Source organism: Tursiops truncatus, chromosome 14, assembly GCF_011762595.2.
Source record: "Tursiops truncatus isolate mTurTru1 chromosome 14, mTurTru1.mat.Y, whole genome shotgun sequence".
In the NCBI taxonomy this organism is placed as follows: Eukaryota; Metazoa; Chordata; class Mammalia; order Artiodactyla; family Delphinidae; genus Tursiops; species Tursiops truncatus.
Genome location: NC_047047.1, coordinates 5,985,918 through 7,139,350, shown reverse-complemented (window position 1 = coordinate 7,139,350; position 1,153,433 = coordinate 5,985,918). Strand labels below are relative to the sequence as shown.

Below are 1,153,433 nucleotides of genomic sequence, written 5' to 3'. Positions count from 1 at the left end.
CCCCTAAATGGCACATAAGAGGTATTCGGTAGATGTTGATAGAATGAATAAATGAACCAAAGGATATTTATGACTTGGGGAAGTCACTGACTCCGTATTTGCAGCTCAGACTTTGGGGACTGGGATTTCCTAGTTCACTCCCCAAGGCGTAGATGGTGAGGCTACGAGAAGACAGGGCACTCTGAGCAAGGATCCAGACCCAGAGACCAGGAGTTCCTGAACTTTACATTTGGGGAGAGGGTGTGAGAATGCTGGTCTCCTCTCTGTTGTTGGCAGAGTTGGGATAAAAAGCAGATAAATAATGTACCCCACTAGAAACCATGTCCCTACCAAACAGTGGAATCCTTTCTCTTTATTTTGTCTACCAAGGTGTAGCACACACCAACAACTCAAATTTATTAGAGTGTGTGAAAACTCGGGAAGGCCCTGGCCCCATCTGCAAAAACACCACGTCACCAGGGCCAATCAAACCCAGCGCCGAGGATGCACATGAGCATCCTGCAAGTTTCTCCCCTGGTTGGCAGCCAGCATGTTGCCTGGCAACAGCTCCACGGAAATGACGCACACCAGTGCCCTCAGGCTCATTCAGTCCTCAGCTGCTCTGTGTGGACAACCTCCCTTTCAAAGACCTGGCGGACACTCAGTGGAGAAGCTGGGGCGGAGTGGGGGTGAGGGCGGGTATTGAAAAGAAAGCTTGTTGCGCCTGTTCTTAAGTGAGACTAAATATTAGAAACAGCTGAAGATATTCCCTGCCATGCCCCATGCAATTCTGACACCAATTCTGAGGTGTGTGTTCTTTTCCATCCCAAGCAGTTCTGTGACACCAGCTGAGTCCTATAATTTAACTCAATTCTGACACTATCTACCTGGAAATCGTATCAGATCCCAAAGATTAAGGTCTCAGTCCTATAAGACTTCCCTCCACCCCCATCTCCAACTTCAGAAGCCAATTGTAAGTCCAGGTTGCACCTGGGCTTCTGACCTACCAGCTGTAGATCAGAAGTTCCAACGACCTCTCCTTGGGTTCCATTAATTTGCTAGAATGGGTCACAGAACTCAAGAGAACCTTATACTTACAGATTACCTATTTATTTCAAAGGATATAACTCAGGAACAGCCAGATGGAAGAGAGGCTGTAGGGCAAGGGATGGGGAAGGGGTGCAGAGCTCCCATGACCTCTCTGGGACCGCTCTCCCCACATCCCCACATGTTCACCAACTCAGAAGCTCTCTGAACCCTCTCCTTTTGGGTTTTATGCAGGCTTCATTGCAGAGGCAGGATTGATTAAATCATTGGTTATTGGTGACTGAACTCAAGCTTCAGCCCCTCTCCCCTCCCAAGTAGAGGGGTGGGATTGAAAGTTCCAACCCTAAAATCACCAGATTGGCTCCACTGGCAACCAGCCCCCATGCTTAGGGGCTTTCATTAAAATAGCAAAAGACAACTTTATGGTTCTCATCGCTTAGGAAATTCTAAGGGTCTTAGAAGCTCCGTGCCAGGAGGGGGACAAATGGAGGGACCAAGCTAGGAACCCAGGCTTAGGCTAAGAGCCAAACCTGTTTCCCCCTAGATGCTGCTCCAAGTGGCATTTGGTCCTGAAGTTATGGACAGTCTCTTTTAGGCAGGGGCTTCCTGGACTCTTCTGTTCAGTCTCTGCCCTACTCAGTGTTTGACCTTTCCACCACTGTCAGTCCTGAGTGGAGCTCCTGTCTTTGGTTGCTATTCATGTCTCTGGGAAGTGGCTTCTCACGGACCCTGCTGATTCTTCGATGACTTCTAATTCCTCCCACCCTAAGAATCCTCATGACCTAAGAGGGCATTTTCCAAAAAGCCTCCTGGACACTGCGGGAAAAATGACAGATATGTACTTTTGTACACGTCAGGGTCCAGGAATGCTCCTTGTGGCATTTTATAAGAGGTGGCTGGCTGGATAGGGCAGATGCTGTGTTGTGCTCTGCTAATATTTCCCGGGGGAAAACCTGGCAGCTCTTCTTGCCCTCCCCTGAGGAAGGACACACAGGCTGGTCCCAGACACAGGCTTGAGGTGCAGTCTAACAGAATGTACCCCACAGATACCAGGTGCAGCCTACACTCACTTAGTGGGCAAGCTGAAGAGGGCTTTCCTGTTGCTACATCCTGGAAAGCTCTCATTAGTGTTTTTCTAAAAACGAAGGAACTGATCTGATCTGATGTTCACCTATAGAACCTTTATACTCATTTCAAGAGACCCTACAGTCATATAAGCCTTATCACTGCTCTTTATCATAGATTATTCAAAACACCAGGAAAAATAAAATCTATGTGATTTTTTTCATACATTGAACACAGAATTTGTGGATGATTTTTTCTATTTCTTTTCACAGTCTATGATGCCATCCTCAGAAACAGAAGTCTACATGTAGTCAAGCATTCTCACTGCAAAAGACCGTATCTTCTAGTTTTCATTAAGGTCAGTGTGACAGTGGAAAGATACGATTGAATTTTCAGCATGGCAAAAGTTTGACTACCTAAAACTATCAGATGGAAAAAGGTGCCATGTCTAAATATACTGCTGGTTGCTGAAAGGAAAGCTCAAAGCCTTGCTGCTTTTCTTGTCAGTGATTGCCAGAAGAAGAGGAGTATTTTGATCAATCTTGCTCACAAGACGCCTCCTGCCAGCTCTGGGGTTCAGAAAGAATTGACTTATTCTTAATAGTCAAACCCCAGTTCATTGAGAGGTTCTACCATGTTTGCTTTTTTTTGGGGGGGGGAATCTTCTATTTTGCATTCCTCCTTTTTAATCTTTGGCTTGGCACATCCCTAAGTTGTGAAATCTCCTTGTGTGTTAAGAGCAGTGTTTTAATACCAATTTATAAACATGCGAGTACTTATATAAATTTAGACATGTAAATGCATGTCTCTTATTGGTTTTCCTCTTACACCTAATAAAATCTCCAAGAGAAATACTTTTCAATTGTCAAAAACTTCTATTACATGGACCTGAAACTACTTTTGCCTGAAAGTACTAGGGAGATGATCTATGAATGAAGGCTGGATCTTTAATTTGTTTCAGATTACTTCTAGTTTACATGAAGAAAAAGAATAATTGGGGATTTGAATTATGAACCAGACATAGGTACTTCTGTACATTTTCTATTTATATTCACATGATGCCTTTTCTCCAATAAGTGTGAAATAAAATATTGACCCTGTGTAACAAATACAATACAAAAACAAGGCAAATAATAAATGCCTAGGCTGACTATGGAGAAAAGCAATTCCAGGAAGCAAGTAACAACCGTATTCCTTTTAACATATTTCTGTCTGTCCATTAAATAAGTATTTACTTAGTACCCACATTGTGCCAGCCACTGGGTTTATGCCAGGAATAAAAAGTTGAATAAGACACAACCTCTGCCCTCAGGAAGCTCACTACCAGGTATTTACTGATATTTTTCTGACTTCTCTTGGGCCAAGGGGCTAAATTGCTGGTTCCCCCCTGCAGCAAACATCCAACCTCTCATGTACAGACCATAAAACTCCATAGGATCCATTAGCTACCCTGAAACAAACTGATGAAGTAACTCTAAGTAAAGTTCTTTATTGTCCACAGGCATGGAAGTGTGAGACCAATAAAACTGTCTTATTCAGGAACCAATAAAATTCGTAGATGCTGTGACTCATGCAGTGTCTCAAATATCCCAAATGTGGAAACCTGCCCAAGGGATCACCCGGTCAGACGTCACAGTGGTGGATCACTTCCCAGGGTATCAGATACTTTCACACATGCTATAGAAGTGTCCTTATGATGTATGAAGCAGGCGTAATCATTACCCATATTTTACAGTTGAGGAAACTGTGATCCTCAGTAATGAAATGACTTAGATGACCTAATCAGGTCAGGTTAGGTAGACTTGTTTGCCTACAATTTTATGTCCTGTAACTCCCTAGAGAGGATAGAGTTCCTCTCTTTAATGGGATCTCTGGGAGTACCGTGATTTGGGATTCAGCATCAGTCAAGGCCACAGAAGTTTGCCTATGTGGGGAACAATGGCCCACCATGGCTGTAGAGAGGTGATTGGCCTCCGGTGGTGGCTGGGATCCCAGGGGTATGATGCTTCCCTGGCAAGGCTGAGGAGATTGCCATTGGTCAGGGAATGCCATTGGTCAGGTGAGGGAATGGACCACTGTGTCCTGTGCCTTGGGGGTTTGCATTCAGGAATGGAGGATGTTGGATGCTCTGTCCAGTCTCTATAGAAGAGCATGGAACTCCCAGGGGTTGTTACCCAACATCAGATCATGGGGGAAGCCTAGGTCATGGAGTCACCAATATCAGGTCCGGGGTGACCCTGGAAAATCTGAGCTGGAGGCTTCTCTAAGTAGTAGGATTTGTGGCTTTGAGAAATGAAGACCTGAGTCTTGGGCCCTCCTCATTAGCAGCCAATAATTCCAAGCCATCTAGGGCTTCTGTAACAGTAGCTACATGAGCAACCAAAGGGAATAAGAAGGTCCTATGGTCTGCAGATAATCCCTTGAGAATAACTGCCTTGTGTCTGCATCAAAAGGAGTGTGCTCAAAGCTGGCTAGGGCTTCCCATCCACTGGTTCTGAATTAAGTTTAACTTAGGCTGAGACGCAAGGATTGGCTGTTCTATCTTGTGATTCCCCCAAATAATATTATTATGGCATCCACTCGACTTGTGGAAATGAGTGTGTAATTGTGTTCAATTCTAAAATTTCTATTTGATTCTTGGTATCTTTTAAATTTTTTTTCTTTTGCTGAGACTTCCTATTTATCTGCTGAGACTCTAATTTTTTGTTTGTTTCAAGGGTGTTTGTAATTGTTTGTTGAAGGATTTAGAAATCGTTGTCAGATAAATCTAACATCTGTCTTCTGGGTATGGGCATCTACTGATTGTCTTCTTTCATTCAGTTGGAGATCTTACTGGTTTTGGGTATGAGTGATTTTTAGTTGAAACCTGGACATTTGAGGTATTATGTTATGAGACTCTGGATCTTATTTAAACCTTCTCTTTTAGCTAGCTCCCTCTGACACTGGTCCAACAGGGGAAGAGAGAGGTGCTATGTCCTTTTTTTTTTCTTTTTGGCCATGCCGTGGCATTCGGGATCTTAGTTCCCCTGACCAGGGATTGAACCCATGCCAACTGCAGTGGAAGCTCGGAGTCTTAACCGCTGGACCGCCAGGGAAGCCCCAGAGAGGTGCCATGTCTTTCCTGCTAGGTGGGAGTGAAAGTTCCGGCTCTCTACTCAGTTCCACTGACACCCAGTGGGTGTCATTACTGCTGTGCGGGGGTGGGGGGTTGGTTCCCAGCCAGGCCTCCGTTGACATCTCCCCAGCTGGGCAGATTAAGGGTGCCCTGCTGCTCCCCTGGCATTGGGTGCGGGTGGCCTCATTACCTCTGGGTGGTAAAGTCCTGATTCTCCATTAGACCTGCTCAGAATCACCTCTATTGGAGAGAGGTGCTTATTACTGCCAGGTGGTAGTGGAAGTCCAGGTTCCTCACTTGGTCCCCAGTGACACTGCGGTGAGAGCAGGACATTCATTAGCTGCTTTGGGATGAAAGTACCAGCTCCCTTCCTGACACCACAGCATAGGGAGGAATTGGGGCCCCTTGTTACAGCCTGGCGAGGGGGGAAGTCTAAGCTCCCCGTTCAGCCTCTGTTGCTGGGGGTGGGGCCACAGTTTTGCCTCTGGTGTTTGGATAGACTTGAGCGGTGATCGTCTGAAGTTTGTCTGTCCTGCTAGGCTTCTCCTTTCCTGGTCCTTTGGTTAGACACAGCAGGCTTCTGTTGAGGTCTCTTGGGGGAGGGGAGGGACTTTTTCTGGGCCCTTAGGTGTTTCCAGGTTAGTGGCTTCTTCAACTTCAAGTCTAGCATATATGAAGCAAAAAACAAACAAAAGAAAAAAAAAAAAACAAAGCAAGAGAAAACAAAACCCAGGGAACTCACTGCCATGTCATTCTTCAGGTCCTGAGCCAGTCTGCCTTCTTCTCTCAACCTTACAGTTTTCTTATGTTTTTTTTTTGTTTGTTTTTTGGTTTTTTTAACTGAAGTATAGTTGATTTACAATATTGTGTTAATTTCAGGTGTACAGCAAAGTGATTCACACACACACATGCATATATATATTTATATAGCTGAATATATATAAAAGAATATATATAAAGATCCTTTTCCCTTAAAGGTTGTTAAGATATTGACTATAGTTCCCTGTGCTATACAGTAGGTCAGTGTTGGTTATCTATTTTATGTATAGTGGTGTGTATATGTTAATCCTAACCTCCTAATTTATCCCTCCCCCCCAGCTTTCTCCTTTGATAACCATAAGATTGTTTTCTGTGTCTGTGAGTCTATCTCTGTTGTGTAGATAAGTTCATTTGTATCACTTTTTTAGGTTCCACATGTAAGTGATATCATATGATGGTTGTCTTTGTCTGGCTCACTTCACTTGGTATGATAATCTCTAGTTCCATCCATGTTGCTGCAAAATGTTTTTTAAAATATATAAGGTCCAGGGTTTTTAGTTGTACTTAGAGGGAAAAGTAGGGAGCAGAGTGTCTATTCTACCTTCCCTGAAGCAAAGTCCTTCATTCACTTGCTTTTGAAAGAAAGGAAATTTTTTTCACATTAATATATTTTCCAAAAGGTACTTTATTATTTATTTATTATTTGGCCATGCCACGGGGCTTGCAGGATCTTAGTTCCTGACCAGGGATCAAACTCAGGCCCCAGCAGTGAAAGTACTGAGTTCTAACCACTGGACTGCCAGGAAATTCCCAAAAGGTACTTTTTTTAAGCACCTTTTTTTTTTTTTTTTTACGTGGGCCTCTCACTGTTGTGGCCTCTCCAGCTGTGAAGCACAGGCTCCAGACGCACAGGCTCAGGGGCCATGGCTCACGGGCCCAGCCGCTCCGCGGCATGTGGGATCTTCCCGGACCGGGGCACGAACCCGTGTCCCCTGCATCGGCAGGCGGACTCTCAACCACTGCGCCACCAGGGAAGCCCTAAAAGGTACTTTTTTAAAGCTTATTTTCACACTTAATATTATATTGCTAGGACCCATCCACATTGTGTATAGCTGCATTCCAGGCTTGGATGATTTCCAGTGCAGACTCGTGGTCAGTGCCCTGTACTGCCAGTGTAAGGCTGCCAGGTTCAGTTAACTGGCCACCTTGCCCAGTCCTCGCAGCCATGGGCCCTCCAGAGATGATCCATGACCACACAGCACAAACCCCATTGGTGGTGTTTTCATGGTCGCTCATTCCCCTTTTCCTTCAAAGATGGAGATGTGGGGAAACTTGGGTGCCCACAGTGTTAAAGATGCAGGGGACATGGGTTCGTGCCCCGGTCCGGGAAGATCCCACGTGCCACGGAGCAGCTAGGCCTGTGAGCCGTGGCCACTGAGCCTGCGCGTCCGGAGCCTGTGCTCCGCAACAGGAGAGGCCACAACAGTGAGAGGCCTACGTGCCAAAACAAACAAACAAAAAAAGAGCAATAAGCCATGAATGTGGCCACTGGGGCGTTTGGAAATGACTTAGAAGGGTCGGGCCTACTCAGTAAGGCCTGGAGAATCTTCTAAATTCTCCAGAAGAAAACTACCAAAAGCTGATAAGTGTTGCTTTACTGGGAAATTAAGCTACAGTTTGGCTGATTTTATGATGTGGATCCCTAACAAAAATCAGGGAGGCTCTATTTTTAAAGGAGTAAAGATATGTGTGTATATATATATGTTTTCTGTTTCATCTTAAATGCACGAAAAAGTAGTTAAGCTCAGTATTGGCTTATAAATCATGAAATGTAACCTGGCCCATCCACACTAAAGACCATTTAAAAGTACCTGGTTATGAACCTATTTCTACTTCTCTAAACACAGACCCCCTGTATCAAGACTCCTCAGGTCATATCTATAGCTTCTAGAGTTCATCACAGTTTATAGCCCTCCTGGAATTTCAATGTTAAATATCTGATTTACACCTTTTGCTTGTGAGTCGAAACTCTAAATGCTCTTTTACCTCTATTATCCAGTAGCAAAATGATGCAGATGTTACAACAAGTCAGACAGAACTGGGAGTCACTCCTTGTTCTACTGCTTTCTGCCACATGATCTTGAGCAAATTTCTGAGTCTGTTTCCTTGTCTGTAAAATGGGGCTAAAAACAGTACCTGTTTCCTAGGGTTGTTGTGGGGATTGCTTGAGAGAAAATATCTGTAAAATGTCACCACAGTATTAGCACAATTAATTTATCACAATGCCTGACCTATAGATGTTAGTTGTCATAAAGGAAAAATCCAACCATCATAAATTTTGAGAGATCTAATTGGCTTTATTCAACAATTCATGAAGCAATTCACGAATCGGACAGTCTCCAGTCTAGCAGATAGAAAGGAGCTCCGAAGAACCGTACAAGGTGAGAGATTTTTATAGACCAAAGTAAACAGGAACAAGGAAGTTATCCTGGGCATTTGCTGATTGGTAAAAGCAGGGCTATTCCCTTATATGGTCAAAGGACAGTCTTGGAGCAGGTTAGCTCACTTGTGCTGAGCAGGCAAGCACTGATTGGGTGACCTGACCTTTCCTTTTACGGGAGAGCTGAACACAGAAAAGTAGCATGAACCACTCCATCTTGGGCCTAATCAGGTTACTTTAACAGTTGTTAAGTAAAAACAGGTTGTTGGGAAGGTTAAATGGTATATAAATAATAAAAACATCTAGGACCATGCTAGATGCCTATGTATATTCTATTACTTTAGAGCAGTGGCTTTCAATGGCAGGTCGTTAGAGCCTCTTGGAGAGCTTTAAAAACATCAAGATGCCCGTGCCATATTCCAGGCCAATTACCTCAGAATCTCTGGGGGTTGGGCCCAGGCATCATTACTTTTTGAAGCGCCCCAGGTGTGGTGGGCAGAACAATGGCCTCCCAAAGAAGGCCGCATCTTAATCCCCGGAACCTGTGACCTGTTTTCTGGATGTATGTTACCCAGCTGAAGGGAATCGGGGCAGCAGATGGAATTGAGGTTGCTCATCAACTGACCTTAAAATAGGCAGAATATTCTGGATTATCCAGGTGAATCCAGTATTCACAGGGGTCTTTCAATGTGACAGTGGGATGCAGACGGGTCAGTGTCAGAGACTCTATCAGGCCTTGACGCTCATGAAGACAGAGAGAAAAGGGCCCCGAGCCAAGGAATGAGGCAGCATCAAGAGGCTGGGAAAGACAAGAAAATGGATTCCCTGTAGAGCGTCCAGAAAGACCACAGCCTTGCTGACTTCAATCTGAGCGCAGTGAGAGCCCCGGACTTCTGACCTCCAGAACGGTAAGGTAATACATTTCTGTTGTTTTAGGCCACCAAGTGTGTGGTAATTTTTACAACAGCAACAAGAAACTGATATATGCAACCAAAGTTAAGAACCACTGCAAAAAGCAAAAGAAAGCCCCACTGCTGTAGAGTGTCTGTGGGCTCTCAGCCGTCATTTGCCGAAATCTTTCTAAGAGTGTGGCTTTGCCTGAGAGGAAGGGGCTTGTCTCGACTGTTTCCGGTTCTTTTTTATTTCTAAATTTTAAAACTTGAGATATGATTTATGTATACTATGGGAATTCCACTCCACGGTGGTCCAGTGGTTAGGACTTTGTGCTTTCCCTGCTGAGGATGTGGGTTAGGGAACTAAGATCCCGCATGCTACATGACCAAAACAAAACAAACAAACAAACAATTATGTGTAATATCATGTAAGTTTAAGGTGTCTGTGTCGATTTGATACAATTATATGAGGCAATTTGATTACCACCATAGTTTTAGCTAACATCTGTATCATGTCACATACTTAGTATTTCTTTTTTTGTGCTAAGAACAATTCAGATCTAGTCTCTTAGGAACTTTCATGTAATACGGAATTGTTGACTATAATCCCTGTACTGTGTATTAGATCACCAGAGCTTATTCATCTTCTACTTCCAGGATTATACCCTTTACCATCTCCCAGATTCCCCCACCCACTAGCCCTTGGTAACCACCATTCTACTCTTTTTTTTTTAATAAGTTTGGCTTTTTTAGAGTGCACCTGTAAGTGATATCATATATTATAATATTTGTCTGGCTTATCTCACTCAGCATAATGCCCTCAAGATCCATCCATGTTGTTGAAATGGCAGGATTTCCTTATCTCTCTTGGCTGAATAATATTCCATTGTGTGTTTGTATACATAGTATATAAGATATATGTGTATATCTCATCTCCTTTATCCATTGACGGACACTTAGGTTGCTTTCATATCCTGGCTATTGTGAATAATGCTGCAATAAGCATGAGAGCACAGATATGTTTTTGATACCCTGTTTTCAGTTCCTTTGGATCTATACCTAGAAGTGGGATTGCTGGATCATATGGTAGTTCTATGTTTATTTTTTTGAGAAAACTCCATACTGGCTGCACCAATTTACATTCCTACCAAGAGTGTAAGAGCGTCCCCTTATCTCTCTACATCTTTGCCAACATTTGTTACCTCTTGTCTCCTTGCTGATAGCCAATTTAACAGGTATAAGGTGATACCTCATTGTGATTTTGATTTGCATTTCCCTGATGATTAGTGATGAGCACCTTTTCACGTGCCTCTTGGCCACTCAGATGTCTTCTTTGGACATTTGGAAAAATGTCTATTCAGTTCCTCTGCCCATTTTTTAAATTGGACTGTTTGTTTTCTTGTTATTGAGTTGTATGATTTTTTAAATATATTTTGGATATTAACCCCTTATCTGATATATGGTTTGTAAATATTTTCTCCTACTCCATAGGTTATTTTTTTCATTTTGTTGATGGTTTCTTTTGCTGTGCAGAAGCTTTTTATTTTTTAATTTTTTAAATTTTTATTTATTTCTTTTTGGCTGCGTTGGGTCTTCATTGCTGCATGCAGGCTTTCCTCTGGTTGCGGCAAGCGGGGGCTACTCTTCTTTGTGGTGAGCGGGCTTCTCACTGCGGCAGCTTCTCTTGTTGTGGAGCACAGGCTCTGGGCATGCAGGCTTCAGTAGTTGTGGCACACAGGCTCAGTAGTTGTGACTCGTGGGCTCCAGAGCGCAGGCTCAGTAGTTGTGGTGCACGGGCTTAGCTGCTCCACGGTGTGTGGGATCTTCCTGGACCAGGGCTTGAACCCGTGTACCCTGAATTGGCAGGTGGACTCTTAACCACTGTGCCACCAGGGAAGCCCCTATGCAGAAGCTTTTTAATTTAATGTAGTCCCACTTCTTGACTTTTGCCTTTGTTTTTTGTGCTTTTGGTGTCCTCTCCAAAAAAATTGTTGCCAAGACTAATGTCAAGGACCTTCTGCCCTATGTTTTCTTCTAGGAGTTTTACAGTATCAGATCGTATGTTTAAGTCTTTAATCCTACATACAAACAAGTTCCATTCCAGGAGCACGTTCATAAAGTCCAATTTGTTTGTAAGTCCAACAAATTAGCCAAAGGTACCCAACTAACACAATCAGCTATATAGTAATGTACTGTAATAGGTTTCTAATACTTTTCACACAAATAATGCATAAACAACAAACACAAAAAATAAAACATTTAAAATCTTACAATGCAGTACCTTGAAAAGTACAGCAGTACAGTACAACAGCTGGCATCCAGGGGCTGGCATCGAGGGAACAAACAAGAGTTACTGACTGGAGGAGGGAGTGGAGGTGGGAGATGGTAGAGCTGAAGGATTGTCAGCAATAGGCGATGGAGGGCAAGCTGCAATTTCACATGGCACATGTTCTAGTTCCTTGCTGGATTCAAGTCCATCTACCCTCTTGAAAAAACAATCCAGTGATGTCTGAGTGGTAGCTTTTTTTTTCTCGTCATAGATGACATGGTAGCACTGGATTGCATTCTGAACGGCTGCTGCAACTTTCATATACCGTTCTACATTGGAGTCCTGTGCCTCAAAAACAAACAGGGCCTCCTCAAATAAAGAAAATCCCCTTGCCATTTTCTGTGTCATGAATCTCTTCGGTTCTTCAGTTACTTCTTCCTCTTGTCTCTCTTCGTCCTTTCTCTGGGCACATTCCCATCTTTGCCGTACGCGGGCCTCTCACTGCTGTGGCCTCTCCCATTGCGGAGCACGGGCTCCGGACGCGCAGGCTCAGCGGCCATGGCTCACGGGCCCAGCCGCTCCGCAGCATGTGGGATCCTCCCGGACCGGGGCACGAACCCGTGTCCTCTGCATCGGCAGGCGGACTCTCAACCACTGCGCCACCAGGGAAGCCCCCACATTCCCATCTTTGAAAGTTCACAACTTGAAGGTTCGTCTGTAGGGGACTTAACAGTATTTCAAGTTTATTTTGGTGAGTTGCGTAAGGTGAGGATCCAATTTCATTTTTTTTTGCATGTTTTTGAAACACCATTTGTTGAAGGGATTATCCTTTCCCCACTCAGTGTTCAGACCCCCTGTCAAGTAGTTGACCGTACACGCAGGGGGTTATTTCTGAGCTCTCTATTCAATTCCATTGGTCTGTGTGTCTGTTTTTTATGCTAGCACCATACTGATATAATTCTTTTTTTTCTTTTTTTCTTTTTTTGCGGTACGTGGGCCTCTCACTGTTGTGGCCTCTCCCGTTGCGGAGCACGGGCTCCGGACGCCCAGGCTCAGCGGCCATGGCTCACGGGCCCAGCCGCTCCGCGGCATGTGGGATCTTCCTGGACTGGGGCACGAACCCGTGTCCCCTGCATCGGCAGGCGGACTCTCAACCACTGTGCCACCAGGGAAGCCCGTGATATCATTCTTATAGCTTTGTAGTATAGTTTGAAATAAGGAAGCGTGATACCTCCAGTTTTCTTCTTTCTCAGGGTTGCTTTGGCTGTTCAGAGTCTTATGTGGTTCCATAAAAATTTTAAGATTGTTGTTTGTATTTTTGTGAAATATGTCATTGGAATTTTGATAGAATTGCATTAAATCTATAGATGGTTTTGGGTGGTATGGACACTTTAACAATATTATTTCTTCTGATCCATGAACATAGTATCTCTTTCCATTTTTCACACTGTCTTCCATTTCTTTTATCAGAGTCTTGGGTTTTGCTGTCCAGCTCTTTCATTTCCTTAAATTTATTCCTAGGTATTGTTTTTGATACTGTTGTAACTGGGATAATTTTCTTTATTTCTTATTCACATATTTCATTGTTAGTATATAGAAACATAACTGATTTTTAAATATTATTTATTGAAGTATAGTTGATTTACAATATTGTGTTAGTTTCAGGTGTACAGCAAAGTGATTTTGTTTTATTTATATAGAGAGAGATAGATACATATATGTGTGTGTATATTTTTTTCGATTCATTTCCATTCTAGGTTATTACAAGATGTTGAATACAGTTCCCTGTTCTATACAGTAAATACTTGTTTATCTATTTATTTATGGTAGTGTGTATTTGTTAATCCCATCTTCCTAATTTTTCCCTCCCCCCTTCCCCTTTGGTAACCATAAGTTTGTTTACCATGTCTGTGAGTCTGTTTCTGCTTCATAAATAAGTTCATTTGTACTGTTTTTTTTTTAGATTCCACATATAAGCGATCTCATATAATATTTGTCTTTCTCTGTCTGAATTCACTTAGTATAATAATCTCTAGGTCCATCCATGTTGCTGCAAATGGCATTATTTCATTTTTTTATGTCTGAGTAATATTCTATTGTATATATATACACCACATCTTCTTTATTCATTCATCTGTTGTTGGACATTTAGGTTGCTTCCTTGTCTTGGCTATTATAAATAGTGCTGCAGTGAACACTGGGGTGCATGTATCTTTTCAAAGTATAGTTTTCTCCGGATTTATGCACAGGAGTGAGATTCCTGGATCATATGTTAACTCTATTTTTAGTGTTTTACGGAACCTCCATACTGTTTTCCACAGTGGCTGCACCAATTTACATTCCCACCAACAGTGCAGGAGGGTTTCCTTTTCTCTAGCATTTATTATTTGTAGACTTTTTGATGATGGCCATTCTGACTGGTGTGAGGTGATACCTCACTGTAGTATTGATGTGCATTTCTCTAATAATTAGAGATATTAAGCATCTTTTTATGTGCTTGTTGGCTATCTGTATGTCTTCTTTGGAGAAATGTCTATTGAGGTCTTCTGCCCATTTTTTGATTGGGTTCTTTGGGTTTTTTTGTTTGTTTGTTTGTTTGTTTTGCGGTATGCGGACCTCTCACTGTTGCGGCCTCTCCTGTTGCGGAGCACAGGCTCCGGACGCACAGGCTCAGCGGCCATGGCTCACGGGCCCAGCCGCTCGGCGGCATGTGGGATCTTCCCGGACCGGGGCACAAACCCACGTCTCCTGCATCAGCAAGCGGACTCTCAACCACTGCGCCACCAGGGAAGCCCTGGTTTTTTGATATTGAGTTGTGTGAGCTATTTGTGTATTTTGGAAATTAAGTCCTTGTCAGTTGCATTGTTTGCAAATATTTTCTCCCAGTTCATAGATTATCCTTTTGTTTGTTTCCTTTGTTGTGCAAAAGCTTCTAAGTTTGATTAGGTCCCATTTGTTTATTTTTTCTTTTATTTCTTCTGCCTTGGTAGATGTTTTGCATATGTTCTCGTCTAGGAGTTTTATGGTGTCACGTCTTATATTTAAGCCATTTTGAGTTTATTTTTGTGTATGGTGTGAGGGAGTATTCTAACTTCATTGATTTACATGTGACTGTCCAGCTTTCCCAACACCACTTGCTGAAGAGACTGTCTTTTCTCCATTGTATATTCTTGCCTCCTTTGTCGAAGATTAATTGACCATAGGTGTTTGGGTTTATTTCTGGGCTCTCTATTCTGTTCCATTGATCTGTATGTCTGCTCTTGTGCCAATGCCGTGCTGCCTTGATTACTCTGAAGTCTGGAAGGGTTATGCCTCCAGACTTTATCCTTTTTTCCTCAGGATTGCTTTGGCAATTCTGGGTCTTTTGTGGTTTTATATAAATGCTAGGATTATTTGATCTAGTTCTGTGAAAAATGTCATGGGTAACTTGATAAGGATCACATTAAATCTGTAGATTGCTATGTGTAGCTGATTCACTTTGTTATAAAGCAGAAACTGACACACCATTGTAAAGCAATTATACCCAATAAAGATGTTAAAAAAAATCTGTAGATTGCTTTGGGTAGTATGCCATTTTAACTATATTAATTCTTCCAATCCAAGAGCATGGAATATCTTTCCATTCTTTGAATAATCTTTGATTTCCTTTATCAAAGGAAACATAACTGATCTCTGTATGTTGGGGTTTTTTTTTTCTTTGTTTTGTATCCTGCAATGTTACTGATTTCATATAGTTCCAACAGTTTTTTGGTTGACTCTTCGGGATTTTTTTTTTTCGGCGACACTGCAGGATACGGGATCTTCATTCCCCAACCAGGGATCGAACCAGTGCCCCCTGCAGTGGAAGCATGAATTGTTAACCACTGAACTGCCAGGGAAGTCCCAGAATTTTCTTTATAAGAGGTAATACATATCATCTATAAATATTGACAATTTTTCTTCTTCCTTTTTCTTTTTTTTAGGAATATTTGAATTTTATTTTATTTTTTTATATAACAGGTTCTTATTAGTTATCCATTTTATACATGTTAGAGTATATATGTCAATCCCAATATCACAATTCATCCCACTATCACCACCAGCCCCCTGCCCCCGCTTTCCTTCCTTGGTGTCCATATGGTTGTTCTCTACATCTGTGTCTCAATTTCTGCCCTGCAAACCGGTTCATCTGTACAATTTTTCTAGGTTCCGCCTATATGCATTAATATACGATATTTCTTTTCCTCCTTCTGACTTACTTCACTCTGTATGACAGTCTCTAGATTCATCCACATCTCTATAAATGACCCAATTTCGTTCCTTTTTATGGCTGAGTAATATTCCGTTGTATATATGTACCACATCTTCTATATCCATTCGTCTCTTGATAGGCATTTAGGTTGCTTCCATGACCTGGCTATTGTAAATAGTGCTGCAATGAACACTGGGGTGCATGTGTCTTTTTGAATTATGGTTTTCTCTGGGTATATGCCCAGTAGGGGGATTGCTGGATCATATGGTAATTCTATTTTTAGTTTTTTAAGAAACCTCCATACTGTTCTCCATAGTGGCTGTATCAATTTACATTCCCACCAACAGTGCAAGGGTGTTCCCTTTTCTCCACACCCTCTACAGCATTTGTTCTTTGTAGATTTTCTGATGATGCCCATTCTAACTGGTGTGAGGTGATACCTCGTTGTAGTTTTGATTTGCATTTCTCTAATAATTAGTGATATTGAGCAGCTTTCCATGTGCTTCTTGGCCATCTGTATGTCCTCTTTGGAGAAATGTCTGTTTAAGTCTTCTGCCCATTTTTGGATTAGGTTGTTTGTTTTTTTAATATTGAGCTGCATGAGCTGTTTATATATTTTGGAGATTAATCCTTTGTCCCTTGATTCATTTGCAAATATTTTCTCCCATTCTGAGGGTTGTCTTTTTGTCTTGTTTGTAGTTTTCTTTGCTTTGCAAAAGCTTTTAAGTTTCATTAGGTCCCTTTTGTTTTTATTTCCATTCCTCTGGGAGGTGGATCAAAGAAGATCTTGCTGTGATTTATGTCAGAGTGTTCTTCCTATGTTTTCCTCTAAGAGTTTTATAGTGTCTGGCCTTACATTTAAGTCTCTAATCCATTTTGAGTTTATTTTTATGTATGGTGTTATGGAGTGTTCTAATTTCATTCTTTTACATGTAGCTGTCCAGTTTTCCCAGCACCACTTATTGAAGAGACTGTCTTCTCTCCATTGTATATCCTTGCCTCCTTTGTCATGGATTAGTTGACCATAGGTGCGTGAGGTTACCTCTGGGCTTTCTATCCTGTTCCATTGATCTTTATTTCTGTTTTTGTGCCAGTACCATATCATCTTGATTACTGTAGCTTTGTAGTATAGTCTGAAGTCAGGGAGTCTGATTTCTCCAGCTCCATTTTTCTTTCTCAAAACTGCTTTGGCTCTTCAGGGTCTTTTGTGTCTCCATACAAATTTAAAAATTTTTTGGTCTAGTTCTGTGAAAAATGCCATTGGTAATTTGATAGGGATTGCATTGAATCTGTAGATTACTTTGGGTAGTATAGTCATTTTCACAGTATTGATTCTTCCAAACCAAGAACATGGTATATCTCTCCATCTGTTTGTAACATCTTTGATTTCTTTCATCAATGTCTTTTCATTTTCTGCAAACAGGTCTTTTGTCTCACAAGGTAGGTTTACTTCTAGGTATTTTATTCTTTTTGTTGCAGTGGTAAATGGGAGTGTTTCCTTAATTTATCTTCCAGATTTTTCATCATTGGTGTATAGGAATGCAAGAGATTTCTGTGCATTAATTTTGTATCCTGCAACTTTACCAAATTCATTGATTAGCTCTAGTAGCATCTTTAGGATTCTTTATGTATAATATCATGTCATCTGCAAACAGTGACAGTTTTACTTCTTCTTTTCCAATATGTATTCCTTTTATTTCTTTTTCTTCTCTGATTGCCATGGCTAGGACTTCCAAAACTATGTTGAATAACAGTGGTGAGAGTGGACATCCTCGTCTTGTTCCTGATCTTAGAGCAAATGCTTTCAGTTTTTCACCATTGAGAATGATGTTTGCTGTGGGTTGTCATATATGGCCTTTATTATGTTGAGGTAGGTTCCCTGTATGCCCACTTTCTGGGGAGTTTTTATCATAAGTCGGTGTTGAATTTTGTCAGAAGCTTTTTCTGCATCTATTGAGATGATCATATGGTTTTTATTCTTCAATTTGTTAATATGGTGTATCACATCGATTGATTTGTGTATATTGAAGAATCCTTGCATCCTTGGAATAAATCCCACTTGATCATGGTGTATGATCCTTTTAATGTGTTTTTGGATTCTGTTTGCTAGTATTTTGTTCAGGATATTTGCATCTATATTCATCAGTGGTATTGGTCTGTAATTTTTTTTTTGTAATATCTTTGTCTGGTTTTAGTATCGGTGATGGTGGCCTCATGGAATGAGTTTGGGAGTGTTCCTTCCTCTGCAATTTTTTGGAAGAGTTTGAGAAGGATGTGTGTTAGCTCTTCTCTAAATGTTTGATAGAATTCACCTGTGAAGCCATCTGGTCCTGGACTTTTGTTTGTTGGAAGATTTTTTTAAATTTATGTATTTTATTTATTTATTTATTTTTGGCTGTGTTGGGTCTTTGTTGTTGTGTGTGGGCTTTCTCTAGTTGCGGTGAGCTGGGGCTACTCTTCGTTGCAGTGTGCGTGCTTCTCACTGCAGTGGCTTCTCTTGTTGTGGAGCATGGGCTCTAGGCACGTAGGCTTCAGTAGTTGTGGCTTGTAGGCTTCAGTAGTTGTGGCTTGCAGGCTTCAGCATTTGTGGCTCACAGGCTCTAGAGCGCAGGCTCAGTAGTTGCGGTGCACGGGCTTAGCTGTTCCGCAGCATGTGGGATCTTCCCGGACCAGGGCTAGAATCCGTGTCCCCTGCATTGGCAGGAGGATTCTTAACCACGGTGCCACCAGGGAAGACCTGTTGGGAGATTTTTAATCACAGTTTCAATTTCATTACTTGTGATTGGTCTGTATATATTTTCTATTGCTTCCTGGTTCAGTCTTAAAAGGCTATACCTTTCTAAGAATTTGTCCATTTCTTCCAGATTGTTCATTTTATTGGCATACAGTTGCTTGTAGTAGTCTCTTAGGATGCTTTGTATTTCTGCAGTGTCTGTTGTAACTTCTCCTTTTTCATTTCTAATTTTATTGATTTGAGTCCTCTCCCTCTTTTTCTTGATGAGTCTGGCTAATGTTTTATCAATTTTGTTTATTTTCTCAGAGAACCAACTTTTAGTTTTATTGATCTTTGCTATTGTTTTCTTAGTTTCTATTTCATTTATTTCTGCTCTGATCTTGATCATTTCTTTCCTTCTGCTAACTTTGGGTTTTGTTTGTTCTTCTTTCTCTAGTTGCTTTAGGTGTAAGGTTAGCTTGTTTATTTGAGATTTTTCCTGTTTCTTGATGTAGGCTTGTATTGCTATAAACTTCCCTCTTAGAATTGCTTTTGCTGCATCCCATAGGTTTTCGATCGTTGTATTTTCATTGTCATTTGTTTCTAGGTATTTTTTTTAACATCTTTATTGGAGTATAATTGCTTTACAATGGTGTGTTAGTTTCTGCTTTATAACAAAGTCTAGGTATTTTTTGATTTCCTCTTTGATTTCTTCAGTGATCTCTTGGTTATTTAGTAATGTATTGTTTAGCCTCCATGTGTTTTTGTTTTTCACGTTTTTTTCCCTGTAATTGTTTTCTAATCTCATAATGTTGTGGTCAGAAAAGATGCTTGATATGATTTCAATCTTCTTAAATTTACTGAGTCTTGATTTGTGACCCAAGGTGTGATCTGTCCTGGAGAATGTTCCATGTGCACTTGAGAAGAAAGTGTAATATGCTGTTTTTGGATGGAATGTCCTATAAATGTCAGTTAAATCTCTCTTGTCTATTGTGACATTTAAAGCTTGTGTTTCCTTTTTAATTTTATGTTTGGATGATCTGTCGATTGGTGTGAGGTGTTAAAAGTCCCCCACTATTATTGTGTTACTGTTGATTTCCTCTTTTATAGCTTTTAACCATTGCCTTATGTATTGAGGTGCTCCTTTGTTGGATGCATATATATTTATAATTGTTATATCTTCTTCTTGGATTGATCCCTTGATCATTATGTAATGTCCTTCCTTGTCTCTTGTAGCATCCTTTATTTTAAAGTCCCTTTTATCTGATATGCATATTGCTACTCCAGCTTTCTTTTGATTTCCATTTGCATGGAATATCTTTTTCCTTCCCCTCACTTTCAGTCTGTATGTGTCCCTAGGTCTGAGGTTGATCTCTTGTAGGCAGCATATATATGGGTCTTGTTTTTGTATCCATTCAGCAAGCCTGTGTCTTTTGGTTGGAGCATTTAATCCATTCACATTTAAGGTAATTATCAATATGTATATTCCTATTACCATTTTCTTAATTGTTTTGGGGGGTTTTTGTTTTATTTTTTTGCGGTATGCGGGCCTCTCACTGTTGTGGCCTCTCCCGTTGCGGAGCACAGGCTCCAGATGCGCAGGCTCAGCAGCCATGGCTCACGGGCCCAGCCGCTCCACTGCATGTGGGATCTTCCTGGACCAGGGCATGAACCCATGTCCCCTGGATCAGCAGGTGGACTCTCAACCACTGCACCACCAGGGAAGCCCTGGGGTTTGTTTTTGTAGGTCCTTTTCTTCTCTTGTGTTTCCCACTTAGAGAAGTTCCTTTAGCATTTGTTGTAGAGCTGGTTTGGTGGTGCTGAATTCTCTCAGCTTTTGCTTGTCTGTAAAGCTTTTGATTTCTCCATCAAGTCTGAGTGAGACCCTTGCCGAGTAGAGTAATCTTGGTTGTAACAGGTTCTTCCCTTTCATCCCTTTAAATATGTCATGCCTCTCCCTTCTGGCTTGTAGAGTTTCTGCTGAGAAATCAGCTGTTAACCTTATGGAAGTTCCCTTGTATGTTATTTGTTGTTTTTCCCTGCTGCTTTCAATAATTTTTCTTTGTCTTTAATTTTTGCCAATTTGATTACTGTGTGTCTCCGCGTGTTTCTCCTTGGGTTTATCCTGTATGGGACTCTCTGTGCTTCCTGGACTTGGGTGGCTATTTCCTTTCCCATGTTAGGCAAGTTTTTGACTATAATCTCTTCAAATATTTTCTCGGATCTTTTCTCTCTCTCTTCTCCTTCTGGGACCCCTATAATGCAAGTGTTGTTGCGTTTAATGTTGTCTCAGAGGTCTCTTAGGCTGTCTCCGTTTCTTTTCATTGTCTTTTCTTTATTCTGTTCCACAGCAGTGAATTCCACCATTCTGTCTTCCAGGTCACTTATCCGTTCTTCTGCCTCAGTTATTCTGCTATTGATTCCCTCTAGTGTAGTTTTCATTTTATTTATTGTATTGTTCATCTATGTTTGTCTGTTCTTTAATTCTTCTAGGTTTTTGTTAAACATTTCTTGCTTCTTCTCGCTCTTTGCCTCCATTCTTTTTCCAAGGTCCTGAATCATCTTCACTGTCATTATGCTGAATTCTTTTTCTGGAAGGTTGCCTATCTCCACTTCATTTAGTTGTTTTTTGGGGGTTTTATCTTGTTCCTTCATCTGGTACATAGCCCTCTGCCTTTTCATTTTGTCTGTCTTTCTGTGAATGTGGTTTTTGTTTCACAGCCTGCAGGATTGTAGTTCTTCTTGCTTCTCCTGTCTGCCCTCTGGTGGATGAGGCTATCTAAGAGGTTTGTGCAAGTTTCCTGATGGCAGGGACTGGTGGTGGGTAGAGCTGGCTGTTGTTCTTGTGGGCAGAGCTCAGTAAAACTTTAATCCGCTTGTCTGCTGATGGGCAGGGCTGAGTTCCCTCCCTGTTTGTTGTTTGGCCTGAAGTGACCCAACACTGGAGCCTACCCAGCCTGTTTGGTGGGGCTAATGGCAGACACTGGGAGGGCTCACGCCAAGGAGTACTTCCCAGAACTTTTGCTGCCAGTGTCCTTGTCCTCACTGTGGAACACAGCCACTTTCCGCCTCTGCAGGAGACCCTCCAACACTAGCAGGCAGGTCTGGCTCAGTCTCCCCTGGGGTCACTGCTCCTTCCCCTGGGTCCCGATGCACACACTACTTTGTGTGTGCCCTCCAAGAGTGGAGTCTCTGTTTCTCCTAGTCCTGTTGAAGTCCTGCAATCAAATCTCACTAATCTTCAAAGTCTGATTCTCTAGGAATTCCTCTTCCCGTTGCCGGATCCCCAGGTTGGGAAGTCTGATGTGGGGCTCGGAACCTTCACTCCAGTGGGTGGACTTCTGTGGCATAAGTGTTCTCCAGTTTGTGAGTCACCCACCCAGCAGTTATGGGATTTGATTTGATTGTGATTGTGCCCCTCTTACCGTCTCATTGTGACTTCTCCTTTGTCTTTGGATGTGGGGTATCTTTTTTAGTGAGTTCCAGTGTCTTCCTGTTGATGATTGTTCAGCAGTTAGTTGTGATTCCGGTGCTCTCACAGGAGGGAATGAGAGCACGTCCTACTCCGCCATCTTGAACCAATCTCGGCACTTCCTTTTTCAATGAATGCCTTTTTATTTCTTGCATAATTGCTTTAGCTGGGACTTCTAGTTCTATGTTGAATAAAAGTGGTGAGTGTGGGCATCTTTGTCTTGTTCCTGATCTCACAGGAAAAACTTTCAATCTTCCACCACTGATCATGATGTTGGCTGTTGGCTTGTCATATATGGCCTTTATTATGTTGAGGTACATACCCTCTATAAATAACTTGTGGAGATTTTATCTTGAAAAAAATGTATTTTGTTGAATGCTTTTTCTGCATCAATTGAGATGATCATGATTTTTATCTTTCATTTTATTAATGTGGTGTATCACATTTATTGATTTACATATGTTGAACCATCCTTGCATCCCAGGGATAAATCCCACTTGGTCATGGTGTATCACCCTTTTAATGTGTTGTTGAATTAGATTTCTTAATATTTTGTTGAGAATTTTTGCATGTATATTTATAAGGGATATTGGTTTGTAGTTTTTTCTTGTAGTGTCCTTATCTGGCTTTGGTACCAGGGTAATGGTAGCTTCATAAAATGAGTTTGGAAGTGATTCTTCTTTGATTTTATTTTTTGAAAGTTTGAGTAGGACTGGCATTAATTCTCCTTTATATGTTTGGTAGAATTCACCGGTAGAGCTATTTGGTCCTATATTTGTCTGTGTTGGACGGCTCTTGATTACTGATTCAATTGCCTTACTTGCATTATTGGTCTGTTCAGATTTTCTATTTCCTGATTGTCTTGGCTCTATGTATCTAGAAATTTATCTGTTTCTTCTAGGTACCCAATTTGTTGGCATGTAAGTATTCATAATAGTCTCTTAGTCTAGTTAAAAGTTTGTCAGTTTCATTTTTCTTATCAAAAACTGAGTTCTTAGTTTTGTTAATCTTTTCTGTTCTCTATTTCATTATTTTTCACTCTGATCTTTATTTCCTTCCTTCTGCTAACTTTGGGCTTCCTTGTTCTTTTTCTAGTTCCTTGAAGTGTGAAGTTAGGTTGTTTATTTGAGAGCTTCCTATCTTCTTAATATATGCATTTATTACTATAAAATTCTCTCTCAGAACTGCTTTTGTAACATCCCATAGATTTTGATGTGTTGTGTTGTCATTTTCATTTGTTTTGAGATTTTTTTTTCTTTATGACCCATTTCTTGTTCAGGAATGTGTTGTTTCCACATGCTTATAAACATTCCAGTTGTCCTCTTGTTTTTTATTTCTAGTTTCATCCATTGTGGTTTGAAAAGATGGTATAATTTTAATCTTCTTAAGGTTGCTAGTATTTGTTTTGTAACCTATCATATGATCTATCCTGGAGAATATTTCTTGTGCTCTTTAGTAGAATATGTATTCTGCTACTGTTGGATGGAATGTTCTATAAATGTTTTGTAGGTCCATTTCATCTAATATATGAGTCCAGTCCAATGTTTTCTTTCTGTCTGGATTATCTTTCCATTGCTGAGAGTGGGGTATTGAAGACTGCTGCTATTATTGTATTGTCTGTTTTTCCTGTCTGATCTGTCAGTATTTGATTAATATATTTAGATGCTCCAATGTTGGGTGCATATATATTTATGATCTTCTTGATGAATTGACCCTTTTATCATATATGATCATCTTCTTTATCTCTTATTACCTCTTTTGGCTTAAAGTCTATTTTGTGTGATAGAGGGGTAGATAGCTACCCCTGCTTTCTTTTGGTTTCTACTTGCATGGAATACTTTTTACTGCCTCTTCATTTTGATCCTATGTGTGTCCTTAACCCTGAAGTGAGTCTCTTATAGGCAGCTTATAGTTGGGTCATATATTTTTTTAAATCCATCCAGCCACTCTGTACCTTTCTGATGGGTGAATTCAATCCACTTACACTTAGAGTAATTATTGATAGGTAAGGACTTACTAATGCCATCTTAATAACTTCTCACAGTTTTGTAGTTCCAATGTATTTTTTTTTCTTGTTTCTGCCTACTTTTGTCAACTGGTCATTCCATGGTGATATGCTCTGTTTCCCCTTTCTTTATCTTTTGTGAATCTCCTATAGGTTTTTGCTTTGTGGTTACCATGAGGTTTACGTAAAACATAAATAAAGCAGTTCATTTTAAGCTGATAGCAACTTAACTTCAATCACACACAGGAGTTCCAAAATTTTACTCCCTCCCTTTACATTTTTGACATCACAATTTACCTCTTTCTATATTTTATGTTCATTAACAAATTATAGTAGATACAGTTACAAAAATATATAACTATATATTTTAAAATAATCTTTTCATATAATCTTTGTACTATAGGTAACTGGTTAACATACCACCTTATTACAGAATTAGAGCTTTCTAAATATGACTGTATATCCACCAGTGTTCTGTATACTTTCATATGTTTTCATGTCACTAATTAGCATCTTTTCATTTCAGCTTGAATAATTCCTTTCGGCATTTCTTGCAAGGCAGGTCTAGTGGTGATAACTCCCTCAGTTTTTGTTTATCTAGAAAAGCCTTTATGTTTTCCTTCATGTATGAAGTGTAACTTTGGATAAATTATCTTGGTTGGAAATTTTTTCTTCCAACATTTTGAATATGCCATTTTCACTCTCTCCTGGTCTGTAGGGTTTCTTTTGAGAAATACACTGATAGCCTAATGGGGGGTTCCTTGTAGGTTATAATCTTTTTTTCCTTCTGGCTGCTTTTAAGATTCTCTTTGATATTTGACATTTTCATTATAGTGTATCTTACAGAAGTACTTTTTTTTTCATTGAAAAAATAGGGTGATCTATTAGCTTCATGAATTGGATGCCCAAGTCTTTCCAAAGTTTGAGAATTTTTCAGCTATTACTTTAAACTTTTTACCACTTTCTCCCTCTCTTCTCCTTCTGAAATACTAATTATTTTAATATTTGTACATTTGATGGATTCCCATGGATCATGTAGGCTTTCTTCATTCTTCTTCATTCTTTTTTCTTTGTTCTCCCCTAACTGCATTATTTCAAAATTCCTATCCTCTAGCTCACTTATTCTACCTTCCATTTGGTCTACTTTGCTGTAGATATTTTATATTGCATTTCTCATTTTATTCATTGAATTCTTCAGCTCCAGAATTTGTTTGGTCCTTTTTTATGATTTCTATCTCTTTGTTAAATTTCTCATTTTTTCATGTGTTTTCCTCATTTCATTGAGTTGTCTTTCTGCGTTTTTTTGTAGTTCACTTGAGTTTCCTCAAAACTGCTATTTCAAACTCTTTATCAGCTAGATCTCAAAATTCCATGTCATTGAGTTCAGTTTTTGGAGGATTGTTTTCTTTTGGTGATGATATTTCTCATGTTCCTTGGAGGTTTGCATTGTGGCTCTTGCACTGAAGTAGTGGAACCCCTCAAATCTGTACCAGTTGCCTTTGGGTGGGTTCATTGGTCCTGTTATATCTAGATTTTCTCTGACCTTTTATGGGTACATCTGCTCCACACTCCTTATTCCCTCTTGTGGTGGAATTTTTAAGCTTTCATGCCTTCTCTGGTTCTTACAACTCATCACGTTGACCTTTGGAAACCTCTTTGTTTGCCAGAAAGTGGCACTACCACTCAAGTTTGTGGTTTCTCTCTTGCCAACAGACCCTGGTATGATTTTTCTCAGAACACTCTGGCCATTGCCCTCAGAAACACACACAAAGAGTCACCTGCAGACTTGGGGGTGGGGGGAAGTGTGGGTTTAGCACTCAGGGCATTGGGGGGTGCCTGCAGGCCCAGTGGAAAGATCTTCAGGTGAGCCTCCCAGAGGCTCATGGGCAGACTTCCTGCTGAAGTCCTGAGTGCAGTCAGTGGGAATTTTCATTCCCAGCCTCTGACTTCTCAGTGGGAATGGTATATTCAGTCATGTTTTTTATCAGACAATTAAAAAGTTAAGATAGCTCTCAAGGCTATTTCATAATGTGTAATCTGTGCTTTACATTTTATGAGCTCAGAAAACCTGGTACTTTGCTCAATATTGTTTGTTTTTACTTGGAGATCTCATTTAGAGATTTGGTTTCCTCTTCTTTTATGAAAGAGAAAAAAAAGAACATTGCTGAGGTTGCTGGCCCAGAGCAGTCCACATTTTATTTCTTGTGGACTGATGACACAGGGCAAGTCCTTCATAAAATAAAGATTTGGGGGTGTGTTAAAAAGAAAGGGGAGTCCACAGGACTTCCCTGGTGGCGCAGTGGTTAAGACTCTGTGTTCCCAATGCAGGGGGCCCGGGTTCAATCCCTGGTCAGGGAACTAGATCCCACATGCATGCTGCAACTAAGAGTTCACATGCCACAACTAAGGAGCCCACAAGCCGCAACTAAGGAGTGCGCCTGCTGCAACTAAGACCTGGTGCAACCAAATATATAAATAAATATTTTTTAAAAAAAGAGAGAGGGGAGTCCAGAGGGTTTTCTCTTTCACATGTGCCTGATTAGGAAACATTTTCATATGAAACATCTGTACAATAGAATACTTTGCATTCATTAAAGAGAGAGGTAGCTCTGTATGTACTGATATGGGAAAATGTTCAAGCTATGTAGCTAAGTGGTGGGGAAGACAGAGTCCATGTTAGAGGCTGTCCTGACTTCTGCAGGGTACCTCAGATTCTCATCAGCGAAAACAGTCCAGCCTGCTACTGACAACCTGAAGAGTGGCTTTCCTGTCCCTTCTAAGTTTTTCTAAAATTATTCATATCCCTTACTTTTCCCCTTCTGTCTCATTTCATTCCTAAAATCCCCTAATATTCAGCTTCTGTCCCAATCACAGTGGGTTTTCCAGTATAGTTCCTTTTCATTATATATATTTTTTGTTCAGTAACGATTCAATTTTTAAAAAGTAAAAAAAAAAAAATTGTCAAAAAGGATGCAACACAGAGGTTCAAAAGATACAAGAAAAAAAAAGGAAAAACAAATGGTAGATAAGGGTCTCTTTTTCGACCATCTCACAACTACCAATCTGCTCTATGGATTTACCTATCCTGGATACTTCATATAAATGGAATCATAAAATATGTAGCTTTGTGTTTGTCTTCTTTCACTTAGAATAATGCTTTTGAGGTTCATCCATGTTGTTTCATGTGTTAGTACTTCATTCTTTTTTTGTGTCTGAGTAATATTGCATTGTATGCATGTATCACAACTTGTTTATCCATTCATCCAGTGACGGACATTTGGGTTGTTTCCACCTTTTGGCTGTTATGAATAATACTGCTATGAACATGCATTTACATTTGTTTGCATAGCTGTTTTTAATTATTTGGGGAATATACTTAAGAGTTCAATTGCTGGGTCATATGGCATTTCTATGTTTAATGCTTTGAGGAACCAACAAACGGTTTTCCATGGCAGCTACACCATTTTACATTTCACCAGTGATTTACAAGGGTTTCAATCCACACACATCCTAGCACTTGTTCTCTTTTAATTTTAATTATAATCATTCTAGTGGGTATGGAGTGGTATCTCATTGTGATTTTGATTTACATTTCCCTAATGGCTAATGATGGTGAACATATTTAGTGTGCTTGTTGGCTATTTGTGTATCTTCTTTGAGGAAATATCTATTCAAGTCCTTTGCCCATTTATAAATTGGTTGTTTGCCTTTTGTTGTTGAGTTGTAATTTCATGTGAATTTGAATTGGTTTTTTCCATTTTTGCAAAAAAGTTCATTGGAATTTTTATAGGGATTATATTGAATCTCTAGATTGCTTTTGATAGTATTGCCATCTTAACAATATTGTATATTATAATTCATGAACTTGAGAAGTATTTCAATTTTTAAAATAAATATCAATTTACTTCAGTGACGTTGCATAGTTTTCAGTGTACAAGTATTTCATTTCCTTGGATAAATTTATTCCTGGTATTTTATTCTTTGGATGCTATTGTAAATGGCGTTATTTTCTTAATTGCTTTACTGATTGTTCCTTGCTCGTATATTGTCAACACACAACTGAGTTTGTGTGTTTGTTTTGTAAACTGCAACTTGGTTGAATTCATTTATTCTAGTAGTAGGTTTTTTCTGTCTATTTGTGTATTCTTTGGGATATTGCATTTATAGGAGCATATCATCTGTAAAGAGAGGTAGATTGATTCTTCCTTTCCAGTTTGGATGCCTTTCCTTTTTCTTGCCAAATTGCTCTGGCAAGAACATCCAGTACAATGTTGAATAGCAGTGATGAGAAAGTGGACTTCCTTGTCTTGTTCCTGCTATTAGGGGAGAAAATTTTACCGTTGAATACGAAGTTAGCTTTGAGGTTTTACATGAATCATAATGAGGAAGTTCCCTTCTATTCCTAGTTTTCTGAGTGTTATTATCCTGCAAGGATGTTAGATATTTTCAAAAGCTTTTTCAGCATCAAGATGATCATGTGAGTTTTTTCCTTTGTTCTATTACTGTGGTGTATTATATTGATTTTCTTATGTTGAACCATCCTTGCATCCTGGAATAAATCCCACTTGGTCATGGTGTATAATCCTTTTGATATGTGGTTCAATTCCATGTGCTAGTATTTTATTGAGGATTTTGCAACTATAAGTGATATTGGTCTGCAGTTTTTTTTTGTACTTTAGGTACCTTTGTCTGGCTTTGGTATTAGGGTAATGTGACCTCTAATAGAATACATTAGAAATTGTTTCCTCCTCTTCTTTTTTTGGAAGAGTTTGTGAAGGACTAGTGTTACTTCTTTAAACGTTTGATAGAATTCACCAGCAAAGCCATATGGTCTTGGATTTTCTTTCCTGGAAGGCTTTTTATTACTAATTCAACCTCTTTACTCAATAAAGGTATGTTCAGATTTTCTATATCTTATTGAGGTGGTTTGGTAAGTTGTGCATTTTCTAGGAATTTGTCTATTTCTTCCAGGTTATCTAATTTGTTGGCGTATAATTGTTCATAATATCTTACAATCCTTTCTAATTCTGTAAGGTCAGTAGTAATATCCCCACTTTCATTTCTGATATTAGTTATTTTCATCTTTTCTCTCTTTCTCAATCTAGCTAACAGTTTGCCAAATTGGTTAATAGTCTCAAAGAACCATTTTTGGTATCATCAATTCTATTTTAAAAAAATTTCTATTTTATTTGTCTCTGCTTTAATCTTCATTAGTTCCTTCAGCTAGATTTGGGTTTAGCTTGTCTTTCTTTCTGACTTCCTTAAGATGTAAAGTTAGCTTATTAATGTGAGATTTTCCCTTTTTAAAAAAATATACGTTTTTAAGAGCAGTTTTAGGTTCACAGGAAAATTGAGTGTAAAGTGCAGAGATTTCTCATATATTCCATGCTCCTACTCATGCATAGCCTCTCCCATTATCAACATTCCCAACCAGAGTGGCATATTTGTTACAATTGATCACCTACCTGCCTTGACACATCATTATCACCCAAAGTCCATCGTTTACATTAGGGTTCATTGTTACTGTTGCTCTTTCTATGGATGTGGACAAATGTATAATGTATACAGGTATAATGACATGTACCACTATTACAGTATCATACAGAACACTGACGTCCCTGGCTTATGATGGTTCAACTTAATGATTTTTTGACTTTATAATGGTGCGAAAGCAAACAAGCATTCAGTAGGAACCGAGCTTTGAATTTTGATCTTTTCCTGGGCTAGTGGTACGTTGGCCAGTACTCTCTGGTGTTGCTGGGCAGCAGGAGTGAGCCACAGCTCCAGTCAGCACATGATTACTAGGGTAAACAACTGATACACTTATAACCATCTGTACCCATACAATCATTCACTTTTTTTCACTTCCAGTACAGTATTCAATAAATTATATGAAAGAGTCAGCACTTTATTTATTTATTTATTTTTTGCGGTACGCGGGCCTCTCACTGTTGTGGCTTCTCCCGTTGCGGAGCACAGGCTCCGGACGCGCAGGCTCAGCGGCCATGGCTCACAGGCCTAGCCGCTCCGCGACATGTGGGATCTTCCCAGACCAGGGCACGAACCCATGTCCCCTGCATCGGCAGGCGGACTCTCAACCACTGCGCCACCAGGGAAGCCCTCAACACTTTATTATACAATAGGCTTTGTGTTGGATGATTTTGCCCAACTGCAGACTAATGTGTGTCCTGAGCATATTTAAGTTCGGCTAGGCTAAGCTATGGTGTTAGATAGGTTAGGTTCATTAAATGCATTTGCGACTTAAACCCACCATGAACTGAAAATATCAGGATGTAACCCTGTTGTTAAGTCTAGGAAGATCTCTAGTTTCACTGCCCTAAAAATCCTCTGTGGTTCACCTTTTCATACCTCCCTCCCCTTTAATCCCTGGCAACCACTCATCTTTTTATTGCCTCCATATTGCCTTTTCCAGAATGTCATATAAAGTTGAAACCATACAGTATATAACCTTTTCAGATTGGTTTCTTTCACTTTGTCTAACATGCATTTAAGTTTCCTCCATGTCTTTTCATGGCTTAATAGCTCATTTAATTTTAGCACTAAATACTATTCCATTGTCTGAATATACCACAGTTTATTTATCCATTCACCTACTGAAGACATCTTGGTTGCTTCCAAGTTTAGCAATTATGAATAAAGGTGTTATAGCCATTCATGTGCAGGTTTTTGTGTGGAAATAAGTTTTCAACTCATTTGGGTAGATACCAGGAGTGCAATTTCTGGATCATATGGTAAGAGTATGTTTAGTTTAGTAAGAAACTGCCCAACTGTCTTCCAAACTGGCTGCACCCTTTTGTATTATTACCAGCAATGAAAGAGTGTTCCGCTTGCTCTACATCTTTGCCAGCATTTGGTGCTGTGTTTTGGATTTTGGCCATTCTAATAGGTGTGTAATGGTATCTCATCGCTTTAATTTGTGTTTCCTTCATGCCACGTGATGTGGAACATATTTTTGTGTGCTTATTTACCATCTGTATGTCTTCTTGGGTAAGGTGTCTGTTCAGGTGTTTGACCCATCTTTTAATTGGGTTGTTTGTTTTCTTTTTTTCTTTTCTTTTTTTTAAAACATGGAATGCTTCACGAATTTGCGTGTCATCCTTGCGCAGGGGCCATGCTAATCTTCTCTGTATCGTTCCAATTTTCGTATATGTGCTGCCGAAGCGAGCACTTTTTTTTTTTAATAAATTTATTTATTTTTATTTATTTATTTTTGGCTGCATTGGGTCTTCATTGCTGCATGCAGGCTTTCTCTAGTTGCTGCAAGTGGGGGCTACTCTTCATTGTGGTGTGTGGGCTTCTTATTGTGGTGGCTCCTCTTGTTGTGGAGCACAGGCTCTAGGCACACGGGCTTCTGTAGTTGTGGCACGGGGGTTCAGTAGTTGCAGCTCGTGGGCTCTAGAGCGCAGGCTCAGCAGTTGTGGCACACGGGCTTAGTTGCTCTGCAGTATGTGGGATCTTCCTGGACCAGGGATTGAACCCATGTCCCCTGAATTGGCAGGCGGATTCTTAACCACTGCGCCCCAGGAAGTCTCAGGTTTTTGGTTTTCTTATTATTGAGTTTTAAGAGTCATTTGTTTTCACAGAGCAAACATTTTTAATTTTAATGAAGGCCAGCTTATCAATTCTTTCACTTATGGATTGTGCTTTTGGTGTTGCATCATCACCATACCCAAGGTCATCTAGGTTTCCTCCTATATTATCTTCTAGGAGTTTGAGTTTTGTGTTTTACATTTAGTTCTCAAATCCATTTGGAGGTAATCTTTGTGAAAGGTATAATGTCTGTGTCTGGATTTGGGTTTTTTTGGGGGGTGGCATGTGAATGTCTAGTTGTTCTAGCACCATTTGTTGAAAAGACTATCTTTGCTCCATTATATTGTCTCTGCTTTTTTTGTCAAAGATCAGTTAACTATACACACACACACACACACACACACACACACACACATACATACATATACATATATGGGTTTATATCTGGGCTCTCTATTCCATTGATTTGTCTATTCTTCCACCAACACCACACTGTTTTGATTACTGTAGCTTTATCATAAGTCTTGAAGTTGCGTAGTATCAGTCTTCCAACTTTGTTCTCCTTCATTATTGTGTTGGCTATTCTGAGCCTTTTTCCTCTTTATATAAACTTGAGAATTAGTTTGTCAATATCCACAAAATAAGTTTTTGGGATTTTGATTTGGATTGTGTTGAATTTATGAATTAAATTCATGAATCCGTGAATCAAGTTGAACCTATAAATCTATATATCAACTAATATCTTAACAGTATTGAGTCTCCCTATCCTGAACATGGAATATCTCTCCATTTATTTAGTTCTTCTTTGATATCTTTCATCCGTTTTATAGTTCTCCTCAAGTCTTGTACATACCTTATTAGATTTGCCTATTTCATTGAGCACTAATGTAAATGGTTATATGTCTTTAATTGCAAATTTTACTTGTTCATTGCTGGTATATAGGAAGGCAATAGACTTTTGTGTATTAACCTTGTATCCTGCACTTTGCTATAAACTTTTATTAGTTCCAGGAGGGTTTTTTATTTTGTTCATTTGCTTGTTTTTGTCAATTCTTCCAGATTTTTTACACAATTATGTCATCTACAGATAAACACAAGTTTACTTCTTCCTTCTCAATCTGTGTATATTTTCTTTTCTTTCTGCATTTGCTAGGACTTCCAATATGATGTTGAAAAGCAAAGGTGGGAGGGGCAGACATCTTCGCCTTGTTCTTGATCTTAATGGGAAAACTTCAAACTTCTTCCCATTAGGTATGATATTAGCTGTAGGTTTTTGTAGATATTTTTTATCAAATTGAGGAAATTCCCCTCTAATCTCAGTTCCCTGAGAGTTTTTATCATGAATGGTGTTGGATTTTGTCAAATGCATTTTCTGCTGTATCCATTGATATCATTATGTGATTTTAATTCTTTAGCCTGTGATTACATTGATTTTTGCATATTGAAACAGTCTTGCATACCTGGGATAAATCTCACTTGGTTGTGCTGTATGATTATTTTAATACACTGCTGGATTGATTTGCTAATATTTTGTTGGGGATTTCTGCATCTATGTTCATGACAGATATTGGTCTGTCATTTTTTTGTACTGTCTTTTTTTTTGGCGTTAAGGTAATGCTGGTCTCATTGTATGAGTTAGGAAATATTCTCTCTGATTCCATCCTCTGAAAAAGATTGTATAGAATTAGTGTAACTTCTTCCTTAAATGTTTGCTGAAATTCACCTGTGAACCCATCTGTGTCTGGTGCTTTCTGTTTTGGAAGATTAGTAGTTGTTGATTTTATAATACAATAGAAAGAGGCCTATTGAGATTTATCTATTTCTTGTGTGAGTTTTAGCAGATTGTGTCTTTCAGGGAATTGGTCCATTTCACCTAGGTTATCAAATTTGCAGGGACAGATTTGTTCATATTATTTCTTTATTATCCTTTCAATGTCCACAATCTGTAGTGATGTTTCCTCTTCCATTTCTGTAAAATAGTTTGTGTCCTCTCTTTTTTTCTTAGCCTGGCTAGAGGTTTATCAAATTTGTTTTTTTCTAAGAGCCAGCTTTTGGTTTGGTTGATTTCTCTCTATTGATTTCCTACCTCCAGTTTCATTGATTTCTGCTCTAATAATTATTATTTCTTTTTTTCCTGCTTGTTTGGATTTAATTTTCTCTTGTCCAACTTTCCTAAGGTGCATGATTTATTTAGACCTTCTTTTCTAATATATGCATTCAGTACTATAAGTTTCCTTTTAAGCAGTGCCTTTGCTGCATCCCATACATTTTTTAAAATTAATTTTTATTGGCGTATAGTTGATTTACAAAGTTGTGTTAGTTTCTGTTGTACAGCAAAGTGAATCATTTATACTTATACATATATTCACTTTTTTAGATTCTTTTCCCATAGAGGTCATTACAGAGTATTGAGTAGAGTTCCCTGTGCTATACAGTAGGCTCTTGTTGGTTATCTATTTTATATATAGTAGTGCATCCCATAAATTTTGATAAATTGTATTTTCATTTTCATTTAGTGAAAATATTTAAACATTTCTCTTGAGACTTCTTTGACTCATGTGTTATTAAGAATGTGTTGTTTAATCTCTGGGGATTTTCCAGCTATCTTTTTGTTATTGATTTCTATTTTGATTCCACTGTAGTCTGAGAGCAGACATTTATATGATCTCTACTTTTTAAATTTGTTAAGGTGTATTTTATGGCCCAGAATGTGTTCTATCTTGGTGAATGTTCCATGTGAGAAGAGTGTGTAATCTGCTGTTGTTCAATCAGGTAGTTTATAGATATCAATGATACTTAATTGATTGATGGTGCTGTTGAGTTCAACTATGTCCTTACTGATTTTTCTGCCTGCTGGATCTCTCCATTTCTGATAGAGGAGTGTTAAAGTCATCAATGATAATAGTGGATTCACTTATTTCTCCTTGCAGTTCTGATTTTTTGCCTCACATACTCTGATGTTTCAATGCACATGCAAATTAAATTGTCATGTCTTAGATTAGGTAAGTCTCCTTTCTATCTTTGACAACTTTCCTTGCTCTGAAGTCAGCTCTGCCTGAAATTAATATAGCTAGTCTCAGTTTCTTTATGATTAGTGTTAGAATGGTATATCTTTTTAAAGATTAACATTTAATCTATATGTGTCTTTATATTTAAAGTGGGCTTCTTGTAGACAACACAGTTGGGTCTTTTGTAAAAATCCAGTCTTACAATCTCTGTTAATCAGCATATGTATACCACTAATCTTTAAAGTGACTATTGATATAGTTGGGTTAATAGTTATAATATTTGTTTTTCTATTTTTTTTGTTCTTTGTCCCTATTTTTGTCTTCCACATTTTTTCTGTCATTTGTGGCTTTAATTGAACATTTTATGATTCCATTTTCTCTTTCCTAGCATATTAGTTATACTATTTTTTTTTAAGAGTTTGCTGTAGAGTTTGCAATATACGTTTACAACTAATCCCAAATCCAATTTCAAATAACACTGTACTGCTTCACAGGTACTGTAAATACCTTATAATAACAAAATAATCCTAATTCCTCTCTTCTATCCCTTGCATCATTGCTGTCATTCATTTCACTTACACATAAGCATACACAAGCATATGTGTGTACACACACAAGCATACATGGACGAATAAGGTATTGCTCTTATTAACAAATTGTCATCTTTAGAACAATTAAGAAAAAAAAGTTTTTATTTTACATATTCCTTCTCTGATCTTCTTTCCTTATTGGATCCAATTTTCCGTCCTACATTATTTTCTTTCACTCTAAAGAACTTTTAACATTTACTGCAAGGCAGGTCTACTGGCAACATAGTTCAATTCTGTTTGTCCAAAAAGGCCTTTATCTCTCCTTCACTTTTGAAGGGTAATGCCACAGGGTACAGCATTTTAGTTTTGTGGGCTTTTTTCTCCCAACATTTTCATTTCACTATATTCTCTTCTTGTTCACCTGGTTACTGAGGAGAAGTGTGTAATTCTTAACTTACCTACAGAAGAGTGAAAGGTATTTTTTCCTTCTGGCTTCCTTCAGGATTTTTTTCTCTATCTTTGATTTTTCTGTAGTTTGAAAATGATAGGCCTCAGTGAAGGTTTTTGTGTTTTGTTTTGTCTAGCATTTTTCCTTCTTGGTGTTCTCTGAGATTTCCTGGATACATGGTTTGGTATCTGATATCAATTTTTGGGAAAATTTCAGTCATTATTGTTTCAAATATTTCTTCCGTTCCTTTCTCTTTTCTCCTTCTGGTATTCCCACCATGCTTATGTTACACCTTTTATAGGTGTCCCACAGTTCTTGGATTTTCTGCTTACTTTTTTTAGCCCTCCTCCCCTTTTTTCCCTCTTTTTCAGTTTCGTGGGTTTCTATTGCAATATCATTAAGCTCAGATATTCTTTCCTCATCCATGTCTACTAGTCTACTAATAAGTCCATCAGAAGTATTCTTTATCTGTGTTACAGTGTTTTTGATCTCTAGTATCTATTTTGTTCTTTCCTAAACTTTAGGTATCTCTGCTTACATTGCCCACCTGTTCTTGTATGCTGTCTACTTTATCCATTAGAGCCCTTAACATAATAATCATGGTTTTAAAAATCCTAGTTAATAATTCTGACACCCTGTGATATCTAAGTCTGGGTTTTATGCTTGCTCTGTCTCTTAAAATTGTGGGGTTTTTTTTTGTTTTTTTACTGTTCTCATTTAATTTTTTCTTGATAGCTGAGCATGATGTTCTGGGTAAGAGGAACTGTTGGAAACAGGCCTTTAGTAGTGTTGTGATAAGGTTTGGGAGGAGCAAAAACATTTTATTCCTATGATTATGTCTCTGACTTTTGGTGAGCCTGTGCTTCTGGACGGTGAACTTCACTCATGCTTTTTTTCTCCTCACCTCTTAGGTGGGACAGGATGGTAAATCGGGACTAGGGTTGGGTATTTCCCTTCCCCAGGGCAGTTAGGTTTTGGTCTGAAGGCCAGACCTTATTAAGGAGAACAGAATGCTCTGGCATATTTCTAAATGCTTCCTTTTCCCTTCCCCCCGACAGAACCATGACGGGATTTTTCTTTGACATTCATTTTGAGAATCCGATAGAGATCCCGGAGATAACACTCACAAGTGCAGCGTCTCCCCTCCCCTGTTGAATGAGTTCCCCTGGAAGTTTTAAGTCTGACTTGTCCACACTGAGCCTCCAGAAATTCATCAAACTATAGTTGAGGTGTCCCTACCCTGGCACTGGTTCCCAAGGAGATTGCTGCTCCAGTGAATTGTAATTCTCTATATTATCTGTTGGTCTGTCTAATTTTAGGAACAGTGGTTTTCCCTGTGACCTAACTTCTCTTATGGACATAAGAAGAGTTGTTGATTTTTCAGTTTGTTCAGCTTTTTACTTGTTAGGATGGAATGGTGACTTCCAAGCTTCTTACATGCTGGACCAGAAACTGGAAGTCTCCCTCTTTTTAAAATGTGTTTGCTACTATAAATTTCCCATTTACCAGTATTTTAAGGTGGGAGATCATTGACTTGAGATCTTTTTATCGTAATATAGGTGTTTACTGCTATTAATTTCCCTGAAAATGGTGCTTTAGTGGCAGCCCATACGTTTTGGTATGTTGCATTTTTATTTTCATATATCTCAAAGGATTTCCTAATTTATCTTGTGAACTTTCCCTTTGACTCATTGGTTATTTAAGAGTTCACTAAATTCTACATATTTTTGAATTTCTCAGTTTTGTCTTTATTTCATTCCATTGTGGTCAGAGAACATACCTTTTACGACTTTTAATATTTTTTCAACTTATTGAGGCTTTTTTATGGTCTGACATATGGTCTATCATGGAGAATGTTCCATGTGATCTTGAGAATTGTCTATTGTGTAAATGTTCTATAGATGTGTTAAGTAGTTGGTTTATAGTGCTGTTCAAGTCTTATTTCCCTGTGGATCTTCTAACTAGTTTTTCTATTCATTATTTAAAGGGGAGGCAGGGTCATGTCTCTGACTAGTATTGCTGAATAGTCTATTTTCCCCTCAATTCTATCAAGTTCTGCTTCAGAATTCTTGCAGCAAAATACAGAACTGTCAAGAACATGAGTTCTGTTGTGAGGTGCAGAGATGTTTACGCTGTTATAGCTTCCTGACAGGTTCTTTTCTATCATAAAATTACCCTCTTTATCTGTAATAAGCTTTTATTTTCAAGTCTATTAGTTTAGCCACTCCAGTTCTCTGACTGGTGCTTGCATGGTATAGCTTTTTCATTGTAGTTTTACCTTTCATTTTAAAGTGTGTCTCCTGTGGACAGAATATAGTTGAGTCTTGTTTTTGTTATCCAGTCTGACAACTTTTGCCTAATCATTGTTAGGCATGAGTAATAATTCACTCACATGTACTATGTATATGGTTGGGTTTACATGTCCTTTTACCTTTTTGTCTTCTATACGCTACATCTTCTTTGTTCCTGTGTTCTCCTTTTTCTGGTTTAAGTGAATATTTTCTAGTGTAATATTTTATGTTCTTTAATAATATTTTTCTGTATATTTTGGGAATTATTTTCTTAATGGATACCCTAGGACTTACAGTATACATCTTGTCAGAATCTACTTTAGCTGTATAGCATTTGTTACCCACATTGCATCACTATATGTTAAACATATAATACTTTCTAGAAGTTTGTTTTAAAGTAGCTGAATATATTTTTAGATTTTTTAAATTAACCTTTTAATTCACAATTTCTTGTTAGCTTTCTGTTGTTTCATTATTGAAGTATGAAATATTTGCTCCCACCTGCTTTATGGTGTTATATGCAAATATACGTTTCCATATGTTATAGGTGCAACACCACAATTATATATATATGTATATTGTTTTATACAATTGCTTTTATATCAGCCGAAAGAAGGGGAAATAAGTTGTTACAATGTCTTTTATAATTTCTTACATTTTAATTGGCATTGACTTTTGGTAAGGGTGTGAATAATTGTGGGGTCTCACTTCCTTTCAGATAGAAAAACATCATTTAGCATTTCTTGTAAGGTGGGTTTCCTGGGAATGAGTTCTTAAAATCTGTGTCATTTTGCCTCCATTTCTGAAAGCCTGTTTCGTTAGACGTAAACTCTTTGGTTGAGTTTTTTCCTTTTAGCACCTGGCATGTCCTTCCACTGCCTTAGGTCCTCATTGTTTCTAATAAGTCAACTGTTAATGTGGTTTCCTTGTACATGATTAGTGGTTTTTCTTTCTGTTTTCAAGATTCTTCTGTCTTTAAACATTTTTATTCTGGTATGTCCGGGTGTGGATCCTTTTATTTTCAGAACCTGACCTTCTTGGATTAATGCTTTTCATCAAACTTGAGATTTTTAGGCAGTTTCTTCTAGTAACTTTTCTACTCACTAGTTTCTCCTCTTTGTGGCACTTCCATGACATATATGTTGATGTTCCCTATTTCTCTGAAGCTGTTTTTTTTTTTCTTTTTCCTGTTCTTCTGACTGCATTATCTATATTGATTAATCCCCACATTGGCTTTCTACTGCAAAGCTACTGTTGAGTCCCTCTAATGAATCTTTCATTGCAGTTATTATACTTTTTAAGTCCAGAGATCTCCATTTGGTTCTTTAAAAATAATTTCTATCTCCATTAATATTCTTTGAAGGAATATTATACCTTCCTTTACCTTCAGCATGGTTTTAGTATGTGTATGTGTGTATGTATGTATATATATATTGAGATGCTTTGAGGTTTTTGTCTGCTTCCAATACCTGGACCCACTCAAAGGCAATTTTTTAAAAAAATTTTTTTTTATTGCTTTTCTCCCCACCATGTATGAGTCACACTTTCCTGTTTATTTGTAGATCTTATTTTTTTGGTTCAAAACTGGACATTTTACATAATACAGCAGTTCTGGAGACTCATACTCCCTTCTCCAGGGCTTGTTTGCTTATATGGTTAGTGACTTAGCTGGACCATTTTGGCTAAGTCCACTTACCCTGAATTGTATGGCCTCTGATGTTGCAGTACGTCGCCTGGGCATAGGCAGTGTTGCTGACACCTCCCCTCAACCCCAAGGACAGTAGTTTTAGCAAGGCTCTCTTGCTGTTTCTTTCCCTGCCGTCCCTGCAAGCGTTCTAGTTGGTCTGTCTCCATTGTTATCACGCTGTGCTGTTAACATCCACTAATTGCTGGTGGACCTCTCTATTATTTGACAATGTCCTGGGACATAAATTGCCACACAGTTCAATCTAATTGAATTTAGGTTTTTGTAGTTGTTGAGGTTTGTTCCAACTGTAGGGCTACTCTGAACTTCCACTTTCATTCTCTGTTGAAATTCTCACTGGCCTTCCTTTCTGCTTGTTTTGCTAACCTGGAGATCCCAGGCTCCTCTTACTTCACCCCCAACCCCACCTGAAATCTCCTTTGTCTGCAGCAGCATCCTTATGCTTCAACTTTTCTCTGTTCTAAATAAAGTCAGTCCCTTTAGGGAATGCTATGGAAGCTGTTTTTACAGCCTGCTTCTCCCACTGGGCAGAACCTCTGTGCTACTCCCCCAGCACTGGGGATGGGGAGAGTAGCTGGCTTTGCTAGTAGTCTGTAAGTAAAGCAGTGGGTGGTAGCCCCTGATCTTCTCTGCTTGCCTCTCCTTCCATGGAACCTCCACCCTAATCACTATTGCTCTAGTTTATGAGTACGCCAGGGCAACAGTGATTAGAAAACAGTATTGCTGGGGTAGATATTCTGTGCTACAAGTGGGGACTGGGTGGAGGAAGGCAGGCTCAGACCTCTTTGCTACTGCTGCTTGCAACAGAGCTTCTGCAACACAGACCTTGGGGGAATGAGAGATGCTAGCAGTCTGCTCCTCCTAGGGATAAACTGTAGGCCAAGACTGGGAGATGAGGGGAGGAAGGGTGCAGGCTCATGGTTCAAATACCACAGAGACTCACTATTCTTACCAGGATTGAGTATTTTCTTGGATAAATGTTTCTGTTTGCTGTGTGCTCTTATGACAATTTCCAGAGACTTTAATTTCTAAAAAAATATTTACCAGTTATGATTGTTTCACTGAGGGGTCTGTACGTCTCCTCATGTTGCTATTTCGAAAGTGCTTCTTGATTTGTTTAATACATGTCTTAAAATATAAGCAATCAAGACCCTTTAAATAAGGCAGTATGTTCACAACCTGAAAAAGCTTTCTGTTGCCATCAGTTGACTCAACAACACCATGCGGCATACAGAATAAATACAGTTCTTTAAGTTACTTATATTCCAGAAGTAAAGAGTGTTTCTAATCATTTACAAGTGCAGTCTGTTACACCAGTAAATGTTACTTGACCTCTTTATAAAGTAAATAATGCTAGGTAAGAATTAGTCCTGGAATAGTGTGCTGAATTTCTATTTCCAATCCAGTAGATTAAAAACACAATTGTGAATGGTATAAAAATGTAAGAATCATATTGTGATAAAACCAATCTCAAAAATAGAGAATCCAGACCCGACTCAGATAATTTTAGAACTCAGAAGTTTTCCTCAACTTAAACACGAGCTCCACACAGAAAATATCACAGATGTTTTTCAATGTGATGCAACTGCATAAAACTCTAGAATGTGACCATTAGGAGACGAATGTACTGAAATCAACAGAATTTAGAAAACACATCTAATTCTGAAGTCAGGAGACGATTTACAAAGAATTAATCATCATCAGAGTCAGAATCATATTTCTTGCCTCGAATAATTTTCTTTTCCAGTTTTGTGAAGTTTGTTCCAAATTTCTTTTGGCTCTGAAATGGTGGCTCCGTTAAATTTCCACTAAAAAGAAAGCAAATTTGAAAAACACTTATTCTGTATGATTTAGTACAGCTGGTATACTAAACTGCACAAAAATCTATCCTCACTGTAACACAAGGAATAGAGTAAAATTTTCTTTAAAATGTTGGTGTCAAGGAAGAGGTGTATTATTTACACTGATAGTTAAGTTTTAAACCTTACTATGTACTACTAAATGCTTTAGATCAGCGTTTTATTTTCTTATCATTAATTACTGATTAACATTTCACGGGATGCACCAACAAAATTTCTGACTGAAAAAGCATAGAAGGAAATCAGTTATTTTTATCTGTTTTGGGTATGCTGAATCTGTATTAGATTCTTTCCTGAGAATGACACAGGAAAACCATGCTCCATTTTTGATAGCCTGTTATGACTGGTTTGATTCTATTTAACATCTTTTAATGCTTAGATCTCTATAGACATCAACAAAACTCATGGAATTCATTATCATTAACCCAGAATTAGTATGGAACTCTTTTCATGACGCCTGAAAAATATTTCGAAAATATCTGGAAATATTCCTAGCAGCTAGATCTTGGTTCTGAAGTATCATCCACCACTGAAAGGAACCATGGCGTCTCGGAGAAAAAGCCAGTTCCTATGGAGAGTATAACACGAGGCCCCCTAAAAGACCTTACGTGCACCAGAAAGAAAGTGCTCAAAGAATTATGGGGATGTGTCAAAAGGACACAGAAGCCAGTATGAAAGGCTCTCACTGGCCAAATTTGAGGCAATCTGAGCTTCAAAGTAAATAATAACAGCAACAGACTATAACCCACTGAATAAAAGAATCCACAGCCCATTCTAATACAGATAAATGAAGAAGTAAGTTAATGTGGGGTCTGGAGAAGTTCTTCCTTAAATCACCAGTTGGCTTGGTGGACAACTGGTTAACCAGTGCACAGTCATCACCACCAGCAATGAGACAAACCATCATATATCTCCTGATATGGTACACTGAGAAGAAAGAATACAACATCACTTCCATAATACACCTGTGGAAAACACGCAGAATCTGAATCTAACTTTGAAACAAACTGGGAAATGCTCTATAAAATAACTAGCTTGTACTCTTCAAAAATGTTAAAGTATTGAAAAACAAAGGAGGGGAACAAGTTGCTACAGGTTAATGGAAACTAAAAATACATAGTAAGTACACAGAACCCATTTTTCCAGTATGGAGGACATTATTGGGACAATGGTGGAATTTGAATAAGCTCTGTAAACTGTATTTTGTGTTTTAATAAATTGTACTGTGGTTATATAAGAATGTTCCTGTTCTTAGGAAATGCACACAGAAACATTTAGGAGTAAACAGACAATATATCTACAACGTCCAATCAAATGGTTCTGAAAAAAAGTTTACATATATCTAGAAAGAGAACGATAAAGCAAAGATAAAATGTTGAAAATTGAGGGACACAGGTCAATGATATACAAGAATTCAAGATTTCTTTGTACTAGTTTCCAACTTATTTAAAGTTTGAAATCACTTCAAAATAATTTTATTTAACATTAACATTTTACTTAATATTAAGAAAATAAAACCTATAACTCCAAAATCAATCACTACAATGTAGGAATGATTTATGCATGTGGAGGAGAGATTCAGAGATAAAGGAGGAAGGGAAGTAAAAAGATGAGAGAGGTTTCTACTTATCAAAAGGCACTCTGACTGGAATAACTGGAAAATTTCACCTGTTATTTTTGCAAATCAAAAACAGGCCCAAAAGATAAGATGATATGCTCTGATTTGTGGAATTAGATAAATTACTTGTCTAGAGAAGTGGACAAAGAGATAAGCGGAAAATGGAAGTTGGATTTTATCAACAGATGGTTTTCTGAGACTGTTTCCCACAGTAAGTAATTTAAGCTAAGCATAGAGATGAGATTTTATACGTTTTATCAGATTCTACAAGTGATACAGGAATATCTACTTTCAAACATTAGATTTTTCATGTAAGTCATTATCAATTTGATTAAACTCGTTTAAATCAGGAAGGAGTCAATTCTTCTGGAGTGTCATTTGGGTTTCCAGATTAACAGAGAATTAGATTCCATAGGCTCTGTTAGTTTGAAAACTTTTATAGTTAGATGGACTCCAAGATCCAAGATCAATTTTATTTATAACTCTGATTTTGCTGTAAGATCGTGCTAATGTACACTTTAAGAAATATGCTTTTCCTTTGTGAAAATTTTTCTACATCTCAGCTTAAAGATCTTAGTTCCATAAAATAAATGTTAACATAAAAAAATTCTCTAAAAAATCAACTGGGTATGTGAATTAATACAAATTGATAGTTTACTAAAAGTTACCTGTAATTGAGAATATCAGAACAACCCAGCCTCCATTCTAAAGTTTCTGTGGTGAAGTCATCTGTATTTCCTAGGTCAGAAAATCCAACAACAAAATCTTGTGTTTTCCCATCTTTCACCAGTGCTAGCGTGGGAATGACTTTGATATGCAGTCTCTCGCAAAGGAAAGGTGCTTTTTCCACATTCAGCTTCAAAAATTTGGTCTCAAGATGTTTCTTGGACAGTATCACCAAATGTCTGTCTAGTATTTTACACCTATAAGTGACAACACATAGAAAATCAAAAGCTAAAAACAACATTTCTTTTTCAAAATAAATATTAAGGCACATCTAAGCTTTTAGTTTTTCTGAATCTCATAATCTGGCAGCCAACCTATGCTTCGATCAGATAACCTCATTTCCATTTCACAGGTTAGGTACCTCTTTTTCTACCTCTCATGATATCATATTCTAGAAAGTCAGATCTCCCTTAATGATACTTATAAAAAACAAAGTATTCAACTTATGCCTTAAGTGGTTCACAAAGCTGTCATGTTCATGGTTAAGAATAAAAAAACTGTCATTTCCCTTATGCATGTTTCCTGGCATCTCACAGGTGACACATCTGAACTTGACAGAACTGGGAAGACAGTTCTCAGAATTAGAAGGGAACATGTGGGGCCACATTCGGAAGTCACTAAGAAAGACTGAATGGTGTCACTGAGAAGGAACCCTTCCAACTGTGCAACTCTGTTAGTGAGCAGCGTATCAAGGTTAAGGGCTACCAATATGGTCATTATGGTATGAAAAATACCAGCAGTAACCTTTATTAAGCCACCTGAAGAGTGGAAAGCGATCTTTTCTTTAAATTATATTTTAAACCGGCCAACCCTCTAGTGTTTCTGAAAGACTACTGTAATAATCTTTTGAGCAGTAGTTCTTACCCAGAGGTGATTATTACAGTCAACTTTTAAAATATGCAAATGAATCAAAATTCTCTAGGAGTTGAGCTGAGAAACATGCAAGTGATTCTCATGCCCAGCAAAGTTTGAGAACTACTGCTTTCGATGAGTAAGACACCGAACGCTTCATAGCTGGTTTTACTGGTAGGCTTTTTGGGTACTTCTTGGTATAGTTTTTCCTGAGTTAGGTTTGGGTCCACGGAGTTTCTTATACCCTTGATGCATCATCACCTGAGTGATTCTTTTTATATGTCACCCACGTACTGCAGCAATGGGATGTTAGTGAAAAATGGTAGGGGAATAAGCTGTTTTTGAATGAAGTTCCAAACAAGTGACAAATCATTTTGAGAAATACGTTCTTGAAGATTTGTACAAAAATCAGCTCCATTGTTTTATTGGAGTAATACGGAATCTATTTTAAATAGGTCTGTGTCCCACTTGTCAATTAATCCATTTTTTAAAAATCCAGAAGTAGTAGTTATGGTGTAGTTAAAACAGCATTAGGCTTAAAACCTGGGTTCAAATCCTCTTTTATTATTTAGGAGCTGAGTGACGTTAGGTAGGTCACTTAATCTCTCCAAGTCTTAGTGTCCACGCATGAAGCACAGGAATTATACGTGCTTACCTCCAAAGGTGATTGTGAATGCTCCAGGATTTTATACAACACGAAGTATCTAGCGTACTATGTGCTAGAAACTTTGATATCTACCTATCTATATCTCTATCACCTCATTTCAATCTTGACTTTTCAGTTCTGTTTTAAGGTTAAGTACTGCTGGTGCTGCACTGTTTATAAATCCATCAAGTATACTTACTGAGTACCTACTATGTGTAGTCAGTGCTGCTCTATGGCTAGGAACCCAGAGCACAGTGGGCCACACGACACAAAGGCAAACCCTCTGCCTTCACAAAACTAACAATCTAGTGGGCAGAGACATCTAATAAATAAGTGGACAAATAATATCAATCTTCTATTTACCTTCCTAATCCCTTTCCCACTTTCCCTTATAGGAGATTTCATCATCTCAGTTATTTTCTTTCATCTTTATTTTCTTAGTCAATAAATCCCAGGCAATCAGTCCCTGAAAGGTGTTAACTAATAGCCACGTTGTTGGGTGATGAGGTAAAGGTAAGGGCCAGGCAGGCTTTGGAAATGCGAGAAGAGGGCAGGGCTGGGATCCCAGGGAATAACAGAGACTCTGCATTGGAGTGTGTGTCTAAGGGGGGCAGGAGCTACTTGGCATCAGTGAATTGCTTTCATACAGTTCTAGGTCTGTTATCAAGTTATCTGATACTTAAAAAAAATTCTAAAATCTGATTGGTTGCCAACATTTAAAAGTTTTTTTGCCAACACTTAAATGTTGGCAAGTATTCAAATTTGGGGGCTAAAAAAAAAAAGGCTTGAGTCCTCTGGTTTAAGATGTAACCTCTTCTGGGGCTATTTTCACTTTGAGGGATCTGCCTCCAAAGAGAGGTTGGCAGACCTGGGTGCGTCTAATAGAAATCACTTTATTGTCCTTCCAGCCATGCCTGGTGCCGCAACTCTGCTTCAGGTGAAAGGCTTGGTCAAGCCACAGCCTCCCGGTGAATTGCAAGTTGAGAAGAAGTGACTGAATTCAAAGCTGGTGTTCAGGTGTTGGCCCCATTTCCAACACTGTGGCTGTATCATAATAGTAGGGACAAAAGTAGAATTCTTTTGGCATTGATAAAAAAATTAAAGTGTTCATTTCTAAGATGTTTTAAAAATTAGCTAGTGAAAATATAGTTCAGGAAATAGCCATTTCTATGGAAATACTGATCTTCTATAGTTTGTACTTTTGTATGACACTGGTTTTTAAGTTAATCTTTAATGATTGCTTAACTTTAATATAATTCTAGTACAAAGAGACAACTTAGGAATTACTTCCTTTTATATTTTTCTTAATTTCTCTATTAAGTCAGTGTATCTCTATTTAACAATCTCATCATGTTCAAGAACAGTCACTGAGGGAAACAAATTACCTCAATGTGGAGTCTCTGTAGAAATGGCAAACCACTTTTTTACTCTCCTTGACTTCTTGAAAAAAGTCTCTCTCACTAGGGATTTCTCTGTATTCCCCATGTCCTTTTGAAAGCCATTCCTGATTTGGAGAAAAGGGAAAATATCACACATTTGAAATATCTCTTTCAATAGCACTTTATATTTTATGTCCAAATCACTATAGTATTTTGTAATCAAGCTGACTTTATCTTAGAGAGAAACGAATTCCTTTCGGTGATGTACTTTCCTATGTTGCTAGTGTCAATGCAAATACAGTCTGTGGGCCGTGACTATCTCCACAGCATGGCTCATATTTAAGATGATTATCTGTCTTGGTAACTTAAAACATACGTTTTCTTAGAACTTCGAAAGTAAAAATTTAGACTACAAAGAGACTTAGAATGTAACCATCTACTTAATTTCTTTGCACTGAAACTATTAAAGTCAGAAGCATTTGATCTAAGTTACTACATAGCTTTAAAAAATAATGCTTGTGAGATAAAGCCAATCCGTCTTTGGGGAGGGGGCGGGTACCGCAGCTCTGAAGCTCGGGAGCCCTGTTTGCTTTTGATGACTAACTCAGAGACAGCAAACCTCTTCTGTACTGGCCACCAATGGGTAGTGTCCTGGGAAGAAAAAGGTGTTTGTCTTCACGTGGTGTCCAGAAACAAAGATCCCGCAAGTCACCTAATCCAACTCCCCAAATCAACAAATCAACCCTTATCATCCATGTTGGATAGACATTTCAGCTTCTTGAACCTTTCCTGTGGCAGGAAGCTGGTCCCCTCAACTGGAAGCTTGTTTCCTTTCTCAGGAGCTGGTTTTAATAAAAGGGAGGACTGGACTTGCAGGCAGAAGGCATGGGCTTGAATCACTGCCCTTTCTGAGTCTCACTTTCCTCATTTGTAATGTGGAGATCATAAAGCAACTATCTCATTGAGTTACTGTGAATGGACAACGTGACAATAACTACAACAGTGTCTGGCAGGTGTGCTTAAAAAGCATTTGTATATGTACTCTCTGTTCTTAGAAAAGTCTTCTCACACTGAATCACAGTATATCCAGAACAGTGGGCTATGGAGCCCAGCTTGGACCTCAGATGAGAAAGAGAAATTCTAATCTCCTTCACGTCAGCCCTTCAAATATCCTACATCGCCTATGTCCTCCCTGCTTCGCATTGAGCATTTCCATTTGCTTTTGACTTTCTCCTATGAAATGACTTCTAGACTTTTTCATCTTCTGGCTGTCCTCCTCTGAACAGTCTTCCAGAAGTGGTCCAACTAGAAAGGGGCAGGAGTGCCATCCCTGGACTTACACTAACAAGGCCGAGACTGCGTCACCAGCTTTGGTATCTATACATTTCATGTTGGCTTACACTGAGCTGAGACCTACCGGAGGCCCTGATATTTTTCTCCTTATTTCTTTGGTAAAGCTTCCATAAAGAGTTTATAAACTGTCAAATACACTCCTTAATGACGCATTTGCTTTGAGCACAGCTAAGTTATGACAGGCTTTCTCATAACTCCACCTGAAAGGGAACCCACTGACCCCTATTCCTCCCAGGGTTCTTCCTCATCCACTCTCTCCTCAACCACACAAATCTGAACTCAGAAGATTATCCTGGGCGCGTGTTTCCTGTACTTGACTGTGGATTAATACACTGGTCAGGCTAATTCTGAATGTGTCTTTAAAACAAATCTTTTTTCTGGGCAAATTTTTAATGGCATTAGGTACTTTGAGGTCAAACCACCCTAAGAACTACAAGTGACTACTGCAGCACGGGTATATGTAAGTTGTTAGAAGCATACTGTTAGAGCAATTTCAGAAAGCAGGGCAGAGAGGTTACTTGTTTCTGCTGCTGAGCTCTCCTCAGTGCCTTGAGTCTCTTTTCTTTGAGGTGTTCCAACTCATCCTCATCCATCTGATCCAGTTTCTGAATTTCCGAATCCAAATGTTCTTCCACTTGCTTGGTTGTCTGAAGCAACTGATTCTCTAGGACTTTTGAAAACATTTCAACAGATGCATTCGCTTCCATTCTTCTAAATGGTACAGTTCAGCCTTGATGCTGGGGAGAAGGTTTACAAAGTTAGAGAAAAAAAATAAGACAGGGGCTTCCCTGGTGGCGCAGTGGTTGAGAGTCCGCCTGCCGATGCAGGGGACGCGGGTTCGAGCCCTGGTCTGGGAGGATCCCATGTGCCGCGGAGCAACTAGGCCCGTGAGCCACAACTACTGAGCCTGCGCGTCCGGAGCCTATGCTCCGCAACGGGAGAGGCCACAACAGTGAGAGGCCCGCGTACCACACACAAAAAAAATAAATAAGACAGTTTTCTCTTAGTTTCAAAAATGCTAGCAAGTATATAATTTGTAGTCCACAAAGTGTTCTGCTGACAACCAAGCATATCATGTTAAGAATTTTTATTTAAATGTTTTAAAATTTAATTTTCAATGGATTATAGTTACACTCCTCAAAAACGATTTAGACCAAAGTTTAGGTGCTTTTGATTTAGTTTGTGTTTTACTACCCTAAAGCAAAGACAAATCTTTAAGACCATCGCCAGACCAGAAAGGAATGACGAAATTAAACCTCGTGCTGTATACTGACAGTGTTCTTTACCAAAGGAAAAGGGAAGAAAAGCAGAAATGACTGTGAACAAGATAAAGTTTAACTGCAGTGAGGTTTTACACACACATATACACGCCAAACTTTGCTTCAACATAGAGCAGAGTTGAGCAAAAGACATATTTTTCATCTCTGCCTAAATGATTTTCGTTTAGCTCCGAAGAGAGCTCATTACAACTTATGTAAAGAACTCTGCCTGATGTTCCCTAAGATTTAGTTTCCATTCCTGTTCTCCCATTACCTAATAAAGTCTATGAGGCCACAAAGATTGATACTGGTATTGATTCACTGACACTCAGTGTTCTTAACTTTGAGGTCAAACAATATAACACTACAAATAGTAAAAAGAATATTGATTTTTCCATCAAACCTCTATGTAAGATAAGAGTTTAAAAATAGAATCTAGGGACTTCCCTTGTGGTCCAGTGGTAAAGAAACCAACTCCCAATGCAGGGGACGTGGGTTCGATCCCTGGTCGAGGAACTAAGATCCCACATGCCGTGGGGCAACTAAGCCCTCGAGTCGCAACTACTGAGCCTACATGCCTCAACTAGACAGCCTGTGTGCCACACACTACAAAGCCCACATGCTCTGGAGCCTGAGCACCACAACTAGAGAGAAGCCTGTGCTGCAGTGAAGAGCCTGCATGCCACAACGAAAGATCCCGCATGTCGCAACTACTAAGACCTAACACAGCCATAAATAAATAAATGAATATTAAAAAAATCTAATTCAGATTAGAAAGGAAGATCTCTCTCAATTACATATTTATTTTATATTGGCATATAGTGATTTATAATGTTAATTTCAGGTGTACAGCAAAGTTATTCATCTATACATATACACGTATCCTTTTTCAAATTCTTTTCCCATTTAAGTTACTACGAATATTGAATAGAGTTCCCTGTGCTATACAGTAGGTCCCTGTTATCTATTTCAATTACATATTTTAGAAGAAATGTATTATTGTTGCTGGTAGAAAATCAAATGTTTTATGGGTAGCCCTGAATTTCAATTTATAATTTGCCTATCAAAGCAGGAGGCTGTTGCATCTCAATTAGTTATGTGATACATTTGCAACCACTACTGAAGCACTTTCAAAAATCTGAATAAACTTGTGAGCTTATTCACCCAGCTTCAGACACGCAGCCTGGCCCACCAGACCCTCTATAAATGTCGAAGTGAAGAGAAATAGTCTTCTTGCAAACTTCGCTTCTGATTCCATTTTTCTACACATGAAAAGAACCTTTTGAAAAGCACACTGGGGACTTCCCTGGTAGCGCAGTGGTTAAGAATCCACCTGCCAATGCAGGGGACATGGATTGGATCCCTGGTCCGGGAGGATCCCACATGCCTCGAAGCAACTAAGCCCGTGCGCCACAACTACTGAGCCTGCGCTCTGGAGCCCACGTGCTACAACTACTGAAGCCTGCGTGCCTAGAGCCCGTGCTCCGCAACAAGAAGCCACCGCAGTGAGAAGCCCATGCCCCGCAACGAAGAGTAGCCCCCGCTCGCCGAGACTAGAGAAACTCTGCATGCAGCAACGAAGATCAAACGCAGCCAAAAATAAATAAATTAAAAAACATACTCGATTTCACCTTGTATTCCTGGAGCTAGCAGTGCTGAGAACACTGCAGATGCACAAAAAATGTTTGTCAACTGTTGAAGGAACGTGCGTAACTTTTGTTCAAATTATCGTTAAGTTTCAAAAGTATTTCCGGTTAGGAAAAAAAACAATGTAACTTCCTCATAAACGCTATAAAATTTTAAAGGAGCCGTATTTCAAATGTAGCAAATGAATTTCACACTCTCTACCTCCCGAAAAAAACGTAAGGCTGTGACTCAGGACTGGGGCCAGACGAGGCAAAAACTCGACATTAAACATTGACTTGCATGTCACATCCTGTTCTTTACCGGGGGCGTAGCTGTCGCTTATCCCTAGAGGTTTATAGGCTGAGCTCAGGATTCAAGTATTGGATAACTGGGAGGAGAAACGATTAACAAGGGCTGCTCTGCGGGCAGGTGGTGCTGGTCACCGCATTCAGAAAGGGGGAAAGGAGATGGTGCAGGTATCCTGGGAACTTCATTCCCCAAACAAGCTTCTTTTTTTCATTTCAACTGAATGGTGAGCAGGGACTTGTCCTCAAATTACCTAACCATTTCCTTGATCCCCCGGCATGCACCCGCCAAAAAAACCAGGGGCCTCACCCTTAACTGCACGCCAGCCGCTTCCCAAAAGTACCCTCGCCACTCCCTGCGCCCCCGGAGACAGATGAGGGCAGAGTTGAGGTGGTCCCGGCTTCAACGCCTCCCGGGGCGCATGCGCCAAAGCTTCCTCCGCGGCGCGGACACCCTCGCCCGAGCCGCGCCCCTCCCCCGCCCAGGCAGGAGGCTGAGCAGTCCATTAGCACCGAGATGCATGGCCGGCGTTTTCACACCACTCTCTGCCTCACCTGAGCTCTCGGTGATACCTGAGAAGTGAGGAACCAGCTTCTCCAGAAGAGCAATCCACTCCGGCTTCAGCCTCGTAGCAGCTTCGGGGGACTGGGGAGCGGCCGTCACTTCTGCCTCCTCATTGGCCGCGGCTCTCACGCGATACAATCTGCGACGCCCCAGGAAGTGGAGGGGGGGAAGGGAGGGGACGTGCGTGCGGTGAGCGCTTCTGCGCGTGCGCTCCCCCCACCCTTCCCCGCCCCACCACCCGGAACCGAGGTGGCCCAACCTCTCCCTCCCTCCGTGTAAACAGCCCAGAGAGCAAGGAAGCGATGTATGCTGGAGTTTGTAGTTTCTTAGTGCCCAGCCTGGAGTTGACGTTCTTAGGCTCTGACATAATGTTACATCAGAAATGAAATAGCTACTGTCTTCCTCAGGAGTGACACTCCAATTTCGTTTCCATTGTTTATTGAACATTTCCCCTTTTAAAAAAAAAGTTGAAATATAACTTATACGCCATAGTTTTTACATAGTTAACACTCGTAGTGTCATCGTCCAGATCCGGATATAGAACACTTTCACAACCCTAATAGGTTCCCTCGCGACTTCCCTGACACACAATTTTAGAACTTGCTCTCGCTTTGAATGTAAAGGTTATGATCTATTTTTCAGAATTAATGGGTGTGTCCTTGTTTTATGATTTCTGGTTTGTTTGGTTTATTTATTTATTTTTTTGGTAAGTCATGGACTCATGTTGTGCTGGATTTCTCTATCTCCCTTGGGAACACCTGGACAGCTCACCAGGGGTTCATTGTGGTTCTTTACTGAACTTCACGCATCTGAGAGTACAAAGGGACCGAGGTTAAAGGTGGAAGGGAAACCGACAGTCCACTCCTGAACTGAGATCCGATTCCCCAAGTCTGCGTTCCCCACAGGGAGAAGGCTGACGGTGGAATTTTCAGCCTCATTGTCCACCTCCGGGTTCTAGAATCTGGAAACCGCACGGGCGTCGGTGCACGGCTGACGCTTGCGGAAAGGGGGCGCTCGGGCTCCTGCCTGGCGGGCGGGTCAACTGGAGACGCTCTACCCGAGGCGCAGCTCTCAATGAGCCGCGCCCTGCGTCCACACGCCGAGGCGGTGGGGCGATGCGCTTGCGCACTCGGAGCTCACACCATATGTGCCCTGTCCCAGTGCGCGGGTCTGTGGAGAGCCGGGTGCGAGAGGCGGCACCGCGGTGGGGGACGGAGCCGAGCGGAGACCGAAGTCGGCCGGGGGACACTGGCTCTGTGAGAGACCGAACAGAGGGGCTGGGGCTACGAGCGCCGCTGACACACGATGGGAAAGAAGCAGAAAAACAAGAGCGAAGACAGGTAGCCGGTGTCGGGGTTTCAACGGCGGCGGCCGGCGCGGCTGAGGGGGGCGCGCGGGTCCCGTGGGCGCGCGGCGGACCGGGGTCGAGGCTCGAGAGCGGCCCCGCGGGGCACCGTCCGGGGCCCACAGTGGGTGGCGCGGGCCCGAGACCCCAGTACCGGGCGGGCGCGGAGGGCCTCAGCGGCGGGCGGGTTCCCAGCCGAGACTCCGTCCCTTTGCTGCCCCTCGCCCGGCCCGGGAGAAGGGGTGTCCGGCCTGAGGAGCGGGGCAGTCGTTTGGGGTTCGAGGCCCCGCGGGGCAGGGCTCGCGGCCCCGCGGGGCCGGCTCAGCCAGCGTGGCTCGGAGGTTGGGAGTTGTTTTCGTGGCGCTACTCTTGCTGGGGGTCAGGAAGAGTTCTTTTTATGTCTTTGTATCTATGAATTCTTGGCGAGAGAGGGAGTTGGGATCCGCTCTGTCTCCAGCCAGGTGTTCCCACTCTCTGAGCCGCTCAGGTGCCTTGGAGTTACCGGGAGGAGCGTAGCAGCAAGCTCCCTTTAACTTCATTTAATTTGGGTACAGCTTTCAATTACTTAAGGGCTGATTGTCCAGACTCCATGCTTTTCGCGTTCCTTCTTCCGGCCTTTTGGTCATTTCTTTGCTCTCTAGCACCTCCCCTAAGAAAGGAGGAGGAGATGAAACAAACCAACCAGGGTCGGTCTTTTCTAAACCATTTAAAAGACTTCTGAGGCGAGGGAGCGTAAGGGTGTATGTAGAGTTGCGTACCCTGAGATTATTGGAACATTTCTGGGTGTCATATTCGGTTGAGTTCTTTACCCCTTTTCATTGAAAGGGTTTTACTTCCTGGGAGTGAACATTTGTTACTTTTCACCCTTCTGTACTACTCACCAAACTTAGTTCAAATACTGGGGATAGTAAGAGAAATTCAAAAGACAAAAACAACCTGTGATAGTTCATTTTGACTCAAAACGGATATGTGGTCTTGAAGTTAAAATCAGATTACCAGTTGTGAGTTGGAATCCTGGGTTGTGTCCTCACTGGCCTTCACCTATCTGATGAATGGCGTTAAAAAGACACCAAGGTGAGTCTTGTATTTCAGTTACAGGTCTATTGGAGGAAGTTAATTGGTTTCAAGAATAGAACTTATTGTTAATCAAAGCAGATAAATAAGAAGAAAGAAGCAGAATTCTGGGGTGATTTAGTGGGAGAGAAATTTCTATGCTTTTGACAGGATGTTTTGGTGCCTAGGATACTTTTTTTCTTCGACCTTATACAAGAAATAGAGATGAGTGTAATAAAGCTTCCTGTACCAGTTACCCAGCTTCGACCATTGTTGTCACATGACTGGCCCTGTTTCATCTCTGCTGGATATGGTAAAGAACTCTCAAAATCCTTTCAGGTGTAAATCTTTCAGGTGTATCTGAAAGATAAATACTTGAGGGAAAAAAACAACCACAGGAACACAACATAAGACACAATCACAATGTCATCATTAAGCCTAAGGAATACTAGCAGTGACTTCTTAAATATTATCAATTGTCTAGTCAGTTTTCTGTTTTCACTGATTCTAATTAAAATTATGTTTTGTGGGTTTTTTTTTTCATTTTGTGTTTTACAATTGGTTTGTTTGGATCAGAATTACAGAAGTTTGTTCTTTAGATTAAAAAATATTTATGTATATGTTATTTTAGCTACAGTTTTTCAAGCTCTTTCACATTGGACAAAAGCTATTCAGAGGAGAGATTTATTTTTGTGTGTGTATTTTTATAGAAAAGTGAAAGTCTTTTCCTAATTCATAAAGGTTTTCCTGGATGACATAAAGTTTAAATTGCAAACACTAGAGCCTGTTAAATGATTGGTTTGTTAGTATAGAAGGAATGCTACTGGGTTTTTTTCCTTTCCGACTAAATCTGCAGTGTTTACTTTTTGTCTCGTATTGAAGGAAAAATGGTGGCAGTGTAATGGAAAAACACACTTTCTCATAAGCCAATATCAAATTTTTTTGTTTGTTTTTTAATGCTTCGTGGACTCCTCCCACCTCTCCTTCCCTTCTGAGCTGTCCTAAGCCAGACATGTTTCTGCTCAGGAAGAACTGGGTGAGAAATGAGCACCTGCTTATTAGCTATCAAGTTAAGGCCTTGAGCCACTTTTCAGTTCTTGGAAAAAACATAAAATACTTGAGTGTTTTAATCCTTATATTGTTATTTAAAATTTTTAGCCACTCAGCGTTTATTTAAATTTAGATTTTACTATCTAATCTGAGTAATTTTATTTGGATTACATATGTTTTATCAGTGACTGATCTTTGTTTAAACATTGAGTTCTAGAATCTTGTTTCAGCTTGTGAAATTCTGAGAATGAGATTTTGATAGGTGTTCAGTTTTCCTGCCTTTTTCAGTTGACTGGGGTAGGGTTCAATATTCACAGATCATATAGACAAAATATAAGGCCAATATTTTCATTTCTTCCTATAACCTTCCCAGTAATCAGCTTACATAATGGGACCATATCTTATGGGATCTTGTGTGTTGTAGCAATGTCTTACCATTTCCATTTATATAACACGATGAATGTTCTCTTATTGATGTGTGCAGAGAAAAAATGATCCTGATTATCTAGTTTTTCACAATTAGCCTCCAATTCTTCATTCTGATTCTTTTTTTTAATCCCCCAAGTGTGGTAGTTATATTTTTCAGGTTGTAAGGAATGTGGTATATTACCTTAATAAATGGGATTAATACATCTATACCCCCTCACAAAGGATATAGAGGGAAGGAAGATCATTATTTCACCTATCTCACAGTCAGACATGAAGGTGGGGATGTCATTCAGGAATTAGGAGATCTTTCAGGATTGAGTACAGGTATCTTCAGCTATGATTCTCTATGCTGGTGGTGAGTTAGTATAGTAGCTCTTTGTTTTTAACTACACATAATGCTCCTATTATTCTTGGCAAAATTCCTCCTTTTGGGGGAGTTCTGGCTATCTCTGAGACAGCTGCCTACGTTTTAGATTTTTGTCCTGGTGTCAGATATTCATTGTAGCCAGGTATGATCAGGGTATCGGGTCCCTCTTCTGGGATAGAAAGCATGGTGATCTGCTTAAGGAACCTGTCCAGAGGAGCTGTGAGCATAGCAGGTACATCTAAAGCATCCCAGAACATCTAAAGCATCCCAGAGAGGAAGTAGTCCAAGTGGCAAACAGTTCAAATAGTCTAGTTCAACAAAGGAATTTATTTCTCATTTGAATATATTTGAATTAATAATAAACTATCTGCATACATTAGATCAAAAAAGAAAAAAAGATGTATAATCTGAGAGTTCTCTTGGTTTACCTTGTTCCTAGATTGATACTTTAGGTAATCAATATGTGGAAGGACGGGAAGAAGTCGTAGTTTGTCATAAATGAATAAGAAAGCAGATGATAAACTTGTTAGCTTGTTAGCTTATAGAAACCTCTTCTGCCTTCTCTACTGGTGATCTCTGGGGAGCTGATGTAGCTACTTTTTTTTTTTTTTTGCGGTATGCGGGCCTCTCACTGTTGTGGCCTCTCCTGCTGCGGACGCGCAGGCTCAACGGCCATGGCTCACGGGCCCAGCCGCTCTGCGGCATGTGGGATCTTCCCGGACTGGGGCACGAACACGTGTCCCCTGCATCAGCAGGCGGACTCTCAACCACTGCGCCACCAGGGGGTCCCAATGTAGCTACTTTTGATGTTACTTGCCCACTAGTTGTGCTTTACTTAGCCTTCTAAGTTTATTCCAATCTGGCAGTTGATCTATACGTTGGGCAAAGCATTGTTTAACTGAGGAACTGAGTGTCTGCTTAGGTTAGAAAAGCAGTTCTCAAACTTTTTGGTCCTAGGACCCCCTTACTCTCCTAAATTACTAAGGAACCCAAAAGCCTTTTGTTTATGTGGGTTAGGTCAATCAGTACTTACCATATTACAAATTAAAACTGAAAAGTTCTTTAAATATATTGATTTAAAAGTAAAAATAACATCACATTAACATAAATAACACTGTTAAATAATCATTTTCAAAAATTTATGAAGAGAGTGGTGGTAAACATTTTGTAAATGTTTACTATCTGGCTTAGTAGAAGATAGCTTGATTCTTGTCTGCTTGTGATTCATCCTGTAGCAATATCACACATCGTGTGGCCTCTGGAAAACACCACTGTACAGTTATGAGGAAATGAGAATGAAAAAAAGGCTAATAGCCTCGTAGTACTATGTTGAAAATAGTTTTGACCCCTTGAATTAGTTTAGACCCTCTGAATTGTGTTGGGGGGAACTACTCTGAGAACTGTTTATTTAGGAATTCCTAAACCAGATTTAGGCATTTGTGAGACATTTCCCAAGCCTTTTGACTTCCATTCATGTTTGTCCAACAGGTGCTTAGAATGTTTGAGAAGCACTCAGAGGACAACTTAAGACATTTGTGGGTATGTTCATGCTCTTGATATTTTACCCACTTATGATTTTTAAATTTTTTTATGTAATAGGTGAGTTTATCAAGGTCTATTAAAAGTCTGTTGGGACTGATTTTAATTGGGAGTCCCATTAAGTTTTTAGATTATTTGGTACACTTACATCTTTATGGTATTGAATCATTCCCTTCAAGAAATATATTGTCTGTTTAAGCAGTTAAGTGCCAGCTGTTGTTCTAGGTGCTGAAATGTAGTGATGAACAAATTAGTAACATGACATGCTTCTTTATTTGGTTAATTATCAGTAAAACTTTATTTTCTTCAGTTGAACCTTTAAGGATATTTCTTGTTTGGTTTATTCCTAGGTGTCTTATAGTTTTGGTTGCTGTTAATGTAGGAAAACTTTTTTTCAAGATGGTCTGACCAACTTAACTCTCTCTTACTATTAAAAGTAGCTGTTATTAAAGGATGAGGCCTTAACTGCGATTTGGTTATTAGTTTGTGATAATATATAACAGAGGGGGAGACCAGGGAGAAAAATTAGAGACATTACAGCAGCATTCAAATGTTTTAGTTAGTGACACACAAATGACTCCTTTTTCCCTCCCTTTCTAACTTATGCCTTGTGTCAAATATGTACTGTTAAGAAATTTCAAATCAGGTATTTTGAACTATTGAAATAATCACAGTATACTACTTGCTCTAGCAGTAATCACAGTATTTACATAATTTTAATAATGAAGACACTTAATGTAGAAGAAATAACTATGCTGTAACCAGTTTGAGAATCTGGAGGAAGGGAAAGGTATAAAGATAAAAGAACTACTTTATAACATATAGAAGAGGAAACAGATTTAGCATAATAATGTGCTTGAGGCTTAGAGCCTCTCAGCTGTTAAGCCAAACCAGACCTCAGAACCTGTGGTTTTGTTTTTTTTTTAAACTGTGCTGCACTAGCTGATTTAAGAAATCCTGCTACTCCAAAATGTAGACTTCCCAAAGGATCTTTACTGGTGAAGCAACTGTTAAAGAGGAACAGTTTAACAAAGGAGGGAGAATAGAAGAATGACAGCCGTTGTCCATAGGTCAATCAGTGCCAGAATTCCTTTAAAAAAATTTTCTCACTTAACCTTAGTTGAATAACTGCTTGTCTCATAGCCTGTCTGTTTAAAGTGAAAACAGTGATGATTTAATGTTTCATTCCTTCCCATTTCAGACATGGTATATAAAATTTCAGGTATATTTTTTCAGAGGAATCCCTACTTTTCACCCAGGTAGCAGTCATTGTTTAGAATCATTGGTTTTCAAATCTCCCTTTGGTGATAGAAAGATACTTTCTATTGAGATTTAAAGTAATGTTTGTTTTTTCTGTTTTTGAAACTACCTTCGTACTGTAAACTTTATATAAACAGTCTCTGAAAATACAATAAGTACTGTGTTAATTAAATTTGTGTCATTAGGTTTCGGGTACTGAGCTCTGATGAAACTAATAGATGTGATTGATGATACTGCAGTAGTTGGAATTTTTTCTAAGTCTAGAATCACATGTTCTAAGGATTCATTGTATGGGTGTGCCACATTTTATTTACCAGTCCATACATCAGTTAATGGATTCAAGGTTGTTCCACTTTTTGGCTGTTACGAATAATACTGCTAAAAAAATCCGTGTATAAGTTTTTGTGTGGACTTGTGTTTTCAATTCTTTGGGGTATATACCTAGGAGTGAAATTGCTGGGTCGTAGAGTAACTCTATGTTTAACTTTTTTAGGAACTGCCAAGTAGTTTTACTTTTTTTCCAGGAACTGCCAAAGCTGCTGCTCCATTTTATAGTCCAACCAACAGTGTGTTAGAGTTTCAGTTTCTCTATATCCTCATCAACACTCGTTATCATCTGACTTTTTGATTATAGCCATTCTAGTAGGTGTGAAGTGGTATCTTATTGTGACTTTTGGTTGGTCTGCACTTCATGATGGCTTAAGATGTTGAGTATCTTTTCATGTGTTTATTGGACATCTGTATGTCTTGTTTGGAGAACTGTCTATTCAGATCCGTTGCCCATTTTAAAATTGAGTTCTTTATTATTGAGGAATAAGTTCTTTATATACTCTAGATACAAATCCTTTATCAGATATGATTTTCAAATATTTTCTCCCATTCTCTGGGCTGTCATTATTTTCTCCCATAGGAGGTTGTTGTTTCACTTTCTTGGTGTCGTTTGTAGAACAAAAGTTTCTAAAAAGCCCGATTTATCTATTTTTTCTTTGGCTGCTTGTGCTTTTGGTGTCAGATCTAAGAAATCATCACCAAATCTAAGGTCATGAAGATTTACTATTTTTCTTCTAGTTTTACAGTTTTAATTCTTACATTTAGACCTTTGAGCCATTTGGGGTTAATTTTTTTTATATTGTGTGAGGTAGGGGTCCAACTTCATTCTTCGCGTGTGGATATTCAATCGTCCCAGCACCATTTAAAAAAAAAAGACTATTACTCCTCTAATTCCTTGATCAAATCAATTGACCGTATATGTAGGATTTTATTTCTGGAGTCTCAGTTCTGTTCCATTGATCTGTATGTCTATCCTGATGGCAGTATCACACTATCTTGATTACTACAGCTTTGGTATTAAGTTTTGAAATTGGGAAGTGTGATTTCTCTTTGTTCTTTTTTGAGATTGTTTTGGCTATTCTGGGTTCCTTGCATTTCCATACAGATTTTACAATTAGAATCTCTCAATTACTGCAAAAAAAAAGGGGGGGGCAGCTGGGATTTTGATTGAGATTGGATTTCTTCTGTAGATTAATTTTGGGAGTATTGCCAATGTTATGCCTTGAGATCCATGAACATGGAATGTCTTTCCACTTATTTAGGTTTTCAGGTTTTCTTTCAATGATTTTTTGTAGTTCTCAGAGTACAACATTTGCAACTCTTCTAAAAAATTATTCTGAGGCATTTAATTTTTTTTATGCTATCATAAGTGGAATTATTTTTTAATTTCATTTTCAGATTGTTTATTGCTAGTACACAGTTTAAATACAGTTGATTTTTATATATTGATCTGTTCTGCAATCTTACTGAACTCATATATTAGCTTGAATTTTTTTTGTTGTGTATGTGGATTCCTTAGAATTTTCTATGTACATGGTCCTGCCACTGCAAGTTCAGATAGTTTTCTCCTTCTTTTCCAATCTAAATGGTTTTTATTTCTTTATCTTACCTTAAGCTCTGGCTAGATCCTGCTGTACAGTGTTGTACTGAATGGGGAGAATGGACATTCTTTTCTTGTTTCTGATCATGGGATGGGGGGGAAGCTTTCGGTTTTTCGCATTGTGTTAGGTGTGTCCCCCCCATCCCGCCCCCCGCCCCGTGAATGGATGTTGGATTTTGTTACATTGCTGTCTCTTCATCTGTGAGATGATTATGTGGTTTTTGTGTCTTATACCATTTATATATGGTGGATTACATTAATCAATTTTCATATGTTGAACCAACTTTGCAATCCTGGGATATATCCCAGTTGGTCATGGTGTGCAATCCTTGTTATATGTTCTTGAATTTGGTTTGCTAGTGTTTTGTTGAGGATTTAATTTTTTTTTTTAAACTTTTAACCTTTCTATGTACTTGTTTGAGGTCTTTGGATAAACTGCATAAAATTGAATTCTTACTAAACCAATTTGATAACACCTTTAAGAGTTTAAAGTTACTTACACATTGCTTGTGATTAATGATATATTTGATCTTATTTCAGCCATCCTGGTTTGTTTTTTATTTGTGCCAATTCTGCAATGCTTTGTTTCTATTTTTCCCCCTTCTTATCTTGGGTTAGAGTTTATACATGCTGTTTCTATTTTTTTTTTAAGTGGTTTGACTTATACCTTGCATATACAAAGTCAATATTTAAAGTCCTGTAAAACAGTACAAGGACAGTAGTACTATTGTCTGGTATTTTGTTTTATAATCCCCCACTTCAGGTCAGTGACCTTTTACTTAAGGTTGGATGTTACTTGAAGGCATTACTTGTCAGGAATGAACCTGGGGGGAAAAAAGACACATACTTACTGGATTATCCATTGTTCTCTTAGGAATTTAAGAGAAGTGATTTTCTCTTTCAGACATATTAGTAGCTAATAAGTCTTAAAAAATGAAATGTTGTGATTAAAGTTTAAAATTTTAACTTTTTATTATAAAAATTTCAAGCACACAGAAAAGTTGAAGGAATAATATAAGGAACTCTTATATACGCATCACCTAGATTTAATCATTACCAGTATTTTGTCCTCATTTTTGCTTTATGTATTTTATTTTATAGACATCTTGACATTTTCTCTCTAAATGTTTCCTTATGTAACCATAATACCCTTATCCCACCTAGTGCAATTAACACAAATTCTCTTATATTTAATATCCAGTTCATATTTCAGATTTCCAACTCCACAATGGCTTTTCAAACCAGGTTGCAGAGGAGGTTCACCCTGCATTTCATTGTGGTGTAGCTCACAATGTTTAAAAGTCACACTTTCATTATAGGTATCTGCTAAAGTTATTCTTTTTTTTTTTTTTCTGTGTAAGTCTTCTTTTCACGTTCTCACTCTGAACTTAGAATTTTCACAACTTGGTCATCTCAGCCTATTGGTAATTAGAATGGAGGGGAGTTATTAGAGAGACTTGTAAGTAGCAGTTGGCATTGTGTTGTTTGGTTTAAGAACAAAATTCTTTTGCAGGCCTACAAACTTGTCACTCCTGAATGATGACTGAAGTGCTAAATTATATTAGTTTACTCCCATTCAGGTTGGTATGAAACACGTAATCAGTTTTGTGAATTTTTTTTTTTTTTTTTGGCGGTACGCGGACCTCTCACCGCGGCGGCCTCTCCCGCTGCGGAGCACAGGCTCCGGACGCGCAGGCTCAGGGGCCATGGCCCACGGGCCCAGCTGCTCCAAGGCATGTGGGATCCTCCTGGACCGGGACACGAACCCGCGTCCCCTGCATCGGCAGGCGGACTCCCAACCACTGCGCCACCAGGGAAGCCCTTGTGAAATTTTTTTGAGGCTAAATTCATATAACATAAAAGTAACCATTTTAAATGTACAATTCTGTGAGATTTAGTACATTCACGGTGTTGTTCAGTCTTCTCTGTCTAGTTTCAAAACATTTTCATCACCCCCAAAGGAGTTCCTATATCCATTAAGCAGTTACTTTCCCTTTCTGTCCTCCTCTGAGCCCTTAGCAAACACTAATATACTGTCTTTTGATTTACCTATTCTGGATATTTCATATAAATGGAATCATACCATGTATAACCTTTTGTGTGTGGGTTCTTTCATTTTGCATGTTTTCGAGGTTCATCTATGTGCAGAATATATCAGTACTTCATTTTGTTTTTATGGCTGAATAATATTCCACTGTGTATATATACCACATAATGTTTATCCATTCATCTGATGATGGATGTTTCAGTTGTTTCCACCTTTTGGCTATTGTGAAAAGTGCTGCTATGAACATTTGTGTCTAGATGTTTGAGTACCAGTTTTCAGTTCTTTTGAGTATAGTATATATCTAGGAGTGGAAGTGGTAGATCATCCTATGTTTAACTTTTTGAGGAACCACCAAACTTTTCTACAGCAGCTGCACCATTTTACAGCACCACCAGAATGTACAAGGGTTCTGATTTCTTCATATCTTTGCCAACAATTCTGTTCCTTTTTTTTCCATTAATAGCCATCCTAGCGATTGTGAAGTGGTGTCTCATTGTCATTGTGATTGGCATTTCCCTGGTTACTAATGATGTTGAACATCTTTCTATGTATTCATTGGTCATTTGTATATCTTTGGACAAATGTCTGTGCAAGTCCTTTACTCATTTTTAAATTAGCTTGTTTCGCTTGAGTTTTAAGAGTTCTTTATATATTCAGGATACTTGATCCTTATAAGGTACATGATTTGTAAATATTTTCTCCCATTATGTGGGTTGTCTTTTCACTGTCTTGACATAGTATCATTTTTACAAAAGTTTTTAAATTTTGATGCAATCCAGCTGACCTAATTTTTGTTATTGTTGCTTGTGCTTTGGGTATTGTATCTAAAAATCTACTGTTAAGTCATGCCAGGGTGTGAAGATTCACCTATGTTTTCTTCTTAAGAGTTTTATTGTTTTCGCTCTAACATTTAGGTTATAACCCATTTTGAGTTAATTTTTGTAGATAGTGTGGGGTAGGGGTCCAAAACTTTATTCTTTTACGTGTGGAGATATAGTCCCAGCACCATTTGTTGAAGAGACTATTTCTTCCCCTATTGATTGGTTTTGGCACCACTGTCAAATCAATTGGCCATGGATGAATGGATTTATTTCTGGACAGTTTTATTCTTTTGATGTTTATGTTTATCCTTATACCAGTACCACATTGTTTTGGTTACTATAGTGTAAATTTTCTTAAATAAAAAATTTCAGACGTATATAGAAGTAGAATAGTTTAATGAACACACCTGTCCATCACCCAGTTTCAGATATTACTGATTCACAGATAACCTTGTTTCATCTGCATCCTACCCACTCTCGTCTTCCCTCTCCCCATTGTACTGAAACAACCCCAGACATTTGTAAATATTTCAGGGGGTTATATAATCAGTTATAAGAAAGATTTACATTTTAAATATGAATTTTAAAGAATGGTACGTTTCCATTCATTTGGAAAATTCACATACAAAGGATCCTTGTCTGTGTTAGGTAAATAAAATGTAGCTGTAGTTTTCTCTCAGTGGGATTTTTAAACTGGTGTTTGAATTTATTGTTTCAGAAAATTCAATTTGGAAGTTTTACTACGATCAAAATATAGTAATTGTTATGGTGGTAGATGAGGTTTTTATTAAGCCTCAGTGATGAAACTGGTGAGCCTTTCTAATTGTATGAAAATTGTGGTTGCCATTCTAAAATAGGGCTTTTTCTTTAATAGTGCCTGTTAAGAATGTGTTACATTCCCTGCTGGTTGCTAGTTGTAAAAGGTAGGGAGGTGGGGACTTCCCTGATGGCGCAGTCGTTGGGAATCTGCCTGCCAGTGTAGGGGACACGGGTTCAAGCCCTGGTCTGGGAAGATCCCATATGCTGTGGAGCGACTGGGCCCGTGTGCCACAACTACTGAGCCTGTGTGCCATGACTACTGAGGCCTAGAGCTCGTGCTCCACAGCGGGAGAGGCCACTGCAATAAGAAGCCTGCGCACTGCAGTGAGGAGTAGCCCCCCCACCCCCACCCCGCTCACCATAACTAGAGAAATCCCATATGCAGCAACGAGGGCCCAGTGCACCCAAAAATAAATAAATTTATTTTTTAAAATGGGAGGTGAATTGAGCACACAAAAAGGAGTTTTCTGTTCTCAGAGGAGCTTACGTTTTAATATAGCAAATAGGCATATGCACAGATAATACAGTGAGGAGATGAAGGGAGAATGTGAAGTTTAGGTTAAGTATGGGAGTGCTACCCTTGAGATTTCAAATTTCCCTCCTAAAGTTATTACATATGTCTTCCAGATCCCTTTGTAATTAAATCTGCTGTCAGGAGAGCAAGCCAGATTGGAAGGAATGGGAGTGTGCTGTATGTTTCTGTCTCTTGAGAAGCAAGGGTTGATGATGAAGAGTATCCAAGATCTTCAGTTGCTTAGCTAGTGCCTGCACACAGGTGCAGCCAGACCATTCTAATGATGATGTTGTTCAGCAAGTGAGAAGTACCCTCTCCTGAGAGTGGTTACCTGCATCAAAATTTTATTAATATTTGTTTGGTTATGCCAGGTGTTACAAAAGGAAATTAGGTGGGAAGAATCCTTTAACAGTGATTAAGGACCAGAGTTACTTTTACGGAATACAAAGACTATGAGTTCACTATCTGTGAGTGCCGGAAGTGCTCAGTCTAATCAATTAATTTAGAACATAACTTGTGTCCTTAAGGTGTTAATTGAGAATGTTGACTTAAATTGTTAATATTGCTTATATATATATCTTCAGGCCCAAAACTAAGTATAAACTTACCTCTTAGGCAGTTATGAAACCCTAAATACACTTATATCAAACAGTAACAAATATAAAAATTTTTGAAGTTCAAATTTGCAGTATTGATGTGAATGATAGTGTTTTGTTGATTCTAAACCAGTGCTTCTCATATTTTAATGTGCATGTGATTCACCTGTGGGTCTTGTTGAAATGAGGATTTTGATGTAGTAAGTCTTGGGTGGGACCTAAGATTTTGCATTTCTAACGATGTGATACTAATGCTGCTTATCTTGGAATTATTCTTTTGAGTAGCAGGATCTAAATCACTATTTTATTGTGAAAGTATTGCCTCCTATAATGGACTTCTTTTGAGTTCAGCATGCATATACTAGTAAGAACTCAATTTTTCTAATCTTTTTCAGTATGAACTAATGATTTTCACCTTTGTTTTATAGCACCTTCTCTTGGCTAAAATGTTTAATTTACATATTAAGTCTGCTTCTGCTCTTTTTCGTCAATGTGAAACAACTTAGTGGAGGTTTGTAAACAAAAGCTTTGGTTGATATTCTATGACAGTGAACTGTGATAAAGTGTCTATCCATATGATTCATGGAATGTTCATCTTAAATCTTTATTATCATATTAAAATTAAAACAAATTAAACAGATAAAAGTTACTGGGGAGAATTTTCAGTCTTCTGAAATTACCCACAACCCTGCGTTTCCCCCTCCTAACCCATCTCACCTGCCCCCTTTGAGGGTACTCGTTCTGGTTTGACAAAGCTGCCCTGAACTGATTTTATAGTTAAACACATTGGAATCCATAAAAATGTGTGAACTTAGATTATATATATTTGGAGGTCTACAAGATGACGCTTATACTTGCTTTTGTATTCTTACCGATTCAACTATGAGGTATTTAGAAAGTGGAGAATTAGGCTGAATTTTGTGGAAGGTAATAAGATACATTCTGTTTGCTTGCATTGTACAATGAAGTATGGTTTCACATGCCTTTTAAAGACGTCAAGACCCAGTTCATAAGGAAGTTTTAAGCTCAGAGGGCTTTTTTTTTTTTTTAAAGACATGATTGGGTACCTCTGAATTTATTAATGGGTTGTGGTGCTTAAGATAGAACTCCATTGAGGGAGTGGGGAGTGAGAACTGTTGGGTTCTGTGGTGCAAATGGTGAGAGCTAGTGAGGAGCAATGACTGCTGGGCTTTTCCCTCTTTCGTCTTGTTTTTCCTGTTTGTATATGTAACTGTTGTCAAGGAGTGCTGGGTAAGAAGAGATGGAGGTTGGAGGAAAAGAGATGCCAAAAGGCATCTTATGGAGAAGGCAGGACTAGATTTCCCTGTTTCCTTTATTGCTACTGGCACTGCTGGGATAGAGTTAGGAGTAAAGAATGGGATTCCTCCTTATGTTTTTCCTCTTGTTTGTTCTTATTGAGCCTGTTTCAGGGGAGGAGCGGAAACCAAAGTAAAGTGCAAAGAGTTAGATATCACCATGTCTTCCCTCAGTACTTATAGATTACGAACAATTTTTTTGGTCAAGTTGGTGGGGAGAGAAGAAGGACTGGTGTGGTTTCTACTTCTGTAGGCCCTGGTATCCATTAGGAACAGAAGGAAATATGTGAGTGCTTCAGTTATTATTGTATCATAACAGGTCATCCCAAACTTAGTTCTTTAAAACAACAAAAATCTTCGTCTCTCTTGGTTCTGAGGGTTGACTGAGCTCAGATTGGTCTTGCTTGGAGGTCTCCATGTGGTTGCAGGTAAATGATGACTGTGATGGAGTCATCTTAAAGGCTATCTCACTTGCACATCACTCACTTCTGGTGGTTGATAGTCGCTGTTGGTTGGCACGTCAGCTGGAACACCTATCCTTGGCCTCTCTATGTGGCCTGGACATCCTCATTAGCTTGGCAGTGAATGTCTCAAGAGCCCGGAAGTACAAGGCCTGGGCTTAGAAACTGTAACATCATTTCTGCCATATTCTGTTGAGTAAACAGTCACACAGTCTCATATTAAAGGGGAGGGGCATAGACCCCCACCTCTCAGTGTCAGAGAAATTTTGAGCCAGGATGTAAGACCTCCTCAGAGGGTAAAAATAAAGAGACATTGGAGAAGAGGGGTTGGTAGGAGAGAATCCTAGGAAGCTTGGAGATTTTGAATTGTGGAATAATTTGGGAAAGGGTTGGATTTCCTATGTTCTTGTAGAACTTAAATCAGACAACTTTTTAGTGGAAAATGTCTGTCATTAATAAATAAAATTTGCCAGTTTGGAGTTGAGAGGAGATTTGCAAACAGGTTAATTTTTCTTTTACTTCTTTACAATGAACTTTTTTTTTGGTTATATTATGTGTATTTAAAAGGCTTTAGTGTATTGATCTCAAAGTGAAGTGTCTCATTTTTTATTTTTATGCATGATTTTTGATTATTCCAAAAAGCCAAGCACCAAAGTTGATCACATGCCTTTTACATACAATTAATAAAGAAATACCATGTTTTTAAAAGATTCCTTCACAGTAATGTCATTTTAGTTACATATTACATTGTGTTAATAGAAATTAAGGTGTTATAAAAATATATGTTGATTCTTATTTTCATAACTTATAAAAATGGGTAAAATGACTTAGGTATATGTAATTTTAACCTTAACTGTTTTCAGTAAACTGATAAATCCATTCTGTAACTTCTCATCCGTTTTTATAGTATCCCTAGAAATTTAAATTCTCTTCTTTGAGGTGTAATTGACATAAAATACACAAAGTTAAAGTGTGGCGTTAATAAACTTTGATAAATTATACAGTTGTGCTTCTTTCACCACAATCATGATACTGAATATTTCCATTAACCCAAAAAGTTCCCTCATGACCCTTTGTAGGCAGTCCTTTCTGGCCAAAAATCACTGTAGCTTTTGTGTTTTGTGTGTGTGGGGGGGTCACTGTAGTTTTCACTTTTCTAAAAATTCCTATAACTAGAATCATAGAGAATGTAGCCTTTATTGGCTGGCTGGGTGTCACGTGAAATAATCTCTTGAGATTCATCCATGTTGGTGTGTGTAACATTCTTTACTTTTATCATTGAGTAGTATCCTTTTGTGTGGGTAGATGACAATTTGTTTATGAATTATCTGGTAGTTGGATATTTAGGGTTTTTTTCCCAGCTTCTTGTGATTATGAATAAAGCTGCTGTGAACATTTGAGTACAAGTCTTTGTGTGGACATATGTTTTCGTTTCTCTTAGGTAAATACCTGGGAGTGGGATTGCTGGGTCATATGGTAAGTGTGTATGTTTAACTTGAAGAAACTGCCAAACTGTCTTTTCCAAAGTGGCTGTGCCAGTTTTGCATTCTCTCTTGAGGTGTGTTCCAGTTGCTCCACATCCTCTCTCAACACTTAATATTATCAGCCCTTCATTTTAGTCATTCTGGTGGCTGTGTAGTGGCATCTCATTGTGATTTTGTTTACATTTCCTTATTAGCTAGTGTTACTGACCATCTTGTCATGTGTTTATTTCCCATCATTATATCTCATTTGGTTAAGTGTTGAAATCATTTGCCCATTTAAAAATTGTGTTCTTTAATGTTGGGTCATAGGAATTTTTTTATATATTATAGACAAATCTTTCATCAGATATATGTATTGCAAACATTTTTTTTTCTCAGTTTGAGGTTTGCCTTCTCCTTTAAACAGTGTTCAGTTTTGTTAATTAAACTTTTAAGATTATTATAGATTCACACGCAGTTGTAAGAATTAATACAGAGGGATTCCTGTGTCTTTTATTTGGTTTCCTCTAATGATAACATCTTGTAAAACTGTACAGTATCACAACTTGGATATTGACACTGATATAGTTCACTGATCATATTCAGATTTTCCCAGTTTCACTTGCACTAGCACACGTGTATGTTTGTGTTTAGTGTTATACAGTATTATCACATGTGCAGATTTGTATATTCACTACCACAGTCAAAATACAGACCATCACTGCAAGGATCTCTCATGTTGTTCATTTGTAACCATAATCATCTCCTTTCTGTGCACCTCCTCTCACTAAACCCTAGTAACCATGAATCTTTTCTGTACTTATATGAATTTTTGAAAATAAAAAATTTTATAAGTGGAATCATATATGTATATAACCTCTGGGAATTGGCTTCTTTCCAGTCAGTCTGATTTTCTTGCGATCCGTCCAAGTTGTTGCATGTATCAATAGTTCATTCCATTTTATTGCTGAATAGTATTCCATGGAATGGGGATGAACCACAGTTTATTTAACCATTCACCCATTGTGAAGGACATGTGGGTTGTTTCCAGTTTTTGGCTGTTGCAAATGAAGCTGCTACAAGCATTTGTCTACAAGTTTCTGCATGAGATAAATTTTTTGTTACCCTGGGATAAATGTGTATGAGTGCAATTGCTGGGTTATATGGTAAGTACATTTTTAGTTTTCCAGGAAAATGATAGACTGTTTTCCAGAGTGGCTGTACCAGCTTACATTTTCACTAGCAATGTGTGCGTGATCCAGGTCCTCTTCATCTTCAGCAAACACTGGTTATTACCACTGTTGTTTGGGGAGAGGACATTCTGATGGTGTAGTGATATCCCATTGTGATTTTAATTTGCATTTTCCAAATGGCTATTGATGTGGAACATCCTTTATTTGCCATCTGTAAATACTCTTTAGTGAAATGTCTTTTCATGCCTTTTGTCCATTTTCTAATTGGATTGTTTGGGTTTTTACTGATGTGTTTTGAGAGTTCTTTACATAGTCTAGATACTAGGTTTTTTTTCAGATATGTAGTTTGCAGATATTTTCTTCCACTTTGTGGCTTGTTTTTTTAAATTCCCTTCATATGGTCTTTTGCACAGCAAATATTCTAAATTTTGATGAAGTCTAGTTTTTTTTGGGGGGTGGGTTGTACTTTTAATTTCAAATCATAACTCCTTGCTTAGTGCAAAGAACTAATAAGTGGGTTCAACAAGGTTGCAGTATACCAGATAAACATAAAAAAATTCAGTCACATTTTGTATATTAGAAATGAGTATGTAGAAACAGAAATTAAAAATACCACTTCAGATTACTTTAAAAATTAAATACGAATTTTGTGAAAATCGCAAAACACTGATGAAAGAAATCAAAGAAGATCTAAATAAATGGAGAAATATGGTGTTCATGGATTGGAAAACTCAACATAATAAAGATGTTGGTTTTCTTTAAATTCACATACAGTTAATGCAGTTACTATTAAAATTACAGCAAGACGGACTTCCCTGGTTGCGCAGTGGTTAAGAATCCACCTGCCAATGCAGGGGACATGGGTTCGAGCCCTGGTCCGGGAAGTTCCCACATGCCGTGGAGCAGCTAAGCCTGTGTGCCACAGCTGCTGAGCCCGTGTGCTGCAACTACTGAAGCCCACGCACCTAGAGCCCGTGCTCTGAAGCAAGAGAAGCCACGGCAATGAGAAGCCCATGGACCACAATGAAGAGTGGCCCCCACTCACCACAACTAGAGAAAGCCCGTGCACAGCAACAAAGACCCAACACAGCCAAAAATTAAAAAAAAATAATATTAAAAAAATTACAGCAAGATTCTTTTTGTAAATTCACACAAGAATATTCCAAATTTTATTTGAAAAGTTTGAAGGAATTAATAATAGATAAAACAATTCTGAAAAAGAAGAATAAAAGCAATCACTCTGATTTCAAGACTTTTTGTGTAGCTACCTTAATCATGACAGTTTATTAGTGTCAGAGGGAAAGACATAAATCAATAGAGCAGAATAGAGGACTTAGAAATAGCCCCATACAAGTATAGCCAAGTGGATTTTGACAAAGGTGCAAAAGCAATTTTATGTATATAGGATGGATAGTTGAAATGTTGCTGGAGCAGTTGGATAACCATAGGCAAAAGATCAAAATACAAAACATTAAAATACCCAACTTTTGGAATATAACATAGTTAAAAATCTTCAGGACCTATGAGTTGGTGCAGAGTTCTTTTTCATGACACCAAAAGCATAAAGAAAAAGCTTGATAAATGGTACCTCATGAAAATTCAAAATTTTTGCTCTGGTTAAAAAACCCTGTTAAGTGGATGAAAAGACAAGCTACAACTTGGAAGAAAGTATATGTAAACCACATAGCTGACTGATGACTCATAAAGGGCATATAAAGAGTTCTCAAAACTCAACATTAAAAGAAAATCAATCCAATTAGAAAAGGGTAAAAGATATGAAGACACATTTCACGGAATGTATATGTATGGCAAAGTAGACCAAAAAATGTTTAACTTCACTAGCCTTTAAGGAAATGCAAAGGAAGACCTTGATAGCACCACACATCTATTAGAACAGCTTAAAGGAAAAGTAGCCATAATGCTAAATACCGGCTGGTTGTGGAAAAATACTAAATACTGGATGTGGAAAAAATACACATCTCCATTCATTGTTGTTGTGAATATTAAATGGTGAAGCCACTTTAGAAAGTAGTTTGGCTGTTTCTTAAAAAAACTACATATGCAATATTTTTAATAGCTTCATTTAAAAAAAATTAATTTTTATTTCTGGCTGCATTGGGTCTTTGTTGCTGTGCATGGGCTTTCTCTAGCTGCGGCAAGCAGGGGCTACTGTTTGTTGCGGTGCATCGGCTTCTCACTGCGGTGGCTTCTCTTGCTGCGGAGCCACGGGCTCTAGGCGTGTGGGCTTCAGTAGTTGTGATGTGAGGGCTCTAGAGCACAGGCTCAGTAGTTGTGGCGCACGGGCTTAGTTGCTCCGTGGCATGTGGGATCTTTTCGGAGCAGGGATCAAACCCATGTCCCCTGCACTGGCAGGCAGATTTTTAACAACTGCGCCACCAAGGAAGTCCCAATAGCTTCACTGTTTAAAGGCCATTAAGTTATAACATTTTTTCTGTCCTGATGATGGAGGAATGTGGCCTGTGAAAACACTGAGTTGAATACCATAGAAAATTGCCTTTTATTTCTGGAAGTCTGCAGTAAGTTTAGAATAAAGGATTGGGGCTGGAAGGGCAAATATTAGTAAGAATACTGTAGCTTTGATAAAGGAAAAATGATCTGCAGAAAGATGTACCTACATAAAAATACTCTTACACATTCCTTAAAGGTTTTAAAGCTTTCATTATCAGCATGACTGGATTGTAGATTTGGCTCTTGGTTTACTGAAATCTTTAAGCTGTAGTATGTAATGGGTAGGTAGAAAAGTAGGGCTGAAATGTAGGTAGAGTATAAAAGTCTCAAGTTAAATAACTGATGTTATGTGTCACTTTCATGAACTTTTGTAATATGGTTGACATTTTAGGACATTCTCTTGAATCAGGGGTAGGAAGTTCAGTACACATTGAAAGAACACTTTAGAAACCATGGTAGGTAAGACTGTTAAGCATGTTGTTATATCATTGATATATTTTGTAGCTGTGTCAAATAATTTTCAGAAACTTGATTACTGTATTTCCCATTTTCTAGGAAGTCAGTACAATCTTGGTGTCAGATTTGGGCTTGAGTTCCTGGTATGTAACTTTCTAGCTGGATGCCTTTTATAAAGTATCATCATCTTTAAGCTTAATTTAATAGAGTTGTTTTGAGGATTAAATGACATACAGTATGTCTAATAATTGGTCAGCACAATTCCTGATAAACAGTAAGCACTCAGAAGCTGTTAATTTCTATTACTAGCCGGAAGAGCTTTTCAAACTCAGCAGCATACAGATGTAGTCCAATGTTTTGTTATTCTGGAGATGTTTGTTAATGAATACTGTGGCAGTATAGCAAATCACAGACTATTTTTATGAGGTGAATAGAGTCAGATGAGGACTGGCAAGTTTTTGGAGGTGAGGTGCCAAGCATCGATCATTAACTACCTTCCCTTGTCACCCTGTCTCGGAATCTGCTGTAGTGTGGAATATTGGCAGAGCTGCCTTTGGAGATGGTACTGGTTGATCTCATGCTGCTGGGCCGGATGGTTGATGCTGGGCCAGACTAAGGTTTCTGTTACCTGATGAGACCTGAGAATTATCCTTGATTCTTCCCTCCCCCTTTCTATATACAACCAGTTGGTCATTTGTGTTGCTGATTGATCTCCTTAGTATTTATCTGATTCATATATCTTCATCTTGCCTGCCACTGCTGCAAGTCAGATGTGTGTTTGTCATCCCAACTAGCTAGAAAAGCTTCCTACCTTTTCCTGCTGCTTGACTAGTTGGGATTCTGCCCTATCATTTATACCAGAGGTAGCTTTCTGAAATGCAAATTTGATTATGCCAGCAGGGTTACTGTCTTTGACTTCGGAATCAGAACTTCCTGGGTTCAAATCCCATCTCTGCCTTGTGTGATCCTGGACAAGTTCTCTGTGCCTCAGTTTCTTCATTTATAAAGAAAGAAAAACCATTCAAATCTGACCTGGAAAGATTGCTAAAAATACGCTGCCTAGCTCCGACCCCCAGTTTCTGGTTCCCTAGCTTGAGTGGGCTCAAGAAATCAGTAACCTACAAAAAGCTTCTCAGTTGATTCAGATACCTTTTAATGAGTCCTCCTGAGGCACCATACATGTATTACCTTTAGGTTTTTGTGCTCATTGTGTCTGATATATGCACTCTCTTTGCCTGGTTAACTCCTTTTTCTCCTTCAGTAACTTGGGTCTAGGTTTCTCCTCTGCTAGGAAGTGTCTGACTTTCTCATTCTGGATTTGGTGCTTTGGGAAGTCACCACCAGTACAGTGGTTCAGTGTTCTATGATCCCCCTTAAATACACTGTCTAAAATGTAGGACAAAAGGGAACACATTTCAATTCTGGTCACCTGTAAAAGCATTAAATTCCTTTAATTCATGGCATTTAGCATTTTGCAATTTCTGGTTTTTTACTCGTTTGCTCTCTCTCTCTCTCTGTCTCTTCTGTGAAGCTCCTTGAGGATAAATTCTGTGTCCTCCGTGTCTTGTTACATAATCTTTATGTTTATCATATTAGGAATTATCTTTATTGAAGTGAAGCATCTTCACAACAAGGCATCCACCAGTGGAGGCTCTGTTGCATGAGGTCTTTGTTTTCTGATTGTATCATTTATTTGAATTCATACACCTTTTCTACTTGTACATCTCAGACTGACCTTCTTTGTTTTCTGTAGGTTTTAACTGGAACTTAGTTTGGTTTATTACTCCAAGTAATATTGGTAGATGGAGGACATTGTGGGATGGAACCAGAAATGAAACCAGGAATGTAAAAGATTGTGACCAGGTTTGGTTCTGGATTTTGGGGTATTTTATTTACTGAATCATTCCTAATTTATTTAGATTTGGATGTGTGGTGATGTTTTGCTGAAAGCATTCAAACTTTGTGCATCTTGTTTTCCCTTTGGTAAAATGAGAGACTAGATGAAAGTCCCTTTCAGCTCTAAAATTTTTGCTATTGCAAGTAAAAATGCAAAGGTTTCCAAAGATTTAGGTGTTATTGATAATCAAATAATAAGAATCTTTTTCTCTTTTAACTTTTCTTCATTTTATAAATAATTCCATTCAGACACTCAACAAAAAAAACTTTGGTATCAACAAAAGTGAATTTCCTTTTCTTTTCCTTTCTTTCTTCTTTTTTCTTTTTTAGGGTTACTTGAATACAAGCATGAATTTCCTTTTCTTGATTACCTAGATTTTCTTCCTGGAGCTGTTCATTATAACTCTTTCTGGGTTTGAGTGTAACTCAAACTTTATTGAAGCAGATACAGAGAGGCTTATGAGTAGTTATAACTCAAGTGTTGTCATGAAAGAACTTGCCAAGTGATTTTTCTCAGTGGGCTGCTAATGCATGAAAAAGGCTAAAGTGAAAAAAAAAATTCTCTGTAAGTGAATGTGACAGATTATTTTGCTCTGGAGTAACATTTAGGTCTTCTGTGTTTTCATTTAAGTGCCAAGGATGACATTGATCTCGATGCCTTGGCTGCAGAAATAGAAGGAGCTGGTGCTGCTAAGGAACAGGAACCTCAAAAGGCAAAGGGGAAAAAGAAAAAGGAGAAAAAAAAGCAAGATTTTGAGTAAGTATATTTTAAATATATTTGATTTTTATTAGCTTTCGTACTAGATTTACTTATTAAACTAATACAGTACCTCAAAATATATTTTAATCCATTTCTAGTGAAGACGATATCCTGAAAGAACTGGAAGAATTGTCTTGGGAAGCTCAAGGCATCAAAGCTGACAGAGAAACTGCTACAGCAAAGGTGAAATACAGATTGTTGTTACCTGTTTATGCTTCTTCGTAGCTCCAGTTTTAGGGACTGCTTTTGGAAACCTTTGAGCAACATATATGTGTTAGTTAAAAGTTTCCATAAAATTTGATGCCAAAGGGGGAAAACAGTTTTTAGGGAATCAATAATGCATTTTAAAACCTTTCACAAATATAAAGATGCTTTATTTGGGAATCTAAAGGTATTTTGTGATATGTTGTCTATTTATAAAATTGGTGCATTTGGAAATATAACATTTCCCAACTCTACCCGCAGTTTTCTGTATTATTGATACTTCTTTCCATCCTTTGAAATTGGATAAGCCTCAGAGTAATGAGAGAGGGATGGATATTTTTTCTTTCAATTTTCCCCTTAGGCTTTTTATGCCATTTGAAGAAGGTAATAAATGTGGACTGGTGATTAGTGTTTGCTTCAGAGTGCCTGGATTCTGAAATTTACAGTGATTATGAGATGTACCTGAGGCCTAGGCTAGCTTCTGGTACTTGCTTGAGTTTTATATTCTTGTAAAAACAACTTTATTTTTAAATTATTTCGATAATTTTTCCATGTGTACTTAACGAAGTACATGACTTTGAGGAGTTTCAATTAATAAAAAAAATAAAGTATAACTCTGTTAATATTTCTAACAATGGAAATTTTTTAGCCAACAGAAAATAATGAAGATGAATTCACCTCAAAACAAGATAAAAAAAAGAAAGGACAGAAAGGCAAAAAACAAAGTTTTGAAGATAATGATAGTGAAGAATTGGAAGATAAAGATTCAAAATCAAAAAAGACTGCAAAACCCAAAATGGAAATGTACTCTGGGAGTGATGATGATGATGATTTTAGTAAACTCTCCAAAAAAGCTAAAGGGAAAGCTCAAAAATCGAATAAGAAGCAGGATGGGTCAGAAGAGGATGAGGATAACAGTAAAAGAATTAAAGATTGTATGAGAGTACATTCTTCTGGTGAAAGTGGTGATGAATCAGATGAAGTTTTGCAGTCCAGGAAAGGACAGAAAAAGAATCAGAAAAATAAGCCAGGTCCTAATGTAGAGAGTGGGAATGAAGATGACGACTCCTCCTTCAAAATTAAGACAATGGCTCAAAAGAAGGCAGAAAAGAAAGAGCGTGAGAGAAAAAAGCGGGATGAAGAAAAGGCAAAACTGCGGAAGCTGAAAGAAAAAGAAGAGCTAGAATCTGGTAAAAAGGATCAGAGTAAACCAAAAGAATCTCAAAGGAAATCTGAAGAGGAAGCTGTAAAATCCAAAGTGACTCTTGATTCTGGAGCACCTCCTGCCTCTGAAGAGAAAGGAGAGGCTCCCACAGCTGCAGAAGGTTGGTAATAATATCGAGGAAAGGGCAAAAGGCTTGGATTCATAATCAGCCTAAGTTTTGATTATTATGCCCCAAAGTCATTTTGTTGTTTGTCCTTGCTTATAAAGGTACTAAATTGTAAGAAACTTAAAATTAGGTCTAAGTACTCCTTTAATTGATTTTCACTGTTAAACATTTATGTATGTAGTATAAAATATCTTTCAAATGATTTGTGCACACACTAGGATTTTTACGGAATTTCACCGTGGAAAACAGTTTTTTGCTGCTCATGAAGGCTGGAAGTTGCCTAATGAAAAATTTACTCTTCCTTTTGATGCCTCAGTGTGAGATAATATCTGAATTCTTTCCTGTTTTTAAAAACCTAATTTGGTCTATGAAATGGAAAAGTAACATGCCGAAATTAGTTAACATCTTTTAAGCAATACTGAGGCACTTTTTTGTACCAGAACCAATTAGCAAAAAAGAAGCTTTCTAGTTAAATTTCCCCCTTATTCAGAATGGAAACAAAGATCAAATGACTTATATAATTTTTCTTTAGACTAGAAAACTTTTAATGGGAAAATTGACATAGCTTTTTAACCACTCAAATTTTTACTGTCTGGACATGTTTGAGGAGAACCATCAAGAAAGTAGCTTCATAATCTTTAATTCTTTAGCATAATGCTATAGAGTTCTTGGAATATATTTATAGTTTTGTATTTTATTCTTCTAATGTCTGTCCCCTTAAGGTAGGCATCATTCTTATCATCCCCATCTTACAGAAGCAAAACTAGCTACAGAATTTATGAATTCAGACACCATGGATTTAGAAGATACGTTAGGTACTGTATATCTTCTCCCTGATGACAGGATCCTCACATCTTCTTGAATCCCTCAGGACAACTCAGAGTAGCACCAGCATTGTAGGCTTCTAAGGAGGCCAACTGGGTTGTTTGGAGCTCTTCTGGTTACTCAAGTGCTCAGGGGGCCTAGATATCCAAAGCCCTTAGCCTGCTGCTGGCATCAGCCCTGGCCCATTATGGTTCCTGCACTCTGGGGTTTGCTTACCATTGCCGTAGGAAACAACTTTTAAAAATATTCTTTGCCTCTCTTCTTTTTTGGTAGATGACAATGAAGGAGACAAAAAGAAAAAAGATAAGAAGAAAAAGAAAGGAGAAAAGGAAGAAAAAGAGAAAGAGAAGAAAAAAGGACCTAGCAAAGCCACAGTTAAGGCTATGCAGGAAGCTCTGGCTAAGCTTAAAGAAGAGGAGGAAAGACAGAAGAGAGAAGAGGAAGAACGGATAAAACGCCTTGAAGAATTGGAAGCCAAGCGTAAAGAAGAGGTATGTCATTGTGAAGCTGCTGACTTTGACTTGGTATTTTACTTAAATCCGCTTCTCGTAAAATATCTCTAGCTTTCTAATTCTAAAAATTTCTTAGTTGTATGGTATTTCAGTTACATTATTGTTCAGATATAAATAATAAGATGAAGGGGTAGAGAAAATCCTACCTTATTTCCTCAGGTACAGACAGGAGTTGCTTGTGCATCATTGCCAACACATAGTCGACTCTCATGTGATACTAATTAATACTCATTATGTACAACATTTAAAGTACTTTCATTTGGAAGCTCCTAACATAATACTTTGCATGTATCTCAAGAGCTTTGTTAGAAATTTGGGTTGTTTATGTTTAAATTTTGTAATTCATTAAGCTAATACAGTTTTTGTCTGATGCATATTCTTTTATAGGAAAGATTGGAACAAGAAAAAAGAGAGAGGAAAAAGCAAAAAGAAAAGGAAAGAAAAGAACGCTTGAAAAAAGAAGGGAAACTTTTAACTAAATCCCAGAGAGAAGCCAGAGCCAGAGCCGAAGCTACCCTTAAACTTCTACAAGCTCAGGGTAGGTGGTGTTCTTAATTAACTGAATGCTCTAGAAACTTCTCTCATGCAGTTATATCTCTATAATGGTCAAAAGGAGAATTGAATCAGAAGGAGAATTCTATGAAAATGCTGTGAAAAAGTCCAATAATAATATAAGGAATAGGTGAGATAATTTCATTATTTAGGGAGATGACATCTATACTGTGGTAAAAATTTGTGTGTAAATGATAGTATGTCTGTAAATGAAAATACAAAATAGTAAAATGAGTCCCCGTGTAGACATCACTCAGTTTCAACAATTATCACCATTTACCATTCTTGTTTTGTCCCCCCTCCACCCACTTTTTTCCCCTGGAGTATTTGAAAGTGAATTCCAGATGCCATTATGGGTTTACTCACATTTTACTTTAGTGTGTATACCTAACAGATAAGGACATTTTACTTTTTAATATAAGTGTAGTATGTATTATTATATTAAACAAAGTTCCTTGATATCTTGATGTTGTCCCTGTCTAGTTTTTTCCACTTATCTCCAAAATGTCTTTTATAATTGATTTGTTCAAATCAGGATCCAGATTAAATTCATGTGTTGTATTTGGTTGATAATGTCTGTCTCTCATTGATACCAGTACCACCCCTATTTTTGGCATGGATTTATTTGTTGAAGATACTGGATGTTTTCCTAGAATTTCTCCTATCCTGGATTTGTCTATTTGCATTCTCCTGGTGTTGGCTAACTTATTTCTCTATACCTTGTAATTTTTTAGATCTAGCAGTTTGGCTACTTCTTAATGGTGCTTTACCACCTAAAGTGCCTCATGTGAGGAGGCACGTGATCTGCTTGCCTTCTGGTGATGTCAAGATTGATCAGTGAGTTTAGCTATTGGCAGCCTTGTCCATTAGAAAAGTTCTTCATTGACTTTTCATCTAATAATTTTAATTCCAATTGGTGATCATTGCCTATATCCAGTACTTTGTTAGGAATTAAAGAATTGTGATAGTCTGTCATTCTTTCTGCATTTATTAGCTAGAATCTTTCTCTAAAGAAAAGCTTTCCCTGAAATACAGTTCATGCAGGAAAACCAGAGTATATGCTTAATTCTTTCCCTTTCTTTACTAATTTGTAAAATAATAAGTTGATGTCCCCTTAACCTCCAAAGGTGACCAGTGGAGGTTTAGTATTAAATTTAGAATTTAATTTTGCTTTGGATGTATATCATTTTATCTTAATGGAGTTTTATATAATTGATATGTTTTCATCTCCTAAAGTCATTTATGGTTTTGTTTTGTTTTGGTTTGGTTTTTTTTTGCGGTACACGGGCCTCTCACTGCCGCGGTCTCTCCCGCCGCAGAGCACAGGCTCTGGACGCGCAGGCCCAGCGGCCATAGCTCACGGGCCCAGCCGCTCCGCGGCACGCGGGATCCTCCCAGACCGGGGCATGAACCCACGAACCCTGCATCAGCAGGCGGACTCCCAACCACTGCGCCACCAGGGAAGCCCCATTTATGTTTTTGATACTCAAATTATACCATCTTTGGCTAGCAGGAAGTCATTCAGGTTGGTCCCTGTGACTTTTTCACTTGACTACTGTATTCTTGGACCTCTTCCTTGCTTTCTAACACCACGAGATATCCCAGGCTCATCTTGCACATTTTCTCCTCTAGACCTTGAAATCAACTGTTTACCCAGGGAACCTTGGTTCCTTTTAGTTTAGAGACCATAATCTGAGCATTTAATCATTTATGTTTTTGACAGGTAAGATGATTTAAAATAGTGTCTTTGCTCCTTTGAGAAGAATATTTTGGGACCTCTCTTAATGTCCTGTCCTTACGTTCCACAGATTTTTATATTATAGTAATTTTCGTGCTTATGCTATAATTAAAGTAAGAGCTACCATGTATTATGTATTTAGTATATACCTGATGTTACCTTTGACATTATTTCCTCATAAATATCTTCATTCCCATCATATAGATGAAAAAATGGAGACTCAGAAAACTTTAACAGCTTGTCCAAGGACCTAGAACTGAGATTTAATTGATCTGTGTGACCAGCTCTTTGTTATGCATTATATGGTCAGCTGGGAGCAGTAAATGTAGAGAAACACAGTACTTAGATTTCAGAAAGTCTTATTCTCAGTTGGGGATATAGCTTTTTAAAAAACAAAAGTAAAGAACAAATTCGAGTACAACTAGCACCCAAATATCAGATTTGACTTGTGGCTATCTGACAGGCTAGAAGCACTCATGGAGAAATTGGGATAGGACCACGTAGGGAGTAATTTGCCAATCTCAGAAATGCTGTTTTATGGAGTAGCTTGACTTGTATTTACAAGTTTAGATGAAAATCATTTAAAATTGTGAACTTGGCATCAATCTTTAGGACAGGCTTGGAAGAGATGGTCTCTCAGGTAGCATCTCTGGCCCTAGTCTCTCTTCTTATTCTTCATAGTGTTGCTCAGTTTTTGCCCTCTTATGGGTTCCCTATTGTCTGTTAATAAAAGTGTCCAAACTTCTTAACCTGACATTAACGGCCCTCCACAAGTGCATTCATTGAAAAGATACTACATGCTACGTCTCACCATATCTTTAAAAGCTGCCTTGTTAGGTAAATATTATTTACCACATTCATTACCTAGAATAATATAAAACTTATTAATTGAGCTCAAAATGTGTTCTTAGTGTATCTGCAGATATTTTCGGATAATTACGCTGAATTGTGTAGCAGGTTACCTTTTTAGTCTGTTCCATAGCCTTTAGCCTGTAACTACTAAGCATATAGCAAGTACACATTCCCCTAAAAGACACAAACAACCAACATGCAAAGAAATACATAACCTGGGTAGTCCTGTACCTGTTTAAAAAATATACTCCTATATCTACTGACATTTTATCTAAGTTAAAAAAAAATTTCCAACAAAGAAAACTCCAGGCCTCTATGATTTCACTTGGGAATTCTAACAAATATTTAGGGAAGAAATATTGCTAGTTATGAACATTATCTTCCAGAACTACCCAACTCATTTTATGAGGACAGCATGCCCTTATATCATAGTGAGACAAAGACATTACGAGAAAGGAAAACTGCAGACCAATATCCCTCATGAACAAAGATGCAGAATTTTTCCACAAAATATTAGCAGTTTGATTCCAGCAGTACAGTTGACCCTTGTACAATCTAGGGGTTAGGGGCAACTCTCCATGCAGGCACAAACCTGTGTATAATTTTCTAGTCGGCCCTCTGTATCCACGGTTCCACGTCCACATATTGAACCAGCAGTGGATCTTCTAGTACTATAATATAATACATATTTAGTGAAAAAAATCTGAGTATAAATATCTGTGTAGTTCAGACCTGTTATTCAAGGGTCAACTTTATAAATATTTATGTTTATGTGCGTATATTTATATTTAGGGTTAATCTATCATGACCAAGTGGGTTTTATCCTGGGAATGCAGGGTTGGTTCAGTATTTAAAAATAAATAAATAGTTCACCATATTAATAGACTAAAGAAGAAAATCTACATGATCATCTCAATAGATGGAGAAGAATCATTTGACAAAATTCACCATTCACGTATAATAAAAATTCACAAACTGAGAATAGAAGGGAACTTCCTTCCCTGATGTAAGACATTTACAAAAAACATACAACAATTTTCAGTTACTGGTGAATGACTGAATACTAATAAACACTAATATTGTGATTTAGGCAAGGATATCCACTCTCATCACAATCATTGCACATTGCACTGGAATGTCCTAACTCAGGCAATTGGGCAGAAAGAGAAATAAAGGCATGTAGACTGGAAGGAAGAAGTAAACCTGTCTATTCACAGATGACAGTTGTCTACATAGAAAATCCCATGGAATCTACCCCCCACAAAATCCTACAGCTAATAAGTGAGGTTAACAAGATTATAGATAAGACCAGTATGCAAATATCAACTGTATTTCTATATGCTTGCAATTAACAGTAAAAATTAAAAATGGTACCATTTACAGTACCCCCCCCATAAAAGTAATTGAAACACTTAGTATTTGTGGAATCTATATGCTGAAAACTATAAAACACTGACGAAAATAATCGAAGACCTGTGTAAATGGAGAGATGTTGCATTCATGGATTGGAAGATTTGATGTTGTTAAGATATCAGTTCTCCTAAACTGATTTGTAGATTCAGTGCAATCTCAGTCAAAATTGCAGCAGAATATTTTGTGGATATCTATAAGCTATTTCTAAAATGTGTATGAAAAGATAAAGGAGTTAGAATGGCCAAAGTATTTTTGAAAAAGAACAAACCTTGGAGGACTCACTATCTGATTTCAAGACTAACTGTAAAAACAGTAATCAGTACAGTGTGATACTGGCAAAAGGATAGACAAATAGATCAATAGAACAGATAGAGTCTACGTATGGTCAGGGTTTTTTTTTTCTGTCATAGGAAAAGACAATTCAGTAGGTAAAATATGATGTTTGCAACAAGTGATAGTGGAACAGTTAGACATTGTGTAAAAAAAAAAAAACCTCAAAACAAAAAAACTTAGTCCTAAATCTCAATCGTTATATAAAATTTAACTCAAAATGGATTGTAGATCTACATATAAAATATACAACTTAAAAACTTTTAGGGCTTCCCTGGTGGCGCAGTGGTTGAGAGTCCGCCTGCCGATGCAGGGGACACGGGTTCGTGCCCCGGTCCGGGAAGATCCCACGTGCCACGGAGCAGCTGGGCCCGTGAGCCGTGGCCGCTGAGCCTGTGCGTCCGGAGCCTGTGCTCCACAACGGGAGAGGCCACAACAGTGAGAGGCCCGTGTACCACAAAAAAAAAAAAAATTTTTAGAGGAAAACATAGGGGAAAATCTTTGTGAGTTTGTGTTAGGCAGGGAGTGCTTAGTTACAACTTCAAAAGCATAATCCATAAAAGGAAAAAATTATAAAATTGAAGTCCAGTTAAAAACTTTTGCTGTGCAAAAGACACCATTGAGAGAATTCAAAGAAAATACCTGAAAGTCATACGTGATAACTGTGTGTGTGTGTGTGCATAAAAATATATATAAAGATAACTCGAAACTCAACAATGAGAAAAACAATCCTATTTAAAAATGGGCAAAAGTTTGAAGAGACACTTCACCAAGAAACTATTCAGTATAAGCACACGGAAAGACTGCTCGACATCATTAGGAAATTCAAATTAAGACCACTGAGATATCACTACACATTTATTAGAATATGTAAATTTAAAAGAACCCAACATCTGTCTTTACCAAATGCTGGTAAGAGCAGTTGGAACTCTCATATATTACTGGTGGGAATGCAGAATTGTAAAGCCACTTTAGAAAACAGTTGACAGTTTCTTACAAATTTAAATACAGTTGACCCTTGAACAACACGGGTTTGAACTGTGTGGGTTTACTTAATAGGTGGATTTTTTTCCAATAATACTACAGTAACTACACAATTTGTGATTGGTTGAATCTGAGGATGCAGAACCATGAATATGGAGGAAACATGGATACGGAGGGCTGACTATAAGGTATATGCAGATTTTCAGCTGCGCGGAGAGTTGGCAGCCCTGACGCCCATGTTGTTCAAGAGTCAACTGTACATATTTATCTTAATGTCCCATCATTCCCACTCCACAGTATTTACCCCAGAGAAATGTTCACAGAAAAATCTGCATGCAAATGTTCCTAACAGCTTTATTCATAATTGTCAAAAACTAGAACTCAAGTGTCCTTCAGCTGTCTGTCGAATAAGGGAACTGTGGTACATCCATACAATGGAATGCTGTTCGGCAATAAAAAGAAATGAAGTACTGGTACATATAGTAACGAGGATGACTCAAATCCATTATGATGATAGCCAGACTGTAAAGTGTTATTTCTGTGACTTTCTGGAAAGAGCACATGTTTTGGGTTGGAGAACAGATCAGTAGCTGCCAGGGGCATAAGGATGTGAATAGGGTTTAACTTCCCAGAGCAGCACAGGGTGATGGAACTGTTCTGCATCTTCATTATGATGGTGGTTGCATAACTACATGCATTTGTCAAAAGTCATAGAACTGGACACCAAAAAAATGGAATTTAAACGTATATAAATTTTAAAATACCTTACATTACAAAAGAGGGTTTTCCATGAATGTTCCTTTATATTTTAGGGTATGCATCTCTGAGGTGAATAAAATGTTATCTTCTTAAGTAGTATTTCTTAGGTGACAAGCAAGTAGTATAAACCCTGAAATTTTCCATTTTTATCCCTCAGGTGTTGAAGTGCCATCAAAAGACTCTTTGCCAAAGAAGAGGCCAATTTATGAAGATAAAAAGAAGAAAAAAACACCACAGCAGCTGGAAAATAAAGGTTTGCATACAAAATAGCCTGTGATTTAGAAACAGTTTTGTTTGCCTTTTCGTAAGCACACATTGATAAGTCCAGTGGTTATTGGAGGTGTGTATATTAAAGAAATAGTCTCCCGATGATGAAAGCTGTATGAACATTCCTGGGGATAGAGACCAGTCTTGCTCTCTCCATTGCCATGGTTCCTAAGTCCTCATATGGATCCTGATTTTATTAATAAATGGTTTTTCAGAAAGTCATTTGTAAGATAGTTGCCTAGGCTTTAGAATACATTTTTTCTCAGAAGTCTTAAAAAGAAATCAGCAAATCAGAATTGCATACTGAAACTTACTTCCTGTACCTTGTTTCTTGTTATTATCATTCTCAACGTATTCAAATGACAGGTTAATGGAAAAGTACTTTTGTTTGAAGAATGTGGATCCTATGCTATGAATAACTGTTCTTAACTCTGAAAAGCACAACTATCATTCTTATGTTTTCTGTTCCCTTCTCAACCTTCTGTAATTTTACATTCTATTCTTGAGCAGAAAGAAAAACTAGTTTCCTCTTTAAAAAAACAACAACGCATAGCTGATGTTTAAATGTTTTCTAAACTTGCTAAAGAATTTAGGTTGTACTACTGGTTTTTATTCAGTACTTAATAGAGTATCCTAACAAATTATGCACTGAAAAGTATTGTTAACTTGGTTTCTGTTCCTTTTTTCAGTATGTGAACCAATGGAATTAAGTGCTGCTGTAGAAGTTGTGGAACAAGGAGTACCTGAAAAAGAAGAGACACCACCTCCTGTTGAACCAGGTCAGTAGTGTTGACTAATTAATTCCTGTTAAATATCACTGATGTGTCATAAGTTGTCTTGGTTATCGTTAGTTTGGGGAAACCAAATGTCTGGCAGGATGGCCTTCTTCATAGTTCTTTCTTTTCTCTAAATCATTTCATTTCCACTGTAAAAAGTGTAGAGGTGAGACTTGAATCACTTTTGTTCTTTACAATAGTGTTGGTAAAATGTTTTTTAGAGAGGATAGAGAGAGGTATTTGGATTTTTTCTGATGTTTTTATTTATGGGTCAGAATTCTTAAGCGGTACCAAGAAGAACTAAAGTTCTTTATTTAATCCTTCAGAAGCAAATTGGAAGCATTTTTAATTAGAACTTTTATTAAGAGTCCTAAAAATTGGCATTTTAAAATCTTTATAGAGGTCAGCTTCTGTTTACTAAATTAGTAAGAGGATTCAACTTACTCATTTTGTGTGTGTGTTTTGAGATTGGAGAAAATCTCTGGATTTTTTTTTTTTCTTTAAGATAAACATTGTTCTAATTCATGAGATAGCTGTTGCTAGGAGAGCCAGAGGCCGGCTAAATGTATGTTTTGTAAAATCAGGAGAATCTCCAGTGTTTAAAGACAGGAATGGGAGCAGCTTTAGAGAATGTTAAGACTGACCCACACTGGTGAAAGGTATTACTGATCCTATTTTTCTTCCCCTCCTATTCTCAATATAAAAAGGATCATTTTCCTGGGCACACCTCAGCTTAACAGGATGAGATTAGAGAAACTCACATTGATAGACTTAACAGCAGTTCCCTATTTTAGGTGATATTTGTAGCACTAGAAAGAATTGCTAATTTAGGAGGAGTTAGGGGTATGTGTTTCTGACTCATTTCCTCCTCAAGAAGGCGTGTCCAAACTTGTTGACAAATAGTAATTATGACAGGGAAACAAATACTACAGTGTCCCAATCTCATCTTCCTTTCATTTGAGAATAATTTTGCTTGATTAGATTTCAGTAAAAAGAATCATTTTTGTTAATGAGAGTTTAAAGTCTATAAATTCAAAATTATACCTTTCTGGCTATTTTTTGGGTTGTAAGCACAACGTACTGTTCTTATTTTCAACTGGAATAGAAGTGTAGATTTGTACCTCCAACTATGTAATTTAAGTTGTATTTATATGTATTTGTAGAGGTTAAAGCAAAATAAACAGTACATTCTTCTGTATAAAGTATAGGTTGAAGATCAAAAAGAAGATATATGTGAAATTTCTTTTATCCTCAAGAACTGAATGCCATCATTTACCCTTTTCAAGATCTAAAGGAACATTTCAATGAGTTGCTAATATTTTAATTACCTCAAATGTGAAATCTGCGTTAAGTTTAATATAGTGTATTCAAAACACGAGGAAATTGTGAAGCATTTAGTAATAGTAGAGGATTTAACATGGTAGGTATATTGAAAACTAGTTCCAAAGGTAATGAAATTGTGTACATACTTTTTGCATAACTAAAACATTTGTTTCTTTATGTCAGGATAGTTTTCTACGTAATTTTTTTTTTCTAAAAGCAATCTTATCTGTCTAGATATATTCTATGTCTTTAATGAAAATTTTATTTACAGAAGAGGAAGAAGAAACTGAGGATGCTGGATTGGATGATTGGGAAGCTATGGCTAGTGATGAGGAGAGAGAAACAGGTGAGTAGCTCGTAAGCACTCATTGATAAGTCCAGTGGTTATTGGAGGTGTGTATGTTAAAGAAATAGTCTCCCGATGATGAAAGCTGTATGAACATTCCTGGGGATAGAGACCAGTCTTGCTCTCTCCATTGCCATGGTTCCTAAGTCCTCATATGGATCCTGATTTTATTAATAAATGGTTTTTCAGAAAGTCATTTGTAAGATAGTTGCCTAGGCTTTAGAATACATTTTTTCTCAGAGTGATAATGTTACAAATGGGGATAAGTTATTAAAGCTAGCCTACCAAAAAAACCTCTTGAACTTAAAATATAATACAAAGATAATACAAACGAATTGTTTAGTTCCTAATCACTATGAATAAAAAGTGTTTTTGTCATTTCTTCCTGTCTCTTTTAGGGTTTAATTTGCTGGCTTTTTGCTAACTTTTTGAAATGAATATTTGGCTCTGTTTTTTCCGTCGTTTTTTAAAACTACAGATTTTTCTTTAAGCCTGGCTTTAGCCAAATTCTGTAAGGTCTGATACGTTGGTATATTAAATTTTCTATTTTGATATATTAACTTTTACCTGTGATTTGTTTAGAAGTATATATATATATATATATATATTTTTTTTTTTTTCTGTACGCGGGCCTCTCACTGTTGTGGCCTCTCGCGTTGCGGAGCACAGGCTCCGGACGCACAGGCTCAGCGGCCATGGCTCATGGGCCTAGCCGCTCCGTGGCATGTGGGATCTTCCCGGACCAGGGCACGAACCCGTGTCCCCTGCATCGGCAGGTGGACTCTCAACCACTGTGCCACCAGGGAAGCCCAGAAGTATATTTCTTAATTTATGAAAATGAGGACTTTACGTATCTTTGTTACTTCATTGTGATCAGAAAAATACATGGTTCTGTCCTTTGAAATACGTCGACTTAACCAACCATTTGTTGGGCTGTAAATTATTATGAATGTTTGGAAAGAGTTTATATTCTGCATTAGTTGGGTGACTTGTTACCTATATTTAGTTAAGTTTGCTGATCATTTTCACCTCTTATGTTCTGTTCTGAGTTTTTTTTCTGGTGTGCTTTTTCTCTCTCACTGAGAGTTGTGTGTTCAAATCTCCCATCGTGCTTGTAGATTGTCTGTTTCTCCATGAGTTATATTAATTTTTGCTTTATATATTTTGGTGCTATATTATTAGATGAATGTAATCTTATATCTTTCTGATGAAATAACTGTTTTATTGTTTTATTTCTAGTGATGTCTTTTGCCTTAAAGTCTACCTTATCTGATATTAATAGCTATGCCAGCTTTAATTTACATGATCTTCTTCTGTCTTTATTACACTTTCTATATCCTTAAACAGCATATAGTTGAGGTTTTAAATCCAGTTTGTCAATTTTTATATTTTACCTAGAGTACTTAGCCCATTACATCTAACATTTGATAGAGTTAATAAAGTATATTGATTATATATTTATCATCTTATTAAGTTCTTCTTAAGTTCTTCTTGTTCTGTTTCTTTTTCTCTCCTTTCTAACCATCTTTTGGATTATTTGAATTTTTTCTCCTTTCATGAGCTTGGAAGTTTCGTACTTTTCTGCTTACTTTTAGTGGTTACTCTAGAGAGTTTTCACGTGGATCTTTTTTTTTTCCCCTTTCTCTCCATCCTCTCACCCAGTATTCCTCCTCCCAGTCCTTATCTCCTCCTCTCACATCAGCCCCACTAGAAGATGAGGACTTGATTTCTCTGTTCCCTGCAATGCTTGTGGCAGTGCTTTGCACATTAGACACCTCAAACAAGGATCTGTGCAAGAATAAATGGATGGGTGGGCAACTGCTCTGTGTAATCCCCCCCCCCCCCCCCCCCCCCCCCCCCCCCCCCGCTTCCTGATAGATGCCTTTTAAATCCTCACAAAAGCTGAGAGGGGCTGAGGGGGTTAGGAAAGTTGTGAGAGGGTGGGCAGCTGTCCTTAAGTGGTGCAGCTGCATCTGGAGCCGCCTGGGCCTGATTCCAAAGCCTGCCTCATCCCCTCTCCCTCTACGGATTCCATAACAAGATGGCTCCTGCCCTCAAATCTGATGAGAGACAGAAACTAATGCAGAAATTTAAAAACTCTGCCTGGCAAATAACAGGCGCCAATAAACACGTTTCGTTGTTGAAGGAGCGAAGCCCTAACAGTGGTGTGCAGACATTTCTGTGGGGCCCAAAGGAGACACCTAAGTGTGTTGGATGAGGGGTGAGGAAGGGGCTGTAAAAGACTTCTAGAGGGGCACACTTGAGGGGGACCTTGAAAGGTAGGTCCTTGCCAGGGGTGCGGGAACAGCACGGAGGGATGAAAAGAAAGCAATCTGAGAAAATGGAAGACCTTTAAAAGCCACGATAGGGAATGGCTCCAGCCCGAGATCAGCAGACAGTGCTGGGGCCTGACAGGCTACAGAGCTGGCAGCAGGTTGGGGGACTACGCCGCACAACGGCTGCACCCTGCCTTCCCCCGCTCTGCCCAACCCGGACCAGTGCTCCTTGGCCCTCCGACTGGGCCTAACATGGATCTTTGAACTATCACTGTCTACTATTATCTTCTTTCCAGGCAATGTAATGACCAAAGAATACATAAACAACATTTAACCAATTCTCAATTTATATACCATTGTTCTCATTAATTTTAATTCTCTGTTTTAAACCCCATAATAGCTTTTTTTAAAAAGCAGTCAGTATATATTTAAGTTTACCCACATTCTTAGCTTTTGTTGTGCTTCATTTTTTTCCTGCACCTCTGACCTTTATTTGGGATCATTTCTTCCAGCCTGAAGAATACCTTTTAGAATTTCCTTCAGTATGCATCTGTTACTGAGACATTCCATTTTTGCTTTTCTGAAAATATCTTTATCTCATGTTCATTCTTGAAGGTGACAAACTGAATGAGGAATTCTTAGTCGTAATTTTATTAATACTTTGAAGATATTAGTCCCTTGTCTTAGCTTTTATTGTTTCTGTTTAAAAGTCAGGTTACCAGCCTAAATTTTTCATGTGTCTTTCGTTTTCATCAGTTTTATTATGATGTGGCTAGGTTTGTTTTGTTTTTATTTATTCTGCCTATATGTTTTTATTAGTTTTGCAGTGTTATGAGCCACTGTTTCTTCTCAGGGTTATTAGTTAAGCCTATGATAGACCTTCTTACTCTATCACTGTATCTTTTCCTCTTTTCTGTATTTTTTACCTATTGAGTCTCCGTGGTTCATTGTAGATTGTTTCTTTTGATCTGTGTTCTGGTTCATTAATTTTCTCCTCAATTGTTTGCAACTGTAGAAATAATTTGATGTCAAGGTTGGTGTTTTCTTCCCCCAGAGAGAATTTATATGTACATCTACCAGGAGTCTGAGTGAACTAGCAATATAGAGTCATCTTATTCCACATGTGGAATTTAGAGGATCTGGAGGTGATATGCCAATAATGGGGAGGCCCTGTTTACTTCTCGTTTATCCTTACTGCTACAGTACAGTTTTTCAGGATTTCACCCCACAATAAGGGTATTACCCAGTGTCCATCTCCCTCGCCCCATGGAAATCCTTGGTAGGCCTGAACTCCCAATGCCTGGACCCCTAAGCTTTGAGGGGCCACTAAGAGCTGCATAGCTTTTCAGCTGCCTCCTCCAGGATCCGCAAATGACCCCAGGGGAACAAAGTACTAGGCATCGTGTCCACCTCCCTGGGTTTCTGTCCTCTCTTGTATCCTAGCTTAGTAATGTTTTTCTTGTTTATTAGCTGAAGTATGGTTAATGCATTAAGTTTTTACTGTTAAGTGGCAGTCTTCATTGTAGCAATGTAGACAAACACTTTGCATTTATGATGTATGAAAACATTAATTTGGAATTAATGCTGTATTAAAATGTTACTCCCTGGGCTTCCCTGGTGGCGCAGTGGTTGAGAGTCCGCCTGCCGATGCAGGGGACACGGGTTCGTACCCCGGTCCAGGAAGATTCCACGTGCCACGGAGTGGCTGGGCCTGTAAGCCATGGCCGCTGAGCCTGCGCGTCCGGAGCCTGTGCTTCACAATGGGAGCGGCCACAGCAGTGAGAGGCCAGCATACCCCCCCACAAAAAAAAAAAATTTTTACTCCCTTATTTAGTACATGTTCAGTATTATTTTCCCTTTAAGGTCTCTATCTTGATAGAAATCTCATTGTTAACTTTCATTTATTTCAAAATCTCTTTTCCTGAAAGTAGGAAACACGGTGCATATAGAAGTAAAAGAAAACCCTGAAGAGGAAGAGGAGGAAGAGGAGGAGGAGGAGGATGACGAAGAGAGTGAAGAAGAAGAGGAAGAAGAAGGAGACAGTGAAGGCAGTGAAGGCGATGAAGAAGATGAAAAGGTGTCAGATGAGAAGGATGTGGGGAAAACATTAGTTAAAAAGCCAAGTAAAGAAGTGAGCTCGGAATCTGAGTATGACTCTGATGATGATCGAACTAAAGAAGAACGGGCTTACGACAAAGCAAAACGGAGGATTGAGGTATTTATTTTTCCTCTTCTCTTTCCTCCTTTCCTCCCCACTCCTCTGTGAACATTAGAACTATACAACTAAAGGCTTTTATTGAGGAGCACTTTTAAAAATACAGTCTCGGAGTGGTATCTTTGTCCGGTTTTTGTGGAGACATAATAGGTCTTTAACAGTGGTCTAACCCAAGGACCTCACTCTTACCTAAGACAGAATGGTGACTGCTTCATCATTTTTTTCTTTTTTCCTCCAAATTTTAATGTGCTCTTTGACAATTTATCGGTATACAGAGGTATTCTGAGCTTATGCCCTCTAGTTGAGTTTTTGCCTTACGTATTTAGGTTAGTCATTCTGAGGCATCTGATCCCTTTAGTTGTTTAAATCTGGTGGGTTAATGAGGCTTCTATCAATATTTAGTCAAGTTCACATACCTAGCCGGCTTACTGTTTGGCCTACTTAATGAGGTAGACTTCTACTACTACTTCTACTAGGCTTCAAGAGAAAGTTTCCTTTAGTTATGTCAGCTTAGCATAAATAATACACTAAAAACTACTTTAGTTTGCTTTGAGGATGCTAAACTATTTTAAAGCTAAAAACTGTTCTTAGCTTTCCTTTCCTTAATCTTTTCATATGTAATTCTAGTTTTTAATTTTTGTTTTAATACCTATATATCAGTATTTGCCTTTCCTTCTGTAAAGTCTAGATAGGAATAGATTTTCTGAATCTCTAAAGGACTAACAAAGTCTATTATTGTAAACTGGGGTTTCTCAACCCCAGCACCGTTGACATTTTTGGGCTGAATAATTCTCTGCTGCGGGGGACTGTCGTCTTCATTTTAGGATGTTGAGCAGTATCTCTGGTCTCCACCCACTAGATCCCCTCCCTTCTCCTGCACGTGTCTCTGCTTCTTCCCCACAGCACCTACTCAGGCCAACTCCCTTGTATACCTATGTGTAAGAGAGACAGTTTGTGTACTGTGTTTGATGATTTAAAAACAAACAGAATGGGTGTAATCAGAAAGTAAAAGTTCCCCCATTATCTCACTCCCCAGTGAGATAACAAGAACTACCCTTGTTAATGAATCTGTTTATCAGCCTCATGTTAAAAAAAATTCATTAATAATTAGATAATAAATTTTGTGGATGCATATTTTTTTCCACATAACAATATGCTATGGGCTTCTTTAGCTCAACAGTTTTTAAACAGCTTGGTTGAGATATGATTTACGTACCATAAAATTGACCCATTTTAAGTGTACAATTCAGTGACATTTTGTAAATTTACAGAGTTGTGCAACCATCACCACAACTTAACTTTAGAATATTTTCATCACCCCAGACACATTCCTTGTGCCAGTTTGCAGTCATTCCCCATTCCTAGCCCCATGCAACTACTAATCTGGTTTTCTGTCTCTAGAGAGCTGTCTTCTCTGGAAACTTCATTATAAATGCAATCCTATAATATGTAGTCTTTTCTGTCTGGCTTATTTCACTTAAGCCTATTCATCTGTGTTGTTGCTCTATTAGTACTTTGTTCCTTTTTACTGACAAATAGTGTTTTGTTGCACAAATATACCACATTTTATTACTGTCCATTCACCAGTTGAAGGATATTTGACTTTCCACTTTTTTGGCTATTATGAATAGTACTGTCATAAACATTCTCATATGAATCTTTGCATGGAAACATGTTTTTATTTCTTTTGCATATGTTCCTAGGAGTGAAATTGCTGAATCATATGGTAAATTTGTGTTTAACTTTTTCAGAAACTACTAAACTATTTTTCAGAGTGGCTCTGCAACTGAAAATTTTTATCAGTTGAGGGTTCTAGTTTCTCTACATCCTCACTAATACTTGTTACTGTCTGCTTTTCCATTATAACCGTTCTAAAGGATGTGAAGTAGTATATCTTATTGCAGTTTTTAATTTGCATTTCCATGATGTTGAGCATTTCTTTGTATGTTTATTGGCCATTCCTATAATCTTCATTGTTGAAACATCTATTCAAATTTTTGTCCATTTTTAAATTTTGGAATTTGTCTTTTTATTATTAAGTTGTAAGAGTTCCTTTCATTTTTTAAGTTTCTTTTGAAGTGCATAAATTTTTAATTTTGTTAACATCCAGTTTATTAAATTTTTCTTTTACTAGAGCATGCCTCTGGTGTTGTGTTGAAGAAATCTTTGCCTAACCCAAGATCATGAATATTTTGCCCTGTGTTTTCTTCTTAAAAATTTATACTTTTTGTTCTTGTATCTTTAACTCTATGTTAAGATAATTTTTTTGTATGGTGTGATGTAAGGGACTAACATCATTTTTTAATGAATTTAACCAGCATCATTTGTTTAAAAGACTACTCTTCCCCCATTGTGTTGCCTTGTCATTTTCGACAAATCAAGTGATCAGAAATGTGAGAGTTTATTTTTCGACTTTTGAGTTCTGTTTCATTCATTTGTATATCTGTTCTTACATCAGTACCATACTGTTTTTGATTACTATAGTTTTATGGTAAGTTTTGAAATTGGGAAATGTAAGTCTTCCAACATTATTCTTGCTTTTCCAGATAGTTTTGACTATCCTAGGTCACGTGCTTTTCCATACAGATTTTAGGGTCAGCAGTTTCTGCAAAAAGTCTACTCAGACTTTGATAGAGATTGCATTGGATCTGTAGATCAATTTTGTGGAGAATTACCATCTTATTAATATTAAATCTTCCAATCCATGGAAATAGGCTGTCTCTCCATTTAGTTATATCTCTTAAAATTTCATCCAGCAGTGTTTTGTAGTTTTCAGAGTATAGGATTTATGATTCTTTTGTTAAATTTACTGCCAAGTATATTTATTGTTTTTGATGCTCTTGTGAATGGAGTCACTTCATTTAATCTTCCATTGTCAATATAAAGGTGCAGTTGATTTTATAGATTGATTTTGTATCCTGCAACTATACTGAAATTTTTTTATTCCAGTAATTTTTCATGGATTGCTTAGGACTTCCTGTAATCAGTGTCATGTCATCTATCAAAGACAATTTAATTCTTCCTTTCCAAACTTACTGCTGCTTATTTCTCTCTTTTTGCCCTATTTCCCTGGCTAGACCAATACATTGTTGAATAGAAGTGGTAAGAACAGACATACTTGCCTTGTTCCCAGTATTTGGGGGGAAAATGTTCAGATTTTCACCATTAACTATGATATTAGCAGTGGGTTTTTCACAGATGTCCTTTGTCAGTTTGATGAAATTCCCTTTTTTTCCTAGTTTGTGGTGAGTTTCTGTTGGTGAGTGGATGATAGATGCTTTTTGTATATTTATTGAGATGGGTTTTTCCCTTTTTGTATTGATATATGATGTATTATGTTAATTGGTATTCAACCAACCTTGCATTCCTGGAATAAATCCCACTTGATCATGGTATATAATCCTCTTTATATGGTACTGGATGTCGTTTGTAATATTTTGTTGAGGAATTTGTGATCTATACCTATGAGGATATGGATCAGTAACGTTCTTATCTTAAGATGTGTTTCTCTGGCTTTGATTTCAGATTAATATTAACCTTGTAGGATTAGTTGGGAAGTGTTCCATCCTTCTCTACTTTCTGCAAGAGTTTGTGAAGGATTATATTATTTCCTGTTTTGAATGTTTGTTGGGATTCATCAATAAAGCATTTTGGGGGGGAGGATTTTAAAATTACTAATTCAGTTTATTGTATTGTCATTTTCTTTTGCATCTTGAGTCATTATCAGTAATTTTTGAGTTTCTAATTATTGTTTTTCATCTAAGTTGTGAGCATAAAGTTGTTCATAGCATCCTTTTACAGTCCTTTAAGTTTCTGTAAGGTCAGTAGTGGTGTCTCCTCTTGATTCTAATTTTGGTGATCTTTGTCTCCTCTTTTTTTTTTTTTTTATTGGTCTGTCTGGCTAAAGGTTTTCCATGTTTTTGAGCATCTCAAACCAACTTTTGGTTTCATTGATTTTTCTTTATTTTTGTTTGTTCTCTTTTTAGTTGATTTTTTGTTCTGTTCTTTATTATTTTCTTTCTACTTTGGGTTTAGTTTCCTCTTTTGCTAATTTCTTAAGGTGACAACTTAGATAATTGATTTGAGACCATTCTTTTCTTCTCCACATCATATAGGCATTTACAATTACAGATTTCCCCTCTAAGGTACTGCTTTAGCTGCATCCCACAAATTTTGACTTTTTTTGGTTTTCATTCAACTCAGATTTTCTAATCTCACTTTTACTATTTCTTCTTTGATCATGCATTATTTAGAAGTGTATTGTTATAATTTACAAATATTTGTGGATTTTCCTTATTTTCCTTCTGTTAATTCTAAATTCTGACCATTGTGGTCAGAGAACATACTTTGTATAGTTTCTGTCATTTTAAAGTAATTGACCTGTTTTATCTTCTAGCATATGGTCTCTTCTGGAGAATGTTTCTTGTGTACTTAGGAAGAATGTGGATTATGCTGTTGGTGGGTCTGGTGTTAGTTAGGTCAGTTTTGTTGATACTTCTGTTCAAATTTTGTATACATTTGCTCATTTTATGTATAGTTTTTCTATCCATTATTGAGAGTGGGCTATTGAAGTTCCCAAATTTATTGTTGAATTTTATTTCTCCCCTCAATGTTTTCAGTTTTTTCTTTATATATTTTGGGTCTCTGTTAGGTTTGTATGTGGTTATAATTGTTATATCTTCTTGAGGATACAGATATGTCTCTCGTCTCTAATAACATTTTTTGTGTATTATTAACATAGCCATGAATCTCTTTTATAGTTATCATTTGCATGGTATGTCTTTTTCAGTCTTAATGCTTTCAGTTTATGTCTGTGTCTTTGACTCTAAAGTGTCTCTTGCTGACAGCATGTGCTTTAATCTTGCTGTTTTATCCAGTCACACAATGTGCCTTTAAGAGCATTTAATTGATTCACATTTAAAGTTATTATGGGGAATTCCCCACTGGTCCAGTGGTTAGGACTCTGCACTTTCACTACTGAGGGCCTGGGTTAAATCCCTGGTTGGGGGACTAACATCCCATAAGCCACTTGGTGGGGCAAAAGAAAAAGGAAATGGAAAAAAGTTGTCATAGATGTGATGGAATTTTCTTCTCTCATTTTGCTATTTGTTTTCTACATATTGCATGTCTCTTGGGTCTTTCTCTTTTTTTAAGTTATTTTCTTCATGGTTACTCTAGGCATTACAATATGTATCTTAACTTATTATTTTCTATTATTAGTAGCTTAATTCTAGTTAAAAAAAGATTTTGTTCCAATATAGATCTATTTCTTTCTTCTTCCTTTATGCTATTATTGTTACATATATTATGTATTATTGTTACATATATTATGTTTATAAATGTTACAAACCCAATAAAACAGTGGTGCTATTAATGTCTTATTTGATCTTACATCTTTTAAAGGAATTCAGAGAAGAAAGGAGAAAAATATATTGATAGTCTTTAATATTAGCCTAAATATTAACGTTTCTAGTATTCCTTATTTCTTCCTATGAATTTGAGTTTCTGCTGGTGTCATTTTGTTGCTACAGTATAGCTCCAGTACCTCCCTCGCCTTGCCTTTGATCTTTGTTATATTTGTTACATCTTTATCTGTTATAAGATCAAGCATACAACTTTAGAATTATTTTTGAAGTTATCTTTTAAATCAGCCTTTAAGAGAAGAAAATAGAAAAAGGTAATTTTTACTGTGTTTTATATTTACCTATATAATCATCTTTTACCATCACCCTTTTTTTCTTCATGTGGCTTTTCGTTACCATCTGGTGTCACTTCATTTCACCCTGATAAACTTTCTGTGATATTTCTCATCATGCTAATCTTCTAGCAGTGAATTCCTTAGTCTTTTTAAGTCTGGGAATTCTTTATTTTACCTTCATTTTTAAAGATAATATTGCTGCATGCGGAATTCTTGCATGACAATTTTTTTCTCTTGTTTAGTCCTTTGAATATGTTACTGCATTGCCTCTGGCCTCCATTGCTTATGATTAAAATTAAGCTGTTAACTCTTATTTGGGTTCCCTTCTACACAGGGAGTGATTTTTCTCTTGCTGTCAAGATTTTCTTTTTGATCTTGGCTCTTAACAATTTAACTAGGTTGTGTCTTGGTGTGGCTATCTTTTGTATTTATCCTACTTGGAGTTTATTGAGTTTTTTAGATGTGTAGATTGATGTTTTTTGTCGAATTTTGAACATTTTCTGCCATTATTTCTTCAGATATTCTTTCTGCCTATTTCTCTGTCTCCTCTCCTTCTGGAACTCCACTGGTGCACTTGAGAGTATCCTGCAGATCTCTCAGGGTTCTGTCCAGTTTTCTTCATTCCGGTTTAATTTCTATTAATCTATCTTTAAGTTCTTTGATTCTTTCTTCTGCCAGGTTATAGCTACTGTTGAGCCCCTTCAGTGACGTGACTTTTTAAATTTGTTACGGAACTTTTAAACTCCAAAATGTTCAAGTTATTTTTTTTAATTATAATTTTTTTTCTATTTATTGATGTCCTCTTTTGATGAGTCATCATCACACTTTTCTTTCAACATGGTTCCCTGTTTTTGAGTCTTTGTCTGATAAGTCCAAAATCTGGATCTCTCAGAGGTAGTTTCTGTTGACCACTCTGAATTCTGTTAGCTCCTACAAATGTGGTAGTTTGGGTTTTTTGGTTTTTTTGCCTAGTGAATCAGGTGGACTAATTCTGTTATGTCTTTGGCTTTTATTGTATGCAACTGCTGGTGCCTCTTCTCAGTTTTGTTTTCTTTGTTTTTGTTTGTTTTCATTTTTTAAGTTCTTGTTAGAGGACCAAGGACCTCTTTGTCTCTTCTGACAACCTTGTAAGGGGCACAGCCTTCTGGACCACCGGAGATTAGTAGTATCTTATCAAAGCCTGGTTTGTCAGTCTTGTTCCACAAGCCTCCCTGTTAAATGTCTGACTGATCTTCCTGGTTATCTCTTGTCTCACCAGTATCAAGGCCTTAGTCTAGTTGTGATTTTAGTTTTATCTTTTTGTTTGCCATTGGGGTCACTCCTGGTTTTGGCAGTGCCCTACAGTGTGAAATCCCCTGTCCCTCTCTCATATCACTTCTGCCCCATGGAGCTGTGGGAGTGAGAGGAGTGTGATGGAGCAACTCCAGTCTGAAACTCCACAGTTGCTCTTACTGATGGTCAGTAGATTTTCTTGAATTAAATGTTTCTCAATTTGTTATATGCTGTTGGCCAACTTCTAGAGTCTTTAAGTGGCTGTTTCAACAATTTTGTCTAGTTTTATCTTTTCTTTTTAGGGAGAGGACTTGCTGAGCCTCCTCATTCCATCCTTTAAGAAGTCCTGCCTCACAACACCTTTTAACAGCTCCATGTTGTCTTCCATTTTATAGAAGGATCCTAATTTAACTTTGTATCCGTCTGCTTGGGCGGCCACAACAAAATACTGCAAAAATACTGCAAACTGGGAGGCTTAAATGACAGAAATTTATTTTCTGACAGTTTTTGAGGATAGAAGTTCAAGATTCAAGAGCTAGCAGGGCTGTTTTCTGGTGAGGACTCTTTTCCTTACTTGCAGGTGACTACCTTATTACTGAGTCCTGACATGGCCTTTCCCCTGTAAGTGCTGAGAAAGATTTTTGATTTTCTTTTATAAGGACACCAGCTCTATTGGATTAGGGCCCCACCCTTAGGACCTCATTTAACCTTTCCATTACCTCCTAAAGGCCTTATCTCCAAATAAGTCACATTGGGGGTTTGGACTTCAGTGTATAAATTTGGGAAAGATACAGTTCAGTCCATAACACACTTCATGGTTCTGAAACCTTGCTATATACTATAATTTTCTGACATTCACCACAGACTTCCTAAGTAAGACTCTCCATTGTGGATAGGATACCTATATGATTCTATGCAACCAGAAAGGTATCAGCCCTGGGGTTTTGGAAACACTCATTAAGAAATCCTCCACTAAAGATTAAGTGGTTACTGATTCTTGCTATTATAAATACTCCAGTGAGCAAACTGTTGTACACCTGTACATCTCTGTATACTTGTCATTGCTTCAGAGCAAATACTTAGAGGTAGAATTTCTGAGTCGTGGTCTATATATACTACATTGCCCTCCAGAAAATTTCAGCATTTCATCAAGTATGGGAGAGAAAGGCAGTTTTCAACCATATCAAGTTCTAACTAAGGTCCCGTTTGCTTTTGAGTCGTACATGTTGTGACACTGTTGTGTACTACTCTTCGCTAGTAAATACTTGCGTCTTACTTTTGACATTCCAAAATGTCTTTTCATTACAGTTTCTATAGAAAGAATCAGTGTCGTGGTAGAAATGAAAGAGTTCTTAGAAAAACGGTTTTTTAGATGGAAAATAGTGATAGTTTTGTAAATGACATTGCTTCAGACTTTTTGTGAAAAGTGTTATTTCATTCGAATGCCAGCTTTACTGTACTTCAAAGGCCGTCATTTTAAAGAGGAACTGCTAGCTTGTGTTTTGTTTGGTTCTCAGAAAGCTGAAGTATTTAGAAGTAAATGATACAGTAAATACATTGTAGTTCAAGGACAGGCTTTCTCATGCTTAGTGGTTACTTAGGAAGGTAGGAAGTGTCATTTGGATGTGTCAGGCTGAAGCTTGCAGTAACCATGTCCTAATTGAAAAGACATAGCATTTGTACACTGGATACAGCTTTGAAATATATTGCTTTAAAATTTTTAACAATTCTTAAGTTCTAATGAAAGTGTTGGAATGCTAGTGTATACCTCTTTCTATGTAAACCTCCACGTAAGTTAGAGGTTGTACTATATAGTAAGTGTGACAAAATGATCAATTCCTTTTTCTATTCATTATATTCCATTAAATTAACCATGTGCAAAAGTGTTCAGAAAGTTTGAGCCAACACTTTACACCATTCTTATTCATAATTAGTAGTGCTGCTCAGAAATCTCTTATAAACAGGTGTCTCCTTGTCCAAAGGTTGTAAAGTTCACATTGTAAAATGCAGTTACATGTAGTTAAAGCAGCAAAACAAGCAGCAAAACCTGTATGCAGGTTGTGGCATTCCCTTGCAAAGGCAAAATAATTTAAAGGAAGATGGTACTAAGTGTTTGAAATAGTATTTAATTTTGTGTTTTTTTTTTTTATTCCTAGAAACGGAGACTTGAACATAGTAAAAACGTAAATACAGAGAAGCTAAGAGCTCCTGTTATTTGTGTACTTGGACATGTGGACACAGGGAAGACAAAAATTCTAGATAAAGTAAGAAAATGTGTGCATTGATACATAACTTTTTGAATAAGTGAATGATACCTTATAAAAAGCTAATAGAAACCATAGCACACATGGGCAGTTCTGTTTACAAGCTGCTGTTTTCTTATTGCTTTTGCTTCTTTTTGCATTTTGAAATTTGAATCTGAATCTGCCATCTTATCCCAGCTCCGTCACACGCATGTACAAGATGGTGAGGCAGGTGGTATTACGCAGCAGATTGGTGCCACCAATGTTCCTCTTGAAGCTATTAATGAACAAACGAAGATGATTAAAAATGTAAGTACACTGTACTTCATGTGTTTTAATCTCTGACAAAAATTAACGTATAAATTATTTCAAACACAGAAAAAAGAACAGAATAGTATAACAGACCCATATGCTCACCGTTCATAATTAACACACGCCATCTTTAAAGACATAAACCATTAAATGTTGTAGGAGTCCTCCTTCCCTCCTGCTCCAAGAGGCAGTCACTATTATGAAGTGAAGTAATCTCTAAATGTTGATATTCCAGTCCCATCATCTGATTACTTCTATAGAGTCCTCATCTACTATTTGGTCATTGAGTGATGGGATGTGGAGGAAAGGCAGAATAAATGCCTGATCCTTCACCTTTATTAACCAGCTCTTAAAATAAAGAGTGATTGGTTTGGTTTGCTATTATATTATTATAAACTCATGGATTTCAACATATTTACTGTGTTTTTTCTTACCTTTTTATTTTTTTTTATTTTTGGCTGTTGGGTCTTCATTGCTACTCACGGGCTTTCTCTAGTTGCGGCGAGCCGGGGGCTACTCTTCGTTGTGGTGCATGGGCTTCTCATTGTGGTGGCTTCTCTTGTTGCGGAGCACGGGCTCAGTAGTTGTGGCTCGCGGGCTCTAGAGCACAGGCTCAGTAGTTGTGGTGCACAGGCTTAGTTGCTCCACGGCTTGTGGGATCTTCCTGGACCAGGGCTTGAACCTGTGCTCCCTGCATTGGCAGGCGGATTCTTAACCACTGCCCAACCAGGGAAGTCCCTATTTACCGTGTTTTAATCCATTTCAGTTATTGTTGTGCTGAGATAGTTCCATCTTTGCCCAGTGATTGGCTTCTGAGTCTTTTTGATACAGGTTCTAGTAGTCTTATTTGTGTTTGGTTACATCGTGCTGTCTGATGTAACACATAGCACATTATTACATGCTGGTATCTCTCTTCATTCCTTATTTAGTCTCAGTTCTGTGTATAGAAAGGGTCTGTGAGCTTATCACTCAGTTTTTGTTTTGTGTGTTTGAAATTGTTTTATGCAGCTTGTTTTCTGGTAGATTGCTGAAGAAGGAGTAATGGGAATAATATTACTTGAGTTTTTTAATATTTAAGAGTTACTTTGTGGCCTTCATCCTGGAAAGTTAGTTGGCTACATGTAAAATCTTTGGTTCACATTTTCTTTCCTTAAGTATCTTGACTGTTACTCCAATTTCTTCTGACATAAATCATTGCAAGTTTGATTACAAGCTGGTTTTCATCCTCGTATAAGTTATGTAGTCTTTTTGCATCTTGCTTTTGGTTGTTCTGGGTCAGTTTTCCCGTTACATGGTGTTCCATTTCAGTATGTAGTTTAAAATCTTTATTTTAGGACAGTTTTCTTGAATTACAGTTTTCTGAATTTGTAATTTAAATTTTATTTTGGTTGTTTCTATCTGTTACTTTTCTGTGCTAGTCACTGGGGAGTTTATAACAGCTTATTCCACCAGTTTCCAGACTCTAAATCTGGTGTTATTTTAGCACATAGTTAAAAAGCATGATTTTTATTAGGCCTGTATGAAAGTTCTCAGGATAACCTTTATATGGCAATTGTCATTATATTGTTTGTATTCCAGACAGCGAAGTGGAAATAATTATGGTGAATTTTGATCTAAGACCACCAGAATGCAAAATTGAAATGTTTTGCATTTGAATCATTTTGACCTAGATCCCTGGATAAGATTTTGGAAAATCATTTGAAGATTGACAAAAGTATAGATAAGCAAAGAAAAAAGTTTTGTGTGTGTATGTGTGAGAGAGATTTGTTGGTCAGTGCTACTCTTTAGATTAAAGGAGGACGTCCATATCTGGCTTGTTGTAATGTTGTTTCCATTCATTTGTGTGCTTTTGTCCAGAAAATCAAGTGTTGAGGATAGTATTTGAATAAAGCAGGGTATGAACTTATTCTTTAATATTTTAAGTTGATGTGGTAAATTTTCTTTAAAACATGCTTTGAGATATTTTTCAGAGTTTAGAATTGCTTTAAAATTGGACCAGATACATTTTCCAGATACGGAGAACCTCTTCTTCTGTGTCAGCTTTTTATAAATAATCACTCTCGGATGACTACTCTGTCATTTGTCACTTACTATGTCACTTACTAATAATCTGTTCAGATTTAGACTACATCAGTTATGTAACTTTAACAAGGGGAATATTTTCTCATTTCAGTTTTTTTTCTGAAAAATTCCTTTTGATATTAATGAAAATATTAACTGTTGTGCTTTGCTGGTTGAAACAGTTTTAAAACAGTTCATTTGGAAAAGGAAGTGATGTTGAAGTTTTCATGGCAGAATAATTGTTTTGTAAAGAAGCTTTCATTGTTTTGGCTTTGTTAAGCTCTCCACTTTCCCCCACCTTTTCTAGTTTAATAGAGAGAATTTACGGATTCCAGGAATGCTGATTATTGACACTCCGGGGCATGAGTCTTTCAGGTAAGAATGATTTGTGTCTTTTGTCATCAGGCAAACTGCTTGAAACCATTAAGTCTCAAAGTTCAATGAGTGAGGAGTTCTAACTAGTCGCTAGTCTTGGGGTACTGTTTTGAGGTCTGTGCTCCCTGTAACTGCCAATCCTCATCTGTGCCTCACTGATTTAGTAGTACTTTATTTGGATACTTGTTTTTTGTAGAGAGAAGTCTTTTCCACTTTGAAAGAGCAAATCCTAATACATACCTGGTCTATCTCCTATGAAACCCATTACAGGTGGAATTTTGTCCTGTTACCTCTTGGCTATGTTCCTTAGCGCAAAAAACTTGGTCAGTAAAATTGGCAGAAATAATGGAGTAACTTCTGGAACTAAGTCATTCCAACTGATGTCAATTCACTGTCAGATAAGCATTTGGCAAGTTAAGGGCTAATGGCACTTGAATTTAATGCATGTACTTCATTTTGTTCTTTTTTGTTTAGGTTTTACAAAGCAATTAAAATTTTAAGTTTTTAAAATAAAAGTATTAATTGCAAGATTTCTATTTATACATCTTTTTCTTTTCCAACAGTAATCTGAGAAACAGAGGAAGCTCTCTTTGTGATATTGCCATTTTAGTTGTTGATATTATGCACGGTTTGGAGCCCCAGACAATTGAATCTATCAACCTTTTGAAATCTAAAAAATGTCCCTTCATTGTTGCACTCAATAAGGTAAGCTCTCCTTCTGAAAAATTAAGTTGTGAAAATATGCTTCTTATTTTTTTGTGGTTAAAAAAATGTAGTATAACTTTCATGTAAGAAAATGCACTTAACGCTAAGTGTACAGTTCAATGTATGTTGACAAAATTATACGCACATTTAACCACCGTCATTCAGAATATAGACTTACCTCCATATTCCCAGAATGTTCCCTCATGTTCTTTTACAGTCAGTGTGCCCCTTCTGCACCCCGAAACACACCAGCCTTCTTTCTGCTGCCATAGACTAGTTTTGCCTGTTTTATAATTTCATATTAATGGAATTATACAGTGTATAATCTTTTGAGTCTGGCATTTTTCACTACTCATGTTAATATAAATTTATCCGTGTTGTTGCATAGGTCATAGGTTGTTCCTTTTTATTATTCAGTAATATTTCATCATCTGGCTAATACATCTTAACACTTGATCCATTTACCTGTTGAAGGATTCTTGGATTGATTACAATTTTAGGTTATTAGTGAAGCAGCTATAAACGTTTTTACACAAGTCTTTGTGTAGACGTTTATTTTCCTTTCCTTTTAGTAAATATTTAGGAATAGAATTGCTGGGTCATATGGTAGGTATATGTTCAACTTTATGAGAAAATGACACATTTTCCCAAAGAGATTGTACCATTTTACATTTTTTAACTCACAATTTGGAAGAGTTCCAGTTTCTGCACATTATTGCCAACACTTAACCCTACCTGTAGCCATTCTAATGAGTGCGTAGTGCCAAAGTATACTGGTTTCATTTGCATTCCCATGATGACTAATGGCATCAAACATCTTTTCATGTACTTGTTCCATCTCTGTCTCTCTGAAGTATCTATTCAAAATCCTTTGCTCATTTTTATTCGATTGTTAGTTGTCTTAATTCAGTTTTAAGAGTTCTTTATATTGTCAATAGAAGTCCTTTGTCAGTTATGTGTATTGCAGATATATTCTTATAGTCAAGGACTTAGTTTTTCATTTTCTTAATGAGGTTTTTGGAAGAGCAGCAGAAACTTCTAATTTTAGCAAAATCAATTTATGAGAAATTATTTTTTTTTATAATTTGTCGCTTGTGTTCTATATAAGTAATCTTTTCCCACCCCAAGTTCATGAAAAATTTCTCCAGTGTTTCTAGATATTCAGCATTTAGATCTATGATGTTTTTAAGTTAGTTTTGTGCATGGTGTAAGGTAGGGTCAAGGTTAACTTTTTTCCAAATGTATATCTACTTCAAAAACCCCTTGTGAAAAGATTATTCTTTTCCCCATTGAATTACTTTGCAGTCTTTGTTGAAAATTAATTGACCATGTAGGTACATGTTTGTTCTTAGTATTTCTCTTCTCTTCCATTGACCTATATGTCTGTCCTTGTGCCACTGCTACCCTGTCTTGATTATTGCAGGTTCATAATAACGTCATGAAAGCAGGTGGTGGTTAAGTTCTTCAACTTTTTATTTTTCAAAATTGTTTTGGTTATTTCAGGGTCCTTGAATTTCCATATAAAGTTTAGAATCAGCTTGTTAGTTTCTTCCCTCCGGGATTTTTATTGGGGTTGTATTTGTAGATAAATTCTGGGAGAATGGACATTTTAACAAAATTGAGCCTTCCAATCAGTGAACATGATGTCTGTCTCTACATTTACTTTACTTTACTTTGTCTTGACAATATGCTCCAGTTTTATTATCTTGTGACCTTTTAAATTCACTGATTAGGCCTAGTAGCTTTTGTAGCTCGGGTGGGAGTTTCTATATACGTGATTATGTTATCTGCAAATAAAAACTGTTACACTTTTTCCCTTATCTGTATCCTTTAGCAATTTATAAATGTTTTTCTTCCTTATTGCACTAACTAGACCTTCTAGAACAATGTCGAATAAAAGTGGTGACAGACATCCTTGTTTCTTCTCGATACTTACCATTAAGTATGATGTCAGATGTAAATGCACTTCATTAAACTGAGGAATTTCCCTTCTATTCCTAGGTTGCTTAGTATTGTTTTTTCTTTTAAGTCTGGAATGGTTGTTGATTTTTGTCAGATGCTCATTCTGCATCTCTTGATATGCTTATGTGGTTTTTCTCCTTTATTCGGTAACAGCCTGAATTGCTGTTGCTGTGGGGGTGAGGGGCTTTACTTTTTGTTATCAGGACTTTATTGTTTTTAGAGCACTTTAAGGTTCACAGCAAAACTGAGGGGAAGGTACAGATTTCCGGTATACCCCTGTCTTCACACACGCACAACCCCCTCCGTTCCCAGTGTCCTCCACCAAAGAGGTGCATTTGTTACAACTGATGAACCTCCTTTGGACACATCATTATCACCCAGAGTTCATCGTTTTCATTGGGGTTCACTCTTGGTGTTGTATACTCTGTGGGTTTGGACAAATCTAGAGGAGACTGACCACTAAGCCTTCTTCCCAGCCACAGCTTCACTAGAAGACCTTTGTAAACTGAACCCTTTCTAAGTTTGTCACTTTTTTTTAAAGGAGAGATGACAATTCTCATTAAGCTCTGATCTGTACCAGTTGCAGAGATAGGGTTGTTTTCTCTCTTTTCTAAGTCATGAATCCTGTTAAATAGCAATAACAAGAATTTACTGAGTGCCTAGTAGGTAATGGGCACTTGGCATGTATTACTTCCAACTATTGTATTAACTTTGGAGAGAGAAGATTTCATGGGTTGCTTTAATTCAGTTTGAGCTTATAAGTTTCCGAGTCTTTTATTATACAGTGTACACACCTAGTAGACCATTTCCTTCCACTTCATTTTGTTAATTTTGTTTTCTTCTAGGAGTTTAACTGTTTGTGTTTAATCCAGTTTCTCTAATTTATGAAGGTCATTTTCGAATCTTCATTTATTTTCTAAAGTTATAGTTACTCTGTTCAAACGCAGACACATCCTCCCTTAGGAGTTCTCTACAGGCCTATGCTTTTGACCTCTGACTTGAGTGTGGATTTGCCAGTGGTGGGCAAATCTGGATTAAGCAGGCACGGTGACCCTAAGATTGCAGTCTTCGTTGTATCTTGGAAATCTCCATTTGCTCTTCATTCCTAGAACGTTTCTAGTGAAGATGACAGTCTAACAGGATCTCAGTCTGCTCTTCCTCTGCAGGCACTACCTTAGTCACTTGCTCTTTCTAGTTTCGTTATTGTCTCCAGAGAAACTACATCCTACGAGCTCTGAGTTAGCAGAGTGGGACAGTGGTTAAGAGCTTGGCTTCCAGGGTTTGAATCTTGGGTTCATATCCTGGCTTTGGCACTTCAAACTGTATAAAGAGGGTCCTTAATTAGCCCCTTTTTGCCTGCAAAACAGAGCATTACTGGATTTTTGTAAGAATTAGAGGCGATAAAACATGTCAAGTGTTAAGACTAGTATCTGATCAAAGTAAGGGTTCAAAACAGGTTAATTATTATTACCAGGTGGAAAAGCTGTGACATAAATATTTTTATGCTTTCTGTAAATTTGCTATATCCTTATTTTTAAAATTGAGGTAAAATTTATATACAGTGAAATGCACAGAACTTAAGTGTGAAATTGAGTTTTGATAAATGTATATACATCCTTGTTACACAGCCCAAATTAAGACATCAGACTTTGCATCACCCGAGAAGTACCAATATGCCCCATTCCAGTCAATCCCCAGCCCCTCATAGCAACCACTGTTCCAAATTTTGTGCCCATGGGTTAGTTTTGCCTGTTTCTTGAACTTCATGTAAATCAAATTTGACAGAATATGTTCTTTTGTGTCTGGCTTTTTACATTTAACATTATGCTTCTGTGACTTCATCCATGTTGTTGAGGGTGTGAGAAGTTTGTTGCTATTTAAAAAACATGTCATTTTTTAGAGCAGGTTTAAATTCACAGAGAAATTAAGGGGAAAGTACAGAGATTTCTGATGTATCCCCCGCCCCCCCCACACTCATAGCTTTTCCCATTATCAATATACCCACCCAAGTGGTACATTGGCTACAATTGATGAACCCGTAGTTTACCTTAGAATTTACTGTTGGTGTGGTGCATCCTGTGGGTTTGGACAAATGTATCATAATATGTATCCACCATTATAGAATTATAGAGCCTTTTCACTGCCCTAAAAATCCTCTGTGCTCTGCCTATTCATCCCCCCACCTCCCACCCACTGGCAACCACTGATTTTTCTACTGTCTCCATAGTTTTGCCCTTTCCAGAGTAGTCATATAGTTGGAATCCTACAGTATGTATGTAGCCTTTTCACATTATCTTCTTTCACTTAGTAATATGGATTAAAGTTTCTTCCGTGTCTTTTTGTGGCTTGATAGTTCATTTCTTTTAGCACTGAATGATAATCCCATTGTCTAGATGAACCTGTTTATTTATCCATTCACCCACTGAAGGACGTCTTAGTTGTTTCCAAGTCTTGACAATTATGAATAAAGCTGCTGTAGACTTTTGTGTGCACATAAGTTTTCAACTCCTGGGTAAATAACGAGCACGATGGCTGGGCCGTATGGTAAGAATGTTTAGTTTTGTAAGAAACTGCCAAACTGTCTTCCAAAGTGGCTGCACCATGTTGTATTTCCTCCGGTCGTGCATGAGGGTTCCCGTCACTCCACATCCTCACCAGCATTTGCTATTGTAAGTGCTTTAGGATTTTGGCCATTCTGATAGGTGTGTAGTGGTATCTTGTTTTAATTCGTATCTTCCTGGTGACAAAAGGTGCGAAACATCTTTTCATGTATGTATTTGCCATCTTTATATCTTTTTTGGTGAGGTGTTTTTTGTTAAGTATTTTGGCCCATTTTCAAATTGGATTCTTAGTTTACTTACTGTTGAATTTTGAGAGTTATTTGTATACTTTACATACCATTCCTTTATCCAGATGTGGTTTTTTGCCAATATTTTCTTCTAGTCTGTGCTTTGTAATGTCACTCTTTTGACTCTCTTTCACAGAAGTTTTTAATTTTAATTAAGTCCAGCTCATCAGTTCTTTCATGGATCATGCCTTTGGTGTTGTATCTCCGGAGTCATCACTGTGGCCAAGGTCATCTGGGTTTTCTCCTGTTATCTTCTAAGAGTTTTAGAGTTTGGTGTTTTACACTTAGGTGATCGATTCTGAGTTAATTTTTTTGTGAAGGGTGTAAGGTCTGTGTCTGTATTCAGTGTTTTGCCTGTGGACGTCCAGTTGTTCCAGCACCATTTGTTCTTTACTATTGATTTTTTAAATGTTAAACCAACCTTGCGTTACTGGAACAAATTCCACTTGGTCATGATATATTTTTCATATATTGCTGGGTTTGATTTGCTAATTTTGGGGGGGAGATTTTCATGAGTGATTTTGGTATGTAGATTTCTTTTAATATCTTTTGTCTGGTTTTGCTATTAGAGTAATGGCCTCCTAAGATGAGTTGAGAAGTATTTCCTCCTCTGTTTTCTGAAAGGGTTTGTGTAGAAATGATAATTATTCTTTAAGTGTTTGATAGGATTCACTAGTAAAGCACCATCAGCATGGAATTTAAGCTAAGTTTAGGTTATTTAGGCTTTTTACTTTTGTCAGTATAGAAATTTGTGTAGAAATTTGTGTCTTTCAAAGAACCAGCTTTTGGTTTTATTGATATTCTCTAGTTTGTTTTGTATTTCATTGATTTCAGGGTTAATTTCTATCATTTCTTTCTACTTACATTTGTCTTCATTGTTCTTTTACCAGTTTCTTAAGATGGAAGCTTAGATGATTTGATTTCAGATATTTTTTTCTTTTCTAATGTAAGCATTTAAAGGTATGCTTAAAAGCACTGCTTAGACATACTGTGTTTTTATTTATCATTTAGGTCAAAATATTTTCTGAATAGTTTTACTTGATATAGAATTCTAGGTTTAAAAAATATTTTTTTCCTTCATCATCTTCATTTTCTGGCTTTTATCTCTACTCATTCTTTGTTCCCCAGTATGTAATGTGGGATTTTTTGATTGCTTTTAAAAAGACTTTTTCTTTAAGAGTTTTGTCAGTGAGATTATATAATAGTTTTCTTTATATTTATCCCACTTGAGTTTGACTTTCTTAGAAAGTTCTTGGTCATTACTTGTGCAGTTATTTTTCTGCTCTCTTTTCTTACTCTTTCCTTGTTTAAGTGTTTGATAGAATTCTAGGACTTTACTTCTCTTAATATTGTCTCATAGTGACTGAAGGTTTTTCTTTTCTCCACCCTTTTTTCTCTACCTGCTTTGGTTGGGATAGTTTTTATTTGCTTTATCTTCAAGGTTGCTGATCTTTGGCAATATGTAATTTGCTTCAGCTCATCCAGTGATTTATTTTTTTTCATTTCATATTATATATATATATATTTTTTTTTTTAGCTCTACAAGTTACATGTTTTTCCTTTAAAGTCATTGAATATATTTATAATAACTATTTTAAGGCCCTTGTATGCTAATTATATACCATCATTGTCATTTCTGGGTCTATTTCTACTTACTGATTTTCCTTTTTGATAGCAATCAGATTGGTCTGCTTTTTTATATTATCACCCTAGAATGAGCCAATATATTATGCCTTTTTGTTTGTTTTTACTCTTAAATAATCTTCTTTATACCCATTTATCATCTTTTGAAAAGTGAAGGAAAATAGATTATTTTCTATTATTTTTCATGTCATTTTCCTGGTGATGGTACTTGGCTGTAATTAATCCTTTTTCCTGCATACTACTTAACATAACCATTTTGGAATTCCAACATATGTTAATGTTCCCAGGATAATTCTAGTTTTTCATCTTTTGCAGGAAATGGCAGCCTCCCATGAACTGGCTGGAGGCTGGTAGGCAGTGTGGCACTTCACATTTAAGAGGGGGTGCGGTTGAGCAGACTGAGGGGCTTTTGGTGCAATGAAAGTAATACTCTTCCAGATATGTGTGATATGCATTTGGAATCTTCTGGAGCTTTTAAATTAACCTTAATTAACTTCCTGAGTGTTGTGAATGCTTTAGAGATGTTTCTTACGAAAAATACTTTTCCAGATTGATAGGTTGTATGATTGGAAAAAGAGCCCCGACTGTGATGTGGCTGCTACTTTAAAGAAGCAGAAAAAGAATACAAGAGATGAATTTGAGGAGCGAGCAAAGGCTATTATTGTGGAATTTGCACAGCAGGTAAGAAAGCTTTCCCTTCTTTACGAAGAGACTATATCATAGAATATTTTTTCTTCTTTTACATTGTCTTTATAATTAAGTCACTATTTTCATTAATACTGGTTCTGTTCCCCTATTAATGGCAATTAGCATTTTCATTCTTTTCCCTTCTCCCTTTTCCTTTTAAAATCTTTATTTCAAGACCTCTCTTTGTAGTCTGAATGTTTAACTTTGAAAAACCAAATTGACTTGGAAAGAAACTACTTTTCTGCGATATGGTTAATACCTCCAGGATATACATGATCTAAGTGTTTTTGAGGATTTTTCAGAATGAAGAGCCATTATTCATCCAGCTTCTAGTTAGTCATTTCTGTTCTGGAGACCTCCTTCCACCACTCGGCCTGTGGGAATGACTTTGCTTTTTATGTCTCTAGGGGTTGAACGCAGCTTTGTTTTATGAGAATAAAGATCCCCGCACTTTTGTGTCCTTGGTACCTACCTCTGCACATACTGGTGATGGCATGGGAAGTCTGATCTACCTTCTTGTCGAGTTAACTCAGACCATGTTGAATAAGAGACTTGCACACTGTGAAGAGCTGAGAGCACAGGTGATGGAGGTACTGTCAGCTTTTCAGTTTATTCCTCCCCCCACCAACCCCCAAATAGGGTTCTTGGGTGGGGATGTCTACTAATTTAGATTTAATCTCAACATGGTGCATTGTAGCCTATATTTCACTCCCTTTGCAATAAATGTCTCTTAGGTTAAGGCTCTCCCAGGGATGGGCACCACTATAGATGTAATATTGATCAACGGGCGTTTGAAGGAAGGAGATACAATTATTGTTCCCGGAGTAGAAGGGCCCATTGTCACTCAGATTCGAGGCCTCCTATTACCTCCTCCTATGAAGGAGTTAAGAGTAAAGGTAAGTCAGGGTGGTAAGCGTTGGCACGTGTGGACTTGCACAGTGTTTAAAAATTCTACTGAGGTTGTTTCCTCACTTCAAGAGCCACCTGGCTTAATACACAACACACACCCTTCACTGGTTTTATTTTAGGTGTCTTCATACAGGAGGGACCATCCATCAGAGTAGAGATGTGTGAAAGTCCTTGTTTACCAACTAAGTTTCTCATAAAAATCAAAAGTACATGGTTTTCGTTCTACACTGGTAGCTAGTTACTAGTATGTTACTGGTTTGTATGCACCTTCTGTTCTGTGACTTGTCTTTTTTACTCATTCTGTAGTAGCTTGAGAAACAGAATTATTTAACTTTAATGTTGAATTTATCAGTCTTCCATTTGCACTTACTGCTTTTTGTATCTAGTTTAAAGAAATCTTGCCCTGTCCCAAGGTCATGACAGTATCGTCTTACATCGTCTTCTACCACTAACCACTTTTCAAATAAACGTGATAACAAATGTTTTGATCTCTGTAGAACCAATATGAAAAGCATAAAGAAGTAGAAGCAGCTCAGGGGGTAAAGATTCTTGGAAAAGACCTGGAAAAAACATTGGCTGGTTTACCCCTCCTCGTGGCTTATAAAGAAGATGAAATCCCAGTTCTTAAAGTAAGTTATTTTATTTTTTCCTCCACAGCTGTTTTGAGTTGTACCTTGTGTCAGTAGAGCACACGCTAAGAATGATGAATAAAATGGGCATCTTTGTCTTTGTGAAGACTTACCTGGTGGTCTCTTAACAAACAGTTGATGCTTTTAAATTATTTCACTTTGTATAATCATGAATTAGCATCTTAAGAAACTGGAAAAAGAACAATGAAGACAAATGTAAGTAGAAAGAAATGATAGAAATTAACCCTGAAATCAATGAATAAATGATAATTTATATATATTCAAGTTAGAACATTTTAAATAAAAAATGAACCAGAAGCTAGAAGAAGTTTATTCCTTTTTTTTTTTTTTTTAAAGATACTCAGCTATATAGATGGAACTAAAATAATCTCTTACTAGGTTTTAGGAGTCATTTTAAAGCCTGTTTGCCTATTTTCAGGAACAGATGGCACACATGAGCCCAGCGGAGTTTCACAAAAGCAAACATTGAGACATATTTATTCTCTTGCCAAAGAGAAGATACCACTGTTCCCAGCACATGGCTCTTGTCCTATGCTGGGACCATTATTCTTTAGGCAGCACCCAGTCACTGTCGCCAGGGAATCGGCCCCCTTAGGGCCTATGAGAACAGGGCAGGCATCCCTGTGGCCAGTCTTGAGTATGGGTGGACTTGTACATCTTTAATGGCATCGACATGGTTGTTTTACTTATTTCTGGTCAAAATCTCTTCACCTTCAAAGGAGTGATGATGGAGTAAAGGGCTGCTGAGATTAGGGTATTTCATCATTAAATACCTTTGGCCTACTGTAACATATTACATTCATGTAGTACTATTTAAATTTAGAAGATTCTTATTTATCACGTCATTTCATTCACCCATCTACTCTGCCAAGTGGTGCAGAGGTTAAACATATTTCGACATTAGTAAACCTAACATAGACAGAGGTGAAGTGGGATACAGCTCAGTTATGGCCGCCAAATCTCTCCTTCCTTTCCCGTACAGGTTCTGCCATGCCTTGCCCGTCCTAAGCCTTGGTTTCTTATTTTCAGATGAACACCTAATCAAAAACAGGAACAGTTTAATTCTAGGCTGCTGAGATAGAGGTGTATTTATAACCTTGTCAAATGTAATCTTTTTTCAAGGATGAACTGATCCATGAGTTAAAGCAGACACTAAATGCTATCAAATTAGAAGAGAAAGGAGTCTATGTCCAGGCATCTACACTGGGATCTTTGGAAGCTCTACTTGAATTTCTGAAAACATCAGAAGTGCCCGTAAGTAATGGTACCCGACTCCACGAGAGTCAGTGGTCGGCATAGTTTATGGCGCTGTTCCTGTTACCCAACACAGGCAGTTAAACTAGGAAACTCCCTTTTTACAGTATGCAGGAATTAACATTGGTCCAGTCCATAAAAAAGATGTTATGAAGGCTTCGGTGATGTTGGAACATGATCCTCAGTAAGTAATTTCTCTTCTGCTGTAAAGGCTTTTATGTCGCCTATCTATTTTATTTTAGTAGAACTGTTATGACATGGTCTGTGTTTCATTGAATGATCTTTGATGTGTTTTAACCTTTTAGGTATGCAGTAATTTTGGCCTTTGATGTGAGAATTGAACGGGATGCGCAAGAAATGGCTGACGGTTTAGGAGTTAGAATTTTTAGTGCAGAAATTATTTATCATTTATTTGATGCCTTTACGAAATATAGACAAGACTACAAGAAACAGAAACAAGAAGAATTTAAGTAAGTTGGTGATTTTTACCTACTTTGGATCTTTGGTAATAAAGTTGATTATTTGAGGATTTCCAAATACCAGCCAGGTGTGTAGACAACAGAAGCATGGCACTCGCTCGTCTCCCGGAAGCTGCATCCTCAGGTGGTGTGTTATACGCCACAGATTTGGCCCACCTGAGACACTCCAGCAGTGTGTGAACGAATCCTCTCTGTAACATTTCTGCTTAGTTTTTAATTTTCTTTAACTTGGCAGACCTAGGTTGCGTTAATGGGTGAGTAGTTGCTACATCTGGGGACTTTATCTTGCTGGAGTTCCTCATCTGGGGTTGCATGGAATGGAGGTAACACCGTGAGAGTGTGGAAAATTAGAAAGAGAAAGGAGGCGAGGCATTCCTTGGCAGGTGTCATTCCTCGAGCAAACCTGACAGAGCCTGTGGTGCTGGGGAGCCCTTGTCAATGGACCTGACCAGGTCCCTGCCTCTCGGAGCTTAGGGGAAGACAAGTGAAGAACACATGAGAAGTTGGGATAAGCGCAGGATGAAGCAGGGCAGGGCCTAGATAAGGCGAGGAGAGCTGTGGTTAATAGTGTGGTGGGGAGGCAGCTCAGCTGGGGAGAGTGAAGCGAGCCGCCCAGACACCCAGGAGGTGTCAGGTGGAAGGACAACGCCGGCCAGCAGGGCCGTGTTCAGAGGTGGAGGCAGCCACAGTGACCCTCGGGGAGGGTGGCAGGAGCTGCGGTAGAGAAGCTGGCAGCACCCATCCCCTGTAGGACCCCGTAGGCCACAGGCGGGGTTTAGGGGGCTGCTGGTTAGAGCCTGTCAGGAGGCCCCCGTAGTCCAGGCAGGACGTGGTGGAGGCTCAGACCAGCGTGACCAGAGGGAGGGACGGCTCAGTCTGAGGTGCATTTTAAAAGCAGACTGGTAAATACTGGGATTTAGATTGAGGTGTGCTCACTTTAGATCATGAAACCTGAAGGGGAAAGACTGAAGTTTAAGAAAACGCTACAAACCATTAAAGCATTCTAAGCATATGCTTCATAAGCACAGAAATAAGTGTCCTTTTGGATCAACTGATTTGGGAACGTGGTAGAGAAAAGGAGGATGTGGTTTGATACCAGTGTGGTCCTCAGAATAGGCCTCACACGGGCCCCAGGACACACCTGATGGTGGATTCCACCGAGGCACTCAAGCTCCATCTTCAGGGGCGGGGCTCAGCCTTTGGTCTGGGCCCAACGTGCTCCTGTGATGCAGCTGCTTTGAGGGGAGGGAGGAGGATGAAGAGAGGATGCAGCACCCTAGGGACCCCTGAGCGCCGATGTGTGGCCTTCCTGCTGCCCTCAGCTGAGGGGAGAAGAAGCCTCATATTGACCTGCATTTGCTTTTTTATGCTTCGAAGTGATTTTGTAAGCTTAAAAATTCTTGGGTTTTCTTTTTTCCTTTTAGACACATAGCAGTATTTCCCTGCAAGATAAAAATTCTGCCTCAGTTTATTTTCAATTCTCGAGATCCGATAGTGATGGGCGTGACTGTGGAAGCAGGCCAGGTGAAGCAGGGGACACCCATGTGCGTGCCTAGCAAAAATGTAAGTTCTGGTTGTACTTTTTAGAAAGTGTGTCATCTCTTAAAGCAGTTCTGGGAGTCAAGAGTGATAAAAAACTGAAATCAAGGAGAGCTTGTCACCTCCTGTAATTTATACAAATTCAGTATCAGTGTTCCTTAATCAGTGTTGATTCTCAAGCACCTGGTGTCAGTGCTTCAGGTAATGAAAGTTGCAGAATTATTGCCCTTCAAAAGTTTTTGGTGTTTTGAGTCTGGGGAAAGCTTAAAAAACAGTATAATGGACACGCATGTCTTTCCTCTAGCATCATAGCTAAGAGAAAATAACATTAATTCCATGAAATCCTGTAGTTCACAGTTCACATTCACTTTTTACCAATTGTCCCAAATGTCTTTAGTAACGCTGCTTGCTGACCTGGCCCAGGGCTCCTTCGAGGTGCACTGCATTTGGTTATTAGTGTTTTAGTCTCAGTGATGAACGGTCTGCCATTCTTTTTAAAGAAGAGTCCAGAACAGCAGTTCCACAGATGATTTCTCAGCTTGGATTTGTCTGGTTGTTCCCTTGTGACTAGATGCAAGTTAGAATGATTGGGAAGGATACTGTGCACACAGGTGCTCCTGCGTGCCTCTGAATTGTCACACGGGTTGTCACTGTCGCAGTGCAAACTTGGGTGATCAGAGAAGGTGCTGTCAGCTCAGCATCGCCATCAGAGACAGATCCTCGCCCGCTGTACTGACTCAGTCACCTGGAGCACTGAGAGTCCCTGTGAGCTTCCCAGCGGCTTTAACCACCATTGACAGTCCTCGCCTGAGTAGTTATGACATGGATGGTGGCAGTATTGTGATCCCCCTTCCCACACGCTTCTGTAAAGAACCATCCCCCACCCCGGCCTTTTCATTAGGTATCTGAAACACGCCGGGTTTTTTTTGAGACCCCCGTTATCCAGCGTTTGGTCACTGGGAGCCCGTTCAAGCTGCCTTGTGTCCTTGCACATAGCACTTGGGGCCCTTTCTTCCTTTGTGGTGCAGTAAGGTGCTCCAGGCTCATCTAGGACTTTCCCTGCCCCAGACTTGGTTCCTTTAGTGGGAGACGGCACCTGACGTCCTCCGAGTGCTGTGACTCACTGCTTCTAGGAGTCATGCTTCTCTGCCAGTGGCTAAGCTAGGACACTTACTGACAGCAGTGATCGCCTGTGTGGCTTCGGCCAAACCAGGTTACCTGTTTTTACTCTCGCTGCCCAGGCAGCAGAGTGGGATGTTGTTGTTGTTGCCTTCCCCAGACTGTGACTGAGGTCAGGTCGCATCCTCAGAATGAGCAGCAGAGTTCTCAGCATGGCCGCCGGGGCCCACACAACGGGTCCCTGCCTCTCTGCCTGCATCCCCATCACCCCAAGCTCATTTCTGACTCAGAACTTGTGTGCCTGCTGGCCTCTCTTACTCTGGGAGCTGTCATGTGGAAGGGCAGGGTGGAAACACGTCGGATGGACAGAGCACTTTCCACGTGTCCTAAAGCACACGAGCGACCTCCTTTTGTCCTCACAGCCATCTTGTGAAGGCAGACGGGGTGGGGTGGTATCACCCCCAGTTCTCCAGTGAGAAAAATCACACTGCGGAGAGACCCAGAGACCAAGGTGATAAGAGGGGCACAGGGCCCAGGCTCTGCAGCTGGCTCATTCGCTCCAGTTACATCAGTTGTCCAGTTTGGGCGCCTGTGACTGCCACGATTCCTCTGCCCACATCGTAGTTTCTGTTATTACTTTACAGTTTGTTGACATTGGAATAGTAACAAGTATTGAAGTAAACCATAAACAAGTGGATGTTGCAAAAAAAGGACAGGAAGTCTGTGTCAAAATAGAACCCATCCCTGGTGAATCTCCCAAAATGTACGGAAGACATTTTGAAGCTACAGATATTATCGTCAGTAAGGTAAGTATCTCACTCAGCAAAAGTGGCCCCTTTTAAGAAAGGGGGCCATCGGCTCTTCTGATGGCCTTTACTCAGGAGCTGAGGGCTTGGCCTGTAGCCTGGCCTCCTGACAGAGTGCCCGCTAGGACTCTAGGTCGGATCCCCAGCAAACAGATGTGCTGGCATTCTGCTCCCAGAAAATAGAGGCAGGCAGGCTCTGGCAGTTTCTGCCTGAGCTTGCCATCTGTGATGAGCAGGATCTGGTAACAAACTCCGGGGCCACATGCTCCTCTTTGGCACTTGTTACATTGTTTTGTTCACTGTGTGCCTTGGGCCTTACAGATCAGCAGGCAGTCCATCGACGCCCTCAAAGACTGGTTCAGAGACGAGATGCAGAAGAGTGACTGGCAGCTTATTGTGGAGCTGAAGAAAGTATTTGAAATCATCTAATTTTTCCACACGGGTCAGGAATTGGAATAAATGCAAAATGATGTTGTAATACTACCAAGATAAACAAGGCAAAAAATGGAATGGACCTATCTGAAAACTGATGAACTAATTAAGCATAGAAGGAAAAAAAATAGGCGTATAAGATGTTTTCCATGAGAAACCAAGAAACTTACACTGGTTTGACAGTGGTCGATTACACGTCCCCACAGCTCCGGCGTGCCTGCGCACTCGTCCACGCCTTTCCCAGTCCTCCTCTACTGGCTGCTGTTTTAAAGGTTGCCCTTCCCCAAATTTGGATTTTTATTACAGATCTAAAGCTCTTTCAATTTTATACTGATTAAATCAGTACTGCAGTATTTGATTAACCAAGCTTCTGCAGATTTTCTGATACCTGGGACTTTTTTGAGGTAAGAAATACTTATTTATGCATACCCTTCCCACAGTGGTGGTTTTTTTTTCTTTCCCCCCATGCGTTCTTCTGCCATATGCCCTTAGGAATTTTTTAAGATAGAAGATTAGGCGTTCTGGTATTTATCTGCTTTGTGTGAAACCACGGTGTAAAGCAAAACTGGCTGCTACTTACTGCTTGTGTGGTCGTGAGAGTCCACTGTAATCAGCACAGTTCTGAACTCCAATAAAGAACCCAGACGTTGACCCGCGAGCTCTGCTAGGCTTCATGTCAGCGTAGCTGCTCTTCTGCGAGTCTCCATCCCCGTGCAGCTCGTTCTCTCAAACTATTTTTATTAACTATCATACCTTGTGTACCAGCACATGTTAACATTAGGAATTCTTATACCTCCATCTTGGTCTATTTTGTCCTAGCAAATTCCATCATGCATACATTTTCTGATGAGACAATCAATAGGGTGTTGATTACCTGTTTGGACTTAGTGTAAACACTGAGTTGTTACAGAGGCATCATAGTGGTTTCTTCATATTAGTCTGATTGATTGAAGCTAGTTTCTTATGGTTTTCCTGAAGAATGTGGGAAGTGGGTCCCTGAGGTAAGAGATCTATTAGCATCAGAGTAATTCTTCTGGCAGATCCCTAATATCTGACTACCTATTTATAGCACAGTGTTGAATGAAGTCAGTGTGGGGTGTTGGAAGAAAATGTTTCTGATATTCACTGGCATAGAATTATAAACTATTTTTAAAGTGTTATGGCATAACATATAGCATAGAAAAATACTTTTATATACATTTGAAAATCTGGACCATTCTTCATTATGATTGAAGTTTCTCAAGGGCCAGTAGAGGCAAAGACAAAACCTCTAAACCATCTGGGGGACATAATTTTTCCCAGGAAAAACTTAATCTTCAATTGTGTGTGTGTTCTAATTCAAAAATATGTAAATTCCTCCACTTGGAAGAAGTAAAGAAGATTTTCTTAACATGTTCCTGTGTTCATGCTTTGGGTCAGGCGTGATCAGAGTATTTGGAAGCTTTCTTTACCCTTGCTTGGAACAAGTAGAACACCAGTCTGGGCCCCCTCAGGCATTTCAAAGCTTAGCATGAAGCGTGTAACGGTCCAGCCGTAATAGTTCAGGATTTGCTTCCTAAAGGATTCACAAAAAGGAGCCTGTACAAAATATACATACAGTTCTTTATTAAACAACTGTAAACACTTCACTGTAAAAATCCATAAAACTTTATAAACAAACATTTTGTAAACAGAATCTATGCTACAGTAAAAGAATTAACAGTTATTTACATGCAATACTGACAAATTTGGCACTTATTGAAAAGAAATGTACAAAAACACGTGGCTTAAAAAGAAATTTAAAATTATAAAACTCAGAGCGTTACTATCATGCACTTTGCAAATACCTCACAAGCACTTATGGCACAGCTAGTGGAGAGCAGCAGGCTCCCTGGTAACGTTCATGTAACTTTCAATGTGCTTCCGTAGGTTTGCTGTAAAACCACCTGAACATTGTCTAGAATAAAGTCAAATGCCATATTCCAAACCGACTCCACCGACTGCTGCATCAGCCTGCAGGTGAGGAGAGACAAGCGATCAGGAAAGACCCATTCCTTCAAGAATCTGTTTAACATATATGTTTAAGGGTTTTAACGTCTCTATATAAATACACTCAAAAACGTACTTCTATGGTTTAAACTCTATAAACCTTGCGAGGAGGAGCAATCTCGTCGTTTCGACCATTTTATGCTCCCCAGTCAATGTTACGGCACCTCTTTCTCTGGCATTCAAAATACAGGGCTTCCCTTTTCAGTAATGCTGAAGAGCAGTTACCATACCGCAACTGATGGCCAGAAAGGGCACGGCTCGCTCATCACCTCCCTCCAGTAGCTGTGGTGACAGACATGCTGTCTTTTTTTCCCCTTTGGGTAAAGCACCGAGTAGTTACCTTTTCATGTATTTTATAACTAGGTCCAGTTTTTCCAAATCTTTTTCCTCTATTAGATCAGTGCAGTATTTCACAACTTGCAGAATGTCTTCTTCCATTGGATCTAGAGAGGGGAGAAATCTCAAATGAGGACCAACTTAATGCTTTTGAAGGAGAAAGGGCAGCGATCTGCAGGGACCAAGGAAACTATGTGCTACGATAGTGACTCAGAGCTGCCACACGAGTGGGCTGTGGTAAGGAACCTTTCCGAGCCGCCCACAGAGGTCAGAAGGTTGGGGGGGGGGGGGGTGGTTTACGCTCATTCGATTTAGGAAAATAGTTCCTCTACAGAGCTGAGTTCATGTTCTGTAGTCATAGGACATCACATCTCAGTACCAGCCAGGCCAACCTGAAATGGTAGTTATCCATTCTCTGAGCAAGGTCTTCACATCACTGAATTCCACAGCTCCAGCTAGGTTGGGTGCTGGGGGTCTAACACACGCAGACGGCTCAGGCTGCAAACCAGAAAGGCCAGCAACACCTGAAGTGGAAGCAGAGAGTTCTCCCTGTTAAGAAAACAAATAATAGAAAGTGCTATATTTACATAACATCGAGTACATAAACATCCGATGGAAGGAGAAGGTCAAAGTTTAAAAAGCATGAAAGAAATTACCAGAGGTTTCTCAGAGGCAGGACCTTCATGTTTTAGAAATCCATCAACTAACTTCTGGGGACTGCCACAGGCCCCTGGCAGAGTTTTTGCAGGACTGTTAAGCAGCATATTTTTCAAAGGGCTCTGAATCTTTCTGGGGGGACTGATGGAGCTTTTTTTCTTGTTTCTTTTCTTTTCTTTCACCGCTGCTGGTTTTAACTGCAGTAGCGGGTTCTTTGGCACTAAAAGAAGATGGACATAAGATCCTCAACACAACATGCCTGGGGAGCAGCACGGGCCCCTTCCTCCTCCCAAGAGCAGCCCTGAACACACGCATGCACACAGCACAGGCCTCCCTGAGGTGGCCCCGCATTTCCTAGGGTTGCTCAGCCACTTACTGGTGACATTTGGGACCTGCTAGTCTATACGGGGCTCGCAGCAGTCAATGAAAACTCACAGGCGAATTCCTTCCAGCAGTTCAGCAGGGCAGTATTCTGTTTTCATTTTAAATGTGGTATTTGTGACGCATGTTCAGAAACCATCTTCACATTCTGGGCTTTAAACCTACATCCTCTGAAGGATCGGTCTCAAAGGACAACTGGCTTGACAGATAATCAATTCAAAAGATTTCTGGGTAATAGCTTGTTCAGACTTTTAAGTCAAGAAGCTACAGATACAAATCCACCTAGGACTCTTGACAGCACTTAACCTGTACTGCGTACTAGTTCCGTTCCCCTGATGTGAAGAGCACTGAACATGACTAACAGCTTAAAGACTTGGGCCATCATATATATATACTACAACAATCAAACAACAGTTTCATGTCTCACATCTTCACTTCTGTTACGTGTCACTTGCAAAGCTTACCGGATGTGCTGGCCTGCTGCGGGTGAAGGGTGTTTTCTCCCTGCCTTTGTCTTTGATCGTAGGCTGCTTTCAGCTCCTTCTGAAGCTCTGCTGGAAGGGCCGCAAACACCTCAGGGTCCACCTGGTGGAAAAGAGAAAGTTCAAAGTCAAACCTGAGCTGACTCTATATAGTCGGCTGGTTTATATTTTTCACAAAATAGACTTTATTTCAAATCATACTTTTCTGATCTGTATGAATTAGGTCCTCAGTGTCAAAGCTCATAAATAATCCTCACAAGGTTATAGGGTGAGAATAAGGAATACAGCTTTGAATGTGAATTGACTTAATTAAAAAAACAAAACAAAAACACTGTGCAGAACCACCAGGGCAAGAAGCACTAGTAGGAAATGAGAAGCAAAACGCAAGAAAACAGGTGCACATGTCATGTTTTTCTTAAACATCAAACTCTGATTGTGTTACTGTCCCTAGTGTACGGTTACACATCTTCACCCTGGCACTTGAGTGTGGCCCGGGGTCTTCTCAGGCCAATGAAACAGAGTGTTTCTGTCTTTGGGGTGGAAGCTGTGAGCGCCCACACCCCATAGCCTCCCTCTTCTCTGCCCTCTGTTGTCCATACTTGGCTGCTCTGTCAGTTTGTGTCCCGCAGGTGATGCGGAGACAGGCCATCCCTCCTCCCCCAAGGGACGGAGTCAGCCACTGGGAGGTTAAGGGGCAAAGGAGAAAAGGAAAAGAGAAGTGCCCTGAGCTGGGAGCCAGATGACCGAGGATATTCACACTATGGTAGAAGGGCCTCAATTCAATTCACCTGTGAAAATGCTGGAAGGGCTATTACATTAATTCCCCCATCGCTGTTAGATTCTTGAGGTTCCGGTATTTGTAACAACACTGTCCCAGCTGGCTGTGGCAACACCCCTGTGCTGTAGCCGTTTACGGGCTCTCTCCTCCTGTCGCCAGGCGGCTGCCCCTGCTGCGCAGCACACACTTGCTCCACCTGCTCCCGGAGATCAGGTGGAAGCGCTTCCAAGACAGACTGATCTAGCTGTAAGACACCAGACAGATGCTGAGATGATGCATTTCCAGAGTTCATGCCCCACCTTCCTTTCCATTGCAACATCATGGATAGTGAACACAAGGTGCAGATCATCAAGCTAGGAGAGCCACCCCCAAACCAGCACGTTTTTGAAACATCTTGGTCTTTTGCCACTGATGCCTGGCTGGTCATGTGTGGACTCGAGATGACAAGGGCAGGCCCCTGGCCGGTACCCCAGGGTCAGCTCAGCCATGTCTCCTCACTGAACCTCCTGCACAGGAACAGACAGACAGACAGGCGGGCCCTTGTCAAGCTCAAATCTTAAACTTTGCCCAGGGGAGCGGCCAGTGCCTAAGGTGCATGTCCATTTCTGGGATGAGGTCAAGAGTCCTGGGTCAGAGGCTTGTTTACCTTTCAGACAGGAGACTGTCTGCCCCCAAATATAAATTACATTCGTCTGAGCAGCAAGCTAGGAAAAAGGGATTCTAGAAGCTCAACTCTCCAGCCTACATACTAGAATCCTCTGCCCATCCATCCCTTTGAAAACAAGCAATTACCATACGCCAGTAGGCCAGTCTTACCTCGCTAGGAGCCACCATTTTGGGGTAGCTCGCCAGCACCAGGGACCTAGTGCAAGCATTTCGCAATCGCCCCTTTCCCTGGCCTCACAGCCAGCACATCCCACCACTTAGGGGAACAGAGAAAACTGATTTTCCCAACAGAGCTTAAAGTGCTATGTAAAGTTTGCAAGAAGCAAAAATGCCAACAGCATACCACGTTTACAGACCACACCAATGGAATTAATAGCTGGTGTTAGGAAAATCATTTACCCTATAGAGAGAACTGTTTGCAAATCATGCAAGAGAAACCTTTGACAAAAGGCCTCTACTAGTAATGAGCAGCAAAGCCGTGCTGTTGACCAGAGCTGTGTCCATGTGATCACAACTGTGAGAGGGAGGTCCAGAGGCTGCCGACAGTGGCAGTTCACAGAACGGGCTTTCTCATCCATGTTTTACAACCCGTGAGAGTCGCAAATCTTTGCAAAAGCACAATCTTGCCCTGAACTTGTTTCCCATTTGGAACTAACACCATGATCCACCCTGTCAAGCTGCCCTTTCTCCCTTTCTTGGCTGTACTGATAACTTAAAAACATCATTCCTACTGTAAAACTACTTTTGCACTGACATCATATTTACAACTATAAATACATACCTGGGAAGGTGATGGGACCTCTATACTCAGGTTAAGTCTTGATTTTAAACTGATGGGAGAATGTAGACCATTCCATTTCCCTGAGGACTCGGCTTTGCTAGTAGTAACAGGACTGACACTTGATGTCAGATGTGAAGACAAAGATGGCAAGAAAGTGCAAGTTCTAGAGGCAGATGAAACTTCCAGATCCATAGCAGCGAGAAATACTGAAAACACAGGAAATGACGTAAAATAGCCTCTTCGCTGAGGGGGAGGGAGGGGAGGAAGGGTGCACTTTAATCCATTACAGATAAGGCTTTATTACTGATTCATCATAATTCAGAATGTCAGGGTGTTTCTGAGAGTCACAGGCAGCAAGGCTGGACGACCTGTACACTAACTTCCCACTCCGGACGGTATAAGCTCCAAACGAGAACCACGCTGATGAGCACTGACCTTCCTTGTGCTCCTCTTCCGTAGGCTTCTTAGCTTTCTGAACTTGGAGGAGGTCAAGGACAGAGTGTGACCCACCAGGACAGTGGCTTGACTGAACTGCTGGGCGACTGGGACATGCAGAGGGGTTTGGATTAGTCGGAACCAACTGATTCACATGAATCCCAACCTAGAACCAGAATAAAATAGGTTTCTAGGAAAAAAAGTTAAATTCAAACAGCCTTTTATACAGTTTATTACAAAAACAACTTCTATACTACCTATACGAGCTACTCTCAATTTTAGAGTATCTAATCTACCCAAACATTATCTCTTCAAAATCAGGAACTCCAAAAAAGTGGAAATACTGTACCCACTGAAGTTCTCATCAATTGAGTTTTTGTGTTTGTTTATTTTTGGCCACGCCGTGCGGCCTGTGGGCTCTTAGTTCCCTGACCAGGGATTGGACCCGGGCCCACGGCAGTGAAAGCGCCAAGTCCTAACCACTGGACCGCCAGGGAAGTCCCAATTAAGTTTTTAAAATAAAACTTGAACAAAATTTAACCAGGGGACAGTCTACTTGCAACCTTACTTTACCTATCATTTTTGTCAATAAAAACCGGGAGTGGGGGTAGGGTGGGCAGTGGGTACGCGGCAGGTATCCGCACAGATAAGCACCGCCCCCTGCCCATGACAGTACTCCAGGGAGGAGGATCATCACTGTTGGCTTAGTGACTTTTTTTTTTTTTTGCGGTACACGGGCCTCTCCCGTTGCAGAGCACAGGCTCCGGACGCACAGGCTCAGCGGCCATGGCCCACGGGCCCAGCCGCCCCGCAGCATGTGGGATCTTCCCGGACCGTGTCCCCTGCAACAGCAGGCGGACTCTCAACCACTGCGCCACCAGGGAAGCCCGGCTTAGTGACTTTTTAATCCTTCCACAACACCCATACCAAGCGAGTAACCATCCTTTACTCACACACAACCTACAAAGGTTAATCTTTAAGAAAATGAAGGCTTTCACATTTTTGATGCCCTCTCACTGATCATGCATCCTCACGTGCCCATGGTAAACTCTCCCTTCTAGATCATCGTTTATCAGACATCAGAACAAACTTCTGATGAAAAAGAACCTTAAAGGTCAAGAAACATTTGCAGCTTCACACTCCCTCCAGCCCCGTCTCCTTCTGCGGGAACCAGAGCAGGAAGCAAATAACGCATGTTAAGATAGGTCTTTGGTTGTTTAAAAGAAAGGCACTATAAAAATTCAAGATATGATACTTACTATTCTAAGCAGAAAACAGATTTCAGAACAAATGTGAATTCTTAAATAAGGAGACCAGCTCAGATGAGAAAGTCGTTTTTCAGTTTCTCTTACATTTCATCAGTGGAGCTGCAAAAGCTGCATATAAACCCCCTGAACGGCACCACGACCACCCTCCGATCAACCCTCAAATAAGAAAAACATTACAGAAAAGCCTGTTTTAATATGTTACTACTCACCCCTCTCATGTCCGATATGTTGAGTTTCATTGTATGAAACATGTTTAGTGCAGCCCTTCCAATTATTTTTGCACTATCCGTTGCCTGGTCAAGAGTCACAGTCCTGTAAGTGATAGAACTAACTTTTTTAAAGGAACAAAAGCTACATTCCATATGTATTCCCTGGTACCTCAGTAGTATGGAACGGTTTAAAGAGTTAAAGTTGTAAAGCAAGTTATCAAAAAGTTTAAATTTTAAAGTATTAAATATGATCCTTAAAAAAGCAGGAGATAGTCTTCCTTCAAGGAAGCCAATAATGCTAAATTAATTACATTGGCAACAAGTGGGAAAAGAAAAATCATCAAGAACATTGGGACTTTCAGAGAGCTGGTCAACCAAAAATAAGTTGAGAAAAATGTTTTAAAGAAATGTACTTCAGTTAATGTATATTCAAATATAAGCATATTATGTTGCAACTAAAGCCTGAGCAGTAAATACAACGTTTTAGATTCCCAGAGATGTTTTAGGTTGCAAGATTATCTTTGTTGAGGTATGGTTAATATTCAGAAGAGAAAGATGAATCTCCCGGATTCTCCTGACTCTGTTTTCAACATGTGAATATGCCCAGTACATGGGCATGCGGATACAGAAATGTGTGGACACCTCTGAGGAAGGAAGTATGGTGGCGCCCTGTCTAAAACCCAGAGAGACTACAATATGCAATTTCTACATCTGTAAGAACGCCTCAAGGGGGCCAGAGAACGTGCCAGCAATACCAGGTGCCCAAGACTACATTTACTCTCTTTTCTCAGTACTACGAATACATTATCTATTTATCTATGAAAAGTACCTGTTTCTTTAAGGAAATCATTTGCAAAAAATTTCCATTGGTTTGTTACCTAATGATTACCTTAAATTTATTTCACACAGATAAATAGAGAGTAACTTAAAAGCAAGATTTGTAGTGGGCCATAGTTTAAACACGTGTTTAAACACGTGTTTATCTTCATTTCTTTCCAAAACAACACTAAATGGACTTGAAATTATTTTTGAAAGGTGTAAACTCTTAAAAGATAGAAAAAGGACAGAAGACAAGAGTAGAGGAAAAATGTCAGCCATAATTTAGAAAACTCAAATGCCTGCTAAATGCCTAAAGCAAGGCACCAACTTTGAGATAAGCCAATTTATGCTACAGAACCTCAGAAGAGCTCAGCAATTAGAGGTGTCAGATACGTCTGAAAGGAGGGGGAGAGAATACATGGGAAGCAGGCTCTCACAGCTGGCCATCCTCCTTCCTGGACAGCTTCCCAGAGATGGGAATGTTGACACAGAGAAGCTACAGGGGGGGTCAGGCACAGCAGAGGACGAGCGAGGCCCCTCGCTCGGAAGCAGCACAGTACACCCGTTTCTCCACCCAGACCCCTCTCCTCCTGAGTAACCAGAACACTAGCTGTCACCGGTCCATCTTCTCACCCACCCCCTGGGTGGAACATGTCACAGGAAGAACCACAGACACTGCCAGCTGGTTGTGGTAACCAAAGACCAAGCCCCTCCAGCCGCCCTCCCAGAGTGAAGCCCCCTGGTCTGCGTGTCCCGCTATGAGTCCAGAGGCTCCCACAACATTTCAGCAGTTCACATACAACAGCCAAGAACTGTGAGACAGATAAATGCTTGAAGAAAATCTCTGATATAAAAGGCAGCAACCAAAACAGGAAAAAAGGAACTCAGAGAAACAGACTGACACTGGGAGTAGAAGAACATTTTAAGAGGTAAGAGATAATTCTGCATCTTCCAAAGAATAAATTCAAAAACTCCAATGTAAAATGTTAGTATTGATAGAAATGGTAAATTTAATACCGGCAAAGTACCTGGCACGAAGACAAACTGATACCATCCCAGAACACCTGTGATAAAGAGAAGATCCTGAAAGTTCCAGAAAGAGCAGATCTCCTATAAAGACCAGGCAATCAGAAGAGCAGTGAACTTCTCAACAGTAACCCTGAAAAGATGATGACAATGGAGCCTTTAAATGAGGAAAAATGATTTCTAAGATATGTTTATAACCTTTAAGTCAGCAAACCACTGGGCATGAGGATAGACAGGTTTACACCCATGAATTCCTTCTCAAGATATGAGACCAGGGATCTAGGAAAACAGGGATCCAACACAGAGAAGGGACACCCCACGACTCCAACTTTTCAGCAAGTCTTAAACAAATTCAGACCGGAGTAGCAGGCTGGGGGCCCCAAGAGAAAGGCCTCCAAGAAAAGAGATCACAGTAACAGACTTGCTGATGTGTTAAAACACAGTCACAGTGGAAGGCAGTCTGGGGATAAACTCAGTGGCAAATTCACAAAAAAGCAAGCAAAACGAGATACTCAGTAACTCCAGGAGAAACATATTCAAGAGGAAAGAAAATGTGATCCTAGTGGACAATATGGACCAGCTATGTACACTATGTACATGTCATAATAATGGGACAGTGGAGCGTGACTGAACCAAAACCCACCGACCTGACTGGGGGCAAAGGAAAGAAACACGTCTGGGGAGAAGAGCAACAGGCAGTGGAGGAGAGAAGGGAGAAGATCCTCTTCTACAGTAGAAAGTCAGGCAAACGTTCTGCAAGACTCAAGACAGAAAGAGCAGTTTAAGTATATATCTAGAAATATGGATGTAAATATCAGAAGAAACCACAAAAAGGTTGAAAAGTATGGTGCTCGGAGCTGGGGAGAGGTGCAAAGGACTGGAAGCTGTATTTGACCTTTTCAATTTCGTTTATCACTTTTAAATATATATAATATACATATATATACACACACACAATTCAGATTAAAAGCACATATACAGAAAAGAACTCCAAGAAGGAAGAAGTCTTTTCCCAAAAGGAAAACTTGTAAGAAAAATTTTCCTAAGTGATAATCAAGCCACAGATCTCAATCTACACGTGGCTCTTTGGCTTATGCAACTTAAACTTTGTCGTTTCGATGACAGTGTCAAAATGTGCCTGTGAGTCACGTGATTGCCATGCAGCTTTTGATTAAGGCCAATTACAAGAGATTACAGAATAATTATACACTTCTGAGTTTCCTAAACCACACAGGACTTCAGTTTGACTAGAGCACGGGTCCAGACTACTTCTGGGAAGGGCCAGATGGAAAACAGCTTGTACTCTGTTGTCTCTTTCACCTACTCTTCATTTTTTACAATCTCTTATATAAAAATCATTCTTAGCTCCCATGAATCATGTAAAAACAGGCCACAGGCTGGATGTGGCCCACAGGAAGTAGTTTGCCAACCCCTGAATTAGAGGAAATACAGGATCAGTATTATAATATTTCATAAGCTCTCACCTAAAGCATTTCTTATGCAGTTACAATACCACCAAAACGTTAGGCTTAAATTAATGGCTTACAATTGATCTACATCTTATTACATTTACAAAATTACACTTGTTTCAATTAATCACGTGCTATTTATGCCTTATGATGTCTCATCCAAAGATACTTATTTTAAGTGCATGGCAAAATGTATACTTTACTGCCAGCAATGCAGGCAGATTTCTGAACTGTCCTGTGTTAATATCTGTGGAAGAAATGATACTGTATCTGAGATTTGCTTCAAAATAACTAGGGGGAAGGAGAGGAAGGATGGTACAGGTGCCCACCAGCAATTGTGGAGATCAGGTGAAGGGTACATGGGGTTCATTACACTGTTTTCTCTACTTACATGTTTAAATTTTTCAAAATAAAACTTTTTTAAAAGTTTAGGACAAAAATGAACAAATACCAATAACAGCAAGCAGATACGTGCTTACCGAAAAAGCTGAATATTATCCTTGAATTGGGGGAAATAAAGTACAGTTAAAATCCCAGTTTTTCTTAATGCTATATTTAGATTTTTGGAATACCTAGATTTTCCAAAAAGGATTAAACGAAGGCTGATTTTCTTATTGTGCTCAGACAGAGGGAGCCCCTAGGTACTGCTGAATGCATCACAACATACAGTTCTAAGAAACTGTGAGATATTTTAAAATGCACAGACAGCAAGAAGAAACTACTACACTGTATTTTATCTGTCAATCAACCAAAACTTTGAAATCCAGTGTACTGTGTAGTATAAAATGGCATACAAAATTAGGTATTTTCATATTGGCCACAAATCTTACATGCAGTTTTATATTAGTAGCCCTCACATTAAAAAAACAGGGTTTTAAAATGCCTTCTACCAGTTTCCAGAGACTACCATAATCTGATTAATCTTTTCACAAAAAGAAATTATACCTCCCTAAATGAAGTACATGTTTCATTGAAATCATTTTCTGAATTATTACACTGACGTTTCCCTGCAAGACCCTTCCACCAAGTCCACAACCGCCTCCCTTTCTGTCCCTGCACTGAACTCAAGACCCCAAGAACAGTCTGCCCCGGTCAGGGACACACAGACAGGCTGGCCTGGAACCTGGCAAGTCAACGTAGTTCTGACAGCCTTGAGCTGAGACCTGGCTCCGCAGAACGTCCAGGAACATCAGCGTTTTGCAGATTTTTATTCATACTCTTCCTTGTTTTTTTTCATTTTCCATTAATTGTAATAACCTGCACTGAAACATCAGTATCCAATATCCTTTTTAAGATAAGCTTACCTGGTGATGTTATCACAAATTCCATGGCCTCCAAATTTTGCAGTTTCTACAGGGGCCCCCGGCTTTCGTACCATGATTTTGAGAGTCAGGCGTTTACCCTTCATGCCAGCAGCTTCAAGTCGCCGTTGGATTTCTTCTGAAAGACTCAGAAGAAAAGCTTCTGCTTCTTTTGGCTACAGAAAGACAAACATAAAAAAATACCCTCCATGTTACTTTCCTACATGCCTAACAATTCTTCTCAAGTAGATTAACTTTCAACATTAAACATGTATATGATTTAGTGCCCTGCTCTTGTCTACTTAAAAACAAACATTCTGCCAGTTCTGGGAACGGCAAGGGTTTTAAGACTTAATTTCAAGCATCAAGAGTCTATGGTCTAGTTGGAGAGACAGGACTATGTGAAAATATAAAGAATATAAGGTAAAACCTGTGAAGAGAGCAGTACCTGGGTAAACCTTATTCCATAGTTGATCTCAGCTGAAACAGATTTTCTTTCCTTTTCAGTTCGAACTGGTCTATCGTCCAAACCACGGCAGAACCTATAAAGCATCTGACCTGTTTTGGGACCAAATTCTTTCTGGAGTCTTGCCATGGTCATATATTGCAAGTCTCCACAAGTTCTAATTCCCAAAGATGTCAACTTGGATTCCATTGAGCGTCCAACTCCTAGGAAAGGGACAGTTCTTTAATTCTGCATATAAGCTATTAAAAACAATTGAGCATTATGAAATAACTATTCATGCACAAGCAACTAATTTAAAATAATCTCCCTTAAAATTCTGAAGTGACATAACTGAAGCATCTCATAGATTAAGAATTTTTTTTTTGGTTGGTGCAAATCATACTAGTGCAAACTTATTTTTAGAAGCTACTTCTCAATTTGGACTCTACCTATAGGTGAACCAGAACTTTTCAAGTGTGTATGACTAAGTAAGTTCTCCAAAAAAATGTTATTTTTATTTATTACTGAGTAAAAAAGTTTTCTATCTTATTTACAAAATCAACTAAGTTACAGACTCGTTTAAGCTAGTCTATAGTATGACTTACAGACATACTAGGAGACTCAGGAATGTTAGGGATTCTACTATGACTTTGGTGAGGACCAAACTTCTCAATGGTTCGGCCACATTTTCTCTGAATGGGAACTAGAACAAGAAGTCATGACAGAGGTCCAAGCCCACATGTCGCTTGCTCTCATACTGGACAAAGTGGCACAAGTGACGTGGAGATGAAGCTTCCTGAGCAAAGTAGCAGCGAGGGGAGGACAGACAGATGTCTTTTACCAACAAAGATCATCTCCCTGAAAGGCAGTCAGTGTCCTGCAGCTGGGCCAGCGTGCAGCAGCCCCTCATCACCGTCTGCAAGATGCAAGGTTAGAGCCTCGCCCAAACGATGCTCATGAGCTCTGTTGCTCTCCATGTGCCCAAAAGCTTAACGAAGGTACACATGTCTGGGAAAGTGATTTAAGAGTAACCTGGGGGAACTAAAACTCTTATTAAAATGGTCTCCACACCATGAGATCAGTATTGTCCATCAGTGAGGAAGACTGCGGTCTGGCCCTCTGTAGGATGTTACCAGAGGGCTCAGAGTGGAGTCTGGGGTTGCCTATCTGTCACCCTTATTGTTACTTCTGGCTCCAGTTCTCTGAGTGGCCCTAGTGGGGGAAGGAGCATTCTCGTCCAGGTTCTGCCAGGAGAACCTCTTGGAGTAGTTATGCAGACACACGGTTAGGAGGGAGGTGGTCAACTTTACAAAAGGTCTATGACCACAGAGGTGGGCGAGACAAGTTTAACCCAAGAAAATCTGTCCCCTAATGGAAGTCAGATGAAAGGTGTTAAGGGTGCTGTATAGCATTTGTGCCATTTTCAAGTTCAATTCAGAACAGAGAACAAGCAAGAATACCAGAGTCTGAGTTAACAACAAGAGAACCCTCCAGACGAAGACCATTCACAAAAAGACGAAATTCTAAGTGAAACCTATTGGAGTATTTTTCAAGATGGGGAGGAGGAACCCAATGAAAGGGACAAATCAGATACGAGGGTGGCCAAAGCCAGAGACACTCTACGCAGCTGTTCGTGTTCAGGGAATGCTTTCTGTCTCTATTTTTTTCCGTTCCATCATTGCCGCAACTCCCCACCCTCAAGATGTGATCATGTTCTTTCCCTGACAAATCTGGGCAGCCGATCTGTTCTCCCTGATTTGCAAAATCAGCAAGAGGCAATAATCCTGCATTAATTGTGTGTACTGGGATGGGCAGGGGGAAAACCTATGGTTTTTGAGAGTCTCTTGAGTATACCAGAACACAATTATTATTCACTAAGAGGTACAAAAGAAAGACTGTTACATTAAATCTCACCAACTTAACCACGATCAACCTAATCTAACTGAACTGCCGTCTAGGGAAGAAGAGAGGTTCCTCTCCATCACAAGCTCACCTAATGGAATGGAATGGCCTGAAGGTGAGTGGGGGACGGAGGCATATGGATGGTCTACCTCTAACCCCTATGACGTCTGCACAGGGGGGAAAAGTTAGCTTGGAATCAGCACCAAGACCCCGAATGGGTGCTAGTTTGATTGCTTCATGTGAGCGTTTTTAAGGAAAGGAGGCCCCTCTAAGGAGGAAGTAACAGGGTCTTGAGAGTCACATTGAGTGCAGCCACCTAGAAAGGGAAACATGAAGGAAAATGTGCAGCGTAGAACCAAGCTTCTGAGAAGGAGAGAAGAAAACTCTCTTCTCCTTGAAGAAGCCGTGGAAGCTGCCAGTAGAAGCCACTGGACGAAGATGTGGCATCTGTCCTTGAAGGGGAACCATGACCCCAGGCTAAGAACAGCCAGGAATGCCTCCTCCCGGCACCCGGACCTTGACAGTCCAGAGACGCAGAAAAGTCAAGTTCCAAAGAATCAACCTTTGCCATCTAAGTTAGCACCGTTCAACAGAACTTTCTGTGGTGATGGAACTGTTCTCTTCTGTGCTGCCCAATTCAGGAGGCACCCGCCACATGTGGTTAACTGAGCACTGACTGCAATGTGGGCAGTACAACTGGGAAGATGAATTTTAATTTTATTTAACTTTAATTAATTTAACCTAAAGTGTTCTAGCTTCACTTGGCCAGTGGCTCCCATATCAGGACAGTGTAGATGGTCATGTACACCTACACGGCCGCGGTGCTTATCTGACACGAGAAGAAAGAGCTGGAAACCTCAGAGTGGGTGCACACACCCAGCAAAGGATGGACAAGGGGCAGAAGGTCCTACAAGCCAGGGTGGAAAGCCTTGCGAAGAGCCACAGAAGCAGTGGAAAGCGCGACCGCGTTTAAGCGGTTGCTGGGGACAGCCCTCTCTTTCATCAGCTGAACAGACCTCGCTGGTAGTCTGTATGCTAGCACACATGCAGTCGCTACCCTGGGGCGCCTTCATACACTCACTAGCACGTGCTCCCCTTTTACGCGGCTGTAATGATTGTGTGCCAGGCACGCCGTGTGCTCAGTCACCGGGCAGGGCACACAGGGACAGAGGCAGCTGGCGGGGGACAAGCAGGGAGGCGCGTTTAACATGGACCCGCTTCTGGTTATTGGTTACAGAGCAGAACTTACTCAAAGCACGTGCCACAAAATGTTAATAGTCACCATGTATTCACTTTCAACTATCTTTGGGAAATGACCAATTTTTAACAAAGATGAACAAGTTTCCTTCTTGTAAGAATTCCCGCATGCGTGTGGAGCCTGCTTTCAGAGGGCAGCTCGTACTTGAGATGCGTTACCATCTCAGGGCAGGAGTAACAACAGAAAAGGCTGACGTTTTACATACCGAAATGTTCTAAATCTTCCTGACAATAAATTTGGGGATTTTTATAAAAGTCAGTAGTCTTACACATGAAAATCTCTCCAACAATTCTGGGCGGCCACAGGCTACAAGCTGGTTCTCATGGAGAGAGGAGCAGGGGGATCGCCAGAGGAAGCCCATCCTGGCCGCCCCCATCTCCCCCAGATTTCAAGGTTCTCTTAGGAACTTCAAGGCTGTGCCTAAGAACTCAACCGGGACACATAAACCCACATGTGCCCTTCAAAAAGTAAAGTCCTTCCAGCCAGGAAGCAAATGAAGGTGAAAGGTAAGATGACTAGGTCAAGGAACTAAAACTAAAACCTCTCTGTTTCTATGTAAAACAAAACAAAACAAAACAAAACTTACAAGAATGATGCAGTATAAAGATGGCGCTGTGGACGGAACTGTGTCTCTTCAAGATACCTATGCTGAAATCTTAATTCCCAGTACCTCAGAATGTGACTGTAACTGGAGAAAGGTCCTTCGTAAAGGTAATTAAGGTAACAAGAGGTCATATAGGTGGGCCCTAATCCAATATCACTGGTGTCCCTATAAGAAGAGATCAGGACACAGACGCACAAAGAGAAAACACCATGTGAAGACACAGGGAGAAGACGGTCACCTACACGCCACGGAGAGAGACCTCAGAGGAAACCCAACGCGCTGGCAGCACATTCATGGACCTCCAGTCCCCAGGATCCTTGAGGGAATAAACTGCTGTTGTTTACGCCACGCAGTCTGCGGTGTTTTGTTATGGCAGAGCCTCAGCAAACTAATGAAGATGCCAAGTAATGGTAACTGTGAACTCAAATTTCACATGCACTTTAAATACCCTGGTTCCTTCTTATATAAAACTGCAATAAGACATGTTATTAAAACTCCTAAATTGTGTTGTCTAATAAGGTAATTTGCTAGCATGATTTTATAAGGTTACTCTTCAAATTTAACCTCAAACTGACCATCAAAATGTCATATTTCACATTTCTGATACTACCACATTCTTGGATGTTATTTACTAGGGAGTCAGGAGGCTTCAGAACTAACCCATCATAAAATGGCATTTGGGTCATTTAATAATTTTGGCCTATAACAGAAATTTCTAAGTTTGTTCAGATATACTTTTCTTAGGCTTAAGAACATGCATCTAAAAATACCACTAAATCCACTGTTAAAAGTGTTAAAACTTTTAACAACAAATGAATAAAAAGAAAACCTTTCACCAAAAGTATACTCTCTTGAACTTTCCCACCACAAACACCTGGGAGCTTTGTGAAGCTAACGCAGGCTGCTTTATAAAAACAGGAGAGGATGATCTGAAATGGTATCCTGGATTACTACATGGCTTAGAGAAATTTCTTAGAAAGAGGTACCTACCATAGAAAGCAAGTCTCGATATTTACTAATTGTGAAATGAACTGCCCTACACACAAAAATTACATCTGTTCAAGGCCCCAAAAGGCAACCATTTTCCAGTTACAATGAATTATACTTGATTTCTCCAAAGAGAAAGGTTTTTACACGCTAGGTTAGCTAGCCACACTACACAAGAAAGTAAGACAGCTAAGCATCCTGCCCATTAGGTGAGAAAGGTATGCCTTCTTGGGCATTTTACTTCAGCCTAAGTTAACAAAATACAATACTTCATTTTAGGTTTTCTTCTTCCTAATATGGTTTATATATTTTCTACTTTAAAAACTATTTGTTTAGTAAACTCAGAAAAGTATCACTAGTTTGGAAGGACAATTTTGTAAATAGGGGAATCGATTTTCAAAACTTTACCTTGGGTCTAGAAGTACACTATTTCAATTTTGATTTATTTAAAGGACCAAAAGTCAATTTCATCATATTCTTTTAAGTATGACTTCTTAGAATTCCTTGATCTTGGTACTTGAGAAATACTTAAATACTTAAAGTAAAACACATGAGAGGCAAAACTAAAATGTTATATTAGGGTTCTGATAAATCAACTGAAAGGATATTCATTGTGGAGTTCTAAATTTTGCTTCCCATGGCACTCAATAAAAGATGAAAAATTTTTAATTCATTTTTTAAAAAAGAAAGAAACGTTATACATCTATGAAAAGCACTAATGAATACTTACAATAAATAAAAGTTAAAAAGAAACGATTTGTATTTACCTGGTAGATTAGTAACTAGCTGACCTCTGATAAAATCATCTACTTCTTCTGGTTTTAAGTGGTACTGGCCATCCGGTTTTGCTTTCCTAGTTGCCATTCTAGCCAGGAGAATATTAGAACCTATAAATTTTTTTTTAAAAAAAGGAAAGAAAGAAGTCATTCAAGAAATATTCACAATTACTTTCAAAATTTCTTAACAAAGACATCTAGAAACAGGTTACCTATCAAATTTCTAAAGAGAACGAAAATAATGTGCAACTTTGATCATTTCAAACACAGTACAAAACTGGCAGAATTCTGTTAAGTATTACAGATTATAACCAGCATGGTTCCTGGACAGATGTTACCTTCTGTTCCAAAACACGTGACATTTCAACATCTCCTACCCAGGTAAAGGAATAGAGAAAACAGTCCTAATCTAAGATTGGAGGTTTACAGGAACTGTGGGCAATGACCAGCCATCAGTTCATTTTACCAACCAATGTTTATCTGTTTGTTTGTTCTTGGCTGGCAGGGTCTTAGTCCCCTGACCAGGGATCCAACCCGGGCCCCCTGCAGTGGAAGCGCAAAGGCCTAACCACTGGAAAACCAGGGAAGTCCCTCATTTTACCAACCAATGGATCCACGCTGGGTAGAAATAAGGCCAAAGAAATGCCATTGGACTTGGGGAGGAGAAGCCCAAAGAACCAGATGTCTCACTATATGATCAGAACACGTGGAGTAGAAATTGAGGGTATGAGCGTCTTAAAAAAGGAGACAGACAGTGACAGCGAGGTCCAAGGTGTGTGAACGGACACAGACAACTAACGCAGAGCAGAGAGAAGGCTACTGGAGCCCGAGAAGGTATCAGGCATCTGAGAAATACCTAAATGGGGTCAGATGAACTTCTGTGTAAATAATAAAATCTCCACGAATTACAGAAGACTTCTATAAAGCACATATCTTAGTTTTACAGGAGACTTACATTAAAAACAGTGTGTTTTCCTAGGGTAAATGTATAGATATTCATGAAGAGAAAAAGTACTGGAAAGGCACACTAAAATGATAAAAGTGGTGAGTTCTGAAGAAAAGAGGGCTGAGAAGTGGAAACATCATTTGGGATTTTTGTCTTAATTATGTGCTTGAACTTAAAAGGACATATTCATGTCATCCCACTTGTAAATTTAAAATAAATACAATTTACAACAAAGAACTAAACCTGTGCCTGACAGTGGACTCCAGAAGGCAAGTCCTAAACGAATGCTGAGAAGGGAGTGCAGGCCACACACCGGGGAGCCGAAGGGCAGCCTGCTCGTAACCGGAGGGACGCTGTTAATGTGTTCCTCACGCTCTGTATGTTCTGCAGCTTACGACGTTCTGACATCTTAAAAATCCCTCCGACGGGGAGGGCCTGCCCTCCCAGGGCTGGTTAATCCCTAAAGACAGCAAGCAAGTTCCTGGGGGTGCGCCTCTCACACCCACGCCAGACACCCCCAGACACCCCAAGAGAGGCTCATCAAACTCACACACAGACCCCAAGAGAGGCTCTGGCCAAGGATCTCCCCTCACTCCTGCTTCTGCCTCCAGACCTGTACGTGGCGCTCCTGCACGAGGCCCTGCGTGGGGCTGCACGCCCTGCCCTCCTCTCGGGACAGGTACCCAGTAAAGATCTCCTATGGGTAGAGGCACTGGGCTCGCTCAGACAGGAGGGACACGGGGAAGCTCAGGGTGACAGCGGGGGCTCCAGAGCACACAGCTGCGAGAGTCGACAAGAGGAGGACCAATGATGTGAAGGGCTGAGGAAGCAAACACGGCTTAGAGACAAAACAACAGGTGGGGGGAGGGGATAATGGGGTGTGTGTGTGGACGAGTCAATAACAGCAACTTCTGGCCCCGAGAGAGTGAAGACAGGGCTGGCTGAGCGGTCCAGGAAGCTTCAGAAAGTAACTGAGTTACCACAAGACGCAACAGCATGGAACTCCAAACCCCACTCACACTGCACTGCCTTGAATACCGCCTCTGTTCACTTGAAAAAAATACTGCTGGCATACATTGCATCCAATATTCCCCATTTTTGAAGAACAAGAAATATTCCAACTTGTTTATTCCAAAGATGTTATCATTTACTTACGTTTCCAACACTTTCATCTCATGCTTTGCCCAACTGTGAGCCATGCCGAGAACTGTTTCAGAAGTGGGAGACCTATGCGGTACGGTGATAAAAACGAAACCTAAAAATCACTCCTAAAGATCAAGCGGTATTCAACGATCCCAGAGCACTGCTTTGAGGAAAATGAGTCGTACACGATACGCTGGCTACTAACCGATTCCCACAGAGGCAGCACATTTAGTCTGGTCTTTGATTTCCGTGCGGACAGCATTTGCAAATTCGTCAGGAGTGAGCCTGGTCTCTGCGAGGATTTCAGTGATGTCTACCAGAGCTTCATCACAGCTGACAGCTTCGATGCTATGTGTGTAGCTGCCAACACAGAGCAAAGGCAACGAATCACAGCCCCAGCTTAACATCAAGCAGCCACATGTGGCAAAACAGGCTCTCCTATGGTATCTCTCTTCGACATTTCCTTACAAGACTTAAAAGGCTAAAAATATTAGCAGTTTACCTGAGCTGGCCCAAGTGCCCCTATTTAGTCACTTAACTTTTAACTGCAAAGTTAATCAATGTTTTCTTTTTTTCCATATTAACTACCAAAAATACAACAGAAATGACCATTTCAGTTTCCCTATACTGAGAATACTGTTGTAAACCTCTCAATAGTTGAAAAGTAGTAAGTGAATTGGAATTGTCACAACACTTAATTTCAAAAATGTTCAAACACGGTTTACCAGAATCCTTGAGGAACAGAAATATCACACAAATCAAACAAGCAATTGACAGTCTCCTAAACAAAAACGCCCAGGACACAGCAGGATATGATGGTGGCCAGTCACCCAGATGCCTGTCCAGGACGCCAGCAACACCCCCTGCACGTGGAAATGCTCTGGGTTCTGACTGCTGCTGCTGTTTGGTCATGATCTACTCACACAAAGGACTGTTTCAATTCTCCACAGAAGAGGAAAAGGAAGAGAAGAATCACCACGTGGCTCTGATGCTAATTAAATATGTGAACCACAAGGCCAGCAGAGGCCTCAGGACCAGAAATGGATGGTCAATAATCCACCTGGTAAAGTACCAGGAGGGCCAGGCCTCACCTCTCACTACACCTTACTGTAGGTTACGAATCAGATTAATTACTATCAATAATCATTTAAGAAATGAGTGTTTTGTTAGGCTTAACTCCAGAGAGAAATCTGCAAGAGCAGAAGGCTATTCCTGATATGAAAGCTGCTCTGAGGCGTGGAGAATATGAAGCAGAGGCAGGATTTCCAAAGGTGGAAGGAGAACAAGGAATTTTTTCCCCCAAAGAACAGCCACGTGCCACTAACAATGTCTTCACCCACTAAAATTATATGATAGCGTCCACCAAACCCCCCAATCCGAGGTGCAGGCTGGCTGCCCGCTCCAGGGCCTCCGTAACCAGAACACACAGCACCCAGCTCAGCTACCTGCTCCCAGCCCACACGCGGCGCTGCTACTGACCGCAGCTTTCGGACAGGACTTGAAAAGCACTCTCTCCACCTGGTAACACTGACATTCCCACATTGGGGTCTTAAGGACAGCTGTGATTGTAACTGGCTTGTCACTCAGCCCTAAGTCCACAGACTGATGCCAGATAACTTCACCTGCCCCTCTATGTTTCTCTCTCCTGCTAAAGTAAGCTCCTCAAAGGCAGAGCCTGGATCTGACTCCACTCTCATAGGATTGGCAGCATCAACAGTGGTTTGCACTTGGTAGATACTCCATAAACAGGTGTTCAAAATAACGCGTTAAGAAAGGAGAGGAAGAAGTGAAGATAGAGGCAAGAACCTCCCTTAGAACATCAACACAGCCCAAGGGTTGGCGGACCCTGGTCTGCTGTCTAGAGATCTGTTTTGGTGAATAAAGACTGAAGGGAGCAGAGCCGAACCCGCACCTCATCTGTGACTGCTGCCACTGTCCACGGCAGGGCTGAGCAGCTGGGACAACGACCTCATCCGGCCTTTTATGGAGAAAATATGCCAACTCCAGCTGTAGAGTATACAGGGCCTGACATATACTTATCTAAAATTTTAAGTTTTGAGTTAACATTCAATATACCTACACTGTAAATATTCTAAAAATTAATATCTTTTTCTCAAGCCAACTAATCACCCACCTTGAAACTACAGCTGACCCTTGAACAACACTGGTTTGGACTGCACGGGACCACGTATACCTGGATTTTGTCAGCAGTAAACACTGGAGCGCTACGCGATCCCCGACACGGAGGAGCCACGGGCGCAGCGGGCAGCTGCCACGGCACGTGGCCCTCCACCGCACGGAGGACGGCACCGCACCACCCCAAGCTGTGCAAGCGCCAGCTGTACTGCTAGAACCTTCTATGAAAGCTAACTTCTGGCGTCCTGAATGATCTTAGAGGACACAGGGTTTGACAAGGTCTCTACTTGTTAACGTATAGTTCTCATTTTAAACAAAACCATAATTCAAATGTAATAAAAGAGAATAACCAGGTTAAAAACTCCAATCCTTCAGCTGTCTGGTTCCACGGAGGGAAACCTGGAACCGCTGACGAGAAGTCATGCAGGCACAGAATCAGACTGACATCACCACCAGGGAGCAGCTGAACAATCCCAGCCGTGCAAACACGTCCCTGAGGCCTGAGCCCTGCTCCGGGAGGTGCTCGTGGGGAGGAGAGGGGGCCGTGACACCCGAAGGCAGAGGAGCAGGTTCCCGGAAGAGAGGAGCGTCCAGCAAAAGTGACCCCGACAGGCCTGGGGAAACTGTTCTCTCTTCAACATTAGGTAAAAGCAGTAAAGGAACAGACAGGAGCGTGAGCGCAGCACACAGTGTACCTGGCCAGTGTCTCATACATCGTTCGTGCAACTTCCTTATACGCGTGAAAATCATAAGGGACAGCCTGAAGACTGGGACAAAGTTGTTTCGCTTGCCCGAAAAACATTCCATTCCTAATGCCAACTTGTCTAGAGAAAGAACAAAATACAGTGGAGGTTAGACTAGGAATTTTTAAATGCCAAATCAAGTATCAAATACTGATAGTATCTCCCCAAGCCACTGATACACAATTTTCATTTAACTCCATTTTCATGAGGGGTAAAAAACAGGCATTAAGACAACTTACAGGTTTGTTTTCCCCCAAAAGGAAACTGACAAGATTGTCTGATGCGTGTAAGTGACATGTGCAGATGTGCCCAAGTACGTTATTCAAAGGCCAGGTTTGGCTCCTGCCTCTGTGAAGACGTCTCCTGAGACTCAGACCTCTGGCACCTGTGCAGAGATGCCAGCATACCACACGTCGGTGATACCACAACCACCGCAGAGCAGGAGCGTGCTGTCAAAACGGTCTGCTTCCACTCACACGGGGCCCGGTTTGGCCAGGGCTCAATCCCCCAAAGACAAAGAATATAAACAGCAGAACCACACAGAACAGCGCTATGCGACAGACAGACACAGTGTACTCATCCTATTACCACCCAATTCCCAATTGACCAATTCCAAGCTCCTGCGGTGGCTCCACAGTGGCTGAGATGCCAACAGCATTGGACATGGTGGGACATCACTCTGGGCAGGGGCCAGGGTTCCAGAACTTTGAGGGACCTAATTGAAAATGGTAAATTTCAAATCTTTTGCGTGTCTCCACGCCCCACTTACCTGTGGTAATTTGGAGCATTCAGCACAAAACTGTAATCATGGAATTATGCATAATGAGTACAATTCCATGTTACTACTATGCAATGAATCGAAAAAAAATCTTACAGTAAAAACACAAGCAGATAATAATAAGCAATGTTTCCCCAGATTACATACCCATAGGTGTAAATACATCAAATGGTTACTTTATACATCCACCCAATAAATATTTACTCAGTGCTCACTTAGTACGGAGGTGTGCCCTGTGGCACAGAGGCCTGTGGCGCCTGCCCATCCCAGACCACCAGAGAGCCAAGAAGGAAAAGACTCCGCCAAGCCATTCAGATGAAAGAAATGCAAAATGACATGCATTTTTAATGTATATAAAAACAATAATAGATCATCAGACTGCAAAGCCCAGAGTAGATGAGAAATATCTAATAAGAGGGAAAAATGACAGTAAAGGAAGAGATGATTAACAAATCATGGTGAAGAAAACAATGCTTTCATTCATTTAACAAAAATTTATGTCTCGGGCACTATGTGAATAAAGCGTATCCCATGACATCCACGAGGATGACCTGCACTGGCCTAGGAGAGGACGGATTCAAGGTGACGGACCTGGTTCATAAGGCAGGGAAGTGTGTGCAAAGGAGTTCACAAGTCTGCAGAGAAGTGCATAAACAAGCTGAAAGGTTCCAGTAATGCTAGATACATAGCTTCAGCATGTAAAAAAGCTAAACTTACAAATTAAAGGTAATTATTCATTTTTAAAGGAATGTCTTACATAATTCCTGTAAGCACAATACTCTTATATTTACAATAAATTCATTTTCAAAGTTTTCACTTACACAAAAAATTTCAGGGACATATTACTTAGAAAAATGTAATACATCAACTTATGTACTCATGCATACCTACATCTCATGGAGAAATGTTTAGGGATCACTAGACACTGTAAGGGAGTTATGAACAAAAAAAGGGTAAACCTCAGAGGGTTCCCGTAACTAAGGGAAGCAAAAGACCTTGAGTTGGTGGTTGGAAAATTAGACTTGTTTCATATAAAATAAATGAGTAGGAATTCCCTGGCGGTCCAGTGGTTAGGACTCATCACTCTCACTGCCAAGGGCCCGGGTTCAATCCCTGGTTGGGGAACTAAGATCCCACAAGCCATGCGGCACAGCCAAAAAAATAAAATAAGATAAATAAATAAAATAAAATAAGATAAATGAGTAAAGACAATTACAAAACAGCTTGAAATAACTTCACTACAGTGACATTTATTCCTCTCAAATGAAGTCCCAGGCAGCAAAGACTACCAGTACTTCATAAGCTGCAGAAACAGTTTACTCCCAGGTTTAAAGTGAAGGCAGCACACTCCTTCTTCCACGTGCTGTATGCTCAGACAACGGTATTTGGTGTTGCATTAGACAATATTAAAAAAAAGTAACCAGTAAATCACTGTCACTGTCAATTCAATATACCGAAGGACATCCATACCAATTAAGGACTGTAAAGTGTCCTTACAAAAGCACGTGAAAACAGAGGTTTAGAAATGATTTGCTCTTAAAAATTTATGATTCTAGGATATTTGTCTATCATTACCTATCCGTCTACATTATTCACCTTCTAACTATGTATAAAGCTAGTTCTCTATGGTAAGTATGAGTACATATTCCGACCTACATGTACACATTCTACCTTCCTATGACTTCTACCGTCTCATGTTCACGTTCCATCCTTTGCTGACCCCGTTATTATAAAGTCTATGTCTACTGAAAACTCACCAGTGCCTAAAGCTGGGATGACCACGCCCACAACACAGTCCCCACGCCAAGCCCAGAAACATTTCTCTGATCCAACTGTGAATATACTTATTTAAAAAAAAAACTTCTCACTTAAGGAAAATATAACTATTAGATAGCCACACACACACAAAAGGGTATTCAAGAGACCTTCATTAGGAATAGTCTTCTAGAAAATGAAAAATTACAATTAAAGGACAAAAACCCCATTGCTGTGGGTTTCATGTTTTTCTTCGCCAACTAAAACAAATTCATTTTCATCACTTTCTGCATCTCCTTAAAATAAACATGTGCCCTCTAAGCGACACTCAAATGGCTTGCTACACAGCATTTGGCCCTCATATATCGTCACCCCAATTATTCTGTGACACATTCAGCCTGACAATCGCCATCTGTGGTACAATACAAAGGCACCATCCAAACACCAACAGAGGCCCGAGCCCAGACATATCTGTGGCTACTGGACTTGAAAGCCACCAGGAGTTGGCAGTGCTTCTAACTTTGAGGTGGCCTTGGTGCTCACTCTCCAGCCAGTGTCCAACCTGGGCCGCTGGGAGAGAAGGGAGATCCTGCAGAGGCAGTATGGAAAGGCGGCGCTTCTGTTTCACCAACAGCAAAATCCAAAGACTGAGCATGTGTTTCTGGGTTTCATCACACCCTCCAGATACAGGACACGATGCCCAGTCATCATAAGCGCATTGCCTGTAACTCAGCAGGGGGAAAAGACCAGCCTACGGAGCACAGCGTACAATCAGCTCTAAACCGCCTGTGCTAATAAAAACATAATAATGCAAAATGTATTTAGACCTGACGTATCTCTTTCATTAAAGTAAGGTTCAATTCCTTGGCTACATTAACAACTAACAATGAAAAAGATTAAAACATAATTCTATCAATGAGAAAGGCGAAGTTAGTTCAGGAGTAAAAGTCTGACAAGTCATAAACAGAAAATAATTTAAAATATTTTATGGACTTCCCTGGTGGCGCAGTGGTTAAGAATCCGCCTGCTAATGCAGGGGACAAGGGTTCAAGGCCTGGTCCGGGAAGATCCCACATGCCACGGAGCAACTAAGCCCGTGCGCCACAACTACTGAGCCTGTACTCCAGAGCCCACAAGCCACACTACTGAGCCCGTGTGCCACAACTACTGAATTCAGCCCACGCGCCTAGAGCCTGCGCTCTGCAACAAGAGAAGCCACTGCAATGAGAAGCACGTGCACCACAACGAAGAGTAGCCCCCACTTGCCGCAACTAGAGAAAGCCTGCACACAGCAACAAAGACCCAACACAGCCAAAAATAAATTTATATAAAAACATTTTTTATAATTATGCATGTTTGAATATAATCCTTTTTTCTTAAATATCCTTTTTATAAAATAATTGGCAAGATTTAAGCAAACTACTCTGGATAGATGATGTTGTGTTGAGATACTTTTTGTTCAGACTGGACTTGCTTGAATAACCCCAACTTTAAATCAAGACTGAAAAATGTTATATATATCAAGTCGTTGTATGCAGTTAAGGTTACATGTCAATTGTAACTCAATTTTTTAAAAGTATGAATGACTAAGCCATAAAGACACTATCTAAAAAAAAAAGGCTGAAAAATGTAGCTGATGTGACTTGACTCTGTTTCTATAATTAGTAAATACTTTAACACTTGCCAACAATGTGTAAATAAATGCTTGCTGTGCTATAAAGGTAAAAATGTTTGTGTTCAGTTATAAAGAAAGAAAAAATAAAGAATACTCTTTTAAATTAATCACTTCAGGGGGCTTCCCTGGTGGCGCAGTGGTTGAAAGTCCGCCTGCCGATGCAGGGGACACAGGTTCGTGCCCTGGTCCGGGAAGAGCCCACATGCCGCGGAGCGGCTGGGCCCGTGAGCCATGGCCACTGAGCCTGCACGTCCGGAGCCTGTGCTCCGCAACGGGAGAGGCCGCAACAGTGAGAGGCCCGTGTACCGCAAAAAAAAAAAAAATTAATCACTTCATTATTACTCCATTTTTACAACTATAATAATCGATTTTTAAAAAACAATTTTTTTAAAGTATGAGGAACATATGATATATATGTCTGTTTTTTTAGTACTGAAACAGCTGGTTGTAATTAGGATTAGTGCTAACAGGTTGACAACTGCAACTTTGAGGAGATGATTAGTTATGCCATTATGGAACTGTTTAGTTATAACTTAACAGGCAATCAAGTTTTAACATAAGTTAAAAAAAATACTATTAGGATGTTTAAATAACAAGGGATCCTGGTGCTAAAAGGGAACGATCAGAGTAGATGACATTAAGGCCCTCTCCTATTCAAGAATATCTAATTCTTTAATTCTATACTTCAAGAGACAATGGTTTAAAAAAACAACAATGTCCAGCTTCTTTTGGTTTCCACCATAGGACCCACTGGTTCATCAGGACACTAAGGTATTTATTTGAAGTTATCTAGCATTTGTGAAGGGAAAGAAAAGGAAACTGAAGGGATTAAGGCTAGAAAGATTTCTTTCCATAACATGTTTCTAACATTTAAGTCATAGGCTTGACCAGCATATCTAAATCCACTTCAAAAGATTATATAAAAATGATTAAGTAAATTAATTATTCATTAAGTATTACAACACCCTTAATTTCTACATACCTGGCTTCATAACTACAAGATGCGATTTCAGCCTTTGACAAAACAGAATCAATTCCATTTGTTTGTGCAGAATCTTGATTCTCCCACATTGATGAATCTGGTATTTCTGCTTTAAAAATAAAATTTAATGATTGTGTGTTAAAAACTGATTTTCCTTAACTTTCATTCAAGAAATTTGTTTACCAGTCCTTTCATATATAAATGTTCAATAAATTCCAAATATAGTTATCTCCATTGACATTTATCCCCTTATTTAATAAAAGAAAATCTATAACTCTAAAATGGTTTGCTTCCAGTACATTCTTCACCAGCAGTCAGACATAAACTTATAATAAATCGAAAGAGTTCTGTTTTAACAATAGTTTTAAAAACCATATACCAAAAGATAAGTATAAAATATCCCTTTAAGTCTGTTGAGACAGACAAGGATGAAAAAAGTGATCAGGAAGATAAACCCCCTCCTACAGCCTCAAAAGGATGACACAGCTCTCTGGAATGGGAAGCAGTTAGTGGGAAATACAGTAAATTTCTCTGAATGTTCTTGCTGTTTCTTAAAAACTATCTGCAAAATTTAAATCTAATTAACAACATTTTCAACAAACATCAAATTCCTTCCTACAAGTCATTTGATCAAAAAATAATTTAAAAGGTCATATACCATAAGAAGTTCCATCCTAAATCTAAGCTTTTTCTTTTGAACACACATCACGTAAAAGAGCTTCACAGTATTATCCCTTATCCCCCCTTTCAGGAAATTCTACTTTTGGCTTAGCAATGCATGTGCGATTAAAAACATTCAAGTGAGGGCTTCCCTGGTGGCGCAGTGGTTGAGAGTCCGCCTGCCAATGCAGGGGACGCGGGTTCGTGCCCCGGTCCGGGAAGATCCCACATGCCGCGGAGCGGCTGCGCCTGTGAGCCATGGCCGCTGAGCCTGCGCGTCCGGAGCCTGTGCTCCGCGACGGGAGAGGCCACAGCGGTGAGAGGCCCGCGTACCGCAAAACAAAAAAAACAAACAAAAAAAAAAAACATTCAAGTGAGATGAGACTATCACTTGCTCTACAGACTACAACTCTAGCCTAAAGAGTAGAGCTCACAAATAAGTCTTAATATCCAAACCAAACTGACAGATTCACGCAAGAATATTAAGGCACTCAGTCTAGAAAGCCTACTGACCGCACGTCACGTGACATCACTAGCCAGTGAGAAACAGATGAAAACACAACTTCAGCTATGTCTCTTGGGATACTACTGAGTTCCAAGAAGAATATGCTTTAAAAACATCAATTCTCAGTCATAATTCTACTATTCTGAACAAACAATCAGTAAAATAAGACTACGACAGGACTTCAGCTAATTCTATTTAGAGTACAGTGTAACAACACGTAACTAATAAACCCAGTATTTATCTATTTATTTCAGAGACATAATGTTCCACAAAAAAATCAACCAAGTAAAGCACCAGCAGGTAAACACGGCAGGGTGTCCGGCTCTACGAGCTGTAACAACTCTTCCTGGTCTGACCTCGGTAATCACCAGCTTTCACCCAACTAGGAAACCCACACGAGCAATTCTGGATTCTGGCACCCATGCATACGAAGTGTAAGTGCGAATCAAACTCTGAGGATTGGCATGTTAATGGGGTCAAATTCCACTTGCGTCCAAAATAAAATCAGCAGAGTGTACAATCTGAGCCATGATTTCTGATACACTGTGACTAACAGAAGCTGTCCCAGGACAAATTAAAGACAGAACACAGAGCAGACAGCCCAGTGCTCTGAAGGGTTTTGGAAGGCTAAATATCCCATTACTCTAAGCTGAAAATCTGTGAGAATTTTGGGGCTGTCAGTATCACAGTTCAACAGGGGCTGCTACTAAACCGAAAAAGAAGAGCTGAAGCCTGAACGGCCACAACCAGCTGCCTTTCAAAGGTGCACCCGGGAGTTATGCCTTGTGAGTTATGGGGAGTCAGGTGACTTACATTCGAAGGGCTAAACAACCTAAGAACTTGTTTTGAAAATCACAGAAAAGTCATGCTTGTGGTGAGAACAGTGTCTGTGGTCCCTGCTCCCAACGCCCTGCCTGGGGTGGCACCTCGCGTTCTCTCCTCTGGGCGGGCTGACCTGGTCCACAGCGCGGCAGGGTGCGTGGTCCCTCCACGAGCGGAGTGAGTTCCTTCATGGGAGATTCAGGGAAATGCAGGGACACACTGTCCTCACTGGAGGGCAAAGTAGAGAACTGCTCATCAAAACTCGACAAACTAGACGGGCACATGGAGAATGTGGAGGAACGGTTGGAGAAATCAGAGGCCAGGACCCAAGTCTGTGAAAAAGAAATCGCTGAGAATAAATCTATGACTAACACGATTTTAAAAACTGTTGTTCTTTAGACTGAACACTGAAGTTGTTGAAGGGATAGGAGACGTCTGCATTCTGGAATTCAGGAAGGGAGAAAAGGCCCCAACCATGAAATTCTGAGTATAAATGGATTCCAAATTCAAGATCGTCAATGAGAAGGCTCGCTGCTAAGCACTGCTCAGGAAGCGGCTGCCAAAGAAGCCAGGGATGGAGAGCCCTGGTTACGTCGGTCCGATTAGACAAAGAATCTCTGAATATGACAGGTAAGAAACTAAGTTGCGATAAAGGGCTAAAGATGCTATTTGTTCTAATACTTTGCCTAGACATACAATCCAAAACATCCGAACTGAATTTTTTTTAAAAGCTACTGTACAGAAGGCAAAGATTCTAATTCCTAAACTGCTCCTCAATATTTTAAAATTTGGTGTCATATCTAATAATAGGAGCCAGAGAAAGAAAGATCAGAGAATAACAAGGAAAGAGGAACAAAAGCATGGAAAAAACAAGTTCCAAGTATAAGCCTAGCTGCAACCAAACTCTGTAACAGAGGACAATCTATTCATGTTATATGTAGCAAATATTTTGGTAAGATCCTAATGGGTCAAAAGGCTTAGGACGTACATAAAAGCAAATGATATCAAGTTAAAGAGAGAGTATAAAATACAAAGTATCATATTCATTTTTTCTAGTGATAGGAAAATCTGTTTTTGACAGTTTTCAATGGCAAGTGAAATTTCAATACTTCTCCTAATATATACCTTCTGGTTTACCACTCACACTTAGAGGCAGAGGGAATGTGAGTTATAAAAGGTCATTACAATGTTATGAAAACCCAGTGGCTACACTGATGAACACAATTAAGTAACCAATGCCAGAATTCTGTTTATAAACTGTTTATGGTCAGATCATTTGTGATGCGAGGAAAGACAGAAGAGGACCAGCTCTCTGCTGCTCTAAGGAATGTGTAGATATAGACTGTAAAGTAAGGGCACATGTGCAAACACAAGATTCTTCCCATGGGAGGAGCTCTGAGCACCGAGTAACGAGAGATGCTATGAACGGTATACACAGGGTATTATTCTTCCCTCTTTAATGTTCATCCAATATTTTACTGAGTGCCCAATGCGTGACAAGTACTGTGCATTCCCTTAAGCTACTATTTGTTTTCCAGAATTTTAGATTTCATCTTTAAAATGATACCACACAGAAAAGACAAAAAGAAAAACCAACCTGCCCCCAAACCAAACTACTAATACTTAAGAAACTACCCATATTGTCAAATACCATAAAGTAACTAAATCTCAACAAGCTCAGTATTTCCTAACCTCAACATCTACTCACTTCACACAAAACGCTAGAATCCTAAAAATTCTCTTAAAAGATTTAATGACCAGGAAAAGCTTTAGGAAATCTGCAGAATACAGGTACACGTGAAGCATAAAGATGTATCTATAATTATTTTCCTTTGTACCTATAGCATGTAAACAGATGAACACAACCAGCAAGAGGAATGTAATCCCGAAAAGGTTCTCAGAGATGTCTACTGGCTTTCCTTTTGTCTTAATTTCATTAAGAGCATTTCTAAAATAAGCCCAAAGTTTTATAACTGAAAACTAGAGACCTGAAATAATTGGGACGAAATTTAACTGCATGCCTTCCATTCTACTGCATATCTAATTTCTGTTTCCTGATTAACATTTTTTTGAAAAACTAATTAAAAAAAATTTTGGCTTTCCAGACATTCATGAGGAAACTGATCAACGCCAAATAATTTCACTTCTAAGCAAATATTTCTCAGGGAATTTAATGAAGGCGGGGGGTGGGGGGGAGAAACATGAAAATCTTAACAGCACTGTGATTAGTATAATTTATGATTTTTGTTTACTAATAGCCAAAATTTAAGAGCCAGAGAGGCAAGAAAAAAGTTTCTCATATGAAACAGGTTCAACAAAGATATGGGGAATGACCGCCGGCACTTATCTTCTCATTCCAGTAAATTAAAGCCTTACTGTTTCTCACTCCACTGGCTCATACACATCTTCGGCAACACAAACTTTAGTGCCCTTACTGGGATCCGTGACCAAACAACAAGTAATTAACTTTCAAGTGGAGAGGTTCCACAGAACGATGTCCATGATTTTCATCCCCAATCTAAATTTATACAAAGCAAACTAATCACACCCTTTAAAACATTCTTCTCTCTCTTTCCCAGGAAAGTATCGTTATCCAATTCAACAAAGCGTAACTATTAAACCACTCATTTGTACTGCATTCGGATTTTGCTTTAAGATGTCACTGACACCCTTGAAACCCTTGAATGAAAAAGCTAATTATTTCATCTCTGCTTTTATTTCTGTAACAACAATACCAAAGCAAAATCCAGAAGTCTTCAACAGGAGCACTCTGACTTCAAAGAGGGCTCGTTATCTGTACCTGCTTTGCCTGTCAGGATTTTATTCTGGTACCACTGCCACTCCAACTGGGGGTTAGCGCCAGGGCGCAGAGGTGCCCTTCCCGTGCCTCTGTTACTTGTGACAGCCACCGGCCTTCCTGTAAGGAGAGAATAAAAGCTAAGTACAGGAACACTAACACTTAAGAAATAAGACATCTCTCTTTAGCTTTAACTTAGCCATTAATCCCTAAAAGAGCCAAAACCTTTGAAGATTATCAGTCGCTATGCAAAAGTCATCTATTGATGTTTCTCTGTACCCCCCCCAAAAGTAAACTATTTATGACAATTTTGATGCATTTATTCAACTTAAAAGCAACACTATCATAGCTTTGTATGGTTTTTGTCTGGGTTCTTACAGTAGAAAACAGGCAACTCAGATCCTAGATTCAGACTGGCAGGGTGGGGAGAGAAAGAAAAACTAACTGTATCTAGATTTTTAATATTTCTGGTATCAGAAAAGTAAGGTAACATCTAAACTAATCTTTATTTTTACAGCAAGAAAAAAAACTAATTAAATGTATATGTAGAGGAATCACAATCTGACCTATTATATAATCAAAGGTGAGTATATACAGTCCCCAAATTTTTGGTTTAGTTATAATATCTTTCATGCATCATTTCCTTATATGTGTTTGTGTTAAAAGATAACTCTAACTTTGTAAAGCAATAGCATGGATAATCCATGTGTGTGTGTGTGTGTGTGTGTGTGTGTGTATATATATATATATATATAGTATATATATATACATGCATATATTTCATTGAATGCATTTGTTGTGAGGACAAAAAAAAGCATTAAAAAGTCACTCATGGGCTAAAATCAACTCTTTACAGTCTAAACACTCCTATCATAGCCGAAGCAGCAACTGCCCGTGATAAAAATAAAGCCCTAGTATTAACCCCGGCAGTTTCTATGCTTTCCTTAAGGGGAAGATTCACTCTCAGAAGACAGTACTAATAGCTATCTCTTTTGGACACAGAACTCTCAAAAATCGAGAATAAATATTTTCAAAAGTATTGACTAGGTCACAAATACCTAAAATTTCCATTAAAACAAAGACTGCACAGATGACAACATATTCTAGCAATATTCAATAATACAAAATTACCCTACAACCAAAAAGTGGGAATGTTCCCTAGCATCAGGACAGTTAAGCTATTCATTCAAGAAAAAGCATAGTGACTCAAGGTGCAAAGACATATGCTACCATAAAATCTCCATTTATTGACAAAGTTATCATAAATATAGATTAAAAATATAGAAAATGCCCAAAGCAGGTCCCTATCTACATTAGTCTTAGATGTTCAGCTGAAGAGGAATATTCTTCCCTAAAGGCCTGGTCTCTACAGGGAGGAAAAAACTTTTCTATTTTCCCTCTCTTTCTTGATAATGGAGTCCAGAACATTTGGAAGTAGGAATTGATTTTGCCAAGGAAAATGAGAATAAATATTTCTTAAAGAATACTTTGTGACCCCTTAGAATAAACGTCTATAACAGTATATCAGTTTTCTTAATACATAAACGAGAATACAGACCTTTGAGATCTGGTCTATTTCGTATACCCACTGACACAAAGAAGCAATCCATATCAACATGCATTATACAGCTCTGAGGTCTGGGTGAACTCAATACTGACATAGCTCCTGGAAGGAAAAACAGAATGTTCAAACCCCAAACTAGTTTTTAGTATTTAAAAAAAAATCAGGTCTGGTTAATTTTAGAAATTACATTTTTAAATGCTTACAAGCAGAATAAAGTTTTAAAAAAATACAGATTCTATAATAGATTACTTCTATCACCTCAAGAGAAATCAAATTTCAGTTTCTTTGGCTCTAGAAATAATTCAGAGATACAAATTTAGTTTCCAAACAGAATTTAAAATCAATTGTGAAGACATCATGTTTTCCTAGTCTATATTCTAACAAGTCTCCAATTAAAAGTCTGTCTAAATGCTTATCTCCAAGTTATTTCTGTGGGCTGAATGGTTTATAAAAATGTATAAAGATGTTTTCATATATTTAGTTCCACAGACCTAAGTTACTTTAGATGATTACTATTCTATGCAGTAACAACATTCCTTGGTAAGACAGCAGTAAAAACTGCCACTGTTATTGAGTGCTCTGTAAGTAGGTGTCAGGCACTGTTTTAAGAGGTTCACATGTATTAATTTATTTAAATTCTCACAACAACACTATGAGAGAAGTAAGATTATCCCCATTTTGCAGATTAATAACTTGAGTCATACAGCCCGTAAGAGGCTGAGCTGGAATTCAATCCCAGGCAGTCTAATTTCAGAGCCCCATAAGCCACCACACTTGTAGAAAGTGATGATCTCATAAAGGAATTTTCCTCTGCTAGATTTAAGAATAACAGTACTGAGGTTAATCTTCATAACAGGCTTCCAAAAACTTACATTTACTCCCCAAAATGTTGAGACAACTCTATTTACCAAATTGTGACTGTGAAAGAGTTTACCCTGTTCTCACTAGGTGCAGGGCACCGGACCTTTGTTCCTATTTTCTGCCTGTACTATCACTTGTGTGCCGACAGGAAACTGAGACTCAGAGAGGTGAACTCACATGCTCTGCATCGTAAGAGTGGCAGAGCCAGGATGTGGACTCAGGCTATTACCTAACTCCAAAGCCAGGGACTTCCTTGCTACCCTCTATATTCCCTCGAGAAATCATTTATAAAATAAACCTTAACAATTGTAAGTCTGCTGTATAAAAGTATTATACACACATAATGCAAACAACTCAAAATAATGGTTTTAAAGATTCAAGTCACACAGAATGTATATACTAAATGCCTACTGAATGCTTTCATACAACATAAAAATCTCTCATCTTATTCCCATTCATAGAACTGATCCGTAATAGCTCTTTGAAGCTTTCAAAATTAAACGACCTTTAGGTAACAAGGCCAAGGCATGATAAAAGGAAAATCTAATACCTATAACATTATTTTGAAATATCTCATAAATAACAAAAAGCATTTGGAATACATCAAACACAGCAAAACATAACAGAAAAAACCCACATGGAGAGGTTCTATCACATTGTGAGAGAACCACGAGCTTCTCTCTGCACCTCAGTTTCCACAGCTATAAATTAAAGGGTAATACTAGATAATCTCTGAGATCCCACCCCAGGGGGAACCCATTTAATCCATAAAAAGCAACTAAAACCTCAAACCAGATACCAATTTATAATGACAGGCACAGAAATACAGCCTGTTATTGTTGGTTTTGTTTGTTTTTGATGACAAGAAAACTATTTAAAAAACAAAATACAATTAACCAACCTACTTATATGTGAAAATACTTAACCTCACTAAAAGCTTACCACTATACTTATAATAGCTATTATGACAAAGTTATTTAATTATTGATAAATCATTATGACGCAAGCTTTTAAAAATTAACAGTTACTCTTACCAAACCAATTCATTCTTACAGGAGTTTAAGCACTGAATATAAAATATGCTATATTTTACAGTTCAAAACTTCAACAACTGATAAGGTCTACAGGAGGAAAGAATGCTCAGAATCCCAACCTCATTACTATTTAAATTACCTAAAAATGTTCACTTAGCCACACTCAAATCTAATTTTGTAGAAAATTTTTAGTAAGAAAGCTTTCTGTCAGCTGTTATACTCACTGTTACTTACATAACCTGCTATGCCTAGAGACTTCCATGTTACAAGACCTTAGTATTGACGAGAATACCAGTGACAGATTAAGAACGAAATGATCAAGCATGATTGTTTCTTAAGAAAACAATTTTAGTAAGTATCTACCTGGGTCAGTTACAACAAATGCAGACCTGCCTGCTTTCATTTTTTTTAACTTTTCCCTTCCTGGAAAGATACCACTACTTTGTCTCTGCAGGGTATTGACAAACTCAGTCAATTCGCACTTCCACGTGGAAATGTGGTGCAGTCTCGAGCGAGAGTAGAAGTCCGAGATGAAGCGGCAGGGCCTGGGTGGCACAGAGGGTGCCGCCTTGCTCGGTGAAGGGACTGAAGACGTGCTCTTTGTGCTTGAAGGCCCCTGAACAGTGGCGTGGTGAGCACCATTGACTCGAGTGTTGCTGTGCAAAGGTGACAGGGAGAAGGAATTAGTTCTGTGCGGATTCCGCAGAGCATCTGTGCTTCTGGTGCTTTGCTGGGACTGTTGCTCAGCGCAGTCTCTGAAGCCGCCGCCGCTCCTCTCGGCTGCTTCCTCCTCATGGGCAGGGTCGGGGGACAGGCTGCTGGCAACACCGCTGCCCCTGGGCACCAAGCAGTCCTGTGTCTTTAAGGCACCGTTAGAGCTATGAGTGTGTCCGTTGCAAACGGCACTGCCATCTCTGGGATGCGGAATTCCGTTCTGTTTCCTTCCTGGGAAGAAGGGCTCCGGCTCCACAAAACCCAAGTCATTATCTGCATCTTCTTCATTCCAACTGTTCACTCCATTGACTCTGACTTCATTTTCCGTCTCAATCTTCTTAATTATGTGATTTCTAGGGCAGGAAAAAAATTTGTTTAAATGAATAATGTCTGACTTTCAGGCTAAAACAATTTTCCATTTAAACGCTATCTTAGTGGTACACACTTTAATATTCCCTCCACCAAATCTGAATGATTAAGCCACAAACTTTTTTTTCATTATTGCTCTTCTAATAAAAGATAATTCTTTGCTAAACTGAAGGAGCAAGGTAACTAGGAAAATTCTAGCACATTAACAGCCTTTCAGGTTTTTGTTTTTGTTTTTTTAATTTCAGAGACTCACAGAGAAGAAAATAGAATTGGATCTTTTTCAGACTGAAGAAAAATCCAAGAAACTCTTTTCAATTATTTTTCCCACTATAAATTAACTGTAATCTGTAAGCTTTAAATACCCAGTTTGTAGCACAGTGTCTGGCATTTACTAGGTAGTCAGTAAGTATTTGCTAAATTAATACAATATGAATTAATTCCCGTAAAAATGGGTAAGAAACCTTATCTGAATTCTTACTCCTCTTTTTACTTTCAGTTTTATGTAAGGCACTGTTCAACACATTAAATCCAGTACTGCTACAATCCTGAGGCTCCTTACTTTCCCCCAGGAAATGACTGACAGACTATATTCACTAATCCATTAACAGGGTCAAACTGTTGCACAAGTAGATAAAAAGTAAAAAAAAGGTCAATGTGTATGGTTAATTCAATAAAATTCATACCTAGAAAAATGAGGATGTTCGCCCTATTGACAAGGGAATTAGCATTTCATTTCTAAGAAAAGCATTATTTAGATGCCAGGGCGGTAGGTCCAAGGCAATCTGGACCAAGTGTCCTGATGACAGGTTTATAAATGCAGTAACTATGACAAATGTTATGTTAAAGTCACATCCTGGCTCTTCTAGAGGTCTGCTTGGTAATGCTCTGTAATAAAGACAAGATTCATCTGCATTCAAAAGAATCACCTAAGTAACAAAAACAAAAATCTGAATTACAAAGCAGTAATTCATTCTACTTAGAAAAGTCCACAGCATTAGTCCAAGTACAGTTCAGGCTCCACATGAGGGTGCCACATGCAGCACCAAGGCACAGGTGAGATTACCACGGCACTACCAGGTTTAACCTAAAGTTCCTGCTCCTAATACCAACTGGGTACATTAGTCATGACAGCCTGACTGCACAGCAAACCACGCATGAGCTGGATGCGAAACAGCACCAGCCATTCCTGGGTTGGCTCTGGCTCTGGCTGACCAACTCATGGAATCTGACAGCCAAGTCTGAGTAGGTCCTGTCCTCAAAGATGATCCCACCAGTGAAAGAGGAAAAGATGACCAACGGGAAACGATTAAGAGAGGAAGGAAGGAAAACCTCATTTGATATGTGTCAGAGAAAGTCTGGCCCTTGAGACTGAGAGCAAGGGAGCAAAAAGTCACATAAAGGAATTGCAAAGAAATTTATTAAATGCACTGAACATGCCAAAAATAAAGAACACAGAAAGCAACAAAAGTAAAGTCAGAAAAGTCTTAAATCTAGTTTTCTATGTCATAAATATTAAGGTTTTTTTACTAGCAACACATGCAACAGAAATGCACACATTGGCAGAAAACATACTGCTCATACCCATTCTTTCTGCACTACGGTGTTTCAGCCCAAATGGACATTTATAAAGTAGCTGTACTAGAAATATATCACGAGTGGATATACATTCACTAGGCAACAGCATAAATGGATCAATAATTTAAATCTAATAGGTAAATTCTTCCTAAAATCAACACAAAGAAGAATTTCAAAAAAACACACACATATGTATTTTCTTTTATTAGTGAAGAAAAAGCTTCTGAATATATTATATTATATTCAGAAGCTTTTCTGATATTATTTGTACACCTTGATGGTACTAAAAAAACAAAATTAAATGTTTTCGGTAACATGAAAAACAACTGAATACACTTATAAGTGAACCTATAAGTTAAAGAACAAATGACAACAAAACTACAGAAGGTAGTGACACTGGATCATCCCAAGTTAATTAGACTCCTGGTCTTTTAGAAAAAATATTATCAAACTCCCAAAGCAAACAATTTAATAAATAAGGGGAAGGCTAATGATAATGAACCATGATAATGAACTACTACCTGATACACAAGTTAAGGCAACACACCAATTAACTGTGAAGCCAGTTTACCCAGGATTACTGCAATTAAAACTTAAGTCAAAATATTTTTTAAAATCAGACACATGGACTAAAGTCTAGATTCACCTCTAACTCTATAACCTTGAGGGTCATCAACTAAATTTTAATTGATATAAAATATTTACCTATTTAGAATTGTTACTGATTTAGAATTTTTCAAAAATAACCTAAAAGTGTTAACGTTTTCATTACCTGTCTTTCTATGCAGTAGCACACAGCAAAACTTTAGCTGGAGTAGTTAGTTCAGTTTTTGAGAAAGCAATAGTCTATGGCAAATTACTTGTGTCAAAAATAGTTACTGCCATGAAAACCCATGGAACATTTTACTTCTAATAATTTAAGATCCATTGGTTTAACATGTGAATCTAATGAGAGTGGAAAAGCTTTCTTGTTTACATTTTATTTATGAAACTGTCATGATAAAAATAATTTTTAGGTAAGACATGCACGCCTGTACTTCAACAGGATTAATATAGACGAATAGCCAGTTTTTATGTTTGTCTCTATCTTCAGCAAAGCAGGGGCCGTTCTCACTGCTAAAAACCAGCTGTGTAGTCTCCCCCAACCTAGACAAACTTACACCCTGTCGTTGAGCTGTTTGGTGATGCTGCTGGGACCTGGTACAGGGTCCTCAGGTTTGCACACAGGATTAAAGTTGAGACCTTTCTGCGTGGAGGACTGCTTGCTGTACAGCTGATATGGAATGTAGGACAGGAGTCGTCCAGCTTTGATGCTAAAATAAAAAAGTAACACCAATTTAAGAGTTTAATACTTGGGGAAAAGGAGCTTCACAAAAAATGAATGTTCTCAATGACAGGAATATTTCACCAACAACATGCCATCTCTTTTCCTAGTTTATTCCTTTTTCCTTTGTTTTAGTGGTCCTAATACCTTACTTATTACACACTTAAGAATGAGACCTTCTGCCCATGAAAAGACAGGTCTGAAATTTTAAAAACTAGTAGCCAACCATCTCATGTTGAGGAAAAGAAAATAGACTATAGAGTAGGATGAGAAAAACTTCAAGCACAGAGTTGGACTAGTCGATATTGTAATCGTCATGACTTTAATATTTAACCACAATCTTTCCCCCCCCCCCCAAAATTCACACAGAATCATCAAGATTTTCTCAAATCCTATCTCACATATTAAATTTTTCCAGAATAAGGGAACTGGATGAGGATTCCCAATTTCCAAGATTCATGTTAGGTCTATTAAATGTGAAAAACTGTAAAATAAAAGGACAAAATAAAGACTCTCAACTGTAAGATTAACAAATAATTTATACTATCTTATGTGTGTAAGAGTGACAGAGACAAGGCCACTTGAAGACAGAACTCTGAGAGGGCAGAAGCTATCATATATATCTATATATCGTCTTCCAAATGCTCACTATATATGCATCAAACACCACCTGTAAAAACGAGGGGAACAGCAGTATTATAATACTAGATTAACTGACACTCCCTAATGCCTATTATACTTCAGAACTAAAACTGATTCGATGAAACTGAGTTTTGCTTTCTAATAAACTGAGTTACACATATGGTTACTGTATCTTTAAAAATACCATTTTAAACTCAAATTTTAAAACAGCCAACTAATATGCTTAGGCTAACATCCAAATTTTAAAACAGGCTCCTTAAGTATCAGGAAATATTTCAAAGCACATGTGTGGCTTTAAACCTAAAATATATATTAAGAAAGCCATCCTTTAATTATTTAGAAGAAAAATAATACAGTAAAATACTTTTCTTATTATCTGACAAATCCAAGAGTTTTGACATTTTTATTTTCTCAAAGCACACTCCACAGAACTTAAAAAAAAAAAAAAGACTGAACTGGCTTAAAACAAACAAAACCAATCTAAAATATTAAGTCAACAATTGTGAATACAGAAAAACATACTGATGACATACCCTAAAAATGAAACTATACCATATTATAGACTATGTCCTTTATGTAATTATATCAATATACAATCCCACCTAAACTGCCTTCAACTTTAGGCGGAATTACTAAATATGCTAAACTACTAATTTATGACAGTTGAGAACATACTAGTGACAACACGCTTCAATTTTCATTTACCTAAATAAATTTACCATCAGGCTAAAAGTTAGTTTTATCAAGATTACAGATTACATTCAAATACTAGAATTAAAATCCTAAAATTAGACCGTCTATTAATTTACTTTATTCTTTTTAAAAAATTTTTATTGGAGTGCAGTTGATTTACACACAATGTTGTGTTAGTTTCAGGTGTAGAGCACAGTGAATTTTACTTTATTCTTTTATCAAACTAACTTCACTTCCTTTAGCAACTGGTCTTAACTGCCTGGCTATGGACCTTTGTCTTCTTAGTTATTACCTATCTTGCCTGCTCTCCCACACTCAGAAGCAGAGGGACTTACCCCTAACGTTAGCCTTCTGCCTCCTTCATGACACACAGCACAGCTGTAACTAAGGGGTAAGTGGAGACTGAAACTGTGCTCAATATGTCAGCTGCACATCTGAAGTAAGACCAACGTGCAATGAAGCCAGGACACGCCCCATTATCATGCTGGCTTCCCCCATCCTACGGACAGCTTGCTGGGTGACCCAGACGCTACAGGTGCTCTCTAAACTGATCATACACGACTCCTAACAACAGTCACCCAGAACTTAAGGCTTACATAACTAAGTCCGTGGAGACTGATATAAAATAAGAGCCAATTTAAATACTGCAGTCTCTAATCAGACATCCTCAGAGATGCTCAGTAAAAGAAACTAAAGCCCAGTGCACTATAGTAACGTTAGACAAGAAATTCTTTTAATTTCAAGCCCAAACCACTATACATCTGTGTACATTCTTAATTATCCCTGCTTATCCATTTATCCATCTACAGATATATGGAGAGAAACATTATCTGATGGTATATTTTTAAAAGATCTTCTTTTACAAAGTCTCTCAGGGATTCATTTCTAACGTTTTCTAATTTCACTGTTTATCCTAAGCACAAAGGAGCTGTATTCTATATTTTCTACCATTCTTCTTACAAAAAAAAAACACAAACAAACAGAGCCAAACATCAAAACCCATATTTCAAAACCAAATGGAGCTTCACTTTACCAAAATATATTACTACATGGTTTCTTTATATACTGAGCTTTCTTCCCACGTACACTGAAAGTAGATTCTGATATATATGAAAGAGCTTACATTCTATACAATGTATCAGGCACATACTCATTGCATGTGAGATATTCACTTCCTTTGAGGAGTTGTAACTCTTGGTTTGTCCTATAGCCCCAGTAAAGTTATCTACAGCAGAACTTTGTTCTTTAAATCATTTCCTATTTCCTATGCTGAAAATGAATTTACACGGCCAGTTATAACCAGAGTCTGGGAGATTTTACAAAAATTAAGATACAAGAAAAGTCACTAAATTTCTATTCCAAACTTTTTATTGTAACTGTAGCAATAGCATCTTCTTTAGATGAAGTAATTCTGCACATCAAATGTTTGTATGGTTCCAGTCAACATCCCAGTCGTTCTCTATTAGAAAAACCATATCTGACACTGTATACCCATCTGCCCATCCATTCACGCATCTATCCTTCTTCCTCATTCAAAAGTGGATTTAAGGCAAGAAAGGATCTAATTATGTGCTAAGGACAAACTGAGCTGTTTTTGCCTATTATTCTACCATTAAGCAAACATTATTCTTTATGCATTCAAAATTAAAATTCGCTTTGCCACCACCTCTCCCATTACCCAAACTTTCCAACCACTCACCAAGATCCCACAAGCTCAGAAAAGGAAATAACAGCTATGAACATATGTATATAACTTTTTGCCCTTTATCCTTCAGGGTCCAGATTGCTTTTTAATTTTTACTACAGATACTGAGAGAGTTAAGCTATTCATATTCATTCTTTAGCTCCTGAAGACCAAGACTCTATTTTCTAATAAATATTACCTACAACAAGTCATGGGGTGGTGGGGAGACTGAAATGTGTACTGGTTAATTGGCCAAGTAAAAATAATTTGAGAATTCTTTAGTACTGTGAGAGAAAAAAGTAAACGACTCAAGATTAATTTTTTTTAAGTCAAATCTATACCAGAAACTAGAATCACACACATTTTCTACGAAGAATAAACTGAGGCAAGACACACAAAAAAATAAGGGGAATGAAAAAAATCATGAGATAAAATTGCAACCAACTTTTGAGTTGAGTAAGCACTAATATTGACACTGAGTGTAATTAGAAACAAAGTTTCAGTCCATAGGAAGTATGAGATCTTCAGAGCATCACGAGTGTGTGACAAACGTGCTAACGTTACAGGTGGGAGCTTAGAAAGAAAGGACACACTCACTGGGAGCCAGTCACCCCCCACGAGAAGAACCGAGTTGGCAACAACTGGACCCTCTCATCTCACAGCAGAGCCCGTGAGAATCCAACCAGAGGAGGCAGGTTCCCACGCCACCGAAGACTCAACACAAAATGAACAACGAGAACAAAATGGACTCGGAATAACTTAGGACCATGTTTTCAACTGTGCTCGGGCCCGATGAGGCAGTGAGGTGAACCACAGCAGCTTCCGTAACTACGTCACACTTCAAATTTCAGTGTAAAATTGTCTGAAGAAAAGGATTAAGAGAAAAATTTGAAAATCACTAACTTATACTATACTGTACTATATACAAACATAAGATTTACAAAGCAAGGCCTTCAGTAACAATCTCAGACCTTAAACTAACGCACACAGGCTTCTCATTAAAGGACTCCCCTGCCTCTCAGAAGTCATGACCCCATAATCATGCCTATATTAACTCAGGTTTAATGGCACCTACACAGACACCAGGGAATTCTAATCAAAGCAAAGTAATCATCCTGCACACTTATAAGTGGTAGTCACTTTTCAAACTGCTCAAACTAAAAACAGGAAAACTAATTATAGAAGAGAATATCATGTATGATCCATTAAACGGCTAATATAATGTTCAAATTTTTAAGTATAATAAAATCTCATTAAAACACTGCTGAGAAGGAGAAAAGATGAAGACGACTGGGATTAGAGTGTGAAAGAAAACAGCACTGTGATTTAACGTGGAGGAGCCCATGCTTATGACATCATAGACACTGGGCATTTATTTCATGTATTAGGGTACAGCCCAGACTGAACCATTTCCACATGGGCCAACTCACCTATAACAATTTAATTAAATGGCAAAGAGCAGACCCAAATACGAGTCAGAAAATCTGGGTTCTGAATTCTTGGGCAAATCAGTTAACCGTATTAGCCCTGCCTTCTCATATACAACATAAAGCAAATAAGCCACATAACCATGATTCCAAAGTCACTTCAGGGGCTTCCCTGGTGGCACAGTGGTTGAGAGTCCGCCTGCTGATGCAGGGGACGTGGGTTCGTGCCCCGGTCCGGGAAGATCCCACATGCTGCAGAGCGGCTGGGCCCGTAAGCCATGGCCGCTGAGCTTGCGCGTCCGGAGCCTGTGCTCCGCAATGGGAGAGGCCACAAGGGTGAGAGGCCCGCGTACCGCCAAAAAAAAAAAAAAAAAAAAAAAAGTAAAGAAAAAAACAAAGTCACTTCAGTTATTTAAAAACAGATAATTAAGCCTCACTTCAAACTAAAATAAAATCCATTAAGGTGTATTTTATAACTTGTAACTGTCTCAGGTGCATTTTTTATTGTATTATCTCTCTAGCAGCATTCAGCACAAGAAAGAAGAGGAGGTATAAAGCAAGAGCTGTAATGAAGACCACCATTTTCTAAGCAAGTCAAGTCCCACCCAGCAAGAGCTCTTTTCACCACCGCTTTCCTTACCCATGGATCTCCCCCACCCCCTCCAAAGCCAAAGTAATATCCCCAGATCAAAATCCTTGCCCCGGCACAATGAAAGGATTGTCTTTAAGTGACAACACACAGTTACACTCTGGAATGATACTAACTTCTTATACTGAAAACTTCACAATTTACTTTTAAGAAGACACACAGCTAAAAGCTAGGTTCATTAATCCTATATAATGAATGGACAGTGGCTGGGTCCTGGGAACATAGCACAAAGATGTTCTAGGGATGGACCTTCAACTTAATCTGCCAAGGCTTAAAAAAACCCTCATCTATAAGAATATTTGGCTTTCCGGAAGACAAATGCACTTTGACCTTTTGGAATTTATTTTCTGATACTCGGTGATGTTTATAGAATAAAAATAAAATAACAACAGTAGCTTCTTACATCTTATGCCTCTACAACGCACAAGGCATTGTGCTAGGTAGTTTGCACAAATTATTCCTAGTTGTCACATAACCATAGCGGGTAGACAGCAGCCTTCTTTTACAAATGAGGAAACACGGTTCAGAATGGCTGCGTAACTGTTCCCATTACACAAGATCACAGGGACCCTGAATTGCTGAGTTGGGATGTGAACCCAGGTATGTCTCCAGAGCTCAAGCACAGCCTTTCCACTATAATACACTGCCTCTCACAAATCTATGCTGCTATATCTGCTATACAGAGGAACAGAACCGTTCTATTTAATTATCCTTTTAAAAAATTTTTGGTCGTGCCACGTGGCATGTGGGTTCTTAGTTTCCCAACCAGGGATCGGAACCACACTCCCTGCACTGGGAGCATGGAATCTTAACCACTGGACCGCCAGGGAAGTCCCGAAACCTAACAATTCGAAATCTACTGAATAAATTAATGGAAGGTGTCAGAATTAATGAAATATAGGATAAGAAAAAAGCTCGGCAGTTGACTTAAAAAAACATAATTTCTAAGTTTGTTTCATCAACACTCCATTATACAGTCTGACCATTCTCTCATATACTGATTACAATCTATTCATAAAATTATGATTTAAACACTTTCACTTTTAACTTTCATAAATCTAGCAATCACTCATATGTATTATATATGAATCACTCAAGTTCTGGCTCATCACCAAGGTTCCAGATGACATGTTTAACCTTAGGAAGTTAGTATGAATGGCCAGCACTGATTTACAACACGCCAATTCCAAACCAACAGCCAAGGAGCCACACTAACTGAAAAACAGGTACTAATAATACTGCAAACTGCCGCCCACTCCTAGTGTTCCGGGTGCACGTTATCCTGATCTTCCTTCTTCCCCCACAGCATGTACTGACTTTTAACATATGACATAAATTTACTTATATACTGTTTATTATCTGTTTCCCCTTATAAAATGTAAGCTCCAAGAGGTAGGGGAGGGACTCTGTTTTGCTCACTGATGTATTTCCCAAGTACACAGAACACTGCCTCCTCGTAACAGGTGCACAAATATTTGCTGAGTGAACAGCATGCTTTGTCAACCCCTCCCATTGCTGCTTCCTGCCGCTCACTTGAGTCATCTCCCTTAATTCCTGGGAGCTGACGTTGCAAGAACACTAACATCAAACCCCAGGCCACCTGAATCATCACGCGAGGCTAAGGAGCACAGTGGTGTTTCTTAAGGCATGGATTACTCTCCACCCTTAAGAGGCAATACAAGAGGCAATACAAGTTAGATAAGGGTTTATAACAGAAAAAGTATTACAATTTTTAAAACTCATTAATTTAATTAAAAATTAAACTTACCTTTCCACAATCCATTCTGGTCTAATTACTTTTTCTCCCTTTAACTCTTTAATTTTGGCATTAGGAAGATTTGTGGCAATGATGTGTGTTGTTTTGGATCTGGAATAATACACATGATATTGGCCTCCATGCAACATCATTAGCTTTCTCAATTCCTCAGCAGATGGATCTGTAAAATTAATAATAAAACATGTTAAAAGTTTTACATGAAGAAAGTAGAGCCCTAGCTGAACAATCCCTTAAACAGGATGATTTAAAGAACGTATCACTGGTACACCTTCTCCTTGGCTGTGTTGCCAGTAAGCAAAGTTGGGAGGAAAATCACAAAGTGATAGAGCTATTTTGCCTTAGCACATCCGACTCTCCTGGCTGCTAAAGGCACAGTCAACCAACACAAAAACATCTACTGCCAAGCAATGCCCAGAAAAGCAGATAGGCACCTCGAGTAATGAATTAAATACTGATAATAGAGCAAATATTTAAAAAATTTCAACCACATTTAGCTATATTGACCTTGACATTTTTATCTTATGTTTAAAAATACTTACTGTGAGCACACTTACTGTAGAGCTTATTAGACTTTACTCCTGTGAAGCTTAATAACTTAAACTTTTATTTAAAAAATATAAGGGCTTCCCTGGTGGCACAGTTATTAAGAATCTGCCTGCCAATGCAGGGGACACGGGTCCGAGCCCTGGTCTGGGAAGATCCCACATGCCGCGGAGCAACTACGCCCATACGCCACAACTACTGAGCCTGCGCTCTAGAGCCCGCGAGCCACAACTACTGAGCCCGTGTGCCACAACTACTGAAGCCCACACACCTAGAGCCCGTGCTCCACACAAGAGAAGCCACTGCAATGAGAAGCCCACACATCGCAATGAAGAGTAGCCCCCTCTCGCTGCAACCAGAGAAAGCCCGCATGCAGCAACAAAGACCCAACACAGCCATAAATAAACAAACAAACAAATAAATAAATAAATGTTTCTTTCAAAATGTGTAAAAAGATGATTGGCTTAAAAAAATTTTTTTAATAAATAAAATAAAAAATATAAGAAAAGTTAAAAAAATTTTACTCCGTTTCCTAATACGAACTTGTATCAAAGCCAAAAAATAAAGTTAACCAAAACAAAATAAGAATTGCAGACCAAGAAGCACTGTTTTTCCCCCAATTTTGTTTCAGATTATTTTATTCTTAATAAAATTATAGAAAAATATCTTAAACAAGAATCAATGTGGTTTATGCTTTCCCATAAAAAAATGTCTGACTCACTAAAGTTATGTTATGACAGGCATTACTAGTATCACATGAAACTAATTATTTTCAATAGCTTCTCTATTTCTTTCACCTATTAATCTAAGGGAAACTCTGTACCACACTTCTCCTAGCAACAGCTGTACCTGGGGGTGAGGCTGGGGGTGGCCTCCACAGGAGGCTTGTGTATCTACTTTGTTATTCAAGCAACAGATTTTCTTTAAACACAAATGATACAGGTCCAAGTATTTAAATAAGTACTTTTATTATGATAACTATCTAATTCAGTGAGTTTTGGTCTTTAGAAGAAGAAATATGTTTATGTTCCCTCTATACCGATTTTGGTAAGAGTTTTTATCATGAACAGATGTTGAATTTTATCGGACGCTTTTTCTGCATCTATTGAGATGCTCACGTGGTTTTTGACTTTTCTTTTGTTAATGGGGTGTATCACACTGACTGATTTGTGTATGGTGAGCCATCCTTGTGACGCTGTGATGAATCCAACTTGGTCATGGTATATGATCTGTTGTGTTGTTGGATTCGGTCTGCTAATATTTTGTTGAGAATTTTTGCATCTATATTCATTAAAGACATTGGCCTGTAGTTTTCATTTCTCCAACGAAGACATAGAGATGGCCAACAGGCACATGAAAAGATGCTCATCATCACTAATTATTAGAGAAATTAAAATCAAAACTACCATGAGGTACCACCTCACACCAGTCAGAATGGACATCGTCAGAAAATCTACAAACAATAAATGTTGGAGAGGATGTGGAGAAAAGAGAACCCTCTTACACTGCTGGTGGGAATGTAAACTGGTGTAGCCGCTACGGAGAACAGTATGGAGGTTCCTCAAAAAACTAAACATAGAGTTGCCATATGATCCAGCAATCCCACTCCTGGGCATATACCCAGACAAAACTAGAATTCAAAAAGATACATGCACTCCTATGTTCACAGCAGCACTATTTACAAAGCCAAGACATGGAAACAACCTAAATCTCCATCAACAGAGGAATGGATAAAGAGATGTGGTATACACACACACACACACACACACACACACACACACACACACACACACACACAGAGGAATATTACTCAGCCATAAAAAAGAACAAAATAATGCCATCTGCAGCAGCATGGATGGACCCAGAGATTGTCATACTAAGCAAAGTAAATCAGAAAGAGAAAGATAAATATAATATCACTTTATGTGGAATTTAAAACACAACACAAATGAACACATCTTAAAAACAGGAACAAACTCACAGACATAGAGAACAGACTTGTTGTTGCCAAGGGGGAGGGGGGTTGGGGAAGGAAAGATTGGGAGCTTGCAATTGCAAACCAGTATATATAGGATGAATAAACAACAAGGTCCTACTATATAGCACAAGAAACTGTATTCAATATGCTGTGATAAACCAAAATGGAAAAGAATATATATAACTGAGTCACTTTGCTGTATAGGAAAAATTAAAACAACATTGTAAATCAACTATACTTCAATAAAATATATTTACAAAATGAAGAAGCAAGCAAGCTAACAAAGCGCATACAGACATGCCAGGTTTGATTACTTCTTGTTAAATGCTTACAGCGTAGAATCCATCTGTTGTTACTGACTGCACCTACTGGAGATGCTCAGTAAAAATACGTTAACCACATATGCAAGCCACATATATAAGTTTTTCTAATTGCCTCATTAAAAATAGTAAAAAATTAATTTTAATGTTTTTATTTAACTCAATAAGTCCAAAATATTACCATTTCAGCATGTAATCAATATATAAAATTGGGATATCTCACACTCTTTTTCTCATACTAAGTCTCCAGAATACAGTATATATTTTGCATTTACAACACACCTCTATTTAGACTAGTCATATTTCAAATGCTTATTAACACACATGGCTAGTGGCTACCAAATTGGATAGCGCACTGGAAAGAGAAATGAAAACAACTTTCAAACAAAATTAATTCAAAATTCATAATTGAAGGTTTTCAGGGGCTAGGGATCACAGAAACTAAACTAGAGCATCATAATGACTTCACATACAATAGTGGAAACTGAACATCTGGCCAGTCAGGAATCTACAGTTTACTTACTTTCTCTCCCTAAGATTAAAGCATTTGCTGATAAACAAAACTGATAAACCTCTAGCCAGACTCATCAAGAATGAAAGAGAGAGGGCTTCCCTGGTGGCGCAGTGGTTGAGAGTCTGCCTGCCGATGCAGGGGACACGGGTTCGTGCCCCACTCCGGGCAGATCCCACATGCCGTGAAGCGGCTAGGCCCGTGAGCCATGGCCGCTGAGCCTGCACGTCCGGAGCCTGTGCTCCGCAACGGAAGAGGCCACAACAGTGAGAGGCCCGCGTACCGCAAAAAAAAGAATAAAAGGGAGAGGGCCCAAATCAATAAAATCAGAAATGAAAAAAGGAGAAGTTACAACCAACACCAGAGAAATACAAAGGATCCTAAGAAACTACTGCGAGCAACTCTATGCCAATAAATGAACAACCTAGAAAAAATGGACAAATTCTTAGAAAGGAACAATCTCCCAAGACTGAACCAGGAAGAAATAGAAAATATGAACAGACCAATTACTAGTATTGAAATTGAATCAGTAATTTAAAAACTCCCAACAAGCAGAAGTCCAGGACCAGATGGCTTCTCAGGTGAATTCTACCAAACAATTAAAGAAGAGTTAACACCTATCCTTCTGAAACCACACCAAAAAGTTGCAGAAGAAAAAACACTTCTGAACTCATTTTATGAGGCCACCATCATCCTGATACCAAAACCAGACAAAGGGGACTTCCCCGGTGGCTCAGTGGTTAAGAATCGCCTGCCAATGCAGGGGACACGGGTTCAGGAAGATCCCACATACCGAGGAGCAACTAAGCCTGTGCGCCACAACTACTGAGCCCACGTGCCACAACTACTGAGCCCGTGTGCCACAACTACTGAAGCCCGTGCACCTAGAGCCTGTGCTCTGCAACAAGAGAAGCCAGCTCAATGAGAAGCCCGCACACAGTGACGACGAGTAGTCCCCGCTCGCTGCAACTAGAGAAAGACCGTGCGCAACAACGAAGGCCCAACGCAGCCAAAAAATAGTCAGTAGACACTCTCATTCTAGTAGCACCAATATATATATCAATTTTATTAAAAAACATCCACCTCTTTGTAGAACAAAATAAAACTGTCATTTACTGCTTCATAATCATAAGCAGGTAAAAGGAACTGAGGAAAGAAAATTAACATTAATTTAGCACCTATTCCAGTCATGTACTTTCCATACTTCATCTCACTTAATGCTCACCACTGGTGATTCCAAGATTGGAATTCAACAACAGAGTCTTGGCACCACAAGTTCTCTGTGAGATGATTATAGTCATTTCAATGTTATCCTTACCAAAAACAAAAAACAAGCATGTTCTCGATAATTTGGATAACCATGATTTCATTGCACAGGTTTTGTTCATGAAGGTACTGGTGCTGTCAGGGACTGCTTTAAATGTCATGTGCTAATGAAAAGAACAGAAACCAACTTAAGGTGCAAATGATGCATCTTCATCAAATGAAGACCAAAAGTGTCATGGTACAATGTTCAAATGTTGATTATGTAGTGACAGAACAGAAAACATCAGTGGGGGGAAAAGGTCATTAAAAAACACATTTGCTGGATATCCACATGCAAAAGAATGAAGTTGGGCCTTTATCTTATACCATACACAAAAATTAACTCAATGGACTAAAGACCTAAATGTAAGACCTAAAACTATAAAACTCTTAAAACACAGGGGAAAAGCTTCATGACATTGGATTTGGAAATGATTTCTTAGATATGACACCAAAAGCACAGGCAACAAAAAGAAAAACAGATTAAGTTAGACTACATTAAAATTCACAACTTCTGTGCATCAAAGGACACAATAAACAGAAGTAAAAAAGCAACCTGTGGAACTGAAGACAATATTTGCAAATCATCTACCTAATAAGGGGTTAATAGAATATATAAAGAAGTATTTCAACTCAACAACAACAAAATAACCCAATTTAAAAATGGGCAAAGGACCTGAATACACATTTCTTTAAAGATGATATACATATGGCCAACCAACATATGAAAAGATGCTGGGCTTCCCTGGTGGTGCAGTGGTTGAGGGTCCGCCTGCCGATGCAGGGGACACGGGTTCGTGCCCCGGTCTGGGAGGATCCCATATGCCGCAGAGCGGCTGGGCCCGTGAGTCATGGCTGCTGAGCCTGCGCGTCCGGAGCCTGTGCTCCGCAGCGGGAGAGGCCACAACAGTTAGAGACCTGCGTACTGCAAAAAAAAAAAAAAAAAAAAAAAAAAAAAAAGATGCTCAACATCACTAATCATGAGAGACATGCAAATCAAAATCCCAATGGAACATCCTTTTAAACCAAAATTCTTAGCTCCTCAGCATCCTGAATGAGGATTTTATAAAGGAGACCAACTTCAGATAAAAGAGGACTGTAACACGGCAACATTTTCAAGTTTTAATAGATCTAAAAACAGGTTCTAAAATGCATCTTATAGGCTGAACAACATATACACCTTTCTTTTCTATGTTACATGTATCCTTTCTTGACAAAACACAAGATACATCAAAGAACATTGGATCAACAAGAAAATAATTTTTACTTAAACTGTATTTCTCACTGAATAGGACTGTGCAATTTTAAAAACTTACAGATATCTTGGAAAGAAAGCTTTGCAAATCTGTAACACTCATGGTCCATAATACTCCTACTGTTAATTTTACAGAACATTCTTCGAGAATATTCTGTATGCAATCAAATTTTAGCATTAACTAAAACCAACCACAGAAAGTAAGAGACAGGCAAGCACAGAAAAGGTAAAAGGCACATAATAAACACTGGACCACGATTTAGGCCTAAAGCTCCACATGGGAAATTCCACCACAGCAAACGCCATCACATAACATCGGAACAGCCACTGAAGACCACTGTGACGTCTCTGGACACAGCTTATAAAAGAGTTTTGCTCATGTGGTTAAAACACATTCTATAAACAAAGTTTTAAAATCTTGTGCAAAAGCTTTCCTTGATAGATCTCTATTGAGAAAACAGTCATCATGTGTACGGTTTCATCCTGCATGTCCAAAGAACTTGATTAAATCTTGGCTGTGTCACATACATGCTAGAAAGAAGTAAGCCAATGGCTGCTTATACCTCCTTTGGTCTTACAGTAGTTAATATCTTTCATTATTTCATTTGAGTCTCACAATCCTATAAATTAGAAAGATAATTTAGCATAGTTTACTGATGAGGAAATAGAGGAAAATTAGAGGACTTGTGCACAATCACCTAGCTATTGTGCAGACCCCTTTGTCTTCTGACCCCTGGCCAATACTCTTTCTCCAGCAGCCATGCCTACTCTCTCTTCCCCTCTCCTCCCTAAGTACAGCAGACTTACAAAATTCGACTAAAAGCCACATACACTCAACCAAGTAAAAAGCAAAGAAACGTCTCAAAAGCCTAAATAACACATTTTTGAGTACCTAACAGGTGCAAGTACCTATCAGACACAGGCAAAATTACAGGGGGTGGTAGAAATTAATACAGTAAGTCTCTCCCATGTAGGAGGTTAAATTCCTACATCCCTGGATTCACACCATCAGTCTCACAGGAAACAGGAGGAGATGCTATGTATATATTCGTAGAAAATAATTCCTGGAAGGTATCCATTTCAAAAAATTAGATTAGAGCATTAAATGGACTCTTTTCCTAAATCACCATATTCACATGCTCAGAAAATTATCAATGTTAAGGTTACGTTTTCAAACAAATCCCTACCACTTCAGATATAAGTCTGTTATACTTGTATATCCCCTTGTTTCATTTTGCAAATCATACGCAAGCCTGCCCTGCTTTTCCACAAACTTCAGCAGTGCCAACGTCACCAGACCTGGTCTCTTATCCACCTACTGAAAAAGCAGAAATTACCAGAACGCCTCTTTCCATATTCACTGTCCTGATCCAACTCCACAGAAGAGCAATTACCGCTCCCTAGATTTGAAGCACTAGCTCACTCGGAGAGCAAGGGACACGGGTTCGTGCCCCGGTCCGGGAGGATCCCACATGCCGCAGCGGCTGGGCCCGTGAGCCATGGCCGCTGAGCCTGCGCGTCCGGAGCCTGTGCTCCGCAACGGGAGAGGCCACAACAGTGAGAGGCCCGCGTACCGAAAAAAAAAAACAACAAAAAACTACCCATTTAAGAAAACTGAGTTGAATTAGTGTATGAGTGAACACATTTTAACATTCAAACATCAAACACATTTTGTGTTTAATGTACAAACACAGAACTCTGCTATTCATTTGTAGGCTCAACTAACATTTATTGAGAATCTTACAATGTGCCGGGCAGGCTTCTAGGCCCTGGCACTCTCGGCTGTGCTCCACAGCACTTTTATTTCACTGCGCAGACAGAAAGTAAGTCAGATAAATACCAGTTCAGGAGAAAATAAATTCTATGAAGAGAAATGAAGCTGGATAAGGGATTAGAAAACAACTGGGGGGCAAGATACATGTATTTTACATAAGGCTGGTCAGGGAAAGTCTCCTGGAGAAGGCAACATCTGACAGAGCTCCGAGGGATGAAGCCCTGGAGAAGGAGCTAATGGAGGCCCCACAGTGTTCTCTCTGATCCACATCCGGCCAGTGTCACCACACACAACGGGCTTTCGGACTCCCCCAAACTCAGCACATAAGTAAGACCTGGCAATACAAGACAAAACTCAGGTGTCAAAAGTAAATGTTTCTAGCAATAATGCTATGAAATGTATATTCTGTGGACCAGTTTAAGGAAGGAGGCAAATCTAATTTAACTGGGTCTTAATGGATGAATATGACTCCAGTTCACAGAAGTGAGGGAAGCAAGAGCACAAACAGCAGCACAGGAAAGAGGAAGTACAAAGACAAATCTCAAATATCAGAATAATCCTGTTGACCAAAATTAGAGAATATAAAGGTGAAAATGGAGGTCAGGGTTAGGACAAGAATGCCCTTACCCATTTTCGTCTAAAAAACACCTTATTTATCCAAGACCAGTTCAAAAAGTCAGTTCTTCTATGAAGTAATCACTCTAACCCTCAAAGGTAATTACTTCTATGTTGCCACCCACTTGGCTCTGTTCACGTCTAATGCCCAGAGATTACTTTTTTGTCACAAAATCCACATTCTCCATCACTGTCATCTCTGTTCAAACATAGTACCTAACACGCAAGCAGCATACAAAATATATTCCTTGAATTAATTAACACAGAGTAAAATGGGATGAAAGGTCCAAAGATTGGAAAACTTAACAGAGTAAAGATGTCAATTCTCCCTAAATTGAGATATAGGATTAATTTACTTCCTATCAAAATTTCAGCAAGGTATCTATTTTGTAGACACAGAAAAGCTTCTTCTAAAATTTATGTGGAAAAGCACAGGTCCTAGAAAATAGCTAAAACAACCTTTCCAAAGAAGAATAAAATGGCAATGATCACTGTACCCAGTATTATGGCTTACTATATAGTACAGAGGTACAGTAATCAAGACCATGTGGTACTGGTGAAAAGACAGATACATATGTCAATGGAATAGAACACGGAACCCAGAAACATACCCACCCAAATATGCCCAACTGATTTTTGGGCAAAGTACACAAGTAATCCAATGCAGGAAGAATGGCCTTCTCAACAAATGGTGCTAGCAAGTGGATATCCACAGGCCACAAACAACAAACAAAAATATTCTAATGGACCATGAACTTAAAAATTAAACATAAACTGATAAAATTTTTAGAAAAAATAGGAGAAAATCTTTGGGATCTAGTACTAAGCAAAGACTTTTGACTTGAAAGCACAATCCATAAAAGGAAAGGCTGATAAACTGGACCCCAACAAAATTAAAAACTTCTGTTCTGCAAAAGACCATGTGAAGAGGGTGAAAGGCAAACCACAGACCGGGAGATAATATCTGCAAACCACGTATCTGACAAGGAGTAGTATCTAGAATTATATAAAGAACTCTCGAAATTCAACAGTAAAAAACCAAACAATCCAATTGGAAAACAGGCAAAGGACATGTACAGACATTTCACTGAAGAGGATCTACAGGTGGCAAATAAATACAGGAAAGGATATTCAACATCTTTAGCCATCAGGCAAATGCAAATTAAAACCGCCAGGAGATACCACTACACATGTATTAGAATACCTAAATTAAAACAAACAAAAAACCCAACCTGTCTGTACAAAATGCTGGTGGGGATGTGGAGCGACTGGAATACAAATTAAAACCACAAAGAGATATTACTACATACCTATTAAATTTTTAAAATAAAAATCACTAAATGCTAGCAAGGACACAGAAACTGGATCACTCATAAATTGCTAGCGGGAATGTAAATAGTACAGCCACTGGGAAACAGTTTTGCAGTTTCTTAGAAAAAAACGAAACATGGAACTACTATATAACCCAGCAATTGCACTCTTTATGTTCACACAAAAACCTGTACACACGTGTTCACAGCCAAAAAGAGGAAATAACCCAGAAGTTCTTAAATGGGTGAACAGTTCAACTGTGGAACATCCATACCATGGAATAAAAATGAAAAAACTACTGATACACACAACAACTTGGATGACTCTCCAGCGTATTGTGCTGAGTAAAAAAGCCAATCCCAGAAGGTTATATACTGTATCTTCTATTTACGTAACATTCTTGAAATGAAAAAAGTAGAGGAATGGAGGCCAGACTAGTAGCTGCCAGGCTGAGAGCAGAAGGGGAGTCGGTATGGCTCCACAAGGGAGGCAGGAAGGATCCTTGTGTGAAAAGGTTCTGTGTCTTGACCGTATCAATGTCGGTTTCCTGGTTGATACAGCACCATCTTCTAGAGCAGCGGTCCCCAACCTTTCTGGCATCAGGGACTGGTTTTGTGGAAGACGGTTTTTCCACGGAGGGGTGGGCTGGGGGGTGGTCCGGGCAGTAACGCGAGCAATGGGGAGCGGCAGATGAAGCTTCGCTCGCGCACCAGCCACTCACCTCCTGCTGTGCGGCCCAGTTCCTAACAGGCTGCGGACGGGTTATCGGTCTGGGGCCCCGGAAGTTGGGGACCCCCGCTCTACAAGATGTTACATTGGGGGAAACTGGGCAAAGGTTCATGGTCTCTATTTTTTCTGCATGTGGTTCTACAGTCAAAATTTTTTTTTAATTAAAAAAATGAGATAGAAGGCAAAGAAGTTATTAACCTTCGAAAGGCAAAGATGCTGTTTCGGAGAAAAAGAGAGATGAGAGAATGGGTTAACAGAGGCAGAGTAGCCAGAAGATGGGGGAATCTTATCTCTAAACTCAAGTTCAAAGCTAATTGTGTTGGAAGAGATGTGGGTTACCAAAGAGAAGTTCAGATGGCAGAACTAGGAGCTTTAAAGGAATCAAGAAAACTTGGAACATCAGTTAAAGTCTATGGGGAGCACGAGTAAGAACCAACAACAACACAGGATTCCCCACCTGTCTCACTGCATCTAAAGCACTATTCTTTTCATGCTGATTTATCACAGAGACTGTTAGATTCTGTTTTATCTATAAAGCTTCAAAAGTAGTCACTAAAAGTGAAAATTTTTCTAAAAAATTGTATCACCACAACTTGCATGTCCCTATGAAATTCAACATAAAGGAACTTTACTTAAAGAATTACAATGTAATCCTAACAATAACAAGAATAAAAATTAATATTATCTCTATCTTAAAGAAAAGGATAGGGATAATAATAGGTCCAAAAGAGAAAATGTCTTACAGTCACATAAAAATTAGTGATGAAAGTAAATTAGAATTCCAGATTCTCAACCATGGTAATGATTACTACAATATTCATTTTTTTCTCCCTCACACAAAGAATCTTTTTTTCTTCCTCTTATGTAAATAAGGGTGCCCTCGAAAACTGGGGACTTCCAAAACTTGCTGATGTAACAAGCAATGTTTATTTCTTAACACCTTTAATCTTTTATAATGCATCTCAGGAAGGTCTGTGGAGCTTGAACGTTCTAAGATGCCTAAGTAGAAAAGGTGCATGTGAATTTTCCCAAAGTTGCACCACCATTCGTTTTAAGATAACATTCTTAGACTAAATTGTCAATCACACCTGCTAAAACTCAACCAGGCAACTGTATCAGTCAAATAAAACTTAACTTTAATCAACAAGTACCCCCTGAGTGGTTATACCCATCACTGTAGAGGCACCAAGGACACAACAGTAATGAAAATGTGGAAATGAAGCTCTTGCTCTTGTCTAGTAAACAGGCAACTACAATAAGATCTAATAAATGCCAAGATGTGAATAAATACAAGGAGCCAGAGCCCCACAGAACCTTGAGAAGCCACCCCCACCAGTAGCAAGACAATCAGACAACCGAGGGGGAGTGCTAAACGGAGACCCTAAAAACGAGCGGGTATCAGCCGACTGAGAGGTGGGGAGGAAATACCGTTAACCGACCAACACAAATATTTATAGCCATTCACCTCAAAAAACACAAGAAAATGATCTTAAGAGGAGAGGAATCCTCAAGAAAATAAAAAGAAAACTTTGGCAGTAAAATCTGACAGCCAACAGACAAGTGGTAACTGACGGGGCAGATCAGAGAAAGATAAGATCTGACAGATGAGCTGGCTGTGTGGAGACCCAGAAAACACTGCTTGGTGCCAGTGAAACCAAGAGAAACTCGTGAAAACAGAGGCACTGGGCACCTCCAAGAGTGGGCTTGTGGACAGGTTGTAAAACAGGAAGCTCACGGCTGAAACTGTGAATTAGAATTCCAGAACTCCTCTCCAACTCACAATGAAACACAATCCTGTCCCTTCCAGATACTGGACTCAATGACAACAGGCACAGCAAGAGGGGCGAAGGGATGGAGAGGAGGAAAGAACACAGCAGGGAGATTAAATGGCACTCTACTCCCTAAACAGTGAGATTCCTGGCCCTCTCCTTCCCTCCTGGCAACCAGGATGCCAGCAGCTGGGTTTACACCCTTCTCTAGGCAAGAGTCTGGGAAATCTGACACACACACTCCACCCCCTCCTCCACCAGCCCAAAAGGACCTCTGGATAATTACAGCTGAAGATTCACCAATGAAGTGGCCCTACCAGATCCCCCTCTTTGAAGCTCACAGTTGACAAGCCCCATACGTGTAATGAGTTGTTTAAGCAGGAGGATCCTAATTTTTCATTTTAAACCTCACTGGACTTTAAAAAACTATGTGCTTTGATAAAATTTAAAATAAGACAATGGCAGGCACAGGAGGAGGGAAAGGAAACGTGAAGGAGGGGTATCTAAGCAGAGGGTTTTACTTTTACCTTTTTTATATACAAAATAAATAATTAAAAACAGAATTTAAAACAAATCGCTCCCAATCCTAATAAAAGTACATGCCAAAATGGGGTACCTAAAAGGTAAAGAGTACTCAACCTGTATATCCATTAACATAGATGGCGACGCCACTAAAAATTGTAGATGAAGCTCCGTCCTTCTGTACAGCAGCATCTGATCGAAACTGTTGCTCCAGTTTCTGGACCTTGGCAGCCATATACCCACCCTAGAATTAAAGGAAAGGTAAACTAATCACAAAAGTTTTATTTTTCTTCCCACCCTCCCCTTTTTAGAAAGAAATTTATATTTAAAAAAATAATAATAAAAAGGCCTTACTCTGTGCTAGTAGCCAAGGTATAAGGATGACATAAGGTATAATGACAAACATGAACCATAATGCAAGGCAATAAAACAGGCAGGTCAAGGGAGAGTTTTTCCCTCTGTCAACTCAATGTTTAATAATTCTATCACATTGTTACAATGGTAAAAGTTCCGTTAAAAGAGGGAAAAGGTAAGTCAAGGTTAGTAAGTGTAATGCCACAAAATATTGTTCTTATCTACAAAATCAAGCAAAAGTTATACCAAAGCTTAAATCAATTAAAAATTTGACAAGTGGTCAGTAAGAATATATTTTGACTGGCTTCCACTATCTTCTGTGTATGTGAAGCTTAAGATTAATAAATTCAAGTAAAATGAAGCAGTTTGACAAACCAGTAAAGGCTTCCATACATGTAGATAAGAATACAATAAGTGATTCAGTGGCTAAATTCTGGATCTAATCAATCTATCTGGTAGTACTACTAATATTCATAACACCAACCTCAAAAAGAATATAAAAACATTATTATTTTTGCTAAAGACCTTGACAAATCTATGAATTCAGCCACACCTTTCCTGAACGTCGAAATAATTAAGGTTAATCGATTAAGACTATCAATTTTACTTTATCAATAAGGTTTTTAGAATAAAGCTGTAGGTGTCTAGAAGTGGTATATATTTTTTTCCAAAATGGAAATGACTTCATTGTTTTTGATTACTCAAATATTACATGCTGTCAAAATTTTAAGAAAATTTAAATTAGCTATGATCCCATTCATTGCTAACATTTTGGGATCTTACTTTCAAAGTTATTTCTGTGCCTCAGAACACAGAGGTTTTACACAAATAGGATCATATGTAATAACAGTCCTTTATAATACACCCTTTTAGTTAAGGCCATCTTGCCAGCTTAAGAAATATACAGCTAAATGATGGGTGTACACTGTTCCACGGTATAGAGATAATCCCCTATTACTGGATATCTACGTTTTAATGTTTTTCAGTATTATTAACAATGCTGCAATAAAATTATCATACAATAAATTCTGTGCACCAGAACATTTATTTCCTCAGGACAAAATTTCTCAAAGTTTAAGCTTTCAATACACTGTGAAAACACAGAGTTGGTGTCTAAAGTGATTTACAATTTAGAAAACGCCTTCAACCACATTATAAACTAAAAGAAGAATGAAAAATACCTAGACAGTTCAATATAATTATTTTTATTCTTTTAAAACACACCCATTTTTCCCAGTCATCCTCAGCTCGCTTCCTCCATCCACCTCGTCTCATGGTGGAGCTTCTGTATTAGGGGAAGAAAGAAATATATCAATTTCGTGACAAAAGGTACTACTAATTGATATCTTATTTCAATATCAAGAAAAATGAGAAATTAAAATAAATTCAAATGTTCAATTCATAAAAGTTCAAAATATCATACTGAGGAAACTTTTTCCAAAGCATATCATTCTCTGGCTTCACAAGTTAAATTTGTTCCCCCCAAAACTCCTGACAGCTAAGTATCAGGTTTTAATTATAACTATTTTACATTTTAATTTTAACAGGAAAAACTTTTATGCATTTCTGGGCATCAATCCTAACACCTTCTTACGTAAAACATCACCAAATCCAACTAACATACTGTGCTTACTTAACATTAATGTTAAGGGAACCTCAGAAAACATTTTCCTTCATGCACTGCCCTATAATATAGCTCTTAAATTCTGTCTTTGCTATTACATACTGCACACTTAAGAGTACAGTCATAGTGTAATTCATCTATTATGCAAAAACCCTAAAAGAAGCCAATCAAAGCAACTAGGGGACATGATGCAGAAAGACTATCACCAATAATAAATTGGTAACTCTGGCATTCTCCTTAAGGCAACACATGACCAACTATACCATGAAGCCACCAAAATGGCTCATCTCAAGTGTCAGCTGGCTTAGTGGTGAGCAAGGTATAAATCAAAGCAGGCATTATATGAAATTCCTTGTGAAGTCAAATTCTTCTAACCCAAATGGCTACATCTTGGGACATGACTGCATTATTCTTCACAAAATTAATATGATCTCCAATTAAGTATTTTTCTTCTAATAATTATATAGGTTAATATCAAAGGGTTACCATACACCATTGGAGAAGGCTTATACGTTATCCAAGATAAACTGGCTTTGATATGCTTTAAAAAAATCTTTTATTGAATAACATCTTAAGATAGCCACACTTTATCCACACACATCAGCAGATATTTTCTTTCAAATATTTCTATTCTTAGTATATACAGGATTTATAATTTCTCCTTGCTGACTTTATATTAATTATGAATTTTTACTGTCTACTCTTAATAGGTGACTGAAAGACATGCAGAGAGAGTCAGAGTTGAGTCCAACAGAGAGACAAGGGGCAGGTGGAAAGGGCTGAGAACAGGAGGCAAAGTGATTAACCCTGATCAGGTGCTGTGGATGCTGGCGGAGAGAAGGGCTGCTTTGCTTTGTTTTGCCTTTTTAAGTTTGACGAAGGTAAGGGCATGGCTACCCAATGTGTTCACCCTGAGTCCCAGGACTGCCATCAGTGCTGTTCAATACTTCTTCTGATTTCAAGAGGCTCACTTTGTCCAGTCCCTCAAGACCTCTCCCTTATCTTAAAGGAGTCTGGGAAATGTGTTAACACACAGTTCTTGACTTCAGTATAAACTATGACTCTGCACATCTGCTCTTACAAGTAAAGAGTGTGGGTGTTCTGGCCACTGTACATTAAGAATGCACACTCACAAAAATTATCTGCAACTATTAATCTGCTAAATGAACATAAATTAAAGAACAAAATACATTTAAAAAGTTTAATTCATCTGGCCATCTACTTAAAAGCCTCATTTATTTAAGATCTACCAGGTACCTATTGCAAAAGGCCAATATGAAAATCTTTATCCATAGTTTAATGAGGGTAGACCAGTATGCAACAAAATCATTTTTTAAAAAAAGTTTTAAAGGTTCTTCCCCCATTCCAAAGTAAAAGAGCTATCCCAGTCAAACGTTTAAAGTTTTGAAAAGTGAAAGGAATGAAGGACTGAAGATGTAATTTCATCCAATTTCAAAGAATATAATTTGACCTATGTACAGCAAACTCCTATTGGTGCAGGATTCAATTAAGATCAAGAAAAGGAAAAAAGAAATAAACATATTTCATTTTACACATTCAAATTCTACTTTTGAGAAAATCCCATAACAAACAGTGAACTAGGTAATTTGGACCTACCCTCCCGCTGAGGAGGAGGAAAGCTAGACAAAACATAGTTTTAAAAAACTGCCTCAAGACACAGAAGGCCTAGCAAATAATGAAAAATCACTGAGCCAAGATTCAGTAGATGACAGAGGAGACCTGCCACCTCACATCATCTCCCCAAACTGGGAGACCCTTTCCCTCTGAGAAATCTGGCAATTCTCAAGGAGTGGCTGAGAACAAACAGAGCTAAGGCAACGACAGCTAGGGCTCTCTTCCTAGGACACAGCTCTCACACCTGGGCGTAGGACCCCAGGATCAGAGTAAACTGGAGGCAGGCCGACCAGAGTATCCTGCCCCAGGTCATCTCAGTCTCCGAACGCAGATGCAGGTGACCCCAGGCTGCCCCATGAGTGCCCCATGGCACCTGGCAGAAGGAAATGTGGATCCTCTGAGGATGAGACAACTTCCTAAACTTCATATATTTCTACAAATGAGTTTGCAAATATAGTATCTAGTACACAAATAAAAATCACCAGGCACACAAAGAAAGATCACATGAACCAGCAGAAAAAAGAAACAACAGACAGACCTACAGAGACTCCAGATACGGAATTTAAGGTAGACTTTAAATTAATCAAGCTTACCCTGGCTCAAAGAGGGAAAAGACAAATTTCAGTATATCAGTAAAGAACTGGAAAATATTAGAAATAACTAAACAGTGACTCTAGAATTGAAGGATACAATATTAGAAATTAAGAACTTAATAAATAGATAAAACCAAAAAAAACCAAAAAACAAATAAAAGCATAACTGGGGGCTTCCCTGGTTGAGTGGTTGAGAGGCCGCCTGCCGATTCAGGGGACACGGGTTCGTGCCCTGGTCCAGGAAGATCCCACATGCCGCAGAGCGGCTGGGCCCATGAGCCATGGCCACTGAGCCTGCGCGTCTGGAGCCTGTGCTCTGCAACAGGAGAGGCCACAACAGTGAGAGGTCCACGTACCGCAAAAAAAAAAAAAAAAAAAAAAGCATAACTGGAATAAGTCAGAAGAAAATGTCCAGATAAAGCACAAAAGGACGGAGAATATGGGAGATGAGACACCGGGGATACACGAGAAAGTCTAATTTAAATAAACTGGAGGGAAAAAGGAGAAAAACAGAAGTTATATTTAAAGAAATAATGACTAAAACAGTCTAAAACTGATTAAAGATATCAAGCCACAAATTCAAGAAGCCCAATGAGCCCCAAACAGGAAAAAATAGAATCTATATCTAGACATATAATAGTAAAACTATGAAAAACTGAAGACAGAAAAAAAACATCTTAAAAGCTGCCATGGGTAGGAAAATCAGAGATTCCATCAAAATACTCAAAGGAGCAGCAATTAAACAGACAGCTGTCTTTTCAACAGAAACAACAGAGCCAGAAGACAACAGTGCTGAAAGAATACGATTACTAACTTAGAATTCTAAACCCAGAGAAATATTCAATCAAGAAAGATGAAATAAAGGCACTTTCAGGCAAATAAAAAGAGGTTAATGCCACCAGCAAACTTGTCTAAAGGAAATTCTAAAGGATATCCCTTAGATAGAAGGAAAATTCTCTTGGATGAACCATCAAAAATACAGAAAAAAAACCCCAACAAGGTAAACAATAAACATCTGGATAAATCAATGTTAAAAACGGACTGAATAAAACTACAATGACAATCAATCTGTTATTGTTTGTAGCATAATACACAGCATACGTGAATCAAAAGATTACGAATAAAAGATAGGGGTGAGGGATTTCTTTCTAATCCAGGCTCTGCCTCTAACTAGCTTCATTAATCTCTGGTAAATCTCCATCTCTCTGAGTCTCAATTACTATCTTATCCGGCTCTCTCACTATCAGACGTTTGGGTAGTTGACTACCAGAGTTCCCCTTGGTGCTCTACACAAGACATACTGAAGAACTATTTTCAGAAACTAAACATAAAAAATTAAAACTACTATATTCACATACTTTAGTAATGTACTTCAATTTCAGAAATTTGATTATGTAACAACTTTGATGTTCTACATGTTTATTTATATTTTTAAAAATGTATCCCAGAGAAGATTTAAGGCAGCTTGTCCTATCAAATCCATTTAAATAATATATATGTAGATTAAGATGGCCTATGACAATGGATTAGGGGTAAAAACCTAACTGTAAAACTGGTCTTTGCTGAATATTAGGAGTAGCAATTAATCAGCCCTGTCACTGCTGGATGACATCAGTTGTGTAACTTTCTTCTGTCCAACAGCAGATGCTAGATAGTTCAGTTAGGGTTAGGGTTACAACCGTAACCCTACACAATGTTCCGAATTACAATGTGTCCTCTTGACTAACCCTGCTCACTAAAAAGAGAATGCCCTGTAACAACAGCCATCCAATTATCAAGCCAGACTTGCAAATAAAAATTGCCTTCTAGTTTTCAGATGAAACTCTTGCAGACTCTTGCAGAAAAATTCCCACTACATACCCAGAAAATGCCCAAATACATATTCGTCAGTGTTAATCTGTTGCTTTCATATTCATAACTCTCAAGTATATTGACTATTAATTAAGGAAAGTGAGTGGCTTTTATTCAGTCTCATTAATCTAGCCATATGTACATGTATGGGTTTATCTTATCTTCATTTAACAGTTACTTAAGAAATAGTTGCTGACTGTTGGTGGGAATGTAAATTGATACAGCCACTATGCAGAAGAGTATGGAGGTTCCTTAAAAAACTGAAAATAGAACTACCATATGACCCAGCAATCCCACTACTGGGCATATACCCTGAGAAAACCGTAACTGAAAAAGATACATGCACCCCAATGTTCACTGCAGCTCTATTTACAATAGCCAGGACATGGAAGCAACCTAAGTGTCCATCGACAGATGAATGGATAAAGAACATGCAGCACATATATACAATGGAATATTACTCAGCCATAAAAAGAAACGAAATTGAGTTATTTGTAGTGAGGTGGGTGGACCTAGAGTCTGTCATACGGAGTGAAGTAAGTCAGAAAGAGAAAAACAAATACCATATGCTAACAACTATATATGGAATCTAAAAAAAAAAGGTTCTGAAGAACCTAGGGGCAGGACAGGAATAAAGACGCAGACGTAGAGAATGGACTTGAGGACACGGGGAGGGGGAAGGGCAAGCTGGGACGAAGTGAGAGAGTGGCACGGACATATATACACTACCAAATGTAAAACTGATAGCTAGTGGGAAGCAGCTGCATAGCACAGGGAGATCAGCTCAGTGCTTTGTGACCACCTAGAGGGGTGGGATAGGAAGGGTGGGAGGGAGATGCAAGAGGGAGGAGATATGGGGATATATGTATATGTGTAGCTGATTCACTATGTTATACAGCAGAAACTAACACACCACTGTAAAGCAATTATACTCCAATAAAGATGTTAAAAAATAAATAAATGGGCCACACTCTTCAAAATGTTAAAAAAAATAAAAGTAAACAAGAAAAAAAATTTATCAGGAAAAAAAGAAATAGTTGCTGAATGAACTGGAATACAGAAATGAATACACAACGGAAGAATGAATGTGCATATTATGGTAGCATACTCATCCATGAATGCTCCACAAATGCAGAGAAGAGCGCGCAGCCACACAGACCATCACCAGGCAAGGCCAAAATAAAGCAAGTTTACTTGCAGCTCCCACCACATCGCTGCTCAACACCTCTTTTTTCCTTCTTCAGGGCCTCCTTCTCTACCTTAGTTAGCTGTCAATTCTCTGCTAACAATTAAGAAACTGCTTAATAACTGGCTTAAGGTATGACCCATCCCAGGGACCTGTGTATTTAAAAGGACTTCTCTAGGACCATTCAATGGGGGAAAGCACCGTCTTTTTGACAAATGAAGTTGGGAAAACTGAATATCCACAGGCAAAAGAATAAAGTTGGACCCTTAACGTACACCATATACAAAAATTAACTGAAAATGGATCAAAGACCTAAATGTAAGACCTAAAACTATGAAGCTCTTAGAAGAAAACATAGGAGAAAGCTTCATGACATTGGATTTGGCAATGATTTCTTGGATGACACCAAAGCATAGGCAACAAAAGAAAAAAATAAATTGGACCATACCAAAATTTTAAAATGTGCATCAAAAAGGCACAATCAACTGAGCAAAAGGCAACTCACAGAATGAGAGGAGATATTTTAAAACATCTACCTGAAAAGGGACTAATATCCAGAATATATAAAGAAGTGCTACAACTTAATGAAAAACAAATACACTGATTAAAAAATGGACACAAAATTTAAATAGACATCTCTTTAAAGAAAATATACAAATGGCCATTAAGCCTATGAAAAGATGCTTAGCATCACTAACCATTAGAGAAATGCAAATTGAAACCACGAGATAACATCTCATACCCATTAGGATGGCTACAATCAAAAAAAACCAAAAAAAACAAAATAAGTGTTAACGTGCATGTGAAAAAACTGGAACTCTTGTGCACTGTTGGTGGGAATGTAAAATGGTGTAGCCATTATGGAAAATGCTATGGTGGTTCCTCAAAAAATTAGAAATAGCACTGCCATATGATCCAGCAATTCCACTTCTGGGTACACACCCAAAAGGCTTGAAAGCAAGGTCTCAAGATATTTGCACACCCATGTTCACAGCAGCATTATTCCCAAATGCCAAAAGACAGAAGCAACCCAAGTGTCCACAGATGGATGAATGGATAGACAAAGTGTGGTATATACATAAAGTGGAACACTATTCAGCCTTAAAAAGGAAGGTAGTATTAAAAAAATAAATAAAATAAAATTCAAAAAAAAAAAGGAAGGTAATTCCAACAAATGCTGCAACATGGATGGACCTCGAGGGCATTATGCTAAGTGAAATACGCCAGTCACAAAAAGACAAGGGCCATATTATTCCGCCTATATAAGGTATCTACAGTGGTAAGATTCACAGAGACAGAAAGCAGAAGGGTGGCTGCCAGGGGCTGGGAGGGCAGGGAGCTACTGTTTAACAGGTACAGTTTCAGTTATGCAAGGTGAAAAGCATTCTGGGAAGACAGATGGTGGTGATGGTTACACAACAGTGTGAACATACTTAATGCCACACTTAAAAATGGTGAAGATGGTAAATTGTATGTTATATGCATTTTACCACAACTAAAACTTTTTAAAATATATTTTTAAAAATAAAGAAAGTTTAAAAAAAGGACTGTGACACTGGCAACTGGGTTCACAGGGACTGGTTAGCTGCAGGGAAGGGGGTAACCGGGATGTCCACTTAGGATACAAAGCTCAGAAGCAGGCTGTCCTTCTCCAGGACACTTGTATAGCACATCTGGGATTTTTTCCTGGGGAGGGCAGTGGGAGGCCATGTGCAAAACTAATTTACTAGGGCCAAGTATCCTCCTCATGAGTGACAAAGTAAACGAAGTGCTAGGACACAGTCACTGACAAAGTTTAACAAAGCTGCTCCACTGGGCTCTCATCTGTCCTTAAATGCTGAAGGCTTCAATACCAGATAAACAGCTGTTTTGAGGTTTTGTTTTGGTTCAACCTTAGAGACCATCATTGTCTAAGGCTATAGTTCTCAGACCACTGAAGTTATTAGAGCACAATGGAGATTCTTGAATCTCAAAACCCAGGGAAGCAGAACCTTCTTCTAGACCCACCTACATACTAGTCAGGTTTTGACTTTGAAGAGACTTTCACCAAGGTATTAAAAACAACAATCAGACACCTGTGTGAAGGGCATTATTGTGCCTTTGTAACAATCTTTTGTCTTCACCATATACTGGTTTTTAGGGATTCTAAACCGAGCTGACAAGTTTATATCATAATACAGCATGTATTTCATGTATTTAAAATACCTTTGAAAAACATATAAAAATAAAATGTCAAAATATTTAGACCAAACATTATTCCTAGTGTAATAGAACCCTTAAAAATTTTTTTTAACCTGGTCTCTTCACCTTCAGTATACTGAAGCATTTTCCTATTATCAATTTTTTATGCACAGTTAAACAATTCCTGTACTATATGATACCATTTTGATCAACACCAAACAAACACAGACTTCAAAGAACTTTAACCCACCAAATAAAAGGGGCTACAACATACACAGCACTCTCTAAGCAACAAATTATACATGTGGGTACTGAAGCCTTTTCTTGAGGCATTCTCTATTACCCTCCAAATTCATGATTTGTGTTTATACACTGCTCTGAGTGTTTTCGGTATTCAGTCTTGTTAAGTGTTCCTTTTCAAAAATAGTTTTTCCTTCTCGATTTATAAAAGCACTATATGTTTACTGCAGAAAACTGAGAAAATACAGGAAACAGAAAAAGGGAAGGGAAAATTACCATATTCCCACCTTCTTTTAAAAAATTCACCTGTTGACTGACACTTTACATTTCCTTTTTTTCAGTACTCCTTAAATTTGTAACATTTAAATTTTAAAAATTTCAGCACACCACTATATCTTACATTTCCATAGTGCTTTTATTTTTCCAAGGGGTCCTTACATATCGTATTTATCTTGACAACACATCCATGGAGTAGGCAGGCCAAATACTAGCTATTTTGCACATAGGCGCCTTCTAGGATGGAAGGGCTAAGATAAAATATCTGATAAGGCTGCACGGCTGGTTTGTGGTACAAAACCACACTTACCTTGTACAAACCTATGTCTCCAAATCTTCAGTGGAGAAACGAACAATGCTATCAGTATAATAAACTCCTGAAAAGAACACTCCTACTGGATTGAACCAGCCTAATACAATTCAACAAAACAGATGCTTTGACCCTAGCACCTGTCTGGGTCAGAACAGTAGCTGCCATACATGTGACAGAAGGACTAAGGAGGAAACAGGTCCAACAGACAGCTTGCATCTAGACCCCAACTGTACACGTCCATATTCATGAGAAGTAGAGACCCAGAGACACTACCAACTTTAACTGACCTTTTAAGCAGTCAGATCTTAGTTCTTTCATTTGTGGATAGAGGTGGACCTGACAAACCCTAGTCTCTTGCAGTTTTTTAAATGTATGATTCTATATATCTATCCATTTTTTAAAAAGGCTTTTAAGATGAAAGTACACATATTATGCTACTCTGTTAAAAAAACTCAAAGGCTATGCACAGATGTGGCTATACAGTAAAGAATTAACCCTGCTCAAAGAGGGGTCTGGCCTTTGCTCTTGGAACGCCCTGCCTGACAAATGTCTGTTTATCTAGGGGCTAAGAGTCACTCCAGATAGTCTAACAATGTGATTTGTGATATACGGTGGAGGCTTCAGACCATGCACTACCAACCTTCTGAGAGGCTGGAGACAGAAGGTCAACCTCATCTATTTGACCAAACTCCAATACAAACCCTGGACACTAAGGCTTAGGTGAGCTCCCCTGGTTGGCAATACTTCATGGGCATTGTCAGTTGTCATTAACAGAAGTCACCTCCATCCCAGATTCCTGTGGTGAGGACAACTCAAAGTTCCACACGTGGACCTCTCCTGTGTGCCCCATGCCTCTCTTTGGCTGGTTTTAACCTGTAACCTTTCACTGTAATAAATCATAACCACAAGCACAACAGCTTTCAAGAGCTCTGAGTCCTTCTAGTGAATTACTGAACGTGAGGGTGGTCTTGGGGATCCCCAAACTCTGGAGTGGCAGAATGACAACTGTCCCCTAGTGTTCAGTCTCCCTTTCTTTTAGTAAAAGAACACCTCTCCCACCCCCTCTTAGTGGGGAGCAGGGTTGCCAAGAGGCTACATTTCCTCAGCTCCTTTAAATCAGGAGTGGCCACGTGATTAAGTTCTGGCCAACAAGATGCGAACAGAGTAACGTATACAAAATTCTGTGCCATCTATCCTTAAAGGAAGTTGTTTACTTTTTTTGGAATGCAGCTGTGAGGTAACTCGGCTTCAACCAAGAGAATAAGGACAATACCCTAGCGGCTGGCTAAGCAAACAGAAGGAACCTGGGCCCCGGAATGACCTAAAACAAGCAGTAGTTCATCAGCTGTGAACCGCCACCCCCATCACAGCGGAGAGAGCTACTTCACTCTCTGCATCACTGCGCTCTCAAGTCTCTGTCACAGCCTTGCACCCTGGTACCTGGTTAGCCTGCACCCTAATGAACCTAAGTGCATTTCACTGTCTTCATATTATGACTTAGAGTCAGTTATTTCAATAAACGACGCAGAAATAAAAGGAGAGACAAGCAATAAGATACATAAGAAAAATGTCTAGATACACAGGCATCCTCCACTTTTCAAAAGCTTACTTTGCACCACTTCGCCCTTACGAAAGACCTACATTAGTACCCGTTTCCGCTAACCAAAAGAAACCCGAAGATTTTCACTTTTACAAAACAAAAAGGGCAAAGCAAAAGCAGCATTCAGCCTGTCTTACAGCAGGCTGCTGTAGAGGGAGCGTCCTCCCCAAGCACCTTGGTACCGCCCAGTCCTTGCCCAGGAACCTTGCTCAGCATCTCAGCATCAAGCCCCCATGGTTTTGGACTGTGTCACTGTCTGTGAGCATCTGTGCTTTATCTTGGTTTATTCTGTGCATCCGTTAGCAAGATGAGTCCTACGGTAATGGTTTCTTTGCTTTTGGCCATTTCGGCTTAAGAAAGGTTTCACAGGAACACTCTACTTCCAGGTAGCAGGGGAAACCTGTATTAAAACTGAAAATGCATAACATCTATAATGTCCCAGTTTGAGGCTGATCTTATTAAAAGCAAATGTTCTAACCCAAACAATTTAATATAACAAATTTCTCTCTTATCCTCTTGGTTATTCGTAACAATGAAAATACACACCCCTCCCCCACTGCAAATGACTGATCTAACAAAATCAGTCATTTGAAAACAAGCGGAAGGAGGCGTTCTAAAAGAATCACTAATAGTTTTCTTCCCTGTAATTATAGATTTCCATAGATGGGAACGGAAATGAAGACACCATTTTAATAAAGTACAAAGAACCTCCTTCTCTGGCTTTCCAGGGTGCGGCAAGATGAACTGGTTTCCCTCACCTTCATGAACTCCTATCGCTCATTAAGTATCTCCACCAGGATGTCCCACATGCATCTCAAAGTCAGCATGTCCAAAAGTAGGGATCAGGCTACAGAGGAAAAGAAAAGAATATTCTGGAGATGATATGATAAAGAAAAGAATCTATAAGGAGTAAAAAGCCAGTGATCTTCACTAAGGAGAGGCAGCACAGTCTTATAGGAAAGCCAAAGGGTTAACTGAAGAAAAGTTCAAGGTTGCAATAAATCAAAGACTCGAAAGGCCACAGCACAAGTAAACAGGGACAGAACTCAGCTGGAGAATAAAGGAGGTAACATCAAAGAAGAGGGGGCTGTATCCTGAGCAGCGGTTCTCATTCTTGAGTCTTCACCAGTATCACTTAGAGGGCTTGTTAAACTCATTACTGACCAGGGGATTTTTGCAGAATCTAATGCCCGTGCCCGGCAGTTTTTATTTTGGCTGGCCAAAAATTAATTCTGTTATCTCACTAACATTTTGTGCGTTATTACATTCAATAGTTACACCCGACACACCTGTAAAGTCTTCTAATTTTTGTGAAATGTTGTCTTCAATCCACTCTTCTGTGGAAGAAAAGGAGCATTCTCCAGCATCGTGAGCTTCATTTTCACTTTCTGTATCAGAATCAATCACTAAGGTTTTTTTGTCTTTTTGTTGCTCTAATATTCACATCGTCTGAATCAGAACTATATTCTGAAGAACTATCATCTTCTGAGACATTAGTATATATGTTGCTCGGACAATCAGAGAATGTATCTGCATAAAATTCACTGAAAAATTCTTCACTCAAAATTTTGCAATATGTCATTTTTGAAAATTTTACGTTTATAATATACACAAGGTTGGAACAAAAATCTAAAGGAGCAAAATGTGAATCATAATGACAGTCTTAAGTTGTATAATGAACCTTTGATCAATTTTAAGCTCCAACAACTTCGCATGGTGATGTTAATTGCATCACTCTCTAAAAATGTACTGATACGTCTCCAGTCAATAATGTGTTAAAACCGACTGCTGGGCCCCAACTCCAAGTTTCTCATTTTGTAGGTCAGGAGTGGGGCTGGGAATTTGTATTTCTAAAAAGTTCCCAGGTAATGCCGATGCTGCTGGCGTGAGGCACATACTTTGAGAACCACCAATTCTGCCTGTGGTGTACCTAGAGTGGTCACCGAGAACAGAGACAAGGACCGGAGAAGTTCAGAGGTAATGAGACAGTATACTATGTAGAAAGAATGCTGTTACAATGTGCCCTAGTAGAAAGAATTTCACAACAGGCATAAAGGCAACTCCCCAGTTGGTCTGGGAGGGAGATCTCTCCTGTCCTTTGCCTCCCACTCCCTCTCCCCGCAAATCCCAGGTCTGATCTAACACGTTACTCCATATTCACGGAGTATTTACTGTAATTTTCAGTTTTCAAGATGAGTAAAGTGTAAACCACAATCCAAAGCTACCTGTTAGAGAAGAAAGATGTGCATAGCACTATAGTCAGGAGCCAACATTAGAGGCACCGACAAAACACAACAGACCCCACAGAAGACAGCAGTAAAGCTCCCCTTGGAGAAGAGATCCAAGAAGGCTTCACTGAAAAGGTGGATCTGGGCTGAGGGAAATAAGTAGGATTTGAACGGGCAGAGGGGAGTGAGGGGGTGAATTCAAGAAGAAGGAAATTCACGAGCAAAAACATAAAAGAGAAAAAGATGTTTAAGGCAACATTCTGGGGCTGACACAGAGACAGTGATAGATGAACTAACAAGGTAGCTGAGGGAATGTCCCGAATATCATACTAAGAAGTTTGAACCCTCCTTTGTGAAAGTCAGGAAAGGAAGTGTGAACTTGTGCATATAAATGATGGGGGATGGGATGGCTGCACACAGATGGGAAAGGTTCTGGCTCCCCAGCCTCATCTACACCAAGATTTATTAACTTGTCTCGGCAGCAGTCCTCATCACATGTATTGCATCCGCACAATGCATTAGATCTCCAAACTCACAAGGTAAACCGGCATACATGGTGGCATATAACTAAAAACAAATCCTTCTGAGTAACTGCAATTCAAAAAATATGGTCAAACTCACTCTTTTCTAGATCTGCTATCAGTTCCATCTGTCACGCATCTCTTTTCTCACAAATCCTTATGGTAAGTGTAACTGCAAGTGAAAACAGAGTAGAATGTTGAAGAAACTGCCACTGCATTACCTTCTGGCCTCGCTTCCCTCGCTTCATGCCAAGAACCCCCCATCATAGATTAAAAGCAACAACAACAAAAAACCCACTACTTTTTAGGATGATATGACATTCTAAGGAGATGCTACATTCTTCAACAGACACTTATTAATGCACTCTATGCCTGAATTAATAGACGCTAATTCTGAGAAACACTCAGTGAGCTCCAAGAGGATGTAATAACCTTTAAGTGACAATCGGAAGTAAGATTTTCTACTGGGCATAAACGATATGCAAAAAAACATTATTAACCTTCAACACTGTAAACTTGAACAGCTAGTAACTTCAACTCAAGATCTAAAATTCAAAGTGGCAACTAAGTTACTACAACATTTTTACAGCTCTAACAACAAATACATTATCAACACCTCCACCTTAAGTTTAGATTTCCTTTCATTTAACAGTAGTAATAACCTAAGCCTAAAATTACAAACTCAAAAAGAAATACCAAAATCAAACTTTTTGAGCCAAAATTATTGTGTTTTTAAAAAAATACCAAAAAGTATGTAGTTTATAATCCTACCTACAACACAATTTACATAAATAAAATATTTCACTCAAATGAACATCAACCCAGGTTTCAAATACTATTATACCGATAAAAAAAAAAGCTATAATTTTCAACAGAAGGCAACCTTTCTACATACATAAATATACTGAAATGCAACCTGCTCCAATCTTTAGTATACTGGAGATCTCCGAGCTACCACTACAGAGGTGTGTTCTAGTTTGAACTGTAACAATTGTGCATCTGTTCTCACCTCCTCAGCTACTGTTCTCTAATGAACAGGGTGGCTGGCTGGCCTTTGTCCCTGGTTCTTGGGAGACTCTAAACCCTTGGAATTTCACAACTGATAGGAGTCTCCTTGTTATCCATGGTGGACCCCTAGGACACATCTTTTTATTAACAGGTGACTCCCAGTAAGCCCCTCATTTCAAGATGGGGCTAGCCATGCTGGAAAGGCCAACCAAGTGATTAGAGGGTTGGCTTTGAGCCATATGCTATCAGCCTGACCTCCTGGAAAAGGAAGGGGTTTGGAGATGAAATTCGACCTTGTGGCCCATGACTCAATCAATCGTGCAATGTAATAAAAATCCAATAAAAACTCTGGACCCTGAGGCTTGGGTGAACGTCCCTGGTTGGTAATCATAAACCAATACAGGAGGATGATGTGTCCTGAGCACATGGAAGCATCATGTTTGGGACCCTCCCAGACCTCTCTTTGCATATCTCTTCCTTTGGCAGGTTCTGGTTTGTATCCCTTATAATAAAACGATAATTCTAAGTACAGCCCATTCCTGAGTTCTGTGAGTCACTCTAACAAATTATCAAGTCTGAGGGGGCTGTGGGAACTCCCAATTATGTGGCCAGTTGGTGAGAAGTGCAGTGGCCTGGAAGCCCTGGAGCCTGCAGCTGGCACCTGAAGTAAGGGGAGTCTGGTGGACTGTGCCCTTAACCCGTGATGTCTGTTCTAACACTGGGTGGTTAATGCCAGAATCACATTGTGCCTATAAAATAGGAGATACTGCCCTACCTCTCTTCTCAGGACTCTATGGGAGCTGAATGAGAAAAAGTCAAGCAAAAGCACTTTTTAAGGCATAAAGCATTAGAAAAAGTAAGGGACTTTTTTGGTTATGCTCTCAAAAATGTTAAAGAAGAAATTGTTAAAATATTTTTTAAATTCAGGATCGTCCAGCTTAAATTTTTAAAAAGGCTTAAAATAGGGATTTTCCTGGTGGCGCAGTGGTTAAGAATCTGCCAATTCAGGGGACACGGGTTTGATCCCTGGTCTCAGAAGATACCACATGCTTTGGAGTAGTTAAGCCCATGCGCCACAACTACTGAGCCTGCACTCTAGAACCCGCGAGCCACAACTACTGAGCCCGTGTGCCACAACTACTGAAGCCCGCACGCCTAGAGCCTGTGCTCTCCAACAAGAGAAGCCACTGCAATGAGAAACCCACGCACCACAACAAAGAGTAGCCCCGCTCGCCACAACTAGAGAAGCCTGCATGCAGTAAAGAAGACCCAACGCAGCCAAAAATAAACAAATAAATAAATTTATATTAGAAAGGCTTAAATAGGCAGTAAGTCATCTAGAAATACAGCTTATTGTAAGATAAAATTGAGAAATTTGATGAAAAGCATTTAAGAGTAAGGAATCTAAATCATAATTTCAATTATGTAACTAAGACTAGTGCCTAAATGATAAAAACATATTAGCAATCTCAAGTGTAGAAATGATGGAATTTAGAAAATGTAAAATTCAGCTACTATTTTCTGACTAAACTTCCCAAGAGCTCGTTTTAGTCTTGGTTCTGATCAGGCATGATTGAAAGCAATAGACAACATTTTGGTTACTCAGATACTGGGCTCAAGTAAAAACTGTTCACATCACAACCAACTTTTTTGCCCATCCCTAACTAATTTAAGGATAAAGCCACAAGATCTGATCTTTAAAGATCAGGTCTTTAAAAAGCTTGTCAAACCATCCTATGTGCATAAGACAGTTACCTGCCTACGTGAATGAGAAAGCATAATTTCTAACTACATTACAGAATCGTTTCTATTACTTTAAAGCCAATGATTAACAAAAAAAACCTCATGACTTTAAATCACAAGTTTACATGAATATATCGCTCAATTCTCTACCCTCTTGAACATAAGATACTAAGCATACGCTGGTCTTACCCTGCATGATGAAGGGGGCAGTTTAGTGTAGCAGAGGAAAAAATGGCTTTAAAGTATTAAAACAAACAAACCCACCCCACAAAACCCTAGATTCTGGTCCTGTTTCTCCTCGATCATCAGATGATTCTCTGGGTCTCATTTTTCCTCAGGGAAAATACAGGGGCATGGCCTACAGAATCTACAGGGTTCATCCTAGCACTGGCATTCTGAATCTACTTAAGTGTTGAGAAGTCAACAACTCATAATTTAGATATTCTTCATATTTTTGAAGTGTCACAAGTAGATGTCAAAAATCATCGAAACTTAGCATTGTGTAAAAACGCTCCACACCAATGAGTCCTTCCTTACTAAAAACAAAAATAATAAAGATTCGCTCCATGATCGGCAGAAACACATGTATTTACTTGCTACCTGAAATTTCTTTTGGCCTTAAGCAAATTTAAATACATTCATGTTTTCCTAAATCTGAGGCATCACCTCTATTACATGCAAAACCTTTTCAAACTAATTACAAAGCTGACCTACCACGACACACATGATGCTGACTTATTTTTAATGATTTAATAAGGAAAAATGATTTTGCATATCATCAACCTATTAAAATGTTTCACACTCATAAAAAATAGACATTATGTATAGTAGAGATGGTTCCTAACTTATGATGCTTTGATTTACAATTTTTCGGCTTTATGGTGGTGCCAAAGTGATACACGTCCAACAGAAACCGTGCTTTGACTTTTGATCTCTTCTGGAGCCAGAGATATCGGTACAGTACTCTCTTGTGATGCTGGGCAGGAGCAGCACTACAGCTCCCAGTCAGCCACGCGACCCTGAGGAGGAACCATTGATACACTTACAACCATTCCGTTTTTCACTTTCAGTAGAGTATTAAATAAGTTACACGAGATGTTCAACACTTTATTATAAAATAGGCTTTGTCTTACTTGATTTTGCCCAACTATAGGCTAATGTAAGTGTTCTGAGCACGTTTAAGGTAGGCTAGTCTAACCTATGATGTCCAATAGGTTAAGTGTATTAAATGCATTTTTACTTACAACATTTTTAACTTACGATGGGTTTAATGGAAAGTAATTCCATTCTAAGTTGTGGAAGATCTGTCGTAGTCAGAGCCAAAAAACAAGAAAGAGAAAGAAAAGAAAAAAACAGCCATAAAACTATAAAACTGCCAGTAGTAAAGAAGAACGACACATACAAATAACGTGATGAAACACAACGCAAGTTTCCAAACAGAAACCTTGTTTCGACCTGCCTCATAGCAAAGTGGATGTGACCTTGGGTTATGGAATCAGGTGGAAGCAGACTGAAATCCTGGCTTCCTTCTCACCTGTGTGACCTGCCCAAGTAGCATCATCTCTCTAAATCTGTTTCTTTAAAACTGTGTCCACCTGACCCGGTGGTTGTGAAGATTAAATGAGACCCTGCACTAAGCAAAGAGCCTGACACACAGTAAATATTTAATGATTTAGCAATTATTATTAAACTTTATAACAAATGTTACACAGAGCAGTATTGTGATTTTTTTTTTTTAAGTTTAAGGCCCAAAGTCTAGGATCCTATTGACTAAAGTTCAGACTGAGAAATGAAATAAAACAATGCTCCTACAAAGAGGCATTTTACTAAGGACCAGTGGACTAAGTAAAGATAACTGGTATTATGCAAGGGCAATCACCACAGGCAGCTTAGTTTCTACGAATACAGTTTGGGGGTGGGCAACCCATAATGAAAGAAGGCAGAAATTGAACACACTAAAGATGGTAAAACATCTTTCCTTTCCCAAGTACTACAGGACTCATACTTCAACTGCATCTCAAGGATTTTCCTGTCTTCAGCCTCCAGCAAGTCCTTTCATCACCACAATTACATCTCTAGCTGAACTTCAAAGGGAAATATATAAAAGCCACTCCCGTGGGCAGCTGTTGAGATAATCACTCTTAGCATCTTCCACAGATCTAAGAATAAAGAAGCTGACTTAGGGCTTTCTTGGTGGCACAGTGGTTGAGAATCCGCCTGCTGATGCAGGGGACGCTGGTTCGTGCCCTGGTCCGGGAAGATCCCACATGCCGCGGAGCGGCTAGGCCCGTGAGCCATGGCCGCTGAGCCTGCGCGTTCGGAGCCTGTGCTCCGCAACGGGAGAGGCCACGACAGTGAGAGGCCCGCGGACCGCAAAAAAAAAAAAAGCTGACTTACACATTAAGAACGAATACCGGTCACCATTCTTAGCAGTTTATTTTTTAATCCGTTCTAGACATCCACAAAATGTATTTATTTTAAAAAGGAGTTCCATAAATATAACTTTGGTGGCCAGAAAAATTCAGTAAAAGTAGTAAAGATAAAATTCAATGCTTGCATTTTTAATCTCACACAAAAACACAAAGTCCTAAGTGAATACTCCAAGCTAATTTCAAGTACTGGTTTTCAAAACTGTGAAATAACCCTGTTCTAAGAACTTTATATACATTAACTCAATTATTTCTTACCATAATCGTAAAAAGTAGGTATTACTGTCCCATCTTACAGATGAGCAAACTAAGGCACCAAAAGATATTAACTAGCCCAAGGCCACACAATCAGTAAATGGTAGGAGCCAGGATTCTGACCCTGGCTGTCTGACTCCAGAACTAATGTTTAAATTAACTATACCACTCATTCACTTAATTCACTTAAGTTTTACTGAGAGCCTACTATGTGCCAAGCACCCTTCTAAGCACCAGAGACAGGGTCATGAACAAGTCAGACAAGGCCTCTGCCCTCCAGGGGGGGAGAGGCTTTGGAACAAACAAGTCTTATGGGAGAAATGGGTAAGTGAGTGAAGAGTGTATCTCTGCCTCGTAATAAATGCTGTGAAGAGAAATAAAGCAAAATGAATCAAAAGTGACAGAGAAAGGGGCTGGCTTCTATTGTAGGGATCAGAAAAGAGATCACTCTGATGTGATGACATCTGAGCAAGATAGCCACCAGGAGGAAGGGGTGGCCCAACTAAAAGAACAGCAAGCGTAACACCCCCAAGAGAGGAACAGTTCGGTTTGTTCGAGAAACGGCAAAAAGTTCTGATTCAATTCTAAGGGTAACAGGAAGCTTTTGGAGGGTTTTCACCAAGAGAGTGACAATATGATTTATTTAAAAAGATTAAAAAAAGTGTTTAAAAAGATCATTCTGTTATGTGGGGATCAGTTGGGAAGGGAGTGACAGAAATAGGGACACCGGGGAAGGCACTGTTGCAACAGTCTAAGGGTGACATACTTGAACTCAGACTAGGATTCCCGTACTGTTCATAAGTAGATGAGATACTAAAAAGGAGAGCATGCAACCTAATTGCCCCTGAAAAAGACTTTTTTAATATTCCTCCTTCCTCATGTCCCATAGATTCTTTTTAATATCCATGTTAATGCTTTAGTGGGAACTGTTATAGAAGGAAAGTAAGATTAAAAGGTATTTCCTTCATTTATAAATGTTCTATTTAATACACTCCAGGATTTATTACAATATGTCACATACACTCATACATTCTTGAGAAGCAGAAAGAGCTTTACTGCTCCTTAGTTTAGGGCTTGTTCATTTATTTGGAGACAAGAAGAGGTACCTATCACCTCTTGTGATTAGCTTTCTTATTATGCTTTGTCTCAGCACATCCCAGCTCATTCTAGACTGTGAACTGCAATAAAAAGGTATACCAAAGGGAATCTGTATTTACGGAGCACCACTGTGTACCAGGGACTCACTAGATGCCTTACATTTAAGAGCTCATTTAATCCTCAGTTACCCAAGGTAGGAAATATCTTCGTTATACAAATGAGAAAAAAATCAGAGATATTAGTAACTTAAATTGTCCAAGAACACAGCTAGTAATGGGTAGAGCTAGAATTTAAATCTACATCTAACTCTGAAGTTCTTATCTTCCTACTACAGCAGCTATGAAAGAAAGGACTATAAAATATACATTACATGTAGTCTCTCTTATTAGTGACTAGCTTGTTGCTGGTGGGGACGGGTTTCTTTCTCTTACACAGAATCTGAGTTTTGAAGTTGGGGTTGGAGAAAATGGAGTGATCTTACATATTCAAACACATTGTTTTGAAAACATATTTACTACTTGAGGTTTCAAAGAAATTAGTCCTAAAAGAGTGATTCCTGCCTTAAAAAAAAAAACTTAAATACGTATTGTTTACCATGAAATAGGAGTAATGTTCTATGACAAGTTTGGTACAGATTCTGCCCACAAAAGACCTGGAGATAGAGAAAAAGAGGATACGGATAAAAAGATAATCATCATAACACATGAGAAGTGGCAAAAAAACAGCCTAAGAAGTGAATGGAGATCCTTCTAGACCAGGGAAGGATCGCTGGAAAAAGAGGGACGCTAGGTGCGCTTCCAAGAGTCTAGGAAGTACGGGGAGGGAACTACACGCCCGCAGTACCTGCTCCGGCTAAGACAAGGCTACGTGGGAAAGCTGAGATGGAAGTCTGGAAAGCAGGTAAACGGTATACCCCACAGGACGGGTTACCGCGAAGTCCACAGGAAGAACCAAGGTTATTCTATGTCCTACCCTAAAGCGGAAATGGCTAATTCTGGAAGACGATAGTGGAGAGGCCGGGGAGACAAACAGAATTAAGAATCGCTACATCAAGTCCTTACCAGTTAGTTACAAGCCCTTTGATGATATGTGCTAGTCTTGTTATTTTCACTTAAATGATACCATTTCTATGCTGGACGTGACCTGAAAAGATGTAGAAGATAGAAACAGCAGGCTTACACCACCTGCAATTTTTTTTTTTAAAATCAGGTGGGTGGGGGGTCAACTAATGAGTGACACACTAAGGTATTTCTTTACAAACTGGGTTTCGGTAGAAAGAGCAGGGAAACATAAGGAAAGGGCCCTTTCCGTCTGCACAGGTGCTGAATCATTTTCACAAGGAGTGAAGTGGGAAACGGGCACTTGCCAGGACAGTTGGGGAAAGGAGCTCTGCATATCAGTGAACAGATAAGTAACAAGGAAAAAATAAGTGAGTAAAAATTGCCTTCGGATAGTCCGACACCGATGCCGGGATCCGACGCGGGGCAAGGGGTGGGGGGATGCGGGGTCACGGGGAAGACGCCGCGGCGAGAGGCCGGGCGGAGCATCCAGCGCGTGGCCCCGGCCGGCAGCCCGCGCGCATGAATGAATGGCGCGGTCCGAGCGGGGCCGGCGAGCAGGGCCGCGGGCGCGAGTCGTCGGCGCGGCGCCTCAGCGGGCGGCCGAGCGCGGGCGGCGGGCCGGCTGCGCCATGGCGGAGGGGGAAGGGGAGGTCACGCGTTACATAACCCGGCAGCGGCCGCGCTCCGGGCGCCGCGGGCCGCCCAGGCCGCGAACCAAGGGCCGCGGGAGCCGGGCCGGCGCGCCGCCCCCGCCCCGCCTGAGGCCGCCCGCGCTCGGGCCGCCGCCCGGCGACGCGAGGCCGGTCCCACCCCGCCCCCATCCCCGCCGCCGGCCCGGGGGTCGCTCACCTTTCGCGTTGCCCCAGACCACCATGCCCGGGCACGGCCGCCTCCTCCGGCCTCGCTGGCCCCGGCGCCGCCGCCGCCACCGCCGCTGCCGCCGCACGGTGCCCTCGCCGGGGGCGGGGAGAAGGGCCGGGTAAGGAGTCACACCGCCGCGCCGCGGTCCACGTTCGCCCCAAGCTCGCGGCGGCCGCCCTGAGCGCGCCCGGTGGCTGCTCTGTCCCTCCCCCTCCAGCGGGCGCGCGCGCCGCGGCTCCGCCCCGCCCCTCCCCCTCCGGCGGCCGGCGCGCTCCCAGGCTCCTCCCCGCCCTTCCCCGCCCTTCCCCGCCCACGGCGGTCCCGGCCCCGGCTCGCGCTGCGCAAGCGCCCACCTGGCTCCTAGCCCCGGGCGACCCCGAACCGCGGGCGCGGCGCCTCTCCCAGGCCCGCCCTCGGGAGTCAGCGCCTCCGCTGCACGTGACCGTCTCGCTCGCGGGGGCGGAGAGGAGCGCGGCGCCCGCTTTGCACCCCGAGACCTGCGAGCCTCCCACTAGGGTTGATGCGCTGTCCTCATCTCTGCGAGTCCCGGCCCCGCGCTGCACTCCCCAGTCCGGGAGGACACTAGTTCAGGGACCCACCATGCTTAATAACCCTGAAAGATCCGTAAAACACCCAGGTCCCCCGCCACGAGCGGTTGACTTACAGTGACATCTAGTGGAGGAAGGGACACACGTGAACTGACACTTTGCTGTGTCAGGGAGCGACCGGGAATCAAGGCCCACAGAGGTTAGTGGGAATGAACGCTGCGCCGCGGGGTTTAAGCGTTGCCAGCTCTGGGGCGTGAACATCATTCCCTGCGCGATGAGTCCCGCCCTCCATTGCACCTGGATATTCGTAAACCTGCGGCAGGTGTCCCATCTCACATGCAGCACTGGGATAACACGCGAAAGCAATTTGCTACTACTGTAAAAACAAACAAAAAAACATACATTATGTGTGCTTAAATGCAATTTTAATTGAGGGCCTTCTGGCAAAAGACAATTGTTCCCTAAGGACCATTTTCCCCCTCTTGGCAATGTCGGTTTGCCTGGAGATCCCACATCGCTATTATAATAGTCTTTATTGTTGTAATGCACAAACATGAAGCGAACCTCCCTGCAAAGGCTTGACACTTTTCCCCCTTTTTCCCTTACCTGAGAGACTTGCAAGTGCGTAGTAAACAATTAGTACTCGTTTCAAAATTGATTTTGCAGAGCTGAGGCTCGTTTACTGGTAATTTAGAGAATATTCAAATGACTTTGTTTCTTTTTTCGAGCCCCTTCGTTTTTGCCACTTTATAGACTTCTATAAATGCACTTCAACCTCAGTATTCTTGTCTCTAACCCTACAAAATCACGTTGCATGCTTTTCTGAAACGTCATAATTTAATACAAACAGCGTCATTTCAATAGACTCACAAACAGTTGCCAGCTGCAACATCAGGGTATCATCTGCTGAGATGCCACAGAAAAACAGTGGCAGCCCCTTATTAATTATGGGGGTTTTTTTTGGTTTGTTTTTGTTTTTTGCGGTACGCGGGCCTCTCACTGTTGTGACCTCTCCCGTTGCGGAGCACAGGCTCCGGAAGCGCAGGCTCAGCGGCCATGGCTCACAGGCCCAGCCGCTCCGCGGCATGTGGGATGTTCGCGGACCGGGGCATGAACCCCTGTCTCCTGCATCGGCAGGCGGACTCTCAACCACTGCGCCACCAGGGAAGCCCTTAATTATGTTTTTTTAATGCATCTCTCTAAATGTCAGTATTTCACTAACATGAAATGGCAAAACTCGATTTTCAAATTGAAGAACGATCTGTGGACTCTACTGGAAAAAATACCGTCGTATTTCAATTTTTTCACACTCCTATTTGAGTCAAAGGTTCTTGTTGTTGTTATTTTCTTTATTTTCTCAAGAAAGAAACACAGACGCTGAGCTAACTGACCTTGGCAACACCTTTACAGAATATAGTAAGACAGTATTAACTGCATTTTAGTGCAAATTAGTAGGCAGGCTCTGATAAGGGAAAAAAAAAATCAGGTTGCTCTCTAGATACAATAGGATAAAAAGAGAGATAAAGAATAAACCCCAGAATCTTTGCTAAAGTTTTCTTTTCGCCCATTCTAGAATATTCTGTTATCACCTACATTCATTCACTCATTTATTTACTTCCATTTATTCTCATGAGGACTATCTTTCCCAGGCTAAGGGGAGTTGGCCTGACCTTTGGGTAAAGCAGCTGAGATGTCTACTCTGGACTCCCACACATGGCGGAGAACTTTGGGGGGCACTGCACCTTATTCCTCTTTTCTGAACTTTATTAAAAATCATTTTTGAAACGCCTAATATTACTGACATCTCAAGATCCTATGAAAGTGCAGACCCGTGACCCTTGCAGGGACAGCCCTGGGTAAGGGCATGGATCTGTTATCTTTTAACCTCCGTATCCAGCAGTAAACATTTGTCGGAAAGATCCACATCTAGTCTCTCAAATACCAAAAACAGAAAAAAAAAGAACATGAAACCACTAAAAAACAAAGATTTGTACTCAAGTCCCTTGGGTGAAATACACACTGTAACTCGTGCTTTGCTCTTAGGAAAGAGTGATCTTGATGATTGTTACAAGGCAATATATGCTTTTATGTTACAAGGCAATTTGTGCTGAAAGATGAAATAATAAGAATGAGCACCAGCCCACAGAAACTTAGAAAGGAAATTGGAACCAGCATTGGCTTACCAAAACTTAATTCTTCTAAAAACAGTATCTGTCTTTACAGAGTAAAGAAAGTCCACGGACAGGTATATATACTGTCGGCCCTCCATAAGGGCAGGATTCCATCTGGAATTGGCTGAACCCACTGATGCAGAACCCTGGATACATTAGCCTGACTGTACCACACTATTTTATATAGGGGACTTGAGCATCTGGGGATTTGGGTATCCATGGGGGTCCTGGAACAAATCCAACATATTTAAACAACATAGTTCCCATAATTCAGGATGATTAAATACTTGGTTATAATGAGCATTCTGAATGCCAATCACTGTCACGTCAACAGTGAACAAAATGCACGTCCCACCCTCAAGAAGTTTCCATCGTAGTGAGGGAAGCAAATAAGTACCACGTGCCTGCCAGATAGGCTCAGGGCTGCTTCCAGAGACTGTTCTATGGAGCACATAGGAAGGGTGTCCGGGAGGCTTCCTAGAGAGAATGACATCTCAGTAAGGACTAGGAGACTAGTGGGGTACCACTGCCCATGGAAGGAGCAACATCTGTAAAGGCAGAAAAGGGATGGAGAACAGGGAACATTCCAGAAACTTCGAAGTGTGAAGTACAGAGGGGGATGGGGGGGTGTGCTGAAAAAGGAGGTTGGAGAGGTAAGAAAGGGTCAGAGCATGAAGGGCCCCACAAAGTATATGAATGGGTTTTGACTCTATCCTAAAGGCAGTGAACAAATTAAAGGGTTTTAAGGGATAAGGTGACTTTAGAAAGTTACTCTGCTGCATGGAAAATAGTTTTGGGAGGCATTCAGGAGGACTTGTAATCGTCCAGGTGCCCAGGGGCAGGCCAAGAGGAGGCAGGGGGTTGGATTTGACCAGGGTAGGGGTTTTGCAAAGCAAGTATAATGAAAGAAGAAAAAGGGAAAGAAGTCGAGGACATATGCAAGGGAGGAATCATACTGATGGATCATGGAACTTAGTGATTTTTTTTTTCACAGCATGAAACACTTAATAGTTTTGTTTATTAAGTAGGTAGAGCCAAACAACTTAGTATTTGTGACATAACAACTTAGTAGCCATTTGAAAAAAAATAATACACATAAAGTGAAAGCAAGAATAGTGTTTTGATTCCATTCTTAAATAACCATTGTTACTTACCAATGGGAACTTTGTGCCCACTGGGCAGTGTAAAACTTCTCAAACTGTGGGATCGGATTTGGTACTGCCACCCTCATTTCCCATTCCACACGGCAAGAACCATTCATACACATTGCTATGTACCTCATACTCCATTATACCAAGAGGTGGAGGTTGTCCCACTACTAGTGATACGAAGTTAAATCACTTGGCTGGGTGGTGACAGCCAGATCTCTACATTGTAAAACTACATTTTCCCCTATGCATGCCACGGAGTAGTACTTTTTACCAAGTGAGTATTCGCTTCAACCATCTTTTCACCTAGTGGTTTCAGCATCCATTGATGATCCTGAACTGAGTCAACTTTTTCACTGGGTTGCAAAGGAGTGACTTTCTACTTCCGTCATTCCTTCCACATTTATTAGCATTTTTCTTCAAAGAAGAACTGTCCCTTATCAACTGGGGATAAACTATCATTTCTCCCTAAAAAGGAGGGCAAATGCTTCCTTCTTTCCCTATAATTACTAATTTTCATAGAAAAGTATTGTCTAAATAGTTACCTCTAATGGTGGTAAATGAGTTTTTTCTTCCTGTTTCTCCTCCTCTTCTTGAAAAATTCTAATGAACTAAGTTTTAATTTACTTATTGTAATCTTGAGATTGATTATGTATATATATATATTTTTTGATGCACAAATGGTCCCAGATTTGGCCCCTTCAAGTTCACACCTACCACACCTCCGTTAGTTATTTAAAGTTTTTTTTTTTTTTAATCTAGTAAGGCTACCACTATTACCCTTCTCCCCCACCCGACCCCCCAGGTTTTCTTAGCTATTCTTGCTTGCTAATTTTTCTATTCTAAGATCAACTTGTGTAGTTCTGGGTGGAGGGACTTGATATTTTTATTAGGATCTCATTAGGCATATATAAACTTGGGGAGAATTTTTGATGGTGAGTCATCCTATCCAAGGACATGGGACATTTTTCAATTTATTCATTGTCATATTTGAATCTTTCAGAAGTTTCCCAAAATTTTATGCACCTTTCTAATGGGCTATTATTACTTTTTTTTTTTTTTTTGGCTGCATTGCACAGCATGCAGGGATCTTAGTTCCCAGACCAGGGATCAGCATAGAGTCTTTTTTTTTTTTTTTTTTTTTTTTGCGGTACACGGGCCTCTCACTGTTGTGGCCTCTCCCATTGCGGGGCACAGGCTCCGGACGCGCAGGCTCAGCGGCCATGGCTCACGGGCCCAGCCGCTCCGCGGCATGTGGGATCCTCCCGGACCGGGGCACGAACCCGTATCCCCTGCATCGGCAGGCGGACTCTCAACCGCTGCGCCACCAGGGAAGCCCCAGCATAGAGTCTTAATCACTGGACTGCCAGGGAAGTCTGGGAATTCCCTATTCTTACGTATTTTGTTTTTGTATTTTTATTGCTATAGTAAATAGAGTCTTATTTATTATGTCTTTTTATACTGGTTATTGTTTATATGAAGGCTGTTGATTTTTGTATATTAATTTTATATTCTACCATATTAAAATGGCTATTATCTATATTGGTGTTTTTCATTGATTTTCTTGTGTTTTTCATAAGAAGAACACATAATATGAAAACAATAAAAAATACATAATATGAAAATAATTTCATAGATATTATTTTAATTCTTCTTTTACAATTTTTATTTCTCTAATAATTTTTCCTTGTTTGATTGCATATATACAATGGAATACTACTCAGCCATAAAAAAGAATGAAATGATGCCATTTGCAGCAACATGAATGGACCTGAGATTATCATACTGAGCGAAGTAAGTCAGACAGAGAAAGGCTAATATCTTATGATATCACTTATATGTGGAATCTAAAAAAAAAAGATACAAATGAACTTATTTACAAAACAGAAACAGACTCACATAGAAAACAACCAATGGTTACCAAAGGAGAAAGGGCAGGGAGGGATAAGTTAGGAGTTTGAGATTAACAGATACACACTATTATATATAAAATAGATAAACAAGAAGGTCCTACTGTGTAGTACAAGGAACTATATTCAATACCATATAATAACCTATGATGGAAAAGAACCTGAAAAACAGTATTTGGATATATAACTGAATCACTTTGCTGTACATCTGAAACTAACACAACATTGTAAATCAACTCTACTTCAATAAAAAAAAAAATTAAAAAAATCTCTTTATGGTCATTTTTCTGAGATTTGGAAAGGGATAATGTGTGCTCAATCCAGAGCTTAACAGGAAGTCTCCTTGTTTGATTATTTTTAAAATTAACAAACGATTATTTTTCTGGTTTGCTCAGGTCAGTTGTTCTTTCCTGATGCTTGTATCAGATGTTTCAGAGCGTGTGTATTCTGACTGAGATCGATCAATAATCTGAGTGATAGGTTTTTCTTCCTGCTTTCCTCCTCTCCCTTTCTCTAAATCTTCTTCTTGTGCATGAGGCAATGTATTTTATTTATGAATTGCCTGGGAACACTCCTAGCAGTCACGAACCAGGAAAAAGCATGCCATAACCATTTAAAACTACAAGGAGTGTTTCCTTAGACAATGTGCGCATGTGTGAGTGTGTGGGGTCTGTGTGTATGTTTGAATTTGAGGGTTTGCACTTAGGAACATTTATTCTCGGGTTAGAGTAGGAAGTCACAAAGACCCTTACAAATGTAATTGCATTCCACCTCCATTTAGCTTAGGCCTCAGCTGGGTGGGAATTCCGAGGGAATTTGGAATCAGAACAGAGAGGGGGTATCCTCATGTCACACACCATCTCAGGAGCTCTGGGGAATTTATAGGGTGCAGGCCAGGAAGCCTCTTCTTGTGGATTCTTATAGCTGATTCCTGGAGCCAAGTAGCCACAGGTAGAGAGAACTCTTGCCGGGCTCCCTCTCAGGGCTTTTCCAGGCCTTGTTAGATCAGTCCCATCCCTGCCCTGAGCTCTGTGACATAGGCCTGTGTCCTCGCAGTGGATTTCTCTATCCAGTGTGAGTTGACTCAAATTGGTTTCAGTAACTTACAGCCAAGGATACTTAATAAGATTAATGATCTGTGTTTCACTGATCTGCAAGGTTGATCCAACTTTCCCTGGAGAGATAAAGCATCGTCATAAAGAACCAAGGCCAGGGCTTAGGATCAACTTAGCTCTCAACTCAACTTTCCTGGGAGGCCAGCAAATTCCCATGACCTCAGACTATTCCTGGGACTTTAGCAGAACTTGATCTCAGGGACTCACCATGTGCCACCATACAGAGAAAGCAGCATAAGAACATAGGCTCAATCAGCACTCCCCTTTTCCCTTCACTAAAATAGTCAGCAAACCCAAGGAACCTTCTAAATTGCTGTGGGTCTTGGGCTTAGTGGGAGAGGATGAGAAATGTACTCTTAAGTAGCATGAGAGACAGGAGGGTCACATTTCTGGATTAAAAGTAAGCGTACTTCCCCAAGTTAATGTCCTAAATGATGCTATATATCTCATTTTTGGACTGTCTTAGACGAGGTCTTTCTTAGGGTCTGTCTATAACTAGAATCCAACATATTAGAAAAGCCCAAGGGGAAAATACAACCAAAGTTACATACCAAATCAGCAGGAAAACTGAAAATAAAGCACAGGGACTTTTCCTGCCCACTCTGACAACAGTGAGTCCAGGGACCTGCAGGGACCTTGAAGGATGGAGTCTGTTTCTTGATTTTATTGGAAGATTTCCCTTTTGTAGATGTTCCAGATACAAATACTGAAGGAAAAACGATTAATCCACATGTGAAAATGATGACCTAGGCGGTTGGTATTCAAACACAAATGCCACTTTACATGGAGACGCAGTTCTGTTGTAGAAACATCACTGGACAAGCAGTCAGGGACCAGGTTTCACCTGTGCTAGTGAGCTGCTTAATTTTGGACAAATAGTTTAAGTTCTCTAAACCTCAAATTCCTGGTCTGTACAACGAGAGGACTGTAAAAAACAATGTTTTCCCTAGTTCTAACATCCTATAAAAACCTTAATTTTTTGAAAAGTTTTATTTTATAGTGGAGTGTAGTTGATTTACAATGTTGTGTTAAGTTTCAGGTGTACAGCAAAGTGATTTGGTTATACATATACACGTATCCATTCTTTTTCAGATTCTTTTCCTATACAGGTTATTACAGAATACTGAGTAGAGTTCCTTGTGCTCTACAGTAGGTTGTTGTTGATTATTTTAAATATAGTAGTGTATGTATGTTCATCCCTAATTCCCAATTTATCCTTCCCCTCCACCTTTTCCCTTTGGTAACCATAAGTTTGGAAAACCTTAGTTTTAGAGGTTTAAAAATTGAATAAAATGAATGGGAATGATGGTTGCATTATGCGGTCCAAAATATTCACAATAATTCATTTAATTTTAAAAAGCTAAAATGGTTAAGAAAGATATTCAATTAAGGATAGAAAGAACAATAGAGAGGGCTTTTGTTTCTGTCTTTTTTTTTAAGACATGAGGAAGTCAGAATAAAGATAAGGGGATTATAAAAGACAAGCAGAATTAATCATTATATGAATTTAATCAGGGAAAGATTAAAAAAATCAAGAGGCTCAACATTGCAAGCAGCATTCATAATCATCAGCTTTTAAACCACATACACAAGACATCAAATATTTTCACATGGGGGAAAAGGGGGCTCAGAGTACAAAAGGAATAAAGAAAGACTAGATTTTGAAAAGACAATTTCATTACTCACAGAGGGAGAGAGTGAAGAATTGCCAAAATCTAGGAACCACAGCTGATACTCAGGAGACTGAGTGAAAGGGTGGTGATAGTAGAAATGATTAACAGGCAGAATGCGTTTCAGCTAAGCAAAGCACCAAGCTCAGATATTATTGTCTCAAAGGTGTTCAGCAAAGAAGCAGAGATACAGATAAAACTTGAAAAAAAATTATGGGAAAAAAAAACCCCAATCAATGTGAAGAAAGATTCCAAAGTAGGAAGAAGCACAGTTACCTTGAAGGGAAAACAACCAACAACTGAAAGATGAAATCAGAATATACAGTAGTCTAGGCAAATACAAAATCTATTGTGGGGAAATGGCCAAGAAGGAAACTATGGAAAAGTAATTGGAATTTTGAAAAGCGCAATTTGGTCTCATTTTTAGACACAAGCTTAGTCATCCGTCACCAAACTTTGGGCATTTCTGGAGGTTTATTGCTGTAATGATGACGTAAAGCTGATGCCTGGGCTGTTCTATACACAGTGATTTTTAGTAAGGAGTATTCGAAAATTCCTGCAGGGGAAATAATTTCAAATGCTGAGTCAGAGGCTAGGAAGTTGCCCCACTTACGAGCCAGGAAGAGGTAGGAAGGTGGCTCATCAGTGCCCTGGGACTAGAACACCACTGCTCAGAAAGCCCGGATTCCCAGAAGGAAACTTGGGAAGGGCAGCAGGAAGAAGAAAATTGCGAGGCAAGGGGCTTCTGGGGTGAATAGCATCTGTGCAACTTGGTTCCCTCTCTTCAGCAAAATTCTTATTTTAGTCTCCAAGACCCTGTGCTCACTGGCCCTGCTTCCTCGCCAATGTCACTTCGTCACACTCTGTCCTTTGCCCACCACTCTGCAACCAAACTTTGTGCCTTTTCCTCGACTTCACCTCTGGCTCTTTCCCTTATCTGTTCCTCTGCCTGAAATGCTCCTTGTACACTCTCTGTTTGGCCAGCTTCTGCTTGCCGTTCAGGTCCCAGCTCATCACTCACCACCGCAGGGTGACCTTGCATGAACAGCCTGCCCGAGTTGCCGCCACCACTCCTTCTGTCCACTTTCCATCACAACCCCTACTCTGTTGTGTGTCTCCTTTCTTATCACAAGCCCAAATGGTCTCCATCACGCTGCCCTCACTGGAGTATGACCTCTCTGAGAAGAGGGATTAGGTTGTCTGTGTCCTGCAGGCATCGGCTGCCTGCGTAAATGAATGATAATTACTCAGTTCCCACCAACTCTTCTCCCAAGTACCCCTTGTCTCTCCATCTTTATTCCCATGACTGTAGTCTTAGGACAATCCCTCATCCCTTCCCTCTTAGACAAGCATGACTGCTTCCTAAATAATTACCCCATCCCGTTCTCTGGCCCTTCCCACATGTTAGTTTCAGATGATTCTTCATAAGACATCATCTTTATGACTTACCCTATGATGAATTTGTCAACACTCTCCAGCCAAAGACCACTGGGGACATACCTGTAGTTAGGAAGCTGGGTTTTATTACTCACTGTGGAGAACACACACTATGGGGGTTGGGGGACTCAGTCAGAGTGTGAGGAAGAATCTACTATAAAACTTGGCTTTCTGGGCTTCCCTGGTGGCGCAGTGGTTGAGAGTCCACCTGCCGATGCACGGGACACGGGTTCGTGCCCCGGTCTGGGAAGATCCCACATGCCGCGGAGCAGCTGGGCCCGTGAGCCATGGCCTGCACATCCGGAGCCTGTGCTCCGCAACGGGAGAGGCCACAACAATGAGAGGCTCGCGTACCGCAAAATAAACAAACAAAAAAACACTTGGCTTTCAGTGGGTGATTTGGAAGAGGGTTTAGGAATTAGGGGTATACTCTAGATTGTTTGTCAGAAGCAGGGGTAATTCTATGATTGCTTGTCTCAATAAATCTTACCTGTGGGGAGAGGAGACCAGAAGGAAGATAAAGTTGTAATTGGTAAAGAAGCAGCTGTCACTTGTTTGGCTGAGAAAGATGGTGTTTGGTACTTGTTGAGTGGCAGAGTAGCCTTATTTTTTCCATACTTAAGCAAAATTATGAAGTGGCCTTGCTTTGTCTCATTTCATCATGGTCTCAGAGTGACCTTGTCTGAGAATGGGATTCTGTGAGATTGTTTATCTCTACTAGAAGACTAATACTCCTCGCTGTCAGAGCCAGGCCAGCTTCTGAATGTCACGGGCTGCTCTTTTTTCTTTATTTCTCATTCCCTTTTGGCCAAGGGCAGATGAACTCAGGCCACCAGACATCAATCATGACATCCACATTTCTACCATTGCCCAGATTTTGTTGATTATGATCAGAAAAGTGTGCTTCGAATGTAGTCTGCGGTTGATCAAAGTTTACTCTTTCCTTCTCCTTCTGTTGTAGGATGGGTTGTTGAAATTCTGATGTGACAGTGGCTTCCCAGATGCATTTAGGATTCTGGACAGAATACATCAGCCAATTGCAACACAGGCGATTATCAGAAGCAGAATGACTATTAGTCTTTGTTATTGGGCTTGAAGCCAAGGGCCTAGATTATGAAACCCAGTCAGTGTGAAAGTGTGCCCTGTAATCCACCAGAGTCTGTTCAAGAGAGCCGGGTGCCTTTTTCCTTTAGTTTACTCAAATTGTTCTATTTACCCTGCAGTGTTTATATAGGTGCAACCAAAGTATACGCTAGGGCACAAACTCCCCCTTGGTTGGTTAGGAGGAAATCAAGGGCTGTATGATTTTCCAAGATAACTCTAGATACTGAGTTTAGACTAGCTCTTTGGGTTTCCGGATCAGAAGTAGTGTCATTTATGACTTCTGCTAAAGGTAGAGACAAGTTTCAAACCACTTTTCTAACTGTATTATCCCCATTATGGTAATCCCTCTGGAAGTTCTCCCCAATCATTTGTGCTTGCTTCATTTTGGAGGTTTCTGGGTATACTTCTCAAGGAAACAGGATCCAGTAGAAGGATGGTGTTCTAAATACCTGGACATCTCCATCAACTACTCTGAATAGACAGGATTGGTGAGTGTGTGGTACAGAGGGATAAGCTTGATGTCCATTTAAGAAGTTGTATCCTAGTGGAGCACAGATAGAATTGGGAGTCTGAGTATCACTCATTATACTAGGATTGAGCCGCTACTGTGTACCTTAACACGGACACATTCCTTGAGTGAAATTAAATAGTTCCTATAAGGCAGGCTGAAGTATCTCTGAAGAGAACAAACTCTCATGATCAGGATAGCCCTAATATTAGTGCCTATTCCTGGTTGACTAGGCTTTGCTAATAGGACTGTAATGATCTCAGCAGAAACATTTCATTGATGAAAGGTCAAAGTTCAATTTTTGCAAGATTGGAGGTTGAGATTAATGATGCAAGGGAAACTCAAGTGCCAGAAGGGATCTGTTAAAGGGAATTTTCCTTCTGAAAAATGCAAAGGAATAGCTATTACATGTTTGTCAACAGGTCAGTTAAGGGCTTACAGATCCACCAACCCACTGGATTCAGAGTAGCAGCTATGGTCTGAGAAAAACATATAAGAGAGTTTTGCTTTTCTGTAAGGGGGAGGAGACCACAGGAAGTTAGAAATAAAAGAGTGAAGATAAAAGGGATTAAATCAGTGTTTTGGAAGGTGTTAAAGTGGATAACGGGCCACATTGTATAGTAGAGTGAAAGGAAATCAGAAAACTGTTGAAGAATATGAAAATTCACCTTGTTCCATCACCTTGAGTGGAAGCTGTCCATTTCTGAGGTCTATCATTTGTCCCGTCCTCTTGAGTGGACACCATCCATCTCTGAAGTTGGCAACTTCTGGACAATTCCCAAGAATCCTCAGTATAAGGTCTCAGATGGAATGGATATCCAGTATTCAGGAGGAAGTGATGTTTATCTCTGGATCCAGGAAACATGAATCCAAGAGCCAACACCCTGGCGTTTTACTCTGGGTTGTAAATGGTAACTGACATGGTCCTTTCCATTGAGGCTCAAGGGCGGTTTTCCTCTGTGCCTTTTCCAGACTAAATCTCCAGGTCACAGACCTTGCAGAGGCTTTTTGGGTGGGAGTGGGGGGTGTGTTGGAGATGCAGCTCTTACTTGTTGATGTTAAATCTGGAAGTACGTATGAGTCCTTTGCAATAATTAATCATATCTGCTTGTAAGAATACGAGTATATTAGTTTCCTAGGGCCGCCATAACAAGTACCACAACATGAGTGGCCCAAAACAACAGAAATTTATTCTCTACAGTTCTTGAAAGTAGAAGCCTGAAATCAAGTTGTAGGTAGAGCCATGCTCTTTCTGAAGGCTCTAGGGAAGAATCTTTCCTCGCCTCTTCTTAGCTTCTGGTGGTTGCTGACAATCCTTGGTGTCCCTTAGCTTGCAGAAGCATCACTCCAATCTCCGTCTCTATATCATACGACCTTCTCCCTGTGTGTCTCTATGTCCAATTTTTCCTCTTTATAGAAGGACACCTGTGCTTGGATTCAGGCTCACTATAATCTAGCATGACCTCATCTTTATTTGATCGCATTTATGAAGATTCTTTTTCCAGATAAGGTCACATTTATAGGTATTGGGGGTTAGGACTTGAAGATATATTTTTAGGGAACATAGTTCAATGCACAACAGATAGAATCTAAGATTGGGGGTGAAATTCCCAGGCATATGAGGCAATCTGTTATTCATAAAGAGAGAATCTGTAGGTTTCATTTTCTAGACATTAGAGTTAATGGTAATACTTTAGGCGATGGGAGTTTAAGGTTTCCGAGAGCTTTGCTAACTTTGTTTTGAATTCCACTAGTTCTATCTTTTGTGAGGATTGTGGCTGATTAGTTGCACAGTAGAAGACAAAACTTTATGGAGTTCTTTAGTAAAAATACCAGTAAAATCAATGTCCCTCTCACTAGAGAAGTGGAAACTCCTCAAGTTGGAAAAACAAAAGCAGGCAATTTTCTTTTCTCTTTACTTTTCTTCTTTTCTCTCTCTTTTTTCCTTCCTCCCTCCTTCCTTCCTCCCTTCCTTCCTCCTTCCTTCCTTCCTTCCTTCCTCCTTCCTCCCTTCCTTCCTCCTTCCTTCCTCCCTCCTTCCTTCTTTCCTCCCTCCCTCCCTCCCTCCCTCTCTTTGTCTCTCTCCTTCCCTTCTTTCTTTCTTTTTCTTTTTTTAGCATAGTTAGAGCAGTAGCTCTCTGAGAAGAAGCTTCAATCTGCTCTGAGAACAAATAGTCAATAACCAGGATGTATTCATAACCCAGGTAGGAGGCATTTATACAAAGCCTATACGGAGTGTTTAAAGGGTCCCTGAGGTTTGGTTCCTGTCCACACCTGTTCCCCAGAGTTTTGCCAGGATTGTGTCCCTGGCTGGTGTGATGTATTTTGGAAACATCTCAGCATACCTATAAAATTATCCCACTAATGGTAGTCTAACACTCCTAGCAAGTGATTTTTGCTATTATGTATAATATCATAAGCATTTTTGCTAAACTTCATTTAAATTCTTTTTGGCACAACCAGAGAGAGTACCAATTGTTTTGGCCATCCTGAGAGTGCCAAATATTATCCACATGCAGTGAGCATCCTAATTCCTTCCACTTACTTTTTCTGAATCGGGGCTTGTCTCTGATAGTTAATAATTGCCTTTTTTTTAAAAAAAAACATCTTTATTGGAGTATAATTGCTTTACATTGTTGTGTTAGTTGCTGCTGTGTAACAAAGTGAATCAGCTACATAATAATTGCCTCTTTGAATTCCTCCAAGGCGCTCTTTTCCATGTGATTACATGAGCAATTATCTTGGTTAACGTTGCCCCCTTTTTTTTTTAGCATAGTGGTCAGCTAGAGCATTACAGGGAGATTCAAAGTCTTTGCGTTTTGAATGACCTTCCATTTTTATTATAGCTATTTCCTTAAGTAAAAGCAAAGCATTAAAATTTCTTTAATTTGTCGTCTAGTTTTTATAGGGGATCCTAGCAATGTATTTCTGAAGCATTCTGAAGTCAGTGACTACTCTTAAAAATATATCCACTATCAGTATAACTATTTGCTCTTTTATTCTTTTCCAGTCGGTAGAACCAGGTGAGGGCAATTACATCTGAGCTGACTTGATCTTGGGGAGTGGTTTATCTTCCAAAGGTGAATTCGGTTTTGTGGTAGCATAACCTGCTTGATAATTTCAAGTTTCTGTTTTTAAGTAGGAACCATCCACCAATAAAATCAGGTCAGGGTTATCCAGAGAATCTGTAATAAATTGGTAGGAGACATAGGTAATACCCCAAGACACACTTAAATTATCATGCAGTTATCCTTTAGGTAAAGGAAGGGGAGAGGTTGGGTTTCATGGGTTGCAGCAACAAATAGTGATATTGAAATAGAAAGAATAAATATTCCATTGGATGTCAGGCAACGAGTTGAGAAACGCTGACTACTTTCCATCCATAAAAGAATCTGTTCACGGAGAGCCATTAAATTTAGTGGTGACCCAAGAACTAAGCCAGTTGAAACTTCCAAAGCTTTGATGCTGCTGCTATAGTTCTTAGATGAGCTAACTTTTTCTGAGCTGCCAGATCTAAGCAAAGACTGAAATAAGCAATGGGCCTCTGATGCCTCCCAGGTAGTTGAGTCAACATTCCTGGTGTTCAGACCTTCCATGAATGAAAAGGGTTTATGAGAATCAGGCAACCCAGGTTCGGGGGTTCTTGCAGACCGGTTCTTAAGTTTCAGACAGTTTATCTTCCTAGTAGAGGTTCAAGGTCTGAGGATTTAGTTCATGAAAAGGAGATTCAATATTAGACAAGTTTGACATCCAGTGCCTGCAAGATACAGTCATCCTAGGAATCCTCAAAGTTGTACTTTAAATCGTTGGCCTTGGAAAATTCTGAATAGTTTTTCATTTTTAATGTATTGAGAGAGTTGCCTTCTTCTGATATTGTCTGCCATAAATCATGAACTTGTTGTGTTGCAAAACTGTAATTTCTTTGAAGGGTTTACGTCTCCTCTGAACTAAGGTCTTTAAGAAATACACAAAAATCAATCTCAAAGCTTTGCTCATTTTTTGAACATAGTAAAAGATCATCTACATATTAGATAAGAACAAAATCACAAGGAAATCTCAAATCTTTAAGGTCCCAATTAAGACTCTGAGAGAGATAAGAGGAGAGCTTCAGTATATTCCCGAGGCAAAACAGTCCAGGTATATTGTTTATTTTCCCATGAGAAGGGAAATAAATATTGACTGCCTGGATCTAGTAGGATGCTAAAGAACATAAGTCCATCACCGCAAAGTGGGTGGTTTTGAGTAGCACTGAAGACAGAATAGAATTCGGGTTAAGGTCCATTGGGAAAAGAGGAATCACGATCTTATTTACGGTACCACAGTCTTGCATAAATCAGAATCTATGCCCATGAGGCTTTTTACCAGGCAGTCCTGGAGTTTTACAAGAGCTGATGCAAGGAATAATAAATCCCTGTTTTACAAAATCTTTTATACTGGGTCTCAATCCTTCCTTAGCTTCAGGCTTTATAGGGTATTGAGCAAAAGAACAGGGAAGGGTTTAGAAAAGTCAATTTCTACGTTGATGGGTTTGGCCTCCAGAATTCTTCAGAACTGTTGTCCCAGAGAAAATCACGGACCTTACATTAAGTGCTCAAATTGAGATTGGGTTAGATTTTTAGGTACAGGAAAAGTGCCATCTAAATTGCACTATTAAAGGATTATGCGGGGCTTCCCTGGTGGCGCAGTGGTTGGGAGTCTGCCTGCCCATGCAGGGGACACGGGTTCGAGCCCTGGTCTGGGAAGATCCCACATGCCGCGGAGCAACTGGGCCCATGAGCCACAACCACTGAGCCTGCGCGTCTGGAGCCTGTGCTCCGCAACAAGAGAGGCCGTGACAGTGAGACGCCCGCGCATCGCGATGAAGTGTGGCCCCGGCTCGCCGCAACTGGGGAAAGCCCTCATACAGAAACGAAGACCCAACACAGCCATAAATTAATTAATTAATTAATTAATTATTTTAAAAAAGGATTATGCATGGGAGAGTCTTTGGGTGTTTCTAGCAATAGTCCAAGGAACATTTGAGGGTGTAGTTCCATTTACATAAAACATCCTTGCCAATAAAATTTCCTGGTATGGTATCAAAGAGAAGAAATGCATGTTGACTACCGAGGGGCCGAGAGCTACAGTCACAGGCTGGGTAATGGGAAGTCTGAGCACTGTTTGAAATTCCTAGTTTAATGAATCTGAGGAAGATGGGCAGACGTTGTGGTAGAATTTACAATGACAGAGTAGCACTCATATCTAAAGGAAAGATTTGCTTTTCTTATTCTACTATTAAAGATAATTCTCCTTGTTGATTTAGAGGAATCATTGGAAACTGGGCGCTACAATATCCTTCAGAGTCCCTTCATTGTTCCTGTTTGGAATAACAAAGGGGCAGCGTAGCTCTCTTTCATTTTAGTTCCGATGGGGCAGATATTTTTCCAGTGCCCCCCACCTTTTTTTTTTTTTTCTTACAGTACTGGCAAGTGTCTTTATCAAAGGGTAAGTTTTTATTGTCTCTTGAGGGAGAGGAGGGTGGATTTAATTGCTTTAATTGTAACATGATGTGCTTAGTTTGTTTTTCTTTTGGGTTTCTAGAGCCTCTTCAAAATGTTTAGCCAAATGTTAAAGTACATGTAAGGGGGTAATTTGCAAACCAATTTTTAAATGTACCATATCTGCAGTTTCTACCTTTAAATCACCAACAAAGAAGGGTGGACAGGGCATTAGAAATGCTATCAGGAGCTAAAGCAGGATATTGTCTAAATGTGCTGATCAGTCTGCTGATGAAGATTCTTTGGAGTTTTTCTTTTGCTATTTGCAAGATTGAATCAAAGTCCAGTTTTTTTGTTTTGTTTTGTTTTGTTTTAGCATGAAAGTCTTGTGTTATCGTTTCCAAAATGTTCTCATCCATTTGCTGTACTTTAAGATGTCCTGACTGAGTAAAATGTATCCCATTATTTTTATTAAAGTTTTTTTTTAATTGAGAAAAGTAGATTCCCATGTTCTTGTAAGAAGTCACATGGAGAGATCCCATGTATCCTTTATCCAGTTTCCCCCAATGGTAGCCCCTTGGAAACTGGGGTACAATTTCACAAGGATATTGACGATCCACCAATTTGTTCAGATATCTCCCCGGTATTACCTGTACTCATTTGAGTGGATGTGTGTACAATTTTATACTTTGTGTAGGTTCATGTATTCACCACCAACAGTCAAGATACAGAACAGTTCCATCATTGCAACAACCCCTCCTGTTGTCCCTTAAATACCACATCCACCTCCCTCCACTCCCTTTCCCCCAAGCTCCTACCCCCTGCAACCAATAATCTGTTCTCTGCTTCTAAAACTGTGTTCTAGGTGTTAGAGAAATGTTATATAAACGGAATCATGCAACCTTTTGAGACTGGTTTTTTTCACTTAGCACAATCCTCTGGAGATTCATTCAGTTGTAGCAGGTATAGATAATTTGTTCATTTTTTATTGCTGAATAGTATTCCTTTTTCACTCATTCACCCATTGAAGGACATCTAGGTTGGGCTTCCAGTTTTTTGGCTATTACAAACAAAGCTGGTATGAGCATTCATGTACAGGTTTTTAAAAATTAATTAATCTTTATTTGTTTATTTATTGGGCTGTGTTGGGTCTCTGTTGCTGTGCTCCGGCTTTCTCTAGTTGCAGCGAGTGGGGGCTACTCTTCATTGAGATGCGTGGGCTTCTCACTGCAGTGGCTTCTCTTGTTGTGGAGCACAGGCTCTAGGCACGTGGGCTTCAGTAGTTGCTCCGTGGCATCTGGGATCCTCCTGGACCAGGGATCGAACCTGTATCTCCTGAATTGGCAGGCAGATACTTAACCACTGCGCCACCAGGGAAGTCCCGTTGTACAGGTTTTTGTATAAACGTAAGTTTTCATTTACCTGGAATGAACACCCAAGTGCAATTGCTGAGACATATGGTAGTTGCACGTTTAGTTTTATACGAAACTGCCAGACATTTTGCAGAGTGACTGCACCATTTTACATCACCACAAACAACGCGTGCGTGATGCACTTTCTCCACATCCTTGCCCACATTTGCGGCTGTCATTATTTAGGTGCTTCTGTTTTGGGTACGATGTTAGGCATTCTGATAGGTGTGTAGTGGTATATTGTTGTGATTTTAATCTGCATTTCTTTGATGGCTAATGATAAACTTCTTTTCATGTTCTTATTTGCTACGCATTTCCCTTCAGTGAAATGTATTTGTGTCTTTTGTCCATTGTTTGACTGGATTTTTTTAACTGTTAAGTTTCAAGATCTTTATATATTCTAGATACTAATCCATTGTCAGATGTGTCATTTGTAAATATCTTCTCCCATTTGTAGCTTGTCCTTTTATTCCTCTTAACAGAGCCTTTTGCAGAGCAAAAGTTTTAAATTTGATGAGGTCCAATTTATCAGTTTTTCCTCTTATGGACTGTATTTTTGGTGTCAAATATAAGAACTCTTTACAAAGCTCTAGATCCCAAAGATTTTCTCCAATGTTTGCTCCAGAAAGATTTCTAGTTTTTCATTTTACATTTAAGTCCATAATTCATTTCAAATTAATTTTTGTATAAAGAGTAAGGTTTAGGTTGAAGTTTATTTTCTTTATTTTGCCTGTGGATAGCCAATTGCTCCAGTACTGTTGGTTGAAAAGGCTATCCATCCTCTACGGAATTGCTTTTTCATCTTTGTTAAAAATCGGTTGAGTACGGCTTCCCTGGTGGCACAGTGGTTGAGAATCCACCTGCCAATGCAGCGGACACGGGTTCGAGCCCTGGTCTGAGAAGATCCCACATGCCGCGGAGCAACGAAGCCCAGGCACCACAACTACTGAGTCCACGCTCTAGAGCCCACAAGCCACAACTACTGAAGCCCGCGTGCCTAGAGCCCATGCTCCTCAACAAGAGAAGCCACTGCAATAAGAAGCTCGCGCACCACAATGAAGAGTAGCCCCCGCTCACTGCAACTAAAGAAAGCCCGTGCGCAGCAATAAAGACCCAACGCAGCCAAAAATAAATAAATAAATAAATAAATAAAATTGAAAACATCAGTTGAGCGTATTTGTATGGGTATATTTCCAGGCTCTCAATTTTGATCCATTGTTCCATATGTCTCTCCCTTGCTAGTACCACACTGTGTTGATTGCTCTAGCTATAAAGTAAGCCTTCATATTAGATATAATGATTCCTCCCACTGCATTCTTCTTTGTCAAGATTATTTTAGCTATTCTATAGTCTGTGCCTTTTCATGTAGATTTTAGAAAACCTGTTTATGTCTACAAAGATCCTTGCTGGGATTTTTGTTGTTGTTGTTGTTTTGGAATTACATGAAACCTATATAGATCAATATGGGGGAAACTAACATGTTTACTATGTTGAGTCTTCTAGTCCATGAATATAGTATGTTCTTCCATGTATTTAGATTGTCCAAGAAGCTTGCTGCAGTGGAATTCTCCCCTATGGGGCCACTGGGATCTCTGGGTAAGTCTTAGGCTAAACAAAGAAGTTTAGCAGGCTGGGTGCTTCCTGGGTAGGATTTTTTTAGTGGGTAGCTCCATATATGGTGGTTTCCTGTCTTTTGGTGGGGAGGGGAATCTCAGGACCACAGGGAAGGAGAGCACCACCAGGTTAGGCACTTGTGGCAGGACCCCTTGCCATTACTGTGGGCTTATTTGGTGTTGGTGGAGGGATTGCTGTTTCATCATGGAGGAATGAGCCTACTTGAGTCACCATCTGTTGCTAGGTTCAGAGTCGGGAGATACCAAGCCTGAGTGGCCTTCTGTTGGGTGGTTAGTTGGGAGACACCCTACTGCTATGTTGGTCATCCATTCCTGGGTCCCTAAAAAGCTCTCCTTCCTCCTTCTACCTTCCAGACCTCTCCTTTGGTTGCATCTTGCATTGTCTCCAGGGTTTATAGTCGTACTTAGGTTGGGGATCAAGGAGAGATGAGTCTATGGCATCTTGTCCAAACTGGAAGACTCCGTTTTAACTTAATTTTAAGGCAATTAGAGAGTTAAAATAGAGGAGCCACAATATACCTATCACATCATAAGAAAACGCAACTTTCAGTCGAAAGACTGGAAAAATGGAATTATTTCCAGTAAGAATTAATGTAAAATAACTGGATGTGTTTCAGACTTCCATCATCCAACATTTTATCCATTTACGCTGTTCCCAAATGCATGAAATAAAACCTTAAATGTATTACATAAATAATAAAGAAGGAATAAAAGACTTCGTGTGATCACTCATACATAAGAAATGTTGGTTTTGAGCTTAAGAATATTGGACACGTGCAGATGAAGGAGAACGCTGCCGTTGGCTGAACATCTGAAGGTCCTTGCCTTTATCCTTTTCTTGAGGACAGCACTGTCCAGAGGAAATATAACGCAAGCTACATGTATAATTTTTTATGGTGATGGATTTTTTTAAATTAATTAATTAATTTTTGGCTGCGCTGGGTCCCCGTTGCTGCGCGTGGGCCCTCTCTAGTTGTAGCGAGCGGGGGCTACTCTTCATTGCAGTGAGCGGGCCTCTCACCGCGGCGGCCTCCCCCGTTGTGGAGCATGGGCTCTAGGCACGAGGGATCAGTAGTTGTGGCTCGCGGGCTCCAGAGTGCAGACCCAGTAGCTGTGGCACACAGGCCTAGTTGCTCCGTGGCATGTGGGATCCTCCCAGACCAGGGCTTGAACCCGTGTCCCCTGGACTGGCAGGCGGATTCCCAACTGCTGTGCCACCAGGGAAGCCCATGGTGATGGATTTTTAAAAATTATTTAAATTGAAGTATGGTTGATTTACAACGTTGTGATAATTTCTGCTGTATAGCAAAGTGACTCAGCTATACATATATATACATTCTTTTTTAAAATTCTTTTCTATTGTGATTTATCCCAGGAGATTGGATATAGTTCCCCTTGCTATACAGTAGGAGCTTGTTATTTATCCATTCTAAATGTAATAGTTTGCATCTACTAACTCTAAACTCCCAGTCCATCCCTCTCCCTCCCCTCTTCCCCTTGGCAACCACAAGTCTGTTCTCTATGTCTGTGAGTCTGTTTCTGTTTTTTAGATAGGTTCATTTGTGACATTTTAGTTTCCACATATAAGTGATATCATATGGTATTTGTCTTTCTCTTTCTGACTTACTTCACTTAGTATAATCATCTCTAGTTGCATCCATGTTGCTGCAAGTGGCATTATTTTGTTCCTTTTTATGGCTGAGTAGTATCCCATTGTATATATGTACCACATCTTCTCTATCCATTCATCTGTCGATGGACATTTAGGTTCTTTCCATGTCTTGGCTATTGTGAATAGTGCTGCTATGAACATAGGGATGCATGTCTCTTTTTGAATTATAGTTTTGTCCAGGTATATGCCCAGGAGTGGGATTGCTGGATTATATGGTAGTCCTATTTTTAGTTTTTTAACAAACCTCTATACTGTTTTCCATAATGGCTGTATCAACTTACATTCCAACCAACAGTGCAGGATGGTTCCCTTTTCTCCACACCCTCTCCAGCATTTGTTATTTGTAGACTTTTCAGGACATTACGTTAAAAAAACCCAGAATACACATTTCAAGTGCACACAGAACATTCTCTAGGATTGACCACATACTAGGGCACAAGACTAACTTCAACAAATTTAAGAGCACAGAAATTATTTCAAGCATCTTCTCTGACCACAATGGCATGAAACTAGAAATCAACCACAGGAAAAGAAATGAGAAAAAAACGATTACCTTGAGACTAAACAACATTCTGCTAAAAAGCCAATGGGTCAACGAGGAAATTAAAAAGGAAATTTAAAAATACCTTGAGACAAACGTCAATGAAACCACAACGATACAAAATCTATGGGATTCATCTAAAGCAGTTCTTCTTAGAGGGAAGTTCATAGCGATACAGGCAATCCTCAAAAAACAAGACAAATCTCAAGTAAACCACCTAACATACCACCTAAAAGAATTTTAAAAAGAACAAACAACACCTAAAGTCAGCAGAAGGAAGGAAATAATAAGGATCAAGGAGGAAATAAATAAAAGAGGTTTAAAAAAACAGTAGAAAAAATCAATAAAACCAAGAGCTGGTTCTTTGAAAGGGTAAACAAAATTGACAAACCTCTGGCCAGGCTCACCAAGAAGAAAACAGAGAGAACCCAAATAAACAAAATAAGAAATGAAAAAGGAGAAATCTCAACAGATACCGCAGAAATACAAAAAAACCATAAGAGAACACAATGAACAATTATATGCCAACAAATTTGACAACCTAGAAGAAACAGACAACTTCCTAGAAATATACAGCCCATCAAAACTGAATCAAGAAGAAATAGATAACTTGAACAGACCAATCACTAGAAGTGAAACAGAACCTTTAATAAAAAAAACTCCCTACAAACAAAAGTGCAGGACCAGATGGCTTCACAGGTGATTTCTAACTAATATACAAAAAATAACTTATACTGATCCTTCTCAAACTCTTGGAAGCAGCCGCATGGCACAGGGATATTGGCTCGGTGCTTTGTGACAGCCTGGAGGGGTGGGATAGGGAGGGTGGGAGGGAGGGAGACGCAAGAGGGAAGACATATGGGAACATATGTTTATGTATAACTGATTCACTTTGTTATAAAGCAGAAACTAACACACCATTGTAAAGCAATTATACCCCAATAAAGATGTTAAAAAATAAAAATAAAAATAACTTATACTGATCCTTCTCAAACTCTTCCAAAAGATTGATGAGGAGGGAACACTCCCAAAGACATTCCATGAAGCCACCATCACCCTGATACCAAAACCAAAGACACCACCAAAAAAGAAAATTACAGGCCAATACCTCTGATGAATATAGATGCAAAAATTCTCAATGAAATATTAGCAAACTGAATCCAACAACACATTAAAAGATCATACACCACGACCACGTGGGATTCATCCCAAGTTCACAAGGATGGTTCAACACATGCAAATCAATCAGTGTAATACACCCCATTAACAAAAGAAAAGTCAAAAACCGCATGATCATCTCAATAGATGCAGAAAAATCATTTGACAAAATTCAACATCCATTCATGATAAAAACTCTCACATATATAATTTAAATTTTTCTAGAAGCCACATTTAAAAAGTAAAAAGAAGCAGGTCAAATGAGTTTTAATAATATTTTAACCCAATGTATCAAAAATATTATCATTTCAACATATAATCAATAAAATATTGTTAATGGGATAGGTTTTTTTTTTTAATGTTAAATCTTCAAAATCTTGAGGGTATGTTTTACTTACACACATCTCAATCCAGACCAGCCTCATTTCAAGTATTCAGTTCCACCCCTTTCCCCCTCACCTCTTTTTGCCTGACAAATTCTTCCCATAAGACAATGAGCACAGAATAGCCTTGAATGCTTGAATTCTTTTTAAAAATTCTTTTTACGACAGGTTCTTATTAGTTATCTATTTTATACACATCAGTGTATACATGTGAACCCCAATCTCCCACTTCATCTCACCACCACCACCCACCCCCCTTCCCCGACCCCACTTTCCCCAGTTGGTGTCCATATGTTTCTTCTCTACATCTGTGTCTCTATTTCTGCCTTGCAAACCCGTTCATCTGTATCATTTTTCTAGATTCCACATATATGTGTTAATATACGATAATTTTTTCTCTCTCTGACTTACTTCACTCTGTATGACAGTCTCTAGATTCATCCACGTCTCTACAAATGACCCAATTTCATCCCTTTTTATGGCTAATATTCCATTGTATACATGTACCACATCTTCATCCATTCATCTGTTGATGGGCATTTAGGTTGCTTCCATGACGTGGCTATTGTAAATAGTGCTGCAATGAACACTGGGGTGCATGTGTCTCTTACAATTATGGCTTTCTCTGGATTTATGCCCAGTAGTGGGAATGCTGGGTCACATGGTAATTCTATTTTTAGTTTTTTAAGGAACCTCCATACTGTTCTCCATAGTGGCTGTATCAATTTGCATTCCCACCAACAGTGCAAGAGAGTTCCCTTTTCTCCACACCCTCTCCAGCATTTGTTGTTTGTAGATTTTCTGATAATGCCCATTCTAGCCAGTGTGAGGTGATACCTCACTGTAGTTTTGATTTGCATTTCTCTAATAATTAGTGATGTTGAGCAGCTTTTCATGTGCCTCTTGGCCATCTGTGTATCTTCTTTGGAGAAATGTCGTCTATTCAGGTCTCCTGCCCATTTTTGGATTGGGGTGTTTGTTTTTTTAATATTGAGCTGCATGAGCTGTTTATACATTTTGGAGATTAATCCTTTGTCTACTGATTTGTTTGCAAATATTTTCTCCCATTCTGAGGGTTGTCTTTTCATCATTTATAGTTTCCTTTGCTGTGCAAAAGCTTTTAAGTTTCATTAGGTCCCATTTTTTTACTTTTGTTTTTATTTCCATTACTCTAGGAGGTGGGTCAAAAAAGATCTGGCTGTGATTTATGTCAACGAGTGTTCTTCCTATATTTTCCTCTAAGACTTTTATAGTGTCTGGTCTTACATTTAGGTCTTTAATCCATTTTGAGTTTATTTTTGTGTATGGTGTTAGGGAGTGTTCTGATTTCATTCTTTTACATGTAGCTTTTACATGTCCGCTTTTCCCAGCACCACTTATTGAAGAGACTGTCTTTTCTTCATTGTATATCCTTGCCTCCTTTGTCATAGATTACTTGACCATAGGTGCGTGGGTTTATCTCTGGGCTTTCTGTCCTGTTCCATTGATCTATGTTTCTGTTTTTGTGCCAGCACCATATTGTCTTGCTTACTGTAGCTTTGTAGTGTAGTCTGAAGTCAAGGAGTCTGATTCCTCCATCTCTGTTTTTTTTTCCCTCAAGACTTTGGCTCCTCTGCTTTGGCTATTTGGGGTCTTTTGTGTCTCCATACAAATTTTAAGATTTTTTGTTCTAGTTCTGTAAAACATGCCACTGGTAATTTGATAGGGATTGCATTGAATCTGCAGATTGCTTTGGGTAGTATAGTCATTTTCACAATATTGATTCTTCCAATCCAAGAACACGGTATACCTTTCCATCTGTTTGTGTCATCTTTGATTTCTTTCATCAGTGTCTTATAGTTTTCTGAGTACAGGTCTTTTACCTCCTTAGGTAGGTTTATTCCTAGGTATTTTATTTTATATTTTTGTTGCAATGGTGAATGGGGTTGTTTCCTTAATTTCTCTTTCTGATCTTTCATTGTTAGTGTATAGGAATGCAAGAGATTTCCGTGCATTAATTTTGTATCCTGCTACTTTACCAGATTCGTTGATTAGCTCTAGTAGTTTTCTGTGGCATCTTTAGGATTCTTTATGTATAGTATCATGTCATCTGCAAAACAGTGATAGTTTTACTTCTTCTTTTCCAATTTGGATTCCTTTTTTTTTTCTTCTCTGATTGCTGTGGCTAGGACTTCCAAAACTATGTTGAATAACAGTGGCGAGAGTAGACATTCTTGTCTGTTCCTGATCTTGCAGGAAATGCTTTCAATTTTTCACCACTGAGAATGATGCTTGCTGTGGGTTTGTTGTATGTGGCCTTCATTATGTTGAGGCAGGTTCCCTCTATGCCCACTTTCTGGAGAGTTTTTATCATAAATGAGTATTGAATTTTGTCAAAAGCTTTTTCTGCATCTATTGAGATGATCATATGGTTTTTATTCTTCAATCTGTTAATATGGTGTATCACATTGATTTGCATATATTGAAGAATCCTTACATCCCTGGGATAAATCCCACTCGATCATGGTGTGTGATCCTTTTAATGTGTTGTTGGATTCTGTTTGCTAGTATTTTGTTGAGGATTTTTGCATCTATATTCATCAGTGATATTGGTCTGTAATTTTCTTTTTTTGTAGTAGCTTTGTTTGGTTTTGGTATCAGGGTGATGGTGGCCTCATAGAATTAGTTTGGGAGTATTCCTTCCTCTGCAGGTTTTTGGAAGAGTTTGAGAAGGATGGGTGTTAGCTCTTCTCTAAATGTTTGATAGAATTCACCTGTGAAGCCATCTGGTCCTGGACTTTTGTTTGTTGGAAGATTTTTAATCACAGTTTCAATTTCATTACTTGTGATTGGTCTGTTCATATTTTCTATTTCTTCCTGGATCAGTCTTGGAATGTAATACCTTTCTAAAAATTTGTCCACTTTTTCCAGGTTGTCCATTTTATTGGCATAGAGTTGCTTGTAGTAGTCTCTTATGATGCTTTGTATTTCTGCGGTGTCTGATGTAACTTCTCCTTTTTCATTTCTAATTTTATTGATTTGAGTGTTATCCCTCTGTTTTTGGATGAGTCTGGCTAAAGGTTTATCAATTTTATCTTCTCAAAGAACCAGCTTTTAGTTTTATTGATCTTTGCTATTGTTTTCTTTGTTTCTATTTCATTTATTTCTGCTCTGATCTTTATGATTTCTGTCCTTCTACTAGCTCTGGGTTTTGTTTGTTTGTCTTTCTCTACTTCTGTAAGGTTAGATTGCTTATTTGATATTTTTCTTGTTTCTTGAGGTAGGATTATATTGCTATAAACTTCCCTCTTAGAACTGCTTTTGCTGCATCCCATAGGTTTTGGATCATCGTGTTTTCGTTGTCATTTGTCTCTAGGTATTTTTTGATTTCCTCTTTGATTTCTTCAGTGATCTCGTGGTTATTTAGTAATGTATTGTTTAGCCTCCATGTGTTTGTGTTTTTTACGTTTTTTCCCCTGTAATTTATTTCTAATCATAGCTTTGTGGTCAGAAAAGATGCTTGATATGATTTCAATTTTCTTAAATTTACTGAGGCTTGATTTGTGACTCAAGATATGATCTATCCTGGAGAATGTTCCATGTGCACCTGAGAAGAAAGTGTAATCTGCTGTTTTCTGATGGAGTGTCCTATAAACATCAATTAAATCTATCTGGTCTATTGTGACATTTAAAGCCTGTGTTTCCTTATTAATTGTATATTTGGATGATCTGTCCATTGGTGTAACTGAGGGGTTAAAGTTCCCTAGTATTATTGTGTTACTGTCGATTTCCTCTTTGATACCTGTTAGCATTTGCCTTATGTATTGAGGTGCTCCTATGTTTGGTGCATATATATTTATCATTGTTATATCTTCTTCTTGGATTGATCCCTTGATCATTATGTAGTGTCCTCCCTTGTCTCTTGGAACATTCTTTATTTTAAAGTCTATTTTATCTGATGTGAGTATTGCTACTAGAGCTTTCTTTTGATTTCCATTTGCATGGAATATCTTTTTCCATCCCCTCACTTCCAGTCTGTATATGTCCCTAGGTCTGAAGTGGGTCTCTTGTAGACAGCATGTATATGGGTCTTGTTTTTGTATCCATTCAGCGAGCCTGTGTCTTTTGCTTGGAGCCGTTAATTTGTTCACATTTAAGGTGATTATCGATATGTATGTTCCTATTACCATTTTCTTAATTGTTTTTTGTTTTTGTACATCCTTTTCTTCTCTTCTCTTGTGTTTTCCACTTAGAGAAGTTCCTTTAGCATTTGTTGTAGAGCTGGTTTGGTGGTGCTGAATTCTCTTAGCTTTTGCTTGTCTGTAAAGCTTTTGATTTCTCTGTCGAATCTGAATGAGATCCTTAGCGGGTAGAGTCATCTTGGTTGTAGGTTCTTCCCTTTCATCACTTTAAATATATAATGGCACTCCCATCTGGCTTGTAGAGTTTCTGCTGAGAAATGAGCTGTAACTTTATGGGACTTCTTCTGTATGTTATTTGTCGTTTTTCCCTTGCTGGTTTTAATACTTTTTCTTCATCTTTAATTTTTGTCAGTTTGATTACTATGTGTCTCGGTGCATTTCTCCTTGGGTTTATCCTGCCAGGGACTCTCTGTGCTTCCTGGACTTGGGTGGCTATTTCCTTTCCCATGTTAGGGAAGGGAAGTTTTCGACTATGATCTCTTCAAATATTTTCTCGGGTCCTTTCTGTCTCTCTTCCCATTCTGGGACCCCTATAATGCTAATGTTGGTGCATTTAATGTTGTCCCAGAGGTCTCTTAGGCTGTCTTCATTTCTTTTCATTCTTTTTTCTTTATTCTGTTCTGTGGCAGTGAATTCCACCATTGTGTCTTCCAGGTCACTTATTCGTTCTTCTGCCTCAGTTATTCTGCTACTGATTCCTTCTAGTGTAGTTTTCCTTTCAGTTATTGTATTGCTCATCTCTGTTTGTTTGTTCTTTAATTCTTCTAGGTGTTTGTTCTTTAATTCTTCTAGGTCTTTGTTAAACATTTCTTGCATCTTCTTGATCTTTGCCTCCATTCTTTTTCTGAGGTCCTGGATCATCTTCACTATCATTATTCTGAATTCTTTTTCTGGAAGGTTGCCTATCTCCACTTCATGTAGTTGTTTTTCTGAGGTTTTATCTTGTTCCTTCATCTGGTATGTAGTCCTCTGCCTATTCATTTTGTCTAGCTTTCTGTGAATGTGGTTTTCATTCCACAGGCTACAGGATTGTAGTTCTTTTTGCTTCTGCTGTCTGCCCTCTGGTGGATGAGGCTATTTCAAATGCTTGAATTCTAAGGCACAGGAGGTGATAATTTAGAAAGTGGGAAAACAACTGGCAAATATCTCAAGAAGTATTATTCCAGCAGAAGAGGAAATATTTCATTCATCTGAGACCCTCAGCTGATTTTCTATATACCCTTTGCTTAATTTTTTAAAAATTGGCATATTCATGGTGTCTTTTCCATCTAAAATATAGGGTCTGAATATATTTTCATATTATTTTGTACTACACTTCCAATAGGAAAACGACCCCCAACTTCAAGGAAGCTAGGGGATTAAGTGCCTGTTTTCTGCTCAGAAATGCATCAACTCAGACACTTCTAGGAGCTTCCTGGGTACTTGCTCCTTCAGGATCTGGTTGGCAAGATAGAGGAAGGGGAACTCTGTTTGCAGCCTTCACAGGGATGTCAATCCCTTCATTGATGGAGCCAGCAGAGTGCTAGAGCAGCTTAGAATGGAATGAGTAAACGTGAATGGTCTGAGAGCAAAGGGTGAATCTACGGACAGAGCGAACTCAACACAGCCAGCAAGGAGGGACCCCCAAGAAAGGCCAGTGTTTGAACAAGGATGATCTGGAATAAGCAGTAATGATCAGAGAAAGGGTAAAGTACTTTGCCTGAGATTAAAAAGAAATAATAGCCCAGCAACTGATGTATGTGCTAAGGGCCTCGCTTTATTGATATATATATATATATATATATATATATATATATATATGGTTTTAATGAGGGACAAGCATTTACTTTTATGGCTGAGTTAGCGGGCTTCTAGAAATAAAAACTGAACACAGAGATCAACATTTACTACTCCTATAACATTAGAAAGATCTCTAACAGCTTTTCTCCTTTCTCTCCTTCCTTCTCCCCCCTTCCCTGCTTCCCTTCATCTCCCCCTCCAGCCCTCCCTCCTCTCATGCTCATTTACTCAGCTAGCATCTACCCTGTGCTAGGAATTGTGCCAGGTACTGCAGACAAAGAGAGAAAAGACAGAGTCCCATCCTGATCTCGCAGACTAGCTCACACTCTGATGCCATAAAAGTCTGCACAGAGGTTTCTCCTAGGAAGTGCAGGAAGGTGGGGGTGGAGCTCTGAACAAGGTGCTTCCAGGGTCCAAGGCAGGAGGAAGAAAAGTAAAGGAAGGTTGTATTTGGGGGTGGTGGTGGGTGGTCTGGATGATGCCTGTCTGAGTTTTGAAAGGTAATAAGGGACTGGCTGAGTGAATTTGGAGAAAAGTGGTCTAGGAAGTGGGAAGAAGGTGTACAAAGGCATGGAAGCACTATTGTGGGGCTTAGTCCAAAGACCTCAAGTAGGCTCAGCATGACTGGAGCCCTCTATGGGGACAAGGGAGTAGGCTAAGAGAGGAAAAGACCAGATCACTAAGGGCCTTTATATATCAAAGACGTTGGATTTTCTTCCAAAGCAGTAGTTCTCAGTGTGGGGAGACTGTGCCCCTCAGGAGACACCTGGTAACGTCTGGAGACAGTTTTCATTGTCACCACTTGGAGAGGGGTGCTACTGGCATCATCTAGTGGGTAGAGGTCAAACATCCTATAATTCACAAGACAGCTCCCCAGGGCTGACTCTTTACTTTGCAAGGTCCAAACGAGAAGACAGCTTTTGACCTAATGTACACTGATCAGGGTTCCCTTTGATCATAGTATACCAATGCTCAATCATTTGTGTCCTGTTTTGCTTCCCCTCTTTTAATGTTTGGAGCGAATATAAGCTGTTGGAAAGCCTTATTTTTTTGTGCTGGGTGCATGAATTAACAAACCAAGAACAGCTCATCACAGTAAGAAAGAAATACTATTTTTCTAGATATTAAGAATGTGGAGGGTAGGAATTATCTCCAAATTCATTCATTCATTCACTCAACAATGAAAGCCAGACTCTCTGCACACTTTGCAGGCCACCTGCACAGCTCACCACAGCCCTTCACTTTGGTTTGGAGGTCAGGACGGTCCACGGGACTTCCCAAAGTCTGGGAGGGTCCTGGATCACCATTCCTCGTGCAAAAGCCCACATCTGTGAGCTTGTGTTCCTGTGACTCCTCTTCCTGTTCAGAGTCCTCCCTGCATCGTAACTTATACACATTCTGGGTTACAGATATCACCTCTTCCACTTCCCAGTTGTTGACCTCAGATGCAGAATTTTCAATCCACAGCAAATATCTGGAGATTTTCAGACCAAATATGTACATTTTCAGAATGGGTCTCTCATAGAAAGATAGATATAAAGTGTCAATTCAGTGAGAAAGGATGAATGGGCAAAGATTCAGACCCTGCTCCCTGTCAGACTGTCAGACTGTAAGGCTAGTATAAGCTATGGGAGGGGCTTCCTTGAAAGTGGGAAAGGTTTTTTGACCTCTGACAGACACTCATCTGAGTACAGCCTGTGGCCCACTCCCCCTAACCTTAATGAATTCATATGAATTAAAAGAAATTAGACAGATATATAGATTATTCAACTCTGGTTCTCTCTTCTTCCCTTTCTCCCACCCTCCCCTCCCTCCATTTCCTTTCCCTCCTTCCTTGCCTTCCCCTCCCCCTCTCCCTCCCTCCCTCCCTCCCTTCCCCTCCCGCTAGGAATCAGGTGTGTATGACAGTCAGCAGGTCTCTCCTATTACCCTAAGTAGGAGGGAAGGAGGCTGGGACCACAAAGAGAAGGAAATGGGAATAGAACTGATGAAATCCTCTAGCACCTCCTATTGGGGAGGGGAGTGGCCGACAGCACTGCCCCTTAGCTCTGTAACCACGGAGAAGTTGACAGTTCTGGTTTCAGACAAGGTATGGAGCCCTTAGCACTGTGTCCCACATGTTGGGAGGGCTCAGTCAATGGCAGACATGTGTGCATAGATGTATTACACAAAATACCAACAAAAGAACAGAGAAAAGTGATCATCTCGTCCAACTGGTCGACCTCTCAGATGTGGAGACCATGGCTCAGAGAAGTTAGTGTACTTTTTCAAGGTCACAGGCAGTAGGATCCCTGGAACCATCCCCTGGACATCAGATTATCTGGCTGGAATTCTTAAAGCCTCCCACACCCTTGCAGTGAATAAATCAAAACCATTGAAAAACCTGTATTCCGTCCTGCATGTGTTCTTTGGCATGTGTTTTGGCCATCGCTGAACTTAGGGTTTGAAGCTATCATTTTCATACAAAAGCAAAACAGAATAAAACAAAACAACCCATTCAAGATGATTTACAAATCGAAGGCACCTAAAAATACCTCGCACTCCCAGACAGCTTTTTAATCTACAGAGCACTTCCTAGACAATAAGTAATGAATTCTCTAACTCCCCTCGGGAATAGAGACACACATATTCCCACATGCACCAGCAACTTAATTTACATGAAATGAAGGAAAAGACATTCTGAAGCCGTGTTCCACTAAATCATAATTACAACCTCAAGCCCAAGATGAACATGTTGAACTCTCCTAGGAAGGCAGTGACGCTCACCCACTGGGGAGTTTCCTCTTAGAGCCCAGCACTTCCTGCATGGGGAGGACAGATCACGAGTGTTCACATAGTATCAGTTTTCCCTGGGATCATGGTCCCCCTGTAAAGGCAAACAACCTCAGGTAAATGACCTGTTAGGCGGCAAGTGCTGGTGCAGTGATCGGATTGGACTGCGGGCCTTCCTCCTCTGCTGGGCATCTCCCCTTCTCTCCACTGGGCCTCTCTGGACCTCCCTGGCACCCCTACCTCTCCACAGTCTCCTCCTGCTAATTAGGGGGAAACAGTGAGATGAGGTGTCATGGATGTGTCAGGGACTTCCTGTGAGATGCCTCACGGGGATTATGGGCATTTTACAAAGAAGAGCCTGGAGATGGACACCCAGGAGTTGGCAGTCACCTAGGGAGGTGGGGCAGTCTTCCGAATGCTCCGTGAATCACACTACCTGGCGTTGCCTGCCTCCACCTCCCCAAGGGGAAGGTCCCCTGTCCAGGCTCACGTGTCCACCTGTGCGTTCAGCACCCGGGACCCTTTCCGTGGTCTTGCCTTACTTACCTTGCTTACTTACCTGCTTTGAGATGACATCCGCTACCACTGAGATGTCTCCAAGTCCCACATTAGAAATGTCCTGGGCTAAGTGATGGCTCCATAGGGGTACAGTGGCTGAATGTGGAACTGCCCTCCAGGTCAGCAGGCTCTGTAAGAATCATTCTGGTGGAAAGGATGGAACCACTTTACTTGCCTCTACCCCTCACCCTCTTCCTTCCCATGGCTGTGGCCATGTGACCTCCACCTGCAGGCCACCCATCCCAGGCTCTAGACTCTGAGCTACCCTGAGTCAGGAGCCACATCTCAGTGTGTGGGCAACTCATGATCAAGTCCCCTTGGTGCTGGTCCAACTCTTCTATCTCAGCACTGATACCTGTTATTTTTCCTGGGCTATGTCCCTGATTTTCACCCAGGCTGGGGAGTGCTGTGTTGACCAGCAGTGGATTAAAACTGCCTGGCTTCTGAGTGTGGCTCTCTGAAGGCCAGAGTAGAAATGGTTTCAACATGGTCTGTGATGGAGAAGACATTTCTACCTCCAGGGAGCATTTTTAAGGTGAAATTAGGGGTGGGTTCCAAGAAGCCACCTTATACTAGCTTATGAGTGTGGCAGAAGCAACAAAAGCCAAAAAGAGCCAGTAGGGAGGAGAGACCTGCCAGGGGTCCCACTGGATATACTGACCAGAGGCATGGAGAAGCAGTAGCAGGACTGAACAGCAAAGGGGTTCTTCAAAGGGCAGAGCAGCAATGGAACCAGAAAGGCCAGGATAACTAGAGCTGGCTCGCCAGGGACGTGGCCGCCAGTGGGGCTGCAGCCTCAGTGAGATCCCAGCAACGTGGAGTCCAGAAGTCCAAGGCAATCTCAGAAGAACAAGTTAGACAGAAGAGGAAGGAATGCAGACCACCAACATACAGAACCACCAGTAGGGAAGCCTGAGCTGCATCAAGCCCAATCCCAGTATGGAAATGCTCCTGCCCCTGGGAAGCATTAGAACTTGATTTTACTAAAGAAGAGAGGATCAAGGTGGCCAAAGAGATATAATCTTCATCACCATCACCGTCACCACCATCACCATCATCATCATCAACATCAACATCATCACAGCCATCATCGTCATCATCACCATCGTCATCCACAAACTGCACTAAGAAACTAGAAGCGGTGCCTTCAAAGGTCCAGGAACTTTGAGGCATCTGTGAAGGATGGAAGGATCACCATGAAGAGAAAACCACAGTTCTGAGGTTGTGCAAAACTGAAAAGATAGAGGCCTGCTCTAGGATGCGATGAGCTCGGAGGTCGAGAACACTGGGAGGATCCTGGGAGGGTAATCACTTGGGTCACACAGAGGCGCTGCCACCTCTCTACCCTAAAGGTCGAGAAGCAGGCAGTAGGTTCCCCCTGGGAGGGCAGAGGTGTGAAAGGCAGCGACCTGGGCTCAGGAGCTGGAAAGTAATGCCACACCTGGGAAGTTAAAAAGAAACATGGCCGATCTCCACCCCAGGCCCTCAGCCTGCAGAGACCAAGGGAAAGGCACTCCTCCATGCCGGCAGTGGCTGAGGCCTCCCCAAGGAAGGTGACCAGGGGAGCTGAAGGGCTGCCAGCCCGCGTGAGTGCCCCCGGCTGGGCCCTGACTCTGCTCTCTGCCTCGGGGTTGCCTGAAGCAACCCCCAAGGTCTCATTAGACCCTGATCCAAACCACCCAGGTCTTCATTGGAGTCTAACAGGATGTTAAGATAGGACTCATTTTCTCCCTTTTTTGAGGAGTCCCCAAGACAATAGATGCCAACTACTCCCACATCCCAAAGTGAGGTGAGACCCACTATGCAGGGCTTCCAATGCAGACGTCAGAGACCCACGGTCAGACGCACTGCAGGCCCATAATAGAAGGCGGAGAGGCCATGGGAAGGCCTGGGAATTCAGGAAGGAGTCACCAGTGTGCTGTGAGTCCCACCCTGATTCCAGGCACCTCTCCATCACCTCAGGTTCAATGAGAGGGCCTCGTAGAAGGCTGAATCCACGTGCCTGCAGTCTGGGGAGTACCTGACTTCTCACACTCACAGGTGTGCGGGTCAAAGCTGCCCTCAGCAGCAGGGAAGGTGCCACGTGTGGAGGTGGCCTCTGTCTGTCACACTGGGGTCAAAGGGGATGACACGGATCCATCTGCACAAGAGGTCTGGTCTGGGCTTGTCTGAGCGCCTGACCACAGTCCTGCCCAAGACCTGTCCTAGAGGGACGAGGAGGCCTCAGCAGGAGAGGCTGGAGGTCTTGCCAGGTGCCCACACATGAGCAAAGGCCATTTATTAGTCTCCCAGGGCGGCCTTAACAACATACCACAGTCTGAGTGGCTTGAACAACGGAAATCCATTTTCTCACAGTTCTGGAGGCTGGAAGTCCAAGATCGAGGAGCCAGCAGGGTTGTGGCTGGTGGTAGATCTCCATAATGGGAGTGAGGGAGTGGAAAGAACAGAGGGGTTTCCTTCCAAAGACGCCTCAAGGATGTCCAAGACAGAGTCAGCACCAGGCAAGGAGACCAGCATAAGGTACATCACGGCCAGTGAAAGAAGAGCCTCCCTCCCCCTGCTTCAGGCTGGAGGAGCTGCAATTGCGAAGGACAGTGAAGAGGCCAAGCATAGCCCTTTGCTAACTGCCCACTTTCCACCAGAAGCTGGGCAGGGAAAAGCTTCAGCTTCAGATGGAGTCTGAATAACGCACAGGCCAGGCCCTTTAAGGTCGAAAATGAGATAAATTTTGGATGAGATGACCCCAGGACTTTTTCTTATTTGAGGGTGCCTGGCAAAGTTATGGGCTCAACCCTAGATTTCATGCAAGGGTCTCGGAAGAACTGACCCTCTAGAGGGGGCTGGAGCAGGCAACGGTGGGTGGGTGTTGCAGGTAGGAAGTATAAAGTCACTTTCTGAGTGTTCCCTCTGGGTTAATTCATTCTGTCTGTTCTATGTTCCCATATACTAGCAATGAAGTAAAATCTATATCCTTGACGGTCACAGGAGAATCTGTTCGACTCCAGGAAGATCAGCAAAAGTGGCCAGAAAGACTTGAAACATGGTGAGACGAAAGTCCCAAAGAGGTGCGGGGGTCAAGCATGCCTGTCAAGCGCTGGGAAATCTGGTGACCTCAGGCAGACTGACACAGGTGTTGTCTTTTGAGTGGGACAGAGTGGCCAAAGTGCCAGGTCCACACTGGGCACCAGAGCACCTGAACATACAGCACTGGGGCAGAAAGAGGCTGCTGGACTCTGGAAGCACAGAATATCTGGACCAACTTTATATTTCGATCGTACCCTCAGAAACACATATTACATATATCAAATGCTCCAGCTTGGTGGGGGACACCCAGATACTAGCCCAAGAACCCTGGGATGGGCGGTGTCTCTTGGAGGACAGGGACTGAGAATGTGCAGGGACTTGGCTGGTTCATGAACCCATTCTGCACTTTCCATACAGTTCTTTCAGCCATGCTACTAGGGCACACATTATTTGTTTTTAAGCTGGGCTAGATGTCACCTGCTTGAAACAAGTTCATTTATAGGAAATTTAATACATAATTGATGGTTAATTAAAAAACCACTTTTCGCCCAAAACAACTTGCAAAAGAAGAACAAAGTTGGAGGACTCACACTTTCTCATTTTAAAAATCACTACAAAGTTACAGTAATTAAGGCAGTGTGGTGCTTCCATAGGGCACAGTCAATTGTTTTTGGACAAGGGTGACAAGACAATTCAATGGGGGGGGGGTGTGAGAATAGTCTTTTTAACGAAGGGTGCTGAGACAACTGTATATCCACATGCAAAAGAATGAAGCTGGACCCCTTTCTCATGCTATACACAAAAATCATCTTAAAGTGGATCCTGCATCTAAATTTTAGAGCTCAAACTTTAAAACTATTTGAGGAAAATATAGGAGGAAATAAATCTTCATGACCTTGGGTTAGGCAAACACTTCTTATATAAGACACGATGAAGGTGCAAGAGACAAATTTCAAATAGATAAATTGGACCTCATCAAAATTAAAAACTTTTGTACCCAAAAGGACACTATCAAGAAAATGAAAAAATGAAAAAATGACCACAGAATGGATTTGCAAATCCTGTATCTGTTAAGGGACTCGTATCCAGTACACACACACACACAAAAAAAAACCCTTACAACTCAACAGGCAAAAGCCAAATAACCTTTTAAAAATGGGTAAATGATTCAATAGACGTTTCTCCAAGGAAGATTTTTAAATGGCCAATAAGCACCTGAATATCATTAGTCATTAGGGGAATGCAAATCAAAACCACAATCTAATACCACTCCCACTCAGTAGAATAGTTATCAATAAAAAAAGACAATAACAAGTGTCGATGAGGATGCAGAAATTGGAACTCACATATGTTGCTGGTGGGAATGTACAACAGTGCCGCTCCTGTAGAGAACAGTTTGAAAGTTCCTCAAAAAGTTAAACACAAAAAAAGAAAAGGGGAAAAGAAGTGCAGGCTTACATCAGTCTTAGCATGGACCGTTTTCAATGTTCGTCGGCCGTCTGTGTTCGAACCATGTCATATAACAGCTACCATTTATGCACTGCTTTATAATAAACAAAGCTCTGACATGCAAACAAACAATAAACAACAATCAAAAACTCTCTTAGCAAGATAATTCCAGGTTCTATCACAGGCTGCATTATTTCTCTTTCACTCCAAAGTGACACTTAACCTCTCCTGCCAAAAGCATTCTGAGACCGGTGCCCCTTCCCTTAAAATGCTGTCATCCATTCTCCTAGCTCAGAGGGAGTCTGACTTTTGTAGAGGAAAAGATAGTTTGTGACTAGTGGATTATATTTACAACCAAATCGTGTAACCCAAGAGAAAGAACATTTTACTCATAAGAAGTTCTAGCAAGAGACAGTAGGATGTTTTTGAGACAGAGTGATGTTGATTTCAAGGTTTATTAGGACATTAAAAAAGTAATTTCACTGATGCCTTAGCATTTACCTTCAAATATAAAAGTGCTTATTCTTATAAATCCTTAAGGCTCGTTCTGTTACAGTGCAGTAAGACACTTCCCCAGTCCAGAACTGTGCTGCACGTGTTTCATGTGACTTACAGACACAGCAAAATCTCCAAACAGTCAAATAAATGGTCGATGATTCCACCATCTTTGTACATGTCAATTTAAACTCAGACAAAATATAAGATCCCCCTAGACAAATCCTTGATATTAGTTGTACTTCTCCACTCCTTCCTAATATCTTGCCCAAATAATTCACTCTTGAATTAGTCACGATTTGAACGTGGACTTCTGTTTATTTGCAATATGATAAATACAGCTGTGTGGGAGTAATTTTTTTTTTTTCCTTAATACAAGAGGGAGACAGAGAAAGGGGAGTTAACATTTGCACTTCCTTAAGCAGATCCGAGCAACCAGCAAAGTAGAGAAACTTTAGGCTCCAGGCAGGCAGACGTCGTAGAAGTAGCCTGGGAGTTGAGGCCCCTCTTCGGGAAGAGCTCTGGGGGACTTAGAGTCCACTGGAATTTCCTTGGAAAAAGCGTTCACGAATTTTGAGAAGAAAAGCTGGAGGAAGTGTTCCTTACTAAAGCCACTGTTCTTTATTAATTCCTTGGGTTAAGATTTTTATCACATTCTTAAAGACACAGGTAAGAGCACACGATTTCATCAGGAGTAGGGTTTGTCATGGTGACGCGTAACAGACCATTACGACTACCTGGATTAAAACAGTGCCGATCCACACAGATCCCGGACTTTCTAACCATATCAAACGTTCTCACAAGAAGCCCCAAATGAATATCGCATAACAAAAATGAACTTAAACTCTTTTAATAGTGAACAACTAGACAAAAATGGAAATGGTATTGGACCTTAATAAATACAGCACTTTATAATCAATGCTACAATATGTACATTTTTTACAGCGTAAATGACTGTACAGAATTGTCCGACTTAAAATCCTCTTCAATTGTTGAAACAATGGTAAGACCAATTCCTGTAAGAGGAGAAGATGAAGGCCCTTTAGTTTGGTTCAGTGGCTGCTTCATCCGGATTGCTGGCAACGTCTCCAGGGGAATAAGCAGGATTCTAAGTTGCTGGCAGCTTTCCCAAGACCGAGATGCAGAATTTGAAATGGTGTTTGATGTGACACACTAGGCCATTGATATCAGAATATTGAATTAGAGTTGCCAGCTCCATGAATAAACATCCAAGATGACACAGCAAAAGGAAAATGGTGGAATTAAAATTCCTGCTCCAACCGAGGCAAACTACGTGGGAGTGAGTGACTTTGAACTTGATTCCACAGAGCCTCAGCAGTAAGCAGCTATTGTGCTGTAGTAGGCGTGTCTGTTCCTTCATATCCTGCCTGAGATCAGGGGAAATCTGAGTATCTAGCTGGAGTATCTCCACCTCCTCACGCTAATACACCTTCTGTTGCCACCCTAGAATTTTTAACGCAAATACCCGGAGTTTACCCCATAAGGTGTTGTGCTCCCCTGGAAAGGGTATTGGTATTGATTCGGGCTTAAATCAGGCTGGATCTTTCAGAACCTTCAGCTGTTGCTCTTTTGTCCTAAAGGAAAGGGGGTTTCCAGTGACTATGAAAAGAGGCCCTTTTGAATGAGTGTTTCATGATTATTTTGGTTAAGCTCAAAGCACTGATTTAGGGACACAAGGAACCCCCCGTGTCTAAATAATATAAATATTAAGTAAAAGCTAAAAAACTTCGATCCAACATTTAGGTCGTGACCTCCGTGGTGTGAAACACTCAGGTCAATGGTCAGAGTTCCAGTCTCTGTCCTGATGTTTGGGGCTAGAACAGTCACCCTCTAGCTCGGCATCACAAGATCACTCAGTTCTCAGGTTGATTTTCTTTCTCCCGGGACCCTAAGGTTTAGCCTGCAATGAAGCAGTCATGTTGAGGCAATTCTCTAACGCACTACAGAAAAAAAATCCATCCCTTCCTCAGGAGGAGTTTCCTCTTTCCCGAAGCTCATGACATACACAAGTCCCTTATGACAGATCTCCTTTCTCAGGGACAGACCTCCCAGAGCAGCTGTCCTCTGTCTCCCGGCCCCAAACAAACAAAAAATTACCATCAGAGGCACAGGATTCACATGAAGAGAAGTCAGCTTCCCGGCATTCAAAGGAAATCCAGGAGAGCACAGGTAATGGGACTGTGCTGTGGGCATCTGGCTTGACAAGGATGTCTGAAGCCCGGTGTTCTCGAGGCGGGCTATGTTCTCATGGAAGAGGCACCCATTGGAAGCTTGGACCCAAGGTTCCCTCTTCCGCTTTCCATCTGGATACCCACTGCTTCCATAAGACCAGGACGGGACGAAGAAGAGGACGGTGCGACTGTATCACTGATTGCAGGGTACCTGGCAGCCCTGGTGCTCCTGCCCAGGACAGGACACCCTGCCCCAGCTCCCTCACTGCTGGCGGGATGGACTCAAAGTGGTAATAACGAAGGCTGAGGGGTCCCATGGAGGGGCCTGTGGCGACCCCATTGTCATCCTCTTGGTCCCCTAGAAACGGGTCAGAGCTGGGACAAAGTGTCATCTCCCCCATCACCCACCTTTGCATCATGGTGCCTGCAGAGACAGTGGGTTTCCGGTGCCTCTGTTCTGACAGTGATGCTTAACTCCAGCTGTGGGTGACAACTGGGGATCTCAAAATGCTGCCCCAACAGGGTGGTCCTCACACTCTCTCGGGGGGGCGGGGGGGTGGTCAGTTGATGCTCTACGTTACATTTCAGATGGACGAAAAGCAAGCGTGGAGAGGGGCTTTATTTAAGAACCAGGGGCAGCAGGCAAAGGAGGAGAGCGTCCAGGCAGCCCGCTTATTTCCCAGACTTCTCATCCCCAACGTCGGCAAGTTCTAATATTGAATCTTTGTCTCCCGAAAGCCCCCACTGTCTCTAGTAACTGTTCTTCGAAATAGTCAAGATACAGAATCTGACTTACAGAACTTAGAAGGAAAAACCCCAAAGGAACAAAAAAATCAAGCCAGCTCTCAGAGAAGGACATTTCGGGTTGAGTTGGCAGCCCTGGGAACTTCAGGGGATCAAGAGTCAGTTTGCAAATTATTCAAAGGAAAAGTGTTAACATTGCCATTTCACCCCACAAATAGGCCCCAGAGAGAGCTGGTAATGCTAGGAAAGTGTCTGTCACTAAAGATGAGTGTGTTATGTGCTTAGGATTTTTGACACCTCAACTACGTGGCTATATTTCAGGCTTCGTGATCACTCACACTGTAGATGAAGGTAACAGAGGAGACTCAGAGAATGTTCTTTAAAACAGGGGTCCCCAACCCCCAGGTCTCAGACTGGTACTGGTCTGTGGCCCGTTAGGAACCGGGCCGCACAGCAGGAGGTGAGCGGCGGGCGAGCGAGGGAAGCTTCATCTGTATTTACAGCCGCTCCCCATGGCTCGCGTTACTCCCTGAATCGTCTCCCCCGCATCCCGCCACCATCCGTGGAAGCACTGTCTTCCATGAAACCGGTCCCTGGTGCCAAAAAGGTTGGGGACCGCTGCTTTAAAAATAATACATACGTTTGGCTACTGTGGGTGGATGCTGTACGGTTAAGTAACGCACATTCCTCAGGGGTAAGTATTTTCTTTGCTCATTTGGGCATCTAGAAATAAAGAGATGGTAAATACGGGGGAAAAAATCAGTTCTGTTTTACGAAAAAGCATTGGAAAACAATACGGAAACTAGAAAATGGTGATCATTTTTATAACCAAAGAGCACTGTTTGAAAATCCTGAACATGGGTACTATCTTATAGTTGGATATAAATATTTTCTGATGAGCTTTTCCTGTGTTAGAAATGCGTGGAAAAACAAGTCCTCGATTCAGTTTTTCAGGTCTCGTCACTACTTCCTGGTGCTTAAAGACAAGTGCTGATCCTTGTGTTGATGGGCAATTAGCAATTCATCCCTTAGATCAATGTGTTTAAAATTGGCTACACGAGGTGGATTTTCAAAGTAACACAGAGGGATTTAGTCCCTTGATTCCCATTACTTGAGTCAGAGCTGTGAGTCTAAATCCCCTTGTAGCCGACCCCAAATTCACCCCCTACTGCCTCAAGAGTGCCAATTAAATAAAATAAAAACCAAAACCATGGTCAGAGGTAATGCGTTTGAGAACAGAGTTTTATCATTTTCCTCATGCCAAGCAAACAAATGGACCCGTCTGATGACATATACAGAAGAATTCGGTTTGGACAAAGAGAACACAAATCTCAAGTCTGAACATTTCTTGTGCTGTCAGGAAGTTGTAATATTGAAAAACTGTGCTCTTCTGGGAATGGGAAGACAAGGAAATAAAACTCTGGCTCCAATTTGTTGGAAATGCAGTTTATGTTGTTGTTTTCTTTTTTTTTTTTTCACTTTCATAAAAAAAAAAAAAGCCTTTCAAGACTCCACTTGATCCAGGTTTCATCGAAAATGGGTTACTTCTTGAAAATAGGATTCTGATGGGAACAGACTTCAGCTGAGTAGTAGGCAAAACTGCATAAGGGAAAGACAGTTCTTGAAAGACTCTTGGCCCAAACCACCTCTGAAAGAGTATTAAGCTCAGTGGTCTCTCGAGCAAGCAAAGCCAAGGACCCCGGCCAGGTCATCTTTGGGATGAGGCGGTCTCCATGGTGACCAGAGCTAGGGTTCTGCTGTCGTATTTGAATCTAAGGATATAGGCTGGGTAAAGTGAAGTAACTGTTTTGTTTCTGTGGCTGATTCTGCTTCTTTGTTTAGTTTAGTTTGGGGAGAAGGGGAATGAAAAAGGAGGGAGAGAAGAGTAAAAAAATGAGGTTAACAAAAAACCCTCCCACATCGGGGGGGATACATTACGGAAAGCCACTGGTCTAATATGTCTATCTTTGTTAGTTCAAAATTCTCTCATTTCACTCAACCAAATATTGCCAGCATTATTCCACCATGTTGGTTAGAGTTGGAAAAACCAGGTAGACACAAGTCAGGGAGTTAACTTCTGTCATTATGGAATGATGAGTCAAACAGTGTCCCAGGGCTACTGGTTGGACAGGCATCAGTAAAGTCATCAAAATAAACACCTCAAGCTTCCTATGCAGTGTTTTCTGGGACAATGGGGGTGTGTTCTCACCCATGCGTGTGCGTTTGTATTCTCACACATGCATCTGTGTGTGTAAATATGCTGGGAAATGGGAAAGACAAATAGTAAACTATACTTACAATAAAGAAAAACATACTTTTTACCCCCATGAAAAATATCAGACTTATTAATGATAATCTGTGGAAGCGCCATTTAAAAATTTTATGAAACAACAAGGTCCATTCTAAAGAGATTATGAAATGGGGACCAGAACGCTTATTTGAATATATTTTTGATTCTGAAGTTTCCTTGTAAAAATATTCACAGAAATTGGTGGACATTTTTTTTTTTTTACGTACAACTCGATGCCTCTCATTTATAACATAAATCATTTAATGTAACATTTGCAACCTTAGAAAGGCAGACATAGTTAATCCAAGTCAGTTTATAAATTCCAATTTCACATGGATTAAAAACTGCAGATAAATTAAGTCACAATAATATCCTGTACATGCATTAAGGCTGGTGACTGCTAGAGTGTCTTGGGTATCTACAGACAGGAAATCACACACAGATTACTGGGTCTGAAGAGTGTCTATGTCATTTAAAAAAATCTTGCTTTTTTTTTTTTTTTTTGGTGATACAGATTTCAACAGTAACTCTGGAAAACTGTGAAAAATGTTATTTAAAAATATATATGTATATACTACTGCACAGTTTCAAAGATGTGGTTCATAAATAAGGTTGGCTGCACTGATCAATTTGGTAACAATTACTGCACTTCTGAGGTGATTGGAACACGTAGTGACTTATACTCAATATTAGGCACTAGTCATATCCTTCAGGCGTACTACAGTTTTATGTTAGCTGTATTGTACATATATATTTTTAAACGTATGCATTTATACAAACTGTGTATTATGTATGGGATGTCAGAAATGTACACATCACTGTTATATAATACACACATCATCGTTGCACATACGAGGGTACGTTTTAGTGCAGAAGGCTCATTGCATTGATTCCATGTGTTCAATCTAGTACACAATTTGTCAACTCTTCAGATTTTTTTTTCCAGTACATTCCTCTTTAGACAGTGGGTCCGAGTTTCCCTTTGTGATGTGAAAGTTTCCAGCAGTGTGTTTTAACTGAACCTCTCTTTCCAAGCACAATTCTGCACATGAGTCTGATCTGTGTCGAATGGTAACAAATCCCACATTTTGATCAGGAATATATTTGGGTTCCTCTCTTTCAAAGGTAACTCTAACAATTGTGATCCAGGTCCGTTCAGGTCATGGAGGGATAAGGCCAGTTGAACTTGTACTGAACTTCTGATGAAATAATGTCTTCAAATAGAAAAAAAATGATGATAGACATTCTACGTTCAAAGGGGAGACTCTCTAGAAGGATATACAGGAAAAGGATGATACAGGATATACAGGAAAAGGATATACAGGAAAAGGATGAGCAGTGTTGTCTCTGGGGAGTGGGACTGAATACTTCCTACTTTATACTTCTCTGTATTGTTCAAGTTTCTACCATGAGCATGTATTACTTTCATAACCAGAAAACACAAGAAAGGTATTTCTACTTTGAACAAAGCTAACTAAAAGAAACCAGCAACAATCAGAAGATGCTTCCTTATCAAAAGCATCAATGCCAAAGCAAGGAAAAACCACTGCCATCACTGCCCCCAACATGCTCTACCAATGAAACAAAAGACACTGAGAATGGCGTGCTGTGACGGCCCCCAAATGACCAGCTTCACGTTTTGCTGGAAACGTGGCCCACCGAGTGCTGACGTGCTGCTGCTCGCACAACTAGCCAGAGGTCACCTGTGTGTTTAAATGGGTTTCACAGGTGAGCACATCACGTGAACACCACCACGAGGCCTGAGACTGAAAGGTGGGGAAGACCAGAAAAGCACCCCAGGCATGCACCATGGACCTTGGGGGCCATCCCTTTTTGTGAGAGTCTGAACATTTCATCAGAATTCAGCAGGAGTGAGTACAACTACGCCTCAGTCTTCCTTCCAGAAAAAAAAAAAAAATTCAAAATGTCTTAAGTGAGACTCCAGTGGGATTGGGAACTCTAGCAACAATTAGTGAAAGGAATGTCAGAAGCACCTCAGTTGAATAAATGTAAAAAAGAAGTACTGTTAATATTTCCAGATGCTTGAAGGCCAACGCCAAATGCAAATTGCACAAAGCCTTCACTTGTTCATTTAAATGAATTTCAAATCACCAAAGCTACTCAATCCTTTGTAAGGTTTTAAATCAGTGCTTAGAGCTAGGGGATGACAGCAATCTTATTTCCCACCTACAGATCAGGCTGACAAAGACATTAACATTGCAACCAAACCACTAAGACCATCAGTATCTGTTATAAACGTTTTGTGTTCCCATCACCTTGAAACATGATTGTTCCACGTATCACATCACCTTTCTCAGGCCGTCTTGGGGCAATTTTGTCAAGTGAGAGGCCTCAAGGTCATTGTTTTTGTTTTTAAAGTATAGGAAGTATATCCTCTTTTCCAGGAGTTTTTCTTTTTTTTTTTTAACCAATATTTTTATACCCAAATATATTTAATAAGAAGAAGACCAAATCTAGGGTATGACGAGAGACAATAAAAGAAATAAGTTTCAGACAAAAACTGTAAACAAAGATGTCAAAAAAACTAAAATGTAAACTTAATTAAAAAAAAAAAAAAGAAAAGAATCAAGGGCGAGACGGAAACATACCAGACTGGTCGTTGCTACCCCAGACAGGACTGCGATCCTTGCAGGAATAACTTATTCTGTAGAGTAAGCAGCTTGCTAATCAAAGCCTGAAACACATCGCCCAGATCAAAATGCATTCAAGGCCCGCAGTGGCACTTCCTCCAAGAGTGAGAGGATTAGATAGAATCATGATAGCAAATAGTTTTTGGCCTGAGAAGCAACAGATACAGACCCGAGTGAACGGACGTCCTAGGTAATGTCCTCATCTGGCCAAGAAAACTGGTAAGAAAGCTATCATGGAAAGAAAACACTTGAAAAATATCGGCCGACAGACACCACGTGGCTCCACAGCCCCTGGGTCACAGTGGCAGGAAGAAGAAACACATGTGCCGGGCGGGCTCCTGGCGTGTGCAGGAGATTTCAGTTACTCACTGAGCCCCCCCAAAAGCAGTGGTTGCTGCTTTCATGTTGGTGAATTTTCAAAGACACTGAAGTTTTACCAAATCTCAGTGTCATGGTCATACTATTTTGCGGGGCAGGGCAGGGAAGGCCCGTGGGAGTCAATTCACTTGCTTTCTAACACGTTTAGTTGACAGTAAAGTTGGCTGGAGGGGGCAGGTACTAGACAAAAGGCAGGGTATTTGGTAACATGCAATCTAGTAAACGTCCACAAAAATAACTGACTTATTTTCATTATTCAATTACCCATGAATACACACAGTCAAAAAAATAATAACTGGGGGAGAGTATATTAATACTGAAAGTAATCAAAAGTATAAGAACTAAGATGATCTTAAGTGGCAGTCAAAAAGCTTTTGGTGTGCTGTATTGCACCTGGTTCACTAACCCATGAGACTTTCGTTGAATGTTCTAAGAAGTCATGGTTTAGCTTTGAACTAGAAAGTGTGTGTGTGTGTGTGTGTGTGTGTGTGTGTGTGTGTGTGTGTGTGTAAGCGTGTTTTCTCTAATCAGAAACGTCTGATCACTTTGTCTAGCCTGGGATTATGGAAACTAGACAAAGGATACGTGTTCTAAAGAGCTGTGTATCTCACACACTTACACAGGCAGCTTTTCTACACCCACACATACAAACACACATGCCCTGGGAGAAAAGACCATTGTTCGATGCTGAGAAAATATTCACCGCCGTTTGAGAAATGCTGTGGCTGGGAACTTCAGGAGCACAGTGTCCAGAAATGTTGAGCCGTCCGTGAAGACAAGAGTGCCCTCCAGCCCGAAGGCGGGGCCCCTATGTCAGGTGGGTGCTGTTCCGCAGCCAGTGCAGGCCCTGCTGGGAGTACTGGACCAGGTGCTCCATGCTGCTGTGCAGGGTGACTGGCCCCATGAGCAGGTCCAGGTCATTGAAGAATTCTAGGGGACAGAGAGGGTCGTTAGGGGGACACGCACTTGGTCCTCTTTGTAAATCAAGCCTTCTCTGTCCCATCACTTGACATGAGCTCAACCTAACAAAATAAAGCCCCCGAGAGCTCACCTCTATCCCAATAATCCCTCAACTGGCGACTTCTAATTCAAACGAGTGACATTTACAATATTGAATTTAATGGATGCTGTGTGTTTTACATGTCATTTTTTCACTGTTCTGTAAGTACACTGATTTTAATAGATTTAACTCTTCATGTTTAAAATATATACATGTATATAGACAGAGAGGAAAAATATGTATTTTACTGAAATAATTCTGAATAAACAAAGGAAACATGGCATGGCAAAACCAAACAAGCAAACCAAAGCCAAATGAAGGGCATTTGTTTAGCCAAAGAGCAAAGAAAATGTACTTCCTCAGGCTGCATTCTCCTTGTGCAGTAATGCGTCCCACCCTGAACTTGGCCTGCAGCTCTGTCATCCCTTACACTGTCCTCAGCTGTGCTATGTGCTGAGCCCCTGTCGGGGGAGGGTGGGAGTCCGATGGAGGAGGCTCCAGGCTCCTGGAGACAAATCAGAGACGGGTTTTTCTTTCTTTTTTTTTTTTTAAATTTTATATTTATTTATCTGGCGGCACCGTGCGGCATGCGGGATCTTAGTTCCCTGACCAGGGATTAAACCCGTGCCCCCTACAGTGGAAGCACGGAGTCTTAACTGCTGGACCGCCAGGGAAGTCCCTCTTTTTTTTTTGAAGCATCCAGCTTGTTTAAATTGTCTTTTATTTTTATTTTACTGAAGTATAGTTGATTTACAATGTTGTGTTAGTTTCAGGATTCAGTTATACATATTCAGTTATATATCTATTCTTTTTCAGATTCTTTCCCCTTATAGGTTATTACAAAATATTGAGTACAGTTAGTTCCCTGTGCTATACTGTAGGTCCTTGTTCACAGATGGGTTCTGAAACACCTCTACTGAGGTCACCTTCTAGTCCTTGGACATTCTCTGGGTTTGTCCTTTCCTTAAACATTTATTACTGCCAAGACACTACACTAGGTGTAGGAGGGCAGAGGCAGGGGGTACACTGAGATGAAGAATGTAGGCTCTGCCATCGCAGAGATCACGGTTTGGTGGCTCAGAGACATGAATCAATTCATGTGGCTGCCAGGCTGCCCTAACGGGACCACTGAACAGCACTCCTTGAAAGTAAGAAGCTGGGAGTATTCTTTCAAAGGTGCTCTTGTACGTGCTGAATGAGGTCCTGCTGGGGAGGCTCCGAGAAGGGCCGGGAGGACAGCGTGGCAGGAGGTCAGGAGGAGAACAGGGGAGGAGAGGCAGGTCTGGGGAAGCTGTGCGGACTTTGCACTCGATGTGCAGCTCTGCTGAGGGACGGCTGGCAGCAGCTGGCAGTGCCATCTGGAGCCTGGCCTGCTCAGGCTTCTCCCAAACTGACCGCGGACATTTGTACATTTGTCCCTTCTGTTTCATCCACTTGTGACACATCCACCCCACTCCATCTCAGCCACTCAACTACTGTTTGCTTTTCAAAATCCTGTTCCGTGCCAGCTCCTTTGGCGAGCCTGCTGGGCTCAGCCCCTGGCACTGACCTCCTTGGCACCCCACTGGATTTTCAGGGTGCATCACCGCCGCACTACTGTTATATCCTGTCTGGTTTCATTATCAATTTCACGTACTCAGGCCTATCTGTGCCACTGGTTCCTCATCTCATCATGGACATCCTGATCTTAGCCGCAGAGGCACATGTTACCATGGGAACAAAATTTGCATTTAATGGCTTGATAGTGAGCTCAGATTCACACTCTCACCCAGCACTGGAGAAAGAGTAGTAAATTGGTATAATCTTACGGGAGAAAGTTAATAATATACCAATACATATCTTAAAAGAATCTATACCTGTTGACCTCCACATTCTACTTCTACAATGCCCTCCTATGACAGCAATTAGAAATATGAACAACGATTGACATGAGGATACTTATCGTAACATTATTTGTAACAGTGGGAAAAAATTGGAAGTAACACAAATGTCCAACAACAGGGGAATGGTTTGAGAAATCATGATACTTATGATTGCATACCTCTGTTTTGAAAGTATTATAGAGTCATCATAAAAGGTGTTCCTGAATGAGTTAGTGACATGAGAAAATGCCTGACATAATGTAAAATGAAGAAAAGACAGGATGTAAAACTGTATATATACTATGATCTTATTTTGGTAAAAATCGTGCATATTTGGAGAAAACGAGAAGCAATTTCAAAAGGTTTTTTTTTTTCAATAGAATGTTAATAGTAGTTATTCCTTAGTGACAAGATTACGGATGATCAAAAAATTTTTTTCTCTATAGTTTTTCTGTACTTTACAATTTAGCCACGGTAAACATGCATTCTTTTTGTAATCAGTAAAAACAAACATTATTTAAAAAGAAATACAGCTTACCCATCCAACACGTTTTTTTTCAGTTGTAAGCAGCTATCACTTCAATAGCTAGCAACATTCATACTCATCAGTTAATTAATTCATCCAGTATTTCAGATCCCCAACTGTGTTCTAGGCACTATGCAGGTCTTAGGAATACAGAGTTGAATAAAATGTAATCCCTACCTTTAAGGAGCTCACTGTCCGAAGGAAAAAAACATGTGTGTGTGTTTATCTATATAATTTGTGTCTGTATCATTGGTACCTATATCATCTCTATCTCCATCTCTATCTCTGATCTTTCCCACAGTATAGACAGCTTCTACTATTTCTTCTTTGCCCGCTGATGCCCAAGGATCGGGGTGTCCCCCTGAGCTGTGGCTGAACTATGCACACACTCCCCAGAGGCACACACACCTCTGTTCTCCTTGGCCAGGTTGTCCGCCATCTCCCAGTAGTCATAGCTGTGGAGAATGCTGTTGGTGATGCTGACGTGGTTGGCTGCCATCTGGTGGATACGCTGTGGGATGCTGACGATGGTTGATGGGGACAGGGCGTTCCCATTGGAGAGGCTCCCCTGAGATCCCACGGAGCTGGTGGGAGAGGGGTTGGGAGACATGGGGGATGGGGTGCCAGTGCTCCTGGAAGGGGAGAGCATAGGAAAACAGGTGGAGAGGTTGGTAGGGCAGCCCCTCAGGGCACTGTAAACAGAGGAGCACCTTACCCAGTGTCATGCAACACCTCATTTATCACCTTCACTTTGGAAAAATGAACTTACTTTCCACTGGCCCCCCATGGAGATGGGGCTTGGGCAGCTTTAGATGAATTCTGCAGGAAAATAAAGACATTGACAGTGAGTACCATCTGCTTGAGTTTAAACAGCCCACAACAACGTGTTCTCAGGTGACCGCTGAGACAAGTAATGGCTGACGCTGTAGATAAAATGCAGATTCACAGAAATTGGATCTGGGGAGTTTTTAATTACCAGGCTATTGGCTTCCTCTCTGCAAGATAGTGGGAGGCAGCTGCCCCCTCCCACTGACACAATGAGAATGTCTTATTTTTAAACGTAGGGCATATTTGCAGAAATTGTTGACATATATTTAATGCCTGAAAATATATGAGACATCAACTGTTACCATTTTTTTTTTTTTTTTTTGCGGTACGCAGGCCTCTCACTGTTGTGGCCTCTCCCGTTGCGGAGCACAGGCTCCGGACACGCAGGCTCAGCGGCCATGGCTCACGGGCCCAGCCGCTCTGCGGCAAGTGGGATCTTCCCGGACCGGGGCACGAACCCGTGTCCCCTGCATCGGCAGGCGGACTCTCAACCACTGCGCCACCAGGGAAGCCCAACTGTTACCATTTTAACTTATGAAGATTAAAAGTATTTCTCTTAAAGGAAGTTGCTCTTGAATGTTTCTAAAAGAACAGATTAAAATGTATTTCCTTAACAACAGTGAATTCAAAAATTCTGATATATTTAAAATTCTGATATAGGATATGTTGCATGAGCCAGTTGTTTGCATCAGGCATTTAAAAGACATTTTCGCCTTTGGCAAGGAAAGCTTCTCAGTGTACAGATAGATTCCCTCCCTGAGAGCCCAATAATGCTTTCTTGGACGTAAGTCTATGAGACTGTTAAGGAGAAAATGGACTTTATAATATTGAATTTTCCCTTCCAGAGACAAGAAAATAGCCTCAGCCTGGTTCCCCAGAGACAGAGTGTTTCTTTTGGTTAAAAAGAACTTTAGGAAGTGGTGACTGATTTTTAGTTTTTAGTGGAGGTGTCATCAAAATGGTAAGAAATGGCCTTACATGTGGGAATTTGGCAAAATCACCTTCAGGCCTCTTCCCCTACCACTAAAGTCCTGTGACTATAAGAAAAACATGGGTGGGGACAAAGGCCTTTTGTTCGGAGCCAGCTGTCCTGATAAAACTCATTTTTTATGGACCAGTTATCACTGTTTCCTAAAGGTTTCCTAATCTCTGAACTTTAAGTAGTATTTAAATAGCCTTTGATTTAGGGTCTCTACCAATACCTTCTGGGGGAAGCTCTGATATTTAATTTGTATCCTCTATTCGTTCTGTACAGTTTCATGGACTGCCTACAGACATTAAGAACATCTTGGATCCCTTAATAGTTCTGCTGTAACCTCTGTGGCTTACAGAGTTCAGATTCCTTCTCTATTCAAGCGTTTTGCTTGACTGTAATAACTCTCTTTAGTATTAGCGCTTAGATTCTAAATTTTTCAAAACTACTTATCTTGACCTTAGGCACCCAAAGTAAAGGGAAAGGCTTAGTGTCAGTACTTGTCATTATGACTGATGACCGTCAACGGACCAAGACAGTGGCTTAGCTCCTGGTCACTGCATGCATGACCAGGAAGGAGACAGTATGCTGGGTGGACATCGCCCACGGAATGCCCAGCACAGCCGGCTCATCAGAGATCATCTCCAAGAAGTGGAGGTTGGGGATTAAAGATCGAAAATGATGGTTGTGTATCTGACAAACAGCCGGTGGAGGTAGAAATGGCGTAATTTCTTGTTTCTACGGTCAAATGGGCAGTGAAGAGGCCCAGAAATCTCAGATGAATTATTCACAACAGTACATCAGAGGTTTTCTGGTCTTTTTTTCCCCCTTTTTTCATTCTCCCAGTGAAAATGACTTCATTCCCTGAGATAGGTAAAAGTTAGCACCGTTTGCAATTCTACCCTTATATGTGCACATTGCTACTGTTCTAGTGCCTCTGGGTTCTAACAAGTCATTTCTTACCATTTAAAATAACACCTTTATGAAAAATTATATTAGCTACTGGAGATAGCTAAGAGGAAGTTCTAAGGAATTACTTCTCAGAGGAAGAAGCTCTAAGTGAACATGAGCAATTTATGTTAGCTATAAAGACGGATTTGCTAGGACACTGGGATAGGTAACGGGATCTTCTTTCTTTAGAGGCTATAAAAATACTTGGACACAGGCAAAGGGATAAATTAGATGGGCTCTCAAGGCCATCCTCTGAGCCCTGAACACCACGAGTATGTCATAAATGGGGTTCGTGTGGATATCAGCTCCTGTATTATCCCCAAAGCAATGGATTCTACCTTGAAAATGTCCTTGACAGGGAGACAACTGGGTACAACATGTTGCCTGTTAGCCAGACAGTACCTTGAAATAGTCGATAAGTGCTTTTGAATACTTTACAGCGTGGTCCCTTTTGAGTCGAAACATCCGCCAGTACAGGAGAGCCAGGCATCGGTAACTGCAGCAGAAAAAGAGGAATAGCCCCCGAAAGCGTGAGTGGGCCCTGTGCTAACAAGACTTAAAAACAATCTTGCTGTTCCAGGTGCACTCCAGGTCCATAGCACAGTAGGCATATGACCTTCCTATCTGTTCAATGTAACTCAAAATGTCAAGGAGTTACTCCACAAGTATATCACTTCATATAAAGAAATATGAATAAAAGAAGAATATACATAATTAAAGAATATAAATATGAAGACAGAAAGCAGCTTTACTGCTTCTTTGTGGGGACTGAGGGGCTTGTCATTTCCTTCTTCCACCACTAGGAGACAGTCTCTCTCCATGAGAGGAGGGAGGAGGCTCTAGCGCACAGCTCTCACTGCTTGCTGGGTGAATTTCAGGGCACAACTACCTTATTCTGATTTGCCTTGACACCCTGGACTTCGGGCAGCGGCTTTGCTAAAAGAATAGCCAGCCCTTCCACCTGTTTTTATTCCCTTCACTACCACTGTACTGGACTATAATTAGTTCAAATAAAGTAACGGACATGAATGTATTTTATGAAAACCATACTGGGAGTAGTCACTATTTTATGTTACAGTTTATATATTTGTTATTTACATACTAGTATTCTATTTTATATAATATTAACGAATCATTGTTAATTTATTAATCCTAATAAGGAACTTAAAGTTTGAAAAGAGCACAGAGAGCATTTCCTGCACCATACCCACTTTTTTTTTTAACATCTTTATTGGAGTATAATTGCTTTACAATGTTCTGTTAGTTTCTGCTGTATAACACAGTGAATCAGCTATACTTATACATATATCCCCATATCTCCTCCCTCTCATGTCTCCCTCCCACCCTCCCTATCCCACCCCTCTAGGTGGTCACAAAGCGCCGAGCTGATCTCCCTGTGCTATGCGGCTGCTTCCCACTAGCTAGCTATTTTACATTTGGTAGCGTATATATGTCCATGCCTCTCTCTCACTTCGTCCCAGCTTCCCCTTCCCCCTCCCCGTGTCCTCACCATATCCACTTTTCCTTGGTGCTTTCCACTCCTAATTATTTGCTAACTCAGATCTGGTGTTGACATACTAGAATACCAACATACCAAATACAACTTAATAGTCTCTTAAAATTTTTTTTTCAATTTTAATTTTTCAATTTATTTTAATACAAGTTTTAAAGGTTACTTTCCATTTACAGCTATTACAAAATATTGGCTGTATTCCCTGTGTTGTACAATACACCCTTGACCAAGAGTCTCTTCTTAGCACACCAAACTCTAGAGGACGTGATATTGCAAAACTAATGTTTTCTCTTTTGCGTATGTTGCTGTTGTTGCTGTTATATTATTTTGAGATTCAATTCTCCAACTTGCAGATCCGGTTCTAAAGTGGAGTATGAACCATCAGAGAAAAAGACACTTTGGCCCCCCGTCACAGGAGGAACCAACAGAGAGGTGTCCTGTGATTTGAGGCAGTACTAAGGAGATGTCGAGGGGAAAATTATTATTATTATCATTATAATCGTCATCATTATAGAAAAAAACCTATTACGTGTTGATTAACATTTAAATATTGCTTTTATTATCAAAGTGGGATGAACTGCTCCTCAGTTTAATGTGTTGAGAACTTGAATACATCATCTTGATTCAGTTCTACTAATCCCACATGTAAAGAGACAGATGAATTATCTTGATTGCCTCTAAAATGTTAAACACAAGAGATTCCATTTGGCGCAATTCACATTCAAGTGATTTAAACACAGACTTACCTGATTTTAAGACACACACACACACACACACACACAGAAAAATGGGTCCTTGTGTCATGGACCTGTTGGTTTTCAATCACTGTGAATTCACCTCATGCCTAGGACAGCAGGGTGCAGGCTCTCCCTGGCCACCATGAGCACTGCCTTTGGTTTGGTGTGTCAGAAGCGCTAGGAAGCCATCGTGCATTTCAGCACCTGGTTTGCCACTGAAGAGGTACGAGGCTGGGGAGGCTATTTTCATCTGATGTGATGCACTTACCATAATGCAGCCAGCTGTTTATCCTCTGGTGTGGCATTGGGGCCTGAGTGGGTTTTTAGTCTCATAGCATATCTTAAAAGAAAAAAGGAAAGAAAAACAAAACATTAAAGCTTTCTTATTAACAACAGAACATCTTCTAGGATGGAAGTTCTCTCTGCCCAATACTTAGTTTTTCATAGTGCTTGCTGACAGTTCTTTCTTAGAAGCCAGCTGAGGCTGCCTCATTTTCTCTAAGCATGACATGATTGTGATGTGACTAGAACAAAATGGCTTTTATGACCATCTAGCAACTTTCTGCCCTTTAACAATACAAGTGCAAACGCGACAGATGGTCAAGAGTGGTATCGGTTCAAGCATTATCCACGTATGTGGTGACACACCCATTTTTACCAATTCTGATTTATGGCTGAGTGGCTGACAGGAGGGAGCGAAGGTCAATCCTTCCAGGCCAATCTCCAGAAAAATTTTTATTCCTTGTCCTCAGATGAATGTTTGGATTTATTTCTTTTTTATTGTTATGGAACTCTTACTTTGACAGTAGTGTAACTGTCCTGGATGCATAACTAGTAGATTTTATGAACTTTATTCAATCTCACTTATTTCTCTGAACCAGAGGTCTATGGCTGTTCCTTTCTCCAATAATATACCAAGTTACTTGCAGACTCTTGGAGAGAGCTGAGGCGGTATATGGAATGGTCAGGGAGACCTGGGTTCAAGTCCTTACAGTCGTGAGAACTTAGACAAATTAACAGCTTTAAGCCTCCATTTCCTTATTCATAAAGTAAGATGAGTACTGCGGATCCCATAGCATTGCTGTGAGGATTAAGTGAGAGAGTGTTTGTAAAGTTCTTGGCATAGTGGGCTGGCTTATTGCAAATTGCTCAAGAAGTGATACTGTTATTACACTATCTCCACAGCATGCAGACTTGTAGTGGTTTTTTCTTTTTTTAATTTATTTATTTTGGGCTGTGTTGGGTCTTCGTTGCAGTGCGTGGGCTTCTCATCGCGGTGGCTTCTCTTGCTGCGGAGCACGGGCTCTAGGCGTGCGGGCTTCAGTAGTTGTGGCACGTGGGCTCAGTAGTTATGGCTCGCAGGTCTAGAGCGCAGGCTCAGTAGTTGTGGCACACGGGCTTAGCTGCTCTGCTGCATGTGGGATCTTCCCAGACCAGGGCTTGAAGCTGTGTCTCCTGCATTGGCAGGTGGATTCTTAATTACCACGCCACCAGGGAAGTCCCTTGCAGTGTTTCTGAGTGTATCTCTTTGCTTAGTTTTCATAGTGGTTTCTCCGGGTATTACAAGATACATATGTGACTCATCACAATTTATTGGTATCAATATTTTCCACTTTGCTTGAAGAGTTGAAACCTTACTTCCATCTCACTGCTTTTAAATAACACTGTCTTGAGCATCACATGGTGGTATAATTTTTGTTTCAATCATCAACTATGATTTATAAAACTCATGAGGAGGATAGTTTATTGCATGTACCCATAGTTCTGCTCTTATGTTGTTTTTCCTTCCCTCCTGTTGGTCCAAGATTCCTTCTTTTGTCACTTCCTTTCTGTTTGAGAAACTTCCTTTAGCCAACCTTTAAAGGTAGGTCTGTTAGAAACAAAGTCTTTTTCCTTAGTCTGAGAATGTTTTTATTTCCTCTTTATTCCTGAAGAATGAATTCTCACTGAATCTAGAGTTCACAGTTTGACAGTTTTTTTCTTTCAGCATTTAAAAAATATTGTGCCACTCCCTTCCGGCTTTCATGGTTTCAGATAAGAAGTCAGCTGTTATCTGAATTGGTGTCCCCCTATGGGTAATGTGTCATTCCTCTCTCATTGCTTTCAGGATTTTTTTTTTCCTTTGTTTTTAGTTTTCAGAAATGTAGTTTTGATGTGTCTTGGCATGCATTGCTTTGGCTGTTTATGCTGTTTGGGTTTTTCTCCACTTCTTGAATCTGTAGGTTTATGTCTTTTGCCAAATTTAGCAAGTTTCAGCCATTACTTCTTCAAAATATCTTTCAGTTCCATTCTCTCCCTCTCCTTCTGGGACTCCAATATTGACTTGGAGGTTCTACTGTCATTGTGCTTGAAGCTCTATCCACTTTTTTTTTTTCAGTCTGTTTTCTCTCTGTTGCTCCGATTGGGGGGTAAATTCTATTTTCTGTTCTCAAGTTCATTGATTCTATCCTCTGTCATCTCTACTACTGAGCCCCTCCAGTGAGATTTTTATTTGTTATATTTCTCAGTTCTTTAATTTCCATTTGGTTCTTTTTCAAAACAACTTCTATTTCTTTGATGAGACTTTCATTTTTTGTTTGTTTCAAGAGAATTTGTAATTTTTTGTTGAAGCATTTTTATGATGGCTGCTTTAAAGTCCTTGTCAGATAATTCCAACATCTGATTCATCCTGGTTATTGGTGTCAACTGATCGTCTTTTCTCATCTCAGTTGTGGTTTTCTTGTTTCTTGGTATGATGAATGAGTTTCTATTGTATCTTGGACATCTTGGCTATTATGTTAGGAGATACCTGGGTCCTGGTTAAATCTTTTCTTTTAAAAGGAAGTCACCTGTTTAGGTTTAGCAGGCAAGTCATAACCTACTTCTGTGGGCTGTGGTTCCATGTACAATTTAATTTTCAGAGGTTTTGTGGTGCAATTTTGATCTGTGGTGGCAGGGTTCCACCCGTCAGTGTCCCCCAGTCACTTGGTGTCCTTTGGTGGAGAAAGGAATTCTCTTGCCTACTGGGACAAAGAGCACATCCTAAGCTGGGTACCTGTGGCACGATCCTCCTTGGGGGTGCTCCCAGCTCCCGAGTGTCTCTCAGTGGGGGAGGGGAATCTCAAACCTGGTGGGCAACATGCAGATTCAAGTGGTATATTAATGCTGTTTTCTAACTCAGAGAAGAAAAACTCTTTTTTATCTTAGTTTTTGGAGTAGCTTAAGGGATTCTATTCAATCATCTAGAAAATGCATTGTATTTTCCACCCACGCAAGGTCCCATCTCTGGTGTCGAGCGGGTGTGCACATCAGCACCTCCAGTTTATTTGACATCAGGCTTTTATCATTGTTTGGATTTATTTGTTTGTTTTTTAAAGTCTGAATGCCTTTAGGCAGGCTATGCAGTTCACCAGAGGCCCTGTGACTTGCTTATTTGTTCATTCCTCAAATATTCACTGAGTACATACTGTGTTCTAAGATCTTTTCCAGGGGGTATGACCACATACACGAACAGATCAAACAACAACCAAAAACATCCCTCTGTTTGAGGCACTCACATTCTAGAACACATTATGGCTTTGTGCCTGTCCACTTCCACCCATATTCTTCCATGCCCTCCTGTGGGCATCTGAGTCTGTGCCTTATTCTGAGGAAGAAATGTGAGGATCTAGGGTCTCTTAAAGTAATTTTAAGTTTTTTTTTTTTTTTTTTTTTTTACTATGGCAACTTCTTCTCTTCACTGCCCAAAATGCTGTACCACGTAAGAAAACGGCATGAAGGAGTCACCAATACATTGGTGTAATAGAAATATTTATTTATTTATTTATTTATTGTGTGTGTGTGTGGTTTTTTTTGTTTTTGTTTTTGCGGTACGTGGGCCTCTCACCGTTGTGGCCTCTCCCGTTGCGGAGCACAGGCTCCGGACGCGCAGGCCCAGCGGCCATGGCTCACGGGCCCAGCCGCTCCGCGGCATGTGGGATCTTCCCGGACCGGGGCATGAACCCGTGTCCCCTGCATCGTCTAGGCGGACTCTCAACCACTGCGCCACCAGGGAAGCCCAATAGAAATCTTTTAATAAGAAAAATGCTTGGAGAGTGTTAACTTTCAAAACATTCTTGAGAAGTACTTTTTGAAGATGATGTGTTCTTGATACTGGGATGACAAAGTCAAAGGCTGTCATCCTTTCCTATTTCCTGAAGGAGAATAGTGTAAAATACCAAGGAGCAAACCTGGGCCAATGCATACCAAGAAGGTTAAATTTAGGATGACTAGAAATCTTCCATCTGGAATGGTGAGACATGGTAAACCACATTTACTCTTAGGTTGCCTAGAATTCCAGAATTAGAAAAGTCTCTTAAAGTTAGTTTTGGGAAGGATTATTTCACATAATGGGTATTAGACATTATCCCAAGCAGTTGAACCAGCTAAAGACATAAACCATATGACGAAGGTTCCCAGTAGTGTTAATGGATGAAATTCCTTTAATGGTTCATTAAAGAGACATTAAGGATGTGCCTTTCCATGTTGCCATCATGGAAGACAAAGAGTCTCCCACCCAAGTCCTTGCTGTGCCCCAGTCAGAAACCCTGCTTCTGCGCATACTACAGGTCTTAACCCAGGCCGGGGGATGGCGCTCACGTCCAAGTCTTAGACCAGAACAACGCCAGCACCTATTCAGATAGTGCGTCGTAGGATGGATTTCCTTTCCTAAAATCCCCTTGAATCTTCTTTCCTTTCATTAAATACTCCTGGATCATTTACTGATGAAGTTAGGATTTAGATTATATGAATCTGGATCAGGTTAAAAAAAAAAAGCAGCATGGAGATGTAGTGAATTCAAATTCCGCCACTTCCCAGCTGGGTGAAGTAGACATCTCACATCTCCCTCAGATTCAGCTTCCTTTCTGCAGCCAGTGGGGTTAGAGGAGCTGCCGCCACCCCCAGCACTCACACAGAGAGCGAAGGAGGCAGCCTGTGCAAAAATGTCTTGCAAGATTGTCCACTCTTATTTGGGGGATGAACATTGGTTCTTGGTAGCTCACAGTGCAGGCTGACGTTCTTTTGTGTGTTCACAGCACTTATATACATTCTTCCCTCCACCCCCAACCCCTGCCCCCAAGCAAGAAAACGCAGCGCTTACCTGATGAGCTCAACTGTTTCTGAATACATTGTATAGGGAGATTTGGATTCCATTGGGCCCTGCTCCATTGCATTTCCACACTCAATGAATGACAGGGCTGCTTCAGCATAGTTCAGAGCCTTTCCAAACTTTTCCACCTGATCAAGAGAGTTAATACAGTGTCTTCCTTAGGAATAGTTTTTCAAACAGCATTGTCACATAATCTATACACTTTGAGAAACCCGACTTTGAAGTTCCAAACTCCTGTGAATGGAGCTGAGAGAAGAGAGAAATAGGGTAATGCCTTCTCTAGGTATTTTCGCAAATTGCTACTGGTTTAGGGTAAATGAGTAAATGGTTATACAGAATTATACCAAATCTACAACTGCCAATCAGAATTGTGCAGAACTTCACGGTTGCTTTAATTTCTGTTGCCCTCTTTCCAACTCCTAATGGTTTCTCAACTTCGCTCCTTGGTCCTCACTGCTGAGCTAAATATATATCTATGTTCATAGGCCTGACTCCATGCAACAGTTTTCACACTTTTGGGCTATACTCTCACTTTGATGGTTTAAGGCCTTCCTTATTATCTTTTACACTATTTGTGACATTTACATCTCCACGCCTTCCTTTCAGTATGTATTTTTTAGTTGTTTCGTTAGCAGTTAGAACGTCACCCTAAGCGGGAGGGTGAGGAGAGAAAGGGAGAGGAGGTAGAGCTCAAGGCATGATTTCAGCTTGAAGGACACAACGTTGAAAATTAATTAAAAAAAAGACCTTTTGGGATTATAGGAGGTCCCTAAATTTACGTTAATCTTTACCCGTATCAGTGAGGATAACCAAGAATCAGCTTTACGTTCTTAGGTTCTCATAAATCTAAACACACACGTCAGGTTCGTGCACGGTTCCGTGCATTCTTCCTCTCGGTGGATCGTGACACATTCTAAATTTGAATTGCATCATCTCCGCAGTTTTCAAACATTCCTTCATCAATCAAAACAGAATTACGCAGATACTCTTAACTACTGATCTAAGTCTTGCCTCTTAAAAAACCTCTCATTATTCATGACACCTCAGGAAAGGGAAATGCAGAGCAGAATTCTCCCGCATTAGCAAGTCAAAATTTTAAACAGCTTATAACCCTAAGAGGCTATAGAGCAATATTTCTTGGCAGTGCTTTCAGATTAAGGAAGTCATTTCTTTCAATAAGTATTTGCTAAAGCACCTGATTCTGTGTGGTCTGTACTTGACACACAAAAGCTCCTTCCAGGAACATATATTTGCAGGGAAAAAATGTGCACTCACAAGATAGCTCAAAGTGCAAGGAAGTCTGTGATTAACTAACCGAATGCAAAGCAAGGAGTCCCATGCCAGAGAGAGGGCAGGAAGGGAGCAAGTGATGGGGCTACAGGGAGGCTAGGGAGGAAACTGGGAAGGAACAGTATGATCTGGCTGAATTTGGGGAGGACACTGAAGGTGTGGGTGTGCGTGCGAGTGAGAGTGTGAGTGTGAGGCTCTGCAGGTGCAAAGACCTGCCAGCTGGCACGAGTCAGGTGTGCTTAGAGGCGGCAGGGGGCCAACATGGCTGGAGCAGAGTATCGCTGGGAAAGGCCAGGTTGGGCAAGATGACACTGACTGAGGAAGCCTGGTAAACACTGGATGATTCAGGCAGGAAATTTCATTCTGCTTTAGAACTCAACGTGACCATGCATCGGTTCCTTCGGGTGACCAGAACTCTCCATCAGACTGTGGGACTGTGATGACAGAAGCTCTACCTCCTATTTCCCTTCTGTATTTTCTGACACCCCCTGGTTATTTCTCTGTACACCAGTGGACCTAGGCAGTTAGCTTCATATAAATGCATGCTTGGTGGGCAAAATCAGTAGCATTGGGGGGGGTGGGGTACAGTTATGGCTTAGGCATCTTCAGCCCTGGAATAATACTCTGAAGGTCATTTGAAATGCCTTATTCGCCTCCAGCACCCTGATTTCACTTATGAGCACTGGAGGGGAGCAGAACTAGAATCGCTAGATAGGAAAGACTCCCTTTGGATGAGATCTTCTGACAGAACAACCATATGATCTCTTTTAGGAAAAACCAGAAGTGTTCTAACTCTTGCCTGAAGGCTTTAAGCTTTCTCAAATAAATTATCCAAGTCAGAAAAGTTACTCTCTGAAAACATCAAATCATACAACTTCAGGGTCTTATGTGCAGTGAAATAGTTTCTGGATTGTCCAGATTCATAGGAAAAATTCATTCTGGCAGGTACATATGAAGAACGCAAGTCTTTTTGAAAAGGGATTTGATCCTGGGACCAAGCCAAGCGTTGGCCAGGCTAACAAGGGAGAAATATGCAAACTGGGGTGTTTTCTTTTTAAGGAAAAAAACTATTACCACCCACTGACTCCATTGCCTCTGGTTCCTATTCAAACTTTAGGTCTAAACTGAAATATTAGTTTATCCAGGGCTTCCTCCCAGTCAGACATTATTGGCTGAGGTCATAATTTATTGGGCGATGAGCACTGGATTATCTAAACATTTTTGCCTTTAACAGACCCAGCCATCCTTGTAATAGATTTTATAATGACCCTAGCTATGTTGCCCCAGTGATGAAGCTGTGGTACAAACATCATTTGGAGGAAAGGATCTGGAGAGAAAAGGTCTTACCATTGCATCTGCTTTATGCTTCATTCGCTTAGCTTCTTGCATAAAATAATCTGCACTGCGTGGCCTACGAGGAGAGGGTGATATGAAACGTCATTACCGTGCACGTGCAAGATCTTTGGAAAATATTCTTTCCTTTGCTCACACTTGAAGCACAATTTCAAGACTCTTCTTAAGACGGAATCAAGTATTTTTCTTTTCTTTTGCATTTCCAAACTACTATAGCCTATATGTAAAAGACTACGATTATATTTCTCTTAAGTTAGCAATCCAAAACACACTCAATATATGCAAATAAATATATACATTTACAGTGATTTTTAACATGGATCCCCAGTACCTAATTTGCGAATCAGATTTTTTATTGCACGGTTAAGAAATCAAGTGCAAAATCTTATTTCACAGGTTATTTACATAAAACAATCCCTTTTTAATGTAAAGATGGCAAAGGTATCTCATAATAATTGTATGGATATGTACAGGTGAGTATATTTCTGTACCCTTATGAAAATCAGTGTTGTTTGTATGCATAAATGGTACCCAAAGTTGCTTGTATCTCTACATCTAATTATTTTAAAGCTTTGCAATGAAAAATGAAAAGAGGTGCTGCTGTATGATTACATTCCAGTTGTAATAAAGTTAACTGTAAAATGATGTCTTCCTTGTCACAATGCAAACATGGCATGTATTCTCTCTAGCTCTGATTAACTGGCTGGTAAACATTAACACCAGACATGGGCATTATTAAAACAATAACCCTGGCCAGCGCTGACTCTGCTGGGAGATGAAGGGAATTCATCCAGAGATGGATCTGAGTGTGTGACATGACCCCAAGTTACACTAAACTACTCATCAGACAGTAACTTTAAATGCTTCATTGGATAGATTTTTTTAAATCTACGTACTTTAGGTACCATCAGCATAAACTTGTTTTGCATTATGGGTCTTTATATAATCAGTAAACTTGACCTATTCATGTACACACCATAAGCCAGGACCCCCTGAATGGGAGATAAGATGTAAGTAGCAATATTAATCATGAACTGTTTAACCTATTTAATACACTTATTTTGAACTGCCTTCTTTCAGCTAAGGCATCTTTTCCCCAATGCAGTATTAGGTAGTCAGAGCGTCCTTTTATCCTAAGGGGTCAAAAGGCTTAGAAAAATCACACATACCATGTCAATGACATTACCATCCAAAACTATAATCCTCAGCTGAATGGTTTTAATCAATCAATCAAACAAATAAACAAACCAGGATCAAAGCAAATACTTAATTTTGAGTCACAAATCACAGAAGCAAGAAAAAGACCTTGGTTTTCTGTCTCTTCTTCCGCATAAAATATTGTCAGTACTGTGGAACATGCTGGGAATTTTTAACTTTTCCAACAAAGAAATGAGGAACATGGCTGCAGGATTTCCCTAATGTGCACAACGAAACTCTGTTTCTCGATCATGAGCCCTTCACCATTTTTCCTGCCATGCAGGCCTGGACTCTTTCATTCATCATGATGGGTCTTCATTCGTGGGTGAGGCCTGAGGTTTCCTTCAAAGGAAGGCCCTGCTCTGACCGGCTCTTCTTGTTCTAGTTTATTTCCTCAACGTTCACGCTTCCTCCATTTGAAGGGCGTTTTAGTTGACTTTCACGATGGTTTATTCTTCTCTGTCCACATATTGACCTTTGAACACATACTGGCTATCTGTGGGGTCTTTGATGCCGACTGTGGCAATTTACATTATTTTTGTTCTTGTTTTTGTTGTTTAATGGACTGACTTAATTTTTCTGAGCAGTTGTAGGCTCCGAGCAAAATGAAGTGGAAAGTACGAAAAGTTCCTGTGTACCTCGTGCTTCTGCACGTGCACAGCCTCCCTCACTACCAACATCCCCACCAGAGCAGCACATCTGTTACAATCGATAAACCGAACCTGACATATCATCATCACCCAAAGTCCACAGTTTACATCTGGGTTCACTCTTGGCGTTGCACGTTCTGTGAGTTTTGAGGAATGTATAATGACACGTATCCACCATTATAGTATCATACAGAAGAGTTTCATGCCTTAAAAATCCTCTGCAATATCTTTCGTTTGTCCTTTTGCTGAATGCCCCGAAGCAGAAGACCAGACCTACCTCTGCCCAAACCCAGATCTGACTCCTGAGCTTCAGATGGGGTCCTGGAGCCTATTTGTTCAGGACAAGAGTTCAGGCATCTCCATCCATCTCTCCCCCAGTTATCAAATGCTATGAATGCTCCCTCGTAAACATCCCTTTCTTTCCCCAATGACCGTATCCACCAAGTCTAGGCTTTCATCACCTCTCCTGGCCTCTAGTTTCACACCCATCCAATCTATTCTGAGCTTTAAGCCTTGACCTATGTTTGTAAAACGTAGCTTTCATTATATCACCATCCTACTCATAGATCTAAAATCCATCTCCAGGGCCTATGAATTCCAATCGCAGTTCAGGTCTCCAATCATCTTGCCTCACCCTCTTAACCGTACCACTTACTCACCAAGTCCCTCAACCACAGCCAGAGAGGTGTCCTCACTGTCTGGTTGACATGCCATGGGTGTCTTAGAAGCTCTGCTCATCCTTTCCGTTCTTCCTGGAACACTCACCTCTCTGCTCATTCATTAAGTGCTTATGATGAGCCAGATGTTACCTGTCCCTCAAATTCTTAGGCCATAAGGCCTTCTTGGTAATTTTGGTCCATGATCAGCTATGTCTTTCCTGATCTCAGACACCACCTCTTGTTTACACTTCACTTCCAGGCATTTAATTACCTTCTGCTGTCCTGGGCTACAGTCACTGCATGTATGCAAACTTTGCAGCTGGACCATTTTCAGCGGGGGCCCTGTTGTAGACCTCTTTGATCTTCCCCACCTTGTAGTTTTAGGTACATGGTAGAAGAGAAATGAACCCCCCCCCCTTGCATTCATATTTTGAGTTTCAAAGAGAGAGAGACAGGGTTGACTTCTGATGGGGTGCAGCCTCGAAGGCAATGAGCCAGAGAACATCTCCATGGCAACCTGAAATTCTCCACATCATTATCTGTCCCACACTCCAGTATAGGAATTTGGTCGTTTTTCTCTTGACCTGTTTTTTGTAGACCTCGTCACTAACGGATCATCATTTTTTCAAATGCATTTCGTTCTCACGAACGAATTACTTTGGTAATAAGCAAAGGCATCTGTTAGCCTTCTTAGTTACCCCTGGGGTGGCAGTGCCACCTAATTCCTAATACGGGTACCTTAATCAATGCTGTTTTTATCTGCAGCATCTAAGTGTATCCTTTAAACCTGAGATGGAGTCTGAGTCACAAACTCTCACAATGGTGTAGGTGGATAAGTAACACATCTATTTTCTGACTACATCACAGCAGCTACAACATTAACCTGAGATGCTGAAGAAATGTACTATCAGGGCCTGTTTAGGATCGCATAAGAATTCTCATCTTTGCATCTAATGGAGGGCTTATTACACTGAGTCACTGAAGATTGCTTGATGATTGGCCCATTTGTTTTCCTTTCAGGTGATTTCTAGAGCCACACTCCTAGATCAGATCATTATAAAGGCAATGGGATGATGGGATGTCACCCAGATTGTCCGGCAAGGCAGTGGACACGTGCTGTCATGAAGGCATCACTCCGACGGTGACTTTCAAGTCAGCAGGAAAGTAAAACTGCCGTCACCATTGTGGCAGTTACAGAATATAACGTGGCACAGGCACTAAAATGAATCTAATGATCGCAGCGTTCAAACTCATTTTTCATTGAATCTTCTTTCTTTTCTTTCACATGGAAAACCTAGAGTTTTGCTTTTCATTGTGATCATAAGGTTCTTCACACCGTTTCTCACAGCGATGGTATTTGATGATGATACGTGAGCAACCCTAAGAAAAGTACAGTTCAACATCATGCATGTAACTAACCGTGTCTCTGGGGCTCTTCAGAAGCTGGGCTCGAGTGATCCAAACGCCAAAGCCGAGCCCCGTGTATCTTTGTTATAAGAGCTCTCGGCAGCGAAAAAAATGGGAGCACTTGATCCAGAGGGGGTGCGCCCTCCTCACCTCTCATTGCCCCCACCTACACGCGAGCCACCTTAGTTCTAAGCAGCGGCGGGGGCTGAGCTACCCTAAAATTTCTTCTGGCACCAGCGTATTAGAGCAACCTCGCTCTTTGTTCTCCTTTGTGGCTGCGATGGAGTTGAACGCCCTCCCACGGAGAGGCTGGCGGGCTGCTTTCTGTGATTCCTACCTCTGTGAAATGCACCTCCTCAGCAAAACCAGCCTGTTTTGTGAAAACTGGCAGAGATGGCGAACTCAACGTGTCTGAACAAACGGGTTCCTTGGCAGAGCTGAAGTGGGGATCATTTTCTCAGGGAAGTTGAAATCCAAATCAGACCACTAAGCAACTGCACACCAAATGAATTCGTCATCTGATAGCCTGTCAGCTTGTCATTTAATAAGTCCCCGAGGTGTGACTGTGGCCCAGGCTGTGAGGTACTTTCTTGACCAAGAAGAACGCGTAAGAAGTGAGGTAATTGTTTTTCACGCACTGAGTAAGTGGGTGCTGCCGATGAGGGCATTGCGCAGCCAGGGACCCCGGTGCTGCCGCTGGCTTTATGAGTGCTTTCCGAAGGAAGCAGGAAGACTGCTTTCGGCAGCAAGGATTCAAATGCAGCTTTTGTTTCTACGCCCTTGATGTTGGCTGGGACCCCCGAGTCCCTGGCTTCTCAGAAGCATAAGCAATCACTCATTGTGTCTCCTACAGGCCACAGGCTCTTGCAGGTGACTTCTCTCTCGGCCACACATAGAAAACGGCGTGTGCTTTCCAGGACACACAGGCTAAATGGCAGGTTTTGGTCACGTGAGCATAAGCAACTTTCTATCGAAAGGGAAACACATCAGTTTGATTGTTGTTCTTCTCTGGGTGTGATATTTAACAAATGAATTTATTTACAAAACAGAAACAGACTCACAGACTTAGAAAACAAACTTATGGTTACCAAAGGGGAAAGGCGGGGGCAGGGATAAATTAGGAGCTTGGGATTAACATATACACACTCCTATATATACAATATATAATCGATAAGGACCTACTATATAGCACAGGGCACTCTACTCATTACTCTGTAATAATCTATATGGGAAAAGAATCTGAAAAAGGATATATGAATATGTATAACTAAATCACTTTGCTGTACACCTGAAACTAACACAACATTGTAAACCAACTATATTCCAACATAAAATCAAAAATTAAAAAAGGGCTTCCCTGGTGGTGCAGTGGTTAAGAATCCGCCTGCCGATGCAGGGGACACGGGTTCGAGCCCTGGTCCGGGAAGATGCCACATGCCACAGAGCTAAGCTCATGCGCCACAACTACTGAGCCTGTGCTCTAGAGCCCGCGAGCCACAGCTACTGAAGCCCGCGTGCCTAGAGCCCATGCTCCGCGACAAGAGAAGCCACCGCAATGAGAAGCCCACATACCGCAAGGAAGAGTAGCCCCTGTTCGCCGCAACTAGAGGAAGCCCGCACGCAGCAACAAAGACCCAACGCAGCCAAAGATAAATACATAAAATAAAATAAACCATGATAACTGTAGAAAAACGACTGATAAAAAAAAATTAATCAAAAGAGATAAAATCATTTGACAAGCCCTTAAAATGATCAGAGAGCTCAGATTTCAATCAGGGAGATCTAAAAGGCCTTGTCCCCAGCTCCTGCCCTCCCAACACCCCCAGCCAAGTCCTCTTTTTCCCCTTTCTTTCTGTTTTGGTTAGAAAAAAACAAAAACCTGGCTGAGAGGGGTTCATAAAGTGAAAAAATTCCATATGAAGAACAGAAAGGCACATGAATGGTGTATCAGGAAAGGTGGGGTCCAGCTTTGAAGCAACTGGGAAGGGGAGCCCCTCGGGAGAGGAAGAACGGCCACAGCAGGTCCACCGTGGGCGCCTTGCCTCGACGTAACATCACCTACTCAAGGATTGCAGTTGGTGTCCTCTTACTCCATCATCTGGCCTTTCACATACAGGAATCTTCCACCCTCTATAAAATTAAAACGCTTTTAGCTATGAGGCGGCTGAGCATATCACAAATGCCGACTCCCTCTTCCTGCCCTGCCAGCCACATCTCCCAGGCCAGGGCTTCAGCACCGCGTGGCTAGGGAGTCTCTTCTCACGTAGGGAGGCTTAAGTAGTTGGGTTCCTGGTATTGGTGCCACGGGGACAGATGGGACGTTTGGTGGTGTGGCTGAATGTGACGATCATGACTGACTCTTCCTTGTGAAATGTGGGCAAGAGACAGCACATCCTTCTGGAAACAGCAGGCAGGGCTGGCACCTGGGGTTCTCTGGCTCCCCGGCACAGCAATATGGCACGTGGGAAGAGAGGCCAAGCATTTCACCACTCAGCTCTGCTCTGACGTCTGTACTGAGGACTTCGTGACACAATTGTTCCCTGGATTTTCCAGCGCCAAGAACTCCCCTGTCACTAATTATGACACCAAGTAATTTACAGCTCACGGCTCTGCACTAATAAGATCCGTTTCTAGGCTTTGAGTTGAATCAAGTGCTGTCACTCATGGACATAAATCCTTACAGATTTTTTTTAAACAGAAGTTTGGTAATTACACCAGCGTCACCTTAAAATCAGGGCTCTCGAGGAGAGAAAGTGGCGCACGGCTCAACGTCAGGGGTGATCCTGCAGGACAGGCTGACCTGGATCACAGTTTTAAAACAAATGATTCGGTTCAGTTCCATCTACATCCGGAACTGCCCACTGGATTCGGGTGGCTGTTGTCAGAATCTCATGTTTATTCAACTGTTAGCGAGTATTTGTAATACAAAAGGATGAGTTTACTTTTTTAAAAAAAGCTACGTGATGTGGCTTTAAAAGTCACGTGACAGGATGGCATCTGTTACTCACTGGAGCGCTATAACTGGATTTCCATCAACTCTAAATCATTCCGCTGCTAATTCTCTAGTTCTTTCTTTCCTTCTGGTGGCCTCTCTTTGGTCAATGTCACTGCCTGTTGACACCTCTAGTGAGGAGAAGTCAAGGAAAATGACAGGAGCCAGGTCATGGTCCTTGAAGCTGGTGCAGAGCAGAGAGGTAGCAGGAGGCGGCCAAGGTTGTGGTCCCGGGGAAGCTTCCTGGAGAGGCCACCCATATGCCTCCATCTTCCCTCAATTAATAACTGACAATGAATCAATCACATACCCTTGTTCCTACCACTGGACCTCAGGACACACCAACTGAACCTGGGAGACACTTTACATACTTTTAGGTGACTTCCTAGCCCAGTGATCTCTTTATTATTATTATTATTTTTAATTAATTAATTTATTTGGTTGCACCAGTCTTAGTTGTGGCAGGTGGGCTCCTCAGTTGCGGCATGCATGTGGGATCTAGTTCCCTGACCAGGGATCAAACCTGGGCCCTCTGCATTGGGAGCGTGGAGTCTTAACCACTGTGCCCCCAGGGAAGTCCCCCCAGTGATCTCTTAACGGACATATTTTTATTGTTCCAATGAAGAGACAATGCCTGTTTTTGCTTTTCAAGCTTGAAGAATCTTCCCACGACTTTCTCAGTTCAGCAGTTAAGCGGCTGTTTGATTTGCATGTTTCTCTTACTGTCATGGATTTCAAATCAATTGGGACACGTGGCAACTGGAAGACGTCTCTCTCTCTATATGATGGATATGAAAGAGTGCTTTTTTATTCTATTGTATCTTTATCCATAAAGGGAGAAACACTGTATTGTAGCTGCCAGCCAGAAAAATTACACACATTGCTAATGGGAAGAATGAATGATAACAGCCTCTTGGTTAATACAGATAGGGACAAAATTATATTAGCTGCAGTCCCAGCAGACTGAGAAACATTGCCTCTTGTAAACAGTCCAAGACACTGCAGGTAGAAGTAGGACCATTTAGTTGTTGCTGTTCCAGACTTAGCTTTCTGGTCCATACACTGGGAAATTCCTTACATTTTAATTTCCCATACATGTGTGTGTTTAAACACCATGCCCTTGATACATCTGATGCTTTGGGTACCTTACTGTCAAATGCACGTGTGTTTGTTCATGTTGTAGATTATGACTGCTTCTCCTTTTTTTTTTTTTTTTTTTGCTCCCTGAGTCCAGATCTTTTATAATACCTGCAACTTTCTTTTTCCTTTTAAATTTATTTTTTATTGGGCTTCCCTGGCGGCACAGTGGTTGAGAGTCCGCCTGCTGATGCAGGGGACACGGGTTCGTGTCCCGGTTCGGGAAGATCCCACATGCCATGGAGTGGCTGGGCCCGTGAGCCATGGCCGCTGAGCCTGCGTGTCTGGAGCCTGTGCTCCGCAACGGGAAAGGCCACAACAGTGAGAGGCCCACGTACCGCAAAAAAAAAAAAAATTTATTGAAGTATAGTGGATTTACAATGTTGTATTAATTTCTGCTGTACAGCAAAGTGACTCAGTTATACACACATATATATACATATATATATATATATATATATATATACATTCTTATTTATATTCTTTTCCATTATGGTTTATCTCAGGACACTGAATATAGTCCCCTGTGCTATACAGTAGGACCTTCTTGTTTATCCATTCTATACATAATAGTTTGCATGTACTAACCCCAAACCCCCAGTCCATCCCTCCCCATCTGCAAGCTTCTTGAGATGAATAAGGGCAGTTTTGGGACTGGTAAAAATGACAGGTGGGCTTTGAATGATGTCTAAAGCCCCATTTCCATTCTTATAAAGACTTGATTTGTAAGATAAGTATAATTGTTTTTAATTCCTCAAAGAACTGGGTTGCAACCTAAACGATATGGAGGCTGACCCACCCATATAACTACTTTGTCTTCAATTTGCTTCTTAATATTAGGAAGAGCATCTTTAATTAAGATGAAAATCAAAAGATTCCTATATCTCCTGAATGCAAATTTCCACACTGTCATTAAACACGATTCTAATCTCCTGTTTTTGCAAACGGTTAAAGCTCCCTTGAACAAGTTACACCACCAAACCCTAATTATATATGGAGTTGACTGCCTGATTGTACTCCCATTACACGCCCCCCATCCCAGGGATTAATTACCACCTCCCTTGATGCCCAGGGCAGCGGGCAAGGAGGGGAAGGGGAGGTGCTGAGGGTCAGGAGAGAGCGTGCTTGGGGTTGAGTGCAGCTGCGGCAGCCACGGGAAGAGGAGAAAAACACACGTCCTCCTGGGCCACCCTTACACTTTGGTAAAACCAATTATCTGGGAACGTGTTCAATAAAGAAACAAAATAATGTGGATTTGGCTTTGAACCCTCAAAGTCTGTGCCCTAAGTAGCTTAATGAAGTCCAAGCGGGGCTTGAGGGCTACAACTCGGTATCCTTTTTTTTTTTTTTTGCGGTACACGGGCCTCTCACTGCTGTGGCCTCTCTGGTTGCGAAGCACAGGCTCCGGACGCGCAGGTTCAGCGGCCATGGCTCACGGGCCCAGCCGCTCCGCGGCATGTGGGATCCTCCCGGACCGGGGCATGAACCCGTGTCCCCTGCATCAGCAGACGGACTGTCAACCACTGTGCCACCAGGGAAGCCCTAACTCGGTATTCTTGCTTCTTGGAGGTGAACCAACTGATCGTGCCTATACTCTGAGTGAAGGTAGGATTGGAAAGTAGGATGGGAGGGAGATGAGGGTGGAAGAGTCATCACCACCACGCCGAGCTTTCACTTCTCAGGTGGTCACGCTCAGGAGAGACCATCTCACTGGATCTCAGATGAGCCTGTCATGACAGTCACTTTTTCCGATTAGGAAGCTGGGACTCAGAGACATTTAGCACCATTTTATTTTCTGACTCTGGGTGAGGGTCGTGGCTTACAGTCTGTCCCCTCAGCCAGACTGTCAACAGTCAGAGAGCAGGGTGTCCTCTCACTGTTGCCCGCTGCTCCACGCCGGGATTTAAGGGCGTGCCTCAAACACACACACGCTGCACGCTTGGTGAACGGCTCAAACTGAAAGGAGGATTCAAGGTGAACTCTTGAAACCATACCTGCTGCCTTCCAGGCTTGTCCTTGACACATATTTTTTCCCCAAGAGCCTAAATAATTTTCAGTATCATTTTATCATTTCTCATTTTCAGCATCTCCAGAGCATGCCAGGATGTTAATTTATTCCTTTTCTTTTGTTTCTCCTCCTCTTAAATCGATGCCGGGAACGGAACTAATACTTGGGTTTCAGTGTTAGGACTGGGAGATGGATGACAGGATATTTTCTCCTGGATAAGAACTGTTTACACTTTTATAAAGACTACAGCATTTTAGAGGAAAAAAAAAAGCTTTCAGGAGTGAATCACTATTATTCTTTGCCTGTTATAATTTACAGAAACAAAAACTGCTTCTCCTTCTGGCAGCATACAACCCCAAATGCAGGGGCTTAGAAATATGACTCATTGATGCCATTTAGCTTAGTTTTCTGACATCCTGGAGGCAGCCCTGTTAGCCCTGGTTGTTCTATTCACTCAGAAGTCTCCCAGGACTCAGGGGTACACTTGGAGTGAAGCTGCAATTCCCTTCGAGAGGGTGACATTTAACAGATGAGATCACATGACAGAAATGGCCACCCTGTGAATCAGACGCATATTAAACCATCTCCCTGCTCCCACCGATCTGGCCCTCACCGTACCAACCAAGGGTCCACACTTACATGTCATCGAAGATGAGTTTCTGCCTCTTGCAGTCCCTGTGGCCGTTGGAGCCTGGAGACCATGGCTCTGTCTGTGGCCGTGGCTTGTGGAGAACGTTTTCGGAATTGCTGTGAGCCGCTTTCTAAACAACAAACAAACACACCTGTATTTGAGAAACTGGCCACCTGGCTGAAGGAGCAACCTGTTAGAATCGCTTGTGTTCTGTGTTCTAGGTTAGAGCTGATGGTGCTTTCCTCGTTGAAATAAAGAAGAAGAAATACTTGCACTGCAGGTCTCAAGCTGGAGGCTTTTACATACGTGGTCAAATGCCATTCCCGGGACATCAAAAGGGCACTCTCTTGGGCTTCCCTGGTGGCGCAGTGGTTGAGAGTCCGCCTGCTGATGCAGGGGACGCGGGTTCGTGCCCCGGTCCGGGAAGATCCCACATGCCGCGGAGCGGCTGGGCCCGTGAGCCACGGCCGCTGAGCCTTCGCGTCTGGAGCCTGTGCTCCACGACGGGAGAGGCCACAACAGTGAGAGGCCCGCGTACCGCAAAAAAAAAAAGAGTGTCAGTGTGCCCACTCCCGCAGATCCAGATCTTGAACTCGCCCAAGCTCAGATGGCTATTGTGGGTGGAGGCTGGGGGCTTAGGATTCAGGCTCCTACGCTTCCCAGTTGGCTAGACCCATGGTTGTCCAAATGGACTGCATCAGAATCACCATTAACACACAGCCAGCTGGGCCTCACCGCCAGCATCTCTCACTCAGTACGTCTGGGGAAGAGCCTGACAACATGCATTGCTAACAAGTTCCAGGTGATGCTGGTCCAGGAGCCAAGCTCTCAGAACCACTGAGCTATAATCATCCCTCACAAAAGAGGTCATTCAGGTCACAATTGACGGGTTCTCATCAGCTGTCTGTGAAGAACAGGGAGAGCCAAAGGGAATCACTAGAAATTATTTAAGATGTGTTTTAAGAAGGAACACTCTGCATCTGGGGAAAAATGGAAACACCCTTTGTCCTGGAGATGCGGACATTATAGAGAGCACCTACTGTGTGCTGACGTCTGGATAATAAAACACCCCGGTTTTAGTTAGGAGATTCAAATGGATTCCTCTGAAGTAATTAAGGTGGAGTGTATATCAATGCTTCTTTAAATATGGACCGATTTTATGCGTAGATTAAGCCTCTTTGTTACGAGAGCCTCCAGGACTCTGGGCGTTTCCTTTCTGGCATGCAGGGTAGTAAATTACGGATGTGTGTGAGCCCTGCTCTAAGTGGCTCTCCCCAGCTAGAGTGTAAGCTATCCTGCAGGTAGAGACTGAACCCTTTAGATCATCAGTGCGTCTCTGTTATGTAGCAAAGTGCCTGGGACACAATAAATACTTCCTCGATAAACACCCGTTCAGTGAAAAGAATGCCTCAATAAAGTCTATCATTGTTTTACGATTCTCTGCGTATCATAGTTGCTTGTGATTGAAGGATCTAGAGGCAAAGAAAAGTTGTGTTTGGTTTAAAATTGGAATCGTTAGCTTTTTATTTGTTTTTTCTAATATGGTCTTCTCAGATTCGTGTATCCTAGAACCAAAGATAATTGCTCCCAAATGAGGGTGCATGAAGGAGTTAATTTCCTGATGGTTCCGTAAGATTTAGGCTCTTGCTGGACCATCTACCGACTCTTTTTGCCTCTTTAATTCATGGGATAAAGCATGACATGCTGCCTCCCGCCACTTTCTTTGCAGAGTCCTATCGCCAAGTCTCATTTCTCCCTGCCTCACAAAGCCCCACTGGTTTTGAGAGGCACAGGGGGAAGAGTTTGGAATTAAATAATGTACCTGGAGGATGCACGGTCCAGGGCCACCCGCTGTTAGATGGAGGGTGGCAGGAAAGAGGAACTTACATGCAGTGTTAGCTGCACAGGTGTCCACAGGGGTTGGGTTCTTTAGGCGGTACTGCCTCATTGAAATCTTACACCACCGTTTTGCAAATGAAAACAGGCTCAAGAGATTAAGCAACCGGCCCAAGGTCACACGGTGACTAAGCTATGAGGCTAGAGGGGAACCCAGGTTCCCAGGGGAATACAGCGTGTTGGAATCACCCTTGACAAAGTCACCGGAAGAGGGGTGGTGGCAGCTGTCCCACCCTGGTCACCACATTGGTCACTGAGGGCAGCGGGGAGCCCTGCAACTTGGCCTTGGGCTCCAATCCCGGATTTAGCTCTGCCCCAGGGCAAGAAATCTTTTCCAATAGAAAGACTGGCTGGTCCAAAACTCCCAATTTACTTTGTCCTGGGAGAGTTACGTTAGGGCTAATTCTTTTCAGGATGGGAAATGAAGTCCTCCAAAGAGTGTTCCTAAGCAGAAGAGGCTGAAAATGCCTCCTCCGTTTCTTCCGCAGCTGCCTGTGCGAGAGGCGAAGAGCAGCTGCTTTGCCAGGTCTTCCCAGACCAGCCTTTAGGGCTGCTTTGCGGGACCTCACTGGTCACCACGTATCAATGTAATCTTCCTCGACCAGGACAGGCTCCCATCGGTAATCTACCCGCTGGACCAAATGGAGGTATGATGCCACCGCAGCCAGGCATCCCACAGCAACGAGGAATGAGACCCCCAATGCCGCCTCATGGTCAGTACGGCGGCCATCCTCAAGGCGTGCCAGGTTACCTTCCTGGCGCTACGCTGCCATGTGGGCAGGGACCGCCAGCGGGGCCCCCTTACCAAGGTGGGCCTCCTCGACCTCCTGCAATGTCGCAAGGTGGGTGTTACTGATCTTAGGTCATCCAGTCTAATACGTTTGGAGATTAAACCTTTTCTCAGCTTGTGCTGTTTCTACAGCCAAGCTTTCTGTCAATAAGGCCTCCTTGTGACTTGAACGAACATCATCCTCCCACATACCAGAAACTATCGGACATTTATTTTACCTGGGAACATTTATTTGGAATAATAAAGCAGGAACTTTTCCTGAAGTTGCAATTTAAAAAGCCTGTGTTCGGACTGTGCTGGGCTAGAGGCAGAGCAGAGGGGTGTGCTCATTTTCACTCCTGTTTTATCTGGGGCAGAAGAGCATCAACGTACCGTGAGGTCTCCACCATGGGTCTGCAGCTGGTTCTCAGCCTTATGCTTTTTGCTGGACGAGGCGGAGGTGAACAAACCGTTGCTGTTGGATCTGCTGGGGGAAGTCAGGTCCTCGCCGGGGTATTTGTGTTTAGATGCGTCGGAGAGGGGTGAGGTGGGTGAGCGGAGCATTTTTTCATTTTTATTTATTGGGATTGCCAAGCTGTAAACGGAAATCACAGTAATGGAATGTCACACACTCAGCGCGTGGCAAGGTAACTGTTTTATCTGTGACCCTCCCACTTAAAACCTGCTGGTAGGAAGACGTTTATTGGGAATTATCATGCCAGGAAACGATTTTATGGCATTAGGACCGTAAAGAACAATAAAGAAATTTCGTTCATGGTTTTTTTACTCGTCCTCCCAGAAAAAAATAGTAATCTGGAGTTAAATAACTAAGCATAATAATACCTTCATTTCCCAAGTTCTTCATCCAAGGATCTCAAAATACACGACAACTTACTGTTTTCCTAACAAGTGTAAACAGCAGGTAACAGGAAACTCAAATTATACACGAGATCTCCACTTCCAAAAGGACTTTTGCTAACACCTGAGCTTGTACTAATTATTATATGGAGAATAACAGAATCACAGAATAACCAAGCATGAACCCACCTTCTAATTGTTAGGTAGCCAGGCATGGATCAGAATAAACAAAGAATAGAAGACTGTCATTAGAAATGACATTTTCTGATTCCTAGCTCCTTATTTTACCTTCCGAACTACTGTCTATGCCTGAATATAAATCCCCCCACACCCCGCCAAAGACCACCAGAGAAGGGAGTCATATTTGAGTCTTTGTAACGTACAGTATGTAGATAGGGCTCCCTCCGTTGAAACAAAAATTGGGGGAAGACACATTAGCCTCAAATAAACTCAATCATTGCGAATTTGGGATGCTTCTAGAAGTCACCTGGTAGAGTCAGTTAAAATAAATTCATTTAACAAAGATTTAGTCATTATTCCCGCAGTTGTGACTTCTTAATTGCATGTGTTGACTATCACTGCAAACAAGCCAGTAAAGTCACTTTTTATTTTTAAGCAATTTCCTTAGTTGGTGGTCACAGTGTAGAAATTACAAACACAGGCCCCTAGAACAAACGAGAAGCCAAGGTTCTTAATGTTATGCAAACAGATCTGTGTCGGGAGAGAATTTCTGATGACAGCTTTCTGGTTCAAAAAGTACTGTGCATCCAACAACTTAGAAGTGAGAGGTGTGTTCTCGAAAACTGCCTTGGACGAGTCAAAAGTGGCTCAGCCAGTGAAGATGAAAACACTGATGTTGAAGACGGATATGAACCGTCTGAACATAACTTTCTTGACATGTGAGTGAAAAAGTCTTATTTCTACGTCTCAATTATTTTACATACTACATGATCTTAAATGTTTGCAGAAAACTAAATTATTACATTAAATATTGTCATGAACATATGACTATTTCTTCTTCATCATTGTAAGTTTATCTATTCAGGTTGACCAAAGTAACTTGGAAACGTTCTTGGGATCGCATCTTTGGGATGGGCAATCACCATATATGAAGGATTGTCTGATTACACAGGTAAAGCTTAACAGTGGTAATCACAATTCCAGAGGTACACAGGCTACCTTTCCAAGAAAAACTCAAAGCACTTTCATATGCGTTGAGTCCTTACTTAACATAAGTGAAACTATCAGAGCCAGGAGGCTCTGCCAGCAAAAACTCTAGAGCAAGAGCTCTTATCCTGGGGTCCCCGCACTTGCATGGGAAAGAAGTTGCATCTTCACTTTCCTTAACCTCTCACTGAAACTGAACATTTCCTTTAATTACGAACAAAGGCAAGAAACCACAGTGGTGGTTTAGCAGGAGTACTACTAGCAAGACCTGGGATTGTGTCACCAGTGGAAATCACAGATATTTTCATGCCTTACCAGTTGTGGCAGACATCCTGAAATATGGTTTACACTCATCACTACTAGAAATTATGGTCATTACTAGATCTGCTAGAAAGGTTATTTAAGGCATGAACAAAGAAGCACATATATAACTCTATCACACATTTAAAAAGACATTTTTGAGGGTTTCCCTGGCGGCGCAGTGGTTGAGAGGCCGCCTGCTGATGCAGGGGACGCGGGTTCGTGCCCCGGTCTGGGAGGATCCCACATGCCGCGGAGCAGCTGGGCCCGTGAGCCATGGCCACTGCGCCTGCACATCCGGAGCCCATGCTTCGCAACGGGAGAGGCCACAGCAGTGAGAGGCCGCGTACGGCAAAAAAAAAAAAAAAAGAAAAAAAGAAATTTTTGAGCCGTATTTTCCCCATTCACATTTCCTCAATATTTTGGGATGCCATCTGCTTGGCCCAGAGGACTGTGGGCTCGGGCAGCTTGTGTGTGTTGCTCTTTCTTGCTCAGACCTTCAAGGGCTCTTGCCCTTCTTCCCAAGGTGATTCTAACACTGCAGTGGGCCTGTGCTCAGGTGCCCTCGCTCTCCAATTTCCTCTCCGGGTTTTAGTACTACTCTACATCTTCTCCTAACCTTTCAGTTTACATTTTTATGTGTTGCGCTGAAACATTAATCTCCCCTTAAAAATTCTATGTACACAGTCAGGGAGAGTGAGGAGTGTCTCAGCAGAGGATAAAGTGGTTTCTGAGCTGTGCTATTTCTAAATGGAAAGGACTTCTATGACTGATGATAAGCTGCTCACTTATAATAAATATCTGGGACCTTGCTTTGCTAGGAAGCCTTTGTCACAGAGGGGATTCAGTGCCATGTGGGTCTCTCTGGAACCCCCTGAGAGGAGGGACTGGGTGGCTGTTTCGCCTTGGAGACCCGGATCCTGTCTGTCACCGCAAATTCAGTCTACACCCAACGCCTTTAGGTGTGTCATATGGAGATTCTGCTCAAGTTTATATTTTTCATTGGTGTAATAAGCTTATTCAGTTTGTAAGTTTTCAGAGTGGAGGGTGTGTTTTTGAAAGGATAGAACTGCGTGCAACTAGTAACTGGTCTTTTGTTATAAAGAAGTACTTCCAGCGCACCTGGAGCTGTGACAAGAAGCACACGTCCAGGCATACTGGTTAGTCTTGGGTTAAACCAAGGGAAAGGAGTCTGCATGAGACAGGCTGGGACCTGGGACCCTCTGCTGCAGTGCTTGCACCTGGACAAACATCTCCTTGAGCCACAAAATACAAAGAGACTACAAGGGACTAAAAATAACTGCAGGCACAGGGCAGTTGGAACAAATTACGAACAAGATACAAAAAGACCAAAAACCCAACGTCCACTTCTGAGGAGTCCGGAGCAAAAATGCAGGGTGTCAGGAGCAAAAGTAGGTTACTGCGCACGCCCCCCGCACTCAGCGCCAACAAGGGGGTGAGCAGACCTCCTAAGCCACCCCTCCAGCCTGGCCCCACCCTACCCTCACCCCATTTAAGGAATCAGCTGGCCCCGCCCCAGGAAGGAATCAGACCCCTGGCCCCACCCTACCCTCACCCCATTTAAGGAATCAGCTGGCCCCCCATCAGACAGCGTGCAAGGGAATCTGTTACTTGTCTTTGTTCCCTCGTACTACAGCATGAGCCCCAGTAAAGCCTTGCCTGAATTTCTTGTCTGGCCTCTTATCAATTTCTATCGATGAAGGAGCCCAAGAGGCTTGGTAGGCAACATGGAGACCCAGAGCAGAGCAGTCACTCAAAAATCCGACTCTCCCCCAGTAGGCATGTGCCTCTCAGACCCAGACACGCCTCCAGCTCCCTCTGCCTTCCTGGGAGCGTGAGTACCTGTTGACGTTCACGTTGCAATGGTTTGCGGACAAAGTACTGCCGGCGGAGGCAGTGAGTCGTGAAGAGCTCTCCTTCTCTCCCTGAGCCTTCCTGATCTCCCGGCAGTCATCTTCGCTGTCACACTGCATGGGAAGAAGCAAAAGCCAGTCAGCTTTAGATTTCAAGGGATCACAGCGAGCTCCCATCACCAACCAGCTCATCCGGGCTTCTCTGGACAACATCCCGAGCACCAATGTGGCTGCAGCACTCTCGGCCCTGGCCTGGGTTCCCCATCAGCGACTCCGCGAACAAGGAAGAAATCTGTCAGCTTACTGAGAGGAAAAAGCGTGACACAAAGATCACCACTGAACACTTCTTTACCCACAGGCAGATTCCACCCTCCAAAGAAGACCTGTTCTGGAGTTTCAGCATCCCTCCCTTTGGCGTTTCTTGGTACCCAAACAAGGCACAGCGACCTATCCTGGGCTTGATGTTGTAAGGGCAGTGACAAGCTCGGACCTTTCTTTTGAAATTCATGGCCTCAAAGGACATTTTTATAAAACAGTAGTTTGACTGGATTCTTGGTTTCCACGATGGCATTTAACCTAGGCGTGTACTAGGGTACGAGGCACATGCACTCAGCCAAATTCCATTTTTGGTGAGATCGCAGCAACACGGTACAGGCACATGTAGGGCTCTCAGCAGAGCTTTCCAGGAGACAAGCACTGGCACCAAAGATAGAGAAATTTTGACCTTCTCTCTCCAGCTGGGATTGTTACACAGCCTCTATTGCAAGGACCCCAGCAGCTCACGCCGAAACTGTGCCCCCGTAAGGGTCCAAGCCAAAGCTCTGAACCCCCAGTTCTGGCTTCCAGGCTCTGGCAGGGCTCGACTCTGCACCCTGGCAGCCAGGTCTGCGGTGTCCCACCTCCAGCACCCAAAACTGAGGGCTTCACACCCCAGATACTGAGTAAAGAGTGCTGTGAAAATGTTCTTTCACTTCTCTGTGTGAGTTTAATGATGATTCAGTAGATTTCATGAGGAGAGCTGAGTGTGAGACTTAGTGTAAATGAAGTTTTGTAAGTTAAAATAAAAAAGCCCATGAATAGTAAAATTATTTAAATACAGAATACTATGGAATATACATGTATATGTTTTTGCACATCTCTATCTAAATATACCTGTACAGCTATATATATTTCCAATCTATCTGTATGTTTATCAATTTCTATCTCTGAAATACCTCTCTCTCTCTCTTTCCATCAGCCTGTCCATTTATCCATCCATCTCCAGATGACTGGCTGATTCACTCATTAATCAATTAATCACCTGGGGACTGACGGACAAGCCAATCCAACGAGTAAGGGGGAGGGCAGGGTATGAGAGGAAAACAGAAGGAAAGAGGGTAGGTATGTAGTGAGCTAACCCGCATTACTGCATTATATCATGTGACTCTGACAACACCCCTGCAAAGATGTCACCATTTTACAAACAAAGAAACTGAAGTCCACAGAAGGGAAGGTCACCCAGGAGGCCAGGGCTGACTGCGTGATTTGCGGGATTCAGTGCAAAATGAAAATGCTGGGAGCCTTGTTCCAAAAGCAGGAAAAGATGCTTGATGTCAGTCTTGGTGATGATTTTTTTGGATTTAACACCAAAAACAAAGGCAACAAAAGCAAAAAATAAACAAGTGGGACTATATTAAACTAAAAGGCTTCTGCACAGCAGAGGGAACCATCAACAAAATGAAAAAGCAACCTAGTGAATCGGAGAAAATATTTCTAAATCGTATATCTGAGAAGGGATTAATACCCCAAATATATAAAGAACTCATACAATTCAACAGCAAAGAAACAAACAAAAAAATCCAGTTGAAAAATGGGCAGAGGATTTGATTAGACATTTTCTAAAGAAGACATATGGACGGCCAACAGGTACATGAAAAGATGCTCAACATCACTAATCATCAGAGAAATGCACATCAAAACCATAACGAGATAGGACCTCATACCTTTCAGGATGGCTATTATCCAAAAAACTAAAACTAGTAAGTCTGTGAGGATGTGGACCAAAGGGAACCCTAGTGCACTGTTGGTGGGAATGTAAATTGCTGCAGCCACTGTGGAAACAGGATGGAGGTTGCTCAAAAAATTCAAATAGAACTACCACATGATCCAGCAATCCCACTTCTGGGTATTTATCCAAAGAAAACGAAAACACTCATTTGAAAACATATCTGCACCCCCATGTTCACCGCAGCGTTATTTACAACGGCTAAGACGAGGAAGCCAATGTCCACGGCTAGACAGATGGATAAGGGTACTGCGGCATATATGTGCGTACAACAGAAGAAGGAAGCCTGCCATTTGCAACAACACGGATGGACCTAGAGGGGATTATGATAAGTGAAACAAGTCGGACAGAGAAAGACAAATACCTTACGACCTCACTGACATGCGGAATCTAAAAACAGAAACCAAACCTCCTCCCAGCTTATGCTGTCAGACTGCTGACTGCCTGGGGTTGGGGGGAGTACAGAATGGATGAATGAGGTCAAAAGGTACAAATTTCTGGTTATAAAATGAGGAAGTCATGGGGACGTAATGGAATATACAGCATGGTGACTATAGTTAATAATATCGTAGTGCATATTTGACAGTAGCTAGGAGAGGAGATCCTGAAAGTTCTCACCAGGAGGAAGAGAAATTTGTAACTGTGGACAGTGACGGATGTTAACTGGACTTACTGTGGTCATCATTTTGCGATACTTATAAACCAATATCAAATCATTATATTATACCTCAAAAAAAAAAAAAAGCAAGCAGCTAAAGACTAACATTATAAAGTACTAAAGTCGGAAACATTTTCTTGTCTTTCGTGTCTTTCAAAGTCTCTCTCCTGACCTGTCACGCTGTGTTTATTTGCTATTTTGTACTGTGCTCCTTGAGGCACGGGGATACCTGGGGGGCATGTGTAGACACTCCCAAGTACCGGGGGCCTGGGCCTGCGACAGGGCGCTTGTGCGCAGCCCACCAGTGAAGCGTTTCCCCCGCCAGCCATTTGTGGAACCCATGGGTCAAGGGGTGAGGAAGTCCAGTTAGGCATTTCCCCTTCCCCAAGGCCAACTGGCAACCCCTTGCGGATTGGACTGCAATCTCCCCTGGAGGACCCCTCAGTACTGGGATTGGGGTGGGGAGATGCCCATCCTGACCCCGACCCTCATTAGGCCTGTGCCTTGGCCCCTGGATGGGGATGCGGAGGGGATGCTGCACAGGGCTAGGAGTGCACAGGGGCCACGGGGCAGGCAGAACCTGTCCTGGGAAATGGGCAGGAGGTGGGACCGCGCAGGCTCTATCGTCCCATCACATTTCACTTACTAAACACAAATTCAAAAATAAAATGAAGAATTCCAAGATGGCAACTGCAAGCATTAAACTCCAAGTACAGAGCCCTCTGAGCAGGGGCCCTGTGGGGAAAATACTGCACAAATCTCATGCTGACTTCTTACTGGGAGACCCTGGAGCCACAGACCCAGGCTTCATTCCTGGCTCTGCCCTTTCTCACCTATGTGAACCTGGGGCAAGTCCCTTTAGGCACTCTGAGCCTCAGTTTCCTCATCTGACATGACGATAATATTTGCTTCATAAAGTTGTAAGGACTTTATAGACGACTTAATATGTACAAGAACAGCATCCCTCATGGGGACATATATACGTGTTAACTGTTGTGAATGATTTTCTCCTAAATTTGGGACCATCCACGATGACTACAATCTTTGGCTTGTCACGCATTGTGTTTTCCACTGTGGTCCAAGTTACTTTTGAAGATGCAGTAACAGGAGGGAATAAAAATCCTCAAAATTGGTTTAAAATTATGATTAAATTATTCCTGTGCTCAAAAATCTTCAAAAACGGCCAAACGGCCGAGCATTTGGGTCTGCTTCCTGACAAACGTCCTGCTCTCCGAGTACCTGAGCTGCCTGTCTCACTTCGTTCAACCCGCCTTTGTTCAGCTTGCTTCCCTCCTTTGGCGGCACCTCATCCCTGACCCTCTGATGACTCAGAAGTCCCTCCTCCTGAGGGCCCTGTTCCCAGCCCGTCTCCACCACAAAGTTCTCCTGATCAATGCCACGGGAGCGCCAGCCGCTGGCTCTCATGCACCAGGCTGGCGTCCCCTCCCGGGGCCCCGTCGTCCACGGTCCCCACTAGGCACTTCCGGATTCACGCCTCACCCCAGTCACAGCCTTACTAAACTCTCTGAGGCTGCCGGCTTCTAAAGTCAATGAACGATCCCACCCCTTCCAGCAAAGAATGGGGTTCACCCGTATTTAGCTTTTCTCACAGGCCCGGCCTCCAGCTTGCCTCTCCACACACACTCAGGGAAAATTTCCCGTTCACCTACTTCCACATGCAGTGAGACGGACCTTAATTATCTATAACGTGGCAATAATAAGGATACTTCCCTCATTGGGCAGTGCTAAGGATTTAACTGAGTTAATACGTGTCAAGTACTTACAAAGGTATCTGGCATACATAAAGTGCTCTATGAACGTTTGTTGAGGAAAGTCACATAGAACTCCTGCTCCGGGAACATTCTAGACCAGCAGACCTGCTGCCCACAAGTTCAGGGAGAGCCCTCCCTCCCGCCGTGCCCTCAGCCCCTCGGGTTTCCAGGCCTACCTTGCGTTTCCTCTTGGATTTTGGCAAAGCCTTTTCTGCGGGCGCATCGGATGCGTGGCTCGGCGGGGCGCTTTCAGTGTCCTTGGCCGCGGGAGCGCTCAGGACCCCCGGCTCCTGGGGCAGGTGTTCTGGGATCCTGGACAGGAGGGTCAGGTCAATTTTGACCCAGAGTGACCTGACCTCGTCACTGTCCTTCAACGGGGAGAGAAGTTCATTGCGGCCGAAGGGGACCAGTGTGTAGAACTGCTCTTCCAGCTCCTTGGCGATGTCGCTGGTGGTCCTGGCGTTGATAGAGCCCACAGGGGCCCGCGGGCCGCCACCGCTGATGCTGCTGGCAGCCTCCTTCAGCCTCGGGTCGTTCCCGGAGGCGGCAGTGGCCTTGGACAGAGGGTAGTCCTCTTGCTCCGACTCCAGGTCCGAGTCCGCGGAGGAGGACGACGAGGACGACTCGGTCTCGATGAACTCCTTGGATTTGGGGACGATCCGGCTCAGCCCCCGCGTGCGGCGCTTCTCGCCGGTTACGGCCGAGCGCAGCTCCTTGCGGTGGCTGGTCCTACTGTTGCTGCAGGGCCGGGGCTTGGGGGGCTCCGGGGGGATCCCCGCGCTCGCCCCCAGAGCGTCCGCGGCTGCGGGCTCCTCGGGCCGGTGGCCATTGTCGCCGGCGGAGGTCCTCTCGGTGCGCCGCGTGGGTTTCTTGCCCGCGGACCTCCGGGCAGGCGCGGGCGCGCTCTCGGCGGGCGCACCGGCCACCGTGGGCGGCGGGGCGGCGGCGGTCACGGCCACGGCCACGGCCGCGGGCGGGGACTTCTGCTTCACCCCTTTGCTCCCCGGGGCCTTGTTCGCGGTCCTCGGCCTCTGCTCCTCCTTGCAGGCGCTCTTGATGTCCTTGTCTCTCAGGCTGGTCGGGCAGACGTTGTCGGGAAGCTTCCCGCAGTCTGGCGCTTCGTCCTTCACCGGGGTGTAGTATTGATTGCTCTCGGGCCCGTGGCTTTCATTGTGGATCAGGATAGGAGGCTTGTGGGGATTAACTTTGTTTAGCCATTTATCCAGCTGCCACTTGTTAGAGGACGCTGGTTCGGCCTAAAAGCAGAAAACCAGCGACAAACAAATATCTTTTATGATGGGCTCACGTAAAAGGGGCCTGGCTGTTTTCCTCTCGACTTAGGGCAGACAATGGATGGGCTGGAAACAAGGAACATGGAAGCTGTAGGTGTGTGCAGCATCAGTGGGCACACAAGATGCAGAGATGCTGCCCGCTTCCTGGTCCCCGGCACTGAAATGCCGTTGCAGCAGTTGGAGGCCTATGCACTATGCTTCATTAGGACCCCTTTCCAACATTTCTGAGGGTTATACAATGTATATATTTTTATATTTATACAGACATACATAAACGTGAGAGTCCACAAAAGTTAACTGGGGTGTAGTTTGGAGACCCTGAGTGTTAAAGCACTCATTTTTTGGGAGACTTAAAATACGGGGAGGGGGGTGGAATTAAAAAAGGGGACTGAGTGGAAACTAAACTCCCAAAGAACTACCTGTGTGTGCCCAGTGCACTTTGATGGCTGGACTTGGTTTGTCCATCCTCAACCTGCATCCGTCACACTTTGCCCGAAATATTTCAGATGAGGAGGTGACAATGGAAACCTTTCCTGCAAGCAGTTTTGCTACCTTAAAGCAAATCCTGGACATTTCAGGTTTTAAACTCTGGCCCATAGATTGGCTCCGGGGGGTGGGTGGGTGGGCGGGGGCAGTGGTGGGGACTTGGGGAGGGCAGGTCAGTGAATGCCCTGTAACAGAATGTGAAATGTCATGTAGACGCATTTTTCGAGGAGAGGGACATAGCTTTCATTCATATCTCTAGGCAGCTACGTCTTATTCAAAGGTTAAGAACTGATGCTTTTACAGGGAGTAAATGTTGTTGATTTCTAATAAAAGTCCATTTATCCAGCATCTGTGATTATTAATAGAAAAGAGGTATATTGATAAGTATAGAACTTTAGCTAGAGTATTATCAATTTGTGAATATAGGTGAAATGGGGAAAATTTTTGAAGTGATTAAGGTGATGTATTTTTCCTTCCCTATGGTCTCTGCCCTACGAATTCATGGCTTCTGATGATCCAGGGGAAGACTAAATACCAGCCTAAAATAAAGAATCAGCTTAGCTTTGCACTTCAAACTTGATTGGTTAAAGCCCAGAGGAAGTCAGGCAACCTTGTAGGCGAAAACCACTGTTTTCTAACATAATAATTTCCTAAAGCTTCCTTTCATGTATCAAGATTTGGTTCTCAACAGTGAGGTTGGTATTAAGATCAGAACTTGGGGCATAGCCACGTGCAGCAAGGATCTTGGGGGAGGGGAGGGGAGGGGGGGGGAGGGGAGGGGAGGGGAGGGAGGGGAGGGCAGTAATATTAGACCCAAGGGTCCTGGCTGAGTCTGGAGGCATCTGGGGCACAGCTTAGGGAGATGGGAAGCCTTTAATGGGCCAGCAGGGCCTGGGGCCAAGATGAAGTGGCCACAGGGTGTGGGCACCAGGCACTGGAGCTGTGGCAGGGACCGTGGACATCCTGCTGGTTCCCCCAAAACAGATGAGACTGTCTACACTTCAGGGAACCACAGCGCAGGGTGTCCAGGGACTGGGAATGACAAGAGACCTTTCAGTGGAGGCCAGCATGGGGATTCCAGGCCCTTTCCTTGGCACCCTGAGGAAGGGGAGCCTCCCCCTGGGATACAGGTGTAGAAGGGGAATCTCTCATGACCCTGATAGGGAGTCTGCTGTGTGACTTAACTTTCTGCTTCATTTGCTTTCATGCCGTCCAAAGGACCAGGGCTCCCAAAGCAAGAGGCAAAAGAACAAAACGATACGTCTTTTTTTGCACCTCTGAGTTGTCCTGTGTAAATTCTGACCTCGCTTTAATTTGGCTTCTCCAGAGATAGGGGACAATGGAACCTGCAGAGCACACCTGACCTGGTCCATCCTGCGCCAGTGACGCAAGAGAGGAAGCAGGGCAGCAGGACCTCTTCTTCGCCAAGGGGAAGCTCTCGCCTGCCCTGAGATTAGCCGGGTGTGGTTGAAGGCTACTTTGGTGGCAAACACAGCTATGGCTCTGAGGCTGTCTCCTCCCCACCCCATTTCTCTCGGACCACCGGCGAGTCAGTGACTTCTGTGCCTCAGTTTCCCCAGATAAATGGGGCCCAGTCATATGAATGGATGCTGAAGCGGCCTTGCAGAAGGGGACACACACGGGGAGAGGGTGGACCATTTACGGCAGAGCCTGCCACTCACACTGGCCCCAGCACCACGTCTCACGCTAGCTCGCCCTCATCCCCAGCATCCTGGGCCTCCCACACCTCCCATCTCTTATGTGGGAGAACACAGACGTGCGCCTGGAGCTAAAACACAGCGGCTCACGGGGAGACTCCCACTAAAACTTCCTGGAGGGAGCGTTAACAGTGAAGGGAGAACTGAAGCACTTGAGTGCGGGCCCACTGCCTGATGTGCTCTAGGGACACTTTTTCTCCTCTTCACAGCTGAAGAAATGAGGCTGAGGGACCATTTTCAAAACATCACTAAATCACATTCTCTTTCTCAAAGGATCTACAAGGACCTCCTCTTGCCCCTCAAACAAAAATCCAAATTCCTCGGGCATCCATCCCCTAACAGCCGTCTCTCCTTGCCAGAACACCTACAATGTGCTCCCACTTTATAGGCATCATCTAACTGAATCCATACAGGTAAGAAATACTGTCGCCCCTAGTTTGTAGATGGGGCTCAGAGAGGTTAAGTGAAATGCCCAAAGCTGCAGAGCTACCAGGCACCACCAAGGCTAAACCCACATTTGTCTGGGCTTAAAGACCAGATTCTCTCCCCTGCTGCCTTGCCAGTCTCCCATTACTCTCTGGTGTAGCCTCACGAAAGAGGGACCTCGTTTCTTTTGAGAAATGTCAGTCTTCAACCTAAAATGATGGAATTAGATTGATTTTTGGAGACACCACTAACTCTCCAAATAACACCTGTGGCCTTCTGTTATCCTTAATGCATCACCTTTTGATGTCCACAGCCATTTCATGTATATAAATCTTGTGTCTTCAACAAAGCCCAACACTGCTTTCCAGCAGGGGCCAGGTCTCTGCTTCTTTGTATCCCTCGCAGGACCCGTAATAGGTTAGGGGGACAGCACGCTATGACTCTGCTCCTCCTAATAATGACTCACAATGAGCTGTCACTCCATTTGTATCACTTATTCCTCAGAACAGCGTCACAGATTAGACGGCATGGGATTATCCGCCATTTCGGGGATGAAACCATTGTGGCCAAGGAAGCTCAAACAGCCAAGAATTAGGTGGCAGGGGAGAAGGGGGAACTCAGGGCTTGGGGTTCCTTTCCTGCCATGCTGCTGGCTCTGGTCCATTTCCTGAGCTGTCCATCAGGGTTTCTGCCCAGTGCATTTGATTGTTTCCTGGCTTGCTGCTTTGTATTTCCATCCAGGACTCTCCTCTCTGATCAATCTTCCCTCTGATCAGTGTATAAGCTCTCCACCGTGTACTTTAGTCTCTACTTCATCTATACCCTTCAGAGCACCCACTGCCACATACCCCACAGATGCCTAATTAAGGAGAAGCCTATTGAATCAATGAATAACTTGTATCGTGTACCTGCTGATTTTCAAGAACATCTAGGGCAGCATTTTCCAAAATGTGCTTTGAGTTCATATATCCCAATAAAGAAAAGTTTCCGTGGCTTTGAGTTCATATATCCCAATAAAGAAAAGTTTCCGTGGTCAGATACATTTGGGAAATGCCACAGTGGAGAACACCGTTTACATGAGCAAAATTAAGGGCTGAATGATGCTCTTCGGTAAAGAAACAGGTGACACCTACTTTATGCTGGATCTCCTCAAAATCCTGTGACCAGGCTCTTTCTTGTCCCTGCAGCATCCTTTACTTGGGGAAGACCCGTCTAAGGAGCTCTGTGTGCTGGTGTAAACGTGCTAACTGAAGGGCGAGGCGCTTCCCCCTGTGAAGCTCTGGCGTGAAAGGATGTCCCAGGCCAGGAAAGAAGATACAACTCAAATGAAAACAATTAGGCTGAGGAGAAGCAAGCAAACGTCAGGCTGCAGTGACGGAAATACTGTTTTCGGGGTCTCTTCCGTGCTAGCTTGCAGACAAGGGGTTAGACTACGGTGATTCATGTGAAATGCAGTGGCTTTCTACAGCCACGGCCATAAACAACAGCTCGTATGAAACTCAGGAGAGCCAAGTGGGTGTCCAGTGCTGGATGTTGAGGGGGAGAATGCAGGTGTCTTGGGATATCAAGAGGGTCTCCTGCTTGATAATAGGAGGGCCTCAGGATATTTCCAGGAAGGAAAGGAGGGCCACAAATGTTCTGCTGCAAAGCAGCGTAAACAGGTCTTGACAACGGAATGTGAGGTGTGTGGCTATAAAGAGCTGGACTGTCCTGTGGGGGGGAAGGAAAAGGGGTCTCACTGCTCTCTTTAAGGGGTCCTGGGCTAGCTAGGCCAGAAGAAGGCAGAGATGCCGTGGAGACTCAGCAGGTAATGCTTCCCCTCTTCGCAACTTTCATTCTGCAAACTCACTGTATTTCTTTTCTAATTTTTTTTTTAAAATTTTTGGCCATGCCACACGGGTTCTGGGATCTTAGCTCCCTGACCAGGGATCACACCCGTGCCCTTGGCAGTGAAAATGCGGGAGTCCCAACCACTGGACCACCAGGGAATTCCCTCATTGTATTTCTGAAGGGCGTGTCTCTCTAGTCACCTTGGGAAAAATGTTAAAAGAAACCTTGCTTTTATTCCAAGGAATACATTCCTTTCCAGCAGAAAGAAGTCACCCGCAGTGTGGCTACATCCCTTGTCACTCCTGCACTCCCTCTGCATAGAGAAGCCAGGAGTTGAAAGCTACCCGCGGCCTCAGGCAACTTAAACTTTGAGGCCTGTGTTACCAGGCTCCCCTCCTTCTCCTCAGCTAGGGGCCTCTGGTAGCTGCTGGAAGAAACAAGGAACGGCAAGTGCTTCCTTTCATCACCCAAGAGTTCAGGTCTTTGTGATTATCTCAGTGACATTTAGAGAGAATCTGCTTAAAGCCGTTTATAGCTGTACTTCTCCAAGGCTGCTTTCAGCCTCGCCTAGAAACTCCAGGAGTCACATTTCAGCGCGCCAATGAGACTCAACTTTCCTGAATTTAACCTTCAAAGTCACAAACAGCCTGGGGTGGAGGTAACGTTCACAGACCCTAACGCTTTTAATCTACCGCCACTGTCCCCCCTGGCTCTTGCGATGTCCCTGGAACCCAGTTCTTTCTACTAAATATTCTGGAGTTTTTCAACAAATTAGAGCATAAAGCTGGCTCTGAAGAAGCCTGGTTAACGCCTCTGTTTTATTTAACTCCTGTATTTTTGTTTGTTTCAAATTACTCCTATTAGAATATCAGCTCTGTGAAGACAGGAACCTTCTCTGTCAGCTCATTGCTGTCTCTCAGGGCCAAGCATCATATCTGTGGCAGAGACTCAATAGATCTTCGTTGAAGGAACACTAAATGAGTGAATGAATGGATGAATGAATGAAATGATGAAGAAGGAAAAATAATTTAGTTTCTGGGAAAAGTCAGGATTATATCAACATATGGCTTTTATAGGTTAATGTTGTCAAGGGCCTTCCCCTTAAATAGGGAGATAGGGATAGAAAGATAGATAGGGAAAGGGAGAGAGAGACAGAGAGAGACAGAGACACAGGTACACAAGCTGGAAACATGGGTCTTGCTGGCCCTTAAAGGTGCTCCTGGGGACTTCCCTGGGGGTCCAGTGGTTAAGACTCCACACTTCCACTTCAGGGGTCACAGGTTCGATCCCTGGTCAGGGAACTAAGATCTGCACGCATTGTCGTGTGGCCAAAAAAAACAAAACAAAACAAAAAAACCTCTCACCGCCAAGGTCTGCATATGTGGGTTTGGTTTCTTTTTTTTTTTTTTGCGGTACGCGGGCCTCTCACTGCTGTGGCCTCTCCCGTTGTGGAGCACAGGCTCCGGACACACAGGCTCAGCGGCCATGGCTCACGGGCCCAGCCGCTCCGCGGCATGTGGGATCTTCCCGGACCGGGGCACGAACCCATGTCCCCTGCATCGGCAGGCGGACTCTCAACCACTGCACCACCAGGGAAGCCCTTGGTTTCATTTTAGAGCATATTTAGAAATTTGGGCCCAGAGTGGTACAGAAGGTTGTAGGTAAAAAGCTAAATCCTATGAGCCACAGTAATATCAAATGTTTATTCACTCAAGAAGAAGCATATTTTATTCCCTCTTTAGAAATCAAAGTCTACCCTTACAGATCCAGGGACTAGAGAAGGGTGCTCTCAGCCCTCTCTCAAGAATCCATGCTCTGAATTGCTATTAAATTTTCCCCTTTTTCCCCTTTAAAGTAGAAGTAGCAATGGCTTTTATTGGGACCTTATAATATTTTTATAGGAGGCACCTAAATCTTCCACACAGATACTCATCATAGCTATAAAAGTTTTCATTAGTATTTGTAAGTTGATGCTAATTTTCCTTTTTATATTTTTACAAAGAAAACAAAGGAGGTTTTATTCATATTTATAGCCCTTGTTCTCCTAATCTGTGATGAACTGAAAAAAGGTAAGATCCTAACCATGTCCAATCCACAAAACTCCTTTCCCCGTGATTTACGGGGGCTCACACTTCCAGGCAGGGAGCTGCCCTGTCTGCTTATTGCCTCGGCTGACCCTTAGGGAGACCCGATCCTCAGGTTACTTCCAGTCAGTGATGTTTACAGCATACTTGGAAAGTTCTGGACGTCAAGATAGAGAATTTGGGGACCATAAGAGATGAAGTTTCTAGACTTCAAAGGAAGCTCTGTGATTAGGAGCACTGTGAGGAGGGGCTGGGGGAAATGAGCCTAAACCAACCCCGGCAGGCTGCCAGGAGGTGGTGGCCTAGAGAGGTCACGGCGCCTCGCAGGCCAGTGTCATAGCACCGAGGCTGGAGGAGCAGGAGGTGTGTGAACCACACTCGGAGGAAGACTGACCTCGCTCACCGGGTCGGGGAGACGCAGGCAGGGGAGGCGCTCAGGGGCCGGCGTGTCCTTACCTCAGGGCTGGAGTAGTGGGGGGGTTTGCTGCCCTCACTCTCGCTGGAGCTGCTCTCGGTCTCTGAGTCAGATCCCGAGCTGCTCTCCGAGTCGCTGGAGGAACTGCTGCCGCTGCTGCTGCTGCCGCTGCTGCTGCCCTTGCTGGAGGGCACGGAGGCCCTGCAGTCGGCCTGCGGGAGGCCGGCACTGTCAGCCCACGAGGCCCCGGGAAGGGAAGGGGAGGAAAGCCAAGTGAGCAAACACGCATACACCACCGAGCGAGCTGTTGTTCCACCAGCCTGCGCATCTGTCAGCGTCACCTGAAGCTCCAGAGCCACCGTCAAGGTCAAAGCAGCCTCACAGTTAAAACAACGGATGCACAGAAATTAAATTGGGAGTGAAAGTTGGTGCCACTTGGTAATCAGGCCCTCGTCAGTGTGACTAGTTTGTGTGATCGTTTTAGAGGGGAAGGTGGTGTAACTGCAGAAGGACTGTTTCTAGTTTGCTCCTGTTTCTGGGAATGGCTTTTCAAATGCATTCCCGATTCCAATCACCGACAAAAAGGCAAGGAAATCTAAAATGCTTGAAATGTTTTGTAAAGAACGAAAATGTCTGTTTGCTTTATTTTAGGAAGTGGGCTGTGAGGAAGGGCACAGTGTCCTGCTCTGTGCTCTCATGGCCTGCTGGAAGGTTCCGGAGACAGCGGGACTGACAAAGTTGTCTTGCTTCCCACCTCTTCCTGCCCACAGAGGCGAGTCCTGTAGTCTTTACAGGAGCCGGCTTGCTGTATAAACAAGTAATTTTCCTTTGAGCCCTTTATTATAGAACTGAAGATCCCTCACTCACACATTTTAAAATATTTTAGACTTTAAAATTCAACCCCAGTACAGTGGCTTATAGCAATACTATTTGGAATTATACTCGATGTTCGTATCCCTGCTGAAATTTGCCAGAAAGTTACATACTCAAATTATAGACTCAAAGAGAACAGGAAACACGGACACTTCTCATGGTAATTAATTAACCACAAAAATTCACATCACACACATCCACCCAAACAGTGAGCCAAAAAGAAAGTTTCAATACTCACATAATAGTCAACATCTTCAAAGTCCTTTATTAATTGCATTGAAACACACCTGACTGTTTTTTTGAGGTCAAACTCTAAACCCAGAAAATGCAGTGACCACTTTTTAAATGTCAAGTCAGCAAATATCTGCTTGCCCCTTCCAGCCGGGACCACTGCTTCAACAGGATGAATGCGAGTGAAGGCCCAGGGCTGAGGGAGCTTGTCAGAGAGTTTATGGTCTCAAGTGCAAATCAGCCAGGACAAGGTAAAGGACCCTTTTCACCCGCCCCTTAAATCTTTGACAAATGCTTTGCTCAAGGACAGAGCCTCATAAATCCTCAGTGTTGGGGCAGGGATGGGGGGGGGGGGGAATGTTTAAAACTCACTGGAACCTTGCTTCTCCCAGAGGAATGATAAGACAAGAAACTATCTTACAGGATGTACCTGAAAGTCAAAGCACTGTTTTGAACTGCAGGCTTAGGGAAAAATGGAGTTTGAACATAACCTTCCCTAGTGGTTTTTATTTCTTCTGCCAATGTCATGGTCCATACCTACTGTCTGACAAAATTCTTCAACGTCAGACAACATCTGCACCTTTACGCCTTGCCTGAGCTGCAACAATTCCTTTTCCAGCCTGCTGTTTGTTCTGGTGTTGAGTGAGGGATCCTGGATCTTTTTACAGAGGCTGGGAAGGGACGGTTAGTGATCAAAGGGTTGCAATATTTCTTTCTTCCCTTATGAACTAAAATCCATCTTTCCTGGCAGCTGAGTCGACATGGCTACTATCAATGGAGTCATTAAAAAAAAAAAAGAAGGTTATTAGATTGTGACTGAACACGAACGGCTGGGATCCATGTTAACAGTGTGTCAGGAAGTCCCCCAAACACTGGGGGAAAACTCCAAAAACAAACAGACAGAAACCCACCCCAACCCAAACAAACCAACCAAAACGTAAAAACTCCCCAGAGCCAAGCAACACATGGTGGAGGAAAGAGGTCTGTCTCCCCGCCACACCCTGGAATGACATTTGCTGAAGACTAGGAAATTAAGGGAAATAAAGAGCATTTTGATTGGTTTTATATGATGGTCAAAGGCTTTGATCACCAAGCGGTACATTCTCCCACTTTCATTCCGACAACAAAGGACACTGAAGCCACTGCTGTGTGCACCTGGTTGCTGTGTTTGCGGCAGAGGCAGCAACGTGTGTGCAGTTCCCTGGGGCTTGCACCGCAAAGTGACTGTCTTTTGAAAAGCTGCACTTTAATTTCTGGGAAAACGGCCATTAAACAGTTCCTGTGCTGCCTTCCTTTTCTGACTGCTGTCCTATCGTAATGAGACCCACTAGCCCAGCAAGACAGAGTCTCTGATCTGAATTAGATTGGCAGAAAAGTCTCAGAGTTTTATGTTTTCCTTCCTTAAATTAGGAAATTGACTTAAAACGACAGTTTTACTGGCGTAATTATTATTTGTTTTTGAAACCGTCGGGAGAGCCAAGAATTTCAGGTTTTCTTCCTGCTTTGCTTTGAAGTGCTGTGAGGCCCCAGTCCTCTGGAGTCAGGGCTGAATACATTCATGTTTCAATGGTCCCGGTGGAGACAGTGTCGCTGGAAGCAATCCACGTCAAGGATGGGGGCAGGCTTGTGTGCAAGGGCTCTGGTGGTTCCAGTTGTGGGATCAAGATAACTACCCCTACCTGCAGAAAGCCTGCTCCATTAACTAGCCTTTTTGTGGGTCTCTGGGGGACAGCTGGTCATTCAGGACTCGGCACAATGACTGCTCTTGCCAGGAGCGCGTGCAGTTGCTTTGCCTCTGCTGGGGGAGCTGCAGCAGCCAGGGTGGCAGAATAAAGAAGCCGGGGATGGTCATCACTGCAGATGAGAACTAACAGAAGGATGGGCTCAGTGAAGCCAGGAAGGCTCTTTGGAGTCATGGAATCAAGAAGATGGAAAAAGACGTATCAGACAGACCCTCCTGAAAGAAGACTTTAAACTTTATATATTTAAAATTGCCAAGTTTGGCGTGCTTACTAGTTGTCACGTTTCCATACCAAAGACGCTAGCAGTTCTGTCAACTTAATTTAAAAAGCAACTTTTTTCTGAAACGATAACATGGATTGACTTGACATGATGACACAGCATTGGACAAGTTTTAGGAGAGTTCTTGGACCCTCTGCTATTTGAGGAACATGGTGCCACTGTAAACGTGTGGGCATGAAAACATCACTGAGGTCGTGGAATAAAAGGCTTTGTGTCACCAAACTTAGCACAGTGCCTGGGAATAATAGGTATTCACCTGTGATTACGAAATGAAAGAATCAATAGAAAAAAGTCTATCACTAGGTTAATGAGTTAAAGGAAGAAGGATTTAACCTTTCAAAAAGGCTACAATCTTTCTTTTCCAATAAAAAAACACTTAAGGGGATTTCAGCCCCTCTTGTGCTTTTCCAATGTTAACAGCACTTCCTTGCACAGAATGTCTTTAAATGTACTCTAGATTTCATCTGCTATATAATATGAGCCCAGTTCTCCCCTGGATGGTTTATTTACTTCTGGTATTTTGATTTCATGACATGTTTTGCTGGTTTTGTGAGTGGCCAAGACCAAATCCACGTTTGGGAGAGTCCCAGCTTTATTCTAAATGATCTGCTTCCTGTGTTCCCTCCTTTGGCTGCAGTGACACATTCTTTTCCGAATCTGGCCTGGGCTGAATCTGAATACAGACAGTAAAAGAAGAGATCTGGAACCTAAATGCCTGCATCTTACAGGCATGGGTGCTCCTGCCAAGTATATTGTGGGGTCTGGGTAAATATCCAAAGTTGTTCATGAGCTTTGAACTAACAAGGAACTTGGAGGCAGGCTCTGTGCCTAGTGGGCACCGCGTGGATGGCCGTGATGCCCAACAGCCTGTGGGCAACGCCACTGGGATGGAAGAAAGGTTAATAATTTAGAAGAGGTCCCAGCTCCCTCTCATTCAATACTCCGGATGAACTCAACACATGCTTGATTTCTAAACTGTAATCGGTGCCCTGGCAATGGTGTTCCTTTATTGTTGGCATCTCTATTGATATGAACTGATCTAAAATTATAATCATGTAATGAGACACGAAAATGGAAAGCTGGCACAAGGAGGTTCGCTGATAGGACTGCTGGTCTTGTACTAAAAGTTTTTGTTAGCTCTGTAATACCTCCAGGAACAAGTCTTCTATTAAACACAGCTTTTGAAGCTCTTCATGGTCTGGCCTCAATCAAGTCTTCAGCCACACCTCATAGGGTGCACCCCCAAAGCTTGTCTATAATAAATTTCTCACCGTTTTGACAACCTGTGTGCCTCTGCATGCGCTATTTTCTATGCTACGAAGCCCTCTCTCCCTTCCTTCTTCTGGGTACCTCCAACTCACTCTTCAGGACTTGGTTGCAAATATTACCCTATTCTGTAAAGTTTTTCTCAATTCCCCCAGGAAGAGTTAACATTTCCTCCCCTAAGCCCCTTAGCACATCACCTATTTTTCTTTTGTAGCCCTTACCATACTAAGGATAGGAATTATCTACTTTATCCTTGTATCCCCAGTGCTAGCAGGCGGTGCGGCATGAATAGGCTGTCAACAACGTTCAGCTGAATGAATGAAAGAAAAATGATTCTTGACACAGTAAGCCAATGCATTTTATTACACTATGAAATAGCCTACGAGATGTTCATATATTCACATATGTAGTTTTTCTGTTGCCTTGGGGCTGCCAAAGATTTCATAGAACAGATGACTTAGAGAGCTACTATCTATATCACTGGTTGAAAATCCAAAACCTACAGGGGTCAGGCAAGTAGCATAAATGAGTGAAGTGTCCAGTTATAAGAGAAACAAATGCCTAACACACGATGATAAAGGCAGTGGACCGTTGGCTCCCCAGTGGGAAAGTGTCAAGCTGGACAGTCCTGACTGGTCTACTTCTTCCCCAGGCCAGCGGATCTCTGCCACACGGAAATAAGAGCCAGTGTTACCAAATCCTTCAATTTTTTTTTTTCAGAGGAAGCCCCAAATCCTGATGTTTATATCAAATCTCCTGATTTTAAAATGCTAGTAACTAATTTGAGAATTTTTAACAATGAAAAGTTTCATTTTATTTTTTGCAATGAGACACATCTGTAGGTCAGATGAGGCCTGTGGGGTACCAGTTTGAGACTCGCTAATCTATGTCTTACTCTTACACCTTCTGAAAGCCTAAGGTGGTTCCATTTAGAAGAGACACAAAGAGACCACAACCAGGAGTTTCGCCTCTCTCAGGGATTCAGGTTCGCAGGGACAAACAAGAGGTTAGCCAAATACGCTTATTCTCTCAGCCCGCTTATTTAAACATCTAAAATTTTAAAAAAATTACTGATTCAACAAGAAAAATCTCAAATAAACGACCTAACCGTACACTTAAAGCAACTAGAGAAAGAAGAACAAAACCCAAAGTTAGTAGAAGGAAAGGAATCATAACGATCAGAGCAGAAATAACTGAAATAGAGACAAAGAAAACAATAGCAAAGATCAATGAAACTAAAAGCTGGTTCTTTGAGAAGATAAACAAAATTGATAAGCCTTTAGTCAGACTCATTAAGAAAAAAAGGAAGAGGACTCAAATCAATAAAATTAGAAATTAAAAAGAAGTTACAACGGACACCTCAGAAATACAAAGGATCATCAGAGACTACTACAAGCAACTATATATGCCAATAAAATGGACAACCTAGAAGGAATGGACAAATTCTTAGAAAGGTATGACCTTTCAAGACTGAACCAGGAAGAAAGAGAAAATATGAACAAACCAATCACAAGTACTGAAATAGAACTGTGATTAAAACTCTTCCAACAAACAAAAGCCTAGGACCAAATGGCTTCACAGGCAAATTCGATTAAACATTTAGAGAAGAGTTAACACCTACCCTTCGGAAACTCTTCCAAAAAAACTGCAGAGGAAGGAACACTCCCAAGCTCATTCTATGAGGCCACTATCGCCTGGATACCCAAACCAGACAAAGATATAACACAAAAAGAAAATTACAGGCCAATATCACTGATGAACATAGATGCAAAAATCCTCAACAAAATACTAGCAAACTGAACCCAACAACACATTAAAAAGAATCATATAACATGATCAAGGGGTATTTATCCCAGGGATGCAAGGATTCTTCAATATACGCAAGTCAACTGATGTGATACACCACATCAACAAAAAGAAGAATAAAAACCATATGATCATCTCAATAGATGCAGAAAACGCTTTTGACAAAATTCAACACCCATTTATGATAAAAACTCTCCAGAAAGTGGGCATAGAGGGAACCTACCTAAACACAATAAAGCCCATATACTATAAACCCACAGCAAACATCATTCTCAATGGTGAAAAACTGAAAGCTTTTCCTCTAAGATCAGGAACAAGACAAGAATGTCCACTCTCACCACTATTATTCAAAATAGTTTTGGAATTCCCGACCTTGGCAATCAGAGAAGAAAAAGAAATAAAAGGAACCCAAATTGGAAAAGAAGTAAAGCTGTCACTGTTTGCAGATGACATGACACTATACATAGAAAATCCTAAAGATGCTACCAGAAAACTGCTAGAGCTCATCAATGAACTTGGTAAAGGTGCAGGATACAAAATTAATACACAGAAATTTCTTGCATTCCTATACACTAACAGTGAAATATCAGAAAGAGAAATTAAGGAAACAATCCATTTACCATTGCATCAAAAAGAATAAAATACCCAGAAATAAACCTACCTAAGGAGGCAAAAGACCTGTACTCATAAAACTGTAAGATAATGATGAAAGAAATCAAAGATGTCACTAACAGATGGAGAGATATACCATGTTCTTGGATTGGAAAAATCAATATTGTAAAAATGACTATACTACCCAAAGCAATCTACAGAGTCAATGCAATCCCTATCAAATTACCAATGGCATTTTACACAGAATTAGAACAAAAAATTTTACAATTTGTGTGGAAACACAAAAGACCACAAATAGCCATAGTAATCTTGAGAAAGAAAAATGGAGCTGATTTTAGACTATACTACAAAGCTACAGTAATCAAAACAGTATGGTACGGGCACAAAAACAGAAATATAGAACAATGGAACAGGATAGAAAGCCCAGAGATAAACCCACACTCCTATGGTCACCTAATCTACGACAAAGGAGGCAAGGATATACAATGGAGAAAAGACAGTCTCTTCAATAAGCAGTTCTGGGAAAACTGGACAGCTACATGTAAACAAATGAAATTAGAACACTCCCAAACATCAAACACAAACATAAACTCAAAATGGATTAAAGACCTAAATGTAAGGCCAGATACTATAAAACTATTAGAGGGAAACATAGGCAGAACACTCTTTGACATAAATCACAGCAACATCTTTTTGATCCACCTCCTAGAGTAATGAGAATAAAAACAAAAATAAACAAATGGGACCTAATGAAACTTAAAAGCTTTTGCACAGCAAAGGAAACTATAAACAAAACGAAAAGACAACCCTCAGAATGGGAGAAAATATTTGCAAATGAAGCAACTGACAAGGGTTTAATCTCCAAAATATATAAACAGCTCATGCAACTCAATATCAACCAACAAAACAACCCATTCAAAAAATGGGCGGAAGATCTAAATAGACATTTCTCCAAAGAAGACATACAGATGGCCAAAAAGCACATGAAAAGATGCTCAACATCACTAATTATTAGAGAAATACAAATGAAAGCTACAATGAGGTTTCACCTCACACCAGTCAGAATGGCCATCATCAAAAAATCTACAAACAATAAATGCTGGAGAGGGTATGGAGAAAAAGGAACCCTCCTACACTGTGGGTGGGAATGTAAACAGGTACAGCCACTGTGGAGAACAGTATGAAGGTTCCTTAAAAAGCTAAAAATAGAGCTACCATATGATCCAGCAATCCCACTCCTGGGCATATATCTGGAGAAAACCATAATTCGAAAAGATACATGCACCCCAATGTTCATTGCAGCACTATTTACAATAGTCAGGACATGGAAGAAAGCTAAATGTCCATCAACAGAGGAATGGATAAAGAAGATGAGGTACATATATATAATGGAATATTACTCAGCCATAAAAAAGAACGAAATAATGCCATTTGCAGCAACATGGATGGACCTAGAGATTTTCATACTGAGTGAAGTTAGACAGAGAAAGACAAATATCATGATATTGCTTATATATGGAATCTAAAAAAAATGATACAATGAACTTATTTACAAAACAGAAACAGAGTCACAGATGTAACAAACCTATGGTTACCAGGGGATAAGGGGGAGGAGAGATAAACTGGGAGACTGGGATGGACATATACACACTACTGTATATAAAATAGATAACTAATAAGGACCTACTGTATAGCACAGGAAACTCTACCCAATACTCTGTAATGACCTATATGGGAAAAGAATCTAAAAAAGAGGGGATATATGTATATGTATAACTGAATCGATTTACTGTACACTGGGAACTAACACAACATTGTAAAGGAACTATACTCCACTAAAATTTTTTTTAAAATTTATCAAGTGGAAAGGAACCCTCTCTCAGTACTTCCAACCTCCAGCTCTGATTAATTGTATCAAAAGATGATGAATGAAACAACCAAGCAGGTCTCTTCTATAGTCACTGCCCATTTTATCACCCAGTCAAATTAGGCATTACTTAATTTAGTTAAAAACCATTATTGTGGAAATTAAGCTCTGATTTTAAAAGTCTGTGTACCAAAGCTAGAAAGAACAGGTATATAGATAGCCTTGTGAGAAAAATGACTCAAATAAGTGCGGTTCTAAAAATGTTAAGGATAAAAAGGTGGGTGGTTCTTTAAATTTATGTTCAGAGTAAATGGCATGGAGATGAGGGATGATACTGGTGTGACCTTTGCTGAGAATTCACTTGGTGTCAGGTACCACAGAGCCATAGCATGTGTGTTTGTGTGTGTGTGTGTGTGTGTGTGTGTGTGTGTGTGTGTGTGTGAGAGAGAGAGAGAGAGAGAGAGAGAGAGAGAGAGATTGAGAGAGAGAGAGAGAGAGAGGAGGGACTTGATAGACACTCAGCCAGGCAGAGAGCTTGGAACAGAGGAGTCAGCTTCTCCCAGGAGAAAAGTGTAACTGTCAGAAACCATACAGAATCATAAAAAGTAGATGAAATCAGCTATGAGAAACTGTAATGCAAGTTACAATACCACTTGTTGACAATGCAAAAACTGCACATGTTTCATTAATCTACAAAATCAAACAAAGAAAAGTTCTACAAATAAATCAGAATGGAGCACCCAGACCCCAGGGGAGGACAACAGCCATATCCCAACACAAAATAGCAACTGAGGACAACGGACAAGACCTCCCTCGAGACCAGAGACCCTCAAGATTTCTGTAGTTGTTGCTTTATGCCTTGGTCTCCTTCTTACAGGGTAGGTATTATTCTGTCTCCTTCTAGGTAGGGACAATAAGGATCCTAATAAGGGACAGAGCTGAGATTCTACTTCTAGAAATTTACCCTATGAAAATAATCAGGTATGTTTAAAAACATTTATCTACAAGGTTATAGGCTCTTATGCTATTTGCAATAGGAAAGGATTTGTAAACAACCAAAATGCCCAACACTAGGGGATTATACACCCTTATGAGAACACTTTTCAGTACTATGTAGTCATTATAAACATATTAGAGTGGGCTTCCCTGGTGACGCAGTGGTTGAGAGTCCGCCTGCCGATGCAGGGGACACGGGTTCGTGCCCCGGTCCGGGAAGATCCCACATGCCACGGAGCGGCTGGGCCCGTGAGGCATGGCCACTGAGCCTGCGCGTCCGGAGCCTGTGCTCCGCAGCGGGAGAGGCCACAACAGTGAGAAGCCCACATACCGCAAAATAAACAAACAAACAAACAAAAATCCAAAAAAAACCGTATTAGAACAGAATATTTACTGTTGTGAAAAATTCTCACTCTGTATTTGTGAAGCAATGGGCTTTCCAGTCATCTGAGGGCAGAGAAATAGATCAGGACTACTTAAGTGTTAAACCCTGCTTTTTCCCTGGGACAGAGGATGGGGTTTCGCTGACTCCGGGTTTTGCTTAAGAATCAGAGGGTCCCACTGTCTGTAAACAGGCTCTGACATGGGATTATTAAGAACGCAGACTGTGTAAGTCTTCTTGACTGGACATGTGAGGTCCAAGCGTAAAAGGATTGAGGTGTTAGTACTGTTACAACCTCCAAGGGCACCTGGGGTACACCCGTTCCAGCTTGGTCTCAGCTGTGTTTCTGAATTCTTTGCCAGATTAGGGGAGGACCTCACAGGATATCTGTACATGGTCTTTCCCTGACAGTCTGCTGGCTACAAAGTAGCATGATCGTAATTACATAAGAAATTTATACAGAGAAAAAAACACTGTAAGGATATATACTCAAATGTTAACTGTGGAAACTTCCTGATGGTGGAATTACAAGGATAAATATTTTGTGAACTTTCTTATTTTTTCCAGTTTTTCATTTTTTCACCGACAGAACATATGCTACCTTTTAAATGTCTATTTCATTGTGGAAGGTGATTCTACCACTATATGATTGAATTTAACTTGCGACTATTTTAGCTAGCATTTGGGGAAGATCTATGTTTATAGGTGAACTTGACATATGTTTACATTGATCTGTTTTATATTTGCGGGCAATTTTTGGCAGGTTTTGCATCACGGTGGTTTTAGCTGAAAGGAATACATTGGAGAGTGTTTTACCTTTCATAGTGTTCTGTCTATAAGAAAAGCTTATCTAGTATGAGAATTATCTGTTCCTTGAAAGTTTAGAACTTATCGCCAGTAATAACGCCTAGTCATAAAGTCTTTTAGAATGGCAGGTCTTCGGTTTATTTTACAATTTATTTCTTGGTTTGTCCATTTCTTGTCAATTCTGTTCATTTGTTTTCAAAAAATTCTATTTAATTTATATTTTCAAGTTTATCCTACAAAATTTATATAATAGTCTCTTAAAATAAAAAATTGTATTTATTCTAAATTTTGTTTTTTCTCCCCTTTTTCTTTATTATATTTTGCCAAGGGTTTGTCTATTTTATATTATTTTCAAAGAAACAGCTCTTGATCTATATAATAATTGGACTATTTTCTGGTCTTGCTTCCTTCTACATTTTTCAGGATTACTTTATAATACTTTTATAAACTTCTTGAGTTGTTCATCTTGGCTATTTAGAAAGCTATTTATTTATTTATTTGGCTGCACTGGGTATTCGTTGTGGCACATGGGATCTTTTAGTTGCGGCATACGAACTCCTAGTGTGGCGTGTGGGATCTAGTTCCCTGACCAGGGATCAAACGTGGGCCCCCTGCCCTGGGAGCGTGGAGTCTTAGCCACTGGACCACCAGGGGAGTCGCCATCTTGGCTATTTTTATTCTTTCTTAATAACGGAAGCTTTGGGAACTATCATCTTGCCTTTGAACGTTCCTATGGTCGCAGGTGATCGTCCTCATTATGCCGTGTTTCTCATTTCTTTACTTTCTAAATAGATTGTCGTAGTAGTTTCACATCTTCCTTTAATTAAATAGTTATTTAGAAGATTGCTCTTCAGTACCAGGTGACAATGAAGAAGGATAAACATTATGTTTAGGTCCAAAAATAAGCATGGGGGATATAGTTTAGCCTATGTAAAAACTTCAGGCAGGATGGTGGCTTCAGCCTGAAGGGGGACTCCAAGGGCTCAGGTAAGACAATCTGTTAAAGGTAAGAAAAAAGGGGCAGGGAACTAGGATGGGAGTAGGGAATGGCTTGGGGAAGGGATTAAGGTCATAGAGAAGACTTATTCAGCATGGCACATATCCTAAGGTCTCTGAAAATTTCTGCTGGTCTTAGGGGAGGATAAAAGTCAACAGAACTTGCCACATTCAGCAGGAGAGAAATCCAGTAACATAGGAGGTCTGTAAACGTGGACATAAATCATGCCTCATATTTCAAAGCTGATCCCGTGGTAGCATACGGAATACTTTGTGTTACAAGCCAAAGAAACCAGAAACCCTCCTGACCAGTCAATGGGGCCATTTACATAGTTCGATCAAGGACTGAAGAACTAATGCCCAAATTCCAATTTTATGAAAGGCTTTGGAACATAAGGCTTGATCATCAATTTCAAACACCAGAGAGCACAGATGTCACCTCATGGGGCCCTTGTCATGTTCCAGATTTCTGACCTTTATGACATCAAATGTTACAAATGACAGTAAGCCATTAATTCTTTTTTTTTAAATTTTATTTATTTTTGGCTGCATTGGGTCTTCGTTGCTGCATGCAGGCCTTCTGTAGTTGCGGCGAGTGGGGGCTACTCTTCGTTGCAGTGCACGGGCTCCTCATTGCGGTGGCTTCTCTTGTTATGGAGCACAAGCTCTAGGTGTGTGGGCTTCAGTAGTTGCGGTGCGCTCAGTAGTTGTGGCTCGCAGGCTCTAGAGCTCAGGCTCAGTAGTTGTGGCGCATGGGCTTAATTACTCCACTGCATGTGGGATCTTCCCGGACCAGGGATTGAATCTGTGTCCCCTGTACTGGCAGATAGATTCTTAGTCACTGCACCACCAGGGAAGTCCCGCCATTAATTCTTAACCAGCTGTCTGGTGCTCTGCTTCCTTAGCTTAGAGGGGTGCCATGGTTTGGGAAATCTGTTTGAACAGCACCAAAACACTCCTTTAGGATCCCTGAGGTTACAGCATTACTGCCCAACTAATAATACTTGCTAAGGGATGTCAGTTCTTCTGTTCTGGGGTCAGCCCTGCTTTTGGATTTACCTGATTTTCTTTTTAGGGATGGGTGAAGAATTTTCTCTTCCAGATGAACCAAGAGAAAAAAAAGTTATTGCTTGGAGTTCTGGGTCATATTTGGAACAAAGTTTTACTTTCAGTTGACTAAAGACCCACATGTGACCCAACCAAAGAGGATGACATTTCACAAATAAAGGAAAAATACAATAATGTACAAATACTCATTGGTTCCCAAATAGTCCTGGACCTGTTGATATTTTTTCTGTTTCTAAAATATTTAATTAGTTTACTTTAAAATAAAGGCCTGTCGGAGAACATTCTCCACCCAGCTATCTTCTCTGGACTGAAGGCTTTGAATGATCAAAACCAGGCCCCCTGCATTGGGAGCACGGAGCCTTACCCACTGGACCACCAGGGAAGTCCCATCTATGTTTAATCTTCTGAGGAACTGTCAGACGGCTTTCCAAAGCAGTTGTCCCATTCTGCGTTCCCAGCAGGAGGGTGTGAGGGTTCTAATTTCTCTACATGCCTGCCAACACCTGTGACTGTCCATCTTTATGGTTCTAGCCATAGTGGTAGGTGTGGAGTAGGAACTCATTGTGACTTTGTTGTGCGTCTGTCTCATGATATTGAGCATCTTTTCATGTACTTATTGGCCACGTGTGTGTCTTCTTTGGACAATGTCTATTTAAGTCCTTTGCCCTTCAAAAATTCTTCATTAATGAATTATAATAGTTCTTTATATAATCTAAATAAAAGTCCCTTGTCAGATATACAATTTGAAAATATTTTCTCCTGCATGTGGGTTGTCTTTTCCCTTTCTTGATGATATTGTTTGCAGCAAAAACACTTTAATTTGGATGTAGTCCAATTAATCTAATTTCTTGTCCTTACTTGACTACTTTTAATAGTAATAAGTGCTTGAATTTATATGGTTCGTTAACATTTTTCAAAGCATTTTCTTTTCAAGTCCCTCCTCTGAACCTCACGATAAACCTATAAAGTAGCAAAGTCATTATGTCTACTTTACAGAAGGCAAAACAGAGAGATTAAGTGACCTACTCAAGGCTGCACACCTAGTTAGTGGAGGAGAGCGGCTGCAACCCAGATCTTAGGCTCCTAACGCTAACCTGTATTCTGTGTAGAGCCAGACTTTCCCAGCAAGTGAAATAAATTATCAGCGTTTCTGGCCTCAGCCACATTTAGAGAATTTTTACCACGTGAGGCAGAATGTTGGGTAGGTTTTAGAATCAGATGGACAGACCCAGATGGACATTTGACCTCCCCTGCTTGCTGGCTGTGTGACCTTGGGGAAGTTACTTAACCTCTCTGAGACTCAGCTGCCTCACTGGATTAACGAGGTAATTAACAGTGCTGACCTCACAGGGCTGCTAGGTGGACCAAATGAGAACATGCTTGTAATGTTCTTAGCACAGTGCCGAGCATGTCGCAAGTGCTCAATACATAAGGTTAACACTGGTCTTTAATTTTTAAGAACTCTAATACTTCTTCCAACACGGCAGCCCAAACAAACAGGAATTCCTCCAGTTTACTGGCGTTCTTAACTCACTTCACCCATCTGGTCACTCCATGGGGTTATAAAATGTCTGATCAGGAAAAAACCTGGGAGATGAGCTACTCTTGTCTCCCCAGAAAAGGAATGTCCAAAATGACTCAGCAAATGAGCTTTCCAACACTACTTCTTAGAAGTCTCCTATTTCCGTAAACCTGGCTGTTTTAGTGTAGAGCTCCAGACGGCTATGGCCTTGAACGAGGTCAAAGGCAGCTCCCAAGGGAGGCTGGCGGGGCTCAGAGAGCCTGGTGGCTCCGGAATTGTGTCTGGCTCTTGAAAACACTCCTCCTAACCTCATCTCCATCGGAATAAACCAATTCCATTTTGCTCCTGTGTTTAAAGCAAATAAGGTGAGCTTCTGAATGTCGGCACGATGTGGCGTTTAATTTGCATCTCACCAAGGAATACAAGACTTCAGGACGATGAGCACAAGTTTATGGAAACCAAATGACAGCATCTGAGACACAGACCTGTGGCCGTACCCGCTCAAGCTGTGAGCTTGCGAGCTGTCGTACACCAGGCTGGGTTCGCTCCTCAGATAAGGACTCTCAGGGCAAATGTGTAAAGTATTATTCAGGTGTTTCTGCGGGAAGTGCCGTGCAGAAGGGCCTTCTGAAAGGCTATGTAATAGAGCATAGCTGACAGGCTGTGTGTAGTGACAGGGAACAGGGATGACAACTAAAATAAGCAAAAACATAGTCAGGAAGGACGTGCAGGCCTCATGTGAGAAGCCCCAGGGAGGGGCGTTTCCAGGATTGGCTAATTCTCAGGCTCCGAGGCCTCCTCAAGGACCCAGGTTCTTTCCATCTTCTCTCACTGCCGTCCTTGGCTTGTCTGCAGGCTGACGCCCCTCACGGCCCTCAGAGAGCCGCTACAGTCATCACTCATGGCTGACCATGTCCAGAGAAAGTAACGGTCCTGTCTTATTTCCCTCGTTACACAGACTACCCCTCATATCTCGCTGGGCTTGCACTGTGTCACGTGACCACGACTAAACCAGCTCCATAGCAAGGGTAATAAGACCACGAAGACTGGCTTGGACCAATCAGTAGTCCTTTCTTAGGACTGGAGCCTAACCAACCTCCCCTGAACAACGTGCAGCTCAGGGTAGGGTGAACCCAATAGGGGATTCTCTCTGTAAGGAAGTGAAGGGCGTCTCTTGGACAGGCCATCATACAGCCTGCTCCATCCAGGAGGTCTTGGACACATGCCACAAACCCAACTTCCCAGCTACCTGCTATATGATCATCAAGGTGAGCTTGACGGCTCATCCCAGCTGAGGTTCAAGGAGAGTGAGGCAGCCTGGAAACCTTCACACCTGGGTTGTAGTCATTCCCTGAAGGTCTCCACCTCTCCATCTATTAAGACATGGGCTTGGACCAGATGACTGCTAAGGTCCCCCTCACTACTAATATTCTTTGTAATTAAAAGCCCGGTGACTCTCATTTTAGTTACTTATCCCTAGAAACGCCTAATACCAAAATTTCTAACTAGAAGGTATGTTCATTTCTATGCAATTCTTTTCCTTTCCCCCATTCAGGGTGATGAGCCGTGGGGAAGCCAAAAGAAAACCAGAGAACATTGGAGCCAAAAGTCACGATGACTTGTTACTGCCAGTTAGTCCGGATTGGACGATAACATGCTGTCCTGTGTTTTCTTCCTGGTTGTGCCGGGAGGTTACTGTGTAACAGCTGAGCATATGCCAAATGCTTAGCTCTGCTCCCTCTACAAGCGCAGGTAATTGCAGACATTCTTCTGACAACCAGGCACTGAGCCTCTGATTAGTCAGGCGCTGTGCTGGGAGCTGGAGATCTCTTATCTTGCCACGTGTTGACTTCACGGAGGAGCTGAAGGCAGTATCTGCCTGAAGCCGGTCACATCCAGAGCATCTTCATGTAGTTTTAGGTCAATGGGGGTTTCTCTGCCATTTAGAATGTGCCCGGCTCCTTCCCTTGCACGGTAGCTTTGCACTTCCCCTGCCCGGCACTGTTCTGAGCGTCCTGGGGGAAAGAAGCACCGTGCTAATCCACGCCCTCAAATTTGGAGGGCCTAGAACAAAGTTCCAAAGAGGACAGTGTAGGTTAAGTGCTAAATTCTGCGATAAAGTTCTTAGTCCTAAGAATACAGAGACCGGGAGAATAAGGAGGGCTATAGCGTTTTCAGGTAGGAGTCCATGGAGGAAGTGAGAGCTAAGCTGGGCCCTGACCACAGGCAGGATTTCTCTGGGAGATGAGAAGCAAAGCAAGCCTCAGGGCAAGGGGGTGGGATAATGGCGCGAAGCCAAGGCCGACCAAGAGATGGGGACCCACCAGGGCGGGTGTGTAGGGGGAAGCAAAACAGGCTCAGACCAGCGGGTGGAATCATTTATCCTTCTTTCTAGTTTACAGAGTCCAGTACCAAGTAGCCCTTTAAGTTATTTATTTATTTAGGTCCCAGCAGCCCGCGCCTGTGATCCAGCCTCTCCCTCGATAGTCTGAACAGCGAACCGGGTCCCGGGAATCATGGAGCCTGAGGCCTGCAGGCTCGCGCATGCGCAGTTCACGCCCAGCACCCGCCCTCAGGTATCCGAGTTCTCCAGAACCACGTGGACACGATGGCCCCTCCCACGAAGCTGGATTCCGCGGATCTCCGCAGTCCAGCCCTTCTATTTAGGCACACGGGTGATGATGAAAAGAGCTGGAAAAATAGACTGGGATTGACTGATTTCCTGGACCAAGTGAAGTAAAGTTCTATAAGCCAACATCCTATGTAATTTAAAAGAGTAGAGACTATTCTGAGTGGGACACTCTTGAGAAAAACACTGGACCAGGAGTCTCGGTGCGGGCGTGGCTAGAGAGGGGGGGCAGATGAGTCAGGGAGGGTTGGTCCCCTCCAAACTGTGTGGCCCCTGCGAACACAGGGGCTGCGCCCCCAAGAGAACACTTGGTGAGACCTCATGGTTGAAAGCAACCCCCATGCACAGAGGCCGGGAATAGCTGACGCTGTGAGAGGGAAATGACCACGAGGACATTCTAGTCAAGGAAAGGCACGTTCGGGCCAAGCCTTTGTTTCTTTACGGTTTGCTGAACGTGGAAAGGTGCTTTCTGGGCAGGCTGAGCAAAGAGGGAGAACAGAAGAGAGGGGGAGGTAAGAAAAGGAAGGGGGAGCAGAATAAACTAGAATGTGGGCAATATAATTTTATTCGCTTTATTATGCCTGAGTATGGTGCCAAGTTAGACTGGGTCCTGTGACTCCCCAGCTCCACCATCGTGGAGAATGTGAGCAATCCTGCTTCACAAATGAGCCGCCTGCTAAAAGGAAAAGAATACCAAGCACCGTGCCACAGGCCAATCAAACTTTAAGCCCAGGCCCAGCCCGATGTGATGATTTCTCCCGGGAGGGTCTGAACGGTCCTGTGCATCAGCTGGGGACCGGGCCTGCAGAGCTGCGGCCTGTTCTTTCACGGGACACCAGGATGGAGTCAGGAAATGCAGTCAAGGCCCCAGCAGGCTCTGGGGAAAGGCAGGGGGACTGCACCTTGTCCCGGGGACACTCCCTGCCTGCAGGGAGCTCCCGCTTCAAACCGGTTTGTCTCCTTGATCAGAATCACTCTGCTTCAAAGGTGGTCTCACTTTTCTTTTCCCCCATGAGGAAAAAAGGAGCGAGGGGATTCACAGGAGAGTTTTGATAACAGGAGGAAGAGAGGGCAGGGGGAAGGTCTGTAGCCAGATGTCAGAGCACGGCTGGCAGTGTGTGCCTCGCATGATTCCTAGGGGCAAAATGCATGTGGGACCTCAGAGTGTCACCTGAGAGAAGGCACTCCATGCGGATCTTAAGACCTTAAAAGACAGGCCTTTCCTGATGCCGAATAAGGGCAGTGACCCGGCTCCCCTAAGCCCTGGAGCCAGGACCTGACACATAATCTGCAGGGCTCACTGCAAAACGAGTATGTGAACCTCTTATTCAGAAGGCAGGGAAACAAGTGTCGTTACAAGCACTAAGACGTGGAGCCCTTCTTTCTTCCGTGGCCTCTCGTATGCTGCCGCATTTTTTATTTGCTATTTCATGCCATGCTCTCTGAGCCCTAGGATACGTGTGGGGTGAGTATAATCCCTCACGGGCATTGGGGGGTCTTATCAGGGGGTGCCCCGGCCGGGGGGTTGTGAAACTGAGCCAGGCATCTCCCCTTCCCGTAGGCCCACTGCCCCAAATCAACATGGGCATGGGGTAACCTCCGAGGGTATTGTGACCTTTGCACCAGGACGCATGAGGCACCTGGATCGGGTCGCGGGAGGAGGCTCGCCCCCAGAGAGCTGCCCACTGAAGACCCCGGTGCTGCCAGCTTGGAGCGGAAAGGGCTTTGTGGTGCCCTGGGCGTGCTACCCTACCCCGACCCCAGGTGTGTCCATGCCCTGCTGGGGGCGCAGGAAGGCAGCAGTTACCGTGCAGGTTGGAGAGGGGAGCATTAGATGGGACCAAGGCACCAGGCAGGGATGCAGACGTCTTTGAACCTGTCGCAGGAAGGAGGATCTACCCACGAGCCAAGGTTCCAAGCCCCTGCCGCACTCTCTGTCGTCCCACTGGACTTTGCTTACAAAACACGGATTCAAGGATCAAACTCTTGAGAATTTCAAGAGGACAAATGCAGAGCATTACACCGAGTGTGGACCCTCTGAGCATGGGGCTGTATGACCACATGGGTCAGCGGCCCACGAAGCTGGTCCTGCCCAGAGTGCAAGTTTCTTCTACCTTTGTCCTCCTCTGAAACAAAATGCCCAACACACAGGCTGTCTTCCTGGCTCCTGGGGTGGGTGGAGGTCCAGTGCCTGCTGATAACCTACCCAGTTACCCATCTGCTTGAATGCCCCTACTTGCTCGCTACTGTAAAGGTGGAAGAAAATTTTGCAGACTGTCTTCAGGTAACCAAGGTGGTGACAGCTTTGGAAGCTCCAAGGAGGCTCTGTGGAGACAGGCTTTTCAATAAGTTGGAGTCCCATGTAATTAAAATCATCTCGAATTAAAATTGCCACTTCAGTCATTGCTTTTATGTTATAATATTTACTACCATTGCCATTGTGTAACGTATCTCATTAATTACATTTGGAAAAAAGTTAGGCAATGAATAATTAATGGGATGTGATAACTGAGGGAATAACAGTGCTTATGACACAGAGCTTGAAAGGAAGTGTCACCCACACGCAGTCCCGTTAATGAGAACCTCGCAGCCTGACGGCCACGTGCTGGGAGGTGATGCTCTGCGACCATCACCAGCTATTTTTAGAGGTCAACACAGAAATCTCCTTGGTCTCCTCACAGACGTGGAAACAGGTCAGGAATTCTCCTCTGTGGCAGCAAAAAAAAAAAGCTTCCACATTATCGAACCAGACATTCCTTGGTACAAATAACTCAGCAAAATATAAATTATAAATGGCATCAAAAGGTCAGCATGGTACTGAGGAAGCGGCCTGTGCCTCGTAGAAAGTGGAGCCTGATGTCTTCCATCACGACATGGATGGTGGGTGGGGACGGGGGTGGAGGGGGCAGGAGTTCAGCCAGATGGCTTTGACCTGTAAATGGTACCAACCCTCACCTGAATTTCCAAACAGGCCAACGCTTGCTACAAGGAAGACACACACTCCACATGCACAAAGATACATAATAGGATGAAAAATCAAAGAGAATCCTTGAGCACTGTCCTGTTGGGAGTGAGATGCTTATGCTACTGTCGGAAAAGAGAGAAAATTCGTTTTCAAGGAAGCTCTCTAGGAGAGTAAGACAGAATTTTGATTTAAGCTGCATTCACAGTTTATATACAGATGGCCCTCTAAGATCTTGACATTTTCTGATGTAATTTCCAACAAAGATCAAATACTTTCACAGAATACTTTTTTTAATGGTCTTTCAATCAAAATATGGTATCTGTAGGTTTGCCAGATAAAATACAAGGCACCCTGTGAAATTTGAATTTCAGATAAACAATGAATAATTTGCAATATTAGGGACATACTTATACCAAAGTCATTTCTGTATTTTTATTTGCTAAATCTGGCAATCTTAGGTTTGTGATCTTTCCTATCCACCCAGTGTAGAAATGTCTGGTGCCAAGCACTGAAGACATGCTCCTGGAATGTCTGTGGATGAATTACTGAAGGAAGATGCATGACATGTGGCAAACAGCATCACCATTAAATAACGTGCAGGGATTTCCTGCCTGAAGTTTTGCAAAGTGCCTTCTGGGTCACTTGACAGGATCCAAGATGGAATGACATGTGATAGGATTAATTATAACTAATCACAGATTGGGAAGCTTGGGGACCTGGGAGTTCATATTTCAGGTTGCCAAAGCTGTATTTTAAGAGCAATGTAATACAGCAGACATTCTCATGGAGGAACAGTCAGAAGATAAAAGGATGATAAGATATGGTCTGTTTCAAAGTCACAAAATTCAGGGATAGAATGGTGCCTTTTAAAGCTTTTGAACGAGCTGAAAGGGATGAAAAGTGAGCCTTATGTAATCACTTTCCCAGCGAAACAAAACTTGTTTACAACTGCAACACTGCCAGCTAATTTAGAATCTTAAGGTGGCCATACGAATAGATTAGAACTTCTATAAAAAGAAATGTACCAGAGCCGGTGGAGAGACGGCCCACACCAAAGGGCCTTCAGTGCATCCCTGCCCTGAGATGTGTGCTGCTGCATTTGGACAACAGACATTGGAAAATGTTATTTTATTAACAGAATAGGCTTGGTGATAATGCTGGAGTTAATAAAGACATGCCCTCCTTGGGCTGTTTCACTGAAAGAAAGTGGGATCTGTAAACCTAGAGCTGACTTCCCAAGCTCCGGCTTGGGCAATTTTCATTCTCATACTACAGACAAGGTAGAAACTTCCCTTGGGAAGCGATTCTATTCCTTTAGACCCTATTAGACCTTCCTACTGCCCTGGATGCAGTTTACCCTGTTTAGAATAGGTAGGGAGGATGGAGAGGTAGGTGAGGTTGATGGTACACACCAAGTTTTACTTGGGGTCTGCTCATGGGGGCAGAAACATGACTCCTCAGAAACATGACCATTGCAAGGGGCGAGCTCATCAAGATACAAGTTTCCTGGAGAAGCTCTGCCTCCATTCTAGACTTCCAACAGATGACCTTCCTCAGAAAGCTCAGAGAGAAAACTAACACCATAGCTACCATGGGGATGCATCGCACGAAGCTCGGAAAGGGGAAGGTTAACACGCCGACACGTTAAACAGTAACTGAAGTCATGACAATGGTGATTGCCAATGGGAAATGGCCTCCAGTAGCTAGCCACTGCTGGTGTTCAAACACCTGTCATGGAACCAAAGAGAAGACTTTAAGACACCATCTTCATACTTCCCTCCAGAAGTTTATCAGCTAATGCAGGATGTGAGGCCAGTGGAAGAAGGATGACGGTCCTGGGGAGAATGGATGGGGTGCTCTAACACGGTGAGGACACAGCAGAAGGGCCCGTACCTTGGAGGAAAGGGAGAAGCCTGGTGGGTCCTGGGCTCACCTCGTGGAGGGGCTGACCTGTTAGGGGACCCAGGGTTTCAAAAGGGACAGTGGAGCTGAGATGGAGGAGGGCATTTCAGGAGGAAGCAGTCACGAGCTAAGTCTGGAAGACGGGGAAGGCCTGTGAGCTGTTGCAGGCCGTGGTGGAAGGCTCAGTCCAGGAGTGAAGGCTCCTGGGAAGGGCCTGGACGTGGGAGCCTCTCCCTTGGCCCTCCTACTAGCATTCTAGAAACGCAGGGAGCCTTCTTTCTCAAAGAACTGCAGCCCCGAGTCAGTGAAAGGATGGGAACATATGTATATATATAACTGATTCATTTTGTTGTAAAGCAGAAACTAACACACCACTGTAAAGCAATTATACTCCAATAAAGATGTTAAAAAAAAAAGGATTCAGTTGGGTTCCCCCTCACCGGGGGCCTGATTCTCGTGTGAACTCTTGCCTATCACGCCACCCACTCCAAACAAATGTCCCTTAATCTCTGCCCCATCTGCCTTGGTAACAGGAGCTTTTTATTCCATAGTTAGAAATAAATGGCTAAGATTGAAAATGTTTCCTAACATTGACTGACACATATTCAAAATTAGTAATAATTAGGGTGGACATATAATTTATGGTCTAAACCAGGACATTTTGCTTTTTTAAAAAAATTGTGGTAAAATACACATCAAATAAAATTCGCTATCTTAGCCATTTTTAGTCGTACAGTTCAGTAGCATTAAGTATATTCACGTTGCTTTGCGACCATCACCACCCTCTATCTCCAAAACTCCTTCCATCTTACAAACCAGAAACTCCATACCCATTACACACTACCTCCCCATTCTCCCCTCCTGCAGCCCCTGACGCCCACCATTCTACTTTCTGTCTGGATTTGCCGGCTCTACATACTTCATACAAGTGGAATTACACAGTTTTAATCTTTTTGGAACCGGCTTATTTCACTTAGCGTAACGTCCCCAAAGTATATTATGCAGCACATGCCAGAATTTCCTTCTCGTTTTAAGGCTGAATAATATCCCACTGTATGCAGAGACCACTTTTTGTTTTATCCATTCATCCATCTATGGGTGCCTGGGTTGCTTCTACTGCTTGGCTACTGTCAGTAATGCTGCTATGAAAGTGGGTCTGCAAATAATCTCTTGGAGATCCTCCTTTCAATTCTTTGGGATAATACCCAAAAGTGGAACTGCTGGATCACGCGGTAATTCTATTTTTCATTTTTTGAGGAACTGTCATTTTTTTCCTATAATGGCTGCATCAGTTTACATTCCCACCAACAGTGCACACGTTGTTCCAGTTTCTCCACATCCTTGCCAAAACTTGATGTTTTCTGGGATTTTTTTTTTTTTTTTTTTTTGCGGTACGCGGGCCTCTCACTGCTGTGGCCTCTCCCGTTGAGGAGCACAGGCTCCGGACGCGCAGGCTCAGCGGCCATGGCTCACGGGCCCAGCCGCTCCGCGGCACGTGGGATCCTCCCGGACCGGGGCACGAACCCGCATCTCCCGCATCGGCAGGCAGACTCTCAACCACTGTGCCACCAGGGAAGCCCTGGGGTTTTTTTTTTTGATAGTAGCCATCCTAATGGGTGTGAGGTGGTAACTCCTGGTGGTTTAAATTGGGACACTTTTAAGAGTGAGGGAGGCACGGCCTGTCATTACGCCGGGGCAGAGGCACCTGCTGGGGCCCGTGGCGGCTGCCGCTGTACTCAGCCCGGGGAGTCGCGCCGGAAGTGCTGCTCACATGCCCTCAGATCTACGGGGGCCGGGGGCGCAGAAGCCCGGTGTGCAGGGCTTTGCAGCAGAGCAGCCTGACAGTCTTTGGAGGGGGCACAGTTCTTCCCTGTCATCTACCTGCTACCTAGCTGCTGGCATTCCTGAGTTGCAAAGGTGGAAGAAAATTTTGCAGATTATCTCCAGGTAATCAAGGTGGTGACAATTTTGGAAGCTCAAGGAGGCTCTGTAGAGACAGGATTTTAAATAAGTTGGCGTCCCCAAGCACTGCTGTTTACTGCATAGTAAACACAAAGAAAATTTAGGCTTGTCGAAATTCACATCCTGATTAGGAGAAGAGCGGGCATTTGAACCTGACTGGGCTGATAACCAAGGCAGTGCAGTTAACTACTACGCTATGCTCGTACAGCTAGTTAGCTGTGTGCTTCAAATAATCCACATCTCTAACTGGATCTGTTTTTATACCTGTCATTTTATTTTAGATTGGGGTATTTTATAGGATAAGTTTTGGCTGTGACAAACATTCTCCATTTACGTGTAAAGATTTATTACGTAGGCCAATTTGGATTATGAGTAAAGCTTTAGAGACCCAAACAAAAGGCAGATGCATAGAATAGTGAACAAGTTAGTGGTTACCAGTGGGGACAGGGAAGGGGGGAAGGGTAATGTAGGGGCAGGGGGAAGAAAAAAAGGGTTATTATGGGATTATATGAAATCACGTGTGTGAAACTTTTGAAAACTGTAAAGCATTATAGAACTGAAAAAAATCTTACATTCAATAAAAAAATTAAAAATAATAAAGGACAGATACTAATGCAGTTACTGAGAAATTAAACAGATGAATCAGTTCTTAATCCTGATAAACTCTTTAACAACAACAACAAAAATACAGATGCACAGACTGCAGTATGATGATACAGGAAACGGCCTCATGGGCAAGTTGGATTTAATGAACATAAGAATGGCTCAAGATTAGGATGGCAACATAGAAACTCAGTTGTTTTTATGCTTGGTGATCCAGGATATTTACAGGAAGAGAGATTATATCAAAGATTGTAAAAAGACTGTTCTTTATCCTGAGTATCTAATATTCCAAGCATCCCATGTCCAGTCTACTAGGTGCCCCAAATAAAGAAACAAAATTACCAATTATACTGTTTTAATATTTCCTAATTTACAGATTTTTTTTTTTTTTTTTGGCTGTGTTGGGTCTTTGTTGCTGTGTGTGGGCTTTCTCTAGTTGTGGCAAACGGGGGCTACTCTTCGTTGTGGTGCGTGGGCTTCTCATTGCGGTGGCTTCTTTTGTTGCAGAGCACGGGCTCTAGGCGCATGGACTTCAGTAGTTGCAGCACGTGGGTTCAGTAGTTGCGGCACGTGGGCCCTAGAGCGTGCGGGCTTCAGCAGTTGTGGCGTGCAGGCTGTAGAGTGCAGGCTCAGTAGTTGTGGTGCACGGGCTTAGGTGCTCTGAGGCATGTGGGATTTTCCCAGACCAGGTATTGAACCCGTATCCCCTGCATTGGCAGGCAGATTCTTAACCACTGCTCCACCAGGGAAGTCCCTACAGATTTATTATTTTAGAACTTTGACCAAATCTACACGAACTAAAACATTCTCAAGGCTTTACAGTGGGTATTATTCAGGTTCTATTCCAAGTATGGGAAAAGAGGAAACTACTGTTAAGGTTTTCTTCAGCCAATACCATCCTGCTGTTAAGAGGCAGTGCTATGAGGAAGGATCCTAGTTGTGAAATATCTAATGGTATTTTAATAACAGATTATAATATAACTATTACTATAATGACTCCAGGATTTTAGTAATCGGGACATCTCAATTACTTTTCCAGAAAAGCAACTGGATGTCAACAGCATCTCTATATTGATTTTGGATATATTCAATTTATGATACAACTTTAAAATCATTATATTTAATGTCATGGTTGCTATAAACCACTTGAAGTAATTCTGTCTTTAGTTCACGTTATAGATTCAACAAACAAGAAAAAAATAAGTTGGAGTCCTGTGTAAAGTAATTTTGAATTAAGATTGCCACTTCAGTGATTGCTTTTTTATTATAATATTTACCACCATTGCCATTATGTAACTTATTAACTACTATTGGAGAAAAGCCCCTGCCTTCCCTAGGTTGGGGTATAAAGGGTTAAGAGTAAAGGAGGGAATGGGGTGTTTTGAAGTTACCCTTTATTCCTCATCAAAGGTAAGAGCTATTCAAGTTGCTTTTTCTTTTTTTTGCAGCAACTCTACTACTAAAAAGTGGGCCATTTGTAATCAGCCTTTTTAAACATAGCTCTCTTGCAAAAATAATCTCCCAGAGCCTGACAACAGTGGCTTGAGATGGACAGAGTGAGCATTACTCTCTCCACTTTACAGAGGAGAAATTAAGCCCTTGTCGGTGTGACATCCCTTCTGAAGGAGCCTGTGTGGTCTCCATTACCAAGGGTCTTCCTCTCACATGACTAAGGCAAGGAACTCGAGAATGATGGATGACTCGTGCCCAAAGGAACAATATATGGGCAGGGTGAGGCAGGCAATTCAGCAGCTCGTTACCATAGTGATGAGGGCCACACAAGAGGCAAGTGGAGGGTGCCCTGGGGGCGGACGGCAAAGGCAGGAAGGCCTAATGGGGGACCGGCTGTTTCAGCTGTGACCTGAAGCATGGATAGGGGTAGCCAGGCACGTTGGAGGGGAGGACAGGGGAGAAAAGACCCTGTTCCAGGTGGGAGGAACAGCATGTGTGCAGGGGTAGGGGAACTAAAACTCCTGCGCCTCGACTCACAAAATTCGTCTGTAACAGCGCCTGGGCTTGAAGGGGACCCGAGGAGTGCTGTTAGTTGAGCTCCTGCTGTGACATCTCTTCTTCTCTTTTATTCTTTTCCATTATAGTTTATTACAAGATATTGAATATAGTTCCCTGTGCTATACAAGTAGGACCTTGTGGTTAATCTATTTTATATACAGTACCTTGCATTTGCCCATCCCAAAACTCCTAATTTATCCCTCCCCCACCCACTTTCCTCTTTGGTAACCGCAAATCTGTTCTGTCTGTGAGTCTGTTTCTGTTCTGTGTGTAAGTTCATTTGTGCCATATTTTAGATTCCACATGTAAATGATACCATATGGTACTTGTCTTTCTCTGACTTACTTCACTTAGTATGATCATCTCTAGGTCCATCCACGTTGCTGCAAATAGCATTATTTCGTTCTTTTTTATGGCTGAGTAATATTCCAGTGTGTATATATGTACCACATCTTCTTTATCCACTCATCTGTCGATGGACATTTAGGTTGCTTCCACATCTTGGCTATTGTAAATAGTGCTGCTGTGAACACAGGGGTGCACGTGTCTTTTCGAATTAGGAGTTTTCTCCGGATATATGCTGAGAAGTAGGATTGTAAGATCATATGGTATGCAAGAACATACTATTTTTATAGTTTTTAAAGGAACTTCCATACTGTTCTCTATAGTGGCTGCACCAGTTTACATTCCCACCAAGAGTGTAGGACGGTTTCCTTTTCTCCTCACCCTCTACAGCATTTATTATTTGTAAACTTTTATTTTATTTATTTATTTTTCTGTTGGCCGAGCCACGTGGTTTGTGGGATCTTAGTTCCCCCACCAGGGATTGAACCTGAGTCCTCGGCAGTGAAAGCGCCAAGTCCTAACCACTGGATGGCCAGGGAATTCCTGTGTAGACTTTTATTTTTTATTTATTTATTTTTAAAATTTATTTATTTGTTTTTATTTTTGGCTGTGTTGGGTCTTCGTTGCTGCACGTGGGCTTTCTCTAGCTGCAGTGAGCGGGGGCTACTCTTCGTTGCAGTGCACGGGCTTCTCATTGTGGTGGCTTCTCTTGTTGTGGAGCACAGGCTCCAGGTGCGTGGGCTTCAGCAGTTGCGGCATGCAGGCTCAGTAGTTGTGGCTCGCGGGCTCTAGATCGCAGGCTCAGTAGTTGTGGTGCACGGGCTTAGCTGCTCCACAGCATGTGGGATCTTCCAGGACCAGGGCTCAAACCCGTGTCCCCTGCATTGGCAGGCCGATTCTTAACCACTGCGCCACCAGGGAAGCCCCCTGTGTAGACTTTTAAATGATGGCCATTCTGACCAGTGTGAGGTGATACCTCATGGTAGTTTTGATTTGCATTTCTCTAATAATTAGTGACGTTGAGCATCTTTTCATGTGGCTATTAGCCATCTGTATGTCTTCCTTGGAAAATTGTCTATTTAGATCTTCTGCCCAATTTTTGATTGGGTTGTTTGGTTTTTTTTGTTATTTATTTGTATGCACTGTTTGTATATTTTGGAAATTAAGCCCTTGTGGGTGTGACATCCCTTCTGACACCCAGAGAGAGCCCCTGTGGTCTCCACTGCCCAGAGGCTTTGCCTCACTTGAATGAGGCAAGGAAGTCAGGATGACCGGTGAGTAAAGGAACAACATATGGGCAGGTTTACATTTTAAAGACTCACAGGGGCACAGAGCTGCTGTAGGGATGTGAGCAAAATTTGGCCTTCATTTTGAAATGTTAGTGAATAGCTAATATTTCTCCAGCCAGTTGGAAGGAAAAAAAATCTTCAAGAAATATGTCTTAGGCAATCATGCTGGCTTGGCTCTCTTTTCCTCATCGTATAAGTCCATCTAAGCACGACCATAGCGCTTCTCAAGTTTTCTGCCATCTTCTATTTTAAGCACAGAGCACAGAAGGATGGCTGAGATGCCTAGAAGTACTTTCTTGGAGAGAACAGAACTGGATGAGGTCTGTCCTAACACGCAAGGCCCCAGCAGGATCCTTCGTGGCTGTGCGGTCATTCCTGTTTTACATTCAAACGTGAAGTGGACAAAGATGAAAGGTGATTAAAAGTGCCTCCGCTCTGACACACGGGCAAGGGCAAGGGCAGCTCGTGGCCCCACATGCGGTGCTCAGGCCTGAGTCATGAGTGCAAGGCTGCGGCAGGCTGGGTTTTGTCCTGTTTCAAGGAGATTCTGTAGGCAGAGCAAGGATGAGGCCCTTCGCCACCCGCTCGGTCTGCAGGGCCACACTGCTGCCCAGAAACCTGGGCTCTAGCCACCTTGGGCACATGACTCCATCCTCCAGGCCTCAGTTTCCCAGTGTGGAAAGCAGGGACAATGACACCTACCCCAGAGGGCAGTCGGGGGGATGAAGTGGGATTATGACATCAAGTCCCAGCACAGGACAGGGTGTGGTAGCCATGAGACTCTTGGAGGCCTGGGGGTGACCCTGAAGACCATGGGCCCCTGTCAGAGGGCTGGGGTATCATTCAGCTTTGTGCTCATCTTGCAACCACACCAAAGGCCCACTTGGCTGTCCTTTCAGAATTCTATCAAATAGTTCAGTGGCTGGGCAATGACTCAAAGAAAACAGGACCTCCTTCACACAGCCCTGCAAAAACTAATAAATACCCCAATTCTCTGTGCCTGTGTAGCGTCCATGGCCGACAGGGCCTTCACACATTCTATCCGCCTTCCCTCCCACTGGCACCAGGGTTGGGCTGGCTGAACAGGGGTTATATCTTCATTTTAAGATGAGGAACCATGGCCTAAAGAGGCTCCCTGGCCATGAACAGGGCAAATGGGGCCACAGGGAGGTCAAGTGGGGTCTCTGGACTCCAGGCCTGGGCTGGGCTTCTGGGGGCCCCATCCAGTTAGCGGAGCAGGGCCAGCAAGCAGGCGGACCTGGTCTGTGAGATGGGAAAAGGGGCCATGGCCTTTCCCTTCCCAAGGAGTTGGTGTGGTTTCAACATTTAACCCAACTGACCTGTAATTCATTAATGGGCGTTGACATACCGAACGCCGTCTCTCAGGATTGCAGGAGCAGTGGGTACCGGGCAGCGTGTGAAACTCAAGGCCACAGAGAATTACAGGGAGGGGAGGCAAGCTTCAGGAATCTGCTCAGGTTAGATGGCAGACCCCGAATAACAGGGGTGCAGATGGCCGGGCTCCCATGCCGGCTGATGAGGGCAGAGGTGGGCGCCGTGTCCTGCCGGCCAACGGGAGGATCCGGTATGGCAGCTGGCCCGGTAGCCAGCGCGGGAAAGGTCAGCCTGCTGCCCTCTGGGGGGGCACGTTAACCTTTCAACACCAGCAGGGGAGCTCATCAGGCTCCAAAATGCAGTGGAGCCAGCGGGCCAGCCTGCCAATGCTGGCCCACGGCTGCCTCCGGAGGACGCCAGAGGCCTGAGTCACGGGAGGCAAGTGGTGAAGGGTCGGAGGCGGAGGGGCCGGCCCCGTGCCCAGAGTTAGCAGCAGGATGGGCAGCTCGCTCCAGCTGGCTCAGCATCCCCAGAGCGAACTGGCCTGGGTGGGACTGTCTGGGAGGGAATAAGGGGGATGGAGAGGTGCTGGCCTGAAAGGCTCTTAACGCAGAGAAAGAAGGCTCCAGGGCTTTGGCCAGTTTTCTCCACTAAAAGGAGATTCAAAACAAAACAAAACAAAAAACAGTTGTGGTGTCGAGATTTAAATAAACTTTCATCAAAAGCAGCTAAGTAGTTTGGTTTTAAACAAAACAAAACAAAAAACACCACTAATCTATTCGTTTTAAAACTACCCACCCCACTAGAAATGTTCCTCCAGCTGCCCTCCGTTCACTAAAGGCACAGACACCAGTGAAAGAGCTACAGACAGTGGCCTCAGTGTGTTAAGAAATATACATGGGTATTAAATATGCACCTTTTGTGAATTTTTTCCTGTAAAATATATGATTGGTTGCTCTTGGGTTTATTTTACGTTCAGTTCAATTTCCCAGATCTGAGTCAGTGTGAATGCAAAGTTTAAAAAGGGGGAACGCGGGGGAGATTGCATTATATCTTCATGTGTAATCAGTTTAAATATTTGAATAGAACTGACCACTAATAACCAATCATCAACACATTCAGTGCAGGACAGCAAGTGCTTAATTCAATCTAAGTAGTTATTCAAGAATGTACAGGCATAATTCCACTTCAGATATATAAACAAATATGTTTATATATAAATATGCGTGTGTGTGTATATATATATATATATATATATATATATATATATATATATAAATACTGTGTGTGTGTGTATATATTTCTTTCTAAGAAAAGGAAAGATTTACTACTTGCAGCAAGTAAGGAGAACACCAGGGATCTTTTCCGAGTAGTGTCTCCAGCAATATATATTTTTAAAAAGGAAGAGGCAGCATCGAGAAATATTGAAAACTATGCTCATTACACAGTCTTTTATTTCTCTTAATTTTAACTTGGAGATGTCTCATGTATTGGATACATTAAAAATTTTGGGGGGGGGCTTCCCTGGTGGCGCAGTGGTTGAGAGTCCGCCTGCCGATGCAGGGGACACGGGTTCGTGCCCCGGTCCGGGAAGATCCCACATGCCGCGGAGCAGCTGGGCCCGTGAGCCATGGCCGCTGAGCCTGCGCGTCCGGAGCCTGTGCTCCACAACGGGAGAGGCCACGACAGTGAGAGGCCCGCGTACAGCAAAAAAAAAAAAAAAAAAAAGAAAAATTGGGGGGATGCATTAAAACTTAAGTGAACAAGAAACATCAGACGTACACGGTACCATCGTCCTTGGTCTAGAAGTGATGCAACACAGTGTTCAAAAGGGGTAACACACAGGGACAAAGCCTTCCAGCAAAAACAACTCCAGTTCTGTTATTTAAATATTTTACCACTGGCAGCTCTATCAACTTAGTCTGAAGGAACGAGTCCAGAAGAGAGGAACACCGTGTGCACGGTAACAGGTCCAAGCTAGTAACCTAAGGGGTGGTCCTAACTGTTAGGTCACTCCATCCATGGGGTGTCTTGTTCCTCTGGTCCCTTTCCTGAGGCTGGTTAAACCAGGTGGTGTGGACAGTGAGCCTGGCTCTTCTGCAGCCACAGGTGCCTGGCGACAGGAGGGAGGTGGGCTGGGACCTGGGACCCTGGGCTGCAGTGCTTGCACCTGGACAAACATCTCCTCCAGAGCAGAATACAAAGGAACTATGAGGGACTAAAAATAACTGCGCGCATGCACAGGCAGGGCAGTTAGGAACAGTAAGATACCAAGAGGCCACAAACCAAGTGCCACTTCTGAGCTGTCGGAGCAAAAGCACAGTCCTTGCACACGATCCCTGCACATGACACCACCAAGCGGGTGGGCAGACCACCTAAGCCCCGCCTCCGGCCCCCACCCACAGATCCACCCCTACTTTCACCCCACTTAACAGACCAGCTCGCCCCCTCTCCTCGGGGAGTGAGCAAGGGCACCTGTTACTTGTTTTTGCTCCCTTGTGCTGCAGCACGAGTCCCAGTGAAGCCCTGCCTGAATTTCTTGTCTGTCATCTTATCAACTTCTATTGATTAAAGAGTCCAAGGATCTGAGTCAGTAACAAGAGCAGGGGAGGGACGGTGGGTCTCCCCAGCGCAGGATACCAGAGGCACCTCTGCTAGCAGAGAAGGAAGGAAGGAAGAAATCTCCAGGCTGGAACCTAGCACCTCAAACCTGGGAGAGAGACGCCTGCTTCCCACTCCAGACATTTGAGAGAAGGGACCATCCTGAAGACCTGGGGATATTAGTACGTGCAGAGATGTACTCATTTTTTCTTTTTTATTGTGGCAAATACACATACAAAATTTATGATTTTACCTGTTTTTAAGTGACAAATTCGGTGGCATTAAATATATTCACATCGTTGTGCAGCTGTCACCACTACCATTCCTTAAATTTCTTTTTTAGTGAATGAAAGATTTTTTTTTTTTTCGGTACGCGGGCTTCTCACTGTTGTGGCCTCTCCCGTTGCGGAGCACAGGCTCCGGACGCGCAGGCCCAGCGGCCATGGCTCACGGGCCCAGCCACTCCGCGGCATGTGGGATCTTCCCGGACCGGGGCACAAACCCGCGTCCCCTGCATCGGCAGGCGGACTCCCAACCACTGCGCCACCAGGGAAGCCCCGGAAGATTCTTTACATTCAATAGTGCTTTACAATTTTCAAAAGTCTCACACAGATGATTTCACATAATCCCATAACAAACCGTTTATTTTCATTCTTTTTGAAAGAGGTTAAACCCTGCTAAAGTATGCCCAGCTCGCATCACCCCATCTGCTCCTTTAGGTTCCTGGCAACTGTGGGCATTGACTAAAAGGGTTATTAACACTTCCTTTCACCCAGAGGTCCCTCCGGGCTGCATCCTCCTTGCCCAGACCTCAGGCAGCGGGTCCACGAGAACCTGCAGGCATCACCACCCCACTAAACCATCTTCACAGGTAATTAGTGGCTTCATACAAATTGTTATTCATTTACTCGAAAGACTGTTAACAGTTTCTTCCAGGCTGCTCTGTTCTATTGTGTAAAATACATGTTTGGGACCTTTTAAAATGTGTGTTATTTACCTGATAGAATTCAATGTCTTCTCTGGAGCCATTAAGTTTCGTGGTGGAAATTAGTACTCACGGGGACTTTTTTTTAAATAAATTTATTTATTTTATTTATTTTTGGCTGCGTTGGGTCTTCACTGTGGTGAGTGGGCTTCTCATTGTGGTGGCTTCTCTTGTTGCAGAGTACGGGCTCTAGGAGCGTGGGCTTCAATAGTTGTGGCTCGCTGGCTCTAGAGCACGGGCTCAGTAGTTGTGGCGCACGGGCTTAGTTGCTCCATGGCATGTGGGTTCTTCCGGGACCAGGGATCAAAGCCATGTCCCCTGCATTGGCAGGCAGATTCTCAACCACTGCGCCACCAGGGAAGCCCAGTACTTAAGGGAACTTTTTAAAAGCTGAGTTTTAGATTCGATAGCCTACGTTTGCTTACAATGCTAATGCAGTCAGCTGGGCTAAGAGTCACCGAAGGGCGGTCGGGGACACTTAGGTGGCAGTTAAGAAGAAGCAGTAAGGAGAGTGTGTCCACTTCTGTAAATGTCCATGGGTACCGCTGGCCCCGTTAGAGAAGAGAGCTCACACAGAGGCCCAGTTAGCGTTCTTCTCTTTTTACAGGGCCCCCAAACAGATCTCTACCAGGGATCTCCCATGTTATCTGAGAGTCATTGCTTGCTTTTGAAATAATGATGATTTACTTTGGAAATAATAAGATGAATCCAATTCTTCAGGGATCAGCTGGAAAAGGTGTCTGGAAATGACCCAGGATGACTTTTCCAGGCGAGTGAAGTAAGATGCTGACATAGGAGGCACGGGTTGCTGCTTCCTCAGGGGTCGAGGTGAACTTACCCAGGACCCAGAGACCCATAGTTAGGCTTTGATGGGAGAACAGGCTAGATTAGAACCTATTACAAAGTAGGGATGGAACGAGCAATAGTAAGGGATAGTTCTTGGGCTTTGTTGATATTCATTTTTCTACAATGTCAAGGTAAAAACACGCTCCATACTATTAGTTATTCATGGTTTCATAAATTAAGTCCACTCTGTCACATTTTCCTCTCTTTGTTTTTAAGCTTCCTGGCAGGACTTAAAGAGTCCCTCATGGAACCTTGATGAGTGGATTTTCTTAGTGATGTAATAGAGTAATTACTATCGTATGGATAGATTAACAAAGCACTTTTTCTACTTATCGCCTCATTTAATCTGTCCATAAACCTAACAAGGAGGACATTATCACCATCCTGTTTATGCAATTGTGAGAGTTCAGACTCAGATGTATAAATACTTTGCCCAAAGTAAGTTCCAGTCCAAGCTCAAGGATTCAAAATCCCGTGCTTGCTTCATGACGTCTTGTAAAAAAGAGAAGAGATTAGGGAAAGCTAGGCCAGAGGTTTGGCATTTTTCCCCCTCCTTATCATGGCAGCAGAGATGAGTGGCATAATTTGAATTCTTAGTCTTTCATGTTTGAAAGGCATTGAGTAAGTCATTATTGAGCATTCTTTCTTCTTCTTTTTTTTTTTTTTAGTTGAAGTATAGGTGATTTATAATGTTGTGTTAATTTCTCCTGTACAGCAAAGTGATTCAGTTATACATATACATATACACATGCTTTTTTTTTTAAACATCTTTATTGGAGTATAATTGCTTTACAACGGTGTGTTAGTTTCTGCTTTATAACGAAGTGAATCAGCTATATGTATACATATATCCCCGTATCTCCTCCCTCTTGCGTCTCCCTCCCACCCTCCCTATCCCACCCCTCTAGGTGGTCACAAAGCACTGAGCTGATCTCCCTGTGCTATGCGGCTGCTTCCCACTAGCTATCTATTTTACATTTGGTAGTGTATATGTCCATGCCACTCTCTCACTTCGTCCCAGCTTCCCCTTCCCCCTTCCCATGTCCTCAAGTCCATTCTCTATGTCTGCATCTTTATTCCTGTCCTGCCCCTAGGTTCTTCAGAACCTTTTTTCATGCTTTTTTTATACTCTTTTCCACTATGGTTTATAATAGGATATTGAATATATTTCCCTGTGCGATACGGTAGGACCTTGTTTATCCATCCTATATACAATAGCTTACATCTGAGCAGTCATTCCGTATACAGTATTACCTAATATTCACAATGGGGCTCCTGTTCTCCACCCACTGATGAGAACACACATAAACACATAAAGCGAGCAGAGGGCGGAAGCAGGTCTATGTCAGCAATTCCACGAGGCACTGATGGAACAGGACAGTAGGAGTCAGGGTAGTTGGTTAGTTAAGGTTTCCGTGGAAGATGAGGCTTGATCCCACGTTTGAGGGAAGCCGGGCTCCCCTGCCTCCTGCACTGGGGGGGGGGTGTGGAGAGCTGGCTCCCAGACCCTTATTCCTCTGGATGCCTACACCCCAGGGGAACGAAGGGCCTGCTGCCCCTGTTGACCCCCAGCCTTCCCTTGCTCAGGGTGCTCGTTCTGTCTGCGGAGAAAGCCGTTCCGCTTTCCACTCTTGGGTCCCCTGATGCTCCCCTCCTTTACACGTTACTTCAAATGCCCCCTCCCCGCGCCCCTTGCTCTGCTCAGAGAGGGCTTCGGGTCTACCTGCATCCCCCCAGGGACAGTGATCTCTTTATAACTTGATGGGGTGGAAGGATGTTACTGAAGCTGCTAAGAGCATCTGCTAGAGGCAGACGGGCCATGCAGCAGCTTTACAGCCGTAAGACTGTGGGTCGGTTACGTGTCTCTGTAAACCCAGATTCACTAGGATTCTAGGGAGGGTGTTTGGAAAATGAAACGAAATAAATGTTCATCTCTTTAAGGCCCTAATATTGAATTCCTCCTTCCTGGCTGAGTGGGTTATCGTGAGGATTAATGATAAGTGATGCATGTGAAATGCTTGGTGGTGCACCTACATGCCACTGCTGTACTAACAAGGCCCAGGACCACACAAGCACACGTCGACATTTAATGCACGCGGTAGATCTGCGCACGTTTCCGCTACCACCCGTAAACTCCTGGAGAGTGGGATGCATGGGTAAAGCATTTTCATGTCTACCACAGAGACTGATGTGATGCCTTACCCATTGCAGGGGGTCTGTACGATAAATGTGCATCAAATGAAGGAAGGAAAAAAAGAAACATGAATAACTGGTGGAGATAATATGGGAGAGCATCTTAAATCGTGTCCACAGTGGGAAGCACAGCAATGAGGAGGGGGGAGGGGGACACAGGGAGAAGCCAGTGATCATCTCTGGCCAGGAAACTTCTCTAAGGCATCCTACGGCCATCCTACAGTTCTCTCTGGTTACTGATTTCTAAGAATTTAATTTCACTTGAATTGAATCGCATGGGATGCTTTCAATCTTTTGAAGGGTTTTTTGTTGTTTTTTTTTTTTAAGTCCCTGACCATCAAACTCTGCCTCCTGAGATGGTCTGCTGCAATGGCGGACAGCCACAGTTTCAGAAATCTATTTTCTATTTTAAGCCCAAATTTGCCATTGCTTAACCACAAAACATGGGTTCTGATTCACGCATTCATTTGTTCATTGTTTTCTTTCATTCATCAAATAACTTATTGTGTCTCCTAACTGCCAGGAACTGTGCTAGGTGCTAGGGATAAAAAGATAGCTAGGCAAGAAATGTACGGATTATTATAACTACTAGTAGAAACAAAGTATTAGTACAAACTAAGCTATTTGTTACAATATAAAATGTGGCCTGAACCACCTGCCTCTGACCCCATCCAAGCCTGTTTCCTTGCTGCGTGATGGGGATGAGACAATTCTACTCCACACGAGTCAGAGGACCTGGAATCTAGTCCCAGCTCTGCCACTTGCTACCCTGTGACCTGGGGTGAGTCCATCACCTGTCTCAGGCTCAGTTTTCTTATCTGTAAAATGGGTCCTTTCTATCTCATAGGGTTATTGTGGGATCATAAAATGAGATAGCCAATGAGATAGGGCTTCTAAACTCTAAAGCTCTTTTAAAAAGTTTTACCAAAAAGACTTCATCATCAGAAGCCCCTGCACTGGAGAGACTGGAGACCATCGTGGGTCTCGAAGGTGGGGCTGATACATGTCCTTCTGCTACCTTGTCATCTTCCAAGCTTGAAATTTGAAACTTTCTTAAAAGTCCCCCAAGTCCCCTTTTTGGACCCTTAGAGAAGAGGCCAACCATTACCAGTGCCTGGCAACTGTGACTTTCTTCTTCAGACTTCAGGGACAGTATGTAAAATGTGACCTGGAAAGACACCATTCGGCGCTGGTGGCCACTCCCAGCATGTTCCCTCGGCTTGGCTCAGGTCCACGTGGCGACAGGTCAGGAAGACCAGGCTGAATGCAAAGCCCCCTCCCTGCCATCAGATGCCTACCCTGCCCTCCCCACTGGTCGTGGGGCCATTCATTTCCAGCCCCGCTTCCAGACACAGGTCACACTCACTTTATTTTACATGATTCCTCACTTACTTAATTTCATTATATTCTCCCTAATGGGAAGAGGAGATGTGACGGGCGAGGTTTATTTGAGGAAGGGCGAAATTGAGGTGAGCAGATGCGCGAGGCTAACAAGGGCTTTCTCTCCGCAAAGCCGTGGTCGGGGAGGCCATGAGCAGAGGGATGGCTGCTTCCTACCACTGCCCACCTGCACCAGCCCAGTGCCCGCTGTGCACGCAGGACACGTTCAGTAAAGCCTCGCGGCACAAATGAATAAATCAATGGCAGTTGTTTGGATTCCAGCATAAATGGATCCTGGACCTGAGATACTGCCAGATGGGCAGACAGGTTACAGTCTGGTGATGCATCTCCAAGGCTGTAAAAATGTAGCCGTTTCTGGAGTCATAGGCTGACATTTCAGAAGATGATTATACGTACAAGTTAACCACACGGCCATTTGCACCCTCCCAGGGCCATGGCTTCAACAACTGTTTTCATGTTGGCTTTCTTGCTCGTTCCTTTTTTTGTTTTTCTGTTAAAGTCAAGCACAATTTTTTCCCCCCAGCTTCTCATCTTTCTAGCCGAATGTGATTTATTCATATGAAATTATGCTGCATTTTTATAAAACCCACGTTACTGAAAATGATGCTGGAGGGTTCACAGAAAATATTAATTCCTGATCTGTGGCTATAAAGCATCCCTGCTCGCTCTGCAGCAGTTCTGTCGCTCTGAGACGGATGCAAGCGGTCCAAGGGGATGATTAACTTCTCAGACCTGGCGATTGCCTAGTGTTCCCCTTGCTCTGGATTTCAAGACTGACCTCCGGCTCTTCTGCAGATGCACAGTTGCCCAGCTTGATAAATCACACGAACCCTTTTTTGATCACAGTTATCTACTATTTACTACTCGGGAAGGGAAGTTAATGGTTTTCAGAGGCACTTCACATGCTGCACACATATCCTGCCTTCTCCTCACCGCACTCTGCATATTCTCCGCATCACTTGTGATGCGGCAGTGTCGATACCAAAGACTCACCTTTAGAAATGACCCACAAAGCCCATTTATCCCCATTCTTCTCTGCCTCTCTCTACCCCATCTAGTACAATAATATGTACAGAGAACAGACACGTGAGAGGCACATCATAAGGTGTGAATAAGAAGGAGAATGGGAGAGACTGGTTCAAGATGGCGGAGTAGAAGGACGTGCGCTACTTCCCTCTTGCGAGAGCACCGGAATCACAACTAACTGCTGAACAATCATCGACAGGAAGACACTGGAACTCACCAAAAAAGATACCCCACATTCAAAGACAAAGGAGACGCCGCAATGAGACGGTAGGAGGGGCACAATCACAATCACATCAAATCCCATAACTGCTGGGTGGGTGACTCACAAACTGGAGAACACTTATACCACAGAAGTCCACCCACTGGAGTGAAGGTTCTGAGCCCCACGTCAGGCCTCCCAACCTGGGGGTCAGCAACGGGAGGAGGAATTCCCAGAGAATCAGACTGAAGGCTAGTGGGATTCGACTGCAGGACTTCGACAGGACTGAGGGAAACAGAGACTCCACTCCTGGAGGGCACACACAAAGTACTGTGTGCATCGGGACCCAGGGGAAGGAGCAGTGACCCCATAGGAGACTGAACCCGACCTACCTACTAGTGTTGGAGGGTCTCCTGCAGAGGTGGGGGTGGCTGTGTCTCACCGTGAGGACAAGGACACTGGCAGCAGAAGTTCTGGGCAGTACTTCTTGGCATGAGTCCTCCCAGAGTCTGCCATTAGCCCCACCAAAGAGCCAGGGTGGGCTCCAGGTTTGGGTCCTCTCAGGCCAAACAACCAACAGGGAGGAAACTCAGCCCCACCCATCAGCAGACAAGCAGATTAAAGTTTTACAGAGCTCTGCCCACCAGAGCAACACCCAGCTCTACCCACCACCAGTCCCTCCATCAGGAAACTTGCACAAGCCTCTTAGATAGCCTCATCCACCAGAGGGCAGACAGCAGAAGCAAGAAGAACTACAATCCTGCAGCCTATGGAATGAAAAACACGTTCACAGAAAGACAGACATGATGAAAAGGCAGAGGACTATGTACCAGATGAAGGAACAAGATAAAACCCCAGAAAAACAACTAAATGAAGTGGAGATAGGCAACCTTCCAGAAAAAGAATTCAGAATAATGATAGTGAAGATGATTCAGGACCTTGGAAAAAGAATGGAGGCAAAGATCGAGAAGATGCAAGAAATGTTTAACAAAGACCTAGAAGAATTAAAGGACAAGTAAACAGAGATGAACAATACAATAACTGAAATGAAAAATACACTGGAAGGAATCAACAGCAGAATAATTGAGGCAGAAGAACGGATAAGTGACCTGGAAGACAGAATGGTGGAATTCACTGCTGCAGAACAGAATAAAGAGAAAGCATGATAAGAAATGAAGACAGCCTAAGAGACCTCTGGGACAACACTAAATGCAACAACATTCGCATTATAGGGGTCCCAGAATGAGAAGAGAGAAAGGACCCGAGAAAATATCTGAAGAAATCATAGTTGAAAACATCCTGAACATGGGAAAGGAAATAGCCACCCAAGTCCAGGAAGCACAGAGAGTCCCATACAGGATAAACCCAAGGAGAAACACACCGAGACACATAGTAATCAAATTGGCAAAAATTAAAGACAAAGGAAATTTATTGAAAGCAGCAAGGGAAAATGACAAATAACATACAAGGGAACTCCCATAAGGCTAACAGCTGATTTCTCAGCAGAAACTCTACAAGCCAGAAGGGAGTGGCAGGACATATTTAAAGTGATGAAAGGGAAGAACCTACAACCAAGATTACTCTACCCAGTAAGGATCTCATTCAGATTTGACAGAGAAATCAAAAGTTCTCTTGTCTTTACAGACAAGCAAAAGCTAAGAGAATTCAGCACCACCAAACCAGCTCTACAACAAATGCTAAAGGAACTTCTCTAAGGGGGAAACACAAGAGAAGAAAAGAACCTACAAAAACAAACCCAAAACAATTAAGAAAATGGTAATAGGAACATACATATCGATAATCACCTTAAATGTGAATGCATTAAATGCTCCAACCAAAAGACACAGGCTTGCTGAATGGATACAAAAACAGGACTCATATATATGCTGTCTACAAGAGACCCACTTCAGACCTAGGGACACATACAGACTGGAAGTGAGGGGATGGAAAAAGATATTCCATGCAAATGGAAATCAAAAGAAAGCTGGAGTAGCAATACTCATATCAGATAAAATAGACTTTAAAATAAAGAATATTACAAGAGACAAAGAAGGACACTACATAATGATCATGGGATCAATCCAAGAAGGAGATATAACAATTATAAATATATATGCACCCAACATAGGAGCACCTCAATACATAAGGCAACTGCTAACAGCTATAAAAGAGGAAATCGACAGTAACACAATAATAGTAGGAAACTTTAACCCCTCCGTTACACCAATGGACAGATCATCCAAACATAAAATTAATAAGGAAACACAAGCTTTAAATGTCACAATACACCAGATAGATTTAATTGATATTTATAGGACATTCCATCCAAAAACAGCAGATTACACTTTCTTCTCAAGTGCGCATGAAACATTCTCCAGGATAGACCACATCTTGGGTAACAAATCAAGCCTCAGTAAATTTAAGAAAACTGAAATCATATCAAGCATCTTTTCTGACCACAACATTATGAGATTAGAAATAAATTACAGGGAAAAAAGTGTAAAAAACACAAACACACGGAGGCTAAACAATACGTTATTAAATAACCAAGAGACCACTGAAGAAATCAAAGAGGAAATCAAAAAATACCTAGAGACAAATGACAACGAAAACACGACAATCCAATACCTATGGGATGCACCAAAAGCAGTTATTAGAGGGAAGTTTATAGCAATACAGGCCTACCTCAAGAGACAACAAACATCTCAAATAAAAAATCTAACCTTACACGTATAGGAACTAGAGAAAGAAGAACAGATAAAACCCAAAGTTAGCAGAAGGACAGAAGTCATAAAGATCAGAGCAGAAATAAATGAAATAGAAACAAAGAAAACAATAGCAAAGATCAATAAAACGAAAAGCTGGTTCATTGAGAAGATAAACAAAATTGATAAACTTCTAGCTAGACTCATCAAGAAAAAGAGAGGACTCAAAGCAATAAAATTAGAAATGAAAAAGGAGAAGTTAACAACAGACACTGCAGAAATACAAAGCATCATAAGAGACTACTACAAGCAACTCTATGCCAATAAAATGGACAACCTGGAAGAAATTGATAAATTCTTAGAAAGGTATAACCTTCCAAGACTGAACCAGGAAAAAATAGAAAATATGAACAGACCAATCGCAAGTAATGAAATTGAAACTGTGATTAAAAATCTTCCAACAAATGAAAATCCAGGACCAGATGGCTTCACAGGTGAATTCTATCAAACATTTAGAGAAGAGCTAACACCCATCCTTCTCAAACTCTTCCAAAAAACTGCAAAGGAAGGAACACTCCCAAACTCATTCTATGTGCAGAGGAAGGAACACTCCCAAACTCATTCTATGAGGCCACCATCACCCTGATACCAAAACCAGAGAAAGATACTACAAAAAAAGAAAATTACAGACCAATATCACTGATGAATATAGATGCAAAAATCCTCAACAAAATACTAGCAAACAGAAGCCAACAACATATTAAAATGATCATACACCATGATCAAGTGGGATTTATCCCAGGGATGCAAGGAGTCTTCAATATACGCAAATCAATCAATGTGATACACCATGTTAACAAATTGAAGAATAAGAACCATATGATCATCTAGATAGATGCAGAAAAAGTTTTTGACAAAATTCAATACCCATTTATGATAAAAACTCTCCAGAAAGAGGGCATAGAGGGAAACTACCTCAACACAATAAAGCCCATATATGACAAACCCACAGCAAACATCATTCTCAATGGTGAAAAACTGAAAGCACTTCCTCTCAGATCAGGAACAGACAAGGATGTCCACTCTCACCACTACTATTCAACATAGTTTTGGAAGTCCTAGACATGGCAATCAGAGAAGAAAAAAGAAATAAAAGGAATACAAATTGGAAAAGAAGAAGTAAAACTGTCACTGTTTGCAGATGACATGGTAGTATACATAGAGAATCCTAAAGATGCTACCAGAAAACTACTAGAGCTAATCAATGAATTTGGTAAAGTAGCAGGATACAAACTTAATGCACAGAAATCTCTTGCATTCCTATACACTAATGATGAAAAATCTGAAAGAGAAATTAAGGAAACACTCCCATTTACCACTGCAACAAAAAGAATAAAACAAAAAGAATAAAACACCTAGGAATAAAATACCTAGGAATAAACCTACCTAGGGAGACAAAATACCTGTATGCAGAAAACTATAAGACACTGATGAAAGAAATTAAAGATGATACAAACAGATGGAGAGATAAACCATGTTCTTGGATTGGAAGAATCAATATTGTAAAAATGACCATACTACCCAAAGCAATCTACAGATTCAATGCAATCCCTATCAAATTACCAATGGCATTTTTTACAGAACTAGAACAAAAAAGTCTTAAAATTTGTATGGAGACACAAAAGACCCCGAATAGCCAAATCAGTCTTGAGGAAAAAAAACGGAGCTGGAGGAATCAGACTCCCTGACTTCAGACTATACTACAAAGCTACAGTAATCAAGACAGTATGGTACTGTCACAAAAACAGAAATATAGATCAATGGAACAGGATAGAAAGCCCAGAGATAAACCCACGCACCTACGGTCTACTAATCTATGACAAAGGAGGCAACGATGTACAATGGAGAAAAGACAGCCTCTGCAATAAGTGGTGCTGGGAAAACTGGACAGCTACATGTAAAAGAATGAAGTTAGAACACTCCCTAACACCATACACAAAAATAAACTCAAAATGGATTAGAGACCTAAATGTAAGACTGGACACTATAAAACTCTTAGAGGAAAGCATAGGAAGAACACTCTTTAACATAAATCACAGCAAGATCATTTTTGATCCACCTCCTAGAGTAATGGAAATAAAAACAAAAGTAAAAAAAAAAGGGACCTAATGAAACTTAAAAGCTTTTGCAAAGCAAAGGAAACTACAAACAAGATAAAAAGACAATCCTCAGAATGGGAGAAAATATTTGCAAACAAATCAACAGACAAAGGATTAATCTCCAAAATATATAAACAGCTCATGCAGTTCAATATTAAAAAAATAAAGAACCCAATCAAAAAATGGGCAGAAGACCTAAATAGACATTTCTCCAAAGAAGACATACAGATGGCCAAGAAGCTCATGAAAAGCTGCTCAACATCACTAATTATTAGAGAAATGCAAATCAAAACTACAATGAGGTATCACCTCACACCGGTTAGAATGGGCATCTTCAGAAAATCTACAAACAACAAATGCTGGAGAGGGTGTGGAGAAAAGGAACCCTCTTGCACTGTTGGTGGGAATGAAACTGATATAGTCACTATGGAGAACAGCATGGAGGTTCCTTAAAAAACTAAAAATAGAATTACCATATGACCCAGCAATCCCACTACTGGGCATACACCCAGAGAAAACCATAATTCAAAAAGACATATGCACCCCAATGTCCACCGAAACACTGTTTACAATAACCACGTCAGGGAAGCAACCTAAATGCCCATTGACAGACGAATGGATAAAGAAGATGTGGTACATATATACAATGGAATATTACTCAGCCATAAAAAGGGATGAAATTGGGTCATTTGTAGAGACATGCATGAATCTAGAGACTGTCATACAGAGTGAAGTTAAGTCAGAAAGAGAAAAACAAATATCGTATATTAACACATATATGTGGAACCTAGAAAAATGGTACAGATGAACGGGTTTGCAGGGTGGCAATTGAGACACAGATGTGGAGAACAAATGTATGGACACCAAGGGGAGGAAGTGGTGGTGGTGGAAGGTGATGTTGGGATGAATTGGGAGATTGGGATTGACATATATACACTAATATGTATAAAATGGATAACTAATAAGAACCTGCTGTATAAAAAAATTAAATTCAAAAAAAATTACACTGGCAATTTAGAATAAATTAATTTGACAATTGATAAGTCATCTCAAAAGAAAAAAAAGGAATGAAGTACTAGTACATGCCACAACACAGATAAACCTTGAAAACACGCTCAATGAAAGAAGCCAAACACAAACGAGTGCATTTCGCAGGATTCCATTTATATGAAATACCCCAAAGAGGCAAATTCACAGAGAGAAAGTGGTTTGGCATTTGCCAGCGGAGAGGGCAATGGGGAGTGCAATGAAACAGGACCCTATGGTCCTTCCCCCACCCCCATATCCTCCTGTCTTTTGTCTGCATAAAAACTTTAGCCAAAGAATAAGTTTAATCAGAGAAGTGAGAAAATGTAGAAGAAAGAAAAGCAGTCAAACAGGACAAAACGATAACAGTTTAGTCAGTAAGCAAAGTCAAGGACATTTAGTTCCCTCTCAAGGGCTCTGGAGAATATTCTGAGCCACATCCTGTGAGCTGTCTTACAGGTACTGAAACCCTCACCAGGTGGAAGAAGTTAACTACACGATGACCAGGCTGTAGCCATGACACAGGCTGCCACAATTCCGAGAACTGGCCTCAAGGAAATGGGAACAAACCGACCCGGGAACTGAAGGCTAACTGTACCTAAAACAATCAAGATGGTGCTGGTCAGACCACCGATGACCAATTTCTCGATGACGGCCAGAGCTGACTGTGCCGTTTCTGCGTGTAGCCCGCTCCCTCTGCCTATGAAAGCTCTGGCCCGCTGGTTGTCAGGGGGAGCGAGTCGGCCTTTGGACACGAGTTTGCACCTCCCCCCAGTTGCCAGCATCCATAATAAAGTAAACTTTACTTTCCACCAAAAAAAAAAAAAAAAAAAAGAAGGCGTATGCTCCTCTGCAAAGGGAGGTTCTCTTGTAATTGACTGGTTTACCTTGCTGAGAATTTTGTCACCTCTTCCTGCCCTGGTGTCTTGTTTTTTCGTTATTTGGGGCACTGGCAGGCCTCTGGTAGGCCAGCTGCCTCTCGATGGCATAAAACAGATGGATAAAAAGTTCTACAGGCAGCAGTAGAAAAGAACAAAACCCAAGCCCCCATCCCACCTTCACACACCCTTCCCATTGCTGCAGGTGGCACGGGTTAGTTGGGCCAAAGCCCACATCTGCCTCGCTGTCGTGATCCTGTTTGGATCTGTGGAGTGTTTGGGCTATTTCGGCTGAACCATCACCTAAGCCCATCGCTCAAACTCAAAGAAGGCAAAAGGTTCTCTATGGGAGTGACCACAGATGCTTTTTAAATTTTAGTAATGGCAATATCAGAGTTTTAATTGATCAAGGTTGTGTATTGACTACTGAGGACTCACTGAACTTTAAACCATTACAATCGCCAACTGTCAGATGCTAGACTTCTGCTAGAATGCCCCTGGAAACCAGGAAGCTGGAGCAATGAAAAGATAGACAAGACTGACCTTCAGAAGATGTCTGGATATCCTCTACCCTCTGACACCCCACGGGGATGAGATTTCTATCTGCCCTCATAGAGGGAAACGACACCCCTTTTCCCTATATCTAGTCCCATTAGGCCAGGTCCCCAAGCCTCGAAGGCCGGCTTTCTTGCGGGGAAGCAGAGGACAACTGGCTTCCTACAGTGTAAACTCACATCGCCCCTACAATCCCAGTCAAGCGAATCCCATTTCATCATCAAGTTGTACATCTTGAGACAAAACAGCTCTTCTCCTGGATCACACGTCCTGTGTTCACCAGGTACTTAGGCAGTTATAAGGTTAAATGGAAGTGACATGGGCCCAGAGAGGAGCAAACCAGTGGGATACCTCAGTGTCACATGGTAGCCTGACTCAAGCCAGCATGGGCTTTCTGTCCAACTCCAGAATCGCAGAACTCAGGAAGCAGCTTTGAAGGCCTGAAAAGTGCTCTTTCTTTTTCTCGGAGAGAAACAAAACTGCTGCCTAATCATTATGGAATTTTAAATCAAGAGGTGAAAACGGGCTGAAAAAAGAGTTTAGGAAACCAGTAGAGTCTGCGTTAATGAATGTATGATAGATCACCACCAGACTGTAAGTAGACAGAGATACTGGGGTTAGATCTCTACCTTGGGAAGGGCACAACCTGGAGGGGAATTTCTACTCAATTCCCTTCCCAACTTGAGGTCGTTCTTGGGACAGACAGAATTTTAGGCAAGTCATACGGTGGCTGGACCCAAAGCCGCATCCCTCATTTTCTAGAAAAGACTAGTTTATTCAACAGAATAGGTAATGTGATAGAAAATGACATCTGTCATGTGTTAAGTGAGCGTTCTCTAATTGAAGAAACTAGAAAACATGAATCCAATTAATTTAGTAGGTGTTACAAGTCCTTATTTTGAAGAAGGGTTTTTAATTGTATCGCCCAACAATTACAGAGACTTCTCACTCATGGAAATACACAAGTGGTCCTGAATTAATGGAAAATATAAAACAGGAAAAGCACAGAGAAGTAGCTTTACACAACTGCATTGCTGTCAGCCCATTACTTTGAAAGGCGCTGAGTTCCTCCCATTGTGAACAGAAAAACTGTTAAGATTTAGAGGGAAATGCTCAGTTACGTTTGAAGACAGGGAAATTCGTTAGAAGAGCAGGGATAATGGGAACCTCTGTTTTTCTGTTTCTAGGGAATGAACTTTTTTTTCCTCACAGTATCTGCACTAAGTGGTTATATAAGAACAAGGGCTAAGATACTAACTTAGTAGTCAATTAATAATTATTGGGCTTCAGGAGGGGTTTTTGAGAGAAGATCAGAAAATGTCAAAGGTAATAGCATTGCTCATCATGAAAATCTATGCACATTTTCTACCCAGGACAAAGTCCTGTATCTTTTGGGGAGAAGCCTTAGAATATACCGGTCCTAGCTTCTGATGACTTGTCTTTGTACCTACAATCATGTCTTCAGTGGGAGTCCATGTTTTTAAAAATGGTTCTTGATTCATTCTACCAAAGTCTATAAAGATATTTTGTGTCTAGATATGTAGCATTATTGAAATGTAATTTATATACCATAAAGCTCACCCATTTAAAGCATGCAATTCAGTTGTTTTTAGTATATTTACTGGGTTGTGAAGTCTTCACCATAATCTAATTTTACACCATTTTTATCACCCCGAAAAGAAACCTCGTCACCATTGGCAGTGGCATAATATTGTCAACTGAGGGCTTTCTCTTGCTTCTCAATGCATTTTGTTGAAGGAATCACTGAAGAAGAAAAGTCAAAGGGAAAAAAGAAATATGTAGAGGAAAAGAATTAATGTGTCAGATTTTAAGTGTGTTGTGATCCAGAGTCTCTCTTCTTTCTACCAACAGACTCAGAAGCAGTACAGTTATCAGCTTGTGCGAGAATCCCAGAAGCAACCCCAGAAGATCACGTGGCAGCCACTCTTAGAGCCCACAGGCTTGTGTGGTTGTCATGGGGAAGGCTTTTCAATTGAAATCAAAACACTTGGGCTCAGGCTGCCACCATCGAGAAAACGCTTTTCATCCATGAGCACAGATAATTCGCCTAAGTGACAGGTTTCACCTTGGAGAAGCACTGAACTGAGCTGGTCTACATAGTCAATTATTGCTCATTCCACAGAAGAGAGCTGGGAAGGAAGGGAGGGGGGCGGTGGTAGCTAGACAATGCCGAGATGCCTGCCAGCCCGCTGAGGGGAACAGCTCCTCCGGCTGTTTCCAGCCCTGTGAGAACCTCACTTGTGGAGAGAAAACAAAGCTTCATCTTTACCTCCTGATGGTTCTTTAAAACACACACACACACACACACACACACACACTTTGGCAAATGAGAAATCAAAGACCAACCCAAACCAAGAGATGGTCTGCTCTATTCTAGAAAGTAACTTTATATATGCCCATTCAAATACTTTCAAACAGTCTTATAGGCAAAGGAAGATGTGAAATACAGCTGGAGTATGTTTACTGATTAGCTTTACATATCTCATTCAATAACACAAGTTAGGAAAAACAAGCCAGAGCAAGGAGTCAAAAGTCAGGCACGCACAGCACCATGAATGGGGTTCCGCGCATAAAGTACAGTTCGAGAGAGAATCGCATCAGAAGGCAGACAGCTCTCGGGGAAATGATGTGGAAGAGAAGTCTGAAGACAACACCCCAGAATAAATGAAGTACTTATTGTTGAAAAATGAGCTCAGATCTCAACCAATTCCAAAGTTCAGAATTTACTGCACCATTCAGGACTTTCCCTCCAAGTTTCCTGTCTCCTGTTTCATTGCACAACAAGGGATTCTTCATACTTTCTATGAAATACAACAAGGCGATTTTTGCAGTAATAAACTCCACACATGCATGACAAATTGAAGCATGCAAAATGTTTAACATCCCAGTTCACAGACACTTTAGGGACAAAATCCGATTACGAATTATATGCCACAGTAAATAGGGCTCCATGTTTCATAAAGCAATTTATAGTTCATAAAAATGACAAAACGTACCTGTCAGACAGAGCGTGGAGAGCCGTTCTCTGGGCTGCCTGCTGGAAGAAAGGGCAGAGATGTTTATTTAATATGCTGACTTTAAAATTATGTGCTCAATCAATACTTAAAAAGAAACCCTGTGTCACCCACACTTCTGACAGGTGACCAAATATGAAACTACTAATAACACAGTAGAGAATCCTCTCGTGTTAGGAAACGAATATTTCTGAAGAGTTAAGGGAAGCCCCCATGGGTCACACTTGCCACCAGGGGGTGAGCTTGAGGAGACTGGACATACTGCACAGGTGAGGTTGGACAGGTCTCAGGAGACGTGGTACTGATCAGAGCTGTTTCACTTTTACTTCCGGAATTCCCTTTTACCATTTGCTTTATTCTACTTTCCTGTAAGGAGAAGATCTGTCTTGGTTCCTTTGCAGCTTCTTTTCCTACGCAGCTATAATTCTGGACCTGGTTTTCAGATTTATTGATAAAAGCATCACAATTGGATATTGGAACATTGACTCGCTATGTGATGATATTAGGAGATTGCTGCTATGTTTTAGACACAGGAACATAACTGTGGCAATGTTTTTATAAAGAGTCTTTTAGAGATTCATACTGAAATACTTATGAATACAATTACACGATGCTGGGGTTTAAAATAATACAATTGGAGGGAAGAGAGAGTAGGTAGGCATAGAAATGAAATGAGATGGCCTTGGGTTGATAACTGTTGAAGCTAGGTGACAAGAACACAGGAGGGATGGTATAGTATTCTGGGAATTATTGTGTGTTTGAAATTTTCCATACTATAAAAATTAAAAGAAGAAAGGAAATAAGAAGGCCTCCACTGCTCCCTCAGATTCTCCAAGTTTTGCACTAACTTTCCTTTCGTCGTCTGTCCTATTTTTTTGTCTGTTTGCCTTATGCCGCCAAGCACTCTGAATCTACGGAAGGCAGAAAAAGACTTCTCTGACTGAGAAGTCACAATTGGGAGGGGATCAAGGCATGGCCTCGAAGACCAAGGCCTCCTCAGGATGCACGTAGGAAATAAGGAGCGTTCAGAGTCAGTCTTCACCTCGTACATGACATATGTCAAATTTACTGTTTACCAGGGATACCAATGTTTCCCACGCTATTCCTCATTGCAGGTGGGTGGCAGACAAAATAGAATCTTCAGATTAGAAAAAACGACACATCAGAACCATTATCTCTATTACAGAAAAGAAATATACCCTTGGCGATGGTTGCATATCCTTGGATCACGCAGTCAGACCAACACTTACTGAATTCCTACTACATGAAGATGATTGCTCTGGGGTTTCAGAGGGGAAAAAAGCCAAAGCAGAAGTGGTCACTGTCCTGGACAAGCTGAGTCCCCAGGGAGGGAGTCAGAAGAGAGGTCCAGGGATGACTGGCAGACAGTTATGAAGTAACATGCAAATAAACAGATGAAGATAGGACAGAGCTACGAAGGGGCAGACGTGAGTGGTGACTAATGGCTGGTGGACCTACAGCTCCTCAAACAGGGTGTGGAGCTGTTAGCAGGTGCTCTGGAAATATCTGCAGAGTAAACATCAACGAACGAATCACTTAGGGGACCCTTCCCACTGAAATGTGGTCAGGCGAGAAGAGGCAGTGGTGGTCCTGGACTAGACGGCGGAGGAAGGGCCTGTCCAAGCCCCTGGCAGTGGTTCTCACCTGGGCTACCCTCCCCCCAACCCCCGGAGCATCTGGAATTGAGTGTGTTTCTGCGTGTCACACTCACGAGGGGATCACTACTGGCATTTAGTGCCTGGCCCCAGGGATGCTAACACTTTTCAAACGTCGGCAGGGTCCCCTTGTACAATCAGGAACTGTCCCCTTCAAATAACAAGGGTGTCTCTGTGGAGATGCTGCAGCAAAGTAGCGATGAAAGGCAGATCTGAAAGACAGAACCCAGGGAACATGAGCTCCTGGGCCTGGCACCAGGATTGGAAAATAAATTAGTAAGAGAAACTTAGATAATTCCACAAGGGACGCAACCACAGTGAGTTAGGAAAAAGCATAAAATCTGTTCAACAGGGAATTGAGAGTCTTACATTCTGGGACAGGTTCTGCCTTACATTTATATCATGGACCTGGAGTCTGGTCCTCGACCCAGGTCTCAGTTTCCAAACTACCCTTTCCTTCTCCAAATGGAGGCTGAGGGAGCCAGTCAAGGTCTAGGCTACTGTGGACAATCCAAGGGGCAGGGGTCCCCTCCTTCTTGCCTGGATTCCAGGGAACGACAGCCCAAGTGACCTGGCATTGAACGAACATGATTCGTTCAAGATAGAGAAGAAGAACTACAGCGCTTTCTCTTTGCGGGGACACCTGAGGGGGTCGAATGTGGCAGGGGGAAGAGGTGAGAAGCCAAGGAAGGCCTGGACAGCACTCCCTGCCCTCTCCTCTCTCTCCTTTGTCTGTGCTCTCCCGAGGGCCACCCCAGGAGCAGGTTCACGAAAAGCACCCGGCAGGTGACAGGCAGCTGTCATTGTTCCCAGGTTCATCTCCTAAAGCATTCTCCCTCACACAGCAAGATCGCTTTCCACTTTCGGCAGTTATCCTTGAAAAGAACTTCACTCTCTAGTAAATACACAATGTGTTTGGCTAAATATACAAAAAGTGTTTGGAACTCCCCGAAGGAAAGATGGCAGGTATTATCAGCATAGCCTCTCATCATCTCAGCAGGAGGCACTGGAGACAGACTCCTCCCGGAATAACAAAAATCACGAGATGTGACTAAAAGGTCAATAGGAATCTCTCACATGGCACCTGAATTTTCGTCCAGCCCTGGATGTCAATTTTTTTTTAAGTCTATTGATTCTCTTCTCTCCTGCCTGCAAATACTTCCTGCTGACTTTTGTGATAAGGAAACACAGTGCTTGTTGATGTGCAGTCTATAAGAAGATGATTTAAGAAGCAAAAGCAAAGCAAAACAAACTCCAAACAAGAAACTCAGATGCCCGACCATCACTAGAATGCCTGCGAATTGACGCATCCCAGGTGGTGGTACCTGCTGAGAATAACTCCCTGAGAAGGACTCAGGGAGTCCTGAGAAGGACTCACATCGGTGAGTCCTCTAATGTAAGCTGAGTTGGAAGCTGGGAACAGTCCTCTAATGTAAGCTGAGTTGGAAGCTTTCCTTTAGCCGATGGACACGATGCTGGGACCAAAAGGGCCTTCTGGGCTGAGACATCATGCATGTCTTTCTGTGACCCTCACCCTTCAATCTGCCACACGACTGCCTGCACTACTATTTTTAATACCTGCTTTTGATTGTTCTATTTAATTTGTTGTTATTCTACATCATTCAGAACTTTACAGAGGAGGACTCATCACCCATCAAAAAGGAGATGAGACTATATTAAATGCTTTAAATAACTCCTTGAGGGAAAAAAAAACAAACTTAACGGCATTAAAATTGTATGTTATATACCAAAGCAAAGACCACCACCACCACCTTTTTCTTACTGCCTCCTCTCTTAAAATAAACTTTGGCTGTTGCACACTATTTTATTTTACTGTTGGAAAATAATAAAATAAACACTGGAATGAAATAGCAGAGAAAAAAATTACTTAGGTGACTCATGGTTGAAACCTGAAAAACTACTCGTAGAAAACTAGATGAATTTCCCAATTTCCTTCTTTCAAGACTTGTATGTTAGAGCAACCATATTTCTCTTTCTAAATCATCGTCTCCTCTTGTGACTTTTTTATTCAGTTCTCAGCAAAACAGATTGAAGCCTTAAGACAATGCGTCACTGATCCTTCCTGAGTTCATTACTCATTCATGAATGACTCTGAAGGGTAAGTCTGTGAGACAAAACAAGTTCTCTGCCAGAAATAATTATTTTCCAGGTTCTCTTTGAGAGATGACATCTCTTCTCTGTCTTTATCACAGCAAGCTGGGCGCTTGGGAACCTAATCAGTAGACTTGCAGGTTTCAACATACGCTAAATGAATTACCAGTCACAATCTGTTATTGAGGGGAAATCAAAGAGGAAGTTAAGTGCCCTTACTGTAACTGGGTCGAGCGTAGAACAAGTTCATGGATATTGGAGGGGGAGAAAGCAAAGGGAAGAGGCTAGAATTCAGAGGGGTCTTAGCATAATCCAGTTTCTTTCTTACTTGATAGAAACAGAAATACCACGTGGACAGCTCCATAAAGCCAACTGCTGTACCTATCAAGTGCAGGGCCTGGGCTCTGCTTGGGTGACAGTCAAAGCGGACAAAGCTTTTGCCACATTGTACTTGGAGTCTACACGTGAGCCAGACATGAAAAGTTAAACACACACACGAGCATTCTAGATCCTGGATCTAGACAAGGGCTATGACCAAAGAGGACAGAATGTGAAGGGACCTCATTTGGAATGAGTGCTCAAGGAAGGTTCACTAAGGAAGGGATAACAAAGCTGCCACAAGGAGGGCAAAGAAGAGTTACTGAATGAGAGAAGTAGGAATGGGGAAGGAAGGAAGGGAAAAGTGTTCAGGAGCAGAGGCCCAAGGCAGGCCTAGATCTCTGGTCAGTGGAGGAACTACAGGAAGGTTGCTGTCAGGGAGGTCAGTGAGTGGTGGGGACAGTGGCAGGTCCCAAGGGCTTCGGAGGTCAAGTTAAGGATTTTGGACATTATCCACAGCAATAAGAAGTCACTGAAACGTTTACATGAGGGGAAGCTGGGTGAAGGATATATGGCAGCAGTCCCCAACCTTTTTGACACCAGGGACTGGTTTCATGGAAGACAACTTTTCCAAGGACCGGGGGCAGGGGGGATGGTTCAGGAGGTAATATGAGCAATGGGCAGCGATGGGCAGCGATGGGCAGTGGCAGATGAAGCTTTGCTCGCTTGCCCACCACTCACCTCCTGCTGTGCGGCCTGGTTCATAACAGGCCGTGGACCCCTGATATATGGGACCTGCCTGTACATTCTTTGCAACTTCCGGTGAATCTATGTAATTAAAAAAAAAGGGCTTCCCTGGTGGCGCAGTGGTTGAGAGTCCGCCTGCTGATGCAGGGGACATGGGTTCATGCCCCGGTCCGGGAAGATCCCACATGCCGTGGATTGGCTGGGCCCGTGAGCCATGGCTGCTGAGCCTGCGCGTCCAGAGCCTGTGCTTCGCAACGGGAGAGGCCACAACAGTGAGAGGCCCGCGTACCACAAAAAAAAAAAAAAAAAAAAAAAGAGTAGGCAGTGAGGCAATGACCCACACTTTTATTTTATTTATTTATTTATTCATTCATTCATTTATTTATGGCTACACTGGGTCCTCCTTGCTGCGCGTGGGCTTTAGTTGCGGCGAGCAGGGGCTACTCTTTATTGCGGTGCACGGGCTTCTCTTGTTGTAGAGCACGGGCTCTAGGTATGCGGGTTTCAGTAGTTGTAGCACAGGGGCTCAGCAGTTGTGGCTCTTGGGTTCTAGAGCGCAGGCTCTGCAGCTGTGGTGCACGGGCCCACCTGCTCCACGGCATGTGGGATCCTCCCAGACCAGGGCTTGAACCCGTGTCCCCTGCACTGGCAGGTGGATTCTTAACCACTGTGCCACCAGGGAAGCCTCAACTTACACTTTTCAAATTCCCTTCTGGCCTTTGTGTGTTGAATGGATTGGGGCAGGAAGGGGCAAAGTTGAAGGTCATCTGCAGTGATCCAGGAGAGAGAAGGGCACGGTAGCGGTGGAGGTGGAGAAAGTTCATGCTACATTTTGGAGGTAGGGTTGAGGGAACTGGTGATTGATTGAACGTGGGAAGTAGGGGAGGCGTCAGGAATGAGTCCCAGGTTCCTGGCTTGAGCACCTTGTACAGACCGAGGGTCACTGATGGGCAAGACGGGTGCAGGAGCAGGACAAAGGCAGAGCTTAGGTTTGGGTGTAAAAAACTCTACTTTGAAAAGACACATACACCTCAGTGTTCACAGGTGCACTATTTACAACAGCCAAGACATGGAAACAACCTAAGTGGCCATCAACAGATGAATGGATAGAGAAGATGTGGTGTGTATTTACAATGGAATACTACTCAGCCATAAAAAGAAAAGAATTTTGCCATTGGCAGCAACATGGATGGACTTGGAGGGCACTATGCTTAGCGAAGTAAGTCAGACAGGGAAAGACAAATACTGTATGATCTCACTTATATGTGGGATCTAAAAAATACAAGAAACTAGTGAATATAACAAAAAAGAAACAGACTCAGATATAGAACAACTAGTGGTTACCAGTGGCGGGGGGGGGGCGCATTACAGGGGTGGGGAAGTGCGAGGTACAAAGTACTGGGTATAAGATAGGCTCAAGGATGTATTGTATAACATGGGAGGAATATAGCCAATATTGTGTAATAACTGTAAATGGAAAGTAACCTTGAAAAATTGTATTTCCAAAATGCTATGCTCTCTCCCCCGTCTCCCAAAAAAGTTTGGGTGTGTGAAGTTCAAGTTGTTTATGGGAAGTCAAGTGCGGATGTTAAACAGACGGTTGGATTTGAGATTAAAGCTGCTAAATGATAATTAAGTACACAACGTCCATATGTTTTTGACAAATGACAGTCATAAGAAGACAGATGGCTTGATTTTCTGGATCTACATTTTGCTATTGTTCTAAGAGAAGAAGATCCAGGAGACAGCTGGTTAGAACACATCTTTGTTCCCGCACTCCATGTGGGATTGACCTCCATCTCTGCTACACACAGTATCAGGTTTATGACACTGACAGTCAAGGAGGTATCACTGCAGCAGTGATTGTAATCACATTGCTTCACCTGTGTTAGGACACTGTCTCCACATTTAATTACCTGAATAAATACTATCACAGCTTATCTTACTTCATTTGTGTTTTGCTGTTATTGGAAGAAGGCTGTGAAATTTATATGGACACACCTGTCTTTCTAGGAATTCTGGCTGGTGAGGCCTTACTTTTTTCTTGTCATTCTTCTTCAAGTTAAGACTTGTTATTTATTGACTTATTTCCCTGTTTAATTTCCTTCTACCTCTATTAGCATATTTTATGTTTCGTTAACTTTTATGTTGTTGTTTTTCATTTTGGTCCCCGTTGATGAGCATTTTTATGTTGTGAACATCCATTTGGTGCTTTACAACCCATTTAGGAACATTTGTAAGACAAAGGAAAGAGTCTATTTCTGGTCTTTTTTTTTTTTTTTTCCTCAGTCATGAGTACTTTGCATTTTCGGATTCCTAGAAATGCTGTCTAGGAAGCATTTTGTTCAGTGGACTTTGACCTTATCCAGTACTCTACAGGGGTCAGGCAGAGTCAGGGAGGACAATATAATTTATCATCCAAATAAGAATAGTTCTATCCAAATAAGAACAGTTCTGAGAGTGAAAGGGGATGCTAACCCAGTGGGAGTCAGGGACAAGGGGAGAAAACCCTGCTTTTGGGGGGCACAATGTATGGTCAGTTCTAATAAAGATGACTCTATAAATATAAACAAGATCAGGATTAGAGGACAGAAATTCAGGGGCTGAGGAACCTGCCAATAATGAAAGCAAACAGCTGAACGGGGGTCAGCGGTGGACAAATCACTGCGACTCTTGGTGTCTCTTTAAATCAAGCCAGCGCTTCTCCTGTTCTCTCTCCAGTTCGTCCTCTTCCTCTTTTGAGTCTGCCTACAACCCAAGGTCCTTTTCATGAAGCTTGCCGCGACCGCTCAAGCTCTTGTTGACCCTCTGCTCTCAGAGCTCCTGGTCTAGAACACGGCTTAGCGCTGGGTTCTCTTCTTTCTTGGGGAGCTTGCCATCTGCTTCATGGAAATTTTAGTCTTGGCTAAAAATTCAAGTTCCTTGAAGATCACTGAAGGCGGAGATCCCAGCTCATCCTCCCTCCGCCGGAAAGAGCTTCCTGCTGACGGACAGCACCTGCCGTGTGATTCGCCAGTAGGACATGAGTAGGTAACTTCCGGTGATAACGAATGTTACTCTCTGCCATGGCTCCAATTTCAGAGCTTTGATAAATACATTTTTTCCCCCTTAGCTGTATATTCTTTCTCTATTTTACTATCTTGAAAAACTAGGGTACACATTTCTCTTTAGAGAAATTTTGACTGGTTGTTTTATTTTAACTGTGTGGCTTAGATTTGCACGTGTCTACCAGAAATTTGATAAAGACGATAACAGACATTTATTAGTACCTAGTGTATCCTATGGGAAGTGCTGATTAAGGTCGATGACACCAGATGGTTTGCTGGATAACATTATCTCATAATTCGGATTCCGGTTCCAATTGACTGATTTGGGGGCATTATTTGAGGTTGGGGGCTGCCCAAATTTGGCAACTCAAATCTCCTGAGAGGGATTATTAAAGGAGGCGCTCTTGTCTTCACTGGGCATTTCCAGGACATTTTATTCTAGAGATAACACTATGAATAATTGGTGACATCTACCACGTGGTCCCTTCTGCTTCCAGGCCCTGGAGGCTTTTGCCATCAAAACAGAAAACTCGGGGGGCAGCCGCTACGAGCTAGGAGAAAGAAGGGAAGGTGTGGGGATGGTGTGAGTACATGCCCCGGGGGCTGTCCCTCACCCACAGTGATTGATGTCAGAGTCCTCCCAGCAGGCCAGGGTCCCACTGAGGGTATGGACGGTATCAGGCACCCTGAGTGATGGGCCATACTGACTGCCATGTGGGCAACATTATGGGTCAGAGGATCCCAGTGGATTCCTGGAGGATGTCTGTGCACCAGGGGTAGCTGGTGTGGAGGTGGTAAGAGGTCAGTCTGAAGTGGGCGGGTGGTGGTAGGAAGATCCATGGCTGTGCATGAGGTTATAAGTGTGGGTGCTGGGAGCGAGAAGTGAGCTGGGTGACATTCAGCCCCAGTATAGGTCCTGGGGAGCAACTTGTGCTTCAAGAGCTGTGGCATCACTGTCCCATGGCAAGTAGCTTCTTCTACCTGGTCATCTGGACATTTACCCCATAAAGGACTGGACTGAGGGAGGCTAGACACCAGCTCCTTGAGAATAGGAAGTGGGTACCAGTTACATGACTGAACAATGTTTGGTACAAGGTCCAACCAATAGCACAAGGCACGTAAATGCTTGACGAATATAATGTCACTAGGTGACCAAGCCATAATGGTGCCCCTCCTGAATCCCTGAGGGATAACGGATTAGCTTTTATCTCATTCATTCATTCAATTTGGTCTCATTCCAAAAACGATTTGTGTCAGAGGATGGGACAACCGGGCTTTAGTCTTTAACAGATTCTAAAGTTTATTCGAGCTTCTGTTAGTACAATTACAATTTTTTTTTAATTATTATTTTTAAAGAAATGAACAAGGCAGTCTTTTGCTTTTAAACAGGCATCACCCTTCAGTTGCCAATTACCCTTTTAGATGAGAGGATCTGACAAATCTTTGCTGAACTATTATTTTGTTCAAAATCAAAATGGCACTCTCTATGTACCTGCTTCCTTGTAAGAAATTCACTTCTTTCCTTGTGGCATTTTTCAGTAAAAGCTTCTATCCAGGTACTATACAAGGGACCGTTTTTTACTCTATGTGACCCCTGCTGGGCAGGTGGTAAATTACTAATCTTTCTTCTCTCTCTGCCTCCTTCCCCCCTCCTTACTCTCTCCCCTAGATTACCAGCTCACCATTCTCACTTCCTCCTCTGACTTCTAGATCTATTCTTCTATCATTAGCTCCTTGCCTTTGCTTAGATAAATCAGTTTTCTGGCTTCTTCCTGTACTCCTCTCCTTTTATTACCTAAATAAGCCTAAAAAAAGTTCCAGCAATGTAAATAAAGAATATTTCTGGGGAGAAGGGGAAGAGGAGTGGGGGGAGATGTTAAGATGTACAGTTTAATGGTTTTACACTAATATCTATTTATAGTAATATAAATTCTTTTTTAAATTGAAATATAGGTGATTTACAACATTGTGTTAGTTTCAGGTGTACAGCGAAGTGATTCAGCCATATATGTATATATAAATATATACACACATATGTATATGTATTTTTTTCAGATTCCTTTTCATTATAGGTTATTACAAGATATTGAATATAGTTCCCTGTGCTATACAGTATATCCTTGTTGTTCATCTATTTAATTTTATTTTTTTAAAATTTATTTATTTTATTTTTGGCTGTGTTGGGTCTTCGTTGCTGCGCGCGGGCTTTCTCTAGTTGCGGCGAGTGGGGGCTACTCTTCGTTGCAGTGTGCGGGCTTCTCACTGTGGTGGCTTCACTTGTTGCGGAGCATGGGCTCTAGGCATGCGGACTTCACTAGTTGTGGCTCGCGGGTTCTAGAGCACAGGCTCAGTAGTTGTGGCACGTGGGCTTAGTTGCTCCGCGGCATGTGGGATCTTCCTGGACCAGGGCTCGAACCCGTGTCCCCTGCATTGGCAGGTGGATTCTTAACCACTGTGCTACCAGGGGAGTCAATCTATTTTACATATAGTGGTGACTATCTGTTAATCCCATACTAGTAATTTCTCTTTCCCCCCTTACTCTTTGGTAACCACAGGATTGTTTTCTATGTTTGTGAGTCTGTTTCTGTCTTGTAAATAACTCATTTGTATTATTTTTTAGATTCCACATATAAAAGATATCATATAATATTTGTCTTTGTCTGACTTACTTCACTCAGTATGATAATCTCTAGGTCCATTCATGTTGCTGCAAATGGCGTTATTTCAGTCATTTTTATGTCTGAGTAGTATTCCATTGTATATATGTACCACATCGTCTTTATCCATTCATCTACTGATGGACACTTAGGTGGCTTCCATATCTTGGCTGTTGTAAATAGTGCTGCTATGAACATTGGGGAGAATATATCTTTTCGAATTAGAGTTTTCATCTTTTCCAGATATATGTTCAGGAGTGGGATTGCTGGATATATGGTAACGCTATTTTTAGTTTTTTAAAGAACCTCCATATTGTTCTCCATAGTGGCTACACCAATTTACATTCCCACCAACAGTGTAGGATGGTTCCCTTTTCTCCACACCCTCTTCAGCATCTATTATTTGTAGACTTTTTAAGGATGGTCATTCTGACCAGGGTAAGGTGAGCTGATACCTCATTGTAGTTTTGATTTTCATTTCTCTAATAATGAGCGACGATGAGCATCTTTTCATTGGCTTCTTGGCCATCTGTATGTGTTCTTTGGAGAAATGTCTATGGAGATCTTCTGCCCATTTTTTGATGGGGTGGTTTGTTTTTAAAATATTTTCTATTAATCCACTTTAGCATTTTTGTCTACTGACATTAAGATATTGGAACAGAGGTTTAGGGAAGTTGGCTTCCTCATGGTCAGAGTCGGTAGGTAAGGGAACCAGGCCAGTGAAGTACCACAGATCACCCCGGTCCTGCCTCTGCCGGGCTGTGGACTCTTCAGGGCAGAGATTGAAGGGAAGGGGACCAGATACATTTTGGATTCTGCCAATCCCAGCCAAAGAGGACTGGTGGGATGATGAGCAGATGTAAACAGACACGGGGGGCAAGCTTCCTCTGGGGATGCTAATGCAGAAGCAGCAAGGAGTCGTCTCTTAGATGTTTGCAAAGAAGACAGGACGGCTTTAGGTTTTTGAGACTAATCTTGACTCTTCAAGCAGTTTACAGGCAGAAACATACGGGTCATTTAGAGCTTGCCCGAAACTCCCAGGGAAGAATTCTTTTTACCTCCAGGGCTCACTATGACAGGACTACACATGTAAAGGAAGTGCCTGCCTGAGTCAGGTCTGGTGCTGTTGGATGAAGGCGAAAGATCCCAGCTCGGCTGTCAACTCTCAGATCTGTGAGAACGGCAGAAGCTTTTGGATTCTGGGACAGAGCGCTGGCCAGGCAATAACACCTTCCATGTGAATGAGTCCGTGTGTGTGCGTGGGCCCGTGCGTGTGTGTGCGTGCACGTGCTTGTCAACGTCACATTGAAAGCAAACAAGAAGGACCAACGAATGGCAGCTGAGCTGCCTGGAGACAGGCTACAGGTAGTGCATGGATTGCAATTCCTGGTTCTTGGGAATGGGAGGCTAAATTGGGAGCGTGCAGGGTGATGCAATCCAGGCCCCGCAGGCTCTACGTGGCTGCCTGGCTTTCTGGCCTGCTCCTCAGGGCTTTGGTCAGCCACACACTCCTGCAACTCTTCTCACAGTGCTATTTCAGTACAGGCCAGACTTTGAGCACAGCCAAGATGACGTGGCCCAGTAATAACTCTCATCTTTGGCAGAGCAGGTGGACACTGGGATTGCTCACTCCCCACTTTGGTGGGTTTGCCCAATGCCTTTTGGAGCTTTTAATAGAATCCTTACTTTACCTTCATACAATGCTTTGGTGGAGTCCCATTTACTTTTTCTTTCTTTCTTTCTTTTTTTAAATTCCAGCAGTTTATTAGGTTAGCGGTTGGTTTAATTCAGCAGCTAAATAGATGTTATCCAGAGACCCGCTTTGTTCTGTGCTTACATTGTCAACGTCACTGCCTCAGTAGGTGGTTGGTTCTTATGAATGCAACCAGAGCCCAGGTTGTGGAATACAAATGCTACTTTGTTTTTGCATAAAGACAAGATGCAAGTCACATAACTATTTTGATAGTTTTGTTAAAATAATGCAACCTGTGCATGAAGAACAAAAATCTACCAAAATCTAAGTCTGGCTTTCTGTTTTCGCAAAACATCTCTTTTAGTCAGACAAAGTAGCAATATTTGAAGGTAAAAATAGGTTTGTCATGGTTAGGTAAGAGTCTCATAATTGCACTTTGCAAACCAATTATATAACGTAAGAGAAAAGCTGAAGCAGTTCTGATTGTTCTATTATTGGTATTAGGATTTTCACCCTTCAAGTGACCACTGCTTGATGGTTTATACCTGAAAATGTTTTCACATATAACATGCAATCACACCCTCTTCCTTCAACTGCCTTGGACTTCTAAGAATGAAGTCCAGGTGGAAAGGAGACGTACCCAGAAACACGTTGCTGAATCAGACCTCCACAGACAGAGACTCTGGCTAACCCACACTCTAGCACTTTTCTATGTGAAGAGGACCATGTCTGGTGACATTTCAGAAACCATCTGGTCTACTTCTTTGTTTTTTGATCTTCTTGGCTACACCGTGTGGCATGCAAGGTCTTAGTTCTGTGACCAGGGATCGAACCCATGCCCCTTGCAGTGGAAGTGCGGAGTCTTAACCACTGGACCACCAGGAAAGTCCCTGGTCTGCTTCTTGTTTCACTTGGCACAACTTGTTGGCTACAGATCTGGTCAGGATGGAACTGCAAGTGCCCAGGGGCACTGAATTCCTGCAAATGATTTTGCTCCAGTAGAAACAAAAGGTTAAGATAGTCTCCTGAGAAAATCTGTGCTTCTGAGATAACCAGCCCCACTTGGAGAAGATTTGGAAAAACACAAACACAAACACAATTTTCCGAGTGCATATCTGGACCAGGTACCTGAATGACTGCAGGTAAATCCTTTCCTATATGAAAGCCCCCAAGCCTGGATACGAGTGATAGCACAGACTCCAAGGAGCATCCAGTCTTGAATGGTTACAATTCTGCAAAAGCTACTGAAGAAAAAAACCCCATAAAAGTCACAGGACAAAGGGCTATTCCTCCGAGTTAAATAGCAGTGTCCTCCGGAGGGAGATTTCCACTTCCTCTGCCAACCAGCAGCCCGGCTGGCAGCTGTATTTGAGCATGCCTATCCAATAATGGTACATGGCCCTTCTTCTGTTTTCTGAATGGAGTCTATTTTGGTGGTACTGATATGCACAGTTAAAAAAGCTTGGCTTAGTTTCCAGAATGTAGCTTCCTCTGAATTCTTCAACTTAACAAAGCCATGATTCTCCGTTTTTGTGTTAATTGCATGTTTGCCCAAATTCAGTGGATCATCTCCTAATTTTTATATAATATTCTCATTTTCCAGATATCCGCTGAGGGTCCTCAGGTTGAAATTAGTCACATCCTATGATCCAAGCTGAGTGGACACAACTAAACCTCCATCAATCTCAGGTCCCCAGAGGAGGTCTGAGAAAAAAAGTGAGGAGATGGGGTTGTGAGCCGTTGTATATCTGTGCTCTGTGACATTTAGGTTTGCTGACCATTTCAGTTTTGGAAATGACAGTTGATTAATATAAAAAAAGACAACTACTTTTTTGTGTATCTCCACCAATGCCTGCGCTTCTCACAAATGTTTATAAAGAGTGGCATGATGTAATAAAACTGGCCTTCTTAAAAGAGTTTTGCATTTGCCTCTGGTGACAGTAAAATTTTATTTATAAAATATTACTTAAGTAAGCTTTAGGGCTGTTAAACAAACAAATAAACAAAGATGCAAAAACCTCCTGTTGAACATTCGTGTTTCACTGACTGTGCCTGAAGGTTTGAATTATGATTACTTCACATACAGATGACAAAGATCTGATAGTTTTCAATGAGCGTTATTGTGCCGTTTCCATATTAGAAAGAAACCAACTTGTCAGTATAATTAAACTGGATAGGTAGCTTAGGTTCAACATCAATGCAGGACAAAAAATTATAAAAAACATAAACTACTCTTTTTTTTTTTCTATTTTTGCTGTTAGGTTTAATATATGTAATACATACTTTTTTGTATAGTCATTGAGAACAGGGCATTTCCCAGCATTTAAAAAGTCCTTTAGATTTTTGAGGTTAAATTATCCTAATGAATATTACGAATGTGTAATTCATCAAGACCAACAAAGCCAGCGTCTTGCACAATATTTTACATTTAGTAGGCATACAAGATTCTTCTCAGAATGACTCCTTTGGAAAAATGTTTCAGCTCTTGTTGGCTACAAATCCCATCTATGATATAGTTCATTTCTAATGTAGGAGAAACTTGATCTTGGAGCTCACCCCTCAAACCTGGTCCTGATTACTGCTTCAACTCCTGTTTATATAATTCTACACAATTTTGGCAGGATTCAAGAGCACATACCAGGGTGTTGGCTTTTATGAATCTCCTGGGATGTGAATGTCAAGCTGACTGGATGAACTCTGGCCACAAATCCCAGACAAGCACAATGACTCTATTTATTCAGACTTGGCCGCCTGAATGCAGATTGACTCTGTGGGTAATAAATTTTCACAGGCCAAGAACTTCAGCATCAACCAAGCTGATTCTGAGAAGAAAAATACACCCAGGGAAGTGGAGCTGGGCTGCAAAAACCTCCTATATTTTTATTTCACATCTGCATATCATTCGGCTAATACATCTGGTGACGGATGGACACGCACTGCTGATGGCTTCAGAGGTTCTTCTGAAAAGCTCTGCTTTCTGTTATGCAATTGTCATATTAAAAAGGAACAAGGAAAAAAATGACCAGCGGCCATTACAATTGGCAATCTGCTTTTAATATTACACCCAGAGCTGATGTTACTTATCCAGTGACCTCTACGGTAAACAGCAGAAAATTGAGATGGGAATGTTCCTTGTGCTTCTTCTTAAGAAACCAACGTTAACAAAAGGCAGTTAAGAACTGCAATTCAGTGCTCAGAGCAATCTCACCACCTATAATCCTGACACCTTGAGACGCGAAGCTTTAGAGTCACTCTAAGAGGACCGAGATTCTTTTTGAGGGACATGATTAGTACTCCATGCGTTAAGAATAAGAAAAGAAGTGGCTCTTTAACTTGCAGATTTATGCTAATTACCTGGATATCTATTAAATGAATTGTGTGTTCTCCAAATATTGACTGGGGATTAAAAGGTAACTTTTCTTCATTGTGAGAAGTAAATGATGCCAGTAGGAGAACTTCCCTCTACAGATTATATCCCAGGATCACTGCCTGTAAAATTAAAACTGTCAGTTTAAGTGGATAAACCATGCTCATTTAAAGAGAAAAATGTAGTTATATAATTAAAATGAAAAGACTGCCTAATACGTACGGATAATGTAATTACTGGAAGCTGCAGGCACATACACAGCCATTTAGTTTGCATCCCCTCTCCTTACTTCCCTGCGCTTATGTATCTGTCATCTCTGAAACGCTGTGTGCAGTTGACACGATCTTAGCTGCTCCTTGTTGAGTGTCTTATTCACGTGGCCCTGTCCTCATGCCTTAGCGGTAATAATTTCATCTAGATATTTGCTGTGTCCAACCTCCCAAGCTTACCCTCCTCACCTGAGAGGCAGAACTCATTTTTTTTTAATAACCTTAAATCTGCCTTTTATTTATTTAATTTTTTTGGCTGCGCCCGGTGGCATGCGGGATCTTAGTACCCCGACCAGGGATCCAACCCGTGCCCCCTGCAGTGGAAGCATGGTGTCTTACCACCGGGCTGCCAGGGAAGTCCCAGAACTCATTTTCTTTTTTTTACTAAATGGGAAGATAGGCAATATAATTCATTTCTCCCTTCCAAATCCATTTAAAAAATGGCTTGAGTACTTAGTACCTTCAGGAATCATTTTGTCTTAAATCTTCTAACTCCTTTACTTTCTTCCAAAGAAACGCTGGCGTCTAGAATTGTTAAAACCAAGAGCCACAGGTTTTAACTGGAGATCAAACCAACTGCCACACATATCTTGTGTCCTTCCTTCATTTACTCAGACACAAGATCTGATTCTCAAATCATTTGTCCTGTTTCTAGTTTGAACCTCATCAAGTATGAAAATTACAGGAGCAAACATGAGATTACGACTCCATTTCCATTAAACCTCCACATTTTGTAAACCTGGTCACAATCCTAGCTCTAGAGGTTAGTCAAAATGCTACAGTTTTTGAAAGGGAAGGCTGTGAAGAAATGCACTCTCTTGGTTTTGGAGGCTTCTGTTTGAGATACCTTCTAGAAAGTTATAACCTCAATAGGGCTTGGTATGAAGCACATTTAACAAGTGACTATTGACATTTCTACAGAGATTGGATAAATGCTTTTCTCCTAAATAGGTAGGTGATTTGGGTATTTATCTACAGACAATTTTTGTCCTTGGGTCTATGTTTTTTTCTTCTTTGTCAATACTTTTGATCTTTGGATAGGACTAATTTGAAAAAAAATCAGTGTTTAATTAAAAAAAAAAAAAGGGAGACCCAAAGTCATCTTTGATACTGGACAACAGACAGCAGGAAATACTCTCAATTCAATAACATTATGCATCATTCATGCATCCATTCAGCAAGTATCCGGCACCTCTGCTGTGCCAGATACAGTTCCTGCCCTCAGGAAACTTCCAGTCTGGTTGGTTGAGATACTTAAAAAAGTAAACGTAATGCACAACTAAAATTATGATGAGACCTAAGAAGAAAGCTTAGGTTATTGTGACACGGACTAACCGGGGGTCCAAGTTAGATAACTGGAGACTCCCTGATGAAGTGAAATTTATGCTGCACTTCCAAGATGAGTAGGTATTAATGGGGCAAAAATCAGGGGGGAGAGGCCTATGGAGGGCCTGAGGCAGCTGAGTTTGGCTTGTTGGAGGAGCTGAAAGAAGACCCATGGGGTGGAAGTACCATGAACCATCTCAGTGTGAAGTGAAAGGGAAGCGTTGAGTGAAGCCAGCTGGGTAGGGTACTGTCGGCCAACTACGGGCTCTGGATTTTACCCCAAGTGAAATGCGAACCCATTTAAGATTTTAGACCAAGGAATGACTTGATCTGATTTTGATGCTTTGACTTGATCTTTTTCAAAAGATCCCTGTGAGGAAGTTGTATTATAGAGGGGGGAGAATGGACTGGTTTAGACTAGCCAGGATGGAAAGAGGTGGATGGACTAATATTTGTGAATTTATAGGGATTAGAGATAAAATTAACATTTGAGTGAGGAATAGGGAGTCGTCAAGGATGAGCCTGATGTTTCTAGACTTAAACAACTGGGTGCCTGGTAGTTCTAGGATTAGAAATGGTAACAGTCACAAGAGGAACATATTTGTGTGTGGATAGGTAGAGGGGTGGCAAAGACCAGAACTCCAGTTTGGCACAAGTTGGATTTGAAATGCTTGTGAGACATCCAAGTGGAAAAGTCAAATAGGTCTGTGGTTAACAAGAGAGTTCTGAGCTGAGGGTATAATTTTAGAAATTGTAAGTATATAAAAATTGGGGCTTCCCTGGTGGCGCAGTGGTTAAGAATCCACCTGCCAATGCAGGGGACATGGGTTTGAGCCCTGGTCCAGGAAGATCCCACATGCCGTGGAGCAACTAAGCCCGTGTGCCACAACTACTGAGCCTGCACTCTAGAGCCCACAAGCCACAACTACTGAGCCCACGTGCCACAACTACTGAAGTCTGCGTGCCTAAAGCCTGTGCTCCGCAACAAGAGAAGCCACAACAATGAGAAGCCCGTGCACAGCAACAAAGACCCAACACAGCCATAAAATAAGCAAATAAATTTATTAAAAAAAAAAATGAAGGTCATGGGAATTGATGAGATCATCCAGAGAGAGACAGAGAGGACGTGGAGAGGAAAAATCAGAAATGCTAAAAGATTCCAACATTCAAGATTGGCTACAGGAGGAGCAGTCAGCAAAGGAGTCTGAGAAGACACAGCCAGAGGGGCAAGAAACAAACCAGGAGGGTATGGTATTAGACAACTCAATAAAAGTGGGGTAATTAACAGTTTTCAATGCTGTAACTCTTCTGGTGAGACAAAGGACTGAAAAGAGCCTGGTACATGTGCTCTGCAGACCCACTGCGGTCACTGGTGACCCAGTGAGTGGTTCTGGTGGAGAAGAGGGGCAGAAAAGAGTCAAAGGAGTAAGTCCCCAAGTAACTGAGAGGAAATGGGACAAACTTTTGATAAGAGGAAGGCAGTGTCCTCTTATAGTAGGGGGAAGGGAGACAATGAGTGAAGACAAAGGTAGTTGTGTGCATCTGGTTACAGGAAGATGAGGCTTCCCTGTTAGATGCCAGTCAGCATGGTATGCAATAGGGAAGTAAAGATGAATAAGACACAGCATCAGATTCAGGTCACTCACTCAAGAAATCAGGAAGACAGATAACTAAATCTCATATTATCAATTCTGTGATGGAGGTAGTTATAGGATACTCAGGGAGAAAACTCATAAAATGCCATCACCAGTGAACTGCTGTGAGTTACGTATATATAATGTAATACCCAGAAATGCCACTAAAAAAAGCTATACAAAGAGATACACTCAAAAATACTACAGATAAACAGGAATGAAATTCTACAAAATGTTCCAGGAAGCTACAGGAATTCAGGAAAGAGAAAACAGAAAAATGAAAAAACAAAGAGAACAAACAGAAGACGAAAAATAAAGTGGTAGACTTAAGCCCTAACATAATTAATTACCATTAATGTAACATTACATTAATTAATATTAGTTAATCAGTTTAATTATCAACTAATAATTACATTAAATGTAAATGGTCCAAGTACATCAATTAAAAGACAGAAATTGGCAAAGTGGATATGCTGTCTGTAAGAAACTCACTTCAAATATAGGTAGGTTGAAAGTAAAAGAATGGAAAAAGTTATATTATGCAAACATTAATCAAAAGAAACTAACAGTGGCTACATTGATATAGGATAAAGTAGACTTCAGGGCAAAGAAGATTACCAGAGTGGAACATACGTAATTATAAAAGGTCAATCCACCAAGAAGATGTAGCAATCCCAAATGTGTGTGCACAAAATAACAGCTGTAACATATGTGAAGCAAAAACTGAGAGAATGGAAAGGACAAATAGACAAATCCACAACTACAGTTGGAGACTTCAACACTCCTCTCCCAACAATCGATAGAGCAACTAGACAGAAAGTCAGCAAGGATATAGAATATCTCAACAACAACATCAACCAACAGGTTCTAACTGACATTTATAGAACACTCCACCCACCATCAGCAGAATACACATAAAACATATACCAACATAGATCATATCTTGGGCCATAAAAAATACTCAATGCATTTATAAAAATTGAAATCACACAGGATATGTACTTAGACCACAATGGAACCAAACTAGAAATCAATACAAGTAAGATCACAGGGAACCTGGAAACACTTGGAAATAAAACAACACGCTTCTAAAAGCATCAAAGAGGATGATGTCTCACTGAACTGACTGACAATGAAAATACAACATACAAAAATTTGTGAGATGTGGCTACAGCAGTGATGAGAGTGAAATGTACAGCACTAAATGTTTATATTATAAAAGAGGACTGGGCACATACCCTGAGAAAACCATAATTCAAAAAGAGTCATGTACCACAATGTTCACTGAAGCTCTATTTACAATAGCCAGGACATGGAAACAACCTAAGTGTCCATCGACAGATGAATGGATAAAGAAGATGTGGCACATATATACAATGGAATATTACTCAGCCATAAAAGGAAACGAAATTGAGTTATTTGTAGTGAGGTGGATGGACCTAGAGTCTGTCATACACAGTGAAGTAAGTCAGAAAGAGAAAAATAAATACTGTATGCTAACACATATATAGGGAATCTAAAAAAAAAAAGGTCATGAAGAACCTAGGGGCAGGATAGAAATAAAGACGCAGACGTAGAGAATGGACTTGAGGACACGGGGAGGGGGAAGGGTAAGCTGGGACAAAGTGAGAGAGTGGCATGGACATATATACACTACCAAATGTAAAATAGATAGCTAGTGGGAAGCAGATGCATAGCACAGGGAGATCAGCTCGGTGCTTTGTGACCACCTGAAGGGGTGGGATAGGGAAGGGAGGGAGGGAGACACAAGAGGGAAGAGATATGGGGATATATGTATATGTATAGCTGATTCACTTTGTTATAAAGCAGAAACTAACACACCATTGTAAAGCAATTATACTCCAATAGCGATGTTAAAAAAAATTAAAATAAATCAATTTTCGAAAGTAAAAAAATAAAATAAAAGAGGACAAATCTCAAATCAATAATCTAAGCTCCCTCAAGAAACTAGAAAAAAAAGAACAAAATGAACCCAAAGCAAGCAGGAGGAGGGGAACAATAAAGATAAGATAGCAATGAAATTGAAAAAAGAAAAACTGACAGAGACTACCAATGAAACAAAAAGCTAGTTCTTTGAAAAGAGCAATAAAATTGATAAAGCTCTAGTAAGACTGACAAAGAAAAAAAGAAGATCTGTATCAAGAATGAAACAGGGGCTACCACTATAGATCCAGGCATCAAAAGGACAATGAAGGAACATAACTCTACACACATAAATATGACAACATAAATGACCTGATGGATTAATTACTTGAAGAGCATGTACCACCATAACCTACCCAATGTGAAATAATCCGAATAGTCCTTTAACAATTAAGGAAATAGAATTTGTAAGTTTCTAAAAGTCTCCAGGCCCACATGGTTTCCCTGGAAAATTCTGACAAACATTTAAAGAAGAATTAACATTAATGTTATACAATCTCTTCAAGAAAGAGAAGAGCAAGGAACACTTCGCAATTCACATGATAAGCCAGCACTGCCCTAATGTCAAAACCAGACAAAGGCAATACAAAAAAAGAAACCTTCGGAACAATATTCCTCATGAATATAAAAAGACAAGCATGTGAGGAAAATGTAGAGTAATGGGAATTCTCTTATACTGCTGGTGGGAGTGTCAGAAGGTACAACCATTCTGGGAAAATGGTTTGGGATAGTCTACTCAAATGGAACATCCTATAGCACTTCTACTCTTGGGGACAGACCAATAGGAATGTTCCCACACACCCCCCCAAAGACCTGTACAAGAATGTTAGTAACAGCACTATTCCAATAGCCCTAAACGCCCTCGTGTACGTCAGCAGTAGGACAGGTAAGCAAATGACAGTATATGCACATAATGGAATGGGATCCAGCAATGGAAATGAAAAAACTTCACTTCATGCAATATCATGCATGAGTCTCACAAACAAAATGCTGAGCGACAGAAGCCAGACACAGCAGCGTGCACTCACGATCCTACCGATGCAATTGTGCTTCAGAGACCAGCGCAATTACCCTACGGTGTTAGAAGTCAGGAGAGTGGTTATTCTTTTGGAGGCTGCTGCCCCGAAGGGGGTGTGGGAGACCCAAGAGGCCGGTCATGTCTGTGTCTTGATCTGGGTGCTGGCTACACGGGTGAGTGTGGTTTATGAATATTCATCAAGTTGTATTCTTAGGTAACGTGTAACTTTCCTCTATGCCTGGTGTATTCCATTGTAAGTTGACTAAAAAAGAAGAAAAAAGCCTACTGGATCTGGTGACATGACGACTGTGGGTGAGCACAAGTTGTGAGGAAGTGGCAGGCTGCAGGGATCTAAGGTTGATTCCAATTTTACAAATGGCGGCACCAGAGCACCGAGCAGTTCAGTGACTGGGTCTAAGGCTGCAGAGCCACTGGGTAGCAGAGCAGGGACTTGAACCCAGGGAGCTGCTGAGCTGGTGCTCACTCACTAAACTAGCCTGTCTCTTATTTTGAGAGCACAGAGGCAATGATAAAGGAACATCAAGACGGGAATACGCAAATGCATGAGTGTAGGAGGCTACTTTAGGAAGAGCAAACAGCTGTAGCAACTCGATGCTCTTGTGGATGTTCCTTTATCACAGTGGCTACACAGGCTGGTGACCGACAGTCACAAAGACAACCAGGTGTCATGTTAGAAAAGGACAAGGATTTTAGTACACTATATTTATTGAGGCAGGGAAACATACAGTACATTTTTGAAAGATTCTGGGTTAAGAGACGGACTCTGATTTTATCTGAAAAAATAATTCACATTAGATGCTTAATTATCTCTCAATGCCAGAGAAATGCAGAGCGTGTATGTGTGCCGTGTATATGCACAGGCTCCGCTCTTTTGGGGTGCAATCACATTTCGGTCTTGAAGAGAAAAAAAATTGTATGTCATCAGTGTTTTTTAAAAGCATGGGATTTACGATTTTGTGATTAGGTCAGGGTATATATAGGATATATAAAGGATAACTTAATATAATCAGTGTTAGAGCAATTACTAAACTGCCACATACGAAACCACTGTCCGGAGTCTTAATTACAAGGGAGGATTAGGGTATGAAAGTCATTCATTCTGTCAGCTGCTTTCATTGTAAAAGACAGGAAGGTGTACATACGTACGGACCGAAAGCAAGAAGGATGTGACTGGTAGGTTCACAGTACAATATTTTCCACAGCTACAGACTGAAGCAAAATGAGTAAACGAAAGGTTCTCACTGCCTTAGAGAACGTTTCTAGTTCATCCTTGATAACTAATTTTTTAAAATTGTGTTTTCAGTGGAAACATTTCCTGGAGATAATTCAGGAAATTCTTTCCAAATTAAGAAAGTCTCGCTGAATGAAACAGTCTGTAAATCCCTTTTCCAGTATCAAGTATACACACTCTACATGTTTGCTGTGACTTAATCCACAGCAAACATAGGTCCAATCCTATCTGGACCTCCACTGGGAAAAACAACACAAGAGATGAAGTCATTTGCTTGTAGACACAAAGACGAGGAACCAACATGAGGGGTGAAATCGTTCCCCAGATCTGCCAAGATTGCTGGGTTGTGGCTGTCTGACGGGCCTGCTGCTTGCACCTAGAAACAGATCAATAAATCTCGAAAAAAGCCTGAGTGGCCCTCCTTGCTCAAACTTTCTTCACTTGGGCTTTTCTCAGCTGGCCAATCTAGTTTCAAACTGCACTGGGTTCTATCTCATACCCAGTCCCTTCTTTGATGCCTCACCTTCTCTTACAAGGCGAGCAAGCTTTTCTGTGATCTCACAGTCATATCTGGCTCAGATGCTCTTCCCGGAAATTTCCTTTGATCTCACCTCTGCACACTCTCTCAGTACATTACGTGCATTTGCATGTCTAGACAGCTGCAACACCTGCACAGCATTCCATGACACCTCTGTATAAAATTCACCATTCCAAGATGACCTGAACAGTACACGTGTCTTGTATCACGTGTAAAAATGACAGAAAACCTCTCTGAATTGTCTTCATACCTATCACGTTTATCCCACCTTGACACGATACAAAACAGGTGATGAGAAAAAGGAAACAGAAGTGGAGGAAAATCTGTCTTTTCATGCTTTCAAACCTGCTTTAAAATACAAACATTTCCTGAAATGCAGAAGTGAGAGTGATGAATGTTAATTGGGTATTTTATCACCTTAACTGACTGATCAGAAGAGTATTTATAAACCCCTGACTGATGTCTCGAGCTGATAAATCAACACCAGGGGAGAACATTTCAAGCACATTTATCACTTAAGACAAACAGGCTATTCTGAGCGCGATTATTTTTTATTCATCGTTTTAGCTCACCTCTACCTTTGCTTCCGCTCAATGTTAATGATATCTGTATAAGACTTCTCAATATTTAATGCTAAAGCATGCCTGTTGCATGCTGATGAGGTGAAGCTCACACATTTGATCTCCAGAAAGCCAGTAACCTTTCCGAAAGAGCAGCTCTATCTCACATGGAAGCCTGATCCCAGGCGGCTCCCTTATAAACAGCTGCTGTTGGCTTTGATGCCATGAAGATCACAGAATTACAGTTTTACGGGAAATTAAAGCCAAGATATTTGAACAGACTGGCCCAATGGCACAGAATCTCATAATCAGCAGAGGATACCCAGCGTCCTAGAGCATCACAATTGAGCATTTGTATGACTCAGTTAATACCCAGGACAGTCTACCAGATTGGCATCATCATATCACATTCAGAGAACGGCAACATCAAGGAAAATCTTACCTGTTCATTCTCCTCTTCATCGCTACTTAGCTTAAGGTCATCTTCTAGCATTCTGAAAGAGGGAACAAAGAGGTACAGATACTTAGAAAATTCAAGAGAATTTAGCACCAAAATACCTGTATTAGAGCAATGTTTCAGTAATGAGTGTATTAGATTTACTAATTAAAAAAAAAATGTTTCCTATTGAGCCCTTTTCCTCTGATGCACTTAGGAAATTACAAACTGCCACATCATGAAAATAAACCCTCACAACAGCCAAAGGACGTGATGACCTGCTTCAGGAATATGAGGTTTTTGGGCTTCCCTGGTGGCGCAGTGGTTGAGAGTCCGCCTGCCGATGCAGGGGACACGGGTTCGTGCCCTGGTCCGGGAAGATCCCACATGCCGCGGAGCGGCTGGGCCCGTGAGCCATGGCCGCTGAGCCTGCGTGTCCGGAGCCTGTGCTCCGCAACGGGAGAGGCCACAACAGTGAGAGGCCCGCGTACCGCAAAAAAAAAAAAAAAAAGAATATGAGGTTTTAAACGAACAGAGTCAAATAGGTGCTTTTCCTTGTGAAGTTGTAATTCCACAATTATTTGTCCAGTGTTTTCCATGTGGCGGGTGCTGAGCTACATCTCCATCACCATTCGTGGGAAGCAGAAGGAGAGAGCGGGCAGAACCCTGCCGAGAGCTAGAAAACCACAAACTCAAGTTCTCAGAGCAGCTGCTGGGTCTTCCCCCATCAAAGATCTGGAAAAGACAGCTGCCTGAACATCCTACCGGATGAGGAAAACCAAATAGGAGGAAACTTTCTGGAAAGACTCTGGGGAGGAACTCCCCAGAGCCCCCTGGGTCCCTCAGCTGCGTCATGACAACTGCAGTGGGGAAGCTTACTTTTGGGTCCGTAAGAGTTAAAAGTTTAAAAAAAAAAAAAAAGAATTTGAGAAAGAATATATGGGTATGTATAACTGAATCACTTTGCTGTACACCTGAAACTAACACAACACTGTAAATCAACTATACTCCAATATGAAATTAAAAGAGGATATATTAAAAAAATTAAAAAAAGAAAAAATTTCAAACATTATTTCTGACGATGATGAAACTGTATTCTTATCAGCATTGCTGATTTATTTCTTTGTAGAATAATCGTTTTCAGATGAACTCATTTCATAAGAAGTCTCACTCAGAAGTGTGTTCTACACACAGATGAATGCAGAGCTCTTCTGTCCGGAGTGAGGGGAAGAGTCCGTCTTTGGATGGACCCTGGGGCTCCAGGGATCAGTCCGGAAGCCACTGAGTCCCTGTGCTCGAAGGCCTCGCTCTCCTCTCTGAAATCACCTTCAAAGTCCAAAGACTGACCCCTAAAATGTGGTGTTTCCTATAAAAGCCAATTATAGGCCTATTGTAGATACATTCCTCTGAATATTTTTATAAGTAATTTCAGTGACTTTTGGGGTGAGCTTGGGGTAAAGACCTGCCAGGGCAGGGCGTGGGCCCACTTCTGCCTCTCACGGCTGTGTGTTTGGGGCAAATCAATAAACGGCCCCGCCCCCAGCCCCATTTCCATCTTTGTAAAATGAAGGGCTGTGCTGGACATCTCCAAGGTCCAGTCCTCCTTTAGCATCCAAGTCTGCAAAATAAATGTGCGCCCTATTTCCTAAAGTAAAACAACTCCTGTATTTGCTCTGAAGAGCACAGTTATGAAATTTTAAAGCAATTCTTGGTATTAAGAATTTAAGCCATAACCATTAGGACACCAAATCCCCCCTGGCTACAGCTATTCTACTAGTAGCAAGTGGTACCCTTCTTTTATTATTCAAACCAGAAGCAAACAAGCCAAACACTGGCAAGGACTGCACAGCTGCACCTCAACCGCCCTTTACGTCTGTGTGGCACGTCACTCATTTCCCTTGACCTCACAAACTTGAACCTGGGCTTCGAAGAGAAGAGATGCTGGTGATTTACTATATTAGAGTGCTTCGGGGGGAGAATCTAGGAGAGGACGGTGTTTCCTTTGTCCTGGGACACTACTGACCAGCATGGTGACGGCACAGAGTACAGTACCAGTTGGTTGGCTGGGGTGGGCAGCTACCCCAAGACGATTTTTTTTGTTTTTTGTTTTGGCTGCGTTGGGTCTTCGTTGCTGTGCATGGGCTTTCTCTAGTTGTGGCGAGCAGGGGCTACTCTTCGTTGCGGTGCACGGGCTTCTCATTGTGGTGGCTTCTCTTGTTGCGGAGCACGGGCTCTAAGTGCACGGGCTTCAGTAGCTGTGGCACGTGGGCTCAGTAGTTGTGGCTCGTGGGCTTAGCTGCTCCGCGGCATGTGGGATCTCCCCGGACCAGGGCTCGAACCCGTGTCCTCTGCATTGGCAGGCGGATTCTTAACCACTGTGCCACCAGGGAAGTCCCCCCAAGATGACTTTCCTACCCAAAGGCACAAATACGTTTCTGATGAAAAGGACCAGAGAAGTCAGGACAGTTTCTTACCCTCCACTCCTCACTCCCTCTTTTGGGGTCAGCTGCCAACTGCGATTCGGTTTACTCTCAAGGACTGCCCTGTAAACACTGGGTGTTCAAAGTGTGGGTGGTTCCGTCGGGGGATGGGAAGGGGGAGGGAAGGACACACAATCGTTGTTAATGACCCCCGTTAGATGGAAGTCACGTCAAGGGTGACTGAGGAGTTTCATCTGCGTATGGGCGACGGTGTGGACAGATTTGAAGGCCATGGCCAACCACAGCAAGATGCCCCTAAATGCCCCAAAGCAAGGGATCTTAGCTTGGCCGCACACCCGTCCTGTGACTCGGTTACCACGTGAAGCTGGCAGAGTAAAAGCCGTGTGTGGGGTTCCTTTTAAGGTAGGGAGTAGAACTTGTTTTGTTTATTCTAGGTGCACGCTCAATGTGTCAACACATGAACATGTGTCTGGTTGAATCTCAGGCTGCCTTTCACACCCCTGATCCTGGGAGAGTCACACCTCTGGGCCATGGTTTTGTCATTTCTAGAGTGAGACTCAGCTCCCTTGTCATCCTTTCCAGAAGAAAAGCAGTCAGAGATCCACCTCACTTTGGGAATAGAAATTATCACTGAATTTACCTCTCTTATGTTAAAAAAAAAAAAAGATTAATTGTGTTTCTGGTCTGAGATCCAAAAACAAAGGATCAAATGTAAAAACATTCTGTATTCAACAGAGGCCTGGAGAGAAGTTAGACGCCAATAAGCTTCAGAATGTCTTGGAAAAATGGGAACACCGAGTCCGACAGCTCATTCACATTGCACAGTAATCCTGTGAGCCTGCTGCTACCAGCACGAGGGACCGCATTCCTGGAACAGACGGTCACCACTGCCCGGCGCCCCAGACCCCAACAGGCGTGCGCTGAGATGACTCAGTCTCAAGGCCACCCAAGAACACGCCCGGCCCTTCTGCATCATTCCGGTCACAGTGGAGTCCCTGGGACTCAACTTCCAAAGCACAGTGCTGGTCCCTTTTAATGCTGGGAAAACCAGAGTGGCTTCTTGAGAGCCTGAGGAGGAGCTGAGGAAGATGTGAAGCTAGAGAAGAATACGGGAGAGCTGGGGCCACTTAGAAGCCTGAGAGCTGTCCTCGTTTGGTGAAGGCTGTGTCTGCCTCCATTGAAACACACAAATGGCACCATCGGAGCAGTCTGCCCCCAAATCTGATCCCACCTGCTTGACAACATGTTTATCATCTGTCTGTTTTCAAAAGGAATTACACTGGCGTGAGTAAATTAAACAAGAATAATAATAACAAAAGTTTTAAACCAAGAGTGAAAGAAAATGCAAAGTAAGTGTTGGTTAGGACACAGGGCAGAGACGGAGGATACCTGACTCTGTTTTTGATGCTCTGAAGCGCTGAGGATGGAGACTGGGAAGGGTCATCAGCACATAAGTGCAGGGCCCGTGCTCCAGCATCACATTGACTCGCAGGGCACCCTGACGCACCTCTGCATCCCTACACCCCCCTCATCTGAGCACCACCAGGCCTTCCTCCCGATGGTGACGCCCACCCACCCACAGCCACGCTCCTTCCATGTCCCTTGGCGCCCACCCCCCCTTCGTGTCCCCGCAGCACCCTCCTAGGTGTCCCAGCTCCTGTCCAACCTGATCTCATTCAACCATACCTCGAGGTGGGTGCTGCCGGGGCAGCAGGCCTCGGGGGTCTGAGCACAGACTCTGGAGTCAGACTGCCTAGGAGGAATCCTGGCTCTGCCACTCAGCTTGCTATTAGCACAGAACCTTGTGCGGAACCAACATTCAACACATGTTCATTCTTCATTAGTGTTCCTCTTTTACCTCTGAGGGCCATGCCTTGGAGCGTTTAAGAAACTTGCATGCGTAAACAGTTTGGGACAGAAGATGTTTCTGTAACAATGCCTTAAAACTAAGCCATTTGCTCTGTTTTCAGGCCATCTTGAGAAGAAAAGATGACGTTTTCTAGAGGTTGCGGAGGGGGATCTATTTTAGGATATAACTGCTGCCATGGTTGATTGATCTGATGTGAGTTCATGCCTGCAGAGGACAGAAAACATGGCCACCAGCCTGAGTGCACAGGGGACATATCCTGGGAGCCTGTGGTTGGTCACACAGCCTGGAGTACCCACAGCCTGATGACAACAGCTGAAATAAAATAGATAATAAAATCAAACTCTGCGAATGAAGGCCAGAGAGCAGAGGTGCAGCCAGAGGTACAGAGAAACCTGGACTTCGTGCCCTGAGCACCTGCGCAGCTGTCACACTGTGTCCAGAGCACTTCCGGTCAGTGCCTGGTGGTAAGTTCACAGTGGAGTCTGACCAGACAGCTGACTTCACAGTGGGGCCCTGACAGGACCGAGGCAGGATTTTTTTTTTAAACATGCAATTAGGTGATTCAGATTCTATCCATTTTTCACTGGTGAACTGTGTAGACAACAGTTTCTTAAAATTATTGTCCCAGGAAAATTACAACACGTCCCCTGAACACCTGGTACAAAGGGTCAAAAGGTCTGAGCCACGGGCTGAAGGCTCTTATGCTTTCATGCAGGGACAGAGGGTCCCATGGGAACTGTGTAGAGGAAAGGGTGTGTGGAGGTTTGCCTCTGAGCTCAGATCGGGGAACCCAGTACAAACATTTCCATCTGTGGTTTGCCAAGGACCACCTCAGGTGAACCTCTCTGCTTCTGGAAGTGAAGGATGAAGAAAACACTGCCTCACCACCAACAGTAGAATTGGCATTCAAACACCCAATCACCTACACATTCAATTTTCTACTGCGTTCTTTCAGTGGTGGGCACCTATCTTTGGAAAGCATACTGTCTCCCAGGGCTGGTTCTTCTCACACATTACATTCAAATCAGCATTGCCATTTTAGCCATTTTTAAGTGCCTTAAAATTCTGAAGGTCTGGCATAATGAACTCTCACAGAACCCAGTCACCTCATCTGAAGGTAAGGCCCTCAGAAAAGGGAGGAATTCAATACAACCCTTCCAACTTTACTATCTGATGATGGTAGCTTCCCTGTGTGTACTATTTTTTAATTGAGCAGTAGACAACTTTACGTTGTAGCTAGTGCTTTTATATACATATATATTTTAAAAATAAATTTATTTATTTATTTTTGGCTGTCTTGCATCTTCGTTGCTGCACACAGGCTTTCTCTAGTTGTGCCGAGCAGGGGTAACTCTTCACCGTGGTGCGTGGGCTTCTCACTGCAGCGGTTTCTCTTGTTGCAGAGCACGGGCTCTCAGCACGCGGGTTTCAGTAGTTGTGGCACGCGGGCTCAGTAGCTGTGGCATGTGGGCTCTAGAGCGCAGGCTCAGTAGTTGTGGCACACGGGCTTAGTTACACTGCAGCATATGGGATCTTCCTGGACCGGGGCTCGAAGCCATGTCCCCTGCACTGGCAGGCAGATTCGTAACCACTGTACCACCAGGGAAGTCCCTGGTGCTTATATTTTTGAGGTCCACAATTTCTCAGGAAGCAGAAATAGTAGCCTACCCATAACAGATGGCCAACTGCTTCTAGGGTTCATCTGTATCTTACACAGGTATTGCAAACGGGCACATTAACTACCTTCAAATGTAACGGCAGTCATTTCACAGAGCAGCAGTTTTTAATTAATAGGGTTTCCCTGGAATTACTTGTCATTTGGGGTCCTTATCAGATCTGAATCCTTTAGTCCTTTAAAGTTCATTTCATTTTGCTATGTCTTAATGGCTTCTTGAAAATCTGACTTTTATATGGGCTGTTTGGTTTGCAGATTCGTTTCTATAGCCGGTGCTTCTATGATCTCCACCTATTTGAGATTTAAAGCCAAAGGCAAATGTTTATGAATCCCCATTAAACATATTCATATATGCAAAATGGATAAAGAAGATGTGGCACATACATACAATGGAATACTACTCAGCCATAAAAAGAAATGAAATTGAGTTATTTGTATGGAAATGGATGGACCTAGAGTCTGTCATACAGAGTGAAGTAAGTCAGGAAGAGAAAAACAAATACCGTATGCTAACACATATATATGGAATCTAAAAAAAAAAAAAAAAAAAGGTTCTGAAGAACCTAGGCGCAGGACAGGAATAAAGATGCAGACATAGAGAATGGACTTAAGGACACGGGGAGGGGGAAGGGTAAGCTGGGACAAAGTGAGAGTGGTATCGACGTGTATACACTACCAAATGTAAAACAGATAGCTCGTGGGAAGCAGCTGCATAGCACAGGGAAATCAGCTCGGTGCTTTGTGACCACCTAGAGGGATGGGATAGGGAGGGTGGAAGGGAGACTCAAGAGGGAGGGGATATGGGGACATAAGTATACCTATAGCTGATTCACTTTGTTATACAGCAGAAACTAACACAACAATGTAAAGCAATTATACTCCAATAAAGATGTTAAAAAAAAAGACATTTTCTATAGTGCATCTCATTGAAACCTCAATGATTAAATGATAGTACTACTAAAAAAAAAACCCATATTCATATACGCAAATATCTATTCTAACAATTAGCCGTGCATGATAAACCTGTTATGCAGGTCCACCTCTCTGAAGGAATCCAAGCCATCCTCTCCACTGCTTGGAACACAGGAGGAGAAGTTATAAAACTCATTTCATTGTTTTTGAAGTCCACTGCTCTGTCAGGGTCAGCACTACCATCTGCCTGGGCTTATTTTCAAAAACACTTGACCACCTTCCTCTCCACATTCGTTCAGAAGAATTTAACTTGCGCCATTCCCCAGGTAACTGGGAACCAGGATGGCCTGGACAGGCTCAGCCTGGGGCTGGTGATGTAGTGCATCCAAGGCACAAAGGAAGGAACTTAGTCTGGAAGCCAATGTAGAAATCAGGAACGAGACAAAGGGTGGTCTAGATGACCTGAGAGCTTCCAGCTCTGATGCTTTCCTACCTGGGTTTCCTACCTACATCTTTTGAGGCAATGTGGAGCATAGGGAGATGGTTTCTGTTCACACACATCTTCTTCCTGGACCCCCTCTTCCTAGGATTGGTTCTAGCTGTCAATGAAATCACAAATGATCTTCTGATTCTGCCATGTTCACCCTGGGGCGAAGGTGTCCTGTACCTCTTCTGTTTAAGAACAACAGGTTCCAATGGTCCTTTTCTTCCGCTTATACGATGAGTCCACCTGCGACCTTGACACAGGCCTGTTTTCCCTGGGGGACAGCATCTCATTTCTTGCTACTTCAGACCCTCGCAAAAGCCAACCTCATTCAGGAGACCTGTCAAACCCTGGTGAGATGCGGGATGAACGTATGTCTTCAAAATCTCAGTCAAGCAACCGCCTTTCCAAATAGTCCCATATCTAGTATATTAATATAGAATAAATGGAAATCAAAGGAAAGTAAAAGTCAACACTAATAAAAGGACACAGTCTGTGGTACTAGAGTGTGGAGTGGTGGAATGAGGCTGGCCAGCATGGAGTCTGAGTTCTGTCCGTAACCAGCTCTGTAAACTTGGGCAAAGTGTGCACTCACTCTGGATATCATTTCCACATCTCTAAAACGAAGCTGGGATAAAAGGACCTCTACAGCCCCTTGTGGCTCTGAATTCTGACTCTCTGCCTTTACCAATGCGTGGAAAGTCCAGTTAGATTGTTGGAGGTTTAGAGGGTTCCCTGGATCTGAGCTGATACGACTCATAAAAGTAAAACTGACAGGTTGGAATCTGAGTCAGGATCCACACTGGAGTCAGGAGCCTGGGGTGAAGTCCGGTTACTTCTTTGAGCACTTACTTCCTCGTATGTCAGGTAAGACATTTCCCATCGTTGTTCTAAAAATTCAATAGGAAATGGACGTGGCAGTGCTTTTAGATGGTAGAGTGCTACATAGAATGTTTGACTACTTCTGGAAACATTTCGCATGTGATACGGTGTGTAGGACAGAGCCTCGCCCTCAGGCAACAGCCTGTGACTCTATGATACCAGAGCAGCTTCTCGTGGACCAGGAACAAAGGAAATAATCAGACTGGAGCCCGGAGCTCCTGCACCAGGTGGCCACAAGGACTGGACTAGGAGATGGTGCCAGTTCCCCAACTGGGCTTGAGACCAGGGAAGTGTTCTTTCCTCTGTTACAAACTAATCAATTGTCTCTAGGTATTTTCTGGACGCTTCCTTATTACAGTGAAATGTCTCCCCAAACACACATCCAACAGCTTTTGGGTAGTTAAAAAAACTAGATTCATCTTTTTCTTTTCTCCTAACAGCATCTGCAAATAAAATCAGATGACACGTATGCTAAATGATGAGCAGAGCAACAGAGCATTTGCTGAGCCCCCAAGGAGCCTTTGTCAAGTCCTCTAGGCTCTGGGCCACACGGCGCCAGAATATACATCCTCTCAAACGCTCTGTGTCTGCAGGATCCTTCATTCTTTCTAAGGAACAATGTGTCCCCGAGCTCCACCACGAAGGCACATTTGGAAAAGCAGGAAGTCACAAAATATTCTTCCAAGTAACTGAAAATGGGACGCTAGCGGCCAAGTGTACCGAGAAGTTCCTCATCACATCAGTCCTCTGGGGCAGGTGGACTGCCGTAGGACGCGGAGGTGCTGTGGGAGAATGTTTACAGAGAAAAGCGGCCTTAGCAGGCCACCTGCTCTGACCTCCAGCCCTAGGGAAGCAGGAAGCTCCCTCCACAGGCACCCTGGGAGTCAAAGCTGGGCCAGTGGTTCTCAGACTAGAGCAGAAGCAGCATCACCTGAGGGCTTGTTAAGACGCCGGTGTCTGGGCCCACCTCCAGGGGTGGGAAGGGGCCCCCAAATTTGCATTCATAGTAAGTCCCCAGATGATGCAGAGGTTGCCAGGCAGAGGCCTCAGTTTTAGAAGTGCTGGGCTAGGCCATCACCTCCTGCCCGCAGAGGTTTATCACATCTCTAGTCAGCTACTGAAAGTCGAGAGCCTGTGATATGGCCCCTTGAGCCACCTCTGAGGGCATATTGGGGCCTGTGGTCTGGGTGGATGGGTGGGGGGCCTGGGGCCCTGAGGATGTGTACTCCTCCCCAGATCTCTCCCAGTTTGCCCTGGCCCACAGGGTAGGATCCCAGAGAGGACCAGGGACCCCCTCCTCTCACCCCCAAATCTGCTAAGGAAAAGAGCTCGCTCATTCAACCAACTGAGCCTGACTCACTGAATACAAGTTCCAAAGGCTCTGTGCCTGCCCTCAGAGCATTGGGTTATCAGGGGACAGAGACAAGTAATCCAGTGATTGTTATACGGTGGGATGGGCCCTGGAGCAGAGCACTGGAGGAGGAAGGACCTGTGCTGGCTTCAGACTGCTACAGAAGTCAGATGGAGTCGGGGAAGGTGACCCCCGAGCATGGCATGCCTGGGGCTGGAGGCAGGTTATATCCTGCACTCCCACGATGTTCTTTTCTTTTGGAAAAGTGATACACACACAGGGTTCCAATGCCATCCCCCCCCCCAAGAAAAAATCCAGGGAAATGTCTACCTCCCCTCCTGTCTCTACCTGCTCGCTTCCCACTCTTTCCCCCAAAGTCACCACTGTCTGTAGTTTCTTATAGATGATTTCCGAGTTTCTTTAATGCATTAACCAGCAAATGGGAACACAGCACTTTGGACCCCTTACAGTCAGTACATGGCACTGGTGGACGGGTGTAAGGTTAACGGGACCCTCGTTATCTAGCTGCAGCAGGCAGCTCTAAGACACTCCCAACGACCCCAGCCTCCTGGTACTGTGTCCTCCCCACCCTGAGTGTGGCTGGACCTAGTGACTTCCTTCTAGGGAACAGAACAGGGCAAAGTGATGGGGTGTCACTCGTGAGATTGGGTGATGTCCGCCTGCTGGCATGCATACTCTTTGGCTCTCTGGCTGGTTTGCTCGGATGATGAAAGCTGCCACGTTGGGAGCTGCCGTATGGAGAAATCCCCACGGCCGGGAGCTTAGGGGACCTCTGGCCAACGGCCAAGGAGGGAATGAGGCTCTCAGCCCAACCACTGGAAGGAACTGAGTCTGGCCAACAATCACGCGATGTGAGCTTGGAAATGGATCTTTCCCTAGTCAGGCTTTGAAGTGACTGCAGCCCCGGCTGCAGCCTCTCCAGAGACCCTTAGCCGGGGGACCCAGCTAAGCCATGCTCAGATTCCCGACCTACGGAAACCATGAGATAACAAATGCCACTAAGTTTGCGGGTAATTTGTTGGCATCAACAAGTAACTGGTATGCCACTGGATGGTAGTAAATATTTAGTGTGTCCCTTTTCAAGGTCACTCCCAATTGCTTGCGCCAAAGCATGGACAGCCATCATTCAAACTGTCTCACAGAGGTATAACGCAAGCCTAACAGGTCATTAAAATGTTCTAATAGTCACATTAAAAAAAAGGAAAAACAGGTAAAATTACAATAGAGTCAATATGTTTAAGCCAACATAGCATTTCAAGGTGACAACATACACATTTCAAGGGCTCAGTAGCCATGTGTGGCCAGTGGCTGCTGGACTGGACAACACGGGCTCAGAGCTTCTGCAGAAGGTGAGGGGTGTTGACAACTCCAGAAGGTGTCATGTCCCCACCTCCCTGCAGCTCTCCTTTGCCTCTTGCAGGGGTCAGTCTTCTCTACAATTCCTGCCTCACAGGGTGCACTGGACAAGCCTGTGAAGGTAAAGGCCCTGGTAACTTAGAGTGTGGAGGAGCTGAGCGGGAAAAAGGGAAGGCTCTGGTCAGAACGGATTGCAACCGCACAGCCCCAGTGACGACCGCTGGTGGACACAGGGATTCCAGAGGCCTGTTTCTGAGCCAGTTGAACGTGTTAACGACCCATCTTGCTCCCAATTCTGAGGATGCTATCTGCTCATGGCATGGCGCGCCGTGATGTCTTACAAAACAGCTGTAAGGCAGAAACCAGCGCACAGCTGCAGGTGGCCCACAGAGGGCTACGCTCAGGGCCATGCGTTGAGGAGCCATGGCCTCGGAAAACGGAACAGGGGCAGCCTTGCAAACACACCTTGTAAAACGCTGACCACTTGGCAAGGGAAGTCTGTCCACTGTTTGCTCTCATTTATCACGTCCCCATTTCTGTTGGATGTAGTAAAGACACATCTCACTAAAGTTATTTGAAATATCCCAGGTTTTCTTTTTAGTTTTGTTTTTTGCTTTTTTTTTTTTCAGTTGTGTATTTTAAAAAGTGTGCTCGTTGTTCTTTTTACTTGGAATTACAGTTGCAAGGGGACTAGATAGGGGATCTGAGCAGCCTGGAGGGAACTCTTTGTCTGGGAGAAATGGAATGCTGGGCCCAGTTTCCCTGAACATCTCAGGACTCTTTCCACCCAGAAAGCTGTAAGCACCGCACACAGCTGGTGTGACTGTGAAAATATGAAGATGCTCCATCTTTTCCACTCAGGGCACTGCAGGCCACGGTTGTAAAGTAGCTTTCTCCGAACTGACTTGAAAATTGCTTCCTCCTAAAAGAATTATAGGGAAAGAGGGCTGGACGGACTCGATCATTTCTATTAAAAAACAAGCTGGACTCTAGAAAGGGTACTTTAATAGGGAAGGCTCACTCCTCAAAGATGGTTTTAAAATTCCTCTCTTTGTTCGGTACAAGGACTTTTAGAAAATTAGCTTCTGAACTAATGTTCTTGGTATTAGAGAATTCCGTTTCTAAGGCGTAATGAATTCAAGTACAGAGTGTGAAAGAACATGGTCCTTTTTCGGCAGAACTGGAAGAGAGGTTGGGGGACCTCGACTGGGAAGCTTTGCACAGACTTGACCATGGGCATTTCTTTTTTTGTTTGTTTGCGGTACGTGGGCCTCTCACTGCTGTGGCCTCTCCCGTTGTGGAGCACAGGCTCCGGACGCGCAGGCTCAGCGGCCATGGCTCACGGGCCCAGCCGCTCCGCGGCATGTGGCATCTTCCCGGACCGGGGCACGAACCCGTGTCCCCTGCATCGGCAGGCGGACTCTCAACCACTGTGCCACCAGGGGAGCCCTCATTCATAACTTTTGACAGGAAGAATGTATTGAATCTAGAAGGGTCACACATACGGCGGGCCCAATACCAGTTTTTGCATGTCTGTGGCGATCGTTATTGACAAGTTGATTCCTGAGACAGCCCCTAATTAAGAGATTTAATTGAACAGATAAACTGTTAGGGTCAGGAAAGAGAACCCAGCATAATCTCCAAATAAGCAAATGCACACATGTTGAGCTACGCCCATGTCACATGTTCCCTGAATATGGCCTAACATGGTGGTTTCTAAACTTTACTGCACACTGGAACAACTTGGGAACTCTGAAAAATATGGATGCCTGGCTCCCACCCCACCCCCATATTCTGATGGAATAGATTTGGGGTGTGATCTGGGCATCCACAGTTTTAAAGGTTCCCTAGGTGATTCTAATTTACAGCAAAGCATAGGAACCCCTAGACAACACAGAGTGAACTTGGACCGTCTGCAGAGCTGAATGTCTTGAATAGCTCTGTTCCCTGGATCAAGTCCCGAACTCTGAGTTTTAGTTTGTCCCCTAATAAAACGCTACGACAGTAGAGACACAAATGAGACAATAAAAGTGAAAGCACACTGGAAACTGTAAAGCCTCCGAGGGGTTGCTCAATGATGAGGTCAGCATTGCCCGTGGTGTTTAAACGCTGATTCGTGGGCCTCCTTCCCAGAGACGCTAATTTAATTGGTCCTAGATTGGGCACAGGCATCGGCATTTTTGACAAGCATCCCAGAGGAATCTACAATTCAGCCAGGGTTGAAAACCTGCCTGATTCCAAGTGAACTTTCGCCTTCTCATTAAAACCATCTGCAATCCACAGAATAGAATTCTCCGCATCTTATCTGCCTTTGTACAGAACTAGTGCATTGTATTAAGACTGTGTATCAACTCAACAGCCTCCACCTTTCCCCCATCTTCCATTGGAATATGAATGCTTCCAGGGGAGGGGTGTTACCTCCTGAGTACCTAGCGTAAGGCACAAGCCCATCCTTACTAATGAGTTAAGGAGTTATCATTTTGCGTTTCAGAATTCTTCAGGGGTTGTTTTCAGAAATCATAGGCAGTGCCAGGGCATCTGAGATCATTTTCGGGCCTGTTCTTTAGCCTCTGGGAGGAAGTACAAAAGATACCATAGGTTATCCTGCCTTCCAAGTTCTCTGGAGAAGTCCCCAAGGTTTCTTCAAGACAGTACGGCACAGTATGCAAGGTAATCTGTGGACATCTCAGCGTCATTTCTCCCTTTGGAGCACTACCCTGTTTCACAGGGGCTAGAGGACTGGGAACTACATTTCCTACATGCCTGCCTGCAGGGTTCTGAGTTAGATGTTGCCAATGAGAGGCACCCCCATAGGGTTTGGAAGGCCAAAGGGTAACAGAGGCCATCGTTGTACCAAGGCAGTGGAAGCAGGTGTATAAGCTTCAGCAGGTGGCAGATGTAAGGTTCTGCCAGAGGCTTCCAGGCAACCTTCTGGGAATAAAACCTGTCAATGCTGAGATGTCTGTTAGCAGTTCTCTGTGATTCTGGCATTTACTGATTTCCTGAACTAATCACTGATTTCCTGTTGGCCCCCTGACCTTAGATTCCCTAGCCCTCCTGATGGACTTGGAAGGCATTCATGCCCTATGTTAAGTGCCCTCCTATTAAAACACCTAGAGTGGTTTCTCTTTTCCAGACTGAATTCTGACTGGTGGGTATAGTAATTAAGAGCCTGAGCTCTGCAGTCAGAAAGCCTGATTGATGGATTCGTATCCCGGCTCTGCCACATACTAGCTGTGTGTCCTTGTGCAAAGAACTCAGAGTCGCTCCCTCAGTTTCCTCATCTTTAAAATAGACAAATAAGAGCGGTAACCCCCAAGGAATGTGGGAATTATATGGGGGAAAATGTATACAACATTTTATACGGTGGCTGATACACAGGAATGACTCAATATTCAACATTCGTATTGGAATTTTACTACCCATGCCATCTTGTAACAATCACCAGGCTGTAACTTAAGTCCATTTCACTTTTTCTAACAGAAACTTCTTAATTTACTGACCACCGCCAGTGAACCAGGTACATTCTAGATGCTCGAGATAGAAGGTTGAAAAGCCTTTGCCTTCACATGGCTCACTGTTTATTGAAGGGAAAGATAGATAAGTAAGCCTAGTGAAGCGATAAAAAGTGGGAGTACAGATCCCCATCTTCTTTCCTTGTCAGAAAATCCTGGCCCCTTTTTTTCTTTCCTCATGGGCTTTATTCTCCAGTCTTTGAAACACCTGTATAGTCTTCAAATATTAGTTCCCCAATGTCCTTCCCAGGGTACAGTCATGTGAAGGACAAAGTCCACTACCCAAGCTAACTCAGTATTAACTGGAGGGGGAGAAGTACCTGTTCTACCTTGGAAGTCAACAGTTCCTAAGTTTCTCTAATTAAAGCTTTCTCCACTTTAGTTCATTGAGTTGTTCCTGCCCCATTAAGTCTTTTTTTTTTTCTTTCTTTCTTAAACATCTTTATTGGAGAATAATTGCTTCACAATGATGTGTTAGTTTCTGCTGTATAACAAAGTGAATCAGCTATACACATACATATATCCCCGTATCTCTTCCCTCCTGCGTCTTCCTCCCACCCTCCCTATCCCACCCCTCTAGGTGGTCACAAAGCACGGAGCTGATCTCCCTGTGCTATGCGGCTGCTTCCCACTAGCTATCTATTTTACGTTTGGTAGCGTATATATGTCCATGCCACTCTCTCACTTCGTCCCAGCTTACCCTTCCCCCTCCCCGTGTCCTCAAGTCCATTCTCTACGTCTGCATCTTTATTCCTGTCCTGCCCCTAGGTTCTTCATAACCATTTTTTTTTCTTTTTAGATTCCATATATATGTGTTAGCATACGGTATTTGTTTTTCTCTTTCTGACTTACTTCACTCTGTATGACAGACTCTAGGTCCATCCACCTCACTACAAATAACTCAATTTCGTTTTCCTTTTTTTTTTTTTTTTTTGGTACGCAGGCCTCTCACCGCTGTGGCCTCTCCCGTTGCGGAGCACAGGCTCCAGAAGCGCAGGCTCAGTAGTTGTGGCTCACGGGCCCAGCCGCTCCGCAGCATGTGGGATCTCCCCGGACCAGGGCACGAACCCACATCCCCCACATCGGCAGGTGGACTCTCAACCACTGCGCCACCAGGGAAGCCCTTGCTTTTCTTTTTAAGGCTGAGTAATATTCCATTCCCATTAAGTCTTGAGGGAAAGAAGCCACTGCCTCTCTGTTCAGGGTATCCATAGGTCATTTGAGACTTATGGAATGTTAACCTCCTATGCTGTGTGGACCAAGATGCCCATTCTGGCCCCTGTGATTATGGGCAGAACCAGCTGGAACCGGATACGGCAGGGATCCCGCCAGCGCTGCACCTCCAAGCTGTCCCTCTCTGGAACGTGTGCCTTCGGCTGCCTATGCCTAGACGCAGCCTTCTACATGAATCCACTCACCCTCTCTGCCACAAACGTAGTAAGCGGATCACTTAAATGTAAGGAGAAGGAAAAGCCATATATGTTCCATGTTAAAGCAAAAGCATCCTGTTAGCTATTCACTGAACTGGGAGGTTGGCATTTGATCCTCAAACCAAGGCATTTCCGTGAATTCACCTTTAATGCTACCATTTTTGTAGTACTTTGCATGTTATCTCTGATGCTTCTAGAACTATTTACTGTAAAACGAATCCAGGTGGTCAGAATACGTAAGTCAGATAACCTCAATTAAAAAAGAAATCTCAGAGGGGATACATGTATATGTATAGTTGATTCACTTTGCTGTACAGCAGAAACAAAACATCGTAAAGCAACCATATTCCAATAAAAAATTTTTTAAAGATCTCATATATATATGTACACACACACACACACACACACACACACACACACACACACACCACCAAGACTAGTTCACCACTTTTTCTTTTTTACAGTGAATAGGTTTGAAAATTAGGTCAATATATGAAATGTTCTAATTTTCAGGTGGCATAGGCAAAAAAAAAAAAAAAAGAGAATGAAACAATGCCACTTACAGCAACACAGAAGGACCTAGAGATGATCACACTAAGTGAAGTCAGACAGAGAAAGACAAATACCATATGATGTCACTTATATGTAGAATCTAAAATAGGACACACATGAACTTATTTACAAAACAGAAACAGACTCACAGACATAGAGAACAGACTTGTGGTTGCCAAGGGGACGGGGGCGAGGGAGGGATAAATTAGGAGTTTGGGATTAGCAGATACAAACTATTATATATGGAATGGATAAACAACAAGGTCCTACTGTACAGCACAGGGAACTATATTCAATTTCCTGTAATAAACCATAATGGGAAAGAATATGAAAGAGAATATATATATGTGTAACCGAATCACTTTGCTTTATACCACAAACTAACACCAGCATTGGTCAGGCCACTCTGCAAGAAAGCTTCAGCATTTCCTCATGGTTTTAGATCAGGTATATTTTGGGTTTAAGTAAAGAAGAGTAAACTTGCAGAATCAAGTTGTTTGCTGCCTATCCAACTTTTTATGTATTCATCTACAGCAGACCTCGTTTTACTGCACTTCACTTTACTGTGCTTTGCAGATAATCGTGTTTTTTACAAACTGAATGTTTGTGGCAACCCTGCGTTAAGCAAGTCTATCGGTGCCATTCTTCCAACACCATTTTCTCACTTCATGTTTCTGTGTCACATTTTGGTAATTCTTGTAATATTTCAAACTTTTTCATTATTATTATATTTGTTATGGTGACCTGTGATTTGTAACCTTTGATGTTTTACTGCTCTGATTCACTGAAGGCTCAGATGATGGTTAGCATTTCTAGCAATAAAGTGTTTTTAAATTAAGGTATGTACATTGTTTTTTAGACATAACGCTATTGCACACTTAATAGACTACAGCATAGCGCCAGCATCATTTTTATATGTACTGTAAAACCAAAAAAATTGTGTGACTCACTTTACTACGATATTTGCTTTAATGCTGTGGTCTGGAACCCAACCTAGAGTATCTCCGAGGTCCACCTGCACTTGATTTTCAGTTGGCAGAAGGGAATCTCAAGTGCAAAGAAAAATGATTCAATGAAAAATTTTAAGTGCGAGTGCAAACTTTTGAGACAGAATTTGACTTCAAAAGAGTGCTTTTCTACTTGCTGCTTAAGAAGATAATCAGTACTAATCATGATAAATTTAGTTACTATACTGGAACTCATGGCTAAATCCTGCCTAATTGGGTCTATTCTTTGATGGAGGACAGGAGAGGAAGGCTGAAAAGAGATGGGATCCATGACCAACGCAGACTTCTTGATTTTCCAATTTTAGATGAGTCAAGACTCCTGGTACATAGGTTTTCATTAAAATGGCAGAAAATCAATTGATCTCTGGATCAACACTAGACAACACTGTGAGGTAGGTGACACTTATCTTTGAAAACCCCTACCTTTTCAGGGGTGCTCCCCCCACTCCAGGGCTATGCTTTCATCCAGATTCCTTTCTTACACGGGCACTGGAGCACCCCCTACCCCTGCCTGGCCCCTAACCATGGTCTAGAATGGGTCTCCTTTCCTGCCTACCTGCTAAAATAATCTTCCTCTGTAGCCCACACCCTTGGAAGCGGCTGTGACCTAGACACACTGCATGGTGCAGGTTGGCCAGAACACACCCCTTCTAACAGTTTCCCAGGCGCTTGTGATCTGTGATGACTTCTCACAGTTAAAAAGAGAAGAAACGGAAAAATAGAACACAACAGAAACCTCCCCAAATAACACCAAAAAAGATCCTGAAGGTGTGAAAGTAATAGTAGAAGTTTTCAGGTACAGTGTCAGGCCCTTGGATGGACCATTTTACTTTCAACCGGCCTTACTGCACAGTTAACACAGAAAAGACTGGGCATTCTTGACCAGGAGCCCTGGTGAAGGCCCGACAGAGATGAGACAGTGTCTAACCGGGTCCAGGCAGCACTGCACCTAAAACCAGGAGCCTATCTTGTTCTGGGATAACAGCATAGCGGCAGCCTACATCACCTGTAGTGAGATTAATTATTTAAGTAAAATTTTACTGGTACCCTACATGTGTCAGGCACTGTGCTAGCAGATGGGTAGACCAGGACAAATAAGAAATGGTCCCCAACCTCACAGAGCTCCAGTCTGATAAAGGAGCTCAGGCTTACAGGATTTTCTTACCCGGACAACAAACTGTCCCGGGATCTCTGAAACAGTGCTCCTAGATTCCCCTGATGCAGTAAGGATGTGACATGACACTCAGAACAAACAGAAGGAATGTCACTTTCTATATGGCCCAAAGATAGCTTCCTACCAGAAATTCACCCCTGGCTTCTGCTGCATTTTCATCACTGAGACTCACATAGCCGTTTTTAATAGCAAGCAGCTAAATGGGCCACAGGAGGTACTTTGCGAGTATTTGTTGATTTGAATCGGCTAGTCTCAGGCCAGGGAACACCTTGCTCCCGTGCAGCAAGGGGCTGGGTGCGGTAGGAGGCGTACCGGATCCTCGGATTAACTAGGTGGGTGACGGGAGAGACACGTAACTTCAAGTCAATAAGAACAGAGGGAGCGTTCTGTGTATTCAGCGGGGACGAACTTCAAGCCACGGGGCCAGCTCTCACCGGCCTGCAGAAGGGAGAGGTGGCAGTCTCCTCCTGGGTGAGGTCCAGCCAACAGTGCATGAAAGCACGGGGCTCAGTGGGAAAACTCAGGCCAGTAATAGTCAGCCATTGCTTTTTTTTTTTTTTTTTTTTTTTGCGGTACACGGGCCTCTCACTGTTGTGGCCTCTCCCGTTGCGGAGCACAGGCTCCGGACGCGCAGGCTCAGCGGCCATGGCTCATGGGCCCAGCCGCTCCGCGGCATGTGGGATCTTCCCGGACCGGGGCACGAACCCGTGTCTCCTGCATTGGCAGGCAGACTCTCAACCATTGCGCCACCAGGGGAGCCCAGCCATTGTTATTTTTTTTTTTTTTTTTTAACATCTTTATTGGGGTATAATTACTTTACAATGGTGTGTTAGTTTCTGCTTTATAACAAAGTGAATCAGTTATACATATACATATGTTCCCATATCTCTTCCCTCTTGCGTCTCCCTCCCTCCCACCCTCCCTATCCCACCCCTCCAGGCTGTCACAGAGCACCGAGCCAATATCCCTGTGCCATGCGGCTGCTTCCCACTAGCTATCTACCTTACTACGTTTGTTAGTGTGTATATGTCCATGACTCTCTCTCGCCCCGTCACAGCTCACCCTTCCCCCTCCCCATAACCTCAAGTCCGTTCTCTAGGAGGTCTGCGTCTTTATTCCTGCCTTACCCCTAGGTTCTTCATGACATTTTTTTTTTCTTAAATTCCATATATATGTGTTAGCATACTGTATTTGTCTTTTTCTTTCTGACTTACTTCACTGTGTATGACAGACTCTAGGTCTATCCACCTCATTACAAATAGCTCAATTTCGTTTCTTTTTATGGCTGAGTAATATTCCATTGTATATATGTGCCACATCTTCTTTATCCATTCATCCGATGATGGGCACTTAGGTTGTTTCCATCTCCGGGCTATTGTAAATAGAGCTGCGATGAACATTTTGGTACATGACTCTTTTTGAATTTCGGTTTTCTCAGGGTATATGCCCAGTAGTGGGATTGCTGGGTCATATGGTAGTTCTATTTGTAGTTTTTTAAGGAACCTCCATACTGTTCTCCATAGTGGCTGAACCAATTCACATTCCCACCAGCAGTGCAAGAGGCTTCCCTTTTCTCCACACCCTCTCCAGCATTTATTGTTTCTAGATTTATTGATGATGGCCATTCTGACTGGTGTGAGATGATATCTCATTGTAGTTTTGATTTGCATTTCTCTAATGATTAATGATGTTGAGCATTCTTTCATGTGTTTGTTGGCAGTCTGTATATCTTCTTTGGAGAAATGTCTATTTAGGTCTTCTGCCCATTTTTGGATTGGGTTGTTTGTTTTTTTGTTGTTGAGCTGCATGAGCTGCTTGTAAATTTTGGAGATTAATCCTTTGTCAGTTGCTTCATTTGCAAATATTTTCTCCCATTCTGAGGGTTGTCTTTTGGTCTTGTTTATGGTTTCCTTTGCTGTGCAAAAGCTTTTAAGTTTCATTAGGTCCCATTTGTTTATTTTTGTTTTTATTTCCATTACTCTAGGGGGTGGGTCAGAAAGAATCTTGCTGTGATTTATGTCATAGAGTGTTCTGCCTATGTTTTCCTCTAATAGTTTGATAGTTTCTGGCCTTATATTTAGGTCTTTAATCCATTTTGAGCTTATTTTTGTGTATGGTGTTAGGGAGTGTTCTAATTTCATTCTTTTACATGTATCTGTCCAGTTTTCCCAGCACCATTTATTGAAGAGGCTGTCCTTTTTCCACTGTACATTCCTGCCACCTTTATCAAAGATAAGGTGTCCATATGTGCATGGGTTTATCTCTGGGCTTTCTATCCTGTTCCATTGATCTGTCTTTCTGTTTTTGTGCCAGTACCATACTGTCTTGATAACTGTAGCTTTGTAGTATAGTCTGAAGTCAGGGAGCCTGATTCCTCCAGTTCCTTTTTTTGTTCTCAAGATTGCTTTGGCTATTCGGGGTCTTTTGTGTTTCCATACAAATTGCGAAATTTTTTGTTCTAGTTCTGTGAAAAATGCCATTGGTAGTTTGATAGGGATTGCATTGAATCTATAGATTGCTTTGGGTAGTAGAGTCATTTTCACAATGTTGATTCTTCCAATCCAAGAACACATTGTTATTTTTAAACAAACTTTTATACTAGTTTTAGATTTACAGAAATGGTACCAAGATAATACAGGGAGTTCTTGGAAGCTCAGGACCCAGTTTCCCCTGCTGTTAAGATCTTCCATCAGTGTGATCCATTTATCACAACTCGTAAACCGGTATCGAGATGTCATTATTAACCAAAGTCCACACTTCGTCCCAATTTCTTTAGTTTTCACCTGACCTTCTTCTGTCCAGGATGGGATCACTCGGTTGTCATGTCTCCCTAGGTCCCTATTTGCGGCTGTGAGTTTCTCAGACGTGCCTTGTTTTTGGTGACCTTGACCATTCTGCGGAGTGTTGGCAATGTATTTTGTGGAAGGATCCTTCATGGGGCTGTCTGATGTTTTTCTCATGATGAGACTGAGTTTATGGTTTGGGGGAGGAGGTGAAGGGCCCCAGAGCTGAAGGGCCTTCTCATCCCATCATCGCGGGTGCTTGTTACGCACGTGACTTACCACCGGGCTGAGGCTGTACTGGTCTGGTTCCTGTGCTGAGACCTTACCCTTCTTACCCCTTCCAGGCTGCACGTGGAAGCTATTAAGACAGCCCACACTTAAGGATGGGGAGTTATGTTCCACGTCCTTGAGGGGGCAATACGTACATGAATTATTTGGAAAATTCTGTACGGGACATTTGGGGGGACTATGTACGGGGACACAGTTGCCCCCATTTATTTATTTACTCATTTATTTATATCAGTAGGGACTCTTGTGTATTTACTTTCTACATTAGAATCCAATAGTAGTCAGCTGTTTCTTAGTCACCTACAAACTCTTAGGTATAAAATAAGCTACACGAATACATTGTACAACATGGGGACTATAGCAAATAGTTTACAATAACTGTAAATGGAATATAACCTTTCAAAATTGTGAATCACTATATTGTACACCTGTAACATATAATATTGTTCATCAACTATACTTCAATCAAAAAAAAGTAACAGAACCAAAGCCCATAAAGGAAGGGGAAAAGTATGTAAAGATTAAAAAAAAAGTACAAGACTGAAGTCTATAGATACGGCTAAGGGGTGGGGTTGCAGTGTGTTGCCAGTGGTAGCAACAGGCACAAATCAAAGGCTTGCATTACCTGTGCAAAGTGGTAAAGTTCTGGCCAGACACTGCAAGTCCTAACAGAGCATTCACATTCTTGACCAGCAAGAGTAGAATTTTTTTCCAAATGGCAGATAACTGCACATGCACACATACCGACTAAGGGTATCGGGGACATTGAATTGCCGAATCAAACGGACATCTTTGTTTCTTTGTCTTTCTTGGTCACTGATTTATGTGCCATTTATGTGACACTCCTTCCTTGCAATGTTCATTGCATGGCTCTCTGGCCTCTCAAGGGTCTCTTTATCTTTGACTTCAAACTACCTTGGATGAATCCACCTCTTCTGGCCACTGCTCAGAAGCTGATGCTATCCTAGGATCCTACCCTCGGTTCTCTGGTCTTCTGCACCCTCTCATCTCTTCATCTGCTCCCAAGGAGACCACCATGAGTTTGTCCTCCTACTGTCAGCTCTACAGGGCCAAGTGCATCTCTGTACTGTGGTTTCCTGGAGGCTAGAGCCCACATTTTATGTCACTGGGCATCTTGAGAATCTAGTCAAACGCCTGGCACAGAATAACCACACAGTAAATGTTTGTTGAGCAAGTAAGTTCATCTCCACTTGGACGTGCCTCCACCTAGATGTGCCACCCCAAACCAGGTCCCGCTACCTCCCCACCTAAAATCCAACACTCACTGCTGAATTCTGTATCCACCCGGTCACCTGCACGTGGTTTTTGACTTCCCTTCTCTCCTCCTTATGGACAACAAAACTCCTAGAGGCGTCTGTCCAATTTCTTCAGCTTTCTCTTGAAGGCGTCTTTCTTTATCCCTTATCATACCCTCACCCCTTCCCACACTCCAGTTCTCACTGTAATACCTTATTCACTCCCTCCTCTCTCCAGTCCTGCCTCCAGCTTCTATTTCCCACCTGGCTTCAGCCCATCTAAAGTCTAAGTTCACGGTGCCTGCTGCTTCTTAAGGCACACAAGCCTCCTCACCGCCTGGCCTCAGCTCACTGCAGGTGCTTCCCTGTCCTAGCCCTTGAACTCAGTTCTGGAACACTGCAAACTATTTCTGGTTCTGCTTCTCTGAATGTCAGCCAGGGTTTCTCCTCCTGCCTTAAGTGCCCTTCTTTCTGTTCCCTGTTCTCATTTATTACCTTTCAAAGGCCATCCCAGAGGGCACATCTTGATGCTCAGTGACCTTAACTAATTACCCTCTTCTGTACACACGTCTATCAGTGCATTTGCCACCCTATATTCTAAGTATTTGTCTTCAAGTCTGTCTCACCTACCTGAATCATGGGCTCCTTGAGGGAAATGTCTGGCCTCACTCCTTTCTGTGTCACCAGGGCCTGGGGGCACAGGTATTTGTATAACTGAAAAAACATCAGCACCCACCCCTTCAAAATAAGAGACAAGACCTGTAACTGTGCACAGAACTTGATCCTTGACCCCAAGTGGGGTGGAATAATACACTTACAATATACCTATATACCTTTAGCGAGCTGAAAACCAATGAGCTCCAATTAAGTTACATAAAAGCTTATTTAAAAGAGAAAACACTTGATAACAATTACACATTTTAAAGCTCACTGGCTTTTACTTCAAAAAGTGCACATCTCTCTGCTCTAGAGTCAGACCAACAACGGGAAGAGCTCACACAGAAACTGCTGAGAACCCCAGGCCTCCTCCGGCTGGGTAGTCGCTTATGCAATAAAAGTTGCAAGACTGGACACCCACATGCTGCTGTCGGAACTCCTGTAGGAGATGACAAGATAGCGTATGCTACTTTTTATCCAGACCTTTTCCAAGTAAGAGTTTGGCATTTGACAAATATATTTTGGTTGAGGTATCTTACTACAATATCCTTTTTTTTTTTAAAAAAAAAAAAAAGGAAAATTCATTTGTGTTTCGAATGGTTTCTCCGCAGGTGTGGTGCACTTCCTTTCGGTTTTCTTGGTGGAGAGGCAGGAGCTGGGGGGGCCAGGAGGGGTGATCGGGAAAGGATGCAGACGCTGGCTGCTGTGCGGTGTCAAGCCAACTGGGTGTGTTTCCAGCTGAATGTCCAGGTTGTGGTGCCCAGGAGGCAGGCACAAAGGCGGGTGTTAACAGGACTCACCCCTCCTTTGCCCTGACCTTGTCTGTGGCCTACAGGACCAGGCCCTCAGAAATCTGAGGCCAAGCAGGTGCTACTGAGCCCTGTGAGACCCCCTCACTGCCCTTTCTCCCTCCTCACCAGACCATCTTAACCAGATCTTCCTCCCTCCCACCTGCACTGCACTCCCTGTTTCAGAGAAATCTCAACCTGCTGGATTCCCAAGGCTGATCTCCAACCCAGACTGCGACCCATCACTGCTCCGTCCTCCCAGCTGAGTCTGGGGTCCCGGCAGATTTAGAGCTCCGTGTGAGATCTTTCAATATACCTGCACCCAAATGATCTTCAAGAAAGATACAGACACCATCACAAAGCTCCACCGGGACGTGTGTGCCCTCGGAACGCCTGCGGCCTGCGGTCCGGGGCGGGGCATTATTCTGGAGCATCTGGTGATGCAACGATCTTGTGCCCTTGCCCCCAGTCCCCCGCACCGTGTCCAAACCAGAGCGTTTCCCTGCTTCCTCTGAGCTGCCTTCCCCAAAGACCTCCACCCAAAACCACAGTCAAAGGACTCAGGCCGTGAATGAGCTCATGCACCAGAGAAACCCTCTGGAAAGGGATTTTAGAGGCTTTGGTGACGACGGAGGCCAGTGGTTGATAAACTGCTATTGTTGCTGGCATCCCAACCCTTTCTGCAGAGGAGAGCCTGTGCAGGAGGGCAGGGGCCTCAAACATCTCACCAGCCACTCAGTCCTCCACAGGGAAACAGCACTGTGACAAGGCATGCGGGACAGTCCTGCAAGGTTAGGAGAAAACGGAACTTAAGGGAAAAGCTCCCCAGGACAAGGGCTGTTAGATAAAAGGTAGAAATTCATTCTCAGAGAGGTCACGTTTCAGGAGGATATTTACTTAGCGATCAGGGCCCAAGGAAGGGCTAAGTTCATGAAATTAACTTAGTAATTAACATGGAATTAATGTTATCTAAACCTCAGACTCCTTTAAGGATGTTTCGGGAGAGCCTTCTTCTTGGGAGCAGCAACTGGTCATCATCCCCCAAGGCTCTGGCTGAGCTGGCCTGAGTGGCGAGGTCAGAGCAGCTTTGCTGAAGGCCCTGGAGGGTGCGGCTGCTGCTTCCCTGGCCCGTGTCCTCCCAGTCTGGGCTGAGGCCGCCTCCCGCCAAATCCAGAGCACTGCTAACTCTTTCCCCGGCAGGACTGAGGCCCAAGGCACAGAAAAGCCCCAGCTGCTAAATCTGGTGTCGGCCTCTGCCGAGGTCGCCCGTCAGCCCGGGTGGCCCCTGTGGTCAGGGGAACAGGACAGTGAATTCTGCTGGTCCCTTGGTCTTGGTTCCTTCTTCAGCAGCACTGTTTTCGATTCTTGCCCAACCATCTTATTAACAGCAGCAAGGGCTGGGAAAAGGTTATCAGTTTATGGTGGTTGGAGGTGAGGGCTGTGCCTGGGAGTTGCAGGTAACAGCAGGAGGATGGGCTGATGAAGGGGCCGGAGGAGTTTTCGATGAGTGGAGAGGAGACGCAGCAAGCCAGATCCTGCAGTGCTGGGCGCTGCGTCCTCACCTGCAGCCTGGCCTCCTTCCTCTGCAATTTGAACCATACACACCTTTGAGTATGTCCATCCCCAGAACTGCTCCTCTAGGAAGCCCACCAGACAGTCCACCTTCTCTGATCTCCGCTCTTCTCTGAGCCCCATCATGGACCCGATGTTTTGGCTGGGCGCCAGGGGTCTCCTTCCTCCTCTAGACTCTGAAGGACCGAGATGATGCGTGAAAATCCTCTGGCGTCCTTTGGACCAGTCAGGTGGTTGGGTACCAGGTTAAGTGCAGCGTGAGGAGACTCAATGTCAAAGCTTCCTGAGGCTGGAGCTGCTGCTGTCACGTGGGGCTCTGAGCCCCTCCGGATACACCCTTCTCCGTTCCACCCCACTCCAGCAGGGTCAATGTCGTTTGAGCAGGGGCCGTGCCATTTTCCCAGATTTATCTGGTCACGTCCAGTGCTGAGGGTGGGGCCCCCAGCAGAGGAGGAACGTAACAAATGAACAGATTCCCAACTGAACCAAATGGAAAGGAACAGACTGCTGTGTGGTTACACAAGAAAGAGCCGGGTGATGGAATAAGAGAAGGGGGATAAAATGATGTCGAGATGAGAAATCCATTCTAACCTCAGCTCAAGTCAGTGTTAATTGATAGGAATGTTAAGATTATTACCCCAAATGGGTATCTTTAAATGTGATTCTGCAAGAAAATTTTATTTTTCTCTGTGTACATTTCAGTCAGATTCTTGGAAATAAACTTTCCTTCTACTCTCAGATATTGCAAAAACCGGCTGTGTCCAAATCTAATTTTCATATGGAAAGAGTTTAGGATTTCTTACCTGGGAATTACGGTAATTCTAAATTTTTTCTATTAAAGGAAAACACTTACGCATTTTTTTTTTTTTTAGAAGCCAGGGTGACTTCAACCAAAGAAAAACTAAAGAGTGAGTGGATAGTACAGAAATGGCTTTGCCTCTTGGGTCCTGCAGGTTTATTGTCCTAGGTTTATTGCTCGTTCCTTGATAACAGGGAAATGACTTTTTTTTTTTATCCCGTGACACCAAGTACTTCCTTCTACCTTTCCCTTATTCCTCAAAAATAAAGCCACTATTTTTTTTTAAAGAATGAACATGAAAGCCAGCAATTTTTGGTGCCCAATTTATATTCAGGTTGGTAATAAGTAAAGCACTCAAAACACTTCTTTCCTTTCCCATCATTATTTCCAGTGTTAAGGTATCCTACATCAAATCTCTAGCCTTTTCACTGTGTAAATACATGCCTTTCAGAACTCTCCAGCCAAGAAATTAGAGATGGGTACTCTAGGCTTTCAAAGGATTTTGTGGCCTCAAGGTCAAGTTCTGAAGGATGACCCATCTGGCTGCTCTTACCACACTGGTCAGGCAGCAGGTGTAAAGAGAGGGGTGCTTGTGGCGTCAGTGTGGGCCCTGGGCAGTCAGTCACCCTGGCAGCCCAGAGGAAGTCAGGGGCTCTGAGTGTGAGTGGGTGAGTTTCCAGCTCTACTCGCTAGTGTTCTTTACCAGCTGGGTGATGTGGTGGCGGTACTGACTGTCCATTTCCTCCTCTGTAAAGGAGAAAATAAAATACTCTCTCAGGACGGTGTACCTGAAAAACGCTATGTTGAACTAAGGCTTCTGTACACCCAGGAATAAAACATCATCACGCCATAAAAAGGAACGAAATAGTGCCATTTGCAGAGATGTGGATGGACCTAGAGACTGTTGAGTGAAGTTAGTCAAAGAGAAAAACAAATACTGTATAATATCGCTTATTGGCAAAGCAGAAATAGAGTCACAGATGTAGAAAACAAACTTACGGTTACCAAGGAGGGGGAGGGGGACGAATTGGGAGATTGGGACTGACGTATATACACTACTGATACTATGTATGAAATAGATAAGGAGAACCCACTGTGTAGCACAGGGAACTCTATTCAATGCTCTGTGGTGACCTAAATGGGAAGGAGATCTAAAAAAGAGGGGATATATGTATATGTATAGCTGACCCACTTTGTTGTACAGCAGAAGCTAACACAACATTGTAAAGCAACTATATACTCCAATAAAAACTAATAAAAATAAGTTTGTCACTTGGTTATGAGATATACTGCAATTTCTTATCTCGGGAATTTATCTACCAAAGGCTTGCATCCCCCTTTCATATCCCTACAAGACAGCAGCCCTTTTCACTGAGCCAGCACCCTGGGTCGTTTCTGAGACCAGTTCTCATAATTTATTTGCTGCCTCCCCGGCTCCATTCTGCCATTTCGCATGGTTGGGTCAACCTTTCCTTCACAAGTCTGGGGTATCATTTAGATTTTTACCCTAACTGTCAAGATGTATTAGGGAAAGAGGCTGAATGGTGCCAACACTGCTTTGGCAAATAATAAGAAAAGTCACATTTCTGGGCTAGCAGTGGGCAGGCCATCACACCTCCTCAATGACCTTCAAACGTCCAACACGTGTACTCACAATAGGTACGGCATGAACAGGAAGTGGCTGACACCTGCATGGGAAGAAGTGCTGGGTCTGCAGTTAATTTTTGACTCCTAACTTTGTCACTAACTAGCGCTATGGCCCTGAGTAAATTATTCAGCCTTTTCGGGTCTCCACTTCTCAATGTAAATTGAGAATGAATAGTACATATCCTCTCAACTTTAAAGGACTATTGGGGAATTGAATAAGAAAATGTAGACAAAAGTATTCTGCAAATTTTACAGCACAGAATAAATATGAGGGCTTGTATCAGTGTAGGCTCAGAGCCCTGTACACAGTAGGGCTTCAAGAAATAGGAACCGAATTGCAGGGTACGGAAGAGCCACCACTAATTCTTCTGGCAACTTGACATGTAAACCAGAGGTGAGGGAGGCAGGCAATCAGGCTGGCGGATTAAACTTGGGCTCAGTACGCTCCAATCAGCTTTCTTAACTGACACAAGGATGGAAGTAATGAACTTCAACATCTGGTGATGTGGATCTAAGGAATCAGTTCACATGACAAAACGCAGGGAACTCATTTAATTCTAGAAGGCAGCATCCTTAGGGTGTCCCTTGGGCCTCCTGGAAAGGCAGGCAACAGGCCAAGCCTCATTAAGTATCTGGAGAGGACAGACATCCAGGTGAGGGACCGGAAAACTGCACCCCCTTTCCTTCCCTCTCCTGCCCCCTCACCTCCATGCTGCACCTGCCCAGCCCCGCCTGCCTCTTCCGCACGCCCCAGACCTGGGAGCCTGTGCTGGCTGCTCTGCTCTCTTCTCTTCTTCTGCCTGCACTTGGAGCCGGTTTCATTCACCTGTGCACTTAACCCTTTTGCTATTCACCGTGGTTTCTGGGGCTTCACCTTCCCTGCTTTGAGGTCAGAGACTGTATTTCAAGTGTCTTTTGAGTTCCCTCAGTCCCTGTCTGAGGACCAAGCCTGTAGCAGGTGATAAATACCTGCTGATGAGGAACCTGGACACCTGTGAAGGTGCTGGAACCTGGTCCTGGAGGCTGTGGGCATCCTTAAAAGGACTAAAAGCAGGACAATGACCTGCTTAGATCCATCTTTAAGGGAGACTTGATGGAAGACAGGGAGAGCCAAGCCAGGTTTTAAGGGAGGGAAAAATTGCTTCAGGTCCACAGTCCTTACCTGAAACCCTCAGGTCTGGATGTGTTTTGGGATTCAGAACCTTTGTATTTTAGGAAGGCAAACTGATGCCTACACCACACACCATACACCACGCCAGGCAGGGTCTGGGCCGTCTAACGAATAGACAACCACGGGAAGTGGGATCAAAGCTATACATCACTTTCAGTCAGTTCTACCAAATGAGCTCTTAAAAACTTCAGGCGTTCAGAGCTTTCACAATGTATGAATGGCGGGAGAGAGACTGTGGGTTGATATTTTAAGAAAAGCCTTCTCAGGAGGAGGGGTCTGGCTGACCAAAGACTCTTATATTTTGCTGATCGCCTGGAGAGGAGTCCGGGGACGGGTCAGACAGAGGAACCGCTCAGCTCCACGGAAGGCAGGGTGTCTGGACTGTGGGGCAATCCCAGAGACGGGCAGAGGGCGAGGAGGGGGCCCAGCGGGCTGGTGCGGGATGGACGCTGAAGCCACGCAACGAAGCCGGGGAGAAGCAGCCGGTGGGGCAGCCAAGGGCCTGCAAGAACAGGAACGCCTAGCCATCCAGTCTGAAACTGTTTGCATTGTTTTCTGCAAGTTCCCTCCTTGGCCACCCCACGTGCGGGTCCGTTCTCTATCTACAACAGCGCTGTCTAGTACAAACATCATGGGAGCCACCTAGGTAATTAAAAGATTTCTAGTAGCTGTGCTAAAAAAGTAAAAAGAAATGGTGTGATGTTAATAATATATTTTATTTGAGCCAATACACCCTAAATATTGTCATGTAATCAATAAAAAGTTACTAATGAGACCTTTTACTTTTTCTCCCCTTGGTATGAAGTGTCTGAAATCCAGTGTGTATCTTACACTAACAGCCATCTCGGTCCAGACTCTCCACACCTCGACAGCCGCCTGGGCCTGGTGGCTGCTGGACTGGGCAGTGCAGCCCTAGATTCCCCAGTGGGGCCTTGGGGGGCTCAGGTCCCACCCTCGGCTCTTTGCTGAGTGAGTCTCCCAAGTGGGACCCTTGTAGACTGAACGCTTACAGCTCTGGACAAACTGACTCAGGTAATTCATTAGCCTCCCAACAACGAGGGGATTTAGACCAGGTGCCTGTGTCTATGAGCATAAACATGTTCTCCTCCAGCTAGATCTTTTGAGAGAGGCTGGAAGTCTGTCCTGAGACTGCAAGGGAAAATCTGGGATGTGGGCTTTCCTGTAAAAACTCTGATTTTACATGCCTGCCTGTAGCTACACAGGATGGAGTAGGTAGGGTTACCTCTGCCCCCACTTTTTTTCATTATAAATGAACATGTTTAGTTCCAACAACCGTAATGAACAGATTTCTCAAACTAACAACACAGCCCTACATTTTCACTGCTTTTTTTTATTGGTAAGAGATGGGATTTCCTTTGTAATGATTAATCCTGAGACTTTGTGAGCACTTATAAGCGCTTGAATGCCGTAAAATAAGGGAGCTGATGGAAGTCGAAATAAAGTCTCTGCCAAAATAAAGACCCATCACAGAGTCGTTTTTACACGGCTAAAGGCCTCTCCAGAATCTGTGAAGAGATGACCCGTGTGTGTGGAGACACCCCAAACCGTGCCCACAGGGCACTTACTAAACAATGAGTCATCCTAATACTTGCTCAGCTTTCCCAAGGAGGCACCCACTCCTCACGGACGGATGGCCCCCAAAGCAGCTAGCCATCCAAACCCATTCAAACAAAGCTGATTGTTTTTTGGTGAGGGGTGTAGATAAAATTCCTAGATGAATTGCCTGGGAAGTCAATTTGACATACAATCACCTAAAATCTTGGCTGCTCGGAAGAGCTATAAAAAGTTTCATCGATAAACCTTCATTTTCCTCCAACGCCCTCCCACTGGCGTCCCATCATCTTACAGCATCAAGGCTCGGGTGGTTTACATGCAGGAAGCTAAAATCACTGCATCTCAGCCAAAGACTATGCAATTTCAAGCCAAGTTTATCCTGTGCTGTTGTTATTTAAACTTTTAGTTGCGTTCCATAGAAAAGGTCTAAGAACCCAGAGTGTCAGCAACCTGCACAGTTATATCTACCTCCATTTTGTTTTCTACAAGAGAAAGAGAATCAAGTCTCACTTATTACTGTTCCATGTTGTTCCTCCTTCTTCTGCACTGGACACACAGTCTCTGGAAGCCCAGAACTTGGACTAACGAAAAGTCTGCACATCTTACGACAGCATGTGATCTCTGTGTTCTGGTGGGATTACTGACAGCCGTGGAGAAGGAGCTGGCCAGCCTCTCTGCTACCTTTGTTCTGCTCTTCCACCATCTATTTCTTCCGAGATCCCTGCCATGCCATGAAGATTTGAAAGCATCAGGTCTCTCAACTCAACTTTTCTTCCCATACCAAGGAAATAAAGCCCACCTGGCTCTTCCTAAGCAGAAACTATTTAGAAGAAGGAATGGAAAGCTGGTGAGAGGGCATTTCACAAGAGTTCAGATCAGGTTCCTGCAGATTTGAGAATTCTCAGTGCCGTGTGGGGTCCTGCCACCTACTTAGCTAGGTGGCCCTGCCCGTGGCATGAGATGGCCTTCTGCCCATTCCTGACCTGGATGTGGGGAGTGGTGCGTGCACGTGTGTGTGTGTTTGGGACTGTGGATATTCTACACAGAAAAAGACTTACCAACTCAAAGACCAACTGTTAAGAGCTCAGAGGTTTTCTTTTTTTTTCAGAGAAATAAAATATGCAAGTTTCAGGTCTACAGAGAAAATGTAGTAAGAAAGCAGTGACTAAGATGACAAGTTAGGTTTCTGGACGTACTTCTACCGTAAAGACTATTTTTGTTTTAAATAAGCAAGGCATTCTCTTCTGGAAGAAAGGCCCTTGGGATGGAAAGAAGAGAAAAATAGGTCCTAGTAAGGACCCAGGTCCCAGGAACTGTTTTCAGGGTCTGACAGCTCTGCCAGGTGTTCAGAGCTGAGGACCGGAAGACCCGAGGATCTGACTTCTCCTGGCTCTGATGTTAACTATTTAGCCATAAACTTTCCGGTGGCTTCTTTATAATGGGAATAAAGAACCCAATTCTGCCTTCTTTATACCTTGTTTTTGAAGACAACGTGATATAGTAGAATGGAAAGTGCTTTGAAAAACATTTTTTTAATGTACATAAATACAGTAGTAAACAAATATCTGACTGAATTTGCATGCTGCTAATATATCTACCGCCTGTATCACAAACTCTCATCTATAATGGTCTATACCTGGGTTTTTTTTTCTCTAAAACTTCTCTGTATATTCCCAGCCTGTTCAAAATAGAATTCCAAGTGTGTATCATCTGCAGGATTGGGCAACGGCAGAGCGCTAGGCTGTTCCTGTACCTCACCCAAAGTTCCAAGAACCAGACAATCTCTAAACTTCTTTCCAGCTTGAAAACTCATCTAATCTAAGCAACAACAATCTCTAGCCAGGCATCTCTCCTCCTTGCCTTTGGACTACTATTTTAGCAGCTTATTATTTTTTTTTAGCTCATTTCTCCACCCCATGGCTACGTGTCTTCTGACACCGCTAACGATGGAGTGCTGGGGCCAAGCTGGGCATCTCTTCGTTGCTGACTGTCCAAGAATCTGCCTGTGACTCATGCCTTGGACTGCCCAGCGTTCGGATGCTGGGTGGCTGTCACCATAATGTTTGTAGGATTTGGAAATTCTACCTCAAGCTCTACTCCAAGGGTGTTGATCCTGGCTGGCTGCATTCGTGCAAAACAATCCAAGCACTCTGACTCACTTTGGGAATCTGGCATTCTTGGGCTTTTGATATTGAGACAGTGGAAAACTTTTATATCAGTATCCGTGCTGCCAATAATTTTTATCCATTTAAGCACTTAATCTTTTACATATTTACCCAGCAATTTCCAAGGCTCACTATAGATCAGAGTTAGCACTCTTCTGCTAGGACAGACTTCCCCATGGTGCTGATAGAGACACATTTGTAGATATCTCACGGGAACATTTGAGGCATTTCGGCATCAGCATTTTATAATTTTCATCATAGAGCCCCTGTACATGTTTTGTTAGATTTACACCTCAGTATTTCATTTTCTGTGAAGCAACTGTAAATGGTATTGAAGTTTTAAATTTGGTTTCTACTTGTCAGCATATAGAAATCCAAATGATTTTAGTGTGTTGACCGTGTATCCTATAATACTTCAGAACCTGTTTATTAGTTCTATTTGGTAGATTCTTTGGGATTTTCTACAGAGACAAGCATGTTGTCTTCAATTAGAGACAGTTTTATTTCTTCTTTTCCAATATGTATGCCTTATATTTCTTTTTCTTGCCGTATTGCAGTGGCCAGAACTTCCAGTATGATACTGAATCAGAGTGGTGACAGTGAATATCCTTATCTTGCTTTCAATCTTAGAGGGAAAGCATCCACTCTTTCACTATTAAGTATGATTTGTTTTGCAGACGTTCTTTACAAGGTTGAGGAAATTCCCCTCTATTCCTAGTGTACTGAGAGTTTTTATAATGCATGTGTGTTAAATTTTGTCAAATGCTTTTTCTTTATCAGTTGATATGATCATATGCCTTTTCTTCTTTAGCCTGTTGCTATAGTAGATTACAATGGTTGATTTTCAAATACTGAACCAGCCTTGCACACCTGGAATAAATCTCACTTGGTCATGGTCATGGTCTTTTTATACATTGTAAGATTCAACTCGCTAAAATTTTCTTGGACTTTTTTTTAAAATGTCTAAGTTCATGGGGGATATTGGTCTGTTATTTTGTTTTTGTTTTGTCTTTGTCTGGTTTTGGCATCAGGAAAATGGTCTCATATGATTTGGGAAGTGTTCCCTCCTTTTTTTTTCTGGAAGAGATTGTATAAAATTAATGTTAATTCTTCTTTAAATATATGGTAAAATTCTGCAGTGAAACCATCAGTGCCTAGAGATTTTTTTTTTGGTGGGGGAAGGAACTTTTAAACTACAAAGTAAATTTCTTTAATAATTACAGGGCTATTCAGGTTAAGCATTTCAACTTGGCTGAGTTTTGGTAATTTGTTGTTTTCAAGGAATTGGTCCATTTCACATACCCATCAACTTTATGTGTGTAGAGCTGTTCATAGCATTACCTTATCCTTTTGACATCTGCAGGGTCTATACTGTTATCCCTCGATTCACTCTTTTTTTTTTTTTTTTTTTGGCGGTACGTGGGCCTCTCACTGTTGTGGCCTCTCCTGTTGCGGAGAACAGGCTCTGGACGCGCAGGCTCAGTGGCCATGGCTCACGGGCCCAGCCGCTCTGCGGTATGTGGGATCTTCCTGGACTGGGGCACGAACCTGTATCCCCTGCATCGGCAGGCAGACTCTCAACCACTGCGCCACCAGGGAAGCCCTCCCTCGATTCACTCTTGACCTGTGTTTTCTCTCTTGTTATCTTCACTAGAACTTTATTAATTTCTTCAAAGAATCAGCTTTTGTTTATTAATTTTCTCTATTGTTTTCATGTTTTCAATTTCATTGATTTGTGCTCTTAGCTGTATTACTTCCTTTCTTCTGCTTGCCTTGGCTTTGTTTTGCTCTGCTTTTCCTAGTTTCTTGAAGTAGGATTTCGCTAACTGATTTCAGATCTTTACTCAAGTCTACTGTAAGCATTTAGTGCTGTAAATTTCCATCTTGGTACTGTTAGCTGTATCCCACAAAGTTTGATATGCTGTGCTGTCTCTTTTTTTTTGGTGTGTTGTCATTTTTATTTCTTTCTATGTATACTATAAATTTCCTTTTTGACCTACGGGTTATTTAGAAGTGTGCTGTTTAATTTCCAAGTGTTTGGAAATTTTCATGTTATCTTTCCATTACTGATTTTTAGTTTGATTCTGTTATGGTGAGAGAACATACTGTATATGATTTCAATTCTTTTAAATTTGTTAGGGTTTGTTTCATGTCCCACAATAAGGCTTATCTTGGTGAATGTTTCATGGGAGATTGAAAAGAATGTGTATTCTACTGTTGTTGGGTTAAGTGTTCTATTAATATCGATTAGATCCTGTTTGATGGTATTTTCAGTTCGTCTATATCCTTGCTGATTTCCTGTCTAGTAGTCTATTAATTGCTGAAAGTAGGGTTTTGAAGTCCCTAACTATAATTGTGGATTTGTCTATTTATCTTTTCAGGTCTATCAGTTTTTGATTCATTTATTTTTAAGCACTGTTGTTTCTCCACACACATTTCTGATTGGTATATCTTCTTGCTGGGTTGATCCTTTTATCTTTATGTAATTTTCCTCTTTGTCCCTAGTAATTTTATTTGCTGTAAAATCTTTTTATATTAATATAGCCACTCTTGATTTTTTTATTACTTTTTGCATGATGTATTTTCTGACATTTTTACTTTTAACCTACCCATGTCATTATGTTTGAAGTGAGTTTCCTGTAGACAGTAAATAGTTGGGTCATTAAAAAAAAAATCCACTCTACCAATTTCTAGGTTTTACTTGCTGTATTTAGACCATTTACATTGAATGTAATTATTGACAATATTAGAGTATAAGTCTGCCATGTTATCCACTGTATACTATTTTTTTCCTTTGGCTTCTTATTCCTCTTTCTTTTGGCCTTCATATGGCTTACTAGTACCTTTCTCAGAGCTCTGTTTTAATTTATTTATAGTGTTTTTGAGTATGTTGCTTTGTATAGATTCCTTACGGGTTGCTTTAGGTAATGCCATACACATAGATAACTTATCACAGCCTAATGTATCCACTTTGAAGCATAGAAAAGTTACCTCTATTAAAGTCCCTTTATCCTCTCCATTATGAAAACTACAACAGTTCACCTGGGATAAGAATAGAGTTTTAGAAGGTTGGGTCCAAAATATAAAGCCCTGTGGTCCCTGAACTTCAGGTATGACCTTGAGGTCTCAAGCCATTCTTGTACTAGTAACACCCTATTTGTACAGGCAACGAGCTTGCAGGTACCCCACATAACATACCCTCCTTTATGCCCATCAATGCAGTTTAAAGAAACATAAGAATATAACCATCCACTATAGTTCAGACCGCAGATGTCTGAACATCTGTCTAAAAGCCCTAGGCAGATGGTCAGTGTCAATATACAGGATCACATCTGTGGCTGTAATTGGGTAAAATGAAGTACTTGTCTCAGAAGGTACGGATCCCACCATGGAGAGCTACTCCACTTGCAGAATTTGGTTTCTATACTACCTCTGAATTCTGGAAATTAAAACCAACAAGCAACTAATCATGTTTCTTGCCCTTTATTGCTCTTCTAGCAGTTCTGTATCATGGAATGTATTATGTTCCTAGGTCAGTGTGCTAATACCTGGCTAACTCACATTTTGGCATGATCAGAACTGTACTCTAGATACATTAATCATATAGTTGGAATGAAGAAATGGGTAGCAGGGAGATCAGCCTTCTACAGAGGGCTGGGAATGAAGCAGGGAAGGCATGAACAAAGGTGTGGCCATGGAGATGTAAAGGAATAGAATTAGGTAGGAGAGGCTGCAAAAATAGAACGTGATAGGATACAGCAAGTGATTGGGCTCCGGAGCTAAGGAAGGAGAGAAAGTCCATGGTTTTGAGTCTGTGAGGCAGCACTAAGAAAAGTAGGTGAATAAGAGAAAGAGCTGGGGGGAGGGTGGAGAGGAATGTGAGATTCTGAACATGTAGGATCTAAGGTCTCAGTGGCTGGCTGTAAAGACTGGTTAGGAGCTCAAGGAAGACATCACAGTTAGGGATCTCAATGCAGTAGGCTCCTGGACAGAGATGAGAGTGAAAGCGGCAGGAGTGGATGAGCTCACCATGAGGAGGATGCAGAGAAAAAGAAACAGACCAAAGATTGAACCCTGGTAAAAAACCAAAACAAAACAACCAAGGGAGTGCAGTCAGATGACAGACAAAGAGTAGATGGTTCAAAGAGGGCATGATTGACAGGTCACAGGCTGCCAAGACATCAGGGAAGTTAAGGACTGGGAAAGGGCCACTGGTTTGGCCCGATGCAAGTAGATCATGGTGGCCCACATGTACAGATGCCCGAAACCAGATGCAGTGGACAGGTGGCCAGAAAGCAGGGCCCACGAGAGGTTCAAGGACTGGGAGAGAGAGAACGACTTCCAGAGCTCAGCAGCTACAATGGTTGATGTGTGGGGATTTTGTTTAGTTTGGGAAAATATGAGTATGCTGTAGGAGGAAGAGTACCTAAGGAAAGAACAAGCCAGGCCTGGAGAAGGATGGAGGGAGGAGATGAGGTCAGGGAACCAGAGGAGAAAAGGATCAGGCATTTCTTCCTCCGGGATGGGAGAGAAGCAGGGAGGCACGTAGCTAGGGAAAAACTGAAGGTGAAAACAATGAAAGTATAGGATGCTGCTCTAAAGGCTCTGTACACATGATTAATTTTCTTTTTAACCCAAAATGCTTTTCTCAATGAAATTTATGTAATTCAGTTGGGGCAAAGGGGGTTTCCAAATCTGACTAATCAGCAACACTAATTGGGAAAGTTTAAAAAATACAGATTCCTAGGCCTCAACCCAGCCCCACTGAAAAAGAATTTCTGGCGGAGGGAGCCCAGGAACCTGAATTTTAAAGCCTCCTCAGTGATTCTGATGGTTAGTTGGGTTTGAGACCTCCTAGTATGTTTCCAACCAAAGACGTGTATCAAAATCATGGCGGGGGCAGACGTTGACTCTGCAGAGCACAGCTATCAATATTTTTAAAAGCTCCCCAGGTGATCTGATGGGCACCCTGGTTAAGAAACACGGTCAAGAAATGGGATTGAAAAAGCCACCTGGTTGGAAAGGATGCTGAAGTCGCCATGCAGATTGGTTCTCTGTTGTTGATATCACCTGGCAATTTCCTTCAGACATTTTTCCTATCAAAACAGCACCTGCTCCTAGCCTGGCTGTCACAGGTGGACGATATGATTCCCTGTGGCTTCTCAGTGCATTTCCACAGGCAGCCAGGCTGGTGGGGAGGTCATCTCTGCTATTTGGAGAGACACTGGAATTTTTTGAAGTCTCTTTAAGGGAAAGCATATAGAATAACATTGTTCTTTCTCTGAACTAACGACACACTGTACCTTATGAAAGAAACAGTAAGATGCAGAATGGAGACAAGGTGGTAGAAAAAGCAACGATGGTTCATGTTTCATTAATTCGAAAGAAAATCTGATCAAGCAGATTCATAATTAATTTGGTCTGAAAATTCCTTGCCCTCTTCTGTTGATTTTTCTTTTTTTTTTTTTAAGCAGCAGCAACAATACAACAACAACTACAGAAATGAGAACCTGACACATAATTGGCTTTGAGGGAGGCTGCAAGCCCAGCTCTTTTAATGCCTCCCAGAGAAATACAACATTTTCTTTTATCCAAAATGGTGGTGTGATCTAATTCCTGCTCCAGCAGCCCCAGTACCTCATCTGTTGGAGTCTTTAAGTTTACGGCACAGACGGAAGCAGTCAGTTTCTCTCTTTTTATAGGATATTCACATTTGCATTCTCAACAGACAGTACAAGCCTCAAAGGCCATATTCCCCCCAATGTAATAATCCTACACTTGAAATACGAACGATATAATAGCAGCATGAAAATATTCTTACCCCGATGAAGGCTGGCTCCAGCTGTGGCTTAGTAAGTCAAAAACTAGTAAACTTGCTTGTAATAACATCCTAAAAATTCCAAAGGTTATTTTCCCTCATCCACAGTTAAAAAGCCATCTCCTACAGAACACTGTCACATCTGTGACGTGTCCAGGATTAAGGCAAGAGGGTTCTTGCTTATAGTAATTTGTCTGGTTAGAGATTAAAGAAAAAAACCTGTCTTGAGCTGTCAATTAATATTTTTTCACTTAAAAAAAAAATCCATCTTCATGCTTCACAGCAGAACTGTGTGATTTTTAAACAGAGGTAAATTCTCCTATCAGGCATCTGATAGTGTTTTGCATGTCAGCGCAAGGCAAGCAAACAAAACACGACCCGCGAAGTTTCAAATGCATCTTAGTAACATAAACGGAAATTAGCTAGCTTTCTTTGATATCGAATTACCGAAGCATCTCACTGAAAAAACAAAATCCTCCTTGCAATTAATAAAGAATTGGGGTATTCTAACCAAGTTGAAAGCTAAGAACCTTCAAATTCCAAATCTTTCCATTCCTGGATGAGCTTTGGTATTCAGATGTTAATAGGATGCCTTTTTTTTTTTTTTTTTGGCCAATGTTCAGGCCAAAGAGTCTGTGAAACAGACTTTTTCCATCCTATGACCTGTTTTAGAATTTCTTTCTTGCAAAATGTTAGTTATTTTACTTGGCGGGTTGCCCAAATTCATTCTTACTTTCTCTCTTTCTCCTATTACTTTACCTCCTCTCCCTTCTCTTTTCTCTCCCTTCCTCACCCTGTCTCTCTTCTATTCTTTGATAAATTATGGATTTAAATGAAAATCCACTTGGCCCTACAGTCTATGTGAGATTTGGCAGGGTTGCTGGAGTTAGCAAATAAAAATACAGAATCCTGGGGCTCCCTGGTGGCGCAGTGGTTAAGAACCCGCCTGCCAGTGCAGGGGACACAGGTTCAAGCCTTGGTCTGGGAAGATCCCACATGCCGCGGAGCAACTAAGCCCACGTGCCACAACTACTGAGCCTGCGCTCTAGAGCCCACAAGCCACAGCTACTGAAGCCCGCGTGCCTAGAGCCCGTGCTCCGCAACAAGAGGAGCCACCACAGTGAGAAGCCCGTGCACTGCGACGAAGAGTAGCCCCCGCTCGCTGCAACTAGAGAGAGCCCGCACGCAGCAACAAAGACCCAACAGTCAAAAATTAATTAATTAATAATAATTTAAAAAAAATACAGGATCACCAGTGAAATTCAAATTTCTGGTAAAAAACGTTTTTTTTAGTGTATGTCTCAAATACTGCATGAGACATACTTACACTCAAAAACTATTCCTTGTTCATCTGAAATTCAAATGGAACTGGGTGTCTGGTATTTAATCTGGCAGTCCTAGTTTGGAGGCTAAACAGAGGGACATGAAACAACAAAGACATCTATTTACAACAACTGGAAGAAGAGACATTTCCATTCCCGTCCTCCTGAATGCTTTTGGTCTAGGTGTAACATTTTCTGTGGCATTACTTCAATTTATTTTTGATCAATCAAGTTTTACTAAAAGCTCCACAGAGGATATCACATCTCGATACTGAAGAAGTCCAGCCAGGGTTTCAGGGCTAACCCAGCACCACCCGAATCCAGAACTTGCAAAATCGGTCCCTCAGGAAACATGCAATTTTAGTCCAAGCAACAAAAACCGTACAAATATTCAAGTTTTAATGGCTCACTTTTCTTCAAAATTTGAACCTCAAATTTAGTACTTGCAAAGGCACTGAACTCTCTGCTGTTCTTACTCTGAGGCTGTGTAGCATGATTGGTAACAGTATTATTAGAAAAAACAACAGAATTCAAACGTACTTCAAAATGTAATGAAATGATCACCTCTTGGACATTGTAAGGGGAAGGTAAAAATAATGATATGCTACAGACATTTATAGATAAGATTAAAATCTTAATTATGCTAATTTTTTTTTTTTTTTTTCCGGTACGCGGGCCTCTCACTGTTGTGGCCTCTCCCGTTGTGGAGCACAGGCTCCGGACACGCAGGCTCAGCGGCCATGGCTCACGGGCCCAGCCGCTCCGTGGCACGTGGGATCTTCCCGGACCGGGGCACGAACCCGTGTCCCCTGCATTGGCAGGCGGACTCTCAACCACTGCGCCACCAGGGAAGCCCTATGCTAATTATTAATTCAAGTGTATTTTTCAACATCTTGAGTATACCCAGGGGTATCACACAATTCAGAAATGCTGTTCTCTTGTTCAGAGACACATTAATATTCAGTATTTGGAAGTAATTTGAAGTCTAATAGCTGAAATGAAGGCTGTATAGAAGCGAGGTTAAAAGCATGGACTCAGGAGGCAAAATGAGTTCAAATCCCAGCTCTGTCACACACTAGCTGTGTGACTCTGGGCCAGTTACTTACCCTCTCAGTGCATCATTTCCCTTATCAGTAAATGGGGATAACCATCCCAGAGAGCTGTGAGAATAATATGAGTAAAATGCTTAGAATAGTGCCTAGCACATAATAAATGCTCAGTAAACTTAAGGAGCGAGAGTCATACGACCTAGTCAAAACTGTCAATAGGAAAACAAAACTCACAAAATTAGAGAATGTCTCCATTCTTACAATTGGCTCATGAGAAAAAAGAGTTTTTTCCTTGTGGTCAAACGGATAATATCTATTTTTTTCAAAATTAAAAACAATGATATTTTACGTATTTAACCATTAAAAAATCCTCTGTTTTCAGAGTAACCTGCTTCTGGGGTTGAGTGAAAGTAACATCATCCTGTTTCAAGAAGTGAGGCTATACGATTACCAGTTCTATCCAACTAGTGCTTGTTTTTCTTGTCTCACCCTGCTTATTATTTTCCTTACTTGCCAAAACTCCAAAAGCAAATTCTTAATACTCTCTCCCCCATCCCTACAAGCCAATTCATCTAACTCAACCCTCTAGCTTTAGCGTTAAACAGACTTTCAAATGAAATAGTCTCCAGTCGCTGGGTTTCCTGCCATCTGGTCACTCGTAACTTTGTCTGTGTTTTGAGCCCAGCACTGCTTAGATCCACACGACGGTGCAGCGCACGTGTCTGCAGTTTAAGGCGGCATCGAAGAAAGGGGGCTTTCAAGTCAGACAACTGTAGGGGAATATCCTGGCTGGGCCACACCACCTGTGTAAGCTCTTGTAGCCTCGGTTTCTTTATCTATAAAAAGGGAGGTTCTAATGCTGTCGACGGTTCCCAGTTGCTATGAGGATTCAAAGAACTGATTCATCTGCAGGGTGATCCTGTGTTCCGTTTACACCGGCTGTCCCTGCATTACTGTTATATTATACAGCTCTCCTATTTTTAGAAAGCATTTAGTACACAGTCTCGCTTATAGTTAGTATTTGCTACCTCTTCATCATGATATATTGACACTGGTACTATTTGAAAGAAATGCTTTAAATCCCACGGAGTCCTCATCTTTCAAGCAGGAATGGCCTGCTTAACACAGAAGGGTGAGTGCGCACGTGTGTGTGAATGCTTGGTCATCTGCCCATTATCCCTACAGTCCCTGTCTCTTTGTATATTTCAGTCACTTAAGAAGCTCAGAGTGGAGATGGAATTCTCTGTGGCAGAGCCCTGAGGGCAGAGGCTTAAATATTTTACATGTTTTTGTGGGGATCATGTGAGCACTGCTTTACCAAAATACACTCTGCCAACAGCAGAAGGCCCTTTGAGGTGAGCAGGTGGGCCGGGGCCGGGGAGCTGTCCTTCGACTTCTGCCAGCTACTCGGACTGTCAAATGAATTCCAGACTCCAGCCTCTACTACTTCCAAGACCTCCATCACCAGGCAGAAATACCATCGCCTGTAACCAGGCTTCCTCCTGTCTCCTTCCGCAAGCTTTCTCACAGGCTCTGTGGGCTGCAATGCTCTCGACACTATGGAAGGAGAGCGGATATTCAGGGCTTGAAGGGAGACGCCAGCCCTCTGCTCAGAAACAGAATTTCTTCCTTAGTGTCTCTTCTAGTCCATGCGCCCTCTGCACCAGACCTAAAGCAGCGGCTCCAAGTGGCTCTGACCCAGCTGGGATCTCAGCTCTGCCACTGCCAACTGTGAGGTCTCACTCACTGAGACCTCGATTATCCCTTCTGTAATTTGAGATGTAGTAATGTCACCTCACTGGGTTGTTGTGAGACTGAAATAAGACAACGTGTCCGGCAGAGTGCCTGACACAAGATAGACATTGAAAGCTTGGGGAGTAGCATTTTGGTACTAGGCTGCCTGAGAGGGGACCAGCATTAGAGGCATAGGGGTGCAGAGAGAATCTGTGATCTGGGGGTGGGAGGGACGGGGGAGAACTCAGTTTGTAAATATACAAGCTCTGCATTTTGCAGATTTATGTCTAATTAAAATCCATAGAAAAGAAAGCACAAATCAAGCTAACGGCATTTCTGAAAGAAGATACACGAAATGCACAGCGGATATATTCCAGACATCTTCTGTGTTATCCTGCATGCGTTCATTTACTCACACTAATAATCTTTTACTGAATAAGTATTATGTTCTGAATGCTGGGCCAGGCTTCAACACAAGAGTGTGAAGCAGCTTTATGAAAGAAAACACTTGGAGGAAGCATAATCAGCCTGTTAATGTCAGGCAATATTTATTGATTACGCACTGCAATCAATACATATGGTAACATTTATTGATTTACCACAGTCTCCCTTGGCCAGAGTGACTCAGAAAAACACTGCCATCTGCTACAGTCACGCTGAATACCGAGGAGCTCCAGTTTATTAGTGAATGTCTCTTTGGACTGAAAGAGCTCTTTGCAAACGTGCCAAACTCACTTTCAGATACTGTCCACCTGAATCATTAAGTGAAGGAAGCAGTGGCTTCTGTGGTCTAGTTAGGGGTTGGTGGAAACTAACCCTGCCTGCATGGCATACACCCCAAATACCTACTTCTTGAGCCTGTGAATGGGTCCTGAAATTTTCTGAGTTGTCACTCCCTTGAGCTAAAGCTTTCCTTGGCCCTAATAGAATGCCTTGGGTCCTCTGAGGGGAGTCCTACCAGGCACCCTATACACTAGCCTGTCAGGCAGTGTGGGCCAGAGAGATGGCCCGTGGCAGATGGGAGAGGCGACAGACTCACTGGAGGCAAATCTTTGGACAAGCTTCTTATACTCTTTCAGCCCTGATTTCCTCTTCTGTAAAACAGGAAATAAGAACTTCCTTTCCAGGCTATTGGGAGGACAGAAGAAATCATCTTCATCAGGTGACCAAGCTGGGGTCAGAAGCACTGCAGGGCCCCTACAGGTGGTTTCCTTTCTGTTCCTGACTCCCGTGGCACAAGCTATCTCGTTAGTTGGTCAGTAACCTCTACTGTGTTTCGTGAACATGGGTTGACCAAAAATGAACTTATGTAGTGTGACGTGCATTTTAAAAATATTAACAAAAAAAAGAAAATGTCAGCGTCATGGTGGGTCCTGTTTTGTGACACTGTTGTTTGAAACATACACTCTCATAGGATGTGACATATGGCTGACTGGGTAGGTTATATTTGAAAATTTGTGATGGGTATGATCTCCAAAGAATGAAAGCTGGAACTTGAGGGGATATCTGTATACTCATGTTCCTAGCAGCGTAATTCACAACAGCCAAAAGGTAGAAGCAACTCAAATGTCCATGGATGGATGAATGGATAAAGAAAACGTCTATACACACAATGGAATATTATTCAGTTTTAAAAAGAAAGAAAATGCCTTCTTAAAGAGGAAGGAAATTCTGACACCTGCTACGACATGGATGAACCTTGAAAACATAATGCTAAGTGAAATAAGCCAGACACGAAAGGACAAATACTGTCTGATTCCACTTATATGAGGTCCCTAGAGTAGTCAAAATTAGAGAGACAGAAAGCAGAGTACTGGTTGCCAGGGGCTGGAGAGAGGAGGAAATGGAGAGTTACTAGCTATGGCAATCTATTAATTTGGCCTGTTAATGGGGACAGTTTCAGTTTGAGAAGATGAAGAGTTCTGGGAATACTTCACGGTGATGGAAGCCACAACCATCTGAATGTACTTAATGCCCCTGAACCGCACACTTAAAGGTGGTTAAGACTATAAATTTTATGCTCTGCATATTTTATCACAATTAAAATTAAAACCCTTTAAATTACCCCAAAAAAGCTTGAGAAATGCTGACCTAGATGACACCTTGAGGAGAGGTATGGTTGGATGGAGTCCAGGTGTAGAGGAAAGAGAAAGCATCAGTTTAGGGGAACAAAACAAGAGAGGGGAACAGAACAAGAGAGGGGAACAGAACAAGAGAGGGGGAACAGAACAAGAGAGGGGAACAGACTTCCTAGTTTTGCTGAAGAATTTTCTTCTATGACCTCTGGGACCATGGGCCTTCCAGTCTGGTGTACGAACATGAAAGATAAGGTTTGCAGTCTTGTTCTGTGATGTCATAATTTCCGATCTACATTCCTGGATCTGTTTGCTGTTTTAATCTGACGGTATAACCAACACAACAGCAACATCTAATTTCCTTTTCAGGTAAAACTAACAGCCTTCTCACCTCTCTTTTCCTTCAGCAATGGTGCCCAGCCCCAACTGGACTTGTTGGTCTTTGAAGGCTGGGTCAAGGCCCTCCCTCCTTATCCACTGGACAAGCCATACCTCTCAAAGGCCTTCGGTCTAATTTATACATCTACATAACAAGGGGGTCCAAGGAGCCCTAGAGACCCTTCCTACGTTCTTTTTTATTCTTAGTGTCTAAGCGTTGGAGAAATGGGATCTGGCCAATTTTCTCTAGGCCAAGTGTCTATACTAGATTTCTCATTTTCCTAGCAGACAGGAGCCTGGCAAATTACTTAAACAGATACGGAAAGGAAGTCTCTGGGGAAGGTACCTCGTGGGCTAAAAGAACAGTCACAGTTCATCATTTTAGACACGCATTGCTATGGCCAAAATAAATACCAGGAAGGTTTTAAACTTCTCTGAAAAAAAAAAAACACCATCTTTTGGTAACAGTTCTCAAATCGACTTTGATCTCTCAAATTCCAAAACCTATTATATGATCAGTTTGTATAATCTTATTATTAAAAGCACATGCGTAAGTGATAGATTTCTTTATATGTTTAGCACATAATTGTTCCTCTGTATATTTTCCCTCCATATTTAACATTTCCTAAGATAATTCTACAATGGGCATAAGATATTTTTAATAAATAACTATGGACTGAATGTTTGTGTTCCCCTCCCCCCAAACTTATATGTTGAAATTCTAACCTCCATTGTGATGGTATTAGGAGCTGGGCCTTTGGGAGGTAATTAGTCATGAGGGTAGAACGATCACAAATGGGATTAATGCCCTTATAAGAAGAGACACGAAAGAGCTTGCTTCTCCCCTCTCCGCTCTTTGCCATGTGAGGACACAGCGAGAAGATGGCCATCTGCAAACCAGGAAGTGGGCCAGACACTGAATCTGCCGGCACCTTGATCCTAGACTTCCTGGGGTCCAAAACTGTGAGAGAGAAACTTCTGCTGTTTATCAGCCACCTAGTCTACAGTGGCTTGTTACAGCAGCCTGAACTGATGGAGGTAAATACTTTTCACTGATATAAACACGCTTCACCTTTCACCTTTATAAATGAATCACAGGTGCACATCAGACATCTGGAAAGGAGCTTTGGGCATCACCGTTAGACCCACTCTGTTCCATCAGTCAGTGATATCCAAGTCTTCTAAGACATTTAAAATTAGAAGTCCGTGGTGGAGGTGAATTCTCCAGCCACCTCCTGGCTATGCATTCTCCTTTGGGGAGAGGTAAAGCCATGCACTGCTGGCCTCTGGTCCTATTGTCTGAAGGCTGGGAGAAGAGCTCATTCCGGCTGACATGTCTGGAGAAGACTGACCACTCTGCATTCTTCTTCACAGCTCCGGCTTCGCTAGAAGACCTTTGTAAACTTAACCCTTTCTAAGCATGTCACCTTTTTTAAAGGAGAGATGACAATTCTCATTAAGCTCTGATCTGTACCAACTGCAGAGATAGGGTTGTTTTCTATCTTTTCTAAATCATGAATCCTATTAAATGCAGTAATAAGTATTTACTGAGTGCCTACTAGGTAATGGGCACTTTCCATATATTACTTCCAACTGCTATATTAACCTGGGAGAAATAAGATTTCATGGGCTGCTCTAATTCAGTTTGAGCTTATAGGAGTTTCCAAGTCTTTTACTGTACAATGTACACACCTGGTAGACCATTTCCTTCTGCTTCATTTTGTTAATTTTTTTCTTCTAGAAGTTTAACTATTTGTGTTTAATCCAATTTCCTTAATTTATGAAGGTCATTTTTGAATCCTCATTTATTCTTGAAAGTAATAGGTACTTCGTTCAAATGCAGACAGGTCCTCTGTTAGGAGTTTTCTGCAAGCCTACGCTTTTGACCTCTGACTTAAGCGTGGACTTGCCAGTGGTGGGCAAATCTGGATTAAGCAGGCACGGTGACCCTGTGAAATTGTGGTCTTTGCTGTAGCTTGGAAATTTCCATTTGCTCCTTATTCCTAGAACTTTCCTAGTGAAGATGACAAACTAACAGGATCTCAGTCTGCTCTTCCTCTGCAGGCACTACCTTAGTCACTTGCTCTAAAAAGTCATCACCATAGTCAAGGTCATGTAGGTTTTCTTCTATGTTGTCTTTTAGGAGTTTTCTAGTTTTGTGTTTTACATTTAGGTCTGTGATCCATTCTGGGTTAATTTTAGCGAGGGGTGTAAGGTCTGTGTCTAGATTCATTTTTTTGCATGTGGATATGCAGTGTTCTACCACCATTTGTTTTAAAGACCATCTTTATCCATTGTATTGTCCTTGATCCTTTGTCAAAGACCAGCTGACTATATTTACGTGGGTCTATTTCTGGGCTCTCTATTCTGTTCCACTGATTGACTTATCTATTCTTTCGCCAACACCGTAGCTTTATAGTAAGTCTTGAAGTCGGGTAGAGTCAGTTCTCCAACTTTGTTCTTCTCCTTCAATACTGTATTGGCTATTCTATGTCTTTTGCTTTTCCAATGAGACTTTAAAATCAGTTTGTTGATATCCACAAAATACCTTGCTGGAATTTTGATTCAGATTGCATTGAATCTATAGACCAAGTTGGGGAATTTGTTTTTTATTAGAAGTATTCCATTATGTTTCCAATATATTGGAAAGTATTCCAGTATACCAAGATTGTTTATCCATGTACCAGCTGATGTATATTGGGGTTGTTTCCAGTTTTTGACTATCAAGAATAAAGCTGCTATTAAAATTCTTGTACTAATCTTTTTTTTTTTTTTTTTTTTTTTTGCGGTACGCGGGCCTCTCACTCTTGTGGCCTCTCCCGTTGCGGAGCACAGGCTCCGGACGTGCAGGCTCCATGTGGGATCTTCCCGGACCGGGGCACGAACCCGTGTCCCCTGGATCGGCAGGCAGACTCTCAACCACTGTGCCACCAGGGAAGCCCAAATTCTTGTACTAAGCTTTTAAAGGACATGCGTTCCTTTTTTTTCCCATGCTAATAATTACAAATGGAATTGTTGGATCTAGTACCAAGTGTGTGCCTAATTGCTGGGGAATGCAATAAATGTGTGTAAAAGGAACAGTTTTTAAAAATGGTTATGCCATTTTATGCTCCCATCAGCAATGCACTAGGCTTCCAATGGCTTCATATCTCCTGACTATTTGGTGGTGTTGGTCTTTTCAATTTTAGTCATTCTAGTGGGTGTATACAGTGGTATCTCATTGTGGCTTTAATGTGCATTTCCCTGAAGATGAATATTATTAGTAAAATGCATGTTTTCAGTTCCTTACTGGACATTTGTATATCTTCTTTGTCTGTTCGAGGCTTTGCCCATTTAAAAAATTTGTGTCTTTATCATTTTGTTATTGAATTGTCAGAGTTCCTTATACATTCTGGATACAAACTATTTGTCAGATATATGTATTGCAAGTATATTCTCCCAGTTTGTGTCTTGCCTTGTCATTTTGATGACCAGATGTTTTGAATTTTGATGAAATCCAATTCATCGGGGTTTTCTTTTCTTTTCTGTGGTTTTGTGATTTCTGTAAGAAATCATTGCAGGTTGTGAAGATATTGTCCCATGTTTTCCTTTAGAAGCTTTATAGTTTGGGCCTTTAAATGGAGGTCTGTGATCCATCTCAATTGTGTCTTAAGTGAGATTCAGATTTTCCCCCAGTAGTTCCTCCAGCACCATTTGTTGAAGACTTGTCTTTGTCAAAAATCAGTTGACCATATATGTGTGGGTCTATTTCTAGACTCTGTTTTGTTCCATTGATTTGTCTGTCCATGTCAATGCCACACTACCTTCATTACTTTAGTTTTACAGTAAGTCTTGAAATCAGGTACTGTAAGGCCTCCAACCCTGCTCTTCTTCAAGACTGTTTTGGCTACCTAGGACCCTTGCTTTTCTATAAAAATTTTAGAATCAACTTGTCATTTTCTAGAAAAGTGCCCTGTTGGCCTTCTGATCAACACTGTGTTGTATCTGTATATCATTATGAGAAGAACGGACATATTAACATTAGGAGCCTTCCAATTTATGAACATCTCTCCATTTAAGTCTAAAATTTCTCTCATCAAGGTTTAATAGCTTTCAGTGTACAAGTCTTATATGTCTTTTGTTAAATTTATTAAGTATTTTATATCATTGCAAATGGGACTGCTTTTTAAATTTCATTTTGCAATTGCTTACTGCTATTAGAAACACAACTGATTTTTGTAAACTGACCCTGCTAAATTCTTTTATTGGTTCTAGTAGTTGTTTATTAAATTTCTTAGGATTTTCTCTATAAACAATCATTCATAAAGATTTTTCCAAAAGATTTTTCAATCTTTATGCCTATTATTTCTTTTTCTTGCCTTATTGTACTGACTAGAACTACAACGCTGAATAGAAGTGATAAATGCAGACATTACTGCTATGTTCTTGATCTTAGGAGGAAAGTGTCTGGTATTTCACCATTAAATATGACATTAGCAGTCGGTCTGGGGGTAGATGCCCTTTGTCAGATTAAACAAGTTCCCTTCTTGTACTAGTTTGCTGAGAGTTTTAAAAATCATGGATGGGTGTTGAATCATGTCAAATGCTTTGCCTTCATTTTTTTAGAAGATCATATGGTTTTTCTCCTTCATTCTATTAATACGGTGGATTACGTTAATTTTTCTTCTAACATTAAGCCAACCATTCATTCCTGTGATAAACCCTACTTAGTTATAATGAATAATGTCCTTTTCATATATCACTGGAACATATATGCTAATGTTTTATTAAGAATTTTTTAGTGTTTATAAGAGATATTGGATTCCAATTTTCTTTTCTTATAAGGTTTATGTCAGATTTTGGTATCAAGGTTATACTGGCCTTATACAATGAATTGGGTAGTTTTTCTTCCTCTTCTATTTTCTGAAGGAGTTTGTATAAGACTAGCAGTTCATTTGTCGATGTTTCATTGGTAAAAACATTTCTTACTTAAGTTTTGATGGAATTTACCAGTGAAACCACCTGCCTCTGGAGGAATTTTCTTTGTGGAAAAGTTTTGATTACAAATTCAATTTCTTTAATAGCAATAGGGTCATTCAGATATTCTATTTCTTCATGTGGCAGTTATGGTAAGTTACTTATGGTAACTGTATTTTTCAAGGAAATTGACTATTTCATCTAAGTTGTCAAATTAATTAGCAGAAAGTAGTTCATAATATCCAGTTACTGTTGTTTAAACTTCTGTAGGCTATATAGTGATACCCACTCTTTCTTTGCTAATGTTAGTGATTTATGTTTCCCTCCTCTCTTCCTGGATTAGACTTGTTAGTGTTTTGTTAATTTTACTAAATTTTTAAAAGAACTAAAGTTTGGTTTTTTAATTTTCTCTATTGTTTAAAAATTTTTATTCCTATCTTTATTATGTACTTCTTCCTAATGATTTGGGTTTAATTTATTCTTCCTTTCTGGCTTCGTAAAGTGGAAACATAAATTACTGATGTTCAACTTTGTTCTTTTCTAGTCATGTAAAGCTATACATTTTTTTGTGTGTATTGTTTTAGCAAAGCCCATAAAGTTTCATAAACTGTATATGCATTTTCATTCAGTTAAAATTTTTTCTAATTTCCTTTGTGATTTATTCTAACTCAAAAACTATTTAGAAATGTTATTTAACTTTCAAATAGTAGGCATTTTCTAGAATTTCATTGCTATTGACTTATAATATAACCATGCTGTGATCACAGAACACATTCTGCAAGATTTTAATCATATGGAATTTATCTATATGTCTTTTATTGTGCACAATAAGGTCTTGCTTCATGTGTACTTGATAAGATTACATATCTTGCACCAGTCGGGTGTAGTGTTTTATAAATGTCAATTAGGTCAAAGTGGTTGATAATGTTCAAATATTCTATATACTTCCTAATATTTTGTTTAATTTTTCTACTGATTACTGAAGAAATGGATGTTAAAAATCTCTATTATTATTGTTCTGTCAGTTTTTGTTTCATATATTTTGATAATCTCTTAGTAAATACGTACATATTTATGACTGGTCTGTTTTCCTCATTAACTGACCTTTTTAGCATGATAAAATGTCCTTTTTACCTCTTCTAATACTCTTTGTCTAGAAGTCTGTTTGGTAGTTTAATAGTGTCACACTAGCTTTCTTATGCTTACTGTTTACACAGTCTATCTTTCCCTCTTCTGGCTTCAACCTACTGTGTTTTTATATTTAAATTGTATACCTTATAGACAGTAGGCAGTCTTTCAAATCTAATTTATTTTGGTATTTTATTTTAATCCCTCCAATGACATTTATGCTTTTTTTGGTATTTTTTTTTTAGTGGTTTTTCTGGTTATTACACTATGCATCCTTAACTTATTGCCAGTCTACTTGGATTTAATATTGTATCACTTCACATAAAATGTAAGAATCTTAAGAGTCATGCAATTCCATTTGCCCTCTCTTATCCTTTGTGGTATTTTTGTCATACATTTTACATCTACATACATCATAAGTCCCATAAAAGAGTATCTTGTTTTTTACATTACATAATCTTCTATATTTACATATATATTTATCATTTCCTGTAAATACTTCCTTCTTGTAGGTCTGAACTTCCCCCTGATATTATTCCCCCTCAGCCTGACAAATTTCCTTTATCACTGATTGTAGTGCAGGCCTTCTGGAAATAAATTCTCTCAGATTTTGAAAAACCAAAAATGTCTTTATTTCACCTTGTTTTGAAGGATATTTTTGCTAGATTTAGAATTCTAGCTTGATAAAGTTCTTTATTTTTTTTAATTTATTGTTTTTATTTTGTCTTCCAGCACTTTAAAGATGTCTTTGAATAATATTCTAGCCTCCGTTGTTCATGGTGGGAATCCTTTGGTTAACTGCATCACTGTTACCTTTTACATAATATGTCATTTATCTCTGGCAATGTTCAAGATTTTTCTCTTTATCTTTAATATAGGTTTTAGCAATTTTACTGTAACGTTTCAAGGTGTGGTTTTGTTTTATTTATCCTGCTTAGGATTTGTTAAGCTTCTTGCATTTGTAAGTTAATGTGTTCAGCCAGTTTGGGATGCCTTCAGCCATTATCTCTTTGAATATTTTTTCTGATCTGCTTTTTCTGTCCTCTCCTTCTCAGACCCCAATTACATGTATATTATACTACTTGATATTGTCCTATAATTCACTGAGGTTCTGTTTATTGTTTTTAATCTTCATTCTCACTGTTCTTCATATTGGATAATGCTTATTGATCTGACTTTAAGTTTACTTACCCTTTATTTGGTCATTTCCATTCTTCACTAAGGCTATCCAGTGAAATTTTTGTTTCAAATATTTTACTTTTCAGTTCCAGAATTTTCACTTGGTTCTTCTTAATCATTTCCATTTCCCTGCTGAGGGTCTTCTTCTTTCAATTATTATGACCATGTTTTCCTTTATATTCTTGAATATATTTTAACACCTGCTTTAAAGTTATTGCCTGAAAACTCCAACATTTAGGTTACTTCAAGTTCTATTATAGCAATTACATTTTTTCTTGATTATGAGTAACAATTTCCTACTTCTATACATATCTGTTAATTTTTGATTAGATAATAAATATTATGAATGACATGTAATAGAGGCTCTAGATCTGTTTTATTCCTTTAAAGAGTGTTAATATTTTTGTTTCAGACAAATTACTAGCTGAACTCGTGAATGCTTAGGATTACACTTTGTTATGATCTACTTTGGTTTTGCCCTTAGTTTTAGGATGAATCCTTTATTCTTAAGGCGAGGCCTTTCTGAGGGTTCAGACAAAAACCTAAGTGTTTGCCAAGTCCCTATAACTTGGGTGAGATTCAAATTCCAAACTCTACGGGCAATCTTTGTAGGCAGTAGGCAGCTACTGAAATGTATGCTCAGCTTTTCAGCTCTCTAGCTATTGTTTTCCACTGGGCTCACTGGCCTTTCTCCCATACCTATGCAGTTCAGAAGTCACCCAAGCATGGAGGAGAATTTATATACAGAAGTGGAACTCTCTTCTCTATGGCTGCCTCCTTTCTGGAATTTCTTCCCTTAAATCCCAGCCACTCTGGCAGCCTTGAACTCCATCCTCATACACTTCAAGAATATATGATTGTGGCCTTGAGTTGTAGTTACTCTTGGTGGAATGGGGAGTGCCCTCAGGAGAGAAGCTGTAAAAATGTAGGTCTCATGCATTCCAATTCTTTCTCTCAAGGATCAAGTTGCCAACATTTCTGCCTTCTTTTGATCAGCCTCTAGTGTCTTCAAATAGTTTTGTTTTGTAAAAAATATTTCATCCAGTTTTTTTTTCTTTGCGGTACGCGGGCCTCTCACCGTTGTGGCCCCTCCCATTGCGGAGCACAGGCTCCGGACGCGCAGGCTCAGCGGCCATGGCTCACGGGCCCAGCCGCTCTGCGACATGCGGGATCTTCCCGGACCGGGGCACGAACCCATGTCCCCCGCATCGGCAGGCGGACTCTCAACCACTGTGCCACCAGGGAAGCCCTTTTTTTTTTTTAAGATGTTACATACAAATGAGGTCATATGGTATTTGTTTTTCTCTGTCTGACTTGTTTCACTTAGGATGATGCCCTCAAAGTCAATCCATGTTGTCGCAAGTAGCAGGATTTCCCTCTATGGCTGAATAATATTCCATTGCGTACAGATACCACATTTTCTTTAGCCATTCATCCATCAGTGAACACTTAGGTTGCTTCCATGTCTTGGACATTGCAAATAATGCTAATCTCTCATTTTTAAAAGAGGCTAGTGAGGAAAGATGCTTTTTCAGAAAATGAGCTGTCTGGATACTCTCAATTTTATACTACAGCTTAAAACCAAAAAATGGCTTGAAATGACTCACAGGTCATGGAACTATACAGACAGAGGGATGTATAGGCATTACTGAAGCCAAGTCTGTCCCACCAAACCACAAATGTAGAAGAGGTATCTTTCCTAGTGCCTGTGTGTATGTTATTTACAGTTTTCAGCTCTCCTTCACCTCTTTGGTTTCCATGGAGCTCATAATTTTTGGTCTGTTTTACCACCTTGTTCCATCTTCTGGCATCTGTATACTCCTGATTCTCCTGACCTGGCTTCTAAATCATTTTGATTGCTCTGACCCTTAATGTTGAGTGTCCTCTCAAAATCCATATGTTGAAGTCCTAACCTCCAGTACTTCAGAATGTGATTTTATTTTGAGATAGCATCTTCACGGGGTAATCAAGTTAAAATGAGAACATTAGGGTGGGCGATAATCCGACATAACTAGTATTTTTATAAAAGGGGGAAATTTGGACACAGAGACATGCAGAGAAGGAAGATGATGTGAAGAAACACAGGGAGAAGATGTTTATCTACAAAACAACGGACAAGGTCTGGAATTGATCCTTCTTTCACAGAAGAAACAAACCCTAATGACTGATCTTGGGCTTCTAGCCTCCAGAACTGAGACAATAAATTTCAGTTGTTTAAGGGACCCAATCTATGCTACTTTGTTACAGCAGCCCTAGCAAACTAATACCCTTACCACTTAACAAATAAATGGGTCCCCACTTTTCTCCTTGGTTCTGACTTATGACTTTGTTTTGTCTCCTAAGATCCCCTGACCCCTCAGTACGGTAAATGGCCCAAAAAGCTGAATATCCAAAGATGTGTGTCCGAATTTTTTCACTTAAGTTGAATGACTTTTCTGATCCTTAGATTCCTTATATATGAAATAAGGATATTGTCTTACCTATCTGTCTGCATACATAAAGCTCAGATAGGATACCACACAGAGACTGTAAAATGCTACGCAAGTCTAAGGCATCCTGAGTCCCTGCTCTTTATTCATAATGAGCTGCTCCTCTTGCCTAATTATAACAGACCACGGTTAGAAGGTTCTTTGGGAGGATCAAGTTTAGAATTCTCCACTTTTAAGAGGGATACTTGCAGCCTCAGGCTTTATTTCTGCTGTTTCTAGTTCAAGAGGCAGGATATGAGATGGATGACTAAGTCTGTTTCGCTCAAAGAGACAAGAATGTGGGGTGATGCTTTAAACTCTCACTGTTCACCAATCTCCAGAGGGTTTAAAAATAATTCCTCAGACAACATATTTATTTTGATTAGGTAATGAGTTATGGAAACCAATTCTTTTAGAGAATGGACTTTTCGGAGATGTATAAGGGGCGGAGAACTTTAGCGGCACATCAAACTGTGTTAACAAAATCGAAGCCCACTGAATGTGATTTTAAATTTGAAAAGATTAAATGCAGGATGCTAGCAGCTTTCCAAAATATTTTGTATGCTCCTTTGCCTGTTTTTAAGATGATTTGTTAACGAGAATTTGAAAAATTGTTGTTTCTACAGTAATTAACACTTTTATAAAATTATTTATAAAAAAATATAACTTACTCCCAAATAGTTGACATACTAGTTGCATAAATTCTTATGTAGTCTCAAACACCGCTCAAAAGAACTACATATTTAAATGATTCTACCCATTTCAGTTCTCTAGAATGCCTCCAGATGGCATTAAAACCCTTTTCCTACTATATTTTACAATCAAAAATTTAAAAATTAGTAATATTTTAACCATTTAAAACCAGTCACATTCATTATATCATTAGAAATCATGATAATGGAACTATTTTGAACTTTTAGGGTAACATCTTAAGAAACATGTAGTCATAACCTTTATGAAACAAACAGCCATCCTATGTAAGCCAAAGGCTCTTCCTAGATTGAGAAACAGATCTTGGACAAATACACTCAATAATGTTATATCGTAAGCTGTCATTTCTAATGAATAGCACTTTAAATGCTTAGTAATAAGAGCACTGGTCCAAATATAGATATATGCACAAAACTGTCTTATAATAAGAAAATACATTTAACTCCTCAGAAATGATAAAAAATAATGATTTTGAAGGAGTAAACCTGTTACTAATTCCTATGGAGCTAAAATAATTTGTTAGCTTGTGAATTATGTAAACTTTGGCATATAAATTTGGCATCGAATTAATCGTCAAAACATTTTTTGGACTGCTTGGCTATCGAGAGGAAAAAGACAAAACGTAGAGTGAAGAACATGTTTTAAAAGCCTCTTCTTATCTTTTCAAAACTGTGTTTGTTAACTCAAAACTATGAACAAACCCTTGAGGGTCCAGAGATATCTATAACTGTATATTTCACATAATTCAGAGGTCAGGTTGCAAAGGGCAGGCTTTAAAATGACACTGGTACTTCCCAGGTGTGCAGGACAGACTATCTCCTAGTATGTGTGAAAAGTCCTCTAATTATTTATGACAGTGATGGAAGTTGCCAAGCAAATTCCAAAAGCTTTCCTCCCCTCCCCCTGCCAAAATAATACCGTTAAATCTCGTTACATTTGTACTTTATGAAGAGGAGCCTTGTGTTTTCAAGATATTCTTACTGGGCTAAAGCATAAGAAAGACCTCAAAATGCATATGCACCCAAAAGCATTAAAAAACACATTATCATGAGAAAGAGAACCACAGGCTTCTTTCCATTATTACTGTTACTATAACAAGTTATTTGCGCAGTTTCATATTATAAGCATATTAAAGAACAGTCATCTCGGGATAGAAACAGGAAACAGACTTACGATGTATTCGATGTGCCATTGTCTGGACTCCCTGGCTCAGCATCACCTTTCTCTTAAAAAGGAAGAAAATACCAACATGTGAGCGTTACAGCCTATAAGATTTAAGAGAGGTTCAATATATTTCCACACTCCTACTAACAACCATTCAAAATGTGCAGCAGGAAGCTTTTCAAACATCTTTTTTATTGTCCAAGAACCGGATTTGCAAAATAATTTCTTCTTTGTAATACAATGGCCCGGGCAAGGATCTGTGAATAGGTACTACGGAGCTGTTTGCAAACAAGCAGAGGTTCAGAGTGGAGACCCTGCCAAAAGATGAATACCTTACAGATGGCATCTGTTTCCTTCTACTTCTTTTACAGAAAACTTAAGGAAATAAACCCCATTAGCATTCTAGATGCAAGGCGTTTTGAATTCCGATCCCTTCTGCAAACACAAGCTAAACCAGGTCAGGTGACATCAGAACTTGGAGGAGAGAATTTTACACAACACTGAGGTTGCACCCCAGCTTACAAGATTCTCAAGAATTACACCCCACAGAGAGCCCCAGCAGCAGGTTCTGGGGTCACCCTGTTAATGCAGAATAAGATATAAATCAGAAATCCTTCCTGGCCATCTGAGAGACTAGTTAAAGAAATGTTTCTGCCGTCTGTGGTCACCGAGGATTGAATGGGTTTTAATGAAGGGAGCCTGGAACCAGTTCGTTTCTTGTAGTTTTAAAGGGTAAATTCCTCTTGCAATTGACGTAATGTAAGTCTTAGATCCTCGACCACTGATGGCTTGACACCATACATCCTTGTATTGTAAGGCATTTCTTTTTGTTTTCTTGAGGCTACGGGATGGAGGAAGGTCATGACTGCCATTGTGAGTTAGCTGTGGTTAGTTAGGCTGGTTATGTAGTGCTAATAGTTTAACACACCCCAGAGAAGGTTATGAGTTGCAAGAGATGGGCCTGATGGTGGTAACTTGCTTTGCTTTGCTCTTTCAAGCCAGGCCTGGAGACCTCACAGAATCCCCCAGTCTGCTGTTTAGGGCTTCAGGCCTATGTCCTGTACCAAGTCCCTTTTGTCAGCTATAGCCATTAGCTTATTGTCACCGAGGCTTGGGAATGACCCCCTAAATTACATGATGAACACATTCTGAAGATATCGTCCAAACTGAACTCAAAAGTAAACTTTATAATTTCTTTTCCTTTTAGTTCTTTCAAACAGAACGGTTGTGAGAGAAAGAAGACAGTGACATATAGTGCACACATCTATCTCAGATGTAACTCTCTGCTAATGTGTGTCTACACGCTGCCGGGACATACGTGAGGGACAGTCACCTTGTGAAAAGTCACATCTATTTTAACTGCCTCAATAGCAAACACTGACGGAGTCCCAGTACGTGGGAAACCATGCTGAAGTAAAAATAGAGGCAGAGAATTAATGAACTTGCTCTAAAGCTTGTACGTTCATAATATATTTTCTCTTCCAGGCCAGGTTTGTTGTAAACTCACATAGGAGACATGCAAGACCTTGTCAACTGGCTTTGGCGCTAGAAAATAACCTTAGTACTGTCCAAAATCACCTTTCAAATGAGAAACCACAATTCCTGCCAGAATCCTAAAGTACAGAGTTGTAACACCTGCATCACCTAAGATAAAACTAAATGGAGGTTTAATTTTTCTCAAACATAGCGATCTTTTTTTCCCCCTTTAATTTGGAGAAATTGGTTACTTTCCCTGGTCTGGAGCTGCCAGAAGTTACCCCACATCCAATCATCATCAGGAATGTAGGCAGCAGGCTCAGAAGCCCAGGAGTAAACGTTTCTCAACAACTTATGTCATTAAAAAAAAGGAAATCAATCTGATACATGAAGACAGTGTTTGGATGTCTGAATAAATATGTTTCACCTTGGCCAACAATGCTGCCAGATACCCCGTGGGCTGAGAGGACAGAGGCCTTATTGCACATGGGAGCTGGGGGCTGCGGGAATCGGGAGCGGGAGCGGCGCAGGAACAAAGCTGCAGCTGGTTATCTCTGCTCTTAGCAGCACTTATGTTGTGGCAACAGGGAAAACAGAATAGGTTCTGGCGAACAGGAAGGATGCAATGGGGCCACACTGGGCATGTATGAGCAGTCGGGGAATGAGTGCTCTCAGTGGATCATGAATTAACCTTTTTGGAGAAAAGGAAACACAGGATGGAGTCAGGAAGTAAAACTCTGTTTGCCCTTCAGAACACAAAATTCTCCCCAATATCTGGAAATTTTACGTGATGTAATTTCTGAAGTTAACTTGAAGTGTCTCTGTGCACAAGCTATGGAGAATCATAGGCTCTTTATCAGGACCCAAGGGAAAATGATGAATGGGAGCCGGAAAAAATCCTCAGTAAGGGATTTTTCAGTTGGGTGCTCAGGAGATGTTTCCTCTCCGCCGCCAGTGAGGACTGTTGGGGCTTCGTCCTGATTATTCCGGCTGTTTTCATGATAGATTCAACACTGCTCTCCTAGGGAAGGAACCTGCATTGATCTTTAAGACACTGGGCATAAGAGAGAGGCTCAGATGCAGTGTGGTCCTTTTGCAGGCGGACATATAATTAAAGACAGAAAGAGAAAAAACGAGCCATAGAAAGAAAATGTACACATTCACACTCACATATCAATACATATGTATGTGTACATGTATATGACATGTATACTTTCAACTTGACACTCCATATTTGTCTACCTGAGTCTTCCACAGTACCAAACATATATTACATGCTCAGTATATGTCTTCTGTCTGATGACCTATCATTAATGCAGTGTCCCACGCTACAGTGGGAAAAGAGGACAAAGGTACACATACCACTAAGACGGTATACAAGTTAGGGTATGAAACGGCTTGATGCCTCCACCAGGTCACTTAAAAAATTACAGTAGCTACATGTTTAATCCAGTAAATCTACCAAGGACGTTTATGTCGAGTAGTCTCTCTGGAAACAGAGATAATATCTAATTCACGCCCCTTCAACTGAAAATGACTGCACTGCTGGAGTACCATAATTAGCGCTATGAAAAGGAAATCAAAATCGACCTAGGCTGTATTCTGCTTCGAAGGCAAGTTTTGCCGTGCTACCACTTTATAATAAAAGGAATCTGTGCTCAGCGTAAAGAAAAAAAAACTGAACAGTAGAGAAAAGGTAACGGCTCTGCTTGCTTTTGTCATTAGTCCTGTTAGCCCTGCAACTATAACGCTAAGTAATAAGCTTATTTCTAGATGAATCAACTTCAGACAGTATGTAATAATTTCTGATATGAAAAATGAGAGATAAGATATTTAATACACTTATACTACCACCTCCCTTCCGCTTAAAATTTTTGTTAGTTCTGTCAAACTTTAGTGTCTAGTGGGTATTTTAACTTTGAATAAATTTAACCTATTTTTTGATTAAACAACTTCTGACAGTACCTTTTCTTTTATACTATGCAAAGTGAGGCAACTCACATCCCACTATGCACAGCTATACCTTTCCTCCGGCATAGCCAAGATTTAAAATATTTATATTCTGTTCAGTAACTATTAATGAGTCATCCTCATTAATATTAATTTTATCAATAATTTAATTTTGGGAATTGCCCATAGGCCATGAGAAAAATTATACATGAGTAACGGAATTTACAATATTATAACAACATATATATCAGCCTCTAAGGAACAGTAGAGAGACTGGACCTGCACGGAGGGACGGCCACTACACTTGAAAGAAGGCAAGGGTTCCCAGTATTTACGTCAAATGGATTCTCATTCTTATATCTCATCACGGCACAGGTTCATTTGTCTCAAGTAAAGGCTATGCTTTTCCTAAAGAGAAATTCAATAGAGCATGCATGTAATGTGTACAAAAATGTTTATATACAGTTTTTAAAAAGTAAAATGAGTTAACTGTAAAAACACCTTCCAGGCCCAGAAAGGGGACACTGACAAGAAATAACCCAGAAGCCTCCTGAGCTTGTGTCCTATTCAAGCCCAGCTAGCTAGCAATGGATTTTTGTGTTAATCATTCTCCCTTTCTTGACAGTTTCTGCCACCATGAATTAATTTGTAACTAAAAGTCTTTAGTTTTTCCTGATTTTAAATTTCGTATGAATGCAATCATAGTGTAGGCATTCTTCTGGGATTACTTCTGTCATTCAATGATATGACTTTAGATTCAGCCAATGTGATGTGCATAGCTTTGGTTCATTCACCCTCACTGCTGTGCAGCATCTCCTTATAAAAATCTGTCATTTTGGGCTTCCCTGGTGGCGCAGTGGTTGAGAGTCCGCCTGCCTATGCAGGGGACACGGGTTCGTGCCCCTGTCCGGGAAGATCCCACGTGCCGCGGAGCGGCTGGGCCCATGAGCCATGACCGCTGAGCCTGTGCGTCCGGAGCCTGTGCTACGGGAGAGGCCACAACAGTGAGAGGCCTGCATACCGCAAAAAAAAAAAAAAAAAAAAAAAACCTGCCGTTTTCCTTTATTTGACACTTTTTCGGTGTTCTACTTAAGAAATACATCAGAAAGATGTTCTCTATTACCTTTTGAAAGTGTATAATTTTACTGTTCACATTTAGGTCTTCTACAAATACCTGGAATAGTTTCTGTATATGATGTCAGGTAGGAGATAGCTTCCTTTTTTTCCCTATAGATAACCAGTTATTCTGGTACTATCTATTAAGAAGCCCATTCTTTCCCCATTGATCTACATTTTTAGCTCTGACACGAATCTAGTTTTCATAAATCTGTGGTCTGTTTCTGGGTCCTTTACATCTGTTTCATTGCTCAATTTATTATTATCTTCATTACTTAGCTAAAACATTTATTCATTCATTCACTCATTCATTCATTCATATAATAATATTAGCAAGGCAAGGCTCCAACCTGGTTCTTCTTAAGGAGTGTCTGAGTTATTTTTGGTTTCTTGTTCTATCAAATAAATTTGAGAATCACCTTGTCAAATTCCAGATACACGGCTGCTGTTGAGAAGTCAACTGGAAGTTTAATTGTTACTTCTTTGAAGTTATTAAGGGCACTTTAAGAATTTTTCCTTTACCTGTGTGGCTTGCAGTTTCACTATAATATGTCTAGGGTGGACTTCTTTTTATCTATCCTGCTTAAGATTCATTGGGAAGATTCATTGGGTTTCTTGAATCTATGGGTTAGTGTCTTTCAATTCTGGAATATTTCCAGCCATCATCTCCTTTAATATTCCCTCTGTTCCCTTATCTTTTTCTGGAATTCTAGTTAAATATATTTAGGCCTTCTCACTTTATACTCCAGGTTTGTTAACTTCCTTTTCATATTTTCCATTTCTGTCTCTCTAGGTTGCATTCTAGATAATTTCTTAAGTTCAGTTTCCTGATTCATTACTTTTTCTTCACCTATGTGTAATCTGCTGTTAAACCTGACCAAAGAAATTTTATTTCTGTTATTATTTTCTAACTTCTAGAGGTTCTGATTAGTACATTTCCAAATGTTTTTGTTCTTTATCATATTTTCAATTCTCTCATTTCCGTAAATTAAAGTAAGCACTCTTACGTTATATTCTGGGCTTGGTAATTCCAATATCTGAAGTCCTTGGAGATCTCTCTAATTCTCTGCTGTCTGTTCTTTTTCCTTGCTCTTGTTTCATTGCACACAAGTGTTTTTGACAATGAGTGCTCATTTCCTGAGGAATTCTATTTCTATTATTATTTATTCTTATCCATTTTCTTTTTCTGGTATTCCTACTAGCTGGATTTGACCTTTCCACCCTGACTGATCTTCCATGTAACTTAACTTCCTTTCATATTTTCCATCTGACTTTTGCTTTATATTCAGAAAAAAAAAATGTTTTCGACCTTATATTCCAGACTTCAGACTTCAGCTATTATCTATTAAATTTTTAAATTTTGTCAACCCTATTTTTAATTCCGGAGTGCTCATTTGTTCTGTAACTGCTTCTTTTTCATACCAATCTGGTCTTTTTATTTGATGCAAATAATTTCAAATCCTTCTGAAGACTGTAATTACATTTGAAATTTTTTTCTTCTGTTCCTTGAATTAAGTAGATTTCCTCTGGGTCATTCCTTCTCTTTGGTGCTCCTGGGTTATGTATTCACATCTTTGAATGATAACAGGCTGGTTAACAAAGGTACTGGCGTGGATTTCCCATATTAGTATATTGATCCATTTTGCTAACATACGTCTCCCTTGTAGGGAAGGGCTGATTTAGGGCTCTTTCTAAGTGGACAGGGTATGTTAACTGGAAGGCTTCATTTAGGGTTCAGGAGAAGAGGCCTCAAGACAAGCTGGGAGCCCTGACTGCTCTCTCACTCCCCAACAAAAATACGAAGTACTTTATTCTGGGTGTATAGCATTTCAGTTTACTTCCTTCTTGAGAAAAGTTAGCTCTTCCTCCGCCCATCAGAGATATCTATGTTTAAGGTCTGGTATTATCTCAGAATCTATTCTGCTTCTCTCTTAGGTACTAGCTCCCAACTAGAAGTTCTAGTTAGCTGTTCATTTTCTTAGCAAATATTACTATGTGTTTTTTTTGTATTTTGTTTTTTTGAGGGAGGAAAGCCAGACTGAAAGCTCTGTATGAAAACCCGCTAAGATAGTGGTAGAGGAGTAATGGGTGGAAGAATGGCCATGTTCCTATCACTACGCACAGTCCACGTCTCTTCTCTGTTGGGGTTGAGAGGAAATCAAGTCTTTCCTGGAGCTCCCAAGGACATTCCCTCTACCACCACAGCTTGTTCGTGTTTGGTTCATTATTTTTCTTTTTTCTTTTTCTGGGTCATGACCTTCCCTGCCCAGGATTACCTATCTAACAGTAGGGTCCTGTCCAGTCTCCATTTTCCAGACACTCAGCTGAATTTCTGGTTCTCAGTGCTGTTACGGATTTATTTGCATCACTATTGCTTTACGGTTAGTTCAGTGGAGACTGTGAAGGCAGGGAAAGAAGCGCTTATGCTCAGGCTGCCACCTGAACAGGACAGTCTTACGCGTTAAAAAAACTGTAGACGTACATCACCTGTTTTAATATTTAAGTTTCTCAATACTTAATTAGCTTCTATTTTATATTAAATTAAATTAATCGGTAATCAGCAAACTGGCTAAAGTAGCTCTCTTTAAAAAGATTTGGATTAAAAAATAATTTTCTGTTTAATTTATACACTCTCTTCTCTTAGTACCTACACAAGTTAGTTTTTCTAATTTCAAAAAGATAAAAATGACTGACCTAAAGTGGCGAAGGTCAGTCCATCAATACACATTCTGTCTCTCTGAAGTACAGTTTTTTCCTATTTTCTACATATTTACTGGAGTCATGACTCCCAAAGCTGTAATGATTCCAAACCAAATACAAGAAACAGCACAGGAAATGCTGGTGGGACCAGCTGTCCTAAAATTTCCAACGTGCTATAATCTACAGAGGACACTGCAATTTTTATCTTTTTTTCTTTTCCATTATGGTTTATTACAAGATATTGAATATAGTTCCCTGTGCAATACAGTAGGACCTAGGTGTTTAACTATTTTATATATAGTAGTTTGTACCTGCTAATCCCAAACTCCTAATTTATCCCCCCTTCCCCTTTGGTAACCGTAAGTTTGTTTTCTATGTCTGTGAGCCTGTTTCTGTTTTGTAAGTAAGTTCATTTGTGTCATATTTTAGATTCCAGATATAAGTGATATCATATGATATTTGTCTGACTTATTTCACTTTGTATGATAATCTCTAGGTCCATCCATGTTGCTGCAAATGGCATTATTTCTTTCTTTTTTATGGCTGAGTAGTATTCCATAGCATATATATACCACATCACTATGATTTTTAAATAGTGATATTACCTTTTTATAGATGTGCTTGGTTTTGAGGGGCGGGGATTTATTTGAAAAAAAAAAAATCCCCTTACCCCTAGAAAAGAGAAAACCAATTACAAATGTCCTCAGGTGATGAAATGCCAGAGGGATTTATACCACACCATGCAAGTGCCGCTCACAGTTCCCCAGAAGATACGTCTGCTTTGACATAATCTCAATCGTAGCATCAGCGAGTGAAAGTTATGGCATGCTGTAAAAATATGCCAGATGAAAACAGAAATCTTGGACAAGAATTCAATCTCACACTGAAGGGACAGAAGCAACATTTGGGGGGTCAAGGTAATGGGTTAGTTATTAACTGCAGAATCTCATTTTCATCACGTGCAGAATGGAGATGTCATGCCTACTTCACACAGCTATGGTTAGGATTAAATAAAATAGCATACATAAAGAAGAGACTGAACACAGACGGGACTGAACAGCTGTTTCCTTTGTTCTTCTTTACGTCAAAGACTCCAAGCTGAGAGAAGGTACATTTATTCTATTATATCTATTTTCTCCTCCCTTTACGCCGAACTGTTTAAATTCAAATGGAAAGAAATGGTGAGGGAAGCAATGGCAATTCTTCCGTACGCTCTAGCCTTCGGCATATGACGCTGATGCCTACGAACCTCATGGACCTAACCATGCATCTCCTGAGTCCTTTCCTTACTATTACATTTATTAATTTCTATAGATTTCAAGTCCCTTGGCATGTCACCTCTTCCCTGGTGCTAGTACTCACAGCAAATTCCAGCAGAGGGTGGGATAACTACGGGATACTGCCTGTGGGTCATTATGCCATCCTCCTCCTACCCTGGCCTTTCTCTAGCTGTGCATTAAAAGTCTGGGGCTGCCCAACGCATTTGTCTGGATGTCTTTTCTCCATAATCCTCCGGCCCTCACAGATGCTCAGTAGGTGAGCCTCCGTTCCTAAGACACGTCTACTGGCTCAGAGTGATTTTCATGTTTAAACATAGCTTTGAAATTTGCAAGGGATGCTCTCAGCCGACTGGCCGATCAGGAGACTAACAGAGCCCAGTCTTCGTGGGTGTGCTTTCACGACATGAATGGGGCAGCTTATGCATATTTAATGCTCAAGAAAACATTAATACCAATTAACAGTGCCAAAGAAGAGAATTAAAACAATACTTCATGAAATGATATTCCCTCTTCGATGATGAAGTCCACATGTTTTATTAGACACTGGGTTCAGTAATGAAATTCCTTCCTGGACCCTTTAGTCTGTTTCTCCCTGGAAGAGGGCATGGTTTCTTCACGGATTCTAAGGACATTTATCATGAGGTCTTCTGATCTCTTTACCCACCTATTTTCTCTCAATTTAGGTAACTCATTAGCTGCCTTTAAAAATTTTTCCCCTTACACATACCAGAGGCCAACTATAAGAAAGGATGGCGTTCCTTCCTCCTCGGGTTGGTTTGAAATTCACCATTTTATGTTTTGGCCCTCCCTCCCTTGAATAAAAAGACAGAGGAGCATTCACGGTCACCATGCATCTTATCCATTTTGGGTAGCACTTGGACAAATGGTCCTCCTTTCCCCACTGGATTTTGTCTTTTAGTGAAATTCTTTTAAACCTCCTCACCTGTTCCACCCCCTCCAACGCCCACATATGAAGCTATAGAGAGAAACTTTTCTTACTTGGATTACTGTGTCCCGAGGAAGTGAGCTGAGAGTCCTAAAAAAAAAAAAAGAAAGAAAAAAGAAAAACAAGAAATATCAATTCGTTTTCTTATTTTGACTTTTAAAATGTAACTTGAATATGAGATATATTACTGGTCATTCAGAACCTAATCACGGATCATAATCTCTACCAGCTACCGTAATGAGAAACATTTACGTGTTTGTTAAGCAGCTCTGGTAACAGAGCTCACAATCACTTCCATGTTGTATTACAGACTTTTTGTTTTATTTATTGAGGTGAAATTCACATAACATAAAATTAACCACTTTGAACTGAACAATTCAGTGGCATTTCACACAGTCACAATGTACTAAACCACCACCCCTATCTAGTTGCAAAAGAAATCATTCCAAAGTAAAATTCCTTACCCTTTCGGCAGTGTTTCCCCATTTCCCCCTCTCCTCAGTACCTGGTAAGCACACACACATGCACATGTACTTGTTTGAGTCCTTCTTTTCAATCCTTTTTTTAGAAATTAATTAATCTAGTTTTGGTTGCATTGGGTCTTCGTTGCTGCACACAGGCTTTCTCTAGTTGAGGCGAGCAGGGCCTACTCTTTGTTGCGGTGCGTGGGTTTCTCATTGCAGTGGCTTCTCTTGCTGCGGAGCACGGGCTCTAGACATGTGGGCTTCAGTAGTTGTCGCACGTGGGCTCAGTAGTTGTGGCACGTGGGCTTCAGAAGTTATGGCTTGCGGGCTCTAGAGCGCAGGCTCAGTAGTTGTGGTGCACAGGCTTAGTTGCTCCGCGGCATGTGGGATCTTCCCAAACCAGGGATTGAACCGGTGTCCCCTGCACTGGCAGGCGGATTCTTAACCTCTGCACCACCAGCGAAGTGTCCTATATTATTGACTTTTAATCTAACCCACTTCCCTTTGAATGTACCTTCACTCTCACCACCTTACTGCAGACGAGGCTGGCAACCATCCCATCAGGGACACTCCACTGAACAACTGCTGTCAATCTCACATTGGTGGGTAGAAAGATTATTACAGATTTCCACTTATCTGAAATGGTAGAAAGCCAGTACTATGTGGTATTTGAGTTCAGTTATTGATCAGGTAAACAGTGTTTGAAATTTTATTTCCATTAAAGTGAAATGCTAAATTTTGTCTTGGGAATTCACATCCTCTTTCCTTGCAGAAGTCCCATTTAATATGAAATATATAGGAGAGTTATAAAAGAATGAATGAATGGAGACAGGGTCCATGAAGGACTACTGCCCTGCTCAGCTGGCTGCAAAACCCTGGGGGCCCCACAGAGTGTGCAGATCCTTCGTCCTTCACAGAGCCAGGCTGGGTTCAGAGCAGAGGGCAACAAGCCCCAGGCACTGAAGCCCTTTCTGCTTCTGTGTCTCCTGCTGCCCCATCCAGATAGGCACCCTTACACCTATAGCTTCTGTCTCAAAGGCCTTCTCTCCCTTTGTGAACATCGTCCCTGAGTAGATGCCTAGGGCATGGCTCAACACATCTGCGCACTGTCATTTCAGCCTCCTCTGGGAGCATTCAAGGAGGCCTGCTAGGTTCTCTGTTGGGTCCTCAAGGGTTACAGAAGTGAGGGTACAAAGCCCCTGCCTTCCGGGCCTGGGAGCCCAGTGAGTCAGCAGAGGAGGTGATGTGTATGCAAGTTACGAGAACCCAGGGCTGAAAGGCATTTCATCACTGCTGTGTGGGAGTGCTTCAAGCCTCGAGAGCCTGTCCTCAGCTTTGGGATGCATGTCCTGCCATTTTCTGTTTTCTGCCTGGCGAACTTCATTCTTCCTTCCAGGCTCAGAACAAAAAAGCTCAAGGGTTACCTGTTCTTTGAAATATTCCTGAATCTCAGAAGGACTTACTTGCTTTCTTTATGTTTACACTACACTGTGTCAAATTTCCATTACAGGAATTGTATTTTCAACTATGACTCCTTAAAAAAAAAGCTTTATCAAGGTATACATGATATAACATAAACTGTACATATGAAAGCATACAAAAAGAACGCTACTATTATTAATTGTCTTGACCCAAGGATGGCTCCATCCTATTAAGTATTTGCTATTTAAACAACAAAAAGTAACATTAATTTATTAAAAAATAATTCAGAAAAATAGGAAAGTATAAGAAAAAGTTGCCTGTAATTCCTAACAGGGCATTGCCAAGATTACTCTACTGCTTTTAGTGTTTTTTTTTGGTTTGTTTTGTTTTTTGCGGTACGCGGGCCTCTCACCGCTGTGGCCTCTCCCGTTGCGGAGCACAGGCTCCGGACGCGCAGGCTCAGCGGCCATGGCTCATGGGCCCAGCCGCTCCGCGGCACGTGCGATCTTCCCGGACCGGGGCACGAACCCGTGTCCCCTGCATTGGCAGGTGGACTCTCAACCACTGCGCCACCAGGGAAGCCCTACTCTACTGCTTTTAATTTCCCACATTCACTCAGCAAGTGTGTGTCCTTCTGACGGTCACGTGCACAAAGAGGAGAACCACTTCTTAGTTACTTAGAAGAATATCTGCAGTTGGAAACTTGTTCTCCTTTCTTAAATCCTTTATTCCCAACACCTAAACTATTGTTGCATACACAGGAATCCCCAAACTTCTTCAAAGGTGGTATTTAGCTGGGAAGTAAAGTTTTACAAATCACTGTACTGAAGGCAGAAATAACCAAGTGCACTGGCAGCCGAGAAAGCCATTCAAGGAAGCACGATAATAAGTACCGTATTTCATCACACGTAACCAAACTGTATAAGGCTGCATTGCTTCATGTATTACTATGGAAGAGAATGGCTGCCAATGAATTGTAAAATGCCATCAGCTGTAAAACAAACCCTGATTTTTGGGGATCTTAAAACGTGAAAAAAATATGCACCTTAAACCGATAAAGTATAGTTGTTCTTAAGCCATGTTGCTGATGGAGGGCAGTCTTTATCCTGTGAGAACACTCCTTAAAAATGGCTTTTTGGAACCATCTGAGGACTGCTGTACCCTTATCTCCTCTTGCTTGTCTGTCAATACATCATTAGAATTACAAAAGGCAAGAAATGGAAATATATCTTCTTTGGTTTTCAGACCTCCATGTAAAGCTAATTACTCTAGGAAAAAGCACCACTTGGTGTGGTTTGGTCTTACTGCTTCCCTACCAATCCCTTTCTTTTCTCTAAAGCTCAAAACAATTGAAATAATGTAAATGACAGTAAATGTAAATGTTTACTTTGAGGTAATGAAGTAAACATAAAGTTTTAGCCCAAGCATTTTGTGGTCGTTTCTGAAGCACGCTAGGAACCCAAAGAGGGAGACATATCATAAACTTCCCAACTTCAAAGCACTTTCCTTCACACTTGCTGGCTTTCATTCTCCTTGTACTGTAGAAAGAGGATGGCAATAGGATTCTCATTTCTGTAATCATGCTAGAACTTTTCTGCCTAATGCTTTAGAAACTGATCAGCAAGAATAGTTTCAAACCAGGTCTGATCCCATCAGATTTGGCATTCGTTGCCACATGAAATGCTTGTGAAATGCCATTAGATCCGCACAGATGCCTTCTGAGTATGGAAAAAGTTCTACAATTTTAGCTATTTGCATTTCAGAACTTAGGAGACTGCTACAGAAACCGAGGGAAAAGGACAAAGCAAATTCATTTCTTTTTCTTGGTTGAAATACCTCATAATAGCATGCATTCTTTTCTTTACCAAAGTCAATAACTTCTGAGATTTGAAGAATGAGGCAGGCACGTCTGATAGTGTTTGTCTAGGGAATTGTGACTCCCAATTAAGCCTCCAGAGAATAGAAAAAAACATCCAAGTTCAGTATCAACTGACTTTATTATATATTATGTCCTTCAATACCCGGACAAATTGGGAAAATTCTTGGAAGTATGTAGCTAATTAATTTAGTGGTACTGGTAGCTCAGAAAGCACATTTAAATCGACTTTACTTGTGAGGTCAAACTGCCCCTTTAATCTCAATAAGGGCTTAATTTCATCATTTATTAGTCATTTTGGAGATTCTGCCCTGCAAATTCCATAAACAATTCTAGCTCCTACATAGTAGCAACTGTGATCATCTCAAACATTAGTAGGCTAATTAATGAATTGCAAGCCTCCAGCTGTCAGAATACTAAATAGTTGAGACACAGGTTAAAAGAAGTGCACTATGGGTGAGAACTCGTGATGTCTTTGAAGTAGGCACAGTGAGGGCTCCTCCAAAGATGTCTGTATCTTAATTCCCAGGCCCTGTGAATATGTTACCTCTCATGGCAAAAGGGACTTTGCAGATGTGATTCAGTTAACTATTCTGAGATGGGGGATTATCCTGGATTATCCAGGTGGGCCCAGTATCATCACCAAGTTTCTTATAAGGAAAAGGAGGAGGCAGGAGAGTCAGAGAAGATGTGACAAGGAGGTCAGAGGTCAGCATGATGAGGGCCACAAGCTAAGTAAGCAGGGCAGCCTCTAGAAACCGAGAAAGACAAGAGAACAAACTCTTCCCTAAAACATTCAGAAGAAACGTAGCCCTGACCACACCTCAATTTTAGCTCCGTGAAACTGATTTCAGACTTCTGTCTTCCAGAGTTGTAAGATAATAAATTTATGTTGTCGTGAGTCACTAAGTTTATGGTGATTCGTCAGAGTAGAAATGACACTAATGAAGTCTTATTTCATTGATACAAGATAAAATTTTTTTTAAATATTTATTTATTTATTTGTCTGTGCCAGGTCTTAGTTGTGGGATCTTTTAGTTGCGGCCTGTGAACTCTTAGTTGCAGCATGTGGGATCTAGTTCCCCGACTAGGGATCAAACCTGGGCCCCCTGCATTGGGAGCACAAAGTCTCAGCCACTGGACTGCCAGGGAAGTCCGATACAAGATACGTTACCAGCACTTATTGTGAACTTTTTGAAAGAAAAGCATTATTAAAATCATGTAATGTCCCCACACTCTGTAAAGTCACCTATTTTTTTTTTTTTGCTGCAATGGGTCTTGATTGCTGCGTGCGGGCTTTCTCTAGTTGTGGCGAGCGGGGGCTACTCTTCATTGCGGTGTGCAGGCTTCTCATTGCGGCGGCTTCTCTTATTGTTCAGCATGGGCTCTAGGCATCCGGGCTTTGGCAGTTGTGGCTCGTGGGCTCCAGAGCACAGGCTCAGTAGTTGTGGCGCACGGGCTTAGTTGCTCCGAGGCATGTGGGATCTTCCTGGACCAGGGCTTGAACCCATGTCCCCTGCATTGGCACGTGGATTCTTAACCACGGTGCCATCAGGGAAGTGCCTGTTTGTAAATTATACCTTAATTTTTTTAAATGGAAAGAAAATTCAAACCTTTAAAATATTCAGAAAGCTAGAAAAATAGAAGGAAGTACCCTCAGCTGGACACAGAATAAGAAATTATTATATTTAACAATAACACATTGGAATCATTCTTATTAAGGGACTTTGGGACATCTTCAACACTTCAAAAAGAAAGCTTTTATCCTTTAGCTGTCACTCAACCCTCTCTCCCTACCCCTAAGCTGTAAGCGACTACTAATCTATTTTCTGTCTCTCTGCATTTGCCTCTTCTGGACATGTTGTCATTTGTGACAAGGTGTGACAAAGGTGAAACGTCTTTCACCTTTGCTCAGCATATTTTCAAGGTTCGTCCATGTTGAATCGTGTATCAATGCTTCATCCCTTTTTATGGGGCCTAATATTTCATTATAAAGATATATCACTTTTGTTTATCTATTCATCAGTTGATGCACATTTGTACTGCTTCCACTTTTTGGCTGTTATGAACAATGCTGCTGTGAACATGTGTGTAAAAGATTTTTTGCAGACGTGTGTTTTCAATTCTCTTGGGGATATACCTAGGAGTGGAATTGCTGGGTCATACAATAATGCAATGTTTAACCTTTGAGGAAATGTTGAAACTTTTTCAAAGAGGCTGCACCATTTAAGATCCCACCAGCAACTGACATCAGGGTTCCAATTTCTCCACACTCGTGTGAACACTGGGTATTGTCTGTCTTTGATTTTAGCCCTTTAAGTAGGTGTGAAGGAGTCTCATGGTAGTTCTGATCTGCATTTCCTAAATGATAGCAATAGTGTCTTTTCATATGTTTATTAGTTATCTGTAGATCACCTTTGGAGAAATGTCTATTTAAATCCTTTGCCTATTCTTTTTTATTTATTTATTTTTTTTTTTGTGGTACGCGGGCCTCTCACTGCTGTGGCCTCTCCCGTTGTGGAGCACAGGCTCCGGACGCGCAGGCTCAGCGGCCATGGCTCACGGGCCCAGCCGCTCCGCGGCATGTGGGATCTTCCTGGACCGGGGCACGAACCCGTCTCCCCTGCATCGGCAGGCGGACTCTCAACCACTGTGCCACCAGGGAAGCCCCTTTGCCTATTCTTAAAACGAGTTCTCTTTCTATTATTAAGTTGTAACACTTCTTCACTAATTGTGTTTCTGTAAATAAAGTTTTATTTGAACATAGTCACATTCATTCATTCAGATATTGTCTGCAAAGCCTAAACCATTTACTATCTGATCCTTTAAATAAAAAGTTATTTGACCTCTGACTTAAACAATGAGTTATTGGGAAAGAATGAGATGAATATATCAAAAGAACAGAATAGACAGTCCTGAAACAAAACTGTGTATTTATGAGACTTTCAGGTGTTGACGTAGGTGGTATTTCAAACCAGTGGGGGGAAGATGGGCTAATTTGTTGATAGTGTTGCCATCATCTACTCAACCAATGAAAAGAATAAGGCTAGAATCCTATGACACACCAATGCAAACAAAAGTTTTAAACCTAAAAACAAAAATTATAAAAGAATTACAATAAAATAGAGAACGTTGTTAGAATGTTGGGCCGGGAAAGATCTTTTTTCTCTGACATGAAAATTGAACACTTTGCTAGTATAAAAGGTACATAAGTAAGGCTGCAAGAAAATAGTTGCATCATATAGAACAGGCAAATGAGTAAGATATAAGGAGTTCCTACGAATCATTTTTTTAAAGTGGCAATGGACATGAATGGGCAATCTGCAAAGGAAAAACAGTCAATGCTCAAACTCAGAAATTACTGGAGAAGTGCAAATTAACGAAATAACAGTTTTTCATCCATACTACAGACACGATGATAAAAAACCAGATAATATTAAACACTGGCAAAGATTCATAAAAAAATACTCTTGAAACATAGTCAAGGGTAAATAAGGCTTCTGATGCCTCCAGCACCCCAGCTCCTGTTCTAGGTGTCTGGACAAGAGACACTGAATAAGAGGCACACACAGAGGCACTTACAAAAACTGTGTGTTGTAATAGTGTTTCTGTTAACAGCAAACCATTAACAGTCTCAATGTCCATTAAAGGAGCTTGAGCAAATAAATTACAGCAAATTCACACTATGAGATATTTTGCTGCTGTTAAGAAAAAGTAAGAAAATCTCTACGTATTCACTTGGGAAGATCTCTAAATACGCCTTGTTAAGGGAAATAGAAACCGACACTTAGAATGGAATTTACCATTGTGATAATAATGAACTATTATTTCAATAATTTACTTTAGAACGTTGTGATGTTAATATTTAGCAATGATATTTATGTACTGTGTGTATCTGGAAAAAAGTCTACTCTTAGAAAAAGTACTTTTAGTACCATTTAGGATTTTTAAAAAACTGCATATGCACATATGTGTATGTAACACACAGGGAAAATGACTGAAATGGTACACACCAGACTCTTGATAGTCATCTGTGGGTAGGGAAGGAAAATCTGGACAAGGGCATGAGAAACTTTCATATTTTGCTGCTTCTATGTGCATAATTTCACCTTTGTAATGAATATGTAATTACGTGTTGGATGGTTAATAAAAATCAAAACTTATTAGACTCACGTATAATTTAAATATATTTTGTAGCTGATATTCTGTGTATGCTGGTTCTTAGAAAATATGGAAATCATCTTCTTTAAGTCCTAGAAAATATTTTCAGCTTTATAAAAGATAACCGAGAAATTATATACTTCATGTCCTCAATTCTAAGACACTGATTTTAAAATACAACATTAATTTAATAATAGCTTTTCAGGAAAAAACAAGACATACAATCACACTGGATGTATAAAATGATCGTAAGATGCATTTCAACTTCACAAGTGTTTTTAGATAACATGATAATTGTAATAGTCATCATATTTTGCAGGAAGTATGGAAGTGGAGGTAGGTAGGACTGCAAGTTTGATTTCTTCCCTTGGAATGAACAGACCTATGCTTGCAAACTGTTGAAAATCAGATCCGTGTGCCTGGAGCAGGAATATTTACAGAGGAAAAGACAATCAAGGGAAACCCACTGTCCACTAAAAATCTCTGTGTGAGTAAAAAGCCTATTCAACCTGGGCAACGCAGGATCTCACCTTATTTGGAAATGGAAATTTGCTCGGTTCCACTTTTCCAGGCGCTGGAATAGCTGAAAGTGGTGGAAGCCAGGTCATCTCCTAAAGGGAGGGAAAAACAAACAACATTGTAATACAGAGAGTATTTAAACTCAGTAGCATACAAAGCAGTTTCACAAGTCTGCCTTAATAAGCATAGATGGGATAAGGAATGAACAAGAGATGAATAGAAATGAAAGGGATTTTTTTAAAAAAGGATTTAAAACCCACTTTTATAATTTCTTTCCCTAATCTTACCAATTCTTGGTTCAGTGGCTATTGCCATCAACCCTTTATACCTTAAAAAGATCTACAAGCCTGTCCTATTTCCATTTCATTTAAGCTCCTAAGTAAAGGGACAACCCAGTAGTAAAAGTTCTATGTAAAATGCCATACAAAGGGAGCTGCTTCCCACAAAATTTACAGGAAGTTTCTGAAGTAATGAACAAAGTACTTTTACATTAGGGATCATTATTAGCGGGGCTATTTATTTTATTAGAAACTCCTATCAGTGTAAGTTTCCAATAGGTCCCACACATCATTTTGGTCTTCATAAAAATGTCATTCATGGAGAAGTGAAAAAACCAATTACACATATGAAATAAAGAGAGAGTGCTGTGATTTTTATAACAGTATTAAGAACACAACTTAGGCTCAGCATGTAATATTTCATATACTTTTTGACATACACTCTCACTAAACTGTGAGAGAGAGCAAGGTGGGGAGAGGTTTGTTGCATTAACATCCAGTATTTTTCTCCAGTTCCTTCTCCTGGAAGATATTTGCATTCACTAAATGAGTGTGGAATTAAATCGAATCCATTTCTGATTTCCAGGAAAGTGACTTGGAATTTACAAATCAGGTCTCAACCCTATTTCTTGACTCCTTCCACTTCCAAATCGAAGCAAGTACAGAGGCAGGAGTTGATCCACTTTGAGAAAAGTAAGAAATTCTTTCTTTAGGTAAAGACAATTTCTCACTTCCCTGGGTTGTGGGGCGGGAGGTTGAAAAGGGAATCTGTCAGGTGTCTGAAGGGAGAGTTTCTTGAGGCTGCTCTTGTGCCTTCTTTTCTTGGGTAACTCTCTCCCCCCAGCACCAGAGAGAGCGTGGACCCACACGGAGAACAAGGACAGTGAGCGTGTTCAAACCCACCGGGGAAAGATTTACTGACCCTATATCACCTCTCACCTACTGTGACACATGTGCCATTGGGTGGTCAAACTCCTAGACACTCGAGGTGTCCCTTCTCCATCCTGATGTTACCAAGGTTTCTCCAGTGGAAAGCAAAGGAAGATCCAGTGTCCCTTTATGACCCTCGCTCCTCTGCTCCCCAAGTACCTGCCTGTTCTGTCCTGTATCTGACCCTTGTTGTCTCTTTTGAAGAGGATGCTAAGCAGCCCTGCTGAATTTGTGTCCAGGAAGACAGGTGGTGCTCAGTACGTTTTTGAATTAGTATCTCTGCAATGTCTCTACCTTGCTTTCTGGTTACCTGAACTACCACCCTAACCACACCTTCATTATTTTTAACCAGAGGACATTAATGGTTTCTTTTCTTTATTTTTTAAATTTTATTTTTTTTATTTATTGTTTTAAACAGCAGGTTCTTATTAGTTACCTATTTTATACATATTAGTGTATATATATGTCAATCCCAATTTCCCAATTCTTCTCACCACATCTCACCATCATTTTGCCCCCTTGGTGTTCATACGTTTGTTCTCTACATCTGTGTGTCTATTTCTGCCTTGCAAACCAGTTCACATCTGTACCATTTTTCTAGATTCCACATATATGTGTTAATATACAATATTTGTTTCTCTCTTTCTTATTTCACTCTATATGACAGTCCCTAGGTCCATCCGCGCCTCTACAAATGACCCAATTTCGTTCCTTTTTATGGTTGAGTAATACTGCATTGTATATATGTACCACTTCTTTAACCATTCATCTGTCAATGGGCATTTGGGTTGCTTCTATGACCTGGTTATTGTAAACAGTGCTGCAATGAACATTGGGGTGGATGTGTCTTTTTGAATTATGGTTTTCTCCAGGCATGTGCCCAGTAGTGGGATTGCTGGGTCATATTGTAATTTTAGTTTTTGTTTTTTAAGGAAACTCCATACTGTTCTCCATAGTGGCTGTATCAATTTACATTCCCACCAGCAGTGCAAGAGGATTCCCTCTTCTCCACACCCTCTCTAGCATTTGTTGTTTCTAGATTTTCTTATGATGCCCATTCTAGCCAGTGTGAGGTGATACTTCACTGTAGTTTTGATTTGCATTTCTCTATTAATAAGTGATGCTGAGCAGCTTTTCATGTGCCTCTTGGCCATCTGTATGTCTCCTTTGGAGAAATGTCTCTTTAGGTCGTAGGCCCATTTATTGATTGGTTGTTTTTGTAATACTGAGCTGCATAAGCTGTTTACATATTTTGGAGATTAACCCTTTGTTGATTCATTTGTAAACATTTTCTCCCATTCTGAGGGCTGTCTTTTCGTCTTGTTTATAGTTTCCTTTGCTGTGCAAAAGCTTTTAAGTTTCATTAGGTCCCATTTGTTTATTTTTGTTTTTATTTCCATTACTCTAGGAGGTGGGTCAAAAAAGATCTTGCTGTGATTTATGTCAAAGAGTGTTCTTTCTATGTTTTCCTCTAAGAGTTTTATAGTGTTCGGTCTTACATTTAGGTCTTTAATCCATTTTGAGTTTATTTTCGTGTATGGTGTTAGGGAGTGTTCTAGTTTCATTCTTTTACATGTACCTGTCCAGTTTTCCCAGCACCACTTACTGAAGAGACTGTCTTCTCTCCATTGTGTATCCTTGCCTCCTTTGTCATAGATTACTTGACCACAGGTGGGTGGGTTTATCTCTGGGCTTTCTATCCTGTTCCATCGATCTATATTTCCGTTTTTGTGCCAGTACCATACTGTCTTGATTACTGTAGCTTTGTAGTATAGTCTGAAGCCAGGGAGTCTGATTCCCCCAGCTCCATTTTTTTCCCTCAAGACTGCTTTGGCTATTCAGGGTCCTCTGTATCTCCATACAAATTTTAAGATCTTTTGTTCTAGTTCTGTAAAAAATGTCATTGGTAATTTGATAGTGATTACACTGAATCTGTAGATTGCTTTGGGCAGTACAGTCATTTTAACAATATTCATTCTTCCAATCCAAGAACATGGTATATCTCTCCAGCTCTTTGATTTCTCTAATCAGTGTTGTATAGTTTTCTGAGTACAGGTCTTTTACCTCCTTAGGTAGGGTTATTCCTAAGTATTTTATTACTTTTGTTGCAATGGGGAATGGGACTGTTTTCTTAATTTCTCTTTCTAATCTTTCGTTGTTAGTGTATAGGAATGCAAGAGATTTCTGTGTATTAATTTTGTTTCCTGCAACTTTACCAAATTCATTGATTAGCTCTAGTAGTTTTCTGGTGGCATCTTTAGGATTATCAATGTATAGTACCATGTCATCTGCAAACAGTGACAGTTTTACTTCTTCTTTTCCAATTTGTATTCCTTTTATTTCTTTTTCTTCTCTGATTGCTGTGGCTAGGACTTCCAAACTATGTTGAATAATAGTGGTGAGAGTGGACATCCTTATCTTCTTCCTGATCTGAGAGGAAGTGCTTTCAGTTTTCCACCATTGAGAATGATGTTTGCTGTGGGTTTGTCATATACGGCTTTTATTATGTGGAGGTAGGTTCCCTCTATGCTTACTTTCTGGAGAGTTTTTTATCATAAATTGGTGTTGAATTTTGTCAAAATCTTTTTCTGCGTCTATTGAGATGACCACATTGTTTTTATTCTTCAATTTGTTAATATGGTGTGTCACATTGATTGATTTGCATATACTGAAGAATCCTTGCATCCCTGGGATAAATCCCAGTTGGTCATGGTGTGTGATCCTTTTAATGTGTTGTTGGATTCTGTCTGCTAGTATTTTCTTGAGGATTTTTGCATCTATATTCATCAGTGATATTGGTCTGTAATTTGCTTTTTTTGTAGTATCATTGTCTGGTTTGGTATCAGGGTGATGGTGGTCTCATAGAATGAGTTTGGGAGTGCTCCTTCCTCTGCAGTTTTTTGGAAGAGTTTGAGAAGGATGGGTGTTAGCTCGTCTCTAAATGTTTGATAGAATTCACCTGTGAAGCCATCTGGTCCTGGACTTTTGTTTGTTGGAAGATTTTTAATCACTGTTTCAACTTCATTACTTGTGATTGGTCTGTTCATATTTTCTATTTCTTCCTGGGTCAGTCTTGGAAGGTTATAACTTTCTAAGAATTTGTCAGTTTCTTCCAGGTTGTCCATTTTATTGGCATAGAGTTGCTTGTAGCAGTCTCTTAGGATGCTTTATATTTCGGCAGTGTCCATTGTAACTTCTCCTTTTTCATTTCTAATTTTATTGATTTGAGTCCTCTCCCTCTTTTTCTTGATGAGTGTAGCTAAAGGTTTATCAATTTTATCTTCTCAAAGAACCAGCTTGTAGTTTTATTGATCTTTGCTATTGTTTTCTTTGTTTCTATTTCATTTATTTCTGCTCTGATCTTTACGATTTCTTCCCTTCTACTAACTTTGGGTTTTGTTTGTTCTTCTTTCTCTAGTTCCTTTAGGTGTAATGTTAGAATGGTTATATGAGATTTCTCTTGTTTCTTGAGATAGGATTGCACTGCTATAAACTTTGCTCTCAGAACTGCTTTTGCTGCATCCCATAGGTTTTGGATTGTCGTGTTTTCATTGTCATTTTTCTCTAGTTATTTTTTTATTTCCTCTTTGATTTCTTCAGTGGTCTCTTGGTTATTTAGTAACATATTGTTTAGCCTCCATGTATTTATGTTTTTTACGTTTTTCCCCTGTAACTGATTTTTAATCTTACAGTGCTGTGGATGGAAAAGATGCTTGATGTGATTTCAATTTTCTTAAATTTACCGAGGCTTGATTTGTGACTCAAGATATGATCTATCCTGGAGAATGTTCCATGTGAACTTGAGAAGAAAGTGTAATCTGCTGTTTTCAGGTGGAATGTCCTATAAATATCAATTAAATCCATCTGGTTTATTGTATCATTTAAAGCTTGTGTTTCCTTATTAATTTTCTGCCTGCATGATCTGTCCATTGGTGTAAGTGAGGTGTTAAAGTACCCCAATATTATTGTGTTACCATCAATTTCCTCTTTTATAGCTGATAGCATTTGCCTTATGTACTGAGGTGCTCCTATGTTGGGTGCAGATATATTTAACATTGTTATATCTTCTTCTTGGATTGATCCATTGATCATATGTAGTGTCCTTCCTTGTCTCTTGTAACATTCTTTACTTTAAAGTCTATTTTATCTGATATGAGTATTGCTTCTCCAGCTTCCTTTGATTTCCACTGGCATGGAATATCTTTTTCCATCCCCTCACTTTCAGTCTGTATGTGTCCCTAGGTCTGAAATGGGTGTCTTGCAGACAGCATATATACGGTTCTTGTTTCTGTATCCACTCAGTGAGCCTGTGTCTTTTGGTTGGAGCAGTTAATCCATTCATATTTATGGTAATTACCGATATGTATGTTCCTATGACCATTTTCTTAATTGTTTTGGGTTTGTTTTTGTAGGTCCTTTTCTTCTCTTGCGTTTCCCACTTAGAGAAGTTCCTTTAGCATTTGCTGTAGAGCTGGTTTGGTGGTGCTGAATTCTCTTAGCTTTTGCTTGTCTGTTAAGCTTTTAATTTCTCTGTCGAATCTGAATGAGATCCTTACTGGGTAGAGTAATCTTGGTTGTAGGTTTTTCCCTTTCATCACTTTAAATATATCATGCCACTCCCTTCTGGCTTGTAGTTTCTGCTGTTAACCTTATGGGACTTCCCTTGTATGTTATTTGTCATTTTCCCCTTGCTGCTTTTAATAATTTTCCTTTGTCTTTAATTTTTGTCAGTTTGATTACTATGTGTGTCCGTCTGTTTCTCTTTGGGTTTATCCTGCCTGGGACTCTCTGTGCTTCCTGGACTTGGGTGGCTATTTCCTTTCCCATTTTAGGGAAGTTTTCAACTATAATCTCTTCAAATATTTTCTCGGGTCCTTTCTCTCTCTCTTCTCCTTCTGGGACCCCTATATGAGAATGTTGGTGAGTTTAATGTTGTCCCAGAGGTCTCATAGGCTGTCCTCATTTCTTTTCATTCTTTTTTTCTTTATTCTGTCCCACGGCAGTGAATTCCACCATTCCTTCTTCCAGATTGCTTATCCGTTCTTCTGCCTCATTTATTTTGCTATTGATTACTTTTAGTTTATTTTTCATTTCAATTATTGTATTGTTCATCTCTCTTTGTTTGTTCTCTAATTCTTCTAGGTGTTTGTTCTTTAATTCTTCTACATGTTAAACACTTCTTTTTCTTAAAAATAAATTTATTTATTATTTATTTATTTTTGGCTGCATTGGGTCTTCGTTGCTGTGCGTGGGCTTTCTCTAGTTGTGTCGAACGGGGGATACTCTTTGCTGCGGTGCACGGTCTTCTCATTGTGGTGGCTTCTCTTGTTGTGGAGCACGGGCTCTAGGCATGTGGGCTTCAGTAGTTGTGGCATTCAGGCTCAGTAGTTGTGGTTTGTGGGCTCTAGAGTGCAGGCTCAGTAGTTGTGGCGCATGGGCTTAGTTGCTCCACGGCATGTGGGATCTTCCCTGACCAGAGATCGAACCCATGTCCCCTGCATTGGCAGGTGGATTATTAACCCTTGCACCACCAGGGAAGTCCCTGTTAAACATTTCTTGCATCTTCTCGATCTTTGCCTCCATTCTTTTTCCAAGGTCCTGAATCATCTTCACTATCATTATTTTAAATTCTTTTTCTGGAACGTTGCCCATCTCCACTTCATTTAGTTGTTTTTCTGGGGTTTTATCTTGTTCCTTCATCCGGTACATAGTCCTCTGCCTTTTCATTTTGTCTATTTTTCTGTGAATGTGGTTTTCGTTCCACAGGCTGCAGGACTGTAGTTCTTCTTGTTTCTGCTGTCTACCCTCTGGTGGATGAGGCTATCTAAGAGGTTTGTGCAAGCTTCCTGATGGGAGGGACTGGTGGTGCCTAGAGCTGGGTGTTGTTCCGGTGGGCAGAGCTCAGTAAAACTTAATCCACTTGTCTGCAGATTGGTGGGGCTGGGTTCCCTCCCTGTTGGTTGTTTGGCTTGAGGTGACCCAGCACTGGCAGCTCCAGGCTCTTTGGTGGGGCTAATGGCAGACTCTGGGGGGGCTCACGCCAAGAAGTACTTCCCAGAACTTCTGCTCCCAGTGTCCTTGTCCCAGTGGTGAGCCACAGCCGCCCACTGCCTTTGCAGGAGTACCTCCAACACTAGCAGGTAGGTCCAACACCTGCAGGTATGGGGTCACTGCTCCTTCCTCTGGGATCTGATGTGCACACTACTTTGTGTGTGCCCTCCAAGAGTGGAGGCTCTGTTTCCCACAGTCCTGTCAAAGTCCTGTAATCAAATCCCGCTAGCGTTCAGTCTGATTCTCTGGGAATTCCTCCTCCTGTTGCTGGACCCCCAGGTTGGGAAGCCTGATGTGGGGCTCAGAACCTTCACTCCAGTGGGTTGACTTCTGTGGTGTAACTGTTCTCCAGTTTGTGAGTCACCCACCCAACAGTCATGGGATTTGATTTGACTGTGATTGCGCCCCTCCTACCGTCTCACTGTGGCTTCTCCTTTGTCTTTGGATGTGGGGTATCTCTTTTGGTGAGTTCCAATGTCTTCCTGTCGATGATTGTTCAGCAGTTAGTTGTGATTCCAGTGCTCTCACAAGTGGGAGTGAGCACACGTCCTTCTACTCTGCCATATTGAATCCATCTCCTCTCATTAATGGTTTCTGATGGTTCTCTTTCTTCCATTATTAATAAATCCTACACATCCCTGCCAACTTAACTCTCCTTAAGTGCAGATCCAAACAAAAAGCTCCCCTGCTCTACAATCTTCATATACCATCATGTACACAGCAATAACGATGGTGATGATGCCACTGGTTGCGTTTTATCGTTTTCAGAGTACTAATTCCACACAAGTTTTCTCATTGACATCCAACCCTTAATGTAATTATTATCATCTCCATATTGCAGGTGAGGAAGTCAAAACTCAAAAAGATTAACTGCCACCACTGATACTTGCACAATCTATCGTGTTAGTACCAGTCTGGTATTTGTTTTTTACTCTACTGCATTCGAGACCTTCTACAACAAGGTCCTAGTTTTCAGCCTTGTGCCTTTTGGTTAAACTACACACACTACATGTAAGACAAACTACCGTCTCTGCTTTTACTTACAGCAACCCCTTTGTGTGTGAATGCCCTATCGCCACATGCCTTTTGGATTTCTAGCCATCCATGAAGGGTCATCTCAAATATTACATCTGTCTTGAAGCCTCTGCTGATTCCCCTTCTGTTCCAATATGATATGAGAGCTCCCTTCTCATCCTCCTCCAAGGCACTTTCTTTTCCTTTCTTTTTCACAGTAACTGTTACATTCCTTTTTGTGTTGTAGTTTTATGAGTATATACCTCAATCTGCATTCAACCATTTCCTCCTCTTCTGATACCCTTCCCCCAATGCAGAATAAAAATCATGCTTAGGAATCCTAACAATCTCTTTCAAGAAGAGTTCTCTAAAGAAGGACTGAACACTTCCTCCAAGAGGGATACTGTCTGCTCATCTTTGTGTAGACTAAATAAAACACCTTGCCCAAAATTAACTTGTTGAATTGAACTGAACGCCTATATTTCAATGCAAAATTGCTTGCTAACATTACTTTAATTATAGCTAAGTATTTCCAGGTGATTTTTCCATCTAATGAGTACTACTAAATATACGAAGGAATAGTAAAGACAGCTTGCTTAAAACAATTAAATCTGTTAGAATTTCCCAAAACATAAGAATTATTTATAGCAACCATTTAAATATATTTGTTTTTATTTACTGTGCAATGAGTTTTTTTTTTTTTTTTTTTTTTTTTTTGCAATGAGTTTTTAAGACTGATTATTCATCGTATTAAAATTCTCCATTAGGGTTACATGGGAAAATTAAGGGAAAATACACTATTTTTATTTCCTCTTCCATCACTTACTAGCTCAGTGAGCTTAGGTAAGTCACATCTTTAGCCAATTGTAGTGATTTCAAACCAAAGACTCCGGAATCAATCAGATCTCAGTTTGGGGCATCATCTCTGAACCAGAGGAAACGTAGGTGTTAACTATATCATGGTTGAATCATGGGGACTAAATGATTAAATGAGAGCTCATATATATGAGCATGGTTCCCTTGTGTTTAATCATTCAATAAAAACCAGCTGATTAATACCAAGCTGATTTTCAGAATTCTCTCTAAAATGAGAAATAGAATTTCTCTCTGTGTTTTAGATGTTGGGAATCTGAGATGACAGAGTATCTGGGAAAGTGTTTTGATAAAAGAATGAAGTATTGTACAAATGTAATCTGTAATTAAGCTAGTAATAATTAATACAAACTATATATTACTAAAATTGTAAGTTATTTAAAGAGACTATTATGATTCCTAAGTATGACTTGTACTTTATCCTGTAAAAAACGTCCTTAAGTTTTCTCATCAGAGCAGATCTCTGACATAATAATAGCAGTCAGTGAGGGAAGATCTGATTTTTAAAAACGTATTTAATTTGTACCTTATTTCTGGCAGTGATTTAAAATAAAAGCAAAGGTAAAACTTTTCGTAGCTGCTAAAACTTCACTTAGTTTGCTTGGGATTATTTTCTTCACAGGGAAAGGACGCTGTGTCATTGCTAGGCCATGGATCCCACACCACTGCATCCACGGGTCCCCACCCCCGTCACTGCTCCTGACCACCTAACCTCAACCATCCCCTCATCACTGCTTTGCTCCTCCTCCCTCCACTCGGCTGTCCTTTACCCACTTCCTGGACCACAGGTAAGACAGGAAGAGAAATACAATGTTTGAAGCTGATTACTCCCAGGTCTGGGTAGCTACCTTCTGATCTTGTAAACTTCCCTGCCACTGCCAGGATCTGTCTGCCCTTCTCTCTTTTTGATTTTCTTGTCACTTGGAAGTGAGGGCACATCCTATCTCCCAGCACTGGGAGGTCCTCACTTTTGAGTCTACATTCCTTAGCCAACTGACAGGATTAAGAATGTAAAGACATGATACAAATGAACGTATTTACAAAACAGAAACAGACTCACAGACACAGAAAACAAACTTATGGTTACCAAAGGGGAAAAGAGGGGGAGGGACAAATCAGGAACTTGGGATTGGCAGCTACACACTCCTATATATTTATCAAGAAAATAAACAACAGGGACCTACTGTATAGCACAGGGAACTATATTCAATATTTTGTAATAACCTGTAATGGAAAAGACTCTGCGAAAGAATATATATATACGTATGTACAACTGAATCACTTTGTGAATCGCACCTGAAACAGAACATTGCAAATCAACTATACTTCGGTTAAAAAAAAAAAAAAAAAGAATCCATACATCTGTCTTCACACAGCCTTATTGTGTTAAGCTCCCTAAGCAAATGTCTAGTTACTCAAGGGATATATTTCAGAGTATCTTATTTCTTAAATAGACTTAAAATGCCAAGTCTTTTTATAGCAAATACACTCACTTTTGTCCTAAATGAAAGAACAGAAGAGGTTAAATGATTGGGGCATAGAATACTGCCTTTCATTAACTGTCCAGCTTTCTCTCTCCTCCATATACCATCTTCAGAAGGCCACGGGGCACATGGGCTAGTTGCCATTTTCCTGTCTACTGAACAGCAAGACTGACCACAAGCCCCAAGAATCCACAGCTTCAAGGTGAGCAGACTCTCGTGTCCTCATTCTGCACCCCACCTCCACCCTGGGTAGCTACCCACTTGCTCTGATGTCACCTGCCTCAGCCTGTCTCAGGACGAATGGCTGGAGGATTATGGTATCCATTCACTAAGCACCGTAGCTCTTTGTTATCAAAAAAGAGAAGAAACAAAAATTGAATTTTAGCCTGAAATCTAATCTTGGAGTTCAAAACATTCAGTTATGAAGAGCTGCAAAGTATATTGAGTTTGCAAAAAGATGAAATCAGAACAAATTTAAACTGTATGCTAACTTTCCTATTAGATTCAGTGAATAGAAAAACACTTCCCCTGGTCTCTCTCCCTGGCTACCGTTTCCCCAGTGCATTCTGCCTTAGTCACAGCCACAGAGGTGTTTTAGCGGAAACAGTTACCATGCCACGTGGCTTCCAGCGACCCTGCTCCAAACACTAAGGATGCTCTGTCATAGGGCACCATCAAGGACCACTGCAGGGTTACTGGTCTGTTACGTTCCTATTACATTCCTCCTCCAAAACCAATGGGTTTGCTTCCTGTCCTGCCCGAGATTTTCCTGTCCTGACATCGTTTAGTTTTCCTTTCATGTGATTCCAACTTCACTTACTTCTTCATTTTTTTCTCACCCCCGGCCTCTCTCTGAATCAGGTCACTGACCAGTGCTGTCCTCAGCGAGGGCTGCCCACCCCCCCTGCCTTTCCCGCGATTTGTGTCACTTTAACGGTTACCGGCTACCTGGGGCTGTGAGTTTTCATTTTATGGGTTACTGGTATTAGATTATAAACTTTTTGACCCCTACTAGATGATAACCTCTTTGAGGGAAGGGATCGTGTCATAACTCTCTCGTAACTTCTCAAAGGCCTACACAATGGGTAAAATAATAGGACCATTTAATCATTCATTTAATCTCTCTGGGATTCTCTTTTCTCGTCTGTAAAATGGTGGCGACAATAAATTATACTGGTCCCACCAAACACATACGTACGACTGCTGCCAGGTTTGAGAGAGATTAAATTACTTCCTTCTCTCTCTCAGCAATGTCTTCACAACCACTGCCAACTCAGGGTCCACATCCACAGGCCTGGCCCGTGACCACAGTAAACTCCAGAATGCTCTGTGCTCAGAAACTCTTTTCAAAATAAAACACTGAATTAATCCCGTCAAATGCAAAACGCCAGAGTTGATTATTATGTGTGGCAGTGGTTACTGCAGATCAGAGCATTGTTCTATTTTCGGTTTCCATCTCAGAACCATCACTCAGCACTGTAGTTCTTTCACACGTAGTATTCATGTTATGACACTCCTATCAGATAAATGTCGCCAACCACAGAACGCGGTAATTTTTATTACACTGCATATCCTTTCAATGCTGGAAGCTAACAGGAGCACCGTGTCTGGTGAAAGGAAAACACTCCTGAAGGCCTGTACTTGGGAGGCAGAGTACCGGCCGGGTATTGGGCGAGATAAAGTGGGAGAAACACGCTCCTCCCCTGACAGAACCGGAGAGTACATTCTAATTGTCAATCCGCTCCCGGACTGTAAACACAGACACCAGGTCAGACTTGAAGCCTAGGCAGACTTGGGCTTAGAACAAGGAGGTCACAGTCAAAATCTCTAATTTGGCCCCTAAATCCACAAAAACGCAAAAACATCCTCATTCTGTTACCACAGTAGAGGGACCTATACTTTGAAAAAAGTAGTAAGTATAGTGCATTCGCAACCACTGATGGAAAGCTTCTGGAAAAACAGTAGCTGCTGAAAAATAAAAATATTTTCTTCATTAAGATTTTTAAAAACCTATTTTTCCTTTGTTAAAAAAATTATTTTATTGAAGTATAGCTGATTTACAGTGTTATGTCAATTTCTGCCATGCAGCGAAGTGATTCAGTTACACATATACATACATTCTTTTTCATATACTTTTCCACTATGGTTTATCACAGGATATTGAATGTAGTTCCCTGTGCTCTACAGTAGGACCCTGTTGTTTATCCATTCTATATATAATAGTTTGCATCTGCTAATCCCAAACTTCCAATCCATCCCTCCCCCTACTCTCCTTCCCCTTTGGCAACCACAAGTCTGTTCTCTATGTCTGTGAGTCTGTAAAAACCTATTTTTCTTAGTAACGCTTAGGCTGCTATAATTAAAAACATGCAAATAACCAATGGAAATCTGTAAAAATAGGGTTACCCAAAATCACAATGAAATCTTGTTTCTTTAACTGAAAAGCCAGGCATATGTCCAATTTGAACTAAAATTGGCCTGAGAAGGGGATTCCCAGTTGCTGTCTGTCTATTTTCTGGTCGCATGCATTCCCCTGGGTGAGAGAATCTCTGATTGGAACACTGACTACTCTAATTCACTGCAACACCCAAGCTGTTTAACTTGTCGCTGTCCTTCCTCTGCTCTCAGTGAGGGTAATCACCAATGGATAAAACGGAGGGTGGACCACATAGGTAAAGATAACCGGAATCAAATCGAGAAGCAGCTTTCAAATCAGGTTTCGCAGACTGGAGAACACATGCATGAGACAACAGTATGACTCCAGGGGCTTACGGCAGGAGGGCAAGCATTGGGTGCTGACAAATACAGAGCAAACCTTCAAACCGGAAACTCCAAGGGCTCCTTAATACCTGTACTGCCCATTCGCTCCCACAAATCGTCCGCACGATTTCCAGTTCTCACAAAGCTGAGGCCGTGCGGTGTCTGGTCTTTCCTTATTTCCTTCACGTTGTAAAGAGTGTGATTCATTGTAAGGAAATCAGTCCCATTTGCTGGAGACCCGGACCTCTCACCCACCTGACTTCAGTGGCCCCTGCAAACTCTGGACTCTTCATGGAAAGGATAAGAGCCTTGACTGAAGTCGATGTAACTGTCACTCTTTTTTTTTTTTTTTTTTTGCGGTACGCGGGCCTCTCACTGCTGTGGCCTCTCCCGTTGCGGAGCACAGGCTCCGGACGCGCAAGCTCAGCGGCCATGGCTCACGGGCCCAGCCACGCCACGGCACGTGTTATCTTCCCGGACTGGGGCACGAACCCGCGTCCCCTGCATCGGCAGGCGGACTCTCAACCACTGCACCACCAGGGGAGCCCTAACTGTCACTCTTAAAAAAATTATCTCACGCTGGATTTCTTCATTTTGGACTTTTCTGAAGATTTCTTGTTCTGGATGCAGTTGTGTTGTTTTCTTTAGCAGAAGGAAGGTGGACGTGATCTGTCCTATTCTCTTGTCCCTCTGTGTTAAGTGCTTTCCTTCTTCTATCTATGTACTTGGGACCTTTTGGAACAATAAAAACCACACATTTCTAAGATTCATTTTAAATGGAGCCTATTCATTTAAAATGAATATATTTAAAGCGTACTATCATTCCTATGCTTTAATTTGGGGATTTTTTTCTAGAACAGAACGTTGTATTAAAATGTTATAAGTAGTGGAATCGGGCTCCCCTGGTGGCGCAGTGGTTGAGAGTCCGCCTGCCGTTGCAGGGGACGCGGGTTCGTGCCCCAGTCCGGGAAGATCCCACATGCTGTGGAGCGGCTGGGCCCATGAGCCATGGCCGCTGAGCCTGTGCGTCTGGAGCCTGTGCTCCGCAACAGGAGAGGCCACAACAGTGAGAGGCCCGCGTACCGCAAAAAAAAAAAAAAAAAAAAGTAGTGGAATCTACGCTGGGTTCTCAGAATGTAAAGGAGATGGTTTTGATGTTGAGTGTACAGCTGCAGGAACTTAACGACTCTTGTTAAACCCAGGTGACAACTTCGCCCCTGAATTCCCGCTCCAACGCACAGGCACCTGCTAGTTTCCTACACTCCTACAAACCCTGTGCTCCCGCTAAGAGGCACTCATTGGTCTAATCTTAAATTTAAAAAAATGCTTTAAAGAAAATACTAAAGCATTTGAGGGGCATTAAGAGTTTTCCCCAAATTCTGAATCTTGGGCTGGTATTTTCCCATATCATTTCTGAGAATAAATCATGCTAAGTCTAGATTTACAAGAAGTGAGTCAAATTTCTGACCAGCTTGTGAGAAAGGTCATGTTATTAATGATGCCACTGTCACCTGACTTCTGATCTACACAACACCTCTCAGTGGTAGCGCAAACGCTCAGAAATTTGCCCTGGTAAAGACATAAAGGTTGTAATTAATCTTTGAACTAGCTGTGGCTTGCAATAATCAAACTGCTCTTTCATAGGCATCTAAGGGGAAAGATGCTATGGTTTGGGACAGAAAGGAAGGCCACGGAGGCTAGAAGGAGAGGAGGGTCATAATTACGTTCTTGGCCATGCTTTCCGCTTAACACGTTCCTGAACTTCTTTCCACAGACAGACAATCTGGAAATGTGCATTTGATGAAACCTGTGTCTCAATTACAGGGAAGTAGAATGGGGGAACAGAACAGGCTTGGAGTTGGAGTTTAATACTGGCTAAACTTGCCTAATGCTGGCCCTGCCATGAACCAGAAGAATGACCCTGGGCAAGTTTCCTTTTTTGACTATTGGTGGCCTCATCTGTAAACTGGTGTTAGTAACCCTATCTCACAGGATTACTGAAAGGGTTAGTGATAAATACACAAAGTACCTAGCACCGGGTCTGGCACAGAGTAGGTGCTCCGCAGAAGGTAATTATTGCTGTGTCACTACCTTTATGATTAGTGTTCCAGCTTTTGGCTTGGACCTTGTGAAAAGAGGGGATGAATACAGAAGACATTTATGAGTTTGTTTTCTAATCTATTTCACTCAGTGAATTACTTAATATTTAACTGGTTAATTATTCATAGTCAAATAGAAGGCATAATTGAAGTGTGCTGATTAAACAATAACGTGCCTCCCTAATGCCGTTTGTCACTCAAGCATCATGCATACAGAGGGAATGGGGGATGCTGTCTCAGTGTCTGGTATTTTTCCTAAATGGGGCAATTACGAGTAAGCAGGAGGCATCCTCTTCCCAAAAGCTGGTTTTGGGTTCCAAAGAGTTTAGATGCTTTGCCTTTGTGCCTATAGACTTCTCCCGGGGCAACGGCGAGGGTCGTCTAGCTGGTACGCTGGCCTGAGAGCTCATCTCAGATGAGCTGAAGGAGGCAATGGGGAAATGGGACGTAAAGGAGGAAAGCTACTGTGTTAGCATCCAGGCAGGGCACACAGCAAGGTAGGCCAGCCTGGACATAAACAGATCCTGAAAGCCACTGGGGCTGAGACAAAAGTCCCTGGTGTGGCAGGATTTCTGGTTCACCGGAAGGAATGGAAGTCTCAGCTTCTGTGCTGCTGTGGACCTCACCCCGCTGAAGGTACACATCTTTCTCTCCTTCAAGCCCTTTCCCAGCTAACGTCCTTCTGGATACAAGGTTTCTGTCTATTAGGTTTACCCAAATATTTCTTCTCAGTTTGAGAGCTAGTTTATAAATCACTGGATGGCATTGCGCAAGTCCAGCCAGATGTTTTCCAGTCTTAAGGATGAATATGAAAAGCAGGATGACGTTACAGGAGACAGAAAATGTCTACTGAAGTACTCTAGATACGGACAGCCAAATCCAGAGGCTAGAGGAAAGCTGCTTAGCCCTGGAGACATTTTTTTTTTTTTAACCAGGAGGTTAAAATATCCTTAAAGAGGAGAAGCAAAAGACTAAAGTGTTTTCCCTCAAAACTTCACAGGTCTTCAAGAAAAGAGAAGTTAGGTTCAAAATAATATATCCTTTCTAAAGGCTGCATAGACCACTGCATTGCCTGGAAGTACTATAGTTTAATCAAGGGATGGAGAATTAAGACGTGGGTATTTTTTCATTACCACGACCATATGCTTTGGCAAAAATCCTTGTCCATTGATTTTCTTTGTGGTTCTGAATTTCTTCCATAGGATTAACTCCTGGTATAGAATTTCTAAGTCAAATGGTATCAAGTATTTTAAATTTTAATATGATGTCAAATTGTTCTCCAAAAATGGTCTATTAATTTACAGCTCTCCAACAGAATATAAGAGTCCCTGTTCCTAAACACCTCTACTAATACTCTTTTTAAAAATCACATTTGAAGTGGGCTCTGGACCAACATGGCAACACAGGAGGCTCCTGAACTTCTCTCCTCTCGTGGACTCACTGAATATACACTACACATGGAGTAATTTCCTCTGAGAGAAATTCGGAAACTAGATGAGTGACTCCTACACAGCAGCCAACAGAGAACATGCCCATATCAAACTAGGTGGGAAAGGATGAGACACACTGTTGCCATACAGCCCACCCCTGGCATAGCACCACAGACTGGGGAAGCAGCTCCCCAACTCCCAGCTTCTCCCTGAGAGTGAACCATTTGGACCACAGACCACACATCTAGCACTCCAACCTTTAAGGATGCCACCTGAGGGGTAGGCCCCCAAATCACTCAGCTCCGATAACCAGTGGGGCTTGTATTCATGAGTCCCACAGGACCACGGAAAATAGGACTGCAGAAGCAGTTGTTAAGAAGTACAGGAATACTCCCATGGCTACACACCTGGCTCAGTGCAGAGAGAGCAGGTAAAAACACGCAGTTTCACGTTTCTCCCTGGAAGGGGTTCAACTGCATACTTTCCCAGTTGCTTCCAGAGAGTCCAGTTTCCGATCAGCTTGCATCTAGGTACTATAAATCTCCCCTTTGGGACACTGACAGGTGTTGGCACACTCCCAACTACTGGGAGACACTAAAAACAAAGACAGCAGCTTGGACAATCACAAAGATGTGAAAGATAACCAGGAGCTTCACCCAGGCTGATTGATAAGGTTCATCTACACAAGACCAGTCTGTCAAGACTGAGAGAAGTGGCTCTTCTATCTAGTGTGCAGAAATCAACAAAGGATGCATCAGAAAACAAAGAAACACGGGAATACATTCCAAACAAAAGAACAAGCTATTGATATATTTCTAGAAACCAATGTCAATGAAAGAGGATTTACCCAACAGACACTTCAAAATAACAGTCATAAGGATGCTCACCGAGGTTAGGAGATCAGTGCATGAACAAAGTGAATATTTCAACAGAGAGACAGAAAATATTAAAAAGTATGAAAGAGAAATCAGAGACCTGAAGAATGTAACAACTGAACTGAAAAGTTCAACAGAGGAATTCAAAAACAGACTATATCAAATGCAAGAAAGGATCAGCGAACTAGAAGAAAGGGCACTGGGGGCTTCCCTGGTGGCGCAGTGGTTGAGAGTCCGCCTGCCGATGCAGGGGACGCGGGTTCGTGCCCCAGTCCGGGAAGATCCCACTTGCTGCAGAGCGGCTGGGCCCGTGAGCCATGGCCGCTGAGCCTGCGTGTCCGGAGGCTGTGCTCCACAATGGGAGAGGCCACAATGGTGAGAGGCCCGCGTACCGGGGAAAAAAAAAAAAAAGGGCAGTGGAATTCATCCAATAAGAGGAGGAAAAAAAAAAAGATTGGAAAAAAAGTGAAGATAGCTTAAGGAAGTTATGGGACACCACCAAATAGAACAATATGTGCATTGTGGGGGTCCCAAGAGGAGAAGAAAGAGAGAAAGAGGCAGAAAGCTTATGCAGAGATACAGTGGCTGAAAACTTCCCAAACCTGGGGAAAGAAACAGACATCCAGGTCCAGGAATCCCAGAAAGTACCAAATAAGATGAATCTAAAGAGACTCATACTGAGATGCATTATAATTAAATTGTCAAATTAAAAGCAGCAAGAGAAAAGCAACTTGTTATGCACAAGGGAACCCTTATAGGACTATGAGCAGATTTTTTCAGCAGAAACCTTGCAGTCTAGAATGGAGTAGGATGATACCCAAGAATAGTCTACCCAGCCAGGCTGTCCTTCAGAACGGAAGGAAATATAAAAAGTTTTCCAGTCAAACAAAAGCTGAAGGAGTGGGCTTCCCTGGTGGCGCAGTGGTTGAGAGTCCGCCTGCTGATGCAGGGGACACGGGTTCGTGCCCCGGTCCAGGAAGTCCCCACATGCCACGGAGCGGCTGGGCCCGTGAGCCATGGCCGCTGAGCCTGCGCGTCTGGAGCCTGTGCTCCGCAACGGGAGAGGCCACAACAGTGAGAGGCCCATGTAACGCAAAAAAAAAAAAAAAAAAAAAAAAAGCGGAAGGAGTTTATTACCACTGGATCAGCCTCACAACAAATGTTAAAGGGACTTCTATGAGCTGAAGTAAAAGAATGCAAATTAAAATAGTAACAAAAAACATATGAAAGTATAAAAGTCACAGGTAAGGGTAAATATATAGTTAAATTTGCAATTCTCTAATATTATAATGATGGTGGGTATTAAAATGGTGATAAATTACTTATAACTCTAGTACAAAGGTTGAAAAACAAAATTATTTAAAATAACTATAATTAGGTAATGGATATACAGTATAAAAAGATTTATAAAAAGATTGTGACATCAAAAACATAAAATGTGGGAGAGGGAGTGTAAAAATGTAGAGCTTTTGTGTGCGTTCTAAGTTAAGTTGTTATCAGCTTAAAATAGACTGTTATACCTATAAGATGTTCTGTATAAGCCTCATGGTAACCACAAAGCAAAAACCTACAGTAGAAGCAAAAACAATAAAGGAATCAAAGCATATCATTACAGAAACTCTTCAAATCACAAAGGAAGAGAGCAAGAGAGGAAGAAAGGAAAAAAGGAACTAAAAAACAGCCAGAAAACAGTGGAGCAAATTGCAACAGTAAGCCCGTACCTATCAATAATTATTTTAAATGTATATGGATTAAATTCTCAAATCAAAAGACAGAGATGGACTGAATGGATAAAAAAACAAACCCAACTGTACGCTACCTACAAGACACTCACTTCAGCTTTAAGGACACACAGGCTAAAAGTAAAGAGATGGAAAAAGATATTCCACACAAACAAAAACTACAAGAAAGCAGGGTTAAATACACTTAGGTCAGACAAAATAGATGTTAACCAAAAATGTTAACAAGAGACAAAGAAGCTCATTACATAATGATGAAGGAATCAATTCATCAAGAGGATATGGCTTCACTGGTGAATTCTACCAGATATTTAAAGAAAAATTAGTATCAGTCCTTCTCAAACTTTTCCAAAAACCTGAAGAAGACACACTTCCAGACTCATTTTATGAGGCCAGCATTACCCTGATAACAAAACCAGACACAGACAACACAAGAAAACTACAGGCTGATATCCCTGATTAACACAGATGCAAAAGTTTTAAAAAAAATACTAGCAAACTGAATTCAACAGCACATTAAAAGGATCATACACCATAATCAAGTGGGATTTATTCCAGAGATGCTAGGATGGTTCAACAAACACAAATTAATAAATGTGCTATATGATGTTAACAAAATGAAGGATAAAAACTATATGATCATCTTAATAGATGCAGAGAAAAGCATTGAACAAAATTCAACATCCATTTATGATAAAAACTCTCAATAAATTGGGTATAGAAGATCTTACCTCAACATAATAAAGGCCAGATATGAGAAGCCCACACCTAACATCATGTTCAATGGTGAAAGACTGAAGGCTTTTCTCTAAGATCATGAACAAGAAAATGGTGACTACTCCAGCCACTTTTGTTCAACACATTACTATAAGTCCTACCCAGAGCAGTTAGGCTAGAAAAAGGGGAAAAAAGCAGCTAAATTGCAAAGGAAAAAGTAAAATTATCTCTGTTTGCAGACGACATCGTATTATATATAGAAAACACTCAAGACTCCATCAAAAATATGTTAGAACTAATCAATGAATTCAGTGAAATTGAATACAAAATCAGTATATACAAATCAGTTGCATTTCCATACACTAACGACAAACTATTAGAAACAGAAATTAAGAAAATAATTCTATTTACAATGGCATCAAAAAGAATATATTACTTAGGAATAAATTTAACCAAGGAAGTAAAAGATCTGTATACAGGGCTTCCCTGGTGGCACAGTGGTTGAGAGTCCGCCTGCCGATGCAGGGGACGCAGGTTCGTGCCCCGGTCTGGGAAGATCCCACATGCCGCGGAGCGGCTGGGCCCATGAGCCATGGCCGCTGCGCGTCCGGAGCCTGTGCTCCGCAACGGGAGAGGCCACAGCAGTGAGAGGCCTGCGTACCAAAAAATATATATGTATATCCATATTACGCTACTGATGCAATCCCTATCAAAATTCCAATGACATTTTTCACAGAGATAGAATAAAGCAATTGCAAGATTTGTATGGAATCAAAAATGACCCTGAATAGCCAAAGCAATTGTAAGAAAGATGATCAAAGGCAGAGGTACCACACTTCCTGATTTCAAACTATATTCCAAAGCTGTGGTAATTAAAACAGTATGGTATTGTCATTAAAAACAGAGAGAGATCATTGGAATAGAATTAGAGCTCAGTATTAAACCCTGAGGCTTATATTGCCAATTAATTTTTGAGAAAGGAGCCAAGAATATACCATGAGAAAAGAATAGTATCTTTAAGAAATGGTGCTGGGAAAACTGAATATTCACTTGCAAACAAATGAAACTGTCCCCTATCTTCATCATATAAAATATCAAGTCAAAATGGATTAAAGATTTGAAGGTAAGATCAGATCCTATAAAACTCCTAGAAGAAAATACAGGGCATAAGCTCCTTGACATTGGTGTTGGCAATGATTTTTTGGGTTTGACACCAAAAGCAAAGGCAAATCAAGGAAAGTAAGCAAGTGGGATATCAGACTTAAAAGCTTCTGCACAGCAAAGGGAACATCAACAAAATGAAAAGGCAACCTATGGAATAGGAGATTTGCAAACCGATATCTGATAAAGGGTTAATATCCAAAACAGACAAGGAACTTATACAACTCAATAGCGAAAAGCCAAATAACCCAAATAAAAAGTGAGCAAAGGACCTGAAAAGACATTTTTCCAAAGAAGACACACAAATGGCCAACAGGTTCATGAAAAGGTACTCAATGTCACTAGTCATAAGGGAAATGCAAACCAAAACCACGTACACCGCATTTTTATTCGGATATCTATCATCAAAAAGATAAGAAAAGACAAATGCTGGCAAGGATGTGGGGAATAAAGGAACCCTTGTTCACTTTTGGTGGGAATGTAAACTGGTACAGCTACTATGGAGAACAGTGTGGAAGTTCCTCAAGAAATTAAAAATACAACTGTTATCGAACGCAAGTCCGCGTGCCTGACGCACAGTGAGTCTCAACAATACCAAAATGTCGGAGTTTGCAGCAGAGAAAGGTTTACTGCAGGGCCACGCAAGGAGACGGGTGGCTCATGCCTTAAAAATCCTGAACTCCCTGAAAGTTTTCAGCAAAGCCCTTTTGTAGGAAAGGTGAGGGAGGGGCGTGGTTAGTTGTTGCTAACTTCTTGGTGTCTGATCCTTTGTTCTTGAGGTCGGGTCTCGGTCAGGTCATGATGTTCCCCTAAATCTCCACCAAAACAAATGTCTTTCTCTATTCTGACAAGAAAGGACAAGGGCCCAAGGCTCAACTTCCGCCCTCCGAGGTCCAGGTCCTGCCTAAGAGGAGCCTGTGCAGGTCGCTTACCCTGCCCGGGAGTGTTCATCCAGCGCCCAGTCTGGGTCCTGCGGCCAAGGCCCAGGCTCCGCCGAGGAGGCAGATCTCAGCTGGTGGCGCCCTCCGGGCCAGGTCCCCAGACCCCGCCCAGCCGTCATCATTGAGGGAGCCAGGCACGCCGCACCCAGTCGGCCCTCAGCTTTTCATTTAAACTGGAGAGAATCATTTGCAGAGCGTCAACAGGAGCACATGCTGTAGCAAATGCCAATCAGGCGAATGCCCAGCTCACCACAGCTGCCCTTCTTTGAGAACAGCCCCACGACAGAGGTGGACCTGCAGTCACGACGTGCAATGCCCTTGCAATTTAACCCTGACCTCTGGCCACCTCCTAGGGGTGGACAACTGATCTAAGCTGGACCAAGTTTAGAAACTTGAACGGAAAGACTGAAGCTGGTTGAAGCTGTTACCTTCATGGCTGTGTCCGTATACTCCCGTTGCCAAGGCCTCCAGGGACTGCGACCCAGAGACGGCCGCCGCCATGAAGTCGCGGAGGCGGGGATGGGGGAGGGGTTCGCTGCTGCCTCAAGGCCTGGGCCCGGCCAGTGGGTGGTAGTGAAGAGGACTCTGGAGCTCTGGGGGACACAGCCCTCAGCCTGTCCCTGGGCCCCCGCCCCAGCTCACCCACCAGCCCCGAGGCCTGGAGGGCCCCGCGGAGAAGGCCACCATCCGCTCTCACTGCACTCTCTGCCGCGAGGACCACCATCAGGCCGACCATGGGTGGAGCGGGACGTCCTACCACTGCGCACAGGGTCTTGCTCTAACAGCCGCGTGCCACCCTGCCCCTATTACAGAACTAACGTATGAGCCAGCAATCCCACTTCCGGGTATATATCCAAAGGAAACTAATCATTATCTCAAAGAAATATCTGCACTCCCAAGTTCACTGCAGCATTCTTCATAATAGCCAAGGTATGCAAGGAACCTAAGTGTCCACTGACAGATAAATGGAAAAACAAAATGTGATATATACGAATATTTTTTTAAATTAATTAATTAATTTATTTTTGGCTGTGTTGGGTCTTCGTTTCTGTGCAAGGGCTTTCTTTAGTTGCGGCGAGCAGGTGCCGCTCTTCATCGCAGTGCGTGGGCCTCTCACCGTCGTGGCCTCTCTTGTTGCGGAGCACAAGCTCCAGACGCGCAGGCTCAGCAGTTGTGGCTCATGGGCCCAGTTGCTCCGCGGCATGTGGGATCTTCCCAGACCAGGGCCCGAACCCGTGCCCCCTGCATTGGCAGGCAGATTCTCAACCACTGAGCCACCAGGGAAGCCCACGAATCGTTTTTAAAAAGAAGAAAATCCTGCCATCTTCAACAACATGGATGGACCCTGAGGACATTCTGCTAAGTGAAATTGGTCAGAAGGTAAAGACAGATACTGTGTGGCATCACTTTATGTGGAGAAACAAAGTAGAACAGTGGTTGCCTGGGACTGGGTGGTGGGGTAAATAGGGAGAGGTTGGTAAGAGGGTACAAACTTTCAGTCATAACATAAATAAAGTCTGAGGATCTAATGTACAGCTGGTAATAATGCACTTATAGTTGTAATAATTATACAACTATAAGTGCATTATTACCAGCTGTACATTAGAACCTCAGACTTTATTGTATGTAAGTATACTGTAATAATTATACTGTATAAAGTATTCAATAATTGAAATTTGCTGAGTAGAACTTAAGTGTTATCACAAAAAGAAAAAGGTAAGTATGTGAGGCAATGGATTTGTTAATTACCTAATTATCTCAATGGTGAGAATCCTTTTACAATGTATACGTATATCAAATATCATGTTGTATACTTTAAATGTATTATAATTTTATTTGTTCATTATAGCTCAATTAAAAAATCATTTTACCTCATTGCCAATTTTATAGGAAAAATGCTTCAACTGTTGCTTGAACTGCAACTCTAATCATTATAGAGCATACTTATTAGACATATTCTTTTCCTATTCCCAGAACACCTATTTATATCCTGGCCCCCTTTGATATCAGAATGTACATATTTTTATTGCTGTTTAAAGAGTGCTTTGGGTATTTGGGAAATCAGCTCTCTGTCCCACCTGTTAGGCTGTCCCACAAATATATTTTCCATATCACATCTCTACGGACAGAATTCCTAAAATAAATATGAACAAGAAAACTTGGAAGGAAAAGCAACTCTTGAGAAGAAAAGTTGAGCTACATAATTTTATTCTTGAAAAGTATTCAATATACTCACCAAAGTATGCAGCAGGCAAGTTTTATTGTAGAGCAGCAAACTTTTCTAAATGTTGAAACCAGATTGCTAAAAATCCGTGTTGTAATAAAAGCCTAAATAGGGCAGGATATTAATATTCCAGTTGAACCATCAGATGTGTGAGTGAGTGTGTATGGGGGGGAGTGTTATGTCAGTGAGAGTGTGTGTGTGTGTGAATGTCTTCTACACAATGGGTATGAGCGATCCTACCAGGTTGACGAAATCTTCTAAAACTATTTTATGGTGGTAGGTGCACATATCTATAAATTTACTCCATATCACTGAATTACACACTTGAAACGAGTGAGTTTTGTGATATGTAAATTATGCCTTGATACAGTTGTCAAAAAAGGAGAGCTAGAGATTGCCCAACTGTGCCTGCAGATGGTGAGTGGCAGAGCAGTACGGGGATGATAAAGACGCTTTGGACTTAAGGAAGGAGTAGCAAGTTTTTGATGAAGGGTCCAGACCCTCGTCAGCATGGCCCTGACAGCACCCAACCCCAGCTAAACGTTCTTGTCACGATTTGACAGACTGAAGGAATACTGAAGGACGCAGAAGCCCCAGTTTCACATTCTAGCCAAGTCCCAGAACGACCGTGTGGCCTTGGGCAGATAACTTCTCTGGGCCGAGTCCTCTCATCGGAAAAACAGGAACATCGCTTGCTACGGTGGCCTTCGCCCCCAGATTCCATGGTTCCCCGTGGCTCTGGGACTAGACTCAATATCTCCTCATTCTGAGTCCAGTGCTATTTCTACTTTTTTACACAGAGCTATTCTATCTATGGGGGCCCAGAAATACTGGGGGAAGCATAATTTTTAAAAATTCCAGGTGCCTCTGGCCTGTCTGAGTGGACATGTCCCGATGCCCATCCCAGGAGTCTGGGGTTCAGGCAAGCTGGGTTCCCACTGCTGCCCACAGGAAGGAGGCTTGTGCATCCCCCTTGCAGTCTGCTCAGGTGTCTGACCTCTGCTATCACATCCCTGACCACATGCTACCCTCCCATCACATCTTAGTTCATGACCCAGATGGTTCAGGAGTGTCTGCTCACGGCCTCCTTTGCTTAACCTTTCCTTTCTTTGGCTGTCTAGAGCACTAACCGTTTATAACACTCAATCAACACCAACTGAGACCACCGTTAAGCCTTCTGAAGGCAGACACCCCTCTTTTGTTCCCCGGGGTCTATCTTAGTGCAACGCTCATGGCAGGTACTCAGAGAACGGTTACTTAAGCAAACGAGGTGTGATGCGGTCCTGAGTCCGCTGCTATGACCTCTGCCGAAAGAGGCATCTTGTGTTGTCACTGTTGGGCAGATGAGTCTTTCTTTCCAACGGTGAAAGCTGAAGATCTTTCTGAAATTCCTCTTTAGGAACTAACTGCTCTACATCACAGGCCTTTGAATTCCCGGAGGATGAAGGGTGGGGAGTTTCAGTGTTAAGAGTGGATCTGGATTCACAGAGAGTCAGAAGTCATTCAGAGTCAAGCCTCAATGAAGCGAATGAGTAAGCTAAGGAGAGCCATCGTGAGTCAAAACTCAACTCAGGATGTTGGTCCCTCAGAGCTCATCCACTTCATCCTCAGAAAGAAAGTACAGCTCTAGGAATGCTTCAGAGGTGACATCACTAGAATGAGTATTTGGTTTCTCAAAATAACTTTGTGAGGAACAATGAGTGATCCCTTTGAATGCATTAAAAATACCCCAAGCGGGAATACTTCTTTTAAAAATGAACCTAGCAACTAAACACAAAACAGGAACTAAACAGACACCGACTGATTGCGCCTTACTTACAGTGGTGGTAGAACACTAGCTTGGTTCTGTGCAAATATGGACTTTGAAATAAATGTGATGCCTAACAAATTCCAAGCATCGCTAGTCGAACAATAAAATAATGTAACGGTAGGAGACACACGAAACTGAATAATGATCTCTCAGGAGGAAGGAAAGTGTGGGGAACTTGCAAATTACAATTCTCAGAGGGGTTTCAAATAACACTGGGCAAAAAAGGAATGCACTAGATGTTTCTGGAGTTCCTTATAATTGTGTCTTTTTGGCTCCTAACAAAGAATCAACAGCAGAGTCAGGATTATTTTGGACAAATTTCAAGAAATTAAAACAAAAGTTAAAAAAAGGAGAAGAACAGAGGTCAGTCTGTTTACCTAGTACGGACAGATGGTTGTATTTATGTATGAGTAAGGCAGAGAGACTTCCAGAGTTCCACGAAGTACGTTTGCCAAGAAAATGCTTCAGGTTGGCAGAAGGTAGAAACCTAGTATCGGGTAAATATTTAGCAACACTGACGAATTTTTAACACTAATATCTCATGTGCAGCAGAGTAGGCTTTATGGTCTGAAATCTCTCCATTCTGTTTTATAAGTGATGATACAAATCAAAACATAATAATCACCTGTCGAGGATGAATCCTGCACCTGTGAAGCTATGCTTCAAACAAGCCAACTTCCTAATAACAATGGAGAGGAACTGGCCCGAGGAAGTGTGCTCTCTCCCTGTTCCAGCAGTGGGCTCCAGGCTCTTAGACGGAGGGCTGTTGGTACAACCACGAAAAAAACCCGCTGAAACATCTTTTATTATTCCTGTCTGCACAGCCAGTAGCTCTCTGTCTGGGGCTCCACGGCAGACTCCAGACCAAACTGGAGAGGCTCAGCTCTGAGGCATCCACAGCAGCCCTGCCTCAGGTAGGAACCAGACTACCAGAAACATCACGAACACCGTCTCTGCAAGTCAAGGGACAGCTGGCCTCGGGGGCTGCAGGGGGAATGGGCTGAACGTGTCAAGGGACACAGAGAACAGGAATCATGGACTCTGCTGTAAGGGAGCTTACAGGGCAGCTGCGGAAACAGGAATCCACAAACACATGCCATGCGGGAGCAGAATGGTCTCTCAGGCATGGCTGTCAAACTCCAAATTCAGGGCCAGGCAGTGATGCAGTGCTCACCCTAAGCTGGCATGGTCAGGGCTGCATGGATCTATTATCCAGAATTTATAACAGAAGGTGAGATTGGGGTGACCCCAGGAACAGGCTGGAGGGACAGTTTGAGCCGGGGTGAGGGAATGAGGTGAGAGCTAAGGAGGGTAATGGGTGTGGTCTACACGGGGCTTTGAATGCCACATCGAGACGCGCAGGGTAGGGGCTGGCAGTGGGTGGGCAGTGAGGGTTTGAACATGGAGGGTCACACGTGCCAGGTGCTGCTTTAGGCAGAGCAACTTGGCAACAGTGTGCCAGACAGTCTGGATGGGGAGACAGTGGAAAAGAAGGCGTCCTTCTAAAGTGATGAGAAATACAATTACAATTGGCTAGGAAGGAGGAAGTGGCAGGCTCTAGGAAACATCAGATGTTTCGGCATCAGAGTGAGGAATTGCTTTTAGAGGACACAGTCTGCTGGGCCCACTTCTGATCTCAGAAGAGGTTTCTTCGAAGGCAGTTTGAAGAGCACGCGGTGCCCCAGGCCCGAAAGGATGACTAGATGGGGCACTCCCACCCCAACTCCTGGATCCCTGCCCTGCCCGGGCACCACCAGGACACAGAGAGCCCCCTTCTCTCTCCTGGATTCTCCTTTCGCTACTGCAGGGAGGCGTGGACCTGGTCGGTCTGCATGTGAGTGAATCAAACAAAAACTGCATATCAACCTGCCTGATTTATTCAAATGCACGCAGGGGCTTCATACAGTCTTTCCCTGGCTTCTGACCATACAGAAGAAATCCAAACCGCAGTCCTTCCCCTCAGGAGAATCGCGGTTAGAAGTGGAGACATGACGAACACACATCAGTTAGCGCACAGCACAAAATGGCATGTGGTTTAGGGCAACATTATGTATTTTAGATCACAGGGGCTAGAGGGGCTGAGAGACGTTTAGAATCAATGACCAAATAATTTCAAAAAGCGCAAGAGCCTAAAACTGAGCAGAGCAGCCTTGCTTAAAGGACACTTGCTCTTTCCTTACGGAGGATAAGACTTCAGGACAGAGGACTTGTTGGGCGTCGAGGAAGAGCGAAAGGATCTGAGTTGATGTGTGAAGATTAAACAATAAGGGGGATGATCAGTGTAATCACCAAGTCACCTTTAACTGGAAACGTCACATTTAAAATCACAATTCAAAACAAAAAAAATCACAATTCAAAGAAAAAAAAGTCACAATTCAAAAAAAAGATCACAATTCAAGTGTGAGACTAGCTGATTCAGCTCCCTGGGCTACCACTGACCAGAGCACGGACACCTAATACGTTTTCAAAGGCACAGAGTACTAGCTGCTCGCGCAGGGCTCCCTCTACACGGCTCCAGCAATCCTCAGAACAACCGCGAGGTAAACACGACTGCCCAATTTACAGATGAGGAAACTGAGGACTTGAGAGGTTAAAGAACTTGCCCAAGGTCACACAGCCAGGAAGTGAAGGAGCGACACCTCCACCCACCTCTGAGCCACGCTGTCTCTGTGCCCACCTCCGTGGGAAGGCGCAGCCCGGCTCCCACCCAGGGGGACTGGCTGCGGAAGCTGCTCCCACCGCCCTCAGCAGACGCCTTCTGCTACTGCCCAAGCCCTCGACGCAGCTGCAGAGCAGAACGAGGCTCTCCCAGGTTCCGCGATGAACGCCTCCAGACGGGACGCAGGCCCCATGTTGCTCCTCACTCTGAAACAGGGAGACTCTTCACGGGGAATCTACTTTGCACTAGTACAACCTTAGAGGCATAGCTACTTGCAGAGAACTAGGTATTTCCAGAGAGACTGTTGGTAAGGCTGGGGGTGTGATGGTAAAGGGGGAGTCCTGGACCTAAAATAATCTCTGGTCCCAAGCAAGGGGCCTCTGATAAGGGGTCTATGCGTTTCTGGAAAAAAAAAAAAATTCAGGCTTTCGAGTCAGCTGTGGCTTAGGTGCTTGGTTTTAAACTAGCATCTATTGAGAGCCTCCTGCCTCCATGCTGAGGTCCTACATAGGTCCTCTCAGGTACCTGCTTCCTTCCCAGGCATGTCTGGGGAAAGTGCCACCAGGCATCTGCAATGCCTTCTGCACCGAGGAAATCTCTATTCCTCCAAAAGCCTTGTCCTGACTCCAGGCCCAAACCCCTGCAACTCCTCTCTGTGGGCCTTAAACCAGCTGACAGCAGACAGTGGCTGCGGTGAGTCCGAGGCCGGCTGTGCAGAGCAGCGAGCCCTGGACCATGGGCGTCTGCAGACTGACCATGCTGGGTCCCTGGCTCGAACGCTGAGTCCTGGGAGTGGTCTGCCAGGGAAGACGCTGCCCTGGATGGCTGTGCCCTTGCTTTGCAGTGCTGGGTTAAGCATCCCACTGCCTGGCCTCCTACGTGTCTCTCCCAGATTTAAGTACAAGGCTCCTCGTGACAATTCTCTTAAACTGCCTCATTATAACTTCTAAGGATGCTAGCTCAACACCTCCAGCACCTGGCAGGCTTTCTACTCTGTTCCTTTCCTTTCTGCGGACACAACAATGCCCTGGAGAGCGGGTTTCTGCCAGGGAGAAGTCAGCCACCTTCAGAGGCTCCCTGGGCTGCCCAGAGGAGAGGTCCAGCACTCCCGAAGCAGGCCCCAGGGTTACTTTACAAAACCCAAACCCCAAACCTGGGAAAATTAGTTCCGGCACTGGCAGTTCAAATGGGCAGCCTGCATGTGCCTACGGCCTGGTCCCTGCAGGTCTGACTGTGTAGTAAAGACAGGTTTCAGCTGGTTTGTCCCAGGCCTGAGGGCCCGAGGCAGAGAGCGGTCTCTGCAGCACCAAAAGCAGAGTGACGCCAGTACCTGCTTCATGGGTCAGAGCCGCCAGGCGCCCCCTCTGCTCGGGGAGCGCTTCCCCTTCCCCGGCCTCTAGTCTCCTAATCTCCTTCCTCCCACAGGTCCATGGCCGTTCCCTGTGGCTCACCACAGTACTGGCGCTGAGCTCGCCCGTATTTGTTCGGGGATTGAAGGGATGAGACCGTTGATCTAAGGAAGGGGTGAAGCAGTGGGTATCTGAGACAGGCAGTTACGGGGATGGAAGGCGGAGGAGACGGGGTGAAGAGCAGATGTAGAAAGCAGGAGAGGTATCACGTACACACATATACTCCAGCACGATTCCCCCAGCTCTCAGCAATAACCAGCTGGGGCAGGACCGCAGCCTGTCTCTCTCCAGCTCCCACGTCCATCTCGCCTTTTACGTGAGCATCCGTGGGGTCCATATGGATGCCCATCTGTCTACGGATCTACGGATCCATCTATCAAGAGTGTTTCGTGAGGGCATCTCTGTGTGTATTAAACATGTGCGTGTCCTCTGCCGCCACCCCCCCTACATAGAAATATAGAAATAAGGAGCTTAGAAGAGTCATCTCTGTTTAAGTGGTTCCTCCTCAAACATTTCAATACAAGGATACCTTTCTGAAGTCAAAATTTTGTGGGCTTGTGGTTTTTAGGATATGTTGACCGTGAAATGACAAAAAAATATACTAAGGCCACAACAGTGAGAGGCCTGCGTACCGCAAAAAAAACCAAAAACAATATATATATATATATATATATATATATATATATATATATACACTAAATTCAGTGGCACCTTTAAATGAACACATTTCATAATCAGGAAATGAAATGACATTTAAAAAAGTATAGCCCCTCCTTAGGGATCATCTTAAATTTAGTGATGAGAAAAAGAGGCTCTGAGAAAAATGCTCATTGGACTCTCGTTGATGGAAGGGTACAGGTGGACCTTCAGATGTTCAGCTGTGATGACGTTAAGATCCTCAGTCACTTTCAATTCAAATGGCCACAGACAAACATGTTGATTCATGACTCCCAGACCTTGAAATTTAGATAGGCTTTGGGGAAAGAAAAAGATTATGGGGCTTTAAGACTTCATTGGCCACATATGTTAGGGTAATAGGCCTGCATCACAGAGCTTCACTATATTTCCTATGTGAAGGCTCTTTTTGTTATTTTTGATCCAAACAGTCTACCTTCACAATGAAGAGAAGAGCAGGAAAGGGTTTGTGTGTGTCAGTGTGTGTGGATGAGTGTGTATGTGCTAAGGAGATGCCTATCATGGCCACTTCCCAATAAAGCAGCGGTCCCCAACCTTTTTGGTACCAGGGACCCGTTTCGTGGAAGACGGTTCTGCCACGCACGGTGGGTGGGGTGGGGGGGATGGTGGGGGATGGTTCAGGCGGTAACGTGAGCGATGGGGAGCCATGGGGAGCGGCAGACGAAGCTTCGCTCGCTCGCCCGCAGCTCACCTCCTGCCGTGCGGCCCGGGGGTTGGGCACCCCTGCAATAAAGCATATTCTACAGTTGGATTTTTCTGGCACCTCAGAGCCTAAAACGGCCATTGTGTTATTTGTACTAGGAACTACAGAATAACTTTCTAAAAACTGAGGTAAAATTCACATACTAGAAACGTCATCATTTTACCCATTTTAAAAAGCACAGTTCAGGGGGTGTTTAGTTATTCACCATGTTGTACAATCTTCATCTACCTCTAATTCTAGAACACTTCCATCATCCTCAAAAGAAACCTTGTACCTTCCAGCTTCACTCTCCTCCTGTCCCTTGGCAACGACTCTCTACTTTCTGTCTCTATGGATTTGCCTATCCTGGACACTTCATAGAAATGGAATCATCCAGTGTGTGGCCTTTTGTGTCCGGCTTCTTTCACTTAGCATAATGTTTCCAAGGTTCATCCATGTTGTAGCCTATGTCAGTTAGTACTTCATTCCTATTTATGGCCCAAAAAGACTTCATTGTACCACAATTTATTTACCTACTCATCAGTTGATTAACATTTGGGTTGTTTCAACTTTTTGGCTATTATGGATAATGCTGCTATAAACATTCATGTACGAGTTTTTGTGTGAACGTACGTTTTTATTTTTCTTGGATATATACCTCAGAGTGGAACTGCTGGGTCGCTGGTTACTTTGTGTTTAACTTTTTGAGGAACTGCCGACAGTTCTCCACAACCCCTGCAACATTTTATAGTCCCACCAGCGATGTATAAAGGCTCCAATTTCTATACAACGTCGCCAATACTTGTTTTCATTTTAGTTACCCCAGTGGTGTGAAGTGGTGTCTCATTGAAGTTTTGATCTGCATTCTCCTAATGACTAACGATAAGCACCTTTTCATGTGCTTATTGACCAACCATTTGTAATCTTCTTTGGAGAAATGTCTACTTAAATCCTTTGTCCTTGCGGTACGCGGGCCTCTCACTGCTGTGGCCTCTCCCGTTGCGGAGCACAGGTTCTGGACACGCAGGCTCAGCGGCCATGGCTCACGGGCCCAGCCGCTCGGCGGCATGTGGGATCTTCCCGGACCGGGGCACGAACCCATGTCCCCTGAATTGGCAGGCGGACTCTCAGCCACTGCGCCACCAGGGAAGCCCCATTTTTTTTAGTTGTTTTATTATTGTTGAATTCTAAGAGTTCTTTATAAATTCTGGATAATAGATCCTTTTTAGACATACAATTTGCAAATATTTTCTTCCATTCTGTGGGTTGTTTTTTCACTTTCTTGATAGTGTCCTTTGAATTACAAAACGTTTAGATTTCGATAAGGGCTAACATAGCTATTTTTCCTTTTGGTTGCTTTTACTTTTCATGTAATATTTAAGAAATAATTGCCTAATCAGAGATCACAAATATTCAGGCCTATGTTTTTGTCTAAGATTTTTATAGTTTTAGCTCTAAAATTCAGGTCTTTAATCCATCGTGAGTTAATTTTTATATATGGGATGAGGTAACTGACTTCAGACTTTTGCATGTGGTCATCCAGTTGTCCCAGCGCCATTTATTGAAAAGACTCCTCTCTTCCCATTGAATGGGCTTGGCATCCTTGTCAAAGATCAACTGACCATAAAATGATGGGTTTAATTTTGAACTCTTAATTCTATTCCATTGATCTGTATGTCTATCCTAATCCCAGTGCCACAACACCTTGATTACTGTTGCTTTGTAGTAAGTTTTGAAGTCATGACGTGTGAGTCCTTCAACTTTGTTCTTTTCAAGGTATTTTTTAGGCTTTGGAGGTCTGTGGTATTTCCATATGAATTTTAACATCAGCTTGTCCACTTCTGCAAAAACTGCAGTTGGAATTTTGATGAGGATTGCACTGAATCTGTAGGTCAATTTGGAGGAGTACTGCCATCTTAACATTATTCTTACAATCCATGAACACAGGATATCTTTATATTTATTTAGGCCTTGAATTTCTTTCAACATTGTCTTCTAGTTTTCAGTGTACAAGTATTGCACTTCCTTGGTTAAATTTATTCCTAATTTTATTTTTTTGATGCTATTGCAAATGGACTTTTTTTCTTAATTTCACTTTCAGATTGTCCAATTATTTTTGTATATTGATCTTGTATCCTGCAATGCTGTTCCTTGTTTATTAGTTATAATAGTTTTATGTATGTGTGTGTGGGGGGGTTCTTTAGGGCTTTCTATATAAAAGATGATGTTTTCAGTGAATAGAGATAGTTTTACTTATTCCTTTCCAATCTGGATGCCTTTTATTTTCTTTTTTCTTTCCTAATTGCCCTAGATAGTACTTCTAGTACAATGTTGAATGGAGCAGTGAAAGCAGACATCCTTGTCTAGTTCCTGATCTTAGGGGAAAGTTTTCAGTCTCTCACCAGTAAATATGATGTTAGTTGTAGGTTTTCCATAGATGTATTTTTACTGGTTGAAGAAGTTCACCTCTGTTTCTAGTTTGTTGAGTGTTTTTGTTTTGTTTTGTTTTGTTTTGTTTTGTTTTGCGGTACGCGGGCCTCTCACCGTTGTGGCCTCTCCCATTGCGGAGCACAGGCTCCAGACGCACAGGCTCAGCGGCCATGGCTCACAGGCCCAGCTGCTCTGCGGTATGTGGGATCCTCCTGGACCGGGGCACGAACCCGTGTCCCCCGCATCGGCAGGCGGACCCCCAACCACTGCGCCACCAGGGAAGCCCTGTTGAGTGTTTTTATCATAAAAGGGTGTTAGCTTTTGTCAAATTTTTTATATCTACTGAGATAACCATAGGTTTTAAAAAATTATTTATTCCATTAGTTATGGTGTATTACATTACTTGATTTTCATATGTTGAATCAATATTGAATTCTTGGGATAAATCCTTAAACAATAATTCTTAATAACAGCAGGAAGATGATCATTATGCTTATAGCATGATATACCAGTGTGGTAATTCCATTTTCATGGAATTTTCACAAACAAAACACCCTGGTCAAGTGACCACCCAGGTATTATTATTCATCTTCATTTTACAAGTGGAGAAACTGAAACTTAGAAACTTCTCCAAGGATACAACAAAGGCAAATGGTGGAGCTGGGTCCAGGATTCGGATCTTCTCATTTCCAGTCTATATATTCAACCACCAATAAATAGTTTTTAAAATTCTACTGAAAAGATTGCCACGGGATCATTATAAGAAAAGGTAAGGAACACACCTCATTAAAACTAGAATCCCAACATGCGAAGCCGCGGAAGCATTTAAAGGTCATCTGCTCATAATTCCTCTCTATGTATCATCCTATCACTATAGCAACAGCAGGATTTATCTCCCATCTCCAAACACTCTCCCTTGACCTCACAGCACACTTGAACAACGATCCCGTTTTTCTGCTCCCTTTATAACAAAACTCCTTGGAGTTAACTCCTACTCTCTGGCTCCATGCCCGCTCCTTAATCTCCCAATTCCAGTCAAACTGAGCCGACACAGTATCCAGCTCTGATTCTCAGTCTCCGTCTTACTGGACCTCTCAGCAGTCTTTATTTCAGGTGAGAATTCTCTCCTCCACAAATCGCACTGCACCTGGTCACGGAATCACCTTCTCTTAGTTTTTCTTCCTTAACAGCCACTCCTTCCGGTTTCCTTTGCAAGAGGATTGTGTGACCCTGGGCTCAGCCCTCAACCACTACTCTTCCAAACAGACTTATGTTCTAGGCGATCTCATCTCAGCCGAGTTTATCCTGATAACCTACATCTTTACCTGGAATTCCAAATTCACGTATCTAACTGCTTCCCATTTGCCTCCGCTTTGGTATCTGAAGAGTACCCCAAACTTAGTACATTGAAAACTGAGCTCTTGATTTCTACCACAGGTCTAACCGTAACCCCAAGCCTAAGAACACAAAACCAATCATGTCACTCGTCTGCTGAAAACCTTCCAACGGCACCCTGTCTTACAGAGAATAAAACCCAAGGGCCTTACGAAAGTCTGAACGGCCCCATACAATCTGGCCTCTGGTTCCCTCTCTAACTCAGTTCCCATTATCCTCCTGTTACTCCCTCCAGTTTACCTGCACTGGCCTCCTTGTTATTTCTCCAAACAAGCTCCTGCCTCAGGACCTTTGTACTTGCTGTTCCCTTAGCCCATCCGCTCCACTCCATGACAGCAACACCACTCACCCCCCTCCTCGGTGAGGTCTCTGCTCAACTGTCACTTCAATAGAGAGGCCCTCCTGCCCACGTCCTGTCTTAGATAACACTTGCCCACTCACTCTCCGTACTCTCATGCTGCCTAATTTTCCCTCTTAGCATCTATGACCACTTGACATTTATATATTCACTGGTTCATTTGTTTCTTGTTTCCCTCCACTAACATGTAAACTTCAGGAAGACAGAGATCTTTCTCTGTTTAGTTCATTGTTCTATCACGGAACAGGGGTCAGTATACAACGGCCTCCAGACCAATGTGTCCTGTCACCTGATTTTGTAAATAAAGTTTTATTGGGACATGGCTATACCCCATTATTCACTATGGTTCCCTCTGGCTGCTTCTGTACTACTAGAGCAGAGCTGAGTAGTTGCAACAGAGACCATACAAGCCACAAAGCCTAAAATATTTACCAACCTGGCCCTTGATGGAGAAAGTTTGCTGACCCCTGTTTTAAGGCCTAGAAGACCATGCTGGCATATGACAGAGGCACTGAGCACACTTGTTCAATGAACGAATGACTGAAAGGGAAAAAGAAAAAAAGCAAAGAAGTCGGGTGAAGAAATATCATATCAAAAGGGGTATCTGCATTTGTTAGCAGCTTAACTAAGTATAGCAGAATATAGAGATTCGAACTTAATAAAATCCAAACATATGTAAAAGATATTTTATAATTGTCTTTTCCATAAACTGGAAATACAATGCGTTGTCTTTGATGTGAGGATAGAGCAATGCTGAGACGGATGCTGTGAGCCGACGTGTCATTTAAGCTTACGGTGAGCATTACTATCTGGGAGACTTCATTCCAGATAATCAAACACACCCCCCCCCCAAAAAAAAACTGCTTCAGAAACCGAAAAGGAAAGTTCTTTTTCTTTCTCTTCTTTAAATTATTCTGGCCAATGTTTTGATTTTCCGTTTCCCCTTGGGCACGAAGACTGTTGTCTTTGGGATTTAGGGTCCTCACATTGTAATAACTGTAAACAGAGTGCACTTGAAATGCTTAATGTAGGCGTTACCAAAAGCCCTGTAGCCCAAACATCTGTAAATGCTAGTGAACATTATAAAATAAAGAAACAGGATTCCAGGTTTATGATGTTATTCTTTTTAAAGGCACTAATTCTGCCAGCGAAAGCGTGAGAGACGGAAGGAGGGGGGAGAGAGAGAGAGAGAGGAAGAGACAGAACTCAAAAGGGGGAAGGTCAGCATTAGAATATTAAAAGGCAGTACAATGTCCCCACCGAACACTCAGGGGACACCCTGCCTGAGCCACGACCTTTGCTGTCGCCGTAGCATGAGGGGCCCACACTGACCCTGCCGAGGTTTTCCAAGTTAATCCATTTGAAGCTGCTCCTGAAACTTTTTAAACCTTGACCTGCAGTGATTGTTCTCAAGAGACCCAGCTTCAAATGCATCCGCTCAGTTCCTCTGGGCTTTACTTTCGGTGTAACATCCAAGGCCTGATCAGGCTTCTCCCGATGTTTGACCGTTCAAACCGGTAGTTGGGTGTGTGGACAAATACTCCTGCCCCAATGTGCACACACACACACACACACACATATACACACACCCCACTGGCGGCGAACTCAGAGATGAGGCTTCTGAAGGTAAAATTAGTGCTCCAAAGCCCTATAAAAGGACCCAAAATATCAACACTTTAATGACATTTAGAGATCCAGAAAGGACAAAAGGACACAAATGCTTATTGTGACCCACAAGTGTGTAGAGAGTCTATTTTCTTAAGTTTGAATATCTGCCAGACAAATCATTTTCAACATCCCAAAGTCCGTCTTGCTTTGCTGTTTTTGGCAAGTGCCTCGAGTTTCAGGGACTTAAGTGGGGGACAGAGACAGTGAATGGCTGCGTGGAGCCTTGAGCCCAGGTTGGCCTTCTCTTCTCTTGGTATCTCTTTTACAGAAGACAGTGGTGGAGGGACTTCCCTGGTGGCGCAGTGGTTAAGAATCTGCCTGCCAATGCAGGGGAGCTGGGTTCGAGCTCTGGTCCGGGAAGATGCCACATGCCGCGGAGCAACTAAGCCCGTGTGCTACAACTACTGAGCCTGAGCTCTAGAACCTGCAAGCCACAACTACTGAAGCCCGCGCGCCTAGAGCCCGTGCTCCGCAACAAGAGAAGCCACCGCAATGAGAAGCCTGCACACTACAACGAAGAGTAGCCCCCGCTCGCCGCAACTAGAGAAAGCCCGCGCGCAGCAACGAAGACTCAACGCAGCCAAAAATAAATAAATAAATACAAGAGGGGAAAAAAAGAGAGACAGTAGTGGATAAAATCCATCCCTCACAGGAGGAAAACAGACAATGAGCAGAGATTTCAATGAGAAAACTTCACTATTTACCCAACTTCAAAACGGCAGGAAAGGGTCGTTGCCATGCGTTGCCAACCCGCACCTCCTAAATACTCTTAATATCTTCCTCCAAACTTGAGGGGATGGAAACTCCCTCCACCCTTGGCCCCAGCTGTGGAGATCCTGAATACTGCTTGTTGCATTACCACTTCCTCCCCTGGAGTCCCTGCGCTCGGAGGGGGCTCATGTGTTGTCCATGCCCGGGGATACTGGGCAGGCTATAAATGTCAACCCTGCAGTTTTGTGCCAGGAGCCAAGCTGCCCTGCGTTGCGAGAGAATCCACCTAAACTCAGGCTTCACGTGTCACGCAGGCCTCTGTTTCTCGAGGGCGCTCAGTATCTACTAAGGAAAGACGCCATGTGACAGCAAGGATGAGACAACCTAAGACGGTTCACTTCAACCCCACGTGGTCCTGAGGACTAAGTTCAGCTTGGTCACTGACAGAATGTGTGCTCTTTTCTCAAACAAACAACATCTTCATTCAAATCATCTGTAACAAAGCGTTTAGCCTATCTTTCTAGAATCCAGGCCCACTTTATGGTGCAGAAGCCGTCATTTGCAGAACCTTTCCTCCAGAAAAGGAAAGAATGGTCAAGAGACCGCTCTGAAGCTCTAAAACCAACCACTTTTCTAAGGTATTCTGTTCTCTGCTCTGATAGACACGGCGCCCTCGTGGAAAGGGAACGGGAGTCGGGAGGATCTTCTGGGCCTGACTAGAGCAGCCAATCAGAGCTCTCTTTGGAGCACCCACTCTGTGCTAAGCTCAGAGACTGTACTTCGTCAGTCAGACACCATCCACTGCAAGTACCTTGGGCAGCTGCATTCACTCTGATCTACTTTTTAAGGTGCACCCAGGCGTCCCCCATAGTACCAAAGAAAATACTCAAGGAAACCTCCTCCTAGGCCTGGACTTACCTCGCCAGCTGCTCTGGCCTGAATGATTAGCGAGTGACTTATTTAAGCCCCAGGCCCCTCAGAGAACTGGATCTAGTCCAGAGAAACTGGAGGCGGAGTCTTGATCAGAACCAGGCCCACAGAGCCTAAGTTCCCAGGACCTCGTCCTCTCCAACGCCTCACTGCCTGGAAATAAGTCTTCATCACGGAGCTGCCTCAGGCCTCTAGTCAGGGGTGCTTTTTGGGCTCAGTGTGCGTGTGTGCACATCAGTGTAGTAATACCCTGTCCAGCCTCAGCAGGCCTGACAGATGCAGGACTCACACCAGGGACCATGGTGCACATCACAGAACAGGAATGACAGATGCAAGGCCTGGGACTTCCCTCCCTACAGGGGCCAGGAACAGACTCAGAGCAAAGGCTGGACGGAAGGCAAATGGGCCGGCCAACAGAGCTGCACACACTAGGAAATTCTATTCATGCACGTGACATACGAGTATGATACTAGGACAGTAGAAAGCTTTGTGCAGACCTAAGATATTCTGTTTCTCAACTTTAAAATCTTAGGCTGTCAGCATGTGGCGAGCAGGCTCTACAAGGCATTAAACACGACAGCAGTTTTCTTCTACTGAATAATGCGAACTTCAATCCTCTTAGCCACTTTTTGTTTCGGGATCTGAAGTGAGACTATGCCCATGTACTTGTACTGCCCTAAAATTTAGTCCATACCCTTTCAATTACCTTTAGAGGCTGTTTCTATCATGAGTACATGCTAAGTTATCAGAGTATAAAAATTCACAATGATCCTATAAGACAGTGTATTAGTTTTCCTCTTTGCGAATGTGCTCTCCGTACTCTCTTTTGCGTGTTTCCTCAATCTTTAACTTTAGCTCTGAAGTTGTTGAGGGAATCCTAACTACAGTATCTTAAACTGTTTGTGTCTTGTTTGGTGTGTGTGCATAGAGGTGATGCTGGGACCCTCTGAGGTTTTCTTTACCTTATCCTCATTTACATCCTTGCTTGTGTCCTGGCAGCCAAGAGGACACACAGGGGGAAAGAAGAAGAAGAATGAGTTAGAGGTGCTGCAGGTCAGCCTTGAATTGGCTCGTCTGTTCCTAATCAAACTCTGCCTAAGCCATTGCAAGCACTAATCTATGTGGACCTGTATAACAGGAAGAGAGGAAAACAGAGAATAGAGAATTACAGTAATGGAGTCTGTGAGTTATATATCACTATCTTGGCGCTCACTCATAGTAAGGGGCCATTTCGAAATCTAAAATAATAGCATGGAGGTGGATTCTACCTGCCTTTCAAAGGACAGTGCTAGTTCAAAAATTATATCCAAATCTCCAGCAATTACCTGGAAAGGTTACAACTGCCAAAGACAGAAAGACTAGCTTAAAAAGAATAGAGCTTTTCTCTCTCCTTATTCCTTTTCTCTTTTTACAACTGAATCGTATCAGAAGTTCTCTAAGGGCAATAAAAGGGGGACTTCTCTTTCACTTTGCGTTTCTGATAGATACTTAAGCTAAAAGTTGTAAAAAATATTGTAGATGAAAGGTTTCTCTGCTCTATCTTCTTCCATGATATGGAAGAGTTTAGAACGCTTCAGAAAACTTTCAACTATTTCCATACACTCAAGAAATTCTGGGAGTTGGAGTCAAGTACAAACTTTTCAGTTTTCTAAGAAGCTCTTTAAGATGTGGAGTTCACCTAGTGCAATACACCTGTCTACATATTCTCTTCTCTCCATTCCACAGATATTCACTGAGTTCCTGCTCTTTGAATTCCACTGAGTGACATGTGACATTCACCCAACACAATGCCTGGTGTGTTTTGCATACGAACTGCAGGAGGGAAAGAGTCTGAGCTCTATAACGTGACCATGGGTGGGTTTGAATCTTAGCTCTGCTGCGTTTGCTCTGTGCCCTTTGGCAAGTTATCTAACCTCCCAGGTCCAGTTTCCTCATCTGTAAATAGGGACTGATGACAGTACTTGACTCAAGGGCCAATGGGAGACTCAAAAAAGACACGAGCACTAAAGCCACTATAAGCACATGAGCTCCTTGTATGTTTTTAAATATTAGTTGTGGCCATTGACAATTTTTTTTCAGGGTGAATGCTTTCTTTAAAAAATTTTTAAAAAATGTATTGATATATAGTTGATTTACAATGCTGTGTTAGTTTCAGGTGTACAGCAAAGCGATTCAGTTATACATACATGTACATATGTGTACATATATATATTCTTTTTAAGATTCTTTTCCATTATAGGTTATTACACGATATTGAGTAGTTTCCTGTGCTCTACAGTAGGTCCTTGTTATCTATTTTATATTTAGTAGTGTGTATATGTTAACCCCAACCTCCTATTTTATCCCTCCCCCGCCTTTCCTCTTTGATAACCATAAGTTTGTTTTCTTTTTTTTTTTTGGCGGTACGTGGGCCTCTCACTGCTGTGGCCTCTCCCGTTGCGGAGCACAGGCTCCGGACACGCAAGCTCAGCGGCCATGGCTCACGGGCCCAGCCGCTCCACGGCATGTGGGATCTTCCTGGACCGGGGCACGAACCCGTGTCCCCTGCGTCGGCAGGCGGACTCTCAACCACTGCGCCCCAGGGAAGCCCAAGTTTGTTTTCTTTGTCTGTGAGTCTATTTGTTTTGTAAACAAGTTCATTTGTATCATTTTTTTAGATGCCACATGTAAGCAATATCATATGATATTCGTCTTTCTCTGTCTTACTTCACTTAGTATGATCATCTCTGGATCGATCCATGCGGCTGCAAACAGCATTATTTCAGTCTTTTTTATGGCTGAGTAATATTTCATTGTATATATGTACCACATCTTCTTTATCCATTGAAATTATTATTAAAGATTAAAGTAGTCATAAAGTGAAGGATATAATATTGCATAGTCAGATAAAAAAATAATGTTTCACCTTCAAAACCAACGTTTAAAAAAAAAAAAATCAAGATTTCCCACACTCTGTTTAATGGTCCTGTGTGATCAAAACATGAGTGTAACTCCGTAATGTGGAAAAGAATCAGGCAGGTGAGCCTCTGACGCTGCCCAGAAATCGGGGGTGCTGGAGTCAGTAAACAGAACAGACACTGGAAAGCATCTGTGGTTTTGATGCTGTAGTGCTATAGAGTAAGAGAGTAAACATATAAATGATAACTCCAAATTAATCCTTTTATGCCAACTTGCTATGAAATATTTAAAGGATTCAGGCTGACTTTAGTGATAGGTTCAATGTGCCGTGGAGCTCTGTCCTTTCCCGTACTTTTAGCTCCAATGGCTGGATTCCCACCATGACATCTGTTCCTGACGCTTGGTCTCATTAGCACGACTCTTTTTATTGATACACACCACAATGCTTCTCATACCACCTTAGCTAAGCATTATTTACTGTATCTATATATACAACAATATTAACACAGTCAAGCAGCAAGATCGGCCCTTGAGGGTATCATTAAAACCAGCCAGTGTTCAGCGAGAGATTTAATGACGGATTTAATAGTATTAAATGGGAAAAAATGCCCTTGGCCTTTACATCCTCATTTAAAAACATATAAAAGAGCAGTAATTCAGGCAGTTATACTTCCCTCAAAGATTTTGCTCTAAATCACAGATGGCCATGGGAGGCCATGGCGGTGGCTGGCGCTCACCCACCCACTCCAAGAGGAGCCAGAAGGGCCTCGTTGAGTCATAATTAGCAACCTGCCTGCAAACTCAACTCTTTACATCAGAGGCCAGTGAGGCCAGGCTAAAGCACAGAGAGTAGAAAATAAGCAAAAATGGCAGTCTAGGTATTCTCTGGAAGCCGTTTACTCTGGATACCTGCAACCCCTTCCTTTCAAACTCATGCAGTGCAAAGTGGTGTGTTTTGCTTTCTAAGAAAACCTCATGGTTTGGCTCTTTGCTTTACAGGGCTTCAAGGCAACACGCTTCCCCTGACTAGCTCCGGCCCACCCCCTCCCCAGACAGGTCACAAATTTATGTTTCAGAATCACATCACTTGGCCAACTAATTATGAATTGCCTATGACGGGGTACCCTGGAGAGTTCTGATCGGGGCTGCTGCTCTGAAAGTCTAAACATTTCTGATTGGAGACCATTCGTCTGGGTTTCTAATTTGGATGGAGATAGTTTTGGCAGAGCAGGAAAAAAAAAAATCCTGGGTTTTACTCAGAGGATTGGCTTTGAATTCGCTCGGTTCTGAACCAGCTCTGTGAGCTGGGGCTTTGTTCTAGTCTCTGTAAGATGTCTCCCAGATTTCGTATGATACTTCTCATAGAAAACAACTCTAGGTAAAAAAAAATTAGATGTAACACCTATGAAATGCTCTGTATAAAGCTTAACGTCCATAGTTTTAATAAGAAATTGTTGAGGACTCAAGCAATGGGTACTGTGCTCTTTTCTAGACCCTGGAAATCATGGAAGTGTGACCATGACTGCCCTCGCCTGGAACTTCCATCAGGCCTCACTGATAACAGCTGGGATTAACAAGCAGTGGGAGGCAGCGATGCCTTTTCTTGCCTCTGGCATCAGGGAAGACTCACTTTGGAAATGCTGCAAATCAGCCCTGAGAATGGGTCATGGGGGAGAAGCTGGAGAGGAACTGCCCAAGGACTCAGGCTGCCTCTATGGGAAAGTGACAGTGCTGAGATCTGCCCACACGTTTTAAAGTCTTGTCAGGAAAAATAAACATCAGTGGCAGAAGCACAAGCTCTGCAAATTAAGATATAGCTACAGAATGATCTTCTTTGCATTTTAAAGCCAATTACAGAATCATTCAACTAATTTCGACAATGAAAGGAACGTAGATCCTGTCAAAATTACACACACATGGACCCTAGTGATGACACCTAAAATTAGACTCTCGGTGGCAGCTCCTGCAAAAATAAATGCAAAGCGATTGCTCATCAGAAAATACATACATTCCCATGCGAAGCTCTCTCGCCTGTGATGAATTCTTCCAACAAAATGATTACTCAAGCATTTACCAACCTGCTTTGGAAAATACTGCAAGCTAACGTTTCTTGTCCAAAAATGTGTACACAGCACAGATAAGAGAAGAAATGTGACAGCAACATCAGAGTCTTGAACTGTGTGAAAAGCCAATACAGTAAATGAAGTGTAACAAGAACTGGCTGAAATTGACTAAGAGCCAGGTAAACATGGTAACCATGGTGTCCAACAGTGGTGCCCGAAACAAAACGGCTAAAAACCTATTAATAAGCACATTAACATATGCTCTTCAATATCCAGACACAATGGGCCTAAGGCTTTGGAATTTTTGAATGAAATGCACTGAACAGGATCTTCTGTGACTGAATGTGACACCCAAGATCTGCTTCTCCCTGGTAAAGGAACTCTGAGAAATACTCATGCATCTGAGGATAAAATGTTTCCTTCACTGAGCACTGTTTGCTTGCAGAAGCTTATTAGCCATCTCCACTAAGTGGCTACCAAATTCTAGGGTGGTTTTCAACCAGGGGCAAGGTCTGGAGGTATTTTTTGGTTGTCACAACTGAGGGGATGCTACTGGCATCTAGTGGGTAGGGGCCAGGGGTGCTTCTCAACATCCCACAAGGCACAGAACAGGCCCCCACAACAAAGAATTCTCTGGCCCCAAATGCCAAGAGTGCCAAGGCTGATAAACACACAACCCAGCAATTCTACTCCTAGGTATTTACCCAAGATAAATGAAAACACATGTCCACGAATCAAGAGCCACAAATGAATGGATACAAATGAACAGCCAGGTGAAGATACACAGGGGGAGGTTCAGAAGACGCTGAAGCGAGTTTGCTCTCCCAGCATAGGAATCCGTTCTTGTTCTCCAACCTGGAAGCTCCCTGAACCCCATCCTTTTGGGGTTTTCTGGAGGCTTCATTCTGTAGGCATGATTGATTAAACCATTGGCCATTGGTGATTAATTCAACTTTTAGCCCCTTGCCCCTCCCTGGTGGTCAGGAGGTAAGGCTGAAAGTTCCAACCTTCTAATCACATGGTTGGTTCTACTGGCAACTAGCCTCCATCTTTAGATTACTTCGGGGCTTCAGCAAAAATCACCTCATGAATATAAACTCGGGCATGGTTGAAAGAGGTCTGTTATGAAAAACAAAAGAAATCTTTCTCTCTCTTATCACCCAGGAAATCCTCAGGGTTTGAGGAGTGGTAGGCCGGCAACGAAGACCCAATATATATTTCTTATTATAAATCACAATATCATAGTGGTCTTTCATGGACTTGCCCAGAATGATGAACAACTGAAATGCTTAACGTGCATGTTCCCGCTGAGGTCCAACAAGGCGACGATGCTTTGCCATCTTCTTTCAGCTCTCATACTATAAACAAGTGTCCTTATCACAGTATATGCAGTGCCATGGTGTTCGCATTTCTGTACTTTTTGTCGGTGATTTCGCTGTTTATAGCCCCCACGCATAGTGCTGAAGTGCTGTCCGGTGCTCCTAAGAAAAGTACATCACAAGAAAGCTGTGATGTGTCTTATGGAGATGAGCTTCAGTCAGGTCTGAGTTAGAGTGCTGACCATGAGTTCAATGCTAATGAACCAATAACATATATTAAATAAGGTGCCTTTAAAAAGAAACACACACAAATCAAGGTTGTGTACTGATGGGTTGATGAAAATGTTGTGACCAGAGAGGCTTGCGGGAACCTTTTATTGTTATTCCCCTAGGTTTATACTTTGGAATTCAGAATTCATGGCAACATAGAACATAAATGCCATGAGTACTGAGAATTGACTGTACATGTGGGTCCTCTACTAGACTCTATGATGCTTGCATTTCCGTCTATGACAATGTCTGTTTCCCGAAACACTATGGTTTAGCTCCTCATTTAGGCTTTCTTTAATTTCCCTTAGTAATTTTCTATAACTTTCAGAGTATAATTTTGCATGTATTCTGCTAAATTTATCAATACCTACTTTACCATTGTGATGCTGTTGTGAATGGACTATTTTATTTCATTTTTGTATTGGTCATTACTTGTATAAAGACACTGGCAAGAGTGTCTATCCTTGCCTTATTCATTATCTTAGAAGGGACGTATCTGTTCCTTTATCAATAAGTGTAATGTTTCTCTAAGCTTTCCGAGAATGCCCTTTATCAAGCTGAAGTTCTCTTACATCCCTACTTTGCTGAGAGTTTATATTCAATTTTGTTCAATGCTTTTTTTGCATCTGAAATGATATGGTTTTCTCCTTTGTTAATGTGGAAAGTTACATTTATTGATTTTTGTATGTTAAACCCTTCTTACATTCCTGGGATAATTTACTTGGTCATAGAATAAACTTTCTTATGTATTTCTGGATATAATTTACTAAAATTCTGTGAAGGATTTTTGAGTCTATATAAATGAGGGGTGATCGTCTATAGTGTTCTTTGTCTTATTCTGATATCAGGTAATACTGGTCTCACATAAGTATTTGGGCAAAGGTTCCTCCTCTGTTTTTTCCTCTCAACCACTGCGCCACCAGGGAAGTCCTGTTATGCACTTTGGATAACTTATTATGTAATCTTTATCACTTTAAAACATACACTACATACCTGGCCATATTATCTCTTCTGAATTCTACTTTGGCTGATATTAATATAGACCCTCAGTCTTTCTTTAGATTAATATTTGAATATATTTTTCATCTTTTCACTTTGTCTATCTCTGTCTTTATATTTAAAGCATGCAGACAGAATATAGTTGATTTCTGCCTTTATTAGATCCATTTAAAAAATCTTGGTCTTGGGCTTCCCTGGTGGTGCAGTGGTTGGGGGTCCGCTTGCCGATGCAGGGGGCATGGGTTCGTGCCCCGGTCCGGGAGGATCCCACGTGCCGCGGAGCGGCTGGGCCCATGGGCCATGGCCGCTGGGTCTGCGCGTCCGGAGCCTGTGCTCCGCAGCGGGAGAGGCCGCAGCGGAGAGAGGCCCGCGTACCGCAAACAAAACAAAACAAAACAAAATCTTGGTCTTTTCATTAGAGTATTTAGACCATTTCATTTAATGTAATTATGAAATTACATTAATTTGTTAAGTGTACGTTACATTGGGCTTTGGTTTAAGTTTACTACATTAGTAGTTGTTTTCTATGTGCCCTGTCTGTTCTTTGTTCTTTTTCTGCTCTTTTCCTGCCTTCTTTTGTATTAATTGAATCTTTCTTGTATTTTTTTCCTCCATTATTGGCTTATTTGCTATACTTCTGTTTACTTTTAAGATGTTGCTCTTCAGTTTACACTGTGTATTTTTATTATGGTCTGTCTTAAAGTAGTATACCACTCGATTTCCAACGTAAGAGCTTTACAACGGTAACCTCTATTTCCCTCTTCAGTCCTTTGTACTGTTGTTATCATTCATTCTACTTTTACATATGCTATAAACACTTGAATAAATGTCTATCTTTGGTTTTATTTTTATTTTTTGAATTTTATTTTATTTATTTTTTTATATAGCAGGTTCTTAGTAGTTATCTATTTTATACATATTAGTGTATATATGTCAATCCTAATCTCCCAGTTCATCTCACCCTCCCACCCCCTCCACTTTCCGCCTTGGTGTCCATACATTTGTTCTCTACATCTATGTCTCTACTTCTGCCTTGCAAACTGCTTCATACGTACCATTTATCTAGATTCCACATTTATGCGTTAATATATGATATTTGTCTTTCTCTTTCAGACTTACTTCACTCTGCATGACAGTCTCTAGGTCCATCCACGTCTCTACAAATGACCCAATTTCGTTCCATTTTATGGCTGAATAATACCCCATTGTATATATGTACCACATCTTCCTTATCCATTCGTCTGTCAGTGGGCATTTAGGTTGCTTCCATTACCTGGCTATTGTAAATAGTGCTGCAATGAACACTGGGGGGTGCATGTGTCTTTTTGAATTATGATTTTCTCTGGGTGTATGCCCAGTAGTGGGATTGCTGGGTCATATGGTAATTCTGTTTTTTGTTTAAGGGACATCCATACTATTTTCCATAGTGGCTGCATCAATTTACATTCCCACCAACAGTGCAAGAGGGTTCCCTTTCCCCTACACCCACTCCTGCATTTGTTGTTTGTAGATTTTCTGATGATGCCCATTCTAGCCATTGTGAGGTGATACCTCACTGAAGTTTTGGTTGGCACTATTCTAATAATTAGTGATGTTGAGCAGCCTTGCATGTGCCTCTTGGCCATCTGGTATGTATTCTGCACATTTTTCGATTGGATTCTTTGTTATTCTTAATATCGAGCTGCATGAGCTGTTTATAGATTTTGGAGATTAACCCTTTGTTGATTCGTTTGCAAACATTTTCTCCCATTCTGAGGGCTGTCTTTTCATCTTGTTTATAGTTTCCTTTGCTGTGCAAAAGCTTTTAAGTTTCATTAGGTCACATTTGTTGATTTTTGTTTTTATTTCCATTACTCTAGGAGGTGGGTCAAAAAAGATCTTGCTGTGATTTATGTCAAAGGGTGTTCTTCCTTTGTTTTCTTTGAAAAGTTTTATAGTGTTCGGTCTTACATTTAGGTCTTTAATCCATTTTGAGTTTATTTTCATGTATGGTGTTAGGGAGTGTTCTAGTTTCATTCTTTTACATGTACCTGTCCAGTTTTCCCAGCACCACTTACTGAAGAAACTGTCTTTTCTCCATTGTGTATCCTTGCCGCCTTTGTCATAGATTACTTGACCACAGGTGGGTGGGTTTATCTCTGGGCTTTCTATCCTGTTCCATTGATCTATATTTCCGTTTTTGTGCCAGTACCATGCTGTCTTGATTACTGTAGCTTTGTAGTATAGTCTGAAGTCAGGGAGACTGATTCCTCCAGCTCCGTTGTTTTCCCTCAAGATTGCTTTGGCTATTCAGGGTCCTCTGTGTCTCCATACAAATTTTAAGATCTTTTGTTCTAGTTCTATAAAAAGTGCCATTGGTAATTTGATAGGAATTGCAGTGTATCTGTAGATTGCTTTGGGTAATATAGTCATTTTCACAATATTGATTCTTCTAATCCAAGAACATGGTATATCTTTCCATCTGTTTGTGTCATCTTTTATTTCTTTCATCAGTGTCTTATAGTTTTCTAAGTACAGGTCTTTTACCTCCTTAGGTAGGTTTACTCCTAGGTATTTTATTTTATTTTTTTTGCAATGGTGAATGGGATTGTTTTTTTAATTTCTCTTTCTGATCTTTCATTGTTAGTGTATAGGAATGCGAGAGATTTCTGTATATTAATTTTGTATCCTGGTATTTTACCAAATCCATTGATTAGCTCTAGTAGTTTTCTGCTGGCACCTTTAGCATTGTCTATGTATAGTATCATGCCATCTGCAAACAGTGACAGTTTTACTTCTTCTTTTCCAACTTGTATTACTTTTATTTTTTTTCTTCTCTGAATGCTGTGGCTAGGCCTTCCAAAACTATACTGAATAATAGTGGTGAGAGCAGACATCCTTCTCTTCTTCCTGATTTTAGGGGAAATGCTTTCAGCTTTTCACCACTGAGAATGATGTTTGCTGTGGGTTTGTCATAAATGGCCTTTATTATGTTAAGGCAGGTTCCCTCTATGCCCACTTTCTGGAGAGTTTTTATCATAAATTGGTGTTGAATATTGTTGAAAGCTTTTTCTGCATCTACTGAGAAGATCATGTGGTTTTTCTTCTTCAATTTGTTAATATGGTGTATCACATTGATTGATTTGCGTATATTGAAGAAATCTTGCATCCCTGGGATAAATCCCACTTGATCATGGTGTATGATCCTTTTAATGTGTTGCTGGATTCCGTTTCCTAGTATTTTTTTTGAGCACTTCTGCATCTATATTCATCAGTGATGTTGGTCTGTAATTTGCTTTTTTTGTATATCTTTCTCTGGTTTTGGTATCAGGGTGATGGTGTCCTCATAGAATGAGTTTGGGAGTGTTCCTTCCTCTGCAAGTTTTTGTAAGAGTTTGAGAAGGATGAATGTTAGCGCTTCTCTAAATGTTTGATAGAATTCACCTGTGAAGCCATCTGGTCCTGGACTTTTGTCTATTGGAAGATTTTTAATCACAGTTTTAATTTCATTACTTGAGATTGGTCTGTTCATATTTTCCATTTCTTGCTGCTTCAGTCTTCAGAGGCTATACCTTTCTAAGAATTTGTCTACTTCTTCCAGGTTGTCCATTTTATTGGCATAGAGTTGCTTGCAGTAGACTATGATGATGCTTTGTATTTCTGTGGTGTCCATTGTAACTTCTCCTTTTTCATTTCTAATTTTATTGATTTGAGTCCGCTCCCTCTTTTTCTTGATGAATCTATCTGGCTAAAGGTTTATCAATTTTGTTTATCTTCTCAAAGAACGAGCTTTTAGTTTTATTGATATTTGCTATTGTTTTCTTTGTTTCCATTTCACTTATATCTGCTCCAGTCTTTAGGATTTCTTTTCTTCTACTAACTTTGGGTTTGTTTGTTCTTCTTTCTCTAATTCCTTTAGGTGTAAGGTTAGATTGTTTGAGATTTTTCTTGTTTCTTGAGGTAGGATTGTATTGTTATAAACTTTGCTCTCAGAACTGTTTTTGCTGCAACCCATAGGTTTTGGATTGTTGTCTTTTCGTTGTCATCTGTCTCTAGGTAGTTTTTGATTTCCTCTTTGATTTCTTCAGTGATCTCTTGGTTATTTAGTAACGTATTGTTTAGCTTCCATGTGTTTGTGCTTTTTACATTTTTTTCTCAGGTAACTGATTTCTAATCTCATAGTGTTTTGGTCGGAAAAGATGCTTGATATGATATCACTTTTCTTAAATTTACCAAGGCTTGCTTTGTGACCCAAGATGTGATCTATCCTGGAGAATGTTAAATGTGCACTTGAGAAGAAAGTGTAACCTGCTGTTTTCAGATGGAATGTCCTATAAATATCAATTAAATCTATCTGGTCTATTGTGTCATTTAAAGCTTGTGTTTCCTTATTAATTTTCTGTCTGCATCATCTGTCCATTGGTGTAAGTGAGGTGTTAAAGTCCCCCACTATTATTGTGTTACCATCGATTTCCTGTTTTATAGCTGTTAGCATTTGCCTTATGTATTGAGGTGCTTCTACACTGGGTGCATATATATTTATCATTGTTATATCTTCTTCTTGGATTGATCCCTTGATCATTATGTAGCACGTTTCTTTGTCTCTTGTAACATTCTTTATTTTAGCGGCCGTTTTATATGGTACGAGTATTGCTATTCCAGTTTTCTTTTGATTTCCATTTGCATGAAATATGTTTTTCCATCCCGCACTTTCAGTCTGTATGTGTCCCTAGGTCTGAAGTGGGTCTCTTGTATACAGCAAATATATAGGTCTTGTTCCTGTATCCATTCAGTGAGCCCATGTCTTTTGGTTGGAGTATTTAATCCATTCACATTTAAGGTAATTATCGTTATGTATGTTCCTATTACCATTTTCTTAATTGTTTTACATTTGTTTTTGTAGGTTCTTTTCTCCTCTTGTGTTTCCCACTTAGAGAAGTTCCTTTAGCATTTGTTGTAGAGCTGGTTTGGTGGTGCTGAATTCTCTTAGATTTTGCTTGTCTGTAAAGCTTTTGATTTCTCCATCAAATCTGAATGAGATCCTTACTGGGTAGAGTAATCTTGGTTGTAGGTTCTTCCCTTTCATCACTTTAAATATGTCCTGCCACTCCCTTCTGGCCTGCAGAGTTTCTGCTGAGAAACCAGCTGTTAACCTTATGGGACTTCCTTGTATGTTATTTGTCGTTTTTCCCTTGTTGCTTTTCATAAATTTTCTTTGTCTTTAATTTTTGTCAATTTGATTACTATGTGTCTCGGCGTGTCTCTCCTTAGGTTTATCCTGCCTGAGACTCTCTGTGCTTCCTGGACTTGGGTGACTATTTCCTTTCCCATGTTTGGGAAGTTTTCGACTATAAACTCTTCAAATATTTTCTCGTGTCCTTTCTCTCTCTCTTCTCCTTCTGGGACCCCTATAATGAGAATGTTGGTGCATTTAATGTTGTCCTAGAGGTCTCTTAGGCTGTCTTTATTTGTTTTCATTCTTTTTTTCTTTATTCTGTCCCACGGCAGTAAATTCCACCATTCTATCTTCCAGGTCACTTATCCCTTCTTCTGCCTCAGTTATTCTGCTATTGATGCCTTCTAGTGTATTTTTCATTTCAGTTATTGTATTGTTCATCTCTGTTTGTTTATTCTTTAATTCTTCTAGGTCTTTGTTAAACATTTCTTGCATCTTTTCAATCTTTGCCTCCATTGTTTTTCTGAGGTCCTGGATCATCTTTACTATCACTTTTCTGAATTCTTTTTCTGGAAGGTTGCCTATCTCCACTTCATTTAGTTGTTTTTCTGGGGTTTTATCATGTTCCTTCCTCTGGTATGTAGTCCTCTGCCTTTTCATTTTGTCTGTCTTTCTGTGAATGTGATTTTCGTTCCACAGGCTGCAGGACTGTAGTTCTTCTGGCTTCTGCTGTCTGCCCTCTGGTGGACGAGGCTATTTAGGAGGTTTGTGCAAGCTTCCTGATGGGAGGGACTGGTGGTTTGTAGAGCTGGGTGTTGTTCCCGTGGGCAGAGCTCAGCAAAACTTTAATCCACTTGTCTGAAGATTGGTGGGGCTGGGTTCCCTCCCTGTTGGTTGTTTGGCTTGAGGCAACCCAGCACTGGCGCCTCCAGGCTCTTTGGTGGGGCTAATGGCAGACTCGGGGCGGGTGCTCACGCCAAGGAGTACTTCCCAGAACTTCTGCTGCCAGTGTCCTTGTCACCGCGGTGAGCCACAGCCACCCCCCGCCTCTGTAGGAGACCCTCCAACACTAGCAGGTAGGTCTGGTTCATTCTCCTATGGGGTCACTGCTCCTTCCCCTGGGACCTGATGCACACACTAGTTTGTGTTAGGCCTCAAAGAGTACAATCTCAGTTTCCTCCAGTCCTGTCGAAGTCCTGCAATCAAATCCCGCTAGCCTTCAAAGTCTGATTCTCTGGGAATTCCTCCTCCTGTTGCTGGACCCACAGGTTGGGAAGCATGACGTGGGGCTCAGAACTTTCACTCCAGTGGGTGGACTTCTGTGGTATACTTGTTCTGCAGTTTGTGAGTCACCCACCCAGCAGTTATGGGATTTGATTTTACTGTGATTGCATGTCTCCTACCATCTCCTTGCAGCTTCTCCTTTGCCTTTGGATGTGGGGTATTTTTTTGGTGAGTTCTAATGTCTTCCTGTCAATGACGGTTCAGCAGTTAGTTGTGATTCCAGTTCTCTCACAAAGGGGAGTGAGTGCACGTCCTTCTACTCCACCATCTTGAACCAATCTCCTCTATCTTTGGTTTTAAATTGCCAGCTATCTTTAACAGGAAAGTAAATTAGGAAAAATATTTTATATTTTGTATTCAATTATATGTTTACCATTCATGGAGCTCTTCATTCTTTCATGTAACTCCAAGTTTCCCTCTGGTGTTATTTTTCTTAAGCCTGAAGAAATTTCTTTAAAATTTCTTTAGTCCAATATGTCGGTAATGAATTCTCTCACCGTTTGTTTATTTGAAAAAGTCATTTTTGTCTGCATTTCTGAAAGATATTTTCATTGGATATATATTTCTAGGTTGACTTTTTTTTCTTTCAACACTTTAAAAATGCCATTATGCTGTTGTTTGTATTATTTCTGACAATAAGACTGTAGTTATGTTTCTGTTTGTTCCCCTTTGTATAGTGTTCCTTTTTATTCTCTATCTGCTTAAAAATTCTCCATTACTCATTTTTAGCATTTTGAATATGATCTACTTTGATTGTGTGTTCTTTGTATTTATCCTACATAGGGTTTCTTGAACTTCCTGGATCTGCAGGCTTATAGTTTTCATCATATATGGAAGACTTTAAGCTATTATTTCTTCAATATATTTTTTTCTGCATCTTTCTCCTCTTCTTTCCTTCTGGGATTGCCAGGTACACCTACAATAGCCATGTAGATACGGTGACACAGAGCACTGAGGCTCTGTTCTTTTGCTTTTGCAATCCTTTTTCCCCTTATGCTTCATTTTGGATAGTTTCCATGGTGATGTCTTCAGCTTAACTGATTTTTATTTTCTGAAGCCTCAATTTAATGGTTAAGTCTATTCGGTGAATTTCAAATTTCAAATAGTATACTTTTAGCTTTAGAAGTTCCATTTTCATATCAGCAATTTCTTTCCTTATTGTGTTAGTCTTTCCTTTAAATCTTCAAGATCATTTATATTAGCTGTTGGAAAGCCTTCATCTGATAATTTCAAAATTTTTTTCATTTCTGGGGATGTTTCTATTGAGCAGTTTTCCTATTATTATAGGTCACATTTTGCAGCTTCTTTTTATGCCTAAAAAATTGGAATGAGTGCTTAACACGAATGTTATAATGATAATTGTTTTAACCATTTTTCTTGCTACAAAGATTGGTGAAATTTGCTACTAGTAAATAAGGCTTATCTTTACAAGGCTTAATTTTAAAGTCCGTTAGGGTGTGTCCAAAGTAGCCTTTCCTCTAGGGATATTTTATCCTTATTACTAAGGCATGACTCTTCTTGTGTCTCTACTAATGGTCTGGTTTTTTTTTTCCCTCCATTATGGCTTGTGAGAATTCAAATATATCTCTGCCTTATGGGAGCTCTGGGAACTTGTTCAGTTTACAGCTCCATGGAAATCTTTATTTGCATGGCCTGTGGAGTTTCACATTATGTATGCAAGGATTAGTATTCAGCCAAAGACTCAAGGGGCTTTCCAGACAGATTTCTGAAACTCCTTCTCTGAATGCCTCCATTTTTGTATTCTGCCTTGCAAATTCCAGTTCCCTAGGCCTCGCCAAACATTCTTCTCTCCTCTCATCTTGGCGAGACTTATAGGTTCTGCTTGAAGCCACCTCTCCATATTGCAGACTGGAAAGCACTTCTGAGTATGAATCTGAAGTGGTTTCAGGAGGCATCTAATTTGTTTTTCCTTCTAATAGAATCACAAATCTGTACTGACTGTTTTCTGATGTCTGAAAATAGTTATTTCATGTATTTTGTGCCGTTTTCTAGCTATTTCTGATGGAAGGACAAATTTTATGCCATTATTACTTCACCAGAGGAACCATTCAAAAATACAAGCGTGATGATGCTGCTCTCGAGCTTAACACCTTTCCAAGCTGACGATATAACTTATTGTCTCCAGTGGGATATTTTGGTAGTGCTAAAATGCTAATCCAAAGTGAGTATTGTAATAACAGAAATAAAGGAGCATGATCACAGGAAAACTGTAACCCTCCGCCAATGTCATATATATGGCTTCGCTTCTGGGCTTTCATTACATTTACCCACCTCTTTCTCCAACAACTTTTATTCCTTAAGCTTTAATACCTTCACAGTGCTCTTTCCTTTGCTTCTGACACCTCTCTTCTCTTGTCCACCAAGTAAACGCCTCTTCTGCCCTCCACGTGGTTGAAACACTATCTTCCTCTATGTCTACGTAGGACTCAACCGTATTTGGCATGTACTTCATGGCACTGCATTAATTTGTTCACATGTTGCCTCCTCTTATGAGTTAGGCTTTTGAGGAGGTGAGTGCAAAATCAAGAAATATGACTTAGAAAAATTAATCTTAGAAGCACTATTTGTGAAAAACTGGATAAAGGAAAAGTGATCAAGGCAACTTAGGAGACTGTTGAATATCTACAGTTTTATTTCATATTACCCTTCGAAGCTAAAGGAACTCCAAGGCCTCAACACATATCATTCTACTTAATCTTAGACTCTCAACAATAGTCAAAATCTGTTCAGAAAATCAGGATTTTAAAATCTGCAAATCTCAGTATAGAGGTTCTTCATAGTTTATGATCTAAGCAAACCTGACAAGGTTTGATAAGTTTTAAAGCTGGGAAAATACCAGCAATTTTCCCACTGAGCTATATTTAATATCCTACCGTAGAACCCACTGCAACTGACATATATAAACACATTGTGCCTGCAATCGCATTACTTGATATAAAACTCTCCAGCTTAGGGGGCTTCCCTGGCAGTGCAGTGGTTAAGAATCTGCCTGCCAGTGCAAGGGACAAGGGTTCGACTTCTGGTCCGGGAAGATCCCACATGCCACAGAGCAACTGAGCTCGTGCACCACAACTACTGAGCCTGCGCTCTAGAGCCCGCGAGCCACAACTACTGAGCCCACATGCAACAACTACTAAAGCCCATGCAACTAGAGCCTGTGCTCCGCAACAAGAAAAGGCACAGCAATGAGAAGCCCATGCACTGCAATTAAGAGGAGCCCCCGCTTGCCGCAACTAGAGAAAGCCTGAGTGCAGCAACGAAGACCCAACACAGCTAAACAAAACAGATCAATAACAAAAAACTCTACAGTTTAACACTGTCATGATTTTTTTTTCCTTTTATGAAAATTTATTATAATTCAAAGAGTTTCCAAACTGGGACAAATACATAAAAGAAAGATTTTCAAGAACATAAAACAAAGATTTTCGGCCCTCCCTGGTGGCGCAGTGGTGGAGAGTCTGCCTGCCGATGCAGGGGACACGGGTTCGTGCCCCGGTCTGGGAAGATCCCACATGCCACGGAGCAGCTGGGCCCGTAAGCCATGGCCGCTGAGCCTGCGCGTCCGGAGCTTGTGCTCCACAACGGGAGAGGCCACAACAGTGAGAGGCCCGCGTACCACAAAAAAAAAAAAAAACATTTTCAAGATACTCGACATTAGGCAATCAACAACACTGATTCCTGGGAGATTGAAAAGAAGTGAGGTAGAGCTATTCATTACCCCAGCTTCCTGCATTAAGAGAGTTTCCAGACTATGGTATCTAGAGGATAGCCCAGTGACCATCCTGAGATGAGTCTGAGAGGACAAGGTGACTAGAGTTTGTAGGACAGGGTGCCAGAGAGACTACTGCAATAGAGAGAACCCTGAGATCTGCAGAAGGTCTCCATAGAGTACTCAGCACAATCCTGAGTAGCCCAAGTGTGTGAGGAAACAACTTGAGGCTGGGGAAAGAATCATCTGAAAGGAGCAGAAAGAAAACACCAGGTGCTCACACAAAGCCAAAAACAGTCATTGTTTTCACTAGCTAGAGTGGAAAACCTCATCATTAATGGGGCACTGGATACAGCACTCAAAAGAATCTTGTCTCAGCTGTGGGCAATAATTAGCCATAGACTCAATGCTGCTCTGTTCTCACCTAACAAATTGCAAAAGCAAGACCCAGAAGGATCACATTGTTTCCAAGTAACTTAACTGCACCCTAGAAGAAAGCTCAAGAAGATTCATAGAAATACAAAAAGGCAGAATTCTCACCATCTGATATCCAACTGAAGATTACTAGACCTACAAGGAAGCAAGAAAATGCAACCCATAAGGAGGAGAACACATGTCAAAATCAACTCAGAACTGACACAGGTGTTAAAGTTAGCAGATAAGGATATTAGTTATTATAATTGTAATCTATATGTCCCCAAAGTTAAAGAGACACAGAAGATATACAGAAGACCCAAATCAAACTTCTGGAGATAAAAACTACAGTGTGTGATGAAAATATACAGTGAATGCAAATAACGGCAGACTAGAGTTTGCAGAAGAAAAGATTCATGAACTTGAAGACACAGCAATAGAAACTACACAAAATGAAACACAGAGAAAAAAATGGTAAAAAAAAAAAAATAAGACTATCAGTGAACTACAGGATAACTTCACGTGTGTCCTAATGTACATGAAATTGGAGTCCCTATAGAAGAAAGGGATGAGGGGGATAGAAAATATGTTTGAAGAAATAATGAAAAAAATTCAAATTTGATCAAAATTATAAGTTCACACATTCAAGAAACTCAATGAACTCTAAGCACAGGAAACATGAAGAAAGCTATACCAGGACACAGTAGAGTCAAATTGCTCAAAAATCAGTGATAAGGAGAAAATATTAAAAGCAGCCAGAGTAACATGAAATTCAGATAAGGATTACAGCAGATTTTTTTGTTGCTGTTGGAAACAATGCCAGTGAGACAATGGTAGAGCCACATCTTTCCACATCATGTGGAAAGAAAATGAATACTAACTTAGTAATACATAACCAGCAAAAATACCTGTGAAAAACTAAGGTAAAATAAAGACATTTTAAGACATACAGAAGCTGAAAGAATTCATAACCAGCAGATCTTCACTTCAAGAAACGTTAAAGAACTCCTGTAGGCAGAAGGAAAATAACAGATGGCAATACGGACATACACAAAGGACTAAAGAGAACTGGAAATGGTAACTTCAGAGGTAATAACATAAAAATATATTTTATTATTAAATGTGTTTAAAATATAGTTGATTGTTTAAACAAAAATAATAATTGATGTGGAGTCTATAACATGTATCAGGAAAACATGTAACAACAATAGCATAAAGGTGAGTGGGAAATGAAAGTATCCTATTGAAAAGTTCTTACACTGTACACGAAGTGCCAGGATATCACTTGAAAGTAGACTGTGATAAGTTAAAGAAGTCTGCTACAAACCCTAAAGCAACCACTGAAATAACTAAGCAGAGTTATAGTTAGTAAGACAACAAATAAGATAAAATGCAATAATGAAACAATACAAAAGAAGGCAGAAAAAGAGGGAAGCAAAACAAACAAAAAAAAAAGAATGAGTAGAAAACAGATAGCAAGGCAACAGACTTAGTCCTATGCATATCAATAATAACAGGTAATGAAAACATCCTCAAATCCCAACTGAGAGACAGAAATGGTGAGAGTGCATAAACAATCAAGACCTATTATATGCTGCTTATAAGAAACATACTTTAAATATAAAAAAATAGATTTAAACAAAATGATAGAAGTAGGTATTACACGCTAACATTAGTCAAAAGAAAGCTAGAGAGGTTATATTAATATCTAAGTGTATCTCAGAGCAACCAGGGAAAAGAGGGTTATATCATAATGTTTAAGGAATCCATCCATCCATAGGACATTACACCTATATGACTACACACCTAATAACAGAGTTTCAAAATGCATGAAGAAAAAATGGATATGATGGCCAGAAGAAATAGACAAACCTATAATTATAGCCATATTTCGATATCCCTCACTTAGTAACAGACAGAATAAGTAGGAAGAAAATCAGAATGCAGCCTTAAACCACTCTATGACATGATGGTCTATATAGAAAATCCAGTGGAATCTACAAAAATTAATAAGTTAGTTTCACATGTTGCAGGATATAAGATCAATAAACAAAGATCAATATGTACCTACATGCTAGCAACTAATAAACAGAAACTGAAATTAAAAAACAAATGCTATTTACAATCGCAAAATACTTAGGGACAAATCTGATAAAAAATGTTCAAGTCCTATACTAAAAACTGCAAAATAGTGCAGAGAGAAGTTAAAAGAGATTTAAATAAATGGAGATGAATACTGTCCTCATGGCTTGGAAGAATCAATACTGTCAAGATATCAATTCTCTCCAGCTTGATCTGTAGATTCAATACAATCCCAATAAAAATCCCAGCAAGCATTTTATTTTTAATTTTTTTTGGTAGAAATTGACAAGCTGATTCTAAAATTGACAAGGAAATGCAAAGGTGTTAAAATAACAAAACTTTGAAAAACAAGAACAAAACAGAAGAACTAACACTATGTGATAGAAAATCTCATTATAAACCTACACGGACAAAGACAGTGTGATATTGGTGTAAAGACTGAGAGACAGGAACCAAATAGAGAATCCAGAAATACACATAGATGGACAACTGATTTTTAGCAAAAGTGCAAAGGCAATTCAATAGAGAAAGGAAAAAATTTTCAATAACTGGGGGCTAGAACAATTGTATACACATGTGCAAAAACTGAACTTCCAACCATACTTTAAAGTGGACCTTAAACCCAAATGTAGAACTGTAAAGTTGCAAAAACATAGGGAACAAAAATCTTTTGACCTTGGATGAGGGAAAGATTTTGTAACTATGACACCTAAAACATTATCCATAAAGAAAACACTGATAAAATAAACTTCATCCAAATTATTCTTAAAAAATTAACAATGTTGGGGAGACCTTCAAGATGGCAGACGAGTAAGACATGGAGATCACCTTCCTCCCCACAAATACATCAGAAATACATCTACATGTGGAACAACTCCTACAGAACACCTACTGAATGTTGGCAGAAGACCTTACACTTCCCAAAAGGCAAGAAACTCCCCATGTACCAGGGTAGGGCAAAAGAAAAAAGAAAAAACAGAGACAAAAGAAAAGGGATGGGACCTGCACCTTGGGGAGGGAGCTCTGAAGGAGGAAAAGTTTCCATAGGCTAGGAAGCCCCTTCACTGGCAGAGACGGGGGGTGGCGGGGGAAGCTTCGGGTCCACGGAGGAGAGTGCAGCCACAGGGGTGCGACGGGCAAAGTGCAGAGATTCCTGCACAGAGGATCGGTGCCGCCAGCACTCACCAGCCTGAGAGGCTTGTCTGCTCGCCCGCTGGGGTGGGCGGGGGCTGGGAGCTGAGGCTCTAGCTTCGGAGATCAGATCCCAGGGAGAGGACTGGGGTTGGCTGCGTGGACACAGCCTGAAGGGGCCTAGTGCACCACAGTTAGCCAGGAAGGAGTCCGGGGAAAAGTCTGGAACTGCCTAAGAGGCAAGAGACCATTGTTTTGCGGTGCGCGAGGAGAGGGGCTTCAGACCACTGCCTAAACAAGCTTCAGAGACAGGCGTGAGCCGTGGCTATCAGCGCGAACCCCAGAGATGGGCATGAGACGCGAAGGATGCCGCTGCAGCCACCAAGAAGCTTGTGTGCAAGCACAGGTCACTATCCACACCTCCCCTCCTGGGAGCCTCTGTAGCCCCGCACTGCCAGGGTCCCATTGTCCAGAGACAACTTCCCTGGGAGAACACACGGTGCGCCTCAGGCTGTTGCAATGTCACACTGGCCTCTACTGCCGCAGGCACGCCCCGCATTCTGTACCCCTCCCTCCCCCACCAGCCTGAATGAGTCAGAGCCCCCTAATCAGCCGCTCCTTTAACCCCGTCCTGTCTGAGCCAGAACAGATGCCCTCAGGCGACCTACACGCAGAGGCGGGGCCAAATCCAAAGCTGAGCCCTGGGAGCTGTGAGAACAAAGAAGAGAAAGGGAAATCTCTCCCAGCAGCCTCAGGAGCAGCGGATTAAATCTCCACAATCAACTTGATGTACCTGCGTCTGTGGAATACATGAATAGACAACGCATCACCCCAAAACTGAGGTGGCGGACACTGGAAGCAACTGCAGACTTGGGATTTACTTTCGGCATCTAATTTGTTCCTGGTTTTATGTTTATCTTAGTTTAGTATTTAGAGCTTATTATCACTGGTAGGTTTGTTTACTGATTTGGTTGCTCTCATCCTTTTTTTTATATAGAGATATACATATATTTTTCCTTCTTCTCTTTTTCTTAGTGTCTCTGTGCATGCTTCTTTGTGGGATTTTGTCTGTATAGCTTTGCTTTTACCATTTGTTCTAGGCTTCTGTCTGTCCGCTTTTTTCTTTTTGTTTTTTAGTAGTTTTTGGCACTTGTTATCATTGGTGGATTTGTTTTTTGGTTTGGTTGCTCTCTTCTTTCTTTTTCTTTTTTTTATTACTTTTTAATTTTTTATATTATTAATAATTAAAATTTTTTTAAATAACTTTTTATTTTCTTTCTTTCTTTCTCTTTTTTTCTCCCTTTTCTTCTGAGCCGTGCAGCTGACAGGTTCTTGGTGCTCTGGGTGGGTGTCAGGCCTGTGTCTCTGAGGTGGGAGAGATCCAAGTTCAGGACACTGGTCCACCAGAGACCTCCTAGCTCCGCATAATATCAAATGGCTAAAGCTCTCCCAGAGATCTCCACCTCAACGCCAAGACTGAGCTCCACTCAACGACCAGCAAGCTCCAGTGCTGGACACCCGATGCCAAACAACTAGCAAGACAGGAACACAACCCCACTCATTAGCAGAGAGGCTGCCTAAAATCATAATAAGGTCAGAGATACCCCAACACACACCACTGTACGCGGTCCTGCCCACTAGAAAGACAAGACCCAGCCTCATCCACCAGAACACAGGCACTAGTCCCCTCCACCAGGAAGCCTACACAACCCACTGAACCACCCTTAGCCACTGGGCGCAGACACCAAAAACAACAGGAAGTATGAACACGCAGGCTGCAAAAAGCAGACCCCAAACACGGTAAGTTAAGCAAAATGAGAAGACAGAGAAATACACAGCAGATGAAGGAGCAAGGTAAAAACCTACCAGATAAAACAAATGAAGAGGAAATAGGCAGTCTACCTGAAAAAGAATTCAGAGTAATGATAGTAAAGATGATCCAAAATCTTGCAAATAGAATGGGGAAAACATAAGAAACGTTTAACAAGGACTTAGAAGAACTAAAGAGCAAACAAACAATGATGAACTAAACAATAAATGAAATTAAAAATTCTCTAGAAGGAATCAACAGCAGAATAACTGAGGCAGAAGAATGGATAAGTGACCTGGAAGATAAAATAGTGGAAATAACTACTGCAGAGCAGAATAAAGAAAAAAGAATGAAAAGAATATAGGACAGTCTTAGAGACCTCTGGGACAACATTAAATGCACCAGCATTCAAATTACAGGGGTCCCAGAAGAGGAAGAAAAAAGGGACTGAGAAAATATTTGAAGAGATTATAGCTGAAAACTTCCCTAATAAGGGTAAGGAAAGAGTCAATAAACTCCAGGAAGTGCAGAGAGTCCCATACAGGATAAATCCAAGGAGAAAAACGCCAAGACACATATTAATCAAACTATCAAAAAATAAATACAAAGAAAAAAATTTAAAAGCAGCAAGGGAAAAACAACAAATAACATACAAGGGAATCCCCATAAGGTTAAGAGCTGATATTTCAGCAGAAACTCTGCAAGACAGAAGGGATGGCAGGACATACTTAAAGTCATGAAACGGAAAGACCTACAACCAAGATTACTCTACCCAGCAAGAATCTCATTCACATTCAATGGAGAAATTAAAACCTTTACAGACAAGCAAAAGTGAAGAGAATTCAGCACCACCAAACAAGCTTTACAGCAAATGCTAAAGGAACTTCTCTAGGCAGGAAACACAAGAGAAGGAAAAGACCTACAATAACAAACCCAAAACAATTAAGAAAATGGTAATAGAACATACATATCGATACTTACCTTAAATGTAAATGGATTAAACCTTCGCCCCAAAAGACAGAGACTGGTTGAATGGATACAAAAACAAGACCCATATATATGCTGTCTACAAGAGACCCACTTCAGACCTAGGGACACATACAGACTGAAAGAGAGGGGATGAAAAAAAATATTCCATGCAAATGGAAATCAAAATAAAGCTGGAGTAGCAATGCTCATTTCAGATAAAATAGACTTAAAATAAAGACTATTACAAGAGACAAAGAAGGAAACTACATAATGATCAAGGGACCGATCCAAGAAGAAAATATAACAATTGTAAATATTTATGCACCCAACATAGGAGCACTTCAGTACATAAGGCAAATGCTAACAGCCATAAAAGGGAAAATCGACAGTAACACAATTATAGTAGGGGACTTTAACAGCTCACTCTCACCAATGGACAGATCATCCAAAATGAAAATAAATAAGGAAACACAAGCTTTAAATGACACATTAAATAAGATGGACTTAATTGATATTTATAGGACATTCCATCCAAAAACAACAGAGTACACTTTCTTCTCAAGTGCTCATGGAACATTCTCCAGGATAGATCATATCTTGGGTCATAAATCAAGCCTAGGGAAATTTAAGAAAATTGAAGTCATATCAAGTATCTTTTCCGACCACAATGCTATGAGACTAGATATCAATTACAGGAAAAAATCTGTAAAAAATATAAACACATGGAGGCTAAACAATACACTACTTAGTAACTAAGAGATCACTGAAGAAATCAAACAGGAAATCAAAAAATACCTAGAAACAAATGACAATGAAAACACAATGACTCAAAACCTATGGGATGCAGCAAAAGCAGTTCTAAGAGGGAAGTTTATAGAAATACAATCCTATCACAAGAAACATCTCAAATAAACAACCTAAACTTATACCTAAAGCAATTACAGAAAGAATAGAAAAACCTCAAAGTTAGCAGAAGGAAAGACATCATAAAGATCAGATCAGAAATGAAGGAAATGATAACAAAGATCAATAAAACTAAAAGCTGGTTCTTTGAGAAGACAAACAAAATTGATAAACCATTAGCCAGACTCATCAAGAAAAAAAGGGAGAAGACTCAAATTAATAGAATTAGAAATGAAAAAGGAGAAGTAACAACTGACACTGGAGAAATAGAAAAGATCATGAGCGATTACTATAAACAGCTATATGCCAATAAAATGGACAACCTGGAAGAAATGGACAAATTCTTAGATATGTACAACCTTCTGAGACTAAACCAGGAAGAAATAGAAAATATGAACAGACCAATCACAAACACTGAAATTGAGACTGTGATTAAAAATCTTGCAACAAACAAAAGCCCAGGACCAGATGGCTTCACACGCAAATTCTATCAAACATTTACAGAAGAGCTAACACCTAACCTTCTCAAACTCTTCCAAAATATAGCAGAGGGAGGAACACTCCCAAACTCATTCTACGAGGCCACCATCACCCTGATACCAAAACCAGACAAAGATGTCACAAAAAAAGAAAACTAGAGGCCAATATCACTGATGAGCAAAGATGCAAAAATCCTCAACAAAATACTAGCAAACAGAATCCAACAGCACAATAAAAGGATCATATACCATGGTCAAGTGGGGTTTATCCCAGGAATGCAAGGATTCTTCAATATATGCAAATCAATCAATGTGATAAACCATAGTAACAAATTGAAGGAGTAAAACCATATGATCATCTCAATAGATGCAGAAAGAGCTGTCAACAAAATTCAACACCCATTTATGATAAAAACCCTCCAGAAAGTAGGCATAGAGGGAACTTACCTCAACATAATAAAGGCCATATATGGCAAACCCACAGCCAGCATCGTTCTCAATGGTGAAAAACTGAAACCATTTCCTCTAAGATCAGAAACAAGACAAGGTTGTCCACTCTCACCACTATTACTCAACATAGTTTTGGAAATTTTAGCCACAGCAATCAGAGAAGAAAAAGAAATAAAAGGAATCCAAATCGGAAAAGAGGAAGTAAAGCTGTCACTGCTTGCAGATGACATGATACTATACATAGAGAATCCTAAAGATGCTACCAGAAAACTACTAGAACTAACTAATGAAATTGGTAAAGTAGCAGGATACAAAATTAATGCAGATAAATCTCTTGCACTCCTATAAACTAATGATGAAAAACCTTAAAGAGAAATTTAGGAAACAGTCCTACTTACCACTGCAACAAAAAGAATAAAATACCTAGGAATAAACCTACCAAAGGAGACAAAAGACCTGTATGCAGAAAACTATAAGACACTAATGAAAGAAATTAAATACGATACAAACAGTTGGAAAGGTACCATGTTCTTGGATTGGAAGAATCAACACCGTGAAAATGACTGTACTACCCAAAGCAATCTACAGATTCAATGCAATCCCTATCAAACTACAACTGGCATTTTTCACAGAACTAGATTTAAACATTTCACAATTTGTATGGAAACACAGAGGACCCCGAATAGCCAAAGCAATCTTGAGAAAGAAAAACGGAGCTGGAGGAATTGGGCTCCCAGTCTTCAGACTATACTACAAAGCTACAGTAATCAAGACAGTATGGTACTGGCACGAAAAGAGAAATGCAGATCAATGGAACAGGAAAGAAAGCCCAGGTATAAACCCACGCACATACAGTTGCCTTATTTTTGATAAAGGATGCAAGAATATACAATGGAGAAAAGACAGCCTCTTCAATAAGTGGTGCTGGGAAAACGCGACAGCTACATGTAAAAGAATGAAATTAGAACACTCCCTAACACCATACACAAAAAGAAACTCAAAATGGATTAAAGACCTAAATGTAAGGCCAGACACTATAAAACTCTTAGTGGAAGAAATAGGCAGAACAGTCTATGACATAAATCACAGCAAGATCCTTTTGAACCCACCTCCTAGAGAAATGGAAATAAACACAAAAATCAACAAATGGGACCTAATGAAACTTCAAAGCTTTTGCACAGCAAAGGAAACCGTAAACAATATTAAAAGACAACCCTCAGAATGGGAGAAAATATTTGCAAATGAAGCAACTGATAAAGGATTAATCTCCAAAATTTACAAGCAGCTCATGCAGCTCAATATCAAAAAAGGAAACAACCCAGTCCAAAAATGGACAGAAGACCTAAATAGACATTTCTCCAAAGAAGATATACAGATTGCTAACAAACACATGAAAGGATGCTCAACATCACTAATCATTAGAGAAATGCAAATCAAAACTACAATGACATATCACCTCACACCAGTAAGAATGGCTATCATCAAAAAATCTACAAACAATAAATGCTGGAGAAGGTGTGGAGAAAAGGGAACCCTCTTGCACTGTTGATGGGAATGTAAATTGATACATGGAGAATGTAATTTGATATATGGAGGGAATGTAAATTGATATATGGAGAACAGTATGGAGGTTCCTTAAAAAACCAAAAATAGAACTACCATACGACCCAGCAATCCCACTACTGGGCACATACCCTAAGAAAACCATAATTCAAAAAGAGACATGTACCACAATGTTCACTGCAGCTCTATTTACAATAGCCAGGACATGGAAGCAACCTAAGTGTCCATCGACAGATGAATGGGTAAAGATGTGGCACATATATACAATGGAATGTTAGCCATAAAAAGAAATGAAATTGAGTTATTTGTGGTGAGGTGGATGGACCTAGAGTCTGTCATACAGAGTGAAGTAAGTCAGAAAGAGAAAAACAAATACTGTATGCTAACACATATATATGGAATCTAAAAAAAGAAAAATCGTTCTGTAGAACCTAGGGGCAGGACAGGAGTAAAGATGCAGACGTAGAGAATGCTTGAAGACACGGGGGCAGGAAGGGTAAGCTGGGACGAAGTGAGAGGTTGACATGGACTCATGTATACTACCAAATGTACAATAGATAGCTAGTGGGAAGCAGCTGCGTAGCACAGGGAGATCAGCTCGGTGCTTTGTGAACAGCTAGAGGGGTGGGATAGGGAGGGTGGGAGGGAGATGCAAGAGGGAGGAGATATGGGGATATATGTATATATACAGCTGATCCACTTTGTTATACAGCAGAAACGAACACACCATTGTAAAGCAATTATACTCCAATAAAAACGTAAAAAATAAAATGAAAAAAAAAACCTAACAATGTGAACCTTCGAAAGACACTGTTAAAGAGAATGTAAAGACAAGCCCCATACTGACAGAAAATATTTGCAAAGTATGTATCTTCAAAGTACACAAGACTTGTATGTATATAAAATATATGTAAGGAATTTTCAGGCTTCCCTGGTGGCACAGTGGTTAAGAATCCGCCTGCCAATGCAGGGGACAGGGGTTCGATCCCTGGTCCGGGAAGATCCCACTTGCCGCGGAGCAACTAAGCCCGTGCACCACAACTACTGAGCCTGCGCTCCAGAGCCCGCGAGCCATAACTCCAGAAGCCTAGGTGCCTAGAGCCCGTGCTCTGCAACAAGAGAAGCCACCGCAGTGAGAAGCCCGTGCACCACAACGAAGAATAGCCCCTGCTCACTGCAACTAGAGAAAGCACACACACAGCAACAAAGACCCAACGCAGCCAAAAGTAAATAAATGAAATAGATAAATTAAAAAAAAGAACTTTCAAAAAATTAATAATAAAACCCAGTGCAATAAAAAAGGGCAAAAGTCTTAAACACTTCAGTAAAGAAGATATATAGACGGAAATAAGTACCTGAAAAGATGCTCAATGTAATTAGTCATTAAGGCAATGTAAATTAAGACCACAATGAGATACTACACACGTCAGAATGTTTAGAATTAAAAAAGACCAAGTGTTGGAAAGGACGTGGAGGAACCAAAACACTCATATACTGGTGTTGGGAATAAAAAATGGTAGAAGTGCTTAGGAGGACAGTTGGGTAGGCTTTTTAAAAAGTTAAACCTACTTCTACAATTTGATCCAAACACCCTACTCCTGAATCTTTACTCCAGAGGGAAAACAATAAAAAGCGTAATTCTACAAAAAGACATTTTGTGTGTTGTAAACACGTGCACAAAGGTTTATAACAGATTCATTTGTAACAGCCAAGAAACAGAAACAACTCAAATGTCCTTTGAAAGTCAATGAATAAATACAGTACATCCATACACTGGAATGCTGCTCAACAATAATTAAAAAAGAATGAATTATTGATACAAGCAAAAAGATGGTTGAATCTCAAAATAATTATGTACAGTAAAAGAAGCCAAAGAAGAAAGAGTACATGCTGTTTGATTCCACCTATATAAAACTCTAAAAAGAATGCAAACTCCTCCATAATGACAGAAAGCAGGTCAGTGGTGGCCTGGGGATAGGCAGGGCATGTGGAGAAGGGTAAGAGGGATGAATGACGAAGGGCTCTGAGAAAAATATGGGGATGATGGATATGTTCATTACCTTGATTGTGGTGATGCTTTCACAGGTATACACTGACATGAAGACTTATCAAGCTGCCATTCTAAACACGTGCAGATTATCGTATAATAATTATACCTCAGTGAAGAAATGCGAAAATATTTCCTATTTCCTCCCAGTTCTAAGCAATTTACACTTCATACATGTCATCCTTTCTGTAAGCTCCAAGCAGGAACCCTTTCATCAAAACAAGCCAAGTAATTTTTGAGAAATTTTTCAGAAAATTTTAAAGTAATTTTCAATTACTTCTTGTCATTTTATAAGTTAACTTTCTTCTCCAACCTTCTTCCAAATGTGCTAAAAGGTATTTTCTCATGTTTTCATTAACCTGGTCTTCAGTGTCATAGATTCTGGTGATTGTGGCTATTTCAGGTCAAGTAAATGAAGCCAATGGCTGCTAAGTAGGGCAGCCACGGGCCCATCCCTCCCACTGGAGCACAGAACCTGTGCTTCCTTCCTTCAGGACGCCCTGGATGGAGGAGGCTGCTCTGTTGAAAAGTTTTCACCAACTATCTCCCTATCTTAACACCTCGTTGTGGGATCTCTCATCTTACTCATACCCCTGAGTTCCAGCTCTTCAGTTCATGCATTCCCTCTGACCATAAACGTAGACCTTGTGAACACACACGCTGTAGCATCAGTACTCCCTATAGTATTTCAAGTCATTAATTAGCCAAGTTCCTTTATTTTCTGTAAGTCAATCCTTTCGCGGCTCTTCCCATAACTACCTCCCTCAGAACTATTTCCTTTGTTAAATACATGCTTATATAGGTTTTTGCATGTGCATTATGTATCAATTATATAATTACATAATTACTGTAATCGGATTTAACTGCATAATTAGAATGCGTAATTACGTAATTAAAACATGTAATTACCAAGTTTAAAAAGTTATGGAAATTATTTTTTTAAATGAATAATGCATGTATGAGTAGGTGACTCTCGAAGTTCACTACTTAAGCCTTCTAAAAATCATTTGAACTGCAAACTCCATTTAGAATCCAGTAACCAGTTATTTCACTTGACGGGTTGGCTACTTTCAAAAATGTTAATAGATTTAAATTTTATTAAAATGGTAAAAACCTTCAAGCGTTCAGCCTTTGGATGCAAGAGAAAGACAGAAAGGCAGTTCTAGAGGTTTGACTCCATTTTTAACCTATTCCCCTAGACAAACTGAAAGTTTCCTTAATGCAACTAACTGCACATAATAAGTAGTGATGACTAAGTATGCAAGTCATTACCCAGCTGGTGTTTTGGTGAATCCAAGAAACGGTGTTTCCGATTCTGCCCAAAAAGCCTACGCTTGGTCTCAAAGGTACAACGTTACTTTTAAAAATAGATGTTGATTATACGTATGCTTCTTAATAAGAAAAAAATCTACCTCTATTCATTTAATTTCAACTTGAATAAAAATTTTTTTCAAGTTAGAAGTGTATTGTATCAGTGGTATTATGATGATAATTCAACTATGTTATAGATGCTGGAGATGAAAAGAGGGATCAGATGTGTTCTCCAGATTTATGTTGTTCAGACAGACACATAAGCCAATAAATAAAACACAGAGAGAATATGGGCAGTAAGAGCTTCAATAAAAACTTTTAAAAAATCTAATAAGTCGCAATTTGGCGCCTAAGGAATAATCCTCATAATCTAAACCAGCGATCAATTACTGATTTTTCTGATCCAAATCAACACAGCAGTTGATTACGTTCTGTGCAGGAAAAAATCCCTAGTCCTCTTCAGGCCCATAACACTTCGTACATACTTAATAATACAGCGCGATCCCATTATCTCATAATTATGTTTATGTCTGCCACTTCTTCAGAATGTGAGGTCTAGGAAGGCAATCATTCAGTGCAGGAAACACTTCTCACACGCATTGAATGTCTGCAGGAGTCTTCTACACACACGCACACACACACACACGCACGCACACACGATGAAGGAACATGTGCCTGCCCTTTTCATGGGAACACAGAACGTGCCTCTCTTGACAACACACGTAACCAGCACGTCTTTCAAAGCCCAACAGTTTAACTTGCAAATATTCCTAAAGATCATTGTCAAATCACAACTTGTTCTTGGGCAAAAAAAAGGAAACACAAGTACGAAATATAAGAATATGCCGCAGAGAGATGGCAGAAAAACATTAGCAGAATGGTTACAGTAAACCATAGGCTAAACCTTGATGTTTTGCATCACATCACATATACGGCCATAATAAATAAGGTCTGCATCTGTCAGATCTGATCAGCCTGGTCTCCAGCGTCCCTGTTCCAGCCGAGTGTTCCATCACTGCTCATCTTGTGAATTCACTGGCAGCAGGTTAATGTTCAACTCATTAGTTAATTACTCCCATCAACGTTTCTTGAGCTTCTGTTTACTCTATGAGAAGCGCGTGCTGGGCACAAAAGATGCAACAAACAGCAGGAAACAACAGCCCCTGCCCTCATGGAGCTCATGCTCCAGGAACAGGGCAGACACAAGCAAACAGCAGCGCATGTGCTCAGCTCTGTGATGAGAGTGTGTGTCAAGACCCAAGGAGTGTGGAGGAGGACAGGCCTCCCCATGACAAATTCAGTGCACAGCGCAAGGGATCCAACTCCCTAGGCTCTAAGCACTGCAGATTTGATGCAGGTAATCCAAGTTGAACTTCATATGATATAGCTCAGAACAATTCCACTGTCCCAGAACCTAGAATATCAGATCCACTAACCTCAGGAATCCCATTCCCTCTACACACACCCATCCCTAAGCACCCATGCTTATTCCAGGGTAAAAATTTGCAAGCACTGTTCTTAGTGTGTTTTCACTGGGAAACAAATTAGTCGGTCGGGGCCCAGCGTACTGTCTGGTAAATAGTAAAACATTCCATGTTGAATGCTTATGTGGCTGTCTTTTATAATCTGTGGTACAATACGTTTGAGTGGGTTTCATTTTTTTTAATCATCTTTCATCATTTCTGAAGAAAGGGACATGTTGACGGGATGTGAAAATCCATGGAAACCTCCAGGTTTATCACAGATCATGGAGTTGATCGTGGCCTCAGGAATTTATCCAAGTCACGTGTAAGGGCTCAAAGCTCAGCTGAGGCTTTTGGAGAAGGACTGAGAAGGTGGCATAAATCTTAGCCTAAGCCCCAACCATTCCTTGCTTTGTTTGGGTGGGGCTACTGGTACCTCTAGGGCTATTTCTTACACCATCATCAGTCATAGAAGGAATTAAGATCCTGGGTGGAAGGGGATAGAGCATAGAACAGGTGAGAGAAAATGGCTTGGTGTATGGGTTGCCACCTGGTCTGTTGGCTCTTTCCTGTAAGTTCACAGAATCCCAGGTCTTGGAAGGACTAGCCATGAACCTAAGGCAGGAATCCCTGCCAACACACCCAGGTTCTGTTCCTCCTCGGATGGGAAGCTGTGACCTCCGCAAACAGACCCTTTAGTTTTCTGGTATCTCAGCTGGTAGAAAGGTCTTCCTGATCAACCCCACACTGTAAAAGCAACTCCTTGGCCCTGTTTTTTTGTTTAGTTTTGGTTTGGGGTTTTTTGCCCTGAAGTCTGAAGAACCAATCTGATCATCTGTCTCTGTGATGGAAGGACTACAATTGAGATTCAGTACTATGTGCTTCCCTGGACATCGGGTGAAACCAGGAGGGCCTCGCCTGGCCTAACCACAAGCCCCCACCCACTCCGTCCCCGTGGCTAAGGTCTCTAGCCAACAACCCCCCTCAGCCAGGGACCAGGTGCAGCTCCAGCTCACCCCTGAGGCAGGCGTCTAGTTCCCCGCCAGCCTGCCGAATCAGCTGAACAAGCCCAGCTCACCCCCGTGGGGTCTCCCGTCCCCTTGTTACTCCAGAGCCTGCCTCCTGCAGTCCCTGCTGGTTCACTCTGTGCTCTGGGTGCCCCTCCCCAGGCTGAGGATGAATGGGACCAATAACCTGCTGTCCATCGCCTCTGCCCAGCGTCGGGAGGCCCGCGCTCTGCATCCCCGTCACCGTTGGGCAGGAATCCCTCCCTTACCAACAGGGTGAAGACGAGGCCATCACAGCAGCTGCCAGTTAGCAGGAACCTGGGACAAGTGGGTAAAGAGAGGCCAGAAGAACTCTATTTCATGGGAAATTAATAGTCACATTTCCTTACACTCTCCACCTCCTCTAAATACCACTTCCGGGTTCTGAGACAGCCCATCAGCAGGAAACAAGACCAAGTAAACAGAGGCGGAAACAAGAGTCACACTTCAGGAGGAAGAAAAGAAAGAAATATTCTGGCGCCTCAGGACCATCGGTGACAGGAAGCTTATTCTAGAAAATATCTTAATTATTTCATTCACTGGCAGATTCTGTCCCCGTCTTACTCCCGTTCTTTGAATACCGCATCCCTGGGTACCAGAACGCTACCTGTCTCCGTATGAAAACAAAGCGTGATGAACAAGAGAGCTAATGATTAGTATTAGTATGTATGTGTTCTAGTTACAAACACAAACCTGCCTCTCCCTTCCGCCTCCCACCCCGAGCTAATGGATGAGTCTCAGTCAATAAACTCAGGAAAGACCACAGAATCAATAACGGGTCTAATTTAACAGAATTAAGAAGTGGATTTTTTTTTTTAAACAACAAAGCGGACACATTTGCAATAACCACATTCTTATATGTTGCCTAGCAACAAGATATAAAAGATATACAATGTCAGTAACTTATTTTCACGTACAAAAACGGCCCCCTGCCTTGGCAAGGCTATAATGTACTTTTCCCCAACTAGAACACCATGGAGACTATTAACACTGCCATTTTCCATAATATACTCTGTTAAACAATCATGTGTTTTTGTTAGTGCATTAGAACACTGAATTTACTTAATAACTACTGGTGAAGGAACAGCTACAGAAAAGGGAGGAGTTTTTCCGTTTCCATTTTAAGCTCATGGGTTCATTGCCTGGGCCGGAGAACTCAATAGATAGCAAAGGTAATGAATCAAAACACTGGAGTTCACCTATAAAAGGTAAGAGAACAGGGCAAGAAGTGGTCTTGTGGGGTTTTTTTTTGTTTTTGTTTTTTTTAAATTTATTTTATTTATTTTTGGCTGCTTGGGTCTTCGTTGCTGCGCGCGGGCTTTCTCTAGTTGCAGCGAGCAGGGGCTGCTCTTCATTGCGGTGTGCAGGCATCTCATGGCGGTGGCTTCTCTTGTTGTGGAGCAAGGGCTTCAGTAGTTGTGCATGCGGGCTCAGTAGTTGTGGCTCGCAGGCTCAGTAGTTGTGGTGCACAGGCTTAGTTGCTCCAGGGCATGTAGGATCTTCCCAGACCTGGGCTCGAACCTGTGTCCCCTGAGCAGATTCTCAACTGCTGCGCCACCAGGGAAGCCCTCTTGTGTGGGTTTTAAAGGGAAAATAGACAATGAAGCGAAGTATTGGTGTGTCTTGATGTGTTTTAGAATTTTTCTTTGGAATATGAAGGAAGTTTCTGGAAGGTGGAAAACTTCTGAGGTTCCAAGGTCTGTCCTTGGGTATGGGAGTGAAGGTGTGACAGGAAGGGAACATGACAGCAGAGCTTCAGCTGAGGGGCTGGTGGAGAAGAGGAGGCAGTTCCTGAGGTACCGAGCTCTTAGTGGCCACCTGGGATCGCACTCCCAATGCAGCTGCTGCTCCTGCCGGTGGGATGTGGGGACAGGTCTGCCCCGAGCTGGGGCTTTGCATGTACTGCCTCCTTTCATCCTCCTATGATGTTGAGTCCATTTAATAGAAGCAGAAAATAAGCTCAATGAGATTAGGTAATTTACCCAGAATCACTCAGCTAGTCTGTCGTAAAGCTGGAATTCCAACCAGGATCTAACTTCAGAGCCCCCAAGCACCTTTGCCTCAGTTGGCAGTGACTGATGTCCAGCTGTGGGGAAAGTTCTGGGATTGCAGCTACTTAGTAGCAGGGAGCTAGGGAGGAACCTATTTCCTCAAAAGAAGTAAACAAACAAACAAAACCCAAGCCTTCCTGATAAGCCTCACATCACACTGCAGGATATTTGTGCCCACATTTGTTAACTTGCATGCTTCCACGATTTTTGCAAGTTTCCTATTCACCGTTACGTGGGATCATTAACTCCTTAGTTTAGGGCCACGTGCTACATTAAAAAGATATTTTCTGCTGAACAGGGCATTTCATTCAGGAGACCTCCAGTAGGTATCGATGGACAACTTGTGGGACAAAGGACATTCCGTTTCATGAAATCTTTGGGGGACTGAATCTGTCTGAGTCACAGTGCTAGCTTCAACACTTGTGCTGGAATATTGCAAGTGCTCAATAACTATCTATAAGATGAACTTTATGCACTCATGAATTTCAAGGCTTCCCAAACAGGCCGATTGACCAGTGATTTTTTACTCATGATCCTCTGGAGATTGACTCAGTACTGCTAACTATAAAAAAGCCCAGGGCTTCCCTGGTGGCGCAGTGGTTGAGAGTCCGCCTGCTGATACAGGGGACACGGGTTCGTGCCCCGGTCCGGGAAGATCCCACGTGCCGCGGAGCGGCTGGGCCCGCGAGCCATGGCCGCTGAGCCTGCGCGTCCGGAGCCTGTTGCTCCACAGCGGGAGAGGCCACAGCAGTGAGAGGCCCGCGTACTGAAAAAAAAAAAAAAAAAAAAAAAAAAAAAAGCCCAGGATGAGCAAAAAGGTCTGTTATCCCTGGAGCTAATCTGGAGTGGAATGAGTTGTTTAGTGGGAAGGGCAGCGATCGTAGGTGAAGACTACTCCCAGGCAGCTGGGCATCCTCTGGTTACTATGCAATCCCAGCCAATTCCCTCCTCTTACCTGTCCTTTCTCACCTCATCTCCTTCCTCCTCTAGGAAATAATTACAACACTTACACTGTCAGACAGTCAAGAAGTATTTATGGAATACCCACAGGGCACATAGCAATAAACTTACTGTTTACTTAAGCCAGGAAATAAAGCTAAAGAGAAGGACAGGATTAGTCCAAATACCTGGGCAAACCAGGTTCAAGTAAAAAGCACTAGACTCTTACTTCCTCCAGGCAATTGTGGTCACATGCAGTCTTGGCCTTGGGGTATTTTAAGATCAGTACCTGAAAAACTGCATCTACCTACTTTTGTCAAAATTGGTGCACGTGTTACGCGTTGGTTTTTATTATTTATTTTATTGCTGCTGTAACAAATCACCTCAAACTTAGTGGCTTAAAACCACACACATTTATGATCTTGCAGGTCAGAAACTCAGAAGTCCAGAATTGGCTAAAATCAAGATGTCTGCAGGGCCGTGTTCTGTTCGGGACGCTCCAGTGGAGAACCTGTTCCTTGTCCCTCCCAGCTTCTAGAGGCTCCCAGCTTTTCTTGGTTCCCGGCCCCTCCCTCCATCTTCAAAGCCAGCAAGGTCAGGCAAGCCCTCATTTCCCCAGCTCTCTGGTTCTCTCTCTTCCATTTATAAGGACCTCTGTAATTACGTTGGACCCACTCAGATAGTCTAAAGTAATCTCCACCCCGCGCCCCCCCAAGGTCAGCTGCCTAGCAACCTAATTCCATTTGTACCCTTAATCCCCTTTGCCATGTAACCTAACATAGTCACACGTCCTGGGGATTAAGACATGGACATCCTTGGGGGAGGGAATTACTCTGCCTACTACAGTGTGCATCTGCATATAGTTAATTTTTTGTCTATCATCAATCATCTTTTGTCTATCAATGGTGGGGTATGAATTCTATGGGTACAGCCCTGGGACCTGTGTAAGACTGTCTTTGGCCGTGAGAACTTTGTATTCTAAGGAAGGTAATACATAAATATTAACTACAATCAGAAACAACCCTGGCCATTTATAACATGATTTATAGCTTGTAAAGCACTTGGACATATATATTTATTAGATCCTCACCACTACTTCGCAGGACAGGTAAGGAAAGTATTGTTACTTCTGATTTATAGATGACTCAACTGAGGCACAGAGGGAGTTTTTTTTTGTTTTTTGTTTTTTTAAAGCCACAGAAACGGCAGATTCAAACCCAGGTAGGCAGAGTTCCAGTCCAGTGTTTTTTCTCCCACTCACAATGCAGAACCCTGATGTTCTGTGTCGTATCAACATCTACCACCCAAAGAAGCAGTAAGAGACCCTACTTGTATTCTATGAAAGGAAATCCAGGTGTGGGGTTGTTCAGAAACTTTATAAGGGACACAAAGTATGCCTCTTGCAGAGCTGAGATTCTCTTCCCCTCACCCCAGGGCTAATTCCTGGTCCCTGCGGTGGTCAGTCACGTAATGATGGAGCAAGAGGACAGGAAGGGCTGCTTAAACAGCCAGCGTCACCGCAGGGTTGAGGAGCAGCGGAGCAGTGCGTGCGCTTCACACCCAGAGCCGAAACGAACTGCTTGCTTTATGGTTCAGTGTTCTGTGTGTTAGTAAGAGGACGCAGCGGTAGGACGGCTTCAGCCTGCTGTGCCCACTAACAAGCACGCGCATGAACACAGATAACCAGGGAGGTGGAGGAGTTCTGTTAAAAGCTGGCTCTCCCCTTGACATTCTGGGTTATTTGATTCTCCAAAAAGGCACATCGTTTTCATGGAGAATCCAAGATCAGAAACCTGTTCGTTCTAACCACGACCTCACAGATCGGTTCTGATGTCGTACCTTCAAAAAATAAATAAAGGGACTGATTCTCGCATCCCACCAAAGTAATGTGCTGCTCATCTGTGAAATGTGGCCGCTCCCGCGTCCCACGATCTCCCACTCTCCCTATTTGGAGGCCACCTACAGTGGCCACTAGAAATGAGGCATTTTTCCAGGGATCTTTATTTTATTTTTTTAAAAAAATAAATAAACAAACAAATAAATTTATTTTTGGCTGCGTTGGGTCTTCGTTGCTGCGCACGGGCTTTCTCTAGTTGCGGCGAGCGGGGGCTACTCTTTGTTGTGGTGCGCGGGCTTCTCATCGCGGTGGCTTCTCTTGTTGCAGAGCACGGGCTCTAGGCGCGTGGGCTTCAGTAGTTGTGGCACACGGGCTCGGGAGTTGTGGCACGTGGGCTCAGTAGTTGTGGTGTACGGGCTTAGTTGCTCTGCGACATGGGGGATCTTGCCAGACCAGGTCTCAAACCCGTCTGACCTGCACTGGCAGGCGGATTTTTAACCACTGCACCACCAGGGAAGTCCCTTCCAGGGATCTTTAAAGAAACCTCTGAAGGTAAAAAACTAACAGAAGCTTAAAAGTCATGCTTGCCTGCTGGTGATGTCTGACAAAGGCTCAGGGGACATGATGACTGAGTGGTGTCCCAATGCAGCATCCCTTGGAGGTAAGACCTGCCAGGCCCCAGAACCCCCAAATGCTCACTGGCCACCACAAGACGTGACTCTGATGGTTAAGTTGTTGGAGGATGAGAAAAACGAGAGTCACTGGTATAAGAAGATACATAAATATGAATGCATGAAGGAAGCCTAGTGTGACTCCCTTTCTTAATTACCTAATACAATTCCCACTAGATGCACAAATTAGAGTTCCTATTAACAGCCCTATGAATAATAATCAGTTTACTTTCTGACTTGTATCTAAATATACTTTCTATATGATTTCATCTTTTATTCAGCTGTTTAAAAGCAGAACATCTAATTACAGTTCCTATTAGTCAACATTAATTTTTTTTTCCTTTTTGCCATGGAACATGTGTGATGACTGACTTTCTAAAAACAGAATTCCTTAGCATATGGAACAAATCGTGTTATTATTAATGCATCCCCAAATGACTCTGCATTTCAATTCCCTTAATTATTTAGTCATTGCTGATTATGTCTTTTTACAATTCATTATCCCATTTCTTGCAACGTGGGCATTTTATTTATTAAGTGTCAAAACGAAGGGTTGGACCTCATAAAAAAAGACATATTTTTTAACGTCTGTGCTTCCCTTCTTTAACATTTTCAGGCTATGTGATAACAGAGCTCTTAACAGCAAGTTTTTCAAGGACACCGTTAGGTACATGCTAATCTGTCTATAGTGACAGCCGTTGTTGGCAGGCTTTGTAAAGGAGGGGGGAAGTGGGCTGTGGAGTTGCCCCCAAGATATCGCTAAAGATCAGCCCAGGATAAATCAGGAGTTTGGGATTAAGATATACACATTACCATATATAAAACATATAACCAACAAGGACCTACTGTATAGCACAGAGAACTCTACTCAATATTTTGTACAACATATATGGGGAAAAAATCTGAAAAAGAACAGATATATGTACATGTATAACTGAATCACTTTGCTGTACACCTGAAACTAACACAACACTGTAAATCAACTCTACTGCAATATAAAATAAAATTTTAAAAGAAGATCAGCTGCACTACTTCCAATTCAATCACACTGAAATGTGCTCATTTTAAACAAAGATACTGTTTGTGTAAGTAGATTGTTGTACTACTTTTATCCACAAACTAAAATGATCTTTTAAAAATAGCTCTTCAAGTAGGACTGGGAAACACAGGATAAGAAACATTTACTAAATTAAAAGAGAACCGACTCAATAAGAATTTTGTCCTCTGGCTGATCCTCTCGAACTTATGAAACCAGATTCCGACCTGTGCTATTTAAAAAGGCCTGGGCAGTAGGACCATCGTGCAGATGTTGGCTCATGACTTCAGAGGTTCTTGTCTGAGGCCAAATTCATTGCAAAAATTTTTTAAAAGGCAAAGGGAAAACAGGAAAGGATTAAGAAGGAGGAGAATGTGAGGAAATTAAAGGAAAATAAACATACTTATTTCTACCCAGCTAAAGCCTTGTCTCTGAGATGTGAGGTTTTCTTAACTGTGTTTTTTGTTTTTGTTTTTATATTTATTTATTTATTGAGTAACATCTTTACTGGAGTATAACTGCTTTACAGTGTTGTGTTAGTTTCTGCTGTATAACAAAGTGAATCAGCTATATGCACACGTATATCCCCATATCCCCTCCCTCTTGCATCTCCCTCCCACCCTCCCTATCCCACCCCTCTAGCTGGTCAAAAAGCACTGAGCTGATCTCCCTGTGCTATGCAGCTGCTTCCCACTAGCTACCTATTTTACATTTGGTAGTGTATATATGTCAATGCTACTCTCTCACTTCGTCCCAGTTTACCCTTCCCCCCTCCCCGTGTCCTCAAGTCCATTCTCTACGTCTTCAGTCCTGTCCTGCCCCTAGGTTCGTCAGAACCATGGTTTTTTTCTTAGATTCCATATATATGTGTTAGCATACAGTATTTGTTTTTCTCTTTCTGACTTACTTCACTCTGTATGACAGACTCTAGGTCCATTCACCTCACTACAAATAACTCAATTTCGTTTCTTTTTATGACTAAGTAATATTCCATTGTATATATGTGCCACATCTTCTTTATCCATTCATATGTCAATGGACACTGACGTTGCTTCCATGTGCTGGCTATTGTAAATAGTGCTGCAATGAACGTTCTGGTGCATGTATCTTTTTGAATTATGGTTTTCTCAGGGTATGTGCCCAGTAGTGGGATTGTTAGGTCATATGGTAGTTCTACTTTTATTTTTTAAGGAACCTCCATACTGTTCTCCGTAGTGGCTGTATCAATTTACATTCCCACCAACAGTGCAAGAGGGTTCCCTTTTCTCCACACCCTCTCCAGCATTTATTGTTTGTAGATTTTTTCATGATGGCCATTTTGACTGGTGTGAGGTGATGATACCTCATTGTAGTTCTGATTTGCATTTCTCTAATGATTAGTGATGTTGAGCATCTTTTCATGTGTTTGTTGGCAATCTGTGTATCTTCTTTGGAGAAATGTCTATTTAGGTCTTCTGCCCATTTTTGGATTGGGTTGTTGTTTTGATATTGAGCTGCATGAGCTGCTTGTATATTTTGGAGATTAATCCTTTGTCAGTTACTTCGTTTGCAAATATTTTCTCCCAGGCTGAGGGCTGTCTTTCTGTCTTGTCTATGGTTTCCTTTGCTGTGCAGAAGCTTTGAAGTTTCATTAGGTCCCATTTGTTTATTTTTGTTTTCATTTCCATTTCTCTAGGAGGTGGGTCAAAAAGGATCTTGCTGTGATTGGTGTCACAGAGTGTTCTGCCTATGTTTTCCTCTAAGAGCTTTATTTGTAACCTAGATGGTATATACTACGGTAACGGAGAACGAAATGGCAAACCTTCTACTAAGCGTACCTTCTATTTAAGCATGTACCTCCTGATCGTGCTAAAACTGAGTACTACTGAACAGGATGTGACAGTGGAACTCGTTCTTTGTCTTTTGATTTAGAACAAACAACAGATGCCATATAATCCAAGGGAGGCACACCCAGGCAGGGCAGAGCTCTCATCCAGGGGCTCCACAAGCCTTTCATGACCTTTTGCTCGACACTCTGTATGACAGACTCTAGGTCCATCCACCTCACTACAAATAACTCAATTCCGTTTCTTTTTAGAGGCCCCGAAAGTGAATTTCGTTGGAGAAAGTAGCTGTAATACCGCTACATTTGCCTCCCCCATCTGAAGTGAGGGAGGGGAAGGGAGACGGTTTTTCCTCACCTCAAGCTCAAGTAAGAAGGCTTTTAAACAGCCCCCATCCCACACCCACACATACCCCAACAGCCCTCGGGGGGCTTTATATTTGCTCTGGGAGTTTGGGAATACCTAACACAAGCCTGAGAAACTCCACAGGGGCGTTGGCTGACTTGAGTGGCCAGGGTGGCAGCACAGAAGACTGTGTTGGCTATGGGCTCCACTCCCATCTACAGAGACTAACATACCATTGGATGCAGAAGCCAGGTTGGGGCAAAAACAGGCGGAGAAGTGAGGTCGTTTAGACTGGAAGAGGGGCATCACCCTCATCAAAGCAGCTACAGGTGGATGTTTACAGTTAGGAAAATCTACTTGGAACCATTAAAGAACCCTGTGGGAGAAAGAATATTCTTTCTCTCCTAAAGAGAGAGAGAGAGAGAGAGAGAGAGAGAGAGAGAGAGAGAGAGAGACACCCACCAACCCAAAAGAGCACCAGTGTCAGCTCACAAGGACCACCAAGTGTGACTTCTTTTGCCCTTCACCTCTCTCTTGTCACCCTAGCTCTAGTGGAACCAGAAACCTCAACTGAAAAAAAGAAAAGCACAAGCCAGTGAAGTAGAGAAGGCACAGCCATGACCCTCATTCCTTCCTAGGATTCCAGCTTGCAGGAAACCCAAGTTGGGGGAAAGAAATCTTTAACTTTAAATGAAGTTCAGAGCTTTGATGATGGCTTGTGACTGGGCATTTTAATTACTGAAGTGAAACATGTTGTCACTAAGAGTGACTAGAGAACTTTAAAATCATCGAGTAGTATCTGGAAAAGCCATGGGAGTTACTGAGAGTTCATTCATCAGCAGGGAGAGAAGCAGCTCGTGAAAAGGGTTTCAAGAGAAAATGAGGGACTTCCCTGGGGGCACAGTGATTAAGAATCCGCCTGCCAATGCAGGGGACAGCGGTTCGAGTCCTGGTCCGGGAAGATCCCACATGCCGCAGAGCAACTAAGCCCGTGCACCACAACTACTGAGCCTGCACTCTAGAGCCCGCGAGCCACAACTACTGAAGCCCACGTGCCTAGAGCCCGCGCTCCGCAACAAGAGAAGCCATCGCCATGAGAAGCCCGCACACCGCAACGAAGAGCAGCCCCCACTCGCCGCAACTAGAGAAAGCCCGCATGCAGCAACAAAGACCCAACACAGCCAAGAATAAATAAATTAATTAAATTAAATTTAAAAAGAGAGAAACTGAGAGGGAAAACATTGCTGTATGTTTGCATGCTGTGGAGCACCTCTTGGATATAACAGTTGCTCACTGAGGTAATACACACGATGTAAATTTACCATTTTTACGTACATGGTTCAGTGGCCTTACGTATATTTGCATTCTTGTACAACCCTAACCACCACAACTTCTTCATCTCTCCAAGCTCAAACTCCCTACCTGTTAAATAGTACGTAATGGTTGCCTTTTAATCAGTAAATAAAGGAACTCGGTGTAAGGCCAGGCTTTAGCATTTACGACATGCTGTTGGGCCTGTTTTACTTTATCTATTCGTTTCTGATACTCTTATTTTTGTGTGGGAAGATCTGAGTTTTTGACTACATCATATTCCTTCTGCCTAAAGAACTTCCTTTACCATTTCTTGTCTGGTTGATCTGATAATGAATTCCCACGGTTTTTATTTGCCTGGAAAACTATTTCTCTTTAGCTTTTGAAGAATATTTTTGTTGAGAATTCTGGGTTGACGTTCCCCCTCACCTCGTTTCACACTTTAAAGATGTATTCTGTTGTCTTATTGCTTGCCTGGTTACCAATGAAAAGTCTGTCATTTTTATCCTGGTCCCTCTGTTGGTAAAGTGTCTTTTTTTCTCTGGTTGACTTCAAGATTGTCTCTGTCTTCGGTTTTCAGCAGTTTGAATATGATATACATTAGGGTGTGTGTGTGATTGTGTGCATGTGTGTGTGTTGGTATTTATCTTGCTGAGTATTCTCTGAGCTTGAGTTTCTGGGATATGTGGTTTGGTGTCTGTCACGAATTTTGGAAAATTCTTGGCCATTATTCCTTCTGCCCTGTTCTCTTTGTTTTTCCTCCTTCTGGAATTTCAGTTACATGTGCTTGACCATTTAATATTATCCGACCAGTCTTGGATGCTCTGTTCTGTTTTTGTTGTTGTTGTTTTACACTGTTCTCTCTTTGTTTTCAGTTTGAGTAATTTCTGTTGACTTATCTTCATGATCATGGATTCTTTCTTCAACTGTGCCCAGCCTACTGATGAGCCCATTACAGACATTCTTCATCTCTTTTTCATTTATCAATTTTTTTTCATGTGGTCATCTCTTACAGTTTCCATCACCCTAGTGAAATTATCGGTGTGATCTTGCATGCTGTCTGCCTTTTCCATAAGAGCCATTAATATGTTAACTGTAGCCAGTTAAGTTCCGTGTCTGATAGTTCTAATATCTGTGTCTGGTTCTGATGATTGCTTTGTCCCTTCAGATTGTGCTTTTTCTTACCTTTTTATAGGTCTCCTAATTTTCTGTTGAACACCGAACATGTTGTATAAGACAGTAGATTCTGAGGGAAGTATGTTCTATTCTTGGAGATGAGAATGCCTTTCCTTCTGTTAGGTCTTCAGTGTGGAGGTTTGTGTTAATCTAATGAGGGGTTGGGCTGGATGTGAATTTGTTCTCTGTTGGGCTATGAGGCTCCCACTTGGCTTTGGGTCTTCTCTTTGCATAGCTCTCCCAGTTGTATCCCACTGTTCTTTTTACTCAGTGCTAGTCTGTGCAGTGGTTGGAGAGCCAGGGAAAGAAGATGGTCTCTGATGTTTTGCTTAAGCCTTGGTGTTAGCTGGGCACTGTGAACATGAGTCTTGGTGGTGTAGCTTTCCTCCAGATGTAATGTAATGTTAGGGAGCACATATTCCTGACCCTTCCCTAGGGGTAGAGCTTTTTGTTTTTTCTAAAAAAAAAAACCCCAAACTCTGCCGATACAGTGGGTTTCCCACAGGGACTTCAGGATGCATTCTGGTTGCCCTAACCCCTGAAGATTAAGGAATGACAGGGGAGAAGGGTGTGCGTTGTTTGGGTGATGGTTGCCATTCCTCTCCTCCAGCTATAGGGGGACCCACCAGGGCTCTCAGGCTGCAGTTTTGTGCCCTTCTTCCTACAGATTAAGGTTTGTGATCAGTAGGAGAGAAAGAGGAGATGGGTCTGGGTGGAGGTTCAGCAGTGGCTGCAATTCCCTTCCCCTAGCCAACACCACAGGTGAGGCCTCCCAGCCTGCTCCCAGGTCTTCCCTATGAGCACCTGGGGGCAGAAAAGCCTGCAGAAGAGTGCAAACTCCCCTGTGCTTGTGGTGCCCTCCTGTGAGCCCATGTTCACCTTTGCCAATCATACAAGTTTCTGCTAACTGGTTTACATGGCCTTGGGTGGTGTCCCTTACAAGCAGATGCTCAAGTCCTGTTTCTCCCTGAAGGTGCCTGTCTCCCTTCATATTTCGTTTGCCTTGCGACCTCAGTTCTTTCATGGGTTTAATACAAGTAGCTAATGTGCTCTTTCTCTGGCTTTTTTTTCCTCTTGTAAGAGTGGAAGTGGTGCTCTCTCCAGCTCTCTACCTTCTGTAGCTCTGAGCTGAAACACTGCTGTTTTTAATAGCACTTTACCAAGCTGTGTGCAATCCTTAATCTCCTTTGAGCCATACAACCAGCCTGGGTCAACCACATGTTATTGCTGCCACAGGAGGAGAAGAAAATCCGTTAAAGGAGACTGGGATTGACACACACACACACATATACATACACATACACTCCTATGTATAAAATAGATAACTAATGAGAACCTACTGTATGGCACAGGGAACTCCACTTAGTGCTCTGTGGTGACCTAAATGGGAAGGAAATCCAAAAAAGAGGAGATATATGTATACATATGGCTGACTCACTTCGCTGTACGGTAGAAACTAACACAAGACTGTAAAACAAATATACCCCAATTAAAAAAAAAAAAGAAAACTCACTACTGACTCTGCTGAATGTGCATGCCCAATTCTTCAGTTTCAAGTAACCACAGGTATCATTATAAACTCCTAATCCACTCAAGAGTGGATTCCTAACAGATGTAAAAACAGTTTATAATTTTAGATGCCTTTGAGTTCCCATGAAGACCTAAATTTTCTACATGTAAAATTCCAGCTCTTACTCATTTTTGGATGCTAGGGGTCACTGACTTTTTTATAGTAATAACTCAAGGTGTTGAATATAAATAATTAACAAGTAATAAGTCCCATACTTGAAAGGATATATAAGATGTCTTTAAAAATTGAATGAGTCAGTTTTTTCATGAAGTTAGATTTTCAATAAATCATTCAAGTACTTACTGAGAATACTGCTGGGTGCTACCAAATCATACAGAAATGTAGGCAATCACATTCTAATTGAAATTAAATCTGTACGTCAATGAAAAACACAATATTGAAAAGATATAATCCTTCATACATGGTACAGGAATATCCACCCATTTCCCTTCTTGTGTCTTCTTTTAAGGCTCTATGTGGAAGCTGGGGATTTTCTCAACCTACCTCTTTAAAGACTTCCACTATTTTAATTCACTGCCCTTCCAAGCCCAAGCAGATTTCTGAGTCTTACTCTGCTCTCCTCATCAGTTGGATAAGTCTTAACATGGGAAGGATTTATATTTAAGTAGGAGGGTTCTATGTCATTTGCCAATAAGCAAGACAGCTGTTCCAAGCAATCTACCAAGTTTATTTCAATGTGAAAATACTCCTATAAGTTAGAAGCTAGGCATAATTTTTAATCCTTTGTGAGCTCTGAAAAGGAGTCTTTAGAAACACAGTAGACTAGAACATATATTATAAAAACGACTTTGCCTGGGTAATCTGATTCATAATTAGGCATACTTGGTATAACCGTATACTTGTAAAAGCAACTAACAGGCATAAATTGACATAAATGAACGTAGTTTACAACAATTAAGAAGGCAAAGAAATTTAAATACGCACTTCAACTCTATTTAAAGAGAGAAAACGCCATCAACCACCTATCAAACAATGTTCCACCAGGGGGTGTAGTCTGCATTTATTCCCTTTGCAGCCGCTTTGCTTATTAGTGTGCGCACCTGAACAGTTGTACAAAAAAAAAAAAAAATGATATTTTTGTAAAGTGATTTATAATGTCCCACTGGCTTTCATTTTTATTCCAAGGAAGCACTGTCTTTATATTTTATCATTTGTCAAATCAAACTCAAAGTGATTCCAACACCCTTGTTTTCTAGTCATGCTAAGTTGTAAAAAAGCTGTAAGCAGATATCTAGATTCTAGATATCTAGGGGAATTTGCTATGAATCCTAGGTTAATCCTTTCCTGTAGGCAGGAGTCCTTTAGCAAAACAATGATTTCTTAGCAATAAAGAGCTAATCTCACAAATATTCTACAACCGGATTTCACGGACTGAGATTTCCTTAAGTGAACCTCATCTCCAACGAGTTTGAAAATACTTGATTACCCTAATGAGAATAATGGCAGCTAACAGTCATCAGTTCCAAAATAAAAGGCTGATTTCAATCACAGATCTGCAAGACTAGTTTACCTCCAGAACTGCGTTTGATGAATGAAAACGTTTGGTTAGGTATGCTGATTCACGATGATGTTTGTATCCACAAATTTATCTGGCAACAGATGTTACAGCCATATCAAATAACGAGCAAGAACTATAGCTTTCTTCTTTGCAAACTGTGCACTGTACTGAAATCTCTGTTGACTCAATGCTACCAAGCTGGTCAGCGGCAGAGCCGTTGTCAGACAGAGTGTCTGATGCAAGAACTCCCTCCAGCGACAGTGAAAATTCACACCTGTGCAGCCAGGGGTGCGGACTGCGGCCACCTGGACCTCTCGGTGCCTCTGACTCTACATTTTCACCCAACCCTCTCCTGGGGAGGAGGACAGTGTTGACTATTGGGGCTCTTACGAAGAGTAATACGAGCAGGTGGTGTCAGTAACATGGAGCTTTATGGAAGGTAGCAAAACACAGGCTGATGCAGAAGAAGCTGGCCCTTCAAGATGTACTACCAGGAACTAGGTTACAGGTGAATACACGCTCAAGACCAATCTGTAAGGAACTATCAAAGGTACTTCTGGGGCTTCCCTGGTGGCGCAGTGGTTGAGAGTCCGCCTGCCCATGCAGGGGACGCGGGTTCGTGCCCCGGTCCGGGAGGATCCCACATGCCGCGGAGCGGCTGGGCCCGTGAGCCATGGCCGCTGAGCCTGCGCGTCCGGAGCCTGTGCTCCGCAACGGGAGAGGCCGCGACAGTGGGAGGCCCGCGTATCGCAAAAAAAAAAAAGGTACTTCTGTGCTCACTGTGCACCCCTTATGCCACACCGCAGGCATCAATGCTCCATCTAACTCCTCAGAAACGCTGTGTGGCTTCTAAAGCAACGACTGCAGCCATGAGCATCCTTTCCTGTCCTCAAGGCCGTGAGAAAGAGGTGGTACGAACACAAGAGTCCTGACGCCTCCCCACAAGAAGAATCTGCCTAGTCTTACGTACTGAAAATATTCAGCCTTTTAAAAAAATCACTCTATCTGGTTTATGAACTTAGGCTCTGGACTCTGGAGTTTAAACCTTAACCATATCTCTTATTTACTATGTGTTCCCCTCCCCTTATCTCAGTTTCCTGCTCTGGAAGATGAGGATGACATCATCTAGAGTTAGAGTGAGGATTAAAGGAGATAACAGACATCGAGGGCACAGAAAGCCATCAATGCGTGTTAAGCCATGCTATCATTATTGCTTCTGTTGCTTTCATTCATGGAGTTTGCTCTAGTCCAAGGAGACGACTGAGACCCCTGCACCTCAAAGAAAGGGGGGCTATCACACAATATTGCTTTGATGGGCTCTTTATCGTTTTTAGTGATAAAAGGTCCAGCACACATCCTTCTAGGGACCGTGAGTTTTCCCAGGGCTGCTAAGACCTTGGGGGTGGGAGGTTGGGTGGGGCATAAGAATGCATTTAAAAAATGCTCCAATCAAAATTATTGCCAATCTGATCTCGGAAACATTTGCTCTAATGCACTAAGTATTCTGACCACTGCTTTTTCTTTCCATTTTCCTCCATTTGCACGTGCTTGGCTTTTGATGTGGCATACACTTTAAAAATACATTATTAAGCAGACAGGCCTGTCACCCCTGGAGGTAGCACTCTGTCCCCCGCTTATTCTTAACAAATCTCCTTTTGTGCTGAAGTGATTAATCATTTCAACTATCCAAGGGTTGCTGACGATCTTTCTAGATGACTCCAGTTACCATGAGTCCCCCCCTCCCCCCATCACCATCTACATTGTTTTGAACATGCTGGGAATCTGCTCTTGAGTCTGTATTCATGTCACAGTGATCTCCTGATTTCATACAACAATAACCAGCGAACGTCCAAAAGAACTCAGTGTTCATTTCTTGCCTCTTTCCAGAGTCTGGGGTTGGGGTGCGGGTGGAGGGCTGAGTGAGAGACTTCATTGAGAAAACCAAGGAAATAGAAAGCGGAAAGGTCAGAATGATCAATGCTCATGTTGCAGCCCAGAGGGGAGGTTTTGCTCTCACTGGAGGGAACCTCTCGCGACACCATCTTCTTCATGCATCATGGCCAGATTTTCTTTCTCCCTTTTCCTCTTTCTCTCTAGTTTATCTGCAGCTGAGTTTTCAAATGGCTTTCCTGTTTGAAGCTGGGTAAAAGACTGTCATTTGGTTTCCAGAGAAGCAGCCTGGGTAGGTTTTGGGGGATTCGGTCATTTTTCAGAAGCTGTACTAACATTTTTAGCTAACTTGAAAGGTTCTATTTTTAAAAGCCTGTCCTGTCAGCATATGCTCAAGGACTTTCATTTTTATAATATTACTTTTTAAAAATACTTTGCGTATTCAAACTCAGATATTAATATATCTTGAATATATTAACTTTTCTCTTGGGCTTATCGTACTAAACTGTTGCCAAGTTGGAAAATAAAAAGTAACCACTTATAATAATCTATATTCTACAAAGGAAAGAGTAGGATTTATTTTAATCAATATTTTATCATATCCTTGATTCTTGTTTGCCCTTATAGATATTTTATTAAAAATAGTATGTTTACCAAAAAAGTACTCTTTAATTATGTAAAATAAAATATCTTCCAAAATTGCAAAAAAATAAGAAAAATAAATGAAAGCCTATCATTCCCTCTCCCCCACCCAGATAGACACTGTTAAACTGAATTCAAAAACATGTTTAAAAACTGACCAAAAATACTGTGAGATCACAAGTTATTGCCAGAGAAGGGAAGGCTAAAATGATTCATAAAGTATGCAGATATAAATATATCGATACTGTTAAATTACTATAGAATCCCAGGGTGATTTTTAGAAAATATGTACTTCATATGCAAAAATAAATCTATATTTGAGATTATTAAAAAGATATTTACAAGTAGCTGAGGCATAGAGTTTTAAATTAATGCGTAATATGTCAATAATAAGCATGTTGATCTTAGGATTTTTAATCACGTTTCAGAAGCCTAATCAATGTTCACAGAAAAATACTTTTTTTTTTAAAAAAAAGGAGAAGAATATAAAATTTTTAGTATTTTTAATTCTACAGAACCACAGACCTCTCATGATTTAGGATTACAATTAAAAATAAGGCATTAAAATGAAAACGCTGTAATGAAAAAGTTGTAATAATAAACAGCAAACTGCCCATGGGTTACAACGCCTGTAACTTTTTAGGAAATTCAGGGGAGAGAGAAAGATATACTTTTGCATAAATAGGTACACCTTTTTAGTGGGAGGAAAGAGAGAGGGAGAAGCTGTAAGAAATAAATCAGCTAGTGTCAGGATATGACATTATTTTCCAGCCCAATACTGCAATCCCCCCTTATCCAGGGGGTATATGTTCCAAGACCCCCAGTGGGTGCCTGAAACCACAAGTAGCACCAAACCTTACACACATTGTTTCTTCCTAAATATACATACCTAGGATAAAGTTTAATTTATAAATTAGGCACAGGCAGAGAAGAGCAGAACCGCCAGCATCACTACTCTTGCACTTTGGGGCCATTATTAACTAAAATAAGAGCCTCTTGAACACAGTACCGAGAGAGATACCGAGATGCACGGGATACGCCGGACAAAGAGACGGTTCTCATCCCAGGTGGGACGGAGCAAGATGCCACGAGATTTCATCACCTGCCTCCGAACAGCACATGATTTAAAACTGATGAATTATTTCTGGAATTCTCTATTTAACATTTTCAGACCTCAATTGACCATGGGTAACTGCAACCTCGGATAAAAGAGGACTACTGTATCTGCAGAGACAGGAAGAGGTGTACGTTTCCCAGTTCATCAGCAGAACCAAAGGTGTTCAGAAGCAGGCCAAGCATAGCGATTCTCCAGAACTTCTGGGCTACACGTGGGCCCAGGAATGGAGCCATGTGCAAATGGGAAAATGCCTCAGGCGCAAAAACCAGTTAATTTAGGAGCTTAAAGAATGCCAAAACTAGGGCTTCCCTGGTGGCGCAGTGGTTGGGGGTCCGCCTGCCGATGCGGGGGACGTGGGTTCGTGCCCCGGTCCGGGAAGATCCTACATGCCGCGGAGCGGCTGGGCCCGTGAGCCATGGCCGCTGAGCCTGCGCGTCCGGAGCCTGTGCTCCGCAACGGGAGAGGCCCTGGCAGTGAGAGGCCCATGTACCGCAAAAAAAAAAAGAAAAAAGAATGCCCAAACTGGATTACCCATTCTGAAACTGTGGGCTGTGTGTGTGGACAGCTTTCAAAATCAGAACAAAACCACCTGTAGATAAATACGGGCACATGTTCTAAAAGTCATGAAAAACGTCCTGAGTTTCAACCCCTACATTTTTAAAATACTTACATCTCATTGCATCCAACAACCATTAAAAACACACAAACTGCATAACTATAAACCAAATATATCAGAAATCATAAAACAGCACATAAATGAAATGGCAAAAGAATAATCAGGTTTCTAAGTTTTTTCCATTATAATGATCTAAATAATTATGAGTGTAAGAACTACAGGTAATTATGTCTTACTTAAAAGATATCATTAATATATAGATAGAGGTTCTAATTTTTCAAGGCCTGTATCTTGTCAATCCTCAAATTATCATTTTCGATCTTAGCAATTATTTTTAACTTTCCTGCATGTGTACAATAGTAATTTGCAGCAAATCTGTGTAATTTCACAACCCTCCATTTGAAAAAAGAGAACACCGTGTGTGGTTTTCATGGTAATAAGTACAATTTTAAAATGTATGTCTTGAGTTGATAACTTTGGGTAATTGTTCCAAGAACTGCTTTACACGGAGCATATTAGCAGTGGAAATAGCTTTGACTTCCCTCCCTCGATTACACCAGCAGCAATATGGTAATTAACCAAATTATCCCTGCAAATTTATTATCTTGATTTCTTCAACTTGTATATTACATTCATTAGCTATCAAAATGGAAAACTCAGTTTCATGAAAGATAATCAGACTACAAGTGGCAGACACAAAAGGTCTGAGCTTTTCTGGCATGGATACCAGCAGTAGCTGGGGATGCCTTTTCACTTCCAACCCTCAGGAGTTATTAGTTGAACTCTCATCTCTCTTGAATTTGTGCAAAATGTAGAATGTTCTAATGCTCCCAGGTAGCCCAACAATCTCGGCCGTCCTTGGAGAGCTTATGTTTCAGGGGGACAGCACCTCAATCTTTTTTTTGTTGGAGGACTGGAAGGACAACAGGGTGGAGAGGAAAAACAGACACTGAGCAAAAGGTCAAAGGCATTCATTCATTATTCCTCATCCATTTATTCAGCATTAATTAAACACCCATTACATGCCAGGCAGTTTGATAGCCCCTGGAGATGGATGGTAAGAGCCTAATGGGGCTTAAGAAAGACAATTACGACTCAGTACAATAAGTGCTATGATAAAAGTAAAGGGTACTTGGGGAATATAGAACAAGAGCATCTAACTCAGACTCTGGCAATCAGGAAGGCTTCCTGGAGGGAGTGACATCTTAAGTGAGGCTTGGAAGATAAGCAAGAAACAGTCAGGTGTTCGGGGTCAGGCGTAGACAGAGCGTGCTCTGGGGTTAGAGAAGAGCATGCGTGAAGCCCGGAGGTGAGGGAGAGAGCTGTGGTGCCGCTCCTGCAGAAGCCATGTACAGAGTGAGAGGTGGGCAGGGGTGAGAGATGGGGCCAGAGCACGTGTGGCTCTGCAGAGGACTTCCAAGAATCTGCCTCTGTCTTGAGCCCAGTCTCACTATCTCTTTGCTCGGTGGATGTACCTTGCAAGGCTAGAGCAACAGACAACTTTAAAAATCAAGTATATTTAATGCCTCAGTCCTCTAATGTAGTGCTGAAGTTCTCCAAGTTTCTTCACGAGAAATGGGGAAGGTGTGCCTTTGACCTTGCTGGAAACCCCGCCCATGGTGCAGTCTGGCTACTGACATGCTTCCCGTGTCCCAGCCTGGGCACAGCAGGAGGTACATGGCACCGTGAGCTCCGTGACGGCCTGTGGCATCCAGCTGTTGTTAACACTGTGTGTGCACCTCCTCCTGTCTTCCAGTCGGCACCTTCACAGTAAGATAATGACAAACACCCAGGCAAAGATATTGACTGCGGTATCAGAACTCACCCTTGACTATGAGGGCAGAGAGTATATTCCCACAGAAGATATGCTGCTTGGGCTGCTAACATCCCCTCGGTCTTCCACACCCCTGGTTCTGTAAATGCCTCTGTGATGTCTAACCGTGTGCATCAGAAGGAGACAGGTAAAAACAGAAAGGCAAAGCCATTCACTCCCAATGGGAGCTTCCAGACCTCCACGGTCCCTGTGGCCATCACCCCAAAGCCTCTGGGCTCGGAATAGATTCTGAATTAGAGTATTCTCGCCCCACCTCTGTTACAAACTGGACACCTCCAGAGTCATCACAAAGCCTACAAAGTGTAGCCAAATGGCCCTGAAACAAGCGGCAGGCTGCTGCACACCCCTTACAGGCACCAGGATGCCCCTGGAAGAGAAATGGAGTCATTTAAGTAGGGCTTTTGGTTTCAGCCAAAAGGACAAATATAATAACATCTAGTAAAAATGCACCTACAGATGTAAAATAAGATATAAATTGTGTTCCTGCTGTCTCTATCCGTCCAAGTGGCCAACTGCAAAAAGAAAAATCAAAACAAAACACTACCCAGTGAAACTCATTTATCTTGGATAAAACATGTAGCTTTTGCTTGGTGAATTTCTCTAGACCTCCACCAGGTTTACTTTTGCTTTGATTCGATTTTATTATGACAAGTCATGGGATATATAAACGGGCTCCTCTACATTTATACCCGGATTGATTTTGCCATTTGTGGGCTTCATTTTGCCATGAATAAAATCTTTACTACTTGAAACAAATGAGATAATTTATAAAATAAAAAAAAAACACAACATGAGGCAGGAAACGCCTGTCTGGTCTGAAACGGGAGATTTGACCTAGGTCCAGCTCTGCAAACGACCCAAACAGGTCACTTAAAACAAGTTGTCCCTTTGTTCTCTATTTTCTCCGAGTGGCTAATATATTTTCATGTGGGTTACGGAGCCTGTAGACATTTAAGCACAAGGTTTCTCTTGTCTCACCATCCAGGGTCTGAACACGTGAGGGGGCCATGACGACGTGCGTCCCATGTGATGGTAATCTCAACTCTCTCCTCACTCACAGATCTCCCAGCATCACAACTGGAAATCTTGCCTAGGAGGCTCCTTAGTTTCTAGAAAACCAAGGAAAAGGAGTTCCCTCTGTCTGCTGGAAATCCGTTCAATTATAGTGTCAGGAAATTGGTTTGGGTCTCCAGAATTTAAACAAGTCCCAGTTACTCCTTTCATATCAACAGAAAGGCAACTCTACGTAAACATTCGCCATGACTATTTCACAGGAAATTGGAATTAAATTAGTGACTAAAGATGAAAGCCAAGAAGATAATCTGCTCAGATGTTGCACTGAGATTGTCTCTAAATTCATCCTTTAAATCCAAACCAGATCTCAAAATACTGGTCTCTTATGACAAAGGCTCCCTACGTTATGAGGAATGCTCAGCAATAAACACCATCTAGAGCTGTGCGGCATAAAATCTGTGCATTCTAGATTCCAGCCCTGCACACCCCCATTAAGTTGTAAATGGATTTTATTTGCTGAACAAATGTTAATGCCATTCTACGTTAATGGGTAATGCTAGGGAAAGCACCTAAGTATTACAGCACTGGAGCCTTTAGGGATGAAATACAGTGTAACAGAAAACTGTCTGTTACAAACATATGTCAGCAATAAGGGCTCCCAGCCCTTAGTGCCCATCTCCTAAATGAATTTTGCAGTAATACACAGATTTACTAGGTCCCAGGATTGAAATTCTCTGAGTGACGATAAAAAATAATTATACTGGAGAACATAATGTAATATTCAAATGACTTGAAAACAGTCACCTCAGCAAAAATAAGAGAGGGGGGAGGAAAAAGAAGTTCAAAGGTGAGATTGCTGACGTTGGCCATAAAACCTCCATTAAGTTCAAGTGCACACACGCGTGATCGGGCACTTTCAGATCATACACACATGGGAACGGGAAACCTCCCTTTCACAGCAAAATGCCTGAGTGGTTTCATGAATGAGCTGGGATGGGGGGGGGCTTCTTCCTTTAATAAGACAGCACAGCAGGTAAGAGAGAGGGGGTGCTGGTCCCAGATGGTGGTGCTGGTTAAAATCCCAGCTCTACCATGTGGTAGCTGTTCCCTTGGCGAGCTGTGTTTAACCTCCCCTCGCCTCAGTTTCTTCCTCTGTAAAATGGGGATGATAATAGTTCCCAGCTACACAGAAGGCAGTTGTGATGGTCCAATGAGAAAACACATGCAAGAAGCTTGGAAGAGTGTCCCTGATATAGTAAGTGCTCAATAAATGTTAGCCTATCCTCATTGGTGGTCGTGACTGTGTAGGAAATAAATGGAATGGAAATAAATGGAACGGAAACCACTGCCTTTCCTCACAAGAGGTCTCTAAACTCAGGGACTCCATCCTCTCAGTTTTCTCCAGTCTGGACCCTGCCCCCTCTCCTCCACAGAAACAGCTCTCCATGAGGTCACCAATGACCTTTTTGTTGTCCAATCCGTTGGGTGGCTTTCGATCCTCATCTTTTCGTGTCCTCTCAGAAATTCTGCACCCTGTTGGATGGAAACTCTCTTTCCTTGACTTCTGTGGCTTTCCACGGTCCCAATTTTCTCTAGTCACTCCCTCTCATGTTCGTTTGCCAGTGGCTCTTCCTCCCTTCCCTGCCCCTGAAATGGTGGAATTCAGGCCCTCATTGCTTCTCGGCCTCAAGTCTCTCTCCAGGCAAATGTACCCATTTCTGTGGTTTTACTGCCAATGTGCTAATTCATCCAAAATGCTGGCCTGCAGCTCAGACCTCCGTTCTGAGTTCCTCTACATTCTCCTCGTCTACTTGAACATCACAAAGGCACCTCAAACTCAGCACGTCTAAAAATTAACAGAGGATGTCCTCTTCTCCCCAACCCAACACAGCATCTCCCTCAATCTTCCCGTGTCTCCACCAAGCATCCCTCGCTTGGAGCCTGCATCAGCCCCACATTCCTCTTCCATTTTCCCCTCAAGCCACTCCTCACAGCAGCCAGAGCGGTGCGTCTACAATCTGATCACATCCCTCCCAGCCCCAATCCTTCGCCGGTTCCCCTGTGCTTAGAGGCTCTCGAATGTGGCTGAGAAAGCACAGCACGGCTGGCCGCTCCTGCCTGGCTTTTCCCACCTGCTCTCCAGCCACGCGGGCCTTCTCTCTCCCTCCCGGGTCTCTAACCAGCTGAGCTCTTCACTCCCTCTGCTTGGAAGCTTCACCATTTTCCTTAGGTTGCTTTCCTACTCACCCTCCAGCTCAGTTCAAGGGCCGCTTCCTCAGGGAAGTAGTTCTTGACCCCAAATTCGGTAATACACCCTAGAGTAAGCGCTCATAAAACCCTGAGTATTTACCACAATTCACACTATACATTTATTTATGAGATTAAAAAAAAAAACTTAGTATCTATCTCTTCCAGCACATTGTCGGTTCCCAAAGGGCCAGGGGTCATGTCTCTCTGACCCACCGCTGTTTCCAGTACCTCCCACATGGAAAGGGCATGCAAACACTTGTCCAATGACCACCTCCATGTTCATAATTTTAAGGTATTTTTCATGACCCTGATTTTCCTCCACAACAAGAGAGAGCCTTTTTACAACGAGATGACTGCAAGTAGTAAGCACCTCTGGTGACCTTGACGACATCAGGTTTACCTGAGCTGATTCCAAGGGGAGAGATGCTGGTAAGGAAAATTGGGCTCCACAAAGATGATTCACAGGAACCGAGCATTAAAAAGGCCAGTACATCTTGTCTGTGATTTACAGCAAAGGGAATCTCTGAGCCATCACAACGGTACTCATCACTCTCCTTTGGAGGATTCTTTTACTCATTCATTTATTTATTCATTCCACAAAATCGTGAATTCTAAATTCCAAACATTAGGGCCACCGTGTGGGAAGAATACTGATGTGTGACAGATACACAACAAATCCAACAGGCTGTAACTGAGAAGGCGCCCTGCGCTTGTGTTTGCAGGAGAGGAGATGCTTAGGATAAGAGGGGAAGACGATCCTGGGGCTGCCTGGTGTGAGAGGCAGGTGACAGCCAGAAAAACATTCCAGGCAAAACTGGGAACACAGACATGATCCTCTAGGAGCTCCTGAAGTTAGAGCACTACTAACACCTTAGACTGCCAGGTGAGGGGAAAGAAAGATGCTCACATGACAGCACCAGCACCACCATCACTTCCCAGTCTATACCATCTCCTCTTTGGAACACTCCTCACAAGCTCTGGGAAGTGTGGAGCTCAGAGCTCAGCTGTCTTCCGATGAACGAAGCATCCCCCTACCCTTGACCCTGCGCGTACACATAAATCAATTCTCTCATTGGTCCAGGCTTTTCCTCTTGTTCCACGCCTGATTCAAGGCAGGTAGGGGCAGCACCCGTGGTGTGATGGATTCGGGGTCAGTATCGTGGGAAGGTAGGAGAGTGGGGCCGGGGTGCCTGGCTCTCATCAGCTTTCTTAAAAAAATAAATAAATAATGCTTTAAACTCTTGACTACAGCATTCAGTTTTTTGGGGTTTTTTTTGCGGTACGCGGGCCTCTCACTGTTGCGGAGCACAGGCTCTGGACGCGCAGGCTCAGCGGCCACGGCTCACGGGCCCAGCCGCTCCGCGGCACGTGGAAGAGATCTTCCCAGACCGGGGCACAAACCCGTGTACCCTGCATCGGCAGGCGGACTCTCAACCACTGCGCCACCAGAGAAGCCCCAGCGTTCAGTTTTATTTGAAGTGAATTTTGCACTGTCTAAAGCAGGGGTCCCCATACCTCGGGCCACAGACCACTACCGGTCCGTGGCCTGTTAGGAACGGGGCCGCACAGCAGGAGGTGAGCGGCGGTGAGCAAACGAAGCTTGATCTGTATTTACAGCCGCTCCCCATCGCTCGCGTTACCGCCTGAGCTCCGCCTCCTGTCAGCATTACGGTGAGTTGTATAATTATTTCATTATATATTACTATGTAATAATAATAGAAATAAAGTGCACAATAAATGTAATGCGCTTGAATCATCCCCAAACCATCCCCCCCTCCCCCGTGGAAAAATGTCTTCCACAAAACCAGTCCCTGGTGCCGAAAAGGTTGTGGACTGCTTCTCTAAAGTATATCGTTATGGTTGTGGACTGCTTCTCTAAAGTATATCGTTATGGTATGAGAAACACTCAAGCTCTTTGTAAACTTCAAGCCCTGCTTAGAATATAGGACAGAAAGGTCAAACAACAGAGTTCTTCCATATCCTCAGAAAAGATAAGAAAGGATGAGAAGGGGTAGGATGTTTTAAACATAAACAGAGAAACCAAAGAGGGGATTGGTGTGTTGTGGTATTATCATTTTGCAGATATAAACACCATAACCAATCAAAGGAAGATGGCTTGAACACTGAATATTGGGACCCCATACATGAAAGTATGTTAAAAGAGAAAAATAGGAAAAGTACATCTGCATTTTACACTATCTGTGTTTAACCTGAAACAAGGCCCCAAGATAGAGATAATTTAGATGTAAAATACAACACGTATTTTATACAACGTATAATTAAATGCCAGAAATGAAGCTACCACACTTTGACAACTGCTTTCTATATAAATCTCTCCCAGAAAAACAAAAATCATTATGAATTCATCAAATCAAACTTCAATGAGTTATTTTAATCCATTCGAGAGTGAAAAAATTTATTTATGAAATAATGCTTTCCAGGAAGAAATAAAAATCCTACCGCTGAAAACAATTTGATGGTTAATGTAAAATTTTAAACCACATAACCATATTACTGTAATTCACTAGCCATTCAAGAAAAAGTGTGTAGGATGCCCAAAAGTTACAAACATATTAAAACAAAGTTTTTCTTTTTCTTTATAGAGAATTGCCACACCATCTGGTCTGATTTGCCTTGGTGTTTCGCCCAGTGTAATATCAGCTTTCTGAGAGCTATAAATTATTAGGTTATTCCGATGAAAAATATGATTGAAGACAAAATACAGGTTGAAGAGGACATCCTGATTATAAGTTCTGAGTACTCAGGAGATCACTAATACGGCAGAACAGCCCAGCCTAAGTGCATCTGCGCATGAAACTAGTTCACAGAGGCTGTGCGCGTGAGATGATGATGATGAAAAGGACAGGCCTACAGAGACTAACAGGCAAAATAATAACACGCATAACAACATAGAAATAAATTTTCAACACGGAGCATCACCTCTTTGTCAGAGTGCTTCTGATTCTAATTAAGTTTGGGAGAAAAATAACCAGGCAACCCCTGCCTGACTGGAAAGCACAGACTATTGAAAGATGCTTTTAAATAGTAGGGTGACAAATGGGGGCATCCAAATGTGAACACAATCATATTTTTCATCTCAACTCTGTTGTTCTGTCTTCCAGCTGATCCCTTTCATACAGTGTCACCCCAGCCTGTGCAAAGGCACCAGATTAAGGTGTAGCTCCTAGGTTTCTAAAAGAAGCTTTAGAAGTTGTTTTGTAAAGTACTGTTATTTAGGCAACTTAGGTGATTACCCTCAGAAAGGGTAAAGATCAGACAACACATGAACAATGGGCTCACTTTGACACTGCAGCTGCACCTCCTTCTATTTGGAATCTATGTCAACCAGTTGGTAAGATTTGTAAAAGAATATCCTTACCCGAATTATTTCTTCAACACAGCTGTTGGTTTCTCCAGATCTACTCTCCTGCAAGCAAAGGGAAAAAACATTAAGCCAGATAAAACAGACTCATGGTTACAGAGAAGAAATGACCCATAAGCCTCCAAATTTAATAGAGTTTGGACAGGGGGCCTTGCCTGAAGTAGGACTTACAGATGAGCTCCCTTCCTTAATGCGACAACTCCAATCAAGACTGTGACCATCCTCCCTTCCCCACTGCTGCACCGTGGACAGGGCGGCCGGGAGCATCGCACACGCCCCAGAGTTGCAACGCTGGGCCCTCCAACCACGTCAACTCTAAGCAGGGAAGGCTCCTAGGAGTACAGCACATGACTGGCAGGTACGAGCTCCATTCACCTTGGGTTCCATCAAAGTGTGGAAGCAAATGTGGCCTACACCACAAAGATGGATCCGGTCCACCCACCAAATACATGCAATGGTCCTGCCGAATACAAGTGAAACTCTTGGTAGTTCTACCATCCTCAGAGCCTAGATTTACTGGGTGATGGGCCAAAACCCAAAAGACCGAAAGGAGACACATTCTCCCAGCACTCTCAGGGTAGGCTGGGTGTCACACTCCAGAGCCACTGGTTCTGTAACCCACACTGCCCTGTGCTGGAGAGATGGTATAGGCTCCGAGGAACGGTGGCTTCAGGTCACAGCCGACTCTGGGGACCATTTTCAGTTTCAGAGATGCTGTGTGGTTACTGCTGGTAACGTGCTCCCAGAGCACAGGAGGTAGTTTTGTGGGGACGAGAAAGCAGCATTTGCTGGTGCAAGTGCCTACTGTGGTCTCAGCAAAATACTTCCCTGGCCTTTTAATTCAATGACATTGACCACGACTCAGCATGACCTCCAGCATGAGGCTTTCTTCGCGATGTCTTCCCCAAGCCCACTCTGCTTTCCTTCCCCCTCACAGTTCTCTCTCCCCCAGGAACGCTGCTCTGCACCTTCCTGGTTTTCCTGGTTCATTCCAAGTCATCCTTCAGAGGCAGGTCAACCATGACCCTCAGAGCATCCCTAGCCCTGGAATACTCATCCACGCAGCATTTACTGTTTCTTCAGCACACTCACCACAACTGCAGTTCACAGACGGACTCTGGAATGATCTCTCCTCCCTCTAGGACAGACACTCCACCCACTCAGGGGCTCTGTGTCTTTCAGTGTGGATATCTGCCAGTGGGCGGCATAGGAAGGAATGAATGAATCTACCTCCTGCCCTTCCCAGGAATGTAAGTGCTATCACCACCAGCTCCAGGACTTCTCAGTATTACAAAGGCGCTACCAGAAAGTGTACTTTCACACTCCCAGACCCCTGTGTGTGTCCCCCACCCGCTCTTCCTGGTAGTAGAGCATTCCATCAGGAATATTCCACCCTTCACACTGGGTAAGAGGCCAAGGTGAATGCAAGTGTGTGAGGCTTGAAAACGTCCCACAAGTGATTGACATTTTTCCCACCCAGAAATAGAAGGTTTGTCCAAGGCTCCCAGCTGAGGCCCAGAGAGTTTACATGACTCGCCCCAGGCCACAGAACAGCGAGTCTGGGCCAGGAAACAGGACTCATCCTCAGTCATGTACATTTTCTCTTCCAGAAGCTTTCCCCAGTCCCAAAGGCTGTACTTCAAATATATGCATCTCCTCAGCAAACCTGAGCTCAGCTGTTTGTCAAATTACCAGCGTTTCTATGATGTTTATAGAGTCTGGAAATGGTAAAACACACATAACATAATCTTTACTATTTTAACCATTTTAAAGTGTATAATTTCCTGGCCTTAAATACATTCACAACGTCACCACTATCTAGTTCAGGAACGTTTTCGTCACCCTGAATGGAGACCCCATGCCCCTTAAGCAGGAAGTCGCCATTCCTCCCTCTCCCCAGCTCCTGGTAACCACTAATCTACTTTCTGTTACTACGGATTTTTCTATTCTAAATATTTCATATAAATGAATCATATAACATGTGGCCTTTTGTGTCTGGCTGGTTTCACTGAGGATAATGTTTTCAAGGTTCATCCATGTCGTAACCTATGTCTACTTTATTCCTTTTTGTGGCTGAGTAACATTCTATTGTATGGACAAGACCACGTTTTGTTTATCCGGTTGATGGACATCTTGGTTTTTCCACTTTGGCCGTTGTGATAGCACTTCTATAAACACCTGTACACAAGTTTTTGTTTGAATACCCACGTCTTTTGGGTACAGAACTACAAGTTGAATTGGTGGGTCATACGGCAATTCTATGCTTAGCCTTTTGAGGAGCTGCCAAGTTGTTTTCCACACTGGCTGTACCACTTCATATTCCTACGAGCAATGTATGAAGGTTCTACTTTCTCCACATCTTAGCCAACACTTGTTATTTTCTGGTTTTGTTGTGTTTTGTATACTAGGCATCCTAATGGGTGTAAAATGGTACTGTGTTGAGACTTTAACCTGCATCTTCCTAAGGACTAATGATGTTGAGCATCTTTTCACGTGCATTTTGGCCATTTGTGTATCTTCTCTGGAGAAATGTCTTTTGCCCACTTTTAAATTGGGTTTGTTAACTTTTTATTGTTTTGTAAGAGTTCTTTATATATTTTGGATACTAGGACCTTATCAGATACATGATCTGCACATATTTTTACCCATTCTTTGGAATGTATTCTCACCCCCTTGATAGTGTTCACGGATGCACAAAATTTTTAATCTGATGAAGTCCAATTTACCTAGTTTTCTCTTTATTGCTTTGCTCTTGGTGTCACGTCTACGAAGTCATTGCCAAATCCAAGGTTATAAAGATGTACCCATGTGTTCTTTTAAGAGTTTTATAGTTTGGGTTTTTATATTTAGGACTTTAATCCAACAGTTTGAGAACTTTTAGGTGAAGTTTATTTCCTTATGGATTATTTGATGTTTTAGTTAAAACAGGTAATTGTCTTTGTATAAATTACTCCTTTCTAGTCTCATCATTAAGAAAATCAATAATGAAATGTGCAAAGCACAACTACTGTTGCTAACAGTGCATGAACATAACATATATGTCTATCCTTATAAAACAAGAAAAACAGTGTTAAATATCGTGATAAGATTAGAAGACCCAAAGCTTTTTACTAATATTTCATTCCTCTTTCCTATATTCATCCCTTCTCCTGTTTTCCCAAAAGTTCCAGTTTGGCAACATACATCTAATACACCCCCAACTTCTGTTCCCAATGCCTTTTCCTGGGACTGCTCTGGAAATTTCACCGCTCTGCTACTCCAATCAAATTAGATCAGAGAGCTCTTTTTGGAACCAGCCCAAACCCTGTTTCCTTTTCAGAGCAGCCAGAGGCAACCATCACAAAGGCTATGTGGTGAAGCCTCAGCCAGGCCAGGGCTCAAGGGTCCTTTGAACTGACCTCCTTCAGAGCTCAGGTGGGAATCAGTGGTCGAACTGGAAAACGAATCTTCAAACCCACAACCATTTCTCTTACCCTGCTTCCAAATCCCAACCCTTTCCTACCATGTAATATACTGGGAGAGCAGATGCTAAATTCTCAATGTACTTTTTATTTTCCACCTTAAAACAATCAATCAAGGAAAACTTGACTTCATGCTCTCCTGGTGGACTCACCCAGGCACACAACTTACTACAAAGACTCTTGATGTGTTTCGTTCCTTGAAACTAAGCTTCCCCTGAATACCACACTATAATTTCATTTGAAATGATTTATCTCAATGACAGGTGGCCCTTAGTATCTCTCCCCATAATCCTATAAATTTCCACTACCCTACTCTGAAGAGGGAACACACTGAGAGAGGAACAGAATATAAAAGCTCTGCTGAATATTTCCCTCATCAATGTAGATGAAATATGCAGAATTATTACACTGGGTCATCTCGATGGCAACTCCAACCGGGAACTTTGATGGTCTGGCCAGACATCAGGTCATTCCCTCCTGGGAAGGCCCCTTGCCCAGCTGAGCAGGTGCAGAACTGAGGCCAGGACAAAAGACTTCCTACAAAAGTCTCAGGGAGTCCTGGCTTTAAATTACAGAGTGGAGGAGCTTTGGCAGAGGAAAATCTTGGCCCTTGTCTGGAACATTTCTGACTCCTGGGGCCACCTGGGGAAGGGTACCACATTGGGGTTGAATTTCCCAGGCCCCATTTAGATTGGAGTGGATCCATGAGGCATAATATTACAGAAAGGTTGAAATGGAAGGATTCTTACAGCTTAGATGGAGAAACTGTGGCCCAGTGAAGTGAAGATTCTTGTCCAAAATCATTTTGGCAGCAAAGGACAGTCAAGGTAGAACCCACACACATTTCTTCAACACCACTGCAGTCAGTTTTCTACTATCTAATGCTATTTCTCCAAGCTCAACCTTTAGAACTGGATCTACTTGAGGTCACTCTCGTGCTTAAAGTATGGAAATAGAAGAATCTGGAGAGTGTTTGGATAAATTTCCTCCTTCACTCCCATGCTGCAAATTATCCAATGCTTAGTCACTGTGGACCGTACTCATGAACCTCAAACATCACACGCATAGACCAAAAGGGTTAAGGCAGGAGAGGAAATGGAGAGAAAGGGTTAACACTAACCATCTCTTCTGTGATGTCGACAAATGAAAGACAAGGATTTGTGTCCTCAGAAACTGGAGGGCAGAATTCTATCTCTTCTTTTCCGAATCCACAAAGGTGGGGTTGGGATGGGCAGGGTGTGAGGGTCGGGGAGACTGCAGGGCCTTTCACCTTCTTTCTTTCTCAAGATCCTTCTCAAATCTGGTTTCAGCTGCAGTTGTGCACTTTGATTATATTTACATTTTAAAAACTTTCAGTGTTTATGAACAGGATTAAAACATGCATGTAATTTACATCTCCAAATTTGTGTTTATATTTTTCCACAATAAAGTCACTGCTTTCCTTGGAAAGGTACCCACTGAGGAGGGCTGTGCAACGCCAATTTTAATTACTCTGCATTTTGTGAGGGTTCGTAGCTGTTGCTTCACGCTGGGTTGCTGAGCTGTTGCTCTGTATTTACTCCGACTCTGATGAACCCACCCCCTCTTCCGATCATTACATTTTGAAATCTGTCATAACAGCCTCACCTCATTGAACCTCCAACTAGACTTCAATTAAAAGCGAGCAACCCCAGCTGATTCTCCTTCTCTACAAGCCTTGTCGATCACGTTCCTTCTTCCATGGAACTGATTTCCTCAAATCTTACCGCTTAAAAATACACACCACACGCTCTGCCAGCGCAGTGTGAGGAACGGAGCTGTGGGTAAGTATAGCTCAAGAAATAGCCAGGAGCATCCTGCCACTGAGAACCTAAGCCCCTAATTACCATGCCACGCACACAGCGCTGGAAGAAGCCAGCCAAGCTTAAGGAGAAAAGGCTCGATCCAATCAGTGGGAAATGTCATTTCACTATGGAGGAGATGAAGCTGCACATATCCTGTTTTCAAAAATAGTTTAACTCTTCATCAGACACATTGAAGGCGGAACCTTCACGCTAAAATAATACTGTTTTAAAGTCACAGTACCCTTGTCTGTCTGCAAGCACTCGAAAGGTCCTCAAACATTTAGATATTGTTTATCACAGGCACACTCTTGAATACTGCTACAGAAATATTTTTAAATAAGTCTTACTATTTTTGATATAGAGAAAAATTGAGGTACAAAGAAATTAGGTGTCCCATCAGTGCTACCAAAGCACTGGGCGAGGATCTAAGCTTGAATCCAGGGATTATCGCAAGTCTATGTGAAGCTCCATCCACTGACTGTGGCACCAGCCTCACCTGAGGCCAGGGTCACCTGAGGTCAGGAGCGTGTCAGCCAGTTCTCTCCTCAGCAAGTCTTATGCCCACCTAACTCTTCCCCCTTCTTTTCTTTTCTTTTCTTTCTTTCTTCAATTTTTTTTTTTTACAAGTGCTATTTTTTTTAGGAATGATCATGCCTGCATGGCTTTTTTGTTGTTGTTGTTGTTTTTTGCACCACAGTCACCGGCATGTGGGATCTTAGTTCCCCAACCAGGGATTGAACCAGTAGTGCCCCCTGCATTGGAAGTGCAGAGTCTTAACCCCTGGACCGCCAGGGAAGTCCCCACTTCCCCTTTTGAGGCTACACCCTGCTCCTGATCGCCAGAGCTGGAGACGGGTCTCATCCCTCCTGGGTCCCCACTCCTGACCTCCCCAGTATGCTCAGCCAATTGGTTCACCTGTTGCTCTGCTGCTCACATCCAGTTTTATCCCTCAGAATTACTGTCACCACCGCTTAGACGTTTATACACTGAGAAAAAAAAAAAAGAATAAAAAAAAAGGAAAGGTGTATAAATGTATATCATAGGGCTTCCCTGGTGGCGCAGTGGTGGAGAGTCCGCCTGCCGATGCAGGGGATGCGGGTTCGTGCCCCGGTCCAGGAGGATCCCACATGCCGCGGAGCGGCTGGGCCCGTGAGCCATGGCCGCTGAGCCTGCGCGTCTGGAGCCTGTGCTCCGCAACGGGAGAGGCCTCTCAATAGTGAGAGGCCCGTGTACCGCAAAAAAAAAAAAAAAAAGTATATCATAAGAATGCAAACATAATGACAGCAAATAGTGGTGATTATTATTTTCAACTAAAGAACAGTTCATAGCAAAAAAAAAAAAAATGAATTGGAGAGTACAACACAGAATGAGGAAAAATAGGGCATTAACAGAGCATCAAAATAAGGTATGCTAAGAAAAAGGAAAAAAATAGAATTATTACGGTTGGACATCTTTAGCCCAGCTCTATTTTTCCTAAGAGACAAAGGATACCAAAACAAGATCCCAAGTATATAAAAGAGATAGAGAACTTGAAAATAAAATTAAATAAGGACAAACCGAAAGATATCATGAACTTAGACTATTATGAGGAAACCCCAAGTTTTCAAGCACACATGAAATAGCTACTGAAGTGGTTATATACTGAGCTATAAAAGAGCTTCAAAAAATTCCAAAAAGCAGTTGTTTTATAGCCCAGACTCTTTAGCTACAAGTTATCAAAACACTTAAGCTATGAATTAAAACAGGGTAGACATTAAAATCTCCTAGAACTCTTGGAATAAAAAAAAATCACTATAAAAATCAACTATAAATAACTCTTCATATTTACAGGAAAATAATATAAAAATACTGCAAAACAAAATTATGGGATGCTCCCAAAGATATTCTTAGAGGTAAATTCATACACTAAAAACTTTCATTATTTTTTTTTAAAAAAACCAATGTGCTAAGCAATTGAAAATTTAAAATCAAAGAGGCATAGCAGAAAAAGAAAATAACAAAGAGAGAAAACCAATGAAATATTTATAAAGCAAAAAGTCAGAATTTATAAAGCCAAAATATAATTTCTTAGAAACAAAAATAAAACATATTACCCAAAACAATAATGGAAAGTCACTTAAAAGTCTGTTCAATAAAAAGAAAGCTCGGGCTTCCCTGGTGGCGCAGTGGTTGAGAGTCTGCCTGCCGATGCAGGGGACACGGGTTCGTGCCCCGGTCCGGGAAGATCCCACATGCCTCCGAGCGGCTGGGCCTGTGAGCCATGGCCACTGAGCCTGTGCATCTGGAGCCTGTGCTGTGCAACGGGAGAGGCCACAGCAGTGAGAGGCCCGCGTACGGCAAAAAAAAGAAAAAAAGAAAGCACAAATAAACATAAAATAATTTGATATATGAAAGGGATAAAACATATGAAAGCACTTATAATCATAAGAAAGTATTGAGGTTAACATTAATATAGAACACAATACTAATAAATGAAAAATTTTGATGAACTTGGCAACTTTCTGGAAAAAACTGACATAAGACATAAAGAAAAATGAAATTAGGCCTATAATCTGAGAATGCAGATTAAATTAAAAATTATCTTCAAATAAGGATTTAAGCCAAATAGTTTTACAGTGAAGTATTTCAAACTTTCAAGGAAGAACTAATTCCCACATATTTTCTCTTCCAGAGTAGAAGGTAATGGGAAGCTATATGATTTATTTTATTAAATTAATATAAAAACCTCACATAAGAGACTAAATCAATCTCCTTATGAAAATAAATGTAAAATCCTCAAAAGATTATTAGTAAATATGATTCAATAAAATGTTATAAGAATTAGTGGGAACTTAGTGGGATTTGTCCCAGGAATGCAAAAATCGTTTAATATTTAATATTAGGGCCTCTTTGAAGTATTGTATCACTAGGGAAATTACGTAAAACTGTGATCATCTCAGTGTTTTTTTGATCTCAGCAGATTTTTTTGATCATATACCTAGAAAAATCCAAAAGACTCCACTGTTACTGTTATTAAAAAGGGAGATTTAAAAAGTGGTTGGCTATGAACAGTCCAAGCTCAATAGCTCTTCTGTGCAGCAGCAATAAACACTTTAAAAATACGAAAAAAATCCCACCCACAATATCAAGAAAAATAAATGAGGAATAACATTAACAAGACATGTTTAAGACCTATAAGAAAAATCTTCAGAATTCTAGTGAAAGATACCAAACAATGCCTGAAAGGGCCAGAGCCAGGCTTCTCAAATACCTTCCAACTCTAATATAGGATACAAAGTCAAATAAATGTATCAAGAGGAAAAAACTGCAAAGTTTATTTAAAAAAATTGAGGTGAATGTCATGTAACAGAAAACCAACCATTTTTAAAGTGTACAGTTTAGTGGCATTTAGTACATTCACAGTGTTGTGAGTCATAATCACGTCTATCTAGTTCCAAAACACTTCCATCATCCCAAAGTAAAACACTGTACCCATTAAGCGGTTTCTCCCCACTCCCCTTCACATTAACTTTATGATTTTACTCTAGTAATAAATACCATACTGAAATGAAAAGAAAAAAATGAGAAAAATGTTAATGAGTATCATTTACTTGTATTAGTAGATTTTACAGTGGATATGGTATTTCTCACTTATGACCACTTCCTAGCGGAGTACTGGTACAACATAGTAAGCACTTGAAGATGTTTGTTGAATGAATAGTAAATGGCCAATATACTAAAAAAAATTAGAAGACTATTTAAAAAATTAAAGTCTTACACTTGAATACGGCTGGTCGAACAAATGTCTTTGCTTTATCAAAATAAATTACCAGAGTTATCTTAAAAACAAATTCTTAAAATATCAACATTTATTTACTCCACTGAAGTTAAGCACATACCCATTAACACAGAAACCATTAGGAAATCATTTGGCTTCCCTAATCTGCACACTGGTATTTGTAAATTAGGGAACAGGTATTAGCCTTCTATCAACAGGCAATATTGTTAAAGAGCTAGTAATCGATTTTTTGCCAGATTCCTAGCCATAGGACAAGATCATTTAATCATGTTATTATTTTTAGAATGAAAATTAGTGATCTCAATCAGAGCTTCTAGTTAAAAGTACACTTGGTTTTCAGAAAGTTAAGTGGTCTGTCAATGCACTGACCTTGTCAAACATCTATTGATGGCATAAAGAGATTAAAACCAGAGACAATGTTTTTACATCCTGAGCACTAATTGGTATTGAGTGCTTTTCCAGGGGGTCATGTCTCAATAGAGTACCCCGTGCTGTATACCAGGGCCACCTTCCACACTGTCCTGTCAAAGCTGGGTACAGAATCCACATAACAGGAACAACAAACATGCCCATCCCACTTGTAGTCTGAAATTGACAAGAACACTTCAAGATTCCTGTGTTCTCTCATCTGAAACTGCGGTCATTGCTTTTAACACAGGCTCAGGCAAGAGTGACAATGCTGAAGTTACTTAACCCTCACATGTCAGGCAGACTTCAGGGAGACTTCTAAAATGTACCATTTCCTTTTTAAAAATTTCCTGAATCTCATCCTGCAGCCCACCTGCATATCGCTGACCCTTGAATAACAAGGGTTTGGACCACTTACATGTCCGCTTTCTCCAACAAATATAGTACCTGTATTTTCATTTTACAGACCTTTAAGTTAACTAAGTATGGGGGAAAGTTTGTGTTCAATTAGAGATCAGCGTATGTGAATCAAAAGAACTAGGATCTGAGTCTTGATTCTATCCAAACTGTTCCCTGCCCTTGGGTGAGTCACTTATCAATTCATTTGTTTTTGACGCAGAGATGGCAGTATGTGGACTTTTGACTGTTCAAGGGTCAACCTAATCTAGTAACACATAACATGTTATTTGTAGGTAGCAGAAGGCTTACTGATGGGGCATCCCTAGAGTATATCCTTTTTTCCCCCTTAAATGATGGAGCGAAATGTACAAGAAAAACACATTTGATTATTATTTATAGTCAGAACATGGTTTTCTTTTCTAATCATGAAATTCTGAACACAAAAACTTGCAAGATGGAGAGAGTAATCCAATGGGCCTGAAGAAATTAACCAATTAAAGGTACTTAGGGCTACTCTGATTTATGTCCCACAGAAAGACAGAAAATCAGTTCTCTTTTAGCCATATTGGAAATGGCAAAAGTGGGGCTACATATTGGACAATATTCTATTTGGTACATTCTATTATTTTTATTTTGCTAAAAGAAAGAAAGCAGCAATTCACAAGTAACCCTTAATATGTTATGTCCTTCATGAGTCTTTCTCCCCATTATCATTTCACCTTTTCAAAAAGGTCTCAGGTCGTCTGGCCCCCAGAATATAGTTCATTCTGTGTATGCCTGACATCAACTGTTTCTATGTATGCTCTAGTAGGAGATATGCTATAAATACATGCTGAATAAAGAAATCCAGCTGAAATCAGCTAGGGTGCAGGGCAGAAGGATCACCTGAGAAGTGGGAGCAGGTAGCATGGGAAAACATGAGAAATTGGTACGCATTTTGATTGGCTGGTGAGGTGGTTTTTTTGTTTGTTTGTTTGTTTGTTTGTTTTTTGCGGTACGCGGACCTCTCACCGCCGCGGCCTCTCCGGTCGCGGAGCACAGGCTCCGGACGCGCAGGCTCAGCGGCCATGGCTCACGGGTCCAGCCGCTCCGCGGCATGTGGGATCCTCCCGGACCGGGGCACGAACCCGCGTCCCCCGCATCGGCAGGCGGACCCCCAACCACTGCGCCACCAGGGAAGCCCGGCTGGTGAGTGTTTAATACTCGAAGTTTCATATTTTAAAATAAATCTATCTACAACGCCATACTTAGAGATTTTCTTCTTTTTTCCTTCTTTTAATTCGTGCACATTTACAGCATTCTCCTTCTTGAGTCTGCTGGTGTCGCTTTACTGTTAGTCTTGGAAGACCTTTGCCGTCTATTGGGAGGAAAGCTGTCCTAATGGATTTTATCTTCTACCTCCCATTGCCATAAAATGCTCAGTTGTTTCAAAGCCTGTATGTGTGTCGTGGTGTAAAGCAGGGTGAGCCCACTGGCCTGTGGAACCAGGGTACTTGGGGCCGAACAGGGATATGAATCCACACATGTTCCCTTTCCTCTATCAGGGTAGGTCTCAGAAGGCCCCTGGGAGTGTTGGCTGACCCTTGGATTTCCATGTAAAACATCACCAGACAAAGCCATCCTCTGGTAACTCTTGCTGGGCCACCCAGGAAGAGAGGAGACATGTCAGCTCCTGTGTCCCTACTACAGAGGGGGCTGAGCTGCTTTCTATCCCTACTCCAAGGCCTCTGAGGGGCCCAATGAGAAGACAACCTCTCTATGTCTTCATTCCCTCACTAGATCACAAAACCCCTTGCCGTTATAAGCCAAAGGGAGAAAAACAAAATCTTTACAAAGCAAAAAGTTTAATAATAAACATCCCATTTTAACTATGCTGCAATTATTATGGCAAGATGCCATCTGCACAGAAAGCAGGCATCCCCTCTTCAATGCCACCTAGCACCATGTGTAAGACCTTCCAAGTACAAAGAAGAGTTGGAGGGCTTCCCTGGTGGCACAGTGGTTAAGAATCCGCCTACCAATGCAGGGGACATGGGTTCAGGACCAGGTCCGGGAAGATCCCACATGCCGCGGAGCAACTAAGTCCGTGTGACACAACTACTGAGCCTGCACTGTAGAGCCCACAAGCCACAATTACTGAGTCCACGTGCCACAACTACTGAAGCCCGTGCTCCGTAACAAGAGAAGCCACCACAATGAGAAGCCCACACACTGCAATGAAGAGTAGCCCCAACTCGCCGCAAGTAGAGAAAGGCCGCACGCAGCAACGAAGACCCAACACAGTCAAAAATAAATTAATTAATTAATTAAAAAAAAAAAAAGTAAAGGTTGGTGACCACTGGGGTAGATGGTGGGGTGAGAAATGGTACAACATGAGCGACGACAGAAGAAGGCATGACTCGACTTCTACCGTGCTTCTGACTTCACACCAAGAACCATCCTCAAAGTGAGGAGTAGACAGATAAGAGGGTCTCGCACCCTGGGGAGGTGGAAACACTAAGAGAATGCTAAAAGCATTTTACGTTACTTTACGTGGCAGCCCCAGAAAAAAAAAATGCACTAAGAGCACTGAAGGAAATTACATCAGGAAAAGGCTAAAGCTCTAGCTCTTCCTAAGGCAGGATCCCCAAACTACAGACTTAGGTTTGCCCAAGGTTCCAACGGTCACGCCAGAGGCTGTACGGTGCGGTATCCAGAGACATGGACTTTTGAAAATCCAGTTCTGCTTTTGTCATATGTGTCCCCCAGGAGAAGTTACCTAACTTCTCTAGACATCATCTTTCTCATCCATAAAACAGGATAATGATAGTACCTAATAACTGTGAGGACGAAATGAGGCAATGTGTAAGAAGCGTTCAGGAGGGTGCCTTCCACATGACAGCTGATCAGTAAATAGGCACAGTGATTTTATTTTCGAGTTACATAGAGAATATTTTAGTACTTAGAAAAGAAAGCAGTGATTACTAGGGTCCAGCATGAGTTCCCGAAGACCAGATGATCAGATGATGTTCTGTCTCCAATTTCCTCTGGTCTTTTCTTTTTTTTGGCCGCACTGCATGGCATGCAGGATCTTAGTTCCCTGATGAGGGAACAAACCCCCAGCCCCTGCCATGAAGTCTTAACCACTGGACCAACAGGGAAGTCCCTCCTCTGGTCTTAAACATAATGTATCTGGATTTCTGTAAGGTATCTGTCAAGGACTTATAAGATCTCCCAGTAGGTGACCAGGAAATGTATGAATTTGTTGTTAATATGGTTAGATGGACGGGTAGCTAACTCTGAATAGTTATATCTAAGGGTAAGTATTGTTCAATAAGTACTTATTGAGCTTACTATGTGCCCAGCATATTCTAGATGCTAGGGATTCACAACTGAATATAACAGACAAAAATTCCTGCCCTTGTGGAGTTTAGATTCTACCGAAAGGAGGCAGTTAAATGATAATCAAATAAATCATACAGTATCCTAGAAGGTAAAATGTTAAGGGGAGAAACTCGAACAGAGCAAGGGGACTGGGAGTGTGGGATGGAGCATTATGTGTGAAATCCATTCATCTCATGGGCATGCTACCTCTGCAACCAACAGAGAGTTTAAGGCCTGGGCTGGGTTAGCACCCTCCCCAAGCTCCCTCTCTATCATTATACCTGCAGCACTTTTTCCTTCCACTATGAGAACCTCATTACTCTTAGTAATACTTGTGTGTTTAGCGTTTCCCTTTGTTGCTGAGCTGAAAGCTCCTGGAGTCTAGAAAAGGATGACAAGACTGATGAAGCATCAGAGCACTTGAGGAAGAGCTGAAGAAAGTGGAGATACAGTGTCATGGGAAGGAGAAGAGTGGAATGGGCCACACTGGACATCTGCCATATTTCAAGGCCACTGTCATGGAAAAGGGTTTAAAGTAATTCTGGGTCACTCCAGACACTGGAGTTTGGACCAATGGGGTCAAGCACAGGAGTCATTTTAGCGTTCTGAAAGTTCTTTTTCGAAGAACCATTCAAACAGAGAATGGGTATGATTAACTACATGTTCAATCAGAAAATAAGTGACTCTCTGAGTGGTAGTTACTTATTAACTCACACTACGAAGTGTGAGATTCTTGCTAACTTTAAGACTATAATTTTGGGCATTGCCAACCAATTTTCAATTAATAAAATGTTGCAAGGTAAATTTTTTTTCACTTTAAAAAAATTTTATTGAAGTATAGTTGATTTATAATGTGTTAATTTCTGCTGTACAGCAAAGTGATTCGGTTATACACACACACACACACACACACACACACACATATATATATATTCTTTTTCATTATGGTTTATCACAGGATATTGAATACAGTTTCCTGTGCTATACAGTAGGACCTTGTTTTTGTTTTTTTACTTTTTTTTTAATGCACGGTAAATTTCTGTATCTTCTAGTTTAGTTATAGTACTGTAAGTCTATATGAGTGATTTGTGAAGAAAGCCCACAACGAGAACAAAAAGAATATTTTTAAAGTACTAATCTATGAGTATGGAATAAGAACTATTACAGTATCCAATAAATTAAGTAGATTAATTGGGTAGAGATTTTAACGAACAATTAATCAATAAAAGTATTCAACATGAAAATCTATTACAACCCTGTTGACATTATTTAACTTTAAGCACTTGAGTTCTGCATGCTTATAATTAGCAAGCTACAAAAGATGCCATCCAGGACTTCCCTGGTGGCGCAGTGGTTGAGAGTCCGCCTGCCGATGCAGGGGACACGGGTTCGTGCCCCGGTCCGGGAAGATCCCACATGCCGCGGAGCGGCTGGGCCCGTGAGCCATGGCCGCTGAGCCTGCGCATCCGGAGCCTGTGCTCCGCAACGGGAGAGGCTACAGCGGTGAGAGGCCCGCATACCGCAAAAAAAAAAAAAAGATGCCATACATAGGAACACAATGAGAAGAACTGTTTATAATGATAATTAGTATTCATCTTCACAGAGAGGAAGGTTACATGGTTACAGGTTGCAGCAAACAAAGGGTTAAACTCATTACTGAGGAAAATACTACACTTAGGTAGCATTTATTATACACTTAACCCTATAATGCAAAGCCCTGCCTTAGAAAATACATAAATAAATAAAGCTTCATGCTAAGACAGGTGAGATTGTTTTCCAAAGCGAGAAAGGAAGTATAACGAATCCATACACCTTCACTGGACATAACGAATCCTACCGTTTTTGGTAAAGACTCACATCTAGCAGCTGACTTTTATATTCTCTTCTTGGTTCCCAAATCTTACCTGCATAAATGTTCCACAAAAAAATACTGTGCGTATTGTGAAGGCCAGGAAAAAAATTTTTTTTTAAATTTTTACTTTATATTGGAGTATAGTTGATTTACAATATTGTGTTAGTTTCAGGTGTACAGCAAAATGACTCAGTTACACGTATACATATATCTATTCTTTTTCAAGTTCTTTTCCCATGTAGGTTATTTCCTGCATTGGGGCTGGAGCTGACCTCCTACAGAACTTTATCTTCTACTCTGAGCACAGTTGGAGGCTTCCAGTGGCAAAATCTAGGCTCAGAAGTGGGAAACAGAAACCCAGGGTACAAAGACCCTCACTTTTGTAATTCTGGCTTTAGATAAATCAAAGTTTTCATTCAGCAGAGATGAAGCTCCTGCCCCTTTTCACAGACACTTTAATATCTATAAAGATCTACTTGGTGAAGCCAAAAACACTTTATAGACACATGGTTGAAGCCATCAAAGTGTCTCTTCACCTCTCACTGTACCTCTGAGCTGACAGACAGAATCTGTTACTCTACTGACAAAGAACCCGCCAACACCTGGCAATAATTAGAGCTGACGGCCCTTTTCTAGACCCAGCACTGTGTAACTGTCAATATTAAATGTTTCTTCTATTTGTTCTATGTGCAAGGCTCAGACTGAACAAATCTTAGACAGGTTCCTAGCCTGAAGTCACGGAGACATTTAGTGCACGTCATGGGCAGGGCACAGCAATGATCAGGGCAAACCCAGATCCCCGTGCATAGCAAGCCGGTGGTCAGACAGTGCGGCCCGCTGCATGAACCCCCTCTGAGCTGCGCAGGTGCCCTAGCAGACCTCATTTAGATTTTTTAAATTTTTATTTTTTTGGCTGCGCCGCACAGCGTGCAAGATCTTAGTTCCCCGACCAGGGATTGAACCTGGGCCCCGGCAGTGAAAGTACCGAGTCCTAACCGCTGGACCACCAGGGAATTCCCACCAGACCTCATTTAAAAAGAGAAAAATCAAACGACCTTAATAGAGATATTGGGGGGCTTACTTTTCATCATCACATGCCTTTAAAAGGAACCAGCTCTGATCAGTACAGCCTCTCCTGCATCCTGTGTCTTTTCAATCTGTGAAGCAGGAAGACAGATGTCTAGATGTTGGCACTAATCTCACTATGCCCTCCAAGTAAAAAAAAAAAAAAAAAAGTCTCTTGAGGGACTATTTATATCCACACAGTCATTCTTATTAAAAAGTCATTTATTATTTTTTTTAAAAAATCATAAAAAACAAGGAAGGCTATGAAGACATCACTCCTGGACAAACCCTTTTGCAAACAGACGTGAGTAAAATAAAGGTAAAAAGATGAGAAAAGCAATTATGTTCAGGGAACCCATATTCTGCTGGCGAAAGAATTCTAGTACCTAGAAGGTCCTTTATTTTATTATTATTATTTGTTTTTATTTAAGGCCTTATTTTTTAGAGCAATTTTAGGTGTAAAATAAAATTGAGAGAAAGGTAAAAAGATTTCCCATATACCCCCTTACCCCATACATGGATAGCTTCCACCATTATCAATATCATTCACTAGAATGGTACATTTTTTACCAAGTATGAACCTACATTGACCCACCATAATCACCCTGAGTCGATAGTTTACCTTACGGTTCACACTTGGTGTTGTACGTTCTATGGGTTTGGACAAATGTATAATGACATATATTCATAATTATAATATCACATAGAGTATTTTCATTGCCCTAAAAAATACTCTGTACTCTGCCTATTCACCCCTCAACATGAACCACTGATCTTTTTACTATCTCCATAGTTTTCTTTTTCTAGAATATCACAGAGTTGGAATCATACTGCATATTGCCTAGAAGGTCCCTTATTAATGACTTCATTCACTCATTCATTCGTTCACAGGTGATCATTGGGAACCAACGAAACAGACAGGGTCCAAGCTCTCACGGAGTTTATTCCATCCTTGGGCAAAACCAGACAAAAAACAAACAGGACAGTTTCAGGTAGCAACTAGAAAAGTCAACAGGGTGACGTGAAAAGGTGACATGTAATCATTAAGGTTCCTCTCAGCACTAACACCACCCCATTTTTACTCATATCATAAAGGTATAATGAGGACTTGTAGTTCTCTGAATGAAAGGGCCAGTTTGAAATGACAGGATATACTAGTAACAGGAGTATAAAACCCCCAAAATATAATCACATAAAATTAAAAAGAAGAAGCAATACGCGATCCCAATTTCCACCATATCCTCGATGCTCTGGGGAAGAATCTATTTACCATTTCATTGCAGCCATACTGAAAAGGTAGAGAAAGAATCACAGGTTTGTGCTAAGAAAATTTGCAAATAACGTGGCAGGATTGCAGAATGCAAATGTACATGCCGCCGCGCCATCTGTTCAATATGACGGCAACACTGGGAAAAGGCCCTGAAAGAAATGATGTTTGAAATCATTAAAAAAATAACATGTCAAGTTCAAAATACTCAGGAATCTTAAAACCAGCATCAACACATTCAGCAACCATATGGCCCTACAGCAGGTTACAGGAAAAAAAAAAAAAAATCACCCTGCCTGCATTTTCTACTTCAACCCAATGGTTTCTAAAACAGGTTTCTTTTCTTCTGTTGAATTCCTTGGTGTTTACAGCTTCTTGAATTATACCTAGAATAATAATATGCGTTTCACCCTTTCTGAAACAGCAGATAATGTAGTGAGGAAGATTAAAGGCAGCTGTTCCAGAAAAAGGGACGTGGAGGTGACTACGTATAACTTGACGAACACATCTTGTTTCAGGTCGATTGGTCTATCCATATGGATCTCACAGTCTCAGTAGTAATTGCCAACTTCACTGAGTATCTTAACTTTCCAGGCACTGTGCTGAGTGCTTTACGGTCATCATCTAATCCAATCATCAACAATTTTACAAAGTGGATACCGTTTTACCACATTTTGAAAAAGAAAACTTCCTCAACATCATATGGCTAGCCTAGTTCAAAGCCAACTTGGGAGGCCAAGTCTGCGTTCTCAACTACCATTCCATGCAATACGTCAGTATTCAGATGTTGGTGTAGGGCAACCTGAACTGACTTTTCAAGCTTAAGAAATGACCAGTGTATGTTTAGGGTAGAGCTAGCTCCCTTGTCTCATCAAGAAGAGATTCCTGCAGAAGTGCCTTTTGAACTCTAAGGAAAAGAGATAGTGGTCTACAGGAAAATTCGTCCAGAGGCAGCAGAATGACAGTCACAGAGCTGGGGAAACCAGGAGCAAATGGAGGACCCTGAGCGAATACTGCCAGTGACGTTCTTGAGAAAGGAGTTAGAAGCTTAACATCAGCAAAACCTAACCTGCCCCCCACAATAAGCCAGAGACTTAAATTTCAACCTAACTTGTAAAGTGACTTCTACAAAACCATCATTTACACTGTCAGTAATAGACGATATGTCCTACTACATAACCCAAAGCAACCACCACCAGAGAACTGACTTTATCTCCATCAGAGAAGCGGAGTTTTAGTTAGAGAAAGCTTTCCGGCACCTGCCCAAGGACACGCCAGTTGCACAGAATACAGTGGTTGACCAGCACTGCAGAGATGTGTGTCGATCAAATCAAGCAAAGGATTTGTGATCAATAGTTCAACCTGTGAGATGGAAAAGCAGCCTGAAGTCCATTGGTTAGATGATAGTTCATAATTCATCTCACAAGCCAATTCCAATGGTTGGTAAAAATTACAAAATTTATAAAGGCCTAGAGAATTATAAATTTATAACAGAATCCTTGGGGCTTCAAATGAATTAAAAAACGAGTTTCATTCCACTTAATAGTTTCACACAGTATCTTGGGGACATAGTGGGAGCCCAATTCTTGATGACTGGATAGCAGTCTTAATTCATATGTAAAAATCAGTACAGGCATACCTCGTTTTACTGCACTTCTCTTTACTGAGCTTCACCGATAGCGTGGTCTTTTACAAATTGGAGGTTTGTAGCAACCCAGAGTCGAGCAAATGGACACCATTTTTTTATGGACCCCATTTTTCCAACAGCATTTGCGCACTTCGTGTCTCTGTGTCATATTTGGGTAATTCTCACAGTATTTCAAACATTTTCTTTATTATATTTGTTATGTTGATCAGTGATCTTTGATTACCATTGCAAATATTACAACTTGCTAAAGGCTCAGATGATGATTAGTATTCTTTAGCAAGAAAGTATTTTTTTTTTCCAGTACGCAGTCCTCTCACTGTTGTGGCCTCTCCCAGTGCGGAGCACAGGCTCCGGACGCGCAGGCTCAGTGGCCATGGTTCACGGGCCCAGCCGCTCCGCGGCACGTGGGATCTTCCCGGACCGGGGCACGAACCCGTGTCCCCTGCATCGGCAGGCGGACTCTCAACCACTGCGCCACCAGGGAAGCCCTAGAACAACTTTTGATTTCAGACTCAGAGAAAACCTAACTGACCTCCAGCTTGAATGGGCAAATGCAACAGTCCCTGCAGACGAATCCATCATAGTGCCACCTTAGTGGAAGTGGTTTGTGCCCCAACAGGATTTATCTTTTTTTGTTTTGTTTTTTTTTTTTTTTGCAGTACGCGGGCCTCTCACTGCTGTGGCCTCTCCCATTGCGGAGCACAGGCTCCGGACATGCAGGCTCAGTGGCCATGGCTCACGGGCCCAGCCGCTGCGCGGCATGTGGGATCCTCCCGAACCGGGGCACGAACCTGTGTCCCCTGCATCAGCAGGCGGACTCTCAACCACTACACCACCAGGGAAGCCCTAGCAAGAAAGTATTTTTAAATTAAGGTATATACTGGTTTGGTTTTTTTTTTTAGAAATAATGCTATCACAAACTAAACAGACTACTGAATAGTGTAAATATAACTTTTATACACACTGGCAAACCAAAAAAATCCTATGACTCGCTTTATTGTGATATTTGCTTCATTGCAGGGTCTGGAACCGAACCTGCAATATCTCTGAGATATGCCGATATTACCTCAAAAGGTCAGGGTCTGGTGCATACATTTTATTTTATTCATTTATTTATTTTTAACATCTTTATTGGAGCATAATTGCTTTACAATGGTGTGCTAGTTTCTGCTTTATAACAAAATGAATCAGCTATATGTATACTTATATCCCCATATCCCCTCCCTCTTGTGTCTCCCTCCCACCCTCCCTATCCTACCCCTCTAGGTAGACACAAAGCACCAAGCTGATCTCCCTGTGCTATGCGGCTGCTTCCCACTAGCTAGCTATTTTACATCTGGTAGTGTATATATGTCCATGCCACTCTCTCACTTTGTCACAGCTTACCCTTCCCCGTTCCCACATCCTCAAGTCCATTCTCTACGTCTGCATCTTTATTCCTGTCCTGCCCTTAGGTTCTTCAGAACCTTTTTTTTTTTTTTTCAGATTCTATATATATGTGTTAGCATACGGTATTTGTTCTTCTCTCTCTGACTTACTTCACTCTGTATGACAGTCTCTAGGTCCATCCACCTCACTACAAATAACTCAATTTCGTTTCCTTTTATGGCTGAGTAATATCCCATTGTATATACGTGCCACGTCTTCTTTATCCATTCATCTGTCGATGGACACTTAGGTTGCTTCCATGTCCTGGCTATTGTAAATAGAGCTACAATGAACATTGTGGTACATGACTCTTTTTGAACTATGGTTTTCTCAGGGTATATGCCCAGTAGTGGAATTGCTGGGTGGTGCATACACTTTAAATGCTAAAGTTGTTTTTGTATCTATAAGACTTCTAAAAAAAAATCACAAAGCATATTTAAACAAGTTGATGAATAATTTAGGAAGAACTCAAAGGAAGTCAGACAGTAGGAACATCTGTCACTTAAGTTCTCTAAATGTAGTGATAGAAATGAAGTTGTAACTGTAACCTCACCAAATGCAAAAACTGTACAAGAAATAGATGTGCATGTAGTCAGTGATTTCCAAAAATCTGCAAAGGTACATTGCTCTTTAGTTATGTCTACAAATCAGCCAGCAAAGGAGTTATTGATACATATGGCCACAGGCATTAATGTTAGTACAGAAAACCATGTGGTCTCATAAAACTCTTTCCCAAAACTTTTATTTCACATTCATCTGTCTTTTGCTTTTGTCTAATGATTTTATTTCCTGACTTATTAGCAGTCTTGACTGTCTTCAGCAACTCTTTAAATCTCATGTAGCCAAAGCATAATAAAATAAAGAGAATAAATAACCACAACAACAACTTGGGCAAAACAAGTCAATGATAAGCAGTTGTAGTTACAAACTTATCACAGAAAAAATCCATACACCAAATTCACATAAACACGTATACATTAGTTACAGCTCACAACCTCCTACCACTTTCGCCTTTTGTTCCCTAATTCAGGACACTTGGTAAACCTCTGGCCTAGAGTGGTATTTTATTTTTGCAACAGTTAAAGATTTATGAGTAGAATATAGCTGCTTGTAGATAGAACTTGTCCTCTTTCCTCTCTACTCAGCAGGGAATCCTTACAATAAGGATGGCAAGGTTTTGCATGCCAGAATTGGAAATATATTTCTTTTTCTTGCCTAACTGCTTTGGCTAAGACTTCCTGTACTACACTGAATAGAAGTGACCTTGTTCCCGATCTTAGAGGAAAAAAGGTCAGCTTTCTACCACGGAGTATGATATTAGCAGTGGGCTAGTCCTACATGGCCTTCATTACCTTGAGGTACAGTCCTTATATACCCAATTTGTTAAAAGCTTTTTTATCATAAAAGGATGTTGAATTTTGTCAAATGCTTTTTTCTACATCTATTGAGATGATATTATTTTTATCCTTCATTTGTCAATGTGGTATATTGTATATATTGATCTGTGTACGCTGAACCAGGGATAAATCCCAGTTGATCATAGTATTTGATCCTTTTAATGTACTGTTGAATTTGGTTTGCTAATATTTTGTCAAGGACTTGCTTATCATGGGTACTGGTTGGTAATGTCCTTTTCTTGTAGTATCTTTGTCTGGCTTTGGTATTAGGGAAATGCTGCCTTATAAAATGAGTTTGAAAGTGTGCCTCCCTCTTCAATTTTCAGAATTGGAGAAGGATTGGTATTAATTCCTCTTTAATATTTGGTAGAAGTCAAGCCATCTTTTCTTTGTTGGGAGATTTTTGATTACAGAGTCAATCTCCCTACTAGTAATTGGTCTGTTCAGACTTATTTCTTCATGATTCAGTCTTAGTAGGTTGTATGTTTCTAGGCATTTTAATAATTTTAACAAAAATTTTTAATGAAGTTTAAGAAACAGACTTGAATATAAATGGTTAATTTGTTTTTTTTTGTTAATTTGCTTTTGATGAAGGTATTTTGTCAAAACATAATTCAATAAGGAAAAGATAATCTTTTCAAAAATGGTGCTAGAACAATTGAATATCTGTATGAAAGTAGGTGAACCTTGAACCTTGCCACATACCACATAATTAAGTTGTCTCAAGATGGATCTTAGACCTAAATATAAGCACTAAAATACAAAATTTCGAGAAGAGAACACAGGTGAAAATCTTAATGACCTTGGGTTAGGCAAATATTTCTTAAATAATACACAAAAATCACAAACCACAAGAGAGAAAAATAAATGTGACTCTGTTAAAATGAAAAGTCTTTCTTCTTCAAGACATTGTAAAAAATGAAGGGATAAAGGGTAGAGGGTTTCTTTTGGGGGTGATGAAATGTTAAAAAAATTGACTGTGATAATGGTTGTATAACTCTGTGAATATACTAAAAATTACTGAAGGCTTTTAATGAGTGAATTGTATGGTGTCTGAGTTATATCTCCATAAAGCTGTTAGCAAGGGAAAAAAAAAGAGAATCCACAGTCTGGGAAAACAATATTTGCAAAACATATATACGATATACTCATAACCAGAATAAAGAACTCCTACAACTCAATAATAAGAAGACACACAACTCAATAAAACACAGGCAAAAACACAATGATGGAGTATGTCAAAGGGACACAGGAGCCACACGAAAGAGTTACTAATGACCAAAGCTGAAACGATAAAATACAGTAGTATTGGCTTATAACTCAAAGTATAAAATGAATATCCATGATTCCATACTGGTATAAACAAATGACTGAACCAGCAAGAGCCACCACTGTCCCTTACCTCACTGGAATGGATTCCATGCGTGCCAGGTAGAGTTGCAGGAACATGTAACAGAGCGAGATAAAATCCCAGATTTCTGGCAGGATGTGTAAAAAGAGGAGACCCAGGGAACTAGAAAGTTCTAGGGAGAGCACAGAGAGGGAAAAGGTTGAAAAATCAACCTCATAAAGTTTTTTTATGATCCCCTGGGCTCACCTCCAAGTGGAATATTACATTAGTATTATCTTGGCAGTAGGGTGCGATAAATTTAGACCACAGGAGTGGTCTAACCAGCACACAAATGATCTGAAAACAGAACTGATGTTGAAACTAAAACTCACAGAAGGTGCATCAGAGCTTAAAGCCTGAATCTTCCCAGGGGGACTGCCCACTAAAACAAAATATCAACATTCTCCACACAATTTAAACGAGAATAGGGGTCTTAACGGCATATAAGTTTTAACAGGAGGATAGAAATATTACATTAGTATTATTTTGGCAATAGTGCACAATAAATTGATTCTTGTGGACTATTCTGAAACTAAACCGCTACTCACAACGTTATTTCTTTGAGAAATTACGTTTTAAGTTTCAAACATCAAAAAGTTTTCTGGCACCCAGTCCTTTCTTAAGTTAGTGACCAAACACTTTAGAAAATGTGGTACCATACAGATCTCATCTTAAGCCCAGGAACATGAGACTTTTGATTAATTGGGTATTAAATTATACATAAGCATGCCTTAATGCGATTAATATTTTTCAAAGGATTTTGGAGATAGTACACTAGAGGAAGGGTAGGCTTTTAGGCAAGCCTCAAATGATGACTCAGCTGTTGTGCTGACATGAATATGAACGACAGAACTATTAAACTCTTTCTTCCTCTCGTATTGAAATTCTGCTAGAAATTAATGAGTTCTGCTTTTGTAGAGTCCCTCTCTTTAAATTCTTCAGCCTTTTCCTAGAAAGAACCACAGAGACTAATAGGACTCTAATTTTTATCTTTACTTGTTTTTAAAGTATTTGGAGAGGGACGTATATACATAGATTTCAAGAAGATTGCCCAAATGAATATTTATTTTCTCAAAGGGAAAAATCTGTGAAACTCATCTTCTTTGATTCTAAATAAATGAATAATCGTAATTGGTATCTATGTTTGGGAGCTCATTTGCAAACTGTTCCTGTAATTGTGTCACTCATTTACAGGCACGACTGAGCGAATCAGTACATAATACTGCATCTTACTTATTTGCATTAATTGTGATCAATTGTCACAGTTTGTTTATAAGACTGAATAATTTTTAATCCAAAATAACTATGCTGATTATCAAATGATTCTGTATTATTTAGTTTATTTTAACATTTGGAAAATGTTTAATATAATCATTGCATTCTTGGATTTTGAACTACGGAGCTTTTTAATTTTACTGTGCTTGCTTTATTTCCAAGAATTTAGAGGGTTTTCCAAGTCATTCTATCAACCGCTCATTAGCAAAGTAAACTAGGGTGATATTTATATGTTGCGATTTTTAAGTACGATAAACATTAAGATATAGAAATGTAACATTAGAACATATACATACATGGATCCCAGCCTGGATCATATTGACTTTGTTTCTGATGGTGTAAGATCCCATCCATCCTACAAACCCTATTCAATACAACCTTCCTGGATGATCCTAAAAATAATTAATCATTCTTTCTTATGTTCCTCTCAAAGCCCTTGCACCTATTGTCACATTTCTGCCAGCACATCTTTAATTTGGGTGAGTTTTCCTCGTAACTCGACCTTGAACCGGTGAGGATCTCAATAATAGCATTTTTCCCCCTGATTTTAAACTAAAGAATAATACCTCCACTGCGCGATTTTGGATTATTGTTCAGAAAATATTCATTTCCCTTCCCCTCCCACTGTGGGTGGAATATTCTTCCCTACCCCTTGATTTTGGGTGGCCAAGTGACTTGCTTTGGCCAGTGGACGTGAGGCAAACCGAGGCTAAAAATATACTCGGTCAGTGTGCCTTGCCCTTCCCCACGAAAAGACACATCCAAGGTAGCATGTGGCTGAAGGAAGATTAATTTGTTGAACAGATCTGAACCCAACTTTCAACATAAAGATCAGTGCAGCCAGTTGTAGCCTAGGCTGGATATAGGAGCAAGAATAAATGATTATTGTTTTAAGTCACTGAATTTTGGGGTGGTTTGTTCCTCAGTAGGATCTGACTGATACACTTGTTAATGTGAGGTGTCATAACACCAACAGGGAACCGTAATGTAAACTATGGACTTTGGGTTTATGGGATTACGATGTGTTCATGTAGGGTTACCAACTGTAACAAATGTTCCACTCTGGTGGGGGATGTTGATAACTGGGTACATTTTGAATGTGTAGGTGCTGGGATTATATGGTAAATCTCTGTGCTTTCCCCTCAATTTTCCTGTGAACTTTAAACACCTTTGACAAAATAAAGTCAATAAAAATGTTTTAAAATTTAAAAAATGTGAGGTTTCATCCTTTACAAATATGTCTATGTTAAATTACATTCTGGAATAATCTCCAGAATAAAACAGCTCTGAGTTTCCCACGTTCTAAGTACAGTGTTAAATCAAGATTGGGTTGCTTTCCTCTACTGGCATTACCTTACACTTGCCTACAGTAATGCTAATGTTTCTCTTTTCTGCCCACTCAGTCTTTGAAGATTTTCCTGTGATTTTTCCTTACCACGCTGTTCTTCAGAAGAGTTGGGAATTATCTGCAAACATGCCACTCTGCACCTTGTCTTCTAGAATCACATCATTTTTAGTACGGGCTTTTTTTTTTTTTTTGAGCCTGGTCAGGAACCATCCACAGCACGATCATCTAGAACTTTTGTTGAAATTACCAATTACTGGGCCAGCTCCAGACTTACTGACTCAGAATTTCTAGGGTAGGATCCAGGAATTTACATTTTGAACAAGCTCCCTGGGAAATTCTTATATTACAGCCAAGTTTGTGAAACACTTGAATACTATGAATATGGTAACTAACCAGACCCCCAGCTAATACTTAGGCTAGTCCTAGAGGATTTAAATGATTATCTATCATCATCCAGAAATATATCTGCTTACCCTTTATTTTTGTTTCCTATATGTTCATTTTCTACCTACTTCAAAACATTGCTTTTTCTTCCCTCCACTTTTAATCCCATGAAAGCTCAGTTTGCTTTTTTTTTTAGTAACCTTGGTAGAGAGTATTTTTAAAGGCCTTTTGATTATCTAAATTAATTTTTTTCTTTTTCTTAAAATTTATTTATTAATTTATTTATTTTTGGCTGCATTGGGTGTTCATTGCTGTGCACGGGCTTTTCTCTAGTTGTGGTGAGCAGGGGCTACTATTCATTGAGGTGTGCGGGTTTCTCATTGCGGTGGCTTCTCTTTTTGTGGAGCAGAGGCTCTAGGTGTGCGGGCTCAGTAGTTGTGGCTCGCAGGCTCTAGAGTGCAGGCTCAGTAGTTGTGGCTCGCAGGCTTAGTTGCTCCGCAGCATGTGGGATCTTCCCGGACCAGGGCTCGAACCCGTGGTCCCCTGCACTGGCAGGCAGATCCTTAACCACTGTGCCACCAGGGAAGTCCTAAATTAATTTTTCAATGGCTTCTCTCTATTAAAAAATTTATACCTTCTCTCAAAACTGTGGTTTTTGGGTTAGTCAGATACTTTCCCTACAGAAAACACACTCCCCATCCCTCAAAGTGTATTTTGCACTCAGTGACTCTCTCCTTTAATGGAGTGAGTTCACTGGCTGGCCTCGTATGGAAATGACGCACAAATGTTAATTCATTGAGTTTCTGATGGAAAGAACTCAACTGGTAGCCAACCAGGTTTTCAGCAATTTGCCAGTTAAATGATGGATATGGTCAACTGCTCCCAAATCAATGTTGCCGCTGATTTGTTTCATCTGTAGCTTCGAACCAAAAGACAATTTGAGACATACAGATAAAAAGTTGCTCACCGTCACTAATTATTAGAGAAATGCAAACCAAAACTACAATGAGGTACCACCTCACTTCGGTCAGAATGACCATCATTTAAAAATTTTTTTAATTAATTTTTATTGGAGTATAGTTGCTTTATAATGATGTATTAGTTTCTGCTGTACAGCAAAGTGAATCAGCTATAGAATAACCATTGTTTAAAAGTTTACAAATTATAAATGTTGGAGAGGGTGTGGAGAAAAGAGAACCCTCATATTGTTGGTGGGTATGTAAATTGATACAGCCACTATGGAGAACAGTATGAAGGTTCCTCAAAAAACTAAAACTAGAACTACCATATGATCCAGCAATCCCTCTCCTGGGCATATACTCAGACAAAACTAATTCGAAAAGATACATGCACCCTAATGTTCATAGCAGCACTATTTACAATAGCCAAGACATGCAAACAACCTAAATGTCCATCAATGGATGAATAAAGAAGATGTAGTACATACAACAGAATATTACTCAGCCATAAAAAGAATGAAACAATGCCATTTGCAGCAACATGGATGGACCTAGAGATTATCTTACTAAGTGAAGTCAGAAACAGAAAGATAAATACCATATATCACTTATATGTGGAGTCTAAAATATGTCACAAATAACCATACCTACGAAACAGAAACAGACTCACAGACGCAGAGAACAGACTTGTGGTTGTCAAGCGGGAGGGTGGGTGGGGGGAGGGATGGATTGGGAGTTTGGGATTAGCAGATGCCAACTATTACATATAGAATGGGTAAGCGACAAGGTCCTACTGTAGAGCACAGGGAACTATATTCAACATCCTGTGATAAACCATAATGGAAGAGAATATGAAAAGAATATATGGTTGTTAACTGAGTCACTTTGCTGTACAGCAGAAATTAATCACAACATTGTAAATCAACTACATGTCAATAAAATTTTTAAAAAAGACAATTTGATCTTTGCTATCTAACAGCCAATGCAAATTTTATTTAGGCTCTTTATTACTATGTAGGTGTTACAGAAAAGAGGCCAAGAGCCTGGGCTTGGGAGCCAACGTGCCTGGATTTGCACCCTGTCACACTGTGTGGTCTCAGTTTCCCTCACTGTATAAATGGCCATGGTAATAACATATTACAGAGCCCTGTGAACAACATGAATTATTACATTTAAAAGTGCTTGAACAGAGCCTGGTTCGTCCAAAGTCAAGATGTGAAGTCGTTATTATTACTTCCAAATCCTCACGTGTATTCTTGGCACTGTTAGAAATCTTTAGTTGGGCTCCTTTGTACTTAACCACTCCTTGTTCTGTTTTCTTAAATGTTTTACTTCAAAATGTATCATACGTACAAAAGTGTGTCCGTAATGCATATGCACGTTTTAAAGAATAATAGTAAAATACACATTTGTGTACCCAAACAGCTCCAGATACAGAATTATAATACATTTTCGGGTCCACTGTGCCCCTCACTTACCTCATAACCCTCCCTCACCACCCCAAATGGTGTGCTTCTCATTCCCTTGCTTTTCCTTAGAGTTTTACTACCTGCTTATTACAATTTTCAAGGAAACTTTGCAAGTTGCTCATAAATTCTTCTATGACCTATTTTCTTGTCCACACTTCCCATCTGCCGCCTTTTTTTTTTTTAAGCTCCCCTGTTCTCTTAAAGTGAGGGACTGTCACAGATTCTGAAAGATGTTTTGTTCCTCACAATGGTCCATTTTTTTCTTCACTGCCTAGTTTCTGAAGGCTTCCTCTATCCTTCCCAGGACTCCCTCAGCTAACGTTTCGGCATCGCCAGTCGTGTTTATGGTTAACACCCAGCATCATGAGTCTGGACCAGGGGACCATGGTGTGGTCCTGACACTGCCCTGAAGTACTTAGGCAGGGAATGTCCACAGTCTCAAATCATTCTTTATGCTCTTTGCCTGGTGTAAGAGCCGAGTAAAAAACTGTATTTTGCAAGCATAAAAGGGATCTTTGAAACCTATCTGGTGTGTCAGTGTGCAAAAGGCTAAGGCATCACAAAAGGAACTAAATGAGATTGTGATGAAACTTACTCAGTTTTCTGTTCTAAATTAAATTTCTGTGCCAGATACCAAAGGTTTCCTCTCTCCGTCCTTCTTTTAAGTAGTTCTGATGGCAGTTAAAAAGGGCCCTGTGGTCATTACACTGTGCTCTATTCTAACCACTTCTATCATCTAACGATGCTATTTTGGCCAATGAATATTACAAGGATTTTTAAAATTAAAATATAGTTTTAAATGGAAACACTCAATAAAATATCTCAACAGATGTTTTTCCTACAAAGAAAATGGAACCACAGAAATTCAAAACGAATCCATCCACCTTGCTCAATAAAGACTCTGCTGTTCACTTGCTGTGGTCATTGATTTTTGGAGGTAATAACGGAGGTTGAGAAGAAGTAAGGTGTTTAAAAGGGGGATGTTTTTGTCATTCACAAAGGAGCTTTGTGGAGGAGACTTTGAAAAAGTCTGCTCCTTTTTCAGACAAAAAGGTAAAATTGCCTATTTTAGACCAAAAAAAGGTAAAAATTTATCTTGTGTTAAAAGGATAACTATTTCAGAGTAAAAGTGACACTTTTGTGCTATGAAGATGACTATTTCAGCGTTAATATACTACTTTCTCATGGGCTATGAAGTCAGCTGATGACTGATTTAAACTATATAAACATCAGAGTCAGACTGTTCTATTTATTTTGTCTCCACTTTAAAAAAATTTCAGAAAAGAATTCACATCGCCCCAACCCTAATCCGTTAGCTACCAAATAAAGTATCTTAAATAAATATAAGTATGATTTAGAGACACTGGAAAATATCTGAATTCCTCCACTGATTTATGTTTCTTACATGCAATGTTATAGAGATCACTTCTAAAACTCAGCTATTAATGTATGTTATTATGCTTTGATCCCAGGATACAAAAATATTATTTAGTGGAGACTAATTTATCCACACAGCAGACCCTTTCTTAACAAGCTGATCCCGAAGTTATTGGGACGAGTGTGGCCAGAGTGTATGAGTCAGCTGACAGCATCCTAACCAAGCAGCTCCAAGCCAGATGAGCATGGAAGTGCTGTATGAAACAAACATGACAGGTTCATGATCAATTTCCACCTGAAATCCACATGCCACAAAGATGTTGCTTCTTTCAAAAGGGTGGAGCAAACTCTCTGCATTGGAAATGACAGAGAAGGAGATAAAAGAGACATCATGAAGAACTTCCAAACCATGAGGGTACCAGGAAGATGCAGTAAACATCACCTATCTACCTGGTACTTCAATTCCTCTGAATCACCTTCCTAAGGCAAGCTGAGGAAGGCGGTTGTTGCCACGGTCCCGACAGACAGTTCACTACTATTATAACATCTGACTAGTCTAGCTACTTCCTCATCTCACCCACTCCCTTTTCCTTGATTGATGATACAAAGAATCTGATGATGGTTGCATAGCCCAGACAGAAAACAGAGGATAAGATCAAGGTCTCTACTCTGGGTCTGTCACTTTTACCCAAGACGTGTGATATCACTTGGAGTTGGATTCTGGGGTCTTGACAAGTTTGTCTGCCGACAGAAATCCGCACATGTCTTTAAAAGTCCCCTTGGCCTTTTCCATGATGATGAGGCCAGGACGGGCAAAACTGTCTGAAAAATATTGTCTCCGTTGTGGCTGGAGTAAAGCAGAGTTCCACATTAGCTTCTGTTTTGATCAATCTATTTTACACATTTTTAAAAGCACAAACACAGATCTGTGGACTGGTGTAACTATGAATCCAGTCCTTTGAAAGAGCCTCTCAAGTGAATAGGCTACGAATGTCATGAAAACTCCTTGGGATCAGCCATTCGATTAGCTATGTGACTAGCTACCCAAAGGCTGCCCACTTTCCAGACACCACGACTGCTCTGCTGGTAACGGACCTCCAAGGGGCAAGGAGAAGCCTGAGTCCCCACGCTGGGCAATGCCAGGGAGACCTGCAAGCAACCAGAGCCTCCTCAAAGAAAGGCAACTAGGAAGTTTGCTTGAATTCTGCTTCATGACCCAACGTGTTCACGGAACATGAACCTGAACTTGAGTCAGTGCTGACATGTTCTCTGGGAGCGTGATGGACAGAGTTCAGCACCATCAACACCCCACAAAACCCCAAATCAAACAAAAGGGCAAAGAGTTATGCCTTCTTTGCAGCTGGAGACATGGAGGTGACATGAAGGTCACATGTTGCTTCTTAAGCATTTTAACTAGTGTCCTCTAGGAAACTTCTTAGCAGTAAATAGAAAGAAGAGATTCCGAGAGTCAATGTGACAACACTGCTGAGAACACATGGGGGCTGAAGCGGAACCAGACCTCAAGCAACAGCTATGTGACATGCTGAACAACAGTGAATATGAGCTATGGGTAGATAAAATGCTCTAAGGACACAGTGTCAGAGCTCCGATTGCTGTCGCCTAGCCACCAGGTGCCGAGAGAGACAGCAACAGGGACCATCCTAACCAGTGAAAAGGGACAGCTTCTCTGGGTAGATTCTTCAGAAGCCTTCAAGGAAAAAAAGTGGGCAGCTTTGGCCCATGAGCAATGAACTCTGGAAACAAAGAGTGACTAAAGAGTAAACCAAAGAATTATTTACATGAGCACAGAAGGTCCTGGCTGTCACACTGCTTATTTTAGCCACACATACTCCATATGTTTGATGACAGAATTAGATTCAGAAAGATCTCATTAAGCTGGATGGGCCATTCCAACAGAATGGAATTTAGTAGAGATAAATGAATATTATATTTAGGCCCAAAGATGCAACTCCAAGAACATATGAGCTGGAGCTGAAGCAGCCTCATGTGTATACGACTTAGGAGTGACAGGTGGGAATCCACAACGAAGCAAAGTTGACCAAAGAATAATTTCATTAATTATGCAGGAAAAAAGGACAACCCTATTATGGACCAAATATAATGCACTGTGCTGTGTTCTGGATGCCGTCCATGAGGAACGTGCCCAGAGAAGAGGAACACATGAAGTCATGGAAAATGCTCACTCAGGGGACGTGAAAAGTCAAGGATAGTATAAAGCCCTCACATTTTTGAAGGGTTATGACATAAATAAGAGACTGGAGTTATTCTATGGGGCTATTATGGGTGAAATTAGAGCCAATGATGGGCATTACAGTTTAATCATTCACTCAACAAATATTTGCTGAGCTTCTGCTATGTGTCAGGCATTGTGCTAGGTAGCAGAATTGCAAGATAATGGAAATTTCCCCAATACTTGGATCCTTATAGAAATAACCTAGGCTCTACAGTGAGTGCGGAGTCCCTGAAGATCTTAAGGCCAAACCTGGAGGCTACATTTCAGCCTTAGACTGTCTGGACATAGGATAGATGAATTGTAAGCTCCCTAATTCAGTGTTTTATAATCAACTACGAGTCACACTACATATTTCTCTTTTTCAGTTCTTCCACATTCTAAGAGACAGGTTCACTAATTCAACATAGTTCTCAGTAGAAAGCCACAGAAACCAACACTGGCAAACTTAATTCGAAATGGCATTTATTAAAGAGAATATTGGGTTTCTCATAGACACTTCAGGAACCCTGCAAAGCTAGGCTTGAAGATCTTACAGTCAGAGAAGCTGCCCAGCGTGCATGATGGGGCTGGTCGGGGGAAGACGCCTCTCTGTGAGTGATGGACGCCATCCCTATCAGGGGGCACTGGATGGTGGGCACTGGATGGTGCAGCAAAAAAACAGCAGCCTGGAAACCAGGGGAAACTGTCACCATTGCCCTCAACCTCACTGGTATGGATTCCATACATTCCCTACATCCTTGGACCACAATTCCAATTTTGAATCAAGCTGGCAGAGCCTGGATCACGAGCTTAAGCGCCAGCTTCAAGGGAGGCTGGAGTATCTGGCATTCTCAGCTTCTATACATGGGCTCTGCCTCTATCAGGATGTTCAGATGCTGAGAGTCCCCCAAGACTAACACAGATGTAAAAACACTTCATGGAAATGACAGCAATTCTTCTCCTAATAATACTTTAACCAAGCCCGATAACTAAAACAGAAGGCCGAAAAGTGAGAAAATGGAAGTTGACAAAGTAGCTTCCCTAATACTAGAGGGAGTATTTGCTTCTCTGAATCCCTTTTTAGGAAGAATTCTGACAGTCATGGTCACTCCCAAAAGTGGGTCACATTGATTAGAAATTGTCATGGTAGGTCTGAAAGGAACTGATAACAGGAGAAAAACCAAAGAGAAAGTAGGGAGTTCCAGGCTATGTCACAGCAGATGAGGCTGGAGTCACCCTATAGGAAAAGTCATCACCACAGCAAGACTAGAGTAACTTACTAGTATCACAGAACGGGGAGAAGCCTCCAGCAGCTAAAGAATCTATCACACAGTGTCCCCGGGGCCTGCATTTCCAAAGAGATGGCTGGCAGCCCCCTTCTTCAAAGGGCCTCTAGAGAAGGTCATTTGATCACCTCCCTAGATGAGGCCGAATTGCAGATGACTTATATCTCATGCTCAGAATGTCCTCTGATAATGCCTTGCTCTTTCCATCCAAGTGCCCGCCCTGCTCCAACCCCCAGGAGTGAAAACAGAGACGAGGGGCTCACCATCTCTTCCAGCCATTTCACTGTGGTTTCCAAGAGGACAGTGCTGGGGGCAGGGCAGGGCAACCTCACACGCAACCCTGGGACGCACCCGCTAGGGTGACACCTCCGAACGCTAGACTCCCCCCCAGGAAGTGTGAGTTTGCTAATCATGCCCCCAGGACAGGTGGGCACGTGGAGAGAGAGATTCGCTATCCCAACAGCTGTCAAGCTGGGGCTCGCTCATTAACACCCACGTTTCTCTTTCTTTTTTATTTTTTTTAGGTCTTTTGACTGCAGCTTGTATACTTGAAGCATGTCACCAAAAAACGCACAGATGGGATCTACCAGATCATGAGAAGGCTTTCGCGGCTTCTGAAAGAATGCTGGGTTTCTTTCCTTAGGAAGAAAAAAAAATCCTGTATTCTGATGTCTACACATTTCCCACTCTCTTCCTGCTTCAGAGATAGACTATCACAAAAGCCAGTGTTCCTCCAAGTAGTAATAACCAACAGGGCAATAATTAAAATCGAGTCCTTGTGAATTTTTTTTTTCTTTTGCTCTTAAAGCAGCTGATTGTATCTGCTAATCTTGTCTTCATAGTTCACAGAGAGGGCACAGCATCGGAAATAGACTTGACATTAGCTGGAACCTACCGAAATTCAATGTCAGGCCAGAAGGGGAGACAGCAGGGCAGGCAAGGGGGTGGGGGGGTGGGGGTGTCTGACAGGTGGTACCCTGAGGGCGTGTGCGTCCTGAAGCAGGAGGCTCTTGGAGGAGGGGTCTTTTATCTTGTTAGGAAAGTTCTGGAGAGGGGCTGGGAGTTTTAGTACAGAAGCAGGAATGCAATGAGCGACAGAGGAAGAGTTCTGAGGACGACTCTGTCTGGGATGACCCTGTGACTTGAGCATTTTAATCAGTAGCACCTCTGATCCTCTGAACATCAAAGAGGCAAAGAGGATAAAGTTACTCTTCTCTGGGTGGACGCTGTGTTCTCTTTGTAGGAAGAAGAAAGGGAGCTATGCCAAGATCCAACAGTCTGATCCTGAATACAGATTCCTCATTCTGGACTCAGAGGTGGCCCCAGCTACCCACCCCTGGCCCCAACCAGCTCAGGAGTCTCACCAAACTTATCCCCAGCAAAGTGCCCCCCTTCCCTGTGGGAGCCAGTACAGAGAGGGCTGCAGTCAATACATTTAACAAATGCCCAGGATTTGGAATGGATGAGATCAGCAATCTTTCCAGAAAATACCCAACAATTTATTTGGCTAATAAAATTATAGGACTTCTTCAGTCTCAGCAAAGCCATTCCATAGAAAGCAGGCACTGGCTCAATAAACATTTACTGAGCACCTACTATGCCCATGTATCAGGTGCAGGGCTAGAGCATGGGTGTGGGCAGACGGGGGGGAATTAAATACAACTGGGACAGGCTTTCTACTGCAGAGAACCCACAGTTTAAAATATCACTAATACAATCTTGGAAATGATGACATCTGTCCCCAGGAAGTGTTGGGACTGACTTTCCTGAATCATAAGAAATGCTGAACAAGGAGTATTCAAATGTGTCCGTAGTCCCCAGCCCAGCAGGTCCACCACCGTGTGTCCTTTCAAGGGATATCAGAGTAACACAGTTTACCCTGTGTTACCCAGGGGGGCACCACAGTGCAGACAGTGACGTGCCAGACAGCAGTTGAAGCCAATGCATAACGATAGAACCCTGTCACAAAGAGTCACTTCTGTGGGAGGATTTAGAAGGGAGAGTTCTACGTTCTTAAAAATTTTGTCACTAGTGGATGAATTCAAAATTCTGCTCTTATCTGTGAGTTACTTTCATGCTGTTCCTGAAAACTCAGAAAGAGCAGGAATGTGTACATTCAGTGAGAGATTGGCTGGATAACGGGGAACCTCCACTAGGGAATTCACTGCGTGCAAGTGAGCCAGGCACAGAGGAGCTAGTGTAGGTGACATCAGCCAGGACCGTGCACTGGTGATGTCTCAGCATATCCACAGGGACCCCGTTAGAAAGCTTTTAGAAAATGAATTAGACTGTGAGCCCAGTGGCCCTGCAGGTGTCTCTCACTTCAATACCACTGTTTGTACCTAACAGAGCGAACCGGCCTCCAAAACCCCTCCAAGCTCCTCCCCAGTCTCAGCCTCTGGACCACCTTCTTGGGCATCCTCTGCTTCCGGTTGGCATCTTGTCATTGACCAGCCATGAGCTCCCAGATCCAACAGAATTACTCCTCCCAGGGTGAGGTCATGACAAGTCACCTGGTCGATCTGCGTTCATCTCCTTTATTGTATCTCCTCCCTCTGAACCTAGACCTCCACCCTGATGGCGTGGCCCGAGGGGCATGGGAACTTCCCCAGCTGCCAGAGGGGAGTGGAAGGATGTGCCTGCTCTCCCCGCACACACGGAGCTGGCCATGATGAGGGGGGCGGCACCCTGGCATCCTGGCCCTTCCAAGAACCTGCACCAGCCCTGCTGGATCTGCCCACACAGAGCCCATCCCTGTGACTTCCGGGAGAGCCACTTCCTAGACGAGGAGACGGTGACCACCTGACTATCCTCCGCAGCTGGCAGGCCCCCAGGTGGGCCGGGCTAGGACCCCTGAGAAAGTCAGGCCCTCCATGACTAGGAGCCTCCTGGGCCTTTGAGGGAGCTTTTTTTTTTTTTTTTTTTTTTTGTGGTACGCGGGCCTCTCACTGTTGTGGCCTCTCCCGTTGCAGAGCACAGGCTCCGGACGCGCAGGCCCAGCGGCCATGGCTCACGGGCCCAGCCGCCTCGCGGCACGTGGGATCTTCCCGGACCAGGGCACGAACCCGTGTCCCCTGCATCGGCAGACGGACTCTCAACCACTGCGCCACCAGGGGAGCCCCAACAAATATGATTTTTTGATGTACTATAATGAAATGTGTTAGCATATGGAAGATCTGTGTAACTCAACCAACCAATATTTTCCAAATTACCAGTGCATCATATTCCATAATAATGCATGTGTAGGAGATTGTTCAAAGTGCCAGACAGACCAATGGATTTTGACACGGTGGTGTTGCAATGAAAACTTCATTGCTATGATTTCAGAGTTCACCTAACAACTAACCTTTATCATTTCTCAAAACATTGTTGCCATGTGTAATAAAAATATGCACAACATTGCCTTCAATTAATTGTTGAGTGAGAGTCAACCCTGAAGAAAAATCTACAGGGACTTCCCTGGTGGCTCAGTGGTGAAGAATCCGCCTGCCGATGCAGGGAACACGGGTTTGAGACATCGTCCGGGAAGATCCCACATGCCGCGGAGGGGCTGGGCCCGTGAGCCATGGCCGCTGAGCCTGCGCGTCCGGAGCCTGTGCTCTGCAATGGGAGAGGCCACAGCAGGGAGAGGCCCGCGTACCGCAAAAAAAAAAAAAAAAAAAAAAAAAAAAACATATTTGTTTACATCACCAGCAGTCTCATCAAAAAAGTCTTTTAAGTGTTTAAGTTAATGCAGTTGTCAAGCTCCTAAGTGGGAGATACAAGTTTTCTAAAATTCTAATTTTTACTCACAAGCTCAAATTTTATCATTAGCAACCAAACACTGTCAATTGTTTTCCCTGAAGTGACAGTTTCACTTCATTCACTTTCAAGAAGGTGTCTGCCAAATGCCCAAGTCTGAGAATCATCGCGTGTCTCTCGGCCATTCTCTAAAGTAAAATCGTGTCCCATCTTACTGTTGTGCCTCTAAGTGGTTTTTCTCGCCAACCATCCTACCCGGGGAGGCACAAGTGTCTTACACATATGTCCCACTTATAGAGTATTAGAAAGAATGCCCTCACTGTTGAAATCTAACAAAACTAATAACTTGTGCTTTTTCATCAAGGACATTCTTAAGTGAAACTGGCAGGGTTTGTTGTTTGTTTTTTTTTTGTTTTTTTTTTTTTAATTAATTTATTTATTTTTGCTGTGTTGGGTCTTCGTTTCTGTGCAAGGGCTTTCTCTAGTTGTGGCAAGCGGGGGCCACTCTTCATCACGGTGCGCGGGCCTCTCACTATCGCGGCCTCTCATGTTGCGGAGCACAGGCTCCAGACGCGCAGGCTCAGTAGCTGTGGCTCACGGGCCTAGTTGCTCCGCGGCATGTGGGATCTTCCCAGACCAGGGCTCGAACCCATGTCCCCTGCATCGGCAGGCGGACTCTCAACCACTGCGCCACCAGGGAAGCCCTGTTGTTTGTTTTTTAACTGTGAGTACGTGGCTGTGAAGGATGCAGCGGCACTGCTTTGATTCATGCTAAGGACGCGCAATTTTACTCTCCGTTGTTTTTACACCAAGTGAAAAGTCAACACAGTGAAAAAACCCCCCAAATAACAGTTCTGTATTAGTATGAAGAGAGTTTTGACCTTGAGGACCCACTGTAAGGGTCTTGGCACCTTCAGAGACCACATGGTAAGAACTTCACCTCTCTCTGACTCAGTTTTCCTATCGATAGAATGGACATAATTCATAGGACCTATCCACAGGGCTGTTGTGACAACTACATGGAATAAACCACCTAAAGAACAAAGCTGGCCGATGGTAGGTGCCATGTAAGGACTGGCTAAAAGGGCAGTAGGGATCACGTGAGAGCCCTGACTCGTGCAGGTACGATCAAAACAACCATCTCAGTGATTTAATAAAGAGGAGAACATTCATCAGTCATTTGCACTGAAAAAGTCCTCGGTTGAGCATTTCCCTGAGATCATTTTAAAAAGATCAGCGGGTCAGGGACTCCTTCAAACGCCCCAACTATGAAATCTCTGCTTAAAAAGCTCTAATTGCTGCCTTTCCCCTGTGCGGCCTGAGCACATCCACGGCCCCGCCTCTGCGTGTCCCGGGCACCTTGCTCAGGGGCTGCCTGTGAATCCCTCAGAGCACCGGGGAAAAATAGCTGACGTTTACATTCATGTCTTTGCGTGTATCCGGGTTCTCAAAATATTGTGACAGCAAAAGAGATGAGGGATTGCCTGGAACCTGGACCTGACGGGCCATGTCAGCTCTGCAGCTCAGCTCAGCTTTCAAAATGTGACACACACGGGACAAACACATCTGTCCCTGCAGCAAACAAGATAGGAAAATGACTTGGGGTTTTTTTTTCTTCATGGTACTAATGTGATTTTCTTTAAATTAAGGCAGACACAGACACATTATGGAGTAAAATACAAACCTGTATGAATTTTTTATTTTTTTTGCAGTACGCGGGCCTCTCACTGTTGTGGCCTCTCGCGTTGCGGAGCACAGGCTCCAGACACGCAGGCTTAGCGGCCATGGCTCACAGGCCCAGCCGCTCCGTGGCATGTGGGATCTTCCCTGACCAGGGCACGAACCCGCGTTCCCTGCATCGGCAGGTGGACTCTCAACCACTGCGCCACCAGGGAAGCCCTTTTCTTGCTTTTTAATTTTTTTTTTTTTAAATTTATGGCTGTGTTGGGTCTTCGTTTCTGTGCGTGGGCTTTCTCTAGTTGTGGCGAGTGGGGGCTACTCTTTGTTGCAGTGCGTGGGCTTCTCAATGCCGTGGCTTCTCTTGTTGCGGAGCACAGGCTCTAGGCGTGTGGGCTTCAGTAGTTGCGGCCCGTGGGCTCAGTAGTTGTGGCTCATGGGCTCTAGAGCGCAGGCTCAGTAGTTGTGGTGCGTGGGCTTAGTTGCTCCACGGCACGTGGGATCTTCCCAGACCAGGGCTCAAACCTGTGTCCCCTGCATCGGCAGGCGGACTCTCAACCACCGCGCCACCAGGGGAGCCCAAACCCGTATGAATTTTTAAGACAATACATTTGTGCTTCCGTTGTGAGAGCTTCCAAATGACCTTGCTCCCAGGCTGTCTGCTCCATGTGTGCCTCTCCGGCCTCATCCTGAACCACCACCCTCCTGTCCTGCTCAGAGCACTGCGGCCAGAGCACCTCTTCCCTGACCCTCAAACAGGCCCAGATCTGTCCTGTCTGAGGCCTTTTGCCCGGACGTTCTCCAGGTCTTAAATGGTGCTCCCCTGGGCTGTGCTCCCCGGGCTGTGCTCCCCAGGCCGTGCTCCCCCAGGGCTGGTCCTCTGAGAGGCAGGTCTCGGCTCAGTCATCTCAGCCCCAGGGGCCTTGTCTGACCACCTGATTTAAATGAGCTCCCTCTCTCCCAACGCAACTCACTCCCTAAACCCATTCCCCTGTTTTATTTTTTAAGTACAATTATTATTACTATTATTGACTGAATGATACTATATGTATGAATGAATGAATGGGAGAGTTTCTGAATCTAAAGAGGTCTAGAATCTGGAAGGCTGAGGACCTCCCTGATCACACCCAGATACTCTCTGCAGCCTGGTGGGATACTTGGTGGATACAGTCTCTGTGACATTAACTCTTATCAAATGACTTCAGTCCCGCTCCTGCCCCATCACCGCACAAAAATGGCTCATGCTAAAGCCACTCATGATCTCTACATTGCCAAATCCAATAGGCTTTTTCAGTCTTTATCTTTCTTGTCATTCTAAGCAGGGCAGGCCCCGCCTCCTTCACTGACTCTAGTCCCCGGGCTTCCACGGCTTTGGTGACTTCTGGTTTCTCCCCGACTCTCACTTTGCTTTGCCAGCTCCTCCCCAATCACCTAATTTTCCTGATGGTTACAAAGGGTTCACCAGCACCTTCTTCACCTCCCTACCACACCCATGCCCTTGGTCATGCCCTGCACCCCTGTGGCTTCAAACATCATTTGTAAGTTAATTCCCAAACGTGTATCTCCAGCCTGGATCTACTGTTGAATTCCAGGCTCACTTATCCAACTGTACCTGGCACATCCCCTGGACTATCTCATGGAAATCTCAAAGTGTCTAAAACTGAACTCTCGATCTTTGTTCCTAAACTTCTTCCATCCGCCTCACCTCCTATGTCCATCCTACAAAGCCACTTGCTGTCTTACTGTCACATCTACTTCACCAATGTCAAGTCTATTCCATCTCCAGGAGGTATTTTCTTTTTTCTTTTAATTTATTTATTTATTTTTGGCTGCATTGGGTCTTTGTTGCCGTGCGCAGGCTTTCTCTAGTTGCGGCGAGCAGGGGCTACTCTTTGTTGCAGTGAGCGGGCTTCTCATTGCGGTGGCCTCTCAGCCTGGTACTCTTTTCCTCCAACTTTTCTGCCATCTGAATCAGTTACAATGGGAACCTCAGTTATTATGGGCATTTATTGAAAATTTTTCAGGAAATAAAATCCAATTCAGATTTTATAGCGGCAAAAGAATGAAAGATGAATTGGAGTGGTCAGGATAGAAGAGTGACAGCACTGAGATGGCGATGTTTAGGAGGAGATGAAATTGGTAACCAGGGTGGAAACAGGACAATGAGCTCTGTTTGGGATGTCAGTGAACATCGGGTGGAAACGTCCGTCACCTGCTGTGATGCGGGCATTGGGCAGTCCTACCAGGTGGGAACTACCGCTATGAGAAATGAGAAAGGGAACTACTGGAAATGTGAAGAAAGACACTGAGAGCCCATGGGTTGTGGAAGCCATTACAACTGTTGGCACTACAGACAGGGGACCTCTTTTATGATGAGACTGTCCTAGCCACTTTATTAAAGACCAATATTCTGCCGCCTTCTCTGGTGGTGCAGTGGTTGAGAGTCCGCCTGCCGATGCAGGGGACATGGGTTCGTGCCCCGGTCCGGGAAGATCCCACATGCCACAGAGTGGCTGGGCCCGGGAGCCATGGCCGCTGAGCCTGCACGTCCGGAGCCTGTGCTCCACAATGGGAGAGGCCACAACAGTGAGAGGCCCGCGTACCGCAAAAAAAAAAAAAAAAAAAAAGACCAATATTCTGTAGCCATATGTTCATGGCCTGTTCATATAACACATGAAGCCCACATGACTCTATTTGGAACGCAATGAAAATATTAAGTGACATAGAAAACTTTTTTTTACAAGCACAATATACTACTTTGTTTAGAAGCCAACTGTAACTTTTGTTTGCCACTAGCATAAATATTGCTAACACAGACACTAGACACCATCATCCAGATACTAGGTATTAATTTCCTTCTACGCAAAAACAGTGTAATTCACAAGAGAGTGTGCTCTTCATTCATTCAACAAATATTCAGAGTCTTACTGTGTGCCAGACACTACCTAGATGCTGGAGATAAAGTGGTAAGAAAGACATAAAGAAGGCGCTTACAAGATGTGTGCTGAATGAATGGATGAGTCACATCAAACCACACTATCACTCTATCAGCCTCGACACTGCTCAGCTCCACAGACACGATGCTGTTAGTCAGCTTACCTGGATTATTTAGCAGTAAGCGTTGCGAAAGTACCTAATAGTTAAGCTCTATGTTGAAACAGACATCCAACAGAATGCCATTTTCTAGTAATATGTAGGAGAAAACAGAAAGCAGGAAGAGGAAGTCTGTGTAACCTCTATGGCAACATTCTCCAGGTCAACAGGAGCTTAGCTTAAGCTGAGAAGAAAAAGCAAGGCAGGGCAATTTGACCTTGGAACAAAATTCTTTCGGTTGAATTTTAAGTGGCTAAATGATAACTTCTAGGAGGAAGAGTTCTTGCCATGGAATGTTCTTCCCTTTGTGATTAGACAATCTCAATATTTTTATGCAAATATATTCTTATTTTTTAACGGAAGTATTGTTGACTTACAATATTATATTAGTTTCATGTATACAACAGAAGGGGCAAGACAGGTGAAAGGGATTAAGATATACAAAGTACTAGGTATACAATAAATAAATTATAAGTACAGCACTGGGAATATAGCCAATTTTTTATAATAACTTTATATGGAATATAATCTATAAAAATCTCAATTGTTATTTATTTACCTTTTTGTACTTCAGAGTCAGGGAAAATCCCATCCTGTAATCATCTATTTATTGGGACACTAAGAGTGCTTTACCCATTCATGATGGATTTTTAAACACTCAGAGCCTTCCAAATCAATTCAAAGTCTCATGATTTCTTCCTTTAATATGCTACTTTGCTGGGCTTCCCTGGTGGCACAGTGGTTGGGGGTCCGCCTGCTGATGCAGGGGACACGGGTTCGTGCCCCGGTCCGGGAAGATCCCACATGCCGCAGAGCGGCTGGGCCCGTGAGCCATGGCCGCTGAGCCTGCGCGACCGGAGCCTGTGCTCCGCGGCGGGAGAGGCCACAGCAGTGAGAGGTCCGCGTACCGCGCAAAAAAAAAAAAAAGGTTACTTTGCAACAGAAAAGAACAAACCTGACTCCAAATTGAACCTCTTCCATTAAATCTCTGTTGCCTATGCTTAGTCATGCTGGCTCTGCACCTTTTGCAGAATAATGTTGTCTATATCCTGAAATATACAGGATAATCCATTCTCAATGCTCTGACCTTTAGAGGTGTAACACTTTTGCATTCATATAGAGATTAAAAAGTTACAGAACAGAGAACAACAACTGACTTATTGGAGTTTTACAGGAACACTGTGATCAGATGGGCTGTGGACAGCTGCAAGAACAAAGGATTCCCGCACGGAGAAGTATGCAACAACCAGCTACACCCCCGCTGCCCTTTTAGTATGAAAGAAGCCTGAATTCTAACTCGGGTAAGATGGTTCTTTGGGACACTAGTCCACCATCTTCACAGTCTGCTGGCTTTATGAATAAAGTCACTATGCTTTGCCCCAACACCTCATCTCTCGATTTACTATGGTGCCGCGAGCAGTACGAGCTTGGACTTGGTAACAACTTTATAATAAGTAGATTTTAGTAGAAACAAAGGAAACAAATTTGTTCTGTCAGTAAACACTGACTGTTTCTTCCGATTCTCATGTTCTCTGGGGTCAATGAAAATTGATACAATCTAAAAATAGTCGATAATAAGTGTAAATTTAACAGCATGTAAGACATTTCAATCAATTACTTACGAAAGCTATCACTAAACTCTTGATTTGGTAATGTGAAGTCTCGCAAGTCTCCTGATGCCTGCTAACAGGTTTTGTTTTTGCACTCCTTTTTTAATAGCATCCTGTCAATATGCCAGTTTTAAGCAGTAATCCTTTTTACACATCTTGATTCTTTAAGTCTATGGAATATCTTGCAAATATCTGAATTAAACATGGGCAGAGGAAGAAAAAAAACTAGACAACTTGAAGTCCAAAAAATCAGCTCACTTTGGAGAAGATATCAGGTTTTCTTTGTTTGCATGAAGTCTGCACTCAGGGCAGCCCAGGAATCTGCTGGGTAGAAGCAATGAAATAATAACTCATAGGGCTGAAAAAAATAATCCCAGAGCTGGTCATGGTGAGGGAAACACAGAGCATGCAGGCCTAAAACTGTTTTCCAAACTGTGTCCTTTAACAAAGATACCTACTATTTATGCTTTTGAAAAAAAGTCAGTGACTTCCCTATGCAGTCGGTAATGAGTTCTGCAGATTCATGGAATTCCTTTCTTGAAATTGTTTCCTTTACCTGAATTTTTATGTTTATACCATCCATCTCCAAGCTATTTAAATTCAGCTTTGTGCACAGGGACCATGTTTATATCTTCTGAGCCAATGCTCGCCAACCTCCTAGTAACTCCATAAATGTCTAGATAACAATATTAACAATACCAATGAAGCATGACATAGAAACTACAGAGTGCGTATCAGTTTTTCTTCCATTTCCTAGAGGTGCACAGAGCCCCCTCTGTAAAATTTCTCTATTATTATTACCCCATGTTAGGAAAACAGTCAGAGGTTCTCTGTGAAGGCAATTCTAGCTTCTGGAAAGTTTGCTCAGAGTCAACTGAGAATAAACAACTGATGTTTATTTTGCAAAAAGAAGCAAAAGAAATTGGTCATTATTTCATATGTGGCCAGGTTCACAAGCAATCTGGTCTTGCCAACGTGCCCATGGCCACATCTGTGTGTTCTTGTCCCAAATATGAAAATGCTGATCTTAAGTTTTCTTGAGTTTTTAGTGCCCTTTTTGATTATTACTAGTGTCAATGGGAATAGATAAAATAGCTACCCTTTTAGGTATTAGCTATCATCAATTATCATTTTAACTTTCATTAAAAAAATTAAAGTAGTTAAGGACCAAAGAGAAATAGTTTCCCTTATTAATATCATTTAAAAATAATGACAGTGGTAAGATGGTTGTATGTTCATTCAATTGCTAATGAAGCCAGTTCCATAACTCAAAGCTGGATTCCCTGCAGAACATCGACTTGAAGTATCAACAGCCAAGATAATTTGATAAGAGAGATTTAAAATTAGTATCAGGATTTTTTACTTTCCAAGAATTCATCTTTGAGCTTTTGTTGCTGGTTGTTTTATCTCCAGTCGACTGGAAAACGTAAGGTCACCTGAAGCAGGCAGGCATGAGTCTAGATGGAGGAATGAGATTACGATGAAGCCCTTGCACATCCTATGACAGTGGATGGGAGCGCCCTGCACACTGCCTGGTTCCGTGTCACACGCCCTGGGAGGGCCCCACGGGGGCTGCTGAGCCACCTCCCAGGACACAGCTCCCTCCGAGGCTCTGACTCACTGCGTCAGGGCTGTTTTTCCTCTTGGGAAAGACCAGACACTTGCCCTTTATAAAAACCTCCAAGATGAGTCACAAGGAAAATGAGTTGGCATTCCGGGGTGGTGTGTGGCAATCAAGGCTTGAAGCGAGGCTGTGCGCGGGTGGAAGGATGCTGCGGCCGCGTCCCAGGCAGTGGGGGAGGGTTCGTGGCCACGCCGCATGGAGAATCCCTCGCTCCAGGGTTCCTGGCGGGGATCTCATCATGCATCTAGGACTCCCACTCAATCTCCAAAGGGTGCTACCCACCCTGGAAACAAACCTAGCCCATGGAGGAGATGGGAAGATACACAGCCCGGGAAACAGATGGCTTGGGAAGAAGCAATCTGGAAGAAGAGTGAGGGTGTGGGAGTCGACGTGGAGGCTGGGAGAGGAGAGAACAGGCATCAGTATGTGGCAACAGATGACAAGAGTGTCGTTGGTGGGGGGAAGCAGTTGGAGGAGGCAGGGGAAATGGAAGTAACGCATTTATGCAGAAGGGCTGCAGCATAATTAGGAAAATTCCCCTTCTGTCGACTCCGCCAGCCCTGCTTGGTTCAGACGGAGGGAGACCTGCCTCCTCAAGGAAGCAAAGGTTACACACTATCCCAACAGGCTTTCTATTTCTGATCGAAACAAATCCAAACTGAGCTAATTTGTGTACAGCTGCAGGCAACAGAAACATGGCTGTGTAGAAGTCTTTATAGAGTAGAGGCCTTTGTACTCCATACTTCACTGAAGTTAATAAGTAGGTGTCAAACTCTGAATTAAAATTCCCCGAAGAGGACACAGAACAAAGGACAATAAAAATGATTTTTAAATAATCATAGGGATAAATAGCACCCAGTTCTGACAAATGTAAGTGCTGGCATAAAATGTTATTAGGCTACAGAGATTGTCTTTTGTTCAGGAAGTGTGTTTTATTCTCCAGCCGTGTCATTCATCATCCTAATGACCCCTCAAAATGTAAATTAAATAGCAAAGACGGATTCATTTGAAAAGCATCTCTGTGCTCGGTGTTGAACCATTTTTCTACTTTTATTCTTACATATCGGTTCATTTTTTCATTGAGGAAAAAAAAAAAAACCCTCAATACTTGAACACTTTACGGGGTAAGTTCATGTAATTCGTATTTTCAGTAAACAGTTCATTCATTCTCCAGTACTGTGGAATCTGCGATTTCAAAAAAAAACCACAAAAATCCCAAATCTCATTTTAAAATGCTGTGCCCTGTAAATTATGTCTGATCCGGAAAAATCTTAGAAACCTGTGCAAGCATTTGCTTTATTGTTTTATTCATAAGTGATTTGGTCTAGGGAAGCACTCAGTGGGCAAGGATTAGTGAAAATTTCAAACAGCTTGAGTTTACTGAACCGAATGCATTAATGGCTAGGCAAACACCATTTCAACCATTACTGATAAAAGCATAAGGTCATAAGCCAAATTAGTTGCAATTTCTTGTTACGTACTGATGAGAACGTTACCCGTTCCTATGATGAATAGAGAAATCAGGGTTTTTTGTACTTGACCTGAATTTATGCACGAGCACACACACAACAGGAGTGACGGCTCGGGAGGCATCCAGGAAAAAACACACTGGGAAAGGAAAACAGCAGCGAATCATGTCTCATTTTGGCATGATTGGTCCTCATTTGCCTCCCTCTGTCTCTCCCTGTCTGTCTGTCTCTCTCTCCCTGGCTACCCCTCCCCTCCCCCCAGCCTATCCTCTCTTTCCGCAACTTATAAATCATTCTTTGGCTGTCTCTGCTTATGGGAGAGCTCAGCTCGGTCTATCCAGCTCTCAGCTCTGTGTGCGCGAGTGAATGTATCTAAAACGAAGATACAAATAATTGCCCTGCTGAGGTTTACCTGATGTCCAGGGAACAGCCATTAATCTGTGCAAGGGGGTTTCTACAGCCCCGATCTGCAGAATAAATTATCATTAACCAAGCTAGGTATTCTAGAGACTTTCTATTTTATGAGGTCAGAATGCTGAAGAGATAGCCCAGGGGGACGGCTTGAAGCCATCCAGCTGGGAAAGAAGAAAGCTCGTAAGCAGCATCGTAGGAAAGCCTGGGCTCTTGCAGTGGCTAGGAACCAACCGCTTGCCTGGCTTGAGGGACACCCCCAAAGCCTGTCTGGTTCATGGGGACTGCTGCATCTGAGAAGCTTCCATACCTAGTGGCCAGGCCCAGTGATGGCCCCCCTCTGGCTGAGCGCCATCCCCTTCTGAAGGTTTGGCTGATGAAAGAGCGCATCATGACAAGTAGGGGCTCACGGTAAGGGCTGCATATTCCACTGAACAATCTGTGGGTTATTTTCAATGGAGAATTTTCTTTCTTTCTTTCTTTTCTTTCTTTCCTTCCTTCCTTCCTTTCCTTTCTTTCTTTCCTTTCTTTCTTTTCTTTCTTTCTTTCCTTCCTTCCTTTCCTTTCTTTTCTTTTCTTTCCTTCTTTCTTTCTTTTTTTTCTTTTTGCCGCATTGGGTCTTCATGGCTGTGTGTGGGCTTTCTCCAGCTGCGGCGAGCGGGGGCTACTCTTCATTGCGGTGCACATGCTTCTCGTTGCAGTGGCTTCTCTTGTTGCGGAGCATGGGCTCGAGGTGTGTGGGCTCCGTAGTTGTGGCACGTGGACTCAGTAGCTGTGGCTCACAGGCTCTAGAGCGTGGGCTCAGTAGTTGTGGCGCCCGGGCTTAGTTGCTCCGCGGCACGTTGGATCCTCCCAGACCAGGGATCAAACCCGTGTCCCCTGCATTGGCAGGTGGACTCCCAACTACTGTGCCACCAGGGAAGTCCCAGAGAATTTTCTTTATAACGTGATGGATTCACGTTATAAATTCACTGAATTCAACGCAAGGCTCAAGACTGTCAACACGACACTTGGCCACATAAAGAGACTCTGTCGTCTGAGCTCAAGCCATGGCCATTTCACTTTTGCCCATCAATGTCCTAATAATGCACGTTTTGACGGGCCCATGGATTGGTTTATGATCTAAGAACCGCACTAATCAGTGAGGGGGAAGTTAATGCCGTGTGTCCATGGGGCCTTAACAAGTCCTGGTGGAAAAGGGACAAGATGGGGAAGGGATACAGTTTGAGCAATAAAGTGAACACTACTCCCGACAAAGAAAAACAAGGCATGATTCTACACAGACATCTAAGTCTAAGAAAGTACACATCGATAGGTGTATTTTAAAGTGGGATTTAAGCCTTATCTACAGTCTGGGAAGATAATTGGTTAGGATGTCAATAAATTAGTTTATTTTTGACCCCAGGCAGGAAAAACAATGTCCAATCCAGGAACGGGAAGGTTCCCCACTGTGGAGAATGTGCCTTTTAACCTTTGCAACCTTTCAATAACATGAATTCACACCAATATGCTACCTTCTTAAAAACACAGAGCGCGCACACACAAAACCTTTCAGGTGTAAAAGAAAGAAGCTCGTCCATAAATGTCTTCTGAGAAAATTCCCGGTGAAGAAGGATCTCACAGTCTGAATGCCCAGAGTTTTAACCAGGCCTCAAATTCCTGCAAACAGGCCCCTTTATAAATGACTGACAGTCCCACTAGGAACTCCACAAAATAAAATACATGCTTCATTAGTCCCCCAGCTGAACTCAGAACCCTCTGGCTCAGAATAAATCTCAGCTTTTAAAAATAAATTCTCCTCCGAATTAACATCTCAGAATCATTCATCTTTGGAGTGACCCTTCAATTTCACTTGGAAGAGAACTACCGCATGTCACAAAAGGTCTTTTTTCTTTTGGCAAACCATGATTTCATGGAGAGAAGGAAAATAACGTGCCCGTTCTTTTATCACGTGCCCATTCTCACCCTCAAGGTGGCTGCTTTTTCCTTCTCAACCGAAACATCCTAAATCTAAAATCAAAAGACAGCCATCGACTGAGTCAGGAAGGGACTAAAATTTAGTTTTAGGTATATGGAAAAATAAAAACAGGCTAGAGGGAATGATTATACATTTCAGGAAGAAAGAAGCACTGCACTTAATAAAAGCTTGCTACATTCACAATGGTTGGCATTTTACTCTTCATTGAAGGGGTCTGGTTTATCAAGAAGACACAACTAAGCTTGATTATTCCACGAGGTAATCACCAAACAGGGATTATACTGATTTATTTAACAAGTCCAATGAAGAGATGAGGTCTGTGTGCAGTCAGGATAAATGTTCCCTTTTTTAACCCAATGTGTGGGATATCGGAGGAACAGACGTCGAGTTTTAAATACACGTGGAGGGCTTGGTCTACAAAGTAATTCTTACTACGATTCCTCCTGAAGCAGGGAACCATTTTGACAAAGCAAATAATTGGTCCTTTATTTGCTTGTTCACTAATCTAGGTTTTCAAAGTTAGATGTTTACTGAAAGCAAAGTATGCTATACTGTCTGCCAACAGGCCAGGGCCCAGAGGCGAGCCATTCTGGTGTAAGGATTGCTGGGTTCACCGTGTCTGCTTCTCTTACCATCCCTCTAACCCCAGTTCTTCCCTCTGCCAAGGGTATTCCCTGGAACAATCCATGTGTCTTCCCACATCTGGGGATTCTTTAGCCAGAAATGATGCCCTACAAGCTTGTCTGTCACCCACCCCTTCCAAACAACTCTATTCTCTACTATTAGGTTAATCTGAAAACACAGCACTCACCACTTAGCTCTTCATGCTTACCAACTTTGAACGGCTCCCTGACACCCAGAGGATAAATCTAGAGCCCACAGAGCCCACGGCAGCCCCACACTAAGCGTTCCTGTCTGGCTCATTTGGGCATTTCCTTCTGAACAATCTCTCTAATGGCAGGAGTTGTGACTGATACTGAAAGGCATATAGCCTGCCTATAACCTAGTGCCTTAGCCAGAGTAAGGACTAAATGAAAATGTAATCATCTCCAAACCATTTTCCTGTTCCCACCTTCAATTTGAGGAAAAATAAGTCTCAGAGAGATACTCTGTGTTCTAAATTTGTGTTCGTGCCTAGTCGTTGCTGGCTTTCTGGATGAGGGTACAGGGGCCTTTTAAGCCCTGAAAATTTCATCCTTGGCTCCTTGTAATTTTCAGAGGCAGTAAAAGGTACGGAACACTTTGGGGTCCTTTTTCAGTGATCACTGACTTGGTGGTGGTGGATATGCCCTTCCCGGCTGGGAGAGAAATTCACCTACTCACTGGGGCCATGTAGCAAGGTCATTTGGAGGGCAGATCTCAGCCTTGGAATCTGGGTTTCTCTGTATCCCTTCTGTTGCTACAGTATAAGCAAGGGAGGCTCACCTGTTATTAACTAGTTTTACTTCATGCCCTACTGTCTGGAGATGTGCCAGGAGATACTGGAACAGGGGACATGCAGACAGCGAAAGTGTATTGATCCAGTTTACTCTTGGTGATGAATCCGGGTGAGGCAGAACAAGGCCTGAACCAGGTGGGCAGTTCTTTTTTAAATCCTCCAAATACATTAACAAATCTCCTTTAAACACGCCTCTCTGCCTGATGTCCAACCCTGTTCACGTTTCGTTCAGTTCTATTGTGCCTTTCAGATTTATCATCTCTTTCCCACTTCAGAAAGGTTTACATGATGCTAAGGTGGGTGCCCAGCCTCATGCTAGCTGGGTCTTATCATTAACTTTCCACCCACACATTCCCGAATTGGGAGAATGCTCATCTGACCCCGGGCCAGGTCTTGCTAGGGTACCCTTTCTTCAGATGGGTCTCATCCCACCCTGACCCATGGACGCTCCAAGATCCCCACGGCTAAATGAAAATGAATACACTGGAGTCATTAAAGAAAAATGTTTTTTCCGGAACAAAGGAGGGACAGGCAAGGTCAGACAGCCTCCTTCACACAGGATGGACATGTTCCTATGATGTCAGGCCTGCGGTCCCCTCCCTGACAGGCAAACACAAAGCATGCAAGTTTGCCATCAGGAGAGTTTCTAATTGCTTTTGGACTATTTTAACTTCAAGTCCATTGGATTAAGGTCCTTTAAAAAACGGTCTGTATACCATGCTCCATGGAAGAAATTTTATTAGCCAAATTGAAAAAAACTCAGTGACAATAAGGCAGACGTATATTACATCAAAATGATGCTGCAATATAATATAATATAATGATTCCATTATATTATAACATGTGATTTGTCGATTTCTTGACAGGAAAAAGAACAACAGTATTCATGAAGAAATTTTACTATATGAATTTGGGCTGTTTTCTTAAAGATTTTCTCTTTAAAGGGACTTTCATTTAGAAAAATAATCTTTAAAATATAGTGACTTCAACTTTAGGAAATAGTAAATTTCTCTCAATTTCAAGTCCTAATTTGTAAAATGTTGTCACTCATTGTCTCTCAACTTCCTTTAATGGGATGGTTGAACTAGCTCATCTACCAAAACCCCTATCACCTGTTGGTGTTTGAAAGGGTGGAACCATTGGTTTCTCCCCACAGGTGGCAGCCACCTCCTGGCTTCGGTGGGGCGGAGCGCCTAAGAGCAGCAGGTGTGCAGATGGAAGACAGCTGAGCTAATGTGGTCACCTGCCCTCCCCACCCCCGCCCCGGCCATGTCCAATTTAGCCTCCAGCTATAGAAACACAAGGTAAGAGGTCTAAGCCACTAGCAAACGCAGACCCAAGTCAGAGAACCTGTCTGAGTCCAGAAGGGGTAAAAACACACAGTTTCCTGACAAAACGTCCTGGAAACGCAAAATTAGAGTGAAGAAAACCTTTGTTATTAGGCTCCCCTTTGGGTACGAAAGACAATAAATTCATCCAGGACTCTGAGCCTTTTTATAACCGATTATTCAGGGTAAGGTAACGCTGAGCTTGTTAATTAAGCATCTGCTTCCTTGATGAAGTTGATTTATTTTAAGCAACACGTTATCCCTGCTCACAAATTATCATAGTGTGTATTAACAACAACTCGATTATTATATTACAACTAATAATAAAGCATTAAATAGATGTGCTTTCCCCCAAAATATAATCGCTTCAATGTTAGGAATTATTCTATCATTTCTTTTTAAGTCCCAGTTCATAATACAGTATCTGGAACATGGTTAGCATTCGCTAAATATACAATTTTTACTACTGTTGTCCTTATTATTAAAGCTATGATACAGCTGTCAAGTATTGAGTAGTAGTAAAAGACACCGTGCTGAGCTCTTTCCATACATCAGGGGATTAATCGTTCATCACATCCCTATGAGATAGGTATTATTTCCCCCCATTCACAGGTGAGTTAATGAGGCCTGACAGGGCAGGTAACTTGGTCCGGATCACCCCACCACGAGGGAAGGAGACAGGCTTCAGCCTGGGTCTGAACAACTCCAAACGGGCAAGTTACTAAGTATCCATGAGCACCCCTGATTCTAAGAGCTACCTCTCTGCACTTACTGTTTGTAACCAAATTCAGCAATTGTTGTATTAATAACTTCACACACACTGTGACACACAGCCAAAACTCTGCACGGAATGTTTGAGTAATGAACCTGATATGAATACTTTAGATAATTCCAAAGTAAGGGATGAAAAAGTATATCCCCAATAACGTACTGGGATGGGAACTCAAAAATTAAATACAGTAAAACACCACTGATGTTTTGAGAACGAATAAGAGAGTAGATAATGGAAGTATTGGGATAAATTAAAGAGATCTTGTCTACTAAGCACAGACACTGAGGACATTATACAAAATTCCAAGTGAATAAAAACTGTCAATTAAATAGAAGCTTTAGCTTATGTATAACGTTTGAACTTTGCCACTTTAAAATAGCGTTTCATTTTCTGCATCATATTCAAAATGACATTCAGGATTTCACAGTTACAAGACTAGGAATGTTTATTTAAATTAAATGTTATAATTACTCTAGTGCTTGTAGATAAATTTATTAGCTTTTCCGTTATTGCTTCCTACTTTGCCAATTTCTTTTTAAAAACTGTATAAGTGGTGTGAATTTTGAAAATCGCCATCCTGCAATGACTTTTATTCTTAAGTATTTCAGATGGACATTTAACTCGATGTAACTTCAGGACACCTCTTCTGTGTGTTGTAATCCATCACTTGTAACTTCTGAAAAGACTAAAGCGTGTACATCCAAACTGTATCTTTTTTGAAGTGTGCAGCTGTCTTTGTCAAAGCATTGCATCTTTTCAAGGAAATGTCAGCAATGCTATTGTTGGGCCTCCCCCTGCCCAAGAGGCCAATGAGGGCCGAACAACGAAGCCAACAAGACAGTTAAATCAATAGCAGTCTCTGCACCAGTTAACCATCCAGAATCTTCATTTTCAATGAGGTTCACATCATTAAAGCAAGAAAATAGGACTGTCAATCTCTATTGGTTTCAAGTGCTAGATGAAAGAATTAATTTGACTGTCATAAAAATTATAATGCAACTGTGTGCCTCACGCCTTTAAAAATTCATGTTTAGGTTTAAAACCTAGAAGAAGGACAGATGTATTGCCTAGAATGAAAAACACTGATTTATCAATTCTTTCTTTTTCTCATAGTCTACAAAGATTTCAAACAGATCTGAATCTTGCAAAGAAAAGCAAAAGCTTTCAATACAAGTCCTTTAAGATGTTATGAATAACATATCTGAGGTACATTTATTAGCAGCGGTACCGGTGCCATTATTTATGAATGATGTTGACACCTGTCTTAACATGTGCTCTAATCATGACAGATTTATATGAAAGGAGTGAAAACAGCACATAACACCCACATACCCCTTTCTCAGGGGCAGACGTGGGTTTTGTGGGCCCCAGAAGCTATCTCTTAAGAAAAAAAATGCAAAGTTAAGAATACAAAATTAGGTACAGGGCCTTGTAAGAGGACAATGCAATCAGAAGCCCTGAAATTTAAGCTTGATTAATTTAATGGTGAATTCACCCCTGCCTCATCCACTGAAAAACGCAAGGATCCTTCTGCTGGTCCACTGGCAAGTTCTGAATGAGCTGGGCTTCTAGTTTGGACTTATTCTCAGAGCGGCCTCCCTGGACCCCTGCTAGATATTCTGTGTTAGTGTGAGGAGAGAAGGCATGGCAACACGGGCTCAGTCCACAGTGTCCTGTGAACATCCTAGAAAACTGCTGGGGCCACTCGCACCCAGAAAGGCAGCAACCAGGCAGTACTTTCCGAGTTCTACACGATTTAGGGGACTGATAGGTTTGCCGTTAGGTATAGGCTCACGGTTTTCCTAACTAGCTTTATACATTTACATGTTTTGCTTCTAATCATTTATTTTTAGTATTGATTTTCAATGGAAAATTAATCAGAAATGCAAAAAAAAAGAATGGAGAGGAAGCAGAAGAGATAAACTTTTAACACTTGATTAAGTTACTTGCATTGGCGCCTCATTTTCAGTTGCGACACAGACAAAGCAAGCCCTGTCTTCGGGCTGTCACCATGCCTGGCCAGGAAGATGAATGTTCACGGTCAGTCAGGGCGGCGGCAGGGCTGGAGCAGGAAGGCACGTGTGACTGCTGTGAATGTGGCGTTTTCTCACAACCACCACGTCCTCACAAGCTGACGCCTGCTGCCCCTCCCTCGCACGCCCTTCAAGCAGCAGGGGTGTCCGAGACGGGCTTTGGTGTGTTCCGATTCTGGCTGGGTAGAAGGGACCTCTGCATGCCCTGGGCCTACCAGGTGCAGGATCGAGGGCCTGCTGGCTGCATCTTCCCCACCTCCATCATGGGACCCATGCAGACCGGCAGGACATTTCCTTGCTCACTGGGGCCTGCCTTCCCCCCAGGGCTGGTGTCTTTTCAATGTGGGTTTTATTATTATTCAGGTAAGGTGACAGGAGACAACAGATCAGAAGACAACTGCCATTGAAAATATAGTTTGTTACTCACAGATCCCAAGAGGAGGGGACACAGCACACCATGGGGGCCACACAGGGACTCACCAGGGCTGGTCAGGAGACAGAGAGAGTGAGGGGGAAATGTGGGCAAGAGGCTTTAGTGTGGTTTCCAAGGCAAGGAATGGGCGAGAGCAGGATAGGCAGGTTTAGGATTAGGTAATTTGAGTAATTTCAGTGGGCTCTGGGGCACAGGGGCTGTCCCTAATTGTCTGGTACCTGGGGTGATTAGGGCAGGTGGACAGTAGCCTGAAAAAGGAGGTAGCTGAGGGTGTGGACCCTGGATTTAGTTAGTTTGTATATGAAAGGTGCATTCCCAGCAATCAGCCAGCCCTGGGAGGGGGCAGTCCCTCCAGGGTCAGCCAGGCCCCAAGATGTCAAAGCATCAGAAACAGAGAATAAAAAGATGTAACTAATACAGGAGGTTACAATTAGTTACAATTAGATTGTAACTAATACAAGAATGTCACAGCCTGCAGCAAAGGCAGCCAAAGGCCCACCCAAAGTCCTACCCAGCTGTTGGGATGCTGAGGCTGGGGAAGAAAGACCTCTCTCACTCCTGCTTCAGGTGTGGGCTGGGAGGGCTACTGAACCTCCCACCCTGATCCCTGGGACAAAAGGAGGACAGTCGGAAGTGAATGTCTCACCCAACACCAAGAAAGCATATGTGATCTCATTGGGGGAGGCATATTAGCCCCATTTTACAGACAAAGACACTGAGGTTCAGAGTTTGAAAGTACCATTCCCAATGTCACACAGCTTGCAGGTGATGGAGCCAGGATTCCTATCCAGGTCTGGGACCATTCCATCTCTCAGGCACTGGGCTTAAAGTCAACCAGATTTTAAGGTCCCACACAAATATTTGGGAGCTGAAGAAGGAAAATATATGGGCTCCAAAATAAAAAGAGAAAGCTGTCAAAGTTAATAAATGTTTAATTAAATGTCCAAAAACATGAGGTCATTTTTATTGTTATACGTATTTAGTATTCATTTTAAAAATCCATTACACTTGAAAATAATTGTATAGCTTAGTGTTTTTTCACTTCCCATGAATTCCTGAGTTTGCCTGATAACTACACAGAAAGCAATTGTAAATTAAATGAATTATATTCAAACTTCAAAAGCAAAATTACAAAGGCTCTTTCAAAATTTTTTAAATATTAAAATAAAAAAACAAAATGTCATATTCAATGTAGGATGTGGGTCTATTTTAATAGGTTCGATAGGACAGGGTGGGGGGACCTCTAAAAGAAGCAGGCCTGAGGGCTTGGAGTTCTAAAAGGCCCTGCCTGAGTCGGCCTGCTCCCAAATCTGGGCTCCTTCATCCCATATTCCCATGTCCATCACACCAGCTTGGAGGGTGGCTTCAGAGGTCCTTGAAGGAACGGGCCAAGGGCTCTGCTCACTGCCTGTGCAGGATTTGATACCTTCAATGCTGTAGGAGATGCTGCCAACTATTACACAGGAGGAGAGAGTATTCAAATGCAGGGAGGTGCCAAATGCAGTTTCTGGAATGTCTGTCGAGAGCACCGACAAGATCTAGGAGTCAGGAGACCAAGTTCTCCTTTTAGTGCCATCATTCCCTGACTACCTGGGCAGGTTCCTGTCCTGGGCTGGCCCTTATTCTCCTTACTTCTGAATTCTGTGACTTGAATTAGAGCAGACGGAAAGGTCTCTGACCTTTCAAGTCTTTTATTCTATACTAAAAACATACACATCTCTTTGTGAAAGGGCGTGATTCTCAGAATGGAAGGGCGTGATTCTCAGAATGGAAGGGTGTGATTCTCAGAATGGAAGGGTCTACTTTAATAAGCTGCTCATAATAGTATTTATAGGCTCAATTTAAACGGAGGGGATCAGGGCAGCCATTGAGACAGACAGGCTCTGGGGCCAGGCTGCCAGGTTTGAATCTTGGTAACAGAGACATCGGGTGATTTACTTAACCTCAGTTTTCCCATATGTAAAATGAGGATTACCTCTCCTAACATATAGGGTTGCTGCTCTAACTAAATTTAAACACTTACGATAATGCCTGGCACACAGTAAACGCTCAGTAATTGTTGATATTGTTTTTAACTTTTAAAATCTGTTTTTAACTATCAGAACTTCAGTTCCCTAGCAAGAAGGGCTGTACCTGTAAAAGTCACTGAAAACAAGATACAGTATAAAGTTGAAACACAAAGACCCTTGGAATCTGCAAGTTTTGTATGTGTACTGGTTGCTAGATTTCAAAAACTATAAATTAAAAACTCCGTGGTCAGGTTCAGCACGAAATCAGTGCCTCCAAAATGCAATCATATTCTCATAAGTTACAGAATATCACCTCCTGGGAGACAGGAAAGTAAATGTACAGTTATGGGGCAAATCTCACTGTACAGCACACATTAGGATGTCTAGCGTGATTTTAAATAGTTATGAGACTAAGAGATTGAAAACACAATGTAACTTCACTCTTTTAACTGGTCTTCTGTATCACAAACTATGATTCACGGGTCAAATCCGGCCCACCACCTGTTTGTACAAATAAAGTTTTACTGGAACACAAGCATACTCATTCATTTATGTACTGTCCATGACCGCTTTCATGCTCCTCTACCATGGCAGAGTTGAGTGTCTGCAGCAAAGACCAGATGATCCACAAAGCCTTAAATATTTATTATCTGGTCCTTCACAGAAAAAAGTTTGCCAACTCCTGTTCTGTTCTGCTCCCCTTTTATTTATAGAATTACCTGAAGAACATTAGAGGTTGACACTCACACTTACTGATTTCCATACAGTAGTTATCTTAATTCGATGATCTAGGTTCTCTGGGATCACTTTCCTTAAGCCACTCTCCTCTCTGGAATATTCTTTCAATATTGTCTGCCTGCAGAAAATGGTTCCTGCCTTCTCCCTGAGAAGGCTTCTCTAAAGCCATGTCTTGGTAACTCGAAAACATTTTAAATTACTTGCCTATTTCTTATTTCTCTAAGGATCTGGTGTAACTACCAATGTTTTATCACAGCTCAGATGTTCACTGCAGCACTTGATACCTATAATGTTGCAGTGGATGATCCCATGGTTATAAAGAAGGTGAGAATATTCAAATACAGGGCAGATTTCATATGGAGTTTCAGGAATATCTGTCAAGAGCACCAACAGGGTCTGGAAGTCAATTCTCCTGAGACTCAGAACAAGTTCTCCTTTTAGGGCTACCTGGGCAATTTAACACAAATTTCGGGTACAATCCATTAGTCTAGACAACTTAAAACTAGGATACTATTACCAAAGTAGACAAACTCTCAAATATAAATTGTTTTAGAATGTGGAAAAGGAAATTCTATATTATTTTATGTTATTCATGTAAGTCTCCTTGGAGGGACTCCTAGACTCACAGGTCCTAATAAAACATTATTCGGATGTCAAATAAGGAGACAACAGAGCCTAAGTGCCATGATCTGTCCCCCGTTAGTTTAGTCATCATTTGTCATCCTCTTTTCCCACCCAATTCTTCCCAAGGCCTGTGTGTTCCTTCCATCTGAGACAGGCTGGGACCTGGGACCCAGGACCCTTTGCTGCAGTGCTTGCACCTGGACAAACATCTCCTTGAGGAACAAAACACAAAGAAACTATAAGGGACTAAAAATAACTACAGGCCTGTGCAGTTGGGGCAAATTATGAACAAGATACAAAAAGACCAAAAACCCAACTGCCGCTTCTGAGTTGTTGGAGCAAAAGCAGGGTCCTGCACATGATCCCTGTACCTGACACCACCAAGCGGGTGGGCAGACCACCTAAGCCACCCCTCCGGCCTGACCCCTGGACCCACCCTAACCCTCACCCCATATAAGGGACCAGCATTCCCTCCCCTCCTCAGGGAGAGAGCAAGGGAATCTGTTACTCGTTTTCATTCCCTGGTGCTGCAGCATGAGTTCCAATAAAGCCTTGCCTGATTTTCTTATCTGGCCTCTTATCAATTACTATTAATTAAGGAGTCCAAGAACCCTGGCCGGTAACACATCCACATCAACAAACTGAGCACGGAAGAGAATCTGTGACATCAATAACATGGCGAATAACTGTCGGGTTACCTCCAATGCTGTGGGGCTCAGCATTCAACACTACGACCTCTCACCCTAGAGCAGCACAGAGGGAAGGTGTGGATTTGGGGGGGAGGGCAGGAGGGAGTGATGCGCCATCATGGGCAAGAAAAAGGACATGGTCACCTAATTCTCATCACCCTGAGACTTACACAGACCGTTCTGTGAACCATGAAGAAGAGAAACGCCACTGTCACCATCTGGACAGACATCATAGAGTGAACCAGCTTTGGCCCTCCCCCTCAATTTTTTTTTTTTTAAATCCAAGTAAACCATTTTGTTAACCATGGCTGGGCCTGTCTGTTCCCTGGTACAGTCTAGCTTTCTTTTCAGGACGAAGATGATCAGACCTTCTCAACACCTCTCACAACAGGAAAAATTTCTCTTAAGAATATATCTGAAGCACTTCAGAGTATGCTACACAAAGCAAGTATTTAATAAATGTTACTGACTGACTGGAGTTTGACAGTCTCTTTTTGGACAGTGCTATGGACTGAATGTTTGTCTCCCCCCAAGTTTATATTTCAAAGCCCTAACCCCTGATGTGATTGTATTTGGAAGTAGGGACTTTGGGAGGTAATTATGGTTAGATGAGGTCATGAGGGTGGGGCCCTCGTCATAGGATTAGTGCCCTTTGAAGAAGAGACACCAGAGAGCTTGCTTGCCCTGCCTTCACCACGTGAGGACACAGTGAGGAGGACACAGTGAGAAGGAGACAGTCTACGAGCCAGGAAGAGGGCCCTCACCAAACCCAACCATGCAAACAAACACCCTAATCTAGGTCTTCCAGCCTCCAGAAACTTGCAGATATAAATGTCTGTGGTTTAAACCACCCGTCTATGTTTCTGGCATTTTGTCACAGCAGCCTGAGCAGAAGAACACTGACAGCTTTACGGGCTGAGGAAGAGCATCAATGAACACTATTTGATTTCATAAATTAAGACAGAGGAATGAGGCAGAAAGATCCAGAAACTGCTAACTACTTTTATCATTATCTTCAGATTTTGACTTGAACTTTTTTATCTATTACTATTTAAGGGACTCAAAACTAAATCTAGGTTTAGACTATCTCAGTTTATACCCTGTTCTGCCACTTTCTCATCTGTAAGCCTCTTCTTCTCTGAACTACAGAGGGTCCTTATCTATAAAAAGGGCTAATAACAGGACTAATTGAGATGTTCCATATAAAGTGCTTAGAAAAGTCATAACCCACCCATACAATGAAACACCATGCAGCTGCATAAGGTGATGAGGAAACTTCTAGAGAGAGATGTCCAAGTCAAATTGGTGAGTGAGAAAAAAGAAAAACAAGGAAGGGAAAATGCACACTGATATGGCATCTTTTGTAAAAAAAAAAAAAAAAGGGGAAAAAAGGAGGAGGACAAAAACAAATAAGGAGAATATTTATTCCTATGTGACTGCATCTGCTTAAAGAAAACTTTAGAAGGAGACACAAGGTAATAAATACAGCTATCAGAGTGCTGGGGGACAGAACAGGAGAGATGAGGACAAAGGTGGGAGCGGAATTTTATTGTATAGTTTTTTTTTAATATTACTTAAACTTGAAAAATCACTTACTTATGAAGGAAGGAACGTAAAAAGGAAAAAAAGAAGGACCATGTCTGGTACTTAGCATTTCGACTGTTTGGCAATTTTTCTGATGAATGCCATGAAAATATTTTTTGGAAGCTTAATTACATAATACATAAAAGCACATGCTTTTAAAAAACTTCACAATGCACGAAAGTACATAGATTTAAAAATGTAAATCCCCTTTACTTTTGCACCAGTCTGCACCTCTCTCTCCAAATAACCAATTATTAATAGTGTTGTGTGTCACTATTGAAAAATAAAAGTAGGATCAGCCTATATATTGGTTTTACAACTGCTTTTTAACATTTCTGAAGTTCTTTCATCGATTACAGATAGAGACATAGATTTGCTATATTCAGCATATGTAGATTTGCATCATTTTTGTGTCACTGACGTATGATAGTCCACAATATTTTTATACCACAATTTAACTTCTTCCCTACAGGAGGAAGGCATTCAGGTTGTTGAGAGTTTTTTCTCGATTACTAGTTCCTGATGCACATGTGTGTGTAGTTCTGCTGGAAATGTTCTTAGGAATGAAACTGCCAGGCTAAAGGGCTTGTACTTGCAAATTCTGGCAGATATTGCCAAATTGCACTCTGAAAAGACAATGCCAGTTCACAATCCCACCAACAGAGCACTTCCCCACACTTGAGAAGAAAACTGATACAAAAATAAATTTAAATGTGTTTTTGAAGCTGAACTGTATTGCAATAACACAGTGTAGAAACACGTCTTTGATTTTAAAAATATGACATGTTGAAATTCAGAGAGGCTAAAGCACAAAGATATTCTTGTGGAATAAGGATCACAGGCTCCACTTACATATGATTTAATTGCACCTATTCACACAACCCCTGAAGTCAGTACAGAGGACACGCCGCTCACTGCTGAGAGCACCCTCATCCCCAGTAAAGCCTGACCTCTGACACTGGCATGAAGAACCCACTCGCCTTGGTGCCCCCTCTAATAAAGGTCTGGGCTGTGTGCTCTGTCTGTGCTGATGAAAAAGAAAGAGCAGCACATCAGGGACTTGGTGGAAGTGATTTAAAGCAAATTGATTAAAATAATAAACCCTATCTGTACACACTTAGTAGCTGTTTCTATACGGTAAAAAGGCTGTCTCTTTTCGTTTTCTTTTTTCTCCACCTCTCCCTCCTCCATTTTTGCCTCCTCATCCTCCCCTTCTTCTTTTTTTTTTTTCTTTTTAAACTAAATCTAAACATCTATGGCCAGATGAGAAATCATCTGGCCATAGAAAACTCAAGAAAACTGTTCACCTTAAGTTTCTTGAATAAACAGGTAGGAAGGCCCAAGTTGGTTATATAATAAATACAGTGCTTTGTGACAGCCTGGAGGGGTGGGATAGGGAGGGTGCGAGGGAGGGAGACGCAAGAGGGAAGAGATATGGGAACATATGTATATGTATGACTGATTCACTTTGTTATAAAGCAGAAACTAACACACCATTGTAAAGCAATTATACCCCAATAAAGATGTTAATAAATAAATAAATAAATAAATAAATACAGCATGTATATGATATTATAAGTTTATATGAAACTGTTATTATCAGTTCAGGGAACTTCCCATCAACATCATCTAAAGTGCTCACCTATTATCCCCAAATTTCAGAAACAGACAAAAGCCCATGCTGACCTACTTCCTGCTATAGCCACCTTCCCAAAATGCCACTCCTGCTACTTTTGCAGGTGTCTCTGGTTCTAGAATAATTTTCCTGGGACAGTACTTGATGTTTTCTGCACAAAGCTTGACCCGAGAACCCGCCAGAAGTTTCCACCTGAAGTGAATCAGAATTAAGTCAAGGTGCTTTAAATTTGCTAGTCAAGATATTTCATTTGGTCATTTTTTTCCCTGTCAAAAATACATTCTTGGGCTTCCCTGGTGGCGCAGTGGTTGAGAGTCCGCCTGCTGATGCAGGGGACACGGGTTTGTGCCCCAGTCCGGGAGGATCCCACATGCCGCGGAGCAGCTGGGCCCGTGACCCATGGCCGCTGAGCCTGCGCGTCCGGAGCCTGTGCTCCGCGACGGGAGAGGCCACAACAGTGAGAGGCCCGCAGACCGCAAAAAAAAAAAAAAAAAAAAAAATTATTCAATAGTTCTCTACCCCAGGTGTAAATGAACTGTTTTGCAAGTACAACCCAAAAATTTTAAAGAAATGATTTACTTTTTTATATATATATATATATAAATTTATTTGTTTTTGGCTACATTGCTTCATTGCTGCACGTGGGCTTTCTCTATCCGTGTCGAGCGGGGGCTACTCTTCGTTGCGGTGCGCAGCCTTCTCATTGCGGTGATTTCTCTGTTGCAGGGCACAGGCTGCAGGTGCGCAGGCTTCAGTAGTTATGGCATGCGGGCTCAGTAGTTGTGGCTCGCGGGCTCTAGAGTGCAGGTTCAGTAGTTGTGGCACACGGGCTTAGTTGCTCTGTGGCACGTGGAATCTTCCTGGACCAGGGCTCATACCCGTGTCCCCTGCATTGGCAAGCAGATTCCTAACCACTGCAGCCACCAGGGAAGTCCCAGAAATGATTTACTTTGTTTTTTTATTTTTTTCATTATTTTTTCAATTGTACTGTGAAGGTTTATTCAAAAATGGAAACGTGGTTGGTCACTTTATCTGCCAAAGTTAAATGAAACAGATATTTCTTACAAAATCAATAGAAAGGTGAATTCAACTAATTTACCATAGGTATGATCCCCATTTTAGGACAACAAAGACCAACATTTAAACTGCATTTCAGAATTTTTATTTCAGCAACGAATAAAAGACAAACTGGATTGTAAGCATGCATACTTAATATAATTTTTAGTCACGTGCAACTGATTTATTGTGTCTTAAAAAGCAAACTCCACCCCTGCTCCTGCCTCCCTCCCTGCCTGCCCACCCCCACAAGCCGTTCCAACAGATTCTCATGAGAAACTCAGGGATGAATGAGTCCCGCTGTCCACACTCACCTGCCTCCTCAGAGCCCACCTTCTTTCCCTTTGTGAAGCCTTTTCTGATGATTCAGGGCCCATTTCTAAGTTCCTTCCACTTCTGGAGTGCTGACTGTCTATACCACTCCCTTTAGTCTTTACTCATTTACTTTGTTATATCACTATTTTATAGTCTTACACATCTTATGCCTTTTTATTTGTCCAGACTAGGGATGAACACATAGTTGGCAAATTCCAGTAAACACTGAATTGAAATATTTAGTTGAAAAAAAAGTGATATAGACATAGCAAATGAATATGACTCATTTAAGAGCCCCTGAACCACAAAGCAGAATGATGATCTGCCAGTTTGATAAAAACACATCAATCGTGAAATGATGAGAAGAAAACGAAGCCTCTCAAATGACTAACTTCTGAAATATCCTGGAGACCTTATCTGATAAGCTGGGTCAACAAGTCTTAAGACTTTTCTATTTCCAACCCTCTCTGCAATTCCCACTGAGGACATTATAAAGTTATAAGCAGAACCCAGACAAAAGTGGATTCTCTCCCATCCTGTTAGCTAAGAAATGTGGTTGCAGAGAGAAATCTGTGCTGTCATCCCCATGTTAAATGTTGATCTCTGTTGTCCTAAAATGGTGGTCATACCTATTATGGTAAATTAGCTTAATTCACCTTTCTATTGATTTTTTTAAGAAATATCTGTTTCACTTAACTTTGGCAGATAAAGCGACCAACCATTTTTCCATTTTTGAATAAAATTTCACAGTACAATTGAAAAAACAGTGTCAAATAACAAACAAAAGTAAATCATTTCTTTAAAAATTACAGATTGTATTTGCAAAACAGTTCATCTACACCTGGGGTAAAGAACTACGGAATAAGAATGTATTTCAGCAACGAATAAAAGACAAATTAGATTGTAAGCATATATACTTGATTTAATTTTTAGTCACTTATTTTGTCTTAAAAAGGAATTTCCACCCCCATTCCCGCCTCCCCTCCCCGCTTAGCTTTTTTTTCTTTTTAACATCTTTATTGGAGTATAATTGCTTTACAATGGTGTGTTAGTTTCTGCTTTATAACAAAGTGAATCAGCTATACATATACATATATCCCCATATCTCCTCCGTCTTGCACGTCTCTCCCAGCCTCCCTATCCCACCCCTCTAGGTGGTCACAAAGCACCGAGCTGATGTCCCTGTGCTATGTGGCTGCGTCCCACTAGCTACTCCCCTTAGCTTTTGTTTCAGCTTTCCGGAGACGTAATATTTTCCCATATATGACTTCAAAGTAACAACTGTTCACATGTATTGAGCATCTACCCTGTGCCCAGCACGGTGCTCAGTGCTGCCACTGAATCATCTCATTTAATCTTCACGCACACAAGGACATGGAGGCACAGAGCGCGGCTCTAGGCCGGCATTCTCGCACCGCCCTCAGATTCCAAAGCCCTGGCTTGCGACACACCACAGGGCTCCATGACCCCACGCGGGAGAAACTGTCATCTCCAACCCCAAAAGCAAGCTCACGATCTGGAAGAGCACTTCCGTAAGCAACTGCATCTTGGACACCTTCTCTTTTTACCATCTCCTTTTCTCCCCTGGGGGAATCCTATCACTTGTCTTACCCTCAGCCCAGCGCTTACTCTTGCCCGCGCCAATACTTTCAACCCCCAAACGTTGCCTCGGACCTGCAGCATCATTCCCTTGACGCCTCTTCCATGTCTACTCTGCCCATCTCCTACTCGCAGACCGAGCTTTCAATAATACATTCTTGGAATATTAAAAGCAGGGAAAATGCATTAATTACCACTACACGTGACAACATGATGAATCTTACATACCTAATGTCAGCTAAAGAAGCAAGATAAAAAGAGAGCACAGTCTGTATTTCCAAATGAGAAAAATAATGAATGGGGACAGAATAATGGTTACCTTTGGGGAGGGCATGAAGGCAGCGTCGAGGTTATCGGTTCTGTCCTATTTTTAGATCTGGGTGCTGATTACATGGGCTTGTTTACTTAGTAAAATTGTAGCAAGCTATATAGTCATGATTTATATATTTTTCTGAATTTGCTATATCTATTAAACATGTGGGCCCTCCAAATCATAGTTTTACTTTTAGGAAATTGCAATGACTTCATTATATTTTGAATCCTGGAACAGAGTGTGCAAAGTTTCCACGTTTCTTTCCCCAATCTTAATAATAAACAACACGTGTGATGAGAAAAAAAATACATTTTCATCTCAGCTTAAATTTCTACAACAGCTCCCACTGCCTCCAGGCCTAAAATCCAAGGTCCTGCTGACGGGCACCCTCTTGTTGGCCAGTGTCACGTCCATTGCTGCCCCTGCTCCAGCAGGGCTGCATCCCTCCCTTCCTGTCCCTAACTCTTCCTTCACCAGTATCCCAGCCCCTTTCCTGCTTCCTGTTCTCAGCTCCTCTCTTCTCTCATGTCTCTCCTCACACCTTCAAATCCAAGGCCAGTTCAAATACCATCTCCTCTAGAACCCGTCTCCCAGGGCTCGGCACGAGGTTGTCTTTAAGAAGTCCTGTGGCTTTGGAATGTCTGGGTTTGGCAACACAAAAAAGAACGCAGAAGGTCGAGTACTGAAAACAAAAAAAGCCCTCTTCGTGGTTTCTTTTCTGTCTTTCGCCCCACATTCACTAATATACACATGTCCTTCCAACTCCCCTAATCTTGGCAAATTGAAACTGCAGTTTTCTGGAAACAAAGGTCACTTGCTCAGCTACAGATAAATAAAAATTCACAAGCGTTGCCGGGAAAATCAATACTGGTACTAAAAAATCTAAGTTGATAATAAATTTTAGTTCCCCTTGCACATTGCTCATGAATGTCACTATTTACTGGAACCACTGCAATATCAAATATTTCAGAAGGTTATTGATTTTGCCACTGAAGTGTGACTAAAGGGATAAATAAACTGCTGCTGGGGTCAATCGATCCATTTATCTTCACTGGTATTTTATAAAAAGTCAAAGTAGCATAAACTTTGATAAATAAATGTTATCACGAAAGAAATATTGCTGACCTAAGGAGTGGAAGGAAGAAAGAACAGACAATTCTGCTTTCTGAAAGACACACAACTGGCTTAACATTTTAGCAGTTTTAATAATGGCTCCCTACGTAGAAACGTCAGTTTTCATCTGCTCTCCATCATCCACGTGGGCCCAAGTGAAAATCTGAGCCCCAGGGCCAGGAAGAATAGGGCCCACAAGTCCAGTCCTCATGAAACAGAAATGCAAGTAACACAAAGTTTTGTTTGGTTTTGTTTTCCCATTTAATCAGAAAGGAACTACTAGAGTCTCTAAGGTAGAGAAATGTCTCTGGATGTTCTGAAGGTACGTTTGGAAACGGCAGAGCTTATTTATATATTTAAAAAAAACAGAATGGGGCACACTCTGAGGGCTTTTTAGGGCTTTACTGTTAAACCAGGCTGTACCAGTAACCGCTTAACTGCACCACAATGATCCCATGAAGATTTCAAGGCAAGGCCATGGGGAAACCACACCACGGTGGCTTTAAGAGAATATTAAGGCTCCCAAGGAACTTTAATTCAAGTGCAGGAACAGTGGGACGCTGTGAAGAGGCTACAGCTCACCATGACAACTTACACTGGCCAGAAGATTTTACTGCAATTGCGTGAAGACAGCATTACCATCTTGTGATGGAACAAAATGATGATGATGAAAGTACACATGTTGATACAGTCATTTCAGCCCCAATCACGACTTCAGTCAAATCCCCATCCCCCAGGGAGACGCACGGCTCTGAGGACGCATAGACTGCTAAATGATCATGAACTTGGTTTAGGTGACCTCGGAAAGGGCTCTCCAACTTAAAAATTTTTCCAATCCAAATCTCTCAGATTCAAGCCTGCTCTGGTTCTCTCCTCATTAAGTACCAAGACCCCTTCAGGAATGCCTGATTTTTCTCCTTTCCTTCACACAGACCACAGCTGCCTTTAAAGACCCCTGCCTAAAAAGACACTTTTAATGGTCCTGTTGAAGAAAAGCCTGTTCAGCATTTGGTGAGGCAGCTAAAAGGAGCATCTCTCCCGGGGGGCTGGTGCAATGCCCAGCACGACACAGTGGGTACCGCATACAATGCTATTTACTGACAGCGAGTGTCTGGGTGGCCAGACCAGGCCTGGGGTTCTCTGAGGGTCACAGGATGTTGGCAGTGTGGTTCTAACAGCTGCGAAAGCTATCCCGGGCAGGAAAAGAGTGGTAGCCATGGGTACAGTCAAAGGGGGAAAGGCCCTCGATGAGCGGCTGTCTGGAAGCCTTGGACGCTCTCCACCAAATAGGTCTGGCACATTCTCGTGATGCCAGGTCACTAGAAAGAGTCTGCAGAGTGTACAATGCTCTTCAGTTTCCATCTCCTAACGAGCTGAAAGTAGAGGATTAGCCCCAGGCTTACAGAAATGCACGCCCCCGTCCGATGGCAGCATCCCTCCTTGTCATTTGAAGTAACAGGATGCGTGTGTGCATGTGTGAGTACGCATGCGTGTGTGTGTATGCACGGGCGTGTGCACGCATGCCATCCAGCTATGAATTTACTGTAATAAATCTCCCTGGTGTGATGGCACTAAAGAAACAGGGAAGGTTTTCTTGGATGGGGGCTTTCTTCTCTCTTCTCCGCCCTCCCAACTCTGTCCCCCTAAGTCCTTGTGAGGCATCCTGGACTTGCCTTCCTAATGCATTAGGACAAATCAGTGCAGGCTTCTCTTCCTCTCCCAGTATAACATCTACACGTGAGTTATGTAGCCCAGCTGGAGAAAATCTAAACGTAACCCAGCAGAATGGGCTCTGTCCTGATGCATGGGCTGTGAAGCCACCTGTGTTTCTCCATCCAGACTTCTCCCAGTCTCCGACAGGTGCTACAAAACCCTGCTGACTCTATGGCCAATGGAACATCTCCACTTGGTTCATCTTGGTCCCCTGCCCTAACCTGCTTTTCTTCATGTATTCACTTCCTCAAGGAATGGCACCGCCATCCTTCTGGCTGCCCAATCTGGGGACACGGGAGTCAGCCTCAACTTCTGCCCTCATTTTACCCCACAACTGATGCATTACAAACTCTTCCTGAAGACCTCCGATCTCTGCACATTCCTCTCCATCCCTGAAGTATCTAGTCTGCTCCGGCTTCCATTCCTTCTAATCTGACTGCAGCACTCGCCTCCCGGCACGTGTCCCAGCATCCTGTCTGACTCCAGTGGGTTCTCTCACTGCAGCCGTAGTGATCTTTCCAAAGCACCATCTCATCACGTCTTTCCCCTACTGGAGACACTTTGATGGCTGAACCCTTAGCAGCAAAGGCCAACTACTCCTCACAGCTAAGAGGGCATTTCATGATCTGGCCCAGATGTACCTGCTCAATTCCTTTCACAATTCCTCCTTCCAGCCTCGTTCAGTCTCTCCTACGCATCTAGGTTTTGCAAACGTGTTTCCCCTGTCCCTGTGCATCACCTACGTCTCTGCTTGGAGGAAATTTTCTCCTGAAATTTGAAAGGGAGGTCCCTCCTGGGTGCTACTACAAAACTGTATGTGGTGGCCGTTAATATTGTTCATGAAATATCTGGAAGTGTATTTGCTCATGACTGTTTAAACTGTAAACTCATGCACTTAAAAGAGTATAAACTTTAATAAACAGTATAAATAATTTATAGCCCTATAAATTCTTAAAATCTTGAAGTCACATGCTACAATTAGTACTGACTTGTTCTGCATATACAATGGAGGAAATATTTCTTTTTACAGTCAGAGAAATCGAATATTTATTTAAAATCAATAAGTGATAAATTCTAATTCCCAGGGGGTGACTTTTCTGCATAATGTTTAAATATACACATATGCAGCATACTATGTGTTTGAGCACAGTTAGCTGAATTCTGTTGACTCAGCTCAACAATGCAGGTGTACCTCATCAATGCAGGTGTATCTCATTTTACATGACAGGCATCCTTTGAAAACTGCATGCAACCTGAATTTCTGTGAATCAAAGTTGATTTTAAATGTCCCTTTTGAGCAAATTCTATGGTAATTCCATGTTCAAAGGGAAGAATCACCTTCTAATTTAACTTTCGTGAATAATCCAGACTTTCATAATTGGATTTACTTATAGCGATATTATAAAGTAATTAAATCGATTTTTGTCACAGAATAAAACATGAAGGAAAAAACCAGTAATGTAAGATATTTAGATACCCATTACCAACATCCTACAAAATACAAACACTGAGATGATTAAGCTATCTTAAAAGCCTCTCATGAATAATGAAGGAAGAAATAGAGGAAAGTTTAGTATTTACATCCTTCTGAATCCCATTTTATCCACTATTTAAAAAAAATTTTTTTCTCTCAATTTACAACTACCAAGAACACACAGAGCATTCTAGAGTAGAGCCATTTTTCCCCCCTAGGGGCACAAAAATGAGTTTCTTGGAAGAATTATCTCAATTTTCTTCATAAATAAATATGAAATAGCTTCTTAGGCACACCAACATATATATGTATAATTGTATCATCACACTCTATTTCGACAATTATAAGATGCTGTCAATTGTGAGATGGACCACAATGCTGTGTTCCATTGAGAAAGAAAAACTTCTGTCAACCATGTTATGACACATAATAGATTGTGAGACACACGCTAATTTCAGAGATGTTAAAATGTGAGAAAATGTGCATTTTGAAATCAGTGATATACAGGAATCGAGTCCTTTCTGCTTTATCTCCAGCATTTGGAATAGTGCCAGGCAATAGTAAACATTCTATAAATATTTCTTGAGTGAAGGAAAAAGTAATAATATTTAAAACATAGAGAAATAAATATATTGCATAGAGGAAAATTACAGAAATGATGGGCACTGATCAAAGGTTTTAAGGGTTTTAAAGAGTAACAGTTGTTTTATTGTCTCTTAAATTGTAGCTCAGGAAATTAGAATGATAACTCTTTATAAACTTCCATAAATAGATAACAATCAGGTTTAAAATATGCAAATAAAATCATCTATAAATTTGATGAGATTTTTTTAAACTAGATTTTAAAATGATCACCCTGCTATACCATTCTGACATAGTTTGCAACAGACTGTCCTCTGAATTTTACTTTAAGCTCATTACTTATATCAGACTTATCTCAAAGGTCTGGGTTATCTTAATGTGACCAAACACGCCTTAGATTACGTCTTTTTTTAATATATAAATTCTTATATTTTTGGCTGCGTTGGGTCTTCGTTGCTGCGCACAGGCTTTCTCTAGTTGCGGCGAGTGGGGGCTACTCTTCGTTGCGGTGTGCAGGCTTCTCATCGTGGTGGCTTCTCTTGTCGCGGAGCATGGGCTCTAGGTGCACGGGCTTCAGTAGTTGTGGCACACGGGCTCAGTAGTTGTGGCTCACGGGCTCTAGAGTGCCTGCTCAGTAGTTGTGGTGCATGGGCTTACTAGTTGCTCCACGGCATGTGGGATCTTCCCGGACCAGGGCTCGAACCCGTGTCCCCTACACTGGCAGGCGGATTCTTAACCACGGCGCCACCAGGGAAGTCCCTTAGATTATGTCTTGAATCCTGTCAATAAGAATGGGAAAATGCCCTATTTCACAACTGCTGACAACTTGCTGATGCTGCCGATAACAAACGTCCTCAATGTATTTCACGAACAGTTCTTCCTCTAGTATATTTCTTTTATGTTAGCTGACATCCTTTTAAGATATTCCCAGCAGAGAGCACTTTTATAAATGAAGAGAGTTCCATAACTTCTCATTTGTTGCTTAAATTGGCTAAGTTCTAGTTAATCACTTTACACATCCTCTTCACGAGTTTTATCCTTCATCTGAAAACGTCCCTTTTCCTCCCACTTGTTCTGCCTTCATGGGCTCACGAGTATGAAACCAGACATGGGTGATGTCCTCCCTGATAGTTTTGCCATCTGATGGTCCACTGGCAGTGGAAGCGACGGCCTTCCCAAGCCTTGACCTTCACGTATAAATGCCAGGTCCGCTAGGTCTGAAGTAACTCTGTCTCCTCTGTACTCAATACACAATGCAAAACGGGGTCTGGACTCTGGAGAATAACGGAGCAAGGTCACCGTGTTCTCTCTTCAGAATAAAATGCACATCTCCCATTAAATGTCAAATCCTTCCTTTCTAAAGGTTGAATAGGACAGTATTTTTGAAAGAATTCCTCTTGGTAAAATTGAGAGGGCAGGGAAAAAGTCCTATCCAAAAATACACCCTGGCTTGGGGCCCTTTTCGTTTGATTTTGAATTAACTTATTTTACACACTTTTCTCTCAATATCCTGGCAGGCAAACACTGGTCGATACAGCAGTCTCAGGCCCTGAAATCTGAAATACTGGGTTGGCCAAAAAGTTCATTTGGGTTTTTCCATACGCTGTTATGGAAAAACCCAAATGAACTTTTTGGCCAACCCAATACTTTCATGCTCTGTTTTAGCGGCCTTGTAGAGTTTTCAGTTACAAGAGGGCTTTCTTTTTTATTGATACATTTTCAATGCAAGCAATATCAGTAGCAATGTTTCCCTATCTTCTTCATCATTTTGTTTCTTCAGCAATCAACTCTGCCTTGGCCTCCTTCGCTAGACTCCCCAGGTATCCCTCTTTCTGCTTTGGAGGAGGAAAGAAGGTCCCAAATGACCGTGGCCAGTTCTACAAGACTGTCTGGATCACTAACATCATCTGGCTGGTCCTCTTTCCTGGGTGCCTTTTAGGGTCTAGAATTACAGGCCTCCCCACACCCCTAGCGCCTGCATCCCTGCCTGCGGCCATGCTGGCCAGCTGCTCCAGAATGATGCCCAGGTAGCTGGTGCCCCAGCGGCCTGTCTTCCCTTTCCTCCACCCTCCTCTTTGCTGCTGCCCCTCTGGCTTCTTCCCTTTCCCCGGCATCTGCTCCTCCCACTGTCTCTACTGCTTTGGTCTCCACACTGGAGTAGCCCATAAGCCATGCTCCCCCGTGGCCCACATTCGAGGGATGGAACTGTGCCTCCTACAACTCTGCAGGGCATCTGATGATGGCGTGCCACCCAGGAAGCTCTGCCGCTCCTTTTCCCTGCTGGCACCCAAGTCCTCAAGGAGTTGCCCTGAAGACGCTTGCTCAAGTTCCTGCCAGCCTAACTCTGCTCCTTTGGGGAAACGCTTCCACTGAAACTTACATAAGAGCCCTCTTAGTCTTGGAAGCCCTCCACACGTAAGGGCAAAGACGGTGCTCAGCACACCTGCCTCACGTTCATGCACACAATGCTTCATGCCTGCCCCTCTGCCCTCCCTCCCTCCCTCTCAGAAATGAAGATCATCTCGTCAGTTATTGCTTCCTCTCTTACCATCTCAGATGTCGATTATTGTAAAGTGCCAAGGAGGAATGGCCCCAGTGAACTGTTCCCTTTGCTCTTGGCGTGTTTATTCCTGGCTTCAGACCCACAAGAGAGAGAGAGGCTTCGCGTACTCCACGGCATTGACACAAACAGCAGTGTAAGGCTTTTGTTGCCATTTTATAGTTTAAAAACTATAACAGATATTCATGAGTTTAATTTAACTGTCTACTTACCACCAGCCATGCTTGTTAAGGGCTGCAATAAACCAACAGAAAAATTAAGCGCTCTACTAATAGATTATGTGAAGAGGTCCACGTTACGGATTCACTTGGTACTCATACCAGTGGCGTAGATCCTGATGACTCCATTCGGTATTCCTGCAGATGTTGTCATGTATCATGCCTTCCACCGCCATCAGAGGAACAGGCCCATTCACTGTTTTGTTTTGGTTTTTTTTTCCCCAATTCTCTGTGTTGGATAAATAAGCTGATAATCTTTGTGGTGCACAATAAAAAAATATTAAAACCAGGCCTGACTAACGTGTGTCTGGAGACATAAGAAGAAAAACGTTTTAAAGTCCCAGCCCTAAAATACTCCGACTTCTTCCCTACTACTCCATCCGGTTGATTTTTAGGCATTCTTACATTTCTGGACGCCATTCCAAACAATGTGAATATAAAATGCTCTAATTTGCATCTGAAGCCTTTAACTGTGTTCTTCTATCACACCATTTATTCATGGGATTGGCCTAAGAGAACTCCACAAACCCCACGCTACAGGTGAGGAAACAAAAGCCAAGAGAGGTTAAGAAGCACGCTTGGCAGGCACAGACCCAGGGCATGGCGGAGCTGGGCTGCACCTACACTCTGCGACTGCCAAGTGGGTGCTTTACGTCAGCCCCAAACACAATCCTACTCCTGCCTGTTTGGGATGGTCAGCTGTATGTGTCAGCCTGGCTAGGCTGCAGGCCCTAGTTTCTCAATCAAACAGTCATCTAGGCGTGAAGGTATTCTGTAGATGCTGTTAACATCCACTATCAGGCGACTCTATGCAAAGAACATTAGCCTGGATAACCTAGGTGGGCCTGATCTAATCAGTTGAAAGGCCTTAAGAGCAGAAGTGAGGTTTCCCTGAAGAAGAACAAATGCCACCAGTTCCACTGGGTGGGTGGGGGGGGGGGGGTACAGCATTAGCACCTGCCCAAGAGTTCCCAGCCTGCTCTTCCTGACGGCCTGTCCTATGAAATTTGTACTTGCCTAGCCATTCCCCAAAACTGCATAAGCCAACTCTTTGCGATACTTACTCATGGTTAAGGGGCTGTTATGGGCCAATACTGTGCAGGGCCCTCAAGTCATATACTACATGCCAGGCACATATTTGATGCACATATTCTTGAACATCAACCTCCCCTAACCCCTTAGTTGCAAGCGTTTAATTCTATTTCTCCTTTTGTAATTCAGGGCTCCTTTTTCCTTAAGGGAAGCATATCCTTCAAGGATATCCTACTCATATACTTGAAGTCACTCGTGTTTATCACGTCGTTGATAAAAAAGATGTTAAAATTAGGTAAAATCTGTGTAATCTGCCTAACACTGGCCCAGTTCTGTTGCACTGTGTACAATTTTACTATTTTATATAATTAACAAGTTCATGCAAAACTCAGTCATTCTATGTGCAAGATTATAGTGACGTATTTCTAGTATTACCAAAGTATCACTGCTTAGACACTAGTTTAGAAAAGCCTGTTCTTCTCTTCGGGTTAAGTAACCCACACTCCCTGAATGCTTCACTGTGAATCAGGCACCCAGTCCGGCAATTACTTCATCTGCTCGCCTGTGGAGCTTTTACTAGTCATTCTTTCTCATCCTAAGTAGCCAGCACTGGATTCAGCCTTCTAATAAGAGATTCTGAATTGTTAAGGAATGCTGCTCTTAATAGGGAAACAAATATTTACCAACCACCTTCAACCTTGGGTTTACTATATCCATCCTTACACTACTACAGCTCAACCGTTCATTCTCCTCCTCCTACACAGAGAGGGACTTGGTTCCTCCCTCTCCATCTTAAGTCAAACGAATGAGGACTGGACTTATGACCACGTGATGCTTACAGCTTATCTGTCTGCCTACCTGACTCTTGTTTCTATTCATGTGGCCTGTACTTGCCCATTTTCTCCCATTTCCCATAATAATTTTGAATCTGTGTTGGCCTCCTGCTTACCAGTCTAAAACCAATAAGAAGTCATCTATGTGCCACTGAATTTAACTCTCAACCCTTCACTTATGTCACTGATCAAAAGATGTTCAAAAATGATCTTTTCATGGACAGCAGCAATATGTTCAATCTGAGATGAACTTCAGAATATAAAATGTGCTGATTTGGATTAGAAGGAACACAAGCCCAATGCTATGCTCTGCCACAGAGACTACCCGCTAAATATTAATTGCATTAAAATGATTATTCAGGAGAAAAGCACTCAATGCTTGATTTGGAAATAAACATACTTCTGTTCAGGCAATGATAAAAAACTATCCTCTCATTATTTATTCACTAAGTATTGTTAGTTAACAATTTTATTGTTCATTTGCTTTCATTCCCAAGCATATTTTTTAAAACTATACTTGATTAATAATTTAAAATACTGTATTATACAGTAGCCTTTGGATATTGTAGTAAAGCATTAAAGGAAGATCTAGATAGGGAAGAGATAAAACAGCAATAACTCATCCCCTACCACCACTGTACCACATTTTAGCATTTGGATCACTATATGCACAAAGGGGTGCAACAAAAACATCTAGATGAAAATTTATAGTTATTGCAAGGATGTTATAAACAATCCTGTCGTCTGTATCACTGTCTGTGAGAATATATGGGAATAATGTCTCTTGTCGTCTGTATCAGTGTCTACGAGAATATATACGAATAATGTCTCTTGGACCACAATGTGAGAAAAGTCTCTGCTTCTCCTAAGTGACTGAGTTCATATTTAAGGTCAAATGATCCTTGAAGCCCCTCAAGTTTCCCTTTTCACTTTGGTTGCTAGGAATCTCAGAGTCAACTTGGAGGCTACTTTTACTCACTAATAATTGTATGAATTTTGGTAAGTCACCTTATATCCATCTCTGAATAAGAGACCTATGAGCAGCATTGCGGTTTGGCAGACTAAGTTAAATATGGTCATTTCAGGAGCTCTGAATGACTTTGCTGTTTGGCAGAGCAAACCACTTAATTAGAGCTCCCATCACATATGTCTCCAAATAACAATTAGGGACTCTACAATTCCTTCCTCCTCATCCAAGGCTACTCTGATGATTGGTGAAGTTTCACTGAAAAATCTTAAAAAGGATGCTTTTCCATAAACGTTAAGAAAGGGATATTTTAAAAGCTTTTGATTTGTGTGCACAGTAAAATAACCCAGTGCAGCGTCTGAGTCAGAGCTGCTGGGCTCTGGGCTTCCTGGAGTGGAGCATATTAGTCCATTTATTCCACCAGCAGTCTGATGCTTTGTCTTTGACAGTGGATTGCAGGAGGTGTGGCATCAAGGGTCTAGGTGACTTTGTGTGTGGCCATCACATGCCAATCTCCTTCAACCATTGATCTATCATTTCTATGTGTTACTTTTTATAAGCCTGAGAACGTACCAAGATTTAGTACAAAAAAATTTTTTTATAAGAGAAAGAATACTCTCAAAAACTCAGTAGAAATTGGAAATTACAGACTACCTCAAGAGATGAAACTGTTTTCATCAAACGTTTATGCCCATTTCGAGACTTGCTCTTTTTATGTTCACTCAGACAGGCAGGACAAAGGATTTGGGTCTGGAAGCTAGTAGTGACATGGCAAAATTCCAAGCAGGAAGGTTGAGTAGTTGTTAGGGGTTTCCTGTGCCCCAAGATTCATACTGAAATTTACAGATCAACACTTAAACTACATATAAAAACAGATCGTAAGTGATGTATTATGTATCAATGCAAAATGTTCCCTAAAAAAAAATAAGCTGCTATACCTGGCAGCAGTTATCATACCTGCCATCATCCACCTGAAAGGATGCTGAGTGGTACCCGAATGGGGTGAACTGAGTTATGGCAGCCGAGGGGCTGGAAGAGGGGGTCTGTGTACCTGGGAAATGTGCACCACGAAGGCAAAACCTGGGCTAGGCGGTAAAGAACCCCACACTGTTAGGGCTGGGATGTGAAACTCCAAGAAGCACTGGGTACTTGAAAGCAATTTAACACGTTTAAAGCTCTGGGTGGTAAAGGTTAACTTCTCTGCTGATTCACCAGGACTGTCTTGTTGAGTTGCCAGAATTTACAAGCACAAAGTAATGACCGGCAAGGGAAGCGCCCCAAGGAAAGAGAGGAACGGTTCACCTGCATCAGGGATAGGAGGCTCAGACACAGCATCCTGTGGCACGTGGAAGTAACTCAGAGATCCGTGGGATAACGTATGGCTCTTCAGCACCAAAGAGGGCAAGGCTGCATTCACGTTGCTAAGGGATAGGGAACCCTGGTTTCTCCAGGCGATTAGCCTGCAAAAGGAAGGCTGCTCTACTTAGTAACGTAAGAACCTAGCAGGATGAGAGGCTTATGGCAAAAACCTACCGTGACCCGTGGGAGAATGTCTGCCCAGGAAACTAACGATCAATAGCTCCGTACTGTATTTAACTACAGTTCTATGCTTGATGACAAACACAGTCCATAAACGTCGCTTGGTAATTTGCATGGGCAAAAATTATTAGCTAAAAGTCACACGTGAGGCATGCGTGCGTGCAAACACCACGTGACTGATTACAACATGTCTTCATACTTATAACTCTGCTGTATGTTCCCATTAAGACCCAGTAAATTACTTCTCTGCACCACTGATGATGAAGATTTTTCTCCATTAGGGTAGCTTCCAATCACACAGACTTTCAAAAGGTCATATTTTTAACCTGAATAAATGTAGTTGTATTTCTCACCAAATGGTCCCTTGGAAATCAGAAATCACTAGGGTACGAAGAGACCTGGGGCTACGTATTCAATCAGGAAGCCATACATTTACTGAAGGGCAGGTACTCACAGGGTCATACATCCCCAAATGATAACACAGGGAAACAAATTCCTAGCTTATGGTTTCTGTACTAGGGATTGATTTTTGCTCTGTCAAAATCACACATCCATGAGCAAAATAAATCATTATGGGCATTTTAAGCCACTAAGAAGACTCAAGGTGTTACTTAAATAATTATATTAAACAAATACTAAACTCTTGGTAGTCTTTTTTTCTCACAGGTGTATGTGTTATCCATGTGAATCTTTGTGTGTGTGTGTGTGTGTGTGTGTGTGTGTGCGCATTCTAATACTGAACAAAAAGGTAACTATATTGTGGATAATAAGAACAAGGTTTCTCCCTGTCAGAAAAGGGAGCTATGAATACAGGAAGAGAGGAGACTAGAATTATCCCTGTGGAATTGGACTGGAATTAGAGGTATCAGTGTGAACCCTAATTTTTGTTAGACAGAAAGGTAGATAAATGAGATGGATGGATGGATGATAGATGTTAGATAGATAGTGAAGTAGTTACAGATGTGTGTATGTATTTTACATACCTGTTTTAATATAGCATTATTATACAGATAGATAGATAGACAGATCACCTAGTAGCTTTGTCGAAGGGAAGGGCCTAGTAGCAACGAGTACACACAGTGCCCAGATCTTGGTTTCTAAAAACCATTTCTGCAATAAACAAAACCAGGGCTGCCTGGAGAAATGGCTGATTCCAGGTCTGGGGTTGGAGAATTACAAAATGATCTGTGAACATTGTGCTGTACCAGAAAAAGAAATAATGAGGAATAATGAGGATATGTCAGATGTAAAAAAGTCAGCTTGAAGGGAATCCCACTGCCCAAATCTAGGATAATTTGAGCACTGAAATAATATGAAATAATCAGTTATAAACCATTGACTAAAATAAAAATCCATGAATTCATATTGGTTAAATAAAGTAGAAAGGAAGCTCTTCCTTACAGAGGAATGCCACCTAATAAATGTAGTGGTAATTATGCAATTAGAAAACCACCATCTGGCAAGCACCACTATAATAACTGATTCAGGCAAGAATTATCAATGGGTGCTAAAGCTATTGAGTGAAAGCTTCATGATAAATAAGGTGTTGACATGGTCTCAAAGATACCTACTGACACTACTCATTAATAATTTCAGCGGAGAAACCTGACAGATACCACCTTAACCAAGTGATGATGTTCACACCACCAGTAACAGGAGAAATTGATATCATGGACCTCTGGACGTGATGTTTTGAAGAAGACTGGCACCCTTACGATGGCATTCCTACCAAAAACGCAAAACTCGAATCTAATCGTTAGAAAACATTAAAGAAACCGAAATTGACGAACAGTCTATAAAATACTGGCCTCTGGTCCTCAAAAATGTCAAGGTCATGAAAGACAAAAGGAACTGAGGAACTGATGCCTATTAAGGGAGCCTAAAAAGACATGTCAACTAAATGATCTTAAAGTGGATCCTGGACCAGAAAAAGAAAGAGAGACATCATTAGGACAATTTGAGAAATTAAAATAAGGTCTAGAGATGATAGCATTGTCTTAATTTTAAATCCCTAATTTTGATCACTGTACTGTGGCTGTAATAAGAGAATGTTCTTTCTTTGGGGGGAAATATACACCAAGGTATTTAGGAATATATAAGCATCATGTCTGCAACTTATCATCAAATGGTTCAAAACAAATTATATGTACATATGCCAATGGATTTTATATTATACACACATACAGGAAGCAAAGCGAGGAGAAGCAAAGGGAAGGGAAAGGGAGGAGAGGAGAGAAAAAGAGAAAAATAAAGAAATGTGGTTAATGTTGGGGGAATCTGAGTGAAAGGTGTAAGGGAATTCCTTGACTCTTCTTGCAACTTTTAAGGATGAAATTATTTCAAAGTGAGTGTCTTAAAATTATACAGATGTGGAAAGATGAAAACATTCACTTAATAATGGAACAGGTTAATTAAAATGCTATATATTAACTTCTAACAGTAGTTAAAATGAAAAAATATATAGAACCACATGGACCAACAGGGATAGATGCTGAAATCATGTCAAACGAAAAAGGCAAGTCAGACAATGTCATGGACAGTTCAGCATCATTTATGCAATTTAAAACACATATGGGAAATATGACCGTTAAGGTATTTAGTAAAATTCTTAATAATTTTTTTGACATGGGGTCCTACATTTTCATTTTTACCTGGGCCTCAAATTACGTAGCCCCATAAACTATTATATTTTATTTCTTTCATACCAAAGAATAACCAAAATGAATTAGTTATTTCTGGATAGTACGTATCCAGGTGTTTACTGTATTATTTTATGTACTTTTCAGTATTTCAATATTTTTTTCAAGTTAAAAAGTATCTTAAGTTCATCTTAAGATGCTAATATAGCCTGTGGTGATAAAACTAGAAAAAAGCAGCAAAAGCAACCTGATAGTCAACATTTCAAAGTTTTTTTTAAGGTTTGTTATATTTATTTTTCTATAATTTACATTTAAGGAAAAATAATGTCACTTATATAAAAACATAGCATCGTGATAAATCCCTTGATTTTCTCTTCCAACCAAACTGCTCCTCCTACTTGCCTATAAATAAGATCTAGAACCACACTGATAAGAGAATCCTGCTAACTTAGTGTTTTGTATATTTCAGATATATCATAGGCTAAAAACTGGGTAGTTTGGAATACACATGGCTCCATGGATTTGTGTCTCATCCCCGAAGCAGAACTATTAACATCTCTATCCAGTCACTTCCCTCTACATAAATAGAGCAATTTCACAGCTGGCCTTTCCTGTTTTCCCTGTTCATTTTCCCTGCAACTTAAGTTCTGTCTTTTGCATTCCTCCTTGTTTTTCTTATTGCCAGATGTCTTTGCTACTCAGGATTTAGTTTAATTTGTCTAAATCCTAAGATTTAGTCCTAAGACGTGGAGATCACCTTCCTCCCCACAGATACACCAGAAATACATCTACACGTGGAACAGCTCCTACAGAACACCTACTGAACGCTGGCAAAAGACCTCAGAACTCCCAAAAGGCAAGAAACTCCCCACGTACCTGGGTAGGGCAAAAGAGAAAAGGAAAAACAGAGACAAAAGGATAGGGATGGGACCTGCACCAGTGGGAGAGAGCCGTGAAGGAGGAAAGGTTTCCACACACTAGGAAGCCACTTCGCGGGCGGAGACGGGGGGTGGAGGGGGGGGAAGCTTCGGAGCGGCGGAGAATGCAGCAACAGGGGTGCGGAGGGCAAAGCGGAGAGATTCCCGCACAGAGGATCGGTGCCGACCAGCACTCACCAGCCCGAGAGGCTTGTCTGCTCACCCGCTGGGACGGGCTGAGGCTGGGACCTGAGGCTCGGGCTTCGGAGGTCAAATCCCCAGGGAGAGGACTGGGGTTGTCTGCGTGAACACAGCAGGAAAGCGCCTAGTGCACTACAGCTAGCGGGGAAGAAGTCCAGGAAAAAGTCTGGAAATAAGAGGCAAGAGACCATTGTTCTGGGGTGCTCGAGGAGAGGGGATTCACAGCACCTCCTAAACAAGCTCCAGAGACGGGTACGAGCTACGGCTATCAGTGCGGAACCCAGACACGGGCATGAGACGCTAAGGCTGCTGCTGCAGCCACCAAGAAGCCTGTGTGCGAGCACAGGTCACTATCCACACCTCCCTTCATGGGAGCCTGTGCAGCCCGCCACTGCCAGGGCCCTGTGATCCAGGGTCAACTCCTCCGGGAGAACGCACGGCACGCCTCAGGCTGGTGCAACGTCACGCTGGCCTCTGCTACCGCAGGCTCGCCCCGCATTCCGTACCCCTCCCTCCCCCCGGCCTGAGTGAGCCAGAGCCCCCTAATCAGCTGCTCCTTTAACCCCGTCCTGTCTGAGCGAAGAACAGACGCCCTCCAGCGACCTACACGCAGAGGCGGGGCCAAATCCAAAGCTGAACCCGAGGAGCTATGCGAACAGAGAAGAGAAAGGGAAATCTCTCCCAGCAGCCTCAGGAGCAGCGGACTAAATTCCCACAATCAACCTGATGTGCCCTGCATCTGTGGAATACCTGAATAGACAACGAATCATCCCAAACTTGACGTGGCAGACATTGGAAGCAACTGTAGACTTGGGATTTACTTTCTGCATCTAATTTGTTCCTGGTTTTATGTTTATCGTAGTTTAGTATTTAGAGCATATTATCACTGGAAGCTTTGTTTATTGATTTCGTTGCTGCCTTCCTTTCTTTTTATATATATATATTTGTGTGTGTGTGTGTGTGTGTGTGTGTGTGAGTGTGTGAGTGTGTATGTGTATGCTTCTTTGGGTGATTTTGTCTGTATAGCTCTCCTTTTACCATTTGTCCTAGGGTTCTGTCTGTACGTTTTTTGTTTTTTGCTTGTTTTTTTTTTTTTTTTTAGCATAGTTGTTAGCACTTGTTATCATTGGTTGATTTGTTTTTTGGTTTGGTTGCTCTCTTCTTTCTTTTTTTTATTACTTTTTAACTTAAAATTTTTTAATGATAGATTTTATTTTTTTATTTTAAACTTACTTTTCTCTTTCTTTCCTTCTTTCTTTCTTTCTTTTCCTCCATTTTCTTCTGAGCCATGTAGCTGACAGGGTCTTGGTGCTCCAGCCGGGTGTCAAACCTGAGCCTCTGAGGTGGGAGAACCAAGTTCAGGACGTTGGACCACCAGAGATCTCCCAGTCCCACATAATATCAAATGGCAAAAACTCTCCCAGAGATGGCTATCCCAACGCTAAGACCCAGCTCTCTTTAACCACCAGCAAGCTACAGTGCTGGACACCCTATGCCAAACAACTAGCAATACAGGAACACAAACCCCACCCAGTAGCAGAGAGGCTGCCTTAAATAAGGTCACAGACACCCCAAAGCACACCACCAGAGGCGGTCCCACCCGCCAGAAGGACAAGATCCATCCTCATCCACCAGAATACAGGCAACTAGTCCCCTCCACCAGGAAGCCTAAAAAACCCACTGAACCAACCTTACCCACTGGGGTAGACACCAAAAACAATGGGAACTACAAACCTGCAGCCTGCGAAAACAAGACCCCAAAAACAGTAAGTTAAGCAAAATGAGAAGACAGAGACATACACAGCAGATGAAGAAGCAAGCTAAAAACCCACCAGACCAAACAAATAAAGAGGAAATAGGCAGTCTACCTGAAAAAGAATTGAGAGTAGTGATAGTAAAGATGATCCAAAACCTTGGAAATAGAATAGAAAAAATACAAGAAACGTTTAACAAGGACCTAGAAGAAATAAACAGCAAATAAACAATGATGAAAAGCACAATAAATGAAATTAAAAATTCTCTAGAAGGAATCAATCAATAGCAGAATAACTGAGGCAGAAGAATGGATAAGTGACCTGGAAGATAAAATAATGGAAATAACTATCACAGAACAGAATAAAGAAAAAAGACTGAAAAGAATTGAGGACAGTCTCAGACAGCTCTGGGACAACATTAAACACACCAACATTCGAATTACAGGAGAAGAAGAGAAAACAAAAAGGGACTGAGAAAATATTTGAAGAGATTATAGTTGAAAACTTCCCTAATATGGGAAAAGAAATAGTCAATCAAGTCCAGGAAGCACAGAGAGTCCCATACAGGATAAATCCAAGGAGAAACACACCAAGACACATATTAATCAAACTATAAAAAATTAAATACAAAGAAAAAATATTAAAACCAGCAAAGGAAAAGCAACAAATAACATACAAGGGAATCCCCATAAGGCTAACAGCTGATCTTTCAGCAGAAGCTCTGCAAGCCAGAAGGGAGTGGCAGGACATTTTTAAAGTGATGAAAGGGAAAAACCTACAATCAAGATTACTCTACACAGCAAGGATCTCATTCAGATTCGACAGAGAAATTAAAACCTTTACAGACAAGCAAAAGCTGAGAGAGTTCAGCACCACCAAACCAGCTTTACAACAAATGCTAAAGGAACTTCTCTAGGCAGTAAACACAAGAGAAGGAAAAGACCTACAATAACAAACCCAAAACAATTAAGAAAATAGTAATAGGAGCATACATATCGATAACTACCTTAAATGTAAATGGATTAAATGCTCCAACAAAAAGACACAGACTGGCTGAGTGGATACAAAAATAAGACCCGTATATATGCTGTCTACAAGAGACCTACTTCAGACCTAGGGACACATACAGACTGAAAGTGAGGGGATGGAAAAAGTTATTCCATGCAAATGGAAATCCAAAGAAAGCTGGAGTATCAATTCTCACATCAGACAATATAGACTTTAAAATGAAGACTATTACAAGATACAAAAAGGACACTACATAATGATCAAGGGATAGATCCAAGAAGAAGATATAACAATTGTAAATATTTTTACACCCAACATAGGAGCACCTCAATACATAAGGCAAATGCTAACAGCCATAAAAGGGGGAACTGACAGTAACACAAATATAATAGGGGACTTTAACAACCCACTTTCACCAATGGACAGATCAGCCAAAATGAAAATGAAATAAGGAAACACAAGCTTTAAATGATACATTAAACAAGGTGGACATAATTGATATTTATAGGACATTCCATCCAAAAACAACAGAATACACTTGAGAATTCTTCTCAAGTGCTCATGGAACATTCTCCAGAACAGATCATATCCTCGGTCACAAATCAAGCCTTGGGAAATTTAAGAAAATTGATATCGTATCTACTATATTTTCCAACCACAACGCTATGAGACTAGATATCAATTACAGTAAAAAATCTGTAAACAGTACAAACATATGGAGGCTAAACAACATGCTACTTAATAACCAAGAGATCACTGAAGAAATCAAAGAGGAAATCAAAAAATACCTAGAAACAAATGACAATGAAAACTTGATGACCCAATACCTATGGGATGCAGCAAAACCAGTTCTAAGAGGGAAGTTTATAGCAATACAATCCTACCTCATCAAACAAGAAACATCTCAAATAAACAAACTAAACTTACACCTAAAGCAATTAGAGAAAGAAGAACAAAAAACCCCCAAAGTTAGCAGAAGGAAAGAAATCATAAAGATCAGATCAGAAATAAATGAATAAGAAATGAAGGAAACAATAGCAAAGATCAATAAAACTAAAAGCTGGTTCTTTGAGAAGACAAACAAAATTGATAAACCATTAGCCAGACTCACCAAGAAAAAAAGGGAGAAGACTCAAATCAATAGAATTAGAAATGAAAAAGAAGAAGTAACAACTAACAATGCAGAAATACAAAGGATCATGAGAGATTACTACAAGCAACTATATGCCAATAAAATGGACAACCTGGAAGAAATGGACAAATTCTTAGAAAAGCACAACCTTCCGAGACTGAACCAGGAAGAAATAGAAAATATGAACACACCAATCACAAGCACTGAAATTGAAACTGTGATTAAAAATCTTCCAACAAACAAAAGCCCAGGACCAGATAGCTTCAGAGGTGAATTCTATCAAACATTTACAGAAGAGCTAACGCCTATCCTTCTCAAACTCTTCCGAAATATAGCTGAGGGAGGAACACTCCCAAACTCATTCTACAAGGCCGCCATCACCCTGATACCAAAACCAGATTAAGATGTCACACACACAAAAAAAACTACAGGCCAATATCTCTGGTGGACATAGATGCAAAAATCCCCAATGAATTACTAGCAAGCAGAATCCAGCAGCACATTAAAAGGATCATACACCATGATCAAGTGGGGTTTATCCCAGGAATGCAAGGATTCTTCAATATACGCAAATCAATCAATGTGATACATCATATTAACAAATTGAAGGAGAAAAACCATATGATCATCTCAATAGATACTGAAAAAGCTTCTGACAAAATTCAACACCCATTTATAATAAAAACTCTCCAGAAAGTAGGCATAGAGGGAACTTACCTCAACATAATAAAGGCCATATATGACAAACCCACAGCCAACATCGTTCTCAATGGTGAAAAACTGAAACTGTTTCCACTAAGATCAGGAACAAGACAAGGCTGCCCACTCTCACCACTATTACTCAACATAGTTCTGGAAGTTTTTGCCACAGCAGAGAAGAAAAAGAAATAAAAGGAATCCAAATCAGAAAGGAAGAAGTAAAGCTGTCACTGTTTGCAGATGACATGATACTACACGTAGAGAATCCGAAAGATGCTACCAGAAAACTACTAGAGCTAATCAATGAATCTGGAAAAGTAGCAGGATACAAAATTAATGCACAGAAATCTCTTGCATTCCTATACACTAATGATGAATAATCTGAAAGAGAAATTAAGGAAGCTCTACCATTTACCACTGCAACAAAAAGAATAAACTACCCAGGAATAAACCTACCTAAGGAGACAAAAACCTGTATGCAGAAAACTATAAGACACTGATGACAGAGATTAAAGATGATACAAACAGATGGAGAGATATATTACGTTCCTGGATTGGAAGAATCAACATTGTGAAAATGACTATACTACCCAAAGCAATCTACAGAGTCAGTGCAATCCATATCAAACTACCAATGGCATTTTTCACAGAACTAGAACAAAAAATTTCACACTTTGTATGGAAACACAAAAGACCCAGAATAGCCAAAGCAATCTTGAGAAAGAATGATGGAGCTGGAGGAATCAGGCTCCCAGACTTCAGACTATACTACAAAGCTATAGTAATCAAGACAGTATGGTACTGGCACAAAAACAGAAATATAGATCAATGGAACAGGATAGAAAGCCCAGAGATAAACCCATGCACATATGGTCACTTTATCTTTGATAAAGGAGGCAACAATATACAATGGAGAAAAGAGAGCCTCTTCAATAAGTGGTGCTGGGAAAACTGGACAGGTACATGTAAGAGAATGAAATTGGAACACTTCTTAACACCATACACAAAAAGAAGCTCAAAATGAATTAAAGACCTAAATGTAAGGCCAGAAACTATAAAACTCTTAGAGGAAAACATAAGCAGAACACTCTGTGACATAAATCACAGCAAGATCCTTTTTGACCCTCCTCTTAGAGAAATGGAAATAAAAACAAAAATAAACAAGTGAAACTTAATGAAACTTAAAAGCTTTTGCACAGCAAAGGAAACCATAAACAAGATGAAAAGACAACCCTCAGAATGGAAGAAAATATTTGCAAATGAAGCAACTGACAACGGATTAATCTCCAAAATATACCAGCAGCTCATGCAGCTCAGTATCAAAAAAACAAACAACACAATCCAAAAATAGGCAGAAGACCTAAATAGACCTTTCTCCAATGAAGATATACAGTTTGCCAACAACCCATGAAAGTATGCTCAACATCACTAATCATTAGAGAAATGCAAATAAAAACTACAGTGAGGTATCACCTCACACCAGTCAGAATGGCTATCATCAAAAAATCTACAAACAATAAATACTGGAGAGGGTGTGGAGAAAAGGGAACCCTCTTGCACTGTTGGTGGGAATGTAAATTGATACAGCCACTATGGAGAACAGTATGGAGGTTCCTTAAAAAACTGAAAATACATCTACCACATGACCCAGCAATCCCACTACTGGGCACATACCCTGAGAAAACCATAATTCAAAAAGAGTCATGTACCACAATGTTCACTGCAGCTCTATTTACAATAGCCAGGACATGGAAACAACCTAAGTGTCCATCATCAGATGAATGGATAAAGAAGATGTGGCACATATATACAATGGAATATTACTCCGCCATAGAAAGAAACGAAATTGAGTTATTTGTAGTGAGGTGGATGGACCTAGAGTCTGTCATACAGAGTGAAGTAAGTCAGAAAGAGAAAAACAAATACCGTATGCTAACACATATATATGGAATCTAAAAAAAAAGGTTCTTATGAACCTAGGTACAGGTTAGGAATAAAGACGCAGACATAGAGAATGGACTTGAGGATACGGGGAGCGGGAAGGGTAAGCTGGGACGAAGTGAGAGAGTTGCATGGACATATATACACTACCAAATGTAAAACAGATAGCTGGTGGGAAGCAGCCGCATAGCACAGGGAGATCAGCTCGGTCCTTTGTGATCACCTTGGAGGTGGGGGGGGGACAGGGAAGGGAGATGCAAGAGGAAGGAGATATGTGGATATATGTATATGTATAGCTGATTCACTTTGTTATACAGCAGAAAATAACACATCACTGTAAAGCAATTATACTACAATAAAGATGTTTAAAAAAAAAAAAATCTACTAACGAACATCTCCATCAGCTAATTCCTAGTTCTTTAGACACTCTGCGGATCAGGATTACTGACCATGTCACCACACACTGTGTTCCACTCCTGCCTTCCACAAAGATGGTGCCACTATCAGAAAAGCATCTGTGCGAGCATCAGTGCTTGTAATATTAAATGCTCCAATCTTTAATTCTTTTTTTTTTTTTTTTGCGGTATGTGGGCCTCTCACTGCTGTGGCCTCTCCCGTTGCGGAGCACAGGCTCCGCACGTGCAGGCTCAGCGGCCACGGCTCACGGGCCCAGCCGCTCCGCGGCATGTGGGATCTTCCCGGACCGGGGCACGAACCGCGTCCCCTGCATTGGCAGGCGGACTCTCAACCACTGCGCCACCAGGGAAGCCCCCATCTTTAATTCTTTGAAGGATAAGTACAAGCATCACTTGAAACCAAAACCTAAGAGAAGCAGCCTCCAAGGGCCAACTTTATATACATTTCAGTCTTGTTTTCAAAGCTTATTATGAAACAGAACAGCAGCAATAACATTTAGTAGCAAAGTTCCACATGAAGTCTAAACTTGGAGGTCTTAGTCCCTTCTCTGTCATCCAAAACCACTTTTGCACAAAACTTCTATATCCCCCCTATGGCCCCATAAAAAAGGTACTTTTGGGCTTCCCTGGTGGCGCAGTGGTTGAGAGTCCACCTGCCGATGCAGGGGACACGGATTCGTGCCCCGGTCCGGGAAGATCCCACGTGCCGCGGAGCGGCTGGGTCCGTGAGCCATGGCGGCTGAGCCTGCGCGTCTGGAGCCTGTGCTCCGCAACGGGAGAGGCCACAACAGTGAGAGGCCCGCGTACCGCAAAAAAAAAAAAAAAAAAAAAAAGGTACTTTTCATCTGCGGCATGAAAAAGCATGGTTACCCTGCTTTGAAAAGCAGGAAGTGTTATTAATCCTAATCATTATTGTTATTGCTTTATGGTATACCTTAAGTTACCATCTGATTTTTATGAATATAGATAATAATCATTCATTCTCATGGTCGTCTAGAATCATTTCCCTCCACTGTTAATGTACTTCCCCATAAAGGACATGGATGAAAAACACTGGGGGCACCTAATCCTTTTATGGATGATTCATGAGCATAAAACTATTAATGTTTATCTCTTAAGTGTAATTACCATAATTCTCAGATCAATGCCCACGGTTGAACACATCAATTAAAACTAGATGTATAATTTTCATGTTTCAAACGAATTTAATTGTGTGAAGAAAATCCGTTGTATGCCCTCTTGTATATATCTTTCAGGAGGCATTACTTTGCCAATTCTAGAAAGGGTTGTGGTTCCGTCTATGAACTAATCCAATCCTGTGGGCAGCTGCTATCAAGACCAGGGCAGCCATGCTTGTTCAGAGTATTTTAGTAGACATCTAATAGGTCAACTTTGCTCATAATATATTAAGTTCAACTTACTGTAATATTTTTCATTAAAAAAGTATTCCCTACTAAAAAAGTTTCATAGTAGTTAATCTTTTTTCTCCTTACTAATTAGTAATTCCATTAAGGAGAATGTTAAAAGTAATACAGTTTCCCAAATTAAACCTGAAGCAAAAGACAGAAAATTTAAAAAAAAAAGAGGAAATTAATGAAATGGAAAAGTGACAAACAGAAAAAGAATCAACAAAGCCAGAAATCAGTTCTTTAAAAAGATTGATAAAATCGATAACCACCTAGCAATACTGATCAAGATGAAGAAAAGACAGAGAAAACAGAAATTATCAATATTAAGAATAAAACAGTGACCATAACTACAAATTACACAAAAATTAAGAGCCTAAGGAGGGTGTATCATTAATAACTTTATGCCAATAAATTTGACAACCTAGATGAAATAGAAAAATTCCTTGAAAGATACAACTTACCAGAAGTGACATAAAAGGACATAGAAAATCTGAATAATGTTGTATCTGTTAAAGAAATTGAATTTGTAATTAACCAACTTCCCAGAACGAAACTCTAAGACTAAATGTTTCTGGTGTTAAATTCTTTCAAAAATTAATCACAGATAATACCTGTCACACACAATCTTTTAGAAAATAAGGAAGAGAGTGTTTCCCAACTCATCTTATGAAGTCATTATAATCTTGGTATCAAAACCAAAGATAAGGAAAGAACATTACAGATCAAAATCCCTCATGAACAACAATATAAAACATCTTTAACCAAATATTATCAAACCATCTGGAAATATACAAAGAAGGATAATATACTATAACCATGTAGAGTTTACTCCAGGGATTAAAGGTTAGAAATCAATTAATGTAGTTCACTGTATTAACAAATTAAAGGGGAAAATTCATATGATCATTTCAGTAGATGCTGAGAAAGCACATGACACATCCATTTATCTCCAAAACATAACCCATTGTGTTACAACACCCATTTATGTGAAAAACTTTCAGCAATCTAGAAAGAGGAGAACTTCCTCAGCCTCTAATGGACACCAAAAAAACAAAACAAAACAAAGAAAGAAACAAACAACTACAGCTAACAAAACTAAACAGGGAAATATTAAATGTTTCCCCCTCAGGTTGGGAATAAGAAAAAATGTCTACTCTTTCCACCTCTATTCAACATTTTACAGAAGTCTTAGCCAGTGCAGTCAGACAAGCAAGAGAAATAAAGTCATACAGATTGGAAAGGAAGAAGCAAAACTTTCTGTATTCAGTGATGACATACTGTGTACATAAGTCTGAATAAATCTACAAGAAAACTACTAGACCTGACAAATGCACTCGGCAATGTCACAGGATATAAAGTCAATATATTAGCAATACAAATCACTAAAAGTACTACTTATAAAAGTACAAGAAATACCAAATACCTAGGAATAAATGTAACAAAAGACATGTCAGATCTTTATACCAAAACTCTAAAACATCGCTGAGAGAAACTAAGGATGACCTAAATAAATGGAAAGACACACCATGAATGCATGAATTGAAAAACTTAACATTGTTAAGATGCCAATTCTTCTCAAGTTGATCTAAAGACTCAAAACAATTCCAGCCAAAATCCCAGCAGGGTTCTCTCAAAAGAAAATGCACAAAAATAAAATTTGAGACAATCATAGACCTAAACATAAGAGCTAAAACCACAGCAACAAAAACTACTGGAAACAATGAGAATGGTACATCACCTCTGTAGCGTTCATTGTCCCAAGTCATCCAAAACCTCAACCTAATCATGAGAAAAACTCAGATAAACCCAAATTGAGGGGTATTTACAAAACTTCTGGAGTAGTCTCCAAGATGTCAAGGTCATAAAATATAAGGAAAGACTGAGGAATTGTCACAAACTAGAGAACGTTAAGGCGTCATGACAACTAAATGCAACATGGTGTCCCGGATGGGATCCTGGAACACCACAAGGACCTTTTACTTAAATTTACTTAATATATTGTACTGATGCCCATTCCTTGGTTTTGATCATTGTACCATGCTCATGTAAGATGTTAACATCAGGGACAGCTGGGTGAAGGGTATGCAGGCACTCAGTGTACTATCTTTTGCAACTCCTCTGTAAATCTAAAATGATTTCAAAATAAGTTTTTCAAAAGCTATTAGAACAAAGTATAGACTAATAATTCATGATGTTGAAGTAAGCAAAGATTTTTAGAGAGAGTACAGAAAAGAATAAAACATAAAAGAAAAAAGTTGGATTTCATCACAATTTAAAATGTCTGTTCATCAAAAAGTACCATTGAGAGAATGAACAGGTAAGCCGCAGAATGGGAGAAAACATCTGCAATGCAGATATCCAAAAAATGATTTGTATCTAGTACATAAAAGTACGTTGATCCCTAATAAACAATAATAATAGCAACACACTAGGAGACAGGCAAAAGACCTGAGGAGGTACTTCATAAATGAAGATAAGCGAATGACCAATAAGCATGTGAAAAAGTGTTCATCATTATCATCTCCATCTGGGAAATGCAAATTAAAAACAATGAGATACCAACTCACCCACGAGAGTGATTAAATGAAAAGGTCTACCACCACCAAATGTTGAAAAGGATGTGGAATACCAAAACTCTTCAATATCGCTGGTCAAGTATAAAAAGGTACAGTCACTTTGGAAATCTCTTGCAGTTTAAAAAGTTAAACACAATCTTTTCTACAACCCAACAAGTCTATTACTAGGTATTTATACAAAAGAAAGCAAACCATATGCCTACAAAAAGCTCTGAACTACAGTGTCCATAGCTGCTTTATGCATAGTAACCCAAGCCTAGAAAGAGTTCAGATTTCCATCCAGGAATCAATCTACTGTGATACTTCATACAGTGGATTTTTCATTAGCAATGGAAAAAAAAAAAAAAAAACTACTGATACAGGCAACAATATGGATGACTCTCAGAAACATGATGCTGGGTAAAAAGCAGCCAGAAATAAAAGGTACATACTGTATGGTCCCATTTCTACAAAATTCTAAAGTGGGTCAGAGTCCACCTATGGTGACAGAAATCAAATCAAGAATCAAGGCTTGCTTCTGGGGACCAGGGAACTGATTGGACAGATGCACGAGGAAGATGCCTTCAGCCTTTGCATTTACCTTAACTGACTGAAAGGTACACTTAATAACTGAACATTTCACTGGGAGCAAATTATACCCCGATTAAGAGAAAGGTAACACAGTTCCTAAGAAGTTAAGAGCCATTGTAAGTTCTCAATTTAACATGCTTTTTCCCTTTATGCCTGGACTCCTTCCTACCTCTGGGGCTGAAATAAGCCTATTTCATAGTTCCCATCCTTTGGCCACTTCTCATGGAGTCGTGGTGGTGGTGGTGGTGGTGGTGGTGTGTGTGTGTGTGTGTATATATATATATATTTTTTTTTTTTTGCTCAGCCTTTTGGAGCTCTCAGCGAGGGCTCTGCCGAGCGTCCCTGCGAGGCTTCTCTGATGCTACTATATTGATGGATGTGCCATGCATTCCCAATACGCCCATCCAGAGCATCCGCCTCATCAAGGCTTCCCATTTTACAAACGTTGGAAAAGAACAGAGAGCTCCGCCTCTGCAACCCTACCTTTGGGAGAGTTTCAAACCACCATGCCAGACACAATGTATTTTAAGCAAACTCTGTTCCTCACCCCATGGGAGTTAACGTGGCGGTAACTTTGCTCCACACTAGATGCGGTAACACAGGGGAAATTGGAAGATAAGACGGAATGGGGCTCTGTTTAACTTTGATCCACCCATATCTTCTCACAGTTGCCTCTCTTCAGACCAAATGCCGCACTGCTCCAAGTTAAACGTCTTCTTAAGGAGTTCCTGGATTGTGTGTACAAAGTATCAGTAAGGACTTTGGTCTGAACTGTATTTGTGACGCTTACCAGAGTTCAGATTGTCAAGTTCTAGATATAAGCTTTCAATACTGAAAAGCATATAGAATAGCAGGAAAGAAATATGCTTTGGGCTTAAGAATCAAAAAGTACTTTATTTCACATTCTACCCAAGTATTCTCAAGAGCCATAATTACAAGTTCTATAGACTTAGAAGCTGATTTGTATTTTTGCAAAAGGAACAATTAAAGATGACGAGGATCTTCTGAATTCTAGCTGAGTGGAGAGTGAGGTCCAAGGAATTCATTCAAAAGAGATAAAGCACAAAGTGACAATAGCAGTTCAAGGATGTAAAGCATACACCTACGATGCCGTCTGCGTACATCATTTGAATCAGGTGTGTTTTGAAAGGACTTGTCCCATAGCTCTTTTCCAAAAAAAATTCAATTTTGCTTTGGGAAGAACACACTCTCCAAATAGAAAATTTCTGCCTCCTTGGTGTCTGAGATTTACATAGCTAAAAAAAAGAAAAAAAAAGGAAAAAGAGAATGCTCTGATCTACCCCAGTATACATGTACTGTACTAAATATGTTAAATGTGTGTGTTGTGTCTCTGCATTCACAACATACAATACTTTTTTTTTTCCCCCGGTACGCGGGCCTCTCACTGCTGTGGCCTCTCCCGTTGTGGAGCACAGGCTCCGGACGTGCAGGCTCAGCGGCCATGGCTCACGGGCCCAGCCGCTCCGCGGCATGTGGGATCCTCCCGGACCAGGGCACAAACCCGCATCCCCTGCATCGGCAGGCGGACTCTCCACCACTGCGCCACCAGGGAAGCCCTAGAATACATTTTTAACGTTGCAACTCTTACCATTACAATTAAACCAAGGTCAAGAATAAAATCATATATAAAGGGTAGGAAAGTCCCACTTTAAGAAACCTCTCTGCTTTCTGACTGTGGAATGAGCAGGAGAGAATTAGAGCAGGTGGCTGAGTTGAGGTCTATGGGGAGGGAGCTTATGTGTTAATCAGCCTGCCAGAGAGGGTCCTCAAAAGAAGGAGCATCATCCTTTCTCCAACTCAAGCCGCTGCTCCTAGTTTGTTGTAACATGCCTCCCCCATCCCCGCAAGCTTCCCGGCCCTGTCCCTCCAATAAGTACTACTGAACAAACTTCTGTGCCCTACATCAGATTGGGGATTGAGGGAATTTCTTCGGGGACTGAGAGCCTGTTCCTACCTCAGGAGGTTAAGTGCTTTAGGAAAGAACACACTCGTGCGCGCGCCCACACACACAGATACACACACACAGTCAACAATGCGTTTCCTCCCTCTTCAGCTAACACCATCTCACACAGCCCTCGAGGTTCTACTTGCAGGTCACCTCCTGTGAGTTGCTTTCTTAGAGCCCCCAAAGAAACTGACCTTCCTACTCCCATCCCAGCCCACATCCCTGTCACGGCTCGCCCACGATCCTGCGACGATCTATGGTTTACGTCTAAGGTGGGTGTGGTCTCTGTCTATTCCTCTGTCTGTCCTTCCCACAGCGCTCAGCACAGCACCCTGCGAGCAGCAGTGCTCACTCAACAAGAGCTGTATCCCTGCCCTTTTCATCTCAGTCTAGAACACGTGAGAGGACTCTGGTTATCAGGAAGGGGAGGGCGGGAAAATCCCGTTCCTTATTAGTATCACCGTTCTTCCATCTGTCACATTACACGTAAACTCCAACTTCACTTCATCTTTGCTTTTCCTAGAAACTCAGCATTGATCTGGCAAAAACAGCAACATTACGAGGACCCTCTATCACATGCTACGTTTCAGATTTAGAAACTATTAAGATGATACCTAAAACCTAAATGTCATTTTATCAACTTAATTTTCCCATGCCGCATACTCCAAAAGGGAATTTCTATTTTAGAACTACAGCATCAAATGCAAATGACTAAGGTTTTTATTACTATTTTTATTATTATTATCATCATCATTATTATTATTACAACAATTTTTTTCCTTTTGCTCCCACTGACTCATTAACATTTACTTCAGTCTTGGCACGGATGATCAATCTTTAGTTTTTCAAGCTCAGCAGTGAGATTTTCCTACAGAATGTGCTTATTATTATTGATGAATGCAATCCCTTCCAAGGAATAAATTTCATTGCCACAGAGCAGATCTTGGAATGGACGTCTATTGCTTCGGATCTCCTTGAGGTCAAGGACCACACATTAATGTCAAACGTGTTCTCAGCAGACAGCACAGTGTCTGGCACATAGTAGGTACCCAATCAAAGTCTGTGGAATGGATGCCCTGCAATTAGTCCTGGGCAGATGAAAAGATGACTCAAAAATGAAGAAAGAGCGTGCTGAGATCTCAGCCTTCCACTACCTACGACCTTCCTTTTTGGGCTTCCCCAGGGTGCCTGCCTTTGCTGAGACTGTCCTGGTAGACGGAGCAGGTCAGAGGTCAAGTGCACACACAGAACATGGCGGCAGACCCTGACATCAGCTCAGCACACAAAAGGACACAGTAAATGTTTGTTCAATTCAACAGCCCATATTGTTCTAAGACCCAGCAGCTGAGCTTCCATTCCCGGGAAGCTGTTCATTAACAGGGTATCATCCAAGATCTCACAACCATGGATCAGGAACTGATAATGCTGGTGGGTAAGCTGATGTCCCTTTTATGCTATAGGCAACTGTGCAGTCTTTGCAGACATTTTAATTAACATCTGCAAAGGCTGCTCATAGGAAAATGAAGTCATCATACACACATTTTGGTAATATTTATTGAGCCCCAAGTCAGCTGTGTGAGGAGTTGAGGACACAGAAGTGAATAATTCACAGCCCTTCGTCCTCATGGGGCATCCTGCCGTGGGGTCCCAGTTGTAACATAAACCAGTAAGTTCAATACCAGAATCCAAATATCTACGCCCGGAAAAGAAACAGAGAGCTAGTAAGAGGCAGGGAGGAAAGTGCAAACGCATGGGTGCAAGAGCACGACAGCCACTGAAACATCTACTGATTCCACCGGCCGTGTCTCTGCAATGAGCACACGTGCCCAGAGCACGTCTGAAGTGAGAACAGGGACCTACTGGTCCACGTTCAGGGGCAAGTCCTTTATGCTTCTCATTTCCCTGCACTGAGTTGGGTTCTACTGTTTTAAGGATCCATATTTTTCATACAACAAAGTCCCTACACCCCAACCACACACTTCCCACATTACTCATTTATGCACACCTGTTACACATACACAGGGGGAGGTCTGGGTATGTTAGAACAGGCATAAACTCATCTTTAGGGAAGGTTGAGCGTGTCTCAAGGACAGTTTTGATTAAGTACAATGTTCATCCCATAGACCGGCTTTGAGTCTAACGGCTCCAGAGGATGCACAAAGCGCTTCAGACATGCAGGACCTGCACGAATCGGCAAGCCTGACGCCCCTACAGGGTTGCAGAGGATGAAAAACGGCCTGTGCTTTTATTATGCAACAACTTGCTTCAAACACACCATACACACTGAACCACGCTTCCATCGATCTCCTGCTCGAAGCCTGATTTCCTTCCTCTGCTTATATTAACAGGTTAAATACTTTTTCATATAAAATAAAAGCTCTGAAGTCAAACCAACCAGGATGTTGCCCACAAATGTAAATCTCCAAAACCTCTAGAAAAAAGCATCTTAGCGGATATGCCGACCTAGGTCAATCGCTACCCAGTCTCCGACCAGCTCCTGGGGGCTCCCACACTCGGGGTGTAAAGTGATGTGCAAGGCGGTACTGGACTCTCTTGAATGCAGCGGACGCCTGCTTCCTTGAAGGAAAGGGGACGAAAACTGCACCTCTCATCTCCCTACTTCTCATTATGCCTCTACTTGTGCAGACGGACACTGGCTTAGAAGTGAGCAAACGATTTTCCAAAGTTTCCAAATTAGAAACCTTTGAGCTGGATTGAGCTGGAAGCCATCTAGCCCCAGAGCCTCTCCAGGTTCCAAACCTTCAAAATATGAAACGTCCTGATCAGAGAACCATGAAGGTATATGGAGGTAGCACAGAGCACATGAGAGGCTATTTCATGCTTCAGGGTCCATCAGGCTATTGTGGGACAGATGTACTAAGACGGGAAAGAAAATGAAAGTTTGAGGCTAAGCAACTTCACAAAAACCTCAAAACGACAGCAGAACAGCATTATGTCAATCTTTTTAATACACACAACAGGAAGCCGGGGATTCTTCCTTAAACACAAGTTCCCTAAAGCTTTGTCCACATGGATATTTGCAAGTGATATTTATAGGTCATCTTCATAGAATGTACTCACCTAGTTATATTTACAAAACTAGAACAAACTGGACTTGGTTTGCCAGTAGCCAGAGGAACTGTATTAAAAGCCACTGATGGGGGCTTCCCAGGTGGTGCAGTGGTTGGGAGTCCGCCTGCCGATGCAGGGGACACAGGTTCGTGCCCCGGTCCAGGAGGATCCCACATGCCGTGGAGTGGCTGGGCCCGTGAGCCATGGCCGCTGCGCCTGCGCGTCCGGAGCCTGTGCTCCGCAACGGGAGAGGCCACAGCAGTGAGGGGCCCGCGTACCGCAAAAAAAAAAAAAAAAAAAAAAAAAGCTTAGTGTATCTGCATAAACTAAGTGAGGTCACTCTTTTTATCATATCAGTTCAGGTAAATATGGCCAGTTCTAAGCGTTCTTCAATAGGAAACATAGAAAGAAGCCAGAAAACAAGACACGGGTCCTCTGGCAGGACGTGGCGATTTGCTGGATAATAAAGTAATACCCCTCCGTGGCTTGCGATGGTCCAACCTCAATTCACCTGAAGCAACAATTTTATCATCCCAACACTAAGGGATCTGTCAAATTAGTTGGGAGTGAGTTCAGACCAACTCTCTCAGATGCAACAGCCTCTGACTATAAAGCTCAGATCACAAAACACATGGCACAGCAGTGTGCTATGCACAGATCATATAAAAACCTTCCTGACATGGATTAAATGCTATAGATTAAAGCCACCTTTTTCAAAAAGTAAAAAATATATTTTAGATCAGTTTAAGATATTTTGGGCTTTCTGACTTACTTCACTCTGTATGACAGACTCTAGGTCCATCCACCTCACTACAAATAACTCAACTTCGTTTCTTTTTATGAGTGAAAAACAAATACCGTATGCTAACACATATACATGGAATCTAAAAAAAAAAAAAATGGTCATGAAGAACCTAGGGGCAAGACGGGAATAATGACGCAGACCTACTAGAGAATGGACGAGGACATGGGGAGGGGGAAGGGTAAGCTGGGACAAAGTGAGAGAGTGGCATGGACATATATACACTACCAAATGTAAAATAGATAGCTAGTGGGAAGCAGCCGCATAGCACAGGGACATTAGCTCGGTGCTTTGTGACCACCTAGAGGGATGGGAGGGAGGGAGACACAAGAGGGAAGAGATATGGAGATATACGTATATGTACAGCTGATTCACTTTGTAATAAAGCAGAAACTAACACATCACTGTAAAGCAATTATACTCCAAAAAAGATGTTTAAAAAAAAAAGATATTTGGGGCTATGTTTAAGAAATGGCATGGGTAAATGGAAGTAAAAACCCTGCTAAGTATGAGAAAACTCACAACCAATTATGTTACATAATTGAAATTAATTAAGTCCATGGACAGACTCAGTTCAAGAAGAAAGTATATACTCCTTCATCGTATCATTAAGTCTGACTGCCTACCTCCTTTGATATAACTTTAACTTTATGTTGACCTCAGTTATTTTTTCTTAAATGAATCTAGTTTCTTGTTCCCTAGAACTTGTATTAATCATCTGAAAAACCACTTTAATCAAAGCATGCCTTCTTACAGTAAAATGCCCTCTTCGAACAAAGCCCTTTCTGATATCACATGGCACCGCCCTCACTTGATTTAGATTCAAGTACACAGTGCGATAAAATAAAAAGCAATTCAAAACTTTTAAAATAAATGTGTTTTCAGTATAACATTTTACAACCAAAATAGCTTTAAAATAGCATTTCTAAACAACTGAAGAGGCTGGAATGCCAACAAATATCTGAGAATGAGAATCACTTCAAAATAGACTTTGACATGTTCAGTGAAGGAGAACCAGAGGGAAATGTACTATCATACATAGAGAATTTTTATTTTTTTTAATGAGCGTCTGACTGACTTCTTTATATGTTTCAAATTCAAGAAAAGCAGAACATTCTGGGATATTTACGCAGATAAACTATTTTCAGGATTCTACAGTGACTGCCACAGACCTACACACCAGCATCTATGCAAACTTAAAGGAAATGCTGACTCTGGGCTGAGAGTGTCCAACGCACAGTTGAGGTTGACAGGATGAGCTCAGTTTACCCAAACCCTGCCAGGAAAGGATAAAAGAATAATTCATGTCTGAAGAATGAAATAAAAATCTTTCTTCCTCCAAGGACTGCAATCTGTTAACAAGGCAGAGAAGCAGAGTAAACAAAGAGCTGGTCCCCAGGAAACACACTCAGTCATTTGGGTTCAAAGTTCAAGGTCAGCTGCACTGTCAGCTGTGTCTTCAACAGGGCCCCTGCATGCCAGTCCCCAGTCTCAGGGTCCAGACTGGGCCCTGACCCCAGCCATGGATACCAGGCGGTCACCTGAATGTGCCAGGAACTTGCTTTGAGACAGGAGAAGAAAATTCTGTGGCAGGTTAGCTAGGCTCTCCCCGTCCTTCCATCCCTTCATCTGGCTTTCTCTCCCTCTCCTTCCCTCCCTCTCTCCCTCTCCTTCCCTCCCTCTCTCCTGCTTTCTCTCTTTTACTTAACTCCTACATTTCCACACGCTAGGACCAACCAGGCTTCTGATCAAAGGTGATCTGTGACTGGGGTTCAAAAGGGTTGATTAATGCTTGTCCCTGCTACATAGATCCATGGGCAGATCCACGGGGGGTAGGGGAAGACTAGGTGAGAGGCTTCTATGCTTCTTTAAAGCACCAGCCATTAATGGGCTAAGTTTCCCACTGGGACCCTGGAAGTTAGCTTCAAAACACAAGCTCAAATGTATGTATTTTCCAATCTACGTTTCTCAATCTACATTCTCCAACCTACGTTTCTCAATCTATGTTCTCTCTAGCCTCATGTCTGGGAGGCCTTCATGAGACCTGAGAGGTGCATGCCTGTAATTGCCCTCACAGCACATCTGGGTGGGATTTAGTAACTTGCCTACACTTTTGCATACTCAAGTTCTAACCACCATGAGTTTAAGACTTGGAACTGAAATTCATACAAAACAGGGTTTAAAGTCACTGAATGAGTCTGCTTTTTTTTCTCCTTAAATTTCATAATCTTGGGCTTCCCTGGTGGCGCAGCGGTTGGGAGTCCGCCTGCCGATGCAGGGGACACGGGTTCGTGCCCCAGTCCGGGGACATCCCACATGCCGCGGAGCAGCTGGGCCCGTGAGCCGTGGCCACTGAGCCTGCGCGTCCGGAGCCTGTGCTCCGCAACGGGAGAGGCCACAACGGTGAGAGGCCCGCGTACCGCAAGAAAAAAAAAAAAAATTCATAATCTTGTCAATGGTTCATAGTTTTAAGACACTGAATAAGCAAGGATTATCATGACCCCAGGACCGGTTTGCTTTATGACAAGTCAACAAAATGATGAAATAAATACAATGGCGTCCTCCCATCTCATTACTTTTGCTTGCTTCATGCCCTGAGTGTGATGGGTCAGGTGTTCAGAGTCTCCATTCACTGAATAGCTGTTGAGCTCAAGCCACTCGCTGGGATGTCAAGCAAAGCAGTCTTCATGCTCTGTCCGCAAAGAACTCTCAGGGTGGCCACCAAGGGAAGCCACAGGGTACAGTTCCTTTTGAAGGGAGGGCAAGGTATTGGATTCACGGCCAAGAATAGACTGGACCTTGCTGGGTACCAGCCCAGAAGGACTCCAACTCTGAGGGCTGGTTGAGGTGCTCAAAGACCTCCCATGGATTCTCTGCTTTTTTCATTTCACTGAGTGTGTAATTAAAGCCACTGTTATTTATGGGCACTGTTTAGAGATCACTGTGATACTTTTGTCGTTGTTTGATTTATAGAAACACACTCTAAGTAATTTGCATCGTGAGGTTTGCTATGTACCCTCTTCAGTCCACGGGAAACGAGATGGTAAACAGCGCAGTCTTTGTAACTATAAATTAGGTGCATTTATCTTCCCTAATTCAGCACTACCATCAGTGCACAGATGATACAGCTGACTCTGCTCGTTTTTCTCTTTGAGAAAGACGATTTCAGAAGATATTTCTCCTCATTCCAGATTTTATGCTGATTAAAAAAGAGATCTGGTAGCAGAGCACTCTCCAGTTTTGTGGGGCGAGTAGCAGCCACTGCTAAGAGAATGCTGCACTCCACAGGCATCCAGGTATTAACAGCCTTTCCCACACCGCATGCGCCAGAGCACTGCCTGCAAACTGTGCAAGGGGCCTGTCGAATGGCGCTGACTTCCCCTGCTCACGGACAGTACTGTACACAGGACGCTGTGCCACCTTACAAACTCTGTCTGCCCAGCTGAACTGGAAGAACTAGGAGGGTAGGGACGGCTTCTCGAATTCATCCATGTCTGGCATGTACAAAACACTCTTCAATGTCAGTTCCATACCTTAGGATCAAAGAATGCATCTTCAAGAGTTTAAAGGGCTACACAGAGAGGCAGCGAGGCCAACAGTCTCCATCGGACCCTGTGGACTTCTGAGTTAATCATATTTTCCAATTAACTTTTCCATCGTGCTACACAGATCTTCTTGTTCTATTCGTGATCATAATATACAGTTTCAATAATGTGGGGTTTTTTTTTGACGTAAACTATGCTCCTAAGAGTTGCACTGCAATGAAGTAATTTCATAGAAAGGCAAACCAGATTTGCTTGTCAGATAATAAATATGTATGTTCATAATCAGAACAGATGTATATTTCCAGAAAGAAGTGTAATGGAAAGAAGAAGGTGGTGTGGAAATTCTCAGCCCTGCACCACTGGTGATGCATTTCACCTGAGATCTCTTTTAAGCAAACACAACATTCTAAAACTTAAAGGCTTGGGGATAAGTTGGAGAAAGTTCCTTTGAGGACCCATCAAGAAAGCAACGAGCTTAAACTAGAGGTGGTGGCATTTAGGGGAAGCATTCGAAAGACTCTTAAACATGAGCCTTGAGAGCTGGTAGAGCAGACGACTAAAGACGGCTGGAGGTGTTAGGAATAGGATAGCCCCAGGAGGGAGATGGGCTTTCATACTAGTGTCAACCCAGCTGAGCACCACGACCTTCCTTGAACCTGTGACCTACGCACAATGCCCCGTGGGTACTCCAGGCTTGGGGAGGAAGCACGAGCATCTCTAGGGTAGCCAGTCATTCCTCTGGAATGGTTTAGAATGACAGCACGAGGAACCGAAAGGGGCCTTACATATGACACAACAGAGTGAGGAGCGGAAGCCTTGCGTGAAGTCTCCCCATCAGAAGCTGGGCTTCTGGTTCCTGATGCTTCTCCCCCCACTTCACCGGAGGGGACAGCGATGTCTAGATGAAGCCTACGGTTCTCTTTTAGTCCCATGGTTGGACATTTTGACACTGAGCTATCAACTGCACATTTCCAGGTCTAGAAGGTGAACAGAAGTCATGTGAGTTTTCATAAAGTGCTGAACGTCAAAAACGTTTCCGAGAAGGCTCCTCTGTAACCTAGCCCACAAAGAGCTACAAAGGCAATTCCCTAAGACAACAGAGGGACCTACAGGACCTCAGAGGTGCTGCACATGTGTCCATAAGGGCCTCAGCGGCAGCCTAAGACCATAGAAGCAGATCACCTCTCGGCGGGGCAGAGCAGCAGGGGAAGGTCAGAGGAGGAAATGCCTGACAACCCTCCACCCGCGGGATGGGGCAGGGCTGCCATGAGCTTAGCCCGACAGCGAGGGCTGCGCTGGTCCAGGGACAGCAAGAGAGCAGATCCTGTTGACTTTCTAGACAACTTGTGTTCACAACAGCTGTTTACATACAAATGGTTACCCTGTTAGACTTCCCCTCTTCTCTCTGACCCAGAGGGGAGCAAGCTTGCACTCCAGTGCTCAGAAAGGACCAGCTGGGAAGCAGCACTTCCAGCCTCTGGCAGGGGAACCTCTTCCTATTACTGCCTAAGGGAGAGGGAGACTGCCAGTTCCTTCAGGTGCATTCATTCATTCTGCTCTCACACCGGGCAGTAAGCTTCACCCAGCCTCTCAGGAGAAGCTGCGGTTTCCAGCATCACCTGAGCCCACTGGGATTGGAATGTTTAATTCCGAGGAGAAGAGAGACACATCAAAGACCACCTTCCCTTATCCACTCTATCAGCTGAGATTTCCACCTACATCTGCTGCTTATGTTTTATTCCTCAATTAGTTCTGAATCCAGGACAGGAAGAGAGAAGTGTGTTTACACCCCTCTTAGGAACCTGACATCTTTATGTCTGAAAAGGGGAGGTCACCCAATGTTTAGCTTTGGCACAGGGAAGGCAAACGCCCCCTCCAGCCCGGGTGGCATTCTTTCCTCCAGAACCTTGGAGACACCTCAGAATCCCTCTGAACACAGTGTTCACAGCACCAACCACCACCAATAAGCTGCCACTGCAACATGAAATATAACCTATATGTCATCCCTGACCTTGCATATTAGAGGTGGGCTGTGTTTTCTGGAAAACTCCTTCTTACTATACTTAGCCAGACAGACTTCTCCCACTTGGTCATTCATTCATTCACTGTACAAATATCGAATAAGCAGTTTATAACTCAAATGGGAGAGAAGGAAGCAGACGTTTTCTTTAAGGAACTTCTTTAAAAGAATTAAGTACTGAGGATAATAAAGTACCATGAGCCCGACTGAGAAGACATATTCTCACTACCCTCGTGGCTACAATTTAGAAAGAAAGAAGCTCAAGCGTTTCCAGAGAATGGCAGGCCATCCTGCCTGCACGAGGATGGTGATCTTACGTTCCATTTGATGGCTGAGAACTTTCAGAGATGTTAGCACCACCACAGGGGTGTTTCTAGGACCCTATAAACAGCCCCATATGGAAAAGCCTGCAGTCTGTCCCCAAACTCTCTCACCACTCTACTTTGAATACACTCACAATTTGAATACACTTCAATTTGTTCCATTCCTCTGAAGGTTATCAGAAAGTAAGGTATCAGAGTGTTGAACAACATGGAGGAAGGAGCTGAGAACATGTGCTTGAAACAATCCGACTTCGAATTCACAGCCTTCCTGGTAAATAATCCAGTTACTCATCCTCCATCATCAGAAGCAAAAGGAAGAAAGGGAAGGAGGTGGGAAGTAAGAAAATGAATTCAAACAAAAACAAAAGCAAAAATGGCCTCCAAAATCAGAAGAGGAAAAACACACATACTCATTGGCTGATCTTGGCGCATATACAGATAGATAGGTTGATCGATAGGTGGGTAAACTGACGGATCGATAGATATATAGATGAGTGTCCAGGGAGAGAGCTAGAGAGAAAGAGAACTTCCCAAGATGCTTAGAAGGAAAAGGAAGTGTAACCCAACACGCCTGTGGTTTTCTTTTTTGTGTCCCCCCTTCTACTTCTTCCTTGCTATTACTGCTCACAGACTACAGCCTTCTGGGAAACGAAGTTGGGTATTAGCTGGGTATTAATTAGAGAATGTAAGTTCGCTGGTACAGAAGGATTAATTAGCATGAGCTCACCACACGATGCTCAGCTAATGCCACACCTGAGGCGCCGCAGCCACCACGGCCTGGTGTTGCTATGTGGGCAGGGGTCCCCAGGAGGTCTAGAGGATCACTTCCTGACGGCTTCATATGCTGAGCGCCAGCGCCTGGCCTGCTTTGATGATGGGCTTTACCCTGAAGAGACCACCCAGGAACTGAAGGGACAAGGAAGCCAGCTGAGTTTCTGAGAGATGTCCAAGCAGCTACCAGGACGGTTACAGAATCAAGGCATTCCTGTGATCTGTCAAATCCACAAACATTCCCACACAGACCGGAGGAAATACCATGTGGGCCTGTGCTTACGCAGTTTATAGCCGGTAACTTCATGTTCTAATTTTTTTAGACCACTAAGGAGAAGTTCCACAATATTAAAGGAACCAAACGTAACCTCAAATTCAGAAGTCCCAGAGAAGGGAAAAAGAACCAGGGTGCCTTCGTTTTGTTTGCAGATGCTGGCTCATGGGGAGAAATGACTGGACTTACAAAGTGCAAACGCACTTGTCGGAAAGGCAAACACTATTTAAGGTACTAATGACCTTCATCGAGAAAAGAGTTTCTTCCTTCAATAATTATTGGCGCACATTTTCTGCCCTCAGTCCGGACACGAGCCCGAGTTGGACTGGTGTGTGGCATCCTCCGCAATCAGAACATCTCAGTAAGTGGAACCCTCAGACACTCAGGTATGGTCCAAGGGCATCTATGACTATTTTATGGGCCACAAACTCCGAAAGTAACATTCGAAAAGGATTATTTATATTCAAGAAGAAAAGAGGAGGAAAGTGCAATGTATTTCATGGTGGACAGACATAAGAACCGCGAAGTGCTGGTCTGACAGGCAGGGAGACAAAGGAAAAAGGTTATTCACAAAGATACACAGCAGCATGAAAAGGAGATGCACGTATAAAGGACATATAATTTAAGTGAACTGAAGGGTTCTTAACAGAAAAGATTTGAGAACAGTAAGCCCTTATTTAAGGATCCAAAGTCTAGTGACACATGGTCTAACAAACATGAGAGTATTTTTTTTCACGGTACGCGGGGCTCTCACTGTCGTGGCCTCTCCTGTTGCGGAGCACAGGCTCCGGACGCGCAGGCTCAGCGGCCATGGCTCACAGGCCCAGCTGCTCCGCGGCATGTGGGATCTTCCCGGACCCGGGCACAAACCCGCGTCCCCTGCATCGGCAGGCGGACTCCCAACCACTGCGCCACCAGGGAAGCCCAACATGAAAGTATTTATGAGAGTGTGGTCATAACTGGGGAGACTGTCCTAGAACACCCAGAACACATGGTCCCTGGATTAAATGGAAAAGGTTACAAAAAGAAAGTATCAGTCACTTATGTACTTCCAGAATCATCTATACTTTAATATTGGCTTTAACCTTTCCATACCTGATGAATATTAATAGATGTTTTAAGATCACAACCACCAGAGTGTGGATCCTGGTTCCATCATCCACAGCTCCCTTTGTTCAGGTTCCCAGCTTGTAAGAGCCTCAGTTTCACCATCAGTTAAAATACCGACCCACTTTAATTATCTTGAAGCTTCGAGTGTTTCCCAATACACAGTAACTGCTCCCCAAATGGTCACCGTTATCATTCAATCAGCAAACAGTTACTGAGCCCCTACAAAAGGAGAACAGTATCTGCCATGTCTTCAAGGAACATTTATAGGCAAGACAGATGTGCACAACCAAGTCAGATTAGCTGTAGAACTGTGGGCATGTTATCTGGCCTCACTGACTGCAATTCTGTCATCTGTAAAATGGGTACAGTAAGAGTATGTATCTGATGTGGCTGCAATGAGGATCCAGCGAGTTAATACATGCAAAGTGCTTAAAATAGCAAACGGCATACAGGAAGTAACGATGATAGTGAAGATGATGATGATGCTAATTTTATGTATCAACTTGGCTCAGCCACGGGGTACCTAGACATTTGGTCAAACATCAAATGGCGCTAGATATTGCTGTGAAGGTACTTTTAGATAAGATTAGCACTTAAATCCAGAGACTCTAAGTAAAGCAAATGAACCTCCATAGTGTGGGTGGGCCTCATTCAATCAGTTGAAGGCCTTAAAAAGACTGAGATCCCTGAGGAAGAAGGAATTCTGCCTCCAGACTGCCTTTAGAATCAGACAGACTGCAACACCCACTCTTCTCTGGGTCTCCAGCCTGCCAGCCTGCCCTGCAAATTTTAGCCTTGTTGTCAGTTCCCACGATCACGGCGTCAATCCCTTAATATGAATCTCAGTCTCTCTCTCTGTGTATATACTGTGCATTACTTCACACAGTATGTGTGTGTGTATACATTCTTATTATATATATACTCTTACTCTTTATATATGTATGTCTATGTATATATACATACACACAAACACATATGCACATACCCTACTGGTTCTGTGTCTCTGGAGGACCCTAATACAAATGTTATTCTTTTATTATTACTTTATGGCCAAGGAAGGTGAGACATGCAAGGGATCAATATCACAAGCAAGATTCCATCCTGATGAACTTTTTCTGCAAGGATCATCCTGTTTGTCTTGGTTCCCTTAAAACACGGGCAGAATGTCAAGAGGACGATTTATTTAACCCACACATGGTTGTTTCTGTTCTGTCAGAAAATAAATACAAATGTTTAATTAAGATGCCCTTAAGTAACATTTAACGTTCCTGATCACACCATGCGCAAAGGCCTTTATATTTAACTCACCTACTCACATAAACACAATGACTAAATTCTTTAATTTAGAAAAGAAGAAGGTCTCTGTTGGCCCTCATTTTCACTTGGTTAAAGAACACCTAAGCCCCTTTCCTACACAGTAGTTCCTTCCTGTTTAGATCAACACTGTATCTAAGTAGCATTTAAATATCTGCAACAAATTGGAACAAATTACCCAGAAACATCCAGCTACATGCAGCTTTGGAAATGCTATGATACATTAAAGTAGAAACTAATAATTTTCTTTAATATTTCTTAACTCCAGTCAGGGACAAACATAGCTATTTGTTAAAACTAAGCTTCCAGAAACATTTGATATTCTGCCTACTTCTGCTAGATTAATGAAACACTTGAAATAGAAAAAGCGAAACCTACATTTCTTTCATTATCTGTTTATGGCATTAATAAGAACAACTTTGCTAATTACTCTACTGTCAATTTTCTATTGAGATAAATTTAAGTTGTTAAGAGTACATAAAAGCTTTATATTTGAGCTTCCCTGGTGGCGCAGTGGTTGAGAGTCCGCCTGCCGATGCAGGGGACACGGGTTCATGCCCCGGTCCGGGAAGATCCCACATGCCGCGGAGCGGCTGGGCCCGTGAGCCATGCCCACTGAGCCTGCGTGTCTGGAGCCTGTGCTCCGCAACGGGAGAGGCCACAACAGTGAGAGGCCCGCGTACCGCAAAAAAAAAAAAAAAAAAGCTTTATATTTCAGACTTGCATGATGACTATATTGTTCTGATGGGGCCTGTAGCATTGAGATTACAGTCAGATGTGCTCCACTGTATTGAGCTAAAATGCTAATTTAGGGAAAAAATACCCCTCCACAAACACTGAGATCTTAGATTTCTCATTAAAGTTTACCTCCAAATGTATATACGTCTGACGTGCCAAATGACTCATGCTATAATCTTAAAATCAGGAGACCTGATGCACCAGAGTTTCTGTGTACGTTTGCACTGACTGCTCATAGGGTATGTGTATGCTATTCCATTTAATCTGTTATATGGGCTTTCCTCTGTGATTATAAAATATTTTTTACCAATTAAGTAATTAGAAAACTCTCTCTCTGAAGTTGATAGCATTTTCCAGTTTTCCAAATTATCTTCCCAGATAACTTGCTTTCAGAAAGCAAACTAGAACTAAAACCAGGAGGAAATTCCATTTTGTTATGCTTTCTGTCTGTTGTATTCTCATCTGTTTCCTGACCACCCCCGCTTCTGACTCCCTCTTCACTTTCCAGATTGCTAGGTCCATCGTAAAGGGAATCAGAAAAGGTCTGCAGAGGCTGAAGACCCGGTGGTAGAGAACAAGCGTTCCCAGGACGTCACTCTGAAGCCCTGGATGGGGAGATGAGCTTCTGCTGCCACCAAGCGCAAACCAGGACAGGCAAGGCCCGCCAAGAAGGAGGGTCCTGCTGAGGGCCGCTCATCAGCGTACGGACAGCAACCATCAGGGGAGTCTCTCCGGCAGTCAGAGCAAAAGAAACCTGCTCAGTGTTGCTCTAAATTCACAGGGACGGCCGGGAATTCCTTAGAAGACTAAGCAGCCATTCCTGCTATGAGAGGCTGTGCCCAAAAGATTTCCGTGGGTAGACGTCTTACGGGCAGCCTAACAAGTTACTATGCTATTGTTATGTTGTATGAGCCGTCTAGCATGCTACGTGCAGTAAACCTCTCGATTTTACATAATTTCAATTATACGTAGTGGCAGAGACTGCTAGCTGCATGTCACTATCCATTCTCCCCTTCCTCTTTACCAACAGCACCCAAATTTTGTTGGACAAGGCGATGTACCCACTTTACAAACCGCATTTCCCAATTTCTGCCGAGACTATTCATGTGACTAAATTCCTTTCAATGACATGTAAGAAGTTATCTGTTAGGGACTCTGAGAAAGTTTCTGAAGTGGAGACTCAGCTGGTAGCCTCCCTTCTGTTCAGGCCCCTTCTTCCTCCTTCCTATCAAGAATAGTGACATGATGGCTGGAGCTGCAGTAATAACTACATTGTGACAATGAAGTAACTTGGAGGAAAGAAGCTACATGCTAAGGACAGTAACACAAAGAATGAGCCTCAGGCACTGAAGACATCATGGCTAAACCGCCTGTTGAGATCCATCAACCGATCAATCTTTTAAAGATCCACACAGTTTATCTCCCAGGTGCCTGTGGTCACTTGTTTTCCTCTAGTCAATCATTCAGCACTTACTGAGTGCCTACGGTGTGCCAAGTGCTGAAGATACAGAGATGGGTGAGACGCGGTCCATGCCCTCGGGAGCTAATAGTCTACTGGGGGAAACATTCAGGGAAGCAGTGGAGTCCATGTTATATCACAGTAAGATGCTCGTTATTCATCTATTCAAAAGATGTCTTCTAGGCACTGGCTAAGTGCTAGCTGCTCTCCCAGCATCATAGGACAATGAGTTTATATTCCAGATGGCATGGGAGGAAAACAAAAATAATAAAGAAAAAAATTAATGAACAAGGCAGTTTCAGAAAATAAGGGTGATGTGATAGAGGGACTGCTGGGGGGCTATTTTAGATATGGTGGCCAGAAGGAGCCTCTCGATAAAGGTAACATATAAACTGAGATCCTGAACAAAGAGGAAAAAAACAAAAAAACCAGCCCTGTGAAGAGGTAGGGGAGGAACACTCCTGGCAGAGGCAGAGCGAAGGCCAAGGTCCTGGGGCAGGTATAAGCTTAGCATGCTGGACGATGGTGCTCGTAACTTGCAGAGAAACCCTGAGGCCTGACTGGGGGAACGGAGAAGCCAAGGAAGTTTTCCCAGTTGGCCCTGGCTGCAACCACCACCCCCTGCTCTCTGTAGCAAAGGGATTCCCAGCAGAGAAGGGGCACCGTGACTGAATCCCTGCTCCACACCACCCTCCCTGTCCCGTCCCACCACTCACCTGGCTCAGGGACACCACCATCTGTGTCTCACTCCCAACGTATATTCCTTCCCTGGGAAACAGTCACATGAGACTCGGAGAAAAAACAGAAGAAACCCATCCTTCCCCTTCTGTGTTGGAGGACGATATTTTTTGGCAGCAACTCCATCACAAAAGTGGTTGCTGTGAATAAGACCCAGCCTGTTCCCAGATCAACGGCCATTCAAAAGTTCACTAAAGCCCCATCCCTGTTCAAAGTTTGCCAGGGACTGCTGATCAAAAGGGTCAACTGCATCTTCCCTGACCATATGCCACGCCTGTGTGGAAGAGAAACAACCCCCAGGACCTCAAAGCTGCAGACAGCGCACAGCAAGGGAAACGAATACAACAACTCAGCCCCCTTACTCCAAAACCTTGACCCAGTCCTGGGGGAGGACCCAGGAACAGTCTGCAGTCCCGAGGACCCTTCAGGGGCTCCAGGACAAATACCAAGAAGAGGGTGATAGCCTGATGCTTCTGGTTTAGTTCACCATTATTTGAACCTTGGGAAATGTAAGAAACACAGTAGTCCACTGACTTTAGAAGATTCACAGGTGATATATCTGATTTTCACGGGATGATGATGTTATTATATGTACAATGATTCTCTGATCATTAAGAGAAACTGTGACACTGTCCTCTTCTCAAGCCCCAAAGAGCTCTTTTCCTCTGGAAAAAAATGAGAGATTATCGAGTGAAAGGGTTTTTCATCATTTTAGTGAAGATCCTTCCTTTCCTTTCACAGATTTACTGCCCTCAATAACTGTCATATTATTACCTGGTGATCTATTTCTAATGAAATCAACTTGGGTAAAAAAGAAACCCAATGTGGAATAATAATTTCTCATCAGTTTCCTATTACCCCTCTGCTGACTGTTCACAGCCTCCCATGTAATAATGGAGCTAATGACAGTCTTGAGGAGTCTTCTGGTGCTTGCTTTCTTGTTTGTTTCTCTCAGATTAGTACTTTCTTTAAAACTGGGACCAGTAGATCATTTTTCCCACTGAAGTCTCTATTTGCAATTTTTGCCTAGATGTTCATCAACATTAGACTGAACGCTGGCTTTCAACCTAACCCGCGTTAACTTTTTGCTCTAATGGCCAAGACTAGCCCTGGGGTTGATTATCTTGAGTTGGAGTCGATTATATTCTTTACATGTTGTCACAGTGTGAATGTTTATTTCTCATTGAACATTAAAGCTATTAAATGTATTAGCTGTTGCCCTAATCAGGAGTAACATCCATATTTAGGGATCTCCTAATAACTGAAGTAGGACTGATTAGACAAAAACTCAACTTAAGGCCAAGCAGACTCATTGGTGGTGGAGAATCTGAATTCCTGCTTCTTCAGAAATGCAGAGGTTGGTGAAAGCTTCCCATCCCCATCAAATTACGCCATCTGCCAGGGGCTCTAGCACCAAAGAAAACACAGCAAGCACGAGCCCTTCTTTCACTGCAGGTCAAGAAGTTGACATTCTAGGGAAAAGTCAACATGCTCTACCTACTACTTTTGCTTTTTGCATTTTGCAGTACTAACGTGCTATGAACCACACTTGGCCCTAGCGGGTCAAAGAAGGATAAGATAAGGCAGTGAGCGACAGAACTCCCAAGGAGCTCCGCTCTATCTGGGGTGACATAGAGTCAATGGCTCACAGGACCCAAATCCAGAAAGAGATTTCTTTTTCAAGCTAAAATATAATAATCACAGCTTTAAATATATGTTATTTTACATTCAACTAAGAAAAGAAATGGACCTTAAGAGGTTACCTGTTGGGTTATTTTAGACAGACTTAGAGAAAATTGGGTCCTGAGGAGTTTGTGAATCTGTGACATACGCTCTTAATGTGGTTCACCCATTCAGGCATCCCACAGATAACAGACACCCACTACGGGCAGGCACTGCACCAATGCCAGAGGAACAAGGGCAAGACGTGACCCCCTCCTCCCAAGAGGACCTCGTCCTCAGAGATGAGTGAATATACAGAGATAACTCAGAATACCGAATGATGAGGGCTGATGCAGAGATACAAACCAAGCACAGAGGAACCAGCGATCAAAGAATGGCCTTTAGCTGGTTCTGGGAGACAAATGTGATTTCTAAGAGTTAGTATCCCTTTACTGAACATTCCTTTGGCATTTCTACTCTTCCAAATCAAGTGTCTCTTTGTCCCTCTGTTCAGACATCATCAGGATCACGTTAATATACGGATGCAGAAGACACAAATGCGGAAGTCTATCTACATGTCTAGTTAGCAAAACAAGCAGCAAGAAAACAGTTCTTTGACCAGATAAAACCACTAGGCTAGTGGAACTCTGAGGAAAGCGTCTACACTCCCCTTGAAGACTGGTGGCAGATACGACCCCCTCTCCGTTTCCCGAGATGGGTGAAGAGCCGAGGTCAGAAAACACAAATCTTCTTGGTTCCCATCACACCTTCTCACCTGTGGGGTCAGACCGCCCACCCAGGCATCCCAGTGGTCCTCAGCACAGGGGGTCAGGTCCAGCCCTTCCTCCACTTCATGAAGCCTACTGGGAATGGTTTCTGTTTTCCATTTGCTCAATTTCTGCCCTAAGCTGTCTAGCTGGGAAAAACGAGGACCACGCCATCAGTCTCACCCTCACCAGGGAAACCACTTGTGACCCAGGTTACGCAAACAACGATTCCTTCGATCAGCTTCTTGCTGACTCTAATGCCTAGTTCACACGTATATTACAGATGGCTCAGTTCTAAACTCTGGGAGAAGTAATCACTAGAGAAGCCACGTCCCCTGAAAGTAACCCCTGCACCCAGAAGAGGCCTGGGGTTCGAAAGCAAAGGCTTTACCAAGCACTCAGCGCTTCTCAGGAAAAGTGTGAGGGGTGTGATAGAGGGCTCTGCCCCACATCAGCACAGGGAACTATATTCAATACCCTGCGATAAACCAGAATGGAAAAGAATAGGAAAGAGAATGTGTGTGTGTATAACTGGGTCACTTTGCTGTACAGCAGAAATTAATACAGCATTGTAAATCAACTGTACTTCAGTAAAAGTAAAAAAAAAAAAATACACGTGCTGGATGATTAGCATAAATGACTACGTCTGTGCAAAGGCAGTTAGCCAAAGTTTGGACAGAGAGAAATTCTTCAGTTACCTATTTCAGTGATTTTCTAAATGTGTCATATGTGTGCCTCGTGAAGCCTTCTAGGCGCTGAGAGACACAGCCCTGACCACGCAGAGGAGTTTCTACCCTGCCATACAACAGAGGGAAGGACAGTGAACCCAAAATACAGCGATGGTCCAGAGGGAGGCTCGGACATCCTGCTGAGGGTTCGAGAGGCACCAATGTCTCCAGAGTTTCTCCCTAACATGCCTCAAACTCAGACATGACGCTTCCCTTGCAGATTGATAGTTATCCAGGATTAATGTGGGCAGTTAGAAATCAGTAATAGGTGAATAGTTAGAAATCAGTAATAGGTGAATAGGAATTAGGTCAAAGTTTACATTTTTTGATACTTGGGTAAAACAGTTTGTTAAAGAAATGACAATACCAAGATTGCGTGTGTGGGAGGGTCATTCATAACCTATTTAGGAGACGGGAGAATCTCACGCAGCTTTAAGCCCTAATTATAATCCAGTGAGTAACTGATCGCCAACCTGTAAGCAGTGACTATGCCTTTTCACTCGTGTATCACCCACAGGGCCTTGGCTGCCTCCTAGAGAAAAGGATCCTTATTAAGACATGTCACTGATGGGCTTCTATTCGGCCACATTTGTTCCCCTCGTGTGAATGAATGTCTTATTTGACTTATTCAGTCATTAGATAAATACTTATTCGATACCTATTACGTGCCAAGCCCTGTATTAAGTACTATAACAAACTGGAAAAATAAGCAGCACATCTGAGCAAGTTCATGGAATATAAGTGAAAAAAACAGGTATATGTAGGCAAACCGTGTGGCGCTTTCACTGGAAGTGGAGGTTGCGTCTGACCAGGGAGATCAAGAGGAAAGCCTTTAGGACCAGCTGGGGGATGGGAGGTTGGAGAGCAGCTCCAGAGAGGTGAGAAGCATGGCCTGGGGGTGCGCGGGGAATACTGAGACCTTCAGTTTTTTCAGGGCATGGCATCAGTGAAGGGGCTGGCGGAGGATAAACCCGGGAAGAGTGAGCAGGGAGACAGCATAGGCATCCTTCAGCCAAGAGCAGGCATCTAGATGGAGGCCATACACAGTGAGCGGCTGAACTCCTTCACGCAAAGAAGGTCATGATGCTCGATGTAAGAGCAATAAAACCAAATTACTTTTCCAGTCCTCTGCAAGGCAGGGGCCTCTCACTCGGGCTGGCTGACCTCCCTCTCCCGCACTGGTCGGCACGAAGGAGATGTCACCGTACAGGTCCTCAGTCTGGAGCCCTCGGAGCTCTGAGCTCTCTGCCCGTGTCTACCTCCTCCCTTGAGGAAGGCCTGACGGCTTCCTGCCTGCGGCGTTCAGATCCTACATCACTCACCCCTTCGCCTCTCCAGGTCTCAGAGACTCTCTCACTTAAATCCTGCAACAACTCCCCCTGGTGCCCCGGTCCCATCTATCAGTACTTGCTCCCTTACATGTCTCAGCTTCTGCAGCCCAATCTGAGGGCCTTGCTGGACGTTGTATGCAAATAGCATGCATTTTTCTTGCTGTTCTATTCAATCGTGTTTCAGCTGGAAGAGAAAAACTCAAAGGGAGGATGATGAAGGAGAACAGTGGAGAACAAGGGCCTTGTTGAAAGAACACATACCCCCCCACCCCCAGCAAATGAGCTTCTCCTGCTGTCTCCAAAGGGGCCTCCCTGCCTAATTCCGAGAAAGAATGAAAGTCCTAAAGACACAGCCCAGGAAATCCAGGGCAGAGCTATCATCCTCTTATCCCAAACCAGCAGTCCCTGTAGGAAAACATCTGAGAATGAAAACCACTGGGTCAAAAACAAACAAACAAAACAAAACAAGAGACATACCAGAAACCCCCTCAAAACCGTGTTTTCCTACCGTTAACTCATGACAATATCTAATCCTCTCAACTACAGGGAGATGAATTCTGGGGGGAAAAAAATGGGTGGGAAACCTCTGGATGTGTCCTCAATTTAATTGCTTCAAATAAAGTTTTAGTTGGGAAAAAATGGAGGTCCCTTTCAAGGTGACCTTGACCAAGTTACTCGGGTTTCGGATTTCTCATCTGTAAAATGGGAAAATAATATGACCAAACCGATGAAGCTGTCAAGAATTAAGTGAAATAATGCATGTAAGAGTACTTAACATACCCACTTTGGATACCTTATTGCTGCCACATTCATGTATCGAAACAGTTTTATTTATTTAACTCTTAACTGTTTGCATTGCAAGTAAAAGATGTTTCCTTTTAGTTCCCCTAAAGACAGGAGAAAAGATAAACTTTGGGGGAAGGATGTAAACTCCACTTGGTGTATGAACGTCCTAAAACACTCATAGACGTCTAGGTATGTCTTCTACAGCTCTTAAAATAACACTTCAATTACCAAAAAATGGAATAAAATGTCTTTTTACACAATAACCATGAAGTGGTATTTTTCACTCTTCCCAAGTACTTTAAAAAACACTCCCTTTTATGTTTTCCCTAGTCATTACAGAGAAACTTTAACCATCAAATCTCTAATATTAGCAATTCGATTTTATGAGAGACAAACAAAGCATTACTAACAAAGTGATCTTACAGCTAAATCTTAATTACATGTGCAACTGCATCAATTCAGTTTGGACAAAGAACTACACGACTAACTGTGCAGTAACATTAAATGTAACCTAACAGGAAGAGTAAGTGAATTCTCTCTCCATTCCTTCTGGCGCCAAGTATTTCTACACTTGTGGTTAGGTTTCTAGGTTTTTGTTTTTGCTTTTTAACCCATCAAAAAGTAAGAGGGAAACAAGTTAAAAGAAAGTGGGCGTGGGGTGAATGTGCGACAGATATTCCAGGAGAGAAAGAATGGAAACGTGTTGAATCTGAATATTCTGTTTGGTAAAAGAGATATAAAGTCACAGTATTCTGTACTCCAGTGCCTAGGGTATGGGAGACAACTAATTGTTTCTTCTTTAAATGAATGATCACAGTTGTTCATTACTACTAGTAATAATGAAAATAATACGGCCAAATAAAAATTTAGTGGGTTTTTTTCGGTGTGTGTTTTCAATGTATTGTCATATCCATGAAATCGTTTTCTCTTACAAAGTTAAGATTAAAAGAGATTAAGGTTAAAAAATTTAACCATTTTAAACTCATAATGGAGAATGTATCCATCCATTTAGCAAACATTTCTTAAACACCAAATGCATAATTACAACAGGAGAATCGAACTCACAAACCAGTCTGCTAACTTAAAATTGTGTCTCATTTATATGTTTCTTGCCCTCCCAGTTCTATGGTACTCCTGAGAAATTAGAGACACACTTCCTGTTGGGACAGCAAATAAAATCTAATTTGCAGATACAGAATGAATGCAAGAAATTAGATAATAATAAGAATATATATACCTACATTCAAACATATGTGCCTGTGTGCACAGGCATCCTTATTATCCAACTCTGTGCCAAAAAGGTGCTAAGTAAAATTAAGCCACCAACAATAGATGCTAAGGGTCTACACTAAGCGGTGAAATGAGTTTTTATTTAGTCTAAACACTAAGAGAAAATTTATTTTACAGATCAACATTTTAATATTCTAATTGTAATACCCACTCTGTCTTGAGCAAAGAATGAATCAAGGCATAATTACCCTTCAAAATAATTTTTCTGACAAAAATGGAATGCCTGTCCTTGAGAACATCCTTCTGAGTTTTGATCCATAAAGAGAATTCTTTTGCAAAAATAATTGAGAGTGTCTGTGGTTCTTCCAAGGATTTCTCTCCTTTTCAAAATACCTACCAGGCCATCCTCTTGGTGGATTTTTTTCTCTCATTACTAACCTCCTCTAACTCTGCCAAATGCTCACTCGCCCATGGCTCTGCCTATGATCTGAGTAGGTCTCCATCAGTTTCACTGACATGATGAAATCCCAGATTTTGGTAAGATGTGCATGTCCCATTTCCAAACTGCACTGTATTTGCAACTTACTGTCAGGTGTTTACAACCTCTTCGTGACAGACAGATAGGACGGACAGACACAAGGTCAGTAAAGAGATATTTGAGGAGGAATTAAGGTTATAAATGGTCAGTTCCTTTGTAAATATTATCATATTACAATGACTTGATTTTCTCTGCACACCTGGAATGACTGAATTCTCTGTGAGAATGACCGTCTGGAGGAATTAAAGTGAGATGTTAACTTGCCCTGTTTAGAGACAAGAGGTACCAGCAGAGTTCAGTCTCTCCTCTTCCACTACAGGAAAGTCCTGGGCTTTCTAAGCACCCAAACCCTCCCCTGGTTCCCTCTGTCCCATTGCCCCCATCCTGAAGATGCTCATCTTGACCTGTCCTCCAATGTCTTGCTTTTCCTCCTTCTCTGATTTTCCAATCCTGTATGTTATTATTTCTAAGTTTTATTAGGAAAATAGCTACCTAACATAAAAACCTTATCTGAACTATATTATTTATGATTGGAAAGGGTGCAGAGACAGAAGTCCTTTCCTTCGACACACTCCCCTTTGCCAGGGCCCTTCTGTTTCTCACTCAAAGGACTGACTAATCCAAGGCCCATGGACCTAGTGGCTGGGAATGTGGGTGTTGGGAACAGCCAGCTCGGTGCAAATCCTGGTTCTCTAACTTACTATGTGACCTCAGGTGAGTGGTTTAACCTCTTTGGGCTTCAGTTTCCTTACCTGCAAATGGGCGTAATAACGGTGCTAGAGCCAGTAAGAGGACTAAGTAAGAAAATGTAGGAAACGTGCTGAACACAGTGCCTGGTACCCAGGAAGCACTAGTGTTAGTCGTTACTGGGAACTTCAAGCACCCTCTAGGGCTAAATTAACAGCAGGCCTTAGGATACACAGATCATCGGCACTGCCTGGGCCCTGAAATCTGAAAAGGGGTCTGTACTGTGGGAACTATAGAGGTGCCCTCACATTGACAGGCTGTATGATTTGGTGACAGAGTCGTAGGGGCACACATTCAATGCCACCTGTGCCTTCTGGCGGCTCTATGACTCTGGATTGACTATCTAATATCTTTAGACTTTCCTCCACTGTAAAAGATGGGACACAATACTCCCTAACTCACAACATTTTTGGAATAATTACATGCAAACCACCTTTGAGAAAGCATCTAAAACAGATTCATACAGCTATTTCTCTTTCCTTCTTTAGAAAAATGACCATCTATTCAATTTGCAAATACCTAGAAGAGGACGTGCCATTTAAATAAAAACACACTGTGGTTCATTTTAAATCCTTCCATGTCCAAACTACAAACCTTCGAAGACTGAGGACCAAGAACAACTGTAACTTCTCAACTTCACCGAAATGTACTATTCCATTCCGTACAGAAGTGGCTAACCAGTGAACTGAGAAAGTTATTTTATAATATCCTTTCTGGGGCTGTGTTTTATATGGAAGGGAGGGGGAATGCCAGTTGTTGCAAATAGGCAGGAAATTGTGAAAATGAGAGACAAAGTGAGGGATGGCAACAACTGCAGAACCAACACAGTGAGATGAATGCATGCGAGAGAGGGGGACAGACAGCGTGGGAAGGACCCAAGTAAGGAGTCGGCTTCTCTCCCACAGCGCCTGCTTCCACGATCCTTGCTGCCTCTGAAAATGGTCCACAGCGGGAGAGATGCAGCTCTCACCCACATGACCGACGGGGCTGTCAGAGAGATGTAACAAACAATTTGTAAGAACCCAGACTGTGTCTTGTGGGTTTGACTGCACGCCCAAGGTCATGGCTTCACTTGCCTTGTATATTAATTCCAGGGACTTTTGGTGAATGTGCGTGAATGGAGTGATGAAGTGATACAGATTCTTTACCTCTATTGCACACAAACCAAAACCCTCGAAGGAAAAGTCCTTCTGACAGAGGATCAGTGACATCTTTTCATATACATTTAGCATTATATAAATGCAGGGAAATTAAAATCCCGTGGTACAAAAAAAAACCCTACTTAATTAACAATTTGCCATTCTGACAATTACACACACAAGGTATTGCTTAAGGATTTTCTCCTACCTTTATTCACATTTTAGGGCTTCTCCAATTTCTAAGTATAGAGAAGATGGATTTCAAGCATTTTCTAGTAAATGGTGAGATATCTATCTATCTATCTATCTATCTCTATCTAGATAAATACCTCCTAAAACTTTTGGACATGTTAACAAGGTTATACATACGCAAGACACTCTAAGGAACTGCAGTGTTTAGAAATGCTTTGATGATCACCAAGGTGATATAGTAAAGTGAGGACGATAAAATATAATTAACCATTAATTACAGAAACTATCAAAAAATAACTGACTTGTACAAAGCACAGAACTCTCATTAAAAAAGAAACTGATGGATAATAAAATATATACAGTATTCTGTCCTCTGGACATAATGACTTCACGGCAGCAATTAGAAAGTTATTAAAGTTATAGAAAGCTGTTAAGTTTCTTCTGTGACACTTTACTACTGTGAATTCAAGACATTTTCATTGAGAATTGCCTCCAAAAAATACTTACAGTGGTGGACCCTGCTAATAGGAAACGCTGCCATAAATGCAGAGATGCGTGTGATAAACAAGTAGAAACGAATTTTGACACAGTCAGGACTCTGCTGCGCTTGTCATATTTCTGGTGCCGACAAGACAGACTTCTGCTCTCATTAGAAATGTCTAATGCTCTGAGAGCCAAGGCTGAGCCTAGTTTAATATTAAGAAAAAATTAAATTTTAATGCAAAAACAATATTCTGAAGGAAGGCTAGCAGAAGAATGTATTTTTACTAACGATTATCATGCCAACTCTTTTACACGTTTGTTTCTTTATTATTTAAGGAAGTAGGACAGAATTTCATAAAACCATTCCAGTGTCCTTGTGGGAAGCATTCAGTTTTTAAAAGGGTATAGAGAGTCCCCTTTTTGGTCTTTTTTACAGTATATTCAGAGAGTCCAGAGAATTCTCCCTATATATAGGCAGCTGTAAACACAAACTTCTGTACACTATTGCAGGGGGTGGTGGGGGGAGGCTAGGATTTCAAATGTTTTTATACTGACAGATTTTGTAACCACTCAAAAATGAAGATGGTTTTAGTAAAAATAGACAGCAAATTTGAGAATTCTATATGTGTACGTATATGTACATAAAACAGCCTTTAAGAATCTAATTGTATTTAATTTTTCCTCTTCATATACTTTGGGTTATTTTGGGGGGGCACAAAAGATGCTTTTAAGATATATACTGTTTTAGTCCAAAGATATCCTTGGCACAAGTGAAGATAATACTACAGGGACACTAAAGCAGCGGTCCCCAACCTTTTTGGCACCAGGAATTGGTTTCGTGGAAGACAATTTTTTCCACGGACAGGGGGGCCAGGGTGTGAGGGAAGGATGGGGAGAGATAGATGAAGCTTCACTCCCTCGCCCACCACTCACCTCCTGCTGTGAGGCCAGGGGCTTGGGGACCCCTTCATTAAAGGAAGAATTGACTGATGTGTGTCTATCGAGAGAAGAGCTGAGTGTGAGGCCAGGGCCAGAGCAGGAAGACGAGGAAGACAGCGTTAGCAAGTGCCAGGGCCCTCCTGCACTAATGTAAGAAGAAGCTGGAGCCTGGGAACGAATGTTTCCTGGAGCAAAACTGAAATGGAACCATGACAGACATGGAACGCAAACCGCTGTATCGGAAGCCGCTGAACCGGGGCTTGTTTGTTACTGCTGCAGTTTAGCTTAAGCTGACTGACACGGAGCCTGCATCTAGCTTTTCATAAGCAAGTTGTGGTTTGAGGACCTGTTTTTACATGAGCACAAAACTTATCCCTCTCCTGCAATGCCTTGTTTTTACGTGAAAATAAACGGAAATGATTTGGCAACAGTCCTTAAAGGTGCCTAATTTTGACCACTCATTATTACGCCACTAAAGAAATTTCAGGAGCACTTGTGCCCATTATCCATCCCTATTCATGACAGAACATTTCAGCATCACTGAACAATAGGTGATAGATTATACCCCGGAGTGCGGTGATAGGCAATCTCAGCAAGGACTTCCTGAGAGAGGAACAGAAAGTAGAATAGGAAATAAGGAACTCACTGATATTACACGATAATTCACCGCCTGTTGCCTTTGAATGAAGAGGAGAGAGGAGCTCCGTGCCCTACGAATCACAATGTAAAAGTGGCTTAAGTATAAAGAAAAATACTATAAGCACCTACCCACCAAAGTCACAACTTATGGAAAGTTCAGCAGAAAGGGCTGAGCACGGTGCTCCTTAATACCAGGGCCCATGTTCGAGCCCTGGGACCAAAAGACAACACATCTTCCCTTGCCCGTGACATCCGAACGGGGTTCTCCAATGCACCAACTGCACAGGCCCCCCAGGTTCACAGTCCGTGTGTGTGTGCGTGTGTTTGTATTCGTCCCTGCATCACTGGGCAGAGACCTGCTTGATACCTTACTTAATTAAAGGTTGACTCTTAAGAATTTGGGAGGGCATTCCAGAGTTATTTTTTAAATGCCTCACTCCTTTACAGGAAGGGAGTCATGCTAAGCACCTCCGAGTGGCCGGCAGAAAGAGATGAAAATCAAGGGCAACCATCCAGCGTGATGGTTCCCTTACATTTATCTCTGCAGCCTGTCACATCAGAAAATGCACTTATGTATGTGTGTGGGATGTGGAAGGAGAGAGAGAGGAGAAAACAGAAGTGAGCCAGTGTTTCTTTACAGAGTGCAAAAGATACAGCCCAGGGTCGCGGAAACACCAGCTTCCCAGTTGTCGGCCCCAACCATGTGTTCACAAGGCAACACTGTCTCCAAGGATGGAGTGTTAACAGGATGGACTGGATCCTCCAGGTCCAAGAGGTCTTTCAGATAAAGCATATGTAAGGAGAAAAAAGAAGCAAACTCTTAAGATTCCTGGAAGATAAAGTGCACATTCAATCTGTTTCAGAGGCAAGTCCGCTCAGTGCATGGAAACAACGGGCTGTGATGCTCTGTTTGCTGTATTCTCAATGTCTAAAGCAAGGGAGGTGGGTGAGCCCTTCCAAAGGTGAATGGCAGCAGGTTAGACGCAGACCTGGGCTGGCCTGGCCACAGGCCCAGGAGTGTGGTTCACGGCCATTAGGCGCTCAAAGAATTCCTGGTTGACTTGATTTGCCCACGATAATTAAAGCAAGATGTCTCTCAGACTGGTGGGTGGTTTCTTTCCCCAGAAAGAGGAAATTGGTTGTCATGCTGTACTTGGCCCCAGGAAGAACAGTTTTCAGTTCTAGACACGCTATAGGGACAATATCCAAACGAGAGCAAACAGAAAGACAAAGGCTTTGGAAACAAGTCTTAAGAACAACTGCAGATGGAGAGCCTGGAAAATTGGTGGAACAGAATAATTATCTTCAAAATATTTGAAGGTTTGCTCTACAATACAAGTCAATAAATATTTACTGAGGGGCCCTCCCTGGTGGCGCAGTGGTTGGGAGTCCACCTGTCGATGCAGGGGACACGGGTTCGTGCCCCGGTCCGGGAGGATCCCATATGCTGTGGAGCGGCTGGGCCCGTGAGCCATGGCCGCTGGGCCTGCGCGTCCGGAGCCTGTGCTCCACAACGGTAGAGGCCACGACAGTGAGAGGCCTGTGTACCACAAAAAAAAAATAAATAAATATTTACTGAGGAACTTCCATGTGGACGATCCCAGGAGGAATGCATGAATACTGGTCAGAAACAGTCCCTGTCCTCTGGGACAGAGACTTCAATCTAATGCAGGTCGGGGAGGTTAGAAATAACTAGTTAGTAACAACACCAGGCAGGTGTGAGGAAGCACCAAGTGCCCTTGTAGTGGGGAAAGATGATGTTTCACTAGAGGATGTCTGGAGGGATGGATGAAGCTGACAGCCCAATTTTTCTGAGAAGAAGGTAAGAAATAAGGACATTATCAGGAATAGGATGAACAAAGGTTGGACGTGGAGAATAAAATGTATGAGGGTGGAGGGAAGAGTCCATCTTTGCCTGGAAACTATAGTATGATGAGGAAAGTAATGGAAGATTGATGTGTAAATACATATTTTCCAGGCATATGTGTATTTAAAGAGAATTTTTATCACATTACAAAAATATTCTTATTTGAGAGTTAGGAAAATGGAGAACAAACATTCTTCCTCACAACCCCTCGGTTCTAGGTAATACTTTTTAGCCCAGCACTTTGTAAATACTCAAGAGTGGAATGCTGAATTGAACAGAAAAATGAAATTATGTTTTTAAAAATAGTGTCCAGGATAAAGACAAATGAGTTCACTGGCATTTTTCCTCCTAAAATCAGTCCTAGATTTTTTCCCCTTTCTGTTTGCCAACACAGCCCACTCTTGTTGAACACATGCTTATACTGTGAGCCCCGTTTTAAATTCCTATTAGCCTCCTGTCGACACACAAGAGTTCATGGCCTCTCCCTCCCACACCTCATCGCGTCCACACCCCATCACAAGACCACGGATATTTTCCCAAGGACGTAGATGGAACAAGCACGGCCAGGGGTTCTTGTGCGCTTTGTTCACTAGAACAGTCCCTGGCACATGGTTTGCGATCAACAGTTCATTGTCGAATAAAGGAGACAGACCTTAAACTTGTGCAGAGTAAGCCCAAATAAAATGATGCGTTCAGTTGTTTATTTGCTTCTTAAAATTATCCATGATACAATGGAGTGGCACAACCCAGATTTTGCACTAAATGAAATGTGAACATGCAGGCTTTACAAGGGCAAACCCTTTTCTTTCCTTGATGGACACCAGAGTGATCATTCCCCCCAGGACCCACGTTTAAATGTTTAACTGCATATAAACAACAACAATAATAATAGTGCAGATTGCTCGGCTGTGATTTTCAGACTCAACTAGAAATTGCTGGCCATGTATATTTTCACACGTTCTTAACTATTACAAGGTAACTAGTCATTCTGACGTGGCGTCTAATAGCACTATTTACAATCATTTTTTATGTTTACTGAAACAACCGTTGGCACCATACGGACTAACTCAGAGATATCCTCCTGGAACGTGCCACTTTATTAACAATACGCTAAATGTGATCATCCTTATAATAACCCCCCCACCAAATATCTTTCCTTCTATCAAGCGCTGAGCTTCATATTGCAAATCTTTGATTTAAAAAAGAAAATCAGGCTTGCCATCTACGTCGCATTATTTTTTTTAATCTCTTCCTTCTCTCTCTCCTCTCCTTTGTGCCTACAGGCTACCTAGTCCGGGGACCCTGCAAACAGGACCAGGTGCTTGGAGCGCCTGGGGAAGGGACACCGGCAGGTTCCAAAGCAGCGTGGGTACCAGCAGCTGCACACATCAAAGCGGTGGGCCTTCCAGGTGCCCCCTGAGCACTCGGATAGGCTAACTCAGGATCCGGCCTCCACCTTCTGCCAGTCACCGTCAGGCCGTGCTGTGTGCTCTGAGCTGCACGGATAGGGCTGCCAAGCCCATAACCTACTTTCACACAGCCCCGTGCTTCTGGCTCTCCCCACCGTCACATGCCTGCGCACGTGGTGGGCTTGCTACCTGTTTTCTCAAAACTGCAGATCCCACTGAGTCAGCCAGACACCTTTTTAGCCTATGAATCACTGCCTTCAGGGTTCTGGTCACCATGCGCAGGCATTATAAAAGGCATTCTCCCGAAGTTTTCCCCACTGCCCATCTCCCACTGACCTCTCCCTGCCCTGCTTCCCACTCCCTCAGTATATGGTAAAGCAGGGACTGGATGATTCCAAGGGGGAGGTGTCTTGTATTAAGATGTTACTTTCTAGCTGCTGTTTTCACACTACCAGCTAGAAACCTCTTTCATCGGAAGATCATATCCTATGGGCATCGTGACTGCTGAACAACCATGGTTATTAATTGTTCAGATCAGATTAGGAGATATATTGATCTTCCCTCCCTCGGAGCCCCCAGTGTTTCTTGTCCATATCACTCACTTGGCGATTAATCATGTCTTGCTTTGAGACATCTGTGGTTTCACTTCCGCCATTTTCTTTAGTTCTTTATTCCCAACTGGCCAGTCCACTTGATGCACAGAGCTTATGTGGATTCTATGTCTCTGGGTTTTTCACAGACTATCCAAACTGGGTCTCAAACATTTGTGTGGACTAACCTGTGAACCTCAGTTCCAAACAGGGATGGTGTCAATTCATTTCTCCCTGTTCCTGCTAAGCACAGCCATGAACCCTGAACCATGAACACAAAGGGCAGCCAAAGGAAAAGGCTAAATGGTGTCCAGGGTAAGGTGAGTTGGCTGGGATCCTAGGTCCCGCTGTCCACAGAGTGACGGCACCTTAGGACTGAACAGAAGAAGGTGTCCCAGACCTGGTGTTTCCTAACTCACAACCTGTACGAACAGAAGGCAGCCCAGGTAGACTCATTCCTTTTGCAGACTGAATAAGAGTCTTAACCTACAACACCAGATAAGGCAGAACTGGTAAGGGGAAATGGATCATGTGCCCCACCCACAAAAATGGCCAGGAGAAGTGTTCTACCTGCCAGGCCTGAGACTGCCCTCCTTACCCAGACACACCATGAAAGGGGGAAATCAGCACCTGACCAGGGAAACAGTCTCCATTCCTGTCCTCCCCACAGGCCAGATACTCCCTTCCCCAACCTAAAGGCATCAGGGGACCCAGCCTGGAGAAACTCCTTCCTTCTCCTCAAGGAGTACTAGGGAGCAAGATAAACCAAGCTGGGCTTCCCTGGTGGTGCAGTGGTTGAGAGTCCGCCTGCCGATGCAGGGGACACGGGTTCGTGCCCCGGTCCGGGAGGATCCCACATGCCACGGAGCGGCTGGGCCCATGAGCCATGGCCGCTGAGCCTGTGCGTCCGGAGCCTGTGCGCCACAGCGGGAGAGGCCACAACACTGAGAGGCCTGCGTACCGCAAAAAAAAAAAAAAAAAAGATAAACCAAGCTGACCAAAATAGCACTGCAAAGGCTCGGAACATCAAATGTCCTTGTAACACAGTCTACAAAAGTAGCCTGGGTGCTAAACCTCAAAAAAGAGACTCTTAATACAATAATCGGAATGTCCAGGATAAAATTTTTAAATGACCCGTCATACCAAGAACCAGGAAAAGCACAAGTTGAATGAGAAAAAAGCAATCAACTGATGCCAACACTGAGATGATCAGATGCTAGAATTATCTGACAAGGACTTTAGAGCAGTTATCATGAAACTGCTTCAACAATCTTATAAACATGCAATAAAATCTCTCGAGATAAATGAAAAACAAAATCTCAACAAAAAATTAGAAGTTATAAAAAAGTTATAAAAATGAAATTGTATAATAAAATACTTTTTTGGATATAAACTCACTGAATAAGCTCAATAGTCAAGTGGGGTTGACAGAGGATAAAATCAAGGAACTTGAAGACGTAGGAATAGAATTTACTCAACATGAATAGAGAGAAAATAGGCTGAGAAAAAAATGAACAGAGCCTCAGAGACCTGAGAGCCATAACAAAAGATCTCATATTCTTTAACATCAGAATGCCAGAAGGTGAGGGAAGAATATGGATTTTAAAAAGTGTTAAAAAATAATGGCTGAAAACTTTTTGAATTTGGTGAAAGATATAGCTCGCAGATTCAAGAAACTGAGAGAATTCTAAATAAAATGAAGGGAAAGAAATCCACAAGACACATCATAATTAAATTTCTGAAAACTAAAGACAAAGAAAAACTCTTGGAAGTGCACAGAGGAAAAGGGTATCCTATTTATAAGGGAATAATGATTCATATGAAAACAGATTTCTCATCTGAAACCTTGGTGACCAGGAGGAAAAAGCACATCATTTTTCAAACAGTGGAAGAAAAAACTGTCAACTGTGAATTCCATATCTGGTGACAATATCCTTCAGAAATGAAAGGGGAAATAAAAACATTCTCAAATGAAGGAAAACGAAGAAATCTGTGCCAGTAAATCTACCCTTAAAAATGGCTTAAGGTATATCTATACGTACAGCTGATTCACTTTGTTGTACAGCAGAAACTAACACAACATTGTAAAGTAACTATACTCCAATAAAAATTAATCTTTTAAAAATGGCTTAAGGAAGTTCTCTAAACAGAGAAGGAAACAAAAGAAGAAAGTTTGGAACTTCAGAAAAAAAAGAACATCAGAATGGGCAAAATTGATCGTTGAAGCAAAAATTATTACACCATCTGTCATGGTGTGTGACACATATAGAGGAAATACCTAAAACTATATTTAGGGTTGGCCAAAAAGTTTGTTCAGGTTTTTCCGTAAGATATTACAGAAAAACCCAAAAGACCTTCTTGGCCAACTCAATATTTAAAGAGCAGGAAGGCCAAAGATACCCAAATGTAGCATGGTTTCTACATTTCCATCAAAATGGTATAACACTGATACCGGTAGTTTATCAACACTGGTAGACGATAAGTTTTGTATGTGTATTGTAATGCCTAGAGCTATCACAAAGAAAACTATACAAAGAGGTATACTCCAAAAAAATTATAAATAAATCAACAGAGAATACTTTAAAAATTCTTCACATAACCCATGGAAAAGAAAAGAGAAATAGAGAAACAGTCAGCGAAAACAAATCAGAAAGCAAATAATAAAATGTTAGACTTAAGCCCAAAAGTGTCAATAATTACTTAAATGTAAATGGTCTAAATAAACCAATTAAAAGAGATTGTCAGAGTGGATAAAATAACATGAGCTAACAATATGCTCTCTACAAAAAACTTCATATACAACACCACAGGTAAACTGAAATAAGAGGATGGAAAAAGATATACCATACAAACATCAATCAAAACAAAAAGGGCAGAAGTGGCTATATTAAACATCAGATAAGGCAGACATAAGACAAAGGATAAAAAAACAGAGACAAAGAGAAATGTTATATAACTATAAAACAAACACTCCACTGGGAAGGCATAACTATCCGGAAAGTATATGCAACAAACAACCTCAAAATGCATGAAACAAAAACTGATCGAGCTAAAAGGAGAAACAGATGAAAAACACAACTGCAGCTGAGAATTTAAACACCCCACTTCCAGCAATAGTTAGAACTACTAAACAGAACATCAAGAAGAATCTGGAAGAAATGAACAACACAGATCTCATTGACATATATAGAAAACTCCACTCAGTGACAGCAGAACTCACTTTTCTTCATGCCCATGGAATATTCAGCAAGGTAGAGCATTTCCTGTGCCGTAAAACAAACCTCAACCAATTTAAGAGAATTGAAATCATACACAGACCATAATGCAATCATACTACAAATCAATAACAAAAAGACAAGAGGATAATCTCCAAACCCTTGGAAATTACACAGCATAGTTCTCAACAATTCATGGGTCAAAGAAGAAATCTTAAAGGAAATAACAAATCCACAGAACTGAATGTATATGAAAATATAACATATCAAAAGACAGGGCATGCAGCTAAGGCAGTGCTGAGAGGGAAATTTATAGTACTAAAATGCCTACATTAGAAAAGAGGAAAGATCTCAAGTATTAGATACAAAAAGCCTCAATAAAATTTCAGCAAATCAAATCTAGCAGTGTATAAAAAGCATTAAGCACCATGACCAAGTGGGCTTTTTTTCTGGGATGCAAGACCAACGTGAAGGATCTTTGTGGTGGATAAATTCCTCTGATCTTGACTGTGCCAATGTCAATATCCTGCCTGTGATATTTTACCAGTGTTGCAAGATGTTACCACCTGGAGGCAATAGGTAAAGGGTACATGGGGTCTTTCTGTATTATTTCTTAAAACTGCATGTGAATCTACAATGATCTCAGAATAAAATGTGTAATTAAAACATCTGTGGGTGCTGAATGTAATTCAACTCAATCATTCATCTCTAAGTGATCCCATATTACGGAAGACTGAGTGCCATGGTTGTTGATTCTTAGAGGTTAGATTCCTCCAAAACTAGGGTTGGAGATTGTCCTTTGAGACTTCAACTTCTATTAATGACACAAAGTGAATGCAAGATGAAACAGAAAAATACATTTTCCAAAAATTACTATGAATGCTAGACCTACAAGACTAGACTAGAATCTGACTGAAGCGATCTACCTAAAGAAATGCCATATGGCTCAGGAGGGTGGTTGAAGTGACCATCCCAGCCCTTTCCAGGGAAGCAGCAGCCTTGGTCAAATCTATCACTAATATCCTGTCAGTAAGACATTCACACCATTGGGATGGAAGCCCAGAATTGTACTTATTGGACTTCAAATATTCCAGTCCTATTCTCCTTCCTAGGGTGCATGGCAGATAAATCAGAATATTTAGAGATCCATAGTAAACCAGTATTTGATGACAACTAGCTGGAAGTTATTCCTGCACACACGTCTACCTTTTGCTTTTTCTCTTCTAAGCCAGCCAGATCTCAACCCTATATTCCTTCCCAAATCTGCAGTCCTTGTCCCACTTTCGCGACTACACTGACATTCTAGGTTCACACGCCTTGTTTGTTTACTCTGTGTGAGTGCAGGCTCAAGAGTCTGGTGGCACAATCAGCCTTCTGCGCCCAAGACGCAGCCCGTGGGCTGTGGCAACTTCACCACTGAAATGGCACCAACCACGAACAGCCTCTTAGAAGCCGGGCTGACTTTCACAGCCATGGTCACTCCCTCTGTTTGTCTTGGGGTCCAGTCTGATCTTTTTGAACCTACTAGCATTCTTCTGCCAACAAAACCAAATTCGATACAGTGCTTTGTTCTTGGACTATATTAACACACTTGTCACATGGTAAACAGAAATATACGTGAGATTTTTATCATTGTTTTGACTAGCAAGTGAAATAATTTGGTGGTTTTGATTATTTTATTTATTTATTTACTTATTTTGCGGTACGCGGGCCTCTCACTGTTGTGGCCTCTCCCACTGTGGAGCACAGGCTCCGGATGCACAGACTCAGTGGCCATGGCTAACGGGCCCAGCCGCTCCGCGGCATGTGGGATCTTCCTGGACCGGGGCACGAACCCATGTCCACTGCATCGGCAGGCGGACCCCCAACCACTGTGCCACCAGGGAAGCCCTGTTTTAAAGCACTGTGATTTAAGATTTTACAACTGTTATAATACTAGAGGCAATGAAATTACTATCTGCCAATATCAGACTTTAAGACTTTTATTAATTACCTCTCTTGCGTTTATGATGTGGAAGACTAGACAAAGACCTTTCCAAACCACTTCATCTTTCTCCATTAGGCTTCCACCTGGTCTCCTAATGCCCTGGGCCCAGGTGAACTGGTAAGAGAAAGCAGCTTTTTTAGATGGGCTTACTGGGTTTGTATTTAAAGACAAAGTAAAACATAACACGGCTATAATGGCCAAAGACGAAAATTTATACTGATGAAATACTGCTTAACAGATCATCTGTTATTAATGGTAAAAAAAAAAAAAAAAAAAAAAAAAGATCCAGGGAAACTGGACTCAGAAATCATGGCCTCAGAAGAAAATAAACGATAAAGGATATCATCAGTAAAATTCAATCGAGATTTTTTAAAGTTATTGATAAATCTTTATCATGTTATTTATGAGGAATATCATCGATCCTGATTTAAATAATTTCATTAAGATAAATATGAAAATGAGAAAAATTGGAAACAGATTAACAGCGCTCTATGGAAAATTGATTATGGGAAGGAATTAAATTGGCTTAATGATGTTCCCTCAGGAACTTCATGAAAATTAATTCATGCTGGGCTGATTCTGATTAAAATGTTATGTTCATAAATTGAAGTCAAAACATCCTATCCTCCTGATGACATCATTCTGCTGCTTGGACCCTTTGCTGTCTTGGATGCCACTCTGCTGCCGTCTCCTGATTCTCCCCCCCTCCGCCCCCACCCCGACTTTCTCTTTCCCAGTCCTTCACTGCCGTTTATGTTTTTCCACATCTCACCCCTTATACACAGGTGTCCCCTGGGTTCAGTTCTAAGTCCGCTTCCACAAATCCTCCCTCCCTCCCCCCTGCCCCCAGTCACTTTCCCTCCCTTCCTCCCCCGTGACACTGTTGACTTCAATCTCCGTCCCTCCCCTGCCCTTTCTCCTGAGTGTCAGCTATAAGTTTCCAATGCCTGCGAGACTCTTTCCACACGGATGGCCCGCTGATGCACGACATTTGAATCATTCCAAACCAGACCTAGTATGCTTCTCCACAACCTACTGGACACAGCGGTGTGCTGAAGCCGGCTCCAGCCGGCTCCAGCCGGCTCCAACCGGCTCGTGCTCTGATTGGCACCCCTCTTCTCACCTCCACATGGTGAGTGACACCATCCCGGTAGGCCCAAATCAGCCTTGGTGGGAGTGTCTACAATGCAGAAATTGGCAAACTGGATCTCTCTGGATTATTCCTCCACATTCCATTCGATGACACTGCCTAGTTCAGGCCATCACCGGTGTGTGCCTGGGCTACTGCAATCCTTTCCTAACTGGTCCCGTTGACTTCTGTATTTGATTATACAATCTGTCCCTCACACAGACGCAGGACTCTACCCCTTATAACAGAGCTTGATACGTTCAATGCTGCTTCAGTATCTCACCATTTTCTAAGGAATGAAGTCCAAAACACAGTAGATCGTTCCATGTTCCCTGAACACAACACTATGTGCCTGCACATGTGCATCTGTGAACTTCCCTCGTATTCCCTTAACTTCGCATGTCCTTGTCCTCATCATCTTCTCAAGGCCCACTCAGCTGAGAAGCCCCCATCCTGATCCCCCCAATAAGAACCAAGTCTTCCTTCCTTTGTGCCTACATGACCTTTGTTTGATCACGATTTCTTCTTCCCTCCTAAGTCTCAGTGTCTTGCGTGTGAAACTTGGCAAGCAATCGACTTCATTTCCATCCGTTTTTAAAACCTCCTTTTTCCCTTAACTGATGGAGATTCCATTTTCCTTTCAACCACGGATTTCCTTCATTTTGCTTTTCTAACCCAATTTAATTATCCCCAAACCATAAGCATTTACAGAATTAAGAATGCCTGCTCTGTCTCTCACAATCATGCAAGATGAAAGGATGTTTAACCCCAGGCTGGGTGTTCCAAGTGCCTGCAATTAAAGTGAATCTTTTTCCCCCCTTTGGTTGACTCTAAGATTAAAAAAAGCAAATGATTTCATTAAAGATAATTTAGTTGACATTTCTGCTTTGGTACAACTTGGAGATGCGATGGCTTCCACGGGCCTGGCAGGATTTAGCGTGCGGTGACATCGAGTAACAAGGAGTGGGAATGCCCTCAACATATCTGAGGGACGGGTAAAATGTGGAGTGAGCAGTGAGAGACAAGAGGCCTAGAGGAGGTTTGGTTTGTCATAAATACCCATGGGGAGCCCCGCTAGCTTCTGGCAGGCTGGAGAGTTTGTACCATTTCCCATTACCCTTCCTTTTTCAACTTTACTTCCCTTTACCTCTTTGTTGCCCACTCCTAAGGCAGCTGACGCAATATCCTCTTAATTATGTACCAGAATTTAGCACTGCGCTATTGCAAAAGCAGAGATGCATAGACGTAGGGTCACACGTGAGATGAGGTAAAAATGAAGCAAAAGGGAGGTGACACAGGGTCTGGAGTCAGATGGAGCAAACTTGCTGTCTTCCTGAGGCCCACAGAAGGAAGGAAGTGCGGTGGCAGTTTTCGGATTTCTGCTCTCCCCTTTGCTGGGGTACGGAGGTGAGAAGATGTGCTCCTCAGGCGTGCAGGTGGCATCTCCCCTGCAGACTCCCCAGGGAGGCCAGGCCTCGGGGTCACTCCACTCCCTTTAACACGCTCACACGTGATACTGACATTCATTTTCTCTTTTGGTGACTAGTTACCTCAGTCTACCTTGAACGAAATATACTACTTGGTGGAAAGATCCAGGTTTGGACAACTCTACCTTTCACGGGGGAGGGTCCAGCTTAAACTCTAAACCTGAAAAATCCGTACCACTTCTACCAGGTCACCTAGATCCATTTTTAAAAATTAAAATAAAATAATGTTAGTATTTTTAAGCCTGAATATCTATCTGTTGTCATCTATTATAATTGGGACCTTTGAAATTTTATACAGAATTATCACAATAGCACTATACATTTATATAACATTTCCCCCCCAAGAAATACAGAACATTCACAGGTACTGTCTACCTCGCTCTCAGTTTTTGTACCGCCCTTTGGACCGAGAAGAAACACATTATTACCTAATAGCCTACAAATGGTGCCTCTTCTCTATGAGAGGTAAAGACATTTTCAATAAGGGCTGAAAAGGAAAAAAGTGGCAAAGGCGCAGACATGAAAAGATGTGTCCATGGTTTTCCTTTGGGGCATTTACTCTTAACTGACAATCCTCTTCAGTCACCTTCTCGCAGTCCTGAAGGAAGAAGGGTTTCCACCTTCTCTCGAGTGACCCTCCACCTGTGACCCAGAGAGCATCCCTCCTGTCTCCTGTGCATCACCTGGACTCTCTCCTCTGCCAACACTTCCTCCTCTCCCCTTCCAACAGCAGTCTTCTACAGCCTGAAAACCCACTGACTGATCCTGTTGCTTTTCTAAAACCCGCCCCCCCACTTTGCCCTTCTTCATAACCAAACCTGGCTTGGAATCAAAATCTCTATTTCATCATCGCCCATCCACTCACTTTGAAACCTTTCATCACCTGGCTAGCTTCTTACCAAACTATCTTCCTATGTTTACTACTCTCCCAAAAGTCAACAAGGCCCTTCTTCTGCCACAGAAATGAGCCCTCTTCCTAACCTCTCAAGGCATCTACGCTGGTGAGCCCTGTCCCTCTCCTCACCCTCCTGACACGCTGCCCTTCCTACGCCTCCAAGACACTCCACATCCTTCTTCTCGGGCTCCTCCAACTATTCCCTTCAGGGTCGTCGGCTGCGCCCGAAGGATGCAGGGTTCCCAAGGCTGACTTCTGAGCCTTCAACTACTCTTTCTCTACATCTCCTTCCCAAAGAGACTCAGTTACTGTTTCATCGACTAAATTATCATTTCTCAGACTTCTGTCTCAAGCACCAACCTGACATCTCCAAATGCTTTCTCAGAATTCCACTTGGATTTTCTGCCATGAACTCAAATTCAACATCTTCAGACGAGAATTTATCACATTCTGGACCAGGTCCCAGAGAACTGAGGCTCCATGCCAGCATCTCCACTTTTATTACGCATGTGCCTTGCATGGTCTAAGCTTTCTGAACATCTGCATCTACAAGAGGAGAGACAAAATATCTTTCCTGCCTGGTCCAGAGGGTTGCTGCGATGGTCCAGTGGTTTTTACACCGACAGGATGCTATAAATCCCTAAAGTAGTGTCCTATCAATTCTCCTACCTCCCCCATTGCTCTAAGCAGCCCTTTCTGTTGTTAAGTCACAGGATCAACACCTTCTCTCCTGGGTTCTCCCTTCACTGCATCTCCAGGTGCATCTCTACATCCTGCAGCTCCCCTTCAAGGCATCTCGCAGCTTCATTCTTCCCATCCCTGTCCATCCTTCTCACCCTCTCAGCCCAGACCCGCATCCTCTAGCACTTACTTCCTGCAACAGTTTCCTAATTAACACTCCCCTTTCTCCCCCTCCCGCCATTCTGATGCCCCCACAATAACCTCCCTAAGGTTTAACTCCCATGATATTTCTTCCCATTTCCTATACTGATAATGGTCCCCACTCTGCTCAGGAAAATATCCAAACTCTTCCGGCTGGCTTTCAATCCCTCCACTATCTAACCTTTTCTGTCCGATCAAAATTATCTCCAACGAATCCAAAACCACAACCCACCACTCCTAAACGTAAATGCCATGTCTCCCCCCAAGGCTGAAAGCTCCGTGAAAATATACATACATTAAAAAAAAAAATGTCTGAAATTTATTTTGTGTAACCCACACTGTGTAGCCCACTGGTGACTGAGCATGTGGTGCTGGATCCATCCTGTGCTGAAAACTCTAAGCAGGGTAATATGATCACAAAATCACATTGAAATGAAGGCCATTTCGGTTTCAATAATAACTCATCATCCAGCCCTACACTGGGGAGCCAGGCCCAGGGCCAAACCAACAAATGAGCAACAAAAGTCAGTGTATTCGTTGGAGGTTTCAGCTCAGTATGATTGATCTGGAAACATATCTTAAGGCCCAGTGGACAAAACTTTATGGTGGGAAAAAAAAAAAAACAATTTGGATGATTTCCAGTGTCTAAATCATGAGCAGGAAACCAAAAAAATTTGACATGTCTATGCATTGTAAAGACAGAAGAATCCCAGATCCATTAGCAGGTGAAACAAGTCATCTCCACGTCAAGCCAATGTCTTTCCCAGGGGGGCGCAGAAATCTTCCTGTTTAGGGCCAGCTGACCATCTGCCAGAGGACAGTGGTTCTCATACATCCACTGTGCACTGAGAGCATGGAACTCTAATACTGGCTATCAACCAGCACAGATCCCCAGCCCTGGAGCAGGGGCCAATGAGGGTCTAGCGCAGAGGCCACAGGAGTGTGCCAGGCTCAGGAGACACGGGCTGGCTTCCCAGTCACCCACGTGGCCATCCTCAGTTCCTAGAGGCCTCAGGGAGGCCATAAGATCTGTTCAGCAAGAAGATCTGGGCAGGAGCAGGTCCAAGAGAAGGTTTACGAGAGCTGCTATAGTTGGTTAATTCTGGAGTCAGGGAAGCCTCAGGCAATGTGCTTTCCTATCATTTCATAGAAATCACGTGGGGGAAGGGGGCTCAGATAAAGATGAACAGGACACCAGGCAAGTTTCATGGAATATTCTGGTTAACTTTCTTTTCACGATGGATGGTATTTTCATTAACTCAACGACTAGTTAGGGGGCCTTTCTGGATGCGAGGCCCTGCTATAGGAGCCCGTGATATGGCAGTAAACAAGACAGACAGGGTCCTTAATAGATTGAGGAGGAGGGCAGTGAACTGGAAAGTGACGAAGGTAACTGCAGACCGCGAGAAGTGAAAGGAAGAGTTCCTAACAGGCTGGAAAGAATGGAGAGTAAGTGCACGTGGTTGGGGACCTGAAGGAGGCAGTCAGTGGAGGCCAGCTGGCAAGGATGTGTTCCCAACTCCTTCTCACCACCCTCCCCCAGCTCCCGAAGGTGGAGGCCACCTTTCAGCCTTAGCTCTGTCTTCACTTCTGCTCAGGAGAAATACTGCATTGCTTCTTCATTCCTTTGCGAAGCCTGGCATCTTCATAACAAAGCAATGCCTCCACACCTATTAAGGGTTAAGTACAGGGACTTCCCTGGTGGTCCAGTGGTTAAGATGCCATGCTCCCACTGCAGGGGACACGGGTTCGATCCCTGGTTGGGGAACTAAGATCCCGCAAGCCACACAATGAGGGCCCCCCCCCCCCAAAATAAGAAAGGGTTAAGTACATACGGACACATGAGCTCTTTTCTGGTGATTTCATTTCGTGGAAAAGCACTCTTTTGGACACACTTAACCCGATCAGAAATGGACCTACAACAACACATGATCCCTTTCATTTTTTTCCTGAAGACCTTGTATAATTTCCCATGACCCTTAGCAGCTCTATATGGAGTGTTCGTTGTAGACATGGTTGTTCTTCTTAGCATTCGCCGCTAGCACTTAGCTCCTGCTGACCGGTACATGATCATAGCACAGACGCAGCCAAAGAGCAGGCCACCTGCCCACTAGAAAAATACCTGTTTGTTAAGATTTGATAAGAGGAGGGGGAAACATAGGCCCTCAGGACTTGTGTCTACTGAAACTGCTTTAAGCAAGGTGGAAAATGGGGGCCAACAAGCTCGTCATTCTCCTGGCCTCACTTTCCCATGACCTACATCAATTTAGAAGAGTTCCTGAATAATTTTTACCCATAGATTCAGACTAACACCTAGGACAGGGGTTTTCTCTTATTCAATTTTATGCACAGAGGGGGAAAGATCACTTAAAATGGACCCACACATCTCCCAAGTTTGATACCCCAAGCCTGTGCTGCACGGAATTAGAATCACGCATTCGGGTCCATCAAGATAACTCTCACCGTTTGGAAGTGGGTGTAGAAAACCGCACTGTCTCAGGCCTAACTGCCTAACCCTAATCCTCAATGTTTTCCCCTATCTAGGTGGAGTTTTTTAAAAAATGAGACCTTTGGACTTCCCTGGTGGTGCCGTGGTTAAGAATCCACCTGCCAATGCAGAAGACACAGGTTTGATCCCTGGTCCAGGAAGATCCCACATGCCGTGGAGCAACTAAGCCCACGCGCCACAACTACTGAGCCTGTGTGCTGCAACTACTGAAGCCCGCGTGCCTAGAGCCCGTGCTCCGCAACTAGAGAAACCACTGCAATGAGAAGCCTGCGCACCGCAACGAAGAGTAGCCCCCGCTCGCTGCAACTAGAGAAAGCCCGTGCGCAGCAGTGACCCAACGCAGCCAAAAAAATAATAAATAAAATTTTTTTTAAAAAATGAGACCTTTAATGGAAAACTATTGCTACAGGTACAGGTCTTCTGTTCCCAGTCTGTCTCTGCAGCTATTGTTTTAATTACCTTGCCCTTTGGCTCTGGAGCTGGCCCTTTGCTGTGGCCTGCTTGTGGGGGGGGGGGGGGGCGGTTCGGTGGCAGGGGAGCTTCCTCTTCTGGAATGCAGGCCTTAATGAGCCATTTCAGAAAGACAAGCCCTACTGAGCCAGGAGCCAGAGCACCGAGAGGCCCCAAGGAGCAGAAAGGCTCATGAATTTCTGAGGCTGCCTTTCTAATTTGCATTTAAACGTAACTCCTGGAAGAACAATTTCACCTGTGATTTTCTAAGCTGGGGCTTAAGGGAGTTTAGATGTTGAATATGAACAATTTATGTTAATACAACAGAGGTAAATGAAAGTCAAGTGCATTGTCATGTTAAATGTATACGTGTTATCTAAATGACTACTTTCTACCAAAGGTTGTTTTTTTTTCCCCCTCTTAGGTGAAATGTGATGGAAATTTTTTAAATTAAGTGAATCTTTAAAATTCCTATTTGATTAACACTGTCTGATGATTCCTCATCTTCCTGTAACCCAGACTTCAGAAACCTTAGCAAGAGGAGGATTAGTTGGTGCCTGGCGACTTGGTACAATGCCTTGAAACCAATCTAATTTAACACCTGTGTGCGCGTCAATAAGTGTATTCAAGCACAAAAGTGAGCACGGTGTTGAGAGATTTTGACACTGACTGCATGGCAAACCACTGATTCTGTATTGAAACACTCGCAGACAAGAAACTAATTGCAGTGATGAAAGGCACTCGGCTAAAAGCAGGAGTAATCGCAGCCCTGATCCAGAGACAACCTGCTCGTCTTCACTGCCAGGGCGCTGGGACATTTATCTAAAACCTGCCTCTACCAGGTCTGACCACCTTTTGTCTCTCTGACCAATGAAAAAGGAAAATGATTTGTCATCACTGCCCCCGCAACAGGGAAGGGTCTCTTGTTGAGCATAAAATATTGCAAAGGCGGACACTGGTCGTCCCACTGCAGAGCTGGAAAGCTAATGAAGGGCATCTGTTTGAACCCCTTCTCCTCATCCACCCTTTGGTGCCGATGGAGACATAACCTTCCCAGCTGTGATACGACACACGTTAAGAAACCGTACCAGGCAGGGCCAGCGATGTGCAGGAAATGGATACCATGATGCAGCCCTGTGATGCTGTGGTGACACGAAGGAGTCCTGTCAGCAGGTTGCAATTCAAGGTCATTAATAATGTGCTTCCTGAAATACACAGCTTCAACCACTAAGGGGATGTGAAGACTGTCTGCTTGGTTTGGAACTTAAAATAACCAGCAGTATGTGAGCCAACAAAGAAGGCTGCCAACCTGGAAGGCATCCTTAACCTGGGACTCACATTCACCTACTTGATTTTCAGTTTTACCAAACTCTTCAGGTATTTTCTCTCGACAGCAATGAGGCCAGGAAGCATGACATGTGGAGTTTGAAGTCCGCATCCACCCAGACCCACTGAATCATTGATTTCTCATTTTAACCCCCATGAATTGGGGTAGAATTGGGTATTCTTCAGTATCACTCAAAGGAGAAAAAAATCAACAATCTATCTAAAGTATCCAACTATCTGGACTGAACAATTTTACTTGGATAAGATAAACCTGCTTCTAAAATATGAACGATGACAGCAGAGAAGTCTTCTGATTTCAAATCTACGGGCGCCAACACTGATTGTGGAAATATACGTGGAAACTAATTATCTGTAAACCAAGTCATTTATTTTGGCATTTTGCTAATTAGTGAGACTGAAATGGAGAAAACCGTTTAGGAAATCTGGATTCTCACATACTCTGCGTCCTTAAAGTGTGCTCCTGGGCTGGGAGTGAGAAGCATACGCGTTTCCATTTTACTGCACAAAGTTTGGAGCCCAGCTGGCTGAGGTGAGATGAGTGACACACGTGCTTTGATGAGCAGCTGTGGCCACAGCCCTTTGTGCCAACATCTCATTATACCTTTTCCTTCACTCTTTTTTGCCAAGCCGCCCTACTTGATTATAAAAGTGATGTGTCGGGCTTCCCTGGTGGTGCAGTGCTTGAGAGTCCGCCTGCCTGTGCAGGGGACACGGGTTCATGCCCCGGTCCGGGAGGATCGCACATGCTGCGGAGCGGCTGGGCCCGTGAGCCATGGCCGCTGAGCCTGCGCGTCCGGAGCCTGTGCTCCGCAACGGGAGAGGCCACGGTGGTGAGAGGCCCGCGTACCGCAAAAAAAAAAAAAAAAAAAAGGGATGTGTCAAGGAACATCTCACTGAACTCTGGAAAAGCACAGCCAGGGAGATGGAAAACTAAAATACAGAAAAATGAGGCCAAGAAACAGATTCTGAAAGCAGTATTTTACAGGTAAGAAGACCCAGGAAGATGACAGATAGACCCATGTCCATGCAGCCAGCCAAGGGCAGAAGCAAGAGAAGAACCTGTTATCCTGGTGCCCACCCAGGGTTTCCGTACACAGCTCACACACTGCATCCTAAGGAGGAGGTCAACATCGACTCTCATTCAAAATCAAATTCTATTAGGTATTATCGATTTCTGGTTGGAATACCTTAGAAATGAAAGAAGCATTTTCAATTTAAATTAAATTAAATATCCAATTATGTCCCCGAGAACTCATACCTCAATAGGAATCTGTTTGACTTTACCCTTTTATAAAAAGAAAAATTCACTTTTTCCTTTCTGGTCATACATGAAGAGTTTTATGCAAGATGATTCATTTTCACCTCTGATTGAAATGCAGCCTATTAAAATAGGTTTGGCGATTACAATTTGAGGTCCAGGGACTCAACAAAATTGTATGGAATTGTTCCTGTAGGTACACACACATATTTTTCTAGGAAAGGGTTCTCGGCTTTTATCAGATTTTCAGATGGATCTATGACTTTCCCCAAAGATAAATAACCTCTGTTCCAGAGAGAGCTGAGGTTTTGGCAAAAGTAAGGAATCCTTACTCCGGAATCTTGTTTCTCTCAATAGCTCCTAAATCTCTTTGATTCGCACAACTGCTTTTAAATTCGCAAAGGAAATCCCAAAGACCTACAAAGAAAAGTCAGCTCCAGCTCTCCTTGGAAGGGGAACGGGAAGGAATTGATTCATTCTACAGTGATGAAAATGTAATATACAACTTTTTACTTCATTCCAGATAGCCTGAATTTCAGATTGGATATTGTCAGCAGAGAAACCATTTATCTTCCTTTTTTCTCCCCTATCCTAGTTTTTCGCCTTTAAAAGAAGGGCTTATATTTACTTGGCTTGAATTTTCCTAGCAAGCTTTTTCTTCTGAATTCAAGGGACTGCAACTGAAATTATTCCACCTGGGGAGAAGAGAAAGCTGAAAGCCAATTTAATATTGGTTTTCAAATACATGAAGGGTATTCAGAGGGAGGATGACAGCTGCAGGAAATGGTCTTTGAACTAAACTATGAGGAATCTGAGTTTCGCTCTGAAGTTAAATTTCCTGACATAAAGAGTTCATAACATTAAACTGAGAGATGGAAGGACTGTTTTTGAAGACTTTATAAATAGGGTAGGTTCTTAAAAGTCTGGGATGGCTTGGATGTGGTCCTGCCTGAAGTCAGGAGGATGAATTTCACCACCAGTGGTCCCTTCCTGGCCTATAAACCTAAGGATATGGATGGTGTATCAGAAGTTCGAACACTAGCCCTGGATGTCCACAGGCACCTCTCTAACCAGGGCTGAGCAGCAGTTAATCAATGAACCCCACACACCGGCCACCTCTCAGCTAGCCACCACTGCCACAATGTAACCTGAGGCCTGCTTCTGTCTGAGGCTAGCAAGGGGGTACCCAACAGTGGGGAGAGCTCTGCTCCCTAATTTCACCCCTAGTCCCCACCAAACACTCGGAGACCCTAAGTTTTCAAGAAAAACAAGGAGATCTCAGGTATTGTAGTAGACGTTTGCATGAATGCCAGTTTTGTTTACATCCATATTTTAACTTTGCAGCACACATTTTTTTCCTCTCTTGGCAAGAGGTAATGGCCTAGCTCTACTTCTGAAACCACCATCTCTAAGACTGGGCTGGTCTCTGCCTTCCTTTTTGCTGGACAATCCTGTCCCCACTTAGAATGGAGGAGACGTCTACAGCCTTAAACCTTCAGAGTGGCCTCAAACGTCTTCATGTGGATCCCAAAGGGGACATCAAGGGGACACTTAAAGATCTGGAAGCTCAGCTCCCTCCACCTCGGATCGGCCCATCCTCACAGGCTCAGAGATGCTGAGTTGTTCGGGGATCCTGGAAAACATCTGGTCAACCCTCGTCTGCAATGCTTGCCCCTCGGTCACAACTCCCAGCTGGTCACCCAGCTCCAGCCAGGGTGCCTCCAGAAGAGGGAATCATTAACTCCAATCAAAGCATCCAAAAGCCGCCCTGCTCTAAACAAGAGAAAGAGCGGAACTGAAATCTGCCTCCTCCTCTTGTCCGCATGTGCCCCTTCACACAAGTCTGTGAAACGTCACACACAGATCTAAATGCAGGACATTCACCTGGGCAGTAAAGTCCAAAGACAGCTATAATGCATGTGTCTTCAGGTTCAGCGTTGGGGATGGCGAGGGAGGTTTGGGGTTTGTTTTTTTTTGTTTTTTACATTTTGTATGTTTTTTTCTTTGCTTCAGGTGACGTGTGAACTGTCGCTTGCCCGCACTCTGGATTTTTTCTGATCCCACGGCAAGGAGCCCTCAAATCAGCTAACGTGAGAAACTGGGAATGAAGACCCCACATCCTGCCATCTTGCCGACAGAGTCTCCTTTTCTAGAAGAAATCAGAAGGTTATTGAGTGAGGCTGGACGGATCCCACTCTCGGCTTTCCACCATCCCGGCCTCCGAATCTCAGGTTCCGGAGCAGCATTCCTAGAAGGCTAGCGCCATCTCCCCTTTTCCAGCAACAAAAGAGTCTGAAAAACATGTCTGAGGATGCTTTACAAGTGAAGAATCCCCACAGAGCTCTGATCCACGGGAAAATGTCGACAGGGTAAATGCATGTACCTGTGTGGCTGCCTAGAGTAGAGCTAAATACCCAGCAGAAACCAAAGGAGGCTAACACGCTCAACACGGAAAACATATTTAGAAAATGCCCACATTATGATTTTATTAATATTGGTAATAGGGTGATGCTAACCAACATTCCTTATTGGTTAATAAAAAAGTCAAAGCACGGACGAGAAAAATATGAAGGTGAAAGGGACTGACTTTTCCCCGAGCACACAGGCCCGGCAGCCAACACGGCAGATGGAAATCATCATCCAGACCGTGGGGACATCCTCCTCCTCCTCCTAGAGGAGGCCACTGCGCCATGTGCACCCATGACACGGCAGGAAAGAGATGAACAGCTAATGGGATCAAGAGTGGCCGTATAAGGACCAAGCAAGCGTTCCCCAACTGCAAGAGATGAACTTAGGGAGGAAAGGAAGAGGGTTTAAGTCTGTCCAAAATCTGGAAGGGTATAAGTAGGGAATATTTTATGAACAAACACATTTGTCTACCTCACTCGTGTCCTCAAAGACAAAGACTGGGACTGAGTTATCTTCGAGTCACCCCGAGGCCCTGCAGGGCCTTGCACACACTAGGTGTTCCGCACGCATGCATACTGAATTGGATTGCATTTTCTCAAGGCCAAAGTCTGTGCCTGAGAACTAGCTCCTTTCAGTAAGCGGTGTTGTGTGGGAGGAGTCTCTGTAGAAAAGGACTATGCTGGCTGGTCACATGCTCAGAACAGCTGTGGAGCTGAGGCTGCGTGAGAACAGATTCCGAGGGCAGTCTCATCAGCCGTGAAAAGGGACCATTCAGAGTACAACAGAGAAAAAAAAGTCCGTATTTTTTAGGTTTCTGTTTTCTATTCTTTATTTACAAAAATGAATCACCCCCTAGTTCTGCTATCTCTATATTAAACAGTTTCTTTCCTGCTGCAAATCCACTGTTTGAACTCTGAGCATCACTAGGAATTTGAATTCCATAAAGCAAAGCAATGCAGATACACAAACGCTGTTCTGAGTATCCTACTGTCTACGTTTCTCACTGTCTGTGGTTTTCAACTACACTTCTTACCATAATCAGGTGCCCTTAATTACATATGTTTCTGGCCAATCTTTTAATAATATAAAAACTCATGACAATCTCCTTGGGCTTATGGCCCCATTATGGCTACAGCACGCCATTCAACCCTAGCAACTGCTTAACTTAATGGAGGATTGTGAGTTTCATGTTCATGGTTGTAATGTCACTTATGGAAACACATATTGTGCTGTCTGCCTTCCCCTGCTGTTCTGCAATCTCGTTTCAGCCTCGAGGGCTGTCAGGCACACTTGGCCCTTGTGCCAGGACAGAAGACACAAGATAAGCCCTAACAGACATAATGTCAATGTTTTCTTTCCTCTAACTGCAGATATAATGACCTTCAGGCACAAACGTGCATGAGGTGGCAATCAGAGACAGGGCACATCTCGGAAACGACTGTACCAGAAGGACAGGAAGAAAGGCAGTAATTTCTCTTTCCTAATATGTGGCAACTTTTAGATATCAAAGGAATAACAGACACAATCTATGAAAGGATTTGATTTGTGACGATTGCTTTTCTTTTCCTGATTCCATTAAAGCCAGGTTTGTTGACCCATGGGACCGGGTGTTTTCTTATTTAATACTCCCTGGGCAGCAACTACTTGTATCAATTTCCTTTTATCCAGATTATTTCTATAAAAAATATGTCTTTTGATCATGGTATTTTATTTACCAAAATATGCGCTGGCACAACATGCTTTTAGTCAGTCTGATTATAGTCAGTTTAAGTAACAGAGTTATTTTAAAAGTCTATGAGTTGTTTCTAATTGTAAAAGTAATTTATATTCATCGTGCGAACAAAGTGGAAAAGGGTAAAAAAAAAATCTATAATGCCACCAACCAAAGTGATCTCTAGTCATAGACTGTGTATTTATAAAATTGAGATCATCCCCTGTCTGCTGTTTTATACACTTATTTTTCAGTTAACATATCATAAAATTCTCTCATGATATAAGTGATCTTCAAAATCGTATTTTAATGCCACATAAGGCATAGGAATTTTTCCTATTCCTTGATGTGTTAAATGAAACTATGACACACGTTCCTGTAGGTAATATCCTAAATTTCTTCACTCGTGTTCCAAATTGCTCTGCAGAAAATTAACAATTTAAACCTCTATAAGGATATGATTAGAATGCTCCCAATCCTTCACAGTCTTTAAATTATTGCCAATTTGATAGGTAACATGCTGTGGTACTGATATTTTCATTTGCGTTTTTCCATATGGTTTTTTGGACAGCTGCGTACCTTCTTTTGTGAACTGGCTGCTCAGGACCTTTGCCCATTTTTCTTTTACAGCACTGTTTTGTTTCCTAATTGGCAGTTAAGAGTCCTTTATGTGCTAGGGATATTAACAGATTGCAAAATTTTCCCAGGTTTGTCATTTGCCTTTAAATCTGAGATCATGTTTTAAAAACTCAAAGGAATAAGAATTTGTATCTGTGTCATTTCTCATATGAACTTCAAGGTGTCATTGGAAATGACTCCATTTATAATAATCAGATGCATTTGATGTTCTGGACTTGTCCGCTGGCTGTTAACCACCTAAAATACAAAACCACTTGAGGGACTTCCCTGGTGGCGCAGTGGTTAAGAAACCGCCTGCCAATGCAGGGGACACGGGTTCGAGCCCTGGTCCGGGAAGGTCCCACATGCTGCGGAGCAACTAAGCCCGTGCGCCACAACTGCTAAGCCTGTGCTCTAAAGCCCACGAGCCGCAACTACTGAAGCTCACGTGCCACAACTACTGAAGTCCGCATGCCTAGAGCCCGTACTCCGCAACAAAAGAAGCCACTGCAATGAGAAGCCCATGCACCGTAAAGAAGAGTAGCTCCCGGTCGCCACAACTAGAGAAAGCCCGAGCACAGTAACGAAGACACAACACAGCCAAAAATAAATAAATTAAATTAATAAATTAAAAAAAAAAAAAAAAACCACTTGAACCTTTTGAAAAAGAGAGCCTTCAACTGACAACTATCCGAAGACAAAATAAATGCCAGTAATCTCCATTGGTCTTTTGCCGTTCACGACATCAGGACCCAGAAATGCCCAAAGGTTTTATCCCTACACAATGCTCTCCCTCAAGCCACGAGAACCACACACCAGCAAGCAAAGGCTGTCTAGGACCAAACTCTCATCCTTCGGAATGCAGGCTAGAGTTCTAAGGAAGCCGGGGAACATAAACAGAACAGAAAGAAGCACCCCAGCTGGAGCAACCACGCTCACTGAGCTACCTGAAGTCCTGAGTCTCATCCTGGCAAGTGAACTACGGGAAATACTCCTTAGGACTCTCTGGGTCTGATGTGTGGACCCAGGATACTAGATTCTCTAGAAATGTGCAGAAAACGTTAAACACAGAGCATTTAACTCCAAATGCAACTGAAAGCCAGGCCATCAGGAAGAGAGGTAAAAGCAAATATAATACAGAAAATCAGAAAGGACAGAAAAAAAGACTTCCTAATTAAAGCACGGGAGGATTTAACAGTGGAGGAAGCAGAACAGACTGGGCTTTAGGAGATAGGTTCACTCACCCACAATTACTCAGGTCATTGCCACATACAGGTAATCTCCCTGCCGGACGGGACCCTGTCTTTGTCACAATATGTTAAGTACTCATTCATACATGGGATAATCCACAAATCCTTCATAAAGACAGAAGTCTCAGCCCCTTAAAGAATTATTCATAGGCCTGTGGCTGATTAGAATTCAACCATAAGAGATTAGAAATACATTAGAGGAAATCTAAGCTCTGCTTAATCAGATGAGCCTGGTACAGGTGTGAGATTAACTCGCCGCGTTCCTTGAACAGGACGCCAAGCCATCCATCCCCATGGCAGACGACGCACAGCTTGAATGGAGCCTGCCGTTCACCTGGCCCAGCTCCTCCATTCTGCTTTGAATGGTTTATAACTTTTCAATCGTTCGTATAAAGGATGATTCCCACAGCTCTGCATCACCTCTCTGGTTTTGCCTTAGTCCGAGATGATACAATGCATTTTTTTGTGGATTACTCGTGAATTATTTGTAAATGTTCTGTTGTTGCTATACTACTATTAATATATCCTGAAATAACATCAAATGCTTGACAGAATCAAGTGTTTTGACCTTCAAGGGTCTGGTGTGGTTGGCCAGCTGAGGGGAGAGGCTGCAGAGAGCCAGGACCGGAATCTTTTTATCTAATTGACCTCAGAAGGGCCAAAAGGCAGAAACATAATTATCTGGACAATGTGGGTGAGAAAAACTCACTTTTCCCTGAATCCCTTGTTTAAAGAGGCTTTAATGGACTGAATTACAGATAATTGTTCTGCACTGGTTTGTGTTTAATTAAAATCAGAAAGGGAATAGCACTGCCAGGCAGGCAGCTTCCTCTGGTTTAGAATACTGAGTGCTCACTCCAAAGGTTTATGCCATGGTTGTACTTCACGGCTCCAGAAAGGGCCAACTCAGCAGGAACCACATTAGTTTTACTTTCACTAATTTCTGAAAAAATCCACTTCACAGAGCTTGTAAAACCCTGGTTTTCAAGCACGAGAAAGAAAAACTTTCTCCTCTTACATAAAATAATCCAAATTATAAAAGCATGTTCCTCCCAGTTTGTCAAGACTTACCTCTGTTTTTGCACTTTGGCTTTTTTTTTTTAACTTTATCGTGTATTGTAAGTTGCCTTTATTTTTTAAAACATCAGGCTTCGAGTGATTGTGGCAAGAGTTGAAATAACGTGGACGGAGAACAAAACCACATTGTACCGAAGATTCACGTAGGGGATCAATCACTTCCAACTAAACAATTCACTGATTTCTGTACACAAAAGAGATGTATGAAGCTTTTCAATTCAGCCCTGCGTGGAAACTTTTCACAATGAAAGATCCCCTTCACACAGCTTCCACATCCTGTTTCATCTGAAGTCCTCACTTCAGCATGCCATGAAATACCTAGAAAAATTAAATATCGGCCCCTCCTGTGAAGGTCTGGGCCAAGAATTAAGGTTGCTTAGAAAGAACCCGAAAGATTATCTGAATCTGTTTTTGCTTTGTTTTGGTAACCCACAGGATCAGAAATATGCTTCGGCCCTATGGATGTAAAACTTAACCGACTAGAAATGGAAAAGGGTATGTTAATAAAGCTACAAACTAAAAACAAAATAGTTTCTTAGCACCGTATGTTCTGGTTCGGTATCTTCCAGCCCGACCGCCACCCCGCCCCATCGGCAGGACCCGGTTCATTCACAAGAACTGCCTGCTGCCTGAGACTCTTGCCAGAGCACTTAGCAGGCGCCTCATTTGCTGGGTGGCTTTATGGGTCTCTGGTGCCGAGCAGAGGTAAGGACAGCTTGCAGGGCATGAGGAAGACAGATAAAACCACCCTGCTGTGCACGTTTAGTCCATTCGCAGTGGCTCTCATACAGAAAACAAATTGCAACCTCTCACAAAGGGGCTCTTTTCTGCACTAGCAACCCCGGAAAGCGCAGGCAAAAAATGAGTAAATCAGGCAACTTCACATCAGGAGGAGGAAAAAAAAATGGCTACCACTGCAGCAGCTGCTCTCATAATTAAGAACAGATTTCATCACTAAACTCTTGCTGGTTCTGTCTACAGCAAAACAAATACACAGATGTGAGGCATTCACATACTGGAAATTTTGTTCTGGGTAACCAAACCGAATTCACCTTTTCTGCTTTAAAATAGTCTGTTAAAAATACCATCCAAAGAGAAAGCGTAAGCCAACGTTCAAACCTTAAGTACAACTATATTTCTGTCATCATCTTGCAACTAACTTTATTTTGGCATTCTCCCAAATTCACTTTCTTTTTACATATTCAGAATTGCAGTGGACTGCCATGGACATGACCTCTTTCAAATAATGAGAATGTGGGACCAGCTTCTTTTCCTCATAACAGGGGCTCAATTTATGGATGCCTCTTTTATCCAGCAGATAAAAGACTGCACAGCATGCAGTTAAATGAACAGCATTTGACCATTTTAAAGGTAAACTGGTGTGCCGTTAAATCAGATAAATAAAATTAATGAAACGACAAAATTATAATAAAAATGGGTAGGTGAGGACAAATTAATGGAATGCCACTCTGCTGCAAAGAGAAATCTACAATTCGCACGACATGAGTGACTCTCACACACAAAAGGCTGAACACATGCAGCCAATCATTTAATGTACAAAAACGGGCAAAAATCATTTTGCTGTTAAAGTCAAGAGAGTGGTCAACCCCGGGTGGGTAGGGTAGGTCCTGTGAGGGGGCATAAGAGGGCTTCTAGGGGCCTGGTAGTGCTCCCTGTCTTCATCTGGGTGAGGGTTACACAGACGCGTGCAATTTGTAAAAATTCTTCAAGCTGTATACTTAGGATCACTTTTCCATTATATAAATGGTGCTTCCATAAGAAGTAAAAAAAAATAATAATGAGATTAAATTAAAAAGATAGTCAAGGCATGCACTGAAGTTCATGATTCTCGATGAGCTGCTCACCAATTTGAGCCAGGACCTCTTCACATGACCCAGTCTATCCAGTGATCACAAACATCCTGACGCTGTGACGGTAGTATCCTGATTAACAATCTTTATCAAGTCGTAAGTTTTACTCTCTGATTGACTGAGTTGGCCATACTTGGTCACTTAAATGTCCTAGCACAGCTTCTTATTTAATAGGTTAAACCGATTACCACGCCCCCGCCAAAAGGTATGGATGTTAAATAACTTTCTATTGTGTATTTCATTAGCACTGTTATCATTTAAAGCAAAGAAGCAGTTCTAAACGTGTCATTTTCAGTAAAATGTGGTTCTAAGCACATTTTTTCAATGACGTGTTATCACACTATTTTGCCCGAGGAACAATCATCCTTACAGAGCGCCACCGATGTAAAGAAGCTAAGAGAAAGGTAGAAAACGTAAGACGATGCCTACACCAGTTGACTTATTTCTAAGAGTCCGAATACTTAGATTTAAAACACTACCACCGCCGAAATATCCAGTAGGTCAGTCACATTTCAAAATATCGTGCAGTTCAGTAATGTTTGGTGGGTTGAAGAGTGGTGGAGTTTTCATTTGGAATTGCAATTTCGGAAGCTGACATTAATGCTGTAAATTAGCATTAAGACAGGAGCGGACCTGGGGAAGCTTACTAAATAAGTCGTGGTGCCCATAGGGTGGTGGTTTTGCACGTTCTCTCCTCCCAGTTGGGTCTTTGATGAACAAAAAGGCTTATGGTTACAAACATAATCACACACACTTTAAGTGGCTTCACAGCTGCACTTCTCAAATGGTGACCGTCAATGCATGAACCAGGGGTCAAAGGCATAAAGAGGCTTTCTTTACCCTGAGAGGAGGGTCTCACTGACCCCTCTCATTATGTTTGTTCATCTATTTCAACATTGTTGCAAAGGCTGACTTCTCTTCTGATAGCTTGATCCTACCCCGTAATTCATGTCAAACCATTAAACCTAAAAGAAAGGGATATGGGACACTTCATCCATAATCTCTGCGGGAATCTCTCTGGAGTCCACATTGATTAGGGAAAACCCAAGAGAACTTGTACCCAGCACAACGGAACTCTCCACAAACTGCTGTCTGTTGCAATGAACTGAAATAACTCAGCATTTGGTTTTGCCTTCACGTGCAATGACCCCACAGACAGGGATATCTCAGAGCTAATGTTAGTTTAGGTCCATCCACAGACCCTCCCGTGTTCATGCCACTGTGAGATACAGCCAGGGACCCAGGACAAGGACAAGGTTTCATTTTAATTTATTCTCAATTTTAGCTGGGATAAGCGACATTACTTGGACTTTGGCTTATACCAGACTATGGGCACTTACTTGCTTTAAAGAACTCTTTTGTAGCCGAAATTTAAGAAAACTAGATCTGTATCCTTAATGAAATTATAGATTTCAAATTCTTATTTACTCTTAGAGTGGGAACACTCCCCTGCTAACTGTCTGCTGCTCCAAACGAAGGTTTTATACACATGCTTTTAATCCTGAGCTACCCATAGCTTTTGAAAATGTATTCTCTGGTGTTTAAGAATTTAATGTCTGGCCAGAATTCTGACAAGAGGTAAGATATAAAGTATGTTATTTTCTCAATCTCCAGCCTGGGATAACGCTTGCTTACAAAACACTATGAGTCCTTTGTGGGGAAAAAAAACCACTATGTTTTTAAGCTTCTTTTTTAACTGGACATTAATTTGTGGAGCACCTGCATGGTAAGCACTGTACTCAGTGCCCAGGATACAAAGATGAATAAGACAGGGTGCCAGCCTGACTGGGAGCTCACAGGTTAGTAAAAGAGACAGCTACGTAAATGGACGGGTGGATGGATGGATGGATAAAAACGGAGGGACAAGAAGTGCTGTGAAGTAACAAAGAAAGTAGCTCATTCCATGAGGAGCAGAGGTTTCACAGAGGAGATGGTAAAGAGGTTTAGTGACGGGTGCCCGATGGGGTAAGGGTGAGTGGATGCAGCAGATTTCAGGTAGGGAACAATTCACCGTAAAACATGGAGGCATGAGAGCACGTGGTGTGTTGGGGGACAGAGTCAAGTTCTGAGTGGCTAAAGAGGAGTGGACCTGGCTCAGGGTCCTGAGGTGTGAGCCAGAGAGGCGGGTGAGGTGAGATGGTGAAAGTCCAAGTATCTGGATTTTTATCTTCTAGGTTAGTATTTTCTAGCATGTTTCTCAGAATACGAATTCCATAAGTTGCTCTGCAAGAAACAAAAACAAAACCACCACCAACATAGTGTTGTGGTCACGGGAGCTTAGAAAATGCTGCTTCGAATGGTCTCCTTTCAGAGATTCATAATCCACATTTGGTATAGAGGCTGAGAAATATGGGAGCAAAAACTAGTGTAACTTGAACATCATTTTCACAGAACTACTGATAACCCTCCCAACGTGGAAGACACCTGTGGGATGCCGAAAGCTGCCCCAGGCCAGTGAGGAACAAAAGGAGCTGCTGGAGCCAGAATGTAACATGATCAGACTCGGGTTTTCCTTTTCATTTCCTCTTCATTAGAAGAAAAAAAAAAAAAAAAAATTTTTTTTTTTTAATCAGTACACGTCTGGTAGTGATATGGAGGCTAAACTACACTTGGAAGAGATTAATGGCAAAGAGCCACGAGGTGATAAAACCCAAGGACGAGGGATCCCACTCAAGAGCCTTTCTTACATAAAATTAATAGGAATTAACTGCGGAGTAGAGGTGACTGACGGAAACAGCAAATGACAATGGCTGCAAAGGTTCTAGCTTAGAGCCCAGAGGAAAGGCCCTCTTTTAACCAAGACACAGAATTTCGGATGAAAAGCCCTCTGCGGAAGGCAGTATGAGCAGTGCTGGTCATTTTAAATCCGGGGTGTCCACAAAACCATCCATAAGGGCACATCAAGAAGCAGTTAGAAATAAGGCTCTTCAGCGTAGAAGGAAGGTCGAGACTAGAGATACATGTTATAATCGTATAGATGATATATGAAGTCATCGGATGGATAAACTCCTCCCCCTACCCTCATGGGAAAACTTGTAGGGCGAAAATAGTACAGAATCCAGAATACCAACACTGCAGTGTATAAAATACAAAATTAATGAATCAGCTTTATGCAACTTTTTTTGATATTTTAATCCTAGGGGGTTTTACTGTCATTTATGGTCATCTTAAAGTTTCATTGCAATGTAAAAGGTTCTATTTCACATCATCCAAATCAGAAATATAGTGCAGAGGCTGACAAGGTTGTATATTATATTGTATTATACCATGTCATTGGTACATCATGAAAAAGGAACCAAAATAGGTTTGGAACAGAATAGGGCCTAATTTAATGCACCTGAAGCCCAGAGCAATTAAGAGAACTGACCAAAGTCTTGCGCCGGTTAGTCTCGTTGGCGACTAACCCAATAATGATTCAAAAAAGGAAAAAGAATGAATCAGGGGCTCAGGTCTGGAAAGGAGATTGATAAGTCCACCTGTGAATTTTAATCAAAACCATGATTTTTTAATCCTATGAAATGAGAAGGTTGAAAATCAGTTCAAAATATGCTGTTCTCTTTCATTTTACTTATTTCTAAAGGCATGTGTGAAAGCAAGTAAAATCAAATAATTCACTTGAATAAGATTATTCACAGATATTAGAAAAGTATTTTGCTGCTTTCACATGTTCTCTTTTTAGTTTTAATTGCTGATCCTAGAGTGTTAACAATATTTACGAGTTTTTTTCTTGATGTAGCTGAATTGTGTTTCATCATAACATCATGGCATTAGCCTGACTTCTTGGGAGGGCGGTGAAAAAGCAGCAATATCCTACATCAACAGGGGTCTTACCATCCCACACAGCCACTCAACAAACAGTTCCCAAGTACCTAACATGAGTGAGGCACAGTCCTTACTCACCGAGGAGACACCAGGGAAAGGAAGAGGGAGCAGCACGATCGTAACTGAGCTCCAGGAAGATCCCAGCAGCCACCACTTAATTGCGTACAATGATTCCACCTGAATGGCATTAAGTTCTTAAGCATTTAAGTACAGAATACTTTAAAAACCTGTGTGAGATATCACAAGATTTACAACTCTCTTCAGAGAGGGGGGGATAAAACCCCTCAAGAGTTATGAAATACTGTTGCACCGCAATGGGAATGCACTTAACACGACTGAGCTGTACACTGAGAGATGGTTAAGATGGTAAATTTTATGCTATGTGTTTTGTTTTTTTTTTTTTTTTTTACAATTTTTTGAATTTTTAAAGGAATTATGGAATTAAATTATCTTAAACAACTTAAATTTGTCCATGAAATGCCTGTTCTATAACCCACAGGGAAGAGGGGAGCTTGCCAAGATTTTGAGGTGGGGAAGAAAGAGGTGAAATTGGATCTTTAGGAGATTAATCAGATAATGCTGTTCGGGGCTTATTAAAGAGAGGTTGACCAGTTGAACATTCAAAAGCTGGAAAAGGTAGTATGAAAGTGAAGTAGTTAAATAGGAAGGTAGCACAAAGATTTGGAAGAATATTCGAGTTTTTTGGAAAGATCAACCAACAAGATATGGTATAAATAAAGAAGAACCCTAGATGATTCCAAGACATCAAGTTCCAGTGAGAACACGGTACATGTTGGATGCTGCTTATTTTAACCACCAAGGCCCCAGAGATACCAGCCTGAGATACATGCCAGAAACTCGAACCAGGAACTCAGATGAACCCAACTCACCGCAGCCCTCACGTACTCAGCTGAGCCATCACTTTTTCTCCCGGGGAGGTTACCCTACTCACCTATCCCTACATAGTCTTCCCTTGAAGTTTACTGGGGAGGAGAGGGATTCACAGAGAAAGGAAACAGTCATTTCATTTCCAATTTGATGGAACTGAAGAAATTTCTGGAGGGTGAAAGAGTCTCTTCTAAAACGTCACTGTGCTCTAGGAAACAGACTGAGAAAAATTAATCCCTTTACAGACTTTATGCCTTTAGGCAATCTGACAATTGGTGATCTTCCTTCGGTTTTGGATCTCAGTTCTGCAGGCAACTCAGAAACGCTCTTGCTCTGATCTGTACAAAAGGTCATCTGGTGTTTCCAGATCCATCTCTGTGGTGTTCCATTCACTAAAACAGCAGATTAAATTAATCTTGGCTGTTCAACATTCACAAGGCCTGCAAGGCTCTCCTCTCCATTCCAACGCTTGGGCAGAGGGGAAAAAGCTGAGTCAGAATGTCAGTGTATTTGAGTTGAAACATCTTACCATGGTGTGTGGTACTGAAAAAATAAAACTCAAGTTTTTAATTAAAACCTTCACAACCTTATCACAAAATGTTTCAGCCTTTGCAGATTAAACGGAATTTTCCACTTAATAAAAGCATACTCAATTTCTAGGGGAAGAAACAGTACCTGGAAAAGCAAAATGAATTTTTTTCCCACTGAAATGTACATATTTAGACTATCTTACCTACTTCTATTCTTTAAATTTAAGCTTAAATATTTATTTTCCATTTTAAAAGTAGGCATATTTTAATTTTTAACCTAAGGATATTGTGGTCTACTAAATATTTTATGTTATTTTTTTTTTTACTTCTGCTAGCTACTTAATCTATGAAATACAGCTCAGGAAAAAAATGCAGTCATAAAAACTGTTGGTATAAAGGTAAGCAGTTTATTTAATATCTAATTAAATGTGGTCACCAGAGAAATCACAGCTTATGAAACTTTATCAGAAAAAGATTAATCCATTTCAGGCTTAACCCAAATGTCATAAGAGAACTCATGAATTTAGATAGGAATCCACTTATTATTCCAAGAAATTTTCATATTGAATAAGAAGAACCTATATTACTGGCTATATTTATACTTACTTCAATCAAACTTATATACTTTGTAATATCATTGATTTCAGGGGTAATTATCATATATAATAATATAATAGGGAGCCTTTCTCTATTTGTCAAAAATTTCTATAATGTCCCAAAACACTTTATGAATTTATAGATCCCATTCTTTCAGAAATCCAACAAATTACATAGACTGTGTCATTTTAATTCAAAAACAACAATTCAACAAAAACTACTGAACGAACACCTATTATACGTTGGACTCAGGCACTGGGGAAATCAGAGTGGGGAAATAATTCTTTCCTTTCAAGGGTTCATGGAAACCATGAGAGACAAACCTTTAAACAAGCAACCACCGATATACAGTAATAAGTACTATACGGCAGAGACTGCTTGTTTTTCTCTAAATCTATTCGTGTCTTCTTCCATAATGATAAAAATTTTCTCTGGGCACATGGTGACCCAGCATAAAGACTGGATGCTTTCCTCAGCCTCCTTTGAAACTAAGAGAGCCGGGTGACTAATTCTGGCCAATGGGATATGAAAGAAAGTGGTTTGTGCCCCTTCCAAGTTGAACCGTGAAAGGGCAGGATGTGCTCCCCTTTCCCTTCTCTCTTCCCGGGCTGGAAAGGAACATGGTCCATCTTGGATCACGTGGATGAGCCTAACACTCCTACTGGTCATAGAACAACAGGAGAAAAGGAGCCCGAGTCCATAAGGGGATATCATAGAACAGAAGCCCCACACCATCTCAGGTTTAAAATGAAAGAAAAATTAACTTCTGTCTTGTTTTTAAGCCACTGTTTTTGGAATCTGTCACATGAAGCAGCACTGTGCTCTATTAATTTATAATAGAGATGCTTCTTTTCCTGAGGATTGTGTAACTAGAAAATGCCCATTAAAAGGAAGAATGAAAATGTAATAGTCTAAGTGAAGGAGAGTTTGATTTATAACTTTTTCATGAAAAAATAAAACCCTGAATTATAACAATAAATTAACCTTATAATTAATACAACAGAAATGAGAATTAAAATTTTGTAAATTCTTAGAAAAGTAATCATTGGGGTGTGTGTGTGTGTATATATATATATATATATATATATATATATATTTTTTTTTTTTTTTTTTTTACAGAAATAAATGATCATGTGATACAACTAAGCAAAAAAACTCAGAGGCAGCAAGAAACAGAAGGTACACCCCAAACTGAATCACTGACATGAAGAAAAGGCTTAGGAAAATAACAGTGAGTGCAGGTGAAAAAATACAGATCAAAGCAATTAGAAAGGAACTAACAGGTCTGAAAAGAAAGACCAATATGACTCAACATAAGGATAATTCAATTCAAAGGCAAATCAAAACCAGTATGTGTGAAAAACATGTGCAAACACTTAATATATTTAAAAAAAAAAATTCCCTGAACTAGAAGAGTGAACTAATCTTGAAAGACTGAAAGAGCACTCCATGTTTCCGGAAGTGCTCGGTACTGAAACGTTCTCATTAAGCTGCAGAATTTTAAAGAAGAAATTATTCAGGTATTTAAGCAGAAAGAATGAAACATCTACAAGAAATAACAGGATGGGCACATCAGAACGTACATCAAAGCTCAAGAGCAGCTCCACGTTCGATGAATCCAAAGAAATATAAAGACAGAGGAAGAAAGAGAAAGAATGTTATCTGGAGTGAAGTTCACCTTATGTCTGTGATTTTTTCTTCTGGATGGTAGGATTTGAGTTGGCTTTTATTTCTTTTTAAGATTTTTTAATTTACTTATTTATTTTATTTTTCGCTGCGTCGAGTCCTAGCCACGGCACACGGGATCATCGCTGAGGCATGCAGGATCTTCGCTGGGGTGCGCGGGCTCTTTGTCATGGTGTGCAAGGGTTCTCTCTAGTTGTGGTGTGGGCTCCAGAGCGCATGGGCTCTGTAGTTTGTGGCACTCGGGCTCTAGTTGAGGCACGCGAGTTCAGTAGTTGTGGAGCGGGGGCTTAGTTGCCCCGCGGCATGCGGGATCTTAGTTCCCTGACCAGGGATCGAACCTGTGGCCCCTGCATTATAAGGTGAATTCTTTACCACTGGACCACCAGTTAAGTCCCCTGATTTGGTTTTTAAATTTCATTGTTCTTCATTATTTAAATTGTTTAAATGAGCATGTAACTTATTAATAAAAACAATAAGTAACGAAACAGAAAAATATCAAGAATAAGATGGAAAGTAAATATGCCAATATGTCAACAATTCTCAATTCCAGGTGGTGACTTTCTAATTTCCAAGTATTACTGTTGTATTTTATAAGAGGAACTGGCCTTGAAAAAAGGAATTTGGCAGGCAGACTAGGAAAGGATAACACTCCAAGCATAAGCAAAGAGAGAAAAATGTGATAGAAAATGACATGCTTATTAGGACACAGCAAGATCACTGGTAAGCAGATGGAGATAAAGGCTGGGTCGGATTATATGCTATGTTTGAACTTTATTCTAGTCTTTATTTCTGTCACTGAGTTACCAAACATCATTCAAACCAATGAAAGTAGGTGTGTCTCTATCAGGTGCAGAAACAAATTCAATGTCTAGAACTCAGGGACAAAATAATTCTGCACTAGATCAAACAGAATCCTATTCTAGATGTTGAGGCGAAGATAAACAGGAAGGAAGCCTGACCTCAAGGTACTTAAGATATTTTTGAGATCAAATGGACACAAAGAAAAGTAAATAATAATATATGGTAACACAACACATGTGGACATGATAGGAATTTAGAAGAAAGGAAGTTCTTTGATGGTTGAAGCAGACTGTCAAAGTGGTAGGACTTGAAGAAAGGCTGGACATGTTGACTTAAAATTTCCAGTTTCATAAGAAATTGTATCATAAGATCCCTACCTATAGCTACATCTCTTTTCTTACTGAAATTATAAAGAAAAGATACACTAATTAATCAGTAATACTGGAATTTGACTATTTGAAAAAATAAGTAAAGTCTTACCTTATAGCAAAATAAATTCCAGATAGGTAACTTTTCATCTAGTTCTTTCATGGTTTCATAGGTTAGATTTAACTCTCCAATATACCTATGGAAATAGCCTTTAAAACATGGGCTGGCCAAAAAGTTCGTTTGGGTTTTTCCAACCCAATACAAAGAAAACCATCACAGGAAGAAAGATACAAAATGTAATTTCACTACTATAAACAATGTTAATCAAAAGACTAAAAATTGCTTACAATATATTTAGGAAAGGTCAACTTTAAAGAACTCTTTCTCAGTAAGAACAAATACTTCAACAGAAAAATGGGTAAAGGACATGAACAGAAAATTTACAAAGATTATATATGATAAGGTTTTGTTCATTTAGAATTATAAATTAGATGTCTAAGAATTTTTTCTTGGGAAATATTATATCAACACAAAATTTATTTATAAGGTCATTCATTGCAGAAAAATTTACAATAGTGGGAAAAAAAACAACTGAAAAACAGCTTAAATGCCCAACAAAAGGATTATGTAAGTAAATTATGGTACCTCCATAGGATAAAAACACTGAAATCTCTCAACTAAATAAGATGCAAAAACCAGCACTGAATGTTGCCAAAGACTGTTCAATGACATGATAAAGTGGTTATGGTATGTTAGAAAAATGAATGGGATAATGACCATATAATAGATTCATTCCAATTCCATAAAGAAGCTGGAAGTACAGGAAAAGGCCAGAAGGATCTATACCAAAATGTTAATTATGATCATTTCCAGATTGTAGGATTACAAGTGATTTTCTTTTCTCCTTTATGTTTTCAATTTCATCCAAATTTTTACAGTGAAGACATGCTACTTTCAAAATCTCTGCTGACCTTTGCAGCAAAACTTCTGGAAACAGTTGTCTATATGTAATGTGTCAATTCCTCTGCTTGATTCTCTCTTCAACCCAAACAGGCTTCGGCCCCCAAACATTTCCTCCATGTTACTAAACGCAACATCAGCAAAATTTACACTGGTGATCATTCCCTTCCTGTCTTGACACCCTCTTTCCTTGTGGCTTCTGGACACCGCACTCTAGTTTTCTTCCTACCTAGTGATCCCTTTTTCTCCGTCTCCTTTGCGGGTTCCCTCTACCCATCAACCCCTTGACGTAGGACTGCACCAGGGCTCAGCCCTCTTCTTGAGCCACACTCACGTCCTGGGAGACCTCATCCAGCCTCAAGGTGTTAGGCACCACGTGTATGTGGGAAACTCCCAGATCTCCATCTCTGGCCCAGATATAGATTTCCTTCCCTACCAAACTCCGGAATTGTCACTGCAATGTGTGTGCCCACTTACCACCTCCACTGGATGACTAAGAGACACCCCAAACTCAATAAGCCCAATAAACTCCTGCTCTTCCCCCCAAAACCCTGCTTCCCATATAGCTTTTCCCATCTCAGTTGACAGCAACTTCCTTTCAGTTGCTCAGGGCAAAATCTGACCTCAGTTCCTCTCCATCTGTCATCCGAGCCGTCAGAAAACCTTACCGGCTCTCCTTCAATATAGATCCAGAATCCAATCTTCTCATTAACTTTGCTACCACTTTGGTCCTAACCACTATCAGCTCTCCCCTGGATCAGGGCAGCAATCTGCCGACTGAGCTCCCGCTTCTACCCCTGCCCGGTTACAATCTACTCTTAATATGACAGCCAGACTGATCCTTGTAACACCTAAGTCAGATCACAACACTTGTGCTCAAAACCCGCCAATGGCTCCCCATTCTCACTCACAGTAAAGCCCAAGTCCTTATTGGGCCAAAAACGCTCAGATGGTGGGGCTTCTCCTCCCGTCCCCGTCCTCGCCGCAAACTCCACTTCAGCACACGCCTTGCTGCTATTCCAGGGCGAGGGGCTTGTCCCCACCTGGGCCTTGGCTCAAAACGCCCACCCTACTCTACCTGACACTTTCTCCATCTGTCCTCCTGGCGAACTCCCTCACCTTCCTCTGCTCGAATCTCACTCGCTCAGTGAGGATTACGCTAACCACCCTTTCTAACCCTGCAACCCAATCCCTACTCTCTGAGCATGTGCATCCCCGGCCCCCTTTACTCTGCTCTGCTTTTTCCTTTTCCTCTAATACTTATCACCACTTATAAAAGGTTATAAAGAAGAGATTTAGATGGGCTATGATGAAGCAAGGAAGGCTACCCTGAAAACTCACGCTTAAATGGACTTGAATGTCTATTGGGAAAAGGTGGCATGACCCCGCGTGGCGTACTGTCCAGAGGAGCAAAGTGAAGACTTAACCTACAGGAGTTAATAGTAAAACACAACAGAAATAGACAGCGATTTGAAATCCCAGTGGGCACAACTAAAGCTAAGAAGCATGAGGGAATTCCCTGGTGGTCCAGTGGTCAGGACTCTGTGTTTTTGCTGCCGAGGGCGCGGGTTCAATCCCTGGGTCGGGGAACTAAGATCCCACAGGCCACCGTGCAACCAGCATGGAGCGGCAAAACAAACAAACAAACAAAAAAACTAAGAAGCATACGTTACAGAGAGGTGGATTTGCAGGTCAACATAGGAAAGGTGAGAGCAACCAAACATGGGAAGGCCCCCCAGGAGGCTGCGAGCTGCCTCTTGGCTGTGGAGTTTGGACACAGACAGGATGAGCCTGTATAGGGCCGACACAGAGAGGAATCAGACATGCCACAGGGATCTGGGGGAGACCTTCCGTCACCAACGCTCTCTCTGTGAGAGTTTCAAGACACCCGAGAAGCAAAGGGAAGGGGAGCGCAGGGGCTGGTAAATAGCTGAATGTGTACACTTTTCTTTTTTCCACCATTTATCCTTCTGTCACACATTTAAACAGGTCAACCATTTACTGCACTGACCAAGGCCTACGTGGACCTGAATGTTACGTAACCGGCAATATTGCCAAAGGATGTGTCTGGAAGACGACAAATAAACAGAGCTCTGGATAACTATGTGTATTACGTTTGTGTAAACTATGAACAAGTGCCTTACCACGAGTGACTGGAAGAGCGATCGTGACAGAAACAGGATCAGTGAAGCACAGACTGACACGTAGAGGAAAAGGGCCAAGGGACGTTCTGGGAATCAGCGCCCCCTGGAATCAAGGGGGCCTCCAAGAAGCCCACGTATTCTAGGCTCTTTCAAGTCCATGAAAACTTAATGCGTGTGGCAGAAGGTTTGAAGATGCAGGCTCTTCCCTACAGCCCCCATCGCCCTGCTCATTCCCACGTCCTTTCACCACAGCTCACATCATGTGGCCGGAAACCAGAAGCATCGCACACACGGCCCGCCACACGTGTTGCCCCCCAGCCAGGGCTTCTGCTCACGGAAACCAAAGAAAGGAGAACAGGGAGAAAGAGGCCCAGCCTGCTTCAGCTTTTGTCTCCGAGGCCAGCATAGAGCCCTGTGGTTTATTTCACTCGGGCTGTGTTTACATACAGCAGTCAGTATGGTTCCCATTTCCCTTCGGAACACCGGCTATAAATTACTTGTTGGAAGTGTCGGCCTCCTCTCTTCCCATAAAAGGTTGGGCAGAAATGACTGAGGCCCCAGCGAGAGGAGGTCAGGGGTTGGAAGGGAGTGACTTCCTTCACCCACGTCCTTAAATTAATCGACTGATTCAACAAATACCTACCTAAGCACAAACTACGCGCCGGGCACAGTCAGGGATGCTTCCGTAAGCAAAGCAGTCAAAACAAAACAGAAACCCTTGCCCTCACAAGGCGCTCCAATTCGCGTGAACTTCATCCACACCTCACCTCAATTCCCAGGTTCTGAGCTCTCAGACCACCTAGGGCTGAGCATATCAGAAGGGAAATGGGAGGCAGCCAGAGCTACTATAAGTAAGTATAATAATAATTATAGTCGTTACCATTAGTGTGGATGTTCTGAGGGTTGACTACGTGCCCGCCACTGTTCTAAGCGCTGTACGTTATTAACTTATCAGATAGTCATAAAAATGCCATCAGTGGGCACCGGCTGCATTGAATTGTGATCCCCCCAAGCTTAAATTCTAAATGGAAATAGGGTCTTTACAAAGGTAACTGAGTTAAAAGGAGGTCCTTAGTGTGGGCTCTAATCCAATATAACTGATGACCTTACCAAAAGGGGAAAATGGGACAGACACAGGTAGAGGTTTCACACCCTGAAAACACAAGGAGGAGATTACCACCTACAAGCCATCGACAAGCCAAGGAAAGAGGCCTGGACTAGATCCTTCCTCGTGACCCTCAAAGGAAACCAAGTCTGCTGACACCTTGATCTGGGGCTTCTAGCCTCCAGAACTGTGAGACAATTCATTCCTGCTGTACGAAGCCAACCAATTTGTAAAAGTGTCTGCTGGTCCTGAAGGTTGACCTTGGGTCAAAATAGATAACTGCCACGTCCAGGGGCGGCCGGCAGGCCGCTGGTCCCCTGGCGCAGCCCCGGATGGAGCGTGTAAAGAGCAGGACACCCCGTTTACTACAGAGGCATCACGAACGCAGCTTCCTCACGTGGGTAAGCGACCCTGCCGCTCAGCCCAATCAAACACGCTATTTAATACTCTGTGCCTTCAAAGAGATCTATTTCAATGAGTCATTCTAAATACTTGCTACCTGAAAATGTTCATGTTTTCTTCTCAGCCCCCATCTTGTGGACTTTCTATCTCATTTAACTGGAAATAAAGCTCAAGTATGATGTGGTCCACGGCAGATAATAATAGCTCAGAAAAGCCGAATACACAGCATGAGAAATTCCATCCCAGACTTGGCAATAAGTAGGAGGGGGCTAACTGTTAAATAAGGGAGAGTCATGTCACTCAGGCCTTGCTGTATTAATCCAGGATAGTCTCAGACTTCAGGACTGCAGTTACTTTTAACAAAACAAACACAAAAGAACTTGCAGAATTTTATTTTTCTTTCTCCTCCCACCTCTCGTCATGGGGCCTCTGTCTCTCCAACTCACACATACACACACACACACACACACACACGCAAAACCACTGCTAATAATACCCTTATTTGTATATCTTGTTTGCTTTTATTGTTTCAGGGGCATTTCAAATAAGAATAATGTAGCCAGTATTTTCTGAATGCTTACCATGATATCACTGTGCTAAGCACATTACATACTTTATCTCATCTACTCCTCCCTCCGGTAACTCTGTCAAGCAGATATTATCATTCTCTCCACTTCACAAGGAAGGAAACGGAGGCGAAGTTCAACCCCTGGCTCCTGGCCACACAGCTAACAAATGACAGAACCAGGATGGGAACCCAGTCTTTGCAGGCGTCCAGAGCCCCGGCCATTCCACGGAGCTCCGCGCCAGCTTGCGTGTGCCTTCTGACCAAGAAAGGATGCAACTCAAAAGAAGAGGCTTTCCTCGCTGGACTGTGCAGTGGCCCTTTCTCTAGGGCGGGGGAGATGCTGGACCACATCATCTTTTCAAGTGGCTCCCAACTCACAAGCCTCCAGCTCTCAATTAGCCCCGGGTCTGGAATCACACCCACAAGGTTGCAGTTTAAGGGAAAACAGCCCTGTCATCCACCTAGATGCTTTCTGGGACAGGAAGCTTCATGAGAACCACGAAAATACAAGGGGAAAATAAAGTGGGGCTTGCCAACCCCCTCCATCTGGGTCCTGCCCACAATGCCTCCACCGCTGGGAGCAGTTTCCCACCTGAAGGCCGGAAGACGCAGCTTTATAATGTGAATCTAAAGGAGCCAGTGGGGAAAGGGGGACGGAAAAAGACACCTGCACCTTCTCACCACAGGACAAATTTTAATATGCTTTCTTCATCATTTTCAATAACAGATCATAGCAACCGAAGTTACTTTTAAGTGATTGAGTGCTTTACCTTTTAGGGCCCCAATGACCGAACGTAAGAGTACTAAAAACTACGGAAACATTTCCACTTGCCATCCTTCACTCTGGCCTACAGCACGACCCATTTATGAGATGGAAAACAAGTGCTTTCATCCCATATCTGAGATCAAAATTGTGAGTCTTCACTTCTAAGTCCAAGCGGTACCAGTTCTCCACATCCTGGCTGAGTGAATGGAGGATGCCCATTTTGTGGAGAGGAAGACTGAGAGAGAGTAACCATCGATGCCATTGCTAAGCCACACTGTGAAGGAGGCCATGGTCATGGTGACGATGAGACCAGAACAGACAGGGACCCTCATTCCATCAGGGAGCAATCAGAGAGCATCCTTGGATTTGAAAACAACAGCTCAAACGTAATTAAGAAATTTAGACTGGCATGAATATGTAATGTACACATTTCTTTGCAGATGCCTTTTTTCTCTGACAGGCTGGTGCCAACTTTCATTTGGAAGAAATCCATTTTCATACAAAGGTAACCGAGAGTGACAGGACATAGGAAACCTACCTCATTTATCTTCTATGAACTTAAAAAACAAAAAATCAGTTAATTGCTTTTCTAGGAAGCTATTTTATGAAATCACAGTGCTTCATCTTTCTGCTCTTTATTCGTGGTATAAATGGTGATTTTAAAATGCCCATCATGAAAATGCTATGATTAATCAATACATCTTAAACAATATAATGACTTCTTTTAACAAACAGATTTTTGATCAACCAAAAACGGTCACTGTGTTCTTGTGGATGAATTATCAACCCCTACGAAAACTCCTAACATACAGTCTATTAATTGATATTCAAATGTAGGTGCCTCTTTCCCCTTCACTGACTAACCTACAGGGAGGCGCGGCAGTCACTGGTTTCCTTCCTTCCCTGGCTTTGCAAATGCTACTTTTCCCAGCTCTTCAAGTGCTCTGCAAGAGCAGTTTTAAGTCACTGCCATTTATTAAATTGATAGCAAACAGGAACTAAAACGTGTATCTTTTAGAATGCCACTGCTGGAGCTGTGATGTGCCAAACGCACGGATGTCATGGCTGACACCCATATTTTATCTCCACGGCACTGCGTTATTAGGCGCTTTTTTATAGCATTATCCCATTTCTGCCTTGCCTATAGCACCTGGCATATAAATACGCATTTTTTATTTCTAACAAATTCGAGACTCATATAAAGCACACTTTTCCAATCTAAAATTATCATTTTAGATAATTTCTTATCCTATTTCAAATAACAATGTCTTACTAGTCCGTGAGCCAAAGACAGGCACTGTGAAACTAATGACGCATAAGTTTCAGGGGCTCTGGAACCAAGGTTCCTCCAAGGTCCCAAGAGGGACCCTAAAAATGTATTTATATATGTTTTTGTAAATATTTCAAGTTTGGGGACTTCCTTGGTGGCGCAGTGGTTAAGAATCCGCCTGCCAATGCAGGGGACACGGGTTCGAGCCCTAGTCCAAGAAGATCCCACATGCCGTGGAGCAACTAAGCCCGTGCGCCACAACTACTGAGCCTGTGCTCTAGAGCCCGTGAGCCGCAACTACTGAGCCCACGTGCCACAACTACTGAAGCCCATGCGCCTAGAGCCTGTGCTCTGCAACAAGAGAAGCCACCGCAATGAGAAGCCCACGCACCGCAACGAAGAGTAGCCCCTGCTCGCCACAACTAGAGAAAGCCTGCGCGCGGCAACGAAGACCCAACGCAGCCGAAAATAAATAAATTTACACATATTAAAAAATATATATTTCAAGTGTAAAATATTTCCATATTCTTTATTTCCTAAACAGGACCCCCCAAGACAGTATAAATGTTGGGCCCCACAACCTATATCTGCCCCTCTAGGTTAACAGTGAATTATTTGCTACACGTTAAGGACAAAATATTAATTGTGTGTGTATGAGACAAAAAATAACTCACTTCAACTGGAAATAAGATTCAGTGTGCCCTGCCCTGGAACGTTCTAGAATGCCTGCTTCAGCCATTCCTTAAGGCCCCTGTCTCCTACCTAACAGGAGTCACCCTTCCAAGTGGCCGGCCAGGGAAGGCTCACTTAATGAGGGGTGACGTCAGGAATGAAAGACTCAGCTACAAAAACAAAATTATGTTTTTCATTAACACAAAACTGAGCTGGGCAGAGCCAGCCAAGAGGCAGGTGGATCAGTTAAGGAATTCCCTCGAGGGCCTTCACTTCCACATCAAATTGCACTGCATTTCTCTACACTAATTACCTATTATTGAAGATGAAAGAATGATAACAAATGATTCGCCACAGCAGCTGACAGACTGCACTGTGTCCGAAAGAATGAAGGATTTACCAAGTGCAAAATCAAATTCTCAATTTAAAAAAATAGCATAGAATCTTTCTCTACTGTAAGGACTATGAAAGGTGAGGGAATTTTCTAAGGCCTAGAAGCCCAATTTTAAATTTTGTCTGGACTGTGAGAGAAATTGCAAATTAAAAGTGAAGTGCTGGAGTCTAATTTATTCAATTCACGTAAATTTCTTGGAGGCAGAGATCACATCTTAAATTTTTTTTTTAATTCCTCACACCACATTACACCTAGCCATTGATTTGATTTTCTTATGAGGAACATCCCTATCCAGTGTCATACAGCTATATTTTCACTTCCCTTGTCTTCATGTTACTTTTACCCAATGCTTCCTTTTACCCTCCAAATTCTTCACATTGTCTTAAGTCTTGCTTTCCAGCTAACATCCTGAAAAAGCGTAGTCAAGTAATGTAAGTTCCCTTCAGGTCATCTCCTCTGTCAATTTTCCTAAAATACACATTCCCTCTCTCAGTGGAAATCAATGTCAGTACTAATGAAAGGACATTTTCATAGAGGTGGTATCTGTTTTAAAAATATATAGGCATTAAAATTTTTTTAAACGGTTTGCCACACTGTTTTAAACCCTCCAAAAAATAAAAGCAAATATTCCTTCAAATCCAATTAGTTGTTAAAATTCTTCCATTTCTATTATGATTGTGGCTTTATAGAAACGTCCTATAAATACTGAATGATACATCTGCAAAAGGTTATTTCTTAGTCCCTTGGGTACTGTAAAGAAACCAACCAACCAAACAACAAACCCTTTGAGTCTGAAGGCTAGGAAGCGTTACTTTCAAACTTCCAGGTAGCCCCCTGTTGCCCACTGAGAAAGAGTCATATTGTTATTATAATTGTGGACTGTTTGAACACACAAGATTTAAAAGATTCAAATTACCATAGTGTCCATAATATGAAAAGCTTTTGGCTAAAATAATGACTGTATACCCTCCCACACCAAAAAAAAAAAAAAAAAAAAAAAAAAAAACCAAAACACCACCACCCCCCCACCGACTATAACTTTGTTCCACAAACAACACTTCTTCTTACTTCTTTTCTATCAATGTATGATTGGCCTCTTTGAAATATACCTCGTATTGATAGAATGTTAGCGGAGTTCAATGTCATGGAGGGAAATGAAACACTTCCTGTATAAAAGCTCTCATTTCTCTCAGCGGGACCCTCTATCTCACAGAAAAAGTTCCCTCTTGCTGTGATTACCCAACACCTGTACAGGGTGTCATTCCCAATCGGGGGTCCTGAAAGGGCATCCTGGACGTGTCCACGTGATCAAGGACATACCCAAAAGCCTGATGAAACTGTAGAGTCATCCACATAAGGCTGCCCTGGTTGTCAAAAACAGGCTTTCCACCAGAGCTTCATCAACTCATCAGGTTCCAAAGTAAATACATTGTTACCTAATAAACTTGGAGTTTCTTTGGTACATGAAAATCATTTTAACAAGGAATCACTGGGGATTAAAATTATAAAGGGAATCCTGGTGGTGAGTCGCCTCTGTTCAAAAATGAGTCATGCTTTATTGGCTGGTACAGGCTCTTTGATGAGGAAAACAAAAATCAAAGCGCTTGACAACTTCAGTTCTGAAAGAGGGTAACTACGTGTGTTTCCCACAAACTTTTTTTTTTTTTTTTTGCGGTACGTGGGTCTCTCACTGTTGTGGCCTCTCCCCTTGCGGAGCACAGGCTCCTGACGCGCAGGCTCAGCGGCCATGGCTCACGGGCCCAGCCGCTCCGCGGCATGTGGGATCTTCCCGGACCGGGGCACGAACCCGCGTCCCCTGCATCGGCAGGCGGACTCTCAACCACTGCACCACCAGGGAAGCCCCCCACAAACTTTTAAAAACATAAATGCTTGCAGAACTTACGTTGTGCTTCCATTAATTCCTAATTAACACTTTTTGGGATCCATCGTAAATGAATAATCAAAAGAAGTTACTGGTATACATGTCACTTAATTTCCTCATGAGAGCCTGTGTAAACATCTCAGAGTAATAAACATGTCTTCTCTAAGGGGAATACATTGACCTCCCGACGGGTGCCGGGCGCTTTCTGAGATGAGAGCTCAGAAATGGGTAAAGCTCAGCCTTGCCGGACAGGCAATGAGAAATGTCAAATCATTTGTTTCGTTTGGTTACTAGATCAAATTAAGATACAAAGAATATTCTGGCCACACTGTTATTCCATCTTTAGAAAAGAATATATCAAAAAAAAAAAGAAAGGTGAACAGTTCCTAAGTACAATGTTCTGGAGCTCACATTGTATTTTAGTTGGTATACCATATCACAGCAAAACAAAACAAAACAAAACAAAAACGTGCAGTCATATTTTTTCTTCACATGTTCCAGACAACTGTCATCAATTTGGAATAGAGTACGAGATGTGCTTTTCTCAAACAAAACCTCATTTTCCATCCAGATGTACTGTTCAAGTGACCGCAGCCTCTTTGCTACCTCTGTGATTGTGATTTACTTGTTTTGAAGTCTAACAGTCCTTACATCCATCCTATGTATTTTGTAATGCAGTGAAAAAACACTTTAGAATAAACTCAAAATGTAAACCAGAAGATTCTGAACTAAAATATTTCACTCTCTTCATATAACCTAAGATCATTTTTTCTAGGACAAGGAGAATTCTCACTTGATTAGCAACAACCAACCTGGATCTCAAATATTTTAATATGGATGGGACACCTGAAACATTTGAATAATCACCATATTCAATATTGAATCATTTAACAATTACTTTAAAACTCATGAGGAGGTCTACCCTTGTGATGCTTGTCCTGGAACATTTCAAAACTGACAAAAACGTTGAATTTCTGAACTCTTTTACCCAGAAATCAACCTCTTTACATACTAAAAGCTTTGACATGCTTTTTATTCCAGGGTATAAAATCTCTGACAACGCTGGCTCGTGCACACACACACACAAAATTCCCTTGAACTATACGGACGGAGGCATTCCTTCCTGAACTAACACGGACACACCCCAACAGCATTTGCTGGTACTTAAAAATACTCTGATGATAATCAATTTGAGATTTTAAGAAATCATTACGGATGTGTACATCCTTCCACACTGATGGCTACAAATCCCACATGACGTCAGTCACACACTGAAATGAAGACACACGGGAATGGAATTGACACCTAGTCAGCTCGTCCCTTGGAACCACTCGGAAGCGTGTAAGTGGCGCTGAGGAAAGACTCACCTCTCCTTGCTTGGGGATGCTGAACTTGGCGAGCTTGGCCTTGGTTCTGGCGGGCTCCGGCTTGGCGGCTGAGGCTCCCCTGTAGGACGCGCAGTGCACGCTGGTCTCCGTGGACGACTTCAGCTTCGGAGACTCGTTGGGAGCCTGGTCCTGGCCATCCATCGGCCGCACGTAGGCAGTCGGCTTCTGCTGGACGAGGCTAGGCTTTGAAGCCAGGGATGGAGGAAAGTTCTGAACACAGTGGCCACTGCCACTGTGCTTGGCTCCCATAGCAGGTGGCCTGTCCTGGGTCTGAAGACCCACCTCGACGTTGCACACCTGTTTGGTCCGCGGCTGCTGTCTGCCAACACCATCTCCGAGCAAGGTCCTGAGAGAGCCCTGTTGTGCTGATTTGGAAGAAGAAGAAGAAGAGGCAGATGAGGATGAGGGGCTCAAGACACAGGGGTTAAGGTTTTTATTATGGTTCTCTGGGTGAGCAGGTCTGTTCAAATCAAGCGTCCTGTGTCCGTGCTTACTTGCTCTCTGTTGGCCATCGGACGGTGGGTGCCCGGCCTTCTGCCAGCCCACGGTGCCCCTCTTACTCTGCTGCCCAGGGACCACTGCTGGGGCGGAGGATGTGGTGCTGCAGACGGATGCAGGCTGGGTCTGGGCTCTCGAATCTGCAACAAAATGCTCGTCAATCTTGTTCACGGGAGCCTGAGGAACCCCAGGTTTGGGAACGCCAACGAGATGACTCTGATTCGATCTATCCGTTAAAAAGTCTTTCATTTCATCGTAATTGCCTAAAGTGTTCTGGAGCCGGTTGGAGAGCTCATCCCCCTTGTTAGTCTGGAAAAAGAAGAACATAACATCCATGCTCCTGTTACAGACAATGGAAACACGGGAAATGATGGAGAGGTGCCTTTACTGCTAGAAGAGGCAGGGTTGCCACATTCAGAATGGGAGCTCAGAGATTCCATCAAAATGGTCAGCGTCTCTGAAGACGTCTGTCAACACTCTGTATCTCACTAGGACTGGACCGCAGCTAATGGCCTCAGAGGGCATGAACGAAGCATCTCTCCTTGGTACCGTGCCACAGCCAAGGAAATCAGGAAAGTTACGATTGCAACTTCACAACCTGGTCTGGATTAAGTCTTTCCAGGACTAGATTTTCTTTTCCTTTTTCTTTTTTCATCCCACTGCAAGCTTTCCTTGAAAATTCAGATTTGGCTCAAATTATTTGGCTTCCGACTTCTAAATATAGAATTATTCTTGTTAGAAACCCAGAGGGACAGGCAAAAGAAATCAGAGAGAAGCTTACAACGAGCGTGGGGTTCAGTCTGCAGGAAGCCCTCAGCCTGAACCATCCCCAGTTCCAAGCAGCCTGAAATAGGAATGAAATCTGGGGAGCTCCTTCATTTTGCAAGCGAAGGTATATTTCCGCCCTTTGATATAAATGAGAAACAATCCAACATTCCCTTTCTTATGAGCCCTATCGAGTACCCTGCTCCTAGCATGACCTGTGGGTGACAAATACGTAACCCAACCTCTCTTTAGTGTTTGTTTCCTAATAGCTAAGAAAACACAACAAATGGCATTGACTTTGCAAACTGATGCAGAGATGAAACCAATTACTGATAAAAGTCATAGCATGCAGATCTCCATCTTAAACGAAAGTTATATTTCATTGAGGGACTAGCCAGTAAAGACATGTGAAAGAGGCACCAAAATTTGTGGGGGAAGACCCCATCCTCAGGGGCTGAGCTGTCTGAAGTTTGGTTGGCCAACTCCTGTAGTCAAGACGGCCGACGGGGTTAGAGGGAGGGGTGAGGGGTGGAGATGAACAAGTGAAAACCATCTACCTTGTAGGGTTCACTAAAGAGGGAGTAACTTGAATTAAACGCGCCATCATCCTGCTGAGTTTCCTGATTTCTTCTTTCTCGTTCTTTCCTCCGTAACACGTTTCTATCTGGTTCATAGACACTGCATCAGGGAGAGAGAAGAGAGAACAACCACACACGAAAAAGTTAAAGGTAATGCTCAATACAACATTCACCTGAATGCAGAGGTCTGATTCACGGGCAAATGGCAATGGTAACGGGAACACGGATCAGATGAAAGCCAGTCTAATCAAGCAGTATGACTCGGGTGTCCGAGAATTCCATTCTTCGGGAGGAAAAAAAAATCCTTAGGACAAGCTGCAACCAGTACTAGACCTCTCTGCCTGATGTGTGAAAGAGGAAATATCTAAGCAACTTTGACAGGAGAAGACTGAAAATAATCTTCAAGCAGAAGGTAATTACAGAGATGTGTAAATAGAAATTATGAGTGTATTTCCTCTTATGACATGGCCCCAGAGTGTTATATGGAAACGCTCCTACTCTTTTCTTTCTTTCTTTCTTTTTTTTTTTTTGCATGGCTGTGCTTCTGTAGTGATTCTTTCATTAATTAGGTCCCAAAAGAGCTGTTAAAACTCCATGCTGCAGTGGTTTTCACTGTTATGAGCCTTCTTCTGATCTCTGCTAATCAGTCAAGTTGTCAAACTCCTACTGAATCCATCCTTCCTTCTGATATATTTCACACGATCACTCTTCCTCACTATGAAAAATGCGCTAAGAGGAAGGGGTGTAGGCAACGAGAGAGAGGACGGAAATTGAAACATGGTTATGTCATCAAGGAACTCAGCCTTTTTGTGCAAGAAAATTAATACCTATTCTCCCAAGATATAATTACAAAGTGACCAGAAACCAAATAACTAGAAGGACTTAAGGAAAAAACAGTGTTCCTTCCTCCTAGTAAGGAAAAAACTAAAAGGCTAATTCAACTAATAATAAGGAAGTGACTTAAGTGACTGAAAGAAATAGACTTGTCTTTTCAACTCAGTAGACAGAGAAATCTGGCCCCAGTGTAGACAACGGAACTGACACTACCCCTTGTAAGGAACTGCCATGTCCTCCAAATGAGCAACTGTGTGCATTTCAAGCAGACCCATTTGGTTTAAGCGACCTTGTCATCGCTTTGCTTAGAGTTCAGGCTTGATCTAGTGGACAGAGGCTGAAGCTGGGAGCCAGGACAGCCACGTCCTGACTGTGGTCCTGCCATAACCAGTGATATGATGACGAAAACGCCATGCAATCTCTCTGCAGCCCAATGTCTTCATGGTGTTGTCACAAGGTTTAAATGCGAAGGAAATCTACAAAAGGGCTTTGGCATAGCTTCAGGTGCCCCAAATCCAATGCACTGCTATTAAATGTTGCTGATAAGAAGAAAATCTGCGGGTTCAAAGAAACTTAAAAAAATAGTGAGGTTTGGGGTTTTGTTTTGTTATGTTTCAGCTAAATTGCTATCTTGAGTAAAAGAGCATACTTGTGTCATGTTGCTGTAGAGGACGCAAATCAAATGATCATAAAATAAATATTGCTTATCTTCCTAGCTCTGCCCGTGTGGCCAGGGTATATTTTAAATTCACTGTCTAAGAGGTGATGCTTCTGTCAAGACTTTGAGAGCACCTAAGGCATTTCATTTAAATTTAAGATCAGGGAAGGTTAAAATACCCAGAACATGTAGCCTATTAGCATTTTAATTCAGCCTCAGTACATTACCCAAAGTTACTCGATTTGGAAGTCCAAGCAGTGACCTTCATGGAAAGGGAGGCTGCAGCCCCAGCCTCCCAACGGCGAGGCTCACAGCTCCAACCCCACAGTCACTGGAAAGTCTCCGGGGTGGCCGTGGTGACAGTGACGGGCATAAGGGAGGCACGAGATGGGAATGACACTCCATCACAGAACCAGGCTTCAGATTCACAGGAAGGGGCACGACTGTCCTGCCCTGCTTGCAGGGCAATATGCTTCTGCAATATGAAACCCCAGCTTTCATGAACATTCCATGGATTTCAAATGGAGACTGTTCTGAGGATACACAACTCATGCTGTGGATGGGCATGAAGTGGGCTGCAGCCAGGAGAGGCACTGCAGGTTTTCTAGGAACCGGCTTGATTTCTGGACCCAAAGCAGCATTTGCAACCAGAAACACAAGCTCGCATTGCATGCATCGTACTTCTCCTCCTCTCCGATAGGTACAGCGGTTTGTGAAGCACCTACTGTGTGCAACTCCATGCACAGAGACTCCCCCAGACATGCTTGCTGTCCTCAGCCAGGTCAAGCCAACCAAACACACAAGACTGGTGTGATGCATGAAGTGGCCTGATGTAACATGGAGCAGGTGGTCATTTAGGATGATTTCCAGGCTTCTGAGAAGCCCCCATACCCAATAGAATACCTCCTGCATCTGCTGGCTGACGACTGAAATTCCACAACTAGAGAGTCACTCCTCTGGTTTAAGATGTCTTCACCCCTGTAAGAAATGTAGACACCACAAGAAGGGAAAACACTTTACACCTGATCAGCCCTCAGCACCTTAGTGTGCACGAGTTTGTCAGCTTTTTCCCAAAGGCCAGGGAGAAAGGGCACAAGACATCAGGGTCCAAAGGGCACAGGACGTGTGAAGAGAAGGTCAGGAACAATGCAGAGTGTAGCAATGAAGATACATTTGGAAACCCTACCGATTTTGCAACGTGACTTGGATGTTTAAGACAGAGGCATTAGGATACAAGCCCAAATCAATGAGGCAGGTATCCGACTCACTGCATTTCCAAGGTCAACGATCCCTTCCAAATATGGAGAAGACGGAGGTGAGGGGGAAGCACTCCTTAAGTAAACCTGCCTCATTTCCCAACCCCTTTAAGCTGGAAGATAACCAAAAGCACTCCCAGATGCAAACCACCGCTGAGTCAAGTTCTCTAATGAGGTCCCGCTGGCACGCCCAGCCTATGGCCTCTGATACGAGGAGGACTGAACGCCCGCAGGACCACCTCCACATAAGCTACTAACAGAAGCGCACTGGCCACCTTTCACAGGACCGCCACGATGCCTGTGCCACGCCGTGCCCTCCACACCATCAGCTGAAACCAGAATGACCGAAGATGACAACCCGTCCCCCTTCTCCGGAGGAGGGCAAAGGAAACCCTGCACCAGAGGCAAGACTTCTTGACGGCCTTTCCTCGGGTTTCTCAGCTCTGCCACTTCCACTGAGCACTCAGCGCCTCCTAACAGGAACCCACCCACTCATCCTGAACTAGAACCACAACCCCCTCCTGTCATGTCAGGCCCGGGAAGCTAAAATGTCATCTGCATAAAGCAAATGTCACTGGAAGAGAAAGCCTGGACTTGCCAGCCCTCATCTCTCCCTAAGCGTCTGAACTCGTACCTCTTCTGCCTCGTAAAGACAGTACCTTCTCAACAGTGAGTCCACCGTTCCACGGACCGCAAGTGAGGCCTGGGCAGGTTGTCACAATCCTGGAGCACGCCTCTCTCTTGAAGTGTCACCATTAAAACTCAGCCCTCTTCCCTCTTCTGCCATCCCAGCAATATGAGGGCCAGGCCATTTGCTCTACAAGCAAAGGAACCTTCTCCCCTGACGTGCTGCACGTGAGGTCAGCTTCCCTGGGGACAGCTGCAGTAGAGAATTCCAATTCCTGGCATGCTAACACATCCATTAAACTCAGTAAGAGCCTCGTGTTGTGAGTTATGTTCCTTTGTTACTCACAGACGGCAAAATCTCTATCGTCTGTGAGGTGCTTCCTTCCTTCTGTGACAATTACAAGAGTCACACTCTTCGAATGGATGTCGCCAAACGTATTGACTTATTTTGCATTAGAGGCAGCCAACTGCTACGAGACTATTTATTATTTATTGCAGATGTAGAACAGTCCCAGAAAATGTGATTCCACATTTCGAAACCGGAGATTCTGCCTTTTTGTAAAGAAACAAATGGACTCTCGCTGGCTGCAGGCGCCATGGCCATTTTCCTCGGGAAAGCTGAGCTGTGAGCAGCTTTTTTTTTTTTTTTTCTCTCTCAAAGGCGGGACAGCCACTTCCTCCCCCTGTCACAACGACAGTGCGGCCCGAAAGGACTGGCCAGAACCGTTATTGTGAACGAGTCTGGCGCTGGGGGAAGGGGGCACAGCAGTGCTTCAATGTTAAGATGTGTAAAAAAGACAAAAGAAACCTCAAATTGTTTTAAAGTGGGGGAAACACATCCAAGCACTTTAACTCCACTGCACCAGGTGAACTGATACAGCTCAGAAGTTTTCCTTTACACCAACTGTCAACGCCGGAATTTTGTATTCTGTTTTGTAAGGATAAGTCATAAAAACTAAACAAAAAAAAGAAAAGAAAAGAAAAGGAGGAGCCTCCCCTGACCCCCTGTCCTCCTCGGGCTGTTGCTCTTTATGAGACACAGATTTCTGCAGAGCTGCTCTCCCTCCAAGGCCTGGTTCTCTGAAACCCATGTGATCTGCGTTCACAGCAAGGTCCCCCTCCTCGCGGGGCTTCCACGGACACTCCTCACCGCCCAGCCCCCCACACGGCCAACGCCGCCACCTCCACACGCTCTCTCCCCGGGCTGTGGGGCTGCGAGCCTGTTTTCCTCCTGCCTCTCGGGCTACTCCCGAGTGTGCCTGCGTGTTTCTCTTCCTGCGCCGCCCCTGTAAAATGTGCTGTCACTCCAGGCTCTAGGCCTGGCCTCTTCCTGGGTGACGCTGTGCATTCCTTGCCTGCAGGTGCCGTTTTCACATTGATGACGCGTGAAGTATTTTGTAGGGCAGTGGCCAAAGCCAATTATGCTGGTTAAGGAGGAAAAGATATCCAAATATGGTATTATCATCATTTCCAAAATCACATGATAACAGCATGGAACTAAATAACAGTAATACCTTTGAGCCTCAAGCCTTCTCCCTTCCACTGAGCTCACAACACTTCACATGTATGTCTCTTCGTTATCCTTACAATGTCCCTTGAAGAAAGACAAAGCTGGTAGATACTCCGAGGAACTTAGGATGAGAGTCTGATCATCCGACATCATGTGGAAAGAACAGCAATGTCCAAAGTATTTTATTCAGGTCTATCCGGGAGACAGGACCTACCTAAGAGCCAGGAAGTGGCCACACTTCCTACACCCTAGTGCCTACAAGCCCAGCGTCCACCAGTTGTGAACGTGAGCCACAGCAAAGCTAAGCAGGGTGAGTGAAACCACGGGAAGTCCTCTCTCCTTCAGAAAGAAGTAAAAGAAGAATTCTGGATCAAAGGCTGGCCTGTTATTTTTATACTCCCAAAACAACGAAAAACAAAAATCGGTCTCTTTCCACAGCACCCATACGAAAAGGATATCCATGTACTACAGAATAGAGGAATGGAGGACGGGTGAGTGAATAAAGAAATTACAGAGTCTAGAGTAAGCCTGCCAGGGCTGACAGTGTCATCACTTTCACCGGATCCGACCCAGGCACCAGCCAACTCCAATCTGTGCCCAAGCTGCCCTCCTGGAGGGAAGGCACTGGAGTTGGCACAGCGGCCTCCGCAACTGAGCCCCAGATTTGACCCAGCAGACCCACTGGCCAGAGAGAGACTCTGCCCTCCTCCTTCCTGCACCGATCCACGTGCAGCCCGTTCAAATCTGACCACTCGCTTCAAACAAACTGCATCTCCCATGACAAAGGCTTTCAGCCAAGGGTATATGTGGTTCATTGCACCCCTTGACTAGAATCATCAAAGTGTTTCATCCTTAAGAAAACAAACCAAGTAAACAAACAAAAACCCCCATTACTCTACCTACTGGTGTATCTCCAGGGTTGGGATCTAGGAAATGAGTGAATTCAAGGAGAAGAGAATGAGATGAACCTATTTACGGGGCAGGAATAGAGATGTAGATGTAGAGAATGGACGTGTGGACACAGCGGGGGAAGGGGAGGGCGGGATGAATCGGGAGGTTAGGATTGACATATATACACGACCATGTGTAAAACAGCTAGCTAGTGGGAACCTGCTGCATAGCACAGGGAGCTCAGCTTGGTGCTCTGTGGTGACCTAGATGGGTGGGATGGGGGGAGGGAGGTCCAAGAGGGAGAGGATATATGTATACATATAGCTGACTCACTTCACTGTACAGCAGAAACTAACACAACACTGTAAAACAACTATACTCCAATGGAAAAAAAAAAGAGAGAGAGAATGAGAAACCTTTTACCTGTCTTCTGGATAAAGTTATCATGTTCTCCACATTGAAGAAATACTGTCCTCCTCCAATAGCAGAGCTACAATTCACTTTAGTCCAAAAGCATTTCTGAATGCCTCCTGAATGCCCTTGTGTCAGATACTGGGAAGACCATTAGGGCTGCTACCAGCCTATCCTGCTGCTGAGAAGCTAGCAGTCTAGGGGACCAGGGGGAGGAGAGGAAGGGGCCCTTCTAAGCAGAGAATGTTAACATCCTGTGGTCCGGCATGCAGAAGGAGCCAGGATTGCGTCCTGCAAGAGAGCTGCTTTGAGCTGGGTCTTGAGAAAGGGGCAGGTGGAGGAGAGGGAAGGGAAGAGGGAGGACGCAGAAGTACAAGATACATAAATTACTATTAAGCGGCCTTTGAGAGTATTCGGAGGAGGTGACCTTTGTCCTCACCACACCATCTTCCTTCTTTAGCCACTTGAAATTCCACACTCAAAGTTTCATTTCTTTGGTTTGCTCCACTGCTAAACTACCTCGCCCTAAATAAGTTTACCTGATCCCTTCCTGAAAGCAGGCTCGGTTGGGAGTAAGTGAAGGACGGACGCAGGGGAGAATGAAAGGAGAATCCCAGACTCACTCGCCCTTTCCTTGCAGTTTGCATCAGGGCTGGCCTCGATCAGCTGGACCACAGAGGAGACAGTCTTTTCAGTCCTGGGATGCGGACAGTCCTGGGATGCTGTGCTCACTCGCCCCCGGGGTGGGGGCTGAGGTCACAAGGGCCAACGGGAAGAAGAAGAGGCACCAAAGGAAGAGGGGAAGAATGTTCCAGAGACACGCTCCGCTCTTCGGAGCAGCGACCGTGTATAATTAAGGAAACGTAATCAAGCGCTCCAAAATGATAACAACTGCTTTAAATTGAAAGGGTCAAACCAATTAACGTCTCTTGTTATTTTTAAAGCAAATACTAAAAGATCAGTAATCCCTCCTTAAATCAGGGAAAAGCAAGGTTGTTGAAGTTTACTTGCAAATTCCTTCCCTGGTCTGCAGTCAGAGCCAGTGGACTGGAGGGCAGAAAGGTGGTCAGGGAGTGAGCGGGTGATAGAGGCAAGTCAGGCTGAGAAGATGGGGCTGGAGACAGAGACTGGGGAGGAAGCAAGGATGCTCCCCACTGGTGTCCATCAAGGCCCTGAGCTGTTGTTGCTATGGTGCTGGTGACGATGGTGGTGACTGTGGTGAGGGTGACAGTGGTGCTGCTGGTGACTGATGGTGACGGCAGTGATGATGACGGTGGTGACGATGGCGACTGTGGTCGTGGTGACAGTGGTGGTGGTGAGGCTGGTGGTTAAAGACCTGCTGGGGAGTGAGGACTGGCCAACAGCGCATACGACGAACGCTTAAATCCTAAAGAACATTACTAGGACCCTGCTCACTTACACCAGGCTGTTCGCTGTGAGTCACTGCACTCCAGTTCCCATGCCTGCTCACTCGGTTTTCCCCCAACAGCTTTATGCCTCTGGCTCACCACGAGCTTTGGAAGGATCACCCCCTTGATTACTTCCACCAGGGACATCTTGAAAAGGTCAGCCCAACCTTACTTGTTTGTCTCTGACCACAAAGGCTGTCGCAATCTTAATTCAATTTTGAAACTCAGAGCATTTACAGATCTCTGCCTTAGGGCTGCCGATCTGTTCTACAAGAATGGGAACAGAATTGAGGCTGGTTTGTGCCATAATCACTTCTGTACCACAGCTTTTGTGAAACTAGGAAATGGAAGGGAGTCATAAAGTAACAGACGCCCACAGAAAAATTTAGCCAGTAAATATTCCAATGAAAACTAGCCTTTTGGGATGATCTATACCATCATCTCAGACCCATCAGGCCCATATTAAATTTTGCTAATACCAATTTCCCTTTATTACTATATGCAGCCACTGTAGGAAGGACTTCACGTGCATTATTTCATTTAACAGTCTTTAAAACCCCAACAGACATCTCCCCGTCCACCCATGAAGGAACGAGAGGCTCTGAGGTTAACTAACTTGTCAAATGCCCACAGCCAGTGAGAGACAATGCCTGGGTCTGAAGCCAGGCAGTCTGGCACCAGAGACTGAATTCTTCGACTCTGCTGGCCTGGCTCCCTGGGGAACCTGCTCACTGACGGGCTTTGACAAATGGTACCCCCTTCCTTTGTTTGTAAATGCCAGGCAGAAGGGTGTTAATTTTCAGATCGTGACAATTTCAGTTCATTCTTCTAAGGTCTGCTAAGCCTCCTTGGTGGATATACATGAACCTTAACAATTCTTCTAAAGCCTATAAAATAGAACTGGGATAAGCAATTCAAATGAGTCAGCACCAGCAATTAACTAATACTCCAGTCGCTGAATTCTGTTCCGTGAGCTCCTTGAGAATTACGGAATCCCATGGTAAGTGCATTTTATAACGGAACTAGCAGCGCCAGGCCACTTCTGCAGTGTGGGCCTGGACACTTCACTGTTTCTTGACTATTTACTGAAGCCCAAATCTATTTCTAATTCAGCGGAAATGATGACTGCTCCAAATCTCTCTCGTAAACGTACTCCAGTGGGTTTTTAGAGAGATGACAGATAAATGACAGCTTTGCACTGCCAAGGGTTAAATGCTTTTCCTGAGGGATCCCAAGTCTTGGGGCCTTGAGAGCAAGTGTCAGGTTCTAATGGAATTGTTCCGTGATAAACCGCCAGGCTGTATGACAAGCAGCTTTCAAAGAGGCTCTCCATACAGTATCAACAGCCGAAGTTAATTTGAGTTTCTTAACAGGACCTCTTTGCTTTACAATATAAAAGTGCCTTGGGATGAAGCAATTACCCTGATTTACCATCTTCTCCTTGGTAGAATATAAAGACACAGCAGAGCCTCACAAAAGCAGTAACATAACCAAATGAGACCCACCTGCGAAGTCCCTACTATGCTCTTCTAAAGTGCCCACTTGCAGCCCGCAGCACAGAGCCGGCATCCATCAGTGGCGTCCGGGGTGAGAAGGACGCCTACTCCCAGGGCTTTTCATGGTAGAGCCAATAAATTACTTTTCCTCCACTAAATGCTCAGTTAAATTTCATTTTCACTTTACAGCGTCAGTTGCTAACCTTCAGCTCCTAGGATTTTAAAGCCGTACACAGGATGGGTCCTATCTTCCAGCGTGCCTATGTTGTAACCAGGATGCTCTCCCAAAGCACCCCTGCGCGGCCCCTCAGGGTCATGGGCGTGGTACCCACATGGGGGGGGCAGAAGGGTGGCCGAGTCCCCTCATATAACTTCCTGACGCTGATGGGTCGGGCTCCTAGAAGAGGAAAGCCCTGCGACCCCGAACACCAGCCATGAACACACGGCTCCAGCTTCTCCTGAGCCTGACTCCTCGACTTTGTGTCCTCCCAGAACCGCGAAGGCAGGTAAGAGCTTGGGCTCCTGAGGTACAAAACTAGCCCCAGGCTAGGATGAAAGCAAAGAGAGCTTCCCCTCTGGAGAGGGCGGTAAAGGGACAGGCACGGCCTCAAACACCTTCCCACGTCTGAGCAGACGGGCCCACCGCGAGGATCTTCCACGTGGACGGCACAGATAGAAACTAGCGAAACAGACTCAACCATTCATCTGGGAGGGAAGGAGGCCCTGCTTTGAAGATGAGAATGGCTTCCTTTGGTACAAAGCAGTTTATCCAGCTCAGCCGGAAGTCTCGGTGGGTAAAGGATGCAGCAAAGAGGGAAATAAGACCGTAGTGATCCTCAGGACTGAAAGGGAATGAAGACGCCCCCACCCCCACCCCATGGTCCCCAGGGAGGCAGGACTGGCGTGCGAGGCCCAGGCCTCCCTTCCTGGGTCACAGAGAAACAGAAGCCCCCGGGCAGAGGCCCCCCTCAACGTCCTGTCCTCCACCCGCCTCACCTGGACCTCAGGCCTCCCCTTCTCCTCTCTCAGGGCGAATCCTTCCTCCTTGTCACGAGGACCCACCCCCCTGGGCTCTGAAGCCCCCTTCCGTTTACTCCCCACCTTCCATCCACCCTCCACCTCCCCACAGATGCACTTCCCCCTATTTGGTCACCATCTGGGTCTCAACTGGCTTTTTCTCCGCAGCAAATAAACCCCTTCGAGGCCCTTAGCTTTGAAAAAGAAAAAAGGAAGGAAAGAAAAGGAGGAGCCTCCCCTGACCCCCTGCCCTCCTCGGGCTGTTGCTCTTTATGAGACACAGATTTCTGCAGAGCTGCTCTCCCTCCAAGGCCTGGTTCTCCGAAACCCGTGTGATCTGCGTTCACAGCAAGGTCCCCCTCCTCGCGGGGCCTCCACGGACACTCCTCACCGCCCAGCCCCCCACACGGCCAACGCCGCCACCTCCACACGCTCTCTCCCCGGGCTGTGGGGCTGCGAGCCTGTTTTCCTCCTGCCTCTCGGGCTACTCCCGAGTGTGCCTGCGTGTTTCTCTTCCTGCGCCGCCCCTGTAAAATGTGCTGTCACTCCAGGCTCTAGGCCTGGCCTCTTCCTGGGTGACGCTGTGCATTCCTTGCCTGCAGGTGCCATTTTCACGTTGATGACGCGTGCAAGGCTCCAAGGGGCACCCACGTCTCCCTTCTCCGCTCCAGACCCAACTATCCAACCATCCACGTGGTCTCCCCAAGTCAGGCTTCCCACAGACACACAGAGCCAGTCTCCCGAGCGCACCTCCACCTGCCACCCCGGCCTCGGCCTCCATTGTTTGCCCGCATCAGCACCACTAGCCACTACATCGCTCGGGCCAGAAAGGCGGGAATCAGCTTGGCTCCATCGTTCCCATGCCACTGCCCCTCATCTCCAATCAGTCCCCAGCACTGTCAACGTCCCTCAGATTGGTCCAGCTCTCTCCTCCACCGCCCGCTCCTCAGTCCAGGCCACCCTGGGCTCTCTCCAGACCCTGGCAGTGCCTCCCAAAGGGTCTCCCAGCTGTTCTTCCTGCCCCAGTCCAATGGCTTCTCCAGAGTCAAGCCAGAGTGGGGTTTTCTGAAACAGAGATTTGATCATGTCACCACTCTGGTCCCACCCTGCCGCTGGACAGAAGCCAACTCTGGCAGCCACAGCCTGGCAGGACCCGGCCCCTGTTCTCTCCCCACTGTCAGCCCCCAATCTCCCCAATCTCTGAGCCCAGGTGTGTGCTATTCTCTGTGCCTTCAACACCTCTGCTCTCCACCTGGCCCCCTCCTCCCGACCCTGGAGGTCTCAGCTTAGCGGTGTTCCCCTCTCAGAAACAGTCCCTGACTCCCCCAAGACACCAGGGGGCCCTTCATAACTCCTACATAGAAACCTACGGTTTCCACATCACTTTTCTTGTACTGATTATCTGAATCCTCCATTAAATGGTTAGTTCCACAAGCAGAGGGCCTATGTGTACTTTCTGTATTTCCAGCACCTAGAATACTGCCTAGCACAGAGTCGGCAATGAGAACAATGCTTTAAGAATAGATGCTCAATGGTTGTTTAATTTTTTTTCTCCTTCCTTATCAAAATGTGGCCTATACATATGCCACAGTTTGAACAAACAGAATGAAAATCCACTCAGATTTGGATCCTAAAATATTCTTTATGGTTATAGAATATAATAATGAGAATCACAATAACGCCAATATTGGCCAACTGTCTGGTGCTGGAGAGTTTATAAAGAAAGTTGTATTTGTTCTCATGTTTATCCCTCTCTACAAACCTGTTATGTACCCCTTATTTATGCAAAACACAACATTTTAGTAAATGAATATATATAATGAAATAAAATCTGTGTGTCATAAACAGCTCCTTATGCTCATTTTACAGATAAAGACCTTTCTTCAATGAAAAAGTAGGACTTGGAAAATTTAAACGTTATTCTGAACAATAACTGTTAGAATCAAAATTCTAAGTTCTGCATAAGTTCTGCATATGAAAGACAATTTAAGTTTTTAAAATAATATATTTTTATTCAAAAAATGTTCCCTTAACACTCACTATATACAAAGTGCCGGCTAGTCTGAGGCCCACACCTTGACACGGACGCCTGAGGACGTTCCTCCATCTTCCCAGGGTGAAAATTCTGTAGTCAATTACGCTTGACTTAGAGGAAGATGTTGAGAATTATGAATTATTGGAACTCTACATTTCTATAATTCGTTCTGTGCTAGTGACACTAAAGACGACTGATTCTAAATATCCAGGTAACAGTGTCAGAAAACCAAGGGGTCCTCCCATGGCTGCTGTGCCACTTACACGTTCCCCCATTTCAACTAGACATGCAATCTATCATAAAACTATTTCATTTGATTCCCTAGAACTTTCAGAATATTATATACTATGGGGCTGCCTACCCATGATGATAACTATCACAGTTCTTTAAGAAACGTTTCAAAGAGGACACTAAGTCTGTTCTGACAACACGTTTGCTTCATGTTCTCTTAAAACATCACCTTCTCCTCTCCTTTCCTCTCCTCCCTCAGCTCTTGCTCTTTCTGTCTCTTTTTATGTTTCCCACATATGCCCGTACACAACAGAGTAAGCCCAATGTCACAGGTAATGTAAGTAGCTCTGTGATAGCAGGATAAATTTATTAACGTCCGCACCCCTCAGAATCAGCTGAGAACAAAGCCTGGCTCACAGGAGACGCTCAATGACCGTTCGTTGAATGAGTGGATGAATGAATCACCAACTTTCTTTTGCACTAACCCCACCTTCACTGAAGCCAGGGAGGAGAAGCAACACTGGGAGTGGATTTGCCTGGTCCTCCCGGGACAGTAAAGCACGTGCTTGGACACACGAATGCCTTTCAGGTACAAGGCATTGATGACGCTAGGCTTTACCAAATAATTTTTTCTTCAAGATTTGCACAAAGAGACATGAAGTGTCATGATGTCCTTTCGCAATGAAAAATCTACTTGCATTTATAGAAGCTACTGTAACATCTCCGTGGGAAACATCCTAGAAAATTACTGAACTTGAAGCTTTCTTAAATTAGAAGAAAAGGACTCAGAGTTGGCTTGGAATTACAGAAATGACATAGCAAATCCTCCCATCAGACAAGACTATCTCCTCCCACTGGGCCCATAACTTCCAAGGACTCTCCTCTCCATTCAAAGGCATCACCATCGGGCCAGGAGGGAGAAGACCCAGGGGCCGTAGTTGGGAGCTACTCCGAGCTGCAGGCCTTCAGCTCAGGCACGGTAAACAAAACCAACCCGCACACTGATCAGTAAGAAGGGAACGGGGTGCTTGGAAATGTGAACATGTTCTGCCAACGTGAAGTACCACGAAGAGCTGGATGGAAGGTGATTAAAACACCCATGACGCAGAAAGAAATACCACCCCTCATCCATCTCAGATAGGTGGCCTGAGCAGGCCGCCACTAAATGCTGACTTTGACCCGGGCATCTCCTACTTAGGAATATACTGTTCGTATTTAGGATACCTCCGCAAAACAAATTACTAAATGACAAAACAAATACAAATTTAAAACCAGCGGAATATCATTCCTAGGAGACTGGTTAACCAACTACAGTACTTCGTACAATGGAAGAGTATGTAGCTACTGGACGGTGTGGACCTAAATGTACAGACGTGGAAAACATTCAAGACATAAAAAGCGAAAAGAATAAGTTGTAGAGGGAAGGATGATATAATCTCTTTGACATAAAATAACGTGTGTGTGTTTATGGATACATAAAAACGTTTAAATAGTTATCTCTGAGATGAACGATGGCGTGGTGAGGATGGGAAAGAATTTATACTCTTCTGTCTTCCTTGGTTATTTTATAGCCACATATCACTTTTTGAATAAAAAGCATTATATTTTAGAAATATTAACAGTTTTAATTTGTCCTTCCCCTTCTGAAGTATCTATAAACGTGCAAAATGTAAAATTAAGGCAATGATTAGTAAGTCATGTGCTACACTATCCCAGGATCCTGGCTCTCCCTACCAGGCCAGGCCTATCTTCTCCACTCTCCTTCTCTCCTACCCACCCCCTCCCTCCCCAAGGATGAACTAAACCAACTCTCCACACCTCAGCTACAGACTTTAATCCAGCCGAACTCTACATCGAGCAGGAACTTTCTGAATCGCTCAGTATTTCCCCTGTACTTAGGCATGCCAGGAAAAAAAAAAAATCACTGAATTCACCTGGAGAGCATCTACTTTCTCCCTGCACCTGCCCCAGTATCATCTGGGCCTCAGACAAATCACCTGCATGATTCCCGAGGATAATTCAGAAGACACCAGGTCATCTGATAGCAGCTCTGGGAGCTTCCCTTTAGGAACTCAACTTGTCTGCTTCTTCCAGGACATACAGAACCTCAAGACTAGGAGCCCTAGTGCAGGGGCATCTGGGACTTTCGACTTACAGTGGGATAACAATCGACATCAGAAAGGGTTTGGTGAACTGCCAAGGTCCTCCAGGAACTCTGAACCCTCCTCTCCCGGCTACAGATTTATCAACTGTCCATTGTCCTCCAACTCTCTCCTACCTTATAATTGCCCCAGTACGCTTTCCAGTTTTTGTGTGAAACTGTCTCCTTATCTTTCATCTAATCAAACTTCGTTTGCTGTTTGAGAAATACTATTTATGATATTAATTTCTTTTCAACTTAGAATTTTCGATAAAAATGAATGTTTCCTCAGATTATGTGTGTTTCCTTTGTTTCCAATATTTATGTTTCAAGCAGTTTGTCTCTGACTAGTTTTCACAAGTCTTACAGAGCAACAAAATTATCATCAATACATGCAACACCATCTCTTAGTATTAATATTAGACATATCACATTTTCTTAAACATTAAAGGCTGTGACTAATCGCATCTCTAACAGCATCTATAAAAATATTGGTAATTCTGCAAATCCAATGTGCCTTTTCCTAGCCGTGTCAATTATTTACCAGGCATATTAAATTCACAGAAGAAAAAAGACATATGTGAAAACTGCACATCTTCGCTAATAATTAAGGAAATGCAAACTAAATCAAACTGAAATCATTTCTTTATGTACTCAATTGGAAAAGATTTTAAAAAACAAGTTGGAAAGATAATATTCAATCCCGGTAAGTGTTGGGTGTCTCCCACATGGCTGGAAACAATTGTGCATTTTGTAGTATATATTCAGAAACTTTAAAAAGAGAACTGTTTACCTTGCTAACCCCCTTCTAGGAATCTGGCCAAACAAAATTGTCAGAAATGCAGAGATACATGTAGATGAAATTTTCATCAGAGAATTGTATATAACAGGGGGACCAAGAAGCAACCTTGTGAGCAATAATCAGAAAATAAGGAAACTATTTTGTATGTTGCAGCCATTAAATTCATGTGTTTCAATAATATTTAATGACATAGGAAATGCCCATAATGTAATATTAAATGAAAAACAGGATAAAAATTATATAAGCAATGTGATTAAAGTTTTGTTAAATTTATACATAAGCATATGTACGTGTGTGTGTGCCCATATACACGCATACGTATATAAAAAATCTAAGAGAATACCAAGACGTTAACACTGGTTATTTCTGAGAAACAGGAAAAATAAAATTTCCTTTTTCCTTTGCTTTTACTTAGTATGTTTGAGGCTGTATATTAAATATTTGTTATTCTTCATACATATTAGGATGGGTATTCTCCAAAAAAACCCAAAATAACAAGTGTTGGCAAGGATATGGAAAAACTGGAACCCTGTACACACTGTTGGTGGGAATATAAAATGGTACAACTGCCATGGAAAAGAGCACGGCGCTTCCTCAAACAATTAAAACTAGAATTACAATATGATCCAACAGTTCTACGCCTGGGTATACACCTATAAGATTTGAAAGACGGTCTCAAAGAGCTACCTGTACATCCGTGTTCACAGCAGCACTATTCACAACACCCAAGAGGTGGAAACAACCCAAACAATGAGTTACTGGATAAACAAACTGTAGTCTATACATACAGTGGAATATAACTCAGCCTTAACAGGAAGGAAATTCTGACACGTGCTACAACATTATGGGCTGAACTGCGTCCCCCCAAAATTCATATATGGAAGCCTTACCCCCAGTAGCTCAGAATGTAACTGTGTTTGGAGATCAGGCCTTTGAAGAGGTGATTAAGTTAAAATGAGGTCATTAGAATGGGTCCTAATCCAATCTGACTGGTATACTTATTATAGGAAGAGGAAATTTGGACACACAAAGGAGAAATCAGGAAGGCCTGTGCATGAAAAGACCACAGGAAAAGCTAGCAAGAGCTTGTCCTCTGCAAACCAAGGAGAGAGGCCTCAGAAGAAACCAAACCTGCAAACACTTTAACCTTGACTTCCAGCCTCCAGGACCGTGAGAAACTAAATTTCTGTTGTTTAAGCCCCTCAGTCCGTGATATTTTGTCATGCAAACCTAGCAAACTAACACATACAACATGGATGGACCTTGAGAACATTATACTAAGGGAAATAAGCCAAGATCTTCGTTTCTAACACCATTCTTCAATAAAGGAAACCAGGGCTTCCTGGAGAAACAGCTGATTCTCGGACTGAGGCAGGACATATACAAGACAGGTGTGAAGCAACGTGTAGTACCAGAAAGCAAGAAAAGTGCTCAAAACAATAACTACAACAGCACAAGGATGGGCATATGTCAAAAGGATACAGAAGTCAACTGAAAGGGTTTCCAACAGCCAAAGCTGAAGCAATTTCAGCAAAAAAATATAGTACTGGATTATAGCCCAAGGTATAAAAGAGATATCTGTGAGTGCATATTTATATAAACAAATAACTGAATGAATAAATAAACCTCCCATGCAGAATGACTACAAGTAATTTACATAGCTACCCTACCTTTAGGGAGGTGACGCCTAACTCTACACTCCTTAAGAACTACAGCTATACGCAACGACATAAATAAATCTCACAAACATAATACTGAGTGAAAGCAGCAATACAGAGAAGCCCTACTATATAATTCCACCATATAATTCATTTGTATGATGTACAAAAACAAGTAAACTACAGTGCTGGAGTTCAAAATAGTGGTTATCCCTGGGGAGAAAGGAAAGGATAATGACTAGAAAGATGCCCGAGAGGGATTTCTGATGCTCTGGAGACGTTCTACTAAACTTAATCAATGATCTACGCTCTGTCCATGATCTAATCAACTCAATGCACTGAACTTGAGCCCTATCTCATATTACGTGTGAAACCAAGTTCAGTTCAGAAAACAGACAAAAAACCTGAAATTGACGCTGATGAAATGTATGGATCAAGTTTAATTCTTTTTCATATGGTGATCCAAATGACCCAGCACTATTAGTTGAAAGGACCATTATTTTCCCAGTGCTCTGCGGTCCCAACCTTTGCCAAAAATTATGTCTTTATATATGTGTAGTTCTGTTCCTGGATTCTCATTTCAATTTCATCTGTCCATCTGCCCACCCCTGTGCCAACAAAATATGTCTTAATTATTACAGCTTTATAATAAAACCTGACTATCCAGGAGAGTTAGTCCTACAATCTTTTTCTTTTTCCAGACTGTCTTGGTATTTTTAACCCTTTGTATTTTTCGTACATATTTGGAGTCGGCTTGCTGATTTCCACACAATTCCACACACAATTGTTTGGGAGCTAGTTTGGGAATAAGTATGCATATCCTTGTATATGTCATGTCTGTATTTCCTCCGTTGCCAAATATGGAAGCATAAAAATGGAGTTTCCTTGGGACTTCCCTGCTGGTACAGTGGTTAAGAATCCGCCTGCCAATGCAGGGGACACGGGTTTGATCTCTGGTCTAGGGAGATCCCACATGCCATGGAGCAACTAAGCCCGTGAGCCACAACTACTGAGCCCACGTGCCACAACTACTGAAGCCCACATGCCTAGAGTCTGTGCTCCGCAACAAGAGAAGCCACTGTGATGAAAAGCCCGCGCACCACAACGAAGAGTAGCCCCCGCTCCCTGCAACCAGAGAAAGCCCGCGCGCAGCAACAAAGACCCAATGCAGCCCCCCAAAAAAAAAAGACAAAGGAGTTTCCCTTCACCTGGGTCCCTGAGTGATGTCAATGTCACCAAGAGCAGCCACTCACACTGACATGTTATGAACATCTAGCATGAGCAAGAAATAAAACTTCATTATTAAAAATAATTTTTTCCATGGCCCCAAAACTTCTATGGCCTTGGGGTACGAGGAGAGGTTAGAAGAAAAAGGTTTAAGATTAAATGGATTTATTTTAAACATCTAAGCTATGACTAGCTTACTGCATACACACTCACACACGCAAATGTGAGCTACATGATTCGTCAAATCCGTATGAAACATCTCAGTTACTTGCAACTCTCTAAAATTAACTCAAACCATTTACCAGATGGTAAATTCTGGAAATAAATTTAAAATATGCAAAAAAATACTATCTGACTTTTATATGAAACACAGAGTACCTAATTATAACTTCATATTTTAATTTTGAGAAGAGGAAACAATATAGAATTCTATTTCTAATATCAGCTTTGAATGATAATCAATTCTGATTTGCAAAATGGTCTATGTTTTGTAAGCAACAGTATTTCCCACTTGAGACTTTTATTGGACAATAAAGGCCATATGGCTAAGAATACATCTGGATTAATAAAAATAGATGCAAATTCTTATAATACAATGTGCCTCTAAAACTTTTTAAGAACCTCTGCAACAGCTTTGTGTGTATCCCAAATTAAGATTTACTATACAATAAAATTATGTAGTAATAATATACAACCTTTATCTAAAGTCGCATGACTCTCCATTATTTATTCTCGCTACACTGCAGCACGTAAATCATGCAAGGGAATTCTCGAGATACGTATTATTTAGAGCACAGAATTATTGTGATTCAATCCTCAATAAGAAGTGAAGCAGTAACTTGTTACTTGAGACTGGCAAATCAATATCAAACGCTTGTTCTAAGATTGCTTATCACTCTAGTCATGCAAGTAGCTTGGAAAACTGAACTATTCACATTGACAAAGGGGTTGTTTTCCGAAAGCTTTCCGGTATGACTCTATACTTAGTTTTACGACCAAGAAAAAAATCAATTTCCTTCTTCAACTTGTCAATCAGAAAACACATACAGAAACAGTGATTTTATTAGAACACATAAAAGTACACTGAATAACAATGTAAGATGAAATGGAAATATAAAATGGCATCACATATAAAATATACACATATAAAATAGAATTAACATACACAGAAAACAAAAGAATTAACATACATATATAGACCTAAATGCAAAAGAAAGAACTAAATACAGACATTAAAGCTAAAGCAACAAAAATCAGTTGAACAGACTTACTCTCATCTTCAGTTTTCAAATACACCCATCTCTTTTCAGTTCAGAATTCAAAACAATAAATAAATAAAATCATGAGAGCAACTAGCTTTTCCCATTACCATGAAAGTCCACCGAAACCTAATTTTCCTTTTTGTTTTTATCTGTGAACACTAAACTTTCCAGAGGGGTGATAATGCTGGCCCATTGATATCAGACCATCAATGAAAAAAACATTTCTCTTTAAAACAAAGAGTCTGAGTGACTCTAAATTACACTTTACACGACAAAGAACCAAGAAATAACAGGTGTCTGGCTTTTGATCTAGTGCCTACAAAGAATCCTAAAAAGGTATATATGGGCAACCAAGGTAGATAGCAACATAATTTACTGATCTAATTACTACCCAAGTTCCCTCATTTCATCAAGGTCACTCAAGTTCATCATTCATGACGTATTAAATGTCACCCACACTAACTGCCTCATGGGATTTTTTTTTTTAATTTTAACGGATGGTTATTGTCAAGTACCAAGGTCTGGCTCTAAACAGCGAAGTCTGATGCAGGAAAGGAGTCAGTTCCTTCCTTGTCCCAGTGTCCATTCCCCGGAAGGATCACCACGTGCCCCACCTGGGCATCCTCAAGGTCACCAACAAGGTATCACATCGTGAGCAATACGTGCCTCGGGGCCAACCACGGTTCTCTTCACTACGGCCAAGGTCAACGTCCTCTATTCAGCTTCCTCCGTTCAAACTTTAGTCTTTGGGCACCCACGGAACCACATGCCTACACGAAGTGGAACCTGCTTTGAGGATGCGCACGCCAAGAGCCACCCTTACTTTATACCAACTCTGTCAAAACAATGATGCTGGGCTTCCCTGGTGGCGCCGTGGTTGAGAGTCCGCCTGCCGACGCAGAGGACACGGGTTCGTGCCCCGGTCCGGGAAGATCCCACATGCCGCGGAGCGGCTGGGCCCGGGAGCCATGGCCGCTGAGCCTGTGCGTCCGGAGCCTGTGCTCCGCAACGGGAGAGGCCACAGCAGTGAGAGGTCCACGTACTGCAAAAAAAAACAAACAAACAAACAAACAATGATGCTTATGAGGCATATTTCACCCGAGTATCAGCACCCCACATCGAGCTATGCTAAAGAAATCCTCACTGAATTAGCCAACCTTCTTCAATCCGATGCTGCCGGTGTGCTAGGAGCCTCCAAGTATGAATGAATCACATTTAGTCAAAGCAGTAACCAGACGTACCAATTATGAATGAAATGACTGCTGCAGAGGATGGCTCTTCAGTCAACTAAGGATGACCACCAAGTCCCGACAAACGAAGTGAACTAATAAGCACTTTTCTGACCAGTCTCAGTCACAAAGCTTATGGGTCCATGAACCAGAAAGTAAGGTGTAGCAGGAAGACCACAGCTTAGAGTCACAGGATCTGGGTTTTAGTTCCAGTGCTGCCTTTTCCTTTCCTTAAGTACCTGAAGAGCAAGACCTCCCTTTCTGAAAGAAATAAATGTCATTTGCAGCAACATGGATGGACCCAGAGATCATCATACTAAGTGAAGTAAGTCAGACACATATCATAGGATATCACCTATATGTGCAATCTAAAATATGACACAGGTAAACTTATCTACAAAACAGAAACAGTCACAGACATAGAGAACAGACTTGTGGCTGCCAAGAGGGAGGGGAGGAAGGGAGGGATGGAGTGGGGGTTTGGGATTAGCAGATGCAAACTATTATATACAGGATGGATAAACCACAAGGTCCTACTGTATAGCACAGGGAACTCTCTTCAATATCCTTGATAAACCATAATGGAAGACAATATGAACAAGAATGTAAATATATGTATAACTGAATCACTTTTCTGTACAGCAGCAATTAACACAACATTGTAAATCAATTATACTTGAATAAATTTTTTATAAAAAGACCTCCCTTTCATCTATGTATCCTCAGTATCTAACAGTGCCCAGCATACAATGGGCCCCCCATGAGTGTCTGTTCAATGAAAGAACAAGAGAACATATCTTCTTTGTGTGATCTTAAGCCCCTAATGTCCTTGGGCACAAGTTTCCAAATCTTTAAAAACAAGGACATCAAAATACCTGCGGGCCTTCTACATTCGACTGTCGTGAGAGGCCAGGTGAACCGACAGGTACAAAAGTAATCTGTTAACCATAAAGGTAAGTTGTGCAAAGGTGATGAAGTTTATATAGGTAAGTTCTAAGTAAAGAAGTGTTCTTGGAAGGGGTGTGGTGGCAGCAAGGAGGGCACTTCAAGGAGGGAACAATTATGAATAAAAATAAAATGGCCTCCAAAAGCCCAGATTTCTCCTCCGTCCCTTGAAACACGTAATCCACCTCTTGGCTTGCAAAGACGTCCAACCTACCAAGAAAGACCGCTGATACAGTTCTAACCAAAACTGAAAGCGTGTGCCAGGCTCTGAGAAAATAAGGTGCTGAAGAAAATGTGCAAACTCTTTGCTGACAAGCGTCGCCCCTCATGAATTCCCCACTTAACACAGACGGCACCACCATCCTCATGAGGCCCTAGGTTTGAAGTACCTGCCGTTTACCGATCACATTCAGTTCCTTTTATTTAATAACCCTAGGATTGGCCCACACATGGCCAAGGTCATTACTATCTTACCAACTTCTTAAAAACTCAACTTCGTACCATTACAAATCCTTGAAGAAAAGAGGGTTTTTCAGTACACCCGCTTTTGGGTTTTGGGATAATAGGTAAAGTATTTGGGGGAAAAAATTTTAGCCTACCTCGTAACATGTTTAAAAATAAATCCCAACAGATTAAAGAATAATTTTGTAATGAAGCTAAAAAACAAGAAGAAAATATAGGTAAATATTTAACTGATCTTGGAAGGGGCTGGCAGTCTTCATCATTAAAGCCATGAAAGAAAGAACATTTGACCATGTAAAAATTATACATTTATATACGTCATAAAAGTCCCACAAAATTAAAAGACTGAAGATAAATTGGGGAAAGGATATAAAACATGTAAGAAAAGGGGCAATAGTATTATTACATATATATACAAAGAGATGTTAGAAATGAAGAAAATGGTTTAAAAATATCAGATAATGTGAGTTAAGGACAGGAACAGGAAATTCCAAAAATAAAAAATAAAGACAGAGAAATAAAAATTACTGAACATGTTAAAAATGCAGATCACCAGTAACTAAAAAAAAAAAGAGAAAAAGAAAAAGATAATGGAGAAATACCATTTTTCCCTACCAAACAGGCAATGAACTAAAAGCGTACTCCTCAGTCCAGACGATGGCACAGGGCAGCAGGAGGTCTCACTCGCCCCTGCTGGTAGCTAAACAGGTCAAGCATTTCTGAAGGGAAATTTGGCAATATATCAAAAACTCTATCAAGGCTCATATCCTCCAAACAGGAATTCCATTTTTAAGAATTTTTACTGGAGGAATTATCAGTGATATTTGCAATGACTTCTGTACAAGAATGTTCACCACAGCTGATGTTCATGTAACAGCTAAAATATTAAGAGAAAAAAATCTCAATGTCTAACAGAAGAAGGGTTGAATAAGCTATGGTGCCTTCACGTAACTGAGTGTTATGAACCTGTTTTCAAGCAAAATATCATACTTAACGATAAATCCTCACAATATTAGTGAAAATGCAAGATTCAAAACTATACGGGGTATGATCCAAACACGGGGGGAAGAGGCCAACAGGAATACACATGATATACATTTGGCTCTGTGAGAAAATCATGGACGGTAGTCTCAACTTGAACCTTGAGAGCCTTTGTGTTTTTTTGTTTGGTTTTTGTAATTGTTTGTAATTTGTAATTGTTTGATTTGGGTCTCTGCTGACTCTGAAATGGCATGGAGAAAAGAAAGACTTTCAAAATCAATATTTCAAATTATAAAACTCTTAGCTTTATTTCTTCTCACCTAAAAAATCCCTAGCAAGCCATTAAAGGGAGAGAAAAAAAAAAAAAAGGAGAAAAAGGCAAAGACAATCCAGGAATCATTCCTCTGCAATGAAGTCCAAGCCAGAAAGCTCAGTAGGCCCCTGGGTGGTCCTCCAGAGGACACAGGACACAACAGAGGCACCCACGGACACTTCCGGTGAGCAAGTGTGTCTGTACCCTGCCTGTGTTCCCACCATGCTAAGGGCACTGCATGGTCTTACTCCCCCAGATCTCAGCCTAAAGACCACCTGGCCCCTTACTGCATCCTCTCCAGGATTCCAGCCTTCCAGAAGCCAACTTAAATTTTCCTCAAATTAAAAAACAACCTGGAGATATCAATGAGTCCCCCAAACAATGAGCAAGTGTGTATGTACCAAAAGGCAAAGGGCTGCAGAGAACAAAAAGTGTTTTACAGAAAGACACAGAAAAGAGTGAAGCGTCTCAACCATTTTGTGAAGTAATAATACAAAGAGAGCTTTATTTCTCACATATTTCATAAACACTGGAGAGACAGTGAAAGACATCATGCAGCTTGCAGTTGCAGGGGAAAGAGGCTGGGCACCAGTCCAAATCTTCCCCCGATTTTACCTCTGAAACATAAATGCACAGAAAAGAGGCAATGTAACAAAGCACTCAAACGACAGAATTTTTATCTACAGGTCGTGGGGCTATGCAACACGTTCATTTTCTTGTTTTTAGCTCTTCTACTTTTGAATTTTCCTGAAGTTAGTCCATCTTACTTTTATAACGAGAAAAGACTCTTATGAGAGTACTTAAAACTGTAATTAGTTAAATGAAATACTACCTTTGTTATATCAGTTTCCTGCTCAAAATCTACAATGGCTTCTTAGGAGCTAGTAGCTACCCAATCAAATTCACACTATTTCCAGTATTTTCTATCAGACTTGATGATATCCAGACACCTAAGCATGACGTAAAAGCTCTCCCCACCCCCCTGCCCCGCCCATTGACCTACCTGCCTCCTGACCTCTAGCCAAGTTACTCCGCTGCATGTGTCCATGTCCTAGAAAGAGCAGATTGCTCCCCCATGCATTGGGTTCCTTTAGGTGCACACGCCTCTTGTCACTTAGCTTGAAATTCCTCTTCTGTGTCTCCTCCCCACGTCCCACTCACGGTGGGCTCTGCTGGAAGTTCCTCCTCTCCTCTAGGGGCCAGTCTCTCCCATAACTAACGGCCTGCTACAGGTGCCTGGGGCTCACATCCAGTACAGATCGCTTTCATCCTCCCCTCCCCGGCCAGACTCTGAGTTCTGGGGCAGGCACTCATCTTTGCTCTCCCCGCACCCAACTCAATGGCTAGTTCAAAAGGGCACTGAATACATGTTGTGGAATTGAGTTTTCCTCTTAACTGTTCTATGTCTTCAAAATCTCCAATACAGCAAGCATCTGCCTCAACACCACTGGCCACTTCAAACCCAACAACCCTACCTGCCATGCTTTCTACCTGGAATTGCAGCCACCCTCATGCCCCATAACCTTCCTCCTTCCTCATGACCTCGTCACTCCTTCACAGGGGGCTTCCACCCCTTTGACCCCACTCTGCTGACCTCCGTATGCCCTTCCATCCTCATCTTCTCTGGGGGACCTTTCTAAACTTGTAGTCGGGGCTTCCCTGGTGGCGCAGTGGTTGAGAGTCCGCCTGCCGATGCAGGGGACGCGGGTTCGTGCCCCGGTCCGGGAAGATCCCACATGCCGCGGAGCAGCTGGGCCCGTGAGCCATGGCCGCTGAGCCTGCGCGTCCGGAGCCTGTGCTCCGCAGCGGGAGAGGCCACAACAGTGAGAGGCCCGCGTACCACAAAAAAATTAAAAATAAAAAATAAACTTGTAGTCATTTGGACCCTGTTTGCCCAGTGTTACAAAGTACTATGGTAATTATTGCTCATAGCCCCCCCATTAGTCTGTAATCTCCCTAAAGAAAGAAAACATGACATATTACTTGGAATTCCATTTGTCCCGAGTCCCTGCTAAGTGCTCCACACAAAGAAAGAGTTCCACCCCAATGACTAACATTCCTTTGCTCCAAGAAAAGTCCAATCCAGCTGAGATGCAATCATTTTACTAATGCAGCCCGTATACAGCACTGAGTTTTTTCAAAGGGTCCAAATGCTGCTGGAGACCTCCCTCCTGTCAGTAAGGGCAGAGGGAAAACAAGGGAAGGGACCCCTTTTCTAGCCATTACATCCTTATCAATCCCATCAGAGGCTCACTATGAACCCCTGATATGAGCAGATGATGAGATAGTAACAAAAACTGGCGTTAGCATCGCCAGGTCTGTGGCCCCTGCCGGGTGACAGCGTGCAGAGCTGGGGCACCTGCCCCCTTCACCTGACGCTTACAGGCCTGCCTTTTCTTTAAAGCATTCTCTCATGGACCATCACAAGTGAAAGCAGTGTTTGAAAACATGGTTTCAGGGCTTACGAAAGTGTTGTTTTGCCAGACTGGCTGGGAAGTCAGACTGAACAATGATGGAAGACGTCCCTGAGCGGACAGAGCCCTCCTTGGCTAAACCCTCGAAGGAGAAAAACAAGGATGTGAGACTAAAGGATGAAAACCTCCATCAATTGGGAGATGCACCTTTGACAACAGTCAAGCAGACCCGTGTTCTGGCGGCAGTCTGTCGCATCCTGCGGCAACGTTCCTAACCTCGTGATTTTTTTCCCTTTTATTAGGATTTTTTAAGTAAAAAGAAAAGTGAGAGCGTTTTCAGTAAAAAATAAGAAATACAGTCATATAGAAAAAAAAAACCTGTAACTGTCTCTTCACGTTCCCTCTATTACAACCATATTTCCATGTGTCCTTGAATCAACAGAACACAGAAAGAACTAAATCTTACCGAATTCTAGTCTACGAATTCTAAAAAAGATATACTTCAATCTCAACACAAATAGCTCTTAATCCTGAAGAGGACGGTCTCCTTCTTGATCACCCTGACGTTCCTCCTAAACCAGCGCAAAAGGAATCTTGAAATGCTCTAGCTGAATATTTACTATTCCACATCTCCTTCTACCCTGGAAAGAGCTACACTCTGACTTTGAAGAAATTTAGCAATTTCTTCTCAAAAACTGAAAGGCGGCATAGAAAGGCAGGAGAAGCACAGAACTTAAGGTCTGCACATCTGGGGGGGAGGGGGGGACTCAGCTCTACAACTTGCCAGGCATCTACCTTAGAGAAACAATCAGTGTCTCTATCAACAAGGCGAGCTAATAATGCTGATACTCCACATACTCTTTACACTTTTGGAAAGACAAAATAAGCAATTGCTCGTGCCCTGTGAAAGAGTAATTCAAGTAGAAAAGCAGTGTAACAGTTATCAGGGAAAGAAAAACTGGTGCTAATAGCGCAACATTAAAATCTGTAACACAGGTTCTTTGGGGAGTTGAAATTTGTCTCCACTACTACTAAATTTTATTACTGAGCTTCTTGAAAAGTCAGTGGGACTCCCCTGGTGGCACAGTGGTTAAGAATCCGCCTGCCAATGCAGGGGTCACGGGTTCAAACCCTGGTCCGGGAAGACCCCACATGCTGCAGAGCAACTAAGCCCGTGCACCACAACTACCGAGCCCTTGCGCCACAACTACTGAGCCCATGCGCCTAGAGCCCATGCTCCCCAACAAGAGAATGAGAAGCCCACGCACCGCAAGGAAGAGTAGCCCCCGCTCACTGCAACTAGAGGAAGCCCGCCTGCAGCAACAAAGACCCAACGCAGCCAAAAATAAATAATTTTTAAAAATAAAGTCAGCAACTTTAAGAATTTGAAAGCACATCTGAATTAAATCTGAATGTGTTACGAGTGTTTATGCAGTGGATTCTCTGAATGGTGGTGAAAGGGTCTGGATGACCAGTTGAGGACCTCTCAGTCTTTATTTCTTTTACTCCCCAGAGGTGAGGAGTATATAGACCCAACGCCAGCTCTTCAGGCCAAGGGCCCCATCATCCCGGTAGGTCAGCCCTGTCGTCTGGGTGACAGCCTCCCTCTTCGTCACCTGGAAAGTTGAGCCAATCCAGGTCTCTGGGTCTTCCGAACACAGCCACACTGAGCTAAAAATATATGCAAATGCACTGTCTCAGGACGATGAAAGTCACGTGGGATTGACGGTTTCACCAATATCATATCCACAGAAAAGTTCCGTATAAGCCTCCTAAGCCCGTGGCACCCTCCAGTTCCACCAGAGCAGCAGACAGGTCCACACAGAAGCCATGAAACAGGCCTTATTGCACATGTATGGCTTTCACCACACCTGCACTTCAGGAAGGAGAGTGTTTCTGAAACACATCTTGGGAAACACCTCACTCGTAAGTAAGGATTATATATGCCAGGCACTGTCAGTGCTTATCTACGAGACAGTGTAATACTAAGCAAAATATTCTGTTAACAGTAAAAGAAGTGCTGCAATTTTCATTATGGAGTGACAAGTCAACTCACCTTCAATGTTGCGTTCAGATGACAGGCAGGCAGCTGAAGCCAGAGTTTAGGCTTCTCCAATTAATCCAATAACCTCCATGCCACTTACCCTTGGAATTGGCATTAGGAAAGCCCCATGTGCCCCCAAATCATATAAATTCCATAGTTTCCTGTTCATTAGGTCCAGGTTGGCCTACGCCGGTATGTCATATTTTGACATGTAGCCACAAGGGACATACAATCACAATTAAGGGGAGACTTTAGCTAAAATTGGCAGGCCCCGCTCGAATGAACAATTTATGCCCACACAGGGGTAAAAACGTATATAGCTTCTCCAAGTGATGAATACTAAACTGTGAGAAACACAAAGAGATATAATTCATTTATTAAGTTTGCATAAGATATCTCTGCACTTCCAACCAAACACACAGAAGGGGTGTTCGCATCACAGCAAGGACACAGGATGTTATTACAGGTAATTGCATACAGACTGTCAATACTACAATCATCATGATGTTTACGGAATAAACCTGCAATGTTAATAAAATCCTCTTCTTCTTCTCCCGCATGTAACCCTCCCCTGGTTTCCCTGTGCATTTAGAATTGCTTGCAAAGCTCCAGCCTGTGCTCGCTCCTGGATCCCATCTCATGCCACCCCCTCCCCATTCCACAACCTCTCCAGGCCCCTGGCCCAGCCCTACCGTGGCTCACCCTGGCCCTGGCTGGCGGGCCTTCTTTGCTTGTTCTTTGTCCTGTGGTGAGCGAAGAGAAAGGCCGCTGTCCTTGTTGCTTCCCTTGTTTGAAAAGCTTTTCCCCACACCTTTGTGCGGTTAACTTCTCAGATCTCGGGTCAAATGTCACCTCACGAGTAGGGCTTCCCCGGCCACCCTAATGAGCAGTGCCCTACACCTGCAATCACTACCGTGTCCCCTATCGCCCGTTCTACTTTCTGTGTAGTATAAATCGATTTCCAGCTGAAATTTGCTGTCTGTTGATTATCGGGCCCACTAAAGTGGAAGCTCCAATAGGAGAGCTGCTTGCTCTCCGTGCAGTTTCTAAAACAGTGCCTGGCGCGCAGTAGGTTCAAAACAGGTGTTTGTGACATAAATAAACGCTGTGCTGGAAGGTGGGTAACGCAAGTTACAGACATGACCATCCACACCCTGGAAGCTATCTGATGACGAAGAAACAAATGGCCCAAGAACAAAAAGTAGTTTTAAAAAATTTAGCAGTTGCATACTAAATTGTGATTAAACCATCAAAGTGAGCTGAATGTATCCAACTTGAACAAATTATTTAATAAAAATAAGGACGGTCGTACAGAAATGTGAGTGGCCTGGGCTGGGAAGGTGTTCTGAGGTTTGATGATGAAGAACCTGGTGAACTTTCTAACACAGTGTTCTGGACTGAATATTTGTGTCTCCTCCCAGATTTGTGCTTTGAAGTCCAGAACCTCCTTTGATGTGATGTATTTGGAGGTGGAGGCCTTGGCAAGGTAATTAGGTTTAGGTGAGGTCATGAGGGTAGGGCCCCCTGATGGGATGAGTGTCCCGATAAGAAGAGGAAGAGAAACCAACATCTCTCTCCCTCTCTCTGCTGCATGAGGACACAGCCAGAGGCAGGCTTCTGCGTACCAGGAAGAGAGGGCTTGTATCAGAAACCAAATCTGCTGACACCTTCATCTTGGACTTCCAGCCTCCAGAACTGTGGGAAATGAATGTCTGTTGCTTAAGCCACCCGGACTCTGGTGTATTCATCATAACAGCCTGAGCTAACACACGTGGTGTCTGGTATGGTACCTACGGCCTGGAACATCAGAGTTGCTCAATAAATATCACTGAATTTTGAAATATTTAAACTAAGAAAACCCTGAAATGATACTGTAGCCTTCTCAGCGAAGTTTTAGGACCACTTCTCTATAATCCCTACTGATCTTTCTAGCATAAATATGGGACATGTGGATACTGAAATTAAGCAGGAGAAAAATCATCTAGGGACGTAGGGATGACAAAACCCAAAAGTTTTTTTTTTTTTTTTAAGTAGGGAGGACTTTTTTCTTTAGCCTCACAAATTTCAAAGAGGCTTCGCACATGCAAACAGACTCCAGCTTTTTCACGTTCCTCGTGCCCAGAAACTGGGACATTAGGATGCCAGGAACTCTTTCAAAATCTAAACCATGTGGTAAGTGCAGGAGAAGCTCTCAAACAACCACGAGAACTTCTGTGGAGCTGCCAAAGAAAGCCAGATGCTTCTTTCAAAAGAATAGATGGAGTTGGCTTGGGAAAAAACCTGTGGCCTCAGCCTCCAATGAGAAGGGCAGGTGGCACGGCGTGGTGTGCCGTGAGTGTTCCCGGTCCCCTGGGCCGGCATCTCCTCCCACGGTAACACCGTGTCACCACCGGGCTCGGTGGCCCGTGCAGGACACGGGGTTCTCCTGCACGGGATGACAGGGATGGGAAGGCTTTGGTCTGGGGCCGTGCAAAACGAATCCCATACAATTATGGGGAGAATGTGATATTGAAAAAGATGTAAAATTGCTTCACTGCACTTGAGGTTGTTATTTTCAGAGAAACTGAACAGAGATGAAGAAAGAAAGAAAAATCTGCGTTCAAGGAGGGTTTCACGATGCAGGATACCAGGAAATAAAACATTTTTTTTAACCAGTATGTACAACAAAGAGCAGGTGTTTTTACTATTGCCCTCTACCAAACCATAAGGTGTGTGACCTTCTGCCTTAAGTATGAGCTTTTAAAAGATTCTCTTCACGTGCGTTCACTGTCACACCCTCTTGTGAAACCAGCATGATGATCTGGCTTGAAATAATGATTCCAAAGGGCTTTTGTAGTTGTTATTGAGGGGCTTTTTGTTTTAATTTTTTGAGAAAGCCTAGACTCCTTTTCTATACTTGCAGCTCCTGATGGAGCTTCTGCGAGTTTAAATTTGCTGCCAAGATTATTTTTCCGGTATCTGTAACACTGGCGGTCCCCTGGAAAGCCTGTGTGCCCTGGGCTTTCATAACTAGACAGCTCACACCTGAGTTATCTCGCCTCTGGTAATGACATCTCATAGCACTGCTTCCTTCCCATCCGGCCACGAGGCCACATGAACCCAGCCAGGAGCCGTGACCGTGGGCAGCGTGGCCGCCCTGCCCTTCCTCTCCACCTTACTGCGCCGTGAGACGGCTGGGCTCTCCCTCACTCGGTCAGTGCCTGGAGGGCAGGAACGCATCTTCCACGTCTGCCCTCTCTCCGCACCTCGAAGAATCCTCTCTCATGGAAGACGCCTCGTAAACATTCATTTCCTGGCAGGAACAATATCTGTATATTCATAGACAGTGACACGTTTCCAGTGAAATAGCTTTCTGTTTTCATTTGCCACTGTCCTCCAAGACACAAATATTGGGGATGGTACAAAGAAAATCTCGATGAAAATACTCAATTTATGCAGAATTCCCGCTTCTCTCTCCTCCTTTACATCTATCTATATGAGTTACAGAGGGCAGTGAATCTCAATGTCATTTATCAAGATTTTTTTTCATTCTCAACACACCACAGCAGTGCGCTGTCCTGAGTCAATGCGGTAGCCAACTGCGAAAAGAGTCAAATCCCCAAAGCAATAAATAGAAAGCCATACGATCTCATTCTTCCCTCTGTGGGTTGGCCGGCTGTTTGCTGGTTCACTGGCCGATAGATGTTTATCACAGCATTCAATTTTCGTTGATCCCTGAGATTTAGTTTGGGGGAAGTTGATATGTTTATATTCCTTCAAAAATAACCCATAAATGTGCCAAAGAGGAAAAAGATAACAGTACTGTCCATTCAGAGGCCCGCAGACCCTGCCTATTCCTCTGCTGGTTCACTGTCCCGCAGGTCCCATTACATTAAGCCGTGAAGCAGACCTGAAGAGACTGGTAGGAAGGGTCTGGAGGGAAGGGGGTGACCATCTGCTTTGGGAGAAAGAGCCTCGGCCCAGAGACTCCCAAGCACCTCCCCAGCCTAACCAGCCATCCTCCTAAAACTGAGGGCTGTCAGAGAGCGGGTCGCAAAGGAAGGGGGAGAAACCAGCCAGGGCAATGGGTGGGGGGCGAGCACGGGGGAGGGGGCGGAATTGGCACTCTCCTTTAATCAAGTGGCCAGTGGTAGCCAGAGCAGATGTGAAACGCCCTCAGAAAAGCTGGCCACTGATGAGCTATGCAGCAGCTGAATGGTGTTCTGCCTCTAAGACAAAGAGAGAACAGCCCAGCAACTGCAGACAAACTTACTTGCCAATAAGAAGTACAGAGATCATTACTGAGTTCTCACCGTATGTCAGGTATTCTGCTAAGAACTGCCTGAAATCTTCCCCCTAAGGGTACCGATATTTATTATTCTGGGTATATGTGTGTATGTATACGTATTCAAATATAATTTCTAACCTACTCTACAATCCTGCTTTGTTGGTGTATCAGGTTTCTCCAAAGAAACAGAACTAACAGGGTATGTGTATGTGTATGTGTGTGTGTGTCTGTATAAAGAGACTATAAGGAACTGGCGTGTGCAATTACGGAGGCCAACAAGTCCTAAGACCTGCAGGGTGAGCTGACCACCTGGAGCCCCAGAAGAGGTGAGGATGTAGAGCAATTCCACCTCCCAACAAGAATGTAAGCTCCAGAACTTGGTAGAGACTGAGTCTAGAATTCTCCAGGTATTACTGAGTACCTGCTACGTGCCAGGCTTAACAAGGACACGGCACAGATCCCGTCCTTATAAACCTTTCCATCCTCTACCTCTAGGATAAACCCCAAAACAACCTAAATGAAATAAACTGAAAATATTTAAAAACAACTCAAAAATAATCCACGGTACACAACCTTGACAATTTTTTAAAAATTCAGAATGATGAAAACCTTGAGTTAAAAAAAAATCAACTGTAAGATCTAAGCCCATGTTTATCAGGGCCATAACACTTAAGTTCTTCATTCTATCATGAGTGTACCGATGAAATTCTCTGAAAGGAGTAAAACCTCATGTCCTTTGTGACAAATTAAGCTGCAAAGCTGTTTCCTCTTATGCTCTGGTTTCCCGCTTATATTAACAAGGGGCATAAAAGAAAGCCTTTAAGATAATATTTATTTGCAGAAACAAACATTGATTTGGAGCACTCAGAGGCACGTATGTGCCTGGAGGGGAAACACTTGAGGGAATCTGAATATTTTATCATGCCGTGGATATTATTACCCTCCTACCTGCATATCTCCCCCTTCAACCTGCTCTCAATCTTTCGCGTCTGTCTCTACCCCCGACCAGAGCCCTGCCAGGGCGCACCTGCCCATTACTCACAGTAATGACACCAGTAAATATCACATTTCACCCTCTGTCAGAACTAAGATTACATAAACGTGACACATTTTAAGAAGCAGCGCGTCTCTGTTGTTTACAGTTTAACAAAGATAAAGCCATGATAAATACCGTAAGCTGTAAATCAAGACATCTACCGTTGTACACTTCTTATTCCTCTCAGGGCTGAACAAATGTTAATTATAGAGAATTTGAAAATGAGACTTGTTAATGTCATTTTTAATTTAGCATGTTACAGTGTAAATGTTTTCCATTGTGTTAATTTACACCTGTTCTCACAAGCTTCATTATTAGGTTTACAGTGGAGCAGCTCTCTGTGACTCTGGAATTTGCTTAAAATGGCAGAAACAATTACTAATTAGAAGGGCATGTTTACTTTAATGATATTTATTTCCTAGTCTAGTTTTGTATGTAATGTACTATGGAAGTGTATGATTTAATTAGCAAAACCCATTTATCACAAGCAGTTTCTCAAAAGAGAACAGCTTAAAAAATACAACAGATTCATTCAGAGTTTGATAAATTCCTTGGATGAAAAGCCTACAGAGTGACACGTCTCTACAGGGATCTTTCACTCATAAACTCAGGGCATTTCCCCACTTCTGTTCCAACCACTGCAATAATTACCAATGGTAAGACTTCGACTCTAATATTTTTCATGCAAATTTTAAGAGGGGGTGTCCAAAATTTTGAAATTTATAGGCTCAAAAATTCAAAACCTGCGTTCAAAATTAACACAGGCTTCGACTTACTGATAGCCACGCTCACCAATTTCATCTGTATATTTTAAGTATACAAAAAGCAAATTCCTTTTGTTTTTAATATAAAGGAAATGGCTTTTTCTCCCTAGAGTCAATTCTCTGGCACCCGAAGTATAATTGACATTTTTCCCTCCAAATATTGGGGCACAGTTACTACCAACGGAATAACTGATTCACAAAAAGACCATCCAGTAGATATTACAACTCCCGGGAAAGATTGTTGTAGAATAGGACATTCACCTGGTCTCAAAAGACCACCCCAAAGGCTCTTAATCACAGAAGGAATTGCTTTTAGAGTGGAGAAATATGTTCAGGAAGCAGCTCTCCCCAGGTGGCTTTCTTCAATCTTGTAACAGGAAACAACTGAACAGATACAGACTGCAGGACACTCCACAAGAACTAGCCTGGACTTTTCCAAACGGTCAACACCACAAAAGACTTTGAAAAAGCCGAGGGAGTAGTCTAGATTTAAAAGAGGCTAAAGAAATGTGACAACTAAATACAATATGTGATCCTTGATTGGATCATGGATTAAAACAAAAACAAAAAACAGCCGTATAGAAAATTACTGGGACAACTAGGGCCACCCGAATACGGACTGGGCACTAGATAATATTATCATATCAAGGTTAAATTTCCCTGGTGTTTTAATGGTAACAGATTGTGTAACAGAATAAGCCAATTCTTCAGAGACACCCCTGAAGTGGCTCAGGATGAATTGTCATGATGGGCAACCTTCTTGGAAATACACAGAAAACAAAGTGAGAGCTGGGAAGGAAATGTAGCAAAATGGCAGGGGTGGGGCAGGGGGTAAAGGTCATCACAACATCTCGTCGCTTTTCTATAAACCTGAAATCAAAGGTTGGGAAAGTATAGCTAACCCAATGGGCTGAGTGGGAGGCCAAATCAGAAATATTCTTCCTACAACTTCTTACATGCAGACTTTATTCAAGAACTATTATCGCACGTCTTTGAGTGTAAGCGTTTCAGCATGATTATTAGACCCACTAAAATAGCAGGTACCCTTGGAAGTGGCTTCACAGTCGTGTTTCAATATATAGATTCACAACATTCCTATGAAACACAGTCTAATCACCTTACATTTTCGGACCCCAGAAAGAATCCATGCTACAAAGCAGCCGAGACGTTTCCCATGAGGATTCATGCGTCCATCCTGAGTGAAGTAAGTCAGACAGAGACAAATATCATAGGATATCGCTTATATGCGGAATCTAAAAAAAGGGTACAAATGAACTTATCTACAAAACAGAAATAGAGTTACAGATGTAGAAAGCAAACTTATGGTTACCAGGGGGTAAGGGGGGGGGGGTAGGGATAAACGGGGAGTTTGGGACTGACATACACACTATATATAAAATATATACACTACTATATATAAAATAGATAACTAATAAGGACCTACTGTATAGCACAGGGAGCTCTACTCAATACTCTGTAATGACGTATATAGGAAAAAACTCTAAAAAAGAGTAGATATATATATGTATAACGGATCCACTTTGCTGTACACCTGAAACTAATACATCATTGTAAATCAACTATGCTCCAATAAAATTTTAAAAGAGAAGACTCATGCATCCCACAGCCCAAGGAGAGATTTGGTATTTGATTCTGTTAGAAAAGCTGTATCTAAAGAGGGTGTGTTGTTTAACTTCAAGACACTCACTCTAAGTTCCATGACACCATATTCTACACTTGTGTTCTTCATAAGTAAAAGTAAACATCGGTACGTGGAGATTTTGCCCAACCAAGAGAAACCCCTCAGAACACTAAGGGGCAGAGTGTTGCCCACGCATCCCCAAGCAGTGCCGGGTGAGTATCCGCAACCTGCTCTGGACCACACCCACGAACCCCCATACAGCTGGCGAGGCCGACCATCTCCTCTGGGGGAGGCCCGGGGCACTTGGATTTATGTGGACTCACGGCCAGCGGGGGCCGGTCCCACTGTCGTCGGGCCCACAAGAAGACTCGTCATTCCTCCAGTCCTCCCTGTTCAGGCAAAAGAGCGTACACATGCTCTCTGTTACTCCCTAAGAACAGGCCTAACGAGGGAAGTCAAAAGGTGTTTCGATAAAGAGTGGGAAAACCCAAGCTGAGCCCCTGTGATGCATCTGAGGAAGGTGCAGAGGGCTGCCAGTAAAGAGCTAATGGAGTCATGACGCCTGGGTAAATCTGCAGCCTTTAACGACAGTCTCCACACCTACAGCACTGGCACATTCCAAAACTGAAAAGCTTCTGGACGCTCCCACCTCCAGAAAAGGAAAGAACTGGAATGAGGCAACGCTTGCAGGAGAGATAAGGGAAGCCAAGAGTGAATCTGATGGGGCGGCAGCATCTTCCCACCCCTCTTTGCCAGGCTGTGCAAAGTTAAGAGGAAACAACTAACCTGGCTCCCACTTTTGACCTGTATATACAGAGTCAAAGTTAAAACCCAGGGCGCTTGACAGGCAGACACTGTGTACGTGTCTGCATGTGTGTTCACCTCCTGGTTCACATATGTACAACACGCACTGGCATGCGTGCTTCAGGAAGGAACAACCCCTTAAGGAGATGGCTGGTGAAGCAGGTAAGTTTCAGCCAAATGTAACCTTCACCTTAGAAACCAGGAACTGGAGTAATTAGATTACGATCTTTCCAACACTGTGGGAGAGATTTGATCAACTGCGGCCAAGATCACTTACATTATTTGGTTTACCTAAGTAACGGACCCTTAAACGCAATCAACACTTCTCCAGGCTGTGAGTTTTCGAGACCTGAGATGCATTCAACAGAAACGCAAATGCATCTTCAAAGGGCCTTAGGATGTTCGATCAGGGGGGAGGGGGCCTGCAGAGGCGGGAGGTAAACAGACATCTAACATCATCGCTGCATAGAGTCTGCCTTTCCTTCACCTCATTCCTGCGCTATTTTCATGTTTCTGTAGTTCCTGTACGAATTAAATGTGTTTTACTGAAGATCCTTAATCCTGGGATGCGCAGCCATGCCACTCAGTTTCTTTTTAAAATTTCAGTATTAAAACTTCTTTACGGGGTAAAGAATAAGACCAAGATTGCTCTCGATGCTCAAGGAAATTCAGGAAACTTAAGTAACCTGCGAAGGTCTGAAGAGAAATGGCAGAAGGAGCTCCCCATCTCCTCTCGCCCCTCCACGAATGGATCTAGGGAAGGGCAGTGGGGGAGTCATGCCCTGTTTGTGTGGCGAGAGCACCCAGAGCTCTGTCCTGCCTCCCGAGACTCCACCTGTTTGGCCTGGATCCATAAGGTCCCCGTGGTAACATCAAACTTCCCGACTGTCTCCACTTCCTGCCCCACCCTAGTCCAAGTGCAGGAGCTGGGTCTAGCGATTGTCATTCAACTCAGTAGGTCCATTTACCAATTCTTATGGTTTAAACCCGGCAAATCCTGTACTTGTACATCCAGACAGAACGCTCCGCGAAGCGTGCTGGGTCCACCCACCAGCATCAGTTCCGTCTCCTGCGGGGGCTGGACAGGGATGCTGGCACCCTCGGGTACCCGGGCACCTGCAACGCGCAAGCCTCTCACCCGGGATTTGTTTAGCCCACTCGTCATAATGAGCAAGTTCAAGCCACGAATTCCTGACTTGCCCAAAAGGAGGGCTTCCATTAAAAGGGGTGGGGCAATGTGACAAGAGGGGAAATTTATACCAAGAGGCTTCTTTGCGTCGCTTTTAAGTCTCTTGGGTAAGGATGAAGAGAAGCTGCCGTAATTTACAACAGGTAATCAGAGTCACTCGTGTTTACCTCTTTTCATCAATTATCTTCCTCTTGCCGGCAGCTGAAAAATTACATTTCACTCAAAAGTCAGCCTGTTGACTTTATTTCGACAACACCTGAACAGTGCCCGGTGGCGGCATGTTTGTGAGTTTCACATTTTGCTGTGGGACGGTCGCTGAGAGCTGACTCTGTGTGCAGTCTTCTGAATAACTGTATTAGTGGTCCTAAAACCAGATGGGCTCAGGGCCAGCGGAGTGGATGCACGCAGGGGCATTCCATTACAACGCATCTAGGCTTACGGTTCAAATAACTTTCCTCCAAAATGAAGAGGCACGGACCTCCCTGGTGGTGCAGTGGTTAAGAATCTGCCTGCCAAGGCAGAGGACACGGGTTTGAGCCCTGGTCCGGGAAGATCCCACATGCCGTACAGCAACTAAGCCCATGCGCCACGACTACTGAGCCTGTGCTCTAGAGCCCGCGAGCCACAACTACTGAGCCCACATGCCACAACGACTGAAGCCCACGCGCCTAGAGCCCGTGGTCCACAACAAGAGAAGCCACCGCAATGGGAAGCCCGCACGCCACAACGAAGAGTAGCCCCCGTGCGCCGCAACTAGAGAAAGCCCGTGCGCAGCAAAGACCACCCAACACAGCCACAAATAAATAGATTTAAAAAAAAAATGAAGCAGCAGCACCCAGAGCTCTGTCCCCTCATCTGTGGAATGGGAAAACCAATGTGGAGTGCGCACAGCTGGTTTGGGACTAGGAAAAACTAATGCATGTGAAGCGCCTAGAAGCGTCTCAGACACAAGGTTAAGTGCCTAGGTACAGGAGCAGTAACCTACAGCAAGTTTCCCTTTGAGGGTCTTGCACATTTCTGGCCATATCATCTACTGATTCCACAAGAGGAGGCCATGTGCCCAGAACACACAGGGAAGCCCCCAGTGGAGCTCCTGCCGGCGGCCTTGCACTGGCCTAATTCTGCATCCGGCATGAATCCTGCCCGAAGATCCCTCTTCCTCATGCTCTTGACAGCATGAAAGGATTAACTAGCACTTGCAGCTCCGTGAAGAGGCCTGAAGGGTGTTTATGTATGAAATCCAAGTACATGAGCCCGTGGCTGTCACCTGGGTGTACCCTGACTGCCTCCGTATCTAGTTGATGGATTGGTGCCTCAGATCAAGCGCTGTGCTTTCCAGTGGCTGCAGTGCTTTGTCCTGCTGAAGGCCTCTCGTTCCTAACCACTACTGCTTCCATGTCTAACAGAGTCAGTCTAACCCTGAGGACTGGAGAGGACGCTAGCGGTCATCAGCATGCCCTCTCCATCCACCGGCCAGTCTGGCGGGAAGAGCGCAGGGCTCCCTTGGCCACTGGGGCACCGTGGGCACCTCACATCCTCTGAGACTGTTTTCTCAGGCATGAAATGAGGATGGTGCACTAGGTGGTCATTGTGATGGTGGATTTCTGTGTCAACCTGATGAGGCCATCGGGCGCCCAGACACGTGGGCAAACATTATTCTGGGCGTGTCTGGGAGGTGTTTCTGGATTGGACCAACATTTGAGCTAATAGCCTGAGTAAAGCAGACTGTTCTCCCCGACGTGGGTGGGCCTCATCCGATCCAATGAAGGCCTGGATAGCACAAAGCAAAGCTTGACCTCCCCAGAGGAAAAGAGAATTCTTTCTGCCTGACTACCCTCAAGCTGGGACATGGGCTTTTTCCTGCCTTCGGACTTGAACTGAACTATGGGCCCTTCTTGGGTCTTGAACCTGCAGGCCTTCAGCCTGGAACTTACACCACCGGCCCCTCTGGCTCACTGGCCTTAGGACTCAAACGAGAAATCACTGTCTCCTCTGGGTCTCCAGTTTGCTGACTGACCCTGCAGAGCTTGGGACTTGCTGGCCCCTGTAATCACGTGAGCCAATCCCTTACAATAAATCTCTTCATATATATAAACACACACATTCTCTTGGTCCTGTTTCTCTGCAGAACCCTGACTACTACAATCACCAAGGGTATCTGCGTTTCTAAACCATGCGTAATGGTCATCCAACCTCTGCTTGCACACCTCCCAGGGAGGAGACTGCCTTGCCTCTCACAGCAGCTCACCCTGCTTTAAGGAGGGTGGTACTTGGGAAGTTCCACCCCTGAGTGAGTATGCAAAGCTGAATCAGCCTTATTCTCGGCATAAGGACCTTGCATCTAACAGGTGTGATCTGACCTGAACAAAGCACATATAGGGAACCTTTTATCCTTTAACACAGGCTGAGACTGCCTTGGCTGTTATTTGTTAGTTTTGTTTCGTTTTGATTTTCCTGGTTATATCATAACGTTAGTAACGCTGAGGCTGTAGTGAACCCTCAGCCCATTTTCACATGAATCACAGTGAGGTGAAATCACCACCCAATATTCTGTTCTGCAGGGGACAGCTAGTGCGGAAGGGCAGGACTTCACATTGATTGTGATAACCAACATCATTTTGTTACCTTAGGAGCACAAACTGTGGAATGATTACCTTGTCGTCTAGAGGACTAGCTCATCCCCTCCCCTCCCTGTCATCCAGAGACTGGATTAACATCTTTAGCTCCAACAGAAACAGGAGGTGGCTTCAGGCCTCCATAGCACTCCCCACTCCGTCCCCCCTCCTGGCCAGAGGCCGCCAGCCCCGACAGCACATTACAGCACTCCCCACTCCGTCCCCCCTCCTGGCCAGAGGCCGCCAGCCCCGACAGCACATTACAGCACTCCCCACTCCGTCCCCCCTCCTGGCCAGAGGCCACCAGCCCCGACAGCAGATTACAGTCACCTGGGACTCTTCAACATAAATGCCAGGCTCAACCTCAGAGATTCCTATTCAGCTGGGAGGGGAGGGGTTCAGGCATTAATTAGAACTTCTTCTTCAGTGATTCTGATGTGCAGCTGGCCTGAAAACCAGGGTTGTGTCCAGGTCAGGGGTCAGCAATCTTCTTCCGTAAACAGGCAGAAAACAAATACCTTAGGCTGTGTGGGCCATCTGGTCCCTGAGGCAGTTGCTCAGCTCTGCTCTTGCAGCATGAAAGTAGCCGTAGACAACACATAAATGAGTGTTCCGATAAAACTTTATTTACAAAAACAAGCAGTGAGCTATATTTGGCCCACAGGCCACAGAATGTCAATTAATCCATTCCTCACCCAGTTTTTTGTTTTTTGGGTTTTTTTGTGGTACGCGGGCCTCTCACTGTTGTGGCCTCTCCCGTTACGGACGGAGCACAGGCTCCAGCGGCCATGGCTCGCGGGCACAGCCGCTCTGCAGCATGTGGGATCTTCCCGGACCGGGGCACGAACCCGCGTCCCCTGCATCGGCAGGCGGACTCTCAACCACTGCGCCACCAGGGAAGCCCTCCTCACCCAGTTTTAAAAGGGTTCTTGCACCAAATATAAACTCATCAAATTGTGTTGTCACCCAGCTCACATTTCTCTGACGTGCCATGTCACGAGGGACTCGCAAACGGCTTGGTGAGATCAATATTCACTCTTATCTGACATTCCCTTCCTGTATCAAACTAATAATCCCATCCAAAAAGGAACAAACTTGTTCTTTGCGAATCCTTTTTCTCTGCCAGTAATCACTGCTGTTTTTTAGATGTTCACAAACATCTGTTTAAGATTGCTTCTAGAATTTCATCAGAAACTGACTTAAGCTTACCCATCTGTAGTTTCTAAACTATGCTTTTCCCCCATTGAAAACCAGGACATGTTCACTGAAATCATTTGCAATCTCCAGGCGTCCCTATTCTCCGTGATTCACAAAATAGCATCTAAAGTGTCTCCACAATCATATCTGCAGGTTCTTTCAGTGCCCAGGAGACCTAAATGCATTTCTAGCAACTCTCATGATCTCTTCTATCCTGGGCTTTAATTTCTCCAAACCATGTTTATTCTACCCTTTCCATTTCAAGATCACTTTTCCTGATAAATATGATAAAGTCAAAACCGGAGTCAAGCAGTTCTGCTCTCTCTGTGACATCTGTTTGCACCACACCATCTGTTCTAAATAAGGCTGTGTGTTCTCTCTCTTGGCTCCAAATACAATTGTTCTAAAACCTCTCTGTCCAGGTGGCCGTGCCTCCTGGGCTGCCTAGGGCAGTCAGGTATCTATCTTTGGCCCTGAGGTAAATGGTAATACAGTCCTTCACTCTGAAAAGTATCCAGTCTGAACAGCCGGTTCCTGGGAAAAAGCACAAGAAATGGAGGCAGACAGCGTTTCATAGACTTGCTGGCTTCCCAGTCTCTCACCCACCCAAGAAAAAGAGTGTGAAGTCTCTATAGCCAAGCTGGGTTCACTTCCTGGACCTGCCATTTACTAGCTGTGTGACCTTAGCCTAAGTCATTCAGTCTCTAACTCTCGACTCAATGGAATCTTCGTACCTATTAAATGCCTACCCACCTGATTTCAGCCCTTAGCACAGCACTCATGTCACAGAGTAAATGCTCAGTGTGACCTACTATTAAGAGCATCATTATCAAAGATATTCATTCCCTCAACTCCACCTCCCCACGATCTTGTAAAGTCTCTCCCGTCTCGTTGAAGAAGTCTATGTCTTCCCTGGAAAGCTGGGCTCCTCAGAGGAAGTTTCTCCCCTGGCACAGAAGCAACCTGCATTAATAACCTACCTAACATGAACTGCTCTGGCAGGAATGCAAACGTATATTCCACGAATCCCTCAGCATCGCTATCCCCTGGAATCAGGATAAATGACTCTCCTGCATGGTTCCCTTGGGAACACACCCCCAAAACTTGGGGGATTTCAACTCCCAAGGATGGAGAGTAAATCACACCAACTAGAAAACGCAATGACTACATTGCAACAAAAATGCAACAACACATGTACAAGAGACCAGAGAAAAAGACTGTCTGAAGGCATATTCGAGTAAGGGTATTAGAAAAAGGCCCACACAGGAAAAGAAATGAGTGATACCTGGGGTTTCAGCATCAACTACAGAACTAGCAACCCCTTACTGAGTGAACTACCATACGCCAGGAAATGACATACCAGGCATTTCGTACATGTTACCTCACGTATCCCTCTCAACAATTCTGCTGGAGAGAGAGGCTCAGAGGACTCGATGGGTGCCTAATTGGTAAACGGCAGGAAGAGAGTTCACCCCAGTTCTCCTGTACCCAAAGTTCATGCTCTTCCAGACATACGATGCTATTTTCTTATGAAGACAATCCAAGCCTGGTTTTAGAGGCAGTTGAAAAACAAAAAGCCTCCAGGAAAAAAGCGAAAGAGTAAGATTTACTTGCATTTTAGAGAAATCTATGAGCCCTGTTGATTAGGTGGATGGCTGACCTTTAACCGGCAATTTGGATGATCAAAGTCAGATATCCAAGGCTGCTTTTTACACAAGACGTACAAAACAGACACAAGGCAGGTAGCCTGAAGCAGGGAATTACAAGGAATTATATACATCCAGCAAACTCAGGAAATGTATCATTTTTGACACATCCTGTGTACCAGAGAGAAAGTGAGTAAACACCGTGAAGTGGCCCAGAGTTGGTCCTGAAGTTAGAAGATTGGGTCCTGCTATGGACTGAATGTTTGTGCATATGGTGAAACTCGAATCCCCAGTGGGATAGTATTTGGAGGCGGGCCCTTTGGGAGGTGATAAGGATTAGCTGAGGTCATGAGGGTGAGGCTTCTATGATGGGATTAGTGCCCTTATAAGAAGAGGAAGAGACCAGAGCCCTCTCTCTCCCCACCAAGTGAGGATACAGCAAGAAGACATCCATCCACAAACCAGGACGAGGAATCAGCTGGCGCCTGATCTTGGACTTCCCAGCCTTCAGAACTGTGAGGGATAAATGTCTCTTGTTTAAGCCACTCGGTCTATGGTACTTTTGTTACAGCAGGCTGAACTGACCGACAGGCTATACTAGTCCACATACTTGTCACATATGGGACCTTGTATTAAGACATTTGGCATCCTTGAGCTTGAGCTTTCAGAAGTTAAATTTCTCTTTGAAACTATATGTCTTCTTTCAACAAATGATGCTAGAACAACTGGATATGCACGTGCAAGAGAATGAAACTGGACCCCGTGTTGGGGAGCCCTAGGACCACCACCAACGTTCAGATATTTGCTGAAAGGACATGGACTCAGTAGAGTTACACTCGTAACTCGATGTATTACAGCCAGGCAGGAAGGATACAAAGCTGGATCACGAGGGAAAGATAGAGGGGAGTCTGGAGGAATCCCGGCCAAGGCTTCCTATCCTCTTTCCCTCCCATGAGGGCTCGTACAGAACACACTTTTCTCCCAGCAACAAAAATGCAACAACACATGTACAATGTTTCTGCCCACAGAAGCTCATTATAGACTCAGCACCCCAGGCTTTTGATCGAAGCTGGTCTTGTAACTCAAACCAAAACTACAGACGGACCCTGCCCCTATCCAGAGAGAAAGCAAGAGATCTCTTCCTCATACCAAAATTAGCTCAAAATAGATCACAGACCTAAATGTAAGAGCTACAACTATTTTAAAACTCTTAGAAAATACGGGAGTAACTCTTCATGACCTTGATTAGCAAAGCTTTCTTAGATATGACACCAAAAGTATAAGTAACAACAACGAAAAACAAAGTAGATTTCATCAACATTAAAACCTTGTGTGTTTCAAAGACACGCTGAATTAGAGAAATTATTTGCAAATCATATGTCTGATTAAGGGACTTATATCCAGAATTACAAAGAATTCTGGCAACTCAGAAAAAGAAAAATAACCTATTTTAAAATGGGGAAAGAATCTGTACAGACTTTTCTCCAAAGAAGATATTTAAATGGCCAATAAGCACATGGAAAAAGTGTTCAACATCCTTAGTCATTAGGGAAATGCCAATCACAACACAAGTGAGCTACCACTTCACAAGCACTAGGACACCTATAATGAAAAAGACAGATCATAACAATAGTTGGCAAGCATATGGAGGAATTAGAGCCCTCATACACTACTGGCGGGATATACAATGATGCAGTCACTTTGGAGAACAGTCTGGCAGCTCCTCAACCCGTCAAACATAGCATTACAACATCTGGACCACCAATTCCCCTTTCAGGTACACACCCAAGAAAACTGAGAATACATATTCACACAAAAACCTGTATACAAATGCTCAAAGCGACATTTCTGTAACAGCCAAAAAGTGCAAACAACTCAAATGTTCCTCAACAGATGAAGGGATAAATAAAATGTGGTCTATGCATTCGATGGAACACTACTCAGCAATAAAAAGGAATCAAGTACTGATAAGCGCTACAACTTGGATGAACCCTAAAAATGTTATGCTAAGCAAAATAAATCAAACACAAATAGCCACACATTATATAATCCCTTTATAGGAAAGGGATAGAACAGGCAAATCTGCAGAGACAAGAAAGTAGTTTCGTGATTTTTCTAGGGGTGGGGGTAGTGGGGAATTTGGGGGGTGATCGCTACAGGGTACAGGATTTCCTCTGGGGGTCATAAAAATGGTCCAAAATTGACTGTGCTGAGGACTGCACAGTGTGAATACACTGTATGTGGATGAGTTGTATGGTATGTGAGTTATATCTCAATAAAGCTATTTCTTTTTGAAGTGTATGTCCGTTCTTCTAAATCAAGGCAAGTTAACAAAAGGGCAATGAGAAAACGAGAGCTAATTTTGATCCAGAGGCCACGTCAAGGCTCCCTCTGGCTGAGGAGTCAGCCAACGAGCCAGATGTCAGGACCGCAAGAAGACGGCCCAGGACCTGGCCCTGATGCCCTGCAAGTGTCTCCGAAGAGGACAGTGAAAGCTTTTCTGGCAGGAAACGCAGCAGCACCCACAGGACATGCCTTATGACCCCAGCCATACGACGTGTTTCCTTAAAACCATAAATAAATTAAGTTCTGCAGGACCGCAAACGCAAAACACACCCAACTAAATGTATTCATCTGATCCATTCATCAATATTTAAAGAGCACCCAGAGGGTCCAGGAGACACAGCTGATGATGTTATGACCGAACAAAGTGGGAAACACACGCTCCGTCCTTGTTCACTTCAACACTGGCCTCTGAGAACAAATAATGTCATTCTAACCTGCCTGCCATCCTGTTACCCACCCACTTGTCACGGTTATCGTCGTTTGATAGGTAGTAAAAACGCTGGATGAAACAGTGAAAGTCCTGGTGGCACACAGGGGCGTGGTACCCACCAGGTAAGCCTTCTGTGTGTTTCCTCATTAGTCCTCGCAATCTCCCAGTGTGGGATAGAAATCCTACAGATGGGGATACTGAGGCACAGGAGTGTTCATTTGCCTGAGGTCACACAGCTACAAGGAATGAAACTGGGCTTCAAACCCAGTTGGTTTGGCTCCAAAGACTGTGCCCTTAACCGCGGCGCTAAATGCTGCCCACGTAAGGGTGCCACATTTCCTCCACAATTTCCCGTCTCTTCTAGAAGGTGGTCAAAGGTTTGGTTGAAGTACAGATAAAACACATAGAATATTTCTCAGAGCTATTAGGAAAATTGTTTAAATACCTATGTTTGTTTAATTGTATTTATTTTCAATTTTTGATTGAAATACACTTGTTTTACAACAGTTTTAGAGGTAAAAAAAAAAAAAGCTAGACAGCTAGTACAGAGAGTCACTTGTATTCTCCATCACCCAGATGACCCTACTGTTCACATCTTACATTACTGTGTACACCTGTCACAACAAAGGAACCAACACTGGTACACTGCTATTAACTAAATGCCACACTTTTAATTTCATGACTTTTCCCCCCGATATCCTTTTTTCTCTTCCAGGATCCCATCACGTTACAGTCTGTAGTCACAGCTCCTTCACCGCCTCTGGTCTGGGAGAGCTTCTCAGACCTTCCTTGTTTTTGATGACCTTGACAGTTTCGAGGCATACCAGTCAGGCACTTTGTATAATGCCCCTCAGTTTGGGTTTTACGGATGCCTTTCTCATCCTCAGACTGACATGACGGGTTTTTAGGAGAAGACCACAGAGGTGAAGTGCCCTTCTTCTCACATCTCATCAAGGACATGTGCTGTCACATGACTCACCACTGCTGACACTGACCCCGACTGCCTGGCTGAGGAAGCAACCACCAGGTTTCTCCACCGCAAACTTATTCCCCCCACCCTCACCATAAACTGCTCTTTGGAGTAAGTCACAAAAAGCAGCCCACACTCCAGGCATGGGGAGTTAAACGCCACTTCCTTGGTGGGCGGAGCTATATAAACATAATCGTAATTTTTAATGGGGTTAATCTGTCATGACATTTAAAAAAAAATAAAACATGCCAAATGAGCATGTACTGCCCTGTCCTGTTTGGTAGTGACCCTGTAGGGGTTCTGAGGGCTCACTGCTCATTCTTCTTGGGTCTCAGAATCTCAGTGGGTAACAGGTACTTTCTACAAGGTGATCAAAAAGTGAACCAACCAGCTTGCGGAGAAAAGTCGGAAATCCGTTCCACTCTAGAGGATGCTTAACAAACAAAGGGAGGTGAGAGGAAGTAGAAAAGCTATCCTGTGAGAGAGGAGGTGACACAGTCTGTATATGTTCATATGGACAGTTATTAAACTGCAAGTTTCCAACGAGCTCCCAAGTCACAACAGGTACATACATAGTTCCAAAGTGAGGTGTCAGGCTTCTCAGAGGAACTTTTCAAGGTTAATGTATCACAGCTATTTCATGAGTTTTTATACCCTCTGCCTACTCTAAGTACAAAAAACAAAGGAGGTCAGGAGGGAATTCCTATTTCTTTTGAAGAAAAAAAGCTGTGCTGTGATTATCACCACTGCTGCCACTGGGGTTCGGTTGGGGGTAGCAAGGTCAGGTGGAGCGTCCACTCTCACTTCAAGTCTCATCGGAGAAGCTCCGAGCAGAAAAGCACAGCCGTTGATGAGGTTTCCCTAGAGCCAGGGGGCCTACTGGATGGGAAGCTGACCCCCACCAGAAGGCCAGCTCGAACTGCTCAGCAATACCTGCACCCTCATACCCACTCCAAAGTGGAACAAAGGGGCCTCAACCTGGGGGGGCCAAACATGGAATTTATGGTGGGCATGATGGCCGGAGGTCACCCTGAGGCTTTTTCCAGGGGATGAAGTGACCCCCAACAGGGTCTGGACGGAGCAGACCTCCATAAAAATCAGAATCCGTGCGAGACTTGGGCGCAGCTGAAGGAAAAGGCTGCCCCAGCAAGGATGCTGCCCCAGCAGGGGAGCCAAAAGAACACCCGAGTGAAAGTGGCTTTAAAATCAGCTAAGGCTTCCCAAAGGAGGTAGACCAGCTACCCTGGGAGTCTACCCGTAAAACAATCAGATCCTGAATAAATAACAATTATATTCTGCTGGGCTCAGAAGAAACAAGAAAAATTGCCAAGGGGCACAAAGGAAAAGCAAACAAATGAACAAAAAACCCTGGGCAGTGAGCACAAAAAAGGGGAAGGTCCTGTGAGGTACAGCGTTGCTTTCTAGGCAGCCTTCGGGAGGGCGTTAGTCTGGGCTCGGTAGGAAAGCTAAAGGGAAACGGCTGGGTTCCACCGGGGCACTGAGAAGGGGGTGAAATTGGTCTCAGGACAGCAGCACTCACGGCTACCTGCAGAAGCAAAAGCAAACACCCTCCTAGGAAAGCATGCTTTAGGCCCCATGGGCTTTCCTATAGATTAAGATCAACCAAATATAAGCTAGCAATCAAGGCTTCCTAAATACACATAGAAACAAAGCAACACCATGAGCGAGAGGCAGAAGAAACGACAGACAACAGATTTAGATGACCGTGCATTTCAGAGGTTTCAACTGCCAGGCATAGACTAGAAAGTAACTACATATTACGTATTACAGAAGCAAAAGACAGAATCGCAAAAATAAGTGACAAGTTACTATCAAAAATGACTGGGCAGGTCCGGTTTTGCAAGATGGAAAGAATTCTGGAGACGGGCTGCACAACAGCATGAACGTACTTACAGCACTAACTGAACTGTACACTTAGCACATGTTAAGATGTTTGTAAATTTTATGTGTACTTTATCACAATTTTTAAAAATGATGAGACAGATTTTAAAAGAACCAAGTAAAACATTTAAAAATAAAAACAGTAATTACTGGAATTTTTTAAATCACTAGCGACATTATACAGCATATGAGTCAAAACTGAAAAGAATTAATGAGGAAGGAAGAGCTGAAAAAGATGAGCCCTGAAAGGCGATTCAGAGAGACCAGGAGGTGAAAATACAAGAGAGACATCAGCTGATACGGAGAATACGATGAGAAGGGTCTAAAGTAAGTCTAATCACAGTCCTGAAGAAAAGAATAGAAAGGATGGAGGAAAGCGAATACGTATTCAAGGAGATAATAACTGAGACTTTCCCAGAGGTGATAAGACATGAATCCACAGATATACTAATCGGGGTAAATAAAAAGAAATCCAACCTAGACATATTGTACTAAAATTGAAAAGCACCCAAGATAAAGAGAAGATGGCAGCTTAGCCCAGAAAATACAGAGCCAGCTTTTGACCAGACCGGTCAGGTAAGAAACCCTCTGTATTTCTCACAGTTAAAGTACCTTCCTTTCCTCAACTCCTTTTCTTTCCCAACACAAACCCAATGAGAAAGGGCAGTTAGAACACAGGGGGGAAATGAAAAAGGCACCAAACACACCTCCTCTCCCATAACGAGGATGGATGTCCACAACCATGCCTCGGGCAGGAAAAGTCTTACCTTTGGATGAAGGAAGTTCCTCAAGTGTTTATTAACCTATTTTTTTTTTATTGGCGTATAACTGCTTTACAATGTTGTGTTAGTTTCTGCCGTACAACGAAGTGAATCAGCTATACGTATACTTGATCATCCATTCCAACTGCTACCAATTTGAGACAGCGTGTTTTCGACTGACCCAAATGTCCAGTGTAGAAGGGTATAAAAACAGACTCGTGGGCTTCCCTGGTGGCGCAGTGGTTAAGAATCCGCCTGCCAATGCAGGGGACACGGGTTCAAGCCCTGGTCCGGGAAGATCCCACATGCCGCGGAGCGGCTAGGCCCAATGAGCCACAACTACTGAGCCTGCGCGTCTGGAGCCTGTGCTCTGCAACAAGAGAGGCCGCAACAGTGAGAGGCCCACGCACCGCAATGAAGGGTGGCCCCCACTCGCCACAACTAGACAAAGCCCTCGCACAGAAACAAAGACCCAACACAGCCAAAAATAAATTAATTAAAAAAAAAACAAACAGACTCGTGAGTTAGCCTTCCTCAATGCAAAGTGTGTGTTAAATTCTTGTTACCTCTATAGTGCAAGCTGCAGAAGAAATCAAGACTATCTCCCACCATTTGTTCTCCCATGGATGGAAACCACAGGTGGCTTGATACATGAGGCCTGTGTAAATACAAAAATAATCGTTGTGCAGGATAATTTCGATGCCTGCACTCACCTCCACTTCTACTTCTATTCTAATAAGCAACGTATTCACCTGCCAACTCGTTGTGAATAGCACCTACTCTAAAAATCCTACAGATGCATTACGATGAGATGCTCTCTTTAGACATCAGCTAGCCAGAAAAGAGGATGAGATAATGAAAAATACCCAAGGGAAGGAAAATCCCCTTTTCAGCTGGTTTAAGTCTTGCCGATAGTGTGCACACAGCATTTCACATCTACCATAAAGCTCCTCAATTAGTTCATAGGCAAGTTAACCTCTTAACTCCCAGAAAATATAATTCATGCACATTTTATACCATGTGGCATCCTGCTGGCTATTATCCATCATTTACAAGTGTTATTTGTCCATAAAAATGACACTAAATTTTTGAAAAATGACACCGCTCTGCCTGCTTCTGGCTGTGTTTTAACAAATGGTACCCCTGCAAAAGGCTTTAAGCTGGATAAGAAGCAATTAGTCAAAGATACAATAAACATTTTTTAAAAGGATATAAATGATGGCTTGTCTAGATAGCCAAATGTCTAAAGGCTGATACACAATAAAATAAGGGTTAATGTAAAAGAGTCCACTTCATTATTTATGGTTAATAAAGTTAATCAAATTCACTGCTTCTTACTCATGCATACGTTTAAACAGAAACACGAGTATGATATGCATATTTATGGAAAGCAGCCCAAAAGATCATTATCTCTAAAAGAAAATCCAGCAAAAAAAGAGATGCCTAAAATGTTGTTGTTTCCTCTTACAACATAAACTGTTTCTGCCTCAAACACAAACATTTATTTTAATTAAAACTATTAAGCCAGGCTTCCCTGGTGGCGCAGTGGTTAAGAATCCGCCTGCCAGTGCAGGGGACACAGGTTCAAGCCCTGGTCCAGGAAGATGCCGCGGAGCAACTAAGCCCATGTGCCACAACTACTGAGCCCACGTGCCACAACTACTGAAGCCCACGTGCCTGGAGCCCGTGCTCCACAACAAGAGAAGCTGCTGCAATGAGAAGCCCACGGACCTCAATGAAGAGTAGCCCCCGCTTGCCACAACTAGAGAAAGCCCATGCACGGCAACCAAGACCCAATGCAGCCAAAAATAAAAAAAATTTAAAAACAAACCAAAAAAAACCTATTAATGCAAATAATATTTTCCACAACTGACAACAATGACTAAAACATGAATTCCAGGATTAAATATTAAAATAATTTTTGGAGAGAGAACATATAGTCAGAGCCCTTCAATTTTCCTTTTTCTGGTACCTTATCCACCTATCCTAGAGTATTTTTGTTCTTCCACTCAAAAATCTAGTCTCGAAAGATATACTGAGATCTTTTTAAAACAAAATTAGATAAGCATGAGCTCATCAATCAGCAATTTCTTAATGCGTTATCTTCAAGTGACTTGGTCTTTTATGTCACTTATCTGCTTAAGATTAAGTGTAAAAGAGTTCCCAAGAAAAGAAGATAGAAAATTAACTTCATTTCATAATAAGTTCTCCAATCATGTCAGCAGACAGCTGACATTACTACAGCTCACGCTTAGAAATCCGTGATTATATACACTGGTTAAGCAAGAGAAGACATGACAAAGGGAATTATACAGTGGTGAAATTCCCATGCGGCACGTTTGTAGTCAATATTGCTAAACAGGAGTTCACTTGTAGTTAAAAAACAAAAAAAACAAAAAAAAAACACACACCTCCAGATATTTGGGGGGTTAGTCACTTTTGAGGGGAAGGAAACAGGAAGTCAATGCAATTTGTCTTACAAGAGAAAAAGCCAGCAAGAAATCAACGAACTATAACTCATTTATTATTTATTTTGAAAGTGAATCCTGAAATTTCCACATGTCATAAAATGACAAAATAGTATTGAATCAAACTGAGAGTAGAATATTTGGGGGGAAGGGGTGCTATCCAAATATGTACAGAGGTTTAGTAACGAAGGAGCCAGTGGCAAACAGACACAGGAAATGAGCCCAACTTGGTTTCCACACCCTTTTCTGTCCCGTGCCACTGAATAAGGTCTAAAATGCCACTTCTAACCTTATTTTCCACTTCTTAGACGTATTTTATTAACTCTTATTGCACAGTTAAATATTCTAATCAGCACATTGTAGACATACAGTTACTAGACGTTGATTAGACTGAAATGTGTTTGTAATGGTCTGTAGTAGGAAGTTCTGGCAGACCCAGTGAGGGCTCATTTATTTCTCCACTTATAATGACTACATGTTAATACACGATGACCTAAGCAGTGCATCACTGCAAGAGGAAGAACATTCCTTCTTCCATCTTCTTAAAATTACTTGGAAGAAATGAGAGATCTTTTCTACTCCAAATGAGGACCAAAAAATGTTTATCATGTCTGGAGTACCATCTGATTTTCAAAGCATGTGCTAGTGATCTATTAACTAATCCCCACAGCGTCTCTGCAAGGAAAGCTAGAGAAAATACTGTCTGATATGGATGTCTTACAGAGGGGAAAATGGGGCACAGATCTTCAGAAAACCTGATGACAGTCTGAGAGCTTCAACAAATGGAACCTGGAGAAAGATAACACTTTTATTCGTATCTTCAACTCCAGGGTGACAGACTCCCTGAAGGCAATACTGCTCATGAGCATGGGCAAGTGCAGTTCGTTGACTTGTATCTTCACCTAAACCCTCCTACCCAAACCCTCCTACCCATAATTCTTTCCCTCTCAACCAGGAAACTTGAAGATCTGTTCATACTTTCGCTTAGTTAAAAGTGGCGCTGCTCAAAAAGCCAGATGGATAATCATAAATCCCCCGCCCCCTGGGAGATGTATAAAGAGTTTACTTCTTAGAGTCCAGTCTACAGCCAAGGAAAGAGCTGGATAATCTGCAGGGGAAGCAGTCTCTTATCTGTTTCCTTCCTGAGTACAAACAGAGCCAGCACACAGACCCGAGTATGCGTGTATGCCTGCACACACGCCCTTCTTCAAGCTCATCTGAGATCAATTAAGAGAGTTGTTTCTGAGTGATCTGTCTGTTCCCTGCAAGGTCAGAATTTTCTGGTAAATATTTCTGACAACTCCACCCTGTTTAAACTAAGAGCCACAGCAAAATAAGAAACAAAATAGTCCGCTAGAAAAAGAGTCTAAACTCCATGGATAAGCCAACAGTGGCCTTAAGAACAACGGCAACTAACTATTCACAACAGCATTACATTGTTTTATGTAACCCACTTCTCTAGATATGTCAAGACTCTGGGTAGGCAATATTATTAGCACCCCTCCTCACAAGGCAGGGCAAGGACACTTATTAACCCTATTTAGCAGAAGAACTTTGGCCCAGAGAATGAAAAGACTTGTCTAAACTCTAAATTGGAAACAAGGTAGAGAGACATGAATTCAGGTCTCCTAACTCCCAGCTAACTAAATGACAAGACAGCTCAGAAGAGTTAGAGAAAAGTCAACACGGAGTGTCAGCTGTTATTTACATGGCCTATAATAAATGTTTGTTCCAAAAAAAAAATAGTTCAAACAAAATGGGAAAGAGTTTAAACACAAAGGGCTGAAGGGTTTAATGTAGGAGAAAAATATGTTTGCTTTTCCTCCAGTGGAGGAGCTGGTCAGCAACAGTCCACCCTTCTGGAAAGGTTGGCCTGGTGCTGCAGAGGCCACGAGACCGCAGGCCACGTGGACCTGAGATGCCTGCTGCTTCGGCACAGCTAACTTCTCTCTTAATGCCCCCAGTTCCGTTCTTTTAAATCCTGCCTATCTCTGCCCTGGAATGTGAGTGATTGCTTTTGACAAGCCAGGTTCAGATTTGTGTTATAAACAACGACCAAGTGTCCAAATTCTGATACAGAGCTAAGTGATAAAGAAGAAAAGAAAATTAACTGTGGGTCTGGGGAAGCTAAGAGATGAGTGATGTAAGTCAGACAGACAAAGACAAATATCAGATGATATCGCTTATACGTGGAATCTAAAAAAAATGGTATAAATGAACCTATTTACAAAAGAGAAATAGGGTCACAGATGTAGAAAACAAATGTATGGTTACCAAGGGGGAAAGAGGGGGGAGGGATAAATTGGGAGATTGGGATTGACATACACACACTACTATATGTAAAACAGATAACTAATAAGGACCTACTGTACAGCACAGGGAACTCTATTCAATACTCTGTGATGACCTATATGGGAACAGAATCTAAAAAAGAGTGGATATATGTATAACTGATTCACTTTGCTGTACACCTAAAAGTAACACAACATTGTAAATCAACTATACTCAAATAAAAATTAATTTAAAAAAAAAGATAGAGAGATGACCCCATCCTGGGGAGAAACAGACACACCACACACCCTTCCCATCAAGCTGGGGAGCTTCTGTGGTTGATACCTTGGTTGTTTGCGGGGGTTATGGTGGGATTTCTTTGGCGGGGGGTTCAGACCTGGCACCGGACACAGTTAGCCCAGAGTAGGAAAGCCTCAGAAGGAAGAAGCTGGGATGATCTGAATAGCACCTGTCGTGCCGCAGGACGGCTGGATTTACCCTGGATAGCTCTAGAAGGCAAAGCCAGTAACGGACAGACGGGAATATGCATGCCCAGGGCCGAGAGAGCTTGCTAACAATCAGAAGCTCTCCACCACAGCAAGGGTCGCCAGCAAACTGGAGGCTCAGATGCCCACCGTCAAGGGTGTCCGGAGGACACTCCCACGGGGAGAAAGACGCCAGACACGATCAAAGCGCGGATTCCTTCAAATGCTAGGATTTGATGGTGGTTTTCAAACGTCTCTGCTCAGGCCCCACGACGGTCACCTCCAGAGGATGAGCCCTGCGGTCACAGAGGCCTGAGTCCAGTCTTGGTGCTCCCATCTCTTAACTGTGTGACACGAGGTGGCTCTTCCAACCAAGTGCGGCCTCCAAACCTGGGTGTTTAGTAGAACCAGCTGGGGAAACGACTTAACCGTAAAGATACTCCCATCCATACTCTAGAACTTCTAAATCCTGCTCTCCAGAAGCAGGTCCAAGAATCTCTGTTTTTAAAAAGCGTCCCAATTTGGAGAGCCAGGGATAAACTTTTTTAGCCTACACCTTCATTTGTGAAATAGGATTAATGTTAGTTTTTGCCTACATGAGTCATAAAGATATTTAAAAAGGATGACAAATGTAAAACACTTAGCATCGCGCCTATATCTAGTCAACACGCACAGTCCCTTAAAAAAATGTGTTCTCTGTAGTACAAGATCAAGCTTAAGAGCATTCATTGACTAAAAATGAGGGCCGTATGGCTTACGTAGAGTAAATGTGTAGCCATCTCCTTTTTTTAGCCTGTTTCCCCATCCTTCAGGCACCATGGATGAAATCTGATGCAAGAGTAGTTGAATCAGTTGAAAAAAATGCCTCACCCGTGTGAGGATTACCTTAATTTCACATAGAGATGCATGTAAAAGTCGAATGCAGTACTACCTAAAGCCTGTGGAGTTTTGCTCTTTTGTAACAATTAGAAGCTATAAATTCTGTACAAAGTTGAAAACTCATATTTATTCCCACATACGCAGGTAAAAGATAAAAGACCCCATTTCTCTTCTTCCCTTTATCAGGCAGTCACACTCACTCCTTTAAAATCCTGCAGGGCGTTGAAGTGGAAGAATTATGCCGTCTGTCGTCTCTACTGCCGCAAATGGCTCCCATTCTTTAACTGTAAAGTTGCCTCTAGATTCTAGGGTGAGAGTTAAAATACCCCCAGACAGAAAGGAAGAAAGGAGGTCATTGGAGCAATTTTTATCGAGTAAAAAAATGTCTCCTGGATTTCTGCATCCCTCGTTGCGAGTTATTAGACTGTTTCTGTTTGGGTGGTTTTATACAAAAAAAAAAAAAAAAGTGGTAAAGCGTGGTCATTTAAGCACACCTAAAGGTTAAACTCCAAGCAGCTGATCTGTACATGAGAACAAGAAACTGTCAATCACTTCACCTTCTGCAGATTAAAACCAGCTGACTAACAGATGTGAAATCATAGTTGCTGGAACTGTTGTTAAGCAGAAATCTGAGCATTTTCAGAAGATACACCACTTTTTACAGCAGTCGTTTGATGCCCTGGGTCCACTTTCCTGTTCGTGACTGAGATAGAATCCCTGCCTTTCATCTATGTTTGTCCTCTGCTTCCCCTGAATGACTACACAGTTCATCACTTTACAGCTTGAAAAGTGTAAAGAACTTTACAGTTCTTGAAAAGTGATATACTGACTTCTAATCAGCAGTTATATTTTCACCTTGTTCCATACGTGGTAATTTTAGAAACGCATTATCTTCATTTCTGCCTGATCTTCATTGGCCGTGGCCCCTGAGAATCTCTGTGCCCACTTCTGTCACAGCATTGGAAGCACCCGACTCAGTGTAGATGCTCAGTCAAGATTTGTTGAATGAAGTAATTATCCTCAGTGCCCTGAGGACGGTTTTTGGCAAAGTCTTTTCGTATTGCAAATCGCAATCTCTAGTGTACCTGTTTGATCGTTTTTAATTTTAATAAATGAGGTTTTTGGGCTTCCCTGGTGGCGCAGTGGTTGAGAGTCTGCCTGCCGATGCAGGGGACACGGGTTCGTGCCCCGGTCTGGGAAGATCCCACATGCCGCGGAGCGGCTGGGCCCATGAGCTGTGAGCCGTGGCCGCTGAGCCTGCGCGTCCGGAGCCTGTGCTCCGCAACGGGAGAGGCCACAGCAGTGAGAGGCCCGCGTACCACAAAAATAAATAAATAAATAAATGAGGTTTTCCTTAAAACGGAACATATTGTTTCTGACTTTCTGTCTTAAAGTTACTAGAAAGGAACATTTTTAACATACAAGAGTACATAATAGAATAAAATTATAGATATACTCTTGCCCAGCAGAGTGTAGGTGCTCCAATATTTGTTTAAAAGGACTCTACATTTTAGAAGTTATAGCATTGAAACACTGGACTTGAAACATACTGCAATTTACTAATGTAAATTCATTTTTATCGACGGTGGTCTAATAGTATATGACCTTTTTCTAAAAAGAAACAGAAACAGAATGTGGGCAAAAGCTTTTAAATTCCGGAACTGTCATCACAGTTGAAATTGAAAACGTTTTTAAAACCAAAAATGACTGACAGGAGAAAAGTCTGAGATAATCTTTCAATGAAAGTATAAAAGATATAGGAGGGGTTCAAAGCTCTGCATTCCAAGTTTTTATGTGAACAGTGTACAAAACATGCACTGTGAGATGTACACTAGACCATCTATGAATGAAATGACTCCATAAGGCCACACTCTACAAATATGCACTTAGGTTTGAAGGAACAGTCCCAGTGCAATAGAGAACACACATCTATCGATCCTTGAAACATATGTGGAGGGAGGGAGTGTGATTCTGTGAGGCCCCTCCTCTAAAGAAAGGAAGCTCCAGCCTAAGCTGGATCAATGATGTGGTTCCGTATCAGGGTCTTCTTTCAAAGGGGCTGGTGTTTGCATGGGTGTTAGAAGGCGTTCAGCAGAACTAGCCACAAATACCCAATGACGCAGTAAATGGCCTGGGCCTTTCTCTAAGACACCGTGACTGTGACATGATTTTCCTTTTTCTCTCTGCAAATCAGCTGCCTGTTTCCTGTGGAGACACTCTCCCCGTCTCAGAGCCTCAATGAGTACAGATTCAAGGCACCCACTGCCCAGCAGGTGTGGTTGTCTGCAGGTAGGAGAGTCTGTAAATCCAGTTTGCTCAACTAAACAGCATTTATCGTGTATTTTTATGCCTTCTGATGCCTGTTACTAAGTACAGACCAGAGAAGAGTTGCTAAAAATTGGAGCTTTCTAGTCTACGAGATGGGAAGGCTAAGAAATCACCTCTATTTTATCCACAGAATAAGACATTTTGGCTCATTCTCCCCGTGTCCATGTGCAGGGGATGTGCTCCAAGCGACCCACTGGCCTTCAAGGGAACACGCTGTGGACCCGAGGAGAGCACGAGCCGTGGAGGGGGCAGTCCTGAGCAGGGCTGGGGCAGGCTGCTGGCTGGGCCACACTGTGAGGGGCCCCTCCTGCCGATAAAGGCTGCAATCCCTGGGACGGTGCCCTTCTCAGACCAGGAGGGGAGGTGTTAACAACGAACTGAAACACCTCCAAAGTCATCCTGAGAGTTGCACCTTTGTTTTTCTTAAGCGTGGGACTCATGCCATGAATGCTAAGAATCCTCCCTATCACAAATATTGACCTGCTGGGTCTTATTACAATAAAGTGTGCTTGGAACACTTCACAGATTTTCTGCACCCAGAAAATTCCATCTGAAACATGCTCCCCAAATAAACTATCATGGCTGTCTCTCATTTGTGTTTTATCTTTGCCATTTGATCTTCATTTTCTTCTTTCCTGCCACCACTCTTACTTTAACTGGGTCCTTTTGTTCCCTATGTCTGTTCCCATATTAAATGACTTGGCTGATTTAAATACGAATAAGGTATTGCTGGACTTCAGTGAAATGTCATTTTTCAATGAAGTACAAGATAACGTCCAACACTTTTAAGTCTGAATGTTGAAGACAGAATCCCCAGTCTTGGAGAACCTTACTCTGCAGTAGTCTGTTATGGATTGAACTGTGTCCCCCAAAATTCATACATTGAAGCCCTAACCCCAAGGACCTCAGAACGTGACCTTATCTGGAAACAGGGTCTTTGCAGATATAATCAGTCAAGATGAGGTCATGCCAGAGTAGGGTGGGGCCCTAATTCATCATGACTGATGTCCTTACAACAAGGGGAAATTTGGACACAGACCTACACACGGGGAGAACTCCAGGTCAACATAAAAGTAGAGAAGGGGGTGAGGCGTCCACAAGCCAAGTGTTGCCAGCAAACCAGGAGAAACTAGGAGAGAGGCATGAACAGACTGTCCCTCTCAGCCCTAAGAAGCCCTGACCACAAGGTGAGGCCGTAAATTTCTGTGGTTAAAGTCTTCCAGTCTGCAGCACTTTGTCACAGCAGCCCTAGCCGTGCACTGTCTCTGTTCACCCATAAGCTCAACAAAATGTGTTATTTGGTCAAATACCATATACAACCTAGAGCCAGATACACAAGACACTAACCTCTTCTACAGTAAAGGCAAGTTCATGTATCACAGTCAGAAGTTAAAAATTAGAAGAATCATGGTGGCCGTCTACAATTCAAAGGCTGCTGTCAAGAGCTTTCAGATGGCCACTTCACGGAAATCAGGGTTTTGTTTTTTTTTTTTAACACTTAAAGTGTTATATCTAAATTTAAACTTGTAAGTAAGCAGCTTAATGTGCAGAAAGCATTTTACTCCATCTATGATATATATCTAATAAAGAGACAAATGAAATGAGAAATATTTAAATTATATAAAATGAGAACATATATACAATGGGGTACTGTGAACAAGTCGTATCTAAGGAGCCAGTCTTCATGAATACAAAGGAGACTGAGTGGAAAATTCCAGAAGGAGGACCACTACCAGGACCCTCCTGGCTCGGCCACGGGTCAGACACTGAATGGCTCTGAGCCCTGGTTTCCACGTGTAGTTCTGTCAGTGTCTCAGGCATGGCCGCCCAATCCAACACCCGCTTTCCAGATCTGAGTAAGCTGATGACTGCTGCCCCTCACCCTTGAAACTTCCCACCTCCTGGGCTTCTGGACTTTTCTGCCTCCTGGCTCTCCTCCTGCACCAGTCAAAGCCCCACCCCACCCCCGACCCAGCGCACTTTCACCCTTTACGCTCCCCCCCCATCCTCTCCCCGCGGCACAGGCCCGGCAAGGCCAAGCCTGAATTTCCTATCCCACCGTCTGGCCTCTCGAGCAGCAATCTCTAGGCAGGCAGCTATGTTAATATCATCATGATAACATGCCTGGTGCTTACATGCACGTATAAGGATAGTTTTGCTAAACAATATTTTTACAGTTGATCCGCAGTGGAGTCAACCCCACATGAAGACAGAGATGACTTGAAAAGTGGCGTGTTAGTAGATCTGTCTCTTGAAGGAGGTCAACACATCCCAGCAACTTGTTCACAGTGTTCTCTGCTTTAGCAGATGCTTTTATCTCATTTTACCTGGTGCGAAACGAGGTTAAAGCCCGATGTGTCTCTGACTTCTCCATCGGAGGGGTACCAAAGAGGCAACGTGTCTTTAACAGCATCCAATATGAGGCTACAGAGGTCCTTCCCAAGGCTAAACGACCAGAAGAACTAAAGGACAAATGCCTAGGAGACTGCCTACTGACCTTGTTTATCCTGATCACACCAACTCTGCCCTCAGAGAAAGAAGGAATATTTTGCAAACAGTCACTGCAACTTGGAGACACACTGAAACCCCCCTGTTATCGCTGGTAGAGAAAAAGGTAAGCAGAGGCAGCTGGATGCCTGAATAGGTTAAAAATTTTCTAATTTAAATGTTCAAAAGGACCATTATAGGATCTTAACTCCTGCCAGTAAATAGAGCACTTAATTATATGACAATGAGCTATAAATATAACCCCTCTAGCAAGGAAATGCAGGGCAGAGCTCTTGGCTCTAGGGAGTATACTTTGCTTTCACAAGAATGACCTGAGCTAACTCCTCATGTTCTTGGCGGGGGATGAGACTAGTTCAGAGAAGACCCATGTGGCAGGCACACAGAAGCTGGCCTTGGATGAAGTTCAGCGTCAAGGCTCCCAGGTAAACCATGGCAACCAACGCTGTCTCCCCATCCACCTCTTCCAAAACCCTCTTAGGAAACACCACGATCACTTAGGAAACAAGTCCTCAGGAAGCACAGCAACCCACGATCACTTAGGAAACAAGTCCTCAAGGAGCACAGCAACCGAGTATGGGGCCACAGTCATGCCCCTCCAGTGAGGGGGCAGCTCTTCTTTATAGTAGAGCCCTAAGACCTGAAGGGAAGCAACACACAGTAAGAGCAGAACATGGTCCGGGCTGTTTGTTTCTCTGTCTCAGGACACCCTGTAAGATGCTTTGCTGGAAACACCCTTCCATGGAGCACAACCAAGACAGAGCTTGGAGAACAAGCAGCTACATTTCCTAGAAATTGTTAGACCAGAATAACACTATTTCTAGACATGGCAACAACAGCAGCCAAAATAAAAAGCAAAAAAACAAAACCCCTGTTAATTGGGGAAATAACTAAGGAAGTTTCCCTTTAATTAGGGAAAATCTCCAATTCGGGTATTTTATAAATGTTTCCAGCTTTCACTTTTCCTTATAGGTTCTGGCCAACTTCCCAGCGCGCATCTGTCTGATGATGTTTCAAATGACAGCAAACACAGAAGACCATGTTCTAGTTGACCCACCGCTCGCTTCTCTGGGCGTCCCTCTTCCGTAAGACGTTTCGGGCCTGGGAGGCGCTGGGCTGTCAGAATGCCTTGGGGTCTGGGTTATGGAGCCCCAGTACCAGCTGGCTAACTGGACATACCCACATCACCCAGAATCCTTCTTAAGACCCCAGTCAGTGCTTCCCCACCACTCGTGGTGGGGGTGGGGGGGCATTAGTCTGGTCCAGAGGCCGGTTGGCATGCCTCCAGCAAAGCAAATGAGAAAGTAAGAATGGACTGAAGAAACAGAATTCCTTCTGGAACCAACTGAGTTTCTTCTGATTGACACAGATGCAAAGTGGCTGGAGTTTACGGGGGAAAAAGATGTGGCTTCAGGGTCGCTAGCTAGTTTGTTCTCCCGAACTCTGCCTCATCCCCAATTACACCTCTAACTACAAATGGAGATAAGTTCTTATCTAATGCAGTGACAATTAAAACGTCACCCCCGAGACACGAAGAACACAAATTCGCCGTGGCTTCTGCTGCAGGGAACTATCAACACTGTCAGTGTCACCTTCGGACTGAAGACAGGAATTTCTTTCCCATAGAGGATTCGATAATTTCCCAGTGCTTTAAAAAGGAAAAGAAAAGAAAAGCCTCACCACCAGAAAGTAAATACATGTGACCTCAACATGAAGTGCAAGGTGGCCAATGCAGCTGAACTCCCAGAGAACCTAAAACCTCCTATCTCATATCAAATTTCCTAGGAGACAAGCCTCAAAGTACCTGTGGTTCTGGCCCTCGGAACTCATTTGTCCCTTTCTCTGCATGACTGAATCAGAGTATGTAGCAGACGCTCCTTCTGGAGGCCTTGCCTTTGACGCCATGTGAGTTGCTATAACTGCCTCCCGACAGTGTAGTTCTTTTCCCATTTTCTCCCCTTTTTCCTTTTAATAAACTTCCTGCCGTGGCCCAAGAGGCTGGAACAGTGCAGCTGTAGCTCCCTCATGAATGCTAAAGATGATTTAATCTGCTAGCAATATTTCCTTTGCAGGAGGGAAGCCTCGTCTCCTGGGCCAGTGCAACGTCATCAACGTCAGGGGTGCGTAGGAGGTGAGATCATGGGCCCCAAAATGCCCACTCCTAACCCCAGGAACCAGTGAATATGTTACCTCATGGGGCAAAATGGGCTTTGCAGAAGGGATTAAAAAAGGATCTCGAGCTAGGGAGATTTTCCTGGATTATCTCAGAGGACCCAACCTAAACACAAAGGTCCTTAGAAGGAGGAAGAAGGGGGGTTGGAGAAGCAGGGGTTGGCATGGGGCGGCTGCTGGCTTTTAAATATTTATTTTATTTATTTTTCTTTATTTTTTTGGCTGCATCGGGTCTTAGTTGCGGCAGGCAGGCTTCTCCAGTTGCAGCGCCTGGGCTTCCCTCTAGCTGTGGCGTGCGGGTTTTCTCTCTCTAGTTGTGGCGCACGGGCTCTCTAGTTTGCGGCACACGGGCTCGCTCGTTGAGGCACATGAGCTCAGTAGTTGTGGCGCGTGAGCTCAGTAGTTGTGGCGTGTGAGCTCAGTAGCCCCGTGGCATGTGGGATTGTAGTTCCCCGACCAGGGATCAAACCAGCCTCCCCTGCACTGGAAGGCAGATTCTTTACCACTGGACCACCAGGGAAGCCCCCCAGCTGCTGGCTTTGAAGGTGGAGGAAGACACCACGAGTCAAGGACTGTGGAAAGCCTCAAGCAGCTGGAAAAAGCAAGGTGACATATTCTCCCTGAGCCTCCAGAAGGAACACAGTCCTGCCGACACCTTGATCGTAGCCCTGTGAAACCTGTCTCAGCCCTCTGACCTTCAGAACTGTAAACAGATGTGTGCTGTTTCAAGCCGCTCAGTTTGTTGGAATTTGCTCCCCACGCAATAGGGAAACGAATTCGGCATGTTACCGCCTCCCTCCTGATCTAATCTGACCTAGGAGTTTGGGGAAGCGCGGGGTTAGTCTCCCAACTCTATTCTCAACCACCTCCACTCCTGAGATTATCTGTTCCATTAACAGAAACCAACGAGGAAACACTTCCTTTCCTTGAAGACTACCCAGCACTGCAGAATTCTTAAAGCTGGATAGACAATTTCAGTCAAACCTCCAATTTTATCCAAGAGGAAAATAAGAACTAGAGAGGCTCAAGGAACGCCCATGGACACCCAGTCAGTTGGTGACTTTTGCTGAGATTCTCACCCAGTTCTCCACATTTCCTGGCTCCCGCTTGTACTGTCAACAACTCTGTCCCTCAGAAACACAGTCTTCCGTCCCTAAGTTATTCCCTGGGAAAATTTCTCTGAAATAACCATTTCAATTAGTAAAATGTACATGTTTTGCACATTCCCACTAGGAAATAGCATAGACTGGCTCAGAGAACTTCAGTGCGCATCACAATGTCAGGTCACGGGCTAGGACGAGGCGCGCTAAGTCACCAAAGCCCTCATCTTAAAGCCAGGTGCGTTCAGCTCCTGCTGGCACGTAGAAGATGTTGTAAATCAACGTACAGGTTTGTCAAGCTGTAGGTTCTACAAATACCATCCAAAATACTCGAAAGAACTTATATGTGGAACCTAAAATATGACACAAATGAACTTATCTACGAAACAGAAATACACTCAAACATAGAGAACAGAACTGTGGTTGCCAAGGGGGAGGAGAGATGGGAGAGGGATGGATTGGGAGTTTGGGATTAGCAGATGCAAAGTATTATATATAAAATGGATAAATGGAAAAGAATATGAAAAAGAATATATATGTATAATGGAATCACTTTGCTGTACAGCAAAAAATTAATATAACATTGTCAACCAACTACACTTCAATAAAATAAATTTTAAAAAAAACATACTGGAGGGCTTCCCTGGTGGCGCAGTGGTTGAGAGTCCGCCTGCTGATGCAGGGAACACGGGTTTGTGCCCAAGACTGGGAAGATCCCACATGCCGCGGAGCAGCTGGGCCTATGAGCCATGGCCGCTGAGCCTGCGCGTCCAGAGCCTGTGCTCCACAACGGGAGAGGCCACAACAGTTAGAGGCCCGCGTACCACAAAAAAAAAAAAAAAAAAAAAAAAACATACTGGATAGAGTTTTTAGCACCTCAAACTCAAAGCTTTTACAAGGCTTGTTTTTATTATTTTGAACCAAAATCATCTGTTTAGAGCTGGAAGAGACTTAGAGACCATTAGTTCCATCTTTCATTGAGTCAGAGAATTCTCTCGACAGGAGTATGTACATATGACGTGGTCTTGACCCAGAAGCACAAACCAAACAATGTCTCAGAGGGCCCTGCTCCCAGCTGCAGTATCAAGTCTTGTTTTTAATCAGTGGCGTAAATGATGACACAGGGCACAGGCTCACTGCGCTGCAGACTGAACTGGGTTAAGTGGACTTGCAAACATCTGCCAGTGAAAGGATTAAACAATCAAATTAAGAATAATATTATGTCAAATGAAGTTAACTGTTATGTACAGAGAGTATACTTAAATCTCCTGGGCATATATCTGGAGAAAACCATAATTTGAAAAGGTACATGCACCCCCAATGTTCACTGCAGCACTGTTTAATACAATACCCAAGACACTGAAGCAACCTAAGTGCCCACCAACAGAGGTATGGGTAAAGAAGATGTGGCACATAAATACAATGGAATATTACTCAGCCATAAAAAAAGAACGAAATAATGCCATTTGCAGCAACATGGATGGACACAGAGATTACCATATGAAGTGAAGTCAGTCAGACAGAGAAAGACAAATACCACATGATATCACTCATATGTGGAATCTAATTTTTTAAATGATATAAATGAACTTATTTACAAAACAGAGACAGACTCACAGATTTCAAAAACAAACTTATGGTTACCCAAGGGGAAACATGGAGGGAGGGATAAATTAGGAGCTTGGGATTAACATATACACACGACTATATATAAAATAGATAACCATCAAGGACCTACTGTATAGCACAGGGAACTCTACTCAGTATTCTGTAATAACCTATAAGGGAAAAGAATCTGAAAAAGAGTGGATATATGGATAGGTATAACTGATTCACTTTGCTGAAAACGTGAAACTAGCACAGCACTGTAAATCAACTATATTCCAATAAATTTTTTTTAAGTAACCAACTAGAAACTAGCAAACTAGCAGATTTCAAGTTTTTCAACTACATTGCTGACTCCTCAGGGCAGACACTGTCTGCCACGCTCCACTTCTTGTCTGCCGCCCCTTATTTTGTAACAGGTGCACCATCGGTACAAACTGAATTCCACTGGCACACGTGGTCCCTGCTCAGCCCTCAGGGATGCGGAGACCCTCCAGAACACAAGAGTTTGCAATACAAACTGTGCTTTCCTCTAGCCCTTCAACAGAACTCGAAGTCCCCAGCTTCATAAACACTTGCAGATATAATCTAAACTTTTCCTGCTGGTCTAGTTCCTGTACCAGTGTTTGCTCCTTGGTTCGAAGCTTATTTGCAGCTGGGACCGCAGCTTATTTGCCGACGCTATGTCTGAGCGCTGGGTGGACGGGGTGCTACCAGATTCATCGTAAGAAGAGATTAAGAAGTCAGCCTCCCTGAAGTTGGATGTTCCTTGAGCTCCTGGCTGTGAAGACAGGACATCCTGGTCTCACTTCTCCTTGCTCTTAACTAACCACGCGCTTGTTGATGCTACTTACGTAGTATATAAAATACCATGCCCCTCTCCTCCCAGCCCTCCAGCACTCAGACACAGCAGACTGACCAAGAATAAGAACCACAATTTACCAAAAAAAAAAAAAAAAAGTTTCAGAGCTGTGATATCCTCTAAAAGGTAGAGACGGAGAGAGTACATGCTTTGCTTTAAAATCGGAATGGCATTATGTCCAACGTCATAACTGGGTTTTGACCCAACTGTGTCTTGGTTTCCTCATCTGCTGGCTGGGGTAGGTTACTGTGAAGACTAGAGAGAATATGGATGAGATGCTGTTAGTGACGAGTAGCTCTTATTTTATTATTTATTGCTATTTGCATAGTATTACATGGATATTTAGTACAAGTTTGTGTAGCTCTGTCAAAGAATATATTACTTCTAATTAAAACATGACTATACTTCATATTGAAGGTTTTCTTTTCCTTTACATTTTTATACAGGGCCTTAGCTTTAAAAAGCTCTATGTAGATGGGCCACCCTTCTTGTACATCATTGCCCTGAAGCCCGGAGACAAGAGGCCAACCATCCCAGCTCATAAAGCTCATAAAGAAGGGGAGGTAGGGGAGGGAGGAGGAAAGAAATGAGAGAGGGAAGGTTATATAAGAAAAAAAAGGAGGGAGGGGGAGGGGAGGGGAGGGGAGGGGGAGGGGAGGGGAAGGGGAGGGGAGGGGAAGGGGAGGGGGAGGGGAAGGGGAGGGGGAGGGGGGGGAGGGGAGGGGAGGGGAGGGGAAGGGGAGGGGGAGGGGGAGGGGAGGGGAGGGGAGGGGAAGGGGAAGGGGAGGGGGAGGGGACGGGAGGGGAGGGGAGGGGGAGGGGACGGGAGGGGAGGGGGAGGGGAGGGGGAGGGAGAGATAAGACAAGACTCTGGGGATAAAAAGCACAGGCATGCACCAAGTACTAACCAGTTGGCCTCAGATCTTCTTGAAAGAAAAAAAAAAATGTGTGGGCTACATGATCAATTACAGACAAAGATTAAGAATCTGTACTTCTGGAGGTTTCTCAGCCAGATCTCTACTTCAGGGCCAAAGGGCACTGTTGTCCTCTTCTGGGGACAAACGGAAGCAAAGTCAAAAGAGAAGGGGGTAAAAGCTGGGGATGATGGTCAAGGTAAGGCCGGAAACCAGAGGTGGGACCTTTGTTGGGTCAGGAGCAGAGGTCGGTGGGGAGGTACCCAGAAGCTTTTAATCAAGATTAAGGAGGTGGCTAAAAAGCCATGGAACAATAGGACCTGGGAGCCACACGGAGGTCATGGAAAAATGGGGCTCTGGGGCTTCCCTGGTGGCGCAGTGGTTAAGAATCCACGTGCCAATGCAGGGGACACGGGTTCGGGCCCTAGTCCGGGAAGATCCCACATGCCGCGGAGCAACTAAGCCCGTGCACCACAACTACTGAGCCCGCGTGCCACAACTACTGAAGCCCGCGTACCTAGAGCCCATGCTCCACGGCAAGGGAGGCCACCGCGATGAGAAGCCCACACACCGCAACGAAGAGTAGCCCCCGCTCACCGCAACTAAAGAAAGCCCGTGCACAGCAACAGAGACCCAACTCAACCAATAAATAAATAATAAAAATTAAAAAAAAAAAAAATGGGGCTCCGAAACCAGCAAAACTGCCTGCACAGCAGTCAGACAGCAACATGGACAAGACCTTATGCTCCTGAGTGTTTCTCTGGGGGAGGAGCCAAGCCCACCATCCTCAAGTGCAACCAGGTAAACGACCCCCAGGAAGTAGGGTGATTACAGTGAAGTGTAAGAACACATCTTGATACAGATGAAAACAGAGAACTGTCTTCTCTCTAACCACGAGGTGGTTTCCAAACTTCAGCAAGTGGATCCTTAAAAGTAATTCTCTCCCCTTCGCTCAGATCTGACAACAAGAAAGAAAGTCCCTGGGAGCCTCGTCACACAGAGCTGGAAGTGCAAGAAACCCCCCACCTGCACACCCAGTGAGCTCCCCGCACAGACAGGTTCTGGGGAATCTATGCTCTGCTCTGCCTCTCAGACTCTCCACTGCCCTCACTCTCCTACCTCACCTGGCCTAGGAGCTGCGTGCCCACACCCACCCACATTCTAGATGCCCAGAGGAAAGGAGGGCAGGGGGAACTCTGAATAGGATACAGGGCCACAACCGACTCTGACTCACCCTCTGTTCCTCTGGAGGCACTGAATCTTTGGGGGAAAAGTTATGATGTACTGAGTGCTGAGTGCAGGGTTCTTTCCTGGGTTAGCTGTCAGCATTCACTCATTTAATTCTCATAAGACAGGACAGTATCAGCATCCCCATTTATAGATACAGAAATAAAAAATCAGATGCTAACCACAGGCACGGCCGGACGTAAGCCCACATTTGGCCTCTCATGGACCAAAAGCTCTCCTGTAACAGTCAACAGGCAGCCTCTGTAAAGAAATTATTTCTACTGGGGGTAAAAATGAGATGGAATCACACAGAAAACTCTTGTGTGTATATGTGGGTTGTTTTGTTGTTTTTTAAAATTACTTTAAAGAAAAGTTCCTATTGACATTTCTTTCCTTAACTTGGTAATTTTTTTTTTTTTTTTTTTTTTTTTTTTTTTTGCGGTACGCGGGCCTCTCCCTGTTGTGGCCTCTCCCGTTGTGGAGCACAGGCTCCGGATGCGCAGGCTCAGTGGCCGTGGCTCACGGGCCTAGCTGCTCCGCGGCATGTGGGATCTTCCCGGACCTGGGCACGAACCCGTGTCCCTGTGTCCCCTGCATCGGCAGGCAGACTCTCAACCACTGCGCCACCAGGGAAGCCCAGCTTGGTAATTTTTAATATCTGGTTCCTTGAAAAGCTCTTTAGGGAAGGTTTAGCCAAAGTATAAAAGCTCTAATGTTTTCTTAACTTTAATTTTTCATTGAGATTTTCTCATCAAAAATTATTCAGATCCTTCTAAAAATGTCCCGTAAGTAAACATAATGTCAGGAAAAATTGAGACATGTTGAAATATGAACCAATGAATGAATGAACAAACACTTCAGGACAGACAGGGCACCACTGTCCTAGATGCCTAAATTATCTCACTTTATCAGGACTGTGACCGGACATCGGCTGGCACAATGACCGTCCCATGGTGGTTTCTGGATTCTAAATATAGACTGGGTCCGAATTCCCGAAGTCTAACCCTGGCTTTATCACACATACTTGGCAAAAGAATGTCATCCTGATAAGGCCCTCCATACTTAACGCCCCCAACATGAACTGTCTTCCACCCAACTGCCGGGGGAGAAATGGATCGCTTCTGTACTCTTGGTGTCCAGCCAGACTATATTAAAAAGTCCTTGATCTCACCACGGCAACAGAAAGTGCATCGCCATCAGTTATGTTAAAGCTGTTGTGTGACAAATCTGTGTACTGCATCGTGGAGGAAAACATCGAGGGCCACATTATAGATCTCAAGGTGACACGGGAAGCTATTTGGTCATGATTTTATCTTTAAGTAAGTGACCTTCAGGATAACTCAGGCTGCAATTAATACTTGAAAAGCCCTTAGGAAACAGTGTAATATGCAATCTTATAAAATGGCTCTTATAACAATGCATTTGAATTCCTGAGTCCTTAGACACAGCATTGGTCCCCTTAATTTTCTTTTAATCACAGAATGTCAGCATTTTTCTTTAAGGAGTTAGCCCTCACTACGAAAACGTCTAGTAACCAGCTCATTTGCAATTACAGCAAATCGAAGGCACCTGACTCCCATGTGCCCTAAGGAAATGATGGATGACGCAAGGGCCCCACAGGCTCCGAGTTCTTTCTGGCTTACTTTCTATGGCCCGCGTTGTCCCCATGCCCCAGCTGTATAACTCCAAGCCTCCGGCTTGTTTAGACAGTTCAGAAGAGATTCAACCCTGTCTTCACGATACAATCACTTTTACCCAGCAGGATAGCTTGGCCAAGCCTCCCTCTTAGGGCTCACCCTCTCCTCTGCAGCTGGAAACAGTAACAGGAACGTAGTTCCTCTACCTCTCCGAGCGCCACTCAGCTTCTGCTCATAATGGAAAAGGGCTGCTGCAGAGCCACATCCACCCTGATGGAAGTGGGGTCACGGATGCCTTTGGGAGTCAGATGAAAGCTGTAGGCGCTCTTCTCAGAGAAAAGAAAAGAAAGAAAAATGCACATAAGATAGGAGGGGGTTCCCTAACCTCCAGGTTACAAGGCTAAGAGAGGAAGAATGGGATTGCAGAGAGAGATGGGGGGAGAGCGGGACAAGCATGCAGAGAGAGAGATGGGGCAGGGAAGAGACAGAAAGAGAGAGATGGGAGTGGAGGAGAGGAGGGAGCAGAGGAGGGAGGGAGTCAGACCAAGTGACAATGAAGAGAGTGCTGCAGAGAGAACTCTTTTTTTTTAACATCTTTATTGGACTATAATTGCTTTACAATGGTGTGTTAGTTTCTGCTGTATAACAAAGTGAATCAGCTGTACATATACATACATCCCCATATCTCTTCCCTCTGCGTCTCCCTCCCTCCCACCCTCCCTATTGACTCTTTTCTTTTCTCTCCTCACCTGGGAATCAGGTGGTCTGGGTTCTGGTCCAGGTTCTCACTACCTAGCGACCTTGAGCAAGCTCTTAGAATAAGCCCCAGATTCTTCGATGTGTACAATGAGGGGCCTTAACTGGATAACCTCAAAGCACTTTACGCATCTTAACTCATTTAACCCTGACAGCAATCCGTTGCGGTGGGTGTAATTCTTTTTAAGAGTTCACGGTTGACAAAATAGTCCTTCATGGCCAGCAAGCAGCAGCACGGGCGGCAGAATTCAGACCACCTGGTCTGCAGCCACGCTCTCCAGCATCACTATGTGATTCCTGCCCTCCACCAACTCACGCACCAGGGGGAAGTGTTTCAGCACTATATATATATATATATATATATATATATATATATATATATATATATATATATGCTCAACATTTTGACAGTGAAACGAATATGGCTATAAAATATACATAAATATAAAGTGGACAGATTTTCTACAAAAGAAGGAAATTGGTTCTTACACACTGGTTAGATACATTAATTTATTACGAAGGATTTTTATAGATATTGTCCAATATCATGTATCTTAGTTAATATTTAAAATGTCATCAAGATGTGTCACTTTCTTGAGGAAATAAAACGGTTTTCAAAGGACAGTTTATAAAGGCTCATGTTTTCACTGTCCGTAGTACACTTCTTTATGCAGACGTTTATTAGCGCACTGCATATCAATTACTTTATTGCCAAGAAATACAGCAACTAAGCACACGAAATTATCAGTGTCAGTCTAAAACCAATTTGGGGAAGGTATCGAAGATACAGGCCACCTTATGTGTCCGCGGGTTCCGCAGACACTCAGTCAACCAACCTGGGATCCGTGGACATGGAACTCACAGATACGGAGGCCGACCTACTATGCCATTTTATAGAAGGATTTGAGCGTCCGTGGATTTTGGCATCCTCAGGGGTTCTGGAACCAATCCCCCACGGATACCAAGGACAACTGTATTAACCATGACACTAATGATAACTGGAAAAAAATTATGCTTAGTCAAATACAATGAATTCAGGTTTGCAGAATTACTTGTAATGCAATCAAATACTTTCTTAAAACCTTACACATACAAAGTTAAAGTGACATCAGAATGTCTTGAGGATATCACAGCTCTTTGTCAAAGCAAATCCCCTTCAGCCCCTTGCTATCCCAGAGGCTCGCGTGACGTTCGCGTGACGTAAACATCTTTCTCACCACCTTATTCACGCCACTCCCAGTCTCCACGCCCTCCCCTTATGGCTCCCCTATCCCAGAAGATTCCAGTCCACGCTTCACAAACATGCAAGTCCTCCATCAGGCTCTTTGGCCTTTCACTGAGATTTCTATACCCTAAACTCCAAAACCACTCACGGCCTGACTGTTCCCATTCCCAAATCCATTAAGCAAACTGGCTACGCCAGAATCGCCCAAGACTATGGGTCTTTTGTACCCCAGTATAAATCTCTGGTCACTCACCCCAGAGACTCTTGAATCCCTACGTGATTCTGGGAGACAGCAAGACTTGAGAACCCCTGGACTATGCCACAGATATTAACATTTTGTTACAGGTACAGTTTTCTCCGCTGTAGAAAGAGGGAACTGGGCTAGAGAGATGATCTCCAAGTCTCAAGTCGGACAGAGCTCACAGCCTGTGAGTCCAGCTTCTAGAGCTACGTCGTGGATACTGGTTTCTCTCCAACCAGACTTCATGCTTCTTCAGAGCAGAGGCCCCATGACTTCTTCTGAGTGTCTCATGCCTAGTAGGAGCTTAATAAACACAACCATGAGCCACTATGACCGTGCCCTGCCAACTGAAGAGACAGACACCGCTGTGGCTGGGCTACTTGGCAAAGCTTGTGCAGATGCCGACCTACGAGTTACACCTTTTGCTCCCAAAGAGCCTCCTACAGAAGCTGCAAGATATCAGCACTTGATTCACTGCTGTCCTAAAACTGTGGAACTCTCTCTCTCTCAAACACTAGAATACTAAGAAAGCGTAAGTTCTGACTTTCTGTTTATTTGTTAAGGAAACCACAGAAAATCCTTACAGATACCATCTCTGCTTTGTGAGAATCATGAACCATACTGCTGTACTGTCAAAAGAATCCACACGTCTCAGAGAAAGTAATGGTGAGAAAAACAAGACCACAGTTCTTTTTACTGCAACGACAACAGGATAATGCAGGTTAAGTCCAGTAAACATATCGAATGGGCTTTGCATCTCTCCTGCTATTGAAAGGGGACTTTTCTACCCGGCCTTTTGGAGTTTTCCAATGTCTGGCTATGGCTTCTTCTCAACAAGAAAAACATCTTCATTGGAAAGCTAAGATTTATAGAAGCAGAGAATCAACAATATTCCTCACTTTTATACAGGCCTGATAGTTTCCTGGTCATTTTCACACGTTATGCCGTTTCAGCCTCTCACAACAGCCCTTGGGGCAGGCAAGGCGCACGTTATCTGCATTTTTATAAATGAGCAAATGAAACAGAGAGGTTACGAACTTTCTCCACGGTGGGAGATGCCCAGGATTCGCACTCTGTCGCTGACTCCCTACATCAGGGGTCCCACAGAGGAGGAAGATGTGTGATGTCTGGCCAGGTCAGTGCGGGGGTTGGTTTGTTTTCTCCATGTTACTTTGTTTGTTTTACTTTGAATCTGAAGGCACTGAAACAAGGTGGCAGAGCTTCCAGCTAGCCACAGGCCTCATCACATCCAACTGTGTGACTGTTTCAGACAATTACTGGGTCGTCTTGGTCCTTAAAGGTATTTGAGTTTGTGAACCCTGTGCTAAATAATTATATTTACATACTTATATAAATATAAGTAATTCTCTCTTAGCATCACATAATATCTTAAGAGCACATTCACATACCATGTTTCACTTGCTCATTTTCCTGTTTCCTGATTAGAAAACTAAGCTTAAACAAAAATTGAGTGATGATGTTCACAAGGTCAGGACCTAAAATTTGAACGTGTCATGTAAGAAATAACATTACGTGGGAATTTCTTAAGCAAGTTTCAAGGTAAAGTTCTTTAGATAACCATCACGTAAAAGTTTCTGAACTTGAGTACTCAGGTAGGCGTATTTTGAAATCTGATCATCACTTAAAGGACAGTCATCAAGAGTATGAACAGAAAGGAAGCTTCCATATTTCCACTGGGAAGTCATGTACCTTCATTTTTCTCACCAGTATTCATGAGCTTCTAATAATAAAGAATAAACAGAAAATTTGTTTTTTTAAAAATCATTCAACAAAATACTAGCAAAATGAATCCAGCAATGTACAAAAGAATTATACACCATAACCAAGTGAGATATTCTGGGAATGCAAGGTTGGTTCAACATACAAAAACCAGCCCATGCAATAAATCACATTAACAGAATAAAGGACAAAATTCACAGGATCAGCTCAATAGATGCAGAAAAAGCCTCTGACAAAACCAAACACTCTTTCATGATACTAACACTCAGCAAACTAGGAATAGAAAGGAACTTCCTCAACCTGACAAAAGGCATCTATGAAAACCCACAGACAACATCATACTTAATAGTGTATGACTGAAAGCTTTCCCCTTAAGATTGGGAACAAGTCAAGGATATCCACTCTCACCACTGCTATTCAACATTGTACTGGGGCTTCCAACAGACCAATCAAGCAAGAAAAAGAAATAAAAGGCATCCAGATTGGAAAGGAAAAAGCAAAACTATCTCTATTTGCAGGTGAGCTGATCTTGCATATACAAACTCTGAAGGAACACACACACACACACACACACACACACGTACACACCGCTACACAACTATTAGCATGAATGAATACATTCAGCAAGGTTGCAGGAAAAATATCAACATACAAAAAAAATAATAAAGAAAAAATATCAGTGATCCATGTTTCCATCACTAAATAATTTTCAGCAACCAAAAAGGTTGCTCTTTTATTTTCATTAATCTCAGCCTGAGATGTAGACATATAAAATTCAGGATTTACTTTGGCTTTTTAAACGATCTATGATACTTAAGAGAAATGTTTTCTGGTATACACACACTTCTAGAAAATGTGAAGGGATAGATACTTTTGCTCATATAGCCAAGAAGGTTAAGTGATGAGAATTAGAAAAGATTTTGAAGCAACAAAAGATCATGTGCTAGGCCCGCTGAAGAGCACTAATGTGCTCAAGTTTTAATTCTCTTCTAATGGGTCTTCTTCAAAGTACTACACAGCAGTTGTCATCTGTTCAGAATATTGCATCTTGATGCTCATACAAAGTAATGACTACATTTCCACTTATTAAGTTTATATTTCCACTTTGGCCCAGTCTCCCAGAGATTTTAAATACTATTAAGCACTTCACAATATTGGTGTGGACTTTCTTTCTTTCTTCAATTTCATTAGAATTAACATAGAAGGGGTAATCTTATTCTAATAATATTGAGCATGCTCCTTACGTAACATAAACCAAACACACACAGAAAGGAAAACTGTCCTATGTTTCAGAAAGTTCTTTTCTGATGATTTGAATACAGACCCTGCCTACTCTAAAATCTGTGAGGAATAAAGTGGGCTCGGGGTAAGACCAAGCTCTGAGAGGTCTTGCTAAGTTCCAGGAAATTCCTTTCACACCGTCTACCCTAGGACCTCAATAAACACACATTCATTAATTCACATCAATGGTTAATTATCATTCCCTATGTATGTGTAGGTTCACTCATCTTCTTTTGTTGCTTAAATTTTTTTTAAACATCAAAACCAGGCTCAAGTTATACGTAAGGCTTCAGTTAAAGAAAACATTAATGAAACTTTTTTTTCTGTAAAGCAGATAGTTTATTGCCTGATTCCCTTCCAATGTATATGGATTTTGCCCCTCATTTACAATTTGCTTCTAATCAGTGATAAGCAAAGTCAAGTTATTAATTTAAGAATCAGGACATAATAACTGAATAATAGTATTCTTTTATACATGGCGAAGGCAAATTATTTACAGATGAAATGTTAAATAAACACATACTTTTAAAAACAATTGCTCTAATCCTGTAAGCCTATCACACAGAAGCTTTGGTCCTTTGGATGAAAACATTTCACCAAGGTTCTTCATCTGTCCCTTTTTTTGCAGTGAAAATTCAAGAGGTGATAAATTCCGGTAAAAATAAAACCACAGGCCAAAAGACAGAAATCTTCTATAATATATATTATAAAAGAATATGCGACCAGACAGTTCTGCAAGCTCTTTTTTTGAATCTTGTTATTTTTCTTTAACCTAAAAACACTGATTAAATGTATATATATATATATATATATATATATATATACACATACACACACACACACACACACACACACACGTTAAGTACACAGCAGACTGTATCATTGTTTTCCATTTTTCATTGCCCTCCCTTTAAGAGGATACGCATCCCTGCTGGTTGGCATGTGACTTGCAGTACTGCTTTGGAAAAGAAGGATAGTTTCCCTCCCTACTAATATAAGTCTTGAGCTTATGACTTATTAAGCCAGTGAAATCGGAGCCATATGACGTATGCCACACCCAGCAAAAGCTCTTTTGTCCCCTCCACCAAGAGGACGGCATATTTCAAAATAGTGCACTCTGTCAGCCTGGGTCTGACAATGAAAAAGACACTAGAGCACAGCTGACCTTCAACTGCCACATAACATGGACAACTACACTTTGCAACTGTAAGCCACTGAGATCTGGGGGGTGTTTTGTTACTACAGCATCACCTGACAAAAGCTGGCTATTACAAACTGCAACCATAACGTTTAACCCACTTTGCCATTTTAACTTATCTGTAGGTAGATAAACCTAACAGATGTCATAAACAACCCCTAGGGGAGGCTGATTTCACATTTCAGTATGAAAGAAATATGTGATGACTCAGCTCCAGGTTTGCCAGAATCAAGCAATTTGATGCAAAGCTATCCTATGTTCTGTATCAGCAATTAATGCATAGATGAGAGAAGAAGGGAATCAAGAGAACAGAAAGCAGCCAAATCAGAAGTCTATAAAAATGATAACTACATGACGTAGGGTCACTGTACCAAGACCACAAGGAGCTGTCATCCCACTGGAGAATCTGGGGTCATTCTTTGTCCAGAGACTGGGGAGCAAGCATGTGGGTATGGACCAAAGTACAGATATGAGGTCAAGGTATAGTCATCCATCTGAAATAATATAATGACCTCAGTTTGGTTCTGACGGAAAAGAATGAATAGAAAGTTTGCCATTTGGGCTATCAAAACTCATTACTCCTAAGTCCACCTAAACTGAACAATAATATAATTGCTTCACCAATTTTTAAGTTCTGGTTTTAACTGTTTTCTATTTTAATTAAAATACACATAATAAATTTTAAAAATAGGTAATTCTTCGCAGCTACAATGCACAGGGCTCATTATATTAGCCCTGTGGAGTCACAAGAAGGAATCCTTGCTCTCAAGAGAAGAAAGTATTAGAGACCATCTTCTATACCTGTGTTCTGCAGGCATTAAATAAACACAAGCCCACACCTTTGGGGAAAAAAAGATATCAGCTAAAAAAATTTTTTTAAAAGATACAAACTGAAACACTGACTCATAAATGCTTTTAAATATCTTTTCAGCCACAGAATGGATACAGTCATTGAATACAACTGCTAATCAAAAACATTAAGTAAGCATGAGAAGGGAAAAAAGAATTAATAAAGTTACCGCTTTTTGAGGACCTACTATGTCCTGGGCTATTTATGCATATTATCTCATTTAATCTGCATAGCAAGTCAGTGGCACAGGCATTATTACCTCCATTTTATACATAAAGAAACTGAGGTTAGGAAACTGAGAGAGGTTAGGTTACTAGTCTGAGGTAGCACACCTAGTATATGGCAGTCAGGACCCATTGCATGCTGGCTCCAAACCCCCTGCGCTTCCCGGTATCAAATGGCATCGTTCTAGAATTTCGTCAGCCAGGCAGATTTTTCTCCTTAACATTTAAATTGTCTTATTCAAGGATTTTTAAAGAAGACATTTAAAGTTATTTTTGTCATCTGTTTCAACATGTCACAATTCCTTAAGCCAAGAATCTATTACTGTTACTTCACCCAAATATCTCGTGACACAAATTAAGCCTCTTTACTCCTTCCATGTCATCAAAGTAACACTTCTTATAGAAGTAGTCACATACCTAGAAGAGACAGTTTGTCTTTATGTAGAAACTAAGAAGAAACTGCAAGAGAATCTGCATGAAAAAGAATCACCTCGCAAACAGTTTCAGATTATTTTCATCTGGTAGTTTTACTAATTTGAGTGCAGCACCATCATTATTGTGATTAATAAAGTTACATTTAGGTGTTGGGGTCGATTGGACCAGCTGTGGTGAACAGTTGCAACCATTTTCTTCATCCATAAAACTTGTCAAATTAGTGGTTTTATGAGTATACAAAATTTTTATACATTTGAAATACTGACAAAAAGAGCAGTACCTAAAATGACAGTGAATTGCAGACAATCCTTGCACAGGAAAGCCTGTTCGATTAGAATTCCACCAGTCTGAAATACACAATAACTTGGACCCAGTGTATTATTCATCCAGGATTAAAAAGTTGACAGTAAACATTGTACCCATTGCACCTGTTGGAGACCACACACACATATGTGCATATATGTATAAATCACAAATATTTTAAGATTGGAAAGGACCTCAGAACCCATGTCCTATAATTCTGTTCCTGAGAGACACCAAGATACTTCTGATAGGATGGTGGCCACAGGGAAGGACTCTTGAGCCAGACCGCCTGCACTAAAACCTCAGCTCTGCCGCACTGGCTGTGGGACTTAGGGCAAGGTACTCTATGCCTTTGTTTCCTTCTCTATAAAATGGGGAATAACAGAACCCGCCTCACAGGTTAGGAAGATTAAGTGAGATGTGGTTCATGTAAAGGGCTCGCTACACTTTGTGATGTGTAAGAAACACTAAGAAACTCTGAGGCCAGATGGGCTGAGTGCCCTTCTAAGGAGATCCTGCCTTTAAATGTCAGAGCAACATCCTGGGGCACCTGACTCTGTCAGTCTTGTGTGTTTGAAAACGTTTTTAAAAATCCATTTTCAACAGTCCACAATGAGAAAAGTCCACTAAGTTTTTCCTGACAATGTAGCCTCATCCAATTCCTTCTGAATCAAAATTACTTCTAAGAACACTCTAATTAAATTACAGACAGAGAATCTGACACAGGTTTACGCTAACTTAGTCAGTTTTTCAAAAATACCTATGAAACACTTATAATTTACTGTTTCGAGTCTAATATTTGATACTATCCTCTTCTCAGTGGTTCCATTCTCTGAAACTCCCATTTCTCATAGGGATTTTTTAAGTCTCCGCTGCCCCCCACGTTTGGACATCTGGAACCACCTTGCGTTCTTCCTCCCCTCCCGGGCCGGCCGGCCCCTGCCCTTCTCTGAGACCTTCCTCCCTGAGCTCACCCCCTCCCTCCCTCCCCTCCGCAGCGAGAGAATTCAGTCTCTTTCAGTCCCACTGCCCTCCTCAAGGGGAGTGCGCTAAAGCAGCTGACCACGGTGGGGAGTGGGTGAGGAAGGACAGACTGGGAGTCTGGGGTCAGCAGATGCAAACCAGTACATACACAGTGGGGAAAAAAGGAGGTCTTCCTGCAGAGCCCAGACAACCATATTCAACATGCTGTAATAAACCAGAAGGAAAAAGTATATATATACATACACACACACACACACACATCTATATGTGTGTATATATATATATATATATATATATATACACATATGTATTGATATAACTGAATCCCTTTGCTGTACAGCAGGAATTAACACAACACTGGAAATCAACTATACTTCAATAAAATAAAAAATAAAGCAGTCGACTGTGGACCCCTCTCTTCTGGCTCCCACCTCTCTGCACGGGCTGCCTTCCCTCCCACTGCCCCTGTGGGTCCTCAGCCCACGTGCTCCCTCCTCACTCTTACTGGATCATCTTGTCCGATCTCATGGCTGTCACTGTGTATGCTGACAACTCCCAAATCTTTATTTCTGTCCTCTCCTTCTTCCTAAAGGTCACTACCATACAGCAAACTTCCTGCAGGCAACTCGACCTGCACGGCCCACAGGCGTTCCAAATGGAACCCTGTAAAATCGAAACACTCCATCCTTCCCCAGTCAGCTCGCCCCTCCTCCTATACTCCCTACCTCATCACACAACCTCAACAGCCTGGAAGCATCTTTGGCCCCTCACCCTCCCTCATTCCCCCAACCAGTCAGCAAGTTTTCCGGTGTCATCTCCTACACCAGGGGTTCCCAAGCCCCGGCCGCAGACCCCTGTTAGGAATCCGGCCGCACAGCAGGAGGTGAGCAGCGGGCTAGCGAGCAAAACTGCATCTGTATTTACAGCCGCTCCCCATCGCTCGCATTACCGCCTGAGCTCCGCCTCCTGTCAGCATTACGGTGAGTTGTATACTTATTTCATTATATGCTACAATGTAACAGTAATAGAAATAAAGTGCACAGTAAATGTAATGTGCTTGAATCATCCCGAAACCATCCCCCCCTCCCCGGTCCGTGAAAAAACTGTCTTCCATGAAACCGGTCCCTGGTGCCCAAAAGGTTGGGGTCCGCTGCCCTACACACTTCTCTAGTCATCCCCTTCCCTCCATCCTCCCTGCCTGACCTGATCCTCCAGACGTGGCCCATCACAGCCACCAGACTCACCCATGTCAAATGCCTTCCAGAAATAATAAAATGCAAGCGTGACCATTTTGTTCCCCTGTTCAAACGGCAGGCCGTCACCTAAGGGAAAGTGTCCAGGCTCTTCGGAATGCCACGCAAGGCCCTCCACACTCCAAACGCCTCTCCTGCTGCTGCCTACCTGGAATGCTTCAGACCCACAACCTGCCTGAATTTGCTGCTACCATCGCGACATGCTATTTTGCACCTCTTTGCCCTTGCTTACATTGTTGCACCTGGCACACACCCTGCTCCCCGACTCCTAGCCTAACTCCTGCTCACCCTTGAAAACTCAGATCGAATGTCACGTTCCCCAGGAAATCTTCCCTAAAACTCCACAATGGACAGGGTATCCTTTTATGCACTCCGCAGGATTCCCTATTAGAGCAGGTAAAAAACCTACTGAGATTATTTGAAAGAATCTGTCTGAGGCTTACATACACAGACACCGAGGGCTAAAAATGTGGCATTTACTTCTGTGTCTGGCTTAATAAGTAGTTGCTCATCTCAACCCAGAAACCTATAAATCTAGAAAAGGAGGGTTATGAAGAGCAGCTGAAGGCATCCATACTGTGTCACATTATTGTATATAGTATTTCAGGACACTAAAATATTTTTGTCCTGCTGAGGGGTAACAGTAAAGAACCGAAATTAACTTACGTAACTAATTTTCTACCTAAATATTAGAAACGGAAATACCATACTCCCTCCCTTTTTCGACGATAAATATTTAATTTCCATACTCAGAACTTGTTAACTCAGCCTTGGCGTTTTAATTCAAGTTGCAGCGGTTGGGGGGAGGGCCAGGTGGTAGGTAAAATTCACCGCTTTCCCAGAAGATGCTTTTCTCAGGTATCACCGAGAATAAGTTTACATACTTATTATTTATATATATTATATAAATTATTATAATATTAAATATATTATCTATAATTATTATATACATATAAGTATAGATATACACGTATGCTTTTCTCAGGTATCAATGAGAATAATAAGTTTAATACTCTACTTATCGAAAAACAAACACACACTCTAAAGGAGAGTCACCCCAAAGATTTAGTTCTCAGAAGCCAAGCCATATTCTAGGGAAGGATCTATCTTTAGTGGAAAAAACACAAATGGGAGAGTCCACGTGGTTCCAGCTGAGCGGCCCCCTCCGGCACACGGACAGTTCTTCTGAGAAGGACTCAGCCCTGCAAGCAACACCTGTGCTGAGCTCCAAATATCACGAGCAGCAGATGATCGGGGCGCTCAGGAACAGCATGGGCCTTCCTGCCTCACCCCAACCTGAGCCCAAACAACGGGAGCCAGGTGAAGGCTTCAGCCTGGACTTACACAGCCAGCCTTCCAACTGGTATACCAGGGTAATACGGTAAAGGATTGGACCTTCCACCAAAGAGGGAAGGCTGCTGCATTCGGATGTTAGCTGAAGTAGTGTGCTCTCCCCATCAGCAGTACGCTGATGCTGCAGCCTGCCTCCTCAGGATGACAGACAGCTTAACACAGTTCGTTCCGCATGTCTCTAAAGCTAACCCTCTCATCCAGGGAATCCTCATTTCCACCACGGCTATGGACCAGGAGAGCGGCGAAACAGCACGTTTCAGAAAGTGGAGGGACCAACCCATTCCGGACCCAGAGCCTCTATTTCAGTGAACTGCAGAGTCCATGGCCAGTGGAGACACCTGCCCCTCAGCCTGTAAAGCCCTCAACCTCCAACAGCGCCTTCCTCCTCGACAACTCTGAGAAATGACACCAAAGGGCTCCCTGCCGTGGAGTATGGCTGGTATGAAAGGGAGCTAGCTGGGCCATGTTGACAGCCTATCTCCTCAGTCAAGCCCCAATTCTGAATAACAAAGTTCAGAATTTAGCTGACGGCCAGCAGTTGCTCTTTTGTTCTGAAGGAACTCTTGGGTGTGCCTTCTTACGCCCCAACAGAAAACCACTAACTCTGAGAGACCCCTTTGGGGGGAAGTTGTGCAAATCACCTGACTATTCCGTTATCTGTACCATTACTGAGGGTCAACAAACAGTGTTTTCTCCAGTGTGAGAGAAAATACATTAATTTGATGACACTGACACCAGTACAAACCAAAGCAATAACCAAACACATGCTTTCCTTACAATGGGTCTGATCTATCTCCATGCTTGAGGGCAAGAGTTTCCCTCTCACCTGTTCCCAGTCAGAAAGAAAAGTTCCATGGAATGCAACATCGCCTATTTCACGAAATGGTTAAACACAGTCAGATAACATAATGGATTATGAGGTAGAAGGCAGTATCACAGCCACTAAAAGCACAAATGCAAAGTATTGCACCAAACAGGCTAAAAACCTATTGCGAACACTTCCTCTGTGGGTTCACAGGTGTCCTGAGGCTGCAAGATTTAAAGGAGTCACTGTCGTTCCTTAAGAGTCAGCTCTGTTTTCCCAATCTGAAATGGTCACAACTGTGTAAGCCCAACCTATCTTGCTCTTATCAGCCACAGTCTTCCATGCCTATCTCAGAGAATGGAAATGTGTGTGTGCAAGTGCGCCCGTGCGCGCGCACACACACCCCCCCCCATTAAGAAGATAAAGTAAATAAACTTCCCGCCAATCTCACAGCACAGTCAGCCGCGCTGTATTTACTCACATAATCAGTCCCATCTGCACTTATTCTTCTAATGAAGTAGGAATGGAAATTAAACATGGAAACTGCAGCTAAGTCTGACCACCTGAGGGACTCGGGGCACTCCGTGGTGGGGAAGAGGCAGAGGTGGCCGGCAGTGCTGGGAGAGAAGGTCCCCATCGGAGGCTCTGAGCCCCCCATGGGTTCCACCAGGAGCTGAGCTGCAATTTCTTTTAGGACGCTGGGAAAGTTGCAATTTGCAGCTATGGCCACAGGGTAGTGCAGTAATTCTGCAAAATAGTTACCCCCCTCTCCCACCACTGCCACCTCCCTGCCCCACCCTACCCCCAGTTCCCTGCCAAAGAGAACGGGGACATTTGGTCTGAGTCCTGGGCACCTACAGGAGTGCTTGTGAGATTCCCGACAAATCCAGAGTGTTTCCAAGACTCTGAATCCAGTTACTCTCTGCACTGGCTCCTGAAGAAGGAGGACTCCATCTCTGAAGGGCTGACAAGAACTGTAAAGCTATAAAAAGTGATTAGCCTATTTATTACAAACTTTGTTTACTTAGGTTTTTATGTTTATTTCCCACTATATCCCCACTAGGATACAATTAACCACCCCCTCACTCATCAAAATTGTATTAGAAAGACTCACGAAAATAAAATAAATGCTGCATCGAAATGTAACCTCCTGGCACTGTGGAATTATCATGTTATCATACAAAGCCTCCTCAAAATAAAAAGAAGAAGATGAGGAATTTTTAAAGAGCTTCTTTTCAAAGGAATTTTTATCCTTTTAATTCCTGCTACTCAAGGTTTTGTCTATGGACCAGCAGTTATACCTGGGAGCTGGTTAAAAATGCAGAATCATAGCCCTACCCTGGACCTATTAAATCAGAATCTGTATCTTATCAAGATCCCTAAGTTACCTGGATGCACGTTAAAGTTTGAGAAACGCTGGCCTGAGTGCTAGGTAAGCATATGGACCTTTATTTTCAAAACTGTTTTCTAAGCCCTAAGTCTTTTCTTCCTCTCAAGATACATTTTAAAGAAAAACAAATATATTTTGACATTTGAAAACAAAACAGATTATTTCCCAGAATTGGTGACGATCCACTAGAGTAAAGCCTTTTTCTGTCTAAACTGCCAGGTAACTAATTAACATTTCAATGAACATTGACGGAAAATTTGGTCTGTCACCTCATAACTCAGGTAAAAAACGCAGGTACGACAAGAAAAGTTTAACTAAGACTAACAGACGCGTATTGCAGCACTCCAGAGGATTTTTGGAAACTAATTTCCTGTCATAAAAAGAAAAAGAAAATTATTTCAGCTCAAGTTAAGCATGTAACTCTAAACTGAGTTGCTATGCTAGCGTGGTCTCCAAATTACAGTCACTGTTGTTTACCTCGGCTAACAAGGAGCCTCCTGAGAAGAAATTACGTGAAGAAGCCTAAGTACCCTCCCACGCCTTTCTCCACATGTGAGTGGAGAAATTGCAGAGGGGAAAATACACAAGTGAATACAATTAATGACTCTGGCTCTCTTTGATTCCTGCTCCCCTGTGATGGGGATGATCATAGACTCCTGAAGCTGGAAGGACTCAGGGATAACTTCTTGCTGCTGGCCCACTTTGGAAAGCTCTTTCTACGAAGTCCCTGGCAGGGGGTCTACAGCCTCTACGGACAGGTCATTGTTACCCTCTGAGACAGCCTTGTCACACCGCTGTTAGATAACCTCACACCCACTGACTTACTTATATCCTTGGGCAACCCAGCAAAACACCTGGAAACACTCGGGGGGCCTCTGTCACATCCCCAGGTGTTAGTTTCCATAGACTAAACCCATTAAGTTTCTTGGATAGTGTGGTACCCTCTCATCCTGGTGTAACTGTGTTATTCTGTTTCTGTTGAAGCTAAATTATGATTAGCCTGACATAATTTAATGAGACCCACAGAGCCAAATGAAGTCATTTGATGCAATGGGTGGTAATTCAATACATTCTTGGTGAAACATCAACGATTATGTAATGGTTAATATATCTACATTTGTTACTAGTACAACCATAAGTAAGGACACATTTGTCTTCTCGACTATGACGTACAACTAAGAAAAACTACCAGCCTCTACTCAAAAATGTCCCTGGGTCCCATTACCAGGAACAGAACTCAGCACCAGATGGATGACCCGACCCAACGTGACCTTTCTGCATTCTTCCTTGTTTATGATAAAGAGACGTTTTGAAGGAAGCAAAGGGTATAAAAGAACTGCATTTGGCATTCACAAAGCAACGGACACTTTTATTACTTAACATCACAACCTTATGAGGTAGGCCAGTATAAGTGCTGTTGTTTTATAAGTGATGAAGCCAAGACTGAGAATAGGAAATGAGAGAGATGGTGAGCTGCCCAGGGCCAAACAGAAAGGGAGACTGCAGCCAACTGAATTCAGAAACCTCAATTAAATTCCCAAACAAAAGAGAACAGGCAACACTGAAAATAAGTTTTATGGATTTCACTTTGAAACAAAACAAGGAAACGTTATGTTACCACTAAATGATATTTAAAATCGTCTTTTATGTCCTTGATTTTGCCCCCAAGGCTTTATTCCCAAAATAAAGAAAATTTAAACAGGCAAACTTATTCCAGGTTGAAAATTCCATTTACACAGGAAAAAAAAAATCTTGCATTTCATTTTCAGAGATTTTTTTTCTTAATTTGACTGTTACTGTAACCAATATTATGCCAAAGGGCCTTGTTCAAGTTGCTAAATTTAAAGTGGCATAGATTAGACCCATTCTGGTTCACAGGGACATTCTCCCGAAATAGATTTTCAGCATTTTATAAGCCTCCTACATTTTCACAAGAGACTCTGGAACACAGGAAAGAATTATTTCCCCACACACAATACTCATGTTCATCGTCATCAAAAGGCACTTGGTTAAAACTCATCTGCACATCCAGCGCGCATCCTCCCTGTTATATCCTGACACCGAGCTTGAGAGCTTGAGCCCTCAACCTCGATGACCTGAATTAACAAATCCCTCGCCAGCTTTTTCCAAAACACACCACCCACGGTACCACAAGTGGAGGCACGCCTCAGCTCCCGGCCCCCAGCACTTCACTGCTTCCCATCCACACCTCCTTACCTCCTCCACGATGGCCATCAGCCCCTTCACGGAGACAGCCCTCCCGCCCTGGCCCTGGAAGCCACTCTGCTGGAAACATTCTCATCCCTGCACCTGGGGAAGCCCTTTGCCACGTTGTGGGCGCGTTCTGGGGCTCTCGGCCAATGATGGCCACCGCAGCCAACCAGTCCACCACTTCGGGCCAATGAGAACGAGCGGAGCCAACGGGGCTAGACCTATGGGCTCCAGGACGCCCGGCGCTCAGGCCACGCCCAGTGAAGGTGATGGGCCCCAGGTGCGTCTCTCCTATGCTCCGTGTTCTGGCAAACTACTTTCACCCCTACGGGCTGATGGAAGGGATAGGGGTAGGCCTTCAAATGTTTGCTTTGTTGGGGATGGAGGGAAGGGCTAATAAGGGTCAAGAATAGGGATCCGGGCAGTTGTCTGACTCTACCCCGGGGAGCCTAAGGAGGCCTGGAAGAAGACGACTGACTTGCAGAGAACCAAGTGGGTCAGCAGGCACTACTGGAGACGAAGTTGTTAGTGTCTCCACCTGGCTCCCCTTCCCCCCACAGGAGTGCAGTACATCTTCCCCCTGAGTTAGTTAATAACTTCATCTTCACCCAACGAGCTCCACGCTTTATTTCCTCCTTATTTCTAGCCACGGCCTTCGCTCCACATGGACTTTCCTCCTTTTTATTTTCTCTTTCCGAAAGTCCACTTCTCCAAGAGGCGTTTCACAGGCCTCTCAGCCCTAAAGGTCTCTTCCCCTCCCAACAGGATGCGCCCTCCTCCCCCTCAAACGGGCAGCGTCAGCTTTGTACAGCAGATATGGATGTGGACGGCTTACTCTCCTACAAGTTACTCGCAAACGCTCTGTTTCCTTTGCGTCGCTACAGTTTCTTTTTTCCCCTAAACTACAGGTTTCAATCCATGGATGGGGAATTTTTAAAAAAATAGAATAGAAAATATCAAAGTACACCTCCCATAATACGGATAAGTGTTATTTCATGACACTTGTTTCAGTTATGCGTCTGTGTGCACACAAATGATGTGGTGGGTTGCAATGTTAAACATACTGGTTACTGTGAGTCATAGTATAAAACGTTCGAAAGCTACCGCTCTCTGGTACCTAACCTAGAGGGATGCCTAACGCTCTATGAATGCTTACTGAATTGAACAAATTGGTGAGTATGATACAATCCACTTATTACAACTTCAAAGGTTCCACTTTGAAAGAATATAAAGTATAATGTCTCCTGGAACAAAAGTAAATGGATGCTGGGCTATGTGAAGCTATGGGGCGATGGGGGGCGGGGGAGTAGTAGAGAGGGATCTGAATATTTACTATTTTATTTCAACAGACTTTCTCCCCAGTAACTAACATGTGTCTGTATTTAAGGGAGATTGAAAACAATTTTGACCAAGTTCACCGTGGAAAGCTTTTCTCATTCACTGAAACCACCTCATGATTACAAAGTTCTGCATCTTTAAAATATTTGGTATAGGTAATTCCACCATGATTCATAAAAGGATCTTTCAGAGACACCATGAAAGCCTTTGTTCCAGTTCTTTCTTTGCCCAAAGATGCCGCTATGTCCTCTCAATACCCCACCCCCACCGTCTGTAAAAATCCCATTCATCTTCCAAGGCTTAGTTCAAAGGCCACCTTTTCCACGGAAGCCTTTTTTTTTTTTTAAACTCGATTTTTCCTCTTTCCCTCCTCCACCACCCACCCCAGTCCCAAATATGGTCCTTTTCACTTCTGAATCACCAGCGCTGAAACGTTTTTATACTTGTGTACTTGTCTTATCCCCACTAGACAATAACACGCACAGCCCATGGTTTACTCTTCTCTGTATCCGCTGTGGCAACCAGCATGAGGTCTTGTATTTAAGAGATGATCAATAAAATTTGTTAAGTGAATAAATGAAAGCAACTGTTACCCTGTTCAAAGGGATGGTCATTATTTTAAAGGCCCTGAGGAAGGGCGCACATGCCCAGCAGCTGATCAAAAGCTGGTGGAGAACAGAAAGAGCAGCCAAGGGGATGGAGGAGGAGTTTGAGAAGGGGTCCTGCTCCTCTGGTCACCCGCCCACGTAAACTTACTGAATCCCCAGCTCTTCAGGGATTCGGCTCTACTGAATGAAACTAGGGAGCCGGGTATAGAATGAATGCCTCCACCTTGTTCCAAATTCTTCATTCGTACTTCAAACCAGAAATGGGAAGTGGAATTAGAGGTGGGAATTAGGGCAACCCTTCTCAATTTTAAGGCGTGGCTGAAAAGAAAAGTTGAAACAGCCATCTGGATAATTCCGGCTCAAAATCTCCCCCTCCACCTTGAAAAATAAGTATGGGAGTTTCTGGAGGGCAAGGAAGGAGGGGTAAGGGTGTGCAAGGAAGCAGAGGAGATCAAATTCAATACTACTGAGCTTTTCTCTTCGTGTTGTCTATACAGTCATTTGGGGACACTTCCAGTGACCACTAGACTAAGCTAGCTCAGATTCAAAGCCACAGTCACAACTAACAAACTGCAATTTGTTTTTTTGGAAAACGATGCCCACCAATGAGAAAAAATTGTTTGTTAAAATACCATTTTCCTTTGCCATTCATCTGTACCTCCCCCCCCCGACAAAGAAAAGTGTTCTTCTAAAAGGGATTAAAGAAAGAAGTTTTTACTAGTCTCTATTTTAAATTTATATACATTTTAGAAGTTAATTCAAGTAGGGCAGCAGACGTAATTTCCTAAATCATGGTATTGTTTCCAAATCTTTAATTTTAAATTAATATAATTAAGGGCTCTGACCTTCTCTTTCTTTTATATTTTAGCAGAACCTTAATTTCCAGTCCATCAAGGTTTTGTTTTGTAATTAATTTCAGAGCTGCGCTCATAAACTGGGAATACATCTGCAATACTATAGAAAATACGCTAGATTTGAAGTCAGAAAACTGAGTTTTGAAATTAATGCTAGGTTCGAATATGGCTTCTCCACTTCTAGATGTGTGACCTTGGGCAGGTCACCTGATCTTCCCACACTCAATTTCCCAATCTGTAAAATGGGAATAACAATAGTTATTGCTTGTTTCCTAAGGTTGCTGTGAAGATTAAATGAACTAAGACATGTAATGTACTAGAACAGAGTTAAAACATTCTAAAGTACATGCATTGTACTTAGAACAGAGTCTGGCTAAGTATTTGGTAAATGTTAGTTTAAAAATTCCGCTGTCATTTGTTTTATGGTCTCAGTAAAGTCATTTTGCAGTTCAAAGCCTCCATTTCCTTGTCTGTAAAATGGGACTACTACCACTTACCACTTCTGGAATTGTTATAAGATTCAAATAAGAAAACAATGGATATGAAAATGTTTGACCCACAGAAAGCACTCAAATGTTAGTTATTTGGGGTCACCTATAAGCTTAAAACCAAGCCATAATCTTAAAAACTTATAAAGTCAACCATAAAATTGAGTTAGAAAATACCATCCAAAAACTTCATCCATGACTGAGAAAATGTCCGGGTTAGAAATGCATACTCAAAGAGTTTGGTTTATCTTTAACTGATGAGACATATATAAGCTCTTAGAAGATGTAAATTCTACATCTGCAAACTAGAAACACTCCCTCAGTCAAGCCAAACTGTCCTATTATATTGTAAGCAAGAAATCCTGCACAGTTTCATAAGCCAAAGACAAACTGATGGATTGATCAAAATCTGACTGCATGTACAGTAGCTTCTTAAAAATGCTTTTTTTAATTTTTTTTTAAATAACAAAAGTACTGTAGCTAATGTAAATTTCAAGTCAATTCAACAGGCGTTTATTATGTAACTGTGCTCCAGGTAACCCAGCTGGGAACTAAAGATGCAGAGGGAAAGACAGCTCAGGCCTGTGCTGGAAAAGCCACAGATTACGGCTGATAATTTCAAAATATCACTCGTAAAAGTCATGAGGGCTTCAGTTTTGAGTCAGCAAGCAGACAAGCAGCCTAAAAACCTGCCGAAACAAAAAGTTCTTCCTTTTGACTGAAAATGTGACTTTTAAAAGCAAAAGTCAATTTTAAAGCACAGTTTCTACCTGCAAACCTACTGAATTTGTGCCAGAAACCAACATTTCTAAGTGTAAACCTGTAAAGTAATAGGTATCTGTAAATGAGAGGCTGAAATAACCCCAGCAGCAACAACACAGTAATTAGCGACTTTTATAGAGTAATAACATGTTTCATATTCTTTCTACACTGGCTCTTTGAAGTTTCCAGTGTAATGTATAAAAGTTTTATTACATTAGGGCCCATCCTTGTGTATTTTATAGGCACCAGCATTATGCAGAGCAAGCTGTACTTACTCATCCTGGGATCTTTTCATAAGAAACTGCTCGATAATGCACTAGCTTTGTGTCCAGTTTAGTTAGTTACACCTGGCTTTAGACAGAGCAGTCACTGGAAGCCTGCAGCATGGAAAATATACACATTTCCACATATTGTATACGATCTGTAAATCAAAAGGCAGTTTAGCTTTAAAACTGCACACTGCATATTCATGTGCACACCACTTGCAGTTTTAGACACATGTGAACTCTTTACTGAATTAAAGAAAAACGGGGGGGGGGGGAGGAAAAAAACCAAACCTCAGCTCTACAATAAGCGATTACCAGGGGAAGAACAGAATGCAGTTAATATGCTTGTTCCACAGATGTTCATTCCCGTAAATATTAAACATAACACAAGTTCATCCAGGAATATGCAGGCGGTAATTTTACCACCTGAATAGGGCTGGTTGGAAACATTTAGGAGATTGGGGCGGGGGGGGGGGGGGTGGACGGGGGGCGGGGGGTGGATAAGAGGGATGTGGAAACAGCCAATGGGATTTTTAACACACCCGCAACTAGAATTAAACTGCTTCCAGCGGCGCTTTACCTACAGTAGCTCCTCAATATGAGAACCCCGAGCCACAGAACCCCGAGGGCTCTTCCACAGCCTCCCGCTCCCCAGGCTGCGAGCTTTGAGCGCGGAATAAAGGGATACACGGGGCGTCGGTGAGCCGGAGCGGGGACAGGAGGAGTGTAACTGTGGCCAGGCGGGGTGTGAAGAAAGGGCTCAAAGGGATTGCGAACCTCGAGGAAATGAGCCTCCCAGGGCCAGGGCCTCAGAATTCCCGCACGGAGAAGCACTCGCCCCCTGCCCTCGGGTTCACTTTCCATCTCGGGTGTTGAGAGACAGAAAGGATGCGGCCGCCAAGACCCGGTGCAGACAGGCAGGAGGCTGGAGCATCCTCTAAGGGCACTACGCAGCGGCCACAACTCCAGAGGGTCGCTGGTGTGAACCGGGGGCCCTCGGAGAAGAGGGGGGGCGCGAATGGAGGGAAGGGAGGTGAGAGGGGCCGGGGGGCCGAGGGGTGGATCCCCCGGCATTAGTGACACGTTCTAGAAATCGGTTCCTTTTCTCTTCACGATTGCGCTCTGCCCCCGGCTCCCCAGATCACCGGCCCCCGGGCTGGGGCGGGCAGCACCGGGGGGAGGGGACGGGAAAGGGAGGCGAGAAGACAGGCGGGCGGCCCGGCCACCCCTCGGGGGAGGCGGGAAGGAGCCGGCGCGGCGGCCGCCCCCGACCCACCCCGCCCCCACGGCGGCCGGTCGCCCGAGCCCCCCGCCCAGGTGAGAGCGCGCGGGCCGCCGCGGTCGCCCCCCGCCGCTCGCTCGCTCGCTCGCTCGCTGGCTCGCGCCCGCCCGGCCGGCACGGGGACTCACCACAGCGACTCGAGGTCCCATTCCTGGAGCAGGGCTAAGTCGAAGCTGTCCATGGTGGGAGGTGTCAGCGCCGCCGCCGCCGCCGCCGTCGTCGCCGCCGCCGCCGCTGAGGCTCGGGCCGCCCGCGCGCTGCAACGAAGGGCGCCGCTCAAGGTGCATCCCGGCCGCTCCGGCGCGGCCGCCGCCCGCCCGCCCGCTGCCCGCTCCCGGCTCGGGGCTCCCGGCTCCCCCCTCCCCGCCTCTGGGCCGGCCGGGCTGCTGGCGGCGGCCGGCGCACTCACCCGCTCGCCGACTCGCGCAGGCACACTCAGCAGAGAGCGGCGAGATCGCCGCCGCCGCCGCCGCCGCCGCCGCCTCGCCCCCCCCACCCCCCGCGCCCGCCCCTCCTCCCGCCCTCGCGGCGGGCCGGCCCGCTGCAGCCGCCGCCGCCGCCGCCGCCGCCGCCGCGCCGCTCCGCGCCCGCCCGCCTTTCTCCTCGGGGAGGCGCGTGTGCGCGGGCGAGGCCGAGACGCGCGCGCGCCGTGAGCCCCGCGCCGCGCGCGCCCCTGCGCTCACCGCGCCGCTCTCCGGGTCCCGGCCGCTCGCAGGCCTTGCCGCCCAGCCCGCCGCGACCCCCGTGTCCCCCCTCCGCCGACCCTGGCCTCCCGGGGGCGCCCAGCGCGGTCCGGCGAGCGGAGGCGAGGGTCGGGCGGCGGCCCAGAGGGCCGGGATGCGAGCTCGCCCGTCCTGCCGCATCTTCTGCCCCGGCCCCGCCCGGCCTCTCCCGGGTGTACGCACTTCTTGGGGGCCCCGGGCTGCCCCCTGAGCGGCCGGGTGCCCCCGCGGGCCGGGTGATGAGGCGGCTGCTGACCTGGGTGGGTGCTAGGAGATGCCCCTGCCGCCCGCGGCGCGGAGAGAGTTGGCGATGCAGCCTGCAGCAGCGCCGTAAACAAACCGTTTAAAATATCTGGAGCCAGTAAGTTAAGTGAAATCAAGGGGATCAGGGACGAAACCTCTACTGACGGGACCTCCAGTTTGGCCTGCAGTGGGGGTCCCCCCCCCTCCCGTCCTTCAGCTGGCCGGACCCTGGACACCCACCTCCTTTCTGTTTCTTTCAGGGAAGGGTGACAGGCCTCTGGGGGTAGAATGCAAACTTCCAGCCCTATCTGGAAGTCTAGAGAGCGGCGTATTGTCTGCTAGAAGGATGAAAGAGTGTCACTGTGGCTCCTAAAAATTAAGTTCTTATTATGACTACTTCCTTGAGTTTAAAGATCATTTTCCCCTCCCTTGCTTGTGTAAGTGCTGAGCCAAAACCCAGAACCCCTCTTTTGTCCCTGACTCTCTTCTTCTCTTGGCCACAGCTCTGGGAGCGTGGCTCAGGATACCAAGGACTTCCTGGAGAGAGCAGTACAGGGCAGTGTAATATCCCATCCCTTGCACCCAACCCCAAGTCCCTGCCATAGGGAGGCCTTTCTGGTGCTCTCCCCTTTGTTCATTCTAGGCAGGAAGAACCACTGCCTGGGGCTGCCAGAAATCTAGACCCTTGGGTAGAAGTCACAGGATCCCTCCATCTGGGGCAAGCTTACGAGTTACACTCCTCACCTCCCTGACCTCTGAATAAGGATTAACAAACTAAGTCTGGAGCACATGTAGGAGAAGAAAAGACCAACAAGAATTCTTTCCTATTTGGGGTTGGCTTACAAAACAGTACCCCCCTTTCTTCCCCCAGCTCTGAAGCAGTCCTTCCCTTATTAGCATCCATAACTAATGTGCAAAAGATAAAACAGTAAATTAAGGCAGAGTTTGACGGAAGGGAATTTGCCTCAACACCGTTTAAGGGAAAGGAGTTGTTATTTTACAAGCTGGCAACTCCCAACCCCTAAAAACTTCCCTCATTAGTTGAAGGTAGTAACAAGGCTACAGAAGAACAAAGGGAATGTTGATACAGGAGAAGGCACAGGTGTGAAGGACTGTCTTCCCAAATCCCAGTCTATGGTGTATTTGGAGAGACTGCGGGGGTGGGGAGGAAATCTGTCTTCTTAACGTCTCCTTAGCATAAGCCTTGTTGTAAATTTTTGCTCCGGCAAAAGTGAGAAGGCTGAGGCATCCAGACAGTGTTCCCAGGAGCAAAGGATGGGGGGCGGAGGGTGAAGGAGAGCTAGAGGAACAACCCCTCTCTGGAAGAACTGCAAGTTCCACTTTCCCAACAAGACATGCATCCTATCCCTGTGCTCAGGGCTGCCGGCCGGGAAGCCTCTCCAGAAAGGAGACCTCCCACCCCTCACAGGGATCTGGCTTGCCTTCCCTTTCCACCACATCTGTTTATACAACGCAGGAAGGCTGAAGAACAAACAGAACCATGTTTACTGGGACTCCCATCCTGGGCCTAAGCTCAGGATACAGCTTTGCCCTCACCGTGGAGGCTGAGGATAAACAGATCATCCTGGAAAAGGAAAGGGAGAAAGCCCTGGGGCTACACAGCTGGCAGAGTGGATGGCTCATAAGAGGCCTCACCCCCGAAGCCAGGTAGGAATGGGTAGATTTCTATTAATGCATGAGTATACTGGAGCCTAAAGCAATTTCACTGTGGGTAATAAACATTTTCAGTTTGGGGCCTCTAACGTAGGGGAAGTTACATGAATACTTTTATTTTCAGTTTTTGTGTATGGTCTCCAGTTGGAGAATAAGGCCTTTTGAAGAAATCCAAATAATATTGTAGATGCCATTTTTGCTAAGTTCTCATGGGAAGAAATTTAAATTTACAGGTAAAATGTAGAACAATGAATGAGAGCCTTTATAGGGTGATCTTTTTATATTATTTATCTGGTTTATTAAGATGTTCCCATTATCCTCCAGCCCCTACATACCAAAACAAGCAGTTAACCTAGATGTCAAAATTTTAAATCCTTAATAAAAAGCACCACAAAAAAAAAAAAAAAAAAAAAAAAAGGCTTGGACTTCCTGGGATTCAAAGGCCAGAACTAAAAGGGAGGATTTTTTTTTTTTTTTTTTTTTTTTTTTGCTAAAGGAGTAAGAGACAACCTGAGTTAAAAATAAAAATAAAAACTGGTGTTTCCTGTGAAGCTGATGTAGCTTCTGTGCATAGTACAGGCCTTCAGGCTGGAGGGACTTCTCTCCCTCCGGGGATAAATGAGGCAATACTACAGAAAGCTAAACGAAAGTGCCCAGCTCTGGAGAGCCTCTGGGGGAGTCAGCTAAACCAGAGGGGCTGCTGGGCTTCCTAGGTCAGGTTTGTTTGTTTAGGCTACATCTATGAAGGAAAGGGACTAAGAAATGAATCCTACTCAGTCTGAGGCAGATATACAAGTGCACTTAGCTAGGGCCCCACTCACATTCTGCCAGCCTGGAATTGGAAACCTCCTAAATAGACCCAGAAGCAAATCTGTGGCATCCAGCTAAGATCTCCCTGTGGATATGAATTGAGAGACGAGAGACCTTACATGGCTTTATTAATTCAGGCCTTATTCTGAAGACCTGGCTGCAACTCAGAGGTTTTTTGTGACCAAGTGGGAATTTTCCTTTTACAATCCCACCATTCCCCTGGAAGGATATGCCTGGCCAAAAGACAGCTGTGCAGGTGGTCCTGCTGGAAGGTGATGGGAGCCCTGCTCCGCCTCCACCAGCACTGTTTGTCACCACACCCTCCCTCCTGTTCCAGCATGACTGCGGGCAGCATGCAGTCTGCTTTCTCCTTCCTGAGGCTTCTTGGGTGTTCATAATTGTATCTAGGGATTGCAGGATCAGCCCTCTAGGCTTTCTGCTTGCAAATGACATGCTAATATGTCGAGCCCCAGGATAGCACGGGTTTTAATCCACCTAGGAGTTCGACAGTCTTCAGCCCTTTCCTCTCCACTGCTCTCTTAGAGTGGTTCTAGCCGGGGATCTAAGGTGCCTTTCTTTTTCTATTTTTTTCATCATTCACCAGGTCCTGAGCAGATGGTGTGGCTGTGCTGGCTGTCATCACTCCTCCTATGTTTCCATGGAAACGTGGGGCATAGGGACCATCTCTGCCTTGGGCTCTCTGGCAGTATCCTCTGGCAGAGAACTTCAGCACTCTGGCCCTCCCCCTTGCCTGCCCACATTCTGGAGGGTTTGAGAATGTTCCGCCAGGGTCATTTGTGAGATCATCCAAGGACATACTCCCCAAGCACGGTTGTGAACTGGCTTGAAAAGGGAGGGGAGAAGGAGGGGTGCCAACACCCCAGTTGTATGGCTGAGGCCAATTTGCAATGGTGGCATATTTGGACTATCTGTCCCCTCAGCTGGATTCCATAATCGCTGATTATTGCCCAGATGTCAAAAGAGATACTCCTAAGGTTGTATCTGCTCATCAGGTAAGGGATATTTAATGAGTATACAATGTTACTGATGGTTTATGTTTTACTGACATTCCACCCGCTCCATGAGGAGTCTTTTTTTTTTTTCAACAAAACCATGTTTTCCCTAAGGAATGTACCTTCCTCAAAGTTTCCAACATCCTCCTGCCTACATAATTCACTTATATAGCTACTAAGACATTAATTAGATGCAGAAGTCTGTAGAAACAGCAGAGCTGGGCAGGTCAGAGGCCAGACAGGGCAGAGAAAAGAGTGGGGAAAATGACCCTTGGGAGAGGGTAAGGAAGCAGAGGGAAATTTTTCATGCCATTCAACTACCAAACAAGACAAAGATAATTTCAAAATGTGGTCAACTACCATAACATTGTTTAGAGAATTAAAGTATTGTCCAATTAAAGAGTCCTTTTTAAAAAAAAAGTTGATTTGGTAGAAGAATTCTATGCATATATGTCTTTGATGTTAGTTGCTCCTTATACATCTGCTACAAAAGACTAGTGTGTGAAGCTCACCACATTTTTAAAAAGGAAAGAAACAAAGCACTTGTACTGAAAATGAAAAAGCAGGCAGAAAAGGCATAGGCGAGTCATAAAAATGATCAGAAAAGTGATTCCTGTCACAGATCATGTATTTCGTGCCACGCTGACCTACGTGGGGGATAATCCCATTATTTGTGATATGAGAAGAGCCCTTGGTGCCAGTAACAAGAACCAACCATCCTGGCTTAAAACTTAATATTCCCACTGGCTCTTTGCTGTGCTTCTTGAGATGTACGCTGGCCATCATGCAAGACGCAAGGACTCTAAACCTTTGGGAATAGGAGGTCACTAATCATAATGATAGCCCACATTTCTATGTGATGATGCACCGGGTACTGCTCTAACTATCAACTCTGTTTACTCCTCGTAAAACCACAGGAGGTTTGTTACCATTGTTTTTATTTTACAGATGAGTAAACTAAAGAACAGATACGTGTCACAGACCAAAGAACGACAGAGCAGAGATTGGATCTAGCCACCAAGGCTGTGTTGGGTATTTTCGTCTCTGTCAGTTTTGGTCTCCGGCAGTTCTAAAACGTTAGAGTTCAGTCTTCAGTTGTTCTTTCCTGAGCACTGCCAGACAGGCATCTCTGGAGGACGTCAGGAGAGCCATAAATCTGTTCTTGTTTAAAGGTATGGCCTCCTCCTTGGCTTAAACAAATCTCAAGGTGTCAGTCTGTTCCAAACAGGAGCGCCTGCTGTTTTGTTAGGTGTTTTTTTTTTTGTTTAACTTGGTATTTTGTATTGGAGTATAGTTGATTAACAATGTTGTGATAGTTTCAGGTGTACAGCAAAGTGAGTCAGTTAGGTGTTAACAGACAGCAAGACCAACGCGTCCAGTAGGCGGAGATGCAGCGTAGGTCTGAGGGGAAATGAGGGAGGGAAGTCACGACGTGACTGACATGTCCGACTCTTTTCTCTGTGGCATCAGAGAGGTTTCCCGCATGAGCTAATGATCCCCACAGAGCCCCTGGAGGACACTGAGGTTGCAAGTGGACCAGTTCTGGCTCACTTCCTGAAGACAGAGAAATTTCCAAATTATATCCTGATGGTTAAACACTGATGGGCCACGGACAGCGGTATAAGTTCCTCCCAAAGGCTATCAGGTAACAGCATCTCCAAACCTCAAAGGTCATGGTGGAGGTGCTCCCATCTAGAAATAGAAGACACAGAGAGAGCAGCGTACCTCATCGGGAGCTTGGGACAAACACGTTATGTCAGTCACTACTGGTCGCCTACCCAATATCTATCTGCCCTCTTCTCTACTAACAAAACCTAAGTTTGGGGATGTGATGAGCCCAGCAGAAATAATTATATTTTCTAGTCTCTATTTCAGCAAGAACTGGGCATGGAACACAGCTCAGGCCAATGAGACATAAGCTTAAGTCAGCTGGAATTTCTGGGAAAGTTTCACTTTCCTGGCATAGGCAACATTTTTTCCTCTAGGTTACTTCTTTTTTTCCGGAATGCAACTGAAGGCCTGAGGTGGAGCAGCCATCTTGGACCCTGAGGGCAAAAGCCACAAAATAAAATTGGCAGGTGTGAAGTTAAAAGGAGGCTATGTCTTTGATGGTTTCTTCACACAATCGTACCATCTTTGAACCACCTACGTAGCTCAGGACTTTTGGGAGCAAAACAAGACCTTATTTGGCCGAGCCACTATAATCACGTTTTGATTATTACACCTAACTCAATGAAGTCATGTTCCCTCCAGTGTGCCCTGCACATGGCCACGTATGGTGAGGTCTACCAGATGTCCCAGACTATGTGCCCCATAGGCAAAGCCTATGTTTTCCCTCTTAAATATCTCGCCTTCTGGGTTCACTCTGGTTGCAAGAAGAGCAATTAACAAGAAACCCATGCTCAATTGTCTGAAGGCTGATTAATCCAGCTCCAGCATTTTTTTAGTATTCCATATTAATAATTGTTTATTTTCATGTTATCTGGTTAAGTTATTGTTACATCCTCACAGGGATACTAGAAGATCTCATTTCTGGAAAGTAGTGCAGGAACAATAAGAGTCAGGCTTTTCTTTTGTCCTTGCCACATATACAAAAAAATATGCATGTTTCAGGCTCTGCCATTGTTTCTACCAATAAGCTAATTACCACTGTATGAAGCTGATTCACTTCAGAAGGAGTTTAAAAAAACAACTAATTAAGAACAGTATTCTGAAATATAAACTGTATTACAAGGTTAGAACCCTATAATGAAATAGTAGAAGCTTGAAAGTCGGGAGAAACCATGGAGGCTCTCTCTCACCAACCTCCTCCCCAGGCAGGATTTCCCTCTATATTAGCCCTGGTATGCTCAGCCCACTCACGAACACTTCTAATGATAGGTAGCGCACTCTCTCAAAAGGCTTCCTATTCCATTTTTAATGGAACTTAGCTCTGCCTGGAACAACATCCTTCTTTATATTTATGAATCCCAAATTGATTTCCCTGTAACTTCCTAGCATATCACTAGCTTACAGGAAACACTCAATTACAGCTCAGTTCCCCTGAACTTCTCTTGGTCCTAGAGAATTCCTTGTTGGGTGGGGAATCCTTTACAGAGAAGGGGAGCCAGTCTCTTAAAAGGAGGGCATGGACGGGGGTGAGAGAAACCCCACCTTCTTCCAACTGGTGGTTGGTTTCTTGGAAGCAGGGAGCTTCAAAAAACAGGTGGAGCCGCAAGAAGGAAAATGCCCAGCACGAGATACGGAGGCAGGAGCCTCCTCAAAAGAAAGCAGCCTCCCTGCTGGTTCTCCAGGGAGTCGGCGCACAATGAGAGGTGGAAAATGGGGCCCAAGATCATGGGAGAAGGGTGAGAATGAGGCCAGGAAGGAGGCCTGATGAAAGCACCAAGGCCTCAGGGCCAGGCCCACCCTGACGTCAAGACAGCAACTCTTGCAAGAGCTAGTTCCCACCCTGACGTCAAGACAGCAGCTCTTGCAAGAGCTAGTTCCCAGTGTTTTTCCAAAGTTCCAACTCTCCTGTGATGCTTATTATAATTCTATATACTTGGCACAGACACTTACATTTTCATGAATTTAGCACTACTTTCTGTCACTCTCTAGACAACAATATGAGGTTTATTACAACAGAAAGGGAGAATCATCATCTTGGGCCTGAGTGAATGGCAGCCCAGATCCCCACACCCTGTCATCCTCCCCTGAAGAGCACAACCTCAAGTCAAGGATGGGGTTACTTAACCAAGCCCAGGTCTTGGGCTCAGGACCCAAGACAATACTCTCAATGAGCACATATATCATTTCAGACTTTTTTCTTTAACTGAACAAACATTACTGAGCATCTAGTACATGCCAAGCAGCAGGTTAAGAAATAAGGAGAGATTATAATACAATTATAATACAATTAGTGCTATGACTAGGGAAGAACAAATACCCAGGGAGATCTTTCTAGAAAGAATGACTGACTTGTAGTCTAAGTCAAGAACTGACTTATCCAGAATAAGGTGGGTGGGAGAGGATGGAAGAGGTCTGTATGCCAGGCCGTGTCACCTGCTATGACAGAGGAGTGTCTTCAAAGCTACAGGAGCAAAAGCCCGTGGGTGATGACTTCTGTCTCAGGCTCTCTTAGTGCAGAAGCGAACATTTGGGCTGGGCCTAAAGGAATGAAAGCCAAAGTGACTACGGGTGGCAGTGATGGAAAAGCATTCCAGGCAGAAGGAAGAGCACACGATGGGGCACAAAGGCAAGAAGCACATCCTGCTGTGGTGACAGAGCAGGTTCTGTGTGGTCAAAGTATTGCCTTGGGGAGGAGAGCTGAAGCAGTTAGTGAGTCATGTTCAGGGTGGGAGCAGAGGCAGAAGGAGGTGGGGGGGGGGGGCGGAGAAAAAGGCACAAGGCCAGGGCAAGAGATTGGGGCCAGGTGGTGAAGAGCCCCGTTTGGCTGCTGTGAAAACATGGGAAGTGGGCAGGAAATGAACATCAGCGATTCAGTGAGGCAGCAAGTGTACACCCAGCTGCTAAACCCAGGGGGATAGCCGAGAGTCGAAAAGAGGAAATGGTTTCTGAGAAGCCAGAGAAAGTATTGCACAGAGCACTCGGCCCAGAGAGTTTTCTTTTTTTTTTTTTTTGCTGTAAAATTGAGCAAGCCCTTTCCTCGGTACAGGGCTGACCGCATTGTCTGCAGGGCCCACAGCAAACTGAGAATGCGGAGCCCCTCGTTCACAAACGATTAAGAATTTCAAGACGATGACAGCAGAACATTAACCCAAGCGCAGACCCTTCTCCATGCGGGGCCCTGTGTGACTGCCGAGGTCACAGCCCACGAAGCCGGGGCTGCTGAGCTATTGGTGCTATGGGGCACATCTTCACTCACAGGGTGCACGTCAGGCAGCCCGCATCGCAGGGGCTGCTCGAGCAGCACATGGGGAGCACAGCCCCGCATTCACACAGTCTGCGCCACTACTGAAAATACACACAGAGGAAGACGATCCAAGCCACGCACAGCAATATGCGATGGCGAAAACCTTAAATTAAAAGTACCTTCAGTTTCTAAGAGTGAGTCCTCTTAGAGAGTGAGTCACAAAGGCCTTTGCTTGCTAGGCAAGGTGATGATAGAGATGTAGGCTAGGGAAACTGAGGGAAGGGAGCAATTATTCTCCAAAATAAAATAATAATAATAACAGGAGTACAGGAAGGCATAAAGAGTGTGGCTAGAGGGGAAAGGGGTCGCAGCTTAAGGGAGTAGAATTTGGGGGAAAGACAGAAAATCTGAATGGATTTCAAATTTTGGGGGATATGATATAATCGCGTTCTCCATCCTCCTAATGAGTTTTAAATAAAAAATGCCTTTGCTCATCCAAGCTTAGGGAGAAAGACGTGTGCGTCTGCATGTGTCTGTGTGCGCACGCATGTGTTGGGAGAGGTGATTTTCAAACCCACCTGCAGATTAGAGTTAACTGGGGGAAAAGTTCCAGTCGCCTACCTGCACCGCCTGCCCCCTTGCCCCAAGCAAGATACTGATGTGATTGGTGTGAAGTGAGTTTGAAGAGCCTCTGACTCAGGGGAAGCCATCCCAAGTGGCCAAGGTTAGGTGTCTCTTCTGGCCCTGGTCCAAGTCTTTTTCTTTGGTAATCCTGTCATTTTCATTGGTCTGTTTGTCTCTTCTTGGGTCAGTTTCACACTTTGCAGTTATTTCCACCTTGTTCTTCCTTCAGATAATCTTCTATTCCTAGTCCTTTGTTTTTCATTATCGCTTTAGAATCAGCTTGTCAAATTACACACACACACACACACACACACACGTGCACAAAGAAAACCTCTTAGTTTCAATTTCAACAGAAATTGCTTTGAATATATAGATCAGTTTGGAGAACTAATACATCAAAGGTATTGTCTTCTGACACCTGAACACGCTATGTTCCCCGATTATTGAGATTTCCCTTTACTTATACCAATAGTGTTTCATATTCATCTGCATACAGATCTTGCATATCATTTGTTAGATTTTTTTCCCCTCTAGGTGTTCGATTAAACTAACCTATTCATTCTAATAATTTGTCTGTAGCTTTATTTTTATTTCCTATGTACACAATAATTCAACAACATCATCATGTGATTAAGGGCTGCTCTTTCCCAGCCTCTGCAATACTTACACCTTTATTTCTTTTCTTAAATTACCAGCTAGAACTTTAACTACAATGTTGAGTAGAAGCAGTAATGGTGGGCATCCTTGTCTGATTCCTGATTTCAAAACTAGGGATTTTTGGTAGATCCTTTATCAGATTAAGGAATACAGAATATCTAATACAGAATATCTCTAAATTCTCTATATTATTTGCTTCCTTGTCATAAACTAATTGTCCATATATGTGTGGATTTATTTCTAGGCTCTAATTTCTGTTCTATTTTTCTGTTTTTCTGCTAATACCATGCTGTTTTGATTACAATGGCTTTGTAATATAGTTTGAAATCAGGGAGTGTGATATCTCCAGATTTATTTATTTTTTCTCAGGATTGCTTTTGCTATTCAGGGTCTTCTGTGATTCCCTATAAATTTTAGAATTTTTTATTCTATTTCTTTGAAAAAACGTCCTTGGGATTTCGATAGAGATTCCATTGAATCTGTAGATTACTTTAGGTTATATGGACATTTTAACAATGTTAATTCTTCTAGTCCATGAGCAAGTATATCTTTCCTTTTATTGTGTCTTCTTTAATTTCTTTCAACAATGTCTTATAGTTTTCAGTGTATAAGACTTTCAACTCCTTGGTTAAATTTATTCCTAGGTATTTTATTCTTCTGGTTGTGATTCTAAGGGGAATTATTTTCTTAATTTCTCTTTCTGCTAGCTCATGGTTAGCATAAAGAAATGCAAACGAATTTTGTGTGTTGATTTTGTACCCTGCAACTTTTCTACATTTGTTTTTCATTTATAATAGTTTTTTTGGTAGAGTCCTTAGGGTTTTCTGCATATAGGATCATGCCATCTGCAAACAGAGACTGTTTTACTTCTTTCTTTCCAATTTATATGTCTTTAATTTCTTTCTCTCACCTAATTGCTCTGGCTAGGACTTCCAGTTGAATAAAAGGGGTAAGAGCGGGTATTCTTGTCTTATTCCTGATCTTAGAGGAAAAAGCTTCAGCAGATGGACCCCTTCAGGCAAAGACTGGTATATGGGTGATTTTCCCTGCTCCATCTGTGCTGAGTCCTTGGGTGATTAGCTACAGTGAGTGCTTGTGTGCCCATGAATAACCTCTTCATTTGCCATATTCATTTGGGTTCCATGGACACAAGATCATGGTTTTCAGAGCTAGGTGTTTGAGGGATCTGTCCCTTGGGTGGGAGCCTTAAAATTGAGGTGCTAAATCTGGGGTTCAAACTGTTTGCTCCTTAGCGAGAAGTCAAGAGTTTGGAGTTCCCACCAGACTGTATGATGCTGTGCCTGGGGTGGGGTTTATGGAAAGAGTGTGTCTCGGCATTTCCTACCCACTTCAATGTGGGTATTTCCTCATTTGCCTGATATATAGGAGTCTCTCAGACAGTTTCTACATTTCCTTCAGAGGTAATTGCTCTGTGTATAGCTGTACATTTGGTGGAGAAGAGTAGCCTCCTATATCACCATCTTGATCAACCTTTATTCCTGAAGGATATTTTGCTAGGTTTACAATTCTAGGTTCACAGGTTTTTCCCCATCAATTTAAAGATATTACATCATTATCTTCTGGCTTCTATCTTGTCTGTTTAAAAGTCAGCTGTCAATTATATTATTTATTATTCCTTTGAAGGTAAAGCCTGTATTTCCTCTGGCTGTCTTTAAGATTTTCTTTTTTGCTTTTGCTTTCAGCAGTTTTACTAGGATGTGCCTAGGATGCAGGTTCCTTTTTCTTTATCCTACTTGAGGTTCTTAGGGCTTCTCATCTGAGTTTGATATCTTTTAGCAGTTTGGTAAGTTCTTAGCCTTTATCTCAATAGCCTTTAGTTATTGATTTTGACTCATTCTCTCTTTCCTTTTCTTCTGAGATTCCAATTTCATGCACATTAGAATTTCTCACTGTCTTCTGTTTTACTCCGTCTTTTAAATTTTAATTTTTTGTCTTTTAAATCTTCTTTCTGAATATTTTCTTCTAATATACTTTCCAGCTAACCAATTCTTTCTTGAGCTGTATGTAATCTGTTGTTAAAGCCATTTGCTGAGCTCTTAATTTGGAATATCATGTTTTTTGACTCTGGGGTTTCCATCTGATTCATTTTTGTAGTTTCTCATTTTCTAAAATTCTCAATCTTATCTTTTTTTCAATTTAGACATGTAAGCATGGTTATCTTAAAGTTTGTATCTAACTACTTCTTTATCTGGAGCCCCTATGAGTATACTTCTACTGTCTATTTTTTCTGCTGACAGCATGTCATTCATATTGTATTACCTCCTTCTATCAAGTTTTTTTTTTATATGATGGACACTGTATTTGCAAAATAATTTTCAGAACTAATTTGAGGCCTACGGTGATATTATCTTTCTCCAGAGAAGTACATCATTTCTGCCAGGTTCTTAGGCTCATTCACAATTCATGATTACGTTTATATAATTTCACAGGTTAGGGAAATTTTAAACAATAATGCAAAACCTTTAGGGGCACATCTACTTTCAAGTCCCCATTTCTTTTGGGGCACACTCCTCAAGATTCCAATCCAAATAATGTGGATTCCTTATGCTTAGTTTTTCCTTTGTGGACTTTTGTCATCACCTGAGCCCCAGAGGGCTGCCAACAGCTTGTGTTGGCCTCTTGACCACTGCCTTCAAAACTGATCCCCAGACAAAAGTAGTCCTAGACACCAAACTCACTTCCTTTAATTTCTGTTCTCTTCTGGAGCTTGGCTCTGCAATTCTTCACTTAACTTTTAGGTCTCCTAATTATTCAAAAACGTCTTTAGATGCACCAAATAGATGCCTATGTGCTACGAAAATCAAAGTTTTGCTTGGATTTGGGTAATTTGCTCTGACAATGACCTTCACAGGGTGGCTGTGAGTTATCCTGTGTATTAGTTAAGAACACAGGATTTGGATCCAGCAACTCTGGTTCAAATCTTTGTTTTGCTTCTATTAGCAATGTGGTTTTCAGCAATGTAATTAAACTTTCTGATTCTCACTTCTCTCATGGGTAAAATGTGAATGACGATGACAGCTCCTCTGTTGACAAATAAATAGAATACTACTGCAAAGATATAACACAGAGTTGGCATCTACTGTAAGGACCCATCAAATGGCAACTAGTCTTATTCAATATGAATTATTTAAATATTTAATAACATGAGCCAAACATAACTATTTTAGATTTAAGATGGTTATAGTTATGGGATTTTTTTTTCTGGTGTTGTATTTCAGAAAGGAACTCTTAGGTCATGTCTCTGGGGTCCTGGCAATACTTGCTTTGTAATTTTTCCATACTCAAATCTCAGCAATGTTTATGCTGTAGAACTCAGGGACCCGGTGGAATACTTCCTTGCATTCTGGGGTCAATTACAAACTCCAGTTAAGGCAAATCTGGCTTTGCCTACATGTAGCGTTAAAGCATACCTCCATGCAGAGATGTGTGAGATTCCTGGTTATGTGTCTAATTTTCTACAATTGCTCCAGTTGTTTTAACGTCTCTACTAGCTCCCTCTTCACCCACAGGTAAGACCAAAGGTACATTAGCAAAAGTCCCTATGATTACCCTCAGGGACCCCATTGTTCTAGCCCCACTTTAAACCACTTGGCCCTGTTTTATATGTCGAGAGATTATCCACTCTTCAGGAGACTATTCCTGCCAATTCTGCCTGTTGGGCACTTGAAAGCAGGTTCATTTAAACATCAATAACTAGGAGTCATCATTGACCTCATGCTGCTTAATTCCTAACCTAGTCTTGACCCCAGAACAAAATCTTGTGAAAAGTCAATAAAAGTAGCAAACAGTGTTATGTTATTCTTGGCAGACTTTGAAAAACAATGAGAGTGTTTAACAATAGTTCATCACATGCTTGATAGTTGCTGACGAGTAATGAGTGTTTACAATGCAGCAGGCAACAGTGCACACACGCTCTCATTGGATGCACAGAACAACTGAATGAGGTAGGCATTGCCGTTACCCCTGTTCTACAGGGGAGGAAATGTGGTTTACAGGGGGGCAGAGTATTTAATCCGAGGCCACAAACCAGCAACAGGGCTCCTGTCCAAAACTCCTGGAGTCTGTGTGCTATCTGTGTAGAATATTAGACTGAGAAACTCAGACTCAGTTTAACATAGAGGAAGCTGTTGTGAAGTTTAGAAGAAATGACCAGAAGATTAATAGGTCTCTAGTCATTCTGCAGAATTGCTCTGTTAGAATGGGGTAGATGGTGTTTTTATTTTTGGAGAAGAAACCTTTATTTTTCAAGTACATATGGAATGTTTCAAACTTTGACTATGAACTTCACCAATGGAATAAAGTTACAAACCAATAACGAGATAAGCAGAATGAAAGCATAGGATGCCCTTGGGGAGAGGACCTTCAGGATGGCAGAGGAATAAGATGTAGAGATCACCTTCCTCCCCACAAATACATCGAAAATACATATACATGTGGAGCAACTCCTACAGAACACCTACTGAACGCTGGCAGAAGACATCAGAGTTCCCAAACGGCAAGAAACTCACCACGTACCTGGGTAGGGTAAAAGAAAAAAGAAAAAACAGAGACAAAAGAACAGGGACAGGACCTGCCACTCTGGGAGGGAACTGTGAAGGAGGAAAAGTTCCCACACACTAGGAAGCCCCTTCACTGGCAGAGACGGGGCATGGCGGGGGGAAGCTTCAGAGCCACGGAGGAGAGCGCAGCCACAGGGGTGCAGAGGGCAAAGTGGAGAGATTCCTCGCACAGAGGATCGGTGCTGACCAGCAATCACCAGCCCGAGAGGCTTGTCTGCTCACCCACCAGGATGGGTGGGGGCTGGGAGCTGACGCTCGGGCTTCAGAGTTCAGATCCTAGGGAGAGGACTGGGGTTGGCTGCGTGAACACAGCTGGAAGGGGGCTAGGACACCACAGCTAGCCGGGAGGGAGTCTGGGAAAAAGTCTGGACCTGCTTAAGAGGCAAGAGACCTCATTGCTTTGGGGTGCACAGGAGAGGGGATTCAGAGCACCTCCTAAACGAGCTCCAGACATGGGCATGAGCAACGGTTATCAGAGCAGACACTGGAGATGGGCATGAAATGCTAAGGCTGCTGCTGCAGCCACCAAAAAGCCTGTGTGCGAGCACAGGTCACTGTCCACACCTCCCTGCATGGGAGCCTGTGCAGCTCGCCAGTGCCAGGATTCCGAGACCCAGGGACAACTTCCCTGGGAGAACACACGGTGCCTCAGGCTGTTGCAATGTCATGGCAGCCTCTGTCACCACAGGCTTGCCCCTCATTCCGAACCCCTCCCTCCCCCTGGCCTGAGTGAGCCAGAGACCCCTTTAACCCTGTCCTGTCTGGGCAAAGAACAGACTCCAGAGGGCAACGTACACGCCGAGGCGGGGCCAAATCCAAAGCTGAGTCCCGGGAGCTGTGAGAACAAAGAGGAGAAAAGGAAATCTCTCCCAGCAGCCTCAGGAGCAGCGGATTAAATCTCCACAATCAACTTTATGTACCCTGCATCTGTGGAATACGTGAATAGACAACGAATCATCCCAAAATTGAGGTGGTGGACGTGGGAACAACTGTAGACTTGGGGTTTGCTTTCTATATCTGATTTGTTTCTGTTTTTATGTTTATCTTAGTTTAGATTTTTGCACTTGTTATCATTGATGGATTTGTTTATTGGTTTGGTTGCTCGCTTCTTTTTTTTATTACTTTTTTTATTTTAATAACATTTAAAAATTTTTTCTATTTTAATAACGTCATTTTATTTATTTTTTCTTTCTTTCTTTCTTTCTTTCTTTTTTCTCCCTTTTGTTCTGAGCCGTGTGGCTGACAGTGTCTTGATGCTCCAGCCAGCTGTCAGATCAGAGCCTCTGAGGTGAGAGAGCCGAGTTCAGGACATTGGACCACCAGAGACCACCCAGCCCCACAAAATATCAATCAGCAAGAGCTGTCGCAGAGACCTCCGTCTCAACGCTAAGACCCAGCTCCACTCAATGACCAGCAAGCTCCAGTGCTGGACACCCCATGCCAAACAACTAGCAAGATGGGAACACAACATCACCCATTAGCAGAGAGGCTGCCTAAAATCATAGTAAGTTCACAGACACCACAAAACACATCACCGGACGTGGCCCTGCCCACCAGAAAGACAAGATCCAGCCTCATCCACAAGAACACAGTCACCAGTCCCCGCCACCAGGAAGCCTACACAACCCACTGAACCAACCTTAGCCACTGGGGACAGACAAAAAAAACAATGGGAACTACAAACCTGCAGCCTGCAAAGAGGAGACCCCAAACACAGTAAGTTAAGCAAAGTGAGAAGACAGAGAAATACACAGCAGATGAAGGAGCAAAGTAAAAACCCACCAGACCAAACAAATGAAGAGGTAAAAGGCAGTCTACCTGAAAAGGCACTCAGAGTAATGATACTAAAGATGATCGAAAATCTCAGAAATAGAATGGAGAAAATACAAGAAACGTTTAACAAGGAATTAGTAGAACTAAAGAGCAAACGATGATGAACAACACAATAAATGAAATTTAAAATTCTCTAGAAGAAATCAAGAGCAGAATAACTGAGGCAGAAGAACGGATAAGTGACCTGGACGATAAAATAGTGGAAATAACTACCATGGAACAGAATAAAGAAAAAAGAATGAAAAGAACTGAGGACAGTCTCAGACACCTTTGGGACAATATTAACTGCAACAACATTTGAATTATAGGGGTCCAAGAAGAAGAAAAGAAAAGAAAGGGACTGAGAAAATATTTGAAGAGATTATAGTTGAAAACTTCCCTAATATGGGAAAGGAAATAGCCAATCAAGTCCAGGAAGCACAGAGAGTCCCATACAGGATAAATCCAAGGATAAACACACCAAGACACATATTAATCAAACTATCAAAAATTAACTACAAAGAAAAAATATTAAAAGCAGCAAGGGAAAAACAACAAATAACATACAAGGGAATCCCCATAAGGTTAACAGCTGATCTTTCAGCAGAAACTCTGCAAGCCAGAAGTGGGTGGCAGGCTATATTTAAAGTGATGAAAGGGAAAAACCTACAACCAAGATTACTCTACCCAGCAAGGATCGCATTCAGATTTCATGGAGAAATTAAAAGCTTTACAGACAAGTAAAGCTAAGAGAATTCAGCAACACCAAACCAGCTTTACAACAAATGCTAAAGGAACTTCTTTAGGCAGGAAACACAAGAGAAGGAAAAGACCTACAGTAACAAACCCAAAACAATTAAGAAAATAGTAATAGGAACATACATATTGATAACCACCTTAAACGTAAATGTATTAAATGCTCCAACCAAAAGTCATAGACTGGCTGAATGGATACAAAAACAAGACCCATATATATGCTGTCCACAAGAGACCCACTTCAGACCTAGGGACACATACAGACTGAAAGTGAGGGGATGGAAAAATATATTCCATGCAAATGGAAATCAGAAGAAAGCTAGAGTAGCAATCCTCATATCAGACAAAAGGGACTTTAAAATAAAGACTATTACAAAAGACAAAGAAGGACACTACATAATGATCAAGGGATCAATCCAAGAAGATATAACAATTGTAAATATTTATGCAACCAACATAGGAGAAACTCAATACATAAGGCAAATGCTAACAGCCATAAAAGGGGAAATTGACAGTAACACAATAATAGTAGGGGACTTTAACACTCCACTTTCACCAATGGACAGATCAAAATGAAAATAAATAAGGAAACACAGCTTTAAATGACAGATTAAACAAGATGGAGTTAATGGATATTTATAGGACATTCCATCCCAAAACAACAGAATACATTTGAGAATTCTTCTCAAGTGCTCATGGAACATTCTCCAGGATAGATCATATCCTGGGTCACAAATCAAGCCTTGGGAAATTTAAGAAAATTGAAATCGTATCAAGTATCTTTTCTGACCACAACGCTATGAGGCTAGATATCAATTACAGGAAAAAAAAAACTATAAAAAATACAAACACATAGAGGCTAAACAATATGCTACTAAATAACCAAGAGATCACTGAAGAAATTAAAGAGGAAATCAAAAAATACCTAATAACAAATGACAATGAGAGCACGACTACCCAAAACCTATGGGATGCAGCAAAAGCAATTCTAAGAGGGAAGTTTATATCAATACAATCCTACCTCAAGAAACAAGAAACATCTCAAATAAACAACCTAACCTTACACCTAAAGCAATTAGAGAAAGAAGAACAAAATACCACAAAGTTAGCAGAAGGAAAGTAATCATAAAGATCAGATCAGAAATAAATGAAAAAGAAATGAAGGAAACGAGAGCAAAGATCAATAAAACTAAAATCCGGTTCTTTGAGAAGATAAACAAAATTGATAAAACATTAGCCAGACTCATCAAGAAAAAAAGGGAAAAGACTCAAATCAGTAGAATTAGAAATGAAAAAGGAGGAGTAACAACTGATGCTGCAGAAATACAAAGGATCATGAGAGATTACAACAAGTAAATATATGCCAATAAAAAGGACAACCTGGAAGAAATGGACAACTTCTTAGAAAAGTATAACCTTCCAAGACTGAACCAGGAAGAAATAGAAAATATAAACAGACCAATAACAAGCACTGAAATTGAGACTGTGATTAAAAATCTTCCAACAAACAAAAGCCCAGGACCAGATGGCTTCACAGGCAAATTCTATCAAACATTTAGAGAAGAGCTAACACCTATCCTTCTCAAACTCTTACAAAATATAGCAGAGGGAGGAATACTCCCTAACTCATTCTATGAGGCCACCACCACCCTAATACCAAAACCAGACAAAGATGTCACAAAAAAAGAAAACTAGAGGCCAGTATCACTGATGAACATAGATACAAAAATCCTCAACAAAATACTAGCAAACAGAATCCAACAGCACATTAAAAGGATCATACACCACGACCAAGAGGGGTTTATCCCAGGAATGCAAGGATTCTTCAGTACACCAAATCAATCGATGTGATACACCATATTAATAAATTGAACGTGAAAAACCATATGATCATCTCAATAGATGCAGAAAAAGCTTTCGAGAAAATTCAACAAGTTGTGATAAAACCACTCCAGAAAGTAGGCATAGAGGGAACTTACCTCAACATAATAAAGGCCATATATGACAAACCCACAGCCAACATCGTTCTCAGTACTGAAAAACTGAAACCATGTCCACTAAGATCAGGAACAAGACAACGTTGTCCACTCTCACCACTATAATTCAACATAGTTTTGGAAGTTTTAGCCACAGCAATCAGAGAAGAAAAAGAAATAAAAGGAACCCAAATTGGAAAAGAGGAAGTAAAACTGTCACTGTTTGCAGATGACGTGATACTATACATAGAGAATCCTAAAGATGCTACCAGAAAACTATTAGAGCTAATCAAGGAATTTGGTAAAGTAGCAGGATACAAAATTAATGCACAGAAATCTCTTGCATTTCTATACACTAATGATGAAAAATCTGTAAGAGAAATTAAGGAAACACTCCTATTTACCATTGCAAAAAAAGAATAAAATACCTAGAAATAAATGTACCTAAGGAAAAAAAAGACCTGTATGCAGAAAACTATAAGACACTGATGAAAGAAATTAAAGATAATACAAACAGATGGAGAGATATACCACGTTCTTGGATTGGAAGAATCAACATTGTGAAAATGACTGTACTACCCAAAGCAATCTACAGAGTCAGTGCAAACCCTATCAAACTACCAATGGCATTTTTCACAGAATTGGAACAAAATTTTCACAATGTGTATGGAAACACAAAAGACCCTGAATAGCTAAAGGAATCTTGAGAAAGAAAAATGGAGCTGGAGGAATCAGGCTCCCGGACTTCAGACTATACTACAAAGCTACAGTAATCAAGACAGTATGGTACTGGCACAAAAACAGAAAGATAGATCAATGGAACAGGATAGAAAGCCCAGAGATAAACCCACGCACATATGGTCACCTTATCTTTGATAAAGGAGGCAGGAATGTACAGTGGAGAAAGAACAGCCTCTTCAATAACTGGTTCTGGGGAAACTGGACAGGTACATGTAAAAGAATGACATTAGAACACTTCCTAACACCATTCACAAAAATAAACTCAAAATGGATTAAAGGTCTAAATGTAAGGCCAGACACTATAAAACTCTTAGAGGAAAACATAGGCAGAACACTCTGTGACATAAATCACAGCAAGATCCTTTTTGACCCACCTCCTAGAGAAATGGAAATAAAAACAAAAACAAAACAAATGGGACCTAATGAAACTTAAAAGCTTTTGCACAGCAAAGGAAACCATAAACAAGATGAAAAGACAACCCTCAGAATGAGAGAAAATATTTGCAAACAAAACAACTGACAAAGGATTAATCTCCAAAATACACAAGGAGCTCATGAAGTTCAATATCAAAAAAACAAACAACCCAATCCAAAAATAGGAAGTAGACCTAAATGGACATTTCTCCAAAGAAGATATACAGATTGCCAACAAACACATGAAAGGATGCTCAATATCACTAATCATTAGAGAAATGCTAATCAAAACTACAATGAATTATCACCTCACACCAGTCAGAATGGCCATCATCACAAAATCTACAAACGATACATGTTGGAGAGGGTGTGGAGAAAAGGGAACCCTCTTGCACTGTTGGTGGGAATGTAAATTGATGCAGCCACAGTGGAGAACAGTATGGAGGTTCCTTAAAAAACTAAAAATAGAACTACCATGTGACCCAGCAATCCCACTCCTGGGCATATACCATAAGAAAACCATAACTCAAAAACAGTCATGTACCACATTGTTCATTGTGGCTTTATTTACAATAGTCAGGACATGGAAGCAACCTAAGCGTCCATCAACAGATGAATGGATAAAGAAGATGTGGCACGTATATACAAAGCATATTACTCAGTCATACAAAGAAACGAAATTGAGTTATTTGTAGTGAGGTGGATGGACCTAAAATCTGTCATACGGAGTGAAGTAAGTCAGAAAGAGAAAAACAAATACTGTATGCTAACACATATATATGGAATCTAAAAAAAAAAAAAAGTTCTGAAGAACCTAGGGGCAGGACAGGAATAAAGATGCAGACATAGAGAATGGACTTGAGGACATGGGGAGGGGGAAGGGTAAGCTGGGACAAAGTGAGAGAGTGGCATGGACATATATACACTATCAAATGTAAAATAGCTAGTGGGAAGCAGCTGCATAGCACAGGGAGATCAGCTCAGTGCTTTGCGATGACATAGAGGGGTGGGATAGGGAGGGTGGGAGGGAGACGCAAGAGGGAGGAGATATGGGGATATATGTATATGTGTAGCTGATTCACTTTGTTATACAGCAGAAACTAACACAACAATGTAAAGCAATTATACTCCAGTAAAGATGTTAAAAAAATTAAAAAAAGAAAGCATAGGAGTACTTTCTAAGCAGTGAGGAAATGAGAAAAAAATCACAATGATATTAGAATGTGTTTACACTGAATGATAATATATAAATGTCATGTATTAAAACATGAGGAATATAGTAGTACTTAAGAGGAATGCATACCCTTAAATACTTGCATTAGGAAAAATGAAATCTCGTAATTTTTTTTATTGAAGCATAGTTGATTTACAATATTTTGTTAGTTTCATGTGTACAGCAAAGTGGTTCAGTTACACATACATATATATGTATGTATAATATATTGTATATATGTATGTGTATGATATATGTATTTTCTTTTTCAGATTCTTTTCCCTTTTAGGTTATTAGAACCATATTGAGTATGGTTCCCTGTACTATACTGTAGGTCCACTTTGGTAGATTGTGCTTTTAAAGACTATCCTGATGAGAACAGAGACTGAGGATCTAATTAAAACAAGTAGGTTTGCAAACATCCAAACCAATCCATCAGAACAGTGTGAGAGGAGTCTGGCAGCAAAGGGAGAGCATCTGGTCATGTAAGTGGTCATGTTCAATAAATAATCCATAAGAGGAGACACTAGCAGATCCTGGGACAAAGCTTCTTAGACAAGCCTCCAATGTGCAAAATGAGAGGTAACACTCCTGAAAGTCCTGTTGACCCTTGAACAACATGGGTTTGAATTGGTGTGTCCACTTAAACGTAGATTATTTTTCAGTGGTGGATACTGCAGTAGTACATGATGGGCGGTTGGCTGACACAGAACTGCAGATACGGAGCACCAATGATAACTTAAACATGGATTTTGTTTGTTTATTTTTGCAGTACGCGGGCCTCTCACTGTTGTGGCCTCTCCCGTGGCGGAGCACAGGCTCTGGACACGCAGGCTCAGCGGCCATGGCTCACGGGCCCAGCCGCTCCGCGGCACGTGGGATCTTCCCGGACTGGGGCACGAACCCGTGTCCTGTGCATTGGCAGGCAGACTCTCAACCACTGCGCCACCAGGGAAGCCCCTTAACATGTATTTTTGACTCCATGGAAGTTGGTATCCCTAACCCTTGCATTGTTCAAGGATTAACTGTATAAGCCTGTGAAATACTAACCCTCTCGGCCCAACTGGAAATTGTGTTTCCACAAGACGTCTGACTAGAAACATTTAGTGGGTAACCAGGTTACAGAATTTACCCTCATTAAGGATTCTAACAGCCCACCCAAGGCTTTCCACAGAAATCACTGCACCTGAGGATCCTTTATGGAGGTGAAATGAAATGATAGTAAGAATAAAATTGCTTAGTGGTCCTGCTGCCTTGCCTACTTATACAAGGTTTTGTATTTGCCCTGTGAATACTTATCCAACCAGAAGCCTGAAGCCTGAAGGGTGAGGACCCCATCTACCCAAATAGTTCTGGCTACCCCCATTTACCTGCAGGGAGGAGATAAACATCCCCCTTAACTTCTTGAGACAATTACGATGTAGCTTCAGAAAATTCTCATGAGATCGAAGAGTCCTTTACTTCACCTCAGCCTTCTAACCTAATCGGACGAGTCTAAGTATGGATAGAAACAGACTCAGGAACTTCTAATATCAAGGTGCAGGTATGAAGGTGAAATGGTCTATGACACCTGTTCCAAAGATGGTGGAGATGAGGGAAGGGTGGTCATACAGGCTATAACTCTAGCTTCCCAAGTGAAGATAAATAAATGAAGTTCCCATAGGTTTGCTCTGTATCCTGCCAGTCATCAATCCTGGATAAGGCCTGGACCACTAAGTCCTCAAAGAATGCTGGTTGGGTGGATACCTTTGTTTAGAAAGTGCCAGAGCTGGTCCAGGATTTGAGCTAGATCTTAAAGGATGGATTTGGCCAGGGGAAAAGTGGTTCCTTCAACTCAGAGAGGGAAGTCAAGGGGCGAGGATGACTTTGAAGTTCTCACTCAGACAGAAGGTGGGCAGTGCTGCCAAGGGGACAGTTGGAGGAGGAGATGTCAGTCAAAGTCATAACAAACATGGCATCTGGCCACGAACTGGGGAAATCCTTGTTCAAGACACTGGTGGGCCTTGACGAGAGTTACTGGCGCACGCTGCCCTTCTCCGTATTACACAACTGCAGTCCTCCTCTAACCTTTCTTGTTGGTACATGTGTGGCTATCCCAGAGCTTGAGTCTTTGTTTATTTTCGATCTTGTTATTTATCACAATAGGATATCGTCTACTAAAGCCTGAGATGATCCATCCTGAGAGAACTCTCCACAAGCAGGAACTTTATTTCAAATGCTTTACTATCACCTTCAGGTCATAGGTAGGCTGTAATCTTTCTTGCTCATGTCTCACTAACGCCTAATGTGTTTGTGGGTTAATATTTTGCAGATGAGGAAATTAAGGCATTAACATACGGCATCTTCAAGGATGTGGGGTTGTGAAACTAAGAGGTGGTCATAGCCCAAATGCAAAGAATGAAGGTGAATGTAGGAGCAAGGTTACCCAACCCAAATAAAGACTGAATAGGCCTTGGGAATGAAAAGCTACACGGCCAGAGATGTGGCCCAAGATGGAATAATTGAGAACATGTCTCTGCAGAGGAAAGCAAAGCAAAATGGCTCTTTAATAAATTAAGTAAATGTCTCTCAAATTGTGTGTTTTCTAAATTGAGCGTTGCCCAAAATGTGCTTTTCCCAATGCCTATTAGCAGTGAAAGGCTCTGAGAAGAACAGCTACAAAGGAAAATTAACTTCATTTAACCCAGAGTTGATCAAACTTTTTTGACCTGGGAATGCATTTTTCATGGAACATCTATTACCACCACCCAGGAAGGTGTGGGGAATGTTGAATTAAAAACACAATTCAGGGCTTCCCTGGTGGCGCAGTGGTTGGGAATCTGCCTGCCAATGCAGGGGACACGGGTTCGAGCCCTGGTCTGGGAAGATCCCACATGCCGCGGAGCAACTGAGCCCGTGAGCCACAACTACTAAGCCTGCGCATCTGGAGCCTGTGCTCCGCAACGGGAGAGGCCACAACAGTGAGAGGCCTGCGCACTGCGGTGAAGAGTGGCCCCCACTCGCCGCAACTGGAGAAAGCCCTCACACAGAAATGAAGACCCAATACAGCCAAAAATAAATAAATAAATAAATAAATTTTAAAAAAAACCAATTCATGTGGTACAGCCACTATGGAGAACAATATGGAGGTTCCTCAAAAAACTAAAAATAGAGTTTCCATATGATCCAGCAATCCCACTCCTGGACATATATCCAAACAAAACTATAATTCTAAAAGATACATGCACCCTTATGTTTATTGCAGCACTATTTACAATAGCCAAGACATGAAAGCAACCTAAATGTCCATCAACAGATGAATGGATAAAGAAGATGTGGTACATGTATACAATGGAATACTACTCAGTCATAAAAAAGAATGAAATAATTCCATTTGCAGCAACATGGATGCAACTAGAGATGATCATACTAAGTGAAGTAAGTCAGAGAAAGACAAATACCATATGATATCACTTATATGTGGAATCTAAAATATGACACAAATGAACTTATCAACAAATCAGAAACAGACTCACAGCCATAGAGAACAGACTTGTGGTTGCCAAGGGGGAGGGTGTATGGGGGAGGGATGGATTGGGAGTTTGGGACTAGCCGATGCAAACTATTATATATAGAATGGATAAACAACAAGATCCTACTGTATAGCACTGGGAACTGTATTCAATATCCTGGGATAAGCCATGATAGAAAAGAATATGAAAAAGAATATACATATGTACAACGGAATCACTTTGCTGTACAGCTGAAATTAACACAGCATTGTAAATCAACTAAACTTCAACAAAATTTTTTTAAAAAGCATAGGGTGTCATATGTTGTGATTGTCCTCACCCAACATGGGAATCTCTGATGTTTAACAGAAGGATTTTATCTATTAAAAAAATAGAAACAAATTCATGGTTTAATTTCAGGGTGTCTGGTATATCTATGTGATCCATACATGTTTATTTTTGAATTTTTAGAGTAATTTTTAAAATAACTAAGTCATTATTTGTTGTCAACATATTTTTCCAAAAAGTGGATTTTTAAAAAGTGAAGTAGTAGTGACCTTCAGAATCAGAACAAAAACTTAGAATTAGGAAGAATGTGGCTTTCTTAACATCCACTAAAAATAATTTAAGAAATTTCTACTGTCTCATGGCCTGCCCAACCCAGGAATAAATTATTCCCTCCAGTTCCTCAGCTCATAGTTCCTCTGAAACTGTTAATTCTGCTTAGATGACTTCTGAGTGTGAGTGAAATTTAATTATCTCATTTTCTTTAATAGCAGAGTGTAGATTAATTGCTTAAGAGGAAAAGATGGCTTGTTACATGTGTGGAAAGGTGCAGTGTCCCCTGTGCTCAAGATATGACCATCAAGGCGGAAGCTTTAACCATAGAGCATGTGAAAGAGTATACTTACAGAAAAGACAGAGCTTTTAGTCATATAACATGATTTTTCCATTTACATTGAAATTTATTTGGTTTTGTGGAATGAGAATAAAAGTGTTCATCTAGCAAATGGCAGTTCAGATTTTGGCTTTATCACTTACTAGCTATTTAACCACAGGCATGTCTCTGAGCTTCAGTTTCCTCTTTGTAAAATGGCATTAATAGCTTGGTGTACTAGAATAAAGCCTTCATCATTTCAGCATTTAGAAATTTTCAGGAGGATTGTTGCTCACCATCTTGCTGTCCTCAGCAAAGCTTCCTAGCAGACACACCCTTCCATCCCACTCACAGCTTTAAAGGAGAGAGATCCAGACAGAAAATAGACCTGCTGACAATAAACACATGAAATACACACATTTTCCTTCTCCCTGAAATGGAAATGCAAAACTAAGAATCAACAGGAACACAAGGAGAACTGTGACATAAAAAAGAAAGACCGGGCTTCCCTGGTGGCGCAGTGGTTGAGAGTCCACCTGCAGGGGACATGGGTTCGTGCCCCGGTCCGGGAAGATCCCACATGCCGCGGAGCGGCTGAGCCCGTGAGCCATGGCCACTGAGCCTGCGCGTCCGGAGCCTGTGCTCCGCAACGGGAGAGGCCACCACAGTGAGAGGCCCGCGTACTGCAAAAAAAAAAAAAAAAAAAAGAAACACCAAAGGAAACAAAAACTGACCCAGAAAAATTTAAAAAAGGAAAGACAATTAGGGAACAGAAGACAACATTAAAAAGACTCTAATTAATATGCCAAGAAGATTTTGGAGAAAACATAATAATATCCTTAAAATGAGAACAAAATACTAAGAAAAAGAAACAATTAGAGAATAAAAGACAGTATTTGCAGATTAAAAAGATAATACTGGTTGAAAAAAGTTTTAACTAAAGAAAGACTAGAAAATAAGCCCAAAGACTCTCTCTACTCTCTTAGAATGTAGGGAGAAAAAGGCAAAAACTTAAAAGCTATGAGAGAGAAGATCAGTCTAGAAGATTTCACATACAGGGTTGGAGGTGAAAAAATTATTTAAAAAATAGTTAAAGAAAACTGTCCAAAGCTTAAGGACAAAATTCTTCAGAATTAAAAGAACTTTCTGAATGCCCAGAACAATGAAAGAAAAGAGAGCTATACCTAGATACACCTTTGATGTGTCAGAGTACCAAAGATACAAAGAAACTTTACCTAAAGGCTTCTATGCCCAGCCAGGTATCAGTCAAGCATGAAGGCAAAGCAATGATATTTTCAGACAAAAACATCTCCGAAAGTTTATCTCCTATACATCCTTTCTTTAAAGGTATTTGGAGATATACCTAGAAAAACACAGGGTAGAATAAGAAGGATATTGTGTGGTCTAGGAGTCTGTGGTTCTAATCCAGACCCCTGGTAACAGTGGAAAAAATTTGCAACATGGCAAGTGCATGGCAGGCTTAGAGGGAGGGTAAACAGTGCAGATTTGAGCAGAAGGATGGTGGGGAGATAAGGAATGGAGTTCTCCAGGAGAAAAGGGGGACTGAATAGAAAAGACAGGCTTGGGAATATTAACCACAAGGGCAACTAATGCAAGAAAAACAACAGCAGCCAGGGATCAGTGGAAACTCCGGGGATCGGTGGAAACTCCAGGGATTGGTGGAAACTCCAGGGATCGGTGGTAGGGTGAGGAATGTATAATACAGCTGAATGCATAATAAAACCATAATTCACACATGAAGCAAACTGAAGTGTGGCTATATTGGAGGATAAAAACAACGAGAGAGAAGATCCATTAACCCTTGATTCTGGGAACATCCTCTCTTGACTGGCCCAGGGGTTATGATGTTAGACTTATTAAGTGACTTGATCAGTGGGTGGATGAGCCATGGAGACTTGGCTGCAACTACAGGACCAAGGGTACAGTCAATGTTTATCTCACAAAGTGGGGTGGAAGGTGGAGAAAAGGGCAGGGGCACCTTCATTTTCTAAAGTGAGGAATCAGAGAGATAATATTATCAAAAGTTGATGTAATGAGAAATACAGATTTAGTATAATACTTCAAATTACAAATATAAACACAGGAAGAACAAAGATAATAATATAAATGTCAAACACTGGATATGTCCAGGGTTCTGGGAGAAGAGGGGTGGTATTGAGATAAATCCTCTCCTTTCACATTGAGGAGTCTGTAAATAATATCTTTTATTAATACATTTTAAACATAGAGGGAACTATACTCAATGCTTTGTAATAACCTGTAAGGGAAAAGCATCTGAAATACATATATGTATTTATGACTGAATCACTTTGCTGTACACCAGAAACTAACACAACATTGCAAATCAGCTATACTTCAACTAAAAAATAGAGAGTGATAATCATGTTGTCTATACGGAGGCAAAAGCAGAAGAATTGAAAATGGAAACAACCTCTTAGAACCGGGTCCTTGTTTGTCTCATTGGTCTGATGGTGTACCCTTGGTACCTAGTACCTGGCACACCTGTTTGATAAATGGTGAAGGAAAAGAAATTGACTCTGGGAAATGGTGCTGGAAGTGGGGAGAGGAAGAACCAGAGGCTGTCCCTTCCCAACAGTGAATGGTTAGCAGATATCTGATGAACAAAATTATAATTGTAAAAATAATTATCAGAAGAATGGAGCAGGCCGTGCATAGCGGTGGTTTCCTGGGGGACGTGACCAATAAGAGGAACCTGAGCAGGATCCAGTCAGGTGAGGGAAGAGAGCTCCAGGCTGGGAAACACATGCAAGGTTTCAGGCAGAAGGAAGACCCCGGTGGCTGGGGCAGAGTGGGGTGTGGTAGGGAAGCCCTGTGTGAGCCTGGGGAAGAGAAGGGGCCAAGTCTAAGAGGGTTTTGTCGGCCACATTTAGGATGCTGAGGATTTACTCAAGAAATGACATGTGACTTGTCTGTATTTCATTATCACCCGCAAGGCTGGGAACTTCTGGCTCTGGGCATGCACTTGGGACCAGAGTTTCCAAATAGCTCTGTGCTTGACCTATCAGGAAGGGACTCGGCTTGCGGGTTTGCTTTTTGGTATCTGATAACTTTGAGCTACCAAAGAAGAAGAAAGTGTTTTCTCTTTTAGATAACTGAATTGAATATGGTCCACTTATTCCAAACATGGTGCGCTTATTGCAGACATCCAACCAGATGACCTGAGGACGCTGAGGGAAATGGCTACATGTCCTCGACACCAAGGTGATGGCGCTTGTCAGGACACTGAGAAACCGTTTCAGCAGGGAGGCAGAGGGACAGTCTCAGGGCCGTCAAGGCATTGATCAGCAGCAAAGTGCACTCCATTCAAAAAGCTGGAGGCGTGTTTACTGGGCTCTCCCGAGCCTGGGGCTGGGCCAGATGCCAAGGAACACTGTGCAGATGTGAGCTGTACCCTAGAGAAGTGCCTATTCTTGGAAGACAGAAATAGATGTGGATGAACACGGACCCAGATTCTCACAGAGCACAAATGCTGCCCAGGGATTAGTCTTGGTGCGTCCCCGTTAGTGCACTGAAGCCGTAATTTACTCAGTCACAAGGCTTCCTGGTGCTTTCTAAGGCACTTAACCTACTCCCAGGATGTTGGTGGCACGTCGGGGGAATCCGGCTCACTAATCTTTAACACTTGGCATAATTATTTCTCCTTGCATAATACTATTTTCCCCCGAGAAACTCAAAATTATTACATAAGAAATGTAGAAATATAAGTCTGTGATTTTTTTTTTTTTAATAAGATGTAGTCAGTGGCCCCAGGGAATTTTTGTAGCAAAAGCCTCTCAAATCAATTATATTTTCTCATTTCGGGTTCTAATAATTGAATATTTTATTTTGATATTTATTTAGTTTCTCTCCAAATGAAAAGGTGGAGTTCTGTTGACACACCGAGAAAGGAGAGTATTATTAATTAAGGTTGTTTAAAGTCAAAGATGAAAACAGTGCTGGTGCATACCAATTTGTCTCAATGAGCTGTCAGGCTGCTCTGGGAGATTATATGGACATTGCTGGCAATCCTGGTGGTGGGACAGTAGTGCTGCACTTCCATCCTCTGTAGGAGGTAAGTCTGCAATCACAGTTTCATCAAGTCAGAGAAAAAGTACCTGATGCAACCAGCCAGGTGTTTCGTGATGATGGGTAAGGAATACCAGGTTCAGAAAGGTTGAGGACACTTGCCCGGGGCCACACGGCTGGTTGGTGTGCAGAGCCAGAACCACACTTGGGGTGGGAGGTCTTTGATTCCTGCTGGGCACTTCTTTCTGACTCCCTGACCCCAGGACCCACTTGGCCTGGCTCTGAGCTTCAACCGTTGCACTACAATCCCGCTGCACAAATGTTCTGAACGTCTGAATAAACAAGGCCGGACAGGAGCAGCCCCAAGGCGGTCCCTGCTCCCAACGTGATGCCAGTGAGTTACCCAGACGTGTAGAGAACTTCCAGGATGGGGTGCAGCTCAGGCAGGAGTCAGCATTGGTCAGCAAACAGTCACGGAGCAGGTAGATCTTTGACCCTCTCTTGCTAGCTCACTTTCTCAGCTGGGGACTCCTTTCTCACAGGTACGAACAATACCACCCCTAGTTCTCTCTCTCACTCATTCTGTCTCTCTCTCTCCCCTCCCCTTGCCCACTCTCATGGGAAAAACTCTCCAGAGGCTTCCGATGTTTTTAGTGGTTGGTTAAGGACGGCCGGAGTGACCCACTTATGAAAGGTTCGTTTCGGAGTTCAAGCAATGAGTTTTCCAGAGCCTGCCTCTTCCAACCCACACCACTGGAGATGAATAAACGATGGTTATTGTTATTGGGCCCAAAGGATGCTCTGAATACAGGGAACTATGATCTGTCTGCCTAAGTCAATCTCATATTCTTTTCTCTATTCCCTGTGACACCAGAAGGCAAAATGGGAAACAAGGGTCAAAATCACAAAGAGGCTGATTTGGCTTTGAAAGGAAGGATTTTCAAGTAATTGAAACTTTGGGGAAAAAGGAATGGCCGTATCAAGGGGCTGTGAGGTTTCCATTGTCAGAGGTAGTTAAAGAGAATGAATGGCTACTTATCAAAATGTGCTGGAAAAGGAGAGTATGGTTAGAAGAGATGACCTCTAAAGTCTCAACACTGAGATATTTAATTTGTTTATCCTTCCTATGGACACATTTCTGGAGTTGGGTCAGAGGTCAGGGGTCAATGGTCAGGCACCTCCAGTCCATCTGTCGCCTTGGCTAACCCAAGCTGCTCGTCCACTTGGTCCAGCTAGGAATGTGTGAGCTGTGGCAGCAAAGAGAACAGCTGAACAGAAGACAAGCTAAGGGGTCAGAGCTCCCCGATTCCAGCTACAGCGCCACTATGGTCAAACTGAGCCATGGCAACCACTTAAAAAAAAAAAAAAGATCATTTGGTTTAGTTAACATCTTTATTGGAGTGTAATTGCTTTACAGTGGTGTGCTAGTTTCTTCTGTATAACAAAGTGAATCAGCTATACATACATCCCCATATCCCCTCCCTCTTGCGTCTCCCTCCCACCCCTCTAGGTGGTCACAAAGCCCTGAGCTGATCTCCCTGTGCTACGCGGCTACTCAAAGGATCTATTTTGATGAGATTCTAAAACAAGAATCCCTAACGATTTTCTCCCCTCGAATCACAGGAAAATGTGGCAGGGATATCATCATATCATTTGAATGTGTACCCACTTGCCAATTACTCTGGATTGATGCTTTCTGATGTCAACAATCAGCTGAACATAAAATCTAAATCATATATTTGACACTTTATTCAAGACCAAAAAAGACTGGCTATTTAGGCAAAAACATCAGCTTCGTAGTTTTCCTGGCAAATGTGCTATCACTAAGTGGATGTGTATATTAAAACAGTTGACATTATGAGCAAGTAATGGTCAGGCCATTCCAATGGGCAATTTACTCTCCGGGAAACCAACAAGGCCTGTGTTAGATGCACGCCCTTTTCCATGTTACTCAGAGCCATTCAGAAAATTCCCATTGTTATTCACAAAATGCTCCACCAATCTGAGGAATTAACCCTCTTCCCAACATGTCTCGCTTACTTGTTCTTCGAGTAATAGACATGTTAAAGCTGATGTGGGTCCAGTGTCTAAATAAGAAGAAGCTGCTTTTTACTGAGTACTTGATGCGTTGCATACAACCTCATTAAGTCCTCACAAAAACCCAGATGTGTTAGCATCCCTATTTTAACTGAAGAGTAGACTGAGGCTCAGAAAGGAACGTCATTCGCCGGTCAGAATGGCCACCATCAAAAAGTCTACAAAAAATTAACGCTGGAGAGGGTGTGGAGAAAAGGGAACCCTCCTACACTGTGGGTGGGAATGTAAACTGGTACAACCACTATGGAGAACAGTGTGGAGGTTCCTTAAAAAACTAAAAACAGAACCATCATATGATCCAGCAATCCCACTCCTGGACATATATCTGGAGAAAACCATAATCTGAAAAGATACATGCACCCCAGAGTTCACTGCAGCATTACTTACAATAGCCAAGACATGGAAGCAACCTAAATGCCCATGGACAGAGGAATGGATAAAGAAGATGTGGCACATATACACAATGGAATATTACTCAGCCATAAAAAGGAACGAAATTGGGTCATTTGTAGAGACGTGGATGGACCTAGAGACTGTCATACGGGGTGAAGTAAGTCAGAAAGAAAAACAAATATCATATGATATCACCCACATGTGCAATTTTGTTAAATGATACAAATGAGCTTATTTACAAAACAGAAACAGACTTACAGACGTCGAAAACAAACTTATGGTTACCAAATGGGAAATGTGGGCGGGAGAGATAAATCAGGAGCTTGGGATGAACACACACACACTACTATATATGAGATAGATAATCAACAAGGACCTACTGTATAGCAAAGGGAACTCTACTCAATACTCTGTGATAACCTATATGGGAAAAGAATTTATAAAAATGAATGAATATAGGTATAACTGAATCACTTTTTTTCTACACCTGAAACTAACACAACATTGTAAATCAACTATATTCCAATGAAATTAGGGGGAAAAAAAAGAAAGTAATTTGCCCACGGTCATACAGCAAAGTGTGAGATGAGTGATCATTAATATCCTTTTATATTGGGAGGTACAGCTGGGATTTAACTCGAGGTTGTACACTCATCAAAGCCTTTACACTTGGCCTCTTTGTGGTTCTGCCTCTTACGACTTGTGCTGTCTGTGAGGAGGAGGTGGGTCATGGCCATGTGTCACTGGCCGGAATCTGTGTCCTAAGGGAGCCGTATTGTGGACGTTACACTTTCAGGAGCTCTCTGTCAGTTAAGAGCACGTAGCACGAATGATTAAGATGTAGTCTCCCAACTTGGATAGGGTGCACAAAGAAGTTTCTAGAAGCTCACTGATACATTCAGTGTTAATGGAATCCATGGTCCGACCCTCAGTTTGCAGAAGTAATCCTTCCTAAAACTGATGTGCCCAAGACTGCTGTGTGGGCAAGGCTCCATGCCAGCTCTCTGTTCCCACCTCCCTGGCACCACTGATTGCTGCCACACCAAACACTCCCCTCACCCAGGCCTGGCCTGGGTACATGCGTGAGAGACACCTGCTCCTAAGGGTCCAGCCCCATGGGCACAGGGCTTGGTGAGATGCTGGTGCCACTGTGAGAACTGAAGGAAAGGTGTCCCTTCCTCCAGGCGAACGGAGCGTAGGCTGGATTTTAGCCCCTAATCACACACTCAGCTATGTGCCCCTGTGCAGGTGGCTGCCCACACGAACATTCCTACAGTGCATGGTGTGTTCATTGCCTCAGAAATAAAAGCCTTGTCCATCAATAGTTTCAAATAGTGATTTCTAGGAAGCCTCAGAGTACAGCGTTTTCTGGAGCTCTTTTAGGAGGCGTGTAAGCAAAATCACTGATGCAATTGGGGTGATGAGATTGCTGGGCTGCTTGCAGCTTCCTGAAGCGTGTCCTGCCCCATCGGACAACCCGACCGAGGCGCCGTCAGGACCGCAGAAGTGTCAAGTGTAGAGGGCAGGAGGGCGTCTGCCCGTCAAGAAGGCTAAGCGCTTACTCTTTATTGCCAAACAAAGACTGTCTGGCATCTCCTGAAGTACAAAAATATAACTGCAGGCCAGACAACAATAAAGATCGAATAACAGGCTCATACCATCAATGGCCAGCCATTCCACAGCAACGTTCTCAGTCCAGAGTTTCTCAGACCCCAGATGGTAAACATGCTATTTACAAAACAAAAAGATGGACTCAACAACTCTGTTCCCCAACGTCCCTGTTCCTTTAAGAAGAGGGCAGCCTACCACTCCTGTGAAACTCAGACCCCACGGCCACACTTCATTACACTGTTCACCAAACTGAGGAAGCGTCCTTTCAGTGTGTCCCTGAGTGCTTTCTCAGCCCTTAAACTACTCAAATGAGTATGATTTTGAGGTTGGTATTATTGATGTGATGTAAGAGCAGTTTTTCTGGGAAAGGCTGGCTTTTTAAATAGATTTCTCAAGAATTCAAGGGCTCCTGCAGCACCTTTTCTTCATTATATTTATGAGTCAATGAGGGAAGACGGCAGAGTGCAGCCTGTGAAGTGGTGCAACACTTGCACCCCAGGGAATTAATGAATGGATGGATGGATGGATAGATGAATGGATGGATGAACAAATGGATGAATGCATGAATGCATGAATGGGTGGATGAATGGATGGATGAATGGATGGATGGATGGATGGATGGATGGATGAAATAATGAATAAACATTTAAAACCCCATCTATGTGTCATGCATGGCATTCGGAGATAATAATATTAAAAGTTAATGTTTATTAAGCAACATTATATGCCAGACACTTTTCTAAGAAAGGTACATATATTTGCTCATTGAATCCACATGGCTTCCCCTTTTACAGAACTGGGTGGCTTGACTGCAACTACACAGCTGGTGGAATTTTTATTCTGAAACGCGTATTAGGCTTTTATATATCTTCCTTTTCTGAATTTATTTGACAGAGCTCTCTCTATATTGAGGATTGTCTGTGCTCATTTTATATTGAAGTATCTGTCCAAGTTTGCTGTTCATCTTTTCATTGTTTGTGTGGTGTTTTTGACAGAGTCAAATCTGTATTTTTATTTCTACTTCATTTATTTAGTATCAGGCTTACAGAAACCCTTCTCACCCCAAGATTATTTAATCTTCACCTGAATTTTCAAGGTTTATTATAATACATTCAAATCTTTCTAGAACTTATTTTGGTTTAATGTATTAGGTATGCATCTAACTTTCCTCTCCTCCCCCCACCCCAGCTGTTAGACAGTGTCCCAATATCATTTAATGAAAAATTACTTGTCCAGTCATTCATTTATTCAACAAATATTTATCCAGAACCTCCAATGAGTAGACATTTTCTAGGTCCTCGTGATACATTACATTCTAATGGGAAGAGGCAGATAATAACAACTAAACATTTGATAGTAAGATGGTGCTAAACACAACCGACAAGAAGGGGTTGGAATGGCTTTCTCAGTCAAGGGTTGTCAAGAAAGGTCTCTCTGAAATGGTAACATTTGGGTAGAGACCTGAAGGGGGTGAGAGGTGACCCGTGCACCCCGGGAAGGGCACGCCAGGCAGAGGGAACCACGGGCACTAGACCATGAGGTGGGATTACACTTGTTTGTTCGCATCATAGCAAAGGGGCCATGCTAGGTGAAGTTGTACCACTAATGAGGGGAAAGGGTACTAGAAGTGAGGGGTGGCAGGAGTCAGACCCTGTAGGACCTGACAGGTCATGGTAAGCACTTTGGATTTGGCTAATGGTTGAGTGTAGCAGACTGCGTTTCCCAAAGATGGCCACGGGAACACCCCGTGTGTTTTTCTGTATCATGACATTGCCCTGCCCCCGTCAGGAGACTCTCAACCTCTTCGAATCTGGGCAGGCCTGCTGACTGCTTTGGCCAACAAAACGTGGCAGAAAGGATGCTGTCCCAGCCCCTGCCTCTTGTGGCAGCTCCTCTTCCTGCCTCTTAGAGACAATCACAATGGAGGAAGTGCACAGACCTCAAGACCGGCATTCTGTCCACGCCACATGGAGAGCCCTGGAAGATGAGGAGTCACAAGGTGCCAGGATGTGAGGGAAGAAGCCACCTTAGAAGGGGTCCTCCAGCCCCACCAAAACTAAACTGCCCCAATGGCTGACCCATGGGATCTTGAGCAAAACTGAAAGTTTGTTTTAAGCCACCATATGTTGGGGTACTTGGTTATGCAGCAATAAATAACTGGAACACTGAGGTAAGGAGGCCATTGGAGAGTTTTGAGCAAACATATGATTTGATTTCAGTTTTACAAGAATGCCTCTGGGTCTGTGCCAAGAACAGGATGAAGAAGGAGCATGTGGGAAGGAGACCAGTTTGCAGAGCAGGTGAGAGACCCAGGAGGTTGAGTGCTAAGAAGGGATTCAACTCTGGATATATTTCAAATGACATGTGAATGGGATCTACTGATGGATTAGATGTAGGCTGTGAAAGAAAGAAGTGAAGGATGGCTTCAGGGGGCTGGCCTGACCCTGGAAGAATGAAGGGATCTTCTGCTGACATGTGAGGAAACCACAGGAGGAGCAGGACCGGGGTTGGAGAAATCAGGAATTCTGTTTTGGACATGCTAAGACTGTGAGGCTGAACACATATTCAAGTGGAGATGCCGAGTGGTGTTGGACAGCGGGGTTTCTGGTTAGAAAACAGGTCTGGGCTAGGAGAAGTCATTTTGGACATTGTTAGTGTTTCAATGGTCATATTGGACCAGATCACCTGGGCAGTGAATGCAGATAGAGCAGAGATGTTGGAGGACTGAGCCCTGGGCACTCTAGCATCTAGACACAGGGAAGAGTTGGAAAAGGAACCTGAACAGAAGACCAGTGAGATAGGATGAGAAGGAAGAGAAGGATGTTCTGGAGGCAGAAAAGAAGGTATTTCAAGAAGGAAGGAAGAGTTTACTGTGTCAGAGCTGCTGAAGAATCAAGCTAAATGAGGACTGACCATTCATTCTCGATATGACTGCCCTCATTCTTGCTATGACTGATTCCAAAAGGTGCTTTTATCACACACTACATTTGCATGTGCATGAATGCGTGTGTGTGTGTACTTTCTCTTCTCTCCCATTGATCTGTTTATCCATCTGGAACGATATGACCACTGAAACTTTCACAGTTGAAAAGGCAAGCACCACGTCTGCCTCCACCTTTTCTTCAAAAATATCCTTGCTATTCTTCAGAACTTTCGATTGGAATTTTATCAAGTTCCCCTCCGCCCAATGCATTGGAAACTTTATTTTACACACTTTTTGCATACAAATCAGGTTGGTGAGAATTCATATTTACTTATCTAGTTTCCATATGCCATGTGTTTCCATTTAAAAAAATTTTTTTAATTAATTTTTACGGGAGTATAGTTTCTTTACATTGTTGTGTTAGTTTCTACCGTATAGCAAAATGAATCAGCTATACATATACATATTTCTCCTCTTTTTTGGTGTGTTTCCATTTACATGCTTTACATCCCTAAGTAGATTTTTTTTTTTCGTAAAGGTCTCATGTGTTTCCTCTTAAGTTCTTTTCTAGATATTTACATTGCAGTGTCTTTTGTGAATTATATCCCTTCTTACTGGCTATTTTTGCTGTAAGAAATCTATTCATTTTTGTATGAAGAATTCTCTTATTATTTCTAATGATTTTACAGGTGATGCAAGCAGATTTCAAGACGTTTGCTATTGTCATGGGCATGAGGCCTCCCAGCTTTGGAATCATAGAGCCAATGTATAAGACTGTCCCAATTTCTGTTGATAAAATCATCCCTAGTTTGCAGAATGGGATTTAATGTTTTAGTATTTCAAAGTGTTTCCCAAAGAACTCCATGATTCCCAGGTGCTCTGGGAATGATTGTAGCCACACATCTCAAATTGTCCCAGAGAGTCCCAATTTCAAATATTTTTCCCTTTGTTAACCCTTGAGTCAGACCATATGTCCTTTGATCTTTGCTTCAAAAAATATTGTCACGGTCTTTAGAAACAGGGACAGCCCAGGCAAAGTTACAACATATGGGATGTTTTCCCTCTGAACCCCTAACTTTCCTCTTAGAATTCCTCCTGGTTATGTGTGTGTGGGGCGCGCGCGCACACACACGCACACACACACACACGCACACACACACGCACACACACACACACACCGGTGTCCTGGAAGAAAATGATTTCATTCAAATATTAGCACATGTCCTGCTTCTGTGCAGCCTAGACTCAGGGTCGCCCTAAGGCCAGCTGGAGTGGAAGGTTTCAGAGCTGGGGAGCCTGGGTTTGAGCCCCATGTCTAACTGTATGGACTAGGTGAGCAGGTCACTTAACCTCTTGGAGTCTCTGTCCTCCGTATGTAAAAGGAGTGTGTAATATCTACACTGGGGGACTCAAAAACTGACTGTGAAATGCTTGACACGGGTAGGAGCTACGGAGACAACACCGATTCCTCTGATTTACAAGGAGGGTCCGTCTTCTTGCTCAGGTCCTTAGGAAAATCCCTTGGTCTCCTACTCTACTCCCAGCTGTAGAAGCAAAGCGTCCAGGACAAGGATTCAGGAAGCAGCGGGGGCTCAGTTTCCTGATTCCCCCTTGTGTACACCTATCTGTACAAACATCCATCAAAGGCTGATCTCTCCCAGTGATAACCAACCAGCCACCACTAAGAGACTGCTGGGCAGGAACCATGTGGAAGACGCTCGTCGCTTTTCGCTGTCACCTTCCAACCGTCCACCCCTTCCTATTACCGCTCCAGTCTTCCTTTGGGGGAGGACTCCCTATGCATAGCGTGAAGTCACATGGATGGATCTGACCTTTCCCTGGGGACAGGCACGTGACCTAGACGCAGCTCATCACTCTCTCCCTTCTTTCTGGGATCCTGTATTTTACATAAGTGATGCCCCAACGTGGGAACAGTTGAGGTCATATCTGTTACAGTGGTGGCCACATTACGTGGCCCAGCCTGTGCCCCCATTTCCACTGCTGTGGTACCTAATGGTGTTCTTACTGGTTCTGCTGCCTGGACTTCATATCTCCTTGCTTGTTGCTCTTTAAGCCTGGTCAGCCCCCCAGATTGTTCCAAAAGATGGTCTTTTTATTCAGCACAGCTCCATGTGGTTTCTTTCCCTTGCAACACGAGCACGGTCTGATGAGGCCAAATTCCCAGAGAAAAATAAGAAAAGAATTCTTCCCTTCACAAGCATTCTCTCTTACTGTGGTCACATCCAGGGCTTGGGAGAAAGGTGAAATCTTAAAACACATCACTAGGGCTTCCCTGGTGGCGCAGTGGTTGAGAGTCCACCTGCCAATGCAGGGGACACGGGTTCGTGCCCCTGTCCGGGAAGATCCCGCATGCCGCGGAGCGGCTGGGCCTGCGCATCCGGAGCCTGTGCTCCGCAACGGGAGAGGCCACGACAATGAGAGGCCCGCGTACCGCAAAAAAAAACAAAAACAAAAACAAAAAACTGACAAAACGATGGCACTAAAGGATTTGTGGAACAATCACTGCAGTTTAATTTCGGCTATTTAAAAATGGAAATAAATTAATTTTCCATATATGAGACTGGTGAAATGAATTATAGGATATCAGTACCAGGCAGTGCAAAGCAGTCATTTGAAAGAATAAGTTAAGTCATACTTAATGACATGCCATGAAGAACCAACATCATTTTTACTTTTCCTTTCCTTTTTAACTTGCCTTTACTGAGACTCACTTTCAACATTTTTTTCTTACATGAATCAGAAATATATAATAGCTATAGAATTACCATATGATCCAGCAACCCCACTCCTGGGCATATATCCAGAAAAGATGAAAACTCTAATTCGAAAAGATACATGCACCCCAATGTTCAGAGCTGCACTATTTACAATAGCAAGACATGGAAGCAACTTAAGTGTCCATCGACAGATGAATGGATAAAGAAGATGTGGTAAATATATACGATGGAATACTACTCAGCCATAAAGAAAATGAAATAATGTCATTTGCAGCAACGTGGATGGACCTAGAGGTTATCATACTAAGTGAAGTAAGTCAGACAGAGAAAGACAGATATCATGATAAGACTTATATGTGGAATCTAAAAAAATGATACAAATGAACTTATTTCCAAAACAGAAACAGACTCACGTACATAGAAAACCACTTATGGTTACCAAAGAGGAAATGGGGGAGGGATAAATTAGAAGTTTGGGATTAACCGATACACATTACACTATATAAAATAGATAAACAACAAGGATCTACTGTGAACAGTAGTAGCACAGTGAACTATATTCAATATCTTGTGATTATCTATAATAGAAAAGAATCCAAAAAAGAATATAGATAAATAGATAGACAGATAACTGAATCACTTTGCCATATACCTGAAATACTGTAAGTCAATTGGACTTCAATATAATAGCAGTTTACATATGTAGCCTCACTGAATCTCATAAAACCTTGTGAACTACATAGGGCAGTTTATTTTACCCACTTTACAGATAAAGAAACCAAAGCGTGGAAGATAAAGTGACTTATTGAAGGAGTTCCACAGCTGTCAACCTCAGGAGGCAGGGTGCAAGCCTAGGGGTTCTTCCTCTGAACTGCAGAGCAGAATAGAGGGTCTGGAAATCAGGGATCAGCCATCCAGCTCCCCGCCACACCTTTAACTCTCAGTGTGACTTTGAACTTGTTTCTTAATTTCCTGAAACTCAGCTTCCTCATCTGGAACATTCCATTACCACTTAGCTCACACTGTAGAGGCAACACAGGGGATAGGAGCAGAGTCTGGAGATAGTTAGACCCCAGCTCTGCACGCTTAGACCAGCTCTCAGCTTTCTTCTAAAATAGGCACCATCCCACAAGGGCTCTGATGCAAGACACGAGAGAAGGCATGTAACACGCGAGCACATGCTTTCCACATGAGAGGCACTAAATACAGGCCATTTACCATCACTCGGATGTCACGGTTACACGTATCTGCCTTTGGTTGCTGTGCACATGGACGTACAACATGTATAAGAGCTCAGGGGCACCCCTGCTCCTTTCCCACCGCCTGTTCACGACACCTCTGCAGGGTAAAGGACTGCATGTTGGTGTCATGGCTCTGACCTCTATGTGTCTCCCCAACGCCCATCTACATAGCCCCACTTCCCACCTTTAATCTTTGCCTCCTACCATTTCCCTGCAAATCTGACAGCTTAATTGCACAAAAACTGATGACAGCAGTCACAATAATAATGGCCGCTAACACTTATGGGGCCCTTTCAATGTATCACTCTTTTGAGCACTTTACATGTATTAGCTCATCTAACCCTTATTTAAGAGGTAGAGACTGTTGTTGTACCCATTTTACAGATGCCGGAAACCCAGATGCAGGTGTAGTGACTTGCCCAAAGTCACAGGAAGTGTTAGAGTTGGGACTTGAACCTAGAGGTCTACCAATAAGCAATGGACGTGTTTTCCATTTTCCAAATGCAAAATAAATAAAAATATGCATGGCATATCTGAACACGAAGCACAGATAATGCCCAGAGCAAGGGAACAGCAGTGACGGAAACAAAACCAAAACCTCAGAATGTTGAGTCTTTGTGCTACTCTTACTCTAATAATCTCACCTTAGTGAGACGGGAAACCTTGACAGCCTCACGTAAGGCAAGGTGCTCTTCCTTAACTTTGCACCAAGAGCCCAATACTTTGGGCAAAAGTGGGGACCATAATTGTTTTTTTTTAATTGAGGATTCAGTGCGTACACTCAGGACTCAAAGAAGGAGCGTACTGCTACCTCTTTGCTGATGTGGGTGTGAGTTAACATCTGGCCTTTAGTCAATTCTTGCAGCAATATCAGGTCCCAGACTACCTGAACAGTTCCCATCCCCTGGGATTTTCACCCCTTTGAATAAAAGGGGTTATAAAACACATATCCAAATATGATTTCACTTTTATATTTGTAAAACTTTAGTAGCAAGGAATTCACATTTTAGGAAAAGAAATCTCTCGTCATACCATTAACTCTCTAGTTTCAAAAATACAGTCACTATTGCTATTTTGTATTATATACGGGTCTCTATGTATCACGTGTGTATGCCTGTCTATACACATAGTGTAGCATGAAGTGTGCACACACGCACACACACATACAGACATAACGTGCTGTGCAAGGAACAGGAACAGTGCTGTCAGCCCCTGCCGACGAGGAGGCCGTGTGTCCTGAGCCACTCCTGCAGGAGCGGCGGTGGCCTCAGGGTGAGCCCTGCATACTCTCTCCTTCCTGTGCACTCACTGGAGCCATGCACTGGGGTCCAGTCTGTGACCATATATATCATGGGCTCTTTGTGTGCAGTGTAGCCAATGGCCTAAACGGAGTTCAGACACACTCCCCCGGAAGCCTACAGGGCCAGCCACCATCACAACTGTGTGTGCACATGCTCAGACCCAGGGAGTGCATTTTTTACAAGCTATCCCCACGTGAATCCTGTGACCTTTCGGGACCACCTTCCAAATCTGCCTCTCCAATTGGTCCGGCCGCTCACCCGAGCCTGGGTTCTCTCTGTGGAGCAGATCGGGAGTCCCCGCTGCCCGGCCCTGGGGAGCTTGGGTCAGGCTCCTCTGGGTCACCCCCTGAAGGCTACAAAGGAAGGGTCACTTCTTTTCCACCCAAGGCAGCCCGAAGGGCCCAGATGGTCTTTGGCTTGACCTTACCTCTCAACTCACGGGCTCCTTTTCTCCTTCTCCCAGATAAGTTGTGCAACGTCTTTCTTTGGAGCTGAGGGTGCAGCTCCCTTCTCTCTGGCAAGCTTTCTGAATGGCACTTTCCGTATAAACAGGAAGAGTGCGTGTGGTCACCACTGAAGTGTGCAGGTGTTGATAGAGGATGTGAAAGTGTGGAGGCGAGTGACTAACCCAGCCAATGGCGTTTCCCCACCAGGCACCCAGCTGGCTGCCTCTCACCCACAGCAGGGCAAGGTCTACCAGAAGGCTGGAAGCAGCAGCCTGCACCCCACTCTGGGGGACCACCTGACACGAACCAGAAGAATGCGGTCAGGGAGGCCAAGGAGAAGTTCTCTGTTGCTCTACTCCTCTCCCTAACTCTATGCAAACTCTTTAAAAGAATCCCAGGAAAGTTTCTGAATCCCTTAAATATATTCTTATCATCAGGTACACCGACTCTGATGGGGTACTTGACTTGTCCGAAACTCTGCTGGTTCTCCCAAAGTGCCTGGAAATCCGAGAGATCAGAACCAAAAGCCTCATCCTGCCTCTGGACTGTAATAAGACTTCTAGAACTTTCTAGGGCCGAGTTGCACCGGGAGAGGAGAAAGAGCATTAGATGAGAAGTCAGACAACCCAAGCCTGCTCTGCTTGAAGGGTTTTTACCTTCTCATCTCCATCCACCAGTAGGGCTCCCTGCTCCATGCCCTTGCCTCCCCCCTGCCCCACCCCACTCATCTCCAGAATTACTTTCGCTAACGTCACCAGGGAGCGTAGCCAATGGACACTTTTTCAGTTCCTGTCTTTTTTTTTTTTTTTGCGGTACGCGGGCCTCTCACTGTCGTGGCCTCTCCCGTTGTGGAGCACAGGCTCCGGACGCGCAGGCTCAGCAGCCATGGCTCACGGGCCCAGCCGCTCCGCGGCATGTGGGATCTTCCCGTACCGGGGCACGAACCCGTGTCCCCTGCATCAGCAGGCGGACTCTCAACCACTGCGCCACCAGGGAAGCACTCAGTTCCTGTCTTATTTGTCCTCCTGTAGTGTCTGACACCTGGGACCACTTCTTTCCTTCTGGAAATTTCCCCTTGGCCCTGTGACCCCGAACTCTCCTGGTGATTTCTCTCATTGTCAGCCTTCCGTTCCTCTGCCGGCGTCTTACATTTTGATCTTCCCCAGGGCTCTGTCCTCAGCCCAGTGGCTCACGTTCTCCCGAGCAGCCTCTTCTGCACTCCAGATGCTGCTACCCAAGCCCACATCCATCTCTTCCCAAGTGTCTGCTGCTCCCCCGGGGCACCTCCTGGGTATCAGGTTCCATGGTCTGGAATGAAACCCTGGTCGGGAAGACCGCCCCCTCCCCTGGCCTGCATCACTTTCCATGTGGGCTGTGAAACCCTTCCTGCCTAGTTCCCAGCTTGCCCCTGGATTCCCACTCCTGAGTTTGCCTCCTTCTGACCTCTCGTTTGGCCCTTGGCTAATAAGGCTTTTGCAGACTAGACTCTCAGTTTCCTCATCTAAACAGGACCATTTATCTATACCCTCAGGCTGGATTCACTTCTGGACATGCCTAGAAACTCCCCACCCAATCCTATGCCAACCCCTGGGACATGATCCCAGGACACACCAAGTCCCCAAAAAAGGGAAAAGTTTTCTTTTCCTATATCCAAACCAGAAACGGGGCATCTTCTGCCCTTTCCCACACACTCCTCAACCTCCAAACATCGACCTCTATCAATTCTACCTCTTAAACCACACCTCAAATCCTCTCTCTCTTTTCCTTTCCCACAGCCATGCCCTTCCTCCAGACCTCAACATCAAAGGGACACGTGCACCCCATGTGCAAGCGATTCGCTGTGGTGTGGAAGGGGAAGAATAGAATATCTACTCACACTTACTTGTTTGTTTTTATGAGGTTAAGCCCCACACAACATGAAATTTACCATTAACCATTTTGATGGGTACCAGTGGCATTGAGCACAGTCATGTTTTAATGCACATAATGCATGAGTACCATTGTACTGTGATCATTTGTGAATAATCACACACCTACTGGGAATACGTTGTGATGATTTCTTCACCAAGGAAGGTGTATGAGCAGACAGGTGGACACACCTGGCTGCCTGACGCATCTCCCAGGGGACAGGCTCCAGAGTATATTCCCAACTGCCTCCACATTTTCTTTGTCAAGACTGCAAAAATGATAACATGATACTCTCCTCACTCCCCTCCCAGACCTCACACCCTTCAATGGCTCCCCATTCCTTCCAGGAAAATCCCCAAGTCCCATTGCTGGGTGGGCAAGGTTCTCGACGCAGTAGCCTCTGCTCTTTCCGGCAGCATCTCTGCCACTCTCATGACTCACCTCCTTCTTCACTACCCAAGACCATCATACCACTGGTGATTTTCTGAACACCCAGGCTACGCTAGACCACTCTGTCTTTTCCCACATCATTTCCTCTTTGGGGGACGTCTTTCTTTCCAATGGCTATCTGACGAGACCCCGTGGATGCTAAAAACCCTTCCTCGTTACTCCTCTCTGAGGCAGAATTCATTATGCCTGTGCACTGCCACTGTAGCATTTGCCTCTGTGCTGGATGGTACGATGGGCGATTTGGTGGTTAAGAGGGTGGGATCTGACATCAGAAGGACATGGGTTCGAATCCTGCCTCTGGCATTTACTGGCCCTGGTCCCTTGGGCACGTAACTTAACTTCAGCTTCCTCATCTATGCAACACCCACGTCACAGAGTTATGGTGTAAATTCAACCACATCGTGTCTGAACAGGATGTAAAGAGTATTCGGTAAGTGGTAGGGATTCTCGTTATGCCTATTTTGTTTGTTTACCTTACTATTCAGAAAACTCCTTATAAAATGCATCAATTTCATACCAAGGAGACCTACTCCTGATAAGGCAGAATCCCTTCATTGAAAACAAAGACCACAAAAAACAGGTTAATCCTTTAGTGTACACTTATAACAGGTCAGAGAACGCATTTTCTGCCAGCTGTCGAGGGCGGGGCTGTGCAAACATCCCCAGCCAGGCCTCCTTCATTCCCTTTTCCATTCACTTCTCACTGCTTGCCCACCCAGCAGTAACCCACCACCGGCAGGTTGCTGAATGCTCTGGGCTGCATCTTGTCACCATGCTTTTGTATGAGCTCCCCAAGTGCCAGCCCTGGCAGGGGGCACTCGGGGGAGACTGCCTGCCCCTCTCGGCCAGCATCCCTGTGTTCCCCGTACAGACATCCCCATCCCGGGCCTGGGATGTAAGCAGCAACAAGTCCAAACTACTCTATATAAAATAGACCAACAACAAGGACCTACTGTAGAGCACAGGGAACTATACTCACTGTCTCGTAATAAACTATAATGGAAAAGAATATGAAAAAGAATACCATGTATAAATGAATCACTTTGCCATACACCAGAAACTAACACAGCATTGTAAATTAACTAGAAGGAAAAAATAATAAAATAAAAAACTGATAACTATCAATAATAATTATGATTATTTTTTTAAAAACACAGAAAACAAGTCCCTGGAGTCGGGGCTAGTCACAGATGCCTTCATTCAGATTTATTTCCATCCTCTGGTAAAACATCTGGCACGATGTTTGTTTGTTTGTTTTTTCCAGCCGTGCTGTGTGGCTTGTGGGATCTTAGTTCCCCGACCAGGGATTGAACCCAGGCCGTCAGCAGTGAAAGTGCAGAGTCCTAATCGCTGGACGGCCAGGGAGGTCCCTGGCACCATGTTTAATAAAAGTCCTTCTTCTGCTAAAACACCCATTACACTTAGTCAGTCAGTTAGTTCGTTGTGCACCTTCTCCTGGAGGCTGGAGGCTTTGCAAGGTAGGGGTGGCACCAGTCCTGTCCACGCCTGTCTCTGCGTGACCTAGGTCCTCAATAAGGATTTGTTGAGGGAGTCCATGAATGAAAAGGTCATTACACTGCAGCTGGGTGAAACCAATTACGAGCCCAAGTTCTGTCATGTGCTAACCTTGTCCTCCTGTGCAACCTGGAGCAAGTTATAATATCTCAGAGCTGCAGTTTCCTCATCTATACATTGGGAAGCACAGGACACATCCTCCCATAGGCACAGGGGCAGTTTCCAAAGCAGGCTGCAAAGCCCTTTGTGAAAGTGATACTGCCGGGTGTGTTTGGAGCTGGGAGCAGGAAGTGATGAGCGAGGATGACGGAAGAGCTGGGGCAAATGCGCTGCACCCAGCGGGTCAGCGGCAGGATGCCCGACCCCACCCACCCACCCACCCCCGCCCCGCTTCTCCAGCAGGAGAAAGTTAGGGCTTTACCTCTGCCCCGGGGAAGGGCTGTGTTTGTGGAGCTGTTGTTCCCCTGAGCGAACTGCCTGCGTACTTGGCAAAGTTCTCGAGCCCTCCCTGCAGGGAAATGATGCATCCTACATCCTCATGCCCCACAGTGGGGAACGAGAGCACAGGAAACACGGCTGGTCCTCTCTGCCGGGACCAGGAAACAAGCCCACGTGGGCAGCACGCGCTGGACCAAGGGGGGCTGCATGAGGAAGCCTCTCTAGGAAGGTGGGATGGGAAGGTGTGTCTGGGAATCCTGCAATTCCCTGCTGGGCAAATGGAACAGCTTAGGTGGTAAATGGGTGAGGATGGGCTGGTCAGTGCCAGCTGGGGCTTCATCATCATTCCCAACCACACAGTGGGTGTGGGCAGCCTCCTTTGCCAGGTTGCCAGATTAGGTATGGAGACTAGCTACTGAGGGAGGGGGCTCGCCTCAGTCCTCACCCGGTAGGACTGTGCAGGCTCACAGATGCACAGGTGAGAGTTTCCCCATCTCCACACCCCTCTGCGCACTCTAGCCAGGCCTCTTGCACTCAGCAGGTGCTGTGAATTTTGGTTGCGTGAACAGAAGGATCTAATCTAATTGATACCTCTTTGTGTATGTCTATATCTATTGTTTGTCCTGTGTGATAATGAAAAATAGCTGACATTTATTGCATTTATGCTTACAATGCCCCAAGAAGCACTTTGTATGTATTTATTTATTTAATCCTCCAAAAACCCTGTGAAATAGATACTATTCTTATCCTTATTTTGCCAGTGTGGCACAGGAAGTAGAGAAGTTGAAGAAATTGCCCAAGGTCACACAAATAACCAATGATAGATCTAGGGTTCAAACACAAGTATGACTGTTCCAGGGCACATGTAGACTCTCTATACACACACATACACACTTGATTCACATACCTTTGTACGTATGTGTAAAAACAAGTTTACACATTGTGTTTATATTTATAGGTAAGTCTGTAAGCATAATGTTTATTCCTGGCATGACCATCCCACATGAAATTCTCCTGAGCAGCCCCAAACACACACACATATGTAAAATCATTTTACTGGTAGTAGTAAATTTCGGTAGCACAGAAAGCACACTGAGGGAGGAGAGGGAAGGGGCCAAGACAGTGGAATGACTTATCTCTATCAGAACCAAAGACTTCCAGATTAAAAGGACATAACAAAGGAAACAATCAAAAGGAAGAAGGGGCAAGTCTCCTGCACTGGGTTTAGAAAGTACAGGTAAATAGGTAACAGATCAAGGGGAGGGAGGTATGCATCCCATCACACACAAGAAAAATTGCTGCGGGAGCTGCTCAGTAATTCATGACTGGAACACGAAGCAGGAACTGTGGCAGGGATAAAAGAAACAAATAGGGTAGATGGGGATGGAACATAATTACGGAGCCACTCAATCCACTGGCACCGTTTACCAGAGAATAAGTTGCATACACGAGAATTTGCATATAAATGAGATGCTGAAAGCACAGGAATGGTACAGTGATAAGACTTCGTACATGTTATTAAAGCATGCCAGTGGGAGAAAAAATCACTCAATTGATACCATGTAGGTTTAACTACATCGCATGACCCAAATAAATTTTAAATGGTGTCCTTGGCTTCAAAACAAGTATGTGGCTTGCAGTTCAGAATGCTAACTGATGTTCTGTGTAGGTCTATCTCATTCATTTGATTCTTTTTTCTCTTCTTTAACCAATTTTATTTATTTACTTATTTTTTAAATTGAAGTATAGTTGATTTACAATGTCATGTCAGTTTCAGGTGTACAGCACAGTGATTCAGTTATACATACATATATATGTGTGTATATATATATGTATACATATATATGTATATATATTCTTGGCCTCATATATTTGAAGTATTACTTTAGGAACAAATATTTTAGGATAAATACTGAAGTATCAGTTCTCCCACTGGTTAAGTGTAATCATTGCATTTTTTCTTAACTTTCATGAAACACTCGTTTTTATTCTCTTGTTCTATGCAGCATATAATGCCTAAACAAGACTTTTAAAGAATAATTTCTGACAGTCTTTCATTGTTACTATTGACACAAGCTTCCTTTATAGGTAAGACAAACTTAAACTTTATAAACAACCACAAAAACTTCTACAACAGTGAAAACGGTATTTAAAGCATCTGACACCTTACATCTGAAAGTTGTATTGGTGAAATAACTTGTGAAATGCAAATGGATTTTTGTATCAAATGAAACTTTATAGGAATATTTTTAAATAGTGAGGAAACTCTCATTTTCAGTTTGCACATACATTGTCAGACGAGTCACAGCTCTGCTAGCACTGAAAGGCATATCCAAGACGCGGCGAGGGGTTGGGGAGAGGGATAAATTAGGAGTTTGGGATATAAACACACTACTATATACAAAATACATAACCAACAGGGACCTACTGTAGAGCACAGGGAACTCTACTCAATATTTTGTAAAAACCTATAAGGGAAAAAAATCTGAAAAAAATATAGATATATATGTATGTATAACTGAATCACTTTGCTGTACACCTGAAATTAACACAACATTGTAAATCAACTATACTCCAATGAAAAATTTTAAAAAAAGAAAGGCACAGCCGCCTGCCACAAAGCACCCAAATCACACGACAGAGATGTAGGCCTGAGGCTTGGCCAGGTACCTGCTCAACCTCCCTAACTCCCAGCCACGTGCTTGCTGTGTAATTTGCCCCTCTGTCCCCCTACCTGGACTCACCTGCCCCAGGACAGGAACTTCTCTGAAGGTGGCTGTCAAATCAGATGCCCAGGTAGCAGACACGTCCTTGCCAAGCTCAGTGTACGGGGCGGCAGCGGCAGAGAGGGATGTCACTTATCCTACTGTCTCTCTCTGGTCTCAGGGACTGCAGGCCATGCGGTCAGACAGTCTGTTTAATCAGTTCTCTGAGAAGTACCGGGAAAAGCTGCTCAAGGCTGGGGGTGAGCAAACTGAAGTTTTCAGCATCCCTAAGCTCCTTACACAACTTAAGGACTTAGGAGGTCCTATGGCCCAAGAGTGCTTATTGCTTGGTTGGGAAACTCTGCTCTAAGGTATGGAAGCTAAGAGGGGGTTATTATTTTCATACTCAGTAGGCCATTGGCTGATACGCGTGTGTTGCTATATCCCTGCATTTGGGGTTTGTTAGTTACTCTTTAATTGTCTTAAAATTTTGCTTTCTCTATTTTGACGCTATGTTTGCGGGCACATAAATGTTCCTGTTTGTTTTCATTTTGTTATTAATTATACTTTATACGAATTTATTAAGTTATTCCATTTCTCATTATAATTACAATGCATTTTACATTGAATTTAACTTTGTATGACTATAAGTACTTTGTATGACTATAAGTACTTTGTATGACTATAAGTACTGTCTCCCCTGCATCCTTTATCCTGAGAGTCTTTATTTATTCTTTTAATTTTTTGTTTCTTTGTCCTTTTGATTTCTCTATTAGGAGTCTAGTAGCTTAGTTAGAGTTTATGTTTCAGCTGGTATTTGCCCTTTAGAAAAGGATCTTTCCCTATTTACTTTTATTGTCTTAATTAATTTAATTGCCTTTTCTTCTGTTATTTTTCAGGCTTCCCTTTTTTGATATTTCTTGCTACTTCTCTTGTTTTGATATTTCTATATAAATTATGGATTCTTTTCTTTGAAAGGTAGAGATCCTGTTTCAATTCCATTGCCTTTTATTCTCTAAACCTTGTCGTTTTGAAACTGGTGGAAACATAAGCAATATTTACTGTTTTAATTTTAGCAAACTGATATAATGTTAACAGAGAAGCCTATTAAATAGAACTACTAACTGCACCATAATTTCAGTAATTCTGCTGGGAGCTGACGGTAACTGAGTGTTTACCCCGTGCTAGAAACCTGGGCTAAGTGCTTCAACGATGTGACTGGGAATGGGATTCCCAAGACTGAGGGCCCGGCCAAGGCCAAAGGGCTAGCAGAGTTGAAGCTGGAATCTGAAACCCAGGCTGTGTGATTCCAGAGGCCAACCGCAAATCCAAAGGGATGCCCTCAGAAATCTCCTAAGGAATAGACAGTCTCTTCTCCCCCAGTGGCCTCTGCAGCTCCTCCAAGGATGTTCAGATGGTCCTCTTAGCCAAAGGTCACTGGAAAAAAGCCACTTTGAGTGAATCCACTTCAACTGGGGACCAAAACTTGATACTCAACAGAGAAATAAGAAGTTTGACTATGACTTAATCTTTAAAAATAAAGTGAAAAATTATGAAAGTTTATCTTACATTTATTAAAGTGTAGGTTATAATTGCCATTACATGTTAATTTTTAAGACAAACAAGAAATAAACTGAGTATTCTTTGGGTGGCTTTTGGGTGCAATATTCCTAAAAAAAGAGTAGGATGGCATATAAGGACATCCTTCACTTCAGATACTTTTATGACACAAGCATAAAGAAAGTGTCTCAAAAAAAAAAGAAGCAACGGCAGCAGCAGCAGCAAAGGATTTATACGTTTGCCTAATGCCTCTCTTAATCCTTGACATGAAAATCACTCTCTTTTGAAATGCCTAAGCGTGGATTTTCTCTTCAATTTTTAACTAGAGAAATTCTGCTAAACTGCATTAGATACTAGTTTTACATGTGATTCGAAGAGCTCTCCAACACCATTTTTATCTGCTTCATGAAATCTTACCGTCTTTTGCAAAATGTATAATTTCACTTTGCAATTGACTTGCATCGCAAATCCACGGCATTGCACTGTCTTGCTCTGCTTAACGTCTGACAAATGAGGAGGGACAAACTGTATCAGTCTTGGTCCCTGCAGGAAACAGATGGCATACTCACTCAGACACTATAATTGAGGAGAGTTTAATAAAAAAAAAAGTGTAAAAATGTTGTTGGACAGGGTTAGGGGAAACCAGTAAAGGACGCTGAAGGATATCTGGGTTAGCAACATCAGGAAGCCATTACCAGCCACCTCCATTCCTCTAACCGCCTCCTGTGACCCAGGGAGCATATCTGTAGCTGGCAGGCAGGGATGCTTCGAAGGAGCGGTGATTTACGTAGAAGGACACAAGCCATTTGCAGTGACCCAGCTGAGAGGGACCTGGAGATTAATTACCCTGACATCACCCTTCTACTGTCTTCTGGTCTCCTACCAGTGACACCCATTGGCCAAACCCAAATGGAATCCCGAGAGCAAGGGAGCCCACTGATTACCTTTATAGAGTTCAGCTTCTCAGGACACAGAGTGGGAAGAGAGAAATTGGACATAAGAGGGACCAATAAAAATACCTGTCATACTGACCGAAAACATGTCGATTTCTTGACTCAGTAGATTCTGACATTAAGTGAAGAGGAATGTTTGAATGATAACAAGCTTTAAAGGTGCTCAATTTGTTATGAATCTTCTAGTTTCACAACTTGTGTTTCCTATATTACGTCATAACTGGAGTGATTTGGGTGATTAATACTGGGTTACTGTGATCTCCTGCCGTTTCCCTTCTAAAGGCATGCGGAAGAAAGTTTCCTTCTACTTTGAAGAGAGAAGAAATGGAGTGAGGAGTAAACTGAACACGTGTGTGTATTGGGGACAAATTTGTGTATACATATACACACGCAGAAAAATGCCACCCATACAGCCTGAGTGAATGTATTGAGTCAGCTGGCAGTCATGAACATTTCAATTGCTAGGAAGTGTTTTCTGGTATTTTGAAGCCAAGAGGCCATATCTAAGTTTTCAAGCCTTAACTGAATCACCAGTTTCATCATCTCACTGGATTTACAATGTTTAATGAGCAAAATGGAAGTTTTAGAAAGGGAATTAAGAGGGAAATCACTCCATTTTGTATCATACTTTGAATGACTTAAGACAAATCTGAAAAACAGAATTACTTCTGGCTCCTTTTTGAAAACTTTCAGAAGATCTGAGATGAATGGCATCTAAAACAATCATTAAAATCCATTTGCTTCTATACATTCAGAATAATTTCCCTGTTTTTGAACATTCTGATGGTTGATACAGGGCAAATAAAGGCAAAAGGAACAGAACACCTCATCCTGATAAAAAGCTTAGTCCAGGCTACCCTTGCAGACGGAAGTACTTGTTTTTAGCTGGTGAGTCATTCACTTACTTTCAAAATGTAGCTTACCACCATCTACCCAACTAGGAAACAGACCACTCCCTAGTGCAGAAGATTCTTCTTAATTTAATGCCCCCTCAACAAACATTCTGTGAGGCTGACCGTGCCTCCTGGCCCACAGCCCCCCCTGAATCCTCGGCCTTTCATCTCTGGAGTCTTGTTGTCCCCTCTGGCTACTGTCTGGGAACCAGGTCCTGGAGCATCTGCACCAGTCTAAGCCCTGTCTTAGTTAGAGTCCCCCAGAAGCAGGCTCTCGAGATAAGGATTCTAGTGCAAATGGTTTCTTCGGGAGATGAAGAAAACACCAGTAGGAGAGTTGGGGAGAGAGACAGGGAAGGGAAGCAGCCAGAAGAAGGAATTATCAAGCCACTGTGGTTAACTGGGACTTAACCTTCTGGGGAGATGACATAGCAACCCATGTAGAACACACAAGTCGGGTTGGGGACTGGAGTATTTATATACCGACTCCTATCTGTCATTGGTTGAAAGCTGTTTGCTGGAGGGACTAGTCGTCTGATACTTTCAGTCTGCCAAAGATGAAGGCAAAATGAGATTTGGGGGCTTCCCTGGTGGCACAGTGGTTGAGAGTCCACCTGCCGATGCAGGGGACATGGGTTCGTGCCCCGGTCCGGGAAGATCCCACATGTCGCGGAGCAGCTGGGCCTGTGAGCCATGGCCGCTGAGCCTGCGCATCCGGAGCCTGTGCTCCACAGTGGGAGAGGCCACAGCAGTGAGAGGCCCGTGTACCGCAAAAAAAAAAAAAAAAAAAAAAAAAAAAAAGAGATTTGGGAACCAGAGAAAATCCTCAGGCATAGAAGTGTAGGCCGTGGCAGTTGGATGTCAGATGGGCATATTCTAAGGTGGTTAGTTGGGGCCAGAGGGTTAGGGCAGGACACTAATGGCATCTGCTATACCGTGGCTCTCTCTCCCGTCACTTTCTGTCACCATCAACTGTGGAGAATTATGTTCTTGTCTTGGAGCAGCGAGACTTCTACTCTCTCCAACCTGTTTCTCTCAAGAGTTTTGCTGAGGCCTCACATTCTCTAAGTTGTCCTAAAGGCCTAGGCTTTTGGAACACCAAAGCCAGAGACTCATAGACCTCTTCACTCTCCATTCTGTCATATTTTCACATGGGACAATGGACACAGAACAAACTCTCTGTAAAAGTGGTAAAAGCAAAAGGTGGAAATATTGGAAAGTTTTAACATCTCAAAACTTTACTCTTCCATAGACACCACCACTGTTATTACCATCACAATTAGTTACTTCATTACTATGAGCACAACAGAAGATATCATGAGAAGACTCATGAACACTAGTACTAGTAAGTGTGACCAACTAGAGTCAGATGAAAAATAGTATAGAATCTTTGGCATCTGCATGTGCACAATTCAAACTTGTTTTTTATTAAAATCCTAGAGAGTATTTCTCTCTAGGCTATGATGGAGCGATTTGTAGTAGACAAATGCTTCAGCTGAAAAGAAGTAGAAAAGTAAATACACAGTAAATTTGTTTGAGAGCACTAGGGAGGTGCTGGGACAAATGCCAGCATCTGAGGGGCCGAGGCTCTCAAGAAAATGGAAACCCATTGAGAACGCAACCATTTTCATTCCATCCTTCCTCTTAGGACATTTGCTGATACCTGATACAGAGAGAGTAAGGTTGAACTGGGCAGAAGGTTATCAAGAATCAGATAAGCCAGAAGAACTTTTGCTAATCTCACAGGGATGCAAAGGCAAAAGAGGAGTGTGGGGTTGCCAAGGCGGCCAAGACGTGAAGGGCCCAGGATGTAGAAGGAAGAGAAGTTCAGGAAAGTGAGCCTGACACTCCATAGCAGTTTTCCCCTTGAGGCACTTCCTGATTCTTAATTTGTGCAATACAAAATGCTCAGAAACCTCTACAAAACTAGCTGGAAAATTATGCAGAGGTTTTAGTGGTCTTGTGTATCTGGGAAGATAAACATCCATGCTCTCAGCTGAGGGTCTGGAGTACATACTAAATGTAGTCTTGAATTAAATATAGATTCAGTCTTGCAAAGTCTATAACATAGCTTTGAACCAAGGATTAAGGTAAACTGTCCATATTTGAGCTATCTGTCAGAGATAACACTAATCCTCTCTGAAGGAAGAAAAAAAATCCTCAGTCTCCTCAGTTTTCATACATGATGTTTGACATTTAATTAAAACATCAAGTATATATAAAAAAGGTCAAGAGGAAAATAGGCAATAATAATAGAAACAAAGGTGATCAAGATATTTCAGTTACTATACACATTCACATATAGGATGAATGAGTTTGTAAGAGTAGATGATATGGTGAAGAATTTCAATAGAAAATTCTAATATATTAAAGGGAAATTCTAGAAATTAAAAATATGACTGAAATTTTAGGTAGAACACTCTTTGACAAAAATAACAGCAATTAAAAAAAAATCTGTCTCCTAAAGTAAAAGAAAAAAAAAGCAAAACCAAACAAATGGGACCTAATTAAACTAAAAAGCTTTCGCATAGCAAAGGAAATCATCAATAAAATGAAAAGACAACCTACTGAATGGGAGAAAATATCAATATTTGCAAATGATATGACCAATAAGGGATTAATATCCAACATATATAAATAGCTCATACAACTCAGCACCAAAAAAACAAAGAACTCAATTAAAAAATGGGCAGAAGATCAGAACAGACATTTTTCCAGGAAAGGCAGATGGCCAACATAGCTAATCAGCAAGGAAATGCAAATCAAAACCACAATGAGATATCGCCTCACATCTGTGATAGAATATCTGTCAACAAAAAGAAAACAAACAACAAATGTTGGCGAGGATGTGGAGAAAAGGGAACCCTCCTACACTGTTGGTGGGAATGGAAATTGGTGCAGCCACTGTGGAGAACAGTATGGAGGGTTCTCAAAAAATTAATAATAGAGCTACCGTGTGACCCATCAATTCCACTGCTGGGTACTTATCCAAAAAAACAACGCCATTAATTTGAACCCAGTGTTCCTAGCAGCATTATTTACAACTGCCAAGGTATGGAAGCAACCCATCAACAGATGAATGGATAAAGAAGATGTATGTATACCACCTAAACACCTCAATTAAAAAGGCAAAGATTGTCAAATGGGATTAAAAAAAATCAAGACCCAAGTATATGTTGCGTACAAGAATCCAACTGAAATGTAAAGACACAAAGAGGTTAAAAGTAAAACAACGGAAAAAGATACACCACGCTAACACTAGTCAAAAGAAAGCTTGGGTTGTTCTATTAAAATCAGATGGAGTCACTTTCAGAGCAAAAAAACTACCAAGGACCAAGAGGGTCACTTATAATGATAAACAGATAAATTAATCAAAAGGACATACAATTCTAATATTTACGTTTCTGAAACAGACCTTCAAAATATATAAAGTAAAAATTGAAAGAACTGCAAGGAGAAACAGAGAAATTCACAATTATGGAAGACGATTTCACCGCCCATCTATCCACAATTGAGAAAACAAGTATACAGAGAATCAGAACTAACACAGAAGATTTGAACAACCCTATCAATGTAGCTGACCTAATTTACATCAAAGAACACTCCACCCAAAAACAGAAGAATGCGTATTTTCTTCAAGAGCACATGGAACGTTTACCAAGATAAGCCAGGTTCTAGGTCATGAAAGTATTCTCAATGTAAAAAGGGATGAAGTCATCCAAAGTATGCTCTCTAGAATGGCATTAAATTAGAAATAAATAATAAAAATCCTTAGGAAATCCTCAAGTATTTGGAAATTAATAAGAGATTTCCAAATAACCTACGGATCTCAGAAAAAATACACAAAATGAGAAAGTATTTTGCACTGAATGAAAATGAAAACATAACCTATCAAAAATGTTTGAGATGCAGCTAAAGCTCTATTTAAAAGGAAATTTATAGCACTGAACACCTGTATTAGAAAAGAAAAAGTTTTCAAAGACTAAACCTTAAGAAACAAAAATAAGAGGAGCTAATGAAACCTAAAGTAATCAGAAGAAAGGAAATAATAAAGATCAAAGCAGAAATCAGTGAAATAGAAAAACAATAGGGAAATATTAATGAAACAAAAAACTAGTTTTTTGAGAACATCAATAAAACTGATGAGGTTCTAGTTAAATTTTTAAGAAAAAATTTTCCCAGGTTTTCATCCTTTATTATCTGTGTGTTACATACAGTGCTTCCTTTCTCACTCTACTGTCCTCATTTTTGTCCAAATTCTCAATGCCTTTATTAAAAAAGCTTAACTAGTGTTTTGTAAAGATCATAGCTGAGAAATTGACACTGATACAATCTACTGATTTTATTAAGATTTCTTAAGTTTTACAGCACTCGTTTGTGTGTATGTGTGCATGTGTGTGTGTGTTTAGTTCTATGGGATTTCATCACCTGGGTGGATTTCCATGACCACCACCACAATCAAGATACAGAACAGTTCAATTGCAAAGAGCCCTCATGCTACCCTTTGATACCCACAGCTGCCTCCTCCTTACTACTAACCCCTGCTCCTATCTCTAATCTCCAGCAACAGCTATTCTCTTCTACTGTATAATTTTGTCATTTCAACAGTGCAAAATCTGCATATAACATAGAGTCGGCCCCCTATATCAGCAGTTCCTCCGAATCTGTGGTTCTGCATGAGAGGATTCAACCAACCTCAGACCAAGCAGCACTGTATTATTTACTATTGAAAATAATCTGCAAATAAGTAGACCTATGCAGTTCAAAGGTCAACTGTAATTCTTCTGCATTGAAAATTACAACATAGCATACAGAGAAGTTAAAGAGGACCTAAATAAATGGAGGGATATATCATATTTGCTTTTTATACTCTAAAAATCTCATTTTTCCTCTTCAATTCAATGAATTTATATGGGAACGGAAAGGGCCAAGAAGTGTCAAGACACTCTTAAAGGAGGAAGCTGAAGTTCTTACTCATCCATAGATGAATTCCTACGAAACACCTTCATAAGTCCAAACCAGGTCTGCACATATACTGCAACTGATTCATGATGAAGGTGACACTGGACACTGTAGTAGAGTAGAGAAATCATCCTTTTTTTCCCAAAAACAGTGCTGGACCAATTAGATACTATAGGAGACAAAAATGAATCTTGATATCTACCTCACACCACACAAAGAAACCTGTTCTAGATGAACTGTAGATCTAAATGTGAAAGGTAAACAATAACATTTCTAGAAGAAAACATTGGAGAATACCTGTGTGACGTGAGGGTAGGCCAAGACTTCTTAAATAGGATATAAAAAGCATTGACCAAAAAGGAAAACTGGTAAGTTAGACTATTAAAATCAAGAATTCCTGCTCATCGAAAGATACCATTGGGGAGTTAAGGTACAAATCACTGAGTAGAACAAGGTATTTGCAATCCTATCTAACAAATAATTTGATACTCTTACCAATCAGTAAGGCAAATACAGACAAACCTTGGACAAAACGTGTGAGCAGCTATGTCACAAAGGGAATACGCAAGTGTTCAATAAACACATGAGGCATCAGGTGAATACAAACCAAAACCACAAGGCGATACCACTACACATACACTGAAATGACCAAAATTAAAAAGATGGGTGACACCAAGTATTGGCAAGGATGCGGAACAACTAGAATTCCCGATCACTGCTGATGAGTGTGTAAATCTGTACAACTGTCTGGCAGTATTTACTAACCCTGAATATCTTCATACCTTATACTCCAATAATTCTACCTTTGGGTATATCCCCAACAGAAATGTGTACTCATAGACACCAAAACGCACACGCAAGCACTGCACGCTTCATGATAGATAAAAACTGAAACCCACCAAATATCCCTTGGCAGTAGAATAGAACAGTAAACTGTGGTATAGTCACACAACACAATTCTCTATAGCAGGTTCAGCAAACTTTCTCTGTCAAGGGGTAGTGAGTAAATATTTTAGGTTTTACAGGCCACATGTTGTCTCTGCTGCATATTGTGTATTTTTTTATGACTCTTGACAAATGCAAAAGCCATTCTTAGCTGGTGGGCCATACAAGGACAGGCTGGGGTAACTTGCCTATCCCTGCTCCAGACCACTAGCAGTGAATGTGTTACTCGGCATGCAATAACATGAATACATTTCACAAACACAATTTTGCGTGAGAGAACCAATTCACAAACGTGTGCATACGTATAATTCTAGACAAACTGCTGTGGATAAAAGTCTTGATAGTGGTTATCCTTAGGGGTAATAGTAATAAAATGATGAAAGCAGACACGAATAGGGCTTCCGAGGGGGCGGCAATATTGTTCCTTGATCCGGGTAGTGGTTACACATGATTCATTTGGGGAAAATTCCCTGAGCTACTTAAGATTTGTATCATTTTCTGTATGTATGTTATACTTCCAAAATAATTTTACTTAAAAATACTACAAAATCATAGAAGTCCAGTTTTTTCCCCACACAACCTACTTTCTTCTCTTTGCCATTTTTTATCAGTTTCTTTTCAGCGATCTTAATTCAGCGTAAGAATCTTAGCCCACCCAAATTTCCACTTTCATCTAAAAAGCTTGCCAGTGGTCCAGAACACTGTGTTAGTGACTCATGGTCACCGTAATGTTACTAAATAAAAGTGCCCCAAATATCGACTTCTGTGTCATGAGTGAGGTGGGAGAGAGAGAGAGAAAATGAGACCGAGTCAGAAAGAAGCAGCATAGTGCTTCGAGGGGAAGTCACCCCAACTACAAAAGGACAATGGTTTCACCATCTGGCCTGCGGTCATTCTCCCTGATCATAACACATTTCAGTAGAAGAGAATTAAGAACACGGTTTAGCCCAAACCAAAAAGACTCACTGAACATGTTTTTCTCGTTTGCGCTTTATCTTAAACATTTGTAAAGATTTAACAGCGTACCCCAGCAAGCCTTTTTAATCCACATTCCAGTAAGAGAGATTTCACAAACGCTTCTCAAGGACGTTTTTATTTCCAGGCTTCCACAGAGCCAAGTTACTTCAGTCTCTCAGGTGGCTTGGGGAAACCTTAAGACCATGCACCACAAAAGGACACACAAGACGGTGACTCGTCCGAGTGGGGAGTCCTCATGCCTGTTTCAGTGTTCCACCAGGATGGGGATGTGAGGGCAAAAGCCCCAGCGTCCAGACACCAGCAGAAATACAAGAATGGTCAATGTTATCTTCCACTGTCTCAAGTCTGGTTTGAAAAAGTAATATGTACTGACTTTGCTCTCAATTTGTAGTTGAGCTGATATGCAGTGAAGTTGGGTTTCTTAGGAAAAAATGAGGCTTTAAGAAAAAAGGGAATGACTGTGGGGTATTAAGAGTGGATGGATCAGCCTTGGCGGCAAACTGATTGTGTTAAACCACCTATATCATGAAGTGGCGGGCATCTGTAATTCTAGGGAAAGATTTACCTTCCTCACCTGGAGCACTTCAGGTGTGTGTCACCATCTGTGGCCCTAGAGAATATTTTATCTGCCATTGTGGTATCCCATACAAGATGTCCTACAACTAGAGGACACATTTCAGAGCAAAGAAACTGGGACTATGGGATCACGGCCCAGAATTCACTGGTCTCCCCTATGTCCCATTAGCTAGCTAGAGCTGTCTTGATAGAATGGTGCAACGGCCCGCTGAAGGCCCAGACACGTTCAGGATGAAGTATAAGCCTTAAACCAGCTGCTAGTACATGGTACCATCACCTCCAGAATTTGGGAAACCAAGGATTGGAGGTAGAAGTGGCTTCTCTCACTGATACACCAGACAACACCTGAAGGAATTTGTACTTTCTGTTCCCACAATTTTGGTTCCAGACGGTTTAGAGTTAATAGTATCCAAGGGAGGAAGACTTCACCTGGGGCCACAGTCATGGTTCTGCTCTGTTGGAAGGTCTTCTGGTCGTTTTGGCCTCCTCTTGTCATTGACCCACTAGAAGAAAGGGGTCACTGTGTTGTCTGGGGTTCTGATCACCAGAAGGGAGGTTGGGTGACCGCTACAGAACGGGGGCAAGAAGAATTATGTCTGCGATCCAGGAGATGCCCTGCAGTGCCTTGTCATCCTCACTTGCCCAGTAGTTCTGGACAAAAGAGAAACTGTCAACTGATCAAGGCAAGGCCCCCAATGCATCAGATTTTGCAGAAATGAAGATCTTGTGGATGCTGCCCCCCTCCACTGTCCAGCCAAGACGCTGGCAGAGGGAAGGGGGCACGTGGAATGCATGGTGGGGGGAGAAAGCTATGTTACAACTTAGGCCTGTGACCAGCTACAAAAACGGGGACGGTAGCATCTGTGCATCTGTTGAGGAATTGCTGTCACCCTTGTTTTCTGTCCTCATATGAAATTTACTAGCTGTGCTAATGCTTTTGATTCTGGAGGGACTATGGCTAAAATGGCCCTGATACCATCACCAAGAGGACTATACGTGCCCTTGGTTGAGGATACCAATTATTTCTCAAATAAAAAACAGTGCGGAACTTAAGACACAAAGAGGGTGAAGTCTTCTGGTTACCTCCCATGGTCCCTCCAGATCTACTCTGCACCCTTCTTCTGCCCACTCTGTGCCCGGGGAGGCTGGCCTGTACGGACTCTACACTAACAGCCATACCTGCCTTCTCCCTTCTGGCTGATGTGGCCAGTGAGAGGTACCAAAAAGGTATCGGAGGTGGGAGAAAGGCGAGGTGGAGGTATTTTCCTGCCATCCCCCTGCGTACCGCGTTGCCTTGGCTGGGGTGTACCCCTCCATGGAAGGCCACATATTCTATCAGGCAGCCCTTCCCATGCAACACTGCTTTCCCTGGGTTCTGCTCAGGCTTGAGGGTGGAACTGACTATTTCTAGTACTTCTGCTCTGGCTTCGGTTGATTTCCCTATACTCTGCACAGATCTTTATAAATAGCTCCTTTATTAAATCGTCCAGCTACCCAGTTTGCACGTGCTCTCCATGTCCTGACAGGTCCCTAACTGATGTATAGATCGACAGTTTCCTGCCCCAATCTGGGGATGCTTGGGTCTGAGGTAAGGTAGATGGGACTGCAGCCCCAATGCCATTGCCATCGTTTGCGTCTCCCTTCCTTCCAATCAGACAAGGACCTGAAGAACCAGACGTCTCCACCCAACCTGCACATCCCCTACCTCCTATCTGGCCTAGAGCTTCTTTCTGTGGTCCTATCCATCCTTGGTTTCCCTTTATGACTAGTGTCCTGCCCTGAGATGCAGCCCCCCTGGCTCTTAGACTCTGCCTGCCTCTCACCACCTCCGTCTCCAGGTCCTTGGCTCCAGAGGCCCACATCTCCTGCTCTAGATGCCGCGGGCAGATGTCTGGGAACTAGGACTCAGCCTCCCTCTGCTTCCCCTAGGCTGCCTGATTGGTCACTTAGAGCTAATTGTTTCTAAAACTAGAACCACTGTACCTAGTGCACCATGACGCCCGACCATCAGCTGTACTTCCTGAGCCAGGTCAGCCTCTGTCCCTTCCACTTCCAGCCGCTATGTCTTGGCCTCTGCCTGGCCTCAAGTATTTCATGTTGGAGCTTGCCCCTCAGCACACACCCCCAGCCTCTGCCCCCACGACTCTCGCTCTCTCTCCAAGGACTGACAATTTCACAGTACCAAATTGCACACAGAAGTTCCTCAATAAATAAAATGATCTGTCAGGAAGCATTCTGTGAACTGTAAAGTCTCAGAGACAAAATGCAATTTTGATTATTTGTTGAATAAATTAACTGACCAGCGTGCACGTAAAAGTTTTGATGTTTGAAATAATCTTCTACATAATTAATATTTGTAATGTGACAGTGAAGAAAACCACATATAATTACCTTTTATAAGTGTCATTTTTTTTCCTTCCTAAAGATTCACTAGGAAAAAGCCTACCTTTAAATCCATGTGGAAATGGTGGAAACATTCCACCACGCTCCCCAGGATGAGCTGGAGACCACAGCTCACTAGGAGTGTGGTGTATAACATTGTGTGTGTGTGTGTGTGTGTGTGTGTGTGTGTGTGTGTGCGCGCGCGCGCACACATGTGTGTGTGTGGGGGGGTTCCCCACCACCACCGCCAAGCAAGCAATTCTCTGAACACCAGCTGGGTATCCTTCAATTCAACTCAATTCTGACACTATCTATGTGGAGATGGCCTCAGGTTCCACAGGCTAAGGGCCCAGTCTCACAGGACCACCCCGACTTCAGACACCCATCCCAGGCCCAGGCTGTCACCTGTGCTTCTGACCGACTGGCTGCAAGTCAGAGGTTCCAACAAACGCCTCCTCGGGACTGATTAATTTGCTAGAGCAGCTCACAGCACTCAGAGAACCATTTTACTTACTAGATCACCAGTTTATTATAAAAGGATGTAACTCCGGAACAGTCAGAGGGAAGAGATGCCCTAGGGCAAGGGATGGGGAAGGGGTGCGGAGCTCGCATGCCCTCTCTGGGACCACTCTCTCCCTCATCTCCACGTGTTCACCAACCCAGAAGCTCTCTAAACCCATCCTTGTGGGTTTTCATGGAGGTTTCATTACACAAGCATGATTGATTAACGCACTGGCCACTGGTGACCGAACTCAACCTCCCCAGAGGTCAGGGAGTGGACTGAAAGTTCCAACACCCGAAGCACAGGGTTGGCTCCCCTGGCAATGAGCCCCCATCCTTAGGTTCAGTCCAAATTGTACCTCATTAACATAACAAAAGACACCTTTATTGCTCGCATCACAAGAAGTTCCAAAGGTCTTAGGATCTCTGTGCCAGAAAAAGGACGATGACCAAATATGTATTTCTTCTTATAAATCACAATATCACACATGTATTAGCTCACTGAATTCAGATAACAACCCGCCGAGATATGCTCTACCATCTCCATTTTATAGATAAAGTAACTGAGGCGCAGAGGGAAGGAGTGACAACTTGCCCAAGTTCATACAGTCTGTAGGTGGGGTGCCAGGATTCAACCTCCTGACTCCCGAGTCATTGGGTTTTCTTAATGCTTTTACGTCTGTAGATAAAGCTAAGGGAGTGAATCACCTGTTAGATTTTTGCTATCCAGGTCTCAAACACTTAATAGTTTATCTTTCAATAACCTAAACCAGCTACTGTGATATTAACTAGAAGTAGGGTGACCAACCACCCCAGTTTGTCCAGGAACTAACCAGGATGGTTAAGGTCATCCTTAAAAGTATGCTATCTAAAAGGAATAAATTTACCTCTATGGACTTTGACCAATTTTACTTTGTTTTAACAAAGTCACCAGGATAACTTTTACATGTTGTCTCTGCCACCCATTAATAACTATCAAACAACAGTTACTGATAGGTAGACAGGCCCTCACTTATCTTTTCATTAAGCTGTAGCTTTCCTCCCAGGCATCCTGAGATGGTCTTGCTTTGTTGTTGAGTGGAGGAGAGGGGGTGAAGGGATCCCCTAGCCCACTGAGGGGAAATGCAGGCACAGCTGGGTGGAGGGAGAACTCCCCCTGGAAGGGACAGGCCTCCAGGATTGTGGAAATCTTCCAGGAGGTCCAACCTTTCTGACCTGCAGGGTTGTTCTCCAGGTGCAGGCCTGGGAGAGGACAGATCAGTCAAGGCCCAGAAGCTGCCCACACGTACCACCTGCATCTGTCAGACGGTACACACTGGGCTAGCCTTTCATTCTGCAAGAGATTTGAAAACTCAGTATGCACAGCCAGTGCCTTTGACGTCTTCGTCATAATTGGTTGATTGCCATTGGCTCTCCCACCTCTTCACCTTGCGGCCTCAGAGGGTCGTTCCCATCATGCCTTTAGCTTTCTTTGTCCCTTGGCCCCCTGCCATCCGCTGGAATCTTTTCCTTGAGCAACTGGGGAAACACATTTATCCCAGTCTCTCTGGTGAGATCTGACTGCCTCGGCCCTGTGTGCCGTCTCATTTTCCGTGAGTTCAGTGTCCCGGGCGGGAGAAAAGCACCCCTTGCTTGCTCCTTCTGCTGTATCAGACCAGGCAACAGCCACACAGTGAAATGACAAGTGCTGGAGGGGCGCTCATTTCCTGAGCCTCCCTTCACACCCGCTAATGATCTGCCCAGTCTGGGCTGAGGCGTGTAGACTGGCAAAAATAAATCCTCATGGGTGATCATTTCAAGTGGCATCGACAAAGCCACACTCAGGCAGAAAGAGGTATGCAGGTGGCACGGACTGTGTGGACGGTCTGTAACCAGGATGCTTCTGAACCCAATTCTTGCTTAAGAGTGAGCTGATAAACAATCGGGAAATGAACAGCCTGGGATTTGAGATCATTTGTGTAAAATTCCGTTTGCATCAGAAGAACCTGTGTCCCAGAACCAAGACTTGTTGCTGTGGCTGACTACATCCTCCCAAGCGGTGATCCCTAACACGGAACTCTGCATAATTTCCTGACATTTAACCGTCTCTTCTGCATGAGAAATCAGTTCTGAAATCCAAACAGCTCCTCAGGTAAAAAAGATTCTAAATATGAAATGAAATTTTATTTTCTCCCGATCTCTAGAGAGAAAGCAGCACCACTTCAAGAGAGACACAATTCAATCCTTTAAAACTCCAGTCTTAATCTAGCATCACGCTGTAATAGTACAATCCTTCCTGGGGGTAAACGGAAGCATGCTTTAAGGTCCCAGCTTATAATTATTTTACCATTAGAAGCATAACCATATTTCGAAAACCTGGTGTTTACTGTTCTGATCTATTTGCTTCACTCCCAACCATCAGCGGGTTCCTAGTTAGAGTGATGAGCCTGGAAGGAAATGAAGGCCTTTCTAAGAACTAATAAAAGACCATCTCTTCCGCAAGTGGTGTTTATATTATGTTTGCCATCGTTTGCTGGAAGACAGTCTAGGAAATGGGAAGGAGATTATTACACAAGAACACATCTTGTAGGGAAAAATAAAGATGGGCCCATCGATGCTGTGTCCTATCCCAGAAACTGGGCAATGTGGTTCCAAGATGCTCAGTGATGTTCTTTTATTTTGCTTTGGAGAGAGAGACAGAGAGGGAGTAGCTTGGCCCTGGGAAACCAGCAGTATTGTACTGGGTCTGGCATGGCACTGAGGACAATTGCTTAAGAGCTCACAGTTAACTCAGCATTAAACATATGATGAAATATGGTATTGCTTGTATGTGGAATCTAAGAAAAAAGGGTACAAATGAACTTACCTACAAAACAGAAATAGAGTTACAGATGTAGAAAACAAACTTATGGTTACCGGGGGTAAGGGGGCGCCGAGGGATAAATTTGGAGATTGGGAATGACATACACACACTACTATATATAAAATGGATAACTAATAAAGACCTACTGTAGAGCACAGGGAACTCAGTACTCTGTAATGGCCTATACGGGAACAGAATCTAAAAAAGAGCAGACATATGTATATGTATAACTGATTCACTTTGCTGTACACCTGAAACTAACACAACATCGTAAATCAACTCTACCCCAATAAAAATTAAAAAACAAAAAAACAAAAAACGATGAAAAAGAGTCCTGACATTGCTTGACCAATTCACCAACCTAAAAAGGAGATGGAGGTTTCCTTTTTGTCATTTTGCTTAAGGACCCAAGAGACTACACAAGAATACTCGGTGACCCCGCTGTGTTTAAGGAGTCCAAATTTAAGGAGTGTTAAAAGGATATAGTCTAGGGCTTCCCTGGTGGTGCAGTGGTTGAGAGTCCAGCTGCTGATGCAGGGGACACAGGTTCGTGTCCTGGTCCGGGAAGATCCCACAGTGAGAGGCCCGCGTACCGCAAAAAAAAGGATATAGTCTAGTGACATTCATCTGTGGGCTTATTTCTTCCCTGCTCACTCCTCTTTTGTGAACTCTGCATAGCTCTGCTCTGAACCAGCAAGGTGGTGGAACAGCTCTGGGTGACATGAGGATGCCACAGAGACCAGGGGGTGGCAATGGATAGACCAGCCCCTCTGTGTCTCAGGCTTCCTTCCCTGACCCTGGGCAGTTTCTCAAACAAGCCCCGTGTCCCCACGCAGCCTCCTCGTGCCCAGGGCCTCCCCCAGATCTCTGGCTTCCTGCGAGCACAGCCTTCCAGCTCCAGGCTAAACCCCATGACAGCCCCGCTCTGCCCTGACCTGTGTGCCTTGCCAGCTGGAATCTCTTCCCCCACCAGATCTTCACTGTGACATTCATTCCACCCATAAACCCAGAATACTGACTTATTGGCTAATATGTTAGGAAAGTACAAACCCAGCACCGTTTTCAACCCCAATACTAGGCATCAGTGGTGCCAACCTACCCTCTGGCTCTGCTTCCCCACGCTGGGCAAAACACCAGTCATTGTCAATTACTGTATACTGATGCTCAAATCTTTCTCCACACAGTCCTCCCAACGGCCACTAGCTACTGCTGCGAGTTAACAAGCAAGACTGCTCAGCAAGTAAGCATTCGTTGAAGCCTGTCATGTCCCAGGTACCTCTCCTGGGCCCTGGGGACACAGCAGAAAACACAACAAAGAATATGCCCTCATAGGAGACAGATAAATAGGTATATAATTTAACATCAGACAGGGAAAATAATAAAATAATAAAATCTTCCTTCAAACACGTGTGGGGAAAGTATTCGAGGCAAAGGGAATGGCGAGTGCAGAGGCCCTGGGCTGGGAGCCAGCGAGGGAGTCGTTCGCCAGCTCCGTTCAACAGCCTGGCCCCAATCGCCCTTATTCCGTTTTCCACTCTTGCCAATCATTGCAAATCATTGCTCACCTGTGCAAGAGTTGTTCCTTCTCACCGGCGTCTCTGCGTCTCTGGGCGTGAGGTTACAATAAAGTGCTCGAAACGCCTTGCTTCTGTAGCTGAAATCCCTCGCAGAGGCTGCAGGAATTCAGAGGCTTGCATGTAGGATTAAGGGAAACAAACCCCTGTTTTGCTTTCTGGCTGAATGTTGACCCTTTTTATTCATGCAAGGAGCTCAGTTAGTCACAGAGAAGAGGCCAGCTGACCTGTTGGATATTTTCTTCTGAACCCTTAGGGAGATTTTGCCCCTAGGATTCTTAACACGTTTCCCTCTACCAAGTCAGGTCAATTCTTCTTGACTAGCTTTCCCTCCCTCTCCTCCTGCCTCCCTCCCTCTCTGTCTCCTCACCCACATCCTACCTGGTGCCCCGGGATGAACCCAGGGACCCAGCTTTGGGGGGGTGGGACCTCTCAGCAGGGCTTGGCGGGTGTGGCTTCCCCTCCCCGGCACTAATGTGCCCTGTTAACTGCAAAGTGGGGGTCCACGAGTTCGTCCTCACCTCCTTCCTGGGGGGACCCTGCAAGACGCACCTCTGAGACGCCATCCACCCTCGTCGTCTTTGCCTCCTCTTCTAGGGCTGGGTTTGCGGGCTTGTATTATTGAAGATTGATCTCAGGTGAGCGCTGTTAACTCCTGCAAAGTGAATACACCCAGGCTGTGCGTGGTCTTGGCTTCTTTAAGGTGATGACGATTTGTTACCGTGTTGCCAGACCCATTGAGTCATTTGCATATTTTCTGGTGATGCTATTGGATGATGGAGGTCTTTGGGGCTGTGTTGGCACAGTAAGACATGGAGGTGGATTGTAACATCGACCGTTGCTCTCCAGCTCTGAGAACAAACTACATCCAAAGCTCCAAATTCTGAGTCCTTAATGCTCCTGCCAGGGCTGGAATGTCACCCTTTCCCATTTTGTCTGTGCCTTCAGCCATCTCTCCTCTGATCTAAAATTATTATTTTATAATTATTAATAGAGTTTAAATAAGTTTAATGAGATATAGATTTTTATCATGGTAAATATAAATGAATGTTACCACTTTAACCGTTTTTTTTTTGTTTGTTTTGTTTTTTTGCGGTACGCGGGCCTCTCACGGCTGTGGCCTCTCCCGTTGCGGAGCACAGGCTCCGGACGCGCAGGCTCAGCGGCCATGGCTCACGGGCCCAGCCGCTCTGCGGCATGTGGGATCTTCCCGGACCGGGGCACGAACCCGGCTCCCCTGCATCGGCAGGCGGACTCTCAACCACTGCGCCAGCAGGGAAGCCCCCACTTTAACCATTTTGAAGTATACATTCACACCATTGTGCAGTGATCACCACCATCCGCCTCCAGAACTTTTTCTTCTTGCCAACCCGAACCTCTGTACCTATTAAACAGTGACTCCCCACTTCCGCCAACCACAGCTCCCATGATTCAACTTTCTGTCTCTCTGACCTTGACTACTCTAGGATCATGTATAAGTGGATTCGTACGGTGTTTGTCCTTTTGTGACTGACTTATTTCACTTAGTGTAATGTCTTCAAAGTTCATCCACATTGTAGCACGTGTCACAATTTCATTACTGTTTAGGGCTTAATAATAGTCCATCGCGTGTATAGACCACATTTTGTTCGGTCATTCCTCTTTGGAAGGACCCTTTGGTTGCTTTTTGGCTTTTGTGAATAACGACGTTATGTTTTGCACATGGATCATTTGATATGAAGACTCTGCTGTAGTCTAGCCCCCTCGTTTGGAAATTACCATTTCACAACTCAGTTAGGTGGGCAAGGAATACACAGCCTACCCATCCAATGAGACTAGAGCCCTTTTCATCCTAGACCCTCAGGGCACAAATAATAGTACTGTCCCAACAGCTGGAGGAGGCACAACGGGTTCACACCAGCGGGAGGGAGGTGGGGATGCGCAAACCTGTGGTTAAGATGTCTGCGGATCCTGTTATTCCAGGAGAGGGAGTTCTTCTGGTCTTTCACTGAAAAAAAAAAAAAAAAGGCCTCTATGGAAGAAACCCTGAGGGTCATTTTTGGCCATGAGGGGGCAGAATGGACATTGCTTGTACGCTGAAGAGATTTGGTTGTGCTCTCTGATGTGTGATACGGTTCATCCTCGGTCTTGACATAACACTTTTGGAAAAGGTTAACCCTTTAATTCATCCCTGAATACTACTCTGGGTTTCCTTATTGTGGGCAGGATCATGAAGAAGTAGGCCATCTGGGACTTAAAAGTCTGAATTACTCCTGAGAAGTGAGAAGGGAATGATAAGGTAGAAACACCCAAAACAATCACGGAAGCAAAGAGAAAGTTCCCAGAAGAGGGAAATTTAGAAAATTCATTAGACTCACAGTGAATTTATCTTCATCATTTACTTAAATTTTAATAATTGGAAAATAGAATACATATAGATTGGTAGAAGTACATAAAAACATAAATTTGCCGCAAATGTAATTATAAAGTTGTTTAAGTCAATAATTAGAATCTAGGTAGCCCCCTAGAGACCTACCCCTGGGCTTCACTCCCCATTAGCACCCAGCTCGCCGTGCTGCGAACCTCAGCCTGAGGCCCTGGGCTCCAGGCAGGGCTGCTTCACGGGTGCCAGCGGCGAGGTCTCTTGGAACGCTAATCTCAAATGGATCCCAGGCTTGGGAGTTAATGCTCTGCTCTCACCATCTTTAAATTCTTAGTAATTCTTTGAACTCGTGTTTTACAAGCAAAGCCCAATGGAGTATGCACACGAGCAGAGGAGTTACATGCAAGAAAGGAGGGGCGTCTCTCCTCTCAACCACATGTTGCCCAGCAGCTAAACAACATAGAGATTCCAGTAGTAAAGAAGGATGGCTAGTGGCAAGGTAATCAGCAGTGCCCACCGCCCCAAGCCTATGAGACCCTCCACCGTCTGGCCCTGCCTACCCAGCCTCACCCATTGCCATGTCTCTCTCCCATTCTCTTCTTCAGCTGCACTAAATTTCTCAGCCTGCCAGACTCTGCCTATGTTTTGGGTATCTTCTCATGCTGTTCTTTTTACCTGGAACCCTTTTTCCACTGAAGCACCTACCCCCAGGCCCCAATATGCGCGTGGGTGTGCGCGCACAAACACACACACACACGCACACACACACACGCACACGCGCGCGCACACACACACACACACACACACACACACACAGAGACTTTAGCTGGCTAACTCTGGCTCATTCTTTTGAGCAGTAGTTTAGGCCAGGAGTGGGAAGCAGGCAGCATCTGGTTTACTGATACATTTTGTTTGTTTCCCTTAGTGTTTTTATATTTTTGGATTAGTTCTGGACATTTAAAAATAAAAACCCAGCTTTTTAATATTTCTTGAAAATTGGGGACACTGGTCTCCTGTGGTCGCAGGACTTAAGCTGAGGGCAGTGGCCCACTGGAGGTAAGTAAGGCATGCTCTCTCCAGTTCATTCAGCCCCCACCTGTCTGGATTAACTCACTTTTCTAGGCTGCTTGGCCCTGCAGGCATTTGAGGTGGACAGTCTTGGCCTAGACTTCCCCTGCCAGCCCACTCCTAATTTGGATTGATTTGGGGGGGGACGTTTACAAAGCCCTCTTCCCTGCCCTAGTCAAAGCACTAACAAACACTACTGTAACCACCCATCTTCTTGTCGGCTCCCTCAATACTTCCTTAGATTAGAACTGCCTTAAAGGCCATGAGTGTGTCTGTCTTGTTCATGGTTCTGGCCCCATCACCTGGCCCGGGGCCTGGCAAGAGGCAGGTGCTTACTGAATGTACAGATGAAAGTGAAAAGTAAAGAGTCTAGTGTTTGTCTCAGAAGAGCATTTAGACCCTATTTGTTTAACCTGCAATTACATGTTCATTCAAGCAGTATCAACTGACTGCCCATTTTAGGGCTGACGGTGTGCTCAGGGCTGGGGGTGGGAGGTAAAGGAGTCAGCCTTGAACGTCAGTGAGCTCACAGTCTGACAGGGAAATCAACAGAAATATGAAGATTACAGTGGAGGCGATAAATTGTATCAGAGAAGAAGGTAGAGGGGCCCTGGCGTGTAGTTGACTAATTAATCTTCAGTGGTCAAGAGAATCTATGTCTGGGTCCCAGCAGGAAACAGAAATCATGCCAGACGGTTCAACTGGAGAGTTTAGTGAAGGGACCAATCACAGAGCTGTGGGCAGGGTAAGGAACAAACACGGGTCTGTTGAAACAAAGCAGGACCCTGTGGGGCCCTCCTAGTACAAATCCATTCTGTGTCCCTCTTTTCTTGTTTGTAGGAAATAGGCTTTATTCAGCTTCCTTGACCTTTCCTGAATTCCAAAGGACAGATTCAAAAGTTGCTTACCAGGGAAGGGAGGGAATACAGAAACAAGGGAAAAGCTGTCAAAGGACAATAGTGCAGTGATGGGGCAGGGTCCTGGGTCCTCCTCAAGGAACATACGTAACAATACCTTTGAGTTCTTCTATAGGAACTAAGACCCCCACCCAGGTGGAGGATGGTAACTTCTGGCTGAGCACCAGATTCCTGGAGCACTGCCCTGTCACCTCACCACCAGCCAATCAGAAGAAAGTCTGCACACGGTGGAAGAGAAAGAAGACTCTGAGCCCCTCCCCAAATGATTCTCTCTTTTAAAACTTTCATGGTCGAGCAGAATCTTCAGAGTTGGTTTTTGGACAGGAGTCCACCTTCTCCCCAGGTTGCCATCCTCCTGAATAAAGCAGCCTTTCCTTTCCAACCAACACGGTCTCTCGAGTATTGGCTTTCGAGCAGTGAGCAGCCAGACCTGAGTTCAGGAACACTGTCGTTGCAACACTGGAAGCCATTGTTCTCCAAGGGCTGAGGGGCAAGAAGAGGGAATGGTGCCATTGGAGCAAAGAAGAGCTGGAGTTCTGGGGGCCTGTTCAAAAGGAGAAACCTGGCACCAATGTAAGCAGATAGGGCAGGGGGTCCCCAGAGAAAAAGAACCAGGCACAGCTTTCTTGACATAAGAGAAGCCATTTTGATCTAAGCCATTTTGTGACCTAAGCCTGACTACAATGCTTGCCCTTGGACAGGACTCAGTAATCAATGATCTTAAGGGAAGAGAGGGAACACAGGGACAGAGGGAAAGCAGTCAAGAAACAATAGTTCAGCGATAAAACTGAGTCCTAGTTCCTCCTCAAGGAATATACGTAACAATCTGATACAAGAACTAAGCCCCTGAGTTCTGCAAGAACTAAGCCCCCCTCCATCCCCTGGTGGAGGATGTAAAGAAGATGTTGACCCTGTTGACTTCAACCAACTAAAGCCTGGACTCTGTCGACCTTTGCCCCAGTTCTATGCTGAGTTCTCCTCTGCTCCAGCCCCTTCATGAATATGCGTGTACCTTAGCTTAAAACTTTCCCATTTTTGCTGTTAGTGGAGACACTGCTTGGGGAAAGATCCCCGGTGTTCTCCTTACTTGTCGCAAGTAATAAATGCTTCCTTCTCCCCATCTTTGGCTTAGTTGTGTCTATTGGCTCGACACCTACCAAGAGGTGAAACCAGTTTTCAGGAAACACCAATATATGGAGAAGTAAGGACGAAATACCCCAACCTCTCTCTCCTTCCTCCTGCCCTCCAACCTCCTGCCAGTCTCTCTCATTGGCTGAATCCCACCAGGAATTGCATGGGCAGGGTGCTAGGTGACATGTTCTGCAGAGGTCAGCCTCCCAGGGCACAGTACAGGGCAGAGGAGGAGAGAGAAGGGACCTGGATGAGGGGCAAACAGAAAACACCTGGTGCAGAGATTTTCCAAGAAGAGGTCCCTTGTGAGCTGAGGATACAGTCAGGAGGGAAAATATTGTTTTCATATTCTGTTTCATTTATTTTAGTTTTTTGTTATTGTTGTTCTTGGTCTCTTTGGTTTGGTTTATTTGTTGATTATTTTTATACGTATGGATGTTTCTGCCTTGTTTGCAGTTATTATCACAGGTAAATGTGTTTGCTGAGTCAGCGACCCTTCGTCAACCCCAGTCATTCACTAAGGCAGAGGTTCTCCACTTAAATCCTTGGGAATAAAAATCTATAAACAAAGATACTTAGGAGTTTGGGGGGTTTTGTTTTGTTTCTTCAATTACCAAACACAGCTGGAGTTCAGGCGTTGGCAATGGTGTCTGCAGCACGTTTTGTTTTCAGTATAATAGGGAAGGTTGGAAACTACTTCTGTGATCAATCTAGATTTCCCTGTAGCTCTGAATTAAACAGAAAACTTGCCTTAGTGTTCTCATCTCAAATCTTAATCCCCTTAAAAAGTGAGATCTGGCTCTGTTCGGTCCTTCTCTTTGCTCCTATAAAAGAAGGAACATTTGTGAAGGGTTAGGTTCCTCCATCTATTACAGGAAGAGCAGGCAATCAATTTCTGCCCTTGAGGGAATAAAAATGCTGGTGATTGTGCAAGTTTAGGATGAAATCTTTGGAGCAGACTCTTCCCTGTGATCCAGTTAGAAATTTCTCAAACTCCATGTCTGCTCTACGTGGACCAAATCATCTGGCTGAGAAATGAGACCGAGACAGAGTTGTGCAGTTTGTTGCCTCCCTAAGGAAGACCCAGAGGCCAGAGGTCATGTAGGTTCCCAGCAATGGCTCCATCGCAGACACACCTGGCGACCAAGTGGGGGGAGCTCAGGGTAGGGCTGCTTATACCTTAAAGCTCAGGGAGAAGACAAAAGGCAGTTAAAGATCCGGAAGGCAGCAAAGGTCCTCTTCAAAAGGCTGTAATGGGAACTTATACAAAGTGTTCTGACCCAGAAAGCTGATCGATATCCAGCCCTCCACTGATGGGTGCTGTCAATACCGGGCAGCCTCATGGAAAATGTCCTCTGTATGTTGTAACCTTAAACTTTATGGAGATTTAAAAAAATGAGTTATGTGTCCATTTCAAAAGGATATTTTTAAAATCGTTCCAACAGGATGTCGACATCCCGATGGTTAGGGTGGGCAGAAGGGGAGTTGGGCGCCTGTACTCTAGTTCAGGGCGTTTGACCCCCGGCAAGTGCTGAGCCTCTTGTGGCTTGATCTCTCAGTGAGTAAACAAAGATGAACACCTCTGCCTCACTGCCTCGTTGAAGGTCGACAGGGAACAAATGAGAACTTGTTCTGGTACTCGAGGAAGCACAGACCATCATACAAAAGCACAGTACCACTCGCCTGCCTTTCTGGCTCTTTGCCAAGCACTCAGGGCTACAGTCTGATTTGGTCCTTGGAGGGGAGGGGAGGGGAGGGGAGGGGAGGGGAGAGGGTGCGGCCGTTCAGCAGCAGCGCATTCATTGCAGTGACAGCAGCAGGTTTGGGTTTGGTGGGTGTCAGAGGAGGTGAGCTGTGGGCACACTCTCTAGACAGTGATGCCTGTACCTCGAGGGTCTGAGATGTTCTGAACATGTTACCCACTAAAGCTGGCACGTGGTAGGGACGGGTGAGTCCTCTGGACTACAGGAACCCGTGCTGGAATGCTGTGCTTCCATTCCAGTGGGACTGCCTGACGTAAGAAGGTGTGGGTGAGGCTCTGAAACCACAGTCCCCAGGGAGGCATGGTTGAGGGGCTGCGGCCCACTGGGTCCTTAGCCGGCCACTCCCGCCTCCCCCCAATGCACATGCACAGTCCCTTCAGAGTCCTGCCAAGGGTGTGCTCCCTCACATGTGTGTCCTCTGGGGACTTCTACCTCCAGAGTCAGGAGCACTACACTTCCTTGTTCAGTTGTCCCCGCCCCAGTGCCTCTGTCCCCGTGGGACCAGTGATAGCGTGTGTCCCTTGCACGGCTCTAGGTTTCGTGGTCTTGACTTCCCTTGTTAGTGAAGTCCACTCAGTCGCCTTTGATTATCAGTGTCAGGCCTCGCTCCTTCCCTCCAGGTAAGCCTGGCCACACCCCTTGGGTCGGGCAGGCACTCGCCATCTAACTGTGACTAACAAAAAAGATTTAAATCCTTGAATAAGGAGACTTAGAGCTTTGCAGCGACCCTAGTACTATAGCTTTTCTTTCTCTTCATTTTTTATTTCAGTAGTCACCTCCTCTCCCCTGCTGCTTGGGCCTTCATTTAAATGCCCTAGGGGCCAAGTTCAAAGGCATCCCCTCCCATCTATGCTGACTGGACATCAAAACTGGTGTTCCCAGGCCCTCAGTGGGCGCTCTGTCCCCATCCAGTGTGCTCCCAGGAAAGCTGAGGGAAAGCCCTTTCTTTCCCATCCCACCTGAGTTTGAGGGCCCCAGTTCTAGGGTTGCGAGTGAAACCGAGCAGAACCCTGTGGGGCTCCTGGGCAAGGAAGCCTTTCAAACAGCTGCTCATCCAGGAAGGGAGGGGATGCAGAGACAAGGGAGGAGAAGCCAAGAGACAACAGTGCAGACTTACGGCAGGGTCCTGGTTCCCCTTCAAGGGGTACGCATAACAGTATCTTTAAGCCCTTTTGCAGAACTAAAACCCCCAACAAATGGAAGATGATCCGGAGGGAAGTTCTTCAAGAGACCACCTGAGTCCAGATAAAAGCAGGTCAGGCCCTGCACACACCCTGATCCTTATCTGCAGCCCCGTCCACCCTTGAACCATTGCTATAAAACTCCTCACCAAATCCTCCCGGGTTGGAACACACAGTTTTGAGAGGCACGAGTCCGCTGTGGCCCCCTTTGCCTGGCAAAGCAATAAAGCTCTTCTTTTCTACTTCACCCAAAACTCTGTCTCCGAGCTTCAGTTCGGCACCGGTACACAAGAGGTCGAGTTTTCAGCATCACCATGACACCCAGGGCCCAGGAAACTTCTGCTCCACTTGGGGAGCCTCAATACACAGTGGTGGACAAATATGCTGTCCTTTAAACTTATCCTGTAGACTGCACTTCAGACCAAGACAAATATGGAATTTTGAGCTCAACCGTATTAAAGGGATTTATGCATGACTAAAAATAGAGAAAAATTCATTACATTCTTTTCTTGTAAGAAGCTGGGTTTACTTTGCCAAATGTGTCTCAGAAAGTGCATCTTTTTTTTTTTTTTTTTTTCCTGTCAATAGTTCTATTTGCTGCCGTTCCCAGCAGGGCAGGTTGCCCATTAAATAATCACAATATAAGGGAATCCTCAATAAAATACAATTCGAGCTCAGGAGGACAGAGGTACGCTTTGCTTTCAAGAATAGAGATGTTCTTCAAAGTGATTTTTCGGTAAAGCAACTAAGAAATACCAGAAATGCACCAGAAGGGAAATGAAAAATGTGGCTGCGACTCCAGACAGGAGGGAGGGGGGCTGGTAGCGGGAGCAGTGGGGGAGGGGCTCAGGGGCTCAGCCTCGGCCCGGCTGGGGAAGGAGGCCTGCTGCTCTGTCGCTGGTACCGTCTGTGGCTCCACGAAGCCGGAGACCCTGGCTTCCCAAGGGGGCCACTGCCAGCAGGGCCAGGAGCTCCAGGCTCCCCTCCCCTCTTCCCTTCTGGCCTGCTTTGCACGATTATCAGGCCAAGGCAGAAAGAGCCAGAGATGGGGCCACGCCGTGGAGAGGATTCCAGAGCCAATAGGAAAGAAGCTTCTGCTTCATGGACAATTTACGGCGGCTGTCTGAAGCACGGTGGCTTCTGTGATGCAAGGTACAGTGGGTACAGCTCTGAGGAAAGCATTTTATGTCCTAGAGATGTTCTGTGCCTGTTTGAGGCGCTGCCTTTTCGGCAAATTGCTGATGTAACCCAGATGTCAGCTGGGGCCTCGTTAACCTTGGAGTTGAGGGAACCTTGGCTTCCCAAGTCCACAGCAGCCTCCTGCGGACTCCTGAACACCCCCAAATTCACTCTCACTCTGGACCCTACCCTCTGTGTCTCCCACGTCCTCTGCCCCGATGGGGGGTCAGACACAGACTCCTCTTGGGTCCCCCATTGGAATCCACTTACACAAAAGCATCGTAATCCAACCCGCCTGGAGGCTGAGGTTGGGACGCGTTTGGGGAGTTCTATCATGTACTTCCCTGCTCACAACATCAAAACCTTCCTCCACAAGGTCTCCCTTGGGGGTGACGAAGACGCTTTGGAAGTAGAGGGTAGCGATGGCTGCACACCACTGTGCATGTGCTAACTGCCCCTCTGAAGTAGATCATCTTCTGTTCTGTGAATTTCACCTCAATAAAAACCAAAAACCATCTGCAGCAACATGGACGGACCTAGAGATGATCATACTGGTGAAGTAAGTCAGACAGAGAAAGACAAATATCATAGGATATCATTTACATGTGGAATCTTAAAAAATGATACCAGTGACCTTACTTACAAAACAGAAACGAACTCACAGACTTCGAAAACAAACTTACAGTTACCAAACGGGAAAGGTGGGGAGGGATAAATTAGGAGCTTGGGGTTAACATATACACACGACCATATATAAAATAAATCATCAGCAAAGACCTATTGTTTAGCACAGGGAACTATAGTCAATATCTTGTAATAACCTATAATGGAAAGAATCTGAAAAAGAATATATATATATGTGAATCACTTTGCTCTATACCTGAAACATTGTAAATCAACTATACTTCCATTTAAAAATAAATAAATAAAGGAAAAAAACAAACCAAAAAATCCCCAAACCAAACACTGCCCCCTCCAGCCCCCTCTTCCCTCCCCTCCCCTCTCTCGGGCCAGGCCAGCCTTCCCTGTCCACCGGGGCACTGACACTTGCCCTCGCAAATACCTCCAGCGTATCAGCTTTCCAGGGCCTGGTCTGGACCCATCTATCTTCCAGAAAGGTCAGTCAGAGGAAAAGAGTGACATTTCTCTCTGTTCCGCTGACTTGAGTGAGGGCTTGGGAGGAACCCATGAGTGCAGAGGAAGATTTGCTTCTTAATGACCAGTAGCATCTGTGACGTTCCAAACCCCCCACGTACCTGGGCCCCATGGGCGGGATACACAGCTCTTCTAGCCCTACAGAACTTCTCAAGCCCCCAGAGAGTAGAGACAGGCCATCCACAGCTGGGTGGTCAGACGCACTGGTCAACAGCCTGCCTCTGCCTCTTCCTTGCTCCTTGACCTTGAGGGACCCTCCAGCCTCTGTGCGCTGTGGTCCTTGCACCACTACATGGGGATGATAGCAGGACTTGCATCATCTGGTCATGAGAAGTGGACAGCACGGGCTGCGTGGCAATGACAGTTAACATTAGAGTCTGTGGTTCCAGCCACCTTGGAGCACGGCCGGCAGAATGACTTGGTTGTGAGGGGCTTTGGGGTGAACTTCTTATATTCCAACTATACCCACCTTTATGCTTACCCTTCCCAGGGCACCTGTCCAACATGGACTCAGAAACTGGGGTCCCTGGGATGGCAAAGATGCCCGGAAAGCCAAGGCCTAAGTGTGTCACAATTCAACTGGAACTTGCTAAACTGCTTACGTTTGTAGTAATTACAGTTTACAAAACACCTTCACAATAATTTTCTCACTTGTTGTCACAACTGCCACAGGGAGCAGATTTCATCCCTATCTTTAGAGACGAGAAAGCTAAGATTCAAAGAGGTTAGGGGACTTGGCTAACGTCACCCGGCAAAGGTATCCAAGGGTCAAAACTGCACGTCCTGAGTCCCGTGTGAACTCCCAGGCGGGAGCTCTGTCCCCAAAGCTGGCGTCTTCCTCAGCTGAGCGCTGCCATGTGGCCAGCACCAGGCTGACGGCTGGTGGGCATAATGAACGGAAAAGTCACGCAGGTCCTGCCCCCGGGCAGCTTCCAGTCTACACGGAGACAGTTAAAGTCCTGCAGTCCCTGGTCCATAGGGTTGCCAACATGTATTCCTCAAATCTCCAGGGCGTCTTGTAAGGAATTCTTTTCTTTTCTTCAAGGGCATAGCGTGATGGTGAGCTGTGCCCTCTGGCCAGCGTGCCTGTGGCTGCAGTGAGGAAAGGAGTGTGGCTGAGTCTCTACGTGACGAGGGAGGTGGTGCAGTGGAGGGGACCCTCAGCCCAAGGCAGAGACAGGGGACCAGGCTCTGCTGCTGGGCAAGGTGCCCAGGCTCGCCTAGCCTTGGCTCAGCTTTTGATTTGTCAAAAGGGGATCATTAGAGTAGCTACCTCATAGGGTCATTCTGAAAATTAAACGAGAAGATCTATGCAAGATACTTAGCACGTGTCCAAAATGATCAATATCATCCACTGACTATCTTCAGTAATAAGCAAGTTCGACGTTGGCTGATGCCACATTTTGTGCAATGATTGGGTCTTATGGGATTAACTGCGATTAATTACTCCAAGTTGGATGTCCTTTATTCCTACATACGCCTCTGTACACAGCCTAGAAATCCAGAGAGCAGTAAAAGCCTCATCACGATGAATGGCAGGGAGCAAAATCATAGTTTGAGAGTGTTTTACAACCTGAGTCACAAGAGAGATTTTGGGGAGAACACTCAATCGTGAAGACATTTTTTATATCTACTAATTCACTTCAATGTCAGATTAGAGAATAGACTTTAATTAAAGTTTGTAATAAGTATGCTTGACCTCTGTTTCATATACATGTTTAGGAAGCTTTGTAAAAGCTACTAAAATACAGTAGAACAGATTAAGAAGATGGAATGATACGTCCCTCTTAAGAAAGATTTTGAAAGATTTAAGAGAAATGGCAATCTCCCACTCTCACCATTTTGTTCATTAAAAAAATTTTTTTTAAGATATTCAAAAGAGGATTTCCTCAAGCCAATCCTGAGGGTAACTATTTTCACATGTGAAGGCAACTTGGGTCAGTCATCATTTTTAATAAAACTGATTAATGACTAAGTGTGAACAAAGTAGGGAAGTGAGTAATCAGGTGGAATTTATGTTATTTTAAAGCTGGAATAAAAGTCTATGGGATGGAAAAAAAGCCTTTGGGGGCTTGGCCAAGCTCTTCGATAATCAGGAGGCTGAGGAGAGTGGCTGTTCTCAGGAACTGGCGTCTGGGCGCACAGACAGAACCCATTAAAAATTAACAAAATAATTTGGAAGACTATTTTAAGCACTGTGAATTGGCAAATGGCAAATACCTAGCTGAACAGATGACTGGTTTGGATTGTTAATAGCCAGTTGTGAAGGAAATGGACCACGACAGGCTTTCAGACACAGAAGTGGCTGCCGGCGCAGAGATGGAGGTGTGGGGTATCCCGACGTGAGGATCAGCAATTCCCTGTGCAGCAAACAGGAAAAGCCAAGTCTAACGTCCCATCAGTTGCTGAGCATTTTCTAGCAAATTACGAGTAAGTCTGGAACTGGGGGTAGAAACGGATGGAGGGGAGTTCTGCATTGGAGTGGGTCTTAGGAACGGGAACCGCCCAGTAACAGGGGGAGGCTGACAATTCTAGGCATTATGCAATAGTTTAATAATTTGTGGGTCTTCCCTGGTGGCGCAGTGGTTGAGAGTCTGCCTGCCAATGCAGGGGACATGGGTTCGAGCCCTGATCCGGGAAGATCCCACATGCCGCGGAGCAGCTGGGCCCGTGAGCCACAACTACTGAGCCTGCGCGTCTGGAGCCTGTGCTCCGCAACAAGAGAGGCCGCGACAATGAGAGGCCCGCGCACCGCAATGAAGAGTGGCCCCTGCTCGCCACAACTAGAGAAAGCCCTCGCGCAGAAACGAGGACCCAACACAGCCAAAAATAAATAAATAAATAAATAAATAAATAAATAAATAAATGGGGGTTCTTTGTTAGACCATTGTATTCATTATGTTTTTTAATTTTCTGTGTTCCTGATGCTCTGACACCTTGGGGAGTGGATAAATCTAGAGAGAAGGCCCCTCCCACGGGCTCGCCAATTCCTAAGGCCTGTGAGCTCGCCTTTCATATGCAAACCAACCTATCCAGATCCCACACTCCAACCGCCTCTGCTTCAGGCTCTTACCCTGAGGGCCACGACTCCCCTGCCCTCATCACCCCACGGCAGGGTACCAGACAACTAGGGACAGCCCCCAAGTCCCAGAGCCTGCTGGAATTATTCAAGCTCGTCAGTCCTAAACTCGCTTCCCAAGCTTTCCCTGCCTGGTCTGTTCCTTCCTGCAGGAACCACAGTAAAGACTGTTACCTGCCCAGCCCACATCCTCCCCTCCCTCCCTCTGCCTCCTGACCCACGCTGGTGCTTCCCCTGTGCCCCTGCCTGGCATGGCGTGCCCCCTCCTCTTGGGAACCGTGAGTCACAAACTATCTTTTCAATGGGGCCTCCCATACCTGAATAGTAATAAAACCTGTATTTTAAAACAGCCATGCCAAATATCCCTGGCTTCAAAGAAGCCCCACCAGAATGTCACGTACCCAGAAAAGGCCAGGCTGAGGAAGTGAGTCTGAGCTTCAGACTGTGCCCGCACGAGCAACCTGGACTTTATTCTGCAGACATCAGGGAACCTCTGCTACCTCCGGAGCAGAGAGGAAGTGATCGCAGCTGTACTGGAGGGAGGTGGATCTGGCCTGGACTGTGGGGTACACTGTGGAGGCAGGGAGGCCTGTGAGGAGGCTGGAGTAGCTAATGAGGCCAGAGGGCCAGACGGAGGGAGGAAATAAAAAGAGCACTGTAGATCAGAAAGGGCCAGATCTGCCAACCAATGGAGTGGGATGGGCAGGGGAAAAAGAATGAAAATGACCAGAGCTCCCAAACACCAGCCTCTCCAAAGACAGGGGCAGGAATAAGCGTGATATAAAGAAGAGAAGTTTGGAAGTAGGGGGATAATTGGTTTCCTCACTTCTTTTCAAATCAGGGTGCTAGTGATCATCATATATGCCTTTATCCCACGAGTACTAACTTGCTGAGCACCTCCCAGGCCCCAGAGCTTATATCCTAGTGCAGAAGATGTTTCAAAACATACTGCTCCTTCTTTTTTTTTTTTTTTTTTTTTTTTTGGGGTACGCGGGCCTCTCACTGTTGTGGCCTCTCCCGTTGCAGAACACAGGCTCCAGATGCACAGGTTCAGTGGCCATGGCTCACGGGCCCAGCCGCTCCGCGGCGTGGGGGATCTTCCCGGACCGGGGCACGAACCCGTGTCCCCTGCATCGGCAGGCGGACTCCCAACCACTGCGCCACCAGGGAAGCCCACTGCTCCTTCTTTAAGGAGCCTCATAAGCCAGGAGCTGCCAGCCAAAGACTCACCCGCATGCCCTGCTCCAGTGACTTGCTGTTCTTTTCATCCTTGAAAACACATTCACGGCTGCCTCATCAACCTCATTCCTGCTGGCATTAAGATAGCATCAGGGCTTTTAGGGGAGAAGCCAGAGTCAGTTACACTAACTTAGAAATCCATATTTATTTATTTTCCCCTTCGGTGTATCCAGTAAGTTCTAATCAAAGAGACGAAGGAGTCACGCGGGTACCAGATGGGTGTGAGTGAGTCACCCGGCCCAGAAAGGGCAATTCCTCCTTGTTGCCCACTCCTGGTTCCTCTCTGGAGGCAGGGAAGCCCTCTCTCTTGGCCAGGACTCTCCCTCCTTCCCAGGGTGCACACCCACCATTGCTTTTGTCTAACTTCTGCCTGTAGAAAGATCATTTCATGTCAGATTCCTTCCCAACACCAAGACTGGGAGTCACAGATTCAACAACAAAACCCACAGATTAGGAACAGAGAGAAAGGCACCAGGTGGGCAAAGCCAAGCAAAGTGTCCCGACAACAGGATGAGAGCTTTTCCACCTGTCCGTCTCCCCTCTGCCCTCCGACATCTCCTCTGGCTGTGGGTAAGAGCTGCTGTCTTTCCTTCTGTCTTAGCTCAGGCAACTGTAACAAATAGCAGTTTAAACAACAGACAATTATTTTTCACAGTTCTGGAGGCTGGAAGTCCACCATAAAGGTGCGGGCCAATTCATTTCCTGGTGAGGGCTCTTTCTCTGGCTTGCAGATGGCCACCTTCTTGCTGTGTCCTCACAATGGCAGAAGAGAAGGATATCATCTTTCTCCTGTCTCTCCTTACAAGGGCACCAATCCCATCACAAAGTCTCCATCCTCATGTCCCAATTCCCTACCAAAGGCCCCACTTCTACATACCATCACATTGAGGATTAGGGCTTCAATATATGAATGTGGGCAGGGGTGGGGACACAATCATTCAATCCACAGTACCTTCATTGGCCCAAAGGCTATCAATGGGCCCTTCAGAGTCTCTCATTAGGGATGAATTTGCGTAGAGATTTTTTTTTTTTAATCCAAGCAGAAGGTAAAAGGTTTTTACTACTTAATAATGCCAATTTTATCATCATTTAGCATAACTTCTTTCTGACGATTTTATCATCACTTACAACAACTTCCATTAGGGTAATAAGGCATTAAGTAGATGTTGATTGCAAATAATCTGCTTATGTTCACTAATTACATGCAGACTGATATTGTTTTCCTGTTTAATATGTAATTTTAAAACACTGTTACTTCCTAAAAACAAGGCCTATCAAAGAAAGGAGACACATAGGCTACACAGATAGAAAATTCGATTTCTATATATTTGGCAAGTGCCGGATTAGAAGATGAAAATAAATGGAGAATTCATCCTTAGAAATAAAGAATGTAAACGGCTCACTCTAGTTGATTTGCTCTCACCTTCTCTCCCTTGGGGTCAAATTAATATGCGTACTCCTGACAGGCCATTTTATACAGCAGAAGATATTGATGTCTAGTTGCCATCTCACAGGGGTGGGGGCGTGGGTCTCCCCAACACACGGTCTTTATAGAGATTAAGTATAAATTACCAGGTTCTGAATTTTATGAGACTTCCATAGCTGGGAAGTACTCGTTTAAGTGAGGTGTAAAGACGCTTTTGATACATTATACTTTTATTTAAGCCCGCTATAAAGTTTTGTAAGGCTGTTCGTTACAACCCTGGCTTTCAGGTGGCTATCCTAACTCAATGGAAATAATGATACGACCATTGCTACTACTACTGGCCAATTGCTACTTGAATATTGGCAAGAACATAGATTCAAATTATTTGTTTCCAATTTGATAAAATATCCTTTGGTTATTTTCATGTTTGTAAGATCAGTCATGCCCTGAGCACCCCATCTAGACCTGGGGTGTCAGAGACATCCTTCCGGGTTTTTTGCAATTGGAAATCACTTCCTTTCATCCATGGACATTTTCTTACCTATTTTTCAGTAAAATATGTTCAGATTTTTTTGTCTTAGTGGGAATAAAAAGTAACACAGATTTCAGTAGAAAGAAAATAATGACAGTGACAGTTTGCCTGTGTGATGTTTTTAACTATTTAAAAACAATGTTCTTCTCTCGCTCTCGTTAGAAGATCCTGAGCATTAGTTGAACACATGTTATTTGTTACACTTTACGGATTAGGCAGGTATCTCCCTGTTTTATAGATAAGAAACCAAGGCTTAGAGAAATCAAGTGACTTGCTTCAGGTCACACGAGTAAATTTCCACATTGAGAACAGAAGGAGCCACGTGTCCTGATCAATAGCCTTTCGGCCATAGGACATGAGACGCCAATGGTGAGAAACGCACACACACTCTTTTTAATGTACTTTTATCACAATCTCCCTGAACGTGATTCTCACATAAACCCACAAACTTTCGTGGTAGAACTTGCCAGTCAGGGCCAATGCCAAGGGCCTGGCCCATCGTATGGGGCCTATTTTTTTGCTCAGTTACCATGAGATCCACCTGAAGCAGTTTTGAGACAGCCAGCTGCCCTGCCCCAGCACCTGTGGACTGGGGCACACCTAAGTGGCTGCGACGACACCAGTAGCACCACCTCTGTGCTCACTGACTCTCCACCAAGATGCACCTCTCAAACATCAATCACTCTGATTCCCCCCCAAGAAAGCAATTAAAGTGGGCATAAGTTCTGTCTCCCAGGAGGTTTCCAAAGAGAAAATTAAAAATTTAGCATAATTCAAATTCTCAAGTCTGCCAAGATTTGAGCTTATATCTTCCAATTGCAAACTGCTACCCCCAGGATGTACTGACTCTCACTGACACGCTGCTACTACACTTGATATTTTTTGGGGGTGGGGGAATGGTCAGGAAAGTTCAGATTAAGAAGATCCTAGCACTGTAGAGCACAGGGAGCTATATTCAATGTCCTGTAATAAACCATAATGGAAAAGAATATGAAAAAGAATATATATATATGTATAACTGTACGTATACTGTATAACTGCTTTGCTGTACAGCAGAAATTAACACAACATTGTAAATCAACTAGACTTCAATGAACTAAATTTAAAAGAAACAGACAGACACAGAAACCAAATTTATGGTTACCAGAGGGGGTAGTGGGGGTGGGAGGGGAGATAAATTAGGAGTTCGGGATTAACATATACACCCTACTGTACATAAAATAGGTAAACAACAAGGACCTACTATATAGTGCAGGGGACTATATTAGATACCTTGTAATAACCTATAATGGAAAAGAATATGATAAAGAATATATACGTGTGTGTGTGTATGTGTATGTATATATATATATATATATATATATAACTGGATCACTTTGCTGTACACCAGAAACTAACACAACATGATAAATTAACCATACTTCAATTTAAAGAATGTTTACAAAAGAAAGAAAGAAAGAAAGAAAAAATCCTAACTCAAGAAGGTCAAGAAACTCCTCAATACAAGCTCTTCTTTTCTTGCCATCTCTCCCATCTGTCTACACACCCACAATGAGAATCAGAGAAGCCTGGGTCCCGGGGCACTTCCGGAGCCACAGGGAGCAAGGTTTGTTTACGTATTGCTGGGATGCACACTCCCAACCTGAACTGTATGGTGCTTCGTGCCGTAACGTTCTCCCCCTTTATACGGCAAGTTGTATTTCTTAAAGTATAGAAAGGAACTGCTTGGCTTCCTTCAGTGCAAAATCACCATGGTGAGTTTATTTTTCCTCGCCATGGGTTGTCTTCTGGAGTTTCAAGGTTGTAGCAATGTGTCCACCATCACCACATCATGGTTTGTTTTGTTTTGTTTTGTTTTTTAGCGGTACGCGGGCCTCTCACTGTTGTGGCCTCTCCCGTTGCGGAGCACAGGCTCCGGACGCGCAGGCTCAGCGGCCATGGCTCACGGGCCCAGCCGCTCCGCGGCACGTGGGATCCTCCCGGACCGGAGCACGAACCCGCGTCCCCTGCATCGGCAGGCGGACACTCAACCACTGCGCCACCAGGGAAGCCCCACATCATCGTTTTTACTGAACATCCTTTGTGAGGGTTCAAGTGAACAGACTCAGGCCCTGCAGTTCCAACGCTGACAATCTTTATATTAACAAGAACATAGGTCTAACGATTCCAAATTCTGCTAAAATTAGACCCAAATGTTCAATTTTCCGTGTGTTCCTCTTAATTAAAAATGAAGTGAAGAAACTATCAAAATTACATAAATTAAAGCAGATGGAATGCAGTATGGGAAGCTCTTCTATGATAATGTTCCCTTTAATAAAATTCATTGGTTAATTTGGTTGATAAAAGCAGTGTTAAAATTATATAAGAATGTACATACACTGGGTAAATATTTTGTGGTTTCCAGCCTGTGCTACCATGATAAAGGTAATTTAGCTTAAAAGCAGTCATCATTTTTCTTCATAACAGATAAAGCATTACTAATTGTGTGTGTTAATATGATACAATATAGAATTGGATAGAGATTTTTATCTTAAAACATCTCTATTAAATTAAAGACAGCATTGGACGACAGCAAAGATAAGTCTGTTTATTTCCAACTAGGACATCAAAAGAACTGTGGGGAGATGGTCCAGTAAGTCATGTTTTCTATACTATTTTAGCTGGTAATGTTACATTTATACTCACTATTGTAAATGACACTTTTTTGGGGAATAATCGAGATAATGTTTTATGGAGAAAAGCGATACTTTAATTACGATGCATAAGATACCAATCTTTTCCTTTACATGTCTGATAGGATATTTCTATAAACAAGATGCTGGGTGGAAAATGGTTCAACTCGGCTGCAATGAAATAAGCCTTCTTCACAGCTATTTCACCGCCCCTGAGCCTCTGCTAGCATGAGATGGGCGGCCAGGGATTGCCATGGAGAGGACTCCCTCGTTTGTGGGGTGAATAATAAAGCTTTAACTGCAAGAATGCTGGCACCATGGTTCCCGTTCCTTCCTCCGGCTCCTGAGCTACCTGTCAGTGTGTGACTGAGGTGTGCAGGACCCCTGGCGGCTCTCCGCTGTGTCCCCACCAGGCTGGAGGGGCAGGATCCCTTCTGGGGCGCTGGCCAGCTGGAGGCCCCATGTCTGAGAAACACATCTCCCTTCTCCACCTTGGCCTGGGCAGCCTCACCTGATAACACACATCATTGCCACAGCCCTGGCTGCCCTGGAGGACCAGGAGACGTCTTGAAAGTCAGTTGTTTAGCCTGTTAATGTGTGTGTGTGTGTGTTTGTTTAGATTTTTTTGGTGTGGACCATTTTTAAAATCTTTATGGAATTTGTTACAATATTGCTTCTGTTTTATGTTTTGGTGGGGTTTTTTTGTTTTCTTTGGCCTCTAGGCATGTGAGATCTTAGCTCCCTGCCCAGGGATCAAACCTGTACCCGCTGCATTGGAAAGCGAAGTCTTCACTACTGGACCGCGAGGGAAGTCCCAATGTGATTGTTTTTAAAAGCACGTGCCACAGACTGCCTCCTTTGAGGCCGTGCGTTTGCTGTGAACGTGAGACCCCCACGCTGCCGCTCATCTGTATGTGGCCAAGCGCCCATGTCATCTTCTCCCCTCTGGGGGCAGAGAGCCCAGCCCCCCAGCCACGTGTGCAGAGCCTTGGAAGACCTATCTCTTTACTGCTGACTGAGCACATTCGTCACTCAGACGTCTCTGACACGACACAGCACGAGTGTAGACAACCAGAGTAGTCATCAAGTACCAGCTGAGAATGAAAGCAGCTCGGGAATAAATAAATCCAAACCTTCCCTGAAATATGCTGTTCGAAAAATCAGTCTGCAGGAGCGGATGCCAACCCTATTTTTGTACCAACCCGACTGAATTCTTAATATCCGGCAAAAAAGAAAATCAGAGTTTCACATAAAGTGGAAAATGTAATAAATAATAAACAGCACTAACAACTTAGCATCATAAGGAGACAGATGGAAAACTTCTCTCCCGAGATCACTGCTTCCAAAATTAGAGAAAGGGTTTCTGGACGTGTTCAGGGTGGATAGTTCAAGCCTGAATTTCAACAAGGTGGGAATACTTTTTAGCACAAATGCAAGATTTTCCTGTCTCTCTTTTAGAAAACACAGAAAGGATGGCATTCATCTGCTTCACCCAGAACTCAAAGGCAAAACCTCGGGCTCTTCCAGAATGTTGGATTCAATTAAACAAGGGAAGATGCTGCTGGGGCTTTGTTTCCTACAGAAGTGTTATGATGCCATCGTCTGTCTGGGAAAAGAAAGGACCACGTACTGAAAGTTATCAGAACACTGGAGCATCAGGAATAAAGGAATTCTTTCCATGAGAAAAGCACGACCAGCCATAGGCTCATAATGGGCTAAAAGGGCAGCGACCCTTTCTCGGGGACCCTGAAGGCCTGCTGTTCTGTACCCACAGCTGCAGCTGAGGGGACACGGCACCGATCAAAGAGCAGGGGTGAGGCTGGGCCATGTCGCCCGGCTGTCTCTGCTCTGAATGACCTGGGAACAGCGCAAACGCCTCGGTCCGTCTTTATTCCCTTTCTAGGAAAGGGGCCCATTTACAGATGGACACGCCAAGGCACAGGTAATCCTGGGGGAGCTCATTTACCACAAATCCTGGCTCCTCTGGCTCTCCAGAGTCCCTCCTTCCCCAGCTGCCATCTTCACGAAGTTATTTGACTATACCACGTCCTACTGAGAGGCAGATGTGTGCCTATGACCTTCTGTTCACTGGTCAGGAAACTCCAGGCTGGGTTCCAGCCCCTTCTGCCTCAATTCCAATGATAACAAGGTTCCTCTTCAGACTTTCACTTCGCAGCTGTTTCAAGAGACCTCTGCTGTTATTGTCGTCACCTCACCAATACGGCTTTTTTTTTTTTTTTTTTTTTTTTTTTTTTTTTGCCATGCTGCGTGTCTTGCAGGATCTCAGTTCCCCAACCAGGGACTGAACCCAGGCCCACGGCAGTGAGAGTGCCAGGTCCTAACCACTGGACCGCCAGGGAATTCCCCAACTTGGCTTTCATCTTAGAAGCTGGCAAGAGCAAAATTTGCATGAACAGATGATCCAGAATACTCTGATTGGGGTTGGGGGCCATCCAGAGCAAGTCTGGCAGATGACGGCTTCCCCCCAGGAGACCTGAGCCAGTAGGTGGCCTGATGCATCCCCGCAATTACAGGTCACGGCACTAAGTAGCCCAATCCCTGCAAAATCCAACTGACTCTTTACAGAAATCATGCGTTTAAAAACAATGAATTGGGGATGCTGCAAATAGTGAGGTGTTCCAGTTTCACCATGATGCCTCGGATGAACTTTTCAACCCACGACCCACATGAACACAAATGGAGAGTCAAGGCAAATCCAAGTTCAAAATGTCAGAAAATAGGAGATCAGGATAAGAGTAACTTCCCTCAACTGCAGGAAAGGATAGGAAATGATTAAGTCAAAAGCATGCTTTTCAAAACCATAGCAGCTTGCTTCTTCAAAACCAACAAGAGGGCTTCCCTGGTGGCGCAGTGGTTTAGAGTCTGCCTGCCAGTGTAGGGGACACGGGTTCGTGCCCCGGTCCGGGAAGATCCCTCATGCCGCGGAGCGGCTGGGCCCGTGAGCCATGGCCGCTGAGCCTGCGCGTCCGGAGCCTGTGCTCCGCAACGGGAGAGGCCACAACAGTGAGAGGCCCGCGTACCACACACACACAAAAAAACCCAACAAGAGCCTGAGAGACTCCAGTGAGGTGGGACTACAATTTTACATGATGCAATCGCATCATGGTGGATGTGTAATCAAGCCCTTCCAGCCACTTTACCATATTCTGTGGGTTAGAAGAAGGCCATAGGTCTTTATATTTTCCAACTCTTTGTTAAAAACTTCTAACTTCTCACTCTGGGCATCCGTTCTTCTCCCAAGTTCTTTGATCATCTTCGTGACTGTTACTGTGAACTTCTTGGGTAGACTGCTTATCTCCACTTCACTTAGTTCTTCTTCTGGGGTTTTATCTCGTACCTTCGTTTGGAGCACGTTCCTCTGTCGCCTCATTTTACCTAATTAACTGTTTTTATTTCTAGGTATCTGGTAGGTTGGTTACATTTCCTGACCTTGGAGAAGCGGCCTTTTGTAGGAGATGTCCTATGTGCCCCCGTAGCACACTCCCCTCTGGTCACTAGAGCTATATGCTCTAGGGGTACCTCCTATGTGGGCCGCGTGGGTCCTTCTGTTGCGGCGGGCTGACTACTACGTGTGGTCTGTTAGGTGTGGCTGGCACCCAGGTCCAGTTCGTCATTGCCAGGCTCTGCCTTGTAGGAGGGATGCGGCTGCTGGTGGGTGGAGCCAGGTGGCTGGCTGCAGAGCCCCCGGGGACCCAGGGGCTAGTGCTGGCTCACTGATGGACAAAGCTGGGTCCCAGGGTGAGTGAATTGAAATTGTAAATTAACTATACCTCAATTTAAAAAAAAAGAAAGAAAAAGGTCACTGGTCCTGCCCAGTCTCAGAGGGAGAGGATCATATAACGCGAGAACACCAAGGGGGGGTGGGGTTCATGGGGGACACCTTATGTGTCTTCCTGCCATAACACACAGTTACCAAAATCAGGAAACTTAACACATAACTGACCGGGGGGATTTCTGTAGAAACCAACGCCTGTGGCCGGCAATTTGTTATGAAAGTGAATATTTTTGAGTAAATATCAACCTTTTTTGCACTTAATGTATTTATTTGAAACTTTGCACGTCTTACTAAAGCATTCTAATATTTCGTTAGCGCATGACAGGCAGCATAGCAGACACCTCTGTGCAGGGGAACGGAACATCCATTACAAATATACCGTGTTTCACTGTGCTTTCCCCTGAAAAGAGCAGACTCTACACTTTCCGGCAGCACGTCTTTTAGTCCTGTGGGTATTATTTCCTCTAGAATATGTTCTTTTATTTGACCTGATAATCGACGAGGTGGATCTTCGTGGGGAGGCTCTTTTAGAAACTCCACAAGAAGGACCAGGTGCAGTACTACCACTACATTCCCCAGGATGGTCCGTTACCCATTCTCTAGCTACTGCGAGCAAAAATTGCTTGTGAGTCATTTCATTCTGTGCATTAAGGCTACAATAAATTTTAAACCCATTGAATAAACTGCAATTACTCAAATAGAAACCCACTTTCTTATACCATTTTCGAGTTTTCCAGAGGATATTGAAGTTTGCCAGATACTGATCTCATTGATCAACTCCTTTCATATGTTTGTTACACTCTACTATACATGTGGGCTTCGTTATCTGATGACCAGTCCCCCTGTCTTCCTTTCCTGTAGATGTTATGGAGGCGTCATGAATAGCTGTCACCATGCGGACTAGCCTCTTGTCTTTCCATATAAGAAGAATCACTTCTCCCTTCCGTAAGAATGTCATTTTTCCCCTCTGTAGATTTTTAGATTTCTCCTTCAATTGGTTTGGTAGACCACGATCTCTCTTAGAGCCCCACAAACTCTGGTTTTATTTTTCGACAGTATTTCAGATGTGGACACGCTGTTGTAATAATTGTCTTGGTAAATATGGTGTCACAAACCAAGATAAGGTTGTAGGACCCATAATATTGTTTCTTGCGGTTTCTTTCCTTCATCTGTGTAAATCTCAAGGTTGCATAGATATCCAGTTTCACTTTTGCGAACCATGCTGACCAAAATTCCATACTTCGTAAGTTTTCTGGGATTCTAGATTTTGAGTCTGAGTCGTCCTCTCCACTTTATCATTGCCTCATCAAGTGATAGCTCTTGTTTGGGTATATAGATCAATTGAAATTTTGGTAGAAAATAATCCAAAAAAGGTTTAACTTTTGAAATCTGTCTGCAGGAAGTGGAGTTTCGGAGTTACCGTTAAAGTGAAGGAATGTCATTATTTGTTCGAACCTTCTTGTCATAATCTTTGGAAAGACAGGGGTTTCAAGTCAGGGATCAGTCGACCAATATTCTTTCCAGTGAGACTTTCTTTTAATACATTTATTTATTTATTTACTTTTGGCTGCGTTGGGTCTTCGTTGCTGCGTGTAGGCTTTCTCTAGATGCGGTGAGCGGGGGCTACTCTTCGTTGCAGTGCGCGGGCTTCTCATTGCGGTGGCTTCTCTTGTTGCGGAGCACGGGCTCTAGAGCACGCAGGCTTCAGTAGCTGCAGCATGTGGGCTCAGTAGTTGTGGCTCGCGGGCTCTAGAATGCAGGCTCAGTAGTTGTGGCGCACAGGCTTAGCTGCTCCGTGTCATGTGGGATCTTTCCAGACCAGGGATCTAACCTGTGTCCCCTGCATTGGCAGGTGGACTCTCAACCACTGCACCACCAGGGAAGTCCCTCCAGTGTGACTTTATTTGTCCCATCAAAATTATTAATCCAAGAAACTTCTCATGTCACTATTGGTTACCTCGGTCCATTTTAAAGCCTTATCATACTTTTTATGACTTTTCATTCTGTGGTGATACAAGTTTGTTTGAGAGGTGACCAACTTGAGAAAGTCATTACCAAAAATTAATTCTGTTATTTCACTAACACTTTGTGGGTTATTACATTCAATAGTTACACCTGACACACCTATAAAGTCTTCTAATTTTCATGAAATGTTGTCTTCACTCTTCTGTAGAAGCAAAGGAGCATTCTCCAGCATCGTGAGTTTCATTTTCACTTTCCATATCAGAATCAATCACTAAGGTTTTTTTGTCTTTTTGTTGGTCTAATATTCACATCGTCTGAATCAGAACTATATTCTGAAGAACTATCATCTTCTGAGACACTAGTATATATGTCGCTCGGACAACCATAGAGAGTATCTGCATAAAATTCACCAAAAGATTCTTCACTCAAAATTTTGTGAGGCCTCATTTCTGAAAATTTTACATATACACAAGGTTGGAACAAAAACCTAACGGAGCAAAATGTGAACGATAACGACAATCATAAGTTGTATAATGAACCCGTGATCGATTTTAAGCTGTAACAACTTCACACGGTGATGTTAATTGTATCAGTCTCTAAAAATGTATTGATACGTCTCCGATCCATAACGTTCAGGTAACAAAAGACCTATTAATACGTCTCCGGTCAATAAGGTGTTAACATGATGCTGCTCTTCTCAGGGGACCAGTGCCTGATGTCAGTTTGTCCCTTTATTGATGATGTGAACTCTAATCATTTGGTGAAGGTACAGTCTACTAGGTTTCTCATCTATAGTAAATTTATCAATTTTCCCTTTGTGATTATTGTTATAACCTGTTCTTCACCAAATCTTCACCCAATAATTTTAGAAAAATTGATGATTTTGCCTGATTCAGCTGTTACCAGGATTTTTGCAGATTGGTGGCTCTGTCAATTCCATCATTCTTTTTACTTTTATTAGCTGGCATTCTGCTTCCCCTCTTCCTGCATGTATGTGGGCATCTAAGTATGTTTGTATGTGGGTTTGTATGTCAGTGTGGACTCATGGATTCCTATTATTTTAGTGGTTTAAGATCTATGACTGTCCTTATTTATTTTGATGTTCAAATTGTCCCAGGCTTGGTCAGTGGGAACACTTTCATGCTGGCTCCTAACTTCTGAGTCCTTTTTAACATGTCCCCATCATTCTTTATGCGCTTCCTTGCTTTCTGGTATAACAAAGAGATCCAGGCCCATCTTGTACTTTCCTGCCTCAGACCTAGAATCGGGCATTTTTCCCGGGAGCCCTGGTTCCTTGTATTGGAGAATGGCATTTAGAAACCGAGATCAGTGTGCGTGACAGGCTTTCAAATAAAGATATGGGCAATAGAACTTGGAGAGGCCACTGCAGTGGGTGGAACAATGTCCACTGTAGGGTTAGAGGTGCTGTAGGGTTAGAGGCCAAGAGCCCCACTGCAGGCAGCCTGTCTCTTGCCCTGAAGTGCTTAGAGCCACACTAGACCCTTAATGGGTCCTCTATAAATACCTGGTTGATTGACTTATCCATCCATTGACTATATTTATTATTCAATAATAGAACTGGTTAGTTCATTAGATGCATTTTCCTGGACTTTTGCAATAGGTAAAATCCTGTGCATGAGCAGCCTGGAGATCATCCAGGCCTCCCCTCCATTCAGTTAACGAGGCCTCTGGGACCTCAGTGAGGGGAATGCCATCTTCAGGTCACACGCTTGGCCACCAGCAGAGCCAGGCCTGGACTCCAGCCCTCCCAGCTCCGAGCCCTGCAGGTCACACACCTCTCACCAGAACCATCGGTAATGAGGTACCAAAAAGAATCCTTTCCCTTTTTTTTAATTCTTAAAAAACTTTTTTCCCTCTTTAATTAATTGATTGATTTAGGCTGTGTTGGGTCTTCGTTGCTGCGCGCGGGCTTTCTCTAGTTGCAGAAAGTGGGGACTACTCTTTGTTGCGGTGCACAGGCTTCTCATTGCGGTGGCTTCTCTTGTTGGGGAGCACGGGCTTCACTAGTTGCAGCACTTGGGTTCAGTAGTTGTGGCTCGTGGGCTCAGTAGTTGTGGCACATGGGCTTAGTTGCTCCACGGCATGTGGGATCTTCCAGGACCAGGGCTCGAACCCGTGTCCCCTGCATTGGCAGGTGGATTCTTAACCACTGCACCCCCAGGGAAGCCCCAAGAATCCTTTCAACAGAGGAGGTTTCCTCAAGCCTCACCCGTGACTGCTCCAGTGTGACTTGGCCTGGGAGGTGCGCCTTCTGCCCAAGCCCACGCTGGGGGCCACTCCCAGTATCACGGTCACGGGTTTCACTACAAGCCACCAGCAACACATGCTTGGTGAAGTCAGCCCCCACTCCAGGCACTGCAAGTTCTGAGCATGCACACTACTGGCTCCAAGCCAGTCTGTAAACCTTTCTTGACCATTGAGACTACCTTCAGGGCACTCTGCTCTAGGGGCTGCGGGGATTCAGGGAGGGGCAATGTCCCCATCTCTGCCCTGAGGTCCGCAGCATCTATCTCACTGCAAGAGTAAGCCGTCTTACTCCTTACTCATTAAAAAGTAGTAAATGCCTATAATTTTCTACTGATAAAAAGCTAGTTGCGAGTGTAGCTGCGCGTTCCTGAGACCCTTCTCCAGGCCCGGTCTCTTGCATACTTCCTCTGTCATCATCACAAACACCCTGCAAGGAAGCTACAAGCAGCTCCCATTTTTCAGTGGAAGAACCTGGAGCAAAAGAGCTCAGCAGCATCGGTGAAGGTCACACGAAGGGTGTGGAAGTGAGAGGGCTGGGGGCTGCCCTCCTGACACACAGACTCTGAAGCAGGAGCTTCCGCTCCATAGGGACGCAAAGGGTGTCATAGGCTGAAAGGCTGAGGTGTGGGGCTGGGCAGCCTGTGCTCTGAGGAGGGGGCGTCCCCCCGGCCCTGCCTCCTACTCCTTGCACTGGACTCCCTCTCTCCCCATCCCCAGCCCGGGGCGGGCTCTTCAGGCGGGGCCTCGGGCTCCCCAGCAGCAGCATCTTCATTGGCTTCTTGCCTCCCAAAAAGGACTTAGTTCCAGTTCTCAGCTTTTTAAATCCCTGAAAATTATCTGGCAGGGCCAGCCCGTAAATGTCCCAGCTTGGCTGAAGGCAGCAGTAAGCCACACTGAGGTTTCCCTCTCACAGTTTGGAGCTTTTCCTGGACCACTCTCTAAGGGAGGGCTTCAGTGTGGAGGCGGGGCTTTGCCCTGTGGGGGAAGGTTCCTGGCATCTGTCCTGGGAAACACTTCTGCTTGGGACAGAACCTGGGATGGAAATAGAATCTACTACTCAGGACTCTGCTCGGGGAGCTTCATCTGAAATACTGTGAGCAAGCAATAATTTCCACCACGGGACCAACACTCAAATAAGAACATTTTTTTTTGGCTGCGTTGGGTCCTCATTGCCGTGCGCAGGCTTTCTCTAGTTGCGGCGAGCGGGGGCTACTCTTCGTTGCGGTGCGCAGGCTTCTCATTGCGGTGGCTTCTCTTGTTGGGAGCACGGGCTCTAGGCGTGTGGGCTTCAGTAGTTGTGGCACGTGGGCTCAGTAGTTGTGGCTCGTGGGCTCTACGGAGCAGGCTCAGTAGTTGTGGCGCACGGGCTTAGTTGCTCCGCCACACATGGGATCTTCCCAGACCAGAGCCCGAACCTGTGTCCTCTGCATTGGCAGGCAGATTCTTAACACTGCGCCACCAGGGATACCCTCAGATAAGAATATTTTAATGAATCTAGATGGGGCAGACACCAGGGTTTCCAATAGTAGCTAAGAGGTTATGGGGTTAGACCTGGATTCCAATGCTAGTTCTACGGGTTACTAGCCATGGGATCTTGGCCTCAGCTATTTAACCAGATGAGAGACTACACACGTACCCCATCCCAGTGGCCCATCGGGCCTAAAGTTAACAAACCATAAGACTTTTTTGTAGTTGTAGTTTTAAGTCATTTGTTTGGGAGGGGGAGCCCTCAAACTGTAATAGGGAAGAACCTTTGTATTCTAAGTTAATCTCTAAAGGGACGTTGCCTATAAGTTTAAATTATACACAATGGTCCATCTCTGGGAAGCCTGCCTCCCAGGTAATGAGCATTAAGCTAAAATACCTTTGTTTAGCTTGCAGGAGACATCCTGACCAGGTCCACCTGTGAACCGCTGCAGAAAGGAAGAAAGTAACACATCCCCTCTGGAGGCAGACCAAAACCAGGAAGTGCTTGAGTTTACTCCCTCCCCTTTGAGCATAAAAGAAGCCTGAATTCTAACTCAGGCAAGATGGTTCTTTGGGACACGAATCTACCACCTTCTCAGTGTGCTGGCTTTCCAAATAAAGGCACTATTCCTTTGCCCCAACAAGTCGTCTCTCAATGTACTGGCCTGTCATTCAGCGAGCAGTACAGGCTTGGACTTGGTAACAGCACTGCACGAGCTCCAAAGACTTGGCGGCACTTCTGCCATTACTATGGGCCACTTATGTGTTTGAAGGGACAGTCTTTTCTCTTTAAGGAATAAGTGCTACGGGGGGAAATGACAGCGTTCGGAGCACGGAGCCCAAGTGCAGCCCCAGTATTCTTTGGGATGGAAACATCACTGTGCTTCTGGCCTTGGCTCTGACTACCCCCTTCCCCACACCTGCCTGGGTCTCTTGAAACCATGTAGGTGAAAGCGCCTAGAACAAAGAAGCGCTGTTCACACGTCTGGGGTAAACATGTCCTGCCCTTTTCAGGCCTTGTTCCCTGGCACAGAGAATCCCCACCTGGCCCACATTGGAATCAAGGCGAAAATCTCGGCAAGTACAGATGTCTGGACTCTACACCAAGCCAATTAAATCAGAGGCCCTGGGAGCGGGACTCAGGCATGGGCACTTGGTTTCAGTTCCTCAGATGATGCTGCTGTGTAGCTGAGGTTGGGTACCACCATCTTGGAAAGCCATACTGCGCCTCCCAGGTCCTGTACTTTTGGAACGTTGATCCTGGAATACTCATCTTTGCCATTCATTTGGTGCTTAGCATTTGCTTCCTTGTACTGTCATTTGTCATTTTGTTTCTGCCTCCCAGGCTAAGTGGTGAGTCTCTTCACACCCTCCCCATCCTCCCCCTGCCCTTCTACCCGCCTGCTCTTGGTGTTTAAATATACCTCCAGTTGTGAGCAGGAGATGTAGCCAGCTGCCTGCTGTGCACCCAGGGACAGCTAATCCCACTGGAAGACAGGAAAATAACCTCCATTTGTGCAGCCCTTTATGTGCTAGGAGCTTCCATGCTAGAAGCCCTGTAAGATGTTACGACGTCTGCCAGAGAAGGAGTTGGTTTACCCGTATTTTACAGGTGAGGGAGGTGAGGCTCAGAGAGGTACAGCAGCTTGCCCGAGGTCACGGAGCTACCCAGTGCTGGAGCTGGGACGTTCACAGTGCTCGGTGTGCTCCAAAGCACGCTCTTTTCTCTGAGGCTGCCCCGACTATGGTCCCGTTGAATGCAAAGGTTGATCAGAGAGAAAGTGTTTGGGTACAAGGCTGGAGGCCGGCCCAAGTGGAGATTAAGAGAACAGTAAAACCGAGATTCGAATTTCACTGCACACATTACTGATATGATTCATACTTACTTTGTGTGGCCAGGCTGAGAACCGAATGACTAACTCGGCTATAAAATCTGGGTGCTTTCCTGACTTCCTGAGGAAATAAATTAATAATAAGGTGACCTATAAACATTTAATCGTTGATTAGAAGTTCTTCCTTTTTTGGATGGGAATCAACATCCTTTGCTAATTGCATTTGAAAGTTGCAAATAATCTCTGACGCCCATGCTTTTTGGTAGAACCTATGTAAATTACCTCTTCGAAAAAAAAATCTATTTGGAGTAAAAGGTCTGGAGGGAAATATGAAAAGCGAAACCATTCTAACTTGGAGGTCATTTCATTATGAGGGTGTGAGGACAGCATGCTTGCCTGAGAGCAGACAGGCGGTAGGTGCACCTGTGAAAGACTTACTATGTCCAGGCTGGTCTGTGTCCTCTTCCTTTATGCAGAAAAGCATCCACCAAATCCCACGCTGGCCTCAGATGACTTGGGACTTTTTTGCCTTATCGTGCCTGTTGCTGGAGCCAAGAGGACAAGGCCCACCTTCAAAGGATGCTGTTCTCCCTCAGTGGTTAGCAGGATCATTCTGGAGCTTGTTCTAAATGAAGTCCAGCGGGTCCGGTTTGGTGGGTCCAGCTGGGGCCAAGGGAGAGCTCAGGAACCTGCCATATTAGTGAGCATCCCAGACTCCCTGGGGCTGTGAGGTGCAGGCTTAACATCACAGACCCACGACGCCTCAAAGGTCATGCAGTCCAACCTCCTCTTTTTGTCTGACTCCCTCCCATCCCACCCCCTCAATCAGGGGTCCCCTGTGCTCCTCTGTGGAAGGAAGCAGGACTGAGCCAGGTGAGAAGCCGGGCTGCACTGCAGACTCGGAGAAGGCCTTGGCCAATGCCACAGGGGCCCTGCAGCAGGCAGGACCATTCAGAGGTGTCCCAAGCCAGGTGAGGGGACAGACCTGGGCCTTTTACCCCCGCACTGAGCAGTTATTCCGGAAGAGGGCTGACAGCCAGGGGCCGTCTTCAGCAGTACTCCAGCATCTGGGGGCGCAAGTCTCGATGGGGATCTGGTTGGTCCCCCACTGTCCACCACGGCTGTCTCGACTACAAGGTCTCCTCCTCCCAGACTTTCCACAACTAAATACTGTTGATACAACTTCTTCCCCGTGCTGAGCGAACACTCATCTGAGGAATTCTACAGACCGGGATCATATCCTTTCTCTGAAGGCATACAGGTGGGCTTGCACGGTCCTCCCATGTAACGGGCATGCAGATACGTGAAGGAGCGCCCTTCACACAGGGCCAAAGTCAAGATGGGCCAGATGTAGTCCTGTCCCCGTTGTGATCATCATTCATTGCAAAAATTTCTGTACACCAGGCCTGCTGCTTAGAAAGTTCCCATTAATTTAACCATCACCACAAACCCATAAAGTAGGATCTAGAAAATAATCATTGTTCCCGTTTTACTGATAAAGAGATTTTGAGATGCTCAGAGAAATTAAGTGAGTTGCCCAATGTCCCCATACAGCCGGTGGGTGAGTCTGAACGCAAACTCAGGTCCCCCTGACCTGCTGCTCACCAGCGTTAGATATATTCACTTTGGAAGCTGTGTCCCGGGTACTAGCTGGGAAGGGGGATCAGGTGCAGGGAACCAAGCACTCCTTCTGGAGACGGTGTTAGTGAAACACCCCCTGGCAGCTGGGAGTTCAGAGGCCCCACTTGGAAGCAGAGCCCTCTCTGTGATCACGCACACAAGGTCCTGGCCCTTCTCCCTGTGACCTCCTCACGCCCCAGGCTTTCCTACACAGAAGAGGGTCTTCAGGGAATCCCCCAGATATTCCATCAACCAGCCTAAACCCTCTTCCTTTTACTGGTGAAGAAACTGAGGCCCAGGGAAATGACATCACGTGGCCAAAATCACTTTATACGATTGTTCTTTTCCACTCCTTGGCAGTCTGACTCCTTTAAGGTGTACCTTTAAAAACCATCCAGATGCTTCAATGAAAATGTAACACACACACGTTCCTTTCTTTCCCAGGAAGGCTCTTCTCTAACTTGAATGTTTTAATAGAAGCAGGCGGGAAACCCCAAGGTCACAGAAAGACCAGTTGGCAGGCGTAGGGGTGACATCCTTCAGCCCCACTCTGGAGTCCTCATTGCCAGAGTCCTACCTAGGTTGGAGGATTCCAGGTTTCGCCTCAGGGCTCCGAGGTGCAGAGATGCCAAATCACATGGCTGAACAAACACGGTGCTGGGTCACCCCTCAGCAGCACCCCCAAACTCAACGGACACCTCTCTAGGCTCCCTGGAGGCCTGCTCCTGGCCCCAGGAGGCCCCCTACCAGCCAGAGGAAAAGGATGGATGTGACCAAGCCCTCTTGACACGGGGGTGTGGTTCGTGTTTCCTCCTAGAGTCCTGGGAGGTCCCTGTTTTATCAAAGTGCCCCACTTTGGGTTGGCGGGGGTGTCTGTACTTCTCTGAGCATCTCCCAAGACTTCCACTCCCCCAGGTGAGGACCTGGGACAGGTATGCCCTTCCTTCCTTTCTCTCCCATCCTGCCCCCCTCCCCCTGCAACAAATGCAGCCACTTGTCAGCCACCAAACCCCTGTGTGACAGAAACTCTGATTCTCACAGCTTCAATATCAACGGAGAGCCCTTAGGTAGGCAGTGACCTACATAGCGTTTAATGTGGAAATATAAGAATGTTTATCTTCAAAAAAACCCCTGACCCACTTTCAGGCCACTGACACAGGTACTCCTGGGCAAGGCAGATTCCTGTTGACTCCTAGCCTCACGGATGCTAACATCATTAGCATTTCTCCTAGGGTTTAGAGTAATTCAATCAAAGCTTCCCTCCCCGCACCCAGCAAGGGCCAATTCTGAAACGTGCCTTGATTTATTTGTCAGAACACGGCTGCCGCATCAAGGGCCTGAATTAAAACAGGAAATTCTCAAACACAGGCTCGTGGCCCAGCACTTCTATGCATCCTTTACAGGATGGGGTGTTTGGGGGCAAAACATGAGCTGAAGTATCATAGTGATGAATTTATAAAAAGAGTGCTTGTCATTCTTCTTCCCTTCATGTTTCAGTGGATCTAAGAAACTCTTTTGAAATTATTTGTAAAGAATGATCGTGTCGCTTTAAAGGGTACTAGCTGAGATTTAAACTCTCTGTCTGGAAAAGGGGACAGAAGAGGCTCCGTCCACATTAGCATAGTTGAAAGACACATGATTTGGAGTTCAGAGACCTAGGCGGAAATTCTGGCTCTGCCGTCTAATAGCAGGGTGGCCTGGGGGGGTCCTTATCTTTAGGTTCTATTTGCTTCTCTTGAAAAATGGGCATCACATTCATGCTTACTTCATGAGTTATTTACTATAAAGACCAAGTAAGATCATGCATGTGCTTTATCAACTATAAAACTTTATCCAAGGATAAGGCATCTTCCCCTACTTTTGCTTCACTAATAGAAGGGGGAAAGTCCACACTGAGAATCAAGAAAAGTTCTTTTTGGGACTTCCCTGGCGGTCCAGTGGTTAAGACCTTGCCTTCAGTGCAGGGGGTGCAGGTTCAATCTCTGGTCACGGAGCTGAGATCCCACATGCGTGCGGCCAAAAAACTTTAGAAAAAAAAAGTAAGGTTCTTTTTTTTTTGATTGGCTTCCCAGTTTATCTTCTGGTCCTCAGAGGTATCCAGTCTCTGTTTTTATCTCCACATATGGCACGGAATGGATTTTAATTCATTCATACTGAAGTGTAAATGTCTCTTGCAGGAACTAAGACTTTAATCTGAATTGCAAAGTTCTTTGAGTGAGGAAGTGAGGGGCTAATTTGGGGATAGGGAGGTATATTGGATTCCCCAAATCCCACCAACAGGGAATCCTATTTGTCATTAGAAATACTGGTTTTGGGGACTCCAGAGCCTGTCTGCTTGTGGATAGTTAAGGACACCCCATGTGTGGCAGGGGTGTGCTCTGAAATGAGTCGTTTTCCACAAGAACCCAAGGTAACTTTCACCAATCTCTGAACCTGCGCCTCCACAGACCCGTCAGGAACCATCACCTTCCCGGGCCCACTTGCAGCGATGGTCCTGACCCAGGCTCCGCACGTTGATGTTAACACCCAAACGCCGAGAAGCCCTCCTTTTCTGCTTTTTAAAAGAGTTTGCAATTCTTCAAGTGTTTGGTAGAATTCACCAGTGAAGCCGTTTGGGACTGGGCTTTTCTCAGTGTTTATTATTATTATTACTAATTCAATCTGTCTACTTGTTATAGGGCTATTCAGATTTTCTTTTTTTTTTTCTCTCTGTCTCAACTGGGGAACGTGGTGCTCCAAGGACAAAGAACAAGAAAAACTCAAAGGGCCAACACTGCCGGAACAAAGAGTTACGGGACTCCTATCACGCTGTCACACTGCGACCATGACAATGTCCCAGAGCCGTCCCAAGCAGCGTGCCCTGTCCCTCTCCCGTCCCATACCAAGGAAGGTATTTGTCCCACTCTTCTCACGCTCTGCACACTGCAAGTATACATTCCCTGCCCGATCAGCAGATGACTCGCAGGTTCCATTGTTCCCTGGCTGTAAAAACAGACCAGTAACCCTTGCTCAGGGTCGACTCTCCCTGGCTATCGGGAAGTCGGCCCACTGTTCCGGCAGCGACCCTTCCCTTTAATAAATTCTATCTTCTTTTCATTCTGCCTCGTGTCTGGAAATTCTTTTCCAACCCGTGTTCAGATCGCGACAGGGAGCTCTTAACAGAATCAAGTCACCATAAAGCGAACAATCTCAGAAACGTTACAGAGTTGACACTCGGAGCTGAGTCCTTTTTCTTCTTCCAAGCAAGGAGATGGTGGCCGCAGCATCTAGAAACTTTTCTTGAGCCAGTTTAATGTCCTGAGCCATTTGGTCCAAAATACAGGCTTGTGAGTGAGCAAAAGCGTGATGGAAGTAAACCTCCATCATGCTGCAGTCCAGCAGCAGATGGGGCAGGTGTTAACCGAGATGCCTGTGGCTCTCCTCTAAAGCTAGAGGAGGCTGGCTCCCATTACATGGCCTCTTAGAGTCAGCCCCCAGGAAAGGCATACAAAAAAAAACCCAACAACTGCTCTTGTTTTCTCTTCCCCTATCTCCTGGCCTCTAGAGAGTTATTATCAACAACAACCTCCCTCACCCCATAGGACCAGAGCCCTTCAGAGTTGCCACTATGGACCCAGTTTCCTGTGATTTCTTTTCCACTTCCGCCTGGCTACAAGGAAGTTTAGTTTCCCAGACTTCATTTCTTGCTGTATCTGAGAGGCATTTTCATTGTTATTATCATTTACCTAGAAATGGAATTAATGTGCAAAAGTAATACATATGGAGAACTGGGTGGACTCAAGAAGTCCAACCGAGTTCTCACAGTCATTCCTGGACCACAGTTATTGGCTTCCTTCCTGCATGGAACCCATAGGCTTTTATTTTTCATTTGTCCTCTTATTCCTGAGAGGAGAGCTTGTCAAACTCTCCTCCCATTAATTAGACTCCCCTTGTCTCTAAGGTATGTTTGAGGTCTCCTCCCCCACGGAGTCTGCAAGGGTTGAATGAGAACCCCACAAGGGGAGTGAACGGCTGCGGGGCTTCCTTCCTGGGCCAGGCCACCATCACCTCTCGCCTAGGGGGCTCCACGACCTCCAGCTGCGCTTTCAGCTTCCACCTCACCCACCACGGTCTACCCTCACCCCAGGGCCAGAGTGTTCTTGTTAACACATGAGTCAGATCATGTCACTGCTCTGCTAAAATTAGTCCAATAGCTTCCAGTCTCACTCAGAATAGAAGCCCGTCTCTACTGTGACCTACAAGGCCCCCCCCTGATGTGGCTTCTCACCTGCTTTCTGCTCTCATATCTGTACTCTGTCTGCCTGTCCACCTGCTTCCGTGTCAGTAGTCTCCTTAAACACGCCCGTGCATTTGCTCTTCCCTCTGTGCCTGGAACGGTCTTCCCCTAGAGAGTCACAGGTTCACATTCAAAGTGAGGTTGCTCTTCAGACCTGTGGTTGCCAGGGGGGAGGGCGGGTGGGGGAGGGATGGATGGGGAGTCTGGAATTAGCAGATGCAATCTAGTATATATGGGATGGATAAACAACAAGGTCCTACTGTAGAGCGCAGGGAACTCTATTCAATATCCTGGATAAACCATAATGGAAAAGAATATGAAAAAGTATGTGTATATGTATAAGTGAATCACTTAGCTGTACAGCAGAAATTAACACATTGTAAATCAACTATACTTCAGTTTAAAAAAAACAAGAAGTGAGGTTGTTCTTGACTACTCTTTAAAATTTAATCTCCATCCCTACCCCCTAAAGCCTCTATTTTCTTTGCATTTTGTGTGTCAATTCCATTAGTGTCTTTCTCTCTGCTAGACTGTAAGCTACACAAAGGCAGAAGTTTTCTATTCACTGAAGGGACTGGGGTTGAGTAAGGACATTTTTACATTACTTGACATCTCATCACCCAAGCAGCTACCACTTGTACCTAAAGACCTGGTTGACCCTGTTAACAGAGTTTCTTCTGGATTAATTTAACTGGCTGAGTGAAGCCAAGGCCACCATGTTCATTAGGCAGCTTCAAGGGAAACTTTTTCTCCTTCTTTTCCCAAGTAGAGAAATAAACAAAATTCAATGTCCGGAGAATGATTACCTTTCCTTTTAAAAAGATCAGTTCACTGCATCCTGAACTTCATTCTAACCACTCCACTGAGAACTCTAGTTAAGGTCTCTGCTGACGTCCCCACACCAAACCCAGCTCTCAGTTCCCAGCCCTCATCTTACTCGCCTTGTCTTTCTTGAAACTCTTTCTTTACCTTGTTTCCAGGAACCATCCTCTCTCCTCTCTCCTCCTACCTCAAGGCGCCTCTTCAGATTCTTTGGCTGGTTCCTCTTTACCAACCCAACCTGGAGTGCCCAGAGCTCACTTCTCAGATCTCTGGTCCTCTCTCTCTACACCCACTCCCTATGAGGTTTCACTACTCCTAATTGCTCATGACCGTGGAATTCATACCTCCAGCCCAGGCCTCTCCCAGGAGAGGCAGATTCATAGTCAACTGCCCACTTGACATCTACCTGCAGATTAAGCATCATCTCAAACTCACTACATCCAGACAGAACCCTGGGGCAGACAGACAGTTTTCCATTCTAAATGAATGATACTTTAAGCCAAACAACCTCTGAGTCATCCTTGGCTTCCTTTCTCTCACGTGCACGGTCAACCCACCACCCAATTCTTCAGACTATGTCTAAAATCCAACCTTTTTTTTTTTTTTTATCACCTACACTATAACCTTACCAGGAATATTTAAATGGCCCAACTGGTCTCTCCCTGTTTCCCTTTGTGCCCCTCTATAATCTATCCTCTATGCCAGAGTGGTCCTTTAAAAATATATATAAGCCATAATCATCTGTATCATTCCACTTACATGCCCCAAGTCTTGCACTAACTTTCCATCTCACGTACAGTAACATCTGGTTGCTGGCAATCGCTACGACCTCATATCCCCTCATTTCCTCTAACTCACTGCATACCAGCCATGCTGGCCTCCTGGTCCTTTCTCTAATACAGGCCTTGGGGCCTTTGCACTTGCTCTACCCTCTGCCCAGAATACTTTCTGCCAGATATCTGCCTGGCTTGCTCCCCTACTTCTTCCTGGCCTTTTATTGGTCTGACCCTCTCTGAACACTCTCTGTCAAATAGCATAGACTCCAGCGACCCACCCCCTCTACTCCCCTCACCCTTCCTAGCACTTCAGTCCTACTAACATATCATATGCTTATCTGTTTAGAGTCTGTCTCCCTTACCTACAGGGGAAAGCAAATCCCTTTGGAAGCAAATTCCTTTGTCTGACTGGTTCACTGCTATATAGACAGTAATTGACACAAATAACACATTTTAACATCTTCTATGTGAATAAAAGAATTAGTTTATAATAGTAGAATTCAGAAACAATGTGTCCAATAGCAAAAAAATGATTCAAGTAAATTACAGTTACACTTCTCAATGGAATTTGACATAGTCAGTAAAATTGATGGAATCACTCATAGGTATTACTCAAAGGACATGAACAATTTCCAAAAAGGACTTCAAATTGTTAACAGACCCACAGGGGAAAAGTATTACCACCTAGCAACCAAGAAAAAGCAATTTAAAAGAACTACGGGATACCATTTTCCCGTTATTAAATTAGCACATGTTTCTCTTTAAATGTACATCACCAGATTCTAGAAAGGCTTTCTGGTGGTGAACTCTCTTATAGGGGATGTAAATTTACACATCACCTTTGGAAAAAAAATTTTTTGGACCAAAATGCATCATATTACATCAAGATGTTCATTCTTTTTCATATGGTAATTCTGCTGGGAATATCACATAAGACAATAATAAATACCATGGAGATATGTGTATATATATATATATATATATATATGTACCATGATGTGTGTATGTATATATATCAGATAATTTACATGTCTCATGGTTAAGAAAATGATGATATATCTACCCCACTGAACATTATAAAGTTACTAAAATGATGTTAAGGGTTTTACTGTCTTGGAGAAATGTTTATAACATAACATGATACTAATTTTTTTAAAAAAATCAGCCCTGAGGAAGACACCAGGTTATCTACATAAAGAGTGCAAGAGGTCCACAGAGTTCCTTTGGGAACTGGGAGAACTTTGACTTCTGCACAGAATTACTGACTTGATATTTTCTATTTGTATTTCCAAAGGTTTAATGAAGCTTCTCATCAGATAATGCTTTGGCTGAGCTCTTTTAAGTTACAAATAACAATACAGTAAGTCCCCTACGTACAAATGAGTTCCGTTCCGAGAGCGCATCTCTAAGTCCTATTTGTTCGTAAGTCCAACAAAGTTAGCCTAGGTACCCAACTAACACAATCAGCTATACAGTACTGTACTGTAATAGGTTTATAATACTTTTCACACAAATAATATATATAAAGCAAACAAACACAAAAAATAAAGAAAACATCTTTAATCTGACAGTACAGCACCTTGAAAAATACAGTAGTACCAGCTACCTCACTGCTGTTTTTACACTTGCTTCTGGACATCCTGGGCTTGAAATACAGATACTGTACTACTGTACTCTATACAGTACTGTACAGTAAAGTAAACATAAGCACAACCACTTGTAGAGGATGCACGCACGTGACAATGTACGCCAGACACGTGAACTAACTTACGTCGTGATTAGACACGCGAACACACGTTCACATCTTTGAAAGCTCGCAACTTGAAGGTTCGTATGTAGGGGACTTACCATAAAGATTTCACTATGCCTTCCCTACTGCTAACCTCCATTAGTACCACACATAATTATTCAAGTTTATCATGTTAGAGGTTTTATGCTTAATTTTTAACCATAAAGAGCTGTTAGCATTTTTAATAAGTCATAACATTTCACATCTATTAACGAATATCAATATAGAAACTATTTTTTACCACAGTGCATCTGTTTTTCTCATCAAAACAAACAACAAGAGGGAAGTATTACCTATAGGAAAACCTCACCTTTAACAAGTTCTCTCTTTGGGGGAAAGCCTCACTAGCACCATAGCTGTGCGTGCGGAGAGCTGGAATCAGTGGTACTTGGAGGAGGAAGAGTGGCCAAGAGGGGCTCCACCTACTGTGCTCATCACCTACCACTCGGAACCCAGCAGAGCTGCCGGTTAGGCGCGTGGAATTCCCAAACCATAAACGCTAAGCCAGAGGCTTTATCCCCGGTTGCACACACGGGCTCCTACACACGCAGAGCCGAGTTTCAGTTCATCCAAAGAAGTGAATGGCTCCCTGGCCCTTTTTAAAAACAATTTGAAACTTCTGAAAGAGCTGTAGATTCAGAATAACTCAGAGAGACAGCTTCACCCAGTGTCCCCCGGCGGTAACGTTTTGCAGTACTATAGTAAACTGCACAACCGGCATATCGACCGAGGTTGACACAATCCACTGATCTTATTCAGATCACCCCAGTTTTACTTGCACTCGTGTGTGTGGGTGTTGAGTTCTGTGCAATTTTACTGCCTGGGTAGGTTCATGCTTTCACCACCGTGATCAAAACACAGAAAGGTTCCCTCACAAGGATCCCTCTGTTCACCTTTTATAGACACCCACCTCCTTCTCCTGACCCCGGCTGTCCCTAACCGCTAGCAACCACTAACCTGTTTTCCGTTTCTATATTTTTCATGTCAACAAAATTATATAAATGGAATTATATAGAATGTAAGCTTTGGGGACTGGCTTTTTTTTCCCACTCAGCATAATTCCCTCCAGACCCACCCATCCAAGGGATTCATCCAAATAGCTGCATGTGTCAATTCCTGGACCCTATTTATTGCTGACTAGTATTCCAATGGCGTGGGTGCACCACAGTTCAACCACTGAAGGACATTTGGGTTGCTTCCAGTTCTTGGCTGTTACAAATAAAGCCGCTACAAACATCCATGCAGTTTCTTCTGTGAACTTCAGTTTTCATTTATCTGGGACAAATGCCCAAGAGCACAACTGCTTGGTCGTATGGTAATTGCGTGTTTAGTCTTATAAGGAACTGCCACACTATGTTCCAGAATGGCTGGACCAGTTTACGTCCTCACCAGCAATGTGTGAGTGATCTAGTTTCTCCACATCCATACCAGCACTGGGTACTGTCACTGGTTTTTCATTTTAGCGATTCTGATCAGTTTGTGATCATTTTAATTTGCACTTTCCCGAAAGTCAATGATGTCAAACATCTTTCCATGTGTTTAGCTGCCGCTTGTATACCTTTCGGTGAAACGTCTATTCGTGTCTTTTGCCCGTTTTCTGATTGAGTTGTTGCTCTTGTTTTACTGTTGAGGTTATTCTCCAAATAGCCTTTATTTTCAGAGCAGTTTTAGGTTCACAGCAAAACTGAGCAGAAAGTACACGTCCCCACGCATGCACAGCCTCCCCACCATCAACTCGCCCCGCCAGAGTGGCCCATTTACTACCACCCGTGAACCTACGCTGATACATCACCAGCCAAAGCCCATAGTTCACATTAGGGTTCACGCTCGGTGTTGTATATTCTACAGGTTTGGGCACATGTATAATGACATGTATCCACCACTGTAGTATAATAGAGAAGAATTTTACTGCCCTAAAAATTCTCTATGTTCTGTTCATTGATCCTTATCTCCCCCTTGACCCCTGGCAATTACTAATCATTTTAGTGTCTCCACAGTTTTACCTTTTCCAGAACGTCATGTAATTGGAATCATACATGTAGCCTTTTCAGATTGGTTTCTTTCACTTAGTAACATGCATTAAGGAGCCTTCATGTCTTTTCATGACTTGGGAGCTCATTTCTTTTTTGCACTGAATAACATTCCATCGTCTGGCTGTATCAGGGTTTATTTATCCATTCACCTATGGAAGTATATCTTGGTTGCTTCCAAGTCTGTGTGATTATGAATCAAGCTGCTATAAACATCCACGTGCAGGTTTTTGTACAGACATAAGTGTCCAATTCATGTGAGTAAATCCCAAGGAGCGAGATTGCTGGGATATAGAGTAAAAGTAGGTTTAGTTTTTTCAAACTGTCTTCCAGGGTGGCTGTACCATTTGCATTCCCACCAGCAATGCATGAATTCTGTCATCCCACCTTTTCACCAGAATTTGGTGCTGACAGTGATTTGGATTTTGGCCATTCTAATAGGTATGCAGTGGTGTCTCATTGGTGTTCTAATTTGCAATTCCCAAATGACGTACGATGTGGAGCATCTCTTAGCATGCTTTTGTGCCATCTGTATGTGTTCTTTGGTGAGGTGTCTGTTCAGGTCTTTGCCAATTTTTATTTGGGTTGTTTGTTTGTTGAGTTTTAAGAGTTATTTGTATATTTTGAATAACAGTCCTTTCTCAGATGTGACTTTTGCAAATGTTTTCTCCCAGGCTGTGGCTTGTCTTCTCACAATGTTGATACTATTGAGTTTTGAGATACTATTGCTTCATCAGATATGTGGTTTAGAATCTTACTTTTCTTACAGTCTGTAGCTTGTCTTTTCATCCTCTTCACAGGGTCTTTCATAGAACAAAAGCTTTTAATTTTGATGAGGCCCAAATTACCAACTGGATTGTGTTTTTGGTGTCAAGTCTAAGAACACTTTGTCTGGCACTAAGTCCCAAATATTTTTGCTTTAATGTAAGAGGCAACCAAGGAGAGCTCTGAGAGCTGGAAAGAGGAAAACAAAGAGGCTGAAACTGGAGAAACAACAAGGCATCATGACTGTGTTGTTTTTTCCAACCCTCTACCACGAGATGAAAGTGACACAGTCCCCTTATTTTCCAACCCCCAACTTTGCAATAGAAAATAGCCCAGGCACAGTGGTTAAGAATCCGCCTGTCAATGAAGGGGACACGGGTTTGAGCCCTGGTCCTGGAAGGTCCCACATGCCATGGAGCAGCTAAGCCCGTGCACCACAACTACTGAGCCTGCGCTCTAGAGCCCATGAGCCACAACTACTGAAGCCTGCGTGCCTAGAGCCCGTGCTCCGCAACAAGAGAAGCCACCGCAATGAGAAGCCTGCGCACTGCAACGAAGAGTAGCCCCCGCTCACCACAACTAGAGAAAACTTGCGTGCAGCAATGAAGACCCAATGCAGCCAAAAGTAAATAAAATAAAATAAAATAAAATAAAATAGACCAGGTAGGCTCATTCCTCCCCTGGATAGAACAGGAGTCCTGTCCCCAAAAGGGATGGCTCAGGAACCCTGCCGACAAAACATGGCAAAGGGAAGTGTTCTCCGTTCCTACTAGCTTGAGACCCTCCTCCTCCACTGAGAGACACCAAGAGACTGGACAGTCCAGGCAAGGGGGATCCTGCCATAGGAAGTCCCGAGCCCAGGAAGCCTCTTTGTCTCCCGACAAAGGCTTAAGAGACACCAGGTGGCAGGGTGGAATCAGTAAGAGGGAACTTGCCACGAAAAGCACCTGTCTCAGGAAGTGCTCTCTGCCCCCAAAGGCATGGGGGATCCTGCCCAGGAATCACTCTTTATTTCCAGGCCCTGCAATGCCCCTTCCCTCATCTAGAGGCAGCAGCCTAGAGGAATTCCCTCCACCTGCTGTGGCAGCACGAGGAAGGACCGGTGGGAGCCTCAGCACCCGATAAAACAAGCAAATCAAAATAGCACCATGAAGTCTGCGAAATGTAGTTGTTTTTGTAACCATAGCTCACCAAAGTAGCCTGGGTGCTAAACCTAAAAAGACAGTCTGCTAACATTATAGCTAAAATGTCCAGGATACAATAAAAAAATCACCAGCCATACCAAGAACCAGAAAAACCACAACTCAAGTGAAAAAAGGCAATCCACTAATGCCAATACTGAAATGAATCAGACATAGGGATTATTTGACAAGGATTTTAAAGCAGTCATTATAGAAATGCTTCAACAATCAATTACAAATTCTGTTGACACAAATGAAAAAAAAATGTTAAGTCTCAGCAAAGAAATACAAGTTATATATTAAAAAACAAAACAAAACAAAAACCAATGGGAAGCTGTAGAACTGAAAAACCCCATACCTGGAATTTAAAAAAAAAGTATTGGATGGGCTCAATAGTAGAGGGGAGATAGAGGAGGACAGAATTTGTAAACTTGAGGAATTATTAATAGATTTTACCCTGTCTGAAGAAGAGAAAGAAAATAAACTGAAAACAAAAGAAAACAAAAAATAGAGCTTCAAGGAAAAAGATCCAACGTTTGTTATATCAGAGTCCCAGAGGACACAGAAAGAGACTGAAAGAGGATTCAAAGAAATAGCAGCTGAAAACTTCCCCAATGTGGCAAAGGACATCAACCTACAAATTCAAGAAGCTGAGTGAACCCCAAACATGATAAATCCAAAGAAATCCATGCCAAGACACATCATAATTAACAGTCTGCTGAAAATAATGAAAAAGAACAAAATCTTGAAAGCAGTCAGAGGGAACTGATACATTACCTATAGGAGGACACCAATTTGTATGACAGTGGGTTTCTCATCACTTATAACCATAGATATCAGAAGGAAGTGGCATACTCTTCAAGAGCTGAAGGAAAAGAATTGCTAATCCACAAATTCTATACCTGGCAAAACTATCCTTCAGGAATAAAGGGGAAATAAACATACTGACAGACAACAGACACAAAATCTGCAGTTAGCAGACCTACCCTTAGCAAATGGCTAAAACAAGTTCTTCAGACAGAAAGGTAATAATAAAAGAAAGAATTTTGGAGCATCAGGAAGGAAGAAACAATGGAAAGAGAACATTTATGGGTACATACAATAGACTATCCTTTTCCGTATGAGTTTCATAAATCATATTTAACTATGGAAACAAAAATTACAACACCATCCGATACTTAAGTCAATGTGGGGAGATGAAGGGACTTCAGTGGAAGTAAGGTCCTTCAAGTGGTAAAATGCTGATAAGAGTAGACTGTGGTGAGTCACATCTACCAGAGCAATCACTAAAAAGGTTATTCAAAGAGATACACTCAAAAACACTAAAAGCAAATAAAAATGGCATTCTAAAATTTGGGTCTTTCCTGTAGGAAGATAAGGAAAAAGAAACAGACAAATGAGAAACAGAGGAAAGAAACAAATAATAAAATGGCAGACTTAGCTCTAACATATCAATGTTTAAATATAAATAGTAGAATTACATTAAATTTAAAAGGTTTTGTGCAGCAAAGGAAATTATCAACAAAACAAACAAACAAAAAAACTACTGAATGGGAGAAAATATTTGCAAATTATAGGATCAATAAGGGGCTAATACCCAAAATACATAAACAGCTCATACAACTCAATATTAAAAAAAAAATTTAAAAATGGGCAGAATCATTGACAGACAAATGGATAAAGAAGATGTGGTACATATATACAATGGAATATTACTCAGCCATAAAAGGAAAAAAATTGGGTCGTTTGTAGAGATGTGGATGGACCTAGAGACTGTCATACAGAGTGAAGTAAGTCAGAAAGAGAAAAACAAATATCATATATTAACGCATATATGTGGAATCTAGAAAAATGGTACAGGTGAACTGGTCTGCACGGCAGAAACAGAGACACAGATGTAGAGAACAAACGTATGGACACCAAGGGGGGAAAGTGTGGTTGGTGGGGTGGTGGTGGGATGAACTGGGAGAGATTGGGATGGACACACATACACTAATATGTATAAAATAGATAACTAATAAGAACCTGCTGTATTAAAAAAAAAAATAGGGCTTCCCTGGTGGCATAGTGGTTGGGAATCCACCTGCTAACACAGGGGACATGGGTTCGATCCCTGGTCTGGGAAGATCCCACATGCCGCGGAGCAACTAAGCCCGTGCACCACAACTACTGAGCCTGCATTTTAGAGTCCGTGAGCCACAATTACTGAGCCCACGTGCCTACAGCCCATGCTCCACTACAAGAGAAGCCACCACAAGGAGAAGCCCGTGCACTGCAATGAAGAGTAGCCCCGGCTCGCCGCAACTAGAGAAAGCCTGCACGCAGCAACGAAGACACAGCATAGCCAAACATAAATAAATAAAATAAATTAATAAAAAATAAATACATAAAACCAAGGTTTTAAAAAATAAGTAAAAATAAATAAATAAAAATGTTCCCTATTAAAAAAAAAAAAGGACAGAAGAGCTGAATAATTATCTTTCCAAATAAGACATACAGATGGCCAATAGGCACGTGAAAAGATGTTCAGCATTGCTAATCATCAGAGAAATGCAAATCAAAACCACAATGAGATATCACCTCACACCCGTCAGAATCGCTATCATCAAAAAGTCTGCAAATAACAAACGTTGGTGAGTATGTGGAGAAAAAGAAACCCTAGTACACTGCTGGTGTGAATGGAAATTGGTACAACCGCTATTCTATTCCAAAAACAGTATCAAGTTTCCTTAAAAAACTAAAAATAGAACTATCATATGATCCAGCAATGCCACCTCTGGGTATATATCTGAAGAAAATGAAAACACTAATTCAAAAAGATACATGGACCCCAATGTTCTTAGCAGCACTATTTACAACAGGCAAGATAGAGAAGCAACCTAAGTGTCCATCAACAGACGAATGGATAAAAAAGATGCGTGTGTGTGTGTGTATATATACACACACGCACACACACACACACACAATGGAATATTACTTAGCCGTGAAAAAGAGTTAAATTCTGCTACTTGCAACAACATGGATGGACCTAGAGGGTACTATGCTTAGTGAAATGTCAGAGAAAGACAAATACTGTATGTTATCACTTATAAGTGGAATCTAAAAAGTAAAACAAATGAATGAATATAACAAAACAGAAACAGACACAGAGAACACACTAACTAGTGGTTATCAGTGGGGAGAGGGAAGCGGGGATGGGCAGGATAGGGGTAGAGGATTAAGAGGTAAAAGCTACTGTGTATAAAATAAATAAGCTACAAAGATATGTTGTACAGCATAGGGAGTATAGCCAATATTTTATAATAACTTTAAATGGAGTATAATCTATAAGAATACTGAATCACTATGTTGTACACCTAAAATATAATATTGTAAGTCAAATATACTTCAATTTTTAAAAAGGCAGAGATTGCTTTAGGGGATTTTAAAAAAGTTTCAACTCGCAGGGAACTGTATTTAATATCCTGTGATAAACCATAATGGAAAATAATTTTTTAAAAAATCAGTGTATGTATACACAACTGAATCACTTTGCTGTACAGCAGAAATTAACACAACATTGTAAATCAACTATACTTCAATATAAAAAAATTTCAACTATATGCAACTTACAAGAAACTCACTAAATTCAGTGACATAGGTAGGTTGAAAGCAAAAGTACTGAGAGAGATATAACATGCAAACATCAATAATACATCAGCAGAAGTAGCTATATTAATATCTGATAAAGTAGATTTTAGAGCAAAGAACTTCACCAGGGTTCAAGAGGGAATTACATAATAATAAAAGGATCAATCCACCAGGAAAAAATAATGTTCCTAAGTAGGTACACACAAAATAACAGAGCCTAAAAATCCATGAAACAAAACAATAGAGTTGGAAGGGAAAAGAGACAAATCCACAGTTATAACTGGGGACTTCAACACCCTCCTCTCAGCACCTGAGAGAATTTCTAGAAAAAAAATCAGCAAGAATAGATAAGATCTAAACAGTGCAGTCCACCAACAGGATCTAACTGACACATACAGATGACTTCACCCCACAAGGGCAGAATACATTTTTTATAAGTGCTCATGACACATTCATCAAGACCTACCATATCCTAGGCCACAAAACAATCTCAAAAAACGTAAAGGCATTGAAATCATAAAGATTATGTTCTCTGCCCATAATGGAATCAATTTTTCGACCTCAGTAAGATGAAGAATGCAGGAGGGACTTCCCTGGTGGCGCAGTGGTTGAGAGTCCACCTGCCAAAGCAGGGGACACAGGTTAGATCCCTGGTCTGGGAAGATCCCACATGCCGCGGAGCAACTAAGCCCGTGCGCCACAACTACTGAGCCTGTGCTCTAGAGCCTGCGAGCCACAACTACTGAGCCCACGTGCCACAACTACTGAAGCCCGTGTGCCTAGAGCCCGTGCTCCGCAACGAGAAGCCAACGCAATGAGAAGCCCGCACACCACAACTAGAGAAAGCCTGCGTGCAGCAACGAAGACACAACGCAGCAAAAATAAATTTTTAAAAATGGTTAACTTTATTAAAAAAAAAGAATGCAGGAAAATCTCTAAACACTTGGAAATTAAACAAGATACTTCTAAAAAATCCATTTGTCAGAAAGGAAGTTTCAAAGGGAAATTTAAAATATACATAGAACTGCATGGAAATGCTCACCAATTTTTAAAAGTTTGAAAGGTTTACAATGAAGAGAACTTAGGTCTCTTTTTCTAAGTCACTCATCAGTGTCTTTCTTCCCCAGGCTGAGTTATTCCAGTGTGCCTGACCATTCCATTTCCTGACCCCTCAATCATTTTTTGGTCATTTGTAACGCAATCTCTCCTCCCAGATCACAGCCCTCTGCAAGTTTTCATTCATATTATAGCCACCATTTTCTTCTGCAGGTAGGAAAATTTAAGGAAAGGAATTTTTCCTTTCATAGAAGGTGTCAGAGAGCAAATGTGTCCAAAAGGGTCAATACAATCTCGATTTTAGGAATGGCTCCTGAAGAGAGCTGAAAAGGCTCTCGGGCGGTTTAAAATGTGGCAATTAACTCCTGAAAGAATGCCTGAGAACCTCTAATGAGCTTTGCATGTTTCCTCTTTTTAGCAGTGGGGTTGAATGAGTTATATTATTCACACCTGGGAGGTGTGACGCTTACCTAAAGCAAGCTTGATGACGTTTAGGCCAAGTACTATGAAAGCAACATGGTACTCAAACACCAATCTTCAGAAATTAAAGAAATATACATAGCGCTGCAAATGGAAGCATTTTTCTTTTTTAAAAAATCAGCTGTGGGTACAGGAGTGGGTATAGCTTTGCCATCCATCAGGCAGGGACCCTGCTGAGGATGGTGGTGACACGTTAATTTCAGCAGCGTGTGTCTGAGAGGAGAAACATAGCACATGTTTCATGAGAAGTTTCACTTGGGGACAGAGGTCCAGGCTGGCTTTGGCGGTGGTCTGAGGGCCACCTGGACAAGTCAGGTTTCTGGCTACTTCTGGGACTGGCTCACTTCCAGGCCTCGTTAGGTGAAGTTAGATTGGAGCCAGGGCGGGGAGGAGGGGTACGGGGAGGGGTCCAACCCCCTGGGGAGTCTGGACAGTACTCGCCGGAGCCCTTCAGACCCAGGGCAGCGCCAGACACATCCATGCCCGCCCCGGGTGAGTCTTGCTGGAGTTGGGTGAGCAGCAAAGGAGGATAAGATCTGGTCTCTGCCCCCAAGAATTTTACAATCTTAGCGGGGAGGTGAGGGACAAAGGAAACAATCAACCAGCACATGCCTTGTGCTGAGATGAGAAATCGCTGGAAACAGTGGAAACAGGTTGGAAAGGACGGAGATGGCGGCAGGTAGCAGGGCTGAGGCTCCATGGCCACACCTTTGTCCCCAGAAGCTGACTTTCAGTGGGACATCACCCTCTGAAACCTTGTCGAGAAGGTTGCCTGAGTGGAGAAAAGCCACCTTCCTACGAAACAGAACCACCCTTGAGTGCTGACATCCCCTTTGCCGTCACTTCTATCAAGACAGCCAGAAAGTGTCTTGGTGATGAGATTTGACGACGGTGCACTGACTCTTTGCTGGAATCGTGTGCTGTTACCTCAGGTCTAAACGTCACAATCTCTGCTCTGAACTTAGGGCATGAATTTGAAGCTGGTTTGTCTTTCTGGTTAGGCTCTGCTGAGGTGCCCACTAAAATTCGTGGGCATTTCCCAATCACATAAACATGAAGGGGTGAGAAAAGAATCGAGAAGTAGACTGGCCAGGAGGAGGAACCAGCCCAGGCCTGGGAAGCCACTGGTACAGCTCTCCTCAGGAGATAAAACACGCACATTAAACTACAACGACATATTGTTTCATTGATCAGATTGGTGAAGCCAAAAATGGGCCACTGAGAATCAGCATTGGCGAGGGTGTAAGAAATAAACGGATGCTCAGGTCCATGGCTGGGGAGCATGTAAATCAGTACACCTTTTTGACCTGCAGTATCTACTGAAATGTTTCAAGGTCATACCTTTTGATCTGGTATTTCTACTTTTAAGATTGAAGGCTCCAAAACTCTTCTGTAAGTGCTCAAAGACTCAAGAATGTTCCTTGTGGCTTTGTAATATAGAAGTAACCCAGATGAACTCTGAAGAAGATTAAATAGATGTTGGGACCTTCACACAGTGGAATACTACACGTCTTAAGAATGAGTTAGACCTGTTTGTCCTGATGTGGAAAGTGAAAAACGCAAGCTCAGAGCAGCTTCGATGGTATGAGTCCACATCCGAAATAATCAATAGCAACAATAGTAGAGTTAATATCAGCGCAAAAAAGGAAGGTGGAGAATTAGGCACCCCTATTTGGCAGTGCACCTCTAGAAGTGAAATAATGTACATTCCTGGAAAGTTTGGAATTTTAAGTAACTTTGGAACTTAAGTAAATGCATCATTTAATCAGAAAAAAAAATAAACAACAAGGTCCTACTGTATAGCACAGGGAACTATATTCGATATCCTGTGATAAACCATAATGGAGGGCTTCCCTGGTGGCGCAGTGGTTGAGAGTCCGCCTGCCGATGCCGGGGACACGGGTTCGTGCCCTGGTCCAGGAAGATCCCACATGCCGCGGAGCGGCTAGGCCCGTGAGCCATGGCCGCTGAGCCTGTGCATCCGGAGCCTGTGCTCCGCAACGGGAGAGGCCACAACAGTGAGAGGCTTGCATACCACAAAAAAACAAACAAACAAAAAAAACTCATAATGGAAAAGAATATGAAGAAGAATATATATATGTATAATTGACATGCTTTGCTGTACAGCAGAAATTAACACAACATTATAAATCAACTATACTTCAATAAACCTTTTTAAAAAAGAAATGAAAAGAAAACTAAGGTAGGACCCATCCTAGCGTAGTTCTGAAACACATTTCTATCCAGTGAATATTCGCAGGAGTTATTCATGATGTTCGTAAACACCTGAGCGGATGAGGAGACACTTCACAGAGGCGTCAGGACACGGATCTCCTCTGTGAATAAACAAGGGGAGGTATGGCCAAGGCCACGTGGCAGGTTCATTCAGAGCCCCACATCGCATCCAGGAGTTGCAGTTGGTTGTGGGTTTTGAACGAGGAATTTTTAAGTCTCTTGAAGTCTCGGTTTTCTTATCTGTAACTCGCAGTTGGGTGAGGTGTCCTTTTTAAGGACTAGTTGAGTTGGGCTCAGCGGGCAGATCAGCGGAGTACAGGTGAGCGATTTCTGCTGGCCATGGCAGGCACCGTCACATCTGCTAGGACCGGGGCAGTGAGAGCTGGCCACCCAACACTGAGTTAGCCTAGAATAACCTAAGTAGCCTTTCCCACTCCAGTAATTTCATTCATCCCAGGCCTCCACTTCCCCAACTATACTTGACTGAAGAAAATCAGGAAAAGAGAGACAGACAGACACACAGACAGGGAGAAATGTATTAGGAAGAAGAAAATACGAGTGGTGACGGGGACTGTTGGGAGGGAGGGCAATTACAGATGAGTTACTGGACGTGCAAATCACATAAACAAGTGTTTGAAACACAAACCCGGGCCCCAACAGGCGATGACGGACACCCAGCCACAGAGCCCCGGGGGGCCTTCTCCACAGCGCGGCCATTGATCCAGCCCAGGTGTGCGCAGCCTTGGCCACCCTCATTTCCCCTTCCTGCCCGAGGCCTCCCCGCTGCTCAGGAAGCTGCGAGGTCCCGGCTATGCGTGCAGAACTCAGCAGCTGGTCAGGAGCCCGGGGAGCAAAGAGGGGGCAGGTGGGGGACAGTTCCAGGCCCATTCTCACCCTGAGAGCAGCTTTTGTGGCAAAGACAAGCCATCGTGTTAACTTGAGACAGTCTTTCAGGGCTTATGCCTTTCCTGCCGGGCGGGGCTGGGCCCAGGAAGAAAGATAAAGTCACCAACGATACTGGAGCCATTACAGTGCATCTTGTGGGCACCCTGACCCTCATGAGAGCTCCCCAAGGCAGGCACTGTGATGTGCATTGAACACATGAGGGGTCAGCAGGTGGTCAGAAAGGTCAGACAGCTTGTTCAAAGTCACCCAGCCAGAAAGAGACGGGGGCAGGGTTCAAACCCAGCTCTGCCCAACTTCCCTCCCTCTGATATCGCTGCCTCGCATTTTTGCCTTTGGTTCTTTCCAGGGATGTCTCCTGTCCCTTCCAGACCGAAAGCCTGACATGCCGAAAGCAGGCTGTCTTCTGTCTCTGTTTGTGATGCCCTTTTGAATACATTAGAAGGTTAACCTCAAAAGATATTCCAAAATCAATAAGAAACCTCAGCAATAATTGCAAAGCCATCACGCCTACAATGTCATGTTGCCTAAAAGCATCTGCGGTCATTCAGGTCTTGGCCCTGCATCCCTGTGTGAGTGGACCATCCCTGCTCCAAGCTCCGACTGCTGCTGTCACGCACTTAGCACTAGAGCATGCCAGCCTGACCCAACCCCCTGCCTCTCGTCTCTGACTCGCTGCAAGGTACACCGGCTCTCACCCCATCTGTGGTTCCACATATCCAACGTCTCTGAGCACAGGAGGGAGACCGGCCGAAGGCACAGTTCTGTAACAATTCACGCCCTGATTGGAATTTGGCAAAACAGATTTGGGGCACACGGGTGGAGGTCCACGGCGCTAGAGAGTGAACTGAAATCGGTATGTCACTACCCCTCCTGGGCATGACTGCAATCAGGTGAGATCCCTGAAAACCAAGTCATCTCCAAGATGCAAAAGGACAGGTCTCTAAGGGTGTTTCAGTCGCCCCTGGGGACAGGCTTGGGAAGAGGCAGAGGGGGGAACAGGGAGAAGGAGGATAGGGGTGGGGCAGACCCCTCCATAGCTGTTACAGGTTGAAGTGTGTCCCCCTCAAATTTACAGGTTAAAGTCCTAACCACCAGTACCCCAGAACATGAGCTCATTTGGAAGTATGATCATTGCTGATGCAATTCATTAAGATGTTATAGCAGAACAGAGTGCACCTTAATCCAAGATGACTGGTGTCCTTATAAAAAGGGGAAATTTGGACACAGACGCAGGTACAAGGGGAAGGCCATGTGAACATGAAGATGGCCATCTTCAAGCCAAGCAGAGAGGCCTGGAGCAGACCCTTCCCTCACACCCCCCAGAAGGAAGCAACCCTGCGAACACCTTGATCTCGGACCTCCAGCCTCCAGACTGGGAGATAACACATTTCTGTTGTTTAAGCCCCCCTGTTCGTGGTACTTTGTTCCGGCAGTCCTAGCAAACAAATACAATAGCTCATTTTCAACATTCTACAAAGAGAAACCTGGACTGTTTACAACAGTTCTCAGTGTAAGGCTACACATTAAAATACAGCAAAGTCAGAGTGACCTGCTTTCAGCCTAAAATAGGATGATGGACTCTCCGTGATATTTCCCTCACTTCTCAGGAAACCTTCCAAGAACCATCTACATATCCAGGGCAGTGCTGTGTCACCTGCAGGAGATATCTGTGTCTTAACTGACAGATTGTAAATATGTACACACACACAAAAACAGAGAGCGGATACCCTAAGCATAGAGTCCTAAATATTAGATGAGAATTAGATTATATGCATGTTGATTACATGTTTTAGTCCTCTGTATAATTGTTGACTGGAAATCTGTGCATCTGAAAAATGATGTAAGTTTTCACTTACTATCCTTACATATTTATAACACACTGAAGAAAAAATCCATACAATATGGGCTTCAAAACAAATGGAATCAAACCAAGATGTTCTTTGTTTAAGGAACGTGTTCTGAATTAGGGCCATGAGAACATTCACAATTTTGTGGCAATTTTGCAAAATAGGATTTACCTTGATGACTTTATAAAACTTTGCACTGTAATTTTACCTACAGACTTTCTGATTTTTCTGTCATCTGATATGCATTTTGCTGGGTGAAAGCATAAACACGAATTCCATTTTGGGTCTTTTTCTCATCACTGGTAACTGTCACCCAACACCCACAGACAGGACGCGAGCTCACTAAAGGTAGAGGTGGTTTTCAATTTGCCTCATGCAACTTGGCACAGTGTCACACGCATGGACTCTGCATAGCTCATTCATTCATTCAACAAACATACACACTTCCCCCGTTACTGTGCCCAGCATCCTGGTTGGTGAGGAATCCCGCAGGACAGAATAACAGATCCTAGAAGGAAAGCAGTGCAGAGCTGTTTTTTTCTATCTACATAGACGTAGTCTATACACATGCAGATTCACCACCTTGTTTAAGATTATTTGGGTCAAACCCAGCAGGCCAGTGTTCTATTTGTTCTCTGAGGGCCCTGGAAGGTCTGGGTTGGTGGCAACAGGACGTAGGTCTCGCTGGCTCTTTCCTAAGGATCATAGCCGTAGGACGGGGAGGAGAGCAGTAATACAGAATGTCTTCTCTAGTTGACCGCTTTTGACTAAAATAACAACATTCACTCTGACATAATGACTGCACCAATTAGACTTAAGCAAAGAAAAAACTCTGGTGGAATAAATTTAGTCGTGGGAATGGAAACCTCTCCAGCAATTATTTGTGTCCTCCCAGGGGTTGGGTGACAGGCATGGTGCAGGCTGGACATCTACAGGGAGGCCCAAGCTTCTGAGTTGGGGACGGGGCGGGGGGGGGGGGGGACCTACCCGCTACCAGCTCCTCGCTGGGCATTGCACCTTCTCTCCTGCCTTGCATCCCCAGCACAACCTGGAGGGGGCGTTGCAGAGGCAACAGGGAGGGCTGAACAGCGGGGTCTGGGCAGCAGGAACCACGAAAACAATCCTTGGGCTGAAGCTTCCAGACTCTTGCCTTGAATGGAAGCCCCCAAGGGCGGGACCTCAGTCCATCCAACCGTGCACAGAGCGAGTAAATACCAAATGAAAGAATGGCTGGATCCAGTTTCAAGAACATTAAAATAAAGCCATTCTTATGATAGCCCACGTCCTTTCTCTGGGTGCCTGCACACGTAGGGGGCGCCTCCAACGCAACCCCATTTGTGTATAGAAGACTCGAGTGGGGTATAGGGCTGTGGTCACGATTTCTTGGGGCACCGAATGGCAAATCAAGAGACTTGAAACTTTAAAAACGAACAAAATAAAACAGAGGCTCCATTAGCAAGTACTTTGGAGTAATTGTTCGAAAGTGCAAACGTCACTCTGCTGTGGCCAACAGAAACAAGTGTTTACTCCATTTTGCTTTTTAAATGAAACTGTCAGCCAAGCTGAGAAATCCTTTTCATCCCCGGCTGCCGCCTGTGAGGACGCACGAGGCTGCGCGTCGGTGCAGACGCTCACTCGGCAAGGCTGCAGCCCCTCCCTGGGGAGGCTATTAGTGTCCTGACTTCTCGTAAAGACGGGGAGACATGAGAAGCTGATAACTATTCAGATCAGCAGCCAGGCCCAGGCTGTCTGGAACTGACATCGCCAGGTAAATAAAAGGGGGTATTCACTACAGGCGGAGCACGTTGTCCCATCCCACTGTGGAAAGGGGACACACCTGCACCCGTGGCATTTGTGGCCCCCGTATAGCAATGCCTCCAGCCCCCCAAAGGCAGGGCTCATGCATTGTGCACAATGTAATTTCTTATTTGGTGTCGCTTAGCGCTCCATCATCCCCAACATCCTTAGCCGGCAAGTACCTGGACCACTGGGACGTAGCATCAGGAGGGAACGGATCACAGCCCGGGGTCTGATTCTTGGTCCCTCCACTCATTTCCTGGGCGGTGGCCTCTCGGCATGGGACACTGGCCACTTGTCGATTACGCCCTGTATCAAACAACAACAGCAAAGCCGTTGGCTCCGTGGCTTAAATGGATTAAGGAAATGACCTCATGATAATAGCTAACCTGTATGGACCTCTTTCTCTGTGCCCAGGACTGTGCTTCATAATCATTATCTCACAACAACGCTGTGAGGCTGTGATCACCCTCCTTTTCCAGGTAAGAAAGCTGTGCACAGAGAGGTTAAGTAACCTGCCCCAAGTCACACAGCCAGCAAGGGAGGTAGCCTGGACTCCAGTCTGGTTTGTTCCTGACTCCAAGCCCATGGCTGCCCCTGCACACAGCCTGGGGGTGGACAAAGCATCCCTCTCCCCGCTCCCCTCCCACGACCCATGGAGTTGCGGAAGGTGGTTTCTCAATCACATGCAAATTCGATTTGCCTCAAGTATCAACCCCACTTTATCTAAAAACCCATCTTAACGGGAACTTGCAGGGAGCTGAAGGGGGCTGTCACGATGCAGGAGCTCAGGGCCCCTCCTGGGAATGTCTGTGGTAAGACTACACTCTGCCTTATAAATCTTGTCCAGGAAAAGAAAAGAAGCTGGATTGTGCAGGGGTAGAGTTACTCCAGCTGCCGGGACCCCCGCCTTCCAGACTTGGGGAGGTCGGGGGGCAGCCAGGCCCATCTGATGCCTGGCCCAGAGGGCCATGTTTGAAGCAAACGTTCTCAGGTTTCCAAGGAGCGAAGGTTCGCTGGGGAGCTGGGACTGAAGGATGAATCCGTGCTGTGTGTTTCCTTAGATAAGTTGAGGGTGGCAGACAGCATAATGAGTCCGACTCCTTTCGGGCTCAGATAAGATTGAGGCCCCTGTCTCTGAACGTGTTATTAATACTCAGTTTGGTCTGCTGCCTGCCCGGGCGGAAAGGAGAGAGAGCTGTTCTTTTCCTGCAGAGTCAGAAGACGCAGGGGCTTCCCCAAGGCAGGGTGACCCCAGGGTTACAAACCCAAGAGGGCAGAGCCAGACCAACCACATTGGGTCCCATCCTTGCATCTTGGGACACTCAGCGCCAGCTTGGTCACTGAGGCTGTGGCCACGACCTCTCTCTTCCTTGCAGTGTAACCACGTTTACTTAAGCATGGATATGGTACAATAAATACTGCGTTTTCATAACTCTGTTTGTGAGATCCAGTGGTATGACAGAAACTATGAAATATGCATCAAAATCTATGACAGCCTCCTCCGAGCATTTTAGACAAATGTTTACCTGCGAGAACATTGCAGGGCTATCATCTAGACTCCAGGAAACACTCGAAGCTTCTTCTCCATTGCGGTGAGATACTAGCAAAACACTTTTTTTTTTTAATGCAAGTTCGTTCACCTTTGGGATCCCCATGTCCTGCACCTTCACCCTAGGAAACACGTGTTTCCATTTGCATGAACCGTACCTACCCGTGCCCCCCGCCATCCCCACTCCGTGCTGGTTCCATCTGCCAGGCAGCCACCCAGCCCTCCTGGGTCCACGGCATCCCCTAGTGCAGCGCTACAGCTGGCTTCCTCACGCTGCCCTGCTTCCTGCTGAGAAGACGGTCAGTATAAGGCGTGTGCCTCCCCCCCAACTCCCAGCCTCCCGCCATGGTCCCTCTGTCTTCAAGTATCCAATACAGTAAGTCCCCTACATACGAACCTTCAAGTCGTGAGCTTTCAAAGATGCGAACGTGCGTTCGCATGTCCAGTCACATAAGTTAGTTCATGTGTCTGGTGTACACTGTCACGTGCATGCATCTTCTACAAGCGGTTGTGCTTTTGTGTACTGTACAGCACTGTACAGAGTACAGCAGTGCAGTGTCTTTACTTCAAGCCCAGGATGTCTGGAAGCAACCGTAAGAGCAGCGGTGATGTAGCTGGTACTGTACTGTACTTATCAAGGTACTGTACTGTAAGATTAAAAAGGTTTTCTTTATTTTTGGTTTGTTTTATATGTATTATTTGTGTGAAAAGTATTATAAACCTATTACAGTACAGTACTATATAGCCAATTGTGTTAGTTGGGTACCTAGGCTAACTTCGTTGGACTTATGAACAAATTAGACTTACAAACGTACTCTCGGAACAAAACTTGTTTGTATGCCGGGCACTTATGGTAAACATTTACATGTAGAGAATGAGTTAATTCCACTAGAGACACTCTCTCTCACACGCCCACTCATATTCTCTCTAACTCCTTCCTCTTCCTTATTTTCTTGAAACTCATCGGAGTTTCTCCAGGAAACTCTGTACACACCTCCTAATCCTCTTTCCCTTGCATTTGGGAGCCAAATGTGAACCAGAATTAGGGATGAATGATGTAAAAGTGGTGCTGGGGGGCTTACCTCATGGCGCAGTAGCTAAGAGTCCACCTGCCAATGCAGGGGACATGGGTTCGAGCCCTGGTCCAGGAAGATCCCACATTCCATGAAGCAACTAAGCCCGTGCACCACAACTACTGAACCTGTGCTCTAGAGCCCACAAGGCACAACTACTGAGCCCACGTGCCGCAACTACTGAAGCCCGTGTGCCTAGAGCCCATGGTCCGCAACAAGTCACCGCAGTGAGAAGCCCGCGCACCGCAATGAAAAGTAGCTCCCGCTCGCCGCAACTAGAGAAAGCCCGTGCGCAGCAACAAAGACCCAGCGCAGACAAAAATAAATTAATTAATCAATCAAAGAAAAAAGTGATGCTGGGGACGCAGGTCCACCCAGGAAGAGACATGCCCGCCTTTGCCGTGGAGAAAGGTGCAATGGCACTCCAATGCTGTTTCGAAAGCTCTGGAAAGTACCCAGAAGTGCCTTTCAATTTCCATGAACCTCTACCTACTCATCCGATTTCTCCAAGGAAACCCGCTTTCCTCAAGCACTAGCATTCAAGGTGAACTTCACAAACACGATTTTCCTCAATGTGATGGTTTTTCTGTGGTCCTCCGCAGAGAGCGCCTTGAAGGTGTGGTTATTTTCCCCTGAGCAGTGCATCCAGATGTGGCTTGAGTTGTATGTGGACTGCTCTACAGGGTAATCTAGTTCCATTTAAGTGCAACACGCTCTCTACGGAGAAGCGTGGTCTGAGTACCAACCATTTACCCCCCGCCGCTTGGGCCCACACCTGGGTGGGGGGCACTTCTGGTGCATCCCCTCAGCTCCTGTCGGCCTCACCTCTTGTTTCAGCCACTGACCTGGGGACCAGTTCCCTGCAGGTTGCAACCAGCTTCACACAGGTGTGAACAGCTGGATTCCTGTCTCACCACACCCGTTTCTGATGGTGAGATGCGATGCCCGGGGGAAAGGTCTCACACACACATCACCTGAAAGTGCAGAGTTAACACCTGTGAGGACGGCAGGGGAGTCAATGCTCCCCACTTCAATGCTCAGGTAGAGTGTTCTGAGTCTTTACTCCAGAAGATTCTTCAGAGCTCCAAGGAGCAACATCTAGCGACCCTTTGCGGGGTCCAGCTGGATAACACATCTCTCCCCTGTCTGCTCCCTCACCCCCGCTCTCTGGGACTACCCAGTTTATTTATTTGTTTGTTTGTCTGTTTATTTATACCTGAATAAACCAGTCACATCAGACCTTGTCTCAGGATGTACTTTGTGAGGAAACCAATGGAGACAGGCTGTTTCTCAATGCTTCCAACTACACATGTGGATTAGCTGGAGAACCAGACAGGAAGGCAACTTCTTAACACAATTTCTGTAAGCATGACTGTGGCTCATTTTGGTGCTCTGGGCACCCAAACCAGAAATATATTTGTGACAAACCCCAGAAGACCTTCCATGAACATGAGGATCCATAAAGACAATCAAAGGAAGAGCTGGTCCTTGCTCTAGAATGAGGACAAAAGGCAATTTATCACACAGTTAACTTGAGCATAAACGCTTCAAACTATCTCCAGGTAATAGAAACAGATTCTGACGTTAATTTCAATTCTCCGCACCGCCAAAAGTGAGACCGTTTTTAACGGCACGTGGAGAAGAGACGGTCTCTGCTCTGTGCCGAGCCAGATCCCTCGGCTTCTGCGTTTTCTTTTCTCTCGATTTTGCCTGTTCTGCAAAGTTTGCACTGGGACATCATTTCTAGGATCGGGTTCAGAGCTGAGCCCCGGAGGTTTTACTGGGGGGACTGCAGAGAAGGCTTGGTTCCCCCCCGGGACTCTGCAAAGTGCCTCCCCCCGTGTGGAGTGCCCCGCAGTGGTGCCCCTGTAGCCTGCACAGCCTGGACCCCTGGGTCTCCTGGTCTCAGACCCCTTGCTCCCCAGCTGATCTGTTGCCAAGACTCCAGATTCATCCTCTGCCTCTTTGCAGAGAAGTGGCTTCCCAGCTGGGGTCTGAGCTAAGATGGATTCCCCCCAGGGAGCAGGGACAATCTGTCCCCTCCCTTCATGTCCTCAGATCACCCCCCTCCAGGCAGCACTGTGGACTCATTGTCTCAGTACTTCCTGCCCAAAGTCCTGTGAGCTACAAAGAGACAGAGGTAGCCCTCCTGCTGGCACGTGGGCCTCTGGGCACCAGGAGAATGTGACCTGTTGGAAACAACGTGAGGTGGGATAAAAGGGAATCCAAAAGCTGGGGATCTGCCAGGTGGTCAGCCACTCCCCTCTGGCTCTGGAGACAGCCTTGTGCAGGCGTTAGCATATGCGATGGGTGGGGAGCGGAAAGCAAAGCTGGGCAGGCCTGACACTTCTATAAATATTCTAGTTCTGTTGGGTGGGAAGAGCGTAAGATGTGAATTCTTTTACCTCAATAAGAGAAAAACCCAGTCAGGGACCCCGCCTGAAGGAGGCGGGATGCTTTCCTACCCTGGTCTCCCTCTCACTTCTAGAAAGCTCCAGGTGGAGCTTCCTAATTGCCTGGCGAGGGAGGCTCGGGGGAGGGTGTCTCTGTAGGGGTTGACTCTCTGAAGGCCTGGGGAGGGGGAAGGGGACAGTCACCGGGCTCTTTCCAAGGCAGAAGAGGGTGGTGGCCACAGAGCGCCAGCTGGAGACCAACGGGGCTGAGAACTCAGAGGGCCTCAGTCCAAAACCCACCTCCACTCGTTTGCTCCAGGGAGGCTTAGGGGCCTCAACCTCGCCCCCCAGGTCCTGGACAGGCTCGTACACAGCCAGGGCCTTTTAATGCACTCAGGGAGAGGCCAGCGACCCCAGAGTTCTCGCAGCTTCCTCTGGATTTGGGGGTTGGTTGGTTCGTTTTTTGGCCACACCATGCGGCCACTTGCAGGATCTTAGTTCCCCGACCAGGGAATGAACCCGTGCCCCCTGCAGTGGAAGCGCAGAGTCCTAACCACTGGACCACCAGGGAAGTCCTAGGTTTTGGTTTTTATTTCACATTTAGTCTTACCAAATGCATTCCAACCCTACAGACTCTTAGGACTCAAGGAGAAGATGCTTATTTTTACGAACTAAGTCAACACAGAAGAAGTGGAAAATCCACACTTCTTAACCCAAATGCTATTGTTTCCCTTGATTCTTTTAAAGAATCTACTTTATAGCCAGCTAGGGGTGTGTCTTTTTAGTTCTCAGCATAATTACGGTCGGCTTAGAAAACACCATTTTAAAAATCTAAAACACTACCCCAGTTCTTAGAAAGAGTTCTCAGACTCCTGTTAAATCCCAGGAGAAACGTAATGCACCCAAACCCAAGCTAACTTAGTTACAGTCTCAAGGGGTGTCTGAATCACCCCTCTCCCCAGCCCGTCCATGGATGGATTCAATATCCCTCCATATCTGTTCAGTGTGTGAGGCCAAGTACTACACCTGGTCCAAAGAGCCTCATTCTCTAAAGAAAGTCTAAGGAAACAGTCTCGGACTTTGCACATGCTGTTCCTCTGCCTGGAACTCTCTGCCACTCCCTGTACCCAGTTATTTTTCAGAATTCTGTGGGCTGACTGGGCTCATACAGGTGGTCGTCACTTAGAGTTTCTCATGCAGTTACAGTCCGATAGTGGCTGGAGCTGGAACCATCAAAAGGAGTCTTTATTCACATGTCTGGAAGCTGCTGGGCTGGCCAGAACAGCGGGGGGCTGACTGTAACTCTAATCCACGAGGCTCACTTGGGCTTCCTCACAGCATGGTGGTCTTGGGGAGGTTGGACTTCTTACTTGGCATCTGCCCTCCTCCTGAACAAGTGTTCCGGAAGGTCTGGGCGAAAATTCAAGGCTTCTGGGGACCTAGGCTCAGAAGACCCAGAGAGTCACTTCTGCCACATTCTATAGGTCAAGTGAGGCCAGCTCAGATTCAAGGGGAGAAGAATTAAATTCCATATTTCAGTGGAAGAGCAAAGAGTGTGTGGCCCAGGATCCCACCTACGACACCATGTTATCTTTAGTCATCATGTCTCCTTAGGTTTCTCTAGACTGCCACAGTTTCTCAGACTTTCCTTGTTTTTGATGACTTTGGCAGGTCTGAGGATTACTGTTCAGGTATTTTTTGCACTGTCCTTCAATTTGGGTTTGTTTGATATTTTTCTCATGGTTAAACTGGGGTAATGGGTTTTGGGGAGGAAGACCCCAGAAGTGGTTACCAATCAAGGGTACATGACTTATTACTGTTGCTATTGACCTTGACCACCTGGCTGAGGCTGGGTTTGTCAGCTTTCTCCACTGTAAAGTTACTCTTTTCCCCCTCTTTTCATACCATGCTCTTTGGAAGTCATTATGCGTGGCCCACACTTAAGGACTGGGGAGTTATGTTCTGCCTCCTTGAGAGAGAAGTATCCATATAAATTATTTGGAATTCTTCTGTATGAGACACTTGTCTATAATCCCCCATTTGTTTATTTATCACTTATTCATGTCAGTATGGACTCATGGGTATTTATTTTATACGCTGCTTATACTCCAATATTTTATTGCTCAAATTGTTCCAGCTTTGGCCACTGGAAAGTGCTTGCATTTGTCTCCTCTGTCCCTTTGACCTTCCCCCATCACCGTGTTCTTTGAGCACTCCCTTATTCTCTGACACTGTAAGATGCTCCAGTCTCACCTTGTACCTTTCCTGCCCCGGCCCTGGAATCAACCACTTCTTCAACAAGCCCTGGTTCCTTTTAGTTGAGGTTGGTATTAGAACCCAAGATCTGGGTGCCTGGTTGGGCAGCAGGATTGGTAATTCTGGATCTAAACTCACAGTGGTTTCCAACACTGAGCGCACACGAGAAGCACCTTGTACACTGACGGCAGCAGGGCAAGTGGTTCCCCACAGGTTTCTGAGGCTCCGCACCACGCATCACCCTCTGCACATCACACATTATTTACCGGATAAGATATGCATTCAGTTGACATTTTTTTCTTTGTAGTTATTTGCAAGTACTGTTTCCACCAACATTTACTGAAGTTGAAGTATCTTAGCAGAATTTACTAAGCCAGGCACTGCTAATGTTCTCTCTGTCGCCCCCTGGAGGTTGGTCCTCCTCTCAAAGCCCAGAGCACGTGGAAGGTGAGGACTTCATTCTCTCAAGGTAATAAGGGGAGCTCAGGATCTAAGCCAAGGCCATCTGAGCCCAAGACACTAACGTGACTACCTTCTTTCTGGAACCAAGAAGAGAGCTCTAATTGGGATTAAAGTGTGTTTGTGCATGTGTGTGTGTGTTGTATACAGGAGAGTGTGTGAGCATGTGAGAGCCGTGTGTGTGTGGATTGTGAGTGTGCGTGAGACCAGGCGTATGTGTGTCATTGAGGTGAGTGTGTGTCTGTGAACTGTGAGAATGTGGTGTGTAAACTTGATATTATGTATGGGTGTGTGTGCGAGGATAATATGTGAGCGTGTGTGTGTGTGTGTGTACATGTGCAAGTGTGTGAGAGTGTGTGAGCTTGGGATGGGAACAGGCAACACCCAGTCCCTGGGGCAGCCCGGTGACACGAGCCCCCCGGCCGTCCTCCGTCCTCACGCCGCCTTGAACTTGCCAGCCCACCCTGCACTCGCAGGAGGGAGCGGAGTCCCGGGCCCCGGGCTCTGAGCTTGGCTCAGTGCCAAGCCTCACCTCTCGTCTCCTCCAGAGAACCCGGATGCAGCACCACACAGCCAAATATTTGCCTTCTCTGCCATCACTAACTACAGCTCCACAAGTTCCCACATGGCTACGTTCGCCAGCGCCATAATTAGCAATTCTCTGACATCATACGAACACTAGTTATTCCCTTGGAGGCGAAGCAAATTCGCGGGATGCCACTGGTAAGTGGGTAGGTTCTGCTCCGGAGAGAAGCTTGGCACTTGTGTGTTAGTCACACTGCAGCATGGTCCCCGGAAGGCCTGGGTGACACGGAGTGGAGCCGGGGGTGAGGACGCAGGGGGAGGCCTGGGTCATAATGCAGGGTCCCTGGTCTTGTTCTCCTCTGCCTCACAAAGCCTGCAGCTTTGGGAAGCTGCCCTCCCGCAGTCCTTCACCGATGCAGCGGCCGGTCCCACAGCATCCCTGGCCAGGGCCCCGGTGGGGAGAGGGCAAGTTTGTCCTCATTCCCCTTGTTCCCCTCCCAAGCTGCCTGTGCAGCCTGGCAGCAACCCCACCCTGCATGCCAACCCAGTTAACCTGTCTTCACGCCGTATCCTTAGGGCCCTGCTTTGTGTCTGCTTCTCCCCTCAGGGACCAGGTGACTCGTAATCCCCTCCTGCAGGCAGGGCCTCCTGCAGAGGCGGGACAAGGAGTGGGGGTGGGGGTCTGGGCATGGGCCCCCATCTCCCCCCAGGGCCCCTCCGCTCCCTGGTGAGAATAAGAAGGGGGACTGAGAGTTCTGGGACACGTGGTTACGTGGGACACACCACAAACCCTCTCAAAGGCTGGCTTGGGGAAAAGAAGAAAAACCACCCTCGAGGCTATTTTTGCCCGGGTAATTCTAGTGACTAGAGCAGATGCTGTGTTTTCTTGCCCAAGTTACTCAAATAACAACCCCAGTGGTGTCTTCCTTTTGTGAGCGAGAAAGTCCCTTCTGGGTGGGAAGTTTAAGCGTCTTCTCTGTTCCCAGAATGCAACGGGGGCTGCAGGGTGTGTGGTCCAGGTGCGTCCAGGCAAGTGAGATGTTTCCACCTCTAGCTGGCTCCTCCCCCCGACCCCCCTTCGCACGGGGCTTCGAGAGATGCTCTGCCCTTCACGTTCTGTTTGCTCAGGACGCCTTTACCTGAGCCCTTCCACCCAAACCCCCCTGAGCCCCGCCAGGGACCGTGCTGGGCTGGTCGCCTGTGTCCTGAAGGCCCAGGCGGCTGGCTGCTCAGTGACGGCGTGACTGCATGACCCAGTTTGCTGGGACGGCCCTGGCTGACACCTCCTGTCCTGGATGAATGGTTAATAACACCCTAGAGTGTAACGATTTGGACCAGAACTACTGTCACCCTACCTGGTGAAGTAGACTCGAAGGTCAGCAGTGTTTCCTCGGCCCCTGAAGTCCGGCCAGCCTGCAGCATCTCCACCCCTGCTGGAGAGGGGCCGGCTGCCCTTCCCGAAGCTCTGGACAAGCCACTGTGAGGTGAGGAGAGCAGGCCGCCCCCCTGGGCAGACACCTGAGAAGCCCACGTCTGTTCAAATCCAGCGCAGCCCTTTCAGTCCCACCAGCATCCTGAGCCCTTCTGCGTGTTTCCAGCCATAGGTGTCCTCCCTCTGAAGCTGCAAATCCACCCTGAACGCCTTTCCCCTGCCTTGGTACATCCCTTCTGAAACTCTGGAGAGGCAGCGTCAAGGCTCAGGAAGATTCTCACCCCAGCAAACCCCAGCTCTGGCTGCGACCTCAGGCAGGTCATTTCCCTGCACTAAGCCTCCCTTTGCCCGTCTGTGAAATGAGAGTGGTAACAGCGCATGCCCCGTAGGGTCGTTAAGAAGATGAAATGAGTAAATACACGTGAGGCGCCTGGAGCCGGGTCTCACACACGTGTTAGCTGTTACTTTAAGTTCTGTGTCTTCCCTTCCTTTCTAGATCGTAAGCACCTTTCCTTTAAAAGGCAAAACTCAAAGGTATTTGTTGAGTAGGAACCACGTGCCAGGTGCTTTCACAACCAACTTTTCACCAATCCTCAAGCCAACTCTGAGCGCTGGGGGTCATCGACCCATTTCATAGGTGGAGAAGAAGAGGTTCAGAGAGGTTAGCTAAGTGGCCCAGGTCACACAGCTTAACAGTTAAAAGATCAGGGATGATTTCGAACACAGGCCCTTCCTCCAGCTTGTCACACACCCGCCCCATCTCCCTCCACAAAAACCTTACAATGACAAATACACCTTTGTTCTGAAATACACTGCAGGTTAGCCAGGGAGGTTTAAACAGGTGACACTTAAAATCAGTTGTGCTCCTTAAGAAAAATCATATGGACTCCAGGCATCAATTTAAGAAAAGGACGGTCATTTACACAAGCCAAGAAGCATTAAGAGCTTCGGCCAAAATCAACAGGTTACTGCTCCCTATATGCTGCTCTGAGTAGGTACCATTGAGTCTACTCATGGCCATGACCTCTGGGTTGAAGAGAAGACATTCAAACAAGGTTTGCTGTTTGCAGAAAGGGTGAGGGGATGTTGTCTCTAGGTACAAGGATTTGTGTCTGAGGAGAGGAAGTCTCACCAGTCTATCTTGGGCTTTGCCACTTCCCCTCTGGGCCTCAGTATTCTCCTCTGTGCAATGGGCCTGGATGAGGTCTGCTCCAGGACCCCTAGGGCCCTTCCTCTGCAGGGGTCTCTGGGCCACACATCTTAGATGCTCAAGGTTTCATCTGCTTTCTAGAAGGTTTGCCTGAGCAAGTAGTAGAGTGCCCCCCGCCCCCGAAGGATATGTCCACATTGTAATCCCCAGAACCTGTGAATGTGACCTTATTTAGAAAAAGGTTCTTTGCAGATAAATTAATGTCAGGATCTTAAGATGAGATCATCCTGGTTTACCTAAGGGGGCCCTAAATCCAATGTCAAGTGTCTTACAAGAGACGCATAGAGGACAAGGCCCCGTGAAGACGGAGGTACAGCCATGCATCAAGAAACGCCGCCAACCCCACCAGAAGCTGGAAGAGGCAAAGAAGAGGTTTTCTCCTATGGCCTCCGGTGGACCCCAGCCCCGTGACACCTTAGTTGTTGACCTCTGGTTTCCAGAATTATGAGACAATAAATTCCCGTTGTTTCAGGCCATCCATTCAGGAAATGAATACCAGGAGTTGATATGAACACAAACTGAGGACATACCTTCTCACTTTCAAAACACAACTATTCAGTGGAATTACTGTGACTCAAGTCAAGATGAGCCGTGGCCTGTTAGAACACCTGAAGACGATTTCCAGTAAAAGGACTAGGTGACTGAACAAATCCCTCTGGCTACTGAGTTAGTTCACAACTTCACGGAAGGTTCCCTTTGCTGGGGTCATTCCGCCAGTGAGACGTTGCCATTTGAAGCTTCCTGAACATCTCTAGACCATGTCAGGGGCAGAGATGCACCTCAGAGCCTAAACCCACCCCATCCCAGTTTGTGGTCACACCCCCGTTTGTTCTGTGTCAGAGCCGGTAGCCCCCAGATCAACCACCCCCATCCAGGGCAGCTGGCACGTGCTCCAGGAGTGCTCGACGGCCAAGGGCTGGTCCAGGCAAACCCTCCACAGGCCCTTCAAAGCCACCTGATCGTTCTCTTACACAGTCTGGTTACTTGTCCCCCAGAGCATCGTTCTCCAGGCCCACGGCCTCCCTCACGTGCCTGCCACCACCCCAGTGGGGAAAACAAAGGCCTTGCGGCATGAGCTTCCTTGACATTCCATCAGCCGCCTCTACCTGATGAATGGTCAGTCCTTCTTCCCTTCCTGTCAGAGGATCCGTCCCCTCTCCAATCTGAGTCTAATTGTTCCCGTGTCTGGGTCCCATCCCCTCTTGCTTCCCCAGGTCCTTTGCGTCACCCTCAGCCAGTGTCCTTCCCTCCTTCCCAGCGGTGGAGGTCCACAGACACTGTCTCACATGAAGAAACGACCCTATCAAGAAAGCAGAATGACTAATGACATAAGAAAGGATCCTCAGCCTCTCCAGAAGCAGGGGATGCAAATTAAAACCACAACGAGGCATATATGTATATATACGTGTATAACTGAATCACTTTACTGTATACCTGAAACTAACAACATTGCAAATCAACTATATTTCAATAAACATTTTTAAAAACCCCAGGATCGATGGCCAAAAAGCCATCGAAAACATGGCTCAACATCACTAATCGTTAGAAAAATGCAAGTCAAAACTACAGGGAGGTATCACCTCACACTGTCAGAATGGCCATCAGCAAAAAATCTAAAAACAATAAATGCTGGAGAGGATGTGAAGAAAAGGGAACCCTCCTACACTGTTGGTGGGGATGTAAATTGGTGCAGCCACTATGGAGAACACTATGGAGGTTCCTTAAAAAACTAAAAGCAGAGCTACTGTATAATCCAGCAATCCCACTCCTGGGCATATATCCAGAGAAAACTCTAATTCAAAAAGATACATACACCCCAATGTTCATAGCAGCACTATTTACAATAACCAAGACATGGAAGCAACCTAAATGTCCATCAACAGAGGAATGGATAAAGAAGATGTGGTACATATATACAATGGAATATTACTCAGCCATTAAAAAGAATGAAATAATGCCAGCAACATGGATGGACCTAGAGGTTGTCATACTGAGTGAAGTAAGTCAGAGAAGGACAAATATCATATGATATCACTTACGTGTGGAATCTAAAATATTGGTACAAATGAACTTATTTACAAAACAGAAACAGAGTCACAGATGTAGAAAACAATCTATGGTTACCAGGGGAGAAAAGGGGGGGGTGATAAATTGGGAGACTGGGTTTGACATATACACACTACTATATATAAAATAGATAACTAATAAGGACCTACTGTATAGCACAGGGAACTCTACTCAGTAGTCTGTAATGACCTATATGGGAAAAGAATCTAAAAAAGAGTGAGTATATGTATATGTATAACTGATTCACCTTGCTGTACACCTGAAAATAACACAACATTGTAAATCAACTGTGCTCCAATAAAAATTTAAAAAATAAAGTAACATAAATTAAAATAAAAAAACTCCAGGACAGAGTTGAAAAAAACCCACAATGAGGCACCATATTTTAATCAATTTCGACTGATGTGTTTCAATTACATCCAACTGCCTGACATGGAAAATGTCCCACGACGCCCAGTGCTGGTAATCGATGTGAACTGGAGCTTTCATTTAGGAAAGAACCTAAATGGACATCAGAGGGGGACCGATCTGTAAACCAAAGCACAGTCACACAATACAGAGTGTCTGTAGAGTGAGCACAGCCGCTCAGCATGGACAGGGCAGTGGGAAGGGTGGCCCGCGTTTGAGAACGCACACTCGGTTAAGATGACTGTTTTACTGAGGAAGAGAGAATGGTGCAAAGGATGTTCCCAAGTTCAAGGATGAAGTGAGTGACTGAGATTCCTTTTTAGCTGTTTAGTTCCTCCAAGGAGCCCCACGTTCAATGGTCCTGGGAGGCTGCACGGCGGGGATTCTGCCAGGCGAGAGGAGTTGAGATCCCAGCGCTCGCTGCCTGGTGTGTGTGTGCGTGTGCATCTATGTTTGTATGCGTGTGTGCACACACAGGCTTTGGAGGGAGGGTACACCAGCACTTAAAAGTCTACTCTATCTCTTACCATTTCCCATTTCTTAAAAATAAATATGAAAAAAAAAGAAAAGAAAGAAAAAATAATAAATAAATAAAGAGATAAATAAATGAATCACACATGGAAACCTGTTAGAATTTGAGACAGTTGCCAGTGAGACCAACGGTGTGGAATATATTCTCGATACTTTTCTGTATTGTGCAACATTTCATTTCAAAAGCCTGGCCCTAGGTCCTGTCACCTTTCCACTTGCCATCCCCAGAAGCAGTTAGGAACTACAAGAACCACAAAAATTAGGAATCTTTGCAAAATGCCCACATTTGTGCTTTCTGTAACCCTGACTCTTGTCACAGGGATTCTCACAGCAGTTTCGGAAGCAGAAGAGACCTGCCATACATGTTTTGGGGTCAGCAGAAGGCAGAGAGTGCCCGGGATCCCACGCCCCACTCCGCAGCCAGGCCTGGAGAAGACAGATCCCAGAGGTGATGGAGGAAAACTGAGTCCCCAAGACCTGCAGAAAGGGGAGACCCAAACCCATCATAGCCGGGGAGCCGGGCCCCAGGCTCACCTCCGATGAATGCACGGTGATGGAACCGGCCTCCGCCTTGCCTCTCCCGTCTTCACGGCTGGCCTGTGCAACCTCCACCCGCTGGCCCCCTCCGCATCCTCGGTCCAGCTTCCATCCAGTGCAGCCGGCCCGCCCATCACTCCACAAAGGCTGCTCTGACCCAGGCCTTCCGTGACCTTCGGAGGGCGAGAGCCCAGGGTCCTCTGCAGCCCTGCCTGACCCGGGTTCCCTGACACAGCTAAGCCTCCCTCCTTTCTGAACCCCCCAAGGTTCTGAGGATGCGACCCTTCCCTGGCTTTCAGCTGGCCCGTCTTCAAACTCCTTCCCAGTTTCTATCTTCCCTGCTCCCGGCGTGGTCCTCTCAGGCCTGCCCAGCCTCAGCCCACCTCACCTGGGGTAGGTGAGGGATGATTTTATGCCAGCCTGCCTGGGCCATGGTGTGTGCAGACATTTAGTCAAAACTCCTGATACAGGAGAACCCTGATACAGGGAGTCATTACAATGCAGATTCCTGGTCCCTGCCCCAGACCTAGTGAATCTGAACTTTTGGAGGCGCCCAGGAATCTGCATCTTGCAGACACCACAGTTGGTTCTTACTCTCCTGTGAATGAAAACACCTGCTCTTCTCTCAGCTTTGTGGCCAGCAGAGAGCTTTCAGGGATTGGCAGCCTCTCTTTTTCTCAGTCAGCAGGGTCTAACATCCGCTGTTCCCCCTGCCCTCCTTCACCCAAAGAGAGCAGGATGGGGTCTCCAGGAAAGCAGCTTCCTGGTCTAGTCCGGGCAGGGCAGCCCCAGCCTGGGGTCTGCAGGGTTGGCTCTCCATTCAAGCGGGGCCTCCCAGTGGAAGGTAACAGATGGCTTACCTCTGAAAATAAGGCATTGCGGCAACTTTCAGAAGGATTGCTTCCTTCCTATTGACTAGAATCTGCGGTAATCAAAACCAGCCTTCCAGGAACGCTTGACTGAGTGGGAACACCTCCAAGCATAAAGACTCTCCTTCCCTGCTGGCTCTGAGTGTCTGGTTGACTGAAGCCAAAGGCTGTCACCCCACTGACTGATTTCACATGCACACAGGTGAGACCACCACCCACAGGTTTATGACGTCCACACCTGGACCAACAGGCCAGGTTCCCCCCTAATGTCTGGGACCATGTTTCTTTTGTTTTAAATTTACTTTATTGAAGCATAGTTGATTGGAAACAATATTGTGTTAGTTTCTAGTGTACGGCAAAGTGATTCAGTTATATGTATACATATTCTTTTTCATATCCTTTTCCATTATGGTTTATCTCAGGACATTGAATAGAGTTCCCTGTGCTCTACGGTAGGACCTTGTTGTTTATCCATCCTATATGTAAAAGTTTGTATCTGCTAACCCCAAATTCCCACTCCAATCCTCCCCCCTCCCCCCTCCCCCCTCCCCCTTGGCAACCACAAGTAGGGCCGTGTTTCTGATGCCTCCTAGAATTCTCCACCTGGATGCCTCAGCCTGCCTTCCACTTGGCATATCCAAACCCGCTTTGTCCAAACCCCTCCTTCTAGTCTATTCCTTGCCTTGGTTAATGGCAACAACAAGCACTCAACTGTTCACGTTAAAAGTTCCATTGAGGGCTTCCCTGGTGGCGCGGTGGTTGAGGGTCCGCCTGCCGATGCAGGGGACACGGGTTCGTGCCCCGGTCCGGGAGGATCCCACATGCCGCGGAGCAGCTGGGCCTGTGAGCCATGGCTGCTGGGCCTGCACGTCCGGGGCCTGTGCTCTGCAACGGGAGAGGCCACGGTAGTGGGAGGCCCGTGTACCGCAAAAAAAAAAAAAAAAAAAAAAAAAGTTCCATTGACATATTTCCCCCACTTCCTCACCTCCCACACCCAGCTGGTTATGGGATCTTGTCCCAGTCTCCACTTTACCACTTCCCTCCTCTCTCTCGCCCCACACAGCCAGCCTCGTCGCAGGTCTTGTCACTTTCTGCCTGGATTTCCATAAGAAAGGAGGGCCCTTTAAGAGGCTGTAGGTAGAGTTCTGGCGTCAGACTAATCTAGGTTCAAATCCCAGCTCTACCATTTACTGTGTGACTTTAGATGCGCCATTCAACTGCTCTAAGCCATACAGTTTCCTAACGTGTAAAAGGGGGTAATACAAAGTCCTATTTCATAGGATTCTGAGAAGGATTAAATGAGATGATGCTTAGCTCAGAAACAGGCACAGTGTGTTCATTCAGTGAATATCCGCTCTCATGACTGTCAGTTCTCCTGGGTAGACAAAGTCTTCCACGGTCTCACGTGGTCCTTCAGGCTCCACTGGAGCCCCCACGCATTTTCTCATGCTTTTCTCTCTGCCTGGAACGTCCCCTCCTTTGGCCATCCAGTTCACCCAGACCTGACCTTCAAACGTGAGCCTAGGTGTCACTTTATGACATGTCGGCTTGAAACAGACTGTGCCGGGAGCATTTACACAAAGGAAATTGGCAAATACTGCAAACCAGGGCCTGACTTATTGTTTGGATGCTCGTCTAGACTTGAGAAAATACCGGCGAACATGTGACTAAGGCAGATTAAATTTAAGAGTGCTATGCCTGTCACAGTTACACTGCAAACAGCTCAGAAACTGAGCAAATACTCTTCCAGTATTTGTAAACTATTACCTAATTTAGCAAAGAACTTGCTTACATCGTTGACAGATGAGTGACTCACATCTTTGTTGGTTCGCTCTGTCTTATGAACAACAGACGTTTATGGTGACGCTTTCATCATTTACAATATGATGCGACTGAGTTCTCTGACAAACGAGAGTGTCGCGCCATTTCTCTGTGGTCTGGTTTTGCGACCCTGTTCTTGGGGATAAGATTATAAAGACTGAGAGTACCGATAGGAGATTTTGCAAGAAATAGCAAATCGCACTGAAGTTATAGGTATAAACTGAAAAATAAGGTATTTAATTTAAAATCTATGTCATTTCTAAACTTAAATAACAAAATCACAGACAGAAAATTTTGTTAACCCTCAAGCGGTCTCATGAATTTCACTAACAACGTAGATTTGTTTTTCAGATCCTAATTCCCCAAATATCAAATGACAGAGTGATCAGTTAAGCTTTGTAAATGCAAGCAAGATGAAAACAGACACAGAAAATAGCAAGAACAAGAATCACGCAAAGCACTGAAACCACTCCATTTCTCAAATCATTGTTGAGATGTGACCATAGGATGGCTAAGGGTACAAGACTTCTAGAAAAACATTTTTAAAAGTCTCTGCGAGGGCTGCCCTGGTGGCACAGGGGTTAAGAATATGCCTGCCAACGCAGGGGACACGGGTTCGAGCCCTGGTCCAGGAAGATCCCACATGCCGCGGAGCAACTAAGCCCGTGCGCCACAACTACTGAGCCTGTGCTCTAAAGCCCGCATGCCACAACTACTGAAGCCCGTGCCCCTAGAGCCCGTGGTCCACAACAAGAAAAGCCACCGCAATGAGAAGCCCATGCACCGCAACAAAGAGTAGCCCCCGCTCGCCTCCACTAAAGAAAGCCCACGCGCAGCGACGAAGACCCAACGCAGCCAAAAATAAAAACAAAGTAATTAATTAATTTTAAAAAAAGTCTGTGCGAATCAATTGGCTATACAGGTTTTACAGTAAAGAGTAGCGTGAGAACTCATTTCAGCTGTGTGCAGCTGCCACACTTTGTACAGGGTGGTACACATTCCTGGGGTGCATTTTAAAACTTTTTACACTGAAGGAAAACACAAACACAGTAATTACACAAAGTACACTGGTCTTAAGTATATTCCTCAATGCATATATATATATTCATACAATGGAATACCACCAGCAACTGAAAGGGCAGGAAGCCCTGGGCACAGAACGACATGAAGGAATCGCACAGATTGTAGCGAGTGGAAGAACCAGGTACAGAGGCATGTATCCTGCGTGACTACCTGATAGGGTGATTACTTGAACCTCACCTGCCTCCTTCCTGAAGAATATAACACCCTCGCCCAGGTCCAGGGTTCCAGGCAGTTTGCAGCTGCTTCCAGGGCTGCCATGAAGTGACGATGCCCAGACGTAAGGGGCGGGCATCGCGGTGGCAGAGGGTCCCTGGAGAAGCAATCAGCAGAGTCGGCTGAGTGGGGGCTCAGGCTTCGTTCACCTGCCCGCAGAGGCTACCTGGGTGAGGGTGTGCTACCTGGACCCTCGGGGGAGAAGTCCAGCTGGGACCCTCAGGATCCCACCTCCACTCCTTCCTTCCATCCACATCTCAGAAGGAGATTCCCAGGCCAGGGTTTGGGGGGCACAACATGGCCAGGAAAATGACTACTGGACACTCTTGTGTCCCCCTTTTCATATTTCACCTGGGCAGCAGGGTAGAGAACCGTGGGGAGGACGCTGGCCATGTGGTTCCCTGGCTGACCTCATCTGTCCTCCCCGAGTCAGGGCAGGTCCTCAGATGGGAGGGTCCGCCAAGTGGGAGGGCCGAGCAAGCAGAGCCCTTGCTCTCCGGAATGTGGGTCTTGGCGGGCAAGGGGGGGGTTGTCCCACGAGGTCGGATCTCACCTCTAGCTATGAAGGAGACCTGAGGTCACGTGTCATGGCTGCCCGGTGGCTCAGCTGGCTTGGACCCATCTCGGGAAAGTGATGCTCATCCCTATAGAACCTCAACCCCAAGGATCTATTAAAACCCTCGTTCCAGGGCTTCCCTGGTGGCGCAGTGGTTGAGAGTCCGCCTGCCGATGCAGGGGACACGGGTTCGTGCCCCGGTCCGGGAAGATCCCACATGCCGCAGAGCGGCTGGGCCCGTGAGCCATGGTCGCTGAGCCTCCGCGTCTGGAGCCTGTGCTCCGCAATGGGAGAGGCCACGACAGTGAGAGGCCCGCGTACTGCAAAAATAATAATAATAATAATAATAAAGCCCTCGTTCCAGTGCTGACCTTAAGGCCAGTTCCTTTAGCAGAATGAAGCAGTGTGTGATTGAAAATTAGACGGTGCAACCATAGACATAGAGAAGCCGAGAGGCACGTGCTAGCGGCCGAGCCATTGGTGAGGAAGGCCGGCTCCACAAGACCACCTCCACTGGCCTCCCCCTCTCCCCTCCCGCTCATGCGACTCTGCTGGGAGCAAAAGCCTGCCTTTTGATTATGCACATCGAGATACAGTAGAGAAAGCTCCCCTTCTCTCAGCATTTACTACTCCACCTTAGGAGGCCAGAGTTCTGTTTGTGCTTTTGAAATAAGGAGAATTTGCTGCCCTGGGGACAATGGCCAAGTGTTGCCAATATTTAGAGCTAAGTGGCACATGCATGCATCCTATTAAACAAAACCAAGCACACAGAACATCTAGTGCTAAGGTGTTCCGAGCGGCCACCAGCTTGACTGAGATTCATTCTACCGCTGGGTCAAGGCTATAGGGCTTGTCTGGTTCAGAAGCCACACCACACACGTGGCTATTGAGCCCGGGAAGGGTGGCGGGTCCCAACGGAGGTGGGTGCTGCATTTAAAATCCACACTGGATTTCAAAGACACACACACACACACACACACACACACACACACAAAAGTGAAATAACTTATTCGTAATTTTCTACAGATTACATATTGAATTAACATATTAGGTTAAATAAAGCACTTTGTTAACATTTATTTTGCTTATTTCTTTCTACTTTTAAAAAATATGACCACTGGACTACCCAGGACTTGCACTGGGGCTGACAGTCTATTTCAGTCGTTTTAAGGGAACGTTTCCCTACAGCCAAAGGAATCCAGGCTTTAAAAATAACCAAAATAATAACAACCAAACTAGACACTTTGCTTCAATGATCCTGATAGTCTAAGGGTTTTCCGCCAAGGGTAGTAGGAGTGGCGGCCCTGGTGCCAGCCATAAAAGGTACATTGCAGAGAATTTAAAAACAATAAGGGGCTTCCCTGGTGGCGCAGTGGTTGAGAGTTCGCCTGCCGATGCAGGGGACACGGGTTCGTGCCCCGGTCCGGGAAGATCCCACATGCCGCGGAGCGGCTGGGCCCGTGAGCCATGGCTGCTGAGCCTGCGCGTCCGGAGCCTGTGCTCCGCAACGGGAGAGGCCACAGCGGTGAGAAGCCCGCGTACCACAAAAAAAAAAAAAAGAAGAAAGAAAAAGAAGGTAAAAACAATAACAAAATCCAAACAACGATGAGTCTGCTGTTTATCATCACCTAAGTTGCTACTTCCGTGATGAACGGCCCCTACAGCCCCCAGCCCCCACCCCCAGGTGCACGCTGGGACTTACCTTTGGGACACCCAGCTCTGCTGCTTCCCCCGGGTCCCACTCCACACAGCCTGCCCTCTGCTTTGGCCAACAGCGGCAAGGGTCGGCATCCAGTCTAGGGCCCACTGGGGGGCCACAGGCTGACATTCTCCCTGCTTTGACCTGACGCTGTCAATCACTCTTGTCCTGCAGTCCTGGCTCTGCTCACCCCACCACCCTGCCCACTCGCTGGGCCTATACCTCTTCCCACAGCCCCGCAGGGGTCAGGGAGGAGCGAATGCCCTTCTCGGGGGTGAGGGTCCATTACACAGGGACCCCTGGCTTCAAAAATGCTATATTGCCCCCACGGGTTGGGTGCTACACTGAGTGCCCTGGGGCTGCCCAAAGCACAGCATCTACGAAAGGCTCCTCTATTAGCCAGGACCCTCCAGAGAAACAGAACGAACAGGATGTGTATCTATGTAAAGAGAAAGAGGTTCATTACGAAGAACTGGCTCACGTGATCATGCAGGTGGGCAAGACTAAAATTTGCAGACCCATTGTCCCAGGCCAAGTCCAAAGGCTGGAAGCTTCATAGAACAAGGAGCTCATGTTCTCGTCTGAAGACTTCAGGTGAGAGGTGTCTCTTTTACTGGGGGAGGGTCGTCTTTTGTTCTATTCAAGCCAGCAGCTGACTGGACGAGGCCCCCTCACAGGATGGAGGGCCACCTGCTCTACTCGCCATCCACCAATCAAATGTTAATCTCGTCCAAAAACACCCTCACTGACTCACCCAGAATAATGTTTGGACACCATGACCCAGCCAAAGTGACACATGAAATTAACCCTCATAGCTCCTGACAGGCGAACGCCAGGGAAGAGATGAGAAAAGGAAAAGGCAGCCGTACGGGCTCAAATCCTGAGCTGAGCCACTCCCGTTGCACAACCTCTCAGGGCTGGTGCCCCCTTCTCCTGATCACACCCACCTGTGGGGAAGCACCTGCAAAGTGCTCAGGCCCGTCCTCGGCACCCGAGATGTGGCCACTGTGAGCTTATAGTGTGGCTGGGGCTGTGGCCCGAGGGGCTGAGGAGCTGGGAGCAAGGAAAGACTGAGGGGTAAACCAGGGAAGGCTCCTCGGGGGAGGGGGACATTCTGAATAAGTTCAAAGTCACTTCCCGTGGCTTTGGAGCTTCTTTTATTGCATCTTAGGTTTTAGATTTAGGGCCTTTTAAAGGTAGAATTTCATCAGGTCACAAAAATGTGTGCAAACCCTGCTTTTCCTGGATCAACGACACTCCTGTGGGTCAGAGATACCCAGGAGGCTGGGTGCCACTTCTTCCACCAGACACACGCATTCCTCCTGCTCCCACACCTCCTGGGGCCCAGGTCCTTCCAAACCTGTGTTTACACCGGGGCTGCTGAGCCCGCTTCATCTCCCGGCTCTAAACTGAGCTCTTCCCGGCCGAGCATCTGAGGTGATCCGACAGAGCTGCCGCACACACACACTGACGCTAAAGATAGGTACCTTTTCACGGCCAGAGGAAGCCGAGTCCTTAGAAACCACACAGCAGGAGAAGCTGACCCAGGCCCCGGGGGCCATGGGTAGGGGAGCAGTGTGGGTCCAGCGTGTATGGAGCGCCTCCCGCACACAGGGTACTTCGGTGGGGGGCGCTCTCTTTTCTCTAGGCTCAGGGGAGGAAGGAATCCCCCATCCTCTCCCTGGGTCCTCATCGGACCGGTGAGAACTTGGCATCCACTGGGTCCCGTCCACCGGTGGATGGGACTGGCAGGAACAAAGAAAAACAGGTATCTCCAGATACTGTTGATGGGGTCATATTTGTATAATTTTTCTATATATAATTTGACAATGTATGTTAAAATATACAATATGCATATCCTCTGACTCAAAAATTCCACTTCAGGGGCTTCCCTGGTGGCGCAGTGGTTAAGAATCCGCCTGCCAATGCAGGGGACACAGGTTCGAGCCCTGGTCCTGGAAGATCCCACATGCCGCGGAGCAGCTAAGCCCGTGCGCCACAACTACTGAGCCTGCGCTCTAGAGCCCGCGAGCCACAACTACTGAAACCCGCGCGCCTAGATCCCGTGCTCCGCAACAAGAGAAGCCACCGCAGTGAGAAGCCTGCGCGCTGCAACGAAGACCCAATGCAGCCAAAAATAAATACATAAAAATACATTTATAAAAAAATTACCCTCATCTATGTGAAGCACTTCAAATAGTAAATGCATTAAATCCCTATCACCCCACAAAACATGAGCTATTTAAAAAAAAATTCCACTTCAAAAAATTTTATTTAATCAACAAATATATATTGAGATTGTGTTATATGCCAGATACTATAGACACTAAAGATAAAAAGATGAACAAGGCTCTCTCTTCTTCACATGGGGTTTCCATTTTAATGGGAATTTATCCTAAGTAGATGACTGGACAAATATACAAAGATACAGGTGTGGGGTATTCTTTCACGTAGTTGATGATAGCTAAAAATTAGAACTCGAACGCCACCAATATAGATTAGCTAAATTAACTATTGCACATTTCAGAAAAGCACACCCTGCACCCTCCTCCAGGAGCTCTGGCTGTGCTCCCACCCCCTCCTCTACCCCTGGACCCATGCTGACTGTGCCTGCAGGGGCCCAGGGGCAGTTCCCCTGCGGGGAGAAGAGGCTGCCCTTCCTTCTCACGTGTCCTTCCACTCACGTGGCCGTGAGGCTGGGGAAACCGGGCAGACAACCGGCACGGCTCTGGTGCAGGTGCGGGGCTAACACCCTCTTCCTTGCTGCCTGCGTGGCCTTTCTCTGGCTCTGGGGTGACTGTTGGCACCCCACATTGTTCTGGTGGGGCACCACTCTGGGCCCTGGGGATGAAAGAGGCAGATCCAGAGGGGCAAACAGAGGCCCAGTGGCCTCCATCCACGTGGGCGGTGCAAAGAAAACCAGAGCTCTGTTTCCAGAGTGGAGCTGAGACGTTCCGCCCCCGCTAGAAGCTCTGCAGTGGACCAGCTGATCGGACGTCCCCTGCAGGGTCACCAGGTCAAGGATGTGGCTGGCAGGGAGGGTGCCACACCCAAGGCTGCACAGCCTGGAGCTCAGCGGCCAGGGATGGCCTTCTGGGGATCCCAGATGGCACTGATTTCCACCCACGCTCTCCCCTGGATTGCTGGCAGAATGACATGAAACTGTGGATGGAGGCCCCTGGAGTGTCTCCCTCCCCAAGGCCTGGGATCATGCCGGGTGGGCAGGGCCCGCGCTGCACAGAACCGTGACTCAACTCCCCCGCCCTTGGCTGCCACTCCCCTCCCCGCTCATCCAGGCTGCCCGGCCCTGAGCTCCCAGGACATGAAGCCAGAAGGATGGCTGTCACTGGACAGAGTCCACACGAGGTACCATGGCCGATGCCTGACTCCTCCTGGGCTTAGCCAAGTAAGGCGACGCTGAGCTGTGAGCGGCGGCCCAGCGCCACGTGCCCAGGGACCCACTGCCGACTCGAGCTCAGCCGCAGGGAGAGAAGGGTGGGCTCCAGAAGGATCCACTCCAAGGCCTGCGGAGGCTAGAAACATCCACCCACTATGACTGGCTCCGGGGAGCAGAGGACCTTTCCTCCCTCGGCCTCTGCTCACAGACAAGGACCCCAAGGGGTGATGAGACTCCGAGCTCGGCCTGGGCTGGGGGCACCCACGGCCCCGAGTGGGGTGCCCGCACGAGGCTGTCCAGGAAGGACGGACGCTCTGGCTTCCTGGTTTCCATGGTAACAGCAGGACGCCTGGTTCTGTGCTGAGCGCTTTATCTGGAAAGCAGGTACTGCTCTCATCCCTATTTCACAGAAGAAACCAAGAAGCTGTCTGATGCCAAGAGAAACAGCCAAGCCCCTGACCTGACTCGCCACAGCTTCTGCCTCCTGAAGCAACAGGGAAATTCAGAACTTAATGGACTCCCTCCTCAGTCTGAGAATCTGGGGAGGATGCTCACCCGACACGAGTGCCTCCACAGTTTAAGGGGTGTAGACCTGATCAGTTCAAACAAGCTGTCCTGTTGGCCCGGTCTCCTCAGGGACCCAGCAGCCTGGGGGGAAGACAGCTGGGGGGTGGGGTGGGGGGGTCAGTGTGGGGCAGGGGTCACCCTGGCTGGGTGCAAAGGCTGCTACTGTAATAGGGAAGAACAAATCTGACTCCATATTGGATGTGTTTCTTTTACTTTGACCTTTGTATTTTATTGCTTTTGCTAGAAGTTAATCACTAAAGGGACGTTGCCTAGAAGCTTAAATTATAAATAATGGCCCATCTCTGGGAACCCTGCCTCCCAAGTAATGAGCAGTAAGCTAAAATACCTTTGTTTAGCTCACAGGAAACATCCTGATCAGGCCCACCTGTGAATGACTGCAGGATGGAAGAAAGTAACAGGTCCCCTATGGAGTCTGACCAGACCCAGGAAATGTTTGACTTTACTGTCTCCCCGTTTAGTATAAAAGAAGACTGAATTCTAACTCAGGCAAGATGGTTCTTAGGGGTAGGAGTCCACCATCTTCCCAGCATGCCAGCTTTCCGAATAAAGTCGCTATTCTTTGCCCCAGCAACTCGTCTGTTGATTTATTGGCCTGTTGTGTGGCGAGCGGTACGAGCTCGGACTCAGTAACACTATTATACTCTCTCCACCAGTGGTGACTGTTGTCATTAGCCATCTGAGGGGTGCCCAAAGGCCACAAAATATCCCAGCATCCCCATCTGGCCCTGGGATTCTTACTTTCTCTTTTTCTTAAGGAAGCATGCATTTTTGCAAGAGGAAATCTGGGCAGGAACTTCCTTACCCCTGTTTATGGGACTGGTGGAAGTTAGTGTACTTGGTGAGCCCTTCACTCTCTACTGCAAGGTGCCAGCTCAGGGAGCAGAGGGAGGGGCAAGCACCTTTAGACACCCGGAGTCTGATGAGGGGAGGTGGGAAAGGTAGGGGATGGGGATGCCAAAGAGGAAAGGGCCGCTAAGGAGAAGGACGCTAGGAGCAAATCTGCCAACGGGAGAATGGCCGAAGCCCGAGCACCGGGCCCACACTTCCTTCAGACCAGCGGCTCTCAGGCTTTAAATCACATCACCATCACCTGCAGGGCTTGTTAAACCCCAGCCTGCTGGTTCCCACCCAAGTTTCTGATCTGCAGGTAGGGGGCGGGGCCCAAGACATTGGCTGTGTGACAAGTTCCCAGGTGACGCTGATGTCACAGATCTGGGGAACGTACTTTGAGAACCACTGGTTTAGACCAATGATATTCCAATGTTTTAAAGCCAGGGAACCCTTTGGTCAAATGAAATCTTTTGGGGGCAAAAATAAAGGAACAGGAAGATGGTGTGCCAGACACTTCCTAAGGCACAATTCCAAACCGACCAGAAATTCTGAAGTTCATCCCTGCCTTTAAGACCAACCACTGAAAAGCAGCGAATCCAGGCCCCCTGCTGGGGATCCAGAAAGAGCTGGTTACAACTGCACGGTATTCAGGGTCCGCTGACCCAGTGATCTTTGTTTCAACAGCCTTCCAGTGCTTCCGAGCTTATTAAAGTTTGAGAACCACTGGTCTACACCCCGTGCATCTGCACCACCCCAGAGCCCTCCAGCTCCCCTGAGCCCTAGGCTGCCCGTCCACCTGCCTCTCCCGGCCACGTGCAAACACATCCAAGCTCATATTGAAACGGAGCAGGGCCCTGTGGTCCTTGCCCATGTCCTCCTCCTGCCTTTTGTCTGTGGAAAACCTTTAGCCAAAGAAAAAGTTTAACTAGAGAAGTGAGAAAGTGCAGAAACAAAGGAAAACAGTCCAACAAGACAAAACTAATAGTTGAGTCATTAAGCAAAGTCAAGGACCTTTAGTTCCTCCTTAAAAGCTACAGCTAATATTCTGAGCCATCTCCTGTGAGCTGTCTTATAGATACTAAAACCCCCTCCAGGTGGAAGAAGTTAACTACATGATGACCAGACTGTAGCCATGACACAAGCTGCCACAATTCTGAGAACCAGCCTCAAAGAAATGGAAACAAACCGACCCTGGAACTGAAGACTAACTGTCCTTAAAACAATCGAGATGACCACGCTGATCAGACCACCGCGTGACCAATTGCAAGATGACGGTCAGAGCTGACTGTGCCGCTTCTGCGTGTAGCACCCTCCCTCCGCCTATGAAAGCTCTGGCCCGCTGATTGTCAGTGGGGGGCATCGGCCTTTGGACACAAGTCTGCCTTCCCCCCAACTCCCCCACACCCCATCCCCAGTTGCCGGCCTCCGCAATAAAGCAAACTTTCCTTTCCACCAACCTTGCCACCTTATTGGCTTTTGCACGTCCAGCTGCTGGACCCCGCCTTTTTTTTTTTTTTTTTTTTTCCTTTTGCGGTACGCAGGCCTCTCACTGCTGTGGCCTCTCCCGCTGTGGAGCACAGGCTCTGGACGCGCAGGCTCAGTGGCCATGGCTCACGGGCCCAGCCGCTCCATGGCATGTGGGATCTTCCCGGACCGGGGCACGAACCCATGTGCCCTGCATCGGCAGGCGGACTCTCAACCACGGCGCCACCAGGGAAGCCCCTGGACCCCACTTTTGGTAACAACATCCCAGCCCACCGGCTTCTCCCCAGGCCTCTTTTTCTTGTGCTTCCAACCTGGGAGGCACATGGCCACCTGCTGACGGCTCTCCGTGTGCTGTACCCACAGTAACTCCCGACCAAGGCGGAACTCAGAGTTCCCATTTTATAAGTAAGAAAAGCAAGCGTCCAATAAGTAAAGCAGGTCACCCCGCCAGAGTGGGATTCAAACCTGTGACTAGGGCAGCCCTGAAGTTCTCTTACCATCCATCCAGCAAGGGGAGCTAGACACTTACTTACCACCAGGACCCCCTGGGCTCCAGGCTTTGGCCTTGATTTATCGTAGTGGGTATTTGGCCTTTTTAGAGAGAGGATCTATAGCTTTCATGATCTGTGAGCCAGAAAAGATTACATGAGAATTCCAAAATCCTATCACAATGAAAACAATAACAGTAGTATTCTGCAAGCCTGGTTTCGGGGTCAAAGACAACACTATGGCTCTTCCCTCTCGGCTGCACTGGGGGACTCAGCTGTGCAGAAAGGAGATCTTCCATCCCTTCCACGGGTAGCTCCTTCCTCAAATCCGAACCCTCCTAGACAGTCTCCCCTTCCCTGAGGGCTGGCGTCCATCCCTTCATTACTGAGCGCGCAGCGACCCCCTGTGGCCATTTCCCAATACGGCTGCTTGCTGCTCTAGTTCCTCATCTAAAAAATCACGAGATTGATGTCTTTTGTTAGACGTTTTGCTTTCATCCCGCTGAGGAGGAGAGGCAACCGAAGCAGCTCTGACTGGGAAGAGGTCGGCTGAGCTTGTGGGAACAAATATCCTCCTGGTATGCTGACCACGACAACCCTTGAGCTCGGGAAGTGGGCTGAGGGCGCCCTCCTGTAGGCAGTGTTAGGGGGACAGCAACACGGTGATGAGGACCTCAAGGTCTTGATCTAATCTTGAGCTAACCTCAGGTCTACTGCTACCTTCTACTGGCCCCTCCACCTGCCCCATTCCTCCCCATCCCCTGCCCCACCCCCAAACCAGGCTGCTGCAACTAAGCAAAAAGATCAAGGCAAAAAGTCTGCTTTGGTGTAACCCCCAGACTCAGGAGGTCGAAATAGGAGCCTGTTATGTGAGAGGGGAAAGTCCAGAGGGGTTATCTGAGCCCCTCCTTTATTTCAGAAATGAAAGTGAGGGCCAGAAGTTTTAGGAGGTCTCTCCTTAAAGCCACGCGGCAAGGAATTGCACACGGCTGCTACCAACACGTGTCAAGTCATGATGGCTTAGACAAGGTAGGGGGCGTTTTCTCTCATACAACCTAAAGTCCCTCAGAAGTAGGTGGCCCAGGACTGCTATGATCCAGGGCTCCACGATGTCATCTGAGACCCCAATTCTTCTGCCCTCTGCTTCATCAGTCCTGAAGCATGACTTCCATTCACAAAGTTACATCATGATCCCAACAGGGTTGCTAGAGCTCCACTCATGGCTTCTGAGTTCCAGGCAGAAAAAAGAGAGAAGCCTCATCTGTAACTAGTGGTGATGATAACAGCTTCTATTTCTTCAGTGCCTGCTGTGTTTACATGCACTGTCTCATCCATTCTCGTAATAATCCTGCCAGATAAGAGTTTCTTAGTCCCATTTCACAGGTGAGAAAAATGAAGCTTAGTGAGGTTGTTACCTGCCCTACAACTAGTGAGTGATGGAAACAAAATCTGAACCTAGATCTGACTCCAAATTCCGTGGTCTTAACACTCCAGCACCACTCGAAGGGGAAGAATCACAGGACTCAGCCATGGATTTTGCCCCAAGGGCTACCTTTCAAACCTGCTCCCTTGGCATAGTTATTAACGATTCTTGATTGTAAATAGAGAGAAACAACACTAAACACTTCTGGAGGAGGAGGCTGCTTCTGCTGCTGCCGTTTCCACCGTGGGCAAGGGGTGGGGAAGCATTCAGTAGAAAGGTCTGTTTCAAAATAAGCAAGTTTGCCGGGTGCATTTCATGGAGACCCTTCACCCTTTTTCTGACCTGCTGCTGACTAACTTATAGCCACAGGTGAAACTTCCACGTGACTCTGGGCTGTTTCGGTTTAACATCCCATCAAAGCGTCATCTTCTACTATTTGTACAGTTGGGTCAGAATTTTTCAAAAACCATTTAAACGTGTAAAACAGAAAAATCCTTCTGCTTTGTAAAAAGGCTGTCGGCTTCATAAAAGAACTCACTCCAGGGTTCCTTTGACTGGAGCTCTCAAGTATGTTTAAGTATAAGATAGTTCTCAGTATTAACTAGTTGGCAAAATGGCTCAAGGAGAGAGGAATTTAAAACTAGACAGTGTGACAGGCCACCCATCGAAGACCAACCAGAAATTATGGCATACATGATAGAGATCAGTGGGGAAAGGGAGCTACATTTATAGCCAGAATTATCCCGCTTGCCGTTCCCATAAACGGAAGTCCACCCCTGCCTAGAATTTTGGATGAGAAGAAACGCCGAGAGTGGGCCTATGGAAGCGCTCTGCTCCACAACCAATGCCTGTGCAAGGGCGATCGTGCTTTGTTCTCCTGCAGCCGTTTGTCCTGGGATCTCAGCTAAGACCTGCTGAGCCCCCGACGGGGCGCCCTGCCCACAGCTCACACCCCTGCGCCTCAGTCCTCTGCAGTACCGCAGATGGCGCCAAACACCCCGTCCTTTAGAAGGAACTTCTCCCCAATACTTGCCCCTCCCACACTCCCCCCATCCGGTCCTCCCCTCCCTCTGCTGTCCTTCCCTTTCTTCCTTTATTCATTGAGACACCAAATATCTATGAGAGCCTAAAGCAGAGCTCTGTGCACATACTGGGGAGATGAATTAAGACTGGGTCCCTGGGCTTCCCTGGTGGCGCAGTGGTTAAGAGTCCGCCTGCAAATTCAGGGGACACAGGTTCGTGCCCCGGTCCGGGAGGATCCCACATGCCGCAGAGCGGCTAGGCCCGTGAGCCATGGCCGCTGAGCCTGCGCGTCCGGAGCCTGTGCTCCGCAACGGGAGAGGCCACAGCAGTGAGAGGCCCGCGTACCGCAAAAAAAAAAAAAAAAAAAAAAAAAAAAAAAAAAAGACTGGATCCCTGCCTTTGAAGAGCCCAGGGCAGGGAAATAAAAAGTATAGACAATTGGAATCCAGAAGGCTGACACATGTTGCTGAGGGAGCAGCGTCATTCAAGAGCTCCATCATCTCAGACTGTGGGTTCTGGAGTTAGACCTGTCTTGTCTGTCTTGAGGTCCCAATTCTGTTACCCAAGCAGGTTCGTCTTGCTCCACAGGCAGCCAGCCCAAATGGTGAGACCCGGAGGTTTGCAACGAAGAGAGGGTTTATTCACGAGGCAGCCAAGAGAGGAGAAGGGAGAACAGGCCCCGAAAGCAAGGGGTGTTTATGGGATCAAGTATAAAGCAGTAGGGCAGGTCTGAGACATGAGGGGCGTTGGGGGTATGGAGAAAGGCAATGGAAAAAGGTGCAGTAATCATCCTTCTGCCCAGGTGTGACTACGCTACAGGCCTCTGTACGTTTAGAAAACTGAGGTGTTTAGCACATCTGAGGGTGGGATTTGGGGCCCTCTGACACCAAAAGGTCACTGAGTGGACACTCGCACCCGTCCAGTTGGAGGCTTGGTGGTCCACTCCGGTCTCAACCAGCTCAGCTCAAACTAGACACAGCTGACTCCGAGTTCCTCTAAAACAACTTGGGCAAACATCTTATTGCTTAGGCTACATGCCAGTTAGAGAACATGCAAGGTGGTTTAGGTGGTTTAGGTGGCAGAATTGAGTTTATTCGGGAACAGCAGAGGAATTGCAATTCTGGCCATGCACACCATGGTGAACCATGGGCAAGGCTGGGGGACACGGGAGAGGAGCGTTCTTTCATAGAAGAGACGGGGGAAGTTGGGAGGAGCTGTTTTGAATGAAAGTTCATTGGAGGAGAGCGAGCGTTAGGCGTTGCTGTGGTTTCTCATTGGCTAGGTTGTTGCTGGGTAAGGAGAAAACCTTCCCTCTTCCTGCTGGGGGATGTAAATTAAGCTGAGATGAGTTATGCTCCCAGATGGCAGTGCTGAAGCTGCTGGTCCAGGCCCACACCTTGAGAACCACTGAATTAGAGAAGGTCCTTGCAGGAGTCCAATCCTCCCCCATCCCTGCCCTTCCACAAGCACCCCCTCACTAACTTGCACAGACACGGCTCAAAATGCCACATGTTAGAGTTAAAAACAGCCCTGTAATATAACAAGGTACTTGGGTGCTACATTTTGCTTTGATGTAGCTTTAGTCTCCTGTTGGCTTCAGTCTCGGCAGGGGCCTGGGGGCCTCTCAGAGCCTCCTTTCATGTGAGCAGCAGTTGGAGTTGAGGGTGTGCCCAGCTGTGTCCAGAGGTGGGCAGCCAGAAAGCATAGGAAAGCACCATACAATCAGCTCTGGTGCAAACTGGGTGTCCCCCCACCTCGTCCCCCTCCCTTCCTCCGGCTCCAAGGCCCTGGCTGCGGCCACAGCATCCACCTGGTGGCCCTCAGTTGTAAGCTGAGCTTATAAGGGTCCTGCTACTTACTGCTACTTATTGCCAGGGCTGTGTTTATGCCAATTGCTAACTGCTTGTCTTTGCTCCGCAGAGTTTTACTGGATATAAGATCTTTCCTCAGAAGTGCATTTCTGAAACTGTCTTGAAGTGGTGAAGAAACAAACGGGGAGGGATCTGGACACACAGCTCGACCTGCTTGCTCTCCTGTGCTGCCGCCCGTGTTGTGGGCATCCTAGGGAAGCCACGGCCCAGGCACTCAGCATCTGACCTACAGCTTCACAGTCTGGTCTGATGTTACTGCTGCAAGAGGAATGAATCTATTACTTGCTACCGTTTCCTCCGCTGCCTCTCATTTTCTTCTGCTGTCTGAAACAATGGCCAGTCACTTGCTGTGTTTTCCAAAGTCGGCTTCTGAGGTTTCATGTGAAACAGGGACCCCTGACAGTGTCAAGTCTACTGTGCATCTCCATGGCAACCTTTGGTTTGAAGAACCAGGGTCGGGGGGGGGGGAGTTCCTCTCTCTCTCATGACAGAGCTGTCACTGCCCCCTCCTGCTGAAGAGGATTGGCAAGGGGGTGGTCCAGGTCCTAGAAAAACAGCCCTTCTGGAGTGTCCAAGTTTCCTATTATTCTGTCACAAAGTACTACGAATTATCTTTCAGTTCTGAGGTTGTTGGTGGAAATAATCAATAAACCGATCTGTGCCCTCTTGGACACATCTCTTCATATATGTTCCGGAAGCAGCTCCTTCAAGATTCCCGGGGGCCTCCTCCTCTTCCTGGGGGACACTTAAAAGGAGGTTAATAGGATGCCTCTGTTGCTGGTTTCAAGGCCACAGCTGATAACACTATCCCCCTCCTGGACCATCTGTTCCAGGCTCCCCTCGCCTCAGCTAGCACCTTTGCTGGTCTCAGTGGCTTAATCCATGTGATGACTCAGAACCTCACCTCTGCGAAGTATGAACGCTGGTCTACATGCCCTTCTCAGGCTGGAGTTGTTGCTTGTTCATCTACCATCAACACTCAGCAAGAGGACCACGTGGCAGCCTGTGCATCACCTGGGTTCACACATCCCAGTGTGCAGCAGCCCTGCCTCGTCCTTCTGGGCACATACCCCCATCAGGATGGTGCCTCTTCCTGCTTGCCGGTGACTCTGACACGCCCAGATGAAGACGGCAGCTTGTAATTCAATGAGTCTCACATGTTCCCAGGCAGAAGTCTACCTTTGGGAACCAAGACATCTCAACCTGCAGAGCTTAGATTTAAGAGTGTGATTTTTTGCCTTGTTACCGTTTCCAGACCACCCCTGATTGCGGGTGTATACAGCTGCCATCTATTTTCAGCTTCCACATATGTACCAAGCCCACCTGACCATGAACTAGAGTTGGACTTTCTCTTCCTCCTTCGTCTGGTCATACACAATTTCCCAGTCACAGGAAGGAACGGATGAGCTGCCCTGGAGAAAGAACTGTGGGTGATAGAGAGATCTGGGCTACGAGTTGTGTAGTTTGCTGTCCCCCCTGCTCTGGCTTATGTGAGACTGTAGATACACCACTTCCATCTTAAAATGGATCCTGGGGGCCCACCCAGCCTTGTCCTGGGGGCGTGTGTCAGAATCCAGCTCATCAAGGGCATCTGTGGCTGCACAGCCACTTTACAGCCCATGGTCAAGGGTCCCGTCTCCACCAGGGCCCCGCAGGGTACCAGGAGTGTTTCTTAAAAGTGGAAGAGGCACAGTATTGCTCTGCAGAGGCAAAGCGGTATGTGCTGTGATTGTCCACAGAGGCACACAGCTCCTTTCCCGCCAGCGATACACCTGCCAAGTTACACGCTCCAAATGTCAGGGGTCCTTGTACCACAGCCTGGGCTGCTGCCAGTCAGCAGCTTTTTGTTTTATCTCATATGTGGGTTGGAGCAGAATCCCCAGACATGTAACACGCTGCCTCCCAAATCTGAAGAGGCTTACAAGATGCTGTGCTTCTTTCTTCATGGTGGGAGGTGCACGAGGCGGTCGTCTGTCCTTTCCTTCGGGTGGGATATCCTGTTCCTGCATGACTCTCGCCACTGGACCCTGAAAAGCTTCACTGAGGCGGCAGGTCCTGAATCTTCGTAGGGTTTATCTCCCGCCCTCTGCAATGCACGTTCTACCACCCGGGCCTTCCACGCACTGGCCACTTCTTGCTAATCCAGGTTGGTTAGGATGGTATCAGGTGGTGCAGTGGATTAATGAGATGCTCTGCAGAACTTCCAGATGATCCAGGTCTCTTCAGACTATATCGTGACGGTGGGCAGAAGGGTCAACACTGGTCCTGGGACAAAACTATAAGTGTATGTATTTGTTTCATGCGAATGCAAACTGCCTCTTTTCTCATAGGAAATGCATTTGCTAAATCTATGTCTGTACACCCTTTGCCTCAAATAAGTTAATATATCCTGGCAAAGACATAACATCTGGTGTGGCAGACTGCGACCCGGGTGAATGCTCAGTTGAATTTAGGAGAATCTACTCTCATGTTCCAGGATCCGCTGGGATTTTGCAAGGGCTAGACGAGTAAATTAAATGGAGAAATGGTGGGACCACTACCTCTGCAACCTTTTGATACTTAACACTAACTTCTGCCATCCCACTGGGACGCAGTATTGTTTCCATTCACCATCTGGCTGAGGAAGGGGGGAATAGTTCAGAGGCTTCTGCTTGCCCCTCCCCACTATGACAGCTCTTACCTCTCAGGCCAAAGACCCTAAAGTAGGTCTATTCTGATTACACATTCAGGGACCAGGGAAAGGACCGCCCGGGCTGGTGAGTCTGTGAACCAATGGACCCAGAGGGAGCTAGGTCCTGACCAGGACTGCATACACCCCACTGTAACAGGGGTGCCAGGATGATGTTTCATGTGCCTGGATAACAATAGAGACCTGGATCCTATGTCCAAGAGTCTTCGAAATGCGAAATATTCCTCTTCCCCTGGTGCACTGGTAGCTGAACGACTGGCTGAAGGGACCTTTGCAGAAGGCCCAAGAGAAACTTACCAGGGTGTGACCGTCCCCTTCCTCTGGGGATCTGGTCTCTTCTTCAGGCAGTGGGTTCTGGGTCTGAAACTGACTCAGATACGGAAACTGGGCAAAGGAATGTGAATTTTCTGTTGGAGTAACTCCCCTTGACCTCCTGGTCCCAGCTCCTTGACTTCTTTGAGGGGTACGGACGGAGCAGCTCCCTTGGCAGCTGTGCGTCTGTTCTGCCCAGGGACACTTTGCTGTAATAACCATCCCGGTACCCACGTGTGGGTCAGCAGCACCCCTCCCTCCACTGTGACGCCTCACCTGCCTCTGGCAGTTACGTCTGTCACGTGACCTCTCTTGCTCGGGAATTCTCCAATCCCGAGGGCCATGAGTGGGCTGGGTTCTGTAATGCACTTTCCCACATCAGCTCTGGGCTGGATTTTAGGGTTTCTGGTACCCCTTTCACCAGGGCATTCTCCCATCTCCTGGAGTCCTCCCAGTGTGTTAGACAGATACGGAGTCCCAAGAGACTGCACCCACATCACCGAGCTCTCTCTTACTCAACTTGACGTTCCAAACCCTTTGATGAAGCACCTACAGACTCCCACCCTAGGCACAGTCTTCTGCCTTCTGCTGGTACCCATGGGCAAGGTCTTGTCGCTCCTCTGGGATACAGCACTCTCCCCTACCCCTAATCAGGTCAGAACGTCTATGCGTGGGTTTTATTGTGATTTAACCCCAGTTATAAGCTTAGTGACCAGGAGGGTAGGTGGGGGTAGATTCTGAAGGGCCCATGGTGTTCGCCCTACAGGAAGGAGCCCTGGCATCATCTCTAAGCTTCAGAAGGTTCAGGGGAACCTGGGTATTCAGAATTTCCCAGGACTTTTGATTGGTGATAAATTTTTCATAGCTTTTTATCTTTTTCTAGAGCATCGATCAGTCTTAGCAATAGCTACCCAATTCCACTGTCCTTATAACTATTTACACGCATTTCTCAAAGGCCTGACACCCTGCGTGAACCAGTGCATTTCCTTCTGCTAGTACACCATCCCAGTTCACCACCAGTGCAAGTTTTAACCATTAGATGGTGACTTCATGCAAGAGGCCCTATGGCCAGTGATGGGGAGTTACTGCCAGAAAATGGTGAGTAATCCAACTCCAAAACCCCACTTTATCACTTGATTTCTTGGCCCACTCCTGGTATTAAACCACTGCAGGTTGGCTCTAGGGAAGCAGACTCTAAGACAAGAGTTCCTCCTGCAGGATATTTATTAAAGCGTGCCCTTAGAAATAACACCTGTGAGAGTCCCACCTCAGGCAGGAAGGGGGAAGTCCAGCCAGACTGCAGGTGCAACAGCAGCCTCAGCTGGGCTCACAGGGAACTCAGGAGCTAAAAGGACCCTTCGGAGTTGTCCTATGTTGGGCTGGGATGGCTGCACCCTTTATGCTATCACTTTGATCAACCACTGAATGTGAGTTTCTCTGGGAAGGGATGAGACTTGGTGTGAGGCGTCACCTGAAGGGGCTGACAGCAAAACACTCTCCCAGCAGCAGGCCACCAGTCCCGCACTGAAGGGGATCTGGGCCATGCATCCCTGGTGCCCACCATTCATAGATATGTCATGGAAGTAAAATAATAAACCTTTACCATCTGAAAACCAAGAGATTTGGGGGTGTGCTTGTTACTGTAGCATCGTGGTCTATCCTGACTGACACATGGGGCCTCATGCTGAAAGAAGCCTCGAGAACATAAAAAGGAGTCTGTTCCAGAACGATACGCCTTTCCCTTCTTTTTTTTTTTTTTGCGGTACACGGGCCTCTCACTGTTGTGGCCTCTCCCGTTGCGGAGCACAGGCTCCGGACGCGCAGGCTCAGCGGCCATGGCTCACGGGCCCAGCCGCTCCGCGGCATGTGGGATCTTCCCGGACCGGGGCACGAACCCGTGTCCCCTGCATCGGCAGGCGGACTCTCAACCACTGCGCCACCAGGGAAGCCCTGCCTTTCCCTTCTTAAACATGTTGATTCAACAGTCATTCTGAGCACACGCAGGTGAGTGAAGGAGACAGATTTTTTCATACCTCCACATCCTTAGATGGTTTCACCAAATTCATTGGCTCAGGCTCTAGTCTGCTGACATAGTCACTGGGCCTGGAGGGGGGCCCACCAGAGGGCACTGAGGTTGGCCCCAGGGCTGGGAGTGGGCAGATTTCTGGGTGAAGAGCAAAGGGTTAAAATGGAATTAAATTAAAAATTCTGTTCCTAGCCACACGCATCACACTCTAAGTGCTCAATAACCACCTGTGGTTGGCGGCTACCGTATTAGCTCCTATACATTTGCATCATCACAGAAAATTCTGCTGGGCGGTGATGAAGGATGTAAGATGAGTCACCCCTCCATGAGATACCTTGAAAAATGCCTGAATTTTACAGCTCATACATAAAAGAAGCTCAGTTTAGGCTTCCCCAAATTTAGACAGCAATCCTAACAATTTCAATGACATCACCAATAACAACTTGTGAAACTGAAACTTCGAAATTACAATTTTGTTCAACAACTATGCGAGAGACAGAATTTAAATATCATTATCTCTTAAGAAACTAATACAGTACAAAACTGTCATAGGAGGAGGTGATTGAAGCATATGCAACCAAAAAAAAAAAAAAGGAAGGAAAAGTATCATAAAGGTGTCAGACAGTTAATAAAAACGGCTTTCAGTATTCTGTGATGGGTGTGGTATATGTCAACTTTAAAACTTTTAATTTACTTCTTTAAAAATTTTAAATAAATATGCATTTTCATACCTAACTCTGTATTTGGAATTTTACATTCCTTTTCTTAAGAAGCATTACCCCCACCCCTAAAAAAAAAAAAAAAAAAAAAAACCACTATACAAGCTTCAGCTCCTATAAAATCTTATCTGCCTTGGACAGAACTGATTTTAAGAAGTAATTTTTGTTTTTAAGGCAAAGCCGCTGACTTCCCTTATTTTTCTACTCCTGAATTAAGGTGGAATAATTCCACATCTGTACTGGGTTAGATAGTGTTCCTCCAAAGTTCACGTCCAACCAGAACCTGTGAATGTGACCTTCTTTGGAAACTGGGTCTTCGCAGATGTAATCAAGATAAGATGAGGTCACGCTGGATTAGGGTTGGCCCTAAATCCAACGATTGGTGCCCTTATATAAGAAGAGGGAGATTTGGACACACAGATACACACAGTGAAGGCAGTCATATGATGACAAAGATGGAATTACGCTGCCACAAGCCAAGGACTGCTGGCTACCACCAGGAGCTGGAAGAGGCAGGAGAGAACTCTTCCATGGGGCCTTTGGAGAAAGCACAGCCCTGCTGACACCTTGATCTCGGACTTCTAACCCCAAGAACTTCAAAATAGTAAATCTCTATTGTTTAACACCACCAAGTTTGTGGTAACTGGTTGGAGAGCAGCCACAGAAAATTAATACAATATCCTACACAATGATTGGATCTAATTTCCAGTCACTCTACCCTATTACTTGCGCACAAGTATTTATTAATGAACATTTACAACACTTATATTTACTCCAAATACCAAACGTTAGATATACAATTCCAAGGAAAGAAAGCAAACAGTACAAGAATACACGAAGTAAACATCACAACATTGAAGTCTGGGCCTCACTTAAGCAACAAGAAATGCCAAATCTTGTTATTACACCTTTAATCCTGACTTGAACTTAGGAAATAAAAGGAAGGCCGGAGGAATCAACTACATTCTATGAATGTGATGACGTATTGCCTATCTCTAAATAGGAAAAAGCATGATTTTTAAGTTTATCTCCATTGACTTATATCCACACCTGCCCTTCTAATTAAATAGAAAAAAAATACACATCAAATTCTTAACTAGTAAAATCATTTCACAACTATAAAATTAAGATGCTATAAAGACACCACCCTCTACATGCATGAAAGAGCAACATACAGATAGAACTCTCTGACCTGTTTGTTTGCCAGAGTTCCGTGGACAGTTGTGTGCATGGGGTGGAGGGGTGGGTAAGCAGCACGAGAGAGAATATACGCCAGTGAAAAACGTGACCAAACCATTCAAATTAGAAGAGTATATTAAATAACGAAGGTCCCAATGCAAGGTTTTAAAATGATCCCTGGAGGTAAAAGGTTAGAGATAATCCAAGTTGCAACCCCCCTTTTTGTCCTGAAGGCCAGCTTAGCCTGATGTCCCAGGCAAACTTCCTCCGTGTTTTCTACTGTGATTAGGCTCGATCCTTCTACCTGGGGACTGTCACATGCCTCTGCAGACCTGTGCCTTTGCTGCCTGACTGCAGCAGTGGGTCTGCAGCCACAGAGTGCAGGGTGCCCGCAGGCCCACGCCCTGCAGAAAACACCTACTTATTTCCAGAGTACAAACCTCTTACAGAGGCTGTAGCCAGAAAGCTACAATGAGCTTGCTTAATGATGTTTTTTCGTATTTTGTAACATTTTGACATCGTGGGGACCACCCAGACTGGGGAGAGACTGGCCTCTCCTGGGGTAGCAGCCAGTTCTCAGAGACAGCAAAGGGCCCCACCAGGGAGCATGACTTGCACATGAAAACCAACCAATCCACAGCCCACACTCTGAGCACCTCCTCTGACGGCTCTTGCCCTCCAAGAGGCAATATTCCCCTGCCCGAATCATCCAGAGCCAGTACCAGACAACTAGAGACCACCCTGCAGCCCAGAGCCCACCGACATTGTCCAAACTAGCCAGTCCTTCGCTGCATCCCCCGCCCTTACAATAGAGGCTCTGTCCCACGCTCTCCCCCCACTCCAGCCTCCTGACTGGGTCTGGTGTTTCTCCCTGCGGCCCAGCGTGGCACGGCATCGGCCTCTCCCTGTCACTCAGTCACCTCCATAAATTAAAATCCTGTGGGTATATTTTAACACAATTGGTACAGCAAGCAGGGTGACGGCGCTCGCCAGAGGGGCATGTGTCCGACTGCTCTTGACTTGCTAAACAGAGTCACCAAGTGGCCCACGTCTGCCTCTGAAGGCCCAGCTGGCTGTTGGCCCCTCCATGGCCACAACTCAGGCTGTGTCTGCCATATGCTGCCATGGTTTTCCAGCCTGAATTATAAGTAGACCTCAAAGGCCTGCTACCCTCTGTGGTCCTCACTTACTCTTTTTTTTTTTTCTCCATCAAAATTATTTTAATTCTCCACATGTGAGGCTTAGGGACAAAACAGTCAATACACTGTGTTTGGGGCAGAAGTGGGACACTAGAAAACCTAGACTGTATGCAGTTTTTTATTTCCTGTCCACTGAGCACAGAAACAAATTGCTCATTACTCTGTGCTGGGGTATTGTGTTGGTCTGTTTGCTTTAGAAAGTAAGCAAGTTGCACTTCTTAGCCCTTAGAGCCCGCTGCAGGGGCTTCAGCCGGCCAGAGCAGTGGTTCTCAAACTTGAGCCTACTCCAAGGCAAGTCTGCGTTGGGGCCCCTCCCAGACTTGGCCCTGTGGGTCTCTTCTTTGGACTGGTCCCATTTCACATCCTGGAGCGTAAACTCTGACCCTAAGTGGAGAGCTTTCCAGAGTTCCCTGAGTTGTTCTAGCACATGGTTGAACCCGAGGAGGTAATGAGAACCCCCCAGTTTGCAGACAGTCGGTCACAAGTGCGGTGTGGCTGGTGTCTGAAGTGGGGGCAGCCTTGCGTGGTCCTCACTTAACTCTCAGGGGCTGTAGCCCAGGATGATGTTAATCGTAACCCCTCACTGGCACCTTCCGGATTATGTAATAAGATCTATGCGTCCCATGTGATTCTCCACCCCGAAAGCCTAGTCTCCGGGCTGGTGACCCTGAGGGCGACCAGGATAACCGGCTAACAAGGCAGAGCCGCCTCCCAAAACGGTGCGAGGAATGACTTCCTCCGCCAGTGTGTGCTGGAACCTGAGCCTGACCTAGCGAGCCAACGGCCCCACTGAGTCACCCTCGCCGCCGCCCTGTGAGCGACGGGCCCTGCTGGCCTGCCCTGTCAGAGGCTGTCCCTGGCAGAGGGTCCAGGTGTTGGTCCCCCGTGTGCTAAAGGGTGACACAGTGACGGGTGGCCTCCTGAAGTAAACTGTGGCACCTAAAGGCTTCAGTGTTGCTTCAAGGGCAAACCTCTTTGCTGAGGCCTGCCTTGCTGCTGTTGCGACTTGTCCCTGACCCCGCGGGATGTGAGAGACCCCTTCCGTGGAGACCGGCAGCTCAATGTCCAGTGTGCTATGCAAATTATAACTCAATATAAAAAAAGAAAGAAGGAAAGAAAAGGATAAGGGGAAGGAGTACTTTGTCCCCAATCCCCCAAGGCCCAAGGAAGCTTCTCAGCTCGTGGGGGATGGTAAGTCTCCTGGCCGACGTGTCTGGGCACTGTGAGTGTCGCTACCTATGAACAGGCTGCGAGCCTCCTCCCACATCAGGATGCTGTCACCACGGCTTTCCTGGATCAAGACCACGCCCCGTGAGGCTGACTGGGACACCCTAGGAAGGAGGCCACTCAAGACCACCAGAAGCTGAGCAGGCTAACCCCAAAGGAGAAAAGAAAAGAAAAGAAAGGGTCATGGGGCTTCCCTGGTGGCGCAGTGGTTGAGAGTCCGCCTGCCGATGCAGGGGACGTGGGTTTGTGCCCCGGTCCGGGAAGATCCCACATGCCGCGGAGAGGCTGGGCCCGTGAGCCATGGCCGCTGAGCCTGTGCTCCGCAACGGGAGAGGCCACAGCAGTGAGAGGCCCGCGTACCACAAAAAAAAAAAAAAAAAGAAAGAAAGGGTCATGGACAGACAAGGGACAAAGAAAGAAAAAATAGGGAAAATTTTTAGCAGCCCAGAGATATAAGCCATTCTGAAAAAATTTAAAAGAAGAAGGGGTAAAGGGGACAGATGATGCTCCAGTCAGCGGCCGTCCTAGGGAGAGGCTGCTGCCTAAGGCACCAGGCTCCTTCGCTACCCCGCTCTCCCTCCAATCAGACAGAAACTAAAACCCTCAGCTGCAGGAGGCTAAAAGGTGGAAACAGAAAAAAATTTTTTGAAGAAAAAAAAATCCCTGTAGACACAGGGGAGAAAATAAAAGGTAACTAAATAGATCTATCTATATGTGTGTGTATATATGTGTGTGTACATATATATATATATAATTTTAATGCAAATATAATAAAAATATATTTAGTGAAAATTTAAAAAGTAAAACCTCACTAAAATGGAGTCGGGAGGCCAGAAGGGCTGCTCATGCAGTACTACGCCAACATCAATCACAGGAAGCACTGTCGGTTACAGACCTCAGAAGAAGAACCGTCAAGGAGAAAGAACCGTCCATTACAGGCCCCAACAGGGAAAGATGCACGCTGCATCTCCTACCAGAAGTCAACTACTGAATAAACCCGTTTCTGCTGATAAAAATCACTGACTATTCTATGTTGAAGGTCACCAATACCTATACACGTGTAACTACACTAAAACAAAGGTGCACAAATTGATCCAACTGGAAATCCAAAATTTACACACTAAGAGTTTATGTCACAAATTGTACGATTAGTGCATATTTGGTCCTGTCCAGAACACCCATTGAGACAGCTGGTCCCCGCCAAATGGTCCTTGATATGTGGCCCTGTCAAAAGCCATCCAGGCGTATTAGGAAACGTCCTTGGGTTCAAACAGCCAGTAACATTTCTTTATACTTTTGGTTTCCAGGATTAATACATAAAAATACTCGTGTTTTATTGGTCCGATAATGTGTGTTGCTGTATTGCCAACAATAACCCTTCTTTGCCTGGCAGCCTAGCTGGTAACAGCACACGGGGTCAGGACTCGAGTCTTGCAGAAGAGCGGGACCAAGGTCCAGTCCTACAGCTAGAGAAATGCACAGAGGACGACAAGCTGAGGCTGGGATCTCGTGATACACGAGTTAATAAGTAAGTCACTGGGCATGTGGATGGATGTGGCTGGGTCGTTCCGTAACGGTGGAGCTTGAAAGGAGGGGCTTGGTCAAAGTACTATGCAAAATAGGCAGCAAACGCATTGACGTGAACACTTGATAGAGCGTCTCACCTGTTTGGGAGGAGTGGGAACAGGTGTGGGTCTCCTACGACCAAGGGTTTGGGTGTCATAGCCGTCATGGCGGGGGGGATACCAGGCATCTAATCAACCTCCCTACAGCCATCCTGTCCCCGGGGTTAATGGATAATGTGTCCCTTGAATCGATGTGCTACAGAGATACCCACGAGAAGCACCCGCCGCTATTTGAAGAGGTGACTCCCAGACTTACCTGCCAATTGGCATGGACCACCACACCCCTGGCTGGTACCTACCGACTGGCTGATCCAGCCCGGCTGAACCCAGATGTCAAATCCCTAAGACATTTGTAAGGCTTCCCCCTACCAGTAAACCAATGACCATTGGTCAGATAGCTATAAAAGGGGAAAAAAACCCAAACCTTCTTCTATTGCTTCGTAATATGACATATTTATTTCTCAGCAGAATATGACAGAAATAGTATACTCACAAGAAGAAAAGGCTACATTGTCAACATCTTTGCTATCGTTTCCATTCCTTGAACGGAGATGGGAGTAAAAGGTACCAGCGCTGTGAAGAGAGGAAAATCTGCAATGTCTGTACAACTCCTCAGGATTCGGAAGACACTACAATCATTCAGGATGGGACAGGAAAACACCAGCACAACGTCAGTGTTGAGGGGAACTAAGGAAAACCCTGAATAGGTTAAAATGACATGCAAAGAAGAACCAAGGGCAACACTACTGCAGGTCCTTAGAAGAACCCCCATGACATTCATGATGGAGAGGGCCTGTTAGAACAAAACTCATTACCGAGGTAAGCAAACAGAATTCAAAACAGACATCGACTTCCAAACCCAACTTCGTGGCATGGAATTGAATTTCCAGAGGAATATAACACAACCAGACGTGGAAAACAATTTCTTATGCACAATTCTGGGGCCCAAGATGATGGAAGAATTCTTATACAGTTTATGACAATATTCAATACTGAAGTACCAGTACCACATTATTCAGTGATGGCACTGAAACCACACCCTGTATCTTATGGAACGATTTACTGAGCCCCCCAAACTTGTCCGGCAGCGTACCGCGGAAACTGCAGGAATGGAAACAACTTGCTAAGGGCCCCTTCAACTGAGCATCGCCCGGGCGAGCAGGCGCACTGAGGAACTAGAATGACCGACAGTGAACGTTAGATGTCACTGGCTGAAAATTCGCCACAGGTAACATATGGACCGCCCCAAAACTGCACACGTGACCCATGAACAGGCAAGAAGGACAGTCGTGCCTGTGTAGAGAACTTTGACACTCACACCTTACTTCCTGCCAATCATTTTCCGAGCCCCCTCCCCCTCCTGCTCTCTACGTCCACAATAGATACCCCTGGGTAAAACCTGATCAAGGAGACAGATCTGACCTTTGCCTCCTGTCTCCTTGCTCGGATGCTCTGCAGTAAAGCCTGCTCTCTCCAGAAGACTGTTCCCTCAGGATCTGGTCTTTCTGTCGTGCAGCAGGCAAGGAGCCCACTTACTCGGGTACAAATTTTGGCACCCCAGATGGGACCCTAAATCCTGTCTGGACAATTGCTCATGGCTTCTTGGCCCTGCTTCGGGAGTGGGGTCCAGACAACCTGTCTCAGCAGCTGTCTAGGCGACTTTGGCTAGAAGACGCATCCTCAGAACCTCTGCCCTGGCACAGCGTCCACAGCCTTTGGCACATTGCCGGTTCACTTCTGCAGAAAGAAAGGCCCCCGAACAAGATCTCTTCTGGGTGTCTCAGTACAGGGGTTTGAAACCTGTTTTCTCTCATTATGTTAGCAGAGTTGCCATTAGACCCTTGCTCAAAACCCACCAAATCCTCCCTTGAAGAGGAACCCACTAACCCCTCCCTTGAACAGGAACTAACGTATCTTTAAGTCACAGGGTCTGGGCACAAACAAAGGAAGCTATAGGAAGAGAGAAACAAAACCAGATAGAACCAGCTGAAACCAAGATGGCAACGAATCTGACCTCCAACAGACCGTGAGTCTCACTTTATGCTGATCTTACTATTGATACATTAGTGTACTAAATGACACACCTACCGGTGGCCAAGATCAGAGGTCACAGCCCAGAAAAGAACAAGAAAGGGGCGGCGCCCCATTTCCAGAAGAGCTCTGCCTCTTTCCTAGAAAACTAACACCGTGCTCCCCAGCACTGGTCTCACTTCTCCCCCGACTGCCCTTCCTCCTTAAAAGCAAATCCCATTCACCATTAAAGTGAGAAGCTGATTTGTGAACTAAGTTCCTGCTTCTCCATTCTCTGGCCATTGAACAAAGCTTGTGCTGCTTCCACCTCACGTTGGGTTTCATTTTTGGCTGCACGAACCCAAATGGAAGAAGAACCTTCCCCGCCAAGGCAGAGGGCCTCGATCGGGCTAGGGCCCGAGCAGGGGTCCATACGACTTAATTCGGTAACAGTGAGGGTGCGCTGGTATTGACGCTTGTTGGAGGGCCCTGGTATTAGGGGGAGACCCCACTGGCAGGAGAGAAAGGAAGTGAAAGAATCATTCTCAGAGATGCTCTTGATACTTGGAAACTTGAATGTGGTCTAGAAACTCCTGAAAACTGTTGGCTTAAATGTGGTCTCGAATCTGACTCAGAGCAAATTCGTCTGAAAGTGAGGTCTGTGAATGTGAGTGAGGGATGTGTATTATCGTCTATTACTGTTACTTGTTTGAACTGGCTCTGTGGGGACTGAGTTTCTCAGTGATCGTGACAAACTGTTAGTGAGGCAGCAGTAGGGAAAGGATGGGGTTAAACCAAAGTGTGTTTTGTTTTGTAGAAACTAACCTTTAAGTTGCAGAAAGTTCCAGGCACCAGATGTTCCAAAAAGGTTACAGTGCATTCCAGTCAACAAGATACCACAGTGCAAACAACCAACCAAAAAACAACCAACCATCTACCTGCTCACAGTTTTTGGCAAGCTAGAGTAACCTTTGCCTCATTACAATGATCACGCCTACCCTTCCATGAATATGCATGCTCCCCAGACTTGAAACTCCCCTGGTCCAGCTCTCTGGGGAGTCAGCACTTTGAGAGCTATCTCCCTGTCTCCTGACTTGTCACAAGTAATTAACTGCTTCTGCTTTAATCAAAAACACTTGATGTGTTCACTGGCTACGCGCCCCATGCGAGCGACGGACTCATTGCATCGGTAACAAAACTCCCTCCAAGAATTCACCTCATGAGGGTTTTCTGATTCCAAGAAAAGAGGCACCATTCCCTCTGATCCTTTAGGATGTTCCCAAGGGACTAAGAAATTTACAGGGGTATTGGAGCATCTGCTCATGACAGGTAATGGCTTCAAAGGGGCCCTCTTTTAAAGAAACAACATCTTTTCAGGCCTTCATTTTCATGGTGAAGCAGTCACCTTGTTTCAAGCCGGTATTTGCCTGAACCCAGGCACCGGTGACACATACTTCCTGCAAACACCACACAGTCAGTGTTCTTAGAGAGCCTCTGTTTGCCATGGCCAGATGGAAAAAGCCCCTAAAATGGGAAATGCAAATGGTACACCGAAATGCAGCCTGTTGAGACGCATTCTCCAAAACTGGGGTGCTTTCAGTTACGAAAAAGTGTTCTGTAACACTACCTGGCTGCAATACTCTCTAGAACTGGGGGAGCAGCGGCCTGAGAACGGATCTCCGAACTACAATGCCATCTTGCAGTTAGACTTATTTTGTAAAAAAGGAAGAAAAACGGCATCAGTTTCCTTATGTATAGTCTTTCACGTTATATCAAGATAAGGTAATTCAAAAGAAATGTACGGTCATGGTGCAACGGGAGAAACCCTAAAAGACCCCCGTGCTGCTGGAGCGACACAAGGAAAAAGAGAGGCTTCCCTGGTGGTGCAGTGGTTAAGAATCCGCCTGCCAATGCAGGGGACATGGGTTCGAGCCCTGGTCCAGGAAGATCCCACATGCCACAGAGCAACTAAGCCTGTGCGCCACAACTACTGAGCCTGCGCTCTAGAGCCCGCGAGCCACAACTACTGAAGCCCACGCGCCTAGAGCCCGTGCTCCGCAACAAGAGAAGCCACCGCAGTGAGAAGCCCACGCGCCGCAACAAAGAGTAGCCCCCGCTCGACGCAACTAGAGAAAGCCCGCACGCAACAACGAAGACCCAACGCAGCCAAAAATAAATAAATAAATTTTAAAAAAGAAAAAGAAAAAAATAATAATCACTAACTCACAGGGTCACTGAAGAGATTTTATAAAAAGCAAGTGCGCGTAGGAGGAACTGACGCCGCAGGTCAGCCTCAAGGCCTGGTACACCTCCACACCCCGCTGGCAACACCTGACCTGCGCAACTGGAGGAATAACATGCCTGCACACCAGGACGATCCCAAGAAAACGGAGCATCTTTTCTCCCCCATTTTTGCTACCTACAAGCCAACTTGGGGAGATCTTCAAACCCTCCTTAACACGCTCCTCACTTCTGAGGAAGGCAGAATGGTTGTGGGAAAGGCAAGACAGGAGGCCGACAGGACTCCCAAGGCCACTCCAGGCAAGGCGGTGAGGGCAGGAGCTGCCCTTGCTGTCCCCCTCGCTGAACCGGGATGGGACCCAAACAAGCCTGGAGACAAATAAGCTTGACCACTACAGAGGCCTCATTATCTCAGGACTGCAGACAGGGGTTTCCAAGCAGGGGCGCCTTAACAAAGTTCAGGAACTGAGGCCCAAACCCCACAAAAACCCTTCAGAATTCCTGGGGAGAATCTTTGAGACATACAGGCAGGTGACTGATATAGATCCAGAAGATCCTAGCAAAGGTAATAAAATATGACTTTTATTACCTAGACTGCTCCAGACATCCAGAAAAAAATGCAAAAAGTGGATGGCGTGGGACTTCCCTGGTGATCCAGCGTTTAAGAATCTGTCTTCCAATGCAGGCGACGCGGGTTCGATCCCTGGTCGGGGAATTAAGATCCCACGTGCCGCAACTATTGAGCCCACGTGCTCTGGAGCCCGAGCGCCACAACTAGAGAGAAGCCTATGTGCTGCAACGAAGAGCCCACGTGCTGCAACGAAGCACCCACGTGCCACAACTAAGATCCAACACAGCCAAATAAATAAATAGATAAATAAATATTAAAAAAAGGGTGGGTCAGCTATGTCAGATTCAAGAATGCCCCCACCATTTGGGGGGAAGCCTTAGCCAAAGACTTAAGGGATCTACAGTTATAGGGGGAACCTTACTCCAGTATGTAGATAACATTTTGATTACCAGTAAAACCAAAGAAGCTTCAGACAGAAACACAGTTTGGTCTCTTAATTTCCTGGCTGATCGAGGATACAAAATATCAAAGAAAAGGGCCCAAATCTCTCAATCCAATGCTAAATATTTGGGATTTGAATGATCTCAAGGACAGAGGATCTTGTTCCCGGACCAAAGGGAAGCCTTGGAAAGGGTGGTAATACCAACAACTCAGAGACAATTACAGGGATTCCTGGGTATGGCAGGATTCTTCTGTGACTGAATTCCTAATTTGGGGCTCATTGCCAAACCTTCGTATGAGACCCTTAAAGGGAGAGAGAGTGATCCTCTAGATCGGGCTGGAGAATGCCGAAAGGCGTACTTCACCATCAAAAAAAGATTGTTAATGGCTCCAGATGGGTCTCCTAGAGCTCAGAAAACGCTTCGGCCTCCTTTACAGAAGTAAAAGGATGTTTGTTTCACTTTCACAATCACGGGGGTGAAAAATATCTTCTTTGGGTCTAACACAGGAATATCGGACAACAGAAAGCAACACCTGTGTTTGGAGACTTCCATTAATGACTCTGGAGGATGTAAATGAACTTTTGAGTACACTGTGGAGAATGCAGATGAAAATGACTGAATGGATTATGTTGAAAGAGTATATGTCTGTGGAAGGTGTGACAGAGGCAGAAGACCACAGCTCCAGGATTTCCACCAGAAACTTGGAATGTTTATACATCAGGATTGAATGGTGATCAAAGGATGAACAATGCAGTGCAAGGCTGGCAAAGCACATTTCAAAAGCTGATGGTAGAACATCGTCCTTCAATTTGGAGATTTACTGAAGTTTAAAAGATGAACAGCAAAGCAATGAACAAGTCATCACCCAGCTTCCTGGTGGTCACACTCAAATATGGCCACCAGCTTCATAATGATACCAACAAAATCAAATTCATATAACCAAAACTGTTAACATATATAACTAATATAAAGCCAATAACCAGGTTGATGTATACGTGAGAGCAGCAAGTGCTCATCCACTTAAGAAAAACCCCGCTGAACTTCACGGCAAGGACAGAACAAGAATAAACGTGAGGGAGAGGGGGAAGATGGCGGAAGAGTAAGACGCGGAGATCACCTTCCTCCCCACAGATACATCAGAAATACATCTACACGTGGAACAACAACTACAGAACACCTACTGAACGCTGGCAGAAGACCTCAGACCTCCCAAAAGGCAAGAAACCCCCCACGTACCTGGGTAGGGCAAAAGAAAAAAAAGAATAAACAGAGACAAAAGGATAGGGACGGGACCTGCACCAGTGGGAGGGAGCTGTGAAGAAGGAAAGGTTTCCACACACTAGGAAGCCCCTTCACGGGCGGAGACTGCAGGTGGCGGACGGGGGAGCTTCAGAGCCGCGGAGGAGAGCGGAGCAACAGGGGTGCGGAGGGCAAAGCGGAGAGATTCCCGCACAGAGGATCGGTGCCGACCGGCACTCACCAGCCCGAGAGGCTTGTCTGCTCATTCGCCGGGGCGGGCGGGGCTGGGAGCTGAGGCTCGGGCTTCAGTCAGAGCGCCGGGAGAGGACTGGGGTTGGCGGCGTGAACACAGCCTTGAAGGGGTTAGTGCACCACGGCTAGCCGGGAGGGAGTCCGGGGAAAAGTCTGGAGCTGCCGAAGAGGCAAGAGACTTTTTCTTCCCTTTGTTCCTGGTGCGCCAGGAGAGGGGATTAAGAGAGCTGCTTAAAGGAGCTCCAGAGACGGGCGCGAGGCGCGGCTAACAGCGCGGACCCCAGAGACGGGCATGAGACGCTAAGGCCGCTGCTGCCGCCACCAAGAAGCCTGTGTGCGAGCACAGGTCACTATCCACACCCCCTTCCGGGGAGCCTGTGCAGCCCGCCACTGCCAGGGTCCCGGGAACCAGGGACAACCTACCCGGGGAAATGCACGGCGCGCCTCAGGCTGGTGCAACGTCATGCTGGCCTCTGCTGCCACAGGCTCTCCTCGCATCTATACCCCTCCCTCCCCCGGTCTGAGTGAGCCAGAGCCCCCGAATCAGCGGCTCCTTTAACCCTGTCCTGTCTGAGCGAAAAACAGATGCCCTCCGGCGACCTACACGCAGAGGCGGGGCCAAATCCAAAGCCGAGCCCCGGGACCTGTGCGAACAAAGAAGAAAAAGGGAAATCTCTCCCAGCAGCCTCAGGAGCAGCGGATTAAATCTCCACAATTAACTTCATGTACCCTGCATCTCTGGAATACCTGAATAGACAACCAATCATCCCAAATTGAGGAGGTGGACTTTGAGAGCAAGATTTATGATTTTTTCCCCTTTTCCTCTTTTTGTGAGTGTGTATGTGAATGCTTCTGTCTGAGATTCTGTCTGTATAGCTTTGCTTTCAACCATTTGTCCTAGGGCTCTGTCTGTCCATTATTTTTGTTGTTTTTCTTCTTTTTACTTAAAAAATTTTTTTTTCTTAATAACTTTTTATTTTAATAACTTTATTTTATCTTACTTTATTTTATTTTATCCTCTTTCTTTCTACTTTTTCTCCCCTTTATTCTGAGCCGTGTGGATGAAAGGGTCTTGGTGCTGCAGCCAGGAGTCAGTGCTGTGCCTCTGAGGTGGGAGAGCCAACGTCAGGACACTGGTCCACAAGAGACTTCCCAGCTCCACATAAAATCAAACAGCGAAAATCTCACAGAGATCTCTATCTCAACACCAACACCCAGCTTCACTCAACGACCAGCAAGCTACAGCAAGCTGGACACCCTATGCCAAACAACTAGCAAGACAGGAACACAACCCCACCCATTAGCAGAGAGGCTGCCTAAAATCATAGTAAGGCCACAGACACCCCAAAACACACCACCAGACGTGGACCTGCCCACCAGGAAGAAATGATCCAGTTTCATCCACCAGAACACAGGCACTAGTCTCCTCCACCAGGAAGCCTACACAACCCACTGAACCAACTTTAGCCACTGGGGAAAGACACCAAAAAAACCAGGAACTACGAACCTGCAGCATGCAAAAAGGAGACCCCAAACACAGTAAGATAAGTAAAATGAGAAGTCATAAAAACACACAGCAGATGAAGGAGCAAGATAAAAACCCACCAGACCTAACAAATGAAGAGGAAATAGGCAGTCTACCTGAAAAAGAATTCAGAATAATGATAGTAAAGATGATCCAAAATCTTGGAAATACAATAGAGAAAATTCAAGAAACATTTAACAAGGACCTAGAAGAACTAAAGATGAAACAAGTAGCGATGAACAACACAATAAATGAAATTAAAAATACTCTAGAAGCGATCAGTAGCAGAATAACTGAGGCAGAAGAACGGATAGGTGACCTGGAAGATAAAATAGTGGAAATAACTACTGCAGAGCAGAATGAAGAAAAAAGAATGAAAAGAACTGAGGACAGTCTCAGAGACCTCTGGGACAACATGAAACGCACCAACATTCGAATTATAGGGGTCCCAGAAGAAGAAGAGAAAAAGAAAAGGACTGAGAAAATATGTGAAGAGATTATAGTTGAAAACTTCCCTAATATGGGAAAGGAAATAGTTAATCAAGTCCAGGAAGCACAGAGAGTCCCATACAGGATAAATCCAAGGAGAAACATGCCAAGACACATATTAATCAAACTGTCAAAAATTAAATACAAAGAAAACATATTAAAAGCAGCAAGGGAAAAACAACAAATAACACACAAGGGAATCCCCATAAGGTTAACAGCTGATCTTTCAGCAGAAACTCTGCAAGCCAGAAGGGAATGGCAGGACATATTTAAAGTGATGAAGGGGAAAAACCTACAACCAAGATTACTCTACCCAGCAAGGATCTCATTCAGATTTCATGGAGAAATTAAAACCTTTACAGACAAGCAAAAGCTGAGAGAGTTCAGCACCACCAAACCAGCTTTACAACAAATGCTAAAGGAACTTCTCTAGGCAAGAAACACAAGAGAAGGAAAAGACCTACAATAACAAACCCAAAACAATTAAGAAAATGGGAATAGAAACATACATATCGATAATTATCTTAAATGTAAATGGACTAAATGCTCCCACCAAAAGACACAGATTGGCTGAATGGATACAAAAACAAGACCCATATATACACTGTCTACAAGAGACCCACTTCAGACCTAGGGACACACATAGACTGAAAGTGAGGGGATGGAAAGATATTCCATGCAAATGGAAACCAAAAGAAAGGTGGAGTAGCAATTCTCATATCAGACAAAATAGACTTTAAAATAAAGACTATTACAAGAGACAAAGAAGGACACTACATAATGATCAAGGGATTGATCCAAGAAGAAGATATAACAATTGTAAATATTTATGCACCCAACATAGGACCACCTCAATACATAAGGCAAATGCTAACAGCCATAAAAGGGGAAATCGACAGTAACACATTCATAGTAGGGGACTTTAACACCCCACTTTCACCAATGGACAGATCATCCAAAATGAAAATAAATAAGGAAACACAAGCTTTAAATGATACATTAAACAAGATGGACTTAATTGATATTTATAGGACATTCTATCCAAAACCAACAGAATACACATTTTTCTCAAGTGCTCATGGAACATTCTCCAGGATAGATATCTTGGATCACAAATCAAGCCTTGCTAAATTTAGGAAAATTGAAATTGTATCAAGTATCTTTTCCGACCACAATGCTATGAGACTAGATATCAATTACAGGAAAAGATCTGTAAAAAACACAAACACATGGAGGCTAAACAATACACTACTTAATAACGAAGTGATCACTGAAGAAATCAAAGAGGAAATCAAAAAATACCTAGCAACAAATGACAATGGAGACACGACGACCCAAAACCTATGGGATGCAACAAAAGCAGTTCTAAGAGGGAAGTTTAGAGCAATACAATCCTACCTTAAGAAACAGGAAACATCTTGAATAAACAACCTAACCTTGCACCTAAAGCAATTAGAGAAAGAAGAACAAAAAAAACCCCAAAGTTAGCAGAAGGAAAGAAATCATAAAGATCAGATCAGAAATAAATGAAAAAGAAATGAAACGCTAGCAAAGATCAATAAAACTAAAAGCTGGTTCTTTGAGAAGATAAACAAAATTGATAAACCATTAGCCAGACTCATCAAGAAAAAAAGGGAGAAGACTCAAATCAATAGAATTAGAAATGAAAAAGGAGAAGTAACAACTGACACTACAGAAATACAAAAGATCATGAGAGATTACTACAAGCAACTCTATGCCAATAAAATGGACAACCTGGAAGAAATGGACAAATTCTTAGAAATGCACAACCTGCCAAGACTGAATCAGGAAGAAATACAAAATATGAACAGACCAATCACAAGCACTGAAATTGAAACTGTGATTAAAAATCTTCCAACAAACAAAAGCCCAGGACCAGGTGGCTTCACAGGCGAATTCTATCAAACATTTACAGAAGAGCTAACACCTATCCTTCTCAAACTCCTCCAAAATATAGCAGAGGGAGGAACACTCCCAAACTCATTCTACGAGGCCACCATCACCTTGATACCAAAACTAGACAAGGATGTCACAAAGAAAGAAAACTACAGGCCAATATCACTGATGAACATAGATACAAAAATCCTCAACAAAATACTAGCAAACAGAATCCAACAGCACATTAAAAGGATCATACACCATGATCAAGTAGGGTTTATTCCAGGAGTGCAAGGATTCAATATATGCAAATCAATCAACGTGATACACCATATTAACAAATTGAATGAGAAAAACCATATGATCATCTCAACAGATGCAGAGAAAGCTTTCGACAAAATTCAACACCCATTTATGATAAAAACCCTGCAGAAAGTAGGCATAGAGGGAACTTTCCTCAACATAATAAAGGCCATATATGACAAACCCACAGCCAACATCGTCCTCAATGGTGAAAAACTGAAACCATTTCCACTAAGATCAGGAACAAGACAAGGTTGCCCACTCTCACCACTCTTATTCAACACAGTTTTGGAAGTTTTAGCCACAGCAATCAGAGAAGAAAAGGAAATAAAAGGAATCCAAATCAGAAAAGAAGAAGTAAAGCTGTCACTGTTTTCAGATGACATGATACTATACGTAGAGAATCCAAAAGATGCTACCAGAAAACTACTAGAGCTAATCAATGAATTTGGTAAAGTAGCAGGATACAAAATTAATGCACAGAAATCTCTGACATTCCTATACACTAATGATGAAAAATCTGAAAGTGAAATTAAGAAAACACTCTCATTTACCATTGCAACAAAAAGAATAAAATAACTAGGAATAAACCTACCTAAGGAGACAAAAGACCTGTATGCAGAAAATTATAAGACACTGATGAAAGAATTTAAAGATGATACAAATAGATGGAGAGATATACCATGTTCTTGGATTGGAAGAATCAACATTGTGAAAATGACTCTACTACCCAAAGCAATCTACAGATTCAATGCAATCCCTATCAAACTACCACTGGCATTTTTCACAGAACTAGAACAAAGAATTTCACAATTTGTATGGAAACACAAAAGACCCCAAATAGCCAAAGCAATCTTGAGAACGAAAAATGGAGCTGAAGGAATCAGGCTCCCTGACTTCAGACTATACTACAAAGCCACAGTAATCAAGACAGTATGGTACTGGCACAAAAACAGAAATATAGATCAATGGAACAGGATAGAAAGCCCAGAGATAAACCCACACACATATGGTCACCTTATCTTTTATAAAGGAGGCAGGAATGTACAGTGGAAAAAGGACAGCCTCTTCAATAAGTGGTGCTGGGAAAACTGGACTTGAGGATATGGGGAGGGGGAAGGGTAAGCTGTGACAAAGCGAGAGAGAGGCATGGACATATATACACTACCAAACGTAAAATAGATAGCTAGTGGGAAGCAGCCGCATAGCACAGGGAGGTCAGCTCCGTGCTTTGTGACCACCTAGAGGGGTGGGATAGGGAGGGTGGGAGATGCAAGAGGGAAGAGATATGGGAACATATGTATATGTATAACTGATTCACTGTTGTGAAGCAGAAACTAACACACCATTGTAAAGCAATTATACTCCAATAGAGATGTAAAAAATAATAATAATAAATGTGAAATCCAAAATTCATCATGAATTACAGTAAAAATAAGTAAAATTTTAACAAAGTTAAATTTTTGTATTATTTAACAAATCATGGACCAGATGTCTCAAGGGATGTTTTGAACAGGACCAAATGTCCTGCAAGGGGTCTCTGTCATTACTGTGAAAAGCCAGGACCTTGGAAGAAACACTGCTCCAAGCTTAAGCACTCCAGGTACCTTCGGCCCTCCAGCCAGCCTTTCCAATGTCCTCCTATGCCCAATGACAGGACTCCCAAGAGACTACAGGTGCTTTTCCCAATCCTTTCCACAACTGACTTGGAGAAACCACTCTCCAGGCTGGGAATGAATCTTCCTGTCCTTACTGACACCAGAGCTACACTCTCAGTGCTCAACTCCATCACCACTGAACAGCTCCTGCTTTAGAGTTCTAAAAAGTTCAATTAGTGGGTCTCAACAAGTTCCTAGCTCTAAATTCCCTTTTCTTAGTCCCTCTACGAGATACCCGTTCTTTTCTCCTTAGCTCCTCTGCTCTTATTAATTTACAGGACCAAGACTTCTTAGAAAACTATCCTGCTGGAATATCCTTCGCTCAAAAGGTGGAAATAATTGTAGACCTTGACAGAAGCAACCAAAATAGCCAACTAGGTGAATCAAATACCCCTTCAACATCTTTTATTTGCTCTGTCTCTGATGGCACTAGAGCCAATTCCAAGGACACTGATCATATATCCCTATTGGATCAGCTACCACCCTCCTTATGGGCAAAATCCTCAACTGATATTGGCAGAATCCACAGTGCAGCTCCTATTAAGATCCAAGTAGATCCCTCAAGACCTCTCCCCAGAATTAATCAGTATCCTGTGAATAAGGCATTAATCCAATATATGAGACTAAGGCCCAGGGCCTCGTTATCCCCTGCACCAGTCCCTGCAACACTCCTACTTTACCTGTGAAGAAACCAAATGGCCACGGATGGAGGCTTGTCCAGGACCTCTGAGCCATAAACAATATTGTCATCCTTTGCCACACTGCTGTCCCCAGTTCCCACACTTTATTAGCCACCATCCCTACTAGCAGCAATTTTTTTTTATTATTGATTCATGTAGTGCTTGCTTTATTTTTCTTTAGTACCCCAGTAGATAAAGCTAGTCAGAGGGCTTCCCTGGTGGTGCAGTGGTTAAGATTCTGCCTGCCAATGCAGGGGATGTGGGTTTGAGCCCTAGTCCGGGATGATCCCACATGCTGCAGAGCAAATAAGCCTGTGCGCCACAACTGCTGAGCCTGCATGCCACAACTACTGAAGCCCACGTGCCTAGAGCCCATGCTCCACAACAAGAGAAGGCACCGCAATGAGAAGCCCATGCACCGCAACAAAGAGTAGCCCCCACCGCTCGCCGCAACTAGAGAAAGCCCACGTGCAGCAACAAAGACCCAACACAGCCATAAATAAATAAATAATTAATTAATTAATTTAAAAAAAAAAAGCTAGTCAATATCTTTTCACCTTTACTTGGTAGGGACAGCAGTACACCTGGATAGCAATGTCCCAGAGTTTCACTGAAAGTCCTTCTGATTTCTCACAAACTTTAAAGGCTGATCTAGATGATATCAAGTTCCCTGGAGGCTTCACTTTAATACAACATGTGGATGACTTATCTCTCTGCTCCCCTTCACAAGTCTCCTCACAAGAAGACATAGCATCTATTGGCTAAACTCCTAGCCTAAGAGTGACCAAGTCTCTAAGGAAAAACTACAATTTGTTCACACAAGTTCAAAATTTAGGACATTTAATCTCAGAACAAGGGCTGCATTTAGATCCAGTCAGGCTTTATGGCACCCTGAACGTCCCAACGCTCAAAACCAAACTCCAACGGCAAGGTTTTCCTGGATTGGCAAGCTATTGTCACAACTGGATCCCAAACTTTTCCCTTATGGCCCAACCTTTATATGCCTTGTTAAAAACTACTAAACCTAACCCTATCTTCTGGGAAGATTCAGATGGCATGACTTTTCAAATCTTAAAGTTTAATAAACCCCCCTGCCCTTGGACATCCCAATGATCAACTCCCTTTCTTCCTTTTTGTATGAAAAAGAAGGGAATGTCCTTGGGGCACTCACCCCAAAGCAAGGGGATCACCACAAACCCACAGGATATTACAGCCAACAGCTAGATCCCACAGCCTGGGATACCTCCCCTCCCCTGCCTCGGGGCTATACCTGCTGCTGCCCTTCTTGCAAAGGCCCCTGAGGAAACAGTCATGAGACTGCTCTTAACCATTTTGGGCCACATGCTGTCAAAGCTCTTAACTCTCATACTCAACGTCTTTCAGTACACCATCTCGCTTCCTAGGAAATTCTCCTGTTAACTGTCCCTTATATATCACTCTTACTTGCTGTAATAACTTTAACCCTGCTTCTTTTCTCCCCACCTCTACTGAAAAAACCCTCACGATTGCTTAATATTGACAGATCACCTTCTCACCCCCCATGATGACTTATAGAAAACTCTTTTGGATAATGTTGACACTTCATGGTTCACTGACAGTTCTCACTGGAAAGATGAAAATGGTAGATATTGTGCAGGATATGCAATATCAACTCCTTCTGCGTAACTGAAGCAGCACCTTTGCCTTTGGCTGCTTCGGCCAAACAAGCCAAACCACACACACTCACAGGGGCCTGTATCCTAGCCAACGGCAAACGTTTCAAAGTTTATTCCAATAGTAGATACAACTTTGGAGTGGCTCACGATTTCGGAATGTTATGGAGACAACATGGCTTCCTTACTTCCAGCAGAGATAAAATTTAAGAAGGCCCTTACGTTCAGGAATTATTAGATGCCATACTCTTATCTTCTGCTTTGGCTATTATTAAGGTCCCCAGGCATTCTAAGCTTGACTCTGGAAGCCACAGGAAATCACCTTGCTGACATTTCCACACACACACACACACACACACACACACACACACACGCACAAATGCTGTCTTCAAAGAGTCCAAAAGTCAAACCTCTGTCACAGTCCAAGGGAGCTCATCTCCTGATGATAGTCTGGAGAAACTGACAAGAGACACCCAACAATCAGGACCAGAGAAGGAAAAACATTACTGGCAGTCAAATGACTGTTGGTATGATAAGAAGAAAAACCTCGGGTTTGGACCAAATAAAAACCTGGTCCCACCAGAAATTCTAAAATTCCCACTACTGATCACTGTACATGCATTAAACATGGCATCATCAAAACTCAAGTGGCAATATTTGTGGAAACTCTTCAAGTATCTTGGCCAGAAGTATTGCCATTGGTTCTCCTAAATCTCAGATCCAGCCCCTTTGGAACTCAAACTCTCACCCTTTGAGGTGATAACTGAGCGCCCCATGCATCTACCCTCTGCCTCTTTTGACTTTCAGTTAATAAAAGGAGATACACTTCTGTGTAGCAAGGTCTAATTGAACCCTTTGAAAGAAATCATGCTCTAGTAGAGCAATCACCTCACAGTGCTCCCAGGAGATGAAGACCTCAAAGACCCTGCAACCTGGGGATTTTGTTTATTGGAAAAGGGATCTCCAAAAAGCCTTTAACCAAACTGGAAAGGCCCTGCCTGATCAAGTGTTACCGACCAACACGTGTGCCTCCAAACTCCACGAAGTTGATTCCTGGATCAATGTGTCTCATCTACAGAAAGCCCCCACCCCTGACTGCACCTGCACACCAACCGGTGACCTCAAATTAAAGACTTCTAAGGACTGAAGCACACAACAGCTAAAGCAGACAGCTTTCCCAAGACAGTAGGATCAGGCCTATATATTCTCTCCTTTCTGCCTTTTCTCACCTTGTTGTTTCCTTCTCTATCCCGGAGAAACAACGCCCTCATTCCCATTACCCAACCCCTAGCAAAAGGAGGAAATCTTTCTGCCTGTTGCGTCTATCATCAGAAACCCAAATCTGCCCATGATGGCAGTGACCCTTTAGTCTTCCCCGTAGCAAACTTCTCCTTCATCTCCAATGCGACCGTTAACTACACCCACAGCCCTTTGGGTATTTCTTACCAAATCAAACCTCTACAGCCAGGTTTGTACCTTGCTTTGACCCCTCCTCTGCCGTAACATTCAATGCAATTAATTGTATCTATACCACTTATAGTTCCCTGTTCTCACTACTACCTTAGGTCTGCTTGCCATAGCAAAACAATCCCCCTCTGTAGGGCCTTCGAGAACAAAGTCCACAGGACACGACAGTTTCTCCCTAACTGTTCCCCAAACACCACCGACCCTTGGCTAGAAAGGGTCAACCAAATACTCCCAATTAGTGGCACTATTAATAATCAAACCCTAGCAGGGGTCTTGTGTGCCCCACCAGGGTCTATCTTTGTCTGTGGCAAATAAGCCTTAAAGGGGCCCATGGGTATTCAGACAGTTGGTGGACTGGAGGCCCATGTTTACTAGAATTTCGAAGTCTCGCCATGAGCAACACAATAAATGAGAAGCCTCCCATTAATCTTCCCAATGAAAACTTCATCGCCACCGCCTTAGGCAGGAAATCCCAGGAGGTCTCCATGATGCTGGATTTGCCTCCATCAAAGGGCACTTATCCCTTTGTGGGCTTTCACGTCTATGAACAAATCATTAGAAATCTCTCTCTGGAATTGGGAAAATTGGCCGATTTCACTGCTAACGCAATAGCAACTCCACAATGATCACTTCACTCATTGGCTAACGTAGTTCTGTCAATCACATAGCCCTTGTTACCTACTTATCGAACAAGAAGGTGTGTGTGGGACAGCAAACACCACCTGCTGCACATAGGTAAATTCCTCTGGAGCAGCAGAAACCCAAGCACATAAAATTAGAGAACAAGCACTTTGGCTAAGACAAATTTCTCCTGACAATCCATGGTCCTTGTATCTCTTTAGCTGGTTACCTTCAGGTTTGGGCTCCTAGTTTAGCACTATTATATAACCTGGGGTCATTATTCTGCTCATCTTATTTTGTATAATCCCTTTTAAGCTTTGTACCTGATGCCTGTCAAACCTCTGTAGAAAGGATGTACCCAATAAGGTGATGCTGACTCAATACTTCAAGGTGATCTCCAAAGCTTACAACTCTAGTAAGATAGAGACTTTAGGTGGGAAATGCCTCAGTTCTTCCTCTTCCCCTTCCCTGTGACTTAAATGTGGCCTCAATGGTTTCCAATCTGTGTACCTCCTCTGATGTGGGACTTGGCACCCAGGTGTGAAATTAACAAGGGAAACCTTAACTAAAACTGGTGTTGAGAAGGCCTGCAGAGGGAGCTCTTACACCCGACCATAGATGGCGGCAGTGGTGCGACTGAAGTGAGCTTCTGACAGCATTTGGGGACGTCTAGAAACACAAACTTGGCATCCATGAACACTTTGCGCTTACTGTCTATCTCACTGTTTCTGGGGACCACTGGTAAGTTCCTCCTGGTTGAGCTCGGTTCTTCTTGCATTCAAGTTCCTGATCTAATTGGCTTTCCTTTACAGGGCGGGTCAGCTTGAACTGGTAGAGGATTCTGCCTGCAGCCGCTTGAGTTGGCAGATGGTTCTGCTCAGGGCCAAGCCCCCAGCCATTCAGACCACAAAACCTTCAGCCCTGTCCCCAGATTCCACATCGGGAACTGCTGGTGGCAGCTACAGGCCCCTGTTTGTTTGGAATCAGTCCACAGTCCCCATTCTTTGGGGCCTGCAAGTTCAGTCCTTTTCCCGCTTTCCAGATTAGCATGGCTCCAGGAAACCCAAAGGCCTGGCTGAAAAAAGGGAGGGGGGCTCCTTTATATGTAGACAGTTGAGTATACTACGACCTGATTATTTTATGTTTAACGACTATAATCCTGGAAGTTGCAATTATCTAATAAGCTGGCAAAATTTTACTAAAAACAACCTAGAATGACAATGGCCATTATGGGGAATGCTCCAACTAGACAAGATTGTTCAAAGAAATACAATGGAGAGCAAAGGATCCCAAACTGGACAGACAGAATGGGATACCTATTTTAATTGCTATGCATAAGACTACAAAACACTTCAAGATTCCAAAATAGCTTCATTAACAGACTCGTTACAAAAGGCTAAGGGGGACTTCCCTGGTGGTCCAGTGGTAAAGAATCTGTCCTACGATGCAGGGGACACGGGTTCGATCCCTTGTCAGGAAACTAGGATCCCACATGCCACGGGGCAACTGAGCCCGCACACCTCAACTAAAGAGCCCACGTGCCGCAAACTACAGAGCCCACGCGCCACAAATAGAGAAGAGAAAACCTGCATGCCACAACTAGAGAGAAGCCCATGCGCCTCAATGAAAGATCCCACATGCTGCAATGAAGATCCCACATGCCATAACGAAGACCCGACGCAGCCAAAAATAAAAGGCTAAGGAAAAATTAAAGACAAAAAAGGTAGCTAACACAAAAGATGCTAGGACAGACGTCACGACTGATGTGACTCTTACTGCCCCCCATCCTTTTTCACCTGAGTACTCCCATTTTACTAACTTTCCGTCTAAGATACATTTTCACTGCAGAGAGACTATCAGACAATTACCATTTAAAATAAAACTACCCAAGGTTGCAGATGAACCCTCTCAGGTGTCCTTCAGCCCTTGGTCTAAGACTGAACAAAGAACTATAAAGAATTTTCTAAACCTAGAGAGGAACCCCAAAAGTTTTTTTGAAGAACTTAGAGTCACCATCTGGGCCTGTGACCTTGGACTGCCAGATCTTTATCAGTTTGTTCACGTGCGGTAGGACCTGGGGTAGCCCCCAAAATGGAGGCAAGAAACAAAACAGTGGGACATCCCTGGTGGTCCAGTGGTTAAGAATCCTCCTTCCAATGCAGGGGATGTGGATTCAATCCCTAGTTGGGGAACTAAGACCCCACATGCTGTGGGGCAACTAAGCCCATGCGTCACAACTACGGAGCCTGCGCGCCACAACTAGAGAGGCTGCGTGCCACAACTAGAGAGCCTGCACATCACAACTAGAGCCCACATGCTACAACTACTGACCCCACACACCACAACTACTGAGCCTGTGTGCCACAACTAGAAAGCCCACATGCTGCGACTAGAGAGCCCATGTGCCACAACTATTGAGCCCACACACAACTAGAGCTCATGCACCACAACTACTGAGCCCACGCACCACAACTACTGAGCCCGCATGCCACAACTAGAGAGCCCATGTGCCACAACTAGAGAAGCCCACACACCACAATGAAGAGCCCGCGCGCCTCAACAAGAGCCCACACACCACAACAAAGACCCAGCGCAGCAAAAAAAAAAAAAAAAGTAAAGAAACAAAATGGCAAAACCCCAAGAATGATATTCGAGATCCTTAACCAGAAAGGGCTCACAAAACAGCAACTGCCCGTTAACAAGCCATTCCTAGAATTTCCCTGCCTGCACTGATTTTGTCTATTATCCACTAATGCAAACAAAGGAAAGATAAATCTGTGGCAGACATTACAGCCCATCTGGAAGCTCTCCTTTTCTGGCATTCAGGGTTCCATAGGATAAATAACCCAGACAGCCTGCTCTAGGTGCCCTCTTTGTAAATGGATTATCTCATGAGATTAATGGACTGGCAAGAAGGCAGGAAATAGGATGGGAGGCCACAGGCCTGTCTAAACTCGTGAGGACAGCTGAGCATTTTGAAAGGACCCCGGAGCAACACTGCACACAGAAATCCACCGAACTAACAGCCTTACAGATACAACGGCTCCAGGGCCAGAGACGCAAAACACCACCTGCGCTGCAGTCTCCTAAGGGTTCCATTTTTGAAAAATGTTGGTCCAAAGACTGGTGTCACAGCTGTAATCAACTGGGGCACTGAAAAACCAGATTGCTCTCAAACTATTACCAGTAGTTCCCATAAACCGCCAAGGGGAAACTAAAATTAAAATTAATGGGAAAACGTGCCAAATTTTAGTTGATACCAGAGTTGCATTTTCTACTTTAAATCCCACCCTCACAGGACAACAAATTCCTCGGAGTAAAAAGGAGGTTCCCATCGTGGGGGTAGCTAATAAAGTTCAGAGAATTTTCATCTCAACTGGTACAAATGACTCTGGGACCTTTCACTGAAGAAACTTCCTTTGTGCTATGCGACCCAGCCCCCGTCATTCTATCAGTTGGAAATCTGAGAAGGTCTAATATGTTTTGCTTCCAATGGAAAACTCACCTTAGAATTTCCTGACCAACCTGAACCTGATCTTTTATGTTCCTTGTAGTGTTTCCGAGACAGAGAAGAGAAAGTTCAACAAAAGCCCCCTAATTTAACTGACATACCCAAACATTTGTGGGCTGCTTGTAATACTGACATTGGAAGAATAAAAAGTGTGGAACCTAATATAAAGGTTCAGATAGATGTAGCTAAACCTCTCCCTAAGTTACCTCAATATCCATCGAAGCCTGAGACCATACAAGGCCTTACAGCCAAAGCAGAAGACTTAAGCAAGCAGGAGCTAACCGTTCCCTGCACCAGACCTGCAACACGCCCATCTTACCGGTCTGGAAACTTAATGGACGGGGACGGCGATCTGTCCATGCCCTGAGAGCTACCTAGTAAGATGCAGGCGACCCTTGAACAACATAGGCATTAGGGGCGCCAACCCCTATGCAGTTGAAATCCGCATATAACTTCACAATCCACCCTCCACATCCGTGGTTTCACTTCCCCAGATGCAACCAACCTTGGAGCGTGTAGCACTGTAGTACTAGTTACTGAAAGAAAATCCACACAAAAGTGAACCCACGCAGTTCAGACCATGAAGTTCAAAGGTCAACTGCAGGTAACCCCTTTTCCAGTCGTCCTGAAACCAAAACCCTCTGTCACAGGTTCCACCTGATTTGAAATGCTTCACTGCCGTAGACCTCTGTTCAGCTTTCTTCAACAACCCTTAGGCCCCAAAAGCCAGCATCTACCTGCCCTTACTTGGAACAATCAGCAATATACCTGGACACTCACGCCTCGAGGACTCACTGGGGCCCCTTCTTATTTCTCCCAAATGCTCCACCAAGACATAAGCGCCCTATAGTTCCCGGGAAATCAACCCTTTCACAGTATGTAGAAGATCCCCTGCTGTGCTCAGCTACCCAAGAGGCATCCACAAAAGACCCCTTGTATTTGCTCCAACAGTGAGCTGGAAAGGACACAAAGTCTCTAAGGAAAAATTACAATTATCTCCAGACACTGTTCACTACCTAGGTCACCATCTAAGCGCTGAAGGATTCCGCTATCTCCAAAAAGAGCTCGGCTAACACAGGGTTCCCTAGACCCACTACCAAGCAACAGCTCGGTGAATTCCTGGGTTTGGCTGGTTATTGCTCACCTTGGGTTCCTAACTTTTCTCTGTTGGCTTCCCCACTCTATGAACTAACTAAAGTTTCAGTCCCTGAACTTGAAACAGTGGGGATCTCTAACATCAAGAGGGTCCTGTCTCTGAAACTAGTCCCTTTTGTTTAGGCTCTTTGAGAGACGCTCATCCTTTTCGCCTTAGCTCCTCTGCCCCTATTCATTTATTAAGCCTAGACTTCTTAGAAAAGGATCATCCTGAAATTTTTGTCTCCCTAAAGGGGAAAATAATTATAGAACGTGACACAGTTGAAATCAAACTAGCCAATCAGGTGAATTAAATGACCCTCAGGCATCTTTTATTTGCTCTGTCTCTGATGGCACTGAAGCTGGTTCTGAAGACTGATCATCTGAATCAGCTACCACCTTACTTATAGGGAAAATCTCCAACTCATACTGACAAAATCCACAGTGTACCTCCCATTAGGATTCAGACAGATCCCTCAGAACTTTTCCCTAGGGAATTGGTCAATACCCTGTAAGTAAAAAAGCCCTTCGAAGTGTAAAGCCAATAATAGAAGATTACAAAGCTCAGGGCTTCATTATCCTTTGCATTGATCCCTATAACACTCCTATTTTGCCTGTGAGAAAACCCAAGGGCCAAGGAGAGAGGTTTATCCAGGTCCTCCAAGCAATACACTGTTATCCCTTGAACCTGTTGTTCCGAACCCTCACACACAACTGACATCCATTTCCCCTGGAAGCAAACTTTTTCACTGTAACTGAATTATACAGTGTGTACTTTGGTATTTCAGTTGAGAAAAGTAGCTAATATCTTTTTGCCTTCACCTAGGAAGGACCATAATACACGTGAACAGTAATGCTCCAGGGTTTCACACAAAGTCTCTCTTACTTTCCACAAATCTTGAAACCTGATTTGGGTGAAATAAAGTCTTCTGCAGGCTCTACTGTTACAATATACAGTTGACCCTTGAATAACGCGGGGGCTAGGGATGCCGACCCCCCATGCAGTTGAAAATCTGAGTGTAACTTTACAGTCAGCCCTTCATATCCACATCGATGGATCCAACCACCTGCAGGTTATGTAGTACTGTAGTGGGTATTTACTGGAAAAAAAAAAAAAGTCCACATATAAATGGACTCGGGCACTTCAAACCCATGCTGTTCAAGGGTCAACTGTATAGATGATTTGTTTCTATGTTCTCCTTCTCAAACCTCTTCAGAGGAGGACGGCATCCACCTGTGGAAACTTTTGGCTTAAGGGACATAAAGTCTCCAAAGAAAAATTGCAGTCTGCCCAAACTCAAGTTCAGTATTTTGGGCACCCAATCTCAGAAGAAGGACTACATTTGTATCCAGGTAGGCGTCATGGCATCCTGAACTTCCCAAAGCCTAAAACTCTGCCCCAATTACAAGGTATTCTGGAGCTAGCTGGCTGCCCTCAAAACTGGATTTCAAATCTCTCTCTTGTGGCCCAGCCTCTATATGCTGTATTAGAAAGCAGCAAACCTGACCCCACCATTAGAGGAGATCAACATGCCACAGCTTTGAAGTCTTTAAGAAAAGTTTAATGACACCACCTACCCTTGGACATCCTCAATACCAGCTTCCTGTTCCCTCTTCGCAGGTGAGAAGGAAGAGAACAGCCTTGAAGTACTTGCCCAAAAGCACGGGGACCGTCATCAACCCATAGGGTATTAGAGCCAACAGCTGTAACTTACGGCACTGGGATATTCCCTTTTCCTCAGAGCCATTCCTGCCGCTGCCCTTCTGGTTAAGGCCACCAAAGAGAGAATCACGGGATCCCCTTTAACCATCTCTGTACCCATGTAGTGAAGCCCTCCTGAATTCTCATTACACCTATGAAATCCTTCTGCTAACTGCTCCTCACATAACTCTTTCGTGTTGTGATAACCTCAATCCTGTTTTTCTTCCCTCTTCACTGATGAAACTCCTCATGACTGTTTAACACTGACAGACCACCATATTTTTTTTTTTTTTTTTTTTTTTTTTGCGGTACGCGGGCCTCTCACTGTTGTGGCCTCTCCCGTTGCGGAGCACAGGCTCCGGATGCACAGGCTCAGTGGCCATGGCTCACGGGCCCAGCCGCTCCGTGGTATGTGGGATCTTCCCGGACCGGGGCACGAACCCGTGTCCCCTGCATCAGCAGGCGGACTCTCAACCACTGCGCCACCAGGGAAGCCCCCACAGACCACCTTTTGACTCTCCGTATTAACTCAGAGGAGACTCCTCTGACCAGTGTAGGTTCTTCACGGTTTACTGATGGCTCCTATTTAAAAGATGAACATGTGAACATCATGCTGTATTTGCTATTACAACTTCTCTTGAAGTCACTGAGACAGCACCTCTACCTACGGCTACTTTGGCCCAACAGGCTGAATTATACACTCTCACTCTTTGGTCAAAGGCAAAACCACAAACATTTTTATCTATAGCCGATAAGCATTCCTTGCCACTGTACATGCATTAAACCACTGGTCCAGTGACAAAGCACTCATGAACTAATATTGGTGGGAAAATAATAAAGCTACAAGACGTACTAACCTTGCTTGTCCCACCTGTCCAAAATACAATCCAGGGAAACGTGTTCACATTACTCCTGGGCATTCTGAATTGCCTGATGGACCATTCAAGGTTTGTCAAATGGATTTCATAGCTTCCCCCATCTCATAGATATAAATGTTTTAATCATGGTCTGTACGTTTTTTCACCAGAGTGAAGCTTTCCCTTGTAGATATACAACTGCTTCTATGGCTAAAATTTTGTTATAAAAGATTATTCCTTCCTGGGGACCCCCTCTCGAGCTTCATGATAGAAGGAACTCATTATACAGGTCAAGTGCTACAACAAGTCTGTGCTGTCTGGCCAGTTTTACATTTTCACTGGGCTCACCATTCTCAATCCTCAGGGTTAGTTGAAAGTGCTAACAGCACTATTAAAACTCATTTGGCAAAATTTGTAGAGACCGTCCAAATACCTTGGCCAAAAGTATCGCCTTTGGTCCTTCTGAATCTCAGATCCACCCCCTTGGCAACTCATAAACTCTCACCCTTTGAGAGAGTCACAGGACACCCAATGTACTGGCCCCTGCTTCTTCTGATCCACAGCTGTTAAAAGGAGATATATGTCAATACTGTAAAGGCCTAATTTTTTCTATTAAAAATAATCATGTTGGCAGAAATGCTGAAACCAGGCCATTCCTAAATGACTGGGGGCAGGAGTTAGTGCTTTCCAAAATTTCTCAGTGCCTTAAACAGAGTAGGTGACATAAGGAACTTGGCATATTATGAGAAGGTAACGTTCTGTCCTGACCTAAGCCACATGGCTGACAGGGTCTTGGTGCTCCGGCTGGGTGTCAGGCCTGTGCCTCTGAGGTGGAAGAGCCAAGTTCAGAACACTGGTCCACCAGAGACCTCCCAGTTCCACGTAATATCAAACGGTGAAAGCTCTCCCAGAGATCTCCATCTCAACATCAACACCCAGCTTCACTCAACGACCAGCAAGCTACAGTGCTGGACACCCTATGCCAAACAACTAGCAAGACAGGAACACAACCCCACCCATTAGCAGAGAGGCTGCCTAAAATCATACTAAGTTCACAGACACCCCAAAACACACCACCAGACGTGGACCTGCCCACCAGAAAGACAAGATCCAGCCTCATCCACCAGAACACAGGCACCAGTCCCCTCCACCAGGAAGCCTACACAACCCACTGAACCAACCCTTAGCCACTGGGGGCAGACACCAAAAACAAAGGAAACTACAAACCTGCAGCCTGCGAAAAGGAGACCCCAAACACAGTAAGATAAGCAAAATGAGAAGACAGAGAAATACACAGCAGATGAAGGAGCAAGATAAAAACCCACCAGAACTAACAAATGAAGAGGAAATAGGCAGTCTACCTGAAAAAGAATTCAGAATAATGATAGTAAAGATGATCCAAAATCGTGGAAATAGAATAGAGAAAATGCAAGAAACATTTAACAAGGACCTAGAAGAACTAAAGAACAAACAAACAATGACAACACCACAATAAATGAAATTAAAAATTCTCTAGAAGGAATCAGTAGCAGAATAACTGAGGTAGAAGAACGGATAAGTGACCTGGAAGATAAAACAGTGGAAATAACTACCACAGAGCAGAATAAAGAAAGAAGAATGAAAAGAATCGAGGACAGTCTCAGAGACCTCTGGGACAACATGAAATGCACCAACATTCGAATTGTAGGGGTCCCAGAAGAAGAGAAAAAGAAAGGGACTGAGAAAACATTTGAAGAGATTATAGTTGAAAACTTCCCTAATATGGGAATGGAAATAGTCGATCAAGTCAGGGAAGCCCAGAGAGACCCACACAAGATAAATCCAAGGAGAAACAAGACACATATTAATCAAACTATCAAAAACTAAATACAAAGAAACAATATTAAAAGTAGTAAGGGAAAAACAACAAATAAAATACAAGGGAATCCCCACATGGTTAACAGCTGATCTTTCAGCAGAAACTCTGCAAGCCAGAGGGGAGTGGCAGGACATATTTAAAGTGATGAAAGGGAAAAACCTACAATCAAGATTACTCTACCCAGCAAGGATCTCATTCAGATTTGACGGAGAAATTAAAACCTTTACAGACAAGCAAAAGCTAAGAGAATTCAGCACCACCAAATCAACTTTACAACAAATACTAAAGGAACTTCTCTAGGCAGGAAACAAAAGGGAAGGAAACAACCTAACAATAACAAACCCAAAACAATTAAGAAAATGGGAATAGGAACATACATATCAATAATTACCTTAAATGTAGTTTAAGGCATAAACTGGCTGAATGGATACAAAAACAAGACCCACATATATGCTGTCTACAAGAGACTCACTTCAGACCTAGGCACACATACAGACTGAAAGTGAGGGGATGGAAAAAGATATTCCATGCAAATGGAAATCAAAAGAAAGCTGGAGTAGCAATTCTCATATCAGACAAAATAGACTTTAAAATAAAGACTATTACAAGAGACAAAGAGGAACACTACATAATGATCAAGGGACCAATCCAAGAAGAGATAACAATTGTAAACATATATGCAACCAACATAGGAGCACCTCAATACATAACGCAAATGCTAACAGTCATAAAAGGGGAAATCGATAGTAGCACATTCATAGTAGGGGACTTTAACACCCCACTTTCACCAATGGACAGATCATCTAAAATGAAAATAAATAAGGAAACACAAGCTTTAAATGATACATTAAACAAGATGGACTTAATTGATACTTATAGGACACTCCATCCAAAAACAACAGGATTGCTCTCCAAACTTGCCTGTGGTTCACCATAGCTTGCTGGTCCCAAATTGCAATTCCTCTGCTATTTATGAATAAGCTCAATTGTGCGGGCTGAACTGATTATTTTTTTTTTCCAAAAAGGTTGACACCACTAATCGCTAATATACTTTGTTAAATTACCAGATCATACCCTCCAATAGCACAACTGCTCGACCTGCCATCTTGACCCAAGAAATGCACCAAGATATTATTACCAGACTAATACTTTTAACACACTTTGCAACTCCCCAAAATATTATTAAAGAACCCCTCCCCCCCAAAATTCCAGATCTGTGATCTCGGCTAATGCCATATAAATGGGAAACTTAATTATGAGCCGACCTCAAGGACTCCTTATACCTTCACCAGTGTTCCCCTGTGCTTTATTTTACTCTCATAAAAAATGCTTTCTATGCTGTTTAAGGTAACTTATGCCCTATTCTCTAAATGTCTCCATTGTCTCTGTTATCACCCCAAGTTTCCTTAATATGATGTCAAAACAACAGAGGACTAATTGTATTAATCATGTTTTTAAAAAATATTTTTATGATATTTTGACTTCTTGGGGGCCTCCCTGACAGGGGAGAGGTGGCCCCTTCTGGGGTAGCCAATACTTAAGAGACAGCAAAGGGCTCACAAGGGAGCACGACTTTCATACAAAACCCAACAATCCAGCGCTCACACTCTGAGCCACCTCCTCTGACGGCTCTTACCCTCCAAGAGGCAATATTCCTCTGCCCGAATCACCCAGGGCCGGTACCAGACAACTAGAGACCACCCTGCAGCCCACAGCCCACCGACATTATACAAACGAGCCATGCCGTTTCCCCTTTCCTGCCAAAATACACTGCCCCATGCCTTCCCTTCACTGCTGTCTCTGCCTCCGGACGCTGGGTGCTTCCCCAAGTAGCCCCGAGTGCCATGCCTCTCATTTCTAACAGAACTGCGAATAACAGTAAACTCTTCCTTCAATGGCATGGACCTCTCTGTATTGTTACTCAGTCACCGTTACACATTAAGACCCGGGCACAAATCAGAGGTACGGTTCCCAACGTGGCCAAGTACAATGGTGGTACTTTAACTTCTCCTTTATTTTATGCTGCTGAAACATCCTAATATTTCAATACGCACTACTAGAATATACACCTAAGATCCACTACTAAAAGCTACTTTATAGGATCCAGCAGATGTTGGTAATTTTTTTTAGCAGTGGGTAAGTGACAGGTGAAGTTAACGTGAGCAACTGTAAGGGTGAAAAGACCTTCTTCTAGGAGACTGAAGTCAACGGCTTAGACTTAAGCATCTAGGCCTAGTAGAGAGGAGGGGATACTTGGCAACATTCAGGGTTCAATTCTTCAATTCAGGGTTCGTTCAGGGTTCTTTCCCGTTGTGGAGCACAGGCTCCGGACGCACAGGCTCAGCGGCCATGGCTCACGGGCCCAGCCGCTCTGTGGCATGTGGAATCTTCCCGGACCGGGGCACGAACCCGCGTCCCCTGCATCGGCAGGCGGACTCTCAACCACTGTGCCACCAGGGAAGCCCCACCACTGCTTTTTAATAGATAACATCTGGTCTGATCAATGTAAAACTTACTAAAAAAGAAAACAAATATAATTTTCAGGTTGGGGTTGGAGAAAAACTTGCTACATGCTTACATCCCATACCTGCCTCCCTCTCCTTGTATACTGTCCTGATGTGTTTTCCTGGCATAGGCAGATACCCATTTCATAGCAGCTTTTTAATGTCTTCATATATTAGTGGATGGATGGTGAACTCAAATTTACTGATGGGCCTAGTTTCTAATGCCAATCTGAGTAGAAAGATGACATTTCCTACATGCTTCACATCCACTGAATTAATGAGACAGGGTTGGTTTCAAGGGGTTCTTTGCACTCCTTTGGTTGTATTCTGAACATCCCAGTACATGTACAGTTTTAGCTCCCTTTATTCATTCTTTGTTGTGTGTGTGTGTGTGTGTGTGTGTGTGTGTGTGTGTAAGTACATACCCTCAAATCAACTATACTGTTTTCAGATTTTTCTATATCCAAGGTACCCTTCTTGTATTTTGATATTAATTAAAACATGCAATTTACAACATCTGAACTACGGCAGGACACAAAACGCAGTTCTAACCCGTTCTGTACTACTCCTCGGGTAAGGACTAACTTCAGCCGTGCCGCTAGACAACTGTTTGATTCCTTCACAGACAACTTCACAGTGACACTCAAAGCCTAAGTGCGTTTTTGGTTAGCCTGTACTCTGAGAAATATGCTTCCAGGTAAAAACGTGATTTCCCTCCAAAGCATGATGGGAACACTTCACTGGGAAGGGAGTCTTCTTTCTTGCAAAACCTAAACCACCTGTCAATCATCTGGGTTGTCCCCTGTTGTGAGTGAACTACACACCGAAAACATCTGGTTCAGAGAGATTTTCTTAGGTTGTTTTCCAACCATGGGATCCATTCAAATTTCAGGCTAACCTTGTACAGAGTCAGATGCCACCAGGCACAGACTTCCAACTTTTGAGTAGGGGTCAAGGTTTGCTAAGTGTTCCAATCTGTAACCCTATCAACAAGCATTTTACAAAGCACGATGGATGGATGTTACTCGTCCGTGCCTGGAACTCCTCATAAAAACACAAGGGCTTCCAGACTTCCAACTTTTGAGTAGGGGTCAAGGTTTGCTAAGTGTTCCAATGTGTAACCCTATCAACAAGCATTTTACAAAGCACGATGGATGGATGTTACTCGTCCGTGCCTGGAACTCCTCATAAAAACACAAGGGCTTCCAGAAACCCTGAGAGAGAAAATCAATTATTTCTCTCCCGGCCGTTAACCAGCTCTTGCCGACTATTCATCTTACGCGTGATGATGGCTAGTATTCGCCGAATGGCGAGCAGACGCTCCTTCAGCGAGATCATGCTGAGTATGGCCAGCTGAGCCTTCCGCTCCAACGGCAGCACTGCCAGGATCCACCAGGACCAGGCAGGACCACTAAGGTTACTCTGCAAAACAAAGGGAAGCACAAAATTAGCACCTACAATACAAGCCTGTTCCCCCCAAATGGTCTTTTGTTTACCCGCAGACACGTGAACAAGAATTAAATGCCGTCTTCTCTCTGAGGTCTACCGCGCAATTCATTCAGCCCTCAAAACACAAAGCTTACTGTCACGTCACACACTGAAATGTGGGGAAACTCACAAAAGGAAGAATGTGTCAAGAGAAGCATCTTCCACAGGGAAACGCTACGGATTAGTCACCCTTGTTCTCTCAAAGCTCTAGTTCAGAACATATGACCAGCCAGAAAAGGAGACTATAATTTTTACCTCTACTGTCCAATGTTCTGCTGCTGTTCTTTAAGTCTTAAATATGTTATATACAGCACAATGTTTATAAAGCACACAGTAGGTGTGCAAGTTTGAGTGTTACAGTAAGATAAACCTTATAATACAGTCAGTGACAAATGTACCTCTATATGAAACATCTATATATATGAGTTATTGTTAAATATATATATATAAGAAATTACTATAATTATATATTATTAATAGTTACTATTAATTATACATGTAGATATATATGAACTAGTAAGCGACCTGAGAGCCTTTATTTCACATAACCAAGCAGCAGGCACTTCTGGAATGAGCTCTAAGCAAAAGTTGATCACAAAGTTGTTCTCAATAGTCCTGGTACTGGAACCAAGGCATCCAAGGCGCCCTGCTTCTAATGTCTTGACTTCAGAATCCAAACTGGGAACCAGGGAGGGTGGCTCTAGCCTCACCAGAGCTCAGGAGTAACACAGAGGCCAAAGTACGCAGGGTGAGAGATCAGGAGTAACACAGAGGCCAAAGTGCACAGGCAGCCCACGTCACTGTGTGCAAGGCACCCGTCTCCTCTCCAAGGGAAGAAGGCCCAAGTGTTGGACAAAACAGCCTTCTGTGTGATTCACACCCTCCCTTTCCCTCCTCATCTTACCGAGTGGGGAGAAACTGAGTAGCATGATTAATGGGAAGGGCCTTGGCATAAAAATATCTCCCACAAAGGACCTAAAATCCTCTGTGGTAGGAAGACTAATGGTCTCCCGAAGGCGTTGACCCCCCAGTTCCTGAAGCCCGTGGCTACGGCAGCTTACACGGCAGAAGGGACACTGCGGATGCGAGTGAGTCAGGGACCTGCAGATGGAGCGCTTATGCTGGATCTCCCCCACCTCGGTGGGCTCAGCCTCATCGCAAGGGTCTTTCCAGCAGGGAGCTGTTCTGGGCTGTGATCAGGGGAAGATGAGTCTGTGGAAAAGGGGTCAGAGGTGCAAGCTGCTGGCCTGGAAGACGGACAAACGGGTGAGAGGCAAGGAACACCGCAAGCCTTTCGAGGCCAGAAAAGGTCAGGAAATGGATTCTCCTTTAGAGCCTCCAAGAAGGAAGAAAGTCTTGCCATCACCTTGGTCATAGCCTGGTGAGACCTGTGTCGGATTTCTGACCTCCAGAACTGTACAATAATAAATTTCTGTTGTTTTTAAGCCACTCCCATCATGCAATGTGTTACAATTAGAGATTAATTGGGGTTAATAAGCAAAAACTCCTAGAAAAAAGAATGATTCATACCTCAATCAAGTTAGTCTAATCACCTTGCTTTCTGAATCCAGGCTACAGAACAGAGGAGGAGGGGTTATAACAGAGTGGAGGGTGAGAAAGGACTCGGAGGTGAGCTGAGGCTGAAAGCACTGTCTTGGGTTTGGAAAAGACAGAACTCAAGTGGGGGTAAAAGACAGAAGCCCCCAAGAGACAGAAAAAGAACATAAAAATGGATGGAAAAGATACAAAAGACATTTCATCTGACCGTAAACCTGCTGAGACCTGGCCCTGCCCCCCTTTCTCCAGGATAGGTGAGCGGGCACAGTAGGACGAACTATACACTCTCAGTCACAAGCGCACACCATCCCCACCTGTGCCACCCAAATGCAGAGAAGTGGAGTCATCTGCACTTACAAATGCTTCACAGACCTGAAACCCATTCATCACTTAAAGAACCAGTGTCACTGAGAGCAGTCCTGGGAGCAGGGAGAAAGCCCACGATGATGGGATCGAGGGCGAGGAAAGTTTCCGATTTAACGAGAGTTGGGGATTTTCTCTTCATTTATCCAACGCCTGTTCATTGGGTGCAGGGCAATCTTACATGCAAAACATAAAGTGTTCCTGCCCATATACTAAAATGACTACTAAATCTTCCCATGTTGGTGGGAGAAGTACAAAAGCTTACAGCCGATCAGAATAAACTGATTTCTGAGAGAAAAGAAATTACCTTCATGTAGTATTAATCAGAAAGCATGTATCGCTTTGCTCCAAAAGGCGCATGCTACTATACCAGGGGCTTCTTTGGGCTGCTGATAAATGAACTGGTTCATAAGCGACCATAATGGAATAAACAGCATAGCAGGTACTGCCAAGTTTTCCCCAGCATAATGTGTCTCAGCACATTACGGCAGGAAATAACAGCATGACAAAAGAAGAAAGGACAGGATACCTGAGGCTCAGGTTCTCTGTCGGGCATTAACCCAAAGTGGCTTAAGATCTGTTCTTTCATGTGATCCTGAAGTGAAGCAAACCAGGACACAGACTGCTGATAAACGGACTCATGCAGGGCGGTGAGCTCTTCATACGCTGCACCTTCCACCTGAGCAAGGAGAAGAGACAACCTTTTCAACAGTTCATTATCACACGCGTGTCCATCCCACAGGGACTGCGGCCACGTCTGCTGAGCGGATTCCTGGCATCTGACACGTCAGTAATTCATCAGTGTTTTATAAACAAGCTATATGCTCAACATAGAAATCTTCACTTTTTTTACACAGTGGAGCTCTATCTACCCTGTCTGTCTGTCCGTCTGTAACATCCAGATGTTTCTCTTAATATAAGCACGGACCCGATGTTATCATGAATCATTTTTAATGAGTACATGCAATCCTATATCGGAGCTGTGCCATGATTTACTCAACCATTCACGTAAGATACATTTTAAAATAATACAAGTAAAGCAGCCGCATGGCACAGGGATATTGGCTCGGTGCTTTGTGACAGCCTGGAGGGGTGGGATAGGGAGGGTGGGAGGGAGGGAGACGCAAGAGGGAAGACATATGGGAACATATGTTTATGTATGACTGATTCACTTTGTTATAAAGCAGAAACTAACACACCATTGTAAAGCAATTATACCCCAATAAAGATGTTAAAAAAATAATAAAATAAAATAAAATAAAATAATACAAGTACTATAAGTATTTACGCAAAAGTGGTTTTGCATGTGTGTGTGAGAGAAGGGGCTGTCATTTCCTCAGGTTAGTTTCTCAGCAGCAGAATTACCAAGTCAAAGAGTTATAACATTTTAAAACTTATATTCCACGTCACCACATTATATTCCAATAGACACGTTACAGCGACAGTGCATCCACGGCCTGAGCCTGATGCCAGGGGGAGGCCCTTAGGCTTCAGACGGATGCGCCCTGCTGCCCGGGGCCCCTCTCACTGCCCAGCAAGGCTCAGTCCTAGGTAGGGACACCTAGGAACAGGTGAGCAGGAACAGCTCTGGGCTGAGGACCAGGGGACCCAGGTTTGTTCTGGCTCCATCATTGCCTCTTGTGTGGAAGCTTCGGCCAGTTGCTCAGCTGCTTTAGGAGAGAATTTTCCCATCTGTAAAATGGGAATAAAGCACTAAGGTCCTTCCTGATTATAAAACAACAGCATTTATGAAAATTGAGGTAAACTGAGGAATCAGATTATAACACACATGACCATTCTCAATTTGATTTATATAATACAAATCAAATATTCATATGTAGTGGAGAGTTTTCTTTTAAAAAAAACTAAAATTATTTCATGTGGTAGCTATTAAACTACCATTTTAAAATATATACATACACCCCCAAAAGTCATCATCCACAATGATAGTCAATAAACCCTCTATCAGCATAGAAGAGGGACCCTGAGAGCCACCGCACTCAGTCTTCTTCACGCTCAGCTCCCTGGGCCTCAGACCTCAGAGCTCACCTCGCTGCACTCTGCCCTCTGCCCCACAAGGCCCGGTGCCCACAGATGACCAGAAACAGCAGCTGGCAAGGGGACAGAGCTGGCACCGTGGGTGTGACTACTCACCTTTTCATCTTCCAGATACTCAATATCTGCCGTGTTGTAGCCGTCTCTGTGACGGTGGCTCAAAACCCGGAAGCGGCTAATCCCGACGGCATCCATGACGGAGCTGCCGTCGGGGAACGTCCTGACGTCCTTATCTCCAGCATGCAGCCGTACTCTGAGATCCTGGCAGGACAGGCGGGAGAAACAACCCTGACTTTAAAAATGCAGGAGGGTCTTCAGTTCTCCCCAGATGCAATCCTGGGTCTTAAAGGAATAAAAAGCCAAATGAAACAAACAGCATCTCCATGCCAGAGCAGCAAGGTTATTTCCTCCAAGAGACCAGCAGCCGATGAGAAACACACTGATGTGCGACGTGGCAAGAGAAGGGCCGGCGGGGACGGGGTACTTGTGCCTCAGCCCTTCTAACCAGTGGGGTGGGGACAGGTGGACCCGAAATGTGGCCCCCCAGCCCCCTTGGCCGGGGCACTAGAGCACTGTCCCCACCCCCCGCCCCTCAGACTCTGCTCCCCTCCCCCATGCTGTTTTCCTCCCCAACAAACTGCTGCAGAAAGGCATCTACAAGCACCGTCTTTGGGACTTCCCTGGTGGCGCAGTAGCTGAGAATCCGCCTGTCAATGCAGGGAGCACGGGTTCAGGCCCTGGTCCGGGAAGATCCCACATGCCGTGGAGCAACTAAGCCCGTGCGCCACAACTACTGAGCCTGTGCTCTAGAGCCCGTGAGCCACAACTACTGAGCCCACGTGCCACAACTACTGAAGCCTGTGTACCACAACTACTGAGCCCACGTACCACAACTACTGAAGCCCGTGTGCCTAGAGCCCACACTCCACAGGAGAAGCCACTGCAATGAGAAGCCCACGCACTGCAACGAAGAGTGGGCCCCGCTCTCTGCAACTAGAGAAAGCCCACGTGCAACAATGAAGACCCAACACAGCCAAAAATAAATAAATAAATAATTTTTTTAAAAAAAGCACTGTCTTCATCTCCCTGTCTCCCCATCACACCTCGAGACCCCGCTGTTCTACCGACACGAGCCCAGTGGAGTCACACGTGAGGCTGGTACACCCCAGCTGACCTGTCGCTGACCCAGCACTCTCGCCCTCCCTGACCGGTCCCTCCCTTCACCACCTGCATCCTCCACGTGTCCCCACCACACTGGGGCTGCCCGGGACACTGTATCCTCACTCCAAAGCTCTCCCGCGTGACCCTACCCACAGTCACGGTTCCCATTGTCCCCCACATCCTGATGGTATCGATCGTGCCTACGATGTGTCAAGCATTACACAGAGCGATTTATCATACGTATTCATCCAAGCCTCACAGGAACATGGAGGCTCAGGAAAATTAAACTGATCTAGGCCACAGGAAGATTCAGAGCCGACATCTGAACCCAAGGGTATCTGATGCTAAAGTGGATGAACAACTGCACTACACACCTCCGAACTAATGCTGAGGGAGGACTCCCAAGTTACACACCTGCACAGAGTTATCACACCTCTGCCTGGATCACCAGTAAAGCGCCCTCCTTCCTAAGGGTCTGTCTTACCCACAGCTGCAGTGTGCATGCAGCCGCCTGAAGAGCCCCTTCAAAGGAGGCCTCGGTGCCCCAGCTCACATGTCAGCTCCTCCAAAGTCGGTCTCAGCCACAAAACCTGTTCCTGCGATAAACATCTCACCTGGTCTGTGGCCAGGAACTTGGCTGCCAACTCTGCAGCATCCAGGGCATCGAGGCTCTCATGTTTGCCCACATGAGGCCATTAGAAATTTGTCCAAAAAATCAGCTGAATTCTCCCCCTCTCCTGGGCTTGGCCACGGGTGAGCCAGGGCTCCTGTCTGCTCTCTCCCTGGAGGACCTGTCTCTCCTCGGTTACCCTGAGCAACCTGCCCTTTGACGGGTTCAGGAAACAGGTTCAGTAGCTTATCTGTAGTAAATCTTTTCTGAATGTTCCATATTCCCAGTGGAACTTATGAAACTTTTTTCACTTTGCTTATGCTGACTGTGATGAATCAACTCTTAATAATTCAAATGTATTCATCTCTTTCTCTACGCTAATGCTCTCGGCATGTTGTGTAAGAAAAGAATCTCTCCCTGTTGCCAATTGTAAAGATAGTCCCCAATATTCTCTCTTAAATGTTTTAATATTTTGTTTTTCACATCTCACATTGGGAATGTAAATGTGCTACTTTTTGTGTATAGTATAAGGCAGAGAAAAGATTTTTTTTTCCCATTTGGACTACCCACTAATTGTCTGAGTACCTTTTATTGAGGAGTTTTGCCTTTTCTCACAAATTACATATAAATTTGGAGTCCAGATGTGAGTGGATCTGCTTATCTCTATAGTCTGTTTCAATGGTCTACTTACTTGGACTTGTAAGTTTATTGCAGGGATGTTCTCCCATCTTTCTCAGCTGGTTTTTCAAAACTACCAGGTCTTGGTCTTTAACATAATGATTCTAAAATCAGCTTGAGCAATTCCATGAAAAACCCTCTTGTGATGCTGACCAGATCTACTTTGGATTTATAGACCAACTGGGGTAAAAAGAACATCTCTCAGCCATAAAAAGAAACAAAATTGAGTTATCTGTAGTGAGGTGGATAGACCTAGAGTCTGTCATACAGAGTGAAGTAAGTCAGAAAGAGAAAGACAAATACCGTATGCTAACACATATATATGGAATCTAAGGAAAAAAATGTCATGAAGAACCTAGGGGTAAGACAGGAATAAAGGCACAGACCTACTAGAGAATGGACTTGAGGACACGGGGAGGGGGAAGGGTAAGCTGTGACAAAGTGAGAGAGTGGCATGGACATATATACACTACCAAACGTAAAACAGATAGCTAGTGGGAAGAAGCCTCATAGTACAGGGAGATCGGCTCGGTGCTTTGTGACCACCTAGAGGGGTGGGATAGGGAGGGTGGGAGGGAGGGAGACGCAAGAGGGAAGAGATATGGGAACATATGTATATGTATAACTGATTCACTTTGTTATAAAGCAGAAACTAACACACCATTGTAAAGCAATTATACTCCAATAAAGATAAAAAAAAAAAGAACATCTCTCTATGACACTGAGTCTATGTACCCATGAACACAGTATCTCTGTCCATTCTTGAATATCTTTCAATAAAGTTGTAGAATTTTCTCCATAAATGTTCTACGTACATCTTTAGAAAGATATGTTCCTAGGTATATACGGTGGAAACTAGCAGATAGCCCTAAACATCAATTCTCCCCTAACTCCTGGGCAACTGGATGGACTACATTTCCCAGCCTCCTCTGCTGGAGGTGTGAGCAGCAGTGACTGCTATGGGCCCCTTTTCTCCAGGATCCCCTACAAGCACCAGGGCCTCTTCCACCAGCTAGAACTTGGATGTAATGACCTCATCAGGACCACGCAGTAACGACAAAGCCCTAGAGGATCAGGAAGCCAGGACGTGGGCAGGACCCGGGGTCCCCAGAGCAGTCTTTGGAGGGGAGCTGCCTGCTGATTTGGAACATCTTCCCTAGAAAAATGATGCAAAACAAAAAGAGATAGAAAACCAAGCAGGGCTTCCCTGGTGGCGCAGTGCTTGAGAATCTGCCTGCTAATGCAGGGGACACAGGTTCGAGCCCTGGTCTGGGAGGATCCCACAAGCCACGGAGCAACTAGGCCCATGAGCCACAACTACAGAGCCTGCACGTCCAGAGCCTGTGCTCCGCAACAAGAGAGGCCGCGACAGTCAGAGGCCCGCGCACCGCAATGAAGAGTGGCCCCCGCTTGCCGCAACTAGAGAAAGGCCTCGCACAGAAACAAAGACCCAACACATCCAAAATAAATTAATTTAAAAAAAAAAAAAAAAACAAGCACCATGGCTTTTTATAAGACCGAAAGTTTTCTGGCTGTGTGGATAAAGGTTTCGTGGAGGATGTAACAATTTTTTTAGACCTAAAAAGTTGGACCAGATTTGTTTGTATAATGGTGAGCTAGAAGAGAATTACAGACAGAGGGAAGCATGGAGGCATGAAAACATGAACTTTTTTTAGAGGAGGGCGAATAATGTGGCAATGGACTAGTAGGTATGATGTTCCAAAGGAAGGAATAGGAGATGAGGCTAGAAACGAAGGGTGGGACCACATCATGGATGGCCCTGAACTTATACTTTGTTACGTAACAGGAGACACTAGAGGTTTTCAACATCACCTTAAGCTGTTCTTCAAGAAAAATGACAAATGATACACTTAATTAGAACCCTTTCTTTGAACACTGGTAATTCTTACCCTGCGTGCCCTGCAGATAAACACATGCCAAACCGTTTGGTGCCAGTTTCCACGCATCTTCTTATCATAAGCCGATAGCGGGGCTCAAAGACGTGGAGCGGACAGGACACGGTGGGGAAGGCCATGGCACACACGAAGATGGGCACATCCCTGGTCAGACTGCGGGGTGAGGGAAATGTGAACTTAGAGGTGGAGCTGTTAGAAACAGAAGGGAGTGAGAGTCGCTGTGAAACAGCAGAAGCTAGCCAACCTCAGCTCTCTCACTTACAAACCCCTCAGGTTTGCCTCAGGCTTAGGTGGGAAAAGAAAGCCAAGGGCCACAGCTTGAGAAAGTTCTCAGCTGAGCCACATTCCCTGCCAAGCCCTCTTATTTAATCTGAGGAGACCACGCTTATGATCACTATAAAAACATTCTGATGACCTTGAGGACACTGTGCTACGTGAAATAAGTCAGACAGAGAAAGACAAATACCACTGTAGGGGCTCATTTATATGTGGAATCTAAAAATAAACAAAACCAAGCTCACAGATACAGAGAACAGACAGGGTTACCAGAGGAGGGGGCAGGTGAAATGGGTGAAGGGGGTCAAACAGCACAAGGTTCCAGTCATGAAATAAATAAGTCCTAGGGATGTAAGGTGCAGCATGGTGACTATCGTTAATAACACTGTGCTGCGTATTTAAAAGTTGCTAAGGGCTTCCCTGGTGGCGCAGTGGTTGAGAGTCCGCCTGCCGATGCAGGGGACGCGGGTTCGTGCCCCGGTCCAGGAAGATCCCACATGCCGCAGAGCGACTGGGCCCGTGAGCCGTGGCCGCTGAGCCTGCGCGTCCGGAGCCTGTGCTCCGCAAAGGGAGAGGCCACAACAGTGAGAGGCCTGCGTACCGCAAAGAAAAAAAAAAAAAAAAGTTCCTAAGAGAGTAGATCTTCAAAAGCCCTCATCACAAGAAAAAAATTTTTGTAACTATGTCCAGAGACATGTTAACTAGACTTATTGTGGTGATCATTTCACAATATACACAAATATCAACTCATTATGTTGTACACCTGAAACTAATACAATGTGAGACGTCAATTATATCTCAAGAAAAGTAAATAAGAAAAAAATTCTGATGAAGGCCGTCAAAGGTAATGAGTTCTAAATAAAAAAAGAGTAGAAGAATGATAAGGTCTCAATACTTACGGGTCACTACAACACAACATTTTAATCACTTTAAAAGAGAAAAAATAACTGTCAAGCCTATTTTCAGTGGTAATCCCTTTTTCCCTTCTATGTCCTGTGCCTTTTCAATTCTGAAAAATTCAGCATTGCTTATTTAGACACAAAAAGCAACCATATAATATTGTCAAAACACACTTTTGAAATATTTCTTACAAACTTTTTCAATTAAATTCATATAAACTCTTTGCAATTAATTTTTTTGGAGGCTAATTTCTCTGCCAAAGCAGGGGGAAAAAATGAGATAAAGTCGTGAAATTAACAAGGATTTTCTTCTTTAGCCTGAACTCAACACCAAGTACCTGGAGCACGGAGACTTACTTTGAAAGCTCCGTCATTTCTTCATCATAAATTCTCTTTCTGTCAGACAGTTCGTCTGACAAATATCGAAATATTAATTCTTCAGCCAGAGTAGTTATATGAAAATTTCTGCTTGCCAACAACTGGAACAAAAGAAAAAGTTAAATAATACCACATGGTAATTAATTCTTAAGGACAAAGAGCTCTCTTCCTAGTCAAGGGTCAACAAGGAGGTGGGGGGAGGGGAGTCGTCTCAGAAGACGAAAGGGACTGAGGTGAGAGCAGGGGGGTCGGCCCTGAGAGGGAGAGAAGGGGAGGGGAGGGGGAGGGGAAGTCCCCGGACGCCCCCCCCCCCTCCATGAGAGAAGCAAAGAAAGGGTTCCCTTGGAGCAAGGAAGAGGCAATTCCCATTTTGCTGGTGTATACCCTTTCCATGAGTATCATAATGTCAGGGAGGGTGAGTAGCAGGTGGTGGGAGAGAAGAGAGATGAAAGAACCACCTGGAGAGTGAAAAGCTGAGGCTACCAGAGAAGCACAGTAAGGATGACTAATAAGGACTTCCCTGGTGGCGCAATGTCTAAGAATCCGCCTGCCAATACGGGTTCGAGCCCTGGTCCGGGAAGATCCCACATGCCACGGAGCAGCTAAGCCCGTGCATCACAACTACTGAAGCCCATGTGCCTAGAGCCCGTGCTCCGCAACAAGAGACACCACCACAATAAGAAGCCCGTGCACCACCACCACAACGAAGAGTAGCCCCCACTCACCACAACTAGAGGAAGCCTGTGCTCAGCAACAAAGACCCAATGCAGCCCAAAACAAATAAATGAATAAGTAAATTTATAAAAAAAAAATGACTAATAAGGTTTTGGGTCTCAGATTTAAGATTATGAATTTAAAGTGAAATTTAATCTTCCCTATTTTGTGGGTTTACTCTGGCACTGCGATGTTACTTATACAGACGCACACAAAAGGCAAAGAGTTGACTTGACCTGGACTGGGAAAGGGCATTGAGGGTCTGAGGAATTAAAGCTGGATGTGAAGGGGAAGTAGGTTGAGACCGAATAAAAAAGTGCTAGGAATTGTCAGTTCCCAAGAAATACTTACTTCTGAGAGTTTTTCTTTGCACAAAGGACAATGTGGGGCATGGTCCAGGCAGCGCTCGAGGCATTTTAGGCAAAACATGTGTCCACAGGGCGTAGTGACAGGCTCAAAGAGCAACCTGGAGAAGACATCTGGGTTTTCAGCAAGAAATGTCCAGAAGACGTTTTCAAATAACCTTTTTATAAGAATTCTAGAAATCACTTATATCCATTTTCCATTTACAACTTCCTTAATCTTATTTTTAGAAAATAAATCAATTGTTATTGAGATATACGTAATTTCTCTAACAATAAAAAGCCCGTTATGTTTGGGATACAAAATTCAGAAAGGCTGAATTCTTCACAGTTGCGTAGATTCTATGTCATCCTACCTCATGCAAAGGGCACACTCAAAATCAGCCACATCTATCAGGAGCTCTGCACTTTCTCCTACGTTAGAGCTCACGTTCCTTTGGGGTGAGGAATCAGCCTCTGAAAAAGTTAAATGCTATAATTAACACTTGCACATCTGGGTAAGAGCATGTGATAACTGTATTTCCTCTGGGGAAAGTATGTTACACCAATGTAACAAACCATGCTGGATGGGATTAGCAGTCCAGCTGTCCCTCCGTATCGCCGTGGGGACTGGCTCCAGGATCGCCACAGATACCAAGACCCCTGATGCTGCAGTCCCTTACGTAAAATGGTGTGGTATTTGCATATAACCTAAGCACATCTTCCCACGTACAGGCATCGCCCAGAGATATTGCAAGGTCAGTTCCAGTACACTGAAGTCAAGTCAATATTGCAATAAACTGCATCACACATTTTTTTTTTTTGGTTTCTCAGTGCATATAAAAGTTATGTTTATGCTATACGGTAGTCCATTAAGTGTGCGACAGCATTATGTCTAAAAAAATGTACACGCGTTAACTGAAAATAATTTATTGCCAAATGTGCTAACCATCTTCTGACAACACAGGTTTGCCACAAACCTTCAATTTGTTAAAAAAAAAAAAAAATCTGCAAAGCACAATAAAACGAGGTGTGCCTGTACGTTAAATCATCTCTAGGTTACTTATAACACTTATAGTAACATATGTAAATGCTATGTGTTGATGACTCATCCCTACACAGGGCAAAAGAAAGTTTTGCTTTTGACACTTTGTGGAATTTTTTTTTTTCTGAATATTTTTGATCCGTGGTTGGTTGAATCCGCAGATACTGAGGGCTGACTGTATACAGCCATAATTTAACTGTAAAGCATGAATAAAAGTGAAAGTTATACCTAAATTTTCTCTGCTATTTTTGACTATGAAGTCCTTGTAGGGGTAAACATTTAAACTGTCCTACAATCTTGAAGGTGATATGTTCATTTCATTACCAATTTTAAACCACCTATATAAAATGTTTCTAAAGTATACTGAGTATGAGCCAACATTCTATCACTCTAGGGTCACACACGCAGTGACAAAATAGCCTTACTGGGCTTCCCTGGTGGCGCAGTGGTTGAGAGTCCGCCTGCCGATGCAGGGGACGCGGGTTCGTGCCCCGGTCCGGGAAGATCCCACATGCCGCGGAGTGGCTGGGCCCGTGAGCCACAGCCACTCAGCCTGCACGTCCGGAGCCTGTGCTCCGCAACGGGAGAGGCCACAACGGTGAGAGGCCCGCGTACCGCAAAAAAAAAAAAAAAAAAAAAAAAAAGTAGCCTTACTGACCTTTCTTGGGAATTTTTCCAGGGCCGTTCACATCGTGCGCATCCTCCAAATCATTCGGAAACTGTCTCTTTAAACCAGTGCTCAGCGCCGCTGGAAGAAAACTTTCTAACACTTCCTTATCCTCCTCAGAGTGTAGGCCCAGTATAAAATATAACACCGAAGAATTGGTATTTCTAAATACATCCTGTTTCTCAGATGGATTCTGGTTAAGTAGGAAAAGAGAATCCTGAATCTTAAAGAAATCATAGCATCAGAGAAAAAAAAATCATGCAGTAGCCTTTCTTAGAAATCTCTGGAAAAAAAGAGAGCATATACTCTTCCCTCATAACTGGTTTCATCTATTAACTTCTAAGATGAACTTTACACTTTTCATCGTAAAATATAAGGATAATTTCTTCCGGAAACAGATCAACTGAACACCAATCTTCATACATTCAAACCATCCCTCTGCTCTTTTTTCTCCAAGACAAAATAATATCAAGTCTCCTGATGTTGTGAGTTGTTTGGAGATGTTCTAAAAGTTTCTTTCAATCTTCAGTGATTTTCATTACTTCCATCAAATTCCTTTAAAAGTGTCAATTCTCAGGCTGAGAAGCCAGAACTGGTCTTAAGAAGTACTTGTAGCTAACGTAACGCAACCGTGTGAGTAACTTGTAAATGTTCAAAATTACATAAAGCTTAATCAACATAATATTGGCAAACACGTGCACTTCCCACCTTAGAACTCCCTGCACTGCCACCTCCCTCCACAGGAGGCTGGCTGCTTATGTGGTTCTGACACTGCGCCGTTAATCTTGTGTGCAACAGTCTGCTTTGGATGGAAGATGTTAAATTCTGAGGCACGTTTTCTGAAGCAGGGAAAAACACCTCACACATTACCTGTAAAATTGCCAAGATGGAAAAATATATATTTTAAGACACTTTTGAAAAATACATCACATACCTGAAAGACTCAGAGGAAACTCTGAAGCCAAACAGGCCTAAGACATTGACAAAAATAACTACCCTATTCCAACTGCCAATGTTTTAAAAATTCAAGTGTGTCTGAAACCACAGTCAACATCTTAAGCATCTGAGCCCCCAGTTCCTGTCCATCTTACTCGTACCAATTACAAAATACGAGCATTACAGTCTCTTTGAGTTTGGTCCTTACACACCTGCTACAGAAAATCTCCCCTAAATGTCTCAGGGGTAAGAGAGAAACGTGGGGTGTATCGGTTGCAGGGGGTCCCAGACTGTACCTGAGCTGTGATGACCCACAGGATTAAGATAGTTCTAGAGGGCTGCTTAATTTACAAGAGAACCGGAAGAGTCAACCAGTACGAACTTTAAAGGAAGAGAAGGTGAAGGGACACAGTTCTGGTTCACCAGCTTTTGGTGGTGGTGGGAAGTGCTGGCCAGTCCCTCGATGGTCCTGCAGAAACTCATGGACTCAGCTGAATCCGAGGGCTTAAGAGAGGCGTAGAGGAGTCACTGAAACCTCAACGAAGAATGCAGCCACTGCGCTGCAGGTGACAGATGAGCGCACCAGAACCCACGACCTCTGCGGCAGTGAGGGTCAGCACCCCAGCAGGGACGGCAGTGTCCTCGGCACTGGCCCTGAGGGGTCAGCAGAGCTGCAGGAGGCTGCCAGGGAGGGTACCACATCTCATGGGCATCAGGAGGCTGGCACTGTTTGGCACCGTCCGTGACAGAAGATACCTAGCACCTGTACCATGCTGGAGGGAAAAACATCATGTCTGCATGCAAAAGCGCCAGACGGGCAAGAATCCACGAGACCTGAATCCTGGTCCTGGGACCTTCCTGAATCTGCTTAACGTCGCTGACCTCGGGCTCAACTTCTCGTGATGCTGTTGTGAGGATCAGTTGGGGTAACACATGTTTTACGATTCTTGTGAAAGTTGCAGGTGAGACAAAGCAGGCAGGAATCGTTCAAAACAGCCAGCTCAAGATTCAATATTATTTTGACAAGTGGAAACAGTGATCAAAACCAATGAGTGACAACTTAACAGGACCAACAAAGACCAGTCAACTACACAAGAATAGGATAAAAAATAGTGCCAGGAAGTTCTCATTACAAAAGAAACATCTGGCTCTTCTGGCCAATTACAGTTCTAACAGAAGCCAACAGTGTGATGGGAGGCTAAAAATAAACTCCCAGTGAACACAGGGAAGATACACGTTCACCGCCTGCAGCCACTGCATATAGGGGCTAAAGTTCGGTGTATACAGCAAGGCAGCCAGAGGAGGAAACCTGACAACCCCGTTCTATGGGGAGAGGATGTTAGGTTCAAAGAACTAGTTAAGGCGAAGATGATAGCTCTTCTCTAATATCTAAGGCGGTTTAAATTAAGGAGGAAAAACTTCTCTCTTGCTCCAGAGACTAAAACTCAACTGTAGAGTGGAAATTACAGGGTAAGTGTACCGTACAAGTTGAAAATAAACAGTGTTAAAATATGGAAACGTTGATGTAAAAGCAAGGACTCCTTGTCATCGGAAATGCTAAGACTGTGTACCTACTGTACAGGCCTTTTTATAGGGCAAGTCCCCACATCAAGTGTGACTCGATGACCTCTAATAAGACTGGGTTAAAGATTTGCATAAAACAGCAGGTGTTTCTGCTCCATGTTGGTAAAGCTCTGCTGAAAATTTCAAGTCAACCTATGTAGCTCAATTGATAACTTTTGCATAAATCATGATGTCTCTTACAGGGCTTCTGCACAAACTACAGTCCTTGAATTACCAACTCCAGGATAAATCACTTTGCCTCCCCAGCTGCACACATCTACCCTGCCTCAGTAATACGTGTCACTATTTCAGTAGAATTGAGGTATGTGTACACTGTCTCATGAAACATGCGGCATCATCAAATGCATGAACTCATCATTATCACTGTGTGTTTTAAATCACACTGTCATGAATAATTCAGAACTACATTTCTTGTTCATATTACGTGTAGCAGCTACTCAGCATGGACACAAAGGCTGAAGATAAGACTTCAAGAGGAAAGTCATTGAACGGAAATCACACCTTCTGCACTTCTTTCTTCACTGAGTTACATTCAGGATTCAAAGCCAGGCAGTAGAGAAACTCCTTCAACACTTCCTTACTTCTTCCCAGTCCGGAAAGAGCCAGAGCTTTCACGTGATGTCCCTGGATTCATCCAAAGATATACATTTGAAAAAACAGTGTGATGATAATTTACTCATGTACAAACAGCCCTGAAATTAAAAAAAAAAAATCACTGGAACTGTTTTATTTGCACATTAAGTAGAATAAACACAAGCCCACCGAGGATGGCTCTAGCTCTACTGCCTTCGAAACTGGGCAAACCTGAATGTCCCACAAGTGCAACACACAATCAGAACACAGGAGTCCATACCTGGAATGTGAGCCCAAAGCAGTTCTAAGGGACATGCTGAGAGAGAACTGACTGTCTACCACCCTTCACTCACCCAGCAATCACAGGTCACTACCATGTTCCTGTCTTCAAGGAGCTTACAGTCTCATGGGAGCACACAGACAGGACAGACATAACTAACACAAAGTGTAATATACAAAGGCCCACAACAGAAATGAACAAAACGCAATATGGGTCAATATTTTCCAACAGCATTTTGTTTTTGCTTTATGGATGCAATGCGGCAACGAAGACCCAATGCAGCCAAAAATAAAAATAAATTGATTTAAGAAAAGGGAGGGCATACTTGTCTTGCTCCTGACCACTGAGAAAAGGTTTTTAACTTTTCACCACTGAACGTGATTTTGGCTGTGAGCTTGTCATATATAGCCTTTATTATGCTGAGGTTCATTCCTTCTATACTTAATTCGTTGAGAGTTTGTATCATAAAAGGGGGCTGAATTTTGTCAGATGCCTTTTCTGCATCTATTAAGATGACCGGGGTTTCCCTGGTGGCGCAGTGGTTGAGAGTCCGCCTGCCGATGCAGGGGACACGGGTTCGTGCCCCGGTCCGGGAAGATCCCACATGCCGCGGAGCGGCTGGGCCCGTGAGTCATGGCCGCTGCGCCTGCGCGTCCGGAGCCTGTGCTCCGCAACGGGAGAAGCCACAACAGTGAGAGGCCCGCGTACCGCAAAAAAAAAAAAAAAAAAAAAAAAAAAAAGATGACCCTATAATTTTTATCCTCCATTCTGTTAATGTGGGGTATCACACTGACTGATCTGCATTTGTTGAACCATCTCTGCATCCCAAGGATAAATCCCACTTGATCCCGTTGCAGTGATCCTTCAGTGTGCTCTTTCATTTGGTTTGCTGGTATTCTGTCGAGAATTTGTGCATCTACATTCATTAGAGATAACTGGCCTATACTTTTCTTCTCTTGCAGTGGCCTTGTCTAGCTTCAGTATCGGGGTAATGCTAACCTCATAAAATGAGGAAGTTGGAAGTGCTCCATCCTCCCTCAATTTTTGGAAGAGTTTGGTGAGGATTGGCATTAATTCTTCTTTAAATTGATAGAATAGATTGAGATCAATTTAGATTGATAGAATTCATCAGTGAAGCCACCTGGTTCTGGGATTTTCTGTTCTGGGAGATTTTCCATTACTGGTTCAATCCCCTTGATTGTTATTGGTCTGTCCAGATTTTCTAATTACTTCTTGATTCAAAACTTGGTAGGCTGTATGTTTCTAGGAATTTACCTATTTCTTCTAAATTATCTCATTTGTTGGTTTATAAATGTTCAAAGTAGTCACTGAACCTTTGTATTTTTGTGGTATCAAATGTCTTCTCTTTTACTCATAATTTTATTTATTTGAGTCATCTCTTTCTTCCCTAGTCTAGCTAAGGGTTTGTCAATTTTAACTTTTCAAGAAACCAAATCTTAGCTTTGTTCATCTTTTATGTTGTCTTTCTCGTCTCAATTTCATTTATTCCTGCTCTTTTTTACTTCCTTCTGCTAACTTAGTTTGTTCTTTAGGTTCTTGAGATTTAAGGCTGTTGTTTTCTTTTATTTTTTTAAAGCATTAGTATCTATTTATTTGTTTATATTTATTTATTTTTGGCTGTGTTGGGTCTTAATTGCTGCATGCAGGCTTTCTCTAGTTGAGTGAGCGGGGGCTACTCTTCATTGCGGTGGCTTCTCTTGTTGAGGAGCATGGGCTCTAGGCACGAGGATTTCAGTAGTTGTGGCACGCAGGCTCAGTAGTTGTGGCTCTCAGGCTCTAGAGTGCAGGCTCAGCAGTCCTGGCGCACGGGCTTAGTTGCTCTGTGGCATGTGGGATCTTCCTGGACAAGGGCTCGAACCCGTGTCCCCTGCATTGGCAGGCGGATTCTTAACCACCGCGCCACCAAGGAAGTCCCTGAGATTGTTTATTTTAGATCTTACTTTTTTCTTAATGTAAAAGTTTATTGCTACAACTTCCTTGTTAGAACTGCTTTTGCTGCATCCCATACATTTTGGTATGCTGTGCTTCCATTTTGGTTCGTCTCTGGGTATTTTTCTATTTTCCTTTCGATTTCTTCTTTGGCTCAGTGGTTGCTCACAAGCCTGTTGTTTAATTCCTATGTATTTGTGACTTTTCTAGCTTTCCTCCTATTTATGTATTTCTAGTTTCATACCATTGTGTCTGGAAAAGATACCGGATAAAATTCCAATCATCTTAAAATTATTAAGACTTGCTTTATGACCTAGCATATGATCTATCATGGAGAATGTTGTGTGCCCTTGAAAACATATATTTTGCTGCTGTTTGTTGGAATGTTCTGTATGTGTCTATTCGACTCATTTGATCCAGGAGTCCATGATTCCTTATTCAAGTTCAAGTCCATTATTTCCTTATTGATTTTCCATCTGCATGACCTGGCTTCAGGGGATCATCTAAACTCCCCTTCACCTAAAGTTGGCTGTGAGGGTACCAGCTGGGTAGGGGTGCACTGGCACCATCTCCATGCAGATCTGCCAGCTGAGTTCAACGCTGGCAAAGACCATGGGGACACTCAGCAGCTGAGACTGCCAGCATCCCATGGGTACCTGCAATGGCAGCGGCAGCTAGGGCTGCTGGGGTCCTCCTCTTCTTCTCTTCGATGTGTGGGGGGATGTTCCAGCTGAGGGGATCCCTCTGTGGTACCAGGCCTGAGGCACTTGCATTCAGAGCAGAGCAGGAGTCACAAGCTCAGTGGCAGGCAGAACTACCGTGGCCCCTGTGGCCTGGGACACAGGCTCACTTGCTGCGATGATGGAGTCAGTATCTGAGGTGCAAGTGTGTGTACATCACCCATGGAACCAGGGTCTGGGTCCCCCTGCAGTGATTTGTATTTAAGGGGGTCAAGAGGGTTCGCAAGATGCAGCAGCAGCAAAGCCCAGGGATAACAGGGCACAGAGGTGTCCCAGTTGAGGAGGAAGGGATGGAGCACAGAGCAACAGCTGCACAGTCTGGTGACAGAGAGTCAAAGTCCCAACTGAGGACCCAGGGGGCGGGGCACAGAGCAGCAGCTTCATGGTCCCGTGATGGCAGAGTAGCAGATGCATAGACCCTAACTCACTTAGGCCCCAGGGGGAAGGGCACAGCACAGAGGCAGCTCTGATGCCCACAGGTGGTGAGGCCCTGTGGCACCCTGATCCTCGTGAGTGGGGCCCAGCAGCAACCTGGGTTCCTGAAAGGTCTCACCACAGTGAGAGCTCCAGCACTGGGAAGGAGACCCTGGGGAAGGACCCTGGGCAGCTCCATCATCTGGGTTCAGGGTTGGTGAAGACTGTAAACGTCCTTGGAAGCAAAGGCTGCAGAGGTCCATGGTGGTGACAAGGATTGCTGAGGTCCTCCTGTTCTCCTTTCCCCATGGGGTGAAATCCCTCTGAGGGTATATTTCTACTGACTTTTAAGTCTGTATCTTTGCATTTAAAATTGATTCCTGTAGGCAGACACCATGTAGTTAGCTGGTCCTTGCTTTGGTCTATTTGTGGTGCACTTCATCACTTCCTTTATATTTGAGTTACAATTTACTGTTTTCCTTCAGACTTGGAAAATTCCTTTAGCATTTCTTGTAGTACACATCTGCTGGCAACAAAGACATGTTTCCTAAAAATGTCTTTATTTCAGCTTCATTTTAAAGATATATTTTTACTGGACATAGACCTTTGGTTGAAAGGTTTCTTCTTTGGGCACTTTGAATATGCTATTCCAATGTTAACTGGCTTCCACAGTTTCTGATGATATGTCATTAATGATCTTATTATTTTCCTGTATGTCGTTTTTCTCACTTCATGTCATTTTTCTCTTGGTGCATTCAAGAATTTCTTTTTATCTTTGGATTACTGAGTGGCAGTCATTATGATGTGTCAGGGAGTGTATTTATTTGCATTTATTTTGCTTTGGGGTCATTAAGCTTCTTAGATCTGAAATTAATATTTTCTATTAAATTTGGAAAGCTTTCAGCCCTTATTTCTTCAAAAATTTTTCTGCCATTTTCTAGCTTCTCCTTCTGGGATTCCAATTACACATATATTGTACCATATGTTTCTAAGATTCATTTTTCTTTAAACTTTTTTGTTTCTGTTCTTTGGATTGTGTAATTTCTATCCTCAGTTTCACAGATTATTTTGCCGTGTGTAATGTGCTATTGAGCTTATACAGCAATCTTTTATTTCAGCATTTGTATTTTTCAGCTCTAGTATTTCCATTTTTTATAGTTTCAATTTCTCCCTTGGGACTGTCTATTAATTCCAAGACACCACACTTTCCTTCAGTGCTTTGGACATAATTTCATTTAATTCTCTGAACTTACTTATAATAGCTGCTTTGAAGTCTTTCTCTGCTAAATGCAACTTCTGGGCCCACAGGAAGACAATTTTTATTGACTATCTTCTATCCCAAGTAAAGGTCAACAATTCCTCTTTCTTTGCATGTCTAGTATTTTTGGTTAACACTGCATATTTTACATAACATGTTGTATCAACTCTGCATTTTGTTGTATTCGTCTGAGGGTTACCGGGTTTTGTTTTAGGAGGCAGTTAACTTTCCTGGATTCAGCTGCATCAACTTATCATTTGCTGGGTTATATTTCTGAATATGGATAAATGATTTGCTAGTACTGGTCCATCTCTATTTGCACCAAAAGCTTGGACTCAGTATCAGCCATGGCGGCTTGCTTGAAAGGATGGCTTTGCTTGGGTAAAACACCTGCTGCACCAGCCCCGCCTGAAGCTTCCATCTCAGCTTAACCACAGTTGGCCGACGTATCCTCCCTCCAGTCCTCTGAATTCACCTTCCAATGGCACCTCCTCTAGCTGCAATGGTAACCTGGAAATGAACTTTTGTCTTTTACTATCTTAAAGTGATTATCAAGGCTGCACTTCTGCTGGAGTTGCTCTTCACTAGACATATATCAAGAACTGAGATTCACAGATTTACAATAAACCCTGAAAATAAAACCAAAATCCCAAAGGCTAGAGATCCATTTGCTGCCTCTCTGACATGTAACTTTGTAGTAATTAAGTCTGTCTTTTGTCAGAGACACACTGCCAGGTTGTTAGCACAAAGATCAATACCGTGGAGAAGAATCTAGCTTCAAAGGGCAACATAGGTCTACTGTCAATCAGAAATACTAGACTTGTAATTCACAGTCCTTAAGGCTCAATCACTACTGATAGAAATTACCTCAGAAGAATAAAAGATCAAGGGATCAGAGAAAAAGTATCAGAAATACGAGTAGGGAATGCATTTAGTGAAGCAAACAAGCAGCAAAATGAATTTCCGGGCTTGGTCCAACAAACGTTGGCTTCCCATTCTTGGACTCATCCCCACACCCATCTTAATACTCAATCTAATATGAAAACATTTTGTTTTAAAGGATGACTGGTTGGATGAATGGATGGAAGGAAGAAAGGAAGAGCAAGCTACATCCCTGTCTATTAACCTGGGTTAATGTTTCTTCAGTGTTTCTAAAACAAAGATGATTAAAAAGCAATACAGCAAGAGAAAAAAATATTTTTATTAGATAATAGAGAATGCTATAGGCATTAATCTCATCACAAGTTCTTTAAAACGTTAAAATCTCTTAAGCGGTTTAAAATTCAAAAATTCATGAAAAAAGTTACAACTTTTATTCTCTGACTCCTTAAAGACCTCAAGGACAACTTAAGCTACTGTTATTAGGTTAGCAAACCTTATTTCGTGTCACTAGAGGAAGTAATATCAGACCTTTCCAACCAAGACATAGAGATTAAAATTATTACAAAATAAATACATACAAAACATTCACCCTTTTACTAACACCATTTATATGCACCATGCATATTAGGGCCCAACTGCTAATCACTATTATTATGATTATAATAATAATATAGTATCTTCCTACTTAAACTGTAATTTTACACATTTCCTCTTTATTCACCAATTCATAAAATTCTATTAGTTTGTTTATATATTTGTTCAGTGCCTAAGGCATATTCTTCAGCTACTCATCTACTAATAGTAATCTAAATTAGTGTTTCCTATCCAGATCCAGTTGGAAACTTGGTCTTTTAAACTGAATTGGTTTATTATGAAGTGGATTGCTACATTTAGACTATCTACAATTTGAGGGAAATGTACTCTGTCCGTAGGTACTAATCACAATGATCTTACTTTATTCTTCAGAAAATCCCATACACAGGTAACTATGTTCAATATCCTGTGACAAACCATAATGGAAAAGAATATGAAAAAGAATGTATATACGTGTAACTGAATCACTTTGCTGGATGGCAGAAATTACCACAACGCTGTAAATCAACTATACTTCAATAGAATTTTTTAAAATCCCATAAATTTACATTTATTATCTCCAAAGCCAACCTATACAAACAAATACCCTAGGCAGGAGAGGTTCATTCTGACAAACAGCACTGGCGTCCCGCAGAGCCTGTTCATAGTTCTTCACGGATAAATACAACTCTGCTCGCAGCAGCAATAACGAATTATCACCAGGAGCTGAAAGGCATGAGGAATGGAAATAAATAAAACTGACTGCATTTTTTAAAAATGATCTTTAAGTCATTAAAAATATTAAATTAGAAAACAAACATAAAGGTAAAATAAATAACACCTCCTCTAATCATAGGTAGAGTTCCGTAGTTTGATAAGTGTATTTTACATAGCTTTTCTCAGGAAATCGGAAAGAGAATGAGTAAGGTTTCAAAATGCACCAGGAAAAACAGACTGCTACACACACACTAGCTGCAACATCATCTCTATTGAGTAGATGCTGAATCATCTTAATGTTCTAACTAGGTATTTAAAAAGAAAAGATTTAGAATAATTTTCTTGAAAGTACACAAGGAAAGTCACGCTTAAAGACAGAAAAGTAAACCATGATTTGTTTTTCTATGCAACTGAGCGGGTGCAGATTCGTACCCATGATATGTTCAGGTAAGTGGGAAAAGAAGGGAAAACAAGTCTTCCTTTTCCCTAGATTCTTCAAACCGAAGAGATCTTGAGAATTACAGTGCTCATATGCTACTAAGGACCTAAGAACAGCTTACAGAGAAGCTAACAGCGCTCTCACTGTGAAGTGATGACAGTGTATGAAGTTGTTGATTAGGCAGGGTACCATGGCAACGTGACAAAGCTGGAGCTTAAGAAAGCAGAACTATCATGGCCATGTTTCTAGGCCGCTGGACAGAGTTCACTCTACCCATACTCACTGTAGTCTTTGAAATAGGGCTGAAGGGTGCATTTTAGTTCATCAATAAAATTCTGGGCGCCTAAAATGTGTTCTCATCTCTCCACTGAAGACGCATTTTTGACCTGCTCCAAATCCTTGATCTGGAGCTTTTTCTCAAAGTAACCACTTGGTACTTTCCAAAGCCTACCACATCTCCTCTCTGTTTACAGAGTTAACTGGTCAAAGGTGCAGGCAGGGCATGCGGAGCAGGTATTAATTATGTTACTGCTACAAATGTATAATATAGAGAAGGTATGACAAGGAAACAAGTGGGAAAAGGGAAAAGTAACAGCAGGAATGGAGGAGCCAAACAAGAAAAGCTGAATTTTTTAAAAAGACACTGACAGGCTGGAGCAGAGATTAACAACTTTTTCTGTAAAAGGCCAGACATTAAATATTTTAGGCTTTGCAGGGAAAGACGTCAACTTGAGGGTATTATGCAGGTATTTGTATAACAAAAGAGAAAACAAATATTTACACCTTTTTTATTGACAAACTGCAAAATATAGTAATTTAGTTCTTTTTTTGTAGTATAGGTCTACTAATTAGAAAAATGGAATTCTCTTAGAGAAGACAACATTTTCCTCAATTCAGGTTCAAAGTTAGTGTTCCCTGTCATAAAAATTGATTGAAAATGTTCACCTATTGATCTGTAATGAGATTTTACATATTCACCTTTGAGAAGGCACACAGGTACTATGGAATACTTATGTGAATCCACACGCATATAATTTTAAATTGAGCATTTCACTGCCTGGAAAGTGTTTATAGAATTCTATTAGATTCTTTTTTTTTTCAGTATGCGGGCCTCTCACTGTTGTGGCCTCTCCCGTTGCGGAGCACAGGCTCTGGACGCGCAGGCTCAGCGGCGTGGCTCACGGGCCCAGCCGCTCCGCGGCATGTGGGATCTTCCCGGACCGGGGCACGAACCCGTGTCCCCTGCATTGGCAGGCGGACTCTCAACCACTGCGCCACCAGGGAAACCCTCTATTAGATTCTTCTCATGATATTTGCCCCTTTAGTATGTCAATATACACTAAATATAATCGCAGATTAATCATTTTCAACTGAATATTAGATGAAAGCCCCTCAATTGCATGGTTGAATGCATTTTGAAATACAGAAATCTTCTTTGGAGACTTTTGGAAATCTAAAACAAACAAAACAAAACAAAACAAAACCGCTGCTGGAAGTACAGTGTGAGCTTGGGAAACATACCTACGAAGGCATTAAAACAAGCGAGTATTAAAGTTCATAGAACGCTCTTTCAGCATCTATTACATGCAGTATATCTCCTCCCTGTTATTACAGTGAACCACGTTGAAAGATTTGTCTAACGTTGAATTATCCTTACATTCCTTGGATAAGCCTTCCTTCCTGACCTTAACTCTTATTACACTGCTGGATTCAAAATATTACTAAGAAGTTTAATTAAGGTTTGCGCATCTATGTACATGTCAGACCAGTCTATAAATTTTTTTCCCGTGCAAGCTTTACCTGATAACAGTAACAAGATTATTCTAACCCTACAAAATGAGATGGAAATCTTTCCAAAATTTTTTATGAGCTATCGATAAAATAAGATGGGAGTTAATCTTCCTTGAAAGTTTGTTAGATCTTGCTTGACAGTAGTGCCTCTGTTCAGAAGAAAATCCCTGAGTTCAATTTCTTTAATGGTTTTTGGTCCATATCAGTATTTTACTTCTTCCTGGATCAATTCTGGTAATTTATAGTTCCCTTAAAATTGTTCTTTTCCTATTGATTTTAAGATCTGTTGTATTTATATCTGCAGTTATACTTTCCTTCATTCCTGATGCTACTTGTGCTTTGCATTTGTCTTCATCACACTTGCCAAACGTGTCTGTTTTACCAGTTTTATAATAAACCAGCTTCTCACTTGTTAACCGGCTCAATTTTTCCTATTTCACTAATTTTTCTGTTTTTCCACTATTTTGTTGCTTATACTTTGTGTTAGCTCAATTGATGTTGAGTTTCCTGAGTGAAAAACACATTTCAATTACATTTAGTTTTAATCTTTTTCTAATGCGTTTAAGCCTCCACTCCTCAGATTCTAAAGGCTGCTTTTACAGAAGTCCGAGGGCAATAAAATTCACTTCCCATCTAGACGTTGAATGAATCAAACTATTTTTTTTGCTGGCTTCTAGCATTTGACAACCCACTTATGAAGCCAGCACTTCATAATTTAACCTATTAAAACATTTAAAATAGATCTCAACACATTTTCTAAGCATCAAGCCTTAAGCTTAATAATACTCAGAATTTATTGAGGAATCGCTCAAAAATGAATGGAAGAAGAAAAACAATTTTAAATGTTTTGTGTAGAGAAGGTAAATGGAAGAAAAATGTTTCCTCCAAAAAAACTAACACAAAATTTCAGAGAGTTTACCAATTAACCCCTGTACAGGTAAAAGATTCAGAAGAGGACAGCCTGAGAACAGGCTTTGTGAGAAGAGAAGAGAGATTGTAGTTTGTGTTTAGGGCTGATCAAAGGCTGTTCTCCTCCAATTGCCACGCAGGGCCACTGTGGTGCTTGGAGCTGGGGTTACTGCTGGACAGTCTGTCCAGTGAGTGGGCAGTGGAGAGAAGTAGAGACCTATACAAGTGCTACTTTAAAAGGGTTGAATGAAGTGACACAAAGCAATGACAACTGGGTAGTGTTCCCAATGAATAGAAGGAATGAATAGCAATCTCCTCATAGGTTATTTGTTCAAACTAATGTAGGACTTACAAAGTCAAGTCCATAAATCTTGAGTGTACATCTTGAACTTTACATATGTTACACCCATGTAATCACCACCACGGTCATTTCCAGGATCTACGAAGGTTCCCTTGGGCACTTTCCCAGTTAGGACACCTCTCCAAAGGGTCACCACCAGTCTGACGTCTATCACTACAGATTACTTTAGCCTATTTTTGAACTTCTTATACATGGAGTTATATAAATGGAATGGACCCTTGTATCTTTCACTCAGTATCATTCTGTGAGATTCATCCATGTTATTGTAGGTCTCAGTGGTCTTTTTAAAAAAATAAACTTTTGTATAATATTATTTTGTGCATTTTACACAAAATACTCTGAATTGATTTACTTACTCTACTGGAGGGCTGTTTCTCAAATGTTTCTGGCACATATAAATAAAGCTGACACATTCTTGCATGTGTCTCCTGGTGGACATGACATTCATTTCTATTCGGTATATACTCAGAAGTGGAAACACTGTGTCAGAGGTTGTATATATGCTTAGCTTTAGTAGGTACTCCCAAACATTTAACTTCTACCAAGTGACATTTCCACCAGCAACATAAGAGTTCCAATTCCTTCAAATACTTGCCCAAACTATGTAAATGTTTAACCATGTAAATGGTTAAACTTTCATTTTAACCATTCTGGCGGGTATGTAGTAAGATCTTATTTTAGTTTCAATTTGCATTTGATCACCAATTATGTTGGGCACCCTTTCATATGTTTATTGCCCTTTTGAGACCTACTTTTGTAAAGCATCTGTTGAAGTCTTTGCCTATTTTTTGGACAGACTTTGTTTTTGAACCATAGGCATTCTATCAATATTCTGGACTTGCATTCTCAGTAAGACACATATTACATATACACACCACCTTTTCACTCTTTTAGGGGGTCTCTAAGGAACAAAAAGTTCTTCATTTTAATCAAATCAAATTTATTTTTTCTTTTATCATCCTTTTAGTGTCTTATTCAAGAAAAAATTGCCTGTCCCAAGTTCATATTCTCCTATGATTTCTTTTAGAAATCTAATTGTAATTTCAATGTATGAGGTAAGTGTCCAGGTTCATTTTTTTCCATATGAATAAGCAACTGACTCAGACTATTTAAAATACTTCTTTCCCCAGTGAATTCCACTGGCATCTTTGTAGTAAATCAAGTGTCAGTTTCTGTGTGTCTATCCTTGGGCCAATACAACTCTTAATCACTGCAACATCATGGTACATCTTGATACTTTATAAACTCTCCAGCTCTGTTATTTTTCTTCAACACTGCCTTGGTCATTCATCAATTTCCACCAAAACCATTGGCTGAGACTTTGAAATTGCATTGAGTCTACAGTTCCATCTGTAGAGTACAGATATCTTATTGATACCCAGACATGCAAGTCATGAAAATAAAATCTTTCCATTTATTTAAGTCCACTTTAATTTCCCCCAGAAATGTTTTGTATTTTCAGTGTAGAGGTTGTGAACATCCTTCAGATATTTCAGGATTTATTCCAAGAAATTTTTTGTTCAGTGGGTTGTTTTCAAATTCTGTTTTCTATTTGTTCTTTACTAAGTATTTATAAGTATCATTGGTCTTTCTATATTGACCAAATATTCAACACTCTTGATAATTCACTTATAATTTATAATAGTCCAAATATTATTCTGGAGTCTCTAGGTACTCCCACACATGATCTACAAATAATAACTTTTATTTTTCCAGTTTTGATGCTCTTTTATTTTCTCCTCATTACACTCACTAGAATCTTTAGTACAATGTTGAGTGGCAGTGATGACAGTGAACAACCCTGTCACCTAGTGAATGGGGAAACATTCAATATTTAATTAGGATGGTTTCTATAGATATTCTTTAACATATTAAGAATGTTCCCTTTTATTCCTAGTTTCCTGAGAGATTTTAACAGACATACGCTTTTTCTCCTTTATTCTGTACATGTGGCTGATTTACAAACAAAGTAACATTCTACTTGATCAGGATGTATTGTTCTTTAAGTTTATTACTAGATTCAATTTGCTAATATTTTGTTTAGGATTTTTGTACCAATGCTCATAAGAAATATCGGACGGTATTTTTCCTTTCTACAACTGACGTTTGCGCTCACCTTTCTTTCCTCCTTTCTACTTCCTTGGGATTCGATTTGCTTTTCTTCCTCTAGTATCTTGAAATAGAAGCCTGGAGATCACTGATTTTCAACTTTCCTTTTGTAGTAGAGACATTTAAAGCAACAAATTTCCCTCTAAGCATTGTTGCAATGACATCCCATAGTTTTACATACAGGCATACATGAGTGAGATTGTGGGTTCAGTTCCAGACCATCACAATAAAGCAAGTCACACATTTTTTTGGTTTCCAGAGCACATAAAAGTTTTGTTTACACTATATTATAGTCTATCAAGTGTGCAATAGCAGTATATCTAAAAAAAAAAACAATGTGTATACCTTAATTTAAAAATACTTTGGGCTTCCCTGGTGGCGCAGTGGTTGAGAGTCCGCCTGCCGATGCAGGGGACACGGGTTCGTGCCCCGGTCCGGGAAGATACCACATGCTGCGGAGCGGCTGGGCCCGTGAGCCATGGCCGCTGATCCTGCGTGTCCGGAGCCTGTGCTCCGCAACGGGAGAGGCCACAACAGTGAAAGGCCTGCATACTGCAAAATAAATAAATAAATAAAATTTTAAAAAAATACTTTACTGTTGGGCTTCCCTGGTGGCGCAGTGGTTGAGAGTCCGCCTGCCGATGCAGGGGACACGGGTTCGTGCCCCGGTCCGGGAAGATCCCACATGCCGCGGAGCGGCTGGGCCCGTGAGCCATGGCCGCTGAGCCTGCGCGTCCGGAGCCTGTGCTCCGCAACGGGAGAGGCCACGGCAGTGAGAGGCCCGCGTCCCGCAAAAAAAAAAAAAAAAACTTTACTGTTAAAAAACATGCTAACCATCAACTGAGCCTCAAGCAAGCCATCACCTTTTTGCTGGTGGAGGGTCTTGCCTTGATGCTGATGGCTGCTGGCTGATGAGGGTGGTGGCTGCTGGAAGTTGAGGTGTCTGTGGCAATTTCTTAAAATGAAACAATGAAGCATATGCCACAGTGACTGACTCCTCCTTTCATAAGCAATTTCTCAGGAGCATGCACTGCTGTTTGACAGCATTTTACCCACAGCAGAATGTCTTTCAAAACTGGCATCAATCTTCTCAAACCCTGCTGCTGCTTCATAAACTAAGTTTACATAATAGTCTAAGTCCTCTGTTATCGGTTCAACAATCTTCACAGCATCTTCACCAGTAGATTCCATATCAAGAAATCACTTTTTTTTTTTTTTTTTTTTTTTTTTTTTTTTTTTGCAGTACGTGGGCCTCTCTCACTGTTGTGGCCTCTCCCGTTGCGGAGCACAGGCTCCGGACACGCAGGCTCAGCGGCCATGGCTCACGGGCCCAGCCGCTCCGCGGCATGTGGGATCTTCCCGGACCGGGGCACGAACCCGTGTCCCCTGCAGTGGCAGGCGGACTCTCAACCACTGCGCCACCAGGGAAGCCCAAGAAATCACCTTCTTTGCTCATCCTTAAGAAGCAACTCACCTACTAGTTTTATCCTGAGATGGCAGGAATTCAGTCACATCTTCTGGTTCCACTTCTAATTCTAGTTCTCTTGTTGTCTCCACCACATCTGCAGTGACTTCCTCCATGAAGTCTTGAACCCCTCAAAGTCATCCATGAGGGTTGGAGCCAACTTCTTCCAAACTCCTGTGAATGTTGACATTTGTACCTCTTCTCATGAATCACGAATGTTCTTAACAGCACCTAGAATCGTGCGTCCTTTCCAGAAGATTTTCAATTTCCTTTGCCCAGTTCCACCTGAGGAGTCACTTTATCTGGCAGCTATAGCCTTACGAAATGTATTTCTTCAATAGTAAGACTTGAAAGTTGAAATTACTCCTTGATCCTTGGGCTGCAGAATGGGTATTGTGTTAGCTGGCATGAAAACAACATTAATCTCTTTGTACATCTCCATCAGAGCTCTTGGGTGACCAGGTGCATTGTCAATGAGCAGTGATAGTTTGAAAGGAATCTTTTTTCTGAGCAGCAGGTACCCACAGTGGGCTTAAGATATTCAGTAAACCATGTTGTAAACAGATGTGTTGTCTAGAGTTTGTTGTTTCACTTATAGATCACAGGCAGAGTAAATGTAGCATAATTCTTAAGGGCCCTAGGATTTTCAGAATGGTAAAGCAGCACTGGATTCAACTTAAAATCCCCAGCTGCATTAGCCCTTAACATGAGAGGCAGCCAGTCCTTTAAAGCTTTGAAGACAGGCATTGACTTCTCCTCTCCAGCTATGAAAGTCCTAAATGGCACCTCCTTCTAATCGAAGGGTACTTCGTCTACATTGAAAATCTGTTGTTTGGTGTAGCATCTTCATTAATGATCTTGGCTAGACCTTCTGGATAACTTGCTGCAGCTTCTACATCAGCACTTCACCTTGCACTTCTATGTTATGGAGACAGCTTCTTTCCTTAAACCTCATGAACCAAACTCTGCTAGCTTCAGAGTTTTCTTCTGCAGCTTCCTTACCTCTCAGTCTTCATAGAATTAAAGAGAGTTAGGGCCTTGCTCTCGATTAAGCTTTGGCTTTAGGCAATGTTGAGGCTGGTGTGTTCTATCCAGACCCCTATAACGCTCTGCATATCAGCAATAAGGCTGTTTCACTTTATCATTCATGTGTTCACTGTGGTAGCTCTTTTAATATCCTTCAAGAACTCTTCCTTTGCATTCACAGCTTGGTTAGGTGTTTGGCACAAGAAGCCAAGCTTTTGCCCTGTCTCAGCTTTCAACATGCTTTCCTCATTAAGCTTAAATATTTCTAGCTTCTGATTTAAAGTGAGATGCATGACTCTTCCTTTCACTTGAACACTCAGAGGCCATTTTAGGGTTCATAATTGGCCTAATTTCAATACTGTTATGTGTCAGAGAACAGGAAGTCCCGAGGAGAGGGAAAGAGTTTGAAATAATCAATATTCTCTTATATTTTTTCATGTATTTACTCTGTCTAGTGATCTTCATTCCTTCCTTTAGTTCCATGCTACCATCTGCACCATTTTCCTTTAACCTGAAGAATTCCGCTCAGTACTTCACGCAACTGTGATGGCAATAAAAGTCCTTCCTATTATTTACCTGCATTTAAGCATCTTAATTTTGCCTTCATTTCTGACAGATATTTTTCATCGGGGTAAAGAATGCCAGTAGGGTTTTTTTCCCCCTCTTTCATCACTTTAAAGATGTTACTCCATTATCTTCTAGTTTTAATAATTTTGTTGAAAAGTCAGCTATCAGTCTTATTCTGGGTCCTTTCAAGGAAATATATCCTGCCTTCTCTAAGTGCTTTTAAATGTCTCTTTACGTTTGATTTTCAGTAACTGGGCTGTAAGATACTTAGATACGTTTTGTTTGTTGTGTGAAGCGAATGCTTGTGTTTATCCTGTTGGGCTTACCGAGCCTCTTGGTTCAGTGACTTAAAGTTTCCCATCAGATCTAGAAAATTCTCACCCATTTTTCCTTCAAATATTTCACTTGCCCCTTCTCCGTCTCTCCTCTTCGGGGGCTCGTATTCCACAGATTTTAGAACTTTTCTCTGTGTCCCCCATTTCTCTTATGCTCTGTTTTTTTCCTCTGTGATTCAGCTTGGATATTGTCTATTGGCTTGTTCCTGAGTGTTCCCATCCTGATTTCGGATGTGTCCAGCCTATTTTCGAATCCGTCTAATTCTCAACTTCAGATACCATATTTTCCAGGTCTAGAATACCCATTTGGTTCTTTTTAATAGACAGTTATCTATTGAGTTATCTTTTCACATGCTTATTTCTGTTTTAACATACAGTTATTTTGAATTCCACTCGCAACTTATTGGCCAAAATTAGTCACATGGCTCTACCCAACCACAAGCAGGCAAGGAATGCAATCGTACTTGTTTGGAGAGGCTATAAAGATACAAACATTTGGGGAACAGCATTAATGATTACCACCCTTGGCTACGGTCACAAAATAACTAAGGGTCAGCCTGGGTCTAAACACAGGCATTTCCAAATTCAAATATTTGTAACCTTTTTACTATAACAAAACCTCTCTTGGGAGCTAATTCATTACTAAGTTAACTTTTTTCTATAAATTTTTAAACTAGGGAAACTTGGCTTTCTTTTCCAATCTTTGAGTGGAAAATGGATATTGAATAAAGTTCTCATGATGAATTGACTGCAATAATCCATGTTTTTAAAACTTTTAAATTGAGGTCTAATATATAAATGGAAAATACAATGAATTGTCACAAAGTGAACACACCTGTGTGTCCATCGTCTAGGTCAGGGAACAGAACATTACCACTACCACTCAGGTCCCTCCCATACTTACTCACAATAACATTCCCCTTTTTCTTCCCGAAGGTAATCACTGCCCTTACTTGCTTCTAACATGCCATAGTAATTTTGCCTGTTTGGACTTACAGATAAATATAATCATGTATTAAAAATGCTTTTGAGTCTGGCTTTCAATTAACATGTGATTCATCCACACTGTAGTATGTAACTGAAGTTGGCTTATTTTCTTTCTATGTAGTATTCCACAAAGACATCACAATATATTTACTTATTCATTCTGTTCCTTTTGGACATTTGAGTTCCACTTTAGGGCTATCTCTAATGATGTATATACGCTCTTGTACACCCCTGTATACATTTTTTCAGTGCACGTATGCTTGTACCTCATTGAAGCTGCTTGGCCAAAGGTCATAATTAACATGTTCAGATACTGCCAAACAACGTACCAGGGGTATAACTATGCAGACCCATCAGCCGCATACAATAGTCCTCATTTTCTAAGTCTTCTCCAAGAGTTGGTATTGTGATCTGTTACATTTCCAGCAACTGTTTTTTAAGGTTCTGTACTTGTGCTGTCTACAACAGTAGCTGTTGGACACATGTGGCTAGTGAAAACGAGAGAGAGGTCTAGGGCAACAAAGGAACTGAGTTATTTTTTATTTTAACTAGTAGAATTTTTAAAAACGGATACTCTTCAGTTAGAGGATAACTTTTAAGTTAATTTGGAACGACACCAACATGAGAATCCACTTTTTCAACTCTAAATTTTAAGAAATCTAAACATAGAGGAAGTAATTCTGATGAAAATTTAGTATCCAAATCGGGGTGGGTAGCAAATGTAAAATACACAATGAATTTCGAAGATTTACTGAGAAAGTAAAAGCTGGACTTTTTTTACATTAAAGATATGTTGAAATAACATTTTGAAGGTATAGGGTTAAAAATATTTTTAAAATGAATTTCACCTGCTACTTTTCACCTTTTTTAAATGGGTTAACAGAAAACGTAAAGTAACATATGTGGCTTACACAGTATTTCTACTGAATAGTGTGGCTCTGCACCATATATACTGATACATAAATAATTGAAAACTAAAAAATACACAGCCTGTTAAAGTACGGATATGTTGGTTTCAAATACGGTACCAATTATTTGCTACATAAAGCAATTTAACTGACCGATTCCAGCAGAGAATCTCCCAATTTGGATACAGGTGTGCCTTCTAAAAGAGAAAACCTTAACCCTAGTTTACAATAAAATGCATAATGACTAGAGCACACAATAAGACTCTTAGTAACAAAACATTAAACCAAGTCTTCTTGACTACAGATTTAAGTCATGCACACACAACCCTGTTTCAAAACCAGCGAATTCAGAAAACAAATCACCCTCCATCCACACATTCTCCACCCCAAACAACTGTCAATAGAGCACACTCATTCAGAGTCAAACGCAAGGACCAGGACCGGAGTTTGGGCTTCCTTTAAATTATATATTCTTAACAGGTGGTGGCTGGGCGGGAAGCGGCTGGTGCTGGTCACAGACTCTAGTTTAAAAGATAAAATAAAATAAACCAGACTACTAATTAGTATATAACCATCTAAAAAGCTAATCACACCATTACGACATCTAACGGCCTTTGAGAGAGAAGGGAGGTCAGGGCCAAACAGTGGAGTGTAAGAGCATCCTTCCTGGATCCCCAAAGCATTTGCACCAGCAAATCCCCCAATCACAAGGCTATCTTCTTGTGATAGCCCGGGAGTGTTACCTTCTTGTAACACACGAGGGTGTTCGCTATTTGCATTTCCCTGCAAGACGAATTAAAACCCTTGGCCCTCCCCCCACTCCTATACGGCTGAGATAGGGTGAAAAGCAGTGCTGGCCTCACAGGGCGGCTCAGGAAGGCCACGGAGGTCCCGGAAAAGACAGCCCGCAGGTGCAACTGGCCCCTACTCTTCGCCTCACCGCCTCCAGACAGCACAAGAGCCCCGCCGGCCGAACCCAGCTCTCCCGTCCCGGCCCTGCCCCTCAACAGGCGAGCGTGTAGGTGGCCCAGCCCCCGCGCCCGCTTACCGAGGTCCAGGGCCTGGTGGCACCTGAGCAGAGCGGCCTCGGGCTGCTGCTGGCGTTGCAGGATCTGCACCTGGCCCGCCAGCCTGCGCGCCCGGCACTCGGCCGGGAAGCACTTCTCCAGCAGGCCGCTCAGCACCACGTTGATGCGGCGCACCGGCGGCCGGCCCGGCCCCGGCTCAGCGCAGCGCCTGCACACCGTGAGCCCGCACGGCAGCGTCACCGGCTTGTGCAGCAGCCGCTGGCAGCGCGGGCAGTCCAGCAGGTCCCGAGGCGCCGCGGGCACCGAGGCCGACGGCTCCCCGCTCGGCGCCTCCCCGGGGGCGCGGCCCGGCTTCCCCACCGGCGACCGCCGCTCGCGCGGGCCCGGGACGCACGCCAGGCCGCTCGCCAGCTCCCCCAGCTCGTCGGGCCGCAGCGCCCCGAGCCGCGCGGCGCCGCGAAACGCGCCCAGGGCCTCGGGGAGGCGGCCGGCGCGGGCCAGCGCGTCCCCCAGCCGCAGGCATAGGCCGCGGTCGGGCCGCGCCAAGCCGGCCAGCGCGGAGCGGAAGAGCTCGGCCGCCGTCTCGTACTCGCCGGCGCGGAAGGCCTCGTCGCCCTTCTCCACCCGCTGGGCGAGCGGCTCCCCGCAGTCGCAGCCACGACAGGGGGGCGGCGGCGGGACTGGCTCGGGGCTCATCACCGCGGGGCTGCGGCGACTAGGGCCGAAGGGAAGAACGGAGAAGGGAGGATGCTCGCTGCCCGGGCCCGGCGACTGCAGCGCGGGCGCCGCGTTCGCCGAGAGCCACCCGCGTCTGTGGGTGGGCGGTGCGCGGCGGGCCGCGCGACCACCGCCGGGGGCGGGCGCGGGGTGGGGCCGCGTCTCTCACGCGGCGTGGGCGGGGCGGGCACGGTGGGCGCGGCCGAGCCCCGGCCCGCGGGGAACGCCCTCCTAGCTACCCTGGCTTAGGCAGCCGGGCCGCAGGCGGGAAGGCGGCGACCCCTCCAAGTTCGTTCGGCGTCTCCGCAAACCCTCTCCCTCCTCGCCCCGGGCGGCCCCGCGCGCGCGTCTCCGTGCGCGCTCGTCTCCACGCGCCCTCGTCCCGCGCGTTCTCTGCCCGCCCCGCGCAGCTCCTTGGCCGTCCGCTGCCGCCCCCGCGCCTGCAGCAGGTGTCTTCAGCCCGCCTTACCCCCTTCTCCCCGCACCGAGTGCCAGCCTAGCTCCAAGGCCTGGCCAAGCCCACCTGCGGTTGTGGTTAAAAAGAGAACCGATAAATAAGTACCAGGGATGTAAGGTGCAGCATGATGACTATAGCTAACGCTGCTGTACCATATATGGGAAAGTTGTTAAGAGAGCAAATCCTAAGAGTTCTCATCCAAGGAGAAAATTTGTTTTTTCTTTTTTTCCTTTCTTTCTTGCATCTATATGAAAAGATGGAAGGTAGCTGAACCTATTGTAAACATTTCAACCATATATGTAAATCAAACCATCATGCTGTATGCCTTAAACCTATATAATGATGTATGTCAATTATTTTTTAATATAACTGGAGAAAGAGAAAGAGACAGACAGAACTGAGGGAACGTCACCCAGCACACCACTGTAACCCTAGCTTTGACTTAGGAAATTGTGTTAAATGACCAGGAAGCCTGAAGTGGGCGCTGATCGGATCTCATGAGTAAGCTTTTCTTAACGGAACTCTAGATGTTAGAGACATTTTAGAGCTCTAATTTAGACAGAACTCTAACATAGCATGTGAGGAAATACCAGGCTAAGTACTGGAAAGGATTTGAGACATGGAAAATTGTATTATGTCCTTGATAGGAAAGTAGAGATAGAATTTCTAAAACTGTCTCCTACAGTGCAGTACTACAGAGAGAAGTTGCTGGAAGGAGGGAATTAAAAACTACACATAACCTGCTCTTCTCTCCCTAGTGCTCGGCCATCTGTTTCATGCTATGTATTTGAATGCGATAAAATGCATTATAGTATTCCAAAATCCGTACTGTTCATTATTTCAAGTCGAAATGTCTTCATTCTAAATTTGTGAAGTTTTTCTACATCTAAAATTGGCTAAAGAAAATATAAGATACTCCCATCAAATCTGGCTTGGAAGAAGGGAAATGCCTCATTAAGTGAGGTGAGAAAATTTTAGATGAGTCCGTAAAACGGAAACGGAGACAACTTTGGCCAGCCTCCTAGTCCCACGATACAGAAACATGCAGAGCAAATCCCCCTGCCACCCCCTCCATCGGCCACCTCCCACCTTCCCATGAATGATTTTTCTCCTCAGCTTTCTATTTTGATTGATACTGGTTGTAGTCAAACTAGGTTTTGATCTGTTCCTCATTACTGAATGGGTCCAAACTCTCTTTTACATCACTCTTTGGGTTTTCATCTACTCTCTTCATGTAGTAATTCACTTGGATTTGAAGGTTGCTTATCCAACAAATTCACCACCAACAACCGGGAAGCTGCCGGGGGTTGGAGGGCAGCTTTTGAGTAGTTAAAATTGTTGCAACACTAAGGACTATGAAACCTTATGATCTTGGACTAAGGACTAAGGACTATGAAACCTTGGACTAAGGACTATAAAACCTTATGATCTTGTTGCAACACTAAGGACTATGAAACCTGATGATCTTGGATCTTATTTGTTCTTTTAGACAAATTTCTAGCAAAAGAACAGAAAGGAGACGCTGTTCGGAGGTATGCCTGCTGAGAGCAAGAAGTGTGTAAAGTAAAAATATCAATATATTGTGAGATTTATAACATGCAGAAATAAAGTACGTGACAGAAATAGCACAAAGGCCAGTATAGGAAAAACAGAGGGCTACAAAGTTCTAATACTGCATGTAAGATGGTGTAGTCACTTGAAGGAATATTGTAGTGAGCTAAAGATACATACTCCAAACCCTAAAGCAGCCACCTAGATAACACAATATTTATAGTTGAACGTCCAACAAACGAGATAACTAGAATTATTCTACAAAATAAAGTCTATTAACCCAAAAGAATGAAGAAAAAGAGGAGAAGGGGGAATAAAAACAGAGGAGATGAATAGAAAACAAAGAGCAAGATGGTAGACTGAAACTCAACCATATCAATCCATGTTAATTAAATATTAATGGTCGAACCACTATAATTAAAAGGCAACATTGTCAAATTGTATATAAAAGGAAGGTCCAAATATACGCTGCTTCCAAAACAAAGATACATATAAGTAAAAGGTAAAAGTTAAATAAGAAGATACAAATAAGTTAAAGGTAAAAGGATACAAAAAGTTGTTTCATCTTAACCCTTACCAAAATAAGGGGATAGTGACTACACTGATATCTGACCAAGGAGATTTCATAGCCAAGAATATTACTAGGAGAAAAGATGGCCATTTCATAGTGATAAAGGGGTCAATTGGTCAAGAGGACAGAACAATCCTAAACAAGCATGTGCCTAATAATGGAGCTTCAAAATGTACGGGGTGGGCTTCCCTGCTGGCGCAGTGGTTAAGATTCTGCCTGCCAATGCAGGGGACATGGGTTCAATCCACACGTGGATCCAGGAAGATCCCACATGCCGCAGAGCAACTAAGTCCATGCACAACAACTACTGAGCCTGTGCTCTAGAGCCCATGAGCCACAACTACTGAGCCCATATGCCACAACTACTAAAGCTTGTGCGTTCTAAGGGCCCATGTGCTGCAACTACTGAGCCTGTGTGCTGCAACTACTAAAGCCTGCGCTCCACAGCAAGCACTCCAGAGTGGTTATTTTTTGATAGTAATGATGATGAGAATAATGATAATGCTGTATTCAATGAATGCATCCTTCTGTTTCTGACAGGCGCACTGAGTAACAGTATTTTGGAAGGTCCCATGGTATTTATTTATCAACCTCAAAGTGAAAAATAAAACCAAAATATTCTACTTCCGTTATTAAATTCTAGAGCTTTATTATTTACTAAAGCATCTAAGATCTTTTAGCTCTTAAGTACATTTTTAGCCTGTATCACCTCCTGGACACTAAGATTTGAGGACACATCAGTAGGTTTTGTAGCATAACATCCCATCTTGGTACCTTGTACTGGGTGGGCCAAAAGGTTCAGTTCTGTAAGATGGCTCCAGACGCACTTAGCTGTCTTTAACTTCATTCAAAACAATTTTGTTAGATTGAATGTGCCAGCTGTCATATCAGCGTGCATTTTAAAAAGACATCAAAATTGGTGAATTTTTGTGTAGCCATTTTAATATTGAAGATGGAAGAAAAAAGGCAACATTCTCGGCATATTATGCTTTATTATTTCAAGAAAGGTAAAAACGCAACTGAAATGCACAAAAAGACTTGTGCAGTGTATGGAGAAGGTGCTGTGACTGATCGAATGTGTCAAAAGTGGTTTGCAAAATTCGTGCTGGGGATTTCTCGCTGGACAATGCTCCATGGTTGGGTAGAACAGTTGAAGTGGATAGCAATCAGATCAAAACAATATTGAAAACAATCAACGTTATACCACGCAGGAGACAGCCGACATACTCAAAATGTCCAAACCAAGCACTGAAAATCATCTGCACCAGCTTGTTGTGTGAGTCGCTTCGATGTTTGGGTTCCACATAAGTGAAAAAAACCTTCTTGACCATATTTCTGCAGCAATTCTCTACTGAAATGTAATGAAAACGTTCTGTTTTTAAAACAAATTGTGACGGGCGATGAAAAGTGGATACTGTACAACAATGTGGAACGGAAGAGATCACGGGGCAAGCGAAAGGAAGCACCACCAACCACACCAAAGGCCGGTCTTCATCCAAAGAAGGTGATGTTGTGCATATGGTGGGGTTGGAAGGGGGTCCTGTATTATGAGCTCCTTCAGGAAAACCAAACGATTAATTCCAACGAGTACTGCTCCCAATTAGACCAACTGAAAGCGGCACTCGATGAAAAGGGTCCAGAATTAGTCAACAGAAAACGCATAATCTTCCATCAGGATAATGCAAGACTGCATGTTTCTTTGATGACCAGGCAAAAACTGTTACAGGTTGGCCGGGAAGTTCTGATTCATCTGCCATATTCACCAGACATTGCACCTTTGGATTTCCATTTATTTCGTTCTTTACAAAATTCTCTTAATGGAAAAAATTTCAACTTCCTGGAAGACTGTAAAAGGCACCTGGAACAGTTCTTTGCTCAAAAAGATGAAAAGTTTTGGGAAGATGGAATTATGAAGTTGCCTGAAAAATGGCAGAAGGTAGTGGAACAAAAGGGTGAACACGTTGTTCAATAAAGTTCTTGGTGAAAATGAAAAATGTGTTTTCTATTTTTACTTAAAAAACCGAAGGCACTTTTTGGCCCACCCAATGTTATTATTCCTACAGGAAAAAACTAGGGAACACACAAGGATGAAGTAATTAATCATACGGCAATACAGGGAAGGAACCAAAATGAAATGTTTGGGATTTGGAAACCCCCCTACTCACTGATAAACTCTGATGCCAGCCCTTGATGGGCACTGAGGATGCTTGTTCCTTATTTTCACAATTATACTCACACTACACTTATATTGAGAAAACATGGTAATGCTCAAATGAGTAGGACTCTCTAAGCATTATAAATGATGGATGAGGAATTCCTATAGGTGAAGTGAAACTGCAGGAAACATCACTGATCCCTGTGCCTATATACTGGCCTTTGTCAGACAGTTTTTAAAAATCAGGCACAGACTCCTCAGGATTCATGGGGATAAAGATAAACTATGGGAAACATTCCAGCCGTCTGTGACATAGATGCACAGTGAGCAGGCGATGGCGTGCATTTCTGTAGAAAATGACCATCAGTCAGTCTACCAGCTTGGAACTTGTTGCCAAAAGCGGAAACAAGCCATCATTAGTGTTAATGGAGGCGCTGGCTGACAGGTAATGAGGCTATCGATCAGACAAAAGCTCTGTGGCCCTTTCTCCCCTTGGAACTCCCCGAACTGGGCATGTGCAGCATTACAGTGGAAATTTCCCTCAACAAATCCTTTCCACCATGTCCTGGTAAATCTTCACCAAGTAGTCCTCAAATATATAACTTAGTTTCATAGATCATCTAGCTGTTGATTTCCACTGTCCAGAATCATCTGGTGAAAAGACAAGCGCGTAGGCTAAAAAGAAACTGGACATAAAACAACCCCATCCATTCTGCATTATCTGCATTCATAGCTCTTCTGGGGCCACTACCCATTTCTTAGGCTCCGCCACTATACACCTTCCTGCTCTTCACGTGTGGCTGTAAAGGACTGTACCCACCAAGGCCTCCCCAGGTGACTGCGTTCACATGCGGATTCCCACCTACATTTTCAATGACATTTTCCATCAATACGGGGAAGGCAGAATCAACAGGATGTTGTGGCTTCCCTGCATAGGACAATTATCTCGGGCAATAAGGGTTGAAGGCTGTCACTGAAGCGTGTACATGATAACGGGGGGAGCAAAAAAAAACCAATGTATAGAGCACAAAGCTCTCAAGGAAGGAGAATGCCAGTGGGTCACATAGAAACAAAGCATACATTTCGTATCTGTTTGCCAAGAATGGAAGCTGTAGGCTTCCTGAAATCAACCTAAGTTACACATAGATATAGATGAATGGACTGCGTATTGTTACAAAGAAACAACAAAATGGAATCGCTTGTGCTAAGCCCCACATCAGCAAACCAAACTTAATACCTAACCTAATTACAGTTACAGCCTCCCCCAGGAATATAGTCTTAACGCAGCGGACCCCAACCTTTTGGGCACCAGGGACCGGTTTCATGGAAGACAGTTTTTTCACGGACCGGGGAGGGGGGGATGGTTTCGGGATGATTCAAGCGCATTACATTTATTGTGCACTTTATTTCTATTACTGTTACATTGTAGCATATAATGAAATAAGTATACAACTCACCGTAATGCTGACAGGAGGCGGAGCTCAGGCGGTAACGCGAGCGATGGGGAGCGGCTGTAAATACAGAAGCAGCTTCGCTCGCTCACCTGCCACTCACCTCCTGCTGTGTGGCCCGGCTCCTAACAGGCCATGGACTGGTACCGTTCCGTGGCCCAGGGGTTGGGGACCCCGTCTTAACCGGTCAGTATGGAAATTTCTTGTCAGCACCACTGAGGCAATCTACCACACAGGTCCCTTCTGTCCCCTATAGGTAGCTTACCTAAGCCTGAAGCAATCTACTCTTTTCCTCCTTTTGCTTATAAAAACCTTCCATTTTGTACAGCTCCTCAGAACTCCTCTCTACTTGCCAGATGGGATGCTGCCCAGTTCAGGAATCGTTTAATAAAGCCAATTAGACCTTTAAATTTTACTCGGTTAAATTTTTGTTTGTTAACAGTGTGTACAGGTAGACACACAAGCGCATACACAGAAAACTGTCACACCCAAAGCCTTTTCTGCATATCTTGATTTTACTATATTTTCTGAATATTAAGCAGGAAAACCTTTCTGTAGAATAATTAACTTACCTGCACGTTTGAGCAGTTGTGGAATAGAAAACTTGCTAATGAACGCTATTCACCTGGGTTTTGTTGATGCTGGACAGGAATAGAGAAGATTTCTTTTTCTGAAACTCCCACCAACGTCCCAAGGAGTGTTTTCAGGCTGACAGTTGCTGGTGAGGACAGCCCTTGGCAAACACAATAGCCGCCCTGGGCCCACAGCAGGTCCCCATTCCCCTCAGAACAAGGCATCCAGAGTTGGCTGGATTCGCTCCAACTATCACTGAGGCAAGTTCCAGCAAGAGTAAAATTGGGTGACATCATACAGAGACCTAAGCAAGGGGTTCCAGTCTTTTACTAAGAATTATCTCCTGGAAGGGAAGCTGTCCGTTTGTTTTTAGAGCTTATGATTTGATAAAATAGACAAAATTTCCATTTCCCTGGCTCAGAGATTTTTGGCAACCTCTCCGTAGACTTAGTTTGATTTCCTATCCTCTACCTGCTCTTCAGCAGAGCAAATCTGACCATGTACATTCTGGGCCTAATTTCAGAAGAGTACTGTTTTGTAACCCCCTTCATTGCAGCTTCTAAGACCACCTTGGTGAGCTTCCCTGTGTACACAAAGGGAACCTGGGTTTAGCGGGCACTAGAATAGGAGACAGCGCCCCCTGGAGGAAACTGGTGAAGAAAGCTGGCAGAGAAACTGCTACAACCTGATGGCTTATGAGTCAGCAGTGGCCCAAGGACCCCCTTAACTTGTGCACCTTTGATGTTCCCAACTGTAAACTGGATATTCTTACTTCTGCTATCCTGTCCATCTTCTTATGCTTGGAAGTTCAGGTCAGAGGTCGTCCACACTTCCCTCCTCAGAAAGCACTTTCGCTTTATCCAAAATTTTATGTGTTTTCATATTTGGCTATTTTTAAGATCAGTGAGATACCATCAACGGGAATGCCAAAATTGTGAAACATCAGAAAGTAAATTAAAATGAATCATGAGGTTTCATGCAGATATGCTGGGGGAGAAGGGAACAGGTTGTCAGTTCTTTCTTCCCAGGAAAAAACCCTGATGTCCGGGGGTTTCCCAGCCCTCCTGGCCTGCGCAGGGTAACCACACCTTTTTATGGGGTGGGCCCTGGCTCAGAAGACTACAGCTTTTGGTCATAATTACCTAATATCTAACCAACTGAAGACTAGAGAATATACAGCTGCTATTTTTATTACCATCCTTCTAGTTTCCAAATAATTTTGCAGTGTAATCTCTTTATGGCCAACTCTTTACTTATATTCTCTATGTAACGTGGAGGTTGGTTCTAGTTTTTTTGCCTTTTAGAAACTTCCCTAAAGTCGTAACATTGGTTTTTTCCTTTTCATTAAAAAATATCTGTGGCCCAGAAATTCTATGCTGAGGTATCTACCTAAGACAACCAAAGTGTTCAAATCTATTTCTTGTATCAAGGGTGTAAGAGGAAGGTAAAAGGAATACTCTTCTTCAGCACCTGGATTTTCAGCGTTTTCTGTGAAGGCCTTGAGCAATGGTTTTTAAGGGGTATCCTCACCAGCCACAAAGCACTACTTTAATGTGAGGCAGCTGGAGCTCATTACCAGGAACAAGGGTGGGAACGGGGGCCCTACTTCCTTTCTTCTTCCTGTTTGTGCCCAGCTCCTCCTGTTCAGCTCAGAGGTGTATCTATCTCTCCTCCTTAAACCACTGGACCTGCAGGAGCTCATCTGGGCCTTTGGACCCTAAGGTGGAGCGGCCAATCTGCCTGGCTCAAGATGAGATTCTCATATTCTTATTTCCAAAGTGCTGTCGCCTGATCCTAATTGAACTGCAAATGTTCACAGATCAGTTTTGCTATCATGTACAGAAGGCTCTAGAGTATATCTTACACTCAAGTTATTTTAAGAGATGAAAGAAAGGGCAAATTGTTATTGTTCTTTTCCTAAGGAAAAAGGTAACCAATAGCTGAGAACATGCATGGAGAAATTGGCAGCTTTCTTGTGAGGCAGATGTTCCTTCTTTAGCATCCCTGTCCTCCAGTTATGGGATGGGGAGGGTGGGAAGGAGAAAAGGCGCTCATGAGTCTTTAGGATGGGGTGGCGTGGAAGCAGCTTAGTTCATGACTGACTCCCAGTGAATGCTGGCAGCTGGGGAGAAGGGAGGTCCGACGCTGCTGCAGCGGTGCCAGGCGTGCAACAGGTGGGTAGCCAAGGGGGTCAGCGAGCGCTCCTGTAGAAAAACGCCATGCTCAGAACGACTGTGCTAAGTCAAGGGAGCATTCATTAAGTATTTGTTCAGGCTCAGGAGCTACGGGAATAAATGGAAACAGTCCCTGCCCTTGAGGGTCACTCGGTCGTGGGTGAGGAGGGGAGTGAGTGGTAGGGGGTGAAGGAGAGCAGGAGATAGGAGATCGATCCATTTAAAACATTCTTTCCTGTAACAGGTAACTGACCTGAGGCTTCCTCGCAGGGGGAGCAGGAGTTAGGTTTATTTAATCCACTATCCTGTTGGCAATCACAGCAAGCCCTCAAGGGCTTTTCAGGAGAATGAGGGCCTAGTTTATCCCCCTTGACATAAACGTCGGAGGTGTGGGGAGGCTCCGCTTTTCCTAGAAACTGTACTTGCCTCTGTAATTCATCGACGGCATGTGCTGTGGGAAGAAGACAAGTGGATTGAAGTTAAAGCATGAGAGTCTGCTTGGTTCAGATAGTCGCTAGTTGTATAATCCTTACACTCAAAATGGGTTTATTGTACACAACATGTAGCTGGGTCTTTTTCATCCACCCTGGCAATCCCTGTCTTTTAATTAGTGTATTTTGACCATTCACATTTATAGTTATTACTTATACAGTTGGATAAATATGTTTGTAGCTTTTCTATTCATTGTGCTTGTTCTTTCTTTTTTTCTTCTGGTTTTGAACATTTTAATGTGATTCCAATTTCTCTTCTCTTAGAATATCAATTACATTTTCTTTTTATATTGTTTAGCAGTTGCCCTCAAGTTTACAATATACATGTATAATTAATCTGAGTCCACCTTCAAATAACACTATACTGCTTCATATGTAGTGCCCAGTCTACTGGGAAGCCATCAGAGGCATTACACTGTTACACTTCTGTGGATTCCTAGCATTTCCTTTTGATTTTTCTCAGAGTTTCCATCTCTCTGCTTACACTACCTATCTGTTCTTTCATGATGTCTACTTTTTCCATTAGAGCCCTCCACGTATTAATTGGTTATTTTAAATTCCCTGCCTGAGAATTCCAACATTTGTGTCGTATCTGAGTCTGGTTCTGATGCTCTTCATATTGTTGTGGGTTTTTTTAAAAAAATTATCTTTTAGCATGCCTTGCAATTTTTTGGTTAAAAATCCAGACATAATGTACATCAGGTTATAGGAACCGAGGTAGAAGGCCTTTCATGTTAGGATGTACGGTAACCTGTGAGCAGCTGGGCTGTGTGTAATGTTTGCTGCAGCCATAGGTGCTGGAGGCTCCAGCTTCCTCCAGGGTCCTTGCTGCTACCTCCTCTCTTGTCCCTGGGCTTCCCTAGGAACTACTCCTTAAACAGAGTCTGTGCCTTGCAGCTCTCCCAGCTGTAACTCAGAGTCATTGTATTTGATTTCTGGTGCTGTAGAGGCAGGGCGTGGGGAGGGGGTGGCATTCTACAATTGTAGCTTTAAACCTCAGTCTTTTAGTGGGCCTGTGTCTCCAGGCTGTCACCTTTACAGGTGTTTCTTAGCTGTTTTTTTTTTTTTACCCCTGAGGTGAGACAGGAAGGCTTGAGGGGGCTGGAATTGGGTAAATGCCCATCTCCTATGTGGGATAAGGCTCTGGTGAAGTCTTTCACTCTAGCTAGTAGCCCTTTGTTACGGAGGGTGCTCTGGGCATAGTTCAAAATGGTTACCTTTCTCCTCTATCTGCAGAGCCAGGAGATTTTTCTTGACTCTTCATCATAAGAATGCCTGGTAGCTCACACTCAACCTCCAGCAATTTGTCAGGATTACCACGTAAGTGATCCTACCGGTCCACGGCTCTGGTGGTTTCTGCTACAGGTAAGTTGATCTCAGCTGAGAATCTCCGTATTCACCCATCTCATGATTCTCTGACGAGTATTAAGGAAAGGTGTTTATTTTCAGTTTTCTCAGCGTTTTTCTTGTTGTAACAATAGGAACGACAACTTCCAAGCCCTTTTTACACACTGGGCCTGAAACCGGAAGTCTAGCTGTACAACCTTGAGTAAGTCAAATCCTCTGAAGCTATTTCTCCCTTTATGATATAGTGATCATAAACCTTTCAGGCCTACTTCACGTCATTATTTACATTAAAATGCTTTGTAAATGGTAAAGCACTATACTTCCATACGGATTATTATGGATTTGTCAACATTCACCATGAATTTGGGAGTTGTCACCAGGAAATGTCTGTCAAGGCAGGAATTACATTTCCCAGCTCCCGTGAAATTGCTGTGTGCCAGAAGGACGCAGTGAAAGACATGTGTCCCAATGCCACAACTGGCTCATAATAATGCCCCAGTGGTCCTCCCTCCTCCTACCCTTCTCCTGCAAGCAGAGGACCATGTGACCTTTGGGTATAAGGGAGCCACAAGATGGAAGATTCCCTGCCTACGAGGAACAGACCACTGGATTGTTATGTGTGCAAGACACAATGATTTTATTGTCTTTAATCACTGAAACCTTGGTTTTTGTTTGTCAGGGCAGCTGATGCTACCCTATCTAACAAAGAAACCGTTATCCTGATAGTGGAGCTGCAGTTACAAAAACCTAAAATTTGTGGTTTTCAAATTTCATATTCACTGGTTAGGAGCTGCGTGGCTAAAAAAACAGATATTGTGGGCTGGAAAGATTGAGACTCGTGATGCTGCAGTGCAGTATGGAGTGAAACTTACCTGTGACAATATGAGTGATAAAGAGAAAACAGAAAGACTGTTGGGGAAAATGGAGGGAAAGAGGCAAAGTGCAAGTATGTATTGACTGTTCCTCTCTACTTTCTGAGGGAGGGAGGGACAGAGAGAGAGAGAGAGAGAGAGAGAGAGAGAGAGAGAGAGGGAGAGAGAGAGGGAGAGAGAGAGGGGTGGAGAGAGAGGACTGCCTAGTTGAAATTGGCAAGCACAAAGGAAAAGTCCAGAATTTTGGGTCCTTGCAGTGTTACAACAATTTAGAGTTTACAGATTACAGACAACAGGAAATAAGACTGAAAAAGGCCTGTTAAGACTTACCAGGTCAACTCAGTTTTGAGGACAATACAGATGATGGATGTGATGTTGCTGTCCAAGTCTTGTTTTAGACAGCTTCAAGATGACTGCTAATAAACTGACAGGGAGATTGGCTTGAGGGCAAGGAAACAAACATGTAACTGCCCAGTCCTTCCTGTGTACCTGCCACCCCCAGGCCTGGGCGGCCCTGTTCAGCACTTGGCGGCCTCTACTCCGCTGCAAGCTCGCAGCTCTGCTCAGCTCTGAACCCCATAACCCTGATGGATGCAGCGCCTGGCGTGTCCAAGGGGCTTGGAAGAGGTACTGTGAAATAACACATTTTATGGCAAGACAAGAAAAACTTAAATGTAAAAAAATCTTCTCTGCCCTTTGGCCTCGTCTCTACCCTCTACCGTGCATTGTGTCTCTGCATTAGGCATTGACCAAACCTCCCAATCGGCAGAAACACCTGCTCAGCCATAAAGAGCAACATTCCCCTAGAACCAACAAGACAACTCCTTAAAAGATAACATTCTTTCTTAATCTTCAAAGGGTCACAAGGACCCACCACTTTGTACCTGAAGATCTGGATTGTGTAAACTGTCAACAGTCCATCAGTTAATGTATAACCCTCTGTCTCCAAAAATTTATGTAAACTGTGCTCTGACTTCTAATGGGCAGAATAGCTCTCAGAGTTTTCTGAGAGGCTGTTCCTAGGTTATAATCCTCAATTTGTCTCAAATAAAATTTTCCATTTCCTTCTTAGATCGACGGATTTAATCTTTCATCAGCAGTACCTAGAACAATTTACATTTCATCAAAGAGGTGGCGAGGCTCTTTGTCCAAAGTTCGGCTGCATCTCGATCGTTTTCCCCTTCTTGTCCCGCTTTCTGTTCCCTGCTTCTGCAGGTTCCAGTTAAATGCGCTAAGCTGGGGTTGAGTGGGGAAGTGGGGGTGGGGTGTGGTGAGGGGTAGAGGGTGAGCGGTTGGGAAACCAACATGCCCCAGTAACCCTCTGGGACCGTGTCCCCGGTCGGCGAGTCTTTCTCCCGGGACCCCTCCCCGCCCTCCCCCGCCCCCCCCAAACAGAGCCACCTGGGCCCCGGCGTGTGGGGATCTGCCATCTCTGCGTGCACTCAGCCTCTAGGGAAACCAAATCTCGCCTTGGCTCTGCACATTTCACTGTTGACAGTTTCCAACATAAGATCCATGAAACTAAAATGTGTGAGAAGAAATCCAGTAAGAGAAAAGCGATCTAAGACACAAGCCTATTAAGTCAACCTAATATTATTAAACTTCCAAATTCAGGAACTGCCCTCCCTGCCTTAAGACCGCTTCTTGGAGGCAGAGTTGCTTCTCCTGTTTCTTTTCGAATCAGGCTGATGCTACTTCTGAGTGCTCACCTGCACATTCCCTGCGGGGTCGCCCTCTCTAGCTGCCATATCCTCCTCCCCCTGCCCCGCCAGGTGTCTCCCCTGGGAATGAGCTTCGCTCCACCCCACAGAGACACTCCTGCATCAGGTGCGGAACGATTTCAACAAGCCTCTGCTAAAACATGATAGAAGAATGACTGATCCTGCAGCCTCTGCGTGTCAGCAGAGGGTGACGGGCCGCCACGCTGGCTGCCCCTCCGCCGGCGTGGCGGGCGGGCACACGAGTGCCTCTCCTCCACCGCCGGCTTGCCCGCAGCCATCACGCAGGCCCGCGTGCCCCTCACCGTCGCCAGGCCTCGGGGACGTCGCGTCCACACAGCACCTGACCTGGAACCGCGGCCCACGTCAGGTTGGCACGTGTTTTAATTTCATGTTACTTTCACATTTACAAACTCAGGAAGCCACACTGAGCAAGGGACGGTGGAGGCTGCCTGGAGGAAAAGCTGGGCTCCTGGGCCCTGTGCAGCCTGGACGCTTGGGACTTTTCGCAGGGAAACTCTCCCGTACCTCGAGGGACCTCGCTGTCGGACGGCACCTGAAATGGTAGCCGTGGCCTGCTCCTCAGCGCCTGGAAGGTGCGTTACTGCGGCTGCCTCGGCCCAGGAGTTTATTGCTGGTGAACTTGATTATCCAACTTACAGTCCAGGATGACGGCATCATCAGAAATGGGTCCAGCGGTGCGCATTTTGCTGAGACGAAAGGAGACTGAAATGTGTAAGCTGCACTGACTGGGCAATACTGGCATGTTGCTCGTGTTTGCCGCTGGCCCCCAGGAGGGCCTGGCCTTGGGGGAGGCAGGTGGAGACCGCCCTCCCCGTGCCCATCCACACGGGACCATCAGAGACGAGAGGCAGACAGTCACCATGGTGGACGTGCCCAAGCTCAGGGCAGCCTGAGCTCCAGCACCCGGCCAGCTCTGCCTCTCCCCAGGCTCCCTTAAAGGTCCCCAGAGACGTTCCCTTTCTCAGGTGGGAAATGTGTACACTCCCCTCACTTTGCAAAATTGGATCTCTTGGGCTGAATGAGATCATCACTTGGCAGGCAGAGGTCTGGAAATGTGGCCCAGCAGCACACAGGCATGTATTCTGAATAGATGGACTCCCGGAGAGTGCCCTCGAGTCATCCCTGAACTTCTCAGGAACAGAACAGTCGTGGAAAGACGGGTCTGCCTCTGTGACTATAGTGGCGCCAAGATGAAACCCAGAGGTGTAATTACTCAGATTTGACCCTATCTCGGCCCCTGGGATGTGTGCAGACCACTCGCTCTTCCATCTCTCCTGAAAGCGCTGGGCCCCATGTCTACAATCCCCTGGGGACAGGCATGACCGCCCCACCGTCTGCGGGCGCTGCAGGTGTCTGACAACCGAGGGAGGTGACTCGAGGCTGTATGATTTTTCCTCCCGTCTGTTCGACTGCAAATGTTTAGTCTCTTTCCCCGCTGAGGAGAGCAAAGGCCCCATGGCACTGGGGCTGGGGTGGAGGAGGGAGGCAGGGCCCGCCGTGCACCTTCTGTCCAAACTAGGTCATAATGGTCAGGGTCCAGCTTCACTGGCCAAGGCACACCCAGGTCCACGGGAACTGAGGAGTGTTCGGGGGAGTGTGACAGAGCAAAGTGTCATTTCTGTGCCCAGATCTCCACCTGGTTAGCCTCTGGTCTAACAAAGATACTTGAACTCACAGTCCTACACATTAGTTTAGCAAAAAATCTGGCTTCTGATACCCAAAGAGTTTAAAGTCCCCTTCAAAACGTGCATAGAGGCGCCGGATGTCTCGTTTGCTGATACCCAGAAAGTAGTGCTCGACTTTGGTTCTGTTATACGCGGTGATGCCCGGGGGGATGGTGGGGTAAGACACCAGGTGGTCTATGCCAGCCTCTTTCAAGATGTATGGGGCGTCGTCCTCCAGGGTCTCGTGGTGACCGATGACGCTGTACTTGATCTCGCAGGGTGCGCACAGTTCCACGTATGTCACCCAGTGGATGATGTGGTCCCCAAACTGAAGGTCCAGCCACCTATGGTTCGGATCACCCAGGTAGCGCACAAAGTCCTCAAACTGGATGCCCCTGGTCTCCGTTCGGTTCCTCCTGTACTTCCTGATGATGCCAGGGGCAATCTCGTGCCTGTACCAAGGCTCAAAGCGGGGGTTGTGAACAAACTTATCCTTAAACGCAGAAATCAGTCTCTCGAAGGGATCTCTTACGATAAAAAACTTGAAGTATGTCTTCAAGCTAAGGGAAAAAAATGAAGATGAAGAAGTTAACCTGATGCTGCTGGTGGTGCTGGCTGTGGGTTGTGAGGAAGAGTGAAGTGTGATGGCTGGAGCAGTGGCAGCCACCAGGCTGAGCCCTGTGCCAAGCACACTGCATGTGGCTCTTACTCAATCCGCACAGCCACCCTTGGAAGCAGATCCTGTTATGAACCCATTTTACAGGCTGAGGAAATGGAGGCTCAGAGAACTTTACTGTCCAAGACCACAGTACTCATCACCCCCAGGGCTGCTGTGAAGACATCTATTTAACCCATGTTTTGTTTCACTTGAGTAGTTTGAAACTTCAGGAATGTTTGAAAGTTTTGTTCCTGTGCAGAAAACCGTTAAGGGCAGGAACCCTGACTGAGTTAGGAAGAGCTGAGGCCTGAGAATGACTCTAAGGGTACGTCTTTAAAAACTCAATTCAAAATTTCCAGGGGAAGGAAAATGGGGGGCAGAGTAGGGGGGGAAGAGGAAAGGCAGAGTGAGGCTCCAGTCTCCAGCTGGCGGAAGGGGGTCTGGGGGAGCTGCCAGTGGGGGGGTGGCGGCGCAGGGGTACCCCCGTAAAGGGCCTGTACTGACAGTGACAGAGCAATGACGACACTGCTGTGATTCCATGCGCTCACCCAGGCCAGAGACCCTCTCAGCGCTGCAGGTCTCAGCGTGTCTACTCTCACAAAAGCCCCGCAGGATCGCTGCTGAGGGGGGTGACAGGACCGCCCTCCCCCAGGAGGGTCTCTGACCTGGCATTTGACACCTGCCTTCTAAGGCTGTACACGTTGGCAAGAGTGAGTAACCAATACTGGAAGCAATGAAAATCAAGTAGCTGAAAAGCAAGGGAGGTGAAAGATCATTCGGTGCCCTGACACTGACTGGCGTATTATGTACCTGTTCCTTTTAAACCTTGTTCTACGGGGCCATACCACAGCTGTCAAGACAACTGTCCAATCAGCTAAGGAACTTTCCCGATGCCGGTCTCCCTCCTTGCCGTGGTTGGTGAGGCCTGTCTCTCTCCACCTCTGCTGGGTCCAGCCGATCCCACCACCCCCCCAGGGGCAGCTGCCGCCAAGGCAGGCATAACACCTTGGGAGAAAATGAAAAATGAAGTGGGGTTTCCCTGTAACCCAAATCCCTTTCTTATGAAATGAAGGTCATGTTCAGTAAGAAATCCATAAAACTTAACAAAATCAGAGCAGAACAAAAACGACCACTCATTTCTATAAGACAGTTACGCAACCTTCATTTTAATAGCCTGCATGAAGGTTAGGGTGGAGAAGACATTCAGAAATTCTCACAAAGACGTGAATTTAAATGCGCTGAACGCTGGGCGTATGCCCGGCTGCCTCTCACCAACGCAAACCAGTAGCTCTCGGAGCCATCTGGGAAACACGGCAAGTACAGAGCCGAGCCTGCGGGGTTTTATCGGCATCCCCCTCCCCTGCTCCTACCGCTTCTGAATTTCTGCATCGCTGAAGGAAGAGAGACGCGGGAGGCCGTTCTTCTCGTGGTCGTGCACCACGCTTTCAGGGATCTCTTCGATGGAAGGAAAGGCTCCTGGGAGGCAAACAGGGAGAGGGCGTGTTGGGGATGCTGCCTTTAAAGACAGATGCCCGTCTCAAAGCCCGGGCCCGCGTTCCCCATGGGCCATCCCAGTATCCACGTTTAGGTCTTTGAATTTCAACTGCTTCTGCGGGCAGGATGAGAGTGAAGAAAAGCTTCTGGTGATCCACAGGCCATCTGGAGGAAACAGACGAGTTAGGAGGAGGGAGAGGGAGGGAGCAACGGCTACAGCAACGAGCACCTAAATCGGGTTCCATCTGCCACAAAAGACAGATCAGTGCCTGCAAGCAGAATGCCCAAAACCTGCAATACTGACTCTGCTCTGGAACTGGGGGAAACTGCCAGAGAACTGGGACCATGAAACCCACAGCCAGCAGAAATAGAGACACAGAGGTAGAGATCAAATGTATGGACACCAAGGGGGAAAGCGGGGGTGGGTGGGATGAACTGGGAGACTGGGATTGACATACAGACACTATTGATACTAAGTATGAAATCGGTAACTAATGAGAACCTGCTGTAGAGCACAGGGAACTCTACTCAATGCTCTGCGGTGACCTAAATGGGAAGGAAATTCAAAAAAGAGGGGATACGTGTATACATACAGCTAATTCATTTTGCTGTACAGTAGAAACTAACACAACATTGTAAAGCAACTGTACTCCAATAAAAATTAATTTAAAAAAAAAAACAACACAACAACACACTGCTGATCCATGCCCGCAGCTCGGGCCCATCACTCCCAGCATGACATCACCCAGGCCTAAGAGGTTCCTAGGTAACCTCACAGCATCCCAGACTGGCAGTGGCCAAGAAGTTTGGTGCTGGACAAGTCAGGCTGATGCTGTGCGAGTGATGTGATATATTCGAAGCACGGCTCAGAGGAGGACACGGGGTGTCTGAGGAGAAGGCAGGGCAGGGCCGAGAGCCACAGCTCCTGGTCCAGGCTGCAGAGTGGAACCTGGGGGGCCCATCCTAGGGTTGGAGGGTTGGGCAGGTGCTTCACTCTTTTCTCAACTTAGACAAATGGACATAAAGCATCATTGTGCTGGGGTGCTAGCCGAGCCTCTGCAACCCTTCATGTGCATCTTCGTGTTAACCTTGCCACGTTAAACTCAGAGTCTGGCGGGGAAGGATCTCTGTTGGGCCATCTAAGCAGTGATCACAGCCTCCTCAGAATATTTAAGCCCCGATCCAGAAGCCTGTGCTAATAAGTACAGTGGACGGATGGCTATAAAACAAGCAAGATGCACACCTGCTCTCACGGGGCCAACAGAGGAACCAGCTCTGGGGATCTGCACCTGGATCTGCTCTGGTACCTGTCGCCACGCAGGTGCATCTACGGACAGCTGAAGGCAGCCCCGGGACTGTCCTTCTCCTATCACATGGCCTGGCAAACCGCTCCCGTTTCTATCCCGCCCGCATCAACGGGTTCTTCTTCTTCAAAGTCTGATGCGTCACACGGTGGTAGCAAATCTGTAAGACTTTTGTACGCTTGTTGCTTTAAATCTGATTTGTAAGCTCATTCTCCGATGTCAAAAATCCAACGTACTGCCTGATAACTCAAGAAGTGCACTGATTATAAGCAGAAGATGAGGCGGGTGTCTCCCTTTTCTTCCCCAACGAACCAGGGAAGAGGCCGAATGACACCCAACTCCGACACCACCTCTGAGAGCAGCGGCAGGCCTGGGGGGCCGCGGGACGGAGAGCCCGGGGCCATGTCCCATGGGGCTCCGAGGTCTGATTCCTGATCCAGGAGTCACACGGCTGTCTACTGGAACTATGTTTCTTTTGAAGCTGCATTTAGCAGAGCCCATAATTATCTTGGGTCAATTCAGAGTAACTGGAGTTTAAACAAACACAGCGTCTGAAAAGAGTGGTGAGGAGTCAAAGCCTGCGGTGCGCGAGGGGCACTCTCCAACGATCTGATTTGTTCCCGAGTGAACACCAGACTTCCTGAGCAGGTGGATTAAACCTCCGAATACGGATGCTCAGTGTAAGATGGGGACAACTGCAGGTGGGGAGGCCCCCAGACCCACCAGTGTCTGGGTGTGGGTCCTTCTCAGCACAGGAGGGCAGCCATGAGGACAGCTGCTGGATGGCCCAGTCAGCGTGGAGCCCTGACCTCCCAGGACAGAGTGAGTGACTCGCAAGAATCAATGCAGGGACTCTGAAGAGAGGCAACGGGACCAACCGGGCAGGCAGAGATAGGGGAGCCAGGAGGCCCTGACCGTGGGTGGGGAGCGCCTGGGTGAACCCCGCCAACTTCTAACGTGGACACGAACAGGAAAAATGCCGGCACGCTGTCTGTGAGTCACCGGCCCGTCCCGGGCTCCTCTCTCAGCCGCCCTCCCCCACTCCCCCGCCCTGGCCCCGGCCACCCTCCCTGCAGACCCTGAGGTCCAGCGAGGACGCACCGTTCAGCACGATCAGCACTTTCTTCCACTGGGTGTTGCCCACTTTGGGCGTCTGGCAGAAGAGAATCTCGTGCTTGTCACAGACGAATATCCGGTCGAGGACAAACTTGGAGACGGCGGTGTGTGAGAGGTTCCTCAAGGTGTCCTCCCTGCACACGTTTCTGACGAGCTCCAGGCGTTGCATATAGACCAAGGGTTGAACGAGCCGCCCTCCCGCCAGCATATTCCCGGTCAGCTGCAGGGAACGGAGACAAAACGGGCACAAGGGCTTCATTAGCAGAACGGAGCATGCCGGGCATTAACTCACGGAGGCCGGAGCCTGGGGGCTGTCGCCACAGAAGCAGCAGGACGGAGGGCGTGAGTCAGCGCCGCGGCCCGGGGTTCAGGCTGCATGGATGCGCTGGACCACAGCGCAGCCAGAGACGGCTGACCCTGTCCCCTCATGCTCAGCTTGGACAAACCGCGGGGGCGGGTGGGCTGCCTGCCTGTCGCTGTGCTGATGGCATAGTGGCAACGGCAGGATATCCTCCGTTCAGCGATCTGAGGGAAGGCCAGCTTCTGCCCCCTCGCTCTCCCTCCATGTGACCTGAGTGTAAGTATGTGGCCTGGACCTAAGAACCTGCTGTCTACACAGGCGGTGGCTGTTTTGAAGATAACCTGGTACATTGGTGTATCTGGTTTATTAATTTAAGAAAACACCTTAGGTCATTGAGTGTGGGTTTTAAAAAGGCAGGCACCATTATTCCACCTCCTCAGGGCTGAGCACACCATTACGTTTCTCTGACATGCGGCTTCAGGTGAGGAGAGGGGCTCTGCCTGGCCGTCAGGTCAGTGGTACCAGTGGTTTGGCTGCTGTGAGCAGGTGATGGAGCCCATCAGCACTGGTTCTGCTCTGAGGAGTCACGAGACCAGGTGAGAAGATCCGCGTGAACTGCGGGGTGAAGGCTGTGATGCCAGAAACCCAGGGGTGTGCTGTCCAGACTTTGCTGGATGCTTTCTGTTGACCTCACGTGCAGCTCATGGGCAGGACTGTCCCTTCTCTGAGTTTAATTCTGGGCTGATAAACATCTTTAGAGCTGGCTCTCCTCACCTCATTTCTTCCTGCACGAGGGCAACCTGAACCTTCCATCCAGACCCGGCACAGGGGCCAGCAGGGGGAGAAGGGGGTCTCAGGAGTGCGCCCCTCACCTTGGCTGGGGGACGATTAGGAATTTACGTGCAAAAGGAGCCTGGGGAGAAATTGGAGTCAGAGTGTCAAGGAAGGTGAGCACGGGGAGAGGTCAGCGGCCCTGGGCCCTGCTGCTAACCCCCGTGACCCTGGATGGTTAGCTTTCTTCCTAGCCTCAGTTCTCTCATCCACACCCCCCGGAGGCTGGACTAGCTGCCCCGTAACTCCAAAGTTCCAGGATTCCCAGGATTCGGGGGCAGAGACCTTTTCCCCTGGTTTCCTACCGACTCACCCAACATCTCCAATCCACCCATCACAAAGCTCATTCTCGGCTGGGCGGGAACTCAACACAGTCAACACTTCAGAGCACCCACGATGCACAAGGCCCACCGACCGGGACTCCCCCGGCCAGATACTCAAAGCAGGCGGAAAGGTGCAGAAGCAGCGACTCTAAAGCTGAGCGTGACAGTAAGTGGAAACCAGCTGATGAGGGCAGGGAGGGAGGGGAGGCTGTTCCCCGTGATGGGGGACCCGCTGGGGCCAGAGGGGTGAGCAGGTGAGAGGGATACGCCAAGGAAGAATGGGTAGAGGGGTCAGTGCCGCGGCCTGGCTGTGCCCACCTTCAGCTCCTCAGGGAAGTGCGTCTCTCTCAGTGACCTCCCCGCGTCGGGCGCGGCGGTCAGGAACAGAAACTCCTGCTTGGCGCTGTAGGCTAGGAGACATAGAGAGGTTAAAACGTCTTCCCATGGAGGGGCAGACACTCCAATCAGTGCCACAGCCCAGAGGCCCCAGGAAGAGACCCACACAAACACACCCAAGTGATAGCTGACAAGGCGCAAAAGCGATGCGGTGGGGCAGCATCTTTTCAACAAATGGTACCCGAGCAACTGGACGCCCCCAGACAAAGAAGGAGCCTTTCCCTAAACCTCACCCTTTATTCGGGATTAGCACTTAAATGTGAAACAAAAAACTATACAACTTCTTAAAGAGCATAGGAGTAAATCTTGGAAAAACTGATAAACTGAATCTCATCAAAATTTAAAACCTTTGCTCGGCAAAGACCCTATGATGAGGATGGAAAGACAAGCTACAGACTGGGAGAAACTATCTGCAAACCACACGTCTGACCAAGGACTGGCATATCTAGAATATGTAAAGAGCTCTTAAATCTCAACAGTAAAAAAAAAAAAAAAAAACGCAAACAATCCCATTAGAAAATGAGCGAAACAGGAACAGACATTTCACCAAAGAGGATCTAGAGGTGGAAAAGGAACATATGAGAAGATGTTCAACGTCATTAGTCATCAGGCAAATGCAAATTAAGACCACAGTGAGATACCACTGCACACCTATCAAAATGCCTGAAACAGACTCCAAAAACTCCCAATGCTAGTGAGGAGGCAGAAAAAGGAATCACTAACACATGGTTGGTGGGAATATAAAATGGTACAGCAGCTCTCAGAAACTCCAGAAGAAGCAGTTTCTTCAAAAATTAAGCATTCAACTACAATATGACCCAGCAATTGCATTCCTGGGCATTTATCCCAGAGAAATGAAAAATTATGTCACAAAAACCTATACACGAATGTTCACAGCAGTTTTATTTATAATAGCCCCAAACTGAAACAACTCAGCTATCCTTCAACAGGTGAATGGTTAATCAAACACTGGTACATCCATGCCATGGAATACTACTCAGCACTAAAAAGGAACAAACTATTGATACACACAGTAAATTGGATGCATCTCCAGGTGACCCTGTTGAACTTAAAAGGCCAATCCCCAAAGGTCATATACCATATAAAACATTCTTGAAAGGACAAAATGGTGGAGAGGAGAACAGATTAGTGGTTGTCAAGGGGGGAGGGGGCAGGGGTGGGGGTGGGGAAAGGGTGGTGGGTGTGGCTACAGAAGGGCAACCGGAGGGATCCTGGTGGTGGTGGAGACGTTGTGCCTCGTGACTGCATCCTTGCCAACACCCTTCTTGTGACTCTGCACTGTGGTTTTGCAATGTGTTACGCTGGGGCAAAAGAGTAAAGGGTACATCGGACTCTCTTGTACAACTGCACGTGACTCTACAACGATCTCAAAATTCAAAGTTTAATTAGGAAAAAAAAGCCAAGTCAGCCGTCAAGTTAGTGCTCACCCTATTTTTGAAATTTATGGGAACTGAAATCAGACTAGAGGAGTCTTACAGAACGCTACACCAGAGTAATCACTTACAACAAACTGATTTGGGGGAAAACCTTCGGGTAGAATTTGAAGGTAACTGTCAGATCTCTACAATCAAAGAAACATTGCTTTCAAAGTTTTGCAAAGCCTGGAAACATAATTTGAATAAAAAAGTAGTTATCAAAGAAAAGCACAGAAATTAGCATAAAAAAGCATAAGCAAAGGCATATTTCACTTTGTTAAAAACATCAAAACCAACTCCTCTTGGGTCATTACTACCTACGCTTTGCAGGCTCTACTGCAGCCTCCCCGCCTTCAGTCTGGCTGTTAAAGACCCCCGCTCCCCAGCCAGCCCCGCCATGAACGAGCCCCACCCTGACGTCCTCCCGGTGCAGAGGGGAGAAACCCATCCTCCCAGAGCCCCGTCAATAATAATATCCCACCTCCCACCTCTCATGCCTCTGAGCTCTCCGACTCCAATAGAAATCTCGGCCACACACCTCTATGAATCCACGGAAATCTTTTCTCCTTTTCCCTGCGTTTGAGTTGAAATGCAGCCCTAACCACAGGTGCGCACAGGAGCTGCTCTGCACCTGCCGTGAGGACAGGAGGCACCACGGACCGCGTGAAGACAGACAGGGCAGCAGCACCCCTGGCCCCAAGGCTCCGGAATGCACCCCGAGGGCCACGAGGCCAGCGTCCAACCTCCTCCTCCTCCGCAGCCTCACCTGCGAGCACCAACGTGCTCAGGGAAATGGCACCTTCCACTCCCATCTGGTCACCTCATGTGCCAACATCTCTGCCCAGCACAGCGATGCTCAGCACTTCCACCGGCCGCACGGGTTCCCAGAAACCTAAGCTTCCTTAATGACATATTAGATGGACAATGTAGCGTGAATTCTAAACAACTGACTTAACAGTGTATTTTTGAAAAGCGCCTATTCCACACACTCAGAAGCATCCAGAACGGGCTCTGGTAGCTGTGGGACAGCTCACCTTCCAGCCACACATGTCGGCTATTCGTCCGCCAATTTTTAACTGTTTTTTTTTTTACCTTGAACATCCTGGTATTTGCTCCCCAACTCCCCTCGAACCCAATCCAACTAGATTCAAATAAAACCGACAGCACACCTTATGTTGGTTCTGCTTTCCCACTGCTTTGCTGACAACCATGTATTTTCAGCGGGTGCTGCTGTCGCCACTGTGACCAAAGGGCAGATCCCTGCCCCACCCTGAACCCCAGGGGCGAGACGCCAGCTTCAGGCCCAAGGACCCTGATCAATAGGTACCATCGGCTGTCTTCATAACGTGAGCTCGCTTTCCTTAGAGACATCATTATATTTGTTTTACAAAATGTCTTTAAATTTGCCACGTGCAGTACTGCTTTGTTTTTCTAGACAGGCTAGCATCCTCTCAGCTCCCTGACCTCTGTGTGTCCAGCTGCCCAGGGTCACCACTGCATCACACGCTGGGCAGGGGGCGTGCAGACATCGCATCACAGGTTTCGACCTTAAGGGGCTGGCAGCTGAGCTGAGGCACAAGATTAGGAAGAATATCAGTGTCTACGCATACACACCAGATTCACACGGATGTCAATTCTGTGTTCAAGTCTCAACACACCATGCCATCCAACTCCCACCACTGAATGGGATTTATTTCCCTATGACAAAGTCTAGTTCAAAACGACACTGAAATCTGTTAAAGAAGGATTCACCGTGGCTTCACTGCTGAGCCAAAGAGAGACCACCACTCACACACACTCACACACTCACACACACACGCACACACACACGGCTTTAAACAGCAGCTCAAGACAAATGTGCTCTTCCTACCCACTGGGTGGTAGGGAACTCATTAAGAACACGTAGGTGAGGGCTTCCCTGGTGGCGCAGTGATTGGGGGTCCGCCTGCCGATGCAGGGGACACGGGTTTGTGCCCCGGTCCGGGAAGATCCCACATGCCGCGGAGCGGCTGGGCCCGTGAGCCACGGCCACTGGGCCTGCGCGTGCGGAGCCTGTGCTCCGCAACGGGAGAGGCCACGACAGTGAGAGGCCCGCGTACCGCAAAAAAAAAAAAAAAATAGAACAGGTAGCTGAGAACTGGATGCTGGAACAGAGCCCACTTCCCAGGGGACAGAGCTGGAAGGAGCTGCCCGTAGACACTGAGGGCACCCAGCTCCCCGAACACTGAGGCCATGGATCTGCCGCCCACTTTACAGGGATGGAACTTCCCCACACGGGACACCACTGTGTGTTAGCTACTTCTTTGTGATGACAGTTCGCAGTGGGCTTCTGGTTCAAGAGCAAAAACACTGAACGGGAGTAAAATAAACGCCAGCACGCGAGGAAATCTCATGGCCACACATTTACCAGCCTCCCCGGCTTCCTGTAGGAGCCCGAGATCCACGGTGGGGCTGAGCTGCCTCTCAAGACAGGGGGGGCCCGAGGCCTGAACTTCTGGGGGGCCCGCTCCCTGCTCAGTCACCCAGGCCAGCAAGACACCATGCATGTGGGCTCGCTCCCTGCACCCGAACCCAGCCAGCAGACACCCGCCTTCAGGATCGCAGCCAGGGACTTGGGGACAGTTAGATAAGATCTGTGTGGTCGAGAAAGGTTGGGTTATGTTTGAGCCCAGCAACAAAGGGTTAGGGTTAGGGTTAGGGTTTAGGGTTTGGGGTTCGTGTTTAGGGGTTAGGACTCTCAGTCCACAGCATGACACGGGGCTGCATCCCCACTGAAGACCGGCTCCTCCGTGCTGCCCGAGGGGGAAAGGGGAGCTGGCTGGTGAGCTCTGGCTCTCACGTTCCCTCCAGGAGCAGCCCGCCACCAGGCTCCCATGCACGGAACCCCAGCAACTACGCGGGACACCCAAGGGCACGAGGACCACCGTGCGCCTCATGGGGCTGGAGCCACTGGTGAGACCCTGGTGAGCGCCCCTAGGGCAGCAGCAGACCTTCTCTGCAGTTTTAACATCCTAAGGCCTCTCAGCCTTCTCTGTAGGGTCACCTTCCACCCATTCACTTTCTGCTCCCCTTCCCCGAAACTTCTCAAGCTTCCACACTTTTCTGAAAACACTCAGCATAAAACCTGCCCCATCACAGCAGCGACACCTTGTTTATCAGATGCCCCTGAGATGCGAGGTGCTCTTCAGAGGCCTTGCTGCTGGATCATATTCAAACTCAGAGACACACGTCTTATTTAATTATTTTGGGTGGAATATAAAATATATTACATACACTCCTCATTTTTAAATAAAATAAACCACAAACAATTCAACCTCATGGCTCGCCTTTCAAGTGCCTCCCTTACCAGGAGGTGACACTAAAGGAATCACAAGTGAAATGTGTAGACTCAGTGACACCATTTCATGTTCTCTGCAGCTTTGTTTCTTGTGCAGTTTCCCAGCCACGTTCCCACTGGCGGTCCTCACCTGGGCCCCCCGCCTAGAGATTCTGCCCCCTGGTCTCTGCTGGGCCTGGGCAGCAGGAGGTATACACAGTCCCCATGCGATTTTAAAGTGCCCTGGGGACCAGAACCACTGCTCTAACTCTTAACAAGGGGTCTCCACTATCGGTGACGTTAACTGTTGGGGGGAGCAGCCCCGCAGCAAGTGGCTGGGCTGAGATCTGCAGCTCAGATTCCAACCACCTTCCCAGACTTGGTCTGTGCTGTCCTGACAGTGGCCCTGGTTCCCAGTGTGACCGTGATTAGCCGTGATACCCCGTGATGCTCTTGGCCACCCCAGATGCCTGCAGCTGTGACTCCACCTTCCCTGGGCTGTGAAAGCCTCTCGGGCTCCTGGAGGATGAGGGTAGGATTGAGATGACAGCCAGTTGGGCCCCGATAACGTTACTGACCTGAAACTGCGGAGCTGAGAACCACCCTGGGGGATTATTTCAGCACCTCCCTCTTCTGCCTGCAGATCTGCCTTCCTACCTTGCCCCTCTACAGGGAGGATGGAAGCAGGGGGTGTGGGGCATTGGGCGGCCTCAGCCTAGCCGGGGACACCCCCGGGGGCTCTCCAGGATAAGCAGGGCCCGGAGCCTGCTGGCCACACAAACGGCACGGGGTGTGCACCCGCGGGCGTAAATCAGCAAAAGACTGGTGTGATCCTTTTCTACTTCCCTTCCTCAAGGGCCACGGCCTGCAGGCGGACATGCCAAGCCTCGTGCGGGATAAAGATGCTGTGCGCTTCCTCCCTATCAGGATGGCGGCGCCAGGACACTCTAAGGCTGCTCACGAGCCTTTTCAGCATGTCCCGTGCGCCCTGCCTCATGCTGCCCCTGAAGGAGTGGCCTCAGGGCTCAAGATGACCGTCCCCACAGCTCCTCACTCGTGCCCAGCACCTCACAGGTCACTCATAGGGCCTCACGGTGCCCAGGTCGGGCTTGGAGCTGTCAGAGCAGGGAGCATGCCCATTCCACAGAAAAAATACTAAGGCCCCGGTAAGCAAAGGGCATGGGCACGAACTAGACGCAGCTCTTCTGAGGCTGGGTTGCGTGCTCTTAATATGTCCTCATCTGAACGCCTACATCAGGTCAAGGGGAGTTAAAAAAAATCCTCGAGCACAACCCAACACACATATATTTAGACCACCTTCCGGGGCACTGAAGGTGACCTTCAAACACATGGCCACCAGCAGGCAGCATCACCGAGCACATACGCAGCATCTCTCAACGACACCAAGCAGGGCTGGTCCCCAAACCCACAGACTGCGAGGGGAAAGACCCCTTCATCCCCGTCCACCTCCTCTCCCGAACCTCTGCAACATCAAGGATTTGGACGCCATGACCTCCAAGGCCCTTCTGGGTCAGAGTCACTCATCCAAGCAGGTACCCAGGAACAGTACCACAGCAAGGTCTGAATTTGCCAAAATCCATTCCCTGAGGAGGTGTACCTACCATCAGGGTCCTTAAAGGTCAGTGTGATGAACTTGCTGGCCACCATGAACATGAAAATCACCCAAAAGCATGTGGCCAACAGAAGCCACTGGTGGTGCATGTTGTCAAATGTCAGTCATTCAGTGCTTCCTCCTGGAAAACACAAGCAAAATGCTGCTTACAAGTCAATCAATCAAACAGAAGGTAATAAAAGAACAGGCCATTTCAGGTAATAGCCTCAATACAAACATTCCTGAAAAATTTTCTACTGATAACAAGGGTGTTTTGACTTATTACTTAACTTAACATCACATTTTTAATTAATAGCAACTTATCAAGTTGATAATTAAGTAAAATTTAAAACACTTTACCGGAAAGGAGCCATTTCTGTTTGGTCTTGGAACATGTGATAAGACTTCACTTCTGCAGATGTGCCTGTTGACTCTTTCTGGCCCAGGCTACTGTGTCCCTGGCATCTGGCACCTGCCAGGGCCTGGAAGCCGGGGCAGAAGGGGGCCTGCCGCGGGCCGGACCTTTGGGTAATCCTCAGAGGGCAGACGCCACCCTGAGGCGATTCCAAGCAGGCTGGGTTTAAAATCCCGACTCGCTGACAAGCTGCGGCCACACCCACTGAGCTGCAGAGAATCTCTGAAACCCGAGAAACGAACCCCGGAGCGTCCCGGCTCCGCCCACTTGCCCGCCAGAGCCTGTGCGGAACCTCGGGGGTGGGCGTTTCTCAGGCTATCGCTGCCCTGGAGTGACGTGGGGCACCTGGGTCCTCAGCGGGTCACACGGTTACACTCCGCTGCAGGGGACACAGAAGAACCGGAAGTCGCACTCGATTCTTTGCAAGCGAGACAAAAAAGTGCTTCGTGTCACCTTTAACACGGGGCTTCCTGAAGGCAAACCAAGCCACTTGGAGAGAGACCGTGCTGGGCTGGGGTGGTGTCTGCCGGCTGTCGCGCCGTCCATCACCCCCGGGCAGCAGGGAGCTGGTCTGTTGCACGTGCGCTGACGGAGCCTGAGTGCACCTGGTGGACAGGGCTCACGAGGGCCCGGGCGTCGGCCTTCCTCCTGCCTCAACGACAGATCCTTGCCTCTGAGGCCCTCACTGCGACCTGGATTCCCTCCCGCAAGGGGTTCTCCCCCCGCAGTCCAGCCCACACCTGCACCTGCATTCTCAGGTCTCCAGGCAGCAGGCGCACCATGTTTCCCGGGGTCCCCTGGTAGGGCTGCCACATTAAACACATGAAAACACGGGGTGCCCCGTGAAGTTCGAATTTCAGGTAAGCAAATCATTTTTTAGTACTTAGTATAACTATGTCCCCAGTACTGCGTGGGACACATTTATGCTTTAAAAAGCTATTTGCTGTTTCTCTGAATTCCCAATTTGCCTGGGTGTCCTGCATTCTATCTGGCAACACTACCCAATGAGGGGGACACCGCTCCCGCTCTAACTGCCTGAAGCAGCTGGCCTGTCTCCCTGTCCCCTTCTGCCACGCCTCGCCTGGGGCCACGTGGCACAAAGCAGAGCCCTGGAGTGCCCCACCGCTCGCTAGCTCTGGGACTCACCAAGTCACTTACCCTCCCTAAGCTGTGGCTTTCAGTCCCTGAGACAAGGCCCTCCTCCCTCCAGGATGGTCACGAGGATTAAATGAGAGACTGCACCAAAAGGACCACCTGGCCTGGAGCAGACCCTCTATAAACAGAAATCGGTCGGTCCCTCGGCACCCTTGGTGACTTTCCTATTTGACTGACACATACCTAGAAATTAACCTAACAGTGTGAACTGCCCAAGAGGAGAAGAAAAGAAAGGCCAGACCCTCAGCCCAGGCTACTAGCTTTTCTCTTCTAGAGACAAGGGAGGCACAGATGGCCCAGAGGGCACAGGGTCCCTCAGGGCTGAGTCTGCTGAGCTGGGCCCTCCGAGACGGGGATACTTGGCGGGGTCCGTCCCCACCAGTCACTGAAGAAGCCCGGCTTCAGGCCTTTTCTAACAGAGGGGTGGAGGGACCAGTGTGGGCTGGAGAGTGGGTAAAGAGAAAGCGGATGAGCTCCAGGCAGGTGGTCCACAACCTGCCCAGAGGCATCTGTGTCTGTGCACCAGTTCTCGGGAAGATTGAGGCTAAGGAAGAGGCCCTGGTGCCGAGTGGCCCAGGGCTTGTGGTTCACACTGTGCCGTGGCAGAGTGAGCACAGACACAGGGGAGTCACTGGGGTCTGCCCCCCTTACACAGACACCTCACCCTGCAGGGCAGGGCACAGAAGAGCCCCGGGCACTGGCACTCAGCTTTGCCCCGGCTCAACCCGCCGACCTCCGGGCTTCCTGCCCCTGGGCGCCACCCAGGCATCAGGCCGGTGCTGGGCACTGCACTTGGGAGGTTTTGTGATTTAAGGATCCGATCTTTCCAATGCGAGCTGGTCACCTGAAGGGATCTAATTCGCGTCCACCCGCCAAGCTGGTTCACCTCCAGATAAAGGTAGGAAGACAAAGAATAAACAGCCTGACATGAAAATGCAGCTCCCACCATCTGCCCTCCGGGAAGCCAGGCGGCTCAGAGGCAGGATCTCTACCTCTGGGCTGCTTGGAAAGTGAGACCTGCACTGTCGTGAAGCTCCGCCTGCCTTCCTAACCCTGGGTTTTCATGTAAAGTCAGAAGCAACAGCTACTTTCACCCAGAAGCGGGGGTGGGGCAGGGGCAGGATTTGGTCCCTTCTTCTCCGTGTTGGTGTCTGGGGGTTAGTCACAGAATAGCTCTCTGGGCCCCCTACTAGATTAGGACAGAACAGCCGCCTGCATACCCACCCGTGCGCTGGGAGGCCCTGTGAGACAGAGGCTGACAGAGCGCCTCGGCTGCAACGTACAATGATTCAGCCCGCTGCTGCTTCTTCCAGGCGGCAATTTTATTTCCAGAAAGTTCCACTTCTAAAGTGACTTCTGCTAAACTCCTACTGCACTAAGACATCCAGAGAGCCCTCTCCCCTTCCAAGCCCGGCCACGGCATCGGGATCAGGGGAGGGGGCGTCTGCACGGCACCCACCCGCCTCTCACCCCCTTCACGGCCCGCCTGGGCCGGGCAGAGACGGCGCCCAGGGCGCGTGGGGACTGTGATGCGGCTGCAGATTTGGGAAGCTCCGCGTGCATAAGCCCAGCCCCCGCCAACATCTCTCGGGAAGCAGAGCGTACGGCCAGCACTTAGCATGCAGGCCAGACCCAGGCCTGCCAGTGACCCCGGTGCCCTGCTGCGGTCCCTGCCCAGGCCACACAGCCTGTGGTGGTCACTGCAGGGGCCTGCGCTCGGGTAGCAGGGGGTGGGGAGTGGGTGAAGCGCTCTCCCAGCCACTGGGCCCCGGAGGGAATCCCCTGGCGATCCAGTGGTTAGGACTCGGCGCTTTCACTGCCGGGGTCCGGGTTCAATCCCTGGTCGAGGAACTAAGATCCCGCAAGCCGTGCGGTGCAGCTAAACCAACCAACCAGCCAACCAACCAACCAACCAACCACTGGGCCCCTGTAAACGCCAGGCAGGGCCTGCTCCCCCTGCTGCACAGCACAAGGCAGGCTCAGCCCTCCCTGCTGGCCACCCTGATTTGCCCTCCATCCTCACCTAGTTTCACTTCCTTCCCGGCACCCACCACAGCCTGAATCTTCTGCTTCCCCTGGTGGCATGTGAGCTCGTGCTGGAGCACCCCGGCCAGCACAGTGCCCAGCGCACCGCAAGATGACCTTCGCTATTGCTGGATGACGACATCAACCAAGAAACGACCGGGAAGACTTAGGAGAGCTGGCAGGTGCTTTAGAAGACACCTGGCTCAACCCTCCACCCCAAGGTCCAAACTCTCTAAAGTATGAGGCCCCCGTTAAACCTCAAAATACTTTTCCAGTCTCCACGTGAGTGCTTATATATTTAACATGCGATAACTGAGACTAGAAAACAACCCAAAGCTACTAGGACCTCACTATTACTTGAAAATAAAATTCTATTTTATAAGTCACGCACTCACATGCCTTTGAATAGACATACAACTACTGTTCTATGTCTACAACCTACTGACCAGGGGATAAAGAAAGAATGCTGCAGTCCAAAAAAAATTTTTTCTAAAATTTAAATAAAACAACGCTGAAAGGTGGTAAGCCAATTACATAGCTCCAAAGTATCAAGATACATCAGTAAACAAAAAAGGGCAAGTTGCAGAATCGAATTATGATCCTATTAGTTAAAAAGAATTATATATATACATGTGAACGTATGTGATTATATATACACGCAAACACACATACACGTGTGTGATGCACAGAATAAAATCTTGAGGATGAGTGGAGTCATTTTTTACTTCGTGCAATTCTGTATTTTAAACACATTATTGCAAAAAGCATATATCCATTTTATAATAAAAACCAATAAAATACAGAAAATACCACCTACATGTGCGGACCCGGGTGTTTTTATTTCTGCTGTTTAATTTTTTTCCTACCTGACCACCACCAACAGCAGTTTCCTTACCACTTTGTAAAATGGGGCAAAGGATGGTAAATACTTTTCCAGCCAGGAAAGAATGTGGTGCATGGACAGGCAATATGTATCTGAGTGTTTACGAAATACATCTCTGTCTTCACTAGTTAGTTTTTAATTCAGGTTTTAAAATGATTTAATATTTGAAACATAGAATAATATAACAAATACTTGTTTTCAGATGCTCAGTTCTAATAGTTCTGCTGTACGTACTTGAGTCTTTTAAAGGAAATAAAGGGTTACAGATGAGCTGGAGCCCCTGCCTGGCCCCGCTCCCCTCCCTCCCCAGATACCCTCCATCTGGGTGATGACACTTTCACTACGTCAAATACGGCTCCTCTCATAGACGCAGCAAGGTTTGGGAGGCTGGTCCTCCCAGTCCAGATGAAGGCAGGGCGGACTGGGGGGAGGGGAGGCGAGCTGCCCCCGGGCTGCGAGGAAACACTGCATTACTTATTATGTTTTCCAGGGGGCACATGCGGTGGTACAGCCGGGTGGAGAGATGGACCGTTTTTAAGCACTTAACTTTTTTTTTCTCGTGGTCTATAATGAGAAAATTCACAAATCACACACAGACTCAAGTGAAGAAGCTGTCAAGGTAGAAGCTGGTTAAAAATTTAGACGAGGGCTTCCCTGGTGGCGCAGTGGTTGAGAGTCCGCCTGCCGATGCGGGGGACACGGGTTCGTGCCCCGGTCCGGGAGGATCCCACATGCCGCGGAGCGGCTGGGCCCGTGAGCCATGGCTGCTGAGCCTGCGCGTCCAGAGCCTGTGCTCCGCAACGGGAGAGGCCACAACAGTGAGAGGCCCGCGTACGGAAAAAAAAAAAAAAAAAAAAATTTAGACGAACCAGGACTTGCTCTCCAAGTCCCATGCTGACCAGAACAAATGAGACTGAAGCCCGGGCCCCCGCCACATGCCCCACCCCTCAGGGCCACTATCTCTACACTTATGACATCCGACACACACACACACACACACACACACACACACACACACACACACGAGGAGACATGCACCTGCATACATTCACACACACGCGAGGAGATGTGCACCTGCATATTCTCACACACACACACACACACACGAGATGTGCACCTGCATACATTCACACACACACACACACGCGCGTGCGCGAGGAGACGTGCACCTGCATACATTCACACACACGCGAGGAGACGTGCACCTGCATACATTCACACACACACACACACACACGAGACGTGCACCTGCATACATTCACACACACACACACACGAGGAGACGTGCACCTGCATACATTCACACACACGCGAGGAGACGTGCACCTGCATACATTCACACACACACACACACGCGCGTGCGCGAGGAGACGTGCACCTGCATACATTCTGAAGGACACACTAACCGAGAAACGATCAATTACCAAGCTCATCACGAAAAGGTGTCCTCATTCATCCCACAAAACAGGCGCAGGGACACAGCACCGAGCCCCAAAGCACCCCCCAACACACACACGCTCCTCGTCCTGTGGAGCTGGCAGGCTGCTGGGGGGACCGGCAGCCGCCAAAGACTCTACCTAAGACGTGAGATGAGGCAGAGGACGCGGTGCCGTGAGAGGAAAGCACAAGGGCCGCGACCTGGCAGATGGAGGGCAGGGGCGGCACAGAGACCTACAGGGTGCGGGGCGGAGACCCAGGCACCGGGCTGCAGAGCAGCACAAACGGAGGCCCAGGCGCAGGCACGAGCTTCCCGAGCTCGGCCAGAGAGGCGCCCTGGCAGACGTGGTCAGACAAGGCTGGGCCCTGGGGAGCGGTCGCCTTGTGGGTGAGAGGGGATGGGGTACAGTGACCTGACTTACATCTTGGAACTATTTCTCTGGCAGCCAAGCACAGCGATCCGCTCAGCCATGCCCCAGCCCCGGGGTCACTTCCACAGGCCGCAGGTGGTGCTCCTAAATGCTCCCCATCACATCACCCTCTCGATCTCTGAAAACCCGCCAATGAACCAGTAAGAGCCACAGGACCTGAGGGGCTAGGCTTTGACGAATCCTACGGAGGGGTGTGTCCACTTGGCCAGGCAGCGTTTCTGCTCTGCGATCATCTGCTAAGGTGTCCGACCTTACGTTTAGGGCAGTGGCTCCCAGTCCGGGCTGTGTACTGGACCCACCTGGGGAGCTTCTGAAAACTACAGCAACACCCTGGGCCCCAAGAACACCTGAGCAGAGACAATGCAACAAACCTGTGGAGGAGGATCTAGGCAAACCTGTGAGGCTGAATCTGGGCGAGTCTGAAAAGCTCTGCTCAGGATGCCAGTGAGCGGCCAGGCTGAGCTGCTTGCTGGTCCAGCCCCCAGGCCTCCTCAGCTTCTACTGCCCCCGCTGCCCCCTGGGGAACTCATTAAAATGCAGATTCCAGGCCTTTTAGCGTAACAGCTGTCTTCCCACCACCTCTTTACAGTATGAGAAGGAAAACCGTAGCAAAAGGGTGTCTGTCAACTGAGACTGTCAACTGAGGATCTGAATTACCTGTGCTCCGAATAAACAGCTTAAAGAGACCTGATTAGAATAAAGACCTCCATCACTGTTCCCATTTACTCTCCTTTCCAGCCCTCCCATCTATAGGTAACCAGCCCCTGTAGAATTTTGGGCTGACCTTGGAAAACTCAGGAAGATTTGCCCCATTTTTTTTTCAACAAAAAGAAAGTCATTCCAAATTCATGTAGCCCCAGCTCCTCCCGGCCTGCCCGCCATCTGCCATCTGCAGTGTTTCCTTGAGCACACGAATTCCCCACGGGTCTGCCTCCTGTCCACGGGCAACAGCCTTGAGGCTCATTGTTTCCGTCTGCAGAGAGTCTGGGGCCTGACACCCACGGTCCTCCCTCCTTGGCTCTGGAAGGGCCACTGCTCTCCCTGCAGCCAGGTGACAAACAGCCTTTAAAGAGCCTGACATTTTCTGTAATTAACTCTCCCTTGTTCAAGGAGCCAAGACAACTCCCAACGTGCCTCTTGCAGCTAACAGGGATGAACCTGAGCGCGCACCCTGGCCGTTTGCAGAGCTTCCCTACTCCTGATCATTACGTGGGATTTGCACCTCTCAAGATGTCAGGCTCTGAAACCAAGCCAGAAGGTTGGCTCTTTGAAAACTCACAAGGCAGAAGCGGTGGTTAAAGAACTGACGGACATATGGGGAAAGCAGGGTCAGGTATGCAGGAAGACCACTAACCATGCACGAAATCCTAAGCTGCTTCTCTCTCTCTAAACCGTAAGGAAGACAGCACACATCTGACATGTTTGTAATGACAACAGTGACTCTGGTACCACTATCAACTTTTGGTGCAAATTCGGCCTCCCTTGCACTTTCAAAATGATGCTTTTTGAAAGCATCCATTTTGCTCAGCTGCCAGTGGCTTCTCCCCCGTGTTCGAGTTGTTACCCAAAAGCACAATCCTTCTGAATTTGTGCAGAAGAGTTTGACTCCCACCTGCCTAGTTTCACTTGTTTTTCTCCTAGTTCTATTTTTTTTTTTTTTTTTTTTTTTGCAGTACAAGGGCCTCTCACTGTTGTGGCCTCTCCCGCTGCGGAGCACAGGCTCCGGACGCACAGGCTCAGCGGCCATGGCTCCGGACGCACAGGCTCAGCGGCCATGGCTCACGGGCCCAGCCGCTCCGCGGCATGTGGGATCTTCCCAGACCGGGGCACGAACCCACGTCCCCCGCATCGGCAGGCGGACCCCCAACCACTGCGCCAGCAGGGAAGCCCTCTCCTAGTTCTACTTTTACTATGCACATTCACTCCTCCTGTGGTAAATAAGCCCATTTAACTGTTCCAAACAGAGTTAAAACATTTTTGAAAGCAATTGGCCTAGACGTGCACACAAGCACACAGATAAATCTCACAACCGTGGTGCAAAGGAAATACAGCAAAAATAGAATGAGATATATGACACAGTGCCATTTACGTAAATTAAAAACGCAGGCACTGAAACCAAAAATACACGTTCTACAAAAACACAGAGAAAGAAGAGGATGACCTTTCCAGTGATTTCTTATGTGGGTGGACGAGAGGAAATGAGACTGAGGAAAGGGAATTAAAAAGGCATCCACAAGTAAACAAAACAAGGGGCCCTGCGGATATCAGGGATGGTAACCGAGGAGTTAACTTCCATTCAACTCCTTGAATGCGAAGGAGACAGAGGGACAGACAACTAGACAGAGAAAGGAGAGGAGATTTAAAAAACCAAAAAACAGCTTTTCCCCAAATGTTATTCATCCATTCAGCCATATTTACCAAGGGCTTATTCTGAGCCAGGAGCTGTTCCTGGCTCTGGGGATACAGCAACCTACCCGCTCTGCTCTCATGGTGCTTGTTTCTAATAGAGGCAGACAGGCCATAAACAGGTAGAGCCATTAACGCCTAGGATCACACCAGGCAGGCGCTAAGTGACACAGTTAATAACACAGAAGGGTAAGGGAGGAAGGGGCACCTCGGTGGAGATGATGTTGAGAAGATGTTCAAACAGAGGGAGGGGACTCATCACGCAGCACCTGGCAAAGAGCTTGGTCTGGGTCCCAGAATCCCCAAAGCAGCAAGGAGGCTGGCATCTCCTGTGCAGAGTGAGCAGGACGGCGGGGGAGTGGCCCAGATGAACAGCCTTGTCAAGGGCCCTTTACTGAGTTGGAAACTCCTGGACCCCCACCCCCCATCACCCATGTACCCCGGGGAAAGGATCACCTGCCCAGCGTTCAGTTTTTAAAACATTCATTCAAAACCTATCCAGACAGCAAAGGAAACTTCACGAAAAGAATCTGGTCATGCACAAGGACCCGGTAACCCCAGGAGGACAGACAGGGAGAAGGGAAACAAGAGACAGCTGAGGCTGGAGCAGCAGGGACCCTCCACCACCAGCCCTTTCGATTTTGAACTAAAATGTGTTCCCTAATCAACAAAATTATTAAATCACCACTTAAGAAAATAAAATGCTGCGTATGAATTTATAAAATATATAAAGTCTAGGGCTTCCCTGGTGGCTCAGTGGTTGAGAGTCCGCCTGCCGATGCAGGGGACACGGGTTTGTGCCCGGGTCCGGGAAGATCCCACGTGCCACGGAGCGGCTGGGCCCGTGAGCCATGGCCGCTGAGCCTGCGCTTCCGGAGCCTGTGCTCTGCAACGGGAGAGGCCACAGCAGTGAGAGGCCCGCGTACCACACAAAGAAATAATAATAATAAATAAATAAATAAATAAATATATATATATATATGTATATAAAGTCTTATTACAATCACTGTGAGCTTTAAATTCATAGTAAGGGTTTCTCTCAGTCTAAGTTCAGAAATTTCCTTTGTCTACCTGGCCATCGTCATTACAATTTACCACCTCAGAACGACTGACTGCTCATCCTTTAGGGACCAGAATGGAAACCTACTCCTCACTCTAGCCAGCTGGAGAATGAACTGGAGGTGAAGACAGATTCTCAGGAGCGATGATGACGAACAGCAAACACGTCTTCGGGGGTCGCTGCAAGCCAGGCACTGCACTTGGCAGGTACCCAGCTCACCTAACCCCCTGCCTAAGCGGGTGCTCCTATTATGATCATGGTTAAGAAAACATTTCTAAGAATCCGTGTACATACTCCTATTTACGAGTTTAAGCTTCCAGAAATCTCCATATGAGCAAGAAAGGAGAATGCTATGTGACGTGGATCTCAGATAACTAGTGAGGTGTCCAGAATCTCCCTTCCATACCTTCTTAGGCCTGGTCCACATCTCCTTGCAGTATCTGCTTTGCCTTGGAGGTTCCTGGCTCCTCCTGTCTCTGTACGGGACGATTAAAAAAACAAATAAGCACCATTAAAGGTTATGAGATCAACTTACTGAACACAACTTGCTTTATACTTAGTAAACAGTTAACCACTTTGATTTTTCAAGTATATTTCCCACGCCAGGTCTCTTACAGAGGGGGGTTATCTTTGGATGGCCTGGCAGATGAATAAATATTCTAAACGTACCAAAAGAGCTAGCTGTTTAAAACATTCTTCCCTGTCACTTAGTATGAAAAAATGAAATATTTTTTGGAGCAAAAATAATCAGATCCTATTATACCTGTTTTATATGTTTGATATTGCGTAAAGGATTCCTGTATAAGATGATCAAATCTTTCAATGCAAGATGTTCACGGGGTTTTGTATTTCTTCAAGCTATAACACCCTGGTAAATTCTAGCCAAACGTCATATCGTGAATGAATAAATGGAAACAAGCCAAACTCATGGAATTAGAGAGATTACAGATTTAATAGAGCTACCTGGCAAAATAAACATCCAACTGATTTAAAACACAATAGAGCCCGAGCTGTCTGGGATGCTTGGAGCAGTCTAGCTATGCTTCCCTTTACTCTTATGAACTCAATATTAAAAGGAAAAGCAATTTTATGTTACAAAGACGGAAAGATTAAGATGCAGATTCTTCCAGACCTGTATCAGGACAAAACACTCTCTTGGCTTCTATGATCTCTCAGGTCCTGCATTCACCTCTCTCCCCCGTTTCTATTCTACTGCATAACCTCAAGCATTTGAAAAATGATCTGAATATAACTGCAAGTTGCCCAGGATAGTAACTAATTCTTCCCTTTCTTTGTTCAGTTTTGCAAGAACTCCAGTTTCCATTCCAGGGAAGGAGAGAATTTTTCTCTTAGGTATTTCTTGGAGACTCTATCCTTGAGGGTCAAAAGCAAAGATGGAAAGATTTTTCTTTCCATCTTGAAATTCCCATTTGGACCCAAGATGGACTTTGCCCTAATTATAATGGGAAAAAAGAGAGAAGACCATTTCCCTCCTCGTGTCTCTTCCTCTTAACCCAGTCAATGAAAAGAATGAATAAGCCTGGAGCTAAAGGGAGCTCTGCCTGGTTTTAACAATACCTGAGACATTTCTCACTCTGGCAGTGAAAACTGACCAATAACCAACTCTTTATGGTCCAAGGCCCCAGACTTGGAGTGTCTGAGACAAAAAAAAACCCTTTATAACAGTCCTGCCTCTCAGCTAACCAGAACCTGACTGCGCTGCTTTGCACTCAGTGCCCGGCCCTTTCCTGCCTTTTGCAGACGTGGAAAATAACAAGGCAGCTTTTGGAAGATCTGGTTCATCTTCCCAGCCAGAAGTGCAGAAATTTATGCCTCCACCTCCAACTTCTGACAGGCCTCTCTTCTGTCCAAATCTGAGCTGAGGGCACCCGGGAGCCTACCTGGCAGGACACACGCATTTCCAACCATCCTTTCCCCTCCCACCCGCCAGAGACGTGCCTAATTGTGCACTTAGGGAAGCTGCACATGGCCCTTCTTCCCTGGCCTCTCTCTTCCTCTGTCTGCCTGCTCCCTGCACCCAAGTGGAACATTTTCTTCCTCTTTCCGCCTCCAATTACAAATGCAAATTCTCAGGCAAGGATGAAAGAAGTAAACTATGGATCACCGAGTATCAATGATGCCACGATCACAGCATCCCCAGCAAGGACGCCGCCTCATTGCATAATTAACGTGATGAAGGTTCTCCTCTTTAACCCCACGAACTAGGGAGGCCCTCAAGTCGCCAAACCACACTGGGATATCGCTAGCAAACAGAAGCCGGTTTTCCCCCCGTTTTCCCGTCCACCCGGCGTGTTGTGGGAGTCGGGGTCCGGGAGTATACGACGCTCATCCCCCCGCCCCCCGCCCTTCCCCGAGCTCACCCTCTGTGGAGCCGGAGCCTGTCGCGGCCCTCGGGCCCTTCCGCGGCCCCAGGGGCGAAGCTCGGCTCGGGCCTCGCGGGCCTGGGGGCAAGGCGCGCGGGGTCCCGGCGTCCGGGGAGCGCTGGAGGCCCGCCCGCCCGGAGGCCTCGGCGCCGCCGCCCGCCCGGCCCGGGATGTGGCGGCGGCGGCGACAGCGGCGGCGGCGGCGGCGCCGGAAGAAGGAAAGCGAGCGCGCGACGCCCTCTCGGGGGGCGAGGCCGCCGCCGCCCCACGCGGCCCTAGCGCCCGTCCGCGCCGTGCGCGCCCCTGCGCGGCTGTGCGCGTCCCCGCCCCACCCCCCGCGTGTGCGTGCCGCCAGGACCGAGGGGAGGTGGGAGGGGGCGGAGCCAAAGGACCCCAGGAACCCGATCACCCGGTCCTTGAGCCTCCCTTCCACCCACACCCCCCCAAAAAAACACCCCCCAAATTATATCCCGGGAAGTGACAGAGAGACTTGTGGCCAAACCTAATCCCACTAGGTCTCCATCCAGGAAACAGGTTGGGTGTTTGAGAACGAAAAAAAATCCCAAACTTGGAAAAATGAAAAATAGAAAAATCCAAGCTTGGAAAAAGGCAAAATTGCTTGAGTTTGGGGCACCTCCCAGCATTCCTAATCAGCCTACCTGGTAAAAACAGCTTTCAACAGGGCGCTTTCCGCAGACCCACCCTTGGCTGACAGATGTAACCCCCTTGTCAAGGTAGAGTGGGTGGAGTCAGTCCCAACGGTGATGGGGATTTTATTGCCCTAGAAAACGTCAACTAGTTTTGTCTTGATCTAACCTACATGTTTGTTAACTACCTAAATATATATCTACTTAGCAAACACGGTAATATAGATACGTGTGTACACACACGTATGCACTTGAACACATATAATTTTTGTCAAGCTTTCAAGAAACCAGCTTTTTTTTTTTCTTCTTTGGTCTACCCTGTTGGTTTCCTCTTTATGACTTAAGTGTAATACCGGTGGGGCTCAACATTTCAGAATTTCACTTTCAACGTGGTTACTGACCACCATGACTTAAAGATGGCAAGGCAGTTTAAGGGCGGTTTACTCGGTCTTTTGATCACACATTCAGATATTTATTAAGCCCTTTCTTGGGGGCACTATGGTTGACAAGAGACATTTGCTTTCTCCTTGAGGGTTTGAATGGACACACGTACATGAGAGGAGCACAACAAGTAAATTTGGAACTTAGAAGTGACACTGAATAATATGCAGAGTTTAAATAAGAGTCCAAGCTCTGGGAATTAGACCTTGTTGGTTCAAATCTTTATTCCACCCCAGAAGGCTCGTGACCATGTCAAGTTCTTTTGTCTCTCTGTGCTCCCATTTCGTCATCTATAAAATAGGGATATTATATAGTATTTACCCCAGAGTTTGATACTAAAGAATAGAGGAGATAATGCATTTGAAGTACATAGCACAGTTCTCCCCCAGTAGTTAAAATCACAGTAAACATAAACTACTTTCATTATTATTTATTATTTATTGCATTCCTAATATGCTGTTCAAATATTAAAAGATACAGTTCTTTCAAGAGGCTTACACATTGGTGACTAAGGTAGCTGAACATTTTTGTTGGGGTTTTTCCGAATTATTCTAGTTCTCTTTGTTTCTATAAATGAACTTTTCATTCAGTCTTTATAACAGCAGAATAGTTTCTAAAATAGCAGTTCTCAAAACGTGATCTGTGGACCCCTGAAAATCTCCAAGATCCTTTTAGGGGATCTGCAATATCAAAACCACTTTCGCAATAACACGAGAACATTAGTTGTCTTCACTATTTTTTTAAACATTTTAAAAATTGAAGTATAGTTAATTTACCAGTTTGTGTTAGTTTCAGTTGTACAGCAAAGTGATTCAGTTATATATGTATACCTGAATATATATATTCTTTTTCAGATTCTTTCCCATTATAGATTATTATAAGATACTGAATATAGTTCCCTGTGCTATACAGTAGGTTCTTGTTGTTTATCTATTTTATATATAGTAGTTTGTTAATCCCAAATTCCTAATTTATGCCTCCGCTGCTATCCCCTTTGATAAACAGAAGTTTATCTTTTTTTTAACATTTTTATTTTTATTTATTTAGTTTTTTAATTAATTTATTTATTATTGGCTTTCACCTTAAGAAACTAGAAAAAGAATAGCAAACTAAACTTAAAGCAAGAATAAAAGAAGTAAATAATAAAGATTAGCGTGGTAATAAATGAAAGAAAAAATAGAAAAGCAAAAGAGAAAATAACAAAACAAAAAATAGCCTCTTTGAAAAAATCAACAAAATTGATACATCTTTTTCTAGATTGACCAAGAAAAAAAGAGAGGAGTCAAATTATTAGAATTAAAAGGGGGATATTACTTACAAACTTACAAAAATAAAAAGGATTATAAATGAATACTATGAACAATTGTATGCCAACAAATTAGATAACCTGGACAAGTGGACAAATTCCTAGGAAACACAAACTACCTAAAATTGACTCAAGAAGAAACAGAAAATCTGAACAGACCTATAACAAACAAGGAAGAGATTGAATTAGTAACTTTAAAACTTCCTACAAAGAAAAGACTAGGCCCAGGTGACTTCACTGTTGAATTCTACATTTAAAGAAGAATTAATGCGAATCCTTCACAAACTCTTCCAAAATATAGAAGAGGATGGAACACATCTCAACTCATTCAATGAGTCCAATATTACCCTGATACCAAAGCTAGACATAGACATCACAAGAAAACTACAGACCCATATCTTGTATACAAAAGACACAAAATCCCTCGACAAAATACATGCAAATTGAATCCAGTAATATATATAAAGGATTATACAACATGACCAAGTGGGATGTATCCCAGGGATGAAGGTTGCTTTAACACCTGAAAATCAATTAATGTATTACATTATATCAATAGAATACAAAGGACAAATCACATGAGTAAATAGAAGCAGAAAAAGCATTTGACAAAATTCAACTCCCCTTATTGATAAATACATGCAATAAACTAGGAATAGAAGGAAACTTCCTCGACCTGATAAATGACATCTACAAAACTCTACAAATAATATCATACTTGATGGTAAAAGACTGGAAGCTTTCCCCAGAGATCAGGACCAAGACAAGGATGTCCACTTTCATCACTTCTAACATTTTGCTGGAGGTTCTAGGTAGGACAGTTAGGCAAGAAAACAAATGAATTATCCATATTGGAAAGGAAGAAGTAAAACTATCTCTATTTTCAGATGACATGATATTGCATACAGAAAATTCCTACAGATTCTACTAAAAAGAGCTAATAAATTAGTTGAGCAGAATTACAGGATATAATACAAAAATCATTGTATTTTTATAAACTAGCAATGAACAATCCAAAAATGGAATTAAGAAAACAATTCTATTTATAATAGCATCTAAAGGAATAAAATTCTTAGAGATAAATTTAACAAAAGAGGTACAAAACTTATGCTCTGAAAAATACAAACATTTTTGAAAGAAATTAAAGAACACCTAAATAAATGTAGAGACATCCCATGTTCACGTATCCGAAGACTTAATATTGAGATGGCAGTACTCTCCAAATTGACCTACAGATTCAGTGCAATCCTCATCAAAATTCCATCTGGTTTCTTTGAAGAAATTGTCAATGCGACCCTAAAATTCACAGGGAACTTCAAGAAACTCAAAACTTATTGAAAAATAAGATCAAAGAGGGAGGAATAACACTTCTCAATCTTAGAACGTACTACAAAGCTACCGTAATGAAGAGAGTGTGGTACCAGCATAAGAATAGACATATGGATCAATGGAATAGAATTGAGAGTCCAAAAATAAACCTTCACGTTTATGATCAATTGATTTCCAACAAGTGTAACAGGGAAGAACAACCCTGACTCCATATTGGACGTGTTTCTTTAACCTTTGTATTCTATTGCTTTTGCTACAAGTTATTCACTAAAGGGATGTTGCCTATAGCTTAAGGTATGCATAATGGCCCATCTCCAGGAAGCCTGTCTCCCATGTCTGAAGGTTAAGCTAAAATATCTTTGTTTTCCTTTGTTCACAGGAAACATCCTGACCAGGCCCACCTGTGGAAAAGAAGAAATTAACACACCCCCTCTGGAGTCTGGCCAGAGCCAGGAAATATTTGCAACAACTTATTGCCTTTTTTACTTTACCTCCTCACCTTCCCCTCTTTCTTTTATAAAAGAAACTAGCATCCAAACCTGAGAGAGACGGTTCTTTGGGACACTAGCTCACCATCCTCTTGGTCTGTTGGCTTTCCGAATAAAGTCGCCATTCCTTGCCTCAACAACTGGTCTCTCAATCGATTGGCTTGTCATGCAGTGAGCAGTACGAGCCTGGACTCAGTAACACAAGGTTGCTAAGATAATTAAATGAAAGCAGAAGAGTCCTTTCAAAAAATGGTGTTGAGATGACTGATATCCATGTGCAAAAGAATGAATTTACACACTCTGTCACATCATATTGAAAAATTAACTCAAAATGGATTGTAGATCTAACTGCAAGAGCTAAAACTAAAACACTAGCAGAAAAATAGGCATAAATCTTTGTAACCTTCAGTGAGACTACGGTTTCTTAGATATGACACCAAGAGCACAAGCAACAAAAGAAAAAAATAGATAAATTGGACTTCATCAAAAACTTTAAATGTTGTGCTTCAAAGGATACTATCAAAAAAGTGAAAAGACAACCCACAATATGGGAAAAAAACTTTTGCAAATCCTATATCTAATAAGGGACTAGTATCTAGAATATATACAGAACCCTTACAATTCCATAACAAAAAGGCAAATAACCCAGTTTAAAAATGGGCAAAGGATCTGAATAGACACTTCTCCAAAGAAGATATGCAAATGGACAGTAAGCACATGAAAAGATGCTTAACATCATTTAATCACTACGGAAGTGAACATCAAAATCACAATGAAATACCACCTCACATCAACTAGAATGGCTAGAATCAAAAAGACAATAACAAGTGTTGGCAATCATGGAGAAATGCAACACTCACACATTGCTGGTGAGAATATACAATTGTACAATCGTTTTGGAAAACTTCTTGCCAGTTCCTCAAAATGTCAACCTAGCAGATATATATTCCAAGAGAAATAAAAACATACATCTGTGCAAAAACTTGTATGTGAATGTTCACAACATCGCTGTTTATAATAGCCAAAGAGTAGAAACAACACAAATGTCCATCAAATGATGAATGAATAACCAAATATAGCATATCCATACAGTGGAATATGATTTGGCAAAAAAAAAAAAAAAAAAAGGAATGAAGTACTGATACGTGCTACAACATGGAGAGCTCCACAGTATCACTGGTAATGGCTTCATGCTATTTCATTTTATAGGCGTACCATAGTATACGAAACAGATCCCCTTCGCTGGACATTTAGGCTACCTCTAGCTCTTTATGTCATAAACAGATTCTAGGAATATGGAGGTGGTAGTGGCAGCACAGTTTTTCAGTTTCTCAAAATATCGGCATAAAAGCAGAGCAACTAGATGGCAAAACCCATGGACGACACTGACAACAGAACCAGATGATGAGCCATTGCCACAAACCTCAAAAATACAAGTAAGCAGGGAAAAACCACAGACCCATAGGTTAACAGCATCTGTACAGGAACAGACAGATAACCAGGCAGCATCTGAAAAACTGGAGAACAGGAGAAACCGGAAGTTGTACAGAGGACCAGTTTGAAAGCAGCCACTGAAATGGGGGAGGGTCTTGCCCAATCCAATAGCAGGTGAGAGGGGTCCCACAGTAAAAATTGAGGGGCTGTAGCAGTCTAGTCTTTAGGAACCATCAAAACTGACTCCCTGGGGCTCCCAACTCCAAGCATCTTCACTCGGTATTCCAAATTGCTTGCAAAGGGGTTGTGCTAATTTACTTGCCCACCACTTCTTGGCCACGTTATTGTCAGACTTTTAGATTTCCGACAATCCTATATGTGTGAATGGTATGTAATTGTTTTAATACATAACTTCTCTAATACTAGTCCACTGGTCACTATGAGACATGGGACCTGGGACACTCTGCTGCAGTGCTGCAATGCTTGCACTTGGACACACCTCTCCTTGAGCAACAAAATACAAAGAAACTCTATGGGACTAAAAATAACTGCATGCATGGGCACTCTGCACAAATTTTGAACAAAAGATACAAAGAGACCAAAAAAACCCAACTGCCACTTTTGAAGAGCCTGGAGCAAAAGCAGGGTATTACGCATGCCCCCTGCACACAATACCACCTAAGGGGTGGGCAAAACACCTAAGCCAACCCTCTGGCACGACCCCTGGACACACCCTTACCCTCACCCCGTATGAGGAGTAATCTCACGCCCTATCAGGGAAACTGCTGTTTGTTCTCACTGCCCCCTGCTGCAGCAGGGGCCCGGATAAAGCCTTGCCTGAATTTCTTGTCTAGCCTCTGATCAATTTCTATTGATTAGGGAGGCCAAGAACCCTGGTGGGTAACAACTATATTTCTTCTTCTCTGAATTGCTTGCTCATATCCTTTGCTGAGTCCTGACTCAGATCCTTACCAGCTGTGTAATATTGAGTAAGTTGTTTAAATTCTATGGTTCCCCATCTGTTGAATGAAAAATGAATAATAGGATTACTTTATAGCTGTAGGGTGATTATTAGGATAATGTGCCTTTATATATGTTTAGAACTGTGCCCAGCACATAGTAAACACTGTCTAATTGTTAACTATTATTAATTCATAGCATATATATGCATTTATATTTGTATACAAATTCTTCATCTGCCATAAAAATGTTCTCTCTGATTGTGGCTTGTCTTTAACCTTAGTTTGTAGCTTTTTTTTTTTTTTTGCGGTACGTGGGCCTTTCACTGTTGTGGCCTCTTCTGTTGCGGAGCACAGGCTCCGGACGCGCAGGCTCAGCGGCCATGGCTCATGGGCCCAGCCGCTCCGCTGCATGTGGGATCTTCCCGGACCGGGACACGAACCCCCGTCCCCTGCATCGGCAGGCGGACTCTCAACCACTGTGCCACCAGGGAAGACCTGTAGCATATTTTATCGTATAGAAGTTTAACACTTTTATAATAATACATCAATATCTTTTCTAGTGATTTCTGCTGTCTTTATAAAGAAATCACCTTTCCCCCAATAATAAAATAGTATTGCGTACTTTCTTCCAGTTGTTCTAAAATTTCTAAATTTTAAAATTTATCTAATTTCACATTTATCTAATCTCACTCCCATCTGGAATTTATTTTTATATGGTGTCAAGAAGTATAAATCTAATTTGTTTCCATGTAGAAAGCTGAGCTAGACTACAAGTGCTGGTTATGGCCGTGAGGACTGGTGAGGATGACGACCTGCACTTAGCTTGAGTTACTTTCTCTATCGCTTACTTGTGAGCCAACCAATGACCAGGGCAAAGATCACAGGAAGCTAAGGAAATATTTCTCCAAAATTTCCTCTGTTGTCATGGAAATACATCTGAATATTTGGTGGTCTCGGCAGCCCTGTGGGGAAAGAAAAGTGTCAGAGGCTGCAGAACCAAGACAGCCTGCCTTTTATATCATCTTGGAGGTTGAAAGTGTAGGTGGAGTCACATCAACCTTTAAAGATCCCTTAAAAATGTCGGTACAATGTGTACCTTCCATTCGGCCTCCCTGAGATTTCGATGCCACGAGATAACACAGTTGTCCCAGCTCCATTTGTTGATGAGTCTTTCCCCCTGATTGGTAACATCTCCCACACCGAGGACCCCCTAAAGGCCAAGGTCTCCATGAACACGATAACTCATAGCGTCCACGTAAAACATACAATGTCAAACACTGGCCATCTTGATCTCGGTTTGTCCAAAGTCTGAAAGCTTCAGAGCTGAAGTGAAAAACAAGATCCTTATTTTTTGTTGACACATTCCAGGTTTTAGAGATTCGTAACACAACCCAGAGCCTTTTTATACAATTGCCTAATGGGATGACACCAGCTTAGGACTTGGATGTGTGCCTTCTGATACATATGGTGGTGTCAGATATTACAGCTGGGTAGTTATAATTGTAATAATTCTGTAGTTGTCTCCTGTAGAAAACTGAGTCACTCCATGAATTGGTCAGCAAACTTTCCAAGAAGAAAGTTACTCAAATGAGAAGAGGAGGAATAAGTGTGTGGTTACAGCCCCGTTCTATCTCCTGTGCACCAGTTGCTTCCTCAGTAGTGTACCTGTGCCTCAGCGCTCTCATGGCGTCATGATGGGTAATAAAAACACAGAATCCGGAGGAGGAGCATTGCTACATTGAATTAAAATATGGCCTTGGGATGAAAATAAATGAGCTTGTGACGTCTGAGTAATAGGGAGATGAAACATTGTGAGAATTATTCATAGTGGGTCATAAAATGGAAAGGCCAGGTTGCCTTTCCCAGAGCAGGGCAGCCAGCAATGCTCAGGGGTTGTTTGCATTCTGTTTCTCTAAATGACAAATTCTAGTCATCAGAGCTTTCTCGAAACTTCCTATCCACCAGGGCTGCTTAGGTTAGTGCACAAATGATATTTTTACACATGCAGATAGCTGTGCATAGATCATGTGGACGCTAGCAGCTGTGATGGAGCCAGGCTGGGGCACAGATCACTCCAGACATTCCACGCAGCTTCTGGGGAGTCCTCTATTATCTTTTTATTTTCTGCATAAGATTTGTCTTTGTCAGTATTTTTCCAGAACCAATATAAAAATACCTTTGTGTGTTCTGAACCCAAAATTGGCTGAGAATGAGCTATTGAGTACACAAGAGAAATCATCTATTTTTTTTTTAATATTTACTTATTTATTTATTTTGTTACACCAGGTCTTAGTCGCGGCAGGCAGGTGGGCTCCTTAGTTGCGGCAACTGGGCTCCTTAGTTGTGGCATGCGAACTCTTAGTTGTGGCATGCATGTGGGATCTAGTTCCCTGACCAGGATCAAACCTGGGCCCCCTGCATTGGGAGCGCGGAGCCTTAACCACTGTGTCACCAGGGAAGTCCCAGAAATCATCTGCTTTTGTTTGAACTGAGGTTCTTAACCCAGGGCCCCTGAATCCATAGGCAGAGCTTCTCAAACTCAGAAGGCAGTGGAGCCCTCTGTGAAGTGTGTTTTCAGTGCATAGTCTTGTGTGCCACACCCAGCAATCCTGATTCTGGGAGTCTAGAAGGGGACCCATGAACCTGTATTTTTCATGCACACCCCGGGTGTTTCTCAAGCACATTGTCTGGGGGTTACATTCAGAGGAACCCTCTCCTGAGGGTGGGTGGTTGTTTGTGGTAGGGGTTCAAGAAAAAGGACTGTGGAAGACAGAGAAAACAAACTTATAATTACCAAAGGGAGAATGTGGGGAGGGATAAATTGGGAATTGGGGATTAACAGATACAAAGTACTACATATAAAATAGGTAGACAAGGACCTACTGTATAGCACAGGGAACTATAATCAATACCTTGTAATAGCCTATAATGGAAAAGAATCTGAAAAAGAATATATGTACATATATACACGTATAACTGAATCACTTTGCTGTACACCTGAAACATTGTAAATCAACTGTACTTCAATTAAAAAAAATAATAAAATACACACACACACACACACACAGACACACACACACACGGTAAATGGATAAACAAACCATGCTAGATCCACACAAAAGAATACTGTTCAGGAATAAAAAGGAATGAACCACTGGTACCTGCAACATGGATAATGCTTAGCAGAAGAAGCCAGACACAATAGTACCTAATGTACGATTCCATTTATATGAAATTCTAGATTAGGCAAAACTAACTACAGTGATTCACAGATCAGTGCTTGCCTAGGGCTGGGACTTGGTGTGGGAATCAACTGCAAAGTCACATGAGGAAACTTTTGGGGGTGAAGAAAATGTTCCAGATTTTGACTTTTTTTAACTGTTTTTTTTTTTTTTTTGGCCATGCTGCGCAACATGTGGAATCTTAGTTCCGCGACCAGGGATCAAACCCGTGCCCCCGGCAGTGGAAATTTGGAGCCTTAACCACTGAACTGCCAGGGAAGTCCCCCAGATTTTGATTTTGACGGTGGCTATTTGGGTGTATATATTTATCAAAATTCCTTCAAGGATACACTTAATATGGGTGTATTTTATTATATGTAAATTATACCTTGACAACAATAGAAAAACAGGACTGTGGAAAGAACGATGTGCCTGAACCCCTGAAATGGTATGAAAAGTGGGCATCCAGATGTGCCTGTGAATTTTTCAGAGATGAGGATGTATAGCTTCCCTCACATACCCGGAGAGACCCATGTGTCCTCAGAAGTTACAAACCACGATAGCCCTTAGTCCCCACGGAGCTAATGATCACATCTGTTTCCAAGGAGGGTGTTTAACTTCTCTCAACTATGGGAAAGTGACTCAAAAGGGACAACTTATCGAGGTGGATAGGCAGCTGGTCTCTGCAAACAAAGGTGGCCACAGTGCAGTCTGTGCACCAGGCAGCCTTGCTAAAGGCTCCCAAAGACAGTCAGGGGGGCAGGAATCTCCCCTGGGGCTGGTTTCCCTCAGTTGGTTTCCAGGAAATGGCTCTTGGAGGTGGCCTGACTCTCCAGCAAAGGTCTGAGGTCCTTCAGTTCCAGAGCCCCCTCATCTCCTTGAGTTTCCAGAACCTTCCTCTCCTGCTCCTTGGCCTGTGCAGAACCATGAAGAACAGCCCACAATCATGAAGACTGTCCACAATGACCATTCGAACCTTCCCTCTGACCGTAGCCGTTTTTTTTTCATTTCCTACCTGGCTTCTCAAGCGTCTATTACCATTAACTTACATGAGTTACTCTTTCAAATTCTTTGTTTACGATAACAAAAAAAAAATCATAGGGTTGGGTTCATTGTTATTATTTTCCCTTCACACAGACGGAAGATGAGCAAAGTGCTCCTGGCCCTCTTTTGACTTAAAGACTCACAAATATATATGCCTTTCAGAAAACAGAGCTCAAAGGGGGTGAAACAGAGCAGCACATTTTTAAACGAGACCAATGAGGATCACCGCCTTCACGGAAGCTACAGTGATTTGCAGAAGCCGTAGCAACAATCTCTGAAGTTCCGATGTTTTGTGATGCTTGTGTTAGAAACAACATGGACGAGCATGATTACATGATGCAGAAGAACATTTCTCTGAGCTTTCATCTTGTTTAGTTTGTTTCCGTTAGAGAGGGATACACTTGCTTCTTTAGCTGAGATTTCTCTTACGAGCAATTAGAAGGATCTGTTACATCAGGGCTTGGATTCCATTACTTAGCACTGTGAAGAATAAAGCAGGCCTGTCTTATGCAAGTATTTAAAAATTTAAAATATAGAGCAGGAAAAAGTGGAAAGAGAATTTAACAGAGAGAATATGGACCGTGTGAGGTTTTGCCTCGAAATTGCCCTAACTTCCCGCTTCTTCCCACCAGCCTCCAGCTAGGTACCTTAGCCTCTTTACATAACCCGGCTCAAATTCCTTCTCCAGCCCTGTGTGTGCCTTTATCTCCTTCCCTCCTGTTTCAGAGCGGAGAGACTGATCCCTCCTCCTGGCTTGTGACTCTGTCCCCTTGGATAACTCCATGACTTTGGCTTCTCAGTTTCCTTTCATCTCCCTGTCTCTACCAATTCCTCTGCTCTGCCGACCTGCGTGTCCCCATCTCCTTCACCCTTCATTTATTACGGAGCTTCCCTTGTGCGCAGCCCTCTCACCTTCTGTGCTTGGAAGGCTGGTCTGCACGTGCTCCTCTGCGGTCTCGGCGTCTGCGCATGCTCACGCCAGCCCCTGTCGACACCGCTCACCCACGGCATCCTAGATGCTAAATGCACCGTCCCTCTCTCCCTGACAGTTCCCCCTGGATCCCCTTTTGGCTTCTGTTCCGCCCCTGCGCTTGAGCCCTGATATTCCCGATGTCTCGCCGCTGCTCTCAGGTTCTTTTACTCCATTCGTTCTCCCAAAGCGACGTCTTTTCTAGTGATTGCAGCCGCTACACCTGTGCTCCCGATGATTAAATCCACACAGTTCAGTCTCTTTCTAAAGCACAAGGCACTCGTTTCCAGCTACATCCTGGAACCTCCTGTTTGTATCCTCTGCAGGCACATAACCAGCACAGCAACCCACGGCCCTCCCTCCAAGCCTGCCTCAGTCAAGGCTGCCGCTCTGCTCTGCGTTGAAGACCTCACCCCTTGGAGGCCTCTCCAGTTTCTTCTTTTCCTCCAGCCTCCAATCATCTCCAACTCCTGCAAATTCTCCGGTTCAAACGTCTGAATCCACCCCCTTTTCTCTGTTCTCGGTAAGACTCTGGGGTCTGGCCCTCACTATTTTACACCTGGGATGCCTGCATCTTCAGATCCCACCATCCCTGCTTTCAAACCTCAGACCTCGAGGTCCTGATTCTGACACAATACATCCAACTCCTGATCAGCATAGCAGGCTCTTCAAGGGCAGCTTTCCGCGCCAGCCCAGCCGCTAACCAATGTGTTCCTCTCCCTTCTCTCCCTTCCCGCAGGAGGAGGCCAAGTTCTAACATCAGAGGATTGCCGTCTGTTGGTGGGCAGCTGCGTTTGCAGATGGGGAGAGTAAGCAGATAAAAATGACTCACTGACTACTCTCACTACAAGTCTGCAGACTGACAACCTGCTTCCATCGAGCCCTTCATTCTGCTTCCCCATCATCTTTGTCGTAGTCCCAACAACCTCCCAAAAGATGCCACACCTATCTCTCCTCCCATCCCAGCTATCAGCCACACTTCCGTCCCCAATCTCTGGAAGCACCAAACTTCACTTTTCTCTGATACTTTCTCACCTTTGTACCTTTCATACTGCCCTTACCTACCTGCTCTGCTCTGCAAACTCCACTTGTCTTTTAAATCCCGGTCAAATCCAGCTCCACTGTAGAGCCTCCCCTATTCTGGGTTTTGCTCAAGAGCAATTTTCAATCAATTATTTACTCTCTTCTTTTCCTAATATAGCATTTTATATAAGCGTGTGTGCCTGTGCCTGTGTGTGTGTGTGTGTGTGTGTGTGTGTATGTTAGATTTAATTTATTAATCCTCTGGAATTTATTTTAACATATAGTGTGAAATAGGGAATTTTTTCCGGATGGATAGCCAATTGTCCTAACCACCATTTATTGAGTAGTTCATTATTTTTGCACTGATTTGAAATACCACCTTGACTCTGTATTAAACTGGTCTGCTTCAAGACTCTATTCCTTTCCATTGACCTATTTGCCTGTTGGTGGATCAATAACAAAATGACTACTACAACATAATTACTATTGCTTTATAGTACATTTTTACATTAACAAAGTATCATTCTTTTTTAAAGAAATTTCTTGCATATTCTAGAATATTTTCTCTCCCAAATTAATTTCAGAATGAGTCTTAAAATTCTATGAAAAGTCATTTTGGAAGTTTAGTAAGGATTATCCTGACTTTATAGGTGAATTTGCCATTAGTTGAAACTTTAAAAACAGTGAATGTTGTCTAGATTCATGATGTATCTTTTCATTTATTCACATATTCTTTTATGTCCTTCGGTAAAGTTCTGTACTTTTATTTTTTAATATAGTCCATATTTATCGTTTGGTTTAGTTCTCAATATTTCATAGTTTTTTAAGCTATTTACATTTTCTAATAAACATTTTTCAATTTGTTTTTGCTCGTGTCTAAGAAAATTATTCCTGAAAATAGTTTTCTTTAAATCCGGCTGTTTCATAACTCTTATTCATTCTGATAATTTGTCAGTTGATTCCTTTGGATTTTCGGGGGTAGATAATTGTATCATTTTAAACAATGAGAGTTTCCATCTTTTACTTTGTATTTCTTTTTTTTTTTTTTTTTTTTTTGTATTGAACTAGCTAAGAATCCCTCTGTTTGTGTTAGTCTGGTTGGGCTGTCATAACAAAAGACCACAGGCTGGGTGGCTTGAACAACAGAAATTTCTTTTCTCCTAGTTTGGATTCTGGAAGTCTGAGATCAAGGTCCCAGTAAGATTGTTTCTGGTGAGACCTCTCCCTTCTGTTTGCAGACAGTACCTTCTCACTGTGTCCTCTTCTGGCCTTTTCTCTGTGCGTGCATGGGGTGGGGGAGTGGGGAAGAATTGGTGTCTCTACCTCTTCTTATAAAGACACCAGTCCTGTTGGCTTAGGGCCCCATCCTTATGCTATTTAACCTGAATTACCGGCTTAAAAGCTCTATTTCCGGGCTTCCCTGGTGGCGCAGTGGTTGAGAGTCGGCCTGCCGATGCAGGGGACACGGGTTCGTGCCCCGGTCTGGGAAGATCCCACATGCCACGGAGCGGCTGTGCCCGTGAGCCATGGCCGCTGAGCCTGCGCATCTGGAGCCTGTGCTCCGCAGCGGGAGAGGCCACAACAGTGAGAGGCCCGCGTACTGCAAAAAAAAAAAAAGCTCCATTTCCAAATACAGTCACATTGGGGGTCAGGGTTTCAGCACGATTCAGTCTCTACCAATGTTGTTGAATAGTATCAATGCAGTTTTTTTCTTGGTTTTTCCTTTTCCCATTTCTGAATTATTATTAAAAATAATTTATTTTTTTATCCTGAATATCTGAGAAATAATGAGCGCAAAATATGCAAAGGAAACAAAATAAATTTGATAAAGTCAGTTATCCTATAGGTTTATTTGAAAAATGTATGTTTGTGTATAGAGCACCTAGTTCACTGGTAGACACAGACCAGACGTTCAAAACGTACTTGTTGATTGACATTTTGTAGAACTGCCACAAATCTTTGCTATTATGTGTGTGTTTTGTGTCTAGAATGTCCATTTGTGTCCATAATGTCCATTCAATAAGACATACATAAAAGGTTTATGTTCAAAAAGCAATCATTCACTTTTTTTCTTTCATTCAGTAGAGACTTGCTGTTAGGCAGTGGGTGTATTTTAATACAAAAGACATCATCTCTCTGTGGTGTTTAAAGGCCTTGGTGATTCTCCTTGAACCAAAGTGGTAAATACTGTAATAAACAGAAATCTCTATTTCTTGCTGGCTCAAAGAAGTAGGCTAAAATTATGGCTATAGTTTATAATTCCTGCTCTGTTATGAATTAGAAATTTTGGGGCAAGATACCACATTTTAAGTCATAAATAAATAGCCCATGCTGAGCAACCTCCACCAAAAATTATTCTCCTCATCCTTAAAGGCAAAAATTAAAGATATGCATGGTGGAAAAAATCCTAAAGCTATTTCGCATGTGCTGTATATGTTACACTTTTTGCAAGACAGCTCACTTCACTCTTTTTCCTTCTTCCTTCTATCTCATATCCAATCTTAAGGAGGCTCTTTTTAGAAAAAATTAACATATCAACTAGAATCCCACACTCTTACTGATGCGACCTTGGGTCCAAATCCCTTCTCTGCATCCTTGATGGCTTGGTGGTTTTGGCAAGTTCCTTAATCTCTCCCAGCCTCAATTTCTCCATTCATAGAATTAGGAAAGAAATACATTCCTTATAGGTTTTCTGCAAAATTACATGAAATAACCTAGGTGAAATGCTGAATAGGACCTCAGTAGATGGAGTAATTTTGTTATTACTATTTTAAACACTGTCATATTTTCTTGAATACTGATTAAATTTGAAATATTTAACTTGTTCATAGAAATGAATCTGGAGAAACCATAAGAAGTCTAATTCCTAACCATAATTAATTTTTTAAAAACCTTAACTGAACTTCTGAATTTCTTCTAATGTTATATCCAGGACTCCAAATTTTGTTCTCAGGTGCACCAAAGACTATAAAACATCCTTTGTTAAGGGTGGAGAATAAACAGCTTCTTATAAAACAAGATTTCATCATCCAAGAGTTTACAGATTTATATCCAGTGATTTGATTTAAAAAAGAAAAAAAGCCTTTTTTTGAGTCAAAAAAATGTTTCTCAAACTACTATAGAATAACAATTATGACTCTCCAGTTTTTACTTTTATTGCTGGGTTGAAAAAGGTGACTCTACAATGCCTACACCAGGAGGATATAATTCTACAAATAAGGGCCCAGCACGACATTTATGAGCAAAGCCCATCCTCCTGCGCAAAGCTGATTGGTGCTCAGCCAATGCGCTTCAGGGCGTCGCAAATAAAGGCACCTTCTCCACTGGGCTGGCCAGACGCAGTGTTGTCTCTGCCTGTGGAACTTCGGGAAATGCTCAACTCCTATCCCGGCAGAACACATCTGTGGTCAGCAAAGAGAAACCGCACTTTGAAGATGAAGCATCTTCTTGCCCAATTCCCATCCATTTTGGCCATTTATTGCTTCTGCCTACTACAGATTCCCTCCTCAGGTAAGGGGACCCCTTCAACAGACCCCAGCTGGCCTGAGCTCTAAGGAAGACTGGGACAGACCTTGACCTTTCAGGGCACTTCTGGAGGGAGTCTAGCTTGGTTCCCTCACCTACTCTCATTTCTACCCTTTGGAAATGGCTTCCATCAGAGAGGATGGACAGAGCTAGATGCCGCAGCCTTTTACCAAAGGAGGTTACTTTCCCCTGTGGAACTGCCTTTAAACAGCTCCTGGCCCGGGGCTGGCCCCAGGATGTGCCGCTGAAATTGTGAGGAATATGAGTCGGGGGACGACTCCAACGTATTAGCCATTTGTGCTCTTGGAATTCTGAAGAGATGAGAGCAGAGACGAGCTTACAGTGCCAAAGACTGAGGATTGAGGAACAGTTGGAGAAGGGCGGTGTGGGAGCGAACACAGAGAAAGGGAATCTTCTCCTAGCTTCTCCTGTGGGCCTGGCGGGGAAGGTGAGGGGGTTGGGCGGGGGGGAGAGGCCCTGGGAGCGCAGCTGAGGCCCCGCGTCTTCCAAGACTTGGGCGCTGTCCGAGGTGCTGACCGGACGCGGGTGTCTCTTCACCAAATTCTGAGAACCAGTGCTTTTGCAGGGAAAAGGGGTTCCCTGTAGGGAACAGGAGTTGGGTATGGGGTCCCTAGTCGAAATTTGTTACCCATCTCCAGGTAACTCGCTATATGATGCAGGATGTGGTGGAAGCTCCAGTTGGAAACACAGATTATTTCAAAATTTTAGAATTTTCCATTAGAATTTTGGTTTCAGAGAGTAGAAAATCTTTGAAAATATATTCAAACAGAAAATATATTTGAAATAGCATGCTTGTTTTGCCATGTCCTGTAGTGTAATCACAAAGCCTAGGCATTGCAAGGAACCGTGGAGGTCATCTAGTTTACTCTCAGGAGAGCAGGGATTGCCTTTATGATCTCCCTAGTTGATTACTTTCAGTGACACCCAACTCACTACCAGCCAAAGTCAGCCAGTAGCTGCCTCCCCTGGTTTCCAATAGAAACTTGTTTTGGAAATTTCTTACTACCTTTTATTTATCTGTCTATATATTTATATCCACCTCCCTCTTTTTCCGATTTAATTTTCTGTTCCCTGAGGATAAGGTCCCTATGGTATTTATCATCGTATTGTTAGCACAGAACCTCTTAATCATTCCTTATAAGATTGGTTTGAATTTCTTTTCATTTTTGAATAGCTCCAATCATCACAAACTTCTTTACACTGAGCTGAAATCTGATCACATGCAACTTCTAACCACTAGCCCTAGTTCTGCCCTTTGGGGATATACAGAATAAGACTAATATTTCTTTTTTTTTTTTTTTTCCGGTACACGGTCCTCTCACTGTTGTGGCCTCTCCCGTTGCGGAGCAACAGGCTCCGGACGCGCAGGCTCAGCGGCCATGGCTCACGGGCCCAGCCGCTCTGCGGCATGTGGGATCTTCCCGGACCGGGGCACGAACCCGCGTCCCCTGCATCGGCAGGCGGACTCTCAACCGCTGCGCCACCAGGGAAGCCCAGGACTAATATTTCTTATGACAGGTTCTCAGAACAGTTGATGGCAGTTAACACACACTTCCTAATTTTTCCCTTTTTGCCAAAGAAAACTGTGCTCAGTTCCTTTAACTCACAACCAATCCTATCATTTCAAGGAGGACTATTACCTTTCAAGGTTGGGACACTATCTTTTGAATCCAGCACAAGATTGCCTCAGCTTTTTCTTGGCTTATAGTGAGACGGCAGGGAGCAATATATCACTCAGTATTTTTAAAAAAAAAAATACTACTCTTGAGCCAGGTATTCCCTGTCTCAGATTTTTTAAATCTAAATTCAGGGTCTTATATTTATCCCATTTAATTTCATCTTCTTAGTTTTGACATATCCCGTTGATTCTTTCAGTTGCAGTATTAGCTTTTCCTCCAAGTGTTGTGTTACATGCAAACGAGATGAAGACTTCATCTAGGTCAGATAAAAGTCGACCGGTATAGGGTTCAGCTGCATTACTTACTCAGCTGCATTACCAGTAGCAACCTTCTCCATATCCCTATTCCTGAAGAGTCTGATGAAGCAGAGAGACAGGTATCCATATTTCTTAAAAGTTCCAAGAGTGACTCTGATGCACATACTTACTGACACCATCTCTTGATATGCTGTCCTTATATATTCCATCAAAATATTACCAAAAGTGGGGTCCAGCTGCTCGCCACTCAAAAGCCAATAAAGAGGCAAGGTTGGTGTAAAGGAAAGCTTCCTTTATGTCAGGTGCTGGCAATAGAGCGGGGAGGGTGGACAAAGACCTGTCCAAAGGCCAACTCCCCAGCCACGCCTCCCCCCGACAATCAGTGGGCAAGAGCTTTTATAGATGGAGGGAGGAGGCTACTTGCAGAAACAGCACAGTCAGCTCTGACGGTAATCTTGAAATTGGTCATGTGGTGGTCTGACCAGCATCATCTTGATTGTTTTAAGTATAGTCAATCTTCAGTTCTCGGGTTGGGTTGTTCCCATTTCCTTGAGGCCAGTTCTCAGAATTGTGGCAGCTTATGTCATGGCTACAGTCTGGTCAGCGTGTAGTTAACTTCTTCCACCTGATGGAGGTTTTAGTATCTACAAGACAGCTCACAGGATATGGCTCAGAATATTATCTATAGCCCTTGAGAAGGAACTAAAGGTCCTTGACTTTGCTTACTGACTAAACTATTTTTATTTAGTCTTTTGGGAATGTTTTCTTTTGTCTCTGCATTTTCTCACTTCTTGGATTAAACTTATCTTTTGGCTAAAGTTTTTCTACAGACAAAAGGCAGGAGGAGGACATGAGGGGGCAAGGACCATAGGGCTCTGCTCCATTTCAAAAATACAAATTAAGTTGTTAACTAGGTAATTTTTTCCCTCTCCCCTAACTTGCTAACTCTTGTGCTGCTAACTCCTGGTAAATAAAAAACCATGCAATTTTTAATTAACTTTGGTACAAATCTCAGATTTGCTAGTGGTAGGTAGAAGTGTGTTTTCTTTAACAATCCTTTTAACAACATGGTATTAATAGAATCACTGTGTGCTCTTCATGGTAAAAATTTAAAAGTTAATGCTGGACTTTCCTGGTGGTCCAGTGGTTAAGAATCCATCTTGCAATGCAAGGGACGCCGGTTTGATCCCTGGTCGGGGAACTAAGATCCCACCTGCTGCAGGGCAACTAAGCCCACGCACCACAACTAGAGAGGAGCCCAAGTGCTGCAACTAAGACCCGATGCAGCCAATAAATAAATAAATATTTTTTTAAAAAGTTAACGCTACAACCTCTTTTCTCCTAATAGAGATTTTTATGATTTCTCACAATAGGATTTCCTCGACCTTTAGCTGATCCTCCAGATGGCTTGGATATCGTGAAGCTTGAGGTACACCACTGTTCAGTAATGTGAGATTTTTATTTAGCCTTAGCCTTGAAACTATCAAGTGGATAATGTTCACTTAAAACTATGTTAAGATCAGATTCTTGGCTGCAGCAGAAACTCACTGTTTTCATTTTCGTGGCTTCATTTAAGTCATCTTGAGAGTTGTGTTGAAATGTATGGCCACTGTGTGAGAAGATAATGCAACGTTCATAAATGAGGCAACTTTAGGATTTAATTTTACTTCTATTGATTAAGGAATTTGTACTTATCTTTGATTCATTTTCCTCGTTTTTTAGCGGCTGGCATATTGGGCAACTCTTTCTAGACAACCTAAGGTAAAACAATGAATATACATATGGTAATTCTTTTATTTATAACAGCGCACCTGCTTATACCATAATTGATATCTGTAAATAAGCACACTCTTTTGCTACCTATAGGAGAATTCTGCGTGTATGTGTAAATGTGTGTGTAAGAATACAGTTTTAGGAAATAACGAGTAAATCTCCTAAATATAAATGACCATAAAATATTGGTAGTTCATCTGCATTCTTATAAGGATCATAATCACATATACATATCATATACATAATCACGTATATACATAAAATTACATGTCAGGTGGGGATACAGTAGTGATCCAAACAGACCAAATTACCTGCTCTCGTGGAATTTATATTCTAGTTGGGGAAGCAGTCTCCAAGATACATAGATAAAATTTGTAAAGTATTTTTTTCTCTAAAAAGAAAAAAAAATAAAGCAAGGAAGGGGCATATGAACTCTTGAGAGTTGGTGTTCATCACCTGGAAAATCATCTTCAAATTCCTTGGTTATTTTGTGGGGGGGCTTGAAAAGTAATGGTATAAAGTTGATGAATACGATAACAAAAATATATTGCCTAATGGGCAAAAATATTTGCCCAATAGGTGTCCAGAACACACACACACAAACACACACACACACACACACACACACACACTTCTGTGAACAGATGCTGACAAAGGGATGGGAAGTTGTAAAAATAGTAAATACTTTCTGCTGATTTAGAAATGGTGATCATAAAGAAACAGAAAGTTAATGTCCACTGAGCCTCTGCTATGAGTAATTTTGGTTCATTATTTTGTGTGTCTGTGTGTGTGTGTGTGTGCCCATATTCATGCGGGTACATATACACGCATAACAAAGAGAGAAAGAGAGAATATGTAAGTATTGGTTACTGCAGAAACCCTCCACGAAGTTTGTAGGAAGTCGTACTCACAGCAACAAAATTAGACACGTTACTAACAACTTTCATTTCTGTCTTGATTGGAGTTTGAGCTGTTTCAACAATGTTTAGATGTAAATGAGATGAGATCAATAGTAACGAGATATTTACATCATTCACAGTACCTCTCTGAGTAAGATATGCTGCCAGTACAGCTTTTCCTGGGCTGTCATCCATGCAGACAGAACAGGGTGGTGCTCTAACAAGGATTTAGAAATTAAAAGCTGGACTTTCTGCAAGAACAGTGAAGATTCATGTAGAAAGCTTTCAGGGAAAAAATTTGGTCAATATGAACCAACCCTAGGAAAACTGAATTATAGGGTATACCCAGCAGCAAATTAAAAGTTGCAATCGTTATTTTATCCCACCTCTTAGTTAGATGGCTATCTGGGAACTGATTAGGGTATTGCTTCAATGCATCATAGAGTATGTTTTTCCCCTGAAGATTGAAAAGGTAAAATAAGACTAAGTTTTAAAATAATGATGTCACTGGCAACTTTCCTTTTGGCAAGATTCTGCATCAACCATAGTCTTATTAAGTTTGTATAATGGATTTCTTTTTAGAATGCCAATTTATTTCATAATATTCAGGTAAATCAGGAAGGTCCCCGGTGTAATTTCTCCTGGAAACCTGCCCCAGTAAAATTCCATGTGACTTACCCTCATCATTTTCTTTCCAGGATAATCAAGACATATACAAAAGGGTGAGTACCACCAGCCTAGTGACAAGAGCATGCAACTACCACATTTACAGCAAGTGACGCTTAGAACTAAAATCAACCTTTTTTTCCTCTTATTTAGTTTTTATTTCATTACTCCAGAACTCAGAAGCCTACGCATCCGGTTAAAACCGGGGTCAGTATTTTATCATAATCATCTCTCTGTAAAAGTCACTCTCCTCTGCACGCCTTTGTCCTTTCCCATTTAATATATGCAGATAAGTAGAAAAACAGGGGCCTTCCAGAAACTTTGGGTAATAGCTTTCTAGGTGCTTTTTCCTGGGGCTGCAGGGATTCTCTCTCTCCCTCTCTGGGGAAGGGGTTGGGGGAGGTTGACAGATCTGAAAAGCTAGAGAATAATTACAGAAAAGGAAAAATTAGTAAGAAATAACTTTTTATTATGCACTTAAACAGACGTACAAGAAGGCTGGTAAAGACTGAGCTCTATTTACATTGCTCCATGTTACCTTCTGTGTTTTAAATTCTGTAAAGCGCTTTGTGAAGTGTGAAGTACCACATTCTCAATAGTGACCTGTGGGTATGCATCTTTCGTCACTGTCACAGTGTGTATGTGCTGTGGGAATAAAAAGCATCGCCTCTAACTCTCTTATTATAAATTGGAGTTACCCTCAGGAACAGATTGTTGAAGTGAATTTCTGCAGGGTATGATTTGGAGAATATTGGGAAGGTCATAGAATCAATCCAGTCAGAGTGATTGAAATTCTACTATTAGAAAGTCACTTGTTTATATAGTCAAGGCTTTCCAAGTCTTCAGAAAGATCCTTAAAATAAACAAGTACCAAGCAAAATGTTTTTCCCTTTGAGGCAAAGACACAAGAGTAGTATAGATTATAGATTTAGTACTGGGGATCAGGTAAGGATGGGAATAGTATCAGGACAGGCCATGGGCACTGCAAGTTGAGAAGGGTTAAAAATGGAAGTGAAAAGAGAAAGACAAATACCATATGATATCACTTATATGTGGAGTCTAAAATATGGCACAAATGAACCCATCTACAAAACAGAAGCTGACTCACAGACATAGAGAACAGACTTGTGGTTGCCAAGGGGTGTGGGGAGTGGGGAAGAATGGAGTGGGAGTTTGGGGTTGGTAGATGCAAACTATTACATTTAATAGAATGGATAAACAACAAGGTCCTACTGTAGAGCACAGGGAACTATTTTCAATATCCTGTGATAAACCACAGTGGAAAAGAATATGAAAAAAAGAATATATATATGTGTATAATTGTCACTTTGCTGTACAGCAGAAATTAACACAACATTGTAAATCAAACATAGTTCAATAAAAAAAGATTCTTTCTAGCCTAAAAAAGAAAAAAAAAAAAGAAAATGGAAGGGAAAAGATAAACTCCGTGTCTGTGACACGAATTAACGTTTACTCTGAGCTGAAATACTCAGGGAGGATTCACAGGACTAGATAAGACAGGGTATGTATGTCTGAGTGTGTGCGGGCAGTCACAGATGAGACATACAGGAGAATAAAATGAATGGGGCCGGTGGTTATGCATGCGGCCCTTCCACCTCGTCCCCTAGATAAGGAGAGCACACCTGGGGAGCCAGAGAGGATCTTCATGGAGGTGCTTATCTGGGACGATGCACTCCACACTAGAAGGACAGAATGTTTGGGATTAATGCAGATACAAGTCTGTTTTACCCTAAGGGAATATTTTTGAGCGATGTGTTGGAATGAAATGTGCTGGCAAGGCAAGCGGTTCTTTATTGAAATCATAAAATTTCAGGCTTAGGCTTGGAAATGGATTTTACTCTGAAAATTAAACCCATTTGTAAGGGGGGTGAGCAGACAGGAATGCACATAGCCCTGGGCCTGGGCCCGGTGCTGTCTGACCCTCACCGCCTCTTTGCCGCAGTTTCCTCCTGTGAATTCTCTAATGCGTCTGGCTGCTAAGCTGGCCAACCAAAGGATGAAAAGATTTCGGCAGCGCGTACGTACTTTTTCCTTCCACCATATTTTTATGCCACTAGAAGTTCACTTACCCGTGGTGAATGCCTGTTGTCCCCTTTGGGCTCACTGGTGTTTTCTCCTTGTACGAGCTCCACACGGTGGCTGCAGGGCAGGGAATGGGGGAGAGGGGCTGTGGTCCAGCTCCGTGACCATGGGCTCCTCCTCTGCGCTCTTCATCTTTTCTCATTTTAGTTTTCGTGTTGTTTTTTCACTTTCCCTGCCCCTTCCTCTTCCCCCCCATGACATGGACACTTGCCTTGATCATATACTCTGCTTCCCATTGCCCCACCTGCCCTTTTATTCTTATGGCAGGGCTTCATTTCTTAAAAAAAAAAAAAGCTCTGAAACTAACACAACATCGTAAATCAACTATACTCTAATATAAAATTAAATTAAAAAAACAAAAAAAAATTTAATTAAAAAAATTTAAGTTGAGAAATGACTAGTTTCAATAATAGCTGAACCTGTTCAAAATGTCCATCAAGGTTTTGTTGCGTGGTAGCAGAACAAAGAAACAAACACAAATTTTTGGACACTGTGAGTCCAAGTAGGGTGAACGACTCATTCCAGTTTGCCCAGGACGTTCCCGTTCCTGGGTTTAGCTCTGAAAATGCCAAGACCCCAGAAAAATCGCTCACTTCCTGAGAAACCCATTGGTCATTCTAAGCACAGGCCACAGTTTGCTTGGATACTGGTGTCAGACTTCCAGGTTGAGTCTGCCTCCACCATTGGGCCAGACCCACAAGGAAAGATGAGCTGAAGAAGCTGAAATGGCATATCCTTGAAAATCTGCCTAAACCAGGAGCCAATTTCAAGTCGAGGCTATTGGGAAGAACAAGCAAGTTTAACATTGTCCTGGACCCTAAGGGTAACCCGACCAAGAAAACACACTCGCCTTCCTGAACAGAAAATTGTGATTGGCTCCACGGTTAGCTGTTTTCTTGAAAGGCATTTTGCATCTGACTTCCGGCTACCTTAGAATGGAATCAGGGAGGGGCAGGATCACAGTACACTGCAAGCCTCGGGGATGAGTTTCCTATTAAATGAACCTGGGCCTCATTCCTTCACAGGATTCCGGAGCTGCTGCAGAGCATCTTACCAAGAAGCTATGTAAGCCCTGAGCAAGCACCACCCCCCAAAAAAAGATCTACTTCTCAAAGAGAGAAGGACGGGGGAGTGCTTGAAGCCAGGCCACCTTGCAGCCCCTTTAGATCACTTCTGGAAAGAACTGGTCTCACACTATGCCCTAAAATTCTCTGAGGCTGAGCATCTAATATTGGGTTTCCCTGGGCTTGTCCTGGAGCAGAAAGGAATGATGGAGCGATGCCCTTGGACGGCACTATTTCATCTCCGTTCTTACAGATGCGTCACCTGGGGCCATCTGCCCCTGGAGATTTGCTTTCTGCCTCAGGGGCCCACAGGCCAGCTGTGCAAACTTGGGGACGGATGCAGCATCTGTGCTTCTCCAAGTTGACCGTGCACCGTAAACACTTGGGACTTGTTAAAATTCAGATGGCTGGGCCCCAACCCGAGATTCAGTGGGCACCTGAGATTTTGCATTTCTAACAAGTTCCCAAGTGTTGTTCATGTTTTGGGTCTGGGGACCACACCTTGAAAACCACTACCGTAGACATCTTTGAAAGACCTTCGGCACAGCGTGGTTGCATAATGGTTTATGTTTTTATGTTGCAGGATCACACTGCCACCTTGGAAAGACCATTTTTCCTTTTCAGGGTAAAGCATATTTCCTCTTCTCTGTTTTTCACCCCAATTCTCTCCTTCCGCCCCAATTATGGAGTTACTGCAGAATGAGCCCAGACAGGCCCCCATGGCGAACTGGCGAATCATTAGGGGAACTTTCTCACCCTTCCTTAGGGGACGACTCGATGCTTGGAAAGGAAAGGGTCCAACGGGCACGGGCTGCGCGCACCGGGGCTCTGGGAGGAGCTCTGGGGCGGGAGGCGGGAGTTCTGCTGATGGACAGACGCGCGGGCCAACCAAAGTCGGAGTCCGTGTTCCAGAGCCTGAAGGTCCGGGACGCACGGCCCCGATCACAGTGGAAATAGGAATCTAGGCGTCCTTTTCCCCAGGGAACTTGGAGCTTCTTGCAAAGGTCACAGAGTCACAGATGGTCTTTTAGTTCTAGACCTACCACTCCCTAGCTGTTTCACCCCCTAGATCTTCAGTGTTTGCATCAGAAAATCGTGCGAATCCGACTACATGTGCGCTCCTCCATCTGCATTCTGTGGTCATTGGTGCTAAGAGATGCTCTGCAAAGATCAAATACGATCGAAAACACTGTACCTGACACTCTCCGAGGTTTACAGAGAATACCATGTCCTGCAGGAAGCAACCTGTTTAACTTGGCTCAGTCATACTTTTCCCAAACCCCCATGACATCCCAAGTACACATTTTAAATCTGCATGCCCTACTAGTGGTTGTTTTCTGGAAAGTACTTGCAGAAACAGTGGGTCTCCATGATGTCTTTAGGATGAGAAGTCCTGTGATGCGTTGTTTAGGGATCGTCCTGCCACATAAACAGAGGCTAAGGGGTGGAGTGGTGGGGTGAGGGACAGTGTCAGGGCCATAGGAGCAGCAAGGGTCCTGGAGCACTGCCCCAGAGGATCCACAGAGTAGCAGTGACTGGGGCTCCCCAGGTGAGCCCCCAGGGAAGCTGCTAATGCCTCAGTTAGGAGAACAGAGCCTTAGGGCGTAGAGAAAGGGTCTGGAACCAAGACAGAGATTCCAGGCAGTATGGTCTCAGTACTGTAAGCTGCTCCTTTTTTTTTTTTCAGCCAAGGAATGGAAGAAACCTTGACCTTAGCACCTGGTAGGATCGTCCAAGGTCAGCCTCATTGCAGCTCTTCTCCTCCAAACAAATGTTATCTGTCTGACGTGCGGCAGTGAGAGGCAACCAGAGGGGTGATAGTTCCAAGAAAGGGAGGCCATGTGAAACCCCTAAGGGGCTCCTCTGCCCCCTCCCTTTCCTGCTCTCAGCATCACAGAGACCCCACTGCAGCCTGGCACTGTCCCAAACAATGCAGCCTTTGCTTCACGCCAGCTCTTTGCAGGTGTGTTGTCTCCAGCAGTGGCTGCGAGAGGACAGAAGCTCCACAGCTTTTGTGGCTTCTCACCTGGCCCTTGTGATGAGGCAAAATCCGCCCTGGCATGCTTGGTGGGGAGAAGTTCTCTATAGTGGGAACATTTCCGATGAGAACCAGGCCAGGCTCTTCCCTCCATTCAATGATGCTCTGAGACCTGGAGGTGAAATCTGGCGAGATTTCTTGGCTTCTGGCCTGTGGCAGTTCGAGTTCCTGCACACGAGCAGCTCTGGGCCACCACTGTCTCTCATGTTGATGTGGTCCCAGGGACATGAGGCCACTGTCTTTCAGAGGCAACCCAGCCTCCCTCCTGGAGCCCCTGGACCAACTGACAGTGACTGGGGCCCTGGCAACCCCAGGTGCCTGAGAGAGCTGTCCAGATGCTGGGGAGCACAGCTGCCCTGGCCAAACTGGGAAAGATGTTCCCTGAGGTCACAGCTCTCACACTGACCTAATGGCCTGATCAGTTACAGCAACAAACCTTATGAGTACCAATTATGGGCATTTATGACATGCCAAATTGAGGTATTTTAAAATATGTTATATAATAACATGACCCTGGGCCTCATCTCCATCCTGATAATGATTCAATCTGACCTGTACATTTTTCTTTTTTCTTTTCAGAATTCAGCGGCAAAGGGAGTCTGGATCAGATGAGGCAACTGAGCATTTGTTTTGAACAAACATCAAACTTCTTTCTGTGAACAGTATTTAAAGAGAATTCTCTTGCTCTCTATTCACTAGAATATTCAATTGTGTAAAAAATAAAGTAGCATTGACACAACATTTTCATTTCTTATTTCTTATCGGGTATATTTTTTAAGTAATAGGGTATGTATGATTAAAATGTGCTGGTTTTGGTGTTGTTTTATCGTGTTCCGACAATCTCGTTATTGTCGAGCGTTGAGAGCACAAGCCCGGGAGAGGCTGGCTGGCTTCAGATACTGACTCCGCTTTTTAGCTGGGGGACGGTGGGCTGGTCACTTCCATGAAAAAATAACAGCACCTTCACATTGTTTTAGAGATGACTGAGGAGATGGTCCACATGAGGGGCTTAGCATGATGGTACCTCGTGAGCACTCAGGGAGTGTTGGCTCTAATTACATTTCAAAGATGAGTTTTGTTACACAAATGGTACCAAAGGGACTTGCCCTATGGGAGCTGCTTCTATATTGCTGACCAAGGGCTTGAAGTTACAGCATTAAGTTAACGTATACCAACTCCAATATGATCCAGCAATCCCACTCCTGGGCATAGATCCAGACAAAACTATAATCTGAAAAGATACACACACCCCTATGTTCATGGCAGCACTACTTACAATAGCCAAGACATGGAAACAACCTAAATGTCCACCAACAGATGAATGGATAAAGAAAATGTGGTGTGTATATATATATATATGTATATATATATATATATATATATATATATATATATATATATACACAATGGAATATTACTCAGCCAGAAAAAGACTGAAATAATGCCATTTGCAGCAACATGGATGGACCTAGAGATTATCATACTAAGCTAAGTAAGTCAGAAAGAGAAAGACAAATACCATATGATATCACATATGTGTGGAATCTAAAATAGGACACAAATGAATATATCTATGAAACAGAAACAGGGTCACAGACATAGAGAAAAGACTTGTGGTTGCCAAGGGGGAGAGGGGGTGGGGGAGGGATAGACTGGGAGTTTGGGATTAGCAGATGCAAACTAGTATATGTAGGATGGATAAACAACAAGGTCCTACTGTATAGCACAGGGAACTCTATTCAATATCCTGTGATATTCCATGATGGAAAAGAATATGAAAAAGCATGTATATATATATATGTATATATACCCACATACATGTATAACTGAATCACTTTGCTGTATGGCAGAAGTTAACATGACATTGTAAATCAACTATACTTCAATAAAATTTAAAAACTAACAAACAAAAAAAATTCTGCATACCAACTCCAGACTCCTCGAGAAACTGTGAGGCTCAGGCCTTTACCTTCTCAGGTCCCTCCTCTATAAATGATATTTGAGGGGCGTGGATGTATGGAGGGGCCCCGACGATACATGCCGTGAACCTACACTGCACTCAGCCTTCTTTCTTTGAAGCCTCTCAGCTTCTCATCCAATTTAAGAGCCCTCCTTTTAAAATGTCACTTAGACATCACACTTCTAGGATTCGGTTTTTATTTTCACCTTTATAAGCCTTTGCAATAAGTCTCAAGTCTATTTTCTGAAATAGAATATTTTAAGACCCCTCTGTAGACCCTGTCACAAAAGATGAGATGAGCCAGCCCACTTCCATGAGACCCTGGGCTGCGCGCAGGTCCGGTGGGTGAGATAGAGGTGCTGGCCCATAGGTCTTTCACTAAATGTCGGAGTCAGAATTCAAACCTAGGTTTAACTGGCTCCAGTGTCTACAGTTCTTTACCACAATGGGCTGTCTCCCAGGGACACGGAATCAGCCCTTGGCTGAGGTCAAGAGTGAGACTGTTTTCCTCACTTTATATTTTAAAGGCATTGGGTCTTCACAGTACGAGTTGCCCAACCACACGTGAAATTGTTTACATCAGTCCTTTAGTTTGAAACTTTGGGCCTTTAGGAGAATATGGTTAAAATAAGAAGAAAGAAAACAACTTCAAGTCAATGATGAAAGACAAACAGTGAATGTATTAAATAAGTTAGACACCTAAGTAGAGTGATTTTTAGATCTATTATGAAGAGTATCGTAGCTGCCTTTAAAATGTCCTGAGTAGGATTTATTTTTGTAATTAAAAAGTCACACTTTAACATACATTTGAAGTGATTAAAAGCATCAGCTCATAATGCAATATCAAGGCATTATTTATACATGATTTAATTAATAAAATATTTCCCTTTAGACCTTATTACATGCCTTCCATACATTGACGGTACCATTTATGATTTGATCACACCTTCTACCCAGGGTCCCTCCATCTAGACTAGCTTGTCATCATTATGTTTTCCTCTAGTGCTGGGACAGTTAATGTTTGTGAATGTTGTTAAAAGACTGATGGTTTTAAACTAAAGTTAGACTGAACCGGAAAAAAAAAAAAAAGAGTGAGATGGGATGAGGGTACAAGGTTGAGCTGCACATGAAGTTACAAAGCTGCAACTGCTACCCTCTCAGCCCTTGACTTATTAGGTAGAGATGGTATACCTAGTGCAAGGTCAGAGTGGAGCAGGAGTTCATCATGGCCAAGGAATGCCAGAGCTATTCCTGATTTGGGGCCAAGGAGGGATCTGGATGAATTGGGGGAGGCTAAGCAGGGACCCTACCCAAACTCTGCTTGGAGTTTCAGATTCTTTTCCAATTCAACACGTTTAGGGAATTCCCTGGTGGTCCAGTGGTTAGCGTTCTGCACTTCCACTGCAGGGAACTAAGATCCTGCATGCCACGCAACATGGCTAAAAAAACAAAAGAAAAACAACAAAAACAACCCCAACCATGTTTAGACTCTCTGGCTTTCTTAGTCTTTATAAAGGTATTTATCTTGTCTACCTCAATACCTGAAAGAAACAAATTTTCCTGGCCCAAACAAACCCCATCCAAAGAGCTGGAAAAATACGCCTTCTGGAAAGGTTTATTTTTTTTGCTCAATTCTATGATCTCTTTGTTGACTCTTGGTATTTCAGTTTAATATTAAAACCATCAATTTGCCTCAAGAGATTAAGTCACAACCAATAGAAACCCTGAAGAAGAGGCAATAGGACCTATTTTATTTATAGCCTTAGTCTTTGCCTTCCAGACATTGGTGAAACGGAACTTAGAGGGTTGCTGTAATAAAGCAGAGTCCAGAAGAAGAGGCTTCACTGCACAGCAGCTGCAGAGATGCTAGGGCTCTGGGCAGCCGGCTGGTAGACCATATGTCTGCAGGCTCGGAGGAGGGGTGGTTGAGGGAAGAGCTACCATTTGTCACCTTCCCAGGGAAAACTCACCTTGACCTGAAGCAGGTGAAGAAGAGTGAGGAGTGTTTGTGGGAAGGAAAGCCACAGGGGAGTAATTTGGTTTTTTTAAGATTTTTTTTTTTGATGTGGACCATTTTTAAAGTCTGTATTGAATTTGTTACATTATTGCTTCTGTTTTATGTTTTGTTTTTTTGGCTGTGAGGCATGTGGGATCTTAGCTCCCTGATCAAAGGTTGAACCCGCACCCCCCGCATTGGAAGGTGAAGTCTTAACCACTGGACCACCAGGGAAGTCCCCACAGGGCAGTAATTTTATGCTCAATTGGCACTTAAAGAGATGGACAACATTGTAAAATGTATCTTCTTACAGGGGGAGGGTCCTTCCCACTCAACTACCAGACAAAAAGAGACATTTTGGTAATGAAACTTGTATTACTTACGGTAAGAGACCAAACAATACTGTGGTTTGAAGAATAAATACGTTTTTCTCTCTAGCTTACAGTTCTGACATGGATGACCCAGATCAGTGGAGCGGCTCTGTTCTTTGAGCTGTTGAGAGGCACAGGATGGTGAAAATCATTGCCCCTCCCCCAGACCCTGCATCATCAAAGCACGGTTGCCAGGAGTCTGTGCTCCAGCTTGGTGGGAGCACGTGCATTGTTTTAAGGTCCAGGCCTGGAAACGGCGAACATCGCTCCCCTCCCTTGGAGAGAAATCAGCGACAGGCCCACACTCGGGGAATGTGGCCTCGGGGGCCACATTGTTCTAAAACCCTGCTGCTTTAGATTAAGAAGAAGAGAAGAAGGATTCTTGGTGGGTAACTAGCTGACTAACAGAACTCAACTTTGAGGAAGCGGAAAGGATTCTTCTAGCAAGGTACTAATGCTGTGATATGCCAGGGGGAGAAGGCTGTTGGCTGTGCAAAAGCCTGCCAGGGGCTGGTAGATGCGCTACCAGCAGGATCCAATACACCCCCTTCCCCATTTCATCTGAGCGGAACATGATAAACTGAATGGCTGAAACTGGAGGTTACGGAAAAGAGGCGGAATCCTGTGGACCAGATTACCCAGAAGAGGAAAGGGAGAGGGTCTAAAGAGGAGGGGTTAGGGTTGGGGACTGCAGGAAGGGGTGGATGTGTGGAGCGGCCCCGGAAAGCTGAAGTGAAGGTCCATATTGGGTGAGAGGACGAGGCAAATGGTAAAGAGACTCCATTCCTGAACATGCCTGTGGATATTCTCTGAAAGGATGAGAAGGTGTGGCTGGAACCCAAAGTAAAGCACTGCTTTGAAATTCTTCTGAATCCTGAGCATGCGACCAACTTATCTAAGGATGAGCTGGTCCACCTTCCTCCACCGTGGGGGCTGGGGGAAGCGGCCTGGGGGCTGCTGTGGGACTACCCTTCTCTAATCCCATCTAGTGAGGAGCTTCTCCCCAGGGGCTCTGTTGACCCACACAGGCAGATTTCCCTTGACCTTCTCCTCCGGTAACCTGTACTTGACCCTCGTACCCCTCATTATTCTTTTAACTCCCGATTCGACGTCTGTCTTCTCTTGCAGACATTAAAACACCACGAGGGCATGAAGGCGTGGATCCCAACTGTCTAGGACAGTGCTATACCTACAATTCTTTTTTTTTTTTTTTTTTTTTTTTCGGTACGCGGGCCTCTCACTGCTGTGGCCTCTCCCGTTGCAGAGCACAGGCTCCGGACGCACAGGCTCAGCGGCCATGGCTCACGGGCCCAGCCGCTCCGCGGCATGTGGGATCTTCCCGGACCGGGGCACGAACCCGCGTCCCCTGCATCGGCAGGCGGACTCTCAGCCACTGCGCCACCAGGGAAGCCCTACTTACAATTCTTAATGCATGCTCAACACACAGTAGGTGCTCAATTAATAACTGTAAATTGAGTTCCTGGGAGGCCCTAGGCTTGTGGAGATGCTGAGCCGAGATCCCTACCAGGGCAGCCAGAACACTCCTGGGGGTTCAGAGCCACCTCTGGCCTCTGTCTGCATCAACCTCAGGACTTTACACAGGGCGCCTGATCTACCGAGGCCGTGGGTACCTCCCACCCCGGCCAATCACTCTTAGCCGCTGGACGCCGAGCAGCCTCCCTGCCCCTTCCCCCAACCCCTGCCCAGCTTCTCGGGGAAGACGAGGGAAGAGGGGGTACAGCATTCAGGGAAGAGATTGTGGATAAAGAGGGGTTTTTATCCTGATTCAAAGGTCCAGCGAGCCGAAAGGGAGGGATGCGTCAGAGGAGAGGGGAGGCTATGGCAGGAGGCTAGACAGGTAGGGTTCCAGGGCAGGAGATGCTTGTTGCCTCTTCAGCGGAGACTGTGGCAGCTGGCAGCATGTGCAGCGTGTTCGGAGGCCAAGTCCAGATGGTCTTTGATGGACAATCCCTTCCCAGCAGCCTCCTCCAGAGGAACACATGGTTAACCACCACCATTACCCCAGTTTGAATAACCAGAACGAATAATCATGACTTAATAGGACATGACATCCTTATATCCTTGGTCTTGCATGCACACAGTGATCTTCCTGCTTTTTTTATTAGCTCACAGGATGTGCCTAATAAGTAACCACTTAGGTTCAATCTAAACATACCTGTAACTAAAATACGTTCTAAAATGCAGTGACGCTCACCGGCAACACAGCATATACCCTACATTGAGACGGGGCTGTATGACACCGAACATGGCCAAGAGTGTGATCACCCCCGAATCAGGACTCCTAGGTCCGGACCTTTGCTTTCTCCACCAGGTTGTGGGGAATGAGCTGGGGAAGGAGGACCCCGTCCTGGTGATGGACGTGAAGGCCCACATCCTGCTGAGCTCCTTCTTGCTGCGCACAGTCCGCTGGAAGGGATTGGACTTGATCTTGGGCACCAGTCGCCCTGCTCTTCTTGGCTTGCAGAGCCCTGTTGCTGGCCAGCTCCGGCATGAGGGCCGAGGGGTAGGGCAGTTTGGTGGCCACGTAGCCAGGCGCCACCATGTCCATTCTGAGTATCCTGCCCCTCTCCAGGTGGCCATGGATGCGGCCGTGGGAAATATCGACCTGCTTGGGAGGCTCCTGGCTCCTTCTGGACACAAAGGGACATGACTTGTAGAAAGTGACTAGAGGAAAGAGATCGACAAAGTCAGGCAAGAGTCCTTCAAAAACATTGAAGCTGACAGGGAACAAAATGATAAACAATCCTGTCATCAGGGAGCTACCAGCCTAAGGAGATAGGCTCAGGGAGATACCATAACATGACATGGGCTTCACTGCTTCTCCCTGAGGGGAGTGATTCAGGTCACTGCCGACGGCAGGGCTTTCGGGAGTAGTGGCGCCAGTAGTTTGTAGAAACCAGGTCTCCTGGGACTTCCCCGGTGGTCCAGTGGTTTACACTCCGTGTTTCCAAAGTCAGGGAATTAAGGTCCCACATGCCATGCAATGTGGCAAAAAAAAAAAAAAAAAAAAAAAAAAAATTCCAGGCCTCCAGCTCGGCCGGTTTCTTCCTCTGTCTGCCAGGGAATGGGTAACAAACGCTGGTAGCCCTCCCCAGCAACGGGACACATCTGAATTCCCTCCCTTCTGCTGCCTCCACCAATGAAACAAACTAGAGAGATGCTCTGGGGCCCATCGGGACCCTCACTTGCCTCTGAGATGCTGCTTGACACAGCATTTTGCTGTCACCACTTCTCCTCCATCAGGATCTCAACAGACTTCGGATCTCTGGTCTCCTTATTCCAGGGTGAGCCACAAGCATGCAGCCTTGTTAGAAACATGGAGCAGACTCTGGTCTCTTCTGTCAGGAGCGTTTTCACGTCCTCTGGAGCTGAGGGGTTGCAGAGCATAGAGCTGGTTCCCAGAGACAGGGCCACCCTGTCAGTCTCGGGGGGCAGGGCCCTGGGGGGTTGGCAGGTGGGATGGCTGTACCCGCAGGCAGAGGAGAAGGTGAGGGTTTTAGAAAACACTCCATCTTTTAAAGGAAGTGCAGTGGAGGGTGCCTGGGGCAGTATTTGCCCACTTTGATTCCAGTGCTTGGCAAAATCCAGTCACCACTCACAGCCTTGGGAGTTGACTTAGCTGAAAAAGACTTATTAATGAAACAGGGTTCTCAAGTGTGTCGCCTTGATGCTTCTAGAACTGTGGGCGAACACTATGAGAATACCTTAGGGAAGATGACCTCCAGGTGCTCAGTCCACAGATGGAGATGCTCCTTGGGCTTGATGGTCCCTGACGGTCCACCAGTAATGTACCTCCTACTGGCATCTTCAACTTGTCATATGTCACTTCTCACTATGAGAACAGTATGTGTTCATTACGTGAAACTTGCAAAGTACAGAAACATAAATAGTTTCCTGTTTGCCTACCACCCAAGGAAACTGTTAATATTGTCACGCATTGCTTTGAAATCTTCTATTTTTAATTTTCAAATTAATGTTTGTACCAACTAAAAGCGTATCTGTTACCAGAACTAAGGAAACCACAGACTTGGTTCCCAAAGGAAAACATTTCAACCAGGACACAATTTCATCACCTGGAGCCTCCTGCTTGAACTGACTGAGTGAAAAGCAGACAACCTTTGTGCACTGAAACCCAGTAGGGCTGCTCCAGGCAAAGATTCTCATTTATTTATTTACTTTGGCCACGTCGAGCAGCAGGCAGGATCTTAGTTCCCTGACAGGGATCGAACCTGTGCCCCCTGCAGTGGAAGTCTTAACCACCGGGCCGCCAGGGAAGTCCCAAAGATTCTTATTTCTAACCCCTGGGATCATTGCCTCTGTTAGCACCTCTGCCGGGATGCTTCAAGAGGCTAAGGTGACACACCTGGGCATCAGGTAGCATCCTCTTGAACACACACTTCACATTCACTCATCATCTCACACGGGAGATGCCAGGATCCTGGGACTTTGGTCATGAATGGGACAGGTAAGACAGAGGGGAAGAATCCTCTCCAGACCATAATCATTGAGGGTGACACCACAAAAGGGTGTAGCAACCTTCCTAGCGAGAAGAGGATTGCAACAAGATTTGAATCACAATTCAATCATTTTTCAAAGAACAGAAAAGCTGTGCATCAAGACCCTTGGCTTCAGTCACTTGCTAACTGTGTAACTGGATCAGGTTACTTAAACTCTGGGAATCTCAGTTTTTCATTTGGAAAACTGGAGCTAATAATATCTGTTCTACTGAGTTGCTATGAAGATCAAACAAGAAATGAAGTGAAAATGCCTGCTGTATAGTAACCACTCAAATGCTAGTTTTGTTTTTTCTAAGTGTTGTCACATAGCCAGGCTGAGATCAGGAAAAGACAGCCATATACGTAGAGAGATTTTAACAGGCAAAGAAGTGCCCCTCCCCCAATCACCTCCCCACCATTGACTGACACGTGGAATGTCTTGGTCAGAAATTCATTCCAGTGATTTCTGTCATTGTTCTCCCTTCAAATCAGAGCTATATTTAAATCTGTGTCTGAAAATTTCTCAGACATCAAAACCGCGTTCAATACCCTTAAACTGGCAGGTCAAAATATTCAGTAATTTTGAAAGTACAATGAAATCAATTTTATTATGTCAAGGATGTGTACATGTTGTGGAGAATTTCTAATTCAATTTTATAAATTAAAAAAAAAATAGAGGCCAAGTAGGGTGGAGGTTAAGCATATGGGCTGTGGAGCCAGACTGGTGGGGTTCTAATCCCAGCTAGGCTACTTAATAGCTGTGTGACCTTCAGCAAGTTACTAAATAGCTCTGTGCCTCAGTTTTCTCATCTGTAGAATGGGCTAATAGAACCTTTGCAGATTGCTGTGAGGATGAAAGAAGTTAGCACACAGAAAGCACTCCTGGTGCCTTGAACTCGACAAGCATTAGCTACTGTTATCAAAGGCAGATACTTCTGGAGGAAGCGTTGATTAATCAGTTTCCACTTGAGAGAAAGTTCATGAGATCTTTGCCTGAATGTAGGCTTGAAGGGAGTGAAAGTAGAGACTCTGAGCATATGATGTGTCTAAAGCAGTGGTTCTCACCCTGGTGTGCGTCAGAATCCCCTGGTGGGCTTGTTAAAATAATTTCTGATTCGGTGGGCGTGGAATTTGCATTTCGAACAAGTTCCCAGATGGCACTGATGCTGCTGGTTGGGGACCGCTCTTTGAAAGCCTGCAGCCATATATATCCCTACAGGATTTGGGAGCTGCTGCAGTGGACTTTACCAGCAAGGCGTGTGAGTTCTGAGGCAAACACCCCCCCCCACCCCCACCCCCCCGCCAAAGAAAGATCTAAAAGGGAAGGGCAGGGAAGTGCTTGGAGCCAGGCCACCCTGCAGCCCTTTAGATCACCTTTGGTCTCTTCTGGAAAGAACTGGTCTCTTCTGGAAAGAACTGGTATCTCAGCATGACCCTGAAAAATCTTCTCTGAGGCTGAACATTCAATTTCAGTTTTCCCTGGACTTGTCCTGGGGAAGAAAAGAATCCCAGGCACTGCCTCTGGCCATTACTATTTCATCTCCTGTCTCATAAATGAGCTTCCTGGGGCCATCTGCCCCTGGAGATTTACATTCTGGCTCAGGGGCCCACAGGTCAGTTGTGCAAATTTGGGGAGAAGTATCATGGGTGGCACAAACCCTATATACCAGTGCTTCTCCAAGTTGACTGTGTACCAAAAACACCTGGGGACCTTGTTAAAATCCAGATTACTGAGCCCCACCCCAGAAAGTTTGATTCAGCAGGTCTGGAGCAGGGGCCAAGAATTTGCATTTCTGGGCTTCCCTGGTGGTGCAGTGATTGAGAGTCCGCCTGCCGATGCAGGGGACGCGGGTTCGTGCCCCGGTCCGGGAAGATCCCACATGCCGCGGAGCGGCTGGGCCCATGAGCCATGGCCGCTGAGCCTGCGCGTCCGGAGCCTGTGCTCCACAACGGGAGAGGCCACAACAGTGAGAGGCCCGCGTACCGCAAAAAAAAAAAAAATAGACATACATCACTGTATAAGTTTAAGTTGTGCAGCCTGATGGTTTGATTTGCATGTATTGTGAAATGATCACCACAATAGGTCCAGCTAACATATGTCATCTTGTATAGATTCCAAAAAAGAAGAGAGAAGAAAAAAGGGAAAAAGAAAATTTCTCCCTGTGATGAGAACTCTAGGATTTACTTTCTTAAAGACTTTCCCATAGATCATACAGCAACGTCAGCTGTAGTCCTCCTTGTTGTACATTACATCCCTGCTACTTATTTATCTGATAACTAGAAGTCTGTATCTTTTGACCACCTTCATCCATTCTCTTCTCCCCCTACCCTCCGCCTCTGATACCCACAAGCCTTGTCTCTTTTTCTGTGAGTTTTATTGTTTGCTTTTTTAGATTCCACATATAAGTGCCTTAAAGAGAGACTCCAAGATCAAATGTGTTTCAGGCCTCACAAAACTTATCTGCCCCTAAATAAAAGTTTATCAGAGGATTCTCACTCCCAACTTTCTGTTGCTACCACGTGATCTCCATACCCCCTTATCCTACAACAAGTTAACCACTTCATGAATTTCTGATTTCTTCTTTCTGTGAGTATTTTTGCAAAGTTAAGCATATTTGAATATACATACACGTATTCTTATTTAACCTTTTATTTTACACCAAAGGTGGCATGTATGTATTCACTATTTTTATGCAAATTTTTAAAATTTAATTTTTATATTATAGTTGATTTACAATGTTGTATTAGTTTCAGGTATACAGCACAGTGATTCAGTTATACATATATCCATTCTTTTTCAGATTCCTTTCCCATATAGGTTACTATAGATTATGGAGTAGAGTTCCCTGTGCTATGCAGTAGGTCCTTGTTAACTATCTATGTTATATATAGTAGTGTGTATATGTTAATCCCAAACTCCTTATTTATCCCTCCCCCCACCTTTCCTCTTTGGTAATCATAAGTTTGTTTTCAAAGTCTGTGAGTCTGTTTCTGTTTTGTAAATAAGTTCATTTGTGTCATTTTCTTTATATTCCACATATAAGTGATATAATATGATATTTGTCTTTCTCTGTTTGACTTGCTTCACTTAGTATGATGATCTCTAGGTCCATCCCTATTGCTGCAAATGGCATTATTTCATTCATTTTTATGGCTGAGTAGTATTCCATTGTATATATGTACCACATCTCCTTTATCCATTCCTCTGTCAATGGACATTTAGGTTGCTTCCACGTCTTGACTAATGTAAATAGTGCTGTCAAATCTGTCATTTTCTAAAATTTGATTTTCTGGATTTTGAGTAATAGTTATCAAAGCCTCTTTCCATTTTCAGGTTATAAAGAAATCATCCCATGTTTTAATCTAGTACTCTTAGCTTTTAATTTTTAATCTAATATACACTGGGAAGTACATATCCTATTTTATCTATTTTCAAATGGCTATCCAATTGCCCCAACACCATTTATTAAAGAGCCCATCCCTTACCCCAACAGACTGAGATGCCATCTGAAGCAAACAGTAATGTTTGTATGCACTTGGCTCTATTTTCAGACTTGTTCTGAACTTCCTGCTCCATTGATCTATTTGTCTATTCCTGCATCAATACCACATTGTTTTAATATCTAGTTGGGCTAGCTGTCCCCTCAGTCTCCCATTCTTACTGTTTATTTTATCATAAAATCTTTAGAATCAACCTGTCTACCCTCAGAAAGTAATTTGTTAGGTTTTTAAAGTGAGATTGTGTTAAATTTTACACTTTGACTTGGAGAAAATTGACATCTCTGTGATGTTGAGTTATTCCACCCAAAAATGAGGGATTTCTTTCCATTCATTCAAGTCTACTTTCGTTATCTTCAGGAATGTTTTATAATTTTCTCACGTAGGTTTTTGTGTACTTCTTGAGTTTATTCCTAGGTGCTTATTTTTCTTTTCTGGTGTTACTGTAATTAGGGTCCATTTTATCTTCTAGTTTGTTATTATAAATACAGACTAAGGTGATTTTTGTATGTTAATTTACTATCCTGCTCCAATACCGAATTCTCAGATTGTTAGTATGAATTTAAGACTTGATACTCCCAGGGTTTTCCAAGTATGCTATCATATCATATCACCCACAGATAGAAATCTTTTTTTCCAATTCTTTTCTTTTTCCATTCTTACAGTTCCAATTTTTTCTCCTGAGCCTTAATTATTTTCTTCAGAGCTAAGAGTGATGGAATGATGGACAGAAGTTTCTGGGGAGGTGGGAGGGACGGCAGTCTGGAGCACGGGAGGATAGAGTCTTTGACCAAAGTGGGAGAGGCACCTTTCTCTGAGAGACGAGAAGGCAGTAGAGTTTGAGCCTTTGGCTTGTTAATCTCCTCTGGAGAGAGGGATCACGGGGTGGGGGTGGAGGTGAGTGTCGGCCACCGGAAGTAACACGGCTTGGAAACAGAAAAGGGTAAAACAGCGCTCCCTCTAGTGCTGTGGAGGACACTAAGCTTAGCACTGGGCCAAACCCACTCTAAACTAGCCTGGGTCCTGACTTTTCTGATGAAACCAGGAAAATTCATTCAGTTTGCTGCCAAATAAATGAATAACCACATGTTTTAAGTGACCTATAATTCTGTGGGAAGGAGTTAGCTAATCTTAAGAATTCTTATAAATGATTAAATCAAAGCTCCTTGCCTTCAAGCAGTCATTTGATTCACTTTATATCAATGGTTGTGTATATTAGCAACACCTGAGGATCTTTAAGAAACTAATCAGTTCCAGGTCCCATTGCTAGAGATTTAATTTGGGGATGGAGCCCCAGGGTAGCTGCAGTTTTTGGAAGGCTCCCAGGTGGTTCTAATGTAGCCAAAGTTGAGAGTCCAAGTTGAGTCCTAGCCTACCCTATAGATGTGTGGGTCTGTGTTACCTGTGTCTGCTTAAGCTGCCAGGAGGCGGCCACCTAGCTCAGATGTGCAGGGAGGAGTATTGCTTTCTTAACTCAAATTCCAAGTGCTGCATACACAGAAGCCTGGGGCCCAGCCCCTGTATCTTACAATTCAGTTTGCTGAGTTCTACTCGGTATCTCCAGTGTGCCCCGCAAAGGGCTAAGCACTTCTGCAAATATAAAACGCCTGAGGCTTAACCAGGTGAAGAGACTTTCACCTTTCTGTTTTAGGTAACCCTGCATCATTTTTAGTTGTAACACTGAATCACTGAAACGCGTTTCTAATTCTAACTTCTTGGGCAGAGACCTCAGACACCTTCGTCCCGCGGCGGAAGGCCCCCGGGTCCCGCAGCGGACGGCACCTCGGCCTCAGGGCTCGGAGGCCGAAGACCTGCCCTAATTAGGTAGCGCCCGGGGATTGGCTCAGAGTCGCACTTGTAGGCGCGTCCTGCCTCGCGCACGCGCACAGCTTTCGCGCCAGTCTCTTGAGAAGCGGGCGCAGGCTCAGAGGAGAGAGTTCGCTTCCCGCTGGCTCCGCCCAGCTCGCTCCCGGGGGGCGGGGCGAAGGCCGGGCTGGGAGAAGAATGGGGCGGCGGCTGCGCGCGTGCGCGGAAAAGAGCTGAGGGGTGGTTAGGCCGTCGCTGGCCGGGCTCGAGGGAGTTGTGAGAAAATGCAGGTGAGCAAGCCGGGGGGCGCGACGTCTGGAGGCTGCGGCCGTTCGTTCGTCCCGCTGGGTCTGCGCCGGCGGCGGGCTGTCCTTGCCAGACCTGTGGGAAGCGCCGGGCCCCGCAGGCACGGGGAGGCCACGCGCGGCTAGGCCGGCGCAGGCGCGGTGCGGACGGGCGGGCGTGGTCCCGCGGGTCCGCGGGCTGGGCGTCGCCACGCCGTGTGTCCCACTCTGGAATCTCAGCCCTGGGGGCTGCCTCTCCTTGAGCTCGTCTCCCGTGCGGCCTGTGAAGGCCTCTCCGGGTCTTAACTGAGAGTTACTTCCTACTTGTTAACTCTCTTAGCGAGCACCTGAGCAGGTGTGTTGTGGACCCCTTCGCGGATGGAAGCTGAGGCTTGCACGAGTGGAGGGTCCCGCCTGGGGGGTGGGGTGTCCCATAACATAACCCGTGTTCTGACTCCACCTAGAGCAGGGTGAGGGGTTATTACACCCTCCCCGCAACGTTGGTGTTCAGGTGGAGAGGTGCGCCCCTCTGGACTCCCTGGCTTCCAGAGCTCAGCCCGAGGGTCCCGCAGCCCAGTTACTTTCCATCTTAAAATGGATAAAACCACATCCCCCAGTTTTGTTCTTTCATTGTATCAGGAATTTGCTAATGGAATTTGACTAAAACCTACGGAAAAGTGGGAAAAAATGACACCGTGGAAATGGATGCTTTTATGAGAAAATCTCTGACAACTCAATTTGGTCACTGTTGAAGGACCCTTCGCCAGAGTCATTCTGCTGCCTCCCGGATCTCGCTGTGGTCAGGAATCCTGAGGGACTCATCTCTGACTCAGCGGCAAAAGGGAGATGGAGTTAGTATGGGTTTGATTAGGGGCTGGAGAGGACGATCATCTCCAAATCCAGCGCGTCTGGTGAAGAGGAAACTCAGGGCTGCCCTGGCCTCCTTTGCATCCTCTGTCCTTCAGGTCTCGGCTTAAAAACATCGCCTCCTTCCTGACCACCCTGTGGAAAGGATTCTGTTCGTATTTTTTTTTTTTTTCTTTTTTTTTGCTTTACGCGGGCCTCTCACTGTTGTGGCCTCTCCCGTTGCGGAGCACAGGCTCCGGACGCGCAGGCTCAGTGGCCATGGCTCACGGGCCCAGCCGCTCCACGGCATGTGGGATCTTCCCGGACCGGGGCACGAACCCGTGTCCCCTGCATCGGCAGGTGGACTCTCAACCACTGCGCCACCAGGGAAGCCCCTAGTTTTTCTTTTGACATATTTCAGCAAGACTGGGACAAGGAGCTGGGGCTGAGGCCTGGTTATCCCTGTGCCCTTTCCACAGCTCCCTGGTTTCATATTCCAGACCGGGTCCGTTAGCAGTGTTCCTGCCAAGCAGTGCCAAACCAGGGTTTGGGCCGCTGGGTTCTGGAGCTAAGAGCCCACTTCGACATTTATCCTTCTGACATTTGATCCTGGTGAATTTGACTTGTTCCAGCCTGGCGCTGTGGCTGTCCCAGGCTTGTGAGGATTAACTAGGTAGATACAGGTAAAGGGCTTCGCAGGGTCCCAGCACCTAGGACTCAGTAAGCAGCAGCCGCTGTGAGCTCTTCCACGGGGTCTCAATTCTTCCTCTCAGGATTGGGCGTTAGAGAGTCAATCAGGCTCTTTTCCCTCTGATTTTCCTGCAGCCACTCAGGGCTTTAGGATGCTTGATCTCCTCACTCAGGCCCTTTGCACAGGCTGGTCCCTCTGCCTGGAAAGTAATTTCCTAAGTTTTCACTCCTCTTTGTGGTTTCGTCTCACCCTCCAGTCATGGTTAAACGTCACCTCTTCTGAAAGAACGTCCTTGGCCATCCTGTGGAATGCAGGCCCCCTGGAACGCTCTAGCTCAGCAGCCTGTTGGTCATTGCATTTGCCATAATTTGTAATATATCTCTTTGTATATTTAATTATTCATTGCCTATCTCTTCCTCTCACCTGTAAAGTAGATGACTTTGGCGTTCACTGTGCTTCCCTACCATCTAGTACAATAATTTACATGTAGTAGGTATTTAATATCTGCGGAGTGAATCCCTCCAAGTCATTAATGAAAATACCGGAAGCCAGCTCAGAGCCTTGCTGTTAGCACTGATGCCGATCTGCACATCATAGCCCGATTTTTACCCCAAGACAGGAGGATTGGAACAGGGGTTGTGGGTCTTTTGACACTTTCTGAGAAATAGGCCACAGAATAGTTTGGTGTGAATTCCCCTTCCCACCACTTTCCCGTTTTTTTTTTTTTCTTTCTTTTGCGGTACGTGGGCCTCTCACTGTGTGGCCTCTCCCGTTGCAGAGCACAGGCTCCGGACGCGCAGGCTCAGCGGCCATGGCTCACGGGCCCAGCCGCTCCGCGGCATGTGGGATCTTCCCGGACTGGGGCACGAACCCGTGTCCCCTGCATCGGCAGGCGGACTCTCAACCACTGCGCCACCAGGGAAGCCCCACTTTCCCATTTGACCCCTCCTTACCCATGGCGCCCTCCACAGTGGACTTGGCACTCATGGTATCCTTGGTCCACCTGCTCTAGGACCCCAATGCAGACACCGAGTGGAATGACATCTTACGCAAAAAGGGCATCTTGCCCTCAAAGGAGAGTTTGAAAGATCTGGAGAAGCAGGCAGAAGAGGAGGAGCAGCGGGTCCTTCAGCAGTCCATTGGTGAGCGTGCCGCTACTCGTTACTGCGCGTCTGTCTGCTTAGGAGACAACTCGCCAGGCCTCTCACTGCTTTGGTAGAAGGATCCTCTGAGCAAGAGCTGGGAGCCAGGGCTTGGAGTGCTGAGCTGGATGCTGCCTCTGGGATCTCAGGCGGGTCGCAGGGCATCTCTGGCTTCAGCTTGCTGGGCCACAGAATTAGGGGGACTTCAGAGGCCCCCTCCGTTTCCACAGTTCCTCGTCTGTTTCGGATGAGCGCGTGATAACCCCGAGGAAAGTATTTCCAAGTCTTGACTTTCCTGGTCTGTGATTCACTTTGGATAATGTCATGGAAATCTGCTCAAAAGCTTTTAGTGTTTGTATTCTCGTGAGGGTATACTTTATCTTTGTGGTCTGATTACAAATATTAAAACAGCTTGATTTGGGGAAGCATAAGATGTTTGCAGTGTACAGGGTCTAGGAGAGGGGCTTTCTCACATGTAGCTGTATCACCTGAATCGGAATCCCTTGGGGTGCTTGTCCCCCCCCCAAAAAAAAACACACACACACAACAACACACAGAACCTACTGAAACAGAATCTCTGGGGGTAAGGCCCAGGACTCTGCATATTAAACCAGTGCTTCAAAGAGTTTCTGATTTACGCCAAAGTTTGAGAACCATTGACCACAGGGGCTAGGCCTTTTGTCCCCTGTTGACTTGTTAGAGCTAATTTAGAGAAGGATTTATTACAAAGCATTTATCCTGCAAATGTTTACTGAAGGATTGCCGTGTGCTGGGTGTTGTTCCTAGGCAGTGGGGCTTTAGCTGTGCACGGGTCGGACAAAACCCCCTGTCCTCTTGGAGCTTACATTCTAGCGGGAGAGACAGACAGTACATGATACGTGAGTGAAATGTAGGAAGATAAGGCAGGAAGGGGCCGGAGGAGGGGTGGGTATAATTGCAGAAAGGGTCAGAGAGGGCCCCCTGGCAGTTGAGTAGACCTGAGGGAGGTGAGTGAGAAGTGGAAAGCATGTTGGAGAATCCGCCAGGAAGCCAGCAGGACTGGGAGACAGTAGTAGGAGCTTCAAAGAGGCAACTAGGGTTCGGACCATTTAGGACCTTGTAGCTTCTAGTACGGACCTTGGCTTTGCTGCCAAATGAGGTGGATGTCACTGGAGGTTTGAACAAAGGAGTGACGTGTCCTCTGTGTTGACAGCACCGTCCTGTTGTTGCCTTACTGAGTGCAGACTGTGGGGAGGCGAGGCAGGAAGTAGGGAGACCAGTCTGGAAAAGGCTGCAGTGGTACCTTCGGCAAATGGTACCATTGGCTTGGAGCAGTGCGGTGGGTGGGAGTGGCCAGATCTGGGTGTGTTGTGAAGGTAGGACTGACAGGAGTTGCTTATGGATCCTATGATGGTGTGAGGGAAGGTAAGTCAAGGATGACTGCAGGGCTCTGAGCTCGAGCGGCCAGAAGGATGGAGTTACTACCAGCTGAGATGCGGAAGGCTCGGGGAGGAGCAGGTTTGGAGGTAAGATCAGGAACTCTGTTTGGGACACGGTCACTTTGAGATTTTTGTTAGACGAATAGAGATGGTAAGGGAGCAGCTGGGGATGCTGTCCCAAGCCAGAGAAATACGGGCTGGAGGCATAACTTTGGGAGTTGTCAGCACGTTGCTAGTATTTAAAGCTGTGAGATGCGGTCAACCAAGGGAGTGAGTATCAATAAGGAAGAAAACAAGTCCAGTCAGCAAAGGGCCTGAGGGAGGGGCAGCCATAGAGGGAGGGGGAGAGGGGGCCAGAGGAAGATGGGCTTTTGGGGAGGAGGTGGTGATGGGTTGGGTCAGATGTGCTCATCCGTTGAGAAGACAGAGGTCATTATTGACCTTGATAAGAGCAGTTTCGGGTAGTGATGGGGTGGGGGTCTGGGGACAAAGGCCTGAAGTGATGTCAAGAAGCAAGGGTGTTTATGGCAATAAAACAAAATACAGATTTTATAGCAGTTGATTAAAAGAAAAGGTAGAGCTGCCTAGCACTCACAAGAGAAGACCAGGGGATAGCCCTTTCACTCTAGGAAGGGTGTGCTGGGGAGGACCTCAGCGGGTATCCTCCATCTCCCCAGAGGCATGAGAACTGTTATGCACCTGTCCGTGAATGTCTGTGCTTGAAGATCCGGCCAGGTTAGCTCAGGCAAATACAACTCTCCTCTTTTATAAACTTGGGAAACTTCCCGTTTGTATCCTTATTGTGTGGAGGTAAGAGAGCCAGGCCGGCAGCTGTCTTTTAAATACACCCTCCCCTTCTTATTTACTAGTGTAACACCTTAAGTACTCTTTATTTGGGTTTTGGTGGGCTGGGGATCTTTTGGTGTTGCATGCACTCCTTTAGGAAAAGAGTGAAGCGAAGAAAACCAAAATGTGTTTGTTCATCTTTCACATTTCTGGTTTCTTGCCAACTCAATGACATTCAGTGAAAACTTATGAAGACATGACTTTGGAAGAACTGGAGGATAATGAAGACGAATTTAATGAGGAAGACGAACGTGCAATTGCAATGTACAGGTTAGTGCCACCCAGAGGGACTGCTTGGCTTTTTGTGTGGCACTAAAATGTGTGTCCTTTGAAACATTAATAAATCTGGCAAATCGATAAATAAACCTGGACCTTTACAAAGGTTGCTGTGTGAAAAGGGTGGTGTGTGTGTGTGTTTGTGTTTGTAAGATGTCTCTCTCTTCCTTCTGTTGTGCAGGCAGCAAAGACTGGCGGAGTGGAAAGCAACCCAACTGAAGAATAAATTTGGAGAAGTTTTGGAAATCTCAGGAAAGGATTATGTTCAAGAAGTTACCAAAGCCGGTGAGGGCTTGTGGGTCATCTTGCACCTTTACAGACAAGGGTGAGCTGATCTCATGACTGTATTTAAATGTTAATTTGAATTTATATCTTGAACATCTCAGGCTTAATCCACCCAGGAGGTTTTTTTGTTTTTTGTTTTTTGTTTTTGCGGTACGCGGGCCTCTCACTGTTGTGGCCTCTCCCGTTGCGGAGCACAGGCTCCAGATGCGCAGGCTCAGCAGCCATGGCTCACGGGCCCAGCTGCTCTTCGGCATGTGGGATCTTCCCGGACTGGGGCACGAACTCGTGTCCCCTGCATCGGCAGGCGGACTCCCAACCACTGCGCCACCAGGGAAGCCCTGTTTTTTGTTTTTTTAACTAGTGTTTTTGTTGCTGATTTGCCCAAACCTTATAGCCTAATTTTTGTCTTAAGACTTTCAAATTAATATGTGACTAATAGGAATGCTTTTGTTACAGTGTAGCAGAGGAGACTTTTTTTTTTTTTTTTAATTGTAAATGAATTCCTCAGTCACTTGTCCCTCTGGAGAAGCTCAGGCATTTCACAATTCCATGTAATGAATCACTCTTCGTCGATGGTGAGGGCAACCTTTGTGACTTGTCCATGGCGAGTGAGGCAGTGGACCCCCAGCGCTTCTCTCCTCCAATTTTATTACCATCCTGTGGAGTCTAATGCTTGTGTGGGGAGTTTCTTTGAAGCAGGAAATGCTTTCTGAATCACACATTGTAAGCCTTGAATGCTCTCGCCTATAGAAGAGCAAGACAGTTACCTTTTACGTTGGAGCTTACGTTGTGTTTCTAACTTATTCTTCGGTCAAATTAAGTTGGGCTTTGGATTTTGAGTTCCTCCCTTTGCCTAAACATGTTAGAAAGTTTTGTCTAAATGTTAGTTCATCTTGGCTGGAGTCATTATGAGGTTTTATGTAGGGCAGAAGGGTAGTTGAGATTTATTATGTACAAATGCAGAATCACAGTTGGCTTCTGTTTCTCTTTTTATAGGATTCCCCTGTGTGCCCTGATAAATCAGCACTTTATTGGACTTGCCAGGAAGTTTCCTGATGTCAAATTTATCAAAGCCATATCAACCACCTGCATACCCAACTATCCTGATAGGAATCTGCCCACAATATTTGTGTACCTTGAAGGTGATATCAAGGCTCAGTTTATTGGACCTCTGGTGTTTGGTGGCATGAGCCTGACAATGGATGGTAAGGGCCTCTTTGAGGTGCGCGTGGGAGATGGGGAGGAGGTGCTTCTGTTGACGAGGGTGCCTGTTTCCTAGACACACATTAGGATGACTTGTCAGATTCACCTTTGCCCCCATGCGAGTGATTGTAAAAAGGGAAGAAGCACATTGAATCTGTCATCTTAGACAAGTCATTGGGGGCAGTTACAACTGGGCTCTAGTAATTCTCAGTTAAAAGAGGGCACAATGGACTTTAAAATATTTAATATTAATGTCTGATGTGTTTTATTTGTCCCTACAGTTGAATATGTTCGTTTTTACTGGTAGCTCAAGATCACATTGTTCATTTCTTGTTTAATTCACATGAACGTTATTAGTGACACATGCTTATACGTATCTGCATATGTACAAATGTACATATATATAAATCTATAGAAATTTTTTCTCAGTTGAATAGTAGCTTTTAAATTAAAAGTTTAGGGCTTCCCTGGTGGTGCAGTGGTTGAGAGTCTGCCTGCCGATGCAGGGGACACGGGTTCGTGCCCCGGTCCGGGAGGATCCCACATGCCGCGGAGCAGCTGGGCCCTTGAGCCATGGCCGCTGAGCCTGCGCGTTCGGAGCCTGTGCTCCACAACGGGAGAGGCCACAACAGTGAGAAGCCTGCGTACCACAAAAAAAAAAAAAAAAGTTTATTCTCCCTCTTAACTCCTGAAGGATATGTTTTTTTTTTCTGCCTGTTACACAGGAGGTGTTAAAATACATATGCACACGTAACATGAGAGAGAGAAGCTGAGGCCTGCAGGTTTCTTGATAAGTCGAATTCTTTATCTGTTTAGTGAAATAGTATGTCCAACTGTGCTTTAGTTAGTAGTCTTTAGAAATGTGTGTTAAAATATGACTTTATATTCTACTTTATGTAACTCTTTATGTAAGATATTCAACTGGGAAAAGTATAAACATATACATACATACATAGACACACATATGTTACATCAGTTATGCATTATTCCAGTGTTCAGAGGCATATGGAGTTTCAAACTAAATATGGGTTTGCTTCTTATTTTGGTCTTTTTGCACATACCATGAGGGAAGAGAGATAGGTATGCAATAATAATTATAGTTTTTATTTCTAGGAAAAGTTTCATTTGAGGATTAGTGAACATGTAAAATAATGATTACTGCATATAAATGAACAGTAACATTAAATACATTCATTTATACATATGTGTGAATTTAAATATATTCTTAAGAATCAGAAATCTTAAAAAAAAATCATTTTTAAGAAATTTGTTGAATTTTTATCACACTGAACCAAGGTACCTGGAGCTGAAAATACTGGTGGAGCACTTTGAATTAACACGGCTCAGTAAAATTGGTGTTCAGATTTTAACAAGTTTCTAATTGGTAGAGCATCACTTTAACCAGGCTATTTGCAGTAGAATCTCTCAGCTGTCCCTCAGTCCTGCCTGGGGTCTTTTCTGCAGTGGAAAAATACATCACTTGATTGTGCTTCACAAGGTCTCACACCCATGTGGAGTTCCACTGATTACAAGAGCATAAAATACAGGAGCTGAGCCTTTAGTCACTGATTCTTTATTTTCTGGTACTTTTAAAAATTATTATTACTTGGAACAAATGTATCAGACCTAGGATGTCATCATACATTGAGCCTTTGACTCTAATAGGTTGAGATATTGGACATGAGGTTTAAGAATTTCCTTTTGTTAACTAAATTTAGATTTAATGATTAGAGTGCCAGCAGGACTGTGAAAAGTATTTCCTTTACATGTTTCATGCTGATTTCTTTCCTGGGAAATTGTGCAAGCCGAGAAACTAGCTGTTAGAAGATAGATTTAGTCTCTGTTTTTTATTTTAGTTATCATAGAGGTTCAAATGTATGTAATATCCCATTTGACCTCATCTTCTGGAAAAGTGTTTGCAGGTATTTTTTTCCTTCTTAAGGTTCTGATTTTTCCCTTTCTTCCAGGCACCTTATAAATATGGCCCTCAAATTAAATTGTCATCAAATGTTGATGATCGTAGCTTCTGCTTAGAAAAACACTGTGGCTTGAGGGCCCCATGCAGACTGTGTCTTAGGCAACTTGCTTTTTCTTTATCATGTAGAGTTGGAGTGGAAATTGTCTGAGTCTGGAGCAGTCAAGACAAGCCTGGAGGAAAACCCTAAGAAACCCATAGAAGATGTGCTGCTTTCGTCCGTGCTGTGCTCCGTCCCCGCCAGGAGGGCCAGTGATTCCGAGGATGACTAAGGCTGCGGCCCTGGTAACCTGATGAGCTTGCTTGATGTGACACATCATCTGAATTTTTTTTAAAAGGAACAAGTAGGAACGTATGGTTTGGTTTTAGCCTTTTATAACTATGTTTCAAATCTCATAGATCTCAGAAGCAATCATTGCTGGGAATCCTTTTAAATTTCTTGGAACTCTCTTTTTAAATTAATAGTATTTCCTTAAGGAAAAAATAAAAGCCAGATATTAGTATGGCAGGTGTCTATGTTTTCCTCACTTGTATTTTAGGTAAGCTGTAAAGCTGTTCACTATTTGTTCACATAAAACTATAAAAGAAGAAATATGGAGGGTTTTTTTTTTTTTTAGTAATGTGAGTAAATTATACAGTGGAAAATGGCAAGGTAAGCTTTGCATTTATATTATTATTTGTTTTTATTCTTTTATAGAGGTAGCAACAGGATTATTAACTCAAATAAAATACAGGTGTAATTGGTAGGAAGAAGTCTTAGTATTTATCCTATTTAGAAGAAATAGACAATAATTTTGGGGAAACAAATACTGCCTTATCAAAGCAGTAACTAAAAGATTCCAATTTACCGCCATTTGGGGTAAAATATTTTTTCTGGTTAAAGTAATTTTTTGTCTCAGGCTGTTGAGACGTCAGTCTCAGTTACTGTAAAAGGTCACCTTAAATTCTTTTTTGGAAATAGATATAAGCACACACATTAATAGATAACGTGTATCTCAATCAGTCAGTAAAATATATAGCAAGATGTTTTCTGAACCAGGATCCTCTTAGCATTTACCACTTCTTGCCAAATTGACATTGACAGAATAATTAGGGGAACCGTTATTCCCTAATGCTTGTGTTGAGTGATGTAGTACTCAGTGCTGGTTTGACTCTTAAAAGTATGAATCAGAGAGGGCACAAAGTTCCTTCAGATTATTGTCCTTTATTTTTGCCGTAATTTGGAAAATAACAAGCAGCTGTGACCCACTTGATCTGTCCGAACGATCTGTGTTAGTGACTTTGTTTCTCTACACGTGAGAGCCAGCACTGCTGATGAAAACATACTCTGTGTCATAGTCTTCCTTGAAGAGTTTCTCATGAAATTTTAGTTGCAGGGTCGAAATAAGCTTGGTCAGTTCTGTCAGTCGTCTACTGGTCCCATGGGTGGGTTTTTCTGTTGTCAGCTGCCATCAGAGTGAAGTGCGGTGGTGCAAGCGTGGCTGCTGCATTGGCCTGAGAGCTGCGGTGCACATAACTCCCGGGGGAGAGAGCTGTGCCTGAGTGTGGTCGGGGGCTGCGTCCACCGTGACAGGGCAGCAGACTTCATTCCACTGCGGAGCCTGTACAGGGTGTGATTCTCAACGTATGCTGTGCCACTTTGATCTGTGATCCTGTGAAATCTTGCCTCCATGCAGACTCGGGCACTTGGTTTGCACTCAGAAGCTCAGGTGTCCATGGACTTGGTTGATGAGCTCTGTCTGACCACACTGCTCCCAGGCCCCAGGAAGCTGTTCAGTCGTTCTGACTGAACTTGATTTAAAAAGGGGAAGAGAGCAACATGTCTGTCCTAGAATTAGTATTGTGATTTCGAACCTGTCGTGCAGACTTCTGCAGGTTAGTTAATTCTGGGAGACTTCGCTGTGTTACTACCATTAACTTCTTTCTGTTTCATTTGGAGCATTTGTGATGTGCTAGAGGTGATACAGCTTGGCTCTTAAGCATTGAGTTTGTCTCATTCCACAGCAGAAACACACAGCGACCAGGGAACACCGGCAAGAAAGATCCTGAAATTCTGTCTCCTGGTGTTGGCAGGAAAGGTGTATGGGGAAGGCTGTGGAACAGGTGCTAGGAAACCCTTTCTAGTATTGGTGAGAAGTGGTTCCAGGAAGTTGTGATAGTAAGTAATTGGGAGAAGTGAGATGGAATAAGACCCTTGCCCCTCAGCATCAGTGGGTGTTGGTTCCAGGAGCCCCATGGGGTATCCTTGGATGTTCAGGCCCCTCGCAGCTCACTCTCCAGTCCTCAGAGTGTTTTCAGTCCGTGGTTGGTTGAATCCGCAGATGCGGAACCTGCAGATACAGAGGGCTGATTATAATCAAATACAGTTGATTCTTCTTTATTTTCCTTATTTTGTAGAGGAGAAAAAGGATACGGTTAGGTTGTATACACCCACCTCATTGCAGACCTGAATTTACACGCCCTTGTGCTGAGGTTGCAGACAGAACGGCTTCCTGGGGCATCTTCTTCCCGAAGTGCCTCAGAGAAGTCGTCCTGGATGCAAAAGACACTTTATGAGAGATGCGAAAGGGCTGCTTAGAAGGGGGTCCTCTGTCACTAATGCCTCAGTTTTTCATCATTTATTACTTCCAGCTTTAAATTCTGTTTTCTTATATAACAAGCCCAGATTTTGCCAAAGTGCTTTTCAAGTGTGACAGGCCAAATGTGTTTTGACTGTGTCGCCTACTTTTTTTTGTTCAATTAATTAATTTATTTATTTTTGGCCTTCTTGGGTCTTCGTTGCTGCGCATGGCCTTTCTCTAGTTGGCAGCGAGTGAGGGCTACTTTTCGTTGCGGTGCGTGGGCTTCCCATTGTGGTGGCTTGTCTTGTTGCGGCGCAGGGGCTCTAGGCGCACGGGCTTCAGTAGTGCGGCGCGTGGGCTCTAGAGCGCAGGCTCAGTAGTTGTGGCACATGGGCTTAGTTGCTCCGTGGCATGTGGGATCTTCCAGGACCAGGGCTCGAACCCATGTCCCTTGTGTTGGCAGGCGGATTCTTAACCACTGCACCACCAGGGAAGTCCCCTGTGTCGCCTACTTTAGAAGCGTGTTCCTATGGAAGTGGTTTTGTCCTGTTTATGGAAACCAGTTGTTCCTCATAAATAAACGCAGCCTTTTCGACAGGTGTTCGTGATGTTTACGTTCACACAGCCAATGGTCCGGGCTTTCCACACTCTGCAGACTGCCCCTGCTCGGTGACTCCACAGGGGAACTGTCACTCATGTGCTACCAGGAGTTCCCTGGGGCCAGTCTCACCACCCATCCCTGCAGTAGCCTCGTCTTCTCTGTGTTCAGCGTCCAGTCAAGATGGGTCTGCTCTCCACGGCTAAGCCAAACCTTTATACTTTTGACCCCATTCTCCTCCACATTCTTTAGGACTTTGTTCTAGTAAGTCATCGTCTATCTCAGCCTCTCCCTTGATGTGGGGCCTCAGGCAGTAAGTGTTTGGGTCCAGTGTCAGGGACTGCTAGTTGCCTAACAAGGGCCAGGGTTCCCCAGCTCTGCTCGAGCAGCAGTGGGATCAGCTAAGGATTAAACTCCCAGCCTCCCTTGGTTGCCAGAGGTTGGTTGCCAGAGGGAGGTGGGCAGAAGTTGGCTGGGAGTTCTGGGCAAGCTTCTTAAGAAGGACAGACATTGTAGATGTGATTGCAGCCTCCTTGGGCGGTGGGGTGTGCTTACAGAGCCAGAGCAGAGAGGGTGGTATTTTTGATGCCACTGTGACCCAGCTCTTGACTGCCCTCTCTGGACTTCTCTTGTTGGGAAAGAAGTAACGTCCATCTCGGCTCTCTTAGAGCAGCTTATGCATCTCCCGTTAAAGGCTCCTGCCCTTCAACAGTCAAAACCACAACCGATCTAAGCTTTCTACTCCCCGCTTTCAGACTACTTGGCGAAGCAGAGCAGGGTCTGTTCCCTGCCTCTGCTTCCTCATCATTGCCCTTCAGTAACTTTGTGAACCAGACCAGGACTTCCATTTCCATCTGTGAAAGACCAGATACTCTGAACAGCCCACCTGATGGTAACTCAAAATGTTGGATGGAACTTTTTAAAAATGTTCTTAAATGTGCCACTGAGCTGTCAAGAAAGGAATTCATCCTCTGAGGCCAGAAACAAAGTGAAAGCAGAACTGTGGAAAGATGGGCGAGCCTGTTTACCCCCCAGGGGCACGTACTCTTGGTGACACCGAGCTCCTGTGAGGATGGATTGTGGGGGACAGGTGGCAGGAGATGAGCCTTCAGGGAGATTCCCTTGCAAACAGCTGGACTCCCAAAGGACTGCCTTCAGTCTTGGGGGGAGCCAGCACTGGTTGTAAAGGAGAGCACAAGCATCCCTAAGAATTCAGTTACAAGCCTTCCCTCATGTGGGTGTAAATTCTCATGGTACATGTGATCTAAACATTTTCCCTGTGAAGTTCTTAAGGAGGTCTTAAGTTGTAATGCCCCTGGGCTCTGGACCAAAGCAACTGCATATCCACATGAGAAGAGCTCAGCTTTAATTTAGCCTTCAAACACTTTCCACAGGGACATGAGCTCAGAGTCATAAATCACAGACCCCCAAATCACAGGATGCCTTGACTTCTGAATGAAAGCCAGCAGAAAAAGAGTGCATATAGATTGCAAAGATCGAGGGTGGTGGAATTTTCAAGACCGAAAATAAGAGCACATTTAACATGTTTAAATAAATAAAAGAGTAAAGAACAAGAGTTGCTTATATAAGTCCCTTATAAAAATAAGCATTGGGGGACTTCCCTGGTGGTCCATTGGTTAAGACTTTGCCTTGCAATGCACGGGGTGTGGGTTCGATCCCTGGTCCGGGAGCTAAGGTCCCACATGACTCGGGGCCAGAAACCAAAACAAAACAGAAGCAGTATTGTAACAGATTCAATAAAGACTTAAAAAATGGTCCATATAAAAAAAGTCTTTAAAAACATTAAATCTTAAAAATAAAAGTAAGCATTGGAAGAATGAATTGGTAAACTGGAGAGTAGAGGCAAATAGTTACCCCGTAGGTAGCACACAGAGACAAGTAGGTGGAAATATAAGAGTTAGGTGAAGAGATGTGGAGGAGAGGCTGAGAAGGTCTAACGTGTATCTCTTAATATCTTAAAAGGAGAGTATTGGAAATAGGTAATATTTGGAAAGATGAAGGTAGATTTTCCAGAACTGATGAAAGACATCAACCCTCAGAAAGGTATACAAATTTCATGTGAGTTAAATGAAGTAAATCCGCACCTTCATGTATACAGTGAAACTGCAGAATATCAGAGAAATTTGTAAGTGCAGTCAGGAAAGTCAGATTACCTACAACACGGTAACGGTACGGCGCACTGCCTTCTCAGCAGTGGCAGTGAAAGCCAGGAGACTGTCATAGTATCTATGGGCTAAGAAGATGCATCAACAAAACAGAAGCTATCAACCAGGACTTAACACCCAGTGAAGCTCTGTTTTAGGAATGGGGGTGAACTGGACATTTCAGACGTAGAAGAAGTAGGTTTATCATCAAAAGACTCTCCCTAAGGAAATTTAGAGGATTTACTTTGTGCGGAAGGACAAGGATGAAAGCTCTGAGATTCAAGAAAGCATAGCGGGCAAAAAATGTATGGGTAAATCTGAACATTGACTTTACAAAACAATACAAATAACGTCTTATTTATGACACTAAGATGAAATAGAACTGTGAAAAATAGGACAAAGTAGCACACAAATTGAAGGGGACTTAATTGGAGTTTAAATGTTCTTAGACCCTTAAAAAGTATTCAAGAGGTTGGCAAAAATATGGTTTAAAAAATTCAAGCAACAGTAAAATAAAAGCATATAACTTTTAAAATAGTGTGTGTGAGGGTGCTCAGTTAATTCAATAAAAGACTACATTGAAGAATAAAAAGAAACAGAAGAGGCAGAACCATAGAAAATAAGATGCTAGAAATAAATCTAAACAGCGAGCACAACAAATGGATAATACTCTTAATACTTTTCACCGTATGACTCTGCAGTCACGCTCCTAGGTGCTGGAAACCAACGTCCGCACGAAAACCTGCACACAAATGTTTATAGCAGCTTTGTTCATAATGACCAAAACCCAAACAACCAAAATGTCTGTCAGTAGATAAATGTATAAACAAATTGTAATTTCATACAACGGAATGTAATTCAGCGATCAAAAGAAATGAGCTACCAAGCCACAAAAAGCATGGGTGCCGAGTAAAATAAGCCAGTCTGAAAAGACGGTCTACTAGATACATGATTCAAATTACAGGACATCCTGGAGAAGGCAAAACTGGAGATGCTCCAAAGATCAGTGGTTTCCAGGGGTTCAAGGGGGAGGGTGGGAGGGTTGAAGAGGTAAAGCACAGAGGATTTTTAGAACAATGAAACTATTCGGAATGATACAATGAAAGTGGAGGTATGACAATATGCATTTGTCAAAACCCATAGAACTTTACAGCACAAAAATGGAATCTTAATGTATGCACATTAAAAAAAATCACTTAGAGAATCGGGATACATGGATGGAACACAGACCGACACAACAATTAACTGTATTATAAATGTATGAAACACCCTCGCGGAAGGGGTTGGGGGAGATGGTGCTGACCTAAGTAACCTTGGAAATGAGTGGAGTCTGTAAGATGAAGCACCAAAGAAACTGCGTAAGGACTGCACCGCAGCTCATAAAGTAATTTCTCACGTTGGTAGCGTTAGCAATTCTGATACTGCCGTAATATTCTAGATTTAAACAAGTAAATGGCTGGCGGATGGTGGGAGCCAGGGTTCTCACCGTTAGAGTGTAAGGTTACATACAGATAAGCTGGGGGAGGAGCCTAGCGTGATCCACGAGTCATGGATTACAGTTGGAGCCATCAGTATGAACTCATGCAGACCCCGGTGGTTACAAATTTAGATGGTGTAATATACACAGGTTAGTAAACACATTTCCTTGCTCTGTCCGTCGAAGGGGCTTAAAAGCAGCGACACCCCCGTTGCAAAGACCGCACCTACCATTCAGATATTGGTTTCTAATAACCATTCCCTAAAAAAGGAACCAGAGCTCTTTAGAAAAGTAGCTGATTATAAAACCCGAGCAGGAAATAGACGAGATTCGCCTGGATCATCTTGTGGTGCCAGAAAGTAAAGACGTGCTCAAAACAAACCCCAAGATCACAATGGTAGCAATGAGTCACAGGGACGCAGGAGTTTTCTAATGGCTGGACGGTTTGAGCAACAAAGTAAATACTGGATAACAACCCGAAGTGTAAAGTAAATATCCAGGAGTCCATACAGACAAGTGATGAGATTAGATAACCAAGTGGGGAGAAGAGACCATCTCTGGCACAGAATTCAGAATAATTTATGTGGATGCTTCACACTTAAGATGCATGGGCTGCACATGGTGACCTCCTTCCAAAGTGACCAGTGTGGAAAGAGAGGAGTAGCTTTACAGTGCAGAAAGCTGGCAGGCTCTGTCAGCCAGGTGGCCAAGGTCAAAGTCACCGGCAATAAGGCATGTTGCTAGTTTGGCCCCTGGATGTGATGGGATGAAAATGATACAAGGTAAACTCTTTGGTCTTCCTCCCCCAAGCCCATAATCGTGCACAAACATCGGACAGATCCCAGTTGAGGAACATTCTACAAAACAGCTGATCACAACTCCTCAAAACTGTCAAGTTTACCAAAAACAAGGGAAATCTGAGAAAACTGAACCCCCCCTGCCAAGAGGTGCCTAAGGAGACGTGACTACCTCATGTAATGAGGTGTCCTGATGGGATTCTGAAAGAGAAGAATGAAAGAATTATGAAGTATGGACGTTATTAGCCAGTAGCCATGTATCAATATTGACTCATTAACTGTAACCCATGAGCCATATTAATGTAAGATGTAAGAGTAGAGGAATTGGGTGCAGGATGTATGGGTACCCTCTCTACTATCTTGTTAATTTTTCTGGAAGTTGAACACCGTACTACAAAACAAAGTTGACTTTTTAAAAATACGGTGGTTCATGAGTCACATCAAATCGGACGTTGTAACTAGTGTAAAAAGGTGGTGCTTGGTTCTTGACTTTCTTCTGTGATAAAGTGCCAGGATTAAAGGGCACAGGTCTTAGTTTGCATCTGCCCCAGTGTACAGCCTGAGCCAAGGGCTTGGGTGCAGAGTGAGAGGGGGTCCAGGAGGCAGGAGTGAGGGAGCTGAGAGGGAGGCTGGAAGGGGGAGAGGCCAGCATAAGGGTGAGAATCTGTGGTCACTGCTGCGGGCGGTGGGAAGTCCATCGCTTAGGGCCGTCTGGGAAGTGTGCAGCGTTGCCCACCCACAGAGGGGAGGCTGGGTCACATACCCCTCAGTCCTGACCGCCACTGCCTGAAGCCTGCTCCCAGGGGGGTGAACTCTCGTGCACTTCTGGGCTGCGCCTACACAAGGGCCGGGCAGGTGTCGACCTGGGAGAAGGACCTGGACAGACAGACGTGGGGTGGGATGCTGGTGGTGCAAAGCCAGTCTGAGCTTGCCCGGAAGTTCATTCTACTTTATATTTTTAAAGAGCTCGCTTAGACGTATTCTAACATAGATTTTTGTCACGTATCACTCTTGTGCATACATAAAACGGCAAGCAGAAGCAAAATAAATCCGTTAATTAATCTTAAAATGTCCTTCCATTAGGAGTCCAGCTCTGATGCCCTGTGCTGCTAGATTTGATGCTGGTACTTCCTCGCTTCTACCAGAAGGTGGCGAGCAAAGCCAACTTGATCCCTGCAGCTGCCTGGCCAACAGACCCTGCAGGATGCACCCGGCCCTCGGAACGTCAAAAATGAGGGGGAACGGTGCTTAGAATTGATGAAATGAGTTAGTTATATCCTATAGTGGATGAAGAAGCCTATTTTAACTTGACCATTCTAGCTTTTAATTTTGAAAGCAGATCATAAACTCTGAAGCCGTTCACTGACATTTAAAATGTTGAAAATACCAGCTTCCTGATAGGAAAAATGCTGCTATTATCCTTTGTATACCTGTTAAAGCAGATACCGTATTTTTTTAAAAAATTAAAGACCAGTACTTCTTTTTTTGTAGGTAACTTTCTCTGAGATGGTGATTTTAAAAAAACTTCAAGAATAATTACAAAACATATATGTATAGTTCATAAAAAGTTGTAGTTAGTAAAAAGTTGACTCACACATCATCCTTTGCCTTTCTGCAAATGTTACAGAAAACAGTAAAAAAAAAACCTTGCAACTGTTTGTTCTATCCCTTGGATTTGAGAAGATCCCCAAATAAAATAGTGTAATGAACACACGCACACATACACACACACACACACACACACACACACACGCAGGCACGCAAACTGGACTGGACTGGGCTATAGTACTGTAACCACGGTAACTAGATCAATGTTGGGACAGATCTGTCAGCCCCTTGTTACCAGCCCTTACTGACTTTGAGTCCCAAAGGTTTTCTCATTCTGTTTTGGTTTCCCAATGCTACGGGAAGAAAATGGGTGAAGTCCAGTACACTTGGCAGTTGTAGTTCTTCCTATAAATTAATGCAGTTCCCAAACTGTGTGCCGAGGCACCCAGATTCCTGCAGCAGGTTAATGGGGGTGGGGTATCCTAAGTTGTGAAGGGAGGCACAGCAATAGTGCTCATTTAACAAACACGACAGCACCTGCTACCTGCAGGGAGTTCACAGCTTTGACACAAGCTTGCACTTGCCCTCTTTGGACGATGTCGTATCTTTCCTAAGCAGGGTTTTTGGCAGTTGCTTTGCTAAAAGCAGATACAGCTCAAAATTCAACCTGAAGCAGGAAGTGAAGGTGACAGTGTCAGATTCCAAGGTGGGGGAAGCGCGCAGCGCCCGACAGGCGCTCACGTCCCGTTAATAAGTAATAAACTTATTTTTTCTTTCAATTTCCTCATATATATATTTTTTCAAACAGCTAAAAGTTTTTAGGACCTGAGTGCTTCTTAAGTTGTTTGGCCCTGACTACTTAATAAAAGAAACTGGTACGTGGGTTTTTTGGCTTAGGGACACAGTGAACAATTTACTGAGCTGTGAACTAGTGGACGTTTGGGAACCTCTCGTAAATGGGTATTCTGGTTTATAATTAAAGCTGGATTATAGTGGTTTGTACAAATCCATCCCTGAGACTCGATTAGCTCTAACTTAAAGGATAATCTTGAATATGTCAGGCTGAGGACTACACCCCGAAGCCTGGTATGACTCCAGATTATCCAAGGGACCAACCTTCGTGGAGCAAATGGCTTCATCCTTATCACTACCTGCAGCACCTACAGTGGCTTCTCATGGTGCCATTAAAACGTCTTTAAGCTCCCTGTGCCTCAGTTTTCTCATCTGTAAAAAGGATCCAACCCAGATGGTTATTGTGAGGGCTAAATGAACTGAGATTTGTAAAGTGTTTAGAACACTCTGCTGGTGTCTCATTGTTGTCGAGGCTGTAATAATAGTAGTCGCCATTGCCAGCAGCAGCAACCTGTTGTTTGAAAGCACAGAGCCTTTGGCATCATGGTGGATTCGCTCATTTGAGATGAATTGCTTGGTCCTAGTACTTGTGATTATAAACGGGGCCTCATATGACCCAGAAACTCATACAGTAAGTTTGTCAGTACAATTTGGGAAGAATCTTCAATTCTTATTTGGGGAACTTCATGTAGTTTTCTTTCCTTTTTTATTTCCACCATTACATAGTCCTTCTGTGTAATCTATTTTTTCCTCTGGTTTTTTAAATTTTGCTTAGAATGTTAGGAAATAACATCTCTTTCTAGATTACCCCTTACTTTCTTGGTGTCCTAGTGAGTAAGATTCTCAGTCAAAAGCATATGAGGCTTTTATGTTCTCACACTGTTTCATTTATCACTTTCCAGGACGCCTCTCCTCCACATGGATTAAATGCTGGGGTTTTTTTCCCTTGCTTTTTCTCTATTTGAGGTCTCTACTGCATAACAGTTGATTGTGTGATCTCAGACTGTTCATCAGCCCTCTTAATGGATGAATTACAGAAGCAATTACAGGAATGGCATCATCGTGGAAAGAGGGCCCCGTGCTGGGCTGTGCAGCATCCGGGCCATTCCTGTCCTCTTCCGGGATCCTACATGTGAATTCTTTGGGAATCATGTACAGCTCATAGAGGGCAGTGACCACATTCACAGACAGGATGAAAGTCACTGGGCTTCAAGGCACGTTTTTCATTTTACATTGTGTTAGAATGAGTCTGAGAGAGAGAAATGGCATCAGCCAGCAGGACAGGAAGCAGAATGAAAGTTCCCCGGACTTGAGAATTCCCTCCGAGGCTTTTTGTTCGATCTCCCCTCACTGTTCCTTGGCAGATCCTACTACTGATATTCAGCCAGACACGTCCTTGGCAGTGAGAGGTCTTGGGAGAATGAACTTTCAGTGTTACTGGATACACTTTTATGCTTCAATCAGTGAACAGTGGATTGGGGTTGGCGGGTGGCGAATCTCTTCAAAATGAATTCTGAGTCATATTTGATCTGCTCTTCTAGCGATTTTGTAACACGTTACGACATATCAGACAGATACAATTCTTCCCACACTCTCCCAGCGTCCACTTGTGTTGGTGACCTCTCGTGGTTCTCACCCTAAACCCAGTAAGCGCATCATTTAAAGAAAGAAAAAAGGAAGGGGGGAGGGAGAGAGGGAAAGAAAGTTGGAAAGGGAGTGGGAGGGAAGAATCAATGTTGTTTGGAGGCCCTGTGTTGGCAACTCTTTTTAAGTTAGTGAGTTTGTCCTTCTCTTTGCAAATAGAGCGTTAGGTGGGTCAGAAGCTTTGCCGTTTTTGTTCAGGACTCTTAATTGTTTGGGAAGGACCACAGGGAAGGTTTTGTTAATTTTCAGTTGGTGCCTAGAGCCGGCGAGACCTTCTGCAGCAGATTTTTGCATGACCTAATGGCGCCACTATCAGGGTCTGATTCCACGGTTCTAGGAAAAACTCTTAAAAAGCAGAAGTGGAGTTTAAGAAAGAAAGTTTTTGCTAAAAGTCCACAGAGCGTTATCCTTTATTGACCAGGGTTTGCTCGTGGGTGTGTATAAATGTTTGCAGAAGCAAAGAAATTCAACACCTAAGAGCTCCCGAAGGCCTTCCAAGGCCACTACCATTCAGGGTCCTCTTTTGGAGACAGCAGGCCTGCTGAGTTAGCACACAAGAACCCAGGGAACTCAACGTGTACCCAAATAAAATGACCGTTAAGCAGGGTCTTGCAGCTCAAGAAGCAATCTCTGGTTGCACGTGTGGCTGCAACAAAGTGAACTAGCCCCTGCCTGGGCTTGCGGAAGAATCAGGTCAGGGCCAGGAGTCATTGTGAGGCTGGTCTGAATGGTACCTAATGAACTTGCCCATTCCTAGGGAGAAAGTGTCTTTCTATTAGATTTTTCTTGAGGTGTGCAGAACAGGTGAGTTTCCCTGGAGCATCTGATCACAGTTTAGCAAGGCCAGGCAGAAAGAAGCAAAGGATGCTGGGGCCTGTTGGTGGAGTGGATACATGAAGTTTAGGCTACAGAGATTTGGGCAGAACCAGCGTACCTACCAAGTGGTTGAGGAGTGTGTGTTCCAGAGTTAGATCAACCCTAGTCTGGAAGCTACCTTTCCTGCTTGATAGCTGTGTGACTTTGGGCAAGTTACTTAACTTTTCTGAGCTTCAGTTTCCTCAACTGTAAAATATAGATGGAAATGATACGGACCTCACAGTGCCGTTACAAAGGTCAATATTATAATCATAATACAAATTAATGTCTGTATCTTGCTTAGTAGAGGGCCTTGCTCTGGTAAGTACCAGGTGAGCGTTTATTACGTGAATTCATTCATCAGACCTGGAGTTCCAGCTGTGATTACCGCCCCACAGCCCACCACAAACCTAGTGGCAGGAACAACCACCTTTGTGTTACACTCACGAATTCTGTGAATCAAGACCCAGTGGGCATGGCTTTCCTTTGCTCCACAGTGTTGCGAGTAAGACTCACGCCAGGAGTAACTCAGGTGGCCAGGGCTGTGTCACCCCGAGGCTCCTTCACTCATGTGTGGGGCTGGGTCATGCTGGCTCGAGGGCTGGGCTCACTGGGACCATCGGCCAGAGCCCACTCATGCCTTGGTCACGGCCCTGGCTTTGCCCATCCTGGAAGCTGGGTTCCGAGAGGGAGTGTCCCAAGGGCATGTGAAGAGAGCCAGCAGGAAGCTGGTGGCCTGTTGTGACTGAGCCCCAGACATCACAGGGAGTCACTCCCACTACATTCTGCTGGGTGAAGATGTCCCCCGCAGGCTGAGACACAAGGGGAGGTGACATGCCCTCCACGTCTCCATGGAATTTGATCTGACAGGAGAGCCTCACCAGCCCCATCGTCTGTGGAAGTCCCACGTGCATTGCTTGAGTGGGCAGAACTGATGCCCCGGCTTCTTCCAGAGGAGCAGAAGCCTCTGGTTGACGTTGGTTCACCCTGCTGGGTGGGCCTGACTGAGAGGAACCTCAGGATCAGTGTCCCTTTTCGTAGGGACTGAGTGCAGGACCCTGGAGTGGCTTCCGAGGCCACAAAGCCAGGGTCAGACCCTTGTTCCCCACTTCCTGCTTCTGGCACAGTGGCTGACGGACCCCATTACCTGAACTCAGTGCTGGATCGCTCTCCTTATTCCATGAGGTTGCCTGTGCTCCGTTGTTTTAATTACAGGCTGTTACTTCATTTAAAAAATCAGCACTAGGATTAAGGGAACTGTCATTTAAAAAGCCAGACTCCTGGCCTAAAAACTCATCAGTGAATCAGAGGACAAATGTTCCCATTGTGCTGGTTAAAAATAGGAGCTATGGAAAAAGTGACAGAATGAGATGAATGCCATTAAAGTGTAATTACATTTACTGTAAATGTGAGCCTTGGGAGGAGTGTTCCAGGCAGAGAAGCTCTACCAGAGCCTGTGACACGGAAAGCCCAAAGTCTCGGCTGAATGCTGCCTTTACGTTTTGAATCGTAATCAATATTATAGTGTATTATTGTGGATCGTTCTTAGCGTCTGTTAGCCTTATTGGGGGTATTTGAAAGAACGGTGTTACTCCGGAGGGAAGTAAGAACTGTGCAGTTCGCCTTGAACCTCAGAATGTAGCTTTTCTGTTCTCTCAAGGCAATGTTTCCAAGCATCTGTATTCGATGTATCTATAATCTATATATCTATATGTTTCCATCTATCTCTGTATCTCCTACCTCAGTGCTTAAGTGTGGTCACTGGATTGGATGTATTTGAAAGGCAGGGCTTGTGTGTATGTTTGGGTGTTTTTTTTTTTCATGAAAATAGCTTGTATTTTTCTGATTTTAAAACAATACCTTCTTGCCATATAAGAATCTTTTTATTTTTATTTTATTTATTTATTTATTTTTGCTGTACGCAGGCCTCTCACTGCTGTGGCCTCTCCCGTTGCGGAGCACAGGCTCCGGACACGCAGGCTCAGCGGCCATGGCTCACGGGCCCAGTCGCTCCGCGGCATGTGGGATCTTCCCGGACTGGGGCACGAACCCGTGTCCCCTAGCATCGGTAGGCGGACTCTCAACCACTGCGCCACCAGGGAAGCCCTAAGAATCTTTTTAAATGTTCGAAGAAAGTAAACTATCCTGAATCCAGGCACACACAGATAAAGCACTGTTAACATCTTGATGAACATCCTTTCAACTCACAATCTTTTTATGGATTGAGAGATAGTTCTCACTTTTCTGTTGCTGTTGTTAAAGCTCAGAAATATATTCTGGTCCTATTTTATGATAATATAGAGTTACATTATCCTGTCTAGTGGCTAATAGGATAGGATGATATAGGGTTGGTATACCATAATTTATTTAATGAAGACACTATAATGTCATAATGAGCCAATTAAAACTTTGGCTCACAGCTAAAAATTGTTCTTTTCCATTATTGAAAGATAAACGATTTCAAGTTTATACCACGTATATACCATGGTTCAATGAACATGTTGCTTATGCAGTTGGCCAGTTATTTTCTTGTTTTCCTAGGAGTGAGATTGCTGGGTAAAAGACATACACATTTACCATTTTGTTTACTGTATTCAGAGATTTCCCTCTGGAAACATGCCAAATTTATACTCCCGCAAACACCTTTGTCAGCATTAGGTATTATAAATCCTACCAATCAAGAAAACAATTTCATTTTCATATTTATATAATTGGACATTTGTATGTCTTTGAAAAATTACCAGTTCTCTACCCATTTTTATTGAGGTATTCCTTTTTTATTGATATGTGACTGCTCTTTGCATATTAAGGATACTAGCACTTTGTCGTGTGTTTCTTGTTTTTTCTCAGTTTATCTTTGTTTTTAACTTGTTTATTTTTGTTTTGTTTTAGTCCATTTTTGCCATATAGAAGTGTTACCATGTTCAGCATTTCATTGTTTACAACTTCTGTTAGCACACAGACCTGCCCCAGGCCCAGGTGAAAAACATCACTTATGCTTGTTTCTGGTATTTTAATGTTTTCATTTTGTTTGATATAATTTTAGTATAAGAAACCCACTTCTATTTTTGCTTCCCAAAAGGTTATCCAATTAGGATTTCTTTAAAAGCTTGTTTGGAGAGGTAGAAGCCAAAGAGAGCATAGAAAATAGAGGCTAAAAAGCAGGACTGGGTTCTCTCTCTGACCTCTTGTCTTCAGCATCCTTTCCCCGCATAGTAGGACTAAGGGAAGCCAGTGTGGCTTTAGGCGTTGACTTTCCAGGAATGTTGACTGAAGCCAGGAATAAAATTGGGACAATACCCCGAAACTTGGAATGCAAGTTAGCTTTAAAGGGAATAATAGACAGGATGATGATAAGAGGTAGTTTGTGGGATGGAGTTTCCAGTTCCCTGAGAGGCTGCCTTCTCCACGCTGAGTCCATGACCATCAGAGACCAAGTGTCCTTCCCCTTTCCCTGCAGTGGTGTGATGTTAACAGCAGTGCTGACGCTCTGGTGAGCAGCAGTTGGTACCTCTGGCCCAAAACCCCTTGAAGATAGGTGCTGACACCCACCCGTGTGTCCCTTGCACCTACGTGGTCCCTGGCACACAGCTGGCACTTTGAGGGCCTTTACCGGAACGAAAGGAAAGGCACTATGGTAGTTTCCCAAAATTTGTTGGGTCCACAGTGGAGATGAGTCATCACCCGGAGTCATGATGAGTCGAGCAGCGTTTGGGTTCAGAGCTAAAGGTTCTGCTCTTACTGAATTCATTTTCATGGCTGCGTTCACTTTTCCAGCAGGCATGGGCTGAGTGTCTGCTACATGCCGGGCCTGTGCTGGGTACTGGGAACCTGCCCTCACCGAGCTCCCGGACGCAATGAGGAGAGAACCACATGGGTGTGGAGACCAGAGGCAGACCCCAGAGAAGTCAGGAGCGGCTTCCGAGGGAGGTGGCTTCTAGAACGAGCCTTGAAGGATAAGGGCAGGTAAGAAATTCCCTTCATTATAAACACTTTCTCCCAGGAAGCACAGGGAGGAAGGGCAGCCTGTAAAGCTGGTCCAGGTTTTGTTCTTGTTGAGGATGAGCTTCTAAACCTGCCAGGAAGCTTTGGCAGAGGTTGGCTTCTAGTTCCTTTACCGCCTGGACATGTGTTGCAGTTCATACGCTTTCATACTGTCCATCAGACTACCCTGATGGTTCCCTCGTGGGCTCTGACCACTGTCAGGGAGCGGGGGCAGGAGGTGGGGCTGGAGGCAGCTGCATAGTCCACCTGGCTCAGGCTGGGGCCTGGGGGACAGCGCTGGGCTGGGCCAGAATCCTGGTGATCTGGTCCCCACAGAGTGATGGAGAGCAGGCTCCTTTGTCCTGGACACTTGGCTTGCGTACTTGGCTTATGTTTCCACGAAGTTTACAGTTTTGCCAGCAGTCTGGCACATTCATAGAGAGCTGTATCAGTTCAGATGTGCAGTCTTTTTAAACAGGAGCTGCTGTTAGAGCAGAAACTCCCCAAGTCACTTACACAGTTTGATTCCTTTTACGTTATTAAGTAGCATTTGACACAGGCGCAGGTACCTATGTAACAGATGTTACATTCGTGTAAATTATGAGGCATAGTAATCAAACCAATGCTCGTGAACTTGCCGTGAACACCAGAACTCGAATGTTGTCAGTGTATCTGAAACTACCCGGTGCCCACCACCCCATCCCATCCCCATCTCACCCCCAGAGGTCACCACTCTCCTGGGTGTTATTTTCTCATTATTTTGCTCATCTGGAAGTAGCTTCATCATCCATGTATGTACAGGTAAACAATACACCATGTCTTTTTGCTTGATTGTAAGCTTTATAAGTATTTTGTCTTCTGCGACTTCTTTTCCCACTCAACTTATGTTTCTAAGACTCAGCCATGTGGCTGACACCCAGAAACACTCATTTTCACTGCAGCGTACTATTCCTTAGGTGTCTCTGCCACGCTTTATTTATCCTTTTGTTTATTATTAATTTTTATTAGAGTAGAGTTGCTTTACAATGTTGTGTTAGTTTCTGCTGTACAGCAAAGCGAATCAGCTGTACGTATCCATATATCCCCTCTTTTTTGGATTTCCTTCCCATTTAGGTCACCGCAGAGCACTGAGTAGAGTTCCCTGTGCTATACAGTAGGTTCTCATTAGTTGTCTGTTTTATACATAGTAGTGTGTGTATGTCCATCCCACTCTCCCAATTCATCCCACCCCAACCTTCCCCCGCTGGTATGCATACATCTGGTTTCTATGTCTGTCTCTATTTCTGCTTTGCAAATAAGTTCATCTGTATCATTTTTCTAGATTCCACGAATAAGCAATATTATGTGATATTTGTTTTTCTCTTTCTGACTTACTTCACTCTGTATGACAGTCTCTAGGTCCATCCATTCTCTGCAAATTGCACAATTTTGTTCCTTTTTATGGCTGAGTAGTATTCCATTGTATATATGTACCACATCTTCTTTATCCTTCTTTATAGATGAGCATTTGGGGCTAGGTATCCGTGTACTGTTTTTCTACTGCAGACCCAGGCTTCTCTGCCCTGCTTTGTAATATTGGAGTTGGAGCCTGTAAACATTCTTCTTTTGCTAGAGTTGTCACTAGAAGGTTCTGGATGGACATTGCAGAAGTAATGTTCTGGGTGCTCTCCCCCCTTCTGGCTTGTGTGATGTGGCTGCTGGTAGTGTGTGTGACACCAGGGACTCTCACCCTCTAACAAGCTTCACGTCACCCTGGGCTTCCTGCTCGCCACCCTCCGCATTGGCTGCGGACCAGAGGGGGCCCAGAAAACCCTGTGAACACTCTGTCCGTGAGGTCCGAGTCCCAGCCAAGTCTGCTCCCTCCTCGGACCGCTCCCTCAGCTCTCGGGCATTCTTCAGAGCTCGTATCCCTTCTCCGTAGAGAAGCCCCTGGTACTAGTTAATACGGCTCTATGTTCACGTTACATTTTCCCTGTTCAAATTGCTGGTGTGGTTTTCGTCTCCCATCTGCACCCCAGGTGACGTAATCGTACGCAGGTCCTTTGGTGCCCTGTTGGTCAGGCAGGGCCGAGGCAGGTGGCGGGTACAGTGGCCCCAGCGCACATGGTGTTAGGTCTCCCCGACTCTGGGCCGTTAGAGCCGACGGCTGGCACCCTCAGGCTGACTCTGAGCTCCAGACTCTCAAGAGGTACATGTTTACTGTTGCCCTTTAACTTCAGTCATTACTGCAAAAATGAAATCATTCTTGTGATCATTTTCGAATTTCAAATTCCCAGTTTTAAAAAATAACTTCCTTTGTAATAGCTAATACCCGAGACTCACAGCTCACTGGGTTTTGATCAGTTGGCAGTGGTGTGATTCACCATGTGAGGTTGAATTCTGGAATCATCAGCAAGGGGGAGTGGGGGTGGGGCAGCCATGCTCAGGTCCCATCATCTTCTGGAAGATGTTGTACTCCTTCCCACTTCCTGCCGGGCGGGGAGAGGAGAGGATTCCCAAACAGACTCTTCTCTCAGGAGGGCCAGGGAGATGCTCTTCTGGACAGAAATCTCCTCTTGCTTTGCTTGTAAGAGTGGAGTTCTGCGGTCACCAGCTGCCCTTGAAATCTTTCATCCAGAGTTTTTGTTCCTTGTCGGCTTAAGGACCTGGATGTCTTACGTGTAGCCCAGCATCCTTTTAGAAATAACCTGTGGTACCCAGGCTCTGCTGTCTGACAGACATTTACACCTGAACAAGTCGAGTTGGTCTCTGAGCCCCCGTTTCCCCAGAGCAGAGACCATAATGGGATGAGCCTTCTTGGAAACTGAGCACATGACACAGTGGAGAGTGTAAAGGGCTTGGGGAGCCTGGTGTCTGACTCAGCACTGGCTTGATTACGGGGGCAGGTGAATGTGCCCAGTGGCCAGCATCAAGGGACAGAATTCAACCAGTTGGGAAATTCTGCCTGCAGGTACCACTCCATTAATGAATTCATTTTACATGAAAATTTTCATTGAAAAAAGAGAAAGGAGGAAAGAAGGAAGGAAAGAAAGGAAGGAAGGGAGATAGATGTGTACCAAAATGCCATTTTATATCATTATTCTAGGAATCTATCCTTCTGCATATAGGTTTGGGGAGCCTTTGGAATAACATTCACAAAAAATTATTTTTAAGTTATTTCTAGGTGGTGGGCTGTAGGGTAATTTTAACTTTTCTATTTTGTATTTTTCCATTTTTTGAATAGTTTTACAGAAATAAAGTTAAATTCAGTAACCAGAGAGAGAAATAAAAAAGGCTTTTCCTCCTGGAGGCCAAGCTAGCTGGGGCACCAGAGTTTGCGGGGCAGCGGGGGCCAGGGGCCAGCGGGAGGAGGGGCATGGGGAGCTTCAGGACGGCGCGAGATGCACGCTGGCTCCTGGGAGCCTCAGGTCGCTCACCCGGTGGACCCGGGGCTGCATCCGCTGCACTAACTCCCCGCCCCACCCCACCCCCGCGACCCCGCGGGCGCAGCTGTCATGCGAGAAGCGGCCACGCGAGGGCGCGATCCCCCAGGAAACCGCGCCGGCCCTTAGTGCCACGTGTCCTCTGCTCACCGGCTGAAGAAGGGCTGTGGGGAGCTTGGGGAAGCTTGTGACACACGCGGAGCCGGGGCAGCATCATTTTCAGGCATCCTCTCTATGCGGTTCTTGATACCCTGGGTGTGTTTCACACAGATTGCTCGTAACTGATAGTGACCCGTAAACTTAACCTCACAATGACACCCTGCACTCAGGTGGTGCCCTGACCCCTGAACGTGCCCTCATGGCTGTACCACGTTTATCACAGGTCCCTCTGGCCCTGCAAGTAAACCCCATTTTGCAAGGGAGGGAATTATTGATACATTTCAGGGATGAAGCATGTCGTGGAGTCTTAGAGCAGAAGCATCTGGAGCATAAATTACCTGATGGCTCAAGCAAACAACAAAATGTGTTTCATGATGAATTTTGTTCTTTAAATCTTTTCTTTGCTCGATTCTCTCTGCTCAGCACAGCCCCCTCTCATTCCTGCTCTCAGTTCTGTCTGTTCAGAGCCCACCTCTATAGGCCCGTCTCTCATGTCCCATCCCTCTTGGGTTCAGTACTGTGATGGTGCGCTTTGTGAGTCTGGGCTCTGCCCCTCTACTGTATGGGATCCGTAACTGCTCTGAGCTTCCCATTTCCCCTCCAAGTCCTTATGACTGAACTTGGAACCGAGGCCACAGTGAAACCTATTTGGGAGTGAAAGGGCCGTTCTTTCCTCCCACGCGCTGCTGGAGCAGAATGCAGCGGGGTGTGCCCGGAGCCCCCGCCAGCATTAGCAGTGCATCCGTCTAAATGCTGGTGATTCTTCCAGCACAGGCTGCTCTCCCGATTCCCCTTTACCATGGCAACGTCTCTGCGGCCATCACCGGCGTGGGAGGGCTTCGTTTGTCCTGATAGTCAGGGTGGACTCTGAGCCTTGCTACCTTGGCAAGTGGAGGGAAGCAGGCGCCCACCCTGACTGTGGCACCCGTGCGCCCAGAGGAGGACCCAGCTGAGGCCCACAGCACCAAGGCCTGGGGTCTTGCTTAGAAAGTAATACTGGCCCATGAGCTCTGGACAGAGGGTCTGGGGAGGCTCGTCTCCATTCCACAGAGGCTCCTGGGAGCCAGAATCACTTGATGGGCAAGGAAAGGTGGCAGAGGGGTGGATTCTGCCCCCTCCAGGCATCTGGAGGCACTGGGCTCCCCGGGGCCACCTGCTCCTCTGGGCCTGCAGGGGCTCTCCAGGGATGGAGCGCTGGGTGGGAGCACGGCTGCCCCGCCTGCAGAGGGAGCGTCTGCCTGAAGCCAAGACCAGTTGAGACTGTTTTCTGCTCGGGGCGAGCTGCTCAGGAGAGTGTGAGGTGCGTTAGGGAAACGTTCACCCCACAGCTGGAAGCTAGGGTCACACCGTGCCGGGGAGCCCGTGCGGGGGGACACAGACACGTGCGAGAGCCGGGGATTGCCCATGGACCCGTCTTATGAGTTCCTGGACTTATAGTGTAATGAGAAAATCAGCAGGACAGTCTTCCCTCTGGCGTTTGAGGACAGAGGCTCAGAAAGGTGCAGTGACTTGCCCAAGGCCACTCAGGCTTAGCCAGAGATCAGGTCTCCTGATGTCCCACCCACTCCCCTTTCTGCACAGCTCTCTGCCCGCTCACCCCACCCTGCTTCCTCCCCGCCCTCATCCTCCACTCCCTCTACGGTACCAAGGCTCAGTGCTTTTCGGCGTGGGAGCAGGTGGCCACTGGGAGCAGTGTGGGGCTGAGGCCTGGGCAGCTGGTGCCAGGCAGCAGCCAGGTGGGCAGTGGCACTGCTCTCCCAAGGGCAGCAGCCTGTTGCTGTCCTCCAGTGATCCTTAGAATCTCAGACTCCCTGTGGAGGGGCCCAGGAAGGCTTTCTATGCAAACTCCCTCTCAAGATGCGGGGAAGGCCGTCAGTTCCCAGAGCTCAGAGCATCCCTCTGGTTGCCTTCAGCAAGGACAGGAACAGGTAGGCTCATCAGACCAGAGCCTTCCCTCGAGGAAACTGCTCCCCTCTGGCCTGGACCGTCTGCCAGGTGTCCAAGCGCCCTGAAGACCAGATGCTTCTCAGCGCCCACACACCACCCCTCCGCCTCCTCCCTGCCGATGCCACATCCTCCCAATGGCCTGGGGCCTGAGCTCCCCACCACCCGGGGAGCTCTCACGGCTTCACCGTCTCTGACTCTCTGACGTCTGCTTGACTG

At 43.2% G+C, this 1,153,433-nt stretch overlaps 8 protein-coding genes, 1 long non-coding RNA gene and 2 other non-coding genes across 42 annotated transcripts; 4 read left to right on the top strand and 7 right to left on the bottom strand.

Annotated features, from left to right (window-relative positions):
- Positions 1 to 31,070: 31,070 nt before the first annotated feature.
- On the bottom strand, positions 31,071 to 31,177 carry LOC117307971 (U6 spliceosomal RNA). The gene has a single exon (XR_004521912.1). It is a non-coding gene; the product is annotated as a U6 spliceosomal RNA (small nuclear RNA).
- Positions 31,178 to 39,305: 8,128 nt separating this feature from the next.
- Positions 39,306 to 48,661, bottom strand: TXNDC9 (thioredoxin domain containing 9). The gene is made up of 4 exons (XM_004324096.4): positions 48,473 to 48,661; positions 46,608 to 46,726; positions 43,667 to 43,921; positions 39,306 to 41,329 (listed from the first exon to the last, which is right to left on the bottom strand). Exons 1-4 carry the CDS (start codon positions 48,659 to 48,661, stop codon positions 41,212 to 41,214), a joined length of 681 nt encoding a protein of 226 aa, XP_004324144.1. The 3' UTR covers positions 39,306 to 41,211.
- Positions 48,662 to 51,237: 2,576 nt separating this feature from the next.
- On the top strand, positions 51,238 to 120,581 carry EIF5B (eukaryotic translation initiation factor 5B). Of its 7 annotated transcripts, none has more exons than XM_019931165.3 (26): positions 52,665 to 53,049; positions 57,442 to 57,492; positions 68,698 to 68,732; positions 75,365 to 75,490; positions 75,592 to 75,676; positions 76,347 to 77,022; positions 78,127 to 78,344; positions 78,753 to 78,903; positions 85,151 to 85,246; positions 85,950 to 86,039; positions 87,631 to 87,705; positions 91,910 to 92,196; positions 101,323 to 101,430; positions 101,608 to 101,718; positions 104,090 to 104,157; positions 104,721 to 104,862; positions 111,866 to 111,997; positions 112,411 to 112,593; positions 112,738 to 112,899; positions 113,410 to 113,541; positions 114,685 to 114,816; positions 114,924 to 115,000; positions 115,122 to 115,286; positions 116,720 to 116,858; positions 118,598 to 118,759; positions 119,081 to 120,581. In XM_019931165.3, exons 1-26 carry the CDS (start codon positions 52,825 to 52,827, stop codon positions 119,186 to 119,188), a joined length of 3,936 nt encoding a protein of 1,311 aa, XP_019786724.1. In that variant the 5' UTR covers positions 52,665 to 52,824; the 3' UTR covers positions 119,189 to 120,581. The 7 variants fall into 7 exon arrangements, with proteins under 7 accessions (XP_019786720.1, XP_019786724.1, XP_019786717.1 ...); XM_019931158.3 differs by having other exon boundaries at positions 52,810 to 53,049; positions 91,913 to 92,196; XM_019931162.3 differs by lacking the exon at positions 57,442 to 57,492 and adding an exon at positions 72,937 to 72,980 and having other exon boundaries at positions 52,956 to 53,049.
- Positions 120,582 to 120,767: 186 nt separating this feature from the next.
- On the bottom strand, positions 120,768 to 202,938 carry REV1 (REV1 DNA directed polymerase). 8 transcript variants are annotated; one of them, XM_019931166.3, is made up of 24 exons: positions 202,732 to 202,936; positions 194,389 to 194,460; positions 181,265 to 181,325; positions 179,804 to 179,930; positions 167,046 to 167,214; positions 160,019 to 160,171; positions 156,564 to 157,267; positions 154,300 to 154,407; positions 152,745 to 152,861; positions 147,958 to 148,066; positions 142,720 to 142,848; positions 140,094 to 140,248; positions 137,791 to 137,910; positions 132,276 to 132,496; positions 131,831 to 132,003; positions 127,213 to 127,315; positions 125,736 to 125,901; positions 125,301 to 125,506; positions 123,864 to 124,097; positions 123,058 to 123,178; positions 122,212 to 122,432; positions 121,948 to 122,104; positions 121,560 to 121,662; positions 120,768 to 121,183 (listed from the first exon to the last, which is right to left on the bottom strand). In XM_019931166.3, exons 3-24 carry the CDS (start codon positions 181,313 to 181,315, stop codon positions 121,072 to 121,074), a joined length of 3,759 nt encoding a protein of 1,252 aa, XP_019786725.1. In that variant the 5' UTR covers positions 181,316 to 181,325; positions 194,389 to 194,460; positions 202,732 to 202,936; the 3' UTR covers positions 120,768 to 121,071. The 8 variants fall into 8 exon arrangements, 7 of the variants coding, with proteins under 7 accessions (XP_019786725.1, XP_019786728.1, XP_019786726.1 ...); XM_019931169.3 differs by having other exon boundaries at positions 147,958 to 148,063; XM_019931167.3 differs by lacking the exon at positions 194,389 to 194,460.
- On the top strand, positions 121,658 to 153,422 carry LOC109549310 (uncharacterized). The gene is made up of 4 exons (XR_002175574.3): positions 121,658 to 121,792; positions 132,335 to 149,556; positions 150,344 to 150,574; positions 151,789 to 153,422. It is a non-coding gene; the product is annotated as an uncharacterized lncRNA (long non-coding RNA).
- Positions 202,939 to 240,157: 37,219 nt separating the features above from the next.
- On the bottom strand, positions 240,158 to 808,898 carry AFF3 (ALF transcription elongation factor 3). Of its 14 annotated transcripts, none has more exons than XM_073791036.1 (27): positions 808,825 to 808,898; positions 808,544 to 808,672; positions 716,674 to 716,794; positions 715,348 to 715,660; positions 714,833 to 715,218; positions 627,064 to 627,168; positions 544,260 to 544,307; positions 444,541 to 444,621; positions 436,141 to 436,177; positions 426,629 to 426,680; positions 410,884 to 410,937; positions 369,273 to 369,324; positions 344,655 to 344,695; positions 295,617 to 295,803; positions 287,501 to 288,580; positions 282,840 to 282,964; positions 279,045 to 279,246; positions 275,995 to 276,116; positions 265,300 to 265,363; positions 262,654 to 262,790; positions 257,803 to 257,874; positions 255,687 to 255,780; positions 253,302 to 253,351; positions 252,941 to 253,164; positions 249,848 to 250,074; positions 243,008 to 244,548; positions 240,158 to 242,484 (listed from the first exon to the last, which is right to left on the bottom strand). In XM_073791036.1, exons 2-25 carry the CDS (start codon positions 808,594 to 808,596, stop codon positions 249,953 to 249,955), a joined length of 3,822 nt encoding a protein of 1,273 aa, XP_073647137.1. In that variant the 5' UTR covers positions 808,597 to 808,672; positions 808,825 to 808,898; the 3' UTR covers positions 240,158 to 242,484; positions 243,008 to 244,548; positions 249,848 to 249,952. The 14 variants fall into 14 exon arrangements, with proteins under 14 accessions (XP_073647137.1, XP_073647136.1, XP_073647141.1 ...); XM_073791035.1 differs by having other exon boundaries at positions 240,161 to 243,224; positions 243,490 to 244,548; XM_073791034.1 differs by having other exon boundaries at positions 240,162 to 242,810.
- On the bottom strand, positions 560,288 to 560,359 carry TRNAE-UUC (transfer RNA glutamic acid (anticodon UUC)). Its single transcript has one exon. It is a non-coding gene; the product is annotated as a tRNA-Glu (tRNA).
- A 194,287-nt stretch (positions 808,899 to 1,003,185) lies between the features above and the next one.
- On the bottom strand, positions 1,003,186 to 1,041,290 carry LONRF2 (LON peptidase N-terminal domain and ring finger 2). The gene is given in 13 exon segments (XM_019931031.3): positions 1,003,186 to 1,005,898; positions 1,008,414 to 1,008,563; positions 1,010,039 to 1,010,172; positions 1,010,175 to 1,010,200; positions 1,014,299 to 1,014,457; positions 1,015,837 to 1,015,958; positions 1,016,923 to 1,017,037; positions 1,017,290 to 1,017,389; positions 1,018,616 to 1,018,817; positions 1,019,333 to 1,019,494; positions 1,021,646 to 1,021,768; positions 1,028,422 to 1,028,540; positions 1,040,477 to 1,041,290. Coding segments are annotated over 13 exon segments (2,283 nt in total). The 5' UTR covers positions 1,041,153 to 1,041,290; the 3' UTR covers positions 1,003,186 to 1,005,703.
- Positions 1,041,291 to 1,044,672: 3,382 nt separating this feature from the next.
- CHST10 (carbohydrate sulfotransferase 10) lies at positions 1,044,673 to 1,081,419 on the bottom strand. 6 transcript variants are annotated; one of them, XR_002175578.3, is made up of 11 exons: positions 1,081,202 to 1,081,419; positions 1,079,227 to 1,079,296; positions 1,069,019 to 1,069,150; positions 1,062,567 to 1,062,658; positions 1,060,779 to 1,061,013; positions 1,058,250 to 1,058,355; positions 1,055,062 to 1,056,781; positions 1,053,146 to 1,053,239; positions 1,051,814 to 1,052,011; positions 1,050,359 to 1,050,556; positions 1,044,673 to 1,050,135 (listed from the first exon to the last, which is right to left on the bottom strand). XR_002175578.3 is itself a non-coding variant. In XM_019931202.3 (7 exons), exons 3-7 carry the CDS (start codon positions 1,069,116 to 1,069,118, stop codon positions 1,056,244 to 1,056,246), a joined length of 1,071 nt encoding a protein of 356 aa, XP_019786761.1. In that variant the 5' UTR covers positions 1,069,119 to 1,069,150; positions 1,079,227 to 1,079,296; positions 1,081,202 to 1,081,419; the 3' UTR covers positions 1,054,900 to 1,056,243. The 6 variants fall into 6 exon arrangements, 4 of the variants coding, with proteins under 4 accessions (XP_019786761.1, XP_033693984.1, XP_033693985.1 ...); XR_012325576.1 differs by having other exon boundaries at positions 1,053,146 to 1,053,231; XM_019931202.3 differs by lacking the exons at positions 1,044,673 to 1,050,135; positions 1,050,359 to 1,050,556; positions 1,051,814 to 1,052,011; positions 1,053,146 to 1,053,239 and having other exon boundaries at positions 1,054,900 to 1,056,781.
- A 16,084-nt stretch (positions 1,081,420 to 1,097,503) lies between these two features.
- Positions 1,097,504 to 1,107,782, top strand: NMS (neuromedin S). The gene is made up of 9 exons (XM_004318995.1): positions 1,097,504 to 1,097,579; positions 1,100,925 to 1,100,980; positions 1,101,274 to 1,101,312; positions 1,102,922 to 1,102,945; positions 1,103,043 to 1,103,096; positions 1,104,853 to 1,104,927; positions 1,106,018 to 1,106,051; positions 1,106,638 to 1,106,681; positions 1,107,744 to 1,107,782. Exons 1-9 carry the CDS (start codon positions 1,097,504 to 1,097,506, stop codon positions 1,107,780 to 1,107,782), a joined length of 441 nt encoding a protein of 146 aa, XP_004319043.1.
- Positions 1,107,783 to 1,122,376: 14,594 nt separating this feature from the next.
- PDCL3 (phosducin like 3) lies at positions 1,122,377 to 1,131,714 on the top strand. The gene is made up of 6 exons (XM_004318994.4): positions 1,122,377 to 1,122,532; positions 1,125,076 to 1,125,205; positions 1,127,649 to 1,127,739; positions 1,127,927 to 1,128,070; positions 1,129,027 to 1,129,235; positions 1,131,338 to 1,131,714. Exons 1-6 carry the CDS (start codon positions 1,122,527 to 1,122,529, stop codon positions 1,131,478 to 1,131,480), a joined length of 723 nt encoding a protein of 240 aa, XP_004319042.1. The 5' UTR covers positions 1,122,377 to 1,122,526; the 3' UTR covers positions 1,131,481 to 1,131,714.
- The last annotated feature ends 21,719 nt before the right edge of the window (positions 1,131,715 to 1,153,433 follow it).

Excerpts from the sequence above, each read along its gene's own strand:
- TXNDC9 (XM_004324096.4), bottom strand. The coding sequence starts at position 48,661 with ATGGAAGCGAATGCATCTGTTGAAATGTTTTCAAAAGTCCTAGAGAAT. Across the intron at positions 43,922-46,607 it reads TACAGAGACTCCACATTGAG|GTGTAAAATACTAGACAGAC; the intron begins GTAATTTGTTTC and ends TGTCACTTATAG. Across the intron at positions 41,330-43,666 it reads TCTGATATTCTCAATTACAG|TGGAAATTTAACGGAGCCAC; the intron begins GTAACTTTTAGT and ends CTTTCTTTTTAG.
- EIF5B (XM_019931165.3), top strand. The coding sequence starts at position 52,825 with ATGCGCTTGCGCACTCGGAGCTCACACCATATGTGCCCTGTCCCAGTG. Across the intron at positions 112,900-113,409 it reads TGAAGGAGTTAAGAGTAAAG|AACCAATATGAAAAGCATAA; the intron begins GTAAGTCAGGGT and ends TGATCTCTGTAG. Across the intron at positions 115,287-116,719 it reads CAGAAACAAGAAGAATTTAA|ACACATAGCAGTATTTCCCT; the intron begins GTAAGTTGGTGA and ends TTTTCCTTTTAG.
- REV1 (XM_019931166.3), bottom strand. The coding sequence starts at position 181,315 with ATGAGACGAGGTGGATGGAGGAAGCGAGCTGAGGATGACTGGGAAAAA. Across the intron at positions 140,249-142,719 it reads ATGTATGAGACACTGGCCAG|CTACACACATAGCATCGAAG; the intron begins GTACACTGTGTG and ends CTGTGTTGGCAG. Across the intron at positions 123,179-123,863 it reads CCCTTCCAGCATTTTCACAG|GTGGACCCTGAGGTGTTTGC; the intron begins GTGAATTGAATT and ends CTTTTCCACCAG.
- AFF3 (XM_073791036.1), bottom strand. The coding sequence starts at position 808,596 with ATGGACAGCTTCGACTTAGCCCTGCTCCAGGAATGGGACCTCGAGTCG. Across the intron at positions 715,219-715,347 it reads CGATGGCCAACAGAGAGCAA|CACAACAGGGCTCTCTCAGG; the intron begins GTAAGCACGGAC and ends CTTCCAAATCAG. Across the intron at positions 253,352-255,686 it reads CACTTATCGACTATTTCAAG|AATTCATCTAAAGCTGCCCA; the intron begins GTACTGTCTGGC and ends ATTTTCCTGCAG.
- CHST10 (XM_019931202.3), bottom strand. The coding sequence starts at position 1,069,118 with ATGCACCACCAGTGGCTTCTGTTGGCCACATGCTTTTGGGTGATTTTC. Across the intron at positions 1,061,014-1,062,566 it reads ACTTCCCTGAGGAGCTGAAG|CTGACCGGGAATATGCTGGC; the intron begins GTGGGCACAGCC and ends CGTTCCCTGCAG. Across the intron at positions 1,058,356-1,060,778 it reads AGTGCTGATCGTGCTGAACG|GAGCCTTTCCTTCCATCGAA; the intron begins GTGCGTCCTCGC and ends TTTGCCTCCCAG.
- NMS (XM_004318995.1), top strand. The coding sequence starts at position 1,097,504 with ATGAAGCATCTTCTTGCCCAATTCCCATCCATTTTGGCCATTTATTGC. Across the intron at positions 1,104,928-1,106,017 it reads TGAAAAGATTTCGGCAGCGC|GATTCCGGAGCTGCTGCAGA; the intron begins GTACGTACTTTT and ends ATTCCTTCACAG. Across the intron at positions 1,106,682-1,107,743 it reads GACCATTTTTCCTTTTCAGG|CCAAGGAATGGAAGAAACCT; the intron begins GTAAAGCATATT and ends TTTTTTTTTCAG.
- PDCL3 (XM_004318994.4), top strand. Across the intron at positions 1,125,206-1,127,648 it reads GGTCCTTCAGCAGTCCATTG|TGAAAACTTATGAAGACATG; the intron begins GTGAGCGTGCCG and ends AATGACATTCAG. Across the intron at positions 1,128,071-1,129,026 it reads TTGCACCTTTACAGACAAGG|GATTCCCCTGTGTGCCCTGA; the intron begins GTGAGCTGATCT and ends CTCTTTTTATAG.